This window comes from Helicoverpa zea, chromosome 2 (assembly GCF_022581195.2).
Source record: "Helicoverpa zea isolate HzStark_Cry1AcR chromosome 2, ilHelZeax1.1, whole genome shotgun sequence".
NCBI classification, from domain to species: domain Eukaryota; kingdom Metazoa; phylum Arthropoda; class Insecta; order Lepidoptera; family Noctuidae; genus Helicoverpa; species Helicoverpa zea.
In genome coordinates, this window is record NC_061453.1 from 7,200,190 (window position 1) to 8,353,622 (window position 1,153,433).

The 1,153,433-nt window shown below is 36.9% G+C and overlaps 73 protein-coding genes, 3 long non-coding RNA genes and 3 other non-coding genes across 126 annotated transcripts; 37 read left to right on the forward strand and 42 right to left on the reverse strand.

The window, feature by feature from the left end:
* Window positions 1-1,774: 1,774 nt before the first annotated feature.
* LOC124637847 (serine/threonine-protein phosphatase 1 regulatory subunit 10-like) lies at window positions 1,775-8,827 on the forward strand. Of its 4 annotated transcripts, XM_047174571.1 has the most exons (10): window positions 1,776-2,077; window positions 2,263-2,456; window positions 2,564-2,683; window positions 2,954-3,176; window positions 3,280-3,384; window positions 3,572-3,643; window positions 3,895-4,026; window positions 4,263-4,420; window positions 8,025-8,116; window positions 8,755-8,827. In XM_047174571.1, the coding sequence occupies exons 1-9, from the start codon at window positions 1,983-1,985 to the stop codon at window positions 8,033-8,035; spliced, it is 1,110 nt and encodes a 369-aa protein (XP_047030527.1). In that variant the 5' UTR covers window positions 1,776-1,982; the 3' UTR covers window positions 8,036-8,116; window positions 8,755-8,827. The 4 variants fall into 4 exon arrangements, with proteins under 4 accessions (XP_047030535.1, XP_047030510.1, XP_047030527.1 ...); XM_047174579.1 differs by lacking the exons at window positions 8,025-8,116; window positions 8,755-8,827 and adding an exon at window positions 5,233-5,707 and having other exon boundaries at window positions 1,775-2,077; window positions 2,263-2,441; XM_047174563.1 differs by lacking the exons at window positions 8,025-8,116; window positions 8,755-8,827 and adding an exon at window positions 5,233-5,707 and having other exon boundaries at window positions 1,777-2,077.
* A 2,733-nt stretch (window positions 8,828-11,560) lies between these two features.
* LOC124642636 (60S ribosomal protein L30) lies at window positions 11,561-13,100 on the reverse strand. The gene is made up of 4 exons (XM_047181161.1): window positions 12,990-13,100; window positions 12,843-12,889; window positions 12,427-12,572; window positions 11,561-11,774 (listed from the first exon to the last, which is right to left on the reverse strand). Exons 2-4 carry the CDS (start codon window positions 12,861-12,863, stop codon window positions 11,600-11,602), a joined length of 342 nt encoding a protein of 113 aa, XP_047037117.1. The 5' UTR covers window positions 12,864-12,889; window positions 12,990-13,100; the 3' UTR covers window positions 11,561-11,599.
* A 2,069-nt stretch (window positions 13,101-15,169) lies between these two features.
* Window positions 15,170-31,978, reverse strand: LOC124636427 (bystin). 2 transcript variants are annotated; one of them, XM_047172527.1, is made up of 9 exons: window positions 31,963-31,978; window positions 17,711-17,853; window positions 17,306-17,429; window positions 16,959-17,199; window positions 16,561-16,717; window positions 16,225-16,416; window positions 15,937-16,145; window positions 15,379-15,529; window positions 15,170-15,278 (listed from the first exon to the last, which is right to left on the reverse strand). In XM_047172527.1, the coding sequence occupies exons 2-9, from the start codon at window positions 17,843-17,845 to the stop codon at window positions 15,198-15,200; spliced, it is 1,290 nt and encodes a 429-aa protein (XP_047028483.1). In that variant the 5' UTR covers window positions 17,846-17,853; window positions 31,963-31,978; the 3' UTR covers window positions 15,170-15,197. The 2 variants fall into 2 exon arrangements, with proteins under 2 accessions (XP_047028483.1, XP_047028475.1); XM_047172519.1 differs by lacking the exon at window positions 31,963-31,978 and having other exon boundaries at window positions 17,711-17,879.
* Window positions 19,725-22,024, reverse strand: LOC124636442. Its single transcript, XM_047172539.1, has 5 exons — window positions 21,855-22,024; window positions 20,923-21,061; window positions 20,354-20,506; window positions 20,117-20,268; window positions 19,725-20,039 (listed from the first exon to the last, which is right to left on the reverse strand). The coding sequence occupies exons 1-5, from the start codon at window positions 21,959-21,961 to the stop codon at window positions 19,841-19,843; spliced, it is 750 nt and encodes a 249-aa protein (XP_047028495.1). The 5' UTR covers window positions 21,962-22,024; the 3' UTR covers window positions 19,725-19,840.
* Window positions 24,386-27,694, reverse strand: LOC124636453 (very-long-chain (3R)-3-hydroxyacyl-CoA dehydratase hpo-8). Of its 3 annotated transcripts, none has more exons than XM_047172550.1 (4): window positions 27,431-27,694; window positions 26,778-26,895; window positions 25,461-25,690; window positions 24,386-25,192 (listed from the first exon to the last, which is right to left on the reverse strand). In XM_047172550.1, the coding sequence occupies exons 1-4, from the start codon at window positions 27,517-27,519 to the stop codon at window positions 24,937-24,939; spliced, it is 693 nt and encodes a 230-aa protein (XP_047028506.1). In that variant the 5' UTR covers window positions 27,520-27,694; the 3' UTR covers window positions 24,386-24,936. The 3 variants fall into 3 exon arrangements, with proteins under 3 accessions (XP_047028506.1, XP_047028514.1, XP_047028521.1); XM_047172558.1 differs by lacking the exon at window positions 27,431-27,694 and adding an exon at window positions 27,202-27,313; XM_047172565.1 differs by lacking the exon at window positions 27,431-27,694 and adding an exon at window positions 27,046-27,165.
* A 3,056-nt stretch (window positions 31,979-35,034) lies between the features above and the next one.
* LOC124636407 (potassium voltage-gated channel unc-103-like) lies at window positions 35,035-60,330 on the reverse strand. 3 transcript variants are annotated; one of them, XM_047172508.1, is made up of 18 exons: window positions 59,352-60,330; window positions 45,010-45,096; window positions 44,550-44,697; window positions 44,112-44,293; window positions 43,115-43,135; window positions 40,795-40,949; window positions 40,470-40,583; window positions 40,279-40,400; window positions 39,883-40,001; window positions 39,360-39,550; window positions 38,893-39,035; window positions 38,262-38,455; window positions 37,486-37,614; window positions 37,239-37,383; window positions 36,434-36,511; window positions 35,611-36,008; window positions 35,278-35,529; window positions 35,035-35,202 (listed from the first exon to the last, which is right to left on the reverse strand). In XM_047172508.1, the coding sequence occupies exons 1-18, from the start codon at window positions 59,415-59,417 to the stop codon at window positions 35,035-35,037; spliced, it is 2,712 nt and encodes a 903-aa protein (XP_047028464.1). In that variant the 5' UTR covers window positions 59,418-60,330. The 3 variants fall into 3 exon arrangements, with proteins under 3 accessions (XP_047028464.1, XP_047028456.1, XP_047028450.1); XM_047172500.1 differs by lacking the exon at window positions 59,352-60,330 and adding an exon at window positions 46,532-46,780 and having other exon boundaries at window positions 43,115-43,132; XM_047172494.1 differs by lacking the exon at window positions 59,352-60,330 and adding an exon at window positions 46,532-46,780.
* A 5,599-nt stretch (window positions 60,331-65,929) lies between these two features.
* On the forward strand, window positions 65,930-90,674 carry LOC124642582 (ATP-binding cassette sub-family C member 4-like). Its single transcript, XM_047181033.1, has 25 exons — window positions 65,930-66,259; window positions 74,238-74,369; window positions 74,473-74,677; window positions 74,954-75,179; window positions 75,353-75,450; window positions 75,805-76,002; window positions 77,093-77,219; window positions 78,118-78,267; window positions 79,132-79,337; window positions 79,550-79,714; window positions 80,229-80,366; window positions 81,578-81,745; window positions 81,900-82,019; window positions 84,161-84,405; window positions 84,836-84,885; window positions 87,263-87,472; window positions 87,741-87,971; window positions 88,048-88,154; window positions 88,334-88,457; window positions 88,849-89,022; window positions 89,395-89,522; window positions 89,630-89,752; window positions 89,833-89,955; window positions 90,034-90,194; window positions 90,268-90,674. The coding sequence occupies exons 1-25, from the start codon at window positions 66,039-66,041 to the stop codon at window positions 90,545-90,547; spliced, it is 4,110 nt and encodes a 1,369-aa protein (XP_047036989.1). The 5' UTR covers window positions 65,930-66,038; the 3' UTR covers window positions 90,548-90,674.
* Window positions 90,675-94,001: 3,327 nt separating this feature from the next.
* LOC124642587 (ATP-binding cassette sub-family C member 4-like) lies at window positions 94,002-109,575 on the reverse strand. 2 transcript variants are annotated; one of them, XM_047181046.1, is made up of 24 exons: window positions 109,209-109,575; window positions 104,323-104,454; window positions 103,564-103,768; window positions 102,803-103,028; window positions 102,621-102,718; window positions 102,343-102,540; window positions 102,026-102,152; window positions 101,611-101,915; window positions 101,112-101,276; window positions 100,225-100,362; window positions 99,671-99,838; window positions 99,341-99,448; window positions 98,811-99,046; window positions 98,641-98,693; window positions 98,327-98,536; window positions 97,626-97,856; window positions 97,016-97,122; window positions 96,792-96,915; window positions 96,444-96,617; window positions 96,028-96,155; window positions 95,646-95,768; window positions 94,818-94,940; window positions 94,578-94,738; window positions 94,002-94,322 (listed from the first exon to the last, which is right to left on the reverse strand). In XM_047181046.1, the coding sequence occupies exons 1-24, from the start codon at window positions 109,412-109,414 to the stop codon at window positions 94,052-94,054; spliced, it is 4,017 nt and encodes a 1,338-aa protein (XP_047037002.1). In that variant the 5' UTR covers window positions 109,415-109,575; the 3' UTR covers window positions 94,002-94,051. The 2 variants fall into 2 exon arrangements, with proteins under 2 accessions (XP_047037002.1, XP_047037009.1); XM_047181053.1 differs by lacking the exons at window positions 94,002-94,322; window positions 94,578-94,738; window positions 94,818-94,940 and adding an exon at window positions 95,197-95,344 and having other exon boundaries at window positions 95,574-95,768.
* Window positions 109,576-110,641: 1,066 nt separating this feature from the next.
* LOC124642566 lies at window positions 110,642-127,075 on the reverse strand. The gene is made up of 11 exons (XM_047181009.1): window positions 127,010-127,075; window positions 126,213-126,349; window positions 125,600-125,909; window positions 125,161-125,382; window positions 124,859-125,095; window positions 124,392-124,586; window positions 115,721-115,963; window positions 114,938-115,192; window positions 114,600-114,837; window positions 114,292-114,449; window positions 110,642-113,979 (listed from the first exon to the last, which is right to left on the reverse strand). The coding sequence occupies exons 1-11, from the start codon at window positions 127,073-127,075 to the stop codon at window positions 110,815-110,817; spliced, it is 5,226 nt and encodes a 1,741-aa protein (XP_047036965.1). The 3' UTR covers window positions 110,642-110,814.
* Window positions 127,076-135,943: 8,868 nt separating this feature from the next.
* Window positions 135,944-166,524, forward strand: LOC124642573 (ATP-binding cassette sub-family C member 4). The gene is made up of 25 exons (XM_047181018.1): window positions 135,944-136,369; window positions 152,888-153,022; window positions 153,332-153,536; window positions 153,646-153,871; window positions 154,354-154,451; window positions 154,916-155,113; window positions 155,434-155,560; window positions 156,740-156,892; window positions 157,562-157,755; window positions 158,339-158,503; window positions 158,668-158,805; window positions 159,438-159,605; window positions 160,590-160,736; window positions 161,750-161,970; window positions 162,207-162,343; window positions 162,451-162,660; window positions 162,742-162,972; window positions 163,084-163,190; window positions 163,550-163,673; window positions 163,917-164,087; window positions 164,234-164,361; window positions 164,444-164,566; window positions 164,936-165,058; window positions 165,328-165,488; window positions 165,734-166,524. The coding sequence occupies exons 1-25, from the start codon at window positions 136,146-136,148 to the stop codon at window positions 166,002-166,004; spliced, it is 4,185 nt and encodes a 1,394-aa protein (XP_047036974.1). The 5' UTR covers window positions 135,944-136,145; the 3' UTR covers window positions 166,005-166,524.
* A 605-nt stretch (window positions 166,525-167,129) lies between these two features.
* On the forward strand, window positions 167,130-168,444 carry LOC124642405 (uncharacterized protein CG16817-like). The gene has a single exon (XM_047180812.1). The coding sequence runs from the start codon at window positions 167,156-167,158 to the stop codon at window positions 167,627-167,629; it is 474 nt and encodes a 157-aa protein (XP_047036768.1). The 5' UTR covers window positions 167,130-167,155; the 3' UTR covers window positions 167,630-168,444.
* A 5,076-nt stretch (window positions 168,445-173,520) lies between these two features.
* On the forward strand, window positions 173,521-175,906 carry LOC124643854 (decapping and exoribonuclease protein-like). Its single transcript, XM_047182968.1, has 4 exons — window positions 173,521-174,146; window positions 174,261-174,519; window positions 174,705-174,843; window positions 175,628-175,906. The coding sequence occupies exons 1-4, from the start codon at window positions 173,654-173,656 to the stop codon at window positions 175,859-175,861; spliced, it is 1,125 nt and encodes a 374-aa protein (XP_047038924.1). The 5' UTR covers window positions 173,521-173,653; the 3' UTR covers window positions 175,862-175,906.
* Window positions 175,907-176,805: 899 nt separating this feature from the next.
* On the forward strand, window positions 176,806-178,237 carry LOC124642610. Its single transcript, XR_006985793.1, has 3 exons — window positions 176,806-177,257; window positions 177,748-177,843; window positions 178,094-178,237. It is a non-coding gene; the product is annotated as an uncharacterized LOC124642610 (long non-coding RNA).
* LOC124642603 (zinc finger matrin-type protein 3-like) lies at window positions 178,010-184,059 on the reverse strand. 2 transcript variants are annotated; one of them, XM_047181092.1, is made up of 12 exons: window positions 183,915-184,059; window positions 183,578-183,660; window positions 183,320-183,498; window positions 182,808-182,918; window positions 181,467-181,558; window positions 180,568-180,668; window positions 180,057-180,122; window positions 179,852-179,972; window positions 179,540-179,651; window positions 178,876-178,908; window positions 178,392-178,540; window positions 178,010-178,176 (listed from the first exon to the last, which is right to left on the reverse strand). In XM_047181092.1, exons 2-12 carry the CDS (start codon window positions 183,649-183,651, stop codon window positions 178,165-178,167), a joined length of 1,050 nt encoding a protein of 349 aa, XP_047037048.1. In that variant the 5' UTR covers window positions 183,652-183,660; window positions 183,915-184,059; the 3' UTR covers window positions 178,010-178,164. The 2 variants fall into 2 exon arrangements, with proteins under 2 accessions (XP_047037048.1, XP_047037059.1); XM_047181103.1 differs by having other exon boundaries at window positions 184,008-184,045.
* Window positions 184,060-187,775: 3,716 nt separating this feature from the next.
* On the forward strand, window positions 187,776-194,472 carry LOC124638851 (golgin subfamily A member 4-like). The gene is made up of 8 exons (XM_047175978.1): window positions 187,776-188,095; window positions 188,316-188,388; window positions 189,601-189,737; window positions 190,260-190,358; window positions 190,476-190,673; window positions 190,746-190,829; window positions 191,108-194,182; window positions 194,274-194,472. Exons 1-8 carry the CDS (start codon window positions 188,012-188,014, stop codon window positions 194,295-194,297), a joined length of 3,774 nt encoding a protein of 1,257 aa, XP_047031934.1. The 5' UTR covers window positions 187,776-188,011; the 3' UTR covers window positions 194,298-194,472.
* Window positions 194,473-194,619: 147 nt separating this feature from the next.
* Window positions 194,620-196,094, reverse strand: LOC124638997 (uncharacterized protein C9orf85 homolog). The gene is made up of 3 exons (XM_047176204.1): window positions 195,626-196,094; window positions 194,917-195,011; window positions 194,620-194,831 (listed from the first exon to the last, which is right to left on the reverse strand). Exons 1-3 carry the CDS (start codon window positions 195,935-195,937, stop codon window positions 194,672-194,674), a joined length of 567 nt encoding a protein of 188 aa, XP_047032160.1. The 5' UTR covers window positions 195,938-196,094; the 3' UTR covers window positions 194,620-194,671.
* Window positions 196,095-196,910: 816 nt separating this feature from the next.
* LOC124644676 lies at window positions 196,911-198,363 on the forward strand. Its single transcript, XM_047184182.1, has 4 exons — window positions 196,911-197,541; window positions 197,689-197,834; window positions 197,957-198,074; window positions 198,162-198,363. Exons 1-4 carry the CDS (start codon window positions 197,164-197,166, stop codon window positions 198,306-198,308), a joined length of 789 nt encoding a protein of 262 aa, XP_047040138.1. The 5' UTR covers window positions 196,911-197,163; the 3' UTR covers window positions 198,309-198,363.
* A 516-nt stretch (window positions 198,364-198,879) lies between these two features.
* Window positions 198,880-210,299, reverse strand: LOC124637045 (cryptochrome-1-like). 8 transcript variants are annotated; one of them, XM_047173394.1, is made up of 11 exons: window positions 210,106-210,299; window positions 209,662-209,744; window positions 203,445-203,754; window positions 202,946-203,197; window positions 202,606-202,790; window positions 202,349-202,520; window positions 202,044-202,269; window positions 201,819-201,959; window positions 201,361-201,512; window positions 200,806-201,008; window positions 198,880-200,460 (listed from the first exon to the last, which is right to left on the reverse strand). In XM_047173394.1, the coding sequence occupies exons 2-11, from the start codon at window positions 209,675-209,677 to the stop codon at window positions 199,676-199,678; spliced, it is 2,442 nt and encodes an 813-aa protein (XP_047029350.1). In that variant the 5' UTR covers window positions 209,678-209,744; window positions 210,106-210,299; the 3' UTR covers window positions 198,880-199,675. The 8 variants fall into 8 exon arrangements, with proteins under 8 accessions (XP_047029350.1, XP_047029322.1, XP_047029344.1 ...); XM_047173366.1 differs by having other exon boundaries at window positions 209,662-209,836; XM_047173388.1 differs by having other exon boundaries at window positions 209,662-209,895.
* A 512-nt stretch (window positions 210,300-210,811) lies between these two features.
* On the forward strand, window positions 210,812-213,364 carry LOC124641153 (60S ribosomal protein L8). Its single transcript, XM_047179149.1, has 6 exons — window positions 210,812-210,965; window positions 211,121-211,273; window positions 211,635-211,791; window positions 212,508-212,711; window positions 212,965-213,123; window positions 213,213-213,364. The coding sequence occupies exons 2-6, from the start codon at window positions 211,136-211,138 to the stop codon at window positions 213,326-213,328; spliced, it is 774 nt and encodes a 257-aa protein (XP_047035105.1). The 5' UTR covers window positions 210,812-210,965; window positions 211,121-211,135; the 3' UTR covers window positions 213,329-213,364.
* A 9,439-nt stretch (window positions 213,365-222,803) lies between these two features.
* On the reverse strand, window positions 222,804-227,640 carry LOC124644692 (cilium assembly protein DZIP1). Its single transcript, XM_047184204.1, has 9 exons — window positions 227,601-227,640; window positions 227,095-227,162; window positions 226,775-226,942; window positions 225,977-226,708; window positions 225,503-225,766; window positions 225,011-225,432; window positions 224,763-224,913; window positions 223,638-224,644; window positions 222,804-223,239 (listed from the first exon to the last, which is right to left on the reverse strand). The coding sequence occupies exons 1-9, from the start codon at window positions 227,638-227,640 to the stop codon at window positions 222,870-222,872; spliced, it is 3,222 nt and encodes a 1,073-aa protein (XP_047040160.1). The 3' UTR covers window positions 222,804-222,869.
* Window positions 227,641-230,320: 2,680 nt separating this feature from the next.
* Window positions 230,321-236,611, reverse strand: LOC124638316 (opsin-1). Of its 5 annotated transcripts, none has more exons than XM_047175285.1 (9): window positions 236,540-236,611; window positions 232,614-232,776; window positions 232,399-232,519; window positions 232,202-232,319; window positions 231,703-231,916; window positions 231,477-231,624; window positions 231,260-231,370; window positions 231,006-231,172; window positions 230,321-230,916 (listed from the first exon to the last, which is right to left on the reverse strand). In XM_047175285.1, exons 2-9 carry the CDS (start codon window positions 232,751-232,753, stop codon window positions 230,790-230,792), a joined length of 1,146 nt encoding a protein of 381 aa, XP_047031241.1. In that variant the 5' UTR covers window positions 232,754-232,776; window positions 236,540-236,611; the 3' UTR covers window positions 230,321-230,789. The 5 variants fall into 5 exon arrangements, with proteins under 5 accessions (XP_047031241.1, XP_047031209.1, XP_047031233.1 ...); XM_047175253.1 differs by lacking the exon at window positions 236,540-236,611 and adding an exon at window positions 236,366-236,424; XM_047175277.1 differs by lacking the exon at window positions 236,540-236,611 and adding an exon at window positions 236,141-236,312.
* Window positions 236,612-237,996: 1,385 nt separating this feature from the next.
* Window positions 237,997-239,185, forward strand: LOC124638360 (DNA replication complex GINS protein SLD5). Its single transcript, XM_047175306.1, has 2 exons — window positions 237,997-238,731; window positions 239,089-239,185. The coding sequence occupies exons 1-2, from the start codon at window positions 238,149-238,151 to the stop codon at window positions 239,160-239,162; spliced, it is 657 nt and encodes a 218-aa protein (XP_047031262.1). The 5' UTR covers window positions 237,997-238,148; the 3' UTR covers window positions 239,163-239,185.
* Window positions 239,186-239,338: 153 nt separating this feature from the next.
* Window positions 239,339-279,669, reverse strand: LOC124638305 (ATP-binding cassette subfamily C member 4-like). The gene is made up of 24 exons (XM_047175242.1): window positions 279,094-279,669; window positions 255,420-255,665; window positions 254,738-254,945; window positions 254,430-254,655; window positions 253,493-253,649; window positions 253,080-253,329; window positions 252,763-252,996; window positions 252,133-252,300; window positions 250,611-250,748; window positions 249,626-249,793; window positions 245,323-245,454; window positions 244,538-244,622; window positions 244,204-244,336; window positions 243,769-244,068; window positions 243,465-243,654; window positions 243,238-243,374; window positions 242,789-242,929; window positions 242,519-242,622; window positions 242,147-242,436; window positions 241,915-242,037; window positions 241,531-241,653; window positions 241,289-241,449; window positions 241,092-241,197; window positions 239,339-240,335 (listed from the first exon to the last, which is right to left on the reverse strand). The coding sequence occupies exons 1-24, from the start codon at window positions 279,165-279,167 to the stop codon at window positions 240,147-240,149; spliced, it is 4,083 nt and encodes a 1,360-aa protein (XP_047031198.1). The 5' UTR covers window positions 279,168-279,669; the 3' UTR covers window positions 239,339-240,146.
* LOC124638349 lies at window positions 260,594-271,467 on the forward strand. Its single transcript, XM_047175295.1, has 2 exons — window positions 260,594-262,382; window positions 271,345-271,467. The coding sequence occupies exons 1-2, from the start codon at window positions 261,405-261,407 to the stop codon at window positions 271,345-271,347; spliced, it is 981 nt and encodes a 326-aa protein (XP_047031251.1). The 5' UTR covers window positions 260,594-261,404; the 3' UTR covers window positions 271,348-271,467.
* An 11,324-nt stretch (window positions 279,670-290,993) lies between the features above and the next one.
* LOC124643858 (COMM domain-containing protein 2-like) lies at window positions 290,994-292,482 on the reverse strand. Its single transcript, XM_047182982.1, has 5 exons — window positions 292,286-292,482; window positions 291,997-292,074; window positions 291,732-291,814; window positions 291,474-291,647; window positions 290,994-291,374 (listed from the first exon to the last, which is right to left on the reverse strand). Exons 1-5 carry the CDS (start codon window positions 292,434-292,436, stop codon window positions 291,060-291,062), a joined length of 801 nt encoding a protein of 266 aa, XP_047038938.1. The 5' UTR covers window positions 292,437-292,482; the 3' UTR covers window positions 290,994-291,059.
* Window positions 292,483-292,982: 500 nt separating this feature from the next.
* Window positions 292,983-306,209, forward strand: LOC124636063 (AP-3 complex subunit delta). Its single transcript, XM_047172019.1, has 19 exons — window positions 292,983-293,223; window positions 293,836-293,931; window positions 294,263-294,532; window positions 294,831-294,960; window positions 295,394-295,533; window positions 296,289-296,362; window positions 297,836-297,984; window positions 298,496-298,641; window positions 299,164-299,365; window positions 300,003-300,174; window positions 300,666-300,831; window positions 301,141-301,337; window positions 301,626-301,784; window positions 302,831-302,975; window positions 303,971-304,100; window positions 304,178-304,297; window positions 304,636-304,765; window positions 305,345-305,739; window positions 305,897-306,209. Exons 1-19 carry the CDS (start codon window positions 293,128-293,130, stop codon window positions 305,965-305,967), a joined length of 2,988 nt encoding a protein of 995 aa, XP_047027975.1. The 5' UTR covers window positions 292,983-293,127; the 3' UTR covers window positions 305,968-306,209.
* Window positions 306,210-307,829: 1,620 nt separating this feature from the next.
* LOC124636074 (succinate--CoA ligase [ADP-forming] subunit beta, mitochondrial) lies at window positions 307,830-314,533 on the reverse strand. The gene is made up of 10 exons (XM_047172029.1): window positions 314,385-314,533; window positions 312,628-312,822; window positions 312,452-312,522; window positions 311,982-312,144; window positions 311,754-311,894; window positions 311,464-311,584; window positions 310,260-310,403; window positions 310,041-310,168; window positions 309,756-309,908; window positions 307,830-309,348 (listed from the first exon to the last, which is right to left on the reverse strand). Exons 1-10 carry the CDS (start codon window positions 314,448-314,450, stop codon window positions 309,175-309,177), a joined length of 1,356 nt encoding a protein of 451 aa, XP_047027985.1. The 5' UTR covers window positions 314,451-314,533; the 3' UTR covers window positions 307,830-309,174.
* A 620-nt stretch (window positions 314,534-315,153) lies between these two features.
* On the reverse strand, window positions 315,154-316,951 carry LOC124636071 (transcription termination factor 5, mitochondrial-like). Its single transcript, XM_047172023.1, has one exon. The coding sequence runs from the start codon at window positions 316,785-316,787 to the stop codon at window positions 315,201-315,203; it is 1,587 nt and encodes a 528-aa protein (XP_047027979.1). The 5' UTR covers window positions 316,788-316,951; the 3' UTR covers window positions 315,154-315,200.
* A 1,025-nt stretch (window positions 316,952-317,976) lies between these two features.
* On the forward strand, window positions 317,977-319,518 carry LOC124639962. The gene is made up of 3 exons (XM_047177497.1): window positions 317,977-318,206; window positions 318,321-318,596; window positions 318,772-319,518. The coding sequence occupies exons 1-3, from the start codon at window positions 318,071-318,073 to the stop codon at window positions 319,038-319,040; spliced, it is 681 nt and encodes a 226-aa protein (XP_047033453.1). The 5' UTR covers window positions 317,977-318,070; the 3' UTR covers window positions 319,041-319,518.
* Window positions 319,067-425,791, reverse strand: LOC124639853 (pseudouridine-metabolizing bifunctional protein C1861.05). Of its 2 annotated transcripts, none has more exons than XM_047177362.1 (11): window positions 425,672-425,791; window positions 414,104-414,336; window positions 413,589-413,811; window positions 410,917-411,050; window positions 409,932-410,133; window positions 408,788-408,919; window positions 408,288-408,571; window positions 332,787-332,961; window positions 332,446-332,561; window positions 331,906-332,020; window positions 319,067-320,033 (listed from the first exon to the last, which is right to left on the reverse strand). In XM_047177362.1, the coding sequence occupies exons 2-11, from the start codon at window positions 414,326-414,328 to the stop codon at window positions 319,528-319,530; spliced, it is 2,112 nt and encodes a 703-aa protein (XP_047033318.1). In that variant the 5' UTR covers window positions 414,329-414,336; window positions 425,672-425,791; the 3' UTR covers window positions 319,067-319,527. The 2 variants fall into 2 exon arrangements, with proteins under 2 accessions (XP_047033318.1, XP_047033324.1); XM_047177368.1 differs by lacking the exon at window positions 425,672-425,791 and adding an exon at window positions 425,424-425,514.
* Window positions 321,016-326,000, forward strand: LOC124639976. The gene is made up of 6 exons (XM_047177522.1): window positions 321,016-321,236; window positions 323,936-324,074; window positions 324,184-324,323; window positions 324,571-324,726; window positions 324,814-324,900; window positions 324,986-326,000. Exons 2-6 carry the CDS (start codon window positions 323,941-323,943, stop codon window positions 325,135-325,137), a joined length of 669 nt encoding a protein of 222 aa, XP_047033478.1. The 5' UTR covers window positions 321,016-321,236; window positions 323,936-323,940; the 3' UTR covers window positions 325,138-326,000.
* On the forward strand, window positions 328,981-331,779 carry LOC124639953. Its single transcript, XM_047177484.1, has 5 exons — window positions 328,981-329,143; window positions 329,294-329,502; window positions 329,586-329,781; window positions 329,870-329,998; window positions 330,372-331,779. The coding sequence occupies exons 1-5, from the start codon at window positions 329,107-329,109 to the stop codon at window positions 330,530-330,532; spliced, it is 732 nt and encodes a 243-aa protein (XP_047033440.1). The 5' UTR covers window positions 328,981-329,106; the 3' UTR covers window positions 330,533-331,779.
* Window positions 335,800-405,271, forward strand: LOC124639923 (CD82 antigen-like). 2 transcript variants are annotated; one of them, XM_047177427.1, is made up of 5 exons: window positions 335,800-336,141; window positions 358,404-358,486; window positions 379,388-379,432; window positions 400,555-400,647; window positions 401,373-405,271. In XM_047177427.1, exon 5 carries the CDS (start codon window positions 401,440-401,442, stop codon window positions 402,541-402,543), a length of 1,104 nt encoding a protein of 367 aa, XP_047033383.1. In that variant the 5' UTR covers window positions 335,800-336,141; window positions 358,404-358,486; window positions 379,388-379,432; window positions 400,555-400,647; window positions 401,373-401,439; the 3' UTR covers window positions 402,544-405,271. The 2 variants fall into 2 exon arrangements, with proteins under 2 accessions (XP_047033383.1, XP_047033390.1); XM_047177434.1 differs by lacking the exon at window positions 379,388-379,432.
* LOC124644702 (EF-hand domain-containing protein 1-like) lies at window positions 417,296-476,398 on the forward strand. Its single transcript, XM_047184217.1, has 15 exons — window positions 417,296-417,483; window positions 419,933-420,149; window positions 423,699-423,854; window positions 446,316-446,479; window positions 458,236-458,332; window positions 460,224-460,311; window positions 463,667-463,820; window positions 468,576-468,645; window positions 468,989-469,105; window positions 470,902-471,124; window positions 472,195-472,355; window positions 472,745-472,953; window positions 473,743-473,947; window positions 474,472-474,627; window positions 475,857-476,398. Exons 1-15 carry the CDS (start codon window positions 417,296-417,298, stop codon window positions 476,145-476,147), a joined length of 2,496 nt encoding a protein of 831 aa, XP_047040173.1. The 3' UTR covers window positions 476,148-476,398.
* On the reverse strand, window positions 429,466-430,362 carry LOC124639984 (microsomal glutathione S-transferase 1-like). The gene has a single exon (XM_047177535.1). The coding sequence runs from the start codon at window positions 430,257-430,259 to the stop codon at window positions 429,807-429,809; it is 453 nt and encodes a 150-aa protein (XP_047033491.1). The 5' UTR covers window positions 430,260-430,362; the 3' UTR covers window positions 429,466-429,806.
* On the forward strand, window positions 431,611-433,418 carry LOC124639933. Its single transcript, XM_047177448.1, has 2 exons — window positions 431,611-431,757; window positions 432,198-433,418. The coding sequence occupies exon 2, from the start codon at window positions 432,214-432,216 to the stop codon at window positions 433,315-433,317; it is 1,104 nt and encodes a 367-aa protein (XP_047033404.1). The 5' UTR covers window positions 431,611-431,757; window positions 432,198-432,213; the 3' UTR covers window positions 433,318-433,418.
* Window positions 436,270-437,053, reverse strand: LOC124639993 (microsomal glutathione S-transferase 1-like). The gene has a single exon (XM_047177546.1). The coding sequence runs from the start codon at window positions 436,964-436,966 to the stop codon at window positions 436,514-436,516; it is 453 nt and encodes a 150-aa protein (XP_047033502.1). The 5' UTR covers window positions 436,967-437,053; the 3' UTR covers window positions 436,270-436,513.
* Window positions 438,306-439,235, forward strand: LOC124640000 (microsomal glutathione S-transferase 1-like). Its single transcript, XM_047177559.1, has one exon. It carries the CDS (start codon window positions 438,452-438,454, stop codon window positions 438,902-438,904), a length of 453 nt encoding a protein of 150 aa, XP_047033515.1. The 5' UTR covers window positions 438,306-438,451; the 3' UTR covers window positions 438,905-439,235.
* On the reverse strand, window positions 439,803-443,408 carry LOC124640008. The gene is made up of 2 exons (XM_047177572.1): window positions 442,835-443,408; window positions 439,803-440,311 (listed from the first exon to the last, which is right to left on the reverse strand). The coding sequence occupies exons 1-2, from the start codon at window positions 443,284-443,286 to the stop codon at window positions 439,876-439,878; spliced, it is 888 nt and encodes a 295-aa protein (XP_047033528.1). The 5' UTR covers window positions 443,287-443,408; the 3' UTR covers window positions 439,803-439,875.
* Trnan-guu lies at window positions 445,362-445,435 on the reverse strand. The gene has a single exon. It is a non-coding gene; the product is annotated as a tRNA-Asn (tRNA).
* Window positions 476,399-476,523: 125 nt separating the features above from the next.
* LOC124639968 (probable Golgi SNAP receptor complex member 2) lies at window positions 476,524-481,981 on the reverse strand. Its single transcript, XM_047177510.1, has 5 exons — window positions 481,965-481,981; window positions 481,602-481,780; window positions 481,324-481,429; window positions 480,645-480,825; window positions 476,524-477,951 (listed from the first exon to the last, which is right to left on the reverse strand). The coding sequence occupies exons 1-5, from the start codon at window positions 481,965-481,967 to the stop codon at window positions 477,743-477,745; spliced, it is 678 nt and encodes a 225-aa protein (XP_047033466.1). The 5' UTR covers window positions 481,968-481,981; the 3' UTR covers window positions 476,524-477,742.
* Window positions 478,776-525,459, forward strand: LOC124639891 (multiple C2 and transmembrane domain-containing protein-like). 4 transcript variants are annotated; one of them, XM_047177411.1, is made up of 14 exons: window positions 478,776-478,901; window positions 508,618-508,750; window positions 509,393-509,517; window positions 510,290-510,433; window positions 513,147-513,330; window positions 519,567-519,763; window positions 519,969-520,188; window positions 520,357-520,505; window positions 522,176-522,312; window positions 522,509-522,579; window positions 523,688-523,791; window positions 523,962-524,071; window positions 524,204-524,301; window positions 524,554-525,459. In XM_047177411.1, the coding sequence occupies exons 1-14, from the start codon at window positions 478,897-478,899 to the stop codon at window positions 524,620-524,622; spliced, it is 1,746 nt and encodes a 581-aa protein (XP_047033367.1). In that variant the 5' UTR covers window positions 478,776-478,896; the 3' UTR covers window positions 524,623-525,459. The 4 variants fall into 4 exon arrangements, with proteins under 4 accessions (XP_047033367.1, XP_047033377.1, XP_047033359.1 ...); XM_047177421.1 differs by lacking the exon at window positions 478,776-478,901 and adding an exon at window positions 499,309-499,450; XM_047177403.1 differs by lacking the exon at window positions 478,776-478,901 and adding an exon at window positions 504,859-505,099.
* Window positions 482,473-484,672, forward strand: LOC124639947 (neuronal membrane glycoprotein M6-b). Its single transcript, XM_047177473.1, has one exon. It carries the CDS (start codon window positions 482,635-482,637, stop codon window positions 483,382-483,384), a length of 750 nt encoding a protein of 249 aa, XP_047033429.1. The 5' UTR covers window positions 482,473-482,634; the 3' UTR covers window positions 483,385-484,672.
* LOC124639869 (multiple C2 and transmembrane domain-containing protein-like) lies at window positions 525,452-555,842 on the reverse strand. 3 transcript variants are annotated; one of them, XM_047177394.1, is made up of 13 exons: window positions 555,805-555,842; window positions 533,524-533,722; window positions 533,131-533,276; window positions 532,678-532,824; window positions 531,883-532,063; window positions 531,355-531,536; window positions 530,655-530,871; window positions 529,965-530,110; window positions 528,708-528,853; window positions 528,376-528,544; window positions 527,893-528,002; window positions 526,095-526,192; window positions 525,452-525,778 (listed from the first exon to the last, which is right to left on the reverse strand). In XM_047177394.1, the coding sequence occupies exons 2-13, from the start codon at window positions 533,650-533,652 to the stop codon at window positions 525,695-525,697; spliced, it is 1,755 nt and encodes a 584-aa protein (XP_047033350.1). In that variant the 5' UTR covers window positions 533,653-533,722; window positions 555,805-555,842; the 3' UTR covers window positions 525,452-525,694. The 3 variants fall into 3 exon arrangements, with proteins under 3 accessions (XP_047033350.1, XP_047033334.1, XP_047033341.1); XM_047177378.1 differs by lacking the exon at window positions 555,805-555,842 and adding an exon at window positions 534,770-534,973 and having other exon boundaries at window positions 533,524-533,710; XM_047177385.1 differs by lacking the exon at window positions 555,805-555,842 and adding an exon at window positions 534,660-534,682 and having other exon boundaries at window positions 533,524-533,710.
* On the forward strand, window positions 537,222-547,661 carry LOC124639845 (RE1-silencing transcription factor-like). The gene is made up of 24 exons (XM_047177350.1): window positions 537,222-537,476; window positions 537,867-538,037; window positions 538,541-538,675; window positions 538,934-539,027; window positions 540,149-540,263; window positions 540,702-540,925; window positions 541,721-541,824; window positions 542,274-542,343; window positions 542,434-542,489; window positions 542,566-542,620; window positions 542,858-543,027; window positions 543,374-543,443; window positions 543,522-543,622; window positions 543,799-543,896; window positions 544,177-544,423; window positions 544,532-544,635; window positions 544,757-544,835; window positions 545,170-545,282; window positions 545,564-545,711; window positions 545,802-545,873; window positions 546,419-546,479; window positions 546,719-546,840; window positions 546,969-547,050; window positions 547,224-547,661. The coding sequence occupies exons 1-24, from the start codon at window positions 537,327-537,329 to the stop codon at window positions 547,295-547,297; spliced, it is 2,715 nt and encodes a 904-aa protein (XP_047033306.1). The 5' UTR covers window positions 537,222-537,326; the 3' UTR covers window positions 547,298-547,661.
* Window positions 547,988-575,447, forward strand: LOC124639941 (aquaporin AQPAe.a). Its single transcript, XM_047177461.1, has 7 exons — window positions 547,988-548,206; window positions 567,595-567,686; window positions 568,632-568,756; window positions 568,989-569,258; window positions 573,334-573,498; window positions 573,698-573,820; window positions 574,445-575,447. The coding sequence occupies exons 2-7, from the start codon at window positions 567,599-567,601 to the stop codon at window positions 574,481-574,483; spliced, it is 810 nt and encodes a 269-aa protein (XP_047033417.1). The 5' UTR covers window positions 547,988-548,206; window positions 567,595-567,598; the 3' UTR covers window positions 574,484-575,447.
* Window positions 575,448-578,488: 3,041 nt separating this feature from the next.
* LOC124641177 (exostosin-3) lies at window positions 578,489-584,750 on the reverse strand. The gene is made up of 10 exons (XM_047179179.1): window positions 584,468-584,750; window positions 583,980-584,102; window positions 583,081-583,592; window positions 582,695-583,000; window positions 581,571-582,579; window positions 581,300-581,499; window positions 580,460-580,561; window positions 579,898-580,072; window positions 579,398-579,502; window positions 578,489-579,007 (listed from the first exon to the last, which is right to left on the reverse strand). Exons 1-10 carry the CDS (start codon window positions 584,585-584,587, stop codon window positions 578,903-578,905), a joined length of 2,757 nt encoding a protein of 918 aa, XP_047035135.1. The 5' UTR covers window positions 584,588-584,750; the 3' UTR covers window positions 578,489-578,902.
* A 3,490-nt stretch (window positions 584,751-588,240) lies between these two features.
* LOC124640705 (zinc finger protein 91-like) lies at window positions 588,241-594,350 on the reverse strand. Of its 3 annotated transcripts, XM_047178616.1 has the most exons (4): window positions 594,302-594,350; window positions 593,524-593,642; window positions 588,605-592,443; window positions 588,241-588,563 (listed from the first exon to the last, which is right to left on the reverse strand). In XM_047178616.1, exons 2-3 carry the CDS (start codon window positions 593,636-593,638, stop codon window positions 588,620-588,622), a joined length of 3,939 nt encoding a protein of 1,312 aa, XP_047034572.1. In that variant the 5' UTR covers window positions 593,639-593,642; window positions 594,302-594,350; the 3' UTR covers window positions 588,241-588,563; window positions 588,605-588,619. The 3 variants fall into 3 exon arrangements, with proteins under 3 accessions (XP_047034572.1, XP_047034555.1, XP_047034565.1); XM_047178599.1 differs by having other exon boundaries at window positions 588,548-592,443; XM_047178609.1 differs by lacking the exon at window positions 594,302-594,350 and adding an exon at window positions 593,923-593,989 and having other exon boundaries at window positions 588,548-592,443.
* A 654-nt stretch (window positions 594,351-595,004) lies between these two features.
* On the forward strand, window positions 595,005-611,361 carry LOC124637552 (YLP motif-containing protein 1). Its single transcript, XM_047174108.1, has 9 exons — window positions 595,005-595,406; window positions 595,922-596,068; window positions 597,134-597,229; window positions 597,553-597,669; window positions 602,546-602,621; window positions 603,368-603,431; window positions 603,772-603,885; window positions 603,995-604,053; window positions 604,141-611,361. The coding sequence occupies exons 1-9, from the start codon at window positions 595,120-595,122 to the stop codon at window positions 607,201-607,203; spliced, it is 4,023 nt and encodes a 1,340-aa protein (XP_047030064.1). The 5' UTR covers window positions 595,005-595,119; the 3' UTR covers window positions 607,204-611,361.
* Window positions 610,193-614,534, reverse strand: LOC124637555 (decapping and exoribonuclease protein-like). Its single transcript, XM_047174121.1, has 4 exons — window positions 613,896-614,534; window positions 613,470-613,731; window positions 613,198-613,336; window positions 610,193-612,240 (listed from the first exon to the last, which is right to left on the reverse strand). The coding sequence occupies exons 1-4, from the start codon at window positions 614,380-614,382 to the stop codon at window positions 611,974-611,976; spliced, it is 1,155 nt and encodes a 384-aa protein (XP_047030077.1). The 5' UTR covers window positions 614,383-614,534; the 3' UTR covers window positions 610,193-611,973.
* Window positions 614,535-615,776: 1,242 nt separating this feature from the next.
* Window positions 615,777-619,670, forward strand: LOC124642658. The gene is made up of 8 exons (XM_047181245.1): window positions 615,777-616,085; window positions 616,185-616,305; window positions 616,398-617,214; window positions 617,649-617,854; window positions 617,984-618,093; window positions 618,507-618,713; window positions 618,859-619,085; window positions 619,263-619,670. Exons 1-8 carry the CDS (start codon window positions 615,966-615,968, stop codon window positions 619,489-619,491), a joined length of 2,037 nt encoding a protein of 678 aa, XP_047037201.1. The 5' UTR covers window positions 615,777-615,965; the 3' UTR covers window positions 619,492-619,670.
* A 4,452-nt stretch (window positions 619,671-624,122) lies between these two features.
* Window positions 624,123-627,361, forward strand: LOC124639238. Its single transcript, XM_047176509.1, has 5 exons — window positions 624,123-624,544; window positions 625,252-625,383; window positions 625,703-625,759; window positions 625,856-625,984; window positions 626,272-627,361. Exons 1-5 carry the CDS (start codon window positions 624,521-624,523, stop codon window positions 626,404-626,406), a joined length of 477 nt encoding a protein of 158 aa, XP_047032465.1. The 5' UTR covers window positions 624,123-624,520; the 3' UTR covers window positions 626,407-627,361.
* LOC124639221 lies at window positions 627,352-631,500 on the reverse strand. Of its 2 annotated transcripts, XM_047176495.1 has the most exons (5): window positions 631,186-631,489; window positions 628,992-630,923; window positions 628,548-628,723; window positions 627,908-628,102; window positions 627,352-627,737 (listed from the first exon to the last, which is right to left on the reverse strand). In XM_047176495.1, the coding sequence occupies exons 1-5, from the start codon at window positions 631,274-631,276 to the stop codon at window positions 627,477-627,479; spliced, it is 2,655 nt and encodes an 884-aa protein (XP_047032451.1). In that variant the 5' UTR covers window positions 631,277-631,489; the 3' UTR covers window positions 627,352-627,476. The 2 variants fall into 2 exon arrangements, with proteins under 2 accessions (XP_047032451.1, XP_047032459.1); XM_047176503.1 differs by lacking the exon at window positions 627,908-628,102 and having other exon boundaries at window positions 631,186-631,500.
* Window positions 631,501-636,657: 5,157 nt separating this feature from the next.
* Window positions 636,658-642,706, reverse strand: LOC124641752 (protein O-mannosyl-transferase TMTC4-like). Of its 3 annotated transcripts, none has more exons than XM_047179945.1 (11): window positions 642,297-642,703; window positions 641,786-642,221; window positions 641,468-641,710; window positions 640,993-641,192; window positions 638,466-638,634; window positions 638,027-638,235; window positions 637,840-637,947; window positions 637,628-637,769; window positions 637,387-637,501; window positions 637,113-637,301; window positions 636,658-636,863 (listed from the first exon to the last, which is right to left on the reverse strand). In XM_047179945.1, the coding sequence occupies exons 1-11, from the start codon at window positions 642,515-642,517 to the stop codon at window positions 636,733-636,735; spliced, it is 2,163 nt and encodes a 720-aa protein (XP_047035901.1). In that variant the 5' UTR covers window positions 642,518-642,703; the 3' UTR covers window positions 636,658-636,732. The 3 variants fall into 3 exon arrangements, with proteins under 3 accessions (XP_047035901.1, XP_047035892.1, XP_047035910.1); XM_047179936.1 differs by having other exon boundaries at window positions 638,454-638,634; XM_047179954.1 differs by lacking the exons at window positions 636,658-636,863; window positions 637,387-637,501 and having other exon boundaries at window positions 637,163-637,301; window positions 638,454-638,634; window positions 642,297-642,706.
* Window positions 642,707-645,171: 2,465 nt separating this feature from the next.
* LOC124643234 (integrator complex subunit 14) lies at window positions 645,172-648,868 on the reverse strand. The gene is made up of 10 exons (XM_047182132.1): window positions 648,526-648,868; window positions 648,223-648,380; window positions 647,968-648,103; window positions 647,724-647,836; window positions 647,319-647,511; window positions 647,141-647,241; window positions 646,977-647,072; window positions 646,518-646,704; window positions 645,953-646,101; window positions 645,172-645,614 (listed from the first exon to the last, which is right to left on the reverse strand). The coding sequence occupies exons 1-10, from the start codon at window positions 648,710-648,712 to the stop codon at window positions 645,381-645,383; spliced, it is 1,554 nt and encodes a 517-aa protein (XP_047038088.1). The 5' UTR covers window positions 648,713-648,868; the 3' UTR covers window positions 645,172-645,380.
* A 796-nt stretch (window positions 648,869-649,664) lies between these two features.
* LOC124644994 lies at window positions 649,665-650,625 on the forward strand. The gene is made up of 2 exons (XM_047184715.1): window positions 649,665-650,074; window positions 650,166-650,625. Exons 1-2 carry the CDS (start codon window positions 649,665-649,667, stop codon window positions 650,623-650,625), a joined length of 870 nt encoding a protein of 289 aa, XP_047040671.1.
* Window positions 650,626-651,545: 920 nt separating this feature from the next.
* Window positions 651,546-653,363, reverse strand: LOC124643189. The gene is made up of 2 exons (XR_006985887.1): window positions 653,251-653,363; window positions 651,546-651,875 (listed from the first exon to the last, which is right to left on the reverse strand). It is a non-coding gene; the product is annotated as an uncharacterized LOC124643189 (long non-coding RNA).
* Window positions 653,364-664,561: 11,198 nt separating this feature from the next.
* Window positions 664,562-707,190, forward strand: LOC124643442 (diuretic hormone 45). Of its 3 annotated transcripts, none has more exons than XM_047182433.1 (6): window positions 664,562-664,814; window positions 692,359-692,400; window positions 698,119-698,241; window positions 699,553-699,648; window positions 704,656-704,842; window positions 706,025-707,190. In XM_047182433.1, exons 2-6 carry the CDS (start codon window positions 692,398-692,400, stop codon window positions 706,063-706,065), a joined length of 450 nt encoding a protein of 149 aa, XP_047038389.1. In that variant the 5' UTR covers window positions 664,562-664,814; window positions 692,359-692,397; the 3' UTR covers window positions 706,066-707,190. The 3 variants fall into 3 exon arrangements, with proteins under 3 accessions (XP_047038389.1, XP_047038397.1, XP_047038404.1); XM_047182441.1 differs by lacking the exons at window positions 704,656-704,842; window positions 706,025-707,190 and adding exons at window positions 701,975-702,131; window positions 702,782-703,305; XM_047182448.1 differs by lacking the exons at window positions 704,656-704,842; window positions 706,025-707,190 and adding exons at window positions 700,779-700,926; window positions 701,159-701,347.
* A 799-nt stretch (window positions 707,191-707,989) lies between these two features.
* On the forward strand, window positions 707,990-716,852 carry LOC124641818 (dynein regulatory complex protein 9-like). 2 transcript variants are annotated; one of them, XM_047180058.1, is made up of 8 exons: window positions 707,990-708,112; window positions 713,491-713,564; window positions 713,964-714,048; window positions 714,434-714,580; window positions 714,765-714,870; window positions 715,600-715,770; window positions 716,188-716,319; window positions 716,587-716,852. In XM_047180058.1, the coding sequence occupies exons 2-8, from the start codon at window positions 713,504-713,506 to the stop codon at window positions 716,779-716,781; spliced, it is 897 nt and encodes a 298-aa protein (XP_047036014.1). In that variant the 5' UTR covers window positions 707,990-708,112; window positions 713,491-713,503; the 3' UTR covers window positions 716,782-716,852. The 2 variants fall into 2 exon arrangements, with proteins under 2 accessions (XP_047036014.1, XP_047036006.1); XM_047180050.1 differs by lacking the exons at window positions 707,990-708,112; window positions 713,491-713,564 and having other exon boundaries at window positions 713,860-714,048.
* Window positions 716,853-717,046: 194 nt separating this feature from the next.
* Window positions 717,047-760,350, forward strand: LOC124641661. 2 transcript variants are annotated; one of them, XM_047179835.1, is made up of 11 exons: window positions 717,047-717,294; window positions 724,037-724,270; window positions 743,514-743,695; window positions 744,223-744,318; window positions 744,626-744,734; window positions 749,246-749,379; window positions 751,253-751,453; window positions 755,740-755,880; window positions 756,983-757,128; window positions 758,202-758,382; window positions 759,128-760,350. In XM_047179835.1, exons 2-10 carry the CDS (start codon window positions 724,056-724,058, stop codon window positions 758,379-758,381), a joined length of 1,404 nt encoding a protein of 467 aa, XP_047035791.1. In that variant the 5' UTR covers window positions 717,047-717,294; window positions 724,037-724,055; the 3' UTR covers window position 758,382; window positions 759,128-760,350. The 2 variants fall into 2 exon arrangements, with proteins under 2 accessions (XP_047035791.1, XP_047035789.1); XM_047179833.1 differs by having other exon boundaries at window positions 717,048-717,294; window positions 758,202-758,363.
* On the reverse strand, window positions 760,337-791,929 carry LOC124641651 (ATP-binding cassette sub-family C member 4-like). The gene is made up of 27 exons (XM_047179823.1): window positions 791,540-791,929; window positions 791,363-791,453; window positions 790,960-791,045; window positions 785,790-785,946; window positions 776,538-776,742; window positions 775,192-775,414; window positions 774,114-774,270; window positions 773,533-773,735; window positions 772,963-773,187; window positions 772,159-772,330; window positions 771,518-771,660; window positions 770,976-771,128; window positions 770,254-770,447; window positions 769,704-769,901; window positions 769,090-769,289; window positions 768,590-768,756; window positions 767,320-767,546; window positions 766,812-766,962; window positions 766,068-766,194; window positions 765,654-765,757; window positions 765,182-765,299; window positions 764,562-764,801; window positions 764,118-764,304; window positions 762,550-762,722; window positions 761,942-762,041; window positions 761,703-761,843; window positions 760,337-761,590 (listed from the first exon to the last, which is right to left on the reverse strand). The coding sequence occupies exons 2-27, from the start codon at window positions 791,437-791,439 to the stop codon at window positions 761,537-761,539; spliced, it is 4,182 nt and encodes a 1,393-aa protein (XP_047035779.1). The 5' UTR covers window positions 791,440-791,453; window positions 791,540-791,929; the 3' UTR covers window positions 760,337-761,536.
* A 290-nt stretch (window positions 791,930-792,219) lies between these two features.
* LOC124641691 (beta-1,3-galactosyltransferase 6) lies at window positions 792,220-794,687 on the forward strand. The gene is made up of 3 exons (XM_047179862.1): window positions 792,220-793,183; window positions 793,642-793,832; window positions 794,046-794,687. The coding sequence occupies exons 1-3, from the start codon at window positions 792,557-792,559 to the stop codon at window positions 794,317-794,319; spliced, it is 1,092 nt and encodes a 363-aa protein (XP_047035818.1). The 5' UTR covers window positions 792,220-792,556; the 3' UTR covers window positions 794,320-794,687.
* LOC124641678 (UDP-glucuronic acid decarboxylase 1) lies at window positions 794,668-800,002 on the reverse strand. Of its 2 annotated transcripts, none has more exons than XM_047179854.1 (9): window positions 799,801-800,002; window positions 799,015-799,325; window positions 798,048-798,227; window positions 797,861-797,966; window positions 797,668-797,775; window positions 796,477-796,664; window positions 796,115-796,247; window positions 795,373-795,509; window positions 794,668-795,000 (listed from the first exon to the last, which is right to left on the reverse strand). In XM_047179854.1, exons 1-9 carry the CDS (start codon window positions 799,859-799,861, stop codon window positions 794,890-794,892), a joined length of 1,335 nt encoding a protein of 444 aa, XP_047035810.1. In that variant the 5' UTR covers window positions 799,862-800,002; the 3' UTR covers window positions 794,668-794,889. The 2 variants fall into 2 exon arrangements, with proteins under 2 accessions (XP_047035810.1, XP_047035802.1); XM_047179846.1 differs by having other exon boundaries at window positions 797,668-797,781; window positions 799,801-800,001.
* A 2,588-nt stretch (window positions 800,003-802,590) lies between these two features.
* LOC124642376 (glycerophosphodiester phosphodiesterase GDPD6-like) lies at window positions 802,591-804,740 on the reverse strand. The gene is made up of 2 exons (XM_047180778.1): window positions 804,494-804,740; window positions 802,591-804,081 (listed from the first exon to the last, which is right to left on the reverse strand). The coding sequence occupies exon 2, from the start codon at window positions 804,075-804,077 to the stop codon at window positions 802,941-802,943; it is 1,137 nt and encodes a 378-aa protein (XP_047036734.1). The 5' UTR covers window positions 804,078-804,081; window positions 804,494-804,740; the 3' UTR covers window positions 802,591-802,940.
* A 635-nt stretch (window positions 804,741-805,375) lies between these two features.
* LOC124643217 (glycerophosphodiester phosphodiesterase GDPD6-like) lies at window positions 805,376-808,970 on the reverse strand. 4 transcript variants are annotated; one of them, XR_006985892.1, is made up of 3 exons: window positions 808,316-808,392; window positions 806,231-808,224; window positions 805,376-805,903 (listed from the first exon to the last, which is right to left on the reverse strand). XR_006985892.1 is itself a non-coding variant. In XM_047182119.1 (2 exons), exon 2 carries the CDS (start codon window positions 808,211-808,213, stop codon window positions 807,074-807,076), a length of 1,140 nt encoding a protein of 379 aa, XP_047038075.1. In that variant the 5' UTR covers window positions 808,214-808,224; window positions 808,859-808,970; the 3' UTR covers window positions 806,191-807,073. The 4 variants fall into 4 exon arrangements, 3 of the variants coding, with proteins under 3 accessions (XP_047038075.1, XP_047038057.1, XP_047038065.1); XM_047182119.1 differs by lacking the exons at window positions 805,376-805,903; window positions 808,316-808,392 and adding an exon at window positions 808,859-808,970 and having other exon boundaries at window positions 806,191-808,224; XM_047182101.1 differs by lacking the exon at window positions 805,376-805,903 and having other exon boundaries at window positions 806,191-808,224.
* A 13,179-nt stretch (window positions 808,971-822,149) lies between these two features.
* Trnas-gcu lies at window positions 822,150-822,231 on the forward strand. The gene has a single exon. It is a non-coding gene; the product is annotated as a tRNA-Ser (tRNA).
* Window positions 822,232-828,043: 5,812 nt separating this feature from the next.
* LOC124639767 (zinc finger protein ZIC 4) lies at window positions 828,044-852,413 on the reverse strand. Its single transcript, XM_047177237.1, has 4 exons — window positions 852,176-852,413; window positions 844,625-845,486; window positions 830,261-830,917; window positions 828,044-829,284 (listed from the first exon to the last, which is right to left on the reverse strand). The coding sequence occupies exons 2-3, from the start codon at window positions 845,331-845,333 to the stop codon at window positions 830,295-830,297; spliced, it is 1,332 nt and encodes a 443-aa protein (XP_047033193.1). The 5' UTR covers window positions 845,334-845,486; window positions 852,176-852,413; the 3' UTR covers window positions 828,044-829,284; window positions 830,261-830,294.
* Window positions 852,414-854,509: 2,096 nt separating this feature from the next.
* LOC124644713 lies at window positions 854,510-855,412 on the forward strand. The gene has a single exon (XM_047184223.1). The coding sequence runs from the start codon at window positions 854,510-854,512 to the stop codon at window positions 855,410-855,412; it is 903 nt and encodes a 300-aa protein (XP_047040179.1).
* A 32,349-nt stretch (window positions 855,413-887,761) lies between these two features.
* On the forward strand, window positions 887,762-905,975 carry LOC124638700 (ATP-dependent translocase ABCB1). Of its 3 annotated transcripts, XM_047175739.1 has the most exons (25): window positions 887,762-887,774; window positions 888,861-888,974; window positions 891,318-891,424; window positions 892,479-892,536; window positions 893,053-893,331; window positions 893,555-893,655; window positions 894,598-894,769; window positions 895,720-895,891; window positions 896,170-896,297; window positions 896,676-896,900; window positions 897,110-897,235; window positions 898,972-899,175; window positions 899,281-899,451; window positions 899,540-899,726; window positions 900,100-900,185; window positions 900,507-900,668; window positions 900,861-900,965; window positions 901,187-901,348; window positions 901,676-901,879; window positions 902,146-902,387; window positions 902,604-902,763; window positions 903,059-903,253; window positions 903,824-904,030; window positions 904,521-904,667; window positions 905,064-905,975. In XM_047175739.1, the coding sequence occupies exons 2-25, from the start codon at window positions 888,870-888,872 to the stop codon at window positions 905,256-905,258; spliced, it is 3,900 nt and encodes a 1,299-aa protein (XP_047031695.1). In that variant the 5' UTR covers window positions 887,762-887,774; window positions 888,861-888,869; the 3' UTR covers window positions 905,259-905,975. The 3 variants fall into 3 exon arrangements, 2 of the variants coding, with proteins under 2 accessions (XP_047031695.1, XP_047031687.1); XM_047175731.1 differs by lacking the exon at window positions 887,762-887,774 and having other exon boundaries at window positions 888,820-888,974; XR_006985394.1 differs by lacking the exons at window positions 887,762-887,774; window positions 888,861-888,974 and having other exon boundaries at window positions 890,936-891,424; window positions 905,064-905,853; window positions 905,895-905,975.
* Window positions 905,976-910,052: 4,077 nt separating this feature from the next.
* On the reverse strand, window positions 910,053-919,758 carry LOC124638510 (putative ATP-dependent RNA helicase Pl10). 3 transcript variants are annotated; one of them, XM_047175494.1, is made up of 13 exons: window positions 919,536-919,758; window positions 917,295-917,391; window positions 914,557-914,736; window positions 913,800-914,056; window positions 913,356-913,499; window positions 913,058-913,269; window positions 912,857-912,982; window positions 912,420-912,774; window positions 912,183-912,309; window positions 911,908-912,060; window positions 911,388-911,583; window positions 911,059-911,231; window positions 910,053-910,937 (listed from the first exon to the last, which is right to left on the reverse strand). In XM_047175494.1, exons 1-13 carry the CDS (start codon window positions 919,578-919,580, stop codon window positions 910,837-910,839), a joined length of 2,166 nt encoding a protein of 721 aa, XP_047031450.1. In that variant the 5' UTR covers window positions 919,581-919,758; the 3' UTR covers window positions 910,053-910,836. The 3 variants fall into 3 exon arrangements, with proteins under 3 accessions (XP_047031450.1, XP_047031442.1, XP_047031452.1); XM_047175486.1 differs by having other exon boundaries at window positions 913,779-914,056; XM_047175496.1 differs by lacking the exon at window positions 914,557-914,736 and having other exon boundaries at window positions 913,779-914,056.
* A 904-nt stretch (window positions 919,759-920,662) lies between these two features.
* LOC124643153 lies at window positions 920,663-922,826 on the forward strand. Of its 2 annotated transcripts, none has more exons than XR_006985880.1 (2): window positions 920,663-920,939; window positions 921,459-922,826. It is a non-coding gene; the product is annotated as an uncharacterized LOC124643153 (long non-coding RNA). The 2 variants fall into 2 exon arrangements; XR_006985881.1 differs by lacking the exon at window positions 920,663-920,939 and adding an exon at window positions 920,946-921,115.
* Window positions 922,827-924,531: 1,705 nt separating this feature from the next.
* Window positions 924,532-933,199, reverse strand: LOC124637563. The gene is made up of 7 exons (XM_047174130.1): window positions 933,061-933,199; window positions 926,744-926,832; window positions 926,196-926,376; window positions 925,729-925,859; window positions 925,290-925,353; window positions 925,086-925,203; window positions 924,532-924,862 (listed from the first exon to the last, which is right to left on the reverse strand). The coding sequence occupies exons 2-7, from the start codon at window positions 926,829-926,831 to the stop codon at window positions 924,659-924,661; spliced, it is 786 nt and encodes a 261-aa protein (XP_047030086.1). The 5' UTR covers window position 926,832; window positions 933,061-933,199; the 3' UTR covers window positions 924,532-924,658.
* Window positions 933,200-935,709: 2,510 nt separating this feature from the next.
* On the reverse strand, window positions 935,710-940,281 carry LOC124637572. The gene is made up of 6 exons (XM_047174142.1): window positions 940,083-940,281; window positions 937,153-937,324; window positions 936,729-936,859; window positions 936,497-936,560; window positions 936,176-936,293; window positions 935,710-935,959 (listed from the first exon to the last, which is right to left on the reverse strand). Exons 1-6 carry the CDS (start codon window positions 940,147-940,149, stop codon window positions 935,738-935,740), a joined length of 774 nt encoding a protein of 257 aa, XP_047030098.1. The 5' UTR covers window positions 940,150-940,281; the 3' UTR covers window positions 935,710-935,737.
* Window positions 940,282-943,853: 3,572 nt separating this feature from the next.
* Window positions 943,854-946,913, forward strand: LOC124640086. The gene is made up of 3 exons (XM_047177719.1): window positions 943,854-944,100; window positions 945,985-946,179; window positions 946,635-946,913. Exons 1-3 carry the CDS (start codon window positions 944,016-944,018, stop codon window positions 946,805-946,807), a joined length of 453 nt encoding a protein of 150 aa, XP_047033675.1. The 5' UTR covers window positions 943,854-944,015; the 3' UTR covers window positions 946,808-946,913.
* A 646-nt stretch (window positions 946,914-947,559) lies between these two features.
* LOC124644930 (filamin-A) lies at window positions 947,560-1,040,904 on the reverse strand. Of its 2 annotated transcripts, XM_047184633.1 has the most exons (55): window positions 1,040,751-1,040,904; window positions 1,009,777-1,010,065; window positions 1,009,384-1,009,564; window positions 1,008,938-1,009,037; window positions 1,007,818-1,007,960; window positions 1,007,240-1,007,463; window positions 1,006,513-1,006,654; window positions 1,005,753-1,005,916; window positions 1,001,526-1,001,701; window positions 1,001,123-1,001,235; window positions 1,000,453-1,000,634; window positions 1,000,018-1,000,260; window positions 999,498-999,624; window positions 998,892-999,312; window positions 997,991-998,163; window positions 997,359-997,446; window positions 996,672-996,843; window positions 994,912-995,084; window positions 994,179-994,270; window positions 993,391-993,567; window positions 970,887-971,026; window positions 970,078-970,203; window positions 969,232-969,352; window positions 968,483-968,556; window positions 968,240-968,396; window positions 967,429-967,637; window positions 967,091-967,270; window positions 966,884-966,958; window positions 966,368-966,527; window positions 965,471-965,619; window positions 965,278-965,350; window positions 965,034-965,201; window positions 964,514-964,683; window positions 964,110-964,202; window positions 963,699-963,843; window positions 963,408-963,493; window positions 963,120-963,172; window positions 962,980-963,038; window positions 961,522-961,743; window positions 960,949-961,115; window positions 959,912-960,062; window positions 959,289-959,537; window positions 958,646-958,866; window positions 958,097-958,304; window positions 957,785-957,913; window positions 957,274-957,438; window positions 956,631-956,791; window positions 955,963-956,145; window positions 955,360-955,504; window positions 954,659-954,877; window positions 953,881-954,054; window positions 953,204-953,379; window positions 949,937-950,098; window positions 949,301-949,480; window positions 947,560-948,433 (listed from the first exon to the last, which is right to left on the reverse strand). In XM_047184633.1, exons 2-55 carry the CDS (start codon window positions 1,009,990-1,009,992, stop codon window positions 948,296-948,298), a joined length of 8,595 nt encoding a protein of 2,864 aa, XP_047040589.1. In that variant the 5' UTR covers window positions 1,009,993-1,010,065; window positions 1,040,751-1,040,904; the 3' UTR covers window positions 947,560-948,295. The 2 variants fall into 2 exon arrangements, with proteins under 2 accessions (XP_047040589.1, XP_047040580.1); XM_047184624.1 differs by having other exon boundaries at window positions 962,980-963,172.
* Window positions 954,302-954,373, reverse strand: Trnaw-cca. Its single transcript has one exon. It is a non-coding gene; the product is annotated as a tRNA-Trp (tRNA).
* Window positions 1,032,182-1,033,030, forward strand: LOC124644739. The gene has a single exon (XM_047184236.1). The coding sequence runs from the start codon at window positions 1,032,182-1,032,184 to the stop codon at window positions 1,033,028-1,033,030; it is 849 nt and encodes a 282-aa protein (XP_047040192.1).
* A 28,111-nt stretch (window positions 1,040,905-1,069,015) lies between the features above and the next one.
* On the reverse strand, window positions 1,069,016-1,070,340 carry LOC124644750. The gene is made up of 2 exons (XM_047184263.1): window positions 1,070,263-1,070,340; window positions 1,069,016-1,069,969 (listed from the first exon to the last, which is right to left on the reverse strand). The coding sequence occupies exons 1-2, from the start codon at window positions 1,070,338-1,070,340 to the stop codon at window positions 1,069,016-1,069,018; spliced, it is 1,032 nt and encodes a 343-aa protein (XP_047040219.1).
* Window positions 1,070,341-1,087,486: 17,146 nt separating this feature from the next.
* Window positions 1,087,487-1,115,472, reverse strand: LOC124644063 (cyclic nucleotide-gated cation channel alpha-3-like). Its single transcript, XM_047183266.1, has 13 exons — window positions 1,115,345-1,115,472; window positions 1,111,690-1,111,833; window positions 1,108,807-1,108,994; window positions 1,107,712-1,108,209; window positions 1,098,608-1,098,751; window positions 1,093,272-1,093,464; window positions 1,092,112-1,092,212; window positions 1,091,854-1,092,003; window positions 1,091,476-1,091,487; window positions 1,090,524-1,090,691; window positions 1,090,256-1,090,400; window positions 1,089,655-1,089,888; window positions 1,087,487-1,089,557 (listed from the first exon to the last, which is right to left on the reverse strand). The coding sequence occupies exons 1-13, from the start codon at window positions 1,115,470-1,115,472 to the stop codon at window positions 1,089,470-1,089,472; spliced, it is 2,193 nt and encodes a 730-aa protein (XP_047039222.1). The 3' UTR covers window positions 1,087,487-1,089,469.
* Window positions 1,115,473-1,153,433: the final 37,961 nt, after the last annotated feature.

Below are 1,153,433 nucleotides of genomic sequence, written 5' to 3' on the forward strand. Positions count from 1 at the left end.
CGCTAGTGGATCTCAAGTGTTCGTAATTGTTTCGAGCATGAGATACCTACCTTAATATGTCATTACTTAGATATATAAGTAGATGATTTCGATAATAAACTGTTTGAATCGGACCAAGCAAGATGAGTGCTCGTTGGCTGAACGTACAGCAATATTTGAGACTGTTTGATTCCACATGGACTAACAGGCGGGATATCGGTGTCCATCGACTGATCACCAGACTGGTTATTGATGTCGGCAAAGTGACGGAGTTTAATTTGTTTTTACTAAACAAAGGAAGGGATGTAGTGTACTGTATTATCACCGATATCTGTCGTCTCGTTGTCGCATAGACGCGGAGAGTGCACACTATACTCTATGGCCAGTTGGCGGGAAACCGGGAGAGTGTGTGGCACGGGAGTAAGACGTTATGTGGGCAAGCGAGCCGATATCCTAATTATCGGATGGTAATTACAGAGACACAGGTAGGGCGAACACTACAAGTTGGTATGTAAAATCTTGAATTCTCGGTATGGGGTATCGGTCGGGAACGGTGACTGCGTTAAGTCTTCTATAGTCTCCGCATACTCGTAGATGAGTAAAACACTAGAAATTCCTGTCGACTGACTTTATTCAGACCGGAGGCGCCCTATTTATATCTGCACGCCTGCGGCAGCGAAAATCTGCTTTTGAAACAAAATTTTGAATTTGACGTTTCATCCTAATTGCTGAGTATTGAAGGTTGCAAGTCAAAGAGGTTGTATGCGTTTCATGCATGTTTCATGTCGCTAATGCTACAACATTATATTCTAACGATAGACAAGAACATCCATACAAATAATTTACCCGCTTATGTCGTCTGTTGACATCTTGTTGACGTATTGTGACATGTATTTTGCCCATTGACATGATGATTTTGCCTTACATTCTCATCTACATTCTTCATTACTCAAAAAGTTTATATCTAAGTGAATTCAAAATCATGTAATATGTGTATTAAAACCAGGAACTTATTTTTAAGAATTTTTTAATATTAATTACCTACGATGTTTTTTTCTTAAGAATAATAAATCTTAGACTTGAAATGCACTTCCAGTGTGATGCATGTTGGTTATTGGATGAAATATATGGATATTGATTGATGTTTGTGAGAGGTATGGCTTACATGTCAGAACATATTTAGAGTTTTTAAGAATGTGGGGAAGCCCGCACCGTGATAAAATATAGCTGTATGTTTTCATTGATATCTTCCTACTACCAGTTTTATGGCACATCTGTTTCTGCAGGATTTTCTTAATCTATAATAATTTAAGATGACGGGAAACAAATTAATGTATATTTGCAAAAATTGAATTATAAATGAAAAGTATGATATACAAACGCTGTAATAGCATGAACAACGTGCATTTTTACTAACTTGACTCTCGAATAGTTAATATGTGGAAGTTTATACCTTAATATGTTATTTTCTATTTTACAATTGTCGTTTCGTAGACATCCATCTGACGCGGGTGTCAAAATCGCTCTGATTTGCTATTTTGGGCTATGCAAAGTCTGCAGTGCATTTCAGTGTGGCAAACTTTTTGTTCGGAACGTTCTATCTAGTACGTAGTACACATATATCGATGGATATAAGTACAACGACCCGACTTCACCCGACTACGACGCTTTGAGACTTTCCAGTAAAGTGTGACCCGATGATTGGCTATTTCCTACACATAAAATGTATTTTTTCAGCATTGGTAACACTAATGACGCCAAGTCTGAACAAAAAATCTAATATCCGTTTCCGCTGGTCCCATGCGCGGAGCCATTTTGATTTACTAAAATAATGGCTGCCGGACACCCTAGCCACTGACGCTTCTCTATTGATTGGAAATTAATAATTAAGTCAGTTATTAGTGTTATTAAATTCAGTGACTAATTATATGTATTCTCTTTAGCATAATTAGATTTCAATTATTGCTTCTATTCTTTGACTGGCAAATTGCATCTTAACTAAGATGGATGGGCCGCCTAACCGAGGCTTTCGTGGTGGCCGAGGAGGACCGCCAGGCATGAATTCTAGAGGAAGAGGTGGATTCGACATGCGTGGACGGTAAGCTTATACTCGACATACTCGTGCAGTGTTATCGCCAGATAGATAGTTAAAATAAACCATTGTGGTGATTTTTAGGTTATGTGTACCGTTATGTCCCAATATACTTATCAACGAAATTTCCAGTACCTATCTATTAAATTTGTAATGCTTTATCGCATCTTTACGAAATGTATTTATTATAGGGGTGGACCTGGAATGAGGGGCAGAGGCCCACCACGAGGTGGCCTCCCATTTAGAGGAGGGCCGCGAGGATTTCGTGGCGGACCAATGAGAGGCGGTGGTGGTGACAGAGGTGGAAGGAGTTTCCCGCCGGGTCCCCAGGGTCCCGGACCACATCCCGTACCCACAATTGAATCTCGAGGTGCGCCACCACAACGTAAGAAACCATTTTGCTATGTATCTGAGTTGCTTGCACAAATCTATGCCTAAAGTTGTTCGCTGCAAATATAAGTTCTTACATCTCTAAGCCTTGTCATTTATTAGGTGGAGGATTCAACAACAGAGGTGGACCAGGAGCTATGAGGGGCAGAGGAGGGAGAGGTCGTGGGGACTTTGGCCAGCGCGGTGACCGAGGTGGTGGTCGTGGAGGGATGCCAATGAGAGGTAAATAAGTCACTATTAAATATAATACAAATATTTACTGAAAAATCATTCAGAAATTAGTTTCTTGTACCACACCATCCTAATATCTATAACGTGCTTTCGCGAATATCATAGGTTTGCGCGAATATTACTTGTATAAATACACAAACACATATTAAACTCAAATTGGTTAAATCACACGAGTTTGTATATCAGCATCTGGACTGGCATAAAGTGTGGTTTTTAAATATTACTTTTCAGGCGTTTTTGTAACAAATCTAATCATTCTAGGTCGTGGTGGACGCGGCGGTCATGGTATGCCTCCAGGCGGTCCTCCTGGAGGCCCAGGAGGCCCACACTCTGGGCCAGGCCCTGCTGGGCCTGGGCCACGTTCAGTACCCCCACATGCTGCATCTTCTGCACCGCCCATGCAGTCACAACCCACGCCTCCATTCAAGAGAGGTGGTGGCCCACCTCATGGAGGCCCTGGCGGTGGCCCACCAAAGAGGCCAAGGTTTGTCACTACAAATATGATACACTACACATAAAATTTTACAAAGAAACCATTTTTCATTCAAAAAATTCATATTATTCATACTTTAATCATTTTTGTTTAGATTTGAAGGTCCTCGAGGAGGTGGCCGACCTCCACCACAGGGTGGTTATCAGCAGTCTGCCCCTCAACACAGTGCACCACAACAAGCAAATGGCTATGGACCATCGTACGTATCATTTTGTTTTAAAATTTTATCTTTAATTTTTTATCAATATGATGAACCAGAAAACGATAGGAATGTGCCGTCTGAAACACAACTGACGATTTTCTTTATACTGATATATGAAAAAATATGAGCTATTCCTATTCTAGTTACTCTGTATGATTTTACTAAATTGCACTAATCTTTACAGTCACACTGGATACCAACCGTATGAACCTCCTGCGGCTGACCCCTACGCCCAGCCATCATACAATACACCCAGGTGAGAAGAATATTAAATTTTATTTTAACTATAATCAGAAAGGAGGGCTCAAATTTTGATGCATAATGTTTAAGTCATTCAATTAAAAAGAATTTTAAGTACATTAAAGTATGATGAAACAATCTATCAGATAGGAATTGCCGTCTGAAACACAAATGCAGATAATGTAGATTCTGACTTGATTCCTTTTTCAATGTGATTATTTCCTGGCTACTGAAGTATTCTAATCATCTTTTTTTTTCTCGTGACAGCTCTTATCAAGGCAACAGTTACTCAACTCCTGCTCCAGCTCAGTCTAGCTCAGGTTACAATTCTGGCAGTTATGGTTCAGGCTACGGGTACTCAACCGGTGGCCAAGGAGGCTACGAAAATGAAGGATACAGGTTAGTGTTTCTTTAGCACATAAAAAAGAAATTGTATTGGGTTAGCACATGACATAAATATCTCCAGTTTAGCTAGTTAAGAATGAAATAATGCTTCGTTTTTGTCAGCGGACACAATTTGGTGACTGATTAATCTCCATAAAGGAGAAGTGAAATAAATTCCACATGACAGTATGCTCCAAAATTGATAAAAAGTGATAAAGAATTAGTTGAAAAAAAAGAACTTATTTGAATAGTGGTGGCGGCAGCGGAGGCGGCGCTGGAGGCGCGGGTGACGCCGGCTATGGCGGCTCCGAGCCCGCCTACGGGGGCGCGGCTCCGTCCTATGATTCATATTCGCAGCCCTCGTACAACTCATACCAGCAACCACAGCCGCAATATAACAATAACTATGGTAAGTTTCGGAAATATTGAGTATGTTGCTAAAGCTACATACTTAAATCTAGTCAAATTTTTCGACAGGATATCTAAGTTAAATGTAAAGTGAATTTACACCCTAAGCTGAAAGAAAAGCTTTACAAGATGTCTTGATTAACTGGTAATGCACAGTAGGACCTTCATAATTATTGTTAGTGCATCTAAAGTACTAGATGACACCATTTAATTATAATAACTTTACTACTTTATAAGCAAACTAGGATCATTTTAATTTAAACAATATATTTATCGGTCACCTGGTATAGGGTAGGGGACCTTTGTCACATCAATGTATTAATTTGCGTTAAGAATAAATGAAGGAAAATTAACATAAAACCAGGTGTAAAATTATCTTGAGTAGTACAAGAGTAAAACTAAAGTAAAATAGGTTTAAAATAGTAAGTTCATAATTAGGTGATAATTAAGTATTTATGAAATTATTAGGCTAAGAATAAGCGAATAATGAACGCAAGGAATACAAATTGATAGAAGTGCTCATAAACCAGCAATGGGAATAATGATCTTTTTACAAAACAATTTTTTTTCTTAAAACCATTTAAATATATAAGTAGACATAATACGCAGAATATTATAGCAGATCTTTTGGATTCAAGAAAATTAAATGGCTTAACTAGAAATGAGATAAACCATAAAAATGGTTTTAAAATTTAATATTGAAGTAATGCAATTGAATTATTTCATGGTGTTATTACAACTATATAATATTAAGTTTCAGTGTATTCATTTGTAAATAAGTTTTGACGTCTATTGTAATTGTTTGCATTACAGGCAGTTGGTGATCTGTTTGACTATACAGAATATCATTTACGTCTTTATGGTACACATTCAAAATAAAGTATCTGGATCGAATTATTGAAGCTAATGGATGTACTACTAAAACAATGCAGTTTGTGATGTCTATGTCCCTTTTAAGTTAGGTGAGAGTTTGGACAGAGTGATTAATATTATGTAAATGACTGAATGAGACCATTGAGAAGAGACAATAATAAAATAAATTGGGGTGTTTTTTATTAGAAAAGTATCTTTTATGATGAAATATTAAGTTCCAATTTCTCAAAAATTACCTCACAAAAGATTTTAAATTAGGACTGTTGTTATGAAACATATTTATAATTTACAATTTTTACCTATTGTAGCAACTTCTACTTTGGCTCATTTTTTTGTAAAAATGGTATGGAGAAGTACCATAATGTTTTAGATTTAAGGACTCTAATTCACAATAAAAGTATAAACTAACTCATAATGTGTATGCTTTATTTCAAATTATTCAAATTAGGCGAGCAAGAGCTTGCATAGCCACCATTCAAATAACTTTGAATAATATGCTTAAGTAACTTTTAGTAGCGTTTAATTCTATAAGTAGACAATACATCCATAAAGAATAAGGCTATTTTGCTTAAAAAATGAATTACAAAATAATATCTGATTAACCAACTGAGACCTGATTTAAATTTGATTTCAAAGCGATTGAAGGAAAACTGGTTTAGTGAAATTTAAAGGTGCATTACAAGTGTAAGGTCAAGTTTTAATCAGTGGTTATCACTATGGGTAGATTATAATAGCAAAAACATGACATCACTTGTAATAGGTTTCATGGTGTGTACTATCTTATTATATACAGTTCTCGTGCAGCAGCTTCCACTATTCTAATTTGGGCTACTAGTGGCCTCAGAATATCAATGAGTGTGTACAAACCTACCACGCGTGGGCGAGGCGTCAAATTACTAACTGGGGAAGCAAAGTTATTCGACGGGAACTGTCGATGAAACCAATCAGGCAGGCCTTCGAAAAAAGGCAAAAACGATAAACATCAATGTTCATATTTTAGTGGACTAAGAAAATATCCATCTCATTGCATTTGGCAGTAAAGAAATTATATTTTAGGAACATTGACAATAATAGAACTAAGTCGTCTCAATAAGAAATAAGTCATCAGTACAATATGCAAACTTGATTAGAGATATTCTACCAATCAAAGCACTTAACCAACTTTCCAAAACAGAGGTAGAACCACCTCCACCAATTCAGGTAATTTTTTATTAAAAAAAAAAAAACATTGCTCTAATGTGAGACATTCATGTTTGGAGGTACATGTATGTTCCTTTACGTAGGGGTTTTATGTTTCAATTTCTAATTATTTTCATTTCAGAATCTGTACGTATTATTAACAGGTAATGTCTCTTTTTATATGAACTACATTGTATAATATTTGAAAAAGATAAAAGAACATCATAGAATAAGTTTAAGAAACCATGAGTAGGTTATAATAAACATCAGTTTATCTGGCACGTTTTGTTAAAAACGAAATAAATAATATGGGGAAACAGATTTTACATTTTAAAGATGTATTAAATAGTTAATAAGTACTTCAATTGCAGATAGTTCAAAGTTTTGTGGAATTAAACAAGACTGACGCCTTTGCCATATCTTCAAATTCTCGGATTACATTCTTTTGTAAAAGAATGTAATAAAAAATTGGAGGTAAAAATTTAGGAGAAAAAGCTAAGAAAATCTTGATCTAGACAAAATAATCTCTAGTACAAGGTAATTGTGTCTACAGCACAAGAAAAACTTATGTGGCTCTACTTACTTTATTCTTCCTGAATTGAAGATGTTACTTTAGAATATGTAATAATGACTAACAGGTAATATGTTTTCCTTATTAAAAGTCGTAATTTTGCACCATTTTATAGTTACTAGGTCATATTTATGTAAGTATATTTGATTTCAATTAATTTAGCAGAGAGATAAAAATGACTCGTCAATCTAAGTACCGCAATAAGTACCCATTTCAAAAGTAATCTTAGAAATATGAAGACAAGTAATTATTTATAACTATATAATGAATTATGTTGTAATGAAAAAGTAAATATGAAATTATTCCTAAAATGGAAACAAACTGAATGTGTACAAAACCAACAAAGACGACAAACAAGTCTCTTATGATATATTAAGATTACCTTAGCACAGAAAAAAAATATTGAAGAAAGAAAGTCCAAGTACCTATCCCTATTCCGTAAGGTGGGCTATTACCCTGAAATTAAGTTCTGAAATGCTTATTGAGTAAGTTAAATGTTATTAATCTCAAGGTATAATAATTACAGAGAGGTAAATAATATTTTTGAGTACTAAATACAAAGCTATAATTATTTATAGAACTCCAATGATACAGATATTATTAGTTGGATAAAAAAAAAAATGTAGGTGAATGTTTAAAGCATCTACTTAAATATATAAAGATACCAATGTCACCTATTTGCTAATATCGTGTTCCTTGCTGGTTTGATTTTATGGATATGCGAATACATTACAAATTACATTTTTATTACTGCACCAATAAGAAATGCTATGAAATAGGTTAACATAAAGTCCACTGAGGCAACTAATTATTACTTACTAATTTATTTTAAACAAACAATATACTACTGACGATTAGTGAATAACCATTTTAATCATTGAATAAATATATAAAAATTCATAATAATGTTGAGATGCTGTAAACTGTAGATATTATTTTGTTTTTGATTGAGTCAGTATTAAACCTACTGCTTGTTTTCCAGGAATGGGATGAATTTTCAATTTATTGACTCATGTTGATATTGAAAAACTGCAGTCTGTCTGACTGCACGAGATGAAACGCCTTCCTTCACAGGTGAGTCAACTTCTAAAGAGAGGACATCACGTATTTATTTTCAGTTAGAATGACGATTAGTTCATATTCGTCTTCAGTTCTATCTATACTAATGTATAAAAGAGGTAAACTGGTTTTTTGTAACGTCGTTATTTCTCGAGGTTTTTTAAAATATATTAAAAAATGAGAAAATTATATTTAACAAATTATTTACACCTACTATCTCAAATTAAATTAACTAAAATATATATTGTAACACCATATATTGTACACAGAATGATTATTTATATCTTTACAAGTCTAAAGTGCTATAAAGTGCAAATTACATATAGAATTCTTACTAAAATGAGATCTGTTCTCATACACCTACGGTAGCTATTTCTTTAGAAGCGCAAGTGAGCCGAAAGAGAAGCTGTCAGTTAAACTACCGTTAGCTTTGGTAGAAAATTTAATTTTCTTTTTATGATAATACTAAATGTAAGATGCTGCTTTACTGATTTGGCTGTTTGGTTTTGTCATGTACGTTGCCATGTTATAGAAAAGGACACTACCAACTGATGCTCTCTCGCTTAGGTCATTCATGAATTAACTTCCCTAAACAACGGTTCTGTGGAAAAATTGGTATTATGCTAAGCTAAATTGACCGTTATTGTTCACAGGTCGGATGTTGCAGACAAAGTGGGATACACATGGGTGTTTTGATTTTTACAAGCCTTGTATTGTAACAGTTTGGAAGATAAAGATGTTTTTAAAAAATGATTATTTTTATTTCTTCAATACTAACTGCAACTTAAAACCCTCTGGTAAATAGTTCGAGAACTAAGAAAAAGTATGGCATCTAACCCTTTTTATGAGGAAATGACCCCTCCTGCTGTGGGTGCAGACTGTCAGTCACTAAAAATTAAATACTGACTAAAAATCACCATTCTTAAGTAAATCTGTTCTAACATAATGTACGTTAAAATTAAAAAAATAGTCTCTTTAACAAAATAATAAATTAAATAACAAGTCGGGATTTATTTCCTTTATTCTGATCAAAAATGCACAATAATTATATTCTAGTAAATTATTTTGGGTAGCCCTACGCTCGGTGGGCGGGGCTTAAGTGAACCCGGACGCCGGGTTTTCGGGCATAAGGGTCCCGTTCCGATACAATTGCGCTGTTGGACTCGAATACCGGGTTGTTATGTAATTATGCAAAATATTTTTGGGCATGTGGATAGGAATTGCATAGGTGAGCTGGGCAGCGAAAGTGTTAAGCCCTTTATGTACAAGGGCCGCGGTGACTCTTTCGAACAATCCCGCAGCGGGCTTCTAGACCTGCATTAACAATATCAATTAATATTTTGATCGTTAAAAATCATTACTAAGTTTCATGAAAATCGGTCTAGCCGTTCACGCTTTGTCACTTACCGTAACTTACATGGACTCGACGAACAGCTACATCTTACGACGTGGGTGGGTGGTGGGACAGAATAAGGGCGTGCTGAAATCCTACCTCATTGCAAATAAGATCCCGAGAGGGTGCAGTTTGTATTTGTTGCCAATTTATCAAGCCGCTCACGTCAGTCTTTGTAAGACATGATCGAACCAATTTTTTGTAGGACGTGTGTTGCACTATTATTGATAATAATAATAATTAATAAATAATGTCGGGACACCTTTTCACACACGGTCGGTTAGCCCCATGGTAAGTTATTAATTAACTTGTGTTATGCGTGCTAACACAACTGATAAACTACATATATACATATTTATAAATACATATTGTAACACCCAGACCACGGCTAACAAGCATGCTCATCACACAAATGTCGACCGAGCCGGGAATCGAACCCGGGACCTCAGGTTCGGCAGTCCGGCATGGTGACCATTGCGCCATCGAGGTCGTCGATATCAAAAGTGTTCTACTTTTCCTACAAAAATGAGGAGGTAAGACTGCCTGCTCGCCTACTTCTCACGAAAGATTCTAATGCGCTCAGATAGGCGCAAGTTGCCCATTCCATAGGTACCACATAATAGATGCCTCTAAAATACCTAAAGTGCCTAAATAGCTAAAATAGTGTCGGAGCCAGTGCCGGTTTTAACTCTACCAGTGCCCTGTGCGAGATTTATGCGGCGCCCTCCAACCGCAATTCAAACCAATATGAAAAACCGAGACATATGTATGTAGTTACCGAATGCGCGAGCGAAGCGAACGCGAATTTTTTTTTATAGTTATCAAGTCAATGCAAATACTACGTAAAATGTAGCCCATTGTTGTTGAAAAACTTATTTGACTTCTAATCCTCTCAAATCGAGTGATCGTCTTATGGAATCGACTGTCCTAAGCCTGGGGCCCGATTCTCCTAATTTTACTTAAGCGACATACGATTCACGTTCGACTCGGTTCGACTGAGATCCAATCCTGACTCGATTACGATTGAAGCGTATGTGGCATTCCGCTATTTTTTCTTTGAAATAAACGTTTTTATCCTTTTCTGTCATTCAATAATGAATAATTTTGTCTGCAAATGATTTACGATTGCAAAATGATTGTACAGCAAACTACCGTATAGACCAAAATCACCAAAATAGCAGACCAATCGCACTCCAATCAAATACGATTGGTCTTTTATTAGTAGCAGACTGCCCGATATGGTTAAAACTGCTATTACGATCATATTGCGATTCGATTTTGACATTATTAACTTAGGAGAATCGGGCCCCTGCTATTACGATCATATTGCGATTCGATTTTGACAATATTAACTTTGAGAATCGGGCCCCTGGGCCGTCGCCCAACCGCGCCCTATCCTAAAGCCGCTACTGGTCGGAGCAGTGAAAAAAAATTTAAATGAACGGGTTATGCCCGCTTGGTAACACCCTTTCGTGAACTCTGGACGATCGGGAAAAAGTTTCGTTCGTTCACAGTGTTGACGAACGCTACTTATTATTTCGGGTAATTCCCGTTCGGTAACACCTTTCGTTCCTGTCGTCAACACTGTTAACGATCGGGAAAGTTTGGTTCGTTCTCAGCACTGACCTCTGTGGTTCTGTGTCCATGAATGCTGGTTTTTATAAAAATAAAACGTCATGGATTATTAAAGTGTAAAATGGTTATTATGAACATGGTAAGGCCATTTTTTTATTTTCTAGTTAATTTCATTTTAAAAGATTTAACATAATCCATTAAAACGTATTAAAAATCCAAACAAATAAAAACCAGCATTCATGAACACTGCGAACGAACGAAACTTTATTTTCCCGATCGAAGTAGCGTTCGTCAACACTGAATGAACGAAACTTTTTATTTCCGTTCGTCGACAGTGTTCACGAAAGGGTGTTACCGAGCGAGAATAACCCAAATGAACTACCCAACGAAGACTGGAATCACCAATCATTTAAACTAGGGTTAACTTTACCCCCACGTTTCTGAATAAAAGGAGTCAACCTAAATGAAGGTAATTAAAATGAAACATTATATTGGGTTTTTTTAAATTATATTATAGATAGAAGATACATCTAACCCTGCGCTTCAGGCAGAGTGGTAATGATGTCAGAGTCACCGGGGTCGGTGATGGCGAGTGTGCACACCCTGTAGTACTTTCCGCATGCTGTGCCTAGCTCAATGTTGTTTCCACTGTAGTGGTGGACTCCAGTCTTGGCAAGGAGAGCGTAGTACTCAATTTCTGATTTCCTGCAACAAAAATGGTTTGATACATAAAAAAATGGATTAATAATATTACTGAAATACTTTTGAAAAAAAAAAAAAAAATTATATACCTAATTCAGTACATAAATATTAGCTTTTTCAAATGAAACTATATAACTGCATTCAATAACTTGGCAAGTCTGAACTTAGCTGCGGTTTGAGTGCACAGTAGTCTTAATTTTTAGGGATAACTGTTTACTGCACCATCATTGGGGCAACTTCAGACTTTCCAAATTTCTACTAACATGCATACATTCAAAAAGACAAGATAAAAAATTGCTTACCAGCCAAAGTTCAGCAAGAGTTAAGACTACTCCATAGGTCTCCCATGTGAGTCAGAAGCAGTCAAGTTTTATCTTTTAAATCAGATTCATCATTTTCAGAATATGGTAAAATGATTACCTTCATGATGACAATATTAATTACATAGGTTTTATTTATCATCATATTCAACTTAATCTTCAAAACTGGTCTTTTCGTACTTTTGATATTGATACAAAAATATATCTGGTAATAACCAAATTGAACAAGACTGCTTCATGAAACACAGTGAGGGAAACCATACTTCTTTGTCCTAAGACTCCATATGCTTCCCTATGACAGTATATTGGGAAACTCTACTTCTCAGTAGTCTTACCTTAGAGGAGGAGCATTCTTAGCGATGATGACCAGTTTAGCTTTGCCCTGGCGAAGAGTCTTCAGTGTCTGTTTGTAGCCAAGACAGTATTTGCCAGATTTCATAACCAGGGCCAGGCGGGAGTTGATAGACTCGATGGTCTTTTTCTGAAAATATAAAGATTTATATTAGTGATGCCAAGTTCAACACTGAATTTATTTTACTAGCACTTTCAGGTCCTAACCTAAAAAGATTTCCCAGAATATTTAAGGATCGATACCTTGTGCGATACTTTCTCAACCTTGCAAATTATTTAATAAACAAGCCTATCTTGTATCATTTGATATTGGACTTCAGTTTTAGGGATATTTAACAAAAATATATCAAATACACCCGTATAAGTCCTGCCGATGGAAACACGTGTACAAGAGACTAACCTGTTTCTTGGCCGCAACCATTGTGAATTTGTTTTCACCACGAATTACTGAAAGAAGAAATAACTATAAGTATCTCTTTTATACTATTTAGTAGGTATTTTAATGATTTATTTTAAATTATTAAAGAAGAACGCTAACTCAACACACCTTCCGTAAAAACGCGCTAGATAGAAAAGAGCGAATGAATGACGAACGAAGAATGCTTGAATGAAGAACAAGTCATGGAATTATTAGAACTACGTACAACTGGATGGCTTACTGTGCGGCTGAGCCGAGCGAGAGGTCATAAATCTTGGTTCGTCTCTTTCTAACTAGTGTAACTATTCTAATCTGTATATTTTGGCGATAATAGGGACAAATATACGTCTCTACGCGTAAACTGTAGTCACTCTAGTTCCTATTTATGTCAAACTTACCTGTGAAAAGTTAATCTACAGCCAGGATACGATTTTTTCTCACACACTCACAGCACATAATATTGTTCATCATTTTACTATCCAATATACGGTATAATAGCTCTTTTTTAAACGTAGAAAGCAAAAAAGCCAGTTCATACGATAACAACATTTTATATGGCAATTGTGCGAAAGAGACACACCAAGAAAAAAAAATATGTCTCACTTGAGCTCACCTCTCTAAGTAGATAGTGGTTATTTAAAAATACTTTGTACGAGCATATAGTTAAATAAATAAATAAATAATGTCGGGACACCTTTTCACACACGGTCGGTTAGCCCCATGGTAAGTTATTTATTAACTTGTGTTATGGGTATAGTTCATTTTTATATGTTGAAAGATTTCAAGTAAGCCTTCCAGTTAGTACCTTAAGTAATTCCATGGGACAAATATGAAAAGAATGAATGAACAATTACTATGTTTTTTTTTTTTAATTTTTAATGGCATGGCCCTCTAGCCTTTGTGCCAAAACAATTAATATGATTCATTAAACAATGTTGCTATTTTTTTACCCTGCTTCCAAGAACGTAATTAATTTGCTGTTTTATTTTCTAGGCTCACTCAGCTCAGCTAGAAATTTTGGGAATCTAGACAAAAATGAAAATGTGGAAAAGCATATATTTTATACAAAAAATGTTAATTTCTTAACAATCCTAACTAATATTATAAATGTGAAAGTAACTCTGTCTGTCTGTCTTTTCTTCACGCCTAAACTACTGAACCGATTTGTGTGAAATTTGGTACAGACATAGTTTGGAACTTGAGAAAGGACATAGGATAGTTTTTATTTCAAAAAAAAAAAAAAAAAAAAAATTTATTCCGGACATATAGCGCCATCTATTGGTCAAACCAAAAATATGCCGGAAGTCACTATTCCATGCGAACGAAGTCGCGGGCAAAAGCTAGTAACAATATAAATTGAAATAGGTCAGGTAAATGTAACATTATTGGAATATAATAATAATATGGAAAAAAATCTCTTGTAATCAATTATCGTAATTATTTATTAAAGGAAGGTTATCATTAAATAAAATAATAAATTTTAATGTTCTTGCTGCAATCGTGCTGCGCTGTTTTATAAATTTGATTCCCTCCTTTTTTTTGTTTTTCACCTAAGTAACCGCAACAGAGTGGTAGTAGTATAAATAATATACAAATTGTATATCAAAACGGGGCCTTCATTCCAAAAATACTGGGGCATTTTTACGGGGAATTATACATAGGACTTGACGCGTACGCGGCGAATCTCGAAAGTTTTGTTGGCAACACTTGGACTTTCTTGCTTGACGTGACGTGTGCTTGTGCTTGAACGAACGAAACGACCGACTACAGAAAAGTTATTTCACAGAGTACATTTTGATAGATAGTTATTTATTGCAGGATAAAGGCACCAATAAGTACAGGTACCCCAAGCCAAAATCAAATCAATTTTGAAATATAGTTTCAGAGCTATGAAATATGAGTTTGCCAGTAGTTAAGTGCCACAAATGTCGCCACATATTATTTGATAATTCGTACATATTGGATAACTCAGTTACATGTGATCCGAAACAATGTGCGAGCTATGACATGAAAAGGTTTATTTACATGAGGGAGGACAATGTGCCTGTATGGATCAAAGATAAAATAGAAAAGGAGGAGTGGACTAAGGGTAAACTGAACTGTGAAAAATGCAACTGTAGAATTGGTTCATTTGATTACATATCAGGTCGTAAATGTGACTGCGGGGCGTCAGTGCTACCAGCTATACACTTGGTATCCAGTCAGGTTGATAGACCCATAGTGCTTCCAAAGTTTTAGTATAACATTTAAATGACACGTAACTTACATGTATGTAAAATTAATAAATATTTATTAAGGAAAAAGACAAGTTTTTATTTTAGTTTATAATGTAAACATTTATTCAACCACCATTGCACTTGGTATAGATTCATTCACTTCAATATCTCTGCATTTAGCTGCCTGTAATTCTCTTCGGATCTGTAAAGAAAATATTACTTTATAAAATACCTTTGCATAATTATAATGACAATGTATGATTTATATATTTTTGATAAGAATAATAAGTAAATCATAGTACCTCTGGTGTGATGGTTGGATGGGACTGTTTCCTCAGTAATTCCAAAAGGGCATCTCTCTGTTCAGTAGATATGTCTGCCTTGTAACGCTGAACAAATGTTAACAGTGACTGATGCCACAACACTGGCAAGTTGCGATGATCACCTTGGAACCTTGAAAATAAACAGTATTGTAAATATGACTAGTAGTAAGAGTCATTTCTGCAAACATGACAAGGTGGCAAATCCGACAGTAAAATTAACTCCTAAGTTGAATTATTATCTATACTAATATTTTAAAGCTGAAGAGTTTTTTTGTTTGTTTGAACACGCTAATCTCAGGAACTACTGGTCCAATTTGAAAATTTCTTTCAGTGTTAGATAGCCCATTTATCGAGGAAGGCTATAGGTTACTGTTTATTCCGGTACGGGAAGTAGTTCCCACGGGATGCGGGTGAAACCACTGGCAGAAGCTAGTAATTTATATTTACAAATTCCAACTGTCTAACTGTCTTGGTAGCCCTAATTTGCTGTTTGGGTACAGAACCGCGGAAAAACCAGTACATCTAAAATATCCTTACCTTATGAAATGGAAAACAACTGAGTCTACAACTCGGTATGGCAAAGCATACTTCTTGTCGAAGAGTATTCTTAAAAATATGGAATTAGCTCCAGTGTAGTCCATTTCAGCAATCTTTAACATGGCTGCACTTGAATGCAGCACGGGTACAGAGTTACGTGCCAGTACTGAACCCACTATGATGGCTTCACGTAAGGTGCAATCCCCAGCCTAGAAAATTGTAAGATTATAAAAACCTGTGGGAGGTAAATTCTGGCATTCAAAGTTAAGAAAAGTTAGTAATATTTACCTCCAACAGTGGCAATAGTATACCCTTCATGAAAGCACCTGGCTTGAACAGTGCTTTCCTTAGTGCTTGATATAAATGAAAGTTCAACCTTTTATATTCAGCAAGGTCATCTCGGACACGAGGTAGGAGTACTAAGTTGTAAAATCTTTGTGCCATCTTCTCTTTTAGGTTTGATGCAAAAATTCTGGTTGCCTAGGAATAATATTTTAAATAGTAAGTTTGAACATATGCATAAAACCAGAAGGTTGCTTCGTGCATTAGAACTAGTTCTCAGTATCCATCAAATGTAGCAAAATAAATATTTGCTTCAATCTAAATAATATAAAAAAATCTTACTTGATACATGGCCGCAGCGGACCAGGTGGTTGGCTCTGTTATGTACAATATCTGTTCCCAATTCTGTAAATGTGGAACCATTTTGAATGCCTTGGGAAGCTTTCCTGATCTGTACTTTTGCAAGACATCTCTCACACCCTCGTACATTGTTTTAATTCTGGAAATATTAAAACAATTCATACCAACATTATGAAACTGAAGTCTGTTTAACATGCTAATATCAGAAACTATTTGTGCCATTTTTTCTTTAAGTTTTAGATAGCCCATTTATTGAGGAGGGCCACAGGTAACTCACATTGTGCACAAGGAATTCTGATGGCATGTGAGTGTAACAGAAGCTAGTGAGTTATCAAAAAATCAACAACCTGTTGCTGCTTATATAGAAACCTGGACCTTACCTTGGATCAATATTTTGCAACTTCAAAGTTTCTACATCTGAGAACTGAGTCTGTAGTTCAGTATGTTTATCAGTGATCTTTTCTTTTATGATGTCTGCCAGTGTTCTGGTCCGTTCTGGTTTAGACGACATGAACATTTTAAGTGCTTCTTCATCTTCCTCATTGATTTCAACATTATCATAATAGGTGTCTGGCTCCAAATCATCTTTGTCTGATCCAGTATCGTCATCAGAATCTGCATCTGTTTTTAGGAAATCAATTTATGTATAAATAATTCAGAAAAATATTTCAACATGAATTACCGATAAATACATAATTTTGAAAATAATAATTTGTTACTTAAATACCTTTGAATGTAGCAGGAAGAGTTACATGTTTTGCAGGAGACGGCCCTTCTTCAGCATCACCTAATTCAGCTTGTTGCCTCCTTGCAGCTTTTAAGATTTTTTTAGATAAGTCTGCATTGACAAACTAAGGAATTATAAAATACTATTAATATTGCAAATCTATTAGAATAATTTTTAGTTTTCATAGTAAAAAAAAAAATTAATCGTTCTCCAAAATAAGAAGACTTCAACTTGATAAGTAAACAAACACCTAGATGGTGAATTAATTTTAAAGAGTCGGAGAGGTTTTTCTAATACAAATAGTACTTAGCTCACAGACTGATACAAACGAGGATAGCTTTTCAATTTGTAGACAGCAGTACCAAGCTAATTAGTTTCTTGAATGAGAAATAATCTAACACGTACCTCTTCATCATCGTCGTGCCTGTTCCTCTCTTTCGTTCTATTTTTACTCCTCACAGAGTTAACGGATTCGATTTGATCTGCTAAAGCTAAATTCTTCCCTACTTGGGAAGGTTTAAACTTTTTAGCTTTTCCCATCGTAATACAGCCCGCTTAACACACACAGAATCAAGGAAGGAAGCAAATCAAAAACATGTGGTGCATTTAATTTACATTTGACATTTTATGTCATGACAGTTGTCAAGATTACGACCACAGAAGATATAGGATTCGTTCAAAAATTAGAATCCGGATTTAAATCAATGTACGCATTTGTACTTTGAAGCTCAGCAGAGGAGCTTCCTGCTAAATAACAAAATCCTGGGTCGATCGATCACGTACCCAGTGGCGTAGCTAGCATAGGTGGCACCCGGGGCGGATTTTATAGGTGTCACCCTAAAACTCAATCGAAACTGATAAAATATATATTTTTTAAATACGAGTACCTGTCACACATATTTGTATATTATGCGCGATTTTTTTTCAAATTTAACTCAGAATAGGTAATTGATGGTCACAGTCGGCTCCGGGTGTCACCCGTTGTCACCCGTCACAACACCCGGGGCGGAACGCCCCCCCCCCCCCCCCCTTAGCTACGCCACTGCACGTACCCCCGTATGTCAAAATCGAGTAGAAATCGAATCGCAATATGATCGCAATAGCAGTTTTAACCATATCGGGCATTCTGCTACTAATAAAAGACCAATCGTATTCGATTGACATTTGATTGGTGTGCGATTGGTCTGCTATTTTGGTAATTTTGGTCTATACGGTAGTTTGCTGTACAATCATTTTGCAATCGTAAATCATTTGCAGACAAAATGATTCATTATTGAATGACAGAAAAGGATAAAAACGTTTATTTCAAAGAAAAAATAGCGGAATGCCACATACGCTTCAATCGTAATCGAGTCGGGATCGGATCTCAGTCGAATCGAGTCGAACGTCAATCGAATGTTGCTTAAGTAAAATTAGGAGAATCGGGCCCCAGATAATCAATCGAGGGTCAGATGGGGCAGTGGCTCTTTGTAAATACATCCGGTTAGACTGAAAGCCGACCCCAACATAGTTGGGAAAAAGGCTCGGAGGATGATGGAGGTTCGTGAATGATAAGCTCTTATCTGAGTTCGGAACTATAGCGAGAAATATAGCTCAGCGACTCGTGACTAGGTAACTGATAGGGAATGGTCGAACCTTTTATTTCTTATTAAGAATATTTTAGCTGACCATAACATGTAGCAGCAGTCTGTAATGTTGGTAGATTGTTATCCTGCACTGCACAGAGGTCTTATTGTGATTAAAAGTATCAATAAAACGCATTGTAATTTTAACCCTTAACTATCCAGAATGCTTTTGTGACGTAACTGACCAGTAGTGTCCAACAGACACATTCTAAATGTAGGTAAGGTATGACAAAGCAAAAAAAGTTATTTTGAATCAAAAAGACAGTATAATGTATTTCAGTAATATTTTTTTACACTTATTCATTTACAGATATTACAAATAATTATTTTTTTCAGAATTTTCAGAGCTGACATTGCGATTGCATTTATCACAACACTGTTTAGAAGCCCTTGATAATTTCGTAGGGCAAATATAACAACACTTCTTCCTTTGCGCTGCAGGTTCAGATGATTGAGTAGTTTCCCGATTTGACCCCGCCACATTTTGCATGGCACCCGACACCATAAGATTACCTAAGTAAATGTAAATAAAAAAACAATCTACCTTCACACTCGAATCAAACAAAATGTTACTGTGTCTGTTGGACACTTATGGGTTGATGAAGTGCTATTTTCGTTTATTAACCAAAAATAATAAACTATTCATGTTACAAATATTTTCATTGCACATTTAGATTCGTAAAACATTGGTGATAAATTAGATAAAAGGCCGATTCATAAAAAGAAATATTTTCGTTTTTATGAAAACATAAACGCAAAAATGTGTCCGCAAGACACTTGTGGGTTGTTAAGGGTTAAAAATGATTTATTGTACTGTACGGCATTATATTTCCACGTAATTAGTCAGTAATTGTTAGGTTAGGTAGATGTTCTTTTATTTGCAGGGTAAGTAATAAAGGTAGTCATAAAACTAATTAAACGATTCAATAGTGTTGATCACATCTTTAACAGCAGCGTTGATAGCATCGATTCCACTTTGTGCAGCATTACGGATATTAATTTCAACGATCTTGATAATGATGGTGTCGAAGATTCTGACGAACACGTTGAGAACGGGGTTTACCAGCCAGTCAGTCAAAATGTTGCCAGTGAATCGAACGCGAAGACGGCTGAGGATAAAAATAATATTTAATACATGTGTTTATAGATTTAGTTGAAGGATAGAAGGTACAAAAGAGAAACTTACCCGATGTCAGTGAGCCTGAATTGTTGAAGTTGAATCTCGTCATTGTTGAAGTCAATTAAAACATCGACGATAACACGGAAGCGGTTGAGGGTTGCGATGATACCACCTGTAGGTCCCAAGTTCATCACTTTCACCAAGTATTTGTAGATGAACTGAAACGAGGACACATTAACGTTTTTATTAACTGTGAATAAAAAAATGCACAGAAATATAAATAGTAAAGTTAGAGAATCTAACCTTAAGATCAGTGAATTGCAGTTGCACGCGCACACGCAACATCTTGGCGAAGTAGTTAACTTCCTGGTCGCCAGAGCGGGACACGTTCACAAGACCAGTCATGTAACCATCGTGTATCTTCAGCCACGCGCTGTACGTAATCAGCAAAGGTCTCTGAAATAAAAACCACATGAATTAATTTTTGTAATAGTTTTGGTAAATAGTAGATACCCACGTATAGGTAACTCCTACTCAATATTTAGTTACACACTAAATGCCTTCTTACAGTAGGTAGGTAATGGTCGGTATTGCAGGGGGACTGCAGGCAACGCCACAGTGGCTGTTCTCAAAGACGTGTTTGCACAACTCGATGGGACGGCAATCCGACACGGCTGGAAACGCAGGGTCGACGTTGACGTGCACCCAGACTTAAAACCAACTATGATTTCGGCGCAACTCGAGAATTGAACCCGCGACCCTGTGCACAGAATTCACGCCTTTCGTCCACGAGACCAACGAGGCAGATGATTCAGTTTTGTAAAGAAGCTACTACAAACATAACAGGTACGGTACCTATGTTGTATACTCACGACTTCAAAACCTTCGATGACGTCCGGCAGCTCCATTGGGTCCAGGCCATGCTTCTGGATGAAGGGCACGATCATGTCAATGGTATTGTCCACATAATCGTTGACTGTAGCGGACTGTCCAAGGTCACCCCAATTACGGCTGCAAGAATACAAGACATGTTTAATGACGCCAAATGGTGCACTGCGGTATGATAAGAAGTTAGCAGCTGCCGTCTGTGCCCTAAAAGTAGCTACCTTTTGTAATGATAGATCCTGCGCAGGTACCTACTCAAGGAAAACTACCACACGTCATTAGAAGTTGAAAGACAACGGAAACGAAACGTGGCCCGTGGTAGGAGTAGGTATGTAAAACCTTAATGCTGCCCTTAAACTTAAAGGCCCCGAATGACCGCGTAAAGATCGCAATAGAATCTTCCAAGTAACAGGGGCCCGATTCGACTAATTTTACTTAAGCGACATACGATTCACATTCGACTACGATCCAATCACGACTCGATTACGATTGAAGAGTAGGTATGTAGCATTCCGCTATTTTTTATTGAAATAAACGTTTTTATCCTTTTCTGTCACTCAATAATGAATCATTTTGTCTGCAAATGATTTACGATTGCAATATGATTGTAGAGCAAACTACCGCATAGACCAAAATCACCAAAATAGCAGACCAATCGCAAACCAATCGAATGTCGTTGGAATACGATTGGTCTTAAATTAGTAGCAGAATGCCCGATATGGTTAAAACTGCTGTTGCGATTCGATTTCTATTCAATTTTGACATTATTAACTTAGGAGAATCGGGCCCCAGGTAGAACGAGGGGAGCAATGAGTACCGTGCACGTTCCCTCCTGGAATAGCCAGAAAAATGCTGCCTTGTCGCTAAGAAAAAGGCCACAATATTCATAGCTATGTTAATAGTGTAAAAAAGTGCTTACCCTGCTTCCAACAACTTTGATGTTGGTTGGGTTTTTTGGATTATAGAGTTTGCATCTGCCGCAGCCACCAAGAAGGCCAGCACCAACGCTGTATATTTTTTATCCATTTTGCTGTGAAGACGTCTTATCGACTGTGATTTCGTTATTAGTCTAAATAATTTTAATACTCCCAGCAAGGTGAAGATAACGGGTTTACCAAATACCTTTGTCTATCATAGTCTTTAGTACAAATCATTGGCGATTACTTACATTGAAGATATGGATCATAATTGATGAGGACTTAAACGGTACATAATCTGTTTATTTCAGTGTTATCAACAATAACATCGTTTAATTATATTACGATAGCTATTTACAGCTGATGGAATACTACCAAGTACTAGTACGGTAGCGAAAATACCAAGAGATAGGTACAATCGTTTTTAGGTACTTACCAATTAAAAAACTGCGCATGTCCCCAGATATGGTACCTACGCTACGTAACTAATTTCGTCAACCGTTACCTGTGGTTGCGCTCTCATCCCAGAAGAAGATTGGTTTGTGTGCCTACCTACAACCTACATACCTTCGTTTTTACAATCGGGTAAGTTGTTTCGTCACATAAGGGTCCGTTCAGACAGACCGGCTCGGAGAGGAGAGCATATTATTTTTTTTTCCCTTTATTTATTTAGAGACGAGAGCATATTCTTAACACGTTAAAAATCGGGTACTTAGCATTTGAAGTAAGGTTTATTTTTACATGGTGTGCACTGCTTTTGTCATTAAGAATGCTCGAAGGCGAGCGCCTTCGGCCGGTGTGAAATAATAAGAGAAGATGCTCTCCGAGCCGGTCTGTCTGAACGGACCCTTACAATTACGTCAGAATCTAAACTTTTGTTTGTAACGGCCAGTTTCTTCATCAAAAGTTAAAGTTAAAGTTATGGCTAAAGTAAAAGTAACGGTCAAATTCGTTTTTTCAAGGCTAAAGTGACAGCAAAACTAATAGAAAAATTGAATTTGACCGTTACTTTTACTTTAGACATTACTTTAGCCATAACTTTAACTTTAACTTTAACTTTTGATGAAGAAACTGGCCGTAAGTATCCTATGGCTAGAACTATATTATGCACTAACTGAACTGATTTGAAAAATACTTTCGCTGTTGGGTCGCCAACCTCTCGAGTATGTGGATGTGGGTTCGATTCCAGGTCAGGCAAGTACCAATGCAACTTTTCTAAGTTTGTATGTACTTTCTAAATATATCTTGGACACCAATGGCTGATAAAAAGGTGAAGGAAAACATCTTGAGGAAACCTGGACTATATAGTCTGAAATCACCAACCCGCATTGAGCAAGCGTGGTGATTAATGCTCAATCCTTCTCCTTGTGAGAGGAGGCCTGTGCCCAGCAGTGGGACGATAAAAAGGCTGTAACAGTGTTGGGTAGCCCCGGGTGACATACATAATAAGAAGAATATTCCCTCGGACGCGGGTCAATTCCCGAAAATCAGCTTTTAGAGCATAAATAAAACATTTGTTGATTTAATGAGGTTTCATTAACACGCGCGGTGATCGATTAGATCTGAATACCTATGTTATCTAAGTAAACATTTGATTAATTTAAGTAGGTATAATAGGTACCTATCTAAAACATTGCAGACCTACATGATTATGATAGGGGTCTTGATGTCGTGTAGCTAGTTAAGCATATGTATTTAAGTACCTACCTACCTATTTAATGATCATAAAGCTTTCTATTAGCTTCTATGGATTAGTTTTTCGATATCCATATAAGTAGGCATAATCATGATACGGGGGCAAACTAGCTCTCAGTTGGATCATTTTCGCTACACATTTTTCTTAAAAAAATATAAGAGTAAGAAATACATGACTTTTTAGCAGTAATAATGGCGTCCGCGTCCGATTTCGGCCACGGCGGCTGTTTTCATTTTTTAAGGAGATCAGCCAGCTGCGCAGGACATATTATAGTGCCCGAGCATTTGCGCAGACACAGGTGCACTTACTATTCCTTCACTCTCATAACCCGATGGGACGGCAATCCAACACGACCGGAAAGAGATCAGGCGCAGGACCGACATTTACGTGCTCTCCGATGCACGGGTGAATCTATCACCAACTTCCAGACTACGGGCTGCTTTGTGAAAGTTTAAGAAACCCACAAAGCGATTTCGGCCCGACCCGGGAATCGAACCCGAGACCTCGAGCACAGCAGCCGCGCTTGCGACCACTAGACTAACGAGGCAGTCAAGTTTTTAGCAGTAAGTGGCATACAAACACCTCCTTAGATTTTATATTGACTCGTCTTTATTGTCTAGCCTTTTCCCAAACTATGTTGTGTAGAATTGTAGACTTTCGTCCAGCTTATTTTACCTCATGCCTTCCGCTACATAGGTAGAGGAATTTGTCAAGATGGCCACCCATCCACGTACTGACAGCGCCAAGCGTTGCTTAAGTTTATGATCAATCTATCCGAGGAGCTGCTTCTCCTTGAATTAACTCGTGTTAAAATGTAGGTAAATGAAACTTTTTTTAGTTTTAAAAATATATTTATTCATGTCATTTCCCATAACCAGCCAACCAAAAATAAATTAAATAGCATTCAATGTCCCAGCCCACCATTAATATTACCTAATAACTAACCGTATCCACTATTAGACCTATGTTAAAGTAATGCAATGTAACAAATGAGTATTCTTTTAACAGGTCGTAAACGAATAAAGGTTTTTCGATTCGTAAATATAAGCGCATGGCCTTGGCTCTACTGTGCACGTGCCGCAAGCTCAGATTTTTGTCTTTGAATTGTTTGCATGTAAACCTGCTTCCTGCTTAACGACGTTTACCATATCGGTATAGTATCTACGCGATAATTACGTCAAAACAGATACGGTGCGGATAAATCGCGCGCCGTGATTCAATGACGCACGACAAGCCAACCCGATGCGGGTAACAAGTTGCTTGGTGACTTTTTGGTGTAAACTAATACAGTAAAGTTGTAAATCAAAAATACTATCTACATTGCATATTCAAAATAAAACTTATCAATGTGATAAGTGCGATAAAATATATTTTTATAATTTGTGTTATTATTTTGATTTCTTGGCGTCATTTCCGAGCATTTTTCTTCTTTGTGCCAACATGTGCCCGTATAAGAACGGGAATATGGGGATGTACAAGAACATGTAGAAGACTAAGAAGTAGTAATAATTAAATGCCACATTCCACGTATTGGGCATAGAAATTGTAAGAAGTTGTTTCTCGACGACCTCGTCCAATGAATGATACATGCATAAGAGCTCTCCTGTTATTCCAATTGGATACAGTATTAAAAATGTTGAATATCTGCAAACAAAATAAATTACTATTATTGTAGACGCACTCATGCATATTGTTTCAATCAGAAAATATGATTAGTAAATAACGTGACCGCGTGTCTTACGCAAATATGGCGGCCTTAAGTCAGGTACTTATTGCCTATGTAGCGTAGTGTAAATAAAATGGCTTTATAGAGAAGAAAAAAAACGTTTTTCAATTAGCTAGTGTCCTTGAAGTCTGTAAACATTAACATTAGGAATATACAACATAGTTATTAGTTAAAATTATACATTACCTCATAAACAGCAGTGGCTGTGGCACACAATTTATCAAATTGAGTGTGTAGTATGCATATCTTATAATTTCCGTGATAGACCAGGCGAGTATACACAGAGGTAGACCAGGGCTAACAGGCGCTGATTCAGTGGCTAGTAGACACCCACATACTAAGAAGACACGCGAATATACTTGAGGCAGGACCACGGCAACTCCTGAGGGTACTAGGCCTATTAAAGAGTGCACAACCTGAAATAAAAAACACAAAGCAGAATTAAAATTTGAAACACTTGCAGTATTTTTTGTGAAAGTTTGTTACACTCATGAGTTTTTTTAATAAGGAGTAATAATCCAGTGCACATTAACTACTTACTATGTTCGCATTTGCATTATATTGTGTGGTCTGGGGCCAAATCATGCATATGTATAATGCTCATATTACAGGTCATAATTTAAATACAAACAGTATTTTAAATTCTAATTTAAATTCCTACTCCTTTCGGTGGTAACGTTATGCTATTTGAAATAGTTTAAAGTACAATTTTCCCTATATCTATGGTTGCATTTTTATTTTTTTGTTTAATATCACTTCTAGTAGCACATTACAATTTCTGTTACAGCCTTTTTTTATCGTCCCACTGCTGGGCTGCGGCCTCCTCTCACACGGAGAAGGATTGAGCATTAATCACCACGCTTGCTCAATGCGGGTTGGTGATTTCAGACTTTACAGTCCAGGTTTCCTCAAGATGTTTTCCTTCACCTTTATTTATTATATATATATTATTTTTTTTTCAGCCATTGGTGTCTAAGATATACTTAGAAAGTACATACAAACTTAGAAAAGTTGCATTACAAAAATAAGATATTAGTAATAGTTCAAATTAGCACACAGGCCTATTTGCCGACTTAAATGAACTCATTATTTTGTTGCATTACAGTCATTAAAACAAGTATGGTGATGGAATGTGGTTTAAATGAATTCATTTACAATTCAATTTGGGATGTGTGAGTAGTAATAACAATCTCTCAGGAGTCACTTATGTTTTAGACCTATTATCAAAATATTCATATAAATCCTTATTATTAATATTTTCTGAACACTGTCTGATATTATTTAGGGTATGGTAGACATGACTATCCTAATTAAGGATAGTCTATGATCAATATGCAGTATTAGTAATAATAGAGTTCAAATAAATAAATATGTATCATTTACGTAAATGATGTAGTAGGAAAGTATTTTCAATTATTGCATTTAAATTGAAGCCAAAGACTTTCTGTAAAAATAAGATAGAGCATTTCAATTTGTTTATAATTATTTATTTTTGATACTCACTTCAAGTACTGCAGCATTTTGGAATATAACAACTGTTGTTTTAATTACAGGCCAAAATGTGTCCAAACTACCACGGTTCAGGAAATGTGATAGTGTTTGTAGCAACATATAAGACCACCTGGAACAATTTTGTAAATGTTATATATTGAGTAGTAATTTATTTTACCATCAATAGAATAGATAACTTATATTATTATTATGAAGAATTGTAATCAAAGCTGTACAAAGAAATATATGTAGAAGTATTTATAGGTACTTAGTAGAAAACCTGTATTATTCAAATGTCTTGCAATGGAAATTCTTACTCCAGTATATCTTTACATAGTAACTACTCAATAGCTTCTTACTAGTCTAAATTTCTAGAAGTTGAATGAATTGAATAAATATTAGGTACAGGTAAATAAGAAATTAATCAAATAATTACAAGAACCCATATTACGGTAAACCACGCTTTGATATGCTGAATGAAACAGTAAAAACTGAACAACGGTACCAGTTAACGTTACACTGCTCTTAAGTCTTATAATAGTTTTTTTTTTCAACAAGTTGTTTACGTAGTTTATCTATTGAATGTTATTCGCACGTAACGATTATCGAAGATTATAGAGATAATTTAAAATACATATTTTATACGAAGTATATGGTTCACTTACCCCAAAGTTTGAATACCATTATACGCTAAAAGATAGAACTTTCCTATTGCGGAGGGGCCCGATTTAACCTTTTTGCTTTTTTCGGCCATAATGTATGAAAACCAGTAAAAGATATGTGCAACTTAACGTAAAAGTAAAATGAATATTTATTTTGTGGCTGAATTTAAGTGTATTTTCGTGAAGTAAATTAAATTGTTCACCGGGCCGAGCCCCGAGCAGTGACCAGCACCTTCTTTTCTTTTGACACTACTGACACAACACGAATGACGTTTGCTAGATGACGTCTCCTTTGCTACGTCATTTTGAGGTCAGTTTTAAACCATAGAGTAAACATAGAGTAGGTTAGTTTTTGGACGAATTTTCGGGAGTTTTGGCCAATTTCATTACAGTAATAATACACATGTTCCTAAATACTTATGTACTTTTAAAGAGCAATTACCGAGCAAACGACTCAGCAAAGTACATGTGTCTGTCTTACTCGTTCTCAGTAATAAGATGTTTCAATAGTTTATGTTACCTATATATCTTCTAATATAAATCTTCCACAAGGAACAAGACGGGTTCACTATAGGCACTGACGGCGATGCTCTCTGATCGTGATCAACGATCATCTTGAATGTTTGGGTGGAAACTTAAGATTTTGAAGTCTTCAGTGCCCTTTCGCGTTAGCGTTCGATTACGTAAACCATGAAATACTGAAGCTGAAGCTTGAGGAATAAGAAATACATACTTACATAGCTTGTCGCAATAAAATCATACCTTAAAGGTATCAAAAACTGTTTGACTTAAGATGGCAATGGGTGTTCCACAAGGTTCAATGTTAGGTCCGTTTCTTTTTTTAATTTACTCTTATAATCTTTATTTTTTTCTTGGTCAAACGAAATAGCGGTGATTGTGCTGTTATACTAAACGAACACAAATTCAAAGGAACGTAGAACGGACAGGTACTTACTGATAAATGTTTACCTAGGTACCCACTCCTCGTACGAGGGGCGGACCGGGCGTAGTTGTAGGGAGGTGGACCAGGTGGACAATGCAGTAGTTTTTTAATGGTAACGGTCAATGGGTATCGGAAAACTCTAAGTTAATTAATAAAACAAGATGTCGCATGTGCGTGATATTTTATTCCACTGAACTTATTCCACGAGAATTTTGCGCTGTTCAATGAATGCAAACTTTTGATTAACTATGTGACTAATGTGCTCTGTTTATAATGCTCTAAGTACGTACATGTAAGTATTCAACATGTACCGTTTACGCATATTATTATAACAATAATGAACAAACGTTCAATAATTTGTATAAAAAGTATACCTAAAGCAAAAATTTGTGGCTTATAAATTAACTGTCATAATATCTTTCCAGTCAGTGCTTAGAATAACGTAGATGTAAATAAAATATTGATCGTTGTCACTATCATTATTGGGTGCATAAAATAAATAATTGCTATAGGAGTGAAGTTTCTTAAAACAATGCGTTCCATGCCGGTAATTATCTATTTACACTGAACAGTAGTCATAATTTTATAAGTAAGTATAAAAATGGGATTTTAACTACCCGGGCAAGCTAAGATCTTGGCGTTATAATTGAGTATAGGTAGCATGTACAATTTGTTAAAACATAATTATTGCTCGGTACGAATACAACCTATATAATTTAATTTCAGGAGCACATGTTGCCTGAACCTTTTAAAAAAATCCGATTCAAAAGCGTCATTATATTACAGGATCATCAAAACACATTTTTTATAGACCACATAAAGAACCGGTAGGACATTTAGAACATTTATGCATTCCTAGGTAATTGAAAATTGCAACCCTCGTAACAATATCGTAGATACGCTCTCTTTATGAAATCTAGATCACTTAATAGATCTAGTTACATATCGTAAAATAATTACAAGCTGCAAGTGCTTGTTCGCACGATGGTGCTGCAGCTGCTACTCCAATGTGGATACAGTGGGTATAGGATTCAGAGCTCTTGGGAAAAGGAGCTGCGTAAAGCGGGGCTCCGATAAAATCACTATAGAACTTGATCGCTGCGTACTGACTGAAGTTCTTAACATTTCGTTATATATTTCTTTTATACGATCCGGCCAAATGTAGATGACAAAATAGTTAACTTTTGACGATTTAATGATCCGATCAAAAGAAGTTGCCCACATCATGAAATGCGACCATGAAATCATAAAGTGAGCTGATCTACGAAATAGCTACGACACATACAACATGTTTACACACTGAATTAATAATATTTAACAGTTAACACATTATTTCGGGTATTTGCAAGCAATTTTTTTTACTTTCCAACTAAAATACGAATGAATGTACTGTGTTTTTCTCTCCACTGATCAAAATTAACGAAGGTATTAATGCAACATTTAAGAAGCTCAATATTATCTTGTACTATATTTACATAGTACGACTTTTATATCCCGAACACAGTCATTTATATCCACGTTTATATTACTAACGGCAGACTCACATAAATAGGCTAACTTATTACCTATCCATCATTGTCAGATCATACCCAACATTTCACACATTTTCCATTACAGCAAAAAACTCAACAAGTATTATAAGTAGGTACATAGCTATACATAGTCACGATTCTGTAGGCACGCAACATGCTTTAGAATTATATTTTGTTAATAACAGAACTTGTTCATAACAGAAATAAATGTACACTTTTTATATAATTAGTGAGATATTTAATAACAATAAGATATTTGAAAGTTTAGGAGATTATTATACACGTATTCCTATTTGTATTTACTCACACATTCTGTAATGCTTTTGAATGCATCGTTATTTAAAGGGATCTCAAAATGAAAGTATATGAAGGCAAGTAGACTTTATTGTCGATGTTTACGCGTATATAATATATGGAGATAAGTAGCTACTTTATAATTATTTTTATTGGATTAATTATATTCAAGTTCTCTAATTTAACGCTAATGAGGCATGAGTAATAAAATACGGACTACTTTTGAATTTAATTATAACTATTACAAGTTTTTTTTTCTGGAATTCTGATGGAGTAGATACATATAGGTCTAAATATTTGTGTAATAGTGTCTATATTTTAACTGAATGTAACGAAATTGAAGAAGAATTATATATAATAAGTAGGTACAATAAAACAAATGCAAAACCAGCGGGCAAGTAATTGGGACTATAAGACGGGGAAAATCGATGACTTGTTGAAGCATACAGAATGTATAAAGCAATACGGTTAGCATTTCAAAATAATTATACGTGCGCTTAATTTTTCAGCTTAACAATATAAATTTCGATCACAGACAAAATTACATAATACAATGCACGCGTTAACTTTGCGCTTATGTTGTTGAAATATAAAATACTTAACTTATCGTTACAATATTCTAATTTAATTGTGAGATTATTCAAAGCTGAAACAACCAGTTTTCTGTGACTAAAATATTTCAAGGCAACAATTTTTAAATGATTAAGCGAACATCTTTTCGCAAGGTGACCACTTATTACTACACTTACACCTATTTAATTCTGAAGGGCGTTCTCAGCACAAACCGCGGCACCTACATGCTATTTTATACAATTCAATATATTACGTATAGTCACAGAATAAATTATATAGTACAGTTTAGCGCGGCTCAAATTGTTTCATGTAATTAAAAGTATTAGCGACGATTGAATGTCTCTCCGGCTGAGAAATTACCGTGTTACAGTTAATTATTTTCTGTTGGCACGTACAAGTATGACGTGCTTAGGTATAGAGAATGAGTAGTGGCTGAAAAATATTAAGTATCGCATTCTTCAGTTCTGCGTAGGGTTATGTAAAAGAAGCGCATGGGCACGATACACGTCTTACATTACCTAAGTATTACTTCACTGGGTACAATATTAGGTATGTTTGGAAATGTGTGATGGCTTTGTTTTAGCAGCATTCGTTCTTCGAGACGTTTACAAGAAATGCAACATGTACCTTAAGTTCTAACCTACGCGCATGTCAAGTTGAATCAGCAACAAGTCCACGTAAATGTAGAATTACCTATGTCGAAGAAAATGACCAGTGTGCATTACGAATAGACTAGAAGTTTTCACAAGTATCCACTCATAGACTCGGTGCTCGTGTGCCGGCAAACATACTAAGCATTCGAAACTCTACGTTTAACCAACATTTATATAGACGGTAGATACCTACGTTAACTTTATCGATGGTAAGTAATATTATTATTTTAGTATTAGTATCTAGGATTTTAAGTTATCGTTATGACTTATGAACAAAATTACACCCTGTGCTTAAGCGCTATTAGTCAAACGTCTAAATCATTCTAGCGTGATTGATGTACACATGTGACAGTTTTAAGAAGTTAAAAAAAAAACTGTAGACGTGTAGAATGTAGAGCTCAACGGTTCTAGTTTGTAAACAAAATAATTATAAAGAAAATGATGTACGCAGTTCTGGATAGTGTGCCTGTGCACGTTTTAACAATGATTTGAGTTGTTTTCTGATATTCGTGTCACATAAATAAAATTCGTTGTGAAAAGTGTTTCAAACTTTAATGTGTTTACGTAGCTGGCTTGTTTGCGGCTATTTTGGCAAGATTGATCAGCGTTAGTTCACATTTGTAAATATTTCGAGAATTATGTTCGCATTAATTTAATTGCTCTTATTTAAAGGGACTTGACTCATAAGATTAGCCTAATTTCACTCGGTTTTGTTTAATTCATAGAGCTTATTATAATAAAGTCGGTATTTTTATAGCTATTTTGTTCTTCTAAAGGAATCTGTTGGAACATTACGATAAAAATAACGTAATATACGGAAAATGTAATATGTATGTAAGTATTTAACCTTAACTGTTTTATTGTAAATATTTTTAAAACTCGGTTTATTCTAGTTATTTATTAATACTTAAGTAGCTGGCTGAAGCAGCATTAGAACATGAACTTAAAATAAGGTTCATATTATTGCATGATATCAAGAAAACTTGATTTTTAATCATAATTTTATTGCATCGTCAGGTTACTTCGGTAACAGACAGGTATCTTGATGTCAACGGCCTACATTTAATGTTATTTTTTTCGTTTTTAGAATGTACATAATGATATATGATTTATATGATCTATTTTATGTCATTCTGGCAAATTGTAATTCTATAACTACCAAAGCAAATAACAATGCTTAAATGTAGATCTAGAATGCTCGGCATATAATGATAGTAATATAAAGCAAAGCTATTCATTTTGATAAACTAGATAGATTGAAGAATAAGTACATTTGGGAATTGACCAATTTACAAACCTAACTCTACATATCTAATTATTTACATTACCACCTACTTCGCCCAGAAAAACAATTGTCAAACTACTTAATGTGCGATATTCCATGTAATTCCAAAATCTAATGATGGATTATTATTTAAAGTAATTTTATCACGGCTATTCTAACTTTCCTGGTAAATAAAAGTGTAATTTAAGTGTTTCGCTTGCATTTACGAATGTAGGTACTTATGCGTCTTACAGCAGTGTTAGTCGAACTGTTATTGTCTAACATTATACAATAAAAATATACAATATTTGCTTATTAAAATTTGGAAATGTTACAAAAAAAATGATTTTGGCAGTTTTCATTCGCAACAATGCTCCTACCACTTGGCTTGGCATACATTGAGTTTACAGCAATGTGCACATGAGAGTGACAGTTAGGTATATTGCAGAAAAAATACAGAACACAAGGAAAATAGCTTTGTGTACAAGTAGCAGGTATACAAAGTGCGTTTTGTTTTAACATGCGTTAAAAGAAATGAAACAGCGCCTGTTCTATTAAAATTAACATCTGTAGAACTAACTCATACTAATTCGAAAAACAAGAAATGATTTAAGTACCAGAACTGAATATAATTCCTATAAGAATATTTTGATTATATTTTAAAGTCAATATTCATGAATAAAAAAGAAAATTGCCATATCGTACAGTTAAAGTTATTACTTGTTCTGAAAAGAAATAAGAACGGTAAAAACGGTATTTTTATCAAATAACAAGCAAAGAGCTAAGAGGAGGAATTATATAAACCACATCTAAAACGATAGTGCCACAAATAGAATTATTCGTTTATTCTAATTGACCAGTAAGCTTAGCAGGAATAAAATTCAGTAAAACATTGCACTGAATAAAATATGTTTAGAATTCAATATAATTATACCATTAGTGTAATAAGGAATGATTGTATGATATGACACAGTACGATATGATGATAACGAGAACGATAAGTAAGTATACTTGAGGATCCCAAGTGCGGCGACAACTGCGTAGCTCTAGCCTGTATACTGTACACCTTACATCGGATGTCATGGCCACTTACGTAATTATCACGATGTACATCTAAACATATGGTGGGCTTTATTATTGCTTATAATGATATATTGGCGAAATCTCTTACTCCGTAACTAGGATACACATTACAACATAAAGTTAATACTTTGAGCCACAATTATAGTATTACATAACTTAAAGTGAAAAAGGAGACAAAATCTTCAACATTAAGTACCTAATCAGAGTTGAATGTAATGTTCGTAATCACTCGTCGTCAGATTGCGAAGTACGTTACGCCTGTTGGTCATACACACTTTCAGAAACGAATACAACAAATAGAAAATTGTTTGATAAAATATTAATGTGTTATGCTTCATTGAAGACAATGCGGCAACTAATGTGTGTGCACGTGTGTCGGGTGAAACCTCAGAAACGCACTTCCACAAGGAGCAGTTCGTATGTCGTTCACAGTAGTGTTACACATTACCTAGCTACTATGTAAAGGCAAGGAGCAAGGACGGGTAGAAAGCGTTTATCGTTTAGGTACTCGCTTCTGGAAATACAGTTCACGGTATTACGTAGTCTCTCAGTCTTATAAGCCTCATTCTGAATTAGCTGAAGTCTAGAATAGAATAATTACGTAGATACATTAATAAGTCAATTTGGATAATATTTGGTTTCATTAACTTAAACATATGAACCGGAAGGGTTGATGATAAGTACGGCCAGATAGTGCTATTGTACACATACCCATACGTAATACATCATGTAAAAATTTACTTCTCTTAAAAGCCTGTAAATTACATACATAAAATTAAAGCACCCAATATATCCACCACTTATTGCATTTCTAACCACTCGTGTAGTCGTACACTACCATAATAATGTGAAACGGCTTCGTGTCTCTTCATCGAATTTAACCGAATCCGGCTCGCTGGACAATCTTAAAGTTTTACTAAAGCGAACATTATTGAAATTTATTACAAATGGACTCGGCACGGGCGGGAGAGGCCGCCCGCTCGCGAGATCGCGAGGACGTGTTTATTTAGGCGTTAACGGAAGTACAAAATTGGTCCATGCGTCGGGTGAGGGCCGCGTCAGAGGAAGCCCCGGACGTCGTCGTGCCGGCAGCGCGCGATGCGCCGGCAGAAGTGGAAGCGCGCGCGCGGCAGGGACGGGCGCGTGCCGCCGGGCGCGGCCGCCTCCGCGCCCGGCGAGCCCGCCAGCGAGCCGCACGACGCCGACTCGGCGAGCGAGCGCGTCGACGGCCGGGAGCGGGGAGCGCTCGTCTCGCCCGCCTCACACTACCTGTAGAACGAGTGCGAGTGCGGCGGCGGCGGCAGGGCCGGCGGCAGCGGCGCGTGCGGCTCCGACGCCGAGCGCTGCACGCCCGGCGTGCGGTCGCCGCGCTCGCTGCGTCCGTACCGCCCGCCGCGCTCGCGCTCCCGCTCTCCGTTCCAGTTCCACTCCCACTGATAACGGAAAGAAACGTTATTGACTGATCATTTGATAGATGATCAGGCATTTTTAGACATTGCAAGTGTCACCTCGTTCGTCTGAGGCACCGAGAGTGAGGCTTTGGGCAGCACTGTAGACGGGGTGTGCGCTGGCTGCGCGTTGTGATGTGCCGTGCCCTCACGCGCCTGCAGTAATTGCAGGATACGACGCACGTCTGCTGTGAGTCCGGTCTCAAGTACGGCTACACGACGACTTAACTCTTCCAGTCTTGTAAGTACGGTCGCCACCGAAGCTGCCGTCGCAGCGGCTCCTACGTTTTGGTACTGTGGTGACATAGTATCCTGTAACCCAGGTAGTTTTAGTTGAGACGAGCATAATAACCATTAAATTGTTTGTTTTAAAAAGTTGTGTTTGGGACGGACCTGTGCGGTTGCAGCATTTTGTGCCTTGTCGTGAGACAGAGCGAGGGCGGCGGGGCGGCCGGAGCAGGCGGGCTGGTGCAGGTTGACGGCGGAGTGCGGCGCGGAGCGGCAGGACGGCGTGCGCGCGGCGGCGGGCGCGCTGGGCGCCAGGATGTCGTCGCACGACACGTGCTGGTGCGCGGGCGCGGCGGGCGGCGACGGCGACGCGTTGGTGTAGTACGAGCTGGGGTTGGTGCTGAGGCTGGACACGGGCAGCGTGGCGCTGTGGGCCGGCGTGCTCACGGCCGGCTCGCCCGCCGTGGCGCACCCCGTCAGCGGCGATGTGTCGTTCAGTGGGCCCACAGACGACTGCCGTCGTACCCCCGCACGACTTCTATACGTTTGAGGCGTGGATTGGGCTGGAAATTAGACACGTGTATAGGAATTCATATTTATGTATTTCTGTCTCCGGGCATAACGTTATTCAATGATTGCGTATAGTTACTTCCCTAGTGGGTATGAGAAATGAGTTTAAGGCTAGACAGAAGGCTGAGTTATATTAATATCGCCTTTAGATTTATTTACATAGTTTGATGTTAAGATGCTTATAGTTGTTATTGAGAAATAATCTCCTGATGTGTTATGCTAAATATGTTTAGGAAATTAATCATTATTGAATTTAAACGCGTCAGCTCTGGTTGTCGGTTACGTGCCCATATTTTACAGATGAATATTTTACATGGAAACCGATCAACCAGTTTATGAATGTAACTAAGTGTATTTATATAAACCATTGCTGAATGTTGATACATGCACTATAAAGTATTATAATATGCATACTTACAGTACTTGTTGTGCAGTGGCTGATGTGTTTTATGATGGTAGAGGTCTGGGAAGCTCCGTTTAAGTTGCGCTAGCATGCCTGCACACAAGGGCCGCGCTCAGAGCGGGGCGGGCGGTACCGGGGGTGCGGGGTGTGCGGGAGACGCGGCTCTCGAGATACGTGCCGATACTACAAGTGTTAGCCACACCGCATCCCCTCCCACGTCACCACTCAATACCAATATAAATAAATAAGGAAACAAGCGTAACACATGCTGCCCTAATTAAATCAAATTTTATTAGTCGCTATTATTTTAGAAAATATGTCAGATTCGTTTTTTATACATTGAGTCCAAATTGATTGAATATAATACATTGTTTTTTTTTTTAACTTTAAAATTTGTATTAATTTTGCAAAAAGTTAAAAACAATTAAAGTACGAACTGTGCACAAAAATTTGTAGAACGAACATATGAAAACTTTTTGCAAAATATAAATAAGTGATTTAAATTATTAATAAAATATAACTTCCCCAAGGCAAAAATATTCCCTAACCGAAGAAAATAAAAATAAAAATGGAAATCGTAACGCATTATCAAGGTATTAGATTAAAGAAGAGACTTAAACATGGCGGAGGGAAATGCATATCGGTCATCCATTTACTATGTGTAGGACATCTACTCTATGAATAGAGAGGAAGGATTGCCACGACATGCCACCCGTGGAGTCAGTGACTTTAGAACAGAACTTTGCGCACGGGCGATTGTGGCGTACGGTCAGAATATTTAAAAAGTCGGTACATTCCATTGGCGTGAGTATGGACTTACCGGTGATGGAGTTGAGCGTGGTGGAGCGCTGTTTGCTGAAGTTGAAGTTGAGGGGGGTGACGTCCTGGCCAGCCTTGTCCGCCGAGAACTCCAGGATGCCGCGGCTAGCTGGAGACTCGGTGTCATCGTCGCTGCATTGAGAGTCCTGAAATCAGAACGACAAAATTATGTCTTTTGAAGAACATCTTATTTTTCATTTACAATGTTAGTAGTAATAATTAAGTTACAATATAATTAATGCGCTCACCACTTTCTCAGCAAAGGTTTCAGTGTGCGGCCGTCGCGTAGTACGCGCGTAGGCCTCTCGTAGCAGGCGCGCGTCACAAGGGTTCTCATAGCGCATGCGACGTTTTGGCTCGATACCCCCTAGTTCTTCCTGCAAGGATCAAAAATATCACATTGATTAGAAGATACATATATTAGTGCAGTCATTGAAGCATTATTGCTCGGATTTTTTTTACTGTGAACCGATTTGCATGAAATTTTGGAATTAGGTTCATCTTACCCTTAACTTCAAAAGTGAAAATGATTCGAACTCCGCCACCCCCCTTGGGGGTGGTTGCCACCCCTTCTCGGGGGTGATTTTTTTTTTGCAAAATAACCTCGGATATCGATAGAAGACCTAATTTCAAGCAAGAGTTGTCTTAAAAGTTTTAAAAAAATCCAATACTTTTCAAGTTGGATCATGCAAATCGGTTCACAGTAAAAAAATTCGGAGGTAAGACCGTATTTTTCGCTTCAATGACTGGACTATATTGTATTTTACAAAAAAAATACTTTGGCTACGAAGGTCTACGCCATCGTAGGCGTGCTACGCTCGTAGGCTCGGAGCGGGAATCTGCTACATTTTCTATGGGAGTATTTTTTTGTCTTTATTATATGAATTCTTTTGAAGGGTTTAGCTTAGCTTTACCAATATTTGTTTAAATGTTGGTTATTCTATTATTAGCGATTGTTTTATGATAATAATAATATCTGCCTAACTTATGACACTCTTCTATGAAAGCTTGGGGCGGTACTCACGTCTCTCATGTTGTAGGTAATTTCGAGGTTATTGACGAAGGAGGAGCGGAACTCGGGGTAGAAGTCGAGCACGTCGAGCAGGTCGTCGCGGTGCACGCGGTGCAGGTCGCAGTAGGTGAGCGCGCGGACGCGGCAGTTGCTGCGCCCCACCGTGCCGTATATGCACGGGTTCTCGCCGAATATGTCATCCTTACCTGAACGAAATACGTCAAACGATACTCATCATCTGAAATTATTTGGACCACTTAGGCTGCCCGCCCGCAGTTGACAATCGGTGACGAAAGTAGGAGAAAAATAGAACACACTGATAGCAATCCAATGCACAGATCCTACAAAAAGTCAGTCAAAAAATCCCAATTATCAGCCCTTCAAAAAGTCTGACGTGAGCGGCAGCTTAATGGCTAAGTTATTTTCGTATCGATGTTATGACTTTGCTAAAATTATTATGTTTATGAAATTATGTGGTCGGATCCGTTACTGATGCTTTAGACGTCGGTGTACCACTCTGTTCTAATTGGCAATATCTATACTTGTGACTCAAGCTTCCGCTTGTATCTAGATGGTTTCGACCATAACGTTTTTCTCTATATGGATGTGAAATAATGATGTTACTGTTTGGTCACCAACATACCTAATATAGCCATAACAATATCATCCTTCAGTATTTCTATAGAGCCTCTGGATATGAAGTAGAGGGAGGTGAGAACGTCTCCGCGATGCACCAGCGTCTCGCCGGGCGGCGCGTGCGTCGTCTTGAACCTCAGCGATAAGGCTCTGGAGAAAGAAACATAGTATAAAGTCTTACAGAATAAATTATGGAATCAGGAGTTACTTTACGTTAAAATGTTATGAAAAAATATGTAACGATAATTCCGCAAGATAGAATTAAGATTGGTAAGAATAGTGCCTCTAAAGATCTCGATGAATATAAAACCTCTTTCTCTTTGGGAAGACAGTTCAGAACAATAAGAAAGTTGGAAAGGCTCAGATTTGGTTTATTATTTTGATATAGGTATCTGTACTTCTGAGAGAAAATTATACCATTGATTGAAACAGTGAAGATAGCAGTTGAAATAATATTTTGTAAATTGCATTTACCTTAAGCAACCTGGACTAGCACCATCAAAAGCTGAGCAATTAGCGAGTAAGTTTCTGTTGAGATGAAGACAGATGTCTGCTTGGAGGCACTCCGGGAATCCTTTGAGTAAGCTGGACGTATCGATTCCGTTCGTGTAACTCCAAGCGTGTTGGAAATATTCCTCCAGTCTTTGTCTTAAGGGGTTTGTTATCTGAAATACGGCAAATTAGGTATTTAACTCAGATCAAGGACAGAAAAAGCATTTTTTAACGAGAAATATAATTTGAAAATGGAATACACTCTCATGAATGTATTGACAAGATACAAAGAAGATGGAGAAGAAGAAGAGAGATTGGGCTACATTTTTATTTTTTTGTTATTTATTTTTTATTGCACATTCTGTACAGGGGCGGACTTAACGCCTTAGGCGTTTTCTATCATCTACCTTTGATTTTTATTCCGTCTCTGATATGTGCCTCTTCTTTTTATATAAGCAAAGAGTTGCATATCTTATATTATCTCAGATAAAATAGACTCTCTTACCTGGTGAAACCGAATAAATTCCCGCACTCTCAATATCTGTGTATGATAACGAGCCGTTCCCGAATATAATCTTTGGATAATGGCCGATACATTACCGAAGATACTGGCATACATAAGAGCTGGAATGAGAAGAATCTTATTTACTTTTTGTTTTATTTTACTTTTTTAAGTCATCGTTAACCTAACATATAGTTTACTAATAATAAAAAAAAGATGTTTAATAGATGGTTTCTTATCGTAGTAACTGTTAAAGAGCTTTCTACAAAGTCACTTTTGAACATGTAAACTTAGAATGTTTGTTCAAAGAAAGAAAGTGGGCGCAAAGTTTGTATGGTTAGGATATCATGACGTTACTTTGGCTATAAAATAAGGCAATAATATATGGGTAGTACTTACATCCAACTAGCATAACAAATATCGTGAACCCTTTCTCCATATCAGTGTTCGGCGCAACATTCCCAAAACCAACGCTTGTAAGCGACGTGCACGTAAAATATAAGGCGGTTATATATCTAGACCTGAAATACAACAGTTTATGTTATTGAACATTCTCATAGATTATTTTAAAGATTATTGGTATGTATTACCTCATAGATGGACCGGTGGAGTTGTCGTAGGAAGCTTGGACATCGTTAGCGAGTGCGTCCAGCCATCCTATGGGCGCATGAAGCTGAGGCCGTTCCCAACTGCCGATAGCGTACCTGAGAATATAAATGTCTGCTGTAGTACTAAGTACTAGTTAATTTAGTTTATAGTGTGGATTTGTTTAACTTAGTTTCGTGGTTATAAATGTGGATGTAATGTGTTCATAAGTAGGGTATAACATATAGTTTAAATTAACAGGTACTTAGTAATAACAACAACATAATTTTCTATATTCGACATTATTTTCGGGGTAATATTACAACTCACCATAAGCAGGCCAACCAATGAGCGATAAGGACAAAAGTGGCCATAAGTAGAAGCAGTACAGCGGTGCCGTATTCGGAGTATCTGTCAATTTTGCGTGCGACGCGCACGAGCCTCAGCAGTCGCGCCGTCTTCAGCAGACCGATGAGGGTCGTGGTCTGCAAGCACCACAACCACACCTCAGAACGTTCCTCAGCCGCTGGTGCAACGCAACTTAGCCGCAAACCCAACTCAAGCGTTATATGAAACGTTCGCTTAAAACTAAATAGCATCAACGAGGCCTCGCAGCGAAAACCACGCTAACAAAGCAAAACTGGCCGATGAATGCTGCTGAGCTCAAACTTAGATATTATATGTATGTAGTTTGCAGAATTAAAAGCGATTGTTTTAAAACTATAAAATTAGCTGGCTTCGTACATAATGCGGTGCACAATACTGTTTGATTACTGGTATTTACTTCATTGTCAATTACATAGTCCCTCTACAGTTACTGATCATAGTGCCTACAACCATGTTGTTCAATTGTGAATGTATGCTCATGTGACTTTAACATCTTAAGCGAGTACAATAATTTGAAATATATACAAAGATGAGTAATTTTCAAAAAACTCGGTGCATTTTAAAAACGCTTGGCAAAAGTTTTAGATTCAACCTGCTTAGAGATTTTGAGGACTTACCTAAAATTATCAACTTTTTCGATGAACGTAAGATTATGTACCACAGTAAAAAGGTATAATATTAGATACAAGATACATAATTAGTTACCTACAAAGTGACGTCTACTTTCGACTTAATTACTTATTAAGATAATGCTGTAAATCAATTTAGAAAACAACTTATTTAGATGCAATTAATTTAAATTCTATAAAAATTGTACAGGTATTTTAAATTCTTATTCGAAGCTTTTACCCGGTGACTGAATATTGAAAACACACATGGATTTGAGGCAAGTTTAGGTTGTTGTTTAAATGATAATATTTAAGTAATGTTAGTTTAATTATTCACACGTGTGGTCATTCTGTGCTGTATTTATCATGGGAAGCATTGTTTGTGAAGCTGATGTCGGTTGTCGATGAATTTCAGTGACTCAAATTATAAGTTTTGAAACGTACCGCCCATCTCTCATGGGTTCTCAGTTTGAACCGTGCACTGCGGGTAGTTTTAGATTTGATTTCGTTTTATTAGGTTTGGATTTGGAAAAAAAGGAAAACAAAATAAATAAAATCGTTTCAAAACAATTTATTGAAATTTAAAAATAAAAATAGGTAATCCTTATGTATGTAAGAAAAATAAATAACAATGTAGATGTTCATTTAAACCAATTGGTAAATATTAACAAACACAAATTACGATGAGTAAATAAATCAAAGTGGGTATACAGATCAGTGGCGGATACAGTATAGTACATCAATATATTGATATATTGCTTGATGTAAGGTGGGTGCTTCAAGTAGTTATGTAAGTTCGGGACTGACACTATAACTTGGTGCTTCTTGTCGTGAATAAAGGCGATTTATTGATCGGTACATAAAGTCTGGGAAGTGTGAGCGTAATTGCTACCAAGCTCTGTGCATATCGTGACTCTTGTACGTACTTTTACTAAGAAAAGCCAATGAAAATGTTCCACCGATGTATTATCGCGATGAAATCAAACCCGCATGACAATTATGTATTTATTACTCTTTTCCAACTTCTAACTATTCACCTACTTCATGGCTTCTATTGTAATTCCATTATTTAAACTATTTTAGTAAATCTAGTTAGTGGTACTAGATAGTACGTATAAATAAGTTTGTCAACTATGTCAGTTATGCAAGTAAATATGCATTACAAATCTAAGTATACTGTTTAAGTCGTACGTGCTAAGAAAGCTAAAGTATTATGCTCAAATATAAATAAAATATGAATCTTTTTCTGTTACTCATACGCAACTAACTCCACCATGTTATAATGCTACACGAACTCGGCTCGTTGAAGCTAGGATTCAGTTGCCAGGAGCGAGCACGAGCGTTACGTATATTGTCATATGAATCAAAGAAACGCTACGCAGAGCGATGTCCCGGTCGGATCTAGCCATGTTGGTAGTCGCTATCCTGCGGCACAAGCTCATGACACAACTAGTGAGCTTCGGTACATGTCGGGATCGGTGTACGACAAGTAATGATTGACATTTTGCTCATGGGAAGCGTCCATATCTTCCATTAACGCATTCACTTAGTGGATTCAAAATGGCTAGTGGAAATTAATGAATAAAATATGTCAACTAAAAATATAATAAAATTGAGTGGCAGCAACATAAAAATAGTTCACAAAGATGGTATACCTCATCACTTTCCAGCCCCTGCTGTAACAAGAAATGGTATTACAAATTCAATACGCACCCACCTTCGGGCATTCTCCACAACGTGACTATTTGACAAATGATAAAATAAATCACGATAGGTTGCTAATCGTCAACAAAATCAACAGGTAATAAGTATACTTGTTCAAAATCAAAATAAAATCACAAATCAACTCTGCTTACGAACAAAACATACTGGATGATAAATGATTTTAGTCGGTTTTACACAGTTTGATTGTTTTTAAAATAATTTACAAAATAGCTATGTACTTGATTCAAATATATATAAAGTGGGATCTTTTAATGATCGGCTGTGGTAACCTAATCGATAGTGACAGTTGCATTGACTGCATTCCACAACTACGTGATTCGCTAGAAAATAACCAAACTTCATTTGTCCGAAAGAACCGTTCATCCCGAACAAAATAAGCTTTGACTGCTCAAATAATGTCTAAGTACTTATTGTTTCGTCTTGAAATGTTTATCGTGCAACCCTAACTTGGCTTAGTTCGCTTTCATATTCTTATGACCTATTTTACCCTTCACAATGCGGAATGTATCGTGCTTCGCCACCCTAATCTTGTTGTACTGTATGGCCTCCACTTGTGACCACTGTGTTATTTTCTTATAATATACGAGTTGAACTGCATTGATGTTTTGTGAACTCTCATTGCATTAAGTTCGGGATTCCTAGGACTGTGACACTGTTTCGGACAACTGATCGTCTGGATATCCACCGTGAAATGCAAACTTACTTCGTTCACGCTCCAAAAACGATTTGAATCGATTCTCGTTGTTTGGCGAGTGAGCCGCGACTATCGATAGATACGAGTTTGCGAATCACGGTAAGGCCGTTGGTGTTTTTTTCTTCTATTCAGCCATTCCTTTTGTAGTCTAATTCTAAATTTAATTTTGTGTAGGTATCGTATGTGAAATGAAACCAATAATGTTGTGTATGTAGGTGGGTAAAGCAGCTCACTTCGTCGGTGTCGGTGCCGAAGAGCAGGAGATCGAACGGGATGGCTGCGACGAGGTCGATAAGGAACCAGCCTCGTAAGTAGTGCATGGCGATCTTAGCAGGGTCCGACTCCACTTCGTCGGCTACGTTAACATACGTGGTGCGGAAGTTTATCAGGATGTCTATTATGAAGGTTACGTCCACTGGAAAACAAAACGTTCATTGTTAGATTTTATTTTTATCATTACATTTATTCAGGCATGTAAATACGTCGCATGATATATAATCATACAGTGTGCAATTGTAGTACTTTATTTGAATGAGACACGAACAACGATTAGAATTTGATGTGAATGTGTCAAACATTGTATTTAGCTATGTTCATCCACTTTAGAATAGCGGCCAAGTAAATTCAATATGTTATTACTAGACTGTAACCTATATTAGTATAATGATTACCGATCATGTCGATGACAACTATGGGGTCTTCGCCGAAGCTGCGGGAACGTTTGTCGAAGTCGGGCTCATTTAGTTGAAAGGCGGCCACGTAAGGAGTAAATATCGCCGTGTATATCACCAATATTAGGATCAACCAATCCCAAGCGGCCTGTAATATAAATTCGTGCAAATTTAGTAGAATTCAGCGCTCAATTTAAATATTTTACAACAAACTATTCAGAATTGTAGCGTGTTGCGTGTCGACTGTGTCGGGTTTTAGAGCGAGGTCAATGCGACGAACATAACTTATACTTTTCTTATGTGCAAACTACAATACGAACAATTTAAATGTTACATCGTAGCCAAATAATTGCCTACAATTTGTGTAGAGACATTAAAGTAAGTGAAAAAATGAAATAACCACAGTAATTAACATATACTGTTATTTGTATGCATAGATTTACATAAAGACGAGTGTTACCTTGTAAGGAGAATGGTGGAGAATAGTGCAGGGGTGAGAAGGCTGCGTGGTTCCCTTGTGGCCGCCCGTCGCGCCCAGAGACAGTACCTGCGAACAACGACGTCACCATTCTTTACGTGAACCTACAAGTCATGTAAATGTCAACTGGCATATATGACTAAACTGCAAACTCGGTTCATGTATGTGTAAGCGACCATTTTGTTTTTAATCTTTAGTAGAAAAAAAACCAGCCCGATTTGTTTTCAGGCCTGAGAAGAAGAGTCAAGGCTGCCGCTCGGTTTGATAAGTCTTCATTTTCCTTCTTAATGTAAATTCATAAATCAATCTCTACATTCATTAATATTAATACATCATTCTCCAAGTTTATGCCCAAATTGTCACACGATTTTGTTCAGACTTTCTTTGATTCGGTTTGCACCTTCTTTTTAACAATATTTTTTACATATTACGCTGTCTCACAAGGCATGGAGTTATGGACAATCAAAATCAAATGATATAAATTGATTATGAGTACTGAAACTAAGGCAATCCTCCTATTTACTATAAATGTCTCGAATGTTACTAAAGGTTGGAGCTTACTATGATTATTAACTTCTTCAACACTATTCAGAGATTTATTACGAAACTAAAATTTTCACGTAGCTGTAGCGCATCAAATATTTATATGGACTCTACAGGTCTCGATACCTAATGGAAACGAAATATTGTTTACACAAAATTATGCTATGTGTACGTACCTACATATATAATTTAAAACTACTGTAATAAGTACTACACCATACTACAAGTATGTTTAAGTATATTTAAGGTAAGTTGGATGCATTATTACGTCAGCGAAGGCATTCCCGATGAAATGAGGTAACGATTCAGAAACAAAATCCATTCCCAAAAGCTAGGAGTCTTAACTAGAAAATAATGGATGAGGTATTAGTGTGTGTATGTTGCAGACTAGTGACTATTTGTGGTTGTTCTCTATTTTCCCGGTGTTTGGACAGTTTCAATATACTTTAAACTTTTTAATAAAATCATAATTATAGATCTATGATACGTAAGGTAGCGTGATGCTATCGAGAGTTTACCGGATTTACAAAAATATTTTAAGATGTACACACCTTGATATCTCCTTTTTAATAAAGCTAGTTTTAAAAGAAAAAAGTCTACTTTTATTTCAAATTTAGGAGTCTTGGGATTGGTGCATATTCAGTAGGCTCTTTGTACAATAGTGTTTTACGTGGTTATACATTAGCAAATTGATCGGCAATTATACACTTCATTAGCCCTATTAAAAAAGTATAATTATGATTTTCCCTTCAATGTTTCAGCACAACTTTCACAGATAAATTAAACTATTTTCGTTGAACTAATATGTTAAGGATATAAGTGATAATTTGAACTATGCTCTGTAACAACTTCTTTTGAACAAAAGTTAAGAAAGATCAACTGTTTTTATCAAATTTCTGAAAATGACATTTAGTAATCACTCGTCGTAACACAATATCTGGCAAAGAGATAAATGAATTACCTCCTTGCCGATGGCGGGCAACCCGTTGAGGCCATTACAGGGCGGTTCGAGGCGAACGACACTCTTGCGTGAGCCACGGAAACCGGTGTCACGCACACGCACCGAGGAGCGCCATGTGGAGGGCGGCGGGTCGTCGCGAGAGCCGCGCGCGGAGGCGGCGCGCCGTGAGGTGGTGAGCGCCGCGCCGCCGGCGCCGGCGCACGGCGGCGACACGATCAACGGCACGTCCGGCGGCCCGCGCTCCTCCATGCCGCTGCCGCGCCAACGTCCTCACCGGAACCCGCCGTGCTCCGACGCCTCCAGGTGCTCACATTCCAGGACGGCGCGCTCGAACGCCGTCGCCGACTCGAGGAGTGCGATTGCCGTATTTTGCATAGATGATCGATTTATCCCCACGTACACTTCTGAACCCTCGTTCTCTTCTAATCCGATAATCGTATTTATGTATTAGTAAGATAAATCAGTTTTGCATGGTAGTAATGACGATAGTTTACGATGGTATGGTTTTGTATATTGTTATATCAGCGGTATGGACATAGAATGGACAAAGGAAACGCAACTATATCGTATAAGTACTTTGAAGCACCAGCTTAAGTTTCCACAAATGTCGGCTAAGACAGTAGTTCAAGTGTATAGAGCACGTCTAATAGGCATACAGCTACGAGCGCCTGAAAGCGGAGAACGAGGCCGGGCCTCATTCAAGACACTGTGTCAATGGGGAGGCGGTTCTTTTCATCTTTTTATGCACATGTTCAATGTGCAAGACGTTTCGCTCCGTTGTCGGAGCTCGAGAATAATGACGGACACGAGGAAACTGACATTGAACGACAATACAATACGAGTATCGAATGAAACGTCTTGTTAAACCAGGCTGCTAGCATTGTGATCTCCGCAGTTATACAAACTTGTACTTTAGCCAATTTTGTATAATAATAGGTACATACTTCAGTTCTGTATGTTGGTTTGCTACTTAGAGTAGGCTCTGTGTGGACTGTGTGACATGATGATTTATTGTAACGAGTAGGTACTAGAAAAGCTGCGCGGCTGGCATTAGCAAAGCTCATGAATACGTATTGCTAATATTTATGAGACGAATTTTGAAATGTTTTCCTAAAACATCTTTTGTCTTCCTAAATTTTTTATTGGTCAAGTAAAATCGCAGCAGATGTTCTTAATCAGTATTTCCCATACTAAAATCCTAGCCGTGATTACGGGTTTTGCAATTTCATGTAAAATTTATTTTTCAAAAGTTAATCGTTAAAATTCATGTAAATAGTAGTCAATGTCTAATTATAGAAAGAAGCTCTCAGTTTGAATGATTTTAACTGGCAGGGCTTGAATCAGATTTCGCATAGACAAAAGCCTTCACGCAGTGTTAAGAGATGTTTAAAATTGAGTGCGATATTACGTAAACTGGTTTTACGAGGCCCAAGAGACGAGCTGCGGACTTGAACCATATATAATATTAACTATGTTCTCAGAGGAACCGCGATAACACATACATAATTCATAAATTATGAAAGCACTTTGTTTATTAAGTACTAAACATCGTCACTTCGTTGTAACTATAACTTAACTAAGGTAATCAACTTGTCAATTGTGTTGTATAATCACACTTTAATGACAATATTACTAAATTATAAGCATGTATGTATGAAGTCCACAAATATTTCAATAACGTTACGTTTTGACGGCGCAAACGTACGTGACGGATAAATCGAACATTTTGTCATAATATGACGTGATGCCTACTGGTGTTTATTAAGCCGTGGTTATTTAGTAAATACATGCTTGTGTTATATATTTGTATGTATTGTATTTAAGAGATATAATTATGAATCATAACTGTTCGGTGTTACGAAATTAATGGAGATAGAAGCGAAACAACTTCTCTGCAGCTGACATTGTTACTGTTTTGATCCGAAATTCTGTTTGAGAAAATGTCAGTATATATCGTTATGTAATAGTGTCCAGTAGCAAGACGTACTGATGTGGCTACAAATGAATCAAAGCTGTGCAATACACCAACAATGCGAGTTTAGATGGATATAATATGTAGCGCAAGTCAAGCCTGAACTGTGCCCCAGGGAACCCTTCCAGATACCAAGAGACGAGGGAGGGGCTGCATGCTCTGCATAGTTTTACAATAGAATCGCCGCCATACTATGAATAAAGACAGGTACAATATAGCGTTTGTAACTCACGTTACACTGAAGCTTCCAAAGCGAGAAGCACGGCTTTATTATAGAAATACTGTGTAACGACTAAATAACATACAAAATAACTAGATAATGGCTAGATATAAACTACTCAGTCAGAACCAACAAACCCTACAAGAAATTATGAAAGAAGGATGGTTCGATGGTCTTTCATAAAATGTTGTAACATTCGTTAAGTCTAAAAGCATCAATTTAATGTGATAATGTATGTGAACTACCTTCTTTTACTAAGAAGAGAAAAAGTAGATAAATAACTTAGACAAAGGAAACCATACCATGGTAGTCATAACTCCAAGCATGGATCGCGTTTTTCCCCACAAGAATATCAAAAGAAAGCAAGAACCAACCGAAAGAATATATAACGCTAAGCTGGCAACCAAACGAAGGAAGAAAAACACCTCGACAATTTTGACGCACTGTTCACTGAGACTAAGCACAGGACGGCACCACACTCGATATTATGGACTAGTCAATAAGCCTAAGCAATATTAGACCACTTCAGCTATTTGTGTAAAACTTAACTAAAAACACCTATCGCAGCGCAACAAAATCCGCAAAGGTCGACTGCAAAACGATAATAATAATTTTTACTTTTTAATGCAGTCGATCGATTAAGCGCTCGACTCGTTTACAGCACGAATGGCCCGTTTTGTGAGATATGCGTTATTTTCGGTGTGTCGTGTTGTAAATTTACGTTTTAGCAATGATTCGCGGCGGTCGTTCGCTAAAGGCGAGTCGCCTAGGAACGATATTAAGATAACAATTCGATGGCAGTGTGAGAAGCGGCAGAGTCCGCAGCGTGGTCGCTGGACGTAAACTCGATGGGGCACTGTATCGGCGCACGCAAGAGGTCGCTGTGCGCGCGTCGCCGGTGCGCGGCGCCGAGCGCCGGCGGACGCTGCCGGAGACGGCCGAGCACAGGCGTGACCTCGCACAACCTCCCCTTCTGCCATCGAATATTTCAGCTGAAACACACGGTGTCGCCGTGTCGCTGCGAGCATGCTGCGGCCTGCGGGCTCCCACTCGTCGATACTAAGGCCCCTAGAGGTGACACACTACCAACAAATAATTTAATTCACTTTAGGCGTACATTTCGTTACGTTGTTATTGATACTTAATATCAATTTATTTTATCGGAACCTATTAATCCGGGAAAGTTGTCGCGCTTCGTTTATTATTCGTGTCGAATTCGGTGGATTTGAATTATCTCGATAAGAATGACAATTGATCTTCATTCTTGTTATCATTAAGATATCAGACAAAGATTTTCCTGAGATTGTTTACCATTTGCTCTCGCTCTGATCAACGCTAATGACCTTTACAAGACAAAGAAATTATTGTTTACAGACAGAGGAAGGTTATAGGTACCTATGAATTTAACAAAGACTTTACCTAGGTATCTGAAGACTTGTTGAAGTCAGAAATGCCATCTTTCTATTTAAAAACCCTAATTCTTCTTTTTTTATAATGTTCTAATCGTTCCCACAGTTGTGTTATTTCTTTTTTGAAATTTTAGTATAAAATACCCTTTAGACTGGCAGCATATCCGAACTTAGGAAATAACTTGGCAGATGATGTTAATACGAATAACGAATTACTATTGTTGTGTTGCAAGTGTAGAACAGATTGCATTTTACTCACGTAGCTAAAATAAGTGTGAGGCACGGGTGTGAGGCAATTTTGGTTACCACAAACACGCAGCTTATATGAATTCTCACAGTGTTGGTAAAAGCAATCTGTAATAGCTACGCGTGTCGATTTAATGTATATCCAATCGCCAAGAAAGGATTACGTTTTGTTAAGATTTACTATTTTATTGAGGACTTGAAGTTGGAAGGGTACTTAGATAACAATGGGTGCATCGATCGATACCGAGCTTGAGCATGGTGTTATTGGATTTTTGTTATTGGCATTCTTCAGTGGAGTCAATAAAACTTACTTTACTATCTCTGGTAATTTCTAGACTAACAAGACCTTCAACAAGTGTGCTGGACATTACATAGGCTGTCTCTCTTTGAGAAGCTCATTTAACTATAGTTCGGCCATTCAGAGAATGCGTTCCTGACACGTCGCGATTGAACTGACGACGTAACTTTGCAATGGCGTTGCAGTTACGATAAAAATATTTTTGCTGGTTGTTTACCGTTTTAACAATTGAGGAGCATTAAAACAACATTATTATATCAATAATCAATGAATGTAGTTACGTCGTCAGTTCAATCGCGACGTGTCAGGAACGCATTCTCTGAATGGCCGAACTAAGGTAGGCTTAGGAGAGATACCTAGCTAGAAGAAGACTATAGATGTATTGGTTCATCATTTACTATAATGGTAAATGTTGACATGAAAGGTTCAACGAATCATACATATTACTTATCTCTAAACAAATTAATATTCAAGAAAGCTATGTCAAAAGGTCGGTTGCATATAAAGTAACTTTCTCCGTTTTCAGTGAAAGTGGTGCAATCATCTATGTAAGTATACGATTTAACTGCGTGACGGGGAAGATGGGTTAGATTGCTAAGGGCTGCGAACCGGCCTCGGCGGCGGTGATTAGCACGCGATAGTTCAAGGACTGGCCGATACACAAAAGATAGGTGCCTATACCACCAGCCACGTAGGCATAGCTGGTATAACTCCTTCACACTATTGCGTAACTAACCTTTCAGATTTCCAGCGTGGGAACACGTTGTGGTTTCGCGGCTGTTAACTTATGAAAACATAAAGCTTGTTCTGTGCAGGATTGAGGAGTGTAAATAATAATAAATAAACTTTATTACCTATATAAATAAACAGCAGTCTGAATATATTATGATTGGTTAGTAGGCGGCTGCTTAATATTTGTTCAGCTGTCGAAATTCTTCTTAAATAATTGTTTTCATGAATTGCAATGGTAATGTTAAGATTTTTTTGAATAATTACCGTACTAAGTTTGTAGAGTAGATATCCTGACCAATATCATTATATACGTAAAATACAGAGACTACCAAGTACCCAGACCACTTTTAATAAAAGGTTACATATAGCAACGAACATAATGCACGTAAAGCTGAAACTAATTAGAAGGAAATTAATTCATCCCGACGTTGAAAAAAATTCGTAGTATGTCTTGTGTGTACTACAGTTGACGCGTAGGTACTTTAGAGCTGAATGCATCACAACTGACACAACTCCAAACTTACATTATGAAGTACAGACGTACATTGTCCTCCGGGCTATGGTTAGAGTTACGAACTATGATGATAGAAATAGTTTTGTCAGCTCATTACTGATATACAGTCCCGGTTGGCCATTATTACAATTGTCGTCCAACTATGGCATGTCTCTAACTTAACAAATAATCGAGATGAATAGTTGCAGTGCTTTCGGATGGAGGTATCTAGAACATAAACGAGCTATTTCAGGAATTCAGGCCATTTAACGAATCCAATATGATGCCTGCGACTAGACTGCTACCTCCCAGTATCTGAATATCATCAGTTAAAATGTAATATGTATAATTAAGTGCAGAGTACGTCGTCTGAACGCAGTATGAATACGACTAGATGGAATTCAATTTATGCATGAATACCTGACGCTCGCACACGTTTCTATTTCCATCATAAGTCTAGCTAGAGTATATCATTATACCTACATGTTATCCTCGGATAACGTTTAATTAAACGGGGATTACAGAAACACTTCCATTCAGAATTATTTGGGCAAAACCCTTTCGTGGATATCGGATACAATTACTAATGAAGCATTATTAATTCGTATTTAGTTTTTTTTGGGTGAGATACATAACATAATTATAACAAGTAACAAGTAAACCCTCAACAGGAGCATTGACCGTTAATGTAACGAGGCGAGAGTAAAAAAATAAAGTACCTATACTTACATAAACAACATTTGATTTTATTTCGCAAAAATTGAGAATGCTTGCAAGTTAACAGTGTGTCAAAGATTCATTTCAATTATCATATACTCGTAACAAAAACTTTTTGTTAATTTTCAAGTAAAAATGGAAATTCTTTTGAAAAAACGGGGAGTGAATTTAGAACAGGCTGAGTGAGGATAGAAGAGGTAGTGAAGCGTATTTTTTTACTACTTTTATTTATTTATATTAAAGGTATGTCAACGCATAGTGGTTTATGTTACTCAGGTATTCTTCCTCGCTTAGCAACATTCTTTGCTGATTCCGGTAACTTTTCATCTCGGTAATTAATGACGCGCAAGTCATCACTCCACCGTGCCTGAGGACGTCCTACACTACGTTTGCCGAGGCGCGGTCTCCACTCTAGAACTCGTTTACCCCAACGGTTATCGGTTCTTCGGCTAATATGGCCAGCCCACTGCCACTTCAGCTTGCTGATTCGATAGGCTATGAATTCGCCTCATTTCTGATGCGATCCCTCAGAGAAACGCCGAGCATAGCCCTTTCCATAGCCCGCTGAGCGACTTTAAGCGGCTGGCAGGAGCTGGATGCGAGAAGCCGAAAATCGATCTCAGTGGCGTGCACTTGGAGAGGCCTATGTCCAGCAGTGGACTGCGATAGGCTGATGATGGATGATGGATGGAATTAATGACGGTTTGTTTGTCAACTATTTAGATACTGAAAGCACTGAATAGAAAATCAGTATTTATAATGCTGTTTATTGGTAAAGAATATTTGTTTGAATAAATAAAATGTGTTGACAAGTTATCAAAAAGTGATAAATACTTAGCGAGGATCTATAAATCAGTAAGTAGACAGAATGTTTCTATGATATAAGCAGAACATGAAAGTTTTGAACTCCGTTACTGAATTAGGGATGCACGTCATAACACGTCGAGCACGTCCCGGCTGGACGTGATCCTCAAGTTACAGTTGCAATAACCAGGAGTTACAGCTTTGCGCGATGAGGTGAATACTTTCCTCACGTTATATAAGACTAGCTTCTGCCCGCGGCTTCGCCCGCGTAGAGTTAGGTTATAACGCGTTCCCAAGAGAATTTTTCAAAAGTCCGTGGTAAAAACTATCCTATGTTCTTTCTCAAGTTCAACTCTATCTTTGTACCAAATTGTATTAATATCAGTTCAGTGGTTTAGACGTGAAAGCGTAACAGACAGACAGACATACAGACAGAGTTACTTTCGCATTTACAATATTAGTAGGGATTAATATAAAAAAAAGGTTAGTTACAGTGCATACAATGGTGGCGATTTATCAAAACTTATTTCAAATTGCTTCAGCCCTTCCATCACACATGGTTCGCACTAAAGTTGATTGATGTTGTGATTTAATTTTTGAACATATATTTATTGCCTTTACACGCACTTGCATATAAGCAGTATTTAAGAGGTTAAAAATAACGATTTTGATGCTTTTATAATTTGCAAGCTAGCCATGATGGACACGTTTCGATCAAGTTAAGAGAAAGTTATTTACTATATGTTATGAATGATTCCTGATGTGTTTTGTTAATCTTAACGTCTTCGCTAACTTTTATGTTTTAAATTCGTGAGACTTTTAATATCTGGTCAGCGCTTTTTGTCTTAGCCGTAAACACAAAAAGCGAAGGAGCTGCACCGACAAGGCTGGGCTCTTTAATTAATGATGACGCTTTTTGTATGCTCCGTATAAAACAAATCTCATAATAGAAAGATTGTACCTGTAAACCACATTTGTATAAACAGGCTACATTAATATTGCAAATCTAGCAATCAATCAAAATTTTCTTCAATGTAAAGTATAAGTTTAGGCTAAGTTTGCTATTTCTCTATAAAAGCCAAGTAAACGTTCTCAAACTACTTGTCTTGTTGCTAAGCATACAGTAAAGCGTAGAAATAATCCTCATAACTGAATGTTTGTGTACAGAGTGCCCAGTATATCTCAACAGGCGGCGCAATATGGAACAGAATTTAACGTTCTGAATTTGACACGTTGCTGACAATGCCTCTACAACGGTTTGTTTATTATTGATAAACTATTTTGACGGCACGATATCTTAGCAACGTGACTCGAAGGCGCATTTGGTCGTAAATAGATGGATCGATACGCTGTACATTAGCTATTTTGCTTGCCTTTGCTATAAGCACTGGTTTTTTATGAATTGTTGTGGTATGGCCTTATAATCCGGACAAAAGTATTTTTTAACCCCGCAATGACATCTCTCTAGGTTTATACTTACAGAATTTTGGTTAATGATTCAGTAGTTTTCTTAAACTCACAAATAGTTATTTTAATATAAAATGAAGATAGTAAAACACTCTTTAAGGGCAAAGTTTTCTTCCATAATTACTGGAATTTGAATTCTGATAAGGGTTGTCTCTCCCTAGACAATATAAATTACACTTATATAATTATGTTATAGTTTAGCTACATTAAGTTTAGTTGCTTACCTATGAGGAATCAAAGGTAGAATCAAAGGTAATAAAAATATATTTGCCCCAGCCAACGAGTCTCTTATTCATCGGTTATAGCAAATTAATTAAAAGGTAATGTTTTTGATTTGCAATACTGTCTTCTATATGACGCGACGGTTAGTTATAACCGTTACTATAATAGGAACTAGGATATTGAAAAAATATATTTAAAACTCGCAAGGTTCGCGATAAGCACGAAAATATTTGGTGTACATCGGAAAATCTGTATGGATAATCTATTTTTGAAAATACATACTGAAACTAAAGTAGGCAAACTTCCGAACTTTGCTGGCAGAACGTAAGTTTTGATGTACATTCTATTAGGATGTCGAGAACCAGTCAGTTTTATGAATGTGATAGGTGATTTTAGGTGCGTGTATAATGTATTTAGGCATATGACATGTATTTAGGTTGACTAATATTGTAAATGATAGAGTCAATAAAGTGTACTGTAATAACAGGAATGGAATTTTCAGATCGCTTCTACTTTAGTATACTGCCATCTTATTCTTTTAACGCAGTAAGTATACAGTTCATAATTTTCTGATTAACTTTCAAAATTAAGCGTCGTATTATCTCGACCCAGCTGCTTAGCTAACTGTAATGAAGTGCTCCCGTATAAATAAAACGAAGTTACAGGGAATATGCGCCTCCTTGTTTTTTATAAAAGAGCCTTGAAATTAAGAAACGCTCAAAACCTTTAAGTCGCTAATACCTTCTTTTCTCATGATAATAAAAATTTTGTTAACCACCAAAAACTGTGCACACAATACCTTTTTTCTCAACATAATAGCAGTGATTATTAATGTTGCATAACAAATGTGTAGTTCCTTCATGAAGAACATAAGGGAATAGTTATTAAAAAGTATTATATTTTAGGATAAATGGCTCAATGGTCAATTTCAATGGTTTCAATGGCACTAGCAGAACAATACGGCTAACATGTTTATTATTGTATGAAACTCGATGGCCGTTTATCGGTATTGTTTAAAAAGTTATACGTACGTGCCACTAGTCTGTGGGAACAATAGTATACCTACATTCATACACATCGAAATGGAATACTAAATATGCACCACACATTCAGTTGCACTCTTCAAATCGTACTGGCTAGCATTTTTTTAATCTATTTACAGTTTTATAGAACTAATTCATTAAGCACAAAGTAGCACAATCACGGAGGACAAAGCATAATGGTTTCATACGGAAGATATTAAGTGCTCAAACGTTATAAGTCAAAATTTAAGAAATAAACTGTGTAGGTATAACATTAATTGTATTCAAAGTAAGGAGGAAAATTAAAGCCGATGGAAATAAAGCATTGCCCGGATAACATGACTTATTAACGCCCAATCTAGTGGCAGCATGTAATCTTGTACAACGTAAGGTTTCACTTAGAAAGGTTGATTGGAAATTTCACTTAAAAGGGTATGAAAGGGGTAAAACTATTAACACGGCCTGAGGAGAGAGTGTGTACTCGTGATTAATACAATCCACATTGATGAATGACTATGAAATGTAGTAGACACGAGGCTTATCATTATTTGAGGATCATAAGATATGCAGCTTTACTGCGGGGGATTAGTAACTCAATCATATTATTTCTATTCTCATGTTTGTGGAAATTATGCAAAAATATTTATTTACTTATTATTATTTATTTACTTATTATTACGTAAAACAATGGATATACCATTGTTTTACGTATGTTTATTAACAAACCTCTGATTGGCATTTTTAATGATGTGTCGAATGTGCTTTAATTATACAGATAAAGGGATTGCAATACTATTATTGAAGTGATATAGTTCCTTCTGGGACTGACTCTTGATATCTTGTATATCTTTATTATGTCCTTTTTACACATTAATTGCTAGATTATTAAAATGCATTGGTTTTAACTCTTGGTAGTGGACGAATAAGGACCAAGCACATGAAATTGTTTATTTTTTGTGAATTTGTAGTTAAAATTACGTACGTACTTTTGTACGTTAGCGGACTATCGCAAAATATTTATGTTACAGCAGTCGTTGTCAAAGTCTTAAACTTTATTGCCGTTCCTCCGAGGGCCCGACGGTAAAATGTCATAATCCTAACCGGTACATAAAACTATATTCGTAACAGGGGTATTAAAATCTTTCGCATCCATACTTTTTGGTTGATCCTCTAAATGAAACATACTGGCTGGAAAGACATTTTATCACTACTTTAGTTTTAATTTCTTCTTTTCCACTGCTCAGATGTTGAATCGTGATAGGTAAGGTTTTTGGCTAGTTTTCATTATTTCAGTAATGTTAATATTAACTACATTGATAAAAAATAGTTAATGCTAATGAAAAACATAATAGTGTATTTATAACATGCAGTAATTTTGTTAATTCCCTCAAAAATTTGTTCAAACCTAAATGTTAATCAAACAGAAATATGATTTTTTTATTGACCTGTATTCTCAGCAGGTATACTAGCAGGTTACTTTTAATGACTATTTACTCATATATTTTATTGAGGTAGGTCGTCACTCAGATGATTAATTCCTTGTATCTCATCTTTTGTAATGTAATGTACTTAATTCTATTTAATACGTAATTGTTATTTTCATATGGGCAAAAGCCTGGTAATAAATATTTCTGATATAATAAAAATATTTAAAGCACTTTCCAGTTACGTTAAGTAAGTTAATATTAAGCATTTGGAACAGATATTTAATTGATATCAGCATTTTATGCCAGGCTCACTACTAGGACACATTTTGATAGAAAAATGCAAAGTTGTCTGCCATACTAAGTGAATCAACGAAGAGGTACCCACTAGATAGTAAATGCATCAGCCACGGCTAGTCCCGCGCGACAGCTGTAATGCGATTCCGTTTTTAAAGTTCACTTTTTATGAAACGATGTTTCTGAACGGGTGTACTAGAGTTCAGATAATGAAATGACTGTTAGGTGTTGGTAAATTGATATCAAGAATATACTTATCACGGGGAGATTTTTTTTCATGACATTTAATAATTTTAGTTAATTTTGTTCCATTTTGGTGTTTATTAGACTTTTTATTAACGCACATATTTACTATTTTGTTCAGTGGAAATCAAGTCGTAAAGAATGTATGCCAACGCTTTTTCTAATAATATTTGTTGAATAGGTTCTTTGAAAAAATATGATATTGATTCATTAATAATTGACTAAAAATCAACGTAAGTAATTTCTCCAATAATTTCATATTACGTTCAAACGCAATAAGCGTAATTCTGCTCAGCACTACAACTAGCTTTCGTAGGCTTAACCGTTACTACGGTCGTAGGCGCACGGCTACGTGCGTAGCAGCGTAGTAAACTCGCATTCATAGTAATTTATTTATTACTATAGTTGTATTTTAGCTTTATCTCAGTATAAACTTTCATACGACAGCTACACGCAACAATCTCGTGGGACATGCACGCTTTATTTGTTGTTATTCGATTTTAAACAACATTTGTTTTAAACATGTATTTCAAACTTAATTGACCGTAATTACATAAACAAGGCAAAGGAGCCTTGAACACTAATTACACATATTTGTACAAAACGATTTAAAAGTTAACAATTTTAAAATTATAGTTGTTAGGTTAAGTTGCTAAAATTACTGCTTTTCAGTGTTTCAATTTACTTTATTTTTTTTTGTTTAATCGTCCTCCGTCTATTCGTGGTAGTGTGATGGCATAGGCTTAAAAACTATGATATTAACACTTGAACGTTCCCGTGTAATAATACCTATAATTTGCTTAATACTATGAATGGAGTATATAATAATATGTTCTATATACAAAGAATACAACGTTTTCAGGCCAAATAAGTTGAGTGCTAAGTGGATTATGGTGTTAGTACTGTGACATATAACTTAATATCGCTTTGTATACGTACGACGTTTAATATTTATTTGTACTCGAGTTACACACGATAAGTAAAATGGTAGTGTGATCCTATGGTTAGATATCTCAGAAAAAATACTCGAATGGATAAGTTTTGAATTGTTTATATAAAATATGTAGGTACATATTAGTATATGATTTAATGTTAAAATATTTATGTTCAAATAGTCTTTTCTGTGGGCCTTAGATATGTAAAAGTGTATGTGAATGGGATAACGCCAGGTGAGGTTCGGGCGACTAATGAGAAGTATCGTGTCGTGAACAGTGTGTCTGGAGAGGCTGCAGGCTGCAGTAACGAAGTACTCACCACCTTCTCTTCGACGACCTCGTTATTGTTGTTGTTGCTCCCATATTTTAAGGCACCGTTTTCCATGACCACAACTGATCGTCGTGTTTTTAACAATAACTTTAACACTATTTGTCCTCATTTACTACTATATTTACATATGTTCAGTGATATTAAATTACACATTGTCATTATTAACATGGCTTATGTTTAGATTAGTTTAGTATTTATGTGATATTCTTTTGTTTATTACGATATGGCAATATGCATATCATTGGACCTGGAATGCGAATGAGATTCAATGGATCTTATAATTGATTACGTTTCTGTTGTTCTTTAATTTCTTTCAAGAACATGCTGACTTTGAACTGACATGTATTAATGTGTTTCAATAACATGTTACTACATATGTTTAACGTAATCAGTAATTTAATTATGTTAATATGTACTAGTACGAATTTCATTTGTGATATTATGTATTACTAAATGTTTATTTCACAATCCGTCATAAAACAAACTAGTTAAACTATTGAATCATTAATTATAGTAGTTCGTAACCTACATTTAGTTTGCCGGCCACACATAAACTATTTAAATTATATCGTATTTTTCTTAACGAATGCGCCAACTGTTTTTTAAATAATACGCCATGCTGAATTAATTAAAGACGTTACATAATTGTACTGATATTAATATGACATCCGTTGCTACGTTACTTTTCTTTGTAAACACATTTCTTTGTTCGTCAAATCACTTCGATAAAAAAAATCCGATAGCGATTTATGTCGTTTTAGGACAGTTTGCAATATTTCAGTTCAAGTTTATAATTCGATTAGTCTTTGAAACTCCACTGATGAACATTCACTTTTAGGAAAAGTTTTCGCATCGATAGGTTCATAAAAGAATTACCTAACGATTTTAATTTTTAAATTGCAAGGCACGATTGTTTTAGGACACATGATATATGTTGAGTTGTATATGCAGTTTGTCGAGAGCGTCCGGGGCTGGCGGCGTTCGCTCGGGCGCGGGCGGGCGACTCGCGGGCCGCGTCATACTGCGGTGACGGCGGCGGCCCAGCGCCGCATACCCGCACTCTGCGCTCGCCATCGCCGACCACCATACCACCGATACGCACCATCCTTTATTATTGACAGACGACCTTGCCCCACATTATATTTTCTCCACTAAAAGGATTTATTAGGTCAATGATGGACGGATGTTGAACATTTGTGTTAAATGGAAAACAATGACTAGCTTGATTGACCCCGCGATATCATGCCGACTTTTTTCGGTTCTTCTTTATTGATATCTTTTTCAATGAATGTATTGCTGTTGACCTCTTTCTCAATCGGCTATACAAACTTAGCACATTCAAACTATGTCAGTAGGTAGTATATAGAGAACCAGTTCTTTTTAAGCAAATCTTTTGTGAGTTTCTTTACAACGTAGGTAAGTACTTAACTATGCCGGAGTGCTGGTATTTTAAGTATAACGAACAGATAGGATAGTTATTTGAGAGAATACTTAAAAATTCATCGTGCAAGTAAATAAACATAAGTCTTTGACGCATCTCGTCAAATTTCAAATCTTTTAAAAGTATTGATAAGAAGTTTTGAGATTTTAGAAGCCATGAAAAAACATTTTGGCCTTTTCCTTGGATATATAATCAATCAAAAATTGGTTGGAAATGTATATTAACATTTCCTAGATTATACCGAAATGGGTCGTATATTTAAGACTTTATTACAATAAAGGGAATTGTTCACGCGGAATCGTATAAACATTATACATTTATACTGTTCCTGTGATATTTTCTCTGAAAACATACTAAGATAAATTCCCGAGCCACGTGAACACAACTAAACATTTTGGAAGACCAACGCCAGTTTGGCAACTTCAGATCTTCGATGTATTTCTTATAAAAATAAAAGCTTACCTAAGAAATCATGAGTTAAAATTATGAAAATATAAAAAATATATAGCTATAATGTCACACGTGTGTCACTATGCGATTTTAATCAATGGATTTTGAACACATTAAAATCACGTGACGGTAATATATTAGGCAATATATTTTGATAATCAGATAATATGAAACCTGTGTTTTCCTCAGCTTTCATCCGCAACATATTATTAAGTACTTTATTATAGAGATAGATCTAGCGAAGCGGTAAGATTTATTCAAGATCCAAATCATTATGAATTTGAAGAGGGTCTGTATAACAAGTAAATTATAAAATTAGTTCCGGCATTTCCTGGCTAAAGAGAAGGTGATTAAAAATCCTCGATTCATCTTCTTTAGCTTTTACACATGTGTAGTAATAGGTAGAATAGGGATTTACCTATCTGTTGCACAATGAATATTATAAATGTTATCATATCGTTATTGTACGATTACATCATTCTGTAGGTACAAACAAAATAAAACATTGGATATAATCCGATTAGAAATATTATGCATTAAGTGGGTGGAACAGTGGGCCTAGCATTACATAGCAAAATGTTATTTATAAATCAATTAAAAACATAATCACGTTACCAGTTAAAGCCAATACACTTTGATCAAAGTGTAAAGTACACAGTTCGTGACGTTTACGTACACACATTAAAAATGAATGAAATGAAATACGAAATAAACTGAAATGAAATACGTTTATTCACGCGTGTGAAACAGTGCCTTTAAAAAATAGAAATAAAAAAGGAGAATTACAATTAGAAATACAATAACGGGAAATATGTGTCACACCCCACGTGAAACGGCCCTCGCTCATCATAATGCTGAGACCCTATGCGGGACAAAAGCTTCTGCGCTGATTTTCAGCGAGAGCGGAAAATCAAGCCGTTAATTGAATAAGTTTATATTTACCACTTTTTACATATTTTCATAATAAAATAGCTAACCTTCATACCCTTCATCCACGGAGACAATTAAAGTAATCCATCGTGTATTTCACAGTTAATATAAACACAAACAAATACATACACAATCATTCGATTTATGATCCAATTACTGACCAATTAATTAAAAGAAAATTGCAATCCGAACTTTACCAATCACATTTTATTATCCGTAGTTTGAGGTAAACAAGCCAGTAACTCATACCTGTGTAATTACCTTTTGTTACCCACTTCCTAAAGTAAATAGCTCTGACGCGAATTGCAGTGTCTGATAGCAAATTAATCTCGTGTTTGTACTAAAAGTCCACACATATTGGATTAATATCGGCTGTGTGAATTTTATGCAACTAGATATAAATAATAAATATAAGAAAAACGAGTAACTTTTCTTCATTTCGCCTATAGGTACTAAGACGAAGTCGTAAACGTATTTGTTCTCCGATCGCTCTAGTATTTTAGGCTCCGGAAGTACTCAACCAATTTGAATAATTCTGATTCTGATTTACTGTTAGAATGCTTAATTATCTACGCTGAACATGGACTATGTTTTATCCGGGTACCATAAGTAGTATCCCGGGACGCGGGCGAAACCGCATAGAACAGCTAGTCTTTAATAGAATTAGGTCTATTATTTAGGGATATTGTGCATTAATTTTATAAATAGAGATAAAAAAATCTCGCCACCTTCTGTCTGTGTGAACCTACAAAGTATAGTTAGCAAGTTGCATGCGATGCGTGCCGGCTGCCACTTTCGACTTCTACGGACGTCCTAGGCCTTCAGTGTTGCAACATGCATCAAAGTCTAACCCCTCCGTCGATGCCTTTTCGCGCACCAGCCTTGAGACTATTCGCTGAGTCAGTTTATACTTGTATGACATCATGAGCATTTTATTGCAATCAATAAATATTTGTTACGTTAAAGTCTTATCAGTTATGAACTTTTTGCTGAATCAGTTTATAATACAAAAGTGTTATTGCAGCTTCTAAGGGCATCAATATATTACTTCTCGTGTCATAATGGAAAATGTGCAATACATGATATCACGCGTGTTTTTCTAAAGGATTAAGTTTATCTTTAGGGCACTTTTTCGGAAGTTACTTTGTAAATTAAATATATGCTTCTACACTCCAGTACGAGTACATGAAAGTTTACACTGCACCATACTAAATACAGGGACAAGTATGTTCCGACAACTACTTACTTCTCCGGCTACACTGTGACGCACGTCGATCTAAAATATATTGTTGTTATTTTCATATCACTAAACACGGTCTGGACAATTAAATTTAAAATTCCCTGGCAACAAACTGCGGTATATTACAAATTCAAAATCGGAGTTCAAATGCCTCCCTTCTCCCCAAACAAACATTTCTCGCTCCCATTAGCTTCCAAATTTTGTAAACAGTATTTACTTATGTTATTTACTCTTCCGTACCCTTATGTACACAACAGAATGAAGGTCGATTAAACGTTTAATTAAAATGCACAAACCATTTGTTTTTATCTTTATACTTAATACATCGGTCTGGGCGTTATTGTGCGCGCTTCCCGAATGTGTATCGCTTTCCTGTAAACGTGTTATTTATTTCGCGAGTTTCGTACAAAGTACGTTGACATTCAGTTGACCGGCCGCTGTAAATGTAATAACAAAACCTCGCAAAAAAGAAATCAACTTTTCACGGCCCGCGGGACTAAAACATTTTAAAATTGTTGACGTTTTGAGAGCAGGGAAGCGAATTATGACGCTGAACAGGCAATTCATTTGTGGGAGAGGAGATGAACTTAAATACTATTGTTTATATTGTATTTATGTTATATATTGTGATTTATATGGAGGAGGCGTGATTATGTATCGTCACGCCCTCTTCGTTCGCTAAGTGAGCAGAAGCCCTAGTGATACGAGCAAGAGTAGCGTTAATACCGTTTCTAGTCACGTTCAGCTAACGTAATATGAGTAAAGCTACATAATATGAAGTAGTATTGTTTTGTAACTGTGTAAAAGGAAAAAGCGATAGCCAGCGAAATGATTCCGCACTTTATAAACACTTATGTAAGTTACATTCCTCAATCGCAATCATACTTTGACTTAATAATTTTATCAATCTATGATACTCGAAGATGTCCAATTTTACAGCGTCAGTATAATTTATGTTGATTGGCGTTGCTAAGTGGATCGAATGAACATAAGTATGTAAAACATTGCCCAGTAAATGGTAATTTAGAGTTATACCCTATACCCGAAGAGTCGCCGCTGTCCGGTGCGGCGTCGTTTCCTGGGCTTTGATATCCAACTGTCCCCTAATACACGGATTGTCGATAGATATTTTTTCCATTCAATTTATTATCGTAACCTTATAACTATCGCGACATCTAGTAGATTACACAAGTGGATTAGTATAATCTTAATAGAAACAGCCACATTCAACAGTGTTGATAACGGACATCACAAAAAACGTTGATACTCATTAACTGAGCGTAAAAACGCACGTAGTTTACGCATGTAATTATTATTCATAAGTTTTTGTAATTATTAAAGAATCTATAATTAACGAAATCTTTCAGGTTGGTTAGATGTCTTAGGTGCACTATACTATATTTGTACAACGAAGTAAATTGTAAAAACATCATCTTGTAAATTAATCTTGTAGAGACATCACAGAGAAATATTTCTTTAATTTGAATTATTATTCTTTAATTTCAATCAACGCAAGGGTAACTGGGTTGAGGAGGTCAGATAGGCAGTCGCTTCTTGCAAAGCACTGGTATTCCGATTAGACTGGAAGCCGACCCTAACACGGTTGGGAAAAAGGCTCGGAGGATGAATTTCAATCAAAGATGCATGTCTATTATCATTTTTAAGATTACTTTTAAATAAGTATGCACCTTCAAGAATTTCCATTATTTGAGCCACTGTCATAAGTGCGTGTCCCAGTAGGTATGTTTATGTTTTCATGAAAATCACATCAACCATGAAAAGGTTAATTTAACCAGAGCAGTAGCATTACAGTGTTTTTTTTAAAATAAGATGTACTTAAACTTTTACTTTGGTATCTACTTATTTATAGTAAGTACTTATGCCACTTTGAATCCCTAATATATAATGTAGCTACGCACAGACAAAGTCGCGGGCAAAGCGTTACTAAGTATCAGATTTGTTTCGATGTTACATAAATTGTTACCAGCTACTTCTCAAAAATACCAAATGATAAGATAAAAAAATCTTTACTTTAAAACCAATCATGTCAAATAACATCGTATGAAATGATATCATTCTGTGAAAACGGAACTCCATCTATTTATCAGTGATGAATTATATGGGAATTTTTCTTTTATGCTAAATCAAATGAAAGTATTCCTTTCCTGTTATTCTTCTTACTTTGTGCTAACGAGATAACAAGAATAATATGAAATCTAGTGAAATTATTTGAAGAGAATGTATTTGATGAACCATAAATTAGACATAAAAGAACCTTCTGCAGAGTAATCGGCAGTTAACTTCAATGAAAAAATGTCACTGCGGGCCCATTGCGTCGATGAGATGATAATTGTTAAGTCATAATCAACGTAAGTAGTAAAAGCTGTCAATTTCAACACTTGTGTATTATAGATTAAACAGTTTATAAAGATTATTACTATAATCATCATAAATAAAGATAATAATAAAGTAGAGCGTAAAGGCCTCGACTCAGTCTCGCGATACCGTCAGTCTGAACGAAACGCGCTACCCGTGCGCAGGAGTTCCGCGGAACTCTTCACACATGCTGAAAACTATGGTTTTGTTATATTAAGTTAATGTAGTGATTGTTACAATGGGTACAAAGAAAGACGCTAAGAACGGGACGGGCGAGAAAATACCACCGCCCCCGCCACCGCCAAAACAAAAGGATGTGCCAAACACGTTTTTGAGGACGTTATTTTGCTGGATGCTACCTATATTTTATTTTGGCAATCGAAGGGACTTGGAGCAGCATGATCTGCCACCACCAAAAAATATGTATAATTCTAAAGTGGTAGGAGATAGACTGGAGAGGTGAGTTCAATAATAATGAATCAAAAAAACTGATATTTCTTTGCCGATAGTTTATCATCAGTTCAAATAAAATTATTAACAATCCGTGATAAAATTGTGTGGGATGACAAATTGTATCAAGAACAATTTTTTTGTAGACGTTAATATTAACAAAATATGTAAAGTGCAAAAACATAAAATATACTTTCAATATAGGTAATTAACCTGCTTATTTTAGTCGGTATAAATTATCTTGAAAATATTCCGAACGAATCAATCATAAAAGATTTTATTATAATCATCAAGATTCAAATAAAAATGCTAATACTACCAATTGTACTTGCGTTCTGTTATCACGTATTGATGCGAATATATGTTTACCCAAAGTAACATCTTTATATTAAAGTTTTATCGTGTAATATTGTACAGGCCATGCTCGTATCCGTTTTGCTTGCATTTTTGCAAGGAATATTAAATTCTAATACAAAGTTGTAAAGAAGAGTTTCGTTTAAAAGTGAAAAACGATGCGCTTCACCGCATCCGCGTCCGCTCGACGACCGAGACTCCTAGAATATGTAGTTTTAGGTATATCTATAGAATCTCTTACATGTGTACGAGATTTGGCTGCTTTATTTGTAAGGTTCCGTACCCAGATAGATTTTGATAGTACTGCCTAGCAAGTATTCTGTTATTATTGTTACCAAAACATTGACGCCGGTAAACACTGTTCCGTAATTGTAAGATACATATCTTTCATTAGCAACGATGTAATGAGTGACGTTTGTTCATGTTTTTTCTCTCATTTATCAAAAAAAGGAATAGTAAGGGTAGGGAATTTGTACACACTAGACATTATAAATTAATTGCAAACTTGTTGCCATACGCAACGCCAATAAAGTTGTTTCACCCATACGCAACGAATGAAACTGTTTAACTCTGTTTGATTAATAAACTCACTAGGCCAGTGGTTCTTAACCTTTTTGACACGAGGGACCACTTTAACTAAAGTTTGTCTTGCCGGGGACCACCCCATCGGTTTACCTAAATTGAGAGTTCTTTGATAAAGAATACAAGCATACTTTATAATTAACACTCATTCCTTTATTACTAAGCAAAAAACTAAAAGGTTTTTGCTTTAATTTAATTTAATGAGATTTTTGTCACTGCATTCTCTTTACTAATTTCTTCATTTTTGGTTCAGTACTACTGAAAATTAAACGCATGTCAGCAGTTGTAGGTAAGCAAATGCAAAGAAAGATAAACATATGCCTGCGTAGTTTCCAAATGCGCGAGCGAAGCGAGCGCGAAATTTTTATGGGAAATAAACCAAATATTACGTAAAATTTAGCTCAAACGTACTTAACTTTTGTTGATGATTATACTAACACCGTTTGTTGTCAAATGCAAAAATAAGGGTATATATATAGTTTCTGAATACGCGAGCGAAGCGAGCGCGAAATTTTAATTATTTTTTAAGACTCAAAACCAAAATTACGTAAAATGTTGCGAAAACTCGTGCGCATAGGTAAATACTATACGCGAAGCTGCGAAGCTTTGCTTCGCGGACCACTTGGAATGCCTCCAGGGACCACCAGTGGTCCGCGGACCACCGGTTAAGAACCACTGCACTAGGCATTTGATGAAATAGTTCTTGGTGGGATTATTACACTATTAGGGTTATCTGCTTCTATAATCCGATAAATAACTTCGTGTAGTATCTAGGTTTGGCTATTTACAGTCGGTCAAAAAGTATACGATACTTAGTTTTAAAAACTAATTCAATCTAATAACGTTTCCAAGAACAGCGCATAACTTTTACTTTCACTCTTAAGAGATGCGTGAAGTTCATTAGCCAGAATTTAATAAGATAGGTTAAAAATAAATTTAACAATTTTATTTTTATAATCTCTCTAGCACTAGGTCATGTCTATAAAATTCCTGTCTACATGACTATGAACCTACCCTTTGAGAAAATAGGTTATGTAGTCATATAGATACTCAGATGTGCATCGTATCAAGTTGCTGATTATGATCATCCGAGTGTGCAAGCCACACCGCTTGATGGAAGTGCAAGTGCATCAGTTAATTATGACGCAGCTGTGGTTTGGTCAGCTCACTCCATACATTTTACTTTAATAGATAAAACAAAGTCTTTTTAATTACACAATTCTTCGAGAATGGCTGGACAGATTTTTATGATCCGTGATTGTTGAAACTCTAAATAGTGCTTATTAACATTGGCAAATCATGAATTTGCAATAAGTAAGAAGTTGTTAACTTAATAAATTAAAGAATACGTCTGCGTACAAGTTTACTCAAAAAACTGTCTTTTCAGCATAGAGTGCGGAAGTACCTCAGTTACCTACTGCTTTCTACAGGCATAGAAAAGTGCTTTATTGCTTTTCTAAAATGGTTTAATAACCGCCGAGTCTAGCAATATCATAATTGGTGAATACTGAAGTGGTAACCCGACGTGGAAGTACTTATTAAACCTCGTATTACTTTTGTCTTTTCAAATGTAGGCTTTTCGTGACGGCTTTATTGTGCAAATTTTTATTTTAACGATATATAAACTTGGAATCGGAACGAACTCAAACACGATATATTATTGATAATACTATAGGTACAGACACGCACTAATATATCTATTAAGAGTCAATTATTCAATTAACGGTTAATTTCTATCTAGCGGTTTGATATAATTTCTATACAAAAGCTCTCAAAACGTTATACGTGAAAAATATCTTCAGATAAAAGTTATCTGGCGATTGAAAAATCGGCCTATAATCGTATAAATTAAACATCGTCACCTTGATGCAATAATGAAATTAATTGCTGATTGTTATCGATAGATCTTAAGTTCCATAGTAAACAGTTCATTGATAATAATGCGGATGTTTTCACATCAATAAAGATATTCAATATTGTTCAATATTATCACATTGAGTTTGTATCTCAAAGTGAGAAAATCTGACCTAGTCCTTAAGGTTACAAGCACGACAAAAGATGGCTTTTCTGAAAAGGTCTTATACTTACGGTGTTGTTTGTAAAGTAATGTGTGAATAGAATATAGGTGGCTTTAGATGAATTAGCTCCTCATTAGATAAGAAAATAACAGTGATTGTTTGATAGTTTTAGTATGCGCTAGACTTACCTACTTACTGAAACCTGAACTTTTGACCTTAGTCGAGCTGTGGTCAAACAAACTTGTCCTATAATAATTTTAGGCCATCGTGTCCTCATAACCTTAAACTAAATAAAGGAAAGGGTAAACCATTGATTTTCTCGACTTATTATTTTAATGCGCATATTTACATCATTTGCGTTGTAATCGTGGTATGCCAATTTATTTTTAATTAGGATTCCATTAAAATATCGGTGCCTTACATTTTCGCCGTGCTAGTAATGTTTTGCCCAATAATTTTCCTTTGATGTATGGGCCTACGTAAAATTATATTTTGTTTAGGTTTTCATCGAAATTCGTACTTGAAAATATATTAGGTGTAGTAAAATTACGCCTAATTACATTTCAGGCATCATATATTTTGGCCCTTATTAATGTAAACTGAACATAGTTCAAGCAAAAATGTATCCGACCTAGAACTATTTCAGGCGCAGTGATTAATTTTCAGAACATTTAGGTTAGTTTGCGTTTCTCGCTTTCTAGTTTTAATTCACTATCCTATTAAGTTTATTTCAAATCATCTTAGGAAGTTTAAAAAAATAAGGTGAAACTTATATTTATTCCTATGTAGGTAGTGAGCTGAAACATGTTTAGTTATGGAAGCCGTTCCGTACGAACAAAGCCGACCCATGATATACGACTCAGTGCAGCCCAAAGGCTTCCTCTTGGAATAAGGAGAAAGTCTATTACGACGTGCTTTACGGTTTAAAGAATGTCATTTGCCTTTGAACTCGCGGAAACAAGGTTTTTAGATACTTATAATGCGATATTTAGATATCTGTGGCTAACATTTAAATAATTTTGAGAGGCTGGTTATAAATAAGAATTAAACAATAACATTGAATAAACTGCCATAGTACACAAACTACCCATATTCATAAAGATCTATTTCAACGCCATTAAAATTAATTACCTCCAATTACATCCTATATCTAGAATGTTAAAGATTTTGCGAACAAAATGGACTCTCATTTAAGTACCCATCGTTCACAGCAAGCTGGTACCTAAGCTATGTGAACAATTACGCAAATAGTTGTAATTTTAAAATCAATAAGTTTTATCATTAAGTTGTATGCTGCGAATTATAGAACAGTATAAAATCAATTTTGTCTCGCATAATATTATATCAGCGCGTATACAACAGGTTAAGGCTTGGATAAACATGGTTTACCCTGTAATTAAAATACTAAACAATCAATCAAAGATTTTATTCTGATTTCTGTCCACTTTTTAAAATTCAATATGAAAACGCTCCACTAAATAATAAATAGCTAGAGAGAACAGCTTTTATCCAGACAGCTGCAGACATGATCTTGTTTCGAAATTAAATTCAGTAGTGCGGCCGACTATTGTATTTAGTCGTATACCTCTAAAGATAAATTATAAGCAAAAAGTTCCTGGAAGCAGAAGTTTCTGGCTGAAATAAAAAGAGTCTAATTAATTTCCCAATAATGTTTACAAATATCAAGATATAAACATAAATAATTGTGAATTAAAATAAAGAAAAACGCGGGAAAATTGCAATGCAAGCAAGATAGTCAAGCATAGAGTTTGTATGCGATTGATACACGCTGGTTTCTGCCATTACTTATATTTTTAAACTAATAATAATAAATTATTAATTCACAAATAAATGAAAAACATAATACTGCCTAATATTTAATTTTATTTGAAACGTTAAATAGGTTAAAAAATTCTGGTAAATCTATCAGTTAACAGTTAATGCTCAGTTTATGTAACCGGATTATTAGTTAAGACGTGTGTATGTAAAGTGTATCAAAATCGTTTGAAGCCTAACAACTGATCATGTTGCAATTGTATGTTATTGGATTATAGTCTTTTATCGAAGATTGTCCGTAAAGTTTTAGCTGTGTGCCTCTATAAAGATTCAATGACTGAAAACTGGGCTAATTAGTAGTCATTACCTATTTTAGGCAAGATTATAAAGCAGGTTTTTATGATCTAAGTACGTATTTAGGCGTATTGTGAAACACTAACATGTCGATACTCATTGAGTGCTGGTATCCTATTGTTCGTGCGTTCAGTCGTAATTGTTAGGAATAATATTTTTTTTAAAGAATACTGGCCTAAGCTTGAGATTGTTACATCAGTTTAATAACAGAACCCCTTTTTAATGATGAATTGCACTTTTTTACGATAATAATATTTCGACCTTTGAACATTATTTAACACAAGGAAGATGTAGAAATAATAGTTATCGTCGAATGATGTTGTGTCATGATCAAAGGTCGCAGTTTAATTTTTACAAGTGATAATAACATAATAGACATACATAACTAAAGGATAAGTAGGTAAAATTAATCGATCTTGCAATAAATTATAAAAAATAATTTAAATTTTCTAACACACCTAGTAACTAACACCAACCTTTGTTCCCTTTGATGATAACTCTAATCTACAGACACGATTAAATTGTGCAATCAATAGTTTCTAGAAAGATGTTATGAATCTTAGTAAACATTTTCTCCTTATATGTAACAAAATAAGAATTGAAATGGATCGTCAAACGCGTGGTCAATATTTTATTGACATCATAACGTTAATCACGTTATCAGTCAGGCGATATAATCAAATGCTGCGGTTATCACTGAGCTTGGAAACGTACGAGTGATCGCTATTTGTGTTGTCATTGTGGTAATTATCTCATGTCGAAATGTTAATAAGAAATATACATACAATTATGCAGGTACCCACTACCTATATACCGCGCCAGCTTTCAAATAATTCATTTGTTTACTTGATATGTATCGATACATTTTGTTCGTTAAACAATAGCAGTCCACGTATATTAAAGGCGATTAATAAAGCATAACAACTTATTATATATAAGAAAGGATTTTTGGAAATACAATTTCTAAGATGGGCAAAGTAAGATGTACCTATTTGTATGGAAATAATTGTGGGTTACCAGAGAAGAAATGTTTTACCATAATCTACTTTTTACTTTCTAGTATTTTAAGTGAGTAGGAATAATTTAGATTCAAAATAAATTATGTTTTTGTTGAGTAAATAAAAATCAATTTTACGGGTTTGACAAATATGCACACATAGGTACACTACATGAATTCATATGCCGGAACAGTTTTTTTTCCTCAGCACAAATCGGTATTTTATGTACCTACGAGTAAACACCTGTTATTATGTATTTGATAACGACCCAATAAATCTACTTAAGTACAAAGGTTTCAAAAACGTTTCATGATTTAAACAAAAAAGGATAAAAATCTGTATACTGTTTTTAATGCATGACAAGAAAATTTCGTTCGTATTATATATAGGTATCCTGAAACTAAGCAGACAAAGTCTTGGGCGAAAGCTAGTATCATATGTTTTGTTTTTAACATTTTAATTACATATATTGTAATATTAAGACCCATCTTTAATTACTACTATTATAATACTACGATGTGGTGCTTACCTACTTACTATTATGATAAAAAAAAAACTAGCACAGTGTGTAGGTACCTACTCTGTTTCCTTGTAATATAGAGCACTGTGCAAAATTGCAGTCTTGGAAACAAAATCGAAACGTATGAATGATTGAGAAGGTTACTTTTCCATAATTCAAGGAAAAAATGTATCTTGTTGTTTGTTTGATTCGTTGATTACGTTAGATTAGCGTGTTATTGGCCAATCAATGCTTTATGCCTTGAATTTTGTTCCATAGTAGAGTGTGTCGAATATTCTTTATGTAAGGACTCCATTCATGAGCTGCGGGTTGTTCGAAAGAGATACCGCGGCCCTGGTACATAAAAGGCCTACGACGGAACACGACGGTTTTTAGTCAGTAAGAGTCTGACACTCCCTCACCGCTGCTAACCCACAGCGGGAGGGGTCACTTGATGATTTTTGACGTCGTTAAAAAAAAAGGACTCCATTCATATTATTAGTCTTCGGCATTAGTTGAGTTTCTGAGATTTTGTTATCTGATTTCCACACAGATTGTAGGTATTTATTGTTTATCTTTCGATTTAATATAACGAAGAAATTAGGCCGATAAGACAATGAACATAAAAAGCAGTATTCACCGGTATTTTCCGGTATTTTATTTGGTATTGGGCATTTTATTCGTATTTTCCGTATGAGCAGGCAATTAATGTTAGATTTTTTTTTCAACCTTGACTCTCGCCTAGTAAGTAGTATTAGGTGCAGTAGGCGTATCTTAAATTACAATAATTAGGTATGCTCAATTACAAAAAACATTTTCTTTCTTAGTAGTAGTCAGTCTTTCTGGCTTTGTCACTTAGTACACGTAGAATGAGATAGATAAGCAACCTTTGTTTTATAGACAGTTAATAAAAATAGAATGATATCCGCAAATCTCATAACAGAGAAAGATCATCAGAGATGTCCTCGTAGGTGTTTGTTGCTCTCAGACTTCTCAGTCGAGTTATTGGGAAATACGTCTTTGGATAGTGTAAGTATATCGATAAATCGGAAACAACAAAGTATGATGGACGTCGGTCAACGCTCTACATTAATCGGAACTGATATCACTAATATCTTTCAACAATATTGCTTATATAGAAGTATTAAATAATATACAAATGCGTTTAGCTCGAAGCTAAAGTATTTGTTCGTCATTATTGGGTAGTAAAAATGATGTTTTCCACTGTCTTTTTAGTCCGATCGTTTCGTTCGTCTACTGTTTTAATTTTTTATGTTTTGAAATACTTGCGTACATACCTATTGTTCATTTCTGCAACGTTATGATTCTGTACATATTAAAATATTTTAAAATTAATTTTAGTTTTTTAGATTTAAATTGGTATATACCTAATTATTTTTTTGCAGAAATTGGCTAAATGAAGAAAGAGAGGCAAAAAGCGAAGGACGGAAGCCAAAGTTCGTGAGAGTTCTAGTAAGGACATTTTTCTGGTCTTTCATACCAGGTGGTTTGATGCAATTTACTTCAATAGCTTTAAGGTAAGAAAAACAGGATCTATCAAATCAAAAATATCCCCTTTTTAATTCCAAAGCCATTGAACATTCGAGAAAGATTGATGCAAAAGCAACAATTTCTCCGTAGAACGGCGTCTCCATTGCTGTTCAGCCAGTTACTTCAGTACTGGTCAGTAGACTCGACGATGGCTCGAGAGACAGCCATGTACTATGCCCTGGGAATGATCCTCGCCAACTGGTTGTCGTCTTTCATGAACCACCACGGAGCACTGTACTGCCAGCAGTTCGGTATGAAGATAAGGTGTGCTGTTGGCTCTTTAATGTTTAGAAAGGTACGGAAATTTTAAAGTAATACAGTCAACACCGTTTTTGGCGACATCGATTAGAACTACAAACCAGTTGAATTGTCCAAAATCAAAGGTCTGCGGAATGCTATATGCTATACCTGTCACTGGTTATTACAACTAAATATGAGTAGTCCCTTCGATGTCGTTATAACAGATTTTGACTGTAGTCGTTAAGTAGACTGAGACCTAGAGGTTCGGTGGCTAACCACGCATTTAAGTTCCGAGTAAAATTAATGCTGTACCATATTCCTGGGCTTTCAGATAATGCGTATGAGCAACGGTTCCCTGGGTGAGACGACAGCGGGTAAAGTTGTGAACTTGCTGTCAAACGACCTGCAGAGGTTCGACTTGGCGATGATGTTCCTTCACTATGTGTGGATCATACCTCTGCAAGTGGCCGCGGTCATATACCTCGGGTACTTGCAGGTGGGGACCGCTGCCTTCATCGGCTTTGCGGCTTTAATCCTCATTGCTCTGCCTTTCCAGGGTAATTTAATATTTATATTTATAAAGATCTGTGTTTCTTATTTTGAAAATAATAAACTTGAAGTTAAAGTAAATGGTGTTGTTAACTTTATTAAAATATACGAAATCATGCTCTATAGAAATAAAGGAAAAAAAGGATTGAGGTTTGTGAAAACTTTTCATTTTAATTTTCAGGTGGTTTGGGTCAGTACTTAGGTAAACTTCGACTTCGTACAGCTGAAAAAACGGACAACAGAATAAAAATTATGAGCGAAGTTATTAATGGAATACAGGTTGGTATTAAACTCACGTAAAACTATCTTAGTGTGGATCGGATGATTTCTATTCTTTTATGCGGGATATATGGACATATTAAAACAGTAATAAGGTACCTGAATTTAATTAAGCCCACTGAAAGCATTACCTAATCAGAATTCCTCGCCCTCGTCCTTTACCAGTCGGACTTGGTAAATAAGACCGTACTTATTAAGTATTCTAAAAACTTTCCCGTCCGAGTCGTATTCACAAAGATGGACTAATTAATTAAACTTTTAAGATTGTTTTATTTACCTTGTAAACTGCCGCAAATGAACGAGCAAAGAGGTTTTTAAGAAATGTTATTTTATATTGTGTTAATTATGTTCTAGGTGATAAAAATGTATGGATGGGAGATTCCTTTCCAAAATGTGGTGGGACAGAAGCGTGCAGATGAGTTGAAGGAGGTGAAAAGAGCTACCATAGTGAGGACAGTGTTCCTCGGGTTCATGATGTTCACGGAGAGAACTGCGCTCTTCCTAACTGTGCTCACATACGTCTTGCTTGGAAACGTCATGTCGGCGAATGTCGTAAGTATCTTCTTGATAGGTCTCTTGATTGGAACAAATTAATCTAAATGAACTGTAACAACCACATTTTAAGAGAACAATTATTTTCGCAATCTCGATACCAGCAATGAGTTCGGATAAACTGTAGACATACCTAAATAATTTTAACAAACGCCGATTTATAGAAACATAAACATGAGATCACAATTGCAATTCAGTATGGCTGATCTACTACCGTGAGCCTTTTCTTTTTTCCATTTTGATGTTGTACATGGGTATTACTGATCCAATATGCGTTATTGAAATAATGCCAACATCAGCCTTTGTCTGTGCGCTTTATGCACAGGCGCCGTAATATTAACCTCCTGCACAGACATTACAATAAAATCACAAATCCTGTGAAACATAAAACGTTATCTGTGGTACATTTCGCATTTGAAGATTGGCTGCATTTTATAGTCTCCATTGCTAGTAAAGTGGAATACCGATATTTGGAACAGATTTTTTTCGAATTTATTTAACATAAAAGTTTTTTTTTTTGCAAAAGTAAAAGGATTTAATTGTTTTGACGAAAGAGGTTTCGCATCGCTAGATTTTTTAATATAAGTAAGATCATAAAAACAAATGAATGATGTAAATAGTTGTGTTGGTACATAAAACAAGAGGGTTATCGGAGCGTGCGACCGGTTCTGCATCCGATCCTAATCGAACTGTCATCATATATTTCTTTCCTGGCGCAGTGAACACTGTAGGGTTAAGACACTAGCTTTGCCGTAACTACGCAAATAGGATTTTTGCATTGTTCTGTTTCTTCCGTAATCCAAAAATTTAACTACATTACACTATTGCCCAAAAAATTGGTTAAGAGAGAGAATCTTTTTATTTTATTTTATCGCCTCTAAAAAAGACCCTAGAATTTACTAATGAGCACAATTGCGTTTCGTATTTTGAACCCGAACTCAGTTGAACACATTTATTTTGACTCATCATCAAGACTTCGCAAAAGAAACAAGTCCGCATCTTAAGAACTCTAGGATCGCTCTACTTAAAGCCGTCTCAGATTGTATCATCCATAACAATAATATAGTGCGAGTAATATTATTTGTTTCAGTTCTACCCGCTGCAGCAGTTCATGAACGCGGCTCAAGTGAACGTTACATTAATCTTGCCGCTGGTATTGTCTTTCACTGCAGAGCTCTTGGTCTCTCTGGGAAGGGTTGAGAAATTTCTGGCGTTGCGTATGTATTACTCGATTATCTTTAATTTATTTACAGAACAAATAATGTACAGTACAATACGCTAACAAAATACATAAAGTATGTATTATTTTCCGTAATGAAAATAATACGTTAATGAAATTATGACCTTTTTTGCTATAGGTAAGGTGAAAGACTTATCGGCCCATGATTAAAGTACCTATCTATATATTTATTTAAAACCGTTAAAAAGCAGCTATAATCTTATTTCCCAATGTATAAACTTATCAAGAAACTTATCTATATTTAAATAAAACTACTTTTACGGATTTTATCGCGTTATATTAATATTATTTAATCCCGACGTTTCGGATCCTTTACAGCATCCATGGTCACGGGCATGGATGCTGTGCACGGGCGTGCATATTAACATAATTTTTACAAGAATGACATTTAATTCCGAGTAAACTAAGAATGAAGTAGCCTCACATGGCTATAAAATGTTCCTTATGTCGTAACGAGAGTTCACACTTACACAGATTTTTTGTATGAGATTTGACCCATATTATGAATTTCAGACGTTATGCGTCACTGTAAGCCCTGCATTCCACTGTGGCGAGGCATGTTAGAGAAATATCAATACCTATTCTTGGAACTAAAATATAATTCTAAAAAGAATATTTTGAGACGGAGCAAAAAGACTTCATTTTATATTTGAAGTTAATACTTACGTTTTATAATATGTACAATTGTACATTGTTTCTTTATTCCCTTAACATAAGTTGTCTCGCTGTGACATCTTGTTTTCCACACTGGTAACTTCAACTGAATATACAGTAACGTATCCAAAGATATTCAGTAGAAATTCGCCTTACACTGCAGTTGCTCTTTATCCTAACTTTCGTGTAGGGTTGCCAAAACGATATGTTTTAATTCACAGAGGACAGGCCCGACTTGACGGGGCAGTCGGAGGAGGTCTCGTCCAACTTGTTCCGCAACATGTCGGCGAAAGATAACTTGGACAACTTGGAGATGAATGGCTCCGTACGACCACTCTCGTACCATCGCAAATCGGATGGAGCGCCTATAGGTAACAGATTTCAAATCGTAACATACAGTTTAAAACATTCTGTTTTCATGAAATCATGTATTTGAACCCAGCTATCAAAACAATCTATACTAATTTAATACTTACTAGACACGCTTAAATTCTATCCAAACTATGAAAACTGATAAGGTGAAACATTTATACATATAAGAGAGATTTTGATAAGAGATAAGATGAGAGATTAGTTTCCTATTCCACTATTCTCTGTGAGTGTTGTGCACGCCTGTAACTGAATTATTTACACAGGACTAACAATTGTAAATTTATATCTGCGTAGGCAATTGTAAATAAGTTGTTGGTGTGCCTTGTCAATAAATAAATAGATAAGAGTCGTCAATCGTACGCATTAACTGGCGCTTACAGATATCTAATTGCATAGTAAAGATTAACAAAAGATTAGTTTAACTCTGGCACGTAGCTATATGACGACGCAATCAATTAATCTATTCGCCGTTAACATTCGGTTGGTAAATACATCGACGTGAATCATACTTTTATCTTTTACCTATGGATCGATCGACGGACGATTGAGTATCTGCCTGCACCTGTTGGTTTCTCAAAACTTTCAAAGGTCAATATATTCACTCAAAGTTCATGCCATATGTTCGTGATAAGTTTCGACAAGTTTAGCGAACCATCTTCTATCTTCGTACAATAACCTCATTTGTTATTTTGTGGAAGCATAACATTGTTTTTGCGAGCCAAGTAACCTAAACATTAAGTTTGAGTTACATCGCAAATACTAATTAATAATCATGAGTTAACGGTGTGTTTTCAGAAATGATTTGATATTTCAATGATAAATTTAGCTTTGCCTATAAATACCTTATAATTTATTGTTTACAGGGCCTACCTTAGGGGCAGAGCTCAAAAAGTCTCCTAACCCGAAGTTTGCGAGGAGTGTATCATATCAGGACGACACTGCTTTGGTAGTGCACGATGTATCCGCTAGTTGGACAGGGGACCCCAATGCTTTGGCCCTCAAGAATATTTCTATGAGACTACGTAAAGGAAAACTTTGTGGTATCATCGGCGCCGTTGGCTCTGGAAAGGTATAAATAAACATAACGCATAACCAAATAACTGCAATTTTTTGATATTATAATTGTGCAATAAATAGTGTGACCTACAGAGTTAACGCAATAAATAATTGCTCATGACAAAAAATCCGTTTATTCCGCACATTACCATCAATCATCTCAACTAAGGATATTAGGTAAGTTTAGGAAACAACTTGTTCATATGATTTGTTTTTCATTCTCAGTCCTCGATTCTGCAACTTCTACTAAAAGAATTGCCTTCGGCGACTGGCAGTGTTTCAATATACGGCAAGATCTCGTACGCTTGCCAAGAGGCGTGGCTGTTCCCCAGCACCGTTCGGGAGAATATACTTTTCGGTTTGCCTTATGAACCCGAAAAATATAAGAAGGTACGTAAATAAATCTTCATTTGCATACAATACGTATTTTTCTGTTATTTGGAGATTTATGTGGGTCATCGATCGGTCTACAGATACGTGAAGTATGTCACTGATACACTCCTAGTTTCAGTGATAAAAATAATTAATCGTAGTAATAAAGGTTACAAATAGATTAAAAATATATGGTTATGTCTGTGTTCGTGGCAGCTTTCCAAGAGAAAACAATACGAGGTGCCATATTGCCGCTTAACGCCCCGAAAAGCAATAGTGTGGCGAGTTTTAAAATTGTAATACCCTAGGGCTTAATTGGTGGCAATACAGCGTTTATACAAGTTTCTGATGAAATGCAATTTATTTAATTTTACGTAGCCCCGTAAGAGAATTATACTCACGTAATCATCATTTACGTAATGACATAAACTGTGGATACTTATTTTCCTTTAAGAGGCTTTGAACCGTCTCTTTTTTATTTATTCACAATATACTATCTTCATTCTTACACGGGTGTGCGTTTGGTACTCAGGTATGCCGCGTGTGTGCGCTGGAGAAGGACTTCAAGCAGTTCCCGTACAGCGACCAGACGCTGGTCGGGGAGAGGGGGGTGTCGCTCTCAGGAGGCCAGCGAGCCAGAATCAATTTGGCGCGCGCTGTTTACAGAGAAGTAAATTGATTTCTATTTTGTTGCACAAATACTGAACTCGTAACTGCTGGGAAATGAACAATATATTTTATAAAGCCAATATACCGTCCTTTTTGTTGTCGGGGTCCCTAACCTGGCGGACATACTTAATTTTCACAATATACGATATTATTTGTATTTCTTCAAATGTGAAAGTCAGAGTTCGTTAACTTGTACTTCAAATGTTAGCCAGTCGTATTAGCTATTCAAGTCAATATTCTGCTTGTCTATTGCTGAGAAACCTTGAATAAACCAACAATGGAAAAACGTATAATATCTATTGAAACAAACTTTCCATGCAAGTCCTCATTAAAATATTCAGCTTGAACAAACAACCTAACATAGTCTACGTTTTGATAATCCTAAGAGTAGTTGCCTAAATCGTTTCTATTGTTATAGTATAATAGTAATTTCAATGTTGAGATTCTCCGCATTTAGTTTGAAATACCTACTTACGTACGTTCAACTAGAATTCAAAGAAATGTTTTTTCTTTTTGTTCGTTCACGGTCTGCAGTGCATTTGTCTGTCGGTACTGTTGGTGTGAGTGCCAAAAGTTAACTACGGAATAAATGTAACGAACTTTCGGAACTGAAAAGGAATGAAATGAATTTGTCTCGACAAAAGAATCTCACAGCACTTCACATGAGCTTTTCTCACATTCCGAATTTTTGTATTTTTCTTTCGAGGTTTATTCAAGGCTTCCCAAAGCAGCTTTTAATACTGCTCATTTTAAATATGTATGGTGTACTTGAGCAGGGGATTCGCTTCCTCAATCGCTTTTAATGATTCGCTCCGGAATGAGGCGAAAACGCCGTGTTTTTCCTTTTGTTTGGATTAGGGTCGAAACTTCTTGGAGGGGTAGCTTTACTATTGTATGTAGGATGTAGGCCATGGTATATTCATAGACTTGAAAAAGCGTAGTATTTTACCACGGAAAGAAAGTATTTAAGTACATAAACTTTAGTGTGTTAGAAAAGTAACTATGTCTTTTTTAATTGTGCTTGATCAAATCTAGCTGCACACTTATTATGTATTGTCTATTTACCAGCAGAAATGCAATTAAATGACAAATAAGTATAATAGAAATAAGTACGCGAAAATGAAAAGATTGAAAATAAAAGTGGTATGAATATAATTTATCGTAATCACTTTGGTTTTTAACTCATAAACCAAACAAATCATTTATTTCTAGGCAGACATTTATCTCTTGGACGATCCGCTGTCAGCGGTGGACGCGAACGTGGGTCGTCAGCTGTTCGAAGGCTGCATCAACGGCTACCTGCGCGGGCGCACTCGAATACTTGTCACTCATCAGATACACTTCCTCAAAGCTGCCGACTATATCGTGGTTTTAAATGAAGTGAGTCAAATACTCAGAACTCTCAAAATACAATAAAGATTTATATTTTACTAGCTTCTGCCCGGTGTGACTAACACTATTACAACTGAAAAGTAAAAGATGGCAATTTTAGCTTAGGGAACTTTATGAATACCGATACAATTATTTGTTACAGGGTCGTATTGAAAACATGGGAACATTTGAAGAACTGGTAAATTCTGGCAAGGAATTCTCTATGATGCTCTCACAACTGCAGGAAGGCAAGGAGAAGGACTCTGACAGTTTAGGATCACGGGTAAGTAACAAGTTCTTGCAAATTTAGTTATGGTATCAGGTATTACTTTGCGGAAATCCATGACATTCAATCTGTATTCATATATAAGCATATCGGTTGCATGGCAACTATCTCTTTTATGCATATGCATGAGAGCGGTCTCTTTGTTGCATGTGTCCTGCATCCAAGCCTCGATTTATTGTCTTGCAAAATAACTCTAAACATTTTTCCTAACATTTAATTCTGGCAAATTGTCGCACTATTTGAATAATGCATGGCAATCAGCACGCTGATACAAGTTTATCGATTGCTGCGAGTGGACGGTCGTGATATTGACCCACCACGCCGCCAGACTAGCTCCATTGTCGATTGTACAATATGCTAATTTTTGTAATTCTAGTATGACCAATTATTTTTATCATAATGATTTAATCTAAATGTATTCAATGTCTTGGGTCGTAACAATATCCTCAATTTTCTTAAAGACTAAATTTATATAGTCTGCAACAGCTACTTGAAAAAGAAACTTAGCTTTACTATACCTACTTCTGATCTATACTGTTACTGTTATAAAGAAGTGTTTACAAAGCAATTCGTCCTAAACAGTACCCCAGCAGCTTTGATACCAGTCATAGTGTTTACTCTTCCATATTTTACGAGCAACTTACTCCGCAGTTCGTAAAAATACAATTTATTCCCAAAGGTCTGAAGGAATTCCTTCAAAGTGGCTACTAGCCTCTTCAAATATGTAGAGGGAGTCCTCTACATATTTGAACCCCGGCCATCGCATATCTATATAAAAATGAGCTCGGGTCATTCGTTTACTGGTGAAGTCTGGCTTTAATGTTTTTCGATATTTATGTGAATTTTATGCCAACGCTTCGCCACTGGGTTGATGCATCCTTTGTTACGATAAACTATTTTCAGACTTGCGTGTTAAAAAAAACTTTTTTACAAAAAAAATAAACCGACTTCCCAAAACACTAAAAAGCAAAAAAAAAACTATTTTTAGGTGCATCGGCCTAGAATTCGGTGTCTAATGGATGTTACTAAGTTAATTTTGCCACCGACTTCTAGGCCGATGCACCTAAAAATAGTTTTTTTTCTGCTTTTTAGTGTTTTGGGAAGTCGGTTTAATTTTTTTGTAAAAAAGTTTTTTATTTAAAGCTTTTCAGTGATACGTATAGTTGTCACTATCCATACAAGTGGGAAGTTCTCATCAATACAAAGAATATAAGTCCAAATACGAGGTATTTTACATATTCAGTTGTCGAGTTCCCTCGACTTTCTCTGGTCTCCATCATCAGGTCAGCTTCAAACCTTCACTGTTGCAAAGGTCTTGTCAATACAAATAATTTAAGCCCAAACACGAGGTAGTTTACATATTCAGTTGTCGAGTTCCCTCGACCCTCTCTGGTTTCCATCATCAGATCAGCTCCAAATCTTCACTGTTGAATAGTGCTTTTAGGCGTACACCTGAGTATCAAGTTTTTACCCTATGTATGCCTACAACTTTCGAAGGTTGCCCTCGATTTCTCAGGGTTTCTATCATCAGATCCTGACCTGATGACTATGGGACCAACTGGCAGCTATTCCGAGTCGAACAAAAAAAGAATCACGTAAATCGGTCTATAAACCTCGGAGTAATCGATGTACATACATAGAAAAAAAAAAAAAAAAAAAAAACATACCGGCCGAATTGATAACCTCCTCCTTTTTGGGAAGTCGGTTAAAAATGATTTTTTACTTAACCAGTTATTTTGTTTGGTTGTTTAAACTTATACCCATATAAGAGCTACATACTTAAGGGAATTGACGAAACTACGTATACCTTGGAAATATACGTAGTTGCGGTATTACAACCTCTTCGGCTTTACTTTTCCATTTTATTGTTGTCAGCTTCATGAGATGAGGTTGGGAGATCGCCCGGGGCTCGCAAGCGAAACAACACAAAATAATAGGCGAACGTAAAAATCTTTAAAATTGTTTATCCTTTCTGTAGCCGATATTACTTGTAACTGCCCACCTACATACATGACCTCAACATAATAATTTTTTTAGAAGGTAAAAAGATCTTTTTAGAAGGGTATGAAATCGGTACAGTATTTGTGAAAAAATTCTTTACCCTCATTACAATTTGCCCAAAAATTCTCCTTTATCAGAGCATTGAAGAGAAAGATAGGCCTGCACTGAAGACCATGGCCAGCGTGACAGAAGAAGATGACGGGGAGGAGTTTGAAGCTCAGAAGATGGAAGAAGAAGAGAGGCAGTCAGGCAACCTGCGGTGGGAGGTGATCGCCGCGTACTTTAAAGCTGGAGGGAACGCCTGTTTCATATTGTTTGCTCTGTCCATGATCGTGCTGTCTACGACCAGCGCAGCTTCTGTTGACTACTGGGTCAGTTATTGGTAAGTTCGTCTTTTGTTTTGAACTCCCTTATGTTCCCTTCTTTTTGGGAAATCATCAAATGACCATTCTCGCTGTGGGTGCAGCTTGAGAGAGCGTCAGGCTCTTACTGATTAAAACCATCCGTATTTCTTTTGGAGCCCTTCAAGTACCTACCAGGGCCGCGGTAACTCACATACACAAACACAGGTGAAATAAGTGAAAATTTAAATTCGTTTATTTGGTAGCTTTTGCACTAACTACGATCAATACGAAACTGTACAGCCGTTGTAAACTTTTCCGCGCATTTATTATGCAACCTTGAAGTAACATAATCATAACACCATACAGTATTTATATGATTATTTTGTTATGATAGTGATAGGTACAACCCAAAAGAAATCACTAACTGATAATCAGGTAGCATGTAACTAAATTAACTTGTTTTTAAAGGACAAATCAGATGGCTGTGTACGAGGAGTCCTTGGGCGGTGCTGATATAGGTACGTTAACATGAATGTCACAACTCTGTTGATATAGATTAGATTAATATGACATTGCTAATTGGGAAAAGTCAGAACAGCGGTTAATCACAGTCAACGACAACTTATGTATAGAGAACCTGAAAAATAAGTACCTACCTACGTACACGTAGATAGAAAGATTAGGAATGAATTTCTTTTCGTATTGAAGTATGGATTTAGGCACTGCTTCGCACTGTTCTGATACCTACCTAATAATGGAAATTAAAAATTGATAATTATAAAACCCCTCTTGAATTTACTTTAAACAGTATACTTACTTATAATACAAATCCCAAGAGGCGGCTCCTAATTAAGGCAGCTAACTAACAGGGACTTTCAATTAATTACAAGCGTCGTTAGGTTACTTGATCCGCTCCATATATCCTTGAGCTCAAGAGTCAAACTGTTAGATCGAATGTTAAACTGTTGGAAACTCCCGAATATTATACTCTATGTAGATTACATAATGTCGTAAGTACGGTATTTAGGAAAACTATTATGTAGGTAATTGTTTTTATATTTTTATACCTAGATTAACATAGGCCTTATTTTATCCGGGTACGAGAAGAAGTTTCACTGGGACGCGGGTGAAACCTCGAGAAAACAGCTAGTATATTATATACGTTTACCTGTAGGTTTACGGAAAGCTCTCTGGTCCGAACTTTGGTGTGAATGGTACAGCCGAATGATTTTGCAGTTAGAGAAAATCGATAAATTAATTGGTTGTTTTACAACTAATGAAGGCAATTACAGTAATAAGTATGAAGAAATTCACGTGTGAACTCCCATAGTGTTATTAAAGTTTCAAAGTGTAAATCGTCGCTAATGCTTCGCTATTACTATGACTCACAACTTATGTCAAGGTTTTAGTAATTTTCTGACTTTATCGGCAGGTAAAATATTATTTTTCAATAGCTGTTTTTTAAGTACTTTAAAACATTACTTAAGTATAGGTAACATTTGGCTACATACGATTACAGCCTTGAAGTGTTCAGGGTCCTATCTTCATTCTTAGGAACTTTTGTCTAAACCAATTCAAGCACGAGAAGTATACGAGAGATACATAATGTCGGAAAGAACAGTACGACAGCCAGGACATAGAATAATTGGTCGGGCTATATTCGTATAGGTATAATGTGTATCTTAAAATAAACATTGACTCATTTATGTTAGGTTCCAAAGAACAATGTCAGGTTTCGGCCCACCCAATCAACTTTTAAAACTGAATTCTCACGTACACAAAGATCTTTACTACAACAATTTACATATAAAATACTAACTTCTTATAAAATAGTTAATTGTTATCTAGAACTTTTCCAAAAAAAAAATATCATGTTAATAAGTAATTATTTTGTTTATCGAGCTCAGGTTTTTCGTTTGAATAATTTGGTTTTGAGAAGTTCAATGCAAAAGTGGAAAACATAGAAAAGCTTCTGACATTAAACTACACATAAAACTGTAAGAATTTTCACTGTACATGAAATATTTTTATTGAGCCTAAGTTACTATGGACGTCTGACATTGTTCTTTGTATAATTACCACAATGAAGGTAGGATAGTTAGGACCCATAATTCTAAAGTTGCTGGCTAATGTTCACATTCCAGTTTCGTACAACGGTCAGCTTAACTGCAATTCTTCGCATTTAAAACTACTGACTGAACATTGCATTCTAGTGATGCCAGGCTCCCCTGCAATCCTTGAAACTGCTTCGAAACTGCAATCATAAGCTACTTAGCCAATTAGCTTCGCGGTAAAGCTTGAAATTCAAATAGCAATGCCAAGTCTCTAATGGTATACCGCGTTCGCATCATAAAGATACACAAATGTTACTGACACTGGTTTTCTCACGAATTCTAAGCTAGCCAAGTAAACAGTAGCTATTTTCATGCAATGCCAGTGTAGAATACATAGATACCTAGGATATAATTTGTCCAAAAATGCGAACTACTATCCTCGTTCTAGTATGCACTTCAGAGAGTAGGTATACCCTTACATACAATCATGCTTACACAACTGGTTTTGAAAACCACGAAGAGAGTATTTCGGCGATCTAATTAAAAGTTGTAGCATAGGAAATACATTGCAATTTAAATCAATTAAGAAACAAATGATGGCAAAAACCTCATTCATTGTGTCAATTTGCAATACCTATAGTATATTTTTTTATAACACATTTCGGTCTACGAATGACTGATGTAGAGTTAAGGTTTATGGTGTCTCCTATTTACTGACATTTATCCCTATCACTTTTGTTATCAAGTTAAAGAGCCTATTAGCTGTGGGTAAAGCATACGAAAAAAAGAGGTTTTATTTTATGCCAAATAATGTATGTATAATTTTTATGTCTTATTTTAGATCCCGGCTTAGATGTGCAAGTAGGCATATTCACGATAGCCCAGTACTTAATAATCCATGGTGCACTTGTGGCGATGTGCATCGCCATAATAAACTTGCGAGTGTTTCCCTTCGCCTACCTCTGCGTCAACGCGTCCAGTAACCTGCATAACACCATGTTCTCCACCATGCTGAAGGGGATCATGCGTTTCTTTGACACCAGCTCATCAGGTTCGTATCAAATTAACAGTAGAAAGTAAATCATATGATTCGATATGGTCAAAATACTCATAAAACTCATAAAATTTGTTGGTTGTAATATGCACGACCTAAATATGCGTTTGCATTGGATTCGAAATTAATAAATTTAACGCGTACAATATTCTCTAGGGAAAGTAAGCGTGATATGTATTACATTGGTGATTTTCTTTGAGAATAACCAAATGCAGTATGTTTTCTTTTTTCATTATAGAGATCTGTAACATAATTTTATCTCCAGGTCGTATATTGAATCGGTTTACAAAAGACATGGGTGCTCTCGACGAAATCTTGCCACGGACACTGTTGGACGTGCTTCAAATCTACGGAACCCTGACTGCTATTCTCGTCCTGAACGCCATAGCTCTATACTGGACCCTGTTACCCTCAGCTGTGCTTCTTATTTTGTTCATCTTTATGGTCCGGATTTATTTGAAAGCAGCGCAGGGTATAAAACGATTGGAAGGAACAGGTATTTTAAACCTCTTCTAAACTTGGTAACTTTTTAGTTGTATGTCTGAATATTTATAATTCTGCGTTAATTGCAGCCAAAAGTCCAATGTTTGGTACAGTGACGTCATCGCTCAGTGGCATATCTACCATCAGATCAGCAAATGCCCAGAAGTGGCTTATTGAACAGTTTGATATGAATCAGGTAATACACATTTAATAACCATACAATTTTGATATCATAGCAGTTTTACTTTCTTATTCTTCTTCCTCCTGCCCTGTGCCCAATTTAATTTTATCTATTTACTTTTTAAAGAAATTGAACTGTCCATGACCACAAATTCTTTTTAAAATATATAAATTGATTAATTGTATTTATTTTAGGACTTGCACACCACTTCATGGAACAGCTACTTGAATGGAGGCACCACATTCGGGTTCTACTTAGACACCATGTGTTTGATATACATGACCACTGTCATAGGCGTCTTCCTGTTTGTTGATTTCGGTATGTATTTATTTCAATCAATGCATAGATCATACATCTTTTTGTATGAGCGCACAGCATATTCAGTGAAGGAAAAACCCAGACACAAAGAAGTTACATGAATATTCGTAAATATATGAAGTGTCATGTCCCATGAAACTTTGTTGCAATTCAAGCAGTAAGTAGTTCACCAGCAGCTTTTCTTGAGTTTTAAGGTGTCAAAGAGTAGCGAAAACATTAACATATATTCTAGCGAAACGGATCGATGTGAGATGGCATTTCATCAAAATTTCTCGATACTTTTGAACTTGAAAATGTAACGAACATACAAACACATCGTCATACACGATTAAAATATTTCATGTTTAAAATATAATATACTAGTGTGATATAACAATGTACTGTTCACTAGGCGACACGATCCCCGTGGGCAGTGTAGGTCTAGCGGTGACACAGAGCAATATGTTGACGATCATGCTGCAGCACGGAGCGCGCATGTTAGTGGAGTTCCTCGCGCAGCTGACCAGCGTCGAGCGCATTCTGCAGTACACACGCATTGACACAGAACCTAACTTGTTCCAAGGAAGTAAGTATACAAACCTCTTTTGAGTCACATAGGTAGGTGTCATAGGGGCTGGATGAGGTCGAGTATGCAAAATGTGAGAACAATATTTTGTATACGCAACTTCGTCCAGCACCTGGACTGTATATTTGTGAGATGCTGTCAGACAGAAATATGGAAGGAGACATGCTGCGCCGATACTTTAATTGGGATAAGAAGATACTTAAGACACTTCATCTTCGCTACCACTTGACTACAGAAGTCCACTGTCGACTTACTTTGGTGTCCCATAGTTTTCGACTGTATAAATATATTTTTTCTCAGTTTTTATCTTTTACATGCCTAACAAAAAATACTATAGTAATGCGCAATCGTAAATTAAACATTTATTTTCAGAAATCGAAATGCCCTCATCATGGCCTTCTCAAGGAAAAATTGTCTTTCAAAATGTGTATCTACGATATGCGCCAAATGAACAACCCGTATTAAAGAACCTGAACCTTGTCATAGAAAGTGGACATAAGGTATGTGAAAAAATATCTGGTAGTTTTATACTAGACAGTAAGAATAAACAACAAAACTTATATAAAATAATAAGCATTTAGGTTTTACAATTAAATTATTATTTCAGGTCGGAATAGTAGGACGCACGGGAGCTGGCAAATCTTCCCTGATATCAGCTCTGTTCAGATTTGCCTACATCGACGGATTAATATCGATTGACGGACTCGATACTTCGCTGGTTTCGCGCCAGGTACGAACTGCACGGTTACAGTATTACTTATGCACGTCCGTGTGGGCCGCCATTATCTCCTAACTTATGGTTATTTACAGGGACTGCGATCAAAAATTTCAATTATACCGCAAGAACCAATCCTGTTCTCTGCTACAATCCGATATAACTTGGATCCGTTTGACATGTACAGCGATGATGACCTCTGGAGAGCTCTCGAACAGGTAACACTTGTGAATAAAACTTGTCTGTATTTGTCGTTTTATTTGTCCATTACTCATTTATTACAATTCATATTTCAGGTTGACCTAAAATCGGCTATCCCATCATTAGACTTTAACGTAACCGAAGGTGGGTCTAATTTCTCAGTGGGCCAGCGACAGTTGATGTGCTTGGCGCGTGCTGTACTACGATCCAATCAGATTTTAATAATGGACGAAGCTACCGCGAACGTAGATCCTCAGTAAGTATTTGGAGAATTACATGCATTGTTAATGTCGATGCGGCAGTGATTGATGGCTCGGTTTGCGTTTCAGGACGGACAGCTTCATCCAGGAAACGATCCGTCGGCAGTTCGTGTCATGCACCGTGCTGACGATCGCTCATAGACTCAACACTATCATGGACTCGGACAAGGTGCTGGTGGTGAGCAGCGGCGAGATCGCGGAGTACGACCACCCGTACGTGCTGCTGTCCGACCCCGACAGCCACTTCTCCGCCATGGTGCGCGAGACCGGCGAGAAGAACAGTGCCAACCTATTCCGAATTGCCAAAGACTGTTATTTTCAAAGCAATCTGAAAGAAAACGCAAGATAAACAAAACGAACTTCCAATAAACTAGTGATTAATAGATTAAGCTGTGCATTATATTAGTGAATAGCAATCCATCGAGTAGGCAGGTAATGAAACTCGCTTTTAAGGTTAAATTAATTAATTAATATAACGCCGAAGTATTATTTTGAACCTACTGGCTAAGGACGAGTGAGCGTTGCCCAAGAGAAGAGGCGGCGTCTTGGATGTTTGCAGCGGAAGAGCTTGTACGCTAAGACGGCTATAATAATCACCAAACTCAGTAGAAATCCGTGAACTTTGTGGTCATCGTAAAATACTTCCCAAGATTCATCGGAACAGCCATGGCAACAACCCATCTTACTTTGATGACATAATGCTTTATTACTCTATCCCTCTTCTAACGTTGATATCATCATAATGTTGATTTATTTACTTATTTTTCCATTTTGGTTACAATAGTTTAGGACTACATAATTTGAGGAGGTGTTTGTCAACTGTCAGTGACAAACGTGACTGACAATGCCGTTATTTTATTTTTGGTTTTGCTGAACCCCATAAGGAGGATGGAATATTTTTGATCGTAGGTAAGTATGATTTTTGTAGCGACATAATGATAAGATGAATATATCAATAAATAAAATAACAACACAGACTAGTGAGGTTAAAAAACCTAAACACACTATGGTTTCGGCGAGAGCCATATTTGCAAATTACTCTATTTTAACGTACACACTACTTCTTCTAAAAATAGATGAATTCATTGGTAAAATATACCTAACACACGGAAATAGACACTAAGAAAGATGGATTAAGCACTGGTTTATATGTAGGCAGTAGATCGAAGAGAGGAACTTATTCTGTAGATACAGTTCCGGATAAAATGGTTAAAAAGTTTGCATAAAATGTTTTTTCATCACAGCATTCGTAGATCACAGCTATAATTCAACTGAAAGCAATTTTAGAGGGCAATTAACAACATCATATTGTAACTAGAAGCACTGCGTAATGTGGTATTGAGTGATGTGACCGCAATGAGGACGAGCGGTACGCGTCACTGGCGATAACAGTGAGGCACGCCACTAGCCTCGATATTAATTATGCATTTTGGAGAGCTCCCGTTTACAAGGACCAAAATCACTTCGGGTCGTTGAGTTGGGTTTAGTCCATTGGATTGTTTTAGTTCATACGATTGCTTGTATGGTCCCTGAAGCCCTGGTCAACAAAAAGAAGATTTTAAAGACATAATACTTTACTCGTTGTAACATTTTACGTGCAGAAATAGAACCTAAGTGCCGTGCGACTTTGAACTTCTGGTATGGCTCGATGCATTATTTAATTTAATAAGTGCCCCTCGTTGAAAGGCAGTCATCAATAGTCTTAGATATCGATGCGACCGGTACCTAACTAGGGGCACTTATTTAATTGAAAATTCGTTGAAATCGTATTATGTGTCAGGATAATTATACACTTTGCTAGTTTAGTTCCGCGTAGTTGTTCTATAGCTTGTTTGTATACTTCAGGCCTGAATGTTTTAAAGGTCGCTTTTTCTGCATATAAAAAGTGTCCGCAACGTTGAACGCATTGCAACGCCGGGTCGTTGCTAGGACAAAAGGAAAAGGCCGTGGTGAGGTTCTATAGAGTATGGATTATATGCTAACCTCGTAAATAGCACCATACGTGAGGCTTATTTTGTGATATTGAAATAAGCAGCAGGTTACTATACAAGTGCAGGAACATAAACCTCTAAAATACTTGTATATAGGTACCTACCAGTCTATTAAAAATACGTACGTTTTATTAGTATCTGAAGGGTGTTTTCAGCGGTTACATTGCTGGCATTCATACAGTGACCACGATAGGTATGCGATGACTAGGAGTAGCAAAAGAGTTACGTATCGCACTTGAGGGTTCGCGAACAACGAATTGTCACAACAACTATCCGGACCGTCGCAGCAACCCATTGCTGTGTCCCTGTATTACACGTTGGACTTTATATATTTATTATTTTCCATGTTTTTGTTGTTTTAATATGTTTTTTGATGACAACACAACATTTGATAGGTTTGGTGTATAGTTATATGTCAATGGTTTGGTGACAGATTTGGTGGATTGGCTCATGATTGGCTCTATGATTTTTTTTAAATTACAGATGCAATAAGATTCTTCTTTTTGTTGTCATACCAACTTTATACAACTGAGATTGAATCCTGTAAACTCTGTAATATTAACGCGAAAGTAACACAGGTCTGCCTGCCAGTCCATTTTTACAATAAACCGATTTGAATGCGTACACATGAGCCTACAAACTACTACAAACCTGATGCCACCGTTTATCCGGATGCGGGAAGAAGTTCCCTCAAAATGTCTGAGAAGCCACAGTGAACATTCTGGTTCTAAATATGTTCATCCCACAAGACGTAAAACCTAATTCCCTATCAACGTACAGATTGTATCACAAAGTGTCGTTAAGAAATAGAAAAAGGTGCGGTGGAGGTAAAGACTTGAGGTAATAGAACAGCACTTCATGTGGGTAAAGTAATTCAATACTGAACGTTATACGTATATAGCGCGCACAAAGTTTTCGCTACAGTGTACCTGAAGCAGAGAAAGTTAGATTGTATTTACAAAACAGTTTCTACCGAGACCCGGTTGCTTGGAGTTAAATGCTTCCTTACCTGCTAAGGTTCTGGGAACTGCAGTTCAGCAAGCCTGATTAAATGCTCATTTCATTGTGATTATTATGGCAGATGATGTACCTCATGTAACCTACCTTAAACATAAAACCTACTGGCTAGGAGCAGGTAATAAATAAGTTCACAGTCAGGTATATTATATCTACTGTATACGTATATATTTTTTTATAAATGTAAACATTTATATATTTTTTTGTTTGCTTTAAACTACTGAACGATTTGAAAAATGTTTGAAAACGATGAAAACTAGTACTGTCAGGACGCTAGACTATTCCAGAGTAAGGCGATTATCACACTGCCCCGCATGATGCAGCGTAGTGCGTGGATGCGTTTTTTTCCGTTGTATGGAAATATCTCCGTTTGTATGGAAAACACGCATAGTCCAACACACTGAAAATGCATCCACGCGCGTTCATGCGGATCACGCACATACATGCGGAGAAACACGCACCCCCGCGCGTAGGTGCGGGGCGAGACGCAAGGTATGGCACACTGAATCCCGCATTGCCGCGCGTGATTTTGAATGGGCGTGACATGTATATTTGAAAATGGAAGCCGCCGTGCGTGAATCTACTAAACGCACCTACGCGCGTGAGTGCGTGAAAAACCCGCACGATGATGCAGATCTGCACTCCCGCAGGAACGCGCGTAGGTGCGTCGACACGCAAGATGCAGCGTGATGCGGGGCAGTGTGAAGATCACCTAACATGGACTATATTTTGACCGAGCAGAGGTCGCAAGTGAAACCACAAGGAACCAGTTAGTTAACAAATAAAACAACATAGTTATGTAAACAATAAATTAGTATTAAAAATAAAATAAAACAATAATTATCTTAAGCTTCCTTATTATCACTATCATATTTGGCCTTAGCGACCTCCATTAAGGTCCTTGTCATGCTTTCTCCTGTCTCTCGGACCATAGAGAAGAACTTGCTATTGGGGTTGCTGAGCAAGATGTGGGGATGGTCGAACTCGGCCACTTCGCCCTGGTCCATGACCAGCACTCGGTCGGAGTCCATGATGGTGTTCAGTCGATGCGCGATGGTGAGCACCGTGCACGACGCAAACTGACGACGGATCGTCTTTTGGATCAAAGCGTCCGTCCTGTAAAAGAAGAATGCATAAGTAAGAAAAATACGTGTAAGTTCTCTGCAGTAATTATTATATTAGCTGACTATTATGTATTTAAATTCAGAAACAAAATGAAACAAACTCGCCAATAAGGAAGTCCTATTACCGAATAAATAATTTATTTAATGACGTATCTATATTTTGCTTTTAATTAAACTTTTAACACATTGGAAAACCTAGAACAATAAATTAACGCCATTGACCACAACTATAGAATGATTGACTTACTGAGGATCGACGTTAGCGGTAGCTTCGTCCATGATGAGTATTTTGTTAGAGCGTAGAATGGCACGAGCCAAGCAAACCAACTGACGTTGTCCCATAGAGAAGTTAGTACCACCTTCAGCGACCTTAAAGTCTAAAGCCGGTATTCCTTCTTTTAATTCCACCTAAAATCATAGATTCATTCATTAGTTAGATTAGTTCGAGTGCCGAGGGTCTGTTGAGAAGTAATTTAATTAAGCGTACCTGTTCCAACGCCCTCCAAATATCGTCGTCGCTGTAATCGTCGAACGGGTCCAAATTGTATCGCAGAGTAGCCGAGAACAGCACCGGCTCTTGTGGAATAATTGATATTTTCGATCTCAAAGTCTGCGAATGTAAAAAGTTATCGCTGAATCAATGTTCTAAATAAAAAAAAATTGACGACATAAGATTCTCTTACTTTTCCTACAAATGTATTAACCAGTATATCAACGTATTTAATTTCATGTGATTAGGTACGACACACTTTGTATAAGAGGAGTACAGAAGAGGAGTACATAAGGGGAGTACATAAGAGGAGTACATAAGAGAGCACATAAGAGGGTACGTAAGAGAGTACATAAGGGAAGTACATGAGATCTTACATAAGAGAGTACTTAAGGTGAGTACATAAGAGAGTTCATAAAAGAGAGTGCAAATAAAATTGCAATAAAAAGGATATTTTTATCCGGGTGCTGGAAACCACGAGCTCGTGCCGTTAATATATTTTCAACAAATCCACAAATTCTATTATAGTTCGGCCATTCAGAGAATGCGTTCCTGACACGTCGCGATTGAACTGACGACGTAACTACATTCATTGATTATTGATATAATAATGTTGTTTTAATGCTCCTCAATTGTTAAAACGGTAAACAACCAGCAAAAATATTTTTATCGTAACTGCAACGCCATTGCAAAGTTACGTCGTCAGTTCAATCGCGACGTGTCAGGAACGCATTCTCTGAATGGCCGAACTATAGTAATTTAACTAAACAATAAATAATACTTCACTAAGTCTTTTAGAAAGAATGTATTTTTTAACATCGATACCTTTTTGGCTAATCCTTCGGTGTCCACACCGTCAATTTTGATGCTGCCGCTTATGTCACTAAGCCGGAACAAAGCCGCGATGAGCGATGACTTGCCGGCTCCTGTTCTGCCTACAACTCCAACCTACAACATTCATTACATTAAGTAAGCAAATACATAGATAGATTATTCTTTATAAATCTTCTCATCATATCATCTTGATAATCATATGACACAAAGAACAGTATAATTGGCCGTCTTATCGCCAAACAGCGATTTCTTCTAGACAACCTTTGGATGGAATTTATCTGAATAATACATGGAACACGGGTAGTTTAGGGTAGCACGGCAAGTATATCTTTATTGCTTTTATTTTAATCAAATACATTATTAGGTCTCTTACCTTCCAGCCGCTTTGAATTTCAAAGTTTAAGTCCTTCAGCACCGGCGGGTCTTCCATGGAATAATTCAGGTACACATTTGAGAACGTCACTCTACCAGCACTGGGCCATTCCTTTGGTGGGTTAGTTGCTGAAAATCAATATATCTATGTTATAACTTATCGTCCTTGTTTTGGTTGGCCGGTAGTCAGAAGCCAGAGCCAAAATTTGACAACCAAAGGGATATCGGGTTACCCGGGTAACTAGATTTAGAAGTTCAGATAGGCAGTCGCCTATGTAAAAACTGGTTTTCATTACTGCATCCAATCACATAGACTGGAAGAAGTACCGAACATAGTTGGAAAAAGGCTAGACAGATAAGGACTTAATAATCAAAGTCAGATTACCTAAATATCTCAAAACGAATGATTGTACTTACGTCCTTGCACAAAATTGGTCTCCGTGGGTAGCTTGGTGTATTCCAGAACTCTCTCCACAGCCGTCATTTGCCCCAAAAAGTCAGCTGTGAACCTAGCTGCCATCTGCAACATCATGGTCAGCACCATGGACTGACTGACAGCCAGACCGACACTTCCCACCGGGATCAAATCACCTGGGAAGAAAAAAAAAACAAAAATAAGCAAATTCTGTTCTATCAACATGGAATGGTAATGCCAAAGATTACTACACAATATATACACACACAATATATATATAATAAAGATTACACTATGAACTGGAAATGTGTAAATATTGCCTTTTAATGTTGTAAAGAAAAAGTGCTCACCAAAGTCGCCCAAAATGAAAATTGACATGACGACACCGAGGTAGGTCAAACACAAAGTATCGAGATACAATGCAAATGCCGTAGAACCGCCGAAGAATGTGTGGAAAGCACTTGTGTGGAGATTCTGTAAACAGCAATAAGAAATATATAACCATTACTATTGGATAAATCTTTTTAGATGTAATTTTAATTAATATAAAAAAAATAATAAGCTTCATGTTTACCTGCGCTTCGTCAAACAATTTCATCTGTCTATCCTGGGAACCCGAACTTCTAATAGTGGAGAGTCCAGAAATAGTGGAGTTAATCATTCCAAATACAGGACTCTTGGCTGAAGTAGAAATAAAACAAAATTAAAATAATTTTATTTCAAAACTATTAATAATGGCGTCCACGGCCGATTTCGGCCACGGCGGCTGTTCTCATTAAAGGAGATCAGCCAGCTGCGCAGGACATATTATAGTGCACGAGCATTTGCGCAGACACAGGTGCACTCCCTATTCCTTCACTCTCATAACCCGATGGGACGGCAATCCGACACGACCGGAAAGAGATCAGGCGCAGGACCGACATTTACGTGCTCTCCGATGCACGGGTGAATCAATCACCAACTTCCAGGCTACGGGCTGCTTTGTGAAAGTTTATGAAAACCCACAAAGCGATTTCGGCCTGACCCGGGAATCGAACCCGAGACCTCGAGCACAGCAGCCGCGCTTGCGACCTCTAGACCAACGAGGCAGTCAAAACTATTAGCGATGTTCTAACCGTTAATTAATTTACACTCTAAATCTATATTTGTTCTTAAATAACGCCTATGGTTCATGTAACACTTACTTGTGCCCTCCAAACGTTTGACAGCCTGAGCTGTATTCAGGTACCATCTCAACATGAGCACGAAGATGACAATCAACACGGAGGTAGGTATAAGCGTCCAGGGCAATGCAGTGGCGTTCAGCACCAACACACTGGTCAGCGACAAATACATCTGAACTGTTTCTAAAAGACTGCGAGGAAGAAGCTCATCCATGGCACCCATGTCTTTTGAGAATCTGTTCAGCACACGACCTGCGAAATTCAAAAGAAGCTCCAATAAGCATGATGTTGTAAATTAATTTCATTGCATCATCTTCTTGCATTTAATAAATCATAATCTAAAAAAAATACGGATAGCCTAGAATGTATCATCATCTTATACTACACATATGTACAACGTTTTCTTAAATCTACTGCCACCAAAATCACAAGTCGAAAGTTGCAGAACTCATTAAAGATGTTGTTATTATCCAAGCTATCTTGGCTACCGTCGTTGCAATTGGCGTGTACTAATGTTAAGGTCTACTCACGGCAACCTGGGCACTTGGCCAGCTGCAATTATCGCTAATTACCTACACTTCTAACATTGAGAGAGTCCGTTACTTTGATTTTAAAATCATTATCTCTACTTATCTAACTGACTGTCTCGCAAAATGCTATGGCACTTTTTTATGTGATCACTTAAATAAATAATGTTATGTGTAATGATGAATGTTACTCACCAGAAGGATTGGTATCGAAAAATCTCATTACTGTCACAATTAATTTTTCGTAAATAGTGTTGTGAAGATTTTGAGAAGCTCGCATTGTCATCGCTACGAAAGCTGTGATTCTGACGAGGGTCATGACTATTAAAGCCAATATAACTCCACCGAAAACGTATAGGTACTGAGCAGTTGTAAGTAAGCCAATTTGTGCGTTCATGTCAGTATCTGAAAAGAAATAACTTTTTAGTTGAGGTTGAGATCTTAGAACTGCAAATGGTACATACGCAGGAAGTTCATATAAATAAAACAGAGATATTTCGTAGACTTACCTGGATCCACGCCTTCAGGTAAAGATTGTTCATAAGAATCCACTTGGTTAGTCCTGCAATCAAAATGTTAACTATCAGGAGACATTTAAGACATATTCAGAGAAGCCAATTTAAAATACGTTCTTTGTTTCCGTTAAATTAAATTTTTGAAAAATAATTAATTATCTTACCAGAAACTCAACCAATAGTCGGCAGTGGTGGCAGCACCTTGCGTGATCAGCAGTACAAGGAACGCCGTAAACACCAGACACCAGGACTGGACGGAGCTCAGGTACTTGAGCACCACCTCAAACTTCAAGCTACCTGTCGCTCTCTCCTCTGCCTCCTGTATTTGAGCCTTCTGTTCCATTTCGGTGTCGCTCTTAACTGAGATTTTTGATATTCCTCGCATCATTGCTGGTCGGTCCTAAGACGAAAGGAACGTAAATAGTATTTTTTTCTGGGTTGTTTGAACAAGGTCCAGTGTAATCTATGCTGCATTTTTAAGCATAATCTATTAGGAGAATTTAAAATGAACAATGTTTATTCAGTACATATTACAATACACGAGGGTAGATGTATACTCGTTCATACCTATATTTTTTATTCGGATATGTTTTAGGAACATGTGCAACGATGTAGACAAGATAATGTTGAAAGCTGTTTTCTGGCAAACGTTCAAGTCGCAACGGAAAATACCAGATATTAAGTGCATACTTACTTTCCTTTCGTTTTCAGTTGCGTCATTTTCTTGGTTGGATAGCAGCATCGAGAATTCAGTTCCTGTCTTCACCAGTTCATCATAAGTGCCCATATTCTCGACGGAACCCTGATAAAAAACCATTAGGAAACTTTTATTAATTTTGAAGCTGGACTAAGTAAGTAGTATTCAAAGAGTAAATATTGAAGTGTTGGAAATTTGCTACGTTGTAATGACTCGTCCAAAGATAATAGTTAAGATAAAATTAATCACTTCAATAAATATATTTTTAATGTAAATACTTTTGTTATCTTTCAATGGAAATATGAAATGATAGGTAGTCATACTTGCCTCATTAAGGACTACAATAAAATCAGCAGCTTTGAGGTAATGGATCTGATGGGTGACCAAGACGCAAGTTCGTCCAGTGAGGTAGCCTTTGATGCAGCCATCAAACAGTTGTCTGCCTACATTAGCGTCCACTGCAGATAGGGGATCATCCAGCAAGTAAATGTCGGCCTGAAAATACGCCCACGATTTTAGTTTCACGCTCACGATTTAAGAAAATGTGGTGTAATGACAACAATGTATAAGTTGCTCTCATCAATATGTAAAAGATTTCATTGATAAATTGTTAGAAAAGTTAAATATAAACAAATTATGTATCGCATATACTGTCGCATTATTACAGTGCCGATATAACTAAGTTGTTACCAATTGTTTACTTTCACGTTATCAGGTATTACCCCGACAATTAATCTTGTGGTTGCGATATCATATAACAGGAATAGTCGCAAGAACATAATATAGTCCTTCATCAATACCTCGAATTACGAATCACGAATAACCAACTGAAGTGTTTTATTACCATGTGTAGAAGTTCTGCGTAAACGAAAGATGCTTACCTCACGATAAATTGCTCTAGCCAAATTGATCCTGGCTCTTTGACCACCTGACAGGGACACTCCTCGTTCTCCCACTAAAGACAGGTCACCATACGGGAACTGCTTGAAGTCAGGCAGCAACGAACACACCTTGCAAACCTGCCATAACAAAATATATCTACATGCATAACAGACCATGGCAGATGGAAATTGTGTGAATTATAAAACAGTGGGAAAATTGACTATACAATTTTAACGTTTCTCGTGCAATCTCTGTTTGTGGTTGAACATCATATCTTTTTCATATTTTTAATTTTGGTGAAGAATATAACTTAAAGCTATCGCAAGAAATACAGGTGTAAGTATGAATGTTTTGGAAGACATACCTACATAAGATAATTCGCACAAGAAATATAATCTATATAAATAAAAATGGATTGTTGTTCGTTAGTCTGATTAAAACTCGAGGACGGCTGGGCCGATTGAGCTGATTTTGGTTTTAAAATGTTTGTAGAGGTCCAGGGAAGGTTTGAACGATACGAAGTTCACGGGATCAGCTAGTTAGAAAAAAATATCTTCTATATAATTATTAATTATTATTAAATTAATTATTTATAATAAATTAATTATTAAATATAATTATATAGAAGATAAATTACACAAGAGCGCTAACAGCATCCTACAAGTCTTGGCCGACAAGCATGATGCTCCGGTGCTTAGGCATTGGATGGACTTGCTTGTTAGGCAAACGTTTAGTTTTTAGGTATTACTAACCCTTAGTCGATAAGTTATAGTTGAAAAGTTACTAACAATTGGACCATTGTAGTCATGAAATAAACGCATTATTATTATAATTATGCACCTAAATAAAAATTTAATAAAGTCATTAATAACCTGCAATAATTTACCTCTTTGTATTTTGTGGGTTCGTAAGTATGGCCGAACAAAATGTTTTCTCGTACTGTGCCTGGGAACAGCCAAGACTCTTGACAAGCGTACGACATTTTCCCGCTCACGTCAAGTGTACCACTATTCAATGGTAATTCTTTTAAGAGCAGTTGCAGTAGAGATGTCTGTAAAAGTTAAAATATTAATATTACAAGTAAAAAATAAAAAAACAAATCTGTATATGAACAAATCGACACCTCCTACGTATATTATCGTAACCAACAAAATGACGATTTTGCTTTTTTTACATAAAACGACTTATTTTTATTTCCATTTATTTATTTTTAAACTTTTTAAATGTAAAATATTAATATTATTTTTAAACATATATTTTACATTAAAAAATGTACAATAAATGGAAATAAAATTTATTTTATGTAAAAAAAGCAAAATCTTCATTTTGTTGGTTACGATAATATACGTAGGAGGTGTTGAAATATTTATAATGAAATAAATTACCTTTCCGGACCCCACAGGACCAATGATAGCACACAATTTTCCTTTACGAATACGTAACGATATATTCTTAAGTGTCATTTCTGAAGAACTATTGCTGCCGGTCCACGATGCGCTTACTTTGTTAAGCCTGATAGGATAGTCCATCTGGGTAGGATCATCCTGCATCTCCTTTGCAGCCATAACTTCGCTAGGTGAGTATTTCTTAGGCACGATGCCTACTTCAAGTGGTGACTTCTTGGATTTAAACAAAGTGTTATTGTTAGATCCATTCATTTTTGGAGTCACTTGCATGTCGGACCGCTCGTCTGTTTACAAAACATAAATATCAAATCTCAGTATTATTATCACTGTACGCTTTATACCAATCTACCTAACGTATGTAAATTTTATTGAACTTAAAAGAAACAATATTTACCCAAACTAAGGAATCCCTGGATACGTTCTATGGACACCATCATCTCGGAATAACTTGCGATTGCCATAGGAATGATCAGTGTTACATTGAACTGAATAATACTGAAGTACTGTTGAATAGGGTATATCTGTGAAATAATATCAAGATTATATATCGGAACGATTGTTCAAACTTAGTTAAGTAGTAATTTGCCGAAATTGAATGGAAATCGATGATGAATCGATTGATGCGATATTTCGAAAACCATTATAATATATATGGAATGAAACGGTCGGCAAAATATCTTATATTTAATTATTATAATAAGTAAATCTTACCGTAGTGGCAGTAATCATAGTGCCTGTGAGAGCGAGTGTCAACACTGTGACAAACATGATGCTTCGCTCAGTGAACAACATGAACCCTAGGAAAGTACTCCTGATGAAGATGGACTTCCTGAGGGCACTCATTTCAAAGGCACGAGCTGCCTTCACAACTAGCTGGAAGGGTTTCTCCCAAGCGTACATTTTAATGACCTGAAATTGACCAAACAGTTAATTTTTGTCATCATTTTAAATAGGTCAATATATAAAAATTAAGAAAAGTTTTTTTTTACCTGAATACCACCAATAATTTCACTCATTAGTTTAATTCGCCTGTCCGTTCTCTTAGCCGTCTCACGTCTTACAACAGTTGTGAGTTTCGTCAAGCCAGCTAAAAGCCAAAAGTTCATCGATTAATAACATGAATACATAAGGAAACAATATTAAATTGAAAAAAGGTTTTAATATGACATACCTTGCAGTGGTAAAATCAGTATAACGACTCCAAACAGACCGACGAAGGGTGCGAAGCCAGCAGCCTCCCACAAGAAGTACAAAACAACAGCCACTTGGATAGGCACGATCCACAAGTAATGTAGGAACATGAACGCGTAGTCGAACCTCGTGATATCGTTGGACAGCAAGTTCACCAGCTTTCCTCCTGCCACCTCACCCACCGACACTTGGGTCATGCGGAGCAACTGGAACAAAGAAATTTTTATCGAGTTTCAAAAAAGAAGTAAGTAGGTATATCTAAAATAAAGATATCAAAAATAAATAAAATAGTATCAGTCTCTTTTAAAGCCAACGTCAACGTCTTCTTTTAAAGCAGATCTGGCCAATTTTTATTGAAAAAAAAATATTGTCTATAAAAATGCTGATAGGTTGATTAAACTAATTTAACGATCTTAAGGGTGTTTACATAAAGAAACAGGTTACCGGTACAGACAAACCTGTACGGGTAGGTACCGATCAGTGCAGGTATAATATTTCAATACAATCCTATTCACTCACTTATAAAGAAACAGGTAAGTTGAAACAGGTAAACAACCTGTTTCTTTATAAGTGAGTGAATAGGATTGTATTGAAATATTATACCTGCACTGATCGGTACCTACCCGTACAAGTTTATCTGTACCGGAAACCTGTTTCTTTATGTAAGCACCCTAACTTCGGTCTAATTGTCCCTGTTTAATTACATCGATGGAAGATTATTCTACTTAAAAGTATGCTCACCTTCCTATACAAAAGCGAAGAACAGGCAACCTTGACTTTTAAACTGAACCGCATCACAAACAGTGTGTTGTGGTGCTGACACATCATGGAGACGAAGTTCAGTCCCAGCATGGCGAGAGCATACAGGCCAGCGTCTTGCTGAGTCATTTCACTGTCCACCGACCAGTACGACAGTAGCTGAGAAAACAACCGCGGCTGATACGTCCTGTAAACATAAAAAGATTATAATTAATCAAGCTCTAGAGACGAAAAAAAAATCTAATTTCTACGGAAACCGTTACGGAATAGCCCTAGGTATTGATTTGATATATCATCACTCATAAGTAATAACACGATACGTCTTTACGGGATTTCACGAGTGTGTTGCATTGTGAAGCACACAAGTATACCTTGACCACCTGTATAACACATGGAATGCTAATAAAAAATTGAGTTTTGAGTACACCTTTTGAAGAAGAGAATTAAAGATCCATCAAGAAACCAAATTTAAAAGATAGATCAACTATATCTGACTTTTAGGTAAACTTAAACATTAACAGCAATTTCTTCATCAAAAGTAAAATCCAAAGTAAAAATCAAAGTAATGTCTAAAGTAAAAGTAACGGTCAAATTCATTTTTTCTATTAGTTTTGCTGTCACTTTAGCCTTGAAAAAACGAATTTGACCATTACTTTTACTTTAGACATTACTTTGACTTTTATGTTTGATGAAGAAACTGGCCGTAAATAACTAAATAAAAATACTTTACAAAGTGTGTACCTGGCTGCAGATTGAATGATGATAAAAATAGCTCCTGGCATATAGGAGACCCAGTAGGCCTTTCGTAATGCCTTCCATAGTGATGGCTCCCGATTTTCAATTGTTGCATTTTCTATCTCTGCCAACCAGTATCTAGGATAAATGAAAGTAAAATTAATATTTAATAAGTGCTTGATGATATTTTTTTAATTTATACTTACTGAAACTTAATAAAAAAAACTGCGGCAATACATAAAAAAAATAAGTATTTGTACTCGTAGGTTGTGTATTTAACATGTGCTACTTACAATAAAACTAACTACTTTTACTACCAAATAAGTTCAAACATGAGATTCTAGGTACGTAGACTAACTCTAGAAGTACCTAAGTATTAGTGTAAAACTCCTATGTACGTAAGCAGAAAACCATTTATTTCAATAAAACCAAGGCAGTTTAAAAATATTTCTTGCTTAATAGTTAGAGCTTGTGAAAATATTACATTAACTTACTTCCAATATGTAAGCTATGTTGAGTAAACAAGAACAGATTAAATTTTTGAAACGTGCTGCAAATACTTATCTTGAAAGTTATTTTTCATTAATATTGCGAGGCTAAGGTACGGGGTTGTAAACCAATTTCGAAGTCCTTGTGAGATAAGAATAACGAGATGAAAACGTAGAACTGAATATCGGTTTATGAAAAAAAAATCTTAAGGTAAAATTTTGCGCCTTGGCCGTCGTAATCATATAAACAATATTTAAATAAATAAAACAAAGTGTACAAATTACAATAGAACTGGAATCATAAAAGATCGGTAAAACAGTTATTTATGGAAGAAAGAAGCAAGCTTTACTTTGACTATAGTATGACTAGATTCAGAGGTTCAAAATACAAAGTCCATTAAAACCGACGCACGTCAGAAAATTATCACTACATTGACTCATTGAAGATTACCAACATATTTTCGTAATAATTTTCATTGATAATAACAATGGACTAAATAGTTTCAGTGTTCAAAAATTTTAAAAAATTATATTGCTGAATTGTTGAACATTTCATAAAAAAAATACAACGTATACTTGTTTCTCTGTTCATTATTTATGTTTATTTTCCTAAATTATTATATGTCAAATTATAATTTCCAGTTCATACATTCGAATGTATTTTTGGGGCTAAATCCCCATTCTTATTACACTTTCATCTCAACAAAATAATTTACATTATAATATACGAGGGGAGGTCAATAAGTTCGCGGAATGAGAACGAAGGAGGTTGAAATTAAACACCAAATTATTTTTCCTTTTCAATATATTCTCCTTTAACCCTAATACATTTTTCGAATCTCTCAAATAGCTTGTTTATACCATCGAAAAAAAATGATTTGTCTTTGGCGTCAAAATAGGCCGAAATTGCCGACTTGACTTCTTCATCGTCGTCAAATTTCTTTCCACGAAGCTTTTTCTTCATTTTTGGAAATAAATAATAGTCACTGGGGGCAAGTCTAGACTGTATGGTGGGTGGTTTAATTGTTCAAGGCCGCATCGGTGAATGGCAGCCGTCGCAACATGGCACGTGTGGACGGGTGCATTGTCGTGCAAAAGGAGCACACCTTTTGACAGTTTTCCTCTTCTTTTTTCCTTAATGGCTTCTTTCAATCATTCCAGTAAAGAAGCGTAGTACTGTCCCGTTATAGTCCCAATACAAGTTTTTCTACTTTTTTGAGGATTTCCGGTGTGGTGGCCCCAATTGGCCGTCCGGAGGGGGGGTCGTCTTCAATGGACTCCCTTCCTTGTTTGAAAAGACCATGCCACTTGTAAACCATGGTTTTACCAGGGGCAGAGTCCGCGTAAACCGCTAACAGCTCTTGAAAAATCGTCTGAGCGGATTTTCCTTGCTTGGTAAGGAACTTAATAACGGCACACGGTGTTCAATTTTCTCCATACTGGCTGACTTCTTCCCGATTTAGTTGTTTGCAGGTCGATAACTCAAAAGTTAAGGACCCGATTAGGTTCAAACTTGGTATATATACTCTTAATGAGGTGCTTAACTAGTGCCTACCTGGACGGGCAAATTTATCCCCGCCAACCCCTCCATTCCGCGAACTTATTGACCTCCCCTCGTACCTATTTATTGGCAAATATGCATAGAGATATATAAAAGTAGGCAGAGACAAACATTACGAACTGCACGCTGCTCAATACAAATATTTGTGCAGATGAAGGGACGACGTAGTACCGACTGGCAGTCGCACAAACACGACATGTGCACAGCACGGTATCGATCCGACAGGGAAAGTTCCCCTATTGTTTGTGAACTTATCGTGAAACACAAACATTTGTGATAATTCGTTTCGAAACTTTCATTGACTTTTGTAGTAATAGTAGTAACTGTCGATGCTGTTTAAAAAAATCAAGCAAGTAGTGTTCAATATCTAAATTGTACTTAATAATCGAGAATCGAATCGAGAATTTAATCTCTTAGGCATCGTTCACACCAAACGTATTGTCCGCCGCTGACTGTGAGCGCGCGTTACGCAGTTTATTGCTTTTCCATATATATTGAAATTGTCGTTCACACCGAACCGACTATACGCTGTTACGTCGTCTGTTATAGCTGACTCTCAGTAGCCGATTATTTTACTACGCGACTATGCACGGCGGACGCGGGTTGGCTACGCGGACGCAGTTGCCGAATAGCGCCGCTCCGCCGCGTACGCACCGCCGCTCCGCCGCGTCCGCACCGCCGCGCAGTGATGCCAGATTGGGGGGATTCCTCCCAAATTTGGGGGTATTTTCTGCCCACGGGGGATTTTTTGGGGGGAACAATCCTTTGGGGGGATCAGCGGGAAACTACACAAGAAACTGTAAGAATTTTCACTGTACATGAAATATTTTTATTGAGCCTAAGTTACTATGGACGTCTGACATTGTTCTTTTCGCAATTGTTTAAACGTGATTGATTTGATTATAATAAATAAGTGTTGATTACAGTACAAGTTGTTTTCCTCTTACCTTAAAGTAATTGTCAATCTTTCTTCTGGCTGAATAGCACGTCGATAATTAGTGTCCCTTTTATATAAACTTATACGTATTAAAGATAGTAACTCATCGAATGTTTTTACTGTCATACGAAAATATTTCTTGAACTTATTTGGATAAAGTCTATATTCGAAATATAAAGTATGAAATTGACCAAGAAAACATCTCTTCAAATTTAAGGGATGTACCCACAATCTCTTCTTTTTATTATTTTCGTCTTCCTCTAGAGCTTCGCAAATGGCAACTATCTGAATGCGCATCATTTAATTGAAATATCAGTAAACGTCCGATTTTTTTAAAAAATACACTAGTTTTATCGTATGGGAACCACGAGTGATCTCAGAGATCGTTTATAAAATACTACGAGCAACTTCAAATACTGAGCTCTTTTATGTGTAGAATAGTCGGCCGCTCAGCGTACGCATCTAGTGTGAACCTACACGAGCGTATTCTTTTGTTCACACATGTAGCGCATCGTACGCTATAGCCTATTGTCGGCTTGGTGAGTACGCGTACTGCAGATTGAGTCGACGTTCACACTGAGGCCGACTGTGAGTATACTCACAGTCAGCGGCGGACAATACGTTTGGTGTGAACAATCCCTTATACTTCGGCCGTTCAGAGAATGCGTTCCTGACACCTATCAGTTAGTCACGACTAGTGATGGGCACAACATAACACTGAGTTCGTTACCGTTCCTTCAAAATGAACCGCCGCATTATTTTAAGATTATTTTCGTTTTAAATTGGCGGAATCATTTGTTTTATATTTTAGTTATTTAAGTGGAAACCAAAAAAAGGTAATATTCATATAATAAAATTGTTTTATTTATTCTTTGTTACAAGTACATTGAATTGAATGTGCGAACAGAATATTAATCAGACTCCGATTTGCTTGAGGAGGTGGTGTCTTCATCATCATCTTCGCCTACATGTATAATTATATTATTATCAATAACAGAATCAATCCTGATATCTCGGTCTAACAAAAGCCGGGTAATCAAATAAAAACAGATCGAAAACACTTGAAAAACGTGGTCTATGCGCACGAAACGACAACGGACGACTGTTTTAGCGCCAAAATGGCGGCCCATAACGCCATTTGGGGTTACCATTTTTAATCTAAGTATAAAAATGCGGTTTGGTCATAGTTTTATTTTTATATTTCATAAAAGTAAAAAGAAAATCAAAAGGTATTATTTTATATTATAACTGTATAAGAACAGATTACGATACTTGCCTGTTATTTTTAGCACAGCACTACAAAATATAAACCGCTGACATAACCTTGTAATAGCGCAGTATAGATTTAGAAAAATATTGTTTACCAAGTTATTTGACACTCAGTTTGGCACAAAATTATAACATTCATTGATTATTGATATAATAATGTTGTTTTAATGCTCCTCAATTGTTAAAACGGTAAACAACCAGCAAAAATATTTTTATCGTAACTGCAACGCCATTGCAAAGTTACGTCGTCAGTTCAATCGCGACGTGTCAGGAACGCATTCTCTGAATGGCCGAACTATAGTTGGACTGGCATTTGAGGGCGCATAGTATTCTTCTTTACAAAGGACGATGCCGGATTTTGTATGGATCCCGTCCCCAACCCCAAAGTCTTAAAACTAGTGTCACGCAGACTAAGCTGTTTTTTTAAGAAAAGCTACCTAAGGGGCAATTTAAGTTTCATTAAGGTTTGACCAATGGTGTTGAAGGGTATATGTACGTCTCTATGCGAAAAATTTGAAATATACTATCGACACAAATATTCATTTAAATACAATAATTAAATTACAATTTAACATAATGTATAACTATGTAACTTTTGGCAAAACTATGACTGAAACAATATAATTAATTTCCTTACCTTTCAAGATACTCTCCTTGTCTTTCTGAATTATATAAATTACTGGGCGGTATAAGATCTGATTCTTCTACATTTCTTTTGTTACCAGTTATAAGCACAGGACACATCCACCAGAGAAATATACGGGATAAAATGTTCGGTTTTTTGTAAGTCTTGCGGGCCGGACCTTCCGCATTTTGTACATTATTCTTATTTTCTACGCCCATATTGAATTAAATAAAATTAAATTTCACACACACTTATCACTATTTCTACACATTTGTTTGACTTTTACTACTGTATTCTCAACATGACGTTGGCCTAATGTGAACAATTACTGAAGACTAAATATTAAATACAGCCGTCTTTCGCCTAGGTGTCTAATCGTGAGCTATATAAGTGATAGCAATCATAAAGATACATGTCATGTTGGTTAACGACGTCAGTTATCACTCTTAATACCTAAATTCTGAATGATTATACCTTCGCTATCGATTATTTATCGTTGTGATTAGCCTAAATAAGCATATTGTAAGTACGCACAACGCACATAAACTATGAAGAAATAATTAAAAATCAACCGTTGTATGAGCAGTAGTTGCTTGTTTGATTTTGTGACAGCCACTCGACACCTAAGTAAGGATGGGACGAAAATAATTAAATTAGAGAAAATACTCTCAAATTCTACGTAATCATGTTTCCTGTTTTTGCATATGACATTCTGCATTCTTCTTCCCGTCAATTATCAAAGTACCATTGTAATTTATGCTGAAATTGTAATAAATTTGTGTGTGGGGATGTAGTCTCGATGGTATTATGATTCGAGGATTTGAACTCGTTCACCAACTTTTTCGCTAGGCTAAGCCATACTGAGCTAGGTATTGTAGCATCATTCAATCATTACTATCTTAACTTTCTTATTTTATATTATTCTAACTCTTTAACATAAATGCAAAAGTACATAGAAAATCTGCCTGAGAAAGGACAAAAGCGACCTATACCTAAGAAATGGATAATACAAATTTCGAGATTATTTATAAAATAAATTAATATAAATAATTTAAAAAACTTCTGAAAATGCACGCCTAATCATGGTCAAAGTTAATTACAAGACTTTTCTAACAAGTCAAAAAATAGTTATGGTAATTATTATGTTCCATCAGGAAGTTCCAATTAATTAATATCTTCCAGCTCTATCGTCAGATCAGTTCGACAGTACCTACCATTTTATTGTATTTTCATCAGAACGGGCCAACTAGCCTAACAATAGCTGCCAATTTTCATGGCGCTACGATCCTAAGGAGATGGTAAAGTTAGTAACCTTAGATTGCATTACAAGTTGACTTAACAAAAACGTGTTAGTGAATAAAATACTAGCTTTCGCCTGCGGTGTCACACGCATCCAAAAGCAATAAGTTCATGCATCCACTATGATTAGGTGAAAAGATGTGTGATCACAGGTAAATGCACCAGTAAAATATTGTTATATTCATTAGTACAGATCAATCATAAAATATATATAAAAAAGCAGACATTGTACGTTCGGTGCTATCAGTATCAAATGCATTCTTGAACATAATATGTATTAAATCTTTACTTTGTACATACAGCGGTAACTGAAATTGATCTAGCACACCCTTTTGGAATGCACTGGACACACTTTTGAAATCAAAGAATCACAAGTGCACTTGGATTCTATTAAATTCTTTTCTATGTTCTCGACCAACATTTTAACGTGGCAAATAGGGACTTTATCGCATTCACAATTTTGGGCCGCGGTGGCAGTTTTTTTGTCTATAACAAGGTTAGCAAGAGGCGGTTTCATGTAAGTGTCCACAGGTGGCTCTGGGAAATAAATAGAATTGGCAAGCTTAATAGCATTCTCTCTTTCGGAATTTAATGGTATAGAGGACTGATACCATTCAAATGGAGTTTCACTATTTGTCAAAGACGTGCCCACACTGCTCCCGTCAAATGCATTATTATGATTTGTTGAATTCTTATTGTCCAAAGAATATTTTAAAACTAAATCGTCTTCATTTTCCACATTTATTTCACATTCACATGTGTATGTATCAACATCTAGTAATGATGTTTTTGGACTATTATCGAGCATTTCGCCAGAGTGTGCATGGCCGTTAACGACGACATCACTATTTACGTTTGGACTCCCGTGCATAATGTACGAATATTTCTGATGGTTGTCATGGTTAACGAGATATCCTTTCCAAAGATTATCAATATTATCATTATTAGCCTGAACGACTGACTTCATGCAGACGCAAGATCCTAATGTTTTATCGCAACTACAATCCACCGTGTAACCAATATAAGGTATTCGACCAGTCTGATCGTTCACTACAGAGTTATGCTCATCACGTTCATTTATTTCTCTCCTTGGTGTATGATTTGTACTGTTCTCTCCTTTAGCAAAATGGTTCTCAGACTCCTTTTGATCACTATTAGTTATTCCTGTATCGAGATTCGTCTCCTTCATTCTAATTATGTCATCTGCATAAAGATTAACTAAAACTTCCTTATTTCCAAACATATCTGAGAATTCGCGAAATGTGGCTTTATCTGTGATCTCACAGCAATCGCACTTATTGTACATAACTCCATTTGATTTGCTGTTTATTACAGTATTGTCTGCTTCAGTAGTTTGTGCATTTCTAGTATCTGGTTTTATAACGTCACAAGATTTAGCTTCCATTCCCAAATTAGGAGGTACTTGAGACGATATGTTTTCCGTTATAATCATAGAGTTGTTTGAGTTTTGTTTTGATAATTTTCTTATCGTAGGAAAGTTTTGAACTTCAACATTATTATAAGTAATATTCGTGTCCTTTTCGGGTAATTCTTTAGCATTTAATGTTACGTCTTCAATATGTACACATTTTCTGTGCAACTCAGTAGGATTTTTACATTTACATATATCTTTTAAACGCTGGAAATCACTTTCAATTAAGTTGCATACTTTCTCTAAAATATTTGGTAATACAACATCTTTATTTTTGTCATTTAAGACACATAAACATTGTACACGTTTTATTTTAATCTTCAAATACTCTTGTAGAAGCCCATAGGCTCTATTCCAACTACCATTACTAGGTGGATCTCCGGGGCAAGTACATTTCATTTCATTAGCACAATCTGAAATTACTTGTTTAACTCTTTGGAGAATTGCAGAAAATAGCCTTTGTTCTTCTTCTGGGGGTATGCATGTAGCCTTACAAGAAAATGATTTAAACTCTTCCAACTTTCCCTTGAGATGGTCCTCTAATAAATGAAAAGCATTGACTTCTAAATCTGCAGAATCCTCTCCATTAACACTATTGCAGCAAACACATGACTCTATTGTGTTCTCTGTATATTTAAAACTTGGTGAATCAAGACATTCGTTCGTATGTGTATTGTCATTTAATTTATTGTTAAAAAATTGAGTCATAAAACTTTTGAACTCTTCAAATTTTGCAGTACATTCACATTTAGTACTTTCGCTTTTTCCATTTCTTCCATTAGCCAACTTAGGTTTTGTAAACGAATTCAATGCTTCAGACTTAGGAAGCCTTCTTTGGTGGTGTATATTTTGGTCTTCGGTAACGAGCACGTTTTCAGGATGATGTTCAAATTCATTTATCATTTTTTTTGTTTTGTTACCCGAACTTAAATCGTCTAAAGTAACACCCAAAAATTTTATATAATACTCACAGCTACTGGGAAGTAATTCCGTCTCTTGGGTAACATTATTAATATCTGATCTTCGATTGTTAGTATCTGGAATATCTTTTGTTTCTATGACTTGGCAGTGATTGGATTTTATTTCAATTTTGTACAATTCTTCTGTCTGAGACCTTTTGTGATCTTTTTGCATTTGTTGATATATTTTACATTCACAAGCGTTTGTATTTATACATTTAAATGTACTATTATTGTCACCGTTCTCGTGTTTGTCTTTATTGTTCTCCTTACTATAATTAATATTAGGTATGCATTTACAAAAGTTTTCATTACTTTTATCTAAATAAACAGCACCCATGTATTCAGATTCTGTTGCAGCTGGTTGTTTAAATAACTTCTGTTTTTTATCTGTCTCAATTTGACTATTTTTATGAATATTGCTTTCGTGTATTTCCTCTTTATTGCTTTCAGTAGATATTGATAAATTAATTTTGGAATCATTTTGATTGCTTATTCGCATTGATTCTTTGATTGCCGTTTTTGAATATTTACTAAAACTACTCTTAATATTTCTTAAATATTTTTCTGCAGGATCACCCAAGTCACATTTCCATTTAGTTAATGTCTCTAAAAGTTTATCTATCGAAGTATTTGATGGCAGTTTATGAAAGCATTTGCAATTGCTATTACAGGGTTCTGATACTTTGCTGCTGTTGTCGTCCACTTCAGGAGATGTTACATTTATATTGATAGGCTTTGTGTGTTTTATTACAGAATTTTGTGGTATAATATCTTTGAGAGGTTTCTGCTTCCATGAAGATTTTCCTTCGCTATTTGTTACAGGACTCTGTAAACTTTTACCGTTTTTTTGTATTCCGCACAAACACAGGTTAACAGCGTACGACTGCCCGTGAGTTTGTCTTTTACTTTGTTTAGTCGGTTTTTCGTAAATAGAAGTCCTTTTTTGCAAATCTAAGGTCTTCTTTTTATTACTTGTTAACCGGTTATGAATAAAACTCTTCGGTGATTCGTCTCTTTTAATAACTTTCGATATTTTTTTCGTATGTTCACCTTGTAAGTCTTTATCAATAGAATCATCATTTTCTATTACCTTGAAAAAATAAACAATTTGTAAATTTTATTGTAGTAACAGTTACAAGTAAAACAATGTAACCACTTCCTGATTTTGAAACATGTGGCAACCTACCGAAGCTTGTTTGACAATTTTATAAATTTTCTGTTCCATGAGCTTTAAATCTTGTTTTTTTATAGAATCCTGGAATAAAGAAAATTCCTGGATTAAACATTACCATACCATTTTCTGTACTGCGATCTAAACCAATGAAACATAAAATAAAAAAGTTGACCCATAATGACGATGCATTATATGTGGACGCCGCGATTTTGCTAAAGAAAACCTTACCTTTTTAAGATCTTCAATTTGATGTCGTAGTTGCGTAACGTCTTGAATCGTGCGCTTCCAAATTGCTGGTGTCGTCGTATCACCCGATTGCCGACCGGTGAATAGCGATCCAGCACCAAATGGTGAGTTTGGTGGCATCAGGCACGGGAACACTGCCGCTTTAGTCATAAAATTATTACAATACTGTGATTAGATACCAAATTAAATATTAGCAGCTGAGGAATTTAACATTAATGGAAAATTTCCGAGAACTAAAAACGGCCATGCCAAAAATTATTTAATGTTGTAAGTATTTGAAATGAACTTACGGGTGTCCCGATCGCAGCACATCTGCGGTTTACATTCACACGGCGGCGGGCCTGATGTTACGATTTCTTTAGCCCGCTGCGCGAGTTGTTCAGCTCGCTCCTGGAACAGCTGTTCGGCCAGTTGTGTTGCCATCTTTTGAGCACGTTTCTCTAGTGCCCGTTGTTGCCATCCCTCTTTGAGGTCATCATCTGGATCAGGTGTCAACTTCGCTACATCAGCACATGAAGCTCCAACCCACTAATTTAAACAAAGGAACTTGAATCAGACAAATATGTCCTCTTTTAGTACATGAGCATTAATAAAATCACATCATTGTAAGGTTCCTAGAATATTTTACCTTTGCATGATAGTTTTCTATAGAAGTTGCGATAGCAATATCAAGTTCACCCATTAACAATTTCGAAAAGAAATTCCTTAAATTGGTCTTGATAACACTAGCTCGATCCCAGTTGTGTTTGTCTTCGAGGCACTTGAGCAATTGACAAGGCATTTGTGATCCCGATCCACCCAACTCTGCCTGCAGCCCTCCAAACAAGTCTGCCAAGAGGTTGGAAAGTAGCTTGCCTCGCAACGACGTGCACGAACATGCTTCCTATAAAATGAGTGCATACCTAAATAATATTTTTGGCTTTTTGGCCACAAACTACCCAAAACTCCGGGTAACAGAGTCATTTATGTAGTGATGTCAGGCTTAATTGAATTGAGTATCGTGACTCGCACGTGAATCTTGTTACTCATACCATATATTAAAGCGCATCATGATGATATCAATAATTTGCAAAAGAAAATTGCATTGAATTGGTGATTGATTGATAGATAACGGCATAACTAGAAAATATCAATACCTAGATATTAACTTCAAAAATGTAAATTATAAAAAGAAGTGCCAAATTAACATATTAGTAGTGTGTAGCATTAGGTGCCTGGGATATACATAGTGTACAATTTTTGAGAATGAATTGTTTTCTTCTATCCAATTTGACTAATCTCATAATGCCAAAGGTATTGGAACTAAAGTATTGGAGCAATGAACGATAACCAAATAACTCGATTTGATTTTCACGATACCTATGGAACTGTCATGTACGACTTTAGTTTGGAGTTTTGGGTTACACTTTACCAGCAGTTTGTCTTCAGGAGCACACCGGCACATAGCTGCCAGGGAGGGCGTGCGCTTGGCTTCCACCGAGGCGTCAACTGGCAGCTTGCACCGGCATTCCAGCACTTGTTCCTTCACGCCATTCAGCATTTCTTTCTTCCTCATCAGCTCGTCGACCCGACCCTGCATCCTACCGTCGCACATAACCTTGCATCCGTCCAAGTCTTCTATTATATCCATTTTCTCTCGACGTAACATTTCATGCTGGAATGAGTAAGCTTGTAAGTAATGATGATATTATAGTTTTTGATGGATCATTTATTTTGCCAATTTGCTACCTGTTCACTGAAAGCCTTATATTTATCAGAGTTATGACTTTATTTATAGATTTGTTTATTAATAACGTTGCTGATACTGTCTTTTTGTACCTATTTATTTAAATTAAGTTCACTATATTCAATTAACACTAAGACTGTGACCGAAAACGGTCTGGAATATTCATCATCATCCTTTATTTCAATTGAAATGTCATACTTGTAGTTAAACCCCACCTAAAAAGCAGTTATTTCTTGTTTTTTTTTTTCAAAATAACACGTTTAAACAATATTTTAAGGACTGTACACCAGAAACATTTTTTTTTAAGATAGTAAACCTATGGTGGTCTGTTTTATTTACCGTAGCTCAAGTTACGATGCACATAGAAGCTACTAGGTACTACATACATACGTAGGTATAGGTATAACATTATGGACCGCATAAGGTTTTGGATTTCAAGCCAAAAAATATAAAGAAAGAATCGATATGGAATAGAATATGGTAGTATGTCATGGTGTTTATTCAAAAGATTTCTTTACAAGCTAATAATTATATAGAGTAAGCATGAGTATTTTCTTCTTTATCTCACTGATAATATTTTACACCTTTAATTTGTGGTGACCTACCTCTTTCGCCACTTATTGGTACTGGCCGGCTGGTTTGGCAGCTACGTTCGTAAAAATGAAGACTTGTCAAACCAGTCGGCAGTCGGTTTTTTCTCTTTGGTAGGAAGAAAATGTATATTTTTATTGTCTCAATTTATCTTGTAAATATTATGTAAATATATCGATGTAAATACCAAACCCATTTATATTTCTTCCTACATTTGGTGACCCCGTCTGAGCACGACAACAATGTCGATCAGCAAAGCCGACGTTGACGGTGCTGAGACTAGCAAAGTCGGCATCGACGCTGCGGAGGCATGCCGCGTGGGCGTGCGAGTTCCACCGTTTTACCCTGAGAAGCCGGCGCTTTGGTTCGCGCAGATGGACGCGCAATTCGCGCTGGCGAACATCAAAACCGACGAGACGAAATACTTCTACGTCACGGGTCACCTCGACCCGAAATACGCCGACGTCGTCGAAGACATAATCGCCAACCCGCCCGCCAGCGATAAGTATGAAAAGCTCAAGGCCGAGCTCATCAAGAGGCAGTCAGCTTCACGCGAGGAGAAGGTGAAGCAGCTTCTCATGCACGAGGAGCTCGGCGACCGGAAGCCGTCGCAGTTTTACCGGCACCTCCTCAACCTCGCCGGTCCAGGTGTTCCCGAGGAGTTTCTGCGGACGATGTGGACGAGCCGTCTGCCAGCAGGTACGCAGACCATAGTGGCGTCGCAATCCAAGCTGGACTTGGCCGAGCTGGCCGAGTTAGCGGACCGTATCCACGTCATCACCGGTCCCGCGCAGGTGGCATCAACAGCTGCCGTCGCCACTGCACCGTCGTCGTCCACCAGCGGTCTGCACGCCGAGATCGCCGCGCTAAACCGGCAGATGCAGAAGATGGCGCTCAAGCTCGAGAGGTTATCCCGCAACAGAAGCCGTTCCCGTAGTCGCTCACGTCACCGGTCCAGCTCCAGAAGATCGCAGTGCTGGTACCACCAGCGGTTCGGTGATAACGCTAAGAAGTGTATTAAACCGTGCGACTACACAACGTCGGGAAATGCGCGGGGCAATCTGTGATGGCGGCCGATGATTGTCCGAGCGCTGGTCGCCTCTTCGTCACCGACCAAAGGTTGAAGATACAGTTTTTGGTTGACACCGGCAGCGACCTCAGTGTATACCCCCGGTCGGCGATTCCGCGACGATTAGGAAAAACAGAGTATGAACTGCGTGCAGCAAACGGCACTGTGATAAACACTTACGGTTTTGTGAGCTTAACATTAAACCTAGGGTTGCGCCGCGACTTCGCCTGGCGATTTATTGTTGCAGACGTTACAAGGGCGATAATAGGTGTGGATTTTTTGTCTTATTATAATTTGGTTGTCGATTGCAGGAACCAACGCCTCATCGACAACCATACTACGCTCTCCACCCCGGCGTCGCCTGTCCGCCGCTCTGATGATGTGTCTTCGGTGAGGGTGAGTCTCGGTGATTCCGCGTTTACACACATACTGCGGGAATATCCCGACATCACTCGACCTCGCGGCATACACGACACATCCAAACACAATACAGTACACCACATTCGTACTACGCCAGGGCCACCAGTATCTTCATCCCCACGCAGATTAGCACCGGACAAATTAAAAATTGCGAAGGCTGAGTTTGATGACATGTTGCGGTCCGGTATCTGCCGTTTATCCGAGTCACCGTGGTCGTCGCCTCTTCACCTCGTTCCTAAAAAGGGCAATAGATGGCGCCCTTGTGGCGACTACAGGATGCTGAACGCACGCACTGTCCCGGATCAATACCCTATCCGGCACATCCAGGACTTCGCGCACAGCTTGTCTGGCTGTACCATCTTCTCGCAGATTGACCTAGTTAAGGCTTATAACCAGATTCCAGTGCATCCGGATGACATCCCGAAGACTGCGATCACGACTCCGTTCGGGCTTTTCGAATTTCCGTTCATGACGTTCGGGCTTCGAAATGCCGCACAGACGTTTCAGCGCTTCGTGGATGAGATGCTCAGGGGTTTGGACTTTACATACGCATATCTTGACGATTTTTTGGTGTTCTCGAAAGACCAAAAGACGCACGAGCTGCACCTGCGTCAGCTGTTCACCAGACTGCGAGAGTATGGTATGGTCATCAACAGTGCTAAGTGCGTCTTTGGTGCGTCGGAGGTTAATTTTTTAGGGTATCACATCTCTTCCAAAGGGACGAGACCGTTGCCTGCCAAAGTTGAGGCTGTCCAGAATTTTCCTGAGCCAAAAACGGTCAGGGAGCTGCGCAGATTCCTCGGGATGCTAAATTTCTACCGCAGGTTCATCCCGAATGCCGCAGCCTGTCAAGCACCTCTCAACAGCCTGCTCTCCGACTCCGTGAAGGGTTCGCACCCTGTCAATTTCACAGCGGACCAACGTGAGGCGTTCCAGGGCTGCAAGGACAGTCTGTGTCGAGCAGCACTGTTGGCGCATCCTGACTGCACCGCCAAGATGGCGCTGGTCACGGATGCGTCTGACAAGGCTATAGGTGCAGTTCTACAGCAGCGTACCGGAGGAGCATGGGAGCCTCTGGCATTCTTTTCCAGGAAGCTGAGCGACGCGCAGGTTAAGTACTCTCCTTACGACCGTGAACTGCTCGCTATTTACGAGAGCGTGAAGTACTTCAGGCATATGCTGGAGGCTCGTGACTTCGTGATCTACACGGACCACAAACCTCTCACATTCGCCTTCACCTCTCGTAAAGAAAACTGTTCCCCACGACAGTTCCGTCACCTGGACCTGATTGCTCAGTTCACTACTGACATCAGGCACATCTCCGGGAAGGATAATGTCGTGGCGGATACCCTTTCGCGGGTTGGGGAGATTACTCAACCTGTGCCCGTCGAGAGGATCGCTGCAGCACAAGAAGATGACCAGGAGCTGCAGCAGCTGCTCGCCGGGGACAACTCACTGCGTCTGCAGTTGGTTAGCGTCCCAGGTTCACAACAGCAGCTGTACTGCGACCTCAGCAGCGGCACGCCTAGACCTTTTGTACCCAAGGAGCTGCGCAGGTCAATTTTTCTCAGCCTGCACTCCTTGAGTCACCCTGGTACTAAGGCGTCTGCCAGGCTGATTGCAGCCCGCTATGTGTGGCCTGGGGTTAGGAAGGACTGTCGTAACTGGGCTCAGAGTTGTCTGGCTTGCCAGCGCTCTAAAACCACACGGCACGTCTCTGCACCACTGCAGACCTTTAAGTTGCCCCAGGCGAGATTTGCCTTCATCCACATTGACCTCATAGGACCTTTGCCGCTGTGTCAAGGTTTCCGGTATTGTCTCACCGCCGTCGATCGCTTTACGCGATGGCCTGAGGCAATACCCCTGGCAGACATCACTGCAGAAACCGTGGCAAAGGCCTTACTGGGTGGATGGATTGCCCGATTCGGCTGCCCATCGGATATCGTTACCGATAGAGGTAGGCAGTTCGAATCGGCCCTCTTTAAGTGCCTATCCGGCATTGCTGGCTTTCAGCATCGTAGGACCACTGCCTACCATCCAGCCTGCAACGGATTGGTGGAGCGATTCCACCGTCAACTGAAGGCTGCAATCACCTGCCACGCAGGCAGCAGTTGGGTGGAATCTCTTCCACTTGTGCTGTTAGGAGTGCGCAGTGCCTTCAAGGAAGACGTACAGGCTTCCGCTGCCGAGTTAGTGTTCGGCCAGCCACTGCGCCTTCCAGGCGAGTTCTTCGACCCGCGGGTCGAGGAAACGGTCGACATGACCGATTACCTTTCTAGGCTTCGGAGTATTGTCCGGAGTTTGCAGCCAGCACCAGCAGTCAGACACAACAGCCGCTTCAAGACATTTGTCTTCAAGGAGCTGGCTACAGCCACGCACGTGTTCCTTAGGGACTGCACTGCTGGTGGTGGTCTGAGACCGGCATACTCTGGACCTCACAAGGTGCTCGAACGAGGTGACAAGGTGTTCAAACTACTGGTGAACGGTAAACAGGTCACAGTATCGATAGACCGCATCAAGCCGGCCTTCATACTGCGTGACCCTGACACCACAGCACACTCACCACACAACACTATCGCACATAACTCACCACAGTCACCACTCGACAATAACACTCATCACTACTCACCTGACGCGGATAACCGAGGCTTACCTTCGGCTGACGATGGCGTCATCAGAACGACGCGGTCAGGACGTCGCGTCCACTTCCCAGCTTATTATCGCCCTTGAAGGTCTCTGGGGGGGGGTGATGTGGTGACCTACCTCTTTCGCCACTTATTGGTACTGGCCGGCTGGTTTGGCAGCTACGTTCGTAAAAATGAAGACTTGTCAAACCAGTCGGCAGTCGGTTTTTTCTCTTTGGTAGGAAGAAAATGTATATTTTTATTGTCTCAATTTATCTTGTAAATATTATGTAAATATATCGATGTAAATACCAAACCCATTTATATTTCTTCCTACAAATTTATGTCATTTAATGATAAAACTAGCATTGTTCACAGATACGCCTGCGTTATTTCCTTTTTCATATCTTTCGAAGCGACCATTCCATTACATTGTTACCAAGTACTAGTAAAAGCAAATAAATTATTATATAAAAAAAATGTTTCTTATATTTTGCGGTGCCTCCTATGTGAGCAATCTGTAAGCAAATGTCAAGTCAGCGAACAGTCGATATATTTCGAAATATCCGTTCATATTTGAATTCGCTTTGAATTGCTCCGCATTGATTCACCCATGCAGAAAGCACACATAGATTAACTAACAGTTATTTTTATTATTTTAGTGGTTTGATGCAATTATTTCATAGATACGTACAATATTATGTATCTAATGTTTTATTTATGCGCCAGCTAAGGTAGTAGCTAAATAGTGACTCGTGGCAGGGGCAACGGACATGAGCGAATGACGGGTGACGGAATATAAACGCAGATTATGCGCACACTGTGGCTAGACTCACAGGGTGCGCATTTTAACACTTCACCAGCCCACTTGTAAAAAAATACTATTAACTATAAAATAATAACTAATTAGATAATTTAAAGACGGTTCATAACTGTTTATAAAATGTAAAATCATGCTTCGCGTTCAATTTTTAAATCTAATCTAAAATTTACTTATCAACAACAAGGTTAATCAATAATAAATTAGTAGCTGTATGCGAACGGATGACTAATAATCTGATTCTTTATAATCAGCACTCCCTATTTGTAACTCTCGTCCTATTACACCCTTTTGTCCCATTTGTCGTGTATCTACAGTGTACTTTATCTGTAGTAAGTAGGTAAGTGCCTAATCTAAACACCAACCTAACAATAGTACCTAATATCCAGTCTGGTAGTGAAGCGTCTTGAATTCCAGAAATGGTAGGTATTACAATGCATTTGCAAACAGCAATAGGTACAATTTTTGAAAACGGATTTACAAATCACACCTGTTCATACCAAATTAGAATGATATCTAAAGATAGCTGCACTGTTGATATTGTATAGGATAATAGTATAGGAACAGCGTTTATCAAACAAAACATTCCACAATATATTTTGCTTCCTGTCCCTGAGGACAGCTATCTTGATCAAACTCGTGAACAATTTGATAAACTCAAGTGCAAACACAATTGTTTGTCAATGGTCTATTTGCTACGCCATCCATCCCAGTTCCCCCAGATTCTAGACTATGGTCTTTCCCGAAGGTGTGAAGGATGCTATTTAACCAATAGAAAAATATTTACTTTTTATTAAGCAATCAATTACTGTATAACTACTGTTACAAAAACGATGTTATCTTGTATTCTCGTGTCTGTCTATTATGTCTAAATAAGTACAGAAGCAGATTGATTGAATATGAAAAATAAACCCTCAAGGTCAACAAATAAAATAGCAAACATAAAACTAAACATTATCAAATTATTCTTAGATTAACTTGTAGGTAGGTGCTTGTGTTATCATTTTAAATACGCTATAATCGATTGTCTAAAGAGTAAAAATCCAATAAAGGCCAGCATTTAATCAAGATAAGGGGGTCAGTGAAGGAACCCTGTGCAATGGATATATTTATTTATTTTATTTTAAATATTTTTTGCACATTGCACAACGGCGGACTTAACGCCTTAGGCGTTCTCTACCTGTCTAGCTTGGGGTGGTGGTGAAATAGATATACTCGTCACTGACTTAGGTAAGTACTACAAAGCAATATTTTCGTAGTAATTTGAAAAAATCATAGAAAACATAATTTGATTGTATTGCACTTATACCGAGTATATTTTTATTATAATCTGCACAGTGTAAAACACATGTTCTGTTCAGCAGCATGATGCAAGACTGGAAATACCTGCGCTAAGCATCTGATGCCAATTGTATACGGAAGATAATTTTGCACCTCTTAGCTTTTCTTGCGAAAATGAATCTAAATCATAAAATGAAAGATAAGTTTGCTTTTTTAAAGATTTTCCTGTGACAAAAGACTACTAATATATTCTAAATGAAGCTGAAGATTCAGGTTCTCTGAATGCGCTAATCTCTATCTCTCTCTCTCTCTCAGTGAGTAAGTAGCTCTCACTGATAGAGAGAGAGCTGAGGTCGAGCTGGGGTCGGTAAGAGCACTGATGGCAAGCTAGTCTAGTATGCATAGGAACAACCTTCATATTAAAAAGTGTTTCTCCTATGCATACGAAGAAAGGCATGTAAAGGTATAACAAAAACCACTCTACTTGATTGATAGCTAAGGTGTGGAATCTCAGCCCTGAGGCTTTTTGCTGATGTTGGCAAACTAACGATTGCGACTTTACGTAGTCTGCCAAAAACTTTATAACCACCACTGTGCTAAAAAACAAAGACCTATTTACCTTTTTTCCATTTGAACTAGATGTTTGTTCGTAAATGTGTCTTGTGTAAAGTTTTCGTGTGTCATGTATAAAGAATAAATATTTAAGTGTTGCATAGGCTACTTTATATTGACATCGCTTTAGTAGTTGGTGGCAAAACAAACACAGAGCCCACATCTGCACAAAGACTTCCAGAGTAACAAAAAGTATTTTTAAGATTTTCAGTGTTTCAGAACTCGGTATTCTTTTTTGGGAAAAGTTGTAATGTTTCATCAGTTTTCGTCAGGTTGTGACGCACTTCAGTGATGATTAAGACTTCGAAGTATGACTATCAGTGACAAGTGTTACTACCTAAGTTGTATTCTACAACGACTTTCGTAATAAAATATCGATACATAAATAGTACCCAACTAATTATCACTTTAAAATCTTTGTTGCTATTCAACATTATCAGACAAGAAAATACATGGAAAATTCTAATGCACTCTAACCATGGAAATATAAAAATATCTTTGCTTCTAACCAACAAAACTGCTCCTACATAAGCCAGCGTAGCAAAACACATCGAAAAGTCCTGTCAAAATGATCACAAGGCGCTACGTTAACATATGTGGAATTTCATAACGTTGAAAAATATTTAGTACCCATTTAGTAGGCCAGCATTGCAATTGCAATGAAAAACCAGGCTACATACGTTGTAGTTATAATTCAGTCAGGCGTTTATCTAAATTAAAACACACCACCAAAGAAAATCACGTCCCATCTCACAATTTTTTACATTTATCTTTGCTTTTATAAATTTATTTATATTTTCAAAAGTAAATACATTACATGGTCATTTAAGTTGCACTTTCTGCAATAATGTAGATTAGTGCTTTTGCAGAATAATTTCCATTTTAATAAAAGTTTCTGTTGACGTGAATATTACGAAAAGATAGACTGTCATAAAGAACGTGGCTTACCTCTTCCTTAATCCGTACATTGAGCTCGTCTTCTTCGAGCAACTCTTTAGAAACCTGCGCTATTTGCTCGCGCAGCCCGCTGAGTTCCGCGCGCATCGCTCTCTCCGCTTCACACGTCAGCGCTCGCGCCGAATCAGCCTCGTTTTGTATGGACGCCAACTTGCGCCGAGCTTGATCTTCTTTAAACTAAAACAAACATCATTATTTGTAATTTATTTGATGCATGTGTATGGAAACTTTTAGATTTTTATGTAGTTTAGTCAGAGGTGAATACGTTAAATCCTAAATCCTCGATGTCGCATTCACAGTAGATACAAAATGACAACCGAATAAAATTAATTCAATGTATACATTTTGTGTTTATTTACTTACATGAACTCAAACGATTACCTCATCGCCACTTATCAACAAAACAAATTCGAGTATCTAGATGAATCTTAATGTGGTGAAGTGATCACCTGAAGGTCTCGCTCGTACTGCGCCGCCTTGCACTGTTGCTCCGCCACGTTGGCTTCGCCCTTCGCCGTCTCCTCGCTGAGGCGCATCTTGAGGTACGCACGTTCACACACTTGTTTCTCCAAGTTCACAAGATTTGTCCGCGCCTTCTCTACGTTATCACCCCTGTCTTTGAGATCAAGAGCCAAACTGTTACACGTCGCCTTGAAATCGTTCCTTTCTGCTATTAATCTTTGTATCTGGAAGATTTGTGACAGTTGAAAGAAACTGAGTGTTGTGAATTTAAATTATATTTTTGTGGTATTATACAAACTTGTCTATTAAGGTCTTCTTCTTTTTCTTCGGCCAGTGCAAGTCGCCTCTGGTAGCCTATTTCTAGATCTCTCCAGGCAGCTTCGGCGCGCTCCAAGAGCTCGACTCTCTCAGCCTCTCGTCGTGCCAACTTATTGGCGCGAGACCGCAACTCGTTCGTAGCTGCGTCGAGTGCAGCTAGCCGTTCCACGCATTCAGTATCCAAACAACATGCCTATAAACACACAAATCCTTGCAAAATTGCTTGATAAGAAGAGTGATAATGTAGTGTCAAGAAAGTGTGAATCATTATTAAGAAATAATATAGATGTTTTGTTTCGTATTAATAAATAAATTAATATTGTAGTCTACTAAAAGTAAAAAAGTGAAGTCTAATTAGGTGCCAATGTTCTTTCCAACTTTTAATCGTTACGCAACTACTATATACTTACTGCTTCAATTTTACTCAATGTCTCTTTTTCTGGTGCTCTCGGACATTTAGATGATTGCGGCCGCTGCGGTGGTGCTTGGTTGTCTATCCGCATGATGAGCTTCGTCTCCACTGGTAACTTGACAACTGGTCCAGTAGTGTGCGACCCAAAACTTCCACGGACCGTAGCACTAGGACACCGCGGAGCCGTAGGATCTCGTGCAACGTTCGTCGACTTAAACGATTCATGTATTTTTCCAGGATCTAACAGTTTTTGGAGATTGTCTGATTTTCCTATACATGTGTCAGCACAGGGAGTGGTCAAGGCGTCTCTCTTGGGTTCTATGAATCTTGAACATAGACATAAATTAACTTTGAAATATGATGACCACAGTTATAACTTAACCTGAATATAATTAAATTAATTACTTCCCCGTACAGCGAAAAGTCACCAAGTCCTAAAAAAATCGAAAATGAGTTATCAATATCATCTTGATGACATTGTGATTGTGATGTTGATGACATTGATAACTCCTTTTCGACTTAGTAACTTTCGCTCTACGGGGACGAAATTCAAGTGCCAGTTAGAAGCACTACTACACGTACCAAAACACGCGTGTCTTTAAACCCTGTACCTGTAAAGGCTGTCAGCGTCCTCGTGGCCGAGCTGCTGCCATGCCAGCAACGCGCACACCAGATGCTGTTGCTCCGGGTGCTGCGAGCTCATCGTGCTGAGGTCACGCTCCTCACTGTCCAGACGCTGCTTCGCTGCCTCTATCGCTCCCTACATTTATATTTCACTATAGATGTTTTTTTTTCATCTGCCTTTTTTTAGCGATGGCAAAAATCATCAAATGGGGCTGTGGGTTAGCAGCGGTGAGGGAAGTGCCAGACTTTTACTGACTGAAAAGCCATCGTGTTCCTTCGAAGGCCTTTTATTTACCAGGGCCGCGGTAACTCTTTCGAACAATCCCCCAGCCCCGGCGGGCCTTGGCCCTGCTGGGCCCCGCTGAGGTTTGCTGACATCTCTTTGAGCGCGTGGAACAACGCGCGCCGCCGTTTCCATTAGAGATTACCTATTATTACTCGGATAAAATACAGCTTATGTCATTGCTAAAATTGACTATGAGAATAAAAAATCATTCTTAAATTTAAGTGCAGAATTCATTTAATTATTAGGGGCTGTGGAGACAGGACGTGTAACATGAAAAAATCTTCATCAACAGTCTTGATTTAGATATTTAGATTGATTACATTTGGTGTATATACATAAGCCTGCTCTCTAAAATTTTGAGTCTATGATATTTTAAAATTAGACAGTTTATGTGTACCGTAACTACTTATTTAAATAAGAAAGGTGTGATAATGAAACGTCGATTGTATACTTAACTTATTTTAGATACAGTTGGAGTATAATAACATGATAAGATACCTTTAGGTCCATATAGGGATTCAGTTCCAGTGCTTTGGAAATGTTCCAAATTATTAAAGTAGTCATAGAGGTCGGATTATTCACTGGAATCGCTTTTCGCGGTTCTGAAGAATCTCTCTTCCTTGCACTGCCAGGTCTCTCTTCCTATAAATATTTTTAATTTAATTGCAGTAAATAAATGATAAAAAGATTGTCATCTTTTTTAAGTACGGTTGAGCGATTTACAGTGTTATCACAACAGAACCCCAAACCTACTTTATTTCGTAGTCAGCCGTAAAAAAAGATTCCGAAAATTTAAAGCAAACCTCTGACATGTCCTCAAATGTAGAAAGTCGTAGCAATATTGCTATTTACCTCTATTAATGTGGGTTAATAAATATTTATACGTAGATATCTACAGATCGTAGGGAATCTGATGTACTTACATAATAAAAATTCACAAGAAGTAGTAAATATCTATACCTAGCTATGTACCTAATGAACGCGGTTTTATTTCGTTTCAGCGTGTAATTATGAGCAAAATGTCGTCATCTCGCTTAATCTGTCGATATCTTAGCGTGTCGATATGATATGCTAAACAAATGACTAATGTATTGGTCTCACCTTTTTTATCCTGATAAGTTTGCATGGCGTAGAAGGCATTTGATTTACTCTCTGCATGTCGTTTAATATTCCGTTTATAATGCTTCTTGAAATGCGTCGACTTTCAAAACTTCGACGTTTCTTAAAAGATTTTCAGATTTACACTTCGTGAGGGTGCATGAGGTGCGGGGCGGAATGGACACGATCGTAAACAATCAACCGAATTTAACTGCTCAAGAATACTACTACCTACGTATTCAAAAACTTCTCCAGTCACCTCGGCTTTGATAGATTCTGAACCTGACAGGGGTTTATGACATTAGCTTACTATGTAACTTCTTACAACAAAAGCCAGACATTAGTAAAAAATGCATTAGCGCAATAACTATAAACTACAACTATCAACTTCGTTGGAAAGCAGCAGTTGCCCGCATCTTTATGTCAGGTATTTTAGAAGCTTATCATGCACAGATTAACTTCCTTTAATAGCTTCTGGTTTATCCACGGTAGCATCTTTCTCGGTAGTATTACACTATCAATAGATACTAATATCTAGACATAAAATAAGAACATTAAACATACCGGTTCAGTTCCCTGTTTACTATCTTTTCTATATCCCTTACTATATGTGTGCTCTTGCTTTGTTCCCATTGCAAATTAAACTGTGTTTTTATTGCATTTGATTTACTGTGTGTGATTCATAAAATTTAGGTTGTAGGTAAATAACATTTTAAATTTTAAAAATATTTTATTTCAAAATTCTCTTGACAGTGACAAACTTGATGTGCTTGACTTGTATAGTTTTTATTTTCGTTTTAGTTCTTCTGAGGACATTCCAGCCTTTCATAATGGTTTACGCATAAGTTTTCTACCATAATAATGTGTCACTCCCTCGCCTCGGAGATAGAACAATATACTTTATGTTCTTGTCTTCTTAAGGAATAATATCCAAGTACTTACCTACCTGTTGAATTACTTAATAAATAAATTACACTGACAAAAAGCCTTCATAGTCGGCAATACTTAAAAAACTAAACCGCATTTGCATTGTAGCAAATGCCAAAAGTTACTGAAATGCAATCCAGGTTAAAAGCGTAGAGTTGAAAAAAAAGTACCTACTCATACTTAGTACAAAATATATAGGTAAGTATGACACCGGTTAGGTACTAGGCACAATATCGAAAATGTCCCAGAGTACTAAGAAAAGATTGTCAACGTTCGTTACACACGACGATTATCTGAATAAATTCTCATCATTACAAAATATTATACAGGTGATTCACCATTACGTGCATTCGAGCACAATGCACCGTGGGCTGAAGATAAAACGAGAAAGAGTGATTGCACCCCGTCGCCGGCGCCGGCGCCGCCGCCCGGCTCCCGCCGCTAACGGTCCTTGCCTTCCAAGTACGCAGCATTAACTACATTGATGCTATATTTAGCGCAGTCACCATGCCATGTACAGCATTTACCTGTATCCAGTACTAGTTGCATCTAAAATAGAAAAACTAGACTGCAGCCAAGTCACACGACTCCGAGATGCGTTTTTAATCACATAGCTGCTGTAAGTAGCAAGATGGCTAAGACTTGAGGCATTTAAATTAAATTAACCGGCGAAGTGCAAGGAAAACATGCGGACATATGGTTCCGGTTTTATAAATAAGTACGTAATTATACCGCCACTGGTGCTATTGTTCCTATGTGACCAGAAAAAGGTGCTGCTGCCTATACATCAATCTGGCATAATATTCAGAATGTATTTAGCTGCATACAATTATGGTACTAAGTTATCTAGATGAAATATTGCGGAATCAGTACCTTCATGATTTGTTGCTTTGGAATGCCATTGAGTATATAAACTTGTTTAATATCAGAGTTATAGCGTGTCATAGGTAGTTATTATCTCGACGAAATATCTGGGTTTCCGATCGGAGATATAATTAACTTCATATTATTACAAAAACTAGCTTCAATTGAACTTGGGTTCCTAAAAAGCTGAATACAAAACCCACAGTCATAAAAACACTTCCTTCAAATGCAGTGCGTAATTAAAATTAGGTTCCAGCTATAAATATTTAAATTGCAGAACCGTACCAAAATAACTTTTTATACACAACAATGTAATTTTAAGTTGGCAATAAAAAAACAAACAATACTTAATGTTAAAATGTATGTTCTATAAATAGGTAGTTGAGAATTTGGCACGTAAATAATAACTAATGACTGAATGATCTTGTGGTAAAAATCATAGTAGAAGCACGTGCCTAAATCAATCAGACAACCTAAATCAATGAAATGACTATTCAATCATTAAATATCAATTATGGTCAAAATCTAGAAAAAGAATATGCATAAAAAGGGGAATTTAATATTAATTAAAAACTCATTTAAAAGGTGACGAAGATTTGGTACTTACATTGTAAGTCCTACTAATAATAATTTAATGGGAAGTAGCACGAGTCACGCCGACTTAGAATAGTGTTTCAAATCAGTTCCTACTAAATCAGACGACAGAAGTTAATGCGTTTTAACATTATCCTAAATAGATGATACATTTGCAACATATTATGTATACTTATCACAGTTCTATCCAGGTTTCATAATTCGAGTGCGGTAATAATTGCTGGCTTATTTTTATACAGATATTCTCACATACAAAGCATTATGCACTCGGCTGTATTCCATAAAAACGGCAATATAGTCGGCGCACTCCGAATTACCAATTGGATTAACTTAACAATCGAGGGCAAAAATTAATCAACATGAAGATCCGTTATATGAGAATGAACAAGTACCAATACTGGGTCTCGGTTTTTTCCAGTTCGATTGTAAGTATCATATCAATACACGAGAGCGTGCAAGTCGGCGTTGAGCGCGCCGACAGAAACGCGGACACTCGTACAGACAAAACAATTTACGAAGGCCTCGATGTAATTCCAACTTGTTTACCTTTACAATATTCATGTCACTGATTTGCATAAAAAACTCAATAAGAAACAAATAAACACATACAATTTAGACGGGTCACGTGAAACAGTTTCGAACAGTAGACAGTTTTAGCTGTTCTTCGATTTTTATAGAACGAGATAGACGTGGCAGTATGTTTCCATAATATGTAGTCCTTCATTGAAAAGGTAAAAATAGGTACCTAAAAAAGTATGTGACTATACTGCATTTTCAAAACGATAAATTGTTCATGTAACGCACGATATCATCAACGTGCATACGCAATCATTAAAAAGACCATTACGTTATTGAATGACCCATGATGGAGTGAAATTACTTATGTAAATAAAGATTATAAAAAGGATAGTAAAGTTGATACATAAAATATAATATTAATAGATTAACCTATGTAACCTAATAAAATGAAATGATCAGCGAAGAGCATTAACGCCAGGCCTCTGTACACTGGAATACGTAACCCGTTTGTGCGTGAGTCGTCGGGCGCGGTGGCCAGGGAGAGTGCTGATTGCCGCGCCATTGGCCGTCATACGGCGTGTCAATAGAGCCACGCATTGTGTCCGACGCATTGTTACCGGCTGGTGAGATAACCCCACTGCACGCCACAATACCACTTCAATACGCCGGTCACATGCCACCGGAACACTGATTTACTCCGTCAATAGCGTCACCGTGTTGTTAAACTGTCTCACAACATTCCTCGTGACGATGCGTAGCGTACACTTGATGATGAACGTGATAAGCTTGGAGGCCGGTGACGTAGACACCACGCCTCTGCAGCCGCTGGTCGCGGGTACCTTCTGGAAAATGTCAGACTGCAACGTCACGCGCAGTCGTGGTGCAAGGTCTAGCTACCGTGTTATCTTTATAAACATACTTAACTATGTTTGCTTGGCGTCTTAAATGACCCTGTATCAATATAAAATTGTACTTTTTTATTTATTTATTTAAACCATATTATAACAAGAAAATCTAAAATTATTACTTTATAAGATTTCTTTTCTCACTGCTCCACATGGACACATTCTGCCGTGCTACCGAAAAAGGGCACAACTAACATTTTTTGTCAAAATGAGTTATATACATATTCGGAATCAGGAAAAACTGCCTGATTTTTTGTGGATTTTTAGCTGCAAAATAAACAGAGATAGCATAAGCTTAAAGGGCACAACTACATCACTTTTTAAGTTTTATTACAATAAAAAGGCATATTGTATGATGTGACTTTTATTTTACCTTTTTACTATCGATATATTTAATGGAACGAACATTTTGGCAATTAATGTAGAAAGAAAAGTCACAACTGGCAGTTATGCCCTTTCTATTTACCCCTACGCTAATAAATGTTATATAAAAAAGGCACATCGGCGTTATGAATTCATTCTAATATTTTCTGCACCTATATATTCATTTTAAAAAATTACAATGAAAAGACACAATTAAGGATATATGCCTTTTCATCGTAAACTTTACTAAAAATTTAACATTGAAAAGGCATATTTGGTTATATGTGCCTTTTCAACATAATATTGCTCCTTTCTTGTTATTTTTTATGTTAAGTTAAAAAGAATTATGCTAATTATTAAATATATCCATTTAAGTTAAAATATAATATTGCTATCGTTGTGTACATACCAAAAAAACTCATTTTTTTACATTTTAACAATTTCGAAAAACACATTTTAAACGTGTTTTTTTTAACAAAATTCAAAAAATATTTTAAACTCGATTTTCTCAACATTTGTAAAATGATAGTTGTGCCTTTCTTAATAACGACGGCAGCATTATTCACTTACCTCACATCTTACTTGTAAATAATTCTAAGTATAAAAAACCAGTAACTCTTCACTCCTCGGCGTAACCAGCTAAAAATAGAAAAGTTTTCTAGAAAAACAGCTCTAGCTTAACCGCAGTCCTCGTTAATCCCGCTATATTGCAGATAATGGTAATCTTCTTTTTATAGCACATACTTATCGTAATCATAATAATTTCATAATTGTTTAGGAGTTTAATATAAAATCAATAAGTGTTCCGGATTTCCTTCATTTGTCATCATCATCACGGACAATAAAAGCCATATCTATTCTAGTTGGTAAGTATCAACGAATTTTATTTTAAGTTCATCTGGCGGTTCTGTTCTATCACAGCCTTTTTTATAGTCCCACTGCTGGGCACAGGCCTCCTCTCACACAGAGAAGGATCACCTGACTACTTGATAGTAATTCGACTAGTTTTTCTTGGCCAAATACACAATCCAAATTTATTTAGGCAGATTAAGCTAGCTTGACTTTATAATATTAGCTTAAATACAGTAGTATTTCGTGTCTATACAGTACACCTACCTTTTTAAGGTTTCCTAGCATCCTAAGGGAAATATTTTAAGCAACCAAGTGGAAGGAATCGTAACGTCTTTCCCCAAGGTTCGAGTGACATCCACAACAAATTTCAATAACATGAGCTTCGTGGTGTAACGGTGAAAGCAAAACAAACAAACTTTCACATTTATAATGTTAAATAAATAGATATTTAAGGCAAGAAAGGAAAACAGTTCACTTAAATATGTTTACACAGTGTGATAAATAGACATAGGATTGATTTTACAATGTTGTGCTTACGAAGCGTCTTAGTCATTACAGAAATCAATTACGAACAGGTATAATAACGCAACATGATCATCAACAGGACCTTGGCTAGTGCCCTCTGCTGGTGTCGGCGTATCTGTATTCACCTCTTATGGTAGTTGTGGTCACTTTTGCAATTGACTGATCAAGGTTTCTAAAGTAATTTTCTGTGTACAGACAGAGATGCATTCTATTTACATATCAAAATATGAATTTGTTAAGTTCCATGCTGAATCTGAATATCTTGAACTCATCTATTTAGATATGTAACTAAATAGATGAGTTCAAGATATGTTCAAGTAACAGTCGGTCTCTCTTCCTAGATCGTGCTTTATTTGTCAATAAGAGCTCACTGGCTTTTATTATATGAACTGTAGTTTTCCTTCTCCAAACTACATAATAAGCAAATGATAAAAATAATCTATCTCAGCATTCAATGATCACCAGTGGCGAGTAAAACTTGCGCATAGCCTTTTTACTCTGACTAGAAATAACACAAATTCCATGCGGAGCCTGATAAATATAGCTATTAAATCTATTTTCGTCGGGAGTCCTGTTTGATAGCGCTTGAAGTGATTTTTTACCCCTAGAATGATGGTTGAGAAATAAGAAACAGTGAACTTTCAACCGGTAGGACAAGTACAGGCACAGGTTTGTCAAGTTTCGTAGGCCTTTATCATCGAGTCATGAAATGAAACAGAACGAAGGCGATAGCCATGGAACCGGAATAACTAGCACACTAAGTTCACTGTCGAGAGCTACTTGAGTTCAAGTGAATCTGAAACAGTAGCGCCTACTTAGCTTTACAGATTTTAATTAATTGCGTTTTCTTTTTTGTTTTAATGTTATTTTGATCTCAGGAATGCTGCAGATATTCAAAATGAAGGCACATTTCCGTCAAGATAAATAGATATAAAACTAAAAAAAATACGCGTTTATTTAAAAGTGGTTCCTAAGTAATTTCACGTTGAAGCGTTTTGCAGCTATTTTTTATATGATAAATGGGGGCTAACGAGCAGACGGATCATCTGATGGTTAGCAATTATCGCCTGCCATGAACATCAGAGGAGACACAAATGCGTTAAACTCTTGCAGGCATAAAATAGTATGTTTTCTACTAAGGCGGCCAACTTTCCGAAAACTGAATGCGGGACTTAACCTTTCGTGAAAAGGGGGGGGGGGGGGGCATTGAAAAATGATCGGACGGAACTGATAAAATAAAAACCGTAAGCAAAAAGCTATAATTTAACCTATCAATATCGAGTCACAGCGTGCACTAATGTCTTATTTTCAAAATCATTAGGCCTCACGAGTTCAGTAGAAATAAAGAGAACGAGATTATATTATAGGTAATCTGTGTTCCTGCACTGTTGAGCGTGCGCGCAGGTGGGTGTTGTGTAGAAGCGTGGTAGAAAAATAGGGATGCGGGACATGCGGGACGCATACAACGTTTTGCGGGACTATTTTACTAATAATTTCAAAACGGGATTTCGTCAAGCATTGCGGGACGGTCCCGCAGAATGCGGGACGGTTGGCCGCCTTATTTTCTACTAGTAGTCTATGCCTTATCCATCTTCACTAAAAATCCTTTATTTAGCTTAGATAGGTACTTCCTTTTGAGATAAAATCTTCTGCAGCTACAAACGTGTAAACGCATTTGTAAATAATGAAGAAGAGCGTATTCTCTTTCATTATTATAAATACCCCTTTGGACTAGTAGCTCCAATTTAAAATTTCGACCCCTATAAAAACGTAGACCATTTTTTTAGATTTTATAACATTACACAATACAAATATACAAGCTGTTGATTTGCATCCGTGCCATATTCAAGGAGGTAATTATGCTAATGATTCTCGACCCAAATCAATAAAAAAATTGGTAAGTAATTTTTTTTTCTTTATTTTTTTTTTCGGAATTCCGTAAATGTCGTCTAGCCTTATTTAAACTTGGCGCGTATGTTACTGGCGTTAAAACCGTGCTGCACCCTCACACAAACGTAAACACAAAGCATACGCTACGATCACTCATAAATTTCATTCATAAAATTGGATTACTTCAGAAATACCACGACATTACAATGACAAAAAAAGCAGTGCATATTAGTTATTTCCCATCTACTGTAATTCCAATCGATTATTTACGTATTGTATGTCCTCCTCCTGAACTATGGCACAAATGCAAATCAACACCTTGTATAGTTACTTAGTGAGTTAGTACAATTTGCATTTTTGCCGAATCTTTTATGTTATCTTGAAGTTCTTAGGATTTTTCACAATTCCGTGGGACCATAGACCTAGATATAACTCTTTCAACTCGATAAGTAAACTTATGGAAGTTCATTTATTTTAATTGTTTATATTCATTATAGTTTTAATTTTTCCAACTTTTTTATTTTACTAGAATAGTTTTTAATTGAAATGTAAATAAATAAATTCTTCAACTTAATATGAAATGTATTATTATTTTCTAATACGTAAATAAACTCATTGACATTGAAATTCAATTATAAAATCATCGTTTCTTTCATTAATTATATTATATTTCTTACTAAGGCATGAATATTGGATACAATTTCAGTGGAAACCAACATACTGTATATTTATGTTAACTTGTAAATGATGCGGTATGTATGAAGATTATTTTCCGGAACAACGTAAACGTATTATATCGCTCATTAAAAGCTTGAACCTACATGCTGGCGCCGTGAATTCGTAGCGCTTTTAAGTAGGTATTAATACGCATCGCCTGCGCGCGCGCAACTCAGTAGGAGGCAGCTTGCGCTCGCTTCGTGTCGTTGCTAATCAGGCGTTTCGCCTAGTTGCCGGCAAACGTGCTACGACCGCGACTATTACTGCACTCACAAAAATGACGATATTCGCACCAAACTGAAGTTGCGTGACTGGACTATACGCCCGGGGACATAATTAACAAACTTTATTTTTATATTTTTTAAAATTGTAAAATCAAAATGGTTAGTGGCAATAAAGATCCGTGCGATCTCAAAAAAGTGCCACCAAAGAATCGTGAGAAGAAAACGAACAATTACAAGAGAGCCAATTGGTTTTCAAAAACATGGTTCATCTGGATGATGCCCACCTTCTGGAGAGGTTACAAGCGGGACCTGTACGACTCGGACCTCACCAAACCCAAAGACAGCCACCTCTCCGACAAGCTTGGCGATCGACTCGAAAAGTAAGTACTTTGCTATCAAAATATTCATTTTAAATAAAAAAAAAACATTGAGAAAATAGCAATGAGTTTTTGTGTTAATGTCACAAAGGTTCCTGTAAATATTGACCTTATCAAGTTTTACAAGGTAATGTTTATAAAAAAAAGAAAACTGCAAAATAATTTGTGTGCGTATACTCCGCTGGCATTTAACAAGCACGACATGTTAATAAAATCCGTGCGTCCACGGCCGCACATGTATACAATGCTCACATAAAGTAGACAAACATACTTATATTTCTTGCGCCAGTGAAAAAACAGGGAATGACAAATTGTGCCTTTTTTCAATCACTTTAAGTATCATCATAATGTTAGAGAAGATGTACTTATTCCCCTCTAATGATTGCACGGCACAGAAGTTTACATAAACGTACGGAGGGTCGTCCGCCGCCGCAGTGCAAATTAACACCTGCGGCTCTCATACACAATAATGATGGAATCATAAATATTTCCCGACTTTGTTTTATATACTCAAGTTATTTTACCTCGGATAGAACGTATAACATTTTTATTCTATTTCATGTTCTCGCTAAAATATTGATTTAATACTTTACCTTACATTCATGATACGTCTAAGATATTGGTTTCTGTTCCCTTTTCTATACTCGATCAACACTTAAAAATGCATGTCATGATCAAATTTTTTTGCCAGTCAGCAAAGCGTTAGTAGACCAGACACTTTCAGCTTGATATATTTAAGTCTCTCCAGTCATCAAGGCTACTTAAATATACACACCTTCATTCATGAAAATAAATTGTCAATACCAAAAATTTTATGTAGTACTTGAAACATTAGTTATCAGGGTATTTTATTTTTAAGTCATTACTTCTCTGTCGCTATCTTAATATGCTTTTGGTGTTCTTACCCGCACTAATTTTGTACATCGAAATCGTGTTCTTACGCAAATGAAGTGACGTGAGTGCAGTGCATCGGAATTGAGCCATGATGCCACTTTCACAAAGACACAGAATATGCACTGCTCTCAATGTCTCATTTCTCCTTCCAGCCTTACAAGAAGATAATGTGTTTCCCGCGGATTCACTCTTATCCTTGGGGCACTTCTTCCAATCGGGTATGGGAACGTATAAAATATAGCCTATGGTACTCAGGGATGGTAAAGCTTTCCAATAGTTAACTAATTTTTCAATTCGGTTCAGTAATTTCGGAGCTTTGAGTACCCTACAAACAAATAAAGTTTTCCCTTTATTATATTATTGTGAGTATCTATAAATGAATAATAATGATGTACTTTTTGTTTATCTTGTAGTTCAGTTTTTACTACGTAGTAATAAGTATAGTACGAACATAGGTTATTGGAATATTCGTTTCTCACGCTTCGCTACTTAAATAATTATTAACATTGGTACAAACCTATTTCAATTAAACGCGCTAAGTGAATTCTTACAAATATATTGTTTTATCTTAAAAATAAATAATTATTGTACGATATTATATTTCCAATATCAAATACATAATTATACATTTATTGTTATTCTATAGTCATTAAATAAGTAACTACATACATTTGATTGCTAACAAATGTAGGTAAAATTCCATCATTATTCCAAGAAAATACGATACCTATATGTTCCTAATTGTGAGGATTGTGATGACAATCTTGTAATTCTATGCTAGAGGCTTCATTATTAACAATTTCGCAATAAAAAACATTTTGATTTGTTTATATCAATAAATAAATATATATTATAATGTTTATATACTACCCATACATATCCATTTTCTTTATAAATCTTTATAGTATATTGTATAATTATTCTTTATCCTCTTTTTTAATTAAGACTGAATAAAACACAATTTGAAGCACCCGTTAAGCAAAAGTCATAATAAAAATAAAACAACAGTAATAAGTTCACGAATTATGAACACACAACTAATTAAAGAGTGCGAATTAAAAATCCCGGGTTGCAACCGTTGCAAAGCTGGATTAAAATGGTTACACCAAAATATAACGAGTACGGTTATATTTCAAGTTGGTTTATGTATTCCCTTTAAACCGGTCTGTTTAAAGAAGTGCTTCCGCGTTATCGTATATAAATATCTTGGTGGTTACATCTCTTGAACCGACGAACGTATTCACCTTGTGAACAGCGCAGACATTCCTAAAAAAATCTTTACAATACAAAGTTCAAGTTACTAATTGACACCGTTCTAAGTACATGTTTATTTACGTAAAACGCAGATATATTTGCTATTTTAAGATTTATTTGTTAATAAATTAATCTTATAAAATATCAAAGTTTTTTTGATCAAGAACAAATTGCTTGAATATGCCTTAATTATTATACTTAGTAACTTTTTTTTATACAAATATTTTTCATTTACTTTTTTTTATACAGATACTTATTCTCATCGAATCAACGATTCACTGTAATCATTGTTCTTATAAAATGTTATATACAGTATGTGCCTTTATTTACAAGTTTTTCTTGGTATACGGGTTTCTAAGTAAACAAAGGTAAATTAAATGCCATAGTGAGCCAATTCACAATATTAAATGTTCGATAAAAAACATAAAACGCAAGCGATGACGATAAGATGTGTGCGTACGCGTCTCGCTCTTGGAAGAATTCGTTGAAGTATGTGGACATATTGAATATTAATAATTCTGGTGCTACATATTTCCAACAATACTAGTAACTTAGTGATCTAGATAATTATTTCCTTAGGTACACGTAACTATTTAATCCCGCGAGACGTTAACTTTCCGCCCGCCCCTACACTCGGTACTTTTCTAGATGCCTTGATCAGAATATTATATATCTGTTAATGTTTGAATAATACTTAGGGGTAAATAAAGATATGTCCGTCATAGCTGCATATTGCGAGATACTCGAAGTAATTGACTAAATAACCACGCCTCGAGCGAGGGTCAACATAAATTGCAAACCGCTTTAGCAATATTCTAATATTCGTTTTTTTCCATGATCATGAGTGTGCCTATCGTATTGCGGGATTCGCAACGAATTCGCAATCCAAGATACTGCACATCATAATATATTGAGTCCATTCAATCTCAAATTATTTTAAATACTTAGTTTAGTATCAATCCAAGTTAAACAGGTCCAAGTATTATGGTATTTCGTTAAAAACGACAATCGCCGCGAACGATGCAATCAAAATGTCGTAGAATTACCAATCTACTAGATACCACTATGAGGACACTTTGCTTTACCAGTGCCGATGCATCGCCCTAAGTCTTTTTGTATTTACATCAGACTTATCCTTCAACTTGCCTCACTTGAACCTCTACTGTATATTTACTACATTCGCTTGCTACACTGGCAGCGCATAACTGCAGCCACTTTGACAGTGAGAAAGGTAGTAAAACTAGAAACCTACGCAAGATGGTAATTTAGGCACCTACTTACTAGTACACGAAGCGTGAGCCGATGAGCCAACCAAAACAGAACTCCCAACTTAATAGAAATGCTTCAACAACCGGGTTAATTTTCGGTGGTTCAAGTAAACGGGAAAAAGAAAAGTAAAAGCAGTAAGACACAATACAATTTATCTATTAGGTATTTTATAAATTCATGCTATATATTGAAATGTCTATGTCGATTTATAAAACATTAATTAAAGCACCTATAATATTTGATTTATAAATCCTTAATTTTAAATATGCAGTTCTCGTACCTAAGAACGTAAATTATTCAAATATTGGCCATTGTCTTGTCTGTGCAAAAAAAATCGGCAAATTATTTTTTGATATTATCTTACCTGCAAAGTCCTTGCTGATACAAAAGTTTTGACGTGGATGACACCAAGAAAGATACTTTGTAAAAGACAATTAAAAGTTTATTTGCAACATTTTCACATGTAACTTCCTATATTTTAGTAACAATAAATGAAGCCATGAAAGATGTTTATGAATGAGATGACAATAATATTTCTATTGACTCCTATTATTTACGTCATTGTAATTGTAATAATAACTAATTATTTTTTATCACTTTATACGAAGTCTTATTTTATTATTTATTGGCACACCAATATAATAAGATACTAGATACTTGTTTTCCGCATAAACTAGGAAAGAGACGATTGGAATTAGTCAGGCAACGCTAGAGGTACTATATTTGTACAAAATACACAGGAAGCACTTGATAAGCAACTCGAGTAGGAAGCCTTTACAAAAAGCTTTTTACAAAAAACCTCAAAAATAAGATGACGAGTCTATTTCAAGAGACCTTGTCTAACTCAATGGCTAAAACATGAATTTGCTATTTCTGAAATACTAATATTTATGCAATATAAACAATCCGCTTTCAGATAAACATCTTCAGGGGTGGGTAAACTCAAATTAGTAGGTATGAATTGTTTAATTTTAATTACTTGTAATATCAAACCCAAACTTCTCTCATACAATCATTAGGTATGTATTCAAATTCAAAACAACAATAACAAATAAAAATACAGAAAACAGGGACCTGAACGAAAAACATCAAATACGTAAGCATAGCGATCAATACTTCTGACCTTGTAGTCTGAACCTTAAACAGTGGTACATACGATGACAATAATTTAATTAATAAAGTTTATGAAATTATTTTTATGAAGTTATTTGCAATCCTCACTGCAGATTACAAATCCGGTAAAAAATATTTCTATCCTCAATACATGTTGTTGTATGTACGAACAATATTATAATATAATTCAAAATAAACAACTATAATTGACACAGAGATCAGACGTGGTTTTACAGTACCTAAATCTGCTAGTTTTCAGTAAAAAATTTGTTTCGTATGACAAAGTAGGAGAAATGTGAATCGAAAAATGAAGATCCTATAAATAAAACCTTTTTTGTTCGTCAGACATAAAAACAAATGCAATTTTCACTGCACAATTCAATCAGTAATATTATATGGGTAGTTGAATGACTATTGAATGTACACCTAAGTATACCGATTCGAATTTCACAGCGATATGTGTGTGTACTCGGGTAAATTACAACAACGCAGTCATGTTGGGTTTAATGGCTCATTGGTGACAATGATGACATACGATATTTACACAATAGACATTTGCGGCGATTCCAATAAAAGGCAAATTGTACTAACCAACCTGCCCGAATATGGAAGTGGTTAAAGCGGCAAGCACTGACGCCGCGCGTGAAATACAAACACACGCTTAGCTTCTCTTATCATTTTACCTAACACCATGATTCTAGCAAGTAATTGATATAGGTAAATGTTTTTTCATAGATCCTATTATGTATGTAGTTAATAGTAAAACACATGTTTACATTAATAATAGAGGAAGGTACACGTTCCGGGTCTTAAAAAAAAAGTCGTGCACAGAAACACCTAATCAGAATTACGCTGAATCGGATCACGTTATTCCATAAATCCTCATACTTCATTCTTAATTTACTTACAATGAAGAATTCTCATTTAATAATTGTTATTAACAATAGAATTAAAAACGTCATCCTGATGATTTACTTATTTTCTCAATTATTATAATTAAAGGAAAGGCTGCGGAGATTATATCTAACCTTATTGTTAATCAATAGATACCTGATCAATAGTTACCAGAACACTATATCATATTTTCCCTTTTTACCTTAAGATTGCACTGCAACAAGTATTGGCCGTCATTTCCTTGTTAATAGGTACAATATGCAGCTAAGTGTGAACCACTGAACATGGAAACTCTAAAGTTACTCATATCTTTATGGCTCTAATAACAAATAGTGGAAGTAACAACATTGCCTTATAATACGACACAAATATTGTTTACGTTTAATATTTTACTACACTTTAACAAATCAATGATAACCAAATGAGAATATACATGATACAAGTTTTTACAATCCCCTTTCTTGGAAACACAAGGCAAAACAAATTTATTTTCAAGAATTTTGCAAAAGCTTCGTAATATCTAGTAGTTTAAATTGCTGAAAGACAATATATATCCAAAATTGTTTTATATCGTGTCGAGCCTTACCAGATATCCCGAGATGAATCTAAATGATCTGGAAGATTCTATTGTCAAACAGGGCACGTCCTACATTCGTTATTCTAATTGTCATACATACTGAGTATTACGTAATCGCTGTTACAAGTTGAGTTTCCTGTGTAATTCACCGTTACGGGTAATTGTGATTATGGACCGACCTTCTCATTGGGTAATGTGGACCATGCCGGGACATCGATAACTATCCCGGACGACAGGAACGAACCGCTATTAACCAATTACCTAGATATGAGATGAACTAGTTTCTAATGATATTCATCAAAAGACAAACGAAAGCAAAATCCTTGAACACTGTCCAATGACGAATAGCATTATTTTCAATTAATAAAAATTACAGAACCTATTGGTCAGATCTGAGATATTTTGATTCAAACATACACACATACTTACGTGGTTAAATCCTTAAACTTGCACTAAACCTATTCCTCCTTATTAATAAACACGGTATAGGTAAAGTTAATAAAAGTTTAAACTGATGAAACTTTAACCCGAGTTTATTATTAAGAGGGATATACTTAGCCCCTAAATTGTGTAGCCTTATAGCACCTAAGCCGCAAGGTCTATAGAATTTCTCATTTTTTTAATAATTATAATAAATAATTTACCGCTTACTTTGTTTTAAAAAAATCGTCCACGCTCGTCGACTGGTTTCAATGACACCAAGTCGTTATTAGGTTAGTGCGGCTTTCGTATGCACCAAAAATATTTACTTAGCAACTCGTTTGGAGCCGGACATTAACCGTCTTACCACAAAAACTTTTAAACGTCAGTTTATGCCTTGTCTAAAAAAATGTCAAATTATGACATTGACATATGGTTCATTTTGCAGCCAAAATTTTATTAGACAAGTGTAAAACAGGGTTTAAAGTTTTTGTAGTAAGGCCATATTAGTCTTTATAATTACAGGGCATTTTTTTTTTACAGCAATCAAATGCTAAGCACGTACTTATATTATGTCGATATGTAAGTATACAACTACAGTTGCATATAAAAACTATGAATCCTAATTATTTCACAAAATCTTTCATGAACCTTGTTTATTCCTAATATTTTTCGATTTGCACCATGTTCGCAGAAAATCTCTCTTTATCAAAGATAGGTCAGACTATGATACTATATAAACCTTATAAAACCAGATAACTTAAGTACCTAATTAATGATCAATCTGTACTCTGTACCAAGCAAACTGAAATATAATTATTTTACTGCAAAGAAATGTCAAGGAGTAAAAAGCTCACGTACGCAACATCTCGTAAACATCTCGCGAAGGCTTTGACATTAGAGTGCCTACTTGTAAACTTCTTTGTTTCCTTGCCCACTCACTCCGAGGACATATTGATTCTATTTCGCGCCTTGTAATTTGTACCACGGCAAACCAAATATATGTTTCAGTAATAACAGATTTTCATTCTAAAGGTCAGACTAAAGTATCCCTTTTTTACACCATACCTCGTTGCTTATGCTAATGTATACGGAGATAATTGACGTCTGCGAAACAACTGAATAGTTAATCAATGAAGTGATATTGTTACACGAACTAATCAATAGTCACTAACGTCATTTGATGTAAAGTATTAAGCAACCATTGATTGCATCAACGATATGAACTCCATTGGCCGTAAGCGGCAGTTGTCACGTGTGTCTCACCTGTGTGGTGTAGTTTTGTGTTTGCTTAAATGTTCGATTGGGACTGGTGCATGTTGCCGTTATGTGAGCCGAGCCGGCGGCCGCCAGCGGCATGCGTGATGCGCCGGCGCAAGAGAGGTGTGCCATGCATCATACAAAGGCCTATAATCTCTGCGAATGGGAAGTATTAATCAAGGCAACGTAACCCTCGTTAACGCATTTACACACACAATTACATTGTAAACACGACGTCTCACATCGCTGTTTGAAGCTTACTCACCATTTAATTTAACAATAAAGAGTAGTTGCAAAACCCAATTTTTCTATTTACCTAGTTTGAGAGCAGTTGTGTCCGCATTCCAGGATTCCAATATTAATACGAGTGTGCATCAATATAAGTTTCACCAAGGGCACCGGTGTATCAGCCAGTACATATGCACGTTTCAAGTTATTTGTGCAGTAAGTGGGTATTCATAAAATTTTACCGGTTTGGATAAGTATTCGTATTCAAGTACGTATCATGAACCTTCTACGGACCTTTCTCCGTAACGTTTCTCCGTATGTTAGCCATTTAATTCCTTTATTTTTTTATTATGATTTCATTAAAACTGGGTGGTTCACGAGTCTGTCACATGGTCAACCGACTACCGTCAACAGACGCTGCCGGACCATGCGCCAATGTGCACGATAATGATTCACGCTCACTTCTATATATCGTACCTAGGGGATACATAATATATATTAGTACAAACAAGATTATACTCGTACATATTCGCTAATGATTTACATTGTATTTAACACCTGTCGTAGGTGCAATATTTATTCTCCTTAATGAATGCATGTGACAGAAAACTGTGCCACATCAATTATATTGAAACAAATCAAAAAGCAAAATTCTACCCCTGTTGTCTATTCCTTTTATGCTTAAAAAGTCTAAAGCTGATTCCCTGCCGTGGGAACGAGTTTGCAATGCACCTGCACCTAAGTAAGTAGATGTACGCAAATTATAAATAGATGTGAGAACATGGGTTCAGGACGATCTAAATAATTGTTTTTCTCAACATAGATCCGTCAGAAGTTCGCGCGTGAGTTTGCATATAGTGATTCTGATCGATGCATGGCCTCCGCAGCGTCGTCGCTCATATAACACGACACATATCTGCATCTATTATAAATGCCATAGGGAATTAATTTTAAAATCATTCGAAAGGTTTCGCTTCGGATACTCAAATAAATCATCTGAGAAAATACTCAGCTTTTAGAAAGTGTGGATATTCCCAACATTCGGTAGGAGAGGCAAATGATTAATGTAGCAGAATGAACATCACGTTATAATTAATACATTTTCTCTTAATCTGTACTATAAAGATTAGTCAAAAAATGCATAATACCGCGGCGCTACAAACAAGATTTGGAAAAAAATACTAAAAACACAGCCTGCGATAACTTTATGCTAACTCTTAATAAAACTCTAATAAAGTACAAGGTCGGTGTGAATTGCTTAGCCGGCTTCCTTTGTCACAGTGTTGATCATCAAGTAATTATTCTCTGTGTGAACAGTTGCAGCTCGGTGCACGCTAGTCGATGACCCGAGATGTAAAAGATTAAATAATTGTTTTATCTTGTAGGTAAAAATAAAATCATTATTTGAAGTAGGTCATGGATGTTTCAAAGCTTTATATCAAGCCAATATTTACGCACCAAACATACTACAAGTTCGTCACATGACTTGAAGTCTAGCTAAATTACACCTTGAAGGTATTTTATCCGAAATGTCACCTACCTATATAATTAACGCTGGGCTTACTGTCAATATTTCAGTATTTACTTATTACATCTGAAGGCTATCGCTGTACCACATCTTGTAAGTCTGCAGTTTATCTTAATTTGAACGTAATAATGGTTATTCACATTATTATCTTCGTGTTTACTAACAAAACTAATAATAGAGGTGACAATTAGTAGGTACTTCACAACACTAATAACCTGACCACTAAAAGCGTTTCTAATTAGTGAATAGTTTAGAAAACAATTGACACCTATTCCCGAAGTCAATTTGAAGTTAATTAAAGTTCTATTACGTTGTATTAAAAGCTTTGTCTCGTCTATGCTGTGTAAACCTTATCAACTGTAACTTTACAATGATTACCTACCCTCCTAGTGATACTTTTTCTTATTACTAAATTGACACAGACAAGTTCAACAATGAGGATAAACTTAATTAGTGCAATTTTGATTAGAGTAAATACTTTTTTAGACATCACTTAGTTACTCAGGTTTAATATTTAGGTATGTGCACTTAATTTTATAATTTATAGCAATTAATTAACGCTATGAATCTAAAATCAAAATCATAAAGATTAGACATAGGTAACTCTTACTCATTGATTTGTCTGCGTATGTTAATTTACAAAAATAACTTATTCAGCGATTTCAAATCATACTAATTACTTACCTGTGCGATTATCGCATATGCGAGCCACGTATAAAACCCACGTAGGTACCTACACATATAATTATGCTTAATTACAATTAACGTTTTTTTTTCTCACATTCTTAATTAAATGGGGGATTGCATGCTAATTGAAAGCCGATCTTCTTTATTTTTATATCTAACTAGCTTCTGCCAGCATCTCGTGGGAACTACTTCCCGTACCGGGATAAAAAGTAGCCTATAGCCTTCCTCGATAAATGGGCTATCTAACACTGAAATAATTTTTCAAATCGGACCAGTAGTTTCGGAGATTAGCGCGTTCAAACAAACAAACTCTTCAGCTTTATAATATTAGTATAGAAAATAAAATTACAATACAATAAGTACTACCTGGCATTGTTACTCACTTATTTTTTTATATTTCCTTCTTATTTTATTTCAATTTTCAGAGATAATATCGTAAGACAATGCAAGTAATTACAAAAAGGGATCAATAATTGCACAATAATAATTGTTCTTCGCAATAAAATTGCTGTGAACACAATAATGAATAAACGTTTTCATATTATTAAGTAAATACTTAATGCACATTTGCAATTCAGTAAGGACATTGGAGTAATCACTCCCGTACTAAGTTATCAGTATTCATTCATTTCCTACAAAGTAGAATATGCGCCTGAAAAAATACAATAAGGTTTCTCCTTGCTTTTCATTAGCCTTTAACGTATTTCTTGGTAACAAAACCTGTATATCCATAACTGATATAAATGAGTACAAGGACCAAAGCAATATATTCATATAAGCAACGGATAGTAAGAAATGTTTCTAGTAAATTAATTAAACGGAACAGATGACTTCCTATGCGCTTCCTTGTTTAATGAAGTGCGTGTAATGGCTAGCAAGAGATGAGCCTGCAGTGCGGTCGCGCGATAATGGCCGGTATGGCCGCTCACCTGACTGCCCGGGTCACAGCCTTCATACTGAACAAGAACACATTGAATTAAAAACGTATACGTTCTTTTTTTACACATTCAGCTTCAAAATCCGGGGAAAATGTACTAAATATAACATAATCAAAAAATGACAATAAAGTCCATTTAGAAAGTGGACTTTATTGACTCAATTGTACTCAAATGTACCATAATGTTCTCAAAATAAAATAAATCAGGACCAGGAAACTACGTAATGATAATTACACAGACAATTCTTATAAATGCTATTTTATAATTCTCAAATTCCTAAGATTACTTACTTGAGGCATAGATACGTAATCATAGGCCATGAAATCACTATACCTGTACTTAACTACTGGCTTTAACCAATTAATATAAAAACAAGAATATTAAGCAACTGTTTAGATAAACAAAGATGTTTTATTTCTCAGAAAAAATGATATGAAGCTTTTTGCAAGAAAAAATGGCCAATAATTTTCCAGTGGCTCGTTAAAAGCAGTGTTTTATGTGATTTTTATTCTAGCACAACCGATGTAACGTAAATATCGATGTCTCGGTCCAATATTGCAAGTCCTAATATGGGAATGCATCACATAAGTTAAGTATTCTTACAATTTTAATATGTTTGGTCCTTATTTGAATAAAACCATTTCTTAATCCTTTTACACAGCAATCTGCTTACGGAAAATACCTTAAACGTCGATTTCTTTTTATTCAGGTCAAATATGTCATACTTAACGCTTCTTTCATGCAAAAGTCACGGCATGTTATAACAATAATAATCAATCATTAGACGGGTTGTGTAAAACGACGTAGATGCTTAGTAGCTGTGGTGATGGTCTGAAATAGGGACAAGGCGAGGCGACGAGCGCGGCCGTGCGATGGCCAATGGCCCTCCGTCTCCACGGAGGACGGTACCACTGATCATATGACTGCGACAAACAAACGCCAACGCGAAATATGAAGGTACATGCACCAAGCGCTCTATATTAGCATTCCAAGATTACGTTTCTGAACAAGTGCAGAAGTCTAAGCTATTCTGATGACAATTCCACCATGTAGGTATTACCCGTGGTATTACCACTTACGATCCTGAATAACAGCTCATTTTTTTTATTACACGAAAAAAGCTATATTTAAACTGCTATCTGAAAACACAAAATACCCAATTAATTTCTGGTTCTTCGAGAATTTTCATGCATTCAACATAATTATCATCACTGATAATATTCATTGACTAACGTTAATTGCAAGGTTATAAAGAAAATATTTTTTCGAATATCAAAATGAAAAACAAGGCAATTGTATAATTTTAATGATCGAATGGAGGTTTGATGAACTCTTGGAGGTTATATGCAAATAAACTAAAGAGCATCACGTGATATTTTTCACTTTCGCTGGCCACAGCAGCCGCTGTAGCAGTCACATGTTTGGAAGGGTACTGATATGTGCCACAAGTGATGAAATGAATAAAATTTAATTAAACTCTGCTGTCGAGCCGAAGTATGTACAGTACATACAGTGTATAGATATAGCTGCATTATTCCTTTATGAACATACACATGCTTTACAACGCAACGCTAATGAAAAATTGTGTTCCAAAAATGTGCTCGTGCAAATATATTGCCATATGTAAAGCGATGTTTTAGGAAAAATCAACAACTTGGAAAGGCTCCAAGAAATATACGATAAAAATGTACTGATTATCTTAAAGCGCGGGTTTTAATCAAAATTATGCATTGACTACTTAAAAAAAATTACGAAGCATTTCTCATCTCTGCAGCAAACCAATCGTATATTTCCGTTGTAATAACCAAATAAACGATCACTACATATAAAGATTAGTTAGTAAACACTTGTTACATACTAGTCTCAGGGTTTTCGCACCACCTTTTCTTGCTGAATTAACTGATTGAGTGAATAATCCTTCGTGGCTGAGCGTCTCATCGCAGACACCCTTTGATAGCGCTTATTCAATTCAATCATTGTTACACGTATTGTGTGCACAATTACAATATAAGTTAGGTATATCCATATCGTGCTCATCATGTACCAATTTTCACTCACTTTTTCTTTCGTAAGATTAATCAACAAGGGGAAACGGGTTTTTAATAATCCAGAAACGCAAAATATCGCCGGAACAGGAAGTTCACTAAGTCGACCATTAAAGTTAAGCTGATTATCATAGGAATGCCACCGAAATATGTTACAAACGTAGAGAGTGTTATCTTCCGAGTTAACACTTACCGTCGAAGAACAAACCTGTTCTTCACGTGTTTAGAAGTACTTAGTTGTGATCAATGAATTGACATTTTGGGCAGTCTGAGTTAGTGGAGTTGCAAAGTCTTTTTTTTAGTCGGTGCTGTCTATAACAATACAATCGATTTGATATACCTGGGTGCACTCAGTGATTACCATTCAATTGTTTTTACAACATGACTTCGAATTTGACAAGTTTTGAATTTGGAACCTCTGGATTGCGATTGTCTAAAATGTATTAGAACATGAATCCTTTAGAATTTGAATAATTTGCATTGGGTGGTTGTGCACTACATTGATCAGTGCCTTGTTTACTAATTTGTAAGTGGTGGCTGGCAGTACCACATGAGTGGCATGACGCAGATCGCGTTAGTATGTCAACGATTGACATGGGAGTGTGCGTAAGCGCATACTTACCGGTTAGCTATCGATTTTATTCAAGAACATCGGATGTGCTTTCACTTGTCTTGTACTTAATTGTATGTTAATTTAATGTGCTGTTTATATACAGGGTGGCAAAATGATAACCCTATTGGGTATAGCTAGTAATATTTTTTGAATATGTATATGTTATCTCTCATTGTGGTGATTTGTATTGGCCTGATTTTCGGATCTGCAAAATTTAAACCTCTTCGGACTATTTTTCTGTAATATTTGAGCCTGTATGTATTTCTTGCAGTGAACCTGGAAGAAAATACAATAAATTGGATCCATATGGTATCCACCCGTGCACCCGTGGTATTCATGTTTATTACGTGATGGAAATAAAATAACCAAAACAACCTTTTTATTTTTGTTTTGTTATAAAAAAAATATAATCGGTAAATATTGCGCCACCTTGTATAAGATACCAGTTTACGTACTTTATGACGAAAACATTCATTTAAATATCGCTGTACATTACTAAACCTTAACCTCTTCCACGTATTCAAGATACCCTATTTTTTAGTCTAATTTAGTAAGAAAATTATTCGCTACTTGATTTTTGTTTAGCGCAAAAACTGATAAAGGTTCATGCCTTCACGGATTTTCCACTAAGAGCAGGTAGATACGTCATACAAAAAATCTCCGCACCATTTAAAAATAAGGGTTTTTACCAAGAAGACTTAATTAGGTTTCTAAATGTCAGTAGCTAACACATGCAGTAATAGAGATGTATTTAGTAAACTCATTCTTAAATTATCTACGATGTCGGCACATAGGCGGTGTAAAAACTGTTATGTTATCAAGTTTCACAAACTAAACGTTTATGTTTATGAGCCCGATCAGTAGTATAATCATTATAAATCACAATCTATACAATTTCATAGCATGAGCAATCGAAATAATTAATTCAGTCGTGTGTAATATGCACGTGGCCATAATCGTACCGAGGTGCTTGCTTAATTGCCTTAATCTGCATCCATCGAGTTCTTTGTTACATTATCACTACGCGATTAATAATACACATTAATCATTGATTAAAACTAAATGACATATTTCGTTCGTCTCAAACAGGGTCAAGTTTCCTTCATACATAACAGCGCTTTCACATTGTCGAATTTTTGTCGCGCGTAACAAAACTGAGCGTATTGTTGTTGTAGGTACAGTTGTTTGCTTTGGCTCGTATGGTGCTACAAAGTCCGGTCGTACGAACGGAGAGGTGTCACTCGGAAAATCCACCAGTGTGAAACGCTGAAATTTCTTATAGAGCAGATGTATTTAACTAACAGATTTCAATGACACTTAGTACCTACCTAAGCAAAGATATCTGACCGTTTTAAATGATTTTAGCAAAACTAATAGATTTTCTAACAAACATACAGCAGTATGTCACATGGAAATCAAATCAACTCGTTTTATATGTATTAACATTGTTCAGTGCTGAGTAGATGACATAGGTAGAGGTACCTACATCTAGTTGGATTACGTTATGAGTAATAAATTATATCACGGGTACCTATATAATTACCGTTCAACATTGAATTTAAACGTATCTAATTTAAGTTAAATATCGTTACTTTATCGTTCAATATTAAACTCTTTTGAAAATAAGAAACGGTCACGTGGCTCACCTACGTAATAGTGTTTTACTTGAGTAAGTAATAAATCCCAAAAAGTAATAAAATCCCAGCTATTTTAGACTGGCCCGTGCTTGAGATTCCAAATTATAAGTGCTATGATTGAAAACACATCATTAAAATTTTATGTGGACGCCACAACTGTAATTCATGTTTTTCTTAAAAATCCTAAAAGTAATCAGTAGCCAATTTTACCTACTTAACTAATATATTATTAGTATTCAACGCAAACATGGGCATACAACAATAATACAAGACAGAGGAACTCTCACGACCAACGAGTTGGCATATTTTATAAACAGTGTCACGATCACAAATCGCGTAGTCCGGAGACAGATATTCCTTCAGTGAGTGCGTAGTCGAGACATCCCGCGACACGACAGTCGTCTGGTCTACCTACTTTGAACCTGCTATTATAGCTCACTGGTCCTTAGAAACATGCAGCATTTAAAAATTTAATGTAAAAAATATTTATTTTATATAATTTGCATTGTCCTAATAAAAACCAAAAAACAAAATGCACGTCCGACTTGCCCACCGAGAGTTCCGTTTGAAGAATCATTGCAAAAGTTCATAATCGAATTTGTCATATATTTGTACGTAGGTATTGTAAAAATATAATGTAGGTATTATGAATAAGAACAAAATGCGTCAAACTAAATAGAATATATTTTGCGATGTTCACGATCAACTAAGTCTTCTTATATGGGGGAATCTTATAAGGGTTCAGTTTCACCTACCTTTAGATGTAATAAAAACATCTTACCAATAAGATGCATCCAACTTCTTTGTGTCCGTCTATTGGTTTAAACTTGAGATCACTCTTGTACCATACAAAAATAAGAAGTACATAAGTACCTAGAGTTATGTCAAGTCTGCCAACAAAAGGTCAAGATATCGTATCAACAAAATGATTCCACGTTAAGTTGTCACGTGACCTCTTGCCAAATCTAAAAGAGTATAATGTTGGAGGGAATAGGATGTTCCAACTGAAGTGACATTGACCAGTGCACGTGATCTTAGAGGCATGAATATGAAGCAATGCTTAGAGAAATTTTAAGGGATAACGGAGAACGAAACGTTTACAACATATACACCAATTTATGGACCACTTGCTGTACTAATTACTAATGAGACACTTTGTTACAGAAAATGGCTGGAAGAAATTGCACTGGCGAGCAAGCAGGGCCGTAAACCATCTTTACTTCGTGCAATGACCAAGGCTTTCTGGATGAGTTACGCTCCTTCCGGCATTATGTTCCTCATACAAGCACTCGTACTCAAGTGAGCAATTTTGTTGACTATTGGTAGGAGTCACGCGAATATCACATTATGCCAATTACCGATCATCTTGTGACAAATACTTGTTACCTTAGTGTGTCATAGGTTGCACCTGGAATATTCCCAAATTGATTTGACAAGTATGAAAATTGCCATAAGTGACATCATGCACTTACTTTAGATTAACGATGTTTAGTTTTACGAGCTTTATCTTAAACGACCTGTCACAACATACTTCCTTTGACGTACTTGTATAGAACAATGAAATACTTGCACAACGCACATTTTATTAGAATCCATCTGTACCTCTAGGCCTTTCCAACCGGTGGCGTTGAGCTTGATGCTAACGTACTGGGAGCCAGGCTCGACCATGTCGTATGAACAAGCCGTGTACTGCGCGACTGCGGTCATCATGATGTCGCTGGTCATCGCCTTCCTCAACCACCACGGCACCTACTCCACGCAACAATTTGGCATGAAAGTCCGCATCGCCGCCTGCTCACTTATTTATAGAAAGGTTAAATCATTTACTTAAACAATTCTTTAAAATTATATACAACCTTACCGAAAATGAATTTCTTATAAGGGCAAACTAATGAAGGATAACAATATCTGTTCGTGTTTAGGTAATGCGCATGAGTTCCGGCGCGCTCGCGCAGACCACAGCGGGGCAAGTCGTCAATCTATTGTCGAACGACGTGAACCGTTTCGACTACGCCTTCATCTACACACATTTCATCTGGCTCCTTCCTCTACAAGTCATCGTGGTCTGCTACCTCATATACCTGAAGATAGGCTATGCTGCCATCGTAGGCGTCATTGGCATTGTGTTGCAGACGATACCCGTTCAGTGTAAGTATATTTTTGATGCTATTGTTTTGTCAGGATGTTGAAGCAATTGTTCATTTAAAACTCAAAATACAACAGAGGAAACATTATTGAGCAGGACCATAACCTACTTCTGTATCTCACTCACTATATGCATAATGAGTTATACCTAAGTATGTCCAAGAATAACGGAACCCTAATATAACTTACATTCCGCACCACACAAAGCACCGCAACAATCACTAAAATAAGTTTAATTATTCAAATGAATCGAACCAAAAATATAGCCAATAAATCAAAACCCCAAAATAAATAAAGGGTTTATTGGCCCCTTAAAATTAAAGCTTCCTGTTATGCAATTACGATTACGAAAGGAATCCAAGCCCATAAATTGCTGTCGTCCGATCCAATAAAGGGAGGCCGTGCCGAGATAAAGGGAGGCCGTGCATCTTTTGCGAAAAGGCAATAAACTTAAGATATACAACCAAGTTATTTTATTGTTGCAGCTTACATGAGTAAATTGGCTGCAAGGTTACGAATGAGGACCGCGTGCAAAACAGACGAGCGCGTGCGAATTATGGACGAAATTATTAATGGCATGCAGGTATGTTGATCTAGATTTTCTAAAACGCTCATTACGTATTAATTGTTGAAGTAGGTCAATTAATTCTTCAAATATATTTTTTTGATAATTAGTTAAACCACGCTAAATTCGTTTGTGAACGAACACAAGACCTGTGATCTGGGTGTATCTTAAGTATAATGTTAAGCTCTCGTTTGTTCGATATAAAACATTAGGAAAACCCCACACGTAGGTATACTGCCAATGGCACAGTATCCTTCAATTTTTTACAGCTGTATTCAGTTATTGTTCAATTTTATTTCTTTATTTGGCAAACCTTAATTTAACACGTTTACCAAGAAACCGCAAACAAATAACAAGTCTTAATGTCTTTGACTCAAAATACGTAAATAGGAAAAATACTTCAACAGGTACATATCTGTAAATTACAGAGAGTTTTTCTATACCTATAGTAAGTACTTTTGCTAATTAGACTTTAATTTTAGGTAATAAAAATGTATGCCTGGGAAAAGCCATTTGAACAGGTAGTCGCCCTGGCTCGGAAAAATGAAATCAAATGCATTACGTCAGCGTCGTACCTTCGAGGAGTATACCTGAGCTTCATGGTGTTCACGGAGAGACTCACCCTGTACATAACACTGCTATCCTACTCTCTATTCGGCTACCAAGTTACCGCGGACATTGTAAGTAACCAAACAAAACATTGTGTAACCTTCACCAATTACTGAACAACAACGGCATATAATTTGCCTTTTTATTTATTCAGTTACCATATCAAAATACAATACGTTTTGCTTAATTTTTCATATTCCCGAATATCGTAGCCGAAATGGCTAAGTGTAAAAGCAATTCATGTCTAATTAATTACAATTATGTATTTAACTTAGTCCGGGTCTGTAGTGAAAACCACTATTATTCTAATTGTTATAAGTATAACGAGCTATTCTCAACACTAATACATGATTCTGTGTGGTCCAGTGCAGTGTGCGTGTGTGATTTGCAGGTGTTTCCATTGGCGCAATTCTTCAACACCCTACAAGGAACCCTTTCGATAATAATGTCGAATGCCGTGTCATTTTTGGCAGAGGCGCTGATTTCAGTGCAACGCCTCGAGGCATTCATGTTATTCGGTATGTGAGACGGCAAGTCTCTATCGCACTAAGTGCATGCCACTCCGCCACAATCCTTGCCTTCCACGAGTCCAAATTATAACTGAGACTCGGCGCTATTAATAACACCAATCCAAATATTTTAAACCTAAACACTCTAATTCACCTAATATATTCCTTAACAGGTTTAAGGGTTAACAGAAATTCTCTTAAATCAATTTAGTCACTTTAGTATGAAAATGGTTTGCATGTGCCAGACATTGTAGTTTGATGCCAAAATTAATAAATATGATTATAATTTTCTATACGTATGTTAAATTGAAGGAACCAGATAATGTGAAGTGAGTTTGAGAAAAGAAAAGTTACTTTTTTATGGGTTTTTCTACATAACCTGTCACATAATTTGACGAAGTGCTTAGTTGCTACGCTACACAATCTGAGCTATGTTTTATGGAGGACATAAGTAACAGTAGGGAACAAAACATCAATATAATGGAAATGATACAGGCCACAAGAGTAAAATGTGTATAAAAGCTGCTCAGCCAATAAAATAAATAATTTCCACAGGCGTTCCCGCTGGCACAAATGTTCAACATACTTCAGGGCACACTAGCAATGAATTTTTCGTCAGGCCTTTCATTGACTATGGAGTCTTATACCTCTGTAAAACGTATCGAGGCACTTTTAAGTTTGGGTACGAGATTAGACAGAATCGTTTTGGGTGTCTATATGTCGTAAACGATGCACTCAATGCGTCATTACTGTTCTAACGAATGAAAGACTAGTGCGTTTATTGTGTTAACACACATCCTGTGATGTCATTTGTTCTTGCTTCTTCTACTAACCATCATAACGCACTAACCTAACGAGGGACATTTCTTATTTGTATTTTTCCTGCTATATAAAAAATGAAATACTTGCCTTCTTTGATACTTTTTTTCTACCTTTTATCGTGTATGACAAAGGAATAATTATTTTATTTCAATAGAAAATTAAAGACAAAAGGTATTGATACAACATTAACAGATTTTCATTCAGCTTTTCATAAAAAAATAACATAAGGTGAATTATGCTGGTACAATTACCGATACAAACGATGTACTTGCATATAAGATTACATATGGCGATGTGTACACTAGGTATTGCAATTGTTTGTACGAGTTAATATAACGCTAATTCTTATTTATGAATGACAAACAGATGAGCGAGAGGATCTCCGCAGTGTGCCGGACGTAGACATCGCTAAATTGGTGCAAATGGTGGACAATAAGAAGAAAAAGATCAATTTGAGCGAAGTTGACCTTCGTCCTAACACGTTTAAGAAGATCGACGAGGAAGGAATTTACAACCCCGGTAAGTTACAAGTCGCAGTAAAATATACCTACGTTAAATTATCGAACTCAAGATGAAATAAGATGGCAGATTACCGTATATAATACCATTATTGATAATCAATGTTCAGTAGGTAATTTGGGGTTTATTTATTTAACAAAATTTGGGCTAACAGTTACATCAATATTTGATTTTAGAGACGCAGTAAATAAGCGGACTGACTTTCCAATTGCGTGCCAGTCTTTAGTCCATAGACCTACTTAGAGCATTTGTGTCATCCTATATGAAAACAAAGCGATGTATCCGACGCAAAATAGCCTTCGAATAAATAAATATTCACAAGTTTAACCGATTCCGTACCGCACTTGAACATCAACAAAAACCCCGACGACCAGCCTTTACCGCATTGAAGGGGATAGCCGATTGAATCACTCGCCGAGACTCGCATTATTTATCCAATGGTTTACTATTATCCTTTGTAGTCTCGTTGTTGTGTAATCATGGATGTTCCGATCGATTTTATAAGGCACACTGCACGTTGTCGGACAATTCCCACAGATTTTTCTTTAGCAAACCATGCTTGTAGGCAACGTTTTTTATAAACACACATTTTCGATTTCACAAAAATCATTAATCAGTTTAAGTATCCTTATTAATGTTCTTAAAAAATATGTTCTTTGTCCCTTTAAGGATTCGAGTGCAACGAAAAAGGTCTGATGACTTCAACTCTATGCCCAATGCCCGTGAACCCAGACGTGGGAATCTTGATCCAAAACGTGAGCGCCAGCTGGACTGACGACGGACCTATTACGTTGAACCAGCTTAACCTTATGGTGCCCAAAGGAAAGTTGTGTGCCATCATAGGCTCTGTTGGATCTGGAAAGGTTTGTCGTTTGAGTTGAATCATTTATTTTGTGCCGGAGAACGATAGAACTCCTCCATGTACTTGCTACGAAAATTTTTCAATTATTTTATTTTTTATTTATATGTGTATTAACGAAAACATATAGTTTCTTACTAACACAATAAATATCAATATTTGGAAACTGTGTTTGGAAAGTTTTTGGACAACTTTAAAAACTAGTGAACACAATTAGCCGTTAGCCAAACGCGGCTTTTAGGTAAACTTACGTAAGTGCAAACATACGTAACTTTACTCATATCCACACTTAACAAGTTCTTACTAATCTTAAAAGTTATCAAACGGACGTGAATTCATAGCAAATTATGTTCCTATTTAAGACATCAAGTAACAAGAACATCAAAATACCACTCATGGTTGTATCAACAATTTACCGGCTCAATAAATATTAGCACTGACCAAAATTGATGGATTGAATGACAAATTTATCAAGTACACTTTTTAAGAACCACTTCATAGTAAGGTTAATTAACATGTTTTAAGGTAAACAAATACATTTTCAAACTTATTTCCTTAAAATCTGTAAATAACGGCAATTTTTGCAGAGTTCCGTTCTTCAATTGCTGCTGAGTGAACTTCGGTCAAGCAATGGCCGGATCTACTTGTCTGGTCCGCTGTCGTACGCGAGCCAGGAGCCATGGCTCTTCGTAGCAACCGTCAGACAGAACATACTGTTTGGCCTCCCCTACAACTCTAAAAAGTACAAAGAAGTAAGTATACAAAGTTGGCATTGGTATACCTCTATCTAGACTCAACACTAAAATGGAAAATAGAAGACTAACAATACCTCAGTATAAAATTGAGAAATATTCAATTAATTTTTGATTTTGTTCCTCCATATGTCTATTAAACTAATTTACTGTTACTCTTCCAGGTGGTAAGAGTTTGTGCTCTCCAGAAAGACTTCCAGCAGTTTCCTCACGGTGACCAGACGCTGGTCGGTGAGCGAGGAGCCTCCCTGTCGGGCGGACAGCGAGCCCGCATCAACCTCGCCAGAGCAGTGTATAGACAAGTACGTCTTTACTCGTTTATGTGTTTCTTGTTAGAGAAGAATGTCTTTCAAATATTTATGATTTTATGGCATTAATTCTTTCATAATCTTGCAAATATTTAAGCCCATTACTTTTGGAAAACAGTCTATTACCAGTTAAACCCCTATCGTTATGACTAAAACTTGATATCCTCACTTCACCTCTGCCTCGTTTCAAGGCAGCTTTGAGGTTTTATAGTCTGAGATAATCCCCTAAGCTCATTGCACCAGCAACAGCGCGGTAGATATCAAGTTATAAAATTACGCTTTTAGCTGAAAATTAACCGCAGACCTTAATACAACTTTTATTAGCAGTTGCTTTAAGCCTTCTAATGAACTGGCTTTTAATTTGCACTTACGTCTTTTAAGTGGAATATTATTTTATGTGATGTTGCTGGTATGCAGGAAAGTTATTTTATTATTTAAAGTTCTTTAATCTTTTGAAACTACGCAAATTCTGATAACATACAGGACGAAATTGACCTCATACATGAGACAATGGTAGTTTTTAGGAGAGTATTAATTAACTGATCCCATAGTCAAGGTACATAGGCTGAGCGACCCGATCAGCTTTTGCTTATGCACGGACAATTGATAGTTTATTTTGTGATCAGGCTGAGATATATCTACTGGACGACCCGCTGTCAGCGGTGGACGCGCACGTGGGCCGGCAGCTGTTCGACGAGTGCATCAGCGGCTACCTGCGCCACACCACGCGCGTGCTCGTCACGCACCAACTGCACTACCTCAAGGCTGCCGACTACATCGTCATCATGAATAATGTAAGCTTTTGTGTCTTAAGTCATTCCACTCTCCTGTATCCACGCACCAGCTGTAATTTGTCAAGCGCAGAATATGCCTACGCATACCACTTGCGCCATTGAACTTGAACTGCTCACATTAAGATTTTCATGCATGACTTTTGAGGAAAAAAACGGTTTGCGAAATTTGAAACCTTAGGGGTCATAACTTCAGCTAGGATTCATTTCTCTAAATGTTTCCAGTCTTCAGTATTCTACAAAGTTAAGTAGCAAACTAGTACATCTTTACTTCTGCTTTTCCATCATAAAAAGTCACGAGGAAGTCGTTTGTATTCTTATCAGCTTTCTCCTTGACAACATATATGCTAAAAATATCCCTGAAGCGCAGTGCAATATGAGTGCAATGCATGCGTTTTCATCACGCATCAGCTGCACTATTCCAAGGCTGAATGTTGTTACATCGTCAATATCAATGTATTATACAGTATTACATAGACTAATTGTTTATTACAAGCTATTCAATAAAGATATCGAAAATTATAGAAGATATTTTGTCTTATGTTTGAGCTCAAGGCTAGAGTGACAATGTCAACTTGTCCTGACCCTATGCTTAAACAACTTTTGCAATTCTTTTTCCGATGTTATTGAACTCCAACCCAAGTGCTCTTGCAATTTTACTAAAATACTAATTGCATTTTGCTCACAATGTTCTTTATTCTTGAGAAAGAGATTACACAAACAGTCATATAAATTAATATGCTTCTTCTTTGCCATACGAAACATGAATTTCTATTTTAATTGATTACCATACTAGCACGTTGATTGCAATATAGGTAGAAACGACTGCATGGAATGTCTGATTAGAATGCCAGCTCTCGTGAATTCCTAGTTACACATATTAAATGCCATGGATAGAATTCATAAATATGATCGATTAAGTAATACTCCCCTTATTCTAAAACTGTTGTTTTGTTTTGTACAATTCGTATTTTTTTTGTTTACTAGGGTTCTGTGGAAGCTAAAGGGTCATACGACGAATTGGTGAGCACAGGGAAAGACTTCGCGAAGTTACTTTCATCAAGCCACGATGAAAACGAAGACAAGAAAGATGTGGAGAAACCACCCCCAATGTCCAGACGAACGTCTGCTAGAGTAAGTTAACTTTAGTTGAATATTACCGTCGTCGTCGTTGTTAAGCTGTTGAGTACTTAAGTGTCTGAATACTCCCAAGAAATATTCTTCGAGTAGAATCGACTGACTCATTCAAGCACCCGCAAATTCGATGCACCACATTGCGAATTTACGATATTCATCGTTGTACGTGCTTCGTGCAAAGATTTTTTCACTTTAAACTGGAACGTGGAATCCTGTACCAGACTTCTTCAAAGTCAAACGAAAAATATTCAAAATCCTTGCCTTAAACCTGTTGAGTTAATGTTCAAATCTAATAACTGATTCGCAGATGCTACATTAGCTGAAGCAAAATCTTAAATGAATTTAAATTTATTGATAGGTTGAAGCCGAAAATAGATCTCAGTGGCGTGCACTTGGAGAGGCCTATGTCCAGCAGTGGACTGCGATAGGCTGATGATGATGATGATGATGATGATGATAGGTTTTCTGTAATAAAAGTTGGACTGGTGTCGCCACGAGCCATGTGACTCATAGCCTTAGGTTTATTATGATTGAATTTATGTGATTCGACATTTAGGATTGCATATCTGGTACTTTGCAATCGTTATTTATTGATATTATAGTATTATGCAAATTTCATTGCATTTTTTGCAAGAGTTACTTTTTAATTGCTTCTATTCGAATAAAAACTTCATAAATGACGAACTAAAAATCTTGACCTAAAAGTTAGGTAAGTAGTTAATATAAATATTTTCGACCTGAGGCCATATTGCCGTAAACTAAATGAATTGGCATAAAAATTACCTTTCCATTCACTAGGATGTCCTAATATGATTTAAAAACCTTCCACAAGGAAAACAACTGATCACTTACAACTTATTAACAAAAAATCTTCTACGTACCTTCCCAATTTACCCATACTAAGTACTATACTACCTAAAATTTTCTTTTTCATATACTTTGCGTTTCCAATACTTTTTTTACTATTAAAAAAAATACTTTTGATTTACCAATAATGGCCCTGATTCCAGTTATCAACAACTCGCCGTCCGTCACTATGCGAGTCAACAGGCGGGTGTGAAGTAGCCCAGGAGATGGAGGAAGAGGAACGCGAGTCAGGGTCTATGGGCTGGCGCGTGTATGGCGCGTACCTCCGAGCCGGAGGCAAGGCGCCACCGCTGTTGTTCATGATCCTTCTGCTCGTGATCGGACAACTGTCGGCCACGCTCTGCGACTATTGGGTCACCTTCTGGTAAATAATTATTCCTTTCCTCAAATATTGAGCAGTTTCTAATATTTCGATAATAACAAGAACTATTGCAGGTTACAAACACACTACACTTAAACACACAACACTTAACAATATTATTTAATTTAATTTTCATTCAACGATCTTTATGTGAAGACCGAATTTTTCCACGTTCAAAGTACGGAGATGAACAAACATACCAAAAGAACTAGCACTTAACATATAAAAACTTTTTGCAGGACAAACGAAGTAACGACGTTAAAAGAGAAAGCTAATAACAGAACAATAAAAGACTACCACGTAGACCGATCGCCACCTCTCGACAATGGGACATTCAATTTATCCAGCTACTTCTCTGGAGTTAATTTGCAGCCAGGTAATTGATTCTTATTTTTACACAAGAAACCGCTCGGAATCTGAACTGCTTCGTTTTACTCCACTACTAAGTTACAATAAGAAGACTAAAATACATACTTTTTGCAGACTTGGACATCCACGCTTTCATAGGCCCTCTGGACACATCTCAATATTTATACGTCTACTCGGCGCTAATCGTGTGCTGTATCTTCTTCATCACGGCGCGTGCATTCATGTTCTTCAAGGTTTGCATGACAGCGTCCCGCAACCTCCATAACGACATGTTCCATTCCATGCTCCGGGGCGTTATGAGGTTCTTTGACACTAACTCCTCTGGTAAGTAAAGCAAACTAGTTTCTGCTATATTAAAATAGATTTTAATGGTAATCAACAATAACATATTTCCTCCTTCCACAGGCCGTATTCTTAACAGATTCTCTAAGGACATTGGAGCCCTCGATGAATTGTTGCCTCGTTTCCTACTCGAGTGTATACAGATCTACCTAGTGATGTTCAGTATCCTAGCACTAAACGCTGCTGCTCTCATCTGGACGCTGCTGCCTACCACTATCATCCTATTATTGTTCTACACTATACTCCAAATCTACCTTAAGTCTGCACAGGGTATCAAAAGACTGGAAGGCACGAGTAAGTACCTACAGTAATCTGAGTTTGAAATAGTAAATTGTGAACACTTTATGAGCAGATTAATTCCGACGATGTTCATTGTGTCATGTTCTCTTATCTTGAATTTTTTAGCTCGAAGTCCTGTCTTTTCCCATATGTCGGCCACTCTCAACGGCATCAGCACTATCCGGTCAGCTGGCGCGGAACAAAGATTGATTCAAGAATTTGATAGATTCCAGGTACTGTAATCTAAATACTAAAACTGAACTGAGATAAAACTGAGAATAATGTTTTTTGTCCTTACCCTAGTCTCATTCCAATCTTTGGATTTTGTTTAATTCTCTGTTCGGAATCGCAGCTAAATTCGCTAATTATTTAGGTAGCCAACACTGCCGAAAAGCTTCTCCAATCAGCGTGCTCCACATCGCAATTACACGCAAATTTATTTCGCCACTATTGGTCGCAATATTGTTCCCTTACCCCACTGTCCTCGAATAATGTAACGCTTAGAAAATTCAAATACAGCACATTCATCTATATTTATTTAGGCGGCTGAAAAGAGCCTCGTCTGTAATTGAATATTGTTTATGGGTGGCAGGATATCCACACGTCCACGTGGAGCAGCTACCTGGCGAGCGGCGTGACGCTCGGCTTCTGGTTGGACTTCATCTGCGTCATATACCTAACAATCGTCATTGTCGCCTTCCTTGTTATTGATAGCAGTGAGTACCACTTTTCTATCAACGCTAATTTTAGAGTAACAGTCATGGATTAACTATGAAGAACGTCTTAATTGTATGAGATTTGATATGATGTGAGAAGTTCTCACTGAGAACGTCAATACTTTGTTTCAAGATATTATTATTCGTTGTATTACGGAATTGCCGCAGTTTATTTAATCATAGAGTTAAAAGTGAGAAGCCATTACTGAAAATAAGGTCGTATATTTATTTTTTCATGAATAGAAACGATATTCTCCGGGAACGTGGGCCTGGCGATATCACAGACGTTGATCCTGACGGGCATGCTGCAGTTTGGTGTCCGTCAGACGGCAGAGGTCATCTCGCAAATGACTAGCGTTGAGCGCATACTGCAGTACACACACATCGAACGGGAGCCCAAGTGGGACAAAGGAGGTCGGTGTACTGAATAAAAAGTCTTATTAAAAATGTTTTATGGGAAAATATGAAGGTCTTGGCCATAACAACAGCTTATTAAAAGTACAACTTAGTTAATACGATAAATATGGTATCCTATAAAACCATTGATTGATTTTCCTCAGAAAAAGAAACGCCTGCTGGATGGCCGTCACGCGGTCGAATTCAGTTCAAAAATTGCTACATGAAGTATACTCCCGAAGACTTGCCAGTGCTTAAGAATCTCAATTTAGTTATAGAAAGTGGATGGAAGGTACAACTTTTGAATATTGTCATAGCTTTGCTATCCATTATTGTCAAGAGTAGTCCTTATTTACATTTCTGAATATTTGTAGGTTGGTATCGTGGGCCGGACGGGGGCCGGCAAGTCATCACTGATCTCCTCGCTGTTCCGCCTCGCCATCGTGGAGGGAGAAGTTCTCATTGATGACGTTGACACGTCTTACTTAGCTTTACAAGTAAGTAATCACGAAGCTCGACTTTCTGGTGAAGACATAGACATACAGTGAATTGTACCTACTGCGAAGTCATATTCAGTCAGCTCAACATTAGGTCCAATCCATTGGACTTGCTGCTTTTTGCTCCCTAAAGAGTTTAGGTACTTTTAAGAAGAAGAAAGTTGGATGAGTTTCAGTTAAGAAATTATGTAGTCTGAAACCCCCTTCCAATGTATGTCCATGAAAATGATTTCAAATGATTGAGTAAAACCATATCAATCACACATGTAAAGAACCACTAACGGTACAAGTTACTATATTCATTATAAAATTCCATATATTTTCATGAAAACTTCTGTGCCTCGCTATATACTCTATTTACCTTACTAGGAGCTGCGATCGAAAATATCCATCATACCTCAGGAGCCAGTGCTGTTCTCAGCGACCGTTCGGTACAACTTGGACCCGTTCAATAACTACGATGATGAACAACTGTGGCAGGCGTTGGAAGCTGTGAGTTCTAAGAATCTACTATTGTTTATTACTCGTATATGATGTATTTAATACAAATGTCTACAGCTATTACAAGTTGGTCACCGGTTGGAGGAACTACTTTTTCACACCCGTGTAGATGTTATAGCCGTTCCCATAATTCAACTCCATGCCGAATCTCATCTAATCTTTTCAGCAGTTTTCCCACGATAGCATCACATATGCAATTTTAATAATTTTGGAGAACATTTTCTGAATTAGCTGCAAAGTACAAGCTTTCATCTTTTCAGGTGGATCTCAAAGCCGCAGTGCCGGCGCTGGACTTCAAGGTGTCAGAAGGAGGGTCGAATTTCTCACTGGGACAGCGACAGCTCGTATGCCTTGCGCGCGCCATCCTCCGCGCCAATCGCATCCTCGTACTGGACGAGGCTACTGCCAACGTAGACCCTAAGTATGTTATGTAATTTGACCTCTTTTAATTAATTTGGACTCAAATGTCTTTCGGAATGTGAATAAAATCTTTTGTAATTAACCAAAAACTATAGTTCCGTTAAATGTCCATTGCAACAACAATGAGTAGGAACAACTAATAATACAACTTTCGTTAGATTTTTAATGTATTCTTAGAGATAAAATGTGTGTGGAGTTAAAACTAATTTTGTTGAAAAAAATATGAATATCATTAAAATATTCCAGGACGGATGAATTTATCCAAAGAACAATAAGAACGCGCTTCGCGGACTGCACCGTGCTGACGGTGGCTCATCGACTGAACACCATCATGGACTCGGACCGAGTCATGGTGATGGATTCGGGACGGCTGGTAGAGTTTGACCACCCCTACCTCCTCCTTAGCAACCCCGAGGGACACTTCACCAAGATGGTCAAAGAAACCAGTGAAAAAATGTCCGCGCAGCTATTCCAGATAGCAAAGAACACATACCTTAGTAGTGGTGGAGTAATATAACAGTGTCATTCTCTATATAGTTTCGTAAGAAATTTGTTATAAGTACTCTAAACGGCCATCGCATTGGAATACTTGTTTTGGGATCAGGTAGTGTCTTTACTTGCCTACTGAACTCATAATAACCCAGTAAAGGACACGGTCACAAAACCCATAATATTCATTTAGGTAGGTCCCTACTCCTACTTACCTACAGTTGTCCTAAACGTTTGTAGGAATTACAGAACTAAGCAATTTAATAGGTTTTTAAATTCTTCTAATCCGAGCTTAATATAAATATTTAAACTCTTGATAATTTAAGATTTCTTCATCTAAAGTTACAAAATAATTATTCCAATGTAGATAAAAGAATTTATAGTGTGAGTAAATAGTGTTAAGTACAGTGCAGGAAAAAAAACTGTGTTATTTATTTTACTATGAAATTGTATCATATCAGTAACGACGTGTAAGTTAAAAAAATGACCATTACAAATGCCATAGAGGTTACCTACCCTCGAAAAATAAAACATAAGCATTTATAAAATATTTTTATTTATTTTCTATTGCATCCTCCTATATTTTTTAATCTCTGATCGGACTCTCCTTTCATTCTTTTGATAGCCACATGATATTGCGACGAACTGCTCTTCGTCCTCAATTTAAGGATATCCATGAAAACAGTCATGCCAAAAACTTATCCCATCTAATGTCATGTTATGGAGTAAGTATCTAAGCAGAAGTAAGGCTTTTATCAGCACAGGATAAAGTAAAAATTAAAAAGCTACAAATAATAATTTGGCTTTACCTACAATAACACTTGAGTATTTATCGAAAAAAATTGCCTATTTCTTCCCAAGTATCCTCCCATATTATTCCTGTTCCGGGTGTACCCAACACCCATTCTCCTTTATTTATTTTTAATATAGTAAATATCTAAATATTTTAATTGGTAACCCGTGTACTGTGATCTGACATTTTTGTACAAATGTCAGTCATTTAGTACTGTCATGAACTGTCAACATCCATCAAGAAACTTCACGAAAGTAAAGTGAACCGATTGCGTTTATATTCATATATTTCTAGAAATCCTTACATGTAAGTAATACCTAATATTTATTTAATAGTTATGTTCATCAATACAAGTCAAAGTTTGTGATTTTTTAATTTCAGCTACAATGACATCGGAAATATTGGCTACACCGCCATCGGTTTCATGGGCGCAGAGAAGTGCTCGTGTGTTTTTGACGTTTAATGTAGAATGTGAGAAACCAGACATAAAAATTGAGCAAAAATCTGTATTTTTCAAAGGTATATGCACACCAGATCAAAAGTTACATGAGGTTGTTATACCCTTGTACTCAGATATTGATCCAGAAAAAAGTTCTTACACAAACAAAGGGAGGTTAATCGAGGTTGTTTTGGCGAAAGCAAAAACTGACGACCCCTTCTGGCCTGCCTTAACAAGTGACAAAAAGAAACACCACTGGCTCAAAGTTGATTTCAATCGTTGGCAAGATGAAGATGAGAGTGGAGATGACTTTGATAATATTAGTGACATGTTCTCTAGCAAATTGGGCAACTTTGGTGATGAAAACGATAAAGAGGTTACCAGCTCATCCGATGAGGAAGATCTTCCTGACATAGAGTAAAGGATCTCAAGTATAACATAGCCAAACAAATTTATTAGTGCTAGAAATTTGTAATTATGGACAATATTGTGCTTTTATACAAGGAATAGTTGGTAGCTCCTAACTGGATGACATATTGTAAGGTTCAATAGTTTAGGAGTGTGGTCTGCAAGTATGCTTTCTCTTTTGTTATAGTTTTAATGATCTTATTTGCAACAAAAACTATTTTAATTTAGGAGACATAAAATTTCAAATATTTTATTTTGGACATGTCAATAGTTATCTCCATGCTGACTTAAAGTATTAATATTAAAACAACCCATTTCTCTGATCTGAATTATATTTTAGTATGTCTGAAGCCTAGCAAGTACTTATTTAATCTAAACATTTCTCCTTCATTATATCATTTACAGTTTCTTAAATAATAGGTTTTACTTAATAATAAACTAGTACTTTAGCTAGACAGTTGAGGCATAACATCATTATTTTGTACTTTGTGTTTAATTTATAAAGTAAAAACACATACATTCCAAAGATCAAACTATGGCTGCTATCCGTAGGTTTTAAACTAAGCATACTCATAGGGCTTCTATGTAAGCCATGATATTTATGTGTAAGAACTTACTAAATCAAGTATGCATGTATTACAAATGACTGTATTATGGTCTACCCATTTATATTATTTATACTATTGTATCACTAGTATATGTAGGTTTCCATTTCAATACTGTTGAAAGAACAAGACAAATTAATTTACCCCAAAATCTGCATGTTTTCTCTGGCGCCTGCAAATATATTTGGCACATTGTGTTCATAAATAAATCTTTCATTTTCGAGTTGTGATTTTTATTTCATCCATAGGTACATTGCACCGAAAGGTATCTGAAGCCATAGCTAAGTAAAGGAGCCAGCCCATAATAATAAATGGTGCTAATTATTGGTGAGAACTCTAGCATAGTATAATCATCGGCACAGATCTTGAGTGCTGACCTTCACCTGAAGTGATTTATTGGGTTTGGGTCCCTTTTGTGGTATGAAGTGAGGCGCGGGGGCGGGGTAAAGCGGTGATTAGCCCGCAGCGCATCGCGTCACAGCCGTCACTCGGGATTGGTTCTTTGCGACGAGTACACTTCCGGCCAATTTAATTGACACCAATTTTTATAAAATATATATTTATAAAATGGAAGTAATGTGCGATTTAGATTAGATTAAATGGATAAAAAGTTCGACAATATTTCCCTGTCAACAGTTGGGAAAGCTTTATATATGTTACCGTAAGATTACAAACATCGTTAGATTACAATCTATCTCGAGAGATTGTAAACTGTCGAATTATTGTGAACCGTAACATCTGATTGCAATTTAACGCATTATTTTTCGCTATATTATAATCTATCGATGAGAAATTGTCAAATTGTCAACTGTCCGAAAGCTCTCTCTGATTGGTCAGTCTTTTTGTAAGATCGACCAATCACGACCAGCCGTTCTGTTCCCATGGAGTTCCCGTAGAGTTAGGAATGAAATAGAGGTGTCAGTTAAATAAAATAAATGCTCTTCAAAAATTCTTCAAGTATTAAATTTATATAAAAATAACTCTTATAAAAATACAGTTAGGTATTTTGTCTTCAAATACAAACTAATATTTAAAAATAAAATAAAAGGGGTGCTAATTAAACAGGCTTCTTTTTAATATCATTATTCGCCCCCAAAAATGTATGTTGCCTTCTAAATTACTAAGTCAGCCACAATTAATAAAGCGTCGAGCATCTAAATAATACTATCTTAGCCACGAGTTATCTTCCACTCTAAATACAACTCAGCATGATGGTTATTTTTTTGCATCTAAATTTGTAGCATGCATTCTAACAGTAAACTTCTTAAATACTATTAAATGACATCATAAAAATATTTATTTACCTTCTAATTTTTTAACTCGTACCTACTGAGTTTTTTTTTTTAAATATAACACATCCCATATTAATTGACCCAGCATGGAAGTAAGCATGCAACATGCAGCAAGCATAACTTCTGTCACGGCTCCGGCGCTGCGGGGCTCCGGCGGTCCCATGCGAGCTTATCGTCACAGATGGTTTTCACGCTCACCACCGCAGCTTCGGCTTGCTGGCCGGCGGAGCCGGCCAGCCTCAGTCGCGGCGGCGAGCGCTGAAACTACCTGCGCCTCAGCTCGCAGGCCGCCTCGCCCCTCCGCGCCTACGCGGTTTTGAATTGCACTCTAGGGGTAGGGCAGACAAGACTACGTGGAGTCGGTTTTGCAGCGATTCGTTTTCGTCACTAACTTCAATTTTTAGTACAATTTTTAATTGTGTGTAATTTGAGTCTTAAAAATTAAGTACAATTTTTGATTTTATAAAAAATTAAACCGTCACTTATTTTTGCACGTCAAAGAGCTGTGACACCGGGAGTTGCAAAGAACATTGTCTTTTTTGACGTTCTACCAATCAGCGCGCAAGATGCATTCCGTTCTACGCCAGTTGACAATTTGACCGCTCTACATCGCTCTCGATCTTACAAAAAGACTGACCAATCAGGGAGAGCTTTCGGACAGTTGACAATTTGACAATTTCTCATCGATAGATTATAATATAGCGAAAAATAATGCGTTAAATTGCAATCAGGTGTTACGGTTTACAATAATTCGACAGTTTACAATCTCTCGAGATAGATTGTAATCTAACGATGTTTGTAATCTTACGGTGACATATACAATGGCTACATGGACAATATTGGCACCTAGGCCTGATATATCCATAGATATAATATTAGATATATCTTTATAGTCTTTGATCTGGACGAATGCTAAAATATTTTTTTTTTTATGTCAAGGTAAACGATCTTTAAAGTCATTACTCAAAAGCAGTCTATAACGGATGATGAAATCAACTGGGAAATGAAAACGTTTAAAAAACGAAATATTGTTAGTAGTACTTAGCCAAAGGATAAAACGGGACCCTATTGTTTTCGCTCCTCTGTCTGTCCGACCGTCTGTCACCAGGCTGTATCTCATGAACGTGATAGTTAGATAGTTGAAATTTTCACAGATGATGTATTTCTGTTGCCGCTATAACAAATACTGAAAACTAGAATAAAATAAATATTTCGGGGGGCTCCCATACAACAAACGTGACTTCTTGCTCATTTTTGCTCGTAATCCATAAATACATAGGTATAGAATATTAGTTTGGATGGTACGGAACCCTACGTGCGCGAGTCCAACTCGCAGTTAGCCGATATAATATAGATAAAAACGTACGCTACGTAACGCTTCATTCGTAATTGAGTCGTGATTGGATCTCAGTCGAATGTGAATCGTATGTCGGTCGCTTAAGTATAATTAGGAGAATCGGGCCCCAGTACGTACCTATTTTGCGTTCGAGGAATTCCCCGAGCTGTCGAGTGAATAGTGATGTGTTCGACGTAATCAAATACAAAACATCTAAATTTCGTCGCGAGAAGAATAATTTGCTCATTAATGTACCTATTTAAACAAATAAAGATAAAAAAGTTATTGCGGGCTGCAACAATTCAAGCCGTGGCTAGGTTTGGACAGCACTGATTTAATCAATCTACAATAGACGGTTTTCTTTTTCAGAATTATAAAAATAAATGGTTCCCAAGAAAGTGATAGACCGTTGTACCTACTACATTACTGCGCTTTTACCTAAATGCCCGGGATAAAAAAATATTGCGCGAGCCCTTTATGTGGCTTGGATCAAGAAAGTCTTCGTGTTGAAGCATTCACCTTAAGGTGCAAAGTTTACAGTGAAAAATATAATACACTCCCGAGCAAAAAAATTGAATCGCCCCCTTGGGCTATACAATTACAACGATTGCCAATGATACAATACATATTTACAATTAAATGTTTATGGTCTCGTTTGAAAACCTATATTGACGTGACAACGTCTTATAAATCGATGAAGCCGGCTGCACGCACGAAAAAACATGACTCATGCGGCGTTACCACGCTCTGAGGCGTTCCGTTTAAGGCTTGAAGTGCAAGCGAGAGCACGCAACGAGCGACAAAGAGGCACGATCGGCCTCCGCTTTCGGCAGCGTTCGACATCTGACGATCAATTTCTTATGACGTTGTCACGTTCGACTATCGTCAGTAAACCGACTTTACAGACAACCGTTTTTTTTTTAGCTTTAAATTAAGGGTAGAAACAAAAAAATCATTTCCGTATTTCAGGAGCTAATCATCTTTATTTAAGATAGCCACGAAAATCAGGCGAAAAATAAATTTGAGCTTAGCTGAAAAATTGAACATTTCAAACAAAATCAAGCATAGGTTATTGTTTCAGTATTTTGTATTTCCTCCTCTAGCCCTTATTACTGCTTTTTACGGTTTCTCATCGACCTGATGGATGAGTTTTTAACTGTTTCTTGCGGTATTCCCTGCCATTCCTCGGCCAGCGCCATTTTCAGCTCAAATGATTTTTTTTTGTTTCTACCCTTGAACCTAAAAGTATAGGCTTTCAAACGAGAAAATAATAAACATTTAAAATGTTTTTTTTTTATTTTTTTTATAATCTAATATTTAAAAATATAAATGATATGTTGAACGATAAATAAATGCATTACATAACATTTAACTGTAAATATTGTATCATTGACAATCGTTTTATTTGTATAGCGCACGGGGGTGATTCCATTTTTTTGCTCGCGAGTGTAGTTTAGAACTTCGAGAGATCAAACAAATTGCTTTGAGTTAAATCATTACCTAAGATCACACCTTATAGTCTACATTTATATAACTTTGGTTAAACGTCAAAAAACCTATTTGCATATTTTTTCATATGTCAATGATTTTTTCGGCTATCAGTCGAGGTCTGCAGTTGAAGCGCCCCTCCACCATAGACATAATATTAGTAAACAGGACTGCGCACCTTTACCCCAAAAAACGAGCCGAGTGAAACAGTTAGTACCGAGGCCGTCTGTCCCTTTCTAATAGGGTGACTATGAGATTAAGCTATGTGAGACAAATCCGAATTTGCTAAGATTATTAAACACAGATTGGTATTGAAATTTTAACTTACGCAGTTTGTGACCTTAAAATACTAATATAGGCTTTTAATAATTAGCGGGAATTAGCAGTATAAAAGCAGGGAAATTCGAAGTGAAGACTGTTTTTTTTTGTATTTTTGCTTAACATATAGACTGCTGAGCCGTTTATGTCGCCTTTCTTCATTTTTTGGGAAGCTATGTACTATCAGTTTTAATATCCATCACCCATATTTTGACTCATTACAAGAATTCATGGGCACCCTAGTTGTTTGATTTACTAAAATGTTATTATTGGCTAACCTGTGGAACGATATATTACAACCACCATAGGATTCAGTTTTACAAGTATAAACGCAACACTTTTTCACCATTTTAATAGTTTAAATTGATTTAATACAAAAAATATAAATAAAATTTTAAATGCTGATTACGCGCCAAGAATGTTCAGGGTTACCGCTAGAAAATAAAAAAAAGCAAAATAAAAATGTATGTTGTTTATGTTTTAAGAATAAATACGTATAAATTAATGCGATTGTTATTATTTTGTTGACTTACAATTGTTAAAATAAGTTTTTTTGGGAAGACAAAACTGTTGATCACAACATTTTTTTTATGCTGGCAAGGTGTTAGAAAGAGACAAACGGCCTCCGTTCTAACTATCCCTCTCGGCTCGGATTTGCCTCTGTGTATTATGCAACCAATTTAGTACCTTATTGCGTTAGAATAGAGTTCATTTTCGTAAATATATATTTTGAGCGTGCGCAATCTTATTTAGTATATAACATCTATGCCCTCCACACTCCTCGTATTCGTCTAAAAATACCGAAAAATATCGTCAGCAAAATACAATTTGACATCAGACATGGATTGACAGTGACAGTGACAGCGCAGCTGATCGTTGTTATTCAATTGTTATTGATTGTTATGTTGTTATTATTTTTCTAATACGCATTGCGTTAAAGTTTATTTTTTTCGATGTATTTTACTGTAGTGAACCATTGAATATAGTTAACACGTAAGATGGATGTAAATCACTTATCTCAGAGTAATCTACGCGTGGGATATCCCTATATAATCGGATATATGAGCGTAGATGTGCGACGCGAGTTTCACCATGACCTATCTCAATTAAAATATTTAACAACAATACCAAAAAGAAGAATACAATATAATTTAAATCATAATATCGAAAAGGCTGTAAAACGTACAACTGACGGCAGCAATGAAAAGATATCACTAATGTTAAGGTTTCTCCTAAACCAAAGATACCGCTTAGATTTTTTGAACAATCCAACTGGAACAACATTTATTACATACCGTAGAACTTTAATTAGTGTAATGACCAGTATATATAGTCGTGAACCAGTAAGCATTATTGCAAGCCTACTCAACAATTGCATTTACTTATGTTCTGTAGAGAGCACAGAATCATTGAAAAATTCAAATACTTCATGTGATCAGAATGCCAAGTTTTGTGCCTGGGGTTATAAATTTGAACAATATATGCTATCAGGTATCAAGAGTACCCTTATATTTTGTTAAGTTTATTTCATTCACTTTCAACTGTAAATATCAGTGATCATGTGATTGATATTTTTTTCTAAACAATCCTCATTTAATTTTGCAGATTTGCCAGTAAAAGTACCTAACATAGAGAAACCTGTTATTGAAAATGAGGAATTTTCAATTTACTTCAGCTCTCAATTGGGAAAGCACAGGTTGTTTTATGGAGCCCAAATTGATGGAATGTTAGCTAAACAAAATGCATCAGGACCTCCAAAGACAAGTGATGTTGATGCAAATTTGACATATTTGAGGAATGCTGATTTTGTTGAGTTGAAAACGAATAGAGAGATACACAACCCAAGACAAGAAAAAAACTTTAAGTAAGCCATGTACATTCTAATCTCTTCACAACCCACAGTTCTGTTCTAGTCCACCAACCCAAATTAAATTTTCACTAACCATCCAAAGGAAAGACTGTAAAATTGCTATTTCTACTTAAGTGTTGCAAAATGATTCTGTATTCAAGTGAGTTATTTCCTTTACTTACATTAAAACCTTTTTGCAGAAAATACAAAATGCTGCGATGCTGGTGTCAATGCTACCTGGCTGGTCTGAAGGGATTACTTGTGGGATACAGAAATGACGAGGGCATTATTCATAGAGTGCAGTGGTTCGACACTGAGGATATTGTGCGATACTGTCGGGTATGATAGACCATCAAAAATATATCCTAATCATTTTATCCTAATTCCCTTTTATGCAGCTTGTTAAAGAGAGCTCTACCTGCAGTACTTCTACCGCGAGTTTTAAACACTAGTATTTGCAGATACTCAATAGTAACTATGTTTTTTTTGTAAGCTCCTGTGCAATTTGCCATTAAAGACATTTACATAGTCAGTTTCGAGTATTGACAAATACTAAACTTATGGTAGACTACTATCTTGGTTGACTGTACGTAGAACTCTAGTTAACTCTTATTATTTTTAACCAACTTCCTTAAAGGAAGTCATTCGGATGTTATTTATCTGTCCCCATAAATGATTACTGCTTTAGCATAACTATCATCTGCCTTGCCTTTTTCCAACTATTTTAAGCCCGCTCTACACTAAGCCCGCGGTCCGCGCGCGATGGCCGCGAAATGCGTTTCCAAGAATATGCGAAACGGCTCCACACTTGGCGTTCGCGCCCTTTCGCGGGCATCACGTTCGGTCCGCAGGCTAAGCGTAGAGCGGGCATTAGAGTCTTCCAGTGGAGGTCAGAAGAAAGTTATTCAGTCTATTTCGGGTAACGATAGGTTTAGGTTTGTGAATCACAACATGCGACTGCCTATGTGCCTTACTATTAACCTTGTGCAACACTGGTACTCAGCGGCATCTGGTCTGAATGGATCCGATGTCGTTAGGAAAACGAAGACTTACCCTGCGTTTAGATGATGATATTAGAGCTTCTAGTTTATCATAGTAATAATTGATACCTAACTCTTTTCAGGACGAATGGAAACCACAAGTAGCCATTGACAATTTAGTTCACTTTCTGTCTTATGTAGAGAACTGTTTCAAGTCTTTGAAAACAACTTCTAAAGACGATTTCGCGTCCAAAGAACCGCTAACGTTAAAGTTCGATATCGATGCTCAGCAGAAAATCACCGTAAGCAAGGATATCTACGAAGAACATGTGATACTACCAAGTTGGTATGTTAACAATATCCGCGCTCACTTATAAATTGTATTTTTTAATATGCCTTTGCAATATATTACAGACAAATTACATGTTTTTTTTTTTCATTTATCTAGTTCTAGTTTTCCTCAGAAATATAAATTATGTAGGTACTCCTACATATTAATTACGAATACTTAAAGGCCCGTGTGTTCTGAAAGTGTTAGATGTTAGATAAATGGTCAAAGCATGCGACATCCGACCCTAAATACCTAAACCTAGATTTTAAACTAGGGTCATCGGAGGCGCCTCATTATGGTACGTTCACACGCGCGCGTTCAAATCGACATTCAACGGGCACAGTCACGTTCACCAGCGTGTAAACGGTACGCCCGAGCCCGTGAACGCGCCCGTGCCCGTGAATGCCGCGAATCGGGCGAGTGTCGGTTTTTTGGCAAAGTTCAAAGGATGAATGTGCGGGCACCCGGCGACTGTTTACACGCGCGCGGGCAGTCTGTCTCCTGCGCTTTCGCGACGATTCAACGTTCTAAGAAAGTCGCTACGATCGGAGATTACAACATGGCGGAATGGTCAACGTTGTTCATCATTTTGTTTCTTTTTCCAATAAAAATAAGTTAAGCCAAAGGCTATAACAGTAACAACACCGAGATCCTCGCTGCTCGCCATTCTTGCACTGACTGACACGACGGCGCGCATGTGAACACCTTGAATGTCCGCCTGCCCGCGACGAGCTGCGCGCGTGTGAACGTAGCATTAGATTGAACATTTCTTCTATGGCGAATTAGTCGAAAATATGACTTATGAGATTGAGGAGGGTCTATAAGACTTACTGTTTATGGGAATGTTTAACAATTACTTATAGTCAGATAAGTTGTTCTAATTAATCTGATCACTATTTTTATATGCGGGCCACTCAACCTTGTTTGGAAAAAAGCCATAAATTCGTTACGAATCTCCTTGCAAATTAAATTATAGTACTACTCTCTTCTCCTACGTATTTTCTTCTGTTAGGTTACTCTATGGGTAACAAATTGACAAGGTGGTGTCACCAAACTTGTCTGTCAAAACTCCAGTAACTAAAAAAATCCCATAAAATGTAACTCAGAAAAAATAAGCTTAAAATCAACAAAAATCAGCAAAAATGGCTTTGACTGGCAATAAATTAAAAGAATAATGAAAAATGGGACAGTTAGATGAAGCAAGATCGTCCTCTAGAATGGGCAAAAGCTCATCGACCGTCAAAAAGAGCTCTTCAACAAAAGGAAAAAAAGGTGCTGCAGGCGGAGGATCAGAGTGCTTGAACTTCTCCAACCCTAAAGTTCAAGGAGTTCTGCTAGTTGGCTTACTTGCCGTATTGGCTGCGGCTTTATGGTTTGGCTTCTCGCACGGCTGTCTACGTCGACGACGTAGAAGACGCCCATCTCCTTGTTGCCAGTAAGTGGTAAGTCAGTAAGCGGTTCCAATTTTTTTGAAAACTTACTATAGGTTCTTGCTACGAATAATTATTGGTGTCCCTAGTTAGTAACAAATAGTAGATAGAAATGTAATAGATAGCTTTTAATTCTCAATACTCAATTCTTTATTAGCATTCCATATTATGTTATAACAGGTGGTACATTTAGATTAGTGACAATATGGACCCTATTGGGCACAGCTTAAAGAAGTAAGTATTCTTCCTAACCGTCACGAGACATGGGTGTTTGGATAATCGAATCTTCAGCCTTCCTAAATCAGAAATCGCCGGGACATACCTACCTACTTATCGTAATGTGCTTCCTAAATCAAAGTTGCTTTATGTGTGCACTTGTCTAACTTGACTCGACCTACCCGGCTAAAAGATCGCAGCATACCAAAGCACGTTTGGTAAACACTCAAATTGTTTTATATCAAATACCTACTATCCTACATCTTCTTACCTATCATTATTTCAGTTTCCACATACTATTACAAAAAGGCTGGAAGCCTGGAACAATCAACGACAGACTTTCGTTGACCGACGACAGCCATTAGCGACCAGTGGCCAACAGGTACGTTTGCGTATGACCGCCCCCTTCGATTATAGGAAGTGCATTAGCGTAGTCAAGACGTTCACTCGACTCACCTCAGTACCCTACCTACGCTTATTAATATTTTAATAGGTTTATTCTAGACCTTACGCATAATAAAATCTAACGCAAAATAAAAATATATAAATATCGTAATGAATCAGATTTATTAGTGGAATGAATATAAGTCTAATACAGTACAGCACGTAAACTGAAAGTTACTTTGTTTCAGACTGTCGTCGCTTGACAGAGACTTGAAATATTGAAGAGGTCATGTCTTAAGCTACAAGCCGAGACGATGCTTCACATGGCATCCTGAAAATAACCAGAACTTGAATACATTGTGACCATAAATAATATAATAATGGAATATCTACTTTCATTTTTAATGTGTAGACTACGATCATTGTCCGACTAGCTTATTTATACGCTCATTTTTGTAAGCGAATGTACAAGTACTCGTGTGGGCATTTTGATATGTTAAAAGCTCGCACGTGAACCGTTGATGTAAACACGTATGGAAAACGTACCGTAGATTGTTGAGGGGTCTCATCCCACGCGCCACTTCCGTTGCCCCAATCATCGTTAACATTTTGGTCTTTATTTTCCGAAGCATTTTCAGCGTCGGGAACTACAGCTTCAGGGTTAGAATTTTGAACAGCATTAACTTCCTTAATACCTAGGAAACAAAACAGAAAATGATATTTTATAAACACATTCTGACCGCTCCCAAAAAAGAAGTACATAGGTACTTGCATACATACGTAATGTATTGAAATGTTAACTATAGTATCGTACAACTATAGTGAGTTGCACCATTTAACTAACTTAAAATTTTCTTATTAGACATTGAATTTGAAAAATTTTAAATTTAACTTTAAGTTAAAAAGGGGAAAATCATAATAATCAAATAAATAGAATTTGTTATAACAAATCAAGATGAGGAAGAAGATTTAGACCTACTAGGAGAGGCGCTCCAAATAAATGAGCGAATTACACTTTGGAAGTACTTACCTTCAGATACGTTCGCAGGTGCATTTTGTTTCTCTGAAAACACAAAATCGCGTTGTAATAGGTACCTACTGTAAGGGCCGCGGCACATATAGCGAAGTGCAGCGCGGATGCAAAAGTATGATATTTGCGACGAACATTGCTGAGCAAATCGTTTCTATTTGTCTAGCATGAATTAATTAATAACTCCTGTAAATTGTCCCCAGTTCAGTTTCTTCATTAATATTACACCTACTCACTAAGCCTGGAGCTCGGAGACTTTCTGATAAACATAATGTTTAGTTTTGCCTACCAATAAACGACTTTTGTGCGAATGGCCTACCAATACACTATGACTAAATGAATGAAGAAGCCTTTCAACTTTAAAAGGGCGGCATTTTATCCGCGGATGAGTTTTTTTCGTATGAGTTGTAAGCCGTCTTAGGGACGATCAATGCGAACTCGTGTAGAAGTGCAGCAACATGTGTTTGCACCGACTATCGATGTCAATCACGCTTGTTAGCTTGTTCACCACGCTATACAAAAGCCAAATGAAAAAAGAAATGAGAAAGAACATTACGAAAGGAAAATAAGAATTGAAAAGTGTCGTAAGAGACAGTAAAAAGAGTCGGTAAGTATATGTGCCTCCTTAATGTTTATGTTTGAAAGGGCTATTATTAATTCTTACTTTTATTAGAAGCTGGTTGCTTCATCATTTGCAGAATATGATGTTTTTCTTTAGCAAGGTGTCTCTTGCCGTTAAGATGCATGGTCATTTGCTCGGAGCATGTAACCGAAGTCTGAAATAATATGTGAACACTTGACTTTATGAGAGGCATTAATATAACATAAAGATAATAATTTCGCTTGATTAATAAAGGTAATACAAAAATAAATATATCAATAAACCAAAAGAAAAACAAACAGTCTAAAATAACTACATACTGATGTCAAGTTATGCTTGTAATAGAGAGAAGGAAAGTGGAGTAAAATAAGTAACCTTGCAGATTTCACAATACAAGTCCGGCTGGATCGGCTTAGCATCTTTCTTCTGATCCGCACTTGCTTCTGAAGCTTCGACAGGCTTAAGCTGCTTCTTTTCACGGCGAATGAGTTGTTCTCTGAAATTATTGAGCACATGAGATCCATTAGTGTGAATTAAACGAATTATTAATTGTTATATTAAAAATATATAAAAAACTTACACTCGTTCCTCCATGCCCCTTTGCAGCAAGAAAGGATTCTTCGGTGGTTTGCGACCCTCCACAATCCTAGAAATGACATGTAAATCTTCAGGTACGTTGCAGATGGTGCAATAATATGCAAATGAGTTAGCGAACATTATGATTACCCTACTCTCTCTCGTACTTACGTTTACTTGCCGTAGACATAAAATGATTGTTTATTGAGTTATGTATCTTCATTGATAGCAATATATTAAAAGTAGGTACATGAAAAACAAACAAAAACATTTACGCTCAACTGGCATACTGAGTAGGTATAAAAAAGGTCTTAAAAGTTAAAAAAGAAACCGGCATCCTATTGTCGAATTTTCTAAAATATTGATATGTCATTACAAGCGACAACTCGGTGAAGTGATTTCGGCAGTGATAACTCGTGCTCATTGCATTTTTGCGTATCATGGCACCGACCGCTGCGAGTACTGTTTGGATGAAGGTGATAGAAACAGTTACTTGTAGAAGTCAGTTAACTCACCCTCGATGAGATCTGCCCGAATAGTGGGATTCCGCGTGAGTCTTCGACGTGATGTGGACATCACACAGCTCACAGTAAAGATCACGAGCCTTGAGAGGGATCTGAAAGTGAAAGAAATAACTTATACGTAGGTATTTTGTTTTTATGCTTTAATCATTGCTCATTCTTGCATTTTGCACTGCAAGAGCCTATGAACATCGCGTTTTTCAGACGCGCCGCTTTTTTCAAATGCACTTTGATAAGACGCGTTTAAAAAAACGTGGTGTGCATAGGAATTAAGATTAATATAGTAGAGACTGTTTTTTGTTTCACTTTACGTTATCGATCATTAACGTGAAGTCGGACAAATTGTCACAATGTAATCATCTATTCGGACGACTAAGTTCACATAATAATGCTTGGTGTTTGCTGTCTACATCGAATATGCGACCTACGATCCAGACAGCATCACAAGCAACCGTACTCGCGCAACTCCCCGTCCACAGTTCCACGTCTACGGTGGTCATCTCTCCACACCAAGCGCCCGTGGTGTTCTCCACGCCCACCGCAGCGGCTGGGATGACCAGTGTGAATTCTCACTCGTTCTTCCTTCTCTGGCATGACTGCTTCGCAAAAGGAAGAGACGGCATCCCATTCCCTCTCGCTTTGGACCATGGCTTGCTTGAACCAGGGTACAGCGCGAGAGGTCGCCGCCACCAATTGCCCCTACGAGGACACGGTGGTGCACCTTCCCGGGAAGGATTTTATCTGGTTCGATATGGTTTCTTTACAGGCATACATCACAGACGATTAATAATAAAAATATAGATCACAGACGATTATATTGATAGATATTATGTGAACCAATATTGTCGACAGAATACCTACTGAATGATTACATTGTCAAGTTGTCCAATTACCTCTTTGGGACGATGAAAACCAACTTCAGCTTGCTGAACTAGCCATTTTTTCTGATTCTTGGCGTGATTTTTGGAGATGTAGTGCAATCGAGCTGGAAATTGAATGAAAAAGTTTTTATACCTAGCGCATTTCAGGGGCCCGATTCTCCTAAGTTAATAGTGTCAAAATCGAATAGAAATCGAATCGCAATATGATCGCAATAGCAGTTTTAACCATATCGGGCATTCTGCTACTAATAAAAGACCAATCGTATTCGATTGACATTTGATTGGTGTTCGATTGGTCTGCTATTTCTGTGATTTTAGTCTATACGGTAGTTTGCTGTACAATCATTTTGCAATCGTAAATCATTTGCAGACAAAATTATTCATTACTAGCTTTTGCCCGCGACTTCGTTCGCATGGAATAGTGACTTCCGGCATATTTTTGGTTTGACCAATAGATGGCGCTATATGTCCGGAATAAATTTTATTTTTTATTTTTACATATTTTTTTAAAATAAAAACTATCCTATGTCCTTTCTCAAGTTCCAAACTACGTCTGTACCAAATTTCACACAAATCGGTTTAGTAGTTTAGGCGTGAAGAAAAGACAGACAGACAGACAGACAGACAGAGTTACTTTCACATTTATAATATTAGTTAGGATTGAATGACAGAAAAGGATAAAAACGTTTATTTCAAAGAAAAAATAAATGCCACATACGTTTCAATCGTAATCGATTCGGGATTGGATCTCAGTCGAATCGAGTCGAACGTGAATCGTATTTTGCTTAAGTAAAATTAGGAGAATCGGGCCCCAGCAAAAAAGGCTCGGAGAATGATGACATTTCAGCAAGATAAATAATATGTACTACAGTGTGTTTCCTTCAACAATACTACATAATTAGTATGAAACTTATTTTGTGACATTCTGGCTTCCAAATATGTATTATGATATTGAAAACATTCAACTTTAATGAATATAACGTAAGAAAAGTGTGACTTTACCTGTGCTTGGTAAATAGTTTTTGCAGGCGTAATTGTCGTGATTCACCGAAAGGGTGCTGGTCTTTCTTTCTTTCTTTCTTACATAAAGAAACAGGTTGCCGGTACAGAGAAACCTGTACGGGTAGGTACCGATCAGTGCAGGTATAATATTCTAAAGAAACAGGTAACCTGTTTCTTTATAAGTGAGTCAATAGGATTGTATTGAAATATTATACCTGCACTGATCGGTACCTACCTGTACAGGTTTGTCTGTACCGGCAACCTGTTTCTTTATGTAAGCACCCAAACACACATACAGTGTTCTAATTAACCCAGTCTTAACATAAAGACTATTGTAAATAAAATACTTACACAGATCAAAATTTTGCAATTCTTGAGCACAAATCCCACAATAATGGGGCTCTATTAGGCGCAGAAGAGCATCGGGAAGCCCTTTCAGTTGTGGTTTTGGTACACCACATCCTGGAGAAATTAATAAAATATATTAACATACCAACAACTGAAAATTGCAGAATTATGATTCTGATTCCCTATTTCTCTCCCATCTCTATTATTCTCTTACGCAACTGTTGTATATAGATGATCAAATAATACATAAGGACCTATAGCTAGTTATTTTTTTTTTAGATGGAAGTACAGTTTTATGAATATAGTTAAAAGGAAGGGTTTAGCCTCAACTGATCTTCACTGAAAAATATTTTGTAAGAGTTGTAAGTAATAATGCGGTCAACAAAACAAACTTTGCAGAAAATAGAACTAATGCAGCTGTACAGCTTACCCACAATTGAAGACAAGGGACCAAATCCGAATCATGATATGCTGTTTTATAGTCTGGATCAAATTAATAAATTAACTCAACTTACGAATTAGAAATTTCAATGGTTTATGTTCTCTGGGAAATCTCATATGCATTGGAGGGCCAGCTGGGCCAAAACCTCTCCCCCAAGTAAAAGGTCGTCCAGGAGGCCCATATTCACCACCAAAGAAAGGAGGTTGGTTCCTACCATAACCTCTTTCTCTAAAGCCTCCTGAAAAGTCTTCACTGAAATAGATACTACAATGTTTACAGGTTTATCAACATGTAACTGATATTATTGGACCAAATCAAAAAGTTTTTCAACCTAAAATCATAATCTTCAGGGCCTGGTGGTCCATCCTGATACACTGATTCATCACCATAGTCATCAAAATCCATATTCACCACCTTTAACATAAACAACAATAATTAATGCAGTTCAAATAAATAAGACATCTCTAAATCTGTTACTCATGCAGGAAATACTCAAAATAATTCTCGCCAATGCTTTATCTAGTATTATAGTGTGATATTTTAATATTACTTTGTAGAAAAAAGTTAAAGGATGTAAGTGAAACACAAATCAATTGGAAACAGCAACAAATGTAATTAGTTAATACAACAACAAAATAAAATAGTTAAATATTTTAAGTGAAACAAACCAAAAGCTGAAATTCAGAACAGATAGATGATAGAACACAACAGAACAACCACAGGCAGAAAGAAATTATCTAAATTCACAAAACAAAACCTACTATGCTTATTATAATTTTACTCTTTGACAGCTGACGTGACGTTTAGTTTTTTTTTTTATTAACCGACTTCCCAAAAAGGAGGAGGTTATCAATTCGGCCGGTATGTTTTTTTTTTTTTTCTATGTATGTGAGCTGACCTGATGATGGAGACCAGAGAGGGTCGAGGGAACTCGACAACTGAATATGTAAACTACCTCGTGTTTGGGCTTATATTCTTTGTATTAATGAGAACTTTCCACTTATATGGATAGGGACAACTATTCGTATCACTAAAAAGCTGTAAATAAAAAACTTTATTACAAAAAAATTAAACCGACTTCCAAAAACACTAAAAAGCAAAAAAAAAAAACTAATTTTAGGTGCATCCATTGACATATATTCTAGCGATAGACAAGAACATCCATACAAATAATTTACCCGCTATGTCGTCTGTTGACATTTCGTTGACGTATTGTGACATGTAGTCATCCTCATTGATGTTAATTGCAGAAGTGTCGCTCGTATTTTGCCTACATTTTTCATTACTCAAAAAGTTTATATCTAAGTGAATTCAAAATCATGTAATATATCAAAAAGTTTATTTATATCTAATTGAATGCAAAATCATGTAATATATTAAAACCAGGAACTTATTTTTAGGGTTTTTAATATTAATTACGATGTTTTTTTTCTTAAGAGGGCTATCACAAATTTTCGCGAATTTAATTATTTTTTCTTGAAAGTAAGAACATACCATGACAAAGTGAAGTCTGTTTTCATTGATATTTTACCTACTGCTAGTTTTATGGCACATCTGTTTCTGCACGATTTTCTTAATCCATAATTCAAGATGGCGGGCGGGAACAAATTAATGCATATTTGTAAAATTGAATTGTAAATGAAAAGTATGATATACAAGCGTTGTAATAGCATGAACAGCGTGTAATTTTACTAACTTGACTCTCGAATAGTTTATATGTGTAAGTTTATACCTTGATATGTATTTTCTATTTTATAATTGTAGTTTCATAGACATCCATCTGACGCAGGTGTCAAAATCGCTCTGATTTGCCATTTTGGGCACTGCATAGTCTGCAGTGCAGTTCAGTGTGGTAAGCTTTTTGTTCGGAACGTTCTATCTAGTACGTAGTACATATATATCGATGGGTGCATCGGCCTAGAAGGCGGTGGCAAAATTAACTTAGTGACATCCATAAAGGCTGATTTACATTGAGTCAGTAACTGACGTCAGTGTAGGCGCCGAAAACTGACGCGTGCTATTTACACGAAGTCAGTGTTTCGTCAGTAGTCGAGGATATTTCTTTTGGTGTACACACGTTCGTAAAGTCAGTGCGGAAAAATGAATTCTCGAAAACAGCAAAAAATAAAAGTTAATAATTTGTTAAGAAAATGTACCTCAATAATGATGCAAGAACTAAGTGATATGTGTGAAGAAGAGATATCTAAAGAGAAACGAATTTGGATTAGAAAATGGATAGAGGACAGAGACATAACTGGGGGTTCTCTGTTGTTAACCCAGTTGAGAACTGAAGATCCTAAAGAATACAAACTGGCTTTAAGAATGACGCCAAAAAACTTTGACGATTTGCTTATGTTATTATCAGGCTCTGTTCAGCGTCAAGACACATTTATGAGAGACGCCTTGCCAGCCAAAGTGAAACTCGAAATTACGCTGACATTTTTAGCTTCTGGAATGTCCTTTCGAAATGAGAAAGCGTGGTCCTTATTCAATAGAGCGGCAGCGACTGACTTCACTGACTTGGGCGTATTTACACGCGGTCAGTAGCACTGGCGCGGGTGGAGGGGGAGCGAACTCGTATATTGAAGTCAGTACTGACGTGTCAGTACTGTACTGACTTCAAATCAATTTACACGATGGCAGTGCCGGGTCAGCACTGACTTGTCAGTGGACTGACGTCAGTTACTGACTCAATGTAAATCAGCCATAAGGCACCGACTTCTAGGCCGATGCACCTAAAATTAGTTTTTTTTTTGCTTTTTAGTGTTTTTGGAAGTCGGTTTTTTACTCTTACTCTTGGCCATTGACGTTTAGTTTGTCGCAGTTGTATTACCAACTAGATAATAAAATACTGACTAGGTAGCCCCTAGACTTACTTTTTCTTCTGAGATTTAAAAACAAAACAGATCCCAAGAAAGTGATAGATGTCGTTGTACCTCTACAGTACGGATGCAGTACGGGGCCTTTGCCAAAAAAAATATTGCGCCAAGCTCGACTTGGTTAGAGAAAGTCTGATTTTTGGACAAATATCACATTCGGATAATTTGACTGACATCTTGTCTTCTTTTATTCCCTACTAGCTTTCCGCCCGCGGCTTCGCCCGCGTGGAATTCGGTTATATTGCGGTATAAATCACAACTATAAGAAAACTTCTCATTCCCACGGAAAAATCTAAGAAGCGCGATGTAACGCTGGATACGATGAGCTACAGGTTAAAGCGCGAGATATCATTGCACTTCTTACGTATCTTAAAAAAAACAACGTCACCACGTTTTAAAAAGCTATCATTCCACTTACGTATTTAAAAACACATCGTTACCACGTTTTAAAAACACCCAGCGCCATCTATCGCATACCTCAAGAACTAAATAACTTAACTAATACTTATACCAATTAGTAATTCGTTGAATTATAGTTATTTCAGGATAAGTAGATGTAAAAAAAACAGTTAAGACGATAAAACAAATTGTACGTCATCCCTCGGGAATTCCTCATTTTCGAGGATTCATTATCGTATCATTTAGCTTCTAAATTTATATGTTCATATTCGTTTGCAATATATAAGTAGATGTAAAAAAAAACAGTTTAGACGATTAAACAAATTGTACATCATCCCTCGGGAATTCCTCATTTTCGGGGATTCATTATCGTATCATTTAGCTTCTAAATTTACATGTTTATATTCGTTTGCAATATATTACCTTGTTTTAAACGACACACAGCGCCATCTACAATCCATCCATCAAGCAAACAATATTTTTGTTTTCCCTCGGGAATATCTATTTTTTTCGGGATAAAAAGTACCCTATTATTTAATCCGGACTTCTAACTTTACGTCTGCAAAATTTCAAAGCAATCGGTTCAGTAGTTACGGCGTGAAAGCGGAACAAACAAACAAACAAACAAACAAACTCACTTTCCGATTTATAATATTAGTAAGGATAACAATTTTTTTTAATTGTTGAATTTGTCTCAAAAATATATGACGTTGATAAGACATAACGCTCCGTTCCTTTTCATTTGGCTACTTCGCTCCGTAATATTGCGCAATTTAATTGATAGTCTAGATAGCTAGGAGAATAAAGTATAAGGAAAATTACTCTCAAATCCCTCTTAAAATGGTTATCAAAATGTGGCTAGTATCCGTATTACTGTGTTTCTTAAGCATCGATAAGTATAATATAATAAAGTATAATAAGAGTAAAAAAGTCCCTGCTCGACACAGTAGAAAAAGTAAATTAACAGATTAAAATTAACTTAGGCGCCACCTAGACGATTAATTAAATCGCGCAACACTATATTAAAATCACGCAATGAAAAATCTTTGACAACGAGCAACAATGTTCGGTGGACTAGTCTGGACGACAAAGGCCTAGAGTCTAGGCCCTAGACATTAATTAAAATAAAAGTTTAAGCTGTTTTAAATTTTACCCCGCAAACACTGCAAAATGAGGCTCATAAGTGGAGCTAGTCTATGATAAGATAATAAATACCATAAATACAAATAAATATAATCTTGCACTTTTGATAGTCTGTGGAACGGATCGAACAACTTCAAGTTTGGACAAAAAATACTTTGGCAAATTGAATACATGACACCTTTAATTACTGCTATTGCTGCAGCTCTACCTCCAAGCTTAGTTAATATTATTAGTGTTTTATTCATTCTTATCTACATGCTTGTGCAACACACCAATGCGTTAATTGCTCGTAATAAGTTTTATAATGAATTCATGTGAAATGGTGTCAAGAAAGATTTAATAAAATGTTCAAAAAGTTAAAGGATAAATTAGCTGAGGAGGTGAAGTCATCACCTCAAAGGATTCAGCAATTTGCCCAAGCTGCTCAGGTAAACTGTGTAATAAATAATCATTTAGTTAAAACACATCACTTCAACTTCAATTCTTGAACCTACAATAACTAAGCTACGTATTATACATAGTACCTACGTCGTTTACTATGCTATCATTAACAAATTTAATGTCAACTTTCACTTTTCTGATACCATAACATATTTTATGTATTATTCCTGATTATGTTATGTTAATTTGTAATATGTGTTGATCCAGGCTGCTGTGACATCGGCTTCCAGTAGCATTACTGACATCTCAAATAGTGATCTATTCTCTATTGGAGACAATGGTAAGTCATAAACTAATTATTTATCTTATAACTCTTGAACCATAGCAGATAGTGTAGATTCATATTATAGATAAGAACTCTGTGTAAATAATAAGTGGAAGATTTATACTAAGTTCAGTCTATTAATTTAAGCTCTCTATTTTATGAATGTAAGCTCTTTATTATAATTTTAATTTAATATCGTTTTTTTATAAACCAAGTAGTTTGTACAAATTGCTAATTCTATAGTCTGTTTTTTAATCTTGTAGACTAAACTGACATTACGAGTGTGGTCAGTTTATTGCAAATTCTTAAATAGTGATGTGGCACGACCGAAACTTAGCGTTAATAAAATCAAGTACTTATCGTTTTTTCACAATAAGTCATCCTGAAATAATGGGCTTATCCTTGACTAGCTTCTGCCAGCGGTTTCACCCGCATCCCGTGGGAACCTCTGCATGAACCCGGATAGCCTATAGCCTTCCTCGATAAATGGGCTATCTAACACCGAAAGAATTGTTCAAATTGGACCAGTAGTTCCTGAGATTAGCGCGTTCAAACAAACAAACAAACTCTTCAGCTTTATAATATTAGTATAGATGATTATGCATGGCATTGCGTGGTCAGATATCCCGGCAGTTTGTAGCACGTCGTGCAGCCGTGTGTACGTATGTGAATTGTAAATATAAAACTTTGAATGAATATTAAATTCGTCTATTATAGATAAAAAGTTACGATTCAACAAAACGGTAACATTATTTGTAACAGTATTTGTAAGTTTGACATTTTGCAAGTGTCAATTTAGTCTACGAGATTAAAAAACAGACTATAGTTACATGTTTATGTTAAGGGAAGTCACAATACCGTTATTATCATTTTAGTTATTCCTCTGCTGAGCCCAGGACTTTTTCAAAAGTTCTAAATACAGAATACTGGCTGTTGCCATGTTGATATTGATTGTATACTAATACAGTAAAGAGATAACACAAAACAAAATGTTGAGTTTGAATTTGTGTGTGAACGCCTAATATGTTAATATTATGTGATATGTATTGTAGCAATCAAATACCAACTTAATTTGTGTGCAAATAACTATTATAAAAGATTTATAACTAAGATAAGCTTGCCACACTCACACAATACAAGTCCAGGGTTCTTCCTGTTGTTTTATTTGATTACTGGATCTTACGTCACGGAATAAAGTTTTAATTACTGAGTTTAAAAAAATTCCAGATAACCAACAGCCTCGTTCCAGTAAGGCACAATCATCAACACAAAGCAATCAACAAAACGCATTCCAAGATGTTGCTCTGATGCAGCCGGTACAGTCCAGTGAATCCATGGACTACATGTCTTCACATGATATACTTGTAAGTATTCAAAAACCTTATCAATAAAGTTCATTATTTTGTTCAGATTATAGCACATTCCATTGCTGGCAGGTTTCTTTTTACTCGAATTCCAAGAACCATTTCATTTGTATGTATGTATGCATGTAACATTCTTTACCCCATATCATTAGCATGGCCCAATAGATTACAACAATCAATGTATTAATGCATTTGTTTGGATTACCTGTTATTAGAAATGTCACATTAAAATAAAAACATTGCGAATGTAAGACTGTCAACGAATGTCAAAAAAAAATTGTGTGCATGAAAAATTTTATGTACTAATATGTTTATTAATAAGTATCTTAATATGCCTTGCCTTTTCCCAACTATGTATGTATTTGTTACTTCTTCACATAAGTACAAAAAAATGAAACGAATTTTGTTAAAGTTGGCTATAACACTATAGCTAAGCTACTAGCTTATGTCTTATACATTAGAAAAACACATGCTACTCGTTATATGGGTAGAGGAAGAAGTAAGTCATACTTATCATTGCAGGACAATCAGAGGCAAAGACGACTATCGAATAGCTCATTTGCAAGCGATGTCTCATTCAGATTACCCAGCTATGAGACACCTTCTATGTATCATCTGCAGGTATGTTGAAATTAACTTGATTATTTTAAATATGTATAAACATATTTCAATGAGGTATAACAGTTAATACAATCAAAATAACACCTGATCATTTTATATCATATCTATTGTTTGTAGTCTGATATGGAGGTATCAGCAAGTGAAGCTGAAGAGAGAGGTTTTAATAGCGGCAATGTCAGCCTAGACCGGGTTACAAAAGAGCAGCTATATGCTGCTTACCGACGCACACAAGAACGATACACAAAGTACAGGACCCAATATGGTGACCTAGCACGTCATTATAAGTTACTAGAGAGAGAAAATGCTAAAGCAAGGGTAAGTATTTACAGACGTGGAAATAATAAATATAGAGGTTGGCAAGATACCTAATCCTGAATTTGTTTACAGAGTGTTTTAGTGGAAACACAAGACAAAGCCTTACGAAGAATATCTGAGCTTCGTGAACAGTGTGCTTTGGAACAAAGTGCCAAGGTAAGATGTACGACAATAACATCTCCAAATGAAGTCAAGCTTAATGAAACGTGCGACCTTTTTGATACAAAGATAAGGATAAGCCGTCCAAAGACCAAGTTCATGTGGTGTTGTTGCTCAGCTAACCACTAATATGTACCTTTAAGAAAATTCTAATATCTAGGGACTTCCATCCGCTCCTAGTAATTTGGGACTGCCTTCTTAGAGCAAACCGAACAGAAGGTAAGGTCGAAAGACGTAAATACAATTGAATACAACTTGTTTTTTTTTATTTACAGGCCCATCTAGAAAAAGCTCTTCGTATTGAAATTGAAGAAAAGGGTATGAAAATAGATGCACTTAATACTAAAGTGCAATTACTGCAAAGTAATTCCAATATTAGCAGTAGTAATGAAAACAATGAGATCAAACCTAAATCAAATGAAGGTGACGGTGATGTACAATTAATCAATATTGATAATGAAGTAACTGAGACAAACCAGGAATCTTCAGCTGCGGAAGTAATGGTTCTTAATACTAAGATAGAAAAAATGGAGCAGTTACTAAACAAGTACAAAGAGTCACTAAAACTGAGTAAAGAAAAAAATGCCCAAGTCAATACAGAAATACAAATTCTTTCAAATGAACTTGAAAACAAAAACAAAGAAATTGAACAGCTCAAAGTTCTTACTGATCAATTGGCAGAAGCCAATAAAAAAATCCAGGACTTAAATAACATAAATGAAGATTTACAAAATAAAATTAATGTCTACGAGTTCAACAAAACAAGAGAACAATCCACACTAGAAATTGACTTCCAAAAAGCCCAAGAAGAAGTAACAGAATTACGCGCTAAGATTGAAATATTTAGTAAGAGAGAAGAAGAATATGCCATCTCTTTAGCAGAAAATAAATTGAGTATCCATAAAGAATTGGAAAGTAAAGAATCAGAAATTAAATCACTTAAAGAACATTTAGAAAGCAGTAAGAAAGAAATACAATCATTAAATATAGTGATAAACGATTATAAAAATAATATTACATTACTTGAAGGAGAGCGTTCTAAACTAAGTCAAGATAGCTCAGAACTGAGCACAGCAAAATTAAAAATCGTAGATCTGGAATCTCAAGTAGCAGAACTATCTGCAAAATGCCAGAACTTGGAACAAATAAAGACAAAGGCTGATGAAGGATATAAATGTCTTCAGTTACAATTGAAACAAGAAAATGCTGAAAAATTAGCTATGATTGATCGTAACACTTATTTGGAAAATAGAAATACACAGTTGAGTGATGAGAACAGTAAGAAAAGTTCACAAATAGGGCACTTAGAAAGTGAGTTGCAGAAAAAGGATAAAATATTAAAAGACCATGCTGTAGAAGAAACAAAGAACGAAGAACTTTCGGAAGAATTAATGACATGGAAAGATAAATACGCAAAATTAGAATCAGAAATACAAGAAGAAAGGGATGAATTAATCAAATTGCAATCGGAAATTGAGAAACTGTTAACTAATCATGAATTACTGCAAAATCAAAATATTGAGTTCCGAAGAGTGGTTTCTGAATTAAAATCAGAAAATGCAATCATGCATGAGAAAGTCGTCAAAAATACAAAATTAAAATCGAATTGTTTCAAACTTGCAAATGAAGTTAAAGAAATGAAGAAATTAATTCATTTAGTTTCTAGTGAAGCTAAATCTTTGCAAACAATCAACAATGAAGCATTTTTCTCTCTTACTAAAGAAATAAATTATGCATTGAATAATATTTCATACAGTGAAGCTAATATAAATACGATCAAAATGAACGAACTAAATCTTGAAAAGAATAGATTGCAAGAGAAGTTAAAAACGACAACAGAACAACATCAAGCAATTACTTCTGAATTACAAGTTATAAAGGATGAAAATAACAACTTGAAATCAACCATCAACGAGTTAAACTTAGAAAAAAGCAGTGTAGATGACGAGTTAAAAAATATCACTGAACGGTATGAGGTGGTGGTAAATGATTTAAACTGTATTAAAGAAGAAAATGAAAATTTGTTGCATAAGTTAAATGAATATGAAAACAATTTCCAAAATCTGCAAATAGCTATGGACTTCGAAAAAACACAAAATTCCGATTTTAATGAGAAACTAAATTTGATAGAAAGCGAGAATCGAACATTATTAGAAAAACTTAACAGCTTAGAAAGTGAAAGAAGTATATCCAACAAGGAATTGGATACATTTAAAGATGTGCATAACAAAACATTGGAGGAATTTGAAGCTATTAAAAAGAAAAATAACGATTTATTAGACCAAGTAAAAGAACTGGAAAAAAATGCATCTAACATGGTCAGATTACAAGAAGATAATAAAACTTTAACATTGGAAAATATAGCATTGCAGAGTCGAGCTGAAAACATTGACGATAGTTATCAAAAATTGGAAATCGAAATCAACGACTTACGAAAGTCACATGCAGACATTGAAAAAGAAAAAGATCATTTGAATGAAGTAATTGAAAAATTGGAGGCAAGTTCATGTAAAAGCATTCAACATAATGAAAGTCAAACAGATGCAACAGAAGAACAATTAGCATCAGAACAAAACATACATCAGTTAGAGGGAACTAACAAACAGCTAAGCCTCTCATCAGATAATGAATTATCAGAAACAAATAAACAATTGAAAACTGATTATGATAATTTGAAAGAAGAAAACAGACGCTTAAAGTCTGATATTGAAGGTCTACAGACATATTTGACAAAAATATCAAAAGAAAATAGTGTTCTGAATGATAAGCTCCGGGAACTAATAGCAAGTGAACATTCAACTGATAATAGTGATATTTCCATGGAGTTTGCAGAACTGAACAAAGAAGTACAGTCGAGGAAAGAGAAGATTGATGACCTAATAAGAGAAAATATGCTTTTGGTTGAGGAAAATTTGGAACTAAAAGATCAAATACAGTCCCAAAACTATCCCAAATCTGATATAAATGATAATGGAAATGAGAATTTTAGGGACAAGTACAATAATTTGTTACAGGTGAACAGTGCATTAGAGAAACGCTTGAGTGATTTCGAGCAAATGAATAAATCAGTAAATGGTAATATGTTACAAATACAAGAAAAGAATGACAAATTAAAATTGACAAATGAGAAGCTTGAAATGCGACTTGATGAGGCTCTTGTTAGTCTAAGACATTTGCATTCATTACAAGAAAATACTGAGCTGGAATATTTGCGCAATATACTTTATGAATATCTCACCGGATCAGGAACACATTCCGTTACATTGGCTAAAGTTTTATCAGCCATTGTCAAATTTGATGATATGCAGACAAAACTGGTTTTACAAAAGGAGAAAGAAAGACAAGGGTTTGTAAGTATTAATATAATAACATTTTAATCTATATATGTTATGATTTCTACTTTATTTTTAAAAAATATATATGTACCTATATTTGTTTCAGTTACGACAACTTGGCATTATTTGAAACCAAATGCAGCAGAATATGATTTGTTACCTTTTATTCAAAAATGGTTTATTATTTTTTGTAAAATTAATCAAAATGTATATTTAAGTCACAGTCCATAGTGTTCTTATTTGTAAATTATTGTTATTTTGTTAAATTATAATTATGTACATGGAATTAAATGTATTTGTAACTACCCTTAGTTTACATTGCTACGCTGGCGGAAGGTAGTAACATCATATAAAAATACTAGAACAGGTTTTTTCAATTCCTTCCTTGAAGTCTGGTGTAATATAATATTTATATAATGCTTTTTTGTTAGGTTTAAAACTAAAAAGACAGATTCTTTTGGATATTTTATTTAAACAGAACATAAATTTTATTAAACAGGTGATTTAAATATCTTCAGTTTCACTTTCTGATCCAGGTTCTTCATCTGTAAAGTTAAAATCATCATCTAGTTCAATATTATCCATCTTCAATAACATATCTTCTATCTGTGCTTTCAATTCTGGAGTTAAAGTTTGTTTTCCATCTTCCTGTTTGCTTATAGTTCTGAAAGCAGAAAAATATAGTTATTTTTATTTTGTACTCTAATCTATTCTGCTTTTACTAGGTCAGATTTGTAGAAATTAATTACCTTAGTATAGTTCGTCTCTTTCTTTCTGGTAAATCCTTAAGCATAACTTTCAAATCATTATTGGGTATCTGTTCTACAGTTTCTGTTTCTTGACTCTGAAATTATGAGAAGTAAAATGCATAACAATCATCCTCCGAGCCTTTTTCCCAAATATGTTGGGGTCGGCTTCCAGTCTAACCGGATTCAGCTGAGTACCAATGCTTTACAAGAAGTGACTGCCTATCTGACCTCCTCAACCCAGTTACCCGGGCAACCCGATACCCCTAGGTTAGACTGGCGTCAGACTTACTGGTTTCTGACTATCTGTAACGACTGGCAAGGATGTTCAATGACAGCCGGGACCTACAGTTTAATGTGCCATCCGAAACACAGTCAATGGTGTCTAAGATATATTTAGAAAGTACATACAAACTTAGAAAAGTTGCATTGGTACTTGCCTGACCTGGGATCGAACCCGCACCCTCATACTTGAGAGGTTGGTCCTTTACCCACTAGGCCACCACGAAAATGCATAACAATGCACATTGCTAAAAGTATAGGTATATAATACAACTCCACAAACCAGACAAGTTATTAACCAATCAAACTTGACAGTATAAACACAGCGAGCAGAGGTCAGTTGTATTGCTGAGACTGGGCATGCAACTTCTTTATTAAAATCTTTAAAAATATTTCAAATTAAAAATTAAGGAGTCAGTAATTTAGTTACCTCGACTGGTTTGCAACACTTAGCGCATATGTGTTTTTCTGAAGCGCACTTACTGCACAACATGTGGTAAGCATGTTTTACTGTTTTCTGCTCACAACCCACACATTTACGAGGTGCAGTCAAAGGCTTGTACTTTTTGTATTTGATCTTCCATTCAAGTATATCTTTGCAGCGTTTGCATACCCCACTTATCTCCAATGAATTTAAAAATTTTGTTTTGTGGCTTGTATCATGTAAATCATTTTTGAATGCGGTTCTATTTTGATGTTTCTGTGGTCTTTTCCTTGTAGTATTACCCTTTGACGTACTCATTTTTATTTTGTCTAGATTGTGCGAGCACTTCGTATTATATTTTTGTAAATTACGAAATAATTCCGACTACAAGACTTTTAAAAACAAACTTTATAATATAATTTGCAGGTTATGCATCACAGACTGCTCTGACTACTGTCAGTCAGTGTTTTTTTTTTTTTTTGCCCATAGGGCAGGCTAAAGTCTTTCGACCATACTGCCTAGTCTTTCGTAGGTTGTCAGTCAGTGTCATTCATTAACAGATAACAATAAAACTAGCACAGACTCAAAAGTATGGATTCAGAATATTCACATTACAAAATATGAACATTTTCTGAATTTATTTGCATATTAATAGACATTCGTGTTTTCAATAACTATATGAGTATACAGTCGTCACAATCAGTGAGCAATCAATATTTCTTAATTCTGTACTGGGTAGTATGTACTCCTTTGCCTAAAGGCCCCAGTACTCGTTGGCCCAAGTGCGGCCAATACACGCCATCACCAGTGTGTACACGAGGTATTGGTGCAGGTTGGCGGACATTTGTCAAGGTTGGCGCGCATTCAGCGAGTTGTCGGTTTTTTGAGCACACATCAAAGGAATCGTGGCCCAGGTTGGCGTGAGGTGTTTACACATTCGGCCAATGTTTAGTTCGTCCACCGGCCGCTGAGGATAGTACACTTTTGTGTTGCGTATAACAATAAATAAAGTAGTAAATATAGTAGTGTAGTATAATATAAATATAGTAGTACAGTATAGTATAAATATAGTAGTGTAGTATAAAAATAAACAGCCGCAACCGTAACTACCTCGACGTCCATCGCAAGTGGATTGCCAGGCAGCAATGAGCCATGCGCCAATGTGTAAACACCATTTGATCGTGGCCTACATTAAAATTTGTGCATTGCAAAGCTTGGCCCAACACAGGCAAATGTGTACTGGGGGCTTAACGTGATACAAAGTTCGTGTGATGTCTCCTGTGGATGTCATGTCTCAATCTGTCAGTGTCACTGTGCTGTGGTGTGCCGAAAACACTGGAAATAATGAAATAAACTTGTACTGTACTGTTTGTATAATTTGTTTGTTAGCTCTTTGTTTTTGAAGTAGTGGGCAGATCGTAACGTTGCTGTGAAAAACATAAACGGAAATACATCAGAGTTAATAAGTTTTAGTTTGTGATTTTAAACAAAAAGTAAAATAAGAAAAAAATATACAGGTATTGAAGACCCTATTCTTAATAACAATGACTTTATCTACTCGAAGACTCGTGCAAATTGCTGCTTGGGGTGGTTTAATTGTCGGTGGTACTGGATTTTATTTACAAAATCGAATTATTGATAGGGTAAGAGGTTATGACTACTACAAAAGTGCGTTAAAAAAGTTACGAGCGCATCCAGGTGCCATCCACTATCTGGGAGAGCCAATAAAAGATAAAAGATTTAAGCTCAGTGATGCTGAAAATAACTTTTCTGATGGGAAAACCGCCAGATTCAGAATTCCAGTTTCTGGGCCAAAAGACAGAGGCACTTACTATTTTTGGGCTGAAAGGGATAGTGAAGAATGGAAAATTGACAGAGCAGAGTTAGAATTAAAATCTAATCCGGATGCTAGACTAGTTATAGTGAAATAATTCAAGTTATACACATATAGAATTGTGTTAGTGTAAAAATGTGCAATAGTAGTAATAAAAAACATTTATAAACTGAAAAAAATATTGTTTGTGATATCCACAACTATCCTTTATTTTTTTACAGGCACTAAGAATTAGATAAAAATGTTTATTGGGACATCAAAAGAAAAATTCTTTTATCACAATACTTTACTATGTCTTGTTAAAGCTATGGAAGGACAAAATATCACTGTGGATTTACGCAATGACTCATGTATCTGTGGCCAAGTCAATAATGTAGATGGGTAAGATAATAATAAGCTATTCATTTTAACTGATGACTTAAGTCATCTTTATGCTGATCAAAATTTAATGCAGAGCCTGTCCTCCAAGATCTAGTTAATAGGCACTAAGTTTTTGTTCACAGATATATGAATATTTCTTTTTCAAATGCTGTATATTGTGATCCTCAAGGGAATGAATACCTTTTTGAACAGTTATTTTTACAAGCACACAATATAAGATATGTACATGTCCCTGAAACTGTAAGTATAATCCTCGCTGCGTATGTTTACAATTAGAATGGTATTGATTTACATTTTTATTTTAATTGAAAATAATTAAACTTTTAGACATCAATATTATCAACTATTAAAAATGAGTTGGTTGGAAGCAAAAAGCCACTTCCTGATAAGAAAGACATCAATAAATCCAGAAAAGTGAAAAAGGCTCTAAAGCAGCACATGGAGACTGTAGCTTCATTGGAGCTGAATAAGTGATGTTGGTTGCTGCTTGGTACCTGTACAACATTCAAATAAAATATATAAAAAAATATCACAGTTTCTTCCATGTTCTGCCTTATACCCTACATCTACATTAGACAAGCTATAATTTTATTTCAGTGTAACTGTCTTTCCTCTAGTCCCTTACTGTTAGGTAAAAGGAAATTATTCTTGCCTCCACTTCAAACCCCTGTACTATTTATACAAACCCTCCCCCACCACTGTATGTTTTGTGCCAATATAGCAACCAGGAACTTCTTTTCCTTTGGTGTAGCTGACCACTTGGGTTGGTAATTTTAAATCTATGAAGGTATATTTAACTTCAAAGATTTTTTGAAAGAAGTTTGTGTCATGAGTAACAGAGCAATTTCAAACATGTGCTGAAGCAAAATAATGAGTGTCAAGGGTAGCTTCTCAGGTAGCATAATTTTTTATTCCAAAACATGCTTATCAATTCAAAATTTGGTAAAAACCATTGCCAACATCCCTTTCTTGCATAAACAATGCGCTTAATTACAAGTATCAGATTTTTGCCATTTAGTTAGAGCATCGAAAAAAATAAAAGAAATTTTAGTTTAATTCTGTATAGAAACATTTATTTTAGCTATCAATCAATTTAATCATAAAATTATAATAATTCAACTTAATAATAGAGATCTGCCTGGCTGGATTACTTGGTTTCAATGTGAATCTCGCATTACTTTATACTTTCCAGAGTGTAATGTTGACTAATACAATAGTGAACCAACTCTTAATTTTGCATAGAGATATATAGTGGAAGCTGGAAGCCGAAGGTTTGGTTGCAAAAGTTAATCTGGATTGTTAGGTCAACGATTGGAAAAGCGTAAATTCATAAAATGGTGTAGGTATAGTTTTCAAACATTGACTTCAGGTCACAACATCAAGCTCAATCACAACATGAAGCTCTGGCACACAACAAAATTAATACATCATCATCATCATCATCAGCCTATCGCAGTCCACTGCTGGACATAGGCCTCTCCAAGTGCACGCAAAATTAATACGAATTCTGCTAATTATGAAAAAGTTATTGAGTAACATGTACGAGTATATTCATAACACACACATTACTGTAAGTTAATAAAGGAAAACGAATCTTATAAGAGTTGATCCACTGTTATATATGAACTGTCTCAAAAATTATACTTGTAAAATAAGTAACCAGCTTTACTGTACTTTCAGGCAAAATATTATACAACAACACAAGTTTCTTTAGTCTCATAGATAAAATGGCAGTTACAAAATACCTTCAAAAAAGAAAATATTGATTTCGAATTATATCAATGTCATTTTTTCTACAGACTGAATAGATTATGACTAATTTAATCTATTGTTTAATTTATTCATTTTTGATTTTCATTAGAAGAATTGTATCCACATTCGTTAGACGGATTATTCTGTCGACTTTCATTTGTAATGGTTCCATCGTTGTTAATTGACATTGGATGTAAGCAAGTGCTTTCATTAGCCTTGTCTTTTCCAGTGTCTGACTTGTTCTCTCTGTTGAAAGTCATAGTGGAGTCGTGATTAAGTGCTGCGACGAAAGGTGCGGGTGTGTCATTGTGCACGGCTGCTATACGCAGCCCATTCTCTGTATAATTAGACAAATAGAATTTCTGTTTCTCATAACTGAAGTTATTAATTTTTAATGTTTCTTGTTCATATATATTGTCCCTGTTTTGTTGCTCATTCTGGAAAATTTCTTGGTTATTTGAGTAGTCTTGAACATAGTTATTTATAACTAAGTTTTTAAAGTCATATTTTTCTTGTTTCGCTGTTTGTAAGCTTTCATTTATTGGCGTTTTGTACGAGTTATCCATTTGTCCGTTGACGGCATAGTTTTCTTTCGACTGTGGCGTGCAATTGGACACTGTTTGTATGACGTTAGTATTTTGTTTCTTTTGTACGATAACAACTTGTTTAAATGAAGGTTTCATAGAGCGGTGGTTCATTGGCTTTTGGAACACAACATCATTGTCCTTGTAAGGTATAATTTGTGGTGAAGGCTGTGGATCTGGTGTTTGGCTGCACAAGTAGTTCGACTGGTTGATGCTGGTTATAATTGAGTTCGGGCTTGGTGATGATTGCATGACATTGGGGCGTTGTACAGCGTTGGGATTCAGAGTGCCTGTAATAAACGAAGATTTTATTAGTAAATAACATAAATGTAGGTAACTGTAGCAAAGATTTCATATGATGTTGTGATTCATTTATACTTCGTTTTCTATATGACATAAATACCAGGAAATGATTAAATAATCTAGTACGATGAGATGACGTCAACATTGTAAGGAAAATAACATAGCGTGATAGTACGTGGCAGCTATGCAACATTCGCCACAAGTGCCGCGTGACATCATTGATTAAAGTTCACACAGAGATGGATCGTCAGTGTACTAGTCAAAGATAACAACTGTGCAGGTTCGATGGTACACTTAATACGATAGCGATTCTGCGAGATCGGTTAAATTACCTTGGGGTTTGTATTTTGCGAGCTGGGCGTATACTTGTTTGATACGTTCGATGTTGACCTGTGACGCTTTCGAGTGGTCCACCATAGGCATCGGGTAGTCGCGGCCGATGATGCAACGCGCCGACTGCTGCACCGCTTCGGGTGCCACCCACGGCTCGTGGATGTACCTAGTCGGCATATTCTTCAGCGCCGGAATGTATCTTCTGTAAACAAAATAACCTTCATGTAGGTAAACCAAATCATTCCTGATAGTAATTAAAAGAAAAACAGACTTAAGACTTTTCATTAATAAGTGTGATGATATTCAAGATTGTAGTAGGTATACGTCAAACACAATACAAGCATCAGCGACGCGTCACAGAGTGCGTCACCATCTCGAGTACACAACGTAATAAAAGATACTGTACGTACTACTGGCTTATTACGTATTGAGATTTTCAATTGCCCGTATCTTAACCATATTAGGTATCTACCTGAATAATGTAAAATTATTATTTTATAAACTCAGTCTTCATCGTAACTCGTTACCCACTATATTTGACTTTATTGACATACCTGATAAAATCACCGTTAGGATCAGTTTTTCTGCCGAAACGGACTGGACAATAGCAGTGGAAAAATTGTTGGAAGAATGATGAGCACGATAGCCACATCCACATGCCCGCATTGACGGACCAGTCGGCGTCAAGAAGCAGTTCGTCGAACACCTGCAGGAACGGGGACCCTCCTCAAATTAACAGGAGTCGGTGGCACGGTGATCATATAAAAAGTTATTTGTTAGTAAACTCATTGCACATAGACAAACGATAATAAACCTTAAAGTAGCGAACTTAAGCCACAAATTTAGAATATCGCAAATCCATTTATATATAGAATGTTTGGAGTAGTCTTGTGATCAATTGAGTAAAACAAGTACAGTTCATAAAGTGAAATGTATTTTACATATTTTATGTGTCAGGTTAGTTAGATTCGGAATTGAAACTAGCAATTATAAATAACGAAGCTCCCCTTGCCTTCATTCCTTCTTCCCACGAGATCCATAAGTCGCCTCTCGTTAGGAAGCAAGCCACGGCATGCCTCGCTAAATGATGAATCCACCCTTCTTCTCTTAATTGAATCATTATCGCATCTATCCATGGGAAACCAGTTTGACCCTGAAATCAGTTACAGGCGATTATTATTGGAGTTTATTTATTTTTCTCGTCGAATGTCGTGCAGTCATTGCAAGATATACTTACACTAGCCCATTTCGCTAAAGCTTCTTGATTTTTTTCCCAAGGTATTTGGACACAGATAGGATTTCCTTCCATTCGATCAAAGTTAGGATTACGTGTGGCGGCACAATAGAAAAACTCCCTCCATAGTATTTGTCCATGAAGAGATAGCGGTGGTCTTACTCTTTTAACTCTTTTGTACAACTCCGTCAACTGATAATAGAATAATCTAGTTGACAAACAGCCAAACCTGAAATAGGGATTCTTTTACATGACGTACTTATATCAGTGTGACGAAAAAAATATGAATAAATCATTATAATTTATACCTTAAGTACGGTGATAAACCTGTCTGACTTGCCAACAGCGACTGCGGCGTCATTTTGGGTCTCCCGAATGAAGCAACCCATGCTTTTCTTTCGAGGTGTCTTTCTAACCTCGCAAGGGCTTCACTTTCTCCTCCGATCCAAACAGGTGGTTTTAAACCTTCAGTCTCGAATCCTGAATTTACAGTAAAGCATAAAAAATATGAAGAAAAAAATTAAGATTGAATATTATGTGTTTTCAATTATTTGTCGTAACATACCGAGTTCTTCAAGAGTGGGAACGCCAAATCGATCATCATGGTCATCGTTCAATGGCGTGGTGGCTCCGTTTAGCATTTGTGCTGATATGGGCGCCTCCGCCGGCGGAGGGGGAGGCATGCTTGCGATCAATGCTTGGAACTGGTGGTACGTAAGAGGCGCTTTGCCACCATTCCGTTCTATAATTCTGAAGAAACAAAAGTAAAATAAAATTTATAGCTGAAATTATCGGTATCATTTATTGCATTCATTCAAATTTTAAGAGTAAGATATCTTTATTTATATAGTTTTTTTTAAATACATCTAAGTGTATTTAAAAAAACTTGAGCAGTAAAAACTTACTGGTCTAACTTGTATAGAGTGTGAGATACGCGAGACGTGACGGTAATGCCAACTTCGCGACATTTGGACATAATATTGTGGTCCCGCACTCTGCCGTAAGGCTCGGGATCCTCTTCGAAGGTCAAAGCCGTGGTTCCCCATTCTCGAAACAATTTGGGTAAAGCGTCCGCTGGTTGCCCTCGAACCACGAACAGCCGAGAGTTAAGTTTCCTTAAGCTACTGTCCAAGTCTTCCAGACACTGCAGTAGAAACCTGTTGGCATAATCGATTGCTAAAAATAACAGTATTTTTTGTATAGTAATGCAAAACTACGTAATACAATAATGCGCATGTAATATATGTCACAAATATATTACGTGCGTGACGCCTACATGTGTTGTAGGTACTTATATGTATATGGCTGTGACTCACCCAACGCATGCAAATATTAAATGGAAATAAATTGTTCACAGGAATATCGGATTTTATAACTTTCTATTATTATTATTCAAAGCTTTACCTCCACTTGTTGATGCCAACATTAGAAGAGCTAGCGAACCAAGGATCAATAATGAATACACATCTGAAGGTGGCTGCGTCCAGCAAGCCCTCTCTTAACGCTGGGTTATCATGAAGGCGCAGGCCCTTTCGGAACCAGTGCACGATGTGCTTGCCGTTTGTCCGGCGAGCACTGGGCGGCTGCGGCGCGGCCGCTGTGGCCGGAGGCGCGTGCGTTCGGGCATTCGGCGCCGGCAGCGTCTCCGCGGCAGCTGACATACTTATGTAGTTACCCACATCGCACCTGGTGTAGAATAAGCTACTTTTGATATCTGGAATTGGTTTTTCAAATACACACTAGAGTAATTGGCAAAAAACCCCTGTACTTACGCGTGCGGTGCCACCACTACACGATCTCAATAACATGACTTTGCGTGACTGATGTGAAAGAAATTAATTGATGAGATACTTATTTTCTTGATAATATCATATGAAAAAAAGTTTGTATGAAGCGATTGTTTGATGAGATTACTTACTTAACTGTTATGAATGACAGTCCCCCGAAGGAAACAAAATTACTCAAAGTATAACATTACTTCACCACAAAGTACTACCTACTAATAGGCAGGCACAACAAAGGCAAATCTATAAATAGACAGTTGGCGGTCCCTTCGATGCTGAGGAGCTTCCGCGCTCCATCGCGTAAGGCGGTGAGATGTTAGTATTAGGTCTGCATGCAAGTATATCAAATTATAAGAAAACACGCCTAGGACGAAAAATACCGACGCGGTAACTCTCGGGTATCTGTAGTTCCGCGTAACGGGTGAACCTCAAACTTAAAACATCATCTCTCTATTTTGCTATAATATTTAACGGAACGGATCTATTCCTACAACCCTCAACCTCAACCCCGTCATCCAACGTGTCCCAGTTAAATGTATTACTTATTTATCCTCTACTATTTTATTACTCACCCGCGAGTTATTTTATGAAACCGTCTTCAATGACTTTGTAGAAATGAATACCTATATCTTTAATATAAGATATGCTGACACAATAGACTGGCTATTACGCAACATTAAGTTGTTTGATTTGTTTACATTTCGCTAAGCAAGGTGTATAATTTCCATAAGCACTTGTTCCATTCACTACAGTTTCTCACCTCGCCTTGTTATGAATGCATAAGCATGTAGGTACTTTAAAAAAACGTTGCTTTAGGAAACTGCCCCAATTTTTCTTTCTCGCACATAAGTAACCTTCAATAAAATAATAATTAAATAGCTTCATCCTTTCGGGACTAATACTTGCTAAAAAGATACTAGACTAGCGGTATTGAGTTCAAAGGTCATGTTTTCTTCTGTTATAGCTGTAGCCTTCAGTGAGAAAAAAGGGAAGGTGCTATAGATTCCGAAATCCCGACTATCTCTTTCCCACATTACAAGCTATACGATATTCCTTTTAAACATAAAGAAACTATATAATTGCTAAGCCAGAATACTCAGCGTTTGCCTAATATTACAGAATTCGAAATGGAGATATTCCATTAAATTACTGTTTTAGGGAAAAGGAAGAAGGAAAAATATTGTTTTATGAGTTCAGTTACCCAATTTTATGACATTTAAAAAGTCAAAAATAAATCTTTTGTATATATATGTCACCGTAAGATTACAAACATCGTTAGATTACAATCTATCTCGAGAGATTGTAAACTGTCGAATTATTGTAAACCGTAACACCTGATTGCAATTTAACGCATTATTTTTCGCTATATTATAATCTAGCGATGAGAAATTGTCAAATTGTCAACTGTCCGAAAGCTCTCCCTGATTGGTCAGTCTTATTGTAAGATCGAGAGCGATGTAGAGCGGTCAAATTGTCAACTGGCGTAGAACGGAATGCATCTTGCGCGCTGATTGGTAGAACGTCAAAAAAGACAATGTTCTTTGCAACTCCCGGTGTCACAGCTCTTTGACGTGCAAAAATAAGTGACGGTTTAATTTTTTATAAAATCAAAAATTGTACTTAATTTTTAAGACTCAAATTACACACAATTAAAAATTGTATTAAAAATTGAAGTTAGTGACGAAAACGAATCGCTGCAAAACCGACTCCACGTAGTCTTGTCTGCCCTACCCCTAGAGTGCAATTCAAAACCGCGTAGGCGCGGAGGGGCGAGGCGGCCTGCGAGCTGAGGCGCAGGTAGTTTCAGCGCTCGCCGCCGCGGCTGAGGCTGGCCGGCTCTGCCGGCCAGCAAGCCGAAGCTGCGGTGGTGAGCGTGAAAACCATCTGCGACGATAAGCTCGCATGGGACCGCCGGAGCCCCGCAGCGCCGGAGCCGTGACAGAAGTTATGCTTGCTGCATGTTGCATGCTTACTTCCATGCTGGGTCAATTAATATGGGATGTGTTATATTTTAAACAAAAAACTCAGTAGGTACGAGTTAAAAAATTAGAAGGTAAATAAATATTTTTATGATGTCATTTAATAGTATTTAAGAAGTTTACTGTTAGAATGCATGCTACAAATTTAGATGCAAAAAAATAACCATCATGCTGAGTTGTATTTAGAGTGGAAGATAACTCGTGGCTAAGATAGTATTATTTAGATGCTCGACGCTTTATTAATTGTGGCTGACTTAGTAATTTAGAAGGCAACATACATTTTTGGGGGCGAATAATGATATTAAAAAGAAGCCTGTTTAATTAGCACCCCTTTTATTTTATTTTTAAATATTAGTTTGTATTTGAAGACAAAATACCTAACTGTATTTTTATAAGAGTTACTTTTATATAAATTTAATACTTGAAGAATTTTTGAAGAGCATTTATTTTATTTAACTGACACCTCTATTTCATTCCTAACTCTACGGGAACTCCATGGGAACAGAACGGCTGGTCGTGATTGGTCGATCTTACAAAAAGACTGACCAATCAGAGAGAGCTTTCGGACAGTTGACAATTTGACAATTTCTCATCGATAGATTATAATATAGCGAAAAATAATGCGTTAAATTGCAATCAGATGTTACGGTTCACAATAATTCGACAGTTTACAATCTCTCGAGATAGATTGTAATCTAACGATGTTTGTAATCTTACGGTAACATATATAATATTACCCAATCGGATCGCTTCTAACCTGCGCGTGGCGGGACGAAGGACGGGAAACACTTATCTTACAACTCTATTTTCTATATCATACCTTGAAACTTAAAGAAATTCGTTTCTAGCTTTGCCTAGTCATTGATTTTTTTCAAGAGATAAAATAGCACGGGCTCCACTGAGCCCACTAAGAGGGGAGCATAGAAGTGCAAAGATTGAATAGCTAGTGACACAGTAAGCGTTATAACTGTCTCTCTATTTCTTTGATCTGAGGTGTCAATATTCAATGAAAAAGGCGTCTTAGTTTTTTTTTTTTTATAAAAAAATTTATATCATCACAATATTATGTCGTGGAAGTTACGAAATACGACGCTAACAAACCAGTAAAAAGTTTTACCGGTTTGCGAAATAGAAAAATCATAAGGAAAGCTTAGAAGTTCTCGGTGATGTCGTAATGTTAAAATGAAAGGAAATTTCCTGAAGTAGGTATAAGATTCATAAAGAATTGTTTACAAGAACAATAAATTCTTTTTCTTGCTTTCAAATGGGTTATGATGGGGAAATGTTAACAGGCACCTACTTACTTTTAACAAAGTTCATAGAATTTATAAGGCTTTTACATTTATTATTATGTGTAACTAAGTAAGTATTACAATAAAGTAAAAATAACTATTCTGGCAATAGGAGAGACACACATTATGCTTCAATTGGGAAAAGAAAAGCATGTTATTGAAAAAAAAAATAGGTAGAAAAACAGTTACCGCTGAATGCACAAGTAGATAGGTAGGTAGGTACCTACTTGTATTGCATTCAGCGGTAACTGCGGTATAAAGAACTGTAAAATTGGTAGGTAATGTTAATGCGAATTATTCGGGAAATTGAACATTTTGGATATAGATTGTTATGAATATATATAATTTAAAACATTGAGGAAAGACTGAAATGAAAACCCCCTCACTTTGCTTATTCAATGAAATCCTGCGGCCGTGAAAGCCACGTGAACGAACTAAAATAGCTACCATCATTGGCAGGCGTAGGGTCTAAAGTTTGCAAACGTTATAAGTATACCTCTGACTATTTTAATTCCTTCCTACTGATAACATAACGTAACTTAACGTGAATGTTTGTGGGTTATAGTGTTTGTCCCTCAAACTGGGTTTAACGGCTGAACTGATTTCGATGAAACGTGGTACCTAGCTTTCTTTTATCCGGCTGCTGGAATCAGTTCCCTTAGTAATCAAGTGGAACGCGGGAGGCCGCTAGTCCGCGCTGGGACTCCGACTTGTCCCGGGTCGCAGCATTATACTGAGCGAGGGCCGTTTTGCGCGCTTTAAGACGCATATTTTCCCCTTCTATTATTATTTCTGTATAATATGTCTAATTTTAAGTGTGTGTTTAAGTCTTTTGTTGCACTAAAATTTATTTTCTTTCTTTCATAAATAAATCATCAATGAAAATAATGCTTTCCTAATTTTTGCCGGTCCAACTTGCAAACGGGCAATAAGTATCCAAAATGTGGCTACACCGAGTTTTAGCTGACTAAAATAGCGGTTAGAAGGTGCAGCCGCAAACTAGGTGTTAATAGTGTATCTTATTTATCATCAGCCTAAACTAGGTTTTTAGTTCATTTGGAAACTAGGTATTCAGTTAGGACTTTGGTTTTGTTTTTAATCTCTGCCCAAAAAGTAGGAGATTCCCAATTCGAAAGTTTTTTTTGTTTTTGGGGAGAGCATAACTCCCTCGTTTTTGCAGACCAATTGAATGAAACGATTTTAACAATTATTTTTTAACAGACTTCTCAAAAGAATTTAGTTCTCAATTCGTCGGGTTTTTTTTTATGTAGTTATGATTCACGATTACTTAAAGACGTCTTAAAAAATATTTTTTAGTGCCATACTCATCGGGGTTGAAATAAAAAACTTTTTACAAAGCAAATAGAACCAACTTCTTAAAACCGTTTTTAGTGCATCGGCAAGTTGTTTATTGTTTGAAAGGCTAACTTTTAAAATGGCCCCACTCCAGGATCTGAAGATCAATGGTGATGGTGGAAACATTGGAAACCCTGAAAAATCGCGAGGAACTCATGATAATTTTAAGCACACATTGAGTAAAACCTGAAATTCAGGTGTAGCTCTGTCTGATGGTGAACACAAAACAGTGATTTAGATCTGAGCTCATGATAAGATGAAAGAGAGACAATTGTATGTTTGACTTACCTTGAGTTAAGGCTTATTTTATTTCTATTGATGAGAAATTTACTTCCTACTTTACTATGGAGACTGTTATAAATACAGTTCAGAGAAGTCCTTGAAGGTAAACTTTCACCTCTACAATATTAGCATAGAAATTACATAGGAACTACATAAAAGTTGACGAAGTGCGAGTCAGACTTGCACACAAAGGGTTTCGTACCATTATCTGTTGGATTGGCAAAAATCACCTTTGTTGCATGAGAGCACCCTAAAATATTTAATTTATGGTGGTTATCAGATTTTTTTGTTATAGTGATAACAATAATACATCTCATGCGATCAACTGCCTGAACATCACTGTTCATAAAATACAACCTCATGATAGACAGACAGAAGGCAGTCATAGTAATAGGTTTCGTTGAAACTTATGTATTGTCTTTTCATCTATACATATAAAAGAAAGTTGTGTTAGTGTTTAACTCAAGAATAGCTGAAATGTTTGAACTGAAAATTAGAGGGAAGGTAGCTTAGGTCCGGGCAAAGGACATAGGATAGTTTTTTTCACCATCCGGCTACAGGAAGCCACACTAAGGTTAGACACTTCAATCATTTAGTCAATTCACATTTTCGTGATGATTTTCCTGTAAATCTTAATGAGTGCTTTCATAAGAGTGAGCACAAAAACAACTTTTTAAATATACTTTTTATGATGAATAATAAGACAAACAAAAACATATACAGTTTAACTAAAATGCAGATTGAAATCAACTGCAGTTAATAAAACAATATTTTCATAATTTTATAACCAGTTGCCAGTTTTAGGATGATCCTTAAAAGCAAGTAAATACAGAATATAATTTAAGGAATGAGATATTTACACAACAATGAAATAATATAAGATACTATGAATGTTTACATACTACATAAAATTGAATAAGAAACTCACCTCTATCAATTTCCATATAATAAATTTCAGATCACAGTCCAGTAAAATATATTACACAGAACAAACTTGTAACAAGTCAATCACTAAACAGTAACAGTATTGTTAATAAGCAGCTCTCAAAAATTACAACTTCTCATCACCAAGTAGATACAACAAATCAAATTAACTAATCCCACTGAAAGGTAAATAGCCTTAGTTATTTAATTTTAATGCAGTCACAGGATTTAACTCCTTCTAGAACGTTTAGTATATACTACGTCTGTTTAGAGCAGGAGGTAATCACAGAAGCGGCGAACAAAACTACTGAATTAAGAGAATTATAGAAATGTCAGATCCGTCCACGCCACTTGCAACGTGACCACAACGTGACCTAAATGTTTGTATTATGCAGAAGTGTGTGTGTGTGCGTGTGTATTTTAAAGACGTAACAAACTTTAAGCGCACCTTAATTAACAAACCCTGCTAGTGACAGACTTTGGGTACTTGAATTTAGTACCAAACCGAATTGTTCAGTGGATAGACGATCAAAAAAACACTGTTTTAATTATGAATAATGAAATTGTTCGAATTTTTTTTCCAAGTTCAGATCAACAATGCTATTTTTGTCAAAGTGACACTGTCATTCACTGACAAGATAACTATACCGTCTCAGCCGTCAAATTCGTCAAATTCAAATGATCGTCAAAGTGGTATCGACCGTTTCGTGCAGAAAGTATTATAAACTGACAGAATGTGGTGAAATGTGGGTATAGTTTTCATAATATAGCATTATGAGGCTATGCTATTATAAATAAAGCCAATCCTCACACAAAAAATATGAAAAACTTATTTTTAGAAAAAAAAACTTAATGGCAGGTGGCGTGCTTAACGAATAAACTCAAGTTATTCTTTACGCTAAAACGGCTGAACCGATTGTAATGCTCGGAGATAATAATATTTAAGTGTAGTATGAGTCTAGTACATGTGTAAGTGTATAAATAAGCTATGGGTATCCTACGACAATATGCTATTTTATATCCGTGATTGTTAGATATAGTTATCTCGGGACACTGACTCAGTCGTTTGTGGTATCTAGTTTTAACAAAAGCATGGGAGTTCCTTCCTTTAACTTATTGAAAATCAAAACAGTATACACATTCATCAGTTACGATAAACACTATTATTCAACACCTCATCATAACAATAACATAATTGCTAGTATTAAAAACAGCAATGTATATTTTATTAAGACATCTGTGCAATTTGTTGAAATAAAACTACTGGCAACATTTACATGTTCTTTCAAAAGTGACCGTCTGAGAAATGTACGTAAAATTTTGGGCTCTAATTTTCATCACAAATTATCGCGATGTACAAAAAAGATTTTTGCTTAGAAATAATAAAATAACACCTACTATTTAGTTATTATTTCAGAGGTGTGCAAATTTTTATTCCATTATGATAATTGTATCAATTTCAGTGACGGGACGTAACCATGGGTCGTGTGATTCGTGCTCAGCGTAAAGGTGCCGGTTCAGTGTTCGTTTCGCACACGAAGAAAAGGAAAGGAGCGCCTAAACTTCGTTCCTTGGACTATGCTGAACGTCATGGCTACATTAAGGGAGTTGTGAAGGTATGTTGTGCAAAAATATTTGTGTGCATTTTACATAAACATCGTGCATGGTAGTTGACGCATGGGCATCCGTTCGTTCGCTAAGTTCAATTCATTGCCAATATAATAGTCCAGTGCTCCTTGTTATCCTATGTCTCATGAGTTATAAAAATTAGGGGTCAATTATAACCACAAATCGATAACTAATAAAATACAGCACTAGGTGAACTAGGACGTTGATTTGACCTACCCAGATGTGAACCTTTAAATTATAATTATAACCTGTAATGCACAGTCCATAACCCTGTTCCAGCTATTTGTATGATCTAAGTAACAGAAAGCTTTATCTCAGTTTACTTACAATATTACTTTTTTTTTTCAGGACATCATCCACGACCCCGGCCGCGGTGCCCCTCTGGCAGTTGTTCACTTCCGTGACCCGTACAAGTTCAAGACCCGCAAGGAATTGTTCATTGCCCCAGAGGGTCTCTACACTGGCCAGTTTGTTTACTGCGGCAAGAAAGCTACCCTTGAAGTTGGTATGTAACACTTTAATGTTCTTTTTAAACTAAAAGTCCAGAAAATCAACAATCAGTTCCTACTAACATGTTACAATCAAGTATTCTAATAGATATAGCCATTTATATAAAAACCAGTTGTAAGGCAAGTTACCTATGTATGACTGAAAGTTAGGGAAATCAGTTACATAGAGAGCAGATGATGTACAGTTACCGGCACGGATGTCGGGCTCTCGGTGGAAGAGTGGGGATCGCTTTGCGTGCCCGTACGCATAAGGCAATAAGGCAGTAAATCGCTTGTGCGCAAGGTGAAGGTCAGGGCCCGACATCCGTGCCGGTAACTGTAGATATGGTGTCCAATCAGATTGTTGTCCAGAGTTCTCCCTAAGAACAGTCAGCTACAAAATTCATTGCATTTAAAGTTTCTTAAAACTCATAAAATGATTGGGCTGACCTGAGAATTGAACACTGCAGTTGCACTATGTGAGACTAACAAGGCAAATGCATTGAAAAGGCAGTATCTGATGTCCCTACGAAATTATTGAAATTTTAAAGTAACATGTTTGTGTTTGACCAATTTTAGATGATTGTATTATCAACAAGTACCAGAAGTTTTTTTTAAATGATAATCTACCTACCAATGAATAAATCAATCAACAATTTTTGGGACATTTGTTCGCAGGTATAGCCCATATTTTTGTATGCAGAGCAGTAATAAACACTTGTAAATTTTTCAGGAAATGTAATGCCTGTGGGTGCTATGCCTGAGGGTACCATTGTATGCAACTTAGAAGAGAAAATGGGTGACAGAGGTCGGCTGGCTCGTGCCTCTGGAAACTTTGCCACTGTTATCGGCCACAATCCTGATGCCAAGCGTACCAGGGTTAAGCTGCCCTCTGGAGCCAAGAAGGTCCTGCCATCCAGCAACAGAGGAATGGTTGGTGAGTACTGTTAATCTGTTGTTTGTGTTATTGTGATTTATAATGATACAGAAGTAAATGACACAATTGATAAAATATGGAAAAAAAAAACAACTTTTTAATGTTCAAAAAGATGTTTTTTTATTATGATGACTTTCACTTACCTACTCTGAAAAATCTTTGATTACACAGAGGCTCTTTCTGATGCTCATTATAAATATCTCTCAATACATAATTGTTTCTCAGGTTGTTGATTTTTATCATGATTGTGCAGGTATTGTTGCTGGCGGTGGTCGTATTGACAAGCCCATCTTGAAGGCTGGACGTGCATACCACAAGTACAAGGTGAAGCGTAACTGCTGGCCATATGTACGTGGTGTGGCCATGAACCCCGTTGAGCATCCTCACGGTGGTGGTAACCATCAACACATTGGTAAGTTATCATTTTTGATAATACTCTTATTTTTATTTGAATAAAATGAAAATATGATTACTAATGATGTTGAAATAATATTATCACAGGTAAGGCTTCGACTGTCAAGCGAGGAACATCCGCCGGTCGCAAGGTCGGTCTTATTGCTGCCCGCAGAACTGGAAGAATCCGTGGTGGCAAGACCGACACCAAGAAGGAGACATAGACATATTTTTATGCAAAATAAATATAATAAGCCCAATCTCATAGTGTTTGCTCATGTCCTGAGGTTTTCTCCCTAATAGTTTCGTCATTGGTAAGTTATAAACGGATTTTAAGGCCTTTTTCTTTGCATTTGGTGAGTATTCTACAATGAAATTTTCTGAATTATTTAGTTTTCGAAATTGGTAACAGAGATTAATATTACATGTTTTTAGGGATTGACTGATCCTCAAAACTGGTGGTGATCATAAGATCTGCAGCAACTAATGTAAGTATTTTATACAACTAACTTCATTCCTTCATGCCATAGGTTATGAATTCACACTGCAAATCTCCCAATAATGTTTAATTAATTATTTTAGAATCGAGATCATATAATGTAACAATTACATTTGTATTGTGTAGTATTACAATTATGTATCAATGTTAAACCTTGAATTTTTAAATGATGACTTTCACTTACCTACTCTGAAAAATCTTTGATTACACAGAGGCTCTTTCTGAGGCGTTATGCCAAAGAAATCAATGAAGCTTATCTATTATTTTTGGATTATTATTGGACTAATATTTTAATATATTTTTTTCAGGTATCATCACTGTATCGACAACACGAACTGGACTCCTGATCTCTGTGATAAATATTTTTCATTGTTGTAATGTTAGTCAAATTTTTACTTGAAAATAAAAATCTTCTATGAAAGTAACGACTATTCTTTTTGATACCTGTTCTCGTAACTAGTCATGGTGGCATGGTACATGCAGGTGGTAGGTGGTTAAAATTAACCAATTATGTAGGTACCGTGTCGACCTATCAAGAAGTATATTCATCTCTATAATCCTTAGTTATCTAGTAGATTTTTATAGATCGCTTTTTAATTTTATGGTACATTTTTTTTTTACCGTAAGCGGGCTAACTTCTAAGACCCTCACTAATTCTAAAACAGGCCTTCCATGCGAACTATCTCCGTTTAACCCCCTAAGCCCTAAGGAGTACAAAAAAACGTAAGATCCCTACAGACACTAGTCCTTAAATTACTTTGTAAGGAATGTTATCTATACTAATATTATAAAGCTGAAGAGATCATCATCATCACAGCCATAGGACGTCCACTGCTGAACATAGGCCTCCCCCTTAGATCTCCACAGATACACCTGTTGGAGGCGACCTGCATCCAGCGTCTTCCGGCGACCAGACCCGGGGCCCGATTCTCCTAATTTTACTTAAGCGACATACGATTCACGTTCGACTCGATTCGACTGAGATCCGATCCCGACTCGATTACGATTGAAGCGTATGTGGCATTCAGCTATTTTTTCTTTGGAATAAACGTTTTTATCCATTTCTGTCATTCAATAATAAATCATTTTGTCTGCAAATGATTTACGATTGCAAAATGATTGTACAGCAATCTACCGTATAGGTAGACCAAAATAGCAGACCAATCGCACACCAATCAAATGTCAATCGAATACGATTGGTCTTTTATTAGTAGCAGAATGCCCGATATGGTTAAAACTGCTATTGCGATCATATTGCGATTCGATTTCTATTCGATTTTGACACTATTAACTTAGGAGAATCGGGCCCCTGAAGAGTTCGTTTGAACGAAAATATTTTCATCACGCTAAGACTATGTAGGAAGAAATATAAATGGGTTTGGTATTTACATCGATATATTTACATAATATTTACAAGATAAATTGAGACAATAAAAATATACATTTTCTTCCTACCAAAGAGAAAAAACCGACTGCCGACTGGTTTGACAAGTCTTCATTTTTACGAACGTAGCTGCCAAACCAGCCGGCCAGTACCAATAAGTGGCGAAAGAGGTAGGTCACCACATCACCCCCCCCCAGAGACCTTCAAGGGCGATAATAAGCTGGGAAGTGGACGCGACGTCCTGACCGCGTCGTTCTGATGACGCCATCGTCAGCCGAAGGTAAGCCTCGGTTATCCGCGTCAGGTGAGTAGTGATGAGTGTTATTGTCGAGTGGTGACTGTGGTGAGTTATGTGCGATAGTGTTGTGTGGTGAGTGTGCTGTGGTGTCAGGGTCACGCAGTATGAAGGCCGGCTTGATGCGGTCTATCGATACTGTGACCTGTTTACCGTTCACCAGTAGTTTGAACACCTTGTCACCTCGTTCGAGCACCTTGTGAGGTCCAGAGTATGCCGGTTTCAGACCACCACCAGCAGTGCAGTCCCTAAGGAACACGTGCGTGGCTGTAGCCAGCTCCTTGAAGACAAATGTCTTGAAGCGGCTGTTGTGTCTGACTGCTGGTGCTGGCTGCAAACTCCGGACAATACTCCGAAGCCTAGAAAGGTAATCGGTCATGTCGACCGTTTCTTCGACCCGCGGGTCGAAGAAGGGGCGGGCTGCAATCAGCCTGGCAGACGCCTTAGTACCAGGGTGACTCAAGGAGTGCAGGCTGAGAAAAATTGACCTGCGCAGCTCCTTGGGTACAAAAGGTCTAGGCGTGCCGCTGCTGAGGTCGCAGTACAGCTGCTGTTGTGAACCTGGGACGCTAACCAACTGCAGACGCAGTGAGTTGTCCCCGGCGAGCAGTTGCTGCAGCTCCTGGTCATCTTCTTGTGCTGCAGCGATCCTCTCGACGGGCACAGGTTGAGTAATCTCCTCAACCCGCGAAAGGGTATCCGCCACGACATTATCCTTCCCGGAGATGTGCCTGATGTCAGTAGTGAACTGAGCAATCAGGTCCAGGTGACGGAACTGTCGTGGGGAACAGTTTTCTTTACGAGAGGTGAAGGCGAATGTGAGAGGTTTGTGGTCCGTGTAGATCACGAAGTCACGAGCCTCCAGCATATGCCTGAAGTACTTCACGCTCTCGTAAATAGCGAGCAGTTCACGGTCGTAAGGAGAGTACTTAACCTGCGCGTCGCTCAGCTTCCTGGAAAAGAATGCCAGAGGCTCCCATGCTCCTCCGGTACGCTGCTGTAGAACTGCACCTATAGCCTTGTCAGACGCATCCGTGACCAGCGCCATCTTGGCGGTGCAGTCAGGATGCGCCAACAGTGCTGCTCGACACAGACTGTCCTTGCAGCCCTGGAACGCCTCACGTTGGTCCGCTGTGAAATTGACAGGGTGCGAACCCTTCACGGAGTCGGAGAGCAGGCTGTTGAGAGGTGCTTGACAGGCTGCGGCATTCGGGATGAACCTGCGGTAGAAATTTAGCATCCCGAGGAATCTGCGCAGCTCCCTGACCGTTTTTGGCTCAGGAAAATTCTGGACAGCCTCAACTTTGGCAGGCAACGGTCTCGTCCCTTTGGAAGAGATGTGATACCCTAAAAAATTAACCTCCGACGCACCAAAGACGCACTTAGCACTGTTGATGACCATACCATACTCTCGCAGTCTGGTGAACAGCTGACGCAGGTGCAGCTCGTGCGTCTTTTGGTCTTTCGAGAACACCAAAAAATCGTCAAGATATGCGTATGTAAAGTCCAAACCCCTGAGCATCTCATCCACGAAGCGCTGAAACGTCTGTGCGGCATTTCGAAGCCCGAACGTCATGAACGGAAATTCGAAAAGCCCGAACGGAGTCGTGATCGCAGTCTTCGGGATGTCATCCGGATGCACTGGAATCTGGTTATAAGCCTTAACTAGGTCAATCTGCGAGAAGATGGTACAGCCAGACAAGCTGTGCGCGAAGTCCTGGATGTGCCGGATAGGGTATTGATCCGGGACAGTGCGTGCGTTCAGCATCCTGTAGTCGCCACAAGGGCGCCATCTATTGCCCTTTTTAGGAACGAGGTGAAGAGGCGACGACCACGGTGACTCGGATAAACGGCAGATACCGGACCGCAACATGTCATCAAACTCGGCCTTCGCAATTTTTAATTTGTCCGGTGCTAATCTGCGTGGGGATGAAGATACTGGTGGCCCTGGCGTAGTACGAATGTGGTGTACTGTATTGTGTTTGGATGTGTCGTGTATGCCGCGAGGTCGAGTGATGTCGGGATATTCCCGCAGTATGTGTGTAAACGCGGAATCACCGAGACTCACCCTCACCGAAGACACATCATCAGAGCGGCGGACAGGCGACGCCGGGGTGGAGAGCGTAGTATGGTTGTCGATGAGGCGTTGGTTCCTGCAATCGACAACCAAATTATAATAAGACAAAAAATCCACACCTATTATCGCCCTTGTAACGTCTGCAACAATAAATCGCCAGGCGAAGTCGCGGCGCAACCCTAGGTTTAATGTTAAGCTCACAAAACCGTAAGTGTTTATCACAGTGCCGTTTGCTGCACGCAGTTCATACTCTGTTTTTCCTAATCGTCGCGGAATCGCCGACCGGGGGTATACACAGAGGTCGCTGCCGGTGTCAACCAAAAACTGTATCTTCAACCTTTGGTCGGTGACGAAGAGGCGACCAGCGCTCGGACAATCATCGGCCGCCATCACAGATTGCCCCGCGCATTTCCCGACGTTGTGTAGTCGCACGGTTTAATACACTTCTTAGCGTTATCACCGAACCGCTGGTGGTACCAGCACTGCGATCTTCTGGAGCTGGACCGGTGACGTGAGCGACTACGGGAACGGCTTCTGTTGCGGGATAACCTCTCGAGCTTGAGCGCCATCTTCTGCATCTGCCGGTTTAGCGCGGCGATCTCGGCGTGCAGACCGCTGGTGGACGACGACGGTGCAGTGGCGACGGCAGCTGTTGATGCCACCTGCGCGGGACCGGTGATGACGTGGATACGGTCCGCTAACTCGGCCAGCTCGGCCAAGTCCAGCTTGGATTGCGACGCCACTATGGTCTGCGTACCTGCTGGCAGACGGCTCGTCCACATCGTCCGCAGAAACTCCTCGGGAACACCTGGACCGGCGAGGTTGAGGAGGTGCCGGTAAAACTGCGACGGCTTCCGGTCGCCGAGCTCCTCGTGCATGAGAAGCTGCTTCACCTTCTCCTCGCGTGAAGCTGACTGCCTCTTGATGAGCTCGGCCTTGAGCTTTTCATACTTATCGCTGGCGGGCGGGTTGGCGATTATGTCTTCGACGACGTCGGCGTATTTCGGGTCGAGGTGACCCGTGACGTAGAAGTATTTCGTCTCGTCGGTTTTGATGTTCGCCAGCGCGAATTGCGCGTCCATCTGCGCGAACCAAAGCGCCGGCTTCTCAGGGTAAAACGGTGGAACTCGCACGCCCACGCGGCATGCCTCCGCAGCGTCGATGCCGACTTTGCTAGTCTCAGCACCGTCAACGTCGGCTTTGCTGATCGACATTGTTGTCGTGCTCAGACGGGGTCACCAAATGTAGGAAGAAATATAAATGGGTTTGGTATTTACATCGATATATTTACATAATATTTACAAGATAAATTGAGACAATAAAAATATACATTTTCTTCCTACCAAAGAGAAAAAACCGACTGCCGACTGGTTTGACAAGTCTTCATTTTTACGAACGTAGCTGCCAAACCAGCCGGCCAGTACCAATAAGTGGCGAAAGAGGTAGGTCACCACAACTATAATAGGAGCAGGGGCCCGATTCTCCTAAGTTAATAATGTCAAAATCGAATAGAAATTGAATCGCAATATGATCGCAATAGCAGTTTTAACCATATCGGGCATTCTGCTACTAATATAAGACCAATCGTATTCCAACGACATTCGATTGGTTAGCGATTGGTCTGCCATTTTGGTGATTTTGGTCTATACGGTAGTTTGCTCTACTATCATATTGCAATCGTAAATCATTTGCAGACAATATGATTCATTATTAAATGACAGAAAAGGATAGGACGTTTATTTCAAAGAAAAAATAGCGGAATGCCACATACGCTTCAATCGTAATTGAGTCGGGATTGGTTTTTTTTTTTTAACGACGTCAAAAATCATCAAATGACCCCTCCCGCTGTGGGTTAGCAGCGGTGAGGGAGTGTCAGACTCTTACTGACTAAGAACCGTCGTGTTCCGTCATAGGCCTTTTATGTACCAGTGCCGCGGTATCTCTTTCGAACAACCCGCAGCCCCGGCAGGCCTTGGCCCTGCTGGGCCTCGCTGGGGTTGCTGACATCTCTTTGAGGAGCGCGTGGAACAACGCGCGCCGTCGACACGGGTCTGTCGTCTAAGCAGACAGAGGGACGATGAGCCACCCGAACTCATCGCCCACAGACCCACGCCTACGGTGGCCGGGAGTCATCACGCGACACCCGGCGCCCATGGTGTCTACCTGGTCCAGCGCGACGGCCGGGATGAGAGGTGCGAACTCTCTGGCGTTCCGCCTCCTCCTTCTCGAGCATGACCGCTTCGCAGAAGGAGGCGACGGCATCCCATTGCCTCTCGTCCCGAACCATGGCCTGAACCAGGGCCGGACGCGAGAGGTCGCCGCCGCCCAAAGCCTCGACGAGAACCCGGCGGTGCCCCTCCCATGCGGGGCACACCTGGACTGTGTGGTCCACCGTGTCCTCGGGGCTGTCCGCACAATGGTGACACCCGGGCGCCTCACGACCGATTCGGTGCAGGTACCTACCGAAACAACCGTGTCCGGTAAGGACCTGCGTCATGCGGTACGTGAGGGTGCCAGAGGGGACTTACCGCCACGATGGTGGCGTGCCCTGTCGGGGTTGGATCTCAGTCGAAGGTGAATCGCTAAGTACCTACCTAAAATTAGGAGAATCGGGCCCCAGAGCAGTAGATAATGAATAATGTTTCAAAATCGGGGGATTTTTGTTCTATTGAGAGCTGCTGCGTGCGCTGCGTAAACGGTTAGTTTCGCAAAAATAATGTATGACAGAACTGTTTCCCTTTCAAAGTCTAAAAAAATGTCCGTGACGGCATATATATGTACCTATAAATATAGGTATATATCTATCTCTTAGGATTAGGTCACTATAAACTTTTTTATGCTTATTTTTGTTCTCAAAAAATGCATTATTTGCGAGGTGTTTTTTATAAACATGATATTAATCCTAAAGGTCTCTGCACACAGCGGGCGCGGCGCGGCGGGACGGGACGGCGACGCGACACTGAGCAGTTGTAATGTACTAGATATTACGGACGACGTCACACAGAGCCGTCCCGCTCGACGCGACGCGACGCGACGATTTAGTACATTGTGTCACGTCGCCGTCCCGTCCCGCCGCGCCGCGCCCGCTGTTTGCAGAGACCTTTATCCAAATAAATACATGCGTCACAAGTACCTATTTAATTTATAACAAAATTGTCTTTACATCGTTCGATTTACATGTATTAAATAAGGCAGTGTTTTAAATACGGCCAAAATTAATAATGATCGAGTAGGTACGGCGCGCACGATGTGCACAGCCTAGGACTACTGAACCGATTCGGAAAGTTCTCTCACTGTTCGGAAGATACACTATCCCCGTGTGTAACATCGGCTATATGTTACCCGGCTACGGGAAGTCGTTCCCTCGGGATGCGAGTAAAACCGGGTAAAAGCGAAATACTAAGCACTGATTAATTACGAAATCTCAGAAACCTCCTACTAACTTGAAGGAAGGTAGGTTCTTTATAGAGGGAAGACATGCATTAAGGAGGGATTTTACCAAAATCTGTTCCTTATGGGGTTAAACGGGGGTTGATATATAGTTCGCATTGTAGTCCTGTTTTAGAAGTGAGGGTCTTAAAATTTTTAGTTAGCCCGCTTACGATAAAAAAAAAAATTGTACGCGGGCAAAGTCGCGGGCCACCGCTAGTAAATGAATATATTTCAAAAGACATCGTGGGTTATGTTTTGGACAGTACACGGACGAGCCATATTAATTACTAGCTGATTTCCCCGTTTGTTGCCCGTGGTACTACCAATAGTACTACCAGTAGTACCACGGGCAAATTTTTCTTCCCGTGGTACTACCAAGCGGTCTGGTAGTACCACGGGCAAGAAAAAACTACCCGTGGTACTACTGTCAATATTTTAGGTTTTTTTCAACCCTTTTGTTGTCACAGTTGATATTGTCATCCTAGAAAGAGAATTGAAATATATATTTTTTTAATGTGGATATATTTTGGTACTATTTCGTAAATAGATCTGGTAGTTGTGAAATTTTTCATTGCTCAAAATCGATAAGAGTCAAAAACACTTAGTTTTTTTTCACAAATCAGAATTGAATACCTTGATCTCGTGGGATTTACTTGATGTATTTTATGCTATCCTGGTACTTGGTCAGCATTTCCGTCTGGACATTGGAATACTCAGGTAAGTTATGCTGTCTTGGTACACGGGGAGAGCAGTTGCATCGAAATTCCGAGATTGGTAGGTTTACTTTTTAACTCCGGTGATTGATAAAAAGTTACGTGTTGCACTCGAGTGCAAAGATTTTTCACCTTGTGCTCTTTTGATTCTTTCGCTATCGCTCAGGATTCTAAGTTTTGAAACACTCGCTACGCTGCTGTAGCGAGTAGGCAAACAGTCAAAGTCCGAACTTATTTCAAATATTTTTATATACATCATCATCCTCCTGCCCTTATCCCATACAAATATTTATTTTAGGCTCATGATTTTTCAAAATTAAAAAATCTAAAAATTTTAAAAGTAATATAAAAAGTCATACAAAAATAACAAAAAAAAAAAAATATGTAAGAAAGAGTCACCTACTCCAAAATAAATTATAACAAAGAAATTTATTTGAGAAGAGCACCAGTTGCGAAGTGCACCATTTGAGCTTGATGTATAATTTGAGAAGTGCACCAAATGCGTCAAACCCTATGATTCTTTCACTGTTAGGAAGCTACACTATCTGCGCTGAACGCAAAGTACGTTTTAAATCTAATTTACAGAAGACGGCCGAACCAAAAAAGTAAAGTACTAGGACAGCATAACTTACATGTTCATATCAATACCTACTCAATGCGGTCGATAATTTTAATGAATAACACTACCTACTTAATATAATACTTATCTACTTAATATAAATAAAACGAAAAACGTAAGTAGATATTTAATTCTGATTTGTGAAAAAAAAACTAAGTGTTTTTGACTCTTGTCGATTTTGAGCAATGAAAAATTTCACAACTACAAGATCTATTTACGAAATAGTACCAAAATATATCCACATTAAAAAAATATATATTTCAATTCTCTTTCTAGGATGTCAATATCAACTGTGACAACAAAAGGGTTGAAAAAAAAACTAAAATATTGACAGTAGTACCACGGGTAGTTTTTTCTTGCCCGTGGTACTACCAGACCGCTTGGTAGTACTACGGGAAGAAAAATTTGCCCGTGGTACTACTGGTAGTACTATTGGTAGTACCACGGGCAACAAACGGATTTCCCAGTATTGCCCGTACTTGGATAAAATATAGCATGTAACTTAGGGATAATGTAGCTTCGCAACGGTGAAAGAATTTTTCTAATCGGTTCAGTAGTTTCGGAGCCTTTGGGGATCAACAAACATACAAATATTTCCTCTTTATTATAGAAGTATATTTCCAAATTTTTCAGACTGGGTTGCGTTAATTGAACAGGCAGAATAAGAAAGAAATTATTTATTTGTAGGTATAAATTAAAACACTTAGGCACTAATTCGATACCTTCGCTTAAACTTAATTATACAATCAAAAAGACTCATTCTTATTAACTATACCGTCCATGCTAAATTCTGAGATGTCCAAGTCGCTTTCGTCTTTAGCGGCAACTCTCATTGGTTTAGGTTTAACATAGGTTTTGTGATTCATTACTGGTACACTTTCAGAATCATCTAAAATGGAACTGCCGAGACTAGTATTGCTACCTGCTAAACTTGCAGCTTTCCCCATAGAGCCAGCCAAGACGTCTACAGCTCCAACGAGTGGAGCAGTCGGAGTGTCATTACGTCGTGCTAGTTGGGATTCGATTTTTTCTTTTAATTCTGCAATCTTCGGACTTGTCGTGCGAATTATATTTTGTTGGATTTTTGTGTCATTTTTCAGTGGTTCGTTTTCGATACTGTAAACAATATAGAATGCCTGTCAATTTCTGTAGGTAGGTATATTAAATTCACAGAGAATGAGAGATTGCGAAGATGCCACAAGGAAGGTAGGTCAGGCGTTTTCTTGTAGGTCAAGTAACGTAGGTACGGTAGGCGTGATCAGTAACCAGATTACTTAATCTAGAACTAACGGAGCGGTCTGATTCCTTGTTAAAACCAATTTGACAAAGATCGGTCTTGAATGATTGATTTTATTTTGAAGATAATAGGCGAGTTTCATAGTCGTCCCAAGAACACCGGCATTTTGGCGCGCTACTTTCTTAGGAGATTTTGCGTTATGACATCTCGGCTGCCGAGTGCGTAAATAGGTAAACTATAAATATGAGTTTGCTTAATTATGTAGTCAACTACTTACCTAGAAATATCCCATTCTTCACCATCGAGGTTAACTAATCCCAGTTCATACTTCTCATTGCCATCACTTTTTTCTGTAATGCTTTGGGACGGTGATGCACTCACGGATTTCATTTGGATTGCATCCATATCGAAAATAACTTTCTTCTTATTTAAAGAAGATGTGGAGCTAGCATTTTTTAAAACACTTTTTGTTTGTTTTATAGTGTTTTGGGTATTATCTTCCAAATCATATTTTTTTACCGGAATGTCTATCGACGATTCCGCTTCGTCACTGCTTTTTTCACTATTTCTGAGAGGTAATTTGTTACTGATTCCATTTGAATCCAACGGTCGCTCAATCAGACTAGTGGCCGATTGCGTGCGTAGCAGGCTATCATCACTGATTGTATATTTTTTGACAGTGTGGTTGTAGTCAGCAGCCGCGGAAGAAGGTCTTCGTGCAGGTGATTTTATCAAACTGTCGATAGATTTGGATGCTTGCTGTACACTACTCGTTGTATTGTAATATTTATGATCGCTTTCATCAGAGCCATCTTCCGAACTAATCCTGGAGACCTTTTGTTGCGTGTTGTGAGAATTATGTTTAAGATCATTGCCTTTACTTTTCACTTCATTGACTTCGGGATCTCTTTTTACGGGCGCATTTAAAGTTTTGTGAGGAACGTTACGTTTGATATTAAAATCCTTCAAGGGACTACGCTTCGTAGCAACTGGACTGGTAGATGTTGACCCTGGGGGAGTTCTCAGTAAGGACATAGCGCGTTTTGCGACTTCAGCGTTCAGCGATTTACGCTTATCTTTCACGTTAGGGTCATTAAGTTTAACCAGGGATAAGGCTTTTGACCTGACATTGGATATAACAGTTGTCAAGTTTTTGAAAGGTTTTGTTGCTTTTGTTGGAGATACGTAGTCCTGTACTTGAGTAACTTCCTTCTTTACATTTGTTGTACTTGAATCTAAATAAGCCAATATTTTATGTCTCACTTTTTCATGGGCAGAATTTATCTGCAATAACAGTAAAAAATATACTTAAATAAAGATTTAACACTACTTAATCTATTCAATTACCTACTCTCCAAACAGAAAGAAAATGTCTATAAAATATCTGCATTCGTTACCTTACCTTAGCTTTTAGTTCTTGCTGCTGGTGTATTTGTAAACGTTGTTTTTGGAACACACTTCGAGGGAGTCTAGGTTTAAGAGGATCCACACCAGCTGACACTAAACGATTGTTCACCTCTTCAGTTATCTTAGCTCTTACTATTTTTAGCGGGCTGTAAGGAATGTAAGCAGTTAATAAAACTAGAGAACAGTCACTCTTGTAACTTTAATTTTTTGAGTCAGAAAACAAATTAATAAGTAATTCTTTACCTTCCAGGGTTGACACTTGGTAAATTTGCCTCTTTTGTTATCTTGACGTGATTAGATTTTGTTTTTTCTTTCTTTGTTTTTGTTGCCTTCGTATTTGAAATCTTGAAATCATGTGCATTTAACGTTTGTTGAGGTTTATCTTCCGTAGTTTTGAGTCTATTGGACAATTCTGTTTTATGATTAGCAATTCCTCTTACGTCCTTAGGCTTCATTACAACAGGCTTGTCATTCTCCATACTTGAGATGTCCGAAGAGCTGGATGTTATAGAGCCAGTATTTAACAGTTCTTGTGCCTTGCGGTGTAGCTTTTCTAGGGTTTGTCGGTTAGCTTCTTGATCAGATTGATTTGTGTTCGTCTTCTTTTTTATGGGCTTCTTTCTTGTACTGGGAAGGTTGACGTTTGTCGTATTTTTGCTGGGAGTCTGAAATCCAAAATAATTAATCATAGAATTTAAGGACTCCGTATTAACTCATTGTATTATAGTTACTTACTGTAGGCTGTTCATCATTACTTTCTACATTTTTATTTATGTTAACTTTTGCGCTTTGTTGCAATAATACTTGTAGTTGAGCTGCTCGTTCCCTCTCCGCCTCTGCAAGAGCGCGGGATTCTCTAGCATCTTTAGCAACATCGTTTAATTTCTGAAGCAATAGTTCATATTGCTTAGATTGAGCCTCTGCGCGGCTAGACCAAAGTAACACTTGAGCTTCAACTTCTTTGTTTCGATCAGCATTGTCTTTTTCTGTTTTTAATCTCTGCAATAAAATCACATCTAAGATAGGTAGGTAGTAGGTAGGTAGGTAGGTATACATGTATCACGATGCTTAGGTATATACATATAAAAATTGGTAAGTGAAAATGATGCAAGCAATCGTTATCAACTTTGATAAAATAAGTTGTCAAGGCACGTTACATCGTCTAGCCAATCTGACTCTACTTGAATATTTGCATTTTTTGGTACTCACCGACTCGTGAAGTTCCTTTTTGAGAGCTAATATTTGAGCACCTTGTTGTTTAATTGTTTCTTGTAATTCCAATACTGCATTTGGATTACCTAAAACAGGTGATTCTGCATCTTTCTCTTTAAAAGTTTTGATGGACTCGATAATTTGGTTTTTTAATTTATCCATTTCTTTATTATAATTTTCATGTTCCTCTTTTTTCCATTCGGCGATCTTATTTAGTAAGTAATCTTCGTTGTTGGTTGATACTTCAGCATCTCTCATGTCTTTCTTGATTTCTTGGGGTTTATTGCTAATATTCGAGGGTCCTTCATTTATGACTGTTGTATTAACAGGGTTTTTTGAATTATCAATAAGTAATTCCATTTCTTTTATTTTATTTCTGAGTTCATTGACTTCAGCGCTTAACTTTGTATTTTCGAGGTTTGTAGCCTCTCCTTGTATATCTCTTTGGGGTGGCTCAATGACGTTTGAATGTCGTCTAGATATGTGACTTTTAAGGTAAAGTTGATTCAAAAATACTTTGTCGCAATAATTACATTTGTTATACTGAAGCATATCGTTCGATGTTGACGGGAAAATGTCGCTTTTATGAGATAGAGTTTTTAAAATCATAGTTGCTATATTATCGTTTCCATATGGCAACGGAGTTTTAAAACTATGTCTAGATCTCTTTCTTAGTCTTCGTATTTCGTCATCCTTTTCTCTGAGATCTTTTTTGCATGTATCCAGTTCCTGTAATAAAATAAATTCATGGTTTGGTTGGCAATAAATTGTATCTTATCTTTTATGATTAGGTACCTGTGCTAATGATGTTATTTCTTCTCGCAATACGTAGACGCTGCGGTCTAGATAATGTCGACAGAATTGTTGGTACTCAACAGCTAGTTGTGCAAGTCTGAACAGTTTCAGAACACCTTCGTCCAGTATACGGACATCGAATTCAGATTCTATCACGCAATCTAATATCTGTGCCAAAAGATTACAGCTTTATTATATTGGTTATAGGTAAAGTTTAATATTTTGCAGCTGGGTGACATAGCCCCTGGAAACAGGGAATTTGCGAGAAATAGCTAGGTACTTAAGAACTCATAAAACGTTTAGATAAAATTGGTCCTCACATCATTTAAGTGTTGCTCGATAATAACAAATTTTCTATCTTTAATTAAACTATCTATATCGATCAGTCCTGTAACAAACAAATAAACTTTTAATAAAGTCAGGTAAGTAGATTAATTTATTGCTAGATAAACAAAACCTTCAACTGGAAAAATGTCTCGGTTCAGATGCTTATGATGATTAATAATAATTGAATCTTATTTTAATGACTTATAGTAGGCACTTACTTATTTTATTCCAGTCTATACGAACACGAGGCTTATGTGTGTTAAAAGTAAAACCAGATTCTTCTGCTAACTTGGGAAAATGGTGATGTAGTTCGAATGACGTTTTGCACGCCATGGTTGTAAGTTATTTTTATTAACCGCTCAAACGCTACCAAGTGACTTTTGTCCCTTTTTCGTTTTGACAGTAAAGCGCACCCAAGTGACTTTTGTCCCTTTTTGCGTTCCAGTGCGATACACATCACAATATATTTGTTTCTTTCTATTACACGGTGTTTTAATACCTTTTCTCTTTTCTACACGATTCTTAATACATTTCTTCATGCTAAGAATACGACAATAGTTCCACAATAGTTCATTCGGATTGAAAAAATAATGTCAAAGTCAGTCGTTCGTTGGTTTTCGCGCGTTAGGCGGAAGATTGTCCTTGTAATTTAATCATTATTTCGGTTATTTGTACGTATTATTGTATTAATTACGGTGTTATTATACAATAAGAATATAGTCTTTGTGTGTGCAAGCGAGTTTTAACCTAAGGGTTTAATAATTCAGCTTTTAAAAACATTCTTTTGTACAAGGTCAAACAATGTTTTTTTTTTAACTAGTCATTGTTTACATCTAAAAATATAAACATTCGAAGCTCAATGTTAACAAAAACCTGATACCACTTGAAAGAGTCATTCATTAGCTTGAACAAAAACAACACTTGAGATTGCTTATGTTACCAATGAGTCATAAAAAAAAACATCTTGTGAACTCGGCCATCTGGCGCAGCGGCGCGCCATTTTTTTTTCGAACAGTAGCGCTTTGTGCGAATTTTGGAAATCGGCGAAATCACTCAACAACGTCCAGAGAGACAACAAAATGCCGAAAAAAGTAATACAATAGGATTGTTTGTTTTTATTCGTTGCCTAGCAACACAATAGCAACCAATAGCAACGCCATAGACATATTATTAGTAAACAGGACTGCGCACATAAACCCAAAAAACGAGCCGAATGAAACAGTTAGTACGGAGGCTGTCTGTCCCTTTCTAATAGGGTGACTATGAGATTAAGCTATGTGAGACAAATCCGAATTTGCTAAGATTATTAAACGCAGATTGGTATTGAAGTTTTAACTTACGCAGTTTGTGACCTTAAGATACTTATAAAGGCTTTTAATAATTAGCGGGAATTAGCAGTATAAAAGCAGGAAGATTCGAATTGAAGACTGTTTTTTTTTTTTTATTTCTACTTCTTATATAGACTGCTGAGCCATTTATGTCGCCTTTCTTCATTTTTTGGAAGCTATAACAATAGTACAACAGTTTTAAAATCCATCACCCATATCTCCACTCATTACAAGAATTCATGGGCACCCTAGTTGTTTGGTTTACGAAAATGTTATTATTAGCTAACCTGTGGAACGATATATTGCAACCACCATAGGATTCACTTTTACAAGTATAAACGCAACACTTTTTCACCATTTAAATAGTTTAAATTGATTTAATACAAAAAATATAAACAAAATTTTAAATGCTGATTACGCGCCAAGAATGTTCAGGGTTACCGCTAGAAAAAAAAAAAAAAAAAAACAAAATAAAAATTTATGTTGTTTATGTTTTAAGAATAATAATTTATATAAATAATTTATTCGTATAATAAATTAATGCGATTTTTATTAATTTGTTGACTTACAATTGTTAAAATAAGATAAAAATAGATGTGATTCAATTGTTTTTTGGGGAAGACAAAACTGTTGATCACAACATTTTTTATGCTGGCAAGGTGTTAGAAAGAGACAAACGGCCTCCGTTCTAACTATCCCTCTCGGCTCGGATTTGCCTCTGTGTATTATGCAACAAATTTAATACCTTATTGCGTTGGAATAGAGTTCATTTTCGTAAATTATTTTGAGCGTGCGCAATCTTGTTTATTATATTACATCTATGAGCAACGCAAACAGTGCAGCGCCAGTGGCACCGATTCACCGAGTCGTGACTATCCTGAGTGTCTATCGTATGAGTTTAGATGATTGAGTTTAGATTACTTTGACTATGGAAATTGAAAATATACTTTGGATCTCATTGTATGACATCATGTTTTATATAGGTAGGCAGGTGTGTACCTACACATATACCTACTAGCATGTATGTATGTAAATGTATTTATTAATATTTATAGAATAGGCAGTAGGTAGACGACTTTCTTTATTGGCATTATTTCAAATTCATCAATATTAGAGTTAAAAGTCTAGGGACAGTTTTTAAGTTTGGTTGATTTTTTTATGCTTTTTGGCCTACTATTCTTTTTATGTATTTGTCTTACTCCTAAGGCTCTTACAATTTAAATGTAATCCAATAAACTTTTTAAGGCAAAATTTAACAGTATATCGGATTGCATTCGAATTACTTTCGGAACTTGTTAAGAACCCTCGAATCAAATGGCTACGAATGCTTCGATATCGAATAATAACTTGGGTAAAACATCGAAAAACCTTTTTACCGCTTGAAGCATGCATCCTCGATATCATAATGGTGCATCCACACCGCCCCATCATAGAAATCTGTAATATCTAATATATGTATATGCACCTAACGCTAAACTCTCAAAATATACCTACCATTTACACGGCACAATAAGGTTGGTGGCTCTCAAAGGACATTCAATTATTTTTTGATTAAATTAAAAAAAAAAATATTTTGCTTCTACTTCTAAGTAGGTAAATATAAAAATGGTCAACGCTTTTCTTAACTTTCGTGAACTGCAGTCCGTTTTAACATGCGTTGCATTAGCAATGCATACGAGACCTCCCAAAAACTAAATTAGTCTTGCAAAAGTTTTATTTGTGTATAAACAATTAAGATAAATGTTAGTATGCAATTACAGTGGCAGCGGGGTGAGAAGCAGCGGGTTTGCTTCACTGTGATTTCCAGTAATACGCCGCGAGTGCGCGTTAGTCAAAAAGTAAAGAGCGAATTCTGCTTCCCGCTCTTAAAGGGTAGAAAGTAAAACAGTGATTAATGTGATTATAATAACCACTTTGCTTGCTTAACTTTATTAGTCCAAGATACAGAGCCTGTTTCATCATTGAAATTTCTAAGAGCAATGCCTAAATCTAAGAGGAGCAGTCTCATGGGTAACGGGGTAGCCTGACGACATACCGCTGATTGTTTTTTTTTTTTGTATTTTTTCATATGTCGTCGACTTATATTTAAGGCAAATGTTAGGTACCTATAAGAAAAGTGTGCAAGTTCAACTCGATACCCAAAACGTGAACTCAAAATACGCAAGTGCCGATTTGTAGGGTGGACAACCTGAATATTTTGCAACCAGCACACGCTCTGTGCTCGAGTTTATAGCTTTGTACAAATGTAAAATGTTTGCGTATAAAAATAATAAATAATATCGCTTTGGCAAATCGTGTGTCCATAGAGCAGCGTAGCCGTAGTCGTAGAGGTTTGTCGTTGATAAGGCCAGGTGGCTTGCCTAGGCGGCAGGCTTCTCCTCGGAGACGGCGGTGGCCCCGGACGCCACAGAGCCGGTCTCGTCTGGCGAAGCCTGGCACGACAGTGACGGGAATCTCTGGTACAACGCAGCGCGGTACTTCGGGTGGCTGAAACGATTTTTATTTTATTTTATGTGACTTTATAAAGATTTTTAATATTTAAGTGCCTCACTAATAATTTGAACGAAAACACAAACCTGATGCCATATACAATAGGATTGTAAACAGCGTTGGCCTTGGCAAAGAGTGAGCCCCAGATAGTAGCCAGAGGGCTAATGGGTGCGCTTTCAAACACACCCGTGTAGTTTATCACAAGGTATGGTGTCCACGCCATGAACCACAGTGAAATGGTCATTAACGCTACCTGGAAAGTAAATTGCAATATAAAATACAAGAATAAGAGTAAATTGGGTAAAAGTGTATAAATTGATCATCATAATATTATGAGTACCTTTGCCAATTTGCACTCGGCGCTTGTGTTAGCTGCTTCTGACGACCTCAGAGAAGCTACGTTCATTTTCTTAGCTTGTTCCCTCATCCCCTTCTCGTGAGCTGCTACGGCCTGAATACAAAATAAATTGGTATAATATTCTTAGGTATTGATTAAGTACTATTCACTCAGAGGATCATTAAAATTGTTGAGATCAGGAATTCTTTTCAAATGTTACCTGGACAATGAAGAAGTAAGAGTAGATGATCAGCAGAAGAGGCATGAAGTAACAGAATACGGAGTAGATTAGGATGTAGCTTCGGCTGAACCAATCTTTGGACAAATAGTCGGTACCGCACGCAGTCATGTTCCCTTCCGGCACATATCTGTAATATTGAAATGCATATATAAAACGTACCTTCTCAGGACTTAAGCATTTTCACAAGGTCACCATAAACATTTACCGATTCCAGCCGAAGAAAGGAGCAAGAGTCCATGCAAGTGAGAACAACCAGATGCCGAGAATACGTAGAAGAGCCCCATTGTTGGTCATTGGCTTGGCGGCGATACCTTTTACGATGACATTGTAGCGGTCGAAAGCTATCATTGTCATCGTCCAAATCGAGGCACAACCAAATAGAGAGCCAGCGCAAGCGTAAAGTTCACAAGCGAGAGGACCTAAAGGAAGACAACCAAAATTAGAAACAAAAAAACACAAAATACTTAGCGTCTTTATACACAACTGGCTTTTCCCCGCGGTTCCGTCCGCGTCTCAAGGGAGATTCTTTTTAAGCACCTGGCCTTCTTAAAGTCCTTTCCTAGGCTTTAGATTACCCGTGCAACAAAAATTTCTATCGGCTCAGTAGCTTTGGCGTAAAGCCTGACTGAGTTACCTACTTTCATATTTAAGTGTACCTAGAATTAGTAAGGAATATATTACTATAATATATACTTAATACTTACCCCATACCCATGTTTCGTTGTAACAGTTAACTACCATAGCAGGAGACATCGCGCACATCATCAGGAAGTCGGAGAAAGCAAGATTAACCACTAGCAAGTTGGATGGAGTTTTAAGACTCTGCCAAGAAATAAATATAGGGCTTAGTAAAAAAAATATCAACAGATTAGATGATGCAGATAAAAAGGAATAAATATACCTTCGTTGACATGAAAATGTAGATGACCATTCCGTTGCCAGAAATAGAAATGAATCCGAGACAGCCGATAGTGAATCCCAAGAGTCCGTGCCAAAGCGGGTTCATTGGAGGAAACTGGTACCTACATTTATAAAAAATATTTTGGATTTCAAAATAAATTAACTGGAGCAACTTTTGTTATACAGTCACGTTAGTTAATTATGTTTTACACTCACCAGTGAGGATCGACCATGTGAAGCATATCGGGTGGCACCTTATCCACGACGGTTTGGTTTGAGGCGCCATACGCCGCTACCTGGCCGCCCCATGCTTGCAGGGCGGCTATGCCGGGTCCGGGATCCAGAGTCAGCGACATCCTTGATGTCTTGATGCCTTCACCTTTGAATTTTTACAAACGTATGTAAAACAAATCAATCCTAAATGACAATTAATTTGAATCTCAAATCTGACGTGTCGCACCTACTTAAAATTAAGGGATGCTCGCCGAGATGGTTACTACAAAAATACTGAAGAAAATCGTGAAACGAACTACTCCAGTCTTTAATGTACTTTAACCAATCCCTTGGTGCGGCGGGACTGCCGTGGTTGTGGAGGCTACTCGCCGCTCTCGGCTTTCCTACGTCTTTTATATGTTTCCTCTAGGATTAACACTGACGTCGCGAAGAAAATCAATATTCATAATGAGATATAGGACTACTTATCTAAGACGTTGAACACATTACCTATCTATAGAATAGGTACTTGGTTACAATTTTCTTCAGGGCTGGACTTTTGTTACTTCTTAGGTATTTATTCTTTAGTGATCTGTTTTAGTATTTAAATCCGACCGAATAATTGCAGAGAGTAATTGCTATTTCTTAGATTTTGTTGTAAAACCTTATCCTAAAAAGCAGTTAAAAACATTAATCTAGTCAAGGGTATCGAAAAATTGGTCGCAATAGCTGCCTGATTTTGTCACCTTTTAATAAAATTTTCTGTTGCACTTACGAATTATGATCCACCTCTTTAGGTGAATGTGATTGAACAGTGTATTCAACGGCTTTGTCGCCTACCGTCCGGCGTAACAACATTCGGGTTTATTATATATCTATACTAATATTATAAAGCTGAAGAGTTTGTTTGTTTGAACGTGCTAATCTCAGGAACTACTGGTCCGATTTGAAAATTTCTTTCAGTGTTAGATAGCCCATTTATGCTGCGGGTTGTTCGAAAGAGATACCGCGGCCCTGGTACATAAAAGGCCCACGACGGAACACGACGGTTTTTAGTCAGTAAGAGTCTGACACTCCCTCACCGCTGCTAACCCACAGCGGGGGGGGTCATTAAGGTCAAAAAAAAAAAAAGATAGCCCATTTATCGAGGAAGGCTATAGGCTACTTTTTATCTCGGTACGGGAAGTAAGTAGTTCCCACGGGATGCGGGTGAAACCGCTGGCAGAAGCTAGTCTAAAATAAAAGAAAAAACATTTCGATACTTGTTATTTTTGCTTGGATATACTAGGCTAAATGTACACTAAATGCTGCATGTTTGGTTAGGTTTCCCCGCGTCCTATAGAACTTTAGGATAAAATATAGATTCCTTGTGTTTTTTTTTTTGGGAAATCCTCCTAGGGAGAGGTGGAGGGGTGTGCCGATCTCTTACCGACTAAAACCCCCCTGTGTCCTCCTTGAACGTGGGCGCGGGTCCGCGGGAATCCAAATTCTTTTCCTCCCGGAGGCAGCAAGCTTTTCAACAGTAGGTAAAATATTTTTTCGAATCGGTTCAGTACTTTCGGAGCGTTTAGATATAGATAAAATGACCACCTACACCTACACAATGTCGATATGTTTTCGAGGTAGCTTATTAAAAGCTACTCGTACTACGTAGCAGAAAGACGAATAAAAACTTAGTGAAAACGGCACGATATTTTGAGTCGGCTCAGCTGCCTTGCATTCGTAACTTATATGCCAGTTTTTCTCCTGGTTCCAAGCCGTGGCAAAATTTTTTTGTATATCTATACTAATATTATAAAGAGGAAAACTTTGTTTGTTTGTTTGGTTGTAATGAATAGGCTCAAAAACTACTGGACAGATTTTAAAAATTCTTTCACCGTTCGAAAGCTACATTATCCACGAGTAACATAGGCTATATTTTATCCCGGTACGGGCAGTAGTTACCACGGGACGCGGGTGAAACCGCGGGAAAACGGCTAGTTAATTATAAGTATATTTAGTACCTAGTTGAAGTCTCTAAATGAAAAATATGCAGTTATTGCAAATTACATCCCTGCATTTCTTGTGCTAATATCGTTATGAGGCCACTAAGAAGTAAGTATCTACATGTCTATTACGTTAACAGGATTATACCCGATAACTGTCGTCGCATTTACATCGCACCTTTTTTCCCCTTAGGTAATATCTGTAGCTTTATATTCCGAAAATGGATAAACTATATTAAAGACAGAGTCCTCATAGCCTATTTGACCTGACTTAAAACACTGATCATCGGGTGAATGCACCCGAGCCCTGCCGATCTGACTTTCAAAATCGTGACGCCAGGGGCTGGATTCTGCTAATTTTACTTAAGCGATGTACAATTGATGTCCATCTGAGATCCAATCACGACTCAATTATGATTGAAGCGTATGTGGCATTCCACATTTTTTTTCTTTTAAATAAACTTTTCTGTGATTAAATAATGAATAATATTGTCTGCCAATGATTTACGATTGCAATATGAGCAGAGGCCCGATTCTCCTATATAATTTTACTTAAGCAACGTACGATTCATATTCGACTGCGATCCAATCCCGACTCGATTACGATTGAAGCGTATATGTGGCATTCCGCTATTTTTTCTTTTAAATAATCGCTTTTATCCTTTTCTGTCTTACAATAGTGAATTATTTTGTCTGAAAATGATTTACGATTGCAATATGATTGTAGAGCAAACTACCGTATAGACCAAAATCACCAAAATAGCAGACCAATCGCAAACCAATCGAATGTCGTTGGAATACGATTGGTCTTATATTACTAGCAGAATGCCCGATATGGTTAAAACTGCAATTGCGATCATATTGCGATTCGATTTCTATTCGATTATGACATTATTAACTTAGGAGAATCGGGCCCCAGACTACTCTATACCAACTGAATATCAAACCAATGAAATGTCATTGTAATACGAACGTCTTATATTATATAGTAGCAGAATGCCCGATAAGGTTAAATCTGCTATTAATTGGCATATTACTTTAGATGGTAAACCATTAAAAAAAATAGGTATGTTAAGGGAGTAGGTCTCATAGGTAATAGAAGGCGGAGAGAGAGGTCTAGCCTTCCTACATACATCAGTACCTACAATAAATATTGGGCCATACAAGATTAAAAACTCTTGTTAAAGTTTTTTGCACAAGGAAAGTCAAGTTTGCATTATTATAGTTCGGCCATTCAGAGAATGCGTTCCTGACACGTCGCGATTGAACTGACGACGTAACTTTGCAATGGCGTTGCAGTTACGATAAAAATATTTTTGCTGGTTGTTTACCGTTTTAACAATTGAGGAGCATTAAAACAACATTATTATATCAATAATCAATGAATGTTATAATTCAGTCAGTTCAATCGCGACGTGTCAGGAACGCATTCTCTGAATGGCCGAACTATAGTCGTTAAGCGTAGTCAGAAGCCAGTAAGTCTGACAACCAGTCTTACCAAGGTATGGTATTGGGTTTAGATATAGCATTAAGATGTTGGATTACCCGAGTAACTGGGTTGAGTCCGATAGGCAGTCGCTCCTTGTAAAATACTGGCAGGTACAGCAGACTGGAACACAGTTTGGGAAAAAGCTCGGGAAATGATTATCCGATATTTTTTAAATACAATGCTTCCAACATCGGTTTTACCAGCGTCCTGACGGAACTTCTTCTCGGAAGAAGTATCTATAAATGTCCAGCTGTTATTGAATTGTTAATTTTGTAACTTACCATCAGTTGCACAAAAGTCCATTAAAGTTAAAGCTTCTTGAAATCTATTGCTGACTCTTTCTCTGTCAACAAGATAATAAGTGATAGCAATAGATTTAATGAAGCTTTTATTTTAATGGACTTTTGTGCAACTGACGGTTAGGGTCTTAGGCGGCGGCCCTATCGGAAACCTACCTGCCTACAACAACATGTACAAAGTTACAATATTCTGAATTTTCTCTCACTTGCGCTGTTTGTTGCAAAGAGGGGGTTGGAGTGTACGTAACGGGACACTGAGGAAAAAAGACTTAGAAAATTTTTGCAAAAATTTATTTTTTTGTATTTTGTTTATTTTCTCGATTCTATCGTATAGAACACCTAAAAATAAGGCGAAAAGCATCTGGCTGATTTTTGTCTCCGACCAACCGTTTGTCGTAAAAACGATGGCGAAAAGCATCTGGACGATTTTTGTCTCCGACCAACCGTTTGTCGTAAAAACGATGTCGAAGGTGCGAATGGATGGAATGGAATAGTGTCATGCAATGGAATTCCAGAAACTCCCAATGTAGGCTTGACTATGACTTTCAAGGTCATTCGACCTTGACCTCCAGAATCACGACCGTCACCTCAAGGTCACTAACCATTAATATTGACCCAAATTTAGGATACAAGAGCGAACGAAGCGAGCTCGGAGCATGGGGCACCCCGACTCGGATAGGTTAGGTTAGAAGGGATAAATAGAAACGAATCGCTGCAAATCCGACCCCACGTGGTCTAGTTTGTCCCAACCCTAGAGAGCAATTCAAAAGCGCGTAGGCGCGTAGGGGCGAGGCGGCCCGCGAGCTGAGGAGCAGGTGGTTATTACGCTTGTCGCCGCAGCTGAGGCTGGCCGGCGGAGCCGGCCAGCAAGCCAAAGCTGCGGCGGTAAGCGTAGTAACCATCTGCGACGACAAGCTCGCGTGGGACCGCCGGAGCACCGCAGCGCGGGAGCCGTCACAGAAAACCTTTGGATTGCATGTCCCTTTTTTGACATATACAATTTTTTTAACCCTCGACTACGCTTACGTATGTATGGCTTTCACAGGGGAAGACACACACACACACACACACGCTTCCTTGTCTATTCAAGGAAATCACGGATCTTGCTTTTCGGAATTTCAACCTTGTCTCAAGGTCAATGACTATGAGGACAAGGTCAGTGACATAATTAGAATCGCGGATGTTACTTAAAAATTTTTGACCTTGACCTCAAGGTCAAGGACCATAAGGACAAGGTCAGTGACCTAACTAGAATCGGGGATTTTACATAAAAAAATGACCTTGAGGTCAAGGTCACTGACCTTGAATGACCTTGAGGTGCACCATGGTGTTTCCCCACCCTTCTACTCCCACATCCCACCGGGTCCCGAAGGCTTGATTAGGCGATAGATTTTGGTGAAATTTTTCTAAGTCTTTTTCATAGTGTCCCGTTTCGTATCCACTGACCAAAGAGGGATATGATATGATTTTAAATCTTAAGTCAGTGTACGGAATTCAATTTCTTTAATTACGAAACGGAACTTATGAACACATCTTAACAGTTCCATGACTGCTGTTCTGTCAAACTATATAGTAAATGTCAACTCGCCGAAAATGCTAATACTGTCAGGTCAGTACTCAAGTACTCAGTACTGTTACAAGAAAGTTGAGATTGTTTTTGTATCAACTGGTAACTTTGTTTTAACTTTATTTAATTATTAAATAGTCGTTTAAAGCCAGTGAAACTGTTTTAATAATCTTCTAATCGTCATCGTAAAGATTAAAAATGGATCTCACGGATGATAACATTGAACTAAGTGAGAACGAAGAAGAAGAAATAACTGCTGAAGCAGTACTCAAAACTCTTCAAAATGCCTGGCAAAATGAAAGGCTGGCCCCAGAAATATTGCCGCACCGTAATGATATGGTAGAATGTATGTTAGGGCAAATACAACACATGGAGCGTAATATAAACAAACTCCCAAAAACAGATTTACGTGCAACTATACATAAAATGGAATTGAGTAGAATAAAATTTATTATATGTAACTATCTAAAAACTAGATTAAATAAAATAGAAAAATATTGTATACCAATATTAAATGAAGAAAGACAAAGGATGGATTCAGGAACTAACTTCCTAACCCCATCAGAATACAAGTATGCCCAAGAATACTTGTTGAATATGGAGGGTCATATGAAGACTGTAGTTCTAGATAAAATGCCAGGGAATATGCAAATGTTTGAAACTAATAAAATGGCTGAACATCCTAATATGCAAAGCCATGTGTTCTTGAAAGCCAATGAAACTGTGAATGGTGTTGTACTGGGAGACCTGGCTGGCGAGGATGAAGAAATAGACTTGGAAGGTTGGTATACGCTTGATCTGTTCCCACTAAGCAGCTTAGTATGGTACCCTTTTTGTTTCATATATGTACTGTTTATTCGTAAAACTGTTGGCATCGCCAAGTTTCAATTTCTTTGTCTTTAAAATGACAATATTATCGAAGTCTGGTTTGGACTGCAGTACTTAGAATGAAGTAACTAACAGGTTCACCAATAAATATACGATAAACGGTTTCGTAAAACTATGATAGGTTAAATAATTATGACTTTTATTACTATTCAAAATTCTAGGTCAATAAAGTTGACATATTCAAACATTGTGGTTAATTTTGTATTTTTTTCAAACCTTGCGCTATCTTAATAACCTGTTTTTGTTGTAGAGGGATCACAACATATCTTGCAGTATAAACCTATTGCTGATCTTGTGAAGAATGGAAAAGTTCAACTCATATGAAATATACGCAATGCATCACATAATTTTATTTATTATTATTTCCCTTACTATCCTTTCAATTTTTGATGCAGGAAATGTTTGTTCGGCTAATTATTATTACGCAGGTCATTTAGTGTACATATCTGAAAAAAGACTTGCCAAGTTGAAGGGAAAAGGTACAAATGAAAAAAAAGTCATTTCAGAAAACATCACAATATAATATATCTTTAAAGACATTATGTACATTTGACAGTAATCTCAACATTTAAGGCCATGTTTCATAAAGTTTATTTAAGTAGTCACATTCAATAAGTACATTCTGTTAAGTAATTATTTCAATAAATAATGGTAAAAAATCTAGTAACATATTATGTACTATATGTAGTAATATTGTGTATATACGTAGATGGCTGGAATGTTGCTTATATTTATGCAATTTGTATTTTTTTATATCTTACAAAAAAGATTTTCAATAAATATTTAAGTTTCTATTTTGTATTTGAACAAAACAATATTAATAATATTTAAGCTGGTTAGAATAGTGGTAAGTTACATTTTAGTTTATCATTTGGCAGTCACAGCTCTATCATTGAGGTTCAGAGCACCTAAAAATAAATCATTATTGATTTAATAATTAATATATTGTAAATTACACTTGAATTTTACGTATACTTTATACTATTTCACCTATTTGTGATAGATTACAAAAATAATTTAAAAGCTACCTTAAAATATAATGTTTATAAGGTATAGTTTGTACACCAAAGGCACATAAGCACAAGATTTATTTATAAAATAATCAACATTATAATGACTTAATTAAGAACATTTTCAATCTTTGAGGCAACAGCAAAATATCCAAACAATACGATGTGCTAAAAGGCCTCTGTTTCTCATCTCACATAGTGTCATGCTTATCGCAAACCACTCAGCATATACCAAAAATTCGACTAAATTAATATAAAGGTTGTAAATTAAGTAGATAGGTGAACAATGCAGTAAGTACTATTGTGGATTGTTATCGTCAGCGTCGACGTAACGTATGTGTGCGGCGTGCGCGGCGGCGGCCAAGTCGCGCAGGCTCTGTTCCGCCGCGGGGCCCAACTGCTGTACCATGCGGCTGAAGTGGCCCTCGGGCCGCTGCAGTAGTTCGTGAGGGTGCCCACATTCTACTATCTCGCCTGCTTCCATCACCTGAGGAGAACGTGATCATAATATTGAATTAGAAATATTATAAACACGAAAGTTTGGCCAAAATACGGATAGACATATAGCTGTGTGGCTTTAGATTGAACGTACTTTGATGGAACTTTATAATAATAGATCTTGCACATAAGGTGAGTTTAATTCACGTGTGGGAAGTACCTAGTTTCCCCGAAGCGTGGGTGAAACTGCAGGGAACACCAAGTAATATTTTATGTATCTGTACTTATATCTATACTAATATTATAAAGCTGAAGAGTTTGTTTGTTTGTTTGTTTGAACGCGCTAATCTCAGGAACTACTGGTTTTTATCCCGGTACGGGAAGTAGTTCCCACGGGATGCGGGTGAAACCGCTGGTAGAAGCTAGTCATTTATATTAATCTAGTATTTGGGATATACTTTTGTTTTAAAATTAGTTAAATAATCAGGTTCGAGCCAATTTCTTCATTTTTAATCGATCTTCTAACGATGTGACTGATGATATCATAATGGGGGATTACCACGCTAATTGGTACGGTGATTGCAGTTCATTGAACTCGCAGACATTAGAAGCCTATGCTAGCTATCTCAGATCAGTCTGAATTAATGTAACAAAACTAGGTTAAAAATTTTCGCGCGGAAATTATCATCTGTATCGTGTCGCATACTGCCGCCCACCAACTTATCAAAAATGTAGGTCATTACTCATTAGTCATTGGATTTAATAAAGGAAATCATTAAAATAGAAACTACATAATTATACTTACAACAACTCTGTCAGAGTCAGCAACTGTGTGCAACCGATGAGCTACCGTGATCACCGTGCACTCCGCGAAGTGTGTCCTAATCGACTTCTGAATAAGGGCATCCGTGCTGCAGAAAGAAAAAAAAGTTTAAAAAATGTGCACTCTAATTAGCAAACATCTAGTTGTGTAATTTATTCTGTCCGGAATGGTGGTCTTACTTGGGATCAACATTGGCTGTAGCTTCGTCAAGCACAAGTAGCTTGTTACGGCCGAGAGCGGCGCGGGCTAGGCATAGCAGTTGTCGCTGGCCAGCACTGAAGTTTGAACCTCCGGACTGCACGGCCGACGACAACGAAGTCACGCTGCGCTTTAACTCCACCTTAACAAAAAAAAAATGGACTTAGAACCTCATTACTAACCACAGATCATTTAAAAAATAAACTGTTGTTGATGTAGGTACCTGTTCCAATGCTGTCCAAATATCAGCATCAGTGTATTTGTCGAATGGGTCCATGTTGTAGCGCAAACTAGCGGAAAACAACACTGGCTCTTGAGGAATAATGGAGATCTTGGACCTCAGCTCCTGTGAAAAACATCATTAGAAACTGTTGTTAAAAGTGTAAGCAGTTGCCTGTAGGAATGTATCATCAATACTACCAAGTCAAAATAATTTGTCTTCTATCAAATAAAAAGAAAACCATTTTTTTTTGTTTAAACACGGCTCCAAACCTACTGAACCGATTTGAAAAATTATTTTGCTGTCAGTGCACTACCCATGAGTAAAAAATACCACAAAAATACCTATAGAAATAGTAAAGTTCGTTGGCAAAAGTTATGTGCGTACCTTGAGAGCGATTTCACCCGTGTCGACGTCATCAATGAAAATGTTCCCCTCGATGGGTGCCAATCGGAACAGCGCCGATATCAGCGAAGATTTACCAGCTCCTGTACGACCAACTACTCCAACCTGTCAAATTAATTTACAGTTTAGTATTCGAATATTTGAGTTATATTCGAGACACATACAAAATATGAGCGATGTCATGTGATACTAGCTATGTCAGAATATTGCTTACCTTCCATCCGCTTTCGATAACGATGTTAAGTTTCTTCAATACCGGGTCGGCATCCTTGTCGTACCGCAGCGAGAGGTCGCGGAAGACGAGGCGGGCGCGCTTGGGCCAGGCGGGCGGCGGCGCGGGCCCGGCCGTGTCCTCGCGCGGCAGCGACGTGAACTGCACCACGCGCTCCACGCTCGTCATCTGGGAGATCACCTCCGTCGTCTGCTTCACCCCGTATTGTACCATGTTCACCAGGATCAGACCCTGACTTATGGCAAGACCCACGTTGCCTGATTGTGTTGTTCCTATTCAATCAAATTAAATGCTTAGTACCTAGTTATCTAAAAATTTTGCTCTATTAAAAACTATCTTCAAAAACAGTCTTACCATCATCAAGGAACAAGAATGTGTACGCAACAATAACAACGTAAACAGCACATATAAGACTCAGCCAAATGGAAAATGCGGTGTTTGTGACGATGGTTAAGTACCTGAAACAAAAGAATATACAGTTGAAATCGTGAACAGGAATAGGAATGGCTACAATAATCGAAATCTTATTTGGAGGGCTTGAAGATGAGGTTTTTTTCTCTCTTCTCTTTCTCTTTTGTGGATTGAGTAAAACTATAATAAAATGTATTAGAGTCAGTGACGTACCAGGCCGCGGTATGTACATCTTGTTTGTCGTCAAATTGGTCTCGCAGCATCTCCTGAGCGCCACACGCGCGCACGGTGTTGAGCCCCGACATAGTCGCAGACACGTGAGAGAACACTGGACTGCGGGTCGTACCTTCCACCCTGGACACATAAATGTATAACATTACAATATATATTTTATTATCAGCTACATAAGGCCCAGTGGCGGATCTACCGCCGTGGGCATGCCCATAATCGTAATCGATTTGTGACGACATACGTATTTCTTCTTTCTATGTTCTCTATGTAAGATATCCCTATGTACTCTCGCTATATACTCATATGTACCTATGTGTATTTTCAACCATGTCTCTTGGATGTGCTCACTATATTTTTTAAAGAGGGAAGGATTCCCTGATAAGGCCTAGTTCTTATAAACTTTGCTTGTAGGTTTTTGCTATTAAGTTTACCTCTTTAACGCCTGAGCTGTGCTGAGGAAAATGATTGTCCAAATATACATGAGGATTCCGCAAACAGCCGTTGTTAGCAACATGTAAGGGTTGACTATCGCCACCATCACCAGGATTCCCATCATCACCATGAATATCTGTGAAAGAAAATTTATCGTAAGCAAGTATTCATAAATATCTTATATGAAAAGTTTCTAAACAATCCAAGAGTATTGCGTGGTACGTACTTGAATGCTGTCTAAGTACATCCTTGGTAGGATCTCATCAACGACACCCATGTCTTTAGAGAACCTGTTGAGAATACGCCCCGACGGATTGGTATCGAAAAAGCGCATGGTCGCTGCCAGGATGTTACTGAACATCTGATTATGGAGCCTGATGGAGCTTCGCATGCAGACCCACAAGAACAACATAGATCTGAAATAAATGAAAGAATACTATAGGTGCTACATGTAGTTGATAGTCCTACTATAAATATGTAGCTCATGGTAAACAAAAATAAACAAATTATAAGTAATTTGATGGCCTTACCTTCCAGTCGTAAGAAGGATACAGCCCAAAATTGCAATCGCCCAAATGTATATGTAATATTCATGGTTTAATGGTTCGTAGGTTGATGTGATGTTCTGCATAGCTAAGACGGTTTTCACCATGGTGTCGATGACCGTCACGTTGGAAAGCACGGCGGGAGGCACGGTGGTGGGCAGTTCAGTTGTCAATGCTCCAGTATCGTTACCCTCGCTAGTAAAGTTGCTATTCAAGAGGCTATTGAAGGCAGTTTCGTTTAGATGTTCCTTGGTTACAATATGCCTGGTTTCAACATCGTTCATCCTGAAAATTGGAATAAAGTTTAACGACTTGGAATTGCTTCGAAGCACCGTTTCACCCTCGACCCGAGGGAAATAATGCTTCCCGCACCCTGATAAAAAGTTAGGATACTTTTACTATTCGGATGCGGTTACTTACCAATGTGTGAGCCACAAATCGCTGATCGAAGTAACAACTTGTGCCAAGATAATACTAATCGTGGTCCCCAATATTAGACACCACCCAGCGCCGGCGCGGAAGTATTGCCGGTAGACGGCACCTGGTACTCGACCTGTCAAACAATCATTATTTTATTTAAAAGTCTCTAGCAAAAGTATCTAGCAGTTTTCCCGCGGCTTTCTTAGCACATAATACCTTATCAATGCATGAGACACTTTTGTCCGTCGACAAAAAATATCTCTAAGAAGTATGACGGTACAGTATGCCTAATGGGTGTTGCGCAACTTGCTTGTAACCATCAACTCAATTTTACCTGTTCCTGTAAGTTCCGCTGATTCCTCCTGTTCTACCTCTTCGATTGCACCGCCTTCTTGTATGGTACTGGTACTTGTGTGGGACTGAAAAAGAATATTCATCTTTGTATATTCCTTCTAATGGATTCGATTTCGAAAAAGAGGGCTGACTTCTTAGTTACGCAATGAACCATAGTGACTTGCTAGAATCAACAGGCAAATACCTGCCCACCTACTTTAATCAGTAAATGATAAAGATAGGCATTAGTACGCCCAGGTCATCCTATGCTACATTTTATTTATATCTCAATCAGGATACATAATTATGATAACTTAATCATGAGTAGCAGGATGATTTGCATAATATTATACAACGTATGATAAAGAAGTGAGTAGTTATAATTTAAAAATAGATAGATAATTATTGTGACGTAGTTGCATTACAATATTTTTTTTTCATAGGCATTCGAGGAAAACCGTTCTTATCCTTCTAATCTGGGTAAACCCCGAACAGACATCAAAGTGTAGCTAGAATTTCTATAGATTGAATTGCAAGATTATACCTATTAGGTAAGTACTCACACTACACACATCTGGCGCCTATGCATGACATAGCGAAAAGGCTTATCGACGCTTCACGTGACCAGAGGGCTGGCTTATTCTTCGGAAAAAGAATAAGCATTGCCACACATCGTGGCAAGCAAGGGCAACATTCTTTTACATACCTACTTATGTTTTTATTTTAGTTTGTAGAATTTTAGTAGGTATTAAAAGGTAATTTTAACTCGATCAATTAATACCTTACCTGTATAGAAAGTGTTCTCTGTCGGAGATATTGCGCTTTCGGTTCATCTGGCTGCTCTTCTTCTTGCAATAGTTCCGCGAACAGCGGCGATTTTGATACTTCTTCAAAACTGCCAGAAGTCTCCACTTCTCCCTAAACAAAAGCATAGGTACACATATTAACGTCAAGACAAATGTTGAAGAGATGGTTCTAAGTAGAAGACGAATGAAGGAGAATGCTTTTCGACCTTGCCATTTTCGTTATCAGCATGTTATGACGAGACATAATCATGCGTATCTACTCAACAAGACAAGAGATTGTTTGCTTTTTAGAGGTATTGTTAACTATTAAGTAATCTGTGGTATTGTAGCGTCCAATGTGCAGTTTTTAGAACTGAATTTATTATAAGTTTTGTGAAATGAAGTGAATGAAGCCCTAAGTCCTACATAGGTAGGATCGATATAGATCGATCAACTGAAATCCCTATCCAATCCACGTCTTATTTCTTTCTTATCCAATTTTCGTATGTTTATAGCACCTAGTCTATTTACAAAAGTATATGCAGAACACACGGACAAGTGAATTTTTACTCGTCCGTTGCGGAACATGAATGTCATATGAAAGCCAAGCATAGTACTTATGGTTACCTAAGTACATTAGTCATGTTATTTATCTGAACATTGTCGTCAATAAACACCTATCAGATAGATAGCATTGATCGATGATCGGTGAGTACCTAGGTCCTTACAACTTTAACTTGTCAGTATGGCCGAATATGTAGTAAGTAAGTAAGTATGTATGTAATGCCAGGTGTATGTATACCACCACTGTACATCAATACATAGTATAAAACAAAGTCGCTTTTTCTGTCCCTATGTCCCCTTGTACGCTTAAATCTTCAAAATGACGCAACCGATTTTCATGCGGTTTTTTGTAATAGATAGAGTGATTAAAGAGGAAGATTTATATTAGTAACATACATAAAATAGTGGGGAATAACTGTTATCCCGTGCAAAGCCGGGGCGGGTCGCTAGTCTGTTATATTTCTAAATACTTTGCTAGTTGATGATAATGGTCGTTGTTAGTAGCTATCAGACAACAAACTCGACCGGGTAAAGTCTTGTTTACTTCTTTTGTCTTCAGCTTTGTTTGTCCAGTTCACGTTTAACCGGTAATCAAATAGGCAGTACGCAGTGTCATCATCATGTACACAGGGCTATACATAAAGGTATCGTGGCTCTATAAAGATGCTTTTCAAGCTACACTTTTTTGCAATTTGTGCTTGTGCAAAAGTATTTTATTTTAATATTTCCAAGCAATCTACAGCTGTGTCATGTCATGTGTTGCGATAACTACGTCTGCTAAGGTTTACATAGTAGGAATCTAACTAAAGGTAAAACATCAAAACAACATTTTGTACTTGAATTGCCCGCTTCAGTCGTAGCATTCACCTATAAAACCATACGACTAGGTACACAAATAATTCCATTATAACAACAGCTGTAAAAGATATCAACTGAAAGGTAAATATGTACAAAGCTATTATTGCGATAGTTGGCTTGCCGCTTGTGTACGTATTTACCTACTTTATAATTTGAGCACTATTTAAGTTGGTACATTTGTATAGGTTCATATAAATTCATACCCAGGTGTGCCATAATTGTTATTTTATACATACTTATTTCTAAATGACCCTCTAGGAATGGGATTACTTATAGGAGCAAATGGCAGCTCATTGGGTCGGCAAAGCATAGTACTTAAGTAAAAAACGCAGTATCGTTTAATTATTTAACTACCAGACCAGACCATAACAGAATAACGGTACATACCTATAAAATATTGTTCCCGATAATATTATTAATATTAAATCGTTACTCTGTGATATTTTTTTCGTATAAATTCAGAAGTTATAAGTGTTTTCAAATGAAATATAATTAAGACCCCCATTTACCCCCAATAAGAGCCCTGATTCGCGGAGTCACGCTAATATAATTACCGTGCCGATGTCTACTTATCGATTTAGTGCTGAGATTAATTGCTTATCAAAGGCAATACATGTTTAAAAGACAAATAATCCAATAGATTCCTATAAAACGATAAATCTCATTGTTCTTTCATGCGATAATAGATTACACTGAACTTAGGCAGCAGGTGAGTGCCGATTATATTGTGAACTGAATAACTTATTTAACGACATTACCTACACCTCATTGGTTATTTTATTTTAATAGACTAGATAGTACATAGTTAGATTTCTATTTGACTGTTCTATTTGGTGTACATTGGGCATGTTACTGCGAAAACATCCACATAATAACGTAATAACAACGAAGTCAGTCAGTCCCTAAAGGGAAAACCGATAAGTATCGGATCGATAAAAATTAATATGTTTGATATGAAGGACTCAACAAACTACGCAACTGAATGGAACAACTAACTGCAGCTGATAAATGGGGATGCCCCGTCGTTTGGTTTGTCGGTTTAGTTTCGTTGGGAAAAATAATTAGTAAAAATCAGTGACCGGCTATTTATACGGCTAACCTAATGTTTGAAACATAGATGAAACATGAGCCTAAGCCTAAGCGCTCAAAACAATCAAACAAGATATTATAAGCGCATCCTAAAATATTAACTCAAATGACATGAGTGTCTGCATACCTGTGTATATCAACTGATGAAATGTGTATGTAGGTACAGGTAACTATTTAGTAATCTGTGGTACAGGTACAAACACTTGATGTGAAGAGAGTAAAGGCATGATAAGGTATTAATTAGCCAACCAGTTCTAAAATAGTCTAAAATGGTTTTAGGAAATGTCTTTACCTAGAAAGCAAAACAAGTTCTAAATGCAAATTAGACCAGTATTATATAGTATGCATAACGCAACTCTTCGTGTGGTATATTCTTTACAGTTGACACAATTTTATGACAGACACTCAAGTCGTTTTAAGAAAGCGGAATATGTGTGCTTCCCTTTGATTATATATATGTCTAGATGTAGCGTCGAGTGCGCGCAAGCGTGGAAAAAAATGTCGATGTACTGTTCATCGACAGGAGCTTTCCCGTCAATCAGAACAGATCGTGCCGCTTAACTGTCAAAACGTATTACGCGCGCTAACTAAAATACAAATAACAGACATAAAATGACGACATGTGCAATTAAAGTCTGCCGGAATTATAAACGAAGGCTAAAAAGTGCCAATAACATCACCTATCATCGGTAACTGACCCAGAAAATAAATATTTGTTTTTTGTAATTATGTTTACTAAATCACGCCATATTGTATCAGTGTTGCCAGTTTCTGTTTTTCATTTTCCCAACTTCAGGTGTTTATGTTATGTATAAAGGATATTTTTTTAAGCATTGTGCAAAAAAATAATAAGTATAATTTCAATTTAATTGCTCGGATAGACATTTTCTGATTCTCCAAAATATTATCTACTGTTATTTGATTAGTAAATTATGGTCATCAACGTAACATCATTTTTTAATAGGATTCCAAGTAATCCTATTGTTAGGATTCAGTGGATAGACTGCATTAAAAAAAGCCGCGGAGATGCGATGTGGACACCAACAAAAAATACCGTAGCGTGACAAGATAGGGCGCCGAAGACTTACAAAAGGAGCAGTGCCAAGCAGGGTTCAATTTTCTATAAAGTTATAGTTAAACTGAATAACACTATGTATACAAACTTATTTAATTAGTCTATTTTTTTTCATTATTTATGGGAGAATCGTAGAAGCTGGTATCATTATTTACGTCAACGCGCAGTGTAAAACATGTGTAAAATGACACCTACACGCACACATGCATAACAATTTTGTCTCTGCTTCTTTATTGGGATTGTATGGTGACACTCCATCTAGACATCAAAGGTGCTTCCATACAAATCAAATTAAGGTGTAGCTAAGGACCATAGTTCTTATATTTAAGTGCCTATGGTTGGTGGTATACATAGTAATATAGACTCACTGAACAACGAACATATACCTAAATATTCAGATTAAGATAAGAGCTCCTACAAGAGATTTAATGTTGCCATTTAAGTCGAAAACCAAAAAAAAATGGGATTTAAAATTCAAGTTACTATCTCGAAACTGATACATATACTTACCTATGTCAAATCCACAGTTTTGTTGCATTTTGTGGGGCAACAGGGTAACAATAGGTCAAAAATAAATAAAGAGCTACCGTCTACTTTGTAGATTTCAATGGCTCCTATACAACAAAGGTGATTTTGAAATTCTGTCCATCGAGTTTGGTACCCTCGAACAGAGTAAAGGAGATTGTAGGTACCTAAATGACAGGTGAGTAAGACTTACATTATGCAGTATGACGACCTTGTCAGCAGACTTCAGGTGATGCAGCTGGTGAGTGACAAGGATACGCGTGGAGTGCTTCAGGAGCCCCATCACACATTCTGAGACCAGTTGCTTGCCGACGTGAGTGTCCACAGCTGACAGCGGGTCGTCCAGAAGGTAGATATCGGCCTGGTTTATGACAACAGCGATTAGAAAAATATCTGAGACATTCGTGGGAAACCTGGCGTATGGGCTCGTTATCTGTCAAATAAGTAGTCTGCTCACTTTGAGTAAGGAATTGTAGGTTACCGTTCCTTGAATATTAGACCCGACCCATACTGCATAATTAACTGAGATCCAATCTTAACCTCTTGAATACCGCTAATTAGAGAACAATAGAAAATCCATTGTCTCGCATAGATCTGCGCACCGGCATACAAGGGGTTAAACATCATTCTTTCGCAACGAGATCGATTTCAAGTTGTTAGTAAGTCAGTATGTTAGTTGCCTTATCGCAGTATCAATTTGAACTACTTATGTACACGCAATATCTTATCATGATTCTATTATTTTGATTTAATGAAATCATAATATTTTCTCACGGATTGACAGCGAATACAGGTAAATAATCTATGAATTTTATCATATTTCATGTCATGAGTTTCCTTTGTACTTCGATAGCTAAGTTTGTTTTGCAGTTTTATCATAGATCAAATAATTTTATCCACATAGGTACAATAAAGCAAAGAGAAGACTATTGAGGTATTGAGGTAGGTAGGTTACCCTACTTCTATCTACCTCATTCATTCTTTGTCTTCTTATTATGATCATAAAAAAAATACCTACAGCTTGGTTTACTTCGGTAGGTGAGCATAGAATCTTTTCGTAACTTCCAGTGGGATCTATAACGTCTCCCTACCTATTTCTATGGGCTTTACCAAGTTGCAATGTATAACCACTTAGGTGCAACATTTTGATGATATAATTACGAAGGGGTCGTGCTCACCTGTCTGTAACAAGCTCTGGCCAATCCGATACGGGCGCGCTGTCCGCCGCTGAGGCTGATGCCGCGCTCCCCGACCAACGTGGAGTCTCCCGCCGGCAGCTGTTCGAAGTCACGCAGGAGTGCACACGCGCTTACCACCTACGAAACAAAAAAATATTTAGTATAAAAAACCTCATTGACAGAATGTGTTTATGCTTGATAGCGGTTTCACCCGCGTCCCGAGGAACTACTTCCCGTAATCGAATAAAGTATAGTCGTAAAGTAAAGTATAAAGTTAGTAATCTGTGATAAAGTATACATAATAAAGTATATAAAATATAGTCTACACAAAGATAGTGTAGCTTGCCAACAGTGAAATAATTTTTCAAATCGGTTCAATAGTTTGGAAACCTTTAAGGTAGGTACAAAAAAATATGTTTATATGTTACCTATACATTTATGCTGATCACTGCTGCTTCTTCAAAATATTATATGCAGGTAAATACAGAGACTGTCATTGCAGTATATCTTCCTAAGCAAATACCTATTTGATTTTGTAAGTAGTATTTCACATTGCTTTAGTAGTGGTATTACAATAACAATAGAGGGCATCGCTGACGACGAAAAATAATAATACAAAACTAGCGCTAAAAACAAAATAACTTCAAACAGTTAATTCGATTTTAGCGTCATTAACTTTCTAATTCTAGAATTCTAGAGCACGCTATGTTAATCAATTTTAAATACCTACCCACAAAGATAATTACATTATGTAGGTACCTACATGTATCTTATTTACCTACAAAATTATACATTGATAGATATTATACTTGACTAGCTTCTGTCAGCGGTTTACATACAGCAGCGTCCCATAATGGGAACCATTTGACGCACACGAATAACATAGCTTATATATTCTTCCTTGAATCATGGGATCTATGAGGGTTAATATTTAAAGATACATTTTAGCAAATCTCCATTTCAAGTCTCTTACTTTTTACGTAGTAACTATATAGCCATCTGTGCTCTTACTTACTTCAAAAACATAGGTCCTAGACCTTACTAACTTCCAATGCCCGTTTGCCCCTTAGGGGTGGAGTTCCACAAAATTCATTCTTAGAGGATATCTTTCACTTATGTTCTAGTTTCACTTTTTGTATAAACCACTTAAATAAGTAGGTATGAGTATTTAGGTATGTACTTAGATGAGATAATATTTATTTGCATTAATTTGCATGAAAAATCTACTTAGAATTGATGAGTAGTAGATAAACGCAGTGTTCCGTTTTAACGATTATATCTACGTTCAAGGTAAGGCATGGCTACGGTAATTCAAGTTTTTGTGATAAACATGCCCGTCGCGCCAAATGCTACAAGGTTAAGACCGCAAAAAAACTTTTCTGATTATCTATACAAGGTTTGAACTACATACATATCTTTTCATACAAATTCAGCAAGCTTATTCTTAGGCGTGGATTTGTATGGCTGCAATACAAAAGTACTTGCAGATAACAGATATAATACTGATGTAATCTTATCTCACCTTTTTGTAACGAATACGGTCGTAAGGAAGTCCAAAAAGTATGTTTTGGCGGACGGTGGCTACGAACAGCCAGGGTTCCTGACTGGCGTAGGAGACTCGTGCACCACCAAGCGAGATCGAGCCCTGCGTCGGCGGCAGCTCACCCAGTATGACTTGCAAAAGTGATGACTGAATAGAACAAAAAAAAATACTATTGTTTACAAAGTTACAAAGAATACAGCATTCTCTATAAGATCTGCTATTCAAGATGACACTGTCGAGAACAATAGCATTACTATTGAATACAAAGATACACCGCATTATACATTACGTACCTAGGTATTATCTCATTCATACATAAATACGTAGGTACTTCTATTTCGATATGAGTGCGACACCTAAGTTTGTCTTACGTCACAGTTGGTTTCTGCTATGAACGTTCATACCGCCTCGATGGTATTGACAAACTTGCCACACTTGTATCGAAATGTATTATTATTTATTAAATAGCTGCCATCTAGAAACTCACAAAACTTTACAAAAGTTTGCTACAATTTGGCAAGCAATCTAATAAAGTTACACAGGGGAATCGAGAGCAGGGCAATATAGTTTTAATTATATAGGTAATTGAATAACGTATGGTTATAATACCTTTCCAGATCCCACTAGCCCAGCGATGCCAACGAACTCTCCAGGTTGCACCTTGAGGGTTATATTTCTCAGGGTGTTCACGATAGCCTCAGGCTGCCAGCTTGCACTCAGTCCAGATAAAACCAATCCTGTGTGTTTTGGCTTTTCCTTATCAGTACCGTTGTTCAAAATAGCGTTTGAATCAATTGGGCTCGCGATCTTTTCCGGCGCCAGTTCATCCAACAATAGGAATTCCTATGCAGAACATAAATCATTTAAGTAAACGTCAAAATACATTACCGTAAAATATATATTTTATATTTATTTTTGCAGTTTACCTCAAGTCGTCTAACGGAGACTTTTGTTTCTGCCAGAAATGCAAGGGCCAACGGGAAGAATATGTTACAGGCAAGTTGAAGTAGATTGAAATACTGAACAAGGGAGAAGGTGATCTCAGCTCGGATTTCACCGCCCATGACAACGAACGCAACAATGGCGGAGAACAGGATGAAGCGTTCAGTAAACACGCTCAAGGCAGTCGAGAACCCTTTGATCATGGACGTGCGCATTATGAAGCTCACCTCTAACCTATCAAAATAAACATTTATATCGTTAAGATTATTCTATAATTAGTAAGCGCAACTGGTGCTCGGAGCCTCGGGTTCAATTCCCCGGGGGGACCCGAAATATATTTATGGGTATATTTCGAAATTTAATAGCAGTTTTATAAGAAAGTGGACTAGACACTTACTTCCGAAGTTTATCAACCAGCTTTTCGAAGGGCTTTTCCCATGCGTACATTTTGATCACTTGGACACCATTTACAAGTTCGCTCATCACCTTCACCCTTTCGTCAGTGCGTTTTGCGATTTTGCCTCTTAAAGTTCCTTGAAGGTTGCTTAAGTATGCTACAAAAAATAAAAATAACACTGTATGAAAAAATACCAGTGGACAGTAAATGTACATAGAGTTGGTAGGTGCCTTGTATCTAAATCCAATCCAATCAAATCAATAAATAGGTATGAGCAATTATTGTTCCTAACGCGGTGTCCTGCGTGAGCGACGAACGCGACGCGACGCGACGCTGCGAACGCGACGAACGCGATCAACTCAAAGGAATTCCCTACATGCGGCCTATGTGACAGTCTGCGGCGAGACGCGACGTAACGCGTACTTGTTTTGAGGGCGACCAGACGCGACACCGCGAACTATTCAGAAGCGTTGATTGTTGTGGGACAAAAAAAACATAAATATTAAAGAAATCGTTTATTAGTACAAACAAGTTGGAAGATTGTTGCTGTCTGTACTTTAAATATGAACTTTCAAGCAAAATTGTAACACAACTTCTCCATGATTTGAGAAGTAATGACCAAAATCACGTAGGACATCTGTCGCGTATAGCATCGCGTCGCATTACGTCGCGTCGTGTTGCGTCGCGTCGCGTCGCGTTCGTCGCTCACGCAGGACACCGCGTAAGGACTCGATTGGTGAATGAATAAGTAATTTGTTTTTACTCGTATTCACTTTAAGAGCAAATGTGCAAATGCGTCTCATCCGACACCCATCACGCAACGTTTTGTGTTAACTACTCCATTTATTCATAATTTGCACACGACGTGTGTTCTTTGTCCCGCTTTAACAAAAAATGTCATCATTATGCATAAGTACCGACAGTGATTTTCTTTTACCTTGAACGATTACAGTTTGTAGAAATATGACGACGAGTGCTGCGAGGGTGGCCCAGCCCACATGTTGCCACACGAGGTACGACACAACTGGCACCACGATAGGCATTACCCACAAGTAGTTCAGAAATAGAGCAACTAAGTCGAAACGATTCACATCATTGGACATCAAGTTGATCACCTGTCCCGGTTCAGTCTTATTTAATCCTGTTCTATCGAGCTTTAGTATCTAAAATAAAATTAAAAAAAAAGAGTTAGATAAAGCTTCCAGTATGGATGTAGCCTTTGATAATTATTGTAATTATACTTACTTTTCTATAAATTAAAGAACAGCTAGCTATTCTGACTCTCATTCCAACTCGTCCTTGACTTAATTGTAAATGATTGAGCATCAATGCCGTTACAATACTTAAAAGGTTCATAAGAAAATTGTAAATGTGTGCATTTCTGTAGCTTTCCGGGGTCTTGTCCTCCGAAAAGTAATTTATGAATAATGCTAGAGTAAACGGTATTAAAGGCCTGAAAAACAAAAGAATCATGATTGCAGGTTGCAATTATAAAATAAATGATAATTTATTTATTATGGCCTTATCACAACGAGTCTATATGTATTTGATTCATGACTTGACAACTTGATGTACGTAAAGCTGTTACAGTTACACCGTTTCATTGAGACTACAGATTGAGTCGACCTTTGGCCACTGCTCGTTCTCTGTTCTCTGTCTCATAATCACTATACTGTTATTTTACGACCATATGTATGGTACTATGTTATTATAGTACGGTCTGTTTGCGTGGCAACTAACTGGAAATCTACATAAACAGAAACAGTATATACTCGTGGCTATGAAAATAATTACTTTTTTTACTACGTGCAATAAAAAATGTACTGACTGAGCCATGAAATTCGTTTTCTATCCTCAGAATATGAATGAAACTATAAAAAATGTTGTAAATGTTATGGTCTTGTTCTATTAATTATGATATAGTTACCATAAAAATATGAATAGTAAGCCAACAATGAGGCCACACAACAAATATTCGACCCAAAACGATCGTACGATGGCTTTGGATAGCGATGGCTTGATGCCTTTTCTCTTGGCAGTGTCTAGCTCTTCCTGCCACGCTTGCTCAAGGCGGTCACCCAGACGGCCGGAATTGTCGCCATCACGCGCTCGCCACAGGTCGTCCACTGTGAGGCCATGTTTGAAGCCACGACGGAATAGACTAAAGCTCCATCTGAAAAAAAAAAACAAAATTTCAGGTAAGTCAGTATGTTTTGTTTCTTGATTGGTGATAGAATAGACTAAAGCTCCATCTGAAAAAAAAAAAACAAAATTTCAGGTAAGTCAGTATGTTTTGTTTCTTGATTGGTGATAAACAGCTCGGTCTACATGAACCCGCATGTATACTCTGAACTTAGGTTCTTGTAATATTATTGTAAATATTTTTAGGTAGTAAGTTGTTATGTTCGTTTGTTTCACGCAAAATAGGAGCCTAAAGAATAAAGTTTAGTGACCACGACAAAAAACACGACCGTTATCGAAACTGGTTCATTAAATTCAACGAAGCTCCCGGACAGAAGAAACGCAAACATGTCACTTGACCAGTTTAACCTATTTATTCCAGAGCGAATCTATCGGCGAAACAAGGCAACAGAGATAACATACTCGTAATATTATGTGGATGAAAATGACGAGTATTTGTTCAATTTTATTTATCATGTTTTCTCGCGGTTTCGATCGCGTCCCGTGGGAACTTCTTTCTGTGTTACTTGGGGATAGTCTAGCTTTCCATCAGTGAAATAATTTTTCAATTCGGTTCTGTTGTTTCGGAGGGAAAAAAGGTAAACAAAGAGTTACTCATTTGTTTTAAATAATCTGCGCGTAGATGACCCGCTATTTTGTTATTCCATGATTTAATTCAAGTATTTTACCTCTTTCAATCTAAAATAATTAAGAATGAATTACTAGGAATGTGTGTCACGCGATGACAATCAGTGGCGGATTAAGAGTATCCGAGGCCCTAAGCACAGAGCCTGTGTAGACCCTCTATTGCTTAAATGGAAATGGAAGGAATGGAAGGTTGAAAAAATTGACTGAGCGAAGCGAGCGTGATGCCTTTTGTAGTTAGAAATGCGCGAGCGAAGCGAGCGCGAAATTTTTTTCTTACTCGTACGGAGGTAAAATGTATCACAAACATACATAGTTTCTGAATACGCGAGCGAAGCGAGCGCGAAATTTTAATTATTTTTAAGACTCAGAACCAAAATTACGTTCAATGTAGGCCAAACGTACGTACTTAACTTTTTATTTGTTGGCAAATGTAAAAACGAGGACATACAGTTTCTGAATACGCGAGCGCAGCGAGTGAGAAATCCTGATTATTTTTTAAGACTCAGAACCAAAATTACGTTCAATGTAGGCCAAACGTACGTACTTAACTTTTTATTTGTTGACAAATGTAAAAACGAGGACATACAGTTTCTGACTACGCGAGCGAAGCGAGCGAGAAATCTTGATTATTTTTTAAGACTCAGAACCAAAATTACGTAACAGGGCTACATGTCAAACCTTCATTTCTTTCTACAAGTTTCGTTGGACAAGTAAGATGGATATATACGTAAGATCGATAACAACGTCAACGCGACGTCGGTCCGCAGACCACTTGGAAGGCCTCCAGGGACCACCAGTCGTCCGCGGACCACCGGTTAAGAACCACTGATCTAAAGCATCCAAAATTTTCGGATATGTTTGTTGTATTGCACTCGTAGTTACAACGTGAGCTTCCCAACGAGTGTCCGATAGCGACTTCAAAACGCTATCGTTGCCTAATAATTCTTTTAAAACTGCCCAACGATGAGTAGAAGCCGAAAAAAAATTGTAGGTATAACAACAGGGGCCCGATTCTCCTAAGTTAATATTGTCAAAATCGAATAGAAATTGAATCGCAATATGATCGGAATAGCAGTTTTAACCTTATCGGGTATTCTGCTACTAATATAAGACCAATCGTATTCCAACGAAATTCGGTTGGTTTGCGATTGGTCTCCTATTTTGGTGATTTTGGTCTATAGTTTGTTCTACAATCATATTGCAATCGTAAATCATTTGCAGACAAAATGATTTATTATTGAATGACAGAAAAGGATAAAAACGTTTATTTCAAAGAAAAAATAGCGGAATGCCATATACGCTTAAATCGTAATTGAGTCAGGATTGGATCTCGGTCGAACCGAGTCGACGTGAATCGTATGTCGCTTAAGTAAAATTAGGAGAATCGGGGAAAAAAAATCTCTGCGATCGTACAACAATCAAGAGCACTGTGATTTCAGACATATTGTGGATGAATCTCTATAAAATGTAGGTATAAACTGAAACGCCAGCAGAGGATGGAGGCCCCTGGAGAACAGGGGCCCCAAGCACGTGCTTGTTGTGCTTATCCGTTAATCCGCCACTGATGACAATAAATGGACTAGCGCTTTGTGGAGCAGTAATAAAACATTAATTGTCATAGCGTGGAACAAACGAACAGTTAAACATAGGTAGATACACTACATGTCACTTATGAGGCCATTGAGGCCAAGACATAGAAATTACGTTTAAACATAGAGTCTGTTTTTTAATCTCGTAGACTAAATTGACACTTGCAAAATGTCAAACTTTCTAATAATTTTGCTAGCTCTGTGGTGCAGTGTTGTACTTACGATACCGGTTCGTTGAATCGTAACTTTTTACAATAAGTCATCCTGAAATAATGGGCTTATCCTTGATGATTACGCATGGCTTTGCGTGGTCAGATATCCCTGGCAGTTTGTAGCACGTCGTACAGCCATGTGTACAACGTACGTGAATTTTAAATATAAAACTTTGAATGAATATTAAATTCGTCTATTAGAGATAAAAAGTTACGATTAGAGATAAAAAGATATTAGAGATAAAAAGTTACGTCTGTACATTTTCAGCTTGCATTCATTCAAAAGGTAATTAAGTGTTAGTTTTGCTCCTCGAATTGCAACCTTGGTTTATACTCTATACGTACAAATCGTTACTATCCGATTCTGTCACTTACTCTTCTCATACTGAGCGTCAGTAGCGATTGCGCCGTTGAAACATCAAATTCGCACGTAAAGTAGCTTACTCGAAGTGAATACTCACATTTTGGGGATTGATATTAGAACGATAAAACATTTATTTATTTTTGTTTTAAGCTTGATTGTCACTAATGGGTTATTTTTACTATATTTTAAGATAGTTTTTTCAGCGTTTTGCGTATATTTTTCAAGGAAAAATAGGAGGCCGCCATTAGGACAACAGTTTTGACTTAAAACCGTGGCCGACTTAAAGCAAATGCAGTCTATTTTATAAATTCCTATTGTACTAATTCCGTTGGCTTAACAAGAGAATTTGCAAAGCTTATAGGCAAATAGATCTATTTTACGTTTAATAGCCAAATAACGGCCGGGGTGATATTAGTTGAATCTCGAGAAATAAGGTACAAGAAATAGGGGCCGACATTAGAATCGTAAATAATCGTAATGTCGACCAGCCTCGAACTCAAGCGCCACTATACAGGCTGATGAAAAAATACTTTTATATTTTTTCATTTTCTCAAAATGAAATAATTTATTTATTATAATTCATTATATCGTATAGGAGTTAAGTTTAAATGTAGGAGTTGACAGTATTGTAGGCATGTTTATGGTAGCTTTATAGTTTGATACTTGCTATCTATTAAACCGTTCTTATTAGCTTAAAAAATATAAATGGTTGGTCGTGAATACGACTTTTTTTGTTTAGGGGAAACAAAAAAAATATTTTACTATAAATTAAACAAATACAATTACAAATGTATACTTAGTATTATATTATAATTCTGCTAAAATAAATCATGTTAATAATATTTGTCACTGCCTTAATTTAAAACAGCCTATACCTGGCCGACATTTGGAAAAAACGCAACCGACCTTGGGCCGTGAATGGCCGACTTTAGGGTTTTTCTGTTCTCGACGCATCTAAGCCTTATTACTTTTTTCTTTTCGTAGAAATATCAATCTTATGCCTATAAACATGACATAGATTAATCAAACTATCCAAAACCGCATCAGAAACTATCTTTCGTTGGAAACTGACGGTGCTATAGCGAACCGCAATCAGAAAATCGCTAAGGGGGCCGACATTTGGCGTATTTACCCTATATCAGTCCGCGAGAATTTCCCACAAAATGGGCTTTAAGTAGTGTAAGTATGAACGTAAGAAATATAAAAGCTTTTTGGCTTCTGTTTCTCTAGCATGTCTCTGCTGGTTGAACTACTAATGACACAAAGATCACGGAATACACAAATGTCGATTAACTATCCTGCTAAATTTATAAGTATGGTAGGTACTCCAGTTCCTTATCTCCATCAGCCTTAACAAGGTTCTCTCATCTTGCGACGGATGGAATGATATCAACAGCCTTATTGCTGCGTTTTAATCGGGACCTATATCAACACTATACATCAGGCTTAATAACAATGAGTAGTCCTATCCTATAAATGATGATGATTGATGATGATAATATATGGACAGAGTACATTATGACAGCTCAAGCAAGTAGGGTACCTGCTCACAATGCTATAACCTCGCATCACTGCACTCATAAGATATGTTGGTCCCTGATGTTCACTGACATAAGCAGTTAAAGTTTCAAATAGTTTAAATAGGTATGTGCTGGTTTAAGAAACATGTAAGTACCTGCGCGAGTTCGCCTATAAATGTAAATCTTCAAGTCTCTGCCAGTCGTCGTTATTATCAACATCGAGTAAAAAACGGTAAAAACATCACGTTTGTCAACTTGCAAATGTTTACCATCATTTTAAAACTTACGATAAATGTAGTTAATTTGTGTTTCTTTTTCTTTGCAGTATTCCACAAACATCTTCACACATTATATGACTTTTATTTAAAATTCAGTTTAAAAATGACATGAGTTTAAAAATCAATGTAAAATCATAATTCAGCTACCTACTTAATTGAATCATAAGTTTAATATTTATTTGAGTAAAAGGTCCTTTAAAAACTGTTTATCTTTAGTTTAGAGGTATAATTATACCTCGCTTAACTAAGCGAAGTGCCTACTGAAGTGGAGTTAGGTATAGCACCTGCACACACGATGATTTGGGATTTGGGATTTTAGGAGTGGCAACACTGGTGGCCGGTTGTCAAAAATATGTGTCCTAGTTTTTACTTTAAAATTAAATAGTTTTAGTGATTTAATTATCGTAAATGACCTTAGAATCAGTAGATTTAGTGATTATATATAAGGACAAATGTTAGTGAGTGATTTCGTTGCGAGACAACAATAGAAATCCATCGTAAAGAAACGGCTGTCATCCCAACGGACTGATTTGAAAGTGTTCGAGACGTACATAAAACCCGGGGAGTATTTGCTTATTTACTATTTATTCGATATTCTGTCCACTCATTTAACTATTTTTCTATACGCAGCATATATATTTAATGTTAAATGACCAAATTATCTTCAAGCTGCGTCTAAATATGCCCCTTAACTTATAAGTTAAATAAGTTTACATGTGTATGACTTAACGATATCAGCTGTTTTATGTGGTCATTGTTAGATTATATCTCAAATCCAATGAATTATTCTTATCAACAATTGATTACAAATTCATTCTAGTGATCAAATACTTTAATTTTCAAATGATACATTAGAAAAAAAATATACCCTCAACAACTTTTTAATAAGTATTTTATTTTATTTTTTGGTTTCTAGGTACATAATTTACCTGAATTCTAATTAAACAATACAGAGTACTCTTTTCCTTATAATTAGCTTTAGAATCTTTAACTCTGTATTGAGTGTTAAAACATTTCTCCAGTCCTTTGTTTCCAAACTTTACTTTTTAACTTTCTCTTTCTCCCTTCACTTAGCTGTCTCTTCTCACATTCCAGGGTGCCTCAGGGTTAGCTATTCATCATGGTTACCCGTAGAGCTGCATTTGAGGAAAAGTTGAGGGCTACGTTGAAAGAATTGGAAACTAGCAAAAACCTGTGTAAACAGCTGCTACAAGAACGGGATGATAGCGAGGTAGAAGTTAAGGTTATTGTAGACAAGAACACTGAACTTAAGAACCAGTTGGCTGAATTACATATAGAACATATGGATTTACTCGACCAAAATCAACACCTAAATCAACTTGTATCAAACATGCAAGAGTGCAGCGACACACATGAACTGGCCTTAGGACGGATCTCTGAGCTGGAACATGAGCTAAGCAGAGCCCACAACACCATCACACAGTTGGAGTCTGCAAAGTCCAGTGAACGGTCTGCGAACACCTGCAGCCTGTACGATGAACTTGTTGGTAGTGCGTCTGGTTCTTGTAATCAGCCAATGATAACAATTGACTTGACCAATGATACTTTAGTACAGAATAAAATTACAAGTAATACACACAACAAAATTAAAAAATATTTAAAAATTAATAAGGTTGTCAAAAAACTTAAGAAAACTTTGAGAAAGTACACAGTTTTTAAATCGCATAACATATTAAGAAGAAAGAACATTAATTTAATTAAAGATTTAAATAATTGTGAACATCAATTGGACATTAGTAGGACAAGGTATGATAGTGACATCCAACGTTTACAAGCTGAACTTTGTATTAAAGAAAATACCATTAGGGACATTTTCCATAAATATGAAGATTCACAGCAGGACCTAACAAAGCGTTTGCAGGAGGCCTGTGAGCTGGTAGACTTAGTCATACAAAATGCAGAGAAGTATGACTTGCTTACAAATAACATCTCTTGTAACTGTTCATGCCTCCCAACATCTGAAACCCACTGTGTAACACCCACACACGTGCCACAGTGTGTGTCACCCTCACAGGAGCCCCAGTCTGTCACAACCCTGGCCACTCAATTTGAAGAATATTCAGACAAGGTTACGAGTGTGAGTAATAGTAAAATAACATATATTTTTTCAGATAAGTTTGGTCAAGGCATTGGTAGTATTTTCAATCAGTGTTCGCAGCAATATGTTTTAAATCACTGTGTACCTGGTGCCAGTTTTAGTCACTTAGTTCAAAACATTAAGTTGTCTAAGCTTATCCCAGGTTCAACTGTTATATTAATTTATGGTGATAGCTTGGCAGTAAGTAGAAAAGAGTTATTAGATTATGTAAATCTAATAATAAATTTAAATGACATTAAATTCATATTATGTGCTCTGCCATATTCTTATAACTTATCCGTTGATCAAAGTAGGCACATATTTGATTTGAACATGTTCCTTTATAATAGGACTTGTCAACTTGTTAATGCCATTCTTTATTTTGACATAAATGAGTATATTTTTGATTTTAAATTGACAGAGTACTCAATGTATTTACCAGCTAGGTGTAGGAGACATATTGCTAATATTTTAGCATATAGTATACAAACTGACACAGGTACGTCTGATGTATCTTCGGATATTGTTAGTAGTAATACTAACATAATTATTGATTCGCCCAGTAGTTTAAACTATTAGGCGCGACAAAGGATGGGCCGCATTTATTGAATGTTGTACATCAAAATATGCAGGGCTTGTCTGGCAAAGAATTAGAATTAAGTTTATTTTTGGAGAACCATAATGTTCATGTTCTATGTTTAACTGAACATTGGTTAAAAGAACATCAAGTTTCATTTATTAATAATAGTAATTTCACTGTGCAAAGTGCGTTTGTAAGAAAGAATGCTATACGAGGCGGATCTTTGGTTTTGGTTTCAAATATGTTAAAATGTAAACAACGCCCTGATTTAGATAGTCTTTCTATCGAGCGCACCATTGAGCTGTCTTGCGTGGAACTTGAGCGTTATATTATTGTTTGCGTTTACCGGCCCCCCTTAGGTGACTTTAACAATTTCGAATCAATCATTGAAGATTTACTTAATAAATTAAAATCAAGCACCAAAGGTAAAATTATATGTGGAGATTTTAATGTTAACATTTTGGAGGATTCTCCTTTAACTATAAGACTATTAAACTTATTTAAGTCTTTTAACTTACTAAATATATTCTTTGAACCAACCAGAATTACGGCCACTACTTCTACCTGTCTGGATAACATATTTAGTGACACTGAGGCCTCCAACAACTTAGTCATCAACCATCTTACGTCTGACCACTGTGGACAAAAAGTTAGTTTTCCTATGTTAGTTCACACTGAGCCACTTAAAATAGAATGCAGACCCTATTCAGTTAGTCGTTGTGTTAGATTTAAAAGTAATGTTACAAAAAATCTTGAACCTTCTATTCTTGCTAATGAGGATCCTAACACCATTTATACATCTCTCTTTGGTGTCATACAGAATGAGTTCAATTCTTCATTTAAGACCAAAACCTTAAATATTAAAGGTACCTCGGCCAAATTCAACAAATGGGCCACTCCAGGTATTTATATAAGTAGAGCGAGACTATATGAGTTATACGGTATGAAAACTTGTCAATTTGACGATAACTTTGTAAACTATGTTAGACAATATTCCAAAATATTTAAAAAGGTCTGCAATTTTGCAAAATCAAAATTTTTAAGTGATTCTATTAAAAACTCCTCAAATAAAATTAAAACAACCTGGAGAATTATAAATAATGAAACTGGCAAGTCAGTGAACCAGAACAACAAGTTAGAGATTAAACTGGACGACAAACTTGTTAGTAATGCGGCTGATGTAGCCAAAGCTTTTAATGAGTTCTTTGCGGATATACCTGTAACCACGACTCGCTCCTTAAATTCATCTTCAACTGACGCTGAACAGCTTATGCGTGCTAGTGTGCCTCAGTGTAATTCTTTGTTTAGTTTTGAGCACGTTACTCCAATGGATGTAATTAATGTTTTTAAAACTCTTAAATTAAAAAATACGGGTGATTTTTGGGACATTTCCATCAAACTATTAGGTAATATAATTGACGTCATTGCTCCTTACCTTGCTATCATATTCAACAAGTGCATTGACACTGGTGTTTTTCCTGACCTCATGAAACACAGTAAAGTCATACCTCTATTTAAATCAGGCAATAAGTCGGACATTAGTAATTTTAGACCTATTTCTATCCTGCCTGCCTTTAGTAAAATTTTTGAAAAGTTAATACTCAAGCAGTTACTACGATATTTCAATTTAAATAGCCTCCTTCATACAGAACAATATGGCTTTACCAAAGGTCGTTCTACCACAGATGCTGGTGTTGCACTTTTAAAACATATTTATAACGCATGGGAAAATTCTCAAAATGCTATTGGAGTCTTTTGCGACCTTTCCAAAGCTTTTGATTGCGTCCATCATGATACACTTTTACGTAAATTACGGTTTTACGGAGTCCAAAACGGAGCTCTCGGCATAATAGAATCGTATTTACAACATAGATTGCAATGTGTAGATGTAAATGGTTCTAAATCATCAGGCCTTCCAGTTCAGCTAGGCGTGCCACAAGGCTCTATATTAGGTCCATTCTTATTCTTAGTATACATCAATGATCTGCCTTACCACCTCAATAATATCTGCGACGTTGTATTATTTGCTGATGATACGTCTCTCATTTTCAAAGTTGACAGAAATAGAGAGCAATTTGAAGAGGTAAACAGTGCACTCTCATTAGTTACGCACTGGTTTACCACAAACAATTTAGTACTTAATGCTAAAAAAACAAAATGCATTAAGTTCACTATGCCTAATGTAAAAAACCTAGGTCCTAATGTTATCCTAAACAACGAGGTTCTTCAAACCGTTGCATCTACTGTGTTTCTGGGTATAACAGTAGATACAAAACTTCAATGGGGTTCACATATTTCTAGCCTCGCGGGAAGGCTTAGTTCTGCCGCCTACGCCGTCAGGAAAGTCAGACAGTTCACAGACGTCGACACTGCTCGATTGGTGTATTTCAGTAATTTTCACAGCGTTATGTCCTACGGTATCCTGTTGTGGGGCAAAGCCGCTGATATAGAGAATATATTTATTCTACAAAAACGTGCTATACGTGCGATATACCAATTAGCTACCAGAACTTCCCTCAGAGAGCTGTTTAAAGAAATTGGTATTCTTACTGTGGCATCACAATTCATCTTTGCCAATATACTGTATATTAGACAGAACTTACATTTATATACCAAAAAAAGTGAAGTCCATAGCATTAATACAAGAAATAAGCATAAACTGTGTGTACCCTTTCACCGGCTTCATAAAGTGCATGGTTCATTTCTGGGTCTAGGTATTCGTTTCTATAATAAACTTCCTCTGTCTTTATTAGAACAGCCGTTTAATAAATTCAAAGAACAAATTAAGGCTATTCTTATTCAAAAGGCATATTATACAATTAACGATTATTTGAATGATAAAAATAGTTGGTCGCCATGTTGAACGCAAGACAGCTATATTATAATTGTCTTTTTTTTTTTTGTGAATGACATCTTAATTTTACAATCAATTATTATTATTCATTTTTTTTTTTACAATTTTATATTTTTATTAAATTCTTGACCGTTATTTGAAGCTTACTAGTTTGAGATAGGCACCTACGTGTTTTCCGCTTTTATCTCCGTCCTTTTCTACCCCATATCTTGCATCTCTCTCGCACACCGACCAGTTTCACTCCCCACCAGGCAGGAGGCGACGAGTGTTCTCGGCGGCCACAGTTCGTCATTGGCGTCTTGTTTTCCGCCCGAGAAGGTTGTCTAACCAACCGCTGTAGTATTTCGTTGAAAAATAAACTCAGTGCTCTCGCAGAACACAGGTGAGTTTATAATATTTTATACAATTTGTTAACGGTTTTACCGTTCGATATTCGATTTTGCGAAATCAAGTGTTAATATTTTGTACATCTACCCCTTTTTTGTCACGAGTTTCTTCCGTGTACTTTTTTTTCAGTAATTTGTTTTCAGAATGAGTGACTTATAAAGCAAATACAGATGCGGTAAATAATAAAGCTACCACAGCCCGTGCACGTGACTATGGAAAAGAAAGCAAGCCCGAAGTTCCTAAGGCACCTGTGGCCCTAGTTCAATCCTGCAAGGCGTTCAACGGTTTGACAAAAAAGAATGGTGTGAGGTGCGGTCCAACCAGCATCTCCTTAGTTCGGACTGATCACTACCGCACTTGAAGAGGGCTGATGGTGTCAAGAAAGCTTTTCGGCCTTGAAAGACTTGGTACGCTCCCCTCGGACTACCAGTAAGTCTGTTAGCCACCTCCCATGGGGGTCGGCTCATTATCACGGCGTGTGATGGTTTTCGGCCTTGAAAGACTTGGTACGCTCCCCTCGGACTGCCAGTAAGTCTGTTAGCCACCCCCCGTAGGGGTCGGCTCATTATCTCGGCGTGTGATGCTTTTCGGCCTTGAAAGACTTGGTACGCTCCCCTCGGACTGCCAGTAAGTCTGTTAGCCACCCCCCGTAGGGGTCGGCTCATTATCTCGGCGTGTGATGCTTTTCGGCCTTGAAAGACTTGGTACGCTCCGCCTAGGACTGCCAGTAAGTATGTTAGCCACCCCCCACAGGGGTTGGCTCATTTTCACGGACCCGCGCAGGGTACCAATCTTGCATGTTGCGAGACGCAGCATCATTACAAAGTGGGGACCAGTAAGTATACTAGCCACCCCCCACAGGGGTCGTTTCATTATCACGGACCCGCGCAGGGTACCAATCTTGCATTTTGCGAGTCGCAGCATCATTACAAAGCAGGGACCAGTAAGTATACTAGCCACCCCCCGCAGGGGTCGGCTCATTATCACGGACCCTCGCAGGGTACCAATCATGCATGTTGCGGGTCGTACCATCATTGCAATCTACCCTCGCAGGGTGGCTTTTTGGATCGACTTTCGAAGAGTCGCCATTATAACCTTCCCTCGAAGGGAAATGGTAATCACACTCACGCTGAATGGCGTGTGACGCAAAACTCTAAAAGCTCCCTTGGGATATCACGAGTAAATTACAATAGGAACCATGTCCAACAGAGGAAACAGAAAGCGTCCAGGACCGCAGGCGGACTTTGATGCGTCCAACAAGGCACGTAAGTTATGACTTTCCAGGCGGGTTGCCTAACATTATATCAAGACCAATGGAAAGAAATGGGAGCTCCGCCTTTCTTGTCAAAAATAATAAGTGGGTATCGCATACCATTGGCCAAGAGCCACCTTTGATAGATAATGCCAGATTTGACCAGAGAGTCCAAAGAGATGGATGTCGTCATATCCCAAATGATAAAACAAAAAGTTCTATTGATAGCTGCAAATTCTGCCAGCTTTCTTTCCAATATGTTTCTTGTGCCCAAAAGGCGACGGAAAGAACCGTCCAATACTCAATCTCAAGGTTCTCAACAAGTTCATAATTACGGAACCCTTCAGTTTAATAAATGTTTTTCGGGTGCTAGAGTTTCTTCAGAAAGACGAATGGCTGTGCAAGTGGATCTCGCCCAGGCTTACTTCTACCTTCCGGTAGCCGGAGGTCACAGACATGTTCTTCGACTAGTATACAGAAGAAGACTGCTTCAGATTACGTGCCTACCATTTGGCTTAAGCACGGCACCCAAGACCTTCGCCACAGTGACCAATTTGGGTGGCTCAAACTTTGAAAACTCAAGGGTTACTTATAATTGTGTATCTCGATTTTCTGGTGGCTCACCAAGATATATTTGCCTACTTTGGGATCATTTGCACCACGTTTTGGATGGCAAGTGAATAAATCGCAAGCATTATCAACAAGATAATGACAAAACGCACTACGTGACAAACAGCACGACAAACTTAGAAGACCTGCATAGCTTGATAGGACTTTTAAACTTCGCAAGTTTTCGTTGTTCCATACGGCAGACTGCATTACCGGGCTCTCCTCACTTTCCTCAATGCAGTGTTGAACAGCAATCTATACCTACCCTATTCATGGAACCGTGAGCCAAACGGTGAACAAACCATAAAAAGGGTTCTTATAAGTCACGATTGAAGTAATGATCATATTTTATAAAAATAACTACGAAAGTAATATACTGACAACATTAGAAATGATATTTTAGAACGATGTCTGTGGAACTTATGCAATCTTTTCAAACTTATTTGAAATCAAATATGTATAATAAAGGCCGTAAATTATTTTCTTAATTTTAATGAAATATGTAGTAAATCGTTTACATGTAAAATGAACCTAGAAGTCTTGACTGTCATACATAGAACCCTACTTAATTGAAGACCACGATACTAAGAACATTTTACATAAAAATGTGACGTTTTTGTCATCGGTCGGGTTATACCCACCATTTTGAAAAAGTGTCATTCTTTGGTTACATTGTGGGCTCACGGCTCGGTGAATGGAGTATAGCAATGTTGAACCTACCAGCAGATGCCTTAGCAGATCTAAAGTGGTGGCTGGTCAGCTGCCACCAAACCTTGGATATTCATTCGCCACTTCCCTGTCACCTTATAACCACGGACGCCTCCGATGTAGGATGGGGGCACAACTGAACGGAACTCCCGTAATGGGTTCATGGAACGAGAGAGAAAAAGGCTTTCACTGCGATCTGAAAGAGATGCTTGCAGTATTAACTGGAAAATCACGGCAAGTTGCTAAAGAGATCAACAGCCATTTTTCAATGCAAAAATGGGACTGTGGTGTCATATCTAAGAAATCAAGGTGGCACCCGATCAAGGAGCCTACCGAACTTGACGTACAGAGTATTCAGTTATCTTGAGCTGTATCAAATCTATCACGTCGTGAATCATATACCAGCCCTATTCAACAGTCAGGCAGACCATCTCTCCCGACACAAACCTCCACCGGAGTGGCATCTTGTATCAGCAGTGGACCTACTTGCCTCGAAGCGAGCCCAGGGACACATAGTTGTGTACTACGTGCCCCTAGATCTGAAGGACCCGAAAGCGGGGTTCCACGATGCCTTTTTCTCAAGTTTTGACTTACCCGCTAGCATGGGTATTACCGCCACCTTACCTTATACCGTAGGTCCTCAGTCATCTCAATTCAGGAACGGGAGTTAATCTCATAGTAGTTCCTTCGGTGGTACCAGGTATTTTGGCGAGCAGATTTGAAGTCCCGATCATTAGCAGTACCCTACACACTGATGAACCTCGAGCAGAAACCGATAGACACAGCAACGGGGATACCCCCTGCCAAGGTCAGGGAAATGGGGGGGGGGAGGGACAAGGAGTCTCTCCGACTGAAGTCTTCTTCAATCCACACGCAACACTTATCAATCAGCTTGGAGTCGATGGTTAAATTGGGGCGAAAAGTATGAAATTGGATCCTATGAATCCTTGAATCCCTATTTGGACCTATACTTACCCAATTTTTAGCAGACTTACACATAGTAAATAAACTAACATACAATACTATTTTATTACACAAGTCAGTTATAGCTACACTATGCAATGCAGAAACCACTGGAGAGCTAGGTTCACACGTTCTAGTCGGACACAATTTAAAATCAATAGCGCTGAGCAAACCTGTTCCCCGGGAAGCCGTCCATCTGGAATAATGACCAATTGGTAACCTACTTAAGTGCAGTAAACGTAGACGAGAATAATCCATTTGCAACTTCCAGGCACACTGCTGCTCTTTCTTTTGCTAGCTTGTTTCGGAAAGGCGAGTCCATGATCTTTCCTTGCTTGCAATAGACCCAGAACATTTCAAAAACAACAAAGATAATTTAATCTTATGGCCAGTCTTTGGCTCTAAGACCGACAGTTCTAGTCATAGGCAGTCGGGTTGTTGTTTGATGGATAATCAGGAAAATATAAATCTAAGTCCAGTGTATTGGGTCAGAAAGACTAAAGCCTTGTTAGAAGATAGACGGACATCGGCTAATTCCTTAAATTTATTTATATCCGTTAGAGGCCAACCAAAGGCAGGCACCCGAACGATGATGCGGGTGGATTAAGACATTGTTAAAAGAGGCAGGAATAACTACAACCCCAGGAAGCTTCCACTCGGCGGTAGCGTCAAAATCTGTGTTGACAATATACTTTTGGACGATATATTAGCAAAGGGTAATTGGCGATCAGGCAATACATTTGCCCATTTTTACAGAAGGGAAAGATACCCACTAAATAGAAGTAGCAAGTTATCTCGATTATTTAATTAATCCAGCTGATTAATGTCTATATTTTTGTTACTATTGTTATTAAGAAGTATCGCAATGTTTTTGTTAATTACTATTAGAAAATGAAATCAATTTTGCTTTTGTTCTTGCATCTCTCTTTTAATTTTTATTACTCATCCTTCGAGCCCATTTCCCAACTATGTTGGGGTCGGCTTCCAGTCTAACAGGATGTAGCTGAGTACCAGTACCAGTTAACTTTGATTACATTAGTATTCCAGGACGCAATACACATACTTACATGTGATTACTCGTGTACCTAAGTACCTATTTACATACACAATTTCATTGTGCTTTTGCTCACATTGGCGTCCACTTCCACCAGGCGATAACAAACACGTCTCAAACTAGTAAGCTTCAAATAACGGTCAAGAATTTAATAGCAGCGTTTTACCTGAAATAAAACGCATATTAAATACTTACCTTATTTGAAGCTTACATTTTAATTTCTGCCTGGTGTTTTCGACTCAATGACGAACTGTGGCCGCCGAGAACACTCGTCGCCTCCTGCCTGGTGGGGAGTGAAACTGGTCGGTGTGCGAGAGAGATGCAAGATATGGGGTAGAAAAGGACGGAGATAAAAGCGGAAAACACGTAGGTGCCTATCTCAAACTAGTAAGCTTCAAATAAGGTAAGTATTTAATATGCGTTTTATTTCAGGTAAAACGCTGCTATTATTGACCTTACTTGGTTTTACATTATTGACAGGATACATTTACTGTATTTATTATGTTTTATTTAAATCATCTATTTATATTTATTTTTTTTTCCTTTGGATTACAGTAAATAAGGACCACTACTTAGCGATAATTGATCCTGATATTGAGTTGTGTAGCGGTGAGTACGTCATGCTCCCTTAGACGGCACTGCTTGCGGTAGCGTCGGCGGTCGGGTTGCTTCCCTCCCTCAAAGATGTGCGAGGGGGGCGATGGCTGATCCTCGCGTTATGCTCGTGAACGGGTGCTGCTTGTGGTGCCAGGTCGTCTTACTGACTATACTATAAGTAGTATTATATAATTTTGTAGACTGTTTTCTTATACTTCTTTTTTTTTTACTGGCTGAGCGGTCCAATTTACTAGATTCATTACTTACCCATGTTGTACATTACACAGGGTTGCAATAGAATATCACATGAAGGTGGGCACTCCCTCATAAACTATTATAAATATTGGAGGCTATACATTTTTTTTCACATCATATTTATTCAATGCTTGAGTTAGACAAGTCACGTAGGGTGAGTGCTAGCTAGCATGTGGTGGATTTTATAAATCATTTTTAAATGTAATTTTATTTTATGACAATATTGCGTATTGCATACTGCAATACTCACTGTACTTTGTTGAAAGGTTCTTTTAACCTACAGACAGACATGTGTTGCTGGGGAGTTTGTTGCGCCACTTCTTCTTCCCAGCAAAAACACATAGGAAGTGGTGAAGGGTGGGCGTTTTTGGGGGCTGTCTTATGTAATTTTTTTTCTGACGTTCGAAAAGTGCTGTTTTGCAGCCAAGTTTGAATAAATGAGTTTTGATTTTGATTTTGATTTTGATTTTGATGTTCAAAATTTTATTTACCCGTAGTTAAGTTATTTAAGGTGTGACGTTTATGTTGTTAGTGACCTTGGGCCTATATATGTATATATTTCCCTATCGGGATTTATAGTGTGGACTCTGTGGACAATATTTAAGGTACAAATCAGAGGAACTGTTGCAAACGGGAACCCACCGTACCGTTTACGTAGTCGTAACAACTGTTAGAAAAAAAAGTGGACTTTGTTCTTCAATCTAAATTCTAACATGTGCTGTACCCTGTGCAACCTATTCGAACATGTGCGTCTGATCTAACAAGTTTAAGTAAAACATCTGTTAAATTGACCTTTTATATAACGCCAGTAACGTAATAAATAGGTACCATCTGGTGCCTGTAGCACCAGATTTGTGTGGCAAATTCGTTCAGTGAAAATTCTGTCAGTTTAATTTCAGTACAAAATGCTGAAATATCTACTCAAAAATCAACGATAAATTAAGAACCTTCGACTTTTTGAAAAGCAAGTAGATTTTAAATAGGTAACTAGGTTTCAAATCTTGAAGATCCGATAAAAAACAAATTCATATTCGCATCTTATCTAATCTATGACAGAAGGTTCTTGTCTGGGATAAAATACAAATCAAGCAATACCATCTTCATAATCAATTTCATAACGTATTGAAATAGTAATGTAATATTGCACAATCAAAACCCAGTCACACTAAAAATAAGCTTCTTTATTTACAGTTCATTAACACCTTGGATTGGACTTGGACCATTGGACGCTCACTTTGTTTTCTTCGATAGAGACACACGTGTCTTCTACTAATTGTTGCTGTCAAAATATGGAGGCATGGAATCATTTGAATGTCAAACACGACCTAGATACAGTTTTGAGGTTTTCCCGTGATTCTTTCAGATTTGGACGATTCAACACGCGCGTGTTTGCAAGGTTTCATACGATTTCGTTTCACGGTCGGTTCTAAGATTCGTGTTCACTATTTAGGTTCTGCCGAAATAAAAATGGGGATTTCGGGACTTATTTTTAATAGTTTAGTTTTCGCCCTGACAACTGGAATATTTTCAAGCTAAAGAAAGCTTCCACGTAAAGCAGCCCCGAGTCTGGAAGTTGGTTTAATTTATATACTTATCCCTATCTCGGTCATCCTTGCTCTCTTTGCGTGACGGATTTCCGTCCCATCGTGCTATGAGAGTGAAGGAATAGAGATTGCATCTGTGTCTCCGGAAATGCTTACAGTGTACCTATCTGTTAATTACATTACGATTTATTATCTCCATTATAATATCGTCGATTAAAAGCAGCAGACATAATACATATATTATGCAAAATACATATAGCTACCTCCTACTGATAACACACGAGACTTGTCAAAACAAGTTTGCCAAACCTGATAGATTGGCCATGAAATGAAATAATGTCTGAAGTAATTTTTAACTTTATGACTAAGGGCCGACTTTTCAATCATAAGTTAACTGCAATCTGGGGAATAAATATGGCAGTTGGACATAAGTATTTTCTATACAACAGCTGTCAAAACGTCAAACATATTCATCAGATAAAAGTTATCTGGTGATTGAAAAATCGGCCCAAACTGGTATTAAGTCCTTGTGGATGGTGAATTGCAATAAATAACGTTGGTAGATCTGTACTACTGAGTACTTATCACTTAACAGAAAAGCTTATTACATCACAGATTATTAAAGTTATTTACGGAAACAAAAACGAGCGACTACTATCGAGGTCGCGCTACCTTATCAGTTAGGACTTCTAACGATTTTAAGTGAAATTCATTGCCACCGCGATAAATCAAGCTCGCTGCTCGAACATTAATTGAATGAAGTTCTGAGTGTAGGATTGATTTTTTTATTTACCATGCCGCACACTATTGCGGATTAAGTACCTTCAGATTACGTTAGGATTGATTCAATACAAATAAACACTTAACTTACTGACCGAACCACGGAATACTGAATTGGTACGTAAGGCTGCCTTTTAAGTTCTGTCGTTTGGTAACCTCCCGCGATTATTAAAAAAGTATATATACGCTATTTGAATCTTTTTGAATTTAGAATTCGAAAACAAAAGAATGTTTTTGAATAGTTCGAATAGTTTTATTGTATCGTCCATTCAAAGGTGACAGGTCGGTAGCAAAAACGGAAGTGTCTAAGGAAAAGGACAATGCTATTCTTTGTATGGAAGTTGGGCTCAAGAGTTGCCCACAGTAACTGCATAGTGTATTATGTTCCATAGGCTTATAATAGGTCCCAGACCGAAATATTTCGAAATCTATCCCAGGAGTGCTGAGAAAAACTGGTTTGACTCTTATTCAATACTACGAAAAATATGCTTACGAACTCTTAACTATTCCACTTTTATTACCTTAATTGAAATGCATTATAATATTAATCGACAAATACGAGGTATTGAACGAGATTTTTTTTTACCGACTTCAAAAAATGGAGGAGTTTCTCAGTTCGTTTGTATTCTTTTTACGTAAGTACGTGCATAACTCCGTCGTTTACCAACCGATTTAAACAATCATTTTATTGTTTAAAAGGATTTACTTTCCAAATAGTTCCAGGGTCCAGGGTCTGGTGATAGAAACCTTAAAACATTATGGAACTCTCGGAAATTGTAAGCACATATCGAATAAAAACTTGTCAATCGGGTATATGTCTCCGACACCACAAAACTGTGGAGGTTAAGACCTGACCTGACGATGGAGACGACAGTGAGACGAGGGAACTCCTCAACGGTATCTATTTACTACCTCGTGTTTGAGCTTATTTTATTCGTCTTGATAAGATTTTTCCATTGCCATTAAGGATATTAATTGCATGACGCTACTCGAACTTAGGACTGATTGTGGTAGATAGAGACTGAAAAGCAAGAGAAACAACAATTACCTTTAAACGTCTATTTCTGTTTTTTTTTTTTTTTTATCCTGTTAACAGTGAAACCACTATCTATCTGATATATATATATCTCTATCTATCAAGAAAAGAGGTTGTTAGGTTTGTGGCTGCTTAAAATGGCTTGCTAACAATGGCTGGCTAGCATTAGAACTGGTTTTTCTCGGGACCTCTGGGACCGATTTCAAAAATATTTGGATTCCGTCTTAAGAGTGAAGTAAAAAACCTATTTTAATAATTCCCACTACTGGGCAAATGGCTTGGGCTTCATAAACTGACTGTTCAAGTTGGACATTAGAACCGGGTTTTCTCGGGACCTCTGGGACCGATTTCAAAAATATTTGGATTCCGTCTTAAGAGTGAAGTAAAGAACCTATTCTAACCATTCCCACTACTGGGCAAATGGCTTGGGCTTTATAAAGTGACTGTTCAAGTTTAACATTTGAACCAGTTTTTCTCGGGACTTCTGGGACCGATTTCCAAAATATTTGGATTTCGTGATAACAGTGAAGTAAAGAACCTATTCTAACCATTCCCACTACTGGGCAAATGGCTTGGGCTTTATAAAGTGACTGTTCAAGTTTAACATTTGAACCGGTTTTTCTCGGGACCTCTGGGACCGATTTCAAAAATATTTGGATTCCGTCTTAAGAGTGAAGTAAAGAACCTATTCTAACCATTCCCACTACTGGGCAAATGGCTTGGACTTTATAAAGTGACTGATCAAGTTTAACATTTGAACCGGTTTTTCTCGGGACCTCTGGGACCGATTTCCAAAATATTTGGATTTCGTAACAACAGTGAAGTAAAGAACCTATTCTAACCATTCCCACTACTGGGCAAATGGCTTGGGCTTTATAAAGTGACTGTTCAAGTTTAACATTTGAACCGGTTTTTCTCGGGACCTCTGGGACCGATTTCAAAAATATTTGGATTCCGTCTTAAGAGTGAAGTAAAGAACCTATTCTAACCATTCCCACTACTGGGCAAATGGCTTGGACTTTATAAAGTGACTGATCAAGTTTAACATTTGAACCGGTTTTTCTCGGGACCTCTGGGACCGATTTCCAAAATATTTGGATTTCGTGACAACAGTGAAGTAAAGAACCTATTTTAACCATTCCCACTACTGGGCAAATGGCTTGGGCTTTATAAAGTGACTGTTCAAGTTTAACATTTGAACCGGTTTTTCTCGGGACCTCTGGGACCGATTTCAAAAATATTTGGATTTCGTGTTAACAGTGCAGTAAAGAACGAATTTCCACCACTTTCACTACTGGGCAAATGGCTCAGGCTTTGTTAAGTGACTATCTATGGAGACCATTTGAACCGGTTTTTCTCGGGACCTCTGGGACCGATTTCAAAAATATTTGGATTTCGTGTTCAGAGTGCACTATGGAACCAGCTGAAACTACTCCCACTGCTGGGCAAACTTTGAGCCCACACCCTGGCATTGTCCTTTGAGTGCGATAATTTTCTACAACTTTAAAAGGGGATTGTCGCGACTTCAGTGCTTTAAAAAGATTAGTTCCGTATTTAGTGATGTAGCACCATTCCTTAGGACCGCAGGACGCTGATATTTAGAATTTCAACCTGGGTACTCTAGCTTCAGTGACTAGCCACGTGTAGGTCGTCCAAAAACCGCCATGATGCAAGTTTATGTCGAGGCTGTGCGGCAGCTAATCCTCGCAGACAGATATGTAGCATATGGTGAAATAGAGGCATCCGTGGGCATTTCAGGGACCACAGTCAAAAATATCCTACACGAAGAACTTGGAGTAAGATAGACCTATCTCTCCTTGGATACCACATTTTCTTAGCGACGACCAAGAAACAGCCCGAGTAAGTTGGTGAAGTCAAACTCTGCAGCGATTCGACCGAGGAGTGTCAAAGCAGGTCTATGATATAGTTAGTGGTAACGAGTCCTGGATATACGCTTACAATTCGGATTCTAAGCAGCAGTTAGCTGTCTAGGTCTTCCAAAACGAGCCAGAACCGACCAAAGTCGTACGCTCGCAGAGCACTTTAAAAAAATATGGTTGCCTCGTTTTTGGCAAAGGGTGATCATGTCGCCACTATTGTACTAAAATATCGCGAGACGGTTACCGCTGACTCGTATACCACTGTTTGTTTGCCAAAAGTCGTCACCGAATTTAGGAAAAATGATCAAGACGTCGAATGATACTGCACCATGACAATGCAAGTTCGCACACCGCCCGCCAAATAAAGTTGTTGCCAAACAAAAAATGTTTTTGAGTTCCCAGAATGTTGAAATATTGGACATCCAGCATACAGCTCTAACTTAAACACTAGTGATTTTAAAACATTCCCCAAAATTAAGAAAATTCTTCGTGGATTACCTTTCAGCACACCTGAAGAAGCTGTTAACGTATACAAATCGGCCGTTTTGACTACCCCCACTTTGGAATGAAATAAATATTCAAAAACTGGTTTGAATGCATGCAAAAGTGCATTAAATATCGCTGGGTATTCTTAAAAAAATAATAAACGGTAATAACATATTGGATTATCTACACTTATTTCAAACGACACAACTTAAAAGGCAGCCCTCGTACCATATCCGAACTGAAATGAATTTAGGTCTTCCTATTTTTGTAAAGACAGTAGACATCAAGTTGATTGCAGCCGATACCTAAGTCAGTACTTATTTGTGAAGAACTAGAACGCAGAATTTGAACCTACTTAACATAATATGGATGGTGTATTAATCGCAATTCAATTGTGATAAAGGGGACTCTATTTTGTGATTTTTTGCCGTTTTATAGATAATGTACGGAACTCTTCGTGTGCACGGGAAAAAATCGTCGACGTTATTAAATCACTATATACTATACATAATAATTTTAAATTAAAGAAACCTAGTCTACCTGGGGCCTGATTCTCGTAAGTTAATAATATCAAAATCGAATCGCAATATGATCGCAATAGCAGTTTTAACCATATCGGGCATTCTGCTACTAATATAAAACCAATCATATTCCAACGACATTCGATTGGTTTGCGATTGGTCTGCTATTTTGGTGATTTTGGTCTATACGGTAGTTTGCTCTTAAATCATATTGCAATAGTTAATCATTTGCAGACAAAATGATTCATTATTGAATGACAGAAAAGGATAAAAACGTTTATTTCAAAGAAAAAATAGCGGAATGCCACATACGTTTCAATCGTAATCGAGTCGGGATTGGATCGCAGTCGAACGTGCATCGTATGTTGCTTAAGTTAAATTAGGAGAATCGGGCCCCTGGTTGCCGCTTACCGGTGTTGGCCGCGCTTCTGGCATAGGTATTGACTCTACCTACTTATTTAACAAATCTTTCATAATAAATGCGGTCAAAGTTCATGGTCAAGAAAATGATAATGTATGTCCGTGACTTATTATGATAAACAGTTCCTAAGTCATCTGGTAAGAATTTATTAACTTGCACAGTCATGCTAGCTGTTTAATGGGTAGGTACCTACCTCCCTACAAAGTTACCATCTCAGTGAACTGTAAGATTCTGTGAAATATAACTTACAGACAAGGATTCGGTAAGAAGAGTTTTAGGAATATAATGCCCATTTTCACCAACAAATACCTAAACTTAGGAATCCCCTAAGATCATTTAGGGAACACTTAATACGAATTTCGTTTTCACCAAAGTTTAAGTGTCCCTTATAACCTTTATTATTGGGGGAGCCCTTATTCTAAGTGACACTTAGTTAAGGAAACGTTAAGAGATTGTTGGTGAAAACAGGCATAAGAAACATATTTTCACCGACTTCAAAGCGAGGAGGTTTAAACTCGAATGTGATTTTCTTGTATTTCAATAGGTAAGTACCTTGTTAAATATGGTTTTGGCATGAATTAAAATTGCAAATGAATAAAAAAAATGTTTCAGGAGGCAATTTTGGAATCGTCTTCCGTCATTAACCCGTAACTACCTGCCCTTAATTTTGAGTTCGGAAATCAGCCGTTCCTATAAACGGGGCAGTTTGCATAAAAATGTAGAAGCTGATCATAGAGCATAGACTTGATTAGTGGATAAATCACACGTGGTAGATGATACTTACGTTAGAAATATTTTAGAGACAAAATTAGCTTTGTCGTGAGGGTTCTTTTGCTTTAACACAACTTTCGAGTCCATTTTTCACTTTTTCATGAATTAAGCACTCAGCACAATTTATATCAGTCTGTGTCATAGAACGTGTCACCAATACACACAAAGAATTGATTCAGTTTATTGATCTTGGTTTAATGATGAATAGCTTACACGACACTATCACTTGCAGGAACTTTATAATGAACGAGGTAGCTATCAAATGTCCAATACAACATTCGTTTTCAAAACAGATTGCATAATATACTACAGTGAATTTTAGTACAGTTCCAACTGATTCACTAACCACTGGGTTTGTTTGGGGTATTGTTTTAATGGTTTCGCCTCAAAACTACAAGCGTATAGGAGACGTATCGTTGTATAATACTATGAAAACCGTAACTAGGAAAATATAAAATCCTTTTATTAAGTATCACAGCAAGTAGAAACTAAATAGATTAAGTAGAGTACGAAAAACCGCGAGCTCTACTTCACGAGCACGGAGCTCGAGCGTAGCCGGCGTACTGACGGACGAAACCGAACGGAAAGTCGGAAAGCCCGCCTGTCTCTAGTCTCATCACATAGCTGTAGGACTTATATATCACAGTAGTGTGTTCTGTAGCGCCACAATCTATTAATAATTATCAGCTGTAAGTCGTAGCAATCTCTTAACAAAAGTTTAAAGCTCAACTCGCCACATTGATGCATCAAAAACTCGGATTCATTGAATCAATGAACCTATCCCGAGAGTTGGACGCAAGTTAATATAATAGGTATTACGCAGTCAAATTGTTTATGCATGCAGTGTCAAGCAGTGAGTAATACTATAGATAATGTAGGACATTTATTTTATAGGGAAGAATATAAAGTGGATCACAGAGTTATTCCTACAAATGTATAGGTTAATGTACTTATAATTAAAGTAAATAAATACTTACCAAGAAAAAAAACACAATACCTACCTAACACAAAACTAATTATATAAATAATGGTTTAACCAGTGAGATACCGGAATTTATTAGGCAAGTTGTACTTACAAGAATTTTCGAAGTGACAAAACCACTGCAAGTACGTGTGGCTTAAGATTAAATTTAAAATTAACCACTAGGTTTCTATAACCAATATAAGAAAGCTATTAATTAAAACTATATTTGTAGGTGGTAAAATCAAACGAATTTAAAGTTGACGTTATCCTCAGTCTGAAAATGAAAAGGTTTCGCAACGTTTTTGTCAGTTATGCAAGAAGCAAATTACATAGGAATTTAATATTATCATACAAATACCTATTAGGTATTTATTTTAGCAGTCCTTGATAGATATAATCCGTATTCACACCTTTTCGTCTTGCATTTCGTATGCGTAATTGCCATATTGGCTCGGAGGTTTAGAGGTCTGCTTGCCAAGCACATGCTAGAAACCTGTTCTATTCCTATTTATATTTTCTGGGAGATTAGAAGCGAAAGTCAAGAGTATGTGGTGGGGCCTCAAAAAACCTAATATGGCAGAATATGTTTCTAATCTATACGCACCTATAGATTTATACTAGGACATAAAGCATGGAGTAAGGAAAGATAAGCGGAGATGCCGTAATGCTGTGAAGTCAGGCCTAGCCTTCTTCTAGGTCAAATTCTAAGCCAAAACGATTAGTTGCGAACTATACAACAGAAAATGGGCAGGTTCCAAATGCGTATAAGGGCGGAGACAGTAATACGTTCCTCGTCTGCCGAATATCCTGATTTTGGCGCCCAACTATCTTAGGAGATTTTCCGTTATGGCATCTCCTCCGCTAGTTATTTTGATGTCTATGGTAGAAAGTCTACGAAACCACTGACCCGATTTGAAACGGACTAGTAGAAAAGTATCCCTGAGTAACATAGATATTGGCTACCTATTTTATCTGGATACGGGTAGATGTTCCCACGGGGCGCGAGGGAAAATAGCTAGTCCTCCGTGATAATATGACAGATAAAACACTAAAATTAACCACAACTATGTATAGCCGGTCAGTAAATAAATAAGGCTTCTTTGTTGCTGTTTCAGTAAACATTTTGGGTGATACAAACTAGTTTTATATTCTTCCTTTTATATTGACGTACCGTATCATTATAACCATAAGTTTCATAACCGAAGCGTGTCATACAAAAATTAACATCAGTGTTTATTGCAATAACACTATTACTTAACATAATACTAAGAGTAGGTAAGCCTACCTTGCGTCTCTACACCTACACATATCTTCGTTTTATCTCAATAGATACCAGTGCAGTAGAGCCCCGTCACGCTTGACGTCATCGCTCATCATTTATTTGGTTAAATCTACAAACAAATACCTATTTCATTAGGTATCTAGAGATGGTTTGCTTATCTCTCAATTCGAGCTTTTTCCCAACTATCTTGGGGTCGGCTAACAGTCTAACCGGATGCAGCTGAGATGGCTTGCTAAAAAACTAGGGCATGCAATACCGGTTAACCGGTTTCGTTTTTACCGGTAAATTGCCCATTTTTGCGAGTTTTAAATTACCGGTAAAAATAATATGAAACCGGTAATTTACCGGTTTTTACGTTTTTCTGATAAAATATAGCAATTGTTCATTTAACGTCAAATCTTTGTTATGTAGCCTGAATATAATGTAATGTTGCATACATTACGTATTGTAAGAGTGTTACAGATGCTGTTTTTTAGTAAAGTAAACTTGTGTGTCCTTAACTGTCTCTAGGTTAGATACAAATCTTCTTTCTCATCTTAATTTATAAAATCTAAACAAATTGTATTCATTCGGTTATTCTGTTTTTCCTCAAAGCTGTCAGCTCATACTAGGTACAAATGTAGCTAATGCTTATTTTACCTACTCTATGACCTTACTGAGCAAGGGCTTTTACTTCACCACCATGCGGACAGCTCTGAGGACACGGTGGAGCACACAGTCCAGGTGTGCACTGCCTGGGAAGGGTACCGCCGTGTTGTCGTCGAGGCAATAGGCAGCGGCGACCTTTCGCGTCCTTCCCTGGTTCAAGCCATGGTCCGGAGCTAGAGGGAATGGGAAGCCGTCGCCTCCTTCTACGAAGCAGTCATGCTCGAGAAGGAGACGGCGGAGCGACTGCGAGTAGCACCTCTCATCCCAGCCGCTGTAGTGGACCAGGAAGATACCACGGGCGCCAAGGGTCGGGAGACGACTCCCGGCCACCGTAGGCGTCGGTCTGTGGGCGGTGAGTTCGGGTGGCTCATCGTTCCACCGTCTGCATAGACAACAGACCCGTGTCAGCGGCGCGCGTTGTTCCACGGGCTCCTCAAGGAGATGTCAACAAACCCAGTGGGGCCCAGCAGGGCCAAGGCCTGCCGGGGCCGCGGGATTGTTCGAAAGAGTTACCGCGACCCTGGTCCATAAAACGCCTACTAAAAAACATGGGTTTTAGACAGAAAGAGTCTGTCATTTGATGATTTACCATAAAAAAGGGCTTTCACTTCAATGAAAAATATATTTTTACGGTAATTCTTAGCGTTTATCCCGTCTTGTGACGGGGTCGGCTTTCTGTATCTTCCTTCTTCCACTTCGCTCTATCCTCCTGAATAGACATCTTCCTCTTCGAGTTCGCAGATTTTCATGTCATTCATTACGACACTCAACCACCACGGTTTTGGCCTGCCTTTGCGCCTTTGACCGGGTCTATTGAGATTGAGTATCACATTCACACTGCCGATGTCCTCAGGTGTCACTCCTTTTTACATGTCCATACCATCGCAGCCGTTTCTCTTGCATTTTGTCGGCGACATCGCGTACGGATGGTAATGACATGTTTTTTGTTACGGCCCACGACACAAAAAACGTTTACCACCTTATACTTTGCATATTTATTTAGTTTTTGCTTTAAGACTACCCAATCTTATTGTTATAATATCACATTAAAAAAAATACAAAAATTACCGTTTTACCGGTTTACCGGTAAAAATATTTTTATTACCGAATTTTTACCGGTAATTTTTGTTTTACCGAAATTGCATGCCCTATAAAAAACATAATAGAGACCTAAAAATAATGTTAGGTAGGTATATTATAAATAAAATTCTCTACATAGAGTAGATGGCACCACAGGCTTGGTTAAGGTTTTCATCACAAAGGTAACTTTAGCGGTAGGTACCTAACAATGACGGTGCAGATAGATAATATTAACATAACTGCCTGTTGCACTATTTCAACACAGTTTGTGAACTATCGAGATCGACGCTTGACACTTATTTTTATCAAATAACTAGCTTATGCCCGCGCCGCGGTTTCAACCGCGTCCCGGATGGTGACAAAAACTATTCTGTGTCCTTTTCCGGGGTCTAAGCTCCTCTTTAATTTTGAGATTAAACGGTTCAACCATTCTTGAGTTATAAAATGTGTTGCTAACACGACTTTCTTTTATGGATATCATGTTCACCTAGCCGATTTATCAATTGGCGCTAGTCGCTGGACGCGCACGTTTTTAAAATGCACGTAACCTGCGCATGTGCCTCAACATGCACAAGCTTATTGCACCGTGTAGATGCACCCTTAGCATAACCGGCAATATGTCGGCTGGTTATGATTTGCTTATCGTTATAGTACAAGTAACACGCAGGTAGGTACTGTAGTGGTTTTAATGTAGATATGTAATATCGGTGGTTATTATAAAACAAAAAGACACTATCGAGGATTTTATTTGGGGAAACCATATTATTAAATGCAAAAAAGAAGCCTAATTTATCTATGCTAAATTCCTAAAAATATCAGCTGTTTCTTAAGTCGTCAAAATCATGAAAAACACCTTCGGTCCGGCGAATCACTTGCCGCTAACCAAGAGTAGAATATAATAAAGAAGAAAAAAAATCGGATTGTAAAATTTGGTTTAAATACCTTAACCAGTAACAACATTAATTATAAATGATAGCTGGTGCCCGCGACTTCGTCTGCGCAGGTTCTAGTATTTCGAACAATATGTTTACAAATTGTAGCCTATGTGTTATTATTGTAAAGTTTCATTAAAATCCATTCAGTAGTTTTTGCGTGAAAGAGTAACAAACATCCATACATACAAACTTTCGCGTTTATAATATTAGTAGGATTAAAAAGAAGTTATTCTGACATTATAAACGACTACTTTTATTTTATTTATTTGTTTCTAGGTAGGTACACAGATGCAACATACACTTCAGAATCAAGGCCTTTCCTGTTGAAGAAATCAGCGCAATCATCATTAATTGACGCAGAACTCGTGACGATACTACATGATAACCACACAGTATTTTAATATTATATGTAATACTAGCTTCTGCCCGCGACTTCGTACGCGGATCCTGTCCCTTATGCCAGCGACTACGGGGTCAGCAAAATCAAAGATCTGAACCGTCTGATATTGAATTTTAAGGGCCCGTTGACTTGAAAACAACGGAATACGGATAAACATTAGAAACGTTCCATATATTTAATTAAATTGGACTAAACAAAACGCTGAGAACTGAACCGCAATAGGCGTGATCATAGGGATAAAAGTAGTGATTCTAATAAGTCTGCATTTAAGTTATGTGGCAAAAATGTTACACGTATTATTACGTAAAAAAACATTAAATAGATGACAAAGTCGTGGTGACTTAGTGGAAGTCGTGGTGGTTTAGTGGGTAGAGAACCAATCTCTCAAGTATGAGCGTGCGTCTTTGATTCCAGGTCTGGCAAGTGCCTGCCAATGCAACTTTTCTAAGTTCGTATGTACTTTCTACGTATATTTTGGATACCAATAACCGTTATTTGGAGGGGATGTTAAACTGTAGGTTCCGGCTGTCATTGAACATTCTTGGCAGTCGTTATGGGTAGTCAGAAGCCAGTAAGTCTTACCAAGGTATGTTGGGTTGAGCGGGTAACCAGGTTGTGGAGGTCAGATAGGCAGTCGCTCCTTGTAAAACACTGGTACTCAGTTGCATCGTGACTGGAAGTCGACCATAACATAATTGGGACAAAGGCTCTTGAGATAATAACGACAATAATAATGAGATATAGGCACCGCAGGACATCTGAGGCTGATGACGGGGAGTAGCAACCCCGCGGGGCTATACTATATGCTGAGTTCTCCAGGGAGAGTATCCCCCATCTCCGGCCGGTCGGAGTGAACCATGACGGGGGTAGGTCTCACGCCTCTGGCTTGGCTTGGCCGTCCAGAGTGGAGTCGCTAGAGCAGGATTAGTAGCCCTGCTCGGAGGGTAGGTGCCTCATGGTAAGCACAGGGAGCGCGTAATCTGTGTTTAAAGTCCGCCGAGGTATCCTCACGCTTCAGGTTCCCGGGGGCCCAGTAAGTGAGGTGGCAAGTCTCCACCTGCCATTTTTACATGTACCATTGACATCCACTAACATCCCATCACAAATAGCCCAAGTAGTTTCCCTCAATAGTTAGCAATAGTTTAGCACAGAACCGGGGATTGTCTTTTTTTTAACGACGTCCACCGGTGAATGTCCTTGGGTTCATTTCTATAGTGTATAAAGGGATAATCGACGGTATTGTGTCACCATTTCATTAAAGTTGTCTCAAAAGGGCTTCAGCGTGTTGGCTTCGGCCCCACGTTTGCCTCCCAAAAATTCGGAACTCTGTAGTCCCGAGGTCTGGAAGAGACATACAAAATAATAATGAGATATAACGCAACAAAGTCGGAGAGTGAGGGCTCGTGACGCCACGTCTAAGTATGTAAAATTTGTACTAAGCAGTGACTTAACGAAGCGTTGTTGTATCTTCGTTATTATTTGTTTGTGAGAGAGAGAGAAAAGAAAAATACGTGTCCATTATTTTAGGATAGGATTCACCATACCTATTTCATAACATTCATTTCTATACATTTCAAGTGTAGTATTGCTCTTGAAGTTTCATATCAGGTGTTCCAGATCTTCGATGTTTATACATCAATAGAGAGTGCTTATCAGATTGAACCACTTTTGCTAAAACGTCATATCTTCATATGCTATAGTCTAGCTGGACTCCTGGAGTTCCACATCAGGTGTTTTACACCTTCAATTTGTATAAGTCAACAGAGAGTGCTTATCAGATTGAACAACTTTTGCTAAAACGTCATACCTCTATATGCTATAGTCTAGCTGGGCACCTGGAGTTCCACATCAGGTGTTTTAGATCTTCAATTTGTATAAGTCAATAGAAAGTGCTTATCAAATTGAACAACTTTTGCTAAAACGCCATACCTGTATATGGTACAGAGAAGCTGGGCTCTTGGGGTTCCACATCAGGTGTTCCAGATCTTCAAATTTATTATCTCAACTAAAAATGCTCATCACATGAAACAATTTTTGCCATGGCACCATTTTTATATCTCTTATAGTTTTGTTGGTCTGTTGGAGTTCTGCATCAGGTCTTCAAGTTTCGAAGATATATTATAGCCTATATGTTGACCAGGCTTAATACTGATACAACAAAGAAAAAATCATTGAAATCCGTTCAGTAGTTCCGAAGATTAGCGTGTACAAACAAACAGACATACAGACATACAGACATACAGACATACAGACAAACAGACAGAATTTTTTTTTTGGATTTGTGCTCCATTACTGTTTCTAAACCCCACCCAATTATTATTTTTTAAATATATTCAATGTACAGACACAGTTTTTTTACAGATTTATTATATGTATAGACTAGCCGATTTCCCGCGGTTTCACCCGCGTCCCGTGGGAACTACTGTCCTTACCGGAATAAAATATAGCATACAAGCTCCCGCCCGCGGCTTCGCCCTCGTAGAGTTCATTTCCAAAAGTCAGGGATAAAAACTATCCTATATTGTTTCTCAATGTCAACTCTATCTCTTTACCAAATTTTATTAAAATCAGTTCAGTGGTTTAGACGTGAAAGCGTAACAGACAGACAGACAGACAGATAGATTTACTTTCGCATTTATAATATTAGTAGGGATGTTACTCGGAAAGATGAAGCTTTCCAAAAGTGAAAGAGTTTTTAATCGGTGCAGTAGCTTTTGAGTTTATCCACAAACAAATATAGTTTTCCTCTTTATCATTTTAGTATAGAAATCGAGTTTCTCAAGTCAATATTTTGACTACACTCAACGCGTGTGACAATTACACGCTAAGCACACACAAAATCGGCTACTCTGCTGGACTAACTGGTTCGATTATTTATAATAGGTACTAATATATATATTTTGTTCCTACCCAAAAAAAGGTTACGGAAAAATATTTTAGTGTTGGGAATCTAAACCACGGGTGATTTGTGAAATCGCGGGGAAAGTTTTTCTCTGTTTGTGTAGGCACCTGAAGTTTAACAACCCTGATAAAACTTTTTACGAAAATACATATAGAATGAATAAACTACTACTCAAAATAACATTTCTAACCATTTAGTAAAGGTTATTATTGTACAAACTTTGATTTTCAGCCACATTTTATTTCTAAACGGAATTTTTAAGTGAAAATTAAAATGCTCCTGCTCCACCTGCGTTAGCGTTAACGTTAATGTCAATGACCAACTACACGTTACTTATTGCATTAAAAATGAGTGTTGGCTACACTTATGCTACTGCTCCACCTGCGTCTTAAGACGCCACCGTGATTTTGATAGCCGTTTGCCATGCCAAATTATAGGACTACCCGCTTACCAATGGATCTGAAATTTTGATATAGGTAAATTGATATCTTTATCTAGATTCTGCCAGAACGAAAACACGATACTGATAATTTTACTCGATCATAATTAATTCCGAAAAAACGTCTAAAAAAGTACTATTTTTGAAATTACAAGGAAGTTACACTATCTTTATGCTTCAAAATTACTCTAATATATTCTTAACATCAATATTAAGGTTCTGTCAAAGTCATTTTTCCATAACTATTACCAAACATTTTTAATTAAAGTTTTAAGATATTGGATTTTTTGAGCGGCAGCGATCATGATAGACGCTACGCAATTCTGAACCTTATGTCCGTGCTCTAGCGATTGATACACAATGTGTACGGAGACGAGCCAGTCCGGCGATAGCCCTCGTCGAGGTCGGACCTGCGCATGTTGTCGCTCCGGCCGTAGGTATAATAATTTGTGACGATAACTCAGATTTGCGCGCGGCCCTATGTGTGCGTCGGCTTGTAAATATACAACTTTCGCTCGTGTGACAGTGACGTCGACCGAGCATGACGTGTTCTTATCGCTTTTTGTTATGGGTACAGTCGTTTACAAAAATGTCTAGTTGTTCACGAAGAAAATGTTTAAGGAGTCAGGTAGCGTTTCAAAAAATGAAACAACATCCAAAGCTTTTTATTATTACATCTTACAGTTTTTCATTATTTTCTCATAAGTTTTTTCAAATTGACATTGACAGTATCTAAGAAATAAATGAGGTGAAATATCTAAGATGAATTAAATACTCCTTACATATTTTCTAGCTCGGGGTACGAGGACAATAAATAAAAGTGTGGACTTGATTTTTCAAGTAGCGATTCAGAATCATTATAAATAAATAAATATTTTTATTGGGTATTAAACAAATCAAAAACTAACTTAATAATTTCAATAGATATTTACACAGATAAATAAACATTAAATTACGTAATAACTGTTTTTCCTTAAACAGCCGTAACCCCTAAATAACTGTATTTGTACCCGACTGTACCTCTTGTCACGCACACAAAGTCACTGTATATGTACAAGGGTTACCCACACATAACCGCGCGCAAGACTGAGTTGAACTTACTATAAGCACTCTGAGAACAAACAATCGATGGAGACCGTGTTATACTATAAATTCTTTTTTTTTACATTATATTATTATTTATATTTCAGTTTTAATAAATATGTTTAAAAATGAATTACTTAGCTTAATTACTTCTTTGATACCTTACAGCTTCACTACATACATTTATAGCATACATAACACACAAGATCTGCGACGCTTTTATTCCTTAACCACTTAATTTTTACTAGCTGTTTAACGCGATTTTAGCCGCATTCCCGGGGAACTTCTTCCTGTGCCCGGATAAAATATGGCCTACATTCACTGGGGATAGTGTAAATCTCTAATTGTGAAAGCAAATCAAATCAGTTAAGCAGTTTCAGAGCATATACAATCCACAGAAACAAACAATCAAATCTTCCCTCTTTATAACATTAGTATAAATTATTTAACACTGGTCAAACGCTTTCATTTGATACCCATATTGAGAGAGCTATAAAAAAACAATGCAATTCAGCATTTTCTGGCGGTGGCTATCTTGGACTTTAAATAATATTATACATGATTCTACATACTAATCAAGCCCTTTCATTTGATATCCATACTGAAGGAATTGTAAAAAAAATATGTTATTCGCCATTTTGTGGCGGCGGCCATCTTGGGCCGATTACCCGATTATTATTATATTCACCAAATAAAGCTAGGAACACTCCCGATTAATTTCATTTCAAACAAAAAAACCTAAATACATATCGATTCATCCATTCTGGATATACAAACACACATACACGACACACCACACATACATACACACAACCATACGCGTCCAAATTATCATATTACTCTTCATAAAAAGTTTTCATTACAAATAATTTTTGTAAGTACAACAAAAAAAAATCCGATCAAAAAATAAAAAACTTAGGTAAGTTGCGGCTCCCTATCTTCCCTGTTCGGTTCTCCTGACCCCGCGCTGACCTCGGCGTGTGCGATTGGCGCGAAATTCAAATTTTACACATTGAGTGAAGAGTATAGCTTGCGCGACGCGATAGACGCGGAAGTGTAGTGGGCGGAGCTATCTAAAATCAAAAAATCCGCGGTGCGGTCTTAACGCGTAAAATTTTGGCGTTACGCAGATGTGGCCAACGTTTTAATGGCATTTTATACAAATGGCATTATTAATAGCATTAAACGTTAAGCGATAACTCGGGTGTCGGTTTTTTGGACACATCAAAGGGTTTTAGTGCGTAGCTTAGCGCGCTTAGTGATGTTGGCTACATTAATGCCATCTCATTGCACGCATGCAAGGACGAGTGTAGATACTTTGTTTAAGTTGTAACTGCATTTTACGAGCACGATAATGGAATGGACAAATGAGAAAGCTTTAGTTTTTAGAATTATTTTGTGTGTCTGAGTTTAACCTCTTTGATGTGTGTTAACGCGTTACTTCATGAGGGATTAACTCTTTGCGGAATTGTACCTAAGTGTAGCCAACACGCATTTTTAATGCAATAAGTAACGTGTAGTTGGCCATTGACATTAACGTTAACGCTAACGCAGGTGGAGCAGGAGCATTAGGTTACAATGCCGCAAGAGTTAATCCCTCATGAAGTAACGCGTTAACACACATTAAAGAGGTTAAACTTAGGCACACAAAATAATTCTAAAAACTAAAGCTTTCTCATTTGACCATTCCATTATCGTGCTCGTAAAATGCAGTTACCGCTTAAACAAAGTATCTACACTCGTCCTTGCATGTGTGCAATGAGATGGCATTAATGTAGCCAACATCACTTAGCGCTCTAAGCTACACACTAAAGCCCTTTTGATGTGTCCAAAAAACCGACACCCGAGTTATTGCTTAACGTTTAATGCTATTAATAATGCCATTAAAACGTTGGCCACATCTGCGTAACGCCAAAATTTTACGCGTTAAGACGCAGGTGGAGCAGGAGCATAACAAGACTAACTCTCAGGTATGTGCCTACTCAAACAGAGTGAAGCAGTCGATATGCGAAATTAGGACGCTGTTTCAGTACAGAGCATGAGTCAGACGCAATAATCGGCTGATAGCAGCCGCGCCTCTCTTTTACCTTGGAAATTATCCATTAGTACATGTTGCCTGCTCTCGCCTGGCAATCAGAGCGCCATCTAATATCATTTTAATATACAATAAAACAAATCTATATTCAGTAATAATGTATTGTACAAAAAAATGGCAATAAGAGCTGCTGATAAATTATTGTTTTTGTCTAAAGAGATCTTTGTACTTTTCGTACATGTTGGCTTTTAGATTCCTTTAATGCTTGCTCCAGTTTATTTGTTAAATGCAATAAATTAGGTAGATCACACTGAAGCAGAATATGGCTCACTATATTTTGACAGTGACTTGCGGCTTTGGCATCTTGTATACTTGAATTTATCTGTATTGGAGTTAAACTTTTTTCTTTCTCATGCCCTGTTCTGTCTTTGTGATCAGTATAAAGTCCATAGTTTTTAGGTTTCATGATCATAAAATCCATAGCAATTATTGGTTTTATTTGTTCCATGTTACTTCGTGAAGCAACCTGAAAGTTAAGAGATTTTATTTTGGATACATAATTGTAATTTCATATTAATTCAATGATGTGCTTATGCACTTATCTTTCTTATGATAGTTGACTTACTTGGATTTCAAATCTCCAAGAGAGGTCCTGGTAAGTGGGATCTTTCTGTTGCAGAAGATACAATGCATCGGATAACTCAGCTTTCTTGGTGTTGTGCAACTTTGCCAATACTTCTTGTTGCTCAGTAGAGAAACCCGCTATAGCCAATGATGATTTCAAGTCTGCATCTGACAACTAAATTAAAACTTTAGCAATATATGTATTGTTATAGTCTGCATATTTTTTTGAATTGAAAGAAAACTCATCTTCATTACTTACATTAAGTCTAGATGCTTCTACTATCAGATATACCAATGCATGTACCAAATTTTGTACCTCCGTTATTGAAACATTGAGTTTTTCTGCAAGATAATAGAGAGTTGTTTCACATCTTCATAAGATGTCTCCTTTGGTATGTTATTAGTTAATAAATATGACAAGGCAACACAAGCAACAAGAGACAGGCAAGCAAAAAAAATAAGCAGAGTAAGCAAGCAAAGCAACCATTTCATTTAACTGCACAAATGGTGGGTGCCTCTCTTACCTGACGCGATACTATATTTCTTTTCATTACTTCCGTTGTTCAGGTAGTCTAGTGCCAGTTTACAGAAATCTATCAAAACTGAAATGAATAGTAAGAAAATATAAATGAGTAAACCGATAGGTAGCGCAGAACGTAGGTATTTCAAATTTGAATCACTAGTTTATATCCAATGAGCTTATGTAGCCTGTAAATGTAAATATCAAAGGTTTGCGTACTTTTTAAAACTTCTTGTACTGAACAGTTTTAGAAAATAAACGATTTTGATGTTATTTGAATCTTTCTTCCTTACCTTGTACAGAATGCTGATTTAATAAACTGAGATGTTCTTTCTGTAACTCACTTAACAAAATAATCATTTTTATATAGGAAATCCAAAAGTTAAGGTTCTTCTGTTTTTTTGTTGTAATAAAAGCTAAATAAATAAATAAATAATTTTCCATATGACAATGACATTGATTGTCGGACAAAACTCAAAAGTCAAAACTGACAGTTTCATTTAATGAAGTCAATATAGAGGTAGGAACCAAAAATTAATGGAGTTGGTATTTATTATTTTGTTTTAAACCTACTTCCCACAAATAAGGCTCTTCCTAGATGATCAATCATTTTTTACAATATAAAGGCCCGGTCTTACTGAGTTTGATCGTATTTACCGATAAAATGTCAGTTAATTATCCGATAATTATTAAGATTAATGTTATCTACCAGATAATGGCTGCTTGTAATTTCTGCCGGATATTGCTATCCAAAATCTGTATTCTAGAAACCGGAGGTCTATCAAAGTGTAGTTGCTATTTTGATTGGCACATCTGGCTCAGTAGCCTAGTAGGTCTATAGATTTGTATTGGAATCAGAGCATTTAGAGCATTCAGAGTTTCCAAAATAATGTACCCACTTTCGCATTGGAACATGCGATTAATCGACTAGCTTTAAATGAAAGAACATTTTACGTCAATATATTTGATTTTATTTTGGTCTATGGTAGTATGTATGGTTGTCAATTTCTTGACGTAGACATAATTGCTTACGAGTTTTTCAATTTTATAATTTTGTTGACATGTTTCTTTAATTTTACTTAATTTAATTGATAACAGAATTGTAATTAATGGTCAGATAAGTTATAATATCAACATGGCTTTGAAAAAAGTCAAAGGAAACTTCGAGAGGATGTTCGATAAAAATCTGACGGATTTAGTTCGAGGAATCAGAAATAATAAAGATAATGAGGTATTTATATGTGCATTAATGTCCCATTTCTATTAAATCATCATTTAGCACGGATGCTGGGGCCAATCCCACACGCTGATCAACAATACATTCTTGACACTTTCCATTTGTAGGTACCCCTCCACTGTCACATTATGGTGTAGCAAACACCGATTCAATTAATAAATTAAATATTTAGCCAATGATAACCCACTTGGTAGTCTGGGACTTGCTGCTTGAATGATCCACTGTAATGAGAAACTATTCAAAGTTTTGCTGGGGAGACTCAAATCTCTTTCAGTATCCACAAATAATGAATTACAGTTTAGATATGAAATTGTACGCACATTTATATTGGCAACGTATTTTTATTGACACAAATGCAATGTGTTATAGGTCATTGTTGTCTGTGATGAAAATCAATATGCTAATCTGCAAAATAAACATCATTTAACATCTGTGTCTTCATCTTACATTTGGGAAATATTTTAACAGTTGGTTTTATGAAGTTCATCATTAAAAATACATATAAGTTATCTGAAACACTTATGACAAAAAAATATATCTAATAAATTATTAATCTGCCAAATAAACAAATAAATAATAAATTCATTATCAACTTTTCATTTTTAGTCCAAGTATATAGCACAATGTATGGAAGAAATAAAAGTAGAGTTGCGCCAAGAAAACATAGCAGTGAAGGCCAATGCAGTGGCGAAACTCACATATGTAAGTATACATGAATATATAATACTAGCTCTGTTCTCCTTTATCACAATGTATTTGTAGGTATACAATTTGATAAACTTTGTAAGCAGTACCAATATGTTGTCCAGATAACATACCCATATGGTAACTTATCTTTATAGAATACAAATACTGGGATGATACAATATTCTACAAATCAAAGTTATTCAAATATCTGGTTATAATTGCTGAATATGAATATGTACTAGCCTAATGGGTTTACAATTTTTGAGTTAAAAAATCATGTTAAACTATTATTGTTATTTATTAAATTAATATTAAAATAAAATAAATTATTTTGCAATTATTACAGCTCCAAATGTTGGGATATGACATATCTTGGGCTATATTCAACATAATAGAAGTGATGAGTTCCAACAAATTCACGTACAAGCGCATTGGTTACTTAGCGGCTAGTCAGTCATTCCATGCAGATTCAGAACTACTAATGCTCACTACAAATATGATCAGGAAGGATCTGAATGCACAGAATCAGTATGAGGCAGGGCTTGCACTCAGTGGCCTCAGCTGTTTTATATCCCATGACTTAGCTAGAGACCTTGCAAATGACATCATGACTCTGGTGAGTAACACGCATCTTACTGATACATATCTATTTTTTAATTTCTTTTAAGTGTTGTACTCAAGATCTCAAAGATAAGTAATTAATCAATGTGATGTGCAATCTCTCATCCGTTTGAAAATGTCCAATGTAACAATGTTTGAGTGTTAATTAGACCACAATACTCTTAGAAAAAAAATACAAAATATTTGTGAGGCTATTTAATCTGTTAATGTCTCTGGGAAATTAATTACTCATTTATCATTTATTTACCTCAATACACATACAGCAACAACAATAATTTTGTGATTGTTTGTAGATGAGTTCAACTAAACCTTATTTAAGGATGAAAGCTGTACTCATGATGTACAAAGTATTTCTAAGGTATCCAGAGGCACTAAGACCTGCATTCCCAAAACTAAAAGAGAAACTAGAAGATCCTGACCCAGGTAATTATTATTTGTATGAAAAATCGATTAAGGGTTGGACCACATCTGACAGCACGGAATCACATTTGATCCGCCTGTGTTACCACGTGCTGCAGTATGCTGAGCTGCGAACGCATGCGGCAGCATACTGTGAACTGGTGAAAATGATACTGTGAATTGGTGAAAGGATGCGTTAGCATGCTATCGCGCGCTTCAGCGTTCCGGAGTCTCCCTGCCGACCATTGCATTTTGTCCGTGACGCCGATCGCCTCGAGGATTGCGCCGCGTGCTATCGCATTATGCTTTCTGTCTCGGTCTAGCAAATGGCAGTTCTAAACGACAGAAAGAGAAAGGGCGACGGAAAAAGGCGATTCCGTGCTGTCAGATGTGGTCCAACCCTTAAGATTACTTCAGAATAAAAAATTGTATTTCACATTATTCATAATAATTACAGGTGTCCAATCAGCTGCTGTTAATGTAGTTTGTGAATTAGCAAGGAAAAATCCTAAAAACTACCTCTCACTAGCTCCAGTGTTCTTCAAACTGATGACAACATCCACCAACAACTGGATGTTAATTAAAATTATCAAATTGGTATGTAATTGGTTTTCAATGAGAAACTAATATTTTTTTTTTCAGTGGTCACTTTCTGTCAGATTATACAGGCTACATTATGTTCTTTGACTAAATGCTTATTGAAATATTTTTTCAAATTAATTATGATTGTTTTCTTAAATTATGAAATGTCTAAACAATTTTTATAAACATCTCAAATAACTTATGATTCTTCACAGTTTGGTTTAATGACACAGTATGAACCAGACATTGGAAGAAAAATAACCCAAAGCCTCATAGATCTAATTTGCAGGTACCACTAGTAAAACTTTCCAAACAGAGTTTACCCAAACTGCTAGACTCATTCACCACACCTCACCATTGAAATTATTATACAACTTAGCCACAAAGCCACATTCTGACTTACCAAAGCTGGAATATAACAAATGATAAAGACAATTTTTTAACAGGAATTACCATTTACAAATAATTTATATTAAAAAGGTTGGATGAAGGAAGAATTTATCTTTACATTGCTTATATTCCTGCTTGTCAATAAAGGAAAATTCCACACGAATGACACTTATGAATTGGCACATCAGGCTCACATTTTTGTATTATGTTTGCTGCTGATTTATCTCCAACATGTACCAAAGGAATCGTCGTCAATTTTAATGAATGAAGGAAGCAGGAACAACGTCTAGAAGAACCTTAGACAAGAGACTTGACATCATTTAGCTATTGGTTGCTATCACATAAGCTAGTCTTATGTAGTTTCATTGTGTTTGTTGCAGTTTGGTGCCTTAACCCCATTAGAGCCTCGACTTGGCAAGAAACTGATAGAACCATTAACTAACTTAATACATAGGTGAGTCAGTTACTGTCCATTGAAGCAGGCACACCACAGACATGGCCAAATTGTTGTTCTGTCACTGACAGCCTTCCAGCAATGTGTAGACAGTTGTGTCGTCTTTATATTACATGTAGTCTCTATGGGGTGAAAGGAAAATAAAGCGTACTCTCGTAAATTCAAAATTAGATATAGTGTGTTCATGTTAAGAAAATAGTAATATTCGCAACAAGTTAGTTCAAACTTATGTTTAAAGTTCCATTATGAACTTTATTTTATTCAAGCTGCTCTTGCTGGTAACAAGCATATACTCTTGGTTTATCATAAAAGTTGTACAATTTCTGACGCTTTCGGGCATGCGAGAAGGAAGAATGTGATATTAAAATTAACCCACAATTACGTGTTTATTTTTATCGGGGTACCTAATTATATTATGTATTAAAGTTTCCTAAATTCGTCAAACGAATGCAATAAATAAATTATAAAGCAACTGCCTAATGATGGATTATTTTTTTAACATGAATGCAATTTAGTATAACTTACTATGATGGATTTTATAAATTTAAGTTTCAGATAGATACGTTTAGAACAGTACTTGAGGATATTAATTGTAAGACTGCTTGCATTGCTTTTTCAACATTTTATTTAAATAAGCTTATCCTTTACACTAGCACTGCGTGTTCGTAACACACTAGAGCTTGGAAACACTAGTTTTAGACTTGGACTTGTAACATAATTGTTATTTGTTTATGAAGCAATGTACATTGTTTATAGCGTAAGTACACAATAGCACTGTCAACATCCAGATTTAATGAATACCTAATTATATGCTGGAATACAAATCCACGCGATCGTGCGTATAAATAAAGGGATAGATACTTTACAAATTTAATACTACAGAAATACGGCACGCGGTGGGTGAAGGATTCCGTAGTTAGCATAAGTCAAGGCCAATTGTTCAGCAATGCTGTCTAGACAACACATTGAATATTACAGTACCTTTTAAATTCTAATTAGATACAGACAGATATATAGAAGATACATAAATTATTATGTATCCTTTAAAATATGATGCTAATCATCATTAATTAATTTATTGCGATAATAAAATCTTAAAACGAATGTCAATATTTTTATGCCAGGAGTTTGGCTACAGAACTCTAAAATAAATATATGTATGCTACAAACCAATTAGGTATCTAGGAATACAAACCAACCAAGCAGGTATCTAAAAGTACAGTTAACGTCAAATAACTTAACGCTTCCCAAGTTAAGGCAACTATGTAGGATGCTATCCCACTGGTCTCTCCAACGTTTGCGCAGCGACATGGTTGCACCGACGGGACATCGACATGACGTGTGCCAGTGGGATAGCATAGCGTAGCGTGGTCTTACTACTGGGGGAAAATTTAACATGAGCAGTGTACTCAACTCACTTTACAGTACTTATATACTTGTGCAGATATGTATATAACAGTATATATTTCGCAGTACGTCAGCCATGTCGCTGCTATACGAGTGCATTAACACGGTGATCGCGGTGCTGATCAGCATCAGCAGCGGCATGCCCGGCCACGCCGCCTCCGTGCAGCTCTGCGTGCAGAAGCTCAGGATACTCATCGAAGACAGCGATCAAAATTGTACGTCTGTTGTTTTATTTTTTGTTCTCGTTTGAATCTATACTTAGATACTAATATTATAGAAAGGAAAAAAATAATAATAGATAAACTCAGAAACTACTGGACCGTTTAAAAAAAAACTTTCACTATTTCAAAGCTACACTCTTCCCGAGTAACATCGGCTATATTTTATCCCGGCACGGGCAGTAGTTCCCACTCGACGCTGGTGAAACCGCGGGAAAACGGCTAGTGTATAATAATTGACCAGTTTTTTGCTTTTTACGTTTAGATAGCATATTTTAAGGCAGTAGTAAAATATGAGATGAATGGGATTGTTACATTGCGACTTTTCGAAATCCAAATAAAATATATAATATAATAGTGCGAGCACGCTTGGCACATTGTAGACAGAATAAGATTTTATAAGTGCCTGTAGTGACATTTATATTTTGATATTTGTTCTTTGTTAAAAGCTGGCCTTAATCTATTTATATTTTAATTGGCCCAATAAATCGTATTTATGTTTTGACAGTGAAATACTTGGGCCTATTGGCGATGTCAAGAATACTCAAGTCCCACCCTAAGTCAGTGCAGGCTCACAAGGATCTCGTTCTGGCGTGTCTTGACGATAAGGACGAATCAATTAGGCTGAGAGCTTTGGGTCTATTGTATGGCATGGTAAGTACCTAACAAATAATTTCAAGAACATACATTACTTAATAGACAGGCAAAAAAATATTACTAATGGTGATGGATTATCCATAAAGCATAGTTTACACGAAGCCAACACTGGCAGCCAATTAGACTGGCAACCATCGCTGGCTTGGAATTTGCCTCAGTTTTTCAAGCACTGGCGAAAATAGAGTGCCCGTCTATTTTCTAGCCAGTGACCTCCGCAGGACTGGCGCCAGCATAACTGGCTTCGTGTAAACTCTGCATAACACATTTGCAGGACTCTCACGCCTAGTTTAAACTGCTAAAAGTCGACTATTTTTGGTCATAAACGGGACTTTTGCTTCTCTCGTTAAATTCTTTGCTTCTCCAAAATACCCTATTCGATGCATTTTTTGCAGCTGTGTTTTTTTCATACCTTACAACTAGCGTGAAGTCAAAAGTTGGCAAATCCGGACACGCAAAGCCACTTGATGAAAACTGACATAACTCTCGTATCTTTGTCTCAGTCTTATATCTATGAAATAGGTATCAAAGAAAAACTTAATGGAGATAGTAAAGAAGCTGATGGTGCACATGGACCGCGCGGAAGGCACGCTGTACCGTGACGAGTTGTTGACGCGGATCATCGAGATTTGCTCGCAGAACAACTATCAGCATGTGGTTGACTTCGAGTGGTACGTCACCGTGCTCACTGAGCTTACTGAGATGGAGACTAGTGCTAAACACGGTTAGTTATATTTGTATATCGTTTTTATAATGTAATTGGTATTGTCAGGCTTTTTATCGTCCCACTAGGCACAGGCCTCCTTTCACATGGAGAAGGATGAAGCTTTAATCGCCACGCTTGCTCAGCACTGTTTGGTGATTTTAGGCTTCATAGTCCAGGTTTCTTCTAGATGTTTTCCTTCACCTTTTTAATTAGTCATTAGTGTCCAAGATACATTTTGGCACATGTTCATCGTCAACATAAACGCCAGTTTCAAAGAAAAACAGCTATTTACGGCGAACTTGTGCTTCAATAAACATACATAAATAAAATTATACACCAGGTAAATGAGTTAATAAACCTTCGATTCGGTAACCGGTTTCGATTCGACTATTTATAGTGAATGTGTTTTTGGCGTTTAAAAACTCTTTACATACTTACGAAAAAGATACACATAAATTACTTCTATTACATGCCATACTTTGGAGGAGACCCATGTAAATACGAAAATTGACATTAATTGCCAATGTTAAATGACATACTTTGGGGGAGACCCCATTGGAGACCCATGTAAAACAGTGGACTATAAAGTAATCGGTACACTGTTTTAGCCTTAAAAATGATTATTTTCAATTTAACCTCGTAAATATGTTCTCAGGTCGCATGGTGGCGGCGCAGCTGACGGAGGTGGGGGCTCGCGTGGCGGAGGTGCGCGCGTTCGCGGCGCGCGAGTGCGGCGCCCTCGTCGCCCGCGCCGCCGCCGCGCCGCCCGGGCCCGCCTCGCGCGAGGTGCTCTACGCCGCCGCCTACGTGCTGCCCGAGTACTGCCGGTAATATATAGCTGTTTTTTTTTCAGTCTTTTTTAATTTTGTTTATGTGTATAGTAGGCTCACGTTTGACCAGTATCTCACTTGATTGTCCTAGTTAAGATGGAGCACGCTTATACGCGATAGGATTAATCTATGACCACTATCTCACCTTATTGCAAGGGCAGTGTCTTAGTGTCAGATTCACCCTTGACTTGAAGACTCTCAGGTTATTGATATGCGCGTAATTCCAATGATTATAATTTATAGCCTTTACTTTTAGTCCTGGGTGTGCAGTCACACTCAATAACACATTTACGCTTAAAATGCTCGTTTAGCACTTACAAGAGTAAAAATATAACGACACGAATGAGCGTCATGCCATGCCAACTATGAAAGAAACTTCATTCAACCCCTTAAAAATCTTCAAACTTGCAATTTTATCGTTTATTATAACTCCCAATCCCTTCAAGCACCAAACTAAATACATAACAAGCATACTTTTTTACATCCAGCGAGGAGTCAGTGATGCGCGAGTCGGTATCAGGGCTGCTGTCGTGCGCGGGTATCGGCGGCGGCGCGGTGCGAGCTCGCGCCGTGTGCGTGCACGCCGCGCTCAAGCTCACTGCTCATCTGCTCAGGATATACGAGGAGAGGAACGACATGGAACATGCTATTGCTGTGAGTCCACATTAGTACATTTTTTTACCGACTTCAAGAAGAGGAGGTTCTCATTTTGACCTTTTTGTTGGGAAGTGATTATATCAATTTTGGCTGAACCTATTTTTATGGTTTTAGGTATATTATTGAAGTTGGTTTATTGTTTATAACATTAGCAGTTTCACATGCTGTGATAGAGGTTTTTTTTTATATTTACAGCAAAATAACATCAAATTTTCTTCCCTAAAAGTTAAACAATTCTTTGTATAACGTGTAATCAGAATAACGTGTTCCCAAAAAGTCAATAAAATGTTCACGACTGGTTTTCAGATCATTCGCGAGGCGTTAGCTGGTCTACGACCTCTGCTGTGTAGTGAAGACATGGAAGTACAAGAGCGCAGTCACAACGCCACGGCGCTGCTGACCATAGTGCTACGGAAGCTGAGCCCCAACGACTGTGCAGACCTGCCCATGCAGACTGTGCCCATGCAGAACGATGATACCTTGCTTGTTGAACATGAACAGAGGTAATTCAATTTGCTATAAGTTGATGTAGAATATATAGGAAATATATTTTGGTGAAAATCTAGTGATGGGTGCTCGTGACTAACAACCGCACGGGTCGATCAATTTTAAAATTAAGCAACACTGCTATATATTGAACGCGTTGTGGGTAGTCAGAAGCTAGAAAGGCTGAAAACCAGTCAAACCAAGACGTATTAGGTTGCGTGGGTAAGTGGGTTGAGGAAGTAAAAAGAAAAAAGCTAAAGGATATGGCAACATGAATGACATTAACGTTATTTATTAATTTTCAGTAATGGTGTAGAAAAAGAAGAGAACAGCGAAGATGTAAACGGAGAGAGTTGTACGCAGGGCTTCAGCGGCGGTCTCATAGAGGAGTTGGCAGAGTTGTTCGAGGGCGAACTGAAGCCCGTCGCGCCTAAAGCGCAGAAGAAAGTGCCCATGCCTTCAGAGTAAGTCATTTGTCTAGCCATTTATAAAAATAAAATATTTGATGGTTATTCTTCCATTACCAGGGGTAAGCTAAGTGATATAGGTATTATAAGGACTACTTCGTAGTTAAATGAATCTGGGTAAAAATTGTTTTCGCTAACCAGTTTTTCAATAAATAAAATAGTAATTAAAAACATTTTTTGTTTGTAAGCCAAACATGCGAAACTATACGTTACTCTAAACTCGCTTTAATAATAACTGTTGAATGGCTAGTTGTGCTTGCAGCTTGACGTTTCGAAAGTTTTTAAAGGCCTATTTGAAAAAAAAAAACGGTTGTCTGTAAATTCGGTTTACTGACGATAGTCGAACGTGACAACGTCATAAGAAATTGATCGTCAGATGTCGAACAACCAACTTCAATAATATACCTAAAAATTTCAATGAATATAAATTAATATAGTTCGGCCATTCAGAGAATGCGTTCCTGACACGTCGCGATTGAACTGACGACGTAATAACATTCATTGATTATTGATATAATAATGTTGTTTTAATGCTCCTCAATTGTTAAAACGGTAAACAACCAGCAAAAATATTTTTATCGTAACTGCAACGCCATTGCAAAGTTACGTCGTCAGTTCAATCGCGACGTGTCAGGAACGCATTCTCTGAATGGCCGAACTATAATAGTGTGAATACAAAAAAAAAAATATTTAAAAAAAGCGTGGGGTGCTTTTTAAGATATTATCGAAATGAAAATCACTGTACTCATATCTGTCAATAAAATATTTATAACTATTGACACCATGCACCCCACGCTTTTTTAAAATATTTTTTTTTGTATTCACACTATTATGAATTTATATTCATTGAAATTTTTAACACTGTTTTCTTAATTTAAATTCATTAAAATTTATTTTATATTTTTTAGTTTATTTTTCTATAAAAAGCGTGTTTTTTAGTTTTTTTAAACTATTATTTTTTCGTGCGTGTTGCCGGCCCCATCGATTTATAAGACGTTGTCACGTCAAAAATTGGGTTTGAGCAAGATTGAATGTTTTTCCAGTTTGAACCTGGAGCAGTGGGTGTGCCACTCGCGCTGGTCGTCGGAGAGCTCGAGCTCGGAGGGCGAGGGCGAGGCCGCCGTGTTCGCGCCCGCGCCGCGCGACGCCCGCCCCACCGCGCAGTTCACGCCGGAGGAACTCGCTATGGTAACACATCGAATTCATTTGCCTTTATACAGGAATTGATTTTATTCAGTCAAACTTATAGTTAAATAAGTTATATAGATACGTAAAATTTACTAATGATGATATGTTCTATGATTAGATACGTTCTGTTATTGATTCTCGACCACCAGTTTTTTTTGCGCACTGCTTATAGTTCATTCATTTATATTTAGGCCCAGTTCCACTGGTTACCGATTAAATGTAAGTTAATTATCCGATAGTCAATGCTGTCTACCAGACAAAGGCTGCTTATAATTGCAGTAGGGTAGGCAATATAGATAGTTTATCTGTCAGGTAATTTCCTAATGAGCTATAACCGGCCATCAGTGAAACTGGCCATTAGTCTTTCTGCAAGTATTTTTTTTCTCAACCCTCGATTTAAGGGTGCGTCCACATCTGGCGAATGCGCCGCGAATGCGCAGCACGCGAGCCGATCGCGAGCTGTCCGCGAGCTGCGCGCGTGCATTTTTGTTCGTGCGCCGCTTCTGCTTGGCCCGCGCGCAGCTCGCGCGCGACCTAAGCGCCGCACGCGAGCGGCGCGCAGGCGGCGCGCGACGTCTGCCATCTTCGATAGTACTGAGCCAATATACGGAACTGTAAGGGCGAGAACTGATTGCGCGCAGATCGCGCGCCGCTCGCGCGCTCTATACGAGCCTTGCGTGAGTTGCGCTAAAGAGGCGCACCGAACTATTGCAGTGACTGCACGCGCGCAGCTCGCGGACAGCTCGCGATCGGCTCGCGTGCTGCGCATTCGCGGCGCATTCGCCAGATGTGGACGCACCCTTATACAGTCGACTCTGGAAATCTGAAACATCTGACATGTTTCGAAAATGAATTCAATTAATGCTAAATGAAGCACTGTTTTATCGTTATTGTGAATCAATGACATAAACTGACATGCTTTTGGCTTTTTCCACTCTGCCTAAAACTCCTGTAATAAGTGCTATAGCATATTTATGTTGTTATTTGCTCCACAGTTACGCGAGGCCAGGCGACAGGAGCAAGCTAACAACCCGCACTATCTAAAAGACGACTCGCCGCGCTCCTACCAACAAGACGACGTGCCCATCGCTGAGATTGCCCTTGAGATTCCTCTACAAGTCCATAGTATGTATATTTTGTATAAGAATATTATAAGCGTTATCTTTAAAAACTGCTGACTTACAATTGAACTTTGTTCACAGCCAAGAGATCTGATAAATACTTAATATCACGTGAAAGTTCTAAGAAGAAAAAGGAAAAGCGGACATCAAAGAAGCGAAAAAGCAAAAAAGATAAACTGTCCAGTGATTCTGATAGTGAAGGTGAGTTATGTATATTTATTATCATCATCATTTCACCTGACAGATTGTAAATTGATGCATAGAAACAAGTATCTTATTACCAAATTTTTTCTTTCGAGAGTTGATGTAACTATTATTTAAAAACTGAAATCAACGTTCATACATAAAAATTATAAAATCAATTGTATCATTATTTACATTTAAGCAGTAATTAATTTGTTCAGTATGTATTTGTGTAAAGTCCTATCAATATTTCCTTTAGTTGAGTAATTTACATTTAAGCAGTAATTGATTTGTTAATTGAGTACACAGATGGATTACAGGTTCTATGAGTAATAATCTTTATGTTGTATGTGCAGAGGAGGCGAGCCTGGGCCGGCCGGCGGTGGCGGAGGGCGGCGAGCTGCCCGAGGGCGCGGCGCTGTCGGACGAGGAGCCGCCGCCGCCGCCCGACGACCCGCACCGCGCGCTCGACCTCGACCTCGACCAGTACTTATTTACTTTTTTTATATTTTTTAACGACGTCAAAAATCATCAAATGACCGCTCCCGCTGTGGGTTAGCAGCGGTGAGGGAGTGTCAGACTCTTACTGAAAAAAAACCGTCGTGTTCCGTCGTACGCTTTTTATGTACCAGGGACGCGGTAACTCTTTCGAACAATCCCGCAGCCTCGGCAGAGTACTTACCGCTCACTTACTACTTAGGGCTCCCACATGTGGCGTCGCATCGCAGTTTCGTGTACTTGCGATGCGATTTTGTGCGGCAAATAGTTTAGTAGGGTAGCCATACTTTTGCGAGGAAGCCCTTACTCACAACTCTACGTATGCTAATGCAAGAAGATGCAGATGAGGATGATGATTATAGCAATTTTCCACACGCTCGTGCATAAGTCGACGTTCGATTTTTTTTTTTCATTTCTGATAATAGCATATCCTACTACAAAACTTAGAGAAAGCAGAAATTTTCTACAAATAAAATGTTCTTAATATAATTTGATAGTGACAGCTAACAGCTTAAGGATGTGGTGACCATGTAACATGTCATTTGAATACGTTCCTTTTACTAACAGGCCTCTACGCGAAGAAGAATTACTCACGTCAAGAATACATCAGTACCCGTCGCCTGAAAGCGGACTGTTGGACAAAAAGTCCAAATCTGCGAAGAAAACAAAGTCCGCTGACAAAGCGTCAGGCGACAAACCCACGAAAAAGAGGAAGGAAAAGAAAACTAAACAAAAGACAGTAGATTTAATGCTACCAGAATTGGCTAAAGTGGATGATGAGTTGCTCATTGATGATTTAAGCCAGACGAATGGCAAGAAAACTGTAAAACTTAGTGACGAACCGGAGGAAGAAGCCACACTTGCTGAACCTAACGTAAAGGGCACAAAGACTGAAAAACATAAAAAGTCTAAAAAGGAATCAAAAGACAAAGAATCCAAGAGGAATAAATCATCCAAGAAAGGTACACATTTCAGTTTTAATTTCAAGTAATCGATTATCTCCGTATCTGAAAATATAATGTTCTGTGCTTTTAGTGGCATTGTGGTCTTTTTCATGTAACTTAACGCCACACATTTTCGATGGATCGATTAGCTAAAACTGAATAATTTTATTTACAGGCAAACACGAAAAGAAGACAGGATACGAAGAAGCGCTAGGTATATCTACGCCTAGCAAAGAAGTCATTTAGTGTACATAATAAGTAAACGCTTAATTTTCTTCATTCGTGTCATGCTACACATGCTATCTCAGTGCAATTGTTAATTTGAACAATTTAAGGATATTTTTTATTGAAGATTAGTTCACCTCCAATATGTATTAGTTATTAATTCCATTCATATTTGAAAGTGAACTATGTCCATTTATATGAATATATTATATCTCCATAAGTCTATATAGTAACAAATAAAAAAGCTAAATATATTAATCATACCACAGTTTTATTATTAAAAACCTGTAATTTGCCAATGCGCAACTTTATAATTTTTGATTCAAATACCTTTATAAAAATTGTAGTCGCATCGATATACAACATTGACGCATACAAATTGAACGCAATGCACGTACGACACGCACAACACAAAAAATAGTAGAAACTAGAATTTTATCAAGTACTCTCGCAGAGCATGCTAACCCTAGTCACATCTATGCTTATCATCAACATAAACTTTAGTATCAAAATATATCGGTATCAAAATATATCATTATCAAAAACAAAAAAAATACAAAATCAAAAAACAAAAATCAGTTTGCAGTTATGCGGTCTACTTCCTCCTCTTGCGCAGTCGGGCGCAAACACTCTCCATGCTACCCTTCCCACCTTTTCCTTTCTTCCCGCCTTTACCGCCAGAAGTCCCTTTCTTGTAAGTTATGGCAACCTATGACATGATGAGATTTAGTAAAAATGGTTCTTCTCACACCCGCAATAAAATAATGTCACAGGGATATACTTAAAAGACCTACAAAATATTTTTGTTACGATCCGTTGTACCAGCTGGCTTACAGAAAGAAATTCGTACATTACCCGCGCCGCTTCGCGTTCGCCTAAAGATCACTTAAGACGCACCCTAAGATAAAATTAATATACGTCATATGAACGTGTAGCCGTGTAGCGCACATTCCAAAGACAAGAAGTATGTTGTAATCTCTCGATCCATTGTTAACATGATGATGTATACCGGGAAAGAAAAACGTGGTGTAAACAGACACATATTAATAAACAAATCATCTAAAAGACGAATTTTGCAAGTTCAGAGCGCTGGGTAAAATGCTGCTTTTTTATATTAATTTAAACGACAATGTTTTACTATTACTTTTTATTAGAAAATATCATCATATGAATAAGTTAATAATTATTTAACTTTTCAATAAATTACGTTTACATATAAATATATTTTTTAATTAATAAATAATTAGCAATACCTGGTTTTAATGAGGAAGGCACTCCTCATGAATCTCTCCATATGGAAATCAATTCGGTATGTTGTGAGTTTAACGTGAACATACAAAAATGCGCGGCTTGGGACTTTATAAAATAATATGCCAGCTATATAATAAGAAAATAAAATACGCCCCTAGCTCACACAACGGCCCACCTACTCTAAAAACCACGGCTTGGGATAATAAAACACCTAATCTTATATTTTTATCCACCATACCTGTGCTTGGCGGTTTTACAAGCATTCTGGAAGAACTTACCTTTTTAATTCAAGCAAATTTTGATACTTTTATTACCGCGGAAGCTAAGAAAAGCACATAACTGATGTACAAGTCTCTAGGTAAATAAATTAACATTAAAAAATCTTGAAACTTTCTACGTCTGCTTGGTCTTCCCAAATGTGTAGTATCACTAGTATTCAGGTAATAAGCACGGGACATCTTCGATGGAATTAATCCTGGCGGCACTAGCTAAGTTGAATGACACCTAAGCGATAAAGATAAAATAAATACTTGAACACTGCCTCACTTCTACTGTTAATATACAGGGAAATATACAAATACATATCTATAACAACTATTTCTAATAGAAAGGTGTAGAGAAAAACTACAATACAGATCTAAAATAAATTTTATTTAAATAAGTTTATCTTCAAAAGAAGCCAAAAATAAATATTATACTGTAATACACTAATATGCATACTTGGATTCAACTGTTGATACCATTTATGTATTGTACTTTAAAGTTCGATAAAAACCTATTAGGAGGTTCTTATCGTGGCAAATAAAAAAAAGATCCTATTTACAAATAAACATACATAGAGTACATAATGTACAAAATACTAATTATTGCGTCGTTACACGTCTCAACTTTCACCTCTAACAATGCAGGTGTACTTAAAAAATAACAATACATACTTTTATGAAATAAAATGTTCATAAATTAATGTTTAGGTAATTGAAATACTTTCACTCGATCTCGATCGATTAATGCTCATGATGACATAGCAAATTACAATTTTATAACAATTTGAAGCATTTGACACTTCTACAACATCAATGTTATAACAATAATTCGAACTAAGCATGTATCATCTAATAATTTTACTTATACTAAAATGTGTTTCAATAAATAAATAATGAACTACATTATAAATCTAATCGGCTCTGATGCAACCAGTTCTAACTGCAATCTACCGTAACATATTCGATCAAATAGCATTAGGAATTGTTTGATAGGGTAACTCAGAGGCTAAAGTGCTAAATAGTTCACATGTAGATATCACAAATTACTTCAGCATATTCTCGTATATGTAGTAATATAACAATAACGCTTATCGATAATATAGTATATGGAATAGCTAGACTACAAGTACTTTATAAATACAGCAAAAGGACCAAACAAGTGTTCTGTGCAATGGCATAATTTAGATTAAATCTTTGCTGCCATTTCAACAGAAGTCTTTCTATTTATTGGGAGAAGAATTTTGTGAATTTGTGATTTGTCCAAACAGATGTTTTAGTCCAAATATGACTTTACGCAGCCTTACCAGGGCCGGTCGCGACACTATTTTCTATTGAAGCAGTGACGCTCTTGATCTTAACTCAAGGTATTCAAATGTACACAGACTAGGTAGATGAAAAAGAAGAATTGATTTAATGTAGCCATAAATATACATTTTTACCTAGAAAGTTATGAATGTACAAATTTTGAATCCTCTTAGATACAACAGCGTCCCTGCTCATTTAAACCATAAGAGCGTGGCGACTCTATTATTGAAACGTAGAATGATATCGCATATCACAAGTACATTCGACAGTGAGCGATATACATTCCTTATATTCACATGTGCAAGTATTTTAAATTCGAAGCAAAAATACTTAAAGAACGATTACGTTAGACAACAATGATGACCAATTAGATAGTGATGGTATAGATTTACGAAAATACTGCTAAGTTTTACTTAATGTATTTAGGGATGTCGAATTTCACCTCGACTCCGGCTTTTTTGGCGAGGGACACGATCTCGGAGAGCTGTACTACGAGCTGCGCAGCCTCATCGAGGTTGTCACGTGGCACCAGGCGGAGACCTGACTCTGCTATCAGTTTCTTCGCTTCTTCTACTCTTGTACCCTACAAATTTAATATTAATTATATAACAAACACCCCACAACAATTATTATATAGTTTAAGGTAAACTTTATCTTCTTATTCAGAAAGTTCAGAAATTATAGTTCGGCCATTCAGAGAATGCGTTCCTGACACGTCGCGATTGAACTGACGACGTAACTTTGCAATGGCGTTGCAGTTACGATAAAAATATTTTTGCTGGTTGTTTACCGTTTTAACAATTGAGGAGCATTAAAACAACATTATTATATCAATAATCAATGAATGTTATTACGTCGTCAGTTCAATCGCGACGTGTCAGGAACGCATTCTCTGAATGGCCGAACTTTAAGTTATTTATTCAAAAACAAAAATCCCGATTTATCGTGTTTTAAAAAGATTTGACAATATATTTTTGACACAATACATACCTGAAGACGAACAATGACTGGGATCTGAATGTTAAGATTCTTGGCTGCAGTTACAATACCCTCTGCAATGACATCGCACCTCATGATTCCTCCGAAAATGTTCACCAAAATAGCGGACACCTTGGGGTCTTCTAAGATGATACTGAACGCTTCCTGTATGATACAATTAAATTGTATTACATTGTTGAAAACCGATAATAATTTACGTTTTATACAGATTACATTTAAATACGGCATTATTAGGAATCAACAATGGCAACACAATAGACAATGATGCCAACATACCGACACAGCAGCTGCAGTAGCGCCACCACCGACGTCGAGGAAGTTAGCGGGGTCGCCTCCGTGCAAATTGATAATATCCATGGTAGCCATAGCTAAACCCGCGCCATTCACCATGCACCCAATAGTTCCTATAACACATCAAATATACATTTTAAATCTTATCCAATCTTCAACAAAAAATTGGCTATTTTGAAATATTAATATTCAATTATATTTTACCATCAAGAGCAATGTAGTTCAAGTCAAACTTGGCAGCCCTGATTTCCTTAGGATCTTCCTGAGTGACATCTCTTAAAGCAAACAGTTCCTTTTGCCTGTACTCCGCGTTATCGTCGAATCGAAACTTGGCATCCAAACAGAAGACTGAAACAAATAACAATGTTCGTTAGTAAAGTTACATCATTGTCAATGCCACTCATTGGCACGAGGTTGTAGACATTACGTTGTGTAGACTCGCTTTGTGTTATGTATATTAGCGTAACTTGCAATGGCAATGAATAGTGTTCAACGGGTCATTAATTAAATTCATTTAGGGACATAATGAAAGAAAGTTCCTATTATCATGACTATGACACTAGTTGAGATATACCCATTTCAATGTGAAAAACATCGATTTACGCGATCTGCGAGCACTTTGTTGAATTTGCTCTATTATATTATTAGCACGATTTAGTTAGTGCTAATCAGTGACGTATGTTAAGGGCTAAAAATAACCGAGCCAGATACAAGACGTACGGGCTTTATTGCGGCGGCATACTACTGTTATCTCCGAAAATGTAATTACAATTAAGTTAATCCCATGAAAAGACACCATACACAGAAATAAATGTACGGCAACCTAGACAAAATAAGATCAGGCGCCAGCACATTGTCGAAGATACATAGACACGTGTACATTCCAAACGATTTTAAATTTAATTGCTTCCAAACGTCTTATTTTTATATTAGCCTCTGACTTTCAGCTTGCTCTATATCATGTTTGTATTATAAGTAATCTATTACTGATCATAAAGAGGAATCAAAATAACGGAGTAGGTAGTCAAAACAATCAAGCTTATCATTGTAAATATTTTGGCTATTAGATTGATACGATTGGCATTAATGGACGGCGGTTTGATCTGGTTCGCGTACTGTATCAATGTACACAAGTAGCGCAATTACCTGCTTCCTCCGGCCTCTTAACATTAACGTTCAGCACATCATGATCTCGCTCTAGTTAACTAGATTAACGACCTAGATATTGAATCTAAACAAGCTATACTTCGATTCTACGTCGATCATTGTGGGTTAATCAATTTGCCCTCCATTAAAAATCTAGTTACATGCAGCAAACATGCAAAATGGAAATACCGATTCAGCTTTTTTACTGCCGCTTAAACAATGGTTCAATAAAAACAAAATAATATAGTAGTAAATAACTTACATTTGCCGCTAAGTGCATCTTCCGCGTAAGGGTTCACCTCAATCAGAAGAGCGTCTTTCTTGATGAAAAGGTCATACATCCTCTTAACCATATCATGGGCGTCCTTTGTGTCAAGGCCGATCTACAAAATAATTTCGTTGCAATGTTGGTTTTGAATACATATTTAAAACTAGGTATGACCAAGAATATGAACACAGGTTGCAGTTAATCAATTTTGTTCGCTATATGGCATAGCGTTATCGGTTTAGCCTCTGGAAAGTCGTTATTTTGAGAAAATTGGAGCTACATGCCTTTTTCATAACACGCGCTATTTGATCGTCCTGGATTCCCTTGATGATATCGATAGGCTCATAAGTGATAGCGTCGGGGTTGGTTGCCGCGACATCCTCGATGTTCACACCTCCTTGGGAGGATGCTATTATTACTGGACCCTAAAACAACAATCATGATAATTGAATTTTATTTATTTGGTGTATCAAGTGTTTGTGATTGAGAATTGATGAATGGGCCTTACGTACGTTAAAGCTGCGCTCCATCATGATGGCAATGTAGAATTCTCTGCGGGGGAACTTCCGCTCGGTCACCATGACCTTATTGCAGATGCGTCCCGCCGCGCCCGTCTGTTTCGTCACCAAGTACTGCTTAAGCATCTTACTCGCGATCTGGCCGGCGACTTCGGGTCTATATGACAAAATGTACATATTAGAAAACATTACTATTATAAATTCGACTTATACTCAATTTTAAATATTGTAATAACATCAATGAATTATTTATATAATAAAAATGCTACTGTTTTTCAGACAATTATGAAGGTTAAATTAATTGCTCTGAGTAGTTAACTATTACATTACATATTATCTAATTTGAAAGGCAAGGCTAACAACGTAAATACCTTATACAAAATATTTCTATATTACTTATTAATTCTAGTTAAAGCCAAGGCTCTCATTAATTAAATAATGAAAACTATAATAAATGTTCTTACGTGTCAACCATTTTCACACCACCCTGTAGGCCACTTTTGAAAGCACCTCGTCCCCTGCCTCCAGCAAGTACCTGTTTATTAACATGATTATCTCAATTTTGCTCTTATTAAAAAGGCTGAATACAGCCAAATTATTAACAAATAGCTAGTGTATAAAACAATGTTATAGAATTTACCTGTGCTTTGAGTACAATGTCTTGCGTGTTAAGTTCTTTGGCAAACTTAACAGCTTCTTCAGGGGTGGTAGCCACATTAAACTTAGGTACGGGGATGCCATGGTCTCGCAGGAGGGTGTAGCTAATATATTCATGGACATTCAAATTGCGGACTTGTTGTTTTCCTGGATGGTTCGCAGTTGCCGCTACCAGCAACTGGGAATATACAGATTTCATTTATTTTTGACCGTTAATTACAAAAGTGTACCTACATTTGTATCAACAGAATGACTTTTAAAAGGGAATAAAAAAAATAATTTCATGTGAAACAAGATATGTTAATACATAAATCTGTTATTATAAACCATTACATTAGAAATATTCCAATAGATATTATAAAGACAAAAGTGAGCAAATAAAAAAAAAATCTTATTTGTTTATAACTGTGATTTCATCTGAGGGAAATGAAAACGGTTTTTTCACAGAAAGTCAGCAGTCACTATCACCTGATCCAATCTAATCACAATACAACTGTTGACTCACACATTTTTACATAATGTTATTCATAAGTATAATATAAAATGCATATAGCATCATATAGCTCACATATTGCTAATTCATACAAAAGTAACACATGAAGTAGATAACACAATATTGAACATTGCTCTCAAGTTTTGTAATCTTTGAACATGATACTCTTCACCTCAGTCTCATAAAGCTAGATAATGATTCATTGTACAGCATCTCAATCTGTGCCGGATGCACACATAATAATCAGTTAAAATGGTTTTGAAAGTTTGTATGTAAGTGTAATCTTCAATCTACTGGAATGAGATTTTTCACTAGCATAATCCTATATCCCTGAATAAAATATAATGTTTCAGTGGACATAAGCCAATTAATAATTTATTAAAACTACACATACTGAAGAACTGATACCAGTTGCAATAACAATTTGTTCAGACCTTTAGCTAAGTGAATAAATTGTAAAAAATAACTATGGGAATAGTACAGATTTTTATAGTAAAAATCTAATATCTATTTCACTTTCTTATATTTAGATACTGATAATGAAAAATGGAATTCAATATTCTCCGTTACTGGCTGTATTTAAATAGTCATATGGTTAGTTTTGAAGTTTCACTTTATTATAAAAAAACAATATGTTTTTAAAGAAATGCCAATAAGAATACTACTTTTAATAAATTAAAGTTTGCAGTACAAAAGTATATGTTATATTATCAGTAATGCCAGTGGGTGTACGAGTTTATTTTAATTGAATTTACCTAGTAATTCCTAAGATGCTGAATAGGTTTATGTGATTTGGTGGTTATAAATGGTTGCAGCAAGAATATGTTAGTGTTGTTGGCCCTTTGAGGGACATTTTGACACAAGTTGTGCAGAAGTACTTATTACTTTAACTGATCCTATCTATGTATTTGCCAAAGATTTTTTTAACTCAAGGTATTTCCCATGAAAAATACGAAGTTCAAACATCATAGCGATGACGTAAGGTCACAAAAGCTGAAAATGACAAGGTCAAATTTATAAATAAATTTCTAATGCATTCAAGGTCTGTTGATGTAGACGAAAAAAATATGTGAATTACTTTACTGAATTAAAAAGTATTAAAGATTGCGCTTAAATTAAATTCGATTAAAACATGCGCCAATAATCTATTATTTTACGTGTTATTTTGAAACAATATGGTCAAATAAAAAAACTGTTTGTGTTATGTATGCATTTCTAACTACCGAAAATCAGTCAAATATTATTACCTTGCTTCCATTTTTCAGGAAAATAGTTTGGGCAAGACCAAGAGGACGGGGAAGTAGAGTCGCCATTTTTACACTACCACAGAGACTATAGAATAGGTTCAAATGACATTCGCAGAAACTAAACTACCATAGACACCTGACGTTTTTTTTAACCACAGATTGAATCGCTCGTAGAGTCCGCGCTACAACTCGTCCTAAAGACGTGCATATGTGGCGCTGGTGTCTATGCTATTGCATAATAAATAATTATCCTATGTCTCACCATCCCTACGAGAGCCTGTCGATTCTAGATGGATAGCGAGTAGCGAGCCACCTACATCTCAACACCCACGTGCCAGCGCCCAAACAGTAGTCTCTTACTTCTACCGGGAAAAGATCGCTCTCTCAAATAATCCACCTCTCCCATCGCTAGCATGACAATGTACGGTTGGGCAATCCGACGAAGAGGAACGCTCTAGCCGAACATCAATACTGTGGTACCTAGCTATCTACCCTCCGATTAGCCTTATGACTGACAGTTATGAATCGCACGATTCCAGCGTAGAATCTCGGCAGGAGGCCGTCTTCTAGCTTGAATACTTAACGTCGAAAAAACTCCACGAAGTTCCACAGGCGGTAGATCTAGCTAGATACTTCATCATTGACTAAACACCGATGTGAGCTCCTTCTAAACCCTCTTCCTTAGTAAGTTTAGGTAAAGACTGATTGTTATATAAAAATGGGCACAAGATTAATGGAATGGGTATGAGTTAAGTAGGTATAAAACAACTTAACAGCATTTTTATTTATTATTGCAATGCAATAAAAAAATTACAGTCACATAATTTGACGCTGGTCCAAATTGTTGTCTTCTAACTTATCCACATTTTTATATTTCTCTTCAGTCCATATTCCGTTACCAGAAAAATAGTGGTTCTTCTCCAGTAAATACAAAACTAAACTCAACTTCTGAGATTTACTCAAAGATTCATAGTTGAAATTGTCTTGGAATAAGGGTGTATAGTTTTGCATCAATCTTTTATCCAATATGTTAAGAGTTTCCCTTATTTTTTTCCAAGGATATAATAGAATACTACAATTTTCATAAATATCTTGATCACTGTATTCTGGGGACAGTCGCTCATAAACATATTTTACTTGAAGCACTGGAGTGTTTATCCAGAAAGGGTGCCTCTTTATAACATTTCGCACATGTGTCATATTGTATTTCTTTCCTAAGGACTGTGATATACAGAAGATTAAATCTTTTCCTTTCCCTAACCTGTCACCAGGTGCTTTTTCAAATGTTTCATAATGTGCCTCGCTACCAGACAGGACATTTAAACTAACACACTTTTTGTTCTGACTGTATAATTTGTGCAGTCGCTTTATTGCTATTGTGTTATAGTGTATCATCTTCAGAAATCTTGGATGATTTATAAATGTGCTAAATTCTGGTATGTGTTTGGCTTGTTCCAATCTTTCTCTGATTGTTGCAGGGGCCAAAGTGTATATACCAAAACATCTTCTCTGTGCCTCATTCCCTATTCCATACTCTTCCAACAGCTTTCTTATTTCTAGCATGGTAGAATAATTTCTTGTGGCTAATTTTGGATGCATCCTAATAACTTCTTTGATATCAATTCCACCCATAGTACGAAAGTTGTATATTAATTTCTTTAAATTTTCTGGATCCACGTGTATCAGATACAGGTTCGCTTTGATTTTTTGATTAGGCATCATTATTTGTGATTGTAATATTGTCAATGTTTCATTAATGTATTGTAAAGGCCGATGTTTAATAGTAGGATATGTTTTGAGACCTCTACAAAATTCTTCATTTGTTAGATCAAGCACAAGTTCAAGATATCTTTGAATTATCTTTAAGCGGAGTGTATACAATGATGAGGCATTTATGTCTCTGTCAATCAATGTGGTAAGGGAGGTTGGCCACTGGCTCATGTAGCTTGCGAGTTTGTTTTCAACATTAATATGTGGAAGTATGTATCCTAATCTCTTCAACTCTCCAATAGGTATTTGTTTAATAATAGTTAAATATGTTGTTAAAAATTCTAGGGATATATTCTGTATGCCACATTCTTCTAAAACTTTGTATCGAAATTTTAAGGTAACAGGCAATATTCCAAACACTGCTGATTCTTCAACAAGAGAATCGTTAGAGAATCCCATTTCATTTACAGAATCGATTAATTCTTTAAGTTTTTCATCATTTAATTTAGTTATTATAGGATGCTTCATACACATATATTGTGCTTTGCTTTCACTAATGTTTAAATACTTGCTTAATCTTTTTACATAAATTGGGCTTTCCACATTCGTTGCACTTTCCCGAAAATAACGACATCCTCTATAGAGGTGGCGCATAAGGTTATACCTTTTCGAATTCATGAGTAGGCACTGCATATAGTATAAAAATTAATGCATAATTATTTGAAATACAATTCAAAATAAATATTGCAATTCTAACTCGCTACAGGCAGTCTTGCTTGCTTGCTCGTACGATATATTTGTCATTGACATTGACTTGACAAATTGACACTTGACGTTGACAGTAAGTAAATATTTTTGGCCTTTACGGGGGGTAAGCGGGGGTAAGTAATATAAAAGAAAAACCAAGTAAACACCATTGACATATATTCTAGCGATAGACAAGAACATCCATACAAATAATTTACCCGCTATGTCGTCTGTTGACATTTCGTTGACGTATTGTGACATGTAGTCATCCTCATTGATGTTAATTGCAGAAGTGTCGCTCGTATTTTGCCTACATGTTTCATTACTCAAAAAGTTTATATCTAAGTGAATTCAAAATCATGTATATAATATATCAAAAAGTTTATTTATATCTAATTGAATGCAAAATCATGTAATATATTAAAACCAGGAACTTATTTTTAGGGTTTTTAATATTAATTACGATGTTTTTTTTCTTAAGAGGGCTATCACAAATTTTCGCGAATTTAATTATTTTTTCTTGAAAGTAAGAACATACCATGACAAAGTGAAGTCTGTTTTCATTGATATTTTACCTACTGCTAGTTTTATGGCACATCTGTTTCTGCACGATTTTCTTAATCCATAATTCAAGATGGCGGGCGGGAACAAATTAATGCATATTTGTAAAATTGAATTGTAAATGAAAAGTATGATATACAAGCGTTGTAATAGCATGAACAGCGTGTAATTTTACTAACTTGACTCTCGAATAGTTTATATGTGTAAGTTTATACCTTGATATGTATTTTCTATTTTATAATTGTAGTTTCATAGACATCCATCTGACGCAGGTGTCAAAATCGCTCTGATTTGCCATTTTGGGCACTGCATAGTCTGCAGTGCAGTTCAGTGTGGTAAGCTTTTTGTTCGGAACGTTCTATCTAGTACGTAGTACATATATATCGATGGTAAACACTAAACAAAATGAGAATTTTTAAGTTTCACATGTTTGCAGCCTATTGCTGGAGGATGATCTTGGCCACTTGGCTATGATTATGGACGGCATTTTTTTTATTTTGGATCTTCACATCCACAACATGGCTTCACTTTAAAATGTACTCTGTGGCTTCACTTCATAGACTTGACAGCAGTTTGTTTGACAGATTAAGCTTTGATTGACGTCAACCGTTGAATAAGTTTCCAGGCGTAGGGCGTAAACTTTTACCGATTTGTTTACTTTCAGAAAAATGGCAAAGTCTAAAACAGGACTGTTTGCACTTGGATTCTTTGTATTTGCTTCACTATTCATTATTATTGCCTTCGTTAGTCCATACTGGCTTGTTACAGACGGAAAACTTAAGAACCCGAAGTTTATAAAAATTGGTAAGATGTACTGGTATTTTATACAAAAGAAGTACAATGCTGTGTGAACACGGGTAATATTGGTGTTTTACTCAATAACATGCATCAATAACTGCTTTTCTTATTCATTCTCAGGCTTATGGGAGGTGTGTTTCCAAGGTTTCGAAGAAATCCATCATTGGTATGATACAGTATTTACTGGTTGCTGGTGGATATTTGAAGAAGAATATTACATTATTCATGACATACTACTGCCTGGTTTCTTCATTGCAACACAATTCTTTTTCACTATATCCATGTGTTGTGTTATACTGTCGATGTTTTTGTCTTACCTTTATATGAAGAAGGATAGAGATGATGACAAGTACTTAACGCTTCTGGTAACATTAGGCACTGTGCTTGTGATTGGAGGTTTGTTATATTTTGTTTTTTTTTTGTTGTTAATAACTGCTACCAATGAAAATTTGCTGATAAAAGTGAATTTAGTTTACTACTAAGTGTATATGATTATATCAAAACTTTTAACATGAAAGTATTTTACAGAACATTTCAAGCATTTTGTAATAATTTTCTTTGTTTTTGTCAGGATTTTCGGGCATCATATCTGTGGTCACTTTTGGGGCCAGAGGTGATGGTCGAGACTGGATGCCCAATTGGGAACACAATGATCTTGGCTGGGCATTTGCTCTTGGTGTGGTAGGGGTAGTGTTCCTCTTCCCCGCTGGCATCCTATTCTTGGTAGAAGCTCGAGTTCAAAAGTATAAGAGACTACATGAGATGCAAAGCCGGGAGCCATCATCTTATACTATGCATGAAAGGAAGGTTGGGTATACAGGAGGACATACTGACATTTAAGCAGTAATTAGATTAAAACGCCGTCCTTTCAGATCTTTTAACTTTTTTATACATTTTTTTACAAATTTTACAATTTTTTTTGACATGTAAATTAATGTTACTTAAAGTTAATGTAGTTATAGACTAATTGTCCGTCCAAAATGTGTTTTTTTTACTTTATTAGTTAGGGTACATAACATAGACTCAGTATTAAATTATACTCACTTAAACATAAGTTTGGATCTGAGTAGCAATTTAAAATGTACTGATATCATAGTAAAGAAAGAACTGAGTAACTAGGCTTTTTAAGTAATAGTTTAGATTGCAATAGGTGGCTGGATAGAATGTATGATACTTTTTGTTGCCTAACCAAATCATCTGTTTTGTTTTGAATATTTAAACAGTAAAACATATTCACGACAATATATGATCACTTATTAAGCTTGTGTTTAGTTATGTATAAGATTGTGTGCCTTAAAAATATATAATTTTAATAAAATTTTCTATTTCATTTTACAAGCTCATATTTTGCATCTTCATAACATGTTGTATTCATAAGATTGTTTAAGTTAGGAGGCACTGTGTTTCGGCACAGCAGCGCCATCTTGGCAGCTTCAAATCCTATGTATATGCTTTGTGATTCCTGAAGTCCAGAGAGCATACCAAAAATAAAGCCACTTGCAAAACAATCTCCTGCTCCTGACACATTTTCGATTTTAGGCATGGGTTCAGTTGGGTAAAATTTCGTGACTATATTATGTGATGTGTTTCTTCTCATAGTAATAACCCCTTTGGATCCCATCGTTACAATTACGAATTTAATCACTTTTGAGACTGTTGAATATAATTTTATAATTTCGGTTATCTCACTGTTACCCTTAATGTGAGTCCCTTGGGATGCTTCAAGTTTTTGCGCCATAGCTCGTAATTCGGATAAGTTTGGTGAAGCATAGGATATTTGCTGATGTTGAATAATCTTTGGAGCTTTTCTTCTGTCTGTTGGCTCGAAAAATACTGAAACACAGACACTTTTATTATTAAATTTTCATAATGACCAATGATCATTTTCCACAGCGCCAAAAGTATTTTTTTTACATAAATATTATGTGTAGTCAGTTACAGTAGGTAACTCAAAAACAAATCAAATCCCTCCATTTTGGGAAAGGCCTTTAAGCAGCATCCTAAGGCGGTGCGGTGAGACGACGATGACGACGCGACGTGTACAGGCACGAGTATATATGTTACGGCTAAAGCCCGAAGTGCGGTTACACCTACTTAGTTCTAGCCGGCTAAAGCTAGGTATAGCAGGCCACTCTTCGGATAGGACTAGGTGTTAGCCTTCATCATAGTGGTTAGAACTAGGTGCAGCCGCACACCCGTGGCTAGAAATAAATATATCCTATTGAAAAGAATAAATGAGCCTGTGATAATATGTTGACGACATACTGGTCTTTAAATTTTAATAAATGACTAGCTGTTTCTCGCGGTTTCACCCGCGTCCCGTGGAAGCTACTGCCCGCACCGGGATAAAATATAGCCTATGTTACTCGCAGATAATATAGCTTTCTAACAGTGAAAGAATATTTAAAATCGGTCCAGTTGTTTTTGAGCTTATCCATTACAACCAAACAAACAAAGTTTTCCTCTTTATAATATTAGTATAGACTAGCTATTTACCCAAATAAAGTATAAGTAGCCTATATTACTCGGGAACAGTCTAGCCAGTTCGGTTCAGTTCCGTAGTTTCGGATCCTTTAGGGCCTAGGGTAAGTATAAATCATCATCGTTATCTCCCGAGACTTTTCCAACTACGTTTGGAATTTGAGCTGAGATTTACGCTTTAGGGTAGGTACAAAAAAAAAACAAAAAAGGTTTCCTCTTTATCTTATCAGTATAAAAGCGTTATTATAAGCTATCCTTATTTTTCCCTTCCATAGTGTCTCTCATGGAAGTTCAAACGTCAACGTCACCGTCCAACTGTCAGTGTCAATGTCAACGGGCGAAGACGGAACGGTTGTTGGTGTTTGTTGGATATTTGGTCGTCTTGGGCGTTGATCACTCTCATCACATTACAATTGCCCAACATTTGTGTTTATTTAATACAAAGTTTTTAAATTACAAACTGATTTACATTGAACGATTACAGTGAACGAATTGGAGTAGTGAGCTGTATGTAAGCATTTTAACAAATTTTGTGATTCTGATACAAAACTACAGGTGAGAAAACTTTACACACCTATTAATTACTTACTTCTGATTCACAAACGGTTAATTCAAGTTTCTTTTCGAAAGTATATTTTTAAACAGTTTAAAAAAGTTTCGATTCAAATCTTAAAGCCTCTCATTATTGTTGCTATGTTTTGCATTCCTTTTCTTGTTTAAGTACTTTAGAAGTGTAAACGATAGGTTATTGATTTAAAAACTGATATTCTAATATAACAACCACCATCACTGTAATTTTTGAAACAATGCTATTTAGGTACTTACTGAATTAAATTATTTACAAGTTTTATCAACAGAATAGTACACAAAAGTAAATTATAGTCTGCTGTGTTTCAGATTTATAAAACTGAAATTATAATAAAGTATAATGTAAGTCACATTCTATTTAGATAACAATAAAAATGTTAGCAGTAATTGCATATCTACATCTATTGCCAATCTCTATATCATATCCATCTCAATATCCATATTGTGGTTTAATTTATTGCCAATCAAATGTCTTCAAATTGTGAAATTCTAACAGACAGGTAATGATTATCTAATTTGCGCTATATATACATATATTTGTAACAAATGGGTAGGTATCTAAGTCAAAAATACTTACCAATACTTGTTAAAAAAAATGACAAGAATCTCTATGCAATCTTTCCATCATAAAAAGTATTCGAGTTCTCATGGAGGCAAAAAGTGCCCAAATGGTTTTCGTCATATTTTTAGGTATTCTATACGATAGATTTCCATTGTTTTCTAAGTCCCAAAAGCCTTGCATACCCTTTGCTACACACCAACCGTTTGCGTAATAATTCATGAAATGTTTTCAATCTATTTATATCTATTGTTAAATATCTGACTGCTAATTTTTCTTAAATTTTCTACATATTCTTCCTAATTTTTTTCCTGTGCATTTTCTATATCTAATTATAAATACTGAAGTATTCTTAAACAGTTCAAACACTACCAATTAACAGTTTATTTCCCCAAAATAAAAATAAAAAACCAACAAGTGAAAAAAAAACAAAAAAAATAATATTTTGCATACTTAATTAGTTCCCACAGTTTAAAATGCGTGTGAACATTTTGGCATTGTGTTTCTGGGTGAATGTTATGCTGTTTGTGTTACTCACACTGGCTCCATTGACTGTATTGCGAAACTCCTTTACAAAGGTACTTAGATTTTGCTATTCATCTCAGGTGTATGACCTTGTTTCGTGTTAAGTGACATATGCTTATAAAGCTCCTACAAATTGCTTTGACATTGAATTTAACTAATTAAAAAATTGAGGGTAATTGTATCACTTTGGACATGTACTTCAACAATGCCCTTTAGGTAGGTTTTTTTTTCGTGGCATTGTATTTTAATATAAATTTTCTGAACTTAGCTAATCTGCATCCTGAATTTGTAAGAAGTCATCTTTGTTAGTTTGATGAAATATTTTTTTTATTTGATTTTATATATTAATTTCGAAAGAGGCAATGGGGACTTCGCCTATAGCCCTAGATATTTCAATCTCTCTTTAGCTATAGACCACCGCCACTAGTTTGTTTCGCATACATATATAAGACAGAGGTGAGAGAATACTGCATTTTCATTTATCGCTGAACCTTCAAGTAGCAGCCAACTCACATTGAGTCATTGTTTTACCGAAAACCTTAGTAAACAACGGCGTGTGTTCGGTAGAACCGCGCTCTTGCTCAATGGCGCAGCTAAACTTGATGGTATGGCCATTAACACTTATGAGATACATTTATCAAAGATACATAATACGTGTGTTTTTAGTTATGTAGGTAAATACCTTTCAATGGTACAATGTTGAGGTTTGAACATTGAAGTAATCTCAGTAGTCCAGTTCTTAATTGCTATTGTGTAAACATACGATGCGGACTAATATCACCCAAATTTTGTTGTGTGCCCGCCGGGTGGTCGGCGTTGTTTAGTGATCAACTCGAAGACATGACTCTTATGGTTACGAGGACATCTGCTGGTCCTCTAAGTCCGCAAGGGCTCCATTGGTGATTATACCACACGGGATTAGACACTGTAAATCTCTTTAACATCGTTCGTCCTGGCTTTACATTTGTATCCAGAAGTTGATTCGAGCAGTCCTTAGGCATTATGAATAAAACCATTCAAGAAGAAAAAATCTAAGAAAGACTGTTATAGCACCATTAATTTTACTTACTGTCTAGGTACCTATTTACGCCAACAGAAATATAATCATAAAGCATTTACGCGTCGTGATCCAGGAATCTTGTTATTATGCCAGCCAGTGACGACTAGCGAGCATATTAATTCATTAAAACTTATCGACCCTAATTGGGGCAGCGCAGCGTCAAAAACACATGGTTCTATTATTGTGCAATGCTTGTAATGCATTCAGTAGAATAAGCGCCTATTCGAATATAAAACAGAGCGAGACCTCAAAAATTAAGCAAATGTAGGTATACACTATAAAATTCTAAGTGTGTGTGTTTGAAAAAGGGGCTCATCTCAGCTTAATTAACTAGCGTATATTTAATATTTTCGGTACTTAATACAGCTAAGATTTAGGTCAAATGTTAGTTCGGGTTCAAAATGAACGTGAATTCTTTCTTTAATATACTTTTTAATTCTAGTCCTATGTTATGCACCTTATGTAAGCATTATAAGCTCCGCAGAATACCGCAGATTTACGTAATTTTTTAACTTGTTGCAGAGACAATGAAGAATAGAAGTTTGGCCGGTAATTGTGGCATTGGCGTGTTTGTCATTGCCCTTGTTACGGTGGCATTGGCATTCGGTACGCCCAGCTGGTTGGTCAGCGACTCCAGAATAAGAGGCGCCAAATTGGATAGGTAAACGCTGACATTTGCTTAATTGCTGACACAACACAGCAAAAAAACATTCGATAATTATATTCGAGTTTGTGGGAAAGATGTTTCTCATAAAGTGTATCTCTTCCAGATTAGGATTATGGAGCCACTGCTTCCGGTCTCTGCCCGATCCTCTGGATCAGTACCAAAGAAGATTTTTCGTAGGATGTCGTTGGGTGTACGATCCCTTCACGACTGGATACGATAAGATCCGTGGTTATTTACTTCCCGGTATGTATTTTTATATTGTTCGGTCTAGTGAACTGCGGGGATAGCTTTAAACTGTTCGACATGACATCACAAAATATGCAACATGTTTGTAGAAAAATGGGCCAAAGTTGAATAAATAATGACAAGGTGAAAAACGGCTTATAAGAATAACGCCGAAGATGAATATCGAATAACTGCAAAAAAATATCAATGCGAACTTTAACCATGACTCAAAAAGTATATTCTTACGAACATTTTTTTGTTGCAGGTTTCATGATAGCTACACAGTTTTTCTTTACGTTATGTTTACTGGGAGTTTTGATATCTACAGTATTAGTACTGATGTACTTCTTGTGTTGGGGACCTGACCAAAAAAGATATGTGACGTTGATAAAAAGCATTGGATACATTATGCTAGGATCAGGTGAGATTAACTAAGCTGATTGAACTAATTTAAAGCTGGGTCAAAGTTAAAACAATTTTCATAATACAATATTATATTTGTTTTTAGGTATTTGTGGAGTAATTGCTGTTATTGTTTTTGCCTCCTTGGGAAACACAGACGGATGGATGCCAGACCATCCCAACAATTATTTAGGTGAGTAATTACTTCGTGCATTAGCATTACAGTATTTTTTGTACTTTTAATCATCATTCATATAACTTTTTCACTGTTTTCACAGGCTGGTCTTTCGGCTTGGGTGTCGTTGGTTCAGTGGCGTGCTTAGTGACTGCAGCCCTCTTTTTGACTGAATCTAATATCCAAGCAAAGAAGCGCGATAAAATAAAAGAGTCTCAAGCAAGATTTGAGTTAGAGTACGAAACTAAAGCATAACATTGACCGCACACATCTAGTGTTAATTAAGTAATAAGTTTAGATCTGAACATATATGTTAGCTCCGTCCAAAATAATTTTACGACTATATAAAGTGGCTATTCCTGTGAATAGATTTTTATTACCAGTAAACACATTTTTATTAGATATATTTTACAGATTGACTTGAATCAACGTAATATTATGTACTTGTAATATTGTAGTTATTTGTCTAGTTGAGTTGTAGTTGTAAGGACAAATTTTGACAAAGCTATGGAGTGTATGGAATAAAAGATGATTTATGGTTGATTTTTGCACTCGAATGATAGCCAGAATGGTCTATTAATTAAACTGACTACCTCCACTTGTAAACTTTGACGAAACATTCCGCTATTCACACAAGCAAGCAGCGAACTCACTGCACGTAAATATTACAATAAGTTATACATATATTAATTACCAACTTTTTTCTCAATATTAATATGCCAATTGTAGAACCACCTGTATTTTAGGCTTTTAAAAAAAGATAATATTGAATTGATAATACTTTTGTATTGTATTCCATAACTTTGTTAGTTATAAGTAGAAAAATTGCTTTTTTCTAAAGTAATTTTGATCAAGTGCCTTTGCAGATGTTTCCTGCTTAATTTTGATAACAGTTTGGTTGGTTGCTTATTTCATATTTATATTGTTTATTTGATATTAATTTACAAAGACAAGATCAATGTACCTTACGATACCGTCCAGTTTATACAATTTTACATCTATTTTATAAGTAAGTTCTCCAAGTTCATTGTAAAATTAGTGTAAGAATTATGTACTTTTGTAATTTAATTGATTCAGTCTTAACTGCCTTATTATAACATTAAAGTTATTTTACATAATTATATTTTTCTTCACCTTCGTCACCTTCTTCACCTGTACGCTGGAGGAAGTCTTTAAAAAGCTCACTGTGCAGTGGACAGGTAAAGGCATGGTCGTCGGATGCAAAAGGCTGACCAACTTGCGATTTGCTGATGACATCATCCTTTTTGCGTCCACATCAGAAGAGCTCCAGCAAATGCTCCAAGACTTGAGCCGAGAGGTTGGACTTCACATGAACATGACCAAGACACAAACAATGACCAACAGCACAAAACGTGGGGTCAAGGTAGATGGGCAAGCTCTACACTATGTCGACGAGTACATCTACTTGGGCCAGTTAGTCTCTTTCGAAAACAGACAGGAAATGGAAATCGATCGCCGCATCGAGAATGCCTGGAAAAGCTACTGGTCCATGAAACACTACATGAAAGGGGACCTTCCCCTTTCACTCAAGTGAAAATTAGTCTACATGTGTATCTTGCCCGTCCTAACCTACGGTGCGCAAACCTGGTCTCTCACAGAGTGTCAGAAGTCCAAGCTCAAGGTTTGCCAAAGAGCAATGGAGCGTAGTATTTTAGGTATCAAGCGGATGGACCGAGTACGCAATACCGTCATACGCTCCAAAACAGGAATCTTCGATGTGGGCCAAAAAACAGCAAAATTAAAATGGGACTGGGCTGGGCACGTCAGCCGAATGCATCCAGACAGGTGGGCCAATGTTGTTGCTCAATGGATACCACAGGATGGCCACCGCAGACGTGGTAGGCCCCGGAAGAGGTGGCGTGACGATCTGGACGCCTACAACCTTGACTGGTGGGAGCACTCTAAAGATCGAGAGGTGTGGAGACAAAATGGGGAGGCCTTTGCCCAGCAGTGGGACAATAAAGGCCATAGATGTAATATACTAAACAAGATTGCGCACGCTCAAAATATATATTTACGAAAATGAACTCTATTCCAACGCAATAAGGTACTAAATTGGTTGCATAATATACAGAGGCAAATCCGAGCCGAGAGGGATAGTTAGAACGGAGGCCGTTTGTCTCTTTCTAACACCTCGCCAGCATAAAAAAATATTGTGATCAACAGTTTTGTCTTCCCAAAAAAAAATGAATCACTTATATTTTTATCTTATTTTAACAATTATAAGTCAACAAATTAATAACAATCGCATTCATTTATTCGTATTTATTCTTAAAACATAAACAACATACATTTGTATTTTGCTTTTTTTTATTTTTTTGCGGTAACCCCGAACATTCTTGGCGCGTAATCAGCATTTAAAATTTTGTTTATATTTTTTGTATTAAATCAATTTAAACTATCAAAATGGTGAAAAAGTGTTGCGTTCATACTTGTAAAAGTGAATCCTATAGTGATTGCAATACATCGTTCGACAGGTTAGCTAATAATAACATTTTCGTAAATCAAACAACTAGGGTGCCCATGAATTCTTGTAATGAGTCAAAATATGGGTGATGGATTTTAAACTGTTGTACTATTATATTGATTTCTGACACTTACGCGAATATTAGACATTTAAATAAAACTACTTTTACGGATTTTATCGCGTTATATTAATATTATTTAATCATTTAATGTAGGGTATTTAATTATTTAATGTAGGGTAGCTGTTTGTAACTAATATATCAAGACGACCAACACCTTAGTCTGCCCGTGACCATGGATGCTGTAATGTAAAGGATCCGAAACGTCGGGATTAAATAATATTAATATAACGCGATAAAATCCGTAAAAGTAGTTTTATTTAAATGTTGTACTATAGTTATAGGTTCCCAAAAAATGAAGAAAGGTGACATAAACGGCTCAGCAGTCTATATGTGAAGCCAAAAATACAAAAATAAACAGACTTCACTTCGAATCTTCCTGCTTTTATACTGCTAATTCCCGCTAATTATTAAAAGGTTGTATTAGTACTTTAAGGTCACAAACTGTGTAAGTTAAAATTTCAATACCAATCTGTGTTTAATAATCTTAGCAAATTCGAATTTGTCTCACATAGCTTAATCTCATAGTCACCCTATTAGAAAGGGACAGACGGCCTCTGTACTAACTGTTTCACTCGGCTCGTTTTTTGGGTAAAGGTGCGCAGTCCTGTTTACTATAGTATGTCTATGATAAAGGCTAAGAAAAAAAAATTCTTATTTTGTTTTACAAAGAATCACCCCATTTGGTAAACACTTAAGTTACTACCGCATGGCACAGGGGTTGCTTGACCGAAGGTTGCTCTTTGTGCCATTGATTAGGTGATTCTGTCGATTACATATTGTTATGGAGTCCCGCTATCCTACATAACAGTTTTCTTCAAGAAGTAGTCCCCAAATTGCTACGTAGGTAATGAGTGAAAGGAGGACATTACAAAGATTGGATATCATCTCTATCAATCGCTCTAGCTAGTCCAATACATGGTTACAACTCTCGTCAAATAACTTTATCGCTCTGAAGTTTGCTACTGGTGCTAAGTAGGATATTATTGGGCATTCTAATCCACCTTCCGTTCCTACGGCTCACTCCGTTAACTGTAGAACAGTCAATGGCGCAAAGCATCAAATAGCTGACTTCAGCAATGCACGCCAAAGCTATGAGATGAGACCTATTAGCACTCAATACTCAATACTCAATAACTTTATTGCATTCCATAATGTGTACAGGCTGGTGGGTAAAATTAAAAGAAACAATTATGGACCCTGTCGGGCACAGCAAAGTTAGTTTTTAGAAAAGTTAGTTTAAGTTAGTCAAAGTTAGTTTAGTTTTATTTTTTAGTTTTTAGCACAGTTGAGATATGACTATATGGTTTGGTTCGCACATTTAGTGACTATTTTAAAGTCACTAACTTGGGTACCTTTATTTAACGAGTACTTTATATAATATCTACTGTTTTTTTTTTAACTTTTATTGCTATATTTCAATTTGATAAAATACATTTTTGAACGCAAAATATAATGTCATGTTGAAAGCTAAAAACGTTTGGATATGTCATTAGTGTCAATTTACGTTTTGCAGTTGCGGACGCTTACTTGTTTTCATTTTGTGTATAGTTAATATTGTGTATTATTCCATGAAGTAGTGATTTATTGCTTATATTGATTAAATAAAATCCACAAAATGACGGCTGCCAATAACGAGTATCCTAAGGCATCAAGTAAGTAATTTAAGTTGGGCACGCCCATGCCAACAATTTTGAATCAATTTACGTTTCTTACTTTCCTCCACTCTATAATTCTTGATGTGGTTCAAACACATCTAAGATGAACGTGTTTACTTAATTGAAAACCTCAATAATTATTTACAGATGCCACTCTAATTGGAGCCAGCATTACATACATTGCTGGCCTGTTTCTTCTGTTGTCGTTTGCCGGCCCGTACTGGATTGAGTCTTATCCTGAAATGTTCTCCAGCTTTAAACACATGGGTCTGTGGGAATACTGCTTTGATCGCTATCGATTCCCTTCCTATCAGTTTGATAAACTGTTTCATGGATGCCACTACATCTTCAGTCAGGTGAGTATTACTTTAAACAATATCCACACCTAAATAAAATTCTTTTAATCAGCATAATATAATATGCTATGTTCTCATTACAGGAGTTCTACGTGATTCGAGAGTGGTTACTGCCTGGCTGGTTGATGACAGTACAGTTCTTTGTAACAGTAGCTCTGATATTGTCTCTGTCATCTCAAGTGTTGCTGGCATGTGTGATAGTGAGGTGGCCACTACGCACCGTCCTGAGATACGAATGGATCTTTGTCAGTGCTGCATTCATCATGGTGGCTATATCAAGTAAGATACACATCATTACTTACTCGTAAGTTCTGGTTTCACAATACGAACGTTTGTTTTTCAATACCATTTCCTTGTTTAATTTCAGGTGGATTCTTATTCTTGGCAGTTGCCATATTCGGTGGGAACTGCTACCGGCGTGATTGGCTGTTGTATCCTTCATTCAATGTACTGTCTTGGTCTTATGCCTTTGCTGTAGTTGCCTTCATGTTGTTTGGTAAGTAACTTTAACAGTCCTTACATGCCAAAACTACTAAACCAATTTGTATATGTAGAATGTGGTTCAAAGATAGTTTAAAGCCTGAGGTACAACTGAGGTTACCATTTGCTTTGGGGAGTGGTTTTCCTGGGGCATGGGTTAAACGATAAGGAACAGCTTGTACTTATATAACTTTTATGTATGGCTGTTATATGTTTCCTTAAAGCCTATTTACTAGAAAGTAATGAGTATTAAGAGGCTACAAAATTATCATACAGAGTAATGATTATTTTTCCATTTCTTATTTTCCTGGGTCAATTAAACTTTTAACAGTAATCTCTAAGCACTTTGAATGGATTGTCATTAATATTTTTTGTGTATTCAAATACAGGAGCTGCAGCAATTCTTTTGTACTTGGAATCCCGAAAGCTTTACGAACTCCGTTTGGAAGCTAAGAACTTGGTTGCTCAAATGCAACACAGCCAGCCGGAACATGCCTTGCACCATTTACGTGATCAGTTGCAGCAGCAACGTCAGCTGGGATTCATTTAAAATAAAGCACTGGCACAAGTTTATTTTAGAAGTATACTTCATATAAATGATCTTGATGTTAATCGAACACCAGCATATCAACACCATGTTTAGTTGTCTTGCTTGAAGCTTTGAGCACAAGACAAACAGTTTGACTATTTCTTACACTTAATTTTAGAGAACACATCAATAATTGAATCTCAGTGTAATAATTATATTTTTTTAATCTCCAATATTTTTTTTATTACAGTCAGGTGAGGTGGTTGTTGCTTTCATATTTTTTGTACTTATTGGATTCTCAATATTTAATTGTATTACCTCCCCACTCAGAGACATTTAATGATTACTTAAGTCACTTCTTAGTGACGGAATGTCATACAAATCCTTCACTAAGGAATGGCTTAAGTAACCATTAATAAATTAAATGTCCACCATTGTCCATGTAAATGTTAACCATCAATAAAAAAAATTTAATAAATAAATAAATTAAATGTCTCTGAGTGGCGACATTTCGACGGCCCCTAAGTATACTGAGTCGACTAACAAATTTTGTGAATTGCACTTTTTTGTGTATTTACAATATTGTTATTTGTGTTAATACACAAAAAAGTGAAATTCGCAAAATTTGTTAGTTGACTCAGTATACTTAGGAGCCGTCGATTTGTGTCACGGTTTGTGCCTTAGTAGAAACACTACACTTAATATACTGTGTACTGACATTCTTAAGAATGATTATGGTAGTTTAATTTTTTGTGTAAGTTTGTACTTGATTACTTTTAGTATTGCAGAGTTGCATTTAGTATTGACTTGTATGTTTTTAAATACAACTTTGTTGGATATCTATTGTATCATTCGGGTTTTTTTGTGACTGATTAATTGCCTTTTTTTGTAGTACATTAAGTTTTATACTGAATGGTTCACTTGACCAGAACAATATTTACTTAATAGTAATAGAAACATGTATTTACAACCCCATGAGTTTCGATGTATAATAATGAAATTATCTTATTCCATTTTTTATCTTTGCTTTTATAATTCTAGGATTTAAGATTTGTACTTTAATTTAATGTATTATTTTTATTTGATCAATTTTGTCATATTACTTAATAATCTGTACCTAACATGTGCCTTAAGAGAATAATTATTAAAAATTATGGATATAGGCTTTGTAAACCCATCCGTCCAAATAATAATCTCAATAATTAAGCCATTCCAAGGATGAACGCTGATTGTACTGATAATAATTTTAAATAAACGTGTAAAAACAGTGTTTTGTTTCTATTTTGAGAAATGATTCTCTTTATCTTATTTTAGCCGACATAGAAAGTAAGACCTAAAAGGCAAAGAAAGATTAATTCTATACAGATTATAAAAACACTTGTTATATCACTCACCAGGTTTTTGAAGACGCTGACATGTATCTAACACGTAGTTTATTGTTGATTGAGGTACATTGCCGTCTAAAACGATTAACGGAGCCTTCTCTAAAACATTGATGTACTTCTTCACCTGTAAAGAAAAATGTTGGTACCTAAAGGGGAAATGTAAAGAAAAATGTCATGCATAGTTCCATGAAACATAAGTTAATTAGAGGCTTTTGTTTGATGTTACAGTTGATGCCACGACATTACCTACATGTCTGACAAATGGCCTCAAGTGTCAGATATTAATTATAGCTTTAAGTCGAGCGTGGGTGTCATTGTAAGCCCCTCTGCCAGGGCTTCTGTATATTCGTAGAGACAAAATAGCGGTAGGTTGAACATATAGTTATACCTACGTAGGTACATAATTTAGTTCTCATGGATAAATCGAAAAGACTAAATAAGAGAGTTAAGGACCGAAGTTCATTAGCACTTAAAACCACTATCTAGTCGCGGCTTTTTAACTATTAATTACCCAGGAGCTCTAGTTATCCGTAAGAATATAATAAGTACCAGATCAACGGTGATGTGGTTATGGAGAGCCATGTCGCCCAGTCCAAGCAGGCATTCACCTCGAATGTCCATCACTGCGGCATATGAAGGGGTGCGACCATTTTTCACTATACAATCTGTAAGAATTAGTCTTTATTTTTCAAAGCCGTTGAATCAATTGGTTGGCAAACATCCAAACAATTCAATATGTTATCACTATAAAGCTAATTATGCAAGAGCCTCGACACCTTACACTGTTGACTATTAAAGGTAACTATGAGAGCCATTAAGTAGTATCAAATAATGTAGGGAAATAAGCTGTAGGAGACTAGACGGCTAGGAGGACATCATCATCATATTACCATCTAGCAGCAGTCCTGGGGCTACGTTCGCTAAATATTCTCCGTCGGCGTCATCTCCGACGGCAGTGAGGAGCTTGGTGCGGCCACCACGGAGTCTGTATAGGGCCTCTGCCATGTTACGGGCCACACCACCAGCACCCTGCTCTGTCCCACACATGTGGGTGCTGCCATCTAACTGAAACAATTACATATTGTTGGGTTTCTAGAAAACCGTTTTTTTCAAAGTTACCGCGGCCCAGGTACATAAAAGGCCTACGAAGGAACTCGATGGATTTTTAGTCTGTAAAAGTCGGACACTCCCTCACCGCTGCTAACCCACAGCGGGATTTGATGATTTTTACCATCGATACAAAATAAAGGTATCTTCGAATACACAAATCTTAGTTAACTGTTTCCAAACGTCGCAGCCACATAAGTAGGTAGTCGTAGTAGGACTACTTAGTTAGTAATAGTTGAGTGGCTGTGGCATGGGTAGGTACCTACTGATATGTACTAAGTATGTTAATATTAGCAGGAAGATTACGAAAACTATAGGAAGAAACGGTGAAGGAACTTACGGTTACAGATTAAAGTATTTTTACCCAGGACATAGTTCCTATAAGAAGCCTTGATTTTAATCGGTTCAGTAGTTCTATAGTGAAAGTCTTACTTTAGAATATAATTATGTAGGTAAGGATTTACTATTTTTACCATGCTAGGCTGAGGTAATTAAATGGAAGACTTAATATTTATGTGCAAGAAAATTGCATAATTTTCATTTACTAAATATAGCTTACTTACTTCCACCTGTCTACATAATTCCGTTGCGATGCAGGTGCCTACCTACGTTTCAGTAAAGCTATGGACCTAAAAGGAAGTGCTTCATTGCATGTGAATTTTAATTATAAGGCAGTTCATGGCGGGACCGCATCGTGAATTACTTGGCCAGTTGTAGGTAAGTCTAGTGATGTGAAGCTAATGTTCCAATAGCGCAAGTTAAATGGCAAATGTTTGCTAGCAAATACATTTCAGTTTAAAACGGTCTTCCATAATGTTTCCTTTTCATGCTACGAAGCTTCGGCGTCTAATCTACTTGTCAAATAACGTGACTCCACAGTCTGCAATTGCCAGCTATCTTATTAACATTATTTGCTTAATGACTACATGACGCATCCGTTAGGATACCTGGTGAAAGGGTCGTGTCATCGAGGTTCGTTTACTCTCCTGTTTAATATGTTCTGCTTGTAAGACAATCCTTCTGAATGGTAAAGTTTGACTGTGTCCAAAATGTTGAGGAGATGAGGGCACGTCACTAGCGCAGTGCATGTCGGCATCAGGTGCGGCGGTGACCGGTCGTCCGGTCAGTGGGCTGGCGGGCCCGGCGGCGCATGCCGTTGACCGCATTGATGCTATCAGCGACCACCACGCTGCCCGCAGTACACCACTGCATTATGTGATCCATTTGTTTTTGTCCACAGATTTATGCTATGCTAATGTTTTTACCGTTGAATTTATTCAATTATATTTGTTGCTGCGGAATTTCAGCTTTCCGTGTCCCATACATTTTCTTGACTGGCATTGTTTCGTGTGAACTGTGAGGCAAATGGTCTGAATGCGATTTTTTTGCGATTAAGGTAGATGGAGGCCAGAACTGGTTTATTATTTGAATTTATGTGAAGCTTTTATTGATGTACAGTCAGAACCAAAAGTCGATGAACAGAATCAACATGACAAAACACCTGTTCACAATAAAATGCCTTTAGATTTACATTTAGCAAATTATGTAAGTTGTATAGATCATCATCACAGTTTTCCCACATCCTCCAAAACTATTTTGGTCTATTCATTTACTATTTTTGTTTGTGTTTATCATCATAATAAATGATAATGCATAAATAAATTATTTATTACAATAAATTAATGAGTTCGGTGACGTCATTCATTGTTCATGCCCATTTTTGTCCATGCTTACGAGTAGTACATAGTAATAGAATTATAAAATTGGTTATTGTATTACCCATTGAAATGTGAATGAAATTAAGTGTGTCGAAGGGAAAATATTTCGATTGATTACATTAAAATACATGACATTGATACATGCGTTCTGCCTAGAAATTATCAAAACAATTCGACACAACCACCCGACTCAGGAATCGAAACCAAGAGACCGTGCACAGCAGTCGCGCTATGCGACCACCAGACCATCGCGACAAGACAAAAAGAAATTGTGGCCCATGGGCAAAAATATAACAATACAAATAAATAACGAACGTTAAGGTAACGGTAGTCAATTGGCCTACCCACAATTTTGACTAAGGAGTAAAATTTTGTTCACATTAAGTTTCAGTTTTAATGGATTTTACGGTAACCTAAGAACTTTAGATAGCAGTGACAATGAACGCGATTGATCAGTTATTGCTCAGACAATCTTTTGTCTATGTTTAAAAATGTATGTTTTGAATCACATTTAGGTATTGAGTTAGGAAGTAAGCAAGTTACTGGTTTTAGTAATAAAAATATTTTCTTTTTAACGGCTTAGTACCTACGTCCCTATATACACTATACGTAAGTAGTACATTTCAACCTAAGGTTTTAACCGACATTCATAGACAACTACATTTTTCCCATTAAAAAAAATATTTAACAAAAGAATAACCTTTTGGTTTAATTTCTTATTTGCTTTGTCTATTAAGTAATTATGGACGAATGAAATATGAATAAGCTCTTGATACAACGATGTTAAAGTGTTCATTTAGTTGGACAGCCACGCCTCCCGCTTGCCACGTTATGATTACATTTCATTGAGGCCGCTCTTTATTATTCTCACGAAAAAATGATAGTCGGATAACCGCGTCCTTACTTAAGTGTCAATCCAGTACTAAGATGTGTCTGGAAGTGTATTCGAGAGTATATGTGTTTTTGCAATAATCTGTTAAATTTTTATAAACGATTTAGCAATGTGGGAGGGCGCTGGGAAGGCGGCGGTATCGAGCGTGGGCGCGCCGCCCTAGCTGGACAGAAGCCCTACAGTTGAGTGAGCACAGAGGTGGAGCGCGCACGCCCGAGCCGCGCCGCACTCGCCGTACTCGCCGCTCGCACCGCACGCTCCACGCTGCACGGCCAGTGTGCCCCGCGGCCCCCGGCGCACCGACCGCTGCACGTGTATGCACCGCACTCGCGCCGACCACGCGTCGCCGATACAAACCTTGTTGAATAAACGTCACGTGTAACCAACGTTTTCTACAATTATTATTGGCAACTCCAAAAATATTCTAAATTGATAGTGTGACATTAAATAACATGATACGTGTCAGAAAAACAGTGTTTATCGTATAATTTGGGCGGCGGCGGCGAAACGTCTACGTCATGCTACGAGGTAACTAACGTTTTATCTAATGTAAAAAGCTGTTTTATTTTCCAATAGCACACGATTAACAACACCCATGAACTTGATAGCCAGTTAGTCTTTCGAGGGCGTTAATGCGACTAATAACTTAATTGTATTAAATTTATACAGGGACAAGTTCAAATCGGGTAACAGCCTGCTTATTTCGGCGATAAAAGTAATGCTTCAAATGTCCTCTAGGCATTTTTATGAATATTTGATTACCTATTAGTAGGTTTAACCGATTTAACCTTTATAAACATTCAACAACTCGAATAGTAGTAGGTAATTGATTTAAAGTGGATAACAACTGCTAGCTACGCGTGCTACGACTAAAACAAGAAAATGTTTTTTCAACGGTCACGCCTTGTAATAGGTGTCTTATCTTACAATGATGAAACTTTCAGTAAAGAATACACGTTTCTAAGAAAATGATAGCTAATAATTTCGAGGCTTGAGGTAGGCAACAGCTACGGGAAACAAAATGCTGTAGCGAGCACAGTTAAACTTGAATTTACCCTGGGGACGGGTTCCGGGACAGCGATCAAAGTAAAAGGATTTCAGATTTCTTCCCGGACTTATTGGAATGGATATGTTGACATGTTTAAACATTTTGGACATCAATAATTCTACAATGTAATCACTTCTATTTGGTACCTGAAATTTTGCTTAAAACCAGTCAGAGATCTTACGTGGCCAATTATATATAGCAAACGACTGACAAAAAAAATAAACTTGTAGGTACATTTTAAGAAAAATCCAGTACTAAAGCTGTCTTCTACAAAAAGGTTAAGACTTACTAAGGACTAGGAGTCTACATAGCCATTTTCGCACACAATAGGCTCCTATGTCCTGTCACTGATTTTGAGCTCTGTAGTATTTTTAACGTGACTTGAATTCACTGTCTTGAATAAACTACGTCTTTTGCTGATTGTAGGAGTGTTTATTTTATAATCAAATATTTTTCTATGTTGGTAGGAATAAAGGAGTATGAGCTCATATGTAAGGGTAGTTTCATTGCAGTTCGCTTAATCACTATATTTTTTACTTAGCATTTGTGAAATTAATATTATCCCTTTAAAGCTGACCCTCCAAATTAACCCCTCAGCGTGCAGGTATGGGCAAATAATTCGAATGATTTATTTACGATGTCCCTCGCTCGGTACCTCCTTTCCATAAATTAGAGGCTTTACGCCAGAGGTCTTATTTCATTATTAAATTTTATAGGGGACCTGTAGGTGATATATAATGTCCAACCCAAATATGTTTTATAAACGTTCTGAAAGGATTTTTAATATAACGCTGTTCAAAAGTAGAAAAATATGCACATAGTTTTCCAAGGCTTCTATAATTTACAATAAGTCTGGCCAATCAGATCATAACGAAGAAGTGAAATAGTGGAATAGAAAGCACTCTGGTCTAGTTCCGGCTACACAGATTACGTTACAATCAATGATCGTTTTAACAAAAATCACTCAAGACCTTCGTGATAACTATCAATGAGAACGCCCCAGATCACTGCTCTATTTTCAGGATGGCTAGAAGATAGCGAGTAAACCATTCTTGTGCATGGACAATATCACCTTCAGAAGAAAGTACTTATTACTCTATCAGATATACTAGAGGTGTTAATGTGTAAAAGATGTTGCACAGCAATCTATTACAAAACAAGTGCAGGTAAAGCCGTGGTCTTACGTCTGGTCCTTAACATTCCTTGGCGGATGAGGAAAACCGCATTTTTCAAACCAGCCATTGAGTATTCTAAACAAGTGAACCCGTTTCCAAAACCGCGTTGATGTTAACGCGGTATTATGGTCTGCCCCTGAACTAGTGACTTAGGTAGTTAGAGGTGCTAATGGTGCTTTTTCGAGGCATCAATAAAATAAGCATTATTTTTGTTCTTCCACTGACATGAAACAGACCACTTCATTTTGTAATGAAATAGATAAATAGCTGAACGCACGGGTTTCTCAGAATATGTATTGCGGTAAACTACTGCTGTTTACTAATCTGTTACCTGTGTGTGTAAAAATCAATTACCTACATGTACCGAATACATGTAGGTAATTGATTTTTTGTAGTGAAATCTTTGTACTATAATTTGGTGTATCAAAATTAAGGTTGCCTCTTAACATTAGTATATATTTTTCTTAAAAAGTCTTCTTCAAAGACTGGGTAACAAATATATATTTTTTTGTAATCATCTTTGCTGTAAAATATCGTGCTCTATTTTACAATAGGGACGGTATTTATAATGTTTTAGGGTGTCAATGTCCATATCGTAGTCTATTAAAATTTGCTGAAGCTGGATGATTCTTAAACTAAACTAACATCTGAATGTAGGCAGATGTTAGTTTCAGCCAGTTCACGTATAGGACGATATTGTCTTTAAAAACCTTTATTCTTATGGGAAAATATGCCACTAGATTAATTACATACATACTTTGTACGAGATTACTATACAATGAACCATATTAATGAATAGTTATTATACTAGCAGGCCTAACGCTTTAAGCTCGGGGTCGTGGGTGCGTTTGTTTACCACAGGTGATGTTAGCCATTCGCTTAACATTATCTGTTTACGGAACCACCACGATAAATGTGTTTATAATTTCAATTTTGAAGCCCCTACAAAAATATACTTAACAGTTTCCAGTGCGTAAACGTAATTAGCACACATGAAACTATGTGTAATGGTTTTTCTTTAGGCCGAAAATAAACTGAAGTGTTATTGAAAACAGTATAAGTACTTAAGCACTTTCTGTTTGTTTTTTTATCAGTCTCGTGCGTGATATAATTCTTGTATGTTTGTACACATTTATTTAATGTGTGTACTGCTCTACTTCTAAAATTATTTTTTATAAATCACTCATTATTTTTGACAGTAACCGAAAAGTAAATACACAACTTTCATCTATGTACTTATAGGTGTAATTAATTATATAATTAATTAAGTACCTACATGAGTAAAGTAACGAACATAGGACTACCGACTACTCCAGAGAGAGGATACTATCCCTCACCTCCAGTTGGCCGGAGAGAATGATGTCCAGGACTGGTATCCAGCTTCTAGCATATCTTGATTGGCCGACCAGAGTTAGTAGCTCTTCTCGTAAGGTGAATACCTTGTGGCTCACTCACCACGTCCCAGTGGGCTGGTACATAATGTACAAAGGTAAATAATAAATAGTCCATTGAGATGGATATATCCTAGATATATCCAGATAATGAGATGTTATGCTACAAAAGAGTGCTTCAGTTACGTAACGGTATAATGTTGTGATGAGGCCGGCGAAGCCTCCACTTTACTTATTCAGTCTCTGACTCCTCGCAATGCCTTCGCTGCGAGCGCAGCTCCCAGGGGCACCTCACTAACAACACACTATTATTATCTATTGAATACAGAAACGCTTTGGAATTGAACAAAAATACTCTGTTATATAGTTCAGTGAATAAGTAAAACTGTTTCGTTTTACTTAGAAGATATAGGTAGCGAAAAGTGATTCGGATGTAGATTATGAGAAACATTACTTAGATTTAACTAACTAGAGATTAAAAATCGTAAATCGGACAAATTACTTCTCTCTTATTCTTCTCTCTTTAGTTTTTCCTGGTGGATCTAAGTACTCTGGGTGATAATCACATTTAGGAAGTAAATAGCTTTTTAGATATACAAGCTGTTGATTTGCATCCGTGCCATATTCAAGGAGGTAATTATGCTAATGATTCTCGACCCAAATCAATAAAAAAATTGGTACGTAATTTTTTTTCTTTAACTTTTTTTCGGAATTCCGTAAATGTCATCTAGCCTTATTTAAACTTGGCGCGTATGTTACTGGCATTAAAACCGTGCTGCACCCTCACACAAACGCAAACACAAAGCATACGCAACGATCACTCATAAATTTCATTCATAAAATTGGATTACTTTGGAAATACCAGGACATTACAATGACAAAAAAAGTAGTGCATATTAGTTATTTCCCATCTACTGTAATTCCAATCGATTATTTACGTATTGTATGTCCTCCTCCTGAACTATGGCACAAATGCAAATCAACACCTTGTATATGCTTTAGCTATAATATTATTGCAGTAAACCATCATGATCTGTGTCCCTTAATAAACTGGGTTTTAATTTGAATATCTTTTCGCATGACTTGCAATAAAGCCTAGCATTGATGTCATTGGCAATATTCCTGGAGTTCATTTGGCACCGTAAAAAGTTCACACCACATTAAGTCCGGCGTAGTTTTGGCTGATCGCCACCGCTCCATGTGGAAGAAGGGCTGCGGGTTACATTTTCTGATGCTAACTTATCAAATGCACGTTCCAACACCGCACCATCTCATTTTCCAATGCAAATAATACCGAATTTATTCATAGTTCAATCGACTGCATGTTTGTCATCGAATGAATTTATTAACTTCATAATTTGGCATTGTAGTAAAAGTAGACCTATCTCGTAAAGGGTTTTGGCCTTTGAGTTCATAATTAATATTAAACAAACAATAAGTTCAGTGTTTTGTTTACCTAAGAACAAAGTTCACTTTGTAAACAGAGTTATTCAAACAATCATCAGTCCGGTTAAATAATAAACAAATCTCAATGGACGCATGTTACGCCAGTACTGCTTAATAAATAAAAATAAATTCCATCTCAATTTTTGCTCTGGGGTTTGTTTGTTGGTTCAGAAATTGAAGCACGGTTGCGAAGTAATGGTCAAGTGAGATGGTCGGTGTGTATGACGTCAGAGGTTACTGAGCTTGCCGTTGATATTTACCTGACAAGCATGTTCAACACCTACGTAGGTAAATGCAAATTTTATTCTCAAGTTTGTGCAGTGGTTGAACCGTAACATTCATCGCAGGGCTGATGACTATTAGGAATTTGTTCCTACGAGTATATATTTATTGATCCTCTGACGTGACAAAGGACTTGACCTTGATTTTATATTTATCTTAGATACCTACAGGCCATAAAAATCCAGGAAAAGTGCGCTAAACCGATGATTTATGTGTAGGGTCGTAGTAAACACGGCGGGTCGTTATCAAGCCGCGGTAAAGTGCGCCATGATTGGCGGAGCGCGCGCGATGTGGCCTGGCACGCTGCCACCTCGTCCCGCTGAATCTGCACTCGCTGCCACTTCACGGCTCCATCCAAATGCTTACATACTATTGTTCGCTGTAAAAACTAGTTTGTCCTAATTTAACTATGTAGGAAAATGACTTTATCCTTCGGAGTAAGTGTCTGCTTGCGTCAGCTCTTTTTTGTGGTTGAACTACTTAACAATATGATAAGTAATGAAACAAAAAGGTCATTAGGTTCATTGCTGGTAGAATATGAGTACATGGATGTACTTCTGAAGCCATTGCTATGTATATGTATTCTCTCTCAAAAGACAAAAATATTCCATTTCAGGTAGTAAGTAATGGATAGGAATTATATTTGAAATTCAAAGCTACGAGGCCCGTAGCTCTTATTGTTCAAGCTTAGCAAAGATATAGAAATACTATTCTGTATCTATTGATAATGCCAGTTCTGCCATAGTTGTACGGAATGGACCGAGGGGAGTTATCTACTGTTGTGAGATGATGCAGACCTGTAGGAAATAGTAATGCTATTTGGTTGCTATTTCATATACCACCAGTTATACACCAATGTCTTAAAAAGGAACGATTACTCAAAAAACGAATTAAAAAATATTTAATAGCTTTTTGTTAGAACGACAATGAATATTTATTCCACTAATAAGCGATTCATACTTCCAAATAACCTGCAGCGCCAAGCCGGAACGAAATTTAATAGATTGCTTTCATGTAATAGCCTCTAACGTTTGAAGTAGGAAATTGCATGGTGCGCGGTCCGATGCGGGGTTCCGTTAATGTGAACCTTATAGATTGGATCTATACGTCATATTTGTTAGGAATATAACATAGTAATTGCTTCATTCAGCATTGACAGACTATTAATGTAAGGTAAATGTGCTAAGATTTCGCAGCTCATTTACTTTGAGCACGTTATTTGCTTCATTATAGGCTTCATTTATAGGCTTCATTCACTTGTTTATTCTCACGTTGGATTTCGGCACTAAACTTTACCGATATTCTTATATTTTTTGGATCTAGTTTGAGTAACTTTAGGGTAATAAATTAGGTTTTAAATGTGAGACCACCTAATTAGGGAAATGCACGGGCATCAGTGTAATGTTTTTTAAGATAGGCCTATTCTCTTTACGGCGAAGTTTAAAAGCAACCTGTCATACATTGTCATAATGAGCATGTTCAATGATCTAGTCAAGCTCGTGTAATAATGCGTAAAGGCATCTTTTCAATGAGAACATTTAAAAAGAGAATGCAGCAACGCCGTGGGCACAACTTTTGCAATTATAAACTGCGTAGCGTTGGTACCTACTGCGAACTTTAGCCATCACGTCAAAGTTATTTAAAGCGCAGTATTTTTTAATAACAAGTCTCTTTGACTTTTACATTACAATTAGAATTACATTTTTTAAGGGTAATAAGAACATTAATAGGACGGAATTACCTTGCAGTAGACGTCTAGCCATCCTGATTTCATGCAATGCAAGAGATTTACTAAATCTTGCACGTGAACAAAAACGAACTTACAGGATTTTGAAATAGACAAGATGAGGATAAACAGATAGATATATGTACAAAGCCTAGCTTAGGCCAACGTAATAACTATGACTTGCAAGGTAAGGTGTAAGACGTGCACACACGCCGACAACAAGCACGTACCCCGGCTATGCACGCCGCAATGTGGTTAGCAAAGTGTCGATCGAGTGCAGACGCCGCTCCAATCGATATTACATTATCGTGATTGACTCGGACGCGGCCGGAGGGAGCACGGCCTGAACAAAAGGCGATCGTCTTGCAGCTCGCGCCACTGATACCCGGCATTGACCTGCTGTCAACACGAAACTGGGTTACGGGCGACGCGATGACGATGTTCCACTGTTCCCCATGCCATCGAGTCGCGCGCAAAAAATATTCCGTCATTTAGCTTCTTGTCAGTTGAACCGCCGCCACTCAACCCCTGAGTGGAGCCTGATTGTGACCGTTACTGATGAGATTTTAACGCTTGTTGGCGCTTCAACGTTTTAAGCTGATTTAGTTTTAAGCAGCCAGCTAGTTTCATGAAAATAATTTATTGTCGCTGTAGTCTGCTTTATACAGACGAAGTTTATGATATTTTTGTTCCGGGTAGAGGATAGTAGTTTTATGTTGAGTCACTAAACAAACCCTTTCAGTGTTGTTTGACGAATGGAGTTGCCGAATCAGCAGGTTTAATGAATTTGTTTGTTTGAGTTCCAGTTTAAATGTTTAGTTATAGTAAATCCATATTGGGGTATTACCTGTTACTAATGCCAGAGCAGGTACAACTTGTATGAGTAAATAGACTTCTGAAAATTTAAGTACTCGATATTTTGATGTGGTTAATTACTTGAGTTGACTTTGAAGATTTAAACATTAAATATAAAGAAATACTACGAATATAAAGCACAATTTTCTCTTTGTTTAAAACCATATTACAAGATAAAGACATTGCCAGTATAAAAATAACGTCTAAAAATTCAGACGGACTTTAAAGAAGCCAGTAAAGATTTCACGACTCTTATTAAAAACGTTGAAGTCGAGTCGGGGAAAAGTTTTTCTTAACTAGGCTTTAAGCTCTTTGAACGGGCAGACATGCAAAGCGCGATAATCGAGGGATTTACAGAGAGAAATTAGTTGGATAGGTAGTTGACAGCTTGTTCTACATTGATAAGCAGGTACAATATAGTGCAGATATGTACATGTATGTCCAATATATTATATGTATTGTACATAGACTCCATCAGTTCAATAGATGTGTATTTATAGACGTGGGCCTGGAGTTATAGGACCATTAAATTGGCTTACGATATTGAGTCACTATCCGCCTTGCCTTTCATTACGACGATCAAACTACCCAGATGTGGATGACCGTTAATATTTTGATCAAGCAACACCTAGGTATTTGGCATCACTGGTATATTAATAGATTTTTTGAGTCTTCCTTTTTGGTTCTGATATTTTAAATTAATGATGTGCCTGCAAAAGATACTATAACTGTAGTAGTTTTAAGTTTTTAGGTAGCTCAATTATTTATTTATAGGTAGCTTTTCCCAGAGTGATTTGTGTCTGATGTCCGTTATCCTCAGGGGAAACTTATGTACTTTCTTCGTTTATTATAAAAGTATTCGGGATGAAATCGACTAGTTTCTCCCTGTGTTGCTCATGATTAGATTAATAGTTACATCAAACTGAAGCAACCCGGTCAAAAGATCATGGGGAAAGGTATTTGCTGACTGTTTTACCCTTGTTTTCGGAAATTAAAGTCAGATTTATGAATACAATGGCAATATATAAGGTTATCAGCCACAAAGCGCACGCAATGCAGTAACGTTGTAAATGAGGCTGTTTTTATTCGCGTTCTATCACGATAGCATCGTCAGTTCGGACGCCATCGCCACGGGAATTAAACAGTAGTCAATAAATCAGCACTCTTCGTAATGGTTTGGTTACTTGTGTAAGCAAATCAATGAGAGCTGCCGCCCTTTGTCATCCAATGACACTACAAAAATAGGGACGAGGGTGGCTTGCATTAAAATCCAGTCGACAAAAGCGAATTTAATGAGTAGCAATCGATACTTGATTGTGACACGACACCCACCGCTGGTAGCGAAGCAAAAACAGTTTACTTAAATTATTCACGTACTTTCCAACTGAACTATACAGAACTTAAATAACTATGGCATGTAATGGGAAAAGTTTGCAAATAAAAGCTTAAAACGTTGGTAGATAGTACGCAAATAAAATTAATATATCTAAGTAGTGCGGGGTGCACATTGGGAATAGTTGGATCCAATCTTATTACGAGTTGGCAAGTTTCGGTTGCGAGTGGTCCGGTTCCAGCAATCAATGTCTTAGATGAACTTCTCCGATAATGATCTACGACTTTATTCGATAATCAGCTTTTGGCGAATATTGCTACAATGTTTTCGAAATTGGATGTTGTTTTCGAACAGGTTTGTAATTATTTAGCCACAAGCTGCCTTTAGTACATTGTTTGAGGTAGATATTGACGGACTAGTCAATTAAGTACAAAAAGTTTTTTTTCGTACCTCATAAATGAAAACCTAATAAAAATATTTGTATCACTATACTTCGTTGAGACAAAAGACAGCGTGCTTTACGAGATGAGTGATAAGATAGAGCGGGGTCGGGATAAGAACCCAGGACATGAAAGGACGAGCTTATCATTAGAACATAAAACGTAACCCGAGGTGTAACAACGTCGCCACAGTTGAAAACAAAAGACCTCTTTTGCAAAATACTAAAAAATAACGTACCGGGCCAGTTATTCTATCTAGTTATTATATCTAGTAAATATATTTAACTAAAGTGTCTGGGTTTATAAATAATAATTAAATATTTTTTTTATGTCCAAGTTATACTAATAGCCTTTGTAAAAAAATATAATTCAATTCAACAACAGTTAGAAAATACCTAGGTATATCGGATTCCAGGGACTACATATTATTATGTCCTAAAACTTAAAAAAAAACTTGATTGAATTTATTAAAAATCCGTGTGTTTCTGACCGTTTTACCTGCGTCTCGGGGGAATTTCATCTCGGACCGTGATAAAATATAGGTATCCTTTGTCACCCAGGGATTATAGTGCAGCTTGCCATAAATGGAAGTTTCAAGTCGGTTCAGAAGTTTCGGAGCGTTTAGGGTGCAAGCAAACAACAACAAAAAAATGCTTCAGATCAATATAATACTTCAGGAGGACATAGTATTTTTACATTTCATTTTAGTTCGAAGCCTACAAATGTTTGAGTTGTAATAAATCACAAATTACCCACGGGAAATCAACTTACCCACCAACGCACGGTTTATATTGGGAGACCGCAAAACATTATACAAATACGAGTATTTTTAGTTTGTACATAAAATGTCACCATACAGGTCGAATAGCTGGAGGATATTGTAGAAACTTTGACGTTCAAATTAATGATTTATTTATTAATTTTAATTGATCTTAAACCTTTCAAGTTAATCTTTAAGAACTGTTGGATCTAAGGGATGATTTGAGAGAACTACCGCGACCGTCCTACCGCACCCACACGAGTCATTTGATGATTTAACATCCCCGAAAAAAGGTGTATATACTTAACGGACACGTAGACACCTTATTCCTTTGTTTATGGGACTTAAAACCTTCTAAAAAGATCTAATTCTATAACTCTTTTTCACTGGCGTTGGCGCCGCTGCCTCGCTTAATGTTTACTCTTATGGGACCGGGGTCGTGATGTGGGGCATTAACCAGAATTATCCCATAATTAATTAATATCCTCGCTTCCTGGGAAGTCAATTTAATACATTAATATATGATTGTTTGTTCCGATTCCGTACTGCACCTTTATTGGTCGATACTGTGTAAATGGATTATGTGGTTTTGTGGATTATTTTGATGAAGTCAAAGTCAAATCATTTTATTTAATTCAGGCCTTATATAAATAAATAAGTTTGATTCTAGTTGCTTATACTTTCTAAAATACCTATGTGTGTGTTGTAATGTAAAGACGAGATAATCCTAAGAAGGACACGTTACTGATATTTTACGACTGAAGTTACAATATTCTTCTAAAATTCAATGGGTATTTCCCTTTTACAATAGCTGCCAGGTCCGAACACTCAGTCAGCGGGTTTTGATAATTAAATTAATTACTGTCTAACACCTTGAGTGCGACTGTAACTGCGGACTGCGAAATTAAAGACACCTCCATTTCTATTCTGTCCAATCAAGCTTTTCTCAGCACAATCGTCGAAATAATTGGAGCGAAAAGCTAATAAAACGAACTAGTAAAATATGATCGATGGTTCAATCTGAAAAGTATTTCTTAGCAAAGTGTGTATTGTTTTAACAAATGTTATGTTAATGTAAAGAAACCTGATATGAAATTGCGGTAAATATAGTAAAGCGCAGTGGCCGGTGGTTCTTGCGACGATCAATCACAACAGCTTGACAATGAAAAAGTGGCGCAACGCTTTACGTGCTATCAATCTAACCGCGGCCAGCTTGCACCCGGATATAAGCCGTCCACCTCACTAAATCAACGACAACAACTCACTTGATTGCAACCTTTTTGTTCTAACTAAACATTCATTTACTTGCAACCTTATTGAACTCAGTCTTATTGTTTTGCTGAGCTTTTATCTCTGACTCGCGACTTCATGTTAAATACTATTTTCTTTTTCTGTTATCTAGTTTATATAGTTGCTTATTAATGATAATGTTTTAAATGTTTTAAAAAATATTTTCAAGTTCTGTTTTATACTGTAAATGCGGATCGGTGTTTCGTTTTTGGTCATTAGACTATAGACAGGAAATTCAAGTTTATACATAAACTGAGTAAATGTCACGTTGTATAATAGTGGGTTGTGCAAAAGAAATACTCAGTATTTATTGCTGCGTAGTAAAGTGCTCGATGTGCGTTTTTGCGAGCGAAAGGTAAAAGCCGACAAAATGAGTAGTAAAAGGGCATGTAAAGAAAAATAGCAATTATAGTGAAGCGTGAAAGTGTAACTGTAAGTCGGTGCTCAGGCCAGGGCACGGTGTAATGGTAGTTGTATTCTCGCTTCCGCGCCGGCGCTCGCTCAATGGCTCACTTGGCCGCTGTAGTAGCCTCCCCGGCCCGCTGATGACGTTTACACTTTTTAACTAACGTTTCACGCGCCCTTACAGAAAGGGTTTACGAGCTCTCTTTGCGTTTTTATGTTGATTAACTACTTCAGTCATTCTCTGTTCCCTCGTTCTCTTTACCAAGTCGCACCTCCCTTATTACTTATTTACCTTGTATGCCTCTAAATTGCAGGGATAATCTGTTATTTAACCTCCAAATAGTCTAGAAGTTGTTTTATTTGACTATGAGATTAAGCTCGGAGCATGCGCCAGAACTAAGCGTGTTCCATCCGGTGCAGAATTTTTCGTTCATGTTTCTTTAATTTCGCTTTATTTACATTTAGATAGATATAAGCACGCAGTAATCTCGTCAAAAATATTCGAAAAAGAGGGCACAGGTGCAAGCATGAATTGTTATGAATTAGATTATTAAGGAAGGCACAGAAGTCAGTAATGTACCGACTATACATAACCATTCATAAGAACAAAGCTTTCCTGTATCATCTGTGTCAACAACATAATAAACTTCCACTATAACTTTCCACAGTTAGCTGTTTCAGTCTACATATTCATATTTGTTCTAACTTCTAAGGTAGGAACATCCATACAACTAGTTCCGCAAACTTCATACAATAGAACAAAGCATTAATTCGCCATTAAAATGCATTAAAATTATCATTGCACAAGATTTATCATTTTCTGAGAAATATAGTTAAATGTAATGCGTAAGGAGAGCGACGCTGAGTCTGTTGTATGACAAATGGCGAGATTCGCGTCTTTTATTTCATTTTTTCGATCTAGCGTCGGACTTCGCAGTGACACTTTGAAAATTAGTTTTGTAGCGTGAATAATGAGTGTCCTCGTCGGTATTATATTTATGAAAGAGGAAACACGCCGTGTTTATTTAGTTCATCGACGCACGTTGTCTATAACGACGTATAATTGTTAGCTGTTAGGAAATTGTCATGTTGGATTTCCATGTTGAAGTATCGTGTCATTAACTGTTATCGAAAATATCGACAGTAATTACCTGTTGAGTTAATATTAATAGCTGCTGTACACAACATAATGTAGTTGGTGTTAGAATTGAAAATATTTCATTAAACTTGTGTGAATGTCTGGTGCAAAATATTCTGCATTAATGTGTTTTTTTCCCTCTATGATGATGGTATCGAAGTGAACTCGTATTCAAAACTGATTTATAAATACGAATGAATGCAGATAACGTTGTCAGTCACGACATTTGTACATTAAGAATACATCAGGAATCACTGGGTTTTGAATCACGGCAAACGTGTGGACTTGATAGGTAAATGCGCTTCTACATTCCAAATTAAATTTTCCTTTAGTTAATGATATATATAAAAGTATACATCCGATTATTTAGGTATGCGTATTTATTTACATTTCTGGTATTTTTAATGTTATTAGTTTTACATTATTAACCTCGACGCAAAAAGAAAGGTGCTATGAGGTTGACAGCTGTGTGTCTGTCTATGTCACCACTCACCGTGGCTCTACAATGGATTAAAACGGTGTTTTAGACAGACGTTGCTTCAAAATTGGGACAGACGTTGCTTCAAAATTTTAAGACTTTTTTTATAGCTGAATTTCTCTGCAAGAAAAGGGTGTAATTTCAATTATCCCCAAAGAAAAGTAATACCGGTAACGCACTTTATCTGTAAAGTTTTTCTCATCCCAACTGTAGAACTCAATGCTAAAATATCGAGTGACGACATTTTTATGACGACACTTCGCAAATCACGGTGAAATACAATAAAACCAAGAGCAGAGAATACAATACAGCGAAATAGTTCATTTCAAATGTCAAAATGAAAAAAGCGCTGTCAGCGGTTTCAAGCGGCTGGATTAGAAAATGTGGCAATGAATGTAAAGTCGGCTGCAGCAGATACTTGGTTTTATTTCGAACGTTGGCGCCGTCACTCACGAGGTGTTATTTTTTTATTGCCTCGCTCTTTACATAATGGTTTGATGGCGTCTATGTCGATGTCGGGACTGAGCTTTTCAATATAAAGCGAACAACGTTGTGAATCGCATTTGCTGGTTTCGGTTTACTTGGACATTAAATAAATGGACGAATTTATCGTGGGTTACATTGTTTTTGGTTGATATAGCAATATGTAGTGGTTTTTTTATCAGGATTTACTTAATGGCAAACATTTAATGAAAACATATCCCTATACTTACATAGTCTAGCGTACCTATCGCTGAAATCATAGGATCAAATCGACACATCATTGTAGCGCTACGAGCCCTGCTACGGCGTAGCACCTATTGCTACGACTGCCACGACCTTTCGATTTTGGTTTTTCCTTTGACATGGGTCCGATATACTGTCAATGTATTGCTCATTTGCTTTCAATCTGCTTAGCTGACCAGGAAATAAAATGTGCATTATCATATCAAGACAAGGACGTATAAATACGGTTGTGTAAAAGTTCTCGCTGAATATACCCTCGCTTCGATGTGCGGGGGCTGCAGCGTTCCTCATTTCATATTCTCTCAATGGATAATAATGATTTATTACCGCCAGCAAGCCAGAATTTTTACATAACAGCATTACACATGCTGTCAAAAATACTTGAAAATGTAATATATAGTAGTTCTCCTGTTAATGTAGTTCACATCCATGTTCATGCGGCAGAGAATTATGCTGAGAAAATGGAGCACTATTTTGCTATCCGCTTTCAATACTGCAGATCTTAAAAAATCGTCATAGTATTATAATCGTTCTGCAGTGCGATTCTATAAGACTTCACTCTAAACTTCGAATCTGAATCCGCCGTGAGTTTCGTGATTGGCATTCTAAAACTCGGTTGCTAATTAGAATCTACACTAGCGCTACTCTTGCGAGCGTGTTTGCGAGTTGAACTAAATTGAACTCGAGATTTTGACAGATAAAGTATGAGATGACTTTAAAGTGGCATTCTAAAAAGGTAATTCCTCCGTGATTTCGATGCTCACTTCGCACTCGAACCCGATTCAAAATGTCAAATTATAAACACCTATTTTACGAGTGAAAATAGAAGAAATTATAGTTAAAATAGTGTTTAAATAAAGTTCTAAGTGTTCTAAGTTCTGAAATTATTGTTGGATTAATAAAATAAACACTTCTTTAATTAATATTATTTTTAACTTTATAACAAGAAATATAAACTTACTTCATGATTTTATCACAATTACGGCGAAAACTGGCAAAAACAAATAAGCTTAAACACAATACGAAGACAGAAGAGAAGAAAATATTGTCCACAGATTAATAATGGTATTGGCGCTGTCAGTATTTTTTTTCGTAGGGTAAGCATAGATTATATTCACAGCACGAATTTAGAGATTTCTGTTTATTTTATACTTAAAAGCTGCCTCAAATTCCTTACAATAAGAAATTATAATTAAAACATCATATTTAGCTAAAATTCTGTGTCAAAAACTGATTAATCTCGGTTGACATTTTGTCGAGTGGGGAAGTCACTAGCACAGCATTGGTCGATGTCGAGCATGTGTCGAGCTCACTTCACTTCGCAAGTGATTAGGTGATGTTTACAGAATGCAAAATGAAGGTCGTTCTGAATCGAATGCGAAGTGAGAGTGAATAGCGAAGTGAAATGCTGCTTGCCATAGTATTATTGCTATTAAACATACAATAAATATTATCATCGCCTATTTTGGAGTTTGAAGTCAAATGTTATATACACCTTGCACACCTACAATAATACAAAAAAGTCCTGTAAGAATCAATAAATTGTACACAATGTACATTATTTACAAAATGAAAAAAGATTTTGGAAAACTTACTAATTACAATTCATAAGTATCTTCAAAATAGGTCTTATATAATTGTCTTGAAGGTAATAACAGCACAACAAGCGGTACGTTTACAAGATTTCCTGTATAACAAAGTATAATTCTCGGGGACAGGCATTTACGGCGAGTTGATTTTCAGCACCGGAAACTCCGCCATGTTGCGTGGACCGAGCAGCGGAAAAGGCGAAACCTCACTACCGGTCAAGCCAGCTCGTTAATATTTTCTTACTTGTATTTTTTTATGAATACTTTGTCGAGCAAGGAAATAGTAGACGCAGTTGTCATTTGCTTCTACTTCTATTCAGCATCTATTTCCTTATAGCGTATATTATAGCCTACAAGCATAATGCTCCCGAAATTGTGACGCATGTCCTTGTCGCTGGGAACTCGCCGCTCGCCAACACAAATCGAACCCCGGATCAGTATAAAGTTGATAGTTTGGTAGTGAGTTTTGTTGTGTGCTAGATAGAAACAATTGGGACGTCGACATAAAAGTTAATAAAGCAATAAGGTCAGGCTAGTAAAATCCTCACTGCACGCGCTCACTCGCTTTGACTTCATAAAATTTTTGTTCGCGTCTCCGTTTGAGTGTTTCATATTGAAGTTGCTTTCATAACTGCTCCTTTGTAAATTATTAAGTATTTGAACAATGTTTTTCTTCTAAGAAAAGGAGACTCGACATATTGCTGATGTTATAACGAACCTCGCAATAACAACAAAGAAGAAGGAAAAGTTTTGTTACAAAAATAGGCAATACTAACTATAGTTCGGCCATTCAGAGAATGCGTTCCTGACACGTCGCGATTGAACTGACGACGTAACTACATTCATTGATTATTGATATAATAATGTTGTTTTAATGCTCCTCAATTGTTAAAACGGTAAACAACCAGCAAAAATATTTTTATCGTAACTGCAACGCCATTGCAAAGTTACGTCGTCAGTTCAATCGCGACGTGTCAGGAACGCATTCTCTGAATGGCCGAACTATAATTAGTTTGATGTAAACATGAAACAAAATTGTTTCCTTGTCAATATACTATGTAAATATACAGTATTGTTTCTATTTGTGCACATTCAAGTTAGCATATTATATAAGAAAAATCTCCTACAAGTTGGGTCTAAGAAAGCGAAAGTAATAATAAGTGCTAGTAAGTAAAACATATCCCCTTTCTACAATCTGTACCACCATTAGTTATAAAAATATACAATATGGCACACCAGCTCCATTAACACGTATAATTATAACTAATAAGCGTATAAAGTGCCCTTCATTTACAAACACCGCGATTAGATCTGTCCTTACGTAAATAAGTCGGTGCATATTAATGTGTGCCTATAAATCTGCATAACTCACGGCGACATACATCGAAAGAAAGTGTCAAGAAAGTTTTATTGGGACCATGGTATCGCGGGGAAATTTACGAGGGTGGCTCGAGTTTAGCCGTAAAATGTATTTGTGGGCCGTAAGGTGAACGCCGACGGTGCAGAGAATGGAGTTGTATGATCCGACAGTTCCCCAGAGACTGCAAAAGATTCTCATAATTGTCACCTGAATATCTGTGTTAGTGGAACTCTGTGTTAATAATTAAATTGTGTTATCATAACTCTGAGGATATAGCTGGTTATCTATTTGAACATCCATCTTTTACTACCCAAATTAGTTTGTATAGGATTTGGTATCTTGAGAAAAATAGTGGTACTTACTGGCAACATTTTGAGGACAACGATAAACCAAAAAGTCGAATTAAAAATGTTGCGTGACACATCTTACAACGATCTAACGTTACTTCCTGGTACCTGGCAAACCCAACGGACATACCCCAGGAGCAATATACGCATTTCATTAATTTATTACGGAGGTGCGAGATAGCGGCCATACTGCGTGTGACCGGGGCCCGTCACCTGTAATTACAAACATAAACCTCCACCTCTGTACAAATAGTTTAATGAAAGGGTGTTTAGTTACGTCACCGGTTGTCTGCAGCCCTTGATGAGTTAATACTGACAAATTAAGGAGCAACACAGAGTCACGCAGCGTCCCGTTAATGACGTAGTTTATGAGAAGTCGGGTAGCTTAGGTTAGTAGTAAAGTTTTAAGAATTTGTCCTTTAAGTTTAACATGATCCTCTGTGATTTAACTTGGAAATTATTCAACGTGGTAGGGCTAAATATGGCACCATTTTGTCACCACCAGAATAGTAGGTGTTAGGGTGCGTCCACATCTGGCGAATGTGCCGCGAATGTGCAGCTCGCGAGCCGTTTGCGACCTGCCCGCGAGCTGCGCGCGTGCATTTTTGTTCGTGCGCCGCTTCTGCGCCGCCCGCGCGCAGTTCGCGCGCGACCTAAGCGCCGTACGCGATCAGCGCGCAGGCGGCGCGCGACGTCTGACATCTTCGATAGTACTGAGCCAGTATACGGAACTGTAAGGGCGAGAACTGAGTGCGCGCAGATCGCGAGCCGCTCGCGCGCTCTATACGAGCCTTGCATGAGTTGCGCTAAAGAGGCACACCAAACTATTGCAGTGACTGCACGCGCGCAGCTCGCAGACGGCTCGCAATCGGCTCGCGTGCTGCGCATTCGCGGCACATTCGCCAGATGTGGACGCACCCTTATAGATAATCGTATGAATTTTTGACGAATAAAAGTGTCGACGTAAGCACTAATTCAATTGAAACTAAAATAGACTACTTTTACTATCAATATAAGTATCAAAATGATGATAGCTGTTACAAATTGTTAGAGAGCTTTGAAACTCCATAGTGTTTCCTTAGTACTAGTAATTACAGTTAATCACACGTATTGTTATCGAGGTGATCTTCGAACATTTTTACCCGACTGCCAAAGAAGGAGGGTAATGTTTTTCGAGTGTATGTAAGTATGTATGTATGTCTGTTCCTTTGTGACCTCCTGTAGCCTAAACGGCTTGATGGATTTTGATGTATGAGGTATCGTTAGATTTGTCTTGATTACGGGAGTGTCATAGGATACATTTTATCCTAAAAGTCCCACGGGATATTTTTTCTAAATTTCCCTTTAAAAAAATATGTATGCGGTATCATTAGATTCATTTCAATCACGGGAGTAATAATTAATATAGGATACGTTTTTTCTCAAAATTCCCACGGGAACATGTTAATTCTGCGTCAACGCAAAGCAACTCATGCGTTAGCAAGCAAAAAAAAGATAGGGCGTGGCCTGGCATGCGGCGCGCGGCGCGGTGCGGAGGGGGATATGCTCGAGTATACAGCCCGAATGCGGGCACACGCATAAGGGCACACGTCGTTGACGGTCTTCAGCAGTAATGACTCACCTAATTCTTTTTCTTCTTCACTACCAACAGTCCAGATTGGCGGTAAAGGACATTGTTCAATTTTGGCCTAAGAACCGATGTGAATATAAATTATACTATAATTTTTATTTATTTTTATATTGTTTGAACCATATTTTAGTATTCCACGGACACTTCAAATAAATAAATTCCAAATAAAAAGTAGGGTCACAATTATTGATGCCTTATAAAATGTTTCCGTCAGCCAGTGCTGCCAGTTTCGGAAGTTTTCGGGATTTCGGTAAATACGGATCGAATTGAGAACCTACTTTCCGAAGTCGGTTATTAAAATTAGTTGGTAACACTTTATTCATTTAAATACCTAAACTGACTAGCTAGAAAAAAGCTAGTATTCTGTATAATGTTTTAAGATGGTTTTGAGCGAATCGCGAATTTCTAGCTTGGCATTCGAGTAGGATTATAGTTTTCGTAATTGGCAACACTGGTGTACTTCAGTCAGTTTGCTAGAAGTCAGTTTGATTGGTTTGATTGCTTTGCGACTATCGTTTCTTTTGTGATTTTCTATGCGTTTCATGGTTTTATTCTAACAACTTTGGCTTGATTACGGACTCCGATTAGATTGCGTACTTGGTAGACTCGGCTTTGTGTAAAGAACTGGATTTTACTAGCATTTTCGGATATTGCTCTGTCTGTGATCGAATTTAGTTATATTATAATTACAACAATGGATGCAGAATATAGTATATTGTATAAATTGTGGATCTGCTGGAGGTTCTTTGGTATTAGAAAACGAAGATATACTTCGTTGCATACAACAATGGACTGTTCCCCGTATGGTAAGTGGTCTACGAAAGTGTTTTTCTAATTTTGATAAGAATGTTACTACCTACTTATGTTTTCATAAGCACACAATTTCTCGGTTTTCAAATCAATTGCCACAATTGCAAGTTACTTGATATTTACTAATGATTTTTTGTATTTATTATTACAGGTTGAAGCTCATGACCTTATATGTACGACGTGTTGGTCTGAAGCAGTCGAGCATAATAAGATGCAATGCACTGTTGGACGCAATTGTGTACTTTGTAAGAAGCTCCTACCATCAGGCATACTGTTGCAATTGTATCGTTGGGCGTAGAACAGTGGGCTGTTGTGCCCACATAATGACTATTATCTGGTATTTAAGCTGGGCGAGATACCAAAGCTCAGTTCTTAGATATATTATTGAGAAATATTGATGATTAAAAACCTTTAATTGAATATAAATATTGTTTTTATTGCACATCCTCGAAAACCTCTTTCATTGTTATTGGTAAACCTTACTTTAACTGTTAAATTATTTTGTGTGGTAATGACATTTTTAGTATGGTCTGTGCCTTCTTGGTAATAGACCGCGGGTTCGATTCCCGCCTTATGGCATGTAGATAGCTAGGTAACTGTCTAATATAAAAGTAGTAACAATCATTTAAATAAATAATTCTCCATCGTAATAATATCGATATTTTATGAATTGTGGTGAATGGAACTCTTCCATTTTGGAAACTTATGCGTTTTATCACAAATCCAAAGTGGATTCACTATATATTAAGAAACGTAACGTTGAAAGCAAAAGCGTTTAGGTAGTTGTTTTTCATAAAAATTCTAAGCATTTATGAAAACTAGTCACACGCCCCGTCTTCGCACGGTGGCAATGTAAAACCTTGGTGTAAACCTTCCTCTTGACCTACTCTATCTATTAAAAAAAATCGCACCCAAATCCATTGCGTAGTTTTAAAGATCTAAAGCATTCAAAGGGACAGACAGAAAATGCAACTTTATAAAATGATCATTGTCAAAGAATTATCTTAAACTTGACTATTTACTATCTCTTTTCCTAGTATCTAGTAGAGTAGTCTTTTCCTAGATCTAGAAGAGAACATATAGAGCTGTACATAGTATTGTTGATTTTTTGTATAGTGTAGTTTGATAATACTACTCTGATATTTCACGCAAGCTTGGTTATTTTTTATTTATAACCTCAAAATATTAACTTTTTTCGTAATTATTTTAGTTTCCTGAAGTGTCCGTTCGTGAAAACTTATTTCATAGGATTCCATATAATTTTAAGAGTTTATAGAAGTCACTTTCCATTCGAACGGTTCTTAGGCAGAACATGTATGGAGCCGGAACAATGTCCTTTATGTTGCGGAGTAACATCACTCGTAATCTAAAGCCAAATGTCGTCGAAATAATTTAAAATGGTACTTACATATACATAGTCTTCTACATCTACAACATTTTCGTTAAATAAAAACAGCTAAAAAGTTATAAATAAAAGAATTATTATTAAAAAAACAAAATACCCGACTGCACACTAAAAAAAGAGTAAAACAAGCCCCACAATAATATTTAATTTATAAATATTGATGGAAAGCATCGCAGGCGGGGACCACCTTGACCGCCACCAACGAAAATTCTGCTAAATGGTGCACAACCGAAATGACTATAAATAAGCCTCTGTTGGTCCCCGCCTGCGATGCTTTCCATCAATATTTATAAATTAAATATTATTGTGGGGCTTGTTTTACTCTTTTTTTAGTGTGCAGTCGGGTATTTTGTTTTTTTAATAATAATTCTTTTTTCAGCCATGTTATTTTTATGTCGTTTCTAGAAGTCTGGTCATATGAATTTTGAGTAGATACCGAAGTTTATGGGTCGCTCCAGTAAATCTATCTGGAGCGGTGAGCATGTCGTCATTTTATGACTGTTGACACGATAAAGATATTATTATTGACTTATCAATCATGGTGCAGAGAGCATTCACTTCACACTACATTCTTAAAAGATTCGCAATCCTCTGTCCTGAGGATAAAAACCTTAATCATTGAGGATATAAGTTTTGATAATAACCGAGTGATAGGATAGGTATTATGCTATGAACATGCAAGTTATGACTTTAATGTAGCTGAGAAATAATACGAATGCTCAATGTAGAATTAGCATTAAGTTTGCCACGCTATACATCACAACAGTAATAAGTAGATGGTACATGTACAAACATTCTATCAGAACTCGATATTTGTGTTATAGAAGTAGAACAAATAGGAGGAGCAAGTTTTGAGTCTAACCAGTGAGTGAGTCTGTGAGTCTCGAGAGAGGGAGGGCACTATCCTCCTCTCAAATTATTCATTAACTTAGACGAGCACTCCGTGCGTTCACCGTAACTGTTTGTGTTTGGTTAACGTTATTACCCTCAATTTCAACTGTATTTTTGTTTAAAAATATTTAATTGTTGAGTACTCTTAATTGTGTCGCACATATCAAATCAATGTCCAGAATCTATTACAAAACATAAAACAAGTTTTAATGTGTCCCTCCAATCTGCTGGTTATTCGATAAAGTTTGTTTGTTCGTTTTTGCAGACAGCAGCTGTCCCCACCGGACCCGCAGCCCGCCACAATGGAGCTCATTATCTTGCGCCGGCTCCGACTCGCCCAACTGAAAGGTACCGCGCCCTAATGCCAACTATTTTCACATTACCCGCACACAACGCTTCTATGCAAATGACCCTCACATCAATGAAACTCCGCTCGAAATAAGCCGACGTCACTATTGCTCTATTACGAAATACCTTTCCATTGAGGTTTTTAGCGGCAGACTTTGTAAGTTGCTTCTAAAAATAACGCAATGGATTGTGTAACGACAGTTCGTGTTTGTTGTTAGGTGCTTTGGTAGTAGTGTTCCAGACGTCAGCTGATGCGTGTCGCTGGCGGCCTCTTCAGATCAATAGTTCGGGAATAGACGCTATGCTGTAACATTCTTTAGTCGTCTACAGACATACGCTGTTTTCCTTGCGTAGTAGTTATTTCTAGGATTAATTTCTCTTAATTTAAGGATAATAAATGAGAATAAAAACACACTCAAGATATGTAAGTATTCGTTTTTATTGTTTTGGGACACCGTTTGCGATATTTACTGCCGCGCAAAGAATCAAAATACACAATAGCTCTTATAAAGTTTAGGGCGAACGGCCTCTTCGCCTGTTAGGCAATATTAAGTAGATTAATAAACTTTGTTGGGAAGATCGTTAAAGTAGGATATTATGTAGGACTTTCCCGTTAGTGGGGCGATCGATTCATTAGGCGGACTTAGGGGTCTTTCCATCAGCGCGTCAGGGATTAGCCGAGTATTGCTTCCTTAGCTTACGTCTACTCCGTCTAGGTACGTGGTGACATATCGGATTATCCCGCATTACCGCGCGATCAACTCATAATAAGTATCGAGCATCGAACTCTAGTTAATAGACGCTCAGCACTATTTAAAAAATTAATTAGTTGCGTGATTTATTTACCGGAACAAACATAGTCAAGTATGTATGTCGCATTGCTAATATTGAAACTATTTGAACGTGTCTTCAGAGCGCTACAATATAGGTCAATGGTTGCATTTGACAAATTTATTTGAAGCGACGGAAACCGTTGTGAAGGCATTGAAAGTCTTGCATACGAAACATCGCTACAATTCTATTTCGTTTCCAATTTACATATTCTTCCGAATTCCTTTCAATTCGTTGATCGATGCGAGTTTCACATGTAACTTTACGATTATAGAACTCCATTGATATTGGAATGATTAATCTATCATTTTTTTTGTTTGTACCCTAAAAGGCTCCGAAACTATAGAACTGCTTTGAAAAATGATTTCACTGTTATATAGCTACGTTATTCCCAAGTAACATAGGCTATACTTTATCTGGGTACGGACGGTAGTTCCCACGAGATGCGAGTGAAACCGCGTGAAAACAACAGATAATTTGTATTCTTAGATTCCATTAATAATTGTGTGCACTTATTAGAGGTGCGTCGTTTATCCGAAACTCGGGTCGAGAGCAGGTTACGACGTCGATAAGACACGGTGCCCCTCTATCGATATTGCTTTTTATCGAAAGGTTGGGCCTAACGCCGCACCGCGGTGGCTCTTATGATGTTTACTTATCTGCTTTAAAAGTTATACTGGAAGATTCAAGTAGAGGTCAGTGTGCCTAGAAGATCACTGAAAATTTTCATGACTTTATGCGGATACTAACCTTCTTTTAAATGTTAATTATGTAGTTAGCCTGTATCTATGATTTCAAAACGAGTGCAAAATATTTTACACATTTAAAACATAGTTTTTGGAATTGATTGAACTGATTTTACTCGAAGGCTAAAATCTAAAAACAGAACAAAACAATGCGTTTTGTTAAAATATTTATTAGTGTAAACTATATTGATAAAGTTCATAGTGGTCTACATGAACTAGTGAAGGCTTTTGAGCCTTTTATCTCAAGGAATGAACACGCGAAAGCATTTAAATGCATTCGTAGCGCTAAATATAGCCATTCGTAGGTGCATGCTACGAGCTTGCTACGACGCTACGAGGTGCCGCTACGTGGTACCGCTACGTGCTACGGTGAAATACAACTACGAACAAACAAAAAGTACTATAAACAGATAGGTATACTTGTTTTTAACTTACTGCCGTGATTTTATTGTACTGAAAATTTTCTCACTTACTAGTATAATACGGGTTATATCATCAGATAAACATAGAGATGTAAAATATAGGATCAGTGCAGTTATGAAATCTTTGAACAATTCCCGTCCGGCCGGCGCGCGTGACCGTGCGGCAGTTAGACGTAGATATTATTATTATATTATATATATTTATATTATATTATTAGTAGACGACCTCGATGGCGCAATGGTCATCATGCCGGACCGCCGAACCTGAGGTCCCGGGTTCGATTCCCGGTTCGGTCGACGTTTGTGTGATGAGCATGCTTGTTGGCCGTGGTCTGGGTGTTATGATATGTATTTATAAATATGTATATATGTAGCTATATGTAGTTTATCAGTTGTGTTAGCACCCATAACACAAGTTAATAAATAACTTACCATGGGGCTAACCGACCGTGTGTGAAAAAGGTGTCCCGACATTATTATTATTGATTTTCTCTATACTCGAATAACTGCGAGACTTGATTCTTTCTTCCCCGGTAGGTAAAAAACTCAGTTCTTACGTAACATCTCAACATTGCATTGTGTTTGGTTTGTGCCGTTCGTATGAAAATCACGTCGACCGCATTTTCTACATTATCATTTGGAACTAGGTGTGAGTCAGATAAAAAAGTTTTATGTGGTCTATTTACGAGTGTTTTATGTAAAGCGTCGGTGTTGGATCGCGTGTCGGCTGGCGGGTCGGGCCGCACGACAGCGCGATGCACTGCGCCCGCTGCGCTGCGCTCCACTAATTCATGTTCATACGTCACTGCCTTCGTTATCGCGGTTCCGGTGGCGTGTGCACCAATACCATTTTGTTCAACAATAATCTATGCAAACCGCGAGGTAAACGAACCTCTTTAGCATACTGATACTATTGTAAGTTGCGCCGGAATCATTGGGGTGCTTCTAGTGTCGGCTGATCCACACGATTAAAGCCGTGCTTGCCATCTGTTAAATTCAAAAAAGGAATACACTGAAACAATTGCGTACCCAGTACATCTTTTACTAATTTACATATTTGTTTTCACTCCACCGCGTTCACAGTACAAATGGCGAACGAATTCGCTTTTACCATTGTAATTGATTTCATTTTATCACGTGAAATTTAAATAGAGTAACTTATATATAAATAGTAAACAGAGTCAGGCTCGTTGGCTTTTTCACAAGTTTTGTTAGAGGTCATGAAAGCTATTTAAAAACGAGTTTGATTCAACCTTTTCGATTCTCTTTATCAAGATATTTATGGTGCTGATATAAGAGTTCATTATTATTTAACAGAAAGTGTGTAAACGTGAAAAAAATATAGGTATTCAAATGAAGTTCAGTAAGGTGTATGTAATATATACATAGTACGGCATAAGTCGACACTATTCAGTGGGAAGGGGTTACGTGGTATCTCCGTCGATCGTGAGGATCCTTTGCTCGATGTTCGCTTGTTGTCACGAAGCGACGCTCTGCACACACACATACGTACTGTGTACATGGATTTATATCTATTGTAGCGTGTCACAGTGCGACGTACATACTTCATGTTATAACAGAATGTTTTACACGGATAGTTTACATTTTTCACTTACAATGATATTTGCCAGCTCTTTGTAGTGAGCTGTTTTCATTTTTAAACTTTTTACTACACTTTTTGTCATGTTCAGCACAGGCTATAAAACGATGCAAACTCTTTCAACAGTTTAGTGCTGGATCAAGTTCGTGACGTAATTTGTTTTTGTTCCACAAATTACGAAACTCATATAATGTTGACATATGAATAGCATAGCTTAGTAGTTTATCCTTTTTATTAAAACACGAATGATCCTAATCGCGGGTTAACAGGCGGAAAATTAATTAGAAACGATAAGCGTGTTTGTCGTGATAATTAGTAGTAAAGTCTGCGTGTTAGCGTCAATATTGTAACGTTACTGAGTACATGGGAGAGTGACGCATGTGTTTATCTACTTCTACAAATGTGGCGATGTTATACTGTTTGTACACGGATGAAAGGTTTATCGTATTTAGTAATGAAATTGTTTTTGGTGTATATAATAACATGTCACAAAATGATATTGGTCGTTAATTGATAACATTTTCTACATTGAGTACTTGAACACGATGCAACAACGATCTTCTAATGTAACTTTCTGTTATAACTTTGTCACTACGACTAATCCGCATTCAATATGGATGGCTACGGCTTCACTATTATACAGATATGTACTGATAGTGCTAATGTGAGCAAAGTTGCGATCCTTCTATTGACATTACCAGATCACAATTCTCCAAAGATATCAGATTGCGGACCTAAGTTCAGTAACGATGGAGCTAGTTATAATGAAAAGGGATACTTTTGATTCGGCCTACCTATAGGGCTGATCTATTGAGAATGTTAATAGTTTAATTGAGAATTAAACTTTATCAATCACCTTATTATGTAGAAGTTACTTTGTACAGTCTTCATTTTACATTGAACATTATGCACCAATGTACGTAACTAGTAAGTAGTCCTGACTCTGTCGCAATAGTTCATTACTTAAAATAAACAAAACAAAAGCCCATAAAACATATTCCACGCCCAACATGACACACCACGGTCGATGTAAATGCAATCTTAATAATGCGACACTGCATGTACGAGTGACAAAATTCAATCGACTGTAGTGCAAGTGCCCTCAAACGACTACAGTTAAAGTTACGAAGTCGTATCATCTCGCCGACAAATGTCACTGCCATAGACACTTGTGATTCACTTAGCGAGTACATGGTCGTATGTACGGAGACTAATACTAGCGAACGAACTGAAGAGACTGTTTATTACTTCACGAATGAGTGACGCCGAAATACATAACGCTGGGAAAGTTAAGAGTTTGAGTTCCAAGAGCTATGTTAGTTCGTCGACGCCCTTCTCCAGTTGTTGAGAGCTCTTCACTCCGTTCGCGTTGTTCTGAGTTAAAAATGAAATATAATGGGGTATCTGTTTATAAAGCTACACTCTAGACTGTTATAGAAGTCTTTCGAATGTTTTTCTTTCTTTTTTAAGTGAAAGAAAGTGGTGAAAGAACTTGAAAATGGTAAGGTCATGAGAAATATTCAAGATGTGGCCAAAGTTTTCAATTTTTTTAGAAAAAACTTTGTTCTCCTCTGTGAGATATTAATAAAACGGACCTACTTACGAATTGTGACGCTTGGGAAAATATACGATTTTCCTAAACTATAAACTTTGGTATTTTCGAAAGAAGAAAACTTTACCCCAACCGCTGCTATCGATTAGAATCACTCATTTATCAAAAATAGGCTGCGCCCCATTCTTCCACGATCTGGGCAAAAAGGTTCCATAAATTAAAAGTAATAACTTAGTAGTTCTAATAACTTGGAAAAGTACCAATTTCGGCTAAAACGTGTAAGGCCGCTCAAACTTTTGGCAATCTAAGAATATTTTCAGTCCGACTGAATGGTTCTTCAGTTCGTGGTGGAATGAAATTCGGAATGCTCTTATCAACTTAAAAGACGACACTGTCAAAATGGAACTGGATGTAATATACAGGAATGAATTTTATCCAATGCGCAAACTTTGTCAACTTATATTTTGTCGTATTTTAGTACAAAAAAGAAAAGTTAGTGATATCGAAAGATGTTTATTTTATAACCGATTGTATGGTCACAGTCGTCATAGTAGGCACGGCGGCAACGCAACCCGGTTTACTGACGCGAGCGCTGCTATAAGCGCGTAAGAATAGTAAGTATACATATTTTGCTGATTTTAGGGCGGACAAAAGAATTAAAAAAAAAATTTACTGATGATGCAGATATGTTCTGTTAATGATTCTGGACCACCAGTTTTTTTTGTGCACTGCTTAAAATTCATTCCTGTATATATGTACATAATCTTTAAACTTCTTGTCCAATAACTTGGTAACTTGTTAAGTATAGCCTAACAATTACACGTTCCTAAATAGCCTGAACCTATTTTTACATTAATTAGCAATGACCTTTCACATCTCGAAACTCATGACGCAATTTTCCTAAAATACCATTTTTAACCTTCCATCCGTTTGGCGACCTTTATCAGACAGATGTAGGTACAGTGCACACGTACGGATGTACAACTGTGGTACCTCGCCTAATGAGAGCGACGCGGCGACGGGCCGGACGCTCTCACATTTCCATGACGTGTGTAACGAGCCTTTGATGACACTCATCTCCCCATAATACCCATCATTGCCTTTTTGCTGAATTTATTTAGCTTGTTAGGAAATGGTAATTGAAATTTAATTAACACAGTTCGGACTGGGTGCTCGATTTATTTTCATGCTAATGGTTATTGGTTAGTTGTTAATTTGAAAAGTTTGTTTGTATGGTAGAAAGTTATTTTTAAATGGTACATGTTTTGTTTTTTTTTTCTTTCTCTTTTCGTTTTTCACTTTTCAGACTCAATGTTTTAGTGTACTTATAGGTACGTCTATGGTCTGATCATGGCAAACATTACTGAACTAATTAGTTATGAACGAAACGGTTGTATCAGACAAAAACATGATAATTTTTATTGTTTTAGTTGTAAAATCATGAAATTAATCAGTTTAACAGCCAAATTAAAATGCACAAACAAATTCTCAGGCGTAGGATTGCATGGTGGGCCATAGTCGTTAATTGAGTCATAAATACGTTTATTAGTGAGGCAATTACACAGCTAATGATTCCGTAGCACTCGCTTTAATCATAACCCTAGAACAGTGGTTCTTAACCTTTTTGACATGAGGGACCACTTTAACTAAATTTTGTCTTGCCGGTGACCACCTCATCGGTTTACCTAAATTAGCACTCATTTCTTTATTATTTATTAAAAAAAAAAAAACTGAATTTTTGGGTCAGTTCTACTCAAAGCTAAACGCATGTCGGCAGTTGTGTAGGTAAGCAAATGCAAATAAAGAAAATTTTGCCTATGTAGTTTCCAAATGCGCGAGCGAAGCGAGCGCAAAATTTTTATCGGACTTAAACCAAATATTACGTAAAATATATACAAGGTAAGGAGTTGTAAATATACGTAAAATGTAGCCCAAACGTACTTAACTTTTTGTTTGTTGACAAATGCAAAAAAAATAAGGGCATATGGTTTCTGAATACGCGAGCGAAGCGAGCGCGAAATTTTGATCGGACTTAAAACAAAAATTACGTAAAATTTAGCCCAAACGTACTTAACGTTTTGTTTGTTGACAAATGCAAAAATAAGGGCCATAATATAGTTTCTGAATACGCGAGCGAAGCGAGCGCGAAATTTTTATCGGACTTAAACCAAATATTACGTAAAATGTAGCCCAAACGTACTTAACTTTTTGTTTGTTGACAAATGCAAAAATAAGGGCATATAGTTTCTGAATACGCTAGCGAAGCGAGCGCGAAATTTTAATTATTTTTTAAGACTCAAAACCAAAATTACGTAAAATGTAGCCCAAACATACATTTTCACGAATGAGGGGACTAGGTACGACACACCCGATATGCGTCCATGCGAAAACCCCCGCTCGCAATTATAAGTCGATAAAAATTAAGTTAGATAACGTATAGCAACGTCGCGAAGCTAAGCTTCGCGGACCACTTGGAAAGCCTCCAGGGACCACCAGTGGTCCGCGGACCACCGGTTAAGAACCACTGCCCTAGAACATCGACAGCGTATCATTAAGCCGGAAATAATTGCCACCCAAAAATATCTTAAATTCTAATCTCGAAAATAAAAACCGTTTATTAGTTTCAGTTTCGTGATATTTAAACAAAAACAATATTTTTTATTGGAAAAGTTACATCGCTAGTAAATACGTAGAAATACGGTTCGTATCAACTGTTTTTTTTTCAGGATTTTCAGTACACATATAGACGATAAATCCTTCAGTTCTGCAGCCAGATTTAATTATTTCGTTTTCAATTTGAACAAATATTACGTGAAAGATTAATTCTTTGTGAATGGAAACTGAACACGAACTTTATTTATTATTTGTAATAATGGAACTATACATCATTTATTGATAGATATTAAAATATGGATTCGTGACCGCATTGTTTTGTTACTTATGTATGTTTGGTACGTTAATTTAATTAATTTATAAGTAAGTAGCGTTAAAGATGGAACAACCTTATAATCGTTTCAAATGTGATGAGATACTGATTACTATTTAGTTTGATTTGTGCTTGAAGATAGTTGTCTCCCCCTTTCGTTAATTAATACTGGAGAGCCGTACAGCGGACACACTAATTTACTTTTGTTTGTATACTTGTATCGGCATGTTTCCAAAGCCGCTGAAGTGCGACTTGGCCAACTCATGATTGCTTCGTATTTCTGTCGATTACTTCACAAACTTCTTAATACGACCGGCTTTCTGCTTTGTCGTAGTGTTGACTCAATTTCTTTGCATAGCGTACTTGTAGTAACGTTTATTTATTCAGTGAATATGTAACGGTTTGTGTACAATATTAAGCTTCTGTTCAAACTCAGTTATCCAAGGATCAGTGTGATTACGAAAGATAAGCTTTTATTCTTTGTTTTTGTTTAGCGATGCCTCTTACTTGGCAAAATACACTTTTTGTGCGAAGGCTAAATCAGCGCCATGAAACCCGGCTGTCCTATGACGTCATGAAGGGAAATTCTGACGTCATAAAAAAATATTGTACTATCCAAATGTTATGTTTACACGCGCGAGTCATTTGTTGGATGAAAAAAATATGATAATCTTCGTTGTTACATCAAAAACCTTGTATTAATTTCTCATCTCATAAATAACAAAGTATTTATTAAAAATATTTCTTTATTAATTACGCGTAAAAGATCTTGTTCGGTTTTCTGTGAATGTAAACTGTATCTATGTCTCGTAAAGCTGTATCTTACACTATGGGCATTCTTTGTATCGTCAAGTACCTAAATGTTCTATTTACGTGTAGAAACATCTTGCAAAACTAAGTATCGGCGAGTGAGGGCACGCCACCATCGTGGCGGTAAGTCCCCTCTTTGAGGAGTGGCTCGGGAGGAGTCACGGCGCCCTCACGTACCGCATGACGCAGGTCCTCACCGGACACGGTTGTTTCGGGAGGTACCTGCACCGCATCGGTCGTGAGGAGGCGCCCGGGTGTCACCATTGTGCGGACAGCCCCGAGGACACGGTGGACCACACAGTCCAGGTGTGCCCCGCATGGGAAGGGCACCGCCGGGTCCTCGTCGAGGCTTTGGGCGGCGAGCGACCTCTCGCGTCCGGCCCTGGTTCAGGCCATGGTCCGGGGCGAGAGGGAATGGGATGCCGTCGCCTCCTTCTGCGAAGCGGTCATGCTCGAGAAGGAGGAGGCGGAACGCCAGAGAGTTCGCACCTCTCATCCCGGCCGCCGCGCTGGACCAGGTAGACACCATGGGCGCCGGGTGTCGCGAGATGACTCCCGGCCACCGTAGGCGTGGGTCTGTGGGCGGTGAGTTCGGGTGGCTCATCGTCCCTCTGTCTTCCTAGACGACAGACCCGTGTCGACGGCGCGCGTTGTTCCACGCGCTCCTCAAAGAGACGTCAGCAACCCCAGCGGGGCCCAGCAGGGCCAAGGCCTGCCGGGGCTGCGGGTTGTTCGAAAGAGATACCGCGGCCCTGGTACATAAAAGGCCTATGACGGAACACGACGATTTTAGTCAGTAAGAGTCTGACACTCCCTCACCGCTGCTAACCCACAGCGGGAGGGGTCATTTGATGATTTTACGTCGATAAAAAAAAAAAAAAAAAGTATCGGCGAGTGCACAGGTATCAAACACGCAGAATCAAAGCGTACATATCGTTATATGCGTCTGACAAACGTACTTATTTTATTTCAGCATATAAAAATACAACAATTACTTCAGTACTTCGATAGGCACATTGTATTTACTCGCTAAAATAAAAGTCAACAGTTAACATTTTCAATCTAGAGCCGTTTTCAACAGCTCGTGTTTAAACTGTATAAAATCTAAATAAAATTGAACACGGTTCGTTACCGGAGTCAAAACGGAAAATATAATTTGTGTATATTCAGTGTGAACGATGTCACGGAAATAGTTTGAGGCGAAGCTGGTTTTATGTTACATTCATATTTTAACGAAAGGACTTAACTTGCTTTAAGTGAATCCTTCGGGATGTAAAAAATTGACTTATTATTGGGATGCAGTAGAATTAATTGCGACTCGTATGATCATTAATTGATCGAGCATCACAAACGGGTACCTATCGGCCTGCAAATTGTATTTTTATATTAAATATTTGAGTCTTTATTTCTAGTCCACGACTAAAACATTGTACTCTAGAAAATTAAATAAGTTTGAAAGTGGTGATGCTAGACAGTAAATATTCCAATACGATATTACGTAGATAACAACCGATGAACTATTTGCAAAATACTCCCACAATACTAATAAAATCCCATCCAAGGCTCGGGAAAAAGGAAAAAGCAGTTATCAATATAATAACGTAAATGCATGACACCTTAACTTGGTGTTTCTATACTTACCCGTTGATACTCTCCCGGGACGGGAAGATACTAAAAATATGTCACACCGCAAGCCGTGGAGTAAAAAGCCTATGTTTGGGGTCGACCCTAAGCTATTTAAGTAGAATACAGCCTCTTTTTACCCGACTCTGCCCTCTCTATGTAAAGGCGTGTTTATTACGCAAAGCCTTTGTAAATAACAGTGGTGTCAAAGGTAATTGATGTTGTGACCCAAATCTTACGATATTTAAATAACAATATTGTTGCTAAAACCAAACGCTTAAGGAGCTCAAGCAGTTTTGAGAGAAACCCAGTACATCTTTCTTTAATTCATGTAGGACTCGTATTCTTAATAAAATCAGTAATATTTTCGCGTCTGGTTAATTGGTGTACAAAAATGTAACATGAGCATTTTTCTATAACATTTTGCCCATCAAAATAAAAAAGGTAACATAACTGCACACTGTGACATGGCGTATGGACGTGCTCGTAAATTGGCAAAATCTTCGCTCGAGCACTCGGAAGGGTCGCCTATAATGTTTGATGTTGACAAAGGTAGATGGAGGGCCCTGGGCCGTCACAGTGTCGAAGTTCAGGCTCTCAATTGCATATTTAACGAGAGCTCACTAACTGCTGCGATACCGGATACGGACAGGGACTCAGTAATTGGATCACGCTATTTTTAGCACTATACACTTAACTGCCACCGTTTCGCCGTTTGTCGAGACATCGTAATTTTTCTCACTAGTTTGCGGGGTCGGGACATAATCCCGCGGGACTAACCGAAGAGGGTCTTCGTATTACATTCCATTGAGTTTCTTTAGTGGTTATGGTCAATTTTTCTAAAAATAGCGCCGGGGATTGAAAGTGGGCCCAAAATTTTAATGTAGGTTCAATTTGTTTCTGAGACGATCTGGGATTTGTGTTTATCTTTTTGCAAATCTGTGTCATTAATAACCATTTTGAGTACATACATTTATGAAACCTATAAATAAATTGTTGTTTTTTTATTGTTGTTTCAACTTTAAAACATAATTATTTACTTTCAACGTCAACCTAGTTACTATATAGATAGTATATGTATAGTTCGTGGAGGTTCTATAGGATCCAAAGTTTAGAACTAGGCACGCTATCCATGTCGCCATTCCAACAATGTACGGCGGGTCTAACTGTTGTATAAATTAAAAATAGTTTAGTCGCCAAACGGCAGCCGTGGCATGTTTGCCATTACCTAAATAGTTCCCACAATGAACGAGCCATTCATTGCCGTGCCGTAGGTACAAATTTTACGTTCATACAAACTTTGTGTTGAGGAGTACGCCATTCTTAAGAGATGATGTATGTATTTGTACGAACGTACATTGTCTTACCAGTTATTTATTACAGAATTATTCTATAGTTGTCAGAACTTTGCATTAAAGGGTAAGGGAAAGGTATGGCTAATTTAATTAATTAAATTATAAGGTACTTTTTACTGACTTTTGATTGAAAATTTTGTTAAACGAATAATGGCGGAGTTTGCAGGCTTTGTTAATTTATGGCCAGTAAATATTACCTAAGTCTATATTTAATCAAAATATTTCATGCATAAGTCATAGTAATGCTGTGCGTGAAGGAATCTCTTTATTATAAAAGGCGCCTTGAGCTATTTCAGCCACATTGCATCATTTTCAGAATATACCAACTTATTATTTTTGTCATCTGAAGCATTTCATAAATGATGACGTTTGTGACCATCGTTAGGTTGTGCTCTGTCCAGTAAATCGTAATGTATGCAATCTCATTATATTCGCTCGCCGACACCTTTGTGAAACGGAATCGGTAATCAGTTCTAAAGCGATATCGACCGGATCTGCCGATGAATATTTTATCGCAAAATTTTATTGAAGAACCAGAATGTATATTGACGGTCGGTAATAAACTATGAGCTGAGTCCAATAGTTATGTTGGTAGCTTTCTGTTGCGACTGATATCAAAATCTGTCTCCACAACAATAGCAGTAAGCCAGTAATAAAAATAAATATAAAAATACCTAAACGAAATATCCGGTGAGACTCAATAAACAGGCGTTTTAGGTTAAAAATAGATCTGGTCCGTTTGTGTGGCCTTCCAAGCAATAGCTACCCGATCCCAGGGGGCGTGGGCGGCGGGGCGGAGAAGCGGCGCAGGGGGGAAGTACCCCACACACCCATAGACATGATTTATTCCCGAAGAGATCGTTTCCACAGGAAAATATTTAATAAGGTCAGAAATTCTATACATGCTATAGATAATTAGGACAATGTTTATAATATCCGGATTAAATTAATTACCACATCGTGTCCGCAGTTTCGCATAGTTACGGCTTCCTGAAAAATAAAGTTTCGTCATAAAATTCGTATGAAACGTTTAACGAGCATTGATTGACTCTCTGGATTTAGAACTGGCTGGCCGTTTTATTGGGGTAAGCAATGTGGCAAGAATAAACAGAAAACAACAACACTGGGTAGGTACATACGTACATTAGTAGCGTATAGGTACCCACGTAAGGGGTTAGGTCGTAATGCCAGCGCTGATACGTTGATAGCCCTCGCTTAAGCAGAACTACCCGCGAGCACTACAACTTGCACGAAGCGATAAGCACTTGATTTATTTTGTTTTTCCTTTTGTTCGCATTTTATTGGTGTAAGTTGTATTTACATTGTATACATAGATATTTGGTATAATTAGGCAGGTACCAATGTATTAAGATTGGTTTGAGCTCCCTAAAATAAATTTATTACAAATAGCTACTGCATTTGATTATAACAATTACTATGTAAGTCCGTATATTGGGAACGCAAGTATGAGAGTTATTGGTACTGACTTGTAAATACGAGTTAGTTCGACAGATGTACGCGGAAGTCGCTCAAATCCCCCTTGATACATCGCATGAATCGAGTATCGGCTCTGCCTCGCGTGGCAGTGGAAGCATTGTGAATGGACTGACTAAACCATTGATCATGGGCCAATTCTAGGAAGTAACTATCTCTCCAATATTAACAGTACTGAGAATGTCATTTATGATGTAGTCTGAGCAAGCAGAGCGTAGCGACCTAAAGTTCGTAAACACTAATTAAGCATCAGATGATGTTTGTTAAATGGCACAAAGCCTCTACACGTGTCGCCGCCGCTCGCTCCGCTCCACAAACAAAACACCGCTTAATTGCAATTAAATAATTGCAGGAACTAATTTCTAATCTGGCGTTGCCAACACTAATTAATCACTTAAGTGATTCAATCAAATGGAGTGCTCTGATCGATACTCCGCGTTATCGATATGTTGAGCAGCAATTTACTTTCGTTTTCATGTTACTAAGTGAAAAATACTATCGTACCTTAATGTTCTTCTAATAGTCAATTAGGTTTATTTAGCAGCATATTATGTTATTGATTTTTAATTATTGCGCACTGACAAGTTGTATAGTGTTGCACAATACTGACTCGGTATACATTAACATTTTGAACATTTTCAAACAGTTATCTGACCATTTTCAAATAGTTACCACACCTTCCCTACCTACTTGAAAACACGTGTAGGATCTACAGTAAATAGTTCGGGCAAAATACAATTGATTGAATACGTATCATCGTACGTAGAATCATTTACACACTCGCACAATTCTATTAAGCCCACGCAAAAACTACAAAAAAACTGTTGTAGGTAATTGCAATTTGAAATATGCAGCTGTAGTACAAAAGAGTCCAGAGAGGATAAATTTAATTACACAGTTTATTTGTGTTTATTGCGACACGAACAATCCAGCGAACACGATGCTTGAAATGTTATTAATTAATTCATTAAAACGTGCATAACTACGAACAATTTTATTCTCCGAGCTAGTCTATTAACTAGATTCTATCTGCTGCATAATTTATTACATTTACGTAGGTAAGTTCTGGGAATAGTATTTTAGCTTGTATTATGTACTTCAGAGAGTAGATACTTATTAATAAATATGTTGTGTCGACGCTACAGAAAATCTGAAAATTATGAAAAGTTTGCGTCTGTAATGATGATAAATGAACATCAAGGATTTCAAGAATTTCCTCGTGAAACCACAAAGTCGCAAGAGATGATATTGAATATTTTTCATCAGTAAGTATTGCGGTGGCTTCTCGAGGTAACGTGAAAATAATAAAATGACGCAAAAGATGATAGGGCCAGTGCATAAAATAAATGGAAAAATATTTTAAAAAATATGCTACGTTTAAGTGTCGTTTTTATACCTACATTATTTATTAGCATTGAATAGAGATTCAGGATAATTAAATATTAGTATTATTTTTAAGAATATAGGTACCATCAAAATAATGCACCGCATCTAAAATTCATTTCACTAATAGAATTTTACGCAGTATTTTTAAAAACCAATTCATTATCGCTCAGTTTTTATAGACATTTATGAGTTGAAAACTGCATTATTCATTGAGAGTCTCTGGATTCAAAGCGAGTTACCGATAAAAGAATTTTTAAACGTGATCCAACAATTTATGCGACTAATGCAAACAAACTTGGGCTCTTTGTTACAGTAACGTTACGTACATACAAATACTTTATTAGATTTTTATCCGTGACCCGGGATTAGCATGAGTACGATATGTTTCGTATCTCGATTAGTTCCGCTCCGCTTGGCCGCATTCTTTGACAATCGCACAGTGTGTTATTCAGCCTTAAAAGTTGGCCAATAATGGAATTTTATATTTTCCGCTAACTACCTAGAATTGTATCTGGCCAAAAAGCTTATTAGTCACTGCAACCAATAGTAAAACACTTAAAGCGGTAGCTTAATACAGCGCCTCGTGCGGCCAGTCGGAAGTTACAGCTCGCTTACGCTAGACGTGTGATTTTGCGATACGTTGTTATTTCGGTGTTTTCCAAACTCTTGTTTTTGTTTGGTGGAGTGGTTTTGTGTCAGTTTTTGTGATGGATGGGTCTACTCCAGGTATGTACTTTCTGATTTATATCATTTTATAAAAAAATATATTGTAGATTTTTGTATTTATAGCCGTAAACACAGGTCTAATTAACTGTTGTAAAAATAATTTATGGTGCATTTCAAAAAGGGTTTTGTTGTATTTCTGAACATTTCTAAACATTAAAATTTGTGTTATAATATGAGGTTGTTATTTCATTATCCACTCATAAGAAAAGTAGCCGCACGAAACCGCTCCTTTTTTTGTTATTTTTTTTTTCTAGCGGCCTATATTATTTGGTACAAATTTATTTTGTTAACATTATTCGTTTTAATTGTTATAGGACCTTCTGGCATGAAGATGATTACTCGGAAATACTTATATGACATTGCCCAAAACTCAATTGGGTCATCATTTGACGAAAAACTTAAGCTTATGGAAATCGAAGTGCTAAAAGGCTATTTTCAAGACGATCCAAAAATAGCAGACGCTAAACACAAATTGTCCATTGTTAAGCACCAATTTAAACAAAAATGGTTGGCAGCTCAAAAAAACAAAAAGAGATTCGAAGAAAAAAATGCCACGTGGCTAAGAGACACAATAACTTTACCGAGCGCAGGTAGGTGAAGCACAATACATTGCAAACTCGCTATTGTTTACATTATGACTAATGTAACTTTTTTTATAACATATTTCTATTTGTTTGTTTTAGGAGTTAGCCCCGGGCGTCCTCAAAAATCATTTGAAGAATCAAGTGAAAGAAGTAAAAGACGGAAAACCGAAGACCTGAGGTCAAAAGATTTAGCAGAATTAACGTATGCAACACAAATGCAATTGCGACAGGCCGGCAAAGTTGAAGCTTCGAAAGTTGTTAAAGACCTTACGAAAAGTCCTCGAAGAGCTAAAAAATACATCAAAGCCTTTAAAGAAAGTGTTGAAAAGCAAGATCAGCCTCGTCAATTATCACCGTTACAAGCATTGTCAATGTTTACAGAAGCAGAATTAACTAAAACTCAATATCAAAGAGTCCGTGAGACAAACCCAAATTTTTTCCCGTGTTATTCTATTGTTCAAAAAGCAAAAAAAGATAGCTATCCGGAAATTCATCGTGTGACCGAGACATGTGCTGAAGTTCTAGTTCAGAAGTTGATGGATCACACAGGATCAAGACTGATACAGTTTTTGGGAAAATCTGTAGAAAATTTAAGTGAAGAAGAGAAATCCTCATTAATATTAATTAGTAAGTGGGGTTGTGACGGCTCGCAACAAATACAATATAAAATGAAATTTGAGTTTGAAGATGACTCTGATGCCAATATATTTCAAAGTTCAACAGTTCCACTCCAATTACTTTACGGCTCTGAAAAAAAAATTCTGTGGCAAAACCCAACACCATCGTCACCTCGCTACTGTCGCCCTATAAGAATACGTTTTGTGAAAGAAACAACTGACGTAACTAATGAAGAAATAAATTATATCCAATCACAGATATCAGCACTCACTAGTACAAATATAAATGGCATTTCTATAAAGCATAAGATGCTATTTACGATGGTGGATGGCAAGGTATGCAATGCAGCAACACATACCAAATCAACTATGAGGTGCTACATTTGTGAAGCTACTATTTCAGAATTTAATGATTTATCAATGGAAAGGCCATGCAAAAAAGAGAATTTCAGCTTTGGGCTGTCATTATTGCATGCTAGAATAAGATTTTTTGAAACGATGCTGCATGTGGCATATAGGCTACCCATTAAAAAGTGGAATGTTCGCCTTTCTGCCGAAGAGAAACAAGTGGTGGAAGATAGAAAAAAAGAAATCCAAAGCCAGTTCAAAGAAAAACTTGGACTTTTAGTAGACATGCCTAAAGCAAATTTTGGTAACACAAATGACGGTAACACAAGCAGAAGATTTTTCGAGGAATATGAAATTTCAGCAGAAATTACAGGAGTCGATAAAAATTTAATTTATCGTTTAAAAGTAATTCTAGATGCATTATGTTCCGGTATGAAAATAAATGTGGAACAATTTGAAAAATATTGCAAAGAAACTGCCGAACTTTATGTGTCGTTATATAATTTTTACCCTATGTCCCCTACATTACACAAAGTTCTTGTTCATGGAGCAGCTGTCATCAAGGAAGCAATACTACCAATTGGGCAACTGTCAGAGGAAGCAGCAGAAGCTCGCAACAAGAATATTAGGACATTCAGACTAAACTTCACAAGAAAGTTCTCGCGAGTAGAGTGCAACATGGACATACTAAACCGACTTTTATTGACTTCTGATCCTTTATTAACTGGTATGAGATGTAACTCAAATAGAAAAAAGAAGAAATTATTGCCAGATGTTGTAAATCTTTTATGCGAAAGTGACATAACAAATATTAATATTGTTGACAACAGTAGTGATGACGAATAAATAGTTATATATGCAAATAATTGGTTGTTTTATTGTGTTTTCATGTTAAATCGAATAAAAAGTATATATATAAGGCCCTAAAACCAAAAAATATTTTTGGCCAACTTTTAAGGCTAAATAACACACTGTGAATCGTTCGGATATTCGGTTGTTCGGTTGTTATATTACCTAAATATTACAATACGTACCCTCGTAAAATTTTAATAATATTGTTCAATATTGCGCTGCTAAGTACACAATAATTATCATAAGATGAAATCAATGATTTCATAAATTAATACCGATAATAATTATTATTTGTTAAGCGCGATTCATTTGCGATATTGAAATTTAATTACATGTTACAGTTACAGCCTTTTTATCGTCCCACTGCTGGGCACAGGCCTCCTCTCTCACGGAGAAGGATTGAGCATTAATCACCACGCTTGCTCAATGCGGGTTGGTGATTTCAGACTATATAGTCCAGGTTTCCTCAAGATGTTTTCCTTCACCTTTTTATCAGCCATTGGTGTCTAAGATATACGTAGAAAGTACATACAAACTTAGAAAAGTTGCATTGGTACTTGCCTGACCTGGATTCGAACCCGCGCCCTCATACTCGAGAGGTTGGTTCTTTGCCCACTAGGCCACCACGACTTTTTAATTACATATTTACTGAAATATTATTGATTTATATTAATTATTACTGCAGTGGCAGCGTTACATATACGTGGCGTAATATGCATACGATGACTGAAAAGTATTGAATATCGCAGGAAGCTTTTGATTTCAAGGCCGCGGAGCTCAGGACCACACAAAGAATTACCAATTCACAGTGCGACGTGCGTCATCTCAGATGAAACAGATTGACATGTTCCAAAATATCGTGTGTAGTAAAAACTAACATTATTTGTCTACAACAAACATTCAATGTATATTTGTATAGTTAGACAGTTCTACGAAAATTCTCTTTCACTTAATATAGATAAATGGAGAAACATCACGAATACAAATTGATTTCTCTAAACATATATTTATTGGAGTAAGATTAATGTTCGTACAATTGCTTTGTTAGATAACCCGTGTTTTACGACCAGTCGAATACGGCTTTAAAAGACGTCCAAGTGGGATTGTGTGAGTAAAGTATCTAGTTTTGGTTGGCAATAACGTTATACGACTATCGATCATGGTGGTCCTAATAAGCTATAGTTTATAGCTCATCGGAGCTGATAAAGCGCTCGAGCGAGCGTGTTGTTTGTGCCACGCGACAAATGATACAATATACCGAACCAATTAATAATCCTGTCAATCTGTCCACATTGGTATTCCACTAACTAATTTGTAAACCACATAAATAACATTGGTTAGGTATGCTTTTTACCTAGTTGAGGCCATAATTATTGAAACAGAATTGCTTCTATATGTACAACTAAAATATAAATCAAAATATACATTAAAATATAATACCTATATAGCATAATCGAATATCGATCGTGCGTGCGATCAGTGGCGTGCACTTGGAGAGGCCTATGTCCAGCAGTGGACTGCGATAGGCTGATGATGATGATGATGATAGCATAATACAAAAATAAAAGAAACATTCTTTTGAATTCTACCATTTGCTTCATATTATACCACTAGCTTTTCAACCGCATAGTGTAAAGCAAATATCAAAGTCATTTGACGACTTTGAATTCGGTAAGGTATTATACAAATAGATCTTGCTCTTTATTCACAACTTGAGATTTCCAATTTCTAATAACGTCTGCCAGAGTGACGGTTATATTCCTTATAACGGATAGCTAATTATATTAGTCGAGACAGCTGGCTTAACTCGCTCGCTGAACCTCTCACTTAACCTGAACTTAGCGTCATATGAAAACCTTCAGCTGTCTTATTAATAAGCAGTTCCCAATATTCGCCAAGAGAATATTTTGACTTCAAAATTTATGTAGCTAGGTACAATGTTGTTTTTTATAGCTCCCAGGCAATTCATCTTACTCGTGCTGCCCGCCTTACGTTAATAAGTGATGGTGATGCATTTTTTATGAATCCCGACGTAAACAATCTGTATGAGAACCGGGATTTATGAGCGCGTGACCTTCAACAATATGAGACGCTTCAGCAGTATAGAAAGGTACTAAGCGAGCCCCTTCTGAATTAATTTTCCTAATTACTAGTGCCACCTGTCTACAGGATGCCATATTGTTTACACTTAATTAATGTTTGCTTTACATTAACCCTTTATTTTACACCTTGTCTGCACAATAAACTATAAAGCTCGCCTTTGTGTAAACGAAACCATCGGAGACTTTAAAGGCATTTATTTGAAAGTACAATATTTCTTTTGTATGTTTAAGTTGCTATTAAATTTAAGGCCGAGATTCGATTATGATATCGAAAAAGCTGTTACAAAAATGATGGAAGGTTTGCGAAGAAAGATAAGGTTTTCTGATAACGACGAAGTCCAAGTGAGAGTTGTAATTAAAGCATTTCTGTTAGATTGCGGTCCGAGACTGTCGAGATAAAAATATTCGAAAGACGTTGAAAAAGAAAATCTATTACGTGTTTCCTGTTGTTATGTTGGCAACGTGCGCTCGAATAAAACAATAGGTCGCGAACAAATTTGGCTTTTGTACATTCCCAACAGTCTGTTGGAGTGGGAACTTTGTCGATTTCGTGGCAACACTGCAAATGACAGATAGCGACGAGTTGTACATAATTGAGCGAAGGTTATGACGAGAACGTTACATAAACGCGCCGTGCGTGCGTCATCCAACGTTCATTGATTCTACGTACGCCAACGCCGATGACACCCTCACCAAATAGAATAGACAGTAATTGTCTATTATATCACTGACATTTATGACTTGAATGCGTTTTATGTGGAAGCAAATTCAGCTGTTGCAACATTCATCATGTTGGTTGTTTCATCATTTTATTCCACCAATCAAAACCATTCAGGCTCATGTAGTTAATTGTTGAAACATTGTCGTTAATTTAAATTGGACGCCGTTAAACAGAATTACTCGTAATTGGGTTTTCTTTCGTTACAGGAATTTTCCAAGGTGTAGGAGTACCTACAACACCATGCCACCTAAGTAAGCCGTCTCTAGACTTGTTACTTTATTACTGTGTGCACTTTATTCAATCATTTTGTTGCCAGCAATCTGAACACACCCGTTAATCTTTTGTTTTGGCAATTTTGTGGTACGATTGCTTTTTGCTTACACTTGGCTGTTTTTATGGTTATTTTCCAAGTTGCGTTATTTCCACAAATTAAGGTTTTCCTTCGAGTTATTGTAAAAGTTAGTACTTATAGTAGTTCAAAAACATATTTTTCAGCAAACATCGGGGTAGGCGAACGATTTCTATGAAAAATAAATCTCTCTTTATTTATTTGGGGCGTTTCGTGGAATAAATTAGACATTTGTTTCTTTTTTTTAAGTAGGCCGCAGAAACACGCATTTACGGATTGAGACACGGGCAGAATAAACAAAAACTGTCGAGGTAAACACGCTCCGAGTATACACTGAAACATATACGCATGATAGGATTACCGGAAACCTATTTCAGCAAGCCTCTGGCCTCGCTTAATATAAGAGGCAATTTGGCATAGTCCATGGTAATAGCCACCACATAATATATACATAAATACATAGCCAAACCGACTAGATATGTATACAGTTGGCGACCTAGTTTAACTTTTAAAAACGTATTTAAACAGATTTTGTAGATTGCTAAGTTCCGTGTCGCCGATCATTAACTTTCGTGAAAGTTTTATCACTTCACATTCAACCTTATTCACTTTTAAATGTTAAAAATGTGCGATAGAGCGGCTCGGCGGCGCGGGGCCGTGGGGTATCAGCTACGATTTATTATAGTTCGGCCATTCAGAGAATGCGTTCCTGACACGTCGCGATTGAACTGACGACGTAACTTTGCAATGGCGTTGCAGTTACGATAAAAATATTTTTGCTGGTTGTTTACCGTTTTAACAATTGAGGAGCATTAAAACAACATTATTATATCAATAATCAATGAATGTAGTTACGTCGTCAGTTCAATCGCGACGTGTCAGGAACGCATTCTCTGAATGGCCGAACTATAGTACTATTAATCGAGCAGAACAAACTGGTCTCTTCGGTAAGGTGTGTATTGAACTCCGGTGCTATTGGTCGGAGTTTCCACTTTATATTTGCTTTGCTAATTATGTTTAAGTAGGCATTATTTATCAACTGAATGGATGAAGCATTTAGAGTATCTAATTAGTTTTATCTTCTTAAGTAAGTAATTATCTGAGAGCTTTGTTTTTGCTTTGAAAACAAAAGAGCACATAAACGCCTACTATGCATATTGTTAAAGCCATTTGTGTTTTTATTTTCTAAAAGAATCGTTTCTAAATTAATATTTATGTAGTCCACAACACTGTTGATTATTGTTTCGTCAAGATAAGTAATCGTGTCTGCTTGTATCAGTTAATATCTGCTGTATATTAAATAATGTTACAAAAAAGCCCAGCTCGGTGTATGTATATTATTGTAATCTGCGATATTTTCCAGTCGCACACGCCGGTACACACACAATACAACGGTCACACACTGCGAGATGAACTGATAAATGAATTTAACACGACAGCTACATTAATTTGCCAGTGACCCGGATATGTGATATATTTTGAACATTATCCGCTGAAACACGGCCGCGGTTACAACATAGTTCAGACACTCTGAAACTTTTCAGTTTTAATATGTCGATGTATTTATTGCTTGGAGACATGAGGAAGTTTAGTCTATTTCGTGTATATTTTTAGTAAGTATGTGACGGTGCAAGGCCGTGCTTGGTGCAAATCGTCGGAGCTGTCGCTGCACTGCCAAAATGTCACAAATGTCAGTATTGCACTTAAAGTCTGACACGCGCGCAAACGACGCGACGTGCATTCGCCAAGTTGTGCAATCAACATGTTTTATACATGAGCTAAGTTACAGGAGAAGTAGTCGGTCATGTATTTGTACTTCTCTGGTAGGTAGATATAGTTTCATAACGCTTCATAAAATATTTTGCGGTTTAGCCAAGGTTAAAGTAAAGTTAAAGTGATGCATTCAAAATAACATTGCTTGTTAGTTTGAAGGTTATTTCACGTTGTCTTTAAAACTATTGATATTGTTATGTTGTTAACGTAATTAAGGCTGAAACTTACAAAACGCCTGCCGTAGGATAAAAAACCAACAACGTGTATATAATTTTACCAGCAGGAACATAAATTGTGTTTAATGTAGTTAGAGGAGGGATTTGGTGCTCTTGGAAGGCAGCCGGGTCAGCAACAACGTGCCAATTAACTAATTCTCTCGTGATTTGTAACGCGTAGCAATCGGCGTAGCACCGTAGCAGCCGGTTACAATGTTCGTGCTACGAGTCTAATTAGTTGCGATATTTATTTGAATTTAATTTTTGAAGGCGTAAATTATCGTAATGGAATTAATTTTAGAAGCAATAACTCACAGTTTACGTAATTTATTATTGTACAATACATATTTTCCCGGATAATTCTGACCTCGAAATGATTTGGTAAAGCATAAATAACAGCAATTCAACCAATCCATCTAATGAAAGCGGCAGCGCGCGTGCAATTCCCCATAAACAATAATCACTCGCTGATTATGGTAATTTTGTCGATCGATGACAGTTCATTGTGTCCGTGATTTAATGTTGCAAGCTGAATTATGTTTATGGGCCATGATCTTTCGATAAATGAATAATGGCGTATTTTGGTATAGGTAAATTATTAATTCGAAAAACTCCTGTATGTTTCGCTTCGAATAAAAACAAAAGTCGAAGGGGTGTTGTGTACAATATGTAGTTTGAGATAGACGTACGAAACTCACTCGCAAGTTCCAAACTAATTTCCTGCGGCACAAAGCAATCGCCGAGCGACGTGCGCCCGATAGACACGGCACGTCCATCCGATTGATTTTTACTATACCCACCTTCACTTGTTCAGTTTTTGATTTGCGAATACCAGAAAAATCTTCTGTGGTTTTAGCCAATCAAAATTTTATATTTATTCAGGACTCTGCACTTGCGCAGTGGCATTGTGCATGATCCGAAGGTATCTTTGAAGTCTAGTGTTTTTCAATTTATTTATTTTAATTATGGGTAGAAGTCTTAAGATACTCTAAATGACACTAAGTAAATACGTCTTAAAGTTTGGCGTACATAAAAACATTGGCAAAAGCGCGATACAGGCTTTTTCGAAAAAAATAAGGAAAAAGGGAAGAGATTATTCAGGGTTTCCCGTTATTTTTACCTGGCTCGTTCATCGAAACGTTGCCCTAGCTACCTTTTTTATCTAACGTGTTTTGCGAAAACTTTAGCTATACCCTGAAACGTGTGGTAATATCCTGAAAGTTTTTTTTACGACGTCACATAGAATTTCACAAAAACAATGTAGCATCACGTTTTCCGTCGGGGGCAGTCGACAATTGAGTGTTTTTTTTTAATTTAGCAAATTCGTTGCAATAAACGCAAACATGAAATAAGTTTTTAGTGCTGTTTTTGCGAGCAATATAATATATTATAGCGTGTGTTTTGTCTCACGGGCATTGCAGACTAATTATGGATGGGTTACTTCGTTTTTCTTTTATACATGAAAGGCATTCCAAATTAACACTCCTTCATATAGGTACATAATTATAATATACTCATATCGTGAAAAGAAACACAATCTACAATAAAATTATTCCAACTCCAATTTCCTATTCGAGTTAAAGTTGTTTATATATTTAATTAGCTAGAGGGGGAAGTTTTACGATATTTTAATGAACATTAGCTACACGACGTAATTACGCAGAGCTTGCGTGGAGAGCTCCGGTCGACGGCTCGCATGAGATACGTTTTGTTTTTATTAAAACCAGACAATTGTATAGAAGTTATACGGTATGGAGTATTTAATTACAAGTCATTAGAAAAGAAAACAACTTGTATTTTTTCTAATTTGTATGACAGCAAATAAGCAATCTGTATTATGTACTATTTTGTAAAATCTGCATTTTTGTGGAGTAGGTAAAATAATTTGAATACCTACCAACATCGTTAACATCATCGGGGCTATCGTGACGCGAACACTTGCCTGATTAACATGCTGACCATCGCAGAGGCATAAGCTGCATTCAGCACCCGTATGCAAACATGATCGCTCTATCTTCCAATCATGTTGATTCTCTCAGGAGACAGATAAAGGCCCCTTGTGTTTGCCATTTAGCACGGTAATTTGAACATGAAACCGTAATAGCTTATGGGAAATATGCCAACTCGTTATTTCTGTTTAAATGCAGCTAAAACAAATGTGTCATTATGGTTTGGAAATACGTAAATCACGCTAATGCCTTTCGAAAAATTTTCGCGTCTCAAGAAAGCTTGCCAATAGAATATGCATTGGTACAGGCGTGACTACGAATTTACGATTCAATTAAGTATTTCCTATATCACCTACATTTTGCCATTTTTATTTGGTCAAAAATGTACGTTTCTCGTTCTAGAAATCTTTGTCAGCCACTCGCTCCATGAAAAACTGCGTGAGCATTAAAGTAATGCGGATAAAAAAGAGAAAAAACGAAAAATCTAACTCGTGAAATATAAAAGAGAATTTATGTGAAAACTTTTCATTTACAAACAAAGACGGATTGTGTAACAAATGAGGCGACGGGAAAGGAAAGCTTGTTCGTTTATTTCAATTTTTAAGTTGTCGTGACGGCCGGTGGGTAAACAACAAACAGCCGGCGTTCGTGAGCCGGCCGCTCGGCTTCACTTAAAATATTACTGACATATTAAACTCCTTTGTGATTGACTCACTGGAATTGTGCGACATACGAGTACCAACAAAGTTGAGGGATACGGATATCTACAACGTAGTTTCGCGACTTATTTGACTGACAGTTATACAATTCGTACCTAAGTATAATAGTAGATACAGGACACAAAAGGATTTTGTGTAGAAAAGTCAAGCTGAGAAAATTAATACCACTAACCACCAGGATTGTCACGCCCAAGATTTTATATTCACGATAATTCAATAAAAAATGAAATGTAAAATCCCGTGCGTCGTAATTTCACAAGCTTGTTAAAATCAGTTTTCAGAAATGCAATCTCTGAACGGCTCTTTACGTTGCACGTGCAACAGTGAAAATTGTAGAAAGGTGTTTTCCATAAGATTTTAATCGTTGTGATAAATAACAGCAATTAAGGTAAATCTCCTGTTATGTATTGTTAACGGCAAAGTAAGCTTTAGTATCGTCCCTTCTCTTACCGGGGAATGTAATGGCCGACTAGAGATTATAACGCGGCAACAGCTGCGTCTGTGCATAACTTTATTATGCTTTTGCACGTGATTGTTTGCATAGAATAATAAATCTTCTCACAGAATGAAATTACTCAGGAACAACATCCCTCAACTGTATGAATCACTATCACTAGCTACATATTTTTCCACAATTTAAAATGACTTTTTCTTTTGTGTCAACAAAAAGTCGGGGTTATGATATAATATGCTGGTCCGATCGATGAAGTTTGCAAAGATGTTTGCTAAAGAGACATTTTGGAAGTTGCGTTCATTATTTCTTATCTATAAACGCGCCTTGTCAGTACTTTTCGAGGGCGACCCTTCAAATACCTACCAACTAGACGAGAATTCGGTCAAGGGCATGCGTAAAATATTAAGGCTCCTTTTTTGCGAATTTGTTTGTTTAGCTCTAGTACCTACTTATCTATCAGAGATATTATTTTGGTGTTACATACGGATTAAGGATTTACTTACTACTGAGGATACTGTAGATACCAATATTTACTTTGATGACGTAAGAAAAGTTTGTGTTGAAATGAAATTATTTTAATAAAAAAATAATTGTTAAAAAATGTTGGAAGAAAACCTTACCTACTCGTAAAATAATAATGATTATAAAAACTTTCGGTTGTTGAAATGAATATGAATGAAGTGTTTTTGAACGAGTCAGTACTTATGTGCAGGTAGATTCAATCGACACATTGTTTTGTGTTTACAATTCCCACACTGTTCATTTATTTATCGCTTTTTCTACCGCTTTCTATAAATATACACAATTTGTGTTTCACCTTCTCGATGTTACCGTCACACGTGAAACTGACAGGAAGTTTAAAACCACCTTATTAACTATTCATTGAGTTATGAAAACGTATGGAATAATACAGAGTATTATGTACCTTTTACTTTGATATTTATACGACGTTTGAACGTCGTGGTGGCCTAGTGGGTAAAGGGCCTACCTCAAGTATGAGGGCGCAGATTCGATCCCAGGTCAGGCAAGTACCAATGCAACTTTTCTAAGTTTGTATGTACTTTCTAAGTATATCTTAGACACCAATGACTGTGTTTCGGATGGCACGTTAAACTGTAGGTCCCGGCTGTCATTGAACATCCTTGGCAGTCGTTACGGGTAGTCGGAAGCCAGTAAGTCTGACACCAGTCTAACCAAGGGGTATCGGGTTGCCCGGGTAACTGGGTTGAGGAGGTCAGATAGGCAGTCGCTTCTTGTAAAGCACTGGTACTCAGCTGAATCCGGTTAGACCGGAAGCCGACCCCAACATAGTTGGGAAAAAGGCTCGGAGGATGATGACTTTTGATATTTATAGTGTGAAGAAGCATTTTCTGCTCTATTTTTATTTTGATACCTTATATATAATACAAAAATAAACGTAGTACTGAAAAATAAAGTGGAATAAGATCCAAAAGTATCAATTATAAAATCACGACACTTTAAAATCCGACAGACAATCTATCTTTTAGACAGCTAAAAGCAGCCAAAGCTATAAAATACAGCACACAACGTAGCACGCGAAATAAAAGCATTTTTGTCAATACCGAATGTGGCTTTTAAAATATGATTGCTTGTAAATCCGTCACTGTCAAATTGCTTTTATTTCATATAGCTACGTATTTTAAGGCACTCACGTAGCCAGCTTTTTGCTTAACCGTAATTTGTGAATAGAACTTTGCTCGTTGAGAGGATCTCAATGGGCTTTGCGCCATTGAAACAAACAAAACAAAACAGAAGGTAAGTTCATTACTAGATAATTATAAGAGAGCATCAGAAACATCGATAGCACTTATCGTACAGACAATAAATTCATAGTAGAAGTCGGCAGGGCGGGCCGCGATGGTGGGCTAGTAATTAATGGCGTCCCCCGCTATTTCTGGCTCGAAGGACACGCGCGAACGTGACCAGAATGCATTTACAGCTAGCAAAATAAAAATATGAAGTATAAACCTATTATAACTCCTATTGTTGAGTTTCAAAATAAATGTCTCTGTACTTTATAAAATGTGCTGATATCTAGATGATAGCATCTGTAAGACTATTATTTTGTTTCTCTACTCTATCAGGATTTCAACAAAAAAGGCAAATTGATGATGCCTTATGTTTTATGATCGTGAAAAGAAACATGCATGGAGTTTAATGCTGAGTTTGATAAAAGATTGTGCCAGTAAAAGAGTTTGAAGTTTCCGACTTCAAACTCTGTATGTTATGATTTCAGAAGAAGGCATAAACCCACTTTTATGTTATGTGTAGAGTTTTATGAATTAAATCTACTTAACATGTTTTAAATTATTCTTTTATTATATGTTCAACAATCTCATCCTTCTATGTTCGTAGTTCATAGTTTTGTTATTTCCTCGTTAAGTCTTCGTATAATTTGAGCTTCATGATTTCTGAAACAAAATTGACACCACACCTACACACGCTAAGCTGAATGTAAGAAACAACATATATCACCATTACACTGAGTGTAAGACCCGCAATAGTTCACAAGAAGTGTCAAGAAGTCAACAGTTCATGATACAATGAGAACAAATTGTTTCCCAATAAGCCTCGCAAGTGGGTCAGTATCGATGTAGGATGGGGCCGTATCCTGCGTCATAGCTTTAATTCCTTTATCGGGAAAATTCCCGTCGAGATTTCTTCATTAGAACTTGTAAGTTAAAACCTTAGGTTATTTTCTAGTCTTAATGAATGATACATATGTATATCAGTTATTTTTGTTGAATATCAGTTAAATATAAATAAACAATGGAGTTAATGTGAAGTCGCAGAAACTATAATTCTAATAATTGTAAGAAGGTGAATCCATACAAGGATTTTCCTTCTCAATAAACATAGAAATAACTAACTGTAAGCAGTTATCAAACTAGGTGTCGATGAAGCCTTTTCCCTTCGAGTACTAATTCGATTGTACAAGTAAACAAGTGTTACAACTACAAGTTATTATAGACTTGCGCAGCGAACTAGCAAATAGTTTGCTTAGGTTCGTTAATAGAGTTGTTCGTGTTCCAATTGAGATACCAATGTCCAAAACCGGTATTCAGTGGAGCTCTCCTATTTAGAGAAATAAAGCATTGGTTGCACGGTCCCTGGAATCGAGCCAAAAGCATTTAATGCTCTCTGAAATTGCACAATATTGCATATTATTAATTTAAATCTGTATCATGATTTTGTTAATGTGAATAAACAGGCCTTTGAATAACCAATTTTATTATGATTTCAATTAGTACGGTCGACTGATGTATGTCAAAGCCTAATTATGATCATGAATTTAATAGTTTAAGCTGGTGCGCACTTAAATCGAATTGCAACCGCAACGGAATTTATAGCTTTCAGTAAAATTGTTTGTGAATTGTGATGTTGATAGTGTGCACGTGGCATGCGGGTAGCATGATTTGTTTTATACTTCAATGGGAAAATCCCTGCAGACAGTTTTCCTATAGTTTAGACATAAAATATGACATCTAATACGTACCTTTATATGTATTGTGATAGAGTGATTGGCGTTGCTATGGTTGTCCGTTTCCTATTGTTAGGTATATGGAACATTTTCAGCATGATATTATATACATCTAGGTAGTTAACCGACTAGCTTTGGACCTGATTGGTACGTAACAAACACAGTACAAACTAAGTAAATAGAAATTTAATTGAATATTGGATTCATTATATTATGGTAATTAACAGTATTTGTATTTGTTAACATATATACAGCAGATATGTACACTAACTGAATCTACCAAAGAACGAAAGTTCCAATTTAGATTTTGGTTGAATTCTCTCTCTGCAGGTTGACATCGTGTATGTAAATACATAAAGGTAGGTACGGTATATATGTTACCGGCCGAACCCGATTTTAGGACAAACCAGTTTTGCCTAGGCTCAACTAGTTCTTCCTATAGGCGTTAGGATTAACTAGTATAGCCTAGTCCAAACTAATTTGTCCTAAGCCCGATAGGACGGACCAGTTTAGGCTAGGCAAAACTAGTTGATCCTGATATCAATACGCACACTCTAGGATAAACTGGTATGGCCTAGTCTAAACAACATGTTCATGCGGGAATGCTCCGAACGTCCCACGCCGCTCGCTCCCCGTTCGTCATTTGTCGCGTGGTTTTAAACGCATTTAGCGTCTAGTTGCTAGCCGTGCATAACGTACACGCCCCGAGCGCCTCGCGCCTAATAACGTATTTAGTTAATTTAAAAAAATACTTACCTATTATTTGTTACTTTGCTACATATATGTAGTATGATTGTTCGTATTATCAATTTATCCATAACGACGAATCATTATAGTTTAATAAAGATGATTATTTTTCTAAACACGGAGTAGTTTATTTAGTTCATCTATTTATTTACACTTTTAGATATGTATATGTTTTGACTAGGCTATACCAGTTTATCCTAGAGTGTGCGTACTTATATCAGGATCAACTAGTTTTGCCTAGCCTAAACTGGTCCGTCCTATCGGGCTTAGGACAAATTAGTTTGGACTAGGCTCTACTAGTTAATCCTAACGCCTATAGGAAGAACTAGTTGAGTCTAGGCAAAACTGGTTTGTCCTAAAATCGGGTTCGGCCGGTAACATATACACAGGCACATAGATTCCTCCGGATCTGGTCTAACGATGTTTCTAACAGAGAAATTCAATAGCAGTCCCGTACCATTTGAGCGACGCTATGTAAAAATAGAGAACTTTACGCGCCGGGAGAAAATGTTCCATTTTTCAAATAACGTTATTCTTACTTTCAATAAATTATATTAAGAAAGAATAACAAAGAGTGTTTTTAAATTACAACATTTCTTTAAATATTAACAATTATCTTAGTTTCATATACCTAAGTAGATTTTTCGGGTCTGTTTAGATCTTTAACAAGTATCACGTAACAGCTGCAAAATACCCTTGAAGCGAAACAAACACTCAGCCGTCGCACAGTGTGTTATTTAGCCTTAAAAGTTGGCCAAAAATATTTTTTGGTTTTAGGGCCTTATATATATACTTTTTATTCGATTTAACATGAAAACACAATAAAACAACCAATTATTTGCATATATAACTATTTATTCGTCATCACTACTGTTGTCAACAATATTAATATTTGTTATGTCACTTTCGCATAAAAGATTTACAACATCTGGCAATAATTTCTTCTTTTTTCTATTTGAGTTACATCTCATACCAGTTAATAAAGGATCAGAAGTCAATAAAAGTCGGTTTAGTATGTCCATGTTGCACTCTACTCGCGAGAACTTTCTTGTGAAGTTTAGTCTGAATGTCCTAATATTCTTGTTGCGAGCTTCTGCTGCTTCCTCTGACAGTTGCCCAATTGGTAGTATTGCTTCCTTGATGACAGCTGCTCCATGAACAAGAACTTTGTGTAATGTAGGGGACATAGGGTAAAAATTATATAACGACACATAAAGTTCGGCAGTTTCTTTGCAATATTTTTCAAATTGTTCCACATTTATTTTCATACCGGAACATAATGCATCTAGAATTACTTTTAAACGATAAATTAAATTTTTATCGACTCCTGTAATTTCTGCTGAAATTTCATATTCCTCGAAAAATCTTCTGCTTGTGTTACCGTCATTTGTGTTACCAAAATTTGCTTTAGGCATGTCTACTAAAAGTCCAAGTTTTTCTTTGAACTGGCTTTGGATTTCTTTTTTTCTATCTTCCACCACTTGTTTCTCTTCGGCAGAAAGGCGAACATTCCACTTTTTAATGGGTAGCCTATATGCCACATGCAGCATCGTTTCAAAAAATCTTATTCTAGCATGCAATAATGACAGCCCAAAGCTGAAATTCTCTTTTTTGCATGGCCTTTCCATTGATAAATCATTAAATTCTGAAATAGTAGCTTCACAAATGTAGCACCTCATAGTTGATTTGGTATGTGTTGCTGCATTGCATACCTTGCCATCCACCATCGTAAATAGCATCTTATGCTTTATAGAAATGCCATTTATATTTGTACTAGTGAGTGCTGATATCTGTGATTGGATATAATTTATTTCTTCATTAGTTACGTCAGTTGTTTCTTTCACAAAACGTATTCTTATAGGGCGACAGTAGCGAGGTGACGATGGTGTTGGGTTTTGCCACAGAATTTTTTTTTCAGAGCCGTAAAGTAATTGGAGTGGAACTGTTGAACTTTGAAATATATTGGCATCAGAGTCATCTTCAAACTCAAATTTCATTTTATATTGTATTTGTTGCGAGCCGTCACAACCCCACTTACTAATTAATATTAATGAGGATTTCTCTTCTTCACTTAAATTTTCTACAGATTTTCCCAAAAACTGTATCAGTCTTGATCCTGTGTGATCCATCAACTTCTGAACTAGAACTTCAGCACATGTCTCGGTCACACGATGAATTTCCGGATAGCTATCTTTTTTTGCTTTTTGAACAATAGAATAACACGGGAAAAAATTTGGGTTTGTCTCACGGACTCTTTGATATTGAGTTTTAGTTAATTCTGCTTCTGTAAACATTGACAATGCTTGTAACGGTGATAATTGACGAGGCTGATCTTGCTTTTCAACACTTTCTTTAAAGGCTTTGATGTATTTTTTAGCTCTTCGAGGACTTTTCGTAAGGTCTTTAACAACTTTCGAAGCTTCAACTTTGCCGGCCTGTCGCAATTGCATTTGTGTTGCATACGTTAATTCTGCTAAATCTTTTGACCTCAGGTCTTCGGTTTTCCGTCTTTTACTTCTTTCACTTGATTCTTCAAATGATTTTTGAGGACGCCCGGGGCTAACTCCTAAAACAAACAAATAGAAATATGTTATAAAAAAAGTTACATTAGTCATAATGTAAACAATAGCGAGTTTGCAATGTATTGTGCTTCACCTACCTGCGCTCGGTAAAGTTATTGTGTCTCTTAGCCACGTGGCATTTTTTTCTTCGAATCTCTTTTTGTTTTTTTGAGCTGCCAACCATTTTTGTTTAAATTGGTGCTTAACAATGGACAATTTGTGTTTAGCGTCTGCTATTTTTGGATCGTCTTGAAAATAGCCTTTTAGCACTTCGATTTCCATAAGCTTAAGTTTTTCGTCAAATGATGACCCAATTGAGTTTTGGGCAATGTCATATAAGTATTTCCGAGTAATCATCTTCATGCCAGAAGGTCCTATAACAATTAAAACGAATAATGTTAACAAAATAAATTTGTACCAAATAATATAGGCCGCTAGAAAAAAAAAATAACAAAAAAAGGAGCGGTTTCGTGCGGCTACTTTTCTTATGAGTGGATAATGAAATAACAACCTCATATTATAACACAAATTTTAATGTTTAGAAATGTTCAGAAATACAACAAAACCCTTTTTGAAATGCACCATAAATTATTTTTACAACAGTTAATTAGACCTGTGTTTACGGCTATAAATACAAAAATCTACAATATATTTTTTTATAAAATGATATAAATCAGAAAGTACATACCTGGAGTAGACCCATCCATCACAAAAACTGACACAAAACCACTCCACCAAACAAAAACAAGAGTTTGGAAAACACCGAAATAACAACGTATCGCAAAATCACACGTCTAGCGTAAGCGAGCTGTAACTTCCGACTGGCCGCACGAGGCGCTGTATTAAGCTACCGCTTTAAGTGTTTTACTATTGGTTGCAGTGACTAATAAGCTTTTTGGCCAGATACAATTCTAGGTAGTTAGCGGAAAATATAAAATTCCATTATTGGCCAACTTTTAAGGCTGAATAACACACTGTGCGTCGAGCAGAGCCTTCGCTCATTGATAAATAACTCTCGTCTCCCCACTATCCACCTTAGTGAATAGACTTACATAAAACCAGTACTTCGTGCTATTCGCAGGATAAACTTTTTGTTGATCTTTTTTTGTGAAAGCTCCGTAATCGATCAATGTTTTCACTGAATCGCTGTCCTGTTGTTATAAGAATAGAGGGAGGGAGGGGTTAAGTGTGAGTCCCTGTTTCTGGCAAGAGAAACACGAAATATAAAAAAAACTCTTCGAAAGTCATAAATATTTTGTACGTATGTGTATCACGTTATGAGAGGTACGCAACATCATCCATCATCATTCCACGCCTGTTATCCGGTGGATGGTGACACTCATTTAATCAAATTTTAAGACAGCCTAATGCAATTTGTATCTTTGATAAATTGTGGCGGAGGTATTTTCATTAACGACAGGTATTTTGAAACGTTGTATAACATCAAAATAACAACATACCATCATCAAGTTTCATGATCAAAGTTGAGTTTTTATAGTAGTAGCGGTTTTCGTTTGCTCTACGGAATTGTTTCGAGTGAACTATTTAATTAATGACGTACAACATAATCCGTAGGTTGCGCGGAATACGCAAGGGTAGACCAGCTCTAAATATTTTTGAGAGAAGTTAAATATTTTGTTAGAATAATTTGCGCATAAACTCGCCAGCGGGTACGAGCCACGTATAGCGGCGGCCGTGCTGAAATGCTTTTAGTGAAATAACAAGAATTTTATGCTCGTCCCCCGCCGTCCGCGCCCTCGGCGAGTTCTCAGACACACATGTGAGCTAGGTTACATGATACAGTCGCAACTTGAAGTCACTAGTGCCTTCGACAAATTCAGAGAAAACTTTCACAAATACGCGTCTACCGCAGATTTGTTTATCCCATTATGGTAATTTAACTTAATCAACATAATTGACGCAATAACATACATTAACTTTCTCATTTGCTTTAGTGTTTCCTACGTTTATTAGCACAAACGAATAGAATTCACGTGGCCATCGATTGTGCTAGAGTTCTCAGAATTTGCATGCACTTATTGGATAATTGTGCCAGACAATTGTGGATAATTGTTTCTGAATAAGGCCATTGTTACAAGGCTTTTGCAAGGATTATTTTATCAAAGTGATTGGTTTGTGGACTGGATTTAAATCTGTTTGTTCTATTTAACCCCCTGAATAATATGTTTTATTTTTGAGATGATTTAAATTCGGCACTTTTATTTTTACAGTTATACATTTTATCTTTGATATGTCTATGAGTCAATCTAACGCGTCACAAAAGCAGCAAACTTTTTACACGAGAAGTCACTTGAAGACTGCCTAATAATGTATTTCAATATTTTCTTTGTCAAGTGCTTTCACCCTGTCATAGTACAGCAGTAGCAATATTTATGTATCAAGTAGATATATTCCACAGAGCTATAGTGGTCGCGGGAGAAGGTCGCGGAGGCTGTCTTTACGAGCTTTGGCGACTCGCCAGCGGCAGCTGCTCTTACACATTGTTACAACGCTTTTCTTACAGCCGAAACATTACTTAACTCTTGATTCGTTGCTACTATAAACACGATAGCTATTGAGTTTTTATTCCAACCTCATTTTATTCGTGTTAAACGACTGATGTTTAATGTTAAAGTGCGCACAGTGCACTGGCTTCCGGGATTGTGTTCCATTATTACAAACGGATCGGCCTTGTTTCAATTACACCGCTTCATGGATTCTGTATCCGTTTTACCATAAAGTGAAAATGTAATTTGTTAAATTAAATGGGTTTACTCGTGTTAAAATAACAGTTCGTACAGGTTAAAGGGTAAAATACATGGAATGTTTTTTTACGTCGATGTTTATTTTATAGGCAATTCCAGTAAATCATTTTGAGGCCCTTATCCTCAACTGGTTGGGTTCGGCGCAGCATGGTACCGTACCGGTCCCTTTGACCGTCATCTCATTATTCTCCCCTTACTAACCATGTCATATTTTCCACAATAGGTATTTCAGCGTATTTTAGTGATACTCTCCTAACTACTGAAGGCATGCCAAGAAAATACGTCGCTACTAGAATTACTGAAAATGCACTTTATAAACTTAATACTTAGAAAAATATATTGTACCAAAAATTAAATTGAATCTGGAAGTTTAACATGAGCTCAAAGAGGTCCATATGGCACGGTCTGATATAGCATACGGTACACAAACCCTTCTTCAAACTCCTATCTTATCACTAATCTCTTTGCTAGAATTCAGGACACGTTTCACGGCATTTAAAGGAGTGTAGGAGTTGCTTAATCTTTCTAAAGTAGTTAACTCAATTTAGACGGAAGCGGATTGTGAATGCTCCTTCAGATACGTGTGCCCTCATACATGAGAATTTAATAAATATTAAGGTGCTTCTTTATTTACATAGAATGATATATAAAGCTACTTTATGAGCAAGTAAAAGAAAGTAATAAAAATATTTTATTAAAAGCACGGCACAAGATACTTATCGCTATCGCTGTGACACGGAAAGAGTGCTTATGAAAAGAAAACGTTTTGTGATGAATTCGAAAGATATGTACATTACTCTCTGTTTTCTTCTATAGTTGTATTTACACAGGTTATAATTTTCTTCTGTGTGCTATAAACTAGAACCTATTCTGTTAGTTAGTTCCTAACAGAATGATAGAAAAAATATGTCTCTTTCAAGGTAAATAGATAAAGGATATCCGAAGATTTCGTTACCCTACGTACAATGAACACAATGCCTAGTTTGAACAGATACGTCTCGTGTAATCTGATCATAATATCTAATTATCGTAGCGGAAATCCTATCCTGGCCTGTGAATTGTGTAACTGTATATTCATATGTAGGTGAGACAGCTTGCCGTCCGGTTTACCCTGTTCGGTAAATTGGTATAAGCTATACTGAATTTATGTGCAAGATCCATGCAGAATGCTAATCTTGTAACATTGTAAGACCATTGTCGATACATGCATTCAATTGCTGGAGTGTGTATAGATAGGTAGTTACAGAATATAATAGACTAAATCGGCTTTCAGCCTTCCTTTAAAATGTAGAATCAATATCTTAATGAAACGTGACTCTTTCTTCGGAAAAAGTATTAGCGGTATTAAGTAAAACTAACAGAGTTACATGTCGCGTTTGATTGGAAACTTCCGCAAACAACACAAGCCGAGCTGGAACAAAAACAAACAGACAATGACACTAGAGATCAAAAGTTGAAATGGGTGAGAAACAAAGCGGCGTACGTCGAAGTGCAGCGATCGCACAGTTAGTGATGCCACGCGAGTACGCGCACTCGATGTTTTTATTTTGTACGTTGGACGCTTTTTCAGCAATATAGATTCGTGGCACCGACAATATCAAAGGATTAGGACAGTATCAGTATAGCTACGCGTGCCTAAAACTTGAACATTTTCAAATCAAATATGACTGTATTGAAAGATCAATACCAATCTGCATTAGCACTTTAGACGGTTTAAAGCTGTATTTTTATATCATCAATATTAAATAATGATGACATCTACACACTCACATCATAAACCAAATACAGCGAAGGATTTTAAACCGAATAATCTCCAAAATACGAGTAATATGGTATTCGTAGACGCTGAAATTTAATAAATCCTCCGTTACGATATTCGTGCTAAAGGGGGTACGATAGTAACGCAATTACTGTCGGATGCCGTTTGGACTTGTGGTTACCTTGTTATCGCAAAAGGCTGGGAAGCTATAATTACCTTAGTTGTAGATCACTTCTCCGTTACCTGGAAACGGGCGAGCGCCTTAATTGACGAAGAGGCTAAACAATACGTAGATAATTAACAAACACGAACTGCACATATCTACTTCAACACGAGTGTAGTAGGTATGTACCTACGTTAAATTATTTGCGCAGTCAGTATTAATACTCAGAAATGAGATCGATAAATCACTTTTATAAGTTGATATGTGATGTGTTGAATGTTATGAATTGTTTTTGTATTCAATTATTCTAAAAATAAATGAGAGCAAACAATATTTTTTATCGATTATGGAATCCAAAAGAATGTTAACATCCCTATTCCAGTATGCCTTTGACTGTTCATGTTGACAGATTCATTATCTTTGTGTGCATTTTGTGTAAGCCGTGTGAGCGGAGACTCGCTTTACGACTCAGAAAAGAGCCAGTTGATCGTTCATAATTGCGACTATTGATTCCTTGAATATGTCGCGCGGCACTGAGAGCCAATTTGTGTGCAAGCCCGACATCAAACAGATTCTATTGATGTATTGATGTATGGAACGCTACTTATAATGGAAAATATATTATTTCATGTCTATATTTGGTCTTACTTGTTCAAAGGTTTCCAAATTAATGTTTTGACAAAATTTCGGGCTGTCGAAAAAAGTCGATGGTATTTATTTTGTATTCAACGGCCCGAAATCAACCGTGAAGTTGTTGGGTATCCGGCATAGTAGGTACATCGGAGCTCAAGGAGCTCGTCTAAGCGACTGTTAATAGACACTGATGCGACAGAACGAAGCAGCAAATGTCAAGGAGGTTGCTTATAGCTGCGACCGTATCGCGGACGGGTGACACGGGTCGCAGACGTGAAGCTCAGCCATCGCTGGGTAATACGCTGCGTCAACCTATGAATTATTCATGGCGCTACGCAAAATCACTTTTTAAGTTGAACCCTCAGAGCTGAATGTGTATACGAATTAGCTAATTGATAAGACGTATGTTTTGGTTAATGCTGAAGCTGCGTTTAATCTGTGAATTAATAAACTGACATAATTTAAGGGTTGTTTCAGAAGTTCCATATTTTTCTGTATAAATTAATAAATAATAAAAATGTTTTTATTCAGACAAAGTCCATTGGGTTAGTACATACAACACACAACTTAGAAACTAGTGTTAGTACTTATAACTACCAAATTCATATTCATATTTTTAATGACTACGCCACAGTGGCGTGTAGGCGTATCCAATGCGCCAGTATGGGACTGTCCCACCTATCCGCAATAGTACTCAGGATGCTGTTGAGGCTGCCGCGCACCCTGCGCATGATGGAAGCGCATCGTTTGCGCATGATGGCATGAAACCCGTCTATGCCTGTTTGTGCGATCATCTCGGATGCACTGCAGTAGAAAACAATAAAAACGCCTTTGCTTGTCAACAAAAATGCAGAAAATAATACATAAAGGCAACATGTACCTACTCGATAATTGACGTTTAGGCATTAGGCATACGTGCCTATCGGCAAACTACCATTGTAAATATCTGCATGAGTAAATGAAAATTGGATTCATGTTTACACGTGCTTACGCTTTAATCATTCGTGCGAACAGGATTGGATCTAATTAACAATTCGTAACGAAATGTTCAATGGCGGGCGAACACAGCATAGGCTAAATGTTGCCTCTCAATACGGAAATTGGGAAAACAGACAAAATACGAGGCAGAGACAGCTGACGTCAGGCTGTGAGCAAACGCCGTCGCTCACCACCGGAGGGGATTCTGACTTTCCGCTCCACATATAGGGGCGATATGTGTACCTTATTGTTTACTTAACATTTCTCTTTGATTTAGAATTATTTAAAAACGTACGTACAAATTTTGTATTTCTTAGATTCATAAGGAGCGCATCATAAGGTGAAAAAATGTTGAATTTATTCATGTTTAAATTTTTATAAAAACGCAATGTGCAACTATTTTGTGATGCACTAAATAATAATTTCCTATTAAAGTTCTCATTTCCACACAATACCCGGCTAATAGCAAAGAGACCGCTGAAAAGCAAACCGACGTCCCAGTTAGTGGTCGTAGTTAGTGGCACGCTCAGCAGACTTGCAGTCCGCCTACGGAACATATTAGCTGGAACGTGACCCGAATCCAACACGCTCCACTCAATCCACTATCATGCTCAACTGATCGACTTCCACAACACAGCGAACTAAAAACAATGAAGTAATAACAAAGTAGCAACACAAGTCTACCAATAAAATTCAAAGTTGTACCTAAACTTCACTATTTATTTCGATGTTAGCATCGCGTAAAACTATGGAAACAATGGAATGTTCATGAAAGAAAACGAGGTGTAATGCTTTTCAAGGAATTTTCTGTAAAAGTAGTTGTGAATGGCATGAACAATGCCTTCGTATTATCAATCTTGTGCGGTTAACCTTTTAGTGACTTATGAAATGAAGGTTTAGGTTAGGTCAGTAAATGCCCTGAGCTAGTTAGGCGTTACATTACCTGTGACGGCGTGAAATGTCAAGTCGTTGCTGCTTTTATGTTGATATAATGTCGGCGTGATATTTTTAGTGTGACGTCTGTCCTTCCCGGGGTCTTTCCCCAGAGTCAGGGTTGGCCATTATTCGAGGGCATTGTAGAGGTTATATTACAACACCGTCACTTTTCTTGTAAGGGTGACCCTCACCAACAATGCAAAGCAAGACAAAGCGCCGTAGTGAAATGGCCGTAGTAAATTTTAATCGGGTAATGAACAAGTTTGTTGCGTATGTTACAAATATTTCCCTTGAAATACGTCTGACGTGGATTATCCAATGATGTCGGAGTGTCAGCCTTTGTACTTCCATCACACTGAGTGCTCAAAGGAAATAAAGTTTAAACCGCTGTATATACATCTTTTTTAGTCGTTGGGTAACTCGTATATTATTTTATGTATACTTCATGTATTACATGCACATAAAAGGGAGTCAGTTTCATAATGTTTCCTTTTCAGTGCTTTATGAGCAATATAAAGTTCTTAGGCTACTGTGTCTGAAACACAACATGTCTATGTAGTATGTATCCTTGCTGTACTATTTACTGATTTGAATGTTTTTAACGATTTCACAGACTACTAAGTTGAATCTTTTGGAATTGAGATACGTAGGTTTTTATCGGCTACTTTTTATCCGGGAACTCAATAGTTTGATCGGAAAATTGCTAGAATAGTACCTATAAAGCGTGGATTCGACCTGGTTCAAATAAAATTTCTATGCACCATTAACTTTTATACCCGATTTAGGATTCATGCAGTTCAATATAAGAGATTAGCAGTGCTTTAACTAAACGACTGCATAGTGTGAATTAAGCGCTTTATTGGAAACATTTAATTTTACTAGCTATACGAATATATGAGACTATGATAGGTTATCTAGGCACATTCTGAATGTAAGAATATTTTAAATATGTAAAAAGATTCGCTTATATACAAGGATTCCTATTTATACAAGATAAACTGACTGTCAATATAAATGAAGTGCCTGACATTTCCAACACAGAAGGTGCTTTCTGAATGTTATGTGCTCAGTGTGGGAGTGAAGGCGATCCGATTCTATAGCACGAGAATGTTTTGAAAAGTTGCTGCTATCATAGAGAATATTTCTATTCTATCTGCCTATTTATGTTACTTCGGAAGAACTGTGACATTTCGAGGGAAGCCCTTAAGGTCTTATAGAGCTTAAAACCTAAGTAAGAGTGTAGCGATTAGTCGTGTTGCTTACTTCGTAAAAAGAAAAGCTTCGATTCAACTGCAGGTCATACATAAGGCGATTATTGTGTCAAATGAAGATAGAACTGACCACAACAATGATAAACTGTGTATGTATACATATAGGTACTCGCGTGTAATGTATATCTATATTGTTATGTACACTGAAACAGATTGTAGGCGGCAGAAGCAGTGTGTTGATGCGACAAGTTGGCTCGGCGACTGCCAACAATGCGGGCCGTGTTCTCCTACATACACCTACTAACAACAATATAGCTAGTGCCGATGTTGGACGATTCACTGAATATTGTTTATTATGTTTACTTTAAACGATAAAGTTTTAGGTAACATCGTATGTATTTAAAATGCTAGTTAAAGACAACTGAATCTGAACAGTAGATCTTAAATCCGTTCCACTACGCTGCTCAATTTTAGACTCGCAACGTCTGTGGCATAATAGCCTTTTTGGATTTGGTTTTAAGTTGTACTTGTATTTTACGTCATTAGAAGATTATTTAAATCATCAGTGACTAAAACTAGTATTGGATCCTATTTAATTTTGCTTTTTTTGTTATTTTATGCTTATTACTGGAATTAAATGAAGTTTTAACTTGTTGCAGGCCCCGCACCGGCGTGGTAGGCGTACTACTGAGGGTCGCGCGCCCTCTCCTGTGACTAGCCAGAGTTCTAGCGCACGGCACGGGCGGCGGATTGTAAGCAAACCTTTCATTTTGTACTACCACTGGACACAGAGAAAAAGGGATATATCCTTCCACATAAAGGAAATTCTAGGCATCTGCAGGGAAAAGTCCAGTAAAGCAGTACGCGGCCTCCCAGGCTGAACTGCGAAATGCCGTACCAAAACAAAAGACATGTTAATTAACTGGGAATTACGAACCTCACTGGGGTTGAATGGCCAGGCTGACAAGTCTGCAGCTTGAAAGTAGCAATGTATAAAAAGAAGCATGAAGATTTTTTAAAGAAAAGAGCTTTTAACAATTTTAACAACATCCTCCAAAGAATATGGCACGTACAGTGATGATATGTCATTCCAGCCCCAGTGTTGGCCTATTTCGTTATGTACTTATGTAGCCGACCCAGAAAACTTGGGAATAAGGCCAAGATAATTTTATTCTTAGTCACCTATATCTTTCAGGCAATATTTTCAGTTCTTTTGGAACGGATTTTTTTCAACGAGGTTGACTTCGAAACTCTAAAACTGTTGAAATATACAATTTCTATGAATTGTGTGAAAGTCGATATGGGTAGAGAGAACGTACTTGTGAGAAGACGGCAGTTAGATGGTATGGAAAGAGATAAAGCACCGACCTCAAATAAATTTGTGATAACAGCAGGGAGGTTGATGATGTAGTTTCTTGAGTTTAAGGCTCTCATGCTGAAGGTATGTTTTTATTAAAATCTGTTTTGATGATTGCAGAGGCGTGGGGCGCGGCGCGTGGCGGCGGCGCGGGCGCGGGCGGCGCCATGACGCGGCGCCCGCCACCATGACGCTGCCGCCGCCCGCGCGCCCCGCGCACCCCGCCGCGCATCGCGCAATGCGCTATTACCGCATCTGGATCTACGCGTGCAACGGCGCGCTGTTGCTAGGGGCGCTGGCATTCTGCGCGGCAGCGGGGCGCGCGCTCTCCGACTACCGACGCGCGCTGGTGCCCGGGCTCGGCGTGGCGCAGCCCGGCTTCCTCTACGGCTACGCGGCGCTGCCGGCACAGGCGGGGCTGCTGCAGCTCCTCGGTTGCCTCGCTGCCTTGAGACTTTCCGAACGGATGTTGAACGCGTACTGGTTGGCACTTTTAGCCCTTCTCGTAGGGGACGCTGCTATTGGCGTCTACTGGGCATTCCGATTTGAGCGAGTTTGCCGTGAACTGCGGCCACAGCTTCGGCTGCGTCTAGCAAAAGACTACGACACGGACATTGACTTTTCCCAAGCTTGGGATCGCCTTCAGAGAGAGCAGCGGTGCTGCGGCGTTACAGGGCCAGCAGATTTTGCGGCTTTTAATAAAACTACACTCCCTGCGAGCTGTTGTCGTATACCGGCGCATACGACATCGGTGACGCCCGCACTGCTGGCCGTCACGTCCGCCACGTCACCAGCGCCGTTCACTCCTGTGCATTGTGCTCCTCACACAGCCGCCTGTTCAGAGAGACTACTTGTTTGGCTACGACGAACCGCAGACGCGTTGTTCGTGTTAGGATATTGCGTTATAGCATTTTTAAAATTGTGCTTCCTTGGAATCCTCCGATACGAAATAAAGGAGATGATTCAAAAAATTAGAATATTACGGAGTGAGCTCGGAGCCGGCGAGCTACTCGACGGTAGTCCCATCCATGGCGGGCCACTATCGCAGACGATAATAGTGAACGCGGTAAATGCAAACGGCGGAGTCCGAGCGCACGGCGGTAGCCCAGAACGCGCAGGAGAGCGCGAGGCACTGCTGGGGCGAGCCGCCGAGCCCTGTCCGCGGCGCAGCATACACGACGAGCCGCTGGGCCCCAAGACGATAAACGGAAACAACAACTGTGAGATGCGTGAGCTCGCTCGAGGAGATTACAGGCCGCTAGCAGCGGATAGTGCAGCTACTCGAATCTGACTAAGATGTTACTTGGAGCGGCTGTTCGGGCGGCGATGGCGCTCGTTCCCGAGCGCGGGCTGCGAGCTGGAGCCGCCGCTGGGCCGCGGGCCGCCCGTGTGCGTGCGCCGCGCGGGCGGCGGCGCGCGGGTGCGGCTCGACCACCGCCGACAAACCCTCCGCTCCGAATTTGAGTTGTAAGTTATATCGACGCGGTGGACAGCAAAGTTCGCCGCTACAATCATATTCATTCGCGCTGTCAATTGCGACTACCGATATGTTCGGTAAGACTCAAACTGTACGTTATGTTCATAGTGATAGCCTTGTACAAAACTGTACCAGAGATGCAAATCAGTGTTAGCTATGTCGTTCAGAACATTTTGAACAGTGAGAAATGACTTTTAAATGAACGTGCATCGAAGGATAATTGTGTAATTTAGACAAAGTGAAATCGATTTTCGAGCAAAGCTTGTGTTTAGTTCCTAAATTTGGCCGTTAAATATTCGTTCCGTAGGTGCATAGGACACACAAATATGTTTTAGTTTACGGTCCCTAGGAAAGTGGCAAGAGAGATAGATACCAGAGGTATCGCGCGTGTACAGCATGTGAGGAAATGCAGTCTCCGGGCAGAGCATCAATAATGAACGCATAGTTCGGCTACTAGGAGAGCGCAGTAAATCCATCCTACATAATATTGTATCTGTATACTCGAATACGATTTTAATATTTATAGCAGTAAATAACGGGAATCAACCAATATAAGATTAATTATGATGATTGTTTAGCCTTAAGACATAACAGTTTTTGATTGTATACCAATAGATTTATGGAAATAATTATTGTACTTAATATGTATTTTACAACTTTTCATGTCATTTTACTCATTGTCTTCAATTAAATAATTATATTTGTATGTATATGTTAAAATATATTGCCATAGTCAGTACCTATACCAGCTACACATTCAGTTAAGTGGTTTTTGCTCCAGATGTGCTCTTACTCATAGGAGTCTGAGCATAAGTAAAAGGAAATTAATAATTAGATCTAAAATTTACCTAAAAACATAGATTTGTCATTTAATTTGATAGATAAATATAGACTCGGCAAAAATCACTTATCGTGAATGCTGTTTGTACATTTTAATATACGTTACAAATTACTAAAAAAATCAAATGGTTCGCTTGCACGGAACTTATCTGCCTTCACTTTGATTTACTTTCCGTAGGATATTACATCTCTATCATAGAAGTCTTAGTTTATGAATAGTACCTGTACACCTGTTTTGAAGTTGCACGATACCCGCCAGTGCTTGCGTAGATGTCACATGACTCGTACCGAGGGGCCTCCTCCCGGGTCCTCGTCAGCGTCACGTTTGGTTTGACAGCTTTCCTTACATGAGCCGGACATGAGTGAACCGCGACTTTCCTCGCTCATTGTCTTTTTATCTAGTCCTCCTAATCATACCTAATTTGGTCGGTAAATGTAAATAATAAACAAAATTTGTACATGTGTAGTATGCGAGTAATTGTGCATGGACAGATTGACAAAATACATAGTACTGATATGAGCTTAAACGACGTAGTGCCTACAATTATATGCTTGTGAACAGTATAAAGTGAACGAACACACTTTTAATAACATTTTATTTTATGGCAGAAGAATTTAAAACGTTTCGTATGTACTACATTTTATCATTATCTCGACAGAGTACAGACGTTTTTGCTAAAAATTTAACAAGATCGATCGCGCTATGAATTTAGACTGCGCATATAAAATATTACAATATTCTCATGGTGTAAGGAATTAGGTAAAATTTATAAATGGCTGTGTCAAGTATAGGTGAGACCTATCCATGCCGAGTGTGGACTGCCGCAGCCGCAGCCAGCCTGCGCCGAGTATGACCGCCGCACGTTCGACCACCTACCTACATTCATACATATTTGTACTTTTACGAACTAACTTTATAGATATATTGTAATGACGAGTACGGAGTTATGTTCGCTTAGAGTAGGTATAATATTTTGTGAATTTATGCAGAAAAATAGTTTTTTAATATTGTTGTCACATGAATGTACCAATCTTATAAAAATTTGTACCTATATTCGGAAAGTTGAATAATTTGTAGCTAGGATCCAATCTAAATCCTACATTTCTTCCAAAAAAAAACGGTTAAAATAACATGTGCCTTGGCTTATAAAATGTATAACTGATGTTATGTTTATTGTAAATTAATGAATATAAAGTAAACACGAGCTCGTGTCTGATGTGCTGCCTACACCTTCCGACTACTCGTAGAACACTATGGTCTCGTGTGTGACCGCCGCGTGTCAACACTCGACACTTTATCACAACAATGTGTGTATTGTATCACTTGTTTACCTTCCCAAACGTTCATTTTATTACAGTTTCGTTCACTCCACACTATTTACTGTATTTTCGCCATTAACAAATACTCAATGTACAGCTGAATAATGCTAAATGTTTTTTAATGAAAAATACCACAATTGTACAAGATGGTCGAGTGGCATGTGTACTGAAAGTGTTCTGTAACATATGTAATTAATGTCATTGGATGGTACTCTGTACGTAATCTTTTGAATTCTCTACTGTCACTATACTTTGAATGTTTTTCTCATTCAGTGTGTTTCATTATTATAGTAGAGTTGTTACAACTTTCCGAAGGTACGCACTAGGCGACTGAGAGCTAATATTATCATAATAAATGCATTAAATAAAGAGTTTGTTAAAATGTTGTGGTTTTTTATTGAATAGTAAACATATTTTGGCATATCTTCGTAATAAAAATATAGAGTGCGAGTTATCTTACTTTAATCTAGCGCAATATAACATAACAACGAACATTATTAAAGATATATTTCACACGCATTCAAACTACAGAGAACAAAGTATTTACAAAGAGATAGAAGGTAGGAGTGTGCCTTAAATAGAATTTTTAGTTAGGTATGTTTCTTTGTAGCCAATCTTGTGTTCTAATAATGTGCTCATTGTGAAAAATACAAAAAATAGATATCCGCAGATGATAATCAAATTTTAGTAGTGTAAACTGTAAACAGGCCCGCCGTAAGCGGGCGTGCAAGGCGTGCACCGCACGCGGGCGGCACGTCCTAGGGGGCGGCAAATCGAGCAACTTATCACGTAATATTAAAAAAATACAATATCTTTTTACCAATTATTTGATTTCAATATTTCCGAACACAGCAATAGCGCTAAGAATATTACTTACACTGCCGGTTTCAGTTACATCTGTTGAACATTTTCAAAATTAAAAATTATTAAAAACGATTTAAGATCAACCATTAGCGTAGCGTGGGGGGAGAGAGCAGGGGGGGCAAATGCCCTGGGCGGCACTATTTACGGGGCGGCAAAATTAACCCATACAGCAAAATTAAACCATAATTACGTAATAAAAATATTTTTACTCAAAATAGATGAGTACATTAGCAATAAAATTTCAGAAAAAGCCGCCCTCGCTTTGGTCTCGCCCTATCAATTTTGACGGGTTCACCCTTTGCATCCCCAAAAAAATTCGCGCTCGCTGCGCTCGCGCCTCCATGTCAGATATCGCAATCAGTAGCGGTTTTAGGGTAGGGCGCGGTTGGGCGACGGCCCAGGGCGCCGGATATAAAGGGCGCCGCAGGCGCCCCCAACCAATCCTTGATCAGAATGTTACTCCTATTTTTGTTTTAAAGAACAATGGGCGAAATGTTTGGTTGTTGGTCTACTCCCCCTCTAGTAATGAGTCATACATCATTTGAAAGGTCTTTTCAAGCGTTACATTTTGTACTAACATACTAATTACCAATTCTTAGTACTTTAGAAGTTAGAGCTTATTTTAGATTATATTATCGATAGGTGTTTTCAGTTTATAAATCACTTCTCTACAAATAAATTATATTTTACTGGAAAGGCCTTACTAAAATACCTCTAACAAATAATCAGTACTTTAGAAGCTACATCAGATTTTAGAAATAGCCGAAGCGAATTAGTGTTTAATTACGCGTTAAATTTGAGAAATTCTCGAACAAACACTACTTTTATGTCCCAAAACTCAAAAATTTTCGCGCTCGCTTCGCTCGCGGTTTCCTTGCTTTACGCTTCAACTTTTTATCACAAGCTACTTTTAATGTCCCAATACTCAAAAAAATTCGCGCTCCCTTCGCTCGCGGCTTCTTCACTTCACAGTCGCTTTTTATTATATATGTTTAGGACTTTTAGTGATCCAAAACTCAAACATTTTCGGGCTTGCTTCACTTCACAGTTGTTTTTATTTTTCAACAATTTTTTAGTCTACCCTAGCAAAAAGGTAGCGTCGTTTTTAAGTTATTTTATTAATAAGAAAGTAACTTCTAGTTTCCATATGAACTTTCTTATTTACGGTACTACTTTAAGTCCCAAAATTTTAATACATAGGCGCCATCACCAACAAAGAATTATGTACGTTTGGGCAAAATGTTAAGTAATTTTGGTTATGAGTTCTAAAATATAACAAAAAATTTCGCGCTCGCTTCGCTCGCGCAATCAGAAGACATGTTCCAGTGTTTTTGCATTCATCAACCAGCTTATGTACGATTGGGCTACATTTTACGCAATTTTTTCTTCGACTTGTTAACTATAAAAAAAATATTCGCGCTCGCTTCGCTCGCGCAATCGGTAACTACATACGTCTCTGTTTTTCGTATGGGTTTGAATTGCAGTTGGAGAGCGCCGTAGAAATCTCGCTCAGGGCGCTGGTTGAGTTAAAACCGGCACTGATCGCTATTTATCTTTGTTTAATTGTTGAGGCATTCAATTCCGAAAAATCATCATGTTTACTTCATGAAAACTCTAAGGAAAAAATCGCGCTCGCTTCGCTCGCGGCTTCATGTACATTTGCACTTTATTTCTGTGCATATCTTACTTTTTGACTTTGCTTTGTTAATTTACAGTGGTTTTTATTTGTTTTGTGTCCTTAGACTAAAAAAATTTCGCGCTCGCTTCGCTCGCGCTTCCTTACATATGAAATGTGTCTCATGCGTTGACTTTTTCAACGGGAAACCCACCAAAAACCATTAATAACATATTCTACCGAAATTAAACATTGCTATAGATATTTAAGTTCGTTAGTTTAAGTTACCCATAATCTGTTCTAAGCACTTTGATATACATTATGTTGGTACCTACCCATTAATCACAATCTTTCAATACATAGGGGCCACTTGGGTAATGATTGCACTGCATTGATGCCCTAAGCAATTGCTTAGTCTGCTTATGGGCTAACCCAGGACTTCTTAGGTTACTCTAACACTTAGAGCATTTCAAGTAAATAAAAAGTTATGTGTAATATATGTATGTACATATTGCAATATTTATGCATCCAAAAGTAGGTGGGTTTTCTGCAATCAGAGCGGTGCATGTACATATTTTTTTCTGTTGGACAAGTAAAATGGATATGAAAGGGCGGGGGGGTCCGGACCCCCTGGACCCCTTATATATTTTTTGACAAAACCCAGTATAATATGTAGTCGTAGGGCGGCATAATCGGTTTTGCACGCGGGCGAACAAACAACTAGCGGCGGGCCTGACTGTAAACTATTAGGGTAGGTAGTTACAATTAGGTACATATTACAGTAAGTATACATTTATATACACAGTCAAAAATACGTATTGTAATGCGTTTTATTCTGTTTAACATCAAGTACCTTCGACCCTAAACAGATGACAGTCGACTTTTCATTACCATATAGCATGCACTAATTATGACTCACCTGCACGCCATCTTCTTTCAACCTGTAAGTACGGTCGACGTTTGCCCCGCCAATCACCAAAACGTCCCCGTCGCAATTCTTGTCTGCAGAAAACAATGGCTCGTCATCAGTCCCTCTGCTGCACGAAGTGTGAAAATGTCTCGAAGAATTGGACGAACATTTCCCAACGCCCTTCGACGATCCAATATTAAACGCATTCCTTGAATTGTCTACATTCTTGAGTTTTTTAAATTCGACTGCAATATCGGCGCCGACTTTCGCGTTGTTCTTTATGAGCGCGATGTCTGAGACGCGTTGAAGAAAGATATTGTGAAAATTACTGTATTTTATGTAGTGTTGGCTTTTTAACATGTTTAATAAATTACGCATTTGATAGTCTCAGAAATATCTTATAGCCTTTTAATTTTTTAAATAAAATTATAGACTTGTTATCAAAAACCTTTGATGGACTTAATGGTCTGATCACCATTTCTATCTTATTTTGCTATCAAAAAGGATACTGGCTTGAAGAGAAGCGCCGCTGGTAGCCTTAACGACTGCAGACAAAATGAATGGCGTCACTTCTTTACCGGAGACGCCTTGTTTTTCAGCTTTTTTCAGAGCACCAGAGATTGCATCTTCTATTATCTTTTCTGTAAGTACGTCTTTATTTATAGGTTTTGTTTTTTATCATAAAATCTACTTATGTGAAAATTACGAACATAATGATTTATGTTATTGAAGGAGATTATGAGCACTGTCAGTGTCGGATGACGGATGAAAAAAATCGGACCCACACCACGAATTGACCAGAAATCCTATAGAGAACTGCTTTATTCCGTTTTTTTTTATGATTATAAAGGTAATTCACAAGAGCTGTGAGTCAGATTTAGATTTGTCAGGAGCACTTGCATAATAATAACTTCTGAACAAAGCAAAAATAGTTATGAAACTATGTAATTAGCTATTTCTTTTTATATAATTGCAAGCTGCATAATTAGAATGACGCATAATAAGAACTGGCTACAATCTTGATAAAAATTCGTTTTACATTCCAGCAGTAATTTCTCGACTCGCAATTAAACTGTGAACTTTGTGATTATTGTAGCAGTTTTCATAAGAAATGTTATTTCTGTACATGTTTTATTGTTTCAAGGAAAATGAATCAATATTCGCTTAAGTCATTATTTCCTAAGTGTTACCTGGAGCTAACACACTCCTTTGGTCGTTGTTTTGGTCAATTCGATTACTGACTTCATGTGATTTGCAGAAATGTATTTTGCAGATGTTAATAAAATAATGAATTAAGTAGTAGTTAATACACGCAAGTATAAGACATAAAAAATAAACTAAACGGCTTCCTGATTGAGACCGTATAAAACAGCAACAGCAAAAGTGTTGAAATTGAAAATACGTATGTTAGCTGCACTATACTTTGCCTGACTGACTACGCAACGAAGGTGCAACGCTGCGAAGCATAAAATATGAAATCCGAGCAACTTTCTGATATTTTTTGAAATAATACTGACTTAAATGAAGTTCTTATCTGCAAGAACAATCACCGATCGCAGTGATCTTGACCTTTTAACTTCTTTTGTTGATTTTAATGTAAATTTTTTTAGACATAACTTTACCAGTCTGATTTTATTGTTCGAATAAACTTACCATCCATAGCGTATTCCTGAGGTATAGGTACGGCAACAACAGTGCCGGACGAAAGCTGCAACTCACGTGCCGCATGCAACACGCGCGCGGCCCCCGACGCGTCAGCGACGCGGTGCGGCGCGGTAAACCCGGACCGAGCCGTGTAGAAAGCCGGGAAGTCCGACGTATCACCAAACGCGCATACGCACACTCCTTGTGTCTCCTGCCAATTTGATTTATATTGAAATGTCTATATCTATATGTATCCAGGAAATTAGGATAGTCTAGCCATTTTTATCCATACAGCATCGACAGAACAAGTTAATTGCCTCATTTTACGACCAGAATATCATAAAAATTGTTAATCAATATTCTCAGAGTCAGGAACTTTTGTGAGCATTCCTCGAACCAAACGTAATAAAATATGAAGGTCGAGAGTTTTACTGAATATTTCAGTAAAACTCTCGACCGGTCCCCGGTGTAATCAAAGCGCTCTTTGAAGTTCGGCGTATTCACATCGAATACTTACAGAATTGCAACAAACCTCTTCTCTTAGAAGCAGCTTAGTTACTTGCTCAGAAACCAGGCTCCCTCGGGCGCTTCCCCGAACTTACGAGGTAACCTAACGACCTGGAATTCTCTGTTTTCCTTTCCCCCCGTTATACAGAGATTATACGAAGGTGGGTGCTATTATATACTTTGTACGGTACGTTCCAGCTTGGCATTAAAAAGCGCCCGAAGCACAACACAGACGACAAAAGGACAGTCAAGAGGGAATCGCCGCGACGTAAAAATGACGAAGTATTTTACGTTCTCCAATTTATTTATCTATGTACATTGTACTGTCCTGGGGTCGTAAAACATGAGAGACAAGAATCTTTTATCTCCATGAAAAATTGGATACTGAGAAATCTCAGTTGGAGAACTGATCAAGTTCGATGTTGAATAGTTTCGTATAAGTATATCAAAGGAAGTTTAGTAGCGACAGCAATTTCTGTGTAGTTACCAAGTATTCAAGAGTTCGTCCGATGTCTAATATGGATTTAACGCCACTACACACGACGAGCGTGTTGCTGCGTCCCAGCTCGTTCAGATCCGCCGACACGTCCAGTGTGTCCTCGCCGTGACGATGCACGCCTCCTGCGGGGGACCGTTTACTTATTCAATATACGGTGCCAGTATCCAGTTTATTGGCAAACCAATAATATATACTATGAACAAAAATATTCAATATTGAGCAAAGTAAGATAAAATGTATGAGCGCGACCACACTTGGAGTAAACTAAAATTTTGATGGAAAATTCTACAAAAGAAGGACTGCCTTTCAAAAATATTTGTATGAAATCGTATCAGGTGCTCACTCGTTGGTGAAATCCAGATAAAATAAAAGTTTTCCTTATAAAACGAGTCGCTATTGACCAAAATGCTGAAAAGTCAAAATTACAAATATCTTCAATTGTGAGAGTGTAATAAAATGTCGGTAAAGTATTTTGGCGGGGCTCGGGAAACGGAATTATTACATCACTGGTGTGCGAAGTTGCTCACAGTCTGCGAGGCACGCCGCGCTCCGACATAGTTTAGCTCCCTGTAGCATAACTATAGGTTCTACACGTAGGCAGGTAGGTAACGTTCGTACCGCAGGTAGGTACCTAGGTACTCCATTTCAGGATTACTTTCGAGACATGAAAGATCTGCTAAGTAATTGTTTTGCAGATTCTATTATCCGTTTCTCTATAGTGCATTCTGCAATATTTAACTTAATTTATGGAACTTAATCTATGGATACCTATCGCCATTGCAAATCACGTTTTATGGGAATACAGGAAAGTTTGTTTAAAGAATCGGTTTTGTTGAATATAGACAATCACAATTCCTACTACTTATTCTAATAAATACATTCTGAAAACTTGGACCCAATTTGGAATATTTAGCTAGCAAATTACAACCATTTAAATTTTAATGAATTTAGAACTTGAGTAATGAGAATATTATGTAGATGGCATGAAACTTCCGTATTATACCTGTTTTCAACAAGAGGTACAAAAAGTACATACGTCTACTTAATGCGCGTAGACTCAAAAATAGCCAGTTGCAAAGCTTCTGGTTTAACAGCCTTTAGAATAAATCGTCTACGACACGATAACGACGCGCACCCATCGAAATTCGCCATTTTGGCTTCGCTCAGACAATCCCTCTCGCTGTAAACTGCCGATGTAGCGTTATCCTTTATATCTATCCTTTCATGTATTCACAGACATTTGCGTGTTTCTTGCTCGCAATGTTATCCTGACAGACGCTAATTCAAATCGTTGGGAACAGAATAAGACTGCTTCTAACGATAATTTACAAGCACTACGAGTGCTTATCTAGAAGGTGATAAATAGCGCCCTGTTTCAGGGAATTCGTTGTTAATTACATCGCCAGTTCGGCACGGCTGCGATGCGACTGCCAGTAATGAATGCGCCGGGAAAACGTTGAATCCAACCGTGATATCGTTGAAATTCATTTGTGAATTCACGAATACAGTTAATTGAAGTGTTTGTGGTGTTTTCACGATGATTGCTACTATTTGCGAGTCGTGACTTAGCACCACCTTGTACGGGAGTAGCGTGATCATAATCCTGTTTATGCTCCCTTCGCTCATTAGCAAAGCGTTAATTGCAAGAGTTGTTAATAAGAACAATAACCGTTAAATATAACGCTGAATTTCATATGATTTTGAATCGTTTAATTAAGATTGTCGTTTCATTTAAATGGTAGTCGTAAACAGGTTCATTACGCGTGGATGCTTGTGACGCGAACGTGTTGTAATACGATTCGCGTTATAATAAAGCCTCTGTGATGTAACAGACGTAATAATGTCGCATTTGTAGCAAAATGCAATGACACAACGCCACGCTTGTTATGAAAGGCACTGATATTTGAGTAAAGTAAAATGTCTAGGTAGTGCACTAATATCGTAGTAAGCATTTCTATTGCGAAAAGTCAGTGGTAAACCCCTTATCGTTTACTGCACATTACCGTGAGAACGTTCGCGTGACTGTAGTATCCTACTATTAGGTAAGTACACGTACATTTTCGCCATAGTCTCGATAGTTGTGTGCTATAACGGTGACCGCCATTACGCAGCGAAGCGGTGTCTGCTCGCAAGTGCTTCTATCCGCGCGAGAAATGCACTTGTGGTCTTTTTATGTTGGGCGTTCGGTGTATGAAGTCGTTTGTGAGCCTGTTAGCTACATAATACTCAGCCTTAATGAGTCTACTGTAACAGTAGACGGTGTTAGTATTAATACTGTCTGCACATAAATGAGAAGATTATTTATAAATAAAAATATTTTTGTTTATTTCAGCATCTTGGGCAACGACTGGTTTCAGTTAAAAGACAACAGTATTCTATTTCATGACCTCACTTTGACATTATAAGAAATAGTCGCTTGCTAAGTAGTTTAAATATGCCTTTTTTATATAACGATGGTTTTAATTTCTGCATACATAATTCTAAGTTAAAATAGAATGCTGAGTATTCTAAGACTCTAGGCATAATTAGAATAAAATAGTAGATAGGTATGTATTATACATTGTTCCCAAGATATAAACTATAAACAAAGAGGTACCCACATGTATCAAAACAGCAGAGGTATTTATAACAATAAATATAAAATGAATATTATACTTCACCTATTCCGCCAGTAACGAACACGGGTATGTCAGCGAGTTGAGCAGCGATGATGGTGCCGGCGACCGTGGTGGCTCCGTCCAGCTTAGCCGCAGCTATGGGAGCCAGGTCCCTCCGCGAAGCCTTCACCACGCCTTTAGCTTGCGCCAGATAGCTCAACTGATCTTCCGACAAACCTATCGTCAATTGACCTTTCAGGATCGCTATCGTCGCTGGAATTGCACCCTGTACAAAAATATGAGCACCTATTTCAAAACAAGCGTCATAAACGTCGAGGAATCTGCATATTTGATCTCGTGTATGCATCGCCGCGCACGTCTGGTAAATTAAAATAAAAAGGAAAAACAACTTTACGATGCATTTGCACGGAATATCTAAACACAATTTATCGAGCGTGTGCGACGGGAGGTCTACGAAATTTTACCATTCGGAAATCATAATGCAAAACATGAAAAGTAAGTATACTACGTAAGAATTTATAAACCCGTTGAACCTTACGATTTATTTTAAAACTCACCCTTTCCCTGATGATATTTTCAACTTGCTTTGCTGTTTCCAAATTTTGAGGGTAAGGCATACCATGAGTAATAATCGTCGATTCTAATGCGACAATCGGTTTACCCTCTGACTTGGCACAGCTAACCTCCTCAGAAAATACAAAGGGGGAGGCTGTACTATACCCCCTCTGATAAAACTTAGCCAGCCGTGAACTTCTCGATATGTACTTCGCTAGGTAAGCCATCTCGATACCTAAAAATAGAATTCAGTTCATTAGCGCTCGCTAAAAATATATCGAATGGTATTTATGGTGAAACGAGCGAGATAAATTGAGAGCAGAACTATTATTCGATTCCGGTGAACCGAGGCTGTTTGTTGACTTTGCGTTCTGTCACAGGCAGAAGCTTAAATGTAGTTTCAGCAAAGTTCACTTAACAGCGATTGTGTCACGAATAGGAATCCATTCGTTAACGAAAACGGTTTCTATTTACCTCCTCTAGAGAAATACAAAGCTTATTCGCGAGTTTCATAATTTCTGTTTTGAAATTTACAGGTCGTTTGTAGAACTGTGGTAGTAATTAAGTAAGTAGATTATGAAGAACTTTTAGCCAAATACTTATAGCCGTAAAAAGACTGGTATGCAATAAAATCGCAATTCAAATGTCCCTAAAGGGAATTATTTATGCATGAGTGTCCAATTACAGCGGCTCAGAGTACCCGAGGATCGGCCATCGTCCGCTAGCGTACTTCGACACTTTTGATGGAGGCTATCTATCGGAGGCTTGGGCGCACATTAATCAACGTGCGACACGGGTCTCAAAGTGACGCGTGCCGTTGTGGCTAATATAACACCTTCGTTAAACCTTACATCTTTGTGACTTTCGCCTTTCTAAACAATGTATTTAGGGACAGTGTGATCGTTTGTTGAGTGTATTAGACGCTTCTATTCAGGCTGATGTACGTTTTCAGAGGCCAAATTGGTTTTCATGAAAATTATGTCTTCAGCATTACCGCGGATCCTTTTTAACGTTCTTTCACTGTGACATTTCTCTCAGTTACTGGAAAAAGTGTGACCCACGTATCGTTTACTAGTTCAAAAAATCATCTAAGAGTATTATTTTTATTTAAATTGTAAAACGTCTAACGCACTCATGTCTGTAACGTGCCGGCAAGTCGTGACGATCATTTAAGTCTAGACGGTTGTATGGGTATTATGTAGATAGCTGTACAAGTGAACACTCCATCTAGGTGTAGTCTGGATACATGTCTACGACTAGACGCAGCGGCCCTCGACTCGGAATCACGCCTGTCGTCACGGATAATCGCCCTTTAGCGGTATGAGTTTCATGTTACCAGGTATAATTTACATAGTGTTCTCAACCGACACACTAAGATATATTTAAATGTAACGGTAAAACAAGGATTCTTTGTAAACGATATTTTAACTTATTACCTCAGCTTATTACTATCTATTTCTAGGTATACTTAAGCAGTTACATGGAGTCGTAGAATGTTCTCGAGACTTCGAGTCCTTGGCTACCAATAACTCCCGTCTCCCGTTACCAAAACATGACCAAAACAAGGACGCTATTGATTTCAACCAAAAAGTATTCCCTCCTTGAAGGAGTAGGCCTGCCATTGCCTAGCAACGCTTTGTTTATAATACTAACAGCTGTTTACTCGACAACGATACTGTCATATTCCTTATTTCAACAAAGTGAATTTTTCCGTTATATTTTTAGCTTTAGTTCGGGTTTTTATTAAGAATCGTTATTTATTCATTTCAACTTATTACCTTCTGTGTTCTATTTTAGGTAAGAATTTATTATTTTGTTCGTAATACCCCGTCTGTTCGCATTACCACCTACCCACGTGAATTTCTAAGGAAAAATAATTTCATTAAGCTGTGAACGACGCGCGTCGTATGGCAGAGTTTTAAGATTGAAGATAAATGGAAATAACGAAATCACTATTCCTGAAAATGAGTAAAGGTAGTAAGCACATCGATTTTCTTTAGAAAATTGGAAAGTGGTTCTTTGTCGTCGTAATCAGTCCACGCTTATGATATTTATGTAAGGAAATAATATTTCGAGTCCAAAACAGTTGTTTTATAGAGCTAATTGTTTTACTAAAACCGCGCTGTACCAGGGCAGCATGAGGCAAGAGAAGGCAGTTCGATTTCTCGGGCCCCGTGCTCGCAGGTTATTTCCCAAACCGTGGATTGCTTCATTTCCTCGGTGCGTGTATCGCTGTCTGAATTGCGTGATTCGAGAACAAGATGCTTCAGGCTCTGAAGGTGGAGGCTCACGTAGCTCGTACATCGCTTATCTTGCGACGTGTTACGCACATGTCATCTGGATTATTTACGGTTGAGATTCGCAAGGAGGTTCTGATTTTAAAATATTTGGTTTTGAGTTTTGGCCCCGGTTATATAACAGTTCTAGGTACAAAAAAATGTTTACTTAAATCTTCAATCTAACAAATCCTACTTCCTACTTCCTACTTATATTATAAATGTGAAAGTTTGTGAGAATGTATGGATGTATGTTTGTTATTCAATCACGCAAAAACTGCTGGACCGATTGATTGAAATTTGTTATGCAGATAGGTGATACCCTGGATTAACACATAGGCTACTTTTTATCAATACACCACGCGGGCGAAGCCGCTGGCGGAAGCTAGTCAACTATAAATATTCCTCCGTTGCTAAACTTATCACGACGTTTTACAAAATAAACCATTTAAAAATTAATGTACCGTAGCGATTTGTGAATAGTGCATTCAGAATGTATCCCCAAGTGACGCAGATAGCACAAACGAGCACAGCTGTAGTTTGAGTAGATTTATCTAGCATGAAGCGGGGGCGGCGCTGGGGCTGCAGGGATGTTTAGTAAATAACAACGCTTGTTGGTTCCGCTTACAGGAGCTAATAGACAATAGCAAAAGTTGCACTTGCACGGAGTACTCGCGGTGTTGGTTGTGGAAAGTGAGGGACTAAAGACTTATAGATACTTAGTCGAAAGTAGTCGAGGTTTGGGCTGTGATATTAAAAATATAATATTTTCCAGTTTACTTGAATTTCAATTAGATAAGCCGTATAATATAATGTTCTAAACTGTGCATGTATTCTACTCAAGAAAATTAGCCTGTATTCAAGTAACTCCCTACCTGCGTACATTATGCTAACGATCTACGTTTGTTAAAGCTCACAATGGCCTGGGGACTTCCAAAACTGCCGGGTCTGACGTTCTCAGACCCGACCAAGACGCAACATCACATGAGAAGTTCGCTCCGCTACTACCAGGGGCACAGGTTCCCCGACACGGAGATCCGGGGCCCGGGAGGCACCGCCACAGATGTTGACAGCAACGCCTTCGCTCTCCCCGATGACTCAGTTAAGTAAGTCAACACAAGTTACCAACTCTAGCTTAAGATCAACAATACTTGGCTGTTCTGTGGGTGGATCTTGCCCTAATTTCACGTTCCTCTTCACATTTAAATCAAGCATTTGCATATTTATGTACTTGTTCTTATGAGCTGAGTTAAGCGACACAAATTAAGATGGCAATTAGATAATATCTCCATCGAGAATACATTTCAGTGTTGCAATTTATTTAGTTTGTGTTTAGTGTAGGTGTTATGGACCATGTGATTAATTCGGGCATTATTTATAATGCCCGAGCATTATGAATAATGTCTAGTTTTATCGGGCCAAGTGATTAATAACTATCTTAACTTCATTATTTATCACATTGCACGGGCATTATTATATTGCTACATGACAGTTGGGCAATTTGATAAAAAAGCTATATTTTACGCGGTGATATTTTCATTTGACTTGGAGAAGATGTTAATTATGCCAAATAATAAGTCTAATTGCTTAAACTTTAGTTTATTTTGTTTTGTAATAATAAATAATTTCTATAAAACAAATATATGTTGTAAAATTTTTGTTTTTCAATTACACTTTATGTTACATTTAAATATGACTTTCCTTAACTTTTAAATGCAAAACTAGTAAATTTTTAAGGCAGAAGTCCTCCATAATTAATCCAAATCATGAGGCTGATTATTTAAGTGGTTTGATATTTTCATCATCTCAGCCATAGACGTCCACTGCTGAACATAGGCCTCCCCCTTAGATCTCCACAGATACCTGTTGGAGGCGACCTGCATCCAGCGTCTTCCGGCGACCTTTATCAGGTCGTCTGTCCACCTTGTAGGTAGACGTCCTACGCTGCGTTAGTCTAGCTTGTTAGTCTGTGGTCTCAAATCCAGCACTTTACAACCCCATCGGCCATCTGCTCTGCGAGCAATATGGCCTGCCCATTGCCACTTCAACTTACTTTAATCTGGTGGGCTATATCGGTAACTTTAGTTCGTCTTCTGATCTCCTCATTTCGGATTCGATCACATAGAGAAACACCGAGCATAGCCCTCTCCCTAGCTCGTTGAGCGACTTTGAGCTTTGAGATGAGGCCGATAGTGAGAGACCACGTTTCGGTGCCGTAAGTCATCACTGGTAACACACCCTAGTAATAATTGGACTACTTGTCCTAGCATAGCGTTTGATACTTAGTTTATTTTAAATTAAATGGCAATAACAATAAAAATGTTTGTATTAAAATTAAATATGTTTGTATTACTTTGCCCAAAAGGTCACGGGCAATATGTATAGTGCCCGGTCAATTTGATTATTTGAATAATTATTATCAAATGGCACTCTCATAATGGGCATTTTTCATAATGACCGGGCATTATGTATACTGCCCAATTTATCACTTGGTCCATAACATAGGAACTACAAACGAACGAATTAAATGAAGCCTATTTCCCAGAATTAACTCGGGGTTTCATCTGTGCCACATTTTATAAAGCGCGTAAATTAAAAGCCTAGTGGCTCTGGCTAGATTACTATAGTAAAGTTGAAACTGGAAAAAAATGGTCGTTGGTCGGTGCCAACAAATAGCTATTCATTGATAGAGCGTAATTACTTGGCAATGGTCCATCAAGTGTTGGAAGTGACTCCCACGCTGGGTCATCCCTTAGATATCTGACGCAAGAATGCTAATGTCGATGACCTATCATAAACTACATTCTAAAACGATATGAATAATGCCCCTACATAATAAAAACCTCAAAATCATAAGACCCGACAAAAACTTGTTCAAAATAAATTGCGGAAAAATCTTCAAATATTATAGTAAGTGTGATGGAAAATTCATATAATGCAGGTGAACATGAAAACGCGCACCTGTTAGAAATGTAGTCTCAATATTTCCAACGTTACTGTTATAAATTGCTTCTGCTCGCTCGCCCACTTTTGTGGCTCGAACTCGACGGTCGGTCAAGAAATTTTCAATTATAAACCGGGATTGAAATCGCACTGAGATCGGAATCGCTCCCCTTCCTCGTAGTGCATTGTATTGCGACTTAATGTTAATGGGCTATTAGGGGTTTAATTTGTACGTTTAATTTAGACAAATGTGTAATTAAGTAAGTAAGAAAAAGCAAATTCCTTATTTGTATTTGAGAGATAAAATCTCGCAGGATGAAAACATAAGCAAGTGTAGTGTTTAAGCTGAATTAAATACATGCTCTTAGCAGTTAGGGCAAACTTGCAACCACTTTGCTTGCTAAATATTTTTCCATAAAATAACTGTGAAGGAGATCCCCTCTAATTACAATATAAGGTGCTGTATAACAGTTAAGTGGAGACTCAGTTACTCTTTCCGTTGTATAAGAACAACCCGTCTCTATTAAAAATATAACCTGAAATTATGCTCTACGTGAGGTCTCGGTTATTAGTAAAATGATATCAGTCTATTCACATAGTACTTTTTCCTAGTTACGATCCATCGTTGACATACGGGCGGGTGAAGCAACCAGCGTTGCCAGCCGTCGTGCCTCACTGGGTGCACTATGACAAGCGTTGCCTCAACTTCACCGCCTTCTTCAAGCAACCAGTGTTCGACAACCCTGACGAGAACTATCGCGTCAGGGTTGTCAACATCATATACTTTCTGGAAGATGACAGTCTTACTGTGATGGAGCCTCGTGTTCAGGTGAGGTTTGTTTCTTTGAAAAATGTTCTTGTACAATTTGACATACTTCATCATACTCAGTCTCTGCTTCACGCTCTAATGTCTAAAGGTATTTTGATGAAACTAGCTAGCGGTAGTTGAGGCATAACATTATATAGGCTTCTCTCGCCTTTTCATACGAGTGTGAGAATAAGTTGCGTCGAGACATGGGTGACTGAGGGCGGAAGCTAGTACACGATGAAGTTAATGAAGAAAAATGAAAACAATATACATAAACAAGTAAATTTACTACTAACTAATTTATCGTATTGAAACCTAAGTAATGTGGATAAAATACATATTTACCCATAACGTCAAAGTTTTCACGATTTTCACCGTAAAATTTTAAATGGTACATTATCTAAGTGAATCCAAATATGTAGATGAGATAGAAAGTCTTGCGTTGCCTTAATTAATACATGTGAATGCGATACCTGTATAAAGTCTAGTTCACACATATTTTTCCTCGGTGATCTGGCTGCACCAAGTGAGTTTGCTTGTTGCAATTGTATTTACAATGCGACTACGATTTGCTCCGTGTGAGCGCGCCTTTACCGGATATAAACGATGCAATTCACTAGTCTCCTTATATTCGCTCCGTAATACCTTCCACTTATACGTAGGTATTGATTTTGTTTTTCTTATTTGCTATTCTGTGCGGCAATTGCGGCGCCATGTGTGTCGTGAACAATATTATATTTAGCATGGCCAAACCAGTGTCGACGCGACCCTACTAAAGTATTTCGCCACCTTCATATGTGGAGCTCACAAATTGATCTTTTTTTAGTAAAAGCCTTTGTTTGACTTTTTATAAAAGCTGTACCGCGGAATGGAGCTGCATTTAATTGTGTTCCTAGAAAGTTATGTTTGCGTGGGGCTTATGATATACATGGAAAAGTTGCTTGAAGGCATTTCAGCTCATTTATTCTCGGTTTTATTCACCCACGCATATGACAGTTAAGGCCTTTGAATGCAAAACATCTGCATGATCTGAAATAATATATTTATGTGCAGGAAATATTCGTGGGAATATGTACACTTTTATAAAACGACTAGTTTTAGTTAAAAATAAAATACAAAATGTTTATCGTAGCAGGATCGTAGCGGCTCGGCGTAGCATGGCATGTTCGGACATGCTGTGTAGCTCGGCAGGGTACTTTCGTATTTCTATTTCCTGGCAAACCGTATTTTGCGGTGCCAGGAATTATGAAAGAAAGATCTAAGGACCTAAAATTTGACAGTAGTCTACAATTTGGACAGTTAATTAATTCTGGTCTATACTCTAAAATGTGAAAGCAAAAATTAGGCTACAAATATATCAGGGATCACGATAAAAATACAATGGCAATATTTCAAGATAAATGTACATATAATTTTTTCTTACGTATGGAACGTATGGAATTCTGTGGGGATTGTGAACGGATCTGAAACGGAGCTAGCAAATGAGCACGCATTTGTCTCGGCATGAATGCGTCTCGTGGCGGTTGCAGCTGCTTTGTTCCACGGACTCGCGCCCTGAATGGCCGGCCGCTATTATTCACACAAAAATCATTTTATCTCTACCGACGTGTGGTGTAGGATGATGGACAGTTTTTTGAAAGCCTGTTACGTCGAGTATAATACAGTGCTACACCTACCTATGTAAGTACTTAAAGCAAGAGAAGACATTGTAGTGATTGCATTTACCTATGTTTCATGATAAGGCAGAAATATAAGCACACTATAATTTCTTTATTCGGTGAGATAGTAGTAAGGAGGTAGTAATGTTCTGGAATTGTGCTAACGTACTCTACGGCAGCGGTTCCCGAATTCTTTTGGCTTCGGAACCCTTTTCGTTTCACCATTTTTCGGCGGAACCTTAGCTTAAGTAAGAAGTAAACTAAAGACGTAAATACACTTAAGTACGGCTCGTGGCGCGTGGTAGCGCACCAAATGGTTATATGGTTAGAGAAATATTCATTACACTCAGGCGTACCATGGCTATGTGCTACACAGGCCAGAAAACAATTCAGCCACCCTTGACTTTGTGTATTATGTGAATAGTTTTCAGTTTGAAGACTGACAAAGTAAACGCAAAAAGAAATAGATTGGGTTTGTACAGGTGCGAGGCGAGTCAGCGCGTTTTTTTTTAACTAAAAGAAGAAGTTCCAAGCACCCGCTAGCATTGAAAGACATTCAGTGGTAGCCGGTATCGCGAGCGAAGCGAGCGCGATTTTTTTTTATTTTAAGTACCTACACAAAATAAACAAAACCACTGTAAATTAATAAGGTCTCAAAAAGTACAATATCCACGCAAAAAAGCAAATGCAAATGAATAGGCAGCAAGCGAAGAAAGCGCTATTGCTTTTTCTGAACCAGAGGAATAAAAAATAAACATCAAAGGAAACCTCGACGGAAGAGCGCGAAATTTTTTCGGTGTTGGATACTTGAACATAAAAGCATTATACGTAACATGGAGTCGCGAGCGAAGCGAGCGCGAAATTTTCGGATTCGCAGAGGTGCAAAAATTGGAAATAATGTCATATTCATGGTAAAAATAGCCGCTGGAAATGCTCGTATGCCATGTCATTTCACGTCCTATCAAATGTATGAAAACGTATAATCCTGACGATGAAATAAGCCCAAAAATGCGGTGACCCTACCTACTTTTGCCGATTGCCGAAGACCTGGAGGTATTAAGTTAATCTAGAATTTGTAAGAAACGGAATTAAATTATCTGCTGCCGTGGCCATCCCCCGCCACTTGTCGCGAAAGTACGAGACTTACACTCCCGAGTGGTGACCACCTACATGGTGCCTAAATGGAATTTTGGAATGCAATATTTAAAACAATGTAATTGAAAATGAATAATAATTTAATATTGTCAAAAGTGAAACGATTTACCATATGGAAATCTTGAATTTTCCACGGAACCCCTGAGGGCCTGTCACGGAACCTCAGGGTTCCGCGGAACCTCGTTTGGGAACCGCTGCTCTACGGGACGAAAAAGATAGTCGAAAAGAAGAATAAGGACGTTAACTAACCTATATTTTACACTGATTACGATATTTTCAGTCATGTCGAACCTTCACTCAGAAAGTCTTTGATAAGTGTTTCCCCATCCTTAAGTCGTAAACCGATTAATATTAATCATGATTGCGGTAATAACATTTCTCTCGAATTTCCTTCGCCAGGAAATTCGCCTTTTCCGCATAAGTACCTGCATACCTTCCACCCAATGCTTTTTTATGAACAATTTTTTTATTCTCAAGTGAAATACTTTCAAAGTTATAAATTCTATCTGACTCATAGTTTTGTTAAACAAAGCTCTTGCGAGCAGTAAATAAGTGATGATTGTGTAATTAGTAAAATGGCCAGATGTAAAAGTTTCAAGGAAAAATGTTTAATCATTTTGTATTGCAGTCTTAACTTTTTATCCGCGCCTCTTTTGAACCACAAAACTAATTAGATAGGTTTCTGAACACTATAATTGAGTATTAGTATCATGCAGCTGTACGTCAAATTCTGGTCTAACCTTAATTTTTTTTCCAGAATTCAGGATTATGGCAAGGCAGAATGGTGAAAAGAGGGAAAATACCCAAGAACGATATCGGCGAGTTCTGGCACTGGAAGGACCTCGATGTCGGCAAGGACATCTGCATCTACGGGAAAGTCTTCCACACCGTGTCTTGTGATCTGTTTACTAAGGTATTTATGTACTTCTTTAATTTTCTTACTAATCAGGCTTTTCTTGAACAACTTGGCTTAAGGGCTGAGATCAATTCATTTTTTTCGTAGATGTGTATGATGTAGGTACTTGTATCTTATTTTGCGGGTCTACGTGAAAAATAAATAGTTATACTTCGGCCGTTCAGAGAATGCGTTCCTGACACCTATCAGTTAGTCACGACTAGTGATGGGCACAACATAACACTGAGTTCGTTACCGTTCCTTCAAAATGAACCGCCGCATTATTTTAAGATTATTTTCGTTTTAAATTGGCGGAATCATTTGTTTTATATTTTAGTTATTTAAGTGGAAACCAAAAAAAGGTAATATTCATATAATAAAATTGTTTTATTTATTCTTTGTTACAAGTACATTGAATTGAATGTGCGAACAGAATATTAATCAGACTCCGATTTGCTTGAGGAGGTGGTGTCTTCATCATCATCTTCGCCTACATGTATAATTATATTATTATCAATAACAGAATCAATCCTGATATCTCGGTCTAACAAAAGCCGGGTAATCAAATAAAAACAGATCGAAAACACTTGAAAAACGTGGTCTATGCGCACGAAACGACAACGGACGACTGTTTTAGCGTCACAAAATGGCGGCCCATAACGCCATTTGGGGTTACCATTTTTAATCTAAGTATAAAAATGCGGTTTGGTCATAGTTTTATTTTTATATTTCATAAACGTTATAATTAAGTCTTATAGTCCATTATTTTCCAATTCTTAAAAAGAAAATCAAAACGTATTATTTTATATTATAACTGTATAAGAACAGATTACGATACTTGCCTGTTATTTTTAGCACAGCACTACAAAATATAAACCGCTGACATAACCTTGTAATAGCGCAGTATAGATTTAGAAAAATATTGTTTACCAAGTTATTTGACACTCATTTTGGCACAAAATTATAACATTCATTGATTATTGATATAATAATGTTGTTTTAATGCTCCTCAATTGTTAAAACGGTAAACAACCAGCAAAAATATTTTTATCGTAACTGCAACGCCATTGCAAAGTTACGTCGTCAGTTCAATCGCGACGTGTCAGGAACGCATTCTCTGAATGGCCGAACTATAATAATGTGTAAGGTGCGTCACAAACTCGTTGTATCTACTTCATCTACCTGATCTAACTATTGCAGAAAATAGCACGTGAAAATCATCAAAATTGATCAAATAATGTTAAACCAGCTTAAACATAATTATCAAAGAGTATCAGTGTCGGTCTCAAGTTGAGTGACGTCATTGTTTTATAGTGTGTTCGGTTTTGTGTACAACGGGGACGCAAGAACATAAGAATTAGGTTGTGTTGTCAAGGATAGAATGCTTCAGCTACACTGGTTAAAAACTCCCGTGTTCATTCCGTATATAACCTAAACACACACAAGGTATTATCTGTGTGCTATCATGTTACATAAACTAATCCACAGAGTACATTTTAATAAATAGAACTAATCTGAGATAAATTCTTCGCATGGAAGTAAATATTTCAAAAGTTCGATAACACTAAACTGTTTGCCAATGTTTACCTGTTTACTTAACACGATGACCGCTTATGCGATTGAATGGTACACAACAAGGCAATCAAACACATAAACACTGCAAGTTGGCAATAGCAACTAGACGGTCAATAACCTCTCGTGCCGTCTCTCTCACGCACCAACACGTTTCTTTGTTATGCATTATATTCACAAGTATTCTAACCTAATCGAAACGTGTGTCTATTAAAAACCAAGCACTGTCCACATGCAAAACGATATTAATGCAATATTCTTACCCTTTTACACAGTAATGAACGATGAACGAACGTAATTTGCCAGGAAATCGGGTTGTCGGCAACGCGGAGAACTATTTTTAGGTTATTTAATTTGTGTTCGCGCCGGCAAGGTCGCGGTTGAACGTAGGCCGCAGGCAGGGGGCGACTCTTGCGTCTGATTATAAAAGATCATAAGGTCGTCTATTGTACCTTATACTTCGCGTGTTTTAAATGTTGTTGTGTGGAACCGCAACTTGCAAATTATATTTCGTTACCAACGAAAATAAAAGTTACTTATAGTTGATGATGATTTACTAAATATATCATGTTTACTTACGTTTAGTTTTTAGTTTCGCTTCCATGAAAGTCCGTATTCCCGGCTACAGAATTTATAGCTGGGAGGATTAGAAATCCACTCAGAGGAATTCCAAAGCCTCAAAGTTAAGTGGTTTTCAAGGGGCGTAGTTCAATTTTAGTAAGTAACGCTTATATGACTGACTTTTATTGGAGTGTCTGCCTGGTTAGAGTACCTACCTGGTACTCGCGCAAATTGATGACCTGACTTAAGACATCGCTAATTCCGTCTGTAATGTATTTCCGTACGTAAACACGGATTTAGTCTAACTAAACACTATTCAATGGTACAGCTGTGCATGGAATTTAGACATACATTTTATTTAGCTGGTATCGAGTATTCACTTAGTTACAGCTTCATTAGGAAATGGATAAGGTTCGCGTGATGTGCAGTTAAATTAAGAAAACAATGGCTTATAATCACTCATATAATGGCTCATTGTGAGGCTGTCATACATGTAATAAGTAGCGTATCGTCGGTTAGATGTAAACTAAAAAGTGATATGTATGGCAATACAATATAATATTGCGAAATGTTTGCTCACTTTCAGCGGCTAACAGTTAGTTTGGCTTGTAAACAGCCTTAGAAAGAAGATTCATTTAATTTTGTTTTGGGTACTTCATTTTGTTTTCCTAGCGGCATGGTTTGATGCTGCAATACTGACGAATTCAAGACTTAGAAGCGCACAAGGCACAAATAGATATTCATGCCATTTTAATATTTCCAAGATACGACACCACCCACTTGGCTTCCAGCAACCGCCATTAAATCAGCCCATCCGATCAGAGAGTTACGATGCCGCAATATTGAGACATAATTATCTCTAGAATTTTAAATTCAAAATGCGGTTCTCTGCAATAACAGAGCAATAATGCGAAACGAATGGCCGCCGTAAACCCGCCGAATGGCTTTCCGAATAATGCCGAAGGGAGGTCGTGAGGCTTAAAGAAATGTGTTTATTGCCGGGAACAGTGGACCTGCCACAGTTATGGCCACACTGGCTGCCCAGTAAACTGACACACACCCTTTTATGTTCTTTGCACACAATTAGTTTCGTATATCGAACCTCTGGATTTAGTGACCTGGCTGTATGAAATGAGATGTAGTATTTATGCCTAGTTCCGAAGAATAGTTAGTTTTGTTCGGATTGCTGAAATCGATGGTTTGGTCACAATTTATTTGCCCCTAATGGGAAGCAGGTTGAGGGATGAATCGTTATTGACTAATCTCAAAAAATCGCATTGTGCGTTTTAGAAACTTTCACTTAGCTATCCATAGTCTGGAAGTTGGTGATTGATATGCATCGGATAGCACGTTAATGTTGGTCCTGTGCCTGATCTCTTTCCGGTAGTGTCGGATTGCTGTCCCATCGTGCTATGAGAATGAGGAAATATTATAGTTAATGAACCTGTGTCTACACAAATGCATGTGCACCATAGATTAATTTTGCATCAAGTTTCAGATCAAAACTGTGTCCTTATATTGAAATGTCCACCTATTGTGTTGAAACAATGCACTTAGATAATATGCATCAATATGCATTATGTAATAGGTAATAGTTGGGAGATGTCATCTGTTTCACGCGTGAAGCATGTTGTATTCATAGGCAGGTGTTGTTTGTGTTGACAGCGAAATTTGTCAATATTCAACACAACATAAATATTTGTACAAGTTTTTGTTCATTGTATGTTTATAAATGCTTGAAGTATCTATACTAATATTATAAAGCTGAAGAGTTTGTTTGTTTGTTTGTTTGAACGCGCTAATCTTAGGAACTACTGGTCCGATTTGAAAAATTCTTTCAGTGTTAGATAGCCCATTTATCGAGGAAGGCTATAGGCTACTTTTTATCCGGGTTTGTGCAGAGGTTTCCACGGGATGCGGGTGAAACCGCTGGCAGAAGCCAGTAAATAATAATGGAATAGGTTTTGATGATGGCAGAAGTTGACGTACCTATACGTATAAACCGTACGTTATGTACTCATTGTACTTAAGAGGAGTACATAAGAGAGTACATAAAGGAGTAGATAAGAGAATACATAAGAGATTACATAAAGGAGTATATAAGAGAATACATAAGAAAGTACATAAGAGAGTACATAAGAAAGTACATAAAGGAGTATATAAGAGAATACATAAGAGAGTACATAAGAAAGTACATAAGAGAGTACATAAAGGAGTATATAAGAGAATACATAAGAGAGTACATAAGAAAGTACATAAGAGAGTACATAAGAGAATACATAAAGAAGTACATAAGAGAGTACATAAGAGAATACATAAAGAAGTACATAAGAGAGTACATAAAGGAGTATATAAGAGAATACATAAGAAAGTACATAAAAGAGTATATAAGAGAATACATAAGAGAGTTGAGCAAGCGTGGTGATTAATGCTCAATCCTTCTCCGTGTGAGAGGCCTGTGCCCAGCAGTGGGACGATAAAAAAGGCTGTAACAGAATAAGAGAGTACATAAGAAAGTACATAAGAGAGTACATAAAGAAGTACATAAGAGAGTACATAAGAGAGTACATAAGAGAGTACATAAGAGAGTACATAAGAGAGTACATAAAGGAGTATATAAGAGAATACATAAGAGATTACATAAGAAAGTACATAAGAGAGTACATAAAGAAGTACATAAGAGAGTACATAAGAGAGTACATAAAGAAGTACATAAGAGAGTACATAAAGGAGTATATAAGAGAATACATAAGAGATTACATAAGAAAGTACATAAGAGAGTACATAAAGAAGTACATAAGAGAATAGATAAAGGAGTACATAAGAGAGTACATAAAGGTGTACATAAGAGAGTACATAAGAGAGTACATAAAGGAGTACATAAGAGAGTACATAAGAGTATATGAGGGAGTACATAAGAGGAGTACATAAGAGAGTACATAAGAGTATATGAGGGAGTACATAAGAGGAGTACATAAGAGAGTACATAAGAGTATATGAGGGAGTACATAAGAGAGTTCATAAGAGAGTACATAAGAGAATACATTAGAGATTAAGAGATTACATTAGGGAAGTACCTACATAGGAGAGTCAATAAGAGGAGTTCCTAAGGTTAATAAAAATAATAAGAGGTCTACATTAGAGTACATTTATCATGGGACCACCCACGTAGTTCCTACGGGATGCGGGTGAAACCGCTGGTAGAAGCTAGTTATTTATAAATATGTTATTTACTTCGTTTATACGTCGTTGACTAGGTATGCTCATCTCTAAACAGGGTTTATAATAGGGATATGCATTTAATAATACCAGTTACATAATAATATGATTGTAGGGTAAATTGCTTAGGCATCGTTCAGCCAGTCTATGTGTAATGATCATCAGTATCAGACATACCTATGTGATTGGGTGGAATACATACACACTTACCTAATGACATAGGTACTTTATCAACCTTGGGACAAAATCATTATAAGTAATTGTCAAAACAAACACATTAGACAGTAAAAAATCTTTATTACCTACTGATACCTTTATGCAGTCTCATAGAAAAGAAATCTATAAGATTAAAATTAGTTCATAATTTTAATTCCATGTAAGTTTAATGCTATCTGTTCTAAACACAAGTTTAATGTCATCTGTGCTAAATACTTTATACATAATTAATATAGGTGCCTTTTTTCGTCGAAATTATGTTTTTCCACTAACTAAGAACCTAATCAATCCATCGGCTGATAGCTACTAACGTTTCGATAAGATAACAAACAATTGGTTCCAAAAACCTTGTAAACAATACTGAAAATTATAAAGTAATACAGTGAACAGTGCATTCACAAATCACATCGCACTGGCATAATGCTGGACGACTTTGAATGCCATGTAGATGGTGATGAGGAAGGGCACTCCGAAGGCGATGCCGCGCGCTGGCTGCGGCAGCGGCTTGACGGCGTACACGAAGGTGTGCAGCACGCGGCCCGCCGTGAACGCGCGGAACAGCGTCGTCGCCAGCGGCGCAGCAGGGCCCGTCGTCACGTACAGCGCACCAACTGCCCAGAACACCGGAATGTTCTCCAAGTCGTTGAGGTGCGCGCGCCTCACCCTCTCAACGTCTGGGTCATCAAACTTCACTTTTCCTTGAGCTGCCACAGCGTCCTCGGGATTCGCAAACACTTTCTTGCTATACCTCGCTCTGGCCGTCAGCAGTGACATACCCAGCACTTTGAGGCCCAAGACACCGGAATAAAACAAGTAGGACCGTACTACGGGGTTGTCTAGCGATATGGACGCCATGTTTTCAGTAATATTGTATCGGTGGAGCTCGACGCGGTCTCGCTCGCTCGGTAACTAGCGGCGGAGTGGCGCGGCGAGGCGCGGTGCACGAGAACGGCTATATTGTATAACTCGCTCGGTCACCATGATGCGACAGCGCTGCTTGTTTATCTCACTGCAATAAATAACAATCAGCATTCTAGTCTCTCGACTTTAAAGTATGAGACCTTGAACCTGCCGAGTATGTAACAAACTAAATTCAAATAAATATGGACATGACATAAAAATTGCAAGTCATCCAGTGGGCAGTACTTAGTGTTATCTAAGCTCTATTGACCTTCGCAATCAGGATAATAACTTGGAAACAAACTATTTATGTACTCATGTGGTGATATCACTAACATCGATGTTTCATAATCTATTCATGGCGGTATTATTTACCATGTATTGCAGAGTGTATGTATTTTGTTTGATATACTTATCAATGGTATTTTTTTTTTCGTTTTGGAACCATTTTTAAGTGCTTATATAGTATCATGCAAGCTGAGTTCTAACCACCTTGTTATTGTTTTCAACAGCATCTATCTACTAGTTTAAAAGTTACATTTTGCATAGTTTTAAGAATTTTAAATTATTCTCAAGATAAATATCGAGCCTGTTATGGAAAAACATCGTAAGCGACAAAATATAGGTATTTCACTTTTTGATCCTTACGTCAAGTTAAAATTATTTAGACCTTATTGCGAAGACCCCTAAACTCATATTTAAAGAAACGTCAAAATTATAACAAGAAAAAAATAGTATCGCAAACGACAAAAATTAAAGTTTCAAATAGTAGAGCAAGCAGAATTATCGTAACCAACTTATCGTAAGTAACATTTGTTATTTACGATAAAACTGCAGTCCGTACTATCTGACCAAAATCTGTGTTGCGTTTAGTTATCGTTTATGCATTTTGATTATTTGCAGAAAATGATACTTGAATATAATTTTTTTGACTGCATGTTTATTTAAATGAAGTAATATTAAATTTAGATTTTTTACTTTATACAATATTGAAATAATATTAAACTTGAACATTAAAATGAATGTAAAAAAAATATTATAGCCGAGCAATAACTAAACACTGATCGTCAGAAAGGTTCAAGTTCAAACTTGTTCGAAATAACGATGCAGCGTCTTGCGAATAACTCTTGTTGTTGTTTATAGTTCGGCCATTCAGAGAATGCGTTCCTGACACGTCGCGATTGAACTGACGACGTAATAACATTCATTGATTATTGATATAATAATGTTGTTTTAATGCTCCTCAATTGTTAAAACGGTAAACAACCAGCAAAAATATTTTTATCGTAACTGCAACGCCATTGCAAAGTTACGTCGTCAGTTCAATCGCGACGTGTCAGGAACGCATTCTCTGAATGGCCGAACTATAGTAAAGTAAAGAACTACTGCCAAACGTGTAATTACGAGCATCAGTGTTGCAAAGTTGATTAGTTTTAGTGCAGGACGCACGTATGTAAGTACAATAAATATTATTTTTGTTGTTTAAGAGTAATTTGTTTATTTTTGAGTGAATTGGGTGTCCGCATGTTATTTTTTAAGATCGTTATGTTTCATTAACCGATTACGTGTACTTACTTTCTGCTATTGGCTTGAAAATAAATAAATACGTAAACATTGTAATGTATGATGCATGACGATGAAGTTGCTGTTGGGTTGTTGCTGGGGATTCACTTCTCCTTCCCACCAAAAACACATAGGAAATGGTGAAGGGTGGGCGTTTTGGGGGCTGTCTTTTGTAAATTTCTGATGTTCAAAAAGTGCTGTTTTGCAGCCAAATTTGAATAAACGATTTTTGATTTTGAGTTGTTGGGACTTCTATGTAAGTTAGTCTAGTACTCACGTGTTCTCAATCAGCTTTGGTGCAGGAGCATGATATCATAATTTTCTTTTCAGAATTCCGAAAATCATCATGAATAGTGAAGTCCAAAACCAACCGGTCTTAGTTCCGTACCGAAATTCAGATTCGACGCACTGTAGTAGTAGTTCAGAAATAGATGATAGTGATGAATCTTGGGTAATGCCGATGAGCAAAAAAGTAAAGAGGCATTTTGAATCTCCTCATCATACCGACTCAGCGTCTACATCTACAGCTTCGTCTACGGCTTTGCGTACATTTTTCGAAACTTACAGCAGTTCTAGCGAATCAGAATGTAACGATGGGATAGCTGATGATGATGAAATAGTAGGTGAAAAAGGATTCAGAAAGAAACGTCCCCTACCAAAGCGATTACAAGCCAAATCAGAAAGATGTTCCGGTAAAGGAAAAAAAGTTCAACCAAACCCTTGTGCAGGGAAAAAGTGTGGTAATGAATGTGAGTTGAACTTTAGTGATGAAGATAGAAGGAATATACACGAACTTTACTGGGGTTTAGGGAGTTCCGTAAGACAACGAGACTGGCTACTGGCATTAGTCGAGGAGACAAATATTCGCCGGCGAAGAGTAGAATGTAGTAGGCGATCAGTCTCCTATCGGTATTACTTTCCTTGTGGAGAGGGTGGCAGAAAGAAAGTGTGCCAGCAATTTTTATTAAAAACGTTAGGAATATCACAGATGACGTTAAGATATACCCTTAAAAATATAACTGCTATAAAAGTCTCTAAGCCAGATGAAAGAGGTAAATCAACACCTACAAAAAAATATAGTGAGTCAGTCATTGAAGCAGTAAAGCAGTTTATAAAAAAACTTCCAGCAGTTAAATCCCATTATTGCCGAAATAAAGGAAATAAATTGTATTTGCCTTCCGAATTCCGAAATTTGACATACTTGTATAATAAAGTTTATCTGCAAGACGAGACTGTAAAAGAAATAGGTTCTGTGCAGAAACAAACTTTCAAAAATATTTTTAGAAATAACTTTAATATAGGTTTCCATCTCCCGAAGAAAGATAAGTGTGCTATGTGCGAGCGCATCAAACATTTGGATGGTACAGCTCAAAATGATGCCACAAATTCAGAGGAATATAAAAATCACGCCAAGGAAAAAGATGCCGCAAAAAAACGAACTAAAAATTAGAAAATAAATTTTAATGGATTTAAATTAAGAAAACAGTGTTAAAAATTTCAATGAATATAAATTAATAATAGTGTGAATACAAAAAAAATATTTAAAAAAGCGTGGGGTGCATGGTGTCAATAGTTCTAAATATTTTATTGACAGATATGAGTACAGTGATTTTCATTTCGATAATATCTTAAAAGCACCCCACGCTTTTTTAAAATATTTTTTTTGTATTCATACTATTATTAATTTATATTCATTGAAATTTTTAACACTGTTTTCTTAATTTAAATCCATTAAAATTTATTTTCTAATTTTTAGTTCGTTTTTCTATAAAAAGCGTGTTTTTTAGTTTTTTTTTAAACTATTATTTATTTTCTACTTTTTAGTTTGTTTCAAAACTATTATTTGTTTTGTAGAATTAAAATTCTCTTTAGTATACAAAAAATTGTCAATATTAGAGAAAACGGCTAAAGATAATTATTGGAAATAAAAATTTACATCGAGTCCTGCCTTATCGACTGTAGAGAAAAATTCTAGAAAATTTTAATTAATTTTCTTACCTTATCGACTATAGATGAAAATTATATAGGTAAATTAACAAAAATCATATTTTGCAAATTGAAAAGCCTAGAAGTCGGTGTCTAATGGATGTTACTAAGTTAATTTTGCCACCGACTTCTAGGCCGGTGCACCTAAAATTAGTTTTTTTTTTGCTTTTTAGTGTTTTGGGAAGTCGGTTTAATTTTTTTGTAAAAAGGTTATTTATTCAAAGCTTTTCAGTGATACGAATAGTTGTCACTATCCATACATGTGGGAAGTTCTCATCAATACAAAGAATATAAGTCCAAACGAGGTATTTTACATGTTCAGTTGTCGAGTTCCCTCGACTTTCTCTGGTCTCCATCATCAGGTCAGCTCCAAATCTTCACTGTTGCATAGGTCTTGTCAATACGAATAATCTAAGCCCAAACACGAGGTAGTTTACATATTCAGTTGTCGAGTTCCCTCGACTTTCTCTGGTCTCCATCATCAGGTCAGCTCCAAACCTTCACTGTTGCATAGGTCTTGTCAATACGAATAATCTAAGCCCAAACACGAGGTAGTTTACATATTCAGTTGTCGAGTTCCCTCGACCCTCTCTGGTCTCCATCATCAGGTCAGCTCCAAATCTTCACAGTTGAATAGTGCTTTTAGGCGTACACCTGAGTGTCAAGTTTTTACCCTATGTATGCCTACAACTTTTGAAGGTTGCCCTCGATTTCTCAGGGTTTCCATCATCAGATCCTAACCTGATGACTATGGGACCAACTGCCAGCTATTCCGAGTCGAACAAAAAAAGAATCACGTAAATCGGTCTATAAACCTCGGAGTAATCGATGTGTATGTGTAACCTCCTCCTTTTTGGGAAGTCGGTTAAAAATGGAATAATTTTATCAAATTAGTGTATTGTCATCGGTCCTCAATAAATCTACAAAGTTTGAACGAAATCTGGCCATTTAAAGTGGGTCAAAATCGCGCCCAAAGAAGTCGGTTACAAACATACAAACATACAGGTGAAGCTAATAAAAAGCGTGTAAAAATAAATTTTTGGATGATCAGGCTCGCAGCAAAAGCTCGAGTGATTTTTTGTGTGCGAGTTTTGACCTCGAGAAAGTCTTGACTACCCCGCACGGAGACAGTATAAATTTATATTATTCAAGAAAATTGGCCTATTTTAACGAAACTATTTACGAGAGTGGAACTAAGAATGGATATTGTTACTTATGGCATGAGTCTGAAGCCAAAAGAGGTTGTAATGAAGTTTGTACGGTGATTTTTAAGTACCTCAAAGCGATTGATGAGAAGGGCGAGCATTCATCTTTAGCTTTGTACTGCGATAGTTGCTGCGGACAAAATAAAAATAGAGCGATGCTTTCAATGTTGTCGTACTTCATAAGTAATGTTGCAATGTTCATTGAGGACATAACGATAAACTTTTTGATTCCTGGGCATACAATGATGCCGGTAGATTCTGTACATGCAACCATCGAAACTTTTATAAAAGGAAGAACAGTTTGGGCACCATCTCAATGGCCCACATTAATTTCAAATGCCAGAACAAATCCAAAGAATTATGAAACTAAAATGTTAGAAAATGCCGATGTCTTAGACTGGAAAAAATTTGCAGATTTATATTTGCCAAAAACTATTAAAATTCCAATAACAAAAGTAAGATCAGCTTACGTCAAAAGAGAGAAGCCAAAAATTATTGAACTTAATTACGGGTTTAGTGCTGATTGCGAAAACCAATGCGTGGATTTGAGCTTTATAATTAGATCTCGCCAAAGTCAACAGCGTCTCCAGGCACCCACGGCGGCATACTCGGCAAAAATACCTATTGCTAAACCAAAGTACATGGATCTGAAAAAAATGTGTGACAAGGGTATAATTCCTGCACAATATGCGCAGGAATACCTTGCCTTGCCCTATGACGACAATACAAAGGACTTACTACCGGATGAAACTGACGACGAATGATTGATTTATTGATGTTAATGAAAATTATTGTAAATATAAATTGATTTGTTATGTTTTCGTTTTATTAAGAAAAAACTTGATATTAATATACCTGACATAAAGAAAACTTATAGCGTAAATGACGATTTTTGAAAAACAAGATGAAATTACGACCTTCAATTTTATCTTAAGCAACAAAAGTACTCATTATTAAATTCCTTCGGCAATGATTTAATTGATTATACATAGATCCTAACGAGTTTTGCATATAATACAAAAACTAGACATGTCTGATTAACCAGTAAAAAATAAACAGTAAAATACGTCTCCTGTAAAATTGTTTGTTTGTTGCTTACGATGTTCTTCCATAACAGGCTCGATATGTTTTATTTGTAACTGACAAGGTGAATATATCAAGCTAAGTTGAAGGTTCACTTTAATTCAGTTAAGTATAAAAAAAAGCTTATGTAAAAAAAATATGATTTAATAAGTGCGTAGCGGTTTCACAACACTCATTTGTGCAAATATTATTCAATCACAAATACATTGATTAACAAAGTATTAACATACTACGTAGAGTACTTCGTGTCATTCAAATAATGAAAGTAGGTAACAACTTTACACCTACAATAATAGTAAAAAATATTTATAACATCACAATACAAACACTTAAAAATTAGAAACTGTTCTTAAACTGGCATCGTTTTAACTTTTACATGGCAGACAGATAATATAACACTACTTGAACACCCATATAAACGTTCACGAGGAAAGACACGGCGAATGCAATGCCGCGAGATGGAGGAGGCAAGGGCACGACAGCATACACGATGGTGTGAGCGATCCTGGCCAGGGCGAACGCACGGAACAGCAGTGTGGCCCAGCCAACTATAGGATCCGTCGTCAAGTACAGAGCTCCCAACACCCAGAAAGCAGGAATGTTCTCCAGATCATTCAGATGCGCACGTCTTGTTCTCTCCACATCTGGGTCATCGTACTTCACTGTCCCTTTCCTAGCTGCAGCATCTTCTGGGTTGGCATAGACATTTTTCTTTCCACGGGCAGCGCCAGTCAGTATAGCTACAAAGAACAGCTTCAGAGCTAGTACTGCGGAATAAAAGATGTACGTCTGTACCAAGGGGTTGTCCAACGATATCGACACCATGTTTACAATTGGGGATAGCACGGAATAGCACTAGTTTTTCACTCAAAAATCAACGGTGAACTGGCGATCTGTTTGGGCGAGGTAGTAATATCTATATGGAACATCGGTCACGATGATACAGCAGATTATTGGGCTGTTATCTCCCTCTCTATATTATTCATAACTATTTTTAGCAATGCCTCCTGTATCCAACGTGAACGGTACTGTGTTGAGTGAACCTGTTTTATAGCTATCTAAATCTTTTCCGAATTTGCAAACTTGTGATGATGACAAACATTATGTATTGTGATCGATGAATACCTACGTTTAAAACTTTAAATTGCTTTTGTATCACTAATCAGCAATATAAGGTATTATTGTATTGCAAAATATGCTGCGATATATCCCAGTTCTATGATTTATTTCCTCGCTGTGTATTGTGATGGCATTTGCTGTAATAAAAAGAATATCTGATGACATGTAGTATTTGTCTGTGTGTTGAGTTCAATTCGAGATCAAAGTACTTATAATAAATTCTTGGATAATATTTTAACAGTATTTAGTCAGAATTTGCCTATTTAAATTCCACAACTTTGTACCCTGTGTTTTACAAAGTACTTGATTTGATTTTGAACTACTGATATATAAAAAGTCAAGTAAAATTAGTAGGATCTAAAACAAAATCTCGGAATGAAATGTTTTTGAGTTGGAAACATATACACGTACACTTTCGTTTTGTCATGTTCTCGTGTTACGAAAATCGAATAACTATATATGATAAACTTATTAACCATGAAATTTTCTATTTTATATTTCTTATTTACATGAAATAGTTTCAGAGATAGAAATAGAAAGTGGTGGACAGTAAATACCTTACACCATGTAGACATTAACCGAATATGTTTTTAAGAGGCAAAAAGACGAATTAGATTTGATAATTAATATTCCAATATTTATTTTTTATAGCTATCGAATCCAAACATAATTTACTTTTAACAAAACTTTGTCAAATGTTAATATTTCCTGCTGTAACGCGGAGGACTCAATGTGTGTTATTAGAGACAGAGTCAAACATACTCCAGTTATTTGTATAAGTATTTTTTTTTAATGTTAGTATTAATTTTTTGAAAATGACAGCTTATATCAACTTGGATGAATGAATTGTCGGAAATTGAAGGAGTTCCGTTATATTCAAGGTCTTTTTTCCCCATGCGACTATTACGTAACTTTGAGTATCTTAATCGTTTTTATACTTACTACATTATGACATAATGATTACTCAAATTTGTTTAATATTTACATCAGCCAATAAAGTCCACGTAGCCTAAACGAGACAGTTCCCTATTAACAGTCTACCGTATCACAAGATAACAGCTTGTAAAACTGCTGGATCATCGTGACTGAATGTCCGAGATGATACTAAAACTACCACACCTAGCTGCGCCGGTCACCACTTCGTTACAGATTTTTGAAAAACACACATCGAGTGCATAACTAATTTTAAACATGGTGTCGTTATCGTTAGACAACTCCCTTGTACAAACGTACATTTTCCACTCCTCTATTTTAGCTCGGAATTTGTTATTTGCGGCTTTTCTGACAATCAGATCGCGGGTAAAGAAAAGTGTGTTTGCCAACCCAGAGGATGCTGCTGCAAACAAAGGAAAAGTTAAGTTTGATGATGAAGATGTAGAGAGAGCGAGGCGTGCGCACCTCAATGCGTTGGAGAACATCCCGTTGTTCTGGATACTGGGAGCGCTGTACTTGACGACAGACCCGGTGGCTGCCTGGGCGACGCTGCTGTTCCGAGTCTACTCACTGGGCAGGATCCTGCACACCTTGGTGTACGTCGTGATGCCACTGCCACAACCTTCGCGTGCTATTGCCTACCTGATCCCTGTGGTAATCACAAGCTACATGGGTCTTCAAGTTGCTTTGTATTACATTAGTGCTATGTAAACCTAACACCATAGATTGAAAGTTTTTCATTAGTGCTAAGCAGGAGTGCCCAAAATTTTCAAGATGACGGACTGCCCTACAAATACATTTCAATGGAACCGTACGGTAAGAAAGTGTCACTTTTTAAGACACCTTGTGCGTATCATTTGTTTTACTAACGTTTTATAAAACCATATTGTTATATTTGAACGTTTAGGTGAGGGAAGCCTACCACATTTACGAAAACATGGACCCCTGAATTCTGTACGTTTCCCTTAGAACTGTGGTAATGTTAGTTAATCTAATTGTTAAGTTGTTATTAGTATTAAATATTTTTTTTTAATTTTATGAACTGTATGTATTTTATTATAATATTATTAAAACCTGACATAGCCCCAGGGCCTGGCAAAAAGTCTTGCCTACCGGTTGCAAATATGTCTTTAGAGTCAGCTAGTTTGGTGTCCATCTTTAACATCACCATCCGCATTTGTTGCAATTGCAATATTGCAACTAAATCATAATTGCAAACGATTTTAATAATTCTTCCAAATTTATGCATTTTAAGATTACATAAGAATTGTTTATCTTTGTGTTAGTGTGTAATCTATTTTGTATACATTTTTTGTATTTTTCTGGCAATAGCAGCTAACCGGTTGTTGATAACCGTCGCTCCAGGGCTGTCAGATTAAAATACAAAGTAACGGCTTAAACCAGTTTGGTCGATTATAGGTTCAAACGATTTTGGGCTTGGGCCGGTTACGATTATAATATGGGTAGTACATACTGGAAAATATTCACCAACCTTCTATCTTTACACTTACGTAAATCATTAATTATTAATCATGTAATCTTATAAATCAAAGATATTGAGGTTATGTAAAGATAAGCATAATAAACAAGACGATAATAAACAACACAATTTATAACTTCACCATTAACCATTTAATTTTAACTCAACTCTTAACTTAAACTTTCAATACATTAACTTAGATTCACAAAGCTGTAATATAGTGTAGGATAACTTGTGAGGCCATGTAGAATGAGACGGAGGCAGGGAAGACGAAGGCGAGGATCCGTGCGGGTTGCGGCAGCGGCACCACGGCATATACGATGGTATGGAGGATCCTGCCCAGTGTGTAGACTCGGAAGAGCAACGTCGCCCAGGCGGCCACCGGGCCCGTCGTCACGTACAGAGCACCAAGCACCCAGAACGCCGGGATGTTCTCCAAGTCATTAAGGTGCGCGCGTCGGAATCTTTCTACCACGGGGTCATCGTACTTGACCTTGGCTCCCTTCAATAGCTTCGCATCCTCTGGGTTAGCGAACACGCGTCGCGACATACGCGTAGCGCCTGTTACAGGCGACAATATCAACAGTTTGAAGGCTAATATAGCCGAATACAAGATGTAAGACTGCACTACCGGGTTACTTAACTCAATAGCCACCATTTTGTACACAATTTTAATATTATAGCGTGATAAATAAACTGTCTAGTACGCACGCTAGGCCGTCGCCGCACGAATGACAAACACACCGGTCGAGTCGATCTTACGACCAACTTCACGTCGCCTATGTTGTAACGTTACTATGGGTTGTACGCATTCCATAAGTATACATTGCTTCCGAGTTGTTTATCGCTACGTTAAAATGTTAACTAAACGCGTAATGTATGCTTACGCACTGCGTTTAGATCTTTATTTTTGTTTCGTTATTTTGTTACTTGGTGGCCATTACGAAGGTTAAAGTTCGTCGTCAATCTTGTCGTCAAATGCGTGCATAACATTTAAATCACCTCAGGAACAGTACAAATAAAAATTTTATAACAAATGGTAATTCTTAAGACGCGGTGTTTCTATAAAAAATCGTCAAGTGCGGGTCAGAGTTGCAGCGAGGGTTCCGTAAAATGATGATAAAATATCGTTTCAAGGTAGAAAAGTAAAGAAAATGTACAGGTACAGTAAGATCATACTGACGGACTAATTTAATTTAACTATGAATTTGGAGAACTATTGTCACAGTCAACGCATATCGATGTAGGATAATTTAGATTGACAATTGCAAATAAGTTTAAACCCCTAACTAAGTAAATAATATATTGCGACTTCAACTAAGTAGATGTTTACGGTTTTTGGATTTTCTACCAAGTTTGTGCGACAATCTTCATGATTTGAGAAGCAAGAATAGTGAATTTTTAGGGCTCTTTTGAGGCCCGGATCCCTAAAAATATAAGAAGCACCTTTTAAAGAATCATTAAATGCCTAATGACTATATTTTAAAATGTAAAAGAGGTTTTTCATTTTGATGTCTTCATGACAGTGCTAGGCTATAAAAATCAAGAATAATCAACGTTAGAAGACTTAATGTCATAAGAACGTAAATAAGAAATTTCAGACTTTCGAAGTTCCTTTAAAAATATGTTGAGGTTGAGAGGAAATTAAAGGTTTTTTAGGTATCTATTTCACTTTATTGCGTTGAGTTGTAGTGCCAGGTTTTATTTCTATTTAATGCCATCATGTTAAAACATTGACAGAAATTCAAACCTTTTGTGGTCGACCTTTTTCTCTCCATTTACATTCAAGACCCTATTATTGTAATCAAATGACATAAGAATGATTAATATGTCGATCCAAACTGAATACCAATTAGTTCCTACCATGGACTGAACGTGCGTGCATTCACTCAAAATAATGGATTCGTAATTGGCCGAATACAGCACTTTTTAAAAGACACAGTTGGCCCCAAGACTTCCCACCCTTCAGTGGCCCTACTTGTATTTGCAAGGAAGAAGAATTCGAAGGCCAGTGTTACTGCAGATTTTATAAATAGATGTTACTGACAAGAGCCTGTGCATTTTGTTATAGCAACGAGTGGACGGCACGCGAGTGATCCATCTGTTTAAATAGAGATGATCCATCGTTCATGCGAAATAGTTTGCCATGAGTTCAGGTTATCAAGTAAATCATGTTATTTTAAGAGGCCTTCTTTGATGGCCTGTAATTTATTCGCTTACTACTAAAATTTAACAGCTACCTTTCAATGTTTCTAATTTTAATTTTATTGCTCTGAAACCGAAACATGAAAATGTATCCTTTCGTAAGATTATTTGCCTCGCGCTTGGCCAGTTCTTCAATGTGAGAATCTATGTGCCTACAAAAGACTATAAAACTGTTGGGATGGGTGTTAGTTAGCATAATCCCAGGGGTAGCCTAGGATGTAAGGATAGGATAGGATAGGTAAGATCTTATAGTAATTGAGCTATTGGCTTAAGGCTAAGCAAGTGTAACTACTATTGACTTCTCAGTATGTCTCTTAAAACTGAGTAAAAATAAAAGTTCTGATTTAAACCCGGGAGTCCTCAAGTCAAGAGTAAATGGTTACTTTTAGACAAGCATGCACCATCTTCGACCAAACGTCAAAAGCGTGTCTATAATCAACGAAAATAAAAATGCTGAGTCAAATGTCACGGGAAGTACAATTTAATTAGACAAATGGGTATATTGAAGGTGTGTCTTTATAATGACACGTGATTAATTTATACAATAGTCATAATATAAGGGCCCAATCTAGTAAAAGGAAAAGTTTAATTAAACAATCACTATTGTTTCTGTGACAGAATCAAGCATTTTTGGGTATGATTACGTAATTGTAATTGTTCTGTTATAATTTGCACAATTCCTCTTACTTTTAATTCTGAAGTAGTTTTACTACAGTCTGTCAAACTACAATTTTCACCATTTGGGCCACTACTTAAAACTTAGAAACGACAAAGTTTGTGTTTGTAATTAAATGCTCCACATTAAAAATATTTACACATCCACTACACTTAAGTAAATGGTTAATAATCTCAAACATATTTAGGATAATAAGCGTAATAAATAAAAAGTGAATTAACAACTAGTCACACCAACATTTTTAAAATTATTTTCAATTCGTTGAGATACGGAGATTTACAAAGCTGTAATGTAGTAGAGGATAACTTGTGAGGCCATGTAGAATGAAACGGTTGCAGGGATGACGAAGGCGAGGAACCGTGCCGGCTGCGGCAGCGGCACCACGGCATATACAATGGTGTGCAGGATCCTGCCCAGTGTGTAGACTCGGAACAGTAGCGTGGCCCAGGCGGCCACCGGGCCCGTCGTCACGTACAGAGCACCAAGCACCCAGAACGCCGGGATGTTCTCCAAGTCATTAAGATGCGCCCGCCGTATTCTCTCTATCACTGGATCGTCCAACTTGACCTTGCTGTCCTTCAACAGTTGCGCATCTTCCGGATTGGCAAATACACGTCGTAAGCCCCGCATGGCTCCCGTCATCGGCGATAATAACATTAGTTTGAAGGCTAATATAGCGGAATACAGCATGTAGGACTGCACCACCGGGTTAGTTAACGTGATCGCCACCATTTTGTACACAATATTTTTATTATTGAAGATAAGACAGTGTTACGCACGCGATGGAGTCGCCGCACGAATGAATGACGGACACCGGGCGAGTCGACTTTACAACAAAATTATTGCGCCGTTGTAGCGTTACTGTTGCTTATATACGTAATGACAATGTACATTGCTTCTGAGCTCTTTATCGCTGCGATAACACGTCAACAAAACGCCAAATGTATGTTGATTTCATTTCCAAACTACAAACTTACAACACTTGTTTAAAAATAAACTTTGTTTCCGCTTTGTTATTTTGAAAGCTTCAGAACAGTTCTAACTATGAAGATCAAAGATTCGATGAGAAAACACTTGAAATCCGATTTTTTTATAAGAATTTAGATGATGTAGAAGATAGAGTTGAAACTTGCGTTAAAAAAAATTTAATTAGTGACTTTATTGGTTGGGACTTCAATAGCAGTTGTACAATGGATATACCTGGTTAGATCTTATATAAAATACTTGTAGAAACATCACTTTTTGTAGCCGTTTTTTCGCCACCATGTGCCAATGAGGAAAATAGTTTCGTCCCAAGGTCATCTATACTAATATTATAAAGATGAAAACTTTGTTTGTTTGTTTGTTTGGTTGTAATGAATAGGCTCAAAAACTACTGGACAGTTTTTAAAAATTCTTTCACCATTCGAAAGCTACATTATCCACGAGTAACATAGGCTATATTTTATCCCGGTACGGGCAGTAGTTACCACGGGACGCGGGTGAAACCGCGGGAAAACGGCTAGTATTTTATAAATAAATATAATTACTAAGCTAATGGCTACTCATAGTTACAAACCCATTTGGGTAGGTAGTACCTATTTCGTAATCTGTGCTTCGTCTACCTTGGACTGTGGACTGTAGCTACATGTCGGATCACTTTCGTGCATACAAGTCGTCTAGCGATGGACGTCGGTACTGTTTGGTCTGGACAATGAATCTCGGTTCTATTTACACAGTAGCTGTCTGCACACGAGATCCCGAGGTCAGTGTTACTAACAAGTGCCTGGCGGGTTCTCATAGCAATGAGCGGAGCGCACGCGATTCATGCATTCGATAAAATAGAAATGAAGATGATCTATCGTTCATGCGGTGTGGTTTTGAAGCGGGAATTAAAGTTATGTCATTTTTGGAATGGAAAAGACATGACTAGAAAACGACACTTACGGCATCTGAAATAATTATGTGATTTAACTGGGCACAAATTAACAATTTTAAAGAAGTGTAACGAAAATATTGTATTTAGATATTTACTGTTTCAATATAATTCCATAAATCCTTCCGAGAGCAAAAAAACCGTACTTAATTATGCATTCGTTTCAGAGCTTTCAGTTCCTGGTAATAATTCATTTTCAGTGACTACAGCCGCATGCAAGCCTGTCTGCTTCCGAAACAGGCTCATCAATTTATTTGTTTTTGAAGAAAAAAAACTCGTTACATTTTCGTTCCAAATAAATAAGTAAAAAACGATCAGGTTTGAATTTTCTGCTAAGAAATGTTATTGTATTTTTTTAATCATAATATTTGGCACGATCGCCTTTCGTGTTTGTACTAGAGTACTTAATTTAGGAGGATACCTCCCTATAAGGAAGTCTTAACCTATATGAATCGTTCCAATTTCTTATGTGCCACTTTTATTATGCTCATATCTCGTAGCACTTCCTCTAATTTGATTTGTGTCCCCATTTCACACTTTACATGTTTTGTATCCTTTTATTTCATTACAACGAATCGGGGCATTCACCTTCTATACCTATTCTCTTGGAAATATGGTATCCAGATGATGTAGGATCTATTTAGCTACGGCATATGCGTAACATATAGATATATTCGACATTAATTGTAGCTGTAATAGGTAAATAAAAATGTTTAATGTATGCCGCGTATTGATGTATTAGCGCCTGCCGTAAAATAAATAGCAACGCTAAATGCAGTCATGAAAATTGGAAACAGGCTATGAAAATATATGTGGTGCATGACGGGGCATATCTATTATATTAAATCGTGTTTTTTTTCATGAGAATAGAAGTAAGTTTGTGTAAAATAAACGCCCCCGGGTGGGCTCGAACCACCAACCTTTCGGTTAACAGCCGAACGCGCTAGCCAATTGCGCCACGGAGGCTCATGCTCACGGCGATGAAATAGTCCAAGACATCTTTTATTCTAACACGGATGACGGTCATTACAAATGGATAAAGTCAAAATTTTTCTTTTAATTTTTGGATGCGTTTACTACATTTTCTTTAAACAAATCACATCATCGCGATAGATTTCTTTTTGTATACAAATCGTAGGTTAACAAACTAGGAAACGTTATCGTCATGCAAATGAACACATTCTACCTTTAAAAAAACACAATTTCATTAAAATTGTTATGTGACCACATAGAATATAGGTGCCTAATAACCTGAAATTCTAAAATAGGTGAACATACCTATATCCTATTCGGAGTATCTATCAATTGATTACAATAAGAGATTGTGTTTTTTAATTCTCATTCATAATAATTATTATCTATTATACATATTTTCACAATATGGTGACACAAAAAATCTATTTAGATTTTGACCGGCCACACCTCTCCTGGAATTCTTTATAGCATCATCAGTTTTCCTCGGGAGCTAAACATCAGCAATAGCTCCTAAGCTCCATAAAACTATTAGATTTCTCTCATACATTGCCGCGGGTAAATTAATAGCGAAGTACTTACTGACAATTAAATTCAGCTGTCGGTAGTTCAACATAAAACAAACGAACTAAGACAATTCTTTGCGTCCTACAGGGTCGAAAACCCGAGTAAAAAGATTGGATTTCACCATTATTTATTAAATTTCATCAGAAGTTCCATGATTTGCAATATTAAAATTGTTTTTATTAAACAATAATTGTGATGACTAAAATCGCATACATATTTTGTCTAGTCATCACACGAATATGTTTCACAAGGTTGAATTCATTGTTCCAATAATGGAGCTTTGTTTAATGCGGTACATGTTTTCCAGGAATGGCTGGAGTCCCAAGGTATGGAGATATCGAAAGAGGAGACATTGCCTGTGGACTCCTATGCTGAGAAAGAACGATGGAAGAACGTTCGCCCGCCGAAGAGGTCAAAAATTCAAGAAGATCACTTATTGCGTTTCTTGCAGTACGACGGGAAGGTTCTCAGGTAAGATATAGCTATCTAATTCTTCTTCTTTGTTCTTGCAATTTATTTTGGGTCGGCGCAATATGTTTTCCGCTTCCATTCCTCTATGGCAACTGTCATACGTATACATTCATTCTCTTGTTTCTCTTGACATCTTTCAGGCTAACAGTCCAATCTTTTCTTTGTAGCACGTGGTTCACCCAAATCATCATTGTAAATGGCTATCCCACCATGAAAGTGTAACGAGTCATACCTACTTACGAAAAGATTTTGTTGCTTGTATTATTCATAGCATCATAAAAGACCCACCAAGTTAAAACTTCCACATGCATTCGCATAATGACATGCTCAACCATTAAACGCGTAACAAGTTATAATTAACTAGATGTGCATAATAAATTGTCAGGAAACATGACTGTCAGTAACTATGCTCTCCAAACTTTGTAATGTTCAGAGTGGTAAACCAGATTTAATGAGACAAGCTTACAACGCAAGTCCGGGCTACACTTTACAAGTTAATGCGACGAAGAAAATGGCAACAACATAAGCAACGAGTACTTTATTTACCTCCCCTATTAAATATGGGATGCTTGCATGAAGCTTAGCTGATGTATTGGTAGATGTTATTATTCACAATGTGATGCAGTAGGGCTTAATTTTAGGGCTGATTGCAAAAATCATCAATCTCCACGTCATCTGTCCAAGCTAAACTCTTGTTAGCGATTTGAAGTTGATTTTATTATTCGTTCCGAAATATCAGTTCATTTTAAAACGTAACAACTGTCATTCGAAGTTATTTCAAACGAACGGTGAAATTATGAATGGTTTCAAGTCTTTTTGTTTAAAAATGATTTAAAATGATAAAAGCCTGTTGCTGACGGTACACAGTGCATGAAGAATACGTACCTTATCTCAGATTGGAAAACCTTGATATCGACCACCCGGCTTTGCGTCACGATGACGCTTCTAAAATTGTTGATTAACTTTGATATTAGGGATTGTTCACACCAAACGTATTGTCCGCCGCTTACTGTGAGTATACTCACTGTCTGCCCCAGTGTGAACGTCGACTCAATCTGCAGTAAGCGTACTCACCAAACCGACAATAAGCTATAGCGTACGATGCGCTACATGTGTGAACAAAAGAATAGGCTCGTGTAGGTTCACACTAGATGCGTACGCTGAGCGGCTGACTATTCTACACATAAAAGAGCTCAGTATTTGAACCCCCCAATCTTCATACATAACAGATGCTATGTCTTCCCAAGCGCATCTTCGTAAGTTTCTATCACTAGATTCTTCTGAATTCGCATTCCAAATACAGTCTCTAGAATGTACTTCTGCAATAAACTTTTCGGTGTCGAACATCGCGAGGTGTCACGTGTCACGTCTGTCCTCATTGAAGTTTGTTTCTCGAGCGGCGGAGCGGCGCTATTCGGCAACTGCGTCCGCGTAGCCAATCCGCGTCCGCCGTGCATAGTCGCGTAGTAAAATAATCGGCCACTGAGAGTCAGCGACAACAGACGACGTAATAGCGTATAGTCGGTTCGGTGTGAACGACAATTTCAATATATATGGAAAAGCAATAAACTGCGTAACGCGCGCTCACAGTCAGCGGCCGACAATACGTTTGGTCTGAACGATGCCTTACTGTCAACTGGATTATCATTATGACATAGATATTGAGAAAACATAATAACAGATAGGTACTTTTATGTAATTTATCGTATTAATGGATGCTCTGTTTAGGACACTATCAGATAAACCGTATCGAGATAACGCTGTCTGGATTAACATTGACAAAGAAGACCCCTTATACTACTTGTAAAAACTTTTACATATAAAATACTAGCTACTTTCCTGCGGTTTTACCCACGTACCGTGGGTCGTATTGCCCATTCCCGAATAAAATATAGCTATGTTACTCGGAGATAATCTAGCTTTCTATCATTGAAATAATTTTTCAAATTAGTTCAGTACCTTCGTTGCCTACAAGGGACAAACAAACAAACAATATTTTTTCTTCTTTAACATATTAGTATACATTTGTAGTTATTTGATGTGTTGAATTCTCTTTCCAGTCAACCTCAAACTCGATCTATGTTAGCTTATACCACAGAAATGACTAGAATATAATTTTAAATTCCTATAAGAAGCCCCATTTCCCGCGCATGGCATGCATTTAATAATGCATAGTGACCTCTGACATTACGGTTGGTATCTGATGTCGTTTGGGAGTCAATGAATTAATACTTACATTTAGTACACGTGTATTCATGCTTAGTTGGTGTACTTAAAAGTTAAAATTGTTATAAAGATGTGAAAGATTTTTTTTATTCCATAAAAAGGTTCATTGCCAATTTTTTTCCCCCCTTCTGAATAAACTTTACAAAAGCATTAATAATAAAATAATAATAAGCCTTTATTTCTGATTTTTTACATATGTTTACAAGTTATTTGTTATTCGTTTTTAAATAGTATCCCTTAATTCAGAGTGCCTTCGGGCAAAGGCCTCCTCTAGCTCCTTCCAATGATGTCTATCTAGACAAGCTCTTCTCCAGAAAGGTCCCGCTGTCTTCTTAATTTCGTCTTCCCATCTTTTATTTTGCCTGCCACGTACCCTTTTTCCTTCCCTGGGGTACCAGTTAGTCACTATGGTGCTCCATTTGCGAAGCCTGTCCCTAACAATGTGTCCAGTCCACCTCCATTTCTGTAGGTCTACTGTCTCCAAGACATCTGATAGCTTTGTTTTGCTTCTTATTTTTTGACTGTTTATTTGGTCGTTTTTTCTGATAAATAATAGGCTTCGTTCCATGGCACGTTGGCAACTTTGCAGTCTGTCTCTTTGGTTCTTATTGAGGCTCCAGGTTTCGCAGCCATACGTTAGGCATGGTAAAATGCAAGAATTAAATATTTTTCTTTTTGTTCTAATGGTATGGTCCCTGTTTTTCATTATTTCTTTGAGACAAAAGCATTATGATTAACTAAAACATTCGAACCAAACGCTAAGTTGAGGGTTAGTTTTAAAATTTCAAAATGCAGTCGCACCAAAAATGCACGTTTGTTCCAAACGAACTATAAGTAATCAAGCAGTACGAGTCCATCTAATCAGAACTCGGTTTAAACTGGCAACTAGTTAAACGAGCTAGTGTACTAGGTGCAGTCGTCTCGGGGGAACCATCCAACTCGGGTTTGTCTTCTAAACGTCATTCACGGAAACTATTGGATTACCTGTGGAAGTATAAAGTTACGAGTGTACTGGAAACAATGGGATTGAGTGTTTGAGAAACACGTCTACAATGAGACGAGTACACTCAAATAAACGTATGACGCAATCAAATTACTGTTCGCTGGGTAAAGAGACAGTTGATGATGGAATAAATATTGATATGAAATAGGTACTTATCTAACATCCTTAATTTTCGGAAATTGAAATCTTATAATGTAAGCGGAGCCACGAGAAAACATTTGATATGTATATAACATTCTACAAAATTTGAAGAGGGACTCAAAGCGGACCTTGATATGTTGCTTCAGAGTTATGTTTGAAATACAAACTCAGTTCGATGTCATTTGATAGCGTAAGTAATAAAATTATATAACTTCAGGAAAGGTACTCGCTACACAAAGCGGGAGAAATATCATTTAGTCAAAGGAAATTAGAAGCAAAAATACTCACCCTCCCCCATCTGAGATTGATAACCGGCCGAATTTTTGGAGTTTAGATTTGTGTCTTATTGCATGGAAACAAGGAAATCTGTGATAAATGTATGCAAGTATACTTCAACATCAAAATACTAATTGAAATTGAGGATGACATTCCAATAATCATTTTTAACATATTACTATTGAAACAAGTATTTTCATTATTGAATCTCTACGCGATAAATTCCGCTGTGCCCCCTTTCTCCCTGCTCCCACCCCTCCCGCGAAAGTAAACAGTGGAAAATTGAAGCTGGCCGCCCATGGAGAACCTTAAATAGGATTGTACGTTTCTAATGCACTTCTCTTATCTACTTAATTAAAGGAATGTTATAGTTGAATGCACCGGGGACCTGAACTTGAATCTAGGAAAGTTTTACTACACAAGAAATTGTTACAAGATATTTGACTTTGTTCATATAACCGTGAGATTTTTCTGACATAATGCAGTTTGGTGCTGGAACATCGTACATTGAACTTTTTGTTCGACTTTTTCCCGAACCAGTGGAGTCTCGAATCAATCGATCATGCTTGACATAAATTAACTGCGAATCTTTCAATTTTTCAAGCAAACTGAGTTTTTCTTCATAAATGACACATTGGCTGAAAATTAATGCATATCAGAATTTTGTGTAAGAGTTTTCTGAGATTTAAGGGTGTACCTCATGGCTTTGAAGCAAAAGCCATGGAAAAGCTAAATAAATACCTTAGTTGAACTAAGGCAGTGACAATGAAATAATATTCGAAAGGAAGGAACATTTGCAAGCTGGTCGGAATGGCGAAAGTCCGCTCAGCAAGAATTACGTCCATGTTAATTGCAAGGTTTAATTACGTACTCTCACCGCTTACTGCTCCGAGCGAGGATCCGGTTTCATTACAATAGATTCTATTGTGATTTTAATGAAGACTTGGCATTATTTGCTTAACAAATACAGTTTATTGGAGAATACTGTCGAGTAAACACGCTATTACGCATTATTTAGTTTTTGAATAGCTTTGATATTGTGGGTACTAACTGTACTGCAGATTGTTCAGCGCAATGAGGGTCGGCGAAATGATGGGCTTACTTTGAGAAACTGATTACTCAGGTCTCGGACACACAAAATCGTAAATAATAAGAACTGAGGGATGAGTTCTTGCGAGAAGATCCATAATAAAGTTTTATCTTATCGATCACTTCGTGTCAGATTCTGGGATTCGTTACTTTACGGCATAGTTTGTCCTTCGCCTGTCGGTTACGTGACCACTAGTCATCTGGCGGACCTATTGCCCAAACGCTGTCTTTATTAACATCAATTTCATTCAAAAGGGACAGAAGTAAATGGCAATTAAACTTGCGTAAATGAGGTCTGTGTTTGAGATGAACAAACCATACGAAGTACATATGAAAAACTTAATTCAGGACCCAAGTTTGCAAATGAAGGTCGTATATTGAGCTTGCCCGGTACCGTTTGCGTGAATAAAACAAACTGGCGATGATTGAACGAGGCTGAGACCGCAGGACGAATGTGTTCATTCACTAACACACACGAACAATTTGGCCAAGTTACAAATTACTTAAGCACATGGTACAATTACAACCTTATCTACGTAATGAACTAGTTTTTTCCTAACGTGTAATTTTCTAAAGTTTGCATTTCATATTCTACATTTTTCTGTTCTTTACGAGTTATTCATTTGGATTTCCATATCTGAATATTTATTCTACAAAAGTTTATAGAAACATTGCTTTTTGCTTTCAGAGAAATAAGGTCGTGGTATAAAATGTGACGTAGTATGCGTTTGTGTACATATTTGAAATGATCACGAGGCACCAATATGGTATATATAAGGCAGTAGGTACGTAGGCTACGGCTTACGTAGGCTTAGAATTTTTTTTGAGACGAAAGCTTACAAATCTACGATTTAACATGTGGCTGACCCACATGTTTTAATCAATGTCCAATGATTTGTGTTCCACGTGAGATATTGCTCCAAAGAATATCCTACATACTGTAAATTAATGTTTTGAGAAGCTGGTGTTTTAAGCTCTAATAGGAATAAATCATCAAGTCAATCGTACTTGAACTGGTATCATATGTGTCTCCCATCTTGTTTCCTATGCTTGATCTGGTTTTCCAATTTCCTTTCATCAATATTCTACTTATATACGAATCATTACATTCTGAATCATAAGTAAGTGGCCTCCGCCTCACTCGGTCTCACTTTCAGCTTTTATGACTCATAAACAAGGAGCCATGTACTCCACAGATTATTCTAAGTACGTCATAAATTACAACTTCTTTATAATGAAACACTTAAAACGAATGTCTCTGTTACTTGTCATTTTATTATCTGGACGCACATTATTTTCCTCCACAAACCAAGCTTCATATTCCCATAATGAGATTGTATTTGAATCTTATGATGTAATCATTACGTACATACGTCAGACATTCATAACTAAACAAAGTTGGAGCTAATATAGGATTAGATTATCTGTGCCAGAGTTTTTTCATTTCGGGTAAAACAATAATTTGTCCAAATTAGCTTTTTATTTTTTCCGCTTAGCTGGCACGCAATTTAGTTTCGCGGCAAGAAATGGAGCGAATAAAAATAAAGCATGTAACCCGTAAAGCATACAGTGTTCCATGGAGAGCAGTCTGTAGTCGAGTGGAGTAACGAGGAGCACGGGGACTTACAACCTTATTACTTCCACGCAGTCGCGCAGCACAGCGCGGGAGGCTCGTTGCCCGCCTCGTTTAATTCTTTATTACACACTGAAATTGGAATTCTGGCATGCGTCACGCCGCCAAGAGATGTGGATGGCATATTAACCGTTTTTATAGGTACATCTCGTGGTGTATTGAATCTTTAAGTGGAGTCTAGAAGTTTGCTTTAATATTCGCCGCTTGAATAATGCGCCTGTCACTTTATATCTTTCGTTTGTTGGGTAGATACTTTATTGATTTATATAAAACCGTTTCTTCCATGGTTAAAAATGAAACTATTGCGGTTGTACGATGTATACGTCTTCCTTACCTTACCTTAGAAGTTCAAATATTTATGTGTATTTTTGGTTAATTCTTGTATGTACAGATATTTTCAGCCTAGTGAGACGTTCTTGAAAGGTTTGGTGCAACATATTCTGGACGTAATTGTGACACCACGGCAACTCACTATAAGGTTCATGTAAGAACTATGATCCCGCGCTAAACTTTCACGAACGTCAACAGGAAACTTGAAATGATAGTTGAAAACTTATCCGTACCACTTTTGGTTATTGTGTAAGGATTAGCTGTACTTTGTTAAATACTTAGATCGCGAGGAGCTTATAAATGGCTTGGTCGTTTCGCATTTGTGTCAAGTCTTGGTAGGCGTCGACCACAGCGGCTCGGCTTTCGGCGCGAGGCCGCGTAGCGCGTGGTTGGCGCCCCAAACCACCCATCTGTTCCTTGTTTATGGCTCGCAACTTTACTGTTACTCTGGTCGAACGTTGCTTTAATCGTTTTATTACTTTTTTGTTATTTATTTCCATGCCAAAATAACAAATTCAACTGAAAAGCCGATCTATTAGGAGTAAATGTTGTTTTTGTAATGTTTTCCTTTATTTGTAGACGCAACATAAAATTTACTAACGGTCGCTACTAACGTGAAATGTGAGGACTTTAGTTCTGAAACATAGTCAAAGGAACCAACGAAATGGGTGAACGTGCATGGCGTGTATTTCAACTGTTGTAATTCTCAGACGAATGTGTGTTTTGGTGCTGGCTCTAGTTTAGCTTTCATCAATCGTGTGTGCTCGCTCGTGGATCTATATTCGGCTGATTAAAGTCTCAAGTGAAATGAGGAGTAGCTATCTATATAATTACGAGCCTCCCGGCTAGACGGACCAGGGTGAGACGGCTTAAATGAAACAGCTGGGATTAATGCGGTTTAGAGGGCAACGTATTTTTATTAGAAATAGGGAGTATTGATTACCATCACTTTAATTTAATTACTGACGTTAATAATAAGTTCCCAAATTAGTGCGTTGGCGTCATACCATTTAGTTAGAGCTTGATCATTATTAAAGGTCACAGAAAGTAACTTACAGAGCTAGAAAGTTGTCACATCAATTATTTTTTTATCGAAGTTTATCTTCTATTATTAGGTTCGCATTTTTATCACTTAAAAAGTTCCAACGCCTCGTTATCTATTTTCGTTCCCTTTCTTGTTGTAATTTGACGTAATAATGACATCTTATTAGTATCTGTGGTCAAAATAAAAGCAGCTCCCGGGAGTTTCGTTCATAAATCACTGGTGTTCCTTAACTAGGACAAGAGTGTCACGGTTTCCACTTTTATATTTTTGTTACTGGTAACTTTGGTCCTTGCAGACGCGATATAATTTATTGGTTTTGATACATGGCTGGTTTTAGAAAAAGTGGACTTATGAGAGAATATTTTTGGCAAAGACAAGAAACCAGGTCTCAGAAAAGGGAATTATTTTCTTAAAGTATTTTATGACAGCCATCTGTGTTGTTCAATAAATCTTGAACATAAACACTTATCTAACTGTCAGCTGATGCGAACAGGCGCTATCAAAACAGAACAATCATTCTAAATACGTACTATGCCTGCCACTCGGTCATTGCGAAAATATGTACGTACACTTACTTACTCAATCTACTGAAAACATGAACACAACACCCGAAGTGAATTATATAAAATCAATCGCTTTACCAGCAACTGTACTATAAACTTAAATTTTTTATAAGATTTCTATACGCGATGAAGTAAAGCTCCTTTCTTTATAACACACAGTTTTCAGTGCGCTATTCGCATGCACCCACACTTATTTCCGTGCCGGCAGTGGGAGGTAATTGCGTTCAGATTGCGCTTAAACTGTGATTGACATGCGAGTGAAGGCTCAATGATGTGAAGGTACGAGGAAACTCAAAATGGAGTTTTCAATTTTACAAAATGTTAGATTGATAATTTTCTTGGTTTATAAAACAATAGCTACAATTCTAGAAAATCATCACATCCATAATCTTAAAAAAAAAAACAATTGGGTAAAGGGTCTCCCATTTCCAAAAATTGTAGTTACCCAAATCCATTCAAGGCTTCTAAAAATAATATCTATAGACTATAAATTGTGCAAATAATGGGAATTATGTTTCGGAAACCTGTTAGTCGATCATCCATAACATGACCTTGCTGAAACACTGTCACCCCGTCAAACTCGATTGTAGAAACACTTCTACGGAATCTAGGGGGACACATCGATCCTTCATTGACAAAACAGGCTCTGAATGCTACTTAATTACTTTTATTAAGTAAGGATTGTCTCGCTAATCAATAAGAAATATTTCCATACCAAGTTGTAGTATAATATTATCCTATTTGCTACTGTATTGTTATGTCGTTTACCGTCTATTTACGAACCTCGATCAATAATAACAAATCGCCATGCGTTGTTGTTGGTCACTGTTGTTGTGTCATACGAAATATATCTATGCAGTCGCTTCGATTTACGCCTGTCGTGTAAGACGATACCTTCAGGGGCTGTAACTGGGTTGATGAATAACCATATATGTATGTGTCTAGGAATATGTATGTGTCTAGGAATGGATAGTTTGAACCGGAGAAGACTGTACTGATTATATGGATCATGATATCCCATCGTCATTGTCACGTGTCATTTAGAAGATCATGACAGCACGGTTAGTGTACTTAGTCCAATTTTGCTGATACTTACCAGACAGTCAACCAACACGGCCAACTTCAATTTTACTAACTAAAAGTTTAGAGTTATCAGAATTTGAACAGTCAGAAACGTATTCAATCATTCACAGTCAAACACATGCCAGTATCGAGAGATTTAACTCGTCGATTTAGCGATGTGTCGGACTGCTGGTTTCATAAATCAATTTATTATTGTTCAGAAGGGTGTAAATCGGTAACGTAATTAGCGAGAAAATACACGAGGGCTTATTGTTTACATGATAAGATTTACCAGGAACTCATACACAGAGAGGGTTACATATGTCTTGTAGGGTATATTACAGAAGATACGTATATGTAGTATGGTAAAATTATATATTCTGACGTAATAGGAGTAAACTTCATTAGGGTTCTGTGTCGGGAGCACAGCATCGGAGCCAGGGGACGCTGAAGTCACTCATGTGCTGTTGTCCCTCATTAGATATGCAATCATACTGTTGTATGTGCGGCCTACTAATCCTAGATTCATGTCGATGAATTTATCATAGAGGTTCATTTTGTTTCTTACGATATCATCACGCCTTCATATCCTGAAGATTGTTCAAAGATATACAGGGTGTGTCGTTCACAATCACATTAAATCCTATCGCATATATACTTTATGATATTCTATGGTGAATTGTAAAAAAAATAACCTAATCCATTCAGTGGTTTAGCCACAGGAGTCATTTTTCGTTTTTATAATTTACAACATCATGTGTAAAGCAGAGATAAAGTTAGGAGTATCGAATGTTTTGATCAGTTGACAGCTGTCAGTTTTCAAGGGAGAATTACAGTTGACTTTTATATGGTGTTCTAATTTTCGCACATTTTTATTCTATTTACTTTGTTTGAAAAATTCATTTTTTTATTTTTACGTATTTTTCTTTGTGTTAATGGACATATATTAACCAGTATATTAACGCATTTCATTTAATGTGATTATGAACGACACACCCGATATATTAAGTACATTCTTATTGCGCCAGTGATAGTCACTATGCAACTTCAGCTACTTTTCAGGATGCTGAAAATTTCATACGTTTAAAAATCTCGCCAATTTACCTCAAGTTTTACCTAATACGGTAATTAAACTTGCGGCCCGGCCATTTAATACTCAATACTCAATAACTTTATTGCATTCCATAATGTGTACAGGCTGGTGGGTAAAATTAAAAGAAACTATTATGGACCCTGTCGGGCACAGCAAAGTTAGTTTTTAGAGGAGAGGACGAAGAGCACTTTTTAAATATAATAATATTGAATTAAATGTAGAAAATCTTATATTTAGATATTTGAGTAGGTATTATTTCTGTGTAGATTTATTTACATTTTACTTATTTATTATTTATTAAATTTACATTCGTTTATTTATATATTATTAATTTATATTATAAATATTCTATATTATGTATTAATCGTTATTAATTATTTTATTTATTTATAAATTAGCTGTAGTTTTTTTATTTTTTATTTATGACTAAATAGTAAGGATCTAATTAAAGGTATTGCACGGTAAATAAGGTAAATAAATTAATATATTAAGTACTGCTTGTTTATTCCAGTTATCCTAGTTTCCCTAGTTGGTATTTATCTTTGAAATATTCGTCAATTGTGTAGTAGCTTCTATCTAAGAGAAATCGTTTTAGTTTATTTAGGCAATCTAAATGTTCTTTGATACACCTAATACCAATTATATCAACTGTATACCTACCTTAAGCCAGTACCAAGGTTAACCGCCGAGCTATAGTACCTATTACTTGTCAATATAAGTTAGCAAATGTACTGGAGTTGGCAGGCGTTTGAGAGGATTGATTGATTGAATTGGCGGCATCTGGTCACGCGGTCACATCTACATAATGTAATATATGTTTTGAAAACCGATCGTTAATAACATCAGGTTTTAACGTTAACCTGTAATTGATCCTAGGCTATTATATTATTATGTTGTTGTTATTAATGTTTGTAAGTGGAGCTTTCGCGGCAATTACGTAAAAATATTTAATTTACGTAGATAATTGAAATATCTAACCGGATTTACTTTTGTAAAGCATTACTTGTAGAAAGTACTTACTTAAAATAAAACAATGAAAAAAATATGGTAAAAGAAGTTCTTGGGTGCCGTTTCCATGGCTAGCTCCTTCATTAATTATACAGCTTGGTAGATTTTTCTGAAAACAGTTGCCGCCTGACCTCAACAATCCTCGGGGAAATCATGGTTTCCTGGTGAGATGTTATCATTGTGCAAACAGAGGATGGGCACATCTACCTGATAATATACGACCCCTAAGCCACCAGCGACTCGTGAAAACTGTACCACGTTATGTAATAAAATGTACTTTTTTACAGTTTCGACGTCGTTTGGGATGACCGAGATTCAGCTTTCGGTGAACTCGTAGATTACAAGTTGCTCTACTTTCTGCAAGATGACACCATTGCCATTAAGGTGAGAACTTTTATTTAAATGTCAATATCTGAATATTTCTTAAAATAGAACGTGTCTAGAGTGTCTATGTCATGTAAAATCCAAAAAAGCATATGGCAATAAACGTGTTTTGTTATAATCATTTTACTAAAATAGAACTTAAACCAACTGAAACTATTTCTGAGCGCCCTATCCCAGGAATTGTAAGCTTCGTTTTCCATTTAGAGCCAAATATAGCTCAGGTTTTGTTTCCATTTGCCATACATATTCCACAATACGTAGGTAGATAAGGGGGATGCTTTAATACGTATGTTTTTGTTTACGAATAGAGAACTTCTCTTGTTTTAACAAAAATACGGTAAACAATTTTTGTGTGGCTTCAATTTTGACTGACCTGGCCTTTAAATTTATTTTTTGTAAAAAATCTAGATATTTACCTATGTAGGTAGGTACTGGATAATATTTACTCTACTTTTATAGTTGTGTATCGTTTCATAGCCACGTGCAGACAGAACATAACATTTTAAAGTGTTAATAATTGTTTTGGTCGGTCTCATCCAGAAAACATTTCTTGCTAAAGATGTAATAAACTCAATCGAAAATATAGCTCGTAAAACAAAAGCGTACTGTAAAAGCATTCAATAAGAGAGGGTAAATTTAGGGTTTAATTTAAAAACAAGCGAGGGCCTTGGAAAATCAGAGCAATGAATATTTATGTGGGTCCTGGGAGTAGGACGCACTCCAATTACGGACGCTCAATAAAAATTCTTCGGCCTCCGCATAGGCGACGTGTGGGCACTTATCCCGATACTAAATAATTATACTTCGGCCGTTCAGAGAATGCGTTCCTGACACCTATCAGTTAGTCACGACTAGTGATGGGCACAACATAACACTGAGTTCGTTACCGTTCCTTCAAAATGAACCGCCGCATTATTTTAAGATTATTTTCGTTTTAAATTGGCGGAATCATTTGTTTTATATTTTAGTTATTTAAGTGGAAACCAAAAAAAGGTAATATTCATATAATAAAATTGTTTTATTTATTCTTTGTTACAAGTACATTGAATTGAATGTGCGAACAGAATATTAATCAGACTCCGATTTGCTTGAGGAGGTGGTGTCTTCATCATCATCTTCGCCTACATGTATAATTATATTATTATCAATAACAGAATCAATCCTGATATCTCGGTCTAACAAAAGCCGGGTAATCAAATAAAAACAGATCGAAAACACTTGAAAAACGTGGTCTATGCGCACGAAACGACAACGGACGACTGTTTTAGCGTCACAAAATGGCGGCCCATAACGCCATTTGGGGTTACCATTTTTAATCTAAGTATAAAAATGCGGTTTGGTCATAGTTTTATTTTTATATTTCATAAACGTTATAATTAAGTCTTATAGTCCATTATTTTCCAATTCTTAAAAAGAAAATCAAAACGTATTATTTTATATTATAACTGTATAAGAACAGATTACGATACTTGCCTGTTATTTTTAGCACAGCACTACAAAATATAAACCGCTGACATAACCTTGTAATAGCGCAGTATAGATTTAGAAAAATATTGTTTACCAAGTTATTTGACACTCAGTTTGGCACAAAATTATAACATTCATTGATTATTGATATAATAATGTTGTTTTAATGCTCCTCAATTGTTAAAACGGTAAACAACCAACAAAAATATTTTTATCGTAACTGCAACGCCATTGCAAAGTTACGTCGTCAGTTCAATCGCGACGTGTCAGGAACGCATTCTCTGAATGGCCGAACTATAATGCTTCATTTATAGTTACATCGCACTCTAAACACTAGCCACAGTAAATATTAGGATTACATTTCCACATGCTCCGACAAGATAATGTTGTTTCCTTCCTTTGAATATTATCTGTATTCACTCAGGAAATCCACGACGGGAAGGGCGGAAAAGATCCTTTTCCAATGCTTCTCAAGAAAACTAAGCTGCCTAAGAAGTGGAAGGAAAAGCCCGGTAAGATGTTTGCTCTAAAAACTGTAGCACGTTTAAAATGGTCGACTGCGAACTTGAGCTTTATTACTTAATAATGTAGCGGCATGTATCCGTAAGTGGCAAGTGATCACGGACGGGTCGTAACTTGGGACCGCAGCCCAAAGTCGTGCGACGACAAAACCCCCTAATGGTCTTTCAATGGTGCTTGTTATCGTGAATGCCGATAAAAAGTGGATGTAGTAATGATATGTGCCCGGGTGCTCACATAGCTATATTGAATTCCGTCACGGTAATGCCTCAATCAGAATGCTCGCTCGGGGCCTGAGTAACGACTTCTTTTATTATGATTGTGCTACGGCGTGAATAAATGAGATACTGATAAAAGAGTTTGCAGTTATAATACCATTATGTACGTAAGTATCTTTTTCTATAAAAACTATGGATTTAGATTGGTTCATTTGTATCAGTAAGGGTTTCAGATACTCAAGAGTGTAACTACTTGTAAGGTAGGTATGTGTAATGTTACCAGTGTTTTCCATTAATCGCTACTCAATAGAAGTAACAAATTGAGAATATGGCAAGCTTTTATGAGTAAAACGTTTTCCATTTTACAACAAGATTCGTTTCCGCGTTTTTAACATCACAAATAGCATTCCGATGTTCCATTGTGTCGGAGTTGCGCGGCCGGGCGCGCTCACTTAATCCCTACAGGCATTTAGCTTAAAGTGTATTCCTTCTGCAGTTTGCCAAACAAAATTATATTCTTCATTTAAAAACTACTTAGCACTTCGTTAGTCTACGAATCCTGAAGCTACCCAATATTCCTGTAGCAAAAGGTTTATAAAGATAACTTTTCAATTGCGGTATATTAAACATTCAAATACCACTTCAAAAAGCAAGATAGCGGATATAATTAACAACGTCGGTACAGTTGATTGCGAAATTTGATTGAATTATTAGTAATTTGGGAGCGAACAAACAGAGATACCTCGCTTTATATTAATAGTTTTAAGGAGATTAAGCTATGAAAGTTTGAGAAGTTCCCGGCCGTTCCAACTTTGACTTCTTTGGTGGAAAGATTATGAATTATTGCAGCCTAAGTAGAGGCCGTCTGCGAGGCCTTTGTAATTTGTTGTTTATGAATTTTCATGAATTAAATTAATGAACACCGTAACCGATACACTTAAACAGCGTGTGATGAATGGAGGCTGGATATTTGGGTTAATAACTTTACAACTTTTGTTTATACAGAATATATTTAGACAATGTAATTCTGGAACTTTCAATTTAGTAGGAATATAAATGTGTCGAACAATAAGGATTACATTTATGAAAGTGTCAAAGCTGAAAAAAAAAAAACATAAAAAGTATTAATTCGATAGCGCGATGAATACTTAGTAGGACACTTCAGAGATTTATCGGACAGCCGGATTTAAATCTCATAATATTTAATTTCAGTGAATCAAAATCCCATAACAGTAAAATCCGTGCTCGTCGTGGCAATCTAATCCTATGATTTTCAATCCAACGTTTTGATAAAACAGAGTGACAATGACAAAGCTTTTACATAAAATATGCTAAAATCAGATGATAGTCATTTTGTATCTATGGGTTTATTGTATCCAATTACTAAGGCGAATTTGATTAAAATTCCGTTGAAATTGCATAACTACAATAAATATCTGAAATAAAAAACTTATAAAAAAAATGATGTTTTATTTGCATCACAATTGCAGCTAGATTATCTGCAATAAAATCGCTCAGTTCAAATAAACGGTGTTAATACAGAGTGTTATATTGCCCTCCCTGTTTCCACACTAGGGACTTAATTGAATGTCACTTGGTGATGAATGCTTTCAACTCAATATATCGTATTGGCACGATACGTCGTTTTTCATCTGTGCAATAGTGTCCCGGGTGGCAGGTGGCGCTACCTAGACTAGCTTCAGATTTATTAACATTATAGCTTTCCTCGGAATTTGCCTACAATTGGTGAGTAGTGATATATTTTACTGCTCACATGGCCGCCGAATTTAGTGGATCCACATTAATTATACCGCACTTGAATGGTTATGTATGTTTTTGTCAATAGTTCTGGCCTCTGGGGACAGAGACGAGACTAAACAGAATATTCAGAATGCAAAAAGTTATACAGAGATAACGAAAGATTTGACATACCTATTTGTAGGTATAGCACATACAAAATTTCTTGGAGTCACTCCAAATATAGTATGTATCTAGGGTTGGAGCAAATTAACTTTTAAAATGTTCTTATCAATTATTGATAATGTTTCATTATCGCCACAAAGGGCGAGACAACATTGCATCGAAGTAACGTTCAAAATTAATTAATCCGAAAAATCCTTGAAAATATTCCCAGTATCTCTTCTTATCTTGCAAGTAATTTGTAAGTTATTAGTCCGTTACTTTGTTAATACAAATTTATTGGCTACGTGTGCCTTCAGGCCGCTAAATAACTGCGGGGTAGGCTAAGGATAATAAAAGGCTGCAAACCGAGAACACAGGTAGACAAACGACTTGAATGTTCCACGCCACGTCAGCATATTAGAAAGAGAGGTTTACTTGCTAGTCTTGCAACCTATTTTCCACTGAATTTTTAGGAATAACATCTGCTTTGTGACCAACAGGAATAGCATTTGTGTTGGGTCATGTATGCAGTAAGAGTTTGAAAGTTGAGTTACTGACAATCGGGGGTCATGTCACATTCATCTCATTAAATTGATCCTCATTATACATGAAAGTTTTATTTAGGATATCCTTAAAATTCAACATGATTCATAATTTTAATTCGGGAACCTACTTATACTTAGCAAAGGTAAAAATGATAGGTATAAGTATTATCCAATATCGAATTTCGATGTAGGTAAAGCTATTGTAGGTACCTACGACTTTATGACGTCGAAGGTCACTGGCACAGCGGATCCTGCTCAGTTCCGTATTCTTGTGTAAAAAGTTAACCTTTGCGATTAGGACAGCTGTTGATAGAGCTTCGTAAACGGAGGTCTCGAATGACACGTGTTTTGCTGAGTGTAATTAGAAAATGTTTTGTTTCTCTCTCCTATTCTCATTATTAACATGAGCTACAAATTCATACGTTACCTAATATAATTTTTAAATCTTACCTTTTGGACTGAACATTTGTGCATGTAATATGATCTGTATTTTAGCAAGTATCGTTAAGTAGTTAAGTGCTTACAAGCATGAGCTTCGGTAAGACGCCGACGCGCGATTGCGGTTGTAACCAACGATTGCCTTCAAAAAACAGGCACATGCTGCTAAAGCCTCAGATTATACATCTTATGCAAAACTTCCCAACATAACATTATATTCAAATGTCAATTAATCTGTTACCTAGTGGCATTCCCATCGACGGTGCTGGAGACGACCGAGGAGGAGGTGACCACAGAGTACTACGCGCCCCAGGATCTCATCGTCGGCACCACGGTGTTCATTCTCGGACGACGGTTCCTGCTGTGCAACTGCGATGATTTCACCAGGAAATACTACAGGTTAGATGCTATTATGAAAAAGATAAAATGGTGAGAATTTCATTCGTTAGTTAGCTATAGTTAATGCTGTTACCTAAGAAGTGGCACAATACATATCCTATCGGGAAACACTTCAGTAGACTAAAAAGTTATCGATAATAAAATAACCTAAAAATATTTCAATATTTTCGAAAGTTATCAAAAGTATTCTGTTTACCTGTAAAGCGTATTGTTCTTTGTTGTATTTCGCCGTGTTTGCTGGAACAATCCCGCTAACTAGTCCCAGGAAAATATTATTAGTTTTGATGGAATGCTTTTCATGAATTCGGGGAAATAATTGTACTGCCAATTTTTTGTTTTAGTTTTGTGTTTACTTGGAAAATAATCAAACAATAATTTGTATTTGACTGTAATACATACCTATCGTAATAAGTTTATTTACTGCGCCACTTCAGAGCAAAGGCTTATTCATAACATAAAAAGTTATCTCATCAAAGCAAATAGAAAAACTCCTACGTGTTCCAGGAACTCACTCGTATACATAGCTCTAATGAATAGGTGCTAATTAGTATACTGGGGAAAAGAAAATGTCAATACCTATGCAAATAGGGAAAATATGCATGGAAACGTGCAGAGATTGTGGTAAGTATTTAGTAAAGCATTCTGCTTACATATTTGTTATAATGTCTGGGCAGCTGGCCACAAAGCAATTTATCCACGTCCAGACATGGTCCACTGTTCTTGACTGCGCGGAAAATACTGCCCACAGACAGATAGCAGCCTCTCTCAACACAAATAGTGGAAATATATTTTTAGTTAGCATTTGATTTAATTCTGTAGTTTTTGCTAAAAGGGCATTATATCTATAGTACCTATGCTGCATAATATGGCAATAATACAGAATCACAAGAAAAAACGTCAGCCTGTTTCCGTAGCGGAGTATGCACATAATTAACTGAAGGAAGGTTGTAAGATTTCACGACAAAATAAAGAGTGACTCGAGCGCCCCTCGCCTTAATATTTGCAGTCTACGTAGGTACTATACACACTCAATTCAAAGGGTTAACAGACTACTTCGTTGGCTTCCAGTTTTTTCTGCGAACAGTGTTCTCCTCATTTTCCTGTTTATATCTACCAAAAGGAAAATTAAAAGTAAAGTTGCTTCTCGTTTTCCTGGCTATATATTTGTTATTTTCTCTTCGATGTTAATTACGTCAAAAACTCGGTCGTCTCTGGATTAATATAAATGCAAGACGGCCTCGAGTACAGCTGGACTCGTTTACCAGGATTAATAGTATTTTGAAAGGACTTCTCGCGTAATTTGCTATAAAGAGTTTTCCAAGCGGATTGCTCAAGGGGACCCCACTTAAGATGTAATTAACGGTTTTTGTCGATCTTTAGATAAAGAAGGATTAAGTAATAGGAATTTGGATCGCATCCGAATCATACTTGTGTAAAGTGACCAAAAATAGATCGTGAAAAAATGCTGTCTTAGTTTAGTTAGTATCGAAATATGACAACATACACTCGTATTGTATTGCTCTAACAAAGAAAGCTAATTGATCCGATCAAACCGTATATTTATTTAAATATTAGTATTGTTTTCGGGCACTCATGTGCGAAGTAACTCCTAACACTCAACCATTCATTACTTACCTGAAATAAACAAAACCTATCAAACGACGCGTATCAATACTCACTTAGAACATTATTGTCGGCTATGACAATTTCATTAGGCGTTAGACACTGGCCATAATAACGTCATTAGCGTAAATGATGCAAGGTAAGAACACCAATTAGGAGACGCCTATTATACTCGCCGAGCTAGGAACGTGAAATCCGCTTATAATGTTGCCCTCTTTAGAAAGTTCAATTTGATGATCATTAGATACAAAAGAAGCACGTTTTGGGACTTGTTGTTACTCTTTCACATTCTATTAAAAACGAATGTTTACAGAAACATTCTATTTTCGTTTTGATATACCTGTAGAATATTTCAATATATTTTTGATGGAATCATTTAATTCTACTTGAAAGACAGGAAGCGTGCATTTGTCTGATAAATACTAAAATGTCAACAGAGCAATAAACATAAATTACCGCCGATTTTCAAAATTATGCACGTCGAATATAAATCGTATTAAGCAGAGTTGAATCAAAAACAATGTACCGAATTCAATTATGTAGTTCCAACCTTCATAGTTCAAACTAATTTAATTAGATTTGCAGCTGAATAATTAATTCGCGTACACCTGTTCTACTGCGGGATATTTTTGCTGCCGTACCTATATGTGGATTATATTGCGGTGAAATATTTTAATTTAGTTCTAAATTCTTGTGATTAACTCCTTGCTTTTATCATAAAAGAAAAAAAAGTTTCGATTTACAATTATATACTAGTATTAGTACAAAATACAATCATAAAAATAATGCGGAAAGCCATGGATATTGGGATTTGTACAGTACATTAAAAAAACATTTCAGATTGTCATTTTATTTTGTCGATAAGTGTCAAGCTGTTAACCCTTTCCGTTGGGCGAGAATGCCTACTAGGCGTGGGATCATTACCAGCTGATGTGTACAATATTTTCCTATACTTGCATCTTATATGAAAGTTACAATGGATGCCGTTGCGTAAAAGGAAAAGTTCCAAAGTGCCTTAAGGCAGAAATATATCTAAAGGGTTCGCTATATTTAATAAACGGTCTATGCGATTTTATTTATTTCTATATACCTTATTATACCTTTTGAACGAATGTTATAGTGTAAAGTAGACAAGTATGTGTATCTAGTGTAGACTTAGCTTTACAACAGACTTTCATACAATTAACATCCTTCTTGTTAGTCTTCCCAAAGACTTCAACCACTTCAGTTTTCAGGAGTCGTGGGTACGTTTGAATCGGTAATAATCGTGGAACAACTGACCTAAACAAAGTATTTTTCGTTCTAGCTAGATCAAAGTCCTCTATAGATTGAATAACTTTGAATTAGTTTTCAAATAACTTATTGTACCACCTAAAATAATACTTATGTACATATACCGATCGTGATCTTACTCAAAGATAAATCCTGATATGTATTAAATATGACGTGAACCGAGACATCCCAGGTTATCGTGAATGGAGGCTTGGTGATGTTCTCTCCGCGGTTAATTAGAGGCATTTGTCTTAACGCGACATAATACTACGCTACTATTACTCAATAATTACACCATTGTGCTAGCCCATTAGCAGGCAAATGATGACCTTGTATTGAAGAAGGAAAAGATGGAAGTACAGTTTAGTTACGCATTATTTCAATCATATTCACTGCAATGTTTCATATAGGTTTATGAGAACGGTAGAACCGGCTTATATGTAAGTAGATGTAGCTTTCTACTGATGAACATTTCCATGAAGCCGTTTACCCCATTAAGATAGAAATAACTTTTACCTAGACACGCATGAAAAATATAGTGTTTGTAATATCCTAAAGGCAATAAGTTACCGACAGCTATATTTCTCAGCGCTAAAGTACCTACATGCCTTCCAAGATTTGTGTAAGCAACCGAATTAGTTGGATTGATCGCTACATGTTTATACCTCTACGTTGTTTGTACTTCTCGGGGCGCCGCCTAATCTAAGAGCTGCTACATACGCGCCTTGTACGAACAAACATAAATATTTTCATAGGCTGAATACAGTCGTTCAAATTATACTGTTTCAACAGTACCGTCTCCGCAGTAGTACCTATACCGAGTTAGAGGTAAACACGGCATAAAGCTGGAATTTGTTCAGTTAGTGACAATTAAGTGCACAGTACCAATATCGCTTTGCTCTCAACACGCTCTCATTTACGCTCGCTCCGCTCCGATAAACTATTTTAGAATTAAAAGCATCGCTCCGGGAGATGGATTGATAAAGTGAATGCTTTCAGTGGTCTTATCATCATTCCAGAATATTTTATTCTATTTAAAAGTGTGTAAGCTTTGCGCGAAGGGTTCTGAATTTCACTTCTCGATTTTCTGTTACCTTATTCCATTCGTTGAAGTCAAATGAATAATTTGATTCAGCTATCCGTTTTTCTTCACTGAGTCTGTTAAGATACTCAAGAATTAAAGAAAGAACAATGACATGGACTGCACTCAATAAGGTCTCTAGAAATAATATCTTGTGTCCATGAGAAAAGGCTTTCAATTAGTAAAGTGCGTTCATAGACAGTATAATTAAACAAACATAAATAAACAGCACGGTATATTATTGTGACCTCGACCGAATATCTGAGTCTTTGATGTAGGTATACAAAGCAGAGGGTATTTCTAAGGAATGGACACATTTTTAATTAACATAGATAGGACAACTTTGAAACCAAAGGGGATTACGGGAAATGTAGAAGAGAGAAAAAACAAATGAAAAGAGACTTATTCGACGGTGATGAAAGGACGTTGGCGAGAGTAATATCAAAAAGAGAACAATGCATGAGCGAGGAATAAGGGGTCGAACTAACAATGAACGTCAAGGGATTTGTACCTTTGTGGAATTAGTTGAAAAAATCTGATAGTGGAACTAATAAGTGCCAGGGATATGGTAGACTATCGACGAAACCTCGTTGCTAGTGCTACGTATGTCGATTTGTGCACTTTTGTTCTTGAAGCAGACATTAAAAAAAATCACATCATGAATTATTTAAGGTAGCAAAAAAAGTGATTTACCAATAAATCACGAGAAATTCGGGGCAATACTAATTATTTGTTCCATTTTTCTTTAGCTAGTTGAAATACTTGATTTATATTCCCAGGACTATGCTGAACATTGAACAACCAGAGGCTGTTAAGGTGCAAAAGAAGGAGACGAAAGAATTCCCCAAGGTATCATTTACTTTCCAGAAGCTGTTTTATAATATTCTTTAAATAAATAAGAGCATGAAATTCCCATAGCTACAGCATTCCTTGGCGCTGAAATCTGAATTTGTTGATCCGGATTAAAGTGAACATAAACTATTAACAATACTGAACCTAGTAGATAATACAAATTAAAAATAATTATATACAAGGTCACGATTTTATTAGACGCAAAAATTAAGTTGTACATAAAAAAAATGGAATGTATAAACGAGGCCATTATCCAGTTTTTGAACATAGAATCTGTCGACAAAAGTTTTAAGAACCAATAGAAATAATATCGATAACGTGGTATTCCTTTCACGTGCAGCCCCTCCCGCCGCACATTGGCATCGGAGCCCCCGAGGACACTTTGCAATCCTGCTTCGGGCTCATTCCGAAGCCCCCGCACAAGGACATCATCAAATACAACCTTAACGCTAATAAGGTAATCTTTATACAATAAGGGGAAATATAGTTTGCTCCGATTGAACCTGGCGAGCTGCGAACATTCTCGAGATCGATATGAAATTCTATCGTTGATAAAAATATGTTTCTTTATATAATGTTAAAAAATCTCGACTAGATATCAGCATTTGGCATTTACATTTGCACTCTATCTAATGTGCTTTTTGCATTATCATAGTTATTATTCAAAACTAAACCGCATAGAGGTATACTTAATAAGAGTTTTTGTTTTTCCCTTATGTACAAAGTGATCTACACACACACTAATTCTCCGGCTCGGTGACTCTAACCTTTGTGCTGGTGACGTCATTTCTTATGATAAATTCATCACATAAAACCACCAATTTGAATCGCCTCTATTTGTTGCGTTACCAAATTAATTCCATTTACTTTGTTTGAAAAAATATTTTGTTTATTTTTACGTATTTTATGCTTTTCTTTTGGCTAATCGACATATTATATAGTTCACAAGGGGAGTACATAAGGAAGTTTATAGATTAGGGAATATAAGGGATTACAATATGGGAGTACATAAGGGGACTACATAAGGGTAGTACATAAGGTTCTAGTATATAAGGAAGTACATAAGGGGAGCAAATAACAGGGCGATAAGATGTCGGATACGACACGTTTCAAGCAGTAAGCAGCTACAGAATATCTTTAGAATGGAAACACCAACAGCGGATAATTTACCGCCACAGTTAATGAGAACACTTCTAAAAGTCACTTTAACATTCCAATAGCTTGGTATAAAGTGTACTCTTGAACCTGGGTTCAAGTCTCATTGTGACTGATGCTGACGTCAGAATGAGTGTCACCAAGGTATTCTTCTTATATGCAATACCCACATACAATTCAAGACGAGTCACGTATTGTCAGGAAACTGGTAATTGCAAATAATTAGCTGTGATTATGCCAGCTAATTGAACAAGACCTATTGCTTCAATACCGTGTCAGACAATTAATGTAAGTAATTTAATTAGGATTTGGTTGGATGCGACAGGGCGTGTGTTGTGTCGAACGAAGCTAGTTTTCCTATATGCAGCAATAGATTATGTAGCCTGTAGGATACCTGACCTAAGTACTTGATTGATGAATACACTATTCCTCTTCGTTAATATGCTTTATATTATAATGTTTTTCGCTGCAAATATTATTGGCATAAACACAATACCAATTCATGTGTTAGGTAAATCTAACAGAATGAAATGTGTCGCTTTCTTCCTTGGGGAAAAAGTGTATGTTGTCTAAAGAAAAATTACAATTTCCCAGCGGACGAAACTATAAGAAACCTAGTCAGGAAACAAAAAAGTATCTATATTTCACAAGTTAGTTTGCTTGGCACATTTGAAAAAGTTACGAGTGCACGTATTTCCATCGAGCATCAATAAATAATTCTTTGATATTCGAGTTTGCAACTTGGGGGACTCAATTAAAATTGTAGTACCCCACAAAGAATCGAGCTGCGAACTCCTCCTCGCTATCTGCCAGATTCAACTTATTACGTAAACATTTCCTGCAAGCTCTACTTTATATGTGTGTTTATTTAGTTTATACTCACCAAGTTTTCTAACATAAAATGCACGTTGAAAATAGCTCCACTCTTGTGTTATTACTTAGTCTGGAATATATGACTTTTTATTACAAAATAATATTTTATGTACGACTTTGTGTTCGAGCAACCGCAAAAAGAAAATGCAAATTTTCTTCATACTTGTTTTCACATATTCATTCGTTCACAATAAAATTCTTTAATTTAATTAAATATGCTTTTAGTACCTGCGTTACCTGTGCGAGTTGGACTGGATCCACCCCGAGGACACTGGCAGGAAGTTCGTGATGTCATACAGCCTCGCAGACGGCACCATCAAGATCGGGGAGATTCCCAGAAGGAACTCTGGCATCCGCGAAGGGAAGTTCCTAAAGTCCATGAGGTTGGAGACCCCAGAGTCAGATCATAACTTCCCAACATATTTCACGCCTGACAAATTCTATATAGGTAAGTACAGATAAATAAGCATTTATTAATTTGCCGTGTATTTCATATATATTGTAGTTTTGGAGAAGTACAGTCTATTAAAGAAGTGTATTCGAATCCTAGAAGATTTTGAAAAAGTAGGTTACTTTTATATATTTATTTATTTAGTTTGGCTCTTCAACAATGAGTACACGGTTACATCTATAACTATACATTTATACTTATATCTAAGTGCCTCATTACTTAAAGAAGAGCACTGCATGCACTATAATTTGCACATAAACCTACTTAACTATGCAAAAAAATAAAAGTGAAAAAAAAAAGAAAACATTTTTTTACAAACTTAATACATAACATGCTGTCAGTCAAATATTTGTGACTAAATTAATTATTACGATTTAGAATCCTCTTAAGCGAGGTTAGAGGGGTGTGACACAAATCAATGTCCCCACTGCATTGCTCGTACACAGCATACATTCTGGATAATGAGGAGTGCTGCCTTAAATTTGTGTTACTTTTTGGCGTTAATTTGCGTTACCTGTAGGTATTGTATTCGACAATTTAGAGACTCTTTTCATTATGTGTTTGTATAATGTTAAGTTTGTATAATAATGCATGTAAAGAAGACAATAGATTTCATAACAGCAAACTCAGCACAAAGTGACATTTAGTAAGAGCGCAATAAAATAATATCGTCGAGAAATTGCTTCCGACAGAATGCGGATCCCGTCAGTTCCACTATTTATACATAAATTGTCGAATTCGCCTGTTGTGGAAGCCCGACCTACGAACTTTTCGTTTTGTGAAATGGTTTCATGAAAGCTATTACCTAATGCCACTTTCGTAATATCTCACTGATTGTTTTCGGTTAGAACTACGCCCTCGCATATCCAACAATATGTATTAAAACATTTTCATTTAGCTTGTGTGTGCTATTGGTTTTAATATTTTCTTTATGATATGAAAAAAAGGTTTACGAACAATCACCATCCACACACAATGTAGGCATTTGGTTCAAAGGAAGTTCTGTGTACTGTAGAGAAAACAATCGGCTTTCAAACGCTAAATAACTTTATGCATAAAATTAACAGGAGCCATAGTACCTGTGTTCAAGCACCGCTTCAGAATCATCGGGTGCGATCTGTTCGTGTATCGATACATGACTGCCAACCCTGAGAAATTCCCTCAGGAAGTGATCGACAATGTTCGCAACTACCACATGCGCGAGGGCAACCTCAAAGATGAACTACAGGTAATTACGGGCTCTGCTCGTCCATACTACTGCAGTTTAGTTATCGACATTCAACAGAATCATTCCAAAAGTGCGTGAAATCCGCTTCAATTAAAAAACAAACTAACTTCATTCAATGTCCCATTTATTGCGATAAGGTAGCATGGAACCTACCTATGACAATGAAATTATTTTTCCTGCAAGTTTACCTTTAGGTAGTTTACCTATCATTTTTACCAATTCTCGAAATTCACACTATTGATAACAAGACATGAGATGAGATGAGAAGTTCTAGGCATTGATTCCTCAACGCTATGTTTTATTTGCCGACTACCTGGATACAAAATTATAAAGCTGGGTGACAGAGCTCCTAAACTTATCCTTAATCGAATTACCATCACCACTCCCAGGCGGCCTTCCGCGAAGAGCATTCAGCAGAGACTCGTGCGCAACTCGCAAAGATTGGTTCGGCTGCTGTGGCAGAACCCAGTGCTATGGAGCGATGCCTCGCAGCACTGGATGTGGTCGAGGGCAGTGCGACCCCACCACGACCTCCCACCCCGCCGATGACCACCGATCGCATCAGTTACGACGACTCATTGCGCGTCACACGACAGAGGTGAGGATGATATTTCGTCAATTTGTAAGCGACCTCAGTGTCATATCTCGGATTTTCGGGATTTGAGATTTTCTGTCAGGTTTTCGTAAAGTTCACACCTATAATGTTCTATGAATATATACGCGTTATGTTACATGTAAAAAAAGTAGGTTACCTAATTTTACTAGGAAATCCAAATTGAAAAAAAATACATTTAATACTCCAACGTGACATTCGTGACTTTTACACAGAGTTCATATACTTATTTTTAGAGTGACCTTTTGATATGAGTTATTTTTGTCCAAGCAAAAGCTACTGTCATTTTCTTTTGAATGATCTTCATGAAAATGTTAAAGTAAGTAATCTTTGAGCGATCGTGAAATCTTTAAATTTTAAATCCAGATTTTTAGATTTCGTTGAAATCGCTGATAGTTAATGCCAACCCATGTACCCGCTTTCCAAAACTGTTAAAATAAAAAGCCAAACGTAACGGCATAAAAGGAATAAAAGAGTAGGTAATGTGGCTGTCGGCTCGTGTTTTCATCCGTGTACGCAAAGGTTGCAACAAAGTTATTCAGATTCAGAAGTTTTTACCCTATGTGTGCGTTATCTAAATCTCAGATATCATAAATCTTTGGAGGAAAATGCTGTATCTGTCTATGGAAACGTTTGAGATATTTTTTTAGCATATTGAACTTAACTGGAAAGTTACGAAGGAAGTTACTCATGTACCTAAGAGTTAGATATGTTCATTATTCTGTACTGGAATACATATTTTTTTAGTAATTATAAACCTTTTGCAACATACAGCAAACCGACGTGCGAGAACATAGCTCCATTGAAAGGCATCCTCAAGTCTGGAGCTGCTCGCGACGACCACCAGAAAGTGGTTTGCTTCAGCGGGCCCTCGGCAGAAGAGCACCGGGAGCCTAAACCACCAGGAGCCACCTATGCGCCCGGACAACAACCGCTCTATAACGACGACGATGACTTCTGCGACCAATTTAAGGACCCGGTAAGCGACCATTAATACGAAACATCCTACCTATGCATGTATAAAGCAAAAAAGTTTTCAAGAAATAGTTCCCAAACATACACAATTTAAAAAAGTTTCAAGGTTGTTTTATCCTGAGTAGAAATAGCTTAATTTTTTTTTCTGACGTCATCGAGGAAAAATGTAGAAAACTACTTCAAAAGTTTCCTCGAGTTTGTTACATGTGCTGTGGGAGACTGCTCAACGAAATGCAGTACACAAATCTATTTTAAGTTGCTCGTTTAATTATTCAACTTGGCACAGATTTTGCGGATCACATGGTTTTAGAACTTAAGGTATTGCTCCTTTTTTCCGATGGGAAATCATCATATGACTCCTCCCGCTGTGGGTTAGCGGTGGTGAGGGAATGTCGGACTCTTACTGACTAAAACCCATCATGTTCCTCCGTAGGCCTTTTATGTACCAGGGCCTCTTTCGAACAATCCCGCAGCGCCGGCAAGATATTTCTCCTTAGAACCGATTTAAATCGTGATTTGCAAAAACAGGACTCTGCGGAGCGCGCGGCCCGTCGTGCGCGAGACGAGTGTCCCTACGAGATCGTGCCGAGCCCGCAGGTCGGTGCCAGCGTCATTGGCGACGAGAAGATCGAGAAGCCGAAGCTGCCTGGCTACCTCGGCACTTATGGCGTCGACTGCAAGGAGGTAGCTATTGTGTTCTATTATTTTTATCTGCTTTTATTCATGGCCTGGCCAGCTCGCTTGTGATAAGTCCTTAACGAGCTTGCCAGGCCATAGTTTTCAAATGGGACAAGAAGAGTAATTGTGGTCATATCTTTGGGATTGTAAGTAGCATGGAATTTTATTGTTGTCGATGATGATTCTACGTCTTCCCCGTAAATAAATACTGTAAAGCGTAGGTACTAGAAGTACGGCGTGTATGAAGTCACGTCGCATTGTAATTGCATTAATAGATGCATGTTCATCCTCTTAACATAACTCTTTGTGACACCTCACTACCTACTTACCTGGGTATAAATAAATATATAGGAATGTTACGGGTACAGCCCGTAGTACGGTTATAGGTACATAGGTTTAACCGACTACAGCTAAGTGTAGTTATGTAAGCCGTCTAATAAATCAATGTGACACAACTCGTTTACAAATTAAGTATCGGGTTTTTATTTAGGGGGTTACCTACTTGTCTGCTGTAATGGAACTCTTGTACAGTATCTGGGGACAAAGCCAATTCAGTGTTCAATGATCAGGAAAACGATCAAATGATGAGATAATTACACCGGGTTTACGAGGCGCTCTGCGGCATCTCATGTTAGGTACCTACTTATAGGTATAAGCCATTTTATTTTATGGATAAATAAGTTATTATTACCAACTCTCAGTCCACGTCTATATAGGAATATGTGCAATTTGTGTGAATAAGGAGCAGGTACAAATAGGCAACCGTTCATGGACGGTCATGACCGTGATGAAATGTTGATCATTCATTACTCTCCAAACTATGTTCCCTATTATCTATTTGGCACTTTTTGAAAACCTATTCACAATGCGACATTCAATAATAATTTAAGTTCAAGAATGTGGTTACGTAATGGTAAGCAACTAATTTTAGACAAAACTGCGTTACCTTGGACTGCCCAAATATGCCATTGATTGTTCTATTCTCAAAGAATCCCACACGTAGAGACAAACGTTCAAAGCTCTCAAAAGATGAAGGTATGTATAATGTAGCCAGCCATCAGCCATCCAAAGGCTCGTAACTGTGTCAGAAAAGTCTTATAGTAAATACCTATGTTTTTCCTACATATTTTTATTAGTAGGTACCTACCTACTTAAGTACCTACCCAAAAATAAAAGTACCTACCTAAGTAGTTAACACGTAGCAGCTTGATAAACGCAACAATTCCTTACACCAGGTACCAGATTACATGAAGCTCCCAGCCGACGCATACGAGCGCGTCAAACAGATGCGTCGCGACGTTCCCGTGATCTCCCCCGCAGCGGCGCGCGTCGCCGATTACCCGCGCCTAGCGCCGCCGTCCGTGGACACGTGCATCAACCCACCTCCCGAGTCTACCGGCCCCTGCGCCCGTCGCAAGGAGGAAGACGTCGACTTCGCCTGCCCTCATGTTGAACCTAAGAAGCCCTGCTGCGACCCTAATGAAAGTCCAAGGAAATCGCCACCCCCACCTGAACCGACCAAATAAACTTTTACGGTACTTGGCAATGGCATCTATGGGACTTTTCATTAGGTTCTTAAAGTACAAAAGATGTTTTGACTAGTCATAAATCACCACTTATTTGGTATCTATGCTTTTTGCTTATTCCATTGCGCAATCAGGATGTAGGTTTTGTGTCTAGATTTAGTATCATGACTTTTTTCTATTTCTTTATACAATTTTAAAATGGTTTTTAGAAGGCGTGCCCTTGATTCTCATTAAATTATTTTGAAATGAAATGTCTGGCTTACTGTCTACAATACTTTTTTTAAACACCGACCTAAAATAAAGAACCTAAGAAGCTGATAAACGACTGAACCGGTTGAGATGCGCTGCTAATGAGATGCGAATGAAACAAAAGAAGTCCAAAATAGAAAATTTAATAAAATATCGCTTAACATTAACATCGTTACAATAACTTTACATTTAGCTATTTTATTGAATTCACAAATATTGTGTAGGCTCACAAACACGTGCAATTAATCTAAATCAACAAAAGGAATGTAATATAACTGATAACAAACATAGTTAACATATTATTTACTTTAATCAAATAATTCAAACATTAACTAGCAAATTATATTGATTACTTAATACATTTCATCAAATACAGGTTGTGTTTGTAGTTACACGTATCACTGACTTATTTCTTTATCGAATATTGTCGATATCACAAAGCTTTCTTTCAATGGTTTTCCTAATGACCACGTTATTGGTAACATCAAATTTACAAATGTACTTTCATAAAAAAGATCTTGATATCGCCTTTATATTTAATGTTAGAAGTTTTTTAGAAAAAGTACTTATATGACAAGAGAAAACAAATCAACTGAGATATTTGGTCACCTGCAGCACATGTTTGCATTTCATGATAATGGTCCTACTGGGCATAATTTTTATTACTGGCAACGACAAAAAAGTTGCTACAAGTTATCTTAGCAAACTTCAACAGTAACTCAGTCCAAAGTAAATTCTATTACTAAATGTTTTCGTAACATTTAGTAAGTTTATTGGCTAACGAGATATCATTGCACACTATTTCATTGACTGTCTTTATCTAACGTCTGTTACGAAATTATTTGCATTAGGCACAATTTATTTTTTTAATAAATAATAAAAATAATCCAATAAATAAATCCGATCGAATACTCCAGTCTTGTACGCTATAGTGATCCTGGCATCAATTTTTAGCGCAATCTAATTTCAGATAACATTCTTATTGTCTTGATACTAGTCCTACTGTTCGTATGCATCTAAAATCTATTGTCATAACATAACTATTGAGTCTTGGGTCACAGATTACAAGAATAATGAGTATGGTGGCCTTGTCGGATCAGCTGTCAAGCATGATTAATCATTGTGAAATTATTCCATAGACTGGTGATTGCGATTATACTTGAAACTGGGTTCATTCCTCTATCCTTATGATCAAACCAACAGGAAAAACTGTTCTCCAATTGAAATGTGACCAAGTCCCCAAATGCGTTGTTTGTAGAAGCACCATTTTATTTCCTCGATTAACGAGTATTATTGCATTAGCATTCTGATAGAGGAATGTACCCCTTTTCGAGAGCTATCCCCAACTACGTCAGATATACTATAACAAGTACAATAACAGTGAGAGTGACGAACATGCCACCGAACAGCACGTATTTGTCCTGAGCTACCCTTCGTTCTATCAGAGAAATGGTTGCATTTGATAAACCTAGAGTGTTGGCCAAGTCTATTAACCTCCTATGCGCCCCCTTCAACGTTTCGCGATTATACTTCAAAGTCTCCAGGATGCTTGAACCTGTAACAAATTAAAAGTTTGAAGTAGGAAAATGGCAGCGGGATGGAGTGGCGGTCATGGTGAATCGCAGGTCGTGCACCTCAAGTGACACTGGAGCGAGGCGAATGACTTGTTTCGAGGTTAATATTCAGTGTAGGGATATTGGCTGCGAGCAGGATCGCATGGCTTCTAGCCAACAATGGAGCAAGCGCCGTCCGAACTTCCTTACTGTAAACGGGTCTTAGGAAGCCGTGTATTGTAAAGCTACATAGTTTAATTGGTAAACTGTTCATATGTATTGTGGGAATGCGTTGTTAATAAATATTTTGGTATACCAATCACAAGGTGACTGGTTTGTATGCTTGGTACCTACAACCTTTCTGACCAATCGGAACCAGCTCATCATAGTAATTGATTGAAGTAGAACATCCAATTTATTATGCGTAAAAATGTAGTCAAAATTATTGACATGTCTGTAGACTCGTTTATATTGGAAGGACAAGTCAAGAGACAAACACGTGAATTTCTAAGTAGATATCTAACTGGCCCGTTTAATTGGCTATTATAGGTAAGATAGTCACCCAACCACTCTCAAGGTTAAGATCATTTATAAAACGTAAGATACAAAAATATTGTCTTATAAGCGGACATTTTCGTTGATAGTAACTTAAGAGGTTTTTTTATAGTAATTCACATAGGTAGTAATTATTCGAACAATAGTGTCAAAAGTAATTAAAAAGTTGTTTTTAATTATTAACGTTTCAGAGTCGAGCACGCGTTGCGAGTGGAGTAATCTTGGTCTAGTCTGGCTCTTCGAAAAACTTCAACTTCGTGTATTAAGTTTACCTTGATACAGTGCGGTCATGTCAGATGGCTTAGCCCGGTGTTATTGTTAATAGGGCTATAAGTGACATAAGACTTTATTTTGTGTGTGTATTGCGTGAACACTACAAAAAATAATCAAACATGTGGTAAGCGCCTTATTTCTCATATTTTAGCATTGAAATCATCACTTGATATTATTTAAGAAAAATACTTATCTCATTCTGCTCTGTTACAATGTATCCAAAACAATAGAGCACGAATAACACACCACAAATAGTGAGCACAAAGATCAATTTGGTGATGTTGGACTTATACTTCAGCTTGTTATTATTTTTTGTATTTGATAAAAACAAAAAACACGTGCGGTGATGTCAGCGCCACGTAGCGTCGCAGGTGCGCAACCGAGTATCTTGTACCTCGGCTCGTCGAGACGATCACAACTAGATCTAGTAGGTACGGCGGGCACGGCAAATTAATTAACTGGTTTCATTGCCGTCCGTCGTAACTATGCCGGTGACGGCTAGATTACTTTGTAGTGTGCACTTAAATGAGCCGAACCAATAAGGTGATCTGGGTTATAGACTCGTAAATACATAAACTAGCGGTACTATGTCCCAGTTTTGGCTGACATTAAGCGAAAAGCAATCTTAAAAATAAGTGGCCTGAACAAAATATCGTCTCGGTTAGGCTGTGACGATTATCTGTCAATTTAGTAATTATGGCGAATATTCCTTTACTTTTCTCTACTTTCGTAGATGGTAAACTAACTTCCTTCTATGATGGCAAAATTTTAATAAAATAAAACATTTCTCATGTGCGATACTTTTGAGCCATTTACCACATATGGATCTATGAAGCAAGTTTAAGGTATTATTCGATACCCTAAAAAAATATATTTTCACCTCTATTGCTATGACTCTGGCTTAGTATCCATACTTTAAACGCCTACCAAAAATTACTTAGCAACATGTTGCCTGATAATGTTTTGCAATGACAAATATTTTTATGCTATGTTTATATTCAACTGACCTGAAATGAGCAAAATGATTGTTCATTTTTAACAGACTTCTTAAAAGAAGAAGGTTTGCAAACGGTATATACGTTTTTAGTAAAATCTGGTGTTGTACAATTTTTTTCAATGAGCGGAAAAAAATGTTCTACGTCTACAAATTAAAACCTATTTTCGATTCATACTAGTTTGACAAGTACTGACTGACCTTATGGCAACTAATCCCCAAATTAAGTCTACAAGACATCCTATTGAAAATAGCTGTTACCTACTTGCATGAATTTTGACAATATAACTATTCACTACAAACAAACCCAGTGTATAAAGCATTCTGGATATCAGGTTTCTAAATGATTCCATAAAGAAATTGAACAAATTAAATTCCATTCTTTTTGTGACATAGCAAGACACAGAAAAGAATTATTGTAACATTTGTTATTTCGTTTACAGTTTTTAGGATTAACTATATCTATTTTGATCTCTTCTATTCGGAATCTTGTCATCATGATCATTGCAATAATATAGTATTTTGTATTAAACTTTGACTTGCATTATGTCAGTTAGTCTGCACATTTATTAAAATGCCTTTAACATTCAATGATGATGATGATGGTTTCAACCACATTCCCAGGGAATTACTTTACATATTATGATAAAACTAAGCCAATTGCCTTCCTAAATAAATGGGCTATCAAGCACAAGATGAATGTTTCAATTCAAACCAGTAGATATTATTCACACATCAAACAAACTAACAAACTCTTCAGTTTTCTTCTGCTTCAGCAGGAACTATTGGTCAGTGTTAGATATCCAGTTTATCGAGAAAGGCTATTGGCTACTTTTTACCCTGGTTTGTACAGAGTAAGTGTGTAAAACTTACCAGTATGTAACATCTCATCCACATTTCTATGTGAGTTCTGCAAGGACATCTGTTCCTGAGCCAGGTAGTCAACATTGATAGCCGTGTGGTCATGACCAAACCTGCGACTCAACAGTTGCTCCCTGTCTTTCAGCTCTTGTTCACGTTTTATCCTCTTCTGTTGAGCAGCATTCAGGGATGCCTAGGGAAATATAACAAGTTTGGAGTAGAAGCTCATACAGTCAAACCAGTTAGAATCTATATGATTTTTCTGATGAAGTACTCTGGATTTAAGTTTATAAACTTAACTTAACTTAAATAATTATTAACAATATTCTTATGTAGGTAAGCTCTCAATATGATGCAAAATTACTAATATATGAAATAATAGACTAAGAATTTATGAATGTGCATAAACTGTGACCATTTATATCTTCGTCATGTACAATAAAATGTAAAGCTTTTCTACTTAGCATTAATCTGCAGCTTATAAAAAGAGCTTTATATTTTATTATGAATTGGATTAACACTGAATTGAAACTACAGGATTACAAAAAAATATATAACCTCAACTGTTCCATACAGAACCCCAAAAAAATTTCACTATTATAGAGCTACATTTTCTTCATGTGCTATCATATATATTTTAAGAGTTTAAGTCTCGTATTAGACAAACTACCATCATTACAGTGATGAATACCTGAATATGTTTGTTATCATATTTCAGCTGGTCCACTCGCATTTTAGCCATAGGACGCTGGTTGACCGGCGTTTTAAAGACGTATATATCCAACCTCTCGCAGTTTCTGTAATTTCAATACAAATCAAATTATTTATGATGAAATATTCATCTACAATATGTTACGAACATCGATGACAAGTGGTTATTGAAATACGGGTGAACTTGAACTAGAACTAAATATATTAAGGAGTTAAACCAATTAACAGCTCAAAAAAAGCATAATGACATGTACTTACGCACTAATTGCATTAATTTTAGCCTGAATAGCGTTTTCTATCCCTTCATAATTAGACGGATCCCTGTCCAACTTCTGGAACAATTCTGATGTTTCTTGTATCAACTGATTTGTTTGATGGTACAAAGTTTCCATTTTAAAGTTATTTTGGTGTGCGAAGTCTTCCAACAAGAGATAGATCTAGAAAATATTAATTTATCAGATAGAAAATAATATATTACAAAAGGAACTTGAAGTTCGCTAGTGTTGGGAAATAATTGTTGTTATAGAACTGTCAATTATTTTAGTAACACTAATAGCGGATTCGAAGAAAAGTTGAGTTTTTTTTAGAAGCCACTTGCAAAAACGTCATAAAGCTACTAACCATGTGCAAAAGATAAATAATTATACTTCATTTCAGGAACCGGAATTTCACAATTTTTCATTGTTAGTTTATGATAAATATGACTTATTGTCAGTTGAGCAGGCCACGCGCGCCTGTAAGAACAATATTAAAATACAGTAATACATCAACGTAGCGTAATTAGAGATTCAAGTAAATTTTTTACAATGTTTCTTTATGCTTCTTAATTCGTTGGACACATTTTATAACATTTAGTCGATTTTTAAACAGAATAGATGGGCTTCACTATACCGGCAATATGTCATTTTGACGTGGCTTTTGGAATAAAGTTCGGATACACGCAATCTATTTCATTTTATTAAATGTTAACTTAGGTATGTCGAAAATGTATTTAATTAAATTATAAGTGATATTTTGCCTTTATAATTTAAAGTAAAATACTGCATTTAATCTAACTTATTGCAATAAAAATAAGAGGAATTATTGCGAATATGAAAGTGAACTTATAATCTGTTCATCTCACTTTTATTTTTGTGAATCTGTATGTTCCAAAACGTCAACATTATTTGTCATCCGTTGAACGCGTAAATTACTTTCTTTTTGTAGTAGTGAGATAAAACTTAATATTTTGTGTAAAAAACTAACTGTATTTGAATACAAAAGTGTTTTTATAGTAATTTGATACGCTAAAATGGGTGACGCGTGCCAGGCCTGCCTTACCAGGGTACCCCATGCTACTCTCATCGCTACGATTATGTGCTGCCTGGGCGTGGGTGTGTTCTGTGGGACTATGTATCGAGGATCAGCTCTATCAATACTAATGTTTGATGAAGTATTCCACTTCCGTCTCATATGGATCGAAGCATTGCAAATGATATTCATCGTGGGCAGCGCCTGTATGGCAGCACTTGGCTTCATGCTGTTGTGTCTGGGTTGTTTGACAACAGGCGCTACCAGGCAGAAAGTATACAGAGCATGGAGAGCGCGTGTCGGAGGTCGGATATCTTGCGCCGTGTTTATGATCATTACATACATATTGACTTTTGTATGGATCATATTACTAGGTTTCTTAGTAATTACGACATTCTTATTCACTATCTTCTGGAAACTTTGTTCGAAACCGAAAAACATTGATCTCTCGACTTGCATTGACTTTACGCAATTTGATTTCATGTTTCCATCAAGTGTGAAACAAGAAGACATGAGAATTTGTGAAGCACACAAAGTAAAATTATTCTGCAAGGATTATGTTGAGAAGGCAGAATTTATGTTTATTTTGGCAATGGTCTCTTGCATACTTGTAATACTGAGTTTGGTGCATTACCTGATGTGTCTGTCAGCCAACTATGCCCACATCCGGGACCATGAGAAGTTCCAAGAGCTGCAGGAGCTGCAGTACCTGACCAATCCCGACCTGCATGCCTCTAAAGACCGTTTCTAGTATATGGCCCGCGCACCTCTCCTGCGCTCCCTAGAAGCTACAACTAAAATGTGACAAAGTTAAGCAATTGACTGTAAATTTGACCAAATTTTGGTGTTCACTGACAAATTAAAAACAAAAGACTGAAATTCAGTGAATAATTACTACAAAAATGTAGCTTCTTAGTTATAGTTATCACTTACCTACCTTGTATTTCACATATCTTATTTGAAAATATTGATTCTGTCCACACAATTGAACATTCCTTTATGCATTAGGTGTTATCAGATGATTTGTTAAAGAAAAGCTAATATTTGTATGTTTAGGTGCTTGTTTAAGTATTACTTTGAATTTGTCTAATTGACCTGTATTAGTATCCTATTATAGTGACTGTGTTTTTATAAGATATCACTGTATGTTAGTAATTACCTAATTATCGACATGTCCTCAAAGTCCTCTATGTATAAGCTATTTTGTATATTGTTTAAAATGTATTGGCTGCTATTGTTTTTCTATCAATTTGTATTGGTACTCTACAGACACAATTCAGAATGATTAACAAATCTGTATTTGATATAAATATTATATCAGAATTGAACGGGTTTATTGTTCAAAGTTTAGTACAAGGAGTTATTTATTTAAACAATTTACTGAAGGAGTTAATTAAGTACCCGTATAAATATATATTTCAGCAGTAAGGAACCATAAGCTGTTCATTTAATTATATCAAATAGCTAGATGTAAGTAATTAAAATTAGTAGACTGAATTTATGGCAGTTTATAAATGCTTTATAACAATATTTTTATTCAGATAAGGCTTGTGTTCAACTTTAGTTAATTGTGTTCTACAACTTATTTCATTGGTTTCATATACTTTTTTGGAAGAATCTTAGGACTTGGAATATTGCTTAAATTATTGCCAATTTTTTATTTTCTGAAATTTAAGCTTCCGATTTCAGAGTTTATACTACATGTATGATATGATAAGCTCAAATAAGAACACACAATATTTTCGTCCGTTGTTTTACATTATAATATTTAGAAAAAATATTTTTACTGAATTATTAGTGTTATTGTGCCTATAAAAAAAATGACTTAGTCAAACTTTTTATTTAACAACAATCAAGTTTGTAAAATTGCATTTATTTTGTTCGAGTTGTAGGAAATTACTTAGGAGATTTAATTTTCCGTTTTGACGATTTTGTACACCTATTATAGTACCTACGTAAATATAAGTTGCACGTATTTATGTACCTAAGTAAACATGTATGAAATCGGATAGGATTTTTTAATAAATGTTCGTTTTTAATTTTATTTTTTTACTTATTTAGGTTGTACGTAATTGATAATAATTTCACAATCGAAAGTACTGTTCCAAATAGAGCTTGTAACTTGTTATCAATACACTAGTAAAATGCAAATATCCATAGGAAATGATTCACCATTTATTATCTAGCTGGAGGACTATCTTTGTGTCCTGTCCCTTATCTTTTCCGATTACTATACATACTATCTATGACGAAATATACAGGTAGAATCGTCATTCATGAAATTATGCTGCTTGAAGTACTTTTATTGGTACTTGATATTGGACAACAAAGCAGTGAAACTTGCCAAAGTAATCTCCATTGTCAATTCGGTACGCACGTCGACTTTTAGCAACCGTTTGTAAAGATTACGGAGAAATTGCCTAAGCACTGACCTACTTTACCTTTACCGTCTATGTATGTAAGATTCTGACTACCTACCCTGCAGCCAGGGTAGAGGTGGTGAACTAGACCCTTAATTCTCGTACTGAATTGAAATTCAGAGTCAGAGTAAGTACTATAAACGAAATATAACTATACTAACATCCAACCCGTACCTCTAGATTTTGTACCTGCATTCCAAACCTTTGTTTTAATAATCCATTAATGAAAATACAAAAAAGGTTAATGTCATTATAATTGTTTTACTACGTAAAATATAAGAGTGGGAAATGTGATGTAGACCTTTGACGGGAGGTGCATGGGTCAATTACAATTAGATCTCATTAAACCACAACGTGACGTGATGCGTCGACATGTGGCTTAGAGGGGAGTTACGTAGGTACCTACAGACTGACATACATGTAGATAATTAGTTGATTCATTAGACACCACCAACAAAGTAAGCATTCAGACTCCCCATATTGACCTTACACTCGTTAGTTTTAGACTACGCTTGGCGCTGGCGTAGGTGGTTGCCCACATCAGCTGCTGACCTGAGGGTGCATAGGTATACAAAATGCAAGCAGCTTACGCATGTTGAGGTACATGCGGAGCTTACATGCATTTAAAAAACGTGCAGGTACAGCGACTCGTGCATGTAGATACCAATGCTAAATGCTTATTCCTGAGTCGATTCAGGTAGGTACGGGGCACCTGCATAGATAGGTACATAGAAACCTACCTAATATTTGATCTATGACTGGATTTCGAGACTACTGATTGTTTTATTACAAAAAAGTGTTTGACGTAAGTTCAACACATGTTAAAGAAAATTCGCATACAAGATTAGGCAGGGCCGTCTTTAAACTATTTGAGGCCCTGGGCACATTAGGATCATGGGGCCCCTATGACCTTGAGAAAACACTATTTAGTTATAATATAAACTCTTTTGCAAAAAAAAACGGGCACCTATGCGAAATCCTAGATTTAAAGCCTTACGTGTATTTCAAAGGGTATTATAGTAGGTATGTTTCTAGCATAAAAAGGGTTAGCCAAGCACGCGTGAGAGTGTATTCTTTTGAATTTTGTACATTTGCAGTGGCGGCGTAGCATCGGGTGGTACCCGGGGCGGACTACCTATTGAGCACCCCCCAAAACAAACGACAGAATATAATCACGGACTAAATTTCAAAAGTAAAGTACTTAAAAATTGTGTAGAAATCATTCATGGTGCTTTTTGCTAGGTTTAACATAAAGAAGCTGGAGACAGATCAGAATTTGAAATCACTGCAAACTTAAGCGCTAGCGAAGCGAGCCCGTAATTTTTGTGTTTTAGGACATAAAGAACCTAGACATGATTTACGAAAAGAAGCGCAAAGGGAAAAAGCCGCGAGCGCAGCGAGCGCGAAATTTTTAAATTTGGGACAAAGCACCCAAACAAGTGTAAAAAAAACCACTGTAAAGAGAAGAAGCCGCGAGTAGGGCATGCAATACCGGTTAACCGGTTTCGTTTTTACCGGTAAATCGCCCATTTTTGCGAGTTTTAAATTACCGGTAAAAATAATATGAAACCGGTAATTTACCGGTTTTTACGTTTTTCTGATAAAATATAGCAATTGTTCATTTAACGTCAAATCTTTGTTATGTAGCCTGAATATAATGTAATGTTGCGTACATTACGTATTGTAAGAGTGTCAAAGTTGCTGTTTTTTAGGAAAGTAAACTTGTGTGTCCTTAGCTATCTCTAGGTTAGATACACATCTTCTTTCTCATCTTAATTTATAAAATCTAAACAAATTGTATTCATTCGGTTATTCTGTTTTTCCTCATAGCTGTCAGCTCATACTAGGTACAAATGTAGCTAATGCTTATTTTACCTACTCTATGACCTTACTGAGCAAGGGCTTTTACTTCACCACCATGCGGACAGCTCTGAGGACACGGTGGAGCACACAGTCCAGGTGTGCACTGCCTGGAAAGGGTACCGCCGTGTTGTCGTCGAGGCAATAAGCGACCTTTCGCGTCTTTCCCTGGTTCAAGCCATGGTCCGGAGCTAGAGGGAATGGGAAGCCGTCGCCTCCTTCTGCGAAGTAGTCATGCTCGAGAAGGAGACGGCGGAGCGACTGCGAGTAGCAACTCTCATCCCAGCCGCTGTAGTGGACCAGGAAGACACCACGGGCGCCAAGGGTCAAGAGACGACTCCCGGCCACCGTAGGCGTCGGTCTGTGGGCGGTGAGTTCGGGTGGCTCATCGTTCCACCGTCTGCATAGACAACAGACCAGTGTCAGCAGCGCGCGTTGTTCCACGGGCTCCTCAGGGAGATGTCAGCAAACTCAGTGGGGCCCAGCAGGGCAAAGGCCTGCCGGGGCCGCGGGATTGTTCGAAAGAGTTACCGCGACCCTGGTCCATAAAACGCCTACTAAAAAACATGGGTTTTAGACAGAAAGAGTCTGTCATTTGATGATTTACCATAAAAAAGGGCTTTTACTTCAATGAAAAATATATTTTTTTACGGTAATTCTTAGCGTTTATCCCGTCTTGTGACGGGGTTGGCTTTCCGTATCTTCCTTCTTCCACTTCGCTCTATCCTCCTGAATAGACATCTTCCTCTTCGAGTTCGCAGATTTTCATGTCATTCATTACGACACTCAACCACCACGGTTTCGGCCTGCCTTTGCGCCTTTGACCGGGTATATTGCGATTGAGTATCACATTCACACTGCCGATGTCCTCAGGTGTCACTCCTTTTTACATATCCGTACCATCGCAGCCGTTTCTCTTGCATTTTGTCGGCGACATCGCGTACGGATGGTACTGACTACTGACATGTTTTTTGTTACGGCCCACGTCACAAAAAACGTTTACCATCTTATACTTTGCATATTTATTTAGGTTTTGCTTTAGGGCTACCCAATCTTATTGTTATAATATCACATTAAAAAAAAATACAAAAATTACCGTTTTACCGGTTTACCGGTAAAAATATTTTTATTACCGAATTTTTACCGGTAATTTTTGTTTTACCGAAATTGCATGCCCTAGCCGCGAGCGTAGCGAGCACGAATTTTTCGAGTTTTGGGACACAAAAGTCCTCCACCTCCTAAACAACTTAGAAATCGGCAGCGTAGAGCGTCAGTTGTTTTTGCTACTTCGGTCTTTAACTTTTTGTTAGACTGAGGACTCAAACAGTAAGCGCAGAATGAATCAGACATTACCTATTAAAAAATCGCAAACGAAGCGAGCGGATTTTTTTTTATAATTTTGGGGAATTAATTTAAGTAATCCATGACAGCCGGACTGGCACCCCTCTCAGTGACGCATCGACGTCTTGCGCATGCACTGTTGTAGTTTAGTTTAAAAATTGAATAGTGTGCAGTGACTGGTAGTGAACCTAGGCTTCGCAGATTAGAATGGCACCCTCACTTGTCCCTTCTGCCGGCGCTATCCTGGTCGTGCACATATGTGCCGACCGAGATTCCCCCCCCCCCCACCTTACTAAGAAATTGAAATACATTTGCTAAGAAATTGGTTAAACACTGTTTTGGACTAATTGCTAGCAGAAAGTTCGTCAGTGTTTTGAAGTGATTTTCAGAAAAATGATAATGCAGTTTTAATTAATGTACATTTTTGTTAGACCAAAACATTTTTGAAAAACTGCGTATTAAAATTTGATAAAATTTTCACCTGTTCTAAATGGGCTATACTGATGATTGATGGCAATGTTAAGAGTTTCGGTATTTTAGTGTAAAGCGCTCTATCGTTTAGATATTGTACCCACGTGTTTTAAAATATCGCTCTTTCATAATTAAACACCATTTAGAGGAGAATCAGTATTTTGGGCTGCGACAAAACCAATTTAAAGTAAGCAGTGCCGATCACATTATCATCAGATTTTTCAAAATTAATGTTTTTCGGTAATACCTAAATATCGGTTTAACATTTGGTAATCTGGCAGGAACTAGGGGGCCCCATTCGATCCCGGGGCCCTGGGCACTTGCCCATAGTGCCCAGTGGAGAAGAGGGGCCTGAGATTAGGTACCTATCTTAAACACGTGTCAAACCGTCTGTTTAACTTTTTTGTTATACCACTGTTATTATATTCACATAGCTTATAATCAAACACTAGATACCTACGTCCTAATAACCATACAATTAATACTTAGAAAACTATTGTAACATGAAAAAATATTACGGTAAACATTTATCAAAGATTTCGGTAATTCATGCTTAAGAATATGAGATGGTATTGAAAAACTACTTACTTCATTGAAGCAATTTTCAAATCACGCTATGTGCGTGGTGACTGTAAGATAAGGCTTGATCACTTTTAGCTTTTCCATTAGTCTTAACTTGTAATAAGAATGAGGTGGCATTGATTGTTTTATTAATTTTAAATTTGTTTTCGTATCTAAATGCTATTGATTATTAGTTGGTCTATTGCCGTAATTATAAAAAGTCTAATTAAGAGGTATTTTCCGTACATTTAGTCAGATGGCTGGCTTAAATCCTGGCAGCGTTCTACTTAGTAGGTGTGGTAAGCCAGTCTGGCAATTGGCATCAACCATCATCAACATCAAGTTATCAAAAACGTATACAAATAGGTACCTATATAGCTTGTACTTATCTACGTAGCAATACGTTAGAAAAGGCCAAGGAAAATATCAATTGCTATAAAGACGTTATTCGCCGAATAACCCTGACCATGACCAAAACGGTCACGTAGGTGTGTATTACCTCTATCATAAATTCGCTCTTAGCATCTATTTCCTATTTCTCTATCAATGCTACTTAGTTAAATATTCACACTACTCTAACTCATGGTCATATTGCCCAACGGAATATTTTTAGCAATGTTTTTAATATTTTTCTAGCACAGGCTACTAATTAGATAGAATGTACTTCCCCAAAGACTAATGCCCGTTTTCACCAACAATCTCTTAATCTAAGTGCCACTTAGAATAAGGGCTCTCCCAATTTTGACATAAATAACTATGTATAAGGGACACCTAAACTTTGGTGAAAACGAAATTTTTATTAAGTGTTCCGTAAATGCTCTTAGAGAATCCCTAAATTTAGGGATTTGTTGGTGAAAATGGGCATAACATTAATAAAAAGTGCCTGAGCTTGGCATTTGAATTGAAAGTAAAGTACGAAAAACCTACAGAAGTAGTAAGTAGTAGTTTTTATATATTTTGGATAATTAGCTGTTTCAGAACGTTGACATATAAGTTCCTACTATTTACCTAAGTCCTTGCAAAAAGCTGCAAGCTCCTGATTCGTAGAAATACTTAACATATGTAGAATTTGGTTAGAAATGCCTACCTGTGTGAGAAAATTCTAGCAATACCGGAAAGGCTTCTCGCATATAAATAATGACTGTAGATCCGTTAATAATAAACGTTTTCGCAATGCCCATAATGAGTAATTAATCAGTAACCTAATTATCTATAATTAACCAAGTGATACACTGATAAATATTTCCCGCTTTCCTATTATCGTTGGATGTGGCTGTAGGTACGATAATCCATGCGACATGGCATGACAAGATTTATTGTAACATCGCAACAAAATGTAAAAAACCTCGCAACACAAGCATTGTATTGGATTTCCTTTATTTGCGCAAATCTATAATTATTACATGATTGCTTATGTAAAACAGAACTACTTATAGGATAATCTATGCTAGTACATTTGGATTTGTATTCCTAATGTATCATTAGGTACAAAAGTGGAAAAAATGTCCTATGAAAAACATGTACCTATTGAAGTAGATGTTTTTATTCCAATTTAGAACTCAGTGATAATTTTGTAGATAGGTGGTCCTTTGTGGTGGTGGACCTGTAGGTACATTTAATGACAGGTACTAATTATTTATCTATTAATTATTACTATGATTATTGATCAACATGGTAACGATGATATTAATTTTAGTGTAGCACTTAAAGACGCCAAATCATCCATTGTGTGGTGTGTTAAAATAATAATAAATAAATAGATAGGGACCCAAGTCCTTCATATAGCTACCAACTATTGAACTATTATCACAGATTATATAATAGTTACTACGTAACAGATAAATCACTCCATACAAAAAAGTCCATACCTACTGTTATAAGCACCTACAAGTTCCCCAACTACCTACAAATTCCTAGCTGCGTTATAAAATGAACCTTAAAAGCTCAAGCGCTTGATTGTTATTCCAATGCGATAGCGCACAGTTCAGTGACCGCAACCGTGCCGTGGCCGCGCTTAGGGTTGCTTCTTACAATTTATTAATATTTAAGTAGGAAAACAAAGTTACGCTTATTTTAAGATAGCCTTTTTTAAAACTGAGTTTTTAAATAAAAAGTAATATCAAGAATATTTTTCTTTAGTTAAGTATTGTATTGCCTACTAAAATGGAGTATGGGTACATATTACTAAATATTACCTAATACGTAAGCATAGGTAAGTACTTAATACTTAATTTTTCGACCACAAGTGCCATACCCCATATGGTACAACTCCGTCGAGTGTTGATACATACCTAAAATTAGTTTCTGCGTAGCGACACGCGTAATGTTCCGAGTCGTCATTAAGTTGGACCAGAACTATACCTACTTACACTCGAGATGTGTTTTGAGCTACAATACACTCACAATACAGTTCATATGACTAAGTAGTATAAAGACTAAAGTAAAATAAGTACCTAATGATCTCTGTCGTTAAAAACATAAAGTAGAAAAATTGTATCGAGCTTAAAAATGTTCCTAGGAAAGCCCAAGAAACGAAGGAGGACCTTATAAACATGGTAATGTGCCTTTCAAAAAACATTAGTGTTGATTTAGATGCTAAAGAAATTAAAGATATTCACAGAATCCAGGGCAAGGATAAGTTAAAAGACACTCCGATTGTTGTCGAGTTCGGTTCAACTTTAATAAAATCTGACATACTCCAAAAAGCCAAATCTTATAACAGGAAAAATGCTACAAAACTCCAAGCAAAACATTTAGGATTTACTACTAAGGAAGAAAGCCCAATATTCATAGCAGAACAACTCACGACCAAGGGAAACCGACTGTACTTTTTGGCGCGTGATTTAGCCAAAACTAAACACTATAAATTCTGCTGGACTGCTTTTGGACGGATCTTTGTTCGCCGAAATGAAAACTCTCCGACTGTTATTATTAGGAATGAAGCACAGGTGCACCACCTACTTCAGGAACCATGACTAAGTTATGTATTCTTCATTCTAGCATTTATATTTCATAAGCTCCTTGCATGTATTTGTATCACTTTTGTTTTTCGTTTAAATTATCAGAATACCTTGATCATAACGCTAAAACAGATGTATAAAATCAAGCACGCTCAACTCTCAAAAAGTGTTATTTACAACATATTCACACAATACACACCCATACACTCATTAATAACCCGTCACACAAATTCAACATCAAATAAAAACCATTTATACCACACAACGTTCTCACACTCACCTCTTACAGTTCCTAATAATCAATGCAAATATACAGATATAATAACTATGTCACTGGTAAATTATGACTCAAACTGTAGCTACTACCGCCTGATTACGTACTCTAATAATGGACGATAGATTAAGCAGTTGGGAAGAATTGGATACCACTGAGACGGCTAAGTCTGCTATTCTTGATGTGTCACAATTACATACATACTCACTAAATGGTACTAATAACTTAAATGTACTTACGCAAAATATAAGGAGCATTTACAGAAACATTGACGATTTTCAGATAACATTATCACAACTCAGTGTTGAACCGGATGTAATTATCCTAACAGAATGTAGACTAAACACTAACAAACCATTACCCGTACTTAACAATTATAACTCGTTCAGTACCATAAGACAAATTAACCAAAGCGATGGCGTAGTAGCATATATAAAATGTGACCACTTACTTAAAGCCTCTGAAATTGAATTAACACACGCATCTGCCCTACAAATATGTATCTCAAACTTCACCATTATAGGTATTTACCGTTCTCCGTCAAACGCCTCTACAGATAGTTTTGTAACCTCACTTGATAAATATCTTCAAAGCATACTTACACATAAAAACATTGTAATTACTGGTGACTTAAACATAAATTTAATAGAAAAACCGACAGAACCCGCACACATAAGAACAAGCAGACTGACATATTTGGATATGACAGCTGTACATGGCTTCCTCCCGGGGCACTGTTTGCCTACGAGAGAGGAGAACTGCCTCGACCATGTTCTCCTTAAATTAGACAAATCAAAAAACTCTGCATTCGTGGCAGTCTTAAATACGTCTGTTACGGATCACGCTATGGTGCTAATAAATATATCCCACTCATATCATAACAAGAATTATGTCAAATATAAAACTATAACAAACTGGGAACATGCCTATAAATACCTTTTAAGCACAGACATAACTTCTATAAACATGCATAGAGACCCAAACATTCTAGCCAACGCGTTAATAGACGCGATTAGGACATCCCTCCTCAGAAACACTTGTATCATAGCAGTGTCCAGCTCCAAGCGTACCCTAAAGCCCTGGATAACTGTAGGCGTTCTAAAATGTATTAGATTTAGAAATAAACTACAGTTACAAAAGAGGAAAGACCCTTTTAATGTTATTTTAATTATAACTTACAGACGTTTTCGCACATATTGTTCTAATCTAATTAATAAACTGAAACGACAATATCATAAAAAACAAATAACAGATTCTTTAAATAATTCTAAACAACTTTGGCTTAAAATAAATGACATCACTAATTATAAAAACCCTAAGGTACCTAGCACTCATCTACTACACATCACACCAAATCCAATTAACTCATTAAACCGGGTAAACCAATTCTTTGTGACCATCGGAAAAACACTTGCGGAAGAAATTATAACCCTAACTGGACAAACATCTATTTCTATCAATAACGCTAGTGCATTATATCAAAGTAACTCATTCGTGTTGCTGGAGACAGACCCGGCTGAAGTGGATAGCATACTTGGGTCGCTTGACTCAGGGTGTGCTACGGGGTGGGATGGCATACCTGTGGGGTTCCTTAAATTAGCTAGAGAATTAGTAGTTCCTCTTATTAGTCAGTTAACTAATCTGTGCTTTACTACGGGCATATTTCCTACCGCGCTTAAACGTTCTATCATAACACCGGTGCACAAGAGTGGTGACAGATGCGATGTCAACAACTATCGCCCGATATCTGTCTTACCAGCAATTTCGAAAATAATAGAAAAGATAATAAATAGAAGACTTACAAGCTATCTAAATAAATACAAAATTCTCTCTGACTCACAATATGGCTTCAGGCAGGGTCGGTCAACTCTGGATGCGGTCACTGCACTAACGTCTGAGATTGCTGATAAGGTTGATAAGGGTTATAAATGCGTTGCAGTGTTCCTTGATCTAAAAAAGGCATTTGACACCGTATCTGTTTCCATTCTTGTGCAACGACTAGAGGAAATTGGAATAAGAGGGAAGGCTCTCTCCCTTTTCGACAGTTACCTCCAGTCAAGGAGACAGCTAGTTAAAGTAGGTGACTCATGTAGCGAAGAGGAAAACATTGCATTTGGAGTTCCACAGGGCTCAGTCTTGGGCCCCCCACTGTTCCTGTTGTATATTAATGAACTCTGCAACCTACCTAACAGTGGGGGGAAAATCTTCTCTTACGCAGACGACACAGCCATAGTCTATCACGGTGAGACGTGGGAAGCTGTGTGCTATCATGCCGAGCAAGGACTAGTAGTTGTACACAGATGGCTCAAAGCAAATCTACTTACCCTAAGCGTTCCTAAAACAAATTACATTTGCTTTTCCCCCAGTATACGGTCCAAACCAAGTGCAGAATTTAAAATTAGAATACACACATGCTCTGACTCTATAGACCAAACATGCAGTTGTCAAGTCATTAAACATGTCTCTTCCATAAGATACCTGGGAGTGATGGTCGATGAGTGTTTAAATTGGCACTCCCACATTGAGACTATCACGAAACGAGTACGTAAATTCATATGGATATTTAAAAATCTCAGGTATGTGATGCCACAGGAAACACTCAAAAGGGTCTATGTTGCGCTCACTCAATCGGTTATTGCATACTGTTTACCAGTGTGGGGAGGGGCCACTAAAACTAAACTCCTTGAGTTAGAAAGAGCCCAAAGGTCACTTCTCAAAGTAATACACTGTAAACCATATAGATATCCCACATTCGATCTTTACAGAGAAAGTGGCCTACTCTCAGTACGGAAATTATATTATCTAATTACTACCTTATATTTACAAAAATCTATTCCACCTAGTCGAGATGGACGGGAAAGAAGAAGGGATGCAGTGGCTTACTCCCCAAGGGTCAGAACCACCTTCGCCCAGCGCCAATACGCAACCCAATCAGCCTACATCTACAATAAAATTAACACTAAGCTACGGTTCCACAATGAGCCTGCATTCGTGACTAAAAAGTTATTAACTGAGTGGCTAAAAACACTCACCTACGAGGAGACTGAACTTATTTTGAACAGACTTCAGTAAGCGATTTTTTACTATACATACATTTAATGAAGACACGCACACATACGACACATAACATAATAGGCAAACACACTTACGTTCCACACACATACACACTTACACACACACACTCACACACGCACACACACACAATCACTTTAAACACAAAGAGCTGCTGCTACTCAAAATCTAAGATTAAGATTAAGATTTTTGCTTCATATTTTAAGTTTATTTTTTAATTTTACTTTTACTTTATTTTGTCTGTATTTACTTTTAAGTCTTCAATTGTAAAACCTAGTCTCAATTTTGCTACATAAGGGAAAGAGCGAGATAGCCCCAACACAAGTATTATTAATTACTTACTGGGGTTGTCTCATTTATAAAATTATTGTGACAGTTTGAGACAAATAAACATTTTTCATTTTCATTTTCATTTTTTTTCAGATAAGTATTAATTTACTTAAAAAAATAGAATTACTAGATAAGTTCATATATATAAAATGTTTCTAAATCTTACAATAGTCGCATATAAACCAACACAACTCAAAATAATCCATCAGTTTGTTAGGTAGCTTAAAAAACCTAATAAAAACCAACAGCATAACATGCCACGAAATAAAAATAATAATATTGGAACGCGCGCGGCGCGTGTGACTATTGAAAGCCCTGAGCCGCGTGGGGCTACCGGTAACCCAGCGAGCGGTAGGCATTTATCGCGCGCAAGTACGTCGAGTGACAGAGGCCTGCTATTATCTTGTTAGGCTTATCTCGGGAGAAATAGTGTCATGGCCGCGGGACTCAGAGACTCAGATAAAAGCCTTCTTGTATCAATCACCTGTCTGACCACCTACTAGGTAAATATAATATGATCAAACTTGCGTTACCAACTGAATATAAAGTCTTTAACTCCAAGGTTTATAACAGGTAACATTGATTCGGATAAGTTTGCGGTTGATTCTTGATACCATCTTTTGAACCGCAAAGGAAAAACACACTGAACTACTTACGCAGTTTTATTCTTCAATGTTAAAGTCACCAGTATCGACAAACAAACAAATGATTACATGTTCGGAAATCGAAAAATGAAGATTACGTCGAAATTAAGAGATACGGTCACAAAGCACGTTCGGTGCATCCTTACCATAGCTACTTGAATGCATTTACCTTATAAAAGTGTTCTCACATTGAGCACCACACTCAAGGTATCGTCGCACCTGTTTAAAATACATGATGCATGTTATTGATGCTTTAAGATAGGAGTATGTTCTTCTATTAATTTATACAGTTTGAACAGGTAAACAAAAGCAACGAGTTTGTTTTTCGTTCAATATTAGATGAATTACGAAATGGAAGTAATTTGTATACTTAATCAAGATTCTCGTATAATATAAATCAGTTTAATTTGTTTACTTTGAAAGACTTCCTTATTTGTAAGGACACCCTGTCTGTCGTAGCACGTATACCTACGCGGAGTGCTACGATTTTGCACAGCAACTGAACAAGCCTATCGATTCAAGTACTAAACTAAAACTTATTTAAGACTTAAAACTCTAAAGACTGTATTTGGTTGGATAATTCTGTAATATATGAAAATTCAAAATAGCATATTAATTTTCCTTCTATTTTTTCTTACCTATTTTTCAGTATTTTCTGAATAACTCACCAATTAATTAGCAACCTAGGCAACCACGCGTGAGAATATGAAGAATAAGTACTTATGACGTTTTGTTTTTTTGTTATTTATTTGTAACATTACCACATGAGACCTCGTATTTTCGGAGAAACTATGTCGGGACAAAGAGATTCCCAAGGCTAATCTATTTTTCTAATAACCACAAAGACGTATATTTACTATGATTACTCATATTGATACTCTTGACATCTTGAATCACTAAATCACAACATATTGCCACAGATTACTTAACTGTTACCTACTACTTACGTAATAATATTACTTGATGCTCACTGATTATTATTAAAATAGATATTGTACCTACGTAAATCATCCTTTTCCAACCAAAGATACATCTATATCTATTTAAAAGGTGTATTGAAAAAATATATATAAGTAAGTAAGTAAAACAAAGATCGCTGTGCGACGCATTTTCCCCACGAAGGATATGGACCTTTGCACCTACCTAGCTTCTTTTAAGCAAAGGTACCTACTTACCAGGAACTCAGCCAGTATGTAAATATTCGACAACACCATTATCTGTGGGTACGTACCTATTTATCGATGAGAACAACAGACCTCATCGCTCGAATACTCTATGGCTACCAGTTTTCATATACCTCCTTACCCTTGAACTCCAATCTTGAGAGTAATACTTATTTTAGTATTTAATGTTTATATACCAATAAGTAAGTAGATAGGTACTTGTTAAAAATTTAATATTCAAATGAGCTTAGTGTAAATATTGGATCGTTTGATGATAATTCGCTAAATACATAAACGGTGGTGTTCTAGCCTCCCATAGAAAGCAAAACGTAGCACGTTTTGGTCCATTTATTTTATCGCAATTGAATAAACTACTCGTTTTCAAGTCACTAAAATTTCTAAATCCTAGTTTTCTTTGGCACTCCTTAGATATTTAAAATAAACATGCGTCCCACAAGCGCTAAACCTTCGCAGGTTGGTGAATCGAACGTAGCATTGAGCACAAAACTTTCCACCATTTCGCATACCTACTTGTTTTGGGGATAAACCAGTATACTTTTATTGTACCTTTCTGCTAAGCTTACCACTGACGTATGTAGGTGCCAAAACCGATGACGCATGAAGTGTGACTTTCGGGGTCAGCTTTAGAACTTGACTTTACCGCAAAAGCTTTTTTATTTATTATATAGCTGCATTTTGCATCGCATTAATCAAGTATGTAGGCCAGATAGCTATATCTGAATAACTATCAACAAAGGATAGTGGTTAAAAAAGTGATAATATGTTTAAAATGCAGTGAAGACGTAGACCAAAATATTATTCTCATTGTTGCTAAAGCTTCAAACATTCGGACTATGTGTAACTAAATTTGATGATACAAAAACATCACTGCTGCGATAAGTGCATAACCGTATTTACATATTACGACCATTAACATTGACAATGAGAGGTGTTAGAATCACAAGTGTAAAATTTTACAGTAGGTAGGACTTGAATAAAAAATTACACACAAAAAACACACGCATGCTCAAAAAGTATACTATTGATCATATGTCCAAACTAACTTGGATACCCAATCAAAAGTAATCCTTTTTGGACTTTAGCCGGATAGGTGTATTCTTAAAAAAATATGATAATTGGAAATGTATACGCCAGACCGGTAAAAACGCCATCGTTCAATTATGACCCTTAAAGCTTAAGTACGTAAGGTTCTTTCTTTTTCTCAAGGTATTTGTTTACCAAACGCGCGTTTCCTCTTACTAGATCAATGTTGATTATGATAATAACAGTAACGGACGGCGCCGCAGATTCCTCACAATGTTACAATAGCACGTCACAGTCCTGGAAAACCCTCGTATGCAATTACTCAGCAAATCATGACGTTCCAGCACCACTAGTTCGTCAACTTGAACATTATTTGCCATTTGACGTAAATATGTTAATTTATGCGTATACCCACGCTACTATTGGTATTGAATGACAGACAGTTGTTTTCGATGGCTGTGAGGGCACGTTTTTTGTTCTTTCGTGTAAATACCGTGTAGTGTAATCAGAGTATTGTCAAACGCGCTAACATGTTCAGTGAGGATAGGCTGAAGACAATAGAACAGTCAGGTGGAATTCCTTCGGGTGACTGAAGCTTCAACCACTCACACTGATTCAGTCAATTGTGTATCGTCAATACGATCGTGCCGCTGTCACCGAGTCGACGACAAACCAAGGTATGTGCGCTCCACAACAAACTGTAATTAATTACATTTTAACGATAATAGGTTTAGTAATGACGTTGATGAGCGATGCAATGATGAAACCGTTTAACAGTCGAGTCTGACCGGGTACGATATGACCTGATAACTTCATCCTCTCCCTCGATTTACTATTTAGTTCCATTTTTGATAACACGCGAGCTTTTGTGTCATTACGGAAATATTAAAATATTTATATTGTTTTTTGAGTTTACGATTCCAAGGTGTAGTTACGCATATTTAAGTGATGCCAGACGGTACGCGGCTAAAAAACAATACTATGGACAGTTTATGACTGTTGCAATACAAACAAAAAAGTTATAAACAAACAGTACAATTGTGACACAAATTAATGTTCAATTTAATTGGTAATTGTAATGTCTTGGAGGAGAATATCGTTCAGGAGAAAGAATCAGTTGGGCAGTGTTGATAAACAGACGTCGATGGCTCCCTTAATGGTTTGTGCACAAAATGGAACTGCTCCCTGCAGTCCAGTGGGACCGAGTGTCAGTGCAACGATATCCGCTGATGACGAAATGTCTTCGGCGAACGACACAATGTCACTAGTTGCTAAATGTCCGGATGTGGATTTGGGCAACAATAGTGACGTCACTATGATAGAACCGACACTATACATAGAGCATGACCCCGTGCTCGGCCAGGCCGAAGACAGCCAGTGAGTAACAGATTTATTTTTGAAGTGCTAGATCATCTCCGTATGGGCACCGAATAACAAAACTGTGAATAAAGTTGTGTATTATTATAATTTCACAATAGTATTCCACGTAGAAAGAATATCCAACTAGTAAACCAGTCGAAGTGGAACAAGTCACAGTTATAATTAGAATGGCTACGTTTATTTTTCATTGTTTTTATTCAATTAATAACAAGCCACGACTGTCCCTATGGTCTAGCAAGCTGAAGCCTGACTGCTAAGCATGAGATTCTGAGTTCAGACTTAAACAGAATGAAAGTATTTTTTTTTTCTAATTTGCAATAGCGAGGGTAGGCTTTGCTTATTTTAAAATTGAACTTGAATGAAAATACCCTTGTTTTCCCACTTTTTACTATAACAGGCTTTCAACAAATGCTCCTTTTTTGCTTGTTTTTTTTTTAAGAGTATATTTCTTACGCATTTGTACAAATACCGATACGGTTTTCCTTAACCTGAAAGTTTACCTAGTTAGTCATAGATGGAACTAGTTATTTGAGTAACAAATAACGTCTTGCTTAATTGAGTAAACAATCCCACGCTTAGGGAAATACCACAGTCGTACGATGCAACCCCATCGGTTGTATTTTTCCTAACGTAGACCAATACACAATCTTATGATTACTTGGAAGAACTAAGAACTCTGATTCATAAAGACGTTTTTAAGAAAAAAAATCCCCGATAGATGTAACAAAGAAAAGAGAACTATAATTATCTGTGTATACAAGAAAATAACTGAAAGTCAAATACTAAAATTGATTTGGATTCTGTTGGCCTTTTCCAAGAAGGTTTTTCAAGAAGGAACTATAATTGATGAAACAAAAGATAAATACTCTCGTGACATCAACCTGTCATGTTACAAAACTATGAACAGCACGTAGTCGCGATGACGTCATGACCCTTCGTAAACCACTGTTTATGAGAAAGAAGGATAACAATTGTTACAATTTTCGTTCACCGAAATATGTAGGTATTATGTCACCATTGAGTATCAATCCAATCATCCTTGTATGGATTATAAAATGATTCAGCAATTTGTACCTTGATACGATTAATAAGAAGTTCCAAATTTACGCAATGATGTCCTTTTTAAGATTTGTTTTATTGGCTATCGAGCAAATATGTCCATTTTCAAGGCAAAAATGTTTGAAGGATTTCAATGTTCTACATTAAGAGAATGAATGTCGTTAACGGGGTTCTGTGTGGTTTCCAAGTTAAAACACAGAAAAGAAAATAGTAACTTTTATTCGAGTCTATGAATCGAAACTGAAAGCCACATAGCTAACAATTTTATTCAAAAATCCTACCTATATTGCTTCTAATTATATTGTCTTATTTTGTTTGTAGTGTCCATAGTATCCCAAAAAGAAAATTACTGCGAGTTCATAGTTAAATTAAACGTGTTCGATGTCGCTTTAAACACAAATAGTTCAACAAAAATGTTAAATATTACCTGTATGAATTTGACGAGAAATATTGCAAGCATTTACCAACCTTTACTGATCACGAACCCGGTAGTCAAACGAAATCGTATTTAAGAGCAAAAACTGTGACATTTCATTGATTGCCGTATTTTTTCCATTGCTTCAAACAAGAACTTTCCGCCTACTCAATGATATTTTCTAGAAATGTCGAGCTTTTTTTACCTTTGACCCGGTAAGTCGCTGGAGGTACTTTTACCGTTTATAATGACGTCTCGATGAATGATATAGTCGCCCTTGCTTTTGTTTCCGATGGAAGTCAGACGCAATAACCATTTTAGGGGTAAATTCACCTTTAATTAGTTAACAGAAATTGGCACTTAAAAGCTCATATCGCTCAATTCAGCAGGATGAAAATGGAAACCATAGTATAATAATCTGACGCGCTTGAGTAGGACCCAAAAAATATGATTGCCTCCCGTACTTACCTAGTAATAATAATACAGGTATCTACAATATCTAATAATTCAGGTAATAATTAGGATTCAGATTTTAAATATTCAACACTAAGAAAATCTTGGCGAGGTTACTTTATTTAAAAGCGCATAAAATGTAGACAGATATAGAGTAAAAACAGGTTGGATACATAAATTAAATTATTAGGCACAATCTGATTGCTACTTTATAAGCAAAAATATAACGAAAAATCGCAATTTACTTACTAAAAACTTATCTAAAAATAGTCAAGGCTAGCGCTAATAATAAACATGTGCTAAAACAAAATTTGATCAAGAACATCTGAGAAAATTAATGAAACTGTTCTACTTGGGTAAACTTTTATAAATCCATTTTTCCCCATCATACCGTGCATCCATGCCGAGATCAATTTTTGCATGGAAATTCTATGCAATATACTTAGTCTCTTTCTACTTATATAGGCACTGTTTGTTGATCAACGCATCTAAACAGCCAATGCAATGACAGGATTTTCAAAGAAGATGCAGGCTGTCAAGAAACGCATATTTATGTTGAAAGCGCCCTATGTGGCAGAAACTACTAGTTATTTTTCTATTTAATTATTAGGTAATCCTGACATATACCTTCATGAATAGGAAAAACATGGGCATTGTGTGTGAACTGCGTCATGGCTGGCACATAATTTATGACAACAATATGATTAATTTATTTCGGTATTGTATTGATAGAAAAGATAAATATTAAATTAATAAAAATAAGGAAGAGGTGTCTATTGGCGCTATTGTCACTGAAATTCACAACCGTTGTTGCTTTTTGCAAAGAGTTAAGTAATTGATTTACATTACGTAAACATGAAAATTGTATAGTCTATCTATAGGTATAATATAATACTTCAACTCACGACAAGACGACAAGATACTTGTGTTTTATTTACCTAACTGATTAGCAGTGCCGAAAAACTGTTATTTTTTATGGGATACATTACAAAAAGTGCCGCAATCAAACAATCAACGCCTTTAAACATTAACTAAACATGCCTACTTGGCACGTGTTATTGTGTTTTTGTAGTTGTGTAAAAATCACATCGACCTCGGAAGGACGGAAGTAAATCTCGGCGAGACACTTGTTGTAAATAATGTTTCGTTAATGAGAAATATTTAAAAAAACACGAACAACGAGGATTAAATTAGATACTCTTAAAGAGTACTTAAAGAGTAATGGAGATTTAAGGGGGAGGCCTATGTTCAGCAGTGGACGTGCTATGGCTGAGATGATGTAAGAGTACTTAAGCGTAACAGCGATTCCTCTCATTCTAGTAAGGTTGCTAATAGATCTGACAATGGGCACAGATCTAGTGTAGGTATACCAATGCTCCCCGTATGCTAGCCCAGTGACACTTCTAGTGGCTTTTACCCCAATGTTGCAGGTAAATAAGATTTTATCAGGCCATAATATTTTATTTAAAATGAATATAAAATTGACCAGACCGGTGCTCTTATCTTGATAATTTTTAAAATGTCTGGGTCTATTTTTCACAGACTTTTATTTAATTTTTATTTAGAAACATTATTAAAAAGCCGTTTGAAATAAATCCGTATAGTTGGTTGTTCCTAATAGATGCAATTAATTACTTAAATGATTAAAAACCTTAGATGAACAGGTGCCTTTACCCCGGATACAGACGAATTTACAAAAACTAAACAATAGAGCTGTTTGTAATACTAAACTTAGCAAATAATTAATATTTAACTAAAGCCTTTGTCGTCATTTGTTGAAAAGTTCGAAAACGTAAGAAAACCACTATTTGCAGATATGTAAATAGGCATAAGAAGGTGCCTATTTTCAACAGCCTCTTGATTCAGTCACTTCTGCCGATCTTTGATTAAGTAAGTAGGTTTAATCAACTAAAGATCTTAAAAAAACTAGTAAATGATGTACTGATATGCTATTGACAATGTACATACAAATAATGTAATGTATTGGTTGTATACATTGTGTAAACTCTTCAGAGACTAGTCTTCGTCCTTGCATTTTTTCACGGCTGCAATCGGTATTCCCACGAGAAACGGATTATCATATTGTTGCATTCTTTTCTTGTAGGTAAAGGAAATAATAATTTGTAGTAGTTTCAAAGACCTGTTAATGGCTGTGCTTATGGTTAGAAGAAGAAAACATCTTGTCGATCGTAACAATCGAGGCCCAAGTCTGGGTGTCATGCTGTCCTTCTTGTACCTTGAGCCATTTAATCTAAGTCGTAACTTACTTAGGACGACAGACTAAGTGAGGCTGGCCAGAGATGCCTCACCGTTGACGTAGGCCTATGTAAATAGTCTTAAATAACAACAAAGCAAAAGGTACGATCGTTCAAGTGTAGCCAAGCCTGTCTATATTTTGAGAGCTACAAAAATATTGGTACTAATTTCGGTGATTTGGAATTTAACCCCCTTACTTATAAAATCTCTAATCACCTTCTAAGCAACATTTTAACTAATCACTACTTAAAGTCTTAAGTAGTGATTAAATGTTAGTTAAGACATGCTTAAGCGACGTTTATAAGTAAGAATTTCCTTAAACAGCCCTTAAGTATTACTTATATTTAATTCACGTTTATAAGTAAGGCTGCAAATGATTAATAAATCATGCAGGTAAAAAAACTCCAATCGAATTAATTAAGCTCTGAAAATTTGCGAGTCACATTATAATCTCTATGAACGTCTCGATCAGAGGTGCAAAGAGCGAATGTCGGATACATATCCTACCAAACAGGCTGTTCTCTAAGCTTATTATGTATTGAACCACATACCTAACGGTCGTGCCGTCGGACTTCGCGATCAGAGTTACTTTAAACTTATGCTTGAATGAGCAATTCACAAAAACTGATACCAAGGGCAATTAAAGACTAGTTACGTGCTTCGCGTTTAGTCTTCCTCCTAATCAGTCGCGCTCATCGATGGCGGAGAACACCTTCCTTATATCAAACAGGAGGTGGTGTGCGGCTTTGAACCATATTTTTGTGTAAGTTTTTATTCTCGATTCGAATTCGATGTGTGTTTGTTTCATTTTCGATCACTCGCTTGGTGTGCACGCTGTGTTTGGCGGATTTTCGTTGAGTTGCCTTCAAGCCAGTTAAGGTCAGTTATACAGTTCAAGTTTGCGTGAAATATTTGTCGTCTGTGCTCACTGGAAAGTCCGCGTTTTCTCTAGTGACAGTGATGTTTTTTCGGAATGATTTGTTTTTTGGTATGTAAAGAAGACAATTTATATAGTTTAGAAATAATGATTGCTTATCAAAACGAACGATTATGGACAACACTTTGTTTATAATGCGATCTTATCTTACAATTTATAGTATAAATTGTTGATTTAAATAATAGTATCGATAATATCACTTCCTAGAAGTTTAATTTAAAGTTAAATAAATCATTATTCAATGTGGCTATTCAATATTGATAATTTAAATAAAACTAGTCATTTTTAAACTTTTTAAATATTAATAGACAATTCGATACATCGTATGCAAAGCGTGCGTCTCTCCTGTAGATTTTCCCCAACATGTAAATCAGTTTGCTAAGGTCAGGTGTCTTGAGGAAGGCAATGAAATGATTTGTGACAGCAACTTTAGCTATCAATGATATATTATTCACGTATGTATTCTGGATGGCAGAATTCGAACATGAGACTGGATGCTAAGTGCAAAAAACTTTTGTGCTAATGTAGACCTACGCCTTTTTAGGCTTTCGTAATGAAAGAGAAAGAACAGGATTTAATTATCTTGATTTTAATGTAAATTTGTATTAAAACTTTAAATTATATCGAATAAACACTAACAGCCTTACTTATAAACGTAAATTAAATATAAGTAATACTTAAGGGCTATTTAAGAAAATTCTTACTTATAAACATTGATTAAGCATATCTTAACTAACATTTAATCACTACTTAAGACTTTAAGTAGTGATTAGTTAAAATGTTGCTTAGAAGGTGATTACAGATTTTATAAGTACTTTAAGTTACTATGGCGCGTGTACTTTCAAAGTTTGTTTCGCACAAAGCTCTACCCGCATAAAATGACATTGATATACGTAGCTTTTTTATCGATTTAAATACTAACATAGTGGTATAATTACCAATTTAGTTATCTATCAATGATATGATGATGATATCATAGATAACTAAATTGGTAATTATATATATATATATATATATATATATATATTGATATTCTAATTGAGGAAAATTAATCTTTAAACATCCTAATTGATCCTAATCTAATCTAAAACCCCAAATAAAACTAACAAAACTTCAATGAAAAACAGTTTGATCTTTACGCGACATTGAGCTTTTTGTTCAAAAAATACTCAGGTATTAAATAAATAAAATATTTAATGGTACTACCAGATACTACCTATATATTTTCAAAGTCATGATAACTACCTGGGGTCGATGTCTCGGTGAGCTTTATGATGAACAATATCCCTGTTTTAAGTTTTAAAGTCAAATAATAAAATGAGGATGTAAAAGAGCAGATATATACCAAACATACACTTGACAGATACCTTAATTAACGGTTCAATGTCATATTTTCCTTTCCTTTAATCGGTCACCGTGGACTTACAAAGTCTTAAATCAGTAAACCTCTTTGAACAGGTGTGGAAACATTTTTTTTTATTAGTAGAGATTTTTTCCCGCAGCTGCCAGTAGGATTATAAAAAGCCTAAAAAAGCTTTTAATATTGTGAACCTACTTAAGTATTGTGGACAAGGACCATCATGCGTTACTTACCGACTTATTCATAATTTTAATCCTGAACAAACAAATGACGGTTTACAAAATATTGGTGGTCAGTGGTCACCTTCAATCGTGACTGGTCAAAACATATCATAAATACGAAAAAATGGCAATTTAAAACGTATTAACATTATCTTCTAGAATCCTAATGATTATAATCATGACTTATCGGTACGTCAAATTGCATATAGTATTTTTTGGTCAGAGCAACAATGTGATGTGGCCATAATGACTACAAATATACGTTTAAGGTTTTTCAATGCCGTTTACTTGGACGGAAATCCGCTGAATAGTAAATGAATATAAAAAGTTAAGTTTAAGGCTAGCTTACATCTTCCTACTATAAGTCTTTTAGCTTTTAAGCAAATATTTGACTTATGGAGGAACGCATCCAATCAAAAGTTTCAGAGAATCATTTAAATAGTAATTACGAACCAGGAACTGGTTAGAATCCAAATACACTGCTACGACATGATTATTGTTATCTTATTAAGTAGTTCCTAAATTGCTAGCTCTCATATAAAGTCTATGTTTAATTACCTTTTGTATTTAAAAGAATTTAAAAATTACCACCAGTTCCATCTGAAAATTCATTTGTTTACAAGATTTACATCTATAGATATTTATTTACTTACCTCTGTTATTCAACAATAGGTTGTTAACAATAGACTTTTTGTTAATAATAATATAACTTCGTTATTAATGTCAACTTAGTAACAACTTCACGTAATAAATCGTTTATTTCGTACCTTACGTCGGAGTTGAACGAACTGACTTTTTCTTTTTCAAGTTCATTGGAGAGATAAGAAACCTTTTGTAAAATACTTAATCATGAGTACAGTAAATACGCATTGTAGATGAACACGTTTTATTAATGCTAGAATTTTGTCAAAAAAGCTTCGAAACTGGAATTCCGAAACTGGAAGTTTCACAATAGCTATTTAAATATCTAAGAATATAAAGGATTATGAATATGTAGATATACCTACGAATATGTAGGTAAGTGTGATATTTTCGTAAAAAAGAAGAAATAATATACTCAAATAAACTGTGTATTATAAGCGGTTAGTATACTAGGTGTGTATGTATGTTATTAAACAAAGACATCATATTGTCAAGTCCCGTTGTGACTACGTGACCTAAAGCCTTACGGTATCATACTTTGACAATATGAAAAATCCAGTAGGTAGGTACATACGTGGCTATAATGAATCTTTATGAATACAACACCAGTATATCATTGTTTTGAGTCAGACAAACACTTTAAATACTTAGAAAAAGACCTAGGGAAAGCTGTAATTAATCAGTCTGGAAGTTCGTCAAGTATTTTCAAAAACTGCAATTTAGGTGCGTTAACGCCAAGTCCGTGATTGATGCTTAACACACAGTTCATTTTTTTTTAACTTGTGATAATTATAATTCGGAAGCTCTTTAACTTGACGCCCTGGTTCTGCCGGAGACCAGTCAGCCAAAACGAGATTCTGAGATGGGAGCAGAGTACATCGGCATGCGTCGCGGGTAAAGCACGCACTGTGCGCTCCGCACAAACATTTAAGGGTTGTTTATTTATTATATTTAATTAAAATTATGAAATGCAATTATGAAAAAAAAAATGTGAATTAACCTGTGAACTAAATAGAGGAATTTAAAAACTATCCTTCTTGCACTTAAAAAAAAGTTCTTACTGCCCCGGTTGCAGATTTTGTTTTTCTTTATAATAACATGAATGTTGTGTTTGTGACCAGGTCGCTCGCAATTCCTGACGGTTTGGTGATGGACCCGTTGGCGCCCACCGCGCTTGCAGTCTCCTCGGACTTCATGGACCGCATTGGCAGTGGGCTAACCATACTTAGAGATCACGGCAAAAAAGTTCAGAAGGTAGGTACGTACTGTGTAATTACAACGATTGCATTGTTTTGATCGCACAGCAATATTAAGAAACAATGTTATCGATGTGTGGTCATACCGATCGAAGTTACCTTTTAATCATCCGATTGTGTAACACTTTCTGCATAATTTAAGATAACATTGCATTCGTAAACTGTAATAATTCATTAATTAACAAAGCAATTGTAACAATGTAAACGAAGGAAACTTAAAAATGCAATTTATGCATTAGGTACCTACTTCCAGACGCCGAATTCAAAAATAATTTCCAATGCTTGCCTACTTAAATATTTTCAGTGTACTTATTCCAATTTATTTAATCACTGCTGTTTTATTTTCACCATATGATCTCATCAACTTAGAAAAACAGAAATTCAAATAGCAAATGTCCAAAGGTTATGTTTATTCGGAAAATCCAACTTAAGTTCCAAAGATCATTATTTTCACTTATCGTTACTAGTTAGGTACCAATATAGGCTGTAATTAATTAAAAGTTAGTATGTATTTCATTTTGTCTGTCGTTATTCCAAGGACTATCAAAATGACAAATGCTTTTCAGGTTAAATTTGTATTACTTTATTAGATACATTAATCAGGCACTAATTTGCATCCAATTTTCCCTTTGTCCACCAGTATGTTTGGAAAAACAGAAAATTCGACATTCTCAAGAAGTCTTGGAAGTCTATGGTGAATGTCGTTTTAATTGATGCCAAAGATACGCCGAGCGGCAGTGCCAATGGACTATATTGTAAATTTCGGTAAGTTATTCACACCCTTAGTACTGGTTATAATTATTCAGATATTCAAATTAAGTACCGTCTCGCTACAGTAGGTACCACTTTGAATCATTTTATGCAAAGATCTGCAGAAACAAGAATTAAAACAATATCATTTTTATTTCCCAATGTAGGCTAATTTACACAGATTTCTTTAAAATATCCGAAATTTTCATACACTTAAACGGGATTGTAGACACAAAGACTCGTGTAGGACATTATTTTCACCGAGATAATTGCTGCCGCACCTACTTGTACTTTGTCCGTAGACTATAAATAAATATACTGCCAAAAATAAATAAAAAACAAAAGCTGTTCCATTTTTAAAAGCCGTTTTCTAGTAAGAAGTAAGTGAGCGACTATATTAAGCTCTGTACGAATTTACGAATGAATATGTTGATTTCCACTTTAGCAGTTTGCTTTTAAAATAATCTCAGTAATGCTTCCATGACTTTTGTGTATAATTCATAAATATTGAATTATACACAATAACAAAAATAGTTTTTGATGTAATCCAATCAGCAAAAAAGGTATTTTGTTATTGATTTCAACTGCAATGTATAAATAAGTATAAATTAAAGTCTACCAATAAATCAGCAAATAATAAAAATACTGCTTAATAGTTAGTGTACTTAGAAAAGTTTTTTGCTGGTTTTCGATTGAAAAAAAAAACTAAAATTAAAGGAAAAATATCTATTCAAAACCATCGATAATGCTTTTTTGACATGTTATTTTCTTGGATTCTTTAAAACAGGCTGGGCAGCGAAGGTCACAAGTCGAAGCAGCTGTCAAAGTCGAAACTATCATGGTGTGAGCGATTCAACTTGTACTTATACGATGACAACAACTTGGAAATTACAGTCTGGCACAAGGGGAAGCAGAAGAGCTTTATGGGCAGGTAAATATGACTTTTTTTGTCTCTTTCACTACTACACTACCTAAACAATATACATTCATTCCACATTCATTGGACGAGACTTGATGTGCCCTGCAATAGGAAAAAAAAAAGTCTGATTATAATTTCAGTTCACTACATATTTTTTAATGATGGAAATGCTGTTCTCTAAAACGATAAAGGCCACTGCAATGGAAACTTAAGATAGCGGAAATCTATTCGATATTATTATACTTAATTCACGATATAATTATTTGCGTATACATTTTTAATAAGACTAACATATTTTCTATACAAATTGAGGTCTTAATTAAGCTACGCGTGCAAAACCAAGGTCCATATTAAAAAACGATGTGTTGGATGTGCAGCCATGACTATTGCATTTTAAAGATTTATTTTTTATTTGAAATGATTATCTAGCTAAACATAAATAAAGAAGTTGATCAAATTAAGTAACAAAACACCTTAGATAATGAACAGAGAAGATTAATCTTAATTGCAATTTAAAACCTTGTTCATGTGTAAACTAAGTTTAAGTTAAGTTTACTTGGATGTTCCTTTATAGGTAATACCTGATTTTTAATTTATATTCAATAACAACTTTTTTTAAATTAACTTACTTTTTATAAATAAAATATATTTTTTTTTTCATCTATTAAAATACACAAACAATTTCCATAAATAATTATGAGCTCATATCTACGTGATATATCAGAACTGTTATTTTCAATAAGCAGACACTATGAGTGTCCTTGGTTTTATAAAAGAACATGTTAATTAATTACACTTTTGTCTCTAAAAAATTAACAATACACATTGATTTAAATCATTAGTACTTATTATAGTACTTTGTACAACTTACCTACTTCATTTCCCGGAACAATATTGATCAATTAATATTTATTTAACAGATTCATATGAGTATAAATCAGTAAAAATGTGGCGAAAGTATAACGGGCAACGTCAGGTGCATAGATAGGATACAAATTAACGCAATAATAGCTTCCAAATTAACGCAATAATAGCTTCCAAAATGATGATTAAAAAACTTTAAAATTAGAACCTGTTTTTAGCTTATAATGTATAGAACATAAAGCATTGTCTATAAATTGTTATAGCTTATTTTATGACTACAAAGCCTGTAGAGCATATCTCCTGGTGACGGAGGTTCCCACCATGGAGGTTGGATGGCTCGTCTACTATTAATTATAGCCCCGTTGTTAATGCCCAGTGATTTTTAACAAGTATCATATATATTTTTTGCGAGTTTTTTTTAGTTTATTGACGCACATAGCCACCTTGTTTATATCAGGATTTACTAGCCATGACGTTTAATTGTGCTTTGCCATATCGTATCTCACACACATATAGATTAGCTTTATCTGATCAATTAATTAGTAGAATCAGTCAAAAAACTAGCTTTACTTTTATAATCAACAATATTGTATTTACTTACTTTAAAAATTGTGTTAAAATTTGTATGTACCTAAATAATTAAGCCCATAAATTAATCATTTTAGTAAGAAACATTATATTCAGTAAGGAAACAATAACAATTTTTTTATTAAAATATAAGGAAAAATTGGTGTGAATTATGTTTTTTAGGAAATCTATATTTTCAAAATTACGTTAAATGTCAGCGTTTCTTACGTCAGTACAATACATAAGAATTTTAAATGTTACTGTAAAATTATGTATTTATACATAAGTAGTTAATTCTGCATTTAAAATATTGCGTATTAACGTCCAATTACGATACACAGCTTCCTACAGTTGGATAAAAGCTTCGACACGAAAGCGCTTTGTACCTACAGCCAGTGCACTGGTCAGACAGTTTATTAATACGTACAATCGCCATTTACATATTCACTATTTTTATACATCTTTATCTGTATACAATTATATTTACCTACTACACATCTTTTGTAAGTCCGAACATCCTTTGTATACAGAACCTTTATTTATCTATTTGATTGAAACTGTCGTTGTCCTCTGACATTTAATTCACACATTTAAAAATGCGAAGAGGCATTCAGGGCCGACAAGTCTCGTTCAGTAGTTTTGATACTGGCCATAAGCAGATAGCTCGATACTCAAGACCAAGCATAACGTTCCGGGTTAAACTTCATCGGAAAAATACTGATCGCGGTAAATACCTCACATTATTTAGACAGCCTATAATTAGCAAAATAATAAATATGACGCCGGTTAAAGAAAAACAATGTGTCATATTTATTGAAAATGTTTTTATGTGATGGGCACTTGTCGGATGTCAAACTGAACAAAAACTTTGTTTTTGTTAACTACATTGTTAAGTTATAAATATAACTACATTTGAATGGCTGAGTTATTTTGGTTGTTAAGTTGTTTAACAAAATCTTTGACACTATGACGCAAATTACACAGAATCTCTTCTGCTTATCCCCCTTATCAAATATAGAAAGTCGATACACCTAAACAAAAAACATCTGTAAATTATTTAGCATAGATTCGTAGGCAGCTTTGATGATAATGACGCAAAAAAACCGGTCTCCTCTCATAGCTGGGCCATAAAAATATGAGGATTATAATTTGCTACAGATAAGCCGCGGATAAACATATATACCTATATAACACACATATTGTAAACAATAATATTTATCTCACAGAAATATGCGAGCATTTTATTCTGCGGTACCGTTTCTTTGCACGGTAATTGAACAGTTCCATTTCACAGGTGTGTCATCGACCTCTCGCAACTGGAAAAGGAGAAGACCCATGAACTGTGGCAGGAACTGGAGTGCGGTCAAGGCTCCATACATTTGCTGATTACTTTGAGCGCCACTGCGAGAGTCATGCCCCTGGACAATGTGCCCACGACAACTGCCGTGCAACACGCCACTCCCGAGGGAGATAAGTTTGTAAGTACTGTATAATGAAAACCTTAATATCTTTAACCTACTACTACTAATATTATTGAAAGAAATGGGGAGTTTTCGTGTGATCTTGTGGATGGTACCTAAAATATAACTTTTTTCTCTCAAGCTTTATGATTTTTTAAATAAATTTCTCACAACTTTTAAATTCGAAATGCGAACAAAATATGTATTAAAGTTGGCCACACTGCTGGTGATTAAATCAAGCAAAACAACATGATTAACGACCAACAAGAAAAGATTTATAATAACGGGTTTGTCTGTCCAACTTCGTTGGGTTTTTCTAGATCAGAACTACCTAGTCGCAAACAGCTTTTTCATAATTGCAGTCTGTAGGATTAATAACCAGTAAATAACCAGTAATGAGTTTTTTTTTACATTTGGAACAGTTTGTTACTTCTGTAAGAATATTATTTGTGAAAGGCAAGCAAAGAACGCATGTTTTAGCGCGTACAGGGTTTTCATATTTTAGAATAACATTACAGTCCTTTGTTGCTATAGTTCCCTTGTGTACACAATCTTCGAGCATCGTCGAAAATAATAATTTAATCAACTCTCATGTTGATCCAGGCCTCTTAAGTAAATCAAGTACATGCGCAGTAAAATTGGAATTGATTAAGATCAAGTTCAACAAAATATTTGAAGGCCATGATTTCGAACTACATTCATAATACTTTATGTTTGGCGTAATTACTTTTTAATTATTGATTACGACCCATATCATATGTAAAATACATATAATATTAGTCTAGGTATATCCTGTGGTTTCACCCGCATCCCGAGGGAACTACTTCCCGGACATGAATGAAAAGAATCCTATTTTTAAGTTGAACTCCATAAACGCCGAAAACAGACATGCTTAGAACTTTCCGTTCAAGGATTTACCAGATCTAAATGTTAATATGCCACTTTATTTATGTTCAATGCAAATAAGGCTACATTTAATCAAGATAGGTATTCATACTTAATTTTATAGTACACGGAAGGAACAAACCAATTAAGTTATCGATCTATTTTTACAACACTTTAAAATGGCTTTTTACTAAAGATGCTTTTAAAAATAGATACGTATTAATGTAAATGATTCATTTAAAATTAAGTTTTTGGTATATTCCATATGCAGACTTATCCAAGAATAAATCACGTGGGAAAAGGCTTAAAATCTTAATTAGATGATAATAAACCGGCCAAGTGCGAGTCGGACTCGCGCACCGAGGGTTCCGTACAAATCCTGGTTAGATAAAAAGTGAGTCTCGCGCCAACCGTTCAGTTTAGAACAATCATAGTTATGGTAATTTCGTGAGAGTCAAAATAGCTAATATTTTTTATTTTATAATATAACTAAAATAGTAGGCCAGTACCTTGTAAAAGTTATTTTATTAAAGTTATTTATATACAACATTTTATAGTCATCATTCAGAAATCTGATTGAAAATAACTAATTATGTCTTAAAGGTCATTGGGCATATCTGACCCGCTTTGTAAAAAGTGGCGGACATGAATCAAAGTAGTTTTAAATCGTGGAGAATGGTATGACGTTTCTTTGAATGTCCAGGATCGTTTGAAAAATATAATAGACAAGCAGTTTCAGAGGATTTTACAGGTTGCAATGCTAGTTTTTATTGTTAAAGACTTTTCATAAAGAAAGGATCTGGAAACCCTGAGTAATCGAGGGCAACTCTTGAATATTGTAGTCACGCATCGAGTCAAAACCAGACATGTGAGTGTATTTTTGAGGGTACTTGTAAACAGTGAAGGTTTGGAGCTGATTTGATTATGGAGACTACAGAGAGTCGAGGGAACTCCTGAACGGTATGTTGCAACTACCACGTGTTTGGGCTTATTTTATTCGTATTGGCGAAGACTTTCCACATAGATAGGTTTAACTGCCATTGTGGGATCGATAGCAAAGATCAGATATAGTTATGGGAACTCCTTTACAATTTATAACGTAACCTTGTGTTGGAGCTTATTTTATTTTAGGTGATGAGAATTCACTACTAATGGGATCTATTATTTTTTTAAACATGCATAGAGTTCTCTCGACTTTCTCACGTCTCCATCATCAGGTAAGCTCTAAACTTTCACTGTTTGATAGTATCACCAGACATACATCTGAGAATCAAGTTTTAATCCTATGCATGCCTACAATTTTTTATAGTTGCCCTCGATTTCTCAGCATTTCCATCATCAGATCCTGACCTGATGACAATGGAAATAAACGGCGAGTATACTCTTTCACTACAAAGAAATGATTTCTCAAATCCGTCAAATTTGGTCGTTTAAATTCCCCATTGAAATGAGGAAAATATTTGATGTTTACACCTGATTTTCTCTAGATTCTCACGGTTCACATAGATGCGACTAATGCCATAGTAAATCAGAGCCTTTATCATTATACTGTGCTATATTTCGTTCGTATCCGCCGTGGGTATGGTTTTCATACTAAGGTGCCCAATGACCTTTGAATGATTTAAAATTTTTCATAGTTTAGTGGCAATTATATTTAAGAAGTGTTTGATATGAATTTCAACTTTAATATCTCTACGCGTTCATGTAAAAAAGGGTAGTTAGTAAGTTTATAATTATTAAAAAAATATTTTATGTCGTGTAAGCAAAAATAATATTTTAATATTTTATGTAACTTCAAATTAATCATTTTCGCAATTTTTCCTTTATCTGTACTATATAACGCTGCTTCGTGGCGAATTTCAAGATTCTGAGTTCACGGGAAGTACCTTGTAGGTTTTGATTCCCTAGCGTGTGACAGAAATTCGTCTAAGGTGTCGGTATAACTGCTGTATCTTTTGATCGCGTTAACTTAGAAGTTTGTTTTTTTCACTGCCTAAAGGGACAATAGACTTAGGTATTTGGTATAAATTTCAATTTGATACCTTTATTCGTTCGTGAGAAATAAGGTAGTAAGTTTCATTTTATTAAAATATATTTTTTTATATTATATAACTAAAAAAATGAGATTTTCGTAATTTTTCCTATATTTGCATTATATGACAATACTTCATGCCAAATTTCAAGACTCTGAGTTTACGGGAAGTACCCTGTAGGTTTTGATTCCTTTGCGAGTGTCGAGAATTTGTTGAAAATATCGACATAATCGGTTGTATCTTTTGATTGGCTTGGCTTAGAAGCTTGATATTTTCACAGCTTAAAGGGACAACAGACCTGAGCATTTCATGTGAATTTCATCTTGATACGTCCACGCGTTCTTGAGATAAAGGGTCTTGACAGACAGACAGACAGACAGACAGACAGACAGACAGACGGACAACAAAGTGATCCTATAAGGGTTCCGTTTTTTCCTTTTGAGGTACGGAACCCTAAAAATGGAGGGAAAAAGCAAATTCTTAGACTAGAGTCTTACCTAGGAATTAGAATCTTAATTAGATATTCCTTAGATTTAACAAAATACATAGCTTTAGTTCCATCTGAATATTGTGCATTGTGACTGAAATTTTCCATTTTTAAATTAATTTTGTAATTAACAAAAGTTATGAATATGAATTAAATTACTTTTTGTCACGTTGCAAGCCATTCTTTGTTTTCAAGTTGTGCGTTTTATTTTGTTATATATTTCTGTAAACAGTAGATACATTTATTTTCATACATAGATCCTTTAGAACGATTCGTCCAGCATCTAGTGAGGGCGTATGATTATGACGCTTATGTATAATTACTGAGACAATAAATCAATGCCGAAGAACTAATTAATTACCAAGTTATTAAAAGCCTGAACCGTCTATAAATACTACCTGGCATGCAACAGATGTAAAGTATAATTTAATTACGATAATTAAAAAGAAATGTGTTGCAACTATGCGGACACTTTTAAGTTCAAGTTGCTTTGCGGTTTACAACCAAGTTAGCCTTGCTTGCGGTGCATAAAATTCAGTTCATACAGGCCAAGTAGATGATAATATCACTTGGGTTTAAGACCGGTGCATTTAATACTGAGCTACAATATTTTTAGTACAACTTTTGTTCTTTTACTTGTACAATGTATAACACGCACTGCTCGCATTAATAACTGTTCAATTTTTTTTGTACCTACGTACAACTTACCTATTAATTTTTGTACATACAACAATAGTCTAAAAACAATTGGTTACATAGTTTTGGTATAGTTCCTAGATCAAGTAATATACCGATACACTGTATATTTAATTACATACGTATTTAAACAGATTTCACAGAATATTGATAACAGAATTGGTTCCTCGTTTTAGGATATTTTATCGACTTTCTTTTCCGATATGAACCTATCTTTATTATCCTCTGGCTTTTCCGTGTGACTCAGAGAACGCACGCTTTACCTCCAACTCTATGTTCGTCGGATTCGCATTATCGTTGGAAGGCTGGTTTTTTCGCGGCCGGAATATTCCGGACTTCTAATAGCTGATGACGCAGTCAGAGCCGTCGAACGGGCTGAGATGCGCAGATAAATGCTAGATTATTTATCACTTGACATTCTTTCTAGCCAAATTAAAATATCCAACTGGCACTAATTAATAAAAACCTCCTTTTTCTGAAAATAGTAAAAGGAAGAATAAAAAAAAACAAAAGAAAAACTACCTACATGACATCATACGTGTAGCGACCGGTAATCCTAATGTGTCCTAATGCAAATACGAACAGGAAGGAAGACTCAAAAACAAATACATTGTAAACTAAGTGATTCGTAATTACTTAGTTACACACGTGGAAGTCGCGGCGACCATGGTTTTTGAACTAACTACAATAGAAATACCCTTCATATAAGGCCATGAAACGTCATGTCACCCCAGGATCATTAACAACTCCAATTTTAATACAAACTTGCAACAGATACGTTCAGTATTATCAAATGCAATTACAAAAATTAAGCTACATTGTTGAGAGTAATTTATTTCAGTGACATTCAGAATAATTTGACACTTAGATTTTAAAAAGGTTAAATTACGATTTTACGGTTTTTCTGTCTTCTTTAGTAAGTGACATGCCTACATGAACTATGTTCATTGTCCGAAAGTGGTTTTCCTAGTAGATTTTGGGTGTTGTAGACTGCGTACTGAAAAACTCAACTCAATTGGTATGCATGTTTACCCTATTTTGCGTCACTACCTAAGCAATGTCATCATCGCATGAAATATCCGCTAAAACCCATTAGGGAAAATTCAGGTATTATTTAATTTAGGTGCTTGAATGACACCTTTACCTAGGTATTAGGTAAAGTCTAAGGTTTATTATTTTAAACCCTAAATGTATCTAAACAAAAAATATCTACGTAAAAACTTTTTGATGACTTGCATATTTGTTCTACCAAAAATAGAATGTTGCCTCTACAGCTGGTAAAAAAATAGATTTATTTATTAACAATAAAATTGACCCATCGATCTATAATGCTTGCGTCATTCGACAAAAACTGTCCGTGATGGGATAAGCTAAAGCTATAGTCGCAAAAAATGACTACGTAGGTAGTTATAATAAATTAACATATTCATAGAAAAAACTATCCAGTCGCTAAGTAATTACAAATATATCATGGCGACCAATTAACATGAAATATGCATGAAATTAACTTTTTGTTCTTACAGCAAAGCTTTTGCTGATATTAATACTTCTTGATTATTGATAACGGTTTATTTATAAAAATATTCCAATCTCTGTGCTTATAATAAACATGATTTCTCGGAACAGAATGTTTCGTTTTCTTTGATAAATCAGTTAATTACAATAATTAAAATAGTCAACAGCTGTTTTCCACATTTTCACCCTCTTCTGGAGCTTTGGATAATACAAAGCATTTGTATTGTATTGTATAGTGTGTTTTAATAAGTTTCATCAAACACATTCAGTATTATTTACATATAAAAAATATCAAACATCCTTCCATATATCATACGATATCGTAACAAAATCTTCACGCATTGAAAACATAAAGAACCATTAAATGTAAAATCCTTTGTTTAACTGAGCTTAACTCATAAATTATAACTCAATAACAAAAATAATATAAGAAATTTTGTCGTGATGGCCCAGTGGTTTAAGAACCAACCTGGTCAGGCACAGGACAAATCGGCAGTCGCTCCTTGTAAAACACTTTTACTTAGCTGCATGCGGTTAGATTGGAAGCCGGTCCCAACATAGTTGGGAGAAGGCTAGGCAGACGATGAGAAGTTCTTTTATAATTTGAATAGAATTTATAAAAGATATCTTCTTTGCAGTCATGGTACCGGCTCGACAACAACTGGGGTGAGGTCGGCGAGCTAACCGTCACGGTGTATGGCGCCGAAGGGTTGAGCGCGCTCAGCATCAGCGGGAAAGCTGACTCCTACTGCGTGCTGGAGCTGGACAACTCCAGGATACAGACGCATACCGTGCCTGGGACTTCCGACCCTATGTGGAACAAGAGTTATACTTTGTAAGTTGAGCCATTACGAAGGTGATTGAGTTGTCCCATGATCGTTGTCATATAATGTAGATAGATCCTTATACCCACAGCTTTATGCCAGTTACTAACGTTTCTATAACACAGTCCAATATCAACATATGAAGATGACGTTATGTGAAATCCAAGTGGAAAAATTGTTTCTCTATTACACATTACATTTGAATTTTCTTTACAGCCCTATCAACGACGTAACTTCTATGCTAACAATAACAGTAAAGGATGAATCGATAATCAACACAATGAAAGACGAGACTCTCGGGAAGGTATCGATACCGCTGCTAACAATAGTGAATGATGAGAAAGCCTGGTTCGACCTCAACAATCGATCGAAGAAATCTGCTACAAAGGGAAACTCCCCGAAAATTCAATTACAAATGTCCATCGCGTGGAACCCGGTAATTTATGTTTATATTGTTGTTTTTATATTAGCCCAAAATAACGCTGAAACCTTGTTTTTCAATAAGCATTCGATACATAAATCATCATAATGATCTATATTGTTTTGGTTTATTTTTAGATATTCCATTCCATTTTCATTTGCTAATGAATAATTCTCTTTACAGATAAAAGCCTCATTCAGGTTATTAAGTCCAAAAACAAACAAATACACGGAACCAACGCCGAAGACTTTCAACATTCCCCTGATATACAGCAACTTGAAGTTCATCAAGGATATATTCTATGCCGTTTACTATGGAAACGAGCATTTGAAGTGAGTAACAAAGTATAATACCATTCATTTAATTAAAGTTAGCGATGTCGTAATGATAGACCTAAGTTTATAATGGACACAGGTCAAAGTCAATTCAAATAAATTATCTCGATATCTATAGTGGGTACAATTTTCTATTCGACATACATTACGATAAGAAAATGGAGTTTCTAGGTCAAGGGTAGTTATTGTGGTGATTTTCCCAGCATATCTATATTTATAAAGTACACGACTTAGCTTGCTATTGTAATCGTACCATTCAGCTGAAAACAATTAGAATCCCGGTGGTTTGTGAAACAAAGCCATCATAACTGTCCGTCCTTATTTCATCAAAGTTTTAAGCCTCAAATTCTAATTATTTCACAATAATTAATGACGAAGTCCGACTATTGTTTACTCTTGTCTGATTACTGACTGTGTAATGATTACTATGTTAATTTAACACAGATTCATGTGTCGTTCGTTGACCGATTCCAGCCGCTGTACTGTACGGTGCATTTACTTCGATATATTTAAATAACATAATGTATTTGCATTTCCTTTGAATTAATCCGGATGTTGTTTTGACACCTGTTATAATGTAATATAACAACTGGCCAAAACACGATCAATTGCTTAAAAAATATTTATAGTCGCCCGGACTATAAATATTTTTTTCCTTTTTTGAAATAACTCGTCCATTTGATTCCTTCTTTGAAATAACTCGTCCCGATTATAATAATTCTAGAAAAACTAGTAAAAACTTACGTAATATTTTGACATTAATTAACTCACATGTTTTATTATGATTAACAATGACATCATTTAGTGTGTAAGTATGTAGTTTTGAACAAATATCAGAAAAATGAATATGTATAAGAATGTAAAAAGTGGTTTTAAAATATTTATACGATTTTACATAATTTCAGATTAATGCAAGCCTAATAAAATTAAATATAAATTTTCCACGACCTGTTACACGGCTTATAATTTTTCCCAACGATTTTGCATACCCAATGAAAGAGCCTTAGCTCACCATCCTTAGAGCTTAACATCTAGCAATTACCTGTAAAGGATCATTCTATTAATTAAAAGAACCACAACACACTAATGTCCCATTTAAATACTGCGTGATGTAAATAAATAATTATTTTGCGCAATAAACCTCAACCCTTTGTCCTGTTCCGCAAGTGTTACTAGCACAATCAAATGCAGACGTGCCACATTTTTACTTTATTAGTCACCGGTTTTTATAGGTACGTTTTATGTATATGGGTAAATAGGTATTCCGATCGAATAGTCTCTGAAAAAATACTTACAGACAGCTATTGAAAACTTAACCTGGTTAAATTGGTTGAGGAGGTCGGATAGGTAATCGCTCCTTGAAAAACACTGGTACTCAGCTACATCCGGTTAGACTGGAAGACGACCCAAACATAGTTGGGAGAAGGCGTGGTATATGGGATACGGATGATGAGCTGCTGAAAATTTGGCATAAGATACATAAAAAAAATATATTTATATATTCTATGGCCCAGATTTTAGGATTACCTAAATCAGTTTGTTCGTTTAATGTGTAAAATATGTCTACAATAGATAATCTACATTACATAACTACAGTACCATCCATTCATCTACCTATATCTACACACACGACTAAGTAAATTCACTGACAAAATAACTCTTTTCAGATATTTGTTTGAGTGGGAGAATCGTGAGAAGTCAGCGCTGGCGCTCTCGGCTTGGCTGTTGTTTTGGTACTTCTTCCGAATGTGGATGACGCCTCTTCTAGTCCTTATTCCCTTCCTTTATTTTTGGGCTACACGCAGTAAGTAAACATAAGTACATATCTTGATAAATTTACCCAATATTCAGTAACCAAACTTATATTAAGGTATAATGGTGTTAGTTGTGGAATATCCTCGTAATTTAGGTGTAGCGGAATTACCTGAAAAGTTGTCAGTATTTTGTAAGTAAATAGCAAAAGTCATATAATAAACTTATTTTTATCTTACCATTTCCAGACTCTGCTAACCTGATGCCTATTTCCCATTTCGATGAAGATTCGTCTGACGAAGATCTGGACACTACCAAGGTAAATTCCTATTCACAACACATACTTACTCATTATAGCTAATTCTATAATGGTACTTACTTCCTTACAAAATGACGTTAAACAGTCATTTCTTGAAGTAAATTCATTTATGAATTGGATAAATTGACTAATAAATCAACGAGTAACTAATTGAATAAGACATAAATTGATTAACTTCTGAGTAGTTTCTAATGTGTCAGTTTTATGTTCTAAGACATAACATACAATGTACTTATTTGAATACTTCCATGAAGCAAATCATCATCAGGTTAAAATAAACAAGGAAATAGGTCTACTGCTAGCGTCACCGTCTCACCGTCGTATAACAATGAACCTTCTTACTTAGAATTGATGCACATAGTCATACATAACTTATAATATTCCATTATAAAGAAGTAGTGGATTTGTTTGTCTTGTACGTAATCCCTGGAACTACGAGACCTGCTCTTAAGATTCACCACGATTATAAAACTACATTTTCCTATTTGTTTATAACAATTTTTTGATGTGCCACGACGGAAAAATCTAAAATGTTAATATCTATGTGCTACCATGATTAGGAAGCTCGTCAACCGTCTTTTACGGTACATAATAAACTATTCTAATGAAAAAAAAAACATCATTAATCAGATAAAACACGCTTAGCTTAGCTATTTATTAGTAAACCCATATGACCTTAGTTCCGGGTACATACACTCGATAATGTAGTGATGAGTATATCTAAAGACACAAACATATTGTAATGTATGTTTGCTCTTTGTATTCAGTCAATTACATTTTATTACCATCTTTATGCTCTGTAACTATACTTCATTAATTTCCACTACCAGGAAAATTGTAGCTAAATAACAAACTATTGTGACCCATGAACCAAAAATGATAATTAATAATAGACTGTGTGCAGACGTAGACAAAACAACGCCATTTTTAATAAGCAGAAACTCTTAGAAATTATATTTATTCTTGCATACCAAATAAGTATTAATTTTAAATTGTCAAGATGGTTACCCATCTAAGGACCGACCGCACCAAGCATTACTTTACTCTGCTATGATCGGGTAGATACCCACGCGACATACATTTTAATTATTTTGATTATTTGTTGCAGGATGACAAAACAATAAAAACTCGTCTATACGAGCTACAAGATCTCACGTTTACGATAAAGGATGGGATAGACTACGTTGTCTCTTTACTGCAGAGGGTTAAGAAGTAAGTTGGATCTATTTCCTAAGAAGATGCCTATTGTGTATACTTACCTATGAGTATCTTATAGCCAGAATTGAGTCTGCCTTAATACTCACGCTCTATTTCCAACCTGGATTTCAATAGAAATTAGTTTAAGTTTGTTTAAAATTAATAAAATATGTTTTATTTTTCAGTTTGTTCAAGTTTGCGGTGCCATATCTAAGCTACCTCGTGATGACTGTTTTGTTTGCAGCTGCGATTGCATTCTACATTATTCCTGTTAATTATATATTTATGGCTTTAGGTATGTACTTCAAGAACATTTTTTCATTTAATTTACAAGAAATAAAGACAGGTTTAATACGAAAAGTTGATTAATTAAAAGATGTTGATGAGATAATATGGAATTTTAAAATATCATCTGTTTACGTTTCAGGTATTTACAAGTTTATGCGCAAAGTACTGAATCCTGACAGGATTCCTAACAACGATATTTTGGACTTCATTTCAAGGATACCAGACGACAAAATGCTGGTTAGTATTAAAGAATCATAAAAATATACTAAGTATAACTTACCTATATAATTATGCTTATATTGCCAGTCGATTCAAAGAAATCCTGCTGATCATTCTTATTTAGAGACATGAATAAATTACTTGATTCTCCCATTTTTATTTTTATTATGTATTTTTTTTAAGAAAAGATAATTTTTATTTTATTTATTTTTAATTTTCCTTTCAAATATTTTTTTTTTAATCTTAACCAGTTTTTATATTATTTTTCAGAAACAATGGCGTGAACTAAGAGTGCCTGAAACGAACTTCAACAGATCGTATTCTCTGAAGAAGCGATAAACTTCGGAAGATATTAGGCGCTACACACAATGCGCTACATAGCGTAGTGCTCTAACATGTGCATCTTTAGCACCGAAGTGCTCAGTGCCTTGTGCGAGTTTTACAGGTTAACGTTCTCGATGCTTAAATTATCATACAACTTATTTAAAAAGCATTAATTTTAGAACTATTTATTGACTATTAAAAAGCTGTCATCGGATTTTGGTCGCGTTATAAACGCGGACTCTCAAGAAATAGTAAACATTATTATCCGGCAAAATGAAATCATGTGATGTAACATACGACAGTCAATTTTAGTTGAGATATAGTTACGTATCGAGAGGGTTAACTTACAAAACTCGGAATGCACTCTATCCCCGGCTGTGACGTCACAAGTGACGTAGGCTGTGCCCGCCTCCTTGCACAACCCTGTGCAAATTATCTAAAGACGTCATTAGACGATAAAGCTCAAATCCTATTTATAAATAAGTACATATTTAATCATATAGGTGATATTTAATTTAATTTGCCATTCGTTAAATAAATTAGCGTTTAGATATTATGTCCGCATGCATTTTAAAGTTATTTCATTGTAGAAATATAGTTCTTTTTTATAAATGGTTTGCGGATTTGTCATACATTTTGTATCACGTCATGTTATCATCTTCCTATCAACTCATTGACAGACAAGAGCAAATAACATGATTATTTTAGCCATGTTTTGCATAATAATAGATATATAGTAATAGTTACTCATTGTACAAACACAGCAATAAATTAAGTAATTAGGATTATAATGAAATTGTGATGATTAGGATTAAGAATGGAACGATAAATAATAATTATTATATTCTTATACAAAAGCAGTTTTATTTTTAACAATAGAATTATCGCTATCGGCTATCACTATTATGAACACAATACAAGTTTAAGAACTACATTATTATATGTGTAATATCACCATATCACCATGGTTAACTAGGAAAACTTTCCTTACAACGTATTACCCTTTACTAGGATATCTACTCGAATAATATCGAACTAATAAATTAACTACAATCTAGACGTGGGTAGATAATTTTTCATTTACAATTTAGTTTCTTATATTATTGTTTGTACTTATATTATTGTTCTTTGGAATTTGTGGTTCTGGCACGCTTAATTGTCTCCAGTCCCTCTGTAAACAAAAAAAAAGAAAATTAAAAATAGAACATCTTAAAAAAAACTGGAATAACACATAAAGACTTTTAAAAGAAAATTAAGCACTGACTGCAAAAAAACACTGATTCGTAATTTTGACTTTATTTTACTTTCATTTATTTGTTTGAAAGTTTCCAAAATAAAATAACTAAATTCCTGCTACCCAGTATCAAGATATACTGGCAACCCTAAAAGCCGCGGTAAGCTCTCTCTTAAATCACAGGCTTTATGGTATTTTGCTTTAGCCCGGAACATTTTCAGGAGCAAAAATATAGTATGGAGATTTGTTTTACCAATATTTTGTTGTCAGGTATCCTTGAAATGAAGTCCAATAAGTCGTTGTTAGGCACGCGGTCTGGTTCCAGACGTTTTCTCCCGTATTTATATAAACCTGAAACATAATTTACTTGATATATCCTTTATTAAATGGTACCTACATTTAAATAACAAAAAGAAAAATGAAATATTTAGAACAGTGGTTCTTAACCGGTGGTCCGCGGACCACTGGTGGTCCCCGGAGGCATTCCAAGTGGTCCGCGAAGCTTAGCTTCGCGACGTTGCTATACGTTATCTAACTTAATTTTTATCGACTTATAATTGCGAGCGGGGGTTTTCGCATGGACGGAGGTATATCGGGTGTGTCGTACCTAGTCCCCCTATTCATGAAAATGTATGTTTGGGCTACATTTTACGTATTTTTGGTTTTGAGTCTTAAAAAATAATTAAAATTATTTATTTTTATATACAAGGTGTTGATTTGCATTTGTGCCATACTTCAGGAGGAGGTCATAAAATACGTAAATAATCGATTGGAATTACAGTGGACGGGAAATAGCTAATATGTACTGCTTTTTTTGTCATTGTAATGTCGTAGTATTTCAGAAGTAATCCAATTTTATGAATAAAAATTATGAATAATCGTTGCGTATGCTTTGTGTGAGGGCGCAGCACGGTTTTAAGGCCAGTAACACACGCGTCAAGTTCAAATACGGCTAGATGACATTGACGGAATTCCGAAAAAAAAAAAAATATTACGTACCAATTTTTTTGTTGATTTGGGTCGAGAATCAGTAGCATAATTACGTCCTTGACTATGGCACGGATGCAAATCAACAGCTTGTATATATCATTAATTATTTATTTATTGGTATTCAGAAACTATATGCCCTTATTTTTATATTTGTCAACAAACAAAAAGATAAATACGTTTGGGCTAAATTTTACGTAGGTAATATTTGGTTGAAGTCCGATAAAATTTCGCGCTCGCTTCGCTCGCGTATTTAGAAACTATATGCCCTTATTATGGCATTTGTCAACAAACAAAAAGTTAAGTACGTTTGGGCTAAATTGTACGTAATATTTGGTTTAACTCCGATAAAATTTCGCGCTTGCTTCGCTCGCGTATTTAGAAACTATATTATTGCCCTTATTTTTGCATTTGTCAACAAACGAAACGTTAAGTACGTTTGGACAAAATTTTACGTAATTTTTGTTTTAAGTCCGATAAAAATTTCGCGCTCGCTTCGCTCGTGTATTCAGAAACTACATATATGCCCTTATTTTTGCATTTGTCAACAAACAAAAATATTTGGTTTAAGTCCGATAAAAATTTCGCGCTCGCTTCGCTCGCGCATTTGGAAACTACATGGGCAGCTCTTTCCTTATTTGCATTTGCTTACCTACACAACTGCCGACATACGTTTGGCTTTGAGTAGAACTGACCCAAAAATTCAGATTTTTTTTTTGATAAATAATAAAGAAATGAGTGCTTATTTAGGTAAACCGATTAGGTGGTCCCCGGCAAGACAAAATTTAGTTAAAGTGGTCCCTCATGTCAAAAAGGTTAAGAACCACTGATTTAGAAGTTTGGTGAAACTATGGGTGGTCTTATCGCTATAAGTGATCTCTTACACGCGCACTTTTATGCGATATTGAAGAAAATTGTAAATGAACCATAATTAATAATGGCTCAATATAAGCACATTAAAAGCTTACAAAAATATTTGATACTGAAAAGAAAACCGTCTCAACTAAATAACATGCAGTGCTTATGTGTGAAGTTAGTAGAAGTATACGTTATGAATAACTTACCAAATCCCATCATGAGATATTTATATGGAACAAAGTACAGAAGAGCTGAACTAATGGCTAGCAGGAACATGGACAAGAATGTCAAAAACGGCACCTTGAATGTGGCTAAACTGAAAAATTAAAAAAATTGGAATTCAGTACAAAATTAACGTAAAAAAAAGCTATGAAAAATGTTAATACCTATATCTAAATTATCTCTATCTATTAATGTATGTAATCGTTTTATTGTTCTTATAAATATATTAACACATGTGCGTAAGTAATAAAAACTCTGAAGTACACGAGGTTTTGTGTCATCCTTAGACAGCGTAGTACAATTAATTTAATCAGCTTTAGAATTTAGCATATTATTATGCACAAGACTACAAAAGGCTACATTCTTATACCCTAAGTTAATTTTCCATGTAAAACGCAATACTTCACTTAGGTAACTTATGGTTCATGAGAGAACTGTTTTAGAATAGTATATGAAGAGTTACTTACTTATTTATTCTTTCAGCAACTGAAACCATGTACTCTATGCCATTGGTGATCGTTAATGTCATTTCTGGTAAACCTTTAATTTTTTCTGAGATGGTGTCGCCATTATGTGTTTCCTCAGCCGAGTCCCAGTCTTTAGAATCATCCATGTTTAGGATCTTCATGTCTTGATCTAGAAAATGAGTCAAAAATATAAAAAGTACAAAACAAAATTTACTCATGTCTCTTATAAATGGCTACACGTGGTTTTCACTTATCATAAAATCATTACAAAGAGTGTTGTTTTGTAATATTCAATTTCAAAAGTGATATTTATTAAATTATAAACAACTTACTTTGCTTGTGATCAATGAACCACATGACTGGGAACAGCGCTGCAATTAATAATGGGGTCATCCATGGGTCAAAATAGTACCAAAATATGAGCCAGCCGCAAAGAATTGTCGTCGATAACTCTCGGTCATCCCACTCTAGAAAACTCCTGAAAACATATGCTGAATAAATAAAAAATCATTCACCCCTAGCCCACCCAGTCTATTATTTAGGCATGGCAGTGTACGCAGATGCTCACAACCAAAACGAAGAAAATATAAATGGACTTCGAATACAATGAAAACTCTTTCGATTTCCTTTCATCAGAAACCTGAAGTGGACTCCAGTATACTTAGAAGTCTGAAGCGACATCACTGATTAAAAGTGCGCAAATTATAAGGTTGTTGTTGTAGAAGGCTGTAGCCTTCTTATCGTCCCACTGCTGGGCACAGGCCTCCTCTCACATGGAGAAGGATAAATAAGGAAGGAAATTATAAGGTAAGTACATTTTTTAAATTTATTTATTTACTGTACATAGATCATTTTAAGCAGCTAATTGCACGTGGGCATACTTAATTTTTTCCTCGTGTTCATTAAGACATGTAGGTACCTACTTAAAACTGCAACACGGATCTGCTTGGGACTTCCATGATGCATACCTACAAGCATGCACACTCATAATGAGGTAAGCTAGCTAAAGGTCGGCGGTTATCAGTGCACATGGATATAGTCGCCTGTCAACTACATATGTACATTATTTTAATCTCTTTGCGATAAGCCCGTGTATATACCTACCTATGTTTTGGAGATATATAGTTATCGAACTAATCAACGCAAAGATAATATAATTAAGGCACGTAATACGGACACGGTACGTGAGCACTCAATTTTGTGTGACACAAAGAGATTGTGTGTTACGGTTATTTCTGCTTATCGGTTGAACTCAGGTTGAGTTATTGTGTTCTTTATATCAAAGACGCATTTTTGCATTTTTCTCGTGGTAGACTCAACTGTGATGTTGTTATTAAAGTCAACTCTGTCCTTATTTCATATCACACACAACCATTTCTGTGTAAATAAAGCCACGATGGTAGCAAAAAGAAAAGCTACATCTTTACGTATGCCTATTCTATTCAACACATATACATCCTATTTTCTGTTACGAAACTATGAGTAGCAGTGATGATGGATCGAGTGTACTGAAGTGAATTAGACATGGAGGGAATGCGGCAGATCCAAAATAATTGATGATTACAAGTATTGGAATGATTGATATTTACTTGATACATTCGTTGATAATGTAGAGGACATCGAAGGTCTCCTTGATGAACTTGCAGTTCTTATAAACCAGTGGTATGTCGAACTTTGGTTGCTTCGTAATGTACTTGACTTGCTTCGGTCGAAATAGTTTTAGAGAAGCCACCACCTAAAAGATATCATTATTTAACTTCGGATTTTAATATCCGATCCATTCGTTGTATTGTGATTAGAGATTTAAATTCGATCACATAACAACGAACGTCTTTTGTTTATCTTACCACACAGTGTCGCAAGGTGACATTATGCCTACGGATTAGCCTATCTAAGTATCTACTTAAATCATTATCAGGTAAAACCTTGTGTATTGTGAAATTTCAACATCTGTTCTTTATTTAGCCGCTCTGATCGATAGATAAAGAAGGTTCAACATCCTTGGCTCCTTGAATAAGTATTGGAAAATGCCTAGATATGTGGAAAGTTTTTGTTTATGTTATGTTGTTAAGACATCAATTCTTAAGCACCCATTTAAAAGGAATTTCAGATAATCTATTCAAGTGCTTCTGAGAATCTTCTGTGACCAAACCACCTGTCGGGCGCTGGGGCGCTTCATAAACGTCACTAAGTAAGAATGTTACACAAAGCACGGATAGTTCAACTGAATTCATTCAAAAAGACGACCCTGTTTGGTCATCATGATTAAGGATACTTACAGGGTTCCAAAACACGTTCATTTCTAACCGCACCCTAGGGCAGTTCCCTCGGGCACTCTTTCTCTTACAGCTGTCTTTAAGCGCATACCAACACGCTTCGCCATTGTTTATCCTGAGCAAAGGTATTATCACTCTGCCCAGAAAATCGTATAGCAAGGAGTTTATGGATCGGTCATACACTTTGATTTCTAGCGTTGAAGCTACGTCATATATGTTGCTGAAATATAAAAGAAAAACATTCATACAAATCGTGGTAAATAAGAACTAGGTACATTTGAAATGGAGATTAATAGGCATGGCTAACTACAATTTCATACAGACATGGATTAAAAATTGTAAGGCTAATAAGAAGGTTCATTTACGATAATTTCATATTATGATAGATACGCATATTTGTTAGTGCGTAATATTTTCTAACGTGTTTTGAATTTGAAATTGCGCGTGAAAAATCGAGTGTAAGTATTAGGTATTGGTTATCGCTGAACTTAATCCAGAGATAGCAGTTATATCAGTACTCAATCAGGATCTTTTTTAATCTTTTCAAATTATGTTACAAAATATGTTTTTGTAAAAGTCATTTGTTTTTAAATTCCACAAAGCATATAAAAAACACTATCACGTATTTGCCAGCAGACGCATTTACTACGCGATTCAGCCTTGTCACCGTACAACAAATCTAAAACAAATGGAAGAGACTCACAACACAAAGGTCTTGTTCCACGTAGGTTCAGAGCTGGCACTCGCTGATGGGGTCTGCACCTTCTCGTTATCTAACTCCAGGGTACAATAGGCATTGGGCTTGCCGCTCAGACCCTTAGCTCCGATCACTTTCACGTGTAGCTGACCCACAATAGTCGTGTCTGGGTGCAGGTTATAGAAAGCCTGAAAGAATAACAATAGATCATTTATAAAAATATATTTGTAGCACTATTTGGAGATTATATACTCATAATAGAGCTACTACGATTATAATAGAGCTAGTAATTATTTAATGTCATTTTTCATTTGTTTTTTCTTCTTATTTCATATACCTAACATGAGTAATCCAAGAGTGTAAACGTAGCATAGTTCACGTAGCAACTCTACGAAATCTAACAAACGCGAATATGTGTAGCTTCGTAGCAAAGTGCTACGAAAACCCACCTGTATTCAATATTACTATATGCTTTATAGTATCTCTTATGTATTATGTATCTAGTCTAGATAAAAATATACAGCAGCTACGTACATATTTAGACCGTATGTCCTCCAAATTAGGTTCGATGCTCGGCACCAGTTCGTTGGACTCCGCTGAGATGCGAGTGGAACACATCGTGATGGACAAATGTACCGAGCCATAGCCTTCATCTAAGTCCTGCCAGATGTCGTGAGTACGCTCTCTTTCCCGGGACGACAGGTCTATAACACAACTTTTAAAATAATTTAACTAAGTAACCTTGAATTCCCTCAAAACATTGATTACAAATAACTTTAATTAGATACACAATTCAAAAAATGGAGTACAAAAATACATATAATTGTGTGACCAGTGGATATGGTAAAAAATTAAATACAATAAAAATAGCAAGTTCAATGATGTTGTATGGCGATACCTCCCGCCCCTGACCTCCAGGAAGGGCAAGAGATAACATGCACGTTTATACAAACAACTAATAAAATCACGTCTGCCAGCTTTATTAATTAACACGAGCAATCTCCCGTGGATCATTTTATAAGCAATATTTATTAGGATGTATGAATGAAGATATGTATGTAAAGTATCTAAGTATCGTGAAAATTTGACAATCATATAAATTGGTACAGGTTAGTAAGTATTGGTTTTAAGCTGGTAAATCTCCTCATTTAGTCAACTGGATAACGCTTCTATGATAGTTAAATGAATAAACTGTTTCTATTCATTCACGCCGTCACAAAAACCGAGTACCATAGAACAAGAATTACAATATTTGAAATCACTAGTTTTCTACTTTTAGAATTCAGATGCAGTTAATTTGTACATTATACAAGTAATTTTGAATCTTACCTTCCCATAAAATTCTTCCGTTTGCCCTTATTCCACAAGGAAATGTGTAACAGTTGATCGTTGCTCAGATGTAGCTTGAACCTCTCTCGCCACTGCGGTTGTCGCGTGGCTTGCACCGACTTAGATTTATGTGAGTGGGAACCCATGCTGTAACAAATTGCTTCATATAAATTCTTTCAGAACCCTTGTCCAAAAATGCTTATGGCCCTTCATATAACTCATTATAAAAATGCTTGTTACAATATGTTAAAGGCCATTATGTAGATTTGAAAAGACCCTAATACTAAGCTTGTTATGAAAAACGTAAAGTTCAATAAAAGTTAGACTGAATACGCAAAAAATGTTTCACTTTTTAGTTTGTATAAACATCATTCTTTGCTCATTCGAAGAGAATGTTTCTCTCTATTCTCTTTAATCCTAGGTACCTCCTAAAACAACAAATTGTATATTTACCTAAATTTGCAATATACTGAATGTGAACCGCCATCCTGCGGATTGTGCGGGAGTCCCTTCGCTTCTACGATGACGACGTCCACCACAGTATGCTTTATGGTCTTATCCCTTTTCAAGGATGCAACCCTTGGCTGCAAGGCAGTTACCTAAAACATAAAATTGAATTTAAACTTTTCATTCGTAAGGGTTGACGAATACTGCGTAGTTTTGTAAAAGCTGTGGGTGATAAAAGAAATTGAATTTTGGTACACAAAAAATGGATAGTAGAACTGAGAACTGTACAGGGAAAATGACCTTAACTTAAGCTTGGTGAAACGTTGTGATATCAGTTTAATTGTATAAGTCTCCTTGATGCGATACCATTCCTTTTTTAATCCGATTCAAAGTTCTCACCTTATTAGGATGCCGCAATTCCACGGCATCATCATCTGACTGCTCCAGGCATTTGTTATTATTGTTGATATTGTTGTTAGTGTCATTGCTTGTTGTGTTCGTAGTCTGCACGCCCACAGACTCCAGCATGGGCTCTATCCTTCTCAGGCAATCGCTGGCGATATTTGCGAAAGACCGAGGGCGCCATCTATAAGTTAATTATTTGGAAATACTGGCCGTATTCACTGGTGAAGTGGTGACCTGTGGGTGGATATTAGCTACTTCGCTCCTTGAAAAAGTACCCTCTAGCCGTCTCCAGGATAGGTATCTAAGTGTATAGTACTAAGTCGTTTCTTGGTCAATAATCTTTATGACGATGTGATAATGGCCTACTATTTGTGAAACGTATTTTTTTTTCCTATCAACTTAATTTCTCTCGTAATTTTCAGACCATGAATGAAGTGCAGCAATACTTTCACCGTGATATCTAAAGAGTTAAATTAAGAAAATAAACTTATTTTTGGAGGGATTTTATTGCATGTTACGGTAGGTGCTTAGAATGTTCATATAGTACAAATATCAAAAAGAAGGAAAATAAAAAAATATATGTTTCTAGGCACCTACCGGACTCTTATTTCTCATATAAGAGAACTTTCTTTGGATTTTTCTTTTTTGAAAAAAAATCACAATTCATCGGCTTATCCTTTTCCCAACGCTGTTAGGGTCATCTTTCCGCCTAACCGGATGCAGGTGAGTATCAGTGTTTTACATAGAGCGACTGCCTATCTGACCTCCTCAACCGTTGGTAAAACTAGACTGTAAAACTTTCTGTCTTCTGACATCACATTTATTGTGCCTTGCGAAACACGGAATAAATTCATGAAACCAAAATTGTGAAAAGAAATAACTGTTGCGAAATGCAAAAGGTATTTTTCTACACCGAATTAATGAAATATAAAAGATTTCCGATTCATACTATATTTTATTTCATTCCCATAAATACTATGTCTAACTACTAAGGCAGTCCTCCTAAGTACCTATATCTTCAAATATCAATCGACACAACAAAGACAAAGAATGCCAAAACTTACTTAAATTCAGGAAATGCCTAAATCCTTAGATATTTAATTATTTCATAGTTACAAATACATACTTACACGTACATATTTTACAAAAACCTTATAACTGATTACTATTATTTCTTTAATTTACCACACTCGTTATTGAAGAATTATTTTATTTTTTATTTGAATAAAATGTAACTTACGAACTTGCCGCGTTATTTCTAGTCACTAATGCACTATCAAGAGAATGTCTCGATTTTTGTAACGTTTTGTCATTCGATTCCATAACGATCGGCTGTTGTTTACTCGGAACACAATTTTAACACCACACAACACAACATAAGAGCAACGATTTAAAGCATCTGTGTAGTTATGAGATGTTGACACATTGGAATTAGCCTTGTAAGTCCGATAACAAATAATATAATCATATTAATATAATTACTAGATACTGTATTTACCTAACTAAATAATATGTGTAGCTATCGAATCTTATCTACTTAAATTTAATTCCAATCATTCTTTGTGTCATTATACTATAATTTTTTGATAACTTCTTGCAACAGCTGTACGGCAGTCATAAATAATATTAAAGTCCAGAATGATAATAAGAGTGACCGTGTGTTTTTTTAAAGTACTTGTACTATTATTACCTACTTGCCCAGAGCACCTTTTTCATTATACCTGCGATAGCTAAACAAGAACGAATAAGCTACCTGATTGAATAGTATCAAAATGCATAGGTAAGTAGGTAAACTTCTTACCCATCAGTGAATTACACAAAATTGCGAAAGGAAAGCAATAAATATTTTAGCCTAAATCCGCCCTTTCTACGTCCACACCAAACTTTATTACTTCCTAATCCTAATATTGCATGCAAGACCGTTAGACCAATTTGCCTTCTACATAGTCATACTCTACATAGGCACCTAGGTAGGTACCACATACGAAGCATATTTATTAAACGTAGGAAATCAGTTATTTTCTCGGAATGCGGTGAAACCACAAAAACTACTACTGACTCAATAAAACAAACAAAACAAAAGCTACTACTAGCTTTGGCGATAGGCAAGGGCGGATCCAGCTTCGGTGCCAGGGGGGGGGGGTCACACAGTCGTGATCAAGTCACAATAGTTTTTTGTTATACAAGAGTGCAAAGTTGCTTTTTAACCGCGGGCTCAATTTTGATGACCGAGCTAGCGAAGGATTCTAAAATTGAAACACGAGCGTAGCGAGTGTTTCAATAATTAGAATCCTGAGCGATAGCGAGGGAATCAAAAGAGCACAAGGTGAAAAATCTTTGCACTCGAGTGCAACACGTAACTTTTCATCCCAATTCCCACCTCATCGAGGAAATTACTAAATGCAAAAAAACAAAATGGCGCGCACATACGAGTATCAAATTAAAAAGATGTACCTATTAAAGTTAACATATTTGAAAACTCACTTTAAAAATGAAACGACGTTAAAAATCTGTGTAAAAACAATAATAAAAAATACTTAATTAATTGAATAATTATTTTAAGCAGTATTTTATTTATTTAATATGTATTTGTTTGAAAAGTCATCAAGATTGTCACAAATGGAGTATTGCACACGATGTTCTAAATTCAAATCACTTTGCCGCTCTAGAGGATAAAAACGACTTTTGCGCTCAGATATCAAAGGGTAAAACTACTCTTTCCGAGATGGTGGGATGAAAAAAATATTAATGATTGATTTATAGATATTAATTATAAAGCAAAAGTTGCCGACATTTGGTTTTATATAAATAATATATTATAGCGTGTTTTTATGTAGAAAATGGGCCATTTTCTGAACGCCAATTGAGTGAACGCAATTTCCTGGACATACTTATATCTGCGAAATTCAAAAAAGCGCGAGCGAAGCGAGCATGAAAATTTTTATTCAGTTCAAGGACTAAAAGTAAATGTAAGCGCTTTCTTGCTATATAACAAGTATACAGCACGTATACAAGAAAGCGCGAGATTTTTTTCAGGTTGAACACTAAACTTCCTTTTGGGTACGGATAAAGAGTAAATAAAGAATAAAGAGCGAGCGCCGCGAGCACGAATTATTCAGCAAAACTACTCTACCTCTATCTATCTATATACCTATTCACTCGGAATAAAAATTATCTACTTACTAAATGTATACCTGATGGAACAAAAACATAAAACACAGTGTTTAACCATTTCAATAAGTGGTCCACCTAGGTCCTGGACCTGGCCCAGAGGGTCATGACCTTGTGACCTACCCCCTGAATCCGCCCTTGGTAATAGGTGCATCTGCTGTCCTTTAAGAAACAGTTGATTGCCCCTCATCAGCATCAGCAAATAAATATCTCAACAGTAAAAGTTATCACTATCGCGCTGCCGCAGAACTCCATCATTAGGGGTTACGGTTGGCAATTATATAACCTGTGAGTCAAGATACTAGCAGAGCAGGCAACGTGTTTCCCACCAAGCCCCAGAAACTACATATAAATAAATGATCCTAAACAAATAATATTTTATAAAAACAGATATCGGTATCACCGACATTGACATCTAGTGAGGAGTAGAAACAACAAAAAAATGTTTCGTCTACTTACCGCCACGAGCGCTGTACGATGGCGTCTCTTTACGCGTCACTTTGTTACGTTTGTGGTGGCGCTAGCGTCAAACAAATTCGTTTGTGATTTGTGATAATCGATAGAGGTTATGGAGTAAATCATCAATTTTATTTTAGTGAAGTGTTGTGTTATTATCAGTGATAGAAATGGAGGCGAGAAAGGAAACTTTATCTTCCTTTAAACTTTGTCGTTTTTGTTTAGCTCAAGGCGATACGCTAACAAGTATATATGAAAAGCGAGCTACTAAAAACAATGTTAATCTTCCACTAAAAATATTGTCATGCGTCAATATTGAGGTATAATAACATGTGTTTATATTCGGATATTTAGTTTAATTTATTTTGTCATGTATTTCTTTGTTTATATGATTTTGTCTACGTATAGTAACATAATGGCGCCTTCTGTACGTAATACTAAAAACCATAGTCAGTTTTTTTGTGTATTCTTTTCTCTTTGTAAGAAGCATTTTCACATCTTAAAATAATGAACAACTGAGTATTTATGCAATTTAATTTCTCTCTAGAATTATGTTGTAATGTAAAAGGATCTCAGATTTGTACCAATTATGTATAATAAAATGGGCGCCATCTGGTGGCGCCACAACCTAATTTCCATATAATTACATTTCTAAATAAAATGTTTCCAAAAAGAATAAAATTAATATCTGTATAAATTTCTGTTTCCAGGTATTTCCCTCTGATAAAATGCCAACTTACATTTGTGCCCGCTGTAAATTTTTCATGGAAATGAGCTATGACTTCAAGCACATATGCAGGCAAGCAGATGAGCATATCTTACAATATGTACAGAACGCTACCCCCTTGACATCTATGTCCTGGCCGCAGTCTCTGCTCAAAGTGAGTGTGAAGTACGAATACATGTTATGCTCAACCATAGGAATCAATCTGAGATCTACAATATAATCACCATAAGACAACATGACAACTGAAACTTAATGATAATAACTGCCCCCAGTTTTTGGGTTAGATGACACACTTAATTTGAAATTCATACATGTCAATCGCACATAATTGTTTGACGTAATGCAATTTCTGTAGCACTGATATAAAAAAATGTGAATGCTAATTGGATGTCATTGTTCAAAACTACGTTTCAGCTATGGCACTCTCTACCTGCTAATATCAATTTTATTGAACTGCTAGTCACAGCAACTAATATTTAACTATGACAGTCATCTTAGTTATATAACAGTTATAATCAAATCAAGCAGGATGTCAAATGAAATATTTGAATCTATTCATGGAATTTAAATACCTGATTCGTACTTTAATTTTCATGTATGTATTTCAATTGCATGGAATACACATATGCAACGAATAAATGTGAATTACAATTTTAGTTGTTTCGTATGGCTCACAAAACACCGGAAGTCCCTCTAATGAAGACTGTCATAGAGGGTGGCACCACTGTCCATGTGACCGCACAGGAGTCAGAAACTGATGAGGAGGACGATGAAAATGTCTACAATGTTAAGGTAATAAATAAAACACAATTTATTGAATTTAATGTGTATATGGTATGGATAATGTGTCTATATAATATCAGCACTATGTTTGCACTAAGGCTTTTTTTGTACCACCAAAAATATACAGCTTTTATATACTATTTAGAGCATCCATACAGAGTCTGGAATAATCATATGAAAATTGTTCCATGAAATGCCATACTCTAAATTAAATCCATGTCAACAATCACACAATTTTTATTCGACATAACGTTATCAACATTCCAGATTGGAGATGGTTCCGATGATGGATCAAAGAGTGCTAGAGTAAAGGTTATAACAGATATAAAACAAGAAAAGGGGAAACCAAAACGGGCCAAAGGTAAGGTCAATTCTCTTTAGATCTTTAAATGTTGTAAGTTGTCTTATATAATTAGTTTAAATGTTCCAAGACTATTATTATTTCCTATATGATTTATTTTCGTATGTTCATAGCTTATGATGTCATTTCATTTCATTCTCATGCACGGCTTGCGAAGTCTGATCTTTAATGAAATGTATTTATTTGAGCTGATCTAAAGCTCTCTATTGTTTTAAACTGACCCTGCACCGTCCAGCATTATTACTCTTCTATATTTTTAAAGCAATCGCGATTTTGTAGTGTTTAAAAGTGTTTTTTTCACAGTGGCAGTTTGTTCATAATGCCTATAAGGTATGTCTATATTTGTATAAATTTTTAATTTAAGTTACTCATCCAATCTTTTTTTAATCCTTTCATAAAATTAGTGTAAGTCATCTTTTATTTTGTAGTGCTCAATGTTTGCATGTTTTCATCATAAAGTAGATTGTATTTCTTGTCTTAAAAAAATATGTTTAAAAGCTAATTATATTATTGATCACTGCAATAGATTCCTTAGATTTTGAATACATCATTCATTAAATAGATCCATTTCAAATATGTATAGTCATCCATTCCATTAAAAATATTAACATCACACCATTTTAATCATCATCTTATCATACTTAGTTCCTTTAGAGTCTAAACTAAACCTGACACTATTTATGTGTTATTTATTCTTTCATTAGCCATCTTAGAGGCACCAAAACCAAAAAACCGTAAACGAAAAAGGAGATCATCCTCTCCTCGAAAAAGGTATGATTTATTTACACGTTTGGACGTTAAACCATGTTAGAATAAGTTCATGTAATAATGTTATGTCCCACAGATGGAGCCGTTACACCTCCCTCTGGGATGACGAACCTGTAGCTGGACGAGAAATATTTTGCTGCAAATACTGTTCATTGCGTAAGTCAATGGACAATATTTGCAGCTTAAGGAACCAACCAGCAAATTCATTCTTCACACGGCACTTGCGAACACATCATAATTATGAGCTATGAACATACGGATTTTTTTTATAAATTTATGAATAAATGAATATTTTGTTGTATAGGTTTACCATGCTAATTCAGTGATAAAGTTTTTTTAAATAAATTTTGAAGGTTTCGCAACGGGGCAGAAGTTAGCGAGACATGTGCGCTCAACACACGTTGAGGAAAGGTCGTTCCCGTGCAAGTATTGTAACAAAAGCTTCGTCAAGTCCCATCACTATACGAGGTAAATCCTATATTTTAAGGCAATAAATTACCCTTTTAACTTACAAGTTTAAAGCCGCCTTTAGATTGTTGTAAAAAAGAAAAACTAAATTATTACTATACTTTAGACAAAAAGAAGTAAAAAATTGATACCAATTTATGGGAAATATTATTTTTTAATAAATGTTTACCCTTCCAGACTGAACCTACACTTATTATAAGTCTTCAGGGAAAACTATTGTAATGCCTATTCTATGTATTACAGAAACATAACAAATGTTTACCAAATAACTAAAATGCTAGTTTAAATTAGCTATAAAATTATTTTAAAACCAGCTTTTCACTATGGGATATATAGCACTCTGAGACGTATGATGTATGATGAGCGATAAAATATCTCAGGATATTATATCCCATAATGAAAAGCCGGCTTAATGGTTATTTTCGTCAATATTGTCAGACATCTCCGTCTAAAACACCGTGAGACGATCCGCACGTGCCGCGGCCCATTCGGCGAGACGGACCAGTACCGCTGCGAGCAGTGCGAGGACAGCTTCGCGACGCAGGACGAGCTCATCTACCACTCCGCCATACATGCGACCCAGAGCCTCACCTGCCCCCTGTGTCAGGAGAAGTCTGAAGACGTTGATGCTGTCACTGCACATATTAAGTCTCATGTCAATGGTATGTCAAAGTCAAAATCAAAGGTATGTAAAGGTTTATTTATAGGCCTTTGTATGCTCCTATGAAACGTCACACTAGTTGCACGATTCCATGGTGAAGAGCTGGCAAGAAAATTGTTTCAGTCACATGCAGAAAGATTAATTAAAATTAAAGCTTCCTTAAATCTATCCCTAACACTATTTATTTTGTTGAAAAAAAAGAAAGAGTCAGCTACTTAATTCCGCCGCCCCATGTACAAACCTTACAAATCATAATTTTCCATATTTGTATAATCATCGGCACGAATCTTGAGCGCTGACCTTCACCTGAGCTGAAGTAATTTATTGGGTCCCTTTTGTGGTATGAAGTGAGGCGCGGGGGCGGGCTAAAGCGGTGATTGGCCCGCAACGCATCGCGTCATAGCCGTCACTCGGGATTAGTTCTTTGCTAATAAATCACTTCTGCGCAGGTAAAGGTCAGCGCTCAAGATTCGTGCCGATGATTCTTGTAAATTCGGCCAAGGCCCGCCAAGGAGACCTTCTTTTACTTTTATCTTCTGAAATCTGCCGCCCCTAGGCCGCAAAAGATTTAAAGAAGCTTTAATTTTAATGGATCTTTCTACTACAGACAGATAGTCTGAAATTAACTAAAATGGTTTTAACCCTGTTCCTACATTTCTTTTTTATAACAAACTTGGTAGCAGCGCTATAGAAATGTTTTATTAAGCTTTCACCTGTCAGAGAAGCTATATTGTTTGATGATAAGTAGTGGAGCAGATACATGTATGAAACTAATATAACATTTGTTATACAAAAGGTTTGGAGTACATGTGTGACCTGTGCGAGTTGGTGTTCACGTCGAAGGAGAAGCTGGACAATCATATTCACAACGCGCATGGAGATGAACTACACAGTGTACCGGTAAGGGAACATTTCTTCTAAACTAACGATGACTTGCACTATTTCAAATTATAATGTTGACACTTCAAACTTTTAGTCGGCCGATAGTTTATTTGTTCTCATAAATCAGTTTGGAGATTAATGGTAGAGCGAGCATTACAACAGATATCTAGTCGAGATCAAACCAACTGAAAACTTTGATTGTATTCAAGATTTTAAAAAATGCCTACCATCTTGTTGACTATCGGCTGACTGTTTAGTTTGCAATGTGCGGGTACGCGAGACAGAATTCTAGAGGACATCTTTCTATACTTGAAATCATTGATCTGTCCACAGTTTAAGTCAAATTCCATGCCATTAAAGCATTTAAAATGAGTTTAAGAATCTCGTAAATAGAACTCAGTAGTAAATCATAACCATCTTGATGTGTAATTTTTTCTTCGATTTTGACATTGACTGTATTATTTTAGGATCTAATGCAATACGAGTCATCCACTGAAATGGATGTTGATGAAGATGAAGAGGACAATGGCATCAATGGTAGGAAAGAATACTTTAACCTCTTTATAAAACAAACTTATTATAGTATACTTATAAATGATCTCCTAATAAAATATGTTATTTTTCCAGTAAAAGAGTTGGACGACCACATGGTAGTCGAATTGAAGAAGGCTAGTGAATATCTGGTATGTGTCCGATTGGGAAGTATGAAATATGATAATCCAAAATCTGTATTGTCAACGTTTATTTTCTTATTTACAGTTGCCGAATGCAGCAGACGAATCTGAGGAAAAAAACGCTAATACTAATTCAGAAGGTACATATTTTAACAAGTTACTTATTTCTCAAATATGCTTTACACTGCAAGTTCCCCGGGTAACTGGGTTGAGGAGGTCAGATAGGCAGTCGCTTCTTCTAAAACACTGGTACTCAGCTGCATCTGGTTAGACTGGTAACCGACCCCCACATAGTTGGAACAAGGCTTGGTAGATGATGACATATTTTACAATTAAATTCAAATATAATAATTAAAAATTTATTTGCCAAATTTCAGAGAGCGACTCAGAAATGGGGCTTCCCGATCTAGCATCTGCAATATCAATACCTGAGAAGGTTGTTGAGAAACCTGTTACTGAGGCGGTGTCGATAGCCACTGTAGGTGGCGCCACCATCACCAAGACCTTCACTCCGGCTAAAATCAACACTGAAAAGGGAGAAAGTCCGGTAAATATTTATTCAACTAAAGTTATTTATTGTAATACTTTCGTATAGGTTTTATATTGTCTTCTATGCATGGTAGGGCAATATCAGAACTGGTAAAAGCTCTTTTAAGGCATTTTTTATTATGATTATCCGCTACTGTTTGTGATATTAAAATATAAAACAGTGATATCATCCTATCAATATTCCCGAATCTAAAATTTTAATTTGTTTGTCTTGCCATGCTAGAAAGTAGGTACCTTAATACATATTGATCAAGCGTGATACATAATGAGTCATACTATCACGTGGCGCTTTTGGTACAAAGCCAACATTTTTCCATAAATTATGTAATTATATTTTGTATCAGACTGCAAGTATTCTTCGTAAAGCGGAAGAAATCAAGAAAAAAGTAGTGCAGCAAGCAGCGGCCGAACCAAGTAAGTAGTTTATCACAAAACTATGTAATCAAATATGTTCTAGAATGTTCGGTAATTAAACATGAATCAATTTCACAGTTGCTGAGAAGAAAAACAATAGTAAAACAGAGAATAACTCGGCCGGTACCAGCGATAAGTCGCTGCGTATGTTAGAAAAAGAGTTACAAGAGCTTAAAAGGGTAAATAGAAAAACAAATAATATAATTATTATGTAACAGATGCTTATGGTAACTTCAATAGGATTATCTACCTTTGAAGTTGTATAAACTGTAAATGAATTCCACAATATTATAAAACTTGGTACTTGGTGGTAGTTAAAAGTGGCTGTAATTTATTATTTTTTGCGTGATTTCAGACCAACCCCCGCATTGAAGCCGCTAAGACTCCCGCGAAGCCTTTAGAAACTTTAAGAAGTAGACGTGCACAAATGCACACCTCCACTCCTAAGCCAAGGTGAGACTCGCAAAATAAGAAACAATTTAAATAACACAATGTCTCTTTCAAAGTATGCTTCAATACAAAAAATCTAAGTGAATTTTAATCGTCTAATCATTATTCTACGTAGCACACTTTTTTATATTATGTAAGAAAGTAGTCATATCAATGGAAAATGGTTATATATATTTTTTTTTATTATTCCAATTACACTCAGTCCAAATATTGTAAGGGCACTATATGGCAGGTCATTTAACGCCCTTTTAGCTTTACGAGCTTATTTATAACTTTATTACAGAACGCCTACAGAAGAAAAGAAAACGCCATTAGTAGCCAAATCACCGGCTCCCGAGAAGAAGGTACCAGAACGTAGAGTTGTTACCAAAGAGAACAAGGAACCCAAAGACACCAAGGAGGTGAAGGCTAACAACGGTAACGTTAAGGATGACAAAGATAAAGAGGTAAAGGAAAAGGTAGCTAAAGATAAAGAAACAAAGGAAAAAGATAACAAGCAGAAGGAGGTGAAAGAAAAAGAAACACCGAAGGTTTGTTGCGTGTTTTATTGACACGTGTAGTGTTTTATTACACTGATCCTGTCCATAATTTGCCGTATTTATTTGCTGTTATTTTTGATTTCATTTATTCTGTTGTAGAGTGTAGTCAAAAATGGTAATGACAAGAGCAATCCCGAAGAAGGTATTCGCAGATCTACAAGACCTTCCAAAATCAAGGATTACGCTAAGATGATACGTGACAGGTAATTAAAAACACGCTACTAGTCTTTATCCAACAGTTTATTGATACTACATTGCAGTTACTCTAAAGACTAAGTTTTAGAAGCATGTGTATTTTGTAATAAAACTTGAATGATTACACAGGTCCCAGGATTCCGATGAAAATGACGATTCAGATGACACAGATGATGAAGAATATAAAGAGACTGAGAAAGTTCCCGAGGTAACAAATAAAACTACTTACAAAATTTAACCCTACTAATATTCTACTATCCTTCCAATATCCTTCTAATATTATAAATGTGAAAATTTTCTCAGAAACTTTTCACAAACATATTTGCTATTCATTCACGCGAAAACGGCTCGATCGATTTGGTTGTTATTTGGTATGTATATAGGTGATTATCACCAGAATTCAACACACCACGCGGGTGAAGTCGCGAGCGGAAGCTCGTATAATAAATAAATAAAACTTAGTCTTCTGAACTAAGTACAATACCTGTGGTACAGGGACCATATTCTCTGATTATAGTTATATCTAAGTTGTTATGTTACAGACCAAAACAAGAGCACGCAGATCTAGTATCAAGACTCCGGCACCCAAAACTACTCCTTCGCCTGCGCCTAGGAAACGTGGCCGGCCGCGTAAGGACGCTACTACTACTCCTGTGTAAGTACCACCTATGGTTTACTTACCATCTGCTTCCCGTAATTTCGCACACTTCCTTGTAGAGCTCATCATCATCATCTCCCGAACCTTTTCCCGACTATGTTGGGGTCGGCTTCCAGTCTAACCGATGCGACGACCTTTCGAGATTCGCCAAAACACTTGAGTTTTAAACGTCTACATTGTGAATGTAGCTTTTCCTAAAGTTAGTCCAGTACATAACAACTGTAAAAGTAGTCTACATAAAAATTTGATCACACTATAGTAAAATCTTCTTTTTACAGAGCCGCCAAAGTTCGGAAAGAGGAAGTTGAAGACGAGGAAGAAGATGCTTCTGAAAGTGAAAAGGACAAGTCTAAGACTGCGCCCGCCGCTGAAAAAGAAAAAACGCCCGAAATCAAGAGCACACCAGAAACCCCTGCAGAAACTAATGTAAGTGTAGTTTTAAATAATAAAAACCAATATATATCTACATTTTTTTACTGTATAAAACTATTTATTTTCGTATAATGAATGTTTCAGGAGGCTAGCAAACCAACTGACCAGAAGCCAGCAAGTACAATAGTGTCGCCCACTGGACAGACTTTGAAGAAAGTAAGTATACCTCTTTGCTTACACTTATACTAGAAAAGTACTATAGTACGCGCCAAATAAGCGTGCAATAAAGTTTGTTCACCTCCTTCTACTAATGTATCCCAATATTACAAAACGATACGAAAAAAATGTATGGGCAGTGTCGCTAACACGATCAATACAAGTGTATCGTGGTAAGAGGCGATCTTGTCACAAAGGATTACAAACCTTTGGTCAAAATTATGATCAGTCGTTTTTATTTTAAATATGGGCAGATAATTAAACTCATTAAAAATAACAACAAACTAACACTAAAACAAAATAACAGCAATAACAAAACAAAAACGAGAGAAAACTTTCCGAGTAGAGAACCTACACAAGTTGAGTAGTTTATCCCAAGCGCATTCCGAATTCGGAATGACGGAAGGACATTGTTACAAAATAGCGGACAGGTGATGCGCCCCTGACGGCAGGGCGGTTGAATGACCTTTATTGCAAGTTTATTTGGCGCGTACTATAGACCTGACTTGGGAACGTTATTATAAACTGTATTGTTCTATTTTCAGATACCCATCAGAGCGTTACCTCCTGGAGTGAAACCAATGCCTTTACCAGTAACTGCGAGACGTGAGTAAATCTAAGAACTTTATCTTTGTAAATAATTAACTGTTTCCCGCCTTTTCACCCACCCACAACTGTACCCGACCACGTATTTCCTTTATGTCACTGGGAGATAGGTTCCCAATAGTTATAGATTTTTTCCAAATCTATTCAATAAACAAACAGTGAAAATGTTTCCTCTTATGAGTATAGACTCTTTTATTATTTATATGCATACATTTTTTAAATCATGTTTCGTTCCACAGCAATGGGCGGTGGCGAAGTATGCGAGATGCAAATCGGCAAGAAGGTGGTCAAAGTACAGAAAATTGTTATGACGAAAGCAGAAGTCGAGGCTATGGCTAAGAAGGGATTAGTAGAAATGAAGGTAAGCCGTAAATTATTGTTATGTTTTACGGAGCAATAAAAAGCCTGAGGTTTTATTCCATTTTTAATTGAAGTTTTCTCCGAGTTATAACCCAACTTATTGTAATCTTGGGTTTACTTGGTTTACAGGATGGTACAATGGTACTGAAACAGGGAATAAAGCTCCCAACTTCAGACGGATCAGTTCTCAAAACAAGTCTAGTCGGGGATGGTATGTATTTCAAATGTACTTTCGTGCCTCTATAGTCGTTGAAATTTAAATGCTTATATTAAACACAAATACCCCATTTTGCTGCAAAATGATGATTAACAGTGAATAGGTACTTAATGGCGGAAGTTTTTTAAAGTTTTAAATTATGTTTAATGAGCTAATTTTTTTTACAGATGCGGGTAAAGAATCTCCTAGTAAAAAAGAGAAGGTAGCGCCAACGCGGTGTGACTTAGGCGAAAACTTGTGAAGTGTGCACAAGAAACATTGTTTTGTGTTATTCTCATTTATCATATTAGAAAGGCACATAGCTGTCGTTTAATACTTATAATAATAGTGTTTAACACCAATGTATTTTATTAAGCAATTTCTGATAGGTAAATGTCACTGTAAACTTTAAGTATTGTAACGGTTTAATGTAATAAATCAGTTCCATTAGCGAGGTTTCACCTGTAATGATCTACATGCGTTTTACATTATGTAATTATTATTCTGTAAGAACAGTGCCCTATGTTTATTCACTTATTAAGATTAAATAATAAGACCTAAATGGATTAAAAGTTCAATTATGCAATGCGTTAAGGAACTTAAAATAATAAAACATAGTTAAAATATTCTTGTTGTTTATTTTTAATCGACTTCCCAAAAAGGAGGAGGATCTCAATTCGGCCGATGTTTTTTTTGTTGCAAGTTCAATAGTTAGCCCTACGAATAACATCGAGATAATCTATCACTTGGTATGGCGCTAGCGCTACTCAGTGCCGTGACTCAATTATTCACTTCTCAATTTTGTATGTCAAATTAGAAAGTACTTAATATAGGTGCGCTACTCAACGATAGATGGCGCACGACTCAATGATAGCCATAGCATCAGCATGAAATAGGTGTCGCTAGTAGCGTTTACAATTTGCCGCTCTTTTTAAGAAAGCCAAGAGGCGGCTGGTTCAAAACATTTATTCAAACAAGATCAAAAACGCGCGACAGTCGTTTGCGGCGACGCACATCGAATTACGGAAATCTTTTTTTTTTACACTTATCCAGAATAGTAATTCTGTAATTTCGAAAGATAAGTGTGGTGGAATACATCGTTTAGAAATAAATCCAGCAAGTTGAGAGTTCCCTGCGAAAACTTTGGACTTTTTGTCTAAACTTTAACCAGGTAAGTCAATATTTTAAAATTTTTATTTTTTTCTTAAATCACGAGTATTTAAAGTCTTGATATAATATGACAAGGTATTAAATCATTCTAATTAATATTTCAGGAGCATTTTAGGTTTATTTTTTGTAAAATTTTTCATTTATTTTATTAGTTCAAAAAGTAGGGTTTTAACAAAATTGGTGATTAGCACTAAACAAATAGGAAGTATTAGTAAGTATTTATTTAGACCGTAATTACAAGAAAGTACACAACACTCGTTAATTTTCATGATAACTAATTGTTTATTATTTAAAGACAAATTTTGTGTGCGTAAACGTTATTATTTCCACGATTTGATAAATGGGATAAGATAAGATACCGCTACGTAGTTTTGTGTTTTGCTTGGTTAATTATAGCTTTAACAATCCCTATTTTAGGCACTCTTTGTTGTTCTTTAATTTATTAACAAAAACTTATGTGGCATCTCCGCGGCGTGAAGTTCCCCTTGGAAACTATATCTAGAGGTATTATATGTCCTTGCGTTTATATAAGCTTTAAAGTTAAAAGGTATTGTAGCAATCTAAAACGATGTAAGTTTTGTATCAACTTCTTCGTATCTTCCAACCCTCACATTAATTTTTTTTAAGTAAATTTTGACAATTAAGGAGGGACCATTATAAACAAGCCAGTATGGTAGAAGTAGATGGTTTTATTGAATTTGCGTTTCCTCAGTCAGTTAGACCGACATCGGTTTTACTACCGCACCACAGTAAAGACGTTACAAAGTAAATAAAATATGCAGATATAACAATATTTTTACTGTCTGCCTTATCGGTTTTAGTGGATACGTTTTATGAATTTAAGCAATGTTTACATTTCTCCTTGTGTCGTATCGATACAGAGGAAGCTAAATCCAGGTCGTAATCGGCATGAGTTGAAGGGCACTGCACAGATAACACTCACGAATTCCTTATCACGAGGCATTAGGTCCTTTTTCAGAACTTTGTCCAAAATACATTTTGCACACACACATTAAAATTTGACACAAAATTTCCTCACAAAACAGGATTTGTTTCTTATCTCGTGATTCAAGTTCAATACAACGTCGAAGCCAAGTTTCAAAGGAAGTTAATCTCCCATGATTAACATTTAAAGGCACAGACACAAATAAAAATGTTTTGCGAATTCCAATTACACTTAATTAGGTACGTTGTCGAATAATCTTGATCCGGCCATAAAAACAATAATATGGCTCGTTCCACATTTCGATAAATAGCAAATCGAATGACGTAACTTTGAAAAACCTTTCAGGCATGAATTATTGGCCGCAGGTTGACATTGAGACATGAAAATCGTGAGATAATTGACAATACAATACACAATGTCAACAGCCGGTAGTTATCACAGTGGTGCTACGTTGAGCTGTGGCCCAAACTCGCTAAACGATTAGACATGCTAGTAGCAGGAAACTGAACAAGCTTGTCGTTCGTTGACATGAATTATCTACCCATTATTACATAACATGCTTCAACACGTACCAATTTTTCATCATTCCAGTTAAGCAACATTGACATAGTCAGTTAATTTCCCCTCACAAAGAACCTACGGACTCATATTATGAAAAACTGAAAGATAAAAATTCCACTCAATCTACGTTCAGACACAAAACGATAAAAAAATGCAATGACAATGACTTAGCTCGGTCATTTTAGGGATTTCCCAGATTAAAGTCATGATTCTTGACTCTGTCCAGCGGTTGTTTTTATCAGTTTCGTTGATACGAAATAAATTAATGATACTTGCTATTCCCCCTATAATCAACATTACACATTTGAACTTGGGTTTTACCTTCAATATCGCTCAATCTCCATGCAAGAGTCTACAACTTACCGAACTGTTGATGCAATGAAACATGAAAAACCACTAATGAAGGATAATACTAAAAAACAAAAGATAGACGGACAATTAGCTTTTTGTTAGTGTTACTAAAAGATTCCATTAAATTGTTTTTTTTTTCCTAAAGAATACAGCCGCAAAGAACAAGACTGTACTGTGGTAGATACACGGTGGCAATAGTAAAATAAGTGCGAAATTTCTTGTATAACACAAGTTTATCTTAGAAAACTACCTACAGCTTAACATTTCAGTACAAATTAGCGGTGAAAATCCTTTGTTAGTAGTAACTGAACACTGCTGAATTCTTAGGCACCTATTTACTTACCCAATATTAAGTATAGCTTGAAGTTTCAACATTGATATTCATATGTATTGTATTTAGAGTTCACTGTGCTTTTCATATCGGACAACAATAAAATAAAAATCATCTACCTATGTAAAACTTATCTAGTTTCAGCGAATTCGCAATAAAATGTTTACGTGCTGACACTAACATAACTCGCAACGCCATGTTTTGGTTCAAGAATTATAATATCCTTCATCTGGTGAAGTTGTCCTGAGTATTTCTAAAAAAAATTAAATATTCCGGCAGCCGATTTTTGAAATAGGATCTGAAAAAAAAACACCTTGACATTTTTATTTTGTCACATGAATAAACAAAGAGTCGAATAGACCAAACATATGTTACAAACGATGGCCATATGTGTGATACCAGTCGTATAACTGATGGTGACAGCTACTGGCTGCCGATCGGCCGTGGCACGCATGTACAGAACCTCAGTATGTATCATCATTTGACAACTGTGACGAACAGCGTGCAAAACGGCTGAATTCGTCAACGACGTTCACGATCACCGTGGAAAATCATGCTTTTCAAGTGTATCACGCTTCTCTCAGCTCTGCTACTTCATTCATTACAATAATGTGCTAATGGTCGTATTCCTGCATTAAAATTACTAGCAGTTGGTATGTTAAATGATTATACATGGGTAACTTCGTATGGGCGAGACTGATGGTAAACATATTTTAATAAGTTGCTCATTCAGGTAGCATTTGATGAATCACTTAGGTATTTCATTCCAAAAGTAGATTTATGCCTTTACCTATTTCAGTCATTTAACACTAACAGGAAAACGTAACGTAGATACAGACAGCAATTTGAATTTCCCGACTAAAGCAAGCCTCAGTTTATACGTTCGCTCCTAATCATTATTAGTCAGAATCAGTTTATTAGGCCATTGTCTATAAACAGTTGTACTGACGTGTGTGACATGTTTACCTAGTGCCGTGGACCATGTCAATCATCTGGGTTCTTTCGCATCAACACTCGACCGAAACGAGAGACAGCTGTTACCCATACAAATATTTGCTAGAGTTTATCTTTCGGCTTGTAAAGATTATGACTTCATGAGTTACGACATGCTGTATCAATCGAGCTGCCGCCATACAACCTCGTTCATCATTTTATCATAATACAACATACCCGTAAATTTTTCACGGATTATGTCGCTCTAATGCACGAAGTAGTAAAATAAAAAAGTAAATTAGCGATGCAAATTAATGCGGTTCTTTGTGAAGGCAGGGTGCCGGCCGGCAAAATATATTATGGAGAAATGTGGACCGGACTTCCGATTGTATATAAGCTTATATATAAATTACAGGGTACTGAAACGCCTATTATACATTTACCTTGACCTTGCGGATTAAAAATAACAATGCACCTTCTTTTGTTCTCGTAGCTAACCGCTAGTAGATTTTCACTTCTTTTTCAGCGGCAGTTCCAATATTCTTCATGTTTATTTTGTTGTTTGACGTAGATAGTGTTTACACTCATATTGGCTAGATAGATAGATAGCTACTCATCTTATCTCATTACAATTTCCTATCAAAATACGAGTAGGCTTACTCTATAAGTTAGCTTTTTAAGTATCAGATAAAGGAAATAATTGCATAATGCATGTAATTCTAGAATAGCAACTGCCATTGGCTTGTTCGTTTTGCACAATTTTAGTTGTTCATTTAAAAAGAAAATTGCAGATCTTGGCATACCTGATCTATCATTTTGGTATTCAAAGACATTTTGAGCAAATTGCTTGTAGGTACTTAACTAAGCTTTTCAATAAAAAAATATACATAGTTACGAGGAAGACATAGGTACATAGTTGTTAAAAAGAAGGAGAGGAACTTTGTTTATTATCAAAATTATCTGACTATATCCTACAAAGGAAAATTCATGCATAAGCTTGTAATAGTAACAAATAGCAAACAGATATGCAAACTCATTTGTTATTCCACTTAATTGAAACAATGTGAAAGCTTTTTCAATCAATAAAGGCACGTCATATGAAATACATCAAATAAATTAATACCTAACAAGTTGAGTAAACAAATTGCAAAGGTATTTAATCAGTCATCAGAGTTGCGATATAAATCTATGAGGTGTTTATCCTTCATTAGGGCCAAACATTGATAACGCAATAATTGTACGACTTTATAATTAGTTAATTAGAAGTATGTAATTCAATAAACGTCATGGGACCGCAATTAGTTATCACGCGATGGTGACGAGATTAGTTTATATTGAAGCGTAGATACCACCGCCTAGCTTCATTCAGGATATGAAATAAACTATGTACTAAGTTATTAGACTGTCAGATATTCGATACAAATACACCACAAACGTTACACTTGATTGCTTTCGCAGTATTCGAGACCAAACTTAGTTATGATACCTCGTGATAACTGGAATAAATTCCAAGCAATAAGATCAATGCTAGTCGCATTCGATTACAATCAAATCGATATATTCGGTCATCGATTTGGCCATTTCGTATTCAAAAAAATCTTAGGCAAGTATCGAACGGCCATTCCACCAACTAACGACAAGCTTCAAGATGATTCAGTATTTAAACCCGGTTTACGACCAAGGGTAATTGAAGCATAAAATACGTAATAGGCTGTAAACTCAGTTAATTCACCGGATTTATAACTCCGTGTAATCCTAAAAAAAGTCGGATTTTGTTTTGTTTTCTTTCCATTACGAAGATCGTCGCAGCCAATCTGCATTGCATGTGTGACATGCTTTATATTACGTAACTTTAGTTTGATAACGAAGAGTAGTTGAAAATATTCGGTGGCTGACGTCTTTTCTGGACGGGTCACCTGGAATTTCTAAAGTACATTTCGGAAACATCATCCTGTCGATCCTCTTTGTTGATTTGATACCCTAATGTTTAACTGGAGTTAGTTATCCTCGCGTGTCATAGGACCAACTAAAAAAAACGCAAAAATCGGTCGGAACGGAAAGCCCAGTGTTTCGGTTAAGTTGTACCATTTCGTGGAACCTTGACATTGGGCACGGAACCAGTTTGTCGAGCAGTTCAGTAGTCACAAAAAACTCAGCTGGTTAATGAGACTGAATCACACCGACAGTTTTTTTGTATATTGTTGTAATTGCATGTACCTATACACCTACATAGTTAGTATAGTCGACCAAAATACGTGACGGAATCAAAGTTATATTATCAAGTTCAATCCAATTTGAATTTCTATAAATAAAGCCGTGTCATGAATGCACAGGAGGCGGACCTACTCACGAATATTTATTTTTGAGATTTGCATATTATTCTACTCCGATTCCATTTCAACTTTTAATGTAAAAACGGTTTGGTTTAACGTGCAGAACTTGTTTGTTGCGTATTTATTGATGCATCATTCTAAGCAATTTCTTCTCAATTCTTAATTAAGTACATGAATCTACTAATATAAATATAACATAGTTTATTTCATACATATAACATGTAAGAAAAAAACTGCAGCAAGCAACGCATCTTAAAACTTTAACTTTCTAATCTTTTATTAGGCGAAAACGATTTATTAATAAACCTACAGAGCGCTTAATAAGAGTGCTCTCTCTGTTTACTTACCCCTGAAGCCTAACTAAACCTACTTCATTTTTATATAAAGATGTCGAAAAAGAAAACACTTTTATACTGAGCTCATAAAACTAAGCTCGTTAAACAGTAAAGTGATAAAATGTTGCTGATACTGTATGCAATTATTTACTCGGCCACATCTTAAGATAACTTGCTTCACACATATTTGTTATATCCAATACGCGCTATGTGCTTTGACTCACTTTACAAATTGCTACTGCGTTTAGCGCTGAAGAATGTGATTTTCCAAGATAGGTTTTATACGTTTTGTTTATACATTTGTTGTAAGTTGTAACGATGTTAGGACGCGCTATTGCTATTTTCGATTCAGACAGATTAGATAGTTAAGATATCCGGCGGAAGTCACCGAGTAGCTCAATAACAGATAAAAATATCGAACTAATCATATTATTTGATACACTCATTGAAAATAAAAAAGCAACAATATTCGAAACTACTAGAACTTCACAAGTCTATTAAGAACGTGTTAAGGACCGAAAGGCCTGAGGGCACTTACAAAAAGCCGAAATATTTCATTTCTTGTACAAAGGTTTTGTAACAATCAGAGCGTGTCCGAATAAGAAAAAAGTTAATGGATATTGAACTTAGTAGCTCGTCTGTCCTACTCAAACTAGCGCAATCAAACAGAGACGTGAATCTCCGAAATGTTTCTTTTTTTTCTTATAAAATTACCGAGTCATGGGGCCTTACGGAGCGTAACCCCATCTTTTTCCTTCTCAGTTCTCGGGATGCAATTATGGCCGGGCCGGAGCACCACCATTATTATCTCAAAAAGAATCAAAAAACACGCGAGTACGTACGTGGGCACCATAGATAATTGACTCTACCTCGCGGCACCCGCGCTCCAGCTTCACCCAGACTCCCATACCAAATTATGATTATTTAAATGGTAATTATAACACAATTAGAACATCCTCAATACATATCGCCCATCGCACCATAACATTGGTTTTGACGAATAAAAAAATATGTTCACAAGCCGTTGAGCTACTTTAACCACATTCTCATATTTCTTAGAACGTATTTGTACGTTACTCTTCAAATCATTGTGCCGTTTCTAATGGGTTTGACGGGATGGATACCTAAAGGAGATATACCTTATGACAGTCTGTTGACCAAGACCGAAAGAGCGTCTTCTGATATTGTTTCTTATTCTCTAAAGCTATAATTGTTATAGAAGATCACAAAAATGCAGTGTTTTGTGATCTTACTTCTGATTCAATTATATAATGCTACTACCAGCAGAGCCCATACATGATTATATGCTTCAGTGAATATCAGATTTGTTTCTATTTATGCATTATGCAGACAAACATAGGTGTGTGTAAATTGTATTTGCCCACTATCTTATATTTGAGATAGGTACGCGATACGGACGTCATCATTATGCAGGTATATTAATCTTAATATCGTCATATGCAAACAAAAGAAATGATAACAAATATCAGACTCTTAATTCCGGAAAATATTTCGACGAAATAATAAACAATGATTGATTTATTTACGACGACAAAAGCGTGTTATTACCGAAGTAAAAAGAAAATATATATTTCGGTGTAAACCTAAGTCTACAACTTTATCAGCGATAAATTATTTTTTATTTGGGTGTGTCAACTAACTTTCTTGGTTTTACCTATCGTTTATCAAGATTACTTTCCAAATGATTTCAGACGCTTGTGAAATCATTACACATCTACCTAGACGTCGAAAGTGAAGATATAGGATTAGGTACAATTGAACGTCTAACAATGGGAGAGTAATAGCAATAGGCATGATGACAAATTTTTAAATTCCTTTGTATGATGTAGGTATACGTCTATTTTATATGAAAAATTATTAATTTTAAGAAAATGCGAAGTTTTTTTATCAAATTAATTGCATTTTTCTCTGTCCACTTTGAATCCGGCGCGAAAATGCTTGTCAGTGTCATGTCGTCACTTGTGACGTCACGACTGAAATTACAAGACGCAAGTAAACAACGCTCGTGCAATAATTAAGTTTTTTGTGTTATTAAATATGAATTCGAAAGGGCATAGGTGCTGTGGGGTCCCCCAGTGTAAGAACACATCCAAAACAACTCCTGATAAGTTATTTGTGTACGTTCCTCACAATAAAAAAATACGAAACAAGTGGCTTAAACTTGCAAGGCGAGATTCAAAAGCAATATTGCCCAGGGTACTACTTTATTTTTGTGAAGATTACTTTGATGTAAGTTATTACATAGTTCTCTAGATTCTAGCATAGTTTATAATGTAAATAACTATTTCGAGGTTAGGTTTCATCTCTCATTGTTTTTTAATTAAACTAGTATACTTACATGGAAGTTTTAACATTTCTAAATTCAGCTGAACAAAAATCTTTATTTGATGCCAAAAACTTTCCCAGCATTATGATATCAATTCTAGGCAAGTAAGCGCTGTTTGCCTTGATAAATCCGGGCTCCATAACTCGTGTTATAAACAATTAATTAATTAAAAACAAAGATCGCAGTGGAAGTTCACAATAACGAAATGTGACTTTTGCGCGCTTTCGCGCGAGTTGTTTTGAGAAATGACGTCACGAGCTCTGATTGGTGTTCAAGATATCATGGCGGATTGCCTTATTTCGTAATTTTATTTTATAAAAATACATATTAATCACATTATTAATAAAGAAAACAATGCGCGTTTTATATTCCAAGCTTCAAGTTTAATTTAATAAATATATTATTTTAATGATTTTTGATTACTGTCATCATGCCTATTGGTGGCACTGTCTTTCTTGTAGATGCATATCTACTTATATTACAAAAGTAAATTAGTGAACTTGAATAAGATTTAACGTACCAGTAAAGGCACGGTACCAGCTGATTAGCTGTATATTCTTATATCAGTGTATTCTTAAGATCTTTATCCATAACACTTTAGTGGGATGCAAGTCGTGTAGGTCGCAAAATATTATGACCGTAGATCGAGGAAATGAAATAATGAGGGCCATCAATCCTCTGCAGTCTCAGACATCTTCATGATATTCTATGCAAGTGTACGTTCACTGACATGTTGTGTTAAGTTAATTTAAGCCAATCAGGTACTCGGACTTATTTTGCACTTTCAACATTGTTCATTAAACGCGGTATGTAATTGCCCTTAACCTTTGGTAAAGAATTACGAAATTCCAAAAATAGTACCTTTGAGAAAATCTGACCTTGCTATTCATACAACCGGTCATACTAGCCGATGTTTTGGAACTTTCCTCAGTAAACAATTAAGTACCTAATTAATAAGCCTTCATATAAATATCTGAACGCAGGTAAAGGGTATCTGTCACGATGCAAGGTTGTAAGAGCAACGATGCATGAAGCATCAAATTACTTAGGTTGATTATACGGAGTCCTTTCGTCCTACCATCAAGCGACAAGACTTTGTTAAATAGATACATCGATTATCACAAACAAGCAACGTGGAGGCAAAGGAAAAAATAATAAAATGTAGTTTGTTAAATAACAAGAACATTATACAAACGAAGGGTGAACTTGTCACAAAAAGATTTTTGGAGACATTAATAGGTGGTAGGGCGCCAATTCGTACCAACCAGTGTCAGTCTGTCAGATCCTTAAACCCGGAAACTAACAGCCTACCATTGTCATTTGCTTACATTTATTTACTAAAGATATGAGGGGCAGAATCACTGTTTAAATGTTGTTCCAATGTAATTGTGGCATTGAATTATGCGGTCGCTGGTAAACAGCCAAGAAATTGAACAAAATAAAGACATGGAATTGGAAATGAACAATGTTCCTATAACAGTTTTCCTGTATTAAAATTCCAGCTGATTGAACATTACGCAAAGCCCCACCTTCGTGAACTATTATATCTAATAGCTAAACAATAAAATATTTCAACGTTCTTAGAATATTAGAATGGCAGCATGCGGTGTCAGCGGACAGTTACGTTAAACAGGCGCGCCTCGGCGCCTCCCCTGAGGGAAGCCGACGATTACCTCATTGCCATTTGTGGCGTGGATCCATTACTACATCATGCCTATGTTCTTATTCGATATTTAGGTGTGTCTTCGAAATGTACTGTATAATTAAATAAATAATAATGCCGGGACATTTTTCACACACGGTCGGTTAGCCCCACGGTAAGTTATTAATTAACTTGTGTTATGGGTGCTAACACAACTGATAAACTACATATAACTACATATATACATATTTATAAATACATATTATAACACCCAGACCACGGCCAACAAGCATGCTCATCACACAAATGTCGACCGAACCGAGAATCGAACCCGGGACCTCAGGTTCGGCAGTCCGGCATGGTGACCATTGCGTCATCGAGGTCGTGCGTCATCGAGGTCGAATTAATACTAGTGTTCATTTTTATGTTCAATTTACTGTATAATTATGACTATATGATTCATCAAAAATAAGCTTTTTAAACTCTTGAAAACGTGAAGTTCCATATCAGATCTTAAAGTTCTCCGTACGTACAAAATACTTTGTGGTGGAATGGTTGTCTTCACATAAATCCTACACAACATTTTAAATTAATTCATAAAATTAAATGAGTCATGTCAATGGTTGGTTTTTCGGTAAATTCAATTTTGAATGCCACAATCGTAGTTCTAGAAATACAGGCAATTAGAAAGGAACTTTAAAAAACCCAAGTTATCTGTTAGCTGTCGATGACGTATCTTAATATCCCAACATTTGGGCACGGTTTTTACCCGACTGCCAAAGAAGGAGGGTAATGTTTTTCGAGTGTATGTAAGTATGTATGTATGTCTGTTCCTTTGTGACCTCCTGTAGCCTAAACGGCTTGATGGATTTTGATGTATGAGGTATCGTTAGATTTGTCTTGATTACGGGAGTGTCATAGGATACATTTTATCCTAAAAGTCCCACGGGATATTTTTTCTAAATTTCCCTTTAAAAAAATATGTATGCGGTATCATTAGATTCATTTCAATCACGGGAGTAATAATTAATATAGGATACGTTTTTTCTCAAAATTCCCACGGGAACATGTTAATTCTGCGTCAACGCAAAGCAACTCATGCGTTAGCAAGCAAAAAGATAGGGCGTGGCCTGGCATGCGGCGCGCGGCGCGGTGCGGAGGGGGATATGCTCGAGTATACAGCCCGAATGCGGGCACACGCATAAGGGCACACGTCGTTGACGGTCTTCAGCAGTAATGACTCACCTAATTCTTTTTTTCTTCACTACCAACAGTCCAGATTGGCGGTAAATTTATGTTGCGGAGTAACATCACTCGTAATCTAAAGCCAAATGTCGTCGAAATAATTTAAAATGGTACTTACATATACATAGTCTTCTACATCTACAACATTTTCGTTAAATAAAAACAGCTAAAAAGTTATAAATAAAAGAATTATTATTAAAAAAACAAAATACCCGACTGCACACTAAAAAAAGAGTAAAACAAGCCCCACAATAATATTTAATTTATAAATATTGATGGAAAGCATCGCAGGCGGGGACCACCTTGACCGCCACCAACGAAAATTCTGCTAAATGGTGCACAACCGAAATGACTATAAATAAGCCTCTGTTGGTCCCCGCCTGCGATGCTTTCCATCAATATTTATAAATTAAATATTATTGTGGGGCTTGTTTTACTCTTTTTTTAGTGTGCAGTCGGGTATTTTGTTTTTTTAATAATAATTCTTTTTACGCAAAAGAATTTCTAAATGCATATAACTACTTGCGTAGAACATGATCAGCGTTTACGTATTTAGTTTTGGCAATAGGTTCGTTTAGAGTCCTTTATCTAATGCTAGTCATTTTACTACCTATTCAATATTCACATAACGATTTTTCCGACAATTCTTACTTCACAATGGGACTGCTTATTTTTCTGCTGGACGAAATGATTGTAAATTAAACTAAATAAATCTACTTATCTACAGCCATGAGGATCCATCCATCAAAAACCCACATCATTGCGCCGTTTCCACGTGGGTTATGAGTTATAGGACCATTTTGTCAGATTCGTTTAGGAGCATTGTTTCTATTTAGATCTGGGTATAAAAAGAACATGACCTGCTGGACCACTTTGCTCGACCCACGCTGTAATAGTTGTAACTGACAATTGAGGGAAGCGAATTATTGCAGTCGTAGGCGAAGATGGGTTAGCAACCTGAACCACTTAATGTTCATCATAAGAATTGACCAAAATGCTCTCACTGTCAATGGCTACATTGTGCGTAACTTAAAACGATAAATTACGAAACTATACCACTACTTAGTACATAGCAAAGCATCCATTTGTTGTGATTCTTTGAATTAACATGACGCGACCGCATCTGTCTCGATTACCTTCTCATTCCGCCTCAGCCGTATCGGTGTTAAAATCTAGCTTCCCATTACTTGCGGATAATTTAAATATTTATCATTAAAATGATTCATGCAAATGATTACTGCTAGACTATGCAGATAATATTTTCCATTCATTAGCAATTATCGCGTGCCTTTTCTCGCTAATCATTAAAAAAATAATACGATTATTTCCTTTGTTGTAATGTTTTGTATCCGGCGTGTGTCATAGAAATCTTTTTACCATTTAAGCGGGTTTTTCTCATTATAATAGAACCATGTTTTGAACAATTAAGTGGTTCTGATAATGATTGCATGCGGGTAGAGGCCACTGAGTGAGCTGAGTCTGCGCCAAAGACTATTAAGGAAACTCGAAGGCTGCTCAACGCGGACGGCTAACATTTCATCCTCTGGGACAAATTGTCATTGTGAATTAACATTGAATTCCTTGTCAAGGCCAACATATCGGAATTTGTGTAGTACCTACATAACAAATCTATAATGCTTGTAAGTTACCCCAAGGGTAAAATCCTGGAATGGAATGCATAGGAGAATTTGGTCCAATTAAAAGTTCAAACTTACGTAACGGTATGCCATAATGATTTACCGCAGTAAGTATAAGAAATGTGGCCGTGCTTCACTAATTATTGCTAATACCGCGATTATTACATAATCCTTGGCAAAAATTACAATCAAGTTATCACGTTCATCTAAGGTAATAAATAAGAGCATGACGTCGTCGCCCGCTCCGGTAGACGGATTAAAAATAACTTTTTCTTCAAACAAATTCCTTTGTGATAGATAGTAATGCTTTGATATGATAATGTTTACCCAACCGTGACGTATTTATCTCCCAAATCTTTAAGAAATGTAGATAGTGGGATAAGGCCAAGATCATCTCAATATCGAACTGAGAAATCTCTATAAATATATGTTTTATGAAGTGTGCTCTTCGGAAGTGATATTGAAAATTACAAGATCTTTCAAAATCTGAAAATGTCTATTTTCATGGTACTACTTACCTTGATAGCGCATCCTTCAGCAGACTTGGGTCTAACTCTAAAATTAGGTAGTTTGAAAGTGCTCTACATCCTACCATTATTGTTTATTTTAGTTTGTGTTTAGTCGTAAGCAAGACACACAAACAATAATGTTAAGGTTTACGATCTTGGCTTGGTAGCTGCGTGCCGGAGTCAGTGTCGGTTTCACACAAATCGTAAACTTATGCATTACTGCGTGCACTTGTTGGCAGACCATCCTGTGACAATAATATTTAAATCAAATGTATTGCTATACATTTTCAACAAAGGATTTTCCTATACTATGCACAAAACATTAGTTTTATCTAGCGATTCATAATATGTTTTGTTTGGAAAATAACTTTACTTACAATAAATACTGTGATTTATTATAAGGAACTAGACTTTGATGTGCAGACAGAATGTATCTACCTACCTAAGTTTTTCCCCAAACAGATTTTAAAAAATAACATAAAAGCTAGCCTAGCTTAGACTTTTTCAAAATAGAAAGGACGCTTGATGCATGTATTTAACACAGATACTTAACGGATCACTGCATAAAAAGTAGAATCTTTTTTGTATGTTCACTCGGTCTCATATCGGGAATTTCTCCAGTGCATCGTAGGTCAGTGACCCTTGTTTGAGTAAAGGAACTTATTTGACGCCTGCACGACGGTAATTTAACTGTGGTTGTCAAAAACCTGTTATGATATTCATCTTGACGGCTTCTACTCTCTAGATATAAGTGCCTCAAGTTACCACCTCAAGTTTTGAGAAAAAACGTGGAATTTATACTATAAAAACGATTGTTGTCATTGTTCGATTGTTGTGATGATAGGTACATGTAAAGTAGCGAGCCACTGGAACAAAGTAACCCTGACCATGACAAAAACAAACTAGTGCTGTAGCATTTATTTTAGTAAGAGCCACCCAACTTTTACGACCACCGTCAATCACTAACTTATCAACGACGACCGTCCGAATGATTAATGATCGATTTGGAATTTCGACTATAATCGATACCAACCTAGAATTATAATCAGGCTCGAAACATTTGGCAATCATAACCGATTACGAACCTATTATGATAAAATGGCTATTTTGTATTAGCGCCTACAAAGTACGTAACGTGTAAGGTATGTCCATTCTTAAGAATTCGTATGGGGAATGTCAATGAAATGTTTAAAGGCAAATCGAATTCTGAACACGGTATGAATACGAAGACACTCGGTAATGTGGCCTTACTAACTTAACTGTGTAATAATAGGAAGCTGAGTGAAATTACAATGAGGTACCTATTAGTTCTATTACTAATTAATTAGCTTGCAACTTATGTGTGACGAATGATCTAACGAACTATGCGGCTGCTTTATTGCAATGCATATTTATTGTTCAGGTGAGCTCACGATTTACGTTTCATATTAGGTTTATTATATTTATAGGTATGTACTTAAGACAGGAAAAAGCTGAGGTAACCGTACTACTCAGTATTGCAATTGATAAACCTTTTACCTCATTAAAACATCCTTAACTTTGCAAATAGAGTAAATCATTTGTTTTCAATTTAGTAAAACCATCACGATTAATTAACAGGCAACTAATTTAAAGAGGTAAAATCATGAGCATGCGTATTAATGAGTAGTCATTGCAATTTGCCTTTAATTTTAACAGACACAAACGGCCGGTCGTTATAACACTTAGGATATTTTTATCCTGAAAATAGCATGTGTGCACCATTAAAATGTTTTATCGTTGCATAATTTAGTAAAGGTTCTTGAGATAGTTAACTTTGCGATAACGATAATTTTTGATTGGATTAACTTCCTGAGCTAATGATACTACAGCACTTAAGTTGTCTGATAATATTCTGTTTGCCGCACCCAAATACCGACAACCAATGAACTATATCAATGTTAATATAAAATTGCACTCACACCTTCTAGATTCATTTATGTATTATGGTATTATATAAAAAAATTTTTTAAATTGAAACGAATACAATACCCCTACATAAAAACAGTCGGTGTAAAGTCTGGGTCTTATCAGCATTACTTCTATAATATATGTATATGAATAAGGTAAAACAATACGAAGAATAACGTAAATAACAGTGACACACATAATTGTAAGTTATCTTAAATATATAAAGTGTCACATTCCACCGGCTCACCCTGACCTCATTCAGTTTCCAGTAGCCTTTCCAGTAAACACTTATCACTCGATCGCTACATAATTATCCTGTTTTCATGGTGATTTACAAAAGTAATTAATCCTTTACTAGGTACTACTTGTACGTAAGACAAAGACAAAAATGAATTGTACTAACTAGGTTTATTAATGTTTGTGTGTAACGTGTAACTTAGTTCTGTGTTCAAATCGTCTCAGGATTTATTTTTTCACTAGTATCCTTGCATTCTTTATAAAAGATAAACTGCCATTATAAATACATGCTGTTTACCTAACGATTTCGTGACAAAGAAAGCTTGCCATTCGTTACGTCGCTCCAAAGGAAATTAATTGAAAGCTGCAGAAAGTTACCTTTTTTAATGGTAGCCTTGAACCTCGAATAACTAATGTCTTTGGCCGTGTCAATACAATAAGCTGACATGTCAGGTCGTTATAACCACAGTGTTTTATTTACTACTAATATATTTTAGATACCATCATAATAATAGTTTTCGGGTTTGGGAAATCAAGGTCGGACGCACCTACTCAAAAATCATCCATAATTTCCCACTGAGTAACGGAAAAACACATACTATCATTTATTTTATAGAATAATCTTAAATCAATTTATTTTGACGTCGAAAAAATATTTCAGCTGTTGTCAGACTACTGTAATAATACCTATCTTCTACTACAGCCATTAGGGGGTAAATAGTTAGTAAATACATTTAGGCCTATAAGCTTCTTGGGTAAATATTGCCAACCATCAGCAAATCGAAGGGTCCTGACAAAGTCTTGATTTATAGACATGATTTTTGTTATACGATGAATTAGACTTTACGTCACCAACATTGCCGTATCATTTCAACGATTCGATCATCAATAAAAATAATTTCTAATGGATAATTAATATTTATCAATCGATACTTACACATTTTTACGTTTCCTGCGGAAGTATTCGCAAAATTTAATCCACCATACACAGTCATCAATGGATTGAATAAAGGACTTCAACCTTTAAATTCAAACCACGGTTGATCAATAGTAGCGATTTTTATGCACTCTGCCTTTGCGGAAGTGGATATTGTATAGTTTGTAACCAAAGTTATAAATGAAATAAAGTGTTAGTAGATATATGTACCGGTTTAGTATGAGTTAGCTGCAACAAGTCACGTACCAAGGGTCCAGAATTTTACCTAGCAGGAATATAAAAATACTTAGCATCCACGAAATTCTTATGTCTAACAGTTCAGATTCCCATGAACGTCGAGAGTACTGTATAATGTACCTTATATTTAGGTATACAGAAGATTTGTCACGGAGTTTTTCGTCCAACACTTGAAGTAACGGTTGTCTGCTAAGAAACTTGTCACTTCCGCATCCTTGCACAAACTTGTAAAGTAGACCTTAGCGTATTCGCACTAACTAAGCCACCGGGGAATACGCAGACATGTCCTGTGTAACTGATCATTAAGTTCACACCTATATACCATGCCATCCAGATGCCACTCGAAATATTGACCAAATAGTTCCGTTTGTGTAGGTGAATCTAGAATATTTTAACGTGCCATTATATTTACTAGGTACCCCAGCCTATTTTGTGGGAAACTGACCATGACCACCAATGCGGCTAATGCAGCATTGTAACTCTTCCTGTCGGTCCAGAAACAATGATGGCTACTGCCCCATGTTCACCGGGACCGCCATTAACACTGACAATGGTAGTACAAAGTATTACCATAGTAATCAATGCGTGACGCTATGGTAAATAATTATTAACACCTGCACGCAGTTGTCCGTGGATCCAGCCTAGCGTAAACACAATCTCTGTTAATTAGAATATGGATATATTCCATTCGATACGCGGTATTTAAATACGCATAGAGTAATAGGTACAGGGCTAAACAACGGTAGCTAATCGAGTTACTGTTGTATCGATAAGATAAATAAATAATTCTTTTGGAGCCTACTTATATCATACTAGACCCATGAATCCATAAAATGGCAGTCAGTTAAAAGTCTGCTCTGCAGCACCTTTGCAAAATTAAATTGCTTGTGCTTGCTAGGCCTTTTAATCTAAGAGAGTCAATGCATGTTAGAACAGGAAAAATAGGACAGATCCATTTCGTTGGTTTAAACATAGCTTTCAGTAACTTCGTGTACAGTGCAAGTCGTAAAACTTGAAGCGAATGGGTTCAATATTGATTTGTTCATTCAACATGGTTCATGATTTTACTTTATACGCAGTAGCTACACCAGTGCAATCAATAGGCGTGTTGCCAAATATACTAAAAAGAATAATGATGTGTAAAATGTTACACGTGACCAGCACATAAAATTAAATAAGTAGGTGTAGCAATTTTGAATCTCACCAAACCACCGAATCCATTATCTACTCAACAATATAATTATCGGGGTTGTACAAATAAATAAGCCTAACAACGCCTTATGAGGTAGTCACAAACTCCAATAGAGACGCAGCGACTCACTGTTATCACAAAGTATTAACACACTCACGATAGCTAAATCTCAATCTAGTTCAAACACGGGCTACCTCTTGTTAAAACATATATTATGAAATGGGCAGACTGACAAAATGATAACATGTTTCAATGATTTAGTTGTGATTGTTTAACACCTAAATTCATTGCTACTTAGGTACTATCTCCGTACTTCAGTCAAAACTTATTCGTGATGCTATAAATCAGACAAAACCATATCTCAAAGTGCTATTTATAAATATTTAAAACAGGAAACATGATAATAATCTGGTAATAACTTATTTTCCAAGAAGCAGACAATATAAGACGGCTGGAGGTTACTGAATGCACAAACGCATTAAATTACTGAGTACAGATATCTATACGTGTACTTTTGCGCCCTTTAAGAGCTGACATCAGGCTTTTATGGCAAATAATTACTCAGTGGTGCGGTCATGGTAAACGGCATAGACCTTGCGACTGCTTGCACACACCCGAAGGAATTATGGATTACTGCCAAGGTCTCAAACTACCTTATGCATATCTTACGCTAAACAGTTTTCAAAACAAATGCAATTCAGGGAATCCAATACCCACCCTAGGTATTCTCAAGAAACAAGGAAAACTGACGATGTTTATAACCATTATCCATATTACGAGAATTAAATAGCACTTAGGCTCCAATTAAATGTTGTTTTTCATGAAATAAATGGAATATATAAAATATATTGTTTACCTAAGCTTTCAAAAAACAATTAATATTATTAAAAACATTCCTGTGTAAAGATTGCAAATTACGGGAACGAATGACATCAACCAGGTACCTACCAACATTGCGTTTATGTGCAATAATTACTATATTGTCAGGAAATACATAAACAAGTTCATTATTCCACAAAACGATGACGTTAATGACTGTAATTAAAAATATTCAGTGAAGTTCACCGACAAAAGTCATCGGAGCTTTATCTGGTATCCGGCGCTTTCCCAATTTCCTGTGAATTGTTCCGTTGAGCCAGTGACAGTAGCAGCAACGACTGGACCATTCACCCTATAGTTAATTAGTATAATTTGCGTCCGGTCATCACATGAACCATTTCCCTACTATACTATTACACACCTACACAGAACTATAAGTTATTAGGTACCGAACCACTGCGCACTGGTCCCTTTACCACTTCCATTGTTTGAAAATGTTAATCACCGAACAGTGAACGTTATCAGATCTAGTAAACTAGCGATGCGTATCGCAACCTTTGGAAAAAGGCCGTGTTTTGAACAAAAACTCGCCTATACGGAGTATCATAATTCTACTGCTTCTAAAATGTTATTAGTCGGTCATAATACTCTTTTGTGAAGCTGAATAAGTAATTATGTTTTCCATTTATTTCCATTTGCAGGGTACCTTTTACCTAATAGGTAAGAACTAAGTTAGATCGCAAAATGTTTGCAAACACGCGATAGTCAGACACGCATCAGTCTCCGTGTAAACTTAATCTTGTGCTTATTTATAAATCTGTGTTTATATGTATTGAGAAAGTATAGCATGTTTTTGTTTTGTTTGCAGAGCCATGGGTGAACTAGGAGCGAAGTTGGGGCTTGATGAGCTGACTGGTGGAGCGGCCGGCATCAGCAGGGCTCTCCTCGCTGAGTTTATTGGTAAGGAAAATAAATATTCCTAGATAAAAACACAAATTAAATTATTTCATACGTGTTATTTGTAGTAGCCAAGTCGTGTATCGTGCGAGAATAAGCCATTAAAGCAACATATAGTTATCGAATTAATTGCAGAAGCAACACATTATCGTTTCAACAGATGTAATCACAGTTTTTCTATGAAAAATACACCTAACTAGGAATGATAAAATTCCACATTGTGTCGACAACGATCACCTTAAACGGAGACATCTAACAGCCCTAATAGGTGACATCAGTGGACACTTGGCGAGGCTGCATACCGAACCGAGTTGTGTCATACAATACAATGAATATCGTAAATAACGACAATTTTATTAAAATACCAGTCTCTTTTGGGCATGGCTTACATAACACGAAATGCAAAAAATATTCCATGCAAACTTATGAAGAAACAAAGGAAAACAAGTTCAAACATACGTGGATTATCTCAATAAACCGGATTACTTTGATTCGCATTGTTTCTTGATATAAAACAACTCTATCTTAATTGCTATAAATGATGAAATGTACAGATACTATGTAACTAGACTGCTGGAAAACATATTCAAGGCTATCTGAGAAAAATGTAAGAGTAATGATAGTTAAAGCCTGGTACCAATATCTTTCCAATATGCTACTATCATCGAAAAAGTTGCTTTTAATCAGAACAACTACTTCAATAAGGAGAACTGAATCAACAGTATCGAGGTATCAGAGGGCGGTTTACATCATTTTATTTTATGAAGGCGTTAACTTATAGTCATTGTATTTCTGATGATATTGTGCCCATTTAACTACACAATATTCATTCTAAACCGCAATGGTTGTAATGATCATATTACCAGTTCTAATCTTAAGGATAATTCATATTCCCTGTCTTTCCTGAATTACCTATACCTTTGTCTGTAATATATTATTGTTACACAGGTAACCTATTACTGAACCTGTTTGGTTGCGGTGCGTGCATCAACATCTCGCAAGGAACCAACGCTGCACCAGACATCGTGCTCATCGCCCTTGCCTTCGGTCTAGCGGTCTACGCCAGTGTCTCGGTACGTACCCGTGGCCCCACTCTGATCACAATTGCATTTAAAGTTTCTGCTCTTGCCCTAAAGAAACTTATTACTTTAAACTCGTAACATAGAGTGGACAAAAGCGTGCTCTTACACTCTATCTTACTTCTCTACACGATATCTTCGAGATATTATTGCAAAACCTGACCAATAATCTTCAGCATGAGCTTCAGTTAAAGTCTAAAGGCCATTCCTATCTTTTTTCCAACAGGCGATAGGTCACATCTCAGGCGGTCACATCAACCCAGCAGTAACGTTAGGTCTCGCATCAGCTGGTCGCGTGAAGCCTGCTCGCGCGGTACTATACATCATCGCGCAATGCGCCGGTGCTGCTGCCGGCTCGGGCTTGCTGAAGGCGCTGACTCCTGAGCGCGCGGCCGGCAAGCTCGGTGTCACCGGCCTCGGGACCGACGTCACTCAGCTGCAAGGCTTCGGCATCGAGTTCTTCCTTGGATTTGTGCTTATCTTCGTCGTTTGTGGGGTGAGTGAGCTTCGACATTTATTTGAGCAAGTTAGTACCTATAAAATATTAGGTAACACTTCTATAAGAATTAAGAAACAAAAAAAGAAATTCCTTGTAGATTGTCTTTTATAATAAAAAGTAAATTAGCAAGTAACACATACTTCCCATGAGTTAATCAATAGTGTATATGGATGACGTGACCTGAGGAGGCAAATTGTAACCTAAAACTCAAAAAATGGCCAAAAAACACCAACGGAAACACCCACAGCAATGAGAGATGGAGGACACACGAACGATGACTAAATAATATTACAAACTAGATTAAAAATAAATATGTGATAATAATTTAATAGGTTGCTAGAGACACGGTAAAGATATATATTTAAACTGTGCCAGAGATATCACTGGCTTTCCGGTACTATCGGAACTGGCAGACAAAATTATTATTTTCCCGTAAGAACAGTAGATCCTTTGCCTAGGTAGGTACATCAAAAAGGCAATAAACAATTACAGTACCTACTCAGAATTACTACAATATAATGACTACCAAGATTACTAAGATTAGATATAAAAATATCGTAAGCAGAATCCTAAGGTAACGCCTAAAAATAAATATGATCTTTTGTCATTCACGACATAATTAAACTCAGTTCCGATCGCTGCAACGAGTTATTTATGAGTGACTGTCACGCTATGGAACTAAGCAAATGCGGAATTCAAATTTCCTAAACATTCTTGCTTTTTGCAAATTTTTGACGGAATACCAGGTGCTGGGCGAATATTTTTAGAAGCAATTCCTTCACAATGAAAAATTCTCTACGCTTCGCTCTGCCTAACATTGCTACTATCGAGGCCAATAAGTTACCAATCTGAGTCCCAAATCCACATACAAATGGCCCAATTGATAAGATATATAGTTAATCATAGTTATGTAGAATCATTAAAGCGTAAAATTATAGCTAATGTAGGCAGCATTAGCCATAACTTTACTTTTTAATTTACGTAATGATGCCATGAAATAATTGTCAAACGAATCTCGCGTTGTCAGAGGTCGCATCAGTCGTTCCGTGACACAAAGTTATTAGCGGAAACGTGCGGCAATCTGCCTTTTTGTAATGAAATATTTAAACAGTTTGTATTCTATAGTTACACAAAGGAAAAATACGTCTATTCGCAAAATAAATCACAAAACAATAACTACTTCGTGCTGTAAGATTATTAGCTTTGTTTTATGACATACGCGATTCTTCACGAATATGACGATTTTGAGTCCTCAATCGGAACCTATCCACATCTTACTTATCCAGAATAACCAAAACTCAAGCAAGTATATGAAAACTCATTCTTACAAAACGAATAATCGGTATTTGAGACCGTTTTAATATTTTATGTTATGGTCAAATTCTGCAAATATCTACTGAGTAGACTAGATACATAAGCATACGTAAGAAATTGAGCAGAAATGAGACGTACAGTTATAATAATCGTCCTGTTTATCACAAATCACAAGACTTGAAAACAATTAATGACAGATAACGATTGGAAATAAACTAAGATGCAGACATGCATTATTTAACTTCTAAGTATTCCCCGATGACTCGCTTGCTTACATCGACTAACCACGAAAGGATATAAGGTATTTATCTTTACGTATAATTTAAATATTAATGCCTTCGTGATCTGGTTGAGGTAGGATTGTAATAATTCAATGTCGCTTCAGTAAATAACCAGTGTGTCCTTACAACGCCTCTTGTGCTATAATTATACGCGGCTAATACCGATATGACCAATGACATTGGGCTGCTTAGCTCTTCGTGTAGTAAATCATTCAGGTTTTGAAAAATTACATTAGCGATTGTGTGTATCAGGCATGACAAAAAGTATTGTGAAAAAATGAATCGGCATTGCAAGTGGTCCCATTTGGAGGATAATACAGTTCCGCATAAATTCTGATTTATTCAATTTGGGAATTGCTAATCCTGATTCACCGTCTAAACTTTAGATTTCAATGAAGCAAATGCAATATTTTCTTATAAAGTTTAGTTCTATGAAACATCGAAATAAATGTTAAGTAAGCTTGGTTTAACAGTCTGAACATAATTCGATACACAAACATCTTAAAGCATTGGGAAAGACATTGGATACCTATTTTTACAAAAGCATCTTTAGACATAGAAAGTGAGTGGAACCTTAGAAACAGTCAATTAATTATGTTTAAGGTAAACTTAATTACCGTTTCCACTGAAACGCCTATAATTAACTTTATGATTAACGAGGAAAAAATAAGAAATAGGTAGTTTGCCCAAGATCGGTATCTCCAACAGCTTTGTCGTAAAGAAATGAACGATTACTTATAGTACGCCTACGCCTTTACACAATTCAAAGACTACAATTAAACAAAACTTCGCAAGATTATCGTGTAGATTCCTAAAAACGCAGACAAAACCCTGCAAAGTAGGCAACGTTGCGTGACGGAACACAGTATTTTATTCGCGAAATAGTACGCAACAATCTGCTACATATTAACATAATCAATATTATAACGCAACTGGGTGGTTTTTATTTCATTTTGATATTCAGATGGGCATCGTATCATAACAGAAATGCAGCAAACGTGGACGCGATGAAAAAAGAAAGTTTCAACGTTCAATTGTTTCCTATCTCTCTCGAGCGAGTTGGAGACCACTCCAAGAAACTGGTTCCTTGACTTTTAGAAGATGAGTCGACAATTTGTCACTACCTACGCAAAGCAAAACAAAAAAAAATATTCTCCTAATATACTACTTCTTGCTTATAAAAATGTAGCTTTCAACAGTGCACTTAGTTTTAATGGATTATAATGGATAGACCTCAACTTAAGGAATAGACACAAACATTAACAATTTTTAGAAATAATTTAAGCCAACCTCCCCGAATTATGGTAATTCGATATTACCAATAGTACGAAGTCAAATAGTCACCTACCTAAACAATTAGAACGTTACGTTTAAAAAATAACAGAGGTCTAATTTCGTTTAGGTGAGAAGGACATATCGCAGTAGGTAGTTCATATAAATAGCATTCATTATAGGCACCTGAGTACTTGTATTTCAGTGTGACTTAAATATGTGAGCAAATTGTATTTATGTTCACAAACAGGGGCATATTGAATAATTTGCGTTATCTCTACGTGCTTGCAACGAATTGTTATTTTTATACTACTTTACGCTTCTTTTTTATAACAGTGCATGTTAAACTAAAGATACGTTTTAGAAACGAGCTTTGCCGAGTGCACGAGCCGCAGATGCACTGCTGGTTTGTATGTATTTGCCGTCAGTTGCAGTCGGCAGCTCGTTTCCAAAACGTACCTTTGATATATGAAGTTAACAATGTCGAATGGTAAGGAAACCCGTTACTTTATAATAAGTTCGAGCTCTGTCTGTAAAACAAAACTACTTAATGGCTTATTTCATGCTCCGTTGGCGTTGATTGATTTCTGGTTTTTGAACAATTACTTACGGTTATTTGTGTGGATACCAGTTACTATATTCTATAGGTATATACGTAGGCTATTTTGAAGATAAAAAAAATGAAGAAATATTAAAATATTTTGATTCTGATTTTCAATTTTATTAGTCTCTACCTACGTAATATAATGTCCACCCCTTAACAACATCCAAGCTCATTACTGTCTTTATGTTTGCGCATAACGTGGGCCGTAGGCCATTGGAAACCATAAACGTTTCTGTATTTAGGTATTCACCTACTTAACATTTACACGAGTAGTTGGTAATAAGTACTTGGCTTAGCTTGGACAATGTAAACAACATTAATCATAACAATAAATCGATCATTTTCACATTTAAGTGTTTCTGAAAGATTTATTTTACACCCACTTCGTCGGCGATTCAAAAGTGACAATTACCTAATACATTATTATTATACCTATATTATGTATTTTTATTATCTTTAGATGGTAAATAAAAATATCTGTATAAAGTGCTAATCTTTGTCAGAGGCCAGTATCGCCATCTGTTGTCCAGTAGCAACACTAAAGAGGTCACGTTTTAAAGGCGTAGAGAATAAATTGTTTTAACATTGTCTTTGTCCATAGGTATGCGACCCGAACAAGCCGGATAGCAAAGCCACAGCTCCCCTCGCTATTGGATTGACAGTGACGCTGGGTCACTTACTCGCAGTAGACTACACCGGCTCTGCAATGAACCCTGCCCGCTCCTTCGGCTCTGCTCTCGTCGCTAACGAATGGGCTGACCATTGGGTAAGGAATATTGCCGCACAAGAATTTGTTAACCACTTAAAAAAACATAGCTAAAATCAGCAGCAAATTCATACTCCATATTATTGAAGTTTGGATTGTTCTTGACACCCAATCCATACTTCATAATTCTCAAAGTCCCTTAAAGGTGACTCAGCTAATCTTTCTAGAAGGTTCTATAATAATTGACACATTGGTACAGGTCTACTGGGCGGGCCCGATCGCTGGCGGCATCGCGGCCGCGTTGTTGTACGTGCATGGCTTCTCCGCACCGCCCGTCGAGACCCCACCCCGCTACCGTGCCGTTGCCGGAGACGAGAAGGAGGTAAGCTATGAGCTCGATAACTTTACTTGCTGTAAAAATCTGGACTGTGTAATTAGTTCCAAATATAGACACATGACGCTAGATTCGTCGACATTTTTGATGGGGACTGAAAGGTTGTCGAATGGAGACCACGAACTACCAATACAGCAGCGGACAAGGTTGTCGGATGATAGACAAAAGTCGCAAATCGGCACTGGACTCTAACCACTTTCAATCGGTACTTTTGGAAATCAATGGGGGAAGGCATATGTTCAGCAGTGGATGTCCTATGGCCTACGACTGATAAGATCATAGTGATATTTTTAAGCTTCTGACTAATCTAATAGTTGATAGTTAATAAAGTACATTGCCCTCACAAGCGCACTGGACGCCTAGCCCCAACCGCTTGGACAGTGGAACAAAGCGTAAGTAACCAAGCGTGAGCATGATTACCCACACTCCATCAATGTATTCAACGCCACCTGTTCAACACTGTCTCTGCTTGATGAACTTTAATGATTGTGTGTTCTTGTTATTCCTACTTTGCCCACTCCAACAACAGGGTGGTTTTATATAGGTATGTATAAGTAGAATATGTCAATTGCATCATCAATTGTATGACTAATATTGTTTGTATATGTTTAGCTGAAGCGGTTGGACGGTAAAGGCGACGACATGGCTTGAGAGCGGCGGCCGGCCCCCGCGGCCGGGCTGTCGGTGCCGCGCGACACGCGGCCCGGGCCCACTCCCCTCACCAACACCACCTACCTACTAATACAAAACAAACGACAGCTTTAAGTGTTCAAAAGCTGAACTATTACTATAGTGACCACTTTGAAGACCTCTAATGATAGCGAACAAATAATAATAAGAAATCTAATATTTGGAATCTTATTTCACGCATCCGATAAGTTGCACAAGTCTCGTGGCCATTCGCGTTACTCAGCAGAGTACATCGTGGAGTGGACTAGTGCTAGAGACCTGTTTATATTAAACCCTCAACCACACGACCAGTTATAGTGCCCATAGTTATAAACATTGTAAATATCTTTACATCATATTTATGCAACCATATTAAGCTTAATCTTCTCAATAATTCAGTGACATCACATTTTGATATCCGCCCCATATTTTAAAATTAAGTTTGACGTTTTCATGTTTGAAGTTGACTCTAATTAAAATTTTATACTATTTGATATTTGAGATTATATATCTTTTTAAAATTTATGCATACTTAGACGCGAGGGAGCATAATTATAAATCTTTCGAAAAATCTCACTCTGTGTAGCTCCCTTGTTTAGTGTAGCTTAAAATAATACGTAAGTGTATAATTAAAATTATATCTGTTTTACCGCACATCGACTTACATTCGCTTTTCATTGTACTGTAATGCTGAAGAGCCTAGAAGTGCATAAATGTGTAATGTAAGTCTTTGTGTCAAAACGAATATGAATATATAGTACATAAGTAGAACCTAACGAGTTTCAAACCGAAGTGTTCAAAAATATACCAACTTGAGATATTGAATGAAATTATTTTGTAACTGATTTGTGCGAATGTCAAATTAATAGATAGGCATTTTAATATAATTATGAATGTAAACGTTTTGTCTTGATAATTTATGATAAATAAATATGATATTATTTTATTCGAGTGTTTTATTTTCGTATATGATTTTACCTTTCAAATTATTATAAATGCATTCTTCACCTATTTCAACAAGAGAAGCCTTTCAAAGTCCAGAAGACCACTGAACCACTATAACATATAAAAGAGAAACGAAGGTGAATCATAATAAAAACAATAGTGGTTAATTATAATAAAACACGCAAGTATAATAAAAGATTTTATAATCTAATCATTGATTATGTATATTACCTACTTGATTTTAGTACAAATAAAGTATTTACATTTTACAATTTATAGAACTTAATTGGTAAAGCACATAAGGGCCGCCTTTACACTTGTAAATTTTACTCACTTAAGTAGTTTTTGTCTAAACCCATTATGGTATTTTCTTAGAACTTACTAAAGTTACGTAAGTCATTTTTACGGAAGCGACTTACAAGTGTAAAGCCTGGGTATTGAATATTTGTTTGCGAATATATGTTATTAAAGTTGCAATAACTATCATTGACTTTCCATTTGTTCGCAAACGAATATTATAATAAAGTCATACTATTAGAGAAACAACCTTACATATATCTGAGAAAACTTCGCTTACCGCCCAGAAATGGGGTTGTTGTTTTACGTATTAATATTATATATACATAGTGCACCAAAACTACCTGCGATATGGTTATTATTGTTGATTGTTAATTGGTGTGCATAATAAAGAATATATCTATCTATCTATCTACCGCCCAGAAATGGGGTTGAAAAGATAGGTATTATAGAAACTGGCAGAATAGACGCCTATATTTTTACAAGTTGCAGCCCCATGAATTGAATGAGTTAGGGCATGTAAATGACTCCAAAATACGATACACATATATATTAAACATTATTTTAAAAAATAATTACAAAGAATTTCTAAAAAAAATAACTTAGCCATCAAATATTTTATCACTCTAAGCCACAAGACAAATAAATACAAAAAATTTTGAGTGCGGTAAAGAGTGAACAAGTTCAGGACATAATACTTCTGTAGAGCGTAGTCATCCCCATAATTTCAACCCCTTTATAGATACGGACAACCACTATGACTTGAAGTAACAAAATTAATGAAATATACATAAAACTTCGTTCACATACAAATATAGCATATAATAAGAGTATAATGACTATGCTTCAATCGTAAAAAAAATCTGTGCAGTTTTGGAAGCTAATAAAAACTGTGTTATTGTCGATGTTGTGGAAGGACATTTGAGGGTTACCATGACCTCATGTAATTACTAGTAAATAGTAATTTGATCGCTGATGGCTAATACTAGTAGCACGAGGCAGCTGCGGTTGTGGCGACAAGTGTCACCTCGTATCACCACCGCAAGTCATTGCAACAATACAACAAATAATTATATAGAATAGTGTAACGTTCAAGGTAAAATAAAGGATAAATCAATATGTTTGCACATCTATCTATATTTAGAACACAGGTTTTAGTTATTTTACATGGTCTAAAGATTTCTTTAAGGATTAATCTTTTCAGTGTGTACAAGTTACGGTACCTATTTAATACAAAAATCTTCGTCAATTTAAACAACCTATTATAAAATATCTCTAAAGAAAACTAAATGCAATAAACTCTCAAAATAATGACTTGATTTCAATAAAATAATTGTTAAAAATAATTCACAATTCTTATGGAATAAGGTATACACCAATTATATAATTTTAAAACAATAAATGTTGATCGGTCAGTCTTGTAAATACATAGTTATATTATACAGTTGTTATGTAATAATATCTTTAAAAAAGTTATACTTAAAGTTAATGACAACACATTGAAATTAATTTTATTCTTATATTCACTTTTACATATAGGATAGATGGCGAAAATTACCACGGATTCCTTTAAAATAAGCCAAATGAAAGGCTATGTGTGAATGACATAAAAACTCATCTATCATCTATACTGCATCTTGTGAAAATGTGTCCAATAAATTATATCATTTAATTTGCAAAAGGAGCCTGTAAAAAATGTGGTTGTTTGTGCGATACCAATTAATGCGTAGAATACCCGAAAACTTCAATTCTATATTCCTTTATTTAACATTAAATATTACTAACTTTTTGACTGGCTTGCTATTTATAATTTTATACTGTCCATAGCTGCCTTTTCCGTTAATTGAATTTATTTTTCTAGACATTCACACTATTTCAATTATTATGTACAGTGTACTTAATTTTATTGCCATTATGCTACACAATTTTATTTGGATAACTTGAATGTACAATTTGTTTATATTACATAGTGAGATATTTACAAAGTATTCCTATTCGTTTCATTTTAATGTTACGTTTATCCACGCACCTTACATACATTATTTCTATTGTCGTTAATCAATTCCATTACAAAATTTATTTATTAAATAAATGCAAAGTTCAAGATATATACGAGACTCACATTTGTTTTAAATATAATAAAAGATCTGCATATAAAATCTATTATTGCTTCTCAAAATTAATAAAACATGATTCTTTATGAAATTAAAGGACCATGGGCAAAAATGTATGAAGCCTGGGCTCACCCACCAACAGAGATGAGACCACTTTGAATATACTTGTAAAGCACTAAATATAAAGATTTAAACTCATTTTTGCGAAGAATCCATGTTATTTTGCTATAAATATTTTTCTCCGACCATAAATAAACTAATATTCTGCAAAAAGTAGTGCTGTTATGGCAGTGTAGGTTTTGTTATTGAATACCTTTAACTAGTTTTAATTCCAGGTTTAATGTGTACATAAAAAATAAAACAGCTGCTAACAGTTAAAATTATTTTTGTTAACATTTCAATCAATATCAATAATAATGTCGTCTAAATATCCTGCCGGTGGATTAAATTGGGAGTGCCTGCCTCACCCTAGATACCATATTATTGAAATGATATGAGCACAACTTCCTGCTGAGCGTCTACCTGTTAGACACGAGCAGTAATACTGAGCGATGGCATCTCGACCCATTTCGTTTCTGTTAACCAGAATGTATACCTACGTAATATGTAAACCTATTTAGGTGCATATCTTTTTTTGCCATGGAATTGAAGGTACTGCCCATAGTAACAATTTCAGTACAAACAAAAACCTTCACAACGGCATATGCTATAACTCTGTTAGACAATGAGCCCAATTCGACTCATGGTCCTTTGTAAGCTCCCGAAAATAGAGTATGAGTTAGGTACTTAAATACATAATCTTGTCTAATCTAAAAATAAACTTTCACTGGGCGAAATTTGATTGTACTAAGAGATATTTGGGTAATGAACACCTATTGGGACGCTATAACTAATACTCATTGATTTACAACTATAAACTTTTTTCTCCGTCGACTTACCTTTAACAGGCCTCTTTCGACTAGATCTGTTGTTCGCTCGTGGGGAAAAAATAATAATTGTCTACAATCCCTTAATGATTTGTAACAAATTGAATGATAATTTGTGACTATATGAACTTGAAGCATTTCTGTTTGTCGTGCGGTATCCGCGTCTTGAAGAGTACGGAATCCGCGCGGTACTGCGTCGTTAGAAGCGGCGTGTAGCCCATTACCTGTGAGGAAAAAATTGCAATAACTACGAATACTATAGTAGTATGCTTTTGAATCTTGAACATTGTTAAATTTTATTTTATTAATTTTAAGAAAACTTACAGCTACATACATCAATTAGTTATAGGGTAATAATGTGGAAGAAGGCCAATTACAAGTTTCCACTCATATCAAATAAATATTGATAGTTTTCGTTTTTGCTTGCCAAGAAGAAAATAAAATGAGTTGGATTTTGAAAATTCTTTAGTAAAACTCAGCATAACTGCTAAACAATATTAAATGTACGCGTTTGCCTGTACATAATCGAATAATTCTGTTTTAGAGCATTTCAGTACAAAACTGCGTTTAGTTTTTAAAACCATCACCTAAATCAATCGCTGCGTATTTCTTACCTGTGAGAAGAACTGTATACATTTATGTCTTTCGTGGAAGTGCGTCTCGTCAGCCGACAGCGTCACCGGACACCCGGGACACCGGAAAGTCCATCGTGACGTCACCTACAACATAATTATGGTCATAAAGCATCTATACAAATGTCCAAACTCTGTGGTGATATTTGCTTGAAGTGAGTTACTGTTAGCTCGTGGCTAAACAAGGCGTCTAGCTAAGTCTAAGCAAGGTAATCTAGTTACGACGACTTATTCTGTGTTTCGCAAGGCACGATAAACTGTTGGCTCCCGGCTGTCATAAAACATCTTTGGCGGTCGTTACAGGCAGTCAGATGCTTGAAAGTCTGACAACCAGTCTTACTAAAGGGAATTGGGTTTCTCGGGTACCTGGATTGGGAGATCAGATATGAGCAGTCGCTTCATGTCAAAAACTGGTTCTTAGGTTACACTGGAAGCCGACCCCAACACAGTTAGTAGTAGGTAGATAAGATGATAGAACCTACCTTGACGGGCGGTTTCCTAGTAATATGCGAGACGAGGAAGTTCATAGCTATATCTTCGCAGTTCATGTACTCGTCGACGTAATCCCGTATGGCGGCCGGCAGCATGCGCCAGTATGCCCACAAGTAGTACCGGTGGACGAACGCCGCGCCTGTCAGCACCATGCTTAACTCGCAGCTAGGTGACAAATGTGGGTAGATTTAGTTCAGGAAACGTATGACGGAAAACGGAAATAGCAAGACTTTGCTATTTTTTTTTTTTTTTTTTTGCTTTGGACTTCAAATTAGCAAGTGACTTTAAATTAGCAAGTAAAATAAAGTGCCAAAGAAATTCAAAAATCAATTGATTTTAGACCCACCGAGCTGTAATGTGATGTGATATAAAGTTATTGTTAACTTATCTAGTAAACTATTATTGAATGGAACTCAATTTTTTTTCAGATCAGATTGTATTACCTGGAATATGTTTAGTAGCAAATATACTTATTTAGGGAACATTTGGAACTGTCTTAGATGGATTTAAGAGAAGCTTTTCATTTTGATAAGAAAATTGAATAGAACTCACCTGTAGTTAGAGTTGTAAAGGAATCCGTTGTTAAAGTTGAGATCCCAAGCATGGTATCGACCGGGAAAGCCGACGATACGGTCGCGATGTTCGCGCCAAACCCTGTCGGCATAAAGTATTTATCAATATTTTTTATCAAAAAGTATTTAATTGAATATAAAGCAGCCTAAAAACAATTGTTCAGAGAAAAATATTGTTGCTAAAAATGTTCTTTCCAAACGATATTGTTTTATACAAGGTGTTGATTTGCATTTGTGCCATACTTTAGGAGGAGGACATAAAATACGTAGATAATCGATTGTAATCACAGTAGACGGGAAATAGCTAATATGCACTGCTTTTTTGTCATTGTAATGTCGTAGTATTTCAGAAGTAATTCAATTTTATGAATTAAATTTATGAAAAATTGTTGCGTATGCTTTGTGTTTGCGTTTGTGTGAGGGCGCAGCACGGTTTTCAGGGCAGTAACACACGCGCCAAGTTTAAATACGGCTAGATGACATTGACGGAATTCAGAAAAAATAAAAATAAAAAAAATTACGTACTAATTTTTTTGTTGATTTGGGACGAGAATCATTAGCATAATTACGTCCTTGAATATGGCACGGATGCAAATCAACAGCTTGTATACATTGGTTCATAAAAACGAAATCTTTACTTTTTTAATAACGTTTGTGTGATTAGCATGTTTGTTGTCCAAGCCTCAGTGTTAAAATATGTTATGTAAATGTGTATATCTACTTTATCAGTTGTGTTTGCAGCTGTAACACAAGCTAATACATAGCTTAGCACAGGGCCATCCGACAGTGTGTGTAAGGTCCCAATTAAAGTATGTTGTACCTGAAAGCGAAGACAATCTCGTCGTGTCGGAGATGCGCGTCGTCGTCGACACACAGCACGGCCTCGGTGTCGATGAGGTGGTAGGGCAGGAAGCGGTTGTTGAGCGAGTTGCGGCCCGCCCGCACCACCGCCACCGGCGCCCCGCTCTCCGCCCACGCGCCCGCCGACGGCGCAGACCCGCCGTTCCACACCACCACCACCTGACACACACACATGTAACTAAACGTGTTTTTAAAAACTCAATATATATAGCCAAATAATAATTTCTCACCTTATTTAAATAGGGCAACCCCCTCAGTCTGGCTAACGCGGCGGCCAGCACAGCCTCTCTCTCGTAAGTAAGTATGACGATAGTGAACTGTTCCCGCGGGCGGTCGCCGCCCAGCGCCTCGCTGAACTCCCGGCCCGAACCCCCTGCACCCGCCCCCACCGGCCGGAACCCCGCCGCAGACCCCAGGAACCGGGCCTCTGACGTCACCACCGGGTCCCACGGTAGCTGCGGGTACAACGCGAACGGTTCGCCCCAGTCATTCCACAACTCGTATCCGTGTAACAAAGCCACAGAATAGTTGCGACGATACGCGGGGCTCGGATAGGGCGCCTCGAGCGGTCCGAGCGTCTCCTCAGGCTCGGCATCGACTGCGGGGGGTTCGAGCCGCGGCGGGAAGTATGATTCGTTGAAGGCGGGCGGGCCCACGGTGGGCGGCACGGGGCGCGGCGGGATGTGCAGACGCGTGCGCAGCGCCGCCAGCAGCGAGTCGACGCTGGCCTGCACGGAGCTGAGGTAGCGCTCCCACAGCAGGCGGCCCTGGCGGCGCAGCGCCAGCAGGTCGGCGTCGGGCAGCGCGCGCAGCAGCACGTGCAGCTCGGGGGCGCGGGCGCGGGGCAGGCTCAGCGCCGCGCGCCGCCAGTCCAGCACCTCGTCGTAGGGCAGGCGCGAGCGGTCGCCGCCCAGCAGCACGGGGATGGCGCCGGAGCGCAGCGCCTCGTACAGGCGCGCCTGCAGCAGCGCCGTGCTCACGTAGGCGCGGTCGGCGGGCGCCAGCAGCAGCGCGAACGTGGAGTCGCGCAGCACGGCGCGGCGCGAGCGGTCCGTGCCGCACAGCGCCCAGTCGCCGATCGGCAGCACTGCGCGACGCTCCACCGGCGGGTCGCACTCGAACTGCAGGTGGAACAGGTCGGACGCCGGCGCAGACTTCACCATCTTCTGTAATGCCTCAATCAGAGTTTTGTCGAGGTCCTTGTCTATTCCTTTCGGCGGCGGTTGTGAGCCCTGAAAACTAAATGTAGCTCATGAATTCATACCTAAGAATCAATGGCAGCAAGCATCTTATATTACTGTCAGTAAAGAAGATGTATGAAACTTGACTATTAGTGAGCTATGAAATAGTTTACCTGAGCAAGTATTTCCGTCGCGCGGGTGCTATGGGCGCGCAGTCGGCCCACACGTCGCCGCCGGGCGGGCCGAGCGCGGGCGGCGTGATGATGTCGAAGCCGGGCCGGAACTGGTCGTGCGTGAAGGTGGACTGCGCGATCATGGCGCGTCCCACCGACGCTCCCCGGAAGGCGTCGCCCGAGCCCACCGCCAGCTCCCGCCGGGCCATGTTCAACAGCACGTGGTTGCGACCGTCGCCGCCCCAGTACGGCAAGCTCTTAATAGCAGTCTCATTTAGTAATAGCTTGTACGTATCTATTGTAGGCCTGAAAAACCGTCCATAATACATAACAAAGGCCAATTCAACTGCATAATATGTATATTCGATTTTCAATTGTCTACTTACGTGGGAGTTTTCTCAAAGGGGAAGGCTTCACCAACAATGACGAGATAAATACATGCTTCGTTTGGATTTCGCGTTATGTGGGTATTGTATCCCAGTGTCTGTCGTAGAGTTGTTTTAAGGAATCCGTCTACTTCTGCGCCGGCTAGAGGCGCGTATATATCAGGATCGTAGAGGTAAACAGGAAAGCCTGATGTCAAAGAGCAGCGAGAATGATCAAAGCATGAAAACATGCGACAATGGACTTCGGAGGACTGTGCTATTGGGGGTAGGACGGGTGGAGGTCGTGAGGGGAGTAGTTGTAAAGGGGGCGCCAGTTCGGGCGAGTCTCGTCGGATGGCTTCGAGCTGTGCGATGCGCGCCTGGTCGGCGGAGACGCGGAGGCGCTGTAGCTCAGCGGCGGCGCGCGCGTGCTCTGCCTTAGCGCTGTCGGCTTTAGCACTGGCCGCCGCCGCCTCACGCTGTAGCCGCCCGCGCTTTGCTTCCAGTTCACGTAACTCTGTAGACACTGACGCCTGAAATGTTTCAATTCATATTAAAGCTACTCAACAAATATCACAAAAAAACTTACATCCTTATTAAAGAGACTTTCAGTTGGGCGACAACTTTTAGGTTCAACTTTTAGGTTTATCCATTACAAAGAAACAAAAATAAAAAAATATCCTATTCATAATATGTATAAGTGCCTATAGATAATATTGTCAGCATGGATATGATACCTCTATACAAATATTTTCCTCAAGAGATTAATAGGTTAGCGCCAGGATCACTACTTGAAACTTTTATATAAATGTGTTTGTTACAATGTTACAGAGTCACATAAGAACTAATAACATATACCTTTTGTCAGCTTTGTTTAGTAACATTCTACCAGTGGCTACATGAGTCAATTGATTACCTACCTTTATTCTTAGCATTTCTTCAATTCTGAGTTTCAAATCGGCTGCATTCATTGTTGAGATGTCACCAAGTGCTTCTAGAGTGTGCCGCATTGGATTATTAGCCAATGAACCAGATTCATCATACTGTTAAATAAAACTAATTATGTACATTAATTATGCTTAATCCAGCACTGGAATCATCAAGTTATCTTGGCCTCTAGAATAATTGTTTGGTTACTGGCAAACAGGTGTTTTCTTTTAAGTTATACATGGCACCAGAAGACTGTTAAATTTTACTGTTGATTACCTTATCAACAAGAGTAACTGTTGACAGCAGCTCAAAATTCATGTATGATTAATGAACTGGCTGGCTGAGAAAATTATTTCTTTTTTGTCTGCATTATATATGGAATCTTAATAGCGTCTCACGCAATGAAAGTACGCATAAACAACTTGACAAATTAATATGTACATCCTAACCAAAAACTTTCGATAATCAATATACTTACTTTAGACAAATAATAATGTGTGAACAGAGGCACGACGAATAATATTACAGAAACTAGAAATATCACACGAGATAATTTGAGGTGTCCTATCCACAAGCAAAATCGTTCGTAGAAATACATTTTGGCTGCTACAAATTCACATATAACAGAATATATTTACTAATACTTCACTTTACCAGCCGTCATACTGTTTTTATGTTACTAACACTCAACATTTTTGTTTAATTTATAAAGTAAGACATTATTTTATAATCTAAACAAGCAAAACCAAAAATGTTTTTATTCTTTGATTTGAGATTGGAGATTGACACATTGGTAGTCAAATTGACTTGACAGCAATGACAGAACTAAAAACGTTTGCCAGTGAAAATACTTCTAGGAAATATTTTTTGTTTGTTCGAAGCGTAGAAGTTTCGAAACTACTGGCCCGATTTAAAAAAAAAACTGTGTTGAGAAGCTAGGCTATCTCCAACATATAATAGCAAAACAAAACATGTTTCTTCTTTATTATTATTATATTAATAAATGTGGACCACATAGACTAGCTGTTTCACGTTACGGGAAGCCAGTAGGTAAGTCTGACGCCAGTCGAAGTCTAACCAAGGGTATTGGGTTGCCGGGTAACCGGGTTCAGGGTATCAGATAGGGCAGTCGCTCCTTGTAAAGCACTGGTACTCACCTATATCCGGTTAGACTGGAAGCCGACCCCAAAAATAGATGGGAAAAAAGGCTCGGAGGATGAGGATGATGGTAGACTAGCTGTTTCACGCGGTCTAGAAGTCGGTGGAGAAATAAACTCTTCCTAAAATCCTCTAGGCACCGAATTCTAGACCGATGTACAGCTTGGCAAAAAAGAGTGTGGAATAAATGAGGTCAGCAGTATCGCACCTGTGGCAACCCGGAATACTACGACTCACAAATTTTGATATTTGTTATTTTTGGAGATATTCAATCCTAAGTAGGCGATGTCCCTTGGACACTTCAATGTCCAGTATTAACGATGTTAACAAGGGATGCTGAAGCCTGAATTTTTAGTTCCAACTGTCACCGCGTCAGACTCTTTTTTGCCAAGCTGTACTAGTTTAAATGACAAGAATTAGCTCGCCGTTGTACATAAACTATTTATTGTTAAGTATGTATGCAATAAAGAATAAATAAAATAAATAAATAAAAATAAATTGTTGGCACTATCCGCATTAGTGCAGTTCTGATCTGAAGCCTAAACACGAGGTAGTTTAGGCAGGGGGCCGATTCTCCTAAGTTAATAATGTCAAAATCGAATAGAAATCGAATCGCAATATGATCGCAATAGCAGTTTTAGCCATATCGGGCATTCTGCTACTAATAAAAGACCAATCGTATTCGATTGACATTTGATTGGTGTGCGATTGGTCTGCTATTTTGGTAATTTTGGTCTATACGGTAGTTTGCTGTACAATCATTTTGCAATCGTAAATCATTTGCAGACAAAATGATTCATTATTTAATGACAGAAAAGGATAAAAACGTTTATTTCAATGAAAAAATAGCGGAATGCCACATACGCTTCAATCGTAATCGAGTCGGGATCGGATCTCAGTCGAATCGAGTCGAACGTCAATCGAATGTTGCTTAAGTAAAATTAGGAGAATCGGGCCCCAGTACGCACGTCTACGCATCAAGCTATACTAAACCAGGCAGGGGCCCGATTCTCCTAAGTTAATAATGTCAAAATTGAATCGCAATAGTAGTTTTAAAAATATCGGGCATTCTAATTCTAATATAAGACTAATCGTATTCCAACGACATTCGATTGGTCTGCTATTTTGGTCTATACGGTAATTCTCTACAGTCATATTGCAATCGTAAATCATTTGTAGACAAAATGATTCATTATTAAATGACAGAAAAGGATAAAAACGTTTATTTTAAAGAAAGACTAGTGGAATGCCACATACGCTTCAATCGTAATTGAGTCGGGATTGGATCCTTATTGGATCTCAGTCGAATGTGAATCGTATGTCGTTTAGTGTTATCAGACTTGTGTAGTGTTCTCAGACTGGGGAGAAAAATCAAAAGAAAAAATAAATTAAATAAACTCGGGAAGATTGAACGAATTAATCGATTGAGATTTGAAATATTTTTTTCTATTTCAGAAATTGGATCCCTCGGGAAGCAGGTAAAATTTAACAATAAAACAACGAGAAATATAAATCAGTATTTATAGTAAATACCCTTATATTGTTTTTATGAGATGCGTCTAACATTAAAAAAAACCTATAGCAGCGCCACCTGCCCGGTCCAAATATACATATTTTCAAACCATCTGGGAACCTTTTGTAAATTGCTTATTCTTCGATGATGGTGTAGGATAAATTATTCTGAACACAAAGAAATAACGCTTTAGTGCGCGTGGCGGACAGGGACAGTCTGTCTGTGGTATATTCATACCCACTGTGAGGTTGTGGTAGATAGAGAACTGGCGACCACGGGCTCTAAAGCTATATAATGTTATTTGCTAATGAAATAATGGCTAAACTATGTAAATAACGATATAAACTATAATTATCAACTTTAACACAACATGAACACGTGTTACAAAAATATTAAAAATTATCATAGCCAAAAACATCGTCAACCCACGCAATATTTTTGTTTTAATATTTCACGTTAAGCAAAAAATCCCCTTTTGGCCATACGGGTACTTCTGTTACACCCTGTATAGTATATTGAGTTAACAATCGTTTCGTAACAGACATCGGATAACATTAGATCCTAGGCAGCCCCTAGATCTACAATAACATTGTGCAATATTACAAACAAATATTTTGCAATAAATCATCATAAATATATTCCATATCCATCTAGAGAGCGCCTTAGAATTAACACATCATTCTATTGCAAGATTCTAAACCTTATGATCAAAGTGTACTTTTGGAAACAGGATCACAGAAATTAGAGATTAAGGGCCAGTTTTTCAATCATCAGTTAACTTCTATCTGATGACTCTGTTTGACGTTTTGACAGCTTTTGTATAGAAAATATGTCAAACCGCCATATTTATTCCTCAGATAGTCAGTTAACTGATGATTGAAAAATCAGCCCTAAATTGAATAAGAGCATCCTGGCCAAGAACATTTCCAGTCTTTTGGCTCGAGACTATCGGGGCCAGTTCCTTTTCAGATTCAGGTTGTTGTATTCCCTTTGGACGCCTTTCATGGCAAAAGTGACACACTAACTAGAATTTACAATGTATTTGAGAAATTGGCCTAGCTCGACAAATTTGTATACGCCCTATATCGATTAAGACAAATATCAAATTTAGAAACAGCTTTAAGTGCATATCATGGATATGTTTCCTCAAAATTAAGATACGCCCTTATATTGTGGGGTAATTCAGTAGATTCCAATCGAGCATTTGTTGCCCAAAAGAAATGTATAAGAGCCTTATTTGGTATACAACAGACTGATAGCTGTAAGTATTATTTTATAAAATATAATATATTGCCATTACCCAGTCTGTACATATTGGAAATTTGTGTTTTTGTGCGCAAACATCCCCAGTTTTTCTGCAAGCACAATGATGTAGTGACTAGGCCAGGTAGACGTATTCACAATCTCCTGGTGCCTCAGCAAAGAGTCAATGTGTTTAGTCAGAATGTGTATTGCATGGCGATACACATTTACAACAAGTTGCCAAATAGTTTTAAGGAAGTTAATAGTCTAAACCTATTTAAAAGGAAATTATTTATTTTACTTCTAGAAAAATGTTATTATAGTGTGAAAGAGTATTTAAACGACAAAACTGTGATATAATAATTGTATAAGCAGCGAGTATAGTTTATGCACCTTGTTAGAGTAGATTTAAGTTAAACACTTTGTGTTAACAATAAAAATTTGTACGCCTGATCATGGCAGAGTATGGTTAGAACTTATAACTACACCTAACAACTGATTTGTACCCATATTCCGACAGATAAATGTTTCTTTCTTTCTTGGGAGATAAGTCCCCCTATTCAACTTGATCCACAGTTCCAGAGACATTCTTAATGGACAACTTCACTAATGGCTCATGTTTGATTGTTATAAGTAATAATATCATTGTTTTAAAATAAATTTTAATGATCATTTTGTAAACATTTTATGGTGAGGTAACATCTAGCTTCAAGAATCCTAACTTTTCTTCATAGTAACGTTAACTATATCAAACGTGAACTGCTGTTTTTTATCACAATGGTGTTTTAATAAATGATTAAACAACTCCCCTGGAGTAAATAATAAGTCGCATTTAATACATCTTTGCCTTGAAATTTTCATTTTTACACTGCAGTGTTTTGAGTGCTTTTGAGCATTGCCCTCTTCCAAAAAATGTAATCCACAATCACATTTGTATATTTTTTCAAGTTTTTCGAGATGTGCACTGGCACCTTCTAATGTATCAACATTTGTCTCATTTGCTTCAAGAACTGTTTTGAGGATATTGCTGTTATTAACTAATTTATCTTCAATATCAAGGTTCGTAGATGGTACTTCAAAACTTATTATGTTCATAGTGTAGTCATCAAATCCAACGTTACTTTCATGTAACTTGGAATGACGTATCATTTCTACATCTGAGAAGTACAAGCCACATTTAGAGCACTTACATTTAGAATTGTCGAAAACGCAAACATGCGCTGATTTACAACTTTTTTTGCTTAAACACAAGTTACATTTCGTGCATTTGTATATAGTGTAATCGTATATAGTGCCTCTGAAGGTAGATCTACGTTCTTTTTCCCCAAGAGAGCATTTTCCAAACATTACCACGTTTATATTTTCAGTTTTAAACGTATGTAGTTCTTCATGTCTTATAAAGTGTGAATCAAAATCTTGTGTGTGAAGTAGTAAACCACAAGTACCACACAATTTTGAATTCTCCTGGTCACACTTATGGGTGCCGCGAAGAAATTTATCTACAATCTTTTCACAATTTCTACATTGATATAAAATATATCGATTACTTGCATCATATAGCATTTTATTAAGTTTATCGTGCTCCTCTTTATTGAATAATATAATTTTGTACGATTTCATGTCAAAGCTGTCATGTTCTGCTTCATGCTTACTCCGGTAACTTTGGCTATCAAAACATAAACTACAAAAGGCACATTGTGTTGTTCTCAATTTCACACAAGATAAGTTTCTAGATTTTTCTGCATGTGTGTACAGGGAATGAGGTTCAATTATTAACTGACATTTGGCACATTTGTATAATATCAGGTCTGATGATCCAGATTGAATTTCTTGCATTTGAAGTCTGCATTCATATCTATAAATTGAAACATTCAGAATTTTTTCGATTTGATCATCTGATACATAAGCAAATACATGTTTGGTCCAAAAAACATTGTCAAAACGAAAATAAATTGGATCAAAGTCAATCGTTTTAATTTTGTTCTTGGTATATTTTCCTCTTGGATGCGACATATAATGACTATCATATTCTGTCATTTCAAACATAAAGCTGCATGTTTTGCATTTCTGCATATTCAATATGATTTCCTCAGAATTGTAATGGTCCTGACAATGCTGTACAACTTTGTCATATGTGTTAACAGTCAGATGACAACCTTTACATGTGTAAAAAATTATAAAGTCTCTGATACAGGAGGCATCTGTACCAGTCAAATTCTTTTGATCATTTGACGCATTGCCACCTTGATTACAAAAGGATGGGTTTTCATTTAATGGTGTCTTTTTATTTTGTACTGAGTAATTATGAAAACCCATGTGCAATTTGTAAGCATGTTCTGTAAGCTTCATGGAACAAATACTACAAATTATATAATCCTGGTCTTGGCATAAATGTTCTGCAACTGCTCTGTTTCTTAAGAAGTGTACACCACAATTGTTGCATTTAGGATATTCAGGTATTGGCGGGGAAATTCTTTTCTTAGTTGTAAGATCAAAGAACTGATAATCAAACAGACAAAATTTATGGGTTTTATGATACTCTTTATGGGTAGTATGACTTTTTGCAGTCAACAGCAGTCCACACTCTTGACAAACAGTTCTTACCATATGACCACATCTTCCTTCTACATGCACGTTATTTTTGAAAGAAACAGGATTAACGAAACATTTACAATTATGGCAAAAATGCATTATTAAGTTAGAAACACTGTATAGCTTCAAATAACTTTCCTCTATTTTTTTTATATTAAATTCATCATCATCTTTAGTCAAAAATCTATGATCTATCATTTCCGACTCAATTATGAAAAAATCATTTCTTTGTATTTTTTCATCCTCATGTTTAAGACTGTGACATTCCATATCATCTCTGTTAACAAGAATATCACAAACTTTACAATACAATGAATCTGGTGTTTCAGAATCACATTTGACATAGTGCAGCGTAAAGTTGACTTCGCTGTAATGCACAGTGCAATTAGAACACTTATATAGTATTCGTTTCAGGGTAGATTCGTTAATTATGTAAATAGTTAATGATTGATTAAATAAATGCTGCTTCTTATGAAGCGCCATATCTTTTAACTCCAGAATTCTATGACAGACTTCACACTCCTGCGTATTCTTACGCCTTTGATGTTTTGAATGGTTAACAGCTGCATTTGATGACAAAAAGAATAAATCACATTCCATGCACTTGAAAAGTACATTTTTTAAAGCAAATTTATTTTTCTTCTTGCAAGTTTCACTTTTTTTATGAACACCATCATCATCAATCTGTTCATGGTGATTCTTGACTGCTTTGTAAATATTTTTATGATTCTTGTATAAATGCATATTATAAGTAAAAACACCAGAAAGTTTAGAAGAACATAATTTACACTGTGGGTCAAATGCTTCTTTTTTTACTTTGTGAACGTCTTTCATTTTATGTTCATTTCTAATATGTCGTGCGTGAATTCTAAAAGACATACTAAATTTAGAACATATTAGGCACCTGTAAAACATTTCTCTTATTTTTTTCTTTTTAATTGACTTCTTTTTAGTGTTTTTGGGAGACTTTATGTGATTATCCAATTTATTTTTATTACTACATTGTTTTGAAGGCTCGCGAATCTTTGTTGTTTCTGGTGTGCTATTTGATGTTCGTTTTGGCCTTTGAAGTGCTTCTCTGCCTTGGACGGACAATCCTTCTATTGTTAAGTCATTGGCAATACTTTTGCCTGTATTTGGTTCACTTTGGTTATTGCAATCATCCTTGTACCCGAAAATTAATTCGTTGAAATTATTGGCACGCTTATTTTCGATGGATGAATTATTAGGTTTGTCTTCTTGAGTTAAATCTTTTGTACTTGTTGGAGATATAGATTTATCGCTCTTCGAAATATTTCCGGGCTTCAATACATTGTAGAGATGTTCAATCATACAACTCTGGCTTGGAAATAATTCTTGGCAGTGAAAACAAGAGAAGCCTGAGGTTTTTTCACTTTTGGAGGAGTCATTAGAGGAGTTATTTCCGGGATCCTCCGTTAGAAATGATTTATAAACATCTCCATGAAGATTTCTAATATGCCTTGACAAGTTGCCTGAATTTGAAAAGCGCTTTTTACAAATATTACATTTATATAAAATACCAATTTTACATCCCAATTTGGATGTCATTACATTAGTCCTTTTAGAATGCACGTGACGGTTATGCATGTTAAGTAAATTAGATTTTGGAAATAATATAAGGCAGTTTTTACAAAATCTAGTACTGTTATTCAACCAATAACTCATATCCTCTAAAATGAGTTTAGGTTCTTTTTTTGCAACATTATTACTATTTCTGCGACTTTTTGTGTTGGGTTTTGATCCAAGAATAATTATGTTTTGATGCAAGTGGTCACCAGGTCTTTTTGTACCTTTGGTTTTAGGACCATCAGAAGAGCTTGCCATTTCATGTTTATTTGGAATGGCAACATGACTTTGGTCTTCTAACTCACTCGATGTAGTTTCTTGATTTTTTTTGTCCAGATTAATCTGCGGTAGTGCACTTAATGCTGAAACAAGTTTCACAGATGAAATTAGTTAGATAATTTTGCTCTCTGCAAAGCAATATTCAACAAATGAAAACCATGTTGGTCTAACCTTCTACCCTTGTGGCACTCCCACATTTATTAAAAGGAAAATACATACACAAAATTAGCTAGGTGTTATAAATTAATTTAAAACATATATACAATTGCTAATGGAAATATATTCATTGAACATTTAAGCTAGGCGTCCACTTGTCGGTATCGTACGCAACGGACGTATCGCACGCAGCGGATCGTAGTATTATTTATATAGAAACTCATATAAGTGCGTCCACCTGTCTGCATCGTACGCACCGCACATCGACAATGCCGACCTATGCTCCGGGAGGCAACTTTTGCGATGCCTGCCGATGACGACATACGTAATGCCAATCAGTGGACGCAGTCCGCGCGCTCGCTCTCCGATCTCTTCTTGAATATGTTGTGTACCCAGATACTATGTTTTCTTTTGTTGGCTTTTTTTCCAATCTTCCTCTTCTGGTAACAAACAAGCTACACCGACGAATTGTTCTTCATCGCTTTCCTCCATTCTCACAGAGTCCACACGTGCGTTCACTATGAAAATCCGAATGAACTGGCATCGTCAATCCATATGCTGGTACTTGCCGTCGGCAATCCATACGCTGCCTGTTCAGTGGACGCACTGTGAAATATTTATCTGTTTTGTATGATGCGTCCGTTGCGTACGATACCGACAAGTGGACGCTTAGCTTAAAGAGCAATTTTACAAATTCAAGTTCTTATTTTAATACTGAAGAATCATTCAAATGCCTTTTCTCCATTATGAACTACTTATTGAAGAATACTGAAATTAGTATCTTCTAATTGTAATAACAGCCACAGAATGAAGTATGACTCCACAAGTAAATTAGGTTTTTTGGGCATATCTAGTGCTGACAGGGGTAGACTCACCACTGATTTGAGTAAGATATATACATATATATTTTTTTTTAAGAAATTCAGTCTGTCAGCTCTTACCTAAGTTACCACTGAAACCTTGATTTAGATACCTCTGTACAAATAAAAACAGTAAAATAAACATACCTTCATCGTAGTATTCATTTAATTCCTTTTTTATGACAGATATATCAGGAAATATCCTTTTGATGGTGGGATTGTCCAAGACATCATGCTCTTCTATTTCAATTTCATCAGACATTCTTCTGGAAATTATTAAATAGAACTGTGTGAAAGAGTTCACATACTTCAGAGTTATACAGCTGTGATCAGCTCAATATACTTATCAATATTGTACCACACTTGGACGACACAAACCCTACAAAAAAACATACAAAGAAAATAAAGGGGAAGCATTTTTTGTTTGTTTGTTTGTTTGAACCATAAAAGCTCCGAAACTACTGAACCAATTTGAAAAACTATTTCACTGTTGAAAAGCTTCACTCTTCCCGCGTAACATAAGCTATATTTTATCCCGATACGTACAACAGTTCCCACGTGAAGCGGGTGAAATCTCGAGAAAACAGCTAGTAGCACAGAATTTTATAACTATACTTAGTATAGTTAGAACACCATGTGGGCTTCAGTATGTATTTTCATTTCAAAAGTGTGCGTATCACCGTAGAATAAAAATTGATGATGAAGGTATAGGATAGGAGCACTAATATTCTGCTGACTGTGCAATGTTATAAATAATTCAAAGGATATTTGAAACGCAGGCGAGTAGGTATTCGATTATTTACACGAATAAATTTAACTGGCTGTGTCAAACTATATAAATTCTTAACAATCCTAGAAGTTTATATTTAGAGTAAACTAACTTTTCATTAGTACAAGTAAGTAAATATAAAATAATTAAACTCACTTTTGCTCGTAAAACTTCTTCAGAATTCAAAACGAGTTTTATACTGACTGACATTTGACAGAAAAAACAAATGCTAAACTGCCAATATATTAACCACAGATAACCATTGCGTTGACAATAAAAGATAGTAAAAAGTACAAATAAGTAGGTAGATGGTAAAATATAAAATACTACAATAGAATCCCGAATCCGATCCACGAAATCAGTCAGATTCCGTTAAAGTAAAGGTAATTTTTTCTAACCCTTTCTACCAATTTATCGTCGGATTTGAGCAGAAGCGCAAAGTAGCCCTACGTAAAACGAGAAAAGTTGCGTTTTCACAATCACATTTATTTAGTTTGTTGATTTCGATATTAGTTCTTCAATAACACTTGAAAAAATGGAACAAAATAAGATCTCATAGAATATTATTTTACCACAAATTATACTTTTTTTCTTACAAAAGTCCACTCGATTTATCTTCATACGAATCCAAGTAAAATTGATTATAAAAAAAAAAAACAAAGGAGATCATTTTACTAAGATGTTTAGAAAGATGCAATAGTGCAATGAGTACAAAGCATTATTTTGCGTTTGGTCCCAAACGGTCCCAAAGCTTCAAGATTTTGTCGAAATTATTGATCTTTAAAAAAATACTACTTTTTTTCCTGTTGAAACCATAAAGCTGTCAACCCCACATCCCCCCTTCACTCCACCTCACCGCACAGCTGATCAAATGTCAAGAAAATGGAGTTTTGTTACGCATTTTATAATTCAGATTAGAAAAAGTTTAAATATGAAATCAAATAACATTATTTTTATAACCTGCTTGGGTTAGAATGGATAGTGCAAGTCCATTTCAACCGTGGGCCACTGACGATAGTGCGAAAAATGTTAAAACTGAAAAGGAACTAGTGGATGACGCGAAACTTCATCGGGAAAATGTCAATCATCCAAAACATAGGCAAACTGCGTCTTACAATAAAGAAAGTATCGCCGTTGCAAGCAACGCTCCGGGATCGTCGAGCTCCACGGCTCCCGGCGGCGAGCCCGCGCGGGGCAGCGAGCCCAACATGGACTCTAGCAAAATAGCTTCCATGCAGCAGATAGTCGAGAACACCCTGAGGTAACGTCAGATATTCTAAACAAGATTATACAAAACCCGCTGACTTCTAGCGTTCCCATACCCACACATATTTATAGCTAATTTAGTTGTGCCATGATAGTGAGCCTTTGTTATCAGCAACACAGCTGTTAGGGTTGCTGCACAGTGGCCAAGTACATACTCCTTTCATTTGATAACTTTCTATGTAAAGTCTTATACAGTAAATATGTTTACTTTTATTGGTACATTGAAGGGCATAGAATTTTGTATAATTTTTCTAATGATGGAAATAGTCAGTTTAAAGCAAAATGTAATAGTGAATTTGTAACTAAAATAAAAATACAAAATACTTTTGTTTAGCTGTATGTAATTGTGGCCTTAAGTTTGGGTATTTAAATCAGTCTACATAATATCTAAATTAGGCAGTGTGAAAATCCAGTTATGGCACTAACTTAGCTAAAATCTAATTTCTTTCACAAACACACACACACAAAGCTCTTGCAACTTAAAATATCAAAAGAGTACTGTTGTTGCAGTCAGGAGGGTCGACAGAGAGTAGCTCAGCTACTGGAAGCAGTGGAAGCACTCAGTGGTGCGGAGAGATTACTTCTGTACCTGCGCTTGCCCACGGGAGTACCACAACATGATCCTCTCAAACAGCCAATCAATCCACTGGGCTCAAGGTATGCATTTAAAACTATTATCCTCTTAATTACTAGTTAACAATTATGAATATACTACATCTAACACTTCACTCAGTTCCAACCCTTTAATAAGAGATCCTGAAAGTTATTCTGATGATTGAATCATTAACAGAACATATCTGCATCATGAGTAAAAATTTTTTTTTCATTCTTTTGTCCGCCCTCAAATCATCAAAATATGTATTCTTACGCGCTTGGAGCAGCGCTCGCGTCAGTAAACCGGTTTCGCGTTGCTGATGTGCCTACTATGACAACTGACTATGACCGTACATTCGGTAAAAAAATAAACATCTTTCGCTATCAATAACTTTCCTTTTTTGTACTAAAGTACGACAAAATAAAAATATACGTATCTATAAAACTTATTTTACTACAAGTTGACAAAGTTTGCGCACTGGATAAAATTCATTCCTGTATAACTTAAAAGTTTCATCAAAATTAGTCCACTAGTTATTGTGTGAGAGAGTAACAAACACCCACATATCACCAAAAGGTACATATTAAATAATAAACTCTGATATGATTTAATTTACAAGTACATCATTTAATCCAACATAGTAGATATAGACATTATGTATAAAATCACACTGCCTTGTTAGTTAGGTCATGTTAGCATAATATATTTAAATTTAATTCTGGATTCCAAAGTGATGTAAACAAGGATATTAGTATATCAATTTAATATACTGTTAACATCCTCAATTTGTGACTCCAACATTAGACCTTTTTCCCCAAAATTTTAGTAGAAGATTATTAAATTTTCTAAGAGCCTTAGCTTTCTGAATAATATATAAAAGAGTAAAAACCCAATACGTATTATGACCAATATTAATTAACAAAAATAATATTTTTGTTAATTAATATTTTTGTTAATTAATATTATGTTGATTGAAGTAAGTAATAAACTATTTTACACAACACTCATCCAAACAAAAATGTTCAATTCAAACCTATTCTAATAACAGCCACAATGTATGTGCATATATTGTTCTACTACTACCCTCCATAATGTAATGCATATTTTTAACTTCATATGTGTTCCAGGGCTGAACTTCAGCAGACTGTAACATGGATACAGACACATTTAGAAGTCGACCCGGATGTATCTTTACCTAAGCAGGATGTGTACGATGAATACATGTGAGTATTTATTATGTTTACAAATTCTTATAAGAATCCTCTAAGCAATACATATAAATAAGAAAAATATATTTCAAGAATCTGAGCTATTTATATGTCTAGTATTTTTTTTAAGGTCATGTATTCACTTTATTGATAGAGTCAGGTGTATAAAACCAGACTTAGACTTGTCAGTATCAGTATTTTATAATTTCCTGTTTCTGATGAAGGCGTCAATCTTAATATAACTCCTGCACGCGTCTCGCTAGCACCCACAGGAAATGATAGCGTTGCTTATTCCTTGCTCACAGCATTCGAATTATGAACTGTTTTTTTTTCTACAGTGCACATTGTATGAGCAGTAATATGAAACCTCTTTCGACTGCGGATTTCGGCAAAGTTATGAAGCAGGTGTACCCGACTGTGAGGCCTCGGCGGCTGGGGACGCGCGGCAACTCCAGGTATTGTCAGATTAGTTTTATGTGTTATTGTTCTTTTAGTTTAGACTTGCGTATGCAGATGCTTTAAATAAAGTTTGATACATTTGATAAAGTTTAATAGATCTCTGTAAAATTAAAATGAATTAAATTTGTAGGTATCTTACCTTTTGAGATGCTCAAAATATCATGATTTGTACTGATCAAGGATAACTATGTGTAGAGGAAGTGTAGGGTCATATTTATTTTGCTGGTGGATTATGAAATTTGTTGTTTCAATGTTATCTTTAATATCTTAATTCACAGTAGCTCAAAGCTGCGATTGCCATCCATCACATTACTACTCGTATCCATATCACTAAATATATCACTGACCTAAGGTACCTACTCACACACATAGATATGAGATACAATACCAGACAAAAGCAAATTTCAGTTTTAGTTGTTTTCAAGACTCCCGCAGAGAGAACTGTCCTAAAATGCTTTTAAAAAAAAGTGGTTAATAATAAATATTATAAATAAATTAATACATACATTAAGATAAGTATAAAAAATTAAATAATGCACCTTCTATGTATGCTCTAATACCCAGAAATGCACGTACTTGTAGTAGCAACGTTACTGCTCATTAGATTGGGTGTCAAAGCATTTTTATGATTGAAATGTACTGTAACAGCAGAATATCAGTTACAAGTCTCACACACACATGGACACGACTACATTACATACATAATACATTCTTGTGTGCCTCCTTGTAGTATTGATAAGTATATGTATGTGTGATATCATGCTAACGATCACTAATTGATTTAGTAAAGCATAATCAGTGCTGTTGCGTTTCGTCTCTCCTCTATAAAAAATACTTAAAAAATAGTCACATAATGTTTAGATCAGTATAGTGTTTTGTTTGGAATAACAGAATGGCTCCTTGGTCTCAAATCCTTGATATTACGTATTTTGTAATATGGCAACATTTTTAGCAAAAATTCGTAACATTCAACGCCCGACACCGCCGACCCTCGCAGAAACCAGACAAAATGATGTTAAAGTTAAACAAAAGTCTCTTATAAAACAAAAGCTTGCGCCTGTAGATGTGAAGACGCGTAGGAGTAAGAGACTCATACCGCCATGCTGAGCAATATTGGCCTTTCCCATCATATTTTGGGCTATGATTTGTTACATAAAATACTTGATATCTATTTATTTTCTGCTACTTTTCTGTGAGCTCTAAACACGCCCATAGTCGTAATCCTCTGCAGTACCAAAATATATATAAAAAATCCTATGATAGAATTCAGGTACATAATAGTACTGGCTGATAGTACTATCGTTGTTCTTGAGTAGTCAGTGGAAGTCAATTAATAACATGTTAAGTTCACAATAATAATTGTATCCACTTAACATAGATATAATGTAATGCATGCACCTACATATAAATAAATTGTATAGGAAACTGGAAAATGACTAATCTCTACACGTGTACTGCATAGTTACGTCAAAGCGCTTCTGTTAAGGCGCATTATTTACTGGTAAATAAACTTCAATCATGTAAAATAATAGGAAAATGGTTTTTACTGCCGTGGAATTGGGTAATAAGTGACGCAGGGCAAAAGTAAAGGTGCGTTAATGCAGAAACAGGATGACTCCCTCATATATGTATATCTATTCGACTGTTCATTTTTTTGATCACTTAGGTACTTATCAAAATTATATAAAAACTTTATAGTGACTTAACCGGCTTAGATTATGGAACTACAATAGCAAAATCCTAAGTATCAAATTCTACAGGGTCAACATATCACAACATATATGGTAGGACATTATATTAAGTGCAATCAGTAATAGTTTTTTTCAGTGATAAGACACTAAAATTAGCAAGACTTGTAATTCTTTATCACTTTATGTGACGATCTGTTAGATAATGTAGCGAACTAACCGAGATATATTAAAATAAGTAAGTCATTTAGATTTAATCAAAAGATAGCCTTTGAAATCCCTTGCCCGTACATAATGTTTATTTCAGACATTGAAGACGCGATGATAGAAGAATTTCTTATTTTATTAAAATTAGATCATAGCCCAGATTTTTTTTTGTTAATCTATGTTAATATAATAAAGAGGAGACAGTTTTTCATTTGTTTGTACCCTTACTATACTTCGGCCGTTCAGAGAATGCGTTCCTGACACCTATCAGTTAGTCACGACTAGTGATGGGCACAACATAACACTGAGTTCGTTACCGTTCCTTCAAAATGAACCGCCGCATTATTTTAAGATTATTTTCGTTTTAAATTGGCGGAATCATTTGTTTTATATTTTAGTTATTTAAGTGGAAACCAAAAAAAGGTAATATTCATATAATAAAATTGTTTTATTTATTCTTTGTTACAAGTACATTGAATTGAATGTGCGAACAGAATATTAATCAGACTCCGATTTGCTTGAGGAGGTGGTGTCTTCATCATCATCTTCGCCTACATGTATAATTATATTATTATCAATAACAGAATCAATCCTGATATCTCGGTCTAACAAAAGCCGGGTAATCAAATAAAAACAGATCGAAAACACTTGAAAAACGTGGTCTATGCGCACGAAACGACAACGGACGACTGTTTTAGCGTCACAAAATGGCGGCCCATAACGCCATTTGGGGTTACCATTTTTAATCTAAGTATAAAAATGCGGTTTGGTCATAGTTTTACTTTTATATTTCATAAAAGTTATAATTAAGTCTTATAGTCCATTATTTTCTAATTCTTAAAAAGAAAATCAAAACGTATTATTTTATATTATAACTGTATAAGAACAGATTACGATACTTGCCTGTTATTTTTAGCACAGCACTACAAAATATAAACCGCTGACATAACCTTGTAATAGCGCAGTATAGATTTAGAAAAATATTGTTTACCAAGTTATTTGACACTCAGTTTGGCACAAAATTATAACATTCATTGATTATTGATATAATAATGTTGTTTTAATGCTCCTCAATTGTTAAAACGGTAAACAACCAGCAAAAATATTTTTATCGTAACTGCAACGCCATTGCAAAGTTACGTCGTCAGTTCAATCGCGACGTGTCAGGAACGCATTCTCTGAATGGCCGAACTATAAAGGTTCTAACTTACCGAACTACCGAGCCGACTTGAAAAATTATTTCACTGATGGAAAGCTACCCTCTTCCCGAGTAACATAGGCTATATTGGTAGAATGGAGAATATGGGTAGAAGTTCGGGACGCGGATGAAACCGCGGGAAAACAGCTACCTAGTATGTATTTATCGTGTAGCTCCGTTGCAGGCACTGTTGTGATGACAAAGCGAATTACCAATTTAATATAAAAAATAATCGTTAACAAGTAACTGCTTACTTAACATGAAATACTTTATGTTATCGTCATAAAGATTATTTTGTATAACGTGTGACAATAATTAACGAGATAACCCTTTCGATGCTTGGATAATTTACTCGGTTTGTTTCGAATACGGTTGTCTTATATAATGTCTTATATATAAATGTGTTGTGTTATGGATTTAGAAATGGTCCCTGTCGGTTTTTTAAGACTTTCTTTTATACATATCAATATCCAACTGAAGGATCTTCGTCCCCCAGTCCGCCACTAGTGAGCCTGTCCTTTTGCTTTGACATTTGAAGCAAATTCATCACTATGAAATTGATGTGAAAAACGCATTATTGTATGTTTTCCATTACATTGGTACACGAAATAGGTACTTTGACCATTTTCGATATCACAATGCAGCAATAATTATATTTAATTTATCTGTGCCCGATCACACTCGCGTTTGTTGTGTGACCATCACAATTGGCAAGTTTTATCATTATAAGCAAATCTTATTTTACGTTATCTATGACGTAAACATAATAAGATATGCACTGATAAAACAATTGCTTCAGAATATATTTTTTTATATTTACTTAACATGAATTGATAGTCGCGTGCGGTTCCGATAAAAGAGCATGTTTCATGCATGAATAAAGCACTGACTATTAAGTGCAATATTTGAGTATTCACCTACTAATTTTAAATGATGTACCTACTAAGTATTTATAATACCTAAGTTCAAGGTTTAAGTGTAGTTGTAAACAATTGTTTAAAGACGCGAACGTATTTTATTTATGTAGGCACCTATTTAATAGAGTTCGCTCTTAACAAAGTGCCTAGTTGATGTCGTTGACCCTTTCTAATATCACTTTATGGGTGACGTCGGCTGGCCGAGCGTATCATATGTTGTTTACTATTGACACGTGGAAATCACTGCGAATACGACAAATACAACAATGTAACAATCATTGTTATTTATATTCCAACAATCACAGCAGAGAAAAATGAATGATCTAACACAAATATGCAATAAAAATCACTCTTGAATGACCCCCGGTCCGATACCGGATATTATGAGTAAAAAAAAGTATGATGTAACAACATGTTATCTGCTACTGAATTGTCCGTCTAACCATTAATCATTCGCTTTGAGAGCATACTAAAAGCTAATAGATTAAACATCCCCATACCTGCTGCGTAATGATGCTTTTGATCATGTTTCGCCCGATATCTATTTGTTAGTTTGCAGGCGCGTCGCAAGGAATATACAAACATACTCAAAATGCATTTTTATATGTGCATGTATGTGCATACACGTGCCATTTGTTAAGAGATACGTACGATAATAAGTCAACAGAGTATATGAGTACTACATACTTATTGGTCAAGAATGTTACTTTTTTTCTGTAAGGTTTTTCTAAACTTATATCTCCAAATCATTTATGAATTACTTTTTCCATTTTTAAAATTTTATATATCTAGATTTAGTTCCTGTTTAATAAGCTCAAAATCTCTAAGAATTGCTATTTATCATGGACATGTCTTTTTCTAGGTATTGCTATGCGGGTCTAAGAAAGAAGATCAAATTAGAAGTGCCGCAGCTACCCGATTTGGGTGAAGCATCCAAGGTATGTATTTGAGTCGATATTTGCAGTGTAGTTAAAAGGATCAATTTATATAAAAGTCCTGGCTTATTACTCTGCTAAATCCAAGGAGCTTATGATGCTAATATAACTAATAACTATGAAGCCCACTCGGGGTTTCTGCAGTGAAGAGTCCAAACGTCATGAATATTTATGTACTTAAGTAGGTACTTAGAAAGTTATATTTCTTCTCCAGATAATTTTAAATAATTAAAAATAGATTAAAAGTAGTCTAAAACAATATATTTTCCCAATAGGTGATAATGTTTCTACCAATTTCAAGGACGGTTTTTATTAGATTACTTACCGGACCCTCCGATCTCACCTCTCACCTTGCTGGGCGTCCGAGGGCAAGTGATTGCGTGTACTTAGCTAAACGCATTTCTAAAAGTTAACAGCCAATCAATTATTGAATACAACTAGTATAGAGTATGACGAAACATGATATAGTCATGCTTTTATCCTCTATTCACGAAAATACTGAATATGTAGGTAAATCAACCTGACAAATATATTAGGGCAAGGTAGATTCCTTTTTTTTTCAAATAGTATGGGGGGAGAAAATACGCCAAAAATTATAGGAAAAATAATATACAGGCAAACCGGGAAGCGGGGAAGGGGGTCCGTTTTAAGGGGCAAAAACAGTTAATTGCGATTTCTGGCAATACTTTCAGTTCTAATCTCCATTTGTGTCTTTGGTTTCGATTTCATGAATTATAATGTTCTTCCAGGAACCAACTGCGGCTTCTCGGGAAACTGAGAGGATAGTGTGCGAATGGGCCGAAACAAAGTTAGGTAAGTGGCTACTTTCAAAATGTTTGCTCTGATCGAACTTGAAATGGTTTTATTGTTATAAGTTTTATTAAATTTTGAGACGAATAATAGTAACCCTTTTTGGCAGTTAGATAAACTAGTAATAAGTCTCATATACTTAAATTATATTCTTACCTCCGTACTCAGAGACATTTTATGATTACTCAAGTCACTCCGTAGTCGTCACTAATTGTAGAAGAAATCCTTCACTAAGGAATGGCTTAAGTAGCCATTAAATTTCTCTGAGTGCGTTGGTTAGTCTCCAATTTCGTGGTACTAGACCCGTGTATGTTCGATATTGTTATTGTCATTGTTGTGGCAGGCATGAAGTTCGCGAGTGTGTCGGAGCTGTCGCGACACCTGATGTCGGCGAGCACACAGCACACAGCACCCGGGCCCGCTAGCGCCTCGCCGCCGCCTCTTGCGCAAACGCACGGTAACTATCAATTGCTACAGTAACCAAAGATTGTAACAAATAACTTGATATCGCGAATTATACCATACTATGTAAGGGTTTACAGGCGATTTTTTTTTTCTACTTTCAGCACCAGCAGAAGACGCAACAAGTCGACAGTTAATCAAGCACCTGAAGCGAAAAATTCAGGTAAGGATACGAAGAAATACTGTTCGTGCAATGGTACATATTTAGACTGATGACATTTTATATAAGGTTCATATGCTTGATCATCAGACCCAAGGAACACCTGGACGTCCCAAAAAGAACAAAGGCCAAGAGGTGTCCGGGGAGTCCCCTCCGTCCACGTCGTACGCGGGCCACCACCAGCCGATGAAACATGAGAGCGAGCCCCTGCCCGACATGAGCTACTACCCCGCGCAGCCGCCCTACGTGCCCGTGTACGACGTGCGGCCGCCCATGCCGCCCTACGCCGCCCCGCCGCGCGCGCACCCCCCGCACCCCGCGCACCCGCCGCCGCCGCCGCACGCGCCGCCCGCGCAGCCGCTGCACGACTACCGCCCCGACCCCTACGCCTTCGAGCCGGCCTACGCGCCGCGCGACCTCACGCGCGTCGACGTGGCGCACAACCTGCCCATCAACCTCAGCAGCGACGCCTCGCTCGACCTGTCCACCGAGCGCACGGACTGGCAGCGGCGCCGCCCGCCCGAGCCGCCGCCGGCGCCGCGCCTGCCGCTGCCCGGCAAGAAGCTCATCCTGGAGGCCTACCACAGCGAGACGCGCGCCGCCTCGCCCCGCGCGCCCGCGCCCGACGAGTTCCCGCGCGCCGAGTACCTGCCCAAGAAGATGCGCGCCGCCGAGATCCTGGGCGGCAAGCTGGCGGCCGCCCGCCAGGCGCTGCTGCCGCCCGCGCCGCCCGCGCCGCCGCCCGACGCGCCCGCCGATGCTCCCGTTCGTCCCGAGGTTGCTTTTTTAGAGGATCCAAAAAACTTAACGAGCCGGTCCAAAAGCACCGCCGCGGCGCTGGCCCGGGAGGAACAGGAGGCGGCGAGTCCCACACGGTCGGTGAAGGCTCCGACGTCTAAGTCCGAAATGCTACGCAATAAACTACGGAAATCCAGCGGCCGAGCCAGTGGACCCTCGCCGGATCGGGCGGGATCGCCCGAGCGAACCGCCACGCCTGATTCGTGTTGCGGTCTAGATGGGATTAACATTAAAACGGGGATGATCTGTGAAGAGAAACACTCGGAGATTCTTAACAGGGAACGTGTCATCAGCATATGTAACATTGATAAGCATGATTTAGATGATTATTTGAATGAGGGCAACAGTCAGGAGCATGAGGAAGAGCTACTGCAGTATTTTCATCACCGCGCTAACCAGGCGCAGACACAAGCGAACGCGAGCACGTCTGACAGTACAGCTGCTTTTTTAGAACGAGGCCAGGACCCACACGACGAACATAGTCAGGGCAAAAACGAAAAGATATCACAGCTGAGAGAATTATTAGCTAAAAACTTAAAAAACCAGAGTGGGTCTAGTTCTCAAACTATGCAAATCAGTCAGGAGACTCAACTATCGCAAGAAAACTCACATGAACCTCCGCCTATAAAGACTACTATTTCTGAAGGAGCCTTTAAGCCGCTGCCTGCAAATGAACCAGATATGAATGGGCCGACTATGATCAATCAAAATGCTTTGAACACCAACAAGCACAGTAATTCTGTTCCGAACCAAAACGGCACTTCTTTATCGTACATCAATGATACTTCATCCAATCAAGTAGTTGGCAATGTTGGAGGTCCACATTTGTACAACGGACATTGTCATAACGAACCTCAGAGTCCGACTACTAGAACACAACAATACGAGTTTGTGCCCATTTCTGACGGATGCCATTCACCCGGCAATTTCCATTCCAAGTCACCACTAGGTTTTGGACAAAGAGGTCAAAGCCCATCTAAAGTCAATAAACAGGTTATAATGGGGGGTTCGTTGCAGACGTCACCTATATCGCACAGCACTGCTGCCAGCCCATTCGTGAGTCCACGTAACACGCCTGTGCCGCGGTCCCGACTGTGTCCTCGACCGATACCTAAACACAATGGAAGGAAACGCCGCAATCCTCTGTCCCTGGGCGTTGCAGATCCCTGCTCCAAACAGTTTGCCATACCCAACGATCAAAAGTTTATGAGCAAGTCAACTGTCTGTGGCCCGGGCAAGTACTGCCAACCGATCTCGGCTCCTCCCTCGCCAAATATACTCACGCAATATAAGAACCATAATATGTATTCGTGCCCTTCCGGAATGTCTAATGGCTCAAATAACCTTTGTTTGAATTTTTTACCGAACGCACCATTTCGAGATCACGTTAATGGAGATCAGCCGTTGTCTGCTGATCCATTGTCAAGTGAGGTCAGCCAGTTTTTCCAGGAGTCGTTAGTCACATACAGATCGGGTCCCGATACTTTCAGATCTCAGTCTGTGCCGCTGAAACAGGGCATAGGAAATATGGGACTTTTGAGTTATAACAACACTCCAGTAGGATCAGTTCCACCAACGCCTGTCCCGAATGAGTTTTGTGATTTCGGATCTCTGGCTGATACTTGTGACATATCAAAAGCTGGACTTAATAGAGAAACTCTTGACAAAATCTATGATGCCATCGACAGCAGCAACGATGTCCTTACGACTAGCGCTACACAAAGTATTTTGAGTACCAATGACACTCTAAGTAACGGTTGTGATCCCTTGCCCGAACATCAGATACTCTCAGATGATCAATTAACTTCGATTATACCGAGCGGTGAAGATTTGCTGGAAAGAAGCAATCAGTTCAGCCAATCGTTCACCAACGACAGCGCCGCCGCTGACAACGTAGAAGACTTTCTGAAACGAGCCAATAGCATTGAGTTTGACATATCGGAATTAGTTACGGAAAAGAATAAATACTACAACACATCACGATCGGTCCCGAGTACACCGCTTCCGTACAAACGCACCGCGCCTAACTTGCAGATAGATTCGCGGCGATCGCGGGAACTGTTCACTGCCGAGAATTATTCGAACGCATCGAACGGCATATCGTCGAAGTCAGTGCCATCGACTCCTCAGTTCGCGGAGGACAGAAGCGTGTTCAGTTACAGTAACAGAGATTTCCTAATAAACGGCAACTCGGTGTGCGGGTCGTCGGCGCTGCACGAGCCGGTGGTGGAGAGCGAGGCGCTGACGTCACCGCTGCACGACATGCTGCGCGAGGACATCCTGGGCGAGCCGCTGACGCCGGCGCTGCTGGCCGACCTCGACAAGATGGACGCCACGCCCTACGTCGACCTCTAGTCAGCTCTTCTCTTCTCGCCCTCTGTATATATGTACTATATTATAAGTTTCGATTTGTTTGTACAGATACCGATCAATTGGATATCTACATAGTACAATGTATTCGTATGCCTTCAGTGAAGGCAAGTGCTAAGTTGTGCATACCTAGTTTAAATTTGGATCGCACACTCCCAAAAATTGAGTCAATAATCAATGCACTATAATATTGTGATAATAATAAAACTTTGTGACATCAATTATAGAGTAAGCTAAAGCGAAACTCTAAATTTTATTTTTGACGGCTCCTCTGAGCCAATTTGTTATGCCACTTTTAAAATATTGGCAATTTTTGTTTGCAATACTTAACCACGTTAGTTGGAAAAGTGAACATGCTACTCGAACTTGCAGCAACCTTGTTATCGCTGTTCTCTTAGCTCACAAATGTCAAGTGACACCTAAATTGATGGAATAGTACTTGAATCATTATTATGTCTGCTATCATTTTAATTTCTATTACAATTGTGATGACTGCGCGTGGGGCCGCGGCCCAGCTGTCCACATGCGCAGGACGCGTGTGATGCAACGGACCACATTATATAATAATATATGTATAATATCATAAGATGAACTTCCGACAAGGATTCAATAAAACTTCAAAGACTATAGATACGATACGTTCAGCCTGATGTGAAATTGACTAATTATATACAAAGATATGCACTGTCGGTACATACGTAAATGTATTATGTGTACTAGCTAGGTTTAGGGATGGTGGAAAGATGATTTTAGTATTTACCGACTGTATACGTTATTATAATATTGGGCATACCACTGGAAAACGATAATTCAATGTCTCACCTAGAGCTGATCGTTAATTAATATGTATGAAATTACTGTTACTGAGTTTGTTGTAGTTCATGTTTGAATCAAGATAGATGCTGCTTCAAATCGATCTTGTTCCATGTTATTAGGCTTACTATGTGTCCATTGCTTTTGAATGTATACGTGTGAACTGCTAAACTAGATAAGTGTTGCAGTATATCTCATACAAATGTTTCATTTTGTTAAACTGTCGAGTATGCTATGCATGTGAACATAGGCCGTAAGTTTACGTTTTCTAACATATTCTTTACATAACTCTGCTTGTATTGTAACATAAGTGTAAGTGGTATGTGCCTCGTGACAATATCTGCGCTCATTATTAATCACAAAGAAACATCGAAATTTTGATACATATTTATATATATTAGTGAGATACAGTCAATAGTGATACTAGCTAACCAGTTCCATCAACAACATCATGTGAAAGTAGCTAATGTACGTAGTTATAGTGTTTAACCAGACCAATGCAGCGTGCCAAGCGCGCTTAGTAAATTAGAATTGGTTTTTCATAAGAAAAATGATAAAATAGTATATAGTTTATGAAAAATGAATTTATTGTAAGTTAGCACAAAGATTTAATATATTTTATTATCACATAGGAGTTTTACTGATATACTAAATTTACATTGATCGCATAAAATGCGGGATGAAGAGTTGAACCTGCCAATGTGGCCGCAGTGAGCTTGGAAGGCGTTACTAAATTAAAATTACTCTTTCGTTGATTACTAGCGTCGAAGCCGGTCGCGTTTATTGGCGAATGGGTACAAGTTGAACCACGAGTAGTGAAAATACAACTACACTCGAAGATGTAGTTAGTTCTTCATTCATAAAATCACATTATTATTAAATATAGATAGGTTATTATTAATTCTTCCGCCTTTTGCCTCTAATTTCGTGATTTTCACTACTCTTTATTATTAGCGGTACATGCATAAGTTTAAAATAATGTGTTGGAATAAAATCAAATTCACCCCTAAATTAGTATATGGTGTGTGAAATGCAAGAGTTAACTTAAATATTTACGAAGCTAGGTGTAATATTTTTATTATTGCGCACGTTAACAAAACACAATCATACTAACAGAACGACTATACATTCTAGTTCCGCCATAAGACCGGCTTCTTACACAATTTCAAGTTTGAAACTTATAAAAATAATACCGTCTTGTATGGCCTAGCAAAATTGTTGAGTATTTTGTTATAGTTTGTGTCTTGAGTTTTGTTTCAAACTCAACTATGTTCTGTATGTATGAGATAATCTATATTAAAAATTCATTTTCCTGAACCTGTGCCTCAACAGCGAATGCTATAGGTCGTAAAATGTCCTTTTGAAGCTTAGTAGTTGGTTTGTTATAACGCTAGTACAAAACACACTGATTCGACAGGGATATACCTAGGTATATGTAAGTTAAACCGAAGACTGTTTAAAGTTTGTAGAATATTTTCAACACAAAGAAATAACTTGTCATGATCACTTCGTCTCGAGGAGTAGATGTACGCAACGAATAACCTCAGTGATCAGATCAGTGTTATTCCAATTTGGTACAACTTACCAAAATCGACTAGTACCTAATTACAATTAAGTTGTACATTTTGTTAAGGCTCTTCTCTCGTAAGTTTAAGACGTTGAAGCACTTTGTAAATACTTTCAATGTTTTTTCCATTCCTCATTGTTTCATACCATTTTCATTCATCAGATTCGGCGATATGTAGATTGACAACAGAAACTAACAACAGTTAGTTTCATGTGTTGCTTACCATTGCTTGATGAGTCCATTATCATCAAATCAAACATTTCATCGTAGTAATTATAGATGTCAAGATATTTGTGCACTTTAAAATGACAATGTGTAATGAAAGGAATTATTATGTGTTTATTAGTATGGTAATATCTTCTCATTGGGTGTTGTGATTTGATTCACATCTCTTGAATCGTAACTTTTACATGTACTCTGTTCATATATCCCGATTTGTATGATCATTAAATATAATTCCTTCGGAATTGCAATGCATATTGCAAATTGTGTACATAATATAATAATTATAATCGCGTAAGGCGTTGATTAACATCACTTTAACGAAATATCCACACCGATGTAACTTGTAATGTATTAAATGATAAACAATTATTTTAAATTTAAGTATATTTTCTATTAACGGTATCAACCCACAGACATTGAGTGGTATGAATAAAATATTTGCTATGTTTTATGAAGGAAAATTAATGAAAATAAGAATTCAGTAAATCATAAATAATCCCCCATATATAATTATAATATATTTAAAACATATTGTCTTTTATATATATATTTAAATATTAAATTCGATTTATTTTAACGATTTTTACTGTGAGATTTGGATTCATCGTACTTATAGATATGTATATAAAATTTATTCATCAGTACCAATTCTACAATTGCACTTCTGTCTAATTTCGAATACTTCAATTCATAAAAATCTTCGTATAACTTTTTGAGTACCTACTGTCTACAATGCTGTTGACATGATGATTTCTTATAGATTTCTGTTAAATTATTTCAAATTTACTTTTTATACAGAACATTTATTTACAAAAATTGGACAATGTTTAGATGTTTTTTTTTAATAGAGAATGGTTTAGTAAGTATAGGAAACATTTTTTTAAATATTAATTTGTACCTGTAGATAGTTATTATTTGAATTTGATGTTTTTATCTAACAACAAAACGAGATGACGAAGATATAAATTGTGTAAAAAAATACTTTTAATTTAACACAACTTAAATTTTCTTTCGGGCTTAGAATATGAAATGAATTTTATCATGTATATGTATTTTTCAATTTTACAATGTATTTAAAAATCAAAGATTTGAAATGAAATTGTTTACACCTTATGATTAAAAATTAATACATACATATATTAGATGGTATAATTTTAACATAGGTAACTATGATTTCTTTTAGGAATATTTGTAAAAATTTCATGACTTAGGTATACATATTTTGTTTTGTATAAAAGTACCAATCAGTCACATAATGAGGTTTGTTGCTAAAATAAATCATTGTTAGTTAAATACAGCATTAATATTGGTTGAAACGTATTAATACATGACACCATTTAATTTTTATTACAACTTTGTTGTTCTGTTAATTATTGTTTTTATTTTCTAAATATTTTTATAAAATGTATGATAATACATATTAGTTAAATATTAAGCATATCTAGTTGTAAGTGAAAATATCCATGTTGTTGATTAGTCTTTTATGGATGTTGATTTACACCATTTGCTATGCAGTGATAATAAATGGTACGATAGTAGTTGCCATTCTTTTTATTTGCACTCCTTTTTCCTCATATTGTTTAAGTAAACTCAAAAGTTTGTCCGTACATATTTCATTTTTAACATTCAGTAGAAGTAGTGAAGTGTGAAATGGCCTTCAGATTCAATGAAAACAACATTTCCAGAACAGTAGGTTGAAATATGAAAATCGATTGTACAAAATTATATCACATAAAATCTCATTCTCAAACATTTGTACTAGTATCATTCATTCACTCACAAAGTTTTGTATAGCAACCGTGTCAGCATTGTTAATGAATAAAAATTGACATGAATATGGGGCTTAAGTTGAACCTAATGTATAATCTTATTACTACTAAATATTTTAAATGTAATATATTAACAATTAATTAAGGTAATGTTTCTGTTTGTAGCCCTCACCATGTTCCCAACATTGGGTAACAATTTTTTTTTATATTAAATATAACCTATCTATATCTAGATAAATAAATTAAAATATTACAAATAAGGTGTCATAAAATCAGCTTATCCTTAAAACTTATAAACTTAACAAATAATTTTAAACTCAATTTGTCATCTTTGATTTTTGTACAATAATTATTGAAACAAATTGAGTTTGAGGGTATACTTTACATTACAGTGTTACCATGTACCTTACCATAATTATCTATAAACCAGGGAAGTAGTATGGGATCATCTTGATGTGAATAATATTGAGCCACTTGGACAGGCATGCCGGGACTCCACTCAAACATCAAGCTAACCATTGGCAATTCTTGAAGTTTGTTCAAATATGCCTCCCCGTGTTTGTGTTTTATTTCTCTTGCTAAGCAACGCTTCACATATATAAGGAAAGTATCCAAGAAGTTGAAGCAAACATCAGGATTCCAAAATCTCTGGAAATATAATAATGAATATAATTTTAAAATAAGTGAGTCCATATAAAAACTTACATGATAAAGTAAATAAAAATTTGAGTCAACAGAGTGCTTAGTGCGAGTTTTCGTGAATTTTTTTACGGACTCACATGAGAGCGCGTATACTAAGATTTGTATGCAGTGTTGCCAACTTAGTGGATTTTCCACTAATACTGGTGGTTTAAGTCCCCTATTTAGTGGCGAAATGTTGAAAGTACTGCGAGTCAAGTAGCGAAATGTAAGTTTTGTGGTACAACTTTAAGGAGTTACTATGGAGATTTGAAGTCTCACGGAATGTCAAAAAAGCATCTACAAAACAAAAAGGTGAACGACTACTATATAATTATATTAAGTACTCATTCATTGGTCAAATGCGTAACTAAACAATTTGTGAAACTACTACGCCGATTATAATTTGTGAAGGATTCGGATCGGGTCGGATGAATTGCTAAACAGATGTAATGCTTTGCCTGTTTTAATTTTCTATCGTTGCCGAGTTACATCTTTGGATGATTAAATTGTTTTAGGTTACAATAAAATATAAACAATATTTTTTTAGTGGTGAATTTGGTGATTTTAAGTGTGGGATAAATTTTTGTTAGTGGTTTTCTGGTGGTTTTAAAAGTTGACTCTGGTGGTAAGCTTCTACAACTGTTGGCAACACTGTTTGTATGGAACAAAAACAGGTTCCAATTTTTGACACTAGGTGGAGCTGTTTTTGTTCCATACAAATCTTAGTATACGCGCTCTCATGTGAGTCCGTAAAAAAATTCACGAAAACTCGCACTAAGCACTCTGAAGTAAACCTTTCACTACATCTAAAATAGTTAGTATTTTACTTTCAGTAATGTTTCAGTATGAACATTAATCAGCAGTTATTAAATTGCAATTTATATTGAGATTGTGCAATAAGTTATTCTGAATTAGGACCCTTACCTGAGAAATTTTTACTAAATCTCTGATATTCCATTTTTTCAATTCCTCTACAATACCATCATCATTTCTGTATCCACATAATATTGTGTCTACTCCAGCTAGAAATGACTGGCACCACCATTTCTTTGATTTAAATCTCCTGTAATTGAATTCAATTTTATAAACACAATATTTTTTAACAATTACAAATGTATGCTTGCTATCTCTACTGGCTGTGCTCTAAGAACCGTTCATCCCAACTCTCCTGTATACTCTACTAAAAAATTACAAACCTAAAACTGTTTTCTTGCCTAGGATGTTCTATATGTCTATTGGTTTTCAATTCAACAAATTCCTTATCTGATAAATATTTGACAATGGCTTCTGGTCCCAGTTCTGTGGGTGGTTTGGTAACAGCTGCTTTATCACATCTGATACCATCCATCTCAGCACCATAGACTATGGTGTGACGATTCAAGTGTGTTGTGAAAACTAATGAGAACTCCTTTGTCTCATCTACAGGTTCATCAGGATTTGGCTCTGAATCTGGCTCATCTGTAAATGTTTCAAATAAATTTAATAATACATTACTGAAATAAAAATGCTGCTGTAATTTATTATTTATCATTAGTGCTTTCTGCATTAATGATTTTCTTCACATTGTAGAACTCTTAATACCTATTATTTCAACAGAGAAAACTATATTGTTGGTGGTTTACCTGATAGAAGAAACTGTTCAAATTTGTAACCCCATGAAGTAAACTGTTTATCTCTTTCAGTCATATTTTGCTTTCTGCTAATTTTATCTTCTGTGTCTCGTGCACATAAATAAATATTTCCTTTGTGTAGTATAGCTACGATTTTCCATGGCTCTCTATTCTCATATGGGGTGCAGGCCACGCAAGTCATCAGGCCTCGATAACAAAAGAACATTGACCTATCTAGGCTATTTTCCAAGGGAAATTTTAAGCGATGTTCATGTTCTAATAAAAACCTATGTAGGTCTATTAATTTCACGTCCCGGTCAGGGGGATGATGGATAGCCCTATCTAAATGAAGATTTAAGTCATAATGTACTCTTTCGTTACAAAGACGCCGTGCATATTTGAGATTCTCGAGACCAATGTAACCAATAACCTTAGGACGATCAAATTTTGGGAAAGGCTTAGTATAAATGTTTGGATGAACATGTAGTTCAGGTTGCATTTTTACTTTGAAGTAAGGACAGTATGCTAAATACAAAACATAAGGTGGAAAAAGATGTGGGAAAGGTAAGGAAATGCTAGTAAAAATTATGATAAAAATAATCAACGGTAACCATAACAATAAAATCACATCATCACATGGTCGTCATCAGTCAAATTCAAAAATGTCAATGTCAATACAAAAACCAAAAAGAATTAAAACAAATCATCAATGCATCACCTTTTACCCTTTTATTTATTTATGCCACACTGCTGGACCAGAGAAGGCCTGTTTCTCTCGCACAGGGAAGTATTGAGCATAGTCACCACGCTATGTCAATGCTATTATTTATTGATTGAAAATCATTTGACGAAAGGCAGTTTTTAATGATGTGGGCACATCACTAACCAATAGGCATGATGACAAATTTTTAAATACCTTTGTATGATGTAGGTATACGTCTATTTTATATGAAAAATTATTAATTTTAAGAAAATGCGAAGTTTTTTTATCAAATAATTGCATTTTTCTCTGTCCACTTTGAATCCGGCGCGAAAACGCTTGTCAGTGTCATGTCGTCACTTGTGACGTCACGACTGAAATTACAAGACGCAAGTAAACAACGCTCGTGCAATAATTAAGTTTTTTGTGTTATTAAATATGAATTCGAAAGTGCATAGGTGTTGTGGGGTCCCCCAGTGTAAGAACACATCCAAAACAACTCCTGATAAGTTATTTGTGTACGTTCCTCACAATAAAAAAATACGAAACAAGTGGCTTAAACTTGCAAGGCGAGATTCAAAAGCAATATTGCCCAGGGTACAACTTTATTTTTGTGAAGATCACTTTGATGTAAGTTATTACATAGTTCTCTAGATTCTAACATAGAAGTTTTTTTAATTAAACTAATACACTTACATGGAAGTTTTTTTTAATTAAACTAGTATACTTACATGGAAGTTTTAACATTTCTAAATTCAGCTGAACAAAAATCTTTATTTGATGCCAAAAACTCTCCCAGCATTATGATATCAATTCTAGGCAAATTAGCGCTGTTTGCCTTGATAAATCCGGGCTCCATAACTCGTGTTATAAACAATTAATTAATTAAAAACAAAGATCGCAGTGGAAGTTCACAATAACGAAATGTGACGTTCGCGCGCTTTCGCGCGAGTTGTTTTGAGAAATGACGTCACGAGCTCTGATTGGTGTTCAAGATATCATGGCGGATTGCCTTATTTCGTAATTTTATTTTATAAAAATACATATTAATCACATTATTAATAAAGAAAACAATGCGCGTTTTATATTCCAAGCTTCAAGTTTAATTTAATAAATGTATTATTTTAATGATTTTTGATTACTGTCATCATGCCTATTGGCGGATGTCAAAGTCATTGAACAGTTTATTGCTCCCTTCTTCTGTCAAATTCAAACTGAAGAGGCGGTTATTATTGGCTTCATTTCAGCTACTTATTCTTGTTTGATCACTATTTTTATGCTAAATGTGTGTGTGTACTCGAAGCACCGTTTGAAGGTGTCAATTAAATGTAAATATTGGGCAATGGCATTGGTACTTTGAACCAAAAGTTTATTCATAGAAAATGGATTCCCGTTTTCATAAATGTAGACTGTGCTTGAAACTAGGTGATTTTTGTTCAATATTCGAACAAGATGAATGCATTAAGTTATCTGATATGGTGATGTCTTTCACGAATATTCAAGTAAGTACTAAATTACTTATTGCGAGACTGTTTTGCGGTCATATCCACCGCATGATGCTGGATGATTGTAATCAACCAACTCGTTTGATTATTTTCTAGATATACGAAGGTGACGGATTATCAGATCGCGTTTGCTCTTCATGTATAGAGAATCTGAGCACTGCTTATTTATTTAAGCAGCAATGTGAAAGAATCGACAACTTGATAAGAAAATGTCCAGGTACCGAAGCTATTTTAATGTTTATGGTTTAATGTTTTATAACTGACCTTGTTTATACTCATGTCTTGTGTTATTTATTTTAATGTTAACAGAAACCAACATAAACAAGCCTTCTGTAAGTGACTACAATGACTTCTTTACTAAAGAATTCCATATGCATGATGGTAGTATGGAAGAATATGTTTCTGCAGAAGGGGACAATGATCAAAACTTTTTCAAAGACAACATGGACAGCAACAGCAGTATTTTCCATGAAATAAGTGATGAGACTGACAGTGATGTTGATTCCATTAAATGTGGAGGTTGCAATGAGTCCTACAGCAAGTTGGGCACACACACTTGTCGCACCACATGCACTATAGAGCAAAATCAACTGCAAAGATCAAGCAGCAATGAAACTCTTGTAGCATCAGATGTAGTAGGCAACCAGCAAACAGTCAGGGCCACCCAATCTCTTCCCCCGCGAGCTACACAGCCACTGCCTGATATACCTGAGGACATGGATGTCACTTGTGTACTTTGTGACGAGAAATTTGATCAGTATGACAACTATGTCATACATTTCAATAGGTGCACAACCAATGTGAAGCTGCACCATTATGTCTGTCCAGTGTGCCATGACATATATACTGAAAAACTAGCATACTTAGAACATCTTAAGGCTGAACACTTTAAAGTGACTTCTAAGGAGACAGTTGTGCATTACAAAGCTGGTTTCATTGACCCAGGAGAGGATTGTGTGGATTTTGTGCCATCGTTAGAAAAGACTAGAAAACCGAAGACTGTGCGGCGACAAATAGGTTGGTCTGTTGAGGATATTTATCAAGAAATTGATTGCAAAAAAGTTGAAGAAAAACAAACCCCCACTTCAAGTCCCTTTAAAACTTTCCTCTCAAAGTTGGGGAATGAGTGAGTTACAAATTGAATATTGGCATGTCTGGGATCTGCCTAAGTATATTTCAGTTGTATATTGTTACTAATTACTTCATGCTTTACCTAATGGGAAACTGCTTTGTTGCTCCAAACAACTTTTGATATAAGTCACAATTTCTCTCTTCTGTCTTCCTCTATTAGAATAGTGAAAATAAAAGTTACTGCATTTAATTTCATATTATGGGAAATAATTTTTACATTCATATTTACCTACATGCTTTTGAAGTTCATTAAAATTACAAGTTATATAGAATCAAACAAGTTACATGATTAAGCTATTACTGAAACACCAATAATTATTTATATCTGTTAATTGTAAATATGTCCAGCGTACTGTTCTACCAGTGTGCAGTGAAAAGCAAGTCATTTTGTGACATAATATTAATATTGAATTTGTATAATGTTTACAGAACTTTCAGTAGGCAGAGTACACCCAAAAAAGTGAGTTTCCGAAAATTAATAGAAAGTGGCAAAGAGAAGACTGCCAACTACCTGCCGTTTCAGAAGTACATTCAGAACTACAAACTTAAGAAGAAAGCCTCCAATTACAGCCCAATTAAGGGGAAGATGCAGGTGTCCACCAAAATTAAAGCCAGCTTGTGTGAAATGACCTCAGGTAAATTACATATTTAATAATGCAATTTATTAACAAAAAAAATTTTAATGAAAAAACAAGTTCCATTTATATAGAGACCACTATTCTGCCAAGATTAATTTCCTTTAACTGAAGTATTTACTGTTTCAGATAGTGACTATCATTCTCCTAGTGGGACATCTGAAGAGTCATGGAAGCTGAAGCAGAATTTGATTTGTGCTTGCGAGAAGAAAATTTTTATGCTCTCAGAGAGCATTAATGTAAGTATAAAAATAAAAAAAAGACTTCATGCAGGCTTCACATAAACCCTCCTTATGTTATTGAAATGTGGAATTCAATATTGGGTGATTTACACATTGATCAATTTATATGGTTGATCAGATCCTACTTCATAGTTGATCTTTTTTATAGTTTTGGAAAACAAACTGTACTTTATATGCTTTACTTACATTAAATTATTAAGCTCCGATTCGCGTAGTCAGTTATGCGTCCGTCCACATATTTTTGTATGCGTCGCGAGGCGGGAATAGGCACGCGTTCCTTCTCTTGCGGACTGTACTTATTCAACTAAGGTCTCTGTGCACAAGACACTGATGTCCGCGTACATTGGGACACCTAGACTGTACAAAGCTCTATAGAAACTTTAGATTACATTAAACATTTTTTCTCTTAGAACCGAGAGAGAATCGCTGCGATGATAAATGAATTAGGCGGCGTAGTGGCAGAAAATACAAAAATGGAGATGTTGGCAACACACTTTGTGGCGGTATTGCCAGATGATACCTTCACGGGGATGATGGTGTGCGCCCTCGCTACCGGGAAATGGTTGATTCACGTCAACTTTATTTACGACAGTTTTCGATGCAAGAAGTTCTTACAGGTTTGTATTTCACGATAACTATATTATATATATGATGTATTTAATTAATATAAATTGTAGAGTAAATCTGCAATGAATACTGCTGACTAATTTGCAGCAATCTGGATATCAAGAGAAATTAAAACTAACACTTTTTCTATTACAGGAATATCTGTACGAGTGGCTCAAACACCCGAGAATACTGGAGATTGACACAACTAGTGTGGAAGTAGCGAAAGCAGCTGTCTTCTGGCACTTAGAACTTGATGCACTAAGTGCTAAATTTCCTTTTGAGGGAAAACAAATTGTTCTGATCATGAAGAGAAAGTACCGACAATATTATCAGATGATATTCAAGACTTTAAAAGCAAAGCCTGTTACATATGATCCAAGGTAAATTAATTCAGATGTTTAAATTCAAACAATATGTAGATCTATACATCTTTATTCATCTCAAATACTCATTAATATTTAAGTATAACATACTGTCCATAACAAGCTAAAATTGTCACCCTTGAGATAACAGAGATTCCTTCTTTGGTATTATTTCAAAGAATAAACTATTCACAGGACTCCAGGGAGTTGCTGCACAGCTGATTACTGTTTCGTGGATATGAAGATCATTGAACGAGTTAAACTCCGGTTTTTCGCTCGCCATAACGTTCCAGTGTTTCCATATCAGTATATACTAGTGTTCTTACTGAAGAGAGGTCAAGTAGAAGATGAATACAAGTATCTTTTGCAAGACTGCAAGAAATATGCAAAAGATACAATGTTCCTGTTAAATGACACTTATTGATATCTGAATTATAATTCCTATATTTATATTATTTTGTTGGTTTTCAATATTATTATTGTTGGTGGTGTTTTTGGGTAGTAAGATTGCTTTTATATTATACATTTTATATTATCGACATTTATATTTTATAAGAATAAGCCATATTATTTTTAGGAGTAAAGATATATTTCTATAAAGTACTAAATGGTTTAATTTATATGCTTATTATGACATGTGTCCTCTGCGGGTGACCCTTGGTTTGCAAGGCATGATATTGTGATGATCTTGATACCTTTTTCTGCCGACCCTTATCTGAAAAGATTTTAACGATAGAATAGATCGAGTTACAGGCGCTCAGCATGTCCAAATCTGATTTGCTATGCACAAATAATAATGTTGAATAGAATTCTGTGAAATAGAAGATTTGCTTATAATAAAGTTATACCTATCAGACTGAAGGCCAGTAAAAATGTATGTATGTTTGTTTTCATACCTTTGTATACACAACCCAACACGCGACTGTTGCTAATATAGTTCCTATCATTCCCCAAATTTGATCAGAACTGGGAAACGTGTCGTCGTTGAAATTAGATTTGAGTTCTGGCTCATCACAACTACAAAATGAAACTATATATAGAAACATTGTTACTTGAATTTAAACTGACAATTTGAACACCATCAGACATTACCATCGACTATGGCTGGGAGAGCATAAATATTTAGCTAGGTTGTATACCTACAAAACGAAACTATTTCTTGAATTTTGTGGTAGGTATTATCACAAAGAAAAGAATCTACATAATATCTAAACCTGTAGGAAGTAAACTGTAAACGAATGATGATGGCACCTAACGGATTTCAAGTACTAGTTGTTTATGCAAGAAAAGTAGTCGTAGCGGTTAGTCTTACATTGTAAGTAGGTAGGCATGTGTTGCAATCTTTAATGTGACGATAACAACAATGAACAAAATTCTGCTGAAGTTACTTCCACGAGTCATTTGCGCTGACGATAAAACAGACTGGATTTCGGCCACGGCAGCTGTTCTCATTTAACCTTTTCACCGCCACGCCATATCGGTATTCCTATGCCCTGTACGCCAAGCCCGAAAATCTTAATTAAATATCTACTAAAAAATACATAAAAGTAATGATTGAATAGGTTTATTTTGTATTTTTCTGCGACCTGTTTTTTGTCGAGTATAGCCGTCGTTGGCGCACAGGGGCCCGATTCTCCTAAGTTAATAATGTCAAAATCGAATAGAAATCGAATCGCAATATGATCGCAATAGCAGTTTTAACCATATCGGTCATTCTGCTACTAATAAAAGACCAATCGTATTCGATTGACATTTGATTGGTGTGCGATTGGTCTGCTATTTTGGTGATTTTGGTCAATACGGTAGTTTGCTGTACAATCATTTTGCAATCGTAAATCATTTGCAGACAAAATGATTCATTATTGAATAACAGAAAAGGATAAAAACGTTTATTTCAAAGAAAAAATAGCGGAATGCCACATACGTTTCAATCGTAATCGAGTCGGGATTGGATATCAGTCGAATCGAGTCGAACATGAATCGTATATTGCTTAAGTAAAATTAGGAGAATCGGGCCCCAGGGCACGCTTGCTCATGTCGGCTATAGCCGACATTGGCGTTCAAAAGGTAGGAGATCAGTCAGCTGCGCAGGACATATTATAGTGCACGAGCATTTGCGCAGACACAGGTGCACTCCCTATTCCTTCACTCTCATAACCCGATGGGACGGCAATCCGACACGACCGGAAAGAGATTAGGGGCCCGATTCTCCTAAGTTAATAATGTCAAAATCGAATAGTAATCGGATCGCAATATGATCGCAATAGCAGTTTTAACCATATCGGGCATTCTGCTACTAATAAAAGACCAATCGTATTCGATTGACATTTGATTGGTGTGCGATTGGTCTGCTATTTTGGTAATTTTGGTCTATACGATAGTTTGCTGTACAATCATTTTGCAATCGTAAATCATTTGCAGACAAAATGATTCATTATTGAATGACAGAAAAGGGTAAAAACGTTTATTTCAAAGAAAAAATAGCGGAATGCCACATACGCTTCAATCGTAATCGAGTCGGGATCGGATCTCAGTCGAATCGAGTCGAACGTGAATCGTATGTTGTTTAAGTAAAATTAGGAGAATCGGGCCCCAGGCGCAGGACCGACATTTACATGCTCTCCGATGCACGGGTGAATCAATCACCAACTTCCAGACTACGGGCTGCTTTGTGAAAGCTTAAGAAAACCCACAAAGCGATTTCGGCCCGACCCGGGAACCGAACCCGAGACCTCGAGCACAGCAGCCGCGCTTGCGACCACTAGACCAACGAGGCAGTAATTTTACTTAAGCAACATACGATTCACGTTCGACTGCGATCCAATCCCGACTCGATTACGATTGAAACGTATGAGGCATTCCGCTATTTTTTCTTTGAAATAAACGTTTTTATCCTTTTCTGACATTCAATAATGAATCATTTTGTCTGCAATTGATTAACTATTGCAATATGATTGTAGACCAAACTACCGTATAGACCAAAATCACCAAAATAGCAAACCAATCGCAAACCAATCGAATGTCGTTGGAATATGATTGGTCTTATAATTATAATAGTAGCAGACTGCCCGATATGGTTAAAACTGCTATTGCGATCATATTGCGATTCGATTTCTATTCGATTTTGACATTATTAACTTAGGAGAATCGTGCCCCTGGTCATTGAACTTCAAAAATTTAGTACCTATCTTTCATCAATCTTATCTGTGGGCAGCCCCGGATCTTCAATTTTTTTAGGCGGGGCAAAAATTGAAAAATGCCGCCCCGCCTACCTACTTATGTTTATTTTCACCAACGAAAGTCACTTTTTTGGTAGGTAAAGGACTTAAAAAATGTGTCCAAATCATTGTAGGCTCAAACAGTTGGTCAGGTTTAAGTTATGAAAGTCGAGACAGATTAATGTACATGTACACAAAAAGTTAATAAGTTTTAAAAAGCGCTGTAAAGTAATAAGCAGTCGGAAGCGCAAACTTTTTTGTTTTTGAGGACTCCATAAAATTTTTTTTTGCTACATTTGACTTATAAAAGGTAAGGCAGCGTGGATTTAACTTATGAAGTTAACAAAGCAATGTCTAGGTAATATTGCGCGAGCGAAGCGAGCGCGAAATTTTTGAGTCTACGACACAAAAGTACCTGATTAAGCAGGTATACAGTCAAGCAACAAGTAGCCGCGAGCGTAGCGAGCGCGAACTTTTTTAAGTTATTTATTTGAAGACTCACAAATTAAATAGGGAATTATGTACAAATAAAAAGAAACCGTGATTAGAGCGAGTGCCATTTTTGTTCGATAATTCGGTGCGTCAATAAAAATAATAAACCATCAGAAAAACAGTAGGTACATAAATTGTCATTTAATGAATTTTTTCACTTAGTTGGAGGATGTTAAAGTGAAAAATAATCAAAATGATCAATTAATAAAAGCGAAGGCGACTTTTTTAGAAACTTTACTTGTCAGTATCATGATACAATGGAACTTCCTTATCAAACGGGTGTAATTTCATCGAAATTTCCTGGTGGTGGGGCTTCCCGCGGCGCCCCTGAGACCGAGGCGCCCGGGTTATTCGCACACCCTGCACCATAGGTTAAGACGGCCCTGTAGGTAACTATTATGGTAATCTGTGATATGTGATGTAGGATTTAAAATCAGGCAGCCGCCTGATTTTGCCGCCCGGGGCATGGGCCCCGGCTTGCCCCCCCCTAGATCCGGGGCTGTCTGTGGGCCATCAAAAATACCCGCTTTTATCTTCTCCATGCTTAGACTAGGGAATTTCCTTGTTATATAGTATAAAGAAAACATTGCCCATTCGAATGATGGTTCACGGTTAGAACAGAATGCTGGAACAGGGGCCCGATTCTCCTAATTTTACTTAAGCGCCATACGATTCACGTTCGACTCGATTCGACTGATATCCAATCCCGACTCGATTACGATTGAAGCGTATGTGGCATTCCGCTATTTTTTCTTTGAAATAAACGTTTTTATCCTTTTCTATCATTCAATAATGAATCGTTTTGTCTGCAAATGATTTACGATTGCAAAATGATTGTACAGCAAACTACCGTATAGACCAAAATCACCAAAATAGCAGACCAATCGCACACCAATCAAATGTCAATCGAATACGATTGGTCTTTTATTAGTAGCAGAATGCCCGATATGGTTAAAACTGCTATTGCGATCATATTGCGATCCGATTACTATTCGATTTTGACATTATTAACTTAGGAGAATCGGGCCCCTGGTACTTCCTTCGAATATGGTGAAGGTCTTTTAGTCGATTGTATGTTTGGATAAATCATTTTTTTAACACTGACACCACGAAAATTAACACAGCAGAAGTAACAGTCATCAAAGTTATTAGTTGTTTTCTCCATTGCATAGGCACCCCAAACCTCATACGGCTTCTTTTACCACCCGTTCAGAGCACATTTTGCAAACAATTTGAGGTATCCACGGCTTCTTTTCGTTAGTTGTTTTTTTTTTTTTTTAATATGGTAACACTGATGAAAAAACCAGGGGAATTCTTAAATATTATGCGTCTTTGTTTCAGAAAATCCTTTGTCGTAGACCTGAGTAAATCAGCTTATTGATGCATTTCTTATCATCAATCATGTGATGAAGATCTATAAATAAATGCAGTTGTGTTTCTGTAAGCAGTTTGGCTTTGTCGCGTAGAGATTTATTTTGTAGCTGAACGGTATTCATGCAATTATTTATACCTACATATTTGGTATTTTGTTAATTTTATAAGGGTAGTACTATTTTAAAAGCGATTGTTGCTAGAAAATTGAAGTCAGTGATTGACATTAGGTTATCCATTCATACACCATAACTAGCGTTGTTTACTTACTCCGGTCGGGACTGTTTTTCTATCAAGTGAAAGTTATTAAGGTTCCATAGTGGTTTTGTTTGCTTTTATTTTATACATACAGTGATAAAAATCGTGTAAGAAATGGGAGGTTGCTTCTCATGTGGTGTGAGTAACATTTTGTTTAACTTATTCATTTTTATGTCGTGTTATTAGATTGCCTCTGACAAAAAATAATTGGTTAAAGCATAGTTAAGAAATATTTTACTTCATTATGCGTTCGAGTTTTCTTCAGAAATATTGTACCTATACCTACCTATTATGAAAAAAATTTACTAAATATCCAGTGTTTTCCCCTGGGTAGGCACTTGTGTGTACTAGCTTCTGCCAGCGGTTTCACCCGCTTCCTGAGCAACTATTTAGTTCATAGTCCCAAATAAAAAGTAGGTACCTAGTCTGTATGTTATTCTGAAGCGCACCTGAGCCATATCACTGCCAAGTATTTTTTTTTTTTTTCTTAGCCCGTACTGTCCCACTGCTGGGCAAAGGCCTCCCCATTTTGTCTCCACACCTCTCGATCTTTTGAAACCTCCCACCAATCAGGGTTGTAGGCATCCAGGTCGTCCCGCCATCTCTTTCGGGGCCTACCCCGCCTGCGATGACCATCCTGTGGCAACCACTGGGTGACGATGTTGGCCCATCTGTCATACCTAATCAAAATCAGCTCATCAACTACAAACTTTCGCTTTTATAATATTAATAGGATTTTTACAGGATCTGCGACAGAGTACCTATCTGTTTACTTAGGTACCTATATGTTTATACATACATACTTGATTACCTATCTAAAGCAATACTTAATTTACAATTTGCAGGACGCCGAAAGTACTGTGTACGTGCCGAGGTCAACGGTACCAGTACATCGATCCTATCCTGAGTATTCTAGGACGCCACCCGCATCCGCGTCTAGAGTGCAGAGATTCTCAACACCTTATTCCTACGTCAAGGTATCGTGTTCTTATAAAGTTACTAGATTCTGCCAGCGGTTACACCCGCACCCCGTGCGAACCTCTGCACAAACCCGGTAAAGTAAGTAGCCTACAGCTTTCCTCGATAAATGGGCTACCTAACACTGAAATAATTTTTCAAATTCACCAAAAAGCTATGAATTTGTCAACCGATTGATGTCGAATCAAACCCAGACGTTTATGTTTAATTAGTAGCGCTCGTGATTACCTACTATACAAAGGAGCCAGTCCTATTTGGTAGATACAGTGAGTGTGAACTTCATTTTAAGTAGGAAACTAAATTGTATGTTCATTTCAGCCAGCTGCCCCTGTCAGACGAGATATATCTGTACCATATGGTCGGACGGTAGTCAGTGTAAGTAACTATTTTATATAAATCTTACTTATTTATAACTTTGGTAACTCTGTGTATCAAATTGTGCGCATCTCAAGATTTTGCTGTCTATTCCAGTCCAGGTCTGAAGCCTTATACGGGGAGTTTAGGTGCAGATGCGGTAACTTTTGGGTGAGCCTTCTGACCTGGCGTAATAAATGTCAACAATGTAGAAGGTGCAAAAGACAAGTGTATCCGACAAATCAGGTAACTTTCTTTTAAAATCATAACGTATTTAGTAGATATTTGAAGCTAACAATATCCGTCAATTTAATATCTTTAGGCGGCATAACGATGCAGTAGTAACTGCATATGTATAGCTTTGACATGAGCCGTAAATATACTTATACAGGTATGGTGGGTTAATGGATTCTGTATGTCATAATGATCTCGGCGTCGTAAATAGATGATACTCGACATAGTTGTAGAAATTCCCCTAGAATTGCGCATTGCCCGTCTATTTTCTGAATAATGCTTTATTACCTTCTTTGTAGAGAAGCCTTCAACCTTCTGACTACAAAAAAGACAAGGAAGATGTTGGAGAGCACCCAATGGAGCTGTGCGAGATGTGTAAACAGATGGGAGGACACTGCGGAAAGAAAAAGCAAACTACGACTTTTCGACTGTAGTGTTATCGTATGGTAATCATCATTAACACCAAAACATACTTATTTAATTTGAATTTATTTTATTACTTTAATTAGGCATAAGGACAAAGCTTAAGATCGGTAGCTAAACTACATCGTAAGGGTTAGCGCAGACAAATGTGGTGTCGAGTGAAGGGAAAAAATAGTCTATCAAGATTTTAATCAACTTAATTGATTAAAGTGGTTGGATAGCGACCACATGCATGCGCGCTGACCCTGACGAGTGTACTTCCATGTATTAATGAAGAATATAGTGATTGATGTAATAGTAGGCGGTAAGCTTAAATTTACAATGTTTTTTTTATATGTAGTTTAAGTTCAACTGCGTTATGCAAGACTTCTTGGAATCGCGGCGTTTTAGCCAAAATTGATATCGCACATTTGTTCGCGAAATCGAACAAAGACTTGTACTCGTAGTACCAGTGTAATTACGGCTTGCATGTGCAAAAATTAGTTTCCTTCGGCGTTTCGGTGCATCTCCTAACCTGAGATGCTTGGTGTGCGGTGAACCCAGGAAAAACTTTACGTTTTGTCGCACGACTACTTTACACATTTCATTATAACTCTCCTATTGGCTTTTTCGATGTTAAACTTATCAAAAAGGTTGGCCCTCTCAACTTTTGAGCTTTGGACATTTTTTCTGTTAACAACTGATCCGGACTTTCTATAAACTTTCTTAATAACTTCTACTTGCTACTCAAAATCTTTCAAGAGGGGCTCGGGTAATGATTTAATGATTGCACTCGTGCGCTAAATGTTATATGCAGACACACCTCTGAATGGTGTTACACTTGATAAATACAGATTAGCATATCCAACAATAAGCAATATTTTCTGCTGAGAACAGAAATGCACAAAAGTCATTTATGGGTTAAAGTTGTATTGATTTATTTTTATAATCATTTTTGAATGAATAATTAAAGAAAATTGTTAATGAGTGTTTGTTTATTTTAATCAGCGACAAAAGTGTGACGTTTTACCCGCAACAGAATTCCGCTCCACAAGATTCGTTATGGATACAAAAGTTAGTTTAGGAAACATACATAATCTCATTACGTGCTTCCATTTTCTTGAGACTGTTCGATGTTAAACGCTCTACAAACCAGTGCATAATAATTGGTATTTCGGAAATAACTTGTCACATTAGAAGTGTATAGGTTCTTCTTTTCGACCAAGAAAGCAAACAAAGGCATTAATCTGGATCCAATCTCTTCGACGTCTTCTATATTTGTGTCTTGCAGGAACTTGGACAAACTATACATGACGCATACCACTCGTCGATCAGTCAAGGACCGTCCTTGGAAAAATTTGTACTGGAACAAAAACCATACATGTTGATAAATTATCATTAAAAATTTTCTTAAATATTTATCAATAATAAACATTTAAAAAATCACTGCTGAACGAGCTCCCCTCCCTTGATTTATCAAAAGGTCATGTTGTAAGGGGCTTCATAATTTGAGTAGAATATTAAAATAATTACCCGTATTATGTAAACAAGATTTTGTATGCAGTAAAACAAACACGCCCTAGTTGCAGCTGTGCGAGTGTCCTCTACAGACATCCCGATCATTTGTACCGCTTCGTAGAAGCTGTATAGGATTTCGACGTCTGGGATGTGGCGCGTCAAGTTGTCCCATACAACACACCATTCTTCCAGTGTGGCGGAACTAATTATCTGGAAAATATAGTAAGAACCAAACTTTGCCCCCATGCTCGGAATATCGCAGAAACAATTTTCGGATATCAGCGTGTCGGTTGACACGTGACGGGTATAAGTACAAGATTGCCAAGACAAGAGATTCTTTGATGCTGTTCAGGTAAACTAAGATTTCGTACTTTAATACAGCTGGCCTTGTTCCTGAACACCTTCATTGGCATTCTTTATGTTCAAATATTCTTCAAATCTTTTTGACGTGACAACGTGACTCGATACTACGGGCTGCAAGCACGAATCCTACTGTGTATTATACTACTTTAGTGTTTGACGTTGTCACGTCTAACTACCGTCTGTAAACCGATTTTACAGCGGACCAATTTTTTTTTTAAGACAGAGGCAGCTCAAATCATGGAAAGTGCTAGTATGGATAGGTATTTTAAATAATTCGTACTAGGTATATTACCTCAGCGACCCAAACGGTTATTATACTGCGGCTAGAGTCCTTATCAACCTGCATACCACTCACTGATTGAAAGAAATTTGAACTTTGTCCACCTAATAGTTTTCTAAAATAATAATTATTCAGTGGCTGCATATTTTTTCGTTTCAGCCTGATTCTCAACCAATCGCCTTCATCATCTGTAAAAAAATATTTTATGCAGCAATAACAGAATTCTACATACATATTTATACAATACTATATGAACTAGCCATTTTCCCGGGATTTAAACTGCTTTTCGCACGGGGATAAAACATAGCTTCTGTTACTTGGGAAGAGTGTAGCTTTCCAACAGAGATATAATTTGTTAAATCGGCCCAGTAGTTTTTGACTTTATCCATTACAAATAAACAAAAATACAAATTTAAAAATAAATGACTTTGCACTCATATAAAGATTGATACTTACTTGGTATACCATTATCATATGTTTCTATTAAAGACTTTTGGAAGTTCAAAGCAAGCTGTAGAGTTGATGAAGCTTTTGGCACAAATTCGTTGATGTTCCCCCAGCGAACCACCTCTAACACTTGACTCAACATGGCCAGCATGGGTGCCCTGTACTCCAACAGCTCATGGATAGTATACGCCTCATTCAGTAGGTGAATTTGTACATGTATCTTATTAATATCTTTGTGCAACAGTGCCTTGTGCATATGCGGCATAATGATGAGAAGAAGCAATTTAGTTCCTGGTATAATATTACTTAATTTCAAACCACTTAAAAATTTCACCAAATTTATTTGCTTCATTTCAGATTCAGAAACCTCATCTAGATTCTTTTTTATTGTAGTTATTATGCAAGGGTCTGTTTCAGTGACATAATAATAATTGGCATAATCCTTAAGCATTTGCATTATTTTCAACATTGTGTTTGTTAGTTGGGTGTTTTCTTCAGCTAAAATAAATATTTTGTTGAAGACCTGCCTGGGGTTCTGAAGAAATACATTCAACACTTCCGTGTAGTCTGCTTCGGGCACAGCAACAAATTTGTTGAACATTTCATTTAATGTACTGTGAAAGAGTTCATCATCGCTAAGGTCATGGAATTGGCTGTCGCTAAAATGCTCTTTCAACAACTTGTGCTTGTCTGAAACACTGCAGTGTTCGAATATTTTGATTGACATTTTTGTAACTATTTCTCTATTATTAATACTGTTCTTAGAATAATTAGTAAACGTGTGGTATAATTTTAAGCATTCCTGTTCATCAAACATATCTATATGTGTGTCTATGACAGAGATGAGGTCCACATGCTGGCACAGCTGCTCCTTGTTGACTAAAGCATGTATCCATGACAACTTCTCCTCTATATTGCTATTTATCTTCTGTACTATCACATCAGCCTCAGTCAGGTTGATGATATCACTGATTACTTCTGGTTTACGAGCCATTTGTTGAATCATGCTAACCACTGGGTGCTCAGCTACACTGCTTATGTTAATCAGTTCAGTTCTGACTTTGTGGCAGAGTTCTCCTATAGATTGCTGCATGTTTATATGATTCACTTCAAATTCACTCCAAGCACAAAATATGTCAACATTCACATCCATTACAAGTTCTTGGAAGACATCTAGTAACAATATGTTACAGTTGTTGACACACTCTGATACTATATCATTAGGACACTCACACACTTTGATTGTTGGAGGATTGTCTTTAAAACAACCTGCTTTATATGTTGACCTATAGATGTCAAAGGAACAACTCGAGTTCACCTCTTGCGTAAAGTAGCTAAAGCATTCATGTACCAACAATAGAAATATTTCCAGACATTCTCCTTTATAAAAGTACAATTCGTCTTTGCTTAGTATGTTTAATCTATGACTGTTTGGTGGTTTTGGGAAGTATTTTAAGCATTTTTGTAGAGTTTCATAACAAGTTTTCAGTAACTTATTGAATATAGTACTATCAAATTGAAAACAATGTAGCCTGCAGATCAGTTTGTAACAGGCTGAAGACAAATTACGCAGTTTCTTAAGACCTTTTGTAGGATTGTAATATTTGTAGTTTTCAACAAAAGCACCAGCAATTTCCACAGCTAGAAAAGGATAGCAATAGGTGACCATTTCACATGCAAAATTCTCCATATAAAGGTTCCATAACATTTCACACATGAGATAACGAGGTATAACAGGTATTGACTGTATGACTAGAAATACTCCTTCCAGTTCAGCTATTTCCTTCAATGCCTTCAAGTCAGAGTTTAGAACAATGTATAGAGCAAATTTCCGTATTTTTGACACCATACTATCAATTACACCATCCTCGTTGACATAATTTTCATTTCTTAAAAACTTTGAAATACTTTCAAGAACGAATTGTATTTTTTCTTCGTTTCCTGCAAAAATAAGGCGCAAACAGCATTAACTAACATAATATGAATATAGGAAAGAAACAAAGTGTATTGTTTATTTCCCTCTATATAAATGTTTTGTATATGCAGACATTTTAAAAGTTTTATACCTTATGAACGTGATTTGGGAGTGGTTTTGAATGAATACTCCTTTAGGTAGCAATATTAAATTGTTGAAAAAACACATGTATTATTAGAGTTAAAGCTTAAAATAATAGAAAAAAAGTTATATGAAAAATTAGTTTACCGCCCCTAGACGTTAATCTTGCGAAACAGTGCGAGTGGTCCACAGACACGATTAAGCCTTGAAATGCAGATAGCTCGGGAGTAAAATCCATTTTTATTTAGACAAATCTATTTAAATTTAAAAATAAACAAGAATATACTTTCGCCCATTTACCCGGCAAATCAATAAAAAATATTTGACATTGACAGACACAGATATTTGATCTTGATCATAGACTGAGAGACACCAAAATTGTTTGTGCTTCTAAAGGGCCCGTTATTTAATGACTAGGGATTATAATTTAACTCGGTTCCTTAATCTCAACGCTTCCATAACTAGTCTAAATTAAAATTCGCAAATTATATTTTTACTGTAATCCAGGAATCCCCTGCAAACATTTGATCCCGAAATAGTCATAGTAACATTTATTGAAGATAGCCCTTTAGTTTGACTAGCAGGGCCCGATTCTCCTAAGTTAATAATGTCAAAATCGAATAGAAATCGAATCGCAATATGATCGTAATAGCAGTTTTAACCATATCGGGCATTCTGCTACTAATAAAAGACCAATCGTATTCGATTGACATTTGATTGGTGTGCGATTGGTCTGCTATTTTGGTGATTTTGGTCTATACGGTAGTTTGCTGTACAATCATTTTGCAATCGTAAATCATTTGCAGACAAAATTATTCATTATTGAATGACAGAAAAGGATAAAAACGTTTATTTCAAAGAAAAAATAGCGGAATGCGACATACGCTTCAATCGTAATCGAGTCGGGATCGTATGTTGCTTAAGTAAAATTAGGAGAATCGGGCCCCTGATATTTACATTTCTTCACGATACTAATACATTGAGAAATTGAAAACTATTGGCGATGCAAAGATGCAAAGATTACGCGCACGCCTCTAGTGGCGACATTTAGAAGCTGTCTAAGAACGACACTTTGTTTATTTTTTGAAGTTATGTTTAGATTATTCAGATGGATCACGATTATATACGGAAACCTGTTGCTAATAAAAGCAGAAATACGAAATATTGTTGCGTTCCTCAATGTAGTACTTACGGAGATACGGGAATAAGTTTTCATTTATTCTCAAAAGACAAAATTATGAAGAATAAATGGAAGACTGCTTTAAGAATAGGCAAGCCAATTTCACCATCAATGAGAGTTTGTTCTCATCATTTTCAAGCTTCAAACTTTTTTCCAAACAGTAAGTATAATAATGTTTTTATTGTTCTATTGTACACAAATTATATATACATATATGTATTTCATAAGTTATTCATTTAGTTTAAGTACGTTAAGGCGAGTTTCTCGTCAGATAACGAGATTATGTTTATTGTTCCAGATTCTAAGGGTCAATCCCCACTGAAAGAGCAACGGCCGGCAGCGGCCGCAAATGCAAGTGATTGAGCGCGAGCGCGGCGGGCCGCGCGGCGCCGTGCCGCGCCGCGCTCTTACATTGTCCGTGTTCTTACGGCCGCTGCTCTTTCAGTGGGAATTGACCCTAAAAGGCAGAAGTTGTATCCTTATGTCGCACCGTCTCAAAATATTCCTAAAAAAAGCTCTGATAAAGAAGTACCATTAGCCTTTGTTTTGGCATTGGTTTTGTGTATCCTGCAGACGCACTAATTACATCGAGTACTGACAACATTATTATTGTCTTAAACACCAAAATGCCACATAAATCTGATTTGTATTTAATTTAATATGTTTTTCCCTGTCGTTAACTGTAACGAAAACTTTCAAAGTGTCGTTCTTAGACAGCTTCACTATTTTGACACTAGAGGCGTTAGTTAGAATCTTTGCATCGCCAATAGATTTATCATGCATTTTAAAAAGATTATTGATATTGGGGCCGGTGCCGCGGGCGTAAAGGTACCGTACTGAGTTACTTTGGATTTGATCTAATTTACAATCATCATTCTCTGACCAATTAACAAAACTACCAAACCACAAAATTATTCAGGGGAATTCCGGGGAATTCGTCATGGGTGTCATTTTTATGGTATTTGAGGGTGCTAAAAACGATAGTGCAGTCAAAACGTGAATCCAAGATGGCGGCTGCAACAGGTATCATTTTTTTTCCTCATGGGTGTCATTTTCATGGTATTTGAGGGTTCTAAAAACGACAGTGCAATCAAAACGTGAATCCAAGATCGCGGCTCCAACAGTTATAATTTTTTTTCGTCGTGGGTGTCATTTTCCTGGTTTTTGAGGGTGCTCAAAACGATATGCACTCAAAATTTTATAATAAATATACAAAGAATTTCGAACGTGTCGTAGCAGACGAAAATATTTTTCTGTTAATAATTTGTAGATATTAATGAACAATAAGTATTTTTTATGTAATGGGTTTTTAATTACTATACCTACTTCAGCTGTTTAGGTAGTTAACTAAAGACTTATGCCCATTTTCACCAACAATCTCTTAATCTAAGTGCCACTTAGAATAAGGGCTCTCCCAATTTTGACATAAATAACTATGGATAAGGGATACCTAAACTTTGGTGAAAACGAAATTCTTATTAAGTGTTCCGTAAATGCTCTTAGGGGATCCCTTAATTTAGGTATTTGTTGGTGAAAATGGGCATTAATATAAAAACTCAGTTCATAAATGAAGAACAGCTGAAAATAATCACATACAATAACAAAAATTACTTAATCAATTGGAAGATTATTTTAAGCAGTAGTTTATTTGTTTGATAATTATGTATTTGTGTAAAAAGTCCTTGAGCCTTGTCCGCGCGCCATCGCTCGCGAGGCGGTGCGGCGACAACCGCGCGCCCGCTCCGACTAACGCCCGAAACATTTTCGTCCAACCTCGGCTAGCTCCCTCCCGCCAAAACTTGCAAAGGTTACGCCACCGTAATTATAAAAGTTACAGATCTATAGCTAAAAAGTTCGGCCATTCAGAGAATGCGTTCCTGACACGTCGCGATTGAACTGACGACGTAACTTTGCAATGGCGTTGCAGTTACGATAAAAATATTTTTGCTGGTTGTTTACCGTTTTAACAATTGAGGAGCATTAAAACAACATTATTATATCAATAATCAATGAATGTTATTACGTCGTCAGTTCAATCGCGACGTGTCAGGAACGCATTCTCTGAATGGCCGAACTATATATGTTTTTCGTGTTCAAACTATCGTTTTTTGCTGAGATTAACCGAAGCCATGAAATTACCTATTCAAATTGTATTGTAAGCTATTTAAGATAGGTAGTTATTTAAATTCGATGGTTGATCACTACAGAACAAAAAAGTAAAAAAGACAACAACACCAATATCGTTAAAAGTGACAACCCTATTGCTTCAACGGAGCGTAGGTAGTTATGTCCGCAAACAGGGCCCCAATTCTCCTAAGTTAATAATGTCAAAATCGAATAAAAATCGAATCGCAATATGATCGTAATAGCAGTTTTAACCATATCGGGCATTCTGCTACTAATAAAAGACCAATCGTATTCGATTGACATTTGATTGGTGTGCGATTGGTCTGCTATTTTGATGATTTTGGTCTATACGGTAGTTTGCTGTACAATCATTTTGCAATCGTAAATCATTTGCAGACAAAATGATTCATTATTGAATGACAGAAAAGGATAAAAAGGCTTATTTCAAAGAAAAAATAGCGGAATGCCACATACGCTTCAATCGTAATCGAGTCGGGATTGGATCTCAGTCGAATTGAGTCGAACGTCAATCGAAGGTCGCTTAAGTAAAATTAGGAGAATCGGGCCCCAGGCTTAGTTTCCATACTGTCCATATCTTTACCGTGATCTTTTACGGTTTTGCAGCGATTCGTTTTCGTCACTAACTTCAATTTTTAACACAATGTTTTTAATTCAAGGTAACAAATGGCAATATGCAATAACTAAAATGAATCCAAAAAAAATTCTACCATCTTCATAGTACCTACGCGAGATTATACCAAATAATAGTTGCTCAAAATAAACATTATGCTAAACGAAATAGAGCGGAATTCTAACTATGCCAAGAGCAATTATGCGAAATAAAATTATGCCATCTTAAAAGTATGCAACTGTAAATTCGGGCATATAAATTTTCGGCGAAACAATAATTATACTTAATATTTTTTATGCCTTAAAAACATTCGTTAAAACAAAATTATGCCAAGTGTGTTATGCCAAATAAAATTCTGCCAGATAGAGGATACCCATTTTGAACTTATGAGATTTATGATATTTCAACGAAAATATTGTGCCATGAAATATTTTTCGTTAAAAATCTTTGCCCGATGTTCAATATTAGGTAACACCAAAGGTCAATTTTGTGGAAATCGTAACATTTGCACGATTTTAAATGATCGTCTAGAGAGCGCCTACGTTCAGTCCAATCTAGAAGATATACAGGGTTACTTGTAAGTAGACCGCATCCTTTCATGAGGTGATAGTATAGGTCAATACGGATAAATTTGACCATGGGATACACTGGGCAAAAGTTATACCCGTTTCAAGATAATCGAATTTCAAGATCTTTTCTTAACCTCGTCTAGGTACACGTATAATTTTTTATTATTAGTTAAAAGTCTCGTTTTTGCGGATTTTTGTGTGTTTTGTGCCTTTTTGGATAGCCAGATAAATGTAGATATTTTTTAAGTCATCATCATCATCATCATCATCTCAGCCATAGGACGTCCACTGCTGAACATAGGCCTCCCCCTTTGATCTCCACAGATACCTGTTGGAAGCGACCTGCATCCAGCGTCTTCCGGCGACCTTTATAAGGTCGTCTGTCCACCTCGTTGGTGGACGTCCTACGCTGCGCTTGCTAGTCCGTGGTCTCCACTCCAGCACTTTTCGGCCCCATCTGCCATCTGCATCATTAAGTATTCTGCTAAAAAAAATGAAGAGTAATATTTTTGAGAAAATAGCTGCTAAAAAAGTAATTGCTGTTCGCTAAATTTCCTCTGTGATTTGTACAGTTTTATGGTTTGTTATTATGAAGTGATTCATCTTCTATCCAAAAACACACAAAAATCCACAAAAACGAGACTTTTGACAAAAAATAAAAATTTATACATTTATCTAGACGACGTTTTAAGAAAAGATCTTGAAATTCGATTATCTTGAAATGCGTTAACTTTTGCCCAGTGTATCCCATGGTCAAATTTGTCCGTATTGACCTATACTATACTATCACCTCATGAAAGGATGCGGTCTACTTACAAGTAACCCTGTATAGGACAATCTGAGCTAGAGCATTCTGGGCATTCTCTGATTCAAAATTAGCAGACCCCCGCGCCCCTCGGGCACGATTCTACTAAATTTACTTAAGCGACATACGATTCACATCCGACTGAGATCCAATCACGACTCAATTACGATTGAACCGTATGTGGCATTCTGCTGTTTTTTCTTTTAAATAAACGTTTTTATCAGTTTCTGTGATTCAACAATAAATCATACCTATTGTGTGCAAATTATTGTTCAGCATTGTTTAAAAAAAAAAGTAAAATGACATGTTAGGTACCTACAAATAGTTTATTTTAGATAGTATTCCTACATAAGAAGTTATACAATATAACATTATTTCAGATCTATTTATTTAAATATTTCTGTAAATTCTCAAGGTTTCTACGGGCAGTCTTGAATGATGGATCGACTTTCAAGGCATTCTTGTACATTTCTTCCGCTGCAGCGTATTTCTTCCATCGATGGTATAGAACACCTAAAATCACAACAGCGAGATCTGTCAGGTTTTTGTTTAATAATTATTATCTAGCTTTTTGTATAAGGTTACGACTATTACATCGCACAGCGATAGACACCCTACAAACTGACATAGAGTAGGATGACTACCGAAACTTCGGTCTAATTTCGTTCGATTTCGAAGTTTCGTTTCGGAGAAAGAAAGTAGACTAGTGTTTTACGCTAGTACTGAGATAACATGAGCAATAAGCATATATTTGTTCCTTACCAAGATTCGCGTAATGTATGGCTTTAACGTCAAATCCGAATAGTTCGATTGCCCTAAGAAAGTATGCCTCCGCCTCTTCATATCTGTTTATTTTGCCGTACATGTTGGCTATTGCGAAATTGATTGACGGCGCATCTGGAAGTTCCGTGAGAACTTTCGGTATGACTTTCAAAGCTCTGTCTATTTGTCCTGTAATTTGAAAAAAAAGTAGTTAGTGAATAGTGCTTATGATTAATTTAGCTGAGCGTATAATTGGACCAGTTTATGGCGTTACCAGTATTATCCATTAGAGCCATTAAATTAGTCCACGCTAGCACATGCTTGGGGTTTAGATTGATAGCTTGGAACCAACTTTTTATGGCATCTTCAGTTTTACTCATCTCAAGATACTAAAAGAAAAACAATCATATAACAACGAAAGTAAGGCGCCGTCATTAGAACAGTTAAATTACAGCATTCAGTCGATATTGTTTCTAAAAAGCTTAATGCCTGAAATTGCAAATTGCTAGACATACCAAGTTACCCAAATTATAATAGCAGTCAGGATATTTCTGCCGGTAACTTATAGCTGTTTTATAAGCTGCTTCCGATTCTTCGAAACGACGAGTAGTCGCCAAGAGTATCCCTAAGTTCATCCACGCTGCTGGGAAATCCTCCCTTTAAAAAGCCGTAAATTAGAATTATGATTATAATTAATTTTAAGCAGGATTTATAGATACAATTGTACCTGTGTGTCACAGCCGATCTTAAATACATTTCAGCTTCTTCGTATTTTTTTAGATTTTTAAGTAAATTAGCCAAATTGTTCATTGCTTGGTAATATTTTGGGTACAGTCTGCAAAAAAAATTGAATGTGTATTAAACATATACTTACTCAAATTATTAACATTAACGGAAATGGCTTTCTGTGGTACCTTATAGCCTCTTTATATTCATATAATGCCCAATCTACTTGATTGTTTGCGTCCGCAGCCTTTGCTACATTGTAGTGCACTTTAGCGTTTAGTGGGCATACTGAAAGCCCACTGATGAACAGGCCGTGTTCGGTCTGCCAGTCCTGCGAGCGATGCCAGCTCCGCGTAGCGTATATTAGCAATAGAAATATGAACATGAACATACCAATCTGCAATTAATAATAAAGTAAAAGACTTGAAGACATGATTTATTTTATATATAAAAAAAAACAATTGAATACATGCATTAAATTAATTACAAAAAATTTAGTGTTGTGTTGCTGATATTGTATTCACTCTGTGACACTACTTCTGTTGGCTACTAGTCATTTGAAGTACTACTTTTGAAGAAATTGCAGGAAAAAGTTCATTGTAAAACAAGACTTACACTTCGAACTACCTTTGTTCTCCGGAACAACAGCCTATTAAATCCAATAGCTAGCAACAGACAGTATCCAGCCGATGATATGTATAAAATCCTCTCAGCTATCACAAATCCCACTGGGAAAAATAAATTTGAGGCAGGCAGAAATGGTATGACTATTAGTGATACTGCCAGGACTACTGCCCTGAAAAAGAATTATTGTCTACAGTCTATGGGTACTCAATAATCCCAGCCAGCACAAACCTTTTGAGTAAGTTTTGTTTAACAGCAGACATAGAAGCTAATTGCAGAAAAAAACTACAGTAAATAGCAGATATGGCGCTTACTCAGACGTTATTCAAGCAATTTGGGCACAAAATATACTGCTATTAGCTGTGTAATAGCAACGTAAAAGATGAATAAGTTTTGAATAATTGTACAACAAGCTGAATATCTTCTGCATAAAAAGATTTTGTTCTTTAACACAAGTACTACAGCTCTTTTAGCCAGATGATGAGTGAATGATGAATGAACATGGTATTGACTGGTTAAGTCCTTCAAAGCTCAGATATTCAGATCATACACAGCGTTTAGCTTATTTCAGGTATATTTTAGCAAGAAGTTGATCAAATTAATATTGACAAATCCGAACAGCGTTATAAGACGGCGACATATTCGTATTATAAATTTTACCCTTATTTAGGCTTGATGAAAGAAATTGTAGGTGCGCATGCAACTTTACCGTGTATATATATATATATATTTCGTGTAAATTTTTCACGCGCTACCAGATAAGCCGGGTTTTGAAGAAATAAACAACATTTCTTCTAGTTGTATGTTTTACGTGTAATTTTTTTTTTTACTTTATTTCAATGTAAAGGTTCAAAAATAAGTCTGTAAAACTTTTTTAAGAATATTATAATTATTTCGTTATTAAACTTGAGTATTTGAGTATATAATTCCACATCATTATAATTAGGTTATGTTGTTCGATAATGGCGACGAACATTCTGAATAAAATCTGATTGCACAGCGGCTTATCGTCTAATGTATGCATAACAGACCATAAGTGCACTTATTAAGTTGTGCTCTGGTTAAAAGTGGACTGCACTAAACATTTTTCGACAACTGTTCTATAATAACACACATTTGTACTGTAAATCAAACAATTAGGATTCAGTCATATAATAATAAAAACCCACATTATAGGAAAGCTATATAATTTATTAATTTTAGTTCTTATCAAATTCAGATAATTATAGAAGATTCCGATGAATTGAGAACCTCATTCTTTTAGAAGTCGGTTAAAAAATATTACGATACGAAAAATTACATACCTACTTAATTATAACTAATCATTGTAGTACAGAATTCATAATGGCACGATACAAATAAATACGTATAGTAGGTACTATATACCTACTACAAACGTGCGACGCATTTTCACGTAGAACCACTATAAAAATTAGCACAGTCAGCCGGTTAAATGCTGACTAACGTTCCAGAACAGCTCTTCTAGCTTAAAAATGTCTACTTCTCATGAATACTCAGCAAACTTCTGCATCAGAATCTGTTGTTAGCTGCACATGACGGTAATTTCGTACTCAAAGCGTCATAAAGTAGTTACAACAGCTATCTTTATTTCTGTTAAGTTACTATATGCTTCATAACAGAAACAACGCCTATTTTATACAGCAGCTGAATAACTGTCAAGGTGTAGTGTAGTACAACTAAAAGAAAACAGAATATAGCTTATCCAGTATCATGCTTGATAATGGAATTTTATACCAATGTTATACAAAAGATTACACGAACTCTTGAGTAACAGGTCTTTTTATGATGATTATTCAGTTTGAAGAAATAAAATCCGCAAATTACTAAACTAATTCAGCTGATAGCATTATTATAGCAAAAAATAACTTTAATACATAATACTAAATAATTTTAATACGTAATACACTCAGCTTATATTCATATATAATAAAGCTTAACCCTGCATAGAGTTAAATTCTTGGCCAGTTATCTGACTTGTGTGCTGCCTGGGATAATGGCTTCCACGGACGATTTCGGCCGCGGCGGCTGTTCTCATTTAAGGAGACCAGCCAGCTGCGCAGGACATATTATAGTGCACAAGCATTGCGCAGACACAGGTGCACTCCCTATTCCTTCATTCTCATAACCCGATGGGACGGCAATCCGACACAACCGGAAAGAGATCAGGCGCAGGACCGACATTTACATGCTCTCCGATGCACGGGTGAATCAATCACCCACTTCCAGACTACGGGCTGCTTGGTGAAAGTTTAAGAAAACCCACAAAGCGATTTCGGCCCGACCCGGGAATCGAACCCGAGACCTCGAGCACAGCAGCCGTGCTTGCGACCACTAGACCAAAGAGGCAGTCATGGGTACATACCAAATCTTCTAAAAAAAAACAACTTTGAATTTTACTATCACGTAAGTAAGTTTTGAGAAAATAAGTTTTTGTAAATGAACTTAAAAAAATCAAGTACACATGAATTTTTTATTTTATTTATATTTTATTATTGTATGACATTCTTACCTGTCAGTTTTCTTTCTTCCAGACCAAACAGACTCCAGTAGAAAAAGGCCGTACAGATGCATAGCATATATAAAGATTATTCTGCTATCTGTGACCCTCTCTATCAGTTGAACGCATCCCATTGACCAATCATAGCAAAGCCATTGAGGCCAGATAAGTAACAGGAGATTCAGAAAATAAATGAAGTTAAATGTGGCCACCTGGCAATAGATAATAATTATATGAAAGTTACAGTATAATTAGTTTTAAAGTGAATGGTTTTTTCATAATTATTTTACATAAGGTAACATCGGTTAAGAACATGAAAATATGTAATTCTTGACGTCTTACTGAGAAAGTTCTTACAATTCAAATTGACATTTTGCTTTGAAATTATCAGAAGTTTCTTAAATCTACATGACCAATAAAGAAACAAAAAACTAGAAAATTAAATATTTCCATGCAACACCAGGTCAGGCAGTTAGTATTAAAGTACCTTGGTAAAAGGACTGTAAGAAAATGCAGCCGGATTGTCTGTTGGTTTGAACTCAGGTCTAGTACGTCCCATCACTAACCACCTCGCATAGAGCAGTGCGGCTATGCCAACAGAGAGGCAGATTATCCTGAATACTGACTCTATGCTGTGGTGCACATGATCCAGCCTCAACATTGAAGTGCTTCTATTTTCATTTCTCTTTCTCCAAAACATAATTGTTAATTCATAAACTAAACAGAAACCCTGAAAAATATTTTAAAATTGAAATATGTAATTTTTTAATAAGACATATTTTTAGTTATTGTGCAGATCACTTACCAATACCGTGACACCATTTTCTTTAAACAACATGGCAATGCCTGCCAAGAGGACTGTGGTAAATAAATAGAAATGTTTATATTTATGACTAGTTGTTGACTTGTAATAACAAAGGAATGCTTGAAAGAATGTTTCTGCTGCCAAGAGATCAGCCCGTCCCACTACGCCACATACTGCCTCCACATGGACCGGGTGAACAGCGAACAGCAATGTAGCTAAATATGCTGTGTCTTTCCACAATTTCTTACTTCTACTGGGCTGGTTGCTCAATTGTTGGTGAGCTGTTTCATCTTGACTAGATGAAGGTTTTTTCTCATGTGATAGAATAGTTTGAAAGACTTCCCATACTAATAAACAGCATACAACGTGGGAAAACAGGTTTGTGATCTTAAAATGATAAGCTGATAAAGTTCTACCACTTAACACATAATTGAGTCTGAAATCATTAAGAAACAATCAATGAGTGGCAAGAAAATATCGTGTTTTCATTGGATAATGCTGAAATTCTTACCTGTAAGATAATACAGTAAGGGGCCGGTAAGACTTGTGACTTAAATTCGATTGAATGTTTGTACCCCAAAAGTCATTGAAGAATACATCTGTCCATGACTCCGAAGTAACGTCCTTGTTCTTCACTACCGCTTCAGAATCGTCGAACACAAACTCTCCTTCTAATGAAAATATAAACGGTAATACCGCGAAACATATTAAAATTATCAACTTTAAAGTCATTTTCTTCGTTATTGTGCTATGTATTACTTTTCCGAGACTTTTAGAAATACAAGGAAAGAATAGTGCTCGCACTTTAATTCATGAAAATGTATATTTCCCACATTTCATCATTTTCCTTTTGTTATTTATTTACTTCAATATTAATAAATTCGCCATTTCTATTTCCCCATCAAGAATCGTATTTTGACAATCAACTGACAGATTTTTCTTAGACTAACAATTTCGTTCAAAAATAAACACGATCTCCGGATTCATACCGTTGCGTTGACATAAATCTGTGATTCAGACTAGAATGCTAGAAGTATACAATAGTGGAACCACCCACACTCCAAAATTATAAATTCTAGGATTTAGGTTGATTCTTTACCGACTAGGCCACGACTTATTAGTTATTATTCTTTATTGCACACATAAATACAGAGAGACACACTGAATACAGAGAGATAATGTACAATGGCGAGCTTAACTCAGTGTTGGGTTCTCTTCCAGCCAACCTTAGAGTGAAAGAGTGATTTGATGGGGTAGGGCAAATGTGCAACTTTATACTAATAAAAAGAATCTATATGAATAATGTAAATATAAAGTAAGTATATGAATAATAAAGTTCATGTATGAAAAGAGGCCGCAGCCGCAGCACGCATTGGGACAGTGAAAGAAAAGGCAGGGATGATGATAGATAGGTTTGGCAATCGGTTGTGAGTTCGATCCCCGCCAATTGCGACTATTTTTGAGGACATCATAAATGTACAGTGTTGATAAATTATGAATTAAATTACTTTACATACCTACCATACGTAATTCATTTTCTTTTTTTACGGTTTTCATTCATTTTTCATGCATTCATAATGCAAAAAATCGCGGGATAACACATTCTTAAGCGCTTTTCGCACACCTGTGAAGGAAGTCACAAGCCACAACCCGCGCCTCACGCTGTGAGGTGTACTCCGATACCGCCCTCGAGGACCAGCTCATTAGTTACCTACTAAAATAAATCAAAATTCTAAATCATGATCATACCAGAGGCAGTCTTCAAAATTAGAATTAGTTTCGTTTCAAAATAAACTGGAATTATGTCTTTCCTTAAAATTGTTATCAATATCGGTTTATCTCTGTCTTACTTATAAATCTATCCCTCTCATTTCGTGCGTGACGTCATTGATGTGTCTTTTGTTTCATTAAACATTTTTTTACTCTTTCTTACATTTCAATCTATCCCTTTCATTTCGTGCGTGACGTCATTGACGTTTCATTATATATTTCTTCTCTTTCTTACATTTCAATTTATCCCTTTCATATTGTGCGTGACGTCATTGGCGTGTGTTTTGCATAGACATAATATTAGTAAACAGGACTGCGCATATAAACCCAAAAAACGAGCCGAGTGAAACAGTTAGTACGGAGGCTGTCTGTCCCTTTCTAATAGGGTGACTATGAGATTAAGCTATGTGAGACAAATCCGAATTTGCTAAGATTATTAAACACAGATTAGTATTGAAGTTTTAACTTACGCAGTTTGTGACCTTAAGATACTAATAAAGGCTTTTAATAATTAGCGGAAATTAGCAGTATAAAAGCAGGAAGATTCGAAGTGAAGACTGTTTTTTTTGTATTTCTACTTCATATATAGACTGCTGAGCCATTTATGTCGCCTTTCTTCATTTTTTGGGAAGCTATAACAATAGTACAACAGTTTTAAAATCCATCACCCATATTTTGACTCGTTACAAGAATTCATGGGCACCCTAGTTGTTTGGTTTACGAAAATGTTATTATTAGCTAACCTGTGGAACGATATATTGCAACCACCATAGGATTCACTTTTACAAGTAGAAACGCAACACTTTTTCACCATTTTAATAGTTTAAATTGATTTAATACAAAAAAATATAAACAAAATTTTAAATGCTGATTACGCGCCAAGAATGTTCAGGGTTACCGCTAGAAAATAAAAAAAAAGCAAAATAAAAATTTATGTTGTTTATGTTTTAATAATAAATACGAATAAATTAATGCGATTGTTATTAATTTGTTGACTTACAATTGTTAAAATAAGATAAAAATATAAGTGATTCAATTGTTTTTGGGAAGACAAAACTTTTGATCACAACATTTTTTTATGCTGGCAAGGTGTTAGAAAGAGACAAACAGCCTCCGTTCGAACTATCCCTCTCGGCTCGGATTTGCCTCTGTGTATTATGCAACCAATTTAGTACCTTATTGCGTTAGAATAGAGTTCATTTTCGTAAATATATATTTTGAGCGTGCGCAATCTTGTTTAGTAATATTATATCTATGGTGTTTTGTTTCGATCCAAACATTTGTTTACTCTTCCGTCAAATCAATCTACTTCTTTAATATCGCGTTAATTTGCGTGACGCTGTTTCAAATTTAAAAATCTTTGAAAAATAGCGACATATTATTTCGTTTTTATTTCGTCTTTCTTATTTACCAAATTAATATTTTTTAAATATTATTTTAATGCATTATTATAATGCTTAAGTGTAGCAAAGTCAGTCGAACGTCTTTTAATAAATTCTAAAATTCGAATGCCTGCTCGAAGGTCAAACATTTATGTCTAGTGTTCGGATTTAAAAACTTACACTTCGAAAAATTATTTTGTGGAAATCTAAAATACGTGAAAGAAAAAGAAATGGTTATCGTTACCTTAAAATACTTTATTATTTCCAAATTATGTATACTTAAAACTAAACATCTTATTCAATTCATGATATACCGGGCTATCGCTACCATGTACTAAACTTGTATTCCTTTTTCAAAATGTGAACGATATAACATGAATCTGATTTATGTTGCAGTTTTGAGTTCCTGACTCATTGTATCAATATTGAAGCACCAGGTTATCCTAATGGGTCATAGGAACATTATAATTGGGGCCTAGTGGTGTTAATGTGTGTTTGATATCTAGCGCTGTTCTCGGATCTCGCAGGGCGTTTGCGGCGTGAGCGAGTTGTAGCGCGCATTCCGACGGCGCTGTTGGCGGCAAAGCTGTGCATTCGCGTTCCAAGGCGTTACCGATCGCTGTCAGTAGTTCAGAAAAGCCAAGGGAAATGGCTGCTCGACGCAGTCTGTTCAGTTCCTGAAAACACGACAATTAAGTCAGAATACCTACTTATATTTATGTTAGACTAGTGGTACGTATGGTACCGGTACGTGCTTCACTACACCATTACACCATTTTGTTACAAAAAAATATATATATAAATGAAGAACAGTTTGACCGATTTTGTGCAAGCATATAAACCACCTACTAAATAGTCCGAACAAAGCCTAAACATTTGGTTTAGATAGGTGAGCCAGTTCTTGAGTTATAAAATTACAACAAAAAGTGGCATTAATTTATATAGATGATTAATTGCCTTAAACAATATTTATGTTAGTGGTAAGTCTCAGGTAATTTATTCCAAAAGTAGGTACCTTAAAAAGATGCTGTGTCTTGTCTGGCAGTTTCCTAGCATGTCGCAGCACTTTCTGTACATCGGCGAGCAGAGCATGAGGCCGTGCCCACGCGCACGCTGAGCCCCCGCTACTGTATGAACGCCACGAACGTATGGGGAATGTTTCCGCTGCAAATTAAAACAAAGGGATTGGCTAATATTATAAATGTGAAAGTCTGTGAGAATGTTTGTTATTCTTTCACGCAAAAACGGCTGGGCCGATTTGGTTGAAATTTGGTAATTATGTAGATAGGTGAAAGCCGGAATTAACACATAGGCTACTTTTTATCAACACAACACGCGGGTGTAGCCGCGAGCAGAAACTAGTATTAATAATAAAGGTATGCGCAGGTCTCTTTAAGCCGGAATAATTTAGTTTCTAAACCGAACTCAGAATGTACGAAGTTACAATCGAATAACCGCTTCTCCTCAAACATTCCCATTTTTTCGGAGTATTTATTACATTCCCATTGACGTGAAACGTCCAGCTGGAAAGACACGCCGGCTGCATAAGTCCAGCCTTACAATTTTTGTGTGAAAATTACCAGGTGTAGTTCCTTCTTCTGCTGGTCCCAGTTGGTCGAGTGCCCCGAGCCAGGGCGCGGCTGAAGCCCCGGGCTTCATCACACTGAGCAGCAAGCAGGAGCGGCGGCCGCGGGACGCCTCGCACGACGCCGTCAGCGTGCCCCACCAGTCGGCGCCCAAGAGTACCACCGCCGCCATACTTTCCACCTAGCGAATCGTTATAACACAAACTTAAATGAAATAAATAATATCACTTAGGCATTTCGTATTGAAAAGTAAAAAGAAAAAGAAATGAAATTCGTTACTCATTCCAAAAAACGAGAAGGGGCAAGAGTCTCCGTGATTACTCTCTTTTTATATACTTTTTTTTGTTTTAAAAAGATTGTTTGCACAACAATCAATAGCGTAAATACATGTCGATAGTCGACTTGTAGTTGGCAATTATGACGATTTCTGAAGTAAAGTAACTTTTCACTTACTTTGAGGGCTCCATGGAGTAAGACACAAAAATTAGGAACTTTGCTGGGGTCTGACATATCCTCTTCTGTAGCTGAACCGTCTGTGCTTGATCCTTCCTGAAATAATATTCAATTAAAAAGTGAAAAGATGATTTTATTGAGTTATTTAGATTACCATAACATACCTTAGTTGGGGTTTTAGAGCCATAATTTTCCCTGGGTGCTGAATTGGCACATGCTTGGGCCTGCGGTATTATCAAGTGTTTGCTTATGGCTATAGGAGTACCTGACAACAAAGTTATTTTATTAAAGCATTGTCTATATCCAGTGCAATCTGTATTTTTATTATGAATTTGAACTTACTAAGTTCTTGTTGCTGTAGAAACCCAATAACATGTATTTGATTGGCCAAGGTGTATGTAGCAGCCAATTCTTCAAGGGTGACAGTTTGTGGCGCTGGGAACAGTTGAACACGAGCTTCTAGTTGGCCACATTTGAGAGTGCACCAAAACTCTTGGTAGTGTTGTTCACAAAGGCGTGTCATTGCTGTTATTACCTATAAATATGTTTTTAGATCACTGGCCAGTACAAAAATTGCAATTATTATTATATTATAATATTTACATAATATTTACAAAATATTTACATTAATTTTATAAATTAAAAATAAACTTAGTAATATAAGTACAAAAATATGATTGAAATCTGTAACATAAAATCAAGGGGTCAGTATATATTCTATTTTATTTTCATTATGGTTATACTTACTCCAGGGACGGTAAGTTGGTCAGGACAGTAAATGGAGCCCCGAGACATATTCCCATTAGAGTTACTAGTAGTGTTATTGGCTAGATCTACTATTTTCTGGTAGAGAGGCATTGCTGAAAAAAATATTTTTGTAATTGAAATTACAAAAATTAAATTGTAAAGTTAATTTTTTTGTAATTTTAATTATTATTTTTGCGTTATTACTCTTTCAGAATGTTGTATGTATTTTGTTTATTTGACTCACCATGCTGTAGGCATGGATCATGGGGGGAGGCTATTGGTAAAACATGTATTTTTGCTGGATAAGTAGGGGGCAAAGGCAGAGCTTGCACCATCCGGTTTCTGCCAATTGCCCCAACCCCACTGCTACCATCTGTTATCTGTAAGTTTTTAATACATGAATATTATATGTATATGCCCATTACCATCCTATAGGTTGTTAGACAAGTTTTTGCTTAAAAGATTACATGGTTGAAAAATAATGAGTGTCATGTTATACCAGTATAATCTGCACTGGTGTTTGGCAGCCTCCCCACTCATTGAGTACCAACTGGTTCACACCAAGGAAGGCAGTATCTATACAGGTTTTATCTCCTTCTTCCAATGATAACAGCTTACTGCGTATACTATCAAAGTCTCGAGTAAAAGGGACAGCCACTAAAAAATTATATAAGTTTAAATTAATAACATATCGATTTGGACCTCTTTGGTACCACAATACATACTTTATCTCTGAGCATGCTACACTTAGTGTAAAGTTACTTTTGCTAATAAGCTTTTTTCTATGAGTTGACAAGCATACCTTCGTACACAGATGAGAATGTGACCAATGCCACATATTCCAGTTTAGCATGATTGCCTAAATAATCCAAAAATGTATTCACAGCCGCTGTTCCTATCGTATGCCGGGTATGAGTCTCTGTAGTGTCAGAAGTCGCTACAGGCCGCGACATTGATAGCGAAACATCCATTAATATTACCGTAGGCATTGTGACTATGAAATCTTAATAGTTAAACAAAATACAACAATCATTCATAGTTTGTTTTCATATCAAAGCAACTTAAACTCAAACATAAATGTGTTGAAACTTATTAGTGGAAATCTTTAGATTTGCGACATGAAATCTTTTGTTGTCTCTAAAGCCAAACGTGAATTTAAGTTTGCAGGACAAGGACGAAAATAAACATTAATGCTAGCTAAACAAATTAGAAATTAGAACTGGAACAAAGCCATCACATAGATTATATGTCATTGTCAAAGTTGACACACTTGACATTTACAACCACAGGCTAAAATGGCACACCCACAGGCAACCATAAGCCTTATGTAAGCGGCCTTAAGCATGTTTTTATTAAAAAAAGTGGTATTTAATATTTAAAAGATTTTTAAGTTTATATATTTTAATGTGTACATATTTGTTTTAAAATAAAGCCTTTCGAATTGTATTATTTATGCAGTATTTACATATATTACTATGTTACATATTACATACAAACTTACTAGGTAAACGGCGTATAAAAAAATAAAAATAAATTGAATAATATTATTGATTGCAGGTTGATATTTTATATTTCAATCATATGTTTACTTTAAGTCATGGCACATATAAACGACACAGCTCCATCCCAGCGATTGACTTGTTGAATTTAACTCTAAAATCGTATTTACAATGTTTATATGAATAGCCAATGGCCTGACACCGAGCTTGCAGCTACCTGACAACAGCTATGCCATGCCGTGCCATTCCGTTCATGTGTGCCATGACCTTTATCACCCATCTACATGATCAAAAAAAGTACCTATATAAATAAAAACATACAGTCGAATTCTAAATCTCCCTCTTTTTTGGAAGTCGGTTGAAAAGGAAACCAACTAGATTACAAAGATCTTTTCTACGTTACATATATCTACTGATAATCCTACTTACGATATAATTTAGGATGGAAAATCGTACAGATGACAACAAAATTATCGAAAGCAATATTCAACAGGAAAATTTAGAGTATCGTTTTAATTTTGTTAATACTCCATGGGACGACAGATCTAAAAAAAGCAAAGCTGGCATCTTAATTTTGTTAATTTCCATATTTGTTGTAACGATGGCTCTCGTGTTTAATAGTTTTATAATGCACTATAAAGGCTTTAAGTTTGTCAAAAGATATAATAACTCTAATGAACTATCGTGCCTCCGTGTCAGGATGGATGAATATCCCTTCGTGGCGAGAATTCATTCTGTAGCTACTCAACATCTGTTGTGTTTGGGTGCTGTAGTGAGCCCCTCCACAGTCATCACCAACGGAGTCTGCGCTAAGTCTGGACCTATACGAATGATTCTCGGAAGCATATCGAAGTGAGTATACACAAATATAAGTGAGATACATCTCACTGCCTACTGCCTGACTGGTAAAATCACGCATTACCTGACAGTTTTTCTTTTGCAGCCCTCGCTGCAAAAAGGGATTTTCCGTTGACGTCATAGAGTCAGTACTCCACGACGGCGTAATTTCCAAAAGGCTGGTACTCTTATCTAGTTACGAAAGTATAGAGTTTTGCTCAGAAGTGATAAAGATCGGAAAAAACTTGAACTGGGCCGGAAAAGTTCATATTCTCGGACGACCTATCGCAGTTGGAAGAATGTTATCTCTACAGTATGCCAACTTAGCTGGCAAAAACATCACAAGTAGACGTTTACATAAACATGTGAATTCGAATAGTACGATATGTGTGAAGGACGTAGCACGCTGTCCCGTGCGGGCTGGGGATCTCCTGCTACAGAATGGCCAACTATTCGGATTCTCATCGACTAGTGTACAACGCGACAAAGTGGCTTGTTTTGCAGACTTGAACCTTGTTAAACAAGATTTAAAGGAAGCGGATGAAGAAATAAGTGTGGACGACTAGTGCAGCTAACTTTAATACTTAGTTGAATTATATTTATCTGTTTACCTTTCTTAACGAATGGTTCTTTTTCATCTTTAAACCGAGGGATTTTCCACTTTCCACCCCGCCCATGCACCAAAGTGGACGTTCGCATTCTAGCTATTGTATGTATTTAAGTAGGTACTCACTTGATGCAATTTAGGAAATTTAAATTATTTTTTTTGGGCGCAGTGCATAAAACCATACATTTTGCTATCCGTCACGGTTTTCGTTTTACGTAACTTCCATGTTTCCCCATGTTCTGTAAGTGCTGTTGTTCTCGGCAGGTTTTTACGGTGAATTTACCATAGATTTAACAGTAAAAATTTGTGAACAAGTAGCCCAACTGCTGAAGGAATTCACCATTTAGCGTACCGCCTGACGAAATATGGAAACCGAAGATCGGAACTTATATAACACTAACGACTAGCCCCGGCTTTGCACCGGTGCAATGCTGATACTAAATATATATAAACCTTCCTCTACAATCATACACCCTATCTATTAAAGAAAACCGCATCAAAATCCTTTGCATAGTTTTAAAGATTAGAGCAAACAGGTAAGGGACAGAGAAAGCGACTTTATTTTATCCCATGTATTGAAGTTAGAGTTATTGCAGAAAATAATAATATTTTTGATTTCTCATCCAAAATTAATCTTAGCCGGCACTTTGGTCAGACATTTGAGAAGTTTACTCAAAATTTGTACAAGAGTTATTGCAGAAAATAATAATATTTTTGATTTCTCATCCAAAATTAATCTTAGCCGGCACTTTGGTCAGACATTTGAGAAGTTTACTCAAAATTTGTACATTCCCCCCTTGCCCTTAGGTATTCCAATTTCTTTTTTTTTGTGGTCGGCGTATACATCTCTTCGAGTCAACATCAAATAAAACGTAAATATGATGTGCGGTATTTTTTATTAAATGCTTACAAATACATATGTTCAGTGTCTACGAAAATGAGTGTGTTTGCGCCGACAGGTATGGGAGGGCACTTGAACTGCTCCAAGATCCACTTCTTCTGGACACGTGTAGCCTTTCCAGTCCTTTGTAGCAACGTATACAAGCAGCACCACGAAGAACGTAAGTGCCGTGTATACCAGTAGACTGAAACTCTGATTGAATCTCGATAGAGCCGCCGTGTCTAGAGTGACCTTGAAGTTGCTCTTGCCTCGGGATTTTGTTGACATTGTGCTAGTGATTGTTTTTGTTGAATTGTAGTTTTCCGTGGCTGAAAAATATGAATTGACAATGTTATGAATTTACAGGACAACACATAAAAATAAAAAAGGCATACCAGGAGATACTTAGATGATGATTGATTTTACATAGGTAGGTAGGCACCTATATAAAAACCCTAAATGGACAAGTTTCTAATTCACTAAGCAATAAAAAATTGTATGTATGTTAATAAACTGTAAATTGCGTTGTCATTTTAGCTAGGGTTAGGTGGACGCAGCAGCAGTGACGTGCGTCCAATTTAGCCTATCTGATAGTGGGTCGACGAAAATTATAACCCATTAAGTGCACGTCACACGCACGATTGGATGTCAGCCGCTAACAGTGATTTTCCGGAGGGTAGTCGCGACACTACTTGTACCGGTAGCCACATGGCGCTCACAATTAAAATGTTAATTTGTCCTCCACACATCGTCACGCGTTACGGTTTTATTGGGCCACGCTGGATTGACGGACTACATTATACGTCATGTTCAAAGTTAATACAGATCCAGTTTGATAATTAGCACATAATCTGATAATTGGATCCTAGGTCGCTAAATTAAAGTTAGTAAGAAAGTAACAAGGACTTAGGCTATCCTAAGTCCTATGACTAACATATTACGTGTTTAGTCCTATGACTCTGTGTTAAATATCAGTAATAAAGCTAAATTATCTAAAGTAGGGATGCAAGATACCTACAGCAACATAGATGTACTTAAAAAAAAGCTATAAAATATTTCACAGCTAAACAAGGTTGCATTTTAAAAGGACTCATTTATATTACGGTACACTAGACCACTTAAATTAGGGTCTCGTCGACTACCCGGCGCGTTAAAAGACTTAGTATTACACGGAGTACAATAAAGCGAAGCCGCCGTTCACTTAGGAATAATTTCATCATCATACTCATGATAATGTAGACAATTTTCATTAAATTAAAATGCTTGAAGCATATCTGCTCTAACAGTCTTAGCTGTAAAATGAGAGATTAGATAAACTTTTAGGCGTATCAACTGAAAAAAGAATAGGTTTTACGTGGGAAGACGTATTTCATGAATAACAAATTACTGCCGCGTAATCTAAGTCAATCATTGTGAAAAAGAAAACTCCTTTATTTTTACATGTTTTTTTTTTTAAGTCTGGTAAAGGCATGCCTACATAGGTTTTAACTGTCCAATATGTCGTATTCATTCACAATAGTGTTATATTTTTTTAATAACTATTAAATAGATCCTCTCTGGAAATCCTTGTAAAAGATTTCCAGAGAGCCATGATAGGTAAAACAACGGCATCATGTGGATCCATAGAATGGAATTTTTCAATGACAGAGTATAAGATTTTTTACTAGATTCTGTTACTAACAAAAATGATCTCTTTTTAATTACCTTATAGATTACCGGTGGCTGGTATTGTTTTGTTGTAGGTAGGTATGTTAATTGGTTTAATTTGCTTTTACATTTTGATTTGGTCCGTTTTCTCTGTTTTTAGATTTTTTACTTGTCAAGATGACATAGTTATAACCATAGTCTCATAGAGTTCTTAGCTTGCACATGAAACCTTTTCTAATAAAAAAAAAAAATCACCGACCGACCGAAAAGAGGGATGTGAGAACATGAGTTGTTTACTCTGCGTTGTTATGATTTTAAACAATAGATCCTCGTATCACGAGACAAGATCGCTTGCAGAAAAATTAAAACGAAATATTAAACTTCCGATTTGAAATTAACAGTTGGTTTTGTTTCGTAACCGTATCGAGGATAAGGTGCATTTTACGAAACCTTTTCGCATAAATTTTACTACGAGTTTTTTTTAAAATAAGCCAAGTTTTTTTATACCAGCTATGCCATACAAGATAGCTAGCATAGCATGCTTGCAAAAGTTGTTAAAACATTTTACAGCTGACATTTGAGGTAAATGCAGGAAATAGTTAGCTGATGGAAACCTGTGGAATTCTGCTGAAGCATGAACATGACATACCGTCTACCTCGTATAGGATGTAGCTTCAGAATTTCCGCTTCGCTTGAAAGAAGTCGTGTTTTCAAATGTCCGAAGTTTAGACATATCTTTTACTTGTATGTTGCTCTAAAAGCTCCCCGTTTAATGTGGGATTGAATCACGACCTACATCTTGATGGTGGGAGGCGTCGACAGGATTAGTTTACAAGCATTAGGAGATAAAACTTGCAACACACGAAAAACATGCTGCAGGTATTGGCTACTTATTTTTTTATTTATTTTTATTTTTAATGGCATGGCCTTCTATAAGTCGTGGTGGCCTAGTGGGCAAAGAACCAACCTCTCGAGTATGAGGGCGCGGGTTCGAATCCAGGTCAGGCAAGTACCAATGCAACTTTTCTAAGTTTGTATGTCTATATCTATACATATAATAAATCTGTAGAAAAGTAATTTTTGTACATTGCAGAAATTGACAAAAAAATAGCCAGTATGTTAAAGGATAACTAACAGAACCCATTTCCATCATTTTTGTCATTTTTGTCTGTTTGTCTGTTTATCTGTTTGTTTGTTCGCGATTCACGTAAAATCTACGAATTAAATGCAGACAATGCTTATATACAAAAATTCTACGTAACTTGGGGTATTACTTAGTTTTTGTTTCATCGAAATCGATTCACTCTATCAAAAGATATGATTAATTTTGTGAATTCAAGATGTAAAATATTACGACACGCAATTTATTTGTCAAAACTGTACATTTGAATGTTGTACTTATATTAGTTGATCGACCTATTATTAATCTTTACACAGAAAATTACACCTTTATAAGTAACTTCGGAAGAAAAAAAAATATGAAAATTTTGTTTAGCCAAGGTTAAAGTAGCTCCATCTGTGGTAAATAAAATACATCATCAATTTGTCAAAGGAGCGAGGTGGTAAATGACAATATTACCATACATTCTTTATAGAGGATTATTATTTCAACAGATGGAGTTGTGTATTTTCCGTAATTCACCATATTTTAACACCAAGTGTAATTTTTCGATAGACATTTCAATAGTGTTTGTCAGTTTGCCGTGCCACATCAAAATCCAACTATACCTAATTATTACCTTGATGAAAGGAAAATTTATAGTTCTCGGCCAAATTTAAAACGGTGCCATCTAAATTATTTTTTGAACATTATGTCAAAAATGATGACTTTAGTTAGTGGAACAATTAATTATCATTTAAAGTTACAGATGGAGTTCATATCAGGATTTTTTCATAAACATAGTTTAGCTTATCTTCCACTAATGTGGTGGCCTTAAAACAAATTACTTTGAGTGAGTAGTATTAAGTAGACCTTAATTATTTTTTCTGATACAAAATATGTAAACTTAATCCTAGAAGAAATGAGGATCTATCTCTCGCAAGCGCTGCTAAGCGTGAGGTAGGTAATGTAGGATTCTGTAGCTTTAAAAACAAGCCCAGATACAAAGTGCAGATAAGAAATGGGAGCTTTCTCGATTTAATACCATACACACGTAAAATGCTTTATGCGTCTGAAAACGTACAAATTACGCGCCGCATACCAGAGACATGTTTACTTTCAACTTCTGATCGCAAATACACTGTTCACGATTACGAACAGTCTCAGTAAGATCCGAGCCAAGTCTAAAAAAACACCTTTTATATAAAACTACGTTTGATGTCATTTAATCACAAAGACAGAATTGTTCTCTGTTGCAAATCCTATCCACCTATATCCTATCCTAATCCAGAATGCATTGCAGGTGTGCATTGCACAAAAATCAATGGTATCCTATTCGAGAAGTCAAAAGAGTTGACCTGCCAACGTCAGCTTCTGCGCTAAGCAGTTCTTAATAGTACCATCAGAATTACATTCATCGTTGAATGAGGTGAATAAATTTTCAGAAACCACAATAAAAGTAGGAGCCAAAGCGTATTATCGCTTCATAGAGCTCTGATTGGCCCCAGGTGACCAAGTCAGGTCTGATTTGTTCGTTCATCAGATCTTTGAAAGTGTTTCGGTGGATACTTACTGTCGTCCTGTTTACGTGTGACACAAAATATGGTATATGAACGTCCTCCGCAAGAGCGAAATTTTCCCGGTGTGCGGTAGTGACGCACAGTATACAACACTTATGTTTCTTTTGATTTGCTGGCTCCACCAAGAAATGACAAATTGCGAGCGTACATTCTGAAAATCTTGGCAAAACTGCAGGTTTCAAGTACGAACACATGAAGTGGACTCTCACAGATACGTACATTTTGCCTATTCGTGAACTAATGCAAACATTTCGGTGGAGTCGCGGCTTAGGCCTCCCCCACATTAGGCGTGTGCGATCCTCGGGCGTGTGAGCAGCGCGGGCGCCGCGCGTGCGTCGCGAGCGCGTTGCGTGAGCGTCGCGTTTTGCTGCCCTGCGGCATTTGCAGCGCGCTCGCGGCGCGCGCGCGACGTTTAACTGCTAAGGCATTTAGCGGGCGGCGGGGATAGCGGGCGAAGGGGTAAGAACGCAACTCGAGCGCCGCGTGCTCGCCGCGAGCGCGTCGCTTGCACTCTTCACACATGCCGCAGGGCAGCAAAACGCGACGTTCACGCAGCGCGCTCGCGACGCCCGCGCTACTCACACGCCCGAGGATCGCGCACGCCTAATGTGGGGTCAGCCTTACCATAGTGAGTAAGTGAAACTATCCTACCCTATGCGCCTGCTGATGATGATGACTCATTTTATCATCCATCCAGCTATTCCCCAACTATGTTGGTGTTGGCTTCCAGTCACCGAATCTGTTTGAGTACCAATATTTTGCTTGGAGCGACTACCTATCTACCTATCTTCAATCCAGTCAACTACACAAGACGATATCCATGGTAAGTCTGACAGACTTTCTGGCTTCTGATTAGTCACAGCAGCTGCAGAAAATGTACAAATGACAGCTTTGTCAGACTCAAAGCATGTAGACATAGATTATAGCTGTTTCCGAATCAGCAAGCTGAAGTGGCAGTGGGCTGGCCATATTAGCCGAAGAACCGATAACCGTTGGGGTAAACGAGTTCTAGAGTGGAGGCCACGCCTCGGCAAACGTAGTGTAGGACGTCCTCAGGCACGGTGGAGTGATGACTTGCGCAAGACGGCTGGCAGGAGCTGGATGCGAGAAGCTGAAAATCGATCTCAGTGGCGTGCACTTGGAGAGGCCTATGTCCAGCAGTGGACTGCGATAGGCTGATGATGATGATGATGATGATGATAGCTGTTTCCTGTAAAAATTACTTACGCACCATACGTAATAATTTTCCGAATTGGCTGAACAACGTCACAAACTTTACTTCTTTTGTTTAGATAAATGGCACATCCACAACACAACCTTGATCAATGAATCTATGTGACTGCTAAGTGCTAATCCTAATTATACTGTCACGTGAAAGAATGCACCTACGGGATAAGTAGTATTTTGACGATTCTATATTGCCCACGCAGACGAAGTTGCGGGCAACAGCTAGTACTTTCTAAGTATATCTTAGACACCAATGACTGTGTTTCGGATGGCACGTTAAACTGTAGGTCCCGGCTGTCATTGAACATCCTTGGCAGTCGTTACGGGTAGTCAGAAGCCAGTATGTCTGACACCAGTCTAACCAAGGGGTATCGGGTTGCTCGGGTAACTGGGTTGAGGAGGTCAGATAGGCAGTCGCTTCTTGTAAAGCACTGGTACTCAGCTGAATCCGGTTAGACAGGAAGCCGACCCCAACATAGTTTGGAAAAAAAGGCTCGGAGGATGATGGCATGGCCTTCTATATTAGCTACTTACATGTGTGTGACAGTGAGTTCTCATCTTCATTAAATAATGTTAACATAGAAAATTCTGAATTTAATACAAGTCATGAAAATTTAAGAAAAAAAATGGTAATTAAGGAAAATTTCAGTAGGCTTAATTGCGATCGGTAGATAATGATAAACATAAAGAAGATCAATCTGAAGTGGAGTTTAATATTGATGAGCGGACGTCGCTCCGACGGCGGCCATCTATAAAAATATTAATTGCTGTCCTGTTCGCCTCGTAAACAATTCAGTGCACATGAAATATTTAGTGCCTATACACGATAAGTGCCATTTTTTATTTGAACTAGGTATTCCCTTGGAGATGCTTGTGAATTTCGATTTAGATTTTCGTAATTAGGTATTCCTTTCATTTATAAACCATCAAGATGTGTGAAGCTCCAGATTTAATTTAAACATGACGTGCCTATTCATAGCTTTATCCCTAAATTTCAATTTGGAGACCTCGAAATTGTCCGATTGATTTATGACCAAAAGTTATCAGATTTCAATTGTAAATGTAATGGCCTTGATATAAGGTTCAAAATGGTTTCAATAGATAGAAGGGAGCTTAAATTGGCTTATTCCATATGTGAATCAGCAAGTGAGTCAATCAGCTCGGTAATAACGTTTCGGAAAACAGCAGTGGTAAGGCACTGCCGCACTGGAAATGCATTTGCATAGAACAGAAATGGCGCCCAACTGAGCCAAGCGTCTCTGGCACGTGGGAAGTTTGAAATCACAAGCCAAACCCACGTTAGGTATAAAAGATTAGATTTGTGGACGGTTTAAATTCTGTACTCTTTATATTAAGCTACGAGTATGTTGAATTTTTAAGAGGTTGATGGATGTTTTTAGTGCACGTTGATCTCTATGAAATATGCTAGTATTTTTCTAGATGCAAAGGACAATGCCTAAAAACGTCCCCACCCACCAACAGACTTGAAAGTAGTGTCATTGGATGCGCCTCATTTAATAGATCATTTCTTATTATGGAGGCACATTCCAAAAGTATGGGGTTTAGGAACTATAAGACAATTTAGTATCCTTAATAATCAATTAACTTCAAGTTTGTTAACCAATTACTCAGAGTTGGGTGGACCGATTTTGATGTTTTTAGTTTTATTTTAAAGAATCTATCTCAAAGTTAGTCTAATGTAATTTTCATCAAGATCTTTTAAGCAGTTTTTTAGTTATCATCGGTTGAAATAATCGGTTTGAAGAGGCAATGTAGGATGTGTGTGTGTGGACGTGAGGACACCTTCACCAAAACCAACAGACTTGAAACTAGTGTCATCGGAAGCGCCTCCTTTGATAGATCATGACTATCATAACGATTTACGCCAAATGTATGGGGTTTTGGAAATATTCGACATTTTAGTATCCACAATTAACGTAACGTTAGGTTAGGTTAGTAGGTATACACCGTGACTTTTTAGTCGTCTTACAACGGCAGCCCACTTCATGTATCCAATGACTAGTAAACGTTCATATTAAAAAAAAAGTTATGAGATTTGAATAACTTAAAAATAAAAAATAATTCATTAAACCCCAAACATTTAGAGTATGTCGTCACAGAAAAAAATATCTATCGGATAAGGCGCTTCTGATGACACTAGGTTCAACTCTGTTGGAGTCAATAAAGGTCCATACAAAATCATTAAACCAATTATCATTCTAACCGGTGATAACTCAAAAGTTGCTAAAAAGATCCCGATGAAAATTATATCGGACTAACGTTGAGACACCTTCTTTGCATTAAAACAAAAATAATCAGAATCGGTCCACGCAACTCCGAGTAATTGGTTAACAAACTTGACGTTTATTGATTATTAAGGATATTAAAATGTCGTGTATTTCCAAAACCCCATACATTTGGAGTAAATCGTTTTGATAATCATGATCTATCGAAGGAAGCGCTTCCGATGACACCAGTTTCAAGTCTGTTGGTGGGTGGGGACAGGGTCCATACAAAATCCGGCATTGTCCTTTAGATTGCTGTGGATTTATTGGGTTGTATACATGTAGCAATCTATATACATACTTAACTTATTCGTCAGAAATAATTCATTGGAAAAGGTGTGCTTTGAAGCTCTTAGAATTTAAATTGTTATTACTATTCTTTATTGCACACTAAGCAGTAAATACATACGGGTTACAAACAGTTATGTACAACGGCGAACTTAACCCAGAATAGGGTTCTCTTACAGCCAACCTTAAAGCGATAGAGATACTTATTCATTAGATAACTATCATAAATTCTGCAATAAAACAAACTGATCCGTGTTAATTATAATCATTAATCTGAACGATTGTTTAACGAAACCCTCAGTTATATAAATGTTTGTCAGAGCCCTCCTCAATTAGTTTTCCTAAGGGTTGGAGTTGAAAGGGCGCAGCTAGGATAAGTACAGCAGATGGGACGTTTCCGAACCGATCCAAGTTTTAGATAATACCTGAATTGATTGGACTGAGATAACTATTTGATGGGTAGGTAAGTTATTTGGATCATCAACAGGGTTAATAGGAACAGCATTGTTTTCTTTTGTTCATGAACGTAAAATTCAAATACCTAATTATTGCAAGCTACATGTTAATGTACCTAATTCGTTGAAGTCTTTTACACTTGATATTTTAAGTCATTTAGTTCACTGTGTGTTTGTGCCTACCGACTTATGTCTAAATGTTAATTATGTTCTCATTTACTTTTGGGCTTTTGAGGCTTTTTAATGGACTACTTCAACTGGACGCCATTACTTGTAAAACAAAATGAAATATGTTGTTGCCAATAATATAATACCTCTATAAAACATACATATAAACACTCCCACATACGAGTGCATATTCATTTTCAATTCAGTGATCAGAAATGTAATTGATGAATTACTTTATTGGTTAAATTATACCCATTGTTGTGATATTTTAGATTATTTATGTATTCAACAAAATTCGTATTACCTATGCATACCAATGTATGAAATATTAGTTTTTCTCAACGAAGATTTTAAGTCTTAAAGCACACTTTTTAAAAGTTTGCTAGTTAAATAGAGCCTAGACATAGGCATCAACGCCTGAGAATTATTACTTTTGTTTTTAAAATTAAACAGAACTCTTTCTTATAAATGTCTATTTGCCTAGAATTTAAGATATTTATCTGCAGACTGAAACAATTTTAAATTTTCAACTAATGTGAGATGATTATGATAAATTCGCAAAAAAATATTCGTAGACTTAAAACTTAAAGTTTCGCAATATGTTTCACTGGAATAGCAAGCAAAGAATTACGGGCTCGCATTTTATGCAATATAGATGTAGTACATCGGTAACGAGGCCTTGAAGGGTCATTGTCAACACGAATGATCGATAATTCGCCTAGCCGCATAAAAAGTACCTACGTAAACAGTGTCGTACGCCGTACAATGCGCGTGACTAGCACTCGTGTTTAAACTTAGAATAAAAGGTGCGATGACCTTAGGTTTCCTTTCTCGCGAACCACGCTGTTTGGTATGGAAAACACTGTTTACCAATATTTCACGAGAAAACTAAACATGTACATGTTGAAGCGGTCGTTAAAAGAAACAGCTGTTAATAAAAATAAAGCAAGAAGTTCATTGTCTATGTAGGTACCTATCTACCTTATTATTTTAGATGCTTTGTTCTGACTTAAAAGTGAGATGAAGATTATCAAATCTTTCATGATCCAGTCAAAGGTCGCATCAATGATTTTCTCAAGTCGGCTGGCCCATTTCACACTTTAGAGAAGATAATTTTTGATTTAATGTAATCATCATGGCCCCAAAGTAACTGTTAATATGTTCTTTGACTGCCAGCATCCTGAAGATTCTTGAAGAATTTGGTCTCAAATGCGACATCGTAACAAACATACTCTATTTAATATTGGGCAGGATTTTCTATCATAAAGTAGGTAATATAAAGAACCTATGGAATGTTGACTTTAGGTAATGGCAAAACAAATATGGCAACAAGACTGGAAGTACTGGAACCCACTCGTAAGTACGAACGTACGAACGTAGTTCTTTAGTCTTTGCCTATTGTTTTGAAGTAGGATCTACTTGTAGATGTTGTCAATTGTTTTTTCTAACTAAAGAACTAACAAGCTGGCCATCAATATAAGTATCTTCATATTCCTAAAAAGATTCCTCGGATCCGGCCTTTTTATTAGAGTCAATAAGGAAAAATATTAAAAGATACATGTAAATATAAATAGCGGACTCTATTATAATACGTTTCTTTGGATCTTATTGGTAGGCACAGTATAAAACATTCAGGATCCTTTGAAATTCTGAGTAAATAATTACGAAGTATTTCCATTTAATTACAATATATTTTTCGAGGTAATCAAGTAATACCTGTTTACTGTCATCGGAGAAGATCGAAGCTTTTTTCAACTTAAGAGATGGTAGAAGCAAACCCGATGAGTATTTTTACCCAGGTCCCAAAACTCTTTATCAGATTTGCAGTCATTGTTTTTGAAGATCCTGTAGTGCAGGAGCAGCCAAAGTAAATACACCTATCATATATTATCAAACACTAACCACGATGTTATTGAAAATATGTATGTATGAATTATTCGAATTTTGGCTTTCAAAGTTTTTGTTTAACTTTCTGACATTTACTGACTTTGTTCTTAACAAACATGGTTGAATCAAGTAAAATAATTATCGAGTAAAATAATTAACTTCAGATAAATAAAACTCATGTAATTTTGCTGTTTACGTTTACGAACGTTTTCATTTGCCAGTCTTCTATACGGGGCTGTAAACTTTAACACCGGCATTTACAATAAGATTAGGTACAGAGAGAACAAACTCTCTATCACTTTCCTCTTTGGTAAATACACGGTGCTAGAGTGCGATAGCGAATTATATAGTCTGTTGTTTTAATTTTATGGATACTATGGAAAATACGCTGAAGTCTTGTTACCAGTTACTTCAAAGAATTCTTGAACCATGGTTAGATTCTTCTGATATCTCGAGGGAACCACCAGCATTACTTATTTTTAGAAATTTAATTTTAGAGTCGAATTCGTAACGTTGTGTTTATGTTAATTCTCGAAATAAAGGGAGTAAATAGGGCCTCACGGGGTATTTCAGTACTGGCGAGGAAGGATACAAATTGATCCCGCTTTTCTAGGCAATTTTGCCAAAATTGTGTTAATAATTATAGCTCAAAATGGATTCCGAAATTATCTTTGTACAATGCAAGTCTATTACAAATCACCTTCTAGATAATTTTAAATGAAGATACAGGGTTAAATACTTACATAGAATTTTAACTAAAAGATTGAGAAATCACAAATCGCTGTAAATTAAAGAGTCTAGCCGTATATCAAAGGTAAGCGCTTTACACTTTCACACTTGTTCCATAATAAGTTGTATTATTAACTGAAGTGAGCTATGATTTATGCAAGTTTCGTTATTACCCTTGAACTCGCGAGTTAAGCAAATCCCGCTTTACCGAGTATAGGCTTACAAACTTTTATCGGTCGTCCGTAAGAAGCATAAATCACTTTTATCGCGTCGCTTGTGATACTTACATGCATCGTGAATACGCTCGGCTTCACTTGGAACTTTGTGTGATCGATGTTCTACGTTCTTGTCTATTTTCTGTAATAATGCTGAACTTACTACAAGGTTTTTAGTAAGTTATAGATCGGGGCCACTTAAATTTATTATAATTTTATACTCATCTAATTTAGAAGTAGGTACACATACATACAAGTAAGACCAGAGGTGCACATCTATTGTTTTTTTAATAAAGTTAAGTAAGTTGATCTTATTATTGAGGAGATCTTAGCCAAAGTTTTACAGTCTCGGCCAAATATTGAGCATTACTCAAAACAAACTTAGGCATTTGTGGTCACTATTTCCGGAATAGCCAGTTTGCAGTTACTACGAACGTCCAGCAGAGCCTCTAACTCTAATTGGTTCCCGATATAGGCAGCCTATAAATTGGGCAAATATTTTGATGTTCAAAAACTTGTCATTCATACAGTGAGTGAAAATATAAATAGAAAGTCAGTGGGATGGTTGCTGATAGGGATGTTTGGATATAAAATTCGGGGAGCTAAAGTTCTAAAATATTTGAGACTATTTTCCGCACCCCAATAAAAAGTAGGTAGGTATAGGGTACCTCAGCTGATTTCTTATTGAAGAGTTTCATCAAAATCCGTTTGAATTAGTAACAAAGATTCATTCGTCCCATCACAAGTCACGTGTATGATATAAGAAGGCATTTGTTTCTACTTATTGGTAACATAATTCAAAACGGAAAATACCTATCTATTTGCCCTGCGTCTGCGCATAATTAGTTGAAATATAATGCAGTAGCTACCCGCTCTTTAACTCATTTGTAGGCACGGATTCTGTCGTCTAATATTAGGCCACGGGGTACCAATCTAATTAGACCTACTAATCCGATATGCTAATTGACTTGTAATGCATTTAATACTGTCAGGGAGCAAATGTAACATAGAACAGACGGGAAATTCCTTCGGGAAGTTTACTTACGAGCAATTGAAAAAAAGCAAATAAGAAAATGTTCACAGATGATGACACATCATCTGCATTATCACGTGTTTATAATGATCATAATAGAAAAGATTAATAGCATTATTTGGTCAGGTTTTTTTAAACATTTTATCTAAGGCTTACCCTTGAGATATGTTTAACTTCGTCTGTCATCTTCCCGTTGTTAGATAAAAATGTGACGTGCATTTTGTGCAACAGTGATTCACTGCTGATAAACAAAAATACAGTCAGATGATAGGATGATAGTTAAGGATGACATAAAAATTATAATAATTAACATGATGACGTGTGTAGGGGCGGTCATTGAGAGAGTGACATGAATGGTTGTCGCGCATGCGCGCGGGCTACGCTTTCAGAGAGATATAAGCACGCCGCCCGAAGCCATCGACACACAACTTTGGCGCGCCCAAACGTTCCAACAGAGAACTTGGCGACGGACAACAATATATACTCTCAATATAACAACCTCATTTAACTTCAAAATATTTATTTTCTAACAACGACATCCTCCAGTGAGTTGTGACTAAGTTTTTTAAGTGAATTTTACTTTATCTGAACATTATCCGCGAACTTTCAGTTAGTTTTGAAGTTTACGTCGGCGCGACAACTCCGTCTGCCGAAGGTAAGTGCACCTGAATATTATTAGAAACACTAACTTTTAAATATTAACAAGTTAGATTATACTTAATATTCAGTTTACTTTAATAACTTTCTTCAGTTAAAATAATATTTAAAGCATTCAAAGTTACAAGACAAAAAAAAATCTAATCATTTGAGTACCTAAATAGTAAGCTGTTAGAACATAGATATGAAAATATACTAAGTTATAAATGCAGCAATAATATTTAAAAATACGAAAAATATGTTACAAAATAAATAAAAATGCAGCAAAATGTACAACTAAAAAAGGCAAACTTGTAGCCTTAAAAATCGTAATTTTAACATCGATACCGTCCTATGTAAAATAAAAATCACTTTTACAAATACAAAGCATTTTGGACATACTCTTACAAATATTCCGATTACAGTCTATCTGATGTAATATTCGAGTTGATTGAAATAATACTACAGAAGATAAGATAACCACGGGTTCAACCATAAAGTACATACAATGTACCTACTCATAATTTATGACAATATTGAAAAACAACCGTGCGACTCAAATGTAACAAATTTTTAACAAGTTTCCTTGTTATATTCGTTAACAAACGTTTATACAGAAACGTTACACAATTTGGTAACCGATGGATTTGTTTCTAGATCAACCCGTGGAGAAATTATGATTCAAAAAATTACATCATAGTATCATTAGTAGGTACCTACTTAGTTTGCGTTGGACATTTTCCGTCTATAAAGCGAATTAACAAATTAGAATTAGGGCACAATTACTAATAGTTTACAAGTTTTGTTAATTCAGCTATCAAGCAATACCTACTTACCTAAATGAACACAAGCAAGCTACATATGTACCTGATATATTGATTACAATAAGTCTATCGGCTCGTTAACCCGAACATTAATAAAACCCGTGTAATTCAGGGAATACGAAAAATAACGCCACTTTTCTCGCTTCCCTCGAAAGCTTAATTGTTTTATGTTTCCCGGCGCAATAAATTAAGAAATTACATTTAAATCAGAGCGTAATTTAAGTGAAACCGAGATGAGTAAAAAATTAAACGGTTAAATAAACCAACGAATTGAAAAATATTGCAGAGAATAAGAAAAAGGGGAAATATGCAAACCGTTTTCGACGGAAAACATATTCTTCGTTCTAGCAGTTTCCGAAAGGATTACTGAAATCATGGAAATCGAATTGTGTGCTAGGCATAGAAAACCAATTTTCGGTAATTTTAGATTCATGATTGTATTCGGCTTAGAAACTGCAAAATAACAAATATTTGGTATTTGGTAATGCGTACTATGTCTGAATAAGTTAAAATCTTTAGGTTTCATATAGAACCGAAATAAATATGTATATGTAATCTTTGATATAAGCTCAATTATATTTCAAAATAAAATCTGAGCAAAATGTAAGTAGAATACTTCATCAATCTCATGAAATTTGGAGATTCCACTTTTCTTATTAAATCTGTATCTTTATAATAGTCTTTTATCAAGAACATAAAAAGTACAATAAAATACTGATATGTATTCCGATTCTTCATATTAGTTACATCGTTGGGAATACCTTGTCAGCTTATGCGTTTCAACTTTGATTACACGCGTGTCTGTGTTGGCTTCAAATTTCCCCGCTCACATTGTTTTTTGTCGTGTATTAAGAAAAATAAGGGTAAACTCCCATTAATTTCACCTTGGGGTAACATAATTTACTTAGTGATTGTGCAATCGTGTGCGTGTTATAGCACATTAGATTTGGGCAGCCGCATGGGAATCTCCAAATGGCAATTGGTTAATAAGGTTTATCAAAAAAGGAATCGTATTTTGAAACTCGAGCGTTATCATATAGATAATACTTAAAGGTGTTATCATAATAGTATACTGAAAGCTAACATTATCTGCTATTTTTGTGTCAATGATAGTTAAGTGTCTATACGTCAATAACAATATTTCCGTACTTAATAACTTTTTTGAGTGGGATTTCATAAAATCGGAGGTAATAGCGCAATAACGTGAAATTGAAAAAATATACGTTTTGAGCTATACAGATTGTTAGACTTTCATTAAAAAAAGACTGCATTAATTTTGATTAAACTATGCATAACTGAGCAAAGGAATACTACTAAGAAAACAACGTTATGATCTTACTGCATACTAATCTTATATTCGCAAAGGAAAGTGCAAACTTTGATGATCTCTTATTATGATTGAGCTTGCTCGTTCTATACTGCATTTGAATAATATCTGAGTACTATAATCTAGTGACTTATATGGGACAGGGTGTTAGATCAAAGGAGAATTATACCAACACTGCCACTTTTCACAATCTTAAATTACGGATCTACAAAGTTGACAAGCTCTGCTATCAACCAACCACTGAAAGCGATGAATGGTACAGGGAGACCATTGTGCGTTGGTACACAATGTATGTTAACTATTTTATTTAGTACATAAACTCGGTGTGTATAGTTTGTATTTATGCGGTACAATGAATTTCATGGGTCCGAGAGCCTATAACAATAAGCAAAAGCTAAAGTTTTGCAGCAGAATGCGGAATAAACAACGCTAAGTGGGATCGGGAGAAACAATAGGTGTTCCAGTGACGGCTTCTGAATAATTACTGCAAGCCGTCTTGTTAACGGCTATTTCCAGTTAGTTATCAGATAATCTTTGTCCGGTGGACGACGGAGTTTACTATCGACAAAAGTTAATCTTATTGTTGAATTAACAGACCAAGATTTAATTGAAAACTTAGACTTACTTTGTTGTTCGCCAAGTTTATAATTTTAATCAAAATGCTTGGCACTGTTTATTATTATTTATTCATTAAACAAACTTAATCATATACACTTGTGCTATAAATATCGTATATGATAATAACGTCAAAGGGTTTCGATCCTCGAAATTGGGTTTAAAATTCGTTATCGGTTTATGACATCGAATTCGAAGTAATTCAGATAGGTTCCTTCAGGCTTCAAACTTTGCAATCAGTTGAGAGATTCCGCGTTCATAATTTATAGGAGAGTCGAAATTATCAATTGACATAGAAAATTGTGTTAGCGAAGAAGGTTAACGTTCAAGTAGTTTTTAATCACGTCTCGTACAAGGTGAGTGAGCGCGACACTCTTCGTACTTATAAATCTCAACTTTTCATAGCGGTAATCCTGCAAAGTCCGCTAACACCACTTTTCCGCGCATACGAACATTTCTGTCGCCTTTAATACTTTGTAAGTCTTTGGTTTAACGTACGAAGGATCTACGGAACGGAGAATTATCTAAGATTCGAAAACTGACCAAACATCCATGTATTATGTTACATTGTGTCCTCGGGGAGCACCTTGACCGTGTCACGTTCAGGGATATGTCGGGGCTCTATCCTTATCCTAACTGATTTGCTGCCGTAAAATAGTTCACCAAAGTCAAGTTTTTCTGTACTACTTTGTTGCATCAACAAAGTGAAATTAAAATATGAACAGAAATTGCTTCATCAAGTTAAACGTATATTGTATAAAAGCATTGTTTTTTGTGGTTTCCATCAATTCAGTTTAGGTGTTAAAAATTGAATGGAGATTAAAACTGACCAGTTTCGATGATGAATTTTTATAACAATGATTATTTTTTCATTCAACCGTTTTGTGTCAACTAAAATGCCACAAATGTTGGTCATTGTGTAACACTGTGAATTTAATAGGTACTCGTAAATTATTTATGTCGATACCAATGCTGGGTTAAGCTGTTTGGAATCTGCCCGTTGACCCGGGCATCACTATAAGCTCTGGATTTTGACAAACATTCACATTTTAAAAGTTTATTTTTTTGTAAAAAGGCCATCGAGTGACATATCGACATGTTTGAATTTCGAACGTTGACATTGCAAATAACAAATACTACGAACAACTATAGCCTTTTTGGGGCAGATTACTCTCATTCACGTACAAGATGTGAATTTTATACGAGAACGGCAAAAAAAAATCTTTAGCTTTGTCACTGATCCTTACCAAGCGGGAAAGAGAAACGTGTGTCATGATAACCTTCTACAGGGTGTAGTGTTCAGTGTTGAGATTGTTGTAAAGTACACAACCACGGCGAGAGGGTCCGTGTGTACATACAACTATATAAGCAGTCTACTTTATATTAGCTTAGAGAAACTGCACTCGTTCTTAGCCGACTTGTGGTTCTATGTAGGTAGTACATAAAATATCTTCCTGCAAGGGTCGGTGAAAAAGCATTATTATGGCCTTCTAATTCATTAAGCAGCGGAAGGCTCGCAAGGGTCTCAAACAATAGAATTAATTATGTGTCTAAGTTACCGCTGTTTGGAAGCTTTAAATTGGTAAATATGTAACCACTTACCTAGTATATCTACTTAGAAGAAAAAGCGAGTAATTAGTATGTGAAATAACGCCACTTAATTCAGGTTTACTTAGGGATTATCTGAGAAGGCTACAAAAATCCTCTTACTCTAGTTGCTGCAAAACAAACTCTTGGATAAATTTTAGACATAATATATAAACATATAGACATATTCGTTTTCTGTTTTCACGATAAAAAAAATATTATGTTCCTGTCCTATTAACCTGATCAAATAAATGAATAAGGATGAAGCATTTATACCTCCTTAAAATGATCCGTTTCAAATCCCCACATTATACAGTAAAATTGCACCAAAAGGTATAATATTAATGTCCTTTGTTATAATCCCACAGAGATTTAAGGTATTAATGAACCAATTTATATGACAAAAGTCTAAATACTGAACAAATACGAGTTATATGAATACGTAACCCTGATTTGGCTTTGGGTGACATAAATTATTGTAATACACAAATTGCCAATTAAATTGTGATAGCTTTGGCGAATAGTCGGCCGTGTATTGACACTGATTCGATTAATTAACACCAAGGAGGTTCATCCGTTTTGTAATAATTATGAAACAAAACATTGTTTACTGAATCGCATGCAAGCATTAGCATAAACAGTTAGGGAGCTTTTCATTCCATAACTTTAACATTGCAGAAAATTCTTCATATTTAGATTCACTTCTCAAAATTTGGTATAGTTAAATCTGATTAAGATGAATGTGCTTATCGTAGCGGTCCTCACCACTCCATAGAATGGAGTACAGTCACTTACGCAATTGTTTCCTGATTAAATTCCGCTCGTAAAGAGCAGTGTGCATGAACGCAGCTGTTGCGTCTCGATATACATCGCACATAAATCCCTCATCGCCACATATTGTTGCATAACACTATAGTGAAATAACAATAAAATGCACGTCCAATAAGGTATTAGAAACCCGTTGGGTAGTTAATAAATTATTTGAGAACTTTATTGACTATCTTCTAGTGCGAGATTGTACCTACCGATGGAACATAGCATTGGTTTGCTTTTCGAATCTCTTTTGTTTTTATTTCATGTGAAGCCTACTGGGGTATTTTTTTTCTAGAACTTACAATTCTACCTACATGAGTACCTGAAAACGTCCTTGCCTGTCTGTAACACAAAAGACTCGTAGAAGCGCTCTTGCCAACTAACTCATGGAGTTTCCGTCACTCGTAAGTTTATTATCTCAAAGAATCTTACGTACAAAGTTTGATGTTGTGGACGGACATAGTAAAATACATTGTCGATGTCATATAATCTCATATCGACTGGAATTAATCTCAGACGAGGTCACCATGTCATCCTGACATATTTAGACCAATGTCTATGTAATCCTATATCAAAGGTGTTTGGTAAACTGATTAATGGTCATATCGGAACTAACGTGATGTTGATCAATTGCTTAAGCCTCTTTGGTTAACTAGTTTTGATATTTAACTTATGTACTTCATAAAGCTTTAGGAATCCGGAATTGACTAGGTCTAGCACCAAAATATTAATTTATCCCACCTAAATTTCTTTAGATATCGGTGATACCTATTTATAATCGCTAAATATGCAGAGGTCTTTGAACTGTAAAATGCAGATAAAAAGTGGTGTCATAGTTCTCGACAACCAGGACGCTATCCACTCGCGCCGAGCTGATAAAATTACTACAACGAAGTTAAGGGCTCGCCTGAAATTACGTGCGGATGCAACCTACTCTTCAAGTCCACGAAAATATGCAAGCGAGAAACATCATGTAGATATATATACAGTATGTAACATACGGACAAGTTGCTAATGTACGGCATTAACGAAAGCAGTCTTTGATAACCGGTGATTTAGAATTTTAAAAGTTTTAATTAAATCATTTCACGAATGATTTCTGTTCAAACCCTGTTTGGAATATCAGCTAAATTAAATAACGAACTTTTTTCATTTCCTTTCTGTAAAAAGATAATATAAAGAATATGGTGTCCATTTTCAGTTAAGATATTTTGCCTGCTACAGGCCCCTACTTATTTGTAAACAATGTGTCTGTCCTACATTATAGAAGCCCAGACGGTAGTGTTTGTGTTTCGTTTTATTTCAGCCATTTAAATCTGATTACAAAATATTTAAAGTCTACTTTTAGTTTTCAATTCTGGATTAAAGACAGTGTTTCCTTAGTCGAACGTAAAGGGAATCAATTTTTCGGATGTGTATAAAAAACTTTGTTGTGTACGTAATTGCTTGTACGATGATAGAAAGACACAATTATCTTTTACGTACTTTGAAAAAAAGGAGATAGAGCTTTCCCGTCTTATTGTCAATAATTGATATCGAAATGATGAACAATAAATATTTTCGTATAGGAACCGATGCAAGCTGGAAGATTAACTTTAATTTTATATGAGGCGCGTTTAACCTCAAGAGAATTGTGAAAGGAAAATGTGAGCGCTCCTCCGGTATCTCATTGTGGTTTGGCTAAATTATCATAGTATTTGTGTCGTCACACAAGTTTTATAAATGTCATGGGTATTTACTGTATCGCGAGTTAGTACACGCGGCCGGTGCCGCGCCTGCCTTTGATTTATAGCTGTTTGCTCGGCTACAATAAATCAGTTCTATTGATTTATTCTAGCTTCCCGATAGGGCTCTTCAAATGAGTTTATTAATTGTTATGTTATCGGAAAAGTAACAGGCCTTGATTACATCTGCCTTTCTACATGTAAATACGGGCACTTAATAAACTGAATTAATCATTTAAATTCAGTGAAAAATGTTCTGAACTTCTACTGGGTTAGATAATAATATTACGAGTGCTCCGGCTGGCATCACCAAAACTTTCACGCGAAAAAGTAATAGTGCGACTAAAGAGATCGTATATCTTACAGAAAGGTAAAAGCTACCAGAGGACAAGGTAACCTTTGAATAAAGGGGTATATATTATATAAGCAAATCCTTGCGGTTTTATTTCTAACAATAACTGACATTGTCCTGTCAGTCGGAGAAGTGGGTGGTTCTGCAGAAGGCAGTATTTCATTCCGACCGAGCACACATTTCGAAATATTGTGTCGTTTCTGTGACCTTCCGTGGTACACTTTTTTCACTAAAAGAGGTGGTTAATGTATGATAGTCGTTATTTATATTCCAGACTTTTATAAAAAAGTTAAATTACTTTAATTTTAGTCTTTTGTTCTTGTCTAGTTTGTCTTGATAACTTGTAGGTAGTGTACCTATTTCAGGAATCAAATATTCTTAATCATGTTTTTTCACCACGGAGTTTTGTATATTTTTATGGTTCTTGGTCATTTGGTAACGTTGAGAACTTATAGGCTTACGGAAACCATAATCTTAAAAGTCAATTGACAGCTATTGTTTCATAATTGGAATTTCAAAAACAAAAGCGTGAACCTATTGATCGCACCTGGATATATTTTTACAAATAAACAAAACAGAATTGATCATTCCATAGAAAAGAGAATCATATTTATCGGAATAGTAAGAATTTGCATCTTTTTCAGTACGTTTTCCGTGTTATTTTGTACAAGTAGATTCAACGAATGAATATGTGGAGTCCCTTTCAGCAACCGTTAGTTGCAGGCTAATTAGGCGTTAATTCCATTCTTCATACGGCACGAACCAGGCAATGCATTATATGGTTAAAGTTAACTTGAATTGCTCGAATAGAACGAGAATGTTAGGCGAGAAGCAGCATCCAACTGAATCCCACAAAAGGACAATGCCAGGGTCTGGGCTCAAAGTTTGCCCAGCAGTGGGAGTAGTTTCAGCTGGTTCCATAGTGCACTCTGAACACGAAATCCAAATATTTTTGAAATCGGTCCCAGAGGTCCCGAAAAAAACCGGTTCAAATGTTCTTCATAGATAGTCACTTAACAAAGCCTGAGCCATTTGCCCAGTAGTGAAAGTGGTCGAAATAGGTTCTTTACTGCACTATTAACATGAAATCCAAATATTTTGGAAATCGGTGCCAGAGGTCCCGAGAAAAACCGGTTCTAATGTTAAACTTGAACAGTCACTTTATGAAGCCCAAGCCATTTGCCCAGTAGTGGGAATGGTTAGAATAGGTTCTTTACTTCACTGTTAATACGAAATCCAAATATTTTGGAAATCGGTCCCAGACGTCACGAGAAAAACCGGTCCTAATGTTCAACTTGAACAGTCACTTTATAAAGCCCAAGCCATTTGCCCAGTAGTGGGAATGGTTAAAATAGGTTCTTTACTTCACTCTTAAGATGGAATCCAAATATTTTTGAAATCGGTTCCAGAGATCCCGAGAAAAACTGGTTCTAATGTTAAACTTGAACAGTCACTTTATTAAGCCCAAGCCATTTGCCCAGAAGTGGGAATGGTTAGAATAGGTTTTTTACTTCACTGTTAATACGAAATCCAAATATTTTGGAAATCGGTCCCAGAGGGCCCGAGAAAAACCGGTCCTAATGTCAAACTTGAACAGTCATTTTATAAAGCCCAAGCCATTTGCCCAGTAGCGGGAATGGTTAGAATAGGTTCTTTACTTCACTGTTAATACGAAATCCAAATATTTTGGAAATCGGTCCCAGAGGTCCCGAGAAAAACCGGTCCTAATGTCAAACTTGAACAGTCACTTTATAAAGCCCAAGCCATTTGCCCAGTAGCGGGAATGGTTAGAATAGGTTCTTTACTTCACTGTTAATACGAAATCCAAATATTTTGGAAATCGGTCCCAGAGGTCCCGAGAAAAACCGGTCCTAATGTTCAACTTGAACAGTCACTTTATAAAGCCCAAGCCATTTGCCCAGTAGTGGGAATGCTTAAAATAGGTTCTTTACTTCACTCTTAAGACGGAATCCAAATATTTTTGAAATCGGTTCCAGAGGTCCCGAGAAAAACCGGTTCTAATGTTAGCCAGCCATTGTTAGCAAGCCATTTTAAGCAGCCGCAAACCTAACAACCTCTTTTCTTGAAATAACATTCAGATAGTTAGTGGTTTCTTTCACTGTTAACAGGATAAAAAAACAGAAATAGACGTTTAAAGGTAATTGTTGTTTCTCTTGCTTTTCAGTCTCTATCTACCACAATCAGACCTAAGTTCGTGTAGCGTCATGCAATTAATATCCGTAACGGCAATGGAAAAATCTTATCAAGACGAATAAAATAAGCTCGAACGGGAGGTAGTAAATAGATACCGTTGAGGAGTTCCCTCGTCTCACTGTCGTCTCCATCGTCAGGTCAGGTCTTAACCTAAACTGTTTTGTGGTGTCGGAGACATATACCAGAATGACAAGTTTTTATTCGATATGTGCTTACAATTTCCGAGAGTTCCCTATTGTTTTAAGGTTTCTATCACCAGACCCTGGACCGAATAACAAAGGAACCATTTGGAAAGTAAATCCTTTCAAATAATAAAATTATTGTTTAAATCGGTTGGTAAACGACGGTGTTATGCACGTACTTACGTAAAAAGAATACAAACGAACTGAGAAACTCCTCCATTTTTTGAAGTCGGTAAAAAAAAATCTCGTTCAATACCTCGTATTTGTCGATTAATATTAAAATGCATTTCAATTAAGGTAATAAAAGTGGAATAGTTAAGAGTTCGTAGCATATTTTTCGTAATATTGAATAAGAGTCAAACCAGTTTTTCTCAGGACTCCTGGGATAGATTTCGAAATATTTCGGTCTGGGACCTATTATAAGCCTATGGAATATAATACACTATGCAGTTACTGTGGGCAACTCTTGAGCCCAACTTCCATACAAAGAATAGCATTGTCCTTTATTGCAATGCAGGTTTTGAATTCAAGCTAGTAGATGTCCAGTATATAGAGGAAGGAGTCCAAAGCATATTTATTCGGTCATTTTCACATTATGATCTAACCTAAGTAATATATTATTCCTAATAACTGTAGTTTTGTTCTTTTGAACCCAAATGTAGTTTTGCTTTTAAACTTAATTTGGGATAAGTAATGCGATTTATATTTTACGTCGCCGTATCATTACCTGAGTAGATCTCCCTAACCTGGAAATGTTTGGCCATTTCGCGCCATCCAATTTGGCTGATGTTTACCAGTGGCCGATTTGGCTCTCGCTCACAGTTCGCTCTTTGTAGGTTTATATTTTTTATTCGGTATTTGATATCGGATTTTTGACTACAGTCCAGAAACTCATTTTATTCAGCTTTTTATCGTATTCGAGAAGCGTGAAGTACGCGAGTTTCTGTAGAAATTACTTATTACGAAAGTAATAATCTGAAAGTATAAATACAAATATATCGTTTTGTATGGTTTAAAAATACGTATATTTATTACTTTCAAAATGATTACATTTGATTATATGGTAAATGCGTACTAAGTTGACAAAGTGCCTTTTCTGTGTCTCTGTGCATGTTGGTGTTTATGTATTTTGGGGCAGTGACATGACTGTGGTTCACCACTTGTTGATCTAGATCATGATGACTCGAATGTAGGTCATTCATAACTGACGGCTTCTGCATTGTCTGTGTACAGTAAACATTGAAACAGCAAATACAACCGGCAACTCTTGTCTAAGTATTGTTTAATTACAACGAGCTTTGTTTTTGCAACAAAGAAAATGAAAAAGGCTTCATTATTATAGTAAACAATTGTCAGCTATTTCATATCTAACTTTGTGTAAGATGGTCGAAAAAAGATGGAGACAGCAATGTTTATTTAACACCACAAGGGTTTAATAGAAGAATATAAAATACCCTCAAACCCCTTTGATTGACACAAATATAACAGGAAGATTGACAGGGATATCTTCATAAATCATCATGTCAGCGGTTCAGAAACAAAAGGGCAGTTGAAAAAAATATCTGACAACAAGGAGTCGTCGGCTAAGAAGCTTTCCCATTTCTTTGTGCCATTCTTGAAGCATATCAAGTTCATTGTTGCCTTATTAAGCCACTATCTCTTAAAGAACGCGCTCCCGGCAGATGCCCGGTTGAGATATCATTATAGCTTTGGTGCGCTCTGGACCATTGCCTTGGAAATATTTTATTATCAGGAAAGAGGCACTTCATATTCGTGGGCGAATGTATTTAGTAAATTGTGTTATCTAAGCATCGCCCGCAGCCTTTACGCAGTTTTAAATAGGTGCTCGCCCCACGCTTAATTTTCCTGGACAGCTAATTTTACCCTTATTTAATAGAAGACCTGCTAAAAATGCCCTTAACCCACGTAACACAGTTTCAACAAAACTGCTTATAGTTGCAGTTGATGCTAAGTAGTGAACTTGTTCTCAGATCGATTAGTAAACAGACTGAAAATATATTTTTTGGATAGAGGTACATATTTCCCTATCATGGTATAGGTACAGGGTGGTTGTTATTTTCATTCTGAGAGAGCTGTTCAGATCTATAGGAGCGCAGATGGAAAAAATTGGATGAGAGCGAATTGTATTGTGTCCGTCTATTTATGATGGATATCTAATAGACGCGAGTGGAGTCGGGCGCCAGAGCTATTGTTAGTACACAGTACTGATGGTTCGAACATCTTTCAAGAGTTTCTTGTAAATCATCTTCGAAGTTTTAATCAAATTAAAATGTTCATATCCGAGTGGCTAGTTGGTTTCTTTGTGAACTTGTTACGCGGCGGTTAGCGTCCTCCGTTTGTTGCGTTTTTTATTTCGATAGTTTTTATAACTAAAAGCTTTTCTTCGTTCTCCTTAACGGTACTTTAGTTGTTGAGAAGGAAGTTCTCCATTATTTTTTCATGCATTTTCTGTCGAGAGTCGTTGGCGTATTGGATGAAATATATTTCTACTCGCCGTTGTCATGGATCAAGAGTTATTGAGTCATCCGCTCATGTAAGTAGGTACCGTAACTATTAACAAGAAGAGTTTCCTGTTAAAACATGAAAAGCGTAGGTAGTAGTAAAACATGTAGGAGTATTACAATAAGTTGGTGAAGAGGTACTGTTTTTTTATGACAAAACTATATTTTCGAGAAACGCACGTATTAAAAAAGTGATGTACTCAGTCATACATAGAACATAAACTAAAAGTATTGACAAAGTAAACGGAAAGGTACGTAATACTTCCTAAAGCAACAAAAGATTATTTTCCGGAAGGTATTCTAACCCTGAGTGAAACAACGACTTTTTTGTATTCAAAATCAGTCTTATAATCACTCAATGTTTATGTAGGTACGCAAGCATAAATCTTATAAATATCTTATATTTTGTAGGTGTTCCTTATAACATATCACGCAAGTATTTTTCCTGGAATTTTTAATGTTGGTTCAAGTGAGCTTTGAGCCACAGAAAAAGGAGAAACCGTTTCCGTCAGATCTGCATTAAATTGCATTTGAAGAGCTAATAAAACTATGCAGATTTAAAGTTGAAATTGAGAAAAGCACACCAACCTGGATTCAGAGAATAAAATAATGAAACTGCCAGATAGACATACCTAATGAAAAACTTTAAGGAGAAAAACTCAAGAAGTTTTTTCTTTTTGCTTAATCTTGGTAGATTTTTAGGATCATTCTTTTGAATAAATAAAGAGAGCGATACATATCTGTCAGGTACAGATGTCCCGATCCAAGACAGTGACGTAGGCATATCGCGTCGCCGTATTGTGTGCCGGGACGGCCTATCGATGTCGCTGCCTATTTTATGTTGACAAATTGGAACGTCGACACAAACCGATAGGACCCCGAAGACAACTGTTTCGCAAAGAAATACACCTCCCGGGATCACGAAATATCGCGACACCCACGATGTGTGATGTGATTTAGGTAAATTAATCGAATTGACAAATCAATGAATTTTTTTTAAGATTTTCGTCAGATGCCCTGTACAAAATAGTTTATCCCACTTTGTATTGATAATATTACGTAGGAGAATAAATCTCATTGCAAGTGTGACCTTTGGCGATGCGCCTTTTCCTTATTTTTTGCTTTCTTAGTAACATAAAACCACGGCCTTTTCTGTATAAAGTGATAAAGTAAAAGGAACTTCCTTCGAGTACCCATCTTTGTAACTACTTTATCAGTATTGTCTAACAATACTTAAGAACTTCTAAACAATAATTCATACGAGAAATTCGATGTTTGTTCTAAGAATAGATCAAGTATATAGGTACCTATTAGACTTACGTGTGATAAAATCGTTTTATTGGATCATAAAATTATATCGGAGATGTAAACCGTGTTACAGGTGGCACTTAATCGCAGGTTGTCGGCAATTCGTTCGTTAAATTGCCGAGCAGTTACTCTCACCATTAATTTTTCTGACGACAGCCATTCGAAGTCATGGCATAAACATCATTCTTCTAAAAGCTTTGAATGTTCCGAGACTTAAAGGATCAAGTGCTTTGAATCGTTTGATAAATGTCTTTACGACGATGAATACTTACCACCATTTTTGTGGAAATCCGGATCTTTGTGAATGCGTGTTCGATAATGAGTTATGAAAGGGCGAGTTAAAAATGGCTCACATTCGGAGATTGAGTACGTTTTCACTGACATGAGTGTGAGTTTTATGATTTTGGTACCCCAATTAGGGTATGAATATAATAATAATATTTTTCTTTCAATCGTATTAAAATATCGAATCAATATATCTTCAAATACAAATGAAGTTGCGATGAAGATTATAATTAAAGTATATTTAATGAACCAACTTAATCACTTTCTAATAACGATCTCGTTGAAGGCAGATAATAGCAGAGATGTTTTGCTCTTTAGAACTTAGCTTCTTTAGATACTTACATATTTTGTCGATAGTCCTTTTCATATCTATATCAATCGTTATTGAAATCAATACAAGAGTTGCGGCAATGTTTGGGTTCAACACGTCTTAGACGTCGTTGACTTCTATTTGAAATATTTTATTCTAAAGCTATTTTATATTAAAACGCTAATGACGTCACATTGTAGGTTTGGTCATAAATCCTTTGAAAGTTACCGTGCAAAGGAAACGAGTGCTGACGTTAAGGTTGGAATAACATTAAGTAGGAAAACGAACAATAAACGTACTTACAAAATAGATTTTTGCACGTACGCCCTGATTTATTATTGTTGTAGCTTTTCGTTAATGCTTTTATTAGGGAAATTATATTTAAAGTAAAACCGCTGTACTAACAGTACATCGACGGGAAGATCAGTCAAGCAAAGTTTTAGTTTACCAACTTTTAATGCGGGCTCAACTTAGTGGCGTATTACGTAGGTTTGATCTAATGTATACCGAAATAACCATGATTTTAACATTGAGTAATTTAAGTTGTTAAATAACTATTTATATTTTAATAACTGATATGTACCTATAAGTGAATGAAAACGCACTGCAAAGTTTGAACTAGAAAACCAGTTTTCAATCTTCGACGATAAAATGAATCAAAGTAATAGAAAAACACGCACAATATTGAATGCGACTCAATAATAGAGATGAGCATGAAGTCGGCATGAGAAATACTCCGTAGTCTGTAGTCGGGCTTCGCAACAAATTGCTCCTATATAAAAACAAAAAGATCAAGTATAAATGTTTCCCGCTTTTATCGTGACTTGGCTCCCGGCAAACTAAGGCTGACTGCACAATGTACCACTGATTCCCTTTTGATAAACGTTGACAGAGATATATAAGAAAATTCTCGTAATCTTTTTGTAAGTTCACATTTTGTTTTGTTTAGAAATTCGTGATTGATACTGGCTTGCATTGATTCAACAATCTCGTGCCTCACGTTTGACTTTATGTTATTTTTTTTATTAAATATTAACTTAGGTGTGGGACAAAGTGTTTATAGGCTCTATGTTGATTTGTTTGTGGGACATAAAACGGATTAACTAGTGCCTACCTTCGGACATTAAATAAACCGTTTGGGAAACTAATAAATTGCCTCAAAGAATGTTAGGTGTTGGCACTGAATTATATTGAGCAACTTAAGTTAATTTATTGGTATAAATAAACGAATAAAGTTACCTAATTCTAACTTGTACGAGCCTAGCATAATATTTTCGTATATTTTTCATTAATCTCTTTAGATTTCTTGTTGGAAGTGGTCTAAAAAGAAACAAACCTTTTTTGATTTCGGTAAAACTGAGATCATTTGAAAACTACTCGAGCGCATCGGTAAACAGAAGCCGTGTAGGTGTGTAAGCAATTCTGTAGTTTTCCCTCCACGCGAGCATTCCCATGTTGACAACTAAGCACTTTTAAATCTATCAGCGAAGATTACTCGAGCGGTTTGCCGCTGCTTTTATCTTGCAATGCGGTGAGGCTTAGTACCGACTTGTGACACATATTCTTTAACTTGTTATTTCTACTTAAGCTATTCGTTAAAAAATATGTTGTATGTGTATTCAGTTGATGGCAATAAGCTTAGCTTATGTTTGATGGCTTTGCAAAACATACATAGGTGCACGTAAATGCTATATCAAGTTAAATATCTAAGTTTGACTTCTTTGCAGAAAATAAAGTTTTTACAAGATACAAACGACTTTTGTCAACAACTGTACATCAAAGCTATGGCGAGGCAACAAATTAGTAGAGCGAAAAGTAACATGTTAAACAAATTGATCGGTGCGTCATAAAAATGGGTGACAGTGCCCACGGGTGCCATGCAACAAGTAGTCGCCAATACCGACTTCATGTTTACCCAACGTTTACTGTTCTCGTAACGTTGCCCGCTGTCCAACTGAATGCAAAAATTATACAAATGACTACTCTGTGGTGCACATAAACATACATTGTCGCCGTAGTTGCGTCCCTCGCTCCGGTAATTCGCACTTTTACCCATCTTTTCGTTGAACTGTAATAAAATTATCATACAAATGTCATAGATGGTGACGCGAGTACTATAACCATATGTTAATGGCGCTAAAGTAGGGGTGAATGGGTAGATGTGCTTTTTATCGATGTCAATGTTTATTCTATTCTTTATTATTGGAGCAGAAGATAGGTACGTATGTCTCAAACAAAATAATATAATACTATTCTCCGTCTGATAAGTTTTTAGTAGTTGAATATTTGATGTTTATTTTAGTTTGAAATAAGTTTTAATGTAGCATAAATATTGTTTCTTATAAGCTGTTATTTTTGTTTTTTCTTTTTGAGTAGGTACCTTAATATTTAATTGTAACGACTTAGTATATACCATCATCGGAATAAAGTGGACTTTTACGAATTGATAAACACTTATTATATCGATAATATTAAGAGTTCTAAATGGTCAATAAAGGCGGTATTTGGCAAATCATAGTGTTTACCGTTTGAGGCTCTCGCGCTATTAATCTCCCGGTGCGGCGTCATCAGCACCCGATCAATCCTAGCCAGACTCATTTATAAAGCAATGAACTGACTAATTTTACCTTTCTTTTTATGCCGGAGCTTAACGTACCTTACAAATGTACCTATTTTTAGACTGAGAAGTCATTTGTTACGCCAGTAATTTTTTGTCCTCGGCTTAATTTGGATTTTGTTCTGACATACTATCAGGTATCAGACGATGTTAGGCAGTTGAGATATCATTTGAACGATTTACAATTAATCGTAATTGAGATAATATTTTTTTTCAATTATCTAGGATTTATTTAATAGAAGTAGTTTAAAATATCGTCAACAGACGCTTCTGATAATGACTTAATAGAATTAAATTTCAATTTTGTCAAATTCTAATATCATTTGAAATATTCCCGACGCCACTGAAAGTCGTAACTAAAAAATACTTTAACCGCTTTCTCTGATTGAAAAAGTAAGCCAAATACAATTATGGACGGTAATATAAAGTTTATTGACTTATTACCCTTTGACAACATTTAGAGATTTTCTAATATATAAAATAAATATGAGACCACATTTTTATACCTGTGTAAATCTATGTACCAAGAGATAGCTCTTACTTGGCTTTTAGTGAAAACCACTCCAACATATGTTCGTAGCCCAGGCGTAGCGGCGTAGCGCCGTAGCCAATTACAAACTTAAAAGGAGTGCTTTATTTATTATTATTCAATTATGTATGTGTAAAAAAAGTTTATTTTAATTGGGGCAAATTGATTAAACATGACTACCGAATACCATTGATTTAACGATGGGCATTTGAAATCTAAGTACAAACCCATTCCACGGTATTTTATTTCACCCACTTCTACGAATGGTCTGAAATACACAGTAAAGTATATTTTGTAAATTATGTACAAAATAATTAATATTTTGTTTTGTATTAGTAATTTTATTTTATATGAAATCTTAAAAAAAGGAAATATATTTACCAATTCAATTATATAACCTGTGTTGGTGTCCACATAAAAGTACGCGAAAATGTCGTCTCCTCATTTCCTTACGAAGCTTTATTCACCAAATTATTTTTTTCCTCATTTTAATTAATTAAAAAGTAGCAATGGAAAATGCGTGCTTTATGTACCTGTTAATTTCCATTTATTCGGGTAACATTTGTAAGGTACTAAGTCATTCTGTATGTTAATGTGAAATTAATATGCACGCCATTGTAATTACAATAAAAGAAACCTGCTGAAAATACAAAGAGGGCCTACTTACGCAATCTCATATTCGAAACATGAGAAAATAATTTCAGCTCGTTCATTAAAAGTCACTAAACAACAAATGATACTATAAATGATCGCTTTGCTTGTCTGATATTGATTTCAAGGTGTTTAATTACATTTTCAGCAACGTCTTAATATTGAGCTGTTATTAATAATTCAATAGATACCTTTCACGAAGTAGATTTTGGTAAAATGAGTTTCTAAATGGCAGTACAAGGGCGATCTTAATGCGGTTCTCGATTGCAAAATAATCCTGCGAAGAGAACGCTCGATCCATATTTATTCCAATAAGCGACATACGATATTCGGTTAACTACAGCGGCGTATTCTCCACGCAACTTTTTACATAACAGCCTTTAAAGTTCCATTTACATAATCGATTTTGGAAACAAGATTCCTAAAGGCCACCCTTAACATCGTTATTATCCCCAAACAGTTTGCACCTTGTAATCCTATCCTAATAAAGCCAATAGTTGGTTAAGTCTAAACCTTTGAGAGCACTCTATTAAAGAACCGGACAGACTCGTTAAGAGTTATTGAATAAATTGCTTCGGGGTGATTAATTGAGCCTTAATTACGATATCGTTTAGCGTCACCTCCGTTCATTACGTGCGAAACAAAGGTGCCTATTGTTAATTTGAAATTGGTTAACAATTATTATCTATTAGCAGTTAGGGATTGTTTGGTGTTGGCAAACGTTGTTATATTTTGAGTATGTTGATATAACGTGATATGTGATGTGTGTATAGGTTCATTAGAGTTGTGGAACTCTTGCTACGCTTCAATAATTCTAAATGTTATCAGCCCTCTTCGGTGCAAAACAAATAAGTAGATAAGTGCTCTCACGTGCCCTCTGTTTTAAGGGTAGCTACAAATAATCGTGCAAAGTATTATGTACTAAAGTAACTTAAAGGTGCCTACATAAATATTACGTGAGTCATAAATAATTCCGGAACGAAAATGTTTGTAAACCATAAGCATCCGGTAAGCTTTGTACAGTCCAGGCATTGCCTCAACCAAATAGTTTTCAAAGCCAAACTTTACGAATATTTAGTTACTAAAATAGTTTTTAAGTCCCTAACAAAATATGAGTAATTTTCAAACTAAATTATTAATTAATTAAAATAGCTAATTAATTTAATAACTACACTGAAAGCTTTTCCTTTTGAAAATTTAAAGTTAACAAAGTCTCGGCGATACTATGGTTCTCTAGTACTTAAATGAATCCATTATGATATTAACTTAAAGGATAAGAAAATAGTCTGTCTGCGTACCTTGCACTCGAAAGTATATGTAAACGCGAGTAGTCAGGACTCGAAGACTCTCAAGGGGCCATCAATCTAAACTGGTGAGGTCAGCTGCGCACCTATCATCAGATTAGTCAGCACAAAACAACCGATTCACTAAGAAGTGCTAATCCTCATCTATGAATTAACTTTTTATATTGGGCCCGCACATACTAATGAGCTCTGTTGGCTCTGAGTTGTATAAGAAAGGTTGATCTTAGTCCACTTTATTTCTTTTACTTCGAATCGAAGGTACCTTGTATCATTAAGGGTATTTATTTTTTCTAGAAGTATTAACCTTTGTATTTGTAAAACGCAACTCGTTTACTAACGGCTACTTACGAACTAAGCATAAAACTAGATTTGTCAAATAAAATAGTTATTTAAAGCAGGTAAATAGCGGAGTATTAAAAACAAATTGATTTCCCGTCCCACTTCTTTGGGTTTACACTCGAGTATAATTACGCGGAGTACCGCGGACGGGACCGCTCTTATTACAAAGTTCAATCAGCTATCCGAAACTACCGAAGCCAGCTTTCGACGAAAAACGGTGTCGAATAAGCCCGAGCTGCCCGCAACACGTAACACTCCTAAATGCTGAATATTTTAACAGGATAAAAAGGGTTAACGGCGATTATAAAAGTATTATTGAGAATATTTCGTGTGAAATGAAAGATTTAGTACGAGTCTATTCATACATCTATTTGCATTCCATAATGTTAGAATAGGCGTTGAATGGGCCTAAAGCTAGGTACAATTATGGATCCTGTTAGGGCACAGCAAAAGAAAATCTTTATTACATATTTTCGACAATAGATCTAGGTAAAAAAGAAATTTACTTTTTAAATTTAATTTAGAAGACTTATTACGTATATTAGCGATATACATAATATGGAATTTTGACGATATACTTATTTGACGTAGGTTACAGAAATGGTTCAATTTATTTTACAAACAAATCAGCATTGAAGCTTTGTGGGACTGAAAACTAAGCCTGTCTCAAGTAACAAAATATTTTATGGTAATAGTAGGATAAAATATTAGATATTTTTTATGTTTCAGCTGTGGGTCAATATGAAATAAATAAGGCAACGTAGTAGTACATTTAAACTAGTGCAGGACGTATATAATCTGTGTACTTTTACCACAGTTAGGGGTAGTTTCGGTTAACTTGAGGATTCCGCAAATGATATAATCAAGATTCAACTGGAAAGTTTTAGATAAACTTTAATACACGGAAGTTAACATATTTCGGGCTGAAGACATCTTCTTCGGGGATCACTTAAACATTTAAACCTCTCTAGAACCAGTTGGGTTGATGGAATTTTAAAATCTAAACGAAAGATTCTCGTCTCACAGAAAGTATTTTATTTGACCTTTCACACTGGACCGGTTAAAGTAATACGAGTGTAAAAATGTCCTTTGTATATGTCAAATAATGGATTACTTATGTTAAATGTCTATAGAAGTATATGTTTTTTGGTGATGGATTAATTCCCGGCGTTCGCAGACATCTATCATTTGTGTTGTTCTTTGTAAAGTAAACGGAGATACAAACAACCTTATTGATATTGTTGTGAATATACAGTTTGCACCGGCTCGCCGTTGATTTTGGTGATAATGCTGATGATGTAGTTTTGTTGTATTTATTCGGAGAAATGTAGACAATTTATTTATGTTACAAGTTAACCATAAACAAAGGCTCGTCTTCGCTTTTTAAGAAACGCATAATTCATATCTATTGCTCCATTTAATTAATTTATATCTGTACGTATATTTTGATTATGACGTGCGTGTATACATTTTCAACAATAGCGTGGGCAACCAATGATATTTCACTCTGATATCAATTCATTTGTCAGACAGGTATAGATTCATTTTGTATTGAACCTAATGATACCTGTGATTTATTGAGTCGAGTATAACAGAAAACAAGCAAGTATACCTAGGTATTTTCGTCGAATTTCAATTACTGCTACGAGATTAGTTATTAGTACGACGTTACAAATGGCGTAGTTGCTACGCACATACTCCGAAAATCTTTGCTACGAAGCCTAAAATTGACTACGATAAACATTTATCAAATGTTAAACATCGCTTTAATATAATATTTTGAAAGTGTGTCACACACAGCAATCCGCTTTACACGTCTCTGTTTTACATAAACAAACATGTGTTTATTAAGAATCTGTTATTTCTGTTCCTCATTTTAAAGAGCTTGTCGCTGACAGACGCGTATCATTCCAGCTGAGGATGGGTGCATGTACACACGTAATGAAGAAAGCGTGTCTCACTAACACATTATTGCAATTAGTACCATTTCGTAATAAAAGTTTTATCTTGCAACATTACACGTGCAAAGACAGTTCGTATATAATTATGCGTGTGACACAGCTACACACTTGTTTTAATATATTTTCAAAGGCTTACGTCGTCGGAAGGTTAGGCCCTTGTTACACATCATATTGACGTTTTCTTCGAATCACATTAGACTTGACGATGTTATATTAGATTTTGAAGTTTGGTTATTATGGGGATGTAATTAAATGTTGTATGACCCTTACGAAGATTAGGAAGATACCCTTTGTGGTAATGTAAGGTTGTTTGTCATTGTAATCTAATGAACACATACAGCATAGGTTTACTGTAAATTAAACAAATCATTCCAACTGACCTACAAGTTATGTGCTTTGTGATTAGTGCGTTCATTTGTTTAATTACAATGATAAATTACTATTACAGTGTACTGAACATATTTTTATCCTAAACTGCAAAGTTAGAATGATTCACAAAAATATTAGATCTAAAATTAACTACAGGTAATTACAATTTCTTATCCTAACTACTATATTTTTAGAGTAAGCAGGCCACAACATTAGGAGTAATCAAGGCAGAACACGTCAGCAAAATTAATGTGCCGACTCATTCGATTAAAACTCCAGTTAATCAATCAAACGCAGGCAAAAGGTGCGTAAGGTAACCTGGTCTTCAGCCTTCTATACTTTATCTAAAGTACTTGAAGCTTGTAATATGTCTTCTTAACATTGTTATCGAAAGGTTGAAAGTTATACTATTTCTTAAAGGAAGATAAGGAAAACCTTTTTGTAAGATTGTGGCGGCACGTAAATCTCAGTTGTATTTCTAGAGAAGGTATGGCACGTGTTATTATGATAAGCCAGGTGCTGTAGGTAGATAGTGTAGGCGCTGTCTTTTTGCCAGCTATGTTTAAATTTCATCTCATTCGTGGCTGATGTTCTGACATACAAAACCTCAGCGGTTCTGATTGTGAAAGTTTCACTCATTATTTTTGTTCTTAGCATTAACATACTCAAGTATTACCTGCGCTTTAATACGTAATACAGTGCAGGTTCGGGCAGATTAGTTGCTAACATAAATAATCAAGGGATTTGAAACACAAGGGGCGAAGCACCCAAGTTAAGCCGGGGGGATCAGATACGACAAGTGAAATGTAACGAATGCTGACTTATCCAACTTTTCTTTTCAATCCTCGAATTAAATTCAAAAAGTAACGGAAGAATTTTCGCAATACTAATTTCAGCGTAGCCGGAGCTCAAAATTCAAAGAATTCACAACATTTTAATTCAAGCGGAATGAATAATTTCTGAGTTATATAAATATGAGTTGTTATTCCACAACAGTGTATTCATACGATGCGGTTGATGCACGTAAACAGAACGCTTGAATGCCCGTGTACCTATGTGATGAGCAACAAAACGAGCAAAAGTACTCGGCTTGTATGAACTGATACGAGAAAAAAATATGCGACGTGAAAAGAGTTACGTGTATCGCAAGTGGCTCGGTCGGCGGCCTGTGGGCGCACCAATACCTGCTATTCTTTTACTGAAAAATTCGCGACTGTTCTAGAGTTTGTAATGCTATCCAGTTTATACCTAACTAACATCTTTTAATCTTTCATTTTTATAACGGTATTGAGAATTGCAGCGCTGTTTGCTGAAATTAATGTCCCTACTGATTTTATCCTCAAATCCTGAAGGGATTATTTCGTAATGTTCGTTATCGGGACTCAAGTATCTGCCAACTGGTCACATTAACTGAAAGTAACTTTGACGCTTCATTAGATAATCTGTTTATTACGACTGAGTTCCGTAAGTAGGCGAGTGTAAAAAAGTCGATCTTCGCGATATCTTAAAATTTAACTCAATAGAGCTTCGCCTACTAAGATAACTTATCTACTTACAATTTTCCTAAGTCTATCTGGAAAAGGCTTTTCTTTGGACAATTTGTTAAAATGATTATTAACTCGTGTTAAAAATTTAGCAGACCATTAGCCTCTTGATGAATTGCCTTTCAAAAGAAGACTTAAAATATTGTAAGAGCCTCTGTAAAGAGAGGCGGAATAGGCGAGGCGTTTAAACTTAATTTCAAGAAAATCAGTAAATGATTAATTTATTTCAAGCTGAGAATAAAATATGTAAATGCCCTGGAATATGTTTTTAAGGACACTGTCAACGTCAAGGAGAATTGTATTTGTACTATTTTCGAATAGCAACTATGAATACCAATAAAATCGAATTCTTAAGATAACGTTTACGAAAACATACAAAGACACGCGTTTACACCGTAAATTCAGTTATTTAGAACACGTAACGTTATGAATTTATTTCGACGATACACGGAGAATATATGAAAAGTGACAGTTTGCTTCCTTTTGTGAATACGAAGCCAAAAACAGACAGTTGACATGTTGAAGATATGCCAGAAATAAAGTACCATTATTTGGGGAAAGGGTGAAACAATGTATTGAATGCAGTAACATTCATGAAATATTAAACTAGCTTTATAACACCGTAACTTTGTAACATGTTGATACTAATACTATTAAGTTTTGTCACTGATCCGAACATTGTTGTAATCTTCACTCATATTTAACCAAATCAAAATAGTGTCAAAGTACTGGATCATCATATCTGTAATAACATGTCTGTGTTTGTTTTAGGAATATGAATACAAACAATGTTCGTACTAGGATTTAGTACGTCTTAACACTCGTGGAAACGTCTGGGTGTCTGCTGTATGTATCTAATCCTACTAAATATAATACAAGCTATTATGCACAAATATCAATGAACTAAAAACTTTCAAACAACAATTCGTGTACGGATACTAAAAGAAAACGTGTAAGAGCATAGGTACATAAAGATTAATTTAAATTGTTTACTGTGGGAATAAAGATAAACCGAACTTTGATTTATATTTCAGCAAGTTTTCTCTCGTATAATAATAATGAAGTTTTGTAACTGCGGGTTACGCGTTATTACGTCATTAACAGACTGCAACACAAATTACGGGCGGCGCGAACAGCCGGCTACCTCTTAAGAATTTCACGTCGAACCAGATTTCCCAAGCGAGTTGTACGTACAAACTGCAACTTCACTGAAACACTTTACCTTAAAACTTTTGATAAATCCCACTCGACATGTGTTTAGGTAATGTATTTTGGCACTTTATTACAAGCAATAAATTTGTAAAAAATATCAGTTTAACACATATTTCCTATAATAATTTAATCGATCTCTGAATTGTGTCGTGTTATTATTACACTAGGATCCAACATATTTCCATTATCACCGTTGAATCTGCGTGCTATTCAGACATTGTACCGCGAACAAAGCCCTGAATTTGTCAATAGGCACAAATCCAGCATAATTGTTAGTAATTAGCGCTGTAATAGCTTGATACTAGGATTATCTAGTGTGCATTTAACTCAACTATCACGTAGCACGGGCTCTCATAGCCACGCGGGACACGTACGCGCCATCCAATAATTCCAATAATTATTAAATTATTATGTTATTATACACCCCGTAATCGTATTATTGTAGAGTACAGTTTATATTGTGATGCTAACCACCAAATATTGTATTGTAATTAAGTACTGATTAATTGGGACAATAGTTGGTGTTGACGACGCGATGGCGAAGAGGTTGCATATACTTAGGGTCTTGTAGAGAGGGTCGTAAATTCAATCATTGCGGGTGCTTGGCTTATATTGCCGGTTTGGAAATTGCTTACTGATCATCGATTCTCAATTGAGTTTGTTACACTTAATTTACAGCAAACATACGATAAAACAATTAGGTTCCGAGTGGAGCTTAGATCGTTATTATAAGTACTTAAGTCAACAATTTCATGAGCATCTCATATTAATTTGTTTATTTTACCTTATTTATTGTTTTCATTAAAATTAATACAAACAGACATGTAAAGTTTATCTTTCCATCGTCAAAGTTATTGCAGTATAATATTTGGTATGAGTCGATTTTATCGAGGAAAATCAATTTCAATGTTTAAAAGTTTCACGTGTACTTCGCACGGAGGTAGATCACTTGGTGAACTGTTTTGTGAATATTTACATATACAATTTAACTTTTTATCACCTTCGTTTCTTGTTATTGCAGTTAGGCTGATTTATCAGAGATATATTATATTTGTAGTGATAGAAGATCTTCAACAGGGAATGCATTAAATCGGTCTCGAAATATGGTGAACGTTTTGCTTTGCATTCATAGCAGTACACAATGAGTAGAATTCCATTCCATTACGTATGAGATGACATAGGTTCGCACAAATCACAGAGGACATCCGAGGGTCAAGGGACCAATTTGACGACCTCATATCACAGTTAACGTTATTAGACGAATACACGAGCAATTTTCATATTAATCATGTATGTAATTTTCAGAATGCCCGGATTTTACATTATTGAATTACAGTAAAATAAAGATTAACGACAATTTTATTTTAATTTTTGACTTAATAAAAGGCAGTCTGAAGTCTACAGTATCTTAACGACCAATCTTTATTAATTTATTGAAATAATATTAATTTGTTAACCGGTTATCAGTGGGCGTTATAATTTGATCAGCTGAATACCGCTAGGTGTAATTCAGTGCGTCAATTACATCTGAAGTGTTGACCGGCTAGGATCGATCGACAAAGCATTGTTCCCGTCATCAGTCGCCGGCCCATGGTGGTACTTGTCCACTTGTACCTCAATATCGGGACAAATTCCACTCTAATTATATTACGCATCACTTGTGACAGTTAGAAAACAAAACGAGTATTACAACGCCCCGAGGGCCCTTAACACTTAAAGTTTTAGTTCAGCATTTTCTTTTTTCATATTTTATTTTATCTCAGTAAGAATAAGCATAAGTACAAAAGTGTCGCAAAAAGAAGACATGGAAACTTGTATATATTTAAACATGTCGCGTCGTATGTTTCGTATACTTACGTGACGTAAGAATAATGCTCAACCGCTTAGTGTATGTAGGTAGTGCCTACCTACACCTGTTCCCATTTTTGTAACATAGCGTACGAATGTCTGTGATCACTTTATGATGATACTGGCAAGCTTCGAAAGCATTTGTGCAGCAATAAGAACTTAAAGTTCCTCTAAACATAAAAGATAAATTAACGAATGCCTATTTATAGTAAATCATATTTTCTCAAAAACATTTTCAAGCAAACATTATTTCTGAAACACGAAGATTGCGTGACTAAGGCACATCTCGAATACCTCAATCTTGAAAAATAATTTCGGATATAATGCTCCTCAAACAATGTTTCTGATCCGAAGAAACAAGCCTCAGCAACTATTTCGCGCCAGTCTGCACTGACAAAGGTAATATTTGCGGAGCTATGCTTTTATGAATACCTGATACTTTGCGTTTTATAGCTTCACTAAAATAATAATGTTAAATAAATTATGTATTTGCTTTTAAAAAGATTTTGAGCGAGCTTTTACTGATATCTTCTGCTAATGGAAGGTACATTGTTTTACAACTAAAAGTAAATAAATGTAAAACAAACATTTTATTTCGAAGAAACGTAATATATGAAAATTCTCGCTGTATACATGTCGTTATAAATTGGATAACAAAGGGCACAAGAATTCAAACACAGAAAAGATCAAATACGAGTTTGTCATGCACGATAGACTTTGTACGGTTCTTGGAAATGAAAAATTCTGCATCAAACAAAACGTAAACTTAGAAATAGAAGCTCGCATCTGCCAGTTAATCTAATAATCTTCATCTGGCTCCATTGATGCAGGTCCTCATGTGCCTTGCATTTGAATTTTTCCGAAACTATTCGTCCGCATTCGGTTTGTCCCTAGGAGTCTGAATTGGGTCATGTCAATCATTTCCCTTCACAGTGAATGCTACCTGATGTCCAATATCGCATGGTGACCTGAAAACGTAATTACTATATTAATTAGGAAAATTGTTTCATTAAAATTAATCTGCTCGTTGTAATCTCTGAATTGAATTAGTGTGTTTTAATCCGTATTTCAAACACGTGTTACCTACACTGTTTCTAGTAGTAATGGGATTTTTCATTTGTTACAGATTTGTTCCAGTTTCAGTTCTCTCACTTCTAAATCAAACATGGTAAGTTGAAAACAGACTACACAAATCAAATATAACCTTTGTTTTATTAAGCTGTTGCCACAGATGTAACATATAGATATATACTAGTTAATAACAAAAATCTTTTGAAATAATAGTACAGATATTGCGTGGAATCGCATCAAATAGTATTCAATATTTATATAAATTATTTGTCAACAGAAACCCAATTTGACCTTTTTCATCAATCGCAACAAAGAACTTAAGAAATAAAGTAGAAAACTTTTAATAATATTAGTTTTTCTTTAATGCTCTTATTTTTCTATTGTATCTTAAATTGAATCTTATTAATTATTTATAAGCATTATTGTATGTGAGTCATAAATATGATGTATCTACAACCACATAGGTAATCTTAATTTTCTATTGTTTACGAACATGATATTCTTTTGTTAGTATATTTGAAAGGAATCTCTTACAATAGATATATTATTAGATCTATTCTTCCATATTCTTTTATATGCTTAGGCTATTATAACATAGTATCTGATTGAGATCATATTATTATCCATTTAGTAGTGGATTTGTATATGCTAAGTTCAAAACAACAGAAAAGTTTAGGCAGTTTGATACATCCAAACCGCAATAAACCCTTTGAAATGCATTCACAAAACATATTTATGCATGAGCCAATAATCATCAATTTTAAAACAGACTGCATTGAAACCAATTGATAGTCCATTTTGCGTTGATGATCCAATCAAATTACCATCAGCCTCCACGGGATTGTTTCGGGGTGAAAATGAGTCCGTGAATATAAAGTAAGGTATATTCGTATATGCCTACGTACTTTGGGGCCGTCCCTTCGAAATTGCGGATCAAATAGTATCGAGATATCGGGAGGAAATACCGTTTGGTGCAGACTTCCTGAGCGGAGCGACGGTGTCAATATTTGTACCGTACCGATTTCTGTGACACTTGTTGCATTCCGTTTCACAGCGTTCTTCGGCGCGCAAAATGACGTAAACATGATTTTGGTGGAATGACTACGAGTGTATATCGTAACGAGCTCCGAGGTGCAGTTAAAATTTAGAAATTTAGTAAATTTTGATGTATAGCTTATATTAAGAACAGTATGAGCTTAATAAAGGATGTTTATACTTAATACAAGGTCACCTACAGCTAAGACAAGGTCGCCCATAGCTGAGAAATGACACATGAGCCATGTAAGTCAACAGATGTAATCAGAAAGGGACTCTGTTTGTGTAAGAAAGTGGGCCGTACGACGCATCCTCACGGGCTTATCTTAGGAAATATATTGCGGCCCACGGCCACTGACCATTCACAAATACTGACTTAGCGAAACATCTAAGAGTCTCCATTGACAAGGATTATACTTTGCACAAGTTATAGTGCCTCCATTTTTTATACGGTTATCTGAAACTAGGAGTGTTTCGACCTCAAATAAAAATAGCAATTTGTCATAAAGAATTCAGTCGATACTTTTGGTAAGGTCAGCATCGAAACTCGCTGAAAACATTTCAATTTACCAAACCTCAGCGTTATACTTAATGATCAAACTTACTTATGAGTCTAGTTAGAAACTGGATTATTTTGTAGTTCGCAATAGTTTGGCAGCTATTGAATTTATTTTGGTTCATTTGTTTTTAGTTTATGTTATTTCAATTATTTTCTAAGACTAGGTATTTATGTTGCCAGCTTTAGTACATACACATTTTGAGTGTACAATATTTTGTTCGGAAATATGTAAATGATCTGTCCATATTGTTTTACATAGGCACACATTGACACAACGGGTACCTAATAATCGATAATTCGATATTAATATACATTGCCCTATGTTATCATAGTATAATAATGAAAACTTGACTTTTGTAGCAAAATTATATACCTAAAAAAAATACGATTCTTATACGACGATTTAAATAACTTAATAGATTTCTGAGTATCGATCCAAACCAAACTAAGCGTTTGTTAATAAACATGTCTATGATAGTGAACATAATAACATTAACCAATAAATCAACATAACAACACATCACTTAATTATGATTTGATATACATATGTTTATAGAAATGTTTTGATAACTAGGCGCATAATTTTGATTCTGAAATCGTTAACGCAGATTAATAACGGCGACCACTAAAATTGCGGATATTGGGAAATGACGGTAATAACAACAGTTAGTATTATTAAATTGAATAGCAACGGGAATGTTAGAGCAATAAATATATCTTAGAACGAAATTAATCGACTATAAAGTTCAGGAAGAAGCTTGTAAAATTTAAGTGGGCGCACTTTCAGTTTTATCGGAAATTGGCTGAAGCTTCAGGCTACAGCATTCGTGCCAAAGTTGTGGCGGTCATTTTACAGAGGAGCGGATAGCAATCTCCGCGGAAGCGTCCAGTTCAGCTGCCACACAATATACCTCGGAGGTACGCTCTGATGGCGGGAAACAAACCTTCATTGTTCGCAAACTATCACTGGCTATTCAATCCAGATATAATATCAACTCTGTACTTTAACAATACCTATAGACCTTAACCTACTTAATCCTTTATTTATACTTTGATCCTTGAGTTTTCCTTAATTGCGCAATAGCTCGCAAATCTTGTAACAAGGTTTTACTCTGAGCCTGCTAGGTGCTAAAAAGGAATAAACGTATAGGAACTAGCAGACTTACCTGTACTTTATACAGAGTCAAATGAAGGAGAACTTATTGCATAGTTATTTCGCTCGTGAATACCATAGTTCTTCCTCTTTCAGTAGTTGCATATTTTTCCAGTTATCATACTCGTATTTTCCCTTTGTACAATTGTTTCGTTTTGCATGATACGTATGTGTGTATAATGTGATTTCATTGTGCTACATTACCATCTGCACCTGCTGCAGCGAGCACCTCTCGTATTACTCAAATTATCTTTATTCTCCACTTCTACATTTTGTTTCAAAAAAGCTCGTCTGTTTCATACAAAAATATCATATTCATTGCCTTAACCGTTTTATCCTAAAATTACATCTCATACAACTGCTATATTATTTTGAAGACTAATTTAATGATGGTCGTTATGCACTGTTCAGTGTAAATAGCTACTAATTATATTGTGCTTTTAGCTGTCCGACGAGTGTTTATCGCGGAGGGACAGGTGGGCGAACCATAAACACTGCAAGTTTGTTGAGTTGTTGGAACAGATCCTACGTAAATAGAGTTGTCCCGTTTAGTTACGACATAGCGAACCTCGACTCGGCAGCACGATGACAAATTACAGACACTTGGAACCAGGGCACAGCGTTTGATTTGCGACACGACTAAGCGAAACATCGCCCACAAATGGCTGGTAGTACTCACTAACGATTCCCTATTGCACGAATCCTTGAATATCGTTTAAAATTAGCAAAAAATATTTTAGTGAAGAATTTCCATTTATCATTCCTTTCGTGCATTGTTTGTTTTATTTAAAAGCTCCTGTCATTTACACAAAAACGACGGAACTGACGTGGGGATTTTTCTACTTTTCTGAATTGACGTCATCCAAAAGCTAACCCAGTTGATGTCGAAAATAGTTTTTCATTTATACTTCTTTGTGCTTTTAAAGGGCAAAATCTATAAAGTGGTAATTTCTTCGCATCAAACAGACGTCTGTCTGATGGCTGTTTGAATAGGTACTTACATAATACTTGAGTAAGTACTTGCATTAACGGAAACTTCATCTTTCCCAGTTTTCCTTTCTCATCCTTTTAAAACATCTTTACGGCAATGTTATTTCTTTATGTTCTCGCTTTGGTATAGATAATACTATGTTTGGCAAATGGAAGGTTTTAATAAGAGCTGTGAGATGAGCTAATCTTATGGCAGACAAATATCCGACGTCACCTAAAGCCGATAAGTAACGCGGACCCGCTCGCGCCTGCAATCGCGTCCAATAAAACTCGTAAATGTACCTAAAGCTCTTTTTTTTTTTATTTACTTTTGATTTACAATATACTTACTTTTACTCAATATTACCTACAGATTATTTTCCCTTCACAAAAATATTAAGGGTTACGTATTTCTTTCACTTTCGAAGTATTCAGCTACGTACTTGGGTATTTTCAATCATTTGATAATTTTGATTGGGTAACTGTGTTCCCGGGGTTGAGATTTAAAAGAGTTTGGGTAACTCGATGAGTACGAGCGTATTTTATTTCTGCAAACAATATAAAATGAAATCAATATTCATTTTAAAATTATGGGTTCTGGAACGAAAAGATTTTAATATAAATATACTAAAATTTAAATCCTGTGATGAATATACTCTTTATTCATAAAAAATTACAGCTTCGTAGTACCCACTACAGTCGTATACAATGTTTAAATTAAAATATCGCGGAAATACCAGTAAAAGCGCACCTTTGTGCTGGCATATTTATTTTGACAGGTCCATTTCTCTTTTGCAAATAAATAACTGAAATTCCATCAAAGTGTTGTGGAAAGAGCCTTCAAAACTTCGTTATCTACGCGGAGATACGACTTTTTTTAAATAAAGTTGTATTTTTTCATTTAATCCTTTAGAATGTTTTTGATTACCTATCTGGCAACTAAGAGGTTGTATCAAACTATAATAGACTTTAATTAAAGAACACTTTCCTCAGATAATTGTTGAAATTGGAAATAGTAACGACGACTTGTAAGGTTTTTGTTCAAATAGTCTACAATACTGGGTGGCTGAATGAATAGCCTTGTGTTCGGGTAAGACGAGACGCTGTAAAAGGAAATCTGATTGAAGAATTAACAACAAAGTCTCGTAACGTAATTACGAATTTGGATCAGAGGTTACTGTTGCCGCCGCTGAGGTCGGGTTAGAGGGGCTCCGGTTTTAAAACGCAGTGGTTAAGCAGATGAGGGGCGTGATAGGAATAAATGTGAACTTGTGAATATTTATGAGTTCACCTTCCAAAATGCACACGAGGCTCTGGTGTGCGCAGTGTGGCTGACTCAAAGTCAAAGGAACTGATCGCTCATGCTAGTTCACAGGGCTTAAATTTTAATATTCAAACATGTTGTAAGAAATATAGAAGGTACTTAGAAGTTTTCTTGCCTCGATATTGAGTGTAGCTATATCAACGATTGCTGTAGATTTAAGATTATTTTATTATGTTCCACGAGATATTACTATCTAAACGTGAAGCAGGTACAGATTGCAAATCCTCTCTAAATAGTTTCTGTCCCGATCGATTTGTTTTTTGTATTTAGGTACGAGAGAAACAATAGATACAGGAACAGGCTTAGCACAAATTGAAACATAAATAAGGTAGGTGGTACACAAGATATAGGTTTGACCTAGATTAGGGTCTGTATGTAGCAAACATGTTGTTTTAGTATTGATGCCGTATGGTAGAATGCCATACCTACCATTGTTTATATCCGTAATTTTCTATTTCAATGCTCTCGTATGTTTTTCTATGGATTTTCAATACCTACTAAGCTAGTGTAATTGATCAACATATTATTTACCATTTGATTTTTCGCTAGCTAAGGATTTTTGATGCCCCGATACAGCAAAATCCGGCTAGGTGATAAGCAAAATTCTGCATTTTTACTGAAGTTTAAAATCCAATAGCCCTAGTGTCGGATTTTGCCTTAATTCCACCTGACTGCCATACCTTACACTACTACTACTTACTACAAAAAAGAAAGTCAATACAGCATTATTATCAGACCTTCTATGATGTCGTGGTAAACAAGCTATTTGTCGCAGATGTGGTGGGCTCTCTGGTGCGCTGTGGTGGTGGCGGGAGGCGCCGGCGTGGCGGCTGCACCAGCTCCCGACTCCCTGTCACCCCTCGACATGGCACAGATGGATTCCTCCTCGCCTGATGACGTAAGTACCCATGCCAAGCAAGAAGAGGCATGAAAATGCAACTGAGGTTTGCTCAAAAGGTCTTTAATTTTTACTCTACGCGCCTGTCATTTAATGCACGAAAATAGTCCGCTGCTCGCAACGGAAAATACCCTCGTGATCTATTTTTCCTGGAAGATTAATGTGTATTTAAACAAATGCAATAACCCTTCGTTGTGGTATACATAGGTTTTAAAGGACATAAATCTGATTCACCAGATAAAATGCGATGAAGTCAATGTTAGCATGACGAATATTTACAGATTTAAGATTACAATTGTGTCAGTCAATTTGTCAATAACTGCTATTGACCTTTATTAAAAACTGTTATAATTTATTTTTGTGGTAGGTATCATAAAAATCTTAAACATAGAGCTTTTTTGGGAGTTAGGAAGACATTAAGATAGTCATATGGTACGCTAGCAGTCTTGTGTAACCAACCTTATACATAGTTTCATAAGACTGGGTACGTAAAATGTTTTGACGCACAAAATTGGAGTTGGGCGTTAGTTTCAGGCAGTTGTGACGCGACTGTTTACATGCGAAACCAATTAGTAGCCGAGTTAGTTTGAGTTAAACCACACATTTGTAACAACTCTACTACTTTGTCCGACACGAGATTCTTTACGTTCATATGAATCTATGTTTACAAATAAGTATCAAGTAGAAATTTACAATTCCGAAATAGCATTGTATTTGTGAAATATTTCTGACTTCAGTGCGTATTTTCAAGAGCCGAGGGCAAACAGAAAAAGCCGAGAAACTTTTTTTACAAAATTTCTGTATGCCGTGCTCGCATGGTGGAAAATTGGCGGATCCGCCGGGAACGAACGTTGAACAGAAAGAAAATATCTATATTGCGAATTTGTTCCACATTCGATTGTGTCAACATCTCTCTCTTCACGCTTGTTTAACCACAGCACTTTTGATTTTTAGGGTCAATTCCCACTGAAAGAGCAGCGGCCGGCAGCGGCCGTAAGAGCACGGAAAATGTAAGAGCGCGGCGCGGCGCGGCCCAGCGCGGCGCCGCGCGGCCCGCCGCGCTCGCGCTCAATCCCTTGCATTTACGGCCGCTGCCGGCCGCTGCCGGCCGCTGCTCTTTCAGTGGGAATTGACCCTTAAAGAAGTAAACAATACATTTTACAGGATTGTTTATAATAGAAAATGTAGATATAGAAGAAATTTAGACTTTTTTACGAAACTTACAAATTAATTGAGAAAAAAAATTAAATCTGTCAATAGCTCTTCACCATGTCACTATTTCCCTATCCAATCATATTGATGTTTGTGCAGGAGAGCCTCGGCTACGCGATGTCGCCGATGGCTGCGCGCTACTCCGCCGGCGCACCCTGGCTGTACCTACTCGCTGACGTGCCCCGGGACTCACAGGTAACACCTTCCTTCTTATACTATGCTTACGGAAATTGGTTCATCGAGGTTTGCATCACCTCGCTAAAATTACGTGCTTAATATTCCATGCACAAAATATATTTTTCATCCAGAAGCTAATGTGAAAGCAATTCATAAAATTCTCTGATAAAATTAAGAAAAATAGGGTCGCCACTCATTTAAATGAAAATTCCTTGACTTAAAAAGAAAATTTTCCTAAAACTTGTTTGTGTAAACAAGCGTTCATATTACCATAACTCGATGAAAATCTCTTTTAAAGTTTTCTTTGTCAAGACGAAAAGGTCTATAATTAGTAAAATAAATTACGCCCTCAATTTGGGATCTGCCGTGTCCACTGGCGATCGATAATCGTTAAAGGTGTCCGATAAACCGAATTTCACAGTAAAAATTTTAATTTGCGAAATTAATGAAGAATTTCTCTGGAACTCGAAGCTATAACTGCATTTATGTAAATTATCACCTTTGGATTACCTACTCCAAAGTTCATATGAAAATGTTCTCAAAAAGTTTTGAGGGCATTATTTATTAAGTTATTGATATGCTATTTGCGGTTAAACCGTGGGAGTTACGTTTCACCACAGATAATATTATGATCGTTGTACTCGGACAGTGGTCCCGCTTGGCGCAAACTGTATAGTGTATACTAGTCGTTACGTTAAACGATGCGTACCATTTAATTACGAATACCTGAACGTTAACTTTTATATGTACGCTAGGGCCCACTTTATTTGCTTTGTGACACCATTTAAGCTTTTGTTGCTTGTCGTCTAGTAAGTTGTAAACTTATTTTGAACGCGTCTCAACATTAATGACAATTGGCCGCAGCCTCGGTTTAACTCTCGCTGTAATTACTTTGACAAACAAACTTTTTAGGCAAGCTTTTGGTTACAATAAAACTGTAATAAGATCATGAAAACTTGCCGAATTAAACGTTCCACAAAAAAAAAAAAACTGTAAATGGAAACACGCTATAAAACTCTACTACGACATGATAGAATTTCATTTGTTTTTCGGAGTTTGTTGTCTTTTGCTTGCTTTTGTCATGAACTTTTGAAAGCTGCGAGGCCGAGGAGATGTACAGTGAATATAAACATGAGTGTATAACGAAGGTGGCAAGTAGCGGTGCGGAGATGCGCACACGCCGCTCGTTCTCCGTGAACCCCGCGGTCGAGCTGTTGCAGCGAGGAGCCTACAACAACTACATCGAAAGAGTCCGACAGGACAACAGGAACTTCTTAGACAAAGTCGGAAAGCGAGGTTAGAGTACTAACTTATTTAATTAAACCAAAAAAATATGAGATATGCACGACTTTTAGCAATAGAATCAAAGATGTAGATCTATCTATGTATGTAGATAGAAAGTACTTAGGAAAAATTTGATATTTCTGTGTAAGAAAATGTGCATATGCACACCATGCATGGAGCATGAACCATCATAAAAATCGTTTCCAAGTAAATATGATATTAATATACCTTCTCTCTTTTGTAGGAGCCTGGAGAAATCAGAACTGAAGACATGCATAGAATCCAGCTGCCGCAGCCGTCCCTGTCATTGACATGTAACCGCTTCTAAAGTTACCAGTATAGATTTGTACAAAATTTACCCTTGTTATTTGCAACTAAGCACGTTTATGTATGACATCTGTTGAGAGCAAAATAAAGATAATTCTTTTATAAATAGCTGTTTAATTTTAATAGACTCTGATTATCTACTTGCTTACCAATAGTAAAATATTTATGGAAGGTTTCGGTAGAAAACACATTACAGTACATGGAACATTTAAGGGTAGATAAGTGCTAGTCACTGATTCATTACTCTAATGGATCACGTTCAAGGAATGTTAAAACCTTAAAAGATATCTAGAAATAAATCTACTAAAGACCTTTTACCAGACGTATTTTACTCAGCTCATAGGAAAATTATTTTTAGCAAATATTGTGAAATTCAGCTAGCAATATTCAGGAGAATTATCATTGTTATTGTTATTACAAATAATACGTCAGCTAAACTAGGTCATTGGGATATTCGCATTCGGACCACACTGTATTCATGATGATATGAACTCATTGCATGCTCTGTTCAATGGCCCAGAATAAATAGTATTACGTAGATTATACTGGTCAAGTGATGTGTAAAGAAGTTATTTTTAACTACACAGGGATGTACTGTCAGAGTTTAGTAATCATCTGCATAGATTATTATCGTAAACGTCATTACTGATAGAGAATGACCATTTTTTCCACACATATCTTCGGTTAGTCTTTGAGTGAGATAGTAGCTAATATGAGCCCGTGGTGCGTGAAGACCGGCAGTGGTCGGGTGAAGCGGCGCATGCCTTCGCTGTCCATCGACCTGCCGATGTCCTTGCTGCGTCAGAAGCTGACCGAGGAGAAGGAGAGGAAGACGAATGCCCTCCGCGCGGCCGCCAACAGGAACTACTTGAACGACATCGGCAAACGAGGTGAGAACTTAGAACAATACAGCTCCAAATCTTAAACATCCATATTCTAGAACGGCACTCAAACATAAATTGTAATTAGAGATTCAAAGCCCTTTATGTAGTTAATTGCCATGTTAAATAGCGCTCATACATAATAGTCTTGAGTCATGTTCTGTTCTGTTATACGGAGCTAACGGTAATCCAGCTTAGATGCAGTCATGTGAAAATCTAAGACTTTAAATGCTTTCTATACACAAAGGACTCAACAAAATTAGTTTTTTAGAGTAGTTGCATGTGGTTTGCTCTTATGTCACGTTGAACATCGTCAAAGATATGTACAAAATTACATGTATAGATTCCAGCGCCCGTGTTGCTAATATCTTCTAATGGAGCCTTGTCACGAACATTTGCATTGTATATGGAATTGGCTATTCGTTAAGCATTATGCGTCAGTACTGCTGCCCAGTTCCTTCTCTATAAATTACTTAGATTCTCTGTTTTGCATGCAATCTCCCATGAGCATTATGTCTGAATTTACTAACACTTGTAACGGACTCATATCAAATTGAACTTAGTTTTACGCATGTGATTATTATTTAAATATTTCATACACTACCAAAGCATGCAAGTAATCTGAGGCAATTTTTAACAAAATGTATTTCATATTGCAGGTTTCCAGTGGTCCCCTTCGATGCAAGCTGTCAGATACTTTTAAAGCTTATAATCGCCAACCAAGAAATGCCTGCCTGCGTAGACTCCCGAGTTCCACGGTTCTAAAGTATTCGTTAAAATAGCCTAATTTAATATTCTACATAGCATGTTCCATATATGATGTTAAACAGTAGTTTAGGAAAAGCCGAACCTAGTAGCAATGTTTAAATAGTAGTATATTTCAAATGTATAGTATTATAAAAATCGCATACCATTTCTTAATGTATATTTTGTGTAGGCAAAGTACAAATTGGTTTTTTGATTATATCAAATTTTGTTTTAAACTAGAAATACTTATTAGTAACTGACAATCAAGTTGTGTCAATAGATTTCAGTGATCTCTTAATTTTTTTTTTATTATTGTTTGTTTATTAAATTGCTGATTTATTATATAAACCTACTTTCAAGCATTTGTACCTTAATGTAATTAATAAATGAATTAAATTTATGGCATTAAAAGATGCAATAAACGTCTTTTAGATTATTAGTTTTTTCATTCATATGTCCCTTAGACTAAGTTCGCTTTCCACATTAAAAATCAAATAACAATCCCTGAAAGTAAAAAAGTAAAAAGATAACTTCAATAAGAACAGTAAAAATAAGCAGAACATTTTCATGCGTAATAAATAATATATCATTCATGGCGTAGCGATTCCAGATAATTACACGAGTAAATCCGCTAAATCCATTTATAGAGTATTTAAATTTTCGATATCATCCCTCCGTAAAATAGGATCCGAATGAAATAGGACCGAAATTAGTGGTAAAATCGAAAGTACGTAAGTAATTATTATAATCTTCAGGGAGGAATATCAATGAGGAAGATACCTGGTAAAATATCGAAGGTGGTTAAATTACTCGACTTGTCTTACTTAATATCTCCGAATACGGTTCACGAAGGCACGCAAAGCTAAACCGTTTTATGACATCGGTTAGATTCGAACCGCAAGAACTACAAGAAGTAAACTATGATTTTTTTATTAACACGAGTAATCCTGGATGGTATAAATATATAGTAATGATAGTAGTTTCGAAAAAGAAACAGTTAGTAATTAGATTTGTTTCCCGATGTCAGTAAGCTAATATATGTCAGATAACATCATGTCAGAACAAATTACTGGCTCTAATGGCATTATTGACGAAGATATAGATGTAGTGGTACGGAACCCAACACCTTGTGGAACAGAGGTAAACATTTCACCCCTTCATTGGGAAATGAATCTCTCACGTCCCATCGATTTGTGAGATGGAAAGAGTAATTCAATATACATAATAGGACAGCAGAAATGCCAAGTCTATCTTTAATTCCAGATATTTTTCCTACGCCCAAAATCCCTTAATCCCATAAACTGTAGTTAACTAAAAGTAGTAAGTAGTTCTAAATGCCTCTAGCCTTATGCCAAACTGCCTCCACATTTTTTGGTTAATTAGCCATATCAATTTCATTTTATGACTCCGTATTTATGGTAATCGATAAAGCAATAGCTTAGTGACAGATGAACGGTCTGACAACCTAATAAATCTGTAATTAAATCACTGTTGGGACTGAAATTGAGCTGACGAATTTACTTTCGTATCTTTCTTTTTTGATTTCACATACACCTTCTTACATATGATCCAGGTATTCAAATCAGTGTCAGTTATCCGTTTCATCATATTACATAATAGTCATTTTATATTTCTGAACATAGTTTTGATGTAGTGTGATTACAGTAGACATCAAACAGTACGGAGGTTTCTAATATTTGCATACCATAAATATCTAGACTGTATCCGTAGTTAGTTGCGTATGTATAATGTAGTACAAAGTACAAGGTGAGTTGGGGTTACGCAGAGGCTGTCGGACCTGCACGAGGGTCGCGCGCGGCCGAAGCGCAAGATGCCGTCGCTGTCCATCAACAACCCCATGGAGGTGCTGCGGCAGCGGCTGCTGCTCGAGGTGGCCCGCAAGCAGATGCGCGAAGCCAACCAGCGGCAGGCCGTCGCCAACCGGCTGTTCCTGCAAAATGTCGGCAAACGAGGTACCTTAAAAATCCTACTTTATCTTAATACTATTTACCCGCTCCGGTTTCGCACGGGATAACAGTATTTCCCCACTATTTAATTGATGTTCTCTTCAATTACTCTATCTATTAAAAAAACCGCATCAAAATCCGTTGAAGATTTAAGTGTATATAGGGTCATAGGGATATAAAGACAGAAAAAGCGACTTTGTTTTCTACCATATAGTGCTTCGTAGACGATGCCCAAGCAGTGCATGACGGTTTGAAGTACAGGTTTTAATCTAAAAATTCGCAGTTAAAATTTAAAACTAGCCTGAGGGACTTGTCAGTTTTCAAACCGCTGACTTGTGGAACCGCGCGCTGTCGAAAACAAATTGATAGCTAAAACACGAGCAACAGCACGAATAAACATTTTAATAACGAGAGCATTTTTGTGGGCTAAGGTTCTTGAAGGGACCTGTGTATGATATGAATTGAGACATGATAATTTTCGTATTTGCACTCTTATGGACCGGAGGCCAGGCAGGTAGGTACCTATTTGGTTTAAGACAAAAAAAGTAAAGTTTTTTGATAAGGTCACGAATGTGTTTCTTCCGTTGAAGGTATAAAAGTAACTACGAGAAAAAATGTAGCTCAGCTTATCCTATTTGTGATATTTATTCTGCGTATGAAACTGTGAATATAGTTATATTAACCCTTACACGTAGGTACATCTGTTTACCTTGTAGACTTTTCGCACTTGTCCTGAATCGTAAGTAGCTAATTTTTGTGTAGGTGTCTGTTATCTTTTTTCTTTTCAAATATAAGAATATCTTCTCATTCGGGTAGTTTCTACTAGGACCTTTAGATAGCAATGCCATTATACTGAGAAGCTTGGGTAATGGTATAGACAAGTAATTTCAAAAGCATGTTCACTTGTATAAGCAAAATTAAAAGTAGATAAGCAGTTCATATACATATATACACACATTAAAAAAAAAATAAAAGGTTCTGAACTAGATTTTTATCTCGAGAAAATTGCTACGTCGTATCGCCAAATTGAGTCTATCACAAAGAAACTTTTTGAATTAATTTATTCATTTTTAAGGTGGCAATTCAACATTGGTTTGAGATGTTCTACAATAGAGTTAAATAACAATTTTGCGATTGTATTGTCTTATATAGGATTTAAAAAAAAATTAAATGTTTTTTTTTGTCTAGGATTCTGGGTCAACTCCGCCTCTACCCGCTACGACAACTAGAGCTACCAGCGACTGACTCCTTTCTGTTTCCCGCGAGCTGTCGCCACTGCCTGGCTGGAAATAAGATATTACGTCAACACACCACTAGAAAACCTCTTTAGCAATCTACGCCATTAAATAAAAACCATAATTTTTCTATAAGGAAAAAATAGTTTGACCCAATGTTATACTAATACAACAGTGGTATAAATATAAAATCTATAATAACATATCGAAGTAATAATAATGTACGTAGTCTCCATCCGATAGGTACAATATGAAATGTCTACGTCGTCTTTTGTCATCTTCATTCATTAGCTTGTCCTTGGAACGTTAAATACAATTTAGGATTTAGTTGATGGCAGCTAAAAGCTTAATATAGATTGTGAATACATACTTACTGAACTTCTTTCATTGAAATTCGCTTGCTGAATTAGTGTTGCAAATAGACAATAAGTGCATTGACCACCACAATTATTTGAGGATGATATGCAATAATATGGGAGAGAAAAACAAAGATGGCCATTACCATAGGTAGAAAGCTTTAAGAAGCAGGTCTACGAATCAAAACGAGATTTGTCAGATGTGGCACTAATTTAGCAAATGGATGATCCCTTCAGGCGATTTCTTCGTATATTAAATGGCGTTGTGTAAGCCGGTGTATGTTATCCAGCTCAACATACACTGTGTATGTTGTCGTAATGCCTTGTTTGTTGTGAACACAGCTGTCCTATCTATTGTATTTCCATAATAGTATTTTTCTACGCTTGTTAATTGTTGTTAATTAGAATATTACATAACTTGAAGTTACCACAACCTCTGTAATGTCTCCTTCATAGATTTCCTGATCATAGTTGTATTTATTTGTGCCAAATATCGCCATTATTAGAATATCGATAGCGTTATAGGAAGTACTTTTGTTTTCGATAAAAAGCCATTACTTCTGTTTACATTATTCTTGTCAGATGTAAGCGTGTTAGACGTTTGCTCTTAGTCTCTACGTAATTTATATGTACAGAGTAGTTTAATGTACTAATATGTATTTTTACGTTACAAATTGATCTCTTATAACATATAAATGGTAGGAAGAAAATGTAATAGTTCATACATTATAAATTACGTTTAATAAAAACGTTAACTTATTAATTTGTGTTTCATTAAAATGAGTTTTGTCTCCTTGTCACATGCGACTAACGAAGTATTTTCGATTGAAATTCCTTGAGGATTACTATTTTGGGAATAATGTAGAGTGTATCAAAGAGCCACTTTGATATAGTATCTGGGTGATAAAGTAAGGAATCCATAATTAAATACAGGTACAAAGGAACAGAATGTGTAGGTACCTGCATGGGGAATTTCGTGTGTACACAAGCAATTATCACATAATTTTGTTTGAGTTGCAACCAATTAAGTTATACTAGGAAAATGCCTAAAATGCTCAATCAACTTCCCGCCGCTGACACCGGCCGCGACCCTTTGACCGACATTAATTTGTTTTTTGTTTTTGGCCTAAAAATGGTTGCCAAGAGATGGTGTTACAGCAGTCAGAACAGTACTTTTGCCAACCTGAGTTAACGCCAAATAAATTAAATAGAAATACTTTTACTGAGTGCACATAAAAGGGAAGGTACCTAGCTAAAAGTTTCGTCATATCTATAAAATAACGCATTAATTTAAAAACTACTCTTGAGATAAATCTCATGACGGTGGGTGATAATAATATGAAGCATTTTCCATCATATTGCTTATACCAAAATACACAATCATTAGGTAATATACAATACCGCTCCACTGGGGTATCGCTTTCGTCAGAAATGCATGCCGTATTAAATATTAGCTCCATAGGTAATATCATGAGGGTAACGCGATAGATACTTGGCTCGGCGTGGTAAGAGAGCCCCGGGCTACGTCTACGTGCGATAATTAACGTGATTTAATTTAGACCGACGCCTCGAGAGCCACGTGATTTCATTACTCTTCAACACATTTTCGGTACCGTGACGACCGGAGCAGCGCTCTTCTACGTCAGTACTGCGAACAGCGTGTATAATTTAAACGAAACACCTAGGTAATTTAAGTACTGTCAGGAGTTATAGTCAGGCATGCTAACAGCCTAGGTTTTATCATGGAGAACAAATGATGAAGTTAATATTCTTGTTATGCTTTCCTGGCAAACATCATACAATATGTGGATGTCACATAGGGTAAGTATATTTTTTAAGGAGGCCACTTTTCGTCGGTTACTTTCTTAAAGTTTCTTTATTTTCTAGGTTTTAGTCAGATTTTCACTACCACACGCTGCACCCACAATGGGAGGAGTCATTAAAATATCGTCACAAAAATGGCAAATAGAACCAATACTGATTTGCTATTTGTACTTGTACCTATTGACAATTTCAGGATTTCATACTTTAGCTGAGTACTTACACTCAGCTAAAGTATTACACAGCTTTATTTAAGCAGGGATGAACAAAAGAAGGAACAGATCATTACTTCCTAGTTTATCGGATATTTTTTACCGTTATTTTAAGCTGCATCTTGTTAGTCTAGAAACTGATTGCGACCCGTTTTCTTAAAGACTAGGATAATAATGAATGAAACTGATATTCGTTCGAGAAGAAGAGCATCTGACGGTAAAATTGTTTTTTTTTTATAACTGTTGCTAAAGTTTCATTAGAAAATGATCGTGGTTAATCCGATTTATGAGGATATATTTACTAGGGACAATAGTAAATATATAATATAGTAATGTACACAAATACATAAAAAACAATTTCTTCGAGCTTATTTCATATTTGTGTCTGGTGTTGGTAGATCGAACTCTGAGGTAAGAAAAATGTTTACCTGCACAAAAATGAAAAATTGGCAATATGAACGGTAAAACTCGCCATAGCTTAGAAAAAGGGTTCTCTATAAATAAACCAATTTAAAAAGTGTTCTGTAAATTATTTGACAAGGAAAGCATGCTCCGGTAGCTCATTAAGGAATATTCATTATAAAGAAAAAAAACTTTTTCTAATTATAAGTTTTGTTTATCAATATTTTTATTTGATGTATTACTCTAAAACAAAGTCAGCATGAAGGTGAATGGCAGATTCTTAGTTGTGTTACCTTCAACAATATTCCGTAAGACCGTGGGCATATTAAACATAAGGTTCATTAGCTAGCCATTGTCTCGCCCACGTGCCAAAGAAACTAAATACTTCTAAAAATATTATATGTAGAAGATTTCTTTATTATACTGACTAGTTTTCCGGGAATACTGGTTGGATAAAAGCTTTGCAATGCTTTCCATCCCTCTGGTATATTAAAACTAAAACAAACATTGGTTAAAAGACTTGAATTTTAATATTAAAACCTCTTTGGATTCTAGTTTCGCAAATAGCTTATTCCAGAGTTTAATGCACTGCTTTTTCCCTATATTAGAACTCATTGTATACCTATACGGTTGTTCTATGCTCATTCTATAGTTTCTCCTCCTGAGACCCACCCCTTGGAACCGTGCAACTCTACCTTGACGTTTTGAAAGAGCTCTTCTAGGCCTACTTGAATTAAAATATTTTGACTTTACCGTCGTAGGTAAAAAATTGATGCGCACTTGTCGTATTTTGGATGAAATAGTTGATTGTTATTTATTTTTTTCGGGAATTGGGGTTGGGAATCCCTGTCATCGGCATCCCATCGAGTTGCGTTAATAAAGTACGTAACATAAAGTCGAGAAGATCAAACCTACATATTTACCGCACTCATAATTTTGAATCACGTGAGATACTTATTGAATATTTAAGCAGTGCAATTTTCAACCGGTAACATAACACAATCCTGTTTGAAAAGTTAAGCTCTAAAGAATTTGAATTCTAGAGTTCCTATAGTCTGTTTTTTAATCTCGTAGACTAAATTGACACTTGCAAAATGTCAAACTTATAAATAATGTTGCTAGCTTTTTTGTGCAGTGTTGTACTTACGATACCGGTTTGTTGAATCGTAACTTTTTATCTATAATAGACGAATTTAATATTCATTCAAAGTTTTATATTTACAATTCGCGTACGGACACACGGCTGCACGACGTGCTACAAACTGCCAGGGATATCTGACCACGCAACGCCATGCGTAATCATCAAGAATAAGCCCATTATTTCAGGATGACTTATTGTAAAAAAACGATACTTGATTTTATTAACGCTAAGTTTCGGTCGTGCCACATCACTATTTAAGAATTTGCAATAAACTGACCACACTCGTAATGTCAGTTTAGTCTACGAGATTAAAAAACAGACTATAGCTCCTTCCAGCAATTCACGCTATACCAATATGTGCTGCAAACGTACCGGTCATGGCCGTCTAGTTTAACCGACGTAATAATATGTCTTGTTTCTTTCTCTTCTTAGATCAGCGTGAGACTGAATATCAATCGTAGCATTGAAGCTTAAGCAATAAGCTTCTAGTTAGTCTTTTAGTTGCGCCAGTAGTTAGCACGAAGTTAATGTAGCAAAAACGTCTGCCTGATTTGTATTCAAAAAAGTCAACGTGAGAACGTATGTTAAAATTTCTCGCACCACCGTGCATTTGCATCGTCCTGTTTTTAAATAGGTACCATCATAAAGTATGGCGAATTGGCACACGAATCACGACCCCATTTAAATATTTAGGTGCCTAACTAAACTACACTCAGTCGAAACAATCGAACACATATCAATCGATACTTTAAATTCAAGTGTGATACACACATTTTCTAGAAGTAATTCCATACAAAAAGTAGCCTTTAACAGGGAAAACTTTAAGTACTTATCTATTCACTGAACAATTCGGTTTATTATTTCGGAAATCTAATCATATTGATCATACAATAATCCTCGTGAGGTTGCTAGGAGATGCAAACATCTATCGAACGGAATATAGCTTGGAAACCGTAAATAATACTCATACAACCTCTTTGATCATTGTTTTAGAGTAAAGGACGTGGCACATTGCAGCAGCACCGCAACAGCACGGCTCCATACCAGCATTTAAGTTGTCATTCAATTTAGAGCATTAAATCGTGTAAATTATAATATATTTCGTAATGTCAATATGAAAAAGCCAACGGCGAGCAGTCAGCGTGCTTGCCGCTTCCACACAACTCGACTCGCCGCCCGCGTGCTGCAAGCGAGCGGTCCTCATGCGTACAGCGCGCCGACGGCGTGCTAATTGCGCGCCGACTCCGAGCCGGCAGCGAAACAACGTCATTACGTCGTGTTCAATCATAACATCAATCATAATCGTCTTAAAATAATATTGAGTTTGCGGTGACAGCAAGCTTACACGTCGCGGCCGGCGCGCGGCCGGCGCGCCGACGGCGAGCGGACGGCGCGCCGACGGCGAGCGGACAGCGCGTGGTTGGCGCGCTGGCAGCTAGCCGTAGTCTTAATTCGAGGCGACGCCGTGCTGCTGCCGTGCTGTTGCCGTGCTGCTATAATGTGCCACAAGCTTAAGAGTAATTTGTGTTTGTTTGTTTAAATATTTGAAAATATGGATGAACAACCAGAAAGGTATGTTTGTAACTTACTACGTTATCTTGTGTGTCCGAAACTAAAAAAAAAACTGGAGACATTCAACTAAAGTAATGATAAAAATTAATTAATAACTATAGCGAAACCAAGATCAGACTTTTAAAACAATGATATATACAGACAGAATCAATTACATACATACCTTACATTCATAGAATACGTGTGTCGTGAATGTCCCAATCCCAATAGATTCAAGACCTTTTCTTTAGTTACGTGGATAGTGATCTATTCCGCCCCCCACGACTGGCGAGGCTCATTAGACTGTCCTGGCAGATTCCTTGCCGTTCCATTGTTAAGCCAGTGATCGACCACAGACAATATATTGTGGCGGATATTACTCTTGCCTGTTCATTACAGCTCTCGACTCGTTAACAGATAGTATTGAGATTTTCATGTTATGTATTTAAATGTGTCTGTACGAGATCTTTAACAACTATCTTAAAATAATTAAATAGGTAAATTAATAAGGTTTTATAAATAAACAAGGTTTTTATGAACTACGTAACATATTAATTATGCTTAAAAAATACATTTCAAACCTAGAGTTAATAAGTGGTTTACTCAAGCAAAATAACCTGGCTAAAGTTTATTAAAACATTTAGGTCTTCATCATCATTCTCTTCCCATAATTCTTTCAAGCGACAATCTATCTAGACAACCTGATAACCAATTGTTTCTTTGGTCGTACCTTCCTCTAAGTATAGGTATCCTATATCCATCCACATTTATGATTACGACTTACGAGTCTTCCTCACAAATGATCCACAATTCTCCGTATCACCTATTAAATCACTGTAGTTACCTGCTGCTGGCTAGGTAGTCATTCCTACGTAAACATACCCATTAGACAAATAGATAGGCAATTCTACTACTGAATGTCACCTTTCTAATATCCTATATCCTGACCTTTTTGAAGGACTTCACCGTAACATCCCATCCGGACGTGCGAACGCCACAATTTACATTCGTCTTATACCTATACAACATCTAATATAATAAACGCACATCCTGAAACTAGTAGCTTTAGCAAATCAATTTCACTTTGTTCTATAAATATATTTTCACAGACACCCTTTCAGAAAAGCATAACTATAATTCCGGGGTATTAGTACCAGCTATGTCCAATTCCGTCTCTAAAGGAAAAACCAATTTAAGAAAACTGAATGATATTTAAGCGGTTCAATTAAAAGCGTCTTCATTCTGATTGTACAACGTAATTTCTTAACAATAATACCTTGTTATAGTTATCACCATGCTTCCGTATTTGGTATATTTTACATCATACATCCTATTAGTCGCACTAATATTTAACTCTTTAGTGGACGCTACGAGCATTTTGCAGTAGAATTCAAAGGAATGACTGCATCTCCAGTAATGCTAGCAACCTAAATGCTTTCTAGTAGGTGGCCAAGCTTTTGCTGTCAAGCTATGCCAAAATTTACTAGTTCCGCTATATAGGCTATGTCGTAGTGGAAGCACATAAACTTATTATTTTATCATAATGTGTCTGCAGTTTTATTAAGATCTAGGTAGGTACAATGGAAGCGGAATTCGGTAAGACTAGTCCTTTGCTCGTTTAATTTTTCCACGGACAAACTGTGGAAAACCCTTGTTTATCCACGCGTACCCACTTCTTTTCTAGGTAAACATTTTTATTTAGGTACGTTAATAAAGTGGCTGAAATAAAAACTACAAAACATTTTAAACTAAAAAAGCACAATCTTTGCTTTAAACTTTTATGTTTTCAGAGAAATGTATAATTTTATTGCGGCCATTTTATTATCATATAGAATACCTCACATGCGTCTCTTTGCACGCAAGACAAATTAGTTACAAAGAGAAGGTCGTTACAAACCAAAGTTGTATGCAGTAATATTATATTTTTGTTTTGAAGCAGGATTAGCGAAATGGACGCTCTGCTCTTCGCGTTGTCATTTGAGGTGGTTTTACTGCAAATGAGGATTTTAGGTGAGTTCATAGTGTCTGTTTCGACCCTTGTTTGTGAAATTGTGAGTATTAAAGGTGAAAAGAAAGCCAAAAGTGAATTTATTTTATTGTTTACGTTTCATCGATAAAGATACAACTAGTTTGTAATATTATATAGTAATGTAAATGTAAATGCCTAGGTAGGTACTAATACGCTCGCACTCGAGTTCAAATGCTATTAAAACAAGTAATAATTACAAAACCAATACAAACTATACAACTTAAATGAAATAACTACACTGTTTTACATACGGAAACAGAATCTTTATCTAAGTTCAGATGTATAATTTGTTCTCATGGTGGTTCTTTCACCCAAAACTTATGAAAGTATCCGTACCACCTCGCAGCGCCATCTACCGTCACCCTGGCATTCGTTTACAGAAGGCAGTGCGGAGCTGAGACTTGCTACATGGCGGCCTAACAACAAAATCGAGAGGCTACAACGGGATAAACTCGTGAAGGACCGGTAAGTTGTGCTCGAAGGTAGGGAGATGGCGTTACAACGTCGGAGGAACGTGAAAGGACGTGAAATAAATAGGTCTGTCTACCACAGTCCTTTGTCGTACTAAATAATAGATATACCTGTTATACCTTGAACTTGACTTAAGCAAAGAAAAATGATCTAACTAAAGTATTTTGTTAAATCTAATAAAGTCGTGTTAGTTACAAATTTTAAAACTCAAGAATGGCTGAACCATTTAAGCTGAAAATTAGAGGCGAGATAGGTTAGACCCGGGAGAAGGACATAGGAGTTTTTGTCTTCATCTGGGATGCGCGTGCAACCGCGGACAGAAGCTAGTAACAACTAAAAAGAGATTTATTGTGATTGAAGAATAATGAAATTATTTCAGAGCTTTGGTGAAGGATGTGATAAGAGGAACTCTGATAGAGGTCGCTGAAACTGGGAAGTGGCAGTCAGTGAAGAACGCAGTGGAGTTGCTCCAACAATCGGAGACCGATGTGGAGTCTCTACGGCACACCAACATACAACTTAAAGCGTACGTAACCTTTCGGCCCATTGAAGAGGGAAACCCCAAATTCCATTGAATTGAAAGTACCAAACAACGGTTTCCTAGAATAAATCGCGTCTGGACTAAACACGTAGACTCTTTTCGGACATAATATGATAACGTTTCTACGTTAGTACCTACTGTAACGGTAATACATCGTATTTTGTTCTAGAACTCGCAATGCACTTGCAACAGAATTGGAAGCCAAAAGAAGTCAATGGGCGATGGAGCTTCGCAACGCTGATCAGAAAGTAGCTGTTCTTCGAGACAAAATGAGTGTAGGAAACTAGCTAGATATAAGCACTCGTGTGTTTCTATGAAAGTAATAATTACACAAAGTGATAAACATGCTGATGCAGCTACTTCCCAGTATACAGCGCTGTTTGCGATGCAGCCATTATAAGATCACCGATGCGTTACTGGGAGCGTAAAACATGTAGTTCCACGAACATTTGTGAGAAAGAGTTACAATAGCTAGGCAAAGTCCGTGCGAATAGACTTGGACTTTGTCTTCCAATAAATACGTACCATAACCACAATGATCATTTAACTAACATAGAAACAATATATTTATGTATGTTGTCCAGACGATGTAATGTAACATAAATTAATAAATTTCTCTTAAATCATCACGTTATAATTTACATTTATGTTTGAAAGGGAAATTAATTTTGCTTGTCTTGGCCTCCTAGCAGGAAAATCAATTAATTTGATTCGCTGGAACTCAGTAACAAGTACATCTAACGCAACATTTTCTCGGTATTCTTATACTTGCTTGACATTTTAATAATAACTAACCGAGTTAGGGAACCGACGGCTACTATCGTTCCATGTATTAGCAGAAAAATTTGGAATGTTTTCACTACTTGCTTGACTTTCCAATTTCATCAGTATTTCTTACGAAGAATATTTTATTCATATTATGTAGACTTCTGTGTTACCCACTAATCAAACACCAAGTGAGAGGCAAAACAATTACTTCATTCATAGTTAGTTATTGATTGCAGGATGATCTCCACAACGCAAACACACGTCTTTGCTATGCTGAAAAATGGTTATTTGCGCGGTTCGAGTCCTTAGAACTGAAGTTGGACGTGCCTCGACCGCCCAAACCGCGACCTGACCACGAGCATCGCGTTCATGAAGAGTTGCTCAAAGCTTTTGATTTGCAGATCAAAGTAAATCCAACCTGTGATAATACTTATCTCTTTAGCTATAATTATCTTTACTTCCATTAGCATCATCATCCATCTCCTGATATTGTCCACTACTGGAACTATAGATCTTCCAATCGCCAACCGTTCCGGCCTAATGAACACCTAAAATGGAACATAATAACTATCTGTCTACTGTAATACTATGTGTTGATGATGAATGCTATGTGTACCTATTTACCCACCTATGATTTCTAAATTACATAACTACAAACCTAAACCTACCTACCGTGAGTGTAACTAGTTCTAGGCACCCTACGTAACTAAGAAATGTTATAAATTCCTGTAAATCTGAGAATAATCAATACTTATTGAGTAGGAGCATTTCATGCGAACTTAGTTAGGTGAGCCTTATTTAACTTCTGCGAAATATATTGAAAGGAACACGAGAAAGCCCTGGAGTACTGGCGGCAGCGTTACGACACCGATATTGCCGAAATAAGCTCCAGAGGTCAAAGGAAATTGGAGCAATTGCTCATTGCTAGCGGAAAGAGACAGGAACTGCAAAAGTTGGTAAGTTAATTACTTAGTTAGATACATACATCGACCTACGAATGATTACCTACTTCGTAAAATACATATTTTGGCACCAAAAATGGAGCGCCGTTCGCCGTATATACTAACCCTTTAATAATTATACTCTTTCACCTTAATGAATTTAATGAAAGTGAATTTTCTACTATGTCGGCTGAATGTGCCCCAAATGAGTGTGTTTTTTGAGGGCTGGATCCGCGCCTGTTTATGATAAAAAATTGTATTTTTTTAAACTCTTTGTTTCAGTACGACCTTCATCAAGGTGAAATGCGAAGTTGGTTGACATTTAAACGTGAACGTGCTGCTCGTTTAGCTCGAGAAGAGAAATTGCGACTTTCTGCGATGCGCATACAAGCGTGGTGGCGGGGTGTTATGGTGCGGCGAGCTCTTGGTCAATTCAAATATCTGCGAATAACTAAAGGAAAAGGCAAAAAGAAATAAAATCTTTGGAATAGTGAAAAGTTTTATAAATTTGTAATTCATTTTCTTTCAATATATGGGTTAGCTCTTTATGATTTATCTTATTATTTATTAGTGTACTTAAAGAATTATTACTTAAGAATAAATAAATAAAAGAAATACACCTAAAAATTACAACCTCTCTTTTAACATTCGTCTTAAAAAGGAACGTTATGACATATTTCAGTTTGACAGACATCACAGTGACACTAATGCTAAATGTCAGTTGCGCGCTGCAGGCGGCGGCTGGCTGTCATAATCGCTGTCAGTCGCATGCGTTTGCTCGTGGAAACCGGTGAGATTTGTGTTCTTTTCATAAATCGAAAGTTAAGTTACCGATATAAATATTAGTATAAAACGAAGTAATTTATTAAATAAATATACGGACAGTTTATAGAGTGTGGTGTAACACAACAAATTGTGATATATACTTTGAAGTAAGAGTTTGCGGTATTTTCAATTCTTGGAAAGTTGGACTGTCATCCAGCAGATTCGGTGAGTAATGCCGTATATTTTTTTTATTTGAAAAGCTTTAGATTACATGCCTTGTGTGAAATGTACATAATGGAATATGAACGTGATGCTATTTATATTTTGAATTAAGTACAACTCGTGTTGATAAAACATGGTTTTGCACTAAATTCACAGTTACGATTTCAATACGTTTTACTAAGATTCGTGCAATAATATACTTTCACTTGCTATCTTTCATCACGGTCTTTTCTATTTGCATTATTCTTACTTTCAGTCACTTTCCTTGCATGCACATTTTCCTGTTTTTCTAGTACCCTAAGGTATTTTAAACAATGTTTAGTACTTTTTTAAATGAATGTTTTTTTTTAAACAATACAATAGTCTATTTGGTGGAGCCATGTGCTTCCCCATTTAAGTATCAACTAGTGTTTATTTAGTGGTTTGATTACCTTAAAGTAAAAACATTTAATAATTAATTCAAAATAGAACTTATAAACTTATATCTCACACAAAGGTTCCTATTAGCTGCAAAATAGTCAGGGTTTTAAGTCAATACCTGTATGCCGCATAGACTTGTGAGATGAAATTAATAGTCTTGTATCAAATATACCAATATTTTTGTCCCACAGAGTTACTAATATAAAAATAGGTTTAAACAAGAAGAATGTTACATATTAAACCTTTTAGCTTTATGAAAATTACACGATTCATTATCAAAGAACGTACAAAAAACACCGTAATATGCACAACAATTGTATTGGACTTCCCCCGTTTATTTTTCCTAGACACTCATTCAAATGTTTCCTAATCAAAACATATGTTACAACGGTCACATTTATTTACATCAAAAGCTATGCATGTTTTGTTTCATTACATTTTTATTATTACATTCATCCATTCTTTACAGTTTCTACAAGTTTAAACAAGTACCATTGCATCACTATTTGTAATGCTTACTAATACAGTCATACTAAGATAATAAAAATAGTTTTAAGTATAAAGAAATCTTTATATGACAGACTAACAATCTGTATATACTAGAGCTTAATTACATGTATAAACAAGAACACTTCATATTAAATCAGATTACACACAATGACATACTGAGAAAATTGAGTCATGGAACAATATTTTAGAGTTTGAAGTAGGGTAAATACGCCAAATGTCGGCCCCCTTAGAGATTTTCTGATTGCGGTTCGCTATAGCACCGTCAGTTTCCAACGAAAGATAGTTTCTGATGCGGTTTTGGATAGTTTGATTAATCTATGTCATGTTTATAGGCATAAGATTGATATTTCTACGAAAAGAAAAAATTAATAAGGCTTAGATGCGTCGAGAACAGAAAAACCCTAAAGTCGGCCATTCACGGCCCAAGGTCGGTTGCGTTTTTTCCAAATGTCGGCCAGGTATAGGCTGTTTTAAATTAAGGCAGTGACAAATATTATTAACATGATTTATTTTAGCAGAATTATAATATAATACTAAGTATACATTTGTAATTGTATTTGTTTAATTTATAGTAAAATATTTTTTTGTTTCCCCTAAACAAAAAAAGTCGTATTCACGACCAACCATTTATATTTTTTAAGCTAATAAGAACGGTTTAATAGATAGCAAGTATCAAACTATAAAGCTACCATAAACATGCCTACAATACTGTCAACTCCTACATTTAAACTTAACTCCTATACGATATAATGAATTATAATAAATAAATTATTTCATTTTGAGAAAATGAAAAAATATAAAAGTATTTTTTCATCAGCCTGTATAGTGGCGCTTGAGTTCGAGGCTGGTCGACATTACGATTATTTACGATTCTAATGTCGGCCCCTATTTCTTGTACCTTATTTCTCGAGATTCAACTAATATCACCCCGGCCGTTATTTGGCTATTAAACGTAAAATAGATCTGTTTGCCTATAAGCTTTGCAAATTCTCTTGTTAAGCCAACGGAATTAGTACAATAGGAATTTATAAAATAGACTGCATTTGCTTTAAGTCGGCCACGGCCGAGACTCCGGTTTTAAGTCAAAACTGTTGTCCTAATGGCGGCCTCCTATTTTTCCTTGAAAAATATACGCAAAACGCTGAAAAAACTATTTTAAAATATAGTAAAAATAACCCTTTAGTGACAATCAAGCTTAAAACAAAAATAAATAAATGTTTTATCGTTCTAATATCAATCCCCAAAATGTGAGTATTCACTTCGAGTAAGCTACTTTACGTGCGAATTTGATGTTTCAACGGCGCAATCGCTACTGACGCTCAGTATGAGAAGAGTAAGTGACAGAATCGGATAGTAACGATTTGTACGTATAGAGTATAAACCAAGGATGCAATTCGAGGAGCAAAACTAACACTTAATTACCTTTTGAATGAATGCAAGCTGAAAATGTACAGACGGCCGAAGTTTGGGGGGAGGCCGACATTTGGCGTATTTACCCTATTTAGGTGATAACTAAATACAAAATTATGTCAACATAGCAACGTAAAGGAAAATTAAATGTACATAAAAATGCATAGTATGCATCCTGGCAAAATACTAACTTGAATACAAATGTTTGAGCAAACTCATGAATGGCTGCTCGAGATTTAAGTACATTTAGATTCTGTGCAGCCTTGGCAGGCAACATACTGTGACATTAATAGTTATTCTAGAAATTTATATTAAAATTAGGTACAGTATGTATCTAAGGTATTTTCCATTCGAAGCAATACAGAACAGATCAGTTAATGTAGAACAGCTAAATTAAAATTGAGTAAAAAAACATGGCAATTCGTAAAAAACTTGGTTGGCAGTGTTTTTGCGCGGCTGCACAAATGTCACCGACAGAGGTGGTAGGTATATGCAGTCGCGACATACGGAGGCGGTACCGTGCGCGGTAATTAGTGCGTTAATCGCACTAACCGGGTACACAGTTGATGCAAGTGCGTTTCCGAGAAGCCGATCAGCGGAGCTCGCGGGAGGAGCGGCAAATTGCCGACAGATATGTGTGCCGCCTGTCGGTAATTGCAAAAATCACTCGCCTCGCCGCGGAACGAGCTTGTGGTCCTTGTATTACAAGAACGACTCGTGTGTGCAACTACTGCATATCTAAATACATGTATACCTGTATAGCTCACCTGTAGCATGTACTCGGATGCTGCCGACTGCAGAAGTGCAGATATTCGGTTGAATCGAGCACGTAAGCAATGCGACATGTTTCGTTTATCGCGGCATTATCGTTTCCACGTTATTGCCGATCCCATTCTCAGTAAACTTGATAGCTTTTCAAATCGCAGAAACGAGCGATATAGCGGCATTTTACCTTTCCATGCAATATTAATTTTGATTCAGTATTCAGAAATCAACTTAGTTTTAGTATCGTTTTTTATCAAAAGCATGAGAAAATAACTCTTTATACACAGTAAAGGATTCGAAATTCTTTGATCTAGTGGTTTCAATTAACCTTAATTAGGTACTTACTATCGATTTATGCAGGTATAGGTACCATCATTGGCTCTTATTTGGTGGGCTAACCAACAGCGACACTCCCTCAGTTTCGTGCTTACCTAGTTCCCCAAGGCTGAACATGATTGACATGTTTGTCAAACTTCCCAGCGACTGAAACGGATACACAGGCGGAATATTTCTAATTAAAGTCTATTGTGATCGCCGTGTAATTGTTACACGATAATTTTACATCGTCGATTAGGTATGATTTCAACGTAGTCATGTACCAAAAAACTAGTCACTGCATTGCCATTAAGTATTGCTTTTCTAAGAACGACTGGGTTAGGGCCCCGTCACTCGCGCAACTACCAATTCTCGGAATTGCTTATACCTAGGCCATTTTATTTAGTAATTCCTACGAAAGATTATTATATTTAATATTCAGATAGGTTTCAAACGATTCTTATTACTTATTTCAGGTTCATGTATTTTTAATCTGAACTTTAATACAATCTTTAATGAAAGTAAAGGGGTTTATAGACGCACTTCATTTATCATTGCGTAAAACGTCTTAGGACCTACGATTTTTCAATAAAAAGTGCCAATACTTAGCGCAAAATGCAAATCTATAGTAATATTATAAAGCTGAAGAGTTTGTTAGTTTGAACGCGCTAATCTCAGGAACTACTGGTCCGATTTGAAAAATTATTTCCGTGTTAGATAGCTCATTTATCGAGGAAGGCTATAGGCTACTTTTTATCCGGGTTCGTGCAGTGGTTTCCACGGGATGCGGGTGAAACCGCTGGCAGAAGCTAGTGCGCTACTAAAACAAATAAGTTCGTACATGCACAGTAGGAATGTGCTAGCGTTAAGCAATCACTTTAAAAAAGGCTATATACCTACATAACATATGAATTGATAATACGACGATTCTATGGAACCTACAATAAATCTAACCTATTTAATACCTAGGTAATATTGCATGGGTTCCGCGTGCGAGTAAATTCACATGCAGACTTTGCAGTGAAGAAAGAAATATCCAAAGATTTTAATAAAATGCAGCATATGACAAACCTGAAAGCATTTTTTGAAAACTGTTTTACTTTTGTCTCAAGTTTTATTTCATTTCATACAGCTCCCGGATTTACACTTCATTCTTTCGCTAAGCCGTCTTACCGCCCGCTCACTTTTCTATTGTCTTTTACTTTGAAGTTTCTTTCAAATAGCTCAAAACACAGCTTACGTCCTAACGGTATTAAGAGTCGCGACAATTAGTACAATGTCAATTATGCTAGGACTGACTATCATAATAAACTTAATCCTTGTACCATAGTGTGGTACTTTCTGTCAAGGTCGAAGTGATCGATTGTTCTATCATGACCGTGTTCGAAACCCGTTACAATTTCTAGTAAAATACAATTACGTAGGTAGGACTACTAGTTAATTTCTATTGTATTTCATGAAACAGCAAAACTGTTCAACTTTATGCCGAGTTACATAAGAACCGTAGTCGCAGTTTGTTTAATTCTGCGAATTTAGGTACAGTCTGTTAAAGTTGTTAAATTGATTTTCCTTCACCTTTTCCTTGCTACTTTTTTAATGCGGTTTAGCTATATTTGTGAAAATATTATGCGAACTCGGAAAGCATACTTAATTGAGCCATGTTTCCTTGTTTTTTTGATCGTTGATATCTATATCGTAATAAATGCAAACTTAAGGGAAAATGTCAAAATATCCATGTTTATGTCATACCTACTTACCGAATGAATGCGTTCATTAATTTGGTGAAAAGTGATACAACGAAAAATAGAGCTATAAGTATGCGTCTCTAATTCAAACATTTCAAACTAGCATTTTGTTCAAGATGCAGAATGTTTTAAGTGTCGGCGCATACATTATTAACTTCTATTAATAGCCCTAGGTACCTACAAACTAAACCGATCATAAGTAGGTTCTACTTCAAGTTACTAAACTGACGTCAATTATGTTTTCTGTACTTAAATGCAAGTGTTTACCTGGTTATTACTTATTTCATATGTCTGTTGTGTTTTTTCAGAGAATTTTCAGTAACTAACACAATACGCATTACAATCCAAGGAATATGAGTCACTGTAAACGTACCGACTTAGTGTTTAAACCATTAAACATTTAAATAGTCTAAAGGTTATTAAATACTTGTCAAGTTCAAATTGTGTTGTTATGGAAATTACAATTGGTGTACAATTATACATATCCACAAATCCGTCCATATCGAATTGTCAAATCCATGATTTTTAGGGTGCGTCCACATCTGGCGAATGCGCCGCGAATGCGCAGCACGCGAGCCGATCGCGAGCTGTCCGCGAGCTGCGCGCGTGCATTTTTGTTCGTGCGCCGCTTCTGCTTGGCCCGCGCGCAGCTCGCGCGCGACCTAAGCGCCGCACGCGAGCGGCGCGCAGGCGGCGCGCGACGTCTGCCATCTTCGATAGTACTGAGCCAATATACGGAACTGTAAGGGCGAGAACTGATTGCGCGCAGATCGCGCGCCGCTCGCGCGCTCTATACGAGCCTTGCGTGAGTTGCGCTAAAGAGGCGCACCGAACTATTGCAGTGACTGCACGCGCGCAGCTCGCGGACAGCTCGCGATCGGCTCGCGTGCTGCGCATTCGCGGCGCATTCGCCAGATGTGGACGCACCCTTAAGTTTATAAAATGTACAGCTAATCTTGATTATAAAAGTGTTTAATTAAATCCGACCGCTAATTAATCTGCAGAATCCAATGTCAGACGTCGTGCCTACAAGCAAAGTTACATACTTAATAATTAATACTTCAATAATCATTTCAGAAATGCAATTTTCTCATTCTGAGAAAACTCTATTATTAGAATATGTATTTCAATCTCGTTTCTGAAAAGGCTATTATTTGATATGGCTCTCTCTGCCAAAATGATTCTAATCAACCTAGTAACATGCCCATGTGTCTATTAAACATTCGTTAGATTGCGTCATTATTTGAAACAAAAAAAATGTATACAAAAACAATTACTTAAACAGGTATTTCCCTATGTGATTCATTGTGTACTTATGCTATGATTACGTTGTGACGGCTAGAATGTTGATTACACTCGATAAGAAAATATCTCGTCACCATAATTCGACTTGTTATCCTCCACATAATACCAATACCCTTGTACACCCTCAGACTGATTTGATATTATTACTTTCACATGATTGCGCTACGTGATCCATCATTTTTGTTGTTGCTATATATTGAAATTGACCTACTTATGTCTTTCTTGCTGCCATGACAACCCTGGTTTCGCCTACAATATATTTTTTGTGTTTCTAGGATGCTTCAATAGGTCAAAATGTGTGTACGGACAGCGTGGTGTGGCCTACTGGGCCTGCTCGCTGTGTCGGGCTTGGCTTCCGCACAAGGGGCCAGCTACTGCTCAGTCAACACCTTCAGCACGAACACCACGTGGATGCAGTTCACCAAGGAGCCAGTACCCCTCGAGTACGGCTTCGAAGACAAGTTCAAGAGCATCCACTGCTGTGTGAAGGGTTACAGGAGTATTGAATGGTAAGAATTACTCACAGTTTGCTAGAAATATTCCTTTTATTCAACACGCCCCAGCGCTAGAAGTGGGCGTCCTGCCTCAGTGTCAAAGTTGTGTTCAGCGAATTTCCAGTCGCTTCCTGTTAGCATCGATATTGCTTTGATATCCTAGAACAAGTTCCAATGAAACAACACTTTTCACGGTATTAATGCAGCAACAATTTTCCGAACCCAATGCAATTACTTTAATGTAGGATTAAAAGCAAAACCTTACTGTACTAAGTAATGTTTTTTTTTTGTAATGAACCTTGGTATTGTAAGTTTTATTCATAATCATTAAATCTTGAACTTTATTACTTTATAAGAATAACAGTTTTCCTTAAACACTCTTTGAGAAAGATTTCCTATAGTCCACAACACAAAGACAAATTAGTATGAACATAAAATAATCGACATAAAAAAGGTATCATTGGAGTTTATTCGCCGTTTACCTTTGCTTGATAAAAGCCTAAACAAAAGAAAAACAACCTTCATATACGTTAAAAACATCGAGTTTCCGACAAGAAACCCACAAACGTAAATATAATAAGTTAGCTAGAACTTTTTATTATAGCCGGAAACCTGCCAATTGCATGCCGCCCGTGGCGATATTTCATTCATTTTATTTATCGCCATAAGTATTAATTTGTATTCAATGTATTCTCTCTCCGCTTCAATTGAAGCATTTAATTATTGGGCCTATTACCTAATTGAAATGTTATTGTAAATAGAGCCATGATTATATTTTATTTCTCTAATAAAATCATCATAATAAAAAGCGTCAAGAACCAAAAATGATAAAATCGTTCGAAATTTCGGTACGGTGGTACAGGCAGGTGTGCGCTACCGCTGCCGATAAGCACAAAGCTTCTAGGAAATAATGTCCATTGTGTGCGCAAAAATAATTGATAATCGCCTAGTGTGTCAATGGGCATTGCCCCCACTCCTTGTGACCAATGCTGCGCTTACATCGCCGCCGCCTGCCGTACCGTCCACAAAATATTAATGACCTCGGCCGTGAGAAATAAATATATCGATAAATGTTACTTACACGCAAGTCACATCTAGACATAAGGTGACGTCATAACGAGCCATGTGAATGAAACAAAATTGAAGCAGATTTTTATTGAATTGACATTATAGAGAAAGATGGAGAGGTTTATTTATAGCTGTACAATTCGCAGAAAATGCTAGACTTATTGAAATCTCTGCGACGGAATGATATGACCGTAATCCTTTGTGTACTGGATTTCAATCTTAATACTCGTTTTGCGTATTGAAATTGATCGGTTTTGCTTAGTCTAAATATTTCAGTTAAGAATACATTAATTCACCATGTCTACACGGTACTACGTCTTTCAATATTGCAATATAAACTTCATTGACAGGATTTGAATCGCAATGGATCTGTTCCTACGTAGATGTCAATAATACGTTCGTTTCGATGCAGGAAGACCCGGTTCACTGATCTCTTTTGAACCCTCCAATTGCTAATACTATCTGCAGATAAGTCTACCTCTATGTATAATTTAGATCATAATTGAAAACGCTTGTTTGAAACCCATTCCCATTTGAATTATAATAGGAAGATCTTAAGTTTGCGCAAATTAATTTGGAAGTTGCCAGACAAAAAAGGACGGATTTTCATAAAGTGCATGCATATGTACATATTTCAAAAATACAAACAGCCGAATTGAGAACCTCCTCCTTTTTGAGAAATAAACAAAAACTAATAAAATCAAAATGTCGCTTGCCAAGAGAGTGCTGTAAAAACGATCAGTTTCCCATATCCTCTCTTTTGGTATGTTTAAACACTAGCTTCCCTCTGCAGTTTCGTCCGTATCCCAGGGAAAATTACCTGCACATAGATTAAAAGTTATATTATTAATAGGAAGTAGGATATTACATAAAAGGATGTATTTCTTTTTGATGAAAAACTCAGATAACCTTGCCAATATTGACGTTACAGTGAGTGCCAATTAATTTCATGCAGTATGCGACACAGTGTGCGCTGTAATTCTCAGTAAAAGTTTTAACAATTATGCCCTTGATGAACAGTTTGTGGTTCCAGTAACCGCGCTTTCCTGTAGGCAAAGTAAAAAATCAATTGGTATTGCGATTTCATCGAATTGCCTCGTCACACGTGCGCTATTCAAAGTAACTGTGTTGCATTGTTTGTGCACTCTCTGCTCCGTTTTTAATTCAGTCGAGGAAAATTAATTTCCTGCTACAACCTTTTATAAGTGCTTCACAATGCGGACGTCAGTATGCTCTCGATGAAAATGAATTAATTATATTGCTTTAAATTACCATATTGAGCTCTATCATTTACTTATCTATCTGAAGATGTGTCCTTCGCGCCACTTGAATAGCAACACATAACTAATAAAATAACTATATTTCAAACTTTTAAGTAAACTATTGCCAAATAATGTCAGTTCGCACTTATCTATATTGTTTGGGATAGAATTATTACTGAGCATAAATCGACGGAGCTGTTATTTATCAATATGTACGGCATGAGTGCACCTGGTGCGAAAACAAGTACGATTCTCAGAAGTAGTGATTGCTACTCGTTACTCCGGCCGCCACCCGCCGCCTGTCCGCCGTCACCACCAGCATCCATCTTTGATGTATACCTGAACTCATATTATAACCGAGAAAAATACATATTTTACTCCTGCAATATAAAGGTTATGCTCACGTACAGCTCTTGGTAATGCCGCCGCTACGAACAGTTTATTGTTGACCAACCTGTTTTTTGCAACTTACTAAATAATTCTAAGATTGTGTCATTCTGAATATAAATAAAGATATAATAATCTTTACAATACCCGAATGAACTACATTTATTTGCGTGACTCAAAACACTTGTGATATGAAAACTCTAGGCCGCCGGACCAATGGATTATGTCATTATCCACTTGTAACAACTGGTTAAATTGCAAAATAACCATAACATCATCACGCACCTCATGAAAGTTCTCAGTAATGTGCAATTATTGATTTCAATGTACAGTCGACAGATAATTACGGAACATTAAAAAAGCCTGTCATTGCATAGCAATATTTTTCTGCAATCACGAACATAAAACCCTGTCTATCTTTAACCTAGATTATTTATTTTGGAATAACTTGTGCATCACATTACAATGACTGCACCCCAGCTACATTATCGCAATTGATGAATCACGATCACCACTTACTTAATCAAATTACCGATTACAATTGGTACGATATGGCAGCCCTTGTTTGGCGCCACATTTATCAGATTGATGCGAACGAATCAATCGAGTAAATTATGGTTCCTGGTCAATATCTTCGTACGCTCTTGCTGAAAAATTGCCTCTACATAACTCTTGGTCAGCGATTACTATTGCAATTTTACAATATGGATCTTGGATGTTTTGCACGTGGCTATTGAAAACAAAGACGATGGTTAGAACACCATGCTAGAAACAACCCTTATCAATATGTATGCCCCTAGTGCTATTAGCCTGTTAGTTTTGTCGTGTCTTTGCTACGTTTTAAAGAACTCTGAGCACAATAATCTATGGACAATTACTATAAGCGTGATTATCATTTCCCTTCCAAAATCGCTCATGCCATCATAGTTGTTCACTAATCAATACCTATAACTCAATAATTATTGGCTTCTGTCTAAGTTATGGATTCTGATTATATTTTTGTGTGGGTTTGTAGTACATATGCAAAATGTTTGTACGCGCACAGTCATCTAGAGGTACATGTGTGTTGAATGTAGTCCTATTCGCGGATTGGCGTAGTTGTGCCAACGTCACAGTGATTTCGCCATAAAATAGCGACACGACTACGCACGTGGTAGGTACTTGCTTACCGGAGACAATTCCGAGAAATCAGTAAGTAAATAGTTTCATAACAAACCAAGCGCGTTACACAGCGATCGAATCAATAAATTAATATGCATAATACTTATGTATAAACAAGTCACTATTGTACTTTAGATTTTATTGATTCCAAGGATTTTATTGGTTTGATTAATGCATACAATGCAGGCCGTAAAATGGATAACCATCCCTTTGTTTATGTAGCTGCTGGTCTTTGTGTAAGGAGATACGATGACTGCAGAGCTGATAGACAGCCGGACACTATAGCATGACAGGTCGCCGTTTACTGGACATTACAAACTGGCATCGTAAACGCAGATTATCACAGCCATTGACAGCATCACCGACACTGACAAGGCAATGACTAATGAGTAGCTGTAAGCTGGTACTTAGTATAAATTAATGCGTGAAATTAGTTCGCTTGACATTAGCGATTACTGTAATCGTGCAGTTAGTAGCATTAACGTCTTGTTGATGTTAATTTTTATTACCTTTGACGTTTGTAATAGGCAATTTTCTTTTTTTACCTCTTACTAATATAATCGTCAACACGACTGTGTGGCTTAACTGTCACATTCCTTACTTTGTGGTTAAATGGAGTTTGCGTGCTGAAACATTAAGAAAATGAATTTCTTAAGCGAAAAGTCTTTATTTTTTAAGCCACTGGTTACTGCAAAGTAAATAGTGACTTGAATAATGAGAACAGGTGTCCATCGATGCGTCTAAAGTTTGTAGACATTTCGGGGATTGCAGTGAATCCAAGCGCTTGATGAGAATAACTTGCATAATGTATCTCAAATGCTTATTCTGAAAGTCTTTGTTGGTCGTTGTACAACATTAATCTATCAAAGGCTATAAATCTTGGAGTGGACTCAGGCTAGGCTTTCGCTGCGGTATCAGTCACGAGGGCAGAGCGAGAGTGACATGCGCATGTCAGTGTCTTGTAATAAATCCACCGCCAACGGCGCACACGCCAGAACGGGTTACAGCCTGGCAATTTTATTTTATTACCCCACTTTTACTTTTATGTTAAACTGCTTCCTACTGATTTAACCCTTTATTTTATTCAGTCTTTACAGGAGAGAATTAGATACTGTCACTGTTTTTTGCAGAAATAATATTACATCCGTATCTGCCTGAGTTCATTGAAGCAGTTCAGCCAAGACTTGATTAATCACTTTTAGCTTGATTTTAGATTGGCCAACATTGAACTTTATCAATATTCGTGTTGTCATACTGACTACAATTCTTGGTACTGTCGTGCTAAGTCAATGTTGGCGATTTTTTGTCACGTCTGATTGCTATCGGGCCGATAATGATTAGCGAGAAGCCACAATCTTGATATAACTTGTAGCGGATGTTCCATTGAAGTAATGTTTGTCTGTTGTGCGGAGCCGGGTGGAGTGTACCGTTGGGTCCTCAGTCTTATTTAGTTGACAAAAGCTTGTTGTCGTTGTGAATAGTGTGCGGGTGTAGCTGGCCGGTCGCCGGTCGCGGCCGGTATCTGCGAAGGTATCGCACGTCGCCGCAAACCTGTATTGTGGCGGTTCCCGGAAGGCTCTTTGTTGCGCGCCGCCTCACCCCGCGCCCCCCGCCGTGCATCGTCCCCCGCTGCTGCCTGCACCGCTGCTGTGGGAACGATGAACGATCTCTCCTGCTCTTTACCCCACTCGTAGCTTGTTTATCACCGTTAAAATTTAAATGTCACGCATCTGTCTCTTACACACATCGAGATAATACCTACCGCAAATTCATTCTATCATTGAAGTCATTCTGTGATTGACTGTATTGTAATAAAATTATTTTGGTGGTGTGAAGTTTTTGTAAGAAACTTGTTATCTCTCAAAGTCAACAAACCATTCACAGAGAGCACTGTTTAGTATTTTATCTTGTAAAAAAATACTGCACATTTGCACAGATTATCGCAAGGAATCGTCAAAACGGTTTTTACACTTTCTTCTCCCATAAATAATGTAAATGTTGATACACGCTCATTCGTTATTGCGTTTTACTGTAAATGTTGCTCATTTCGTTTTGTATATTATTTGGGTGGTTTGACACCTTGCTCAATTTCAATTGATGTGTCAATAGAAGCAGCTCCTCAAAATAAGTATCGGACTCTCTAATGAAGTGGCCATAAAATACACAAAACGACCATGGACAACCCACTGGGCCCAAATAAAAACCGACAGCATGTCCTGACACGTTCGAATGACTCGATTTGTTCATCCGATTATTTTTAAAGCTCGACTTTATAACCGTCCTCATTCAGGTAGTAGGCTTCACTTTGTTTTACAAATTCGGTGATTGTGTTATCTACTTAACACCGTGTAAAAGATTATTTGAAATTGATACTGTTTGCCCTCGATCTTTGCCTATTTCATCTACTGAAATAATAAACATAGCTAAGTTGTATCATTGAAACGGAACGGAAATACAATTAAGATGAAAGCTAACGATTTCCTGAGCGTTCTCGGATCTGGATAATTAATACTCATAAATGGATTTCTTGTAATCAGCTCCTTGAGATAAGTTTTCGCATCTACCTTTACTATTTAGAGTTTTCAAGATCATCAAAATTCTTCTAACGGAAACAGGTCATTATGTAGAACTGAGGGAATTCTCGATTTAAAATTCCCAGACAAAGCGTTCGCGATCGGTCAGCGTTGATGAATCAGCCATGAGCCAGGTCATTTCTTTTTGTTCGTAGTATGCTCTACTAGCACACGGGACGAGAGGTCGAGGCTGCTCGTATGCGCACGCCACTCTTCACAATGGACCGTTTTATTTATCTACAATATTGATCTCCCTTAAGTTATTCTTTTTTCTCCCTTCTAAAGTAGGTAACAATTCCTTTGTAAATATTTTTTGTTCACATATTTCACCGTAGTTGTTATAGCAGACAAGGAGGTGTTCCGTATGAATAGAACCCCCAATTATATTGTATTGTCCTCCAAGATTGCTCCCGCCGCCGTATCCTTCAGTGGAGGGTGTTTGCGTAACATTTGTGATGCTCTATTATTCGCCACTTTAATTCTCGAAAGCGTTTATATCTTTACAGCTTTTGATCTATGATGTTTCATGAATAACATTACGCGAATGTGTTCAATTTATTGTGACAAAGCCTTTTTTAGATTCCTTTGAGTTGGCCCTAATGTACTCGTATTTTAGGTTTTCTTAATAACAATATTTCTTCTCAAACCTATCTTAATTCATAGTAATATAAAAATTCTTATACATATAGTCCGTTTTGTCCAGGAAACATGAAAGCCTGCAGGCACCAGTAAGTTCGAGGACGTTCTTCGAATACCTCACAAATTAGTTATGATAAGCGGCTACCTGGGCGTCTATCTCACGATCATTAAATGGCTCTCGTCGTCTGTTGTGACACTCATGTCACATTGATGTGCCACATTTCTTACAACAACCACACAATCAGTTTTTATATAAGTAACTTTGTTTTTAGACATAATGAAATACGTAAAATTATAATTTGTAATATGATTTATACGAGCACGTCGGACTGTCATTTATTTTGAACTCCATTGCGTTTATTTTCTCGGAACAAATAGTCAAAGACCTCATCGCGATGTGTAAAATAGAAACGCGTGACTTTACCGGTACGCGACTACGCGTAATATAGCGACTTCATTCTTTGGAAAGCTGTGACCAGTAATGATTTCAAACGGAAATGTCAGTTTGCTGAGATCGCATGGTCGGGGCTCCGAGCAGCGCTGCAACCACCGGCACCGGTCCGTTCACACGCCGGTGTTTTTACTTCTCAAATACGTTCTATTCCAATAGCCAATATTGACATGACATGGATCGTCGAGTGCGTCCCCATTCTATAGTTTTTGTCAACCATTGAGAATTTAATCACCGTGTAATAATGTATTCTGTATTCAACTTAACGACATAGTATTTTAAATTACCAATAAGATTGTCCAAATAGGTAAGCAGTTACATATTTCTTTCTTTGTTTCATATCCTGGTAGCAATGAAGTATTGACGCTAAAATAAAAGATCATTGTAAGACCACCGTGTCGAACATTAGCGAGGAATGTCGCTCGCATGGGAAACCCGATATAGAACCTCGGGAGCACGGGACGGGGAGATACATATTAAATGCTTCATTGTGAACGCCGTGTCATGATAAAAATGAATGTCACATAATATTAGCTTCTCGAGTGAGAATATTAAACGCAAGGAATGCGATTTTTTGCTGCGTCGATACGCACATTGAATCTGTGAATCGATCGCCCCGGTGTCAAAGCACCGGGCCTGAGCTTGCGTCTGCGTCGGACACTTAATTCTCGCCCGCATAATTCATGCAACAATAGACATTGCACAGTCGTCGAATCGTATGGGTTTCGAGAAATGTGGCGCGGGCTCGTTATGACGCCGGTGCACGTCCAACAAATGGCTTCATCGTGAAAATTAACATTCGGCCAGCATCTCGGCGGGCGCGGTCGCCGCCCCTCGCCTCCTCCGCGAACAAATATTGAATCGTCGCCGTTTGGGGACCTCCACTGAGGTGTCGCCTTCTCGCTACACGGGGACGAGTCAACAATTTTTTACTTACTCATTGTTAAAAAGAATTCATTCATGCTAAACTATGCTAGGTTAATTGTAATTGAAAACACGCTCTCCGTTTACTTGATAGCGTCATATTTTATACGAACACGTTGCAGTGTGTAATATCACTCGTTAGTATAAGTATAATATTACAAATCATATTACAAAATATGTAATTAATAAAGTAGTTTTGAAGTTATACACATTTGCAATATAATACCAACATTAGACTACTGCCACTATATAATTATGACTATGATTTTAGTTATCATTCAATAGTCAAATATTATATAATAAACCTGCCGGAAGACCGGCGGACGGCAAGACAAGTTTTCGTACCATTTCAGGAATTCATTTATAAAAAGACTTAGACCCTCTAATTTTACAGAAGTAAATACTACTTGTACGATAGATACTTGATGAAATTCATGATGTTAACCCGTTGTTCCTCATCGTTGATATTACAGCTCTTGTCTGTCAGACATAGGTCAAATATGCTAGCATTGGCTTTTACTTTAATTGGCTATCATCGTATACAATACAAAAGTATAATAGGGATGAGGTGAAATTAATTCTAAAACTAACTAGTCCTCTCCTCACCTTCTAGTCTTTCAAGACAAGTAGATATCCTTTCTAGTAATTCTTTGGGGCTTCTTCTTGAGGACTGCTAACGATCCACGATTCTGAAGCTGATTTTGAATTGAGTAATTTTGAGGGTTCTGGTTACAAAATGGTCACCCACCTACAGATCTCTGCGTAGGAGCTAAACTATGATGGATCAAATGATGTGGTATTTACTTGAATTTAAATCGTAGTCTACTATGCTATTGTTGTGATTTAAAACATTGTACAGTTACCGGCACGGATATTGGGCTCTCGGCGGAAGAGTGGGGATCGCTTTGCGCACCCGTACGTATAAGGCAATAAGGCAGTAAATCGCTTCTGCGCAGGTGAAGGTCAGGGCTCAATATCCGTGCCGATAACTGTAATCTACTTGGTCACTGGGGGCACAAAAATAAGTCTTCATCTTCCTCTTGTCCTTATCCCAACTGTTTTAGGGTTAGCGCAGCATGCTTTCTTCTTTCATAATCTTCTATATTTGCCTTCTAGCCATATATAGACTTACACAATCCATCCATTGTTTCTTGGGTCGTCCTTGGGCCCACAAATAAGTCTTAAATAATATATCAATAGACATCCTTTGTATCAAGGATGACAAAGCAAACATAACCTTTAATAAATAATTTAGAGGAAAAAGGTCGATAACATGAAAGCTTTCAATATAACGCCGGATTGAATGTAGACATACGAGCACAGACATTTTAAGGCTACTTAGTGCTTATACGACGATAGAGTGTCGCTAAGTTAGTATATAATGTAGGTACTACCCACTGAACTTAAGTACTACATATTTAGTGTTTTAGTAAAATATTGTTCACAAAGAATGTCTACGTCAGAATGCGTCGTTAAATGAGTCGCGTAGGTGACTACTTCTTGGTATCTCACTTAATTGCCACTCAGATATTTAATAACACTCACAATGTCATGTTCGCAATTTACATAAGCTTTTTGCCGGAGCTATAATTGTTCATTATAATGTCTCGTAACTCGAGCCTGTTCTCGAGTACTAGGGAATTATCCTAATTCAAGGTTAAACGCTGCATGCAAACCTTTTGCTTATTACAATAACACTCAATGTTTCACTCAATAGTGCATGCCAACAGCCTGCATTTAGTGTTTCATAAATAATTCTATGTGCGTCGATGCCGCGAACGATTTCGAACATCCTGATGTAACTGACATACGAAGTAATTCTCAATCGCACAGCGCAGCGCATGCTAGTTGGTGGGATTATTAGGTATCGTCGGCTACCAGGAAGACTAATTGCACGAGTATGTTTGTCGATATATGGGCCGATTAGCGAGAAGATGCTTGCGTGCGTGTAAGATCCGCCGCGCGGCCGGCCCTGCGGGTGCCTGCTGTTGTCCAGCGCACGCAATCACGCACATGAGCTTTCTAGCCGCTCATATTGCAATTTCTGCGTAGCAGCCAATGCAGTGTAAATGTCAATATCCTATACTTAATGCATTTAGAATATGACGCATATCTCCGAACCTATGAAATAATATCGTAAATCGAATATACGCTATCGCACGTGCATCTTGGCAGCGCGGTGCTTGGTGGAACTTATTATGCTGTCACCGTATGTCGTGCGTCCGTCGGTCGCGACTATCTACAGAGGTGGTCAACGTATATTACGACCAGCACGCACATTATGTCTGAATTATTTTATAATAAGTGCATTTACCAGTGTTTTCGCACCGCGATAAGAGCATGCTAACTTATGTTGGGAATACTGACAAAAAGTTGCTCATCTGAGACCACCAACAATATTTGTTGCGAGTTTACGACTTCATTTTTATTTCTGTGTAAGAGACTCGATTATGAAAGATTGGCAACAAAATAGAAGAAGATTCAGTCATTACTTCGAATTGTTCGGCCGACTAACCTTTGTTAAATACTTTTGAATGCTTAGTTACGTCCGCTGCTCTTAGAACGATCTTTATCAGGAATTGTGAGAATCTGAGAAGAGCAGCGTCGGCGGCAGCCGGCAGCCGGCGGGCAGCGCCCGGTGCCATCCAAATCGATCATTTTACGCACCCGACGCGCATAATGAAACAGTCATTTCCGGCCGTTTCGCGGAATTGAATATTTAATATTTCGCACAATCGAGTGGTCGCCGTCGGGGCACGCACGGACGACACTGCTGACTGCCACTACCCTTGTTAGTATTCGTCGCGTGACACGAAGCAATAATAAATTCTTGTGCACTTGCAGTTTCACGTAGTGCCAAGAAACCGCGATCGGCTACCGAATGCTAAAATGGGTATTGTTTGAATAAATACCATCTACTGTTTCGAAGAAAATGATAAATGGCAATTTATTACCATATTACAAGTAAAATTGTGGTTGTCCAAGTACCTAGACAAAATGCAGACAGTAACTAAATGGCATATTTTCGCTACGACTGGTACGAGGCACCTCTTGGTTTAGAGTCATTCGGATGGCGACAGTGGCGTTGTATTCTATAGAAACATTTATCAAATGATAGATTTCCATAATTGGTAGATGGTTCCTGTTTCCGATTACGCGATACGCTCACTTCATTTAAATACAAAAGCGTACCTGTACATTGAATACCGGTAGCTCGGTGTGCGTCCGCCCGAAATTAACTCCTATTCAAGCGCCTGTGTACAGCGTATTACGTAGTCTGCGCACACGACTGCTTCACATCGACATTGAAATTCGTACTAGAGAACTTTTTTATGAACATCGCGGCTTTATTAATCCAATAGCCACGTCGTAAATACTTAGCTAACTTATACTATAGGAAAAACGTTCAAGCAAGGCGTTTTATTCAGCACTCTAGTACACACATGATTATTATTATTACACACACACAATTTTTTTTATCGAATAACTATAACGTTTTTTTTTTTTTAAAAAAAAAACAATATCTTAATGTAGATTTCAGAAACCCCGTTTTCATTATTGTACACATTGAAGAAGTACAAATTACAAACAAGAATATATTAATACTTAAACCTAACAACACGGTTTGATAAGCAAGAGAAAGCAAAAAAGTACAGTCATAGTGTGTTTTATATAATTTCACGGTAACAGGGAACACGTTAGGAAAAGCAGTTATCATAGCTGAATCGGGCGCGTACAGATGTGTCGCGGACGTCGCGCTGCCGATGTTCCCAGGCGTGGCGAAGCTGCGGCGGCATTCCTTGCCCATACGCAGCCGGCCGAGCCACCTGGCTGTTCCGGGACGCGTCATTACCTGCCTGCAGACTACATTCCCTGGACACCAGGAACGCAAATACAAACTACCGCCTTCCTCTCCAAACTTTTTCTTTGCGACTCATGAACATGACAGGTATGACAAACGCTCTCCCGATGTAATTATTAAGCCTGCAACGTTTTTCATACGGATAATTCTATTGATGTAGTTGGAAGCCGTTTTGCCTTAATACATCTTCTTGTTAAAGGTATCGGATAGGGTATCGACTTTAAAATTAGCTACATATTCTTAGGTCATATCTTCCTGCTGCATCGCTCTGTAAGTTTAAATTAGATGACAGCTTGTTTTCTTACTCGAAACAAACAGACTCATCATGACTAATGTGGTATCACAATACCACTTGAGAACATCACTTTTTCGTAATGTTTAGAAACGGAAATGTTTTTGTTATAGGTTCACAACACGTGAGACATGTAAAGCCCAAACTATAGTTATGGAACGATTGGGTTCCCAGAAGTATAACTGCCGCGATCGATAGGATGGTTTTTGTATGATTACGGTTATCATTTAATTTACAAGAAAAACAGCTGCGATGCGAGGCGCAGTTCTAGGAAACAGTTAAAATACTGCAAATGTAACTATTTGGGTTATGGTCAGGCAATGACGCATCGTCGTGTACAGTCTGAATCATTTTCTAATAAACTGCATCATGTAGGACAAGGTGGTCGTGAATACAGTTTATTGCGTTTTTTGTAACCGACACGCCCCTTAATCGTCCGTCCGAGGTCAGCAGTAAGAGAATAATGTCTGGTTGAGGTGGTCGCAATACTGTGTCCTTTCAGTTAATGGCGAAATGGTGCATCAGCAGCTTATGTATGTCCATTGGCTAGGCGTGCGGTACATACAGTTGTCGCGGTCGGCAATACGAGGAACGAGCTGCGTCGTCGCCGGGAGATACCGCCGGTTTCTCGCTCACCTGTTATGCGATCAACTTTTTGTCGTGGACTCGGTACTTTGCGGTTTTTCTAATCGCAACATTCAAGTATTCACGACGCGCATCCCTAAACCGCACTAACTGTATGAAATTGCTACACTTGCAGCATGCAACGCTAGTTTCCGATGTTCCAAGTTATTGCCGCAACACTGTCGTTAATACATAGGCACTCAAACGCAAACGTGTATTTACACTTGTACATATAATTACGAGTACCGCAAAAACGAGCCGGTGCATCTTATTCTCATTACTCTTTAACAGCTGTTGCCTGTCTGAATAAATGGCTGTATTTAGATTTATTGCTAAGCGAAATGTATCCGATGACATTCGAAAATTGCATACGATGAAATTTATTGGAAATCGATATGTAAGTGTAAGATTTATAACGACGTCGAGGCGAGGCGTGCGCGAGTGTGCCGTGGCGTCTCAGTGGCGTGGCGTGTCCCGATCAGCGCTTTGTTGCCGGCGCTCGACGCATTACTTTTCTGCTTGTTAGCTTTACAACAAGCAATAGCACCGTTACTGCAAAATGGGATCATATTTTCTGGTCTAAAGCATGTTTATTCACTTTAGTAAATTAAAGTAATGCGTTAAAGTGGTAGCAGCCATAAATATCTGCGCATTTTTCAGTTATCTCATGATCTTTTCCTTATACAGGAAAGCTCGTCATCAATTCTACATTTACAATTTAGTAGACTGTTAAAATGATTGAATCAGCATTCCATATATGCCTTTTATGCTTTAACTTTATAATAACATATCAATTGTTCAATGTTAGGTTTTCCATTTCCCACAACATATAGCGATTATTATTATTGTCATCGGTGCGTGACGGGGCAGGCATGCGATTACACTGTAATGCAAGGGAGCGACGTCATTATGCGGCGTGTGTGTGTGTCAACTGTTCGCCAGAGAAGTATAATTGCGGTTGTTTCAGAGAAACGATCAGCATGCGAATGGCTCCGCCAACAAAGGGTTTAACCACGTAGAGAGTAGAGCGCGCTCCGCCGTCGGTTCCTCCGGGCAGTGTCAATTTGGCATCCGCACCGGGGCCGCTGCTAGCCCTAATTATTTCGAAGAATTGATGCAACGTGCGCTTCTCATTAGCCGCTCTCTTTGTCCTCTTTATAAAACCGTAATCGTATCGTCTTCCAAATGATGTCATCAAAGTTATAACACGGAATGAGTTCGCCCTTTACTCACAAACGTGTCGGCTGCGTTATGTTAACAAATGCTACTAGTACCATTTACCATTCATGAATTAACATTCCTTTCCATGATCCATTCTCCACGATGTCGGCGTTTATTAATTGACATTTGCTACAAATTCTTCACAAGCCATTGATGGGAGATATAAACATTAAACATTTATAGACGTGGTGTCTGTTGTACGTAAAAGGCTTTAATTAAGGTAAATTGATCAATTCGGAATGACCCATCATACGGAAAGAAATATTGTAGCCATAAGTAAACCATTTTTTGTTCCCAGTCCAATTGGGGTATTGTTTACAACTCAAAATTACTATGTTTCTCGTCGGCCTAATTAAAATGATATACATTTAGATTTAGTTAATTCGAGGTGGACTGTGGAATGGAATCCACTTGCTAATAGGAGGTTGTAAAGATAAAGAGTTCGTTCACCTTTTAAAATCATTACTTGAATCTTGACTAATTCTCAGTTTTTTGTTAAACCACACTTAGTTCAAATGACGTCATCGGTCTCCCACAAAAAGCCGGATACATTGCATGGCTGTTATAAATAACAATGAGCATTCGCTTATCAGCTGTAGAGCTAGAGGTATCATTAAACATAGCGAGACGTCACATCTCACGCTAATCACTTTATTAGGGATTTTCCAAAAGATTTGCCCCGTCACTATGCGTTTAGCAGTCTAGTGTCCTGGATGAATTCACGAGCTCGAGCGCGTTACAACCAGCACACTTGTTGTTCTGATGCAACCCTCCATATCGTACGTACCTTCTCATTTGTTGACACATACTGCAATAACCATTTCACACACCACCAGAACTCGGACATATTGTAAAATAATTGAGTTTGATGTCATAAAACCAGACACGTATGATTAGGCAGCTATGTAGACAGATACTCAAAATGGACACAAAATACTTTCCTAGAGGAGGTCTATAATTTAAATATACTAGTATATCGGGTTTAACCGACGCTGTAACTAATTGTTATTTCGAAGCAGACTTTAACATAGCATAACTGGACCAGTCAGACAAAAAATAAGATATTGCTAAGTACTGGAGTCCGAAATATAAAACTTTGTTGTTAGAAATAAAAAATGAACTCAAAAATCTCTCGTTGACCTGGTGACTGTAAGATTATTACTGAAGGAAATACATCAATGGTCTCTGCTATACTTAAGTATAATAATTAATAAAATAGTTATAAATAACTGTGAATAGATTTTTCCAATGAATGACCTACTTACATCTCGATGCGGATCTTGTTTTTGTATTGATTGCTTATAAATCTAAATCAAAGGATTCACGTACATACTAACATGCGTTGACATTTTAATTTTTACTTTTAGAGCTTGCTTTGTCTGTCGTATGTACTCTTTTGATTGTGCTTATGTCTTGGCGTGTATGGGATTTCCACTACTTAAAATGTATGTATATTTAGCTCGTTCGTTTGGTATAAAGTTCCGTTTGGTAATTAAAATGAAACTAATTTTATTATCTCAATTATATTTCGATCAAGAGGTTGGTTAACCGGAATCCTATAGATGCAAAATGTGCATTTGCAACGGGTTTTCTTGGTCTGCTTAGTGTTAAACTGTTTGTAAAACGTCGCGATCGATTATATTATATCTTAGCCGGCAGGAAACTGCCTGAAACTGGAAAGCGGGTAAATACGGGTATTGGTTACTCTCAGTGTAAAAGTGTTCGTACCCACAGTATGCATACATTTTATGGGTAGCTGTATAGTGTCGGTTCGCAAGAGGCTGCACGCGAATGATTTGTGGTGAGCCGTGAGGGAGTGCAACCCGACACACGGTCAAAGACCGGTTCGCGTTATTTCGGAAATATTCGGAGCTTTTTACAGGAGAGGCCGACGACGCGCCCGCGCCGGAGGATGACCTCACCAGGGACTTCTTTTTTTTATCTTTAAAATAACGACGTTTTCCTGCTACAGCATAGATAGGCATTATTAATTATATTGTAACGGATCATTTTCATTCTTTTTAGATTATTGTGATCTGAGAGAAGATAGGTACGAAATCAACTAGGTACCTATATTGTAAAGTAACATTATAAGCACTTGACATAGACCGCATGGTCACGCGTACCATCCGCCGCAGTCGAGAGTCCGACTCAAGTCTTGTAGAGGAGCAAAAAAATTATGTTATTTTTTATCGAATGCTCGTTGCTAATTAAATTAAACGATCTCTGTCAGAATCGTTAACGATGTCATAATGAGTATCATTACATTTGCGTTTTGCTCTTTTACATGGAATTATTGTAATAATTGTCGGTGATACTAATAGATCGGAGTGCAGACGAGTCAGGCTCTACTTGCTGCAGGCGGCGCGGGCGCAAGAAACACGCCGTTTCTGCCGGTACAGCTACGGCCACACAGTATTGCATGCACTACAACTTTGCGGGATCATCTTTTACTGCCATCGTTTTGTTACAAACTGAGTATGAATCATATGCATAAATTACAATATCTCCGACCTACGTAGCGGATTACATAAATTCTCCACAGGCACGTAAGTCGCTCGGTTATAAACGCGCCTCCAACGACCGTTTATCTTAAAATTTGCTCGTCAATAGTTTTCGTAACATCATCATAAATTCACGTTTCGTATCAATATACTTAATGCGTATGTTGCGTGAGTCATTACTTTAAAAAAAGGTTAAAAATATTCGCATCGTTCTCCCAGGGACACTGGAAAGTGGAATGAAGATTGTAAACATGCGCTCTTGATATGTTTTCTCGGAAATTGTCACGACTCTAGTGCAAATAATAGCTATGAACAACACCAACGGCAACGTGCACACTGGTGCATTAGCTTCATAATATTTGCTTGGCGTATGTACTTACAGACCATAGTTAAACTATGGGATTAAGATACGAAGATGTTCAGCAGCATGCGTGACTAGTGCGAATTTGTGTCTTGCCCTTATACCGTGTTCTATTAGCAGAGGATATTCACCAGATTACACCTCAGCGTCGCTTCCGAGAAACCATTCCATCGCGGCCTTGCGATGAAACATCGCTCAAATGTTTGTTTTCCTTTCAAACGATTCAAAAACGGCTCCCGCAAAATTTTACTGTTCACGGGAATCGGTAGCCCCGCGACGTTTTGTTTGCTTAAGCCCGATTCGCTGAACAAATTACAGCTGTTCGATTTCGCCTTAATGCGAATGAGCCATTTTAAATATTTTAAGATAGACTGTGCCTATGCAGTATGAATGTGATTCGATCTGTCACTGGTGCGCATTATCAATTTGCAGAATATTAGAGAGTCGTGATTTCTCCGTTGACGAGTGACTGCAATGCAGTATTTCGCAGAATCACTTAGCTGTCATCGACGGCGGCTACATTACGCCACCACCCCGCTCCGGCGGAATGGCGCTCCATTAGTCGTGTACTGGGAATTATTTCCTGCACGTACACATTCCGGTTGATCTCGTCGCGCAATGACAATACCAGCATTAGGAGCTTGTATCTTACTAAACGATCATTTCACAGAATGCTATTATTTCCACAGTTGTAACGTAACGCTGACGCCTCAGGCAGAATGCGCTGCGTTTGGTTTTTTCCACGAGAACGAAGAAAGATAAACCAAAAATAAAAGTTTACCTTGACTTTAACAATAGCAAGATAACCTATTTTAAACCTTAAAGACAGGAAAAACCAGACTTTGTGTATATGTATTACACATTAGCAATTTGAATGTTCGCATGCAATATTCAACATGGTTTTCCATTTCCCTTTTTCCATAGCCCAGCTTATCAACCAGAATAGATAAGCATTTAAAAACTATTCCTTTCTGCTTATTTGCTGTGCATTACATAAATACGTATGTAACTCAGTTGTACTTATAATATTCATTCATAAGTTTTACCGTAAGGTAAAAACGTGTTTTCCATATAAATAATACTCGTATGTGAAATCTTCCTTATTTCTGACTACATACTCCGGTTCGCAAAGTAATACAGATATTATAATTGTCTTTTGTATCAGATTTTCACAAGGGGTGTTCCCTAAGGTTTTGGGTTTTTGTCGCTGTGTTACTCATCTTTACTGAAGGGTGCCAATACATGCGTGCTGTTGCGGTTGCCTCGCTCATGTATATTCTCCCCTTACTATAAATACATTCAATTGCCTTCTAGGGCAAAATTGCATATTGTTGCATATTCTGTGCCTCGCTATAGCAATATTGGTTTTCTGTATTCAATAAAGCCAAACACATTTTATATCTAGGTTTATTGATACCAATCAGCACAATTCAGCGTATCCTTTGACCTTTCTTCATACCGATTCCGTTTATAGATCATATCATACAATCCAATTCGTTAGGCATGTGCCTATTTGGCAAAGATTTCAGGGTAATCATGTATCAAATCTGGTCTCGATTGAGAGGTCTGAATTTTAATCAACATCCATTAAAGCATCATACATAGCTATAGTGGTTAGCAAGGTACCATAGGTTGTCTGCTTAATTGATATTACCCTGCACACACCATAAGTAGGTGTATAATAGGAAAGGAGTATGCTGTGATTGTATTAAACCTATTGCGGTGTACCCCTCACTACCTTTTTTATGAGAAATCATGAAATGACCCTTCCCGCTGTGGGTTAGCAGCATGAGTGTCAGACTCTTACTGACTAAAATCCATCATCATCAATACGTCCCAGGGCCGCGGTAACTCTTTCGAACAATCCCGCAGCTCTGGCAGGCACTTCTTACGTAGAATTGAATAATAATATTATCTAATCTTTTCTAGGTTTAAAGACGGTGTGGCGTATCCCTGGTCAGCTGGGGTGTCCAACCTGATCCTATATCCTGAGGCTGCCAATCAGACGCTATATGCGCGGCGGGCGGCGCGAGCTGACTCCGGCAACTATACCTGCCGCCTGTCCAACGAGACTCATACGGAGACGCACACTGTCAAACTTAATATTTTAGGTAAATATCATGCAAACAGTTGGTTTCAATTAAATAGTTAACAGGACATAAATCTTAGATCGTAAGTAGTCTTTATGGAGGATATAGGAAAGGCTCCTAGTTTTTATTATTAATGTAAGTATCAGCTGAGTTGTGTCAGTCTAATCAGAGCTATAATGCGAATAAAGCATCTTTGAATCCAGAAAAACTCCTCGTTCTAACTCGAGCGCAGCGGGAGGTCCAGACTTCATGTTATATCGGGTCATAAACGTACGCGCAATTATATTTATATTCATATATGTAGCATGCTTTATTACTCCCATGGCACTTCCACTAAACCAGAATAGATCGTCTTAATGCAAATGACTGCGGTTATTAAAATTACGACTTACACATAACCTGCAACGGTTATTTCACTTGTTTTAAATACATTACGTGTGACCTGACATCTTGAGACGTTTTATTGCAAGTAAAATAACAGTTCTTTATTGAGTAAGCGCTTGTTCCATACGAGGAAAATATGTATCAGCTAACCTTCCGATTCACAGAAAAACCGCCGGACGCACCGAAGACAATGTTTATTTCGAAAGATCAGTGGGTGGAGGAGGGGGGCGAGTTACGACTGTACTGTGAAGCTCTCATCGGTAAGTAATACGCCCCCGTTATTTAAAACCAAGAGGAAAAAGAAATGGAGCGCCAATGGCCAGGAGAAAGTGTCTTGTGGCATGCCAACTGGCGATGCGCACTGCGCGGGTCAGAGGTCATACGACGATGTTTAACCCAATGGGAACTAATTATCCTAGCAATAATTTTATCTAATAATCATGATTATGCCCTATAATGCATGGCTTAATAAAAAAAATAAAACTAATTTGCCCATTTCCTCGTTACTTGAACACTTTATATTCGATTAGATCTTGTTCTTATCTCAGTAATAATGTTATTGTGCAGGTCGGTCTTACTTGGCTGACGCCCGCAGGGACCTCCGGTGGAGGAAAGAGGGTCCCAACGGCACTGAGGGAGACTTGTTGCCCACTCAGATGGAAATCAAGACCACCCGGTGAGTTCATTATTCAGTATACTGACGGTATTACCCATAATTTATTTAGGGAGCAAGAGTTTTGGAACAAAATTTTGATGTAACTGAAGAAAAGACTAGCGTCTACGCAAGTCCCGCTTAAGGCGAGGAATTGGTCAACAATAATTCCATAACCGGCACGCGCATCTAAGGCGCCAAAAGGGGTCGGAGCGTCTGAGCGGGGCGAGGATAACAATACGCGCGCTAGCTTATAACTAAAAGTCGTAAGCGACAAAATGGTTTTGTAATTTTATTATTTAGAAATGATAATTTGATAAAAATTCCTTCTACAATTTTAAAGAGTATGTATATACTCAACTACTAAAAAAGTTAAGAGGCTTAAATCGGTCCCGTTCGCCCATAATATGTGAATCTCTTTTTAAAAAGAGGTATGTTTGATATATTTTTCTCTGTTATAAAAGTTACCTAATCATGTTTTCACGTCTAACAAAATAAGGTTTATATCATGAACTTTCAGGTAACCAAGTTGTATTTTGATCCGTTTTGTATTTACTGAGAAAAATTGAGATCCTTGGCGCCAAAAATTCCAATTCGTCCTCTTAAAAAGAGCATGCGAGACTTTACATTAACTGATATATTTTTAATGATCTTAATACGTTTTCTCCATAAAACTAAAGAGCTTTTTTTTTTATTTGTGTCAACATGTATAAAACTTAGTTTTTTTTTAAAAGTCTAATTTATGGCAACTTTTTTTTATTTTTAAATAGTGTATAGATTGAAATTAACGAAAATTAAGTTGGAACGCCAAAAATATAGCTAGAATAATAAATATCCGAATACATAATGGAAAAAGCTACGTGATCACTTCCAGAATGTGACTCTATTGAGTATGATATTAACAAAAAACCCCCGACCCAAAAAAGTACGCAATTATTATGACAAAATTTTATAAACGATAAACCCTATAAAAAGCAAAAAATAACTTTAAACACTACGTAAGTACCAACTAAAGCATGTCAGACTAAACAAAATTTTGACGTGTCGGGGGACCGCTCTAATTTATTAGCCTAACGTTAGAAGTAATTATATACTACCTACTACATTCCTTCTTATAACTTTTTATATAATTTTGTTTAGATACGTGTTTTTTATACGAATGTTGTAATTAGGTAGTTTTCATTTGATTTGTGTAAGTATTTTTGAAGGTAAAAAGCGGTCCCCCGACACGTCAAAATTTTGTTTAGTCTGACATGCTTTAGTTGGTACTTACGTAGTGTTTAAAGTTATTTTTTGCTTTTTATAGGGTTTATCGTTTATAAAATTTTGTCATAATAATTGCGTACTTTTTTGGGTCGGGGGTTTTTTTAAATTTATAATTTAATTTTATTTCATGGTTTTTTAAAGGAGCTCCTTAATTTTTCCTTCTTTTTATGATGGGTTCGCTATATGCGATCTCAGCCAAAGGAAGCTGTTTAACAATCCTCATGACAAACTGGCTCTGGGAGAATTGCACAGATTGAGAAACAATAAAGATTAACCTTTGGTGATCCAAGGTTATATACCATTCTAGGGTTTCATCCGCCATATCCCATTTCCAGCATTAGGTTCTTGTCAATTAGAAACATGAAGAGAACTAGTCAAGACAAATTAAACGAGCCCAAACTCGATGGGTTTACTAAAAGGCAGTTCAGGGTTACGTCTCCTATCTTCGTGTCCTAACAGCAGACCAGCTCAGTGGTTCCAGAAGACATTAGTATTTCAAATTTTAGATCCCACATATGCTTGCAAGTAAACTGAGCGTGTAACATTCCTATCACACCTAACCAACGAGCTGATGACCTTGAAGACCTGAATCGATTTCCACCAAACATAGCTAAGAACACTCCCGAATGACATTCCTTTCTAACAAAAAAAACCGCATTACAATTGGATCATCCGTTTGGGAGCTACGATGCCACATACACACACACACACACACACAGACACGTCAAACTTATAACACCCCGTCGTTTTTGCGTCGGGGGTTAAAAACTACACAAAATATTATTAATATTTTTATTACTAATTAAAGAAAACAATCTTGTCAAAAGGAAAAAACACAATACACGACAATTCTTTGAACGTTTTATAACAAAAATCAAACTTCAATTTCAATTATGTGACTTTTGATGCACATCGGATATTATTTTTTAAAATATTAAGCTATAATAAAAATATATTTCTGCAGTGATCCCTAGTTATGAATCAAAATTAAATTCCTGTCCATCGAGCGAAAACAGAACAAAACAGTATTTTATAAAGAATTTTAAATATTTTTTTGTTTCAAATAGAAAACAGGGACAGTCACGCAACTGAACGTCTGAAAAGTATAAAGCTTTATCTACATGGACGCTATTATTATAATTATGTAATATTCCAGATCAACATTTAATAATAATCAAGAAATACTATATCTTTTCAATAATGGAACAAATAATAACAAAAAAATATTGTACCTCGTTTACATAAAGATTTTAAACATGAATAAAATAAAATTGATCCTTACAGAAAACTATTATTCTGAATTTCTGAAACAACATCACTGTTTCCATGTAAACTTAATTTTATAGGATCAGTCATGTTGTGACTTTGAGCTCAGCCCGTATGTGACCATAGATTTGGTCACAAAACGGAAGTCACATTTTCATACTTGCCGATTAAAAAAAATTTATAAATAATTATTTGTAGTTCTTTTCCATTTGATGTCAATTTAAACAGTAACTTAAAGAAATGGCGGTTTCTAGAAATAAACAGCAATCCTAATATTTGGTTACGCTGTAGTAAAATTCAAACACAAATCTGAACATAAATTCCGTTCTTGTACGGAGCCAGCAACAAAACGTCTACGTTCCTCAAAATCCTTTTGACTTTAATAGTAAAGTAAAGTAAAAACCAGTAGTATGTCTAAGTAGTGCCTGTTTCAAAGAATTAGGACTCAAAAATTGTGGCTTAAAGTACTATAAAATGCGGTCACAATACTGAATGTTCAGGATGGATCAAAATTTCATCATCGTAGTTTTATACGTTTTTTTATGTAAATAAGCCAGAATATTACAGATGAATTGATGAATATTATTAAATGATGACATTTAGAAACTAAACCCCTTAAAAAAATTTATCGTCCGTAGAAAAATCGCGAAATATTCTTGATCCAATCATACGAATTCAGCTGGGGACAAGCAAAAAAAGCCTACTCCTGTTTATTTAAATGCTGTTAAAACAAAATAATGAATAATTGGAACAGAAACTAATATAATAAATTAAAATTAAATGTATATTCTTTGGTCCAGTATCTTTAAAAACTCAAATAGTTAATGGGTTTAACAATGAAATTAGGTCAAATCCGGGGGACAAGCAAAAAACGCACTTTACACAAATAAAAAAAAAAGCTCTAAAACATATCAAAACTTTGTTCATTACTTATTTCACAAGAAGACGTACTTCAATCATGATTGACATAAAACTTGAAACCTCTCGTCCACTACAAGTTCGTAACATTTTTCGCAGAATAACAAATGCAAAAGTTTTTATCTTAATAACAAGTGAACCATTATTATGAAGCACTTAAAAGTTCGATAGATTCCCGATACACAGGCAGGCACTAGATACCGCCCACAGACATCGGCAATAAACTAGAGGTCAGCCGGTGACCTTTCAATATGGTTATTGCTTTTACTGAAATGAGAAAATATTAACTTATAACTGCTTATTAGACGAACAACCTTTCGGAACCTTTTCATTCCTCGGAGTTGTGAGATTTTAACGTAATTTGTTTGAGTTTTCTCAAGTACAGGCACTTATTTTGTGATTATTCATGCTTTTAGTTTTATAGTACTTAAATTGCCAAGAAAAAATCAGAAGTATATTAGGACCACGTCGTATTTCTTATACCTTTCTATAAAATATCTGGTGTTGGTGCCAAGTTTTTCCCCGTTTATGGGCAAATTCCATATTTATCCGACATGAAAATTTTCCCTAAAAAGTGTGTTGCCTGTCGTGTCGTTTTCCGGCTCCTTTTATTAACTTCATATGCTTGTAATTTCTTTTATGTACCTGATACCTACCGTAAATAGAGAACTCGACAGGTAAAATTTATATTTCGTTAACGAGGCTAATTCTGATAAAATTAGTATATTTATGAATCTTTTTAGTATAATTGGTAACTAGACTTCCTTAATTTACTTTTTCCTTTACGTTAATTTCTTTTTGAAGAGTTTATTTGCGAGAAAACGGCTCAATATTGATTAGAATCATATTTAGATTTCAGATTGACTGAACTCCTTATGTTTCACTATTCGTAATGTCAAGCTATAAGCTTATCATAGTCTTAGTTTCATATCCTTCAGTTTGAAGCCATTTGATTAGCCCTAAGTATTTAAGGTTCCATTCTACTCCTCAAATAAAACTTATAGTAGGTACTTACGTAACTGTTTGAACCAACTTCCTGGCGTCGCATAAGGAAGTCGCGGCTTACAGTGAATACTTGATTGCAGGGAGGATGTGGAAGACATCATTGGCTCGTACCTGACGGTGGACCGAGTGTCGGCACAGGACTACGGTACCTACGTGTGTGTTGTGCACAGCAATGACGTCATGTCCAAGCATTACGTCACCGTTCACTACAGATGTAAGTTTTTTTATATACCTACCTATTCGGATGTCATGTATGTGTGATTTTTAAACTAAGGGTGCGTCTACACGATGCATATAGCTGGAGCAAGCTAACATGCGCAAGTGACAAGTTACAAGAGCATGTGGGTGGATATTTTGCTTTGGTTCATTAGCGAGTCACTGGACTGGCACGTTTCTAAAATGCATGTAATCTACGCATGTGCCTCAACATGCGCAAGCTGCTTGCACCTTGTAGATGCACCCTTACTACGAGTTTCACGGTCGGTTATTGTTTTTTATGTATGTCGTCTGCGGTTTTGATATGTCTCGGTTATTTCCCCAACAAATACTGGAACAGACGTTGGAAACTACTCAAATAAGTTCGTAAGAATGCTGCGGTCGTTAAACGCGGTTATAAGTTATTATTGTATTACTTATTAAGGACTAAGGAGGTAAATTGTCGTATACTTTCATAGAATTCGTTCTTTTCATTTTTCCTTAAAACAGTCCAGTTTTATACATCATAATAAAACACTCAGAAATCGACCATAAGTCAGGCAATAATAAAATATAATATAAACGTGAAAGTCTTCAAATAAACTGAGCGAATCACATTACCAATAAAATGGGTGTGTAATTCCGCGCGTTTGGAAAATTGCTAATAGGGGTTTACCCTATACAGTAACACCAGGAAAATTTTGTATCTCCGAATGTCCAAAGTTGAGAGTCAAAATCCCATCTTAAGGAATTGAGTGGAACAAAAGCGTTCTTATATCATTGAGCCTTAATTTTTCTGTTTTGAAGATAACATTTGGGTTTCCTATGCAACCTTGAGCTAGTTCTCACCAGAACTGAACTATGCTAGTTCAAATTATTATCATGCACATCCTTTGTTCCACATTGATAAGGACGAGGCAACAAATACATTCGTAGAGTAATATTATTCAGGATTAGCAACTGGACCCTGAGTATGCACAATCGGCGCGTGGGCAGACAATGTGCTCTAGATGTTACATCGTCTAGTCAAAACATTGCGCGAGAGTTTGATATGCAATGTAACTATATCACATACATAGGTGTTATTTAAAATCGTTATCAATTTAAAAATAAATAGCTCTTAACCGTTACTTGACTTCTCAAAAAGAAATAACCTAAAAAAACCTCAAGAATAAGGTAAAACTATATCCATTCACTAAATGCGTCAATGGGAAATTCTTAAACAGAAATAGGCTTGTAGGTACATGTTTTAAGAGTATGACGTCACTTCATATTGACAGTCGAATAGCTACCGATATTTGGATAGATAGGAGTCGGCATAAATTACTAAAATTGTGCGTCTACTATTAATCAGAGACATGGTTACCAAAAGGATCTAAATGGGTATTCATTAGCGGTGAAATGAGATAATTCTATATTTGATTAGAGCTTATTAGTGTTAAGTCAACGTATTAAAGCTATTTTAGGCACTTTAACGGTTAACTGAATAACTAATTGAAATCTATTGAAACTTTGAATGGGCCACCAGGTTTCATTCAATAGATCTGAGAGAAGGAAATAGTGCCGAAACCTCGAGAAATGACAGCCTATTTATGTACGCAGTTGATGCCACAAGAAAAAGAAAAACAATCAAGTACAAAGGGACTGCTTATTTCTACTACCTATAAATATCGTTAAGGATATAGACAGCATATTCTGAGCTGCAAGATTGTACGAAAGAGTTACCGCAGCCCTGGAACATAAAAGGCCTACGAAGGAACATGAGGGGTTTTAGTCAGTAAGAGTATGTCACTCCCTCACCACTGCTAACCCACAGCGGGAGGAGACATTTGATGATTATGAATCACAAAAAAAAGACAGTATATTCTAACTAAAAATATGTATTGTGACAGATGGTGGTTCAGACGATGGTTCAGGGTCTTCATGGTGCGGCAGCGGGGCGGTGCCGTGGCGGGCTTTAGCACTGGGCGCGGCGGCCGGCGCTCTGGCGCTGGTGTCGGCAGCCGCACTACACCGGCGCTGCACGCCGCGGCTGCTGCTGGCCGCGAGGCACGCGCGCGCTAGAGCACAGCCCACCGCGAGGAGGGCACGAGGTCAGTAGCTATGTATGTAGCACAACTGCATATCGACATCTAGATGACTATATTGTACATGGTGTTGGGTTGCCCTGATAACTGGGTTGAGGAGGTCAGATAGGGCAGTCGCTCTGGGTAAGACTGGAAGCCGACCCCAACATAGTTGGGAAAAGGCTCTGAAGATGATGATGGTGTTGGTTTTTGGTCTAACTGCTTTCAGTTGTATGTATCAGCGACTATTTTAAGATAGACAATTACTTCCTTGGTTGGTTTTTCCAATATAAGACATAAGTAAATGTGTTGTAGATCTATTGACTATATCTGTGAAGGTCGAGACGACCGTCCGGTATTCAACCGCAGAAACGGTTGCTCCAACTATCAACTAGTTTATTGATCACGAACGCCTCTTTCATAATAATTTGTTTGACAAACACTTTACAACTAACCTGATCATAACCAAGTTTTTTTTTATCCTAATTTAAACCTATCAGTAAATCTTATATCACTTAACATGCCACATACAGAAACATAATATAATTGATGTGACGAATTAGCAAGTAGAACAAACCATACATGGTGCCCGTTTAAAAAAGAGCGCCAAACTCCGGTCAACGCCGAAAGCGGATTATTACCATCGAAATTAAGTGCTACGATTAACGAGATACAATTACGTTACGTGCGTCATATTCGCGAATTATTATTAATTGCGTACACACTGATGACGCCATTTTCTTTTCGCTTCGCTGGAGTCGAACAAACATTTGTTCAAATTCTATCTTTCTTTAGTATCTAATCACTTACGTGTAGGTACAGGATGGTCTCACATTTACTATGACATAAGTGCGTTGACCATTGTATAATACCTAGTTTCCTTTGTTTCCGCATTTCGTGTCAAATTGTTCTGTTTTATTTCCTTCTTAGTTAATTTTATATTGATTTACTGGATATGTCATTGAATTAAGTCATCCATTCATTATTCGTCGGCGCAATACATTTTATGCTTCCATTCCTTCCTGTCGCTCGTCCTATTACACCATTCACTCCCATCTTTTTCGTGTTATCTTTCCGTTTGCAAAATGCAAGTCTTACAGCTAATAAAAAAATCAATTATACCTTTACATACTTATGATAGTTTAGTTGACAGCGTCCAACAGTGCCAAAATATTATAAATACCAACAAAAAAAGTGCAAAAAAGCTCAATAGGTAATTCAGTTGTGCATTTGTAAATTTATAATGACGTCATGTAAACGCGCAGGTTCTAAGTAATCATGACATATGCAAACCGCGTGCTCACTCGCATTAGGTACGCCGAATAAGCAGCGAGAGATGATAATGTCTTGTACGACGGTAGTCGTGAATAATTTTAATTGCTGCTCAATTATCAGGTGTTTTGATGACTAGTAATAATTTGTTCTGAAAATTGCATTTTAAGGAAATTTAAAGGACAACCCTTGTCGAAGTCCTGGTCCCATTTTCTTTGTCATATCTTTATTATATGTATTATGTCGTGGATCAATTATATAGGCTGCTGTGAATGAGGTTAGGGTTGCACGGGACAGAGATGCTTGAAAATGACGGAGACAAATTCTTCCTACTGCCCTGTTCCCAAGTTATTTATTTGGGGTCGGCGCAATATGTTTTCAGTTCCATTTCTTGCGCCAGCCGTCAAACGGACATCCACTCCCTATTACAGATAGTCAATCCATCTTTTCCTCTCTGACGGACGAAAATTACACAAATAACAAATTGAAGATTGCGAAGTCAATCATATTTCTCGGAACTGTACGACTTAAACATTTTTAAATCTCTAACAGCGTTGCACCTACCTCCTTTTCTTTTCACCACCACCCTAAGGTAGACTGGCAGAGAACGCTTAAGGCGTTAAGTCCGCCATTGTCCGTAAAGTATAAATCTATACATATAATAAATCTGTAAAAAAACTGTGTCTGTACATTGAATATATTTAAAAAATAATAATTGGGTGGGGTTTAGAAACAGTAATGGAGCACAAATCAAAAAAAAAAATTCTGTCTGTTTGTCTGTATGTCTGTATGTCTGTATGTCTGTATGTCTGTTTGTTTGTACACGCTAATCTTCGGAACTACTGAACGGATTTCAATGATTTTTTCTTTGTTGTATCAGTATTAAGCCTGGTCAACATATAGGCTATAATATATCTTCGAAACTTGAAGACCTGATGCAGAACTCCAACAGACCAACAAAACTATAAGAGATATAAAAATGGTGCCATGGCAAAAATTGTTTCATGTGATGAGCATTTTTAGTTGAGATAATAAATTTGAAGATCTGGAACACCTGATGTGGAACCCCAAGAGCCCAGCTTCTCTGTACCATATACAGGTATGGCGTTTTAGCAAAAGTTGTTCAATTTGATAAGCACTTTCTATTGACTTATACAAATTGAAGATCTAAAACACCTGATGTGGAACTCCAGGTGCCCAGCTAGACTATAGCATATAGAGGTATGACGTTTTAGCAAAAGTTGTTCAATCTGATAAGCACTCTCTGTTGACTTATACAAATTGAAGGTGTAAAACACCTGATGTGGAACTCCAGGAGTCCAGCTAGACTATAGCATATGAAGATATGACGTTTTAGCAAAAGTGGTTCAATCTGATAAGCACTCTCTATTGATGTATAAACATCGAAGATCTGGAACACCTGATATGAAACTTCAAGAGCAATACTACACTTGAAATGTATAGAAATGAATGTTATGAAATAGGTATGGTGAATCCTATCCTAAAATAATGGACACGTATTTTTCTTTTCTCTCTCTCTCACAAACAAATAATAACGAAGATACAACAAATCTTCGTTAAGTCACTGCTTAGTACAAATTTTACATACTTAGACGTGGCGTCACGAGCCCTCACTCTCCGACTTTGTTGCGTTATATCTCATTATTATTTTGTATGTCTCTTCCAGACCTCGGGACTACAGAGTTCCGAATTTTTGGGAGGCAAACGTGGGGCCGAAGCCAACACGCTGAAGCCCTTTTGAGACAACTTTAATGAAATGGTGACACAATACCGTCGATTATCCCTTTATACACTATAGAAATGAACCCAAGGACATTCACCGGTGGACGTCGTTAAAAAAAAGACAATCCCCGGTTCTGTGCTAAACTATTGCTAACTATTGAGGGAAACTACTTGGGCTATTTGTGATGGGATGTTAGTGGATGTCAATGGTACATGTAAAAATGGCAGGTGGAGACTCGCCACCTCACTTACTGGGCCCCCGGGAACCTGAAGCGTGAGGATACCTCGGCGGACTTTAAACACAGATTACGCGCTCCCTGTGCTTACCATGAGGCACCTACCCTCCGAGCAGGGCTACTAATCCTGCTCTAGCGACTCCACTCTGGACGGCCAAGCCAAGCCAGAGGCGTGAGACCTACCCCCGTCATGGTTCACTCCGACCGGCCGGAGATGGGGGATACTCTCCCTGGAGAACTCAGCATATAGTATAGCCCCGCGGGGTTGCTACTCCCCGTCATCAGCCTCAGATGTCCTGCGGTGCCTATATCTCATTATTATTGTCGTTATTATCTCAAGAGCCTTTGTCCCAATTATGTTATGGTCGACTTCCAGTCACGATGCAACTGAGTACCAGTGTTTTACAAGGAGCGACTGCCTATCTGACCTCCACAACCTGGTTACCCGCTCAACCCAACATACCTTGGTAAGACTTACTGGCTTCTGACTACCCATAACGACTGCCAAGAATGTTCAATGACAGCCGGAACCTACAGTTTAACATCCCCTCCAAATAACGGTTATTGGTATCCAAAATATACGTAGAAAGTACATACGAACTTAGAAAAGTTGCATTGGCAGGCACTTGCCAGACCTGGAATCAAAGACGCACGCTCATACTTGAGAGATTGGTTCTCTACCCACTAAACCACCACGACTTCCACTAAGTCACCACGACTTTGTCATCTATTTAATGTTTTTTTACGTAATAATACGTGTAACATTTTTGCCACATAACTTAAATGCAGACTTATTAGAATCACTACTTTTATCCCTATGATCACGCCTATTGCGGTTCAGTTCTCAGCGTTTTGTTTAGTCCAATTTAATTAAATATATGGAACGTTTCTAATGTTTATCCGTATTCCGTTGTTTTCAAGTCAACGGGCCCTTAAAATTCAATATCAGACGGTTCAGATCTTTGATTTTGCTGACCCCGTAGTCGCTGGCATAAGGGACAGGATCCGCGTACGAAGTCGCGGGCAGAAGCTAGTAAATAATAAGTGTAATATTGTGTGCAGTACTAGAGAAAGAGTTCGACGTGCTGGTGTGCTGGACGGCGGTGGACGGCGAGCTGGTGCGCGGGGCGCTGCTGCCGACGCTCGCGCTCAAGTACAAGTACCGCGTGCACGCCGTGCGCCTCTCCACGCAGCCCGACACTTGTGAGTATAAATCTAAATCAAAATTCGTTCATTCAAACTTGGCTCAAAACAGCACTTTTCGAACGTCAGAAATTTACAAAAGACAGCCCCCTAAACGCCCGCCTTTCACCACTTCCTATGAGTTTTTGCTGGGAAGAAGATGTGGCGCAACAAACTCCCCAGCAACACACGTCTCTTCGTATATACGCACACTTCGGCTTCTGTCAGCGGTTTCACCCGCGTCCCGTATGAACCTCTGCACGAACCCGTATATAAAGCCACCGTATATTTCACCACTTCCTCGATAAATGGGCGATAAAATATTTTTTCAAATCGGACCAGTACTTCCTGATATTATACGCAATAATAGTTTACGTAAAATAATGTTACGTAAACGCGTTAACTCTTCAGCTTTATAATATTAGTCGTACATTTACAGCCCCAGTTATCCGACAACATAAAAGTCCGTTTTTTTTTGAAGAACTGTTTACAATTTTCACCGACTTCTTCCTTTAACTAGATTTTACGATTCTGCTTACTGCAAGTATTCGTCGAAAATCGATTCGCGAAAAACATCAAAGACTATTGTTAGAACATCTATGTATTTAGTTACACTGTGACAGCGTTAATCATTAAAATGTTCATCATCTATTTTAATTAATTTTGGGAATTTTAAAGAAGTTGGCATGTCTCCAGATATCCCTAAGTTTTTAGGTCGATTGAGAGAATGAGAGAGAATTTTGTGCCAAAAGCCTTACTCATATACTGTCTGAGAGAGTTTCTTGCCGGCTTTTCTCTAATGAGACCATCTTTTTGGAACCGTGCAACTAGTGTGACGTTTCAAAGGAGCCTACAAAGGCCTATTTAAAATACAAACATTTGACTTAGAAAAAAAAATAAAAGTCATATATTCAACGTAGGCTGAGAATCAGCATTTTTTGAAGGGCAAATTTACAAAAGACAGCCCCCAAAACGCCCGCCCTTCACCACTTCCTATGTTTTTGCTGGGAAGAAGTGGTGGAACAAACTCCCCAGCACTCACTTTGTAATCACACTATTCCTTACTAATATTCAATTTAGCTGGAGTATTATTACTGAAGTTTTATATAATGTTGTTGTGCAGGGTACAGCGAGCTGGTAGGCGAGGCGGCGCGCTGCCGGTCGCTGGTGGCCGTGCTGTCGCCCGCGCAGTACTCGGCGCAGCAGCTGCTCACGGCGCTGCGGCAGCTAAGGGCACTGCCACTGCCGCCCGTCGTCGTCTTACTGCAGGTCTGACTTGTTCACTTTATAATGTCACTTGTTTATTAACGTAGAAGATTGGTTATATCTGTGTTACTCTGTCAAGCAAATAATACTAAGTAGATCCTGATGATAATTAAACCCGGGTAACTGGGTTGAGGAGGTCAGTTAGGCAATCGCTCCTTATAAAATACTGTTACTCAGCTACATTCGGTTAGACTGGAAGCCGACCCTCACATAGTTGGAAAAAGGCTCGGTAAAGATCTTGATGGATAATTCCAGCAATAAGTAAGCGTATATCATCCGTACATCTCCTCATCCGTAAGTATCGTATATCTCCGAATTCGGGAAGCACTTCGGGACCCGGGTAAAAACGCAAGAAACAGCTATTTTGATAGTATTTTTGTTTCCATTTGTAAGTCTTGATGAGGTGTGAGGAATAAACAACAGATAGTTTGCATTGGCTACACGGATAGAAAACAAAAAGTTCAAGATATTCTTGACGTGGGTGATAATTCTTTGAATTTTGCCCTCATCGTTTACGTCATTAGGTATAATTAAGTTTTCCTCACCCTTGATATTGAATTAAACTCTATAAATAAAAAAGGTAATCTAAACAGTTTATTTAAATAGATGAGTACGTAAGATAGTGTACGCAAGAAGTTTTTATTGGCAAACATTCATTGCTGAGTAAATGGTCGTGAATATTTAAATATCCGAGAATGAAATTATTGTTATACCGTTATGACACATTCATTACCAAGATTCGGTTTCCAATAATGCAACATCTGTGTCCACTCATGACTTCATGAAACTCTCTGTATTGCGAAGAGATCAAAATAAATATGGTTGAGAACACTTTTTGTTTCTCGCAGTTTCATATGGGACAGTTTCTCGTAACTGTTAACAAAATTGCCTATCTTCGTCCAAGATACCACCATCTCTGTGAAAAAAATACTTTCGCATCTATAAATATGTAGAGATTCAGTATGACGAGTGACAGGGAAGAACGGAAGCGGAAGACAAATTGGGCCGACCCCAAATAAAATTGGGAACAGAGCGTGAAGAAGAAGAAGAATAAGTAGATTATTTTTTATTTGTAGGACCTGCCAAAGTTAAAGCGCGAAGCTAAAGAAGGCGGCGAGAGTCTAGTAACAACACTCCGCGGTACGCGCCTAGTGGCGTGGCGACACGTGCACGAGCGCGCCTTCTGGACGGCGCTGCGCCTCGCGCTGCCGCTGCCGCCAGCCGCGCACGAGCTACAAGTACGTACCCGGTATTGAGGTAACACGCCTTCGTATCACGCACTGAACAAACAACGCTACTGTATTAAGGTGAATACTTCGAAGTTGGAAATTAAAAATCACCGCAAAGATAAGATCACGCCTTTTGTAGCCTGTTAACTTTGGTGAATCTACACGGTGCAAGGCTTGCGCATTATGAGGCACATGCGCAGGTTACATGCATTTTAAAAACGTGCGGGTCCAGTGACTCGCGTATGAACCAAAGCAAAATACCCACCCGCATGCTCTTGTCACGCTTGTTGCGCATGTTAACTTGCTCCAGCTACATGCACCGTGTTGACACACCCTAACAGCAAAGATAAGATCACGCCTCATATCGACTGTTAACTGTAAAACACCAAAAACAAAACATTTTATATTTAAACTTCCTGCCACCACTCGAAGGATTCACCTTAAAGGAAAAATTTGAGCGCAGAAATTAGATGCGGTAACAAAAAATAGAGCTAATATTTGCCCGGTTTTAAATATCGCTTTTTGTTGCAATGGTTGTTTTTTTGGGTATGCCAACTCTGTTTCTGTGTATTTTAAGCGGGTTGGCAAAAAAGGTTGAATATAGGTATATGGTAGCTACTGAAATTGTATTTGTTTATTTGGAGTGCATTTATATACAGCACATTACATATGCACTTTTTTATTTTTGGGTTAAAAAGCTTTTTTTGTTCAGTGTATTTTGCACCATGAAATATGAAACGTGGGACATGTAAATAATGTGACTATAATTACAGACTAAACCAAACCCAACTGAAGCGGAGGACAACAAGTACAGTCGGTCGGGGAGCCTCACCGCGCTCGTGTAGAGCGCCGGGCGGCAGCTACAGTGTGGACAGTGACAGTGACACTCGCGACACTCAGTGACAGACACTACGTCCCCTCCCCTCCCCCCACTCTCCCCGCACAGACCCCGCGCTGCCAATTTATTCGTACGAAGACTGTGAGTAGTTATAGCTATTTGTAATATCCAATATCACATTACGGTAATTAGGTTGTAGGTCCTTTTGAAACCTGTATACAGTTTTCTAAGATCTCAGTATCTTTCTTCGTCTGATACTATAACATCGTTTTCATTTTTTTCCATTTCTCTTGTGCCAATGGAAAAGCTATCATGACAATTCGTTTTAAGTTTGCGGTTGTATTTCACTATTTATTTTTATTTATATTATTTTCTTACTATTTGTTTGTGTATTTTTCTCTTTCAAGTATTATATCGGATGGATTCCGCGTTAGGTTGTATGTACTCTCGCGTCTACTCACTCAGAGACCGCGCAGTGCGAACTTTTAGATTAGAACAAGAATTTCTTAATTTATCTTTTTACTGTAGTAATTTATGTTGTTTGGAAACAGCGGAGTGTAGAACGAGTTGCGACGATTCAGGGTTCTGTGATAATCGAAGTATGTTGGATGTTGTTGTAAAGAGACGGTAGTATATAAAACCATTTCAAACCAAAACAATGTTTAAGACTCTAGAACTGGATGTAAGTGTGGTGTTTTGTACTGCTGACTCTTTCTTAAGTATTTTTTTTTTTAATTTTTATAATACTATGTTGTGTCCGTACAGTTAATTGGCCCCGATCAGATTCATTATCGACTAAACTCAAACGAATTATTCCCTAAATAAGACTTAGATATTCTATCACAATATCTGATCGGGCTGTCAGCTAGCTGAACGGATACATTTGTTGTAAGTAATACTGATGTAAATATTATTATAAACAAGAGTATTTTTACGTAATGTTTCGTAATACGAAGAAGCTTAGCAGGTTACTGATTAATGTAAACATTTAGTATTATAGTTAAAACAATACATTCCGTAAAGAATATTATTGCTTAGATTGTTTTAAGTTCACTTAAACCTATAGTGAAGGTTCAAAACAAGATGTTCTTCAATAAGAATCTATTTTCTTATCTGAAATGTTGTATGTAAATAAAAAATGCTATTGATACGTAAAAACTGTTTTATTTTTGTTGCAATAAACGAACAATTAACAAGTTCTTACTTACATAACATTGGCGTACATTACGTTTTCACAAATCATTTCAATCAATCACATTCAATTCAATCAAATTAATAATAACAATAACGTTTAAAATTATAATTGGATAAAAACTACGTGATATTCATAAAAATACAAGTTCTCAAAATTAAGCACTTCGGTATCGATACTTCAAGTATCTAAATAATTCACAAGATTGTTTTCGAATAAGTACACAGTTGAGAGCCCGTCGCGCGTGACGTCACCAGTCATCGATCACTTACATTAAGTACAAGATAGCAAATATAGCACCTCGTAACTAATTGTTTAAAGCTCACAAGTTATTGGACCGTTAATTTATTACATTATCTATCTATTTTAATGGTATTCGAGATTACATTTGGCATTGAATGCAAACATGTTTATAAATTATTCAGTTTACCACGAACACACCTGAATGCAATTTGTAATTATTCTAAAATAAAATTGTAAATCTCACTTGTCGTTTATAAAACATAGTAGCTAAGTCACATGATAATAAAACATATTCTTAAAAATATTTCATTTTATAAAAATACCTAATACAGTTTGTGACCTCAAAATCACCACTTCCACTACTGACGCGCACTTCTATCGCTTCATAGTAAAAGTTTAATTTATCTTAAGTACAGTCGAGTTCCTGTTATAATTACCATAGCAATTTGAAATACCTCCACACGCTGGCAGCTGCAATTATGTCATAATTCGAGGGGGCTCCATAAGTGCATGTTGTAAAAAACGTTTCAAGTTACTAATTACTGCAAATGGCTCTACTCAGAACCAATTTTCAATAATAACTCATTGTTGATGAATAGCGTTACAAAAAGTACAGTGCGCTCCGAAACGCATGACATCGTGAAATATTACTATATTTTCGCGCAATCCAATGCAGTTACATGCGTCGCTGAGTTATTTGAGTTCCTTCTATGATACGCCTATTAGCCTATTAGTGGAAGTGGTAACCATAATATTTTACAAATTAAAAATAATCATTTCACTTAATGGGAAATAATCGTGATGTTATATCGCATGCGCACACCATGCACTCCATCACCAGATCCTTTGTACAATATCTCGATTGTAGGAACAATTAATTCATAGCCTAACATTTATCATTACTTTGTATCACTCCGAGGTGCCCGTTGGTTGTTGCTGTGGCCCGAATTTCTCTTCATACGCCTGATTGATAAAAAAGGCAAATTAAATGTATGCTCAGAATCACATGTTTTTTTGTAACTTTTTAAACGGAAAATGAGTTAACAATCAAATAAAATCTGTGAGAAAGTTTTACCTGTTTGGCGACTCTGCTGAGCGTCTCTGCCATGGCCCGGCCGGTCTGGTCGACCATGCCTCGCAGAATGCCGTCCGCGTTCTGCAGCAAAATGTGCGGATGGTCGAACTCCACCATTCTACCCGCATCCATTACCAACACCTGGGTAACAAGTTTTCCATTAGTAAGTATTTGAGTAAAGCGTAAGTAATTATGATATTAGAAATTTTCTGGGTATCAACAAGTATAATATAAGGTACCTTATCCGAGTCCATAACAGTGTGCAGACGATGAGCAATTGTGAGCACGGTGCACTCGGCGAATTTGTTCCTAATTGTATTTTGTATAAGCGCATCAGTCCTGAAATAAACAAATTATGAAAATGAATCGAAGCTGTTCTGACTGATTAAAAAACTCTAGCTTTTAACCTAGTTTTTATTCAATAACATACTCGCGTTCACAAAACAGAGACTACATGAATTAAAAAAAATCAGAGTAGCTAACCACATTTTGGATCACATTGAGATAAGGATGATTATAAAATCAAAACTTTGTTGTCTTATAATTCCTGTGCTCTAATTTAATTACCACGCTAATGACATATCGCAAAAATCGATTTGTTGCTTGTAACTGAGAGCCGTTACCGCGGCCCAGGTACATAAAGGCCTTAAGAAGGAACTGATGGTTTTAGTCAGTCTTCTTCTTTCGTGTTCACTTTGTCAGCCCAATATGTCGCCACAGCGAGAGCACAGCCGGATGCGCTTTATCTTTAGGTCAGTAAGAGTCTGACACTCCTTCACGCTGCACCCACAGCAGGAGGAGTCATTTGTTAATTTCCCTTAAAAAAAGAGCTAGGTACAATACGTACTGCGGGTCGACATTAGCGGTGGCCTCGTCGAGCACGAGCAGCTTGTTGCGGCGCACGATGGCCCGCGCGAGGCACACGAGCTGGCGCTGCCCCACCGAGAAGTTGCCGCCGCCCTCCGACATGTGCGACGACAGACCCGCCGGCAGCTCCGCCACTGCCTCTTTCAGTTCCACCTGACAAGGCAAATTCACTTGATAAATATTCAAGGTTCTGGTAAAGAGGTTTCAAAGAAGCGGATTATACTTCGGCCGTTCAGAGAATGCGTTCCTGACACCTATCAGTTAGTCACGACTAGTGATGGGCACAACATAACACTGAGTTCGTTACCGTTCCTTCAAAATGAACCGCCGCATTATTTTAAGATTATTTTCGTTTTAAATTGGCGGAATCATTTGTTTTATATTTTAGTTATTTAAGTGGAAACCAAAAAAAGGTAATATTCATATAATAAAATTGTTTTATTTATTCTTTGTTACAAGTACATTGAATTGAATGTGCGAACAGAATATTAATCAGACTCCGATTTGCTTGAGGAGGTGGTGTCTTCATCATCATCTTCGCCTACATGTATAATTATATTATTATCAATAACAGAATCAATCCTGATATCTCGGTCTAACAAAAGCCGGGTAATCAAATAAAAACAGATCGAAAACACTTGAAAAACGTGGTCTATGCGCACGAAACGACAACGGACGACTGTTTTAGCGTCACAAAATGGCGGCCCATAACGCCATTTGGGGTTACCATTTTTAATCTAAGTATAAAAATGCGGTTTGGTCATAGTTTTATTTTTATTTTTCATAAAAGTTATAATTAAGTCTTATAGTCCATTATTTTCCAATTCTTAAAAAGAAAATCAAAACGTATTATTTTATATTATAACTGTATAAGAACAGATTACGATACTTGCCTGTTATTTTTAGCACAGCACTACAAAATATAAACCGCTGACATAACCTTGTAATAGCGCAGTATAGATTTAGAAAAATATTGTTTACCAAGTTATTTGACATTCAGTTTGGCACAAAATTATAACATTCATTGATTATTGATATAATAATGTTGTTTTAATGCTCCTCAATTGTTAAAACGGTAAACAACCAGCAAAAATATTTTTATCGTAACTGCAACGCCATTGCAAAGTTACGTCGTCAGTTCAATCGCGACGTGTCAGGAACGCATTCTCTGAATGGCCGAACTATAATTACTAAACTGGAAGATCGCCTATACCGACGCTTGACTGTTTGTAAAAAACACGTCTGAATGCCGCTAATTAGAGAACAATATAAAATCCATTGTGTCTCGCGTAGATATGCGCACCCGGCATACAAGAAGGGGTTAAACTTGGCTGCAAAACACTACTTTTTGAACGGCAAAAATTTACAAAAGACAGCCTTTAATACGCCCACCCTTCACCACTACAAATAATTCAAAGTGCGGAGCGAAACATTCATTACAAGCATGTGTAGAAAACTTGTCAATTTACTTATATAACAAAAAAAAAACAAGCAAGAGGAATCTCACAACATACATTTTTTTTATATTATATTTTAGTGGTAGTATACCTCTTCCAACGCTCTCCAGAGCACCTGGTCGGGGTACTCGTCGAAGGGGTCGAGGTTGTGGCGCATGGTGCCGGAGAACAGCACCGGCTCCTGCGGGATGATGGACAGCTGGCTGCGCAGCTCGTGCAGGCCCAGCTTCGACGTCTCCCGCCCGTCGATTATGATCTCGCCTTCGATTGTTGCTAGCCTGGTGGTGGACATGTTCGTATATTTATTTGCATTCCATGTTACAATAGATGTCGAAGAGGCTCAAATAATTGACCATGCTAGGGCACAGCAAAAGAAGGCATTACAAAAATTTGATAATAAATAAATTACAAAGTTATATAAAATATAAATTTTACATCAATGGGCGTCATTTTAAGACCACGTTTTACAATAAGGTAGTGAGTGTTTGTTTGGCAAAAAATATAAAAACTATGTGACACATAAAGACAAACTTACCTAAAGAGCGCATTAATAAGCGAGGACTTGCCAGCACCAGTTCTGCCGACAATGCCGACCTTCGCTCTTGGTTCGACCACAAAGCTCAGATCATTGAGCACGGGCGGGTCGGACGGCGTGTAGTAGAGGCACACGTGACGGAACTCGATGCGGCCCGACTCCGGCCAAGATGGCGGTGGCTTCTTGTCCGGCTCCGACTGAAGGGGTGGCTCCGATTCTATGTTTGAATATTCTTGTATTCTGGGGACAATGTGTGGTGTTAAACATTATACATATGTGTAGGATACTTTTTTTTAAAATAAAAACGTCCCAAATAACTTGGCGAGTCTGATGGCTAGTTCCACTGGTTACTGATATCAAAAACTTATTTGACAGATAAACTATAATTTTTGGTTTCACAAGTCTCGTATAGCAGTATCTGGCTCAAATTATAAGCAGCCTTTATCCGACACATAGCATTAACTAACTGACAATTTATCGGTAACCAGTAAAACCTGAATTTAACCGATTCGCGGCACAGTAGGCAATTTCGTTCTTAATAGCATTGCAAACAGCTATCTTTAGGTGCGTCATGATATTTTGTATATAATTACATAATGTTCACATATTGAAGAACTTACCTTTCAACACTGGTCATTTGGTTTTCTAGTTCAGTGGACTGACGCATTCCCCATTGGAACATTCCCGTTAGGCCCATGGCTTGTGTTATGGCTAAGCCGACGTTACCGCCATATTCGTCTGTAAAACAAAAAAAAAAACATTGATTTAATGTCTAAGCAATAGGTACATATTTTTTTAATGGATGTAAATACAGGATAGTTTTTGTGTGGTAGTATATATATAGGAACTATAGTTCGGCCATTCAGAGAATGCGTTCCTGACACGTCGCGATTGAACTGACGACGTAACTTTGCAATGGCGTTGCAGTTACGATAAAAATATTTTTGCTGGTTGTTTACCGTTTTAACAATTGAGGAGCATTAAAACAACATTATTATATCAATAATCAATGAATGTTATTACGTCGTCAGTTCAATCGCGACGTGTCAGGAACGCATTCTCTGAATGGCCGAACTATAGTTATAGACTTACTTTGCCCGAAGACGAGGAAGCTCATCGTTACCATGGCGATGTAAATAACGCATACCAGGTCCAACCAGAAGCCGAACGCTCTTGAGCTGGCAATGAAAAGATACCTGAAAATAATAACGACGATTTACAGGCTGTTTATCAGTTTCACAGTATCAAAGCAATGAATTCGTTTTTTTTTTTAATATAAAATACTTCTTCAGGTGACCATGTTCTAAGGGCTTTTTTGTGGCAAATTATCAAATGAGCCCGCTCTGGGTGCAGCGTGGGGGAGTGTTAGGCTCTTACTGACCACCCACCATGTTCCTTCTTGAGCCCTTTGTGAACCAGGGCCGCGGTTTTCTGTCGAACAATCCCACAGCCCTGTAAGATGTACTGAGGCCTAAAGATATAATAAGACGTAAGTATAGCACTTACCAAGCTGAGCTATGCAGGTCTTGATGGTTATCAAACTCCCTGATGAGAGCCTCTTGCGCTCCGAACGCTCGAATAGTTGTGATGCCCTGTAGCGACGCGTTCAGGTGAGAGAACACCGGGCTGCGAGCTGAGGGATGAACGCACCACTGTATTATACGTGCGGAAGACTTGGACCGCTTTCAAACTAGCAGATTGGTTCGCCCAGGCGTATAACCGCGAGCCTAAATGTCTGTTGATAATTGTTTTGAACAATGACGCACGAATGCGACGCACATAATTCAAACCAAGCGTACACGCGAGGTAAAATCCGCTAGTGTGAAAGCGTTTTTACAGGGATGGAATGAATTTGACACTTTATGTGTAGTTCAGTGGATATGTCTCATTATTTGCTTGAAAGAAGTAAAGAATGATTTCCATGCTGTCGAACTTGATCAAAGACACTCCAAGTTAAGTTGAAACGCTTAGCAATAAAATAATATTTTAACATGACACAACACTACACGATCTGATGACTCAAAATGACTGTGGCTAATTCAAATTGATATTAGTAAAAATTACATGTGCTTTGGGCCTTTTTGTTCTAAAATTAGTTAACGAAGACATATTAACGTCATAAGCACTTAAACCTCCTTCGAGAAAAAAAAGAATCCACTTCAAATTTCGAACATAAAGGTCGTAAGCAACAAATGTAGCTGGCAGGTTAGTCTAAAGAAATGGTCGCGCTATGCGTCAGAGATGACTCACTCACACCCTCGAGGCGCTTGATGCTGCGCGAGGAGGACAGGTAGAAGATCCGCAGGCCGTAGAACACGAAGCCTATAGCTACTGTTGGCACCAGTAACCAGTAGTTCACTACTGCTACTACTACTACGATACCGATTAGAGACAGCCCGATCTGGAATAATAATGTTTATCATTTGATGAGATTTCAATCTTATTGTTAAGTAAATAAGTTACAAAAGTACTGAGCTTGAGTATAGTTGAGGAGATACAAAGCGGATTTTTGTTGTGACTACAATGAAAACCAATAGTGCAAACGCATAAGTTACAAATTATTTAAATAAAGTTCTTTACTTACACATTTGTCACACATAAGGATTTAATTGCAAAGAGAGGCACATAGATTTTCATTAAATTTAGAACAAACATTAAAAAACAACCAAAAGTCCGAATTGGGAACTTTTTAGATAGTCGGTATTTTTTTTCACACTCCGAACAGGATTCTATTTCCTTCTAATGAACATTTCCTCACCTGTAGAACATCCAATAACGCAGAAGGCAACACTTCATCCACGGCGCCCATATCCTTAGAGAATCTGTTCAGTATCCTGCCCGACGGGTTGACGTGGAAGAAACGCATCGGGGCCCGCGTGATGGACGAGAACATGTTGTTGTGCAGCCGGGTGGACGCTCGCATCGCCATCGAGAAGAACATGAAGGAACGGAGCAGGGAGACTGCTACTAGGGCTATTACCATGCCTGAAATATATTGTTTAGGTATATATATACAAGGTGTTGATTTGCATTTGTGCCATAGCTCAGGAGGAGGACATACAATACCTAAATAATCCATTGGAATTACAGTAGATGGGAAATAACTAACATGCACTGCTTTTTTTGTCATTGTAATGTCGTGGTATTTCCGAAGTAATCCAATTTTATGAATGAAATTTATGAGTGATCGTTGCGCATGCTTTGTGTTTGCGTTTGTGTGAGGGTGCAGCACGGTTTTAACGCCAGTAACATACGCACCAAGTTTAAATAAGGCTAGATGACATTTACGGAATTCCGAAACAAAATTAAAGAAAAAAAATTACGTACCAATTTTTTTATTGATTTGGGTCGAGAATCATTAGCATAATTACCTCCTTGAATATGGCACGGATGCAAATCAACAGCTTGTATATTGGTTAAACGAGATGAGTTGAAAGCTCGACCACCTGTAGCTATCAACTACAACTTTGTGGCTGGTACCCTGACATGTCCGCAGTGTGCGCGGACTTTCACGCACAAAATTGGATACTCCAGCCACATGAGAGCACACGCACGCCATTAGGGTCGAAGTGGTCGCCGTTGCCGAAATCGGCGTGGAAGATTATTATTATTATATTGTTTAGGTTAGTTTAATTGGTTTTAGGAAAATTCTATTTTGTATGATAGATATCTGTGTAACTTGCTCCACGTTGTGTGAATTATTTTTGATAGTTACTTGGTTTTAGGAAAGTTATATTTTATGTGTATGATGAATAGATATATAGAATTTGCATGTTGCACGTTGTGTAAATTATGTGTAACTACATTGATCTCACTCTTCATCATTCAAGCGTTGCTAATTTCTGCTTGGATCAACAATAAACTTTGTTTTTTTTTTTAATATTAGTTTTAGTGTTTTTATTTGATTGGCGAGATAAAATATATTTTAAAATGAAAATTTTGCCAGTTAACCAAAACGAAATTAGGGTAGAAAACATTGCAACAACTTAAAGAATGTTTCCGTATTTTAGTACATAACAAAATCTCACCTGTATAAATATAGATGCAATCATATCGGCTAAGTCCGGCGGACTCGTAGTACGTGTTCTCAATGAGTCCGGTAGTCAGGTTGTGGGCAGCCTGCAGAGCGTAAGTGCCGTTCGTGGTGCCTAACTCCGATAGCTTCTGTATAGGATGCGTTTCTTCTAGAATTACCCTGGAAGATTATTTGCGAATGAGGAGACATGAAGTATGCAAGTCAGAGGCGTTAAATAGAGAGTAAGAAAGAAATTAACTTTAATGCACGTGTAAAGACGCATAGACAATTGAACAATATAAATAAATAAAAATTTTAGAAAAAAAAAATGAAGAAAAAAATATGCGTCTAAAAACGCGCAATACGGCCCTTGCTCAGCGTAATGTCCCAGCGTTAGTTTTCGGCGATAGATAAATCACCTTTCCGGATCGAAAAATCTCCGCAGTTTAGTGCCTACTCAAATGGAGAATACTTTTTCTCTGTGACGAAGTACTAGGTGGTACCACTACTCACCAGTAGCTGGTCCACCAGTCGGAGGCGGAGCCGAGCAGCTGCGCGAGCGTGGCCACGAGCAGCATGAGCAGCACGAGGCAGGCGTGGCCGGCCGCGCGCAGGTACGCGCCGTACACGCGCCCGCCCACCGCGCCCGAGCTGCGCGTCTCCGCCTCGCCCTCCGGCGGCGCCGTCGCCGTTAAGTTGTCCACTGAACTCACCTGATGAATAACAATTCATTGATTATCCCACATAGACGGCTATATCCTACGTAAAATAAGGCAACCACAAAGGTGGACCCTGGTCCTGATACATAAAGAGCTTAAGAAGTAACATGATGGGCTTTGAGTCTGACACTCCCTCCTGCTCCCAACAAAAATAAAGTAGATTTTCAATTGATAGCAGTCGCACAATCAACTGCGTACAACTAGCGCGCGGATGTAGTATGGGAATTTGTAGCGCCGTTTCCGCGCGGACTACGCGTGATGTGGGCAATGAATGATACGCTTGGCAGTGTAAACTTTACATCCCTCTTATATTCCTCTTTTTTAAGCAGACTTCATTACCTGTGGTTCTAAGCATACTGAAAACGATTTTACACTCAATATTCAATAAATTAAGACAACCATACTTACAGAATGTATGCTCATCTGTCGTTTTCTGAAGCTGCCGTGTAGAATAGAATCCGTATCGGCTTCAGAAGCATTGGGGTCGACTGCGGGCTTCTCTTCCTCCGGGTCGCGAGCCAGCAGCGTCGCGAAGTCCAGACCCGACGCGCTCAGGGTATCGAAGTTACCAGCCGCGGCTATTGTGCCGTTCTTCAATATTATTATCTGAGCAAAGAAGGATTATATAAGTTTGGCTTTACATAATTGGCGTTGCGAATGATAAAAGTAGCTAGTCCGTCTTTCACATAACCGTAAAATAATTGACATGTTTTTTCTCTCACAGACAAAAGACAACAAAGATACGACACGAATGAATTTTGTGTTACGTCACTCATAGGTACAAATTATACATAAGCGTGACGTCATGAACCCCCACTTATCTTTCTTGCGTTATATCTTAGTAAATATTTAAGGTTCTTTTTTATAAATAATATGTGCCCAATATTTTATGCTTATCTAAATTGTGGACCAATTAGAATCACTATTTGTTAACCCTATCATCACGCCTTTTAGTTACCTGATCAACATCTCTAAGGAACTGCAGCTGATGAGTTACAAGGATGCGCGTGGTGTTTCGCAGGTACCCGATGAGGCACGACTCGAACAGGTGACGGCCCACGTGCGCGTCTACTGCCGACAGCGGGTCGTCCAGTAGGTAGATGTCCGCTCGCTTGTATACTGCGCGGGCGAGAGAGATGCGGGCCCGCTGACCTGCGAGAGAATTGTCATATTTAGGGCAGATTTTTTAATCATCAGTTAACTAACTGACTATCTGAGGAATATATGGCGGTTAGACATATTTTCTATACAAAAGCAAAATATATTCTTCAGTTTTTATATTCTTTATGTACACAGTTACATACGTCACAGTTTATGGACAAGAAAAAGTTTGGTGAACAAGCTCCCATAGCAGATTGGAGTATATGGTTTATGGCTAGCTAAGAATAAGTCTGTCAAAATATAGGTCTTCTGTCTTATTAACAATTTTTGGTTACCGCTGGTTAAAAGACCCGCGCCAGGCAAATGTGCTATCGACCACTGACCCACTTAAAGCACGAACTATACAGGAAGTAGTCGTTATTGTTTTGACAGTTTCAAAAGATTATTCGACAGAGTGGTCATATGTGTCTTTGGTCGATAGTACTATATTGCCGTAGTAGAACGTGTACATACATACACTTGTACTTATTTTACCGGGCCTACCATATTACCTAACTATGCTGGAAGCAATTTCCTCACCTCCACTGAGACTGACTCCTCTCTCTCCGACTATGGTCTTGTCCCCGTGCGGGAACAGAGCAAAGTCCCTGTCGAGTGCACATCGCCGCACCACTGTGTTGTACCGCGGCCTGTCCATAGGCTGCCCGAACAAGATGTTCTGACGGACGCTTCCTGTGGAACAAATAAAATTTATGTTAATATATGTTCAAATTGCTATTATTGACGGTATCATTATACTTCACAGCAAAGCTGGTACATAAAACTGAGGCGACCAGGAGTAACATAAAAGAATAAAAATAACTCATGACTTTCGAACTTTAATCCAAAGGACTTTAAGGTCATGATAGCGATATTACATAAGGAAATGCATATACATTATACAAGGAAAGATGAGCAGAAATGCCATAGGGCTGGTAAACCAGGTACCTTCTTGTAGGTCAAGTAACATAATGTACGGTACGGGTGATCAAAACGATCAGTTACTAGAACTCAGGCGTTCGGGTTTCTTGTCAAATCATGGAAGGTGTGATGATAGTTATGTATGGGACGTGAATATTTACCTGCAAAAAGCCATGGTTCCTGACTGGCGTATGAGACGTTACCCCCGACGTGCACGGAGCCTGACAGCAGCGGTAATTCTCGTAGTAATACGTGCAGTAGTGACGACTTGCCCGCTCCGACTTGACCAATCACGGCGATGATCCTGGTCAACAAAATTCCATATTTAAATATGTCTTCGCGAACTCCAAAAATGTTTGATACTTGGATCTAATCATAAAGGCTTGCAATGTAAGCCTATAGGCCATATATACCTACCAGGCTGCAATTAGTGTGGCTTGTTACAAAAACATAATATATCACTTTAAAACTTTGTTTGGTTCGGAACGAAGTCTGGAGTGCCAAATACAAAACCAGGCCTGAGGTTTTCATAATATACAACGTTTCGTAACAAGGGGGAGTTTATGTACAAAGCCTTAGAAAATTCAGATTACATCATGGCACAAATTTATAACGACCTCCTTATATAACCAGAAAGTTATAAAAGTTTCATTCACTGTGAAATTATTGATCCTGATTCAAAGGTGAAGGAAAACATCTCGAGGAAAACTGATGTGAGAGGAGGCCTGTGCCCAGTAGTGGCACAATAAAAAGGCTGATGATGATGATGATGACGCTGGTAAATGAAATTATTTTTACTTACTTGCCAGGCTTGATAGTGAGCGAGAGATCTGTGAGAGTATTCTCAGGATGCGAGACCACCCACTTGGCGGTGGCGTGTTTAAGTCTGACCCCCCTAGCGTCCTCCTCGACGCGTGCGGCCAGTTCATGGTCTTCGTCTTCACCAGATTCTAGAGGCGCGAGTGTGGCGTTACCTGCAATGTTGTTAAAGGGTATAATACTCAATCATTCTCTGTGTGAGAGGAGGCCTGTGCCCAGCACGACGATAAAAAGGCTAATGATAAATGAGAGAGAATGTTGCAAATTATTTTTTTCTTGTGTTTTAGTTGTTTCCCACGGTTTCACTCACGTCCCGGGGGAACTTCTTCCGTTCCCGGATAAAATAATGACCATGTTATTAAGGGATAGTCTAGCTTGTCAGAAATGAATGATTTTTTCAAATAGATTCAATAGTTTCGGAGCCTTTGGGGAGCAAATAAACAAATTCGTATAAAAGGATTTACATTGTTTACAGACCTCAAATAATATTACACAATCTTACAAAAACAAAACATTTGTTTAGTAGTAGTTTGTTTATTCAGTTGCCTAAGATAAGAAATGCGCCGTAGCTTCTGCTCCGAGTTTATCTTGGCACAATAACAGAAAAAAGATAGTATTGTAAATATGTAAATATTTGTTGGAGTGTTCTAAACTCTTCTTAGAGCAACCCAATTCCTCAAAACGAAATCAAATGTCTGATGAGGGCTAGGCCGACCTTGACGACACAAAATTATGCAACTGTCCACCTTATTTAGTGAGCAGTATGGTATATATTGCAGTAACTCACCATTGCCTTTAGCTTCTTCTTCCTTAGTGGGTACAATAGGCTCAAGCTTAGGCTCCGCTGAGTCGCCTTTGTGAACTTCTTCGACGTCCACCTTGCGAACCTCCTTGGGTTTTGTGGAGGTTTGTATCTCAGCGAGACCAGGCACTGGCTTGCTTGTGTCTTCGTAAAGCATGAAGTTTTGTAACCTCTTTATTGATATCGTTGCTTCTGCCACTTGAGCTATGCCTGGAGAGGAATAAGTGAATTTTATTGTAAGTTTTGTAGGCATGTAGAATTATGTTGCATAAATTGACTTTTAACAGTACAACGGATAAAAAACTTTCCTTAATTTAAGTATTGTGCATTTTTTACTGTTCTATAAAAAAAGGATAGAAAAGATTATCATTGTGTAGTAAATTAAAACAAATATTTTTAAGAATAAACCAGTAAAATGTCGCAGTACCAACATCTAAATTCTGCCAAATAGGTCATTATAGAAATACAATGCAACTTAAGACCTGATTGGAATGCAGAAAGAAGAGAAGAGCAAAGCAAAAATTAGAGAAGAAAATCAGATCTTCAAACACTTACCTTGAGGGAAGAACACAGTCATGGTCTGCCTCAGTATATTATAGAAGCTGGTGACGACGAACACCTGTTTCGCGCTGATGACGTTGTACGCGAGCACGTACGCGAGGATCGAGCAGAACAGGCAGATGCGAGTCGTGAACATTATGAATGACGTTAACACGCCCCGAATGTATGAAGTTGCACGGATCTGCTTTATTTCACGCCTGTAAATTTTGGAAATGGTTAACTATGCAATAGAGATCCATTAGTTCTTTACTAAAAGAAGGAAAATCGCAAATATGTATTGTAAAGTCTATATAATTCTTGAAAAGCTCAAAAGACACAGACTCTTTGCTAAAAGATTGAGGAGCAGTGTGCGATTACGATTTATTTGATGATGTGATATACGCTCAGGAATTTTGGTGAAGATATTTAAGCAGGAGAGAGACAGTTCTTTACTAAAAGATAGAAAATTGCAAATATTTTAAACTCTACGGAATTATTGAAAATCTTAGAACACAACCAATCAATGCTTAAAGATTATTAAGGACCAGTAAGCGATTAGGATATACATAAAATAAACCAAAAAGTGTTGTACTTACTTTCTGGCTTTGGCAACTAGGTCCGCGAAGGGCTTTTCCCAAGTATACATCTTAATGACCTGGATCCCTGATAAGATTTCATTCATGAGGCGCACTCGTTCGTCTGTTCGAAGCGCAGTCTTTAACCGAAGTACTGATGTGCGCTTGCCCAAATATGCTGTTGAAACAAAACATTTGTTAGGGCCCTTTTATCTAAAGAAGACAAGTATGAATCAAGATCAACCACGGTAAGAAAATCGGTCAGCCCAGACAATGCACCAGACTTATTTGTGTACAAAAATACGACAAATTGGCAATACATGGTGAAAAACAATTACGAATTTAAAATAACTTTATTTTGGTGAATAATTTGTTTGTATGAAATATGGTAAACCCCTGCAAAATAAGACACAAACAAACACGGCTTAATAAGATTGTTTTGGTCACGAGGAGCGTGTCTTCAGAGGCATTATTCCCATTCTCGTTTACGAGTGCAATAAAATCCGTATAATTTAGTCGTTAAGACTGTCATACACGAAGGACATTTTGGTAGTAGCAAACTGAATACAGTAATTTATGTCTTCGGTAACTCCCTTTGACTAAAGATTTTAAATTTAGAATTTAAAAGGACATAAGGCTGCTGAGAATATAATCTGTGTTCTAATAACAAAATATGCAACTTGGAATATGTTTGAGCAAAACAAAACAGTATCAATATAAGTAGCCAGCTAGCTAAAGTAAACAAACTTATCAAAAATAGTTCATATAGTGACCTATTTCTTACTTCACGTGAGTAAACATTTAAATAGAGCACACAGAAAGAGACAGAAAGAGTCTCACGGATAGTAGAGGATGGGGATTGCTTACTGAGATGTCAAGTGTCAAAAACATGTAAACATCCTGTAAACCGATATTTATTTTAGACAGTCTTCGTCTCAACTTCTAAACTAAACTTGAGACAAAACTTATTAAATTACTGGCACTATTACATTCTGCTATACTTAAATATAGACAGAACCAGTCTTGATGTATGGTTGAAACCAATAACTGTCATATTTTATTCATGTTCTAAAACTGAATGAACATAATGTGTACCAACCTTGTAAAGGTATGAAAGCCAACATGAAGCCGACCCCGACAACAGCCGCCCAGCTGATTTCCACCCACATAAAGTACGTGATGATGACAGTGGCTAGCGGCCCGATCCACAGGTAATGCAAGAAGATAATGGCCACGTCGAATCTGTTCACGTCGTTCGAAAGAAGGTTCACTACTTGGCCCACTGTTGTCTCGCCTAGAGCTGTTTTTGATAGCCTTAGTGACTGCAAAAAAAGAATAAAACATATTTTTTTCGTGAGAAACTGTGTACTGATATTACTACTTAGAATGCTAACTTATAAACGTAGTTTCAATATTTACCCAGGAGAACTACCTGCGTACTTTAAAAAACAGCCTATAATTTTTGTAGTATTTTAGCATACATAAAACAATGTTACTTTCTGTTGTGTAGATACCAACGAAAACACTAGAGTTACACAAACTCATAATATTTGCCGAGCTATGCAAGCGTGTCATCAAAGATAGTTAAATGAGCTAGTACACACAATAAGGAAATTCCCGCATCACTGCTTCTACAATTTACACATATTATGTAACTTTGACATTCATGAAATGTAAATTCAATAACTTGACTATTAATAGTATACTCATCCACTCAAAATCAATTACACGACTTGATAACACTGACACGCTAATAAGTTTAATAGGCGAGCAAAAATAAACATACGAGATTATGTTATAATTTCCAGATAAAACCGCAATCAGTGAGATTTTTCATGCATAATAATGATTTATGTAAAGAATACAAGTGACGCTTGGTATGAGGCAATGTCAAGGTGACGATAATTAAACGCCCAGCGAACTGCAAGTCTCAAGGTGAAGTTCTCCCATGTAAAACCGAAACTATTTACATCAGTATCGGCTGATGTAAGGAAAATTTAAACTAAATATATATTTAGCCTACTTGCAATTACTTCGCGGATTTTCGTGGAAGATACCTATATTACTGTGCTACATAGCTTTAACTATTCAGTACTTATGGGGTTTAACTTTTGTTTACGCTAATCTATTGCTTGTCTTTGTTTCTCATAAGACCTTCTATAAAACAAAGGTAAGTTGGACAAAAACATTCTTTGGGATGTAAAAAACTGTGATCTAGATAGTGATGATCTAAAATTGTTTTCTAAGACCTTCAGAATATTTCAAGGAAATTAATAATGAGTGATGACAATGAGAGAAACAATGGTATTTCGACAAAAAGTGCCTTAGATTGTTTTAGATAGTCTAAGAATGTCAATAAAGAAAAAAATAAGCCACTAAAACGTCGAATACTTAAGTACACTAGATTTATTTATTTACAACAGAAAAACTGATCGATTTCCTTACCTTTCTATAAATGAGTGAGCAGCAAGCGACTCGAAACTTCATGCCCATGTGTAGGATGGCCATCATGTAAGGGTGCACCACGAACACGTTGAGGGCTGAGCACAGGACCACAGCCCCGGCATACATGTACGCTTCCTCTCGCTGCATCGTGTGGCCTGCGCTGTAGAACTCCACCAGCTTGCCCAGGAACACCGGCTGAGCAATCCTGCCATCATAATTACAATTTAATTACATACTTGCGTGACATCCGATACGCCTAAACTTAATCTCTGCTTTACACATGATGATGTTGATGATGATGTTAAAATATGAAACCGACAAATAATTCCTGGGTAAACCACTGAGTGGATTGGGTATTTTTTTACAATTCGTTATAAAATACCATAAAGTATAAGACATTGGTTTAATGTTTGACCAAACAACATATACATATTTATTTTTCCAGTGCAAAGTTTAGTAGTAAATAGGGTACTAAATATAGTAAAGTATGAATCACACTCGACACAGTTTTGTAACTATTAATAATAATTGAGTGATTGATTGTATTTGTATGTAGAGCTAGAATAAAAAAACCGGCCAAGTGCGAGTCGGACTCGTGCACGAAGGGTTCCGTAAATTACAGTTAAATCAACCTATCTCAAAAACTATAAGAGATACTTTGATCAAACCAAAAATCGTTGAAAGAGTTAATTAGCATGCATCACCTCTATTTTTTTTAGAATTTTATACCCCGTAGTTATAAAAATAGAGGGGGGGGGGACATACTTTTTACGACTTTGAGAGCTGATATCTCAAAAACCGTTCACTTTAAGAAAAATGTTTTTTAGAAAACTTTATATCATTTTAAAAGACCTTTCCATTGATACCCCACACGGGTATGTACATCGAAAAAAAAAATTTCATCCCTCAGTTACAATACATGTATGGGGGGCCCCACCCCCAATTCTTTTTTTTACTATTTAGTGTCATATTTTTGTAGCGGTTCATACAACACATATTCCCATCAAATTTCATCACTGTAGTACTTATAGTTTCCGAGTAAATCGGCTGTGACAGACGGACAGACGGACAGACGGACAGACGGACATGACGAAACTATAAGGGTTCCGTTTTTGCCATTTTGGCTACGGAACCCTAAAAAATATATAGTAAAAGATAAGGATCTAAATAGGAATGCAAATATTGATAAACGGGGTCTTCTACTCCATAAATAAATTACTAGGCCAACTCTACAGACTACAGTTCTATAAGGAAGTATTTAAAATTTTGATCTTGCGATAAGATGTTATCTGATCTTTGGGTGAGAAGTAGTAAATCTCATGAATATCCTGTCTGTATTAATAATGTAGTAAGTCAGTCACGTGTTACCGTTAATTCTCAAGAACAGCCAAACGATTCAAGGCTATTTGTTATCAGACTTAAAGGCTGACCTCATCAAAAGCCTAGTTGAAAACAATCTCCGTCGCGTATTAATTAAAAATGCATCAAACTAGAATGTTAACATCTGATAAAATTATGTAACTAACCGGTATCGTAACTAAATATTCTGATATTAACGACTGTTTCTTTTATGCAAATATTGAATATTATTTAACGTTAAATCTAAAAATACTATCCAGACACAACTTCGCAGATGCGACACTAAAATGAATAACCTCAGTTCAAAATTAATCTTTAAATCGACATTCGACTATGCAAAATGAATTTTATCCTAACTCTACGAATACGTTTACTATTCCAACAATCAACACCGGACGTAAAAGTGGAACAGACTACACTTATCTAAATACAAAAACAATATTAAATATTGAACTAATAAAACGGTTTTCCACCTTTACAATTCTAATAAACTAAGCTGTATAATAATATAGTATATACTTAGTTATTGTTGTAAAGTACGTTCTAATCGAAGTACAAACAACTATGTAAGTACGTTTTGTTTCTACGAGAGCTCAACTCGGGCTCACTTGTCGCTGGTATTGAAAGCAGTGGCCACCTGTTCTTGCAGGGCTAGGAGACGGTAACTCATGTTTGTGCGAGACGATTGCCCGAAGTATCCGATGAACGAGCCCAACATACGTGGCTGTTGGATTCTGGAGGACAAAGGAAGATTAAGGGAGGGAGAAAAGTTTAGGATAATAGGATACTAAAGAATCTCTCTAACATTCTTACTTTAAGCTAGAATTTCATTATATATTTCTACAAAAGTAAACATACCCTAAGGATTAATGTAATGTAATTATGCATAATTCATATCAGAAATTTTGACTGCAGACAAGGCTATTGCCATGCTAGTTTTTTTTCTTACCATATCGTCAATTTTTTGTATTTATTAGCCGGTATGTTCCGGTTCCAATAAATGCCATATTTAGTGCGGCATTAAAATAGCGAATAATGTTATAACAGTCAATAAAGTGTCTATTTAATGACCAGACATTTTGACGATACGTAGACAAAAATCAAATAAAAAAGTATATAATATTATTATTTAACGTGTTTATCTTTTCTCGTAGATACAACGTGTGGTATACAACGTTAATAAATCAAGTGTCAATGTAATGTTTGACTATTTATTGATACTTAAATGATAAGTAGTCGGTATTGTTACATCAATCATCGGCGTATTGTCGATAAGTGCACAGATTGCTTCAGATGCAATACAAAAGATTGTTATCTTATCGGAAAAGATTTTAAGATAGTGATTACACCGTGTGTGATACACTACTGTATAATAGTCATAATAATGATAACTCTTTATACTGTCTGTCAACTATCTATCCTCATGTATCTATTCAACAGATAAAAAGTACATATAAACTTGTTACACATTAATTTATCTATGTTTGAATAACATTTCAGAATTGTTTGATCAACATAATAATACTCATGTAATTAATGTTTTGTTGTTATTTTCATCGCAAAATTTGCAAATTCTTAGTTTAGTGAACTATTGCATTTATTTTCGTGGAATCTTAACAATTTGTTGTGCTTGCATCTAATTTACATATACAGCAGATTTTGAAAGTAACTTCTTTAAAATAGATAATAGATATGTCGATGCTCATACAACTTATGTGTGTTCTAAAATATCACTTGTCAGGTCTTTACGTCAATCGAATTCTGAATTTTCAATCAATAAACAATAACTTTCCGTATTAAGGATCTAAATATGAAAGTAGGTAAACATTCAACAAACAAAGGAACGGATAACCAAAAAGCGCGCGGAAAACCGCAGCTGTGCGTCAAATAGCTGGGACGTGGCGCATATAGCGCCAAGCATTAGTCACAAACATTTAATACATGACAATAAGCCGGCTGGTCCGAAGTACACAGGAAGGCACATTGATTGTAGACAGTGTGGAATTGCATCGACGCTTCTCATCGCGTAATACAAGCTCTTAATGATCAAACAGATAACGCAGTAGGTCGCGCCTCTGAATCATTTATTACAATGCTGAATAAACTGTAGCGTTTCGCAACTGTGTAAACTAGGGTTTACCGCCTTTTCAACCTCTGTGGTGTAATCATAGACACTATGCATTCGCCATTGTGTCTTGTGTAAGGCGGCCAACCGTCCCGCATTCTGCGGGACCGTCCCGCAATGCTTGACGAAATCCCGTTTTGAAATTATTAGTAAAATAGTCCCGCAAAACGTTGTATGCGTCCCGCATGTCCCGCATCCCTATTTTTCTACCACGCTTCTACACAACACCCACCTGCGCGCACGCTCAACAGTGCAGGAACACAGATTACTTATAATATAATCGCGTTCTCTTTTTTTCTACTGAACTCGTAAGGCCTAATGATTTTGAAAATAAGACATTAGTGCACGCTGTGACACGATATTGATAGGTTAAATTATAGCTTTTTGCTTACGGTTTTTATTTTATCAGTTCCGTCCGATCATTTTTCAATGCCCCCCTTCCCCCCCCCTTTTCACGAAAGGTTAAGTCCCGCATTCAGTTTTCGGAAAGTTGGCCGCCTTAGTCTTGTGTATATTTACGTTATGATGGGTTACTTGGAATAATCGTAGCTGTCTTATACGTGGTGCAGTAATAGTAGTTTTATAATTAACAAACACTCAAAGTTAATAAATATTAATTTTATAAAATCATGTGTCCCTTTTTTCATAAATTTTCATCACAATAGAAAATAAAATTCTATGTTTATAATTTACTTATACTTAATATTGGAACTTTGGACTCATTCAAGAGCCAGGATCAAAGGTTGTCAATAAATCAGGAATTGTGAGAATATGTTATACCCATTTAACATAAATAAAATTATCAAATTCATGGCGCTAAGTATAAAGTACGAAGTCCACTTAGTTGTTAATCATTCACGGCGACCTGGGTCACCATTCATATGTTTTTTGCTAAGACAGTTATTTTTCTTAGAACCATTTCAACTAGAAACTTTTTAGAAAAGCCATCAACAGGGCGCTACTACCTAGATATTTAATGCAAGCCATAAAATGTAGCATTCGATAAGCCGTAATCTTTTTTGGAGCATTGAGACACTCACAAAGTCTCTGACTATTTGTTGTGGTTTTCCAAAGTTACTAAGGAACGGCATACGCAGGCAACAGCACGTGTTTGCCACTGTTCTGCTGTCTGTCGTATTAGATAATTAGATGTATGAACACAAGTAAATCAATGAATATTAAATTATTGTAATACGGTTTCAGTTTGCCAAATAATTCTTATTATAGTCACACAGGAAATCAATAGTTTTATTTTTAGTTTGGTTCTAACTAATTATCGATCAGTTCATTTCTGCTTCGACTGACTTGCTTTCAGTTGTTTCCGTCCTTGAATTAGTCGTAAAGTATGAAGCTACATTTAATAATTTGCACTTTTTAGCACATTACACTGAATAGTTTCTTTATTAAAATTTACACGTGTTACAATGAAATAAAGTCCTTTGAAACCTAAATAGAGAAAGGTTGAATAACAATGTCGTTATTATATAAATATTCGATTATTTCGTCATATAATAAAACGTAAAGAAAAGCATTGTCTTGTGAGTCTAGTGTGAGAAGAAACATTAACGTATCGATCAATGGGAATTGGCAAGTGTCGTGGTTTTCATATTACGAAGACGGCGTACGTAATAGTGGAAATCTTTAGTTATTTTTGGAACAATTTATATCTGTTGCAAAATGGCAACAAAGTTGCTTATACAATATGATTTAAAATTACTATTAAAATTGGACTTCGACCAATAGATGGAACAATCAAGTCTCAAAATGTTTTGAGAAAGCTAAGTAATCTACCAAAAAATGCACAATTTCAGAATTTTTCAGAAATTAATAGTAGGTAATTGTGCAATACAGTCAAAACAAATAAACAGATTACATGTTATCGAAGTACGATGCGCGAATGGATGAATCCGCTAACGGTCGAAGGATTAATGACCTGTTTGGCTGGCGTCTTTTGACTTACCGACCGACGTGTTAGATAATACGGCAGACATCACAATGCCGAGGTCACGAGCAAACAACGGTGACGTCTACAGGCTATGTTGTTTGCCAGTAGCCTATACTTATTACGAGCACGCGTTTAACCTGAAATCTATCTTCCTACGTTACTTGACCTTCAAGCAATAAATACCTGAATCACGCAGTTAAAATTCGCGTAGGAGACATGATAAGTCATTTAGATGAGGTATTTCCCCAGAAATCGTGACTACTCGTTTTAAACGATGATTTATGTTAATGAAAAACTATTAAAAAAAAACATTGTCACATGGTAATTAATAAATTGGTTCCGATTGGCGAAGCAGGGCTGCAGAATCCCAATCCAGTTGAATCATATTGCTGGTAATTGTCCAATCTATTTGAACAACAAAGTCGGTCACGCATTATGTCGAGGAACTCTTCTGCACGTGTTTAGAAAACAAAAGTAGGTACACATGTTGGTACTTCATTAGTAACTTTGAAATGCATAAATTTAATTTAATTTTATAATTAAACCGTAATTTCTATGTCCAAAATTTTATCTGCTAGCACCCCATACTTGAAAATTAAGAAAATTTGATTCATTATTACATAGGTAAGTAGATACAGTTTAGAGATAATTAGGTACTCTGTTCATTTTTAATGACTATCTAAATCGAGGGTGTTACTTAGATGCTTAAACACGTTACAATCACGCTACAATGGACGAAGGAACATTACTAAGAGTGGGTAAAAAAAGTGTCATACATGTTAATTAGGTAGTCATGCCGACAATAGCAAGTCAATGCCGCTCCATACAAATCGTCTCACAGCTGGACGTTTTTCTTATTATATTTATCATTGTATGTTTACGTGTTCGCCTCCATTACCCGTGTAAAGTAATCGCCGGTTAATGGCTGTCCTCGTACAACCGTCCATCATGCTCATGTGTGTAATACAATCTTCTAACAAGAAATTGGAGGAAAATTAATTTGTTACGCAACCTCCTTTAGGGACATTAATCATATAAGGTTTCTCACTTTTAGGGTTACCATCCAATTACTTTGGTGACATTGTTTCTTAGAAACACTATAGGTATATCATGTATTATTCTCACCTGTTATATATCTACGTCTAACCTTGATTTCATCAGTGTTCTATACATACTTAGAACAGTGTTAGGGGTATCGATTTCCGCTCATTTGCGATAAGTAGTCGTCAAATTGCTATTTTCGGATATTTTTCCAAGTCATGCGTTTGATTAGATACTTATGCAGTGAATTATGAGGAAGGCAATTCTAACTGTACTGTCGCATTTATTGTAAATGCTGAATACCATGTGTGAATTCCTATGATAGTACGTACGTCGTACAGTGCATGCACTGCGATAATAGGTACCATTGCGCCTATTTATTGTTATAATATTGTAACGTTTTTTCATTATGTTTAAAATTGGATACTACCGTAATTACTAAATTGACAAAAAATACTTTATCTTCATTTTATCCAAAAAACATCTTATAAATTCTTTCGACGTGGAGAAAATATTGATAAACTTCACAGGTGTAAAAATAATTTCATGGTGAGAATGTGCTATGAAATCAACGCGATCATAGAACCGCGCCGTAAATGAAATAGCATGGCAGTGTGCGATCGCTCTTACAGTGACTTGGCATGACGATTGTTGAATTTTTACGTCACCGTGGCGACGGCCGAGTACAGCACGGACCTCGACTCTCGACACAATACAAGGTACTACGGTACATAGGTGAGGCATTTCCTCGTTGAGCATCGATGTCATATGATCACTCATGTTTGTAGCTCTTATCAAAGGCTAAGTTAAAAGTTAATTTATTCCAACTTTTTTTAATATGCAAATCATTGCATAAATAAATACTGAGTGGGAGTTTACATCCGAAAATCTTTTTTTGAAGTTTATGAGCAAATTAGGACGCGACAGCCGTGCATGGTACGGCTGGACACGTGCGTTAACCCCATTTTACAAGTTTCCCATGTTATAGTAATATTAGAAACTCAAAATAGTGTATCAGGTTTTAGGCAGAACGGACATCATTAGCAGGAAAATCCGATTCCGCTAACACTAACTGATTTCTCAAACATCTGTTTGGGATTTTAGCAAGTGTGTCAAAGAGTTGTGAATAGTTGTGATGCAATGACGATGCGGAAATACTGAATATTTATCACTTATATTTTGAAGGCCATGAAATACCGACCTTTACACGGGCATCGTTTTTTACTACGAGTAAGTTGGAAATGATTTTAACTTTTTAACATACATTTGTTTATAACAGAAAGGCGAGCCTTTATCGGCTTTATCTAAGCACGTTCTATCGTCAGCTCAGCTAGTAGCTTTTAGAATACTGATATGAAATAATACCGTTCGGAAACTAAAAATCGTAGTTGAAAGCTGCTCCTCACCTCGATCATGTCATATTTTTACCCAAGGGCGATAGTATTTTGGTCAAATATACAGATCTCTATGAAACTCAAACTCGGGAGATACATACTTAAATAAGCTAAAAATGTTCTAGTTTCACACGCCATTTCTGACATCACATTTGACTGACACGAAGTCAAAAGGTCCTAGGGTCTGTGATATGCCACAAAAATAAACAATAATGAAGTCAATAATCTCGCAACATTTTCACCTTATTTATCTTTCGAATATTATGAATATTATTGCACAAAAATATGAAAAACATTTGATTCATAGTGTTAATCACCTTTTAATATAAACAAATCGGTAATATTATTACGACGGTATTATGTTTTGCATATGTGATACCAAGCTGAGGGCTGCTCATGACTGGGCATATTTTGAATTAAGTATGACTCAAAATTTGCCGGGATCTGGTAAACATGAAACTAGAAATATTGACTGTAAACATAGATGAGTTTCCTTATTCTATGTATATGGCATGATATCGCATCGAACCGTACCTACTAAATACCTATGTCACTAGCAGATAAAACTAATTAAATTGTGCCACAACTTTTAACGAGTACCTATTGGCTTTATTGGTTTCTCGCGAGTTCTATTGTATTGTCTGAATCGGATAGAAATCAAGTTTTCAGAAAGGCATCCTGAGTCATGAAGTATTCTGGGAAACGTGAACAAATACCCCAGAAGATCATTTACACTAAATATTTCACACATAACGTGATAATTGTAAATATATTATGCCAATGCCAATTTATAGTACAGTCAACTTCAGGTCAGTGGTAACAGTTTTATAGGAAAATCGTACTTATTACTATTGAGTTAAGGTGCATGACAGTTACCACTCATGTGCGGTCTACCGTACCAGTTTTTAAAACATATCACTTACTTAGTACTTAGCCAACAAAGTAAGCTTTAAAGCAACCTTATTAGTAGTAAAGTTTAGATCGAAACGCTGCATATTGATCGAAGTTCTTATCTTATCAATGTTAATGCCTTCTGTCAAACACAACACAAATACAGGAAATCGAACATGACTTTTATATTACTATACTATTATACAACAGCACTGAAACAATGTTATCAGCATCATTTTACTGAACTTCAATATGGCCTTGGCCGATTTTCAATGCAAGAGGATTGCGCGTCAGTTCAATTTATAGATGAAAAACAGCAAACGATTTGAACTTTGCTCCGGGCCCGGGATTTCCCAGGTAGGTACTTGACTGGCTTATTGACACTGTTAAAGTATGATCAAACAAAAATGATAAAATACAAAGTCATGTTTACATTGAAAAACCAATCGTCAATTGTTAGCAATGTTTTGTGGCGACAAAAATCTGGTTTGCCTTACCTGATTCCGCACTCCATGACTAGTAGCACAAATCCGTACAGCATACATCTTGCTGCATACGCTCTTAAAATTACTCGTAACAAACTGGGTTTCCTCTTGCCGCCCGCACGTTGGACCTCTTCCTCCCATAGTCGCGCGAACTTATCACCCAGTGGTCCTGATGATGGAAAACATTTATTACTTATAATATTTATATAGTTCATTCTAAAGTTCATGGGAAGTCATTAGCTTCGGAAGACCTAAATGCCTCCATGAGTACCACTAGCAACTGTAATCTTGAGGTTTATTAACATTCCAATTGCGCAACGCTTGGATACGATCCTTCGACGCTATAAAGTGTAATTCATCATTAGGTTTTGCGTTCGCTAGTTTTACGATGCAAGCAAAGTTATATTCGACTTAGATAATAATAATATCCTAAAATATTAACCTGAGATCAAATCTTGCTGATCCATATTGACATTTTCGGCTTAACCCAAAGAGATCAGTTTCAACAGGTAGATATAATATTTTGCTACCTACCTACATTAATATTTTCAATGACCTCGTCCCTTTTGCGATAGTGTTTACCTTCCAAAGCAAACAAACTCTCAGCTGAGTATTTACGTATAGCCTGGACATGCTTAATCATTGTGAACAAAGTCATCTTGTCCTATTACACGCGCCAATCGATAAGTATCATTTATATTGCAACATCAGTTAGTTACCTTACTTCGTGTACTTTACTAGTAAAAATCAAAGGCGTATTTGCTACGGACTTTGCCCTTTGTTCGCGGACCTTAGTCTTGAGTTCGTTAAGCACCTTCTTAATGTTTACTGACACAATTTTTTTTACATGGTTTTTTATGACGAATTTTCATTTCACACAATATGTATTTGGTGATAAAAAGAGGATAATAACAATATGTGTCAGCATTAATCAAAAATTACCACGAAGCGCTGCAAAGTAGACATTCGGAGTGTAAAAAAATGTTCATCATTTAAACTTTTCTACCTTTTTCGTTGGAACAGTAATCAGGTAAGCCGGTATTTAATGTACATAAAATCCCACCCAAAACAAAAATGTGAAAGGTTGCCAAGTTCCATAATATGGGAATGCTCCGCCTATAAAAGAAGTGAGATCTGAATAAGTACCAAGTTCCATACAAATACCTCAGTTAAAAATAGTTACGTTTTAATGATGGTTCTTGGCAAGTTTTCACACACCTTGTTATAAACCTACTAGACGCAATGAATCAAGTATATAATTTTCTATTAAAACTTGCCAAGTAACATCATTAAAAAGTAACTATTTTTAACTGAGGTATTTGTATGGAACTTGGTACTTATTCAGATCTCACTTCTTTTATAGGCGGAGCATTCCCATATTATGGAACTTGGCAACCTTTCACATTTTTGTTTTGGGTGGGATTTCATTTATTTTTGTAAGGTTGTTTATTTTATTTTTTTCTTATGATTAAGTTAGTTAAGGAAATGTCTCATTTATACTATCTTTCAGATTTTTGAATATGCACTATGCTTCTTACAAAGAAATGAACTAGATTAACTAAATGGACTAGATTTACCAACTGACTGACATGACATGTTATCATATATTATGTTCGTGGATCAAAGTTACACATTCGTTATTTTCGAAAGTGATTCACACTTGGCCGTTTTCAGATTTTTACTTTACTTTGACTAAATACAAACCTTTGTAACGAATTTCAGATCGGTACGACCATTCGAAGATATATTATATAAATATAGATAAATTTAGTTCGTTTTAGTTCCTTAGGGGTATAAATTTACACCGGGTATAAAACACCTTCATTATTTTGAAACTGACTCACACTTGGCCATTTTCAGATTTTTCCCTTTACCTTGACATAAAGACCTACCTCCATGCCAAATTTCAAGTCAATACGACCATTGGAAGTTTGGAAGTGGTCTAGGTTTTTGATGAGTGAGTCAGTCAGTCAGTCAGTGAGTGTATAGTAAAAATAGCGATTTTCTGACGTCAATATCTCAAGACCTACAAAAGATATATTAATGAAATTTTGTATTTTAGATAAGTGAGGGGGTCTCAACAAATACTAGAAATTTTATATGCGTAAATAAAATAGATTTTGAGTTATAGGGGGGTAGAATTTGGCCCGAAATGGTTCGTGTAATATAACCCACGGCCGGTGTCGCTTTTTTTTGCTCGAACTTGGCGGACACACTGCCGTGTGTCTAGATCTAATCCAATATGTAACTAACAGCGATTTCTTCTACTATCATAATTCCTATACATACTGGCAAACACGAACTCACAGCAAATAGTCTCAATGAGATTAAAAATGTTAGTTTACCTGCTTCAATGACCAATGTCTGAACTGATAAGCAATTCATTCACGTGGCATTTTTTCTTATTCAGGCGACAAAACAACATTAGTATCCAAGATTACGATCTCTTAAAGATGTTGTAAATATACGAATTGAGAGGCAATACATTGGACATTAAACTTGCAGACGCCAGACAGTGCGTCAACGAGGGTCTAAATGATTATCTTCTTGTTGCGGACCAGTTATTGATTCTGATATTGTTTACAATCGTATACATAAACAATAACATACTTTATAGTATACATATGGGACTGGCGGGAATATATTACCCCAAGAAATGCTTTCTGCAAAATTCAAAGCTACCCTCTTTTGTTGATATCGTAACACGCAAACTTGCTCATATTCGTATAATGCCATTTATCTAAAATGGACTAGGGCATTATGGATAAGACCTATTCTAGATTTGATACTATATATCTAGTATAGTGGGACGAACGTGTTTGCGTGTGTTGTGCAAAAATATCCGATTCCAGGAAATTGCCACAGGTTTTGTCAGGGATTGAAGGGTATACTCAGAAATGAATAAACAGGTTTTCAAACTGTTGCCATCTCTGTTCTATGCGCAGGTCATTTTAGGTTTGGGTTATTTTTTATTCAATCCGTAAAAAATTGATATAATAATAGCGAATAAAGCAAACACAAAGTAAGTGGGTTACACAGTTTTTTTTTTTAATATTTATTTTTGTTATTTATTGAAATTGAACTGTATATCAGTCATGGAAAAACGTAAAGTGGCATTCGTTTCGTTGCTAATAAAAATTGTCCGTTTACAAATCGTGATACATAATTAAATATTTTGTTGAAGTTACAAATTCTGGAACACACCTGACCGAATACACTTCTAAGGGTTTTATGCGGACAATGATGTAACTTGATCCGGTTGGGAACGATACATTACGCTCGTTTAACCCATCTAAGCAAACGTAAAAGTAAAGGGAGGGAACTTATTAATGCCGATCTTTCAAATAAACTTCTACCTGCGTAAAACATAATATAGGACTAGGAGAAATTTTAGCTTAGCTTTAGCTAAAATTTTAATACTTACTGCTTTGTTTAGTCGATCTGTCAAGTAAGTTCAATGACGCTTATTTAACTATCGTATTGTTCTTGAGTTGTAGCGGTTGCCTCTGGGTAATTGAAGAGACATACCACGACAATTAAAGCAAGAACAATGTGATATCTACGCTCACTATGTAATCAGAGGATTCAGCCAACGATTATGTGTGTTTGTTTTATTCATTGTGGTTCAACGGAAATAACTAGATACATATAAACTTTTATATAGAAGTTGTGACTATTATTAATGTTTGAACAATATTTCATACCATGAGATAAGGAACTGATTTTAATTTATTGACCAATACTTCTCTATGAATGATAAACTTTTTTGAGTCTATAAGTCTATTCTTTTTTTCCACGTGCTAACTTGGTCAAACTAGTTAGACAGGATTTTTAGTATTAGCAAATTCTACCTGAACTTATGATTAATTGTTACTGATCTGCCTTGAACTCTAAAAAAACAGTCGTATTATTAAAATGTGTAGGTGCATTCAATGATACTCCGTGGAAGCTTCAATCTTGTAACGGGCAATTAGGCTCTTACTATCCGGGTGTGCGAAACGGTTCCCTAGAAACGCGTGTTGAAATTATTCCAAGACATTTTGTGAAGAATCGATCCGTTACCTACCATATTTTTTGAAACCAAATCCCTTTCGTTCGCCTGGCCCCTGGCCACTTCTAGTAATATATTAATTTAATTTTAGAGTAATTTGTATAAGCAAAACATTTATCTGCAGCTAAAGTAATTTGATATACCTATAAGAACTTCTCGCCAGGTTTGATGTGGTCCGTATTTTTATATTATGCATATGACACATTATTTTACAAAACATTGTGAAATACGAAAGCTTCTGGTCTACGCAAATGTATCGGCTGCCGGTATTCTAAATTCCTTATCGTTAGCGCGTTTTCGCTCTATATACCCTCGGAATCTGAGAACACGGTAACTTTAGTAGAAGATATAATGCGTGGGAACTAGGAAAGTATAAAGTTAACTCGCGACGTATAATACCGATAATTCTCGGTTTCAGACCCGATACAGTTGCGCAACGGCCCTACAATTATAAAATCCGAATGTGAAATAATACAACGTGCACCAAAGCTGTACAAGATTTTAATAGTTTTTTATAATCTCAAACAGAATTAATTAAACAGAATTTCAGTCGAAAAAGGATAAAATATATTTCCAGTGATATGGTTAGCATGATGGGAGGTCATTAAGCCTTGTTTTTAAACTACCAACATTTTTTTTATTTAGAGGTAGGGTAGGAATGTTGAAAAAATTATTCTATACTGCTAATAATTTTAAATGAAACATACTGGTATATTAGTTCAAAACTTTTCTAAAACTAAGCAAGCAGGCCATAACTAGGTACAATACTATTAAATACTGAACTCAAGTGATCAGCCATCCTATGGCTTATGATTCTAACTGCAACTTGCATGCATAAAAACAAGACCCTAAATAAAATAGACAACACAAAACACAATAGAAGATTGTGTTCAACAAAATTCACACTTTAAGTATAATACCAGTATTCATTTTATCAATACAACAATAAAAAAATATGCAGAGGGTTGTAAATTTGCAGGTAAGACTCATACTTCCCTGATTTATTTCAATGAATAAAACTAGTTCCTTGTGAGATGACAGCAGATAGAAAAGTAAAGATGGATAAAACGTGGTGCACGGACTCCAAATAAAATTGGGACAAGGTTAAAAGGATGATCTTAGGTTCCTTACCAGATGAGTGTTCAGCTAGTGGTTCATACAGATCTTGTTCTTCCAACTCTCTTTTAATCCCACTCCAGAATATAGGCAAGGTCCATCTAAAAACATTTAAATTAAAAACAAATTACATGAATGACCACATGGTAACCTACCAACTTCCTAATTATTGTTTACGGTAAGTTCTAGAATTTATAGAATTTTATGCTGGAAGTGTGATCACAATTTATTTGCTAAACCTAAACTTTAGCAGTTTCATTTAAATATCAACTAAATCTTTATTTTATTATATCATTCTAAAATACTTCTGGAAAGATTTTTTCTTTACAAAAAAGAGGGTGGTCTCATATAAAAATGTTTCTAGAGTATGCCAAATTAAAATTATAAAGGCACTTCCATTCATAAAACTGAAACTTACGTGAAAGTGAGAGCAGACAATGGGTTAGCTTTCGCTCTGGGATGCGGAGGACGGGATTTTTTATCTAACGCCTCCATTATTCAGTGGGTACCTGCAAAGTGAGAATAGAATATTAATTTAAAAGTTTTTAAACGGTTCGGATTAAAATTAGGAGAATGGTATGCTATAAATACTTACCGTAGCAGTCCTAGACAGACGGTATGGTTCTTTAACCTTACAAGACGGGCAAACGCATGACCTGTGCACCGGCACACAGTTCCACTTAGACACGGTTACGCTTTAAAAATGTGCACTGCCTACTTATTATTTATTTTTTACCCACACGGCAGGTAATATCTTTTTTATAATGTACCCGTCGATGTAAATTCGAATTATTGTAAGTCACTTATGTATTTCGACAAAGTTGTTAAAATCTATCAAACTGAATAATTAAGACTAGCGATAGGCAACAAGTTCACTTTTGGAAATAGTTCGTACAATTTTATTATCCTGTCATAGTTTTAAATAACCACTCCGTTCACGGCCACCGCTAATTTTTTACTGCTTGCTAAAATAAAAATTGTAGTGATGATTTGACAGGACTAAATGACAGACGGATTGAAAGCCATCTGTCACCTAGCCTGTTGCTAACTTCATGACTAATTCTATCAACTGATATTCTCTAGAACATAACGAATAGTTCCCATTGGTAACAAATGAGACTTTCAGTAGAGTACCCGCGATTATTATTGAGTCTATTGTATTAAAAGAAAAAAGAAAGAGTTTCCAATGCGGTTTCTAATGCACTGGGACGGCGGAAGCGGAATGCTAAGTCTATGGTCACTGGCATGTGAAAGTACGAGCCAGTAGGTAGGTCAGTTGTTTTTTGGGCCATTACAGGGTTAAATTAAGTTTTTGTTTCTATCTATTGACAGAACTGAGAACGTGACACTGACAGTTTTAAAAATTTTGCCTTGGTTGGTGTCAAATTTTTAATCAATCCAATCAAAACATTGGTTTGTGTTGTGTATCATTGAAATGATTTGTGAGAGCATTCAAATAAATGGAGCTTTGACTATGGATATAAATAGAATAGCCCTTGTTCAGACTAGCAGTTACTAAATAAATATATGATTAATGATTGTAAGTGTGCTATTTCAGCGAGATTGTGTTAGAACAAGAATGTAAATACTTTCCGGTACTGGAGTATTAAAAATGTACGTGTCTTTTATACGAAGATATAAAAGTATGATTTTAGCCGGTATATTCTGCTTTTATTTTGGTTGTGGTATAACATTAAGTTTGTTACGCCTCGAATGTGCCGATGCCCTTGCTGCTAAAGATGTGAGTGATGCTCAAAAGTCTCTGGATAAGATTGAATATGCTGTACTGATTTTAAGTGGGCCAGACAATGAACCTAAGAGAGATGCAATAAGAGCCACATGGATGAAATTGTCCAATAATATATTTGTAGAGAATGGAGAAAAACTTTACAAATGGAATCACACTTGGATTGAACAACATTACAGAAATGAATTCATCAAATTCTATTTTGTAATTGGCACCCAAGGTCTGTCTGAAACAAAATTAACAAGGCTAAACACTGAAAATAATAGGAGTAATGACCTCTTATTACTAGACAGCTTTGAAGATAGTTATAAGAATCTGGCTGTAAAAATGTTACATTCATTGAAATGGTTGAGCACCAATCTGAGTAGGTTAAAATACCTAATAAAATGTGATGACGATTCATTTGTGAGAGTTGATTTGATAATAAAGGATCTGGAAGCATATGCACCTGAGATGAATGCTCATGAACTGAGTGAATATGTTACTTACAAGGTAAACTTCCTACACAAATAACAGTAATTATGAACACATACAGGATTTGTGGCTTTCCCATAAATGTTTCCCTCATCTGCCTAGTCTTTTTCCAACTAAGTTTGGGTTGGCTTCTAGTCTAACAAGATACAGCTCAGTACCAGTGCTTTACAATGAGAAACTGCCTGTCGCCTCAGTTTCTCAGGCAAACTTGGTAAGACAGGCTGTCTGACTTTCTGGCTTCTGACTACCAGTAAAAACTGCCAAAAATCAGTATGCCATTCATGTTTGCCTCACTATTGGTAAATGGTGTCTAGATAATTTATATTAACACTTACTTGAAGCACAAATTCTTTTAACCACTAGTTACCACCCCCTCATATGGATATAATAAAATGCATACCAACTAAAATATTATTATGTCACAATTTAAACCTTAGATCTTACACTCTAAAATAAATCTTATTGTCAAATTACAGAAGGATCTCCCCTCATATAAAGGTCTGTATTGGGGCTACTTTGATGGCAGAGCTCATGTGTACTTGAATGGCAAATGGCAAGAAAAGGACTGGTTCCTGTGTGACAACTACTTACCTTACGCACTGGGCGGTGGCTACGTTATATCTCGTAGCATTGTTGACTATATTGGGAAAAATGCTGACATTTTGGGGTAAGAACATCTTTTTAAAAGAAAATAGTTACTCTTTTTATTATACATAATATTATGCTCAATGTAAATTATTTATTATGGAATGTAGAGCTTTATTCATGGTCTGTTAAAAGTACTTATTTGGTATCAGTACATAAAATATATTTTAATTTTATATTAGAAACTATAGTGAATGCTATTTATTTCATAATTTTCCTGACACTTTTATTACAGCCACTACAAATCCGAGGATGTGTCTATGGGAGTGTGGACAGCCTCTCTGGATGGCATGAACAGAGTACATGACATAAGGTTTGACACAGAGTGGAAGTCCCGAGGCTGCTCTACCCAAATGCTGGTCAGACACAAACAACTGCCTGCTGACATGTTTCAACTGTACAAGACATTAGTACACTCACATGGCCTAAAACTTTGTAAGACTGAAAATATCTTAAGAAAATCATATTTTTATAAGTGGGATGTTTTGCCAAGTATGTGCTGTAAGTAATAAGTGATTGGTTCTAGAATATGCTAGATCATTCTAGTTTTGGTTGTGTAGTATTTAGTTTTATCAAGTCATAATTCCATTATGGGCACGGTCCCAATAGTGTTCAACTCTTATAGGATAATAATTTTCAGTATTTCATATGTTGTGGAATGTTAGTTATGTAGTACACAAGCAAAAATGTGTGAAATTATTTTTAGTACTTGCAGCTTCATAGGTGAAACCTTTTGAAAATATCTATAACTAAACATTATGAACAGTGTGAACAATCTAGTACCTTACATATTCCATTTTGGTATAAATGTTTCTAGTCAATTGTGCATTATACCTTGATACCAATAAAACACAATATTTTCGAACATTACGAGAAATGTGCATTTTTATTTTAACTAAACAATTGAATATAAATTAGATATACAACTCATTTGTCATTTAGGGGTAACCATGTATTCATCGAATCATAAATAACAAAAAGTGAGAATATTTAAACAAAAGTTATGATTTCTTATTGTTATTTATACACTCCCGCCCACAGGCACCCGAATATCACATATAAACATACTAAAAAATAAACTAATTATGACTTTTCATATCCATATACGTTTGATTGTTGCAAAATGTTGTCCTTGACAATTCTTCTTTGAAATAATCAATTGTCCTTTGCAGACCATCTTGTAATGACACCTGCAATTAAACAAAAATAATCATTTATGAATGTCCAATAAAACACATGTTAACAACTCAAATGTTCTGGCGACATGCTACTATCAACCCTATATGCTAGCTGCGTGAACTTGGCCTGTAGGCTGCACATGTAAAAAGACTGGCTTTAAGTTAGTCCCTTTCACTGCATTCTTACAAATCACATTAAGGACGGGAAAATGTATATGACATTGGGATTTCATCAACGCGACGGTCGTCACACGCCGAGCTAGTTCCACTAAATTCGTTGCGTACTAAATGTTTGTACACATTTGTATTGATTTGTGTCGCGTGTCGCGTATTGATATGATAGGATATCTGTAGCTGTATGGAAGAAAAATTTATGTGTCTCACCTTAGGTTCCCAATGCAAATGTTCTTTAGCTACTGTGATGTCGGGCCGGCGCCGCTGCGGGTCATCCTCTACCGGGGCACCCTTTGCCACCATGCTCCGGCAGCCCGGAACTTGATTCTTTATAATCATGGCGAATTCTGAAATCGATGGTTTATGAATTAAGGTTCAAAGAATTTGTATATCTGCGGCAGTTAAAGGAATAGACAGAAGTCAGATAGGCTGACAATAAGCCTTACAAAGGAGTATAGTATTGCTCGGGAAAATGGGTTGACGTCAGATAGGAATTAGTTACTCCGTATAAAACACTGTTTAGTATGAAAGCCGATACTAATATTTTTGGGGAATGGCTAGGCAAATTATGTGTAGGCTAGGCAAGGCGATGCGCCGAAGAATAAAAGTTGTATATTCGTAGGTAGTTAGTACCTACCTATACCTACTTTTCGTATGAATAAAAATTAATGTCGTGATAACATTTTTATCAATTTTGAGATATCCCAAGTTCAATGATTTGGAAAACATGAAAAGTACAATTCCATTATTTATAGTTTAATTTAAAATTACCCACTTGATAAAGCCGGTAAACCAGCTAGTGTCACAGTTTATTTAAATTCTGACAAAAAATACCCTCTTTTGTTTTTTACAGCTTGCAGCCATGTCTTTCGACTCTCCTCACATATGCTAATTTTTATTTCTCTCTATCATTTCCAATTCCCTATGTTAATAGCAATAAATGCTTGTTTACCTTGAATAGTATTTTCTACGGGATTGCCGAGGTTGACAGGCAGCGTGTAACTGGAAGCCATCAACGCCAGCAGTCCGTCAACGAGATCTGATACGTAACAGAAGGAACGGGTCTGTCTCCCGTTGCCATATACCTGAAAAAAGAGGTTTTTGTAATTTAGAACAATTAAGCACGACATCAAACAAGAGAATAAATCGTCTAAATTCTAATAAGTCTTGCTAAGAAGTTCTAATATGTCTTGTCTTCTGACCTGTAGTATAGGTCTAAACTAGCATTTTTTAAACTAAGGCGATAACGTTTGGAGGGACACAAGCGTTATACTATATAATGCGTTACTGTACTACATATAAAATCCTCCTTACAGTGATAGTCAAATTCTGCAGTGCTTGCATAATAAAGTTAGAAACCACTCTTCCATCGGACACGTGCATCCTCGGTCCATACGTGTTGAATATTCTAGCGACTCTGACCGCCACTTTCTCTTGTTTAGCGTAGGAGTATGCGAGTGTCTCCGCAACTCTCTTGCCCTCGTCGTAACATGCCCGCGGCCCTGGAATTTGAAAAGTATTTATGAATTATGGCGGTTAAAACGACTTGAAATTTTTGCAGGCGACATTTTTTTTTTTCATTATATAATGTATTCTTTATTCTAATCAATTTCATACTCTATACATTATCCTTCCATTTAGATAGGCGTAAATGGAAGGAGCTGCATCGACAAGCGCTGGGCTCTTAAATTCATGATGATGACCTAATAATTAACTACCTATAAAAACTGCTAAATAGACAGATTTTTTGTTTTCGTTACACAGGGTAGTCCAAATAGTATTTATTCCCTTAACATCAGATAACCCTTGACATCAGTTACTGATAAACTAAAACTAGCGACCACTATAGAAAAAAAAAACTAGTTTCTCGTCCACTTGTAAATTCAACCTTGAAATTGTAGGTAAAGCAAGTCTTGCTTTTAGATATCTCACACGCGTTACTTGACACTGTTACAAGTTATTAAGTATTGTCTATTATGCGAGGCAATGTAGCATACTATTTTATGGCACATCTGTAACTAATCTTACATAGATATTGTAGACTTTGTTAGTTTTCATTATTTTGCCTTAAAAAAGTGCTTACACACTAAAATTTAACAATGTATTTTAAAAGTACCTAATTGACTTTAAAATGCACACTAGTTGTGCCATTTGTACTGTTTTTATAGAAGGTGATAATATGATGACAATGACAACCTTTTGTACATAATAACTGGAGGTCATTGTCACATGTGAACACCTGGGAAATGATAATGAACATATAAACAAGTATTATGAACACCCATGTAAAGTCAATAACAATAATACCTAGACATACCTACTTTTATTCATCAATAATACCATATCCTCTTTTAATAACGGGTTTGCTATCAGTTGTCTGTATCAAGTTACTCAAATTGTGCGTAAAATCAATTTGGCTTTATTAATTTAATTATTTTGATAAGATTCCAAAGGTTTTCGTTATGTTGGTTAGTACCCATAGACAGGCATGGAATCTATACTGACCTATTGGGTTAACATGACCCCAGTATGATTCAGGTTGTGGATGCACCATGGGGTCGCCGTACACTTCTGATGTGCTCGCTATCAGTATCTTTGCTCCAACTCGACGTGCTAAACCTGAAATATACCAATTTGTATTTCATATATATTTTTTAAACTAGTTAAGTCATGATTAAACAACATTATAATTTCTTACCTAACATATTGATTGTTCCTAATGTATTAGTCTTAATGGTCTTAACTGGATTTTGCATGTAGTGTGGTGGACTCGCAGGACTAGCTAAGTGGTATATTTCATCTGCCTAGAAAATAAACACAATATAATATTGTAACCATTACAACTCAAGTGGTGTATTGTTTAAACAACGATATTGATGTATTACCTCTACATAAAGTGGGTTAACTATATCATGATGAATCATTTCAAAGTTGCGGTGTCCGAACCAATGTTCAACATTGCGTTTGCGGCCAGTGAAGAAATTGTCCACTACAATGACTTCATGGCCTTGTGTCATAAGTACGTCAACTAGATGCGAGCCCACGAATCCTGCACCACCGGTCACCTGGAAATCAATATAGTATCAGTTAGGAAAATGGTGTCAACGATTGTTGGTGCATTTGATACATATCATTTGAATCAGAAGAATACATAATATTCAAGATTTGTAGCTAGTTTCAAAAATTAGTTAATTGATAGATTTATAATTATTTGAGTTTCATCTTTAATTATCTGCTCAGACTAACAACAGTAGCTAACAAAAAACAAATGTTATATTTATCTTTATTCAAAAGAAAATGCTGACATAACTAACACTTGCAATACAAAAGATTGTGGAGAGAACTAGTAGCTTAGAAAGTAGTCCCCTGCTTATGTTGTATATGTTTAAAGATAAAGACAACATTTGTAAAGATAAGGGCCAACAATGAAAACTTATTACTACAGTTATACAAAAGGGCTACTAGTTTAGTAATGTATTGACTTTAGATTAAGGAAATGTTATTTTCCTTATCATACTTCTGATATTGATATAAAGATATGGGTTCAAACTCTTCACAAATCATTTAGTGTGTTGCACCATTTAACTGTAATCATAAACAAATAATTTTCAGCTGTCAAATCGGCAGTTTGACTAATGGCTGGCAAAAAATTATACTGATGGTTAAGGTTACTGTAATAGTTAAATGGTGCTACTGGGTCTTACATTATGCATTGTAACTTATATTAACTTTTTATAGTTAAACATTTTCCATAACTGTATGTCATTTAGTGTAAATTGAGTATCTGACCTGATGTGAGCGATTGCTTCTAATCACATCTTAAATACAAAGGTGAATAAATGAATGTCTTACCAATATTCTTTTCCTCTCCTTGTAGCCCAGAAACTTAACTTCTGGATACTTCTGTGGAACTCTACCTTCTAAAATTGCAATTTTCTTTTCTAATTGATCTATCCTCGATCTAGCTTCGAGAAGTTCTCGTTTTGTGTCATCATTCACTGTGTTGGCTTCTTTCTTCTCCTCCAATATATCTGTTTGAGGGAATTTATCCATCTTTGGCAGACCATTTAAACCTCTGTATTCTAGTTTTTCAGCATTCTCCTCTTTTACTATTTGGTGCACCCCACTGTTTTCTTTTGTAAGAATTAAAAATAATAGCAGCACTGAAAAATATGTAAGGACCATGTATCTTTACTGTGTACTAGAAATCATTATTATATTAGAGTTTAAAATAAAAATGTATTATTTCAGACCTACAAAACAGTTCATTATGTTGTTATAATTGCTTAAATATAATTTTGTGTATTAATTGAAATTTAATACACTAATATACAGTAAAATATCTATTTTACTGTGAAATATCTGCTAATACCGCTTAGTACATATATCAATATTTTAGTAATTGCTTATTTAATTTCAATTAATGTTATGATCAATATTAATCAAAACGGAGTATTATCGATCGCAGTTACAAGTACTACAATAATGGTGTATACTATCGGTTAACTAAACCCTTACTACACTTGTGCATAGTTTACAATCAAACATATGGCATTCAAACAAATAAACGAAGCAAAAACAACACAAAAATGCGGTGAGCGTTTCTGCAAACTTATAAACAGATTGTATTGTACTTACATAGAGAAAGTATGCCCAAGACTGTTAGTGTCTTTCTCAGTTTCAGAGATTGTCTTATCATTTCTGAGTTTACTGTGATTCTGTTTCCGTTCACATTGCTAATTTTAAATAAGAATTTATGTTATACGTGGTTTTATAGCGAAAAATTGAAATAGTTATACAAATGTCATATCCTTTCCATTGACACAGTTGACACTACTGACAGACAGCACCACTTCCAGCTGACTGTCAATAATTTGGTATTCTAGCTATGGGCCTTTAAGCAAGAGTAAACGTCACGAGACTTGCTTGCTTGTTTTTGATTGATTTTGCACTGTGATATCTTGTCAAATACTAAACTGCTACAAAATTGGATACTGCAGTTCTCACATACTCTTTCTTGCCAAGCTATGTAGCAATAACTAAGAGTTGATTATAGCAAATGATTATTGATTTTCCATATTATTAATAGAATATACAATATTTTTGAAATGTATTCTTCCATAATTTATTCAGTACGTGAGGAACGATCTATAATATCACTTCTATGGTCGAAAGCGATGCACAGATGGCGCTAGTATAGCAGTGTGTAAATCTTAACATCTATATATTAATATTATAAAGCTGAAGAGTTTGTTTGTTTGTTTGAACGCGCTAATCTCAAGAACTACTGGTCCGATTTGAAAATTTCTTTCAGTGTTAGATAGCCCATTTATCGAGAAGGCTATAGGCTACTTTTTATACCGGTACGGGAAGTAGTTCCCACGGGATGCGGGTGAAACCGCTGGCAGAAGCTAGTAAGAAATAATACTAGAGTAGAATTAAAGGAAGCTATTAGCATTTATAGGGATAGATAGACAGATAGTACTAGGTATGTTGTGATTCGAATCAGTTGTTTTATTCAACGGATATTACACAACTGTTATATTGCATGACAGAATGTGCGTAAGAACTGCGCTGGGTCATCCTCCTAATCTGCACAAATAAATATACGTTTTTATTAAATAATTATCACGTACCCAACCCAATAGCTTTTAGTATCGGTGGACAAAACTTTTTTTATTTTCGCTCAGTTTTTCCGAGCCACGTTGCTTGGACGTCCTACTTACGAACAATTTACTAGGTACTACTCACCTACCTATAGAAGCAGTAGCGGCTTTAGGGTAGGGCGCGGTTGGGCGACGGCCCAGGGCGCCGGTCATAAGGGGGCGCCGCAGGCGCCCCCAACCAATCCTTGATCAGAATGTTACTCTTATTTTTGTTTTAAATTTCATCAAAGATCGCAACTTACAAGAACTGTATCCAAATGTATGGATAGCATCAGGGCCGTCTTAACTTATGGTGCAGGGTGTGCGAATAACCCGGGCGCCGCGGGCTCAGGGGCGCCGAAGCGAATTTGTGTTTAATTCCGCGTTAAATTTGAGAAATTCTCGAACAAACACTACTTTTATGTCCCAAAACTCAAAAATTTTCGCGCTCGCTGCGCTCGCGGTTTCTTTGGTTTACACTTTCATTTTTTATGATATACAGCTACTTTTAATGTCCCAATACTCAAAAAAATTCACGCTCCCTTCGCTCGCGGCTTCTTCATTTCACAGTCGCCTTTTATTATATATGTTTAGGACTTTTAGTGATCCAAAACTAAAAAAAATTCGGGCTTGCTTTACAGTTGTTTTTATTTTTCAACAAGTTTTTAGTCTACCCTAGCAAAAAGGTAGCGTCGTTTTTAAATTCTTTTATTAATAAGAAAGTACCTTCTAGTTTCCATGGACATCCATGGAGTCCCAAAATTTTAATACACAGGCGCCAATACCAACAAAGAGTCAAGTAATTTTTGTTTTCAGTTCTAAAATATAACAAAAAATTTCGCGCTCGCTTCGCTCGCGCAATCAGCAGCCATCTGCCCATGTTTTTGCATTCATCAACCAGCAATAACTCATGTACGATTGGGCTACATTTTACGTAATTTTTGCTTAGACTTGCTAACTATAAAAAAAAATTCGCGCTCGCTTCGCTCGCGCAATCGGAAACTACATAATGTCTTAGTTTTTCGTACGGGTTTGAAATGCAGTTGGAAGGCGCCGTAGAAATCTCGCCCAGGGCGCTGGTAGAGTTAAAACCGCCACTGTATAGAAGAATGAGGTTTGAAACCGACAGATTTTTGTCGCTTAGAATGTGTCTGTCGGTACATGGTTTGCTGCCACTGCCTTCGCGCCAAGAAAATCTGTGAGTAGGAAATCGCTTTTAGAGACGATCAAGATAAATATTTAATTTAGCGTCTCTTCATTTTCTTAACTTAAGTGGTAACCTCAAACTAACTAAACGCTTTAACGAGTAACGAAGTTAACTTTTGAATTAACCGTGTAAGTCTATCTATGATGCAAACGTATACGTGTCCTAGAAACTCAGCAGACGGCATAAAGAAGCAGTCTTTTTCCATGACCATGAGGAAAACATACCATGTTATAAGTATGAATTTAAAGTCTAAAGTTAGGAAGGCTACATGCGATAATCTTAGATTGAATTGTATAATTGAGATGCAGGTATTAGAGTATTTGTAATCAGTTTATTCTGATATGTACCTATACACGCTCAGTTAAGCGTTCGATTGGGTTGAACGTACCTATAAAACAATAACTTATTACTTTTACGACTGTTAGTTTCGAAGATGACAACATTCTGGCTCCATATGAATGGAGGTTTTGATAGAAATATTCAAAATTTTGTTTCTTAAATTAGTCAGTTAATTAAATATGTTAATTAATTATACGTTAAGTAGACATGTAGGTAGTAATTAATAAAATAGTATTGTACTAGTTCAAGATTTATAGGTTCATGTTCTGTTCTTATTTGTTATTTCAAAGTATATAATAATACATAGGTACTATTTACATTATGAACTTAACTAAATTACAACAATAGGTAACCCTAAGCGATTTAAAGAGAACGATCCCTATTCGTAATCATTTATATCCTAATTAAAGTTTACCTAGTGTGTACTTATTGAACTCTCAATTCTCGGTTTTGTAATAAACAGACACTTATTACAAAACCCACCAGACCTGGGTTGCTATACTAAATCCCGTCAAATAATGGATTCAAATTGTACTTATTTAGTTTCTTATTTGTTGTATAGGTGGTTTCAATGCGCAGACAGCTTCTCAATGAAGTGTTTTCCTTGTACATGAGGATCTGGTTCTTACTGGAATATCAGGCTGGTCAGAGAATAGACCGTCAATTCCAGCATCAAAATAAGCTTGGACCTCAGCAGCCAAGTTGCCGATAGCAGAATTTTTGTTGGTAGTTACATCACTATTGTATTCTTCTGGCAAGAAATTGTTCTCAGCGCGGAATGTGTACGGATGCACTTTCAAGCCAGCAGCATGAGCATCGCTTACGAAACTTGTCACTTCTCCAAGGTTATTATTTGCATCACGGGGAATTATGTAGCTCTTGTCTGGGCCCACGGCGTAAGCATACTTTGCTACTTCCTTAAGACCATCGGGAGTAGCCATGTCACCGTACGTGACGCCAGTTCCACTTACAATCTGATCGAATGGCGACATAGACTTACTATCGTACAACTGCAAGAGCCTTAATTGTGTAATATTTTTAAGGCTCTTTAAATTATTGATTTCAAACGACTGTATATACACTGGTGCGTGAGATCCTTCATAACCGTTACGGTGAAGAATGTCAATAACTGCCAGTTCCATTGGTAATCCGACTGACTGAAAATACGTGCTGTGCTTAATTTCTGGGTAAAGTCCAATAACCCTCTTTTGGCTGATTTGTAAGCTTTTGACCAAATCAATAATTTCTTGAAATGTTGGAATTTCGAAGGCACCGTTCAAACGGGCATTGCCAGGCCGAATGTCAGGAATGCGTTCAACAGCACGCAATGTTTTTATATCTTCTAGGGTGAAGTCTTCGGTGAACCAGCCACTAATTTCGTTGCCGTCTATAGTTTTGTTTCGATAGCGAGACGAAAACTCAGGGCGCAGAGAAACGTCCGTCGTTAATCCTAGTTCATTATCATGTCGAGCGATCAGTTGTTTGTCTGAAGTCATGACTAGATCGGGTTCCACGTAGTCAGCTCCCATGAGTGCTGCTAGCGCGTATGATGCGAGGGTGTGTTCCGGGACATATCCACTGGCACCTCGATGTCCTATTACCAGAGGGTGACAAAATTCAGAATCATACTCTGCAGTGTTTATCGCTGGTAATACAGACGGTACGCCGTATACGATGCCTATTATACTATATACCGCAATCCATACCCGTTGATCCATTTTCATTTTCCTGTAAACAAGCATTATGCGTAATTAAGTATTGCACAAATAAATTGAAATATGCTACGTTGTAAACATCATCTACAATTAATAACAATAGTCCTTTACTGTTATAATGCTAAACAAATCAGTATACTTAGTTGATCTTAGCCAAACAGTTTATATGAAAAATATTTCGACAGTCGTCACTTGTCCTAATTCTTGGAGCCTTCTGATGTGACATTATGAACATCAAAACAGGTTTTTAATTAAATATACATTAGTGAATATTTTTGCTGCTGGGCTTGGTTAAACCCGTTTAAAACTCTAGGAACATGTTATGTGCCTCACTGTTGTAAATAAACCCTCAGTCTATAACGCACGGACAATGCTTTTTCTAAAAACAAGGCCACTTTCGAATTATATAAAAAATAAATACTTACGTGAACAACGATGTCAGTTTTGTAACTCGTAAATGTTAACGATACATTCGCAGATAGGCGAACTGGGTGACAAGAGGCAACTAAACACAATGAAAGTACTGACATATACTAAAGTGTTCAGTACTGAACTAATGTATAGAATCGAACCACTGATTGCACTGGCTACTAAGAGGAAAAGCCACAAGTTAATTAAGTCTTTACGTCCGTCAGTACTGCCGACAAGATTCCGTATGAACTTGATTTTAACGAAGAAGGTTGCAGTATTGAAACATTCAATTGCCTGAACGCATATTATATGCGAGTTAAAACAGGTAATGTTCGAATATAATTTAGCATGCAATAAGGACAAAGCAAGATACATATGAGTAACGATTTACCCACTTGCACTGTTAGTAGTACAAATTGATGTTGTACCTAATACCTAGGTAGGTAGTTGTAGCTTTTCTGTTCTATCATAATTATGCCCTTATTGTTTTCACTCATGCACTTATGCAAATGGTTTCAAGGTATGGATGTAGCCATTTCAGTCACTTATTTACTTAATGAGTTGCATTGTCGTAAGAAATTGTTCTTATTAGTACATATTCTGCGGGTTTTAATGTAAGTAAATTCATTATCGATATAAAATAATTTATTTTTTTAAGAATTTTTAATACGGAATCATTATTTTATCGTCCCGGTTTTTAAGATGGTGTAACGATTTGTCATATATTCTTGTCGACTGTACATACAAACACTTGAGATAAAAGTGAAATACATATCATATCATTTCAGATACTTACTTAGAAGAAATGTAGGGTGACCACCTTATAGGAAATTAGTGTCAGGATAAGTGTCGTCATTGTAAGACGGCCATGTTCATTCAGGTAAATAATACAATGGTCATAAATATACATTTTATTTTGTGTCGTAACTTACGTTAGTTGCTTCAGTAAGTAGGTACCTATTATTATGAAAATTAACAGTTGACAATCAGATCGTTCGGCAACATCAGTCAACATGTTATACCTACTTAGAATACAATTCACCAAAGATTTCTTAAAGCAACGGCTATTCTATACTAAAATCTGTCAAATAATAAGCTAATCAGTATACCTAATGGTGTCCTGAAAATATTGTAAAATTGGTTCAACCACACAATTTAATCAAGCAAATCCTGTTAAAGAACACATAAAGAATTGATAACATGGTCTCTCGAACGTCAGAAATATTTTATCGCGAAAATGTCAATCTGGAGTTCAGACTTCAGAAGTGGTAGGCCCGTGGTCGTGATCAGTCGCGTGACGAGACGGAACGAACCTTGCGTAACACGTGTTCTGCCAGAGGTTAACGATAAAGTATCATTGCCCCTATTTACTTATATTTATCTATATTACTTTATGATGTTCATTTCGTATCAATTTATTACGCCTGTAGTGTTCATCATCCTCCGAGCCTTTTTCCCAATCATGTTGGGGTCGGCTTCCAGTCTAACCGGATTCAGCTGAGTACCAGTGCTTTACAAGAAGCGACTGCCTATCTGACCTCCTTAACCCAGTTACCCGGGCAACCCGATACCCCTTGGTTAGACTGGTGTCAGACTTACTGGCTTCTGACTACCCGTAACGACTGTCAAGGATGTTCAATGACAGCCGGGACCTACAGTTTAACGTGCCATCCGAAACACAGCCAATGGTGTCGTATTATTAGTCAGTTAATTAAATATGTTAATTAATTATACGTTTATTGTTATTACGCCTGTAGTGTTGTGGTCAATAATTTTAGATTTCTATGTATTGTAGATGAAATCTATTAAGTATGTATGTAGTAATAATATTATGAACAAACTTTGTAAATCGACTGCTTATTTATCTTATTTAAAGGACTTAGATCCAGAAGTGAAAATTGAGTTATTTTGATGAATCAATTCCATATTTTCCAGTGGCAACTAAAGTTGTAATTTTCCAAAGGATTGGTTAATTTGCAGAAAAAGTAATTTAAATCTACTTACTTATTTTATCATCATTATTCTTAGATTATATTTTTGGGTAACTGTCATCAAAAATAGATAGCAACTTGACACGATTAGGATCACAATAATAAGCATTTTCCGACCTAATTAAATAGCCTACCCCACATGAATACGGATTTATCTAATTACAGAACTACACGAGTGATTAACGATCAGTCTTTAAAATTCCGCTAAGGAAATATTATGCGATTAAAAGAAACACCGACTTCATGTAATTGATATGTTGTCAATAAAATCCAACAGATTAAAAGATTAGCAGTTTAGTTGTAGATATTTTCTTTATGTAAAGCATATAGCACACAACTAATAATCTACTAGGTACATAGACTAGAAATACGTATTGTAGATTAATTTAAATATCAACTCGTATTTAAACATCCCACAAGTTTTCAGTTTTTTAACAGTCAAAATATGTTTAATCCATTTTCATACAGGGTAAGGTGGTTTAAATTAGTTTATACTTATGTACACACCGTCTTAATTAACCTTAAAATTAGTCCTAATTAACACTAAATAACAACTATTGCCACTTGTAATACAATTTCACTAGAATTTTAGCTAACACCAATTCAATCACAATTTTTAATTCGTACTAAGTCATCTGGCTGGTCCGTAAAGAGTCCATCTATTCCTGTGGCTAGGAACGCTCGTAGTTCTCCCTCAGCGTCACCGAGAGCGTCTGGTGACGGATCATCGCTGCGGAACTCGGCCGGCAGAAATTCGTTTTCAGAACGAAAAGTGTACGGATGAACTTTCAGTCCTGCCGCGTGGGCGTCCTGCACAAAACTTGTCACTGTCCCCAACTTGTCCTCGTCATTGCGAGGAATTATATAACGCTTGTCAGGGCCTACTGCATATGCGTACGTCGCGATCTCACGTAACCCTTCTGCAGTAGCCATTTGAGCGTAAGTGAGGGTTGTTCCTTCCACAACTTGGTCGAAAGGTTGACCACTAGAATTGCCAGCAAAGAGCTGTATCAATCGAAGATCAGTCATATTTTTCAATTCCTTCAAGTTGTTTACTTCAAATGATTGTATATAAATATGAGATTTAGCATCTCTGTAACCATTGTTGTGCAGCAAATCCACAAGAGGTTTTTCCATAGCGAGACCTAAACGCTGGAAGTGAGTTCCATGTTTTATTTCAGGGTAAATTCCAATAGGCCGGCCAAGACTGACTTCAAGACCTTTGGTTAAATCTATAATTTCTTGCATTGTTGGGACATCCATAGCTGTGTCCATTCTAGCATTGCCTGGTCTTGTCTTAGGTATACGTTCAATTGAACGCAAAGTTTTTATCTCTGCAAGAGTAAAGTCTTCTGTGAACCAGCCACTTACTACTTTTGCATCGACGGTTTGTGTGCGATAGCGGTCGGCGAATTCGGGATGTTGTGCTACATCTGTGGTTAAGCCTAGTTCATTGTCATGTCGGGCGATGATGACTCCATCTTTGGTCATGACAACGTCTGGTTCTAAGTAGTCGGAGCCCATGGTGGCTGCTAGTGCATAGGCCCCGAGGGTGTGTTCTGGGATGTAGCCGCTGGCACCGCGGTGAGCTATCACTAGAGGTTGGCAAAAGGCGAGATCATACTCCTCTTCAGCCGCAGCTGCATCTGGCCTGGTGCGGATGATACCCACTGCAATAGCAGCACTCAAAGCACCGATGCTTGCGACTGCAAGCAATACCAATATAGTCATGCGCCTGTCCATCCTCCTTGTATCTGAAATTAAATTAATATGTTTATGCTTTTATATATGTATACGAGTAGTACTTAAGTAGGTGATATTAAAATGTTGTATAAATATAAGTACCTACTCACGTCGGAGCCACAACTATGTATGTCAGAGGCTTGTACGTGTACTTACTGTAAGTGATAAATAAACATTAACTTGTACTCATAAAACATTGTTCAGGTTTGTGATAGCACTAGTAAAGAAATTAATACTCCTTAGATAAGGTTAGATAAGGCTTGAATTTCAATAAAGTATGCTAAATGCAAAATTAATATAATCATACAATTTGATTCTTACTTTTCAATAAATTACAACAATGTTTATTGTTTACTAAACCTACATGCAAGAACAACCACTACAGGTGTGTAACATCATGACAGACCAGCTATTTAGGTACTATTTTATTTATAAATTACTAGTTCTACATAAATAGCTATAAGTACAATTTAGTAAGGTACAATATCAGGTACGTAAGTATAATTAGATGATATTCAAATCTAAGCCAGCCTTTACACTTGTAAGCTTACCTAATTAACTTACGATAAATCAAGCGTAAAACTCCGTCGTAAGTCGCTTATAGTCATTTCTGAGAGCTTCTTACAACTACCGGAAGTTACTTACGTGATTCTTACGGAAGCAGCCTACTCTAGAAGTGTAAAGTCGGGGTAACACGTTGAGTAATTATGCTCGATTTGTAGTAAAACATGCAAACTACATGCATTCGTCATGTGGGTAGGTGGTCGGCCAATCTTTACAACGACTTTGTTAAATACATGTGTTGTAAATATTTATCTTTAGATAAAAAATAGACTTTACTATAAGTAAGATAACTAGGATTAACCGTCCATGTTCTGTCTGACACCAACCAATTGATGTTTAAGTTATTGCTGAAATTGAAGTCATTAATCATTTGCCTTATTAACCATTTTTTTATTAATCATCGCAACTATTAGTAAAGGTAAGTAAATTATAGTACAGGTATGTAATGTAAGGTGTCGTTGGGGTGCACACCATGCTGGGAAGATCGCTCAGTGGACGGTTTAAAGACATCTTGACATTCCTCTGTGGTAGACTGAAGCTGAAACTCTGAAACATATTTTAGGGAAGGGAAAGGGGGATATCTGAAACCTGAGTTTAGTTATACCACATATAGAATTATAAAAGCACTTAATTAAAGTCTGGTTTTTAATTAAATCGTTCGAAAGAAATATGGACAGAAAATTAAATTAAAACTCTAATCACATTATAATTTCTCAATGTAATCGTATCATGCATAGGTGCTGGTTGTTTGCAGACGGATATCCTAGAAGCCATTATTGCAAAATAAAAACTTTTAATAAAAACAAACGCCTCCCTCGGGGCGCCAACCCTCACTTTGTTGACACTGAGATTTCGTTGCTAGGGGTGACGCGAATGCATTCTTGTTTTTAATTTACTATCTAGTATTATTGTATTTATCGTTGTTATTGATCGTTATCTTAGGATTAAATTGGTGCGTCAGTTTCTATTGTTATTATCATAATTTTCAAAAATATGTGGGCGGAAAAGAACATGTTTTTTTCAAGTGCCCATGCACTAAGTTGCAACAAAAACTGTTATATATATGTTTGTACCTATTTACCTATATATGCATTATGTAATTTCTTATTTAACTAGCAGATAAACTTTTAACAAGATAAACGGGTACCGCAGTTATCTACAGCAATATTAGTAAGCATGTTGGTTTCCCTTACAAGTTACAAGATAAGATTGATTACATACTTCCGTTATCCCCACTTGCTTTAATAAAATGCACATAATTATATGTCAGTTTGTTCATTTTTGCTTAGGTCTGTTCCTGGTCTTTTACCTCATAAAAGACTATCTGGATACCTTAATATTTTGTTACAAAGACGCTCGTTTCAACACCTTCAGATTTCTAAGTTAACGATAATTTCATTATCATGGTCTTAGCTCTGTGGTGGTATCAATTAACTACTACAATTATTCTGTAGTTTTCTTTTCACATATCTATAATTACTCAAGTATTATGCAAAACTTGCCACTTGCCTACTTAACTCAATTGCAATGTTTTTACCGTCTACTTATGTAAGTATGTTCATTTTGTAAGGCGCTAAGTTTCTAGCTCAAGATAATAAAAATAATAAAAAGTTTTTATTCACACTGGCAACCCTTACCAGTAGTTTAAAGGGATAGTCCCAGTGGTATCCCTTAGCGAATTTCGTTTGTTTTTTCTTGTGTTCCCTCCGCCACAGTACGGAGCCTCTAATCCTAGTTGATCGAATTAATAAAGTTTGTCGTTAATCATTATCGTAAGCTCGAATAAAGTATTAGACATTGATTACAGCAGGGTGAATGGATAAGTCGACTTTATTACGTTTTAGATTTAGTGCCAAACAAAGAAGTTTATTATTTTTTAGTTAACATTTTATTACGGGTGTAGGAAGTCTTTAATACTTTAACACCTATTTTCGCCGTATAGACTGTTTTTTTTGTTGATGTATGTTAATTTGTTCAATAGGTAGCAAAAAGTTCTCAATATGAACTACTTAATATTTATTTGTCATCTAGTAAACGTGCTATTAAATAGGTAAACAATTTGTTTCCCACGCAAAATATCCTTTGGGAAATTCATCGTTGAGTATAACAAGTGCTCGAATCTCTCCCCAGAGACCAGAGACAATTGTAAATGGGGCTGCAATAGTGCAGCGTTGATTCAATAAACATGATCTTATTGCATTTACTAACCCCTTGCGGAAATCGGGTAACACGCGTCGATTGCACTCAGCGGTCTACTAACGAAATCGAATTAATCAAATGAAGACATACTTTGTTGTTATTTGTTAATTACTATTTAATATGAGCAAAACATTGAAGCGGACTGAAAATTGTAAAAAAAAAAACTATTAATGTTATGATTTTGCAGTTTTTTTCGTATATTTGTCTAGTCCCATAATTCACTTAATTTTAAATGAAAGTTTAAAAGTTTAAAAATACCGTTCCCATAAGTCTAAATGAATTATTTCGCACAGAAGTGATGTGTTTAAGTGGATAATAACCGGGTTGGTGATCCCGGGCGGAGCTGCCCCGCCCTCCAACATGGATACCTTTTATTTATAACAATAAGTGGACACAAATCAACGTTTTCCAAGACAAATATGTAAAAAATAGAAGACAACGCTGGAATATTGGAAAAAATAAATCTTTGTCTTTATAAAAAATCAGTTCAGTAAGTTTAAGTGTGAGTCAGTTTCTAACAACTGTAACTTTCTCTTAATTTAAAAAATAGATTAGATTAAAAGAAGGTTCAACTGTTCTTTGGATTTATTTCACTACAAAGTATACCTATACCTGCCTTATTCAATTAACTTTGTGCACAGGTTGCTAACATTGTTACGTCATTAGGCAATAACATTGTACATACCTATCAACAGGGTCAACAGTTCAATCACAATAAATTTCGCAAAAATATCAAATGAGTCGGCTCTCGGGTCGTAACCTTATTAAAGTTCTTGAGGAGATAACATCGGTCGTCACTCCCGATAGATGTGTAAGTTTGGCGCCACAAAATGTTATTCTACTGAACAATATCGATGTTGTATCGGACAATCGTTCATCGACGGCCCACCATATCGATGCCATCAACACGACCCACAACAATAATGCTATTGACGAAATCCTATAAACATAAAAAAGACAACATCAACGTTCCGACGAGAGCGTATCGACCACAGACCAAATTAAAATTACATCTAATAGTATTAAATTATAAGCGTGAATTATTAATTTGTGAGCCATTGTCCCGGGCCAGCATTGTGAATAGGTACTGTATAGGAATGATTGTATCAAATTGCTATGTAGAACTAATGAGCCGTTATATGCGGCTTAAATGCTCAGTTTGTTGTAAGTATATAAATTCGTAATTGAATTCATTGTTGGCAGAAAGTAAAAAAAAATAGAACGGTGCTTGTGATGGTGTTATAATTAGTAAGTAGGTATCTAATATAAAGAAGTAAAAGGTTAGGCTTTTAGTTACAAAAAATCGTAAGATCATTATGAAACTACAAAGTCTTTGTTGTTGTCTTAGCTTGATAAATAACACACAAAATGTTAATAATATTATGTCCAAAGCACTTCATTAACCGTGACAATAAGCTATCAATCATCGAAAAGCTCGCAAAACAATAATCACATTATCATTCTCCCATAATAACAAACGTTGGCCCCAAAAGCATAAAGAATCCGCCTTGAAAGTTTTTCAAGATACATTTTGAGAAATATCGTCGCAAGGCTGCGTCCGACGAAACCGAACAATGTAAACTTATGAGTGAACGTATTATTTATTGAAAAAATAAATAAAAAGTAAAACGGTTTGACATATTGTTAAGGGTCCTTATAAAATTATTTGCTATCACGCCATCCGGGGCTTGTTACGAAGAAGCAATCTTTAAAATGAAACAAGAGTACGACTCGAGGTACATTTACGAGAGGCATGTCGGAGCAATAAAACAATGACGTACCTAACCGAAACATCGCCTGGATTAATGGTTGCCGAGGATTTTGTCTAAGGATAAGTAATTGCTGTCTTCTCATTTTAATAATCATATGGAGGACCCACTTCAAGAGCGCTATTAATAATGCTTAGAATGAATTTTTCGAATTCCCAAATGTCATCCAGCTTATTAACCGGCTTCGTTTTTTGTTTAAGTTTTATTTGTTTTGGATTGGACAGAACGTTTTGGTTTTGGCGCGGTCATTCCGACCTTTCGTTTTTTGTCTCGCATCATGCAATCTTGGCAGATGAAATATTGTTTAGAGTTAATTAGTTATCCACTGATAAAGTCTTTTTCTATGGAACTGCTCAATTATTTGTGGATTTTTGTTAATTTGTGGTTTTCGTATGGTCACTTGGTCAGTTTGCTTTAGTCATGCATCACCATTACTTAGTTGAATAGGTATGTTAAATTCTTGTTCTTGTTTAGGTACCTATATCAAATTCTCCTACAGCAGAAAAAAATATCTTGACTGTGCCTATGCAGCTAGGGAAATATAATATACCTAATCGGTAAATAAAATAAAAAATAATAAAAAATAAAATTTATTAAAAATAATGTTTACAAAAAAGAACACTAACCCAACAGAAACAAGTTATCCTATTACAAGGATTATACAATTAATGTGCTTACAAATATACTAGAACTAGAATATGAATAAGGATAGATTCGGAAAATGCATTATTTGATAGTGGACCGCCCGAACTAGGTTTAATTTAAACCTGTGTTTCAGGTCATCACTTACAATCCAGTTTCATTATGGCAGAAAGTTTTAGTTAAAATACCCAAGTCTTGAGTTAAAATGCAGGTAAACAATCACATCACTTCCATATAATTAAAATTCGACACGCTGATTGAAACTATAATTTAAGCTTAAACACGAACTATTCATCACCGGCTTCATACGTCAAAAATCATCTGCAAAAAGATGCCACTAAATGAATAAATTTAGATTCCAATGCGCGTGATCGATAGACTCTTAGATCGGATCTATAGATCATATCGACTTCGAAAATGGAATGCGTGAGTAAGACAAAATATAATTAATGATCGTCCTTCTAAATTCGAATCGGTCTGGTGCAGACATGTTGGCGTCGTCGCAATAAACAAAAGGCAAAAAGTTTTGTTACTTTTTTCACAATATATTTTTTATTTGTGCATATAAAACGTTAGTAGATGTGCACAATTAATCATTCGGCGGCGTATTGTTGCATCTGTCGTGTCGGCTGTAGAACTGGAGTGCGGCCATTGTTGCCGATGGACCTTTGTACCATTTGATAATTCCAAAAAACATCTATTGCGCCACCTGTGGCATGCCATAACGGTTTCATTCTTTTGAATCGAAATAAATTTAAAATAGATTAACTTATTCGGTATTTAATAAACCCAAACGTAAAAGTCGAAGCTGTTTTTAATGACAATGAAACTACAACATTATACAGGTACCCACTATTGTACTGTTTACGATGGATGCCATACGATAATAATTATTATATCGTTCAATTAATTATAGAGAGACTTGCATCAATGATGTATGAGATCCAATATTTTGGTACAAGTTAATATGTTTCTTTCAACCGATTCTATCTTGTATACAACCGTAGTTGATTATGTCTGTGTAGGTAATTTAATTACGCATCGCCATTTGATCTACGCATTGAAGTTTAATTAATTTCTTTTGACACGTTAAACGATGTTAAACTTATGTTCTTAGAACTTTCTTACTCATGCTGCGGCTGTCTGTATTCTGTCCTATTCATGTCTATAGGTGATATTGTAATAAGTATCAAATCTTCATCAATTTCTCCAATTGTATCTTCTTAATCAGGCAGGTTATACTATGGACCAAAAGGCTGGAATCTGTAGCTGGAACTATTTGAAAATTGTAATTGGACCCCCAAAAAATTTAATCCATCAATGTTTTGTAGACTCTTTAAATTTTACTTATATAAGTACCTAGTGATAAAGTTGGGAGAGTATGGAGTAAAAGGGCATTTTTAAGTATAGATTAAGCTTTAAAGTTTCCTGTTTGCAGGGTGTAGTAACCTGAGCGGTTACCTGCAACCACAATCAATCGCGGCTCAGACGCTTATGACGGATAACGTGTTCTGTCGTGCAGCAATCCGTCACGGTCGGCGGCGCGGGCGCAGATCGGGCGCCTAGCTTTGTTCCACGTGGGAAAACTGTAATATTCAACGAGTAACTTCGTGTTAAAATGGTTGTTTTTACTGTTAATGCAAATTCCAGGTTGTGTAATTAATCATAGGTCCTTAACTTTTGTATAGTGTGTCTTCTTGTAGGTACAACGTAGTTTTAAACTTAAACTTGAAACTCGTTACAAACACTAGGCTTTCTTTCACTTAGCGATATTAGTAGCTACTTAAATGAGAAACAATCATTTTAAATACACTCTAGCAGTCACTCTGCAATATTGCATCTAAATATCTAAATGTGGCTCTGCAATGTGGCATCTTAATAAAAATTGACGTTCCGTTTCGGCACAATGGTTGGACGATTTTCTGTCAGCTCAAATATTCTGTTGTATGTGATCTACAAATAGTTGTTCCGGATTCGTAATTATGTATGATATATGTACAATGTATGTACCTATGTGTACCAGAATTTAAAAACTTGAAGCCTCCTACGATGAAGAAATAGGTCTTCGCTGCACGAGTACAATTTTTTGAATTCTATTACTTTTTTAGATATTGTGCTAAATTCACAACATAAACATAACAGTACTTTATTTACTTTATTTCCCAATTCAACATCTAATTTAAAGATGGACGTATTCATCATAATTAGTTTATGACAGTAAGCTATCCTTTGCCTTTCCTCTGCTGAGTTATGATACTGTTCTAAGAACACACCTAATTTTTCTATTCCGTACCACCAACTTTTGAGGGTTAACACGATGAAAAAAAAAACAAACGAATGTGCGACCGGCTTTTTTTCACCTGACAACACCCAAAGTTAGTTTTTATGTACACCATTTTGAAAATTAAATTATAGGTTATAATTTTAATATGATAGGTGTGTAATATATTTCTTGAAGGAATGTTTTGTTGAGATTTTTATCTTATAATAGTATTTATTTTATTTGGATCTAAACCATTTTATATTAAATCGTCCCTTTTATTTATTTGTATAAATTACGTTAAGCAGTTAATGAGTAAGTTATTCCGTTTTTTTAAGTTTTGATATTTGGTATATCAGCTGGATTGTAAAATTTCATAACGAAATCGTACCTCTACATTTATCTTCAGAGAATGTAATAACAAACAACACCGATTTGAACGTTTTTATGGAATACTTACTTAGCATAATTTAAGTATTGATTTAGTATGTTATATAAGTCCTTTACTTATATCAAGTGTCTACTGGAGGCTTAAAGCGAAAACTGCTTAGTGCTTAGTTCACATTATCCCTAGCAAAAATGGTCTGAAAGATCTTTTTTAACCAGACCGGCATAAAACAAAAGCTTATCTCATCAGGTATCAGCTTATAGGCAAGCTATAAAGATAGGATCTACAAAGAAATCGGCACAGATTACAGTTAAACGACCATAGCAATTGGACGATACTTTTTAACGATTGTTTTTTGGCGGGGACAAAAAAATGCGGCAGCGACAAAAGACGAACGTCACAAAGATCCTCCTTACAGATAAAGGGACCATAAATAACACCATAGTTTTATATTGTTATTATGGATTCAGAGCCGATTCCTATAAGTTGCTATCATTTGTCAATATATATGTAGTATAATTATTTCTATCCATTTTTTAAATCCGATGATAAATTGGGACTGTCTCGATTCTACTTGTCTTTGGGTTTTTTCTTTTTTTTTGGTTACGGGATTTTTCCATATTGATTTTGTATTAGAAATGTACCTATATTTTTCTTCCTAAACATTATCCACCTACCTTACCAGCAAGGTTCGATTGTATCAGGTGCGTTTTGCTACATAAGTAGTACCTACCTAGTCCAGAGTCCTAGTGCTAAAATACCTATGCTTAATTTTTGTTCCTTCGCTACAAATCAACCGTAGGGGCTTATAAACCACAAAATTTAATATCCTCACATACCATTAGCATAACACGACTATCATACATAATCCACCCTAAGGTTCCAACATCAACGGCAAAGAAGTGTTAAACAAAATTGTTTTAGTTGTAATAATGAGGGATCGCTCCCCGGAAAGTTTATTAAAACCTTCCATAGAATTCATTACAAGCCTGCTCCTAAATTAAGTTTCGCACCCCACGCTTCTCTTAACATTTTATAAGTTGTTTTAGCTTACTTTGTACACTGATTTAATTTTAAACGTGTTATGTGATTTATCGTTGTTTATTAGTAGTTAAGCGTCGCGCTTTTGTGTGATAGAATAACACACCGCAAAAAGTACCTATATGAGACCATTTTTAAAACAAAAAATGCTGAAAAAAATACTGTTCGACGTACAGTTTATCCTGATGCTTGGTAAAGTTTTCCTCGCATGCAGTCACTGTTATAACCATGATTTTCAAGGCAAGTTAATTACAAAATGTCTGGATTCATTAAACTTAGACGTAGGTAATATAATATCTATCCATTGAATTGTTATAATTTTTAGGTAAATTATTGCAAATCATGTGTATTCGTACTGGCTTAAACACGTAAGTACACAAATTAAGTGCGTACGTGAAAATCACTATTATGTAGTAAATAAATGAAGGTTGAAAAGCACCTAGGTTCTAGCCGTAAATATTATTTCTCAATAGTCTTGCGAAACATTTCTCATACCTCCATCTCACATAGGTAAAAATCCACAAGAAAGTCACCACTGAAACTGAAATATCCGAATCGCCATTGAAAACTGAAAGTGCGTGCGTAGAAGACGTTTGCCGTCGGGCCGGGGCGTGCAGGGCGGGAGCGTCCCGTTGCTAGGCGACGCGCCGCGGGTGGGCGTGGCAATCGATACCACCCTCACCTCACCCGGTCACCTCCAGGCCTTGTGTGATAGCCCTTATCTTCCCAAGATGACCTGCACACCGGTACCATGGAACACGTAAGGAACTACAACTGTTAGTATATCTGGTTCTGATGTCCATGTGGTTTCTATAACCTAGGCTGTTTCTGATGTGTACAGAAAAGTTGTTTCTACAGAAAATGGATTTTGGAGCTACTAAAGGAAATTCTAGGTATAAAATATTCTGTAATAAGTAGTAAACACGCACTCAAGTTAAAGAACTTATTTATATGTTGAATTTTATACGAGAATTTTCTTTCGACAACTTCGCAGTAAAGTAATTCGTAATGTCCACTGAACTTTTTACTTATCAGTTTTGTAGCAATACTGATGAAAATAACTGAGATGTTATAAAATACGCAAAGCAATTTAATGCACCATCGGACAGATTGTACCAATACTTGGTATTGTTTTATTTGTGTAGCCAATCGGGTTAATTTGTAAATATCTATTTTGTAGCCGTATTAACATTATATTTTGACTTTCTAAACATTTTAAATCATCATCTTTTGTTACAATCTAAATCCCCAAGATACTCTATTGAACAATCGCAATACGTACTTATACGATGTTCTAGTGTTTTTTTATTAAAGAGTGGAGGCTATTCATGCAATGCAATCTGTAAAGTTTTTCTTGATGCAGAGGAAAATCTACAAGAATCACCAGCACGTGCCGATTTAGTTCTAATAAGAGGCCTGATTTTACAAATTCGTCAAGTTCTTTAATGTTCCTGTCAAAAAGAAATTGAGTTTCCCTTCTCAGTGATGTGGGGGAGTGTGTCGGACAGGCTCCGTCGACACTGTACCTACTATTAGTACACAAAGGTCGGCTGTCGGGCACATCCCGTAGGACGTGCGGCGGGTAGGGGCGCGAATTATGACCTGTCAACAACAGATCATTGTACTCTATGACTATACCTGACGCTAATTTCGATGTACCTGATGTTTCCTGCTAATACAGGATTTAGATGCTGACTATACATCAATTGTTTACTGAATTCATTGCTCATCATTTTCAGGCGACGTCTTATTGCATCTAATTTTGTTCACAGTAATAAAAATAAATGAAAATCCAACGAAGGTAATTTCTTGAAAGTTATGTAAACATGGCATCCCCGTTGTCGTGGCAACTAATTAATACAAATGGTGGAGTTCGCTCCACGAGACGAGTCCTGACGGCGTCCTCCCAAATATATGGTCCATAAAACTACGATTACGTTTTATAAACACTACATTTATAACTACTTCATGATTGTATTATTTATTTTACGTAATATATTATGCTGTGGTGGAGATTTTGATTTTTTTCTAAAATGTGCTTTCAAATATTTAAAATTCTCTGGCACAGTACAGTCCATTAATTTATAGTATTCGGCCACGTGGACAAGTGTGGAGGCGACTTTTATTACGCCACTAGACTTTATAGGGATATTTTATTTTATGACTTATGTTTTGGAGTTTATGAGCCTATGACGTTAGTTATATTTTATTTAGTTTTGGTCGATTGGCTCTATGTTGAAAATTATGTACTTGGATAAGATAGAATGAAAAACTAACATTTGATTTAGGTGCGAAAGTACAAATATGGATAGTTTTCAGTGGATCATGTAGGCACTTCTTAGTAAGTACTTCTACAATTTTGTAAAATCTATAAAATTACTAACTAAACTTTTTTTAAACTGAAGAATCCGATTTTCATAATTCAAGCGGCTACTGGCTCTACCTGTCTGTCTTTGTCAAGTAGTACCTGGTTAAAAACAATGAACTTACATATGGAAAGGATCCCATTCCACAGTATGCGATCAGTGTGATCCGTAGCGCACGGAACACGGCCGGCGCTCGCCGTGGCCGGCCCGGACGCGGCCGCACTAAATTTAAATATTTTAATCCTTAATTTAAATTTTTGACATTTTTATTTTATGTTGGTATTCGTGTAGTTTCATTTTTAATGTTATTTGTCATATTCAGGAGACGGCGCAACTCGTGACTGGCGCCTCGGAACACCATTTGCTGGTAAAATATTGTCAATGAGAAGACTGACGCAGGACAATTTGTTCGAACATTATTCCGGCCCGATAGCGAAACGTTATTGGGAATGAAGATCGTGATCATAAATAGAATGGGGTATTTGCTTATATACATAGAAGTGTCCTTTACGTGAAGTACGGGATCAGTGCCTCAGTGGCGCTAATGACGGGAGTTTTTTAATTGTATCATGTGTCTTCATTACAATGATAACAGATAGGTAAGCAATAAATCAAATTTTGCTGTTGAAATTAAAGGAAAACAATGATTAACCCCCGATTATACAGACCTCAAATGTACCTATTTATTTACTTCATTTACATAATGGGCAAGTTTGTAAATACTCTCTACATGCTTCGAATTGCCGAGCGTATCCAGGAGAGAAGGTACCTGAGTTGACTTTCATGTCAATTACTTATGCCTTTTGTTTAGCTTTGGAGGTTTTATCAATGGCGATTATGAACCATCAGGAAGAGGTCAACGACGGCTACGGATTATTCGTTAGTTAATTCCTGTTCTGAATCACCTGTTAGCAATTTGGCAAAATAAGATGAATGTTCAGACATTTCATAACTGTCAATCAGGAATTTGGCTCAGCATACCATTTTTTGAGAACACACCTACATACATCATGTAAGCCTGTCTTCTATTGGTTTTGGTTTCGTATGCCATCGTGGCCGGTAGAATAAATGACCCTTGTAGATCATTATAATACATTTGTAGATCATTAGTCATCGCGCTTGAGGCCGGCGCTAGAGCCTGCCATTACACAGCTTTTAATATTTTATTCTAATGTCCAACGTATTGTGAATATTTAAACACAAACATTGTAACGTACACTTCAATTTGTTAAATGATTAAGTATATTTTTCGGTCATAATGGAACAAGTGATCTTTGAACTGGTATTAATAATATTAGACCTACATGAGACCAGAGACGGACATAGATAATTTTATTATTTATTTGTGTACCAGTAATATTCTTGTTATAGTTCGGCCATTCAGAGAATGCGTTCCTGACACGTCGCGATTGAACTGACGACGTAATAACATTCATTGATTATTGATATAATAATGTTGTTTTAATGCTCCTCAATTGTTAAAACGGTAAACAACCAGCAAAAATATTTTTATCGTAACTGCAACGCCATTGCAAAGTTACGTCGTCAGTTCAATCGCGACGTGTCAGGAACGCATTCTCTGAATGGCCGAACTATAGTGACCCATAATACAAAATATAGGTAGGTATCATCGCCCGTAGCCTGATTTTTCATTGAAGTTTCTTTCACCTTCAATCTCGCTGTATAGGTCTTACTTAGATACAGTAGGAGGAGCCCACAAAAGCTTATTAGAAGGCCTTAAATTACTTTGCCTACAAAAGTAAGAACTACTTTTTAAATACTGGTTAAATTTCTATCGAAATTGTTCATCTAGGTATTTTATTTGTAACATCTGAAATACATTTTCGATTTTTCAGCGTCATTAAGGCTAGCTAAATTCTTCTTTTTTCAAATTACTTCCTTGAAGTTCTTGACATTTTCATTTTCCTTACTGATATTTTTTCGTAGGCTTAATGAAACTATTCTTATTTATCAAGCGTTTGTGTAGATTTAAGTAGTTTAGGGTAATTTATGAAATTTCTTCGTAAATTGATGTAAATTTAAAATTAATCCACTTAGAGTTTCAGATCGGAGCTCTGAGTTTGGATTGGGGCCCAAAACTTTTACATTGAGAACGATAAGTGGGTGACATATCTTTCATTAGGTACACATTATCACACAATTAGTAGGTAGATATGCAAAAAACTCAACTTACGTCAAGCAATATAAATTACTTATATAGATATTTAATTAAATTATAATCAGCAATGTATGAGACATAATGGGCCTTACTACAAAAACTTTAAACCCTGTTTTACACTTGTCTTATAAAATTTTGGCTGCAAAATGAACCATATGTCAACGTCATAATTTGACATATTTTTAGACAAGGCATAAACTGACGTTTAAAAGTTTTTGTGGTAAGACGGTATAAATTTAGGTCTACCTTTTTGTATTCTGAATTGACAACAATACTACCTACATTGTCATATATGTATAACGTCAATCATTAAGTCTCTTGGGAATAAAAGGAATTCATTCAACACATAGATTTAATTGAATTTCAATGTCGCTCATGGTCTGCGCTAGCAAACGTCTGGGGTCAATGTTCGATAAAAGTGGATGACGTCACAATTCATTGCGAACTCGACTCTTTTCATTTCACTCATCTACTATGTGGCAGGTGCGTCCTCAACTTGTGTTACGTAATTTCGCGACCTTCGAACATGACGAGGTGGCCGAGTGGTTAAGGCGTTGGACTGCTAATCCAATGTGCTCTGCACGCGTGGGTTCGAATCCCATCCTCGTCGGATCTTTTTGTTGTTGATATCAGTCATTAATGTTTATGCGTGCTATAGAATACTGTGTAAAGTATTTGATAGTAAGTATTTCGACATGAATATTTATAAAATATTTTATAAACAAATATTTTTTTTATTTATTGCTTCGCATTAGTCACTGCGAGTTTCGCATACTTTTAAAACACCGTTATGTAATTAAAATAACACATTCTTGTTCATATTGAAACTTTCAATTAAAATCCTGTTTAGCTATGAAAACACCCTAACCTATCACAGTAGATCATTAAATCATTTTCCATCAAATAAGTTTTCATTTACAGTTGACTTAACTAATGTTTGCGTATGGTTCAACCGCCACCGCCGCCGGCTATGGGTTATTTCACTTGCACTCTTAGGGGAATGGAACACATATAATATTTGAAAGGGCATGAATAAGTAAACATTTTTGTTTATGGTCTTATGAACGGAGATTTGGATTTAGATTTGAAGTGTGCTTGTGTAAAAGTTTTATAACTAATAACTAAAAATATCGTTTTAAGGAAAAAAGAGTTTCTTAGTTTGAAGCGTTTTTATGTATGTTTGTGAGTTATTATAGGTATATCACGTTTGGTTAAACTGTTTTTAATGTGGTTTTCTGCAAAGTATTTTTCAGACTAAGGAGATTGTTTTTGGTACCTATATTATTATTGAGGTTTTTTTTTTTCTTGTAAACGTTTTCCTTATTTATTAATATTATGAATATACGTTCAACTCCTTATCTAAATATAATTGTCTAATAATTAATTAAAAAACATTCAGACGTAGATACTTTCAGGGAAGGATAGAATATCGGGTTACCTAACTACCTACTTAACACTTACAAGACAAATAATAAAAAAGTTTAACATTTAATTTGTCCACATCTTTTACGTACCTTACTGTCACTTGTTAGAAATAACAATTCTGCTTTGAAAATCTTATTGCAACGTCTCTTATCGGAATTCTGGGTAAAACATTTTCTATTTGCAGGATTGCTGGCATCATGTCCTTGTTTCCGTTTTCCCTGACGTTCTTGGCTGCTACGACGCAGAAGTCGGATCTTGCTTCCTTACGTATTTCTAATTTATTATTATATTTTCTTTGTTATATTTATTAAAGTGTTTTATATAAGTTAAGCAGTGCTTTAATAATCCTAGTATAATCAATTATTAGGATAAAAACGTGTAAAAACCATTTGAAATGAAATACTCTTCTAAGGTGGTTTAAGCCAGCCATATTGTTAAAGGTGCTTATCGAGTGTTCTTATTAGAAGGAACCCTTAATATAAACAAAGCTGTTCCAACTAAGATGTGCATCGCACAATGCAACCGTTTCTCTTCCATCATTCTATTCATTTCAAATAGGACAGGGAGAATGGCAATAGTTCTAAGACTGTTCTGAATCATATACGAAACTTGTGAAACATTTTAATCTGATTCTTCCCTAACCTAACCTTCTTTATTAAAACCATCAACCACACTTAGATGAACATTTATGTGGGTATGTGCAAATAATTAGATGTGGCGTTAGGCCTTAGTCGCACGCGCCAGTCACGTGGCGACGCGCACTATTGTTACTTACGTTATTTATGAATATTGTTCGCGCGGCCGTCGAGTGGATCGCCTCATCGCCGACACGTGACTTCTGTCCTATGATTGATGTAAGTACACACGGATTATGAGAGCCTGGTAATCTGCATGGGTTTGTGTGTCAATGGGAAGGTGTAATCCGGACTTCTATATTGCAAAGTAGGCTATTGTACCATTGTTGCAGTCAAGTTATCCTTTTATACGCTGGTTTAGACTCTTCAAGGGTGTTTTGGCTAAATTGGTAGCTAACCAATTTAGACAAAACACCCTTTCCCTTACCTTACCTTAAATTACCTTTCGAATACAATTATAAAATGTATATTATGTCTATTGGCTTAATATTGGTGTACTGGTTCGATTCATATAAGATTCTAATTTGTCTGAGGTGCTCTACAATGGATATTTATTCCTCTTGTCTCTTTTATAAACACTTTTATTGCTGATTTATAAAATATCTTTTGATAATAAAACATTTCGACCATTTTTCGTACACCCTTCAGGAATCGCAAACTTGCGAAATTGTCAATAAATTATGAAATACGCATAGTGTTAGCTAAAGCCCACCGATTGGTATCGGAAGTGAGGCGGGATGACGCAGGGCGGAGGGGTGACTTCCGGGTTCCGGCCTACTGCTCCGAGCCAGTAACTCATCATCAGGGCTCGGCGGGGCGCCGGCCACTCTCCCCCACACAAAGAAATATAAAGATTTGTGTGAATTATTCCCTCCGCCTGCAAAAGGGGAAACGCATAAAAAACGTTGGTATGGATAACACATTTTTAAAAAGAACTCTGAACTTCTTTTGTTATTTTAATGTGTATTCGCAATTTGAACTGAAACAGAGACAGTAAAAGTAAATGGCATTCATAGGGTTCTTAGAAATGCGTGAAAGAGATATGTAGTCTTCTTAGAATATCTACATCAATATTAGATTTTAAATGTTCTAATTGATAAGATTTAATAGGATTCACGCCTCTTGAGTCTTCTTTGGGAGATTTTTCTTTACGAAGAATTGACATAGGTCAAACATTTTCTTATAAGTAGAGTAATATGCGATTTTTGTCTTCATTTTCTGTCATTTTTGGCTAGCCTAGTGTTTATAGTTTTTTCTCAGTTTGCAGAAGCCTCTTGGTATCTACAGGCCACTCCCCTTGTTACAACTTCCTTTGATCTGTAATTATAGCAACTTTAACTCTTTTAAACTTAATCAATGATTTATAAGTCCAATCTCAATCGAATTTTTGAATGTAGGTAGGTAAATGTAGGGCCAATTTTGTGACGATGATTCTTGTGTAGACAACAACTTAACGTTCCTAAAGCTTTGAATAAATATATCAGTATATTAGATAGGTACTTTCAATACGACACCCAAAAATATAAGTTTATACTTATATGGTAGAGCAGCAAAGGAAATATATGAAGTAGGAAATAAGTAAATAATAATAAGTACTAGGTTTAAGTTAATAAACTTAATAGAAATCTAGTTAATAAACCTATGTAAAATTCATTTAGTAAGAAATTAATGGCTTTATATTTTCTATTTATTTGTATTTTTTCCTTATTACATATTTGTTCGTCTTTAATACTGATGGTTGCTACCAAACTAAGTAAATGGAAATTCATGTCACTTTCCCCTAACACATTTTATTTCCCATTTACATACAATCTGAATTGCATTAACCGAGGTTCGTATCGCTCGCTAGGTGGCGCTGCAAACACTTGTAACTATAATGGAACAATGCGGTTCCCACTGGCCGCCTGATAGCTTCCGCACCTTCTCATAGGAATTCAGAACACGTATTGAGATGCTTTACATTTATTTAAATTCCGAAAGGAAGTGTAACGAACGCAGCAAAGTTAAACTTAGTAGATTGCTTTCAATTTGGAACCTAGCTGTTTCTTTTATCAGTATGCTTGCGATAAATAAAAATATTATTTACGTATTGTTTATGTAGGTATAATATACAATATACAGCTGTTTTCTTCCATTTTAATTTCTGTTTCCCTTGCTTTTTACACACTGTCTACATACTCTTTTATTCTCTTTTTCCTTTCGCAGGTATGCTGGAAGAGATTTCTTTAGAAATAAGCATTACCTTTGTAAATTCTTCCTTTCCTGTCATCTTTATTTATTAAATTTGTAAATAAATAAATATTTATTTTTGAAGTCTATTAAAGTTGGAAGCAGTGTATTGCAGTGTATATACCCCCTTACATAGGTACAGTTTATTAGTGTTAAGGTAATATCTACGGAACAGCGTTATTTGACCGTCATCCTGGAGCAAAAACAAAAAAATGTGAATCATAGCTTAATTTCTCTCTCCAATTATAATCTATTGGTCCATCGGGCGGTTTTTGTAGCACGTCAATAACAATGCGACAGACATAAAACACTGGGCTTTTATAATTTACCGATTCTAATAAATAAAGATTTCAGTCCTTACAGAACGGGGCCACACGAAAAACGACCGCCCGGGTTGCATGTATTAGAATTTTCAACTCTATTGTATTTTACCATACATTCTTTTTTGCACCTTCGTCGAATACATTTGCAATTTTTATTCAGACCTTGGGTCCTTTGAGGTTTTTGTGGGACTGTGATTGTCGCTTCTATGATGAACTAGCATCCTCTTGGCTTGCTTTCCATTTACTAACAGCTACATCATATGAGTCATAGTTTGAGAATTGAATTCTACAAAATAAGCCATTATTATCTTCAACTTAAAATTTAGCTAGCTGTCTACCTTTTCTATTTACATTACAAACTGCCCACAATAGTCTTGACCGGTAATTATCCGAATTTTGAACATCAATACCTTCGGCCCTTAGTTTGTAAACAAAAAAGGGGATTGCCGTGTGTCGAGGGCTGCTGGGGGCGGGGCCAGGTGTCACTGGCAGGCTGCAGATCTTATCTTCGCTGGGGATGCACGCGGCGTCCTACCGACCTACCCGGCCCTCATAACAATATCTCACCCTTGCCAATAAACTTGCGCACTAGCGCTCTGTTTATAGCCGCATCGAACTTTATTCGTTATTCCTTTATTTTAATCGGTTAAAGTTTGCTACAGCTTTAAAAATAAAACCTGTTCACTAGCCTACCTGGTAGCTCTACATTTTTCTGAAAGAATGATGATATCCATCCACAATTGTTCTATGTAGTCCGAAAGAAATTAACGCTGTCACTTTAGCTGATCGCGGACGCCCAAGCCAGCAGATATTTAGATTAGAGCATCGAACGTAAATAGTTTGTCGAACACATTTGTAGAAGTCGCTCAATAATTATTTATACCGAAATGTTTCAGACATCAATTGATAGTAAAATAAAACTCGCTTTACAATGCGTATTAATGTCATAATCAATTATTTGTAGAGAACAGTACGAGCAGCGCATGCGGCGTGGGTCCGTGCGCCGGCGCATTAACTTAGCCAGCCAATTACCCGCAGTGTTCTTGGTGCACTCGGGCCGGTTCATTCCTCCACCACCGCAATATGTTAACATATTTTTTAATTTCTCCATCGGACAGCTAAAGAGGCAATCGCGAGTTCATGCGCAGGAGTGAGATTTATAATAAGAAAACGCTCCTACCGCGCATGCACCATAAGGATCTATAAATCTTTTAAGTACTGGATCGGCCAATCCCTGTTGAGAAACGATAAATCATCCCTTCAGACAGTAAAGTCGAATCGAATAGTATCGCGCTCTCGCTCACACTCGACGGTGCTTATGCCCTTTGGATCATTTATCATTTCTTTCTCTCGTTTCTTCTCAATGATAAATTCAATTCTCTTTTGGAATATGATTGTTCCTCGTTTTGTTATTGTGTGGTGTTTTATTGTGGGTATCGTCACGGACTTAGGTTTTTTGATCGGAATCCGATCGAAATGATCGCGAGAATTGGATTTCCATTTTAGATTTCGTGACTCGAGTGATCAATCTTTTGGCTTCGAATTTGGAATACAGACTCTTTAGTTTACGACTACGACCATTAAAAAAGTTAACAAATTATAGTGCCATTTTAAATTCATGAGTAATATATAATTATTTTACTTAATGTTTTCTTTTTTCATGGCGATTGAAAATAATTTATGTTTTCAAGATTTATTAGGACGCACATTAAGAGAACGTTAAGAACATCTAAAACTTTTCTAATAGTTGTATTTCAGTTGCATTGCGGCATTTGGGGAAAAAAGGTTTTTCAATATAAAGGAACCTGTATGAAATCGAAATATTTGTTTATTTTATTTCTTGCTATTTACACGGCTGTAGAAAAGACAACAATTTCATCTTAAAATAACTTAAAATACGTAATGTTTTCTCAGTCAAATAGGTAGGTAATAATATAGGTACACTTTTAACTTCTTTCACTATCTAAAACGTCGGTCCGTGAAAAAATAGCACTATGTTCAATATAAATATTCATAATATAGTTCAAGAGTCCATAGCACGATGAAGTAGCAACACTTGTGTGAAATGTACAAAGAAATAAAACCCTTATCTCTACTATCACTGGGCATTTCCTTAAATATAATATATTTTACAGCGTACTATCTAACTTAAAACTATGAATTTACATACATTTTACAACCTATAAAATCGTAGTTTTTATTAGACTTCGGTGCTTTGGCCATGCTGATCATTATAATTTTATGTTACAAGTCTCGTTTCATATTTGCTATTAGTAGTACCTACGTCTGTCGTCGCCGACAATGTTGCCTGTTTATAATATACCTGCTCATAAGTGAATTTAAAGTATTCCATAACAAGTTTACTGTATATATAATTATCTATGTGTAAAGCTGAAACGTATGAACATTTAATTATTTTCGGTTCGCATTTAGCAATACATCTGTTTGTACGAATCTTTACACAAAGGCTACAATAAATCACTGTCAACAATTGCAGTAAGTTGACAAAATTGTTTGTTGTACAGTGCACAGTGCATCGTGTCCCTGGACATCAAAAATGCTCCCAACACACAATACTTATTCAATAAAGAAATCGTGTTCCAAAAAATAATAAGACACTTTTCATCGTTAAAATGTTTACAGGAAATATATGACGTGCTGTAAAGCATTCAAATAGCGGTCATTGTTTACAACTCAGTGTTTTACAGCAAACAACAGAACCTGTGACATAAGATTCTATTGTTCACAGTTTACATTGTCACCACGCTTTCAAATAACTCTTTCTTAACAGTAGACCCAAATATTAAATATCTCTCGGACGGCTGACGTTTGGCGATGATTTAGAAATGGTCGGATTGACTATGGACTAATTAGATTTATAATAAGCGTACACATTGAAAACAATACTGTTCCGGAGCGCATTAGTGAACTTTTCATTCCACGTCTGTTGTAGACACGCTCGAGTACCAATCATCTAGTAATCAAAATATTTCCTAACCTTAACAAGCATGTAATGATTGTTGGTGCTCATGTCGGCTGAATACTGCTAATAGGCATGATGACAAATTTTTAAATTCCTTTGTATGATGTAGGTATACGTCTATTTTATATGAAAAATTATTAATTTTAAGAAAATGCGAAGTTTTTTTTATCAAATAATTGCATTTTTTTCAGTCCACTTTGAATCCGGCGCGAAAACGCTTGTCAGTGTCATGTCGTCACTTGTGACGTCACGACTGAAATTACAAGACGCAAGTAAACAACGCTCGTGCAATAATTAAGTTTTTTGTGTTATTAAATATGAATTCGAAAGTGCATAGGTGTTGTGGGGTCCCCCAGTGTAAGAACACATCCAAAACAACTCCTGATAAGTTATTTGTGTACGTTCCTCACAATAAAAAAATACGAAACAAGTGGCTTAAACTTGCAAGGCGAGATTCAAAAGCAATATTGCCCAGGGTACAACTTTTTTTTTGTGAAGATCACTTTGATGTAAGTTATTACATAGTTCTCTAGATTCTAGCATAGTTTATAATGTAAATAACTATTTCGAGGTTAGGTTTCATCTCTCATTGTTTTTTAATTAAACTAGTATACTTACATGGAAGTTTTAACATTTCTAAATTCAGCTGAACAAAAATCTTTATTTGATGCCAAAAACTTTCCCAGCATTATGATATCAATTCTAGGCAAATTAGCGCTGTTTGCCTTGATAAATCCGGGCTCCATAACTCGTGTTATAAACAATTAATTAATTAAAAACAAAGATCGCAGTGGAAGTTCACAATAACGAAATGTGACGTTCACGCGCTTTCGCGCGAGTTGTTTTAAGAAATGACGTCACGAGCTCTGATTGGTGTTCAAGATATCATGGCGGATTGCCTTATTTCGTAATTTTATTTTATAAAAATACATATTAATCACATTATTAACAAAGAAAACAATGCGCGTTTTATATTCCAAGCTTCAAGTTTAATTTAATAAATATATTATTTTAATGATTTTTGATTACTGTCATCATGCCTATTCGTCGAATGAAGAGTTCGCTAAGCGCGATGCGGTCAGTAGGCGGCGGCCGCGCCCGAGTGGTGCATCAAGTGGTGGTGGTGGTAGGACTCCTGCGTGGGGCACCACCAGTCGGGTACACCGTGTGGCATCGCCGGCGCCGGCTGCTGGAACTGCGTCCAGTGGCCGCCGAAGCCCAGCTTGTTGTCCATCACGCCGTTTCCTCCGATGTTAGTGAGATGAGGAGGTTGGTTGTGATGCGGCGGGGCCGGCGGTCGCTCGTACGACTTTTGGTCGTGTGGGTTGAGGTATTTGTCGTTGAGGCTCTCCAGCTTGTCCGTGATGGAGGGGTGGTGGTGAGGGTGGTGCTGCGGCGCGGGGGCCGGCGGCGGGGGCAGGGGCGCGGCGGGGCTGGCGGCGCCGGCGGTCACGCTCACGCTGCCGGCTGACGAGGAGTCGTCGCCGTCGCTGTCGTACCGCGGGGACGCGTCGCCCGCCGCTCCGTGCACCTTCATGTGCTTGCGCAGCGAGGAGGGATGCGTGTACGACTTGTCGCAGCCGTGGACGCGGCAGTTGTACGGCTTGTCTGACGTATGCACGTGTGAATGCTTCTTCCTGTCCGAAGAGTTCGCGAACCGTCGGTCGCAGCCCGCATACTCGCATTTGAAGGGTTTTTCTCCTGATAACAAAAAAGAAACGATATAAGTAAAATACTTACACAGACATGTAGGTGTTAGACAGTTGTAGAGCTATTGGAATTGGTCAAGAGACTATGAATTATATTTGGATCACATTTATCAAATAATTGAGGATGAAAAATTATTCACTTGCACATAAGCGACCTACAAATCATAAATTCTGAATATCCTTATAAAATACAAATACAAAATACAAAATGTTTTATTTCTGTAACAAATACATATCCGTGAACTACAAACAATGAACTGGCAATGCACTTGTAACTAGCAATAATGTATTAATCATTATACTAATAAAGCAGGTAATGTACGCACACATTGCACACACGCACACAAATAGACATTGGTCATGGTCATGTTATAAGCAAGCGCGTCGGCAATTAGATAACCGCCCGCCACTAAATCCACAGTTAAGAAAAACATCCACCACATCCAAGTACGCGAATGTCCAATCACGTCGTAAATAACCAGATTTGCTCGTTGTTTATAGTTTACGAGCATAAATAAATATTCACAACAATTGCACGGGATACTTAACACGGCTATAAATCATATTTATAAGACGACTTTGTCACATTCCCGTAACAAAGCCTGGAGTAGCAGGCTGTATGGCACTTTCAACTTTATTGTTACGACAAATGATATATTTTGTGTTGACATTTCAATAAGCCGTGTAGCTGTGACAATAGCAGCTCAACATCCGTTTTACTCCTGATAACTTGATGATGAACGTGAACAATGGTGATAATCTCCTCAGAATGCTGTTATCACACCGATGGTATCTTATTTACAGGATAAATGTTCTGGTTTACCTGCTTAACTTTTGACTTGTTTGTAAATGCCATGGATATGCATTGGTAGAAAAAAACTATAGGGGTTCTTGAAAAAAAATCCAGAATATTGTATGTTAGGTTTGAAATTGTTTCAGACGTTCCAACAAATCATTTGAAGGCAAAGTTGACATTACATTAGGTCTGAAATCAAATACAGAAAAATACGAAATCACGCATTTTCTCGTATGTGATACCTGGATGACCCTATTTTTTTCTAACTTTTTTGCGCCATCAACCAACTAGCTACTATTGATCCTCATAAGTTCACCGAATCGTATGAGATGATATTCAATAAAATACATTACAAGTAGGCAGACGGTTTGGTGACCGCACCACAATGTAGCATTACTATTACATTGTCGTGTTTACAAATAAACCTCTTCGGTTGTAATCCTGCGCATTGTGTTTGAAATATGAAGATTTTTGAGGAGCCACAGATGCTAATCTCAAGTGTCTGTTAACGCTACAATAATAGAGCTCTTTAGGCGTTCCCTTACCACAATTTTTGTATACAGTATGAACGGATCGCACGTTTTCAATGGAGTGATACTTCCTTTCTTATTCAGTGTTCCATTACAAATATTTGTACTCTATTCTCTAGCGTACTTGGTGAGAATAGTGCCAATTCAGATGAGGAATGCGAGCTGTCAATATTTGCAAATTAATCTTTAATGTTCGAAATACGAATAAAGATGATAGAAACCAAACAGAATCCACACAAACCAGTCAAATAAAACAAAAGACAATAGAGGAATAAAAATCACGGTGGAACCATGATGAGTAACAATAAAAACGTCTCAGTTCTACTAATGAGGCTAATACGAGATAAAAGATTCCAAAACATGTGTCGCCCGTCTAATTACTAATCGGGCGTCTCATCTCCGTCGCTGTCGAACAAAAAAGGATCAACCACAAAATAGTAATAATTTGATGCATCTCCGCGCACGCGCCGTTGGTGGCGTAAGAGGGTGGTATCTTAGATAACGAAAGAGCTTTAGAATCAGTAAGTGACTCAAGAAAAACTTTGCAAAATTTTGCAGAATTAAATAAATTCGCCGGCTGAAAGATTTTTTCAAATATTTACTGAAAACATGAAATAAATTGAAGGAACTGAATATTAAATTTCCACGAACAAAGTTTATTAATAGCCAAGTAAACAGAAATCATGTTTGAAATGGCTTCTTTGAACATTTAGTGTCAAAACAAAAACAAAGTGAACACAAGTCGGGAATGCACTTCGTGAATTCGTCGCGTTCCGAGGCGGGACACCGGCTAGGGTCAGATGCTTATCTTAAACGGCTGTATCACCCACAGGAGACACTTTTTTGTTACTATATTATTATCGATGTGAAACTTTATCTGCTGTTTTTTCCAACAACTCTTTTGATTGGTCGAATCAATATAAATGTAAACTATACTAAACATATGTTTAGATTGAAAAAAAATCGACGCTTCAGATGTGATTTTAACTGATTCTACGTTTAAGTCAATTTTAATAGCATTAAACGGTCCGCAAGTGAAGCACGAACAAATCTACAGTTGGCACACCGCCTAGCCCGAATTACTCTGCGGTATTAAGTTACAAATCGCTACTTAAGAGCGCTCCGCTGTGAAAACAAGCTTTTTAGAAATAGCACGGGCGATGTGTAACCAGACACACGCGGCCTTTGCACCCAAATTGTGGTAAATGGCTTTAGGTGAGTTTGGAGAAAAAACAATCTTACACTGGATATCAAGTTGCAGAACAAAAAGGTTGTCATACAAAACGCTATTTAACTCGATTTAGGAGTGTCATCAAATGAGTGTTTATCATTTGAGTGGCCGCCGACTACTGCCGCGGGCTTGTCATCGCCTTGAAATAATAATTGGGCGACACATGATATCCGTGCACCTGTTGCTTTGAACATATTCATTAGACATTAATGCTGAATTATCTTAAATCACCGCGACGCTAATAATGAAGATACCACAGAGTTTGGTGTAAATCTCTGATGTCTTCTAACTTACTTATCTTCTTGGGAAGTTCGTAATGTGCCATGCATTCCTTTGGTTTTTAATTTAGTTATTTCATAACAGACGATTAAGCAGATTATCAATTTGATTTAGACTTTAATACATATCTAATGTTCATGGTATGATTAATAAGATCAATCATCACTTTAAGCGCAAGTGCGCCGCGCTTTGTTTCAATCTTTATTAAAAGTTACATATCAAAGCTAATTCAATGTAAGATGGAGAGGCGGCTAATAAGCGGCGGATGACTGGCCGATTGCTGACACAGCCGCCTGACCGCGAGCCGGCCGCGCCAGACATGACCACGCGCCATGTTCTTTCTGACCCACAATACTAATCGCTACATTCAATACACTATATCTAGAACACCGACAATATTCAATTAAAACATTTCGAATACGAACACAACGAAAACTAGCGAGCTTTTCAAGAATATTTCTATAACTATCTGTATTTCAATGTATCTAGTGTGTCACAATAACGACTGATTGACGACATCGATGGCACTTCCCCGAAAACCGTTTTCTCTCGCATATTTAAACTCAGTTTCGTACAGCGTGCATAATGATTTATGATGTACCTTTTATCCGAAACATATTTCGAATTAGAAAGATATATTAATATCTTCATTTTTTCCACTTCTCAGAGAATACGGGCCCTCGTGCGGGGAGCACAAAAAGAATACTCGGGGTCGGGCGAGCGCATTCGGCGCCCAACGACCGTGTGACAAGGTGCTTTATGCGGACGATTATGAGCAGACCGAATAATGTTCCGATACCCGATAAATATCTGCCAACTCATACAAAAGCATCCCAATAAAAATATAATAGTAAATGTAGCAACAACACGGGCCACAAACTGCACAGTCATATCTCGCTGATAAATATAAATTAAAATGAAAACGTATAGCTCGGGAGGAACAGGGACGGCAAGCGCCCGTGAACGAAAACAAATTAAAACTGATATAACATTCAAATGCGCACGCGCAGGTTAGTCGAAGGCTTGTGGAAAATCGAACATGTAGCGAGCACTGGCCACTCTGGCCAGGCTTCGTATGAGGCCTTTTTTGTCGCGCTGGAGTACCCCCGTGATTCACGACGACGGCCCGTGAGACCGGCCGCTTTCATTACCTATTACAATAATTCACTCATTGAACCTCATTTAATACTGTTTGTTATTTTGCGCCAATTAAAAATACGAACTGAATAAAATAACCATTTTAATTGACCCTTGTATTGCCATAAGTGTCGGACAAGTCATTTACTGTCATCATAACTCGTACAAGAACTATTTGCGAATTCAATTCACGATCTTGTAATGCCAGGAATAGTACTAAATGAAACAGGTAATTGCAGCTATACCATCTAGATCTTATAAGTTTTTGCTAGTTTCGTTAGTAATTTATTACACCTTGACATTTTTATGTCGTTTCTAGGGTTAGGTGAAATAATGGCACATTTCCCCGTCTGGCTGCACCCGTGAATTAAACTGTCTTCCCATTGTTCCGTCTGCGAGTGTGAGCACACCATTCGTCTTGCTCTGATAGGTATCTGCTGAGAGTGCACAACAAGGACGAGAAAATTATATCTAGAGTTGCTTTTGGAGAAATGTTTAAGTTGTCACATAAACATTTTGTCTGTATCGGTTTCGGGTTATGATTGAAATACAACGCTAACACATTGACAAAATGTATTTCTAAAGATATACTCGTAGCTCATAATTGAATTCTAAATATGTACTGATCAATGTTTAGACAAAATACCAACTTAATTTATCTGAGTACCAGAATATAATTCAATTCAACGTATCAGCATCGGTTAAGAAATATTATTATGACCTCTACTTATTTTCTCATCGAAGCTTAGATCATTTCGTTCCCAGACGATTTTGTAGATAAACAATATTGTACAAGGCTGAACATAAAAAAGTACAAAACAGCTAAGCAGGCACAGGGCACGCTCGTCAATCCTTACGTCAAGCGTTTTGACAGCCCTAACCGGCATCATCGCTCCTCTCAGATAAAAAATACAAGAAATAATATCAGAAACTTGACTTCTCAAAAAATTAGGCGGATGTAAAAAACTAATTCATATTTTCCGTACACGTTTAAATAAGATCCGATCAAAATACTTTTAATATTAAGATTAACAATTTATATTTATTGCAGAAATGTCGGTTATTTAATTTGGTTTAGGTACATCTATAAAACGTGAGAAACAGAAAATGCTGTTTTGCTTATTTGCACCCACATTTTGCAGACAATATGCAGTTGACAAAACCTTAAAAAGGGGCACACAGCCACGTAAGTCGAAAGATTATGGTCGAGTAACATTAATGAAAGATTACGATATTTTCCACCTCATAAACCTGCTGAGGATAACTTTAATGCTATAAAAGAAATGTTTGTACAATAACCTGCGGGATTTAAGGTAGGCGCCGTCAACGATGCTGCGTCGTGTCACAAGATGTGCGATAACTTATCAATGCGTTAAAATCTACAAAGAGATGGACGGGCACGCGAGCGTTTTAATAAAATGAACTTAAATTTTAATATCAAAATCCTTGGAAGCTGTTGCTGGGAGATCGAAGTGAGATGTTGTCTTACTACAGTCAGACTTTAGTACAATGTCTTCAGGGATTGCTTCCCAAAGAGTTATAAAATGGCTAAAAATGGACCTTCATTAAGTATATGATTACATAATGCGGCTCAAATGAGTTTGGGAAAAGCTTTTCTTTTAGTTTAAAAACAAAACATGCGAATTATCATCGTAAAATTGATTATCCTAAATGGTTTATTAACAGCAATTTGCAAATGTATCAATTCAGATATAAAATTATTAAACGGCATGACCATCATAATAAGAGTAATGTCGAGAAAATGAAGATACGTCGTGGACACAAGGGAATCGTTTTATTAATTGAGCTTGTTGGTATCGCATTTCTTGGTATTCGGGCTTATAGTGGAGACCTTACCGTACGATACTGATATTCAATGGCAAAAGTATGGACCTGATTTGTATTTCAATTTATTAATGGGAAAATTATTAATGTTTGTTGGTAAACATCTCGTTATACAAAACCGAAATTATTTATGTGTTAAATTTTCATCAACGACGAAAAAACGCGTAAAAGTGAATCTTGCATAAAATATTTTGTAACCCAAAAACTGATTAGTGTTAATTAAAATGTTAATAACGCAAACAAAATTCTGTGGGATAACTTAGCTAAGGTTGCAATTATTGTCGCAGCCGTTACTTGCTCCATGAATATTAACATGTTCACAAATCATAAATATTATAATTTTGCAGCGTGTCGTACGCGAGTCGCCCAATAAATCGGTTATGTTATGTATTTGTTCGGGCCGTGTCCACTCAACACCCACGCCGGATCGTGTTTCAGCCCCCGGGCACATTTTTGGGACAAACCAATATTTCTAACGAATATTAATAGTCTGTTTTGTTTTTATTTGTAACGTGTTTAATTTTTGTTTCGGACGCGCCCACATTCTATGCGCGCCAGACATTCCTTTGGGAACGAAATTTTGATTTGAATTTGATTTGTTTGTGGTTTTGCAACTGATCGCACATAGATAACAGAATATATTTGGGATTAATGAGAATGATTTTTTGTTAACTGAAGGAAACTTCTTGAATTAATTTTGAAGTAATTATATCCTTGCAGGTAACAAACATTCGAACAACTAAGTATCGTTCGAAAGATTCAAGTGTTCCAAAAAGCATTGGAATACAACTTTTTGTCGTCGTGTTAACATTTCGATTGTTGTCTGATTCTGTCGATGCGTTCTATCGAGATTTTTTCGCGAGCGGTGTTAAATGTGTGGAATTCTAAAGGCTGTCGACACAAACATAGCTTATTCAGTTAGTTTTTGCAAACCACGGACCACAGGTGCAATTTGAAGGAGTGCTGTAATAATATGACAAGCATAGCTTTCATGCGATCACTGTGAGTAAGTACTTGCGATCAAGACTGAATCTGTTTGCTGCACAAAGTCAGAAGTTCTATTTTTAGGTGGAGGTTGCTCGCTTTGTAGTCGTTAAGAAAACGTTGAATATCTACTACAGATTCGAGCGATGTGTGAAAATAAATATCGGAGATAGTTCAGTGTTTGTCTCAGCCGTGCTGTCGGCGATATCACACACTCCCATACATATTGATACGAGTGAGGTGTCGGCGAAAAAACGCATGAATGATGCAGTGAGACCCTCCGCGTTCGCCCTACAAGACGAAAGAATTTCGCACACTTACGAACCTCAAAGCGCAAAATGTTTTTCTTAACGCATTGAAAACGGCTGATAGCTCATTTAATTTAATGAGCCACCTATTTGATGAGAGCTAAAAAGCACAACACTACGAATCAAACAATTTAGCCTTCAGTAATGAATAAGTAAACCTACTCGCTCGGCTTCTAATAGGATTATTTAACTCAGTGTTGCCTAATAGAATCGACAAGATAAACACAGCGAGTAGGTAGCCTGTTAATATTATAATAAGCGCAAGACTACATTGCATAAATTAATAGATGACGTACATAGATATTTTACACGCAAAATACGCGCTTTGTCGTGGAGTTGCGGAAACCAGCCCGAGTAATCTAATCTAATAGATGACGTAGACAGTTGCTATTAGGTATATTTATTTAAATGAATTTAACAAATGTTTCATAGTTTATTGCTAAATTAATAATTGGAAATCTTCGTATAACGTATGTTTGAAGGCATTTATTTATACAAAAACTTAAAAAAAGAACATAGTCAGTATAAAATGCGCGCTTAGATAGTAAAGTGTCAGAAGAAACGATTGTCATAAGATGGCTTGGAGCAGGCGAGGCAGCCAGGCGTAGGCAGGCCAACACTAGTGCTTCCCGCGGCTTCCAAGCTATTGTTACGTAGCAACCGCGCACAATTTATGTTATCCTGGTACCGAGACTTGTGTTACAAACACATGGCAAAACAACTTGCCTATAAAATAGAGGGATGCTACAAACTGAAAGTATGTTTTTGTAACATTATGCGATGGGAGCTATAAATAAGCAGGCAATAAATTAACAGGAACTTATAAAAAGTTAACATCAGATAAGTAGCTAATAAGGTCTATGTTTCGAACGTTTACAAAAACGCATTGATTTTACTCAATATACCGTGAAATACCGCATAAAAGAGATAAGTGTTATGAATCCAAACAAAATCCAAATTGTTTGTTAATAGAATGTAAATAAAACGATTTCCGAATAATAAGGATGTCAGTAAATGTCTTGGATGTTCCATGACTAAATGATTGGTGTAGGGCGTGTCGGACGGATATTGGTAATAGTTCGAATGTGTTCCAGATTAGCTGCTCGTCGAGACCAGGTGAAACAGCCCGATCTATTTGATTGATTGCCCGCTCACGATGCTTATCTCATCTGAACAACAGACTCCTGATCGAATTTAAGATATAATTTCATTACCGAATTGTTTATGAATCAAATCGAAACGTAGCATACTATTTTGAAACCGTCCCTGTGTTATGTTTATGTCAATATTTCATCTCATCCGAATCGTGATGCAGTAATTTACAGTCGTATATACCTACATAATTGTATTTACCCAGGCTGTCAAAAGCAGAACGAGCGTAATGAAAAATATCAATAGCATGAGCAGTTTGTTGAAATGACACCTTTCGAATGATAACTATCTGCACACACGTTGCGATTGGTTGACGCCGAAGCCGATCCAATTAGTGTTTTTGTCTATGAACTAATAATTGCTCAAATTAGTGATGTCTGATAGCCATCGCTGTCGTGAAGGCATTTGATCCTGTCTAATAGAATTCAGCAAGAATCGTTGCAGTCCGATGCGTTCCGATTCACGTATCGTGGTATGGTTAAAGTGTTTTTGTTCGCACTCCGATTCCCTGTTCGATTCACTATCTCTTTGACGTTTAGCGAAATTCTCGAAAAGATAAAAACAATTTTCACGTTGCAGGAATGCTCGGGTTTCTGCAAAACGTGTCTTTGCTCGGACGGGCAATTTTTTAATATCCACATAAAGTAGAGCCGTGTTTGTCGTTCATTGACGCCGCTGTGTAGCAATATATTATTCGAGAAAAACGCAGAATTTCAAGTATCAATGTTATGTGTACTTAGGGACAATATATGCAATGGCGAGTGTAGACACTTCAGCGTCGTGTCAACGCGAAAAGGGGAGGTTGCGATTTGACAAAGATATAAAAAAATAAAGCGCTTAACGCTCTCATTGTCTACATGTGTACAATATCATTGGTACGGCGTGGGGTAGCAAGTGCGTGTACACGTCATGGAGATTTGAGCCCGTGTGCATGTGTGTGTCATCGTGTCAGTGTGTGCGCCGAGGGTTGTAATGTTGCTACCGACAAGGTCTAGCCACGCCCATGAAATTATCGTTTGTTTGAACTCATTTATTGTTTCAGGAGTAGTTAATTAACTTTCATGAAGGTAACGGGACAAGGAAGTATACCTAAACTTCCTCAGTAATTGATTTCTATGGTAATTCAAGAAATATTACTGAGCTTCACTCCTTCCACATTCATTGTATTTAGGAATATGTTTACATTAAAAACTGCAATTTCAAATTCAGATTTTGAGGAAAAACCAAAACATTTGACAGCATTACAATAAAAAAACATAAAAAATACGTTGACCGATGACAGTGAAGGAAAGTTTTAGAAATACTGGTCATATCAAATCCCCTCTGATACTGTCTGGTAACTCACACACACGCATTTACTATTGTGTTGGGAACATTTTTTATACAATTTATCAATCCGGGGCAGATGGTCCCGGATCATATAGGCACCTTTGAAAAGCATCAGCTATTTATAGGGTTACAACATTATCATATGGACGTAAAATGGCCGATTCTATGTACAGGGCTCGTTTATAGAGATGATGATACTTTTTTTTATAAGATATAGAACTGCTTTTCAATTACTTCGGTTATAATCTATCTATTATTATTTATCCGTACCGTTTCATTTGTTGATCGGATTTATATTTAATGATTATACAAGCTGTTGATTTGCATCCGTGCCATAGTCAAGGACGTAATTATGCTAATGATTCTCGACCCAAATCAACAAAAAAATTGGTACGTAATATTTTTTTTTATTTTAATTTTCCGAATTCCGAAAACTGTCATCTAGCCGTATTTAAACTTGGCGCGCGTGTTACTGGCCTTAAAACCGTGCTGCGCACTCACACAAACGCAAACACAAAGAATACGCAACGATTATTCATAAATTTCATTCATAAAATTGGATTACTTCTGAAATACTACGACATTACAATGACAAAAAAAGCAGTGCATATTAGCTATTTCCAATCTACTGTAATTCCAATAGATTATTTACGTATTTTATGTCCTCCTCCTGAACTATGGCACAAATGCAAATCAACACCTTGTATATCGTGAAAATGATTTCTAAATAATTGTGTGCTGGTCGGAAATATAGGAAATAATTATTCTATGCCACAAACGAAACACTAATTTGAACTGATGTCTATTATTATTATAAAAAATAAATTTTGAAAACACACACACAAAACTAAATTTAGTAATAACTACAAATTATGCATGAATGGGTAGGCAGAGGTGATCGAAGATAATTAATTAACTTATAGACAATAATAGTCAATAATTAAAGTTCCGACTTTGATTGGGGTATTTACAATGTAATGACTAGTTCATCCTGTGCAATCTACTGCATTGCAATCACGGAACATTCTTCCGTGAACACTACAGCAATTTTCAATTAATTGTTAGGCAATTCGCACCTCTTTAACTTCAATTTACATTGATAAGTTTTTTTTTCGACAAATTAAATGTTTGATAGCAACAAGTCACAAATAATTAGTTTAAATATGTATTTTTTGCGAAAGGCATAGCTATCGATTTCACTACATTTGTGGTTTGTATTACATAATTAGGTAAGTGTATTGGCAAAATCATGGAAACTTTTCCTGTATGTCAATTGCAATTGTTTTTGTAAAAAGTAAACGTTTTTACCCGTCATTCATTCGTATAGGAAGTAGTGAATGAAACAGTAACCTGAGCATATGAAGTGTTTGATGTTGACGAGTGTATTACATGTTTGTTTGCGTCAGTACCCGCAAGTGCTGCAGTCGACAGGCCGCCGACAATGGCGCGGGCGCAGGGGCGCAGGCCCGCCGAAGGGTACCGTATTGTTTGCAAAATATTTTGAAAGCGTCATTTTATACGGCATATTAGCTGAGCACTGCGTTTGATGGCCGGGGGACGTCTTCGTTGAATCGTATCATCATTAGAGCATTGTGCACACCCCTCGGTTGCGTTACTAGCGGGTGTTGAAGTGCCAATGCTAAAACTATTGAATTTTAATGCAGTGCAACCAGTATTAGTTTATTAGACATGTTGATTTCAAATTGTGTACACGCATTTATGAGCCTCGTTAAACACATGTTGGCCTGTAATTATTTGACTAGCAATCAATTTATGAGGCAATATTAGCTTAATGAGCCACCGGTGAATGTTAACATAAAATACGGCTTATTACGCGTAATCCAATATTTAGGGTAATCGTAGCGCGTAGCACTTCGTAGCTACGGCTACGCCATTTACAAAATCTTGATACTTTTTTTCCGAATTACAGTTAATAAATGTATAAATGAAGGGATCATTTGGCAGAGGTGTTTAGTAATAATCAAGTGTTTTATAAAGTGATTGGGTGATAGTGGGCGGAATCGCCGGCGGCGGTATGACGCCGACGCGTGCTCATGTACCCTCCGGCTTTTCGCTCTGCGGCTTAAAAACTCGTCGACAAGAAACAAGAACTATATTTTAGTACCTAATAAAGATTTGTGAATAATTAAACAATGATTAGTTTATTAGTTGGAGACGAAATTCGTGGAAGTAAAAGACAGACGATTTTAAGACGCTTTTCAGTAACGACTCAAAATTTCCGTGACTTGGCTTTTACTAAGAAAAAAGATATTAATGTAAACAATTACATATGTATAACTTTCTCCATTAAAAGAATGTAGCGATACCTAGGCGTATTTATCGCCTTATTTATTTCTTTTATTTCTATTGTATTAAGCCTAGGTTGAAAAATTAAACAAAGCATGTTGTTTGTTTAAGGATATCGATTATGTATTGTCAGAATGCATCAGTTTATACAAATGTCTACAGAAGAATCGGTTTATTAAGCCCGCAATTAGATTTCAGAATGGCTCATAAATCGATGGAAAATTGTACACATCATGTATCAACTACGTTTTCTAATGAATGAACATTTACTTATTACTTACAACATTAACTACTAGTCCTACAAGAGATGGTCATGGAAGGTTTCAAATTACTTACTTCGATCATAATTGTTTTTAATAACTCATAAATAAAATGTATTTTATTTTACTGAATCAAGCTACTGATCAGCAGAGTATCAGTTTACTAAAGTAATAACAATATGTTTTAAAAGTCAAGCGCGGCCTGTCCTGATACTATAAAATTATGCATTTGAAATTGAAATCGGTATTGATTTAGGTAATATCTTTATTTCGGTTTTATTTGTATTAGATTGAATAAATGATCACACCAAACAGATCTAGTCATCCGAGTTGTAAGAAACCACACATTTCAGGATTAAAATAAGTGTCGGGCGATATTATAGGGTTCTAGTTAAGTTGACCCAAAAAAAAGAAGATTGAGCAACAAACCTAACATTCCGACGCTGATGCCAAGATTGAAGATATCTCAAAAGTTGTTAAACACCCATTAAAATTGGGTGGGCTGTCTGTCATAAATACGTTATTAACCTATTTTAAGGTGAAAAGACCCTGATATATTTGCTCTGGGCTAATTAAATATATAATGATCGGCAGCCGACCCCAGCTCACCATGGTTTTACACGGCCTTCGGAGTAATTTATAACCACCCATAAAACAATTCTTCAAACTTCCCCACAAAAAGGTTTCGTCTATTCAAAAGCCCGTATGAGATAATAGAGGACGGGGGCACAGGACAAAAGTCTGGATGCAACACTAAACACTGACGAAGAAGAAAAAAAAGCATAAAACCAGCTGGCTTCGTCCCCGACGCCGGCTATACAAATTCCTGGACCGTTCCCTTAAAAATCGATATTTAAAGTTAAGTACCAATACTTTACCAATAACAATGGCGAGGCGTGCGACAGAGACAAGACGCGACGAACCCAGCACCCAGACCAACAACTGGACATTTTAATTTACGAGCGCTTTTTTTATCTAACATACGCAGTTCAGATGAATCTTTCGACTTTTGTAATGAATTGAAAAATGGTGTCCTGAGTTAAATGACTTTTTGTCCTTGCTTACTGAGAAATAGACTTCACAAGTCGACGTGGACATTTATAGGACGTTAGCTCCGTTGTTTGTGCTCGAGATCGCGTTACAAGGATATTCTTTGATAGTTTGTTGTGTGTCACTTGTCATTGTATCGGTTTTGTTATTGTGGTGCTCGGATATATCGCAACAGTGGGCATCAGTCAGCCGCAGGCGCTGCCGACTGCGGGGGGCGGTTCATTATGAATTAATGAGAATCCAAATGTTTCGCCAGATCAACGCTCGTCCACTTGAATGGCTCTGATGTCTTACTAGACGATTACCGGATGTGAAACACTTCGTCGCTGCATGACGAATCAATTTTGTCAAAGATACTAGAGTCACTTAATGCTTACCGGTACCTCCGAGTGAATATAGAGGATAACACGGCTTTATATCGTAACAAAGTCATACAACAACCTTAAGCTATGGAGCATAAAAATAGGAAAATTTAGACAAACTAAACTTACCGGTATGTGTTCTTTTGTGTATTTTGAGGTTTTCTGATCTCGCGAACACCTTGCCGCAGCCGGGGAAAGGACAGGGAAACGGTTTCTCTCCAGTGTGCACGCGTATGTGATTCACTAATTTGTATTTCGCTTTGAATGGTCGTCCATTTCGCGAGCAGCCCTGCCAGAAGCACGCGTGTGTCGTGCACTCGGGGCCGCCGACGTGCTCCACCGTCAGGTGCGTCACGATCTCGTGCATGCTCGAAAACAGTTTGTTGCACAATTTTCTCGGTGGCGGTTGTTCAGGATCCAGCCACTGACACCGCATGTCCCGGCGCGGCGGCGCGCGCACGTAGCGGAGGAAGGCATGAGGTGCGTGCGCATGCGCGTGCGGCACTAGAGGAGGCGCTCCGCCCTGGTAGTGCACGGCGTCGCCTCGCCAGTCCCAGCTCTGGTCGAGCGGCTGCTGCGGGAAGAGCTCGCCGCAGCCGCTGTAGTCGCGCAGGTAACCGGGCTGGTAGGAGTGCAGCGGGTAGGGCTGGTAGTGCGGCGGGTGGTGCGGCGGCGGCGGATGCGGCGCGGCGGCGCGGTGCTGGGCGCCCACGCCGCACGCCGGCTGCGGCGACATCTTCAGCCCATAGGAGGCGAGGTGTGCGTGGTTGGTCTCGAGGAAGGCATTCATGGCGGGGGTGGCCGACGCCGGCGCATAGCCCCATTCGCCCGCCACCATCCACGCGGCGGGGTTATCCCCGCTGATGACGGCTCTGGAATCTGCGTCGTCTCCGACGCTCAACGAGGCTGCTGATGCTGTGCGAAATTCACTACAGCCGATACGCTCTCTTTGTTACAATTCCTCGGTTCAATAGTTTCAGCTTTTGGTGACCTGTAGAAAATAAAGAGTTTAATTATTAAAAATCTGCTACCCATTTAATATTCAAATGGTCCAATCTTTCGACCAAAATAAAATAAAACCGGCCAAGTGCGAGTCGGACTCGCGCAGCGAGGGTTCCGTACAAATCCTGTATAGATAAAAAGTGAGTTTCGCGCCAAACGTTAAGTTTAGAACAATCTTAGTTATGGTAATTTCGTGAGAGTCAAAATAGTTAATATTTTTATTTTATAATATAACTAAAATAGTAGGCCAGTACCTTGTAAAAGTTATTTTATTAAAATTATTTATATACAACATTTTATAGTCATCATTCAGAAATTTGATTGAAAATAACTAATTATGTCTTAAAGGTCATTGGGCATATCTGACCCGCTTTGAAAAAAGTGGCGGACATGAATCAAAGTAGTTTTAAATCGTGGAGAATGGTATGACGTTTCTTTGAATATAATATTTTATTAAAATTCCATGGAGACGAATGTCCAGGATCGTTTGAAAAATATAAAAGACAAGCAGTTTCAGAGGATTGTACAGGTTGCAATGCTAGTTTTTATTGTTAAAGAATTTTCATAAAGAAGGAAGATGCCAATTAGGATGACCAGGATCTGATGAGGATCTGGAAACCCTGAGAAATCGAGGGCAACTCTTGAATATTGTAGGCACGCATCGAGTCATAACCAGACATGTGAGTGTATTTTTGAGGGTACTGGTAAACAGTGAAGGTTTGGAGCTGATTTGATTATGGAGACTACAGAGAGTCGAGGGAACTCCTGAACGGTATGTTGCAACTACCACGTGTTTGCCAGCAGCCCCGAATCCTACTCTCTAGAGGTCGTTGTTACAATTCGACAGCTACAAGTCGTCAGGCGGTTTCGAAAAAAACCTGAAACTGGGGCTCGTTAGGTGATTAATCCCTCAAAAATAAAAGATCCCATTCCTGCAATGGCTGCTTTAACCCAAGTTAGTAGTGAATTCTCGTCACCTAAAATAAAATAAGCTCCAACACAAGGTTACGTTATAAATTGTAAAGGAGTTCCCATAACTATGTCTGATCTTTGCTATCGATCCCACAATGGCAGTCAAACCTATCTATGTGGAAAGTCTTCGCCAATACGAATAATATAAACACGACGTAACTAAAAACATACCGTTAAGGAGTTCTCTCAACTTTCTCACGTCTCCATCATCAGGTAAGCTCTAAACCTTCACTGTTTGATAGTATCACCAGACATACATCTGAGAATCAAGTTTAAATCCTATGCATGCCTACAATTTCTGATAGTTGCCCTCGATTTCTCAGGATTTCCATCATCAGATCCTGACCTGATGACAATGGAAATAAACGGCGAGTATACTCTTTCACTACAAAGAAATGATTTCTCAAATCCGTCAAACGTGGTCGTTTAAATTCCCCATTGAAATGAGGAAAATATTTGATGTTTACACCTGATTTTCTCTAGATTCCCATGGTTCACATTGATGCGACTAATGCCATAGTAAATCAGAGCCTTTATCATTATACTGTGCTATATTTCGTTCGTATCCGCCGTGGGTATGGTTTCCATACTAAGGTGCCCAATGACCTTTGAATGATTTAAAATTTTTCACAGTTTAGAGGCCATTATATTTAAGAAGTGTTTGATATGAATTTCACTTTTTATCAAAACTTTAATATCTCTACGCGTTCATGTGAAAAAGGGTAAGTAGTAAGTTAATAATTATTAAAAAAATATTTTATGTCATGTAAGCAAAAATAATATTATTTTAATATTTTATGTAACTTCAAATTTATCATTTTCGTAATTTTTCCTTTATCTGTACTATATAACGTTGCTTCGTGCCAAATTTCAAGATTCTGAGTTCACGGGAAGTACCTTGTAGGTTTTGATTCCCTAGCGTGTGACGGAAATTCGTCTAAGGTGTCGGTAAAACTGCTGTATCTTTTGATCGCGTTAACTTAGAAGTTTGATTTTTTCATTGCTTGTATTTGGTATAAATTTCAATTTGGTACCTTTATTCGTTCTTGAGAAATAAGGTAGTAAGTTTCATTTTATTAAAATATTTTTATTATATTATATAACAAAAAAAATGTAATTTTCGCAATTTTTCCTATATTTGCATTATATGACAATGCTTTATGCCAAATTTCAAGATTCTGAGTTTACGGGAAGTACCCTGTAGGTTTTGATTCCTTTGCGAGTGTCGAAAATTTGTTGAAAATATCGACATAATCGGTTGTATCTTTTGATTGGCTTGGCTTAGAAGTTTGATATTTTCACAGCTTAAAGGGACAATAGACCCGAGTATTTCATGTGAATTTCAGCTTGATACGTTCACGCGTTCTTAAGATAAAGGGTCTTGACAGACAGACAGACAGACAGACAGACAGACAGACGGACAACAAAGTGATCCTATAAGGGTTCCGTTTTTTCCTTTCGAGGTACGGAACCCTAAAAATGAGTCCTGCAGTATCGTAACCTTCCGAGACAAATTCAAAACCATTTCTCAAAATAATAACATACATTCGTGCAGCCATAACCGGCGACGAACATTTATTTATAATAAAAAAAAATGTGAAGCAGGTACTTTTGGACATTAAATTAAACTGTGGGTAAATTTATAGGACACTTTTATACGCCTGAGACAAAAATTTCGATTGTATTCGTGTATATTTAATTTTAGTTTATTTGTTAGGCTGGCTCCAATCTCTTTTATGGTCGAGGTTTAGCATCGATAATTTATTAAAATAGTTTTATGAATGATAAAACCTGTTTCATCGTAGACAGCGTGCAACGACGGGCATTTTATTGCCAACTTCACATCCCTTTATAATTAATTCGAAGGCATAGTAATAATAGCTGGCAAAATAAACCAGCCCTCCACATAACAAAAATATCAAAACTTGATAAGGTCAACCTAGGAAGGTGCTCTTTGTTTTATTTGTGACGCAAAATATCATCTGAACGAGATAGTGGTATAACTTCGACTTGTTGTCTTATATTTTATGAGTCAGGAAGTATTTAACCTTCCTATTACGATTGTATTCTCAAATGCCAATATTAAATTAATTTGATATTTCCATAGATCACCGATTCATCATGACATAAATATATTTCGTAGTGATTTGTGTCAGATCAGTATTCTTTTAAAATATAATTTATACATGACTTTGTTTCTTGAGAACCTGTGTGGGAAAATTGAATGTTCTCTGATCCTACAATGGCGAGCATCACTCCCAACGTTACAGTAACTTGAACTGTCAATCAACACAACTGTATATTTTTTGTGGGCGTCTACATAATCGCATTATTTGAAAATAATGTTGTTTATGTATTGTTTAACAGTTGAGTGGGACAGGCCGCTTTACCTGAGTCTGTTAAACAATGTCGTGCCTCAGATCTCCATCTAATCTGAACATTATCTGCGAGGCTCCCCGCCGTGTGGTCGCATCACCACAAAGCAATGGGTTGACACATCTCAACAGACGCTCATGGACTAATAGGATTACAAAAATAACCCTTTATATCAATATCAACTGTCAAAGCATTTTGCATCTTAATCCGTTGAAATTAAAACTTTAGGCCGGTATTTGAACGGTAAATGTAAGTTTGTAACGGTTTGCAGCTGTCTTCGGAAGGTTTCTACAGTTTTAAGGAATTAGTCATAATCACATTAGCGTGGTATTGAGATGCTCCGCTTATCAGTTTAACGGATAATACCAGCATATATGTGTTCACGGGGATGCGAGCATCATCGCATGCGCGTCTTCAACACGCATTAAATTGCTATTATTGTATACTAGCTGGTGCCCGCGACTTCGTCTGCGCAGGTTTAGTATTTCGAACAATATGTTTACAAATTGTAGCCTATGTGTTATTCTGATGTATAAGCTATATTATTGTAAAGTTTCATTAAAATCCATTTAGTAGTTTTTGCGTGAAAAAGTAACAAACATCCATACATCCATACATACAAACTTTCGCGTTTATAATATTAGTAGGATTTCCATAATAATTTGCGAAGATAAGATTTTTATATAATTAGTATTGTACAAATGTCGTTGCTCATAGAACTATTAGAATACATTTTAGTAAATAATTGTTTACCGCATTTTTATTCCCACCCTGAGCCTATCACATGTATATGTGCTTCTATATTATCATTTTGTTATCATCATGCGGTATCACATAATTTTACACAGGTACACGTACGTACATGCAAATTAGGTGTAAGTAGGAAAATGGATTAAGTTAGTAAGAATATCAATTTCAGGTTAGGTAAATAAATTGTTAGTTAGCACCTGCCAAGTAGTATGATAGCCTGCTTATAATTTAAATATTATATTGCTACATAACTTGTAATTAAGCAGGATTTTATGATGTTAATAACCGAAGACTTTTAATTTTGAAGTGAAACTTAGTTGCTTAAATAAGAACTATTCAAATAGTTAAACGGTAATTATCTCCTAAATATGACAGGCGTTTCTATATATTTTATGAAGAGGCTTTTCCACATTATACGCTAAAATATTTGGCACTGAGGTATTTTAAACAAGTTTTATTAACTAAAATGTTATTTTGATGTTGTATGGGTAGGTACAGATTTGTTGTTTGGTTTCGATTTGATTAGATTATTCGATTTGATAAATTAGATCATAAATGATGCAAAACCTTATTGATAAACAAGTCTTCCAATAAACCCAACTTTTTGAAAGTTATTGAGTGGTTATGTGGTCATTTGTACTTTCGGCCTGCCTAGGAAGGAGGCAATTGTAACTATGAGTTTCAGAAAAAGCCTATACCTAGTTGCAAAATATCAACAAAATTACTAGAAATCAACTGTTTAAGATCTCGCACAGAGTTTTTTTTTATTATTACAATAAAAAACTTAGCCGTTCAAAATGTCAGTGCCTACTTAATTGAAAAGTACATTGAATCCTTCAATGCCTTAAAATAATTTAGAGTAAAACTACTGAAAGAGCAAATAGTTACAGACATTTTGTTATAAATTCACAAATAAAATTTAAATGTAATCTAATAATGTTTAACATAAAAAAACCTTATTTAAGTAATTATTACATAAGTAGGTACCTAAGGTAAAATGAAGCGACGGTACCCAATATTAAGCATAAAGTCATGATTTATTTATGGCTCTCGTGATAGCCATAGAGACTATTTATATTTAATGACAATAAAATGGTTGGTAAGAAATTAATGTCCATAAAGAAAAGAACTGAATAACTTGACGATCGGAGAGTATCTGAGACATCAGTATCATTTTCTATTAATGATAGAACTTTCACAATCCCTTATTCCACGAAACCAATCAACAAAGCCATAAAGCTTACTACATTATATTATTATGAAAAAATAATAATTGCAGAATATGCATTATATTTAATGAATTTTACACTTTGCAGTTACAACATAAAATATAATAATAATAAATTCGTATTTTATTAGCAGTGTTCAGACATGTAAAAGTGTAAAACATACAAATATAAAGGTACATATGGCAAACTAATGACTTCTCTAAAATAAATAAATAAAATACTAAAAAAAGCTTTTCAAAACAGTTTACGGCAAGATATGATGTTATATTAATACATAAGAAAGATAGTTAGGTCAAAATCCAGTGGTCTGCAGGTTCCAGGCTGTGAAAATTTCTATCATCACATAGCCATGCTTTCTTATGTGGTACCTACTATTTGGTCATAGGTACTTCTTTAACTAAAGAGGGACTATAGGCAAAATATATATACTTTCTTTTTAATTAGGCAATCTGGCACATGAAATTCAGTGCTTTCATAATTGTAAACCCCAACCCAAACAAAAAATATGAATTTGTTAGTTTTAACTCTTTAAATAAACTTTAAGATAACTCAGTTCTCAGATAGTTCTCTTACAGGGGTGGTCTTCACTAAAAAGTATTAAACGAAGCCAGTAAAAAGTGAAAATAGCCAGTCATAAATAAACAGAATAGGCGTGTAGAACAAAAATATGTTAATTCGAGCAATATACGAGCAATTATACTATCATTGTATCGACGTATTGCAATAACTGCTCATTATAAATTCATTTAAACTGCATCTATCAATTATGGGAACATTATACCAATGTTCATAGCTTTTTAAGTCCATAATATGAATGTCTTCTTGCATTACGAATGATGAATTTTCAATAAAGCAAAAAAAACATCTTACTTTCAATGAGTTTTGCCTACTTAGGTAAAAAATGGTTATTGAAGGAACCTGAAAAATCTTTTTCTTGTATATTTCTTCTAATGAATGATTAAATAATAGTTAGGTCGGTACCACTTTGATTTTGTTCAGAATTCAGACTTGAAAGGCTGATACAGGTTAATAAGTAAAGCTTAGCTTAAGGATCTGTTTCTGTCTAAATAGATAAGTGTGTCAGCTGTTTACTTCTAAATCAAACAATATTAAGGGCCCAAATATGTCGAACACTTATACTTATGATACGATATTTACAGGGAATTAAACGTTCTATAAATTAGGGAAGTTATTTAGGTTTGTCATGATTTTAGTCTATTAAGATTATGTACATACACTATCGTGCATATACCTCTTAGGCTCATTTATCAAAGTAATTTAATAATGCTGTTCCAGAGATAACATGTAATAGATGATTGAGAAAAAAAATATAAACACAGGGAAAGCTTACTTGTTGTTTTAGTAGAAATCCAGTCTTCAGTAAATCGATGTACTCATGAAAATAATCACTTAGTTTTATCTATTAGCACAAGAAAATATCAAAACACTTCACTGAACATATACTTATGTATCTAAAATAAATTTCAGTATCCTTATGTAACTAGAGCAATTACTATCACAGATGTTGGCGCATCGTTATAACAATCTCGTGTCGATTTCACAGCCGCATTCTGCGATAACAGGCGGTCTCGTTGATAACATAAGTTTTTTGGACAAATTGTCACGCAACGATTTTTTCTCGTAACGATGAAAGAGTTCGCGACGTGTGTCCACTGACTCCGCTGAGGCTCTCAGCATGACTGCGGGCTCCCGCGTCGCCGCCCCTCGACACAGCCGACATACTGCTTCTTAGAAAATATTTTGTACGGACCGGGCTCGAAGCGCCAACGCAGCCCTGCACGCCGCCAGAAGGGCGGGACACCGTAAGCTTTTTCACCCAATGGTGCCGGCCTCGCCGCGGAAATGTCGATGTCTGCCCGTCCCACTCTGATGCGCTCGCTAGAGCGCTGTTAGAGAGGGAGACACGAACCTCGACGAGCTCATAACGATGGTATAACGAAGAAAATTTCTTTGTGTTTGTGTCGTAATGTGTTCGCTTTATCAGATTTACGTTGAAAGCTCGCTGTTAGCTTTCGAGGGCGCCACTTCGGGGCTCCTTATCAGATGATACGCGCGGTGTGGGTGCGCGAAAGGGACGCATGTCACTCGGGAAATGTTTCGGCTAATGTATTTTCCTGTGGGAAGGAAAACACATGTCGTCGCTTTTAATTTAATACGCGTCACGCTGCGTCGTCGTGTCGTGCGGACCAAGTGCCTCGTTTTGTTTTTCCTAGCATTTTATTTCGGTTATAAATGTTGGTATTAAATAAAGGGTTAGATATTATTTCGAGATAAAGGCACTGAAATTTCGTTTTATAAAAATTCATTATATAATATTATTTAGTGTATTTCACATTTTTATCGCATATAGTATTTAGTGTATTTTTATATATATATATATATATATTTTATATACATTTTACATATGTATTTAGGTTAATGTTAGTATTTATTTTTAGTTATAGCTTCTTTCTTTTTTTACACACTATCTGCATCTCTTCTTATTCTAACTCTCCCATAACGGGCCAGCTGGAAGAAATTTCTCTTGAAATAAGCTGTGCCTATGTACTATATGTTCTATCTTTCTTCTTTTCTGTATTCTGTGTGTGTATCTGTGTACATGAACTATTAAATAATTTTCATGTTCAGAATGCTTTATGTAATATAACATATTTTAATTATCTGGGTATTACTTATAAAAAATATTTATGATTCAAAAGAAATATTATTAACCTATTTAACAAATCAGGATTTAATTTCGCTAAGCAAGCAATAATTTTGGTTACTAAACCTAAGTCAAGTTTTGTCATTTTCTTATTAGTATTGAACTCACAATTTATTATACTAAGTATTTACTTAGTAAACATGTGCTAGGATATTGCACTGTCTAAATACATTTTTTCAAATCAATTATACCTAATAAGGCGACATAAAAAATCTAATTGAAAACATACAGCACCACGCACGATTACTAATTCGGATTTTAAATGTGGTATAACAGAGGCGAGCCAAATATAATTAACTTAATTAATTTGACATACCAAACGTACTTGATAATTATTTGAGTAAAAAGTAGTAGTAGTCAACTTCTCCGCGCAAGCGCTAGCAGTTAGACGTGTTGCAAGTCGCTCCGTAAAAAATTAAATATATCTGTTAATATAACCGCTTTCAAAACAGTATTATTGCACTAATATAGTAATTCATATGTGAATATAAGCTTTGAAGAAATAATATCTATGATTTCTTCATCAAACACGAAGAAATCACAAAATCAAAATTTATGAGAAGCAACAAAACTCTAAACATTGGTGAGTCACGCGGTGACTTGTGTTCGTGAGCGGCTCCTATTCGTCGGCTGGTGGTGAGTCAGAAGACACGAAACGGCTCGGTGCGTCACCATATATGGTAACAAATCTACTATTGCCCCGCTCACTGGCACACAGGTACGAAAGACCGATTGTTTATTTCGCGACCACTGCATATGTTCTGGTGGTCTAGTGGAGTTCGAATCGACACTGCACGCCGAAGATCACAAGTTCAAATCCGATGAACCACAATTATTTTTGAACGTCCTTTTAGTTTTTTTTGGTTGCATTTTTGTTTGTGTTTTGAAACGATTGCTTGGATTTCTGCCATAATAAGCGATTTTTTTTTTTTTTTTTTGCTTCGCTAACTATAATTTGAAATGGCTGATGACACGTCTCCCACAAACAAACATGAAAAAGCTCCTCTGCGAAATGTGTCAACCACTAGAGGCAACAAAAGGCAAGCACTTGGATCTCCGCCTCAGGAAACTACTGAAAAATTATTATCTAGACATGATGTTCGTGAAATTATTGAGGAAGTGATGGAAACTAAATTATCTATAATGTTGGCTAAATTTAATGACACCATGATTGCGCTACTGAATAGTAAGTTACAGCCTATCAATGAAAAAATTTCAGCCATGGACGACTCTTTGAAATTTATTAACAGTCAGTATGAGGACCTCCTAAAGGAACATGTTTCATCTAAGGATACCATTATTGAACTGCAGAAGGAGAATTTGGAAATGAGAAATAATATTAAAACGTTAAACATGCGCGTAGACCAGCTAGAGCAGCAATCTCGAGCTAACAACATCGAAATTCAATGCTTACCTGAAAAGAAGCACGAAAACCTGTTTAACATTGTGTCAGAAATTGCTAAAGTGTCGGGATGTGTCATGGAAAGCAGAGATATATTGCACTGTACCAGGGTTGCGAAAATCAATCCAAACAATAGTAGACCACGTTCCATAGTAGTACAGCTGGCTTCCCCTAGAATTCGTGATCAATTCCTGGCATCTATTATTAATTTTAATAAAAATAATAAAGACAATAAACTAAACAGCATGCACCTAGGCTACCCAGGACAAAAATCCGCCATATTTGTGACTGAACATCTTTCGCCAACATACAGAGCTTTGCATGCTGCTGCGAGAACAAAAGCCAGAGAAATTGGTTATAGCTTTGTGTGGATTAGAAATGGTAGAATTTTCATGCGTAAAACACAAGAATCAGAGCACATCTTGGTGAGAAATATGGACACTTTAAAAAAGCTTACTTAGTACCTTCTATCATTTTTTTTATCGCAGTATTGGCATTAAAAAATGTTACAATTCTCGGCTTCTACTGATAATATTAATATTTACTATCAGAACACGAGAGGTTTACGCACGAAAACTCATAGCTTTTGTCGTCAGTTATCGTTGGAGAGCTATGATATTGTTGTATTGACTGAAACTTGGCTGAATAGTGGTGTTCTGAGCTCAGAGCTTTTCGACGATAGATATACAGTATACAGAAGGGATAGAGATGGTAGGAAGAAGGACGGGGGAGGTGTATTAATCGCCATATTAAAGAAAATTAACTCAAAACGCATGGTTCACTGGGAAAGCCAATGTGAGGATCTTTGGGTTACTATTGAGGTACCGTCTATGAAATCTATTCGTCGAATAGCTCTGTGCGCAGTTTACTTGCCGCCTCCAGTGTTACGTAGTAACTTGGAAAATTTTTTGGACTGTTGTAATGTGATACTTGAACAGATAGACTTGCATGTCTGTATAATCGGTGATTTTAACTTAGGTAACATAGATTGGAACTTGGTTTATGACTCAGTGAATAATTATACTCCTCCTGGCATTAGCAATGCACTAATAGACTTTACTCACATGCACAAATTGATACAACTTAATCGTGTTGTGAATGTGTCTGGACGAATTTTGGATTTAGTCTTAACTAACTTACCTTCAGGTAGCGTTGCCTCGGCCCCAAACTCCCTAAGTACCATTGATATCCACCACCCCCCAATCGAAATCCTGCTTAAATCGAGTAAAGAGATAGGACTTCCATACAATCCCCAGACTAAAAAAACGAATTATTACAAACTCGATTACCAAAAAATTTGTGAGAATTTAAAGGATATAGACTGGGATGAAGTTTTCAGGGATACGGGTGATGTTAATGAAATGCTTCGTATGTTTTATGACAGACTTCTTAATATTATACATATACACGAGCCTTCTAAGTCTACTTATAAATATAAAAAATATCCTGCCTGGTTTAATAAAAACTTAATAAGAACATTAAAAGAGAAAGAAAAGGTAAGAACTCGCTATAAAATTTATAAGAACCCAAGGGATGAGATCGAACTCAGGTTATTGGGCAAACGATGTTCCAAATTGGCTACCGACTGTTATAATAGTTATATGAGAGACATAGAAAATGAAATCACTAAAAATCCGAACCGCTTCTGGACTTACATTAAAGATAAAAAAGGTGGCTCTAGCTCTTTTCCTGCTACAATGACTAATGGTACTGTAATAACATCAAATGGTCCGCAAATATGTGAATTGTTTGCATCAAACTTTTCTTCCGCATTTAGTGATGCGAAAGATAAGTATAATGAACCAAGGTCCGATTTTCTTAATAATATGAAAAAAAATAGTCTCCCACTAACGGCACCGGTAATCGATCGCGAAAGTTTGCTTAATAAGCTTAAGTTATTGGATCTTCGGAAAGGTGCTGGCCCTGATGGTATTCCACCTATATTTATTTACAAGTGTGCCTCGGTTTTGGTATACCCACTAACAAAGATTTTTAACAGATCTCTGAGCACTGGTATATTCCCGGACTTATGGAAATCAGCAAAGGTTATTCCAATACATAAGAGTGATGAAAGGGACGACGTCAGAAATTATAGACCTATCTCTATCTTGTCTACTTTTGCCAAGGTTTTCGAATCCTTAGTCTGTCCATATATACAAGCACACTTTAAACTGTATTTGAGCTTTTCTCAACATGGCTTCGTGAGCTCTAGATCAACTTGCACCAATCTAGCGACTTTTACTGAGTTGCTATCGGATGCCATAGACTGCGGCAAGCAGATGGACGTCATTTACACAGACTTTAGCAAAGCCTTTGACCGCGTACCCCACCATATACTTCTGTCGAAGTTATCTGCGTACGGAATTACCGGTACACTCTATGATTGGCTAAAGTCTTATCTCGAAAATCGTGTTTTCTTTGTTGTTGTAAATGGTTTCCAATCTGGAACCTACAAGACGTCGTCAGGGGTTCCTCAGGGCTCACATATTGGACCAATTGTATTTAATGTCTTCGTTAATGATATCCCGCACTGCCTTCGATTCTCCGAATGTTATATGTACGCAGACGATCTCAAATTCTGTAGGATAATTGAATCTGAAAACGATATAACATTACTTCAGAAGGACGTAGACTCGTTGGTTCAATGGTGCACCGATAATGATATGATGTTAAACGTAAAAAAATGTTACCACGTCAAATTCACTCGAAAAAAGAAATTTGCGGCTAGTGTCTATCATATCGGTAATAACGTAATCCAAGAGGTGGATCAAATAAGGGACTTGGGAGTGGTTTTTGACAACTCCTTGACATTTGTACCTCACGTTGAAAACGTTATAAAAAAAGCATCCAGAATGCTGGGATTTATTTTAAGGAATGTTGCTGGTTTTAAGCAAAGCAGAACAAAAATATTATTATATAACAGTATGGTTCGTAGTATATTGGAATACTGTAGCACAGTTTGGAGACCTCATTACTCCACGCACATTCTTCGACTGGAGCGAATCCAAAAACGATTCCTCTGGCATTTAGCCTATGCCAGTGGAAAGGCGAAACGAATACGATCATATAAGGACCGATTATCTTGCTTTAGGATGGTATCATTGGAGAAACGAAGAAGGATTAGTGACTCCATTTTCTTATATAAATTACTCCGGTGTAAAATAGATTGTCCCCTTTTACTATCCAAATTTCAGTTTCGGGCACCTTCTAGACTACCGCGTGGTCCCATTACTCCTTTACACCCTCCTCTCCGCAGAACTGTGCTTGGTGCTAATTCTGTCGTGCCTCGTATTTGTAAATTGCTTAATGGCTTTAGCGACCTCATTGATGTCCATTTTGACTCATATGCCAAGTTCCGTAGAACGATTACCAGTAGCGTTTAATTGTTATTTTTTATGTCTTTCTTTTATTTATAGTTATTTTTGTATTTTATTGTGTCTCTTTTTGTTTTTAATTTAACTTAATTTAATTTAACATTTAAGCAAATTATAAATTGTACCTACTTGTTTCACAGCTTCTATGTTTATGGAGCATGCAGTGCTAGCCTATAAGAAATTGTTGCACTTAACTTATGTTGTGGTTGAAAGTCATTTATGTTATTTTTAGTGTAAATAATTGTTGGTTGGCCAATAAAGAAAAATAAAAAATAAAATAAAATAGTTGCGCGGTGGGGGCGGGCCCCGCGCGCTGCCATTGGCTGTCGGGCAGGCTGCGAGCGCGCGCGCCGCCCCGCGCACTCCTGCGCATTCTTTTATTTTTACAAACATTTATTTTCATCCGCAGCACGAACGCTCGTGATTAATTTAATATATTTTTATCGAGTAACTTTTCTCACGCAATACGCTTTTTGCTATATTTACCTGTATCGATTCGTTACATCTCACAAAACGTTTTTGTACGCATGATCTTGTGCGGTTTATTCCATTCGTTAGAATTAAATCAACGTTTTGTGAGTGGAACAACATTCTTCCTATTAGTGTTGCGCAGATACTTATTAGAAAAACCGCCAGACTACATCCGCTTGCGCACAGCCTGAAGGATTTGTGATAGCCGATTTTTTGTTCCGTGTTGTACCTAGCTACTGTATAGCATAAAGTACTCGTACGTACAATTAATGAGTGTGTAAGTGGGTAGTGTGGAGTGAGAAAACATCGGAGGTAATTAATTGTAAAATTACTTGAGCTCTTGTAACCTCCGCGATTTTAAATAACAGCAATAACACACGAGCAGCGCAGTAGGGCTCCAGGTACGGAACAATGCGCCCTCCCTGCCCCGTGAGTCGGGGGCCGGTAGATATTTCATTAAAATAAATAACGTTATTATTTATTTGGGTGTTTTTCGGCAGCGATGCAAGCTACAAATTATGCGGACAATGCCTCCGCGGGACACCGGCGTTATTAAATGTAGCCCACCAGATGGCGCTGCGCTCCCCTACTCTACACCTACTTACAATCTAAAATCCCTAAATTAGTAAAATAACAAAGATTTCATTATACTTCTACGTATGTAAAGCACTACTGAATTATAAGTACAGTTTGTTCAAATCCCATTTGAGAGACAAACTTAGGTATACAGGTTTAAGAATGGTGAATATAAACTTGATATAGTTTTTTTCAGCATTTAGCTAATTGTAATTACTTAAGTCCAGTTCCAGTATCAGTTTCTTCTGTACCTTGAGTTCAAATCACAAAATTGAAGAAAAAACCCTGTATTGATACCACCTACAGTACTACAGTCGTAAGTATCAAATATTGTACAGTCATATACTGTCACTGTCATGTGAAAACAGAACTCATCCTCCGAGCCTTTTTCCCAAACTATGTTGGGGTCGGCTTCCAGTCTAACCGGATTCAGCTGAGTACCAGTGCTTTACAAGAAGCGTCTGCCTATCTGACCTCCTCAACCCAGTTACCCGGGCAACCCGATACCCCTTGGTTAGACTGGTATCAGACTTACTGGCTTCTGACTACCCGTAACGACTGCCAACGATGTTCAATGACAGCCGGGACCTACAGTTTAACGTGCCATCCGAAACACAGTCATTGGTGTCTAAGATATACTTAGAAAGTACATACAAACTTAGAAAAGTTGCATTGGTACTTGCCTGACCTGGGATCGAACCCGCGCCCTCATACTTGAGAGGTTGGTCCTTTACCCACTAGGCCACCACGACTTTTTTTCTCTGAACAATTTTTTGTCGGAACAGTTCTGTGAAAACAGAACTGTTCCAACAAAAAATTGTGATAAGCAAATACCTTAACCAAAAATACCTTCGCTTCTTACCTCTTGTAAAGAAATAAAAATACGCATAACAACTTTCGACTTTGGACTCACGTTGATGTCTAACGTTACCCGCAACAGTTGCTACGAAGCGTAGCGCGTAGAGGTCCAAAACTACCAAAATATATATTTATTTTATTTTAAATAAAAAAAACAAATATAATTATTCCATACTGCTGTTTAGAAGTTTAAATAATTATTAATATAATTACAAACTTTACTTTAATTCCTACTTGAAAATCATTAAAATTAAGGCACACCATTTCTTTCCACATAACAAAAGTTGACGCTTAAAATCGAATAAATGAAAAAGGTATATACAAAAAATTCACCTGTTCACCTCTTGCCCCTAACTGTAACAGTAATTAATTCGATTCCGAGTCAAACGTCAGTGGATTCGATGACTATTGATATCGAGTCGGCTCGTCTCGACTTGATTCGTATGAAAAGCCGACACAAGCCGATGTGATCGATTTTTTTGCCGCAACCATTCAAACGAAATTAGATTCGGATTCGTAACGTTTTCCATTTGTACGTATGCTATATATAAGTACATACATATATGTATTCATACTTATTGAGGTTATGTTTGTCACGGCGTCTTGCTGGATGCAAGAATATAGAGCTTTCATCATAGAACTTTCGGACGTAAGTACATTTTAATTCATATCATAAAGCATTTAATTTAACTTTAAATGATCTGCCTAAAGAGGAATTATTGTAAATTCAGAAGACTAGCTATAATTACAAAGCGTATGACAGTAGTTACAATTATGAAACAAGTTAAGATATTCAATAATAATTCTTATTAATATTAATTCTTATTTTCTTATTAATTACTGTCTTAACCTCTAGAACAAAAGAGACCTACTCCGTTATTACTAACGTTTTAAATGCCAGGTTGCGTTAACTTGTCCAACTATTGGAAAACATACTAATTTGCAAAAAAAATGCCTCAGTAATAAGCCTGAGCTTAAAAGTTTAATTTTTCACTCATTTACTTTTACTTCGAAATATTTGCAGTATATTTTCCTAAAAAGGTAATTTATAAATTAAAGACAACTGATTTAATTATAAATTAATTTAAGTATTCTGCCCGCATTGTAGAACAAGTACCTAACAGTTATAGTAATAAATGTCATGAGTTCATGACGTTTTATGGAATTGTTGTTGTTCGTCACGATCCCTTTTTTATGAAATTAACTGACGACTGTAATGATGAAGTATATGTATAGGTAATACATAGAAGAGATGTCTAGAGATCGTTATATTACAACTCGGACTGCTTAGATTATCATCACTTTAAGATATTACCCAGTTTCGCGGTTGCACCTACATGTTTATGAATATACAGTAAAAAAAAAAACAATATGATCGTTTAATAAACGACCTTCTACATTAATTTCATATCTCATAGAATATTTAGGTAACGAGTACATTTTACGAATTATCCATCAGTACATAGAAGTTATTTTAATCTTTCCATACGTTTTTCAAAACTATAATTATAATATCCACAACCGCAAAAAAGGCCCTTCAAGGACCGTATGTAAATTGATTTTTTTTTCATACTAAGACAAAAAAAAAAGAAATAGTACAAGCTAATGTGAACTAATTAAGTCCAATTTGTTGTGAAAATGTACAAACATGTATGTAAATGTTGCAAATAATACTCAACAATTAGCAACTAAGTTAGTGACAGCTGTTATGTTAAGCACTCGTACATTTAGGGCAAAACAAATTGATGAACATGGTAGATAACGCTCTGGTTAATTAATTGCTCTCTTAAAATAGAACACTTCTTACAAACTTAGAAGGGTAATTAATGTAATAAAATATTGGATAAAAACACTCAAGTATTAACTTTACACTCAAGTTTTCAAAAGTGACATTTACCAACTATAACTATCCTCGATATGTCTACTTATTTACAATTTAAAAACTGTTTAATTAACAGTTACTTGTTTATGTACCAAAAACATGTAAGAAAATAATGGTCCAAAATTGGACAAAAGTATTAAGTTTCACAACATTTGGTGTCAAAGAATAAGCGGACGTTACAACCAACATAAATAAGACTGTGGTTAATCAATTTTCATGTTTTATTATCAATATTCATAAACAATAAGCTTTCAAATGCAAAATACATATTGCATTTTCTCGATCATCGCAGTAATATTAGTTCATTTTCGCTCAGACGTGGCTAGGGGCCCCCGCGGCGGCGCGGGCGTACGGAGGTAGCCGTACAACCCACATACATGATAAGCGATAATAATTTAATATGCCGTTTGCTCCAGACCAAATTGAGCAATTTATACCCGTCCGACGCAAGCGCATGATCCGTGCACTCCGCGCCCGCTTGCGTGCGCGCAACCTAATGAATTCTTATTATTCCAGTACCGGCCAGTGCTCAGGTAATTAACATTAACTCGTCCTGTTATTGATTTCCTTACTCGATGTACTGTTTATTGCGTATCACAACTTATAATAAACGTAATTGATGAGCGTACTGACTCGCTACTGTTGCAGGATATAATAAAACTGAACTGAAAGAAAGATATTTATTTACATCAAGTATTTCATCGCCTCCTCTATTTAATACCAAGCAATTACAGACAAAACAAAACAAAAACGCACTTAATCGTAATCAATGGATTGAAACTTTCCACACAATAATCATCAGTTTGGAATAGTACAATAAAACATAACTGAAAACGTACAAATTGATGCTGACTCAGTATCGAGTGTTTCTTTACACGATATCAGTCATTATGTCCGTCTATTATTTAGATATTTTAATCAAGACGATCGATTGTTACGCGTAGATATAAAGGAACGTAATTAATAATAAGAGATGGAGAGAGCGGCCTGTGGCCACATGCCGTAGCAAAAACCCAATGAAAATGGACCGATTAGAAACGGACTCCATACAATACTATGACGTTTGTTCCTCTCAGCCCTTTTTGCTTTGTGCTCAACGTATTTTTGATGATTTGCGGGACACAACAGACACCAAACAAAAGAGAATCGAATAAACAAGTCATCAATTTATAGAAATAAAATTCATCGATTAAGCAAAAGGCTTTTTGGTGATCGAATTTATTACAGTCGGGAGTTTCGCGGAAGTTGTTCATAAATTCGTGGAGGTATCTTGGCAGCTCGTTTTTTATGTAACGAAATGATTAATACCATGTTTATTTCATTATCCACCCTTTAGTTTTTATCGATATCCTTAACTAGTCTTGGAAGCAATGTGAATATCGTATTTTTTACTTCTTTTATCTGGTTCAGTGATGTTGTAATGTTTCATCAGCAGCCCAGCTTTTCATAATACCTTCGCTAATCACGGTTATTTTACCGTAATTATTCGTTGGTACTGTCTTACCTAAATCTATTGGTGTTTTATTATTTTTATTAAGATCTTGCAAAACCAATTCTTGTACAACACGAGCAAGCAGACAGAGATGAATACTTTAGCACAAATACAATATTTTGCACGCTGCTCGTGACTAAGCAAAGGTCAAACGTTTAGGAAAAGGAAAACAGTGCAAAATCATTTTGATCGTGCAAACCCCATTTACTGTTTACATTTGTGTTCAAGAACTAACAATAAGAACTTGTTTCTGAGGTATACTTGTAATATCAGCCAGCTATGATCATCTAAGCGGCATCTAATAGCTTAAACGTTGTAACATAAGTACGTAGAGCTGCGCAACCGCAGCCAATCGCCAGCCGCGGCCGCCCACAAAAACCGATCAAAGTCGCCGCGCCACCACGAATGAAACGCGACAAATTGCTTCCATTTTCAAAATAGACCAATCGTTTTAAAAAACGAAGCGAAGGAGTGCAGCCTCACGAGAAACTCAACCGGTACTAATTGGACGTTTTAGTGAGGAAACCACCGATGTGCAGTGCAAGTTGCTGGCTTTACGCGGGGATGGAAGGTACAGATTTGTATTTTCACCTGATTTTGTTACTTAAGCTCATGCTGCCAACCAGACTTAATAAATATTTGCAGTGTATGATTATCTTTCAAGGTGATTATGTTAGTAGGTATTTCTCTTAGGAAAACCTACGCACCACATGCAAGCCCTGTGGAGCAGTCAAAAGTGACCAATCGGCCATACCACATGTAGATATCAGATCTGCAAACTATTTAATGTAAGGAAGCATGGAGCTTCCAATGAAATGAATGCACAAATGACAGATCGAAGTATGGTCAACTAGAGTTAACAAAAATTAAAATGATACGTTGAGTTTTTGAAATCACTCACGATCGGCCCAATTTTATATGCTCCTTTAACTTACCTGGTGAAAGCAGCACTATATCCCTAGTGATATAGCTTATGTACGATATAATGTGGGTGAAGCAAGTACTTGCCCATTCTGATCATAAAAATACCAGAGAACAAACGAAGTGTAGAAGTCATTAGAAGAGTAAATTAAATATGTACCTAATGGGTAATAAGGAGGTCTGTGGCAATAAAATAAAAACCACTCGAGCATTTCAAAACGTATAATTAAATTTTAGAAAGCTTGCTTAAAACAAAATTATCGAAATTCTACGCAAACATTGAAAAACGACTGCATTTATCAATTAAACCTTTTATGAAAAAAATATTCAATCTATGAAAGGACTATCATGCCAAATAAGTTTAATAAAATACCTACAGTGTTAACATGCAAACAATTTTACTCTCTCTCAACTTCACAATACAGCTCACATTCCTTCAAGGCACCAACGTATTGATAAAATTGAAATAGCTACCTAATCAATTTTTATAGAGGTTTGCAGAAAAATACGTATAATTGAGAGAAATTGACGGCATTATCGATATTTGTGGGCAAACAAGGAGGGTGATCAGACATAATGGAAATAATCAGTAAGTAAGAGAGTTGCAAATGGCCGCGAAGGGGCCGTTATCAAGATTTAGGCAATCAGTGCCATTCAGCCTCTATGGATTTAAATAATGCCTAATAATGATTGAGATCTTTGCTGATAAACTTCATGATGTAGTAACTTTTTATTTTTAACATATTTTGTGTACAACAACACAAAAGCATTGTTGTCGTCGTCATATCAATTAACGGAATATCTTTCGGATTCTTATTTATTAATCTTTTCCGTGATTATTGTAATTTATGCAATTACTAAACAGCAGTAAAACTTGCTTTTTCCCACCTTTTCCCACTAAAACTCAAACGTCATAAACACAATGATTATTTCTTTACTGATAAACTTTTGAACTAAGTCAAAAAAACAATATCTTAAATCATCATCATCATCTCGAGATAACGACCAATCGACGCTTAATTACTGCTGTTGGTTTTATGAAGAAATATGTGTTATTGATAAGCGTGGAAGTGTTAATGGAGAACCACCACGCCTGCACACGCCCCCTACGCCCAGCCGCTAACGTGCTCATTATTTTCTTTTAAAGAAATCAACTTTGATTTTAATATGGCCAAGTATAAACTATTCAAATTAAACTATTATAAGCTTTTTTGAACGGGATTTGGTTTAAGTCGTTTTATTGAGATTAGTCTGCCACATCTAAGTATCGCTGCGTTTTCTATGAATTTATTTCGAAGTATGTTGCAGCTATTGGATAATATTATCATGGGATTGAATAATAAGTATTTTGGCGACCCAAGAAAAAAGCTGTCAAATACAAAAATCGAATATCTTACCAAACCTGGATGGGTACTCACATGATAGATGGTCTGGATACTTACATGGCAGGCTCTGTAAATTTCGCATAAGTAGGTAACAGTTTAATTTCATTAATTTGGTACTACTTTAGTCGCACTTTGTATTCAGATCATCAAGTTTTAAGTTTACGTATGCTCTAATTTATTAGGTTCTCATCGATTTACTGTGTTCGTAAATATGTCAAGAAAGCAGTCGCCATGTCGATTTCGATTAAGTTTTTTAGTCCACCATCAAGGGCAGTGAGCAAGCATTTTTTTTTCTTTTTAAGGTCATGGATGCAAGTTTTATAGGCTTGACTTAATCGACCGTTTTAAATTAATACCTTTTTGGTAAGTTATAGGTATTAGGTAGGTATTGAAAGGCGATGCAAAAAGGCAAGCAAAATGTAAATGGTCAATATTCGCATTTTTAAAAAGTCCAGCTTATTTTAATAAATTGGTATGGGTCACATTGATACCCGTTCCGCAGTCTCAACTCTACGAAAAGTATCTTCAAATTGTCTGTCTTTCTTTAAGTACTACATTCAGAGACTTGGAAGTAAAGCTTAACAATTGCCACATTTTGCTTTTAAGCAATGTGATCTTTACTTGTATCCTTTTGGGAGTTTCCATGATACATTTTCCTCTAGTCACATATGTAACGTTACATAAACCCGCTAAGTATAGTGTTATGTTCCTTACAGCAAGCTCTGCTGTATTTGTAAGTTTGTATTTGTAATATACAATACCTATGATGTTTCAGGGTTCTTTCAGCCTCATTGCATACGATCTTACTCTTAGCACGTTACCAACCAAAAACTTTTAAGAACAATGTTATTATATTGCGTTAGTCATCAATTTACCGTGAACACGTCCTGCAACCCTTATACCGAGGTAATATAGCCTTGCTAGTGTTGTAGAAAAGCACTTATGGGCCTGGCGCGTTTTTCCCGGCGTTATGGCGACTCCCGCGGGGCGCTGCGGGGTGCTCCGCCCCCACTTAACGCAATTTATTGCGCGACCCTTTAATAAATAAATAAATAACCGAGGAAAATTCAATGATATACAACCACGCGTGCTGCGAGCTTGTTCTTTCTTTCTCGAGAAACAACCCATCGAAAATTGCCGTAATTTACGAAAATAGATTTTTATTATGTTTTGTTATAAAAAGTATATATTTAAAAAGATACATATACTTAGGTACCTATCCTTAACCAAACTACGGGTACCTAGGCGTTGTATGTAAATTGTAGATTCTACACGAAATTCACCAATAATTTCAAATTGGATTGCAAACAGTAAGTAGATATATTTAAACAGCTATGATACCCAGTCCAAAAACGTGCTTGATAAAGTAGCAAAATTAGGTTTTCTTAGTTGATCACGAACCGTATTCAATGATCTTGAACTTTTATCGTGAACCCTGTAAAATGACAAAATGCGGTGATAGGTAGTCGGGCTTATTTCGGTATTTGGTCACGTTTTGTCACAGGAGCAGGAAGTTTCTAACACAACGAAGAGTGGCTGTGTAGGTACATACTTAAGTACCTGTATTTAATAAAAAATTGACAAAGCATTTCAATAATTACATTTAATTACCAGCCATTGAGTGTAAATTCCGAAGAATAATTAAATTTGATAATTTAATTAAACACTGTAACTACCATTTCTGACTACTTAATTACCTACTTCAGAATAACCACTAATAAAAGTTCCCATTAATATAGGTACCTACCTGAACTTAGAACTTATAAGGAAATAAGTAGGTACCTATATTATGAACATTGTTGATTTCCTACGTTGTCAGATTTAAGACGTAAATACATCCATATAAGAAATATACGATTTTATAATAATATACAATTATACATAAGTGGCACCTATTTATGTATTTCCATTTATTTTATTGATATATTTAAGCCTACGTGATCTATTCGTCACCCACTGCGAAAATGTTAATTCGTTATTAAATACCGCCTAGAAATACATATTTTATAATGGACTATGACTTATGAAATACATAACCCATTTTGATATGGAAAACAGAAACTTTAAATACGAATGTAATGTACATTTTCAAGTTTAGATGCCCGTTTAGATATTTTTGGACAATTTAATCGACGGCTTTTGATGGCTTTTCGGTCGTTACATTCAGTTATCTCTTTTAGATTTTTTTACAACAGAAACTTAATTTTAAAATGAATTAATATGTAATTAAATTAGGAGGAAATCCAGTCACGATCAAAACAATTTAGATTGGAGATAAAATATAAAAAAGGTATTTTAAATAACTGTATATTTCCTAGTCGGTGGGATTTCAATATTTAACATAAACATCAGACAATCGGGTCCTGAGTCCCGATACCGACGGAGCCGGTACAAAAAGTACAAACTCATTAGTAAGGACCGACCGGGAGCGCAAGAATTAATGAAGGTGAACAATAATTTAGGGTTTAATTAAAAGTGCAGCTCCCCGCGGCGGCGCCTCCGCCCCCCGCGCCCCGACACACAATTATTATTTCTACATAATTTGTGAAAGCGGTAATTTAATAAAACTCACAAGGTACCTTGTCTTAGATGGTTGGGAATTTGAAAATTTTGTTAATAAGGAGTTATGAGACCTCCTTAAGTCCATTGTAACCTGTAGCTTTCCGCTTCTGGTCATGAATTTTATTATTCGTGAATAACAAAGGAAGTGGATACTAGTTTTTTTTTCATCATGCTCTTTTTTAGTCTAGGTAGCTGGTCCTAAAACGTTGTTGAATCATATTACCGTTTTTTTTCTAACAATTTCATTAATATAATTAATTAAGCTTATCACTATGCTTGTTAAGTAATTAAAATAAACTAGTTCCTAAAATCTAAATTAAAACGCAAATAGTTATGCTTAAAGTTAAGTTCTGAATATCTATAGATCTTACTTTATTATTTACATTGTAAACCCATACAATTTCTGTTGAAATGAATGTTTTATGAGCCCTCATCTCAATGGCTACCTGTCCTTATTTTATTTACAACCTATTTAAAACAACAAGTGATTTACAATATTTGAAATACCTGAACAAACAAACATTTTGAGTGGCAACGTCTTTTCTCACCGGTATCGAGTTGAACAATGCGCATTGAGTGCGAACCCGGCCTAAAAGAATGACGATTATTCTACAAATCACTGTTATTACGGCACCACAATGCAGTTGATGAACAAGGGGGATAAATAATAGCAACGCACCAGCGATCGAGATAAATCTACTTTATTTCTACGTGGCAATGCTGCCAGCCTTCTGGATACATTAGGTACCCAGTGACAGCGATGAGGAGCAATTTTTTGATGTAATGTATTACTTTTAAGTTATATAGATAAGTTTATTTTTAATTTTTAAAATTAATGTAAATATTACGTAAATACTTCAAATAACAATAAAATCTTTATTTCTATGAAGTACGTACTTTACCTTAATTATAAAATTACTGTTTGATATAAAATAACGCGATGTCACGTAGGTATTCGTCGCAGGGACTAAGTTAATTAAGTACAAAGAAATGCACATATTTATTCTAAGATTTGGTTTTTAAAGTCGTAAAAGAAATATTTCTGTATAATAGACGCAGCATGTAGTACGCACACGGCAATTACGAAGTTCTTTATCAACATCCAATGAATGAGTTAAACTACGGCTGAGATGCCAGCGCATTAAGGAACACGTGTCTCCTGAAGTTTTTCCTGCAGTGTAATGCCTGATATATTTCCCGGACACTTGTCGGTGTAAAAAGCAATATTTAATCACAAATAACAATGCATGTGTGTCACTATGTGAGGAACTCGGTGCTGCGCGTAGAGGCGCGCGCGCACCACCCTTGTCGCACAAAACAATGGCGCTGCGACGAAACCCGAAACCGAACGGAAGTGCGCGGACCCCCGGGATGCGGCGATTTTCTTGCGCTCGCGCTGTTCAAAGTTTTCAACGGCGCGGCAAAGAGGGCTAATGGGCAATGGCATTTTTGTTATCGGCGACGCATTGAAGTCAACTCGCGACGCTCATTGTTCAAGCGTATAATTATCCGCACATTCTTTTATTGTTGCGCATAAAATCAAAGAATATGTTATATTCATTTTCCCCTGACTTTTGACTTGGAGCGTATTGAGCAAACTCAATGGAAGACGGTTAAATGTTCTCACGATTTAATGCGTTTAAAGTGCTATTAGAAGCTAAGACATATTTTAAATTTTAAGAGCATTATAACTGTTTTTTCTAGATGAAAGCAGAATAGAGCAATAGGTACTCGTATGTGATGCCTCAGACGGCGTAATTTGCTCTTTCTCCATTGGTATGTGGTAATCTAATCCGGATGTTATTAATACTTATTATCAAAAATAAATAATGAATACAAAGAAATGATTCAATAACATCTACTACGCAAACTTAAAGTAACATTGCAATGACACAAGCCACGCTATTTTTAAAAGTTACAAATCTCTATTTTATCTTGTAAATTAATCCTTTGATATAGACGCCACATACATATAGGTACTATTTACGCGTAATCTGGATTAAAGGTAATAATAGCGCAGTCGATTAGAGGTGCTCCTGCCAAGTGGTCGACGTGCATATGTCGATATTGAACAACGTTTTGTCGCCAAGTGGCGAGTACTCACTCCCCTACAATAGCTTAGTCACGTGCGCGTCAAGAGGTTAGATAATGCCTCCTTGTGTGACCATTTCAGCACAACTCTAATCGTTCATTGAATGATTGAGTATTTAAAGGGCCTTTAAGTGTTGTCGCTGTGTATGTAGCACGTGCTATTCGAGACTTACCGTTAAACATTATACCCGCTGTAGGCTTCAAAAAGCTTTTCATGGAAAAATTCTGTTATATGAAAGTTTGTGAAATTGCAGGTGTTGTAATATCTATTATATAAGGAGTTGTTTTCCACAGTTTCGATATGTTCTTAGGCATTAAAAAAAGTATTTCCGCCTTTTCAGTTGTGGATTGATCGATCTTTCAGTTATGCCCATTTTCACCAACAAATACCTAAATTTAGGGATCCCCCTAAGAGCATTTAGGGAACACTTAATACGAATTTCGTTTTCACCAACGTTTAAGTGTCCCTTATAACGTTTATTATTGGGGGGAGCCATTATTCTAAGTGACATTTAGTTAGGGAAACGTTCATGGGCGTAGCCAGCTTTGGGCTCAGGGTGGGGCAGCAGTCAACTTATCCCCCGGGGGAGAGCGGGGGCTCTCCGATTTTTTGTATCTTGAGCCGTAAAGGTTATGGCACAGTATAGCGGCACCGCAACAGCACGGCTCCACACCAGCGTTTAAGTTGTCATTCAATTTAGAGCATTAAATCGTGTATATTATAATATATTTCGTAATGTCAACATGAAAAAGCCAACGGCGAGCAGTCAGCGCGCTTGCCGCTACCACACAACTCTACTCGCCGCCCGCGTGCTGCAAGCGAGCGGACCTCATGCGAACAGCGCGCCGACGGCGTGCTAATTACGCGCCGACTCCGAGCCGGCAGCGAAACAACGTCATTGCGTCGTGTTCAATCATAACTGTCTTAAAATAATATTGAGTTTGCGGTGACAGCAAGCTTACACCTCGCGGCCGGCGCGCCGACGGCGAGCGGACAACGCGTGGTTAGCGCGCTGGCAGCTAGCCGTAGTCTAAATTCGAGGCGACGCCGTGCTGCAGCCGTGCTGTTGCGGTGCTGCTATAATGTGCCACAAGCTTTAATCTCAAACTTGTTAATCTCTTAATTTGAGAAGTTTATATTTTCAGGTACAGAAAATAAATAATCACACACAGGACAAAAGCCAAAAGTAAGGGCACCCAGTTTCTGAACACGCGAGCGAAGCGAGCGCGAAATTTTTATCGGACGTAAACCAAATATTACGTTAAATTTAGCCCAAACGTACTTAACATTTTGTTTGTTGACAAATGCATTTCTGAATACGCGAGCGAAGCGAGCGCGAAATTTTTATCGGACTTAAACCAAATATTACGTAAAATTTAGGCCAAACGTACTTAACTTTTTGTTTCTTGACAAATACAAACATAATATAGTTTCTGAATACGCGAGCGAAGCGAGCGCGAAATTTTAATTATTTTTTAAGACTCAAAACCAAAAACTACGTAAAATGTCGCCCTAATATACATTTTCATGAATGGAGGGACTAGGTACGACACACCCGATTTACGTCCCTACGAAAACCCCCTCGCTCGCATAGATAAGTCGATAAAAATAAAGTTAGATAACGTATAGCAACGTCGCGCAGCTAAGCTTCGCGGACCACTCGGAATGCCTCCAGGGACCAACAGTGGTCCGCGGACCACCGGTTAAGAACCACTGTGCTAAACGATCGTTCTATTGTACAGGTCGTACATGAATGGGCAAGCTAAATAGCGAGCGCGGTTTTTACACAAGGATAAAATTGCATTTCCGAAATTTTGATTACATCTACCAGTACCAGTTCCATCTCCTTCAATGCATAATTTTTTGGATTAGATGGGCGGCTCGGGTCGCTACGCCACATAGCAACTATTCTTTTAGGAAATACGGCTCGCTTACAAATAACGCGCGCACCGCGCACGTTCGGGAACTCGAGCGTGCATATTGTTTTGATCGCGCTCTTTTCAAAGTCGACCATTTTTTTGTGCAATAACTTACGGATAGTACATATGTTGTTGATGTTGTTAGTTATAGTTAGTAAAAAAAACATTGCTTAATCAGACACCTTATAGGTCAGAGCCAGGGCCCAGGGTGGGGCAAGTGCCCCAGCTTGCCCCAGTGTGGCTACGCCCATGGAAACGTTAAGAGATTGTTGGTGAAAACGGGTATAGACTTTTACTTCATTTTAACGCAAGAAATTTACCTATAACTATTGTAAATTCTAATTTATTCAATCGCCTCGTTATTTCAACCTTTGTAACGTTCTAAGATGATTATATCGAACACAGCGACATAGCATAATGGCTATCTAAACATGTATGTAATGTAAATATGTACTTGCTAAGCCCGTTCTAGCCTCCGTCGGCGCCAGCACCAATACATTTACAATGTAATAAGCGTTAGCATCTTGACTAGCCCGGCTAGTTATTTTCTTATGTTAGACTGCCTACTGAGAAAATTCTGCTTAAAGTCCTTAAGGAACTTAACACATTTATATTAAAAGGTATGGCAGATCGAGTATGTATGTAAATATTATAAAACGAAAAACACTCCTGACATGTTGATAAATCCTAGGCTTTTACTGGTAAGTATTTAGGTACCTATGTCGTTATATCCGGAAAATTCACGAAAAAAAATCGAATATTTTAGACGCCAAGCTGCGGTAAAACATTTTAAGGCTCCTGAAAGACAGAGCCAGCCTTAAATTAAAAAATAAATTTTAATAATATCTAATCCACGTGTCTCACAAAGGGTTTGTCTAACAAAAAACAATAGTTGATTTACGACAAAGTGTTAGCATCTGTCAACTCGCAACAAATTGACTTTATAATTTTCAATTTGTATATACATAGATATATCAAATACCGTAACCATGGGCGGTTTAACCAGGGCCGAGGAGAAGTGGACTTTTTTCAACAAATATAATTTGTTTGATTTGTATAGAGTGAATGGTTGGCAGTAGGCTTGTATTACGACTGTTGGGTCGCGGCTCAGCACTCATTGTTTGGTGCTCGCGGGTGTCCGCGGAACCCCGCCATTTTCCCCGCAGGGTTCTGCTAAAGACCCAATGCTATGTTAATTCTGAAGTCACCAAATGCCCTGTTAAATTTGTCAGCAAAGAATGGACTCTTGCCCTTTGAACGTCATTATTCGCGGGCTCGACAATGTACCGTGAAATGTTGGTATTATGATTAAACACGATTCGGAATCCGAGGCGTATTTGAAGCCATTTGAGTATTTGAATAAATGTATTTTTTGTTTTTAAATATATTATTTATTATTCCATCTACTATAAAGTATGTAGGTATGTGCCATTATTATATTCAAGAGAAAGTTATAAAAAGCTATTACCTACAACGATGTTTTAGAAGTGGACAACAACACGAACGAAATCAATGCGTTGATAAATAGGTTGTATTCAATTGAACCCGAGAAGCTCTATCACTCACGTTTCGTTCGCACCTATCAATTTGTGTAAATTTCAAATTGCTACCTTTTCATTATAAATAAAATTGAAATAAACAACTTTCTTCGAGTACGTCTTAACATAGGCACCTAGAAAGGAAACGCCAGCTCTCTTAAAGCCAGTCATTAGCGATCATATTTATACGTAACGGAAACAATATACCATCTGTAGATAATTTTTGAGAGATATCATCGCCTGCTATGGTGTCGTCAATTAAAACGAAATGATCGGTGTTATGGTCGAGGGTGTGACCAATCGCGACGGACGTGTCCCCACGGACTGCGGAGCTCATTGCCCAGTGGACACAGCGTGAATCTTTTGTCATCACCATCGAAGCACAGTTATCATTTTACGGAAATATAGGTATCTATAAGTATTCCTTTTATAGAGTATCGGTAGGTACCTTTGATAACGGAAAACGTAATCATTTAACATGAAGCAGGTCTAGAAACACCAATTGATTCCCCACAAAACTGAATAGTATGTCTCTCGGCACACTCGTTACCTAATGAAGTCATGGCGGAATCAAACATTAAACCTGAGATGTCGTTGTTGAGGATGAGAGCTACCCAAAGAGAAGAGACTGTCTGAGCTACCTACCTGGGTTTAATTGCTAAGGGTTACCTACCTATGCTTTCTATTCCCATATGACAGTACAAAGTTGTCCAGATATTTCTAACTATCTGCCATTGGAAGAATTGACGACAAAGGTAAGGGTAGTCATAAATTACCAAGGCATACCAAGGTATCTTACATAAAACATTATTCAGAACATCTGTCTATATTTAGAAATTTTGAATTATAATTTGTTAAAATACGATTGTCTCTAACTATATCACGTTGTTGCTGTAAATTATTTTGGTTTTTACATAGGAATAAAAGTGGTCCCGTGAAGTGCGCCGGCGCACAGTGGATCCAAATTGAAAATTAGTGGACATAGGCAACAAAGTTCCAATATCGATTCGATATTTTTTTATGTGATTCTACATGATATTCCAGACAACTTTTACTCTTGTGAAATTTCTTCTAAAGTCGATCGTTTGTCTGAAAAAAAATAAATTAGATTTTTTTGTATGGAGCGAATCACGTTTATTTTTTTTTCTTCAATTGTACGAATATGTTAGGTCTGTGGCGTGAGTATATGATACCTAGGGTCATTCTCTATCCAAGAAAAAATATATCAGCGCCGGCCATCTGCAGCCGCGCGAGTAATCATTCGGTAAAAAAATAATATTTTCTATGACATTTTTTGCCTTTTAAGATCAATTCAAAGTATATTTTTTGTCTCACTTGGCTGTTTTCACCTTATTTTTGGTTAAATATATAGTTTTAATGGCACATAGGTACTCATAACTAGTAATTCTAGCAGAGGTTTTGTTATTATTGCATGTTATCGGTGGCACCTGCATTGTGATTGATGACTCATTTTTGTTGTGCGCTCGTCTAAGCGCATAACTAATTAGTCATCGAAAAATGCTCGTCTCTGATTGGCTGTAATTTTTTTTACTACCTGCTAGTCATGTTAATATGTTCACTACTTGAGTAATTAACACTGACTATAAATACAAAGACATTTATTATGTCCCTCTAGTTTCGCTCTTGTCGCTTATTTGTGAACACGGTGAAATACTTTTATTTTAATATTTACGTTAGAACTATGGCTGGATTTTGTACCAACCTAGATCTTTTTGTGAAATTAAGAAGTGGTGGTGATCTGAAAAATTATATGTTTCTATATGAAAGTATAATTTCTGTTTTGAATCCACAGTTTCTGAAGAAGACAAAAACCTAATCAAGGAGTTCTGTCGGCTTTTTTGTGTAAGTCTAAATAAAAAGTGGACAGAGTCAAGTAGAAGTCAAAAAACTTTTATGAATCGTATAAATAATCGCAATTGGTTGGAAAAAAATATCAACTGGCCTGTTTTTGACAGTGTTGACCTGAGAAGTGAGTTGGGCTTTTCGGACGCAGACTTATCTGAGCCAGTGGATGTGAATTCCCATGTTCCTAATCTTGCAGTATGTACTACGGAAGCGGTAACATCTACACTCTACAGAAAACCGTTCGAAGACTTATGTAATAAGCAAAAAAAAGACGTTCTACTTCCATAGTAGAAGAAAATTCAGAGGAAGAGTTGTAGGACTGGTACTTAACAAAATTGAAAGACAACGGCAAAACGAATCTGGCAAAAGTAGTCGAATACCTTTCCAGTAATCCGGAAACGCTATCCCAAGTACACGAGCGACTATTCAAAAAGCAGAACCTAAGTACCGTCTCTGAAGATAAGTGCTTAGCTCTTTATACCTCACTTGCGCTCTCGAGATGGAAGTACTTACTTAAGACTTCAGAAACGTCAGAGAGAGACAAACTCGGAAAACGGACAGAACAGCAACAAACGAAGACATCCTCCCATGGACTTCTAATAAGCTCTGATCCCCACATATCCTACATAAGGCCTAAAATAACGAAACAGGTTCATGGTGAGTTGTTGCCTGAAGCAATTCAGTTGTTACAGACTACCGAGCCTCCCTGTGATAGCGAGATTATGGAGGAAGAAGAATGCCTCATAGCAGAGTCCGAAAATTTGCTGGACCCACTTCTGGAATAAGAAATAAAGTGATCCGGCTCTGGACTGTTCCCACAAAAGCCCATCAGGGCTGGTATGACAAACAGCCCCTTTCAGGGCTTTAATAATTTCACAATGTTCTTTCGATCATACGTACGATAACTTATACTATACCTTACATACGCTTGATTGTGTAAATAATGATTATCAACGTCTTGCCCATAAAAAATCAAACTATTTCACCTATATTTGACAAATAATATTTATTTTACAGGTAGTAAAAAAAATTACAGCCAATCAGAGACGAGCATTTTTCGATGACTAATTAGTTGTGCGCTTAGACGAGCGCACAACAAAAATGAGTCATCAATCACAATGCAGGTGCCACCGATAACATGCAATAATAACAAAACCTCTGCTAGAATTACTAGTTGTGAGTACCTATGTGCCATTAAAACTATATATTTAACCAAAAATAAGGTGAAAACAGCCAAGTGAGACAAAAAATATACTTTGAATTGATCTTAAAAGGCAAAAAATGTCATAGAAAATATTATTTTTTTACCGAATGATTACTCGCGCGGCTGCAGATGGCCGGCGCTGATATATTTTTTCTTGGATAGAGAATGACCCTAGGTATCATATACTCACGCCACAGACCTAACATATTCGTACAATTGAAGAAAAAAAAATAAACGTGATTTGCTCCATACAAAAAAATCTAATTTATTTTTTTTCAGACAAACGATCAACTTTAGAAGAAATTTCACAAGAGTAAAAGTTGTCTGGAATATCATGAAGAATCACATAAAAAAATATGGAATCGATACTGGAACTTTGTTGCCTATGTCCACTATTTTTCAATTTGGATCCACTGTGCGGCGCACCGTGGCTCGGCGGCCGCGCCGGTCAGCGGGGCGCCGCCGGCACTGGCCCCTTGCATAAATACTACAAATATCGAGGAACATATTTGAATACGTATGTGTTATTTACTAAAATTAATTTATTCATCCTTTCGGATGAAATCTCTGGCGCTTCCAATAACTGATAACTGAACACCGATAACAACCTTATGATTCATTCAACTGTATGTTTGTATCCTTGTTTCTGTCTGTTAGTTTAATAATTATGAAGGTTCATTTGCAATTTCTTCTCAAATACAGATTTAATTCATATTTATTTTAGGTTACCTACTACTTACCAATTTGTGTACGTTACCCAGGCCAGATGTTGTCGAGAAAGGTCATTTGAATCTTATAGATAATTAGTTGTGCGGCTTCTGTAATTGTTGCGCACATTTTTAAATTTGTTGCGCTTAAGTATAGTTTTTTAATTATTTCACAAAAACATTTCCTGCTGGCGTAACGTTACACCAGCCAGACCTTTTTCTTTCTAATGGGAATATTTAAATAAATATTACTTATAAAATTAGTTGTCTAGATAAAGTAAATGTTGTGCCATATTTTGTATTTGTTCTTTCTTCGGTTGCGAAGTTATTCGAGATTTTGCTGGGCGTTTTTGGTTTTGCTAGATCTCTGAAATGGTTAAGCGGATTCTTATCATATTTTGTACATGACTTCCTAGGACTTAGTTTAAATTTGTTCGGCAATAATAAAACCAAAATAATGCATATCTTAAAGGTTATTTCACTAAATGAAAAAACATTTCAATTAATCCCAGCACTCTCAATAAGAAGTCTAAAGACTTACTTTAAACGCTATTTTAAAGCTCGTAACTGCCTTCAAATGTATGTGAAGTTTCATTAGTATCCTGTAAGTATTTAACAAGTTATGATGATATTCAGTTCTTCACGAGCACGGTCTTGATGCGTGCGGTGTTATTTGGCCACTGGATTGAATATATGAACTGAATGTTATGTCAATAATAAGTTATATAGATTAGTTGTATGTCAGTAAAATTTCAGCTCAGTACATTGGATAATTAATGAGATAATACGATTAAAGTCATTAGGAAGTGAATGACCGTGGTAACCCGACCAAGTTTAGGTGGTTACGAAAAAGCGAAAACGCAGAACATTATGGTACCTTCTAAAATCCAGGACTCAAAAGCTTCTAAGTTATACCTTACCTGTACAAGACTTGCCTTACACCCATCACATAACTTAGTCCAGATTTGGAAACAGTATCGGTTAATATGGCCACATGCCATTCCACCTTACCATTTACAGGGAAATGTCGGCATAGAAATGGTTCTATTATGACGAGGCCAAACCACTTCGAAATGAATATGTGTGGATATGAATTTATAAACAAAAATGAATTAATTAGGTACTGTTGCATTGAGCAACTACGTAAAAAATAGGTAGGTCTATACGTACCTACTTACTATTCAACTACTTATAACTAGTCCCCAGGCCGGCGAACAAATTTTTTTTTGATACATATACATTTAAGACTTTGTGAGTGCCTTCCTTACGATGAGTCCGACAAACTTTTCGAATGCGCAAATTTTGGTGCCGCTGCGTTTTTTAATGCTTGACTCCTGAAATTGTCGATATGACGTCACTATGGCTCTTCGTACATACACGTTTCATCTTTTGAGATTCGTTTAATAAAGTTAACTAGAGAATGGTGGTCAACTTGTCCGATAAAGATCGTGCTGCGTTTGGAGTGTCCACCATCCTGAAAATGTCGATATGACGTCACTATGACTCTTCGTACATACCTGTTTCATTTTTTGAGATTCGTTTAACAAAGTTAACTAGAAAATGGTGGTCAACTTGTCCGATAAAGATCGTGCTGCGTTTGGAGTGTCCACCATCCTGAAAATGTCGGTATGACGTCACTACGACTCTTCGTACATACCTGTTTCATTTTTTGAGATTTGTTTAATAAAGTTTACTAGAAAATTGTGGTAAGCTTGTCCGACAAAGATCATGCTGCATATGGAGTGTCCACCGTCCGGAAAATATAGATATATTTTAAGATTTGGTTTAAAGTACTGACAATTGGTGTGAAGTATGTTAATAGTAAATGTTGCATTTAGAAAGTCGTTTCGAATGATATATGTATCATTACTACAGGAGGGATTAATTAACTTGAAAACACCTATCGATATAATAATCTTATATAAGCTCTAGCTTCTGAAATACTGACAATTCGCCAAAGTTTTTTAATATGAAATGTTGCATTTAAAAACGTCTTTTGAATGATGTATAACTCATTACTAGAGATGGGATTTATTTAATTGAAAACATCTATCAATAATTATAATTTTAAATAAACTCTAGCTTCTAAACTACTAACAATTTGTCGGAAGTATGTTAACACGAAATGTTTCATTTGGAAAGGTTTTTCAAATAATATATAATTTGTTACTAAAGAAGTAATGGATTAGCTTGACAGAACCTACCGATAATATATTCTTAGAAAAGCTCTAGCTTTTAAAGTACTTACAATTTGTCGGAGTTATGCTAATACAACCTTGCGCTTAAAAAGATCTTTTGATTGAAACATGGCTCATAACTTCAAGTGAGATGTTATTCCTTAACACAATGTAAAGTATCAATAATATGCCTTAGGTCAGTTATGTCTTCCAAAATACTAAGAATCGGTAAGTGGTATGTTAAGACGGAATATAGCGCTTAAAAAGATCTTTCGATTGACATATGGTTCATACCTAGAGGTGGGACATTATTCCCTAACATAGTAAAACCTATCGATAATACGCCTTATTTGGGCTATATCTTCTAAAATACTAAGAATTGATAAGTGGTATGTTGGGACAAAATGTTGCACTTAAAAAGACCTTTTGATTGATATATAGTCCATTAATAGATGTGGGATATTATTCCTTAACATAATATAAACTATCAACAATACGTCTTAGTCAGGCTACTTTTTCTAAAATAGTAATTAAAATTGGTAAGTAGTATGCCAATTTAATATACTTAAATAATGCACGTGAATATTTAAGTCAGAAATTGACAAAAAGAATAAACTTCTTCCAATTGTAATATTTTTTTCTCATTTTCTTGTCGAACTGACTATTTACCTCACTACATTTGTCGGACAAGTCGATATTTGCAATAAGAATAGTATTATCTATCATTGTTGTGTTTGACCAACATGTATGTATGGGGAGACACAGTGACGTCATATCGACATGTTTCGGATGGTGGACACTCCAAACGCAGCATGATCTTTATCGGACAAGTTGACCACAATTTTCTAGTTAACTTTATTAAAAAAACCTCAAAAAATGAAACGTGTATGTACGAAGAGTCGTAGTGACGTCATACCGACATTTTCAGGATGGTGGACACTCCAAATGCAGCACGATCTTTATCGGACAAGTTGACCACCATTCTCTAGTTAACTTTATTAAACGAATCTCAAAAAATGAAACGTGTATGTACGAAGAGCCATAGTGACGTCATATCGACAATTTCAGGAGTCAAGCATTAAAAAACGCAGCGGCACCAAAATTTGCGCATTCGAAAAGTTTGTCGGACTCATCGTAAGGAAGACACTCACTAAGTCTTAAATGTATATGTATCAAAAAAAAATTTGTTCGCAGGCCTGGGGACTAAACTGTATTGAGTTTCGAAAAATAATGAGATTACAATGTAAAAAATGCATACGAGTTAAAAATATGTACTATTACGTTTCTACTATTTTTTATATTAAATTTCCGATACCTTTTTTTTTTTTTTTTTAACGACGTAAAAAATCATCAAATGACCCCTCCCGCTGTGGGTTAGCAGCGGTGAGGGAGTGTCAGACTCTTACTGACTAAAAGCCGTCGTGTTCCGTCGTAGGCCTTCTTATTTCTCGTTTTTTTCAAGGAAGCTAACAATAAATTCGTTCTCAATCCTGATGCAATGGGTGTGTCCCATTGCAGATCATGTATTATACCTATGCCTACTTGTAGGTAAGTACCTAGTATTAGAAGGATGAAGAGATTCTTTGTTCGAACGAGCTAATCTGGATAATTGTAGATCGTTTTGTAAAACTTCTTTCAGTTTTTTCGTTCTTTCAGTTTCAAACCCATTTTTCGAGGAAGGATATAGGAAATTTTTCATCCACCGTAGGTAGTTCCCATGGAGACCGGGTGATGGTTGAAACCGTTGGAAAAGTCTAAATACTTGTAAATTCTTACGCTCTATTTTTCGGAACATCCTACCTACTTATACTTAATCCAATCCAAGTACAAACTTATTACACTGTAAATAATTTATGTTCGAAGTTAATGTTCAGTTTCCGCACTTGAACGTCGCTGTTCTGACAAATTGACCAATTAATCATTGTTTATTGTCGCTTCCATCGTCTTATCGAATCGTGGGACACGCTCCTTTCGTGTAATATCTTTGTAATGGTTTGTATGCTTCAGTCGCGATAGATAGATCAATAATTGAAAAGTTAAAAAGAACACACTTTTTAAATGTATAAGAACACTTCTTCACCTTCAAACGTCATCATACCATAGCGTTTGTAAGGAGAGAATGCACATGGCTACTATGTTGACCTACCTACGCCATTTTTTGGGTCTTTTGTTAGTAGATAGATATAAGTTAGTAATACGCTTAGGGTATTTAATGGTGGGTTTATGTTTTGAGAGAAGGTAAAAATTAACAGTAGGTATACACACAAAAATTCAATTGTTTTTCAGTGAAATCAATCTCTCCGTCCAGTTTTCACGACTTCTATGTTTCCTGATACTGCTGTGTCTGTTTATGACACCATATGTCTCTTTAAAAGTTTAAACTATCAATTTCAAACTTTTAACCTACCAGAAAACCTACCTACTTGCCTTGGTGATTAAAAAGTTAGCAAATCTCAGCATTGAAGTGTAAAAGCTCAGGAAAAAAGTTCAATACAAGGTTCAGTCAATTTCCGAAGAAAACATTTTCAATTACCCATATTGTACATAATCTCAGCAATTTATTTACAGCTTTTATTATATACTGCGCGAAGGTATAAAGGCCTGTAATTGCAATCATAAATATCTCCCGTGTACCATTTATAACCGATACGGGTCCATCTATTAGATAGGCTGTCGGTACCCTATTTTCACTTAGTAGGTTATTTATTTTACCTTACCTTTCTGTGGGTGTGAGCAATTGTTTCATGGTGTATCCATGGGGAAGTGAACATCTGTTTCGCTGTTGTTGTTTTTTATTACATAGAAACCTAGATACTATATAGCAACCTGCCCTTTCTTTCCTTTTCACGAATCTAGGTATCTATACTAATATATAGATTCTTTTTGGTAAAAATTTCATGAAAATTCGGTAGTTTTTGAGAAGGTAGGAAGACGGACGAGCTGGGTTACTTCACCAAGTAAATTATCTCTAATTTTCTTGATTTGGTCATACTGAAAGGTCATTAGGTAGTTTCATCGAAGCTTGTGAACAAAATATCCTGAACATTAGAGATAAGAACATAGGTACCTATGTAAGTATGTAAATAAATCTCAATTAACGTAGTTTTTGCATTTGATTCAGGTAGAAAGGTGTTTTATAATTTAAATTGGGTTAGATAATTTACTATTTGCTGGCTGTTAGTTATTTTTACGCAGCATAACGAAAAGTAAAAAGCGTAAGTTTTTAACAAAGTAAATTATTTTCAACCATTGAAACTACACATTGCGGCACTACAATGCAGTTACCTAATAGGATTTATCTTTAACTTAAGAACTTACACTTTACACTTATTATACTTAGGTATATAAATAAAGTTTATGTATCCAACATAAATATTTTGCTAAAGTGGGCGGTCGCTAGGGCGTGGTTACCCGAAGCCCCTCCTAAGGAACACACCCACTACGAAACAGGTTCGCAAAACACATTGCTGTGCACTTAATAGGCTTTATACAAATTAAAATATAAGTACTATGTATAAGTAAATAAGTATATCCAAAAGGCAAACACTCTATCTCTATATTAGCTACCGTATAGTCCGTATAAAATTGCCAAATTGTTCTAGAGGCAATTTAGATAGGTAATAAGTAGGTCTACTTAGGCACACATTCATTTGTTTTATCTTCAAATTGTTGTAAAGATAACCAATGAATGATTCAAATCGAAAAGTCTAGGAATAGCTATCTAATGAAACGATATATTTTTTTGCATACCTATAGGTACCTACCTACTACCTAATAATTAAGTATCTTCCTACGTACCTACTTATAGTAATGACGGTTACCCTAGAAATTCTCTACAAACAGAGAAAAGTACCAATGCAAATTGTCTAAGTTTGTATGTACTTTCTATGTATATCTTGGACACCAATTAATGTGTTTCGGAGGGCACGTTCAGCTGTGGCAGGTAGTCAGAAAGTCTGACACCAGTCTAACCCTGGGGTATTGGATTGCCCGGGTAACGGGGTTGAGGTCAGATACTCAGTCGCTCCTTTTTAAACACTGGTACTCAGCCGCATCTGGCTGGACTGGAAGCTGACCCAAACATAGTTGCGAAAAAGGCTCGGAAGCTGATGAAGTGCCTGCCTATATGTAGGTCCTGAATCATAAATCCGTTACTTTTATATTTTAAGTGTAATCTTAACTGTAAAAGCACCTTCCTACCTATTATAAGTTACACTTCACATAATTATGATCTTCTAACTAAAGTGTATTATGAAATCTTCACTCGAGATCGGCACCTTCAAGTGTGTAGGCATATTTACCGAATCACTTCTGGCTAAAAGCCGCATTCACCTATCATCGTACGGAAAAAGAATTGAGGAATAAAATCAGTGCTTGCATTAGCACTGATAAAAGAGCAGTTAAAAGGTCTGAAAATGCTCATTCGATCACGTTCAAGTTTCCTCACAATATTAAGTCTACGTTATTCAGTACCTTCTGCTGCTACTTAGGTACCTACCTATATCTACTTATCTAATTGTATAAAAAATAGTTATGCATGCTTGCATTTGATTACCTACAATCATTACAACTTGCACAACTCATCGTTGAATTTATAGGGTAGTCAGTACCCACAAAATTATGATATCATACGTACGTGCATAGTGGACTTATCATCGTGATCTGTCTGAATTATGCCCAACATATTCTTCAATAGGCCGACTTCTTATGTATCTAAACTCTAAACGGATACAGCTAAGTATATTACGGAATATTTGGTCCTCCGTGGGCCCAGCCTTTTGTAAGATTCATTTTAAGTATTGAGTTGCAATAGGTACAGCTGTCACATGGACCATTGATTCAAAAACACCACAAAAATTACTGCTCCATTTAACTCGTTTTTTTTACAATAACATCGCTTAACATAGAATTTGCACATCTAAGTCATAAACGTTCATTCGGCGAGTGCGCGTGCGACGACGGGAGATCTCTATATGTGGTCGCGACCACCGCAGCGCAAGTCACCGCGCGCCGTCAATGATCCTTCACAACTATGCGCACACGCAGCTGTCATAAGCGTACGACTCAATGAATGTTATTGGCAGTAATAATAATAAATCTTGAATAAGATCTACCAACAGGCTTGCTTCCTTCTTCTTCCGTAAAGCTTTTTTCTGTAGGTTGCTAGTCATTTATTGAAGTAAAATTTTTGACTTCATTCGAGCGTTTATAGGCATGTACTAGGATTTTCACCTGCCTTGAAAAAAAAAATATTTGTTATATGGGGGCTCTTGAATTCCCCCGTTTTTCCCTTTGGGTACTCCCCAAAACAGATTGTACACCTAACCTACACATTTGTAAGGAATTAAGATATATCATGCTATTTGAATTAATTATCACATTCCTTTACAAATATGGGAATTATGACAGCAACAACTATGAATGTCCTATATTTGAAACATTTGACTAACTTAAAGTTTTTATCTTTTACAGCTTCAATGTTGCAAACCTCAGCATCCCTTTGCCTGAAAGTATGTTTGAATAGACAGCAATATGGTCCTATGCTCCATTTGAGTAGGCAATAAACTTGACATGACATTTTACTTAAAAACACAGCTTAAAAATAAAATGAGGGTAAGAAGAAATCTGAATGCAGTAATAACAATTGCTTCATCAAATGAATAATGAATTTAAGCAGTAGTTTGTTTGTTTAACATGTTTTGTGTAAAAAGTCCTTTCAGGATTGTTTACCCATCAGATGAAGTACATAAAAGTACCATTCTCCTCTTATAAGTCTGCAACCCCAACAGCTGGACCCAAACCTATTCACTAGTCTAAGAAGTATGGTGATAGGATGGATACCTAAACAATCACATGCCTGAAACTAAAACAAGTTTCTGCACAGAATCATGCAATTTAGTAATGAGTAACAAAGCAATAAAATAATACATATACTTAAGCTCATGGTCCAAAATAATAAAGTATCTTGGTTCATTGTCATGCACCATTCATTAATTTTATAATATTGTTGATAACTTATCAACACAAAATCTATAGGTACCTACTATAGAAAGAATTAATAAATAACTTTCAACTTATTCATTACCTGATGAGTATTATTTTTGATATTTACTGTGTCACTCCTCATATCACAATGGTTACAATTAGGTACATGCACAAATATAATCATCATCATCCTCCGAGCCTTTTTCCCAAACTCTGTTGGGGTTGGCTTCCAGTCTAACCAGATTCAGCTGAGTACCAGTGCTTTACAAGAAGTGACTGCCTATCTGACCTCCTCAACCCAGTTACCCGGGCAACCCGATACCCCTTGGTTAGACTGGTGCACAAATATAATATTATTGTCAAAAACCTGTCTTTGACTTACTGGCATAGTTAATTTGTGTTGTAAGTTGCAATTTTGAATTTGGAATTGCACAGGCAATGTAGGCTATAAGCTGACTTCTCTTACTGGGATGTGATTACATTTGACCATGTCATCCGACTACTCTGCAGTGAATGTTATGAAAGTGAGCGCTCCTTTAGATTTAACTTGTTCTGTTAATGTGATTTAATTACTCTATGACCTTCGGTTAAGTTCTTACCACAAGTGTCCCATAATAGATTTACTTTTAATAAGTGTAATAGCTTGTAGGTTATTCAATATCCTTTTTAAAACTTTATTAATCAAATTAGGTACCATTATTAGCAAAGATGATAATTTGACACAAAAGCAACACATAAGTAATATACCTATAATATGTAGTTCATTTACAATTTCGTTACTTTGCTCACTTTGTTTTAAATTAATTCATAGCTAAATCCACAAGCAACTGATTATTCAAGTTACAAAATGTGCTTGGATAGATAAATGTTATCAGTTGCCTAGCACATACAATGCTTATCTATCTTTAGATTATAACAATAGTAGTTATCCTAGTGTTTAATCAAAACATTGTCAATATTGAAATCTCATATAAACAAAGAGTTAATTAACAAAAAGGTTAGGTACTCCTTACTTCTTAATTAAACTTTTACCAAAACATGTAAGTTGGTCAACAGTATTAAATGAAATAAGTTTGTACTTACTTAACAATAATAGTATTTATATTTTTTTAACCTATTATAGGTATTATTTATGTCATTCCTTTTTCACTGAACTTACAGTCATCCCAACTTATGAACTTAGTCTAATTGTGACTTATTTGATGTTGTAACTCTTTTTCTGGGTGGAAAACTCAAAAGTTATATTCAAATAAAAACTGTATAGGATATCAAACTAAATTGTTTTGTTTGTTATTGTTTTCTTCACGAATCCACTTGAATGAAAATTGAAGTATTTCAGCGCAGGGTTGCCACCTTATATGAAAAATTATATTACCTACTTTTTTTTAGTATTTTGATACAAGTTTAGTATTCACCTTTAGCGATAAGTTGGTCTTATGCTATGTTTCCTAAATATGTTCTTACATGATTCTCGGCATTTTTTTAGTTAGATTGATTATTTTTGAAATGGAAATGCAAGCAGCTAAGGAAATGTTTTAAAGGTGGTTAGTGACATTTTTTTTTGCTTGAAAGCAAACTTAAAGAAACGACTCGAAAACAACAAAAAATAATCATTGTGTCAAAAAAAGTAACGTACAATCTCGTAACACACACAGTGACAATTGTTTAATACTGAATTCAACTCAACTCGTTGCTTTTCTATAATACCGAGTTTGTGTTAGAAACTACTAATTTTGGAAACTTATTTTGGACACTAAGTACTGGTGGCAACCCTAACCTTGGCCTTCTCCCCTCTCTGGTTGGCCCGTCGCGCCGTGAGTAATCTCAGAATTAAACTATTTCATAAGAATTTCATTTTCATTTTAATTTGTGTATTTCTTCTAAAAATGTGTTTTTTGTTATCTATAGATCTACAGAATCAAAATACTGTAAAAACTTAGGCAACACTATTTACATCCGATAAACTTATATAGGTACATAAAAGAATACCATAGTACATATATATCGATGAAGAATACTAATACCGAAGGCATATTTAATTTTATGGTTAAGCTGCGGTGTGGTAGCTAGGTCTCAAAGTTAAAAGAAGGAAAGCAGAAAGCAGGAGATGTACCTAGGACTTAACCTGATGGACCAATTAGGTTCCTACCTAATTTTTAAATTTTTGTAGAAGGTCTCATCTGCCCGATTTGCTTAACTAGATAATAAAATGGGCAATAAATATTCGCATATTGTTAAGCTTGTTAACACTGGAAATTATTGCAAAATAGGTGACTACCCACATATGCGTGTTTAGTTATTTTATGTAGATCAGCTGTTTTCCGATTTTTCAGTAGTCTGACGTCATAGGTGACGTTAGAACCATGACGTCACAGTTCGGAAATCTGCGTTATCTAAAAGCCATGTGCGAAGCAAATGATTTCATAACGATATGACTGCCGCCGCTCGTTCAAGGACGTCGCCACTACTTATTATTAAATCTCTGGACTAAAAAACATGTAACGTAAACATACGAATACGGTTGACTGCGTTGTTTCATTGCGTTAAGTATAATAATGACATATTTACCAAAGGCTGAGTAGGAAAATTGTAAGAAAAATTACATATAAATGAATAGGAATACTTACAGTAGTTCGGCTGTCGCTGCCGTTAGAAGCTACCGGATTGATGTAGAGCTATTTGAAAACATACCATATCCAGGTATATAATAAATATTTGGGAGCACCATGTACGGTTCCATACAAAGTACAGACACACATTTGTGCCGATCCCATGTAGTCTCCATACAATAATTTAAGCGCACAATCATTTGGCGAGTTGATTGTCATTCAGTTTAATGATTTGCGAGGAGTGGCCGTTGCTCAGTGGATCGTGTAGTGTATTTAGTCAAAATGTTTCAGCCTCGGGTAATGCTAACATTTATGGAGGTTCCAAAGAAAAGGAATGTGGTGGCTGCCTCCAGCCCTGAGGAGCGGTTCAAATTGATACCGTCGAGTGGTACTCCACCGGAGAAGGTAAGCCAACTCACGTACGTAGATTTTAAACCCCTTGATCTTCACAACCATATAGTAAACCACATAAAAGGTCATTTTAATTCCTTAATATTTGCGTACCTATCTATACTTTGCTTAGGTAGATATTAGAAGTAGTCAGGTGGTAACACGGTAACACCAAGCTTGTTGTTTTAATATTTGGCCCAAAGTCAATTAGAGTCAAGTTTGCAACACATTCCATCAAAACAGCTTAATTTTGTTATGTACTTATACCTATTAAAATCGGAAACTCTGCTAATTATTTACTTTAATTTATACGGGTCTGTATTTTACTGCCGCTGTTTATTTTTTTTGGATAGATTATACCTACACTAAATAGAAAGTAGGGACACCTCAAATAGTAAATTATGACACTCACAAAACAATGTTTACACTACAACAATATGAAAACAAACCATTGACTTTTGAAAAAAGAACAACTTATTTAATCAAAGACTGGATCTTAAGAAATCTGTCACTCGTGCATTAGTTACGCCCAACTAAAATGTAGCAGGCTTTGTTAAAATTGTTGTGGAAGTGACAAAAGTCTGTACGCTGGACAATGCGCGCGCCCAACGTCTTGTTTACGAAACATACTTTATGGGAAACAATAGTGTAGTGAATCCTGTGGCCCACCGTGACGGACACTCACAATGGAGGTGCCCCATAAATCACAATCATAATGAATATTGTCCATGGTCAGTTTTTATACAAGACAATTTGAAATTGGAATATGGTTTTGGTGACATTCTTAGAATTTGTGGTGTTTTGTTAAATTTTATTATTTAGAGAACCGTTAAGTTATTTCGATAGTTTGTTTCTGTGTGCAAATGCAATAAAATATATTGGAAAATTATTTTTTCTAAATAATGTGAATTTAAGTAGGTATGAAAACAAACAGTTTTCGATTAATTCTGAGTAGATGGAATCCACATATCCACTTATCTTTGTAGATATTAGGTATTATGTAAATGAATCAAGTAAATTGTGTGTTGCTCTTATTTTGTGATACCTATGTTAAACACTACAAGAATCCTTATGCATTCAACATAATATAGGTAATATAAAACCCTTTGAAAGTGGCCTTAAAATATTTAAGCTAAAGCAAAATGAGATGATTTGCAAAAACTTAAAAAGTCGCTGTTTAGTTTTGTTTTTCCATACATAAATAAACATGTGCAAGTTTTAAATATCAAATGCATGAGAAAATGCAAAAACGAAAGAAAATACATATCTGACTACGATCGTTGCTTACAGACAAGTCTAATAATGTTGCGTCACTTAATCAAACAGCAACAACAAGTGCCTATCGAGCTTCAGTAGGGCAATACATCATTTTCATTTCGAATAGATACTATGATTTCTATTACAATTGGCATCAGCAAAGCCATCACCACTAACATCACAGAAGTTCGTCACCATCTCCCAATAGAAAAGTAAACTATGAATAATTGAACATGTCACAAATCAAGGAACGTGACCATGATATTGCTTTGTTTCCGCGGGATTATTTTTACGTCGCTTCGATACAATGTCGCAGCCTTGAATCAGCTGGACTCCGGCAATCGATAGCATGAAGGTGCGCCGACAGGCCAGCCGGGACAAACACACTTGGCTAATTATGAATCAGTCATAATTTCTACGAGCTTTGTAAAAGTTGGGGTTTATTCATTTCTTTCCACTATAAATGGTTGTTATCTACTGAATCGTGGGAAAAAGCGTATCGTAGCGTAGCAACTACTTTGAAAGACAAACAAAGCTATCTATACTTGAGTGTGTTCCCCAACTCGGACTTAAGATTAGCATTTAAAATTATGTTTGACTTAATTCAAAGGTTAGGTCAATTTATTTCCTCCTAGTGGAGAAAATGGGATCAAAACTGGGAAAAAATAGAATCGATACCATGAAATTACTTAAGTATTTACCTGCGAGTTTAACATAGAGTTTAGCTAACGAACGTGGAACGCCGAAGCGGATGAAAAACGAACCGTTTCGCACCAAATTCCTGACTATTTGTAGCTTTAGCTTTCCCGAATGAAGAAATCGTGACGTTCATTGCCTCACCGACACTGTTATGAACTATACGTTATACATTATAATCGCATTGTGGTTTTAGAGTGCCTTTCATGCTTTATCGAATTGATATAACTATTGATAACGTATCATGGGTAGGACGTTAGTCGCGGATGGGTATAGCTCGGATAAAGGTGCCATCGAATGAATCCAGTACATTAGTGCAATGAGTGTCTAATACACAGTAGCTACATCTTCTTGTAGTGCCTAGTTTTGTGTAATTATTTTTAAGTTAAATTATTTATAATGAAGGACTCCGACGGAAATGGGTGGCAACTGAAACCAGGTGACAAGGAGAATGGCAACAAGTTGCCAGACCCTTTAAATGGAGAGTTCCCGAAAGGAAAAGACTCGGACACGTAAGTTTACATTGACATTTTCTTTGTACGTGTGTAACCCATAGTAAACATGCGAACTAATAGTAAATCTGCAGATACGGTGCTTGTAAACTTGAATGACACTGAACACAAATTGTTTCAATTGATCAGCAACTCTTATTAATTAAAGCCCGGCGCGCAATACAATTTTATCATAATAAACAACACATCTATGCTGTATCACAAATGAAACGCACTAATTCTGATTAGATGTGATCTCATCACTCCACGACACTAGAAAAGTCTTCTACATTTCAGCTATACGTAAATTAACCGTAAGTTAAAAATAAACTAACTATATTCACTAGAAGGTCGCGTTACGTTACACGTTTCCTACTGACCTATCAACATTCTTTTTATAATGTTACATGACGGACGAGACGGCTGTTTTTCATGATAATTCATTATTTGGAATTTATCAAAACTCTTATCGTCATGAATTATAATACTTATTGATCGTAAAATTTGGTATAAGCAAGCAAATTGTAGCTTTTAATATTTGCTGAATCGAAGCTATAAAATGAGAGTAATATTAGAGCATGCAATTGTGATGTCTATAAAATCCAAAATGATCAACATGTCAGTTCTAGAACTGCAACCTTGATCTTAATCTTGAGAATTTCCAGATACAGTCTGCGTGGGCACATTTATAAACAATGTAAATAAAATTGTTTTTGTTTAACACAAAAAGCTTAGAAATAGAAAGAGGGATCATCGTTGCTGGTCGATACGAGAGGATTCTGATGATTTGTTCTCTCCTCAGCTTGGTTAATAATTTATTGTGATCCCCGATCATCATTTCACCGTTTTAAATAAGTTTCCAAGCGTTGAGCGGTAAAATAATAAACTTAATTGACACGGGTTGCTTCATTTACAATACCTACGTATCATCAACAGTTTCGCCTGTGCTTTAAAATGGAATACGTAGGTACTTACCTACTCGCAATAGAAAAAGTTCAATCTATAAGTAGTATCTAAGCACCTTCCAATGTATAGTATCAAGTCCTTATATGTAAACTGAATATCTATTTTGCAGAAGTTCAGAAGCCGATAGCAAGGCAGATGAAGTCCCAAGCATAGCATTTATTACACTGGTAAGCTCTAAACTGTTTTAATTCTCAAATAAATATTTTTTTCTTGATTTGGTGGCAAAAAAGTGCTATACAAAGCACAAGAGCATAAGGGATTAGATCGATTTGAAAAATAAGTACCAACGCAGAACTAACTAGTTTTAGACGCACATTAGAAACATGCATGAAAACCGTTTTATTTTCTCTATGCGTGCGCCACTGTCGTAGCACTAATATCGATCTGTTTCGTCACTTCATGCTTTTAGCTTATTAACTTTAAGGCTGCCACTTCACCACTGATAGTAGCACCTAACGTCAATAATAGAAATGGAATGTTCATGTAAACATTACCGCTTATCACCTAAACACGGACGTGTTCAGAATGGCAAGCCATTTGCATACCAAAAAGTTTCTAATAGGGACACAAATGAGTTGTTGGACTCCGTTTCAAGTATAACTTCTAATAATAAAGGTAACCTAATTAAATAAAAAGCTTAAAATTAAACTTATGTATTTTCTAGCCATATCCTCTATTTTCAGTTCAGATTCGCGACGAAAAAGGACAAAATATTCATAGTTTGTGCGTTAATATGCTCAGTAGTGGCAGCATGTTCTACGCCAATCAACACATTACTGCTAGCGTTCTTACTAGATGCTATGGTAGAGTATGGAAGTTCTATCAGAGATGGGACACCGGACCCTGACACCTTCTTAGAAGCATTGATGTTCTTTGCTATTTATAATACCGTCACTGGAGTCGTGCTCATCGTCCTCTCGTATGCCGCCACCGTGCTGATGAATATAGCCGCATATCACCAAGTACGTAAAGAACCAATTTTACATTAAGAATTAAAACTTCAATTGTTTTAATTTATTATTATGTCACAAGCATCTCTTATAATATTAGAACATAAGTAGATAGCATAGTGTTTCTTAGGTGTTAATCCAGATATTGTTTTCCATAAAGTACCAAACCTACTTATATTGTTATCTTTGATGAACATCTAAGTACCCACTACAACTAAATGGGTTTCATCTCCAGGTACATGTAATACGACAAGAATACTTAAAAGCAGCACTAAACCAAGATTTTGCGTATTACGATATACATAAGAACGCTGACATAGCTTCCAAAATTAACAGGTAAGTCTAAAGGTTATGGCACATTATAGCGGCACCGCAACAGCACGGCTCCACACCAGCATTTAAGTTGTCATGCAATTTAGAGCATTAAATCGTGTATATTATAATATATTTCGTAATGTCAATATGAAAAAGCCAACGGCGAGCAGTCAGCGTGCTTGCCGCTCCCACACAACTCGACTCGCCGCCCGCGTGCTGCAAACGAGCGATCCTCATGCGTACAGCGCGCCGACGGCGTGCTAATTGCGCGCCGACTCCGAGCCGGCAGCGAAACAACGTCATTACGTCGTGTTCGATCATAACATCAATCATAATCGTCTTAAAATAATATTGAGTTTGCGGTGACAGTAAGCTTACACCTCGCGGCCGGCGCGCGGCCGGCGCGCCGACGGTGAGCGGACGGCGCGCCGACGGCGAGCGGACTGCGCGTGGTTGGCGCGCTGGCAGCTAGCCGTAGTCTTAATTCGAGGCGACGCCGTGCTGCAGCCGTGCTGTTGCGGTGCTGCTATAATGTGCCACAAGCTTAAATTTTAATTCGCTAAGGTGTAGGACACATAAGAACTTTTAAAGTTTTCCTAAGGATGGTTAAAGAGTCGTATCGTTGTATTTTACTGCCTTCTTGAAACTTTCATAAGAATAACTCGTCATCACAGTATATTTATCGTCCCACTGCTGGGCACAGGACTCCTCTCACACATAATGAGGATTGAGCGTTAATCACCACGCTTGCTCAAAGTGGGTTGGTGTTCAGACTTTATGGTTCAGGTTTCTCGAGATGTTGTCCTTCACCTTTTAATCAGCCATTGCTATCCAAGATATACTTAATAAAAGTTGCATTGCCTTGCCTGGCCTGGAATCGAACCCATACACTGGTACATGAGAGGTTGATGGATTTACTTACGAAAGTAGACTATCTAGGCTCATCAAAATGATTGCTTACAGCGATGTAGTGAAACTAGAAGATGGTATAGGCGAAAAGCTGGCCACTTTCGTGTTCTACCAGGCAGCTTTCTTCAGTAGTGTCATCATGGCTCTTGTCAAAGGATGGAAGCTGGCTCTGCTATGTCTCATATCATTCCCTGTCACTTTGACGCTTGTCGGTGTCGCTGGACTGGTGAGTATCAAATATATTTTGTTCTTAATTTGTAATTACATATATTTAAAAGATGTCTAGAAGAACTTATCTACTAAGTTTATGTTTCTCAACCTGAGAATGTAATGGTTTAATATACTGATAATATTATACATAATATTCAAAAGTTTTAAGCTTAGCTGTTTTGAGTGTGATGTTGGTACTTTGAATCTTTAATAGGTAATGATGGCGTATGAAAGAGAGAAAAAGGTTACAGTAACTTTTTTTTTCAAAATTTAACAAGCTGTTGATCATGCGTCCAGCACCTGTAAATAGTGTCATTGTTTTATTTATAAGGATTAGTAATCAATTTAGGTACTTATATTCTTAATCTGTATCAGAGAAGTATGGTGAAATGTTGTCGCAAAAGATAACACATATTAACGTAATTATTATTTTAGCAACAAGTTAAATTGTTGCGTCATATTCCGTGTTAGGTTCGTGTAAAACCTGAGATATGGAACACTAATAAAAATACCAATTTTGTTTATGTGTATACTGATAGGATATGTTACTATACAATCTTTATCTTAATAAGGGATTAGATAACCATAATTACAGTTGTAACCATCATTGATCCGGCTTTTCCGTCTCGCCCATTTACCATCGTCTTACATTACGTGCTTGTGAGGAATTGCGCGTCATCTCAGGCCCTTACAGTCAAGTTTTAGTTCCTAATCTAGAAGTTGATTATTAGTAGAACTCTTTTTGAACAATATGCACCATGGGTAACAGTAGTAGTAATAAATTGAAAAAAATAAACATTAAATAATACTTATCATTAATGTTCCTTCTACAGAAATGTGAGAGTTGCCCATATTTTGGTTAATCATAGTCCTTTAGTGCGAGACTCACATCCCGTTTAGTCCCTTACAATTCTGCTCATTCCATGCAAGAAATCGTATGAGAGATGGTTGTAATTTTTTTTATAGGTTGGTGCCAGATTTGGTAAGAAAGAGGCCATAGCCTCCGGCAAGGCTGGTGCCATAGCCGAGGAAGTTATATCTGCCATACGTACAGTGTACGCCTTCAGCGGCCAGTCCAAGGAGATGGTGAGGTACGAGGGACATCTCAGAGAAGCCAGGAAAATCAACATCAAGAAAGGTAACGTTAAGAACTGGGGACTATTGTTCTACCTTCTTGTATTTATAAGTAGGCGATTAGTAGGCTCTAGCTGTCCCCATTATATTGCATTGTCCCGATAGCCATAAGATTTGCGATCTCACAATGTGGTCTAAGCTGGTTAATAAAACACAACAAACTACAGGACAGAATAAAATATATATTTTCGTGCTCACCTACATTTAACAGGACCTACCTACATACATACTTCGTCCATCCTTTACTTAATAAGAAGACATAATTTCGACCATTCATTTCAGGCTTCTTCAACGGCCTGGCCATGGGACTGTTATTCTTCTGTATCTTCTGCGCATATGCCCTCTCCTTCTGGTTCGGCTACAGGCTGTTGTCCACTGATGATGACTATGATATTTCTACTATGATAGCGGTAAGGACTCGATTTATTCGAAGCATTACAGCTAATTTGAGAGCAGAAAATGTTTGAAAGTTTAACATTGTTATGATGCAGTGATTAATCGATTATTTACGTCACGACTTATATGTATTTATTGAGTCAGTTGATTAAATTTTTAGCACCCATATCTTTAATTGATAATCTATGAATAAATATCTCATCAGTCTGTAGTTGTTTTGACTGACTCATTGAGCTTATTAACACTATATTGGTTTGTATCTACTGGTTAGGTATATGATGAGCATAAGACAATAAGATTTCTCTGCCAGATGTACCAATGTTGCTATTTATTGCAGAATTCGTATGTATTTATAAACGGAGAGGAGAATTTACATGAAAATGTCTATTCAGGTATTCTTCGGTGTGATGACTGGTTCGGCAAACTTCGGCATATCGTCGACTTTGATGGAGGTGTTCGGGTCTGCCCGAGGCGCAGGGGCCCAGATCTTTAACATGATCGACAATATTCCCACTATTAACCCCCTGCTGAATAGAGGAACAACGCCCCCTAATATTCAAGGAAACATCGAGTTGAAGAACGTTATTTTCCATTACCCATCCAGACCTGACGTTCCGGTAAGTTTAAAAAAAACCAAAATACATCTAATTAGTGATGACATTTCAAAAAAATTAACACCCGTTGCGGAAACATGCTGATTTGAAGTCGGTAAAATGCATACTCTTGATAAGATAGTAATCCTACTTCCCCTATTCTAGAGTACGACAGACATCTAGGTTATCGATGCAAGACCACTCGATTACATTGTTTTATTTGTTCCCTACAGGTACTGAAGGGAATAAATATCAGCGTGAAACGAGGCCAGTCTGTGGCATTGGTCGGCCACTCCGGCTGCGGGAAATCTACCATCATACAGCTGATCTCTAGGTTCTATGACGTCATTGATGGCAGTGTGAGTATGAATAAACCTAATTTACATATGGTTAAAAGACAGGTTAAACCAAACTCGTCAGGTGGAAGAGGTTAATAAAAAGTGCTTAAATTTCATCAGCAACTTTAAGGCCTACCTAATCTTAAGTAGATCGATAATTTTTACATCATATGCGTAGAATTACCAAGAATAGGAAAAACCAATTCGATTTAATCGAAAATGATTAAATGTAATTGGTAGTTACGTCAGCTTCAGCTCTAACTTTTATTAATAGCGCAATAATCGTTCCCCACTCTATATCACCCTATCACTTATCTGTTACCATGAAAACGATAACATTGTACGTCCAGTTTACACCTATTATCTGCATCATTCATTTATATTTATCTTAAAAAAATAAATAAAACTTAGTACCTACCTGCTATAATTTCCAGTTTAGGCTTTCCCCGGTAATTTTCATGTTGGCTTCTAGTATGAACAGATGCGTATTTACAGAGTGTACATAGCCAAAACGCATCCATAGGAAACTGCTCGCTGATATTTTGTAATGCTGTTTTTTAATTTGTGATTTCAAAGTATACACGAATTTTGCGTACTGCTCGCGTATAATTCGTAGCTTAGACGTGCACATGCATCATTCCAATTTATACACGGTCAAATTTAACTATATAAAATTTATATTAGGTAAAACATTAAATAAAAATGGCTTTGAATCTGAGTTTGTTTATTAAAAATGCTAATTAAACAAAAATGTATGTTGCCTTCTAAATTATTAAGTCAGCCACAATTAACGAGCATCTAAATAATACTATCTTAGCCACTATAGTTATCTTCTAAGTAAACCACTCTAAATACAACTCAGCATGATGGTTATTTTTTAGCATCTTTTGTAGCAGGCATTCTAACAGTAAACTTCTAAAATACTATTAAATGACATCATAAAATATATTTAATTAGCTTCTAATTTTTTAACTCAGTACGTTTAAAATGTAAGCAAGCAACATGCAGCAAGCATAGCTTCTGTCACGGCTCCGGTGCTGCGGGGCTCCGGCGGTCCCATGCGAGCTTATCGTCGCAGATGGTTTTCACGCTCACCACCGCAGCTTCGGCTTGCGGCTGAGGCTGGCCGGCAGAGCCGGCTAAAACTACCTGCGCTTCAGCTCGCAGGCCGCCTCGCCCCTCCGCGCCTACGCGGTTTTGAATTGCACTCTAGGGGTAGGGCAGACAAGACTACGTGGAGTCGGTTTTGCAGCGATTCGTTTTCGTCACTAACTTCAATTTTTAATACAATGTTTTTTAATTAAACAAGCATTATTAATATTTAAATTAACATTAAATGCTAGGTCGTGTTTTAATCAAAATGGCGAGCATGCAACTGCTCGCGAATAGATTGGAATCGTAAAGTTTTTCGCGCCTATTCCAATGTATACACGATTAGTTTGCATGCGGACTAGCACTGTATATTATGGAACAAAGCAAGATACTTTGGCCACTACAAAATATATGCGAGTATTTGCGTACTGCTGCTGTATACATCGGAAGACTTTGTATAAAAAGTGAATTCCAATCTACTCGCGACTAGTTTCACACGCTTGCGTACTAGCCATGTATATACTGTAAATACGCTGAACAGATGCAGCTGACCTAAGCGCTTCATTTCCTTTGATCGATCTAGCCTATGTAGTTGCTACTTATTCACAAAGTCCTTCATTTCGAAGAAGAAAAATACCATCTTCTCAATAACAAAATCTTTTTAGGTGGCAATCGACGGGCATGATGTCCGCGACTTATCTGTCCGATGGCTGCGAGACCAAATCGGTCTCGTGGGACAAGAACCCGTACTTTTCAACACCACAGTCAGGGAGAACATTCGCTATGGGCGTGAGAACTGCACCAATGAGGAGATTGAAGCCTGCGCTAGACAGGCTAACGCGCATCAGTTCATTATGAGACTGCCGAAGGTAAGAAGAAGATCAAAATTTCAGGAAATTCCTAGCCATTTCTTATATGAAGTGTATTTTTTGGGCAAAACGACCTGGTTTATGTTACATGATTTTTGATCACAGGGTTACGATACATTAGTCGGAGAACGAGGAGCGTCTTTGTCAGGAGGTCAGAAACAGCGTATTGCTATTGCGCGTGCACTCGTGAGGAACCCCAAAATACTGCTATTGGACGAGGCCACTAGTGCTCTTGATACCTCTTCAGAGGCCAGAGTACAGAAGGCTCTCGATAAGGTAAGATTTTCATATACTTTGATAACTGTATGTGTGAATTAGAATTCACTCTTTTTAAGCACTGAATGTCTCATTTTCACAATTTTAGGCTCAAAAAGGTCGCACAACTCTAGTGGTAGCTCACAGATTGTCGACCATCCGAAATGTGGATGTCATATACGTATTCAAGAGCGGTGTAGTGGTTGAACGCGGCAACCATGACGAGCTGATGTCGCAGAAGGGACATTACTATGATATGGTCATGCTGCAGAACCTAGGAGCTGAAGATACTAATGGTACGATCGCTATAATATCTTTGCTGTTCCACAAGTCAAAGTTAAGATTTCTTTCAAATAGGCCTTTACAGGCTTCAGTCTCCAGTCTCTTATGAAACGACGCACTAGTTGCACAGTTCTAAAAGGTAAGTATCATGGAGAAGAGCCGGCAAGAAACTCCTTTAAGGTAGATACTTATAGTCTATGGGGTATGTCAATATATCAATCTGGAATCTTGTTCTTTCTATGTATGGAGAGGTCTCATAAGACCTTCTGATTGGTTAACATACACACTTACCAGATACAAAGTATGGCCATATTTAATGATAATACCTAGACCAGAAGTCCCAGTACAATTTAAAGACGGTCAACAAAGTAATCGTTTGACTTGCAGATAAGTCAAGACTCATGCGGGAAACGTCGGAAACAAGTGTAGACGACGAAGAGGATGAAGAAGAATTTCTCGATTTTAAAACTGGAGTAAGTAAAATTCCTACTAATAAAATCTTTCTTTCTTTCTTTCTTCTTCTTTCATTGTTCACCGTCGTTCTTCTCAATCATTCTATCCTCATTAGTCATTCCAGAATGTTCCAAAGTATAATTAGTTATGTTGGGCGTCCATTCTAACCAGATACAGTTGAATACCAGCTTATAACATGGAGCAACTGCCTACCTGACCTCAACCCAGCTACCCCGACCAACAAAATACCTTCCCCTAATCATTATAATCATCGTACTAGCGACTCGCCCCGGCACCGCACGATGATGGCAAATACTCAATTCTTTGATGTCTTAACCCAGGACACAGAAGACGACGTGGACAACGTTCCAGACATTTCGTTCTGGAGAGTTCTGCGGCTCAACAAGCCGGAGTGGAAGAGCGTCAGTCTCGCCAGTATTTGTTCGCTCATGAGTGGCTTCAGTATGCCTCTGTTCGCTGTCATATTTGGAGACTTCCTCGCCGTAAGTTTAAGTTATAGTGCATGTTTTATGTAGGATTTGCACCCTATTTCTCGCATTAAAACAGTTATTTTCCAAATAGACTTTCAATGGTCTTTGAACATCAACGAAGTGCTTGGTTGGCATAAATAGGTCCTATGGATACATAGTAATGATTTTAAATCAGAAAAATTCTTATATTGATCTTGTTTTCAGATTCTATCTGACCCGGACCCTGCTGTGGTTTTGAATGAAGTGCGTAAAATCGCGTTGATATTTGTCGGCATTGGTGTCTTCTCTGGAATCACTAACTTCATCGTGGTAAGAACACATAACACATCTAATTTGGACATATTATAATTCCTATATGTATTTGCATACTTTCATGCTGTTAAGAGCTGTAGCTACTGCTATCACTTTCTAAATAAAGCACTGCACTGGAGAATACAAAAGCAGTACCCACTGCTTAGGATCGAGTCGAGATCGCCAGTTTTTATACGAAAAGTTCCGAAAATATCGTCACCAAAACTTTTATTTCTTAGGTATTCTTCTACGGTATTGCGGGCGAATACTTGACGGAGAGGCTGCGGCAGATGATGTTCAAGAAACTGCTAGAACAAGAGGTCGGCTTCTATGATGACAAGGACAACTCGACTGGAGCTCTTTGTGCGCGACTGTCCGGCGAAGCTGCTACTGTGCAAGGAGTAAGTGTGTCTAAGGATTCATGAAAGCCTATATAATGTGGTTGACTATACGGCAAAATAAGAAACTGCAATCGAAATTTATACTTAGGTACTTTGTGAATATTGCCAAAAAGAGGCTCAAGCTTTGAGCAATTGAAAGTTTCTTTGCCGTTGCATAGGGCAAGCATTTCTATTATGGTAGCGATTTCTAAACCAGAACTATCGTAACAATCGTGAAAATGACCTGGTAGCAGATACCTCAAAACATATGACTCATCTCAACACATGACATCAGTGACAACAGTGACTAAAATATGCTACAAAAAAAACATTTACTTACTTCCCCAGGCTACCGGCCAAAGGATTGGCACAGTGGTCCAAGCAGTAGGAACGTTTGGTTTCGCGCTAGTACTATCTCTGGTGTACGAGTGGCGCGTGGGACTGGTGGCGCTGACCTTCGTGCCTGTCATCGTTTTCGTGTTGTATAAGCAAGGCAGGATGACATACAAGGCCTCCTTTGGAACTGCTAAGACTATGGAGAAGAGTTCTAAGGTAAGAATATTAGTGTTGAGGGTGAGAACGCGATAGATATATATTGGTAAAAATATTTATAATATCTCCATCCAGCAGAATCTACTCTGGACTTAATTTCCATCTTCTCAGTCGAAAATTACTTGACTATAAAGTAATGTGTTATCCCCTCATTAAATCTTCTACCATGGCAACATTTACATTATTATATCAGACTTAGGTTCATTAGGACTTTATTGAGAGTTCTTCTTCTTCGTAATAACATATATTTTTCCTTGAACATTTAGATTGCTGTGGAAGCCGTAGCCAACGTTCGGACAGTAGCATCCTTGGGTCGCGAGGACACCTTCCGACGGGAATACGAGAAGCAGTTGAACCCCGCACTGCAGGAGGCCATCAAGGCCTCGCACTACCGAGGCCTCGTGTTCGGTCTCTCTAGAGGAATATTCAACTTCGTGATCGCCGCGTCGCTGTACTACGGAGGAACGCTCATTGTTAGCGAGGACATCCCCTACGACGTGGTGTTTAAGTACGTTTTGAATAAGATCAAAGAGTAGGAGAGAAAAGAGAAGAAGAGGCTTCTCCCATTATAACTAAGTTGTTGGCTATGATTCCCCCGATATGGGACTAAGGTCTTAAATGAGATACAAAGAGGAAAAGATCACATACTTTGTGTTGTGCGTGTAGCGTAATTTTTTTTCACAAAACAGTCGTGAAATTGTACAAATTGTCCCAATCACCCCAGGTCTGCACAAGCCCTATTGATGGGATCATCGTCGGCCGCACAAGCGTTTGCGTTCGCGCCGAACTTCCAGAAGGGAATCAAGGCGGCCGGCCGCATCATCATGCTGCTCAACCGACAGTCCAAAATCACGGACCCCGTGCGACCTGCTGTACATAACTTTGTAAGTTATCTTTTGTAACAAATATTTCTTTTCGATTTTCTTGATTAACAGTTTTTTTTCCGATTTAAGAAAAAATGAGGAGATTCTCATTGTTCGTTTGTTTTTTTTTGTCTTTGTTACTTGATTTCTCGAAGACAGACCGATTTGAAAAAAAAATGTCTTTATATTTTGGGTCCCATTTTCACCAGGGTCATAATCTGATGACGGAGATCCTGGCAAATCGAGCGCAACTCTTGAAAATTGTTTTCACACATCGAATGAAAACTGATAAACCACCTAACCATCTTCCCAACAGAAAGGCACAGGTGAAGCCAGTCTCCAAGGCATCAAGTTCTGCTACCCGACGCGGCCGATGATACAGGTCCTCAAAGGCTTGCAGTTGGAGATACAGCGCGGCAAGACGCTGGCCCTCGTCGGCGCCAGCGGCTGCGGGAAGAGCACTGTTATACAGCTGCTCGAGAGATACTATGATCCTGATGAGGGTATAGTGGTAAGTACTCACTTTATCTTAAACTAGTGCTCAAGGGCCTGAAGTTGGAGATCCAACGCAACAAGACGCTTGCACTCGTCGGCGCCAGCGGCTGCGGGAAGAGCACGGTCATACAGCTGCTCGAGAGACACTATGACCCTGATGAGGGTATTGTGGTAAGTAAGGGACTCTCTAATATCTTAAACGATTAGGCATTTTTGTTTTTAAGTGACTCCTGTGGGTGGAGATAGAAAAGTGTTGGTCCATCCATGTTCATTCTATTGCCTTTTGAAAACAGAATTTTGTGCCATTCTTATATATTTAGGTGTAATCAGAATAGAAAAGATTCATTCACATTATTGATCACAATAAGGAATGGGTAACCAAAATCAAACTTATGTGTCTTAGTGCCAAGCCTCCATACGACATGTGAAAAAAAATTATAAACTATTTTCTTAACCTGAAATGAGACAACATCGGCCGCTAAGTCTGCTATCTATTATTTCAGTACAATATCAATAACTTCCATTGCTACTATACGAAGCAACAAACCTTCCTTTTTCCCCACTAACTCCCTTAATGCTCAACCAGGCTCAAGACGGCGTACCTCTCCCGAAGCTGCGCCTCGTAGACAGTCGTCGCGCGATCGGCTTCGTGCAACAAGAGCCGATTCTATTCGACCGCACCATCGGCGAGAATATCGCGTACGGCAACAACGAGCAGAAAGTCACGCAGGACGAAATCATACAGGCTGCTAAACAGGCTAACATACACAACTTTATTTCGTCACTGCCGCTGGTAAGCTTTTCATTTTGAAACTTCAAATATGTCTAAAAAGCTCTTTCGAAAAGGTCGAGCCAGTTGCTCGATTCCAAGGAGGAGACCCGGCAAGAAACTCTATAAACACACTTTTCAAAAACACATGTGTTCACAATAGTTTTCTTGCAGTACAAGTTATCCCTGAGATTAAGTTATACAATGTAAATTAAGCTAATGTGCTACGTAAGACAATAACGAACTCAATGTGACTCAGGAAACCATCAAGCAGACCAATATACGCAAATTTATTGCTTCATTGCCGAAAGCCGCTATACAACAGGGAAGAAGTTTCGATGTGGACCACTAACTTCAAATCATATAAGATTCGAGTCTGGCCATTAAATGCATAGGTACTTTGAGAAATAATTGATATGATCCGGATAAGGGAAGAAGTTCTCAAGGGGAGAATAGCTTGTATGTACTAAAAGTCGTCCAGTAACACCTTTACAAGTGAAATATTTGTTACCAGGGCTACGACACAAACATCGGCGCTAAAGGCACACAGTTGTCGGGCGGACAGAAGCAGCGCGTGGCTATCGCTCGTGCTCTCATACGCAGACCCAAGATGTTGCTGCTCGACGAGGCCACCAGCGCACTTGATACTGAGAGCGAAAAGGTAAATATGTCGTGGAATTAACTTATTGGTTTACTTCAATTTTATTCCAAATAGAAATCTGGGAAGTGTGTTCTTAACAGAAAACGGATTATTTCCAGTACTTAGTTAATCGGTATCTACCCTCTACCCTCTCTACCCTCAAACGCCTTCTTCGGAACCCATTATTGTAAAGTAAAAATCATCGACAGATGTCTCCAGGATCCCGAACTCCTCGTTGATTCACTCGTAGGTAACTGATCGTTTTGGCACAGATTTCGGTCACGGCGCCCACTATATGTTTTTGATCTACTAGAAGATGGTGCATAAACTACCTGCCTTATGGCATCTCTGCTCATTCTTTCATTCTCCGTGGCTATAACTAACTTGTCTAAAGAAACTCCTAACTACAATTTCCAGGTGGTACAAGAAGCCCTAGACGCAGCTAAAGCTGGTCGCACATGCGTGATGATCGCGCATAGACTGAGCACAGTTCGCGACGCTGACGTCATCTGCGTCATACACGACGGCTTAGTCGCAGAAACCGGCACCCACACAGAACTCATAGAGCGCAAGGGGCTCTACTACAACCTCAATAGAAGAGGCTACGCTTAACTTTAATATAGGCTTAATTTACGTGATAATATTGTTAAGAATAAATAATAAAAAAAGTGTTGCCGTAGCAAAAATGTTTGATGTCACTTACCACGTTGTTCTAGTTAAGAAACGCGTGAGGCGTCTCAAATGCTGTGTGTGATAATTTATTTGAAGCATTTTTGCATTATTAAAAAAAAATCTATAAGTGATATTGAAGTGTACCACCAGTTTATATAGCAATTTAAAGAATAAATAAAAAAATATATTTAAAATAAGTGTTACCTAAGCAAAAATGTTTAATGTTGTTTACCACGTCGTGCTACTTAAGAGGCGAGTTAGACGTCTCAATTGTTGTGTGTGATAATTTCGAAGCATTTATGCGATATTTAAAAAAATATTCTATTAGTGATATCGAATTGTACAACCAGTTTTTATCACAATTTAATGAATTTAAAATTCCTCATGTGATAATAATAATTACACCTTCTCAGTGTTTGTACTTACGTATTAACTGCCAAGAACCAGGAGAAACTGTAAGCAATTGTAAATAAATAGGATTTTATAGTTGACCTTTAGTTGAGATTTACATATTGAATTGATAGTTCTATGGAAACCGTTACCAGTGTTTAAAAAGGAAAATTTGGTCACATTGGTCGAAACGATTTCCGTAGATATTTTTAACTAAATGCCTACCTGCCTAATTATGTTAAATAAATATCTATATTTTTTGTTAAATCATTGTATTTTTTATATCATTAGTTTTTAATGCACCATCTTGTTAGAGATTTGTTTCTAAGTAATTCATTGATTCATTTTACCCAGTAAATCACGTAAAACAAACAAGTTGCGTATTCAGTCCCCAAATGAATAGCTATACCGTAATAAATTACTACAACGCACTTTTACAACTCGCTAATGATTTACAACTTATTGTATTTCCGCACAAAACAAGCTGGAACAACATAGTTTTTGTTTCACTCCATTACAAAAGTTTGACCAACTGTTGTCAGAGTTTATTGCCGAGGGTCCTACTTACAATGCCTTTCTAATAATCTGAAAACTACTGAATTATTAAAAGGCAATGCATTTGCAATATAAATACTTCTTGTTCAAGTTTTAATTTAATCGTTTTAAGGAGGTAGATGGGGTTGTTAGGGATGTCAAGTTCAGGACATTGTGAGATCCCGCATAAAAGTACTTTAGTGTTCCTCGTCATCCATCTATCCTATCAAACAGCAATTAATAAAAATTACTTGTTACATAAAACAATTAATGTCCAGCAGAGCGGCGTACGCCGGCAATATTAACTGATCGGAATCATCTCCACGAGCGATAATATAATAAATTAATTGTTTTATTATGTCACATCCCAGACGTGATAAAAAACCGACAAATTACCAAATTGAGACATCCCGCTATCTGCCCTATGGACACGTGAAACTCTTCAACGAATAACACCCGTCATAAGATAAAATAGATCCTATCGAGAAACAAAATGGTCGAGCCCTTTTTTTCCACCCCAGCGTGAGCTTTATGCTAATGAAACCCAAAAACAAACATTGTTATAAGCCAAATGTGTAACATACGATAAAAATAAATTAAATAATAAAGGGAATCGTTAAAATGGAAGAAATGTCCGTAATTTATCCACGAGTCACCTTTTAGGCATTCCGCGGATGCCATCGCGGCGGGGTCCCGCGGCCGCCAGCTCTAGACGCGATCTCCAAATAAAAAGGCGCCACAAAAAGACGTATTCAATAAGCCGTTGGCCATTACCGGACGTAATCGATGAAATAAATTAGTTATAATAAAATCTGTGGAGCCGCAGAGGGGCTCACTACATTAGCTGAATGTCTGAGCAGCGCTAGTGAAGCATGCCCTATAAAAAAAACTTAATCAATATTTGTCTAGGTCTAGGTGCGCTGTATGAAGTAAAAAATAGCAAGTCATGGTCTCTTTGAAAGTCTAGACATTGCATGACTATATTAGAGTATAGTATAAATATCTAATATAAGTGTGCTGAAAACAGGACTTGATGAATCATGCGCGATTTGCAAACAGATTCGAGTCTATTCGTATTTGATATCGAACCTATGTACCTATATAATGCCAATTTGGTATTAGACGCGTTCCATATTAACAGCCAATTTCTTTATCAAAAGTAAAATCCAAAGTAAAAATCAAAGTAATGTCTAAAGTAAAAGTAACGGTCAAATTCGCTTTTTCTATTAGTTTTGCTGTCACTTTAGCCTTGAAAAAAGGAATTTGACCGTTACTTTTACTTTAGACATTACTTTGACTTTTATGTTTGATGAAGAAACTTGCCGTTAATGTCTTTTATTAGCGTTTATAATTGCATTCATGGTACCTACTAAAATGTGACGATTGTCAACACTTAACAATAGAGGAGCCTGTACGTGTTTTCTACAGATATACTTTAGCCTGGAAGTTGGTGATTGATACACCCGTGTATCGGAGAGCACGTAAGGGTCAATTCCCACTGAAAGAGCAGCGGCCGGCAGCGGCCGTAAATGCAAGTGATTGAGCGCGAGCGCGGCGGGCCGCGCGGCGCCGCGCTGGGCCGCGCCGGGCCGCGCTCTTACATTGTCCGTGCTCTTACGGCCGCTGCCGGCCGCTGCTCTTTCAGTGGGAATTGACCCTAAATGTCGGTCCTGCGCCTGACCTCTCTCCGGTCGTGTCGGATTGCCTCGAATTGTCATACTCACATCGGGCTACGAGAGTTAAGGAATAGTGAGTGCACCTGTGTCTGCGCAAATGCTTGTGTACTATATTATGTCTATAGTATGTGTATAAAAGGAGTAGGTACATAAGAGTACATAAGCGAGTACATAAGATGAGTATATAAGAGAGTTCATAGGAGAATATAGAACTAATCATTAACTAAGCCTTTACAAAAAAATATCCTTAATTTTGATGTTAAAAGAACTGCCCGATAGTTGTAACAAATGAACTGGGATTCTTTTATAAATGCGTATACAAAGAAAGGCCCACAAATGAACCGTGCACTTTGTGTTACCGATACTTGGATGCGGTTAATTTATGCCTGTTTCTAGTGTTGAAACGAGTTGTAAATAAGAGAAGTCATCAAATCATTTTTGATTTGATTTGATTTGAAGTATATGAAAGGAGTACATAAAAAAGTATATAAGAGGAGTACATAAAAGGAGTACCTACATAAGACCATACATAAGAGTACATAAGAGGACTACATATAGGTACTCTCTTATGTTCTTTGATATGTACTCTCTTATATACTCCTGTTATGAACTCTCTTATGTACTTTGTTTCTCTTATGTACTCGTTTATGTATGTCTTATGTTCTCCTCTTAGGTACTTTCTTATGAACTCTCTAATGTACTCATCTTTTGTAGTCTCTTATGAACTCCCTTATCAACTGATGAGAGTACTCATCTTGTGTACTCTCTTATGTACTCGTTTTATGAACTCTCTCGTGTGCTCCTCTCCTCCGTTCACTCGGACCAGTGCTTTCTGTCCGTGCCTTGGTGTCCGTTACCCAGGCCAGATGTTGTCGACAATGGTCATTTGAATCTTATAGATAATTAGTTTTGCGGCTTCTGTAATTGTTGCGCACATTTATAAAGTTGCGCTTATAACGTTACGCCAGCCAGACCTTTTTCTTTCTAATGGGAATATTTAAATTAATATTACCTATAAAATTAGTTGTCTAAATAAAGTAAATGTGCCATATTTTGTATTTGTTCTTTCTTCGGTTGTGAAGTTATTCGAGATTTTGCTGGGGTAACGTTTTTAGTTTTGCTAGATCTTTGAAATGATTAAGCGGATTCTTATCATATTTTGTACATGACTTCCTAGGACTTAGTTTAAACCAAAATAATGCATATCTTAAAGGTTATTTCATTAAATAAAAAATCATTTCAATTGGTCCCAGCACTCTCAATAAGAAGTCTAAAGACTTACTTTAAACGTTATTTTAAAGCTTGTAACTGCCTTCAAATGTATGTAAAGTTTCATTAGTATCCTGTAAGTATTTAACAAGTTATGATGATATTCAGTTCTTCACGAGCACGGTCTTGATGCGCGCGGTGTTATTTGGCCACTGGATTGGATATATGAACTGAATGTTATCTCAATAATTAGTTATATAGATCAGTTGTATATTAGTAAACTTTCAGCTCAGGACATTGGATAATTAATGAGATAATACGATTAAAGTCATTAGGAAGTGAATGACCGTTGTAACCCGACCAAGTTTAGGTGGTTACGAAAAAGCGAAAAAGCCGCCCGCGTTCCACGAAACTACCACACAAATGGGTAGTCCCTTAGATTAAGGCGTTCAAAAAGATAGTATAATTACTACACAATATTGAATCAATCAGTAGTAGAGGTAAGTAGTGAATATTTCTGGCAACCTTCATAAAGATAATGGTCTCTGCACACAGCGGGCGCGGCGCGGCGGGACGGGACGGCGACGCTGAGCAGTTGTAATGTACTAGATATTACGGAGGCCGCCACACAGAGCCGTCCCGCTCGACGCGACGCGACGCGATGATCTAGTACATTGTGTCACATCGCCGTCCCGTCCCGCCGCGCCGCGCCCGCTGTGTGCAGAGACCTTGACGACACGTCACAGTTTAACCGGCCCGGATTTCAATAAGCGGAACATAGCATACTTTCTAGATATTTTTAGATAACGCTATATCTGTCCAAGGTTACTGGTCAATTTACACGTTCGCTGCCTTTGCTGTTATTTTATCGCAATAACTAATAGAAATAAGGAGAAGGAAGCATTAAATATAAAAAGTCGAATGATTCTGTTTCTTAATTTTTATTGGTAAATTCACATTCAAATAATAGATCACGTCGAAGACAGATATTACATTATGGGATATTTCTACTGACAAAATTTAGTAATTATTTGCTATGATACTGTATCGGTACTTTTCAATTTCTAAATCTACTGCTTCATTAGCTACATCAATTTTAGAGTGCGTAAATGCTTCAAAATTCCAGTGTCATGAGTGAATCAGCTATGAGACTGTCAGAAAATAGAAAATCGAAAATACACAATTACATTGTTCACTTACGAATTCACGATACAGATCGGACATCAAAAATATTTCTATATTAATAAACTACTTTCACATAATCGTTACTAAAAAAGACAAAACGCGTGCGAGTCACGACGCGCGTGACGCAAACGATACATGTGATCAAAATTTAATCTAATCGATTACTTCCATTAATGATCGCGAACTACCATTATCGCGGAATATATTCACAGACATTTGTTAAGCATGCCCATGGTGATAGTATGAAGTTAAGAAACAAGGCACGTCCGCGCTCGCGGGCATGCACCTGAGATTCAGCGCCCGCGGCCGGCCGCGCCGACACCTCTCTGTCGCACCGCTCTCTTCTATTGTACAAACATTACCGTATTAAATAGTCACAGGTCAATTTCAGTCCAACTATCAGTTTACGAATTAAAATAAAATATATTAATCTAGAACGTTTCACATCGCTTAAGTTACGAATGAGGGGGTCGAGTACGGGGGTCGCGTGCGGTGCGAGGTCTGCGGGCGGTGCGTGGGGACGCTTACGAGTCCCACCAGTCGGGGCCGCCGCTGCTGCCGCCGCCGCCGCCGCCGTACGACCCGCCGTAGTTGCCGCCGTACGACCCGCCGCCGTACCCGAATCCTGAAATGCGTAACGAACACATCGTGAGTGTCAACTGCCATGAGACATCTAAGTATTTTGACCTCAATGAAATGCCACTTCACAGAGGCGAAAACTTGCGTTGAGAACAAAATGTACTGACCAGAGCCAATAGTAGAGGGCCCTGCGGACCGTGGAGTCTGGCGTGGCTGTGTACGGAAGTCCCTCGCGCCAAACCCGCTGCCGCTGCCTCCGAACCGTCCGCCGCCCGACCGACTGCCGGTGCGCCGGCCACCGCCGCCCAGCCGCCCGTCTGCTGCCGTGCTCGTCAGCCAGCTGTAACGGATATACATTTTATTAAAGGATGCCACTATAAACAAACAACTTAGTCAGGTTAATCATATAATACCATCAATGGTGAAAAGTCAAAAATACATATTGTAGAAAAAAAAATCATCTGTTGCAGCAATTTCAAATTACATTAGTACTTACTTAGGCACATCTTGCTTGGCCTCAACGAGGAGCTCCACGAGGTCCCGCGCGAGGCCGCGGTTGGTGTCGTTGAAGAAGGACGTGGCGACGCCCAGGTTGCCCATACGGCCGGTACGACCGATGCGGTGCACGTACTCCTCAACGTCCGACGGCAAATCAAAGTTAATCACGTGACGCACGTGCGGTATGTCCAGACCTGGGAAACAAGTCAGTGTCAATTTTGCACATAGACTAGAGACTAGACAGTAGATAGATCGGAAATCTAGAGATTTTTAGTGAAGCCAAAAATTAAATACATGACATACGTGCTACTTTTCTTAACTACAAAATCGGCGTTTTGTCGATTAGAAAATTAAAAATATTTTTCAAAATATAGTGGGTTTTGTCATTTGTATATATCTTTATCTGTTACGCGTTGCCGATCTATCAAACGATAGTAGGATGCTAAAACTGTGTTTTTGCAACTCCATATAAGGCAATGTATTCAAGTTCAAAATCATAAATGATATCGGATTGGTACCTCTGGCCGCGACGGCTGTAGCCACAAGGATCGGGGTCTGTCCGGAGCGGAACCGGCGCAGAGCCTCCTCGCGCTCGCGCTGTGTCCGGTCACCGTGGATAGACGTCACTGGGTATCCAAGATTATCCAAGTACTCTTCCAGTTGATCAGCACCTGAATACAAGCACAAGTACAGATAAGATGGCGTGCCATAGTATAAACAAAATACTAATAATTAAACAAGAAAATACTTTTTTCAAGTTGCTTTCGTAAATCGGAGACATCTATTAATTTACCTTTCTTGGTTTCGACGAACACAAGAATAAGCTGATCCTCTTCAGGGCGCGCACGCTGCAGCAAGTTGGAAGCATTCAGCAAGTCCAACAAGAAAGAACGCTTGTCCATTTCCTCCACCCATACCACCTGGGAAATGAGGTTTATTTTAAATCATATGAAATTAAATATTTAAGATTTCTTAATTTGTGAATCATCTATATTCAGTTTATGACAGTTTTATCTATTGTATTATTTACCTTCTGTGTGATATTCTCGGATGTGGAACCAACGCGTCCAACAGCAAGGAAAACGTAATTATACAAGAAATCCTGTGCTAACACCTGGATTTGTTTTGGGAAAGTCGCAGAGAACATGAGCGTCTGGCGCTCGCCAGTCTTTGGCATCGTGTGGCTCTCGACGATCTTGCGGATCTGGGGTTCGAAACCCATGTCAAGCATTCTGTCGGCCTCGTCGAGCACGAGGTGCCGGCAGTGGTCCAGCGCCACGCGGCCGCGGGCCAGCATGTCCACCAGCCGGCCCGGCGTCGCCACCAGCAGGTGGCAGCCGCGCTCCAGCTCGCGGAACTGTTCGTGTATCGGGGAACCGCCGTACCTGCACACCAACGTTCACATTACTTCTCTGTTTCACACACAATTTACGTTCATTCTTGTTTGTATGATGTTAGAATACTTACACGACACATGGTCGCACACGGGAGCGGTAGGCGAATTTTCTAGCCTCATCAAAAATCTGTGTAGCGAGCTCGCGCGTCGGGGCCAACACCAAACCCAGAGGGTATTGCTTGCGCCGAATGTGCGGTCTGTTAAAAAAATAACATTTGTCAATTAATCAATTTTGTGAAAAAGAATGTAACAAGTCGGCAAGTGATACTCACCCCATATGTTTGACAGGCCCAGCTTCGTACATCTGATTGAGGATGGGCACAAGGAATGCGGCCGTCTTGCCTGAACCAGTCTGTGCGCACGCCATGACATCTCTTCTGCCCAGGACTATCGGGATTGCATACTTCTGGACCGGCGTCGGCTTGTCGTAGCGAGCGGAGGCTATATTCTGGCGCATTATTTCCGTCAGGTTAACATCCTCAAACTGTAAACAATCATTCAAAATCAATAAGTAGAATTGACATTAAGGATTCATTTTATTTGATACATCGTGTATGTGAAGTTACGCACGCTGGTAATGAAGTCTGGGACGCGATCGCCGCTGGCCTCAACGGGAATATCCTCGTATTTGGAGAAATTAATTCCTGTGTTGCCAGTGCCAAACAGCTCCAACTCCTGCCGCTCGTCGCGAGGTAGCGGGATCGTCCAATCATTCTGTAACAATTGTTGTTGAAGTTAATTTGTCCACCATGCGCATATCTAACCTAAGTCAGATGGGTAACAATTTTAGGGCGAGTTACTGAAGCGTAATACTTAAGCAGCAAATTATTTGAGCTGATATTATATAGCCATGAGTGCTGGCAAAGCAAAGCTTTTTCATTGTGCCTCATTTTTGTGCATCACGTCCTTTCTTCATGCGATTGTAACGGCAATATCTAGCGGAAATAATTGTTGCAACCCGCCCAATTCATAGGTAATAAAAGTTAGACTGACTGAATTGCTTTCATGTCCAACCTCGTCCCTGCGGTTGCTCGTGAGGCGTACATCATCGGAGTGCCAGCGCGAGTTGCTGCGCTCCTCAGCGCGCGGCTCGGGCTCCTTCCAGCGGTCGTTGCGCGGCGGCGGCGGCTCGTTGAACTCGCGCACGTCGCGGCTGCTGGCGCCGCCCGCGCCGCTGGCCGCGCGCCCGCCGCCCGACGCTCCCCAGCGCTCAGACGACTCCGACCAGCGCTGAGGCTCTGAGTCGCCATTTTGATATCCTGAATCACGACCTACACCAAAACAAAGTATTCATCAAAACATTAGGCTTTGGACTTTATTGACTGCACACATCTTATACCAAAAATCTTATGAACAATGACGTCACAAACTCGAGGCGAATCTGCATTAGTCACGCCGCCGAGTCTGCGTATGATATTCAAATTAGCAAACTGTTAACGATTGGATGATTTTCTTCTCATCAATTTGATCAAGAACGTTCTTGACGTAGGGTACACTTGTATGTTGGCGATTCAGAAAGCCGAGTGTAAAATACATCACCTTTCAACCAAAGGTATTGCCCATTATAGTATAAAACGATGTAAAATATGATCTCCAGTACTTCTAATAAACGTGAACATAGTGTTTGGTATTTTACAAGTTATCAACTTAGATGCGAATACCAATCAATACATTGATAACAACGGACGCTGATAAGATGTTAGATAAGTGTTAGTCTAGAGTTGACTGTCGACTGTCTATGAGAGACTTGTAGTAAGACATGTGGACATACCGCGGTCCCTGCGCGGGTATCGCGAGTCGTTGCCGCGATCGTATTCACGTTCGCGGTCACGGTCGCGGTCGTCGCGCCGACCACCACGGTCGTAGGTTCTAGAGTTGCCTCCGAATGATGAACGGCCGTCCCGTTGATCGTTTGAACGGGCGTCTAAGCTTGGGCGCTTAGACTCTTCCCCTGCACAAATGAATCATGTAGTAATCTATTGAACCAGCACGAGAGTCGTCTGTCGCGTGAGGCCACGACTCTCGACCTTTAATCTTTTACTTTGATAACACTTCAGTTGAAAATGGTTCAAGTTTGTATTTTCAGTGGTTAGATTCGTTTAAACTAATTTATATGCAAGATAGTACAAAACTTAGGAAGCATTCAGTATTATTATCAGCAATTTCAGACATACAGCAGCATATCAGTTAGTTATCATTTAATCATAAGCTCAAGAGACCATACCATTTTTTTATATAATGTCATACAATTTCCATATTAATTAATATTATGAAACCCGATGAAATACGAAATCTATGCATGATAAACGTCAAACCAATGAAACGTTGAAATGTTTTCATGACTTGGGTGGCGGTACTTGTAATATTCCTGAAGAATAGTTTTAGATAATAATTACAGATAAAACTATAATTATATTGCGATTTCAATGTTTTTTTTTGTTTCCATAACTGAAGGGAGCGTATTGACGGTAGGTCTTACCAAACCTCAATACTCAAATAGGTCTATGCTCGGGAGAGCATTATCAAACCCTAATATAAGTGGATTCCTTTACACGCAACCGATAACCTCGCTTTATTCAACATTATTCTAACCTACAATACGATTTTTTATACATAAAACCATGTAAGTAGGAGTTCTGTAATAAGATTGAATAAACGCAGTAACAATACGCTAGATAAGAATATATTGATAAAAATCAATGTTCAAAATTTTTATCTGTATGTCCCACTTTCCAGAAATAATGCCTACTACAATTCAGCACAAAACTAACACCCACGTCGTACAATGTTCCTATTTCATGTATCGGAGAATAGGGACATCATATCACGTTACACTGACCCCTGCTCAACTCAGCACAAAGCTGAATTATCATAAAGGAACTATAACGATAATCTTATTTACAGTTTTGCTTCCCAAAACAGTTCATGTTTGGATACATATTTTTGAATGAGACATTTCATTCGATTCATACCGGTACATTCACCGTGCGTCATTCCGAATTGGTAGTCATGTATGTTATTTTCAGTTAGTCACGATATTTAAATGCGTATTCCTTGAGACTGCGTTGCTTACAACAGGTCATGTTCTCATAAGCAAAGCCGCAACCGTATCGCGAGAATTTTCTTGTTTTAAGCCGAATGAACGCTCCACGGCACTTACAATAAACATAAACATCAGCATACCTAGCTTCGTTAGATTACTGATTACGAGAGAATAAACAGGAGTTACAGTAAAGGTAATTTTACAACAACTCGACTCTTTAAAGTTTTAAAGCAAAACTTTCAAGTTGATGAGAAGCTTGCAATTTTGTTTGTTTGCTACAACCATATTTTGCGACCTCTGGTGGCATACAAGAGGTCAAATGGCGTCAGGATTTTTTTTAAAATAATTCTGAAGAGCACTCTGGGACTTTGCGCATCATAATTGATTTGGATAATAAGTAGAAATCCCTGCATTTCTAGTGCTTGCACCAACATTCCCAGAACAGAGTGATGACACCTGTGTTTTTTTACAATTATGTGAATGTGATCTTACTTGTACTAACATGTTACATAGTCCATTAGCTATGTTTAAAGTATTTATGAAAGGCGTTAAATTCATCACATTTTAGTACAAGTTATTACAGTACATAGACTGATATGAACAAATAGCAAGCGTCAAATGGCCTTTACCTGTCAACTCATTGCAGATATTGAAATGTAATAAAGTAGCATAACACTTTATTAGCATACTTTACTAACATATAGTGTTTATTTCATGCAGGAGACAGATCAAAGCAAAAAGCTATAAGAACTGGTGATTTATGTGATGAAAATGCAAGAACTACCTACAATGTTTGACACTTTACAATTTTTACAATCAAACATTGTAGGTAGGATGTGTGATTGAACCTTGAGTAAAAAGGATAGGATATTGAGGATTTATTTCAATTAAAGCCATGAATGTTTTATGTATAAATATGATAACATGATTAAATTGCAGGTATGTACGTCAATTTCTATGACAATTCCTTTATTCTGCCACTAAAATATGATAAACACTCACTTGATAACAATTGTTTATTGTGTTGTTTTAACTATAATATCACAATGGAATTGTGATCATTTACAATACAAGCATGGAATGCACTTGTAACAATAAGTACTTTTAAAATTCCACCATATCATCTTTTTGGATAGGCATGATGCATTTGATTTATACTATTGGTGACTCACACTACAATCCATATGACCTACTTGAATAGCTATGTTTTACTTTAATGCTTACTTCACTCATTTTCAGCAAATTCTGGGAATTTAATTCATCAGAAGTTCCATTTTCAATTATGTACTATGAAAAATAAAACAGAAAATCTAGCAAGTTATAATCAATTACATGCTGTAACAATAAACTTGTACACACTACATTATCATATAATTTGCATTGTTATTAGGACAAGAGGAAGGCAGTGTGCCAAGGACATGATGCAATGTGCACAATAATACAAGCTAGTGTTGTTGCCATCTTACCTTGTGAAGGGTTGGCCTGCAACTGCCTGCGCAGATGCGGGGGGATGTAGCGGCCAGCACTCTTATTAGCCTGAGGCTGCAAGTCCAGACCAGCAAGCTGCAAGATCAAATCACATTACAACACACTGAAATGTCAATTGTGAAAGCGCTAAACAATTTTGTAGCTCCTATCGCAACCTTAAATAATTTTGTAATCGATTATTTTTTAGTCTCGCTGAATGTTGAAATTCAAGTTCATAGTATAATTAGAATAACTTGGTAGTCTAGTATTGGCAAATTGAAAATTCATGATAAGTAAATTGTCAACTAGGCTGCAAATTTGATGGCCGCACCCAGTTTGACAAAAGTTCGTTGTCTATCTCATCTACAAGCAGATATAGTTTTAAAGTCTAGTTCAATGAGCTGTGAGAGGTTAGGAACATTGTAACCTTTTAAGTGATACATTATGAAATATACAAAGAGCTTAAAACATGAAATTTGTGTTATTGTGCTTTGTCTCAAATTAAAACTTAAGCTAATGTAGTGTTTTAATATTAAATGCATTTGAAGTAAGGGTATTTATTTGAATATATTTTCAGTTTCATGTGTGCCTTGTAATTCCCATAGAGGTTTAAAAATAATATTTGTAATTTGATATGGTGAATATTTTACAGCTTTGTTATTTTATATCCGTTATATAAACCGTATAGAGTGAGATTACAGGTACAAACTTATAATTTCATTGTGTGAAGAACTAGTCATCATATAACCTTGTGCATTGAATTGTTACACCTGATTGATAACCACAAAACTTTCCATGTCGTAAAATATACACTCAAGGCAATTTCAAGAGATCTTTTTGTTTAAATAAGCAACAGTAGTACAGTAATAGTGAAGTTGCTACATATCGCCACCCAACTATAGCAAATTAGACATGCTAACTTGACTACACAAGCATGACAAAATACTACATGATAAAGCTGCTATGAACTGAACATTCATTTAAAACTCTATAGATGATCAAATTACAGCTATCCTTTTAGATATCTCTTCATGTGCTTATTCCGGTGTAGGTACCTACATATTAATTGCGAAACCTTTTATTTCCTCCCGCCATGACACGCAAATATAGCATGACTAGGGACACGAAAAAAGTATCGATGCTTTGTGGTATCGAGTACATTCCAGTTCGATACCGATACTTTTGTACTCGATACTTTGCATTCGATACTTTTACTCAATAAGTACTTTTTCCCAGGTATCGTATCGAATGAAGAATTTAATTTAACAGCGCTTTCTAGCTCACTACTACTTATAAGCTACTACTTATCGGCACAGGTTTCGCCACTTTCAGTAGATCCCTTAAAACAATGGGAAGATATGAAAGTAGTATTCCCAAAATTATATAAATTGGCACGAGAATATATATCAATCCCTGCGACGTCAGTACCTTCAGAACAATTATTTTCTAAAGCAGGAAGTACCATCACAAAAATTCGAAACCGCTTATCTCCAAAAAGGCTCAACAAACTTCTATTTTTAAGTGACTGTACGGAGGAGGAATGGGATCTTTAATCTACTACGCGGGTGAAACTGTGGGACACTGCTAGTTTTTAGTATACCTCAAATAACTTAATATTGTTTCCTTTTGCTACATTTTCGATTTGTTTCATTCATTCCATTTTCCATTTTGCTATTATTCTATTAAAGTGTACCAATACCATTTGTTTTTTATGTCCTGCTGAACTGAAGTAAAACTGACATTATTTACTGACTGATATTGACCAAGCAAATTTTGATCTAAAAAAGTACTCGATACCTTGAAGTATCGATACTTTTGTTTCGATACTTTAATGAGTACGATACTTTGTTATCGATTCTACTCATGAGTACGATATCGATACTTTTGCTTCGATACCGTGTCCCTAAGCATGACAATGACCTCACTCGTAAGTGCCTTTGGAAAACTACTGTAATAACTAAGTAGGTGTCGACACTATGTACATCATGATATTTCACAAAATCAATGAAATAGATACCATAAAAGTGGAAGAACCAAGTCGCCATGTTGGTTAATCTGAGACACGTAAAGCATTGCGATTTTAGAGATCGATGCTTTCATCAAATACAAGATCTTTTCATGAATTAGAAGCGTTTTATATTCATGGCATATATCTTTGAATGGTGCATTTAATAGCTGTATTTTCATCCAAATTTGTAAAAAATCAATACTAAGTGCATGTAGGTACATGAGGTACAGACCTGCTGCTCTAGACCTGTTCCATTTTGGTTGGTAACATTACTCATATTACTACCAAGCGGTACGTTTTTTTGGGAACTTTGCTCCAAAAATATTATACAAACACAGTCTACAATGAATTTTGCACAAACACAAATTCACAAAATCACATGAAAAGGCTTCAATTTTTCTCTCCGAAATCACTTTTCATTCGTAGTTTTTGTTCTTCACTGATTATTTAGCATCTCGCTTTAATTCTCATTCACTCACTCCCTCTCATTCGGTCAATATTTCCACATGAGAACAGAAAATTCCAATATAATTGCTTTTTGGAATTGGTTTTTTACTTTCCGTTTAATATTAATGTTATATCCAATTATTTTCATGCAGAATTTTCACATATCACATGGATTTTAATTAAAAAAATAGTAAATAAACACATTATAGAAGACTAAAATGCTCATAGGAGTGCCATTAAAAAAGGAAATTAAATTAACTGGCAACATTTTCATCTGTAATTTTAGATGAAAACTGCTTTACCATCAGAGCACTTCCGCTTCTAATCATTTATTTTTCCAGTAGATGTCACTTTTTCTTGTCTACACACAGATTATTTAGAAAATTTAAGGCTCGGAGCACATGCGGAGCACTATCTGGAAATAAATAATATCTTACCAAGATTTTTCAGATTTACCAGATGTATATATTTTTATTTTCAAACAAATGTCGTTATTATTCGCCAATTTGAAGAAAAATAAAAACAGGAACAGCAACATGAGCTATATATGAAGTCACATCACCCTACTTAGCTTATATAATTTTACATGATTATACTTAAAACTATTTCAACTTATACAGAGCATGATTCTGATTAACATTATAAAGAGCATAGTAAAATTATATTTTTTGAAAAAAAAAAAAATGTACTGAGTTTTGACTTAATACTCAATAACTGCCATGTGCAGTAACTAGAACTAATGGGCACTAAAAGAAATATGTGGCAATAGTAACAAAGAAGTTTATTTTCTAAATATTTGCTATGAATAATAACAATTATGAAAAATGTATTAACACTTTCTTTAAAAATACTTCATAATAGCTGGGCCAAGATTTTGATATCTCTGTTTGTCTGTACGGGGGATTAGTCAGTCATAAATTTACAAGAACTTCCACGCATATATTTTTAACACTAAATATTTATTCGTATATCGATAAAATAGTTTTATTAGGATATAATTATTAATTAAAATACCTCTAGGATAGATATTTTTTTTAAAGTAAGATAATTTTGAATGAGATTAAAGGACTGGGTTCTATGATATTTTAACACAATATTTTTAATAATTTGATTGATTGACATGTAAAAAATTCTAGTAAACAAAACAAATATTTTCTCTTTATTTTCTTTATTATTTATCTTCTTGCATGTAAGTTCTATTGCTTATTTTGTAGCATATGTATTGTACAATTTTGTAGAAACCTCTGTCTACGTGTGTGTTTTTGTAGATATCTCTGTCTACAGAATATAAACGGGGATTGTTAAAATAGTATAATGGGTCATTTAGAAAAGTTCAGTAATCTACCTTCACTTAAGTATTTAGAGGTCCATATCTATTCTAATTTGTGTACCAATTGCATACTTATACACTTAAACATGTTAGCTTGTATGATTATTCAGTACATAGTCGTAACAAATGAAAGCAAACTTGCTAACAGAACAAATAGACCTCAGCCCTGATTAAGATTTTTATGATAAGTCCAATGTATATTCCTACAAAAATCCTTTATTTTTCTATAATCTCAACAGACAAATTTCAATAGGTTCAGGTGTTTTCTTGCAGTTTCACTTTGAATTTTCTTACAAAGTACTTAATCTTGACTTGTTTTATTAAATTCTGATGCAATAAGTACACATGTGTGTAACGTAAAGTGCATCGTTATTTCAGCATGGAAACAACATCTCATATGCCTCCGCAGCCACGCGAGCGACAGCCACCTCCGGAGCCCCGGGTACGTCAGCCTCCACCACCACCACGGCGTGCAACCGCGCAGCCTCCACCCCAGCCAAGAGAGCGCCACGCGCCCCCTGCGCCCCGGGAGAGGATACCACCACCTCCCCCAAAACACTGATCCCAGATCTCGACAACTATGTAGAAATATCAGGGAATGCTTTTGACATTAGAAATTAATAGTGGGCTCATACTATTATATTTTTTTCAGTCTATGATAACCCAAATAATCCAAAGCATTTCCTGGTGTAACTGCTCATTAATGTTTTATTGTCTTTCTTACTAAGGATATTATGAGTAATATGATCCATGTGTTATATATGACTCATACTAGGATAATGCAGCTGTTGTTGATAAAGAAATCAGCAGAATATATTTTGCTGATGTTTGTGTGAACAAGAAACGTTGTACAACTGTTTTATATACATATTTTGTACTTTTTTTATTAAAATGTTTATAAGACTTTGGCTTTATAGATTCTCAAGAGTAAAATAATATACCAACTATAATGTGATTAGCCACTTTTTCTCATAATTATCTGTATCTGTCATACCTTGCTGAGAGCTTAGCAAATTTTTTTTAATTTGGGGAATAACCTATTTCAATAATAATATTTTTCGGTTGAGGGTATTTACCTAAAATCTTGGTCAATTTCCTGTAACTTTTTTTGGTATAAATAAGAGACAAATACCTACACAGGGTTTTTGCTCCATTATAAATGAATCATGATAATAACCATGAGCAATAATTTTAGTAGAATGATGCTAGCTGTGTCAGATAATATATTTCAACACTAATGTAGTAGACGCTTGCGTGGGCGAAGGATGTTCATAATCTAAACGTGATAACTTACAAAATCCTCAGTTTGTTCGCTTCTCTCTGAACATTAGGTATCTAGTTAGTGACAAACAAACTTAGAAAAATGTATCGTCGATTGTTCCTGATATTAATGTTGTTTGTGTGCGTTGTGTTTTGTCGCCCGAATGTTGCGAGGCAGGAAAAAGTTCTTATGAATCCACAAGCAGTACGTAAGAGCAATGCGCTGTTCGCCTTCGCTGATGACTCCCCGGTGAGCAACTCCTGCCCTGATGGATTTCAAATGGACATCTCTGGAGTCTGTCGGGAGGTGTGGTATGATGAATACGACAATTAGACAAAATACTACGCGACAAAATACGAGATAGACCTCGAATTCGCTGTCGACATATCGACCGAGGAGATGAACATGGACAATCATTATATGTCTATCTATATATTGATTCTATGTTGAATAACAAAAGTTTTTATTAAACTTGTAACGATTTACTTAATGTTATTTTATTAATGAGAACCTACCTACATTTTTACAAGATACATATTAGTTCCTGGTGATATAAAACATATTGAATACATAGGTTTAGCTGTATATAACACATAAAGTACCTATATAACTAACCTTGGCCAAGGTTAAATAGATAAAATACCAATTAGGTAGGTAGTTATCATCAGGTAACGGACATTGTTATCTATTGTTGTAAAAATACTGATTTAGGTGGGTGTTATTATTCGTGCTTGAATCATGATAAAGGCAAAACCCTGTTAGAGCCGGTTCACACATGAGACAGCTAAATGGTTAAGTGATTTCCGTTTTACAGCGTTTTCACACTAACGGATTTTTGTGCGAGTTGTAAAACCGAGCGCGCAGGGGGAGGACACTCCGTACATTTTGACAGCTAAGTAAACGAAGAGTCGCCACCTTTTATTTGGCCCGGAAACTATTTACTATCTAAAAGATACCTTAAATTACCAACAGATGGCACTACACTATAATCGATTTTGTTTGTTAATATCAAATTATTTATGCAATATTAATTAGAGAAAAGTATGAGGAAAATATTAGACACTTTAAAAAAAGATATAATAGGCGAATAAATTAAATACGGTTTAAAAAAGCACAAATATCAAATTTCATCTAAAAAGACCTGGTGTCAGTATTCCAAGTAACTTAACAAAACCGATCATAATAATATCAATATGGCGGTTTTTTGCATTCCGCATACACGCGTAAATAAAAAGTAATATATAATAATTATTTGTTTTCCTTCGACCTTTTACTATATTAACGATGACATTTTCTATTAGGGTAAGTAGCACCATGTAACTATAACGATAACCAATGTTAGTTATATGGTGCTACTTACCCTAATAGAAAATGTTATGAATATGATGCATAATTATAATATTTTTATAGCTATAGCTATGTAGGTAGTTCGGGGCCAATTTAGAGAAAGATGGCGCATTGTCAAATTGGGTTGCAAGAATAACACGTGAGTGGGCTCTCTTTTCCCTATATATTACTTTACTCTTTGCGAGCGCGTGACACCGTGATCCGTACAACTTTGTTGTTATAATACCTATACCTACTTCTTTTTTTTTTTTTTTTTTGTTTATATGATGTGACCTCATACGGTAACATCATAAAAAAATACAATCTAGCTTTAATGCTAATAAGTAATTCAATTCTGTCTTAATTTGCTAGGAAAGTATATAGCTATACCTACTTCTAATGTATTTGTTTTTTGAATATATATTTTTTCTGTGTCTCCGTTAAAAGAAAAGGTCTCGGGTTCGATTCCCCATGTCGGGCCGAGATCGCTTTGTGGGTTTTAGAAGACTCACAAAGCAGCCGGATCCTGGCAGTTGGCGATTGATACACCCGTGCATCGGATCGAGAGCACGTAAATGTCGATCCTGCGCCTGATCTCTTTGCGGTCGTGTCGGATTGCCGTCCCATCGGGTTATGAGAGTGAAGGAATAGTCAGTGCACTACAATATGTCCTGCGCAGTTGGCTAATTTCCTTACATGAGAATAGCCGCCGTAGCCATTAATCTAGCTAGGAGGACATCATCATCATCAACTACGAAGACCATGTGTGAACCGCACTGAGTGTTGCCCTGCTCCTCTTCCATTAATTCTCTGCCTAAACTTATTGGATTATGTTAAATTGGTTAAGGGTTAATAAAATTCAAATAACGTACAATATTTTAATATCTTCGTAACGTCATAGTTCGGTTCAGTCATGTCTCACTTGTACACATGGTAAGTGATAAGCACATTGTCATACAGGTACATTATATCAAAATATAGTCTTTGTAACTCAAGCGCGGGGTAGCAGGACGGCGATGTAAGACCAGGTGTTCAACTGATCGAGGACGGGGTTGAGTCCAGCTACAACGAGCTGTGAAGCGACCAAGGAGATGGCGCCCTGGAACCTGTTCACGTAGTCTATGATCACCTCTTCAACCATGGAGTTCACGATGCCGTCGATGTCGCCACCGCCGATAACTCCCGTTAGTTGACACTGTAAGAACGTTAACATTATCACCGTGAATATACTTATACGATTATACCTACTTGTAAGTATGTACTTTTTTAGATATTTTAATCTCTCAACTATTATATTCGCCCCACTATTGAGAATCTCGTCTCGAATAGCTCGTCTAAGCTAAACTGACGCGTCCCAACACCGCATTTACGGAGCACGGCGCACTGTAAAATAGTTAGGTACGGATAGGTAACCTTACCTTGAAATGAGGAAGGACAAAGGTTGCATCTTCTACTCTGTCGATGAGAACGGATTTTTCATCGTCTGATTGTTTAAGGAACAATTTAGCTTGGAACCTGAATCCTTCTACTTCGAATCTGAAATCAATACAAAAGTTTATGAGCATGGTATCTGCTATATCTACCCACAGATATAAAAAGTACGTTCGGGTAAAAATACTTACTTCGCACTTCCTTTTCCGTACAGCGGGATGGCAGTGAAGAAATCACCGATCAGGTCGTATTCCTCTGAAAAAGTAAATAAATAAAGTAGTAAGTAGATTTCAATAAATAGATTAAAAGTACATACAAACGCGGTAAACGTGCAAGTGCTTAGTTGACTAAAATATGAGATTTCCCCGAATAAAATTGTCATACAATGAAAATGTAGATGAATCGTAGATAATACGATAATAGGCAGGTAATTGATTCACCGATACCTCATCATCAATCCATCAAATACTTAATCTAATAATGTAGTGATTATATTATTATTCTTATCAGCTGCTTTTTCCCCTAATTCAATCTAACTAAATTAAAAGGAGGAAAGGGGCAATGAGTACCTAACGGCGTTTGTCCACTACCTACCTGTTTATGTTTAACCAGTGTGTAATGAGTGCTTACCCGCAGAAATGTCAAGTTTTGGCACAGAGATGTCCAAGTCGAAGGTAAGGTCGTGCAGGTTGAGGTTGCTCCTGTGCACCACAAAGCCACCGATACCAGTCACGAATATCTTCTGCAGCTCCAAGTCCAAGCTGTAAAGCAAAAGCTATGTTAATAAGGTATCCGAAATTCGAAATCAGTAGGTAGTAGTATATAGGCACCTGGGTATGCCAGTACCGACTTTAAATACTCCAATAGTTTAAAATAGCTATGTGATTATGTGACTAAGCTTTCTCTGCCAGGGAGCGACGGAGGTACACAGTCCTGAGCATGGCCTAAAATTATTATTTCAGGGCTATTTGTCAGTATTTGTATAGAAATGGGACAATGAAATGTTTTTGCTAGTCCATTATAAGATACCTTATGGCTGTAGGTCCTATGATACTACACTATTGATTACAAAAATACTGATCCTTCTAGTGACTTACTTAATAAGACCAGCTGGGATGTAGAGATGGAGATGTTCCAAGTCCAGGGGGTCCAAGGGCGGGATGCCGAAGATGGATGAGCCATTGTTGATGACGCGGCGGATGTAGGCGATCAGTTGGCGGATCAGCGCGTTCACGAGGAGGTTACGGCTTTCAGGTGATTCGGCCAACGCTTCAGCGTCTGAGGGAACACAACATTGTAGCCAAACAAACGTACCTACATTTTCAATTAGGTACTTTAACAGATTGCGCAAATTACTCGGGTTGTAAAATATGCTGATTGATTGATGATTCTAAATAGACCTCGCTAAACAAATAGCTAGCTTAAGGACCTTGTCATATCAATTTCCATTTACCTCATGAATGGTAACATTGGTAACATTAATCAAAACGCTGCGTAGGTAAGCAATCGTGATGTCGACGTTACACTTCTATTCAAAACCATCACGTATTCATTAATATGACACATATACAAACATATGTTTTTTGTTTAAAATCTTCGGAAAAAACTATGGAAAAAAGTGTAAAGTTAGATCAAAGTTACTTACTGACTTCAAACGGAGTTGGTTTTTCAGCGTTAGGTGCAGCGGCCGCTAGGGCACACAGGCCCAGCATCAACACCAATGTAATTTTCATTCTGAAACGGAAAATCATCCTTCGTATTTCATGGCGTAAATAATGATGGACAATATCATTTTGTGTTATTATGTATTTGCATTGCAGATTGTATCATTGGCCATATTATAAACATGTTATGTGGTTGGTTGGTTAAGTTCCTTAAGGCAATGAGGTTTTAATAGTTTTTAATTCGAAGTAAATTACAAGGATGTGGTTTTTGGTAATTAACCCCGCTTGTATCAGAGTTTAGCAACATTAAATTAGCACATTATAACAACAAACACATTGTTGGTTATAGAAAGTTTATTGTAATTCGAATACAGACATGGTAATTAGTTACATAGGTAGTTCACAAACACACGTCGTACTTAACTACATAGCCACGGTCGCGAGAGTTAACACATCGTGCGAAATACATGGCGTCGTGCGCCGGACTGGCGACTCAGCGAGCGTCCCCGCTCGTGAGAGTAGGCCCTCGCTCCCCGCACCCCTCTGCCGGCCGGCCACGTATTGGTCGGCTCGATGATCACGCGATGGCCTTATATGGCCATGGACTCGACCACGAAAGTAGGCGCGCGTTACACACTCCCCCTTTAGACCAGGGAGGGTCCCCCGACTGGTCGAACAACAGTAACGCGAGGCTCTAAGTTACATCACAAGGTAAGTAACATTATAAGTTAAACATTGCAAGGTAAGCAAGCCTATATAGCCTATAAGGTAAATAACAATACAGTAGACTTAAAAGGTAAACAATACAAGATATGTAAACTTGAAAGGTAACCAATACAAGGTAGGTAAACTTATAAGGTAAACAACCCAAGGTAAGTAAACTTATAAGAAAAACAACACAAGGTAAGTAAACTTATAAGGAAAACAACACAAGGTAAGTAAACTTATAAGGAAAACAACACAAGGTATGTAAACTTATAAGGAAAAACAACACAAGGTAAGTAACAACTCAGCTGAACAACCACCTAAGGTAAGTAATATAGTTAGGTAACACCCTTCCGCGGTCTACCCCTACCACGCTTAGGCACCATCGGCTCAGGACACTCACCTTCCCTCGCATGATATGGGCGTAAGTCAGACACATGGTACTTACCAAAAACTTCCCCCGTCTTACTATGAGCTAGGAGGTAAGTGGTAGGACTCACCTTTTTAGATATAACGTAGGGTCCGTCCTGTTTCGGAGTGAACTTGGACGTGATACCCTTAGCAGTGCTGCTGAGGACATGAGTCTTCATCAACACCAAGTCACCCTCAAGAAACTTTACAGGCGAAGACCGAGTTTTATCAGCGTATGCTTTACGTACATCCTGATGACGTTCGAGGTTCTCCTTGGCTGTCGAGATGGTATCCGCGAGTTTCCGCAGGTAAGGTGTGATTTGTGGTACAAAGTTTTCAGTTTCGACCACAGTTCTCAGGTCAGCTTGAACTGTCAGAGGAGACCGCAGCTCACGACCGAAGGTAAGATAAGCAGGGGTGTGCTCGGTAGACCGGGTAACGGAACTATTAAAAGCAAACCGTACAAAAGGTAATACCTCGGGCCAATTCTGGTGACGACCTTCCACCAAGATGGCGAGCTGAGCCTTGAGGTCTCGGTTCTTCCTCTCAACTGGATTAGCTTCAGGGTGGTAGAGAGGCACAAGGCTTTGCTTTATACCTAAGACAAACATAGCCTTCTGCATAACATCTGCTACGAACTGCACTCCGTTGTCTGAGATAATACGCCTAGGAAGACCAAACCTCATAAAGACTTCATTAACCAAAGTTTTGGCACATGTCTCCGCTGTAGCTTCAGTAAGAGCGAAAACCTCCACCCATTTACTAGTGGTATCCTCCACTATCAGGATCCATCTCTCACCTTGAGGACCTTTAGGCAACGGACCGAAGAGGTCGGTTGCAACAGTTTCAAACCTCTGAGCTGGAACTGGAGTTTGTAGCAGACCAGCAGGCTTGACATTCGACGGCTTGAATCGTTGACATTCGACACACGTCTTCAAATAGTCAGTAACAAACCTTCTCATCCCGGGGAAATAGAACCTTTGCGAGATACGATGTAAAGTCCTATCAATTCCACCATGAGCGGCGGTGGGCGAGTCATGGCACTCGAACATGACTGTGCTCCGCAGGCTCTCCGGGACAACGAGCTGAGGCTCCTCCGAATCAGTATCCGGGACGTACCGATACAAAACACCTTGTTTCAATAGGTAACCTCGCTCGGACCAACGAGTAACAGAAAGGTCATCCTTACCTTCCAAGTCCAGGATGATCTTGGCGACTTCAGCATCTGCTAACTGCGCCTCCCGAGTTGAGGTGGCATCCCAGCGTGGAACATCCACGACAACTGGGCAGATGTCACACTCAGATGCAGAACCATCTTCCAACACAGGGCGGCTAAGCGTGTCGGCAATAACATTAACTTTACCTGGTGCATACTCGACACGTAGATCAAAAGCTTGTAGCTTCATGGCCCAGCGAACTAACCTTCCACTAGGTGACTTGAGAGAAAAGAGCCACTTCAGGGGTTGGTGATCAGACATCACGTGGACCTGATGACCATCAATGTAACCGCGGAACCGTTCCACAGCCCAGACAACGGCGAGAGCCTCTCTCTCCGTAGTAGAATAATTCTGCTCGGCTGGCGTGAGCAGACGGCTGGCATACTCGATCGGATGTTCTTGATGCGGTGACTCCCCCTGGAGTAAGGCAGCGCCTAAGGCATAATTACTGGCATCGGTTCGCAATATGAATGGCCTCGTGTAGTCAGCTTGCACTAGTATAGGTGCCGTAGTTAACAACTTCTTAAGAGTATCAAAAGCCTTACCTTGCTCTAGACTCCATTGCCACGCCTGTGATTTCTTAGTGAGGCGGGTTAGCGGCTCGGCCACCTTCGCAAACTCTGGTATGAACTTACGGAACCAGGAGCATGTTTGAAGGAAGGTGCGCAGCTGTTGGAGGCAGGTAGGTTCCCTCATACTAAGTACAGCATGTACTTTGTCTTCATCCGGTGATATACCTTCCTGGGAGATCACGTGACCTAAGTACTTAACCTTTTCTCTGGCGAATACACACTTGTCTCGATTCGCACGGAGCTTAAACACTCGGAGACGGTCAAATACTGCACGGAGATCTGAAAGGTGACGAGTATAGGACTCTGATATCACTAGGATGTCATCTAAATATGTCAGTACGGTGACGTCATTAAGCGACGACCCCGCACGGAACCGGTCAATAAGCCTCTGGAACGTAGCCGGTGCATTCTTGAGTCCAAAGGGCATACGTAAGAATCGGTACGTACCAAACGGCGTGACAAACGCGGTTTTATCCTTATCCTTGACCTTGCATTGCCAATAGCCACTCCGAAGGTCACAGGTGCTCATCACACAACCTCTCTTAGTGGACTGCAGCAGCTCATCAATACGCGGCATAGGATACGCGTCTGTCTTAGTGACAGCGTTGAGTCTCCTGTAATCTACACAAAACCTATACCCACCGTTAGACTTCGGTACCAAAACAGTAGGTGCGGACCAGGCAGACTCGCACTCCTCGATGACACCTTCTGCGAGCATCTTGTCCAGTTCTATTCGCAAGACCTCCTTCCTCGCCGGCGTGACCCTGTATGGAGGCACGGCGATAGGAGGATGGTCACCGGTGTCGATGTGATGCTCGGCAAATGGCGTTGGTTCCCCCACCTGATCAAAAATATCAGAATACTCACCCAATAAATTTTCAAGGTCAGAACGCTGATCCAAGGTCAATAATGTGCCCTCGTCCTCCCGCAGCAGGTTGACCGAAGCACATTCCACCGCCTCGCGTGAACTCTCTGTGAGCAGGGGGTGAATGACCTGAGGCCGATCAGCTGTGAACCACGTCATATTACTAAAATTTAAAACAATCTTAGACTGCCTAATAAAATCTATTCCCAAAAGGGTTTCGTTATTACATGCATCGGGGAACACAATAAATTCAATAGGTATACACAGTGACATACATTTTACATTCACACATGTAAACAAAACGGTACTATTTCTAATAGTACCATCAGCCAGTTTCACCGACATGGTTTTTGAAACAAATGTATTACCCAATCGTAAAAGTAAGGCATACAGGGTCGAACCCGCGATACTACGTCGGGCGGCGGTATCAATAAGCGCTGAGCCACTGTGCCCTAGAATCTCAATATTTAAAATCGGTCGGCCTTGGCTGATAATAATATTATTCTTACTCTCACAGCTTACATTACACTCACTGAGTACCGTGTTAAGTGAGTAGAAAACATTTTGTTGTGGTTGTGAAACTGAGTTATTAACATCAACATTACAAGTCGAAACATTTTTACACGACGGACAATTTGATCTAACAAACCCTTTCTCGCCACAACCATAACAGAATAAGTCTTTAGAGTCTCTTTTTGGGCAAGACTCACGCGTATGACCACGACACTTACAATACACGCAAAACGACTTTTTGTTTACACTATCACTCGCGGCACTAACACTCGGCGAAGTATTACGCTGGAGCTGCGACGACGACGGCTGTGCCCCCGCACCGCTGGACAGCGCTGGCGGCTTCGACGCGCCCTTCCCCGCCGAATACGGCGTCTGCATCGGAGCGGCCGCGTGCTGAGCCCGCAAGCCGGCCGCGCTGGGTCGTGCTGGCGCTGCTCGTGCGAGCTGTGACTGCGTGTTATTGTTACTCGAACTTGACGACGTTGTCATCTCTTTTTCGGAGAGCGAATCTTCGACGGCTCTCGACTTTTCGATTAATTGATCGATGTCCTCAATAGACTCGCGCGTTACGCGTTTACGAATGCGTTTGTTTAACAAACCGTAAACTATGTCGAGCTTGATTCGTTCGTCTAGACTGTAAGGTAACCTGCTCATATGTGCGCGGAGACGACCGACGAACACCTCCGTCCGTTCTTCACTTTGTTCCGCGGCGAACATATCCCGGAATACCTTATGTGGCGGACGAGGAACACCAAACATCGCCCGCAGCTTGGCAAGGGCGTCATCCCACGACGTAAGCGATGCCTTGACGCCGCGGAACCACACAGCTGCCTCGCCATGTAGAAGCATCGGGAGACCACGGAGTGCCAGGTCATCGGGGACAGATGCACACTCTTTGTAGATTTCCACGGAGTCGATAAACGCTTCTACGACTTCTGGATCTCTGCTATGCCCGTCGAAGCGTGCCGTACACTTGGACATGTTGCCGGTCTTGCATGTCGACGAGGGCGTCGGTGAGGGTCGCGCTGATCCTATCGCGTGCGATGCCATGAGGGATTCGACGAGCTGCCGGTTCGCTTCCGCCTGAGATTTCGCGAAGGCGGTAAGGAACGAGGCCAACTGGTCCCCAGACATGAGCGTTGGCGACGGTCTCGGTGCTTCTTCATCCGAGCTGGATTGCGCGTCCTCCACATTAGCGTCGGTACGTACTTTGCGTGGCGGCATTTTCAGCGACGCAGGTATAAACGCGAACACTAATGTCCTAAGTCGATCGGCAAAGAACCGGTTTAAACTGGCTAGCGGATTCACGGCCACTAGTTGGAAGCGCCACTTATAACAACAAACACATTGTTGGTTATAGAAAGTTTATTGTAATTCGAATACAGACATGGTAATTAGTTACATAGGTAGTTCACAAACACACGTCGTACTTAACTACATAGCCACGGTCGCGAGAGTTAACACATCGTGCGAAATACATGGCGTCGTGCGCCGGACTGGCGACTCAGCGAGCGTCCCCGCTCGTGAGAGTAGGCCCTCGCTCCCCGCACCCCTCTGCCGGCCGGCCACGTATTGGTCGGCTCGATGATCACGCGATGGCCTTATATGGCCATGGACTCGACCACGAAAGTAGGCGCGCGTTACAACATCCTTTTTTATCTACGGATTTTGGTATATTTATCATTAATGACTCTAATTTTAAGTGCGCGTTGATCTAATCTCTGCTCATACCACAATGCAAAGGTTTTTGTTCAGCAGAATATTTTTAAACCTACACAATAAAGCAAATAATTTGAGATGGAAAGAAAAATCCCTGGTAAATCTTTGGTTTCTCGGCCGTAAGTAATTTAAAGAATTACTATGCACGTAGGTAGTTCTACCAATTAATTAATCAATTTGAACAATTTAATTACAAATAAATAAAGATATGGAAACAAAAGTTGTATGGTACCTATTGTTAACGTATTTTTATTCTTACAAATAATTAAAAAGCATTTAAATAATTCCGTACTTACCTTGTAGTTTTCTCGGGTCACAAATTGCTACTGTTATTTTTTTCACGGGCACCTGGTAAAGGGTTGTTAATCTTCAAGATCAACACTGATTTGTCGCATCAATCACTAATATCTGCTAATAAATGCGATGATAATATTAATCAGTGTCGCATTATAATAACAATATCTCTATTTACGTCTGTAGTAGGTAGCTACGATTTAATTGTTTTTCGTGCTAATATTAGGTACTCACGTATCAAAAGATACGTTATTGTTAAAAATGATCATTATCGAACACCCATAGCAGGGGCGTAGCTACCGCCGTATCTGCCGTATCAATTATACGGGGCCCCCGGGCCACGGGGGCCCCAAAAGTGTGTAAAGACAAAAAATAAAAACTTCCTAATTTATTTTATTTTACAAATATCAAAATTCTGAATAGCAATTCTTTTTTTTTCCCGCCTTAAGCGTGCGTTCAAAAGTTAACAACACTCTACATCGTTATGGTGGGCTGCGGGACTTCCCCGTTTTACTTACTTCATCTTCAACTCAGCGGGGAATCCTTCATCGATATCGCGATTTACGTGTACGTTGTTGTACTTTACACTGGATATTAAACCACGGAGTTAGTAGCAGCATAAGGGGGGGGAGAGGGCGGTCCGCCACTGGTACCACGTCTCGGGGGGTGCCATCTCGGTCGACACATATCTGCACGACCAGGATGGCACGGGCAGAAGGGACAAGTCACTGAGGGTGCCATTCTAATCTGCAAAGCCTAGGTTCACTACCAGTCACTGCATGCTATTCAAAGAAGACGGATCGCAATCCATACAAAATTGCCCCACGTCCTATAACAATGTGACGAATCTCAAAAAAAAGATAAAAATGTTAAAAATAATATGGCATACTCTCTAATTTCTTTTTTTCACACCTTCATATGAAAAAAATGCTTTAAAGATTGTTTAGGCGCTGTTACGAAAACATCGTTCATGGGACTATTTATGGAATATTTTATTAAATTATTTTTTTCTCAAAACTTAAAAATTTTACACTGATTTTTAGGGTATAGTTAGAGAGCTGATATTTTCACAGATGATGTATTTCTGTTGCCGCTATAACAACAAATACTGAAAACTAGAATTAAATAAATATTTTGGGGGGCTCCCATACAACAAGCATGATTTTTTTGTCCGTTTTATAAATAATGGTACCTACGGAACCCTTCATGCGCGAGTCCGACTCGCACTTGGCCGGTTTTTATAAAACATGTTTGGGTTTTTTATATCCCAAATTTCAAAAATAGCTCTTTATAAGTTTGCAATGACCCGTTTCCGGTTTCTTTACGTTAAATTAAACCTAGCAAAAACCACCACGAATGATTTCTACACGATTTTTAAGTACTTTTATTTACAATTTTAATCCATGATTATTGGGTGCTCAATAGTTAGTCCGCCGCGGGTGCCACCCGATGCTACGCCGCCACCGCACGGAGTGCAGTGCACTGTTTATTTACGCGCTTTATATAAATGTGCATTAAATGAGTGAAAGGAAAATAGATTATCCCAGCGGCGCTGAGAAAAGAAAAAGTTAACAGAAAAGGGAAGAGGTTATAAAAAAAGTGCCATATAAGGGCCTCCAAACAATTTTTTATACGGGGCCCCGACAAGGCAAGCTACGCCACTGACCCATAGGACTTATTATCGTGTTAGAGCCGATAATTACATTATATTATCAAGGTAACGACGTCGATTGAGGAAGTTATCTCATCAGATTTACATACTTAAATGCTTAAAAAACAAAAGAGAGATTACTAAATGTACTCATGGAACAAACAATAAAGGTACGTTTTGGAAGCGAGCAGGCGATTGCAGCTGCATATGCCGAGTTGACACATGAAATCGTTTTGGATCGAAGAGGCAGCATCACGTGGGACTGCACGACATCGACCAATGTCATGCAGTCGCTACACGTGCGGTCGGCAGTTGCAGTCGGTGTTCGCTTCTAAAACGTATCTTAAGTACATACTTCTATTTTTGACAATGTGCATATGATAATGGTTTGGATATGAAATCGTACATAACACAAACAAAAACGTACTTATGACGGATATGCACCTATTCGACATAAGTACGTTGAACTTTCATAAATGTTCCAAAATTGCAACAATGGTAAAGTGGTCACTGGCTATAAACACACTCAGTGTTTGCTCATTATCATAATTATCATCTAAGATAAGTGAGGTATGCGCGTGTAAAATATTATAAATTGGTGCCTTCTAACTCACATGGTCTCATAATAAATCATGTAGGTAGATACTATAGTTACCTATATTTGTTTGATTTTTTTGTACATTATTATTGTTGCTTTATCTAAATTCTAACCAAACCAAAAGAAATCGAAAAAGTTTTAAATCAATGGAACGATTACATTTTCTTCTCACTTCTTCATAGGCCCGTCGTAGCCTCGTAGCACGTGCTACGCTTTAATTACTTCAAATAAACAATTTCTTGAAAATTTATATACCTAAATATCGTATCGTACTTTCTAGTAACAATATTAAATAAATACGCTGTAATCAACATAATTCAATCAAATACATACAATCAACAAAGACCGATGCTTGTTTTTTATTAAAAAAAAAGGTACCTAAGGTAAAAAGAAAACAATGCGTACAGTATAAAAGGCCATATTATTGTAATTAATTATTATCGTTGCCACCGTTATCCTGGTTATCAGACAGCAAAACAGCAATAATGTTCCAGTTGTCAAACTTGTCTAGCGTTGGGTTCAGGTAGCCCACAATCTTGTCTATGTAGGCTGTGGCTATGTACTTGTTGAAGCGCGTCAGGTAGTCGGCCAGGAGTTCCTCAACCATAGAGCTGATGAGGCCGTCTATGTTGTTGTCAAACTGGGTGCGTGACTGTGACAGAGGTTGGACACGTGATTAAATACTCTTTAATTCAAAGTTAAAGAAAATGCTTCAACTAAAATAAATCAATCGGCTATTTAAGACCTTTCAAATTACCACACACATCATCATCATCTCAGCCATAGGACGTCCACTGCTGAACATAGGTTTCCCTCTTTGATAAAACACATATTTCTTGTAAAATTGCATTGGATCATGAGTACTTACCACAATCCGTTCGATGCTGAATTCAGGCTCTTCAATTTTGTCCAAAAGTATGGATTTACTATCATCCGACTGCTTCAGATATATTTTGCCCCACAGCGATGTATTGTGTATTTCAATACTACAAAATAAGGTAAATGTTACAATTACAGTTTTCAGTTTCAGTTACATATTGTAATTTCGAAAAACGTCATAAAAATGGACTGCAAAATGCGATTAAGACTAGCTTGTTAGCCTTTTAGTTAATTCACCGTTTGTGTGTGACCATAGCATAATTATAGGTACCTACATGTTGTTAGCAAACGACTCAGTGCAACTACTTACTCAGCTATTCCTTGTCCTTTTATAGGTATTGCTTCATAGACATTACCATTCAACTCATAATATTCTGTAAAAAAAGAAATATATTGTGTACCCAAATACACATAGATAAGCATAAAAATAAATCCGGCGTCACGCCGGCCATGGATGGTTTCCGACGTATGCCATTATCATATCTTGGTACCTACGTATATCAAAATAGATTAATTACCTACTTATTTCATACGTTTCTAACCTGAATTAAACTTCAATACTGGAATGTCGATGTGTACGGCTATGGAGACGTCATTTTTGGAAAAGTCGAAATGCTGAAGTTTGAAGTTTCCCAATCCTGTTGCTTTTGCTTTCGTTATATTCACGTTGGCACTAAAACAAATTGATAATAATCTTCGTCAACCTTTCTAATTTTCTCACTGCAGGGCTCGGAACAAATTTTTAAGGATAGATTCTATTTCGAACCAATATTTATTTTTCTTAGAAAGATATTCAACTAAACATGGGTGCTAGCTTGATGGAGTATTGACGAATGCCTAAATTGAATATTGAGAAGAATATGCCTAAATTGAATACTACTTACGTTCTTTTTAATTCATACCTGCCTGCACAAATAATTCAACTGAAAAAGTATAGAGGAATTTATTTAATTTCTATGTAACTACCTAAATATTTGTCCTGGTGCCAGGTCCAGTTGCTTCCACTGAAACTCATAAGGGTCCAGTACTGGTATTCCGTTATTAATGTCGCCACTTCTGATCAGGAACCTTATTTGTTCAGAAAGCTGGTGGATCACTGCTTCTGGTGTAAAGCGAAGGTTGGTAGCTGGACTGTATTCTGAAAAAAATATGAATTGGATTGTCTGGCAAAGGAAGAAGATCTTTAGGTTACGGTCATCGGTATCTGAAGATAGAATGAAGTTCAAACCCAAGAAAAGGAGATGGCCAAAAAAAACCCAGAGTCGACAGAAACTTTGTATGTATGGTTGGATTCAGTATAATGTGTAGATTACAAAAAGTATTTCATATCATCTAAAAACCATGGGGTTCTCTTTTTACAAGGTTGTTTCGATTAAGATTTTAGTATTTTCTGTTTGCCGTTTCTTTAGAAGTTGTGCGTCTAGGGTAAAAACTTTACACTCAGGTGTATGTCTGTTAGCACTATACACGAGTGAAGGTTTAGAGCTGACCTGATGATGGAGAAGAGAGACGGTCAAGGGAACTCGCCAATGGTGAATATTAACTGCCTCGTGTTTGGGCTTATATTATTCGCATTGACGAGAACTTTTGACTTATGCGAATAGTGACTAAAAATAAAAAAAAGTTAAACTTCTTTTTTTTTCTTTTAAGTTTTTTTTTATCAACCTTTGCAAGTTCAGAACAGGGGCGTAGCTACCGCCGTATCTGCCGTATCAATTATACGGGGCCCCCGGGCCACGGGGGCCCCAAAAGTGTGTAAAGACAAAAAATAAAAACTTCCTAATTTATTTTATTTTACAAATATCAAAATTCTGAATAGCAATTCTTTTTTTTTCCCGCCTTAAGCGTGCGTTCAAAAGTTAACAACACTCTACATCGTTATGGTGGGCTGCGGGACTTCCCCGTTTTACTTACTTCATCTTCAACTCAGCGGGGAATCCTTCATCGATATCGCGATTTACGTGTACGTTGTTGTACTTTACACTGGATATTAAACCACGGAGTTAGTAGCAGCATAAGGGGGGGGAGAGGGCGGTCCGCCACTGGTACCACGTCTCGGGGGGTGCCATCTCGGTCGACACATATCTGCACGACCAGGATGGCACGGGCAGAAGGGACAAGTCACTGAGGGTGCCATTCTAATCTGCAAAGCCTAGGTTCACTACCAGTCACTGCATGCTATTCAAAGAAGACGGATCGCAATCCATACAAAATTGCCCCACGTCCTATAACAATGTGACGAATCTCAAAAAAAAGATAAAAATGTTAAAAATAATATGGCATACTCTCTAATTTCTTTTTTTCACACCTTCATATGAAAAAAATGCTTTAAAGATTGTTTAGGCGCTGTTACGAAAACATCGTTCATGGGACTATTTATGGAATATTTTATTAAATTATTTTTTTCTCAAAACTTAAAAATTTTACACTGATTTTTAGGGTATAGTTAGAGAGCTGATATTTTCACAGATGATGTATTTCTGTTGCCGCTATAACAACAAATACTGAAAACTAGAATTAAATAAATATTTTGGGGGGCTCCCATACAACAAGCATGATTTTTTTGTCCGTTTTATAAATAATGGTACCTACGGAACCCTTCATGCGCGAGTCCGACTCGCACTTGGCCGGTTTTTATAAAACATGTTTGGGTTTTTTATATCCCAAATTTCAAAAATAGCTCTTTATAAGTTTGCAATGACCCGTTTCCGGTTTCTTTACGTTAAATTAAACCTAGCAAAAACCACCACGAATGATTTCTACACGATTTTTAAGTACTTTTATTTACAATTTTAATCCATGATTATTGGGTGCTCAATAGTTAGTCCGCCGCGGGTGCCACCCGATGCTACGCCGCCACCGCACGGAGTGCAGTGCACTGTTTATTTACGCGCTTTATATAAATGTGCATTAAATGAGTGAAAGGAAAATAGATTATCCCAGCGGCGCTGAGAAAAGAAAAAGTTAACAGAAAAGGGAAGAGGTTATAAAAAAAGTGCCATATAAGGGCCTCCAAACAATTTTTTATACGGGGCCCCGACAAGGCAAGCTACGCCACTGGTTCAGAAGTTTCCACATAACAGGGAAACCTCTTCAAGTAGGTAAGGTCGGTACTTAATCGTATCTGGAGTGGTTCATGGGAATAGTGCAATGGGTGGGGGTCAAACTCAAGACCTTTTAATTACCAGGCAAACTCTGCTCTGTAACTACGGAGATATTACTATTCGCATGTATAATGTTAGTATATATTGTTTTTTATGGTCCTTTATGTAAATAATCTTTAAAATCAACATAAATTCAACATAACCAATTTTTGGGAAATGTGATATATATACTTCCCTGCCGATTTCGGCTATGGTGACTGCTTTCAGTTATCATTGAGAGAAGAACTAGGATGATCAGCTCTTCTATGCGCCCTTTGATGGCTGCAGTACCCTATTTTATGTGTAAACGTGCGCGAGCATTGGCTGCACGTTAGGATACCGTCCACGTAGTTATAATGAATGGCTACTGGTGTTTTAGCCTTAAGAGCATCACGCTTCGCATCCAGTGCGGATTTCCTTTGCTCCTATACCCCATGGATTTCAGGCTTGACTTTTTGGCACCATCAAAGGTCTATCATAATGAACCCATTGGTACCCATTTCGTTGCTGTCGATTCTGGTTTTTTTTACTATGAAAATTTGGCCATCTCCTTTAAGGGAATGATAACTCGTTTCATGATTGTCTCTGAGCATTTATTAAACTAAAACTTTTTAGTGCCATGATAAGTAGGTACACACATAGGTACACACTCTCTGGTCTACTTCCGATTTTCAAATATCAATTAATTCTGACTTCATAACCGTTTAGTCGTAAACATAACGACTTCTAAAATAAAACTAGGTAAGTACATACCACTGGTTGAGCTTCTGATGTTGTTTAAAACAATTGCACACACTAGCAATGATACTTTGAATTTCATTTTCCAAGATGGTACGATAAGCGCATGAAAATAAACAATTTTGGATTTTAGAAGGGTTTTTCTACAATAATAAGACAGCTTCAGGAAGTAAAAAATATTTATAAACTTAAGTTTTTAGGTAATGTGAAACTGGACAATAGCTTCTGCTAACGTCTATTTATAGAATGTCATATCTACGAATTGAACCATTATTTAATCCTAAATATCAATGCAGTTTCGAAATCCAGATTTCTTTATCGAGGTATCAATGTTTGTTTTAGATTGTGGTAAACATTTTACGATCGAGACAGGACAGTTACGAAATAATTATTTATTATCTTAATAGGTACTTATTATCTTAATAGGTACTTACAGCTATAATATAATAGAGATGCAACTAAAGGTATGTTACCTACATTATTTAAAACGATACCAGGTCCTATCCAGAAGAAAATTGAAACTTACCTAAATTAAAATTTAATAAAGCCAAATATCACAATTTTTGCAGTTGTTACCTAAAAAAACTGATGCTGTCCTCTTAGCCGATTATCGGCTACGGCGGCTGTTTTCATGTAGGGGGGATTAGCCAACAGCGCAGGGCACAAAGCGATTTCGGCCCGACTCCGGAATCGAACCTGAGACCTCGTGCTCAGCAGCTGCACTTGCGACAGCTAGACACACTTTCTAACAGATTCTATTCTTGTCACAATCTCAGCTATTTTTATAATACTTACAGTTAGACTTGTTCAGGCACCTCAATAAATCCCAAACTGTAGAGTCAATGAACAGAGTTCAATGTCTTTCACGGTCAACATCGAACTTAATCAATGTTATTCCTCTATAAACCTTTGTTGAATCGTACATCAAACGTATGTAAACTAATTCAATTAATTTTCCCATGAGGACTAGACCATACAGTACCGCGTCCTTGACACATATAAACATAATAAAAAAAACGTTTCAAATGCATATCTGTGAGTTGATCGGCGCACCCGTCTTGGTGAGACTAGGATTTTATAGCACCATTGTAGAGAGTGACATTGCATAATGTATCTCCATAAAACTCGACCCAGACGGATTGTGTTCACTGAAAAGGCATTCTAATTTATGTGCTACATATGTGTCATTACATCTCTTTAGATCATTGACCTGGACGGTCTGTAAAATATTGAGTTTCTATAATTTACCAGCAATTTAAAGTTCGCGCACCACGCCCGTCTGCTGACCATGAGAGCACTCTATTTGTTTACATTTTTTACCGATGTTTTATTACATAACGAGTTGTAGATACTTCTATTTTCCGACTGTCTGGTGGAACTTTATTGTGTTTACAAAGTGCTAAGATAGATCCACTGAAACTGGACAGTACATTACGAGCAGGTAGAGTAAATTACGCAAATTTTTCAGCCCACTAGACTAGAAAAGCTCTTGTAATACGCATTTGCCCTTGCACCTAATGACAACAATATTATGGTAGGTACTTAATCTGAATTCTAGCACACGCTTACGAATATAGGTTTATTGCTAAACTATGTCCCATTTAATTTCTAAAATGTTAATGAGCGTGTTGATACGCTCGGTCCATCTCTTCAGCATCATTTCTTGCCGTGAAGAAAAGGTCATAGTCCCCTGTTTTCAATTTGAAATGATCGAAGACCTATCTTCTTACTTATTTAGCTACGTCTTTAATTTTTTTATAAAGTCAAAAGGATAGGACAAGATGAGAATGACGATGATGGAATATGATCCCAATTATACCTATAATAAATTATACCTATGTATCTCAAGAATTCGATTTTTCTTTTTCATAGTGTTCCTTAAATTTTACAGAGTGCTGTCAACTTGTTTCACCGGAAAATTATCTTAGTAGGTACCTACATCTGCATAAAGTCAAATTATGTCAGCCGAGAGGATAACATTTGTCACTTCCTATGAGTGATATCTATCCAGCCATTCAACCGTCTAATCGATTGCTTCATCGATAGTTACGAGCGAGATTTATAGTCCTGTATTATTTGTGTTCCGATTCGGCGCACGCGACGCCAGATGTCAAAAGCACGTCAAGGCGAACAAACAGCCGTTGACATAAGTAATTGTTGAGTTGATAGCATCATTGAACTCGTAAATCAATTAGTGGCCGACACTACTCCGTAAAATTATATTTTTATGCTCAATTTAGGTAGGTAGCTAATGATCGGTTTCTGGCTGTTGGAAATGGGTCACCAAGAAGAAGATACGTGAAAATTTAATTGAATAGCAACGGAAGGAAATGTCACTGTAATTTATGATCGTCATAAAATAGAATAGTATAAGATCAGGACATGGAGCTATTGAACTCTGCAAAGAATATAAGAAAATGAATCGCCCATATTGTTCCAACTTAGATAAAGGTAGAGGAAAAGGTGGGAAAAACGGAATACCTAATGCCGATTCGTCTCACATCACTGGCGCTTTTTCATTCAAAAACTCACTGGCTGGTCCAGTTAATAAGAAAGCATAATGCTCACGTACTATGAATACATACTCAGTCCATAAACTTTCTTCTGTCACTTGTAGTTATTTGCTGAACGAGCTTAGCTTTGCGTATGGCACGTCTAGTATGGGCGGTTAATTTGTTTCCAGTCGAATGTGTCAATGATGAATCATCTGGGCATGGAGAGCTTCGTCATTATTTTCGCAGTGGCGCCAACAATCCGTAGGCGCGTTATTTTTAATGTTTCCTTCGAGAATAAAGCAAGTAAGTACCCACATAGCAATTATCCATGAATTGAAAATCATCATGAGAATCTGTATCTATTTCAATGCTTGTGTGGTAATTTGTTTAACTCTCGCATATCCCAGGTGAAGCCGTGAGAAACACTGCGTGATTAATTGCATACGAAGTATTTAAATCTGCATTTTGTACGTTAAAATACCTTAGTTTATATCCTACGTCACTGTGTTTCCATGTGAGGTTACAATTAATCAGGTTTAACGCCTTTGTAGACAGACTCGCTGTTTCTGCCAGGTGTTGTGAAAACAATAAATTCTTTTAGTTGGTATCTGTTTCCCGTTTATGTTACTGACATGCTATTTCTGTCGAGGTCATGTGTTACCTCACCCTAAAGGTACCTACGATAATAATTAATGCTAAGGAACTAAGGAAGCTGTGTGGGTGCGTTTTTACGAATTTCGTAGCCAATAGATAAGATGCTACGCGTTTGAAAAAGTGCATGCTACGATTCAATGTAGCGTAGCATTTAGGTATGAGAAAAATTCAATTAAACAATACAAGAATATACAATACAGCTTTCCCTCAAAGTTTAAAGAACTTTGTCACATTCATCTACCAAAGAAATAGACTATGAAGACGTTATACCATAAATAATGATCTTAATTCTGTCTGATTCTGTGATCACGAAAATTAAATATGACCATTCCATACGCATTTCAGAATCCATTTTAGTTTTTTTCCAAATCATTTTTCACCTATGTGGTACCTAGTTACTTCTTGTAACCTTTGAAAATGGTTCGTCGCATTGCTAATAACTATAAAAGTAGGTTGGGTATACAGGCTATTCATAGACTAGGATTATAAAAGCGTCAGAAATATATGCATTCAAAGTATGCAGTAAGTTATAGCAACTAGGGTATATAGACCGTAATGCACTTCAAACTAATTAACCTAGTACATTGTGATGCTTTTGGACAATATTTCGTCAATGTGTACGCTAGTATTTATTCCCAGTTCGCTGTCTGGCCACTACAGTTCATTCAGTGTACCATGGTCCGTGATACCATAGACTGACGAGCGTCTGCCGAGACGCGCGAAACTAATTCGAAATTTAAACGATAAAAAGTTGTGAAAATAAATTGTGGTTGATTAGTGATTTTATTTTGTTTTCGACATGTGGAGGGCTGTATTAGGGCTTTCGATTTTCTTGTACGTGATTGTATCACATGTAACTACGGCGCCGGCATATTATCCGCACAGTGAGTTTTTCCAATTTTTTTTAATAACATAAAAAGACTACATTTGTATATGAACTAAGTTGCTTTATTGAATTCTCGTTTTCATGCCAAAAGGGGGAAAGACTTACTGTCGTCTGAAGCTGAAAAACTGCATGTTAGCGTAGACCACAATACTATTTTTAAGTAGGTCTACCTACTACCTACATAATATTTATAAAGTATGCAAAAATCCTATCAGATTTTTTTGTCACATTTTCTTTTAAGCAAACCCAAAACATCGCTCACGCAGTCGTGCAAGCAATGTTTCAAAGTTTTTTTAAAAATATGTTTATCCTCCTTACGGAAGTGTTTATTGATATTTGTGATTTGGATCCTTATTACCTCTGCGGATTGATACCGCGGCCCTGGCTCATAAAAGGCCTTTGACGGGACACGACGGTTTTTAGTCAGTAAGAGTCTGACACTCCCTCGCCGCTGCTATCCCACAGCGGGAGGTCATTTGATGATTTTTGACGTTGTTAAAAAAAAAGGATCCTTATTACTAGCTATACTTACCAGACAGAATCTTTGTAAGATAAATAAAAAGGGTAGATACAAATCCATGCATTAATAGCTATGTATCCTGAATCTAAATTGTTTCAGTTCATGTTAGGTACCTATCCATATCAAGCCACATCTATGATCTTACACACAGTGTCGGCTTTTGCTCAAACAAAGCATTCAGAACAATGATAAATAATGATTCTGTAAGAGTTGCAAAATCATGATGAACTTGAGCGAATATGTTCAAGAGCGGAACAAAATAGGTGTCTATTACTCTTATCCACATCGAATTCAGGACCAATTTACAGATGCCAGTTAACTGATTGACCTATTTTTTTTATCTAACAATATTTTGGAGATCATTAAGAACATCGCGGGTTTTATTAACAATCATTGCATTGTAACTGCTGTATTTTTCAAGTGGTTTATAATCTATCTATTTTAGCTAAGTATGTAGTGAGATCTGACACTGTTGATAAAATAAAGATCTTGATCTTATCTACCTACGTACGTAACTATTGGCATCTTGAACTTCTTCAAATTAGTCTCAAAAGCCAAGAATTTTATGACGAGTGCAGATAAAACAATCTTCAGATTATACCTACATGAGATAATTTGTAATCCTAGGTATTACGTAGGCACGTAACAACATTGTTAGAATTCCAATGGCACATTAGGGCTAGTAGGTATAGTAATCTTTAGTGATAAAGAATTAAATAGGTACCTAACAGCGTACATTTTTTAAACATCTGCCACCTTATTATTTAGGTACCTAACGTTGTTTTAAGGTAGCAGGTTTTAACTTTCATCTTGAACAAAGTTAATGTTCTGTTCTGAACCTTTTTAAAAACCACTTTTTACAATTTGCGGAGTTGTTAAACTGTGTACCTATAGAGGTATATATGTAGGTACAAATGGTGATAACTATCTTATCCTTGCTGCCCTTTTTAGTAGGAAGTACCCATATATGCAGACTTTATTGTTACCTTGAAAAGTGGAAAAAACGACCTTTGTCAAGGCGTTACTGTTATATCTCTATAAAGTGTAGGTGGGTCCTATAGTGTTGTCTAAAAGGGATTAGTTCTACCTGGGTATGTTAGTATCATCTTTTTTGGTTGGAAATCACCAAATGACCACTTCCGCTGTGGATGCAGCCTAAGGGTGTGTCTGACTCTTACCGCAGATTACTACCTACACTTTCTAGGTTCCGTAAATGTTACCTATATCCTCCAAATTCATAGAAGCTAAGACGTTCGTTTAGATCGCTTATTTCAGTTTATGTAAGCAAGCTGTATGTTTTGACAACTGAAAAATTTTAGATATTCAAGAATTTTACTGAGCTCCAGCTTTAATTGTTCGCAGAACGTGGCCCAAGGTATACTATATCGAATGGCCCCCAAACGCAGCGTCAGCCTTACATCGAGGTGCGCAATTCGACATACCATGGCAGTGGACCACGCGAGGAGGCTAGGGCCATGTGTTCCGTCAAGACGCAGGAGGTCAACGCTACGGCCAACGCTACCATTACTAGGAGGCTACATGGAGTCGTCACTTCTAGTAAGTAAATCTGAGTCAATGACAACTAAATCCATTGATAAAAGTCGATATACGATGCCATGTGTGACCAGACATGTGTTTGGCTAAGATAGATGAGGTCAACGCGACCGTTAGTCATGGCAAAGTTTCACAACGAAATTCGTTCATGATGGCGTTGTCTCAAAAAATCATACTGTATTCCTTGTAGTATTTTCTTTTTGTTTGGCATAACTAATTTAATATTCAGGGTAACTACTTTTACCTGATAGGTTTTTATAAATATGAGACAATGTGTTTAAGAAAGATCATATAGGTGTGCCAGATATGATAAGTTGGGAAAGTTGCGCTTCCGATCTATGTCCCTTTCACAGCATGATTTAGTTTATAACTCGTAAACTTCTCGTTTTCCTACTTCCAAACATAATTCGACGACTAGTCGCCCTTTAATTAAATATCACAAATTATTGTTTTTTCAGGAGAACTCCACAGTTCTATCCAGCGTCTAGAAGTGATAATCTACGGACAAATGCAGCAGCTTTGGCAGAGTTTGGACGCTTTGAGGACGCAGCTAGGCGGCAACCCGCGTGCTAACAGCATGTACCCAGCTAGGAATACCGTGTCTTTCAGATATCAACCGCACGCGCTGTGATTCTAAACAACACCTTTTTGGTAGACACAAATTACAATCTTACAATCGTTAGGTAGGCACATTACTGTTTAGGACATTAAAATATTTTAATTGGAATACTGGTAAATAATGTTGTTTTATGCTGCAAGATTTTTTGGATAATCCTACTTATATTATAAACTAGCTTCCGCCAGCGGCTTCGCCCGCGTGGTGTGTTGATAAAAAGTAGCCTATGTGTTAATCCAGGGTATCACCTATCTACATACCAAATTTTAATCAAATCGGTCCAGCCGTTTTTGCGTGATTGAATAACAAACATACATCCATACATTCTCACAAACTTTCACATTTATAATATAAGTAGGATGTGAAAGTTTGTGATATATATCATCATATATATCATTGTGATAGATATATATATAGATAGGTGATACTCTGGATTAACACATAGGCTATTTTTTATCGACACACCACGCGGGCGAAGCCGCTGGCGGAAGCTAGTATTTATAAAATTTCTAACAAGTAGGCTATTATTACTTTGCTAAGTTGCTGTAGTAAAGCGCAGATAGGTGGAAATAGTATGTATACTAACTAGAGATGATATGGTTTAGGTATATGTTTTAAAGATCTGATACATTAAAAAGCAGATAGCCACTCGAATGTTTTTTTTCGTGCCCACCTTTCTTCATACAAACAGATTTGTGGTAGCTCGTCAGGGTACAAGCTTGTATGGCAGGGTGCATTGATCAGGTACAAAATGAAAGATTTACACATTTTTTTATAAAGTTCAATTTATTAACAATTAGTAACTGAATAATTCAGCAGCTTGCGAGGTCAAATTCACATCGGTGTGGTTAGAGACGAACTTGACCCCGTAATAACAATAAACAAAAACCTCGTTAGTTACAATAGTTAATTTAAATGATGTAAAACTAAATGTCGTTATTAATAAATATTATAACAAACAAATTATTATGCATTTATCTCTTAAATTACATTTAGAATGTTGCATTAGAATGTATGTACTTATAAACAATACAGAGATTCTATTAGACTATTAATTTTATAATTTAAATACATTTTATTTCGACAATATGAAAATGTTACAACTCGCAGGAGTTGTTCTAGTTTGCCTACACTACCTTATAACACATGGACGGATTATTACATTCAGTAGAATAATACATCACAATACGTTCATCGTATTTCAATTGCTAAAATACGATAAATTAAAACCTCAGTTTATTTCGAGATGATTGTTTTGATCGTTTACATTTCAGAAGAGTTGGCAATAGTATAGACTACTGAAACCTTACTACTGTACATTTTTATGGAAACAAAAGTAAACTGTAATAGTTGTAGAAAATATTAAACACATAACACATGGCGTGGGTAGATAAACGTTCACATTATGCCTACTTTCTAGAAAAGTCCAGAATTTTAAATGTCTAAGTTCTAGAATTTTCTAGAAGAAGTTTGGTGGTTAAACAGATATTGTTATAAGGTGTTTCAAGCGGCAGAAGCTTGCATGTACCGGCGCAGTTCTTCTTGCGTGTCGAAGATCATGACGGGGAAGGGCGAGCCGGGCACGTGACGCCCGGCCCATCGGACTTCTACGCGGTAGTCGCCCGGCTCGGTGGGAGAGAACTGTTGATTAAAGTAATTAGATTAGTTTACTATATACAGGTACATATATAGGTATAAACACACATCTTTGATAGGTGTATTCGAATTTTCATTCATTTGTCTGTTTGGTTCCAATGTCGGAAAAAGTATATTTGAATTCCTTTCTGTTAAAAGAGCATTAAGAAAACGCATTGATATCGCTGCAGAGCTACTCGGTAACGTAAAGTGATGTAGCAATAACGTTATGTTAATTATAAAATAAAAATTGTTCCAACAAACTTTAGTTCCCATTTCGTCTAAATGCACAGCTAGCTCTGTGGGTTTGTATTATGTTTTAGTCAGAAGACTGATATGGCAATAAGGCATACCAACAGGTGTACCTAGTGTACCTACCTGTGTCAGCCTAACCACGCAATATTGTTCATGAAACATTCGATATAAGAATGTTTGTGACCCTACACGCTATCATATTTTCAATGGAATTCTCCCAATGCTATTAATGATTAGTTGATAAGAGTGTTAAATGGTTGATTCCTTGTCCAAATTAATAGATCTTTATCGAGGAATGTATTTAGCGGAGTAAACGTGATTTTTATATAGATTAAAGTAAATAAACTTATCTCTCCAATTTACACAATTTAAAGATAAACAGTCGTAAGTACCTACTTAGGTAACTATATTCAAATAGTTTCTACAACAAAATTGTGAACTTCTTGCTGTATTTTAAGCTGATTAAAACACTAAGGCCAATTTTTACTGACAACGTATAGTTAAGTATATGAACGTTAGTTTTTTTTTAAAAGAACTGTTTACTTTTGAAATTGAATGTGATAATTCAAAAGGTTGTTGGTGAACTTGGGCTTATCTACAATGTGCATTAGTACTAACTTTACACAGTATGGTGCGGTCCTTCTGCGTCTCGCGCTGCATCTCGACGCGGAAGGCGCCCTTGGGCCCGCGCACGCGCACGGTGAGCTGGCCGGCGCCCGCGCCGCGCGTGTCGCACAGGAAGCGCGACTGGAACGTCGCCAGCACGCCCGGCTCCACGCCCGGGCCGTACACGCGGACCTGGCAAACAAATACAAATCATTCACCGAAAGATAGTCTAATAGAGAACACCTAAGGCGTTAAGTCCGCCATTGTACTTCATGTGCAAAGAGCAATTAAATAATTAAAAAAAAAAAACAACTAAAGGCGTTCATGGTCTTATTTTAGTTACGACTATGTTTCATTTTAGTTAGGAAGCCTCGCATAATGGAAATTACTGCACGTTCCCGAATAATACAGCCCATTTTGGAGGACGATAGTGTTGCTTCACAAAAGTGAATGATGTTTTCAAATAGATTCAGTAGTTACAGGGTTTTTAAGAATAACTTTCAATGTTTATTATAATATATTCAGTTTATTTATTCTGATGGTATATTGGTAAACATGCATTTCACTGTTCCTGGAAAGGTAAGGCGAAAGGTATCTCAAGCTCTACCAGCTACTACGAAGACTTACAAGATTCCAAATATACCATACCTTCGACGGGTCGGGAGCGCCGGCCACTTTAAGCACGAAGGGCGAGCCGGGCACATGCTCGCCCGCGAACTGAATGCTCAGCATGTGTCGGCCCGCCTCCGCCGGCTTCACGTTTAATGTAAACGTGCCATCTCCGTGCTCGTATAGTTCGCAGTACGCCACCTACAATTGAGATGTAGTATTATTTTGAAGTCATCAAATATTATTGGAGATCGGTGATAAGCGTATTTGTTCAATCTATGAAAAACCATGTAGGTATATCATAGCAAACTCTTTTCTACAGGTGTCGTTCGGCCTAAATTTTTAAAACTTCATGGGTAGCCAGAAACAGTGGTGGATCTACAGCAGTAGGGACTATGGGCATGTTGACAGTAGGTACTAAAGTACATGTGACGTCATTATTTTAAGTACTTCCTTATGTACAGTCAGCACCAAAAGTCGATGAACAGAATCAACATGACAAAACACCTGTTCACAATAAAATGCCATAAGTTATAGTCGCAACTAGGAAACAAAATAGACTGTACACCAGAAACTTACAAAAGTCGTTAAACACGAGTATTTCAAAAGTATCTGTGCACTAGTATTCCTAAAGTCGCTGTACACCATCAATCCAAATGTCGCTGAACATCATTGTATCAAAAGTCACTAAACAGCAGTAAATACAAAATTAGGTTAACAAAGTATATTTTTAATGTTGTCGTGTGTTAATGTACTTTTGACGCTTATGTTGTTCAGCTACTTTTGGGACAGTACTTGCTTGACCTTAATAATGTATGTTAACACGTTAGTATCTATTTCAATAATTTTAATAATTATTTTGGAAATACACTCTTTTGCAAAAAAAGCGGGCACCTATGCGAAATCTTAGTTTTAAGGACTTTAAGTGTATTTCAAAGGGTTTTAATGATTGTAGTATGTTTCTAGCATCAAAAGGGTTAGCCAAGCATGCGTGAGAATGTATTCTAAATTTGAATTTTGTACAATTGCTAAGAAATTGGTTAAACCTTGTTTTGGACTAATTGCTGGCAGAAAGTTCGTCGGTGTTTTGAAAAGTTTTTGAAGTGATTTTCAGAAAACTGATAAGACAGTCTTAATTAATGTACCTTTTTGTTAGATCAAAACATTTTTGAAAAACTATGCGTATTTGATAAAATTTTCACCTGCTCTAAATGGGCTATACTGATGATTGATGGCAATGTGAAAAGTTTCGGTATTTTAGTGTTAAGCGTTCTTCTGTTTAGATATTATACCCACGTGTTTTAAAATATCGCTTTTTCATAATTAAACACTATTTAGAGGAGTATCAGTACATTGGGCTGCGACAAAACCAATTTAAAGTAAGCAGTGCCGATCACAACTCGTCTCCTTTCGGACTTTAACATTTTTAAAAATCTTGAAATTCTACAAAATACAGAAAATAGCGCATAGACTGTGAGCACGAGGTCGTTAGGTCTCGTAATCACTGATTTTCAAACAACCTCGTCTCTTGGGAAACTCCGTAGACCTCCGAAGATCTATGAGTCTGAGCGTTCAAATAGCGTGTTTTCATCCCACTGACATTTTATTAAATAAACTTGCCTGCGCCGAGATTTCCTAGCATCTACAGCACTTTCCTGCTTAAATCATAACAATAATTGGCTATCTGCTCATTTCTTAAGAAACATACGTTTGGTCAATACCTTTGAATTCTTGACTCCCTTTCAGCGAAATCATCGTTTAGTAACCCGATCCCTATGGAGTTATAGAGAGCTTCAACGCGGCAATAATTAGACTTTTTAGATAGCTTAAACCCTCCTCATCATTTTTCATGTGGTTAATTTATCACAAAATTTGGTATTTTTTAATGTCAAAGTACGATAGGAGACGAGTTGCGATCGGCACTGCTTACTTTAAATTGGTTTTGTCGCAGCCCAATGTACTGATACTCCTCTAAATAGTGTTTTATTATGAAAAAGCGATATTTTAAAACACGTGGGTATAATATCTAAACAGAAGAACGCTTTACACTAAAATACCTAAACTCTTAACATTGCCATCAATCATCAGTATAGCCCATTTAGAGCAGGTGAAAATTTTATCAAATACGCATAGTTTTTCAAAAATGTTTTGATCTAACAAAAAGGTACATTAATTAAGACTGCATTATTAGTTTTCTGAAAATCACTTCAAAAACTTTTCAAAACACCGACGAACTTTCTGCCAGCAATTAGTCCAAAACAAGGTTTAACCAATTTAAATAAATAAATAAATAATGTTGGGACACCTTTTTGAACACACGGTCGGTTAGCCCCATGGTAAGTTATTTATTAACTTGTGTTATGGGTGCTAACACAACTGATAAACTACATATAGCTACATATATACATACATATTGATAAATACATATTGTAACACCCAGACCACGGCCAACAAGCATGCTCATCACACAAATGTCGACCGAACCGGGAATCGAACCCGGGACCTCAGGTGCGGCAGTCCGGCATGGTGACCATTGCGCCATCGAGGTCTTCTTAGCAATTGTACAAAATTCAAATTTAGAATACACTCTCACGCATGCTTGGCTAACCCTTTTGATGCTAGAAACATACTACAATCATTAAAACCCTTTGAAATACACTTAAAGTCCTTAAAACTAAGATTTCGCATAGGTGTCCGCTTTTTTTGCAAAATAGTGTATTTCCAAAATAATTATTAAAATTATTGAAATAGATACTAACGTGTTAACATACATTATTAAGGTCAAGCAAGTACTGTCCCAAAAGTAGCTGAACAACATAAGCGTCAAAAGTACATTAACACACGACAACATTAAAAATATACTTTGTTAACCTAATTTTGTATTTACTGCTGTTTAGTGACTTTTGATACAATGATGTTCAGCGACATTTGGATTGATGGTGTACAGCGACTTTAGGAATACTAGTGCACAGATACTTTTGAAATACTCGTGTTTAACGACTTTTGTAAGTTTGTGGTGTACAGTCTATTTTGTTTCCTAGTTGCGACTATAACTTATGGCATTTTATTGTGAACAGGTGTTTTGTCATGTTGATTCTGTTCATCGACTTTTGGTGCTGACTGTACTCTCAATACATACTCTTGCTTTACTCGTTTACCTCCTTATAAGCTGTTTTATTGACTCCCTTATATTTACAACCAAAGTAGGCGTAAGATGGTGGTTGGCGTTTTGGTGACGCTACTTTATTAGGAGATTTTCCGTTATGACATATGGCTGCTCGTGATTTTGTCCATCATGGTTGTTACCTTGTTGGGCCCGGTGCAGTGCGCGGTGAGCTCGCCGGGCCCGGCGCGGCGCGTGTCGAGCCAGGCGCGGATGTCGCGGCCCAGCACGCCGCCCGCCAGCCCCGCGCCCGAGCACACCACGCGCGACGCGTCGCCGCTCTCCGACCCCAGGGATACCTTCACTGATAGCGGGGAGCCTGGGGGAATTGAAAGTCATTAATGAGTACCCGATTTTATATAAGTATATATGCTCGAAATTTTGGGACACGCTTAAAAAAGAGGAGTATAAATGAAAAAAAACCTGCGCCGACTTCTTAGGGCGCGAGCCGTTTGCGAGCTGCGCACTAACCGCGCGGGGGCTACGCGTGTGTATTTTTGTTCGAGCCCTACATGAGTCGTGAGTCGTGAGCGCGGCTCGCGAGCTGTGCATCCGCCAGATGTGGACGCACCCTTATATAATTGAGATAAGGGTAGGAGGATGACGATTTGATTGATGACGATTTGATTAATGAACGAATACATTTTCAAATTGGGTCTCCCGTCTTTATCATCAGATTCATGCACAATCGCTACCCATCCGAATCAGATTTTTCTGGACGTTTTAATGATATTTTGCTGTCCCACTTTCTTGACTTTGACTTGTATAATAACTCGATCAAATGGACTTTCTATCAATAAAAAAGCTGCTTGTATTTTACCTTTAACAAGTCGTCCAGCCCACAGTACTCTAAGCTGGTGTTCTCCAGGTCGGCGCGGCGTGTAGGTGGCTCGCCACAGTCCGGGGCCGGCCGCTGCTAATGCTACGGGAATGCTGTCGCCTTCGGGAGATGTGAGCGAAGCTTCTGGAGCCCCTGGACCGGCGGCGCTGCCATCTGTGTGGGGAATGAGGTAATGTTATTATTAATATAAAGCTTCCAAAAAAATATTACAAATAATATCTAAAAATGTAGGGTTTAATTTGGAAGTAGGTAAGTGAAGTGACACCATAATTTTCACAAGTAATCAATACTAAAAAAAAACTTTTAAATTTTCTACTTTATAATTAGTATCATTTTGTATATGATTTTTAGTTTGGATGTAAAGAAATGGTAAAATGGTATTCCATAAAAAGATATTTTTTGACCCCGACGTGATTTGAACACGCAACCTTCTGATCTGGAGTCAGACGCGCTACCGTTGCGCCACGGAGTCACGACTGCTAGTTTTCAATTTTGTGTATGTACTCAAATGAAGTGGTAGCTGTCGTGAGGAATAATGGAATACCTGATTCTGAGTATAGAAGAGTTGACTTCAAAGGGTTTTTACGTGTGGTTAAATTATCAACTAAGCCATATTTCTTTTTTAGTTGTTTTTCTTAAAACAACTGTTTACTTCGAAAATTGACCAAAACATCATACATATCAGTAGTTTTAAGGGAACTAACGTTCATGCTATCAGTGAATTTATGTTTAAGTCTAAAAATATAGTTCCACTGACCGATGGTAAACACAGCGGGTGTATGCGGCGCCGCATGTGCTAACCCTCGTCCTGCTAACGTGACGCGGTCGGCACTGGCGGGCGGCGCTAGCAGCGCCCTGCGTGGTGCCCCAGCGACTAGGGCGCCGTTGTATGTCAGCTCGAGTTCCGCCTCCCCGCCAGAGCTGCCTTCTACGCTCGATAGTGTTACTACTGCACGACCTGATACTGTTTCTACACCTGGAAGGGGGAAAAATATGTTAGTTGTGGACTCTTTTTAGACAGAACAGGCAACTCTTTTTAGAATTTTCTTCTGGCAAGTTTATAAGAACTTGCCAGAAGAAAATTAGCGATTGTAGATTTGCGTATCGCGAAGGTAACATAAGTAGCCGTAGGGAATTTAAAGGCTTTTTATACTTGGTTACATATCATCAGTTTTTGATGTAATATATTAATTGGCAAAATGAAACGCACTGAAGGTTTAGCCTGGTGCATAAACATATGTATATATAGTCAACTTTGCTATACAACTAGAGCTATAAGGATATAAATAAAAGGGTTCTGGAAGGGGTGACGGTGACAGACATTTGCCTGTGTCTGTTTGCCTCTGCTAGTTATCATTTTCATGAACCCCTAGCGCCTTCAGGCGAGGAATCAATTATACAATTAAACCTTCTATAAATATCTATAGATTTATGTGAATTAGTGATTGTTGTACTAACGCTGATGCCTGCCGGCCAGCAGACACTCGAGGGTGCCGGGCCCGGCGGCGCTGGTGTCGAGCACGAGCTTGCTGGGCGCCCGCACCCGCCCCGCGCCGTCCGCGCCCCACCCGCCCACTGCCACTATGGCTGATGTGTCTATCACCTGTGTAAACAAAACTATATTCAACTATACACAATTAATAAAAAACTAGCTAAGATTTAGTAGTACGTAGTTGGGGCAATTTTAAAGATGGTACGGACCCGTCGAGCACGAATCCGTACCTACCATCTATAAAATAGCCACAAATCGTTTGCCTGTACAAATCAGCTCTCAATAACTGTCTGACTTCTCAAGCTCATACACAGCCTGAATATAGACATTGCCAGCAAAATCTTAGTAATAGAATACCATTTTCCCTTATTAAGGAACGCTTAAAATGAAATAATTACAGCTATGCTGTCACAAGTATTATTATTAGAGAATAGGGCAATCAATTTCTAAGCATCTTGACTAAATAAATGATACATATTTATGTCGTTGTTCAAGAAAATTTTGCATAACTCTTTTCTTAATTTTTTTGTTAATATTTCTTAAATGAAATACTATCAACAATGACTCACCTTAACAGGGAATGGGCTTCCGGGCAGAGGTCCAGAAGATGTGAATATCCTGACTTCATACAAGCCTACAACCAGCGGTATGTACGCACAGAGCCACTCTCTAGGCGCCCCTGCTACAACCCGACACTCTAACAGTCCTGTGTCTGAGCTGTCTTCTTTCTCGTCCGATGTTAGTCTTTCAACCTTGAAGAGAAATATGTGCAGGTAGTTATTTTATGGTAAATAGAAATTTGATATTGTCTACTATATATTGTCGTCTATTGATAAAATACAAAAGCGTCGATAAGTGCGCCATTCTTGAAAACAAGAGTCATTGAGGTTTTTTTTTTGTAAATGTCCGTGTTAGGACAGATCTTTTGTCCGTCGGATAACTTTTATCTTGTTATTTGTTTGATTTTTTGATAGCTTTTCTAACTTGTATAAAACTATGTCAAACCGCCAGTTTATTTCTTAGTTAGAAGTTAACTATTGAAAAAGCGACCCTAAAAGGACAAAATAGGACAAACAGAGATATAATATTCTGATGGAAATAAAGCTACCGAGTCATAAAATTAAAAACTTTAATAGTTGACCTCTAGTAAAGAAACGGATTTGTGCTCCAGAAGCTTCCAAGAGCATCGACAAGCCCACATAATATTTACAGCATTAACCAAAAAATCTTTCCTCACCTGTACAGTAGGCGCGGTATCTTCAGTACAGTGTATGGTAAACGCGGCTTCCTTCCCGACATGTGCATGCGCCAGCCCCGTGCCGGCACACCGCGCGATGCTGGTGCTGATCCGGCTGCTTAGCACGCCCAGGGATATCGGACTGCCGGATACGTTTGCTCCTGGAAAGAGGATATTGGTATTAGTGTCAGTTAAAAATTCTTAAACTATATGATAATTGTAAAGAGGCTTTGATTTTTAATTCTAGTTTTTCTCCATATCAAGAATTGATTACTGATTAAAAAATAATCTGCTTTTAACTTTTAACATTTTATTTTACTAGAGACCTATATGTTACTATGTACAGCAACTATTTAACCATATTATTCAAGTAGTCGTAGCGTTATGAAAATTAGCAGCAGTATGTAGTCCTGATGACAATACGATAATACTGTACTGTCGAACTGATCTGATGATGAAGCCGTAAAATATAGACATTACTGGATCCTCATAATGGAACATCGTATCGTAGCTATGTGTGTACTTAGTTGTTACAAATGTTTTTTTGTGCATTTGTAAAAGCGTATTTTTGTTGTATTTGTTTTCCACACTTTCTAATCACACACTATTTTGCAATAAAAGAATATATTATCACCATATTTACCTCCATAAGTGATATAAATCCTATAATGAGCTGGTACGGTAGGTCGCAAGCGCACTCGGTATGTATGTCCGTCTTCCCTGATATCGACTGGCAGGCGAATACGACGCTCACCCATCGCCTCGCATATCACTTCTAGTTCCGCTACACCCGCGTCTTTTGTGTCAACTGGGAATAAAAAATATTTATTATCATACATGATTGTCAGTCGTGGCAGCTGTTCTCATATAAGGAGATCAGCCAACTGCGCAGGACATATTATAGTGCACAAACATTTGCGCAGACACAACTGTACTCATTATTCCTTCACTCTCATAGTCCGATGGGACGGCAATCCGACACCACCGGAGAGATAAGGCGCGGGCCCGACATTAACGTGCTCTTCGATGCACGGGTAGTTTAAATTAATCCAAAAAAATTGTCAGTTCAATAAAAGTCGATGTTATAAATATCGATATTTTTGGACATCTCTACCATTAAAGAAGTATGTATATACTTTAATTATGTTACCTACCTGTGAAATTGATAGGTGTTTGTGCTATGATGTTTCCTGTAGGTAATCCAGAAATTATGACTCTGTTAGAATCGAACGATTCACAAGTGTATGGGCTGCCAGACACAGGCTTCGATAAGTGTAGTACCTCTGAAAAATAAAAATGTACAACATTAGACTTTATATAGAACGCAATAAAACAATAATAAATAAGGCACCATTAACTACGGATTTCTATAACCTATCCATCAATTTGTTTTGCGATTAAATATTGAAATTAGACATAATTAACATTAGCCGAATTTTTAAGGTGGAAAATTAATTATTACTGACCTATAGTGCTCTGTCCAACATCAGTGATGGTATATTCCGCTTGCAGTAATCCTGACTTAGTTTGGTAGCATCGCACAGGCAAGGCCCGTGATCCAGGGCCGGACACGACAACGTCAAACTCTCTGGCGGGTCTGCCGAGAGTATCGATACTGAATGACGCAACCCTGTTCACTTGTGCTTGGTACAACCCTAGGCCGGAGGCTGCCACCTGAGGAAGATTGGGTAATATTAATATAGGTACGTGTGAAATGTTAATAACAGTTGTGGAATTACGTTTATTTAGGTAACATCAACCTTCTTGTATTGTTTTTAGAATACCCTCTCTTAAACGGTTAAACGCGAGGGTGCAAAGTAAAGAAACTTTACCATTTTTGAAGTTGTTCAAAAGAAATTAAATATTAAGGTTCTTGGTCAGTTTCACCTACACAAGTAACGCCTTAATTACATGCCAAATAATACCAATACAAAAGACGACAAAAAAAGATAATAATAATATTTGAAAATTGTTTTTTTTTTTTTGTAATGCCAATCAAATTCAATAATGCATACCTCCTGTCCATGATGTGCCGGCTGTACATCAACAATGAGCGGCTGGTTATCAATAGGGGCCCCGCTCCACAGCAGCGTGAGTCGATGCGGCGCGGCCCGCGCGGGGTGCCACACCAGCTCCTGCCGGGAGCCGCCGCGCCGCCGCACTGAGTGCGGGACTGCAGTACCGCCGCATGATACGCGGCCTGAGAGACGCCCGTTACCGGCGCCGCTTGTGTTCACTGTGAGAAGGAATGTAGTTTAGAGTTAGGTAAATACTGGGTAACCTATGTGAAAAACATGGCTAAAATGTTTAAGTCTAGTACTTAGACTGTTGCTGGTGACCTCTGTAAATTATACTATATCGACGATAGAGACTTCTACGGAAATAAAATTTTAATAAGGCTAAGAAAGCTTAAAGGGCAAGTTTTTTTAAATATACTTTTAATACAACAATGCATATTGCGCAACTATTCCCACTAGTAACATTTTGTACTGGAAACTGGAGATTTTCACGTCACCGAATATCCTCAGTGACTTGGGGCAAAAATGATTTTTCAGCAATGGCTGAAGCAAAAAAATCCGCGCCCCAACCATATCATCAAATAACCATCACAATCCATGAGATTAGTTTGAAGTATAGCAAATGTTTTATCAAACTCACCAGTAAGTATAGCAGGTCGATGTGCCACCGCGTCACCAATGGACAGCACTTTAACAGCCGACGCGTCCAGGGCCTCCACATCAGCCACCGGGCCCCTGGTGCTCCTCACGACGTACCTGCCCACGCGGCCCGCGGGGAACGTCAGGAGTCCCGTGTCCTCTAAGTGGGCCTCGGCGACCCGGGTCCCGGTGGGGGACAGTACTTCCACGTCTGTTAAGTTTTCGTCTATTTCCACTGTTGCTATTCCGCCTGGAAGGAAGGGCGATGATTGAATTTAGCTAAGCCTAAGCCAATTTGAGTTTCATAATAAAAATAATCTCTTTTTTTAATTTTACATAAAATCTAAATTCGACGAATTCAAGCTAGAGCTAAAAGCCAATAGTCAAAAAAATAGGTGAATATACCTGGAGAGGTGAATATATATACATAACAGATCATCTGCATTTTAACTGACTTCAAAAAGAAAAGTTCTCAGTCTGACCTGGACCTGTGTATGTTTGTGCACTATTATCTCACGTTTATGTGAACCGATTTTGATGCGGTTTTCATTGTCAGACTTAGGCGAAGGTTTAAGATAGATATACTATTGAAGTCGGTTTTATTTATTTCTACTGTTAACTTACCAATTTGTACATATGTATGCGGCTCGCTGACGCGGCAGACGAAGGGGCTGCCGGGCACAGGCTGCTCGTTGAAGGTGACGGACACGCGATGCGGCTCGCGCGACACCGGCACGAACGTCACGTCGTACAGACCGCGGGCTACTGCTACCACCTAGGAACGAAAGAATAGGTTTAGCCCAAGAAGGAAGGAAAGAGGGAAAAAAGGCAGGTCAGGTCCCTTTTAGTAGGTCAAGTAATGTACGGTAGGCGTGACCATAACGATCAGTTACTAGAACTAATGAGGGGTTCGGATTTCTTGTAAGGGTGCGTCCACATCTGGCGAATGCGCCGCGAATGCGCAGCACGCGAGCCGATCGCGAGCTGTTCGCGAGTTGCGCGCGTGCATTTTTGTTCGTGCGCCGCTTCTGCTTGGCCCGCGCGCAGCTCGCGCGCGACCTAAGCGCCGCACGCGAGCGGCGCGCAGGCGGCGCGCGACGTCTGCCATCTTCGATAGTACTGAGCCAATATACGGAACTGTAAGGGCGAGAACTGATTGCGCGCAGATCGCGCGCCGCTCGCGCGCTCTATACGAGCCTTGCGTGAGTTGCGCTAAAGAGGCGCACCGAACTATTGCAGTGACTGCACGCGCGCAGCTCGCGGACAGCTCGCGATCGGCTCGCGTGCTGCGCATTCGCGGCGCATTCGCCAGATGTGGACGCACCCTTAAACCAAGACCAATTTGTTAGACTGGTCTTCCTGATTTTAAATCCAATGTAAATCGCAAAGGACGCTTGAAAGATCACAAGTGAAGGAAATGCCAACAACGGGAAGGGTCATTTGAAAATTCGCCGGCCCTGTTTTAGTTGCTGTAAGCGGCATCAGTGAGTTGAGTGTTTAATGTTTTTAATATGTTATCTATCCAAATAAATATGTAAGAGAAAATTATTCAAAATATATATTTTTTTCAATTAGTGTAAATGCTTTCAATATGGCGGATTACGTTTAATTGCTCTGTTATTCCAGAATATATCAAGTTATCTACTAAAATATCTACATACCTCAGCCTTAACCGTAGTGGAAGGTGTAGACACGACGAGTTCAAGCGTTCCCTCTCCGGCGCCGGCCGCGTCCACACTGAACGTGACAGGCTTGCCCACTTCTACTCCACGCTCCTCTGGTTCCGCGCCCTCGTCGAGACTTAGCCCTTCTAGTGTGCCTTCTAGTTCTACAAAATATATATTTGGTTGTTACAGTGTTAGAGGATACGCAGAATGCAAAAACACATAAAGGATATGCAGAATGTAAAACAACAATTAAAAAGTGGTGAAGAGTGGGCGTTTTAGCGACTGTCTTTTCATTTGACGTTCGATAAGGGTTGATTTTCCAGCCTAATTTATATACATAAACGTTTTATAGTTTGAGCTGGAAGTATATATGTATATTATAGTATTATGTATTTTATTTTACAACCAAAGAGAAGAGAACAAGAATAGGGAAACATTATTGCTTCGTTTGCGTCATCTTAAATCATTATTACGTGTCACAGGATGACATAAAATTTCTCAAAAGATAAGGTGTAATATTCCAGTAATACATAGGTGGCAAATTAGTTTTTAATAAATCATACATACCTCCAGGTCCCAACCCCGTGACTCTAACCCTCCTAACATCATAGACATTACAAGTAAATGGCGAGCCGGGCACATGTCGGCCGGCACAAGTCACTTGCACCGTATGTCTGCCAACTGCCTCTGGGGTGTATGTCGCTGTGTACCGTCCCTCGCCGGTCGGAGAGAGGCGGGCTCGGACGTTGCTGCCGCCGGGACCCGCTACGTACACTGTCGGCTCGCCTGCTGTAGAGAAAGGTAGGTTTTAGTATGAAATATTAGAAGGTTTAAAAAGTTTGTTTGAGACAAAAAGATACAGCGCTTTATCTATAAAGCCTAAAAAGAATGCACAGTTGTATTTATAGATACTGGTCCGTGAAGTCCCCTTTCTCGTTATTAGAAAGAGGGTAGTTAGGAAATTAAGTAGCCGACAGCTTGACATGTTCTTCGCGAGAGACAGAATAATGAAAAAACTTATTCAAGTATGATTATTGCAAATGTTAAATTGGTCCTTCCGTCAATTTTACACTCGAAATCTACATCCAATCCAGAAGCTGCGGGTAAGTAACACCAGTCTATCATAACTTTCTTGATAACTAATTGAAACGATCGTTTTTTTATCTTTACCACATACTTTCTGACAATATCGAAAGCAAGGAGCTAGCCGCGGCTTTTTGCCTAAAAGCTGACTTGTATAAAGTAACGTACAGTGACATTTCACACAACCCCAAAATAAGGTCCGAATGCGTCGTCGAACGCGCGTCGACATTTGAGGCTCGGCAAGACTGACACTTTAACTAGTTTGCTCCCAAATAATAAACATGAGCCTAGACAATGCTGTGATACACAAACAATAGATGGATGACAGTATTCAATCTAGCCATAATATAAACAATTTGCTTTTTACAAAGGTATGAGCTATTACAGATTAGATACTGATTTTTCGACACATTGTATCCTATGTTGCTACCCGCCTCCAATCACGCAAGATCTCACTCTAGTGAGTTTTCAAAAAAAAAACATTTCAGTTCTGGTTTTACTAAGATTCTATAGATTTTATTAAGCGCTAGACCATGTTGAGATGCGTACGGGCGCGAGCGGCTTACGAAATTCGTCGGCCGCGCGACTGTCGCGGGCCTCGGCAGCGGTGCCATACATTTTCATAGGTTGACTATTGTCGCACGCGGCCGACGACTGTCGTAGGCCGCGCGCGGCTGCGACAGCCGCGATCCACGGAATTCTACCTTTATCTACCTATATATGGACTAGTTAAGTGGTAAAAAGTTTTCAGTTGAAGGACGCAAAAAATGGGCATGCGCGTCTGACTTTGTTCCTTATCGATCACTATGGCATTAAACCTCACGGCGGCGGCCGGCGCGGACACGGTGCAAGTGAGCGGCGACCCCGGGACTGCCTGACCGTTGAACCGGACCAATAATGTGTGCGGGGCTCCTTCTACTGAAGTTTACCAAACACACTTACTATGAAAGCCAGTGAGCTGTATGTCAGCGGGCTCGGCTCTAGGCGTGGACACGAGCCCGGGGCCGGTGGCGCGGGCGTCGGCAGCGGCGGCCGGCGCGGACACGGCGCAAGTGAACGGCGACCCCGGGACTGCTTGCCCGTTGAACCGGACCGACAACGTGTGCGGAGCTGCTTCTACTGGCTTGAAGTTTACCTGGGTAGAGGGTAATTATTGTGAAAATGAGTCAAAGAGATTGTATCTAAGCTTCTAGCAGGCGACTTGGGTTAGAGTGAAAGATTGGGTTTTTGGCATACCTCAAGGAAGATTAATTGGACCACCGTTGTTTGAACTTGAATTGGAATTGGATTGAAAAGTTTGTCTATGAACAATTGAACGTTTATCGTTGAGATAAATTGGTAATTTCAGCACATAGTTATATTTAACTTACTTTGAACCTGGCGTTCCCTTCACTTTGTACATAATTTGGCACATTCCGACCATTCACAGCCACTATTATTTCTAAATTGCCGGCACCTGAAACAAAATAACGCAAAACATTACAATATCTACTTTTAAAATTCACTTATCTTCATAGACCAACAAAGAAGGCGTAATACCTTACATCCTCATTCCTAATTCAGTACGGCAGCAAGAGAATACAAAAATGTCTTTTAGAAATGTTAAATTATAATAAATAACTCAAATAAATGGCTAGTAAGTGTAAATTTAAATATTGTACCAGCATGTGACGCATTGATGGTGAAGGACACAGGACGGCCGACCACGCCGGGCGAGATGTCCGTCACGTTGACTCGCGCCGCGCTGTAAGCTTTCACGAGGAACGGACTGCCTTCCACATGACCACCCATAGCGCCGGCACGTACCTACGAAAATAAATTATAATATTTATATTAAAAAAATATAATATAATGCATCATAGTTTTAGCTGTATTTGAACATCTTTGGCAGAAGCCAGTACGTCTGACAAGTATCGGGTCACCCGGGAAACTGGGTTGAGATGGTCAGACAGATAGTCACTCCTTGTAAAACACTGGTACTCAGCTGTATCCGGATAGACTGGAAGCCGACGCCAACATAGCTGGGAAAAGGCTCAGGAGGTAATGATGATTTTTTGTTGTATTTGACTTACCTCAATACTGTGATCACCAACATCGACGGGCACAAACGAGATGGTATACCTTTTGCTGGCTTCATTTTCACCGATAGTCTCTTCAGCCGATACCTACAACAGACGAAATTTTAGTCATATTTTCATTGACAAGTTACACTAAAGGTTTTAAAAGGTATCATGCCTTTATACAGATTATCGCGTGTAAGTCTCAATTGTTTACGAATAAAGTCGTAATCGCCCCAGATTCTGCATCAAATGTATAAGATAGGGTCCTACATTACGTTTGCAAAGTGGTAATCTGTTTCACTATCAAAAATTGTGGAGAAGCCTACTAACATGAGAGCTATATTGTAAGGTTATTTTGTTAGCTAAGAAGGCCACAAGTGTGTTGGTTCAATGGACATGGGTGGGCAGCTACCAACCTGCACAGGTACAGGTCTCCTAGCGGGCCCCAGCACTTCAACGTGGGGTGAGGTGGGCGAATCCACGCTAAAGGTGTACGCTTCACCAACTGACACCTTGTCGGGAGACTCGCCCGACCCCGCGCCTATTACACGTGCTGGCGCAGACACGTGGCACACGAATGGACTGCCTGAAGGAATTATACATATTAAAATTTGTTAATAACAGGAAATAATAATAATTTTCTTGGCCAACAATTCGTTCATTGGAGATTTCTAAAATTATAATTCCAATGCAGATTCATTGTTATTACAACATATGAGCTTCTTTATACTCCACTGAAAATAGGCTCTTTTTGTCGGGAAATCATCAAATGATCCCGTTGTGGGTGCACCGTGAGTGTCAGATTTTTAATGAGTGAAACCCACCATGATCCTTCTTAAGTCCTTTTTGTACCAGGGTCACGATAAGTTTTCTTCCCTCTAATGCACAGTATCTGTTTCAAATCGTCGGTCCACAAACATGTTTTCGTATACTTACCAGGCACATGATCTCCGTTGAACCGCAACTCAACGGTGTGAGGTCTTGGATCACGCGGCGTGAAGCTGATGGCATACGTATGGGCACCCTGAGCTGCTGCAGCCGTCGGCACGCGACCACCGTTCACCGTCACTTCCAAGTTCCCTGGGCCCGCTGCCATCGTCTCCACTGAGGAAATAATATAAGGTTTTACAAGGCTCGAGAGCTGAAAGGACATAAGAAGAAAGAGTTTTGGATAGCATACCCAAAAATGTGACAGGCTTTCCGACGGTACCATGCGTGACATCTTTTACTCTGATCGCTGTGACGTCATACACCTGCAAAAGAGAGGAACAATTTTATCTGCCTGTTTTGAGAGACTTTACTAGCTTTGAGAGCCAACGAAAAAGAATGAACTTAGAACATTGAAGTACAAACGTATAGTGAAGGAAGCTTACCTTCAAGTGGAAGGGGCTGGCGGGGATGGGCACGGAGTCGACGAGCACGCCGAGGCGGTGCTCGCCGACGGCGCGCGGCACGAACTCGGCGCGGAAGAGGCCCGGGCCCGCCGCCGCCACGGCCGCCGGCACCGACGCGCCGTTGGGCCCTGCGCGCGACACGCGTCAGCCATCCGCCCCGCCCTAACTACCCCTAGTGTTAGCAGTTAGGCCGAAGCGGATGAGCTTAACCAATGAATGTTACACGTCATGTTATTTCAGTACTCTCTGGAAACTGAAATCTTATTACTCAAAACTATATGAACTTATATAACCCGTTAGTGTATCCTAACATTTATATAATTAAAACTATGTCGTTAGTCTTGTTAGTCCTAATAACTAAGCGATTAAACAAGTGAAGTTGTTAGTGCGGCGAAGCGTTAATGATATTTCTTTAACGTAAAGTTTTCTAAAAAAAAACTATGATTTCTCCTGTCTTAAACTTCTTTGACCCCCTTTAGACCCTCATTCTATGTCATTCATTTTCAGATAGATATCCAAAAAATATTTTAATGATCCCTTTCATTTATACCACCCTGTAAAAAAGAACCAAATAGATTATGATATAATTTTCTGCACAAAAAGCAACAGCTAGTGGTTAGTTAAGAAAAGCCACATAGTGCAAATTGTTAACTTTACGGGGCTCTTCTACAAAACTCATCCATTTCTAACATTTACTTTTCATGTCTACTTAGTCAGAAGATACCTAGGTAGCTATCCTGAACACTTTACAAGTTACAGGCACACAAAATGTGGAAATACAGAAATAATAGCCATAGTACACAATAGGCTTATATTCTTATTGTTTTCTCTTATTTAGGCTTATATGCTTATATCACAATAGGCGTATGTTCTCACCCTCAACATTGACTTCGATCTGGTCAAGCGAGGCGGAGGGGTGGTGCAGCGTGAGAGCCGCGCTCTGGTGCAGTGGTGCGGGCCCGGGGACTGTCACGCGAGCCCCGCCACCGCCTCCTTCTGATACTTGGATCACTAGAGGGCAGCCGGGGACACGCATCTAGAATACAGTGAATAAGTTTCAATATTAAGTACAAAATATAAGTTTACATAAAGACAACTACATAAGTTCAAATACATAACAGGGACTTGATAGATTAGATACCTAGACAAAAATCTAAGAATAATATGGCTGTTGTACATCTGTCGGCGAGTTGTGTTTTTAGTATTAAATGTATCTAGAGATTTTTTGTAAGTTAATAAGAAGAAGAAGGATGAGTTCTGTCTCTTTAATAGGCAGGAACTTTTGAACTATCAAAAAGCATTTGATCTTTTGCATGTAGAACAAGAACCGAAGAGTTGGGACTCCATGTCAAATTGGTGTTGTTATTGCATGAATAAATTTGAATTACTTACTTTATTGAATGATACATTGACCACATGGTCACATGCTTCCGTAGGTGTAAATGAAACCATGAAGCGAGCGTTCCCCTGAAACAAAAAAAACAAATACATAGTTATTTATTCCACTAACATTGGGTATATTCACATTAAATGGTAGTTATGGGTATATTGATGATTATTATTGAGTTATTATCAACTAACAAATGCTAAAGTACTTACTTGTGGGTGTACTTGTGTTGGGATGTTGAGTCCCCGGGCAGCGACTGTGATTTCAAGGTTGCCCTCTCCGGCTTGAGCAGCATCTACTGCCAGTTGAACTGGTACTCCAACTCTGGCAGCATTACCGCCGCTCACACTAACTAGCTTGCTGTCATATGCTTTGCAGACAAATGGTGTGTCCTAGAACATCAAATACATTTGAAATTCTCTACCATTGACAAAATTTTCTATTATTTTGTGATTATTATCAGTTCAATGCCATTGCAAGCTGACATACTATATGAAACGTACGTATTTTACATTAAAATAATTGTTAAATTTATTTAGTAGGTACGTACTGGAACTATTTGATTGTTGTACTGTGCAGTAAGTGTGTGAGGTCCGACATTCTTCGGAGTAAAACTGGCGACCAGACCGGTGACAGCATCTCCGGTTAGTCGCACTGGGACTTCGCCTCGTGGACCTCGTACTGTTACTGTTAATTCTCCACCAGCGGAGCCTTCCACACGAACTGAACATGACGCTAATTCACCCACAGGAATCAGTTCTAAAGTGACAAAATACAACAAAAATGTAGTTAATAGTCAGAAATTTCTGTAGTAATAAAGTTTTAGGAAACAATACATTTTGATATCGAGCAATTGCAAATCAATTTGCTAATTTAATTATCAATTTATGCTTTGGGAAATAACTTTATGTTGAAATTCCCGCTTATTTTTGACAGTTGACATAACAATCGCAACCAGCAATAGACAATAACAAACGTTTAGTTCTTTCTACTAGGTTTCTACAGCAAAATGTTTTCAATTTTTTTTTTATTTAAAAAAAATGGTATTTTAGATTTAATGGATCCAATAATTCGCTGTGAATATAAATTGTAATACTATTACTGTAACCAAGAAGTTTTGTGTTTCTTATATCTTATATCCGTACTGGCTGATTGGCTCCGAAAAAATGTTATAAAGCCATATAATTAAAGAAAAATAAATAATGTTTTTTTTTTCTTATTTATTAAATGGCTGCACTCTTTTTTTTTGAGATGTTTAGGCCAGATATAGATCCTAATAATAGAGTAGGACCTTTTTTACTTAGGTATTGACAAATAAGGTTTGAATTTGTTTACGAAGAGTCTGATGACAATTTACTGACCAACTTGCGATGTATCGATAGTGACTCTTTGCGCTGGTGCTACGTGGAAGATGAAAGGAGAAGATGGCACTGGTTCTCCGTTAAACTTGATGTCCACTCGGTGAGGAGTCGCGGCTTCAGGTCGCCAGAAAACGAGGCACCTGCCTCCTCCGACCACCTATGACAAAATAAAAATAATATAAAATGATTGTCATTTATATTTACCTTTTACTTAGATAACATAATTATATTGGGTATGCTTACCTGCACGTGGTTAGGAACTTCTCCTTCGTTTATTGAAATTTCTAGCTGTCCTTCCCCAGCAGCGCTGGCATCCACTGAAAAAGATTTTTTGTGATAAATCAAAAGCAAGATTATTGTTTGTGCTTTCAACTTTAACGGATATTTAAATAAAACATTTACCTACATAGTGTTTGTAACTAGCTAGGTACCTACTAAGGTATTCTAGATTCAGTCAGCTACCAATTTTAGGTAAAAGCAGCTTTTTGGCAATTAAGACAATTTATTATGGCCAATTAAAGTGAAATCTAGATATCTAACCAATTGTGGAAGTAATAGAAATTATGGTAGGTAAGAGACGTAACAACCCCTTCGTTGGCAAACGTTCGATGGTGGAAATGTCCCCCCTCTTCCCAGCCGCTGTAATTTATGTTCCAGAGGGGATAATACCATAATCACCGTGCTCGGTAGGTATCGGAATCATTGTAAGGGCTCGAGAAATCCGGTAGGTAAGTAATTTTATGGAGTGATTTGATTTTGAATGTGATTTTGAATTTTATAATGATCATTTTGAGTGCTGCTCTTGCATTTAAAGAGAAACTTTCTTGAGTTTATTCTATCAAATATGTACATTAATCTATCTTCGGTTCTAGATCTTCAGACTCCACGTATTTTCCTTCAAAAGCAGACAGCAAGGCCAGGCTTCACAAACCGCGGAGTGCCAGAACAAGAAGAAAAAATAACAGGCCTACAAAGGTTATAATAATACGTACCTCTAAACTGGCATTGCTGGCCGACCACTGCGTTGCCCACATCTGTCACTTTGATTAGACTGGCGTCGTACACTTTGGCTACGAGTGGGGCTGCTGCCAGCTTGTCGTCTGCGATGGAGACCTGAAATAAATAAATAAGTACAGTGTAAAAATCTAGTTCTTCTTGGACAATGAGTTTAAAGGTAACATACGTACCTACCTATTTTAGATATACTTATTGGGGAATACATACCAAAAAATCCCTAGGTATCTTTGATTGACTCTGGCTAAATAAAGCGCCAAGAAGTCTTGAATGTAGCGTTGTCGACTTTTTAAATCTTTTGGTTTGTATTTAGAATGATGAAACGTCACTGTTTTATCTACTTATATCTATTATTAGAAAATAGACTTTCTTATTCATAAAATTACAAAATGCATGCTAAAGCGAGCTAGCGTGAAAATATTATAAATAGCAATAAGATTTGTATAAAACAGCCGTTGCGGGACGGGTTTTCACATAATTTGAATAAGTATTTTAGTGAGGCCGTTACGCAACGATTAGCGAATATGCTAAACAGCTGATAATCGTAACTTTTCTACTTTAATATTAGATTGTGATAAGGTTACCTACAAATTAGATGTGGTAGCTAAGTACAGTGATTCGCTTTATATGTAAATTTTTGTATGAGTAGATACTTGTACATGAAGTACCGTGAAGTAAGCTTAGCTGTTAAGGCTGGTTATTTACTTAGTTTGCGTAACTTTTCATCCAACAGCTGGTGACACGTTGACTTTTACTACACGCCTATAAAGATTGCGTATACTAATGTCCTAGGAAGAAGCATTGGAGATTGTGGCAATACTTACATCAATAAGGTGTGTGCCGACCTCCTCGGGGGTGAACTCTATGCGGTACACTCCTGGGCGCTCGGCCACGTCCAGGACTCGCGCGGTCACTGGACGCCGGGAGGGGGCTGTCACTGTCACGCCAACCTGTAACAAAAATATTGTTTGATTCACATGCAGAATACACATAATAAATTAAAGATATTTTCCACAATAGTTAGATTAACTAGTAAAGGGACTCATGTTTTTTCAGACTGACTAGTTTGCATTTGATTGAGTTGGTTCTCTGGCTGATATATTTATATCTTCTGAAGATCCATATTTAGAAATACACGATAAAGACCTTTTATGAAGATACATTTATGTCGAGGCGCTTCTACATAAATATACAAATTTCAAAAGAGTTGCATTGCATTTTGCCAAAGGTAATAAAAAGGTACAAAATTCCGATAATTTAATTATAGTTTCACGAGCTTTCCCATCGACTGCGTAACATGTCGTGCAATCCTTGAATGAAGAGTTAAATTGATACAAATTGGTACGAGTGAGTGCTTCGGGCGTCGAGTTCCGTGAAAATACTGGCTTTCAATAAAAAATAGGTCCTCTGATATATAACGATAAAACAATGCAGCTGAAAATTGCTAATGGAATACTGGGTATTTTTAATAATGGATTATAAATAAAATGACTGAATTAATTTAAAGTTTCATAAGAATAGACCATTGGACTTTTACCTACGGCAAACTGTCCAACCAACCAATATTTTAACTGGGTAGGTTTACATACAAATGCATAATGTATGATTCATTTTTCAAAAATAACATACTAACCTCATTCTTACTAAAGGTGGCTTCACCGGCTGAGGTGGAGATCTCGAAGACGGCCGGCACTCTGGCAGGGATCAGCCGAGTGGGCTCCCCTCCGCCGCCGCCCAACGGCCCTGCCATCACCTCGACCTTCCACGGAGATCCTGCGAAAGAGCATTTGGAAAATTAATTGAGGTAAATACAGTAAAATGTAGGTACTTTTCCTGCCCTAACTCATAAATTATGCCCAATAGTTTTATAATTTGACAACAACATTTTATAACAGATCCCTTCTTAAATCAAATGCAATCTTTTAACTTACGTAAACAAGGCTTCAAATCGAATGTGCTTATGGATACACAATAAATGTCAATGTAGGGTATATGAGAGCCGTCAGCCCTCACCCGGCGCGGGGCGCGAACGATCTGCGGCCCGGGATAATGACACACAACACATGATAAATGTAGTGGCTGATGGCACTACTGGGTAGTTCCTAATAGACATCATTACCGCTAACTTTCTCATATAAACCACCCTTTTCTATTCCCTGAATATTTTATTGCAACTTATGAAAAAATGGCAACCCTTATCTGTTTCTACGAGCGCTTTTGATATCAGCTTTACGGTAGATTGACTTGTTTCTCTTAGTTTCACGTTCTTAAGTAACAAACGACTTTATTTCAGAATTTCTGCGATTCCGCAAATGACTTAGCTGTTAAAGTTTGAATAACTTTAAGAAGTAAGCCATCTTGAAGCTTCAGTTTTCTAAATTAAATATCTTTTCTTATCAAAAGCTGCTTTGCTATGATTAAATTAAATTGAGGTAAGGCCTTCTATTCTTTTAACAGTAACTCCATAAGTATTTATTCTGTTGTTTACTCTCGTCGAAATGCTGACGTTAAAATGAAAAGATCAACACCTGCAGAAGAGCTATGAAAACTGAGTTTAAAACCTCGCACGTATGCGGTAAACAAAAGCATGTAAAAGGTACTTTTCCACATATTTCTGAGAACCTGGAAGTAAACCCAACGTATGTGCGCAATAAACGTTTTGCAATAGATACCAACATCCACAACAACACAAATTGATACTAAAACTTTATGACCAATTTAGAAACGAATCTTTATATTTTATGTCTTCACGTCGTATTGAAATATTTATGTTTTACAGTTCAGGAATTTCTGTAAATTTTGTTAAGACAATAGGCGTGCGCAATGAAATCGTTACGAAATTTCAAAGGTCGACACAGCGGAACAGATCGCTACGAGGTCGTCTAGTTAGAAAATAGACAGTTTTAACTTTTGATCGAATGAGGCCACACATTCCATACTACATGCAGCATTGTCACACCTTGCCCACTGGTCAAATATCTACTCATATTAAGGTTTTGACAACAGTAGCGTTGTAGTTTGTCTTCCTGTTTGAGTTTTGGCGAACATTAAACACCGTCGATGACCGTTAGTAAAAAAATACTTAGATACTTCGATATTTGGGATAGTTAAAACTTATAATTATTGACATTCTTGGGTATGATAAACACCATGGCACGATGAAGCACTTTATAATAAATCTCAAGTGAAGAGGTCATAAAGTTAACTCTCAATTAAAATGCAGAATATAAAAGTTACTTTAAATAATTATTACTCTAAATTGCTAATTTACCGAAGTTTCTAATACATACTAACATTGTCAGTCACAGCAATGATTGTCTGACATAACCCTTCCTTGTTAGTCGTGACCTCGGCCTCGACTGCTCTTCAATAATACATGTGGGAAGATGCACAACAGCCAAGTTCGCTTTGCTATTGTTTGCTTTTAGATTAGTTATCGAACTCGTACTTGAGTTATTTGTTTTGGGTGTAGCGATATTATCGTATTCATCAAGGAGTTAGGTACCTTTATGTTGCTGAATATGTAACTAGGCAAAGACAACGCCCTAAACTGATGTCCGCACAAAAAACATGTTCGTTTCTAGCTATTAATCTGCATACAACTGACTCAACTTTCAACTTGACCTTCACAACAGTGAGGTTTCAAAAATACATTCTTATAACGGTAGGTTAGTAGCTGCATCATAGGGGCGGAGGCTACGATGTCAATCAGTTTTCTACCAAATTGTTTTGTATTAACCTGGGCCCCACGCCAAATAAATACTGTATTTGAATGACTTGTAGTCTATGAAACAATATGAGATGATGCGCCAAACTCTTTCAATGTGGCCCAGTCTTTAGTGTGTCATACGCTTCGCAGTAATTTAAACTCATGACCGAATGTAAGTACCTTGTAAGTATTAACATGTATAAGTACTAAAGAAACCCATCGGCGCACCTGTCGGACTCAGGCCGGGCCGTTACTGGCCCATACTGCTTCGATACATAGTAGGTAGGTATTGATGATCACTCATGCGAATATAAATAACGGTATAAAATAAACGGCCAATTTAAAAGTATTAATTGATCGTCCTAATTAAAAACTTCGTATAAGCACTTCGCGTTATGGCACAGGTTATGGTTTTGTTGGTATGCTGGTAGATAGGGATACGCATAGAGTGGGCCCCCAAATAATTTAAGCAGGAGCTCTGATTAAAATGTAGGAAGATGCCCCTGTTTCTTTTTTTTTTGGTCCCTTGTTATGCAAACAATACTTTATACTAGATTTTCATCGCTGAAGGCGTGAGCAAGAAAAACATCTTGAAAATCTCTTCATATTCAGAAGAGTTTGTTCAAAATCTGTGAAGATACAAAAGAATTTCGAGTTTAAGTGAGTGATTAAACTGGAGGAGTCTTTTATTCCACAAGAGGGATGGTCATGACCATCGTTACAAACACGACCGGTCGGCAAGAGGTACTGTTCATTTGTGCTCAGATTCAGCCGAGATAAAAGACCTCCATTAGAAAATACATTTCTATGATTTACAAGTTGTCTCTAGTTTATAGAGGTGTATTTGTTATTACGTACTGTGACCAGTGGAGCGGCCTCTAACGGTGAACTAGCGGAAATAATGACTGCAAGTTCAAACGCGGAATATTGCCTATTGAATGAAACACTGATTTATTTCATTGAACATATTCGACACATTGATCAATCTTTTTTTATTCCCATATAGTGAATTAATTGGATGAATTTATGTAAATAAAAGTAGAACGGTGAGCCGTACTGCCGGTAATTAGCTTACGAAGATAAGAAACATAGGAAACTGTCACGCTTTCATTAAATTAACTAACGTGTAAGTAAAGAAAAGCTGGTAATTGTGTAATAATTGTCATCGGCAACTTTCTCTTGGCATCACAGATGGTATTTTCTGTTACGGCTAGTACATGACGCAATAGGAACACTCGTAAAGAACTTATAATTATAAATATTGATTGCTGTCTGGTGTACGGTCGCTGGCATCAATTTTCGTTTCTTTAATTGCTTGAATAGCTTACTTAATATAATATTTTTTTTAATTACAAAATAGAATTCAGAAAATACGTACTCGTAACAAATTTATAAATTCGTACTCCGAAACTTGCCACTCCCGTATTTTTATCCAGAAAAGTCCAGGTAAGTATTTAAATTGCATGTACATTTTCTGTTTCTGTTCTATCATTACAGATACTTCATAATTCGTAAGAAGGTTGTCTGGGTGATTCACCAACGTAGTTATTAATGACCTACTTGTAATAAACGGATGGTGGATCATTACGTAGGTAGCTATAGTTTATGTTAATTGAAAAATTACCATAGCCAATGTTTTGTTGTGCGTGGTAAATCATTTATTCGATCGATTATATTTCAATTATATTTATACCTATATATAGGTGTGTTTTATTGGTTTATTTGATATTTTATAGTATATTCTATAGTTCTAATTTCTGCTAGTTATTTGGAACCATTACAACAGTAACGGCCAATGTTTCAAATGCTACTCAATTTTAAGGAAAGCTTTACATTGCTACAGAAAGAAAGAAATTTCGATTTTTTTGTTAAGTATGTGATCAGGACCAATGAAATCTTTTGGCTGTTCACGTCCAGAAATGCAATTTTAACCCAACTGTTAATTATTGCTAACTGTTAAAATATGCAGGTTGTTACGATTCTAATCTAAAGTATTTATGTAAACTAACGTTTTCGATTAAAACAACTCGTATGTAACTAACGCATTGTCTAGCACATTCCTGCATGCATTAATGCATGCCCAACATGATAGTTAGCCTTGAATTTATATAGCTTAAAGATAAATAAATAACAAATTTTAACGCGAGTTATCGATAAATAACATTTTTGAGCTGTAACTTTATCGTGGTGACTTTAATTAAACATTCATTGAAATTATTTTGAAAGTAAATATTTTCTTCTAAAGTATGCTTTATTTTTTCATGACTTAATTAGGGATACCTATGCCAGTACTTAGTGTATTGTCACCAGCCTAATGTGCGATGTAGGTACTCTATCTATCTGGTTAATATAGAAATGTACGAAACCAATGTGGATAGATAGATCCAATGTAGAGAGATATATCCCTTATTAGGTACCTACACAATTAATAAATATTAGGTATATTGTAAGTAAGGCCTTATCTTGGTTGTCAAATATAAATATTTATTTCGTACCTACAATAGTTTACAATAGTTTATGGCAGAGGCATCTCAAAGAGAGAAGGACTGATAGGTTAGCTCGATGTTTGGTGAAACATCATTTTTGAGTTCAGTTTTTATATTATTTGTTAACCAAGCTATTTCGTCATCATTTTCCGTCACAGCAACGTTTACGAAGCCGACTCTTCTTAAGCATACATATTAGCATAGATTACATGCATGTAAGTAAAACGATAAAATCGCTTAAAACCTCAATGTTTACAATTACGGGATTATACCGTGTAAAACTGGCGAGCCTACATCTGCGCCTATTATTGCGTGAATCTGTCTAACGGTGCAAACTTGTTTAAGAAATACCTAGTGCTTCTTTATAAAATGTGCTGTCATTGTGCTGGTCAATGTGTATGTATAGCTTTTTCTAAAGTAAATATGTCCCTTTCTTTACAATTATTTCAATTGAACTGTAGATTTTTACTGAGTGTATGTATGAGTTTTGTGAGGTTCTGTGGTGGTTTTAGTGTGGTTTTTCTTATAAAAACTGAAGTGTTGCTTACACTTAATCGTCTTCAAGTCGAAGATTTTGAAATCGACTCCTGCGAATTGACACCAGTAGGTATCACAATGCCTACACCACTATTAATGCCTATCCCTTCCTAGAACGTCACGCGTGATATACAAGAGAGATGATGTGGACATAGCTCTCGCAGAGTTTCCGCTGAGTTACGTGTATGTAGTACAAGTTATTTAGTTGCACGCATTCATTCGTGCGGACTCGTTCACAAACGGAAGACATTTGTAAATATGGCGGCGAGAAGCGATTTACTGTTACACCTTTATTGTTACGAAAGTTATCAAATGGAAAGTTATTCGCGATACGACGGTTTACAATTTAACTAACTATCGTTAAATCTTAACGCTCGAGGGAGTTAGTACAAGGACTATGATCTGGTGTTCGTAAACTATATTATTGGACTTATTACGGCAGCTGATATAACATCTCGATATTGTGTTACGTAATGGTTTGCGGCTTGTTATAACAGCGAGTATACATATGTATGTATATACAGATATACATATATACTGGCTGGTGTTTTGATAACCAGAGTGCTTAGTGCGAGTTTTCGTGAATTTTTTTACGGACTCACATGAGAGCGCGTATACTAAGATTTGTATGGAACCACGGAGGAGAAAAGACTAGCGGAGATGCCCTAGCGAAAAATCTCCTAACAAAGCAGCGCGCCAAAATTCGGGTGAGCGGGGGACGAGGAACGTTACTGTCTCCACCCGTGCTCCACCCTTATACGCCTTTTATGGGAAGCCACCCATTTTTTGTAAATCCATCTAGCGTGGAATAGGATGATTAAAATCTAACCCTAAACTAACATCGACCACTAGTGACATACTCAAAAGTAAAGTAAATACTCAAAATTAATAATTCTTTTAAAATAGTAATTCAATTAGAAAGTTTAAAGAAGCATTCATTTAAAATGAACGAAGAAAAAGAGAGAGATAAAAAAGTTAGAAAATTAATTGTTATATAAGTATTATTTTGTGCAGAGAACTTGCCCCATAACAATTTATTTACTCCTCCAGAAATGAAATAGGTATCTAGGAACCATTAAATGGCGACTCGATGAAAAATCATTTTTATTCACCACGGGTCTAAAATACCCCCATGGTGTAATTTAAGTATCAACTTATGGCATTGTGTTAGTTCGTCTACTAGCCACTATGGCATCACAAGCACGAAAATTCGTTCTATTTGTTCTAGAACCGTGCTGCGATGACTGTAGTTATTTTCGATGTTGCCACATTACGAAATTCACCAAGAAATATGGGAATTAAAATTATAGGGACAGTGTTTATCAAATTAGAGTTTTCACAACTGTATCATAACGGCGCATCCACTAAATAAGTAGCAGACTTTATGTGAGTCGGATGTTGCTCTGAGTAAAGGTACATTCAAAAAGTATGTACGGCAAGAGAGATATACCTATGTAAACATTGCTGATCTATTCTAATATTATAAAGAGGAAAACTTTGTTTGTTTGTTTGGTTGTAATGGATAAACTCAAAAACTACTGGACCAATTTTAAATATTCTTTCACCATTAGAAAGCTATATTATATGTAAGTAACATAGGCTATATTTTATCCCGGTGCGGGCAGTAGCTCCCACGGTACGCGGGTGAAACCGCGGGAAAACGGCTAGTGATGAATATAAATAAATCTACATAGTTAGAGTTATGATTAATTTTAAGATAATTGCAGCTTTTTTAAATAAGATCTTTTTTAAGAATGGGTGATTGCATTTTCGATGTCTGGTAGCACTTAATTTTGTAACGGGTCTCTCTGTCTTGATGAACACAATTTTACTTCAAATATACGTAGGTCGACTACTTACCGAAAGATGGTGTTTTTATAATATTAAATTTTCATGATAATATATCATATGTTTTGGTTTGTAAATAATCTATAAAAAAACTTGTAGGATGCAAGGAAAAATGAAGCTGCTTTTTAAGGCAAAAATTGGTACCAATAATATACATTGATACAAGATTGATACGAAAATAATACAAATTCACTTAGAGGTTCTAGAAATGCAGCTATTCGACGACAGATGTCTCTAGCAAAAAATATGTTTTAAAGCTAAAATATTACTTACACGTGAAATGTTATCCTATGGTATGTTTGAGTTTGGATCCTGAGCAATTTCTACAATTAATGATAGCGCATTTCATCGTTTTAATCGAGTAATAAATAAAATCTGTTGAAATTGTGGTAAAAATACAACCATGACAAGATGTCAGTTTGATGTAAAGGACGGTATATGGGCGGTGTCCAGCCACGCCTGCCGTGACGTAGTCGTGACGTATTTGACCTACCTGAAGGCGCGTGACCTACCTGCGTTAGGGCATCTCCGCTAGTCTTTTCTCCTTCGTGTATGGAACAAAAACAGCTCCACCTAGTGTCAAAAATTGGAACCTGTTTTTGTTCCATACAAACAGTGTTGCCAACAGTTGTAGAAGCTTACCACCAGAGTCAACTTTTAAAACCACCAGAAAACCACTAACAAAAATTTATCCCACACTTAAAATCACCAAATTCACCACTAAAAAAATATTGTTTATATTTTATTGTAACCTAAAACAATTTAATCATCCAAAGATGTAACTCGGCAACGATAGAAAATTAAAACAGACAAAGCATTACATCTGTTTAGCAATTCATCCGACCCGATCCGAATCCTTCACAAATTATAATCGGCGTAGTAGTTTCACAAATTGTTTAGTTACGCATTTGACCAATGAATGAGTACTTAATATAATTATATAGTAGTCGTTCACCTTTTTGTTTTGTAGATGCTTTTTTGACATTCCGTGAGACTTCAAATCTCCATAGTAACTCCTTAAAGTTGTACCACAAAACTTACATTTCGCTACTTGACCCGCAGTACTTTCAACATTTCGCCACTAAATAGGGGACTTAAACCACCAGTATTAGTGGAAAATCCACTAAGTTGGCAACACTGCATACAAATCTTAGTATACGCGCTCTCACGTGAGTCCGTAAAAAAATTCACGAAAACTCGCACTAAGCACTCTGTTCAGGTGTTGCTGTACGGACGGTCGGAACGAGCCTCATGTGATAAGAGCTCGCAATTACCACAAATAGTAGATACTCAAGGGTTTGCTACATCATGCTTTATGACTGGCCGATCGACACTAACAGAGTGGACAACTTCCACTACCCAATTCATAAATATAAACCCAAAAAACGCTTACAATTCTCAGAACAGTTGTTAATCTAGGTGGCTAAATATTTTTAAGTATACAAATAAGAAGATTGTCGTTCAGCATTATAGAAATACAGTTATCGCAGCTACAACTTGGCTTGGCACAAGTTACCTTAAAAATGCGATATATTTCTCAACCGAGAACGACTCGAACGTTCATACCATACATAGTGTCAATGATTAACTTGAAAGTAGTTTATTCGAAATGGTCGCTCAACTTCGCACATATTTATGAAGTTTATTCGACAAGAATATTCATACTTGTACGTGCAAACTTGCCAGTATGCACTTGCGTATAATAAAAATGCATCTACTAGCTAGGTAATCGTGTAATTATTTTGTCTGCAATGCAAATTTCAAATATAATGCTATTGCAATATAACGAGACAGGATATGAGTTCTCTTTACATACATATTATGTACGAACATTATCAAGATTTTAATTACAAGCAAGTTTCCAACGCTGCATTGTCTACGTACTTGCGAACTGCGGATGGTTCCAAGTCACTCTTGTCTGATGTTATCGACTACTAAGAGGTAGGATCATTATAATAAATTATGATGAGTAGGATTCCTACAAGGTGAACGTGTCTTTGTATTAACATTCAAATATTTAACTTGGGTTGTTCAGTGAACTTGTACATGTTTTATTTTTGCGGAGTAATAAACTTAGTTATAATCGATATCGTTAAAGTAAATATTTAATTAATTCTGTAATATCAATGAACGGAATAAGATATTATCCTCAGTTTCAAGATGTAGCACAAATTAGTTGTTGGTCGTAACTTTAGAGGTCAAATATAACAACTTCTTTACTTTGAAGTAGAAATCCAAAACTAACTTTGATAACTGTTGATAACATTAATTAAAACTTCTAGTTGTACTTAGTTATATTTGAAAGGACTAGTGATTACCAACGACGTTATAATTGAAAGTATTAGGTCACTCAAATTGCCTTCCTATTTAGTTATGAGTTCGTTGCCCTCTTAAATCAATTTAGTAATCCGCCTCATTACTCAATTATTGTTTTTTATCAATTTGCTTTTTATAGAGGTGTAGATTCATACATTGCGTAGTAGTTATTAGTTAAGTTTCCTTGCACATATCTATTGATTCAGAAAATGTTTCAATCATTGCTTAATTGCAAGAGTATGAACATATCCAGATCATTTGAAAATTGACTAAAACAATAATATTCAAATCTTTTATTAATAAAAATTTATTAATAAAAGATTTGAAACATAACTGGAATGAAGAAGTTCGAACAACTTTACTCTTTTTTTGTTAACAGTAGTGGTGTTGGATTGGTAGTTTTCTAGCAGGCACTGACTGGCGGATGTCACGAGTTGTGTTGCTATTGTTTCACGAGCATCGGTGTTTCCTTCGGGACGACACGACCCATCACAGAATTAGCTATGTAGGGAAACTTTCACTGAGGTAGTCTTTTGCTGACAGTAAAAGGTTGAATACAATTATGGATAAGCGATATTGAATTGACTGAAGTCTGAATATCAATTTGAGAGTATTGTTAACTTGTATGCTATCTATGATCAAAAAGGAACGTACCTAGTCTGGAAGCCAATTCTTCGAACTGAGTCAGTAACTTGATAAATTGAGGCAAAAATCTCTCGAAACAATCGAAGGCGTGCTACCCAAAAATAACAGTGATTATGGCCACACCTATGTAGCAGTTTCCATCAATTGAGTGGTTCATGTATTGTTAGATTTCGTATCGGAGCGATTTGGTATTGTTCCGCCCGCGCCCCGTCTGGCACGTCTGGTGACCTTATAGCCTCACCCCACTTCGCACAATCAACGGTTTCGAGTACTTTACCTATCCGATGTGTAAAACATGCGCGTACGCCGCACACGGCCCGAGTGGTACGACTTCACTAACTTACTGGCTGCATAATGTAAACGAACTTTCATTAGACCTAAATACCAAGCTTTGAGAATCCTAAAAGTAGTTTCACATAAATAACTCGGTGCTTGAATAACGCTGAGTATAGCTCGCTGTACTCTCTGTGAATCGTGTAAGCCGGGAACGTTAATGTAATTTGATCAAAAGTAAACTAGCAAAGTTGTGTTTGTATTTCAAACTCGAAGCATTTGGTTACCTCGCATATCCTCCGCTAGCAATTAAGTTATTCCTATTACATTAATCCGTTTCAAAATCACATTACATGATTTGAAGTTCGCTCAAAAGGTGTACATTAATTTGGTTTGTTCAATGATGCGGAATAGATTGTGTTACATGCGGATGTATGTACAGGGATAGCGATTAAGCTGTTGTGTCTGGAAATGAACGGTTTGAGTCTCTCTAATGTGTAAACAAAAGGCAGCAATTGTTTAGTGAAATGATTTCCGTGTATGAGCGCAGTGCGGTATCAGCGCGGCGTGTGACAGCGTCACGTAGAAAGGTATTTAGACAGGCAATGCGGGCAGCCCGTTGTCCTCGGCGCGACTCGTCCGGCCGGCTCACTGCCACCGATAAGTTCCTGCAGCTGCCAGCCTTTGATGGACCCATTCAATTACGAGCATCGCATCCGCATTCACCGCTGCCACTGACGACTAATATTGCCAAACTATCAATTATGAGCGATGAATATTTGCGGTCCAGTTTGTGCGAAATATGTAGACGCTCCAGTAAATTATGGAAATAACTTGCATAAACAAATCGCCAATATTTGGTAAAATATTTGCATCGGAATTAGTAACAGTTTCATTGATGCAATAACGTTGCTGTATGCAGAATATGTAGTTGTACATTACTTATGCAGGAAAATTTGCTATTGCGTATGCTAGATTGTTGTGATCACAACGAAAACACGTAAAGCATGACTAAGATTTTGATATTATCTAAGTTCTTTTTGGAAAACTTGATTCTGTTCAAAATAAACTAAACAGGTAAGTCCGTTTTGTAAACAAGACTTTTCTTTATATTTCGAAAACATTTTGTTGCAGAGGTGACCAGTTTTGAGCAGGTATCGTGTTAACTTAAATAAGCAATCGCTAAAATACAGGAAAAACAGATTATGCTTTGCAATAAACTCGAGGTAATAACTTTAAAGCTTGTGGCACATTATAGCAGCACGGCAACAGCACGGCAGCAGCACGGCGTCGCCTCGAATTAAGACTACGGCTAGCTGCCAGCGCGCCAACCACGCGCTGTCCGCTCGCCGTCGGCGCGCCGTCCGCTCGCCGTCGGCGCGCCGGCCGCGCGCCGGCCGCGACGTGTAAGCTTGCTGTCACCGCAAACTCAATATTATTTTAAGACGATTATGATTGATGTTATGATTGAACACGACGTAATGACGTTGTTTCGCTGCCGGCTCGGAGTCGGCGCGCAATTAGCACGCCGTCGGCGCGCTGTACGCATGAGGACCGCTCGCTTGCAGCACGCGGGCGGCGAGTCGAGTTGTGTGGAAGCGGCAAGCACGCTGACTGCTCGCCGTTGGCTTTTTCATATTGACATTACGAAATATATTATAATTTACACGATTTAATGCTCTAAATTGAATGACAACTTAAATGCTGGTATGGAGCCGTGCTGTTGCGGTGCTGCTGCAATGTGCCACGTCCTTAATACGTTAGCAATTTCGTTAAGTATCAACTTCCTGCCGTTTAGTGCTGGTTTACTTGAAATCGGCCATGTTCGTCTAGTCGGTATGTTGTATATGTATGTTAAGTAAGACTTATCCGGAATGTCAGTTATGAAACACGCAATGTTTCATTCACAAGCTTTTACACGGCTGTTGAAATCTTATGCTGCTGGTGAGACAAATGCTGTTCATGGATGGTAATGCAGTAAGTGCATTACTGTTGACATTTGTTTAAATAACTAAATCATTTGTTTAAAAATAGATTACCATATGCTATATATACTTTTAGTTTTTATATAAGTTTAATTAAAAGAATCTCTACTTTCATTTAGATAATCTGATCTTCTAATGTCGAGTTCTAATTATGTAATGTGTTTAAATAACGAAATTAATATTAATAAAAATTCTATTGCTTAAAATAACTGTCACAAACTATTTCTAAAGCTCTAGATACTTATGAATGTAAGTATGTAGGCTAGCAATAAATTCCGTGGCTATAAGTGCAGGAAATATCGTGTTACCGTGATTTAATCTGCAGCAAGTTTATGTTAAACGGTGTAAAAAAGTAAAGTTTCCTGTGAACAGGAGTGGTGCAACCTGACACTGGCGCGACACTCGACACTCGAGAGAAAAAGATTACCTGCTGGTACTTGCTGTACCCTGATACAATGCTCCACACTTATAAAACTGTTGTTATTAATTATTGTATTGTATTTTTGCAAAATAATTCTACCTAGTTATTAATACGTCAAATAAAGACGATGAATAATATATTCACTCAATAATAAATGGGGTTTCTTAGTATAGATATACCTATTATGTCTTCGGTACAAGTGTTTTATAGTCTTCGCCGCCAACCATCAAATTAGAAAACAAAACTTTCTACCTACACGTGTCCGTATTGAAATTCACAAAGGGCTTGGAACAACAGCCAACCTATTAGGTGGCAAATATTTGAGTAGTAATTAGCATTATATTTACGTAACATAGGACTCAATACACTCATCATCGACTATCACCGAATACCGAACGTAACTAATGACTACAACTGCATTATTATTCATACCGAATTCAAACACGTTACGTTCAATGCAAATCGCATGAAGTGGTTATTATGACAAATATGGCGGCTCAATAATTTAAGTGGATGAGTTGCAGCCACAACGACTAAAACATTATCATTTGTCATTTTCAGAATTTGTGTTACCCACGCACCCTAATAATATTAATGTGCTCATGCTATTGGGTCTTATAACCTAACCAAATTAAACATACAAAATTACATTATATTTGTTTTCTCGGAATTTGGTATTGAAAACATTTTATTCGAATTTGTATGTTTTAGCACCGTGGTTAATTTCTAGATTATAAATCCAGCCTAAACCTAAAGTGAGGTTATCCCCCGATATAAAATTGTAACCCTTATGACCAGTAGTCACGATTGAATTCATAAAGCCAAAGATACTGACATATAATACATAGGTCATGATTATTAGTTAGTCAGTTTATTATATTAGCCTTGCCGGAGTTATAAATGACCAACATGCATAGACTTTTATTTGCTCACCCCTTACAAATCACACAAAAACTTTTGTTGAACTGAACATTCATTCGTCATTTAAATTATAATTCAAGAGTACAAGTAAAGCGGCATGGTCACCTGACTGAGACGATGTTATAATTGTACGTAACACTCGTCACGGTTGAGAGTGCGAAGGGTTAGATTGGTTGTAATTCCTTCAGTTCAGGTGCATTACCGCGCTCTATCATGTAATAGAAGTTCACGATTATGAGTGCAGCAGTCATTTGTTTATTTGCTGTACTAACCATTTTACCGCGTTTGCACTCGCGTCCCGTGGGTAGTGGGTAGCGCGTACCAAAACAGAATATAGCTTTTGTTAGTTGGGATGAGTCTAGCTTTCCAACAGTGAAAGAATTTTTCAAGTCGGATGAGTAGTTTGGATCCTTTAGGGTACAAACAAACAAAAAGTGTTTTCTCTGTCTTATATTTTTATAGAAGTGCCTATAGATTGTTTAGTTTTATATTAAATCTGATACGTGTGTTGGGACTTATACTCAATTCATTTTATAGCTGGATTTTTATTTAAATTTGTGTCATGTCAATTTAAATGATAATTTTTATCATAAAAAAACATAGTTTTTATAGGGGCTGTGCCCAATGTAGTTTGAATAATGAATTCATTTTCAACCTGTAGAGGTTATTATCATTATGAGTCATAGTGAGAACATTCAAAAAGCTTTATCAACGAATGGGAGATGCTTTTAGTAAGTCATCAAGTATTCTGTTCCGAGTTGTGAACACAATTATATAAGAAGAAAGTGATAGTGGCACATGTGCGTTGTATGTTTGAATATTTAACTTATGCAAGTAAATAACGTTTACGTTGGCAGTGCTTTCACTAACGTAACGTGAGATAAAACCATGGAATTAGGAAATTAGAATAATAGGTACTTTAATTAACTTGACATTGATGAATGTGTTTAAGACAGAGACATCCTCATTTTGAATTCAGTTCAACATAGTAACCATTATGTGGCATTTTTCGTCAGCTGTAGTTATTATAATTTTTATATAACTTAATTAATGGGACTAGGCCTAGTGAGTTTGAATTTAATGTAAATAATGATAATGATTTAAGTTCTGATGTGGATGAATAATACCATTTAAGAAATCACACAGTCTGTACCTATGTCCAGAAAATATCACGAGTCAAATAAACCAAAATTGGCAATGAATAACACCTAGTAACCCCGATAATTTCGTTACAGTAATACCAATTCTAATTCCAATTGTATCTGAAGTAGGTTTGTAGATAATGATCAGGTTTGCGGGTAGTTTTTGCACACAGCTGCTACAGTCACGCAACTTCGGCCGGAGCGATCGGCTCCGATGCCTGTTGTCTACAAAAACTTCACATCCGCTATCTGTTCACGAGATTTTTACTGCATACATACTAACCTACTTCGTTCTAAAAAGTATTTTTGGTTGCGTACGCGCCGCTGAACAAAAGGGGTGTGCGTGAGAAGCGGCCCTTATAAAAGAGTTCAACGCACGGTGCGTGCTTTGTATGTACCCAGTGGCGCGAAACGTAGCCTAGATCCCTAACGCACATACCCATAGGTACTGGCTAGGGTGAATATAACCGCTAACTTGTTAATGTTACGTATTCAATGTGCACATCTATACTTATCGACAATTTTATTATGACATCAGAACTGTAACATACTTTTTACTTAAACTCTTCTTTCCACGACACCGTATGTTATTTCTAACTTAAGCATTTCCTAAACAAGGCCGCAATATTAGTGTTAAACTACGTGGGCGATGGCTATGTTATTACTTAGATTACTTTAATGGAGCTTGAAACAAGTTTGTGCGTTTGCCGTACTCGTTCTCACGCTTAATTCGACTGGCTACAGCAATAAGAGGTGGAATCATAACTTGGAAACTTTGTACAGGGATAACTGTTCTGGTACTTACTACAAAAAGCAATTAGCTCAAAAAGGTTGCGCAAAGGTTGCGAATGACGTGTCGCGGCCACACCGCCTACAATACGGATGTAGGAATATGTTATAGATATGCAAATGAACTCACTTATCGAGGGCGACACTACCTCCGGAGACAAACTCGCGTCCCCCTAGCGACAGTATGTAGGGCACTGCACTGACCAGACGAAAAGAAATCACAACAATAACACTTTCATAGAACATTCACTGCACCATGGAGTTGCGAAGGCGAGCTCAACTGTTCTTGTTCAACGCTAAGATCAGAGAGGCACTGCGTTACGTCTATTAGTATTTAGCACATACGCGACAGAATACGCGGCGATAATGCATTTTGATAGTTCGGAGGCATTGCCTCGTTCGGAAGCGAACGCGACGCAAATGTCAGGCACAGGCGGTGCGCAGGCGCAGTCGCCCGCGCCCAGCTGCGTGACGTCACTGTGGTATTCAAAATGGCGGCTGGAATTCGAGAGCCTACATGTAGTGGCAGCAAAACAACCAGTTTGCCGGCATCGCGTCACGTCGCACCGGATTGTGCTAACCTACACCCACTTACTCATTGTTTTCTGTTTACGCCGAGTTTCTAATATTTCAGACTTATCGCGTTAATGTAATAGGCTTTTTGCTTTAACTGCAAAAAACGTGGTTGGTTATTGTGTTTTTGCTTATTAAAATAACTGTGGTATTATATTTAATTTTTTATGATGATTACTTATAATATTTTTAATTACCGTGTTGGAGTTAATATTAAATCGTAATTGCACTTTTTACTGAAAAATATTTTCTTATCTATAATTACATAAACTCAAAAACCTCGCAATCGAAGTACCTAGCTAGCTACCCGTTCATGACAGTTCGCAGCTGATTCAAAGAGCCTGCTGAATACAAAAGCTCCATATACTTCATCCAGTTCTGTTAGCAGTTGTAAGTGTGTCAAGTCGTGGCCAATTTGTATGGATCTGAGGAAATATGGCGGTGACATGACGTCACTAGTTCTCTCACTACCTACCAGCACACTGCACACTTTTAGTCGGCCGACAGTTTCTTTTAACTCATCAATTAGTATAAAGATGAATGGTAGTACGTAGATTACAAAGATCAGAGTATTAAGCCGGTATAAGACAAACTGAAAAGTGAAAACTTCGATGAATAAAGATTTCCTTTTTCGATTTCCGGCCGACAGTTTAGTCAGCAGTATGCAGGTATTCTAAGCGGTACCTACGAGGCGCTGACAAACGGCACTGGGGCGCACACAAGTTGCACGACTTCTCACTAGTTAGGAACACGTACGACCGTTTAATCATGGTGTTACCTGCATAAACACCTTTTACATGTACAAGAACTTTATGGAGGATTCTGAATTCGTAACTACCTATTTCGTATTTCAAATATGAAGTATGTACTTGGGCTGAGGGATTGTTCGAAAGAGTTACCATAGCCCCGATACATAAAAGGCCTACGAAGGAACATAATGGGTTTTAGTCAGTAAGAGTCTGCTCGTGCTGCTAACTGAGGAGTCATTTGATGATTTTCCATAAAAAGTATGTAACTTTACTGTTTAGAAAATAAGGTTTTAACTATTGCAAAAAAAATGTTTTTTAAAATTAATCTTCGTCATTCAAAGCCTCCAATAAACTTTTTAAGATTTTTAACCACTCTGTACAACGGCCCCTTTCACTGTCACGAGACGGCAGTCTTCCCACTTGCTCATATCACCAAGGAACGAAAGAGATGCAGTATAAGGCTTTGTATGCACTTCTTTTATCGCGTTTAGCGTTCAGTCGACGTCGACTCTTGACTCGGTGTCGATCCCGAACTGGGCCACGGGGTATTTGTTAACTAAAGTTTTTAACTCGCATACGATTAGTTAGTGAGCGATTAGTGATTTTATTGAAAACAAGATTTAGATTGACTATAAGTAGGTGTAGTTTTCTGAAGACTTGGTTAGATGGAAATTTTTCAATTCTTGTTTGGAAACTGTGTCGTGTAAATCTACGGGGTTTCAGAAATAGCTGTCTACATGAAAACAGTTGCATGGTTTTGTGTATCAGTTGTTATGTGTACAGTTATCTCTGGCACTGAACACATATTTTCCAGAACAAATATTTAAATAAATTGTACATACTTTTCTGTATAGTTTCCAGCGACTCAATTTTCATGAATACATTTGACAGAGATCGCCATAAGATTAGTAGTTCTGAATGCAGTAATTATGTTTTATTTCAACCAATATTAAAAAAGATATAAAATATAGATAGATAGGAACAATATTTCACCATTTCATCTACTTTATCAGCGCAATAGTTCAATAACGCGATTAAACATGTTCAATGTATGAAGTGTACAGTTTGAGTGAGTCGAGGTATGGCCAGTGTTGTTTCACGCTCGACTTACTACAACTTAATCATGTTGAGTTCGTGTTATACACAAAGTGTACACGGCTAACTCACTGAACTCAGCTAAGACCGCTCCCAGCCCAGTTTGTTGAGTAGCTGTAGATCAAGACTAATAACCGAAACGAGATTTCATCTGAATCATATTATGCATTGATTCATAGTATTAGAAAAATCTTAGGATAACGGTTCTTAAAATTATATCGAAAAAGGGATGATTTGGATATGTTTTCAGGATGGTGATTCTCAGATCGAGTTGATTTGGCACTATTTAATGGATTATATGAAAATTTATCTTCGAGTATATCCTCTACGTAGCGTACGTAAGTATAAAAGAATCAAAAATATCTAAGAGTTTAATTAAAGTTAAGTGATATGTTATCTAGATGTTTAATCAACGATAAGATAGATATTTAAACAAAGATAAAGTATAAATCTACAATATTTTATCAATTATTTATTTTCTATTTCCAAAAACAATAAATACTGTACCTTACAAGCATGAGTTGGTGAAAATGTCGGCCTATTTACCTATAAAACGAATGCACAGTCATGACGTATTCTAAAGTGCTAATCAAGCTGACATGTCGACTGGACATTAGAATTGTAACCTAGCAGCGCAGCAGTTACATGATTGACGTAAGTAGGCAAGTTAGCTGCAAGTGTGCAGTAGGCCGCCAGCGTGACGCGATAACTCTTGACTGCAGGCCGATAATAACACGCGAATCGGCCTACACTGTAGTTAGTTTATACATATTATGTATGCACATCATAATGCACGTTACCTACCTACCTATATACTTTTTTTATTCACATTATGTAGGCACATGCAACAGCTGCTGAAAAAACGCTTTTCTGGTTTGATTTGATCATTTGATCTTTTCGCGTTTTTGGGCAATCTATATCCCGTAAGCAATGGCTGGAAAGAATACTTTTGTCATTTTCAAATTGAATTTAGAATGCCGTTCGAACGTAAATTTAAGTGAAATTCATCTTTTAAAAGAATTAAAAATTACTTATTTGCCAAACTTAATTTAGCAAATTAATTTGCATAGACGGCAGTATTAACAAATTCTGAAAGTAAGTATTTCACGAGATTATTTCGAGAGACTAAGATGACGTAATCTGGGACTCATCGTCAATATTCATTAACGCAATTATTTATCTAAAATGGAAACATTAAATTGCATTACAACCTTGAAGTGATATTTATCTTTGCTTTAATCGGATCACTGAAATGTACGTGAATGTTAAATGTATGTAATAATGTGTGCCAAGTTGAGATGCACGACATAAATCTCATAAGCCGTGTTCAGTTTCGTTCCTATTCCTAGAAGTTTGCGTGAAGAGCTTATCAGAACTACATGTTTTGCGACTAAATAGTATTAACTATAAATACGCGGAAACAGAACGGTGCACGTTAAGATAATATGTACATATGTTAACTTCGACAAAGCGCATGGGAGTTGCTTGATGCAATTATAGCTATTTAAAGTTCAAGTCATGTAAAATTACAGATTGTTCTTTGAAAATAAATTGGAATACCTTTTCACTAACACTGTCGTGTCGAAACAAGACCTTTAGGTACAATAATTCCCTTTCATATTTTCGGAACATGGAAAGTCTTTGTTTTTCTGTAAGTTCATTTATGTTACGTATGTTTTCTAGCGGAGCCTTGTTATAAATTATGCTCATATCACTTACTTTTATGTACAACTTTACTTGACTTAGTATTTACGCCAATTATGCGAAAGCTAACTATTAGAAATGTCGAAAGTAGTGTTAAGTTGACACTTTCTTCAGCTCAAACGTTCCGTACGGTCGAGGTAATGTTGTAAGTGGGGTGTTTCCCTCAGACACGCAGTAATGCCCAAATTACACGCACCGTGGAAAAACATCACAATAGTAGCGTAGAAAGCTAAGTGCACCACGTTGTGTTCACTGCACACAAATTGTTTTGTACCATGGTTACATCGTATTATCGACCATTACAATGATTTCGTGTACCGCGAAAACTGCAACCCATTACGTTATGTTAGTCCATCGCTTCGGTTTCGAGTAGTTGATCCGCAAAAAGCTCTAACAGATAGGATTTTAATCATTACCAAGAAAAACACATCCGTTGTTAACCATATTATCTTCTTCATAATTACTCTAATTGTAGCCGGAACACTAATTAATACTTATTTAATGCGAATTATATCGACTGGCACCAGCCGTTCGTGTTCAGTCGATATGTATTATTCTATCGAATACATTATTATCTTTATTGTGTCATGTTCACAGATAATTGTGATTAGAGTTGGCCATGGAAAAAAAACATCCGTTATCGATATATTTAATGATATCCGGGCCCTGACGCGTCAATGTTCTTAGCATAATATGATATACTAGCCGTTTTTCCGCAGTTTTAGGAACTATTGTCCATACCTCTACAAAATATAGCTTGTGTGTTAGTCGGGAAGAGTGTGGCTGTGTGTGGTGTGCAACAGCAAAATATTTTTTCACATCGGGTCAGTAGTTTCGAAGCCTTTAGGAAACAAACAAACAAATAAAAATCCTCTTAATTATATTAATATAGACTTGAAACTAATTACCTCGGTATCCCTACATGAAACTTTGTTGCTAGCTGCCTTCACCGGAGAGTCAGGACCAAACGCTAAAACTACCGTAAGTTCTGTAGCGGTCACTTCGTCATAGGTGCTAATTAATTAATTATTTATGTTATTAATTTCGCTTAGCTAATAGATTTAGTTTGCGTATACCTAATTAAATTGATTTCAACATTTGGAAATTGACGAAACTTATAGATAAAGATCTATAGAAACGAAACGGCATATTAGCAGTTTATGTTGCAGAGTAATATTTTAATTTATTAAATTCTACAAATATAAATAGATCTAAAGCTATTGCCTTTATAAAAAATTAGGCCAAACAGATGTTTTTTTTTAATCTAAATCAACATCGAAGGCTTGCTAAAAGTTTCACAATTACTTCATGTTTTATGATATAAAATAAAACTACCTAAGTATGATAATGCGCCTTTACCTACATGTTACGTATTATAAAAATAATTAATAGTAAATTAAACTTAATGATAAAAATAATTAGGTTAATTGCTTTAAATTATTAAATAATGGGATTTGTCAGACAAAGGAAATCGATCCTAAGTAGATTAATCCTCTTTAAACAGCGGATTTAACAGAAAAAACTTCCGTTCCATTAGTATCAAATAATGTGGTAATTGTATAGGTTATATTAGAAATTTAATTCTAATATTATAATCATGTAATGAATAGTCATTCATCAACCATCAGGATTTTTGTTCAGTCATTGGATAGAAATCTCACTATTACTTATTTGTTAGAGTTCATTATTTTCGAATGTCACTTATTTGTAACTCTCCGTTATTTTTGTATGTAGTAAAATGTTGTAAAGTCCCACTTTAGAGAGGAATTAACGGTATTCTGAAACAAGGAACACGGTAAAGAATAACTTTTGTATTCAAAATGCATGCACGAGTATGTAATGCGAAACCATCTGCAGTCATTCAGTACGAGATGGAAACAGAAGCTTAAGGCGCTGTAGCTGAAGAAATGCAGCCAAATGCAGCTAGGTATAAACAATGCGTAGGTACTGCAACCGAGTACTATTGTTGCAATTTTGATTTGTTTCGTACAGTGTTGCCGGCTGGTGTGATTCGCTCGCTCCTTTGTTCTCGTATTCCAGTAATCACATACAATTTATACAGCGAGCGCGTTCTTGGATAAACCAGCGTTCACGGAACAGGCTCTGCGCAGTAGTGCTCATAGGGTTACGAGTAGATACGTCTTCTTCTAATTAATGCAAGCGCTGCACTTCGCTCTTCTTTGGAAAGCCGATTTTGGCGTTGAGCTTCCGTCAGAATTGAACGCTTTAAATTCGCGTTTGCTATGTACATGAAATATCAATTTAATATTTTCGTATTTTTTTCTCAAATATTTTATTAATGAAATGTCCTCGAATTGAGCCTATCTTCCTATCAAGATAGAAATGGTTATAATATGTGTCGTTCGGGACTCAGCATCGGGATACTCATGTTTTGAGCATTATTATGCCTACAAGACAGGTAACCGTAACAACCTGTATTTAAAAGGTTAATTAATTTTAATCCACATATCCTCACATTTTCCCATTGTCATTAAAATACCTTAAGCTTGGTCGTAACTCGTTTTGTTCAGCAAGGTCGACCGCATTCAGTCTGTCTATCAGGTGTCAACTTAAGGCTGTACAACGTAGATAGGTAGATACTCGTTATTTAAGAACAGCTGTTGTCAACCTATGGTATAACCATATCACCCAAAATATCCAAAGATTACAACGAGACAATTATTAATACTAGTTGTTGGTACAAATGTCAATGGATAGAATGATTGTTAATAAAGTTAATTGTGGTTTGGTGACTTACATCTGAAGGCACGGATGTGCCCCCGCCATGAAAACCCAAGCAAGAGCGCTACCTACCTATTCTCGAAGCGCTTCGTTGAACCTTCTAATTATTTCCTGAAATTAATGTATGGATACTGAACTCTCTCTTTCGTAAAATTCGTTCCATACCCTTGCTGAAAATTACAGAAAATTCATAAAGACTTACCAGGTACATGTTCATCATTGAAGGTGACCCTCACGGTGTGGGGTCGCGGCAGGCGCGGCGTGAACGCAGCCGCGTACCGATGGCCCCCGAGGGGCCGCACTGAGCTGGCCACCAGGGCCCCGTTACCTCCTGACACTTCCAGTTCAAGATGGCCGGGGCCCGCCATACTTCCGTCAACTGTTTTGGAAATAAACCGAGATCTTGTCATCTGATGAGGGTTATAAATGGATTGGTTCTTTTGGTTTCCACGGTACCTATTTTTTTACCGAATATTTTATGTGAGGAACAAAAAACGACTTAAAATAGTCATGGGAATGTATATGATTGCAATAAACAGAATTAGGCATATTTTTTGGGACGGCTATAAAACATCAATTTCTTTATATCTAAATTGTTACATATTTGTAAAGTATTAATTTAATTGCTTCTAAATTATGCTGTTATAATTAGGTAATTTATTAACTGGAGTATATATTGAGGTGGTGTTTTCTGTTAATTTTAGAAGCGTGTATTTTCAGTGAAATATACGTCGGTAGTCTAGCAGCCAGCACATTAATATACCACATTATGCAAATTTAAAGTTACCCACATGATTTGAAATTCATCTCTCGTACCTAAAGCTACTTAGCATCATATACAAGATAGGTTAGTGTGTACTATCTAGTTTAATTGTAATTAAAATTAACCACAATGTTGAGCTGGGAACACGACATTGCTATTGGCAGATACCCAAACCTGTACCACCAACATGGCGGCGCTAACAATAAAAACACTACAATAGAACTTACCTACGAATTCAACTGGTTGTCCTACAATTCCTTTGTACGATGGCTTTACAAGTATTCCTTTGGCACCTCTATTATTATCCCTTTGAATTGGTCTGCAAACAAAAAGCGCAGTTACAACGAGTTACAAAGAAATGCTGCTGAGTAGCTTGTTACAAATACGAACTGTTTACTAAATTTATACAATAGTACCGAACTACCCACTGCAGGCAGCAGGTGACGATGAAATAAAAATGCACTAAGTACGCAAACTTGTTGAAATAAAATACCTTACTTTACCTTCTTTGATGTTTCAAATTAAATGAAAGAAAAATAGTCTGCGAAGTGCAAAATTTATACGATAGTGAAATGTCTACAGTGTTCAACATTTCAAGTGCTTTATATTTTGTCGAAAGACTTGTCCAATGCGGTCTTTCATTGTTATATTAAAATTTTACCTCGCATTGTAGGACCGAATGCATTCTTTTAAATTATAAGAGAATACCATTGTGTGGTTCTATTGATGTCGATTTTCATTTGATCGTTAAAATGTCTGTAGTTATTCCATTAATGCAATGATCGCTCACCATAAAGAGAGGTTTTCGCCATTTTTGAATAGCCAGTATATTTTTGGATTATATATCGATCTAAGACTAAAAATATATGTACGTACATACTTTATGTTTAATTAGAGTAACGGTAACCAAAAATAAACTAAATGCTACTCATATATATGTACGTAGGAGTAATAAGGTACCTGAAACGTGCGTGTGCGGCGTCCGTTTCAGTGCGGGCCCCCCCGGTAGGGTCGCGGGGGGGCCTATTGGATAAAAAAGACTGCTGTTGTTGTTGCTTCTCCTCCACACTACTGTAGGACGAGTCGCGCACCACGTACGTGCTCTCACGCACTTCCCGCTTACTGAACTCTTGCTGCAGACAAAATATACTATTAATGGCCTGTTATCGAAGGAAAACTTAGAGCTTTCCATCAATTGATTTAGGAATCACAGAGAAAATAATGCAAAGGAGCGTAGTGCAACTACTATGTATAATGCTTCTTAGAAGCGTACCAATGCTATGATTTGTTAAAGTTACGTGAAAAATATAATTGAATCCTGTTTTTATTCGAAATTCAGTTTTCCTTTGAGCTACAAATCACAAAGCGAACACATGTGTAGAATGATAGTCGATATTAACACTTATTACTCAAAAAGGTGGAAGATCTCTAACGATAACCGCTCATATTTTGCGCATAACATTTCGCAATATTGCTCTGACTTTTCCAAGAATTACACAAAAGGTTGGAGAGGTATACTGGCTTGCAACACGAAGAAATCAGCACCAAGTGCCTTTATAAACGGAGTGTACGAGGTGCAGGGGAAATTTTCAGCGTAATATTATACTAGACTCCAATTTTATTGTAACGAGCTTTGAGAGATGTATATTCTGCTGTTTTGTTGTTTGTTACGTAATTCGTTTCTTTGAATGATAGTTTGCATTTGTTTTAAAATATGCATTTTCTTGGTTTCTTGGAAATGCTATTTCAGATGCAAAATTGGTGGTATTGTATGCTCTTGTGGCTATAGATAGATAGATACACATCCTCAAAGAAATACGTATTAGCCAATTATGTTCTGGATGACTTCTTTTGTTCACAGTGTAGTGTGTAGTTGCATGATTCAAAACCTTTAAAATAGTATGCGTTCACAGTTTTCCCACTAAAGGACTGACGCATTCTTCCCATATTATTGGAACTGAAACATTGTATGCACATATTCTTATATTTAGGTCCTATAAGAATATTTGTAGGCAATGTTTCTGAAGTAAACTGTAAGTGAGGCTATCGAGTCAATGGTCTCAATCTTATGGCAGGAAGTTACCTCATTGTAGTGTAGTGAGCTAAGTGATGCCCTAACATGCCGTAACCATGGGAGTCACGCACGCTACATAGTTGCGACTTGTTCTAAACTTGCGTATTATTATGTAAGGGTCAGTGGGAGTTTAGCCTGTAAGGTCCGCCGGAGGAGTTTATTGGCGCGGTCAGACTGGCGTGTTTGCAGTTTACTAAACTATCCCTAAGCGTAAATGCATGGATATAAGTATAGTTATATTGTTAGGCTAAGTTATGAGCATGCTTTAGAAGGATGTTTTGAGCGGCTATACGTTATATGGCTGTCCAATTTAAATATGAATTGAATTGAAATAATCCAATATATTTCGTATTGGAAAAATAAAAATATAAACTATAATGCTTTCCGAAAAGTTTTTTATATAGGTAGGTAGGTAAATAAATACACAAAAATCAGATAAAAAAAGAGAAAATACAGTTGATGCTTTGAAATAGTTTTGATTTAAATTGGAGAGGATTTAAATAGAGTCGGTTAATAAATATTTGTAAATTTTTCAAATTAATGTACAATGGGTATATTCACTGTAACAGTCATTGAACTCCCGCAATTACAAAAAGGCGCAATGTATTGGTTATTTGTTAGCGTGAGTTGTAACAAAGAGCCGTACCCGAGTGGTGTAAGTGTCGGAGTCCCGGTCGTCGGCCAACCGGTCGAGCTGCCGGTTGAAGGAGTCTCTCGAGTAGTCCGTGAACTTGTTGAGTTGCGTGTTGCGCTTTGTCTCGCGGTCCAGGGTGCTCTGCCCGGGGACCCGCTCCGATGGGCTTTTAGGAGACTCGAGGCTACACACACAAACGGTTATAATGCACCACATGCTAATTTAGATGCAGTCTTGTAATTGTAACGTGTACGTAAGTCTGGAAATGGGTCGGTTATAAAATCGATTTTAGTAATTATTGTTACTGAATGGAGCCTTTGTCTAACGGCTCGTGTCAATATTCTCAATAGCTAATGAAGTTTGTTGTTGAGATGAAGTTCTTTGTGATGAATAACAAAATTCTTTTTATTTATTTATTTATTTATCACAAAATACAACTATTATTACAGGAGAACCTAATGCAATAGTGTATTGTCAATTTTACATATACTTAATCTAAACTACTCTACACACTTCTTAAACATATACATAAAAACATACGTGATTTCTACTCAAAAAATATGCCAATGTATCTCAGATTATCCACTCATAACAAGTTGTATATTTGCCGATAGGTTGCGCAAAAATAATATAACTACTTGCGTATCATTAATCATGCGTCCATTGTTTCCTTTGTGTGGCATATTATCGATATCTCACCTGTTGGCGCTCATCATTTGTCTTGTTTTTTCTACGCTGTCCCAGTCTCGACGCTGATGATAGGATTTCCCGCCAGGATCGCCCGTGCCTAAGAAAATATAACATATAGTAAATTACTTTTGCAGTGATGCTTGCTGTTTCCCGCGCGGTTTCATTCGTGTCCTATCAATATATGTAAGTATGTCAAATCAAGATTTCAGGTCTGTTGGATTTTTGATTTAAAACAGGTAAAACTCGTAAAGATTATTCAGGCAGTGTACGTATTTGCATAGCATTGCTATTCTATTGGTCAGCTGTCATATACAAATTCCGGGTGTATGATTGATTGCGCGTACGTTATCTCGTACGGGGAAAATGCTGGCGTGTTGCTTAGTTTGCTAAAAAAAGCTCTCATAAAAATATTACTTGAAAACTTATAGTGTATTTTAATACATTGACATTAACACAAGACATGTTAAGCTATAAATATACCTGTTTAATCTTAAGGGGAAATGTAACAGAATTATTTACTAATGCGAGGGGCTTGAACAAACTATTAATTCAACGCATGAATCATTAACATACGCACGCGTATTCGTTAAGTAAGCGTTTAACACAAACGCTAATTGTATGTAAATACGGTGGTAACTTACTGGGGCTGCCGAGCCTTCTGGCGCGGTCGCTCTCGAGTGAAGACATGGGGCTGGCCTGGTCCAAGTTGTCCTGGGAGCCGCTGTACGAACTGTACATCTTGTAGTTGGATCGTTTCTCCACCACGCGCTTTGTTGTGGTTACCGGGCTGTAGCGCTCAGTCGGACTACTCATCCTACAAACACATCAGTTACTAAATACGCATCTCAATAATTTCAATTTAATTAAATCGTAGTTGCTAAACCACATATTTGAACGGTGCTCCATAAAATTGTATTTGTTGATTAAATTGTTGGTTGATTCGCGTTTGTCTATGTGCGTAAATATGTGGATTAAGCTATTTGGGTTTTTAACTAATGGTATGAGTATAGAGGAAAATTGGTATTTGTGATCGAATATGAATTGCAAGTTTATCTACGATATGCCCCATATGGCAAATATTAGTGGGTATTGTAGGTATATTGATAATTGTAGGTGGGTAAATTGTAGGTCTGAATGCATAGTTGGTTGGCCCTATTATTTAAATCATAATTTGTATAACCGGCGGTGCAAACCGCGTCATTAATTATATTTAATTTAATACAAAATTTTAAAACAACGAAACGGACTTAAATTGAAATTGTTACGGTACAAATAAATAAAGCATTTAGGAGAACTAATTGGGCCCATTAAGACTGTGTATTGTTATACAAATGTATTAACAGGACAGCTATTTATTAAGACAAAGGACTTTTATTCACAGGCATGCTGCAATACGGCGCTGAAAAATATATTAAAATTGATTTACAGGGTAAATACGAGGCTTCTGCACTCGAGCTTTAAATGTAAATAAATTAATTAACACATACGCAGAACACGGTGGGTATTGAGGTCTATTGTTGCGTGTGAGTGAATAGCACGCACCTGTTAATTGGACTGGCCGTCCTGTTCAAAGGGCTGTCTTTTTTGGCGAGCGAGCCGGTCCGGCCGACCGGACTGGTGGCGCGGTAAGGCGAGCTCGCACGATACGGACTCGCGGCCCTATTCACGTCCAACCGGGAGCCGTTCCCCAAATGTTTCGTTGTTATCGGACTCGCTGTCCTGTTTCTTGGACTCTCGGAACCGTATCTCGAGTACGTTTCCTTTTTCGTAGCTTTTGATGTCGAGTATGCGGAGTCGGTCACGTCGTAATTTTTTTCCTTGGTGTCAGAGCCGTACGAGGGTTTGTAATAATCGGTGGAATCACGTCTCTCCTCGCGTCGGTCCACTGAACTCGTACTGTGCTTCGTATTTGACTCGTGTATATTGTATTGGTTCATTGGACTTTCAGATCTCAAACGAGTGACTGTAACAAAGGGAAATTGGATAACAGATACGTTTGTTTATTAGACTATGGGGATTGATAAGCTTTAGCTTCGACTGCTATTGTTATTGTAGAGATTTTACGTCCATTACAGATGACTTGTTTATCTTCTCGGTAGATTAACATTCTGGAATTTAATGAAATATTTTTTCAAAGGCGGGTGTTACCTGGACTAGATATTCTCGCGTAAGCAGGTGAGGGACTGGAGCTGTCACGTGGCTTCTTGGACCGGGAGCCGACTCGGAACATATGCGGCGACCCGTGAACATCGTAACCATTGAAGTATATGTACAACTGAAATTGTGAATTTCAGTTCGATATCGAACAAAGTATTTGAACCAAAACAAAAACTAAAACAGAATTGCTTGCAATTGTTTCATGTTCCACATCATAAATTAATTTAACAGCGGGCTAAATCAAAAATACTAATAGCAAAAACATGTAAATATGAGTGGCTTTTTGATTAACAACTGGACATGTTTATGCACAAAATATTTATTTCGATAAAAGCCTTCATTTATACAATGGCATTACCATCAAAAGGATTATTCTTTATACATTAAATCCCGATTATTACTATACCTAGGTTAGGTACATAAAAACTGTTGATACTAAAGGTATGTTCATATTGGTATATTTGTCTATAGGATTTTGATTAATCTTTCAGTTACATCGAAATATTCTTACCCTATGTTTTCCAGGTGCTTTAGGCATGAAAGTAGCGCGGTACTTAGTACCGGACAGTTTCTCGAGTGCACACATCACACTCCTCTTGTCATGCACAATATCCAACTGTAGATCACCCTTGACGCCGCAGCCGCTGGTGTCCAGCTCGAAGGAGTGGGGCTTTAGAGGTTCAGCGCCCTCGAGCGCTCCGGGGCTTAACCATACTCCGTGTGGGTCAAAGACTTCACAAGTGAAGGGGCCTCCCTAGAAAATGAGGAAGAAAGTATATAGAAATTATATAAATTCTGGATAAGAATATTACATTTTATCAACCATAGTTGGTGAAAACGACAGTCTTTTGTTTAATTTTGTTCTTCTACAGTACTTTGTCTGACGAGAGTTTATCAAACTACTTGCAGTGACTGCAGATAAAAAAGGGAGACTATCGAGTCGTACCTGTATATGCTCGCCTTTATACGTAATAGCTATGGTCCATGTGCCCGCCTCATCGGGCTGGAAGGTGGCACTAGAAGCCGTGGTGCCGGGTGCTGATGGAGGCGGGTGACGAGCCTGCAGCGGCACGGCACGGCCGCTCGGAGAGTGTGCTGTGACGTCCACATCCTGCCTCCTTGGTGCCCCTGGAATATGAAAAAAGAAACGATCATCAAAGCGTAAAAAAGAAAAAGTGTTGAATTTTTTGTTTTCTTATAGAAACCCCAAGTGACCAATTGTGAAGATTAATTTCTCCCTAGCGCCTAATCGACGTTTTGACGGTACAATTTTTTCTATTATATTTAATCTAACATGATAAGGTTATTACTTCGCAAATTGACCATGACGAACCATAGAAGCACAACAATCGATATGCTTAATTCGGTTATCAACAACGATCATTGCTTCAGACAGATACAAATCTGTTCCCATTCTATTGCAGTACACAATGTACTGTTATAGTTGGTGTACACTATACCAACAGCACATATGTATTTACCGTGTATGTATAACATTAACGTTCGAAGTCCAAAGGTCAATTACGCGTAAGGAGCGGTAGAACATGCACGAGCTAAGGACATTGCGATGTTATCATGTTTGCTCTCGACTGTACACGTATCAACACGGTACGTACCTGTAGCACTGACTAGCACTTCGACTATGCTCCCTATGGCACACGGAGCCATTCCTGGCGGAGGAACGGTTACAAGTCTTGGTAGAACACGGAAAAAGTATCGCCCGTCAACTCTGAAAAATTAAGAACGTGATATAACGTAAACAAACATTAAAAATTACATAGCTAATAGGTATAGTTGCAATTTGAACTATTAATATTGCTCAATAACTTCATCAATGACAATGACACCTCAAATCCACTCCTCAGTGCATGCAATAAACTAATAAATATACCGTACATTTATGTTTTCAAGTATTAATAAATATCACAAAGCAAGGCGTGAGAGGTGACTCAATAGCGTGATTGTATCGACAATACACCAGACATTTTATAACCAATAAAATTCTAATAAAACAGACACCTGATGTCATCCACGGTGAGAACGATTTCGTGCATGCCAGCATGTTCAGGCACAAACTCCCCTCCTCCTCGGGCATCGAGCTTCAGTCTCGATTCTTGCTCCAGAGGATTCACAATCGATACTTTCACTTCTGATATCGATAAATCGTTGGATATGCTTTCAATTTTTATGTAGGTCTGAAATAGGGAAGCGAATGAGCGTTGAGTTCGGTTGTTTAATCAGCTGTTCCAAATTCAAAGTCGTGTAGTTCAAGTACGAGTATGCCCTGAATATAGCCGCTGGTTGATTTGTTCAAAAAGATGAATCGATTACGTAAAAACAACGTTGAAAGGAAAATTTATTAAATCAAATACACAATTGCTTTAAAACTCATTAAAAGTTTTCTTGTCGATCTTCTTTTAATGGATTCTGAATTAAATTTACCATAAATATCACGATTTAAAATCTCCTTTAAGTACAAACAGGCCCTTAATCTTCACTTCTGCCGGATAAATCAGATGGAAGCACTTCCGGCTGTGATAGACAGTATCGCGCATCGGGGGAATTTCATAAGACTTCCGCTTTTCCGTTTGAACTCAAATAATAAAAAAGCCAGATGAATTAGCGATCTTGTCCCCAAAGATCGTTAATGTGACTTCTCAAATTATTTATTCATTTTACTGATTTTATTTTATTCATTTTACTGGGAGATGTATGATGCATTTTTCGCTTGCATTTATGTGTTATTTTATACCTGTGAAGTAGTGTTTAGTTGGTTGTTGACGTGCCTGATGGTTAGCTGCTTGTATGACTGGGGGAGTATTAATTCCTTTAGACTTTCACGTTATTTGTTGTTTTTTATAAGCTACAAAAATGAGTTCATTGTGTGATTTAAAGGTGTACTACCAGAATGTTCGGGGATTACGATCCAAAACTATGCAATTCTTTCGGAATTTAAGTGTTACTTCTTACGACGTTATATTACTTACGGAAACATGGTTATTGCCTGGTGTGAGTGACTCGGAGTTGTTCGATGATCGCTATATAGTGTGGCGTCGGGATAGGGATTACGATCTTACTGGACAAACTCGCGGAGGTGGAGTGCTCATTGCAGTCCGAAAGGAGTTATGTGCCTTACCTCAACCCTCTTATGCAAGTACTGCGGAAGACTTGTGGTTGACTTTGCCAATTAAACAATGTGGTATTAGATCTTCTAACAATTTTAATTTAAATGTTTGTGTTGTGTATTTGTGCCGGCAAAATTTGGGTTTGTCCTTTTCTAATCAATTAAATAATTTTCTTTCAAGGCTGGAGGAGATAGTTATAAGTAACCCTAATGATAAATATTTAATAATTGGAGATTTTAATATGAGTAGCATATCGTGGAGGTCCAATTCTAGTGACTCATTCTTGACACCAATTTATTCAAATAACAGTGACGAGCATTTCTTAGTAGATTTGTTGCATACCCTCAACCTTAACCAATATAATGGCATCGAAAATCAATACGGTAGGATACTGGACCTTATATTGTCTGATGATATAGTTACAGTCTCCGAGTGTGAGGAACCGTTAGTTGTTATTGATCCTCATCATAAAGCGCTCTGTATTGAAGTAAAGTTCTTTCAATTCTCGTACTTGAGACCAGCTGCACGCAGAAAACTTATGTTTTATAAGGGCGATTACGATAAAATCAATACAGAGATTGCTCAGATAGACTGGATTAGTGAATTTAGGGATAAACCGCTTGAAATCGCGGTTAATAGCTTTTATTCTATCTTAAATGATATAATTAATAAACATGTACCGTCTAAACTCCATAGGAATGACCGCTACCCTATTTGGTATACTGCAGCATTAAAAAAAGTTATTAAGGAAAAGTATAAATATTTTAAAAAGTTCAAGAAGTATGGCAATCTTTCTGATAGGTCTAGTTATCACTTACTGAGAGAAAGAGTAAAAAAGTTAGAGAGTGAGTGCTATTCAAATTATATAAATTCAGTGGAGCAGTCAATAAAAAACAATCCTAAGTACTTTTGGAAGTTTGTTAAGTCGAGGTCCAACTTCGGAAACATTCCGAGTACTATAAATTACGGTACAAATATGGCCACTGGTGGTGATGATATTTGCGAGCTATTTTCCGACTATTTCTTTTCTACATTTTTACAACCCTCTCAATACTCTCCTACATATGACCTCGAAAATGGTCAGCCGGTGTCAGATATCTCGAGTGTAGTTATCAATCAAGAGGTGTTAATAAAACTAATAAAAAACTTGGACCTTGATAAGTCAGCAGGCCCAGACCAAATACCTTCAGTATTTTTGGTTAATTGTGCCGAAGCTATTTCAATACCTATTGCATTGTTATTTAAGAAGTCACTGTCTGAGTGTGTAGTGCCTAGTATTTGGAAGTCAGCCTTTATTACACCAATTCATAAAAAAGGACCTAGAACCGAGGTGACCAACTATAGACCTGTTTCTAAGTTGTGTATAATAGCAAAATTGTTTGAAAAGATTATTCATACGCAATTATACGCCGCATTGAAAAATAGTCTTAACGAATCTCAACACGGCTTTGTTAAAGGAAAATCGACAGTGTCGAATCTTATCCTTTTAGATGATTTTATCACTAGTAGTATGGGTGATGGTAAGCAGGTCGATGTCGTTTACACTGATTACAGTAAGTGTTTTGACAGAATAGATCATTCCACCCTTATATTAAAATTAGGATCAATGGGGATTAGGGGAGACTTATTACGTTGGTTTACATCGTATATTTCCAACAGATCTCAGGCAGTAGTTATACAAAATTACTTATCTAGCTGGGTAACAGTGCCGAGCGGTGTCCCTCAGGGCTCCCTTTTAGGTCCATTGCTTTTTGTGATCTTTGTAAGCGACATCGATAAATGTTTCCATCACTCCAGGTTGCTTTGCTTTGCAGATGACATGAAAATATATGCATCTATTTCATCACAAGCAGATGTTCAAGCATTGCAAAGTGATTTAGAACGTCTTGATAATTATTGTCTGAGGAATAAGTTAGATCTGAACCCCTCAAAATGCTCTGTTGTCACTTACTCTAGGAGTAACCGTGTTATTCCCTCTAAGTATGTATTAAAAGGTCAAACACTCGTGAAATCTAATAAAATACGGGACCTTGGCGTTGTGTATGACTCAAAGCTTCTCTTTGACGAACACATTGACAGCATGGTGAAGAAAGCTTCGCAAGCTCTTGGGTTCGTGATGCGAGTTTCTTCTAGCTTCAAGGAAGCTAAGACGTTAAAGATTTTATACTGTTCGTTTGTTCGAAGTATATTGGAATATGGGTCACAGATTTGGAATCCCAGGTATGACAAATATATCGACAGGGTGGAAAACATCCAAAGAAAATTCATTAAATATCTTTGTTACCGCACAGGTTATTACTATAAGTCTAATAATTATTTAAATACATGTGCTAAATTCCACTTACTTCCTTTATGCAATCGACGGAAAATTGCAGACGTTATTTTTATGTTAAAGATTATATCAGGCCGTATAATTTGCCCCGAACTTCTGTCTAAAATTGGGTTTAATACTCCCACCAAAGCTATGCGACATTATGCACCACTTCACTTATCACTAGTTTCGTCAAATTATCGTCAAAACACTTTCTTATGGCGAGCAAGTAAGACCTTAAATTTGATTTGCAAAACACACGACATTGATATTTTTAACGCAAATTTAGTATCAGTCAGAAGGTTGCTAAGCCGAGATTTTTTCGTTGACTATAAGGGTAGTTAAAGATTTTCTGTAATATAATTATTTATTGTTAGAAGTTAAACTTTAGGAAGGTACTGCTATTTCCATATGTTAAACCTATTGTGCAGTGTATCAGTGAAGACTTGTAATTGGCTGTATGTTGCAAATTCATGTAATTTATACTTATTGTACTAGCTGTTAGTCTTCCTTATATATAAATAAATAAATAAATAAATAAATAAATAAATTCTACGGAATAAGTATAAATAGAAAGTCTTTCTTTGAGTCACTTATATAAAATGATGAAAGAAATAATGTGATGTTACAAAAAATGAAGATAACGTATTTCAAAGACTTTTTTACTTAGTGATAAACTTCTACTTCTTCCTAAATAACTTATTTGGTCACTTTGAAGATAAGCCATCAAAGATCAGAGTACACAATGAACTCTAAATTCCTACCAGGTAAGTCGTACACTACTGCCAAAAAAGCGTAACTGTAACTCACAGGTTCCCCAACTCTTCCCGAGGTGGAGTCCAGAGCTACCCTCAGCATGTCATGAATGGGAGGGCGGGGAGGCACGTTACGCAGCTGTGTGGCCCACGCCATCACTCCCAGGTGCTCCACATCGCTCTGACTCAGGTCACGAGCTGATAACACCGAGTGTACGCCTGGGAACATATGTTTACTCAATAAAGTGCTCATAAGATTGTAAAATAAGAAAATCAGAATTAACGGAGGAGAACGAATTGAATTGAACGGTCATACAACTCGTCTAACATTTATTACAGAACGTAAGTATATATTTCACATGAAAATTGTCCGACTTATATTTCATTTCATATCAATTTAATTTATAATAATTCTACCTCAAATATTTTGTTTGTAATAAATGGGCATAATTCATTGGGAGCTCGAGGGCATAAATCAGAGATTCACTATAATTAATAACTTCAACTGTAATATCAGAAGTACGCTCGTGAATGTGTTCGGTGATAGTTTAAATTATCATTAAAATACTGCGAAACATGATCTACCAATGAAATATTATTCATAGAACCAACCAATGTAGGTAATATCTATAACTCTGAGAATTTGTATCATATGCTTGTTATTATGTACGATTAATAATTCAGAGAATAAAAGTAACAAAATATGTTTTATAATTACCTCTCCCTCAGGGGATATTGATACGGTTTAAGTAGCATATAGGTAAGGATTGTTTATGTTTAAACGGTTTAATTGAAACATCAGGACCAATATTTACCAATTTTCTTAGCAGCATCGATGGCAAGTTGGTTGTTCTCCTCCCAGCGCGCCGGGTCTCTCCGCAACCGGCTCGGAGGCGGCGCTGGACCACCGATAGACCGCACGAGCTCGTTCGACACGCGACCGTCGTTCCAATCCGTCTAACATGTAAATAAATCATATTTCAATAGTACTACAGACACACAATCTTTGATTCAGGTATCCTAAGGTAGGGTAAGGTATACTGAAAAGTACTTATTCCACCACCTCGAAACAATCTGATATTTAATATAGCTTGCAGAAAGACTTTAAGGTAGCCATAAACAATGTCGTTCCTAAGTAATTTTGTAAATGACGGAAACTAGAATATGTGAACAGTAAGTGGGTACTGGAGGTACCGCACTATTGTGAATAACTATCATATCTTTCAATCACTAGACATAATATTGTCGTGAGACTCGCAGGCCTTACTTAACTTGACGATCCATCGTACATTTTCTAGTAAAACGTGACTAAATAACTCAGGTATTTGTTAAATTACTGGCACTAACCATTGCAACAGGCCACCTTCACCTATTGGATTTACGTAATCTTGCGTTACCATGAATGAGAAAAAATCACCTTTAGCTACAATATCTGAACATCACACGCCTACATCGATCTTTATTTTAAGAAAGTTAACCTTTCGAAAAAACGATCTGGCACATGTTGATCCCTAAAGGGGCAAGCAGTGTTTGGAAACTAACCGTAAAATTGGTAATTGGTCTTTCCAATCGCGAGTTGACCCAGTCGAGAGTAGCCCTGAATCCCGCAGACTCGTGTTTCATGAAGTAGGACAGGTAGGTCATGCCAGACAGTTCATCCAGCCAGGGTGACGCCAGGTACTCCGGCTCCAACACCATGGGCACGTCCAACTCACGGTGCGCGAGTTTCATCGCGCGCCGACAGTTCTCTACGGCTTCGTGGCGATCTACAGGAATATAACACGTTTGAGTAAAACACATGTTTTCACATTACCTACTTAGGGATAAGTGGGTTTCCTTACGATGAAAATTATAGTTTGCTGTATGGACTCCGTGCTGATAATTGTTTTTATAATTTTAATACACAAGTCGTTTGCAAGTTGTTTAGTTTAAAAGTCTGCTTTTGATATTAAATTGAATACTGCGGAGCGCTGCGTTATCGGTTAACAGTTTACAAAGTAAAAACGGTTGGCTATTAATTTCATAAAATCAATTTGCGCCCTTACAGAATTTCCAATTACTTTTAAAGACTGCTCGGGACGTTGTACGGTGTAATGAAATCTGTCATAATCAATACTGACTGAGCTCGCGCCAGTGCGGGAAAATGCCAGGCTTGCAGTAGTCGAGCAAGGCGGAGAGCAGAACCCCGCTGTTCCAATCCGTCGTCAAGTTGTTGACGCGGCACTCCGGCATCGCCGCCTGCAGCCACGACAGCATCAACTTTCTGCAATCAAACACCAATAAACGTGCAATTTGCCACTCACTTGCCGCCTCCGCCACCGTAGGGCACAGAACTATCCAGTTCCGATCTCTGTAACAACTTTACTACGAGCTCCACTTACTATTTACATCGTGCCTCTATAAAAGTGGGAAGTATTGAGCAGCTTACATTTTATTTAGGAATTTCTAATATTCAATGTGAATAGCGAAAATGGCACAAATTCTTTCGTCATCGCTAGAGCTTTATGGGTCCCTTTGATTGCGTACGAATATTTAAACGCATATCAAATATTAAGATATCCTTGTACATTTTTAACGTTGATACATTTAAACGCAACTAATACATGTGTGTGGAAACATTTAGATACTTAGATAAAATATCTTAAGCTGGTGGAAAAACTAGACGTAGTCAGTATTTCTAAACACCGGGACTGTTAGGCAAGCTCACTGAGCGTGTCTTAGGTGCGTTTACTCTAAGTGCAGTCTAGAGACATGGGCCGCTGCGCAGACGCGGGCGTGTCGCGCTAATTGCTATTACGCCAAATAAACGTTTTGTACTGGTTAGATACAGTTCGTTTTCAAGCCAAGGTTTAAAGGTATTGTTTGCATTACATCAGCATCTTAGCGTGATTGCATCGTTCTCTGAATTTATCGCATCGCAGTGCATCATAATTATTATTATGCATTGTTGTTTTTTGTGCGATGCTTAGTGAAGATGTAGTTATGTTACGGTTTTAATATAAAGTATGATTTATGTCCGTTCCGGGTATAATTTTAGAATATTGTGTAGGTTGTTAATTATTTTAGTATCTAAAATCTACGTAATTAAATGAATTATCTACCAGGATATCGAGTAGAGTAAATCAATAGGTAATATATACTAGCGCGGATAAACAGCTGCGTTTAAATTCTAGGTGGTACAATTGTAATAGTTAAGTAAACATAATTACCATTTGACTAGTAAGTAGTACAAAACCTTACCTTGGAGGGAATTTGCTGCGCCCGATTTGGTAGCGGACAATGAGTGACCAAATCAAACCCAATATTAGTTTTAAATTCCCGTTCACTATGTCAACGTTACCTAAAACAAGTGACGTATGAAATAAAGTTTACAGTTACAATAAAATACAGGCAGAATGATATTCCCTATAGAGTTCTGACATGGGTAAATGGCTCTTTATTGAAAACGAGTAGGTAGTTGTAGCAGCAAACAAAAAGATAACGACAGTTACTGTTTAATGCAAATGAAAATAGACAGAAGGTGGACATGCAAGATTTTAGGACGTAAGTAGAATATAAGGAGGATTTATACTTTATTTTACAGAAGTGTTAAGAAAAATATTTTCTCTGTTTCATGAGAAATATATTTTTTAATTCCCTAAAAGCTTTAAGCCTGACTAGAACTAATAAAAATAAAAAACACCTACCAATATTGACCAGTTTGACGCCGTCATCTTCGATGGCTTGGAGTGCTGTAGTCACATTCTCTAGCTTGTGGTGCTGATTAGTCGGGTTCCGACTCCAGCCCTTCAGTCTCCGACCTTGGAGAGCTTCCACTAACGCACATAGAACTGTGCCGTCCCTCAGATCCTCTACTAGATCTGCAACCTGTAGGGTCATTGTAAATTGTATGATTAAAATGTTCAGCAACCATTAAATGTCACGGCCAAATTGAAATTACATTTAAAGAAAAGTCACGGTGCATTGTAAAACAAACAAATTAGTTTCGACATAACGCTGATAATGAAAACAAACTCAGTAGGTACGAATTAGCGAAGCAAGTTGTGTTAAACGGCTAACTCAATTAATACGGTATTTACCTTTATATTCATTGGTTTCAGGGTCTCATTGACCCAATTTCTGAAGGTGTTGGCCTGTATCTCCACCCAGAGGTCCTCGTGGCCTTTGATGGCCATGCCCTTGGCGGCCGTCCCTTCAGGGCTGCGGGCAGCGAGGCCGGCCTGCGTGATGCGCCCCGCGGACCCCTCGGCTGAATGCGCCCGCACCCCTTGATGCGTCACTCTCACCCCCTCCATTATGACACTGGTTATTTTTATTTCATCTATTTAATATCACTTCATTTTCTTTGGCACTGCACATCGTTGTCGTCTGGAAAGATTTATTCATATTATGGAATATGTTAACTGCATAGCTATTGCGAATGGAAATTTCTATACAGGAATCGAGAGTTGCATTTAGAATATCGATAAGGAATAATAGGAATCCTAATCAAGGTTGTATAAATAAAAAACAAAGACAAAGAAGTTCTGTCTAGTTGTCTGGTAAGATGTTAACTTAAATAGTGAATCCGCAAAGCCTCATTGTTATGTGCAAATTGTTGCGGTCACATCTAATAAAGATGCAAAAAGTCCGTAAACAGTTAAGCAATATCGATGGGAGTAAGTAGCCGTAACCTCCATTTATAGCACATCAGTGCTGTGCTCGCCACGCGGACGGATCTAGAGTTTTAAGCAGATTGATGACGCATTGTCACTTCGATTCTGATTGATGACTGTTCCCGACAAAACTTGACTAGACTATACCATTGTGAAATATAACGTTAACTAGATACATGTACTGTTTCAATTTCAACTTCAACCATTAGATAAATTATATTAAATATAAAAATCGTCCATTTACGTCACTTAAATCGTAACAAAAGTATGTTCAATATACATTTGATAACAAGGGGCAAGACTTATCGATAATTATATTTTGAGAGCCTGTCCATTACATTGTCATAGCTTTAATATTTATATTTTTGTAATGTCTCAAAACAACACAACATTCAAAACAAAAAATAATTGGATTCGTCGGAGACGTTTGAGACGTTTTATCAATTTCGCGGACCTCAATTTAATCCCTACAAATATTGATATCTTTATAATTGCATTGCCGTATTAAAATACAGTTATTAAGATTTTACGACGACGAGTCATATTCCTATTTCGGTCGTGTAGTAGTAAAATACCTACAAGTTGCGAGTACATCAAATTACGTAATGTCCTACCTATTAACTGCCAACAGATGACAATCATAAATATTTATGACCCTGGCAAATATAGTCAATGAAATACCATTATTTACGACGAACTTTCCTTGCTAACCTCTCGTAGGTATAATATTATTGTTTGAAATATATGATACACGTTTATTTGTAGGTACCTAAATGGTATATTACCTATGTAGGAAAAGAGGGAAAAGAGCAAGGTGGATGATTTCAGACTTTTAAGTCCACGTTCCCAATAATTTTTCTGACACTATCAGCCAGGTGTGTCCACGACACGGGTACCAAGAAAGAAAACACATAAATGACTCTGGAAAGGACCATGAGTCAAATTGGGCTCATTGTCCAACAGAGTTATAGCATATGCCGTTGTGAAGGTTTTTGTTTGTACTAAAATTGTTTCTTTGGGCACTACCTTCAATTCCATGGCAAAAAAAAGATATGAACCTAAATAGGTTTACATATTACGTAGGTATACATTCTGGTAAACAGAAACGAAATGGGTCGAGATGCCATCGCTCAGTATTACTGCTCGTGTCTAACAGGTAGACGCTCAGTAGGAAGTTGTGCTCATATCATTTCAATAATATGGTGTCTAGGGTTAGGCAGGCACTCACAATTTAATCCACCGGCAGGATATTTAGACGACATTATTATTGATATTGATTGAAATGTTAACAAAAATAATTGTAACTGTTAGCAGCTGTTTTATTTTTTATGTATACATTAAACCTGGAATTAAAACTAGTTAAAGGTGTTCAATAACAACCTACACTGTCATAACAGCACTACTTTTTGCAGAATATTAGTTTATTTATGGTCGGAGAAAAATATTTATAGCAAAATAACCCCATGGATTCTTCGCAAAAATGAGTTTAAATCTTTATATTTAGTGCTTTACAAGTATATTCAAAGTGGTCTCATCTCTGTTGGTGGGTGAGCCCAGGCTTCATACATTTTTGCCCATGGTCCTTTGCAGACATCGCTGAACTAATTGGAATCTGCATTGTATTCCTTCTACTAAGATATAGAAGACTAGCTCGTACTTATCCTGATGCTTAATTATCTTTTTATGAATATCTAATAAAAAAAATGAAATAGCATATAAAACCAAAAAGTAGTTTTTAATCGCAAAGCTGCTTACTATCTAGACACACGGCAGTGTGTCCGCCAAGTTCGAGCAAAAAAGGCGACACACCGGCCGTGGGTTATATTACACGAACCATTTCGGGCCAAATTCGACCCCCCTGTAACTCAAAATCTATTTTATTTACGCATATCAAATTTCTAGTATCTGTTGAGACCCCCTCAGTTATCTAAAATACAAAATTTCATTAATATACCTATTGTAGGTCTTGAGATATTGACGTCAGAAAATCGCTATTTTTACTATACACTTATTCACTGATTCACTTATTCACTGATTCACTTATTCACTGACTCACTCATCAAAAACCTAGACCACTTCCAATGGTCGTATTGACTTGAAATTTGGCATGGAGGTAGGTCTTTATGTCAAGGTAAAGGAAAAAATCTGAAAATAGCCAAGTGTGAGTCGGTTTCAAAATAATGAAGGTGTTTTATACCCAGTGTAAATTTATACCCCTAAGGAACTAAAACGAACTAAATTTATCTATATTTATATAATATATCTTCGAATGGTACAAAGGTTTGTATTTAGTCAAAGTAAAGTAAAAATCTGAAAACGGCCAAGTGTGAATCACTTTCGAAAATAACGAATGTGTAACTTTGATCCACGAACATAATATATGATAACATGTCATGTCAGTCAGTTGGTAAATCTAGTCATAGTTAATCTAGTTCATTTCTTTGTAAGAAACATAGTGCATATAAAAAAATCTAAAAGATAGTATAAATGAGACATTTCTTTAACTAACTTCATCATAAGAAAAAAATAAAATAAACAACCTTACAAAAATAAATGAAATCCCACCCAAAACAAAAATGTGAAAGACTGCCAAGTTCGATAATATGGGAATGCTTCGCCTATAAAAGAAGTGAGATCTGAATAAGTACCAAGTTCCATACACATACCTCAGTTAAAAATAGTTACTTTTTAATGATGATTATGTAGTGTATGCAGGTACATGTGCATCATTGTATAGGTTATGTCATTATTATGACGCCTCGTGCGCATACGTCACTCGGTTATAAATACCGGATCGAGCGGTGGGGAGTCAGTCGTTGTCAGACTGTCGACCTGTGTGGTGGTGCGTTGGCGAGTCGATTAACATAATAAAATGAGCGTACAATACATTGGCGACGAGGATAAAACCGTGAGTGTTTGGACCAACAGTTACCTATTATCTAATTTTTATAATTTTGAACTACCTATTAGTTCTGTGATCCAGAAAAATATTTGATATACAAGGTTATACTAAATAATTTGTCCTATTCATGCCTATACCAAATTAATGTATGCTAAATAAGCTTTGACAACAAGTAACCTCTGACCGATGTTAATATTCAATCATATTAAAAAGAGCAAAAGGAAAGAAGGAAGGGAAGAGAGTAGAATGACAAAGTATACATAACTTTTATGTTCATGTATGTATCACCCGAATTGCAAACAAATTTTAACCTTTTTACGTAATTCTTTGTTTAAGTTTACCTTGTTACAATTCTAATGGAAGTAGCAATATTTATTGCAGGTGTTAATATTTATCAAATGAGTAATTTATAATACAAAATCATTACTTGGTGATCAGTTTACTCATTCTTAAACCTGCATCAAAGTTTATTCAATAATAGGCATTTATTGGAAGCAATATAAAGTTGCTGGTTGTTGAATTGTCGTCAAGACGACTTTAGCAGTGGTGGGATTTCCTAGAGGATATAATACAATAACCTATTTGCCTTATAATCAATTGTGTTTAATAATTGTTGTGCTTGCATGCCAACAAGGCGGAATGTACACGGATCTTATTATGTTGTTTACAATCCTATTTTGTAAGTGCCTGCATTCTAAGCAAATAAAGACCTATTCTATTCCAAAAATCTGCTGGTCATTAAATTGACAGCTTGACGGTTAGCAGTAGTGTATATCTACTGGTCATTAGATTGACAGCTTGGCAGTTGGCAGTAGCGTGTATCTACTGGTCATTAGATTGACAGCTTGGCAGTTGGCAGTAGTGTGTTTCTACTGGTCATTAAATTGACAGCCTGATTGTTGGCAGTAGTCTATATCTACTGGTCATTGAATTGACAGCTTGATGGTTGGCAGTAGTGTGTATCTACTGGTCATTAAATTGACAGCCTGATTGTTGGCAGTAGTCTATATCTACTGGGCATTGAATTGACAGCTTGATGGTTGGCAGTAGTGTATATCTACTGGTCATTAAATTGACAGCTTGACAGTTGGCAGTAGTCTATATCTACTGGTCATTGAATTGACAGCTTGATGGTTGGCAGTAGTGTGTATCTACTGGTCATTAAATTGACAGCCTGATTGTTGGCAGTAGTCTATATCTACTGGGCATTGAATTGACAGCTTGATGGTTGGCAGTAGTGTATATCTACTGGTCATTAAATTGACAGCTTGGCAATTGGCAGTAGTCTATATCTACTGGTCATTAAATTGACAGCTTGACAGTTGGCAGTAGTCTATATCTACTGGTCATTAAATTGACAGCTTGACAGTTGGCAGTAGTCTATATCTACTGGTCATTAAATTGACAGCTTGACAGGTGGCAGTAGTCTATATCTACTGGTCATTAAATTGACAGCTTGACAGTTGGCAGTAGTCTATATCTACTGGTCATTAAAGTGACAGCTTGACAGTTAACGGTAGTGAACGTCTACTGGTCATTCAATTGACTGTACACGCATAAATTATCTGGCGATAGTTGTCAACTACTGCAACAACTAAATAGTAAATCTTGATAATTTTTATATTTTCTGTGCCCGGTGATTTGGATCATAAAAAGCTTCCAAACTTAACTTCTCAGAGTCTAGTCAACAACTTATACCTGCTATATTGTTCTGGTACTTAACTAACTTAATTCAAGTGCTTGCAATATAGAGGATATTACAAGAACAAACTGGTGGGTTATATACTCAACGGTTCTACAAATGACAAACATGTGCTAGGTATCTAGTTAAACAAACAGCACATTGAGGGACCGTAGTGGGTTGGCCATGGATGTTGAAGAACTCGCCCAGCTATACTGGTATGTATTCACCTATGCACAACATCCAAGTCCATCAACACCTCTAGTGGGTTGCCTACCCATAATAGTGTTAATTATAACAGTTGCTCAGTCACCCTAGGTATAATTTCAATACTTTTACTTTATTTTGCTGTATTAAAGAGGTTGTTATACAACAGAGATATTCCAGAAGATACAGAACAGTAGAACAGCATACAAGCAGCAATACTAGCTGGAAAATGTGGATCAAAATTTTGGTATTCAATAGATAGAATCTTTGGTAAACATGCTAGCTCACAATTGTAATTTCAGTACTTTAGGTTGATATAAAACTCTTAGATCAAAAGAATATGGAACTAAGCATTGGAGCAATCTGTGATTTATTTGACAATGCTACTTTATCTACCCAACTGCCTCGTTGGTCTAGCTGTCGCAAGCGCGGCTGCTGAGCACGAGGTCTCGGGTTCGATTCCCGGGTCGGGCCTGGAAGTTGGTGATTGATACACCCGTGCATCGGAAAGCACGTAAATGTCGGTCCTGCGCCTGATCTCTTTCCGGTCGTGTCGGATTGCCGTCCCATCGGGTTATGAGAGTGAAGGAACAGTGAGTGCACCTATGTCTGCGCAAATGCTTGTGCACTATAATATGTCCTGCGCAGTTGGCTAATCCCCTTACGTGAGTACAGCCGCCGTAGCCGATAATCGGCTAGGAGGACATCATCATCATTTACCCAACTGGGCCTTCTCATCTGTGACAAAAAATCTTTTAAGGATGATACCTGGAAGGAGTTCCAATGTAGATACTTACTCTGGGAACTGTCTAATGATGATTAGCTCATGGATGATTGTTGCAATCAAGTTCTCAAAAGTTGATGATTGCGTGTGCTTTTAAAACCTTCAAGATTCAGGCTTGAATGAATTTTAATTGGTATCTTAGCCTCTTTTTTATTGATTTACATTGGTGTTTACAAATAGTTTAACAAAGTGGCCCTCATTATAATATTGTTATTTGCAAATTATGTTTTACAGTATTGCAGTACCAATAAGCAGTATAAGTACATTGAGAGTTGTGGAAGAATATGCTTCCATAGGGGCGAATAACATAACCATATATGAACGTATATGAAATAGAATCCATTTATTGATCTCAAGTTAATAAATCATCACATTAATATATTCTTGAAGTGCACACCTACTTGTAATATAAAGTTGTGTAATTTCCTCAACCCATCCCATAAGATAAGATCCATATGGGTGGTGGGATGGATATCTATTAACAAAATAATGTCTTGTGTCCAACAAAATAATAATTGATCTTAGAACACCAATCTTAGGTTACCGTAAGACAATTGGACTCGCACGAGAGGTAAAGAACTTTATCACTATTTACATTTATCGACATTTATTACTCTTTTGTGCTAATTAAACTACACAGTTGCGTCGACATTTGGTTAATAATAACTAAAATATTATTAAGTTCCTAAGTCCTACTGCAATATATAATCTGAGTAAGTGTTCCTTAAAGTATAGGAAGTAAAATTGCCCTTAGTCACCAAATCGTTTAAAAATTTACTTGGGTGCTGTCCCTATAAAAGATAATAATATTTTTATATTCTGGTTGTCTAACTAAAACAACGTAGATAAAGTCAGCTGCAATAAAGGGTAAGCGCTTTTGAACGAAACTATAAACATACTTATGCAGCCAACTATACTTACATAAAAAAAAAAAAAATATTACGTTACCTATACGCGGTCATGAAATTGAGATATAGAATTAGAATCCCACATTTATCTATGTGTAGACAAATGTTTTAGAAAGGTTAGCGGTTGTTTTGCAAAAGGAAAATTGCATCGACTAGAAAACTGTTTGTGAGCTGCTGTCACCTTGTTGAAAGGAAGAAGAGCATGAGTTGAGGGTCAGGGACTCTTCTATTTTATGGTGATGCAGAATGTCACAGCTTCAAAATATATAGTGCAAAGTTAGTGACACCTGTTAAAGTGCGTTCGTTGCATAATATGGTTCTAATTAGTTAAAATCTGATTCGTAATGTTACTTTACACCTTCGTTATAATCAATATGTAACCATGAAACTAAAAAGCTTACCATCAAAGCATAATAATTCTTTGACTACTTAAATTTTTGAAAACCACATTAGGAAAAGCAAACAAACATTACAGAACGCAATGTCCGGTGATAATAGTGTTCTTGGATGCCTAACCGAAATATAAGTATTCCTATCGCACTATTATATGCAGTAAGGTATTCATATGTTGGGTGTTGAATGCTAAGAAGCTTACAGTTTCTTGACTAGATATTGGACATACATTGATGTAGGGTATTATGAATTTCAGCGAGTGTACTAGCAGAAACGTGCAAAGTACCAGCGCTGATCAATAGGGTTGAAGACCAGATTGTTTGTTACATTGCTGAGATAATGATAGGCTTTGATATTCCACTCTCAAATTAAAAACTACATATTACCAAAATTAGTTGAGTTAGCATTCTCTTGCTTACAAGGCACACAAAGTACTTAACTCGTACATAGAACTACAATTTAAACCATTAAATTGGAGACAAAGTATGTGGTCACCATTAAATGGGTGACAAAGTATGGAGTCACCATTAAATTGGAGACAAAGTATGTGGTCACCATTAAATGGGTGACAAAGTATATGGTCATCATCAAATTGGAAACAGTCCATCTAGGTCACCATTCAATTGGGACGATCTTATGTGATTACTTTCCTCGTACGGCTCGTACGGTTTTGAATGAGTGAAAAGCATTGATGAGGTACCCTAATGCCGATCTTTTACCTTGGAACAATGCATTCTGTATCAGTTTTAAGTGAAGTCGAACCAAGCAAGATGAGTGCTCATTATCTGAAGGTACAGCAATATTTGAGATTTGCTTGATTTCACATGGACTGATTGGCGGGATGTCTGCCAAATGGACGGATCATCTCTAGTGTAGATATAATACAGGGCCGGAACAGCGGCTACAAAACCTGAAGTTAAACTTGCCGGCCTGATATCACTGCTACGAATTTGTCTTGTTGAGCCTGAAGCAGATGCTGGTATGTTACCGTCTGCAAAGGGACGGATTTTTATTTATGTTTATTTCACAAGGGAAGGGATGTAGTGTCCCGCAGTATCACCGATATCTGTCGTCTCCTTAAATGGAAAGGGAAATGAAATGGAAACGGAACAAAGTAAATCAGTTTGATGGCAGTGTGATCGGTGGACTGATCTGATAGCGTGGTTTTGTTGTGCTGCAGGTGTTTGATAGATCTTTAAGAAATTACCAAAATATTTATGAGTTTGATTGTTGTACTTTTTGAAACAAGGTTAAAATCAAAACAACAAGGGAGAGATGTAGTGTATGCAGGTACATGTGCATCATTGTATAGGTTATGTCATTATTATGACGCCTCGTGCGCATACGTCACTCGGTTATAAATACCGGATCGAGCGGTGGGGAGTCAGTCGTTGTCAGACTGTCGACCTGTGTGGTGGTGCGTTGGCGAGTCGATTAACATAATAAAATGAGCGTACAATACAGATTACTTGGCAAGTTTTAATAGAAAATTAAATACTTGATTCATTGCGTTTAGTAGGTTTATAACAAGGTGTATGAAAACTTGCCAAGTAACATCATTAAAAAGTAACTATTTTTAACTGAGGTATGTGTATGGAACTTGGTACTTATTCAGATCTCACTTCTTTTATAGGCGAAGCATTCCCATATTATCGAACTTGGCAGTCTTTCACATTTTTGTTTTGGGTGGGATTTTATTCTACTGCGCGGATCTGCGTGACACTATTTTCTTTGGTGTCCCTATTGCTTCTCACTTTGATGTGCCGCAAACGTCTGTTTGTTAAGCATGTGTTTCATGATTAAACGTTTGAGGTTCTATATACAACTCTTTTGTTTTCCCTAACGCATTATTGAAGAAGATTGTAGCTTGTTACTTATTTAAATAACAATGAAGTTACCGTATCGTAACACATTTGCAAAACAAGCTAATTCATTGTTCGAAATTAAACCGCTTCCTAATTCTGTTTGTAATAAATTATTCTTAGAAACGGAACGGAAGTTAAACCGAGTAACTGACAATTATAAAAACCCGTGGGATACTTGCATGACGTGGCGCAGCATCCATTCATTACGTAGGTGTGATCTCAAATAAGAAGATTCAAAGCAAACATCGATATATGGAAGAAATGAGAATAATTCCCAAGAGAGTTATACAAGAGTCCTCGTTATACTTATTCACAAGTTTCTGAGGGTCCGGGAAATGTATTTTTGCCAAAAGCCTATAACGATTTTTCCTGTTATTTGTAACAAATCTAAATATATCTTTGAAACTTTAAAAAGTTTTAACAAATTAGGTACCTTTCCGCTGTACAGGAAACCTTTCAAACAATTTGTTTATATAATTAGCTCTTGTCAACCCCTTGTTATATAATAATTAAAGATTAAAATGGAGCTACGCAGATGCTCGTTTGCAGGATCTGGCACCCACCAGATGTCTGTGAAATGAGCTAATGTGCGAGGGTTCCGTGTAATCTGCAGTTTGAGATGACAGCCAGAATGAAGTAAGCACATTTGAGTTCATAAGTTATTCAAAATTCTGTACCAACATCGTTCTATCCAAATGTTGAAAATAAGTAAGTAGATAATATAAACTTTTTCAGGCATGTATTTTATCGCATTTTCTCGGCGCTTTTATGTTTCGGAGATTCGACCAGGTTTTTCTTTCATTAATGGTTCACGGAAACGCTATAAACATCGCTTTATTGGTTTATAAATGCGAGTAGTTAGGTAATCGACATTGACAGTAAAAAGCTTCATGTTCCTATTATGTAAATAGGAAATACCTGAGTAACCAGGTTGCATTACTTACCCATTAACATGCACAATGCTCGGAAATCAAATAGCACAGAAGAGGCGTCGCTCTTGGCAATTTAGACAAAGTGAACCGTTCTACTTTGTTTTTACAAACTATGATATGGAATTATTGTACCTTGCTTATTAGTTTTGATTGTCCTGTCTTTCTCAATTATAGGTATTCGAGCTATAATAAGTAGGGCGTTACTTTGCTACAGGTCATTATCATGAATTGTCAACAGCGCGTATATCTAATTATTTTCGTTTTATAGTCCTTATTCATATGTGCAGCTTCCTAAAAATGATTTTAACAGAAAGCTATCTAAAATTTATAATGAATATTTATTAATACTTCAATTATTGTCCATAAAGTAATTACGCCTTTTTTAAACCATAAAAAATCTTTTCGAATTCGGCATGTAATAAACATTTCAGCAGCAGTTATTTAACGACCTATAAAAATCACAACCATACTGAATGGAAAACTAACAGGTTCTGTTCCAGTCTTTATTGAAATATCATCCCAAACATTGGGCTTTCGACAAAAACGCTAATTAAACATGTTTCCTTTGTACTGCTACACCAGGCATCGTATCAGTTACATACGACAATTTTTCGTGTTTCATAGAGAATTGAAAAACAAATATTTTCGTAATAAATTGAAAGCGTTCGTGTGTCCAATTTTATTCGCGTGAAACGTAAAAATTTTCGCTCGCAAAAACATATTGCATCGAACACGACACTGACGACGCACGTAGACGCGATACATGTTTTTGTTATTCATTTTACACATACAAATCTCAAAAATTTACTTCTGTTTCCGACGTAAAACAACGCGCAATGAATGAAAATATTTCACGATATTTTATACAACGTTTCGCATATACATGTATGTTTACTTGGCCAATCGTCAAGTTCCTGGGTTCTCAAATTAAAGTTGTTTCTTATCTTCGCAAATTGCAGTGTTATTTTCACCATTAGGTGTTATTATAGATATATTAAGAACATTATTAATTAAAACTGAAACAATACGAGAGAGGGAAAGATACACAAAGCCGGGTATCATACGTTGTTATTTTTGGTGTATTGTTCTATAGAGCTTTTAAGGTTCAATGATCCTTTTTCAAAGGCGCCACCACTAAGCAGTAGCCAAATTCTCATTTGACAATATTTTGAATTAACCGTTGGATACTTAAGAGTACCTACTACCTACGATGGTTAGCAACATTTGTTTTAAAGATAATTTTTGTGCTAATCAAAATTTTCAGTCGGTCAGATACCGGATGCCTGATCTTTGTAATGTGCGTATTACCACTCATCTTCATAATGAGAGCTAAAACAAACTATCGGCCAACTAAAAGTTTGCAGTGCGCGGATACTCTAACTAAACAGTACCTAAAAACAATCGAAGCAGAAAAGTTTCTTTCATCATATATGTTGTTAAGTATTGATTTAGGACAATACATAATAAAGGCGCACAATAATCAAGTATGAAGCTGTACAAAAGAGAACAATGAGTGTATCGGAGGCAGAGCGTGGGCGGCGCGTTTAAATCCGACCGGCTGTATTCTTATGTAAGATATTCTATTATTTCATAATGTAGTGGGCAGCGGTTCGCTACTGATTGTCCAAGCAAATAATAATTATATAATTTGTGCTCCGGTAAATACTCTTCCGAACAGATAAATCATTAGGTTGTTATGTTGAAGATACCAATACTGTTTAAAGTGTTTTAAATGTTCACTATTATACCTACACTACGACATAATTTGACAATTTCATTCAAAAATCTAAAGTTATTAACAATTATTTATATTATCCAGATAAAAACAAAACTTTGTTAGGTTTTGACCGGTGCTTAAACTTACGGATTCACAACATAGGTACTTACTCATCAATTTAGAAATATCGTCACATCTATTTAAACGATTCACCAATCTTGACACTTACGTCATTGTACTAACAGCCTTATTAACGCGAACATCGGCACTATAGGTTCGTAAACGCATAATCTGATAGAATTTATGCAAAACTCTTGATTGCGATGCCTCGGATGAGGTAAACTGGTTTTATAAACGGGAACACTGATTCATCTGATCGAAGGCACTTTAGTACTTTGAGTAATTTGTTTGTAGTCATATTCAGCTTTTTCTTTGCTGTGGTTGAAAAGGATTTTTATAGCAAGCTCTAGAAAGGAACTTGGCTGTAAAAAGTGCATAGATTTACAAACTCTGCGGTCACTTGTGTTGTGGAGATTGTTAATGCATCCTTAGGCGACAATTAGCTTAATTAAATTATCTCTGTTGTTTTAAAGGATCAACCTTTAGGTTTTTCCTTTTGGTTTATCCCCGTAGGTTTTTCTTATTATGTAGTATTTCTTCTTCTTCCTGTCCTGTTCCCAGTTTTATTTAGGTTTAATGCTAATTAAAAGGACCTTGACGTATATTGATGAAAAACCGTTAATTTCCTAGTTTTGTTCAACAAATAGGTACATTAGGTAACGATATTTGATTAAAATTTTATGTATTTCTTGAAGTAAACAAGTTAACTATAAAATTAATTGATGTGTTGTGACAACGAGTAAGTACTAAATATAACGGGTAGGTATATGCTTATATTTTTATAGATTCGAGAATGGACATTTAATTTATTGTTTACATACGTGTCCTTGAATATACCTAGATATTTTGAACTCAAGATAAAAAAATATAATTTTTTCACGTCTATTTTCCCTAAAAAATAATTTTCATATAATAGAATGGTAACATTACGAGGGTTTAGGCATATAGAGATTGTTGTTGATCAAGCTAATCTGAGGAAGTAGGTACTGGTCAGATTTGAAAATATTAAATAAGTTACATTCATCAACAAAGGTTCCAGACAATCTATTGTCCGATTTGCGAAGGAGTTTCCTTATTATGACGCGAAACCGCATGCGAAAGCGAGTCTTCTAAAATGTAACTTCTTTTACTTTACGTACTTACTGAATTAGTATCGCCTACACCTTTCCTTACCTTTGTGCTACCTACACTTGCTTTTGTATAAGACAGATAAAGTGCAAAGCTGTAAAGTTCAGGTGAGCATCCAAATGTGAACTTGGTATCAAATGTAGCAATCTCGTAGGTTTAGTACTTTGATGCTTACGATAAAGTTAGTATTTAGAGTATTTTAGAGTACCTAGTTGTAGTTAAGGTAGGTACTTACTACTTTACATACTGCGACTGTCTTTAAAAATTATATGTAGGGAAAGTATTACGTAGTCTATTATGTTCTCCATAAGCGTATTTGGATAAATTGCCCTTGATCAACTTAAAGATACCTCTAAATAATACCGCAGTAGCTATCATTAAATGTATTTGAGTCATGTGCCATACACACATTCCTCTTCTAATGATTACTAATTAAATGATACCTACTACACAAGGACAGTCACGGTGACATGACTTACCCACTTGACGCCCACTGCGTGACGCGACTTAAATAAGTCATCCGTCATCACTGAGGTTTATCTTAATTCCTATAAAAAATACGACGTCTTTACTATAAAAGGAAATCGAAATAGTGCTACTATTACTTTAAGGATGTAAAAATTGGTTCAGTCTATAACAATAAAATTTAAATCTGTATTAAAATAGGCCCACCACCCACTGGAGAGGAAGTGGTGACGTAGAAATTTTTATGTCGGAGATTTTGCAAGCTCTTCGTCAATTTGCCAGAAGTTGTTATATTGACATACCTACTTGCCAATAGACTGATTATAACTTAGCTTCAAAATTCTGGTGGTGTGGCAATTTTGTTTAATTTTGTATTTACTGCCTGGAAAAATATTTTATTGCTATTATTTGTTCGTGTCCTATTATTTACTTTGGCACTTATTTGGAAAATACGTTGGGACCGTTTTCCTACCTATATAGGTGTTTATGCATACAAGTTAAATGAAAAGTATTATCCCAATTAATCAACTTATGTATTAAACCAACTGTTTGAGCTTGCATGCATTCCTTATTCCTTTCATTTCCCCCTCCTAGTTCCAAAAACTGCCACTCACCAAGCGAGACGTGGCGCCACCGTCAATGCAAAAAACTTTCGCGCGAGTGCCAAAAAATACGACGCCGGCCGCCATAACGCGCCGCAAATTAAAGTCAAAAACTATATGTAAACTTCCATAAACTTCTTAAACTAGTCGACAACCCCTGCAGGGAGTTACTGGGCGCCCATCATACTATAAATTATATGTGTACAAGTGATCTGTGCAGTAGCGTGAGTGGATCAAGTTGCAGCAACCGGCGGAACTTTGTAAGTACCTACTGATTCCTATTTCCCATCGGTCCTGTGTGCAGCTTTCCATAAACCTCTCACAGAAAATCTCGTCCAGCCTTACAACCTGGATAGATCTGTAAAAAAACCCTAATGGTCTAGGGCTTACGGTCAACGAAGCGCCGTTCAAGTCACACCATTTTTAGTGATCCTTCTGAGCCGCATAATATATCTAATTGTTGAGTGTGCTTGGTTCAAATCGTGTAACCTACGACTCAATTATTACGTTAAAGTACTTAGTTGTCCATTTTTAGTCATTGAATTCTAAACAATACAAAATGGATAGCAAAGAAACTAAACTCAAACTTCTCGTCACTCAACGTGAGTACGTATTTCGTGAGATTCAAATTTTATTCGATTTATCTCGTCAACTAACATCCGATAAGTCCAAGTTAGGTTCATTTAAGAGTAGGTATAGACGTATTGGCGACTTGCGTCATGAATACATAAATTTCACGAACGAAATAAACTCGTTAAAACTAGCTTTGAATCCTCAAGACAGCATAAACATGAAAACGGTTGATGCCTTTGACGACATGTACTACGCAGTCAACGAAGTCGCAGAAATCTACCTACAGTGTGATAAAAGTGAAGCCGCATTGCCGTTCCGCGACGCCATCTCATCGGAGGCAACCGGAAACCGGAAACCATTCGCGCAACCACGTTTACCTAAAATCGAACTTATTAAATTTGACGGAAATATAGAATATTGGCAAACATTCTATGACACATTTGCATCTCTCGTGCACAATAACGAAAACATTTCTAATATCGAAAAGTTTCATTATTTACTTTCTTGCCTCACGGGTTCCGCGTTATCAATCGCCAAGGGCATTCCGGTCACATCAGACAATTATCAAATTGTTTTCGATGCGCTAATAGATCGGTATCAAAATAAGCGAATCTTAGCAGTAAATTATTTGGAAAAAATCTGTAGTCATCCTACATTAAAATCTAGTAATCTTAACGATTTACGTAAAATCACTAGTTTATTACAGGAATCCGTAAACGCTTTAAAATCCATTAAAATCGAAAACCTTGGTGAATTTATTTTGTTTTATTTATCTTCTCGCATATTAGACTCTGATACACGAAAGCGATTCGAAAGTCAAAACAAAAGTCAGATACCTACTTTTATCGAATTATTAACATTCCTACAAAGTTATCTAAAAATATTAGAAGCTAGTGAGCCTTATAAATGTAATTCGAGCAATAGTTTGCCACCGATGGCACGTAGAAATAACAATAATTTTACGAAGTCAAAGTTATCATCATTTCCCGCGCATTTTAACGATAACGCGGCATCGATGTCGTGCGATGAGTGCACAGGGCCGTACTCAGATGCAGGGCCGCACTCAGGCGCGAGTTCTAACTTTAATAATACATCAAATGTGAATCTTGAGTCAATTTTAAATCAATGTAATTTGAATACAGGGTCGAACTCTAATACAGGGTCGCATTTTATTGACAACAATTTCATGCAAAATAAGAATTTAAATAATTCTGATGTTCATGCATACTCAGTGTCAGATAAAAAATTTGGATGTGTATGCTGTGGATATTTTCACCACACTATTTATAAGTGTCCGGTGTTTAATTCAAAAAATGTAAATGAACGTGAATCTTTAGCCAAATCAAAGCGCTTATGTTTCAATTGCTTAAAGCCCAATCATGCGGCTGATATGTGTCTGTCCAAAGCTTGCTGTACCAAATGCAACGCGCGTCATCACACGCTACTTCATCGCGACCAGGGCCCCACGTCAGCGTGTCCTGTGACTTCTTGTGCTACTCCAGCGGTTCCAGCTTCTTCTGCTGACCCAGTAGTTACTCTTAATTCTATGAATACAAGTTGCAACTTGCAGCAACATCGCTCATTAGTGTTATTAGGAACATGTGTGGTTAGGGCGTATGGTCCTTGTGGTGTTACACATCTTCGAGCACTTATTGATAGCGGTGCACAGAGTTGTTTCTTAACAACTGCCTGCGCACTTCGATTAGGTTTACCCTTACGTAGTTGTGATTATTCTGTTGTTGGAATAGGACAGAATCCAGTGCTTGAAGTCAAAGGTGAAACATCATTTACGATTCAACCATTACACTCAGATCAACCAACTTTTACGGTACGAGCTATTGTCATGGAAGCTCTCACCCATAAAATGCCTTCAGTAGAAATACCTTCTTTTGTCAAAGCTAACCTCAAGCACTTGGTTCTAGCTGACAGGGACTTTGATAAACCCGGTGACATTGATCTTTTGTTAGGCGCAGATATTTTCCATAGCATTTATAATGGTCAACGACTTGAAGTAGGCCCGGGTCTACCGGTAGCCCTACATAGTGTATTCGGCTGGGTTATCACGGGCAGGCTCGACGCTGAGTGTTCGCCTCCAGCTGAAACGTCTACACTTTTGGCTTCCACAGCTGCCTTAGACAATGTGGTCAAGCGATTCTGGGAGGTAGAAGAGCCGCCTAAGCAAACGATTGTCAACCCGGAAAATGAAAAATGTGAACAGATTTACACAGACCTTGTTCGACGCAACGAAGATGGAAGATATGTAGTACCTATGCTACTAAAGGAAGAACATGAGCAGTTAGGAGACTCTCATCGCACGGCCTTATCCAGACTTCATAATTTGGAGAAACGGTTCCTTCATCACGAAGACCTGAAACACGATTATGGAGAATTCATGCAAGAGTATCAAGACTTACATCACATGCATCAAATTGAACCTTCTGACACAGATTTTAGATATTTGATTCCGCATCACTGCGTCATCAGACCTGACAGCACGTCAACGAGACTGCGTGTAGTTTTTGACGCGAGCGCGAAGACATCTAGCGGCATATCTCTTAACGATATTGTCTACACAGGTCTAAAACTTCAAAACGATATCGTTGATATTATTACAAAATTTCGTTTACACAAAGTAGTCTTCACAGCCGACGTTTCCAAAATGTATAGAAATATCGAACTTCGTCCAGAGGACCGCAAGTATCAACATATCCTGTGGCGTAGCTCCACTTGTGATGAAGTCCGTGAATATGAACTTAAAACTGTGACCTACGGCGTGAGCAGTTCACCATTTTTAGCCATCCGTACGCTACACCAGCTAGCAAACGATCACGGTGCATCATGGCCTGAAGCTGCTTCCATTCTGCGTCATGACACGTTCATGGATGACGTCACCGCTGGCGCTCCTTCAGTTGAAGCTGCCTTAAATCTGAAAGACGGAATTATTAATTTGCTGAATTGTGGTAAATTCGAACTACGTAAATGGAGTAGTAACTCACCTGAGTTCCTTGCACAACTTCCTTCTGAACATTGTCAAGTTCCAAAATCATTTTGTGACGATCAAAACATACAAACTTTAAAAATATTAGGTCTGCAATGGGACCCGAATCTAGATCTTTTTACTTATTCTCAATCTGAATTCACTCCAAAGTTTACAAAGCGTTCCATTCTTTCTAATGTTGCTCGCATTTATGACCCATTGGGTTGGTTAACTCCCATGGTGCTTAAAGCTAAATTGATTCTTCAACCCTTGTGGAAACTTCAATTAAATTGGGACGATCCTGTGCCAGACAGTATTGCTCATCAATGGACTGAGTTTGTCTCTGAGCTCAGTTACCTCAAACAAGTACAAATTCCTCGTCATATTCTGCCCTCAGACGTAGTAGAATGCCAGCTCGTTGGTTTTTGTGATGGTTCATCCAAAGGTTACGGTTGTTGTATTTATTTAAGATCTGTCTGTAGAGGTAAAATTTCAGTTAAATTATTAATCGCGAAGTCGAGAGTAGCTCCCATAAAACCAGTTACGATTAATCGCCTCGAACTTCTTGGTGCAGTACTTCTAGCTCGGGTCTTGAAACATATGGCTGACTTGTTAAATCCACATCTGAAGCTCTCTCGAGTGATCGCCTTCACTGACAGTAGTACAGTTTTATCTTGGCTTAATACTGAACCTTATAAATTGAAAACCTTTGTTTCGCATCGTGTAGTTAGAATTACCGATCTCGTACAGATTCAAAATTGGTATCACGTATCGACCTCCGATAATCCAGCGGATCATAGCAGTCGTGGGTTGTCATGTTCACAGCTGATCGCTTCTGATACCTGGTGGTCAGGTCCATCTTGGCTTTCTCTAGAGACTTCAGTATGGCCAGTTTCACAGGACGTATACGTGCCACCTGGAGGTGTGCCTGAGGTGAAGAGCTTGCCTGTGATAACTCATTCCGTGGACTTAGTGCCTTTATATGAGGATCCGATTAAAAAATTATTAAGTCATTATTCTTCATTTTCACGTGTCCAAAGAGCATTAGCTTGGTTGTTGCGATTTAGTAAAGTCTTGAGAAAACTTACTTTCAATCGTAAAACCTTGACTGTGGAGGAATTAGAAAATTCATTATCCCTGCTTGTTCAACATGAGCAGACGGAACACTTTGCTATTGAGATAGAGTCAGTAAAATGTGAAAGGACTTGTTCACGTCCTATTCAAAAACTTAATCCCTTTCTCGATCACCGAGGACTCTTGCGAGTGGGGGGGCGTTTAGTAAATTCAAAACTTCCTCTCTCTGAAATTTACCCTTTGTTGTTACCAAAGAATTCACGACTGTCTGCACTTATAGTTGACTATTTTCATAAACTTCACCTTCATTGTGGACCTAGAATGTTGCAGTCTATTATAAGTCGTAGATTCTGGATTTTGGGTATTCGCAATTTAATACGATCGCGACTTTCCAAGTGTGTAACGTGCTTCAAAGTAAATCCCATATCAGTTTCACCTATAATGGGAAATCTACCGGCACCCCGAGTACAACCTTCACGATGTTTTTCAAAGATAGGGATAGATTTCGCAGGACCCTTCATCGTGAAAGAGAGTAAAAGGCGTAAGGCGCCTGTTTACAAGGTGTACGTCTGTGTGATGGTATGTCTCGCAGTAAAAGCGATCCATCTTGAGCTAGTTACAGACTTGTCGACAAGTGCGTTTATCGCAGCTTTGGACAGATTCGTATCACGCCGTGGTCTTTGTCAACTTATTATCTCTGATTGTGGTACAAATTTTGTCGGGGCCAAGCGCTACTTAAGCGAGGTCCACCAGTTTCTTTCCACTCAGGAGTCAGAACTTAATACTGAGTGTACAAAGCGTAATATCGTGTGGCAACATAATCCACCAACTGCTAGCCACTTTGGCGGTATTTTCGAAAGTGGTGTTAAGTCGATGAAGTACCACCTTAAACGAGTTGTTGGCTTACAAGTGCTGACGTTCGAAGAGATGTTGACTGTGCTGAATAAAGTAGAAGCCGTCCTCAACTCTCGACCGTTATGCGCTTTGTCTAGCGATCCCACTGAGGGAGATGTCTTGACACCGGGTCATTTCATCACTGGTGGTCCTTTGGTATCATTACCGGAGATCCCGCTTACGGATACGTATTTACCGCCTAAAGAGCGATGGCAATTGTTGCAGAAAATGACACAGAGTTTTTGGAAAATTTGGCAAAGAGATTACCTTCATACACTGCAGCAGAGATGCAAATGGTTCAAAGACCAAGTCAATGTGCAAGTGGGTGATATAGTTACAATTGTGGAACAAAATCTTCCCCCGTTGGAGTGGCGTTTCGGTCGTGTTGTCGAGCTTCATCCAGGCTCTGATGGTGTAGTGCGTGTCGTCACGCTACGTACGGCCAAAGGACTACTTCGACGGCCTGTAGTCAAGATTTGCCCTTTGCCTACTTCTAACTAAACTTTAACCTTTCCATTGTATTTTTTTTTAACCATAATTATTGTTAATGTAGCTTAAAATCAACCTACTTTTAACTTAAAATTATAAACTTAGAATCGTAATCACGTAACTTACTAGGTAATTCAGCACGATTTGAACTCAAGCACACATAACACACATCTTTTAGTCTTTTCGACTCTTATTTTGTGAAATCCCTGGACTGATTTCAAGTGGGGGGGAATGTTTGAGCTTGCATGCATTCCTTATTCCTTTCATTTCCCCCTCCTAGTTCCAAAAACTGCCACTCACCAAGCGAGACGTGGCGCCACCGTCAATGCAAAAAACTTTCGCGCGAGTGCCAAAAAATACGACGCCGGCCGCCATAACGCGCCGCAAATTAAAATCAAAAACTATATGTAAACTTCCATAAACTTCTTAAACTAGTCGACAACCCCTGCAGGGAGTTACTGGGCGCCCATCATACTATAAATTATATGTGTACAAGTGATCTGTGCAGTAGCGTGAGTGGATCAAGTTGCAGCAACCGGCGGAACTTTGTAAGTACCTACTGATTCCTATTTCCCATCGGTCCTGTGTGCAGCTTTCCATAAACCTCTCACAGAAAATCTCGTCCAGCCTTACAACCTGGATAGATCTGTGAAAACCTATTGGTCTAGGGCTTACGGTCAACAAAGCGCCGTTCAAGTCACACCACCAACAATAAGACAACTCTATTCCAACTGCAAATTGTATGAAATTATTGTGAACAGCTGATTGTACAAGTCAGCTGCAATTGTACACAGAATGTTTGTAAACGATACCCATCATTGATGATGGTGCCGTTTGGATCCTGAATATTCCTGCTATTGGTTCGTTTCAATGATTATTCAGCATTTTCATGATGGCTCACTGAACTAACCATAGTAGATTGTAACACTTGTTTTTGAAATTAACCATTCTGGTTTTTTATTTTCCGCCTGTGATAATTAATAACCAAATAACAATTATTACTAAAGTTATTTGAATTTAATCATAACTTTATAGTTTTCAGGAGAGGTTACTGAGAAGAAGAATTTTCATTTTCTTATTCCACAAATCTATAAATACTACTTACTCATGAATAAGGAATAATTTTAAACTGTTGAAAGCATGATAAGAAAATACGAGGAAATCATGCTTCGGCTTTGAAAAACACTGTTGCACACAGTGTTCTCGTAAAGTAATGGATTTTCCAGGAATGCTGACCGGTGTATAAGCCCGGATTTCCTAGAGCTACTTACTACTGCTATAACAGTATTGCACAGTTTGGACCAATATCTAAAATTATTGAACACCTTTCATCAGATAAGGCATGTGGTATTCAGTTTCCTATGTACAGCAATAATTATAGATTCTATAGACTCAGTACTAATTATATCTAAGTATATCTTAGACACCATTGGCTGTGTTTCGGATGGCACGTTAAACTGTAGGTCCCGGCTGTCATTGACCATCCTTGGCAGTCGTTACGGGTAGTCAGAAGCCAGTAAGTCTGACACCAGTCTAACCAAAGGGGTATTGGGTTGCCCGGGTAACTGGGTTGAGGAGGTCAGATAGGCAGTCGCTTCTTGTATAGTAAGTTCAACTCAGTCGTGCGCGCGGCCCTATGTGTAGGTAACCCTTGTACATATACAGTGACTTTGTGTGCGTGACAAGAGGTACAGTCGGGTACAAATACAGTTATTTAGGGGTTGTATACGGCTGTTTAAAGTACAGTTATTACGTAATTTAGTTTATTTATTTATAATGATTCTGTATCGCTACTTGAAAAATCATATGATGAATTTTCGGATTCGCTACTTTCACCAATGTTAATTATAAATTCTGACTCCATGTCAAAATGTCTATAGTATTGTGGCGGACTAAAACCTTTATACCTTCCTACCTTTTTGTGTGCGTGTTTTATTTTATATTTTATTAATTTTTCTCCGTCAAAAATGGTCTGACAGATTACAAATACTTTTACAATCTTGCTGAAGCATTTTTATTAAATACAGTCCTATTCAGGCCTGCGTAGTACGCTTAGATGCTACATTGGTGACCCCGACGTGATCTATTCAAACACAAGCGGTGAGCGATTTTACAAAAATGTCGGAGCCAGAAATTTTTTCCGACGCTGACAGTAAGTGCGAAGTATCGAAAGTCGGACTTCCAATGCGTTGTCCGCCCTTTTGTCCGGAAGAACCAGCTGTATGGTTCGCCCAAATAGAGGGCCAGTTTGTCCTAGGAAGAATAAGTAGCGATACGACAAAATTCTATACCGTGGTTACTCAACTAGAAACGAAGTACGCAATGCAGGTTAAAGACATTATCACAAAGCCGCCAGAGACAAATAAGTATGAAAAATTAAAAACTGAATTAATTAATCGTCTTTCTGCGTCACAGGAGAAGCGGATCCAGCAATTATTAATCCATGAGGAGCTAGGTGACCGCCGGCCTTCTCAGTTTCTACGGCATCTACAAAATTTAGCTGGACCCGCTGGTGCTTCGGATTTTGTGAAAAGTCTGTGGACTAACCGCTTGCCGCAAAATATACAGACAGTGATTGCTTCACAGATTGCCGACCTGCCGGTAGAAAAGCTAGCAGAGATTGCTGACCGGGTGTACGACATTGTACCATGCACCCCGCAAGTCGCTGCCACCTCTGCATCTACCAGCACCGCGCCGGACTTGGTCAAAGAAGTAAGCGAACTTACAAAACAAGTTGCCCGGCTGTCATCGCAAATGAACAGCAAGTGGAGAGGGCGCTCTCGCTCTCGCTCACAGTCTCGGCACAACCAAAGAAGGTATTATCGCGGTCGCTCTAATAACTCTAGGACTCCACAGCCACCACCGAACCACCCGCATTGCTACTACCACTACACCTTTGGAGACAAGGCAAACAAGTGTAGACAACCATGCACATTTACGTCGGAAAACGCAAAGGGCGGTCGCTAGTAGCGGCCAACGACTGCCCCTCTTCAACAGGCCGTTTGTTTGTAACCGACCGAAATACGAAAATGCAATTCCTGGTGGATACTGGCTCAGACTTGTGTGTTTTCCCTCGGTCGGCAGTAAAAACGCCGGTGAAACAGTCAAAATTCGATTTGGTTGCAGCTAATAATACGATGATACACACATACGGGCCAACACAGCTACGACTCAACTTGGGGCTCAGAAGGGACTTCACATGGAAGTTCACGGTAGCTGACGTTTCTCGACCTATCATAGGGGTCGACTTCCTAAGTTTTTATAATTTACTTGTCGACTGCCGAAATCAGAGATTGATAGATAACACTACGACACTATCGGTTCCAGGAGCCCATTGCAAGTCATCGGACGACATTGCATCCGTGAAGGCAGTAGTCGGTGATACAGATTACCATAAAATACTTCGTGAGTATCCAGAAATCACCCGACCACCAGGAACACATGTACTGGGTAAGCACAACACGGTGCACCACATAAGAACCACTCCAGGCCCACCGGTAGCAAGCAAACCTCGACGTCTCGATCCAGCTCGAACATTAATCGCCAAGAAGGAATTCGAAGAGATGCTAGCAAGTGGTGTGGCCAGACGGTCGGAGAGCGCCTGGTCCGCTCCTCTTCACCTGGTGAAGAAAAAAGACGACGGATGGAGACCATGTGGCGACTACAGGGCACTAAATGCTAGGACGATACCAGACAGGTATCCTATACGCCACATCCACGATTTCTCCTACCAGCTATCAGGGTGCACAGTATTCTCCACCATAGATCTTGTCAAAGCCTATAATCAGATAAGAACAAATCCAGACGACATTCCGAAGACCGCCATCACTACGCCTTTCGGTCTTTACGAGTTTCCATTCATGACCTTTGGTTTAAGGAACGCCGCTCAGACATTCCAAAGGTTCATCGATGAAGTGCTGCTCGGTTTAGAGTTTTGTTATGGGTATATCGACGATATCCTAGTATTCTCGCAGACCCATGAACAGCACGAGCGGCATTTACGGCAGTTATTCGCCCGTTTAAGAGAATACCGGGTAGTGGTAAACACTTCAAAGTGTCACCTCGGACAGTCAGAGGTAACGTTTCTAGGATACCATGTGTCAGCTGCAGGAACAAAACCTCTAAGTACCAAGATACAGGCTATCCAAGAGTATCCAGTTCCCAAGACGGTCAAGGACCTTCGTAGATTTTTAGGTGTCATTAATTTTTACCGTCGATTCGTCCCAAACGCGGCCAAATTACAAGCCTTTGAATCGTTGCACAATTTGCATCACCCTGGATGTTCAGCTACAGTGCGACTGGTGACGCAAAGCTATGTGTGGCCAGGGATCCGCAAAGACTGTAGAGAGTGGGCGAGGCAGTGTTTGCCATGTCAGACTTCTAAAGTCACTCGCCATACCAAATCCCCACCTTCCTCTTACCTAACCCCATCCTCTCGCTTCGCTCACATCCACCTCGACATCGTAGGACCGTTAACCCCTTCGTCTGATTACAGGTATTGTCTTACCGTCATCGATAGATTCACTCGATGGCCCGAGGCTTACCCCTTGAAGGACATCACGACGGAAGCTCTTCCACTGGTACTACTCGGCATGCGTAACTCGTGGAAAGAAGACATCCAAGCTACGCCAGCCGAGCTCGTCTACGGGGAAGCACTACAGCTTCCCGGTCAGTTCATATCTATGCAAGTAGATTTCACCACAGCTGACGTCACCGAGTACGCAAATCGTTTACGACGTCACATGGCCAGCCTCACTCCGAAACCTGCAGCATGGCATAGCACGTCGCCCTTCTACGTGCCGCGAGATCTTCATTCCTGCTCCCACGTCTTCCTCCGTCGAGATCATGTACGACGTTCACTGGAACCACCGTACGCGGGGCCCTACAAGGTTCTACAGAGGCATGAAAAATATTTCACGATCGAGATACGGGGAAAGCCAAGCAACGTGTCAGTCGACCGCCTCAAACCAGCTTTCATAGCACGTGATGAGGCGCAGCATGAAATCACAAGAGCTGACACTACTAACACCAATACGACATCTGGGGCGAAAATAACGAGAAGCGGGCGTCGTGTAAAGTTCCCCGATTTTTATCGACCGTAGTCACGGTCTGGCCGGGGGGAACATGTGGCGGACTAAAACCTTTATACCTTCCTACCTTTTTGTGTGCGTGTTTTATTTTATATTTTATTAATTTTTCTCCGTCAAAAATGGTCTGACAGATTACAAATACTTTTACAATCTTGCTGAAGCATTTTTATTAAATACAGTCCTATTCAGGCCTGCGTAGTACGCTTAGATGCTACAGTATTCTTCTTTTTTCTTTTGTACATGTCGACAAGTATTACCCAACATCCCTTCATCAATTTGACTTAAACGTTCATTTATGAGTTTCATTATTTCCGTCTTATTTTGGTCGACATTATGCGAAGCAATATAATTTTTTTAAATTCCCCACACATTTTGTTTCCATTATTATACTAAATTATAGGTCTTTTACATTCTTAGTCCACACATTTATTTATTGTCCGCGTACCCCGAGCTAGAAAATATGTAAGGAGTATTTAATTCATCTTAGATATTTCACTTCATTTATTTCTTAGATACTGTCAATGTCAATTTGAAAAGCCGTATGAGAAAATAATGATAAACTGTAAAATGTAATAATAAAAAGCTTTGAATGTTGTTACATTTTTTTGAAACGCTACCTGACTCCTTAAAACATTTTCTCCGTGAAGAACTAGACATTTTCGTAAACGACTGTACCCATAACAAAAAGCGATGCGAACACGTCATGCTCGGACGACGTCACTGTCACACGAATGAAAGTTGTATATTTACAAGCCGACGCACACATAGGGCCGCGCGCAAATCTGAGTTGAACTATCTATAAAGCACTGGTACTCAGCTGAATCCGGTTAGACTGGAAGCCGACCCCAACATGATTGGGAAAAGGCTCGGAGGATGATGAGACTCAGTACTAATTATATTCAACTAATCAAAGCGCCCCAAATTCATGATTTTGATCTAATCTGCATATTAGGTAAGTATTGTGTGTAATTCTACATAGTCCATAGTCCTAAAGGGTTGTTACCTTAGTTCCCGGAACTGTAATTTATTGTAAATTCCTGGCAGTTAATGTATTTGATTGCATGTTTATTACAAAAAGGTTAGCTGTGGGTTGATTGCGATTGGGTGTCGATGAGGCTCACCACCCACAGCGCTGATTTGAATCAATTTATGGCACGCATACAGATCTTATTATAATAGTGTGCGTGCTACACAGAACACAGCAATATTACTTAGTAACAAGGGTACATACAAAGGTTATTCGTGCTTTCACAATTACTAAAATATCACCTTTTGGATTGTCGTGATCTCTGAACTGCTGCATACCTATTTGCTGCAATTAAATGCGTAGCAACTTGCGCCGGTTTCATTGGAATACGGTTTATGCCATAGACAGGCTGTATATTTTACATAGAACTAAAACCGAAAGTTATTCCAATTAAGAAATGTTCGTGGAATATTCATGGTGTCAACATCATTATAGGAAGAATGTTACTTGTATGTAGGTCTATATGTACCACCTGTATTATGTATTATCCAAACACAACAAAATAAGACGCCGAATGACAGAAAGTATCGCATATTCGTCAATAATAAATAATTGTAGGAGCACTTCTCCTTCCTTTACATACATAATGTTATTTATTCGCGCTCGACACCTACGACTCGACGTAGATTGATCGCGTGTCTTCGTGATACACTAACCGTGAGTATCTACCTACTGTCTGTGTATCAATATACTTAGCGAGTGATCAGGGATCGACTCAACCGTGAGACAAGTGATTTTTGTGACGACGAAACAACGACGATCAAGACGTTCTTGTTAGGCGATGCGAAGTCAAAACAAGATTTTTCTGTGAAATTGTATGTAAAGTGAGACATGTGAGATACTTTGAAATCTAAATATTTCCAATCATAAAGTGTTGTTCTCAAACTGCAATAACAGGCTAAATTATACATAGTTATTGAGAGTTTTGAATACAGGCATTGTATGCCTAAAATTCTGTAAATATTCGATATGATTTGGTTTTCCGGAAAATGCTTTCACTTGTAAAGCATGTGAAAAGAAAACTGAAAATGTATTCAAAGCATGAATAAAAACAAGCAAGTAGGTAAATACTGTTTCAGTTTTACTTCAAGTTTATCTAGAATTAAAGGCAATCTGAATGAAGTTTGCCTTAACGAATAAAGTAAGATGTGTCATAAAGCTTCTTTTTCCTTGTCCCTCAATGTCACTTAGACCTTAGGGTCAGAGCATATTTATATGGAAATGTGGCAGTTAAAGACGGCTCTAACAGTTCAAACTTGTACACCGGCCTTATTTGCAGTTTCTTGATGAAATAAAGAACATTTTGACAACTTTTCTTGTTTGTATTGATCGTTATTGTTCGGGCTTGGCAAGTCCGCAGCTTTGTCAGGATTATAATTTAGTAAGATTTTAACGAAATAATTAATTTTGTTTTATCGTTGATATTGTTCAGTTATGGATTTTGTATCTTATCAAGAGAAGAGTAAATGTAGAACATTTCGACAAGATAGTTTTACCACTTTATTTAAACCACGATGGCATCTCTATCAATCCTGTAACGTACCTACTTGGCAATTTTTTTGTGAAGATTAAATTTTAAAAATTGAAAAATTACGAAATGATCCATTGGATTGAATTGACATAAAAATGTCAAACAGGTCATTAAGAACGCATTTTAGTGTAATAACATTGTAACCACAGCATGTAACGCTTTTGTTATAACCGAACAATATAATACAAGCCACATGCACTGTTATGCTCATCCATCAGCTGTGCTGTAGGAAGCGAGTTCGGTTCCGTTGTCGTCATTCGCGCTACACAAGCGCACGCGCATAGCACGCACTCTTCCTACGCGAACAAGTAGGTTTTATGCTGCTCTACTTATTGAAGGTGGAATTACTCTCGATAGATACAAAAAAGATAATATTGTAAAAGTATGCATCACTATTTTGAGTTGGCTCAAAAAAACGTAGCATTTTATTTTTTCGAGATTTTTATGAGCTTTTTTATTAAAGTGTGGTTCTGGGAATTGTTTCAAAAATGGAATGTATTTTTACATTGCAGTATTTTTTTACCTGTAACGTGTATACCTTTACTGTACCTACATTATGTTAAAATGTTACTTATATATAGAGGTCACGCTAGATAATCCTCAATGTCTTAAAGCACTCATTACGAAGCACCCACCCGTGTTGTGTTCATTGTTGTTAATAATAAAACCTGATTCAAGACACTGTAGTTTACAATAAGTCTAGTCTAGTAGATTCAACAAATTTCAAGGAGTTATAATTTACACATACTTATGTGGTCACACAACTTGTTACACACCTGACAGCCTAATACTACGCATTTGTCGAAAATATGGTATAAAACTCATAAACCAGATCTGAAATCTTTTTGAGGTGGTTAAATATACGCTTCTAAGAAACCTGCAATCCTATACTTCTTTTTTGTTGAGTTTTTATTTGTAAATTAAAAGGGCTAGTCTCTTTGCATTTTAAGAGGTTGTACATACGTAGGTGTTGGAAGCTTGTTGTAGTCTACACAAATATTTAAGACATTTTAGAGTACCCTTGTGATCATTATTTTGTATCCACAAAAAATATGAAAAAATGCCTTTTGTACTAAAATAATCTCAAAAGCTAGGCTTTAAGTAAGGCTTAAACTCAAGCCCAATTCTGAATAATAAATACATTATGTTAGTGACAAGTGACCAGCAGTCAGTTTAGCGAATACGTTAAGCCGTCTGTTAGCACAAGACATGACCGGTTAAACTGTGACGTAATTGTAATACCAACGCTTTGCTGGACGTTTTGTAATGCCAGATACTCGCTGACTTGACCACTGCAGCTGCCCACAAAATATTCATCTAGTGACATACACACTGATTTAATACGGTGACCAAGCATAAATTACGGACGTCCCAGTTGACTTTATTGCAAATATTGCAACCAAAATTATTTGTTAACTAGCTGCAATTCGCGGTACCACTCGCTTTATGTGCAGCCGAAACAGTCGTGCTATTCGGATACAATGCACTCTGTACATACAACTTTATAAATTATCACCTCTTCACAAGATTAGAATTTATTTGCAACGATACGCGATATGATATTTGTAAAGTGCGAAATGGAGATCCACAGTTTAAGATGTTGGTTCAGGTTATGGATCATTTGACGTTTCGATGAATTGAGATTGTCAATTTGGCAGATTTAAGTCTCAACATCAAACACCATCGTGATCAATATAAATGCTCCCAAACTGAGGAAAATCATAAGGAGCTGAAAGAAACCCTCTCAAAGATTACTCATTGTTCGCTACTTTTTCAATGTTGCTAACAACACAATACCTAAACGTAACAATAACGGCCTTAGTTAGATATTTTTCTTGGATTGAGCACGAAGTAGGTGTGCGTGCAAAAGGAATAAAGCCGAGGGGTGCTAAAATTGTATAATTTTATTTTTAACAAGCGGCTAGCTAACGACGTGCTTCGTGCTCGGCTGCGTCCGATAATGTGTCGGCCATCCACGTAGAAACACCTATCTATAACTTATTTGTTACTTTACACTTTATAAAATATTTCGAGCGCATTTAACAAAGATATCGGTAAACATGAGCTTATGGAATGAAGTATTTTGACAGAGTTATGCAAACAGTACAGCCGGAAGGATATCGTTCATGAATTTCGATACACAAATAGTGGTTCCGAAATGTAAATATTTTTTATATTAATTTCAGTATAATGTAATGAAGTATATGTATACAGTAGGATGTATGATCTATATATGTCCCTACAATTTTTTCAGGTATTTATTAATGGTATTTTAAACTCGACCTGGCATGAAACTGAACATGTAAAGAAAAACAAAGACCGCTCGTGCTGGTTTTATTACTTAATTGAGTAATTACCTGTGTTTGTTTAGAGTATTGCATGTATATAACGAGCATGTAGGTATATAATTGATGATGTGACTCGACATTACAATGTTATTCACATCAGATGCTAAATCATGATTGCTTTTTGTATTTATTTTTTACCGTTCATGTGAACCGCGAAGGTTTGTTTATGTCTTTTGGTAAAACACTCATTTGCAAGAACAAAGTAGATATGAATAAGGTTTTTCCTCACTTTTAAGTCATTGTTGTACTGTGAATTGTGATAAATCAGTGTTGTAGTGTAACCTTACGACACGTGCGCTGTGGGTGGAGTGCGAACATATTATACAGCATGATGTCATTAACGCGACACTCCGTAATATTTGTCACTTTCTGTACTTGGGCAATATGCTCAGAATGCGCAGGCTTCGATGACATACTGCTCCATTTAACTTGTTATGCAAGCACGGACCGGTCCAATGCAATCACACTGGACTCATTCACAAAATCAGATGCACCTGCTTTGAATATTACGACGCTGTCATAGTACACACAGCCTGTGCATGAATTGCCTCTAAGACAACGCTGATTTTAGTATAGAGACCTGATATGTATGTACATAAATGCTAAACTGCATAGCTAACTTACAAATGCCCTTGTTGATCGTAAAACATTAGAATAATATTGAAAACAAAGTATATTCTGCACTGTTTACCTTATCGGTATATAACTAGAGGCACATTACACCATGTTTCTGTCACTTCACTATGTAAGCACTGGTATTCGGTTTGTTTTGAAGGCTTGCAGCACAAGTGTTCGCAGCGTGTGGCGTGTGCGCGTATGAGCGCCGAGCATGCGCGGGCGAGGCACTGGCCGCGGAGTGACGGAGGCAGCAGGTTGCGCGGGAGTGCCGCCTCGCCCCGCGCGCCGCGCTCCCCCGCCGCCGCAAGGCTGCCCCTGCGCCGCTCGCACAGGTATTCCGACTGTGACGACAACGTGCCCATTTATGTCTTTGGACATGCTTGATGGCCATAACGGCCATATGGTGTCTTGCACTCGGCGCGATTATGTTTTTTCAATGGAATTCAGTAATAGTAGAGAATTACCTCAAGGTGTGGGAAATTATTCTAAAAATGCTGGAAAATTACTTTCAGTGCAGTAACTGGTTTTTACATATTGTCACAAATCGTATAAAACAAACAAAAAATTGCAACCATTAGCCATAACAGGTTGTTAGAAGCATTCCAACGTTTTAAGACGATCAATTTCTTAGTAGAACCTTAGAGTGAAATACTTTCAGTTTCGATGTTCGCTGCTCAGCTGCCGTATTCATTGATGGTGTAGGCAGAGTAGAGATTTCATTATCATATCTAATAAAATGCAAAATTTAATTTCGACGTCTTTCTCAGTTTACTTTTATGACACAAGAAACTTATTTTCAAAAGGTTAAGTGCTTATTACTTCTCTGTCTGCTATCTTTGGCATTTATGAAGTCTCCTGTGTAAATTCTATGTTTAGGATATAATTAAAACCCGGCTTAAAAAAGCTGATTACACATTCCGTTTCGTAATAAATAATTATGAACTGTGGTCACCTAGCGAACGCTGAGTCAGACTTCAAACATGCGTATTACCTTTTATGTAAATATATCTGTGTGACAATTTGTCTGTGGCACACAGGCCCGCCGTAAGCGGGCGTGCAGCGCGTGCACAGCACGCGGGCGGCACGTCCTAGGGGGCGGCAAATCTAGCGAGTTATCACGTAATATTTAAAAAATACAATATCTTTTTACTAATGATTTGATTTCAATATTTCCGAACTCAGCAATAGCGGTAAGAATATTACTTATACTGCCGGTTTCAGTTAGGTACATCTGTTGAAAGGACATTTTCAAAATTAAAGATTCTTAAAAACGATTTAAGATCAACCAGTGGCGTAGCGTGGGGCAAATGCTATTTAGGGGGCGGCAAAATTAAACCAATAACATTTCGGAAAAAGCCGCCCTAGCTTTGGTCGTCTCCTATCAATTTTGACTGTTTCACCCTTTGCATCCCCAAAAAAATTCGCGCTCGCTGCGCTCGCGGCTCCATGTCAGATATCGCATTTTATCTTTGTTTAATTGTTGAGGCATTCAATTCCGAATAAACATTTTTCGCGCACGTCCGTTATGGCTTTTTATGATATGTTCACTTCATGAAAACTCTAAGGAAAAAATCGCGCGCGCGTCGCTCGCGGCTTTTTCACATAACATCTGTGCATATCTTACTTTTTGACTTTGCTTTGTTAATTTACAGTGATTTTTATTTGTTTTGTGTCCTTTAAAAATAAAAATTTCGCGCTCGCTCCGCTCGCGCTTGCTTACATATGGAAAGTGTCTTATAATTTTTCAACGGGAAACCCACCAAATAACGTATTTTACTGACTTTAAACATTGTTATTGATATTTAAGTGCGTTAGTTTAAGTTAATCACAATCTTTCAATACATAGGGGCCACTTGGGTAATGATTGCACTGCATTGATGCCCTAAGCAATTGCTTAGTTTGCTTATGGGCTAACCCAGGACTGCTTAGGGCTTAGGTTACTCTGAACATTTCAAGTAAATAAAAAGTTATGTGTAATGTATGCAATAGTTATTTATCCAAAAGTAGGTGGGTTTTCTGCAATCAGAGCGGTGCATGTACATATTTTTTTCTGTTGGACAAGTAAGATGGATATGAATGGGCGGGGGGGGGGGTCCGGACCACCTGGATCCGCCCCCCCCCCCCCCCCTTATATATTTTTTGACAAAACGTATGTAGTCGTAGGGCGGCATAATCAGTTTTGCACGCGGGCGAACAAACAGCTAGCGGCGGGCCTGGTGGCACATAATATGTATGTAGACACATCAATTAATAGTAATACATGTCACCACAGCGCATTTACGACGTTCAGTAGATATGTACGAAATATTAATGTTTGTTGTGAAAGGAAAATGTTTTCGTAATTTATGTGGGCATAAATTATTAATATACCGCCAGCAGCCTGCAGCTATCTATGGAACAGTTAAATTGGATTCAAGGGTCGCACGAGGTTTAATTTGATGCGGGTCTGCTCGAGCGGGACCCTTTATGATAAAGAGAATTTGTCGATTTTAAATTCTTCGACACATTTTTGATCTTTTATAAACCTGTGAGTTATTCCGTATAAACATATAAATACTTCTTTTGTTACCTTATTCCGTGTGAGTCTTGTTCGCTATTATATTAAAGTGAAAACAAAACCACGGCAGCACACAGATCTCATAAATATCGATGATCCATTTCCTCCCGACGCAGTGAGACGATACAGTGTTGTTTCAAATTATAGACGCGTGCGCCACTGGAGGCTGCGGATGTTGAGAATTGTCAAGCGAGGGAGAACCCGCGCCATCCTAACTCGTGAATAAATTTGAATGCCTGAACAGAGGACACGACGACATTTGGCCTACAGGCCACAGGTGCCGACGCTCTATGTTATGTTTCCATAAAAACGCGCTCGTCGAAGGGAAATCTGTGCAAATTTTGAGAAAAAATACTCCACGCACGAATAACTTTACCTTTCGGTGTAACTTGTAATATATTCGATTGAATCGTCAGAGTTTGCGTGTGGACCTATCACCATATTCCTGATATTTCATAGATATGTATATCAATAAAATCATGCATGGTTAAATCGTAACTTGAGTGTTACGACGTAAACGAGATACGAGCGGTACAATCTAACTTGGAATGTTGAAACTCCGATTGCATTTTCGTGTTTACTGGGCGCAGGTGAAATGTTTCAAGAAAATTTTTCAATAAATGAAAAATGGAATTGGTTTGCTGCCGGGAAACATATATAGTCGTTGACATGTTTTCTATTTTACTACTTCTTGAAACAAGTCGCTCCACGTGTTCTCACTATAACTAAGCTCTGTGAATTTCCTTACAATATTAAATGATTGACAAAAGCTTTCTTTAACTCAAGATGTGATATACCAGAACTCATAACTATACAAAGTATCGAAACACGTCACGGCAGCATGTAGGTACACCTCATGAACGATACTTGATTTTATTAACGTTAAGTTTCGGTTGAGCCACATCCCTATTTAAGGATTGCAATAAACTGACAACACTCGTAATGTCAGTTTAGTCTACGAGATTAAAAAACATGTTTGTGAAATAAAATAAAAAAGAACAAAAAATGACAAATCCCACTAGTTATAAAAACAAAAATATGTAGAAATAAAATAAAATATGCCAAGCATTAATCCCGTTGAAGTGGTGGTTTAATTTCACACGAACATGAATCAGTGGAGTCGGTCATCGGCTGTCATGACCGGGTGACGACACCGGTATATACAAATATGGTCCGAGTGAACACTTCAAAAAGACCACAATGTCGAACAAATACTCGTCACATATGTATTTCGGTGACTACAAAGGATGTCTAGTTTGCTTACGGTCGATGTGTAATAAGTTCATTGGTCATGGAAAACACATAAGTCTTGTACCCATTGAATACTGTGAGCATTCTTTAATACACGATATTGATTATGCGATTTACAAAAATAAAAAAATATTTTAATGTATCTGACGTCAGTTTATACACCTGTCAGAGCGGAGTGCATCGAAAATGCCTAATAAAATTGCAATTCAATTTTCGAATTTCTGACGTGGCATAAACCAAAATAAATATAGACAATTGAATATTAATACGACGCCTTGACGTTTTACACGTAATAAAATCAACAGCAACCTCAATATCTTATAGAAATAGGTACCTACGTCAAATGAAAACCCCAATATTGGTAAAATAAGCGTAAAGGGCATACTCGTCTACATGAGTGAAGGTTCAATATTAAATAAGAACGTCTATATCTGTATGCTGAAGCCGCGAATCTCATTCCTGGTTTTATTGCTTGATAAAGTCAATAAATACTTTATTATACTTTATACTTCTTGATTCTATTTTTAAAATAATTTACTGAACAATCATTTTAACCTTGTTTGAACAGGCTTGTCTACTATTTTATATGTACAAAGTATACGTATATACTCGTATTTCCTATTTTTCAATACATATGTAAAACGTAGCATATCCCTGAAAAAATGAAAATCTTTTAAAATGCTCACTAACGTGGTTTGTTGCAGTTTTGCGATCGAAATAAACCTATCGGATTAGCTTGGAATTTAAATATTTAAGTGCCGCTATTTCCTGCCTGTAAACCAAACAGACATTTGACACTCGGATCAATATTTCATATCAATTATCTGGTGGAATCGAAATAAAGATTAACGTGAGATTTGTATACCTATAATTTTCCCTCAGTAATTCGTAAGATAATCGCAAAAGATTTTCCGGTGAAAATGACCTGAAAAATAATTCTTCATAATACATGCACTGTATTAGTTTTAAGTTGTATATATATATATAAGTTTATTTTATTTTATTTTCAATTAATGTAAATATATTGTGAATAAACAAAATATAGGTAAAAATATATTCTTCATTAGAACGTGATATCATAATACCACCTTGATAGATGATATCCCTTCCATTTCTTTCCCAATGACTTTATTAATATTCTGTAGATGTATTTGTACTCCAAAACTATTCAAGTAACAAAATTGGAAGCCTTAAACCACATAAACCACCCTTCCAAATACAATTTTGTGTTTAGAGCTGACCATCTTAGTGAAACAATAGAGCATCAAGTTCATCAGGCAATCCAGTTTCCTCGGCTGCATTGTAATGAAAAGCGGTTTTGTATTCGCGATGCGGCCGCCGATGGGCCCGAACTGAATTAAAAGTTGCGCCGTCCGCAGCCGATGTGCCCGTAAACTGATAAACGCACAGTTACATGCTCCGTTCACGTAATGTAGTTAGTCGTAACGATGCTTTACTGGTCCGCTAGTGAGGTTACCCAGCCTTTTAAATGGATGGTTAAATGAACTAAATTGTTTATCGAGAGGTGCATGTAACGTACGGCCGCTTTGATGTTTCATGAGATGCGGATGTATACTTTAGCTACTATTTTATGAAAATTATCTCCAACTAACCTCTGAAAGTATATTTAGGGATAAAATATTGAATAATGGAGACATAAACATAGGACGTCATAAACTTTTCTGGTTTTACTTAATATTAAACACGCCGCTTGTATGTATTTCTCTTTTGTATATAATAAAGTACGTACAAAAGGAAAATGAAGTTAATATATATTTCAGCATTAACCATTTCATTATTATACATCCACGAAATACAATTTATTAATTTACTATGAAAAGAGGAACTATAAAGCAATTTAATTAAAGGTAACTAAAACAACACGGTGGTTGGAAAGGTGCGCTATCAAAGCTTTGAAATTATACAATAAAACTAGGGGTATGTTTTATCAGACAATAGTGAGGCGCCCCCTAGCTCCGAGGGGCGAGTGGCGGGCGAGTGGCGAGCGACTGCCAGTGCGGACTGAAGCCCTGCTTGTTACGATCCCGGCTCGGGTAACAGAATTGCAATTTATAGCTTTCTCGTTGTTTTTCATAATTTATAAGATTAGCAGCGGCGGCGTCGCGATACCATTATAAATTTCAAATAAGCTTGATTTATATTGTTACTGTAAAAACTTATGATTCAATTATATGTGTAATTCATTACGATTTTGTTAACGAGTTTCCAAAAATCTTTAAAATAGCGTTAAACATAATGTCACTCATGTTTTCTACTTTAACACAATAGCAGTGTCTGTAATTCCTTATTATAATACAATTTTTTTTTTTACTTTACTTAGTTTGTTTCTTGTAAAATCATAAAAAATCAGATGACATTTGATCGAATGTTAAATGCAACGTAGGACATTTGGTATAAGTTGAACTCTTGCCAGAACACATTGAAGCTAGCACAAAAATCGACGTGAAAATCACAGTAGCTGAGTTTGGAACACCAGGATATTCTTAATTCAAAGTAATTCATATAATTTGCAGCAGAGAAGTTAGTTGGCCAGCCGCATGCCGTACCCAGCAGCGTTAAGTTTAAACATTTCGTTTTATAACTATGCACCCACTAGACTATGGAATGGAAACTACTTTTCAGTTAATTTACTAAGTAGTGCAGCTAACCTGACTCCTGCGCTAAATGCAACGTTTATTTATTTTGTTATTATATAATAATTAGAACATCCAACTCTTGTTCAAAGAAGTTTTCGCTTTCATAATAAAAGCGAGGTTATTTTTGTTTGTCTAAGCTTTTTCTGAGAGAAAGTTATGCATACCAGTGCGAATAAAATAACGCATCTACGCTGATTTCATTTTGTTAACAAGTCCACCTACAGTTTATAACTGTTTCTTGTTTTTGTGAAACTATAAATTGAAACATCTTCGTAACAAGAATAATTACATTTTCATCTACTTATTAACGCTTGTAGGAGACAATTTGCCAGAGGTTTGATGATGAGTGCACTTATTCCGTGTGTGTATTTTTACAATGTTGCTTCTTCTCTCACAGTGTACATTTGAACGTTACTCATGCGGTGTACGTGTAGTAGTTTCTTTAGCCGAAGCTAAGATATTCTGGAGAGACGCGTCGTCCACTCGGGGGTACGTAAGTCGCGTGGGGAACATTCGCCCAAACACTCGTTTGTATACATGGCATCTCTTGCTTGTACACGCTTTTTATTTGATTGATTCATTCAGTGTTGCTAGTCAATCAAATGTTGCTATGAAGGGACAAAAAGAAACATAGAAACGTAAGCATTTGTGGAACTTAATTGCTTCAAAGCTAATGACAAGACAGTCCGAACTAACACAAAATAGTGAACATGCAATTTTAATCCGATCGAAAGGAATGACTACAGAAGATTTCCGATAAGGGTTTCTCAATGATACTTTTTCATTTCATTGTTTTAATCATCGCCATAGTTGTTAGTTTAGTCTGTCTGTAGTTTAGTTTTGTCTCTCCTTGTCAACTAAGTTCATAGTCGTGTTAAAACTATATCACAAAAGACAGCTTTTCCATCTAAAATCAGCATCTAGATATTCACAATACGGTTCAGTTCTCAGACATCTCGCTGTACAATAATATTTGTTTATAATTGGACAAGTTTGGAGTGGCTAATTAATGGAAATGGCACAGTATCGGTGTCACGTAGACGCAGCATAAGTCCTAACTAGATTCTGCGAAGTGTGACACAAGGAACATGACGTCTGCTCCCGATCATTATAAGTTGCCCTCACAACTACGGCACCGGATTCGATATTAGCCTGCTTCAACTGAATACAATATCTACAGATGTTCCGATATGTAGATACTAAGATCTAAGTAGGTGCTTTAGTTTTAAAGTTAAATATATTACTGTCTGTTTATTTTCTTGTAGTTTTTTTTGTTGTAAAGTTTTTGTTTTAGTGAACAATTTAGTAAAGTCAATTAAAGCAGTGAGATTCTTAACAGACTTTGTTATATTTTTTTTGCAACTGCAAGCGACTGTTACAGTTTATTCGGTTTCTATTGAGTTTGAGTAATTTATTTAATGCTTTATTAAACACATTTTTTTACGTGGACTAAAATTATAAAAGCTAAGTTGTCATACACAAACATAAGCTATACAATTTGCTAGCGCTATAAATATAGCAATTTCAGTGTTGAGAGAGTCGCATTTGTATTTACGACGATTTTCATTTCTTGGGCACAGTTGAATTAACATTTTTATGGTTCGGCAGCAAACGGCATAAAACCCTGCTCATTAGACATCGCCAGGGGAACTTTACGCTTTGGTGCGCTATCGAAATTATAGTCCCCGATTCCGCATCAAACTCGAAAAATCAGCGATAAGGAAGTTTTTCTTTGCATTTTCTTTTTCAGAATTTGTTTTTGTGAACCTCGTAGGTAAGAAACGAAAATAAAAAGCGTATTGGCGTTTAATATTGGAAATTTAAATATAAAAGTAGGTACTCGGTGTTGGTTTGTTCTTTTATATTTTGTTTTAAAAGCGGAAAAGAAATACCCGGCACGCGATAAAATAGCTAAGAGAATATTTGTTCATGCTGTTGAAAAATATTTGCCAGTCAGCTGGTTGTTAGCGAAATTGACTGTCTGGGGTACGCTGCACTAATGCTTTGCAGAGTGACTTTGACTTTCTTTATTAGAAAAACATAATTTAGTATTTCAATAAAATATGGTAGGTCAATTATTTCCTTATAAAAATACAGCTAAAAATAAAAGTGTCGTTTATTGGAGCACAGAACTGTTTCGTAAATGGATACTTACTTGTTGAGTTTCTTGCACTTGAGCCGGTAATTAGTTTCGGATTGGTGGCGGCTGCGAATGGTGGACGGAGCAAAAATCACAAAAGGCGCCTATTATAATGGATTTAGGGAGAAATTGTCGCCACTGTCCGGACTCCGGACACTTGAATTAATGAGACTACTTCACAAATCCAAAAATAGCTGGCAACTGTATTCTCTGGCTAATAACTTATTTGCAGTCACAGTTTAAATCTGACTTTAAAAATACTGGCCGACTTCAGTTGAAATGAAAATCTTTTCAGTTTACTGGATTATGGCAGTCCACGTTTGGGGGAAATGGTCCCATTTTAAATAAGGAATGAACGCAGTTCCTTCAATTGTTGTATCACGTTGGTTTATGGTTATTAGGTAGAAGAGTAAGTTGTTAACAGAAAAAGAAAACATTTGTAATCACATGCAGTCATTTACATTGATCTATCGTACCAACATAAAAAACGTATATTCTGCAGCAGTGGAAATCTGCAATATCTACCTCAGAAGTCATGGCAAAACAGATACAAAGAATAACAGACATACATCCACACATTCTCACAAACATTCACATTTATAATATTAGTAGGATAACGTGCTTAATTAGATGGTTACTGGCTTGGCTTTAATTAAATGGTTCTCAAAAAGCGTGATCTCAAGCGCCTGTCGATTTACCTTGGTCCAAGAACACTGAAGACGCGACGCTAGGGCGCAACATTTTGACTGCATTTACTCTCAGGGGTCCCGGCACGCACCGAATGTGCATATGCAAGATGGTAACGTTCCATTTATCATTTCACATATCAGTTGTCAAATGTCACTTTACTCCTCTCCCGAAAACAAAGGACAATGGGCACAAATATATGGGACCTGGTATACCCCACCAATAGCGATGTCATACATATCATTGGATAGGCCTTTTTATGTAGAACAACATTTACTATGACAGCTTTGCTGAAATGTTTGTCCGTTCTGAGATATAGATCAAAAACTGTGCAAAAGTTAAACTAAAGTTAACTTAATAATCGATTGATATTTCAAGTTTTTAGAGGAAAAACTAAGTTCCACTAAGTGTAAGTCTCCTGAGTCCTACCCACTGTGCCGCTGTGCCCGTTAGGGTCCATAATTGTTACTATTATTTGGCATTTCAACCTTATACTGTACCAACTGGATATTGATTGAGCATAATGATAAACCCCACCAATAACAAAGTCATGCATATCGATGGATAGGTATTTTTAACTGGAACAACATTTACTATGACAGCTTTGTTCTATTGTTTGTCCGTTCTGAGATATAGATAAAATAAAAAAAAAGAACGGACAAACATTTCAGCAAAGCTGTCATAGTAAATATTGTTCTACACAAAAAGGCCTATCCAATGATATGTATGACATCGCTATTGGTGGGGTATACCAATCTGCCCAATGTCCTTTAATGATTATGATATGACAAATGAATTTAACAATTATAAAGATTTTGAACGTTGGAAGCACCATGAGGATACGGTCGTTCTAACTGAATCACAACCATCTGAGCAGACAACGTGATTAAATAAAAAAAAGAAGTTCTATAATATAAGAAGAGAGTTGTTACAGTTCTGAATTACAAAAGTAATTGTAGATATCATATTCTTAACGGTTTACGAGTTGACATACACACTACGTAATACCATTTTAATAGCGTCAATATCTGCTCAGTGCCGGTTTCCGCGACTAACATAACGCCATAACAATACCGATGCGGGCTATACTGACAACTAATCCCCATCAAATATACTCCAACACAATTGCTGAGCCACAATTAGTTTATCTAATTAATTCGCGACAGCCAGCGTATGATCATAATGCGTACACTGCCAGTTTGTAATAGAATAGAATAATAATATTTGTTTAGCGAATAATGTAGGCACATGTTGCGTCAATAACTGCTAAATAAATCTCATCTAAAATGAGGTCAGTTATTAAAAGCGGTAGCCAGGTTTTTAGCGATATGTCAATGTACGATTATAAACAGAACCTCCAATGGAAAGTTTGAATGTTTGTTTATATCATTGATTGACTGGTTAATTAGACGAAGTCTTCTGTAACGCAACTAACGGATGGGCATGATGGAATATTTGCCATTTACCGTTAAAAACAACATCGGGGTGTGACAAACAGTCCCAAACGGCACAACAATGGCGTGGCACGGGTGACGGTGGCGGTGCTAGTATTTCCATCGAGCGAGGCAACACAGTGACAAGTTATCGGAGGCACAAAGCCGAGCCAGTCGCCGCCAGCTTGCTGCGCCGCCATTCACCGCTCTTTCAAATGCACTTTATCATCCGCTCTGCTCTGAGTGGCTCAATGCTTCACGCTTTTTTCCATTACGTGAGTTTGTATTAAGTTGGTTATTGCAGGTATCGGTGGGAAATTTTATGATAGGCAGCTGTTATTTACTGATAGGTTTCTTAATGGTTTTTATTGAGTATCGTTTTTATTCTCTCGTAGTCGGGAAGAGTTGCAGTTGTGCGCACCATTTGGTCCTGAGCCAGCATTCCGCAGGAATAATAGTAGTTTTCTTTTATTTATTGTTTTGAATTAAAGCTTCATTTTTCATAATTTTCACATAAATAACAATTTGTAATCTAAAATACTGGTTGTAGCTGAACCTTCTAGACTGTCATCATTTTCTGATTTCCTAAATTGACTCAATTGCATATTAACCAATCATTCTCAAAGCAATATGGCACTAATGATTTAACAGTCCTGTAAGAAAAGTTCGTGAAAAGGCTTTTGCAAGGCCTTTATAAATTAGCAGGTAAAATAAGTACGATAAAGTAGTTTAAGCACCTGACAGACAAAAGGTGGCACCTGATCAAGAAAGGGGTGTTCCCGACCCGAGCCGCTCCGCCTTCCGTGTGACGCGCGCCTAATTGTAGATGACGAAGGTAACAGGTTAATTTGTTATCAAAGAGATTGTTACATCAAGTTTTGAAGGGTGTCACTTTGAGCGAAGCGTGCTGCTTTTGACTTGAAATGGTGATAATTGGCTATGTAACAACTATAAGTTCTTATGACCTGTCGATAGTTTGTTTAAATATCTTTTTATCAAGTGAGATACCTCGCTTTGTATGGCGTGTGTAAAATGTCCTATTCAAAAGTCGGTCTCCAAAGCTCGCGTTAATCTCGGTTCATGGGTGTCGAAGCTTTAGATCTGTGGGCAGTTGTGGTGCTGACATGTAACACATTGTCGGAACATGGCTCTTACATTAACACTAACTCACCACATGTTACGTTACTATATTTTATTTATAGATTAATGGTAATCATGGGGTGTAAAGTGAAATCCTGAAATCTAAGCTATGATGACAAAATAAACATCTACGAAAGGTAAACTTTTCAATCATGTTTAGCGGAAATCTGTGGCCAAACGTCAAAAATGAAATAATATAACAAGAAAAATGCGGGAAATACCCAAAAAGTTTATCGAAAGGAGGCAAAAGGAAAAGATGAACACCTTTTGAAAATAATTACCCATCTTGAAAAATGGGAAAAGGGTAGCAAAGCCGAAGCATAAGTACCTGTCCGGGTTGAGAGCCCTCGAATATGCTCTTTATGTTTGTAAGTTATGATACTGACGGTATGGTAATGGGACATCATCGCCGACCACTCCATTCATCCCCACCGTGTATAGGATGATCTTTTAAGAACCAATTTCATTGACACTTGATAACGTGCTCGGTTGGTTTAATGAAAACTTTTTTTTACTTTGAAGCTCGGATTATGTCAAAGAGGTAGACTTTTACTAGAATAAGATCAGTCTGCATAGATTTCGGAACTTATATTGATGAACATGTTGGTATATATTTTTTATATTATACTCCTGGGTTGAAGCAAAAGTTTGGGAAATTATTATTAAAACACATAGCTAGAATTAATTGCAAAACTTACTTGGTTAATACACTATGTTATAGTTTTGAGAGGTTCAAACTTTTCAATAAACTTTAGTCAAAACATATTCTATGTTCGATGTTTTCATAATCTCACTGGATCAACCTGTATATACTGAAACAAAGTTTGGCTACTTTCGTACTTAAACGGGCATTCCGGGTGGATTTCAAATGTAAATTTTATTGAAATTAAGAACATAACTTAGAAATTATAAACATTCGGGTATTATGATTTACCTATTTATACTACAGTGGACCGTCGCACTATCCTATATTATAATTTTAAAATTAATCATTTACTTATAGTTTGTACGAGGAAACTGCACAAAATGTAAATTAATAATTAAACGATATTGAGTTCAACGGTAAGTAGGTACCTATAAAACTTAATGAAACTGTTACTTACTCATCATCATTATTTAATTTATCATAGTCCTCTCATAACCGTAAATAAATAAGTACGACATTAAAAAGGCGTAGATAAAATATAAAGGTGTAAAGAAAAGTGCAGTTTTATAAATCAAAGTTAAGAAGGCTCGAACAGATTCGTAGCACGTAGCACTTCGTAGCAATATGCAAGTAGCAGGTAATAATATTCTAGTTTCAACATCAACATGTAAATACAGGTAAAACTTATGTGCTGTTACTATTTAAAACTATGTATGTACTAATCTTAATTAATTTAGATACTTTTATAGGAAGATACCAAGTGCTTGAAGAACTATCCCTTTAAACACATACTTTTTATCACAGTTGTACATATGTAGCCAACAATAAAACATCACGTCTTCACTTGCTACAGCCAAACAACACCATCTTTGTTCCGCACACCTGGAACCAAAAATAAGTGCTGCCAATAAAATTGAGAAAACAATAAATAAATAGGTAATTACGCCATCATTCATTTGGCCAGTTAACCGTCGGCGATCAATACCCCGTGTCATCCATTATGGTAGCGTTGTGAAATATATTGAAGTATCGCTCCACACGGGCCGCAGTCTCGCTACTTATTACAAGTACACACCAATCATTAAATTGTGTGAATATATAACGGTGTATGTAAAGAAATATTCCATAGTGCCAAAAGATCACCTTTTTGTGAAAAATATTGAAGCAGATTTCTGTGAAAATGAAATACATATTCGTTCCAATAAGAGTCCCTTCAATGAATATTAAAAAAAAAAACAAGCACAGTAATACAGTTTAACTATTTGATCTTTTACGACTGATGGGATCGCCAGGGTAATAAAGCTTATTGAAGATTTCACAATGAAAACACGTTCGATTCAGTTAATGGCAGATTATGATCGAACCAGATTAACAAGGCTTGAACTTACATCCTATAATTTGCATAAAAATCATGACATAAAAACAGACGAATAAAATTCTTTTCAAACAAAATGCACACTCTTTTTACGAAAGCAAAAACCACACCTGAATTCAAAAAGGACATTGATTAAACTGGTATGTTCATTTATATGCCAGTACTTTGCCACTGGACCAGTATGTTACTGATAAAAACCTTTTTCTATCTCCGAATTTATAGTAGGACTTTATTCGGGCGAGTAACGTTAAAAATCATTTTGTTACGTCCAAAACCGAACTGCCGTTTTATCTCATACCTACCCATCGTTTCAGACTGAAATTTCTTTTTTAATGTAAATCGCCTGTTTTTATTATAGGTATTACAATGAAATGCGATTGGTACAATACAGCCATCAGTAAAATACTATGGGGTCAACCCTTTATGCTCGCTTCCGCGTTTTATCCCTGATAATGACGGTTCGACCTTTATTTCTCGAATCGGTGTGAAAATTGTGCAAATTCCTGGTGCGGTCACATTATTTGTTGAGGTCTTCCGTCTCCGACAATGTTCAAACGATTGACTGCCGATTAAGTCCTTGAACCTTTGAATACCACGCAGTGAACTATGGTAAGTTTTTGCATTGTATCCAGAATCGTTGCGTATTCGTGTCTAGTAGCGATATCGTACAGTTGTGATCACTTTGCTGGAGCTAACAGATATTATATCTAACAATTATTGCCTTAGTTATTTATTTACTTAACACTCTTCTCTATTTAATAAAGTAAATATAAGAAGACAAATAAAGCAAGTTTGACGCGAGAGAGACTCGGTGACGGGGCTAAGTCGGGCGGTCAGTCGGCAGCCTGCTCAGGTGGCCTGTTTATCAGGGCGCGGTTGGCGGAGACGCGACAAATAACCGCGCTGTCCATCTCCGCAGATAACGCCACGCTTTTTGTGTCCCCCACTACTCCCCGTCGAGATAATACTCATTTATATTGAATTTACCAAAAATAAAAGGAAGAAGACAATAAAATGTTCAACGAGATTTTCGTCGCTTTTTCCTTTTGTCAAAAACTGTGTTTTATTTATTTGAATAGGGCCTTTATTGAGCTTGTTACGTTTTAATTTCGTTTATAATTTTTGATGGAGACTGTCATCAGCACGTTGTACTTGTGCACGTTGTATTTTGTGGTATTATTGACGGCGTCCGATAAAACGTGGAGCCGAATTAATTATTCGCAGAAACTATATTTCATACGCAACCGCTGTAGAGGCCAGCGCCGATGTTTGATGAAACACGTATGTATGTTGCTATCGGTTTGTTAGTGATGCTTTGAATTTAACGAAGTCATTTGATTGTATATTATGAAGCATGTTGTTCATTATGTTTTACATGATAGCAGGTACATATAATAGGTATTCGTTACCTAAGTCCAGCTTGAGAGACAACAAATATGTACTTTATGTGTAAAAAAAACGAACTATTCGCAAGTATTTGTGGAAACATATCATCTTCAATTCGTTGACATTTTCTTGCATCAAACTTATTGTGTTCTTTCTGAAAAAAATCATAAACTTATCTACTTATTAATACTTCCTACTTCACTCGACTTGAAACACTTGTTGCCATATCGATTGCTTTTTTTTAAAGGGAAACATGTTTCGATGTTTTACAACCTAAGTATTTAGCGTCTTCGTCAACTTAAATCTGGCAGAATGGGCAATAGCGGTTTACAAAATAATATTGAAGTAAGTAAATACACTTGAGTTAATGTTTTGACTGGTAGAGAAAGGTGCAAAAAAAAATACAAAACAAGAAAGCAGCTTTTATATCGAACTTCTACAAAAACAAACCGTTTTCGATATGAAAATGAAATAGCGAACAGTATCTGCTATCTTTTCATTGCATACGTCAGCAAACTGTACTTTCCCGAAGCGTATGTCATCATGGTTCTTTTTTATATCTCTTCAACGAACGCAAAATAGAAATAATATTTCAGACGACAATTTACATATAAAACATGAATATGAAATGCTGTCATCAAACGGGTTTCGTCAACACTGGACCACGGGATTATTTTGTGTATCCATACTCCAATTACCTTTAATCATATACCTATTGGCGCATAATTTATGATAATTAACTTGTGTAGTTAATTGCGATAAATCATTACAGATTCCCGAACACTGTGATTACGTGTCGGTCGATCACAATGAGCCACATACATAGTGTTTAGCGTGATTGTCTCCAGACGACCCTAATACTATAATTATTCTCACATTAACTTATTAAGTAGATATTAATCTCTCATCAACAATCATCATCAAATCATTGATGAACAGGCAAAGATGAAAACTAAAGCATGAAGCATTAGACAGATCAGTCGGACATATAGAAACTAGTAAACGAAGATATATAAAACCTGGAGTATTTAAAGATAAATATGATCAAATAATCAATGTAGCAATCAAAAGTGACCATTGTCATTATCATAAGTTCAGTACTGTTAAATGAGTATCACATCAGTTTCATTAACTGCTCCACTCGCTGCACAGTAGATCGACGCCATACAAGCGTTGGGACATAGGATATTTAAATATCCAAATGTCAATTTTTGAAAAACGAGTTATGCCATCGTATTTGTCTTCTTATTAGCTGTTAAAAATGTTACTAGCATTTTCTGATTGGACTCTTACATCGAGAGCTAGGTATAGCGCAAAATGTGATTTAAATGTATGGGAAGTGACTTAAAAACTGATGTATCTCGAGATTCCCTTCGCCTTTCGACTTGATTTTTTTATATGGTAATAAGACATATATTTGGCACATTTTCTTCAAACAAACATGGTGCGATAAATGTGCCCGTTTTAAGATACAAGTATAGACCGATTTTTGCAATATCATCTACATATTTATTTATAAGTTTCACATATTTTATCTCTGAATCTCACTTCAGTGGTGACTCACTGATATGGTCAGGCCATAACTCATTGGTGCACCGATAATATAATCTCTGGAAATAATTATATACTACTAATGAGGTAATTTGTTAATTTTTGGTAATTTGTTATTACCTAAATTTTAATGAGGTGATTAGCTATTTTTTTGAAAAATTAGCTAATTACTTATAAAAGACCTTTTTATTGTTTACAATAAGAACTCGAATCGATTTTTAACATACCTACCCTCATTAGTGCCAATTTTGGAAACCATATAAATAGGTGCATTACTTGAAGAGCATTAGTTGTAATTTCATCCTCATCCGAGTGTTGTCATTATGTCTTTTCACGGTTTCGGTACTTACCTCGACCTTTACATTTCTCTACGTGAAGGTGGTGATATTCGGGACTATAATCAATTATTTACGTCTCTGAAAACCAATAGTGATTTTCAGTTAAGAGACGCAGTTGAAAAAGAACTTAAAGAATGGTGTCGTAGATTTTGTTATCGGATCTATGCTAAATGGATGAAATCTTCAAGAAATCAAGAAGCATTTATGCGGAAGTATTACTCCTGGTTGCAAGCAGATATCAAATGGCCAGAAAATTGGAAAGAGAATGTTATTATACCCGAAGAAGAAATAGACGAGGCATCTGAAGAACCAACAGCGACAACATCCGATTCTTTCACAAATGTTGTGATGAATCCGGAATGTCGGGTTTCCGACGCATCTACATCTACTTCGATAGAAAGCCGCAAACCTTTTGAAGAATTATCGAATAAACAAAAAAGAAGACGCACAGAATCGAGTTGCAGCTCCTATAGCACGGAAGAAATCGTCTTCTCTGCTCAAACGAGCCTCAAATCATCTGGAAAAAAAGATGTGGCTGAAATCCTGCAGTACCTTTTAGAAAATCCAGAGCAAGTCTTTAAAGTAAAGCAGTTTATTCAATTTGGAGAAATGAAAGAAATATCATCCCAAAAAGCTTTGGCATTATATGTCACTTTAAGACTATCAAAGTTTCGATACATAACACTAAGAGATTTCAGTGAAAAGGAAGGAATTTGTAAATACCCTAGTTATTATAAACTTCAAGAAGAGAAGAAAAAGTGCTACCCTGACAACAGTGCTGTAACAATAACAGAAACTTCTGTTAAGATTAAACTTCAAGCTCTGTTAGATTTAACTGTAAATAGACTTATTCAGTGTTTGGACATAAGTCTTGACAAAGATGAACTCCTGCTAATAAGCAAATGGGGGTTTGATGGAGCCTCAAATCAAAGTGTACATCAACAAAAGTCGGATTGTTCAAATCAAGAACTACAAAGCGTGTTCATGGCGAGTCTTGTGCCATTGAAGCTCACAACTCAAGATGGATGTATTATTTGGCAAAACCAACGGCCTTCATCAACGTCTTTCTGCCGACCCATTATGTGGAAGTTCATGAAAGAAACGGAGTTTAATGTTAAAAACGAAATGACTAATATAGAAACAGAAATAGAAAGTTTAAATCCAACGAAATGTGAAAATGCAACTATCAAGCATAAATTGCTCTTGACAATGATAGATGGAAAAGCGGCATCCTATATCTCTGGCACTTCTACAGCAGTTTGCGATTTGTGTAAGGCGCGTCCGAAGGAAATGAACAATATAGAATTGGTTCAGAAAAAACCAGTGGACAAAGATATGTATAAATATGGATTAAGCAGTCTTCATGCATGGATCCGTGCCATGGAATGTTTGCTTCATATAGCATATAGATTAGACATTAAATCTTGGCAATCAAGAGGAGACGATGCCAAAAAATCTGTAGATGAAAGAAAAAAGAACATTCAAGACAGATTCAGAAAAGAAACTGGTTTATTATTAGACGTTGTAAAACAAGGCAGTGGGACGACAAACAACGGAAACTCAGCTAGAAGGTTCTTTCAAGATCCAGCCAAAACTGCTGATATAACTGGACTAGACGTTGCTTTAGTGCAAAGACTTGGTGTGATCCTACAATGTATTTCTTCTGGTGAAAAAATTATTGTAAACAAATTTAATGAATTCTGTATAGATACTGCAAAAATGTTTACCAATCTTTATCCATGGTATTATATGCCTGTGAGTATTCATAAGTTGCTTATTCATGGAGCTCATATAATTGAGCATTTGTCTATAGTGCCAATCGGTTTTTTGTCAGAAGAAGCATCTGAAGCGAGAAACAAAGATTTTCGTAAATTTAGAGAGTCTCACTCGAGAAAAAGTAGTAGTATTAATTGTAATGAAGATGTACTTCATAACCTGCTTCTCACTTCAGATCCTTTTTTGACAACCATACGACCAAAATTGGATCGTAACGTAAAGAGAAATATGTTTAAAGAAGTTTATGAAATGATAGTCACAGAAGAAAATCAAGTAGAATTTTGTGACGTTATGAATTTAATATCTGATAGCGATTCTGAAGAATCTGAAATAGAATCTGATGATGATATTTTCTGTGACTAACACTTTCTTTTAGACTATTGATTTTTATGATGCTTTATGATGCTGTTCTTCGTTTTGTTTGTTATATTGAATATTTGTTTTTACTGTTTTTATCATGTCTAAATATTAGTGTCAACCAATTTAAAATTTTGTCCTTACTTTATCATTATGAAATTAGTTATTAGTAAATTGTAGTTAAGTACTTCAATAAATATCTTAGTAATAGAATTGTAGGTATATTTTGATGTTTTTACATATTTTATTATTTGTAATTTATTATTTTTTTAGTAACTAAGCGTGACAATAAAATATTTTTTTGTTTTTCATAAAAAACGACTGCTTTTATTTAATTTAATTTCAGTCAACCATGCGCCTATTTATATGGTTTCCAAAATTGGCACTTATGAGGGTAGGTATGTTAAAAATCGATTCGAGTTCTTATTGTAAACAATAAAAAGGTCTTTTATAAGTAATTAGCTATTTTTCCAAAAAAATAGCTAATCACCTCATTAAAATTTAGGTAATAACAAATTACCAAAAATTAACAAATTACCTCATTAGTAGTATATAATTATTTCCAGAGATTATATTATCGGTGCACCAATGAGTTATGGCCTGACCATATCAGTGAGTCACCACTGAAGTGAGATTCAGAGATAAAATATGTGAAACTTATAAATAAATATGTAGATGATATTGCAAAAATCGGTCTATACTTGTATCTTAAAACGGGCACATTTATCGCACCATGTTTGTTTGAAGAAAATGTGCCAAATATATGTCTTATTACCATATAAAAAAATCAAGTCGAAAGGCGAAGGGAATCTCGAGATACATCAGTTTTTAAGTCACTTCCCATACATTTAAATCACATTTTGCGCTATAGCTCTCGATGTAAGAGTCCAATCAGAAAATGCTAGTAACATTTTTAACAGCTAATAAGAAGACAAATACGATGGCATAACTCGTTTTTCAAAAATTGACATTTGGATATTTAAATATCCTATGTCCCAACGCTTGTATGGCGTCGATCTACTGTGCGCTGGAGGGAAAAGCGTCATATAACGGTGCTCCTATTCCATTCATCAAATTCTAATCCGGCGCTCCAGCGACCTGTTCACGTTCAGTCGGCCGTGCTGTATATGGATTTGTTATATAAAATACAGTGCATTCACATTTGAGCACGAACAAGGCTCGTCCGAGTGACGTCTAGACAGTGCCGGCGTCCGAGCGAGGCGGGCGCGGGGCGGGCGGCGAGCGCTGCACACTGCCACAGTCGGCGCGCAATTCGTCAAGAGACCGCTCTGCCGTAACTAGAGTTCTGCTACTCTGCCGCAGCTTTTTGTTCCCAAGCAAAATAAAGAACACAAAATGCAAAACAAGCGAGCGATACGATACCCTGATACACAGCGGACTTTATTGATAGCGCCTGAAATATGCTCCGTCATTTTGTCTGCAGCTGAAACGAGCTACGTAGTTAGTACAAGATGTATTGTACGAATTAATTCGGATGAGTTGCTTGGGTACATTTCGTTTATTTTGCAGATAGAACGAGCTCACCGTTGCTCGAGTTGCAGACCGCGCGAGTAATAAGGGCGGCGCGCTTATGTGTTTTTAACAAAGTTGCCACTACGGAAATAAAATGGGATTTTAGGAGCACATGGTAGCGTTGGCTGTCTGCCACGAGACGGAGTTAAAGAAAATTTACTGGCCACAAAAATTTAGCCTCTCTAGTACGCGGCACCCCCTCCGGGACGCACCGGTTAGATTAAAGTTTTGTTAATATGGAAAGGTTGCTGCGGCGTACGATTTCCCGTGAGATTAAAATGAACACATTTCAGATTTCGAGCTCGACCAAACTTTGAGTACCTAGTTCGACACAATGCGCAATGGTCCACTATGATAAGAGTATTCAGTCTGACGCGTGGAAATATATCGCCCAGCCCCCCCTTCCAGTAACACTTGACACGCAAACCGCTATTAAATTTGGGCTTTTGAAACGGCATCCGTAAATTGTAAAAGTTCCACTGACGAGCCCATTAACTAGGAGCCATTCAGCACTCGAGTGTACGGTAACATGGAGCATTCAGAGACCATCCCGGTTAAAATACGTCGTAGCCACTCTTTGTTAGCACGAACACTTTCATAGTTTCGTTTTTACAGAATGTTGCAAGGATGAAAATGGGAAGATATTGATTTAAAGGCATATTGTGTACTTAATAGTAAGAATTTATATACCGTATATAAATCAATTCGAATTAAAGTTATCAGACCGGGTGCCGTTTCCGAGTCAGTGTTAAGTTAGTGAGTGCCAATCAGTATAGTTAGCGGCCGCCTTAGGAGCTTCCAGACAATCTCAGCAAATGGTGCCATTAGCTGAATGCGTAGCACGGCTCACGGCCGGGTAACGAGCGGCTTAGCTGCCGAGCCCGCTATCATTGAACAATTTGAATAATACATGGAAGTTGAAACACTCACCGCGCATCGGGAAAGTTGGAAAACCGAAGTTGGGCCATAGGCCGAGCTCCGAATAGATAGTTTAATCGACAGTATGTGTAGCGTGCACCGGTACCAAAATATATCGTGGACATAGTTTGATCGGTGTTTTACCATAATTAAATTTATGAAGTAACTAGACCGTGAGTAATAAGCTGTTTACAAATCTGTACCTACCAGAAAGAGATCTATCATAGCACAACATCCTTAATAGAGAAAGAATCGTATATCCATGACATGAGACACCTCATGAATGTTATTAAGAAATAAGCACTGATGTCTCAAATAGGTACCAGCGCTGCACTATGCACCTAAATGATTAATATGAGTTCGATAAGCTCGCTACAAATGAAGTGACGGGGACAGGGCGATAGTTTTCTCACGGGGAGTAATTAATCAAAGGACAGGAGCCGCCTGCCGCCGCAGACGATAAATCATCCAGGCTGGACTGTAACGAGCGTTTCCTCGCAGATGAACGCTATGAATTTACCTCGTCCTTAACTGCTGGGCTACCTACTTACTGGTATACGTCTGCTCGAACATGCACCAATTTGTCTAAAAGAACATATTTGTGAATTAGTATTTGATACTTAGTAAGAGAGATAGGTATCAAGCTAATTGCAACTTTATAAGAATCTGCCTCCTATTAAATTAAGTAAATATGAAATGTATTCGCTACAGTGAATGAAAAGCACCATTTTCAAGTTTCAGACTTAGGCTAGAGTGTCAAGGAGTGTTATCACACTCTGTCGCCTACCTTGGCTAACAAAAAATGAAACTGTCTGTTGGCATATATTTTTATATATGCGGTAGGCACCGAGCAGCGGCGTATAACAAAATATATGATCACTTAAACGAATGAAAATATATAATTGCTGCAGCGTTCAAAAAATACAAAATTGGTCATCATTGGTTCCAAAATCTGTGGTTCGCAAAATTCAGTTAATTATGTTCCATCGAATGTATAATTGTCGTACAATGTGTTGAACACTACACGTTATGCGACAGAGACTCGTATTTCATAAAAGTGACAGGCGCGACAAGTGCCTCCGAATAAATAAAAAGCTGGAAATTCCGAATAAAGTTTCACTGGATGGTTTGCGAACATGTTTTCTGGTTCGCCGACATTTCCTACCTGTTTTGAAGCACGTTGTTCTGTGAGCTGCCACTATATTTTAGTACCAAATAAAATATGTACCCACGGTGATACAAAACATTAATTTATTGTAACTAATAAATTCTAGTGATGTACAATATGAAAAAACTAATAAATACTGTAAAAAACGTATTGTACATACATACATACATTAAAATGTTAGGCACCCTAAAAATGTACGTGAAAATTTTCCTGCACCATTTATTCCTTGCGTTTGATTCGCTTACATTTTCATTTAAAATATGTAGGTCTTGTTGTTACCTTATCGTGGAATGTGGCAGTCTGTAAGTATGTATAATTTGGAGCACATTCCTTTTTCACAGAGGCATATTAGATGTGGTGCAGGTAGGGCTCGGTCGTCGATGACGCCGCAGTGCGGCTGGCGGCTACCCGCGGCCGAATGTTGCGCCATACACAACCTACCATGGGCCCTGAATTCTTTATGTACACGCACACTTTGTGAACATTTGCGTACATTTCCCCTCTTATAATTAGACTCGACCATAGTTTTCGTTCATAATATATTCAATGTTTTAAATAATTTTACCTATTTATTTCTTAGTTAGAAATATAATTCCTGACATTTGCCAGTTTTTGGGTTGAAATGCGGCAAAAATACTCTTTGCATAGGAATAAGGAGCTAAGTTAAAACTTTTTCAAGAAACACAGCTGAAACTGTGACTGCGACTAATTCACTTAACATTAATACTTGTTTCATGAGCCAGAATGTTTTAACCGACTTCAAAGAGATTACATCAAAACTTTCTTAATTTTAATCTTAACTTTGGCTTTTTTCGCTTAGAATTGATGAGGTTTTAATTTGGTGTGACAGTTTGTAGACTGTAGACAGTAAACAGTTCTAATTTGTAAAAAAAATTAAGGAACCTACCTAGAACATGGTTATAGCAGCAAAATCATTTCCTTTAAATGTCTAATAGATGCCTTCCCAAGTTTTTTCTTTCGGAGCTTACAAAATATGTGCAAACACGTGAGGGCCTCAGGCGAGGCAGGTGTTCCATCGCGAACAAATAGACTAACGATCAGGATTCTACTTGCGGCCATTAGTAAGGGCCACGGCTCGCTGCCCGTACATGTTACTGCACCGCGACTCAATTATTTACTCTATACGCTCCTTGTTTCAGTCGGTTTAGTTAAAACATGGCGCAGTGATCGCCGGCCGCCGCTACCAACTCCACGCTTTCAGAGATAAATGATAAACGTGGTTTTAGTTTTTCGAACGCCATTTGTGGGCTACGAGCACTTACTTTAATGCTTTTAGGGGAAAACGATGAGACAACAGAAAGGTTTCGCACAAACGTAGATAACAAAGTTAAGATAATGTGCTGAGAGGAGCTACTCGTCAGCGGGAAACGTTTTACGGTTTACAGCCGCATATCGGGAAATTTTATATTGGTAGTGCGGTGTGGCAGTGAATTCAGTTTCAACGTAAGTTACTTTGATTAAATCTGTTGGATCAACTGTGTGGGAGATACGAAATAAGTGTATGAAGGTTTATTAATATAAATAAAATGTATCGTTGTATTAGCTACTTAATTAGTCTGCCGTCTTGAATACAAACCTCTTACCTCTACCTCGAAAAGGTCACTCAAGTCAAGCAAAAGAAATCAACAAAAAAAAATATTTACCTGGAAGAATTGCTGAAAAAATGAAAATTCCAATTCAAGAGTACCTGTGTTCTCTAATAATAATAATAATTGGTTGGCGATCAAAACGACGTAATAAACATGGTGGATGGTGGTGAAGCAGTAACAAATGACCCCCATTCATTGTCTCCGCGGTTCCCTTTGGCACTAATGAGCCCCAGAATCACATTTTCAACCAAATCGTGGAAAATTTCGATTAATGTACACACCAATGTAGGCCTGTTTGAATATATTCGAGGGTAATTTGTCATTTTGGATTGCTTTATGTGTTTACTTTCGTTATTGTAAACTCATTTGGCGCCTGAAACATGTAGCGGTGCTGAGTGCCTATCGCTATACAAAGCTTATTGATTAGATTTACTGAGTTCATTGAATTGTTCGGTTAAGTCCTGGTGATAATGTACTATTATGGCAGACTGAATTTGAAGCTGCTGTCAGGACCAACTACAAACAGTCTAAGTCCTAGATAACTTACAGAATTCCTTCATTCGTCCAAATTCAATTATATTCGCTCTTGTGTAATTTTACAGAACTGTAAAATTGGTATTAACCAGGGTGAGGGACATTAAAAAAAATCATAAATCATTCATATTCACGACTATACAAACAAGTCATGATACAAACGATCCCGCCTTTGATACCATCAAAAAATATAACTTCGTATTTATGTGAACTATACCTATACATAAAATTGATTGCACCAATCATAACAAATTGGCGCATTTAATTCCGAATACATTTTCCTGGTATTTATAACGAAGTGGGAATTGAATGCAGGTACACAAAGAAAACCGCTACTCGATACCAATTTAGCAGCTGCACTTGTAAGCAAGAGATAAAAATTGTACGCGACACGTAACAAGCATTACCTACTTTAATATGAAATGCACTGCTTTTGTTGCTGACAAATATTTTGCGGGTTTCGAGTGACGGGGATTAAAAATAAATAGCCGTTGCTTTATGGCGCTTCTACGTATACCTGATGTCGGTTTTATAATTAACATATCTGCACTGCTTTTATGTACCTGGATTATATAAAAAATATGTTATGTTTAATATGAATATTTAAGGAAGAACAAAAGTATGGTTCTACTCACCAAACCTAACAATACTCAAAATGCACTAATACTTATTGCAATGTCTGTGGTTAGAAATAGCCAAAACATAACATATATTATGCATAGAATTGGTACCATTAGCAACCGACAAAACTACGAATGTGGTTCAATCACCTGCATAAGCCTCAGTGATAATAAGTTTATCGGCGATTTTTTCGAGATTATTACTCGTTGAAGTACTGGTTACTGGTTTAAGTAACACTATAACAATCCTTACGGAATACTTGAACCACTTAGTAATAGTCGAATTGTAATTAAATAGGATCCAAGTTACTGCAATCGTAAGAGAAAACGATGCACCATTTGCAAGACTTAATTAATTTCATCCGAGAAAAGTTGAATGGTTTCAAGTCCATTTCCAATGAATGCTTTATTACGAAAGCATACCAATGTATTCTGGCTTCAGGGTATTCTGATAGCAAATGAATATAAATTATTGAGTTGGGTAAGTAAAGCGAGCTGGAAACATAGAGTTGTGACAAAACTTTCAAGAACGCAATTAAAAATAAACGCTCGGCAAGGTTCGAGCGCGATCGTGACGTGCGCAGCGCTTTACCTCACGAGCTTTTTTAATATAGAATTTAAAACGATGACACATTTTAATTAATCATATATTTTTCCAATTTTCACGACTACTGGCTTTAAACGTGTGGTATTGTCATAAAATTAATGGGTGCGCTTCGTTTGTCAAAGGTGGCAAAGAATATTGATAATCATTTTGAGCATTCATTGGCGTTTTTTATTAATTTAAAAGTAATTTGATTCGTTCTCCCAATGAGCCTCAATACAACAAAGTTAGGGTAAATGAAAAACCAGAAAGGAGAGTTATTTATGACTATATAAGTAATCGCGCGTAGATAATTTATGAAGGAGTCACCGGCCTAATGATATAATTTAGAGAGACCTCAGTGCCGCTTGATAAATGAAACTACAGCGGGGAATTTCGCTTTCGACACATTTATTTTCTAAGGCTCGGCCCGCCCCTATTGACTCCTGTGTCTGAGTTACTGTTGCAAAAAGCCCAACTAACTAACGACGTCCAGGTATTGTTGGCTCGTTTCAATTTTGCACATAATTATTATTCTGTTCAGAACGAAATATCGATTGTTGTTCGAAGCCGAAATTCGTGGAAATTCGCCGATAAAGGGCACCACAACTGGACTGAAATATCGCACTTCATTTTCTAGTAAAATAGCTTCGTGGGAATGTATTGTGTGTATGTTTTGTATAGGTATAAGCATGTAGAACAAATAGTACATACCTACCTTATGATTATTCGTTCGATTCATTAGCTCAAAGCAACAATTTTCAGACTGTTATAACCACCCACGTCTGAGCTCTTTTGTGCAGTTCTCCGTTTTCCTCGCAGATACTCAATATTTTCCATCTTCACTTTTTCTCAGATCATTGAATAGTTACTAATTCACGTCGAGTTTGCACGATTTGAACTTTCTAGCAATTCATTTTGTAGCATAATGATTTCAAGTTTGGAATGTTCCTCCGTTTCTTTAGTTTTGATAAGTTTATCGGGAAATTGCTGCAATCAAAATGAGCAAGGTATTCATTAAAATTGAAAACCTAAAATAAAAACCATCTTAAGAAACTATAATTAAATACAATTCATCGTAGTTTTTTCTCATCTCAATATTTACGCACCCTTAATGACGCTTAACGTTGCGTGTTCGTACGATTATCAATACAAGAGCAGCAGCACTTCGGTATGTAATCCCGTGCCACGTACGCTGTACAGCGTACAGTCGAGCAATTTGATATGAAGCCGGTCCATTAGCCGCGGGCCAGTAAGCCAGCGGCTGACCGCGATGTAAATGTTGTCGATTTGTTCAGCACGCCGCTGTCCGACCGCCCTACCATCCACTAAGCTAATGAGCCCCTTACAGAGGTTCAGGGATCATTGTTGTAACACTTAAAATTAGTGTCTATTAAAATGTTTAATACCTATATTTTTCTTTGTATTACTTAGCCAACGTAGCCCACGATGGCAATTCCTAGCTACTTCAGTTTCTGTCAGCCACATTGGGCTCATAAGCGTTGTTTTGTTGCAGCAGTCCTAAATAAGATCGAAATACTACGCTTCTTTCATTTAATTCAACACATGATTTGTTATTTATTTACCTAAAGTGGTAATTCAATTTTAAATTAACTAATTTAATTTCAACACTTAGTAATTCACTTTTCTCTTCAACAATATAGTAGTGTTTGTAAAAAACAATTTCGCAGTTACGTATAGAGATAAGGTATGTGATACCTTCATAAATTCTGGAGGGTTTAAGATTGTGAACAAATATCCAAGAGAACCTCATGCGGTTTTAAAACCTCCAGTGGTATTATCTGATGGAATCCTGAGCAAGAGAAGAGATAATAAAATGGATGGTGAGCAATAAAACCAGCTACCTTTGCGGGCACTATAAAACTATTTGACATACCCAAACCGTGCGAGCCAAACATACGAGTATCTACGTAAACTTGTGGTGTGTACTGGATATGTCAAGTTGGCCAAACAGTATTGAATATATATAATAATAATGCGTTTATTTTTGATGACTACAATGGCCCAATTGTTAGTATCTTATCAACTATAACTTATCGACTAAGGGTTAGTAATACCTAAGATCTAAGTGTCTGCCTAACAAGCAACTCGATCCAATGCCTAAGCACCGGAGCGTCATGCTTGTCGGCCAAGACTTGTAGGATGCTGTTAGCGCTGGACCTAGATCTGCTTAGCAACGAGGCAGCCTTCTTCCTCATGAGCGCATAGAAATCATCCACCCGTGCTTCAGCGAACATGCCCGATGCACTGCAGTATCTAGGCAGCCCTAACAGCAGCCGGAAAACATTATTATATTGTACCCGCAGGGCGTCTAGAGCCTTCCGCGTACAGTTAACCCACAGACCGCCCGTGTAGAACGAGGTACAAAAAGCTTTGAATAAAGTGATTTTAACTCCTCTGCTACAACGAGCAAATCTGTGAGCCAACATGTTGCATCTAACTGCTAGTGCCCTGCGTTCACGTTCAGTGTCTACTTGATCTTTGAGGTCCACGGTCAGATAGTGGCCCAGATACTTAAACTGTTTAACCCTATTGAGTGGCCTCCCATTTAGTGAGATTACAGGTTCATACGCCACACACCTCCCGGGGGCCTCAAAGATCAAGTATTCACTTTTACCCGTATTATATTGCAGACCGTGAGTGGCTGCATACCTCTCGCAAGTCTGCAGCATCTCTCTGATTGAGCCAGCCGTTGGGCCCAGCAGCACCATGTCATCAGCATAGCTAATGTTATTGATACTGGTGCCATCAATCTTGCACCCGACATGCTTACTGCTGAGCTCAACGATCAATTCATTCATGTTCAGGTTGAAGAGCTTAGGCGAGGTTAACCCCCCCTGCCTCACCCCGCACTCCAACCTGTACGGCTCAGAGAGAGTGCTACCCCAACGCACCTGATTACATTGGTTCGAGTACCAATACTGGAACAGGCTCGTCAACTCTGATGGTACGCCCGCTTCCCTGACCTTCTCCCAAAGTATGTCAGGAAGCAAGCATATACCGGAGTATTCCTATCCTTATAGTATTGGACCGTCTGCTTTAGACAAAGAATAGCGCTCTCAGTAGAGAGTCCAGGCCGGAACCCAAACTGTGCATCATGCAATGTGATCCACATAACCAGCTGTCTATCAAGCAGACGGTTCAACACCTTTGCCATGACAGTGGCCAATGATATTGGTCTGTAGTTCGCCTTGTCCGATACATCCCCGGTTTTATTTTTAACAATTGGTACCACTACAGTTCGCAACATATCGGACGGTAGGTACGAGTGGCCAACACAAAGCGAGTAAAACGTTGCTAGTACTCTGGGTAGATGAACACCGGCATGTTTGAGGTGCTCGATGCTGAGACCGTCGTGACCAGGAGACTTTCCCCCGACCATACTTAATATATGTTAGACGACATTCGTTTCCAATTGTGGACTTATATTTTACAGTCACGATAATTTCTGTACGATAACACTAAACGATGCTTTCAGTTCCTATATTTTCATAACCAATTCTTTATCAAAATTTGAATTAGCTCCTATACTGTTTACTTTACGTTTCAAATTTGTTTTTACCTGTATTTAAGATATCATAATTCTTCACACAAAAGCGGGATCGGTTTAAAAAAAGTTCTTTACTGAAATTTTATTTGAGGATTTACGGAAGGGTCGGGTCGTTCGTTACATGTGAAGGCGGCCGAGGGTCATTTGTAACAATTATAAACTCCATTTCTTTTCTACCAAGCATGTGGTAAACACGGTGATCCGAAAGGAATACTGTAAGCTGAAGTTTTTTGATTGTTTTTGGAGTACTCGTATGCGTTTTGCCATTCTTTGGAAACACAGTCAAAATAAAATCTTAACATGTCGTGATCGTGATAAAATCATAACAAGGAACAAGCCTTTTTAACTTTAATATGTATATGAACAATAGGATCTGCATATTATTGAATAGTGTAAGGTGTTCCATTGTAGCGGGCAGTCCGAGCGTGATTTCCTGGCACGCTTCACCGCTCAAATATAAGTTTGACAGCATTCTCTAATGCAAATATATATTTGAATGAATATGGAACATTTCGAACCTTCCAGGTAAGTGTGTGTTGGCTGGACGATAAACTACATGCCGACATTGTAATAAGAAATGTGTAGGTACCTTACTAGATTCGTCTATCCCTATATATATTGTCTTACAACGAACACAATTGCCATCATTAAATCATAGTTTTAAAAACAGGCACCGGTATGCTATATTTTGAAAACAAAACATCACTTAACAGTTTATTTAATAGTCAGATTTCTTCTGGTTAATTCTAGCAAGACAGAAAAACCAAAAAACAGTCGACATAATAGATCTAGGCGGTGTATTGTATTAAAGTCCAATCATAACAGCTTACGGACAACATCAGTTCCTGTTATACAAGTAAACGGTGAATCGATTTCCTATTACGGTTGTAATGAATACCTGTGGTTGCAACACATCGCAGATGCTGTGGAAAATATGAGGAGACACCGCCGTTACCTTATAACCCGCTCCACTGAGATATTGAATATTTTGTTCCACGGAAAAATCGTATCGGTCTGTGCAAAATTGTTTGTGAATTTTTGATGTGGTTGAAGATCTGTATTTGATAGAATAAGCCATTTTGAGGTGAATGCACAGGTTCGGTTTGAACGCTAGTCTTCCCTTCATATTGATGTTTCATGGTAGGTAAAAGAATTACGTGATATTCCACAGTGTAAGTAATACAAGGCTCAATGTAATACTCATCCCTTATCCAATAGCTACAAAATATGCGTCCTTCACCTTTATAGATATTCTTAAAAGCTCGCCTGAAAGTGAATTTTAAATCAAGTTATTATTTCAGCCTATTATTTCGGTACCCACAGTGTTACCACACTGACAGTCGTCAACTTCATTATCATTGTTCGTGCGACGGAACGCCGCCGTCGGGCGAGCCAATGGTGAGACCAGAAGTTATGCATAGACAACGCACACGCCGTGATTCGATTGGACAAGAAAAACTTTCGGCAGAAATGTCAAAATGGCCGCGCCCAATTTGCTCTCTCCTCGGCACGTCTCAATTAAAATATTATAAATGTGTAAGTACGCTTAATATCGCAGTGATTTCCAAAAAAGTTCAAGTCATAACGCCGTCGCAACATAAAAAGTGGACCTTCTTCGTCGGATCGTACGCGAAAGAACAATAATTACGAAGTGTTGTATGGACGCACGTGGTGTGGTGGCTTGGCGTAACTTGTGCTGCGAAGTGAGACGTGCCAACTTATCCTATTCCTTTTGCATTTAATTCCTACCCCTTTTCCAATCTGATTTTCGGTTCTTCTTCCATTGTGTTTATAAAATTTTCGCATGTCAAGCTTGCACGGTGTGGGGTGATGCGCATACGCTTCAGCTCGCCCGCTGGAACGCCTGTTAGCTAAGTAACCGCTGGAAACCGTGAGTACCGAATACATTTATTTATCAAGCTAAAATGGAATCATCAGATAAAATGGATAAAATGCTAAAAGATTTAAAAAAGAAGCGTGCATCTACAAGATGTCGGCTTACTAATTTCAAAAAATATGTATCTTCGTTTCAAAACGTGAACTTGTCATTTCAACAGCAAGAAGAGCTAAAATTACGCGTCACAGGTGCTCAAAATATCTTGTTAGATTTTAATGAAGTTCAAGGTAAGATAGAAGATATCTGTTCTGAGTCAGAAATTGACATGCAGCTCGAATCGCGCGAAGAGTTTGAGCAAGAATACTACAAGGTTCTTGCCCTTGTCAAAAGCATGGCAGGCTCTGATGAGGGATCTCTGCAAGATTTGCCGAGTAACAGTACTGCTAAAATAAAGTTACCAACCATCACAATTCCTAACTTTGATGGAGCTTATGAGCAGTGGCTAGAGTTCAGGGACACATTTTTGTCACTAGTTCACAACTGTCGCAGTATAACACAAATTCAAAAGTTTCACTACCTGAAATCCGCACTTAAAGGAAGCGCTAAAGCTGTAATAGAATCATTGGAGTTCTCCGCTGACAATTATAACATTGCAAGGGAATTGTTAATCAATAGGTTTGATAATACTAGGCAATTGGTTCACAATCATGTAAAGTCCATGTTCACAATTCAAGCATTAACAAAAGAATCTCCAGTGTTATTAAGAAAACTAATTGACAATATTTTGAAAAATCTCCGTGCATTAAAACTATTAGGTGAACCAACTGAGCACTGGGATACATTAATTATATATATTGTAGTTTCCAAATTAGACCCCATCACGGAGCGTGACTGGGAGGAACATAGAATTAATTTAAACACTGGTAATAATTCAAAGTCAATAATTAAATTGGAAGATTTATTACAGTTTCTTAGGAATAAAGCTGAAATATTAGAGACTCTCATAGTATCACATAGCAAAATAAATGCAACCAGTGGATTTGAAAATAAAAAACAAACAAATAATATTTCCACATCTAAAGTTCATTGTAATGTAGTTACTAATAAATCTAACAATAAATCACAATCTAAGTCTACAAAGTTCTATAAAAATTGTTTAATGTGTAATGAAAAACACCCTTTGTATTCTTGTCAAAGTTTTCTTGATTTAAGTGCGGAAGATAGATTAAAAATAATTAAAGACAAGAATTTGTGTATAAACTGTATGCGTTCTGGCCATTCTGTAGGTACTTGTGTCTTTGGTCCATGTAGAAAGTGCGACAAAAAACACAATTCATTAATTTGTGAGGTTGCTAACTGTAAGGATAAAAGGTCAATGACATCTAGTGAGCAATCAGCTGTTAGCAATTCAGAGCTTGACACTAGTAATATAACACATAGTAACTCCTTACAAGTACACAATATTCAGGCGGGCTGTAACAATGTGACTAAAGTTGTCTTACTATCAACTGCCATTGTCGATGTACGTGGCCAATCGGGTGAATACCATAAAGCGCGCGTTATACTGGATAGCGGAAGTGAACGTTCATTTGTTTCGCAATTTTTCATAAAGAAATTAAAACCTAAAATTATACAGTCCACTCAAAATATACATGGTGTCGGAAACTTAATAACACAGTGTTCGCAATCCTGTACTATTGAGTTTCGGTCACGAAATGGAAGTTTCACTTCGCGTGTTCAGTGTTTAATTCTCCCGCAAATATCATCAAAGTTACCTACAACAACTTTGAATATAAATCATTTCAGTATACCGGACAATATCACTTTAGCTGATCCAAAGTTTTACGATAGTCAACAGATAGATATGTTGATAGGTGCGGATTTGTTTTGGGAGGTTATTTGTGAAGGTAAAATGCGACTTATAAACGGTCCTTACCTTCAGAATACAAAGTTAGGTTGGGTCGTGTCTGGTTCAATTCAATGTTTAAATAATCCACCTGTTAAAAATGTTTCATGTAATTTTACACAGTCATCAATATCTGATGATGATTGTTCATTAGATCAATCTTTACGCAAATTTTGGGAAATAGAGGAGGTGACCGTGAATAATAATAATATCGGCACCGACGAGGAACTCGCATGCGAAGAGCATTTTATCAAAACAACAAAGCGACTTGCTGACGGGCGCTTCTGTGTGCGAGTGCCGTTCAAGCGTTCGCCTGATTGCTTGGGCGACACTCGTACTCAGGCCGAAAACCGGTTTTATTCGTTAGAAAAGAAATTACTACGTAATGCCAAGTATAAACAAATGTATAGTGATTTCATACACGAATACATTGACTTAGGTCACATGAGTCTTGTTCAAACGTATAGTACACCGCATTATTTTTTACCTCACCACGGAGTGTTTCGTGAAAACGCTACTACTACTAAATTGCGTGTCGTTTTTGATGCCGGAATGGTGTCGAGTTCAGGTATTTCTTTAAATCAAATACAGATGGTTGGTTCCGCCATTCAAGGTGATTTAATTTCAATTTTACTTAAAGGACAATGCCAGGGTCTGGGCTCAAAGTTTGCCCAGCAGTGGGAGTAGTTCCAACTGGTTCCATAGTGCACTCTGAACATGAAATCCAAATATTTTTGAAATCGGTCCCAGAGGTCCCGAGAAAAACCGGTTCAAATGTTCTCCATAGATAGTCACTTAACAAAGCCTGAGCCATTTGCCCAGTAGTAAAAGTGGTCGAAATAGGTTCTTTACTGCACTGTTAACACGAAATCTAAATATTTTGGAAATCGGTCCAAGAGGTCCCGAGAAAAACCGGTTCTAATGTTCAACTTGAACAGTCACTTTACAAAGCCCAAGCCGTTTGCCCAGTAGTGGAAATAGTTAAAATAGGTTCCTTACTTCACTCTTAACACGGAATCCAAATATTTTTGAAATCGGTCCCAGAGGTCCCGAGAAAAACCGGTTCAAATGTTCTCCATAGATAGTCACTTAACAAAGCCTGAGCCATTTGCCCAGTAGTGAAAGTGGTCGAAATAGGTTCTTTACTGCACTGTTAACACGAAATCCAAATATTTTTGAAATCGGTCCCTGAGGTCCTGAGAAAAACCGGTTCAAATGTTCTCCATAGATAGTCACTTAACAAAGCCTGAGCCATTTGCCCAGTAGTGAAAGTGGTCGAAATAGGTTCTTTACTGCACTGTTAATACGAAATCCAAATATTTTGGAAATCGGTCCCAGAGGTCCCGAGAAAAACCGGTTATAACGTTAAACTTGAACAGTCACTTTATAAAGCCCAAGCCATTTGCCCAGTAGTGGGAATGGTTAGAATAGGTTCTTTACTTCACTCTTAAGACGGAATCCAAATATTTTTGAAATCGGTCCCAGAGGTCCCGAGAAGAACCGGTTCAAATGTTCTCCATAGATAGTCACTTAACAAAGCCTGAGCCATTTGCCCAGTAGTGAAAGTGGTCGAAATAGGTTCTTTGCTGCACTGTTAACACGAAATCCAAATATTTTGGAAATCGGTCCCAGAGGTCCCGAAAAAAACCGGTTATAATGTTAAACTTGAACAGTCACTTTATAAAGCCCAAGCCATTTGCCCAGTAGTGGGAATGGTTAGAATAGGTTCTTTACTTCACTCTTAAGACGGAATCCAAATATTTTTGAAATCGGTCCCAGAGGTCCCGAGAAGAACCGGTTCAAATGTTCTCCATAGATAGTCACTTAACAAAGCCTGAGCCATTTGCCCAGTAGTGAAAGTGGTCGAAATAGGTTCTTTGCTGCACTGTTAACACGAAATCCAAATATTTTGGAAATCGGTCCCAGAGGTCCCGAAAAAAACCGGTTATAATGTTAAACTTGAACAGTCACTTTATAAAGCCCAAGCCATTTGCCCAGTAGTGGGAATGGTTAGAATAGGTTCTTTACTTCACTCTTAAGACGGACTCCAAATATTTTTGAAATCGGTCCCAGAGGTCAAGAGAAAAACCGGTTCTCATGTTAGCCAGCCATTGTTAGCTAGCCATTTTAAGCAGCCACAAACCTAACAACCTTCTTTTCTTGAAATAACATTCAGATAGTTAGTGGTTTCACTGTTAACAGGATAAAATAACAGAAATAGACGTTTAAAGGTAATTGTTGTTTCTCTTGCTTTTCAGTCTCTATCTACTACAATCAGTCCTAAGTTCGTGTACCGTCATGCAATTAATATCCGTAATGGCAATGGAAAAATCTTATCAGGACGAATTAAATAAGCTCGAACACGAGGTAGTAAATAGTTACCGTTGAGGAGTTCCCTCGTCTCACTGTCGTCTCCATCGGCAGGTCAGGTCTTAACCTCCACAGTTTTGTGGTGTCGGAGACATATACCCGAATGACAAGTTTTTATTCGATATGTGCTTACAATTTCCGAGAGTTCCCTATTGTTTTAAGGTTTCTATCACCAGACCCTGGACCGAATAACAAAGGAACTATTTGGAAAGTAAATCCTTTCAAACAATAAAATGATTGTTTAAATCGGTTTTTTTTACTTACGTAAAAAGAATACAAACGAACTGAGTGAGAAACTCCTCCATTTTTTGAAGTCGGTAAAAAAAATTCTCGTTCAATACCTCGTATTTGTCGATTAATATTATAATGCATTTCAATTAAGGTAATAAAAGTGGAATAGTTAAGAGTTCGTAAGGATGTTTTTCGTAATATTGAATAAGAGTCAAACCAGTTTTTCTCAGGACTCCCGGGATAGATTTCGAAATATTTCGGTCTGGGACCTATTATAAGCCTATGGAACATAATACACTATGCAGTTACTGTGGGCAACTCTTGAGCCCAACTTCCATACAAAGAATAGCATTGTCCTTTCGCGAAAATAAATACGTGGCCTGTGCGGACGTCGAAAAAATGTACCGCCAGGTCTTAATAGACAATAATCAACGTGATTTGCAGCTTATCGTGTGGCGCGAAGATCCGTCAGAACCGTTGAAAATATATAAATTAAATACCGTAACTTATGGCACCGCGTCGGCACCATTTCTTAGTTGTCGATGTTTAAAACAATTAGCCGAAGACTGCGAGCTTCCGTATGTTGCAGAGACGATTAAAAATAACTTTTACGTAGATGACTTAATTTGCGGATCGAACAATATCCATGATTTAAACGCAATTTGCGAGGGCACTAGTCACGTGTTACAGTCTGCATGTTTTATTTTACGTAAATGGGTTTTTAACTTTGACCGCGCGAACCCTAATGATGTGCAGAATGTTACTAAGCGACTCGCAACTGGCGATAACACTCAGAACAAAACTTTAGGTATTGGTTGGAATAATGCGTCGGACGAATTGAACTACTATTCGCAAATAAAATCAGACTCAATTATTATTAGTAAACGCATTATTTTATCGCACGCAGCCCAGATTTTTGATCCGTTAGGGTTAATAAGCCCGTTTATAACAATAGCCAAGACATTGTTACAAAAATGTTGGTTATTAAAACTAGATTGGGACGAACCTGTTCCTAGTGACGTAGCTTATATCTGGAACCGGTTTACTAGCAACTTATCTTCGCTTGGCAATCTACGTATACCGCGATATGTTATGTGTTGTGACCCAATACATACTGAACTACATATATTTACTGACGCCTCGCAGGTAGCGTATGGTGCCTGTGTTTACGTCCGCACTATTAATAGTGAATCTGTCGTTACGGTGCGCTTGTTATGCGCTAAGGGTAAGGTCGCACCTACAAAACCCACAACTATACCTAGGTTGGAGTTGTGTGGCGCGTTATTAGGAGCGCGATTATATTCCAAAGTCATTGGCTCTCTACGTTCTACAGTCAATAATGTCGTTTTCTGGACTGATTCCACCGTTGTTCTAGGATGGTTAGGTATGCCTCCTAATTTACTAAAAACATACGTCCAGAATAGAACGGCAGAGATCCATGACCTAACCAAGGAGCACCCATGGAGACATGTCTCTGGCAAAGATAATCCTGCGGACTTAGTGTCGCGAGGAGTATACTTAGATACACTTAGTTCTTCATCATTATGGTGGGACGGCCCACAATTTTTACACAATATAGACTTTGAAATAAAAAATATATCAAGTAATAATAACGTAAATTGCAACTCAGAGTTGCCCGAGTTAAAGTCTAATGTTCTTTGTCACATAGTTAATCAGTCAATTGATGACAGTTTATTTCCATTTTCCAAGTTTTCTCAATATTCAAGATTGAAGCGTTCTGCTGCTTATTTATTTCGATTTATTTATAATACGCGCAATAGAAATAATAGGCGAACGGGCTTATTAACCGTCACGGAGCTCGAATATGCGGAACTTGCTTTGGCTAAATTGAGTCAACAAGAATCTTTTCCCGATGTTTGCGAGTCGCTTAGTAACAAAAGGGTTATAAAGAAAAATGCGCAATTGCTTAAGTTAAATTTATTTCTTGACAAAAACAATTTGATAAGAGTAGGTGGACGAATACAAAATTCCGAAAATTTTAATTTTAACAAAAAACATCCAATTTTATTATCTGCGAAACATTGGTTTACCGTGCTCCTCTTTCGGCATGAACATCTCCGTACCATGCATGCTGCGCCTCAGCTATTGTTATTTACAATAAGGGAATCTTGGTGGCCGGTCGCCGGTCGCAATCTCGCAAAATGTGTAGTGCACAAATGCGTGAAGTGTGCACGTTTACGCGCGACCACGGTTACTCCGATCATGGGTAATTTGCCTCAAGAACGTCTCGACCCTGGTTATCCATTTATACGGTGCGGCGTGGATTATGCGGGACCGGTGTTCACGTTGAACCGTAAGGGTAGAGGAGCAAGGGTTCAAAAATCCTACATTTGTTTATTTATATGCTTCGTTACGCGTGCTGTCCATCTGGAACTTGTAAGCGATCTCTCATCCGATGCTTACATGTTGGCTCTCAAGCGGTTTATCTCGCGGCGTGGTAAACCGATTGAGATCTTTTCTGACAATGGCAAGAACTTTGTAGGTTTAATGAACGAATTTTCAAAATTCTTAAATGATTGTTCTGATGATATTAAAGAATACGCAACTTCGCAGACTATTAAATTTAAATGATTCCATTTTATGCTAGCCACTTTGGAGGCTTATGGGAAGCTGGCGTTAAGAGTTGTAAGCATCACCTCCGTCGTGTAGTTGGCAATGCACATCTCACGTTTGAAGAGTACACTACGGTTTTAACGCAAATTGAAGCTATTTTAAACTCACGTCCTTTAACTCCCATGTCCACCGATCCTCTTGACCTTTTCCCCCTTACTCCTGCTCATTTTTTGGTTGGCCGTCCACTGACTGCGCCTGTGCCTGCCGACGTCCACGATGTTCCTGAACACCGACTCACCCGATATCAGAGGGTTGAGCAAATACGGCAGCACTTTTGGAGGCGTTGGTCCAAAGAATATGTGTCAGAGCTGCAGACCAGGAGCAAGTGGCAGGAACATAAAAATGACCTAAAAGAGAACACGCTTGTCCTTCTTAAGGATGACAATCTGCCACCGTTGAAGTGGAGCTTAGGAAGAATACTGAAAACCTACCCTGGGAAGGACGGTATATCTCGTGTTGCCGATATACGCAAACAAGACGGCGTAGTAAGGCGGGCATTTTCCAAGATCTGCCCGCTTCCTCTAACCGACAATTAATACTACAAATCAAGCCAAGGAGAGAGGCGTCATTCAACTTTGAAACCTGACGCTTTCAAGGCCGGGAGTATGTTACCACACTGACAGTCGTCAACTTCATTATCATTGTTCGTGCGACGGAACGCCGCCGTCGGGCGAGCCAAAGGTGAGACCAAAAGTTATGCATAGACAACGCACACGCCGTGATTCGATTGGACAAGAAAAACTTTCGGCAGAAATGTCAAGATGGCCGCGGCCAATTTGCTCTCTCCTCGGCACGTCTCAATTAAAATATTATAAATGTGTAAGTACGCTTAATATCGCAGTGATTTCCAAAAAAGTTCAAGTCATAACGCCGTCGCAACACACAGTTAAGTCTAAACCAAAGGTCAGTCCCATAATATCGCCTACGTAATGTTTCTACGTCACTGCCCAACTAGAGAGCACTGACTGCTTACGTATTACGGTACACGGTTGTAAAATTTTGTAAAGAGCCCGTACAACGTACATATAGTTGCAACGGTCCTGTAAAGAAATGTAAGCAGAATTTCAGCTCAAAATTAACATTGGATTTTTATGCAATTCATAAGCGCGTATGAATGGATGGCGGCACGTGGCGTTCTGTGGTTAGCGCTCTCGCCGTGCCAAAGCTTGATTTGTTTGTGTTGAAATTGTGAAACCCTAAACCCTTCACTAATTGCATTGTTTGTCGGTAGGAATTAATCTGAAATTCATAAAGCACAACTAGGTAGAGCAGATAGATACATATGAGCAGCACATAGGTATGAATCTCAATGCCTACCAGGGAAGCTGAAATAAGAAGATACACTCAACTATTCAGCTTTAAAGGTAAACAGTGAAACCGATATCTTACACACAGGAGAAATTCCTATAAGTAAAATAGGATAGATATACTTTAAACGCGATCCTTGTCACTTTCACGTCACTTAATCCACAAAACTGGGCAACTGGTACGTGAATGAATTCTGATTCGTATCTTTTATTAAAGCTGTCAAACGTTTGACCTTTGTGGAAAGCTAGAAAATGTGTGTCTTATTCGTGTTATATAAAGCGGCGACTATTTCAGGCCCCAGTGCCACCGGGGCTTAGTGTGTTCTAAATATACCAACACCCCCCGAGTTGTGACGTCATAGCGCAGCCCCAACCCTTAGGCTTGGGATACATGCTGCGCGGTGCAGGCTTCATTGCTGTTTAATAATGTTCACATTTCATGCAATGCACCTAATTTTGTCTCTGGTCTCGCAGGTATGTTTATAATTTTTGTTAAAGGTATAGCTGTAATACATGTATTTTTTATAATTCTCAGCAGATAAATAATTATAACGAAGTGATATAACTTCGTTTTATTACAAAGTACCTTCTTTGAATTCTCAGAACAAATGAAAGATATGTGAAATGAAGTAACATCACAATCGAAAGACAACAATAGTCCACTGACCTTACCAGTGAGGTCCTTCAGAAAGGTCAGGTTCGAGAGCTAATCGTAACCGTCGCACATGTATGAAAAGATCCATGAATGTAAAAGTGTCAAAAGGAATATTGTAAGGGTCGCACGTATCGTGTGTAGTTACTGCCGGACCCCGTGGGACACGACGTGACGTTACTATGTCGCACGTGTGAACTGAACCTTACCGATGCAAAATGTTTCATCGTTGTTATTTAACTAACAAAATATCTCAAAACAAAAGCGAGCTCTCAAAGGCTTTATTTTTCGAAAATGCCCCTTTGAATAGAAACAAAAGGATTTGTCGCGTAGGTTTACATAATTCAATATAAAAAATATTTTTTATATACTAAAAAGTTGACTGTATAAGTGAATTTCATATTAAAAGACATAGATCCAGGCCATATCCATTCTTTGTACGCAGATATCAATCAAAAATATTTTTCAATCGTATGGATATTGAAAATTTATCTCAATTCAATCTCCAAATGAATTCATCAAACTGACGCGGTTACGCCATTTTCATTTAAACAGAACCCTAAAACATGCTATTCATAAAGAAAATTATGTTTACTTCGTCATAGGAAATTCAAATTCAAAGCAAACCGTGCTCTTGACAGCTTTGTGTCGTAAAAACGATTAATACTAACTCTTGGTTCATAAAATCATCAAATGCGAACACAACGTACTCAACTCGATTACGCTTCTGTCGAGTGCTATTGAAAGCCGATCGATTTTCGCTATAAAGGCTTACTCGATTCCTATCGAAAATAACGCCACCCTTACAACGTTCAATAAGCTAGTCATAACACAATTATAATTAGTAGGATTAATTCGACGAACGTGTTCAAAAACGTTTTATGTTTTAAGGTTAAACACACATTCAACTTACAGTGTCATGTGGCTAACTATCATAATTATAAACTCGTAAAATTCTCTCGAAGCTGTTGTTTTGAGAGATTGCTCAATTGTTCTAAATTTTGTTTACTGTGTTTTAAATCTAATGAAGTATAATTCGAGTAATGTCGTAACCTATGCTAGGATTCATAACGTGAAGAAAATAGGAACGAAGTTGTACATATTTTTCCACATTACGCACCCCCGAAATCCCCTAAAATATACAGCTGCCAACATACTCGGTTACATATAATTCGCAGAACAAACAATCAATATTTACAGAAGCATTAGTTCTAGCCAAGCCGAGTGTAGCTTTAAGTAATTTTGTTTGAGCAAAGACTTTTTTACTGCTTTATTACGACATTTTCGCTCTTTCTCCCTACCGCTGGGAGAATTAAAATTTTAATGGATTTTCAATGGCGGCAAGTGAAATAAAACCACCAGCACGGTGATTACACAGCTTCCGCTGGGGAAACAGTACGTACTGCCTGAACACTGCCAATTTAATTGCGGTATTAAGGAAATTAATTCAAAACAAATGCAAATTGTTTTACGAAAACCACCGCTTCTCAGGCACAACACAAATTGATTTATTTATCTGCTTCACATTAGCTATTCACTATTGCCGCTTTCGAGATTTCGTTTCAAAATGATTGATCTCAGCAAATACAATATTGGAAACAATTTTATTCTATCAAAACCGAACTCGTGCCGTCTTGAGGTACCTATCAAGTTTCTTTTTGTATTGTAAGCAGATACCATAAATCTGAGTTCTACATGTCGTGATTAAAGAATGTCCAATTTCGTTCAGGCTTTTTTTGTAACTGAATTAATTTATGCATAGCAAATTACTAATACAGCCAATACAAAAATGCAATGTTCCACATTTATTTCGATACATCAATATCATAGAGCTATATTCGGCTTTATCTAATCGAAATTAATCTGGTTTAATCAGGGATATGTTGCCTTATTTAGGCTGCCTAGTAGGGTTTATTTTATAGATTTTGTTGCTGATATTACAGCAAGTTTTGGCAACACGTAAAGAAACAAACAAGATTAGGAAGTAATCACGTTCAATAGGTGAGTAATAGCATCTTGTGAAGTTGTGGATCCTTCTCCTCTGAGGCTCGGCCCACGTCGCACTCGAACATGTTACCGGCTTTTTATTGTCCATCGTATAATATTGATGGATTCCGAAACAAGTTTTGAATTAGATTTAGTGGGCGTAAAAATCTAGAGAAGTAAATACAAAGATAAGAAAAGCAGGAGTTGTTTGAAACGGTACATATTTTCCGGTGCGGTGCGGTGACTACAGCTACTCCCTAAAGCAATTTGTTTTTTTTTTTCTCATTATATGAACAAAGTAGCATTGGTAATTTAATCTAAAATTAACACGCTTGAATTATGATTTACAGGGCTGCCTGTACCTACATAAGATTCGAGGGCGTTTTTTAATGCCATACCAATATTTTTTATTTTCAATACATTGTCGTTATAAGTACTTACCGCTCTTCCAACATTTCCAGTGCAAGCTATGTCAATAACTGAGTATTGAGATTTTATTTGTCTTTAAAAGAACGATGAATTAAAATCACAGCTGCGTTCTGTAAGCTAAATATTTTTTACCTTTTTTAAATGGTCCGTATTTTAAATGAGCGCTATAATTGCACAAAGAGCCGGTGCTGCAAATATCCTCAAATATATGGCGCGGGTGTCAGCATAGTGCAGCCTCTGCGGTTCAGATTTAAGTGCAGCCGAGCGGAAGGAATGCAGACGAATGATATTCCTTAACAGCCGAGCGGGGGATTAAGAAAGCTTCAAGTGACATATATTCCTGTACGAGCCATGGAATCACCAATTAAGAGTAGGTACGAGTTGGCAGGAATTCCGTAATTAATGTGCCTCTGCAATGTTTTCAACAATATTTTTGTGTGTTATATTTATCTACTCTATTTGTGTATATCTACACAGTAGTGGAATTGCAACATTTTCTAAATGGAGTAGCAGCTTTAAATGTCAGTGGTCGGCAGCGACTGGTAGCAGCTTAAGACTCACAAACTTGCGTAATTGTACCTAATTAGTGTTGGTTGCTACCATACCGTACGTAGAACAATGAGATCAAATTGATTAGTACGATTAATCTATACTAATATTATAAAGCTGAAGAGTTTGTTTGTTTGTTTGTTTGAACGCGCTAATCTCAGGAACTACTGGTCCGATTTGAACATTTCTTTCAGTGTTAGATAGCCCATTTATCGAGGAAGGCTATAAGCTTTATATTACTTTTTATCCCAGTACAGGAAGTAGTTCCCACGGGATGCGGGTGAAACCGCTGGCAGAAGCTAGTCTTAAATAAAATGTTCTACGGTTATAATTCATTATTATTAAAAATATTTCTACTTACTACCGCGGATTTTATCAGCCAGTCCACCCTTATGATTGCGTTCACCAATTTATAACAGCATTTACATAGAGTGTATACAATATGTGTATACCCCAAGGAACTTAATACAGCGGGGTTCGTTTTCACTGTCCTTTGTTTACGATGACTCTTAAAGAATATTGGATATTCTGAAAATTCGATCACATACAAATATTGGCGACCAACATATTACGTGGAGGTTTACTGTATCATTACGATACTTTCTACTTGTATTGCAGTTATGAAATATTAGAAAAATATAGAGGAAGGTTGGTAAGTAAAAAAAGTGAAAAAGAAAACCAAACAAAACCTTATTCTATTAAAAAAATATTAACAAATGAAAATCAACTGAACAAAACTGTTGAAAGAAACCTTTTTGCTCCCTAACTAAAAATACTTTAAAACAGTTGACAGCTAATAAAACAACAAAATGAAAACTTTACACGTTTATAAAAAGTTACTAAAGTCTCCTCTTAAATGCAGCGTAAATAAAAACAGAAGTCGGGAACTGAAGCCCCAACGCTGAGGATTGCGCGTTACAACGAAATAAAATATTAAGAGAGAGTGGGAATCCCGGTAACCTCACAAAGTAGGCACCCTCTCAAGAGTGTTTCCTCCTATTGAATAGCTACTCGTCTCTACCTACATATATGTATATTCATATTTAGATCTCTCGTCTACAGAGGGAATTCTCGCTAAAGCTGCATCAATATTTAATTCTGATGAAACAATAACTCTTGACTTCTCTTTAGATCGACGTTGAAAACATTTGGGTGCCTTTGTTTTTTTTTCTACGTTCACATTCACCTACCTACCTACGTACCATTTATATACCTACTTTCTTTGCGAGGTCCGGAATAATTCTGAGATATCAACGTTCCGTTGTTTTTATATTTTTACCTTATATTGTACTTATTACGTATTTTAGTCTCGTATTGATTTTAGAAAAGCTCGTTTCAAAAATCGTTTCGAATCTTTTCTTGTCTGATACCTGCATCATGGTAAGGAATGTTTCGGCAAACATTGTTTCATGTTCCATATTTAATCCAACCACTAATAGGGTAAAGGCGGGATAGATGCCCCACTTTTTGAAATATGCTTATAATTTAATAAATATTGGTTCTACATTAATAACACCTATGAATGTAACTAGTTTAATCCTTTATGTTTATTTGTGATTTGTCTTTTTGGACCTATATACTACACGTTTTGCAGATTTTAGCTTTTTGTAGACCTCAATTTTTGGGGATAGATGCCTACCCCTATGGATAGTTGCCCCACCTTGAAAATACTAGCGAGGATAGATGCCTACGGTGCGGGATAGATGCCCTTCATACTGTTTAAGTATATTATATTAATAATATTTATATATTTTTTTACTTTAATTTATTTGAAATGAAAAGTATTTTGCAGTTTTTTAAATCTTTTTATATTCATTATCAGATTAATTAAAATTAACACAATAAAATTCTTAAATTATTTGTTCAACAAAAATAATGTATTTTGTATTTTTAACCCTTATTATAAAATATTAATTATTTAGTTTCAACATGCAAAATCATAAAAATCATTCTTTCTTAAAAACTAAAATAACACAATATACTTAGCATCATAATATTTAACCGGACAGTGCTTTAAGTTTTCTACATCTCGAGCAAAAATTTCTGAAAAGTGTACAGGTTTCATGTAACCAGCACTGACACATTACACATTGAATCCAGTCGGATTTAGACTTTGTTTGTTCATAGTTTTCAAAGCATTCTATGCAGTTATTTTTATTTGTATCTTTAGGCTCATCCTGTCCATCTCTTTTAGTCTTCTTCACCGGCAAACCTTTGGATTTCTATTCCTTAACTTTGTTCTTAGGTGAATTGTCTTCATCTTCACTGTTTGAACTATAAATCATTCGTAATCAATAAAAAGTGTAAATACCTATACATAAACACATGAAAAATATAAAAAAATTATATAATAATGTCGGGACATAGTAAATACGGGAAATAGTCGGGTATAGATGCCCCTAGGGGCATCTATACCGTAAAAAATCAGGGCAACTATCCTTTTTGACAGAGTTAGATGCCCTAGTATTTTTTTTAATAAATAAATATAATAGAGCAACTATTTACATCAAAATGTATACTTCATGAAACAATATAAATACGTAATAAAAAAATTGATGGAATTAATGTCTACTTATAAAGTTATACAACAGCAAATACTCACCTTTAAAAATTTTACACTCGCTGTAAGTTCGCCGCGGAGATGAATTCACACACGAGCGAAACGCGACCTCACCCCTGGATGGCGCGTGGCTAATTTAGGTGCGGGGTGCTTGTGGCTTCTAGTTATACGGTTGTTTCTTAATCGCGAGCATGGGAAATTAGGTTTTTTAAAAATGGGGCATCTGTCCCACTGCGGCATCTATCCCGCCTTTACCCTATTATATCTGTTCAAAGTTTTTAAATATTTTTTCCAATGCGAATGTCAGGAGCTATAAACCATATTTAAATCGTGATCGTATGTTAATCCTTGTCACGTTTGCTATTTAACTCCATTTCCCATTCTTTACCTTTGCGACCTGTTACTGCATACTTATGTAAAACATGCGGTTTTTTCATGTTATCTATTTTTGTGTAAAGTTTTGGATCTGGTGTTCTTGCTAAAATCTATGAAGGTGAAAGGAAATAAAAAACGAGAATCGTATTATCATAATCTTTTTATTAACAATAAAATGAATCATGTGCGATACATAATTGAATTTCCAGTTTAAGATGCACAAGCCTGGTTACTGCAAACTACTGAACCGCGTTTCAAGTTCCATCCAAATAATACGGTCACCGCATTAGAACATGTCTGCTTCGTGTGAAGGTAAAGAATTAGCACTTATAATAACTATTACAAAAGGAATCGGTTCGACCTGCGTGTGGTGCCGCGAGCGGGCCGCTCCCTGGCGCCCGCTCTGATGTCGCACCACACTATAATCCTACGAGTTATTATGATAAAAAGCACTTTCGTTTTTTCGTTAAATACAAGTATCAATTGCATAATGCATCTCTCTTACCATTTTATAATCGAGAAATATGTAAGAAGAAAAATTTATGGAATATAATAACAATAAATAAATATTTTATTTACAGTTTAAAAATTTTATCGCCTATCTATTATATTCTTCGGGCGCTTAGGAAATAAACAGTACGATTGGAACTAACTAATAAGTGATCGACGCATGAACTGAACGCGACAAGACGAGCGACATGCGGGTCCCGCGCGGCGCTCCTTACCTTCCACAATACTCATCCGACAACTTCCTCTTCCAAAACAAATGCTCTCAATGAAAACAGCTTACAAACACGTATCATAGATATTAGAATAAGTATTTACAATTTACTTAGAGCTGAGTTAAGTTAGTTTGTTCTCATGTCTTGGTGCCACCTTATATTGTGTACTGGTCTGTTTAAATCACAAGTGTTCAAAGTAATGACAGAAATACATATTTATAAAAGCTTCAATAAAATTCATTTATGTAGACACATCGATGTCACATAACGACGTCGTAACCCAATACAGGAATAGAAAGAATACAAGTACAAAACACTGTTAGTCGATTGTCAATATCATTACATTAAAACTTTGTATCTACTTATATCTTATTTGGCAGTAGTGATCTTATATTACCAAAACTGATATAATTACCAGTTATAAGCTACTTCACTTAATTCGTAGGTATTAAATCCATTTTATATAACAAATTACAACATACTATGGTCGTTTTATGTTCTTAAAACTGCTTCAGAATGTAATAATATTATTCCGCGAATATACATAGGTTATACCAAATTTAGTGATGAATGAACTATTCCCTAGACTGTTACGATATATTAAAGATCAGGTCAATTGAAACATAACACTTAAAATGGGTCAATGATCAAGTCTTCCGGGATTTTTATAATAATTAAAGCTCAAATTTAATGGATAGGAAAATATCCATTACATTTTCTATTTATGAGTTAACACAAAAATCTTATCCATAGCACATTCACTTTGGCCTTAATTTGGCACACAGTATCAGTTACTGATTATACGATACACAATAACATTGTACACAAACTTCCCATCTCTACAAGGAAAACATTCGCCATTACTAGACAGCATTGCGGAAACAGACAGAACCACGATATTGTACACGTACAATAGAGCAACTCAGTGATCGAGTTCGTATAGAACACAGTGGTCACAGATAACTTACAACGGTCACTAGAGAAGGAACAGAACGCGCTGTCCGTCGCGGACGCGGACGCAGCAACACAACGTAACGGGTACAAACTGCGCCGGCACTCACTCCACGCACTCTTACTCGACACCTAAACGATATTATAGATAATATTGTCTCGGCAAAATCTCACTCCACGACACTCGTCAAATATTAGCGAGTCGTATATACTACGTATATATAAATTTGATAAAGTTAATTCGTATTTAAATATTCCATATTAATATTTATTCATAAAAACACTAATTCATCGTACTTTCGAAGTTCACAAGGTCACAAGAGGAGGCGGGTGGGTAGGGGTTGGGATTGGGATGGGGTTCATGTTTGGTCAGTTGGTCAGTAGACTGCGGCGACATGCAGCGGCCGCATGGGCGCAGGCAGCAGGCCAGCGCGCTCGAGCGAGGCGCGCCGTTAAATGATGCTCTCGCGGTTGCGCTCGTTCTCCTCCAAGGAGCTCACCGAGCTGCCGCCGCAGATCTGCATCTCTATCTCCTGCAGCCTGGACACAACACGAGCGCTAAATAAGGTGCCTTCCGGAAACATGGCTAGAATCAAGCCATCCACTTATTTATATACGTAATAGTTTATGGACTTACCTCTGGTCCACCTCCCACTGTTGCTGGCTGAGCTTGGCGGACATGGCAGCGTTCTCGGTCTCGACGGTGTAGAGGCGCTCTCGCAGGCGCTTGATCTCGCACTCGAGCGCGTCGTGCGAGTCGAGCAGCACGCGCGGCGCGGTGGCCACGCTGCCGCCGCCCGCGCCGCTGCTGCGCGCGCTCGACGCACACGACGCCACCGGGGAGGCTACTCGTAGGGGGCTTACTGACGAACTATAACAACAATCTCTATTGTAGAACAGATAACGTTTCGAATAAAAAATAATTAAACATTATTTCTACTATTAGCTTTAGCGTTTGTACTTTCAGTAGCATTTTATACTGTTCACCACATACTTTCTCAACAGTGTCCAACATAAATCGATGGAACTAAGAGCATGTGGTTTATAAAACACATACATAAACAATTCCCAAATGTATAATGGTACCTTGGTGGTGTTTTAAAACATTATCAATCAAATACTGTTGGTACCTTTGGGAGTTCCACAAGGAATACACTTAGGGCCCTAGCAACATTAAAATAGAAGAAGAGGCTTTCATACCAAATCAAAATATTTTAAAGTTATTAATATGGCAGTACCTATAAAGCTGGTCCCGATAGGAAGGCGGGTGTGATGGGTGTGGGGGCGGTAGCGCGGGCGCAGGTGGCAGGTTCATGTCTTCTATGGGCACGCGTCCACTCGTCTCCACCAGTCCGGGCGTCGACTGACAACGACCCATAGCCACTAAAACACAATCACAAATCGGTTGGTGCTAAAGTACTGTTTAATGTTTAATTAACAATAAGAAGATCTGTTTGTTTATGCCTACTTATTAATTTCGTAGGCAGTGTTTTAAACTAAACGTACCTTTTTCAAGCGGTGCTTTTTTATATTTCTCAAGTCTCTTGACGGCGATCGCTTCGAGTCGCACCCTGGCAGCTGGATACTCCTTGAGCACGTCCCACATGTCCTTCTTGCTGAGCACGAACAGATCCGAATAACCCACAGATCGCACCGATGCTGTCCGGCGGTTGCCTGTCGACGTGTCATCCACACACTCCGTGCCAACCGGCGTCCGGTCCCTCTTATGAGCTGTTCTGATCCCTCATTCCACACAACACAACATACACAGAACAGGTCATAAGACCAGGTTGACCAGGACAACCGACACCGGTGGCAGGGGAAACATGACAAGAGAAGTTCAGTCACAGTTCAAGAACTAAAAACAAAGCTTGTTTAGTAAAAAGATCGAAAACTACCTTTAAATTTAGACAACACGAAGGGTAGGTAACGGATCCGGAGTCACATCGCGTCCAAAATTTGAAAAATAAGAAATGACCGTAAAAAAATTATAAGAAGCCATCTCTCTAGGGTTCTTATTGTGCTTCATTACCAAGACAAAGCTTTTAAATACAAAAATTGTTACATACGAATGCTAAATAGGAATTAATATAAAATCAGTAGATATTTGAAATCCGTAAAAGAACTAAGCAGTTCTACAAGTCAGATTGCATAGGATATCGAAGTCAGACAAATAAAAATAATTTTGAAACCGAAGAATATGATATAAGATCGTTACGTACGCAGGTGACACTTAATAATATTGGGGGATCATGCACCAAGAGGTCACGCCAAGTATATGAGGTAATCAGGGAGGATGCAAAGCGATCGGGGACACTGCCTTCAATACAACCAAAGGAGATGTTACTAAGATGCAAATAAATCACATGACACAAGACGCTACAAATCCTTGAAGAGGATCTAAGATGAAGCCATTGAAGTCCGATTCGAAACAAATAAAAGTAGTTAAGCTTACCACACAACAATATTTCTTCTTTTGAAGTATCAATATGAAAAGGAATATTTTAAGAGCATATAAAAAAACTGAAATCATATCTAAAATGCGTAATTATAAATTAATTGTAAATTTGAAAGCATTCCCTAATAGAATTGGCACGACTAGTTAGCGCTAGTCGGTTGCGCCATTGCGTGGCAGTGGCCGAGTGCCGAGTGTGCGAGATACGCAGCCGACAGCGGTAACAGTCGTCACCGTGATGTCCCAGAACCTGTTGGTAGCGTCGCGGCCGCTCCCTCGGCCTGAGTGCAGCGTCTCCTCGAAACGTTTGCTTTTCAAAACTTTTCAACAATACGGAGTAGATAATAATGGCGTGGCGTCTCGGGCCCTGGCGATATTTACCAAGTTGTTTACCTGCCGTGCCCATGTTCAGAATGGAAATTTCGCCAAAATAAGAACCAGCCTTGAGTGTTGCAAGCACGGTCTTCCCGTTGTCGCCTACCACCTGGAGTTTCCCTCGGTTCACTATGTACATTTCCTTTCCGACTTCACCTACGGAAAATATTCTATTTAAGCTCTGTTTACCGGGAATATATTCAGTATTTCCCTTTCGATAGGTAAATATTTAAGTACAGGAAGCCAAATAAAATCAAACCTTACCTTTTCTGCAAATGTAGTCGCCTGGCGAAAACAGAACTGGTCGAAGCCGTAGGACCAACTCACACAAAAACCCCGCTTCGGTGTTTTGGAATATTTCCACCCTGTAATTTCGAAATTATTACTTTCCTTGTTAATTGTAACATGGTGGTCTAAAAATATGCAAGTAGGTACGACGATGTATGTATCAATCTACTTTATCTTATTAAGGCTTGTTAATGTAAATTCGTTGGCAATCAAAGTTAAATAATTAATTAAAGATACATTAAAGTCATTAATATGTGCAGGTATGGCTAAATAAATTCCAGCTGAAAAACATAAGAGCCATTTGGCGACAAAAATTTACGGATCGTATAAACGAACACTTATGCATAATTCATGGACGTAAAAAGCGAATGTTTCTCTTTTTAATTATACAACACGGGATATTAAGCTTGAACTGCTACGCTGCATTAATGTTGGTGAGGTGATGTGTACCTACCCGTTATCCCACTAGCCATTAGCAAATACAAAGTTTGTACAAGAAAGAACACACATAACAATGATAGAAATTTACGTAGTAAAATAATTCAATTAACCAACTCAAACTAAATGCAAATTAAATTAAAGGCTAAGACATTTGGACGCCTTAAGTAATTTGCTCGATAGTGACAACTTCATTATCCCTCAAGTTAAGTTCCGACAATCCTTTGTCACAGTGTCTGGGAGGATCAACTTTTGTAATGTCCATCTGAGCATTCTCTAAAATTACCTTAATAATATTGTCAGATTTCAAAGAGTAAAGTATAGCGTAAGTACCTTCTTTTAGGACTGTGATTTTAAAGATTGTGCTCCGAAAACACCTGATCCCTAGAATTCAGGCGAGCTAGGCTCGACATTTATTTCTTTGTGATTATTTAATACATTTGTGCGTCGAACACGGCTAAAGAATACTAATCACCTTCTTTTCTGCCGCAGGTACGCTAGTTCCTGTGTTCAGATACTAATGTAATATATTTTTTCCTATTTGTACAAGTACGCTTTATTACATTGTATACGCTTTATTACATACCTTAATCATTTGGAAACCTCATCCTCATTGAGTCATCATTCTTGAGATAGGAACTTTAGCTGTTCCTGCCATGTCTATATGGTGGGACAACTATGTGAGAAACATATATTACCTCTTCAATGTATCTAGGTGTACATTGATTGCTATTTCAGCTTTGAGCTTATCTGGCAGGCAGGAGACGGCCTTCTCTTCATCAGAGCACTTCTGCGTCAGCCACAGGTAGTCAAACCACTTGATCACCTTCACCTGCAAGTGTGTTGGTACCCGCCGCATGCGCATATACGTCTTCACACCGTCCAGTTTCGCTGTAACAATGAACACAATCGAAATTTTATAGGTGTTAATACTATTGAAGTTAGGATTAAAAATATTGAAACGAAGTTTTGAAATCGGTTACTGAGACCCATTTAGTTGGAAAAATAAATTCCTACTAAGAATACTCATAAAAGCCTACATCATATGGATCCATAAGTATTCGATTGCCTTAAAGCAACTAAGAGCCTTTTGTAGAATTAAAAAGAGATTACTCTGGAAGAGGTTTAAGGCTTTCGCAAACGAATTTCAATTTCAAAAAGATAATGTTATTCATCAAGTTATTACGAAGTTTTGCAGCGGCAAAATGAATTTATACTGTTTTGCAGATCACACTTAATCTCACCTGTCGCCGTCCGGGAACTAGGGTTAGTTAACTAAGTGGAGCGCCTAGTATGTCAAGTGCTAACTTAATGTTCGCAAGAAATAATTGCAATCTCAAGTTTACCAAAACCGTTTAACCCGGCTGCCATGTCTGCCCCGAGATAACAGGCTTAGTTCAGAACAAACACACAATAACGACGTGTAATGTGGGCATTAAACACCTTCATATACTCACCATGTCAAGTTATGTATGTATAATTAGATAACTGCGCGGTCGTTACCTTCATCCGCAGTTTACATTCCCAAAGTACATGACATTACAATTTTAATGGAAATCGATCCGTTGAGACGTGATTGTGTGGTAAAGCGATATATTTCATTCCGTATCCCTGAGGAGTCCCCATACAACCTGAGTAAAAAGGGGTCTGTCATCCGTGACGTAAGTTTCTTCTGCTACATTCTCTACATATAAAGTATAGCATTGGGTTATGTTAATAAAGACCGACGGCACATTCCCAATGTTAGCAACATTTATTACAATATTAGAATAAGGATCCACAAAATAAATAATATGATATGCTACGCCGAGTTCAAATGAAAACTAATTTGCACTGATACAGAGCATGCGGTTTTGTGTTCCGTCTGCGAATGTAAAGTATTCGTTTTCAAAGCGTTCACTGCTAGTCAATATGCACAAAGGCTGCGGTTGTGCTATAACCTGCAACATAATTAAATTGTACCATACACATGAACTGACGCAACAAAATTTAACACACTGAAAACTCCTTACAAAGAAGCAAAGCTAGGCGTATAGTGCGCGGGAACAAAGAGCTGCACCTAATCACTGGCTGCAGTAACAAGTGGCTCTAAGTGTTCGGAATAAGTTAGCACTAATCGCCACTTATTGGAAAATCGAACGCTTCAACTATTACAATATTAAATTTTAGTATTCAACGTGTTCACGAACTTTATGATAGGTTTTACACGTAACTTTGATATAGGTTCTGCACTCACGTAAGCAAAGCGTATCGGAGCGAGGTGCGAAGTGCTCAACTTCATTCGTTGACAAAAGCGCGCTGGACGGTGCGCACTATAAAGTACCCTGTAGGTCGCCACTAGCTCATAAAAGCGCTACAAAAAGTTTCCTAGATATTTTTTATCTCGGGATTATTTTATCACTCGTTTGGCGACAAAAATAAACAAAGAGTATCTTATGTATAAGTTTTGGCATCATTCTCATATCCTAATTTATAGCGAGTCATTCCACAAATATTGCAACAGACGTTATTTGGCTTTTCTTTTGTGTAACGGATGTTATGCCGACTTCAATGTCTGAGTATTATTTTCTTTGGAGTGTGGGAGTTCAACTAATAACGCTTCCATATTTTCTTTCCTTTATTTTAAAATATATGAATGTATAAGAACAATATTTAATACTGATTGAAAATGTTTTCCAATATGTTTAATGTGTGATTTTTACAAACCGGTTTAAATGGTAGGTAGGCTTAAACCATGAACTTAGTTACAGTTTATTTTAAACTGGATCTAAAGTCTAAAGATATGGGTTCTGTAGCCCAGTTTTCTAATCTTATTCCCGTAATTACACAAATTCTAAAAAAACGATACAACTCACATTTTATTTTGAAAATGGTTCTTTATTTTAATTAATCACTGGAATCTATCTATAACTTAGAACAGATAAACGCGGTTACAGCATAGCCGGTATAGCATAATCGGTAGCTATGTAACGTCAACAATAAATTGGTCACAAAAACAAGTCACCAGGGAACCCTTTGCTTTGTACACATACGTATAACGGTGTACACGGTGTTATTAGTGTGCCGACATTTGGAGTAATTTAATCTTACTCAAACACTGCACGGAACGGGATGGCGGCTGAGTGCCGGCCGGCAGCCGCCGCGCCGCGCCGCGTCGCATCGCCCGACGGAAATAAGCCACGTGCACGACCAGCCACGCTACATTAGTTACGTTAGAACACACTTTTTGGGAAACGACGGAAATAAAGCTTGTTTATTTAGTAAACCATTATTATTTTACTGTCGAGGTTTCCGTGTTCGCGTCGAGCAAAATACATCAGCTGGAAATAAACGTCCCAGAGGCTCTGTATAAATTAGCGAAAATATCTTTCTCAATCGAAATGGGAAAATTAAGAATTCTGTTTTTATTGCTTCTGCATTCAAGATAGTTTTGCGGGCTCAGCTATTAGGTATTTTGAATTTGCTATGAAATTAAATAAATAAGTATGTCTCGTTAAATGGCTCAAGCAGTACAGCAGTTTTTCAAAAGTTTTTCCGAAGTAATATTTGTTTGCAAAAATGAAAATGGTTATCGGTAATGTTATCAGTAAACGCAACAATGCAACGTCTAAAAGTCAAACGAACCTAGTTGGGAGCGCTGACTGCGTACACAATTTGAGGACAGGCCGCGTCCAACAATTTGAATATAAACTAGATACTTACTGTAGGAGCCACTGCACCGATTGTTTACATTGAGCCTGCCTGCTCGACATTTCCTAACTCCCTATTGAACTGTGAGAACACTCTATGGAATATCCGAACCTACTCATTACTTGAGTGGCGTCAAATAATCCCGTTTGAACACCATTTGAGTATATCTATTCTAGCCAGGGGTAACTATAAAGTATACGTTAAACTAAAAGATACATAAAAAACCTCATAATAACTAAAGTAAGTATACGTTCCATATTTCACAAAACCATCACAATGAAATTCAAACACAGCAAACAAAATCCAAGGTTACACATTTTCCGCGTCTTGTCACTGAGTTGATAAACTTGATATTGTGTGTGTGAAGATTGCAAGAAGGCATTTTGCACCGGACGTGTGAGCGTATCACGAAGAAGCTAGTATTTCATTAGACGGGTAAGCGACCGGCGCGCAAGTTATTTAACTTGTGAATACTATACCTAGCGTTTTAGGGTTAATGAAATTGGCTTAATACTTCACGGAGAGCGAGGCTTTCCACCTAAATTAGAAGTATGTATAGCTAATGTTTTATGATGTTTAATTTTAATGTTTTATCATATTTTTAGGCATCAGTTAGTTGGCATTGTGTTTGTCTTATTATTAAGAAAAAACATGTTGTGTCGAACCCCAATTAAAAATTGGGATAAGGGCAGGAGGATGATGATGATAATGTCTTTGTCTTCTTGTGATTAAAATACAAAAAGATGAGAGAATATGTTCAAATCCCTATGTTGCTTCAAATAACAACATCAGAGTCTGAAGGCAGATAGACAAGTCCACGTGATGCGTAAGATGGAGGTGGTGATGTGTGGTGCATGGTGACTGTGACCAGCGGGAGGTCGCGGAGTAGATCAATTACTGTCGAATTGTTAGGCTTGGGCGGGCGCCGGGCGATGGGGTGCGATGGGGTGCGATGGGGCGCGATGGGGCGCGCGGTGGCAGCACGGATCGATGTCGGGCGGCCGCGCGCGACGCGCTCTCCCGGCGGGATGGGGCGCGGCGCCCGACTTTCGCCGAGCTATTTATAGCATTCAAGCCGCTGACCTATTTCGCTGCAGCGCCGCCGAGGAAGGTCACGGATTCAGCCTGCTCTCTGCCGTCGCGGCGCCATTGTCTTTTCAACCGAGCTGCAGCGCTAATTAAAGTTGTTGACACTTTGCCGGTCCTCTGTGTTTAAAATGCTAGAGTTATCCATTCTACGAATTGATTACCTACGTATCTGTTGCTAATTTGAGTTTAACACCAGTCAGTTTGCTTTCTAAATAATGAGAATTATAAAAAAAGTACCTACTTATCTTTCATAGTGTTATGACTTCGTTAAAATGTATCCGAAACTTCGGGAAAAAAACTCAGTTTTATCACTGAGCAGTGAGCAGACGGTGCACAGAAGTCAAGTTGAACGTAAGGTCGAGAAGCAGGAGACGTGGGTGCCGGGAGCACGTCGCGGCGCGGTGCGCGGGAGGCGCGTGCCGGCACGTCTACCTGCTTAGTACGCTAATGTGACAGCCACACTGCGCCGCGCCGCGGTGCCGGCCCACCTTCTAGGCCCACTATGTCGACCAAGCTCTTTGAAGCTTCACACGTGCGCTTGATATATCGTGTTAACCATCTAATGCATCACAGAAAATGAGAACTCCCCGAAGCTTGTCTACAACACACATATTTATACGGGAACGTTTTATTTTTGCATAATCCTTCTTATATGGTAATCGGCTTACCTCAAACGTTTTTCATATAACATGCCTAAATTGTGCGCCGTCAGAACCAAGAACGCTTAAGTATGTCTTAGATAAACGTAAGCGTAAGGGAATATTGTGTGGATAGTAGGTAAGTACTACATTAAAAGGAAACTTGACCTGTGCCAACCTATGCCAAACGTTTCCAAGTGGTGCTATAATAACATAATAATGAGTAGATAAATAAGATAGTTTTTATAGAGAAAATTACATTCCAATATTTCCCACAAAAGTGAAAGTAGATTAGATTATCATATGAAATAATGTAATCACGCTGATATTGATAGATAAACGTACCTACAGTATTGTATTAAACATTTCTGTGAATGCTTTTACCTCGGCTGGAATTGTGTCATTGACATTCAGCGCTTTCATCACGGTGCACATAAAGAGAGCTCATTTAGGAAAACTAGCTAAAAAAGAAGAAAGCGTATATACGAACTGAAGATGTGTGGGGCGTAACGTTTGTGTTTTCTATATATACTATACTATATTATTTTCTTTGTTGAAGATGCTGTTTAATGTACGTAGTTATAACAGATGTGTCATATACATTGGGTGTATGTTACCTTGGAACTCTTTCCTGGCGGTGCTGACGGAGGTGACGATGTTGGCCACGTGGCCCAGCACGGTGGCGAACAGCATCAGGCCGAACAGCAGCTGCGCGATCACGAACACGTACTCGCCTTTGCTGCGCGGCCGAGGCAAGTCACCTGGACACACAAACAAGTACTACAGTCTATGTATGGTTGGTGATTTTCACACCATAATATGGTGCCTATTTAGGAAACGGTCAAGCCTGCTGCCTACGTGTATTAATTATTTAATTTACTTTTACAGATGAACCTGCCGAAGCAGAAAATAATCATTCTTTGTATTATAGACAAACTGCTGTCAGGTAAACTTATCTTGGTAATTTATAAACTGAAAACAAAGTCGCACTTCATGATTAGTATTGTTTCGTTGTTGTTGGTTTTAAATAAACGTAAATAGTGGGAAACTGTAAAACAGCTTAGAAACATCGCCACCGTTACTGCAAGCAAGCATCATATGCAGACATGTCTCCCGAGATACGAGCCGTGACAAATCGCAGCGATTTAACATTGCAAATTGATCTCCTGCAGTTTCATCAAACGACGAACAAGAAAAATTGAGCGTCATTATTTATTCAAGATTCAATCGCTTTATTCCAACTCTAACATCTATACATGAGTGTTACGATGGAAATCTGACACCATTATAACATGATCCAACAACTTAATGATTCCTAAAGTACTTGGAATGGCATCGAATCAACTTTTCAGGGGCTAAATTGTGTCATAATAAAATTAAAAAAATAAATACGTTGAGTACATACTTGTTCATGATTTGTGTGTATTACGAGAAAAGGATAGTAAATAAGCGAAAAGTAAAACCAGTTAAGTTAAAACAACATCAAAACAGGAGCAGCATGTAATTCATTGCAGGAATGTGAACGTTTATAACGATGTGGTTAAAGGCAAGCGGTCAGGAGCAACCGCGCCGCTTCGCTCGTCGGCGGCACCGAATCATACAACAACGCCTTTGTAATTGCTACGCCGAACAAAAAACTCCAAACTGATAAACCTGTCTATACGCGTTTGTTAACAACACCAATAAAGAACTGTTTCATGTTGATTCAATTAGGTCCGTGCAAATATTAGCGCAAAAAATGTTCACAAGCTACGACCGCCCCACTTTATCCCTGCGTCTCGTTCGAGTCAATGTCAGATTAAGCCTCGTGTGTAAGTACTTTATCCCACCACCTGTGACGACGAGATGTGAGAAAGCGTATTTTATTTTAAAAATCGCTATAAATTTTCCAGCCGTTGGGAGCAACGGCTTGGAATGTCTGCCCGCCACGCAAAAAGTTCAATATTTACTGAGTAACCTAAACAACATTACAATAGTTTTTTTTTTCAATTATATGAAAAAGTGAGGTACTAAACATACATGGAAATATTTTATTGATAATAACAAAAGCTCGAAGATTAAACTTTCCTTGTCAACATCTAAACAATATTTCGTAGGTACTTGTACATAATAAATTCGCTAAAGAGTGTTCGAAATGCGTATAAGCAGGTACAAAAGACCCTTATTAGCAGACGGATGGCCCTCAAGACATGACAGTTACAACGTGGGCCGGTTTTTACGGATTTTATTATTTAAGTTAATTGCACGGCCCCAGAGAGCACAGAGCGTTACTGACAAAAAACGTCAGTTTACAAGGCACAAAAGTTTCGTAGCAAATCCGTAGCCGTTGCTACGCTACTGTGCTACGAAAATGGTAGAACATGTGCGATGTGACTTTGTGGATGAATTGAAAAAACATAGCTCATGATACAATGTAGGTACTATAATAATTATATAGGTAACAAATTGTAATAATTATGTAATGTGTCCCAGAATACACGCCATTAGAGCTTATTGCAGGCGTAACACTTGGCAAGCTTGCAAAACGATCGCCAATAAAGGGAACGGTCTCCGAGACATTGTTACACCTTTTTATTGGGCTCATAAAAATACATTTTCTGTCGTTAGTACTAAGTATGGCATGCTTGCCACTATTATCATAATAATTCACAAGACAAATAATATATGTAATATGTATAAACACTTCAATTCGCTGTGTTCATTGTCGCGGAGAAAGCGTAAGTCATTCATATTGTTTTCATTAATAAGGCTCCAAATTTAGACGTGTTTTGGTTGAGTACAACAGACACGCACACCAAAACGGAATTTATAGCCCACTCTAGCTACGCATACAGGTACATTCGGTATGCAGGATTTGTTGATTTAAAACTTTTCCCATTACCTGACGACCGTTGTACGGCTTTGTATATAATTATTGCGTTGTTCTTTATTTATGATGGCGAGTCGTATTATATTCATTTGATCTATTGTACTCTCATTATATACAGGACGCTGATAAAAGCGAAGCTATACATATACTTATATACACCGTGACTTTTTAGTCGTCTTACAAAGGTGGTCCACTCAATCTATCCGACATAAAATACCACTAGACACGATTATTAATTTTATAGCCTTACTTAATTAAGGATAATAGGTGCAAAGAAAAATACTGAAAAAAAAATTTTTACGTATCAAACGGTAGAAAGTAGATACCTTCCCAACGCGCCGCGCTCCATTGATACAAGATTCGGGCAGCGCTCACAACAGGGTGTTCTTATAATCTACGTCATGCATAATAATAATGAATTAATTTTTATTTTTAAATTATTCAAATCTCATAAATATTTTTTTTTATATATGAACGTTTACTAGTCATTGGATATATGAAGTGGGCTGCCGTTGTAAGACGACTAAAAAGTCACGGTGTATAATGAAATGTCGAATTTACACCAACGTATTTATTCACGTACGCTACCTACGTTACATTTGACCATTATTTCGGGTTATTGACTGTTGTAACCCAAAAATTGCCATCGGCAAGGGTTGTCCTACTCTCCCGCAACAAAGGCATACGCGTTCACCCGTGTTTAGAAATTGAAATTGATATAACCCTGAAAATCCTTTGACAAAGGGATTCGAACACAATGTCGGTCCCCATTGTTTTAATTTTACACAATTGAAAAATATGTAAAAGTAAATAAAGTTAGGATTTAAATTGAATGATGTTCACAGTTATACAATGAATCGTTTTATGGAAAAGGCCCATATTTAAATACAAAGCAGGTGCATGAAAATTTCTCAGTAAAAATGTTATGTAAAATTGTTCAAATCATTTAATGTAATATATAGAACTTTCTTTGGTGATGCTTACTTATCACACTACGTTTAAATTGGTGTTCACTCTCTCTTTATTTAAGTAGCAGCAGTTAGTGTATTATTGAAAAGTATTTATAAATAGCTATATTGCATCAAACTAACGATACTTATGTGATGTAAATGGCGTATCCAGATCTGAGTCATAAATGCATGGTGCTTGTCCTTAATGTTTTAAGTGTTCGTGAGCGCGGAACTCAAAATGGTGGTCATTAAATGAAATGGTGCTCTACATTGAAACACCTCTTGCTATTTTCCAACGTTGTTGTTAATACGCGCTAAACTGCCGCGGAAGGTGCTATTTTAGAAAATTTAAATTGTGTAAATACTTTAAGATATGCCGAACAAAAATTCATGACAAGAAAATAATAAGAATAACCATTGCGATGCTGCAAATAAAAGTTTTTTTTTTCTTATCTAAATCTGTTATTTTAGTTTATTTCAATTATATTTCATTATTTTGTTCATTAAACATTGACTGATATAAACCTTTATGGTTGTTTTGTCATTTGTATCAACTTCACTTGTTAAAATACGTTGGTACCTATTCAAATAGTAGTACAACAATAAATCATTTTACGGCGAGCAAGCCCCAGAGGCGCGCCCGGTTTAATATAACAACTGAAGAAATACAATGTTTACTGAGAAAAGTTCCGTCTGCAAGGAACTGGTAACTACTTAACTAAGTTGAGAAGTTCGCGTATGAACGACCACCCAATAATGTTAAGTTATTGTACTTGCTTACATTTTATGTATGTGAGGTAATGGCTTATTATGTCTCGCTCAAGGTGTGGCGTTAATACACCCATGTTTACTAACTTAATCAATTTTGGTTATGTAATGAATTACGTGGCAAAAGTAAACATGTTGACTTTGAATTACGACTGCGATCAAATCAATTAACTGGTCGTCAGGGGATGATGTGCTTTTGTAAAGTTTTAGCTAAAGTTTAGTACATTGCATAACGTTAAATCAAGACGTTAACAACTCACTTTCAAGTACAAATAATAGAACTACTTACTTCATGAATAGAATAAAGACAAGCAATTTATAAAACGTATCGTACGTTACCCTTATAACGTAAAGTAAACAAACCCATTCGCAGACAATTAACATAATATAATGAAATCTAATTTAAAACACCACTTCGGAAAGCCGCAATTTATAGTTTATAAACAGTATAAATAAGCGGTATCTCTCGTACAATTATCTCCCTATTTATGGGCGGAAAGTGTCAACCTCCGGGAAAGTTGCCTGTATTCCCTACCAGCGGTGAGGCGGGCGGCCCACTATGCTATTAAACCCGCTAATCATTATAAGTTGGTAACGCGATATACTCAAGCGGTTAATTGGATCTATCTTCGGTAAACTCGCCTCATTAATAACGGGATTTTTGATTTATTTTACAGTATTTTTATTAGGGAAAGTAAGTTCATAATGCATAATTTTCTTATAAAAAAAAAGAACTGAAAAGGATGATGGGCAATTTTGTATGAACCCTGGCCTGATAACCAATAAAGTTCTAATGAATATTATATTATTGCTTATACCCTATAGTTACTGAAATAAAACGGTTCATGTCAAGAATCTACCGGAAATAAGTACAGTCGGGCACAAAAGAGTTATACTTTTTGCACCGATTTTTTTTTTTGTTTAAAATAAAATCCATACTAGAAAAATTCATTGTATGATGTATTTTCGTCAACTTATCACTTTTTTAAATAAGCCTAGGGTAGACTATCAATAAAAATCGGTCTTAACTACGCATAATTGTTTTAATAGCAAAACAAAACATAAAAACTTTTACTTCTACCACCGTATACTATTTCCATTATCGGAGATAGCATTTCCTCGTTCTGCGGCACCAGGATAGTCGGCCTTGGGTTGTCGAGTTATTAGAAAAGTAGCGACCCACCCCAGCTTCGCACGGGAAAACAGAATTTACTCACTATTTAACGGATGTTATTACACATACAAACCTACCTCTTCAATCACTCTATCTTTGAATATAATAATATATTAAAAAAACCGCACGGGTGGTCAGGTCCGCAAAGATAAATGAGGGGTTTAATCAGTATTCTTAGACTAAAGTTATTTAAGTTGTTTATCAGCTTTCACAGAGTTCTCATCATATGGCACATCAGGCTTGTTAGCCAGGACAGTCGACAGTCATTGATGATGATAGCTTGATGCCAGCACACCTCCAATTCCATAGGATTATATTTCAAAGCAAGATTATTATCCTGGCCATTAGATGATGTCATGCAAGTACTCACGACAAGTATTTGCATGAAATGGGCTACGGACTTGACTGAACTGATTTGAAAAATCTTTCAGTGGTGGAAAAGCTACGTTATTTATAATAAGAAGATAGGTAGGTTTTCTTTATATACCATACGTGCCAAAGTGGTTTAATTCCATAGGCAGTCGTAGGCTTACAAGACTGATATATTCCTTCCCCAGTGGTTAACAATGTTCCACCCATAACAAAAATTGAAGTTTAGGGTATAAGCTATCATTTGATGTGCAAATGGATATTATTGGTTATGCCGGAATGTCACTGAAACGGCGGAATACGTACACCTTATGTTGTGAATGCTGCCTGTATTTTTTTTTAATATGGACACATGCACCTTCTGTGATACGTCCTGACTGATATTGGCAATAATAATGGCACTTAAACATCTCTCCCATACAAAATGAAGTGTTTCAAGTCCATACGCTGTGCCACGCTACCAAGTGTCATATCTTCGTTCTCCGGTGGTTCACAATGTTTTGCCCATAATAAAAAATGAAGCTTAGGATATGCTATCATTTAGCTATCATTTGATATAATCTTTTTTTTTTCAATAAACTTGAAAAATATGGGCACAGACACCTTCTGCGACTCGTTCTGACAATTATTGACAATAATATAATGCACTTAAACATCCCTCCCATACAAAATGAAGTGGTTCAAGTCCTTAGGCTGTCCTACGCTACCAAGTGTCATATCATCGTTCTCCGGTGGTTCACAATGTTTTGCCCATAATAAAAAATGAAGCTTAGGATATGAGCTATCATTTGATATGCAAATGGTTTTCATTGGTTATGCCGGTTAGACTCACCAGAACGGCGGAATACGTACACCATACGTTGTAAATACTAAATGCTAAATAATCTTTTTTTTTTTCAATAAACTTGGAAAATATGGGCACAGACACCTTCTGCGACTCGTTCTGACAATTATTGACAATAATAATGTACTTAAACATCCCTCCCATACAAAATGAAGTGGTTCAAGTCCTTAGGCTGTCCTATGCTATCAAGTGTCATATCTTCGTTCTCCGGTGGTTTACAATGTTTTGCCCATAATAAAAAATGAAGCTTAGGGTATAAGCTATCATTTGATATGCGAATCGTTTTTATTGGATATACCGGCCAATTTTACCCATCATCCTTTTATATTCATTAGGTCGGAGCCGAATGTAGATAACTTTTTACATTTCCGATAAGATCGATAAGAAAAACATTAATATTATCATTCAGCTCGATCAGCAATAATAGAATCACTAGGAGCGTACACTGAAGTATGTTTACAAAGGCAACATTGCATCTAATATTGTACCAATTTCATGTGTCAATATGGTAGTACGTCCCGGACACGTTTTGTGATTATTCGCTCATAGACGCTTTGTTTGTGAAAATATTGCACTAATATTGTGAGTGAAATCGGCCAACTAGTTGACCAACCGCGAGGCGAGCCTGTCGCGCCGAGACGAGCCAAGTATCTACGGAGACACTTCAAGTCGATAGTGCTCGACTCGAGGGAACTTCTCAAGCACAATATTTTTATCTTCTACAGCTTTTACGATTCATTTTTTAAAGATCTCGATAGATGACTCTATGACATTGAAAACTTATAAATCTCGAAAGCAATTGGAACATTCTACACGTAATATGAATACCGATAAGATAGTAAACAAGCGTTTGAATTGTCTTGAGAGGGAATGAAAATGTAACGCCTACTAAATACGTGCCTCAATTAAATTAACGATTTATTAAAGTAATAATTACGTGATCTAACAGATAACGGCTCCGATAAAAATTATAATACACAATTACAGACCCAGGCACTGGCACAATATTGGATGTAGAAATTCAATTTTGGTTCGCAACTAATTACGCCGAAACAACCGAACGAAATTGACAAGCTATTTGATTGAATCCCGTCATTTGTATAGTACATCCACGAACCTGATTTTCCGATGCACAGAATTTATGAGGGATTTTGATGAATATAAATTATGCCATTATAATAAAATGGTGGCACGTAATCTGTGTAGCCATCCAGTTTAATGAGGCGTTCCAGCCTACGGTTATGAACGCTATTAGAACAAAAACAGCCATAATGTTCGTTGTCAATAGGTACTCTTTTTTTGTTCGCGATTTTACTTAATAAATGTTTTAATGGTGTAAGCCAAAGTATTTACTTTATATATTCAAGTACTTAGACAAAAATATCCTTTTATTAGTATAGATTCTGGTAAAATAAAGTTTGTTTAACATGTTATAAATCAAGGTAATGATTTCCGAATATTTGTCGCTAAATTCTGTGATAAGGCGCGAAAGCCCACTTATTCGCAAAAAGGTTTACCTACTGATAAAAAAAACTAGCTACTTGTAAAGTGGAGCATAAATAAAGCTCATTAATCAAACATTTTTCAATACCGCACCCTGATCGTTTACAAAACATTTCTCATAAGATATTTATGTTATTTATTACGGAGTTATTCACTAAATATTTGAAGGCGCGCGTAGTGTCGGACAGGTCGTCACTCATTCCTGATGTTTGCTGGAGCTATGAAACTAATTCTCCTTATTGTTTTCTACTCCGTAAAGTGATGAAGCAAACATCCATATCATCGACGACTTTAATTTTATTAATTTCTGACGCTTTTACCTACTTTAATTTAAATTAGTCAAAGTTTCATGTTAAAAATTAATAATTTATCCATGAGTAGGATCAATTAGATTTTTGAACGTTTCTAGGGTTTTTGTTGTTGCTTCTGATTTTTGAATTGAATAAGTACAACTTGAGTAAATAAAAATTATGTCGTAATTTATTATATGAACACCAGTTCGTTACATTTTATTTAAAAGTCAGTTCGAAGGCCTTCCATTCGACATAAACATTTTTATAATGAAACGAACACCTATAAATTACAAACCGCATTGAAAGCGTTGTAGCGAACTGTCGATGTACAAGCTTTGTCCGAGCAGAACTGATCGGCAAATTGAATTAAATTCCATGAAACTACCGCTATAACATATTACACAATGGAGTTATGCACGAGTACGGCACCTAAGTATTGGTTAATTTGGTTATTCTATATACGATTAGGTACGAGTTTACATCATGTATTCATGTATGTGCATTGTTTAGTGTTGTTACATGCTTTTTCTATTAATTTTACTATCAAAAACATACGTTCCAAATTGGTCATACTGTTTATCTAAGCAGGTAGTAAATATGTATGCGTTTTATTTTTCTATACTGTACACTCTTTTGTTTTTCACGAATGATCTCGAAATAGGCGGGTATATATTTTTTACTATTAAATTAACTTGTCTGTAATCAGCAGCAGCCTATAGTTCACAATATACAAAACAAAACGAAAACTCATTATATTGTTAAAGATGCCTTCGTATTTTAGAAAACTAAAATTAGAAGGCGAGTCGTAATTGGTGTTATGAGCAAGATCATTACCGTCCAAATCCTCACGTTAAAGCTAATGTGACAGAACATCGTTACACGGGGAAGTATACGGTAATCCCTACTTATCAACAAATGCAGAAGGTGAAATAAAATAAACTTAGGACTCACCTATCGTCGTGAGCGCCAACGTGCACCAATAATAACTTTGCAAATATTGTTTCACCACATCCGCAGTCTCAGTGTCATGATACACCCAGTTTTTACTACCGAACCCATTGTTTTTATATATTATATGGTACAAGCACCCGTTCCAATGGAATATCACTAATAAATAATGAATTAAACTGGTCGATCTAAACAAGTTTGGATAGTTCGTATGCCGCTCGGTGCGGTCCATGAACGCCCAGAAGCGGTATATCTTGACGAGGCGGAACGAGCGCAGGATGGAGTTGAACCCGATGGACAGGTAGAGGAAGTCGAGCGGCAGCAGGCACAGGCAGTCGATGTAGAACGTGGTGGAGTTCATGTAGTGCGCGCGCAGCTTGGCCGCGTCCGTCTGCAGCACGCCGTCCTCCAGGTAGCCCGTACGGAAGTGGAACAGTATGTCCGCCAGGTAAAGGAAATCCGAAAAGTAGTCCAAACAAAACCACACTATTAGCGTCTCGCCTGCAACAAAACACAACAACCACATTATTATACATACTAAGTAAATAAAACCATCCACAAATAAATGATTACCTACAGTATCAGTCTATATAAAGTTATAAAACTTTTACTCCCACTAATGGATAAATAATTTTGTTTTGATCTGAACTTTCGCTATAAACTAAAGACAAAAAGATCAATATAACGAAACGGAAACTTGAAAGACAACGCTTTGAAACTCATAGCAGCTGTGAAGTGGTAATGAAACAATTGGAAACTCGGACGACGAAACATCCAAACGTTACCTTTCCAAATATTACATTGTCTCCGGTGCGAAACATTTAACTCAGAAAAGCTATTCAGGTAAGTAATTTAATTCACCGCGGGGCAAGTTGGCGGAAACTATGCGCGGAGTGCGCTAAGTCGGTGCAGCCCCAGATCGTCGTCGCTAATCTTGGTTGCTATCTAAATGGAGACGTCTTTTGCATAAGCTCTAGAGTCAAAATTGGATTTTTATCCACTTAAGCGCCTGCTTTTAAGTTTATCCGACAATGAAAATGAGTGGGAGCGATACAATTTGGATCGATTATGCCTAAATTGAAGCAAAAAATAACTCACCGTTAATCTCCTGGAAGGCGAACCTGTACACTATGACCCAAAGGTTGTATAGGAAGGCGAGGGAGACGACCATGGACCAGTAGTAGCACAGGCGGCCCGCGGGGTCGAACACGAAGGACCAGTGCGGGCCGGCGCGCAGCCGCCCGCTCGCGTACGTCGACCGCCGCCGCAGCCCGCCTCTGCTGCCGCTGTGACAACAATACACTATCAACCATCTCATTACCCATATCGTTTGACCCTTTTACCCTTAATGTCGTTCACTTTGCCTTAACTACGTACACAACGTTAAATCTGTTCGCCTTTGAACTCATCTACATAACATTATGTGTGTGTGTGCGCGCTCTCTGCAAATCTAATAAGAGTTGCACTCAACGTTAACCCTTGCACTGAGGGTTTATATCATAGGCTGTCATACAAATATTGCGTACACAAAGTAAGCAAACACAAATACGTTACTTATTACCTTCATCATCAACATACAACGTAACTAAAGGAGATCATTATCAAAGTTATATTTTGATTATTATGTATGTAGTAGTGAATACCGTAAAGAGCTTTAGTTATATGTACACAATATTACGTTGGCACATAACTAGTGCGAGTTGTATTGTCTGTGATATGCTAATGTGTATCTGTGGACCGTTGAGCGTGTGCGAATGGCGGCAATAGATAGTTTGCCTTCATTTGATATCAAAGTTAGTGACAGATAGGTTTGCGTGGCGCCTTTGTTATTCGATACTATTGTCGACAAGATAGAATATAGGTGCCTATTAAATGTTAGTTCTGATATGTTACGGACAGGATATTGAGATTCAGAATAGTGAATAGTGACTCCGACCTACCGTTCATATTGCTCGTTCCTATGCTATATACATCCTCACGTTAAATTAAAAAAATATATATTTAGCTTTCACAATATCTTGTAGACATCCTACTTCGTACGTGTAGCAGTTAAGATAAGGCATAAGTTACACGCTAATTACAATAGTCTTTGTTCAATCTCGACAGCTTATCGATCAATCGAAGCATCGCCGACACGGCTGGAAACGTATGTAAGCATTACAGATTCAATACGCAAGCTATCAACGTCGGAGTCGTTTACACAAGACGCCTACTTCCCTATGCTAAGCATCCAGGCTTACAAGATATGTACACAGGTATCAGGCACGGACCGTGTAAGATAAATGTAAGCATCGCTGTTTGCATTAGCTGATTGTTTGGAGTTAACTCCGATTGACTGAGTTAGCTCGGGCTTGGGATTTATGTACTCACATACATGTGTATGTAATTGCGACTTGAGAATAATTGAATATCGCGTTTACCACCTAAGGACTCGGCGCACCGATATCTGTTGATCGGTATCCAATTAACCCTCCGGATACAGAAGACAGCCACCGAAAGCGCCTCGCCACAGGATTGCGGTGTCAATAATACCAGTTTCATTATCTTGAGCAGGCTGAGATTGAATGCTATGACCTGCCCACTAGAGGCTCGTATCTCGACACGTCTCTGTCAGAACATGTACCTCTATACAAGCAGCAATACATGGCTGTAGAATATACAATAGGTGTATAGGTACCTGAATAGAGCTAGTGGATGTTCATTAAATCCGATTTCTTAAAAGCTTATTTCAATTTGTCGCCAATTTCTTTATCAACGTAAATATCGAGTGTCGCGTAGCTTTTCCGCTATTTTGAAAATGACTTAAAAAGGTTAATCGAAAATTGAGAGTTTTATTGAATACTCAATTGATTACCTAAGCGTTTTTATAAGAGATACATTATAACCAGAGATAAATCAGGGTTTCCCGCCCAATAAACACTAATTAGATATCGCGGCCTCAGTAAACTTGTGAACAACATTTACCAATGTAGGGTTGTTAGCTAACTTCACCAGTTGTCGTGCAAACCCAACCACTGCTTATCAACTAGTTATTTGTTTAATAATACGAGCTTTTTCATTCATACACCAACTTCTACATGCGAACGAAAACTATTAGAAAGTTCGAATTAAAAAGGGCAAATGCTCTCATACCCGGTTGCATTAAATAAACGTTGAGTTTACTACCATGGTGAGTTTTCCAGCCAAAATTGGATTTGCTTAGTTCATCCGATTTCCTTGTGCAGATTAGAGCGCCACCGACGTGGTTAGGTGCAGTGATAGAAAAACATTATACTTTTCATTTGCTTCAGTTGATAATTGTTATAGTAGTTCCTATGCCTATCATAGTTAAATAGATACAGATTTTAGATTGTACACGATAATCATCACGCATCATTATCACCTGCCTAGCCTTTTCTGCTTAGCAAAGTAATAAAGGTTTTATTTTAATTTCCTATCTATGAATACTTTCAACTCATAAACAGTGTAACCGATATCAGAAAGGTGAGTGAACCATAGACACAACAAAGAGCATTATAGAAACTGACGCTAAACGAAGCAATGATACATTCACCTCGACTCAGCAATAACTTCATACAAACTTATTCGCAACTTTTAGGTAGTCTTTTTAGGTAGTTGAGATTTTTACTATTTTTTAAAAAATTTAAGGGTCCGTTCAGACAGACCGGCTCGGAGAGGAGAGCCAATTCTTAACACGTTGAAAATTGAGTACTTAGTATTTGAAGTAAGGTTTATTTTTGCATGCGCACTGCTTTTGTCAGAATGCTCGGCGCTCGTGCAAGGCGCTCGGTGTGAAATAATAAGAGGAGCCGACTGGCTCTGATCGTGTACTTTTTCTCGGTCTTGCTGATGTTTGGCCCCAATTGCATCTCACGCAGCCGATCGGAGCCGATCGGAGCCGAGTCACTTGTTCGAGAGATCCGAGCTACTGTTGTGTATTAAAATCACAGAAAATAATGCTATATGTGTTGTCGTACATACCTGTCAGTACCATTGCAGTGCGTAGGCGCAAGATGGTTGTGCGAGTGGTGCGGCGCCGGCGTGGCTGGCGCGTGCGGCGTGTGCGGCGTGCTGCGCCAGCCGCTCAGCAGCGGTGCCTCGCCGCTCGCACCCAACAATTTTAATCTATGACAAAAAAAATATTTTATACTAAAATAAATGTCCAAAATAATTATATTTATTCCCCAAGGGTTTAAGTACGTAGGTACCTGGGACCAATTCCAAACTTAAAACAGATAATAGTTTAACCTTTTCGAAAAGAGATCTGTTAAAAATATGATGCTCTAATTAAATAATTTGATTAATTGGTTTGCTAAAACAGTACCTAATCATTAAATCAACACACATTCGTCATGGTTTACATACATATCTATGTAGTTCCTACTCCCGAAGTATTCAGTCATCACGATTCACTCTCACCGTAAAATCCAGAACCCACACAATTGAATGTTCACTTAATTTACATTATTGAGACACATAACACATTCATTTCAGCCCCCCTCTTAAAAAACACAATATTCAGTCATTGAATAAAATCAGTAGACAAACCATGTTTTAAACGGAGCTGCTGTCAAACAACATGTATTTTCCCGCTCATCTACATTTTTTTTTGCAGCTTCACAGATTATAAATCATTAAAAAAGGTTTTTGTTAAGCCATCAAAGATTAGGATTAAAAATAAATACGAATTATGTATATATTATTATTACTACTAATTTTGGAACAATAATAAAATGTACAATTTTGTAACATTTGGTAAAAAATAATAAAATAAAATAACATAATATAAAATTACTAACAACCTTTTTGACTAGCTCGGTACTGGTCTTAACGTTTCAAAACGTCGATGGTATGGCCATTAAGACAAAAAAAGAAAACATAAATTTATTTTTAAATTGATGTTTTATGGCATTTAATCATTTTTTGTTCAGTAGTGGCCAGTTCTTTTTACGAAAGAGGTTTTATGACCGAAAGAATAAACATATATTAGGTAAGTGCTTATTTTATTTCGCTAATTTAGGTAATTAATTATTAAGGATCATTTGTCTAATGTAGTACATATGTTGTAACGTTAAAATTAAGCCTTTTTTAGTTATATAAAACAGTACCAACTTATTTTCGGAAAGTGTACAGCATCACTTCGAAATATGTACGTTGAGATCATACCAAAAATAATACTGCAAGTCAACAAAAGCTATAAATCTGCTCCACATACACGCTAAATGAAAAACCAATAAAGAAAAGAAAATCAATAAAGCAGAATACAAAAGTCACCGGCTCGCCGGTGTTAATCTAAAGTTATGCAGAGATGCGACTTTTTGCCTAGAGGAAGGAATCGTTTGAAGTCCAATCGACTTAGTGGCACGCGAGCGGCTACCGGTAGAAATTGGTTTTCCCAATACGACCTCTGTGGGGGCAGAGCTGTGCTAGAACTGTCGTACCGTAAAATGAGATATAAACCGTTCAAAAATGCGATCGGTTGTATTGCCGCGCCGACAGGCGCTCGCTCATATTACAGCGGCAGGGCTGTCGCCAGCTGCTTAGCTACTCCTTTTAGATTAAATGGAGCGGTATTTATCGGCTTTTCTATCTTTACGTCGGCAACAAACAAAAATCCCTTTTGAAGTGCGTCATTTCCTCAATTCCCGTTTCTTTGTAACGTAGGGGGGTTCTAAACGTACGTTTACTTACATGATTAATTAAACATCCTACTTATAGCTCCCCAAACGAATTCTTATTTGTATTGGTAATGTTTAAAATTGTTTTAAGTTGTTTGTATAGACATGTTCCTATTAAATGTTAAGTATATAACCCCAAGAGTATGTGCCTTCCTCGAACTTACTCCGTACATTATATGGCGAGACAATGTTTGTCTTACTTTAAATAAGGCAGTTTTGTTTTAAAGTAGATGTACGTGAGTCTTTACACGTGAGGACGGAGGCTCATCGAGTCAACACTTGTGATTAAAGCGGCACTCAAGAAAAGGGCCCTCGCGCTCCTGGGCAAACAAGAGTCAGACCCTCGAACCTCTCCACCGGCGCCTTAATGGAAGTAATGCACGTTTAACCACGTTAAGTAAAGAAAATTTAACCCAACAAAAATATTAAAAATAATACTTTTCGGTCCCAACCATCGCGCATTGACAAACTGCCTGTGTTTTCAGTCAAATTTTCAGTGGCAACCTTGAATCTATATCTTCGATTGAGGGCAATCATCTCACCCCCCTTTTACAACGGAAATGAGGGTATTCTGCCTAACCCTTCGCGAAATTAGGGTGCAAATATGTGTTAAGTATTTAATTAAATTATACGCCTATCATTCGATAAGGATTAAGATTAAGCTTCAGAACGTAATTGGTGTAGGTTTAATCATATTACAGATTTACTAGTATAACGAACTACTCCATAACTAACATAACGATAATACATCTTAATTTAGCAACTTTAGGCGCCCATAGTTAGCTAAACACTAGCACAAAACATTCACTATTCAAAAGCTATTCCTCCGAACAATAAATTGAGTTTACTAACCTCAATAAAATGTACCAAAAGAAATCAACGACGTAATAATTCTTGATATCATAGAGGACGTTAAAAAAATGTGTCCGCATTACATAGCGACTGGAAGTGTTATGATCGCGATAGATCCCCTTTATCGCTCGTCGTGGTTTGTCACATCCAGTGGGGGATATCAAGTATTAAGGGCGTGAAATGCTGAACACAAAAAGTGTCGACACTTCGTCCTCACTACATACAGCTGAAACTTTTCCTAGAATAACTTTTAATACTCTCTTAAGCAGTTTTCTTGTTTACATTTTTTGCTGCACGTGGCACGATTAAAATTACTTTAGCCATGCATTTTTATTATACATATTTATTGACTTTTGGTATATGTGGCAATTAAGTAAAATCAAGGGTAACACGACTCACTACAAAAGTGTTACGTAGAGTAACAGAGGCACTTTTATATTAAACCACTTGCAATTTTTTATTCGAACTGACTGCTTATAAATTCCAAATATTTAACAAAAAAGACTGTAATTTTAAAAAGCGCTCGGTACTTAATGAAATACTAGACAGCCCAATTTTGCTTTCGCCTCTAAAAATCTCACGTTAATGATCTCGGGTTTATGAAGCGGAAAATTCGATACCTTATTACCTTACAAGTCGATAATTTTTAGAATAATGATTCAGGGGAAGCAGCCCTCCGTTTGAACCACCCCTGAACGATTGGAAAATGAAATACTTCACAACACCCTGTTTTTCATTCCCGTTTTTAATAGAGATGCGCCCTCTAAACGAAAAATTAATGAGAAAAAAAAGACGTTAATATTTCATTTTTGAAATCCTCTTTGTAGGTATAGTAACAGTTAAATGTAATTACATAACTTAAATTAATTTTGGGCATTCAAAGTGTGCTACATTTTAAATGTTTTGCAGAGTTGACTATGTAATGAATTAATTCGAAACCTACAGTTGTAGTTTACTCTCGGATGTGTGCAGTGCACCTATTCATATCGTATAGCATCACGTGTTCAACCAGTTGAACTTACTCTTTATAGAAGCTTTATTCAAAAGCCACATTACTCGATATACTTTTATCCAGCCTGCAGTAAATAGGTTATATAGTTAGTTACCTAGCTTTATGTGCGCGTCTGGAGCGCGAGGAGAGGTCCAACTCGCTGGCGGCCGAGCATGCGGTGCCAGCCTGCAGCGAGCCTCGGGAGCCGCCCAGCCGACGCGAGCCCAGCCGGCACGTCATCATTTCTGCATAAAAAATATATTACATTCAATACATTGAAAAAAATATTTCAAGAAAGTAAAATAGAATTAAAGAATGAATCAGTGAAGTCCTAAAATATTTGCAAGAACCCAACCTCGAGGAAGGGTTATGTTAAGCACCTCATTATATCCTTCTAACACTCAAATTGATTTCAATAGTTAAGATATCATTAGATTCATCTCAGTAAACTAATGTACATACTTAATTTCTTTCTCAGATCACACCCATCTATAAACACAGACCTACCAAATTCGGTTTCAGGATTGTAGTGTTAATTATAATCTTATTGTTGTGTAGAAGGAATGATCATTAAATTATAAACTATCGACGCGCCACTAATGACAATCGTATCACATTTCACAGTCCTTTGTGACCGATCAGTCTATGTATGATGTCTAAACATGCATAAAGGTAGTATTTCTCTTTGTCCATTGGACTTTAATAGTTATTTCATTGAATAAACATAGGTAAGTTTTCAATAACAAAATATTGTCATCGGGCGTCTTATAAAAAGTTAAGCAGTATTTAAGTAGCAATACTTTGTAAACTATTAAGAAAATATGAGATAACATAGAATTTTATGATGAGTTCAATTCGCTGCGGTGCAAAGGGCCAACCGCTCTCCAATGAGGAAACAATAACGATAATAAAACGGAACCATCTTGCGAAGCGAATAAAATGAATAAAGCGTAAATCGAATGAAGCTATTGTTGCGTCCCTATTCTTTTTATAAACTGCCCGCCACGATTTGTTCATTGAGTCGCCCACTTTCTGAGAGTTCCGGTCCAAATTACGACGTTCGAAAAGAAACTCCGACGTACTTCGTTCAGAAGTTACCTAACGAACTAAAAATAAAATGAAAACTCGATGCAATCGGGCAGCTGGCGCAACTATAGCATACATAATGCGTAAAGAAATAAGCTCATCACATCGCAGCCCGTGAGGGTAATATAACAACTTGATAGAAGCTATTTATACGGCGCTGTTCACAGTATGACGTCATAGCACAAAGCGATATCGTCAGTAGTAAATAGTAGCGTAAATGCGAATGTACGCGGATTGTTTCGTTCCGGCAGGCGGAGGTTTTGGTAAATTTTAATGGTATGTTGCGTCGCAGTGCGGAAACCTGCAACTTTTTGGCATGCTTATCATATTCACGGAGCTTATTTTACCTTTTGTTTCAATGATAGTCGCAATATGCACGTATTTTCTAAAAGGTTTATATTTTTAATCCACCTTGATGGCTGTCGATGTCATGCTATATTTTAATGAAGCAAGCAAAATATCATGCTATAAACTTGCACGACGAAGAAAATTGACCTGTTTCCATCACGCTTGCGTCATAGGCTTAGTTAAGCGTATTTCTTAAACCAAAAGCAACAATTTCAGGCCATTTCTGCTTTGCCAAAAACCAAAATGCAATACCAGCAAACAGCCAAACTATGGGTTAATCAAGTTATCGTGGAAATACGGTCAACAACGTTCAAAATACTCTATCGTCAACATCAAGCCAGACGGTCTCGGAGCGATGCCACTAAAGGCCAATAAATAATAAGCTTGCCAGTTTGCCGCGTCATCGCGTCGATAAGCATCGAACAATGCTCCATTCTTGCATAATTAAAATTATTGAAGTTTTTATTAATGCTAATCGAATCGCCCATTTATTTATTTATGGTTAAAGTATCTCAGCAAATCCTTAGGTAGGTACTATTATTCTAAGTTTGATGGAATAAATTTTAATGATTTGGAATACAGTAAGCCTATCTCTTTCTTCCTTCTCTTTGTGAAATCCTTTCTGGATTAGACTACTTTTTATTCTGCCGGGGCTTGACAGTACAGAAACCAATATGTTCTGTTCTTTAAAGCATAAACTATTGTTAGTTTGAGTGATTTATTTTGACATTCTTTTGAGCAGATGTTTAACACGCTTGTGCCAACCCCGAGGAAAACAAAGTGAAAAGGTGAAAACTAAAGCGAAACACTACTAACATCGCCCGAACGCCTCTCAAACGATTCCAGTTCGGAAACGTAGTTCTCGCGTTCAAATAATTTTCTATTTCCGCACCAAAAGAAAAAACAGTATATTTTGGTTTCTCTCGCCACAATATTCACGGCTAAAATACACTTTTGGACGTTTGCATCGTTAAACGAGCTTCAGGATATAAGAAGTTTGGGAGTGCGCGACCTTTATCTTGGGAAAAGTTGGGAAAGCGATCACACCGTGTTATGTAACAAGATTATTAATATTTTAAACAACCTTCCTAGTACCTAAACGTTATTTATAAATTGATAAACTTTTTTTATTCTATACTGTTTTTTTCTTCAAAATAAATATTAATAAAAACAAAATATCACCAATATAAAAACACTGCTGTTTCAAAAGTATAAATATTTGTTGCTTGCATTGCAATTCGATACACCAGTGAATCAAAACAATCAGTATAAAACAATAACATTCTTTTAATCAGGCGTATTCTGTTAAATAACTAAAAAAGTTTTTATAGTAAATGAAAAACCTCCATTTATTTTATTCATTCTAATTATGACGAAACCATCATAATTTCGTTTCATAATGTCTATTTCGTGGTTAAACGGCTGAAGCCATGTTGATGATCTTTTGTGGTAAATAGAAACCTGAATAATGGAAATGGTCTGTACTTTTTTACTAGCACGTGAAATCAGTGCCCTATAGATGATGGTCAAATCATGTAAAAAAAGTTGTTGGTAACTATTTAACTATAATTTACAATAATAAATCTGCGTCTGGACATTCTGACAAAAATAAAACATATTGAAGTTCGATTCATCGACGTAACTGTATTCCGTGTGTCATATCTTACACCCTTATGTGAACGTCGCCGGAGGTGTATTCTAAAGTGGCGTCAACCAGTTGTGACAACGTACATAACTCGGCGCCGGGGGCACGCCGCACTGCGACGCAACACATCATTAAAATTTACTGGAATCTGTAACGTGCGAGGATCGCCGATCCAAGCAAACAGATACACACACCAATTAGAAGCACAGCCTAGTCTACTACTGTTAAGCGGGTAAAGACGCGCTTACACCAAAACAGGGATTTAGCGAGATTGATATCTGGATCAGTGCATACTTTGCAACCCACCCAAATATCCTGATTTGTGTCGTGGCTTCACGAAAGATTTCAGAAAAGTCATAGCCATAAATTTTCTATAGTTTGAAATTGTTGGTTTGAAACCATGAAATTGTAATTTAGATTAAGATTCTTACCGTACCGTTACAGGGCTTCGTTTAATTTAGGTAATTACTTTTGCAATAAACTACTCCGCGGAATACACAACGACATGGGACTTTTGAACGACGTCGTTTACTTAGCTCGCTTGACTTAATTTCCTTGTTTCGTTTGAAGTTGAATGTAAATTTGATTGAACTACGCGCACTCCCGCTGGGAGACGGGAACATATCTGGTGCGAACGAGATGATTTATGTCGTCGGTCTCGCCTCTTTTCGCTAATTACTTAGACGTGCCGCAGTCTTGTTAAGATTTGTGTTGTTGGGACTAATTAATTTTTATATAGGTACTTTACTCAGTTTTGTTACTACCTAGAATGGTGAACATTGAATCTTCTTGTGAAACAAAGATGCAAAGCAGATCATTATAGTTTGACAGCCATAGAAGACTTTTAATGCATAAGCATCTCAAATAAAAAATACTTTAAAACCTGCAAAACTTAATTCAAGTGTTATTTCACAGTTTTAAAGACTTCATTTCAAACCCCCTATAACATTAACTGACATTTAGTCACATAACTATCGTATACAAATAAAATGGTTACGCAAACGATTTGATTACGTTCATAATAGTTACAAATCCGCAAATCCACATTGTGTGCTCTCACCGCGACAATAAAGCTCACCCTTCAATAAGGTTCGTAACTGACTCGTAAATGCTACATTAGCATAATAATAAGATTCATACTTAGATATAAATCTAGCATTTTATATGGCATCATATATTACTCGATGAATCTCCTGCGGTGGAAATACGCAGGAACTTTATTGGAATAATTCTGAGGCGGTTGTTTAGCAGTTTGCAATTTAAGTGGCTGATATATACCTAATACAAGTGTTTTTACGTCAGATATAATTAATGTGAATCATTTGTACCACTATATGTTAAATAAACTTAACTACAGTACATTATCATTGAAACAATATTGAGTTACGTTATACATAAGTATGTATAAATAGACATACTCGCATGTAGGCAGTCGCAGCCTGCTGGCAAAGCCCTGCAGCCGATAAGACGCGTCTAGGATAAGCTTCAAATAGATCTGTACCTAGGCTGTTACGGACACAGACAAGATATAGATTTTAACTTGACTGTAAACAGACAGTGTGGATCATACCATGTGCATGTTATGAAAACATATTTTCTATTAAGGCACATCTTGTTCGAATAATTAAATTGTTTAATTTTGGTCTTATTTTTTCGAACATTGGCATAATCTTTTTACTATTCTATGGTGCATTAAAATTACGACACGATAATAAAAGCAAAGAAAGAAATAAAATATCTTAAGAAACATCAACATAACACGTAAGTCCAAAACACAAGTTCGTACATCCGCCCTGAGAGTTATATATTTGAAATGTTTACGGAGAGAATAATAAACCACTTAAGTTAAATGGGATTGTGTGTTTGCAGTAAGTAATTAAATCGTAAAGTTTAAAGGGGAGCCACAGATGGGCGCACCACGCCAAGACGCCTAAAATTCTAATTCACCCGACATTCTTGAAAGAAACAACATTATATTTATACATATTGACTATCTCTCTACGGATTTCCTCAGTAAGTACTTATGCTAGAGTATCTATCATCCACACGCTCCATAAATTAACAAATAAATATTAAAAGCAAATAAAATTAGAGAAGCCTCATTAGGAATGAATTAATCTTCATTAATCTTTGTTAATACTGGCCTCTTATCACAAAAAACATCATAACTTCTCCCCTTATAACCAGAACCTTCCACGCACAAATTACAGGGATTTGCAAATTGATTGAGTTCATATCCAATATGAAAAATGTATATAGCCTGACGACGTGTTTGCTTAACACAGGATATATACGCGTAATAACGCAAAAATTCGAATACGGTTTGAACTTCTGATTCAGAATTTGATCAACTTGTAAACCCTTCAATACAATTACTAATACTACTACAAATAGTTTTCAATGATAAAATTCACTGTTGAAACGTGAAGCAAAAATTTAATCGTATCAGCTTTAGAATCTTAGACATCAAAGTGACGTGGAGGTTTCTAGAAACTTTCCGCCATCGCCTTTTCTCTGCTACGTCGACTTTTAGAGATAAAAGTTTTTTCGCCTACAAAAGAGTTACACGCTTTATTTCGCAGACAAAATAAAATGTCTGTGAAAAATCAAGAAAACTGAAAGACTGGATCTGAAGCGCCGAAGAGTTATTACTATAGGTGTCCATCTCGAATTCGAATATAAAATAATAATTTCTGTGCTCCTTACATTTGCTGTTTGACCAAGTATGAAGTGAGTGAGCTTGGAGGTAGGGGGAGAACCAGCTTGTGACCGATCGCGCGTAAACTTTCGACGTCGTCCCGCAGCCGCACTAAGTTTTCCATCATTTGATTTCAATATTTTATTAAGAGTCTCTTTAGAAAAGATAAATATCTGAAGGTCTGGCACATCGCGTCTTGTCAGACTCATGGTTGACAATGGTAACGTAAACAATGATCATGTTTTTGTTTATGATGTGTACCTACACAATCGCCACAATATTTTATCTAAATCTGAATCTTATAAGTCGCTTCTCGCATTGCTTCTCTGTTGTTATATTTATTCAGTTGTAGGTAAGTAAACATATGATTGCAATGCCTCATTAAACAGTGTTATAAGATTATCACGCAAGTTGAGGAAATGTTTATAGTACCTGGTGTTTTATTTAAGAACAGAAACCCCCAACAACCTCTTTCCCGAGGACATTACATATTCTGTTACGCACAATCTGGACACCGAGGGCTATCCGGTTGTAAAAGTTTTATTCGCCAATCGAGCTTACTGTATAAACAGTAGGTACAAGAAACTTTTCATGATATCAATTTGCTATAATTTTCCTGCGGTTCACGGTCCCAAACAACCGTTTAAAGAGCTGCAGCAAACAGACGATAACATTATGAAAATGGTAAGCAAATATTTGACAAACGACTGCCGTATTCGGTGACGCCGCTATACTAACAACTTGTTGCAACGTAGACTAGGGCCGGCCAAGTTTACATAGATAGAACTTTTCGGTCTAGTCCATTGCACTTACTGCACTCCACTTTAGAACAAGCGCAGACGACGACTTCACTCCGCAAAAAGTCTCTCAATCTAACTTCAACTTAGGGAAGTGATCAATATCTTTTGTCGTGAACTTTAGCGTCAGAACTCAACAATCAAAGTTATCATACAAAAAGAAATACAGCGAGTTTGTGTAGGTGTACGATACACTCGCAGTTCACGTGTCATTGCACTCATGTAAACCCGCAGAATATTGGGTAGAGCGATCTAGCTAAGTTGCTCAACAAAGTGAGACTTGCTTGAATCCCGCATGTAATTTAATATCTAGAGAATATATAAACTACACAAAATTGTATGAGAAAAGTGAAATAAAGAAAAAAGAATATTGCAATGTACTGAAATATAAAACATATATTCGATACTAAAATGTTATTTAGCAGACTAAAAGTAATAAACTATGAATCTATTGTAGCGGTTCATTAAATTTTATTACCTGTATCATGACATTATTTCCATAGAGAACACGTTTACATATCAAACAAAATGATTGACGCCTCCTCAACAACAAAGAAAAAACACGCGATAAGTGCAAAAGTCTCGAATAGATTGTAGTTGTTACAGTTTTTATGCTATGAGTCTCGTCAAAAGTTTCGTCTCACCCATATTTCCCAGTGCACAACTCTATTTAAATAAAGTATGAACGGGAACTTTGGGAAGAAGTCGAACTGAAAAAATGCATTTTTTACCAACTACGGCACTAAAAATTAGGTTTCAGAGGGAATTCTAACTTTATTTAATTTAAGAATAGCTTTTGTTATTTGTAGTCATTCTTTAGTGTTAGTGACTTGAGTTCCTACTTACAAAATAAATCTCTAACATTTGAATAAATACTTCCACCTTTTTAAATTTGCCATTACTAAACAAGTTTTCTCATTGAGTTAATTAGTTTTGTACATGATTTCAGTATGGAAGCCTCAAATTCGGACACTTATTTGATAGTAAAGTGAGAGTTTTGTACATATACCTGTTCAACAATTACTAACAGAAAAATGATGGAGTGCAATAACAAGCAAATATTCTTTGACTAGAGTACCTATTATTGAAGCAAATACCTTTAGAGTAGGTGTCTTACAGACGAGTATGCTCAATACAAAATAAAAATATTTCTCTCTTGGTTGGCACTCAGAAAATATAATCACCCTCTCCAGCGCAAAGCCATTATTGTATTTCGTTATATGTTACTTCTTAATTCGAAATACATTTTTCCAAAGCGATGAGTCCATTTTAATTCCAGTTTATTACTCTTATTAATACTTTCTGGGGAGCGATAACGGCGGAGTGCACGACTAGCAAAACCCGTAGCAATTAATTAGCTGGGATCATCTAAATGTCCTTACCGAGATGAACGCCTGATAAATTAAGCTATTTAATTCAAGATACTGTCTATAATAATGCTTTATGTTTTTAAAAGATCTATTTGATAAGCTGTTTTAATTTCAAACGGTATGAAGGCTCTGGTTGCGGCCCGGGAGACTTGGCGTCCTTCCCAATGGCTGTAAAAGTGTAAAACAAGTATGTGTTCGCGCCGCTGAACATTAACATCAAGTTATTTTCCCCACAGTTTGTATTGCAGACAGTGTGAAACTTTAAATAAAACAAAATATTCACTAGTTAAATGTAAGTGTAATGTAAGAGAGTTCCGTTTGACGGCAGCAGCACAAAAATAATGAATAGGTCGCGAGGCGTCCACGACGCGCTCAACTGAGCAACGTCAATAAATAACAATGTTTTAGGCGCAGCCGGAGTGCTACCAGTTACAAGTAAGTAATTAGATAAATGTACCAAACAAGTCGTAACAAATGGGCTCAACGGCGATGCTGAAATATTTCGTGATTGATCACCAGTAACGAGCATGGGGCTCTAAATTCCTTTTACACTATGGTAATGTGTTGAGCTCAAAACTTTGAATTTATCTAAAATGTTGCCTAGCTTGTTTGTTATATTTGCCTTTAATTTAATATTTACTGTGTAAGTGACCTTTCCTGGGAAATACAAAATGGACCATTAACGGTCATTAGTGGGGGATGTATGTATGATGATCTGGTAAAACATGTCGTATGCTTCATAATCTATATTATACTCACAAAATCATTGCCGTACCTACCCAGTACTTGTACGTGCAATATGGGAAAAAAAGTCAATTTTAAGATGTTACGAAACATAAAAATACCAACCACGAAATAGACGTAATCAATCACGAAAACCAGAAGTGGCGTCTTATTTGATAAAAACATCATCCAAACTTGTCCGCGATTCAGCTGATGCCATGATTAATTTCACGATAGGTAGATAATCCTAAGCTCAAAAAAAACTCGACACTCAAAGAAAGATGACGAGCTAATCAAATTTCGCGCAAGTTCGGAAAGTCTCAGCAAGTTGTCGGCAAGTTCTCAGATTCAATTAGTAGATACGCGGCGGGCTGATGTCGGCACCGCGCCGCGCCCGCGCCTCCACGCGAGCACGGTGATTCCCATTATCGTGTCTATAATAACCATTCACTCTTACTTTCGTTATATTTGCCCTTTGCACTTAAGTTTAGTCTATTGCTATTCCTGCACTTTAATTGGAACTAGCTATTTATCAATCGTTGATACGGTTTGCAACATTTGCAGAGAGATGATAAAAATGAGAATAAACATTTTTAAATAGGAAACTACGACAATCTTGATACAAATCGTTAAGATTGCGCTCTGAGAGCACAAAAGGAGCTGTTATTAAGCGACGAATAATTAGATATAAAGCCGCGCAGCAGATTGCCAGCGCAGACATTATAAAAGGCCATTTAATAACAAAAAGTGGAGCGAACGCCCCCGTCAACTACAAAGCCGACTGATAGATTGGCTCAACAAAACTTACTAATGTACGGTGATGGTGCAAGGTGAAACGCGCCAACTTCGCAAAGTTTCACCTTTGCCAGTGTTCAATGTTGGCAAATTACACGCCCCGTTTGAGAACCTTTCGCAACATACCGGTTGGCTAGTTAATATATTGAACAACAAACAGAGTTTGGAGCTTATATTGAAAATTCATATTTACCTACTAATAACAAACTTATTTAAATAAAATATTGTTTTAAACCCTTCGAATAAAACACAGTACCTATCTATTTAATATTGAAGACATTGCTACATTCTTGCGCGAGAAATATATCGCGTTGTCATCTCACAAACGACGACAATCATCCTTAACTGGTGAGGTCAAGAAGTGTCACCTGAGCGGGAAGACCCCTGTGAGAGTCGAGCGGCACATTACTCCGCCACGCAAACGTAATAAGAAAACTGAATTCAATTATACGCAATCTTACGGTTCCTTTGAGCTTTTTAATGAAACAACCATTTCAACATATTTGTCTGCTTGCAATAAAAAGACTATTGTTTTTATTTTTCAGCTGCATAATTTGATATTTTTTCATTTGTCTATTTTTGCCGGGCCGTGCGATGGCGCTCTGCTTTTTGCGCTCGAAAAGCCACCAATATAGCAGGTATTAGGGATTGTGAGACTTTACTGCCATATAATTACTAAATTAAGCATATTCTATTTCTCTCATTATCATAATCCCAATCAGTTTTTTCACGGCCGCGATCGATATGAATGGGTGGCGCGTAAAAAAATCGAGCTTACTTACGCGCGACAAAAACTGCTGGTGTAAATGTGACCACGTGTTACTTTTTAGCTTGTAGTGCAAATATTTGCTGTCGTTGCTGTGATATGCAATAGATACATTTTGTAACATAAATTTTCCATGAATCGCCCCCACACCTTGGCATTTTACGGAGCACTAAAACGTTTTACCGGAGCGCGGGCGTAGATTATCTCTGTAGTCGAGTGCTTTACCGGCGGGTATCGCATCTCTTAACTACCTATGCAATCCTGGTACAATTAACTATTTTACTACTACGGAACCCTTAGTTGCTTTCAGAACAAATCTGAAAACTGCCTTCTAGAAGAGTAACTTCGACATTGTTTTTAGAAGCTCTTTAATGATGGTGGAAACGTTCTAACAATGGTGGCAACCTTGAGGCACCGAGCCCTTTGTGGCAACTGCCGCCTTGTCCGAGGCATATTCTCGCCCTAATAAAACTTTATGTGCCTCTCTACGTCAAAATATTCTCTGAAGCATTTAGGGAAACTCTTCACGGAAAATGATTGTCTCATTTCACGATGACTGTTTCAAATAAATATTAACGACTGAACATTGAGATATTTAATGGACGACTTCGTTGGTTGAATGAAATTTTATGGACTAGTCGGTGGAAGATTGTCCTGTATAAAAACGTTGAATGTCTTTAGTTTTATTTCTCACTTACCTAAGTAAGACCCTCTTTGTCTCACGACTACTGCTAATAGCATATCAGCAGAAAGTTTAAGTGTTTTTTCTATAACAATTAGACAAATACGACTAACATATCCTTGTGTGAAAAAAATACTAAGTCACGAAATGATTCTCATATAAACCATAAAAGCTACAATTTTCCTAACATTCCTTTGAATGTAGAATCACAATGAAAATGTTAATTTCTCCGCGTCCACCGCTGGATAAAGAGCATTTTTCTGTTCATAAGCAATCGACTAGCGTCGGCTTGTCACGTGAATACCCACTATTATAGCACACAGCCTTTGTGAACTGTATATTACCGATTAGCTGATAGTATTTCATTTATCCTGATAAAATGTTTTATTACTTTTATTTGGGCCAAAATCTATTCGGGGGCTCGACCAGCAATTTCTTTTAGCTCATACCTAACAAAGTATTTTATTCATTTTGGTGCTTTATTTTACAAAGCATTCTAAGTCATGCGTATTTTACTGTTCAATAAATCAAATCTTAACATCCATATACTTCTTTAGTTCATAACATGACATAGTAACGTGTCTGAAATTACACGGGGGATAAAATCCCGCAATACGCGATTTATGTCTCCTGATAAAGCAGTAACGCAACCATCAGTTTGACACATCTGATGAAAACTTTATGTAGATTCCACGTAAGAATTGAAACCAAACCTTGCAGTAAAATAGTTCTAATATGTAATATCAATACCGTACAATAAATAAGAGTTGTTGATCTAAATCCTTGAAGGCACCCACCGGCAGAAATAGGTTATGCTATTGTTAGCCGGGGGTCACATGACGTGCCTGCATCGATATTCAGTGCTATTTTAGGGTTGACTGGCGTGGCTCGTACGACCGCTAGCCGAGATATTGTCACCTCTGTAGTAAAACCTCTTTAAATAGGCTGTAAGTACTGCATGATCAGTGACTTTGAACTCAAAAATAAAAATTTGAAACGAAACTAAATTATTTTACTTAATATTTTATAAATTATTTTACTTCTATGCCACATTTTTAAGCAGTGAAGTTCTTAAAAGACAATTTCAAAGATTTTTTGCAAATAAATCCATCATAGCTGCAACATATGTATTACCGAAAATTTAACGGAATCAATCAGACCCACACATAGGTATTAATATGTGTATATTATATTCCTACTGTATTGAATATCAGTATGTTCCTGCATCTGAATCATAAAGCTTCAATCATATTAATTAAAGCTACCTGGCTACAATCGTCGCACGTCACCCGATCCCCCGTGGCCGGCGATCTAGAATAATTATCCCCGGAATATTAGGCCAATTCTGGGAACTGTGTTAAGTGCACCTCTATCGAGTCCGACATACTATTGATTTAACAGTGCCATTATCTCGTGTATACCAAAGTAGCTGTTGTCGTGTTCTATGACGAAATAATGTGTCCATAACTCAAACAAAAAGTATTATAGTCTGATAGTCTGGTCTGGTCACATACTAGGTATTAGGCATGATGACAGTAATCAAAAATCATTAAAATAATATATTTATTAAATTAAACTTGAAGCTTGGAATATAAAACGCGCATTGTTTTCTTTATTAATAATGTGATTAATATGTATTTTTATAAAATAAAATTACGAAATAAGGCAATCCGCCATGATATCTTGAACACCAATCAGAGCTCGTGACGCCATTTCTCAAAACAACTCGCGCGAAAGCGCGCAAAAGTCACATTTCGTTATTGTGAACTTCCACTGCGATCTTTGTTTTTAATTAATTAATTGTTTATAACACGAGTTATGGAGCCCGGATTTATCAAGGCAAACAGCGCTTACTTGCCTAGAATTGATATCATAATGCTGGGAAAGTTTTTGGCATCAAATAAAGATTTTTGTTCAGCTGAATTTAGAAATGTTAAAACTTCCATGTAAGTATACAAGTTTAATTAAAAAACAATGAGAGATGAAACCTAACCTCGAAATAGTTATTTACATTATAAACTATGCTAGAATCTAGAGAACTATGTAATAACTTACATCAAAGTAATCTTCACAAAAATAAAGTAGTACCCTGGGCAATATTGCTTTTGAATCTCGCCTTGCAAGTTTAAGCCACTTGTTTCGTATTTTTTTATTGTGAGGAACGTACACAAATAACTTATCAGGAGTTGTTTTGGATGTGTTCTTACACTGGGGGACCCCACAGCACCTATGCCCTTTCGAATTCATATTTAATAACACAAAAAACTTAATTATTGCACGAGCGTTGTTTACTTGCGTCTTGTAATTTCAGTCGTGACGTCACAAGTGACGACATGACACTGACAAGCGTTTTCGCGCCGGATTCAAAGTGGACAGAGAAAAATGCAATGATTTGATAAAAAAACTTCGCATTTTCTTAAAATTAATAATTTTTCATATAAAATAGACGTATACCTACATCATACAAAGGAATTTAAAAAATTGTCATCATGCCTATTAGCACGACCTTATGAAAACGAGTTTATTGTAAAATAACTTATTAAAATACCTTTACTGGATAAGATCTAATTTATTAAATCAGATTGAACATTTTAGGCATGTACAGAATACAAACGCTATAATGCTTTAGCAATTTAGTATTCCCGTACGTGTACTTCTAAAATAGTCATCTCTCATAAGCCGACGCGACGTACAAATGCACGACATTACCCAGCCCAGTTGGTAATAGGTCAAATTCTTGTCCCGGTGCCAGAACTGATCCTTTTTCCTGCACAATAAATTAAATAGGACACTCCTCCACTACGTACATGTCCGTTGACATATCACGGCAAAATAGAAACGTGTTTCTGGGAATAATGCCCGTTTCTGCCACAATAAATTTGCTGTTGAAACGACCAAAATTGGTTAGCCTGTCATTGGTCAATATTTCCCTAATGCAAGATGCCATCAAAGGCTATGCGGCATCGGTCCAATTAATTGTGTTGTAATAAACTGTCGTTTGCCCGCGGCATCATTCACTTTTTCCAATATTTCCCGCTATTCTTCTGCCATTAAATGGAGCTTTGTTTAAAAATGACTTATATTTCCTGGCGGCCACGTAGATATTATTGCTACTTATTATTTTATTCTTTCGTTGTGAAAGATATTACAAAGGACAATGGTTAATGTTTTATTCGAATTTATTAAGAAAACGCAAAAAACATACATACCTAACCGTATCATGTAATTATAATTATTCCGGGAATTGTTGTTAAACTGCTCACATGATGTACATAAATATGTGAGCTAACTCATTATATATTATCATTTATCATCATGTGTACGGAACAATAACTGTTGCCAAAGCTTAATGTAGGTTTCAGTATTGACGGATTAAGGTGTTGGGTGCCCTCAACAAACATTAGCTCTATATTGAGATTGATGAAGCATCCAAGTACTGGCACGTATCGCAGTCCTCCTACTAGCTATAGGTACCTCCTATAATCAACCATGTAGTTCATGCATTGTTGCTTAATATACGTGAACTCAAACTGACGTGATAACTATACCTATAGAAATCACTTTTTATCACATCTGCAAATATCTACTATGGCGTAGCAAGTTACTACGAGCTACAAATCATGTGCAATGTAAACATTTTTCTAAAATATAACACAATTTCATTAGAAAAGTACCCCACTGCTAGTTAATGTGTCCTGAGTAATATATTATAATCACCTTTTTTCTACTTCACTTCAGCCCCTCTGCCACCCGTGTCGTGCTAAATGAAGCTTATATAACGTAGAACTTGCACCATTTACCTTCGTATTTATATTGTACCCTACACCTAAGTTCGCAACATTGAACTGGGAAAGTAGTTCAAAAGCTAGATTTTCCACAGTTCGCAATACGAGCCACCAATTAATGCTGTATTAAGGTAATCGATTGTCGATTCTCGGTACATTTGGGAATTGCCATTACACCTAATTAGGGGAAACTGTGCAATCGAATATACATTATACTGTTGAACATGTGTCGTCTGCCATTGCTCCCCACAGACAAACCGGTTGCCGTAGAAACGGGGCGGTGTGTGACGGCTCTGTATCTATTGCTAAGACTAAAATAATGGTCGGCCACCGCCAAAGCGTTGACTGTTCGTTGCCAATTTACCTGGCAGTCGTACGAGATGCATGTGCTTATGTATTTGCATACTAATATATTAGTTACTATTACGACAACTGTAGGATCTGTTAAGTTCTATAAAATTATATGCAAACTTTATCGATAATTTATACACATACCTTGAATAAAAAATATAAAACACGAACTTATCGAATAGCTACGGAGCTTTTCGGTTGATGAAACAAAACGGTGCCAAAAATGTCACATGTGACATCTTTAATGAACCGTGCTATGACAAAGGTGGACAAAGGTGGCACTTATGAACACCTGTTACTCACGTCATATTTCAGGAGAGCGCCCGTCGCAAATGTGCCATGCGAATACCCCATAAAAAGTTTTCACTTTCCTCTCAATTTTTATCGGAATATTATGTCATTATTTTCCACTATCTCTTGAAATACCTTCTGAACAGGTAGCGAGGTAGCTTCACGTGACAGTGATGTAGGACTTAGGAAAATTTCTTTACCCTTTTGTACATAAAGATGTGGTCCCAAGAGTCACATGGACGAATACAAAGCGTATTGACTATGTAGACTGGATAGTCGATATAGTTTATGAGACAATGGGGAATCGTTATTGCTTTATTTCGATCAACTCACTGGTAACTAGGGCATTTTATGAGCTAATAACGTAGGCATATAAACAATAAAATTATAAATAGCTGGAGGAGAAGAAGGCGGGTGTATTTGAGTCGATATCCGTACACGGCACGCGGCATGAACAATACTTAATCGAGTGTCAACCGCGGAGGCCCTCGCTTGACAGTCGACGTATATTCTCACGAGACATGACACCTATCGCCATTCGCACAGCATTACACACGTCGGGATTTTATTAACCACGAGGGTACCGAGCTATATCTCTGTATACTACCTAGTGTTCAAGACCAATCGATTAGAAATGTGTATGAGGGAGAGTTATAAATGTGATTTATTTTTATTTAATATTTTAAACTTCCTCAATTACTTATAAAATACTTACGTAATTAACTTTTGCTTTTTATAAAGAATATTTTTTATACAAATAACTTAATGAAGATGTATGGCAAAACTTTAACTTCAGCAAATTTAGAGCATGGCTTGCTATTTAGAGCCTCCGAGAGTGCTTCATCAATCATATTCTTTCTCGTCCCTTGGTGTCCTATCTTGCTTTCTTTGGAAAGTTGGGTCACTTTACGACATCATCATCTATTACCTATTTCAAATATTCTAATACATTAATGAAATCCAAATTCTCATTTTTATGACATAAAAAAGTGTGAAACTAGTTCCAATTTTTTTCCAGGATATTCCAAAGCTTAAACAAGCCGCAGTGTGCCACGAGCTTTGACCGCCAAAATGAAGTTAAGGAAAAAGTTTTTTATAAAAGTGTCGTGGTGGAGTGACGTGCGGTCGCTAGTGTAACATAAAATTCAGTTAATCGCGTGCGAGTCCGGGCGGGCTCGGTGGGCACAGCGCGCATCCCGGCCGGATATTGAGGGAGCGCGGCCGTCATGAAACTTTTACGTCCCTTATCCGCACACCTATTATACCGGCGTCATATTTCATCGAACCGCCGCTCGCCGGCTAGACAGCGCGAAAGCGGTTTTTATTAAAATCGTTGCGGACGTTTCCGTCACCTCGTAAACCACACGTGGCTGAAGGTCTTGCGATACAGCGAAAATGTTAAGATACACGTGATATGTTTGACGCGGGACTAAGCGAAATGTGTTCACATAAACTGCCGGCTTTATCATAGTGGGGAAGGGATAATATCTCGGTTTAATCATTTGGTTGAGAAGTGTTTGCTATATTGTTTTAGGTAACGAATTAAGGGATGGTAAAATGTTTCCCTTTTGTGTGAACATTGATAGCACATGCATAAATTGTTTCTTCTTTCAATTTTATGTTTCGACGGTACTTGTTTACTACATATTATTTTATAGGTTTTCTCTGCCAGGATAGTCTAGCAATACCAAGCGCAAATGAGGTATAAGAAAATTCTCAATAGCGGCCATAACTTTGGCAATGCGGTCGGAATTCCTCGGCCCTTGGGAGACTATGCCGCTGTACCGCTATACCGTAGACAAACTGAAACTGTAATACTATAAACCTCTGCCTACCTGCTGGGAATTACGGCCTTTTTAATAAGACACTGTATTAAGAAAATTTTTGCGCCATGAAACTTTCAGTTTAACCTTTAAATTCTGAAGTGGAAGGCATATATAACTTTATATTTGCGTCATCAACTTAACATTGATTAAATGGTCCAAAGAAAATTATGCATGCTAAATCACGGGATGCACGTTAAAAGCTAACAACTCTATTGCACGTACAAATGAATAAGTCAATTTATCTAAAAGCAGCGCAAGTGGCAGTCTGAGATTGAGATAACTCAATAAAACTGCTTAGCATAAGAAGTACTGAGTCAAAACTAAGTGCTATTTGTTTAACATATATAAATACAGTCAACATACCTAGAAATATTTATGAAAATATGTAGATTTAATTTGTAATAGGTATATGATCATCATCCTCCATCCTCCGAGCCTTTTTCCAATCATGTTGGGGTCGGCTTCCAGTCTAACCGGATTCAGCTGAGTACCAGTGCTTTACAAGAAGCGACTGCCTATCTGACCTCCTCAACCCAGTTACCCGGGCAACCCGATACCCCTTGGTTAGACTGGTGTCAGACTTACTGGCTTCTGACTACCCGTAACGACTGCCAAGGATGTTCAATGACAGCCGGGACCTACACTTTAACGTGCCATCCAAACACAGTCCATGGTGTCTAAGATATACTTAGAAAGTACATACAAACTTAGAAAAGTTGCATTGGTACTTGCCTGACCTGGGATCGAACCCGCGCCCTCATACTTGAGAGGTTGGTCCTTTACCCACTAGGCCATCACGACTACGACGATATGATATAGTTGTATAAATAGGAATTTTAAGGTTGTAAAAAGCAGTGGACTGCGATAGGCTGATGATGATGATGATGAAGGTTGTAAAAAACACTTTTTTACTATATACAATAGGTATATGAAATTGTTACTAACAACGTGAAATGACACTTGTCTTTTGTGTTTGTAATTAATCGAAATAAAATCATATAAAATTGTAAGAATTTTATTAAGAAGTATAAAATCTTTACCTACAAACTTACACGTGTAAAGCTTGTGGCACATTATAGCAGCACGGCAACAGCACGGCGTCGCCTCGAATTAAGACTACGGCGAGCGGACAGCGCGCCAACCACGCGCTGTCCGCTCGCCGTCGGCGCGCCGTCCGCTCGCCGTCGGCGCGCCGTCCGCTCGCCGTCGGCGCGCCGGCCGCGCGCCGGCCGCGAGGTGTAAGCTTGCTGTCACCGCAAACTCAATATTATTTTAAGACGATTATGATTGATGTTATGATTGAACACGACGTAATGACGTTGTTTCGCTGCCGGCTCGGAGTCGGCGCGCAATTAGCACGCCGTCGACGCGCTGTGCGCATGAGGACCGCTCGCTTGCAGCACGCGGGCGGCGAGTCGAGTTGTGTGGAAGCGGCAAGAACGCTGACTGCTCGCCATTGGCTTTTTCATATTGACATTACGAAATATATTATAATATACACGATTTAATGCTCTAAATTGAATGACAACTTAAATGCTGGTGTGGAGCCGTGCTGTTGCGGTGCTGCTGTAATGTGCCACGTCCTTAAAACTACAACAATCCCAGGCTATATCTTGACAGATGTCGTACTCCTCTAGCGCATCATATTAGCAACAACATTGTAGTTAGCAGGCATTGTAGGCGGTGGACCGGACGGAGTGACGCGGGCTGACAGCCCAACTGTCCTCACGATCAATCACTGATGATCGAGGACACGCTTTAACATTTACTTTATTTCTTACTACATTTAAACAGCTAATTGACTGTCGATCTTCACCTGTTTATAATTGCGACTAGTGTAACAGTGGAAAGGGGATGACCAAAGAAGCGATGGATGAATTGCGTGAAAGTCGACATGGCTAGAAAGAATGTAACTTGTGAGGTGGCGCCAGACAGAAGAGTATGGAAGAAGAAAACCCAAATAAAAAATAGGATAAGGGCAGGAGGATGATAACAAGTGTAACAGTGTAGAAAACTTTTTCAGACAAGTGTTTCTCGTCGTATCTGTTACCAGTAGCAGTTTTCTCACCACCTACGCAACATCCCTCGCATGCTCTTTCTGTGCTCCTAGTGAATGTCAAAAAACTTCGTTTCACAAACCCACCCACAAAATCGATTAACTTTCATTGCACGAAAATAAAAAACAAGCTCCACTTACACAATCGCAATTTATCTTTCTCATTTGAAAATCTTTATAAAATCGCTTACATAATATATAGCACATTCTACGCTCGTTGGGGTTATCGCTTCAGATCTAAAACGCCGAAACGGTATCGTACACTTTAATTTTCTTTTGCAAATTGAAGACTCGCTCCTAATAATCCAGATTGCTTTTGGTATCATTTGTTTTCGTTGAGATAGACAATGTAAAATATACGAGTTCACGTAGTAAGCATTGTGTTGCTAGCTATATTCGTAGTTAGTATTACATACGCAGGTCTGTGCATATGATATGATAAGTTCGTTCTTTTTTTTAATTTTGTTTTTTTTTTCATGTTGATAGCGGCAAAAGCAAGTTGTGAATTGTAAGAACAATGTTGCCAGTGATGGAAGCTTTATAAACCTATGTGTTCTAATTCCAGGTATCTGGAGATGGTTTATGTATGTTCAGTTGGGAACGGGTGACGGATAACGAGTGCATATTGAGACATTGAACGTTTTGTCACGTAGACCCTCGTCGGCTATCCGTGGCGGCATTATGCTGATTGTGGCGCAATACGTAACTCGTATGGTGCTAACATGCACAATGCGCCACAAATACAACATTTTACTGCTGGTAGATTTTGTTCAAGTAACAAGGAACGGCTATATTTCTAAAATAGGCTCCAAAATCATAGACGCTCAATCACGTGCAAAAGTAAAGAAGGTATATAATTGCAATTATTTTCACGAATATTATAATTTATTTAATTCTCAAAGAATTGCTGGAAAATAAATTCAAAAGCACTTTTCGCACTCGTGTCCCCGCCGCGCCTCACCGTGATCCCACTATCGCCAGCCCGGACCAGCTCTCTAGTTTCCAAATAAATCCAAATTCTAACACATGATCATACCAGAGGCAGCATTAGCTCAGACTTCCCAAACTAGCGCTGCATCTAAGAGCCTCTCTCGAAAATATCAACATTATGTATTTCAAAATTAGAATTAATTTCGTATTAAAAGAAACTGGACTTATATGTATCTTTCCTGAAAATTGCTTCCAATATCTGTTTATCTCTGTCTTTTTATAAATCTATCTCTTTCATTTTGTGCGTGACGTCATTGAAGTGTCATTTGTTCCATTAAAAATTTCTTGACTCTTTCTCACATAGATCAATCTATCCCTTTCATTTCGTGCGTGACGTCATTGACGTGTGTTTTGTTTCGATTGAAAGATGTATTTACTCCATAGACATAATTATAGTAAACAGGACTGCGCATATAAACCCAAAAAACGAGCCGAGTGAAACAGTTAGTACGGAGGCTGTCTGTCCCTTTCTAATAGGGTGACTATGAGATTAAGCTATGTGAGACAAATCCGAATTTGCTAAGATTATTAAACACAGATTAGTATTGAAGTTTTAACTTACGCAGTTTGTGACCTTAAGATACTAATAAAGGCTTTTAATAATTAGCGGAAATTAGCAGTATAAAAGCAGGAAGATTCGAAGTGAAGACTGTTTTTTTTGTATTTCTACTTCATATATAGACTGCTGAGCCATTTATGTCGCCTTTCTTCATTTTTTGGGAAGCTATAACAATAGTACAACAGTTTTAAAATCCATCACCCATATTTTGACTCGTTACAAGAATTCATGGGCACCCTAGTTGTTTGGTTTACGAAAATGTTATTATTAGCTAACCTGTGGAACGATATATTGCAACCACCATAGTATTCACTTTTGCAACACTTTTCACCATTTTAATAGTTTAAATTGATTTAGTACAAAAAAATATAAACAAAATTTTAAATGCTGATTACGCGCCAAGAATGTTCAGGGTTACCGCTAGAAAATAAAAAAAAGCAAAATAAAAATTTATATTTAATAATAAATACGAATAAATTAATGCGATTGTTATTAATTTGTTGACTTACAATTGTTAAAATAAGATAAAAATATAAGTGATTCAATTGTTTTTGGGAAGACAAAACTTTTGATCACAACATTTTTTTATGCTGGCAAGGTGTTAGAAAGAGACGAACAGCCTCCGTTCGAACTATCCCTCTCGGCTCGGATTTGCCTCTGTGTATTATGCAACCAATTTAGTACCTTATTGCGTTAGAATAGAGTTCATTTTCGTAAATATATATTTTGAGCGTGCGCAATCTTGTTTAGTAATATTATATCTATGATTTACTCTTTCTTACAAATCATTCTATCGTTTTCATGTCGCGAAGTAACATTCAAGAAAATAGCAGCATATTTTTATTTTCATTTCTATTTTTACACGCTTTTTATTAGCTTCACCTGTATGTTTGTAGGTTTGTAACCGACTTCTTTGGGCGCGATTTTGACCCACTTTAAACGGCCAGATTTCGTTCAAACTTTGTAGATTTATTGAGGACCGATGACAATACACTAATTTGATAAAATTATTCCATTTTTAACCGACTTCCCAAAAAGGAGGAGGTTACACATACACATCGATTACTCCGAGGTTTATAAACCGATTTACGTGATTCTTTTTTTGTTCGACTCGGAATAGCTGCCAGTTGGTCCTATAGTCATCATCATCTGATGATGGAAACCCTGAGAAATCGAGGGCAACCTTCGAAAGTTGTAGGCATACATAGGATAAAAACTTGACACTCAGGTGTACGCCTAAAAGCACTATTCAACTGTGAAGATTTGGAGCTGACCTGATGATGGAGACCAGAGAGGGTCGAGGGAACTCGACAACTGAATATGTAAACTACCTCGTGTTTGGGCTTAAATTATTTGTATTGACAAGACCTTTGCAACAGTGAAGGTTTGGAGCTGACCTGATGATGGAGACCAGAGAAAGTCGAGGGAACTCGACAACTGAATATGTAAACTACCTCGTGTTTGGGCTTAAATTATTTGTATTGACAAGACCTTTGCAACAGTGAAGGTTTGGAGCTGACCTGATGATGGAGACCAGAGAAAGTCGAGGGAACTCGACAACTGAATATGGAAACTACCTCGTGTTTGGGCTTAAATTATTTGTATTGACAAGACCTATGCAACAGTGAAGGTTGGGAGCTGACCTGATGATGGAGACCAGAGAAAGTCGAGGGAACTCGACAACTGAATATGTAAAATACCTCGTTTGGACTTATATTCTTTGTATTGATGAGAACTTCCCACTTGTATGGATAGTGACAACTATTCGTATCACTGAAAAGCTTTAAATAAAAAACTTTTTTACAAAAAAATTAAACCGGCTTCCCAAAACACTAAAAAGCAAAAAAAATACTAATTTTAGGTACATCGGCCTAAAAGTCGGTGGCAAAATTAACTTAGTAACATCCATTAGACACCGACTTGTAGGCTTTTCAATTTGCAAAATATGATTTTTGCTAATTTATATAATTTTTATCTATAAGGTAAGAAAATTAATTAAAATTTTCTATAATTTTTCTCTACAGTCGATAAGGCAGGACTCGATGTTAATTTTTATTTCCAATAATTATCTTTAGCCGTTTTCTCTAATATTGACAAATTTTATACTAAAGAGAATTTTAATTCTACAAAACAAATAATAGTTTTAAAACAAACTAAAAACTAGAAAATAAATAATAGTTTAAAAAAACTAAAAAACACGCTTTTTATAGAAAACCGAACTAAAAAATAGAAAATAAATTTTAGTGAATTTAAATTAAGAAAATAGTGTTAAAAATTTCAATGAATATAAATTAATAATAGAGTGAATACAAAAAAAATATTTAAAAAAAGCGTGGGGTGCTTTTTAAGGTACCTATTATCGAAATGAAAATCACTCTACTCATATCTGTCAATAAAATATTTATAACTATTGACACCATGCACCCCACGCTTTTTTTAAATATTTTTTTTTGTATTCACTCTATTATTAATTTATATTCATTGAAATTTTTAACACTATTTTCTTAATTTAAATTCACTAAAATTTATTTTCTATTTTTTAGTTCGGTTTTCTATAAAAAGCGTGTTTTTTAGTTTTTTTAATTTGTTTAGTATAACAGAACGTCTTGTAATAAATTTTAAAATTCGAATGCCTGCTCGAATGTTCTAATATTTTAAATGTTAATCATGAGGTCAATGACATGTCTTATATTTGGATTTGAAAGTTCGAATGGTTGCAAGCTTATATTTTTTCTTTGTTATAAAACACAAAAGATTCCTACGCATCTTTTTGAAAAGTCGAAAAAAAACACAAATGAGATAATGCCGTAGTATAAATAAGTGCTCGTATATTATATACTTAGTAGTGCAGGCTAGAGTATTTCCCGGTGAACTGGCACGCGGGCTGCCCGCCTGATATTAAATTCTGAAGGTAATATTCATGAACGAGTGCCCTAAGCACGCCACTCAACTGTTCTCGATATAATAAGAGTATATTTTGTAATAAAACAAAATTACAGTGTTAATGTGCACTGAACCAACAAATTAAAGGTTTAAATTATGTTTTCACCATTTGTTGTCTGTAAATTATTGGGCGTTAGAAAAAACAGAACGTTATTATTACTATAAACCTACTCCATCACTAAAATAAATTATCATTATTCATAAAACGTTCTGAAAAACGAATTACAATATTTTTAATATTGATCTACTAGATGGAGAACTATTTGAATAATAATAACTTTTGAAGGCGGAAGTTACGAAAAGACGAAAATCATCTCTTCAATAAACACAGACTTTATTCAGCAGCGTAGTAGTACCTAAGTACCCAAATTCATACAAAAATAAACTGAACAGTTTTGCAGGCATTGCACTCCATCGGATGTGAAACTGCTGTGTTTTTGCTAGTAACACCTCTAGAGACAAAAGTAGTGAATAAAATAACAAAAAAACGTCGCCGCGCCGCATTAATTTCATAAAGTCACCACGAGGGAACTATAAATTCGCACGGCACCGTTGTTACTGGGATGACGTCACACTCGAATGCAGCCTGTAATTACCAGTGATTTCGAAAACTATCAGCGGCTATGTTAAGTTTAACATGTCATTATCGAGCGCCCTCCCGCTCGAGCCACGCGAAATAACATTTTAATGTCCCCATTTATGGTAACTTGTCATGTTTTACTGACGTCCGAAATTACTGCTTTAATCGCGTTTGGGTAACGTGAACCAACGCTTGCTTCAGGGCAAAGGTGTACAAAATATCACAGCAAATGTACCCCAAATTGGATACATTTTTACGTGGCTTTAATAAATCCCTTTTGAAAAGACTTTCCTTTTACTGAAAACGTCTTTGATGGCAAAACCGACAATAATAACTAAAACATGATCATTTGTTAGAAGCGCAGATAAAAGTCCATTGATATCGTCTTACCTACAGGATCACGTAAAACAAATAACAACGGCTGGCCAATTAACAGCACCAAAGCAAAAGGAAAAACACATATTTTGGGGAATCCTCGCTAATAGAAACTAATTATGACGAGTGTGTTACTGGGGGTATTTCTTGGTTAGCGGCTTATTTATTATCATGACGAAGTGCCTTTAGGTAGGACCTCGGTAAAAATCTTAATGTCTATCACACATACATACCTAGTTTTTATAGAAACTGTTGGCCTGGTAAGAATATTTATCAGTTATCTAAAAGAGGAGATGGATATAATAATATTCAATATGTTCCTGTTCACCTTTCAATAAACATACAAATAATGTCTCAATGCTCACAGAACAACATTAAATTTTCCTTATATTTTTTCAGATTAAAATGCAGAATGCGTAACCGCAGAGGCTTCTGTTTACACAAGTTCAAGTTTTCCGTAACGTTTACGCACGCACGTAGAATGTTTGTGTTCATTCCACAGCTATCATTGATTTTGTTTGCCGCCAACGATTTATACACACACCTGAAAGGGCTACAAATTCAATCATAAACGTCGTATTGGCGGATGTTTTGAGCCAACAAAGTAATTTAGAGTGTGCGAATGGAACGAGAAGCAATCGAGCACTTTCGAAGCTATTCTTTGGGAACGATATTAAATAATGGCCTGATTTTGCTTCTGAAATTCGCCTTCAGTTAATTTGACGCAACTATACTTTTGGCAGTTTGACTACGAAGCGGTTCCGTTTAAAATTATTTTTTTTATATGTTATTGATTTATCGAACCCATAAAACCCGAGCCTGAAGCGACAACGAAGGACAGAATTAAACGTTAATTTTCCTTAAGTCCCCAGGGGTGTGGTACAATTTACCTTAAAGAAACATGAGGTACCAATGGTCCCATGTTACTTAATATTTGATATAAGTAAATCCATCCATTACCCATAGACATATGTATGCATATAAACGGTTCTGCTTTAGTAAATGTTTTGAAAGCTTGCTACAAAACGATAGTACTTGTCTCGTTAAAATCCTGCAGTTAAAAAAACCTGCTGAGTTTAAGTGAAACTGCAGTTGTAGTATTCTTACGTCTAACTGTCTATTAAGTAAGTCACAAGCCTATAAAGTAAACGTTTTATTCAGTGACAAAATGACACATCCTAAACAATTTGCGCAAAATGTGTTAATCATTAGTCCTAAGTAGGACGTATGAATATATATGTTTGCTTAATTACTTAATCTTTTGCGCGATGTATGTAAACCGTTTCCAAGTTCTCATCCGGCATAATGTCCCACATGAATAATTCCAGGTTATCTATTATAATACGGCTTAGCACAAGCCCGCTGTAGCCGATAACGTATTTAGAATAATTTACAGCGCTGATAGAATTCACTGGATTCTGTTTAAGGTCGAGATTATCCACTAGGCGGGAAAATTGAATCAGCGAGGAAAAATTAACAAAACTGAAACTGGTGTTTGTCACGGAAAAATGTGAATTTCATATTTCCGCCAGCTTTTTGGCAGGTCAAAACGGAATCATAAAAGTAATAATTTAATGAGACTTTTAAATAAAATTGAATTTAAACAAAAATGTTTCACAGGTTTACAAACATTAAAGCTGCTGAAACAACCCATTTGTTACTCAAATCACTAACCAAAGAGAAATGTTGAATGTTCTAAAGACGGAAACCACATTACAACGGATGAGCCTGCCCGGCTCTGCGGCTTACATTAATTTGTAAGAACTATTACATAGATTACGCGTGTGACTCACGACCACATAACTAGGGGCAACTTGAATAAATATTCAGCGGCCGACAGAAGAAATTAGTGTGATACGGATAGGGCGGAGTAACAGAATCCTGCCTAAATAACGCTTTTCAGATGAGTAACACGGATTGTCTGGAAATAAATTAATCAAGCGGTGGGGCAACCCACGTATCGTAGATTTACGAGTTGCTTCGCGCGCCCCTCGCCCCGCGCCCCTGCACCCCCGCGCCCGGCGTCTCTCGCGCCTCGCACTACACTACTCATCAATTTCCTCAGGACATACGACTTGGAATCCTGTTAATTAAACTATGCCGCCAAATTAAACTGGCTATACACAGCTCGCGCGGTTTACCACTGACGAAAGTATGCACATTACGTACCTATTACAAATTATTCCTCATTTATCATTCTTGGCGTTTCTAATGACCCTCATATCTCTTAGGAACTAATTAGTAACCTAATCGTGACACACAACAAAATCAACATTTGTATCAATTAACCTTAATCAATAGATGAAAAGAGACTTTGGCTTTATCGGAAATTAGAAAGTTACAAAAAGTGTATCTCATTCGAGTATTTCTATTCAATGTGTTCTTGCTGAACCCATATTTCGTCCATGACAAGCTAAAACCCCAATTTGCAAGGGGTGAGCTTATCTCTGCGCATAAAGAGCAGGTTCAATTCTTAGCAGATACATACGTATATGTATATTGCATGTATGTTAGAGTAGCTACGAAGATTTCTTTAGGAGAAATCTTTTATCTTAAACTTGAACTGATATTCTAACGGTGTTTGTTTCTGACAGAACATTGTATGTCGAATTTACTAAATTAAATTATTTCAACACTAATTGTGAACTCAGATTTCAGATTCTAAAGAAGTACATTTAACTAAATACTCCCAGTTTATTATGTAAGTAACATAACATAATAACTTCTGCAGAAATATTGCACCAGGTAAATAAATACTTTGCATGTTTTAGAAGTGGATTGTTTTTCTTAATTAAAAAGCTTTTTTTTTGTATATCATAAGGTGTGTGGGAGTACAGTACTGACCTATGAGGCTGTGCCGGCTGGCGCCGAGGCTGGGCGCGGGCGGCGAGCCGGCGGATCGCAGCGCGCCCAGCGCGCCGCCGCCGCCGCCGCCGCCCAGCGCGCCGCCCTCCAGCGCGCCTGGAACAAAACACAATTTTAATAACTAAAATACACGTACAACATTATTCATTCAAAACGTCATATTCTTAACCTTAAATGGGAATGTACTCTAGCGTTAAAAAGGAGTCGAAAGCTTCCGATTTTTTTTTGTTCAACAAATCCATGAAAAGTATATTATACCTATAACTCTCTCCAACTTTGCTGAGATTGTGTTATTAGTAGAAAATACTTGTAAACATTGCCAATGGACGAGTATCCTTACATCAACCTATGCAACAAGTCACCTAACACAGCCCGGAATTGATCACCATTACAGCAAACCAAGTAGAACATTCAATCAAGCAACTTCATTAAGTATTAAAAGGACAAGGACTACTAATGGCTCGGCAATTTACGACGACTAAGACGGACAAAGTGAATATGATTGAACCGGATGAAGATTTCGAGCACCGGTACCAGATAAAATGAGAATTCTTTTTTATTTATCACCTTACTAAGATTTCCTTCTTAAATATAGACCTACTAGTATATAAGGTGCTTTAATATTACCTGCCAGGACTTGAATGGGGGGTAGTATTGCGTTTATAGATTACAATAGTGAAGAAATTTCGTTCCCCGGAACAGTCAATTCAATATGAGACATTAAACAAGTTAAATTAACATTGGCTCTACTCTGCATAACGTGGTTCGCAAATTACGAGCAGTGTCGCTTCGTCAATGAAAACAACTGCTATCTCTTTCTATCTGTTCTGCTATAGTGGCAACTCTACTGGATGGTTTTAAACTAATAAATTAGGTCATCAATTTATACGTATTTTTTTTTGTATGAAAAAAAATATGACAAATAATCAATTATTTATCTTTACTATTGTAATCTATAAACGCAATACTACCCCCCATTCAAGTCCTGGCAGGTAATATTAAAGCACCTTATATAGTTGATTTTCACAAAAGTGTCTCTAAAATATTTAACAGAAATAATTATATGTTTCCTATAAGGTTTGAAATTTTTAAATAGTATAGGTATTACTTTGTTTCAAAGTTTAATCGCATATTTTAATCTTTGTTGCCCGAGAGCAATATTCCTTTGTTTTATCATTCACTAATATAACACAACATTTTCGCGGAATATAAAACATTTGCGAATATTAAAGTAATTTCATTTAATACCAGGAATGCATAAATGCATAGGTGCTAGCTGTACATAGGACGGTGTCCTCGGTTGACTCTTACAACTTGCGCGCTCGAAACACCACTGAAACTAACTTTCCTACGAATAAGTTTTCAACAACTCATTTGGAATCAGTTCACTTCTTTAGAGCCTCTCGTAATGAAATTCATTCGTATTAGTAAAGAGGTCATGTGTTTTTCGAGTTCGGACTATTTATTATTTATGCACCTCTGGTACAAATAAACAGCATGTTTCCTTATAGTCCCCAGGCCAGCGAACAAATTTTTTTTTGATACATATACATTTAAGACTTTGTGAGTGCCTTCCTTACGATGAGTCCGACAAACTTTTCGAATGCGCAAATTTTGGTACCGCTGCGTTTTTTAATGCTTGACTCCTGAAATTGACGATATGACGTCACTATGGCTCTTCGTACATACACGTTTCATTTTTTGAGATTCATTTAATAAAGTTAACTAGAGAATGGTGGTCAACTTGTCCGATAAAGATCATGCTGCGTTTGGAGTGTCCACCATCCGAAACATGTCGATATGACGTCACTGTGTCTCCCCATACATACATGTCGGACAAATACAACAATGATAGATAATACTATTCTTATTGCAAATATCGACTTGTCCGACAAATGTAGTGAGTCAAATAGTCAGTTCGACAAGAAAATGAGAAAAAAATATTACAATTGGAGTTTATTCTTTTTGTCAATTTCTGACTTAAATATTCACGTGCATTATTTAAGTATATTATATTGGTATACTACTTACCAATTTTAATTACTATTTTAGAAAAAGTAGCCTGGCTAAGACGTATTGTTGATAGTTTATATTATGTTAAGGAATAATATCCCACATCTATTAATGAACTATATATAATAAATAATATAATAAATAATAATAATAAAATTTATTACGTAAAACATTATTTACACAGAATTTTCTTATATAGTACAGAAAGTTGGTACATAGTATATTCTTATATAAAGGTTAAATTACAGCTTATAATTAATACAATTGTATGACTAATTTAAATAAATTACAGGTATACGATGTTTATACTAGGATTTCAAATGTAGTATGTTGCGACCTGCCTGATGTAGGTTTATACAAACCTGTGTTTCAGGCCATCACTTCATTAAAGTTACAAGGGGTAGATATTTATGTTATGTGCTATTTATAACTTAGTCGATTAAAAAAACTAAGCAAACTTACGATTAATTAAGATAATAAATACTTAATTAAATAAACGAGTACAGGAAACAATTAAACTATTATGCACTAATGTTAAATTCATACTAAAATTTCTAGCAATTTTTCTGTGTCTCCGTAATTAAGTTCCGCCAAATATTCTGATAGAGTAGTATTACATATTTTATAATTTAAATTATAGATCTTAAGTAATTTGTTTAGCTTGTTATATAGGTAGGGTCCTAAAAACACGTAGAATCTATTTGCAAAAACACGTTTGGTTTGCGTCTTCATACAAACGAAGTCTTTTCTCCTCTTATCTGAAGGTGTTCGGTCATAAGGAAGTTCAGTGTGTTGATGCAATACTATGTTTAGAATGGCTAACTGTCGCACTGTTAGTACCTTACATGCCGCGTAAAGCTGTTGAGTGGGAAATCTAAAAGGACGAAAGGTAGCGACCTTTAAGATTGCTCTTTGAGCACGTTCTAAAGGCAATAAAATTGTTTTTGCAGCGCCACCCCATGAAGTTATACAGTACGTAATAATGGATTGACACAAAGCTAAATAGACCTGTCTAATTAATTTAAAATCGGCTATATCACGTAAATTCTTAAAAACATAGATTAATTTGCGTACTCGCGTACACAGTAAATCGATATGTTTACGGAAATTTAGATTTGTGTCAATCGTCACGCCGAGGTATTTCATATGATCAGCTTTAGCTAAAGTGTAACAAGTGCATGCGTTGTCAGCGTATGTTCTACAATTATGTGCAATAATGTTGAAGTTAGTAAGCGGAATGTTATTATTTCTAATCGTAAATAAAATATGTTTTGTTTTATCTAAATTTAACGTTAAAAGATTGTTATAAAGCCAGTTAGAAACCATATTAAAACCATTCTGGGCATGATTATAAACCTCCGATCGTGATTTCGCTGAGAACAGTAGAGCCGTGTCATCGGCGTATGATAGGATGACACCATTTTTGAGTGGCAAGCTGCAGAGGTCATTTATATAGATTAGGAACAAACTGGGGCCCAAGATGCTTCCTTGCGGAATTCCGTAATCAGTATTTTTTTGTTCAGGACTTATGAATTGACCAATTTTCACACATTGATATCGACCGCTAAGGTAATTAGCAAAAAGTTGAAGTTGTGTACCTCGTATTCCAATGTTTTCCAGCTTCTGTAATAATATAGAACAAGAAATGGTATCAAATGCCTTAGCAAGGTCTAAAAAGATCACGAGAGTGGGCATGCCATTATCTATATTCGTACTAATATAATTGGTCAATCGGTGGACTGCTTGGCTAGTTGATCTTTTGGGCCTAAAACCGAATTGACTGTCTGCAAGCAATTTGTTGTCTTCGAGGTACTTTATCAATCGTGTGTTTATGATCTTTTCTAAAATTTTTGAGAGACCTGTTAGGACTGAAATGGGTCTATAGTTATTAACAGATTGCTTGTCTCCAGATTTAAATACGGGGGTGACTACTGCTTTTTTAAGTAATTCCGGGAATACACCTTTTGATAAACATAACTGAAAAATATATGTTAATGGAGGGGCAAATACATGTTTAAAACGTTTAAGTATGTGATTAGGGATGTTATCCCAGCCGATAGCACATGCATCCTTAAGCTCGGTTATACAGCGTAATACCTCATTAACGTCGGTATCTAACAAAACAAAAGATTTTAGCGAAGGTGTTGTTACAGTTGAAGTTTGGTGAGGGCGACTAGTATTCAAAATTTTGTCTGATAAGTTTTTACCAACGGTAACGAAATAATTATTGATTTTGTTCATTGCTTCGGATGTATTGCTCTCGGGTGATAGTAAATCAAGCGGGGGTTCAGATTTTGTTAGTCTAAAAGTGTTAGTTTTTATGAATTTCCACACAAGCTTACTATTTTTACCTGCCTTTTGCAACTCACTCTGATCATATTGCTTTTTAATTTTTTTCAAGAGATTGTTACAGAAGTTTCTGTATCTTTTATATGAAACCGAGAGAATTTCATTGTCAGGTGCAAGCTTCGATTTTAAGAGTAATTTGTCTCTGTGTCTTATACATCTAACGAGTCCCGGTGTGATCCAAGGTTTAATGCTTTGATATTTTCTAGGAATTGTTTTAGTGAAAGTGTTTTTATTTATTGCATGTTGTAGCGACTGTATAAAGTACTTTAAAGAATTATTTGCGTCGTTTGAATTATAAACTGGGTCAAAATTTATTTCGCGTATGTCATTCTCAAGGTTTCTCATGTTTACTTTAGTAAAGCTGCGCAGGCAGTTTTTTCTCGGTGCTAATATTTGCAATGTTAGTAAAACAGCTTGGTGGTCCGTAAGTGACGAGTTAGTGACAAAAGTGAGGGTTGGTTTCTTGGATTTTATAATGATATGATCTAAACATGAGCCGGACTGGTGCGTAGAATGGTAATGAGCGGGTAAAAGTCCATGAAACGCACAAATATTTAAATAGTTATGAGCATGGGTATTGGTTTTCCCGGAAGCAATATTAATGTTTATGTCACCAACAAGTATAATATTCTTAAATGATGATATTTTATTTAAATTCATATTGAGCGAGTCTAAAAAACTATCAATATTTTGAGAAGGGGGTCTGTATATTGACATTACTACTGTGTCTGGAATAATTTTAATCAATAAGCAGTTGCTGTCCTGGAAAATAGGTTCTTCTACCACTGTTTTCAAATCGTTTTTTATGTACACTACCAAACCATCATTTTGGTTGATGTTTCTTGCAGTTTTATGAGAATAAAACCCCTCAAGCGGCGGTAAATTTACTGTTTGTTTCGACAACCAGCATTCTGTTAGAATGATGATATCACAACTAACGTCAAGGTTCTGTAGCAAGACTTCAAAACCATTAAAGTTTCTGTTAATGCTACGGATGTTTTGTGTAAGTAGCGTTAAAGTTTCCTCTCCAACAGGAATCAGATTTTTGCACTCCTCAACATTACAGATTTTAACGTCAGACACAGAGAAACTGTCTAAATCACAATTTAGTTGATTTATCATTTAAAAAATATCCTACTGCTAAAGTGCTTACTTATTAGTTTAAACGGTGACGCTCTTAGGCGCCTTCATAATCAATTGAGTTTATGTATCTGTCTTCTGCATATTTGCGGGCCGGGCAACTTACATCACCAGTGGGATGATCAGAATTCCTTTTGAATCTTTTACACGTCGCGCATTGTGAGGGAGCAGCTTTATTTCCACATTCCTTGGAGGAGTGACCGGCTTCTCCGCAGTGGTTACATGTAGGACTAGTTTCTCGGCAAAACTTGGCTGCGTGTCCAAACTGCTGACAGTTGAAGCACCTGGTGACTATCGTGAAGTCCTTCACAGGGCATGAAGTCCAGTTAATGAAAATTCGGCCTTGATTTATCAGCATTTTTCTAATGCTAGCGGGTACTTCCAGTATGTAGTTACATGTAGGAAGGTTTTTCTTACCTGATCTATGGCTCAATTTTATGGTATTTTGAAAGGACTCACGATTATAGTATATCAATCAAAAGGTCTTTTTAAGTGCAACATTTTGTCTCTACCACTTATCAATTCTTAGTATTTTAGAAGATATTGCCCAAATAAGGCGTATTATCGATAGGTTTTACTATATTAGGGAATAATGTCCCACCTCTAGGTATGAACCATATGTCAATCGAAAGATCTTTTTAACCGCTATATTCCGTCTTAACATACCACTTACCGATTCTTAGTATTTTGGAAGACATAACTGACCTAAGGCATATTATTGATACTTTACATTGTGTTAAGGAATAACATCTCACTTGAAGTTATGAGCCATATTTCAATCAAAAGATCGTTTTAAGCGCAAGGTTGTATTAGCATAACTCCGACAAATTGTTAGTACTTTAAAAGCTAGAGCTTTTCTAAGAATATATTATCGGTAGGTTCTGTCACGCTAATCCATTACTTCTTTAGTAACAAATTATATATTAGTTGAAAAATCTTTCCAAATGAAACATTTCGTGTTAACATACTTCCGACAAATTGTTAGTAGTTTAGAAGCTAGAGCTTATTTAAAATTATAATTATTGATAGATGTTTTCAATTAAATAAATCCCATCTCTAGTAATGAGTTATACATCATTCAAAAGACGTTTTTAAATGCAACATTTCATATTAAAAAAACTTCGGCGAATTGTTAGTATTTCAGAAGCTAGAGCTTATATAAGATTATTTTATCGATAGGTGTTTTCAAGTTAATAAATCCCTCCTGTAGTAATGATACATATATCATTCGAAACGACTTTCTAAATGCAACATTTACTATTAACATACTTCACACCAATTGCCAGTACTTTATACCAAATCTTAAAATATATCTATATTTTCCGGACGGTGGACACTCCATATGCAGCATGATCTTTGTCGGACAAGCTTACCACAATTTTCTAGTTAACTTTATTAAACAAATCTCAAAAAATGAAACAGGTATGTACGAAGAGTCGTAGTGACGTCATACCGACATTTTCAGGATGGTGGACACTCCAAACGCCGCACGATCTTTATCGGACAAGTTGACCACCATTTTCTAGTTTACTTTATTAAACAAATCTCAAAAAATGAAACAGGTATGTACGAAGAGTCTTAGTGACGTCATATCGACATTTTCAGGATGGTGGACACTCCAAACGCAGCACGATCTTTATCGGACAAGTTGACCACCATTCTCTAGTTAACTTTAGTAAACGAATCTCAAAAGATGAAACGTGTATGTACGAAGAGCCATAGTGACGTCATATCGACAATTTCAGGAGCATTAAAGAGAGCATTAAAAAACGCAGCGGTACCAAAATTTGCGCATTCGAAAAGTTTGTCGGACTCATCGTAAGGAAGGCACTCACAAAGTCTTAAATGTATATGTATCAAAAAAAAATTTGTTCGCCGGCCTGGGGACTATTATTGATTTATCACTTCATTTAGAACATTACGCTTTTAACGACTCTGAGCAGGAAAGTAACTGTTTGTTCTTACAACGAAATTTTATCAAAAGGATTACTCATTCAGTAAATAGTCGTAACAGGGACAAAAGACGCCTAGAGACATTTTAAAAGTTTTTCTATTAATCTAGCATTTTTTCTCCAGTCGCCTCTCAAAAGGACAAACAATGTATTCAGCAGTTTGGCGCAGACGATTGCTCCCAAGGAGCCATAAAAATTAATATAATGTTATAAAAGTGATATTTTTCATTAGAAGTGTTGGCAACTATTTTTTACAGTTTCCGCTAATGGTCATACTTTTTACATTACCTACGTTATTTCAGAACTTTAAAAAGCTACATACTAATTACAACTTCTTATTAGGTAATTAGCTTTATGCACAAAATCTTTCTTTGGACTCTTAAGTATTCCAAAGTAGTAACGATCTTGCTATATAAACGTAAAGCTTGGACAAAAATAGCTGAAGATATTGATAGGTCTGTTCGGTTTCCAATAACGAGATGATAAGGCTGAGGATATGGTGGCGCTAGATCGTCGTGACGACTCCCTCGGGACTCGTCGCCGACGACATTTTGCTTTATGTGCTCTAATATGGGCGATTCGTCATGCTGTCGTGTCTGCGGACATTGTGGCCGTAACATGGACCCAGCTTTGTAAGTTACAAGCTAAACGAAAACATAGTAGCTAACATTACGGTACGCATCGAAAAACTAACAGACTAGAACACTAGTAAACCGCTGGCAGTCTGGTTTTGTCATACTTCAAAGTAACAAAGTTCAATAACCAGCATTGTTTTACTTGCACTAGTATTCATAGAGTCGCACACACAATATCGAGTTAACAACCCCAAACTTGGCGACAGACTCGGTAACGCCCTCGCCGCCGCCGGCACCAACCACTACCTCTTATATTTCTACGTGAAATGACTTCTCTTAAACCAAAAACATGGCGGAGGCAACACGTTTTATGCATTGTAGATAAAACAAGAAAATATAGCTGTAATATGTATAGCAAAATGGGCAATAACGCGGTTCGGCCGATGTCTTTTATGTTTTCTTTATTTACTCCAAAACAGATAGGTAGTAAAATTTTATATCATATATTACGATGATCTTATTTTTTTCACACGATAACATTCATGCGAATCATTAGGAAAAACATAATATAATTGTGGTACAGAAAACATATAGGCAGTGTCCCTAAAGTCCACCCCTGAATGTTTATGAAACAAGTTTAGTGAATTTATCGTCGTAATTTTTCCGTATTTCTATACATGTATTTCATTTTTATGAGCATTGTTATGGCTGTAACACATGCTCAAATTCATTTTGGTTTTATGAATTCTCCTGATAATTGGGTCGTTTTATGGGACCAAAGTCCCGCAGATGTGCTTTAATTAAGGACCACATTGAACGTTCCCTTATGTTGTTTGAGGTAAAAAGTTTTGGCCCTTTGAAAAAGCCCTGTTGTTGATGTACTTTGTGCTCAATCTATCGGCTCGGTCGGGTTTCGCACGGAGGCAATTATTTTGTGACAGCAATCTGACTTGTTCCACTTTTGCGTGCTCCGCTCGCCATTGTTGGTGTCTTATCAATAGACCAGTTTTACAATGAAACGGTTTTTTATGCGAAAAATATAGTTCGTTTCAGCGACGATTATATAGCCTACAAAAATATTTTGCGTTTTATAGTCAAAGGACTTTTTGTAAGTCCCGTTTATGTATTTTATTGTATCGAGCAAAATTGTAAAACAATATTTGTTCAGTTATGTTTATTATATGAACGGATCACCAGTGTAAAAATGATGTATTTACTTATTTTGTATTTTTGAACTGCAGTGAAGCAGTCCAGAAAATACTTAAATCAGGTTACTTTTGGGAAAGCAGAAGCATTTCTCTCATCATAGATTTATCATACCTGCATTTAGCAAAATTATTATTTAATTATTTAGCTTAATCAAAATGTTTAAAAAATAATAAAGTTCAAACATTAAGCCACACCAAATCGAACCTTTCGAAAGTAATGAGTAGAGAGCTCATGATGTATTCCAAAGCCTTTACAACACTCATTAAACACAAAATGGTTGCAATATCTACTGTTCAATTTATAAGCAACATCTCAAAGAAGATTTCAAATAGTAACGGGGAATAGTAGGCGCGGATAACAACCGCTTCATGACAAATTCACGCCAGTCGGACCACAATCTTTGCAAACATTTAAAGGCTCTTTAAACTACATCAAATATTCTAGAACTAAGACACGGAACCATTGAAAGCGAGAACAAATAAATTACTCAATTACACTGCATTACTAATATTAAATTGTACAATTATATTATGAACATAAACCACTGCGAAGTAAACCTCTTATTTATAGCTTAGTTTCGAGAAAATTCTTCTCCTTTCCTACTGTATTTATTGTTGGAACATAAACCAACTATTTAATTATGGTATTTTATTTTGAAACACAATTACTAAAACGATAGATACAACAAAAAAATATTTTCTTAAATTAGGTCTTATACTTTCACTAGCCACCCCGGCATTTAGTATTTCTGCGCACTTTTTGAAGAAGTTTCTGTTATGCAAATAATTATCTTCTAATTCTTATATCATCTTTTACTACTTCTTTTACTTGGCCTGAGGCTGCTACATAAATGTGATGCAGATCTCTCTCTCTCAGAGAAAGAAAGATTATCTTCGAATACGCCAAATTTTACCAACACAAAAGCACATAACATTCCTATACCTACTTGTAAGAAGTATGATATATTGTGCTACTCGTGCCATTAACGCACATGTTCACCAAAAGAGAAAGCTTACTGGGAGTATAAAAATAAGTAGGCATAAGTCACTGATTAGTGACTACAAAGTTTCTCCAGAACTCCGGAGTTGGCGCTGCGCCAGCTCTGTTAAAAGTAGTTAATGATATAAGAACATGTTACTTGCAAAAACTCTATAGGAAGGTTAGAACAAATCGGTGTCATCAGTAACTTCATTATGGTTAATGTGGTACTTTTGCTCTACTAATAACATACTACTGCGGACCTCATGGGATTAGTATGCTTTGTGTCGTTACCATTACCATTTATTCGTTTCTAAACCAAAATAAAAGATCTGGAATATAAGATCGAAATTATTTTATGTAAACTGCTCCAAATCAAAAATTCTCGTGGCTTAGATTTATTTTTATCCAAAGATGACAACTCACCCTGTATTCCGAAGAGCCATTACTCAGTGGC

Excerpts from the sequence above, each read along its gene's own strand:
- LOC124636427 (XM_047172527.1), bottom strand. The coding sequence starts at position 17,845 with ATGGGAAAAGCTAAAAAGTTTAAACCTTCCCAAGTAGGGAAGAATTTA. Across the intron at positions 16,718-16,958 it reads TTGCAAAATATTGATCCAAG|AATTAAAACAATGTACGAGG; the intron begins GTAAGGTCCAGG and ends TAATATTTCCAG. Across the intron at positions 16,417-16,560 it reads CCGCTGCGGCCATGTATCAA|GCAACCAGAATTTTTGCATC; the intron begins GTAAGATTTTTT and ends TATTATTCCTAG.
- LOC124638700 (XM_047175731.1), top strand. The coding sequence starts at position 888,852 with ATGTTTCAGCCTCGGGTAATGCTAACATTTATGGAGGTTCCAAAGAAA. Across the intron at positions 893,332-893,554 it reads ATATAGCCGCATATCACCAA|GTACATGTAATACGACAAGA; the intron begins GTACGTAAAGAA and ends TTTCATCTCCAG. Across the intron at positions 903,254-903,823 it reads ATCCTGATGAGGGTATAGTG|GCTCAAGACGGCGTACCTCT; the intron begins GTAAGTACTCAC and ends ATGCTCAACCAG.
- LOC124643217 (XM_047182119.1), bottom strand. The coding sequence starts at position 808,213 with ATGGACAGGCGCATGACTATATTGGTATTGCTTGCAGTCGCAAGCATC.
- LOC124639984 (XM_047177535.1), bottom strand. The coding sequence starts at position 430,259 with ATGGCGTCCATATCGCTAGACAACCCCGTAGTACGGTCCTACTTGTTT.
- LOC124644692 (XM_047184204.1), bottom strand. The coding sequence starts at position 227,640 with ATGAAGAAATGTATTAAGAATCGTGTAGAAAAGAGAAAAG. Across the intron at positions 225,767-225,976 it reads AAAAGGAACTTCACGAGTCG|AGATTAAAAACAGAAAAAGA; the intron begins GTGAGTACCAAA and ends ATTTTATTGCAG. Across the intron at positions 224,645-224,762 it reads AGCAAGAACTAAAAGCTAAG|ATAAATTCTGCCCATGAAAA; the intron begins GTAAGGTAACGA and ends CTGTTATTGCAG.
- LOC124641153 (XM_047179149.1), top strand. The coding sequence starts at position 211,136 with ATGGGTCGTGTGATTCGTGCTCAGCGTAAAGGTGCCGGTTCAGTGTTC. Across the intron at positions 211,274-211,634 it reads ACATTAAGGGAGTTGTGAAG|GACATCATCCACGACCCCGG; the intron begins GTATGTTGTGCA and ends TTTTTTTTTCAG. Across the intron at positions 211,792-212,507 it reads GAAAGCTACCCTTGAAGTTG|GAAATGTAATGCCTGTGGGT; the intron begins GTATGTAACACT and ends TAAATTTTTCAG.
- LOC124644063 (XM_047183266.1), bottom strand. The coding sequence starts at position 1,115,472 with ATGATGACGTGCCGGCTGGGCTCGCGTCGGCTGGGCGGCTCCCGAGGC. Across the intron at positions 1,108,210-1,108,806 it reads CGCCTTCCAGGAGATTAACG|GCGAGACGCTAATAGTGTGG; the intron begins GTGAGTTATTTT and ends GTTTTGTTGCAG. Across the intron at positions 1,092,004-1,092,111 it reads CGACTACATTTGCAGAAAAG|GTGAAGTCGGAAAGGAAATG; the intron begins GTAAGGTTTGAT and ends TATTTTCCGTAG.
- LOC124639923 (XM_047177427.1), top strand. The coding sequence starts at position 401,440 with ATGACGCTGCCGCCGCCCGCGCGCCCCGCGCACCCCGCCGCGCATCGC.
- LOC124641177 (XM_047179179.1), bottom strand. The coding sequence starts at position 584,587 with ATGTATTTCTACGAACGATTTTGCTTGTGGATAGGACACCTCAAATTA. Across the intron at positions 584,103-584,467 it reads CACATTATTATTTGTCTAAA|TATGATGAATCTGGTTCATT; the intron begins GTAAGTATATTG and ends TTTATTTAACAG. Across the intron at positions 579,008-579,397 it reads GTATACAGTTCTTCTCACAG|GTAATGGGCTACACGCCGCT; the intron begins GTAAGAAATACG and ends TTTTCCTCACAG.
- LOC124639891 (XM_047177403.1), top strand. The coding sequence starts at position 505,035 with ATGGCGGAGAACACCTTCCTTATATCAAACAGGAGGTGGTGTGCGGCT. Across the intron at positions 522,580-523,687 it reads AAGATCTGGACACTACCAAG|GATGACAAAACAATAAAAAC; the intron begins GTAAATTCCTAT and ends TATTTGTTGCAG. Across the intron at positions 523,792-523,961 it reads TTACTGCAGAGGGTTAAGAA|TTTGTTCAAGTTTGCGGTGC; the intron begins GTAAGTTGGATC and ends TTTATTTTTCAG.
- LOC124637847 (XM_047174554.1), top strand. The coding sequence starts at position 1,983 with ATGGATGGGCCGCCTAACCGAGGCTTTCGTGGTGGCCGAGGAGGACCG. Across the intron at positions 3,177-3,279 it reads GGCCCACCAAAGAGGCCAAG|ATTTGAAGGTCCTCGAGGAG; the intron begins GTTTGTCACTAC and ends ATTTTTGTTTAG. Across the intron at positions 3,644-3,894 it reads CCATCATACAATACACCCAG|CTCTTATCAAGGCAACAGTT; the intron begins GTGAGAAGAATA and ends TTCTCGTGACAG.
- LOC124636407 (XM_047172494.1), bottom strand. The coding sequence starts at position 46,780 with ATGGAGGAGCGCGGGCCGCCGGACGTGCCGTTGATCGTGTCGCCGCCG. Across the intron at positions 44,294-44,549 it reads AGTTGTCATCGACATGATCG|TGGACGTAACCTTCATAATA; the intron begins GTAATCATTATA and ends TTTGTTTTCCAG. Across the intron at positions 36,009-36,433 it reads GCCACTGCACAACAAGTACT|CCCAATCCACGCCTCAAACG; the intron begins GTAAGTATGCAT and ends TCTAATTTCCAG.
- LOC124643234 (XM_047182132.1), bottom strand. The coding sequence starts at position 648,712 with ATGCCTACGGTAATATTAATGGATGTTTCGCTATCAATGTCGCGGCCT. Across the intron at positions 648,381-648,525 it reads ATTCTCATCTGTGTACGAAG|TGGCTGTCCCTTTTACTCGA; the intron begins GTATGCTTGTCA and ends ATAATTTTTTAG. Across the intron at positions 647,837-647,967 it reads TGATCCATGCCTACAGCATG|CAATGCCTCTCTACCAGAAA; the intron begins GTGAGTCAAATA and ends TATTTTTTTCAG.
- LOC124641661 (XM_047179833.1), top strand. The coding sequence starts at position 724,056 with ATGTGTGTACGGACAGCGTGGTGTGGCCTACTGGGCCTGCTCGCTGTG. Across the intron at positions 743,696-744,222 it reads TGTCAAACTTAATATTTTAG|AAAAACCGCCGGACGCACCG; the intron begins GTAAATATCATG and ends TCCGATTCACAG. Across the intron at positions 744,735-749,245 it reads ATGGAAATCAAGACCACCCG|GGAGGATGTGGAAGACATCA; the intron begins GTGAGTTCATTA and ends ACTTGATTGCAG.
- LOC124642658 (XM_047181245.1), top strand. The coding sequence starts at position 615,966 with ATGGATTCCCGTTTTCATAAATGTAGACTGTGCTTGAAACTAGGTGAT. Across the intron at positions 616,086-616,184 it reads TGTCTTTCACGAATATTCAA|ATATACGAAGGTGACGGATT; the intron begins GTAAGTACTAAA and ends ATTATTTTCTAG. Across the intron at positions 616,306-616,397 it reads CTTGATAAGAAAATGTCCAG|AAACCAACATAAACAAGCCT; the intron begins GTACCGAAGCTA and ends TAATGTTAACAG.
- LOC124644702 (XM_047184217.1), top strand. The coding sequence starts at position 417,296 with ATGGCCTGGGGACTTCCAAAACTGCCGGGTCTGACGTTCTCAGACCCG. Across the intron at positions 423,855-446,315 it reads CTTGTGATCTGTTTACTAAG|GAATGGCTGGAGTCCCAAGG; the intron begins GTATTTATGTAC and ends CATGTTTTCCAG. Across the intron at positions 469,106-470,901 it reads ACAACCTTAACGCTAATAAG|TACCTGCGTTACCTGTGCGA; the intron begins GTAATCTTTATA and ends ATATGCTTTTAG.
- LOC124637572 (XM_047174142.1), bottom strand. The coding sequence starts at position 940,149 with ATGAAATTCAAAGTATCATTGCTAGTGTGTGCAATTGTTTTAAACAAC. Across the intron at positions 937,325-940,082 it reads CATCAGAAGCTCAACCAGTG|AATACAGTCCAGCTACCAAC; the intron begins GTATGTACTTAC and ends TATTTTTTTCAG. Across the intron at positions 936,561-936,728 it reads AGTATTGAAGTTTAATTCAG|AATATTATGAGTTGAATGGT; the intron begins GTTAGAAACGTA and ends CTTTTTTTACAG.
- LOC124636063 (XM_047172019.1), top strand. The coding sequence starts at position 293,128 with ATGGCTTTGAAAAAAGTCAAAGGAAACTTCGAGAGGATGTTCGATAAA. Across the intron at positions 296,363-297,835 it reads TTAACTAACTTAATACATAG|TACGTCAGCCATGTCGCTGC; the intron begins GTGAGTCAGTTA and ends TATATTTCGCAG. Across the intron at positions 301,338-301,625 it reads CTTGTTGAACATGAACAGAG|TAATGGTGTAGAAAAAGAAG; the intron begins GTAATTCAATTT and ends ATTAATTTTCAG.
- LOC124637563 (XM_047174130.1), bottom strand. The coding sequence starts at position 926,831 with ATGAAAATTACATTGGTGTTGATGCTGGGCCTGTGTGCCCTAGCGGCC. Across the intron at positions 925,860-926,195 it reads ATCCCAGCTGGTCTTATTAA|CTTGGACTTGGAGCTGCAGA; the intron begins GTAAGTCACTAG and ends TTTGCTTTACAG. Across the intron at positions 925,354-925,728 it reads AAAACTTGACATTTCTGCGG|AGGAATACGACCTGATCGGT; the intron begins GTAAGCACTCAT and ends TTACTTTTTCAG.
- LOC124640008 (XM_047177572.1), bottom strand. The coding sequence starts at position 443,286 with ATGGTGGCGATCACGTTAACTAACCCGGTGGTGCAGTCCTACATGCTG. Across the intron at positions 440,312-442,834 it reads CTCTACTACATTACAGCTTT|TAACCCGGTAGTGCAGTCTT; the intron begins GTAAATCTCCGT and ends TATTGAGTTAAG.
- LOC124642405 (XM_047180812.1), top strand. The coding sequence starts at position 167,156 with ATGACATCGGAAATATTGGCTACACCGCCATCGGTTTCATGGGCGCAG.
- LOC124640000 (XM_047177559.1), top strand. The coding sequence starts at position 438,452 with ATGGTGTCGTTATCGTTAGACAACTCCCTTGTACAAACGTACATTTTC.
- LOC124639947 (XM_047177473.1), top strand. The coding sequence starts at position 482,635 with ATGGGTGACGCGTGCCAGGCCTGCCTTACCAGGGTACCCCATGCTACT.
- LOC124642636 (XM_047181161.1), bottom strand. The coding sequence starts at position 12,863 with ATGGTTGCGGCCAAGAAACAG. Across the intron at positions 12,573-12,842 it reads TGGTTGCGGCCAAGAAACAG|AAAAAGACCATCGAGTCTAT; the intron begins GTTAGTCTCTTG and ends TTATATTTTCAG. Across the intron at positions 11,775-12,426 it reads AAGAATGCTCCTCCTCTAAG|GAAATCAGAAATTGAGTACT; the intron begins GTAAGACTACTG and ends TTTTTGTTGCAG.
- LOC124642573 (XM_047181018.1), top strand. The coding sequence starts at position 136,146 with ATGGTTAGTGGCAATAAAGATCCGTGCGATCTCAAAAAAGTGCCACCA. Across the intron at positions 162,344-162,450 it reads TGGAGTTAATTTGCAGCCAG|ACTTGGACATCCACGCTTTC; the intron begins GTAATTGATTCT and ends TACTTTTTGCAG. Across the intron at positions 165,059-165,327 it reads TGTGGCAGGCGTTGGAAGCT|GTGGATCTCAAAGCCGCAGT; the intron begins GTGAGTTCTAAG and ends TCATCTTTTCAG.
- LOC124639238 (XM_047176509.1), top strand. The coding sequence starts at position 624,521 with ATGGGAGGTTGCTTCTCATGTGGT. Across the intron at positions 624,545-625,251 it reads GAGGTTGCTTCTCATGTGGT|GACGCCGAAAGTACTGTGTA; the intron begins GTGAGTAACATT and ends TACAATTTGCAG. Across the intron at positions 625,760-625,855 it reads ATGGTCGGACGGTAGTCAGT|TCCAGGTCTGAAGCCTTATA; the intron begins GTAAGTAACTAT and ends TGTCTATTCCAG.
- LOC124644739 (XM_047184236.1), top strand. The coding sequence starts at position 1,032,182 with ATGTCGGAGCCAGAAATTTTTTCCGACGCTGACAGTAAGTGCGAAGTA.
- LOC124642603 (XM_047181092.1), bottom strand. The coding sequence starts at position 183,651 with ATGGATTTTGATGACTATGGTGATGAATCAGTGTATCAGGATGGACCA. Across the intron at positions 180,123-180,567 it reads TCGGGCAGATCTCATCGAGG|GATTGTGGAGGGTCGCAAAC; the intron begins GTGAGTTAACTG and ends TGTCATTTCTAG. Across the intron at positions 178,909-179,539 it reads GCAACCAGCTTCTAATAAAA|AGAAACAAAATGCACCTGCG; the intron begins GTAAGAATTAAT and ends TTGTGTTTTCAG.
- LOC124643854 (XM_047182968.1), top strand. The coding sequence starts at position 173,654 with ATGGATGTAAATCACTTATCTCAGAGTAATCTACGCGTGGGATATCCC. Across the intron at positions 174,147-174,260 it reads TGAACAATATATGCTATCAG|ATTTGCCAGTAAAAGTACCT; the intron begins GTATCAAGAGTA and ends TTAATTTTGCAG. Across the intron at positions 174,844-175,627 it reads ATATTGTGCGATACTGTCGG|GACGAATGGAAACCACAAGT; the intron begins GTATGATAGACC and ends AACTCTTTTCAG.
- LOC124641818 (XM_047180050.1), top strand. The coding sequence starts at position 713,879 with ATGGTGGTTCTTTCACCCAAAACTTATGAAAGTATCCGTACCACCTCG. Across the intron at positions 714,049-714,433 it reads GATAAACTCGTGAAGGACCG|AGCTTTGGTGAAGGATGTGA; the intron begins GTAAGTTGTGCT and ends AAATTATTTCAG. Across the intron at positions 714,581-714,764 it reads ACCAACATACAACTTAAAGC|AACTCGCAATGCACTTGCAA; the intron begins GTACGTAACCTT and ends ATTTTGTTCTAG.
- LOC124642376 (XM_047180778.1), bottom strand. The coding sequence starts at position 804,077 with ATGAAAATGGATCAACGGGTATGGATTGCGGTATATAGTATAATAGGC.
- LOC124638997 (XM_047176204.1), bottom strand. The coding sequence starts at position 195,937 with ATGAGTACGTCAAAGGGTAATACTACAAGGAAAAGACCACAGAAACAT. Across the intron at positions 195,012-195,625 it reads AGTGTTGCAAACCAGTCGAG|AGTCAAGAAACAGAAACTGT; the intron begins GTAACTAAATTA and ends TCATAATTTCAG. Across the intron at positions 194,832-194,916 it reads AAGAGACGAACTATACTAAG|AACTATAAGCAAACAGGAAG; the intron begins GTAATTAATTTC and ends TTCTGCTTTCAG.
- LOC124642587 (XM_047181046.1), bottom strand. The coding sequence starts at position 109,414 with ATGGGCGTAGAAAATAAGAATAATGTACAAAATGCGGAAGGTCCGGCC. Across the intron at positions 96,916-97,015 it reads AATTGTTTGACGAAGCGCAG|AATCTCCACACAAGTGCTTT; the intron begins GTAAACATGAAG and ends TGCTGTTTACAG. Across the intron at positions 95,769-96,027 it reads AAATTCAAAGCGGCTGGAAG|GTTGGAGTTGTAGGCAGAAC; the intron begins GTAAGAGACCTA and ends TGAATGTTGTAG.
- LOC124639869 (XM_047177378.1), bottom strand. The coding sequence starts at position 534,852 with ATGGAATCGAATGACAAAACGTTACAAAAATCGAGACATTCTCTTGAT. Across the intron at positions 533,711-534,769 it reads AGAAATAACGCGGCAAGTTC|ATGGCGCCCTCGGTCTTTCG; the intron begins GTAAGTTACATT and ends ATTAACTTATAG. Across the intron at positions 525,779-526,094 it reads TACCTGACAACAAAATATTG|AGGGACTGGAGACAATTAAG; the intron begins GTAAAACAAATC and ends TTTTGTTTACAG.
- LOC124639221 (XM_047176495.1), bottom strand. The coding sequence starts at position 631,276 with ATGGATTTTACTCCCGAGCTATCTGCATTTCAAGGCTTAATCGTGTCT. Across the intron at positions 628,724-628,991 it reads ATATGATAATGGTATACCAA|ATGATGAAGGCGATTGGTTG; the intron begins GTAAGTATCAAT and ends ATTTTTTTACAG. Across the intron at positions 627,738-627,907 it reads ATCTTGTTTACATAATACGG|TACAAATTTTTCCAAGGACG; the intron begins GTAATTATTTTA and ends TTTTTGTTCCAG.
- LOC124639853 (XM_047177362.1), bottom strand. The coding sequence starts at position 414,328 with ATGGCTTACCTAGCGAAGTACATATCGAGAAGTTCACGGCTGGCTAAG. Across the intron at positions 410,134-410,916 it reads GACGAACTCTTGAATACTTG|GAGACACAAGGAGTGTGCGT; the intron begins GTAACTACACAG and ends TCAAATTGGCAG. Across the intron at positions 320,034-331,905 it reads TCAGCGTCTTCAAAAACCTG|TATTTTTCGAGCCAACAGAC; the intron begins GTGAGTGATATA and ends TCTGTGTTTCAG.
- LOC124643442 (XM_047182433.1), top strand. Across the intron at positions 699,649-704,655 it reads ACGTGCCCCGGGACTCACAG|AGGCTGTCGGACCTGCACGA; the intron begins GTAACACCTTCC and ends GGGGTTACGCAG. Across the intron at positions 704,843-706,024 it reads GCAAAATGTCGGCAAACGAG|GATTCTGGGTCAACTCCGCC; the intron begins GTACCTTAAAAA and ends TTTTTTGTCTAG.
- LOC124637045 (XM_047173394.1), bottom strand. Across the intron at positions 202,791-202,945 it reads ACTCTATACAAGTTAGACCA|AATTATAGAACGGAATGGTG; the intron begins GTAAGTTTTTAC and ends TTGTTTCTTCAG. Across the intron at positions 201,960-202,043 it reads CTTTAGCGAAATGGGCTAGT|GGTCAAACTGGTTTCCCATG; the intron begins GTAAGTATATCT and ends AACTGATTTCAG.
- LOC124644750 (XM_047184263.1), bottom strand. The coding sequence starts at position 1,070,340 with ATGGTCGGGGGAAAGTCTCCTGGTCACGACGGTCTCAGCATCGAGCAC. Across the intron at positions 1,069,970-1,070,262 it reads CCGGTGTTCATCTACCCAGA|GAATACTCCGGTATATGCTT; the intron begins GTACTAGCAACG and ends CTATAAGGATAG.
- LOC124638851 (XM_047175978.1), top strand. The coding sequence starts at position 188,012 with ATGTTCAAAAAGTTAAAGGATAAATTAGCTGAGGAGGTGAAGTCATCA. Across the intron at positions 188,389-189,600 it reads ATTCTCTATTGGAGACAATG|ATAACCAACAGCCTCGTTCC; the intron begins GTAAGTCATAAA and ends AAAAAATTCCAG. Across the intron at positions 189,738-190,259 it reads TGTCTTCACATGATATACTT|GACAATCAGAGGCAAAGACG; the intron begins GTAAGTATTCAA and ends TTATCATTGCAG.
- LOC124636071 (XM_047172023.1), bottom strand. The coding sequence starts at position 316,787 with ATGCAGTGCCTACTCATGAATTCGAAAAGGTATAACCTTATGCGCCAC.
- LOC124637552 (XM_047174108.1), top strand. The coding sequence starts at position 595,120 with ATGGATAGTGCAAGTCCATTTCAACCGTGGGCCACTGACGATAGTGCG. Across the intron at positions 597,670-602,545 it reads GGGACGCGCGGCAACTCCAG|GTATTGCTATGCGGGTCTAA; the intron begins GTATTGTCAGAT and ends GTCTTTTTCTAG. Across the intron at positions 602,622-603,367 it reads ATTTGGGTGAAGCATCCAAG|GAACCAACTGCGGCTTCTCG; the intron begins GTATGTATTTGA and ends ATGTTCTTCCAG.
- LOC124636074 (XM_047172029.1), bottom strand. The coding sequence starts at position 314,450 with ATGGCGACTCTACTTCCCCGTCCTCTTGGTCTTGCCCAAACTATTTTC. Across the intron at positions 311,895-311,981 it reads TGATGGAGCGCAGCTTTAAC|GGTCCAGTAATAATAGCATC; the intron begins GTACGTAAGGCC and ends TTGTTGTTTTAG. Across the intron at positions 310,404-311,463 it reads AGATGCACTTAGCGGCAAAT|TCTTCTGTTTGGATGCCAAG; the intron begins GTAAGTTATTTA and ends TATTTGTTTCAG.
- LOC124644713 (XM_047184223.1), top strand. The coding sequence starts at position 854,510 with ATGGCTGATGACACGTCTCCCACAAACAAACATGAAAAAGCTCCTCTG.
- LOC124644930 (XM_047184624.1), bottom strand. The coding sequence starts at position 1,009,992 with ATGGAGGGGGTGAGAGTGACGCATCAAGGGGTGCGGGCGCATTCAGCC. Across the intron at positions 1,009,565-1,009,776 it reads TGAAACCAATGAATATAAAG|GTTGCAGATCTAGTAGAGGA; the intron begins GTAAATACCGTA and ends ATGACCCTACAG. Across the intron at positions 995,085-996,671 it reads CCGACACTTACACCACTCGG|CAAGAGTTCAGTAAGCGGGA; the intron begins GTACGGCTCTTT and ends TTTTGTCTGCAG.
- LOC124639993 (XM_047177546.1), bottom strand. The coding sequence starts at position 436,966 with ATGGTGTCGATATCGTTGGACAACCCCTTGGTACAGACGTACATCTTT.
- LOC124640705 (XM_047178616.1), bottom strand. The coding sequence starts at position 593,638 with ATGTCTGATGAAATTGAAATAGAAGAGCATGATGTCTTGGACAATCCC. Across the intron at positions 592,444-593,523 it reads AAATGAATACTACGATGAAG|CATTAAGTGCACTACCGCAG; the intron begins GTATGTTTATTT and ends AACTTGTTTCAG.
- LOC124641752 (XM_047179936.1), bottom strand. The coding sequence starts at position 642,517 with ATGACTTTAAAGTTGATAATTTTAATATGTTTCGCGGTATTACCGTTT. Across the intron at positions 641,193-641,467 it reads CTTACAGTCCTTTTACCAAG|GTGGCCACATTTAACTTCAT; the intron begins GTACTTTAATAC and ends ATCTATTGCCAG. Across the intron at positions 638,635-640,992 it reads GGAAGAAAGAAAACTGACAG|GGCAGTAGTCCTGGCAGTAT; the intron begins GTAAGAATGTCA and ends ATTCTTTTTCAG.
- LOC124641691 (XM_047179862.1), top strand. The coding sequence starts at position 792,557 with ATGTACGTGTCTTTTATACGAAGATATAAAAGTATGATTTTAGCCGGT. Across the intron at positions 793,184-793,641 it reads GTGAATATGTTACTTACAAG|AAGGATCTCCCCTCATATAA; the intron begins GTAAACTTCCTA and ends GTCAAATTACAG. Across the intron at positions 793,833-794,045 it reads AAAAATGCTGACATTTTGGG|CCACTACAAATCCGAGGATG; the intron begins GTAAGAACATCT and ends CTTTTATTACAG.
- LOC124644994 (XM_047184715.1), top strand. The coding sequence starts at position 649,665 with ATGGAAAATCGTACAGATGACAACAAAATTATCGAAAGCAATATTCAA. Across the intron at positions 650,075-650,165 it reads ATTCTCGGAAGCATATCGAA|CCCTCGCTGCAAAAAGGGAT; the intron begins GTGAGTATACAC and ends TTTCTTTTGCAG.
- LOC124638510 (XM_047175486.1), bottom strand. The coding sequence starts at position 919,580 with ATGAGTAATGTTACCAACCAAAATGGAACAGGTCTAGAGCAGCAG. Across the intron at positions 912,310-912,419 it reads CCGAGAATATCACACAGAAG|GTGGTATGGGTGGAGGAAAT; the intron begins GTAAATAATACA and ends CTCATTTCCCAG. Across the intron at positions 911,584-911,907 it reads TACAGCCGTCGCGGCCAGAG|GTCTGGACATACCGCACGTG; the intron begins GTACCAATCCGA and ends CTTGTTTCCCAG.
- LOC124639933 (XM_047177448.1), top strand. The coding sequence starts at position 432,214 with ATGAATAGTGAAGTCCAAAACCAACCGGTCTTAGTTCCGTACCGAAAT.
- LOC124640086 (XM_047177719.1), top strand. The coding sequence starts at position 944,016 with ATGTGGAGGGCTGTATTAGGGCTTTCGATTTTCTTGTACGTGATTGTA. Across the intron at positions 944,101-945,984 it reads GCCGGCATATTATCCGCACA|AACGTGGCCCAAGGTATACT; the intron begins GTGAGTTTTTCC and ends AATTGTTCGCAG. Across the intron at positions 946,180-946,634 it reads ACATGGAGTCGTCACTTCTA|GAGAACTCCACAGTTCTATC; the intron begins GTAAGTAAATCT and ends TTGTTTTTTCAG.
- LOC124638349 (XM_047175295.1), top strand. The coding sequence starts at position 261,405 with ATGGTTACCCGTAGAGCTGCATTTGAGGAAAAGTTGAGGGCTACGTTG.
- LOC124641678 (XM_047179846.1), bottom strand. The coding sequence starts at position 799,861 with ATGATAAGACAATCTCTGAAACTGAGAAAGACACTAACAGTCTTGGGC. Across the intron at positions 797,782-797,860 it reads AGGAACAATCAATATGTTAG|GTTTAGCACGTCGAGTTGGA; the intron begins GTAAGAAATTAT and ends GGTATATTTCAG. Across the intron at positions 795,001-795,372 it reads ATTTGCATTGGGAACCTAAG|GTGTCATTACAAGATGGTCT; the intron begins GTGAGACACATA and ends GTTTAATTGCAG.
- LOC124636453 (XM_047172550.1), bottom strand. The coding sequence starts at position 27,519 with ATGGCCGAAAAAAGCAAAAAGGTTAAATCGGGCCCCTCCGCAATAGGA. Across the intron at positions 25,691-26,777 it reads AAAATGCTGCAGTACTTGAA|GTTGTGCACTCTTTAATAGG; the intron begins GTGAGTATCAAA and ends TTTTTATTTCAG. Across the intron at positions 25,193-25,460 it reads CAGCCACTGCTGTTTATGAG|ATATTCAACATTTTTAATAC; the intron begins GTAATGTATAAT and ends TTTTGTTTGCAG.
- LOC124636442 (XM_047172539.1), bottom strand. The coding sequence starts at position 21,961 with ATGGATAAAAAATATACAGCGTTGGTGCTGGCCTTCTTGGTGGCTGCG. Across the intron at positions 21,062-21,854 it reads TCAAAGTTGTTGGAAGCAGG|CCGTAATTGGGGTGACCTTG; the intron begins GTAAGCACTTTT and ends GTATTCTTGCAG. Across the intron at positions 20,507-20,922 it reads TCATCGAAGGTTTTGAAGTC|AGACCTTTGCTGATTACGTA; the intron begins GTGAGTATACAA and ends TTTTTATTTCAG.
- LOC124642582 (XM_047181033.1), top strand. The coding sequence starts at position 66,039 with ATGGGTACAAAGAAAGACGCTAAGAACGGGACGGGCGAGAAAATACCA. Across the intron at positions 66,260-74,237 it reads GTAGGAGATAGACTGGAGAG|AAATTGGCTAAATGAAGAAA; the intron begins GTGAGTTCAATA and ends ATTTTTTTGCAG. Across the intron at positions 87,972-88,047 it reads AAAACGATTGGAAGGAACAG|CCAAAAGTCCAATGTTTGGT; the intron begins GTATTTTAAACC and ends CGTTAATTGCAG.
- LOC124642566 (XM_047181009.1), bottom strand. The coding sequence starts at position 127,075 with ATGACTACTTTAATAATTTGGAACATTTCCAAAGCACTGGAACTGAAT. Across the intron at positions 126,350-127,009 it reads ATCCCTATATGGACCTAAAG|GCAGCGAAGCAGCGTCTGGA; the intron begins GTATCTTATCAT and ends GGAGCGATAGAG. Across the intron at positions 113,980-114,291 it reads AAATTGAAGATCTTAAAAAG|GTAATAGAAAATGATGATTC; the intron begins GTAAGGTTTTCT and ends TATTTTTTCAAG.
- LOC124639968 (XM_047177510.1), bottom strand. Across the intron at positions 481,430-481,601 it reads AAAATTAATGCAATTAGTGC|AAACTGCGAGAGGTTGGATA; the intron begins GTAAGTACATGT and ends TTGAAATTACAG. Across the intron at positions 477,952-480,644 it reads GGATGAGATGTTACATACTG|GTTCAAGCATCCTGGAGACT; the intron begins GTAAGTTTTACA and ends AATTTGTTACAG.
- LOC124638305 (XM_047175242.1), bottom strand. The coding sequence starts at position 279,167 with ATGGACTCGAAAGTTGTGTTAAAGCAAAAGAACCCTCACGACAAAGCT. Across the intron at positions 250,749-252,132 it reads ACCGTATTCGTTACAAAAAG|GTGGTAAGCGCGTGTGCACT; the intron begins GTGAGATAAGAT and ends TTTGTTTCGTAG. Across the intron at positions 243,375-243,464 it reads TGTACTTAGACAGCATTCAA|ATATTCATGGTGATGATGGG; the intron begins GTACGTACCACG and ends TTTCTTTCACAG.
- LOC124644676 (XM_047184182.1), top strand. The coding sequence starts at position 197,164 with ATGACTTTATCTACTCGAAGACTCGTGCAAATTGCTGCTTGGGGTGGT. Across the intron at positions 197,835-197,956 it reads CAAGTCAATAATGTAGATGG|ATATATGAATATTTCTTTTT; the intron begins GTAAGATAATAA and ends TTTTGTTCACAG. Across the intron at positions 198,075-198,161 it reads ATGTACATGTCCCTGAAACT|ACATCAATATTATCAACTAT; the intron begins GTAAGTATAATC and ends TTAAACTTTTAG.
- LOC124643858 (XM_047182982.1), bottom strand. The coding sequence starts at position 292,436 with ATGGAAAATTATTTATTTATTTATTTAGCTTTTATTACAACAAAAAAA. Across the intron at positions 291,815-291,996 it reads GAAATATAGTATCGCGTCAG|AAAAACTCAATGTTTCAATA; the intron begins GTAAGAGAGGCA and ends ATTATCTTGCAG. Across the intron at positions 291,375-291,473 it reads CTTGGAGATTTGAAATCCAA|GTTGCTTCACGAAGTAACAT; the intron begins GTAAGTCAACTA and ends CTTAACTTTCAG.
- LOC124637555 (XM_047174121.1), bottom strand. The coding sequence starts at position 614,382 with ATGCAACCTGAACTACATGTTCATCCAAACATTTATACTAAGCCTTTC. Across the intron at positions 613,732-613,895 it reads TGAACAGTTTCTTCTATCAG|ATGAGCCAGATTCAGAGCCA; the intron begins GTAAACCACCAA and ends AAACATTTACAG. Across the intron at positions 612,241-613,197 it reads ATTTAGTAAAAATTTCTCAG|AGATTTTGGAATCCTGATGT; the intron begins GTAAGGGTCCTA and ends TTATATTTCCAG.
- LOC124639845 (XM_047177350.1), top strand. The coding sequence starts at position 537,327 with ATGGAGGCGAGAAAGGAAACTTTATCTTCCTTTAAACTTTGTCGTTTT. Across the intron at positions 538,038-538,540 it reads GGCCGCAGTCTCTGCTCAAA|TTGTTTCGTATGGCTCACAA; the intron begins GTGAGTGTGAAG and ends TTACAATTTTAG. Across the intron at positions 539,028-540,148 it reads GAAACCAAAACGGGCCAAAG|GTTTCGCAACGGGGCAGAAG; the intron begins GTAAGGTCAATT and ends TAAATTTTGAAG.
- LOC124639941 (XM_047177461.1), top strand. The coding sequence starts at position 567,599 with ATGGGTGAACTAGGAGCGAAGTTGGGGCTTGATGAGCTGACTGGTGGA. Across the intron at positions 567,687-568,631 it reads TCTCCTCGCTGAGTTTATTG|GTAACCTATTACTGAACCTG; the intron begins GTAAGGAAAATA and ends ATTGTTACACAG. Across the intron at positions 573,821-574,444 it reads TTGCCGGAGACGAGAAGGAG|CTGAAGCGGTTGGACGGTAA; the intron begins GTAAGCTATGAG and ends GTATATGTTTAG.
- LOC124639962 (XM_047177497.1), top strand. The coding sequence starts at position 318,071 with ATGGCAAAGTCTAAAACAGGACTGTTTGCACTTGGATTCTTTGTATTT. Across the intron at positions 318,207-318,320 it reads CCCGAAGTTTATAAAAATTG|GCTTATGGGAGGTGTGTTTC; the intron begins GTAAGATGTACT and ends ATTCATTCTCAG. Across the intron at positions 318,597-318,771 it reads CACTGTGCTTGTGATTGGAG|GATTTTCGGGCATCATATCT; the intron begins GTTTGTTATATT and ends TGTTTTTGTCAG.
- LOC124641651 (XM_047179823.1), bottom strand. The coding sequence starts at position 791,439 with ATGGAGGCGTTAGATAAAAAATCCCGTCCTCCGCATCCCAGAGCGAAA. Across the intron at positions 791,046-791,362 it reads TTGTCTGCTCTCACTTTCAC|ATGGACCTTGCCTATATTCT; the intron begins GTAAGTTTCAGT and ends AAATGTTTTTAG. Across the intron at positions 773,736-774,113 it reads CTAGTTGCCAAAGCCAGAAA|GCGTGAAATAAAGCAGATCC; the intron begins GTAAGTACAACA and ends CAAAATTTACAG.
- LOC124638360 (XM_047175306.1), top strand. The coding sequence starts at position 238,149 with ATGGATCTCACGGATGATAACATTGAACTAAGTGAGAACGAAGAAGAA. Across the intron at positions 238,732-239,088 it reads TGAAGAAATAGACTTGGAAG|AGGGATCACAACATATCTTG; the intron begins GTTGGTATACGC and ends TTTTTGTTGTAG.
- LOC124639976 (XM_047177522.1), top strand. The coding sequence starts at position 323,941 with ATGAAGAATAGAAGTTTGGCCGGTAATTGTGGCATTGGCGTGTTTGTC. Across the intron at positions 324,727-324,813 it reads ATACATTATGCTAGGATCAG|GTATTTGTGGAGTAATTGCT; the intron begins GTGAGATTAACT and ends ATTTGTTTTTAG. Across the intron at positions 324,901-324,985 it reads CCATCCCAACAATTATTTAG|GCTGGTCTTTCGGCTTGGGT; the intron begins GTGAGTAATTAC and ends CTGTTTTCACAG.
- LOC124639767 (XM_047177237.1), bottom strand. The coding sequence starts at position 845,333 with ATGGTGGCGGGCGAATGGGGCTATGCGCCGGCGTCGGCCACCCCCGCC. Across the intron at positions 830,918-844,624 it reads ACACAAAAGAACACATACCG|GAGAAAAACCCTTCAAATGC; the intron begins GTAAGTTTAGTT and ends TTTTGTTATCAG.
- LOC124639953 (XM_047177484.1), top strand. The coding sequence starts at position 329,107 with ATGACGGCTGCCAATAACGAGTATCCTAAGGCATCAA. Across the intron at positions 329,503-329,585 it reads GCCACTACATCTTCAGTCAG|GAGTTCTACGTGATTCGAGA; the intron begins GTGAGTATTACT and ends TTCTCATTACAG. Across the intron at positions 329,782-329,869 it reads CATCATGGTGGCTATATCAA|GTGGATTCTTATTCTTGGCA; the intron begins GTAAGATACACA and ends GTTTAATTTCAG.
- LOC124638316 (XM_047175253.1), bottom strand. The coding sequence starts at position 236,387 with ATGGACTTTTGTGCAACTGATG. Across the intron at positions 232,777-236,365 it reads GGACTTTTGTGCAACTGATG|GTGAAGGCATCAAGACATCA; the intron begins GTAAGTTACAAA and ends AAAAATTCAAAG. Across the intron at positions 231,371-231,476 it reads CTTACTTCTTCATTGTCCAG|GCCGTAGCAGCTCACGAGAA; the intron begins GTAACATTTGAA and ends TTTTGTATTCAG.